Source organism: Eretmochelys imbricata, chromosome 1 (assembly GCF_965152235.1).
Source record: "Eretmochelys imbricata isolate rEreImb1 chromosome 1, rEreImb1.hap1, whole genome shotgun sequence".
NCBI classification, from domain to species: domain Eukaryota; kingdom Metazoa; phylum Chordata; order Testudines; family Cheloniidae; genus Eretmochelys; species Eretmochelys imbricata.
The window spans coordinates 201,602,124-202,755,556 of NC_135572.1; the positions used below are offsets into that span (position 1 = coordinate 201,602,124).

At 43.0% G+C, this 1,153,433-nt stretch overlaps 10 protein-coding genes and 1 pseudogene across 32 annotated transcripts; 7 read left to right on the forward strand and 4 right to left on the reverse strand.

Moving 5' to 3' along the window:
* Positions 1–12,934: 12,934 nt before the first annotated feature.
* Positions 12,935–16,771, reverse strand: GPR15 (G protein-coupled receptor 15). Its single transcript, XM_077822202.1, has 2 exons — positions 15,616–16,771; positions 12,935–13,208 (listed from the first exon to the last, which is right to left on the reverse strand). The coding sequence occupies exon 1, from the start codon at positions 16,752–16,754 to the stop codon at positions 15,660–15,662; it is 1,095 nt and encodes a 364-aa protein (XP_077678328.1). The 5' UTR covers positions 16,755–16,771; the 3' UTR covers positions 12,935–13,208; positions 15,616–15,659.
* Positions 16,772–22,825: 6,054 nt separating this feature from the next.
* Positions 22,826–32,490, forward strand: CLDND1 (claudin domain containing 1). Of its 2 annotated transcripts, none has more exons than XM_077822214.1 (5): positions 22,826–22,927; positions 28,305–28,600; positions 30,666–30,773; positions 31,212–31,349; positions 31,466–32,490. In XM_077822214.1, exons 2-5 carry the CDS (start codon positions 28,318–28,320, stop codon positions 31,684–31,686), a joined length of 750 nt encoding a protein of 249 aa, XP_077678340.1. In that variant the 5' UTR covers positions 22,826–22,927; positions 28,305–28,317; the 3' UTR covers positions 31,687–32,490. The 2 variants fall into 2 exon arrangements, with proteins under 2 accessions (XP_077678340.1, XP_077678349.1); XM_077822223.1 differs by having other exon boundaries at positions 22,853–22,927; positions 28,308–28,600.
* Positions 32,491–52,879: 20,389 nt separating this feature from the next.
* Positions 52,880–72,277, forward strand: LOC144259144 (phospholipase A2-like). The gene is made up of 4 exons (XM_077807319.1): positions 52,880–52,919; positions 55,753–55,918; positions 69,432–69,538; positions 72,129–72,277. The coding sequence occupies exons 1-4, from the start codon at positions 52,880–52,882 to the stop codon at positions 72,275–72,277; spliced, it is 462 nt and encodes a 153-aa protein (XP_077663445.1).
* Positions 72,278–142,298: 70,021 nt separating this feature from the next.
* Positions 142,299–175,586, forward strand: GRAMD1C (GRAM domain containing 1C). The gene is made up of 12 exons (XM_077822248.1): positions 142,299–142,375; positions 143,625–143,748; positions 148,811–148,989; positions 156,605–156,738; positions 158,638–158,756; positions 159,426–159,568; positions 163,895–163,998; positions 166,413–166,592; positions 168,321–168,378; positions 169,058–169,168; positions 170,218–170,323; positions 174,949–175,586. The coding sequence occupies exons 1-12, from the start codon at positions 142,332–142,334 to the stop codon at positions 175,024–175,026; spliced, it is 1,380 nt and encodes a 459-aa protein (XP_077678374.1). The 5' UTR covers positions 142,299–142,331; the 3' UTR covers positions 175,027–175,586.
* Positions 175,587–177,460: 1,874 nt separating this feature from the next.
* On the forward strand, positions 177,461–218,135 carry ZDHHC23 (zDHHC palmitoyltransferase 23). Of its 4 annotated transcripts, none has more exons than XM_077822269.1 (5): positions 177,461–177,583; positions 177,989–178,288; positions 179,210–179,920; positions 180,738–180,905; positions 183,519–184,747. In XM_077822269.1, exons 2-5 carry the CDS (start codon positions 178,182–178,184, stop codon positions 183,784–183,786), a joined length of 1,254 nt encoding a protein of 417 aa, XP_077678395.1. In that variant the 5' UTR covers positions 177,461–177,583; positions 177,989–178,181; the 3' UTR covers positions 183,787–184,747. The 4 variants fall into 4 exon arrangements, 3 of the variants coding, with proteins under 3 accessions (XP_077678395.1, XP_077678386.1, XP_077678403.1); XR_013346685.1 differs by lacking the exons at positions 177,461–177,583; positions 183,519–184,747 and adding exons at positions 193,568–194,604; positions 217,531–218,135 and having other exon boundaries at positions 177,915–178,288; XM_077822260.1 differs by lacking the exon at positions 177,461–177,583 and having other exon boundaries at positions 177,915–178,288.
* On the reverse strand, positions 192,626–224,184 carry CCDC191 (coiled-coil domain containing 191). The gene is made up of 18 exons (XM_077822234.1): positions 224,012–224,184; positions 222,677–222,715; positions 220,738–220,879; positions 214,367–214,498; positions 213,627–213,805; positions 210,614–210,837; positions 209,681–209,831; positions 207,179–207,369; positions 205,910–206,159; positions 204,540–204,653; positions 203,919–204,394; positions 203,211–203,278; positions 199,760–199,842; positions 197,630–197,731; positions 196,336–196,479; positions 195,367–195,519; positions 194,730–194,884; positions 192,626–193,336 (listed from the first exon to the last, which is right to left on the reverse strand). The coding sequence occupies exons 1-18, from the start codon at positions 224,078–224,080 to the stop codon at positions 193,204–193,206; spliced, it is 2,805 nt and encodes a 934-aa protein (XP_077678360.1). The 5' UTR covers positions 224,081–224,184; the 3' UTR covers positions 192,626–193,203.
* Positions 224,185–224,312: 128 nt separating this feature from the next.
* Positions 224,313–243,935, forward strand: QTRT2 (queuine tRNA-ribosyltransferase accessory subunit 2). 10 transcript variants are annotated; one of them, XM_077822295.1, is made up of 9 exons: positions 224,313–224,384; positions 226,490–226,719; positions 227,617–227,672; positions 230,135–230,211; positions 232,557–232,766; positions 234,592–234,791; positions 237,868–238,019; positions 241,251–241,368; positions 242,530–243,935. In XM_077822295.1, the coding sequence occupies exons 1-9, from the start codon at positions 224,313–224,315 to the stop codon at positions 242,759–242,761; spliced, it is 1,347 nt and encodes a 448-aa protein (XP_077678421.1). In that variant the 3' UTR covers positions 242,762–243,935. The 10 variants fall into 10 exon arrangements, with proteins under 10 accessions (XP_077678421.1, XP_077678432.1, XP_077678442.1 ...); XM_077822306.1 differs by lacking the exon at positions 224,313–224,384 and adding an exon at positions 224,536–225,722; XM_077822316.1 differs by lacking the exon at positions 224,313–224,384 and adding an exon at positions 229,709–229,785 and having other exon boundaries at positions 226,649–226,719.
* Positions 243,936–264,210: 20,275 nt separating this feature from the next.
* On the reverse strand, positions 264,211–279,467 carry DRD3 (dopamine receptor D3). The gene is made up of 6 exons (XM_077807320.1): positions 279,198–279,467; positions 270,430–270,542; positions 268,215–268,357; positions 267,491–267,687; positions 266,100–266,439; positions 264,211–264,407 (listed from the first exon to the last, which is right to left on the reverse strand). The coding sequence occupies exons 1-6, from the start codon at positions 279,465–279,467 to the stop codon at positions 264,211–264,213; spliced, it is 1,260 nt and encodes a 419-aa protein (XP_077663446.1).
* TIGIT (T cell immunoreceptor with Ig and ITIM domains) lies at positions 274,181–318,971 on the forward strand. Its single transcript, XM_077807322.1, has 4 exons — positions 274,181–274,283; positions 313,247–313,570; positions 317,142–317,251; positions 318,783–318,971. Exons 1-4 carry the CDS (start codon positions 274,181–274,183, stop codon positions 318,969–318,971), a joined length of 726 nt encoding a protein of 241 aa, XP_077663448.1.
* Positions 318,972–348,463: 29,492 nt separating this feature from the next.
* ZBTB20 (zinc finger and BTB domain containing 20) lies at positions 348,464–951,673 on the reverse strand. Of its 10 annotated transcripts, none has more exons than XM_077822398.1 (12): positions 951,407–951,673; positions 883,566–883,625; positions 839,559–839,680; positions 760,507–760,582; positions 636,105–636,239; positions 575,453–575,545; positions 505,688–505,742; positions 462,294–462,435; positions 395,171–395,272; positions 386,631–386,818; positions 361,022–362,623; positions 348,464–349,970 (listed from the first exon to the last, which is right to left on the reverse strand). In XM_077822398.1, the coding sequence occupies exons 9-12, from the start codon at positions 395,233–395,235 to the stop codon at positions 349,552–349,554; spliced, it is 2,274 nt and encodes a 757-aa protein (XP_077678524.1). In that variant the 5' UTR covers positions 395,236–395,272; positions 462,294–462,435; positions 505,688–505,742; positions 575,453–575,545; positions 636,105–636,239; positions 760,507–760,582; positions 839,559–839,680; positions 883,566–883,625; positions 951,407–951,673; the 3' UTR covers positions 348,464–349,551. The 10 variants fall into 10 exon arrangements, 9 of the variants coding, with proteins under 9 accessions (XP_077678524.1, XP_077678515.1, XP_077678532.1 ...); XM_077822389.1 differs by having other exon boundaries at positions 636,105–636,242; XM_077822406.1 differs by lacking the exon at positions 636,105–636,239 and adding an exon at positions 807,654–807,698.
* LOC144259147 (small nuclear ribonucleoprotein F pseudogene) lies at positions 377,214–377,516 on the forward strand (annotated as a pseudogene).
* Positions 951,674–1,153,433: the final 201,760 nt, after the last annotated feature.

Sequence of the window (1,153,433 nt, forward strand, 5' to 3'; positions counted from 1 at the left end):
TTCGGCTCAGATTTCGCCGATTCTCTCTCAGTGGGTGAGAATTGACTCAGACCAAGCACGACAGGCCTTAGGGTTCTTCAAAGATTGCACGCGATGCTACCTCACCGAGCAGCGGGCCAGGGGGGAAACCCATAAATCTTTCCTTCTTTGTGTTCTAAGCACGCAATTTCTTCCCCCCCCCCCCCCCGTTAATCTCTGCATAACCATAGGCTATTTCATTGTAATCATTAAGCACTGCAGGAGGTGGCCGTGCTGTACCTTCACCCTTCAGGTAGGATTTGAGACAAGCCAGAGTTTTTGCAATGGTGGGCTCAGGGGTTGGTTGGTGTTCACAAGTGCCTTTCCTTGATTGCTTCTCGCAGGGCAGTTGCGTTTTACAGGTGCAGATGCGGATTGTAACATTTTGAGAAACAACCTCCAGTTCAAGTCCTCTGTTAGTCTCTCGGGTTCGCGATGTGCTGGGGAAGCACACCACCCTCTATGATTTTGGTTGCTATTTTCAATTCATCCATTTCATTCCCAGCTTTTACCTGTGGGGCTGAAATTCTCCAGGTCTGGCCTCTGCTGTGTTCTGGAAAGTTTGAACAAAGGGAGGCGGGAGAGACAGGAGTAGCAATGTTGCCTTGTTGTATTTTTTTTAAAAAAAAGAGGGCTGTGAATTTTTATTTACATAGCTCCAGCGGGCCAAAACAGCTGTAGGTAGTACCAGAGTGGAAGGGTCTTTCTACTGAACCCACTCTGCCAGCAGATATTGAAATTCTGCTTGGAGGCCTAGTGGGTCCCAGTTTACTCAAGTGTGGCTTGTTAATTCCAACCTGGTTATAAGGAACATGAAAGGAAAAGTAGAAGTGGCTCTTGGGTAGAGGAATTTAAGATCTGGCGCAGAGAAGGATCATAAGTATTTCTCCACACCTAAAGTTACTCCAAAAAAATAATTCCACGTGCGGACACTTGTATTCTGAAATAGGAATATCTTGTTCCCGTTTAGCTTAATCCACTTTGTAGCTGGATTAAACTAAATAGGGACAAGGCACTCCTTACAGAATAAGAAGCATCTTCACATGGAGTTATTCAGGAATAGTTATCCATTAAATTCACACCCTACTTCAATCCAAACACTTGCACCAGCCACTCCAGCAAAGAAGAATGGGGCAGGAGTTAGATATGTTCTTATTAGTTTGTTAATAAAGGCAAACCCTAGGAAAGGAATACAATTGACCCCATAGAGCATGCACAGAATTTCTTTGGAGCAGAATAGGTAAATTACAGTTGAAATAGTCTACTCCAGGGAGATGTCCCTTTCCAGGCTCTGGGGGAAATTGCTTTGGATTTGACTAAGTTATAATGGTTTGAAAATCAGACCCAGTGCAGTAAAGTCCTTGGGATTGAAGTTCATTGGCAGTATAAGCAAGAAAAGGTTGCCTTGCACATATGTAGGTGTCTAACCTAGCTGCATAGTTGCTAAGGTATGGCTTGAATGAGGCAGTGTATCCTATAATTGTTAATATGATGGTGCTCTACAGAACTGAGTGAAGATGCACATTGCAATGAACAAGGCATTCTAGGGATGCCAAGCTGAGTGGCCCCAGGTGATGGAATTCTTTTCTCCCTTCTTTTGTGGGGAGGGAAGACCCCTATGAAATTCCATTAGAAAAAATTACCTCAATAGGATATTAAGCTTTCACCATTGTAAGCTTCCAAAAGTGAGGGAATGCTGAAGTTTTAAGGTTGCATGTGCAAATTTAAACCCATCACCATGAAAGTATGCGGTATACAATTTTTAATTATGTGATCACATACTATTTCCCAGATGACCTAGTATGCAATGTTTTCTCTGACATTAGTTATATATGCATAGCGTCTTGTAGTAGAAAGCAATAATCTGGGCATCCCAGGCAAAGATTGTCCATGAAAATCGTTTATACCAAAAGTACCCAGCAAACTGTATTTACATCACCTACTATAGATTTTAACAATGCAAAGGAGCAGTGCAAGTGTGCTGACATATATAGGCCACCTAAAAAGGCAGATAAATTATCTGCATAGCTGCTTCACTCCTGAATTGTAATGGGGAGAGAGAGAGTGTGTGTATAGATGGATTACAGCAGTTCTCAAACTGTGGTTTGGGACCCCAAAGTGGGTCGCGACCCTGTTTTAAAGGAGTCGCCAGGGCTGGCTTTGACTTGCTGGGGCCTGAGGCCAAAGCCTGAGCTGCGGGGCTCAGGTTACAGGCCCCCTGCCTGGGACTGAAGCCCTTGGGGATGGCGGGGCTTCGGCAGGCTCAGGCTTCGGTCCCCCCCTCCTGAGGTTGTGCAGTAATTTTTGTTGTCAGAAGGGGGTCACAGTGCAATGAAGTTTGGGAAACCCTAAATTAGATTAATAGTTAACGGCTTCATTCACAGAGTTGCACATAAAGAGATCTGTTGGTTGAAAAGAAAATGTGTAAGACATGGACGTTAAGAAAACTTTTGAAATAACTGCCCGGAGAAGAGAAAAAAGAAATTATCATATTTAAAACAAAACAAAACTAAACAAAAAAATTCAAGGCTAGATCATCCCTGGCACTTGTGCAATGTGACAATTAATCAATTTCCTACTAATGGTGACATAAGTTTCCTATTTTAGTACTGCAAGCGTTCAAAAGTTTGAGGGGTGTTCCTTCTCTTTTGAAGTTTAAGGCCTTCTGACGACACCAAGTGCTATGTCATACTTAACATAAGACATAAGAACAGTTATCTATCTGATCCACCTAGAGCCAAGAATAATCTGTTTTGCATTCAGCATAACTCTGAAGAGGGCTGGCGCTGGGGTTAGCAAGCAGGGCAATTGCCAGGGAGCCCCACAAAGCTAAGTTACATCATATCTACAGAGTCCCTGTGGTAAATGTAATGCGAGTATTACAGTAATTTGATCTCTAAAAGTGGAAATAAATCACACTAAAGCAGAGGTTTTCAAATGGTGGGTGCGCTCCCCTCCTCCCCCTAGGGGGTCTGGAGGAACATTTGGACGAGTAAGCGGCGACAGCAGGCAGCTCAGGCTTCAGCCTCGGGCGGCGGGGTGGGGGCCCACTCCTTAATTTCTGCCGTGGGCCCCAGTGAGTCTAATGCCAGCCCTGACTCTGAAGTATATTCTTAAAAAACAAAAATCCTTTTAATAATACTGAACCAAATCCTGAAGTTCTTTCTCAATTTTACTCATTCTTTTGTCAGGCAAACTGCCACTGGAGTCACTGAGTACATTATCTTTCTTAGGCCAGGTCTACACTACAGACTTCTGCTGGCACAACTATGTCAGTCATGGGTGTGAAGAGGTGCGATCTCTGACAGACATAGCTGTGCCAGCAGAAGCCTCTAGTATAGATGCAACCATATGGGCAAAGCTGTTTTGTTGGGGCTTTTTTTACCAGTATAAATTGTTTTCCTTTATGGGGTTTTGTTTTACTCTATCAGTACAAAGTGTAGCTTTGCCAGCATAGCTCTGTGTCCACGCTAAAAGTGCTCTGCTGGTACCATATACCCGTATTCCTATACTGGTAGAGTACTCCTTGTGTGGACATGGCCTTAGGGGTAAGTACTGCTGGCTATCACCATAGCATCTGAGCATCTTTTACATAAATCAGTAGAAATAGTGAAGTCCTTAGTGGACTTCATGGAGCCTCCGACATTTCTCCTTTTGGGGGTCAAAACTCTGTTTGGAGGCAGGGATTTTGGTTTTGATTTTTTTTTCTTTTTTAAAGATTTTATTAATTACCTTTGTTGTAATTGTAGGTAGGGGCCTAGGGTTAGAAGGGGTTTTCAGAGTTGTGTTAATGAGTAAGGATATTGGTCCAATAAAAGGCAAAATCTAATTTTACAAGATACATTATCAGATCTCCTTGAATGCTGAGATCAATCATTCTATCGTCAGGTTATTCTTTTTCAAACTGAAAAATTTTTTAGGATTCCATAAAAAGCCAGCACCCTATCTAATCTATCTATCTAATCTAATATAGCATCAAATGCATTTTGCATGAAGCGTTGTTTCTAAAATATATGGTACAGTGCCTTCAAACAATCACAAATAGCTTGACTCTTCAACAGTGATTATAAATCTAATGGGATTTCAGAATATACTCCTGCTTTGCTATTAGCTACTGTGCCAGATTTTCTGCTAGGAAAAAGCCAGTGTTGTAAAGAGAACATAAAAGGTCAGCTTCTAACTGTGGGAAGGGATCTGGGTCACAGTGGATTACAAGCTAAATAGGAGTCAACAGTGTAACACTGTTGCAAAAAAAAAAAAAGTAATCATCATTCTGGACTCTATTAGCAGGAGTGTTGTAAGCTAGACACAAGAAGTAATTCTTCTGCTGTACTCCGAGCTGATTAGCTCTCAACTGGAGTATTGTGTCCGGTTCTGGGCACCACACTTCAGGAAAGATGTGGACAAATTGGAGAAAGTCCAGAGAAGAACAACAAAAATGATTAAAAGACTAGAAAGCATGACCTATGAGGGAAGACTGAAAAAACTGGGTTTGTTTAGTTTGGAGTAGAGAAGCCTAAGGGGGGACATAACAGTTTTCAAGTACATAAAAGTTGTTACAAGGAGGGAGAAAAAAATGTTCTCTTTAACCTCTAAGGATAGAGCAAGAAGCAATGGACTTAAACTGCAGCAAAGGCGGTTTAGCTGGACATTAGGAAAAACTTCCTAACTGTCAGGGTGGTTGAGCACTGGAATAAATTGCCTAGGGAGGTTGTGAAATCTCCATCACTGGGGATTTTTAAGAGCTGGTTAGACAAACACCTGTCAGGGCTGGTCTAGATAATACTTAGTCCTGCCTTGAGTGCAGGGGACTGGAGTAGAAGACCTCTTGAGGTCCCTTCCAGTCCTACGAGTCTGTGATTCTTTTTCCTGCTTAAATTCTACGTTTTTCTTTTCATGATTTATGGTAAGTGGGCAGATTTAAAATCTCTGCTTCAGCCCTCAACTGCTTTTAGCGCTTCCAGTTAATTATTTATTATTGCTTAAGAGTAAGTTTAGAATAGAGGGGGCTTTTCTCCTGTTTTAACTTGTTTATTGATATTGGTATTTACTAATACAAGTTAATTGGCCATCGGTTAACCCAACTTAGCTAACACTCCACAAACACTTATTACAGGACACACACATTTGTAGTTTGCGGGTTGTGTGTCCTGGCTCTAGCCCAGCTTTTAGAAACCTCAGCTAATTTGAGTTCGTTGACCATGTGTTGCCAATTATCATGATTTTTATTGTTGTTCTCCCAGTATTTGGTGTTTTCCTTAAAGCCCAACTCCTGGAGGCAAGTGATTGCATGAGAATCTCATTTTACTTTTTTTTTTTTTTATTAACTTTTCTAGCCTTCATGGTTGCAGAGCAAAGCTTAAAAATGTGACCCAATCATAACTTAATGGCTCAAAGGCCAGAAAGCAAATTAAAAGACCTCCCCACCTGTTTTTGTAATCTCATGATTATTTTGTGGCCTGCACTGTTTTTGAATAATTGGCCCGACAATCTGTGAGTTAAACAGGAACAAATACTCTAGTCTTGATGTAATAAGATGTAAAGGAAAAACATAAATGTCATCATTTGTCTCCTTTTACGTTGGATAAGGTTCTGTCAATACTGGTGACCTCTAGTACTTTTAGCGCCAAGCAGCGCACCCTACCACCATCGTGTTTTCCAGATGCATTCAGTGAAGTGCAACACCCTCTTATTTTTCTCCTCCACCCTTTCTGCATTTCACACAGTAACTGATACTATATTAACCTTGTGAGAGAATCCTTGTTGTAGTGCTCTTAACCATCGCAGCATGGCCACTTCCTGCTATGCTTGAGTCCAGCTCACAACAAATGACATCCGCTTTTAGTTTAGCAATAAGACGGAAAGCATCCACTCTAGTGTGCGCTCTGTAGCGGAGATCCTGTTTCCATTCTAATCTCTCCTTTTCAGTGCCTCGGAACGTAAGCCGAGAACTTGATTTGGGTCTGAGATTTTAAGGCTGGATCTCAGCCCAAAGGTGCTTTTTTTGTTTGTTTTTTGAAAGTCTGAGCAAAATTTGTGTCTTTCAGCTATGTCAACAGGAACAAATAGGCTGTCTCCACTGACAGTTTCTGCCTGATTGTTCTGTGAGGCAGAGGAAGGGAGGGTTGATAACCTGCTGCCCCCATATTTGGTAGGGGCTCCGACCTTCCAAACCTGTGGAATTCCTGTGATTCACAAGGCTGTTTTGCCATGAAGAAGGCCCTGTGTTTTGAGCATATCCGCCTCAAGGAGACTACTGTGGTATCATGGGCTGCCTTACTGACCAATTCCCCTATTTTTTTTAAAAACTAGAGAGGGGGGATATTAATAGACCCATTAAATCTGCCCTTTCCCCTGATTGAGCATGCTCTCCTCAAGAGGAAAAGCTATAGTGCAGCAGGGCATGCCACGCCAGAGGTGGTTGCATTTCAGTAATGGGGGAAGAGATCCGGATTCTGTCTGTAATGTATTTTGGGGATCTTTTTGAATTAAGGGCAATACCCAAATGTTAGAGTAAGGTTGTTGCTATATTTCCCCTCCTGCTGCAGTCTGCAGCAAGAATCTCTGCTGGAATTTGCAGCCTAATGGTGAGTGTCCTGGCTCATGTATCCCTCAGACCCTGAAAGTTGGTTTCTCATAGATGTTTTTTGATACTTTGAGTACAGTATCTGTGGTGTGGTGTTTGAATGTGTTGGTGAGTCATTCCTTTACCACAGCAATATCTTAGTAGAGAGAAAAGAGACTATGAACCAGGCAACCACAAGTCACCAAAGAGAGAACAAATCAGGGACCCAATTCAGCACTTGTCAGGAGAGGCCAAAGCTCTCTGAGAGCTCCTCAGAGAGGATGAAAGGGACTTCCAAAGTAGGCAGGTACCAAGAGAGAACATCAGTAACCTTTAGTCATTACACGGGGTGTTGTGTGTGTTGCCCATGTCCCTCTTTTATGTGAGGGCAGCATTCAGCTAGCTAACAGCCAAGTAAACCATGGGAGCCAAATCCTCAGGTCTGGATTGTAGGCTGGGATCCACATATTAAGGGGGCCCTCCTAATGTGGATTTCCCCTTGTAGGTGCTGAAGGCACCCTATGACACTATCTCACCTTCCTAGTAACCATCAGAAGGCACCTTTCCCCCTTCTCATGAGTGCTCCATGCCGGAAGGGCTCTGCAACAGACTGGAGACTGAGAGAGGAGCTGTCACGCTCCATTCCCACTAATCCCATGGATGTAGGAGTCAGTGCTCACTGAGCAGTGTGAACTCCCCCTGACTCTGGCCAGCAAGGATCCTGACACAGTTGAGCCAGGAGCACTCAGCAGTCCATGTGAACGGCTCCTCTCTTTACAGATAAAGGGGGGCGGGAGGCATGCAGGTGTGCAAATTTCACAAGGCCCCAATTCCCTCCTCATTAAGAGGAATGGTTAGTAGGAAACTCTGCATGGGGACTCCATGGACTTTTCCATCTCTTCATGCCTGGCCTATAGGTTTCTCTGCCAGAGGGTGAATGATCTGGGGCTTAGATTTTCAGTCCTTATTTCAGCCCAACTGCCATTGATCCTGTTAAAATTAATTGTATAAAACTCCCATTGATTTCAATGGGACCAGGATTTTGCCTGTTGACTTCAACTGGTGTTTGCCGAAGCAAAAACGGGGGTAAGGAGCTGAGAGTGTAATTTGTAATACTTACCCTAATTATACGAGTATAGCAGCATGAGCAGCACAGTGGCTTTCTACAGCTCCTTTTGTATGTATCCAGGTGTGCTAGAGGAGTCACGCAGGAACAAAATGGATATGGACTGCATAGTGACTCAGCAAATGAGGCAGCCACCCTGAGTTTGGCAATTACTCTCACAGAACCTTGGGCATTAGAAGCTATTTGATGGTGAGAGAAAGGTTTGTCTAGGACACTGCTCATCCCTCACTGGTGTCAGAAAGAGCCAGGCTAAGCCTGTCTATCTCTCTTCTCAGTGGCTATGCCCTGTTACATTTCACACACACACACCCCAGTGCCAGTTGAATTCACTGTTAGATGTTTTATGTTGATATTCTGAGTCTGTCTTTTGAAACCTGTTTCACTGTCTGTACGGAAAAGCTGCATCTCCAGAACTCCCTCCTTGTTTTGTTCGCTTGTTTACGTATTGAACATTTTTGCTTCTCAGTTCTTTGCTGTCATGATGTTCCCTAGGGATACCAAATTATTTAGCTCTTAAATTCTAGAGGTAGTGAGAAGCAGTGTTGGCCAGTGGACTGGAAGTCCAGGAAATTTGGGGTTTGTTCTTGACTCTGCCACTGATTCACTATGTGACGTTGGGCAAATCATTTCACCTCTCTGTGCCTTTGTTTCTCCTCTCTCCCTTTGTCTGTCTTTCTGTGAACTCTTTGGGACAGGAACTGTATCTTACCCTGCGTGTGTACAGTACTTAGCATAATGAAGCAATGCTCTAAGATGAACAATATTACTCCCAAACAACTATGTTAACCCTTATTCAGGTTTCAAAATCAAGCACTCAATCTAGGAGGTGCCTGTCACATGTAGGAGCTGTGATGTGATGGAGGCTTTGGAGCAGGCTCAAGGAGGATGGAATCTTCAGATATTTTGGCTGCTAAATGCTAGCAACTCTCTATTGTTATGTGCAAAATGTGATTTTCTTCCCAAAGAATTAGAGCTGGTCAAATTTGGGTGGATTTTTACAGGGATGGCAAAAGGCACATCACTGACACAAAGGCTAACCCCTGGCCATATTTGAAGTCCCTGCCCCAAAGCATGGGGGTGCTAGAGAATATCAAAGAAAAGGTCATCAGAATTTTTGAACATGGGCAAAACAATATCTTTTTCCTTAGGCTCAATCTCAGAAATGGCTGCACCATTTTGGCTGAAATTTTCTTTTAAAAAAATATCAGACTGAGGCAGACACCTTGTAGGGAAAATTTCAGCCCAAAAGCTCAACGTTTTGCAAAGTTCTAAGCAATTGAAAACAGGGTCTGATAATGGGAAGTGTCAAGCATGCTTAATGTGTCACCCTTAAGTGAGGTCTGTCCTTAATATCCCATTTTCTATAATGGTTAGAATTATGAAGAAAGGTTAGACGAATATGTTCATGCTAGGACTCTCAGTCCTCTGTGCTCTCTTCTCCAACCCTTTTTTTTTACACACACATTATTTTTGTCCTTACTTCTACCTGTTAAAGTTGTCAAACCATATTGCCCAGAGTACACATATATATTTGCCCCATGATCTGAGTTTTTTTCTGTGTGTGTAAGGGTGTGGGTAGCTGTTTGTGTGGTTCTGTCAGGGAGGGGTGGTGTGGGTGACAGGAAGTGGGTATTGATGGCTGAGCCTGTGGTTGTTGTGCAGCTGTTTAGTCAGTGCCGGAGGGGGAGGGAGATGTGTGTGAGAGGGTCAAGCAGGTGTGTACACTACTATATAGGGCAAATTGTGCATTGTGTGTATTTGTAGACAGTGTCCTCATTAGAAATATTGCTCTTGCTTTTCAAGATCTACTTTCCAGATCAAATTACCTATTTTGGGGGCAAACTTACGGTTTGAATTGAGTTTGAAACCACTGACCAAGTTTCATTCTCTAACTCACCAATGTGCCACATGGGTTCACAGTTCGGTTTTCCTCTGCCTCAGATAGTGGGTAAAAGAAAGGCCATGCCTCATGTAATCTCAGATCTTATATTGTTAATATGAACAAACTACCTCCCAGGTTTCAAAGATTCAGCAAATTCATTTGGGCAACAGCCATCTTACATTTTCAAATGTGGTGGTTGCTCTGCACTTTCTTAAAATCAGTCCTCTTTAAGGCATCACAAGTTGGGCACTCAGAAATTGAGGCATCCAAAATCAATAGTCGTTTTTGAAAATCTTAGCTTAGGACCCCACATAAAAAAGCAGCAATTCCAGTTTTAAATGAGAAAAAACGTTTTCCACTGGTCGTTGGCTTGGCTGTTACACAATCTCACATGCTTTAGGACAGGGATCAGCAACCTTTGGCACGCAGCCCGCCAGGGTAAGCCCCCTGGCGGGCTGGGCCTGTTTGTTTGCCTGTCACGTCCTCGGGTTCGGCCGATCGCAGCTCCCACTGGCCGCGGTTCACCACTCCAGGCCAATGGGGGCTGCGGGAAGTGGCAGTCAGCCTGTCCTGTTGAGGTGCCCACATTTGAAAATTGGACAGTTAGTTGCTGTTGAACCTTAAGTGGCAATTATGGTGCAGTAACTGGAGACTTGTATGGTAATAATTATATTATTACTGGGGATAATAAAGGATAGATTCTGTTTTTTTTCAAGTTAGATTCTAGGTAACATGGTAATTACTTTTGGATCCACTAAGAGAAATATCAAGAGTTGGCTGAGTTTTTAATTGTGTTTAATATGCATTGTGAATTTAGCCCTTTTTTCTGTTCACAAACCAATCCGTTTCTTTGAATGGCCGTGTTACTCCTAAGTATTCAGTAAATAGTTTATACAAATGAATTTCACATTGTAGGCAAACTGTTCATTTGGACTATTTGTTGTGCAATATTTGCAATGTCACATGGAGTTGTTCCCTGCTGAGTGATGGAAACATTTTACATAGAAGAGTAACAAACTCATCTTCCTGTAGGAATTTTTTGGATGTTTAATAAATTGTGCTTAAATTCCTGATTAACTTTCAAGATTTGCAAACGTTTTAATGGATATCTGCTGGGCTTGTGAATACTCATGAATAACATGATCCTACAAATTAGTATTTATTATTTGTATTATAATAGAGTGTACTGGTATGTGTACATTGCAATAAAAAAACTCATGGCTGCACAGACACACTGAGTGGCTTGCTGCCCAGTGAGTTTGTTACAGAGCTGGGACTACAAGCATGGGGTGAGATTCTGACCCTATTAAAGCCAACAGAAGTTTTGCCATTGACTTCAGTGGAGTCAGTATTTCACCTCCACTCTCACGAGTGCCAGCCAGTACCTTAACCACCAGATGGTCCTTCCTTTCTCAAATAGTAGCAAACTAACCTCCCCACTTCTACTTCTGAAAACAATCTTCAGTCACCATTTGTATTTTTCAACCAGTGCTATAATCGGCTGGAAACTTAATTACTATTCAGCTGGTGCATATTTTCCAAAATTAAGTTGCCCTAAAATGAAACGGCTATCACACAAGATCTTTGGCCCTGTAACTGAAAATACTTCCCATTTGTTTGGTTTAAGTTTAATTAAAAAGAAGAAAAAGTTAGGTTTTAAAAAATGTCCCAGTCTTACCAGGCCCGCTTGCACGGTTTCCTGTTTCTTTATTTCAAAATTATACAAATGAAAACCAAACAATTAAAATGACTTTAAAAAGTTGTGGCTGGGGCTCACATCACAATTACATCATTTCCAAACCACCCTGTAATCACTTCTCTCTCATAACAAAGATCAAATATATTACGCATCATAGCTGGCTAAATGACATTTGAAATCACTACCACTTATACATCACTGTAGGTCAGGGTGGGCAAACTTTTTGTCCCAAGGGCCACATCTAGGTATGGAAATTGTATGATGGACCATGAATGCTTATGAAATTGGGGGTTGGAGTGCGGGAGGGGGTGAGGGCTCTGGTTGGGGGTGGGTGCTCTGGGGTGGGGTCAGAAAGGAGGGGTTCAGGGTGTGGGAGGGGGCTCCGGGCTGGGGCACAGGGTTCGGGTGCTGGGGGTGCGGGCTCTGGGATGGGGATGAGGTGCTGGGGGTGCAGGAGGTTGCTCTGGGCTGGAATGGAGAGGTTCGGATGGCGAGAGGGGGATCAGGGCTGTGGTAGGTGGTTGGGGTGAGGGAGGGGGTCAGGGGTGCAGGCTCTGGGCGGCGCTTACTTCAAGCAGCTCTCAAAGCAGTGGCATGTCGTCCTCTGGCTCCTATGTGGAGGCGCAACCAGGCGGCTGTGCACACTGCCCTCTCCAGAGGTGCCACCCCTGCAGCCCCTATTGGCTGCAGTTCCCAGCCAATGGGAGCTGCGTACAGGGCCCCCTGGCTGCCCCAACGTGTAGGAGCCAGAGAGGGGACATGCCACTGCTTCCGGGAGCCACGTGGAGCAGGGCAAATCCCTGATCCCACTCCCCAGCTGGAGCAATGGAGCGGGGAAAGCCCTGGACCCCGTTCCCTGGTGGGAGCTCAAGGGCCAGATTAAAACATCCGGATGCAGCCCCCAGGCCATAGTTTGCCCTCCCCTGCTATAGGTTTACATGGCGCTATGAAAACTAATAAAAACCTAACCGCTCCCTACCTATAGGTCCTTACACTCATGATTAGAAATAAGCAGAAATAATGCATAAGCAAAATTGCCAGGACTTAAGGTAAATATTGTTTAAGTGGAAAAAACATATAATCAACTTCACACACTGTCTGAGTGAAATAAGCATGCTCAAAATGTATTGTTATAACATGATGGCTTGTGACCAATAAAAATATAAGTGTAAAGTGTTTTGTTTTGTTGGACTAGTTTTTTTCCCTTTTATATCCCTCTAAACTAAGCTTTCACTGTGGCTTTTGTGAAAGACCCTGCTCAACTATTGTAATGTTTTGTGACCTCATTCAGTTGTATTAGAGACAGATGCTACATTGACTGGGGAGGCAGCCATGGTAAGATTTTGTAGGCAGGGTGGATTCAACTCTCATATTTTTTTAAAGCTCTCAAGAGGAAAAAAAATAGTAACCTAAAGTTTAAAATTATTAGAGTTGTTCTTAGTCTAATTTTATTCCAGAGAGATTGCTATGCTTCATGTGGGTAAAGAGGCGAAGGGAAATAATTGGTATTGTAGGGATCTGAGATAAAGAATTACCTGTATTGATTTTTTTTTTAAGGCAATCCTCCTTTAAAACATCACCCACACTTCTTGTGGAATATAAACAATGAATCAACTTCCTGGTCTAGAGATTTCAGACTTTTTTTTTAATAACAAATTACATCATTTAATGAGTTGATAAAAGCAGGAGTATTGTTGAGAAATCTGGTCTGGTCTACTGTTTTCATGCTTCTTCATTTGTTCCTTGTCTTGGGAGAGTCCTGCAGTGAGGTTGAAGGCTTGTTTAGATAAGAGATGTGGTGCTCTCAAGGAATTTCTGATGTGATGGGATTAGAATCTGAAGGGAAGGTTTGCCTGCTTTCAACCGTTGTAGGTTTGAAAATAGAGAATACTAGGGTTCATTCTCGGTCTGTGTGGGTCTGAAAAAGGGAGCAAGGGGGGAAAAAAATCAAATGCAAAGAATAGGGTGCAAAATGAAGTAATTGTGGGGAGGGGAAGCACATAGAGAAAGGGAGAATGTGTGTGGTAGGGAGGTCAGAAAGAGGGGAAGAATAGACAGGCAGATTCTAACAGAAAAAGAAGTTGATTCAGTTGTTGTTTTTCAAAGCTGTCTAGGGGATTTAGTCACACATCTTCTATTAAAATTAATAGAAGATCTATGGCTTAAGCCCCCAGGCAACTAGAGCACACTTTTGTACTGGCTTAATTTTTGGCATGCTTTTCCATCCCAGTACCTAGAATTTCCCTTTTAGGGAGGAGAAAACTATTTTTAAAAACCCAAAACAAATAATTTAAGGACCGCTACCCCATTAATTACAAGCACTTGCAGCATAGCAGAGGATTGGAATAGAAATGGTTGTTGTTTTTAAACACGTCATGTGCAGGATGATTTCCTCCCATAGCAGAGCTACATCTCTTCACTTTAAATAGTTACAAATATCTTGTAAGATCTCTTTACTTATATTGAATTGCATGAATTGCAACATGTTCATTTTATCACATGGTGATGATTATCAAATGATTTCTGCCCTCTAAACCCTACTGTGGGTTTTGCAATAACTAGTTTTGGATCTAGAAAGGCTAAATGCAAAAGAGGGAAAAAAAGGAATAAAGAAAGGTAAAATTGTAAAAACTCAGGAAATTCAAAAGTGAAGTTTCTTATCTTTCAAATGGCTATCTCTAAACATTGCAAATCCTGGATGCTTTATGGTATAGATTTATTATTTTTATTACAAGCGATAGTAGATTAAGCTACATATTTAACAAGTAAAGCAGGAGTATGGGACATGTTGCAACAAAATGAGTTAACATTTCTAGTACAACCTTAGTTCTCAGCGTTTTAACTGTATAAACCTAACATTGGGCTACCTTTTAGGGGTGAGTATTTACATGACTGTGATTTTAAAATTGTAAAAGGGGGAGAAAATGAAAAAACATGAAATTAGTTGGCTTTACAGAATTTATAGTCCCAATCTGTGGAATTTACATGCTCCTCCAGTTTTGCCCATAGTGATAAAAACCATCCCATTTGCCATCAGAGCTGGAACTATCTGGACAATTGGTATGTTTGCTACAGCGTATCAAATGTACAGTTTCATGGCATAGGCATTTCTAAAAGATCACTGGTGGTTTAACCACCAGCAAAAATAAGAACCCTGCAATTGCTGCAAACCTGTCTTCTGTGAATATTCACTCACCTTTTTAACAAACTAACTTTTGTGTTCCCTTCTATGAACATTCATGTGACTGAATCTTGCTAGCATGAATGTTTACAGAAAACAAATTCCAAACTCAAGCATTCAAATACTTGTGGGACAGACATTTTAATTTCGCTTTCCATGAACATCGGCACCTGAAACCTGACTGCAGCAGCTGCACTCCTCCGATCTAGGAACTGTAACAATACCAGGTGGCCGAAATGATTAACTGCAGTAAGCAACACGAGCTGAATTTTGGATTTCGAACAACACAGCATTGCCAACTCAATCATTCAAAAATCATGAGTCAAGCCCCAAAATATCATGGTTGTTTTAACAACAAATATTTTATGAAAATAATAAATGTTGGCTTCTTTTTATTTGCCATTTAGCTTTGAGCCTCCAAGTTACACTTGGGTCACATTTTCCAGCTTTTCTCTGCAACTGTGAGGGCTAGAAACTTATTTTAAATAAAATTTAGGATTCTCTCATAATTCCATGCTTCCAGAAGCTGGGGCTTTAAGAAAAACATGAAATATTGTGAGACTCATGATAAAACTGTGAGAGCTGGCAACACTGGAATGAATAAACAAAATTCTCAAAATCAAAAAACCTCAACAAATTTTGAATAACAAATACATGTTGAGAAAATCATGACTACTTGACAGATTTTCCACAAACAAAAAAGAAGGTAAGCTCAATAAACACATTATTCTTTCTGAATTATTTGCTTCACTCTAATGAGAACCTATGCATTTGCACTCACAGACTTCCTCAGTGTGACAAGCTAGTTCTGAATCTGGTGAGTTGCTCTATAGTTTGTAGTTATTTGTGCAGAGCATTGGAATTTTGATTTTAAGCATTTGTGTGTATTTCTCTGTAGGCTAGTTTTAGATCTGCTCAATGTAATTACACAGTAATCTGCAGAACCCTGTAGTTACCCTATAGTTACAGTGTTATATTCCAGTTATAACTATATAATAAAAGGAAATTAACATGATATTTTCTTCTGTAACTAGAAGTACAACCACATTATACTTTCTCACTCATTCTCTCTACCCCTTTCACACTCACACTCTTTTTTTTTTTGCCTTCATGCTTTTTCTGTGGACCTTTCTTCCCCCATTACCTCTTCATTGGAAGAAATGTCTCCTTCCAAAGTACCCGCTCCTCTCAGAGTGACAGAGAGCGCCTCCGTTTCCTAATGGTATCCTCCCCATGAATAAAAGTGGACATGGAATGGCTGATGCGAGTGTTCAAGCTGTCAGAACTGCTCCCAGTGCTATGGCCCTTCACCCATGGACGCAGGCACCGCAAGATGTTCCTGTGGATATAGCCATCAAAGCAGTAGTAGATGAAAGGGTTGGCACAACTGTTGGCAAATGCAAAGGGGCTGCTCACTTCCATGCCCGCTTGGGCAAGGACATAAGGAAGGCAGAAAGGTGGCTTCAGGTCCTGGAGCCCAGAGATGATAGCCAGAAGCTTGAAAATGTTGTAGGGAATCCAGGAGAAAACAAAGGCAGCCACTACAATGAAGACAATCTTGATAGATTTCCTCAGCTTTTTGTCATGTTTCCCAGATTTCTGGTAATGCATGCAGAGCTTCTTGGTGATGGAGCAGTAGAAGGTCAAGATGCTCAGCAAGGGGAAAAAGAAGGCCAGAATTAACGTTACCAGTGACACAATCCGTTTAGCGGGTGTGAGCTCCACATCTATGCAGTAAGCCTGGCCATTATATTGCCTCAGTTCTCTGGACAGAAGTGTGGGAAGCCCTAGGAGGCAGGAGAGGATCCAGACACAGATGCAAAGTCCATTAGTGTAGAATCTTGTTCTGACTTTCCTGGCTACAGAGGGGTGCATGATGGCCAGGTACCGGTCAGCACTCATGCAAGTGAGGAGGAAGATACTGCAATACATGTTGACTGAGATGATGTACGAACTGCCCTTGCAGAGAAAGGAGCCTGACCTCCAGACCCCCAGCCAGATCTCCTTGTGCACCCAGAGTGGCAATGTGAGGAGGAAAACAAAGTCAGAGGCAGCTAAGTTGAGGATAAAGATGTCGATCAGCCTGCGGACTCGAAATTTGAAGACCAGGGCTCCCATCAGGATGGCATTGCCAACGATTCCCACCAGGAACACAGTGGCATACAGAATAGGAAGGAAAATGCCCATATATGGTATGTACAGAGCTTGGCAGTACTCTTCAGGACTCTCCGTGGAAAAAGAATATTCATAGCTATCGTTATAGCTTAAAGTTGTCTCAGACATCTTAAAGAAAAATCTGACCAATCTGGATGAGCTGTCACCACCCTTACTCTTATTATCAGAGACAGCAGAGTGCTGATCTTTCTTCTTTTTTTCCTAAAGATCTTAAGAAACCTCTTAAAACAAAAAACCACCACCCCCACCCCACCCTTTGATATTCACAATTCTGCATCCCTCTCAGCCAATCATATAAAGACAAGCAAAGGAAGAGTCTGATTAGTCAAACCCACACAAGTCAGATGTTTTGTAGGAGTCGATTGGGTTGAGTTGGGTTTTTTTGGCTAACTGATTTTTCTCTTCATTTTGCATTTGACCATGATGCCTTTTAAGGTTTGTTTTTTGTGGGTTTTTTTGTTCTTTTAAGGTTCTGAACTGTTTGGGTAAGGTTTTTTCCTTTCTTTCTCTTTAAGCGGGATATTATAATAGGTGAGAAAGTTTGAGGTGATGGAGAGAAACCAGGAAGTGGTTAATTCAGCATTATGTTCTTTTTTTTCTCTATCGGCTAAATTGTTGTTAGTCTGTTTATATATTTTTCTGAGACTTGGAGGTTTATACCTTGGATTATTTTGTCAACTGATTTTCTGGTTAGAGTGACTATCACCTATATAAATGCGACTAGGGAAAAGCTGTTTAAAACCGTGCCTTCTCCATTCTAACCTGTAGCAGCAAATCCTGCTATTGCAGTCCTTGGATCTGCACACAGAGTCTTGCCAATGCATATCAGTCTTGACCTTCAGCACTACCTGCTATTCCATTTCTGGATTCATCTCTGTGTGGCTCAGAGTCAGAAATAGTCCTTGTTTCCATTTTCTGCTGCAGTTTCAAGTCTAAAATTGCTCTTCCTTCCCCATCACCAGCTCTGCCTAAGTACCTCACTCCTGACCTCCAAAATGCCTGTTTATTCCAGTCCTGCCTCCCCCTGGCATTGCAAATTCCATGGAGTTCTGGTGCATAGCTCCTATGATATTCCCTCTTGCTGTCATACTGAAAGCTTTGCTAATTCATTTAATTTCTTATCTGCAACATCTGCTGCTATTCCAATTCTGAGCTACCCCACATACAGCCCTGTCAGCATTGCTTAGTCTGGATTTTAAATCTCTGTTTTAAAGTCCTTGATTCCAACACAGCTTTGCCAATGCCAATATTCCTAAACAGCAACACGTCTGATTATTCTTTTATTGGTCTTCACCCTGTCCAGCCAATAAACCTTAGTTCTGATTTCCAGCCACTCTCCCCCGTCTTCTTCCAACATTCTCCTCCACTCACCCCTGCAGCTTTAGATCTGCAAACTCCCCAGCTTTTTTCAGCCCTGCGCCACCACATAACTCTGCCAATGCATCTCAGTCTTGATGACCAGCACCCTCAAACCTGCAGCAGCCACATGGATTCTGAAATGGTCTTTCAAGAGAAATGAGCTAGGCTTCAGAGCTTAGAACATTTAAAATTACAGTGCACAAACTCCACAAAGTATAGTTACAGTGGAGTACCTGTCCTTCCCAGGCACAAGGATAGACTAGATGTATGAATCATCAGTGATCCAGGGAACTTTCCCATTGGTCCACTGAATGAAAGATGTTGAGAGCCAACTGGTTTGGGATTTGGTGTTTTTTGGATATGAGTTTTATGGTCTGTGAAAAGATCTCTGTTATGAAGTGATCATAAAATAGAAAGGTTTGAGACCCCTTGGACCAAACAAGATAAAAGATCTTTCCCATTTCTTATTTCTGTGATTCTGTGGCACAGTGACTAGAGATGGCTGAAAAATAGGAATAATTTTCGCAAAACTTTGTCCCCATATTTCTTTTAAAAATGTTAAATTCAGAAGTTTTCAGCCAGCTCTAATAGTGAGTTGAGAACTGGGCCAGTTTCGTTTCATTTCTATTCAAAGGGACTTTTTCTTTCAAAAATCACTTGCAAAATTGTATACCTAGATGAGATGGGCATTCCTTTCCCTTCAGTCACTGTGTCAGGAAATATGCTAAATTAAAATTAGCTCCACAATAATTCCAGCATGCTAGCAAATACATATGGTATGTTCCTCTATAGTGTATTTAGAACTAGATTCAGGGGAAGCTCATTAATGTGTGCAGCATCTCTCAACGTTAATGATTTAATAGCAGTTTCTCCTTAAGATTAACTTTTTCCACAATTCTCACAAGAAGTGAATCAGTCATAAATATTTAAAAAGATCTTAACTGAGTCATCAAGATATGCATGTGCCCAAACTGAAAAACTACATAGTTGTACCTTTGTAGTTTCACAGTCCATCCCTTCCCTACAGCTTGTTAAACTTATTTGTTTAATTAAAAATTAGAGTGTACGCTGTTTGCAACAGGGATCATTTCTATTTGTTCTATAGAGTATCTAGCATGCTTTCTGGGTTCTGTAGTGAATTACCATATTACTAACAATTATTTTTCAAATAATTCAGAACATTTATAAGTCCAATGTGAAGCATTATCATAAATAATTAATAAGTGATCTATAATTGTCAAAAAAAGCAGCAAAAAAGTATCTTGAATGTATTAGCCTTGCTTTTGTATTGTGTTGATTCAGTAAGGATTCTGAATCATGTAGGGCCAGATTTTCTGGCATCCACAACTACAGCCAGGTTTTCAGTAGAACTTAGCTCCCATTTATGCACCTAAATTAGGACCAGATTTTTCAAATGCGCTCAGTACTTCTCAGCCATCATTGTGACCAGATCTGTGGCCAGATTTTCAAAAGGCTCAGCTAAGATTGTTTGAAAATGCAGCCACATGGGAGCTAAAGTCTTCTGAAATCTGGCCCTAAATTCAGTCATTTCTAACACTAGTTTGAATTAGCACCATTCTCCTTTAATGGTTATATTTTTGCAATGTTCAAAAAGGCATCTTGGGACAACTTTACATACATTTGTCATGCTTAAAATGTACTCTAATTGCCTTTGATATAGAACTAATATTACCTCAATATGTGCAGTATTCCTAGTCTTCCCTGTGGGAAAAAACAAGGTAATTTAAGGCAGAATTAGGACGCCCTTAAGCATGATGGCTGTAAGTTGAAGTGCAATTGTGTTTCCCCTAAAGCTACAGCAGCTTTGCAGAAACTAGCGATCATACAGATGATTTCCTTGTTCTCAGTGCTGAAAGGCTTATAGTACATTTGTGATACTAGCCTTCTGATTCTGTGACAAACTCAGAAATGAGATACATGGCCACACTATCAGCATAGGAAGTCTAAGGCAATATTAATTTTAATATCTTGAATGCAAATAAAGTTAGATTCACGATTCAGCATTTCAAACATCAAAATTTTTAATCGGTTGATAGTCTCTCTGTTTATATATACTTATTAAATGTGTTTTTCTTGTAAGTTTTATATGTGCCGCAAGTTTTTTGCCTGGGGTGTTTATATAAAATGAAATAATAAATACATCAAATAAAAAGTGACAGTAATAAACAGTGAGATAATATAATAACAGTGAGGGGGAACAGAGGTAAATTTGGATATAAAACAGAATGCAATAACTCATAACTGGATACAGTTCAGAAGCCTGCACTAGGGAAAAGAAGCAGGATCTGCCCACCCATTAAAGAGGAAAAAATTTATAGTCTTGCCAACACTGACTATGGTAAGTTTGCAGGCACCCAGCTAATACAGATTCCAGCCTGGGGTCTCTCTAACACTTGTCATTGTAATAGCAAGAGGCATGCCAGCTGAGAGGGGTCATTTTCTCTATCTGGTACCAGTTTAGGATACTTGAAATGCTGTGTATGCCAGATGTAGGACATGTTGTCCTCTGCAGGGTCTTGTAGCAATGGGGAAGCTGTAACACTAGTTAGGGTAAGAACTGCAGGCACTGAGTCAATAGATAGGCAAGGGGGTAATTTTGTAGATGGAAGGTGGATGGAGGTGGCAACCTGGGCTATTCTTCAGGAAGGTTATGGCAGATGTAGGGCAAATTCTCCCCCTTTGGGTTTCTCTCCTAGTGGAAATTACCGTTGGCAACTTAGGTTTGGAAAAACAGAATCGATCTGTTGGTTGGCTGGGTCCTGGGCCACTGGTAAAAAAATAAATAAATAAAGAGGACAGAAGAAGCCAACAGTGAGCAGGAAAAACCATCTGAAGAATTCTAATGGAGTCTACTGATGTTTCTGCTGTGGTTTAGGGGCATTGGAAATGCTGATCATTAGAGTGGGTTGCAATTTTTTAACCAAAAATTTTAATTACAAATGCTCTTTGTACATAGATATTTGTTAAAAAAATCTATTTTTGCTATTTTTTATAAAACTGTTGAATTAGCCTTCATTATCTTTCCATTCAAGTATTAACAAATCTTATTCAGAACCAGTATTTTATCTGTAAAAGATGAATTTTTGCAAAACTTTTAATCAATATTTATTATAAAAATCATTTTTGCCTATTTTAAAAATAGCAAATTTTCCAAAACAAATTTTTATATTTAGATACATTTTAAAAAATCCTGCTATGTGGCTAAAATGACCAGGCAAATATTATACAGAGGGGAAAGGGGAAAATAAGAGAAAATGAAAAACAGAGGAGAAAAAAATATTTTTTTGTGGCCATCTGTGTAATTTTTATGTTGTCTTAATCACATGGTGGGATTTTAAAAAATGTTTTAAAATTTAAATTAAATCCTTTTTTAAAATTTCCATTTCAAAAATGAACAATGCTAAACGAAAAATGTTTGAAAATAAATGGTAAAATATTGAAACAAATGTGTGTGAAAACTTTTCTAAAACAAAATTATTCTAGTTCAAATATTATTTTGAAATATCTCTCTCTCCTTCTCTCTTTCCCCCCCCAATAGCTTTTTGGGTCATGTAGACTGTGGAAGGCTTTCCAGCTGGTCAAGAGGTGGAGTTGGATGGGATTGTCCTATGGAAAGAGATGCAGAAAACCAGGATGAAGGGCAGGAAGGACATGCACTGTTGATGTGGGAGGCAGGGGGGAAGAATTTAAAGAGTCTGGTGATATTCAGCGGCATTCAGGGTAGGACATATAAACTCTGGCAGAAATCCTGGGGGCATCTGACTTCATGTGCCGCCCCTCCCACATGGCACCTCTGATGGAGGGTTCTGTTTTAGTTTTGCACAATTTTGTAAAACCAAAGCTGGGAGTGGTTAGACTCTAGGTTTCTAATCAAAACACACTTAACATATGGATTCCTCTGCCCCTTTGAGGACCCTCATTTAACCTGTGCAGGATGTGTAGGAGGGGTGGGGATTTTATTAAATGGGTTGAGGAGGTAATTGTTGTCAACACTTGTGAATGTATTGCTGGTCTCACCCACTTTGTTGTTTCCCTTAAAGCCCCAGCTCATGCAACCAGGACATTGTGTGAGAATCTCATTTGAATGGGGCAGGGAACATCTGGGAGACATGATGTCATCTAAGAAAGCTTTTAAATAATTTTTTAACTATGATTTTTACTATGCAGGCCTCTGACTGTTGAGTTGCAGGCGCCCAGCCACATTTGGGGATTGCACCCCACCTGGCAGAAGAGTTGCCCTCTTTCCTCAGAGCTGAGGAGAAGAGCCAACCAGATGCATGTGAGGAGGCCCTCGCTCTGCTTTGCCCAGGCACAAATGAAAAGGAGGACTTGTGGCACCTTAGAGACTAACCAATTTATTTGAGCATGAGCTTTGGTGAGCTACAGCTCACTTCATCGGATGCAACTGATACATCTGATGAAGTGAGCTGTAGCTCACAAAAGCTCATGCTCAAATAAATTGGTTAGTCTCTAAGGTGCCACAAGTACTCCTTTTCTCTTTGCGAATACGGACTAACATGGCTGTTACTCTGAAACCAGGCCCAAATGTAGCTGTTGTGACCCTCGCCCCAGAGCTCCGCCCTGCCCCACCAGCGCCTACGGGGCGGACAGCCGAGGCAGTGACAAACTACAACTCCCAGGGTGCCGAGCGCCGTGCAGACGACAACTCCCAGGGTGCGCTGCGAACAACCCTCCATGTGAACGACAAGTCCCAGGATGCCCCGCGCCGGGCCCGCCGCGAGGGCCGAGGGGCCAGCGGGGCACTACAAGTCCCAGGATGCCCAGCGCCGGGGGGGGGAGCGGATGAGTGTCTCTGTGCGGTTCCCGCTCGCGGCGCGGTGCGGGGGTGGGAGGCGGAAACGGCGCCGCGGAGTCGGAACGGGGGTATGAGGAAGGGGATGGTGAGTGCGGGGCGGGGTACGGGCAGTTGGGGGCACGTGGGGGGGAGGTAACAGGGGGAGAGCACTGAGGGGGTACCTGGGGCGGGGGGGGCAGTCCACAGCGGGGGAGGCTAGGGGCAGGGCACTGGGGGGGGGGAGGCTGGGGGGCAGGGCACTGTGGGGGGGGGGGAGGCTGGGGGGCAGGGCACTGGGGGGGGGTTCCCCTCTTCTGCTGATTTTGTGCTTTATCGATTTTTATTCCCTTAAAAAAATTTTTTTTTTCACTCTCTTGAGTCACACCCCTTCTCAAATCCCCACAGTCGTCTTGTCTCAGAGGCTGTGCCTGTCACGTTTCTCCTTCCTCCGCCCCCCCCCCCCCCGGCCAATTAAATATAATGAAATACCCCTCAACACCACCATCGCCCTTGCTAAGGGCGTGTGTGAGATAAAGGACCCTGTCAGGTTAAAAGTCGTATTCTCTCCTTTCGTTAATTTTCATAAAATTCCTTACTAGCATCACTGATTATCTGAGAAATCATCACAAAGGGCAGAATTTGAGGAACTTAACTATTCACCTGCTTGTTTATGGTTCAGGTATCTTGGTCAGTGAAACTGGACTGGCTACTTTCACCTCCTGCTTCCTGGGTGTGAGCATGGTGGTGCTATGTTAGGACTACACACAGGAATTTTTGCATTCAAACAAATGTTTTTATTGACTTTTTTTAATTAACAGTTTTGTAAGGTTAGTTATTTAACATAAAAGTTAAATGGTAGGCTTAAACTACCTCATTTATGTCCCTCTAAATAGATCATCATTTTTGTATAAGAGAAAGCTGAATCAATGGAGCCATTAGGACAGATGGGAAATTTCCACTTCATTTTTCTGCAAAAAGAAAAGGAGTACTTGTGGCACCTTAGAGACTAACCAATTTATTTGAGCATGAGCTTTCGTGAGCTACAGCTCACTTCATCGGATGCATACTGTGGAAACTGCAGAAGACATTATATACACAGAGACCATGAAACAATACCTCCTCCCACCCCACTCTCCTGCTGGTAATAGCTTGTCTAAAGTGATCATCAAGTTGGGCCATTTCCAGCACAAATCCAGGTTTTCTCACCCTCTGCCCCCCCCCCACACACACACACACACACACACAAACTCACTCTCCTGCTGGTAATAGCCCAACCAAAGTGACTACTCTCTTTAAAATGTGTATGATAATCAAGGTGGGCCATTTCCAATACAAATCCAGGTTTTCCCACCCCCCTCCAAAAAACCACACACACAAACTCACTCTCCTGCTGGTAATAGCTTATCCAAAGTGACCACTCTCCTCACAATGTGTATGAAAATCAAGGTGGGCCATTTCCAGCACAAATACAGGTTTTCTCATCCCCCCACCCCCTTTTTTTCAAAAAAACACACACACAAAAACTCACTCTCCTGCTGGTAATAGCCTATCCAAAGCGACCACTCTCCCTACAATGAGCATGATAATCAAGGTGGACCATTTCCAGCACAAATCCAGGTTTTCTCAACCCCCCACCCCCATACACACACAAACTCACTCTCCTGCTGGTATGGTCCCTGGAGGGAACCCCCTTCAGTGTGACACCCTTTCTCCGGGGGTCCACTCTCTCGGGATTAGACCCCTCAGGCTCCTGGAACCGCACCTCTCTGAGCCTTAGAATGCCTGTCTCTCGCTGTGGGCCCCCTCAGAGAGTCCGCTTGCTCTGGACCCCCAGGGCCTTCACTCCCAGAGGGAATAATGCAACCCTGTTCCCTAGACTGGAGTGATTCTCAGCCAGCCTAAAACACAATGATTTATTAAGCGCCTGAACACAGCATAGGAAACTCTCAGGGCCCTCAGGCCTGGCCACCCTCAGCACAGCACATCTAAGGGCTTGTCTACACTTATATTTTATAGCGTTCTAACTTGCTGGCTCAGGTGGGTGAAAAATGACCCCCCTGAGTGCAGCGAGTCTGAGCACTTTAAAGCTCTAGTGTAGATAGGCTCTGAGCGCTGGGAGTTGTGGAGGTGGATTACCAGGAGCGCTGGAAGACCTCTCTCCCAGCGCTCGCGCGCAACCACACTCCCACTTCAAAGCGCTGCCGTGGGAGCATTCCCGTGGCAGCGCTTTGAAATTTCAAGTGTAGACACACCCTGAGTCTCTCCTGCATCCAGGTAGACGCTGCCTGCTCTCCCTCTCCAGTCCCGAGCCCCTGTGCTTTTCAGCTGGGCATCTGATATCACCTCCCCCAATCCCCACCTCTGTCCATTGTCTTCTATCCAGGTAAACAGGGTCGCCTGGACCTCCTCTCCTCTCAGCCATCTTTTGCAACCCTCTGGCTGGAACCAGCTGGTCAGGTCACCGGGGTCCTCGCTTTGCAGCCGATTGTCCTCCCACTGGCCAGAACCGGCTGTGACTCCTGAGCTGGGCCACCCGGTCACCAGTTGCTGGGGTATCCATTCTTCAGGCCATTGGCTGGGGTCACAAGTTCCATCGCCGGCGTCCTCTGTAACAACAAACTTCCTCTCCCATCGCCTCGTTAAACCAGTAACACCCAGGGAAACTGAGTCCCACCCCTTCCGCATGCAAACCATTAAAAAAACCAAGAGAACCCCCCACTTCGTCACACAGTCACTCTCTGACTGTGTGTTTTGTTAACAGGTCTAAAACTAAGGCCCTGATCAATTCCCAAGATATTTTTCCCTAGTGTCCTGAGCAAATTTCAGTTAGGGTATTTACATTCTCCCTATTTCAGTTGGATACGTTATTTACTCCTGGGGGAATTCTGCACCAAAAAATTAAAAATTCACACAATATTTTAAAATTCTGCATATTTTTTTTAAAATGACACAATATAATCATGCCAGTTTCAATTATTTTGGTAATTTATTTCAAAATATCTGTCAGCAAGTATGTCTAACAATACAGACAACAAAAAATATTCAGGAATGTTTTTTGACAAATAGATTCTTTAACAGGAATATTAATACAGAACTTTGAGTAATAATAAATTTAAACTACAATACAGAATTTATTTCCCGCACCCCTCAGAAGCAGTGCAAAGGCATGGGAAAGTCAGGAGTAATGGAGGAGCTGATGGAGAGGGAAGTAATTGCTGGGAAGGAGCCTGGGAGTGAATCTGGAGAGTTGTTGGGTGTGGGTGGGAGAAGTATGGAACAGTTTTTCGGAGGGGGGAGGGATTTTTAGGGAGTTGGGGAGCCTCCCCTATGCAAACGCCAGGTAACCCCTAGCCTCTCCCATTCAGTCAGGCATATCTGCACATGTTCCCGTGTGTCCCTGCACCCCCATTCAGCCACTCTCCCATCCCCATGTGTCCCTGCACTCCATCCCCCGTCCCCATCTGTCCCTGAACCCCCAATCTCTCGCCTCCCTTTGCCCATGTGCCCCTGCATCTCCACTCCCATTCAGATCCTGGCTCAATGCTGTGTCTCTACTAGTTCCTGTGCCCCCGCCTGTCTCCCTGCCTCCAGCCCTTCTGAACTCAGTCTGTGTGACCCCCACAGAAGCCCTGTTTGACCTGCATTGTCTGCTCCCCCTATCCAGCCCTCCATCCCGTGCCTCCTCACCTGGTCCCACAGGCAGGGTGCTGTGAGGAAAGCAGCCTCCTCCTCTTCCCGCTCTGTGACTGGCTGCTCCAGCCTGGAGCTTGCTGCCGTCTCGGCTGGCACCACAGCAGCTCCTGGTGGGCAACAGGTGTAATTACAGCACCTTCCCAACAGAATGTATTTTCTGCGGGGGGTGGGAGGGAGATCTGCAGGGGACATGAATTCTGCATAGCAGTGCAGAATTCCCCAGGAGTAATTTCACTTAGAACCCTTCTAGGCTGTGAGGCTGGTTTTACCTCCTCTTTGGCCTTGCATGCTCCCATCTTTTCTATCCTCCAGTCCTACTAAAATGTTTTTGTAAAATTCTCTTCCTTTCTTGTTACTCTGACTGTGACTTGCCCCTTTTTTCAACTCTCTATGATGACTTTCCCTTTTCTTCTGTATGAAATGTAAGCTGCTTCTTGCTGAAAGCTTTCACTCCATTCTTTACTTTATCACCTCATCCCCAATTTCATCACTTGCTGCTGTGAAAATAGCTTTTTTCTTGTGTGCGCTATCTCCTTCACCTACTCCATGCTTTAGGCATTCTCTCACTTCTTATTGTTGCAATCAATGTACATCAATCTCCCTCCCTTTTCTACTTTTAATAAAAACCCATAAAAACAAAAATATTTGACAGAGTGTTCATACTTCAGGGTCCGTATGCTGCTGTGTTGTAGTGCTTTGTGCCCATCATCCTTTTTTAGACTCTAAACTCACTTATTACTTGTTTGCCACTACCCAAATTGTATAAAACCAAGAACACTGACAGACTCACTGCTACTAAATATACCTTCTATAAAGCAATTTTAGATCCTTGTGGACAAAAGAGAAAAGTGTGAGACATTACTATGAAGCTTTATAAATCTTAATAATTCCCTCCACTCTCCCAGTCACTGAGGGTATGTCTACACTGCAGTTAGATACCCACAGCTGGCCCATGCCAGCTCATTCGGGCTCACAGGGCTCAGGCTAAGGGGCTGTTCGATTGTGGTGTAGACATTCAGGCTTGCGCTGCAGCCCAAGCTCTGGGACTCTCCCAACTCACAGGGTCCTAGAACCTAGACTCCAGTCCAAGCCTGAACACCACCACAATTAAACAGCTCCTTAGCCCAAGTCAGTTGGCATGGGCCAGCGGTGGGTGTCTAATTGCAGGGTAGACATATTCTTAATCCCTTCCCATCTTTAAATCTCAATTTAAAGGACTTCATATATGCTTTGGTACATAATTGACACTTTGTAAAGGATTTTATGGTATGACATAAATATTTAAAAATGTGCATTGTACTACTCCTCGTGTTCTCTCCCAAGCAGTTACTATCTCTGCTTCCTACTCCTACTGAGTCTTGCCTGGGGCGAGAAGCATGACTGTTTCTTTTATGTAAATGAATACACCTGTGGTAATTGAGCATGAGTGGATATCTGTTGCAAATGAAGTTGCATTGGGTGTGGGCACTGTAAAAGCCGAACAGACAAGTGAAGTAGGATTACTGTGGTAGACGGGACCTTGGTTAATATTTCATCTTAAATGTTCACTGAACACTTGAGCTATTTATAATTAGGGGAGGGTTCAGGATTTGGAAGGAAACATTGCTCCTTCATTGTCGCATGTTGAACGTGAAAAGGAAGTGATGTTGTTATGCATTCAGGGAGGGATTGGTCGTGGGATTAAGGGACTAGTTTATCCCAGCAGGGTCAATCTTGTGCTTGGTCTCGGGGGGGTTACTATTATTATTAATTGAACCTCTGTGTTTCTCACCTTTCTATTCCCCCCACAGCAGTTGGGACACCATGATGGATAACCGCTTTGCTACAGCTCTAGTAATTGCCTGCGTACTCTGCCTCATTTCCACCATTTATATGGCAGCCTCAATCGGTACAGATTTCTGGTATGAGTACCATAGCTCAGCTGGAAATGCCAGCGAACTTGGCAGGAGTATTTTGGAGGAATTCACCAGTATGGAAGCAGATGAGAAGACTTATACAGATGCACTGTTCCGGTGCAATGGCACAGTTGGATTGTGGCGGAGATGTATCACTGTGCCCAAAAACTCTCACTGGTACAGCCCACCAGGTGAATTAGTGCATCCTCCAAATAGCGTTTTCCTCCACCTTCCCTGTTCCTTCCTGCCTTGAGCTGCAATTTAAGGGTTGGATATCAAACAGTATTTCCTCAAAATGGATCTATGTCACCTCACTTTTCCAGAAAGCTTCTCTGGTTATTAAACAATTAGGGCAAATATAAGTTTTAAAGATGCAAAAGGAAAGCCTTATGCAGCTGCTAGTGAGTGTTTAGAGAACCAGGATTTGATATGTTAAGGTCTTGTCTACACTTGCAGCGCTACAGCGGCTCAGCTGCACTGATGCTTCCTATGCTGACAGGAGAGCTGCTCCCATCAGTGTAGGTATTCCACCTCCCTGAGTGGCGGTAGCTATGTCAACAGGAGAAGACCTCCTATCAACATAGCGCTGTCTACACTGGGGTGTGTGGATTTTCCTCACCCATGAGTGACGTAGTTATACCAACGTAAGTGGTAGTGTAGACCAATCCTCAGTTTCATCTTAAAGTGAGTCCAGTGTAATTTGTTTTTTTCTGCACTTTGTTTTCCAACTGAAAGAAATGTCATTGTTACTTTTTCTCACTTAGAGTTTAAAAAGTGAGAGTAAATATTATTGTTTCTGACAGTTTTTAAGTAACTTTTTTTTATTTGTTTCCACACTTTTTTAGAGGAAACGGTGTGGTTGAAAAGTTGGGCATTTTCTCACAATTTCTAAATGAAAAATTTTGAATACACTTAAAAATTGTGTGTTCCTGAAATTTTTCATTTAGAGACTGTTTTTTGAAAAATGAGAAATTGTCTCAACATTTTCCCATGGAATCATTTTCAGTGAAACCCCATTTCTAATTAAGGATCTTTTTGATGAAAATTTCAACTAGCTCAACTCAAAAGCATCTTTTAGAACTTCAGAGTGGCAATGGACAGATTTTCAATGGGAACAAACACCATGAAATGTCTAAAAATTTGTTTCAGAAATAACAGAAATAGAAGTATTTAAAAAGTGTACTTGTGTTCCATGAAATGTTTAACAAGGCGTTGAGCTCTTCACATTGAGCTAAACACCGCTGCTTTGTTTGGATGTCTAATTTAAAGACTGAAGAGCACTGACCACACAGTATTTGAAATACGTGTGGTGCAAGATACCCAATCTGTTGTATCAATAAGTACTGGTGCAGACCTCTCTAGATTGCCTGGAGGTGCTGCCTATTTTAAGTTTATGTCACATGTTGAAATAAATGCACAATCCATTTATTTTAATGGAATATCAGTATAAAGAAAACGTTATGGTCTCGTAGTTAAGCACTCACTTTAATAATTTGGTCAGCACTAGCATATTACATACTTTATTTTCAACTACCCCGACAACCTTCCTGAGGGGTCATGCAAGGGATGACACAGTTGGCTATGAAGCTAGCTTTACACAAAACTTGAGTGACCTGTATATGCCAGCACAGTTTTTCAATATTCCTCTCTGATGTAATACTTAATCTATAGGTTTCAGAGTAACAACCGTGTTAGTCTGTATTCGCAAAAAGAAAAGGAGTACTTGTGGCACCTTAGAGACTAACCAATTTATCTGAGTGTAAGCTTTCTTGAGTTACATCCGATGAAGTGAGCTGTAGCTCATGAAAGCTTATGCTCAAATAAATTGGTTAGTCTCTAAGGTGCCACAAGTACTCCTTTTCTTTTTACTTAATCTATAGTAAACACAGTTTACTATTGTAACTCCTAATAATGAGACTCATTAAAATGAGTCAGAGTATGAGAGAGTTGTTTATCCTTCTGACAAGGGGACATAGTGCTCTTAAATCAAGAAAAAAATGAGAGTGGTGAACTGTGAAGGAATTATTTATTGCTTTGGCTGTAAATGTGTGATGTGAATTGATCCAGGGAAGCAGTGGAATAAGGGGGAGTGGCTAATCTTTATAAAGATTACTTCTGAGAACGGTTCTCACCCTAAAAATAGCTAAAGGGATTTCTCATGTAAAAAAAACAGCAGATGCTGGATGGGAGCAGGATTGTCAAATGAAAATAAGGAATAAAACTAATGGTGGTTATTGCATTTTTTCCCCCCTCCAGAAACTGATATGGTCAGAAGCTGCATCAGTTTTTCCCTCTCTGATCAATTTGCGGAGAAGTACATGGAGCCTGGGAACCACAATAGTGGTAGTGACCTGAATCGGACCTGTAAGTGCTTTTCACCTCTGGTAGGTAGATGTGGGGAATAAAGGAGGCTGGGAAAGAAAAGAAGAGGACATTTTCATTTCCAGATTCAATCATTAGTGAGAGAATAAGGAGAGAAGTAACTATTTTGATCTGCCCACCTCAGCTAATGCTTCATATAATAACCCTGGGTATTAGTCATGACTTGAAGGCAAGGGTACGTGATTTGTTTGTTTGCTTTAGGAAAGGATTAATTCAGAGAACAGTGTTGTGGGAAAACTCAGTAAGTGAACACACATTCAAGTTCCTCCCTCTCTTTTCACAGGAGGCAGTGGTCCTTCCTAGCTCAGGTTGGAGGTCCCTGATGGAGTAGTGTATGGGAATGAACATAGATGGGCAGGGAGAATGTCAGACACTGACATGTCTTTAACATATCTGTGGATGTCTCTCTCTTATACACAGATCTTTGGCGTTTGCAGTTTCTCCTGCCCTTCGTCAGCCTAGGGCTGATGTGCTTTGGGGCTTTGATTGGTCTTTGTGCTTGTGCCTGTCGCAGCCTCTACCCTGCGATTGCCATAGGAGTCCTACATTTCCTTGCAGGTGGGTCCTGTTATGTGCTCCAGCCCTCTTCCTCTCCTTGCAGTGTGACTTCCCTGACCATGTCAGCCAGGGCATCTGTACTGTAAGCTGATTGTCCTGTACTGTTTATTCCCCAGGTCTGTGTACGCTGGGCTCAGTCAGCTGCTACGTAGCTGGAATTGAGCTGCTCCACAAGAAGCTGCACCCACCTGATGATGTGCAGGGTGAATTTGGCTGGTCCTTCTGCCTGGCTTGTGTCTCTGCTCCTTTACAGTTTATGGCAGCTGCTCTCTTCATCTGGGCAGCCCGCACCAACAGGAAGGAATTCATGCTCTTGAAAGCATACCGTGTAGCATAAATAGGACACTTCATTCATGGCCAGTTGCTGCTTCACAGTATTTTGTTTCAATATCATAGGCCTTTTCCCAGTCGTACCCCATCTTTCTTTTGGACAGGTATCTGCTCCATGCGCTGCGTGCTTCTTGCCAGTTGAGTTTCAGTGGTCTGCAGGCTTTGAAGACAAAGGCCTCTGGGCCAAATTACCAAACTTGAACAGCTTTCTCTTGCCAGAAGTCTGCAGAATTTTAACAGACTTTTACTGTATAATTTTTTAAAAAAACTTTTATTTGTTTGTGGAAGTAGTCTTAAGAGTTCATCCCCTTTTTTTAATTATACTACCCTAACTGGACACTCACATCTAAATCTGCTTTGAAAAAACAGGAGAGGCATTGTGGGGCAGAGGATGAATAGGGGAAGAAAAGAGGGAGATGCAGGAGAAGAATGAGAGAACTGCAGAGTGTGAATAATAGAGAATTGGGCACTACATGTTATGAGATCCCAGCAGGTGATGCACTCTAAGAGCACCAAGCAGAGATCGATGTGCAGAATTGTGTGTAGAAATGTTATAGCTACATCTGTGTTGTAATCTGGTTTGTTTCTTTCTCTCTCTTACTCTCATTAGTTTCTCCTCTCAGCCTTTTATGACCAGACTGATGTGATTGGGGCAGTCAGCTGTAGCTTTTGTGCCGGCTGTAAAATCGGGCCCTTCCTTTACTGTGTTGAAGGGGCAGGCCTCATGCAAGGTTTGGATTTAATTTGGTTAATGTGTGTATGTATATGTATGTGTATATATATAAATAAATCTAACTTTTTGTAAAGCTTATTTATTTGCCCCATGTAGCACACAGCAGGTTTTTTTAAAATGTGCTGCGTGTTTCCCACCTTGCCCCACACCTGTTTAAAACACACAAATAAACCAGAGTAAAGGCTGAGAAATTTTATCAGAGTTGTTGTGAATTTGATTGAAAAAGAGAATGCCCTGAGACAGATTAATATAATATTGTCTGGTCACTGTTGTTCATAGTGCTCAAGTATGAGAGAGGGATGACCAGTTTCTATACAAAACCTTTATCCCTTTGCCTTAGGGACTCTTTAATGGAGGAAGAGAGTGGGGTGGGTTTGTTTTTTAAAATCACTTCATTTTAAGGGTGCCTGTTCATCATCACATCTTTTGAGTGAGATGTGGAAAAACCTTAGTTCCCAGTTAGCTCACCCTGTATACAAATCTGCCCTTCAGCTGCTCAGAATCCATCCAGCTTTTCGTTGTACGTCTTGGAGGAAAACAAGCCCAACATTCAGAGAGTAAAAAAATTCTGTTCCCAGTTGGTTAACAAGTTTTAAACCCCTTCCTTTCTTGCTGCTGGTTTGATAAAAGAAACATCTCATTGAGAGTGAATTGAGTTGTAACAACTTTCTGAACAAGAGTACCCATCAGGGTTGCATTTGCTGACTCAGCGAACCACACAGAACCTGATTCTCCTGTCTCTCTCACCTGTGTAAATCTACAGTAATTCCATTTCAGTAGAGTTGCTCTGGGTTTACACTGGTGTATCTGATAGCAGCAGAATTTAGCTCCTGTACCTTTGCTGGGCAGACAGAATCTTGCTATTACTCTTCTTGCAACTGTCAAAGTATGAAGAGATGAAGTTATTTTCTGTTCATTCGAAGAAAGCACTTCAGCAGAAGAAAGTATAGTATTTAAACATGTTTACACTGATACATCCTGCTGCTTAAAACTGGCATGTGCTGAGTAGCAGTGTGTGTCAGCTTCCACCCTTTTGGAATTAATCACAGTTGTGTCTACTCAAACCAAATTACTGTGTAATGGGATAAATTAAAAAAAATAAAAATGACAGTTGGAAGGACATACTGATCATGTGCAATATCTTATTATACTGTGATACACCAATATCAAACCAAGTGCTAAGAAGTGCCTGTATATAACTGTGTATACTTCAGCATCCATACTTCTATCCAAAGGTACCATACAGCCAGCATGAGTGTTCACCATGGAGTTGAGAAATGGACAGAGCAGGCTTTGGAATTCTGCCAGCCTTCACTAAGGATAATATCAATTTCCAAAGCCTCTTGCAGCAATAATGTTAACACCTAGTACTCACAGTGCTTCATGGGTGCTAATAGAACAGCCATTATGGGATATTGAACTAAAAATCTGTGATATAGTTGCTAAGTTAGTGCTGTGTTGTAAATTTGGTGCTCTGATCCTTGCACCTGTGGGGGTAGTGATTTATTATCAGTGCAGGGAGCTTTACAAAATGAAAGAAGGCAGATATGTCTGTGATACCAGAAAGTGACAATCAGCCTAAAGCCAACAGCTGAAATGTCAGCTGCTGCATAAAAGAGAAATTAGCACCCTGTTGTTTGGTAGTTCCTTTCCCTCTGTTCTGAAAAGGTCTAGAATGGTGATGCCTCCTTCCTTCCCCAAAATGTCCCAACAGAGCCAATATCTACTCCAAGAGAGCGATGAATTCTTCTGTGCAGAGCTAAGAGTAACCAGGGAGCTTCTAGTTGCTAGTTTGTGACCTGATCTGTGTTTTTCAGACATGTTAGTTTCCTGGGTGGGGTGATCTTTTTCCTGGTTGTTTCCTTCCCCTTTCCTCTTAAAAGCTAAGGCATATGAACCCTCACCTGGACATTTGTCTGCTTGGGTCAAAAGGAAAGAAGATGCTGCTATTCTCCCCTACTGAAAAGGCAGAGGAGCTGCTATTGCCTGGAAGTCTCTACCAAGTCCTCTCTGTGCTCTTACTTAATAAATGGTTGGTACTGTAGCTCTCAGCTTTCCTGTATCAGGTCCGGGGCAGTGCAGTTTACAGGCAAGCTAGCTTTTTTTGTTTCAATCAGATGATTGTCAAGGTTCTGGATCCTTGATCCTCTTTTAGCCTAAACCGTGGGACCCTTCTCTCTTTTTGGAGCCACTTTTTTTTTCCCTCCTGAAGTGTAAATCTGTAGTTGTTTCTCAAATGCTGAAGCACTCTTTCTTTTTTTCCCCTTTTTCTTTTTTGACACTTTGTTGGGGGTGTCCACCCACACAAGGGCTGAATGGGTAAATTAGGCCAATTAACCTATAAGCTGCACCTAGAGGAAAGCCAAGGAGTGCTAAGGCCTAGTTGGCTGAGGAAGTCCAGCTGGGGGAGGAGTTGGGCCAGATTTATAAAGCCAGGAAGCTGGCAACAGAAAAGGGCTGCAGGGAAGTAGTCTGCAGTCACTCCCTGGGAGAAGGGAAGTGTGGTTGGGGCTACAGAGGCAGATAGCCTACAGTTACTCTCTGGGAGGTGGGAGCTTGGGCTGGCAAACCCAGAGCAGTGGGGGAGAGCCAGAAGGTATAGAAGCAGCTCAGGGAAGGGCAGCAAGGTTCAGGAGGAATCAGATGATGGTTGACTAGCGTCCCTGAGCTGGAACCCTGAGTAGAGGGCAGGCCTGGGTTCTGCTACCAGCCACTCAGGGAGTGGCACCTGTGGCAGTGAATGGGAGGGTTGCCTAAGACTGCTGGCGAGAGGAGACTTTGACTCACCGCCGGAAAGGGAAACAACATAGCGACCTGGCCCGAGGCCTGAGTCACAAAGAGGAGGCTGCAGTTCCTGGAACTAGAGTGGAGAAGCGATGGAGTGCTGGATGGTGTTGGCCTGGCAGAGCTTATCCCCAGAACCACAACAAGGCAGTACCATCTACCAGTGAGTAGAGCCCTCTGTCACACACTCATTACTGGGGCCCTACCAAATTCATGGTCCATTTTGCTCAATTTTACGGTCATAGGATTTTAAAAATCGTAAATTTCATTATTTCAGCTATTTAAATCTGAACTTTCAGTGTTGTAATTTTAGGGGTCCTGACCCAAAAAGGTGTTATGGGGAGGGCCACATCAGGGTTCCGAAACTGTGTGGAGGGCCGGGTAAGGAAGGCTGTGCCTCCCCAAACAGCCTGCCCCCTGACTGCCCCCCTCAGAACCCCTGACCCATCCAACCCCCCTGTCCCCTGACAGGCCCCAGGACTCCCACACCTATCCAACCGCTCTCTGTCCCCTGACCGCCCCCCAGCACCTCCACCCTATCCAACCGCCCTCTGGCCCCTGATTGCTTTCCGGGACCCCCTGCCCCTTATCCAACCTCCCTGCCCCCTTACCATGCGGCTCACAGCACCAGGACTGGCAGCTGTAAGTAGTACACCATAAATAGCCCATTCCTACAGGGAGCAATTTAATACACTACACAGGTGGTTCTCACAGTTGTGCTGCCCAGCAGGAGCTCACAGCCCCGCTGCCCAGGGCACTGGCGGCACAGCGAGATGAGGCTGTGGGGGGAGGGTCCGGGAGCTCAAGGGCAGGGCAGGATGGTCCAGCGGGCCAGATGTGGCCCGTGGGCTGTAGTTTGCCCACCTCTGACTTAAATCCTACTTTTCATACTTTAATAAAATCACTTTTGTTTATTAATAAACCCAGAGTAAGTGAGTAATACCTGCGGGAGCAAACAGCTGTGCATACCTGTCTATCAGTGTTATAGAGGGCGGACAATTTATGTGTTTACCATGTATAAGCTTTACACCAAGTAAAACGGATTTATTTGGGGTTGGGATCCCATTGGGAGCGGGATGCTGGAGACAGATGACCTGCTGAGCAGTTTTTGGTTAAAGTCTGCAGCTTTGGAGGCGTGGACCCGACCTGGGTCTGTGTTGAGTCCGGCGTGCTAGCCTGCTGCAACAAGGCAGGGTTCTGGAGTCCCAAGCTGGCAGGGCTGTGGCCGAGCAGGGTTGGGAAGAGGTGGGGCGGGGCAGGGTGGAGGGGGCGGGAGCAGCTTTCCTGGGCCCTGCTGTGCACAGCCCACGAGGGGCTGGCTCAGCTGCCCGCAGGATTGGGCTGGCCGCTGGAGCAGCACGCACCTGCATAGGGCACCAAGAAATTTGGGGCAATTTGGTGCCCCAAATTTCCTGGTGCCCTACACAGCTGCGTAGTATCCATATGGGTAGGAACGGCCCTGTCCATACCCCCAATGTTTTTCTGTTACAAAATATCTTCTTCTCAGTTGCTAACTCTTTGAACTCTGGGCTTCTATGCCTGTCAGCACAGAGAAACCACTAGGAATACAGAATTGCAAGGGGTTAGCAGAGACCTGCACAGAGCAGGGAAGTGGTTAAAATAGACCGCAGCATTTAAAAGCAATGTTTCCCCTTCAGTGAAATAAACATAAAGAGGGGCACTCAGTGCTGCAGGTGAGAATTAATCTTTATTAATGCAGTCATGCAGAAATTCCCAATCAGTGTTATAGGAGAGAGTGCCAAAAACAACCAAAGCAGAAGAATCTGTAGATTGCAGATAGCTCACAAAAATCTAGAGACCAAGAATGTAAAAATCTTGAGAACAAACTCTGTCCCGGTCTTTGATTCTTCTCTACCATGACTTCATTATTTATCTATGGCAATAATGGAGAGAAACCAAAATGTATTTAAGATTCAGTAAAGAATAGTGAAGTTATTCTTTGGGGAAATCTATGGGAATTACCAGCTGCCTGTCATCTTCTAAGCACACACTTACAGGTCCTTTTGTCAGTGTAAATAAATCATTCTTAACAGGGAAGCTCATCTTCTAATCTACCACAGAATGTGTCAATCATCGGAGACAAATTGGAAAGAATAAGGCACTGCACCTTAATTGGTAATATGGGATAAACCAGTGGAGATCATTCATACCCTTTTAAGAAATTAGTATTTGAATATGGAGGAGATCTCTGGATCATCAGGTCCATCTCTCTGCCAAGGTTTCCCACAGGTCATTTTCTTGTGTTTTGTACCATCTAAGTGTAGATGTCCTAGAGGCATTCACCTTAAGCTTTCCAGTTCTGAATTTCATCCTATTCTCCTTAAAGTTTAAAGACCATACAATCTCAGTGTGAGACCAGCAATGGCCATTCCCCTCCTCATCAGTTTTTATATACTATATTTGTCTGGCACATCTAGCACCAAGTTATATGTCGACTCTCAATCTGGTTTACCATACTGCGGGCAGGTCTACACGAGAAGCTCTGCATTGGCACACTAGCACCGCGGTGGCGCATCTGGTGAAGATGCTCTATGCCGACGGAAGAGCGTCTCCCGCTGACATAGCACCGGTGTGGACAGCGCTTAGGTCGCTGTCACTTGCATCGCTCAGGAGAGTCTCTTTCACACCCCTGAGGGACGTAAATTAGATTGAATTAAGTGGTAGTGTAGACCTGCCCTTGGTCAATTCTATGATTTAGAACAATGAGCGTTGAAATGAGCGTCCTTTAGTATTATGTGAACACATCTGACACCTGTTATTTATCGTGACAATCTGAAATGAACATCCATGACTTGCTGTCTTTACATTTCAGATTCTCTATCTCCTTATATGTGTGTGTTCCCTGCTAGTGTGATTTGTATATTTCAGCAGATAATGTTCCCTTTCTTTAATCTACTCATTCTTTTCTCTGTTGAAATAACTGTAACTTGGAGTAACATTTGCTCTTATTATTATTATTATTTATTATTATTTCAATTATTGTGGAACCTAGGAGCCCTGGTCATGGACCAGGACTCTCTTGTGCTAGGTGCTGTACAAACAGAACAAAAAGGTGGTCCCTTCCCCAAGAAGCTTACAATAAAACAAGAGCTCTTGACTTTTTACAGTAAGGCTCCCAATAGCGGGTGGGGGAAACTAGGATCAGAAGTTGTTCTTAGGTATTGTCAAAAAACCCTCCTACTGCAAAATTAAAAGGAGTACTTGTGGCACCTTAGAGACTAACCAATTTATTTGAGCATGAGCTTTCGTGAGCTACAGCTCACTTCATCGGATGCAACTGCAAAATTGTTACTTCTTCCTCTATTTTTAAACTGGAGCTTTCAAAACCCCTAACGTACATTTCTGCATCAGTACTAGCCTTGGCGGGAAATAACCTCTGTAATTATATAGCTGCACAGACACCACATGTGTGGCAATGAGAGCCACATGATAGGTACAATTTATCCCATGGCTCTGCAGTTTATCAGGAAAATTTTTTTACCAACTTTCTTTCTTTCTTCTCTACCTGTTTTAAATGTTGTTATATTAAATGGATGTAGAATATTGCCCCGTGTATCTTACTGTTTGCAAAAAAGATACAAAATACAGTGAGAGTTTATCATTTTATTTACAAAGGAAAAAAACCCTTAATATATTTTCTAACAAACCAATCTTTACAAATCTATGACTAAACAGTAAACATATTTTAAAAGTATTTGAAATAGTCACCTAAAGAACAAGATTGATTGTAGTGTATTCTTCTGGAATTCTTTAGTGGCTGGGGTTTGCCACAGCATATGTGGTGTTGGGTATTGTGCACATCTTGCTGCTGTACAGCCCATTGGAACCAGACACAATAACCCTGAGCTCTGGCAAGCACCTAAAGCACTGAGTGACACTGAAAATCACAACTGTCAAGGAGCCTTTCTGTGCCTCTTATCTCCCACAGCTGTCTGTATCCTTAACATTAACCTTCTTCACTGTTAGCAGTATCCTATATATTTGAAATAGAACTGCTTGTGTGATGGGCAGAAGATTTATGATCTATTAACATGAATCCCAGTCTGAGACCATTCACCAGTTATGATTTTACCTTTTACTATGTCTGGGCTTAAAGGGTTAAACCATAGAGTTGCTAAACCCTCCCATTCTGAGAATCAGAAAGCCCTAGGTTAGGGAAGGAGAGAGTGGATGTCATGCTGGAGGGAGCTTCCTGTGCCTGCCCAGCTGCCTGTACCGGGGGGGGGGGGAGGGATAGCCCAGTGGGTTGAGCATTGGCCTGCTAAACCCAGGGTTTTGAGTTTAATCCTTGAGGGGGCCATTCTGTGTGACAGTTGCCTGTCCCCTGGAACCTGGTGTCTGAGCCTTATGTCTACACTGTAGCTGGAGCAGGTGTGATTTACCATGAGTGCTGGTGGCAGCTGGTGTCCACCAGGGGATGGATCCCTGTCTCTGATGGAAACAGCCTGCTGTGCACAGACCACAAGGAAATCGCTGCACCCGCTCCTGGTGTGCGGACAGTAGGAGTGGTGAGTCTGGGCGAGGGAGCAAAAGGAGAAGGGAAACTAGCCAGCAGCCTAGGAGGGGAGGGAAGGTCTGTCAGCTTCAGCCACATCGGGGGTAGCACAGGGGGAGGAGTGAAGTGTTTCTGCTGCAGCCCAGCAGGGACTGCAGCCCTCCAAAACAGCACATGGAGGGGTCTGTGTAGCTACAGGCCACTACCAGCCAGCCAGCACAGAGACAGCTTGTGGCGAGGTGGGGGTAATCCAGGGCTTGAAAAGCAGAGGAAGCTGTGGGTCTGGGCTGAGATGCCATGACAGAGCTGTGAGGGGAACCAGGCTAGCTTGTCTAGCTTCCAACCCAAGAAGCGGGGTGTTCCCTTCCAGACCTAATGCTCTCCTTGCTGTAATGATCACCAAAAAATAAAATAAGACAGTCAAGCAGGGAGACAGTGTAGGCTTGGTCTATGCTACAGAATTTCCTCCCATTTGAAGGCAGTTGTGAACAATCACAATAGCTGACCAGTCAATGTAGACCAGGATCAATCATACTGAGCATTACATCAACTAACCATAATTAAGGCCAGACCAGATTGTATTCTTCATCTTGCAGCTGACCATGATTGAACTCCAGGTCTAAGCCCAGTTAGCCTATGTCGTGCTGGACACAGTTTTTCTTGGTCCACACAGATCACATAGTCATGTTCAGACTCGTGCTAGCTAACTTGGTTTTTCCCATGCAAGTTCAACCACAGTAACATTTTGTAGTGAAGTCAAGCCCTGGGAGGGCATTTTCTACCTTGACTGGGTACGGGCAGCTAACATTACAGGCTTGGAGGAATGTGTAGGTAAGTTGCCGTGGGACCTTTCTGTATTGACTGGGTTTCTTGGTTAATCCTCCAAGAGTCACCTCTTGCTCCTAGAAGTTTACCTGCCCAATTAAAAATGCAAGGGCAGTGGCTAATAAATTTACACTGACCTTGATTTAGTCATTGATTAAATCTACAATTTAATCATTGAGAAGACTTGACATTTATTACATAGACTTGGCTGGATGATACTGGGGGGGGGGGGGGCTGGCTGGTAGGAGTGTGGGCAGTGGGGCAGTAGTTGCTCACCAGTGCTCAGCTGGTGCTGCATATCGGCTGTTTGCTGTTTAGTTTCAGGGAGGCATCATTTCAAGACGCTGCAGAACCATTTCCTCAGCCCCTTGAAATGGTGTTTTTTACCTTCTGGAGCTGAGCACTGTACGGATGGGGGGATGTACAGAGGACTCCCTTAAACCTACGATTCCCTGGTTAATGGATTTCTTGTCTGGCCTGCTTTTGGAGTCACTGTCATTTATTACCCTGAGTAATTTTAATGGTGTGGACAATGACTCTACAAGTGAGATGGTTTGGGCTGTTTCCATCAGTATCTGGGTAAAATTCAGCTCCATTTTCCCTTCCCTCAGAACTGGAGGGCAAAGTTTCTGCTTTCCACATATCTCTCCGGAGTTGTTGCACTATGCTGCTTTTTGCAGGCAATGAGCTTAATTATATTTTGATGTGTTATTTTCTTTAAAATCTGTATTTATGTGCACCAAGGGGTTGTGATAGATGCACTGAAAAATAAATTCATCCAATAAATAAACCTCTGGTTTGTGTAAAGGTTTTCAGTCTTTGGAGTGTCACTCACAGGTCCATAAATGATCAAGGCACCCTAGATGGTATCAGCTGCAGGATGTGACTGGAAGTGTTGACCCAACTATGGGACACTAAGGTATAAATCCAGAGGTTGGGATCTGCACCACTTCACTGTTGACCCCTTTTTCCAGATTATTTATTAATATATTGAATAGCAAAGTTTGCAGAAGATACAAAATTATTCAAGATAGTTAAGTCCAAAGCAGACTGCAAAGAGTTACAAAGAGAGCTTACAAAACTGGGTGACTGGGCAACACAATGGCAGATGAAATTTAGTGTTGCAAAGTAATGCACATTGGAAAACATAATCCCAACTATACATATAACATGAAGGGGTCTAAATTAGCTGTTACCACTCCAGAAAGATCTTGGAGTCACTGTGGAGATTTCTTTGAAAACATCGGCTCAAGGTGCTGTGACAGTCAAAAAAGCCAACAGAATGTTAGGAACCATTAAGAAAGGGATAGATAATAAGACAAGAAATATCATAATGCCACTATAAAAATCCATGGTACGCCCACACCTTGAATACTATGTGCAGTTCTGCTTGCCCTATCTCAAAAAAGATAAATTTAGAATTGGAAAAGGAACAGAGCAGGACAACAAAAATGATTAGGGGTATGGAACAGATTCCATTTAAGAAAAGATTAAAAGGATTGAGACTCTTCAGCTTGGAGAAGAGATGACTAAGGGGGGATATGTTGGAGGTCCATAAAATCATAAATGGTGTGGAGCAGATGAATAAGGATATGTTATTTACCCCTTCACATAATAGAAGAACTAGGGGTCACCTAATGAAATTAATAGGCAGCAGGTTTAAACAAACAAAATGAAATTCTTCTTCACATAATGCACAGTCATTGTGGAACTCATTGCCGGGGATGTTGTGAAGGCCAAAAGTACAACTGGGATCAAAAAAGAATTAAATAAGTTCATGGAGGATAGGTACACCAGTGACTATTAGCCAAGATGGTCAGGGATGCAGCCCCATGCTCTGGGTGTCCTTAAGCTTCTGACAGCCAGAAGTTGGGACTGGACGACAGGGGATGGATCACTTGATAAATGCCCTGTTCTGTTCATTCCCTCTAAAGCATCTGGCACTGGCTGCTATCAGAAGACAGAATACTGGGCTAGATGGACCATTGGTCAGACCCAGTATGGCCATATTATTCTTATGTTCTTATTCTCCACCTGGCATATGACTGAGGTATGGAGAGGTGATGACGAGAACACAGACCGAAGCTCGAATAAGGCAATCTCCCAGAAAATTATAGTGGCCACAAAGCATAAGCTGAGCTTCCAGCCACAGGCTCTTCCAGAGCCGATGGGACAACCTCAAATAAATGTGGAGGAGCAAGGTGAGGTAGGCCCTGGACCAAGAGAGGAATGGAAGTGAAAAGGAAAAGCACCCCCTGCACTCCATTCTGAGACACTCGGGGAATTACTGAGATGACTGGCACCACAGCATGACGAGAACGAGCAGCAGCAGGGGGAAATAGCACAGCATCAGTGGCAGGCCCAAAGGAGCCCTCCTCAAGCTGTACCAGCACTGGCATCCCCACCTGTCTGGGAAAAACTGAAGCTGTTTACGAAAACAACAGAGAGTGATAGTCAGGCTCATCTCACTTCCTTCAGATGAGTGGCTGAAGCCTGCCACTGGCCTAGAGGACAGTCCCACTTGTCCCATAACTAAATGGAAAAGCCCAACAGGCCTATAGCAGCCGGGATGCCAGAGAGGCAGATTAGTGTGGTAAGGGGAAGGAAGCTAATCCTCCAGTGGTACGACATCAGCACAGAGACATACCGCCAGCACCATAGGCAATTCTGCTATCAGGAGGCCAAAGGACCCACAGAGGTTTACAGCCGATTCCAGGAACTTTCCCATCAGTGGCTGAAGGCAAAGATCCACACGAAGGCGCTCCTGGCAATCCTGCCTGAGCAAATGCAGATCTGAGTCCAGGAACAATTTCCAGGGAACAGCAGCAAGGCGGCAGCCCTAGTGGAAGATTTTCAGCTAGTCCGTCAAGCATCCAAGAGACAGAGGCAACAGGTAAAAAAACCATTAACCCTGATCGCTCAAATGAGGATGACGAGGAGGGTGTGTGAGACAGGGTCCTACTCTGTGGGAATTGTGGGGAGATGAGGGTATAGTGCCCATTTTTGTGTTGTTTTATTGGTTAGCAAATACTTTATAAACTGATAGGCTGCCATCTTCTGGCCAATTGAACTGTTGCTCCCCATTGCAGTCAGGCAAGGTGCCCTTCCCTTTCTCTGCCTCTCCATTTCCTTTACTCAGATGCTTTTCTCTGTCCTCTCCCTCACCTTCTATGCCCTAAAACTTCTCTTCTTTCTGTTCTCCTGTCCTTTTTCTTTCCCTCTCATCCTTAGCTTCCACCTGTAAAACAAACTCACAAGTATCTGGAAGCACCATGTGCGTTTGGAGCATTAGGAATACTATTCAAGTGGCCCAGATGCTGCTGTCTCTGGTAGCTGGGCATTTCTCAGAGGAAAAGGGGGCTCATTTGGATGAGCGGCCCTGGAACCTCTATGGTGACATGATGCAAGAGAATTTTGAGATTCTGGTCTCCCTAGGTAAAGATGATTCATTTTTTCCTCATTTTTTAGCAGCCGTTGATGGTCTCTAAAATACCTGAGCGTATTCAGTTCAGCGTCCTTCCATTGTCTCCAATAATTCTTAGAAGATCAGCCAGTAGAATTCCCAGAACCTGCATGGGAGACCGTCACCCCCATACATCCTCCTACTTGAAAGGAGATTTTCAGCAGAGAGATGGTGGGTGGGGTTTTCAAAAGAGCCTAGAGGAGTTAGGCACCCAACCCAAATCCCACTGAAATTGGGTACTAATTGTCCCAAGCCAATGCCCAAGTCTTTTTCACATAGGGAGAATGGTTGTGTTTAGGGGTTCATGCTTACATGAATGCAGACATAGAATCATTTTCTTCCCACTTTCCCCACCCTTGGCCCAGGGTCATTGTCCCTGGCAGTGGCTCTGGTCTCTCTGCATTTTAGAAATTGGCGAGTGACCTGAACCAAACAGTTTTCATCCCCATAGAGTTTTAATGAACCTTTCCCCATCCATTTGGATTACACCTCCTCCAGCAAAAAGAAAGACATGAAGTTAAAAATACTCTTTACAGCAAATTTTCTATGAATTACTTAACCCATGATATCCCCTACTCTCTTTCCTGTGAGCAGGATTTCTGACTCCTGAAACTAATGTGATCTCCTGGGTAGAGCAAGGGAAAGAACCACATGTTGCTGACCCCCAGAGCCCCAAGGAAAGGAAGATACTGAGAGGTACCTACAGTGGTGAGGATTAAGTTGAACCAATCAAGATACCAACCCTGTGGATTTAAGATTTCCAACAAAGCTTAATGTTCTCCCCCAATTGACTACGGAGAAAGGCTAGCCTCTTCACAGCAAAGGGTGTAGTTAGCTTTACATTAGAAGTCTGATTATCTCCCTCAAATCTTCACCAGAAGAAAACCCATCAGTGCAAAGATTCACACGATTCATCTCATGATGGGGTAGAATTTGTCAGGAAAGCCTACAGCAAATCAGACAATGTGCTTACAAGTGTTTAAAAAAAAAAAAAAAGGGGGGGGGGGGAGAGACCTCAACTTGTGTAAGTCACAGTAGCTCCATTGATGTCAATGAAGCTACAACAATTTACACCAGCCAAGTATCTGGCCCAATGTGTGTTTTATTTATATAGACTTTCCTAATATTTTTGGTTTATCATCTCTCAACAATTTGAGGTGTTTTGTTGTGTTGGCATCAGTGAGGCCTGGCAACCTTGACTACCTTTGAAATGGGAGTGTTCTTGGTTAGTTTCCTGGGCCCAGATTCTCAAAGGTATTTATTTAGGCTCTGCTGAACTCAAATGGGAGTTAGGTGCCTAAGTACCTTTGAGGACCTGGGCCTTAGCACTTGCTCCCGCTCCTACTGAAGTGAATGGCAAAACGTTCATTGACTTCAACGAGTGTGGAACTAGGCCTTTCATTGTTAAAAGTTGTCTGTGGGGGAACACAAGGGGACAGTGTCATGTGGAGAAATGGAGTTGGCAGCCAGGACAAGAACCCCCAGAGTTATCCCTATGAAATGTAAAAATCCCTGCACAGTTTGCAGACTCCAAACAGACTCCTGTCGCTGATCAATTCATAACATTTTTTATAAATGGAAGGAAACTCCCAATGTACTTTAAAGTGGAGTTAAGGTTGAAGATAAGTAATAGTAATTTAAGGGGAAAATATTTTATAGGAACAGTAGTAGCAAATTCACATAGCTATGATGTATCCCGGGTTGCATGTAGAATGGACCTTTATCTTGAACAGTCCCTTGCAAGTCTTCTTTCTTCAGCAAGAGTCAGTGTGGGAGAATTTGGGCTTTTAAATTCCTCAATATTACATCTTCCAACCTCTTTCATGATCAGCCTGGTGCCCTACTTCCGTTAACCTCAGTGCTGTAAACCTTCTGTAAAAGCATGCCTTCTCCTGTATGTTGGATATGACCCCACCACTGCAGCTGTCTTGTTCTCAACTGGTGCAAGATTGCAAGTTGCTGGGATCGTCTAAGTATCTCCTTGTTGGTGACAAAATCAAACTGAGAAGCATTAAGAATACACCATAACTTCTGACACTGAGTTCTGTCCAGTTTCTTCTCCTCGGCTCTTTTTTTTTAACAACCATGTCTGTGATCCAGACAACAAGGTTGTCATCAATACCACACTGAATACTCATATCTCAGTTATCACATACACACATCTTGCCACCCAAACAGGTCTTTGAAGATGCTGAAATGTCATTGATGCAGGACTGAGCTGATGTGTGACTTCTTTGGTTACAGAACCTCCTGCTGCAACTGACTGCCCAGATAGATAAACCCTACACCTGTCTGGAGTGTGGGAAAAGCTTCAGCATGAGCTCCAAGCTCATCAGGCATCAAGGAATCCACACAGGAGAGAAACCCTACCTGTGTCCTAACTGTGGGAAAAGCTTCAGCCAGAGCTCGTACCTTGTTCAACATCAGAGGGCTCACTTGGGCCAGAAAGCCTACAAGTGTCATGACTGTGAGAAAAGCTTCAGGAACAGCTCAACGCTCATTAGGCATCAGAGAAGCCACACAGGAGAGAAACCGTACAAATGTCCAGAATGTGGGAAGAGCTTTAGTCAGAGCTCAGACCTTATTAAACATCAGAAGATCCACAGGGAAGAAAAGCCCTATATCTGTTTGGAATGTGGGAAAAGTTTTAGCCAGAGCTCCCACATTAGTAGACACCAGAGAACCCACCTGAAAAGGAAACCCTAACACATAGAATGTGGGGAGAGGGGGGTGTGGGTGGCTCAATCCCAGGGATATGTCAGTATATACCAACATCAGGGAAACCTATAATTGCAGCAAATGCAGGGGAAAGCTATGGGAGATTGAACACAGCCTTAAGGAAAAAAACCCTCTCTAAGGCCCTGATTCAACTCCTGTTGTGGAATCCTTGTCATTGGAGGTTTTTAAGAACAGGTTCCACAAACACCTGTCAGTGGTGGTCTAGGTTTTCTTGGTCCTGCCTCAGACCAGAGGGCTGGATTTTATGACTTCTCAAGGTCTCCTCTAGCCCTACATTTCTAGCATTCAATAATAGTAACAGTCCAGGAGCTAGGGCACTGGGATGGTAGTCAGGAGAACTTGGTTTTATTCCCAGCTTTGCCACTCACCTTGTGTTGGAGCTTGGGCAAGTCATGTCCTCTCTCAGCATCTCTTTCCTCATGTATGAAGTGGGGATATTTACCCTCCTTTGAAAAGAACTTTGAGCTCCACAGTCAAAGCTGCTAGATAAGAGGCAACTATTATAACAAAATAACTTGGTATTAGCACCACTGCACACCACTAAGGATAAAAGGAATCTGCAACTGCACCTGTGGGAACAGGAATAATGGGAAAGGGAAGTTCTGTGGGGCACAATCTGGCCATAAAATACTCAAATCCCTAGACATCATGCAATCCCATAGCCTATCCCTTAGCTGGGGTGAATATACAGACTATATTTCAGAGTAGCAGCCGTGTTAGTCTGTATCCACAAAAAGAAAAGGAGGACTTGTGGCACCTTAGAGACTAACCAATTTATTTGAGCGTGAGCTTTCGTGAGCTGCAGAAAGCTTATGCTCAAATAAAGTTGTTAGTTTCTAAGGTGCCACAAGTCCTCCTTTTCTTTATATAGACTATAAGAGCAGTGAGGATATTTCCTCTCCAGCCTTCAGGAAGGATCTGGCAAAGCAGATCAATGTCCCCTGTAATTTTTTCTATCCAGGTGTGGAATAAATTTTGTTATGTGCACTGAGGTATGTGCAGATGTGTGCCGCCAGTAGAAACAATAAACCTAGATATAATACATATTTTTTAAAGCTGGCATAGGCACCGACGCCATGGGTGCTCTGGGGCTGGAGCACCCAGAGGGAGCCCTCCCGGCAGCCCCCCAATCAGCTCCTACCCACCCAACCCCAGCGCCTGCTGATGGGCCCCGTGGATCAGCGCCTCCCGCCTGCCGTGAACAGCTGTTTCGCGGTGTTCAGGAGGCTGTGAGGGGAGAGGGGAAGGAGCAAGGATGTGGTGTGCTTGGGGGAGGGGGCGGACCTGGATGGGAAGAGGTGGGGTGGGGCCCTGGGGGAAGGAGTAGAGTGGGGGGTGGGCCCTGGGGCGGAGCGGGGGGGTCAAAAAAAATTGGCACCTGTGACCATAGGGATAATTACTACAGCCAGGACAGATTAGGCATTTTAGAACCCACTACTCAAAGAATTAAATTTAAGTGTAAGAGAAATAAAAATGATGAAATGCATAGACCAGTCAAAACTCTAAAATAATACACTTTGAAAGAACAAAATTACAAAGAATATACGTGTATTGCAGGAAGTACCAAGAAGTAACAACAACAATAATACAAGTGTGTGTTGGGAGGTGAGTGTGAAAGAGACAGAGTGTGTGTGTGTGTCTGTGTGTGAGAGAGAGACAGAGACACTGTGTGTGCTGGCTGCTGGGGAAGTTTCTTTGAGACACTCACTGAAAGCTCTCCTGTTCTGTCCTGAGCCCTGTCTCCCCTGCCCTCGCTCTGTGGAGATAGGGTACGTGGGCAGGGGGCAGGGGGAGAGACAGAGAGTGTGTGTGTGTGAGAGAGAGAGAGAGAGAGAGAGAGACTGTATGAGCTGGCTGCTGGGAAAGTCTCAGAGACAGTGCCCTGTCTTTTTAAGAAAGGCACTCACTCCCTGCCTGGAGGCTGGAGTCTTCAGACCTCAGACCGCAGCAGCTCCAAGTTGTGAGCCAGGCTGCCCCCTCTGCCCTGCTCTGTGGAGATGGGGTACAGGGGCAGGGAGTGGGGGACACTCTGACATCAGCCTACTCCCACATCAGCAGTGGGCTCTGCACAGCCAGCAGGAGGGTCCCGGGAGTAGCTGCAGGAGCAACGTGGCTGCAAAGCAGCCTGGGGAGGGGCACCCGAACACACGCTGCTGGATGTGTGCGCTCTGCTAATCAGCTGCCCAGCACTTGAATCTCTCCTGGGTGGCTGCCCAGCCATGCAGCTTACAGGGAACACAGAAGCAGATCTCTGATGGGGTTGAGTACATCCAGAGGCCCCCTGCTGGAGGCCTTGTGGCCCTGATTCACCCCACCCAAAAAAGAGCAGAGGAGGAGTCCTCCAGGAAGCTCAGAGTGGCTGCTGGGGAAGCAGCCAATCAGAGGGGCTGCTGGAGTGGCCAGTTAGGGGCCAGGAGGGCCATATAAAAAGGAGCAACAGGAACAGAGCAGTCTGTTGTTGCCTAGGGCTGAAAGAGAGAATACCAGGTTTGGGGAGCAGCAGCAGGACCATGAACAGCTCAGTGTGGGCAAGACTAAATCCAGGAAGGCTGTTGAAGACTGGGGGAGCTAAGAAGGAGCTCCTGGCTGGCTATGAGGATTGAGCAAGGACTGAACCCAGAGCCTAGTCAGACCAAACAAAAGTCTTGTAATGGGCCCTGCTGATCTGGTTAAAGACTGAACCCAGGGAGGGCTGCCAAAAGGAATGTGCCAATTGAGGGTGCCATAATGGACCCCTGTGGGACTGTTATAGAAGGCAGTGTTTCCAGGGAGGAAGTCTTGGCAGTACAGCCCCATGCCAGGGCTGTGGGAAAGAAAATACCGTATACCCAAGAAGGGGCTTTGTTTGTTCCATCTACAGACAGTGTGTGTGTGACTTGGCCAGAGGACTGAGTCACTGAAGACCCGTTGAAGAAACCATCTGCTAGGGGTGCGCTCATGAGAGGTGAGTACCACCCCATTCCAAGGCAGAGAGATTGTAGACACATCAGTGGCCAAAGGGGGGCTGCTCATGAGAGGCAAGTGCCCACCCCATTACAAGATCTTAGAGAAAACATCATTTGTAGGAGGAAGAAAATATTATTCCTTAAAGGGAACATCATCATATGGTAGAGCATTAAACAAGTTGCTAGCCAGGAGTTCACTCATCTAGAGAAAAATATCGTCAAAGGTGGAAAAAAGAGTAGTAAAATCTGTTGCCTTCTAAAATATTAGTTAAAACATAAAATTTATTAAATGACAGAATAAAATATTTTAGATATTTAAAACCAAATGTGATTGCTGTGTGCTGCAGAGAGCAACATTCCTCAAGGACTCAGCGGCGAACATCTCGGCTCATCCGCACTTCCGAGGTCACTTGTCATTGACAAAGCGTGTAAGCGTTGGTGCAGCTGAACCCATGTTAAGCATGGTCAGGATAGATTAGGACAATGCGTTCAGCCCCATTTTAGTCGTGGTTTAAGGGCACACATCACATAGGCCTCATTTACATTAGAGTACTCAATCAATGGTGCGTCATTTGGGTGCATTGTGTAATCAGTAGCACTGCTGATTGAGTGCATCCAAGCTACTCACTTTAAGTCGGTGCAAGGCTTACATGTGTGTCCACATAAGGCTACCTTATATTGATTCAGTGATATCATCTTCAGACTCGCTACACATTGCTTAAAGCCTAATTTCTTGTCAGTGCCCAGTGTTTTAGGGATCCAAACCAAACTGCAGTGGCTCAGTGCTACCAGAAACCACAGCAGCTCTAATCCACACAACCAGCTGGGTTGGATTTGTAGGGTTAAACATTGACTAGCAACTGCTAAAAGTAGGGTAAGAAGATATTTTTTAAAATTTTAAGATGGAATTGCTGGGAAAGAAGTTAGGGTTCTGCTGACAGACAGACTGCATTTGAGGACAGATGGAGCTTAAACTACAGAAAAGGACTGTTCAGCCAAGTTTTGGTTCTGCATAAGGGACATGTGCCCCACCGATTACTGCTTTGGAATGATGTTCCCCAGTGGTTACTGCTTTACATAAGAACAGCCAAGCTGGGTCACACCAATGGTCCCTCTAGCCCAGTATCCTGTCTTCTGACAGGGGCCAATACCAGCTGATTCAGAGGGAATGAACAGAACAGGGCAATCGTGGAGTGATCCATCACCTGTAGTCCAGTCCCAGCTTCTGACAGTGAGAGGCTAGGGACACCTACAGCGTGGGGTTGCATCCCTGACCATGAGCCATTGTTTCAGAGAGCACGAGAGAGTGTATTTACAGCATCGTGATTACACACACACACACACACACTCTCTCTCCCCAGAGTGTAGAATTTCAGCTGCCATTAATAAAATCCATTTTAACCAGCTCTCTGTGCTGATTGCCCCCATATCAATAAAAAAGCCTGTTGCTTACAATTCCACGCAGACCTATGCGGCAAAAAATATTTACGCTTCAAAGCAACCTGTTCTCGGTTAAAGGCAGCACTCTGATGGCTTAGTGACCTTTGCTTTGACTCAGAATATTTGCTTGCTAACTGTAAACAATCCAACAGGGTGGTACTGGTTTACCTAAGACACTTTTCTTAGGGTGCTGCTGAAATCTGCCTGCATTATGAAACTAAGGATGATTCTAGCTGACCCATGCAGGAGCATGCAAGGAGCCTTCTGATACTCCCTGCCCCTTCAAATATTTGCACTCCACACGGGCCAGCCACAATTGTAGTGCCTGCACTTCACGGCTGGGACCACCACCTGAAAAGTAGGTGATGATCGGACCACAACAGGGAGAGGTTTACTATACCCCTAGTGTCCTTGCAAAAGGCCATGGTTAGGTCCAGGGTGCATCTAGCTATGTGAGACCCACTTGGGATAATCCTCATGGTCACCAGGTGGACAAGAGATCCTGAGCCAGCATGCTGAAAATGCCCTCCCTGAGGATACTGAAGTCCCCCAAGACTATGGATGCATGATATCTGCTTGCCCATGTTATGACAATTGGGCCTCTAACTTTTTGCACACGTGAGAATTAACCATGAAAAGTAGGTCAAGATATCTTCAGTCAAGAATACTATAAACAGGTGCAGGCAAACCAGACGGAGAGAGTGAACTAGCCCAAACGAAAAGGCCTAGTGATATAACTCAAGGACTGGGTTAAGATCTTGGTCAACAAGATGATATGGATCTGGAACTTTATGGTGGATATGAGGCTTAATTGGTGGACAACATAATGGAGTGAATTATGCCCCATCTTATGCCCTGCTTTTTGGGGTTCTTAAGAAAGGACTTTGAAACATCATCATGGCTTCATTTCCCAGCTCGACTCATCTCAACCTAGCTTAGTTCAATTTTTCCCAACCCCAAGACAGTAGGCGCAGACTAGATGGAAGGACTTTCTTCCTGAGAAGCTATGGCTTGTTCTTGTGGATGAAGGGTGAATATGGATAACACTGAAGAAATGAGCTAGCTAGTTAGATCAGTTTAGAACAAATGGGCTGGGTATATATTTTGCTGCGGCATGGACCAGAATAAACTCAGTTGGTTTATATCTAGACATTTGCCTTTAATGATATTTCAGTCAGATTTTATAGTTTTATAATTTTTTTTACATGAAAAAATGTTCAGTGTTAAACAAAAAGGAATTATCTGAAAGGAAAAGCCCCCACACACTGTGCTACATCACAGCTATCAAAATCTGAAAGTCCAGGACACAGTATCCAGGACTCTGACTTCCCCTGTGAAGCAGCTAGGAGGTTAACTGGGGTCTGCAGGCAAACGGCTTAGAGAAGGAGCACAAGCTTAGAGACTTGTCTGTAAGAGACTGTGCCAGTCTAATTCCCTTCCAGCAGCCCCTCCCTACAGGAATGATATGCAAATAGAGGCACAGAGCCCTGCTGGCAGCAGGCTCAGCGCACAGGGCACTTGGGATTTCGGAGGAGAGTGTCTTACTTTTGTGTGTGTGTGTGTGTACATAAAACTTTGGAGCAGATATGGGAGCAGCAACCTAGGAAGAGTGTTATACACACCCACGCCTTGGTTTACCTGGTATACCAGCTGAGAGCAGCTCTGCAGGGAGACCCCAGCCGCTCAGGCTGAGTGTACAAGAGACTGTTAGAAAGAGAGAGGCATACTGGGCACTTACAACCCTCTAACTTCCCAATGGGGCTCTGGCTGCTGGTGCTGCTGGTGCTTCAGGCAGGTGAGTACAAATTCTGTACAGCTGCAGTTGTTGGATCCCTGGGAGCATCTCTATCTCTGCCACCCTCCTGCTTCTCCCACTCTGTGTGAGGGCAACTTCCCCCTTCACTTTGGCAGCCCATGTACTGTATTAGCTTTGCCTAGTTCTACTTGCCCAAAGCAAATCATTGGCATTTGGACCGGTGAGTTAACTATTGTTCATTTTCTCATTATCACGGTAAAGGAAGTCTGAGTATATTTTGTGCCTGGGCTGATTCATTTCCATGGTAATTCTGTAAGACTGTAACTGTAGGAACATGTTTTATTTTCTCTTCTAATTTAGAAAGTTTCCAGTTTTATTCTGAAAAACCTCACGTGTTGACTTTTCTTCTCTGAAATATTGTTTTCAGTTTCACCCCTTTTCTTTATACCAGTGACTCTTGAGCAAATTGTTTCCAATTCATCTAACGTTCAAGGAAAAAAAAGGAATTGAAAAAGCAAATCCCCTTTATAAAAACACAGTTGTATTCTATACCCCTAAACACTGAGGTAGCACTAAGGTTTGTGATCATTAGTGCAGTACAATTTGATTAAGTGTAGAATCCTGTATTAAGGCAGCATAAAGGCTGACAATTTAAACACTGGAAATAACAGGAAAGTTTAAACTGTCAGATCCATCTTAATTCAGCCTGATTTCATATACAAGATAGATGAAAGTGAACAGTTAGTAGTTATTGAAAGTACTCCAGCTGTGTCATTTGGCTAAATTCAGTTTGCTGTGGGGTTTCTCCTACTTTTCCAAGGATCTTACAGCGGTGTTAACTCTTTATGTGTCACTGAGTCATTTCAATTACTATTTAGGTTGCTAACTGTTCAACTGAATGTATAGTGCACTTGCAAGGCAAGCAAGTTAGAGCTGACTTCAGAACCTTAAAGGGATACTAATGTCAAATTGAAATATAATCAGTTTGAAAAAAAAAAAAAGTAACATCAGATACTACACTGGCCCCTGCTTTGTTTTCAACTCAGGGGGAGCGTAGATTCTAAAGCAGCTCATTCAGGCTTGGTTCACTGGGGTTCTTTTTGTCCCCCAGGAATAACTGTGATGTTGCTATAGTTAATAGTTTCTCAGGGATGTTCCTCTGGGACTGGATGCATATTTCTGAGAAAGAAACAGCCTCCCTCCCATACATGCTGGATATGATCTGGATATAGGTTATCTGGGTGCAAAGCCAGAGGGATGTCGCTAATTCCAGTGGAATTACTCTGGATATACCCCAAGGTAACTGAGAGAAGAATCTGTCTTTTACCCCCATTCACTTGGCACTTATAGCAGGGAAATAGGGTCTTCTCTATGGTTTCTAATAAGGGAGCTGCTGTTTGCTTTTACCAGTTAAAAAAAAATTAATACTCAAGGTAGTGTTTAGCAAAGGGAAGTTGTTACTTTTCCAGGAATGTGTTTTTAATCTCTGAGGGAATAGCATGAGAAGCCTATGTAAAACACTGTGACATCAGTGCATGGAATTAGCTCCTGAAAGAGGCTGCTACATTTCACCTAAAATGCTGGAAAAGATTCAGTGTGTTGTCTTTTCCTTGTTTATGCTTATGCTGCTGTTGCACTTTTTTCGCAGGGTTCTCGATCATTTTAATGCTTAATATTCTGTTACTTTATGAGGTCGTTTTTTCCTCTGAAGAAACAAACCTCTGACTTTTCATGGCTGGGGAAAGATTCCCATTGACTTCAATGGGCGTTTGAATCAAGCCCCTAGAGAAAACTATGGCATATGATACACACAGGGAAGAGGGATTAGAACTACAGGTTTTAAAAGGAAAGCAATAGTCTTAATAATAGCATCTAGTCCCTACCTCACATGGATGGTTTAGGGGATTAGTCAATGTTTGCACAGCACTTTGAAGATGTCAAGTGTATTCAAACAGCAGGGAACAAGTGGCCAAGCAACTTCAGTCTGGGGTTCTTGGTTCTGAAATATGATCCCACTCTTGAGTCAAGAATGCTGAAAAGTCCATCAATTTATTTTAGCTTTTACCTTAGGGGTGGGTTGAGTGGTTATGAATGGATGGGGAGAGAGAGAGGTGAAAGCTGAAGAACACAGGGGCTGGGTGGAAAGTATGGGGAGGGGCTAATGCTAACTGTTCGTATGATGCACTCATACCGATTGATAGGTGCACGGATGCATCACAATAAGTGAAAATAGTACTAATTGCTGCTATTATTATCATCGTGTTAGGCACCAAAATCCATATTTAATCATCTAAATCAGAGGCTTGATTTTCAGAGGTGAGTCCTCTCCCCTCCCACAGCAGTCTATGAGAAACACAACTTTGAATAGGAGGGATACAAGATACAAATAAGCGTTTCAAATCAGGGTATCATATTAAAGGCCTGCAACTGAAAAATGGTTTAAGAAAGTTGCTTCAAACTATGCAGGCACATTCTCCTTTGCCTTTAGAATAAATCTGAAATTTTTAAGGCCAAAATTAATGGGGTGGCCCTATATTAAGGCTTTATAATGGAAGGTGGCTATAACCTTTAATATTACCTTAATAAAGCTGCCACCTATTCAAACTAGGCAATGGAATGTTATTGTATGTACTCAGTGACTGTTAAATGACGCAGGCCTTCCCTTGCTGATAAAGGTGTACCTTTACGGTCCGTGTGGCTTGTAGATATTACTCTGATACAACAATAATAAGGAAAGTGGCAGTGTTTGTGCACTGGGCCCAAACGCCCAATAAGGCCTAAAATCTGCAGTGGGAATTTGAAGGAAATCAGCAGTGAAAATCCTTAAAGGTGTTGTGCAAACCCTGTGTGAAACAACATTCTCTCTTTGCAGTTTGGAAAGGCGCACTGGGGAAAACCCATTCTTTGCATACAAGAGGACTCATTGAATTAGCAGGAGCCATATCCTGTGGTACAGGACGCAATGCTTTGGCATATCTAGGTTATGGATGCTACTGTGGTCTGGGAGGACGAGGTTGGCCTAAAGATAAAGTAGACTGGTAAGAACATCACTTATATGCCCATGTATAGTTCTGGTCTCTCCACTAAATTCTTCCCTCAGTTGCATCCATGTATAGGGTTGCCAGATGTCCAGTTTTCAACTGGAACACCTGCTCGAAAAGGGACCCCGGCAGCTCCAATCAGCACTGCTATCTGGTCCGTTAAAAGTCTGGTTGGCAGCACAGCCGGGCTGGCAGGCTCCCTACCTGGCTCCGCGCAGCTCCCCAGAAGTGGTGACATGTCCCTCAGCTCCTAGGTGGACAGCCGTGGGCTCTCCTTGCATTGACCCTGCCCCAACCTGAGTGCCACCTCCATAGCTCCCATTGGCCAGGAACCATGGCCAATGGGAGCTGCAGGGGCAGCGCCTGTGCATGGAGGCAGTGTACAGAGCCACCTGGCTGCACCTCCGCCTAGGGACATGTTGCTGCTTGTGGGGAGCCGCCTTTTGAGGTGAGCGCCGCCCGGAGCCCATACCCCAAAACCCCTCCCACACCTCACCTCCTGCCCCAGCCCTGAGCCCCCTCCCAAACTGCTTCCCAGAGCCCACACCCAAACCCTCTCCTGCACTCCAATCTCCTGCCTCTAGCCCCTCCCACACCCAATCTCCCTCCCAGAGCCTGCACCCCGAGCCCCCTCCTGTGCCTCAACCCCCTGCTCCAGCTCAAAACCCCCTCCTGTACTCCAAACCCCTCAGCCCCAGCTTGGAACCCCCTCCTGCACCCTAACCCTGCACCTCTACCCCATTCCCCAGCCTAGATCCCCCTCCCGCACCCTGAACCTCTCATTTCTGGCCCCACCCTGGAGCCCATATCCCCAGCTCAGAGCCTGTACCCCCTCCCACACTCCAAACCCCTCAGCCCCAGCCTGGAGCCCCCTCCTGCACCCCAAACCCCTCATCCCCAACCAATGCCCTCACCCCCTGCCACACACCAACCCCTTCCCCCAGCCTAGTGAAAATGAGCGAGTGAGGGAGGGTGGGAGAGAGCGAGCGACAGAGGGAGGCGGAATGGAGTAAGCAGGATTGGCGCCTCGGAGAAGGGGTGGGGCCTTGGGGAAGGGGTGGGGCAAGGGTGTTCGGTTTTGTGCAATTAGAAAGTTGGCAACCCTGTAAAACTCCATTCACCCCTTTGCCAAGTGCAAACCAAAAGAAAATTAGGCCTGGATTGAGACCAGGAACTTAATTTAAAATGTAAATTAAATGTAAAATGATGTACAGACAGCACTGTAAGTGTGTGTCACATGGACATCCACAGCGGCATTGCCCAGCATATTCATGAGGACTTTTAACCTCTGGTGAATGGTGGCAAAGTTCCCTGGAGACAGGGACTCCACTAGGGGGTCCAGGTTGTGGCCACCCAAAACTGCTGCAACCTCACTTACTGGGGGTAACCAGTATAGTGTGTGGCGCTGACTGAAAAGGGCTCACACCCAAGGTGAGTGGATGCTTGGCAACACAGGAAAGGGCAGTAGTGGAAACACTGCTTTTCCTCTCCTATGGGAGAATCCCATATTGGTGCAGGAGCGACTCAAGCTCCTTGCCGTCACCCCACGTCTGTTTACTACATTAAACCAACAGATGATGTTGGCAGAACAGCATATTGCAGTGGAGTAATAGTCTCTCCCTTCTCTGGCTTTTGTATTTGTTGAGAAGATGTTGAGCTGTTTATTTTCAGAGCAGGAGGCAATGCTCCTGTTCCACTGCAATACTTTTACTTCTCTTACACACCCTGAGTGGTGAATATTTAATTATTTTGTCTGGTAGGCTTTGATCTGCCTGAGTGACTGTGAGCTCTGATCCTTTTGCTATAGAAAACTTTTGCCACCGGCACAGTCTATCTCTGCACCTTCAAGTTAGCCACACAATTCCTTCTGCTTATCTAAAATCTATACGCAGGGTGGCTCTTACACTTACCTTTTCCTTTCTTCAGGAAAGAAGGCAGGTGATATCAGCCCATTTAGTAAATACCTCACTGTGCTTTACCAACACAGTGGTAAAGGCTTTCTAGAAAGCCTGGCCACATGGAAATGAATGGGAGTTTTGACATTGACTTCAGTGGGGCCAGCATTTCGCCCTAAGTGGCTAAAATCAGGGACCCAACACGTGGAGGCACCCAAAATTAGTGGCCACTTTTGCAAATTTAAGCTTAACCCTTTAACTACAGCTATTAATGCCCCTTGACTGCTTTGCTTGGTTACAGAAAATTATTTTTTAGGCAGTCAGAAATTCTGGGTCTGATCCTCAGCTGGTATAAACCAGCTCCATAGCTCCACTGGATCTGGCCCTAAACATTTTCCTTCTCATATTTCTTGGAGGAATCTTCTGGGTTCCTCTCCCTGATGACGCTGTTACAAAAATCAACACGTCATGCTGTGTATTTCCCATTGTAAGTACGAGTACTGTGGTAAAGCCAACTTCCTTGAGCAGTAAATGTTTAAAATGACTCATCGTTTAAACATTTCTGCTTTGCTACTGACACCATTATAAAAGGTGTGATTTTATTTTCCTTAAATCAGTCTTCTCTGTCTAGATAGTTCAATACTAAAGTAGGTCTAAATATAGACATTTTTTATTCTACAAAAAGGCATACTTCTGGGCAACTCGTTTAAAAATGTTGGTTTCAAACACTGGCTTTGTTGTGGTATTCTAGTAGTTACATTTTCCCCCATCTCCTTCCATCCTCTCTGTTCTTACAATGAAATGAACAAGTAGTGCTCATCTCATTCCTTCCCCTATCACACTCTGCTGGATGTTTTGTGAATTTCCCAGAACTTCAGATAGATATCGCTGTTTGAGCTCAATGAGCATGCAGAGGACTCGAGTCACAGTCACCTGATTCTGTGAGATGCTGATTGAAATCAATGGAAGTTAGGAGAGCCTAAACCCTTTTGAGGATCTGGGCCTATGGGAATGAGCCAGCTAGCCTTCTGCAAGACACAAAGAGAATGAGATTTTCCATTCTCAGTGAATTAAACAAAAAGAACAGAACAGACGACGGTGTCTGTTCCTCTAAAATTGCAAACAGAACCTATTGCCACAGTGACATTTGCTCATTGCACTTTTCTCCTCATCTCTGGTTGTCCTGGGCAGGGAGTTAGCCAGTCAGAGCTGCTTATATCCTTAAGTGCAGGTTTTCTAGCACATACTTTATGAATAAACAATTTCCAACTAGTAGAGGTTTGTATTAATCTTTCATTCCTGTTGCCCAGCCAGCCTGTAATCTCGCTGGCTAAGACTGATTGCATTTGGTACCATTAAGCAATAACTGGTGGGAAGGAAGGGCATTTCTTGACAGTGAGTGACCAGCTGAAGTTGTTGAGGGGTATTTATTCTCTTCTCTCCAAGGTGCTACTTCGGGGGCATCTGGAGGCAATTTTGCAAACTCTGAGCCTGTCTCCTCTCACTTTACACTGGCATAAATCAGGAGTAAGTTACTCTACGGAAGCTAATGGGGTTATATCAGTGTAAGACTGGTGTCACTGAGAGCAGAATAAGGCCCTCCTAGAGCGATGCAATCCTTCCATTTTTTACAAAGCCAATTTAGGAGCAGCCACTCCCCACAGCCAGCTGGTTCTTCTCATTAGCCCTTTCTTTGCTGTCCAGCTCCGCCTACTCTCCTCTTTCCTTTGCTCTGCTCCTTCCTCTCCCTCTGTGCCGCTGTTCTAGCTCCTTCCTTTTCTCTGGTTCCCCACTACTACTCCTTTTCTCTTGTCCTCTGGCTCCTTACTCCCCCTCCTCCTCCCTTTGCCTGCTTCTCTCCTGTCACTCAGGTCAGGCCCTCCACCAATGGGCTGCTCCTCCTATCCTCATTGCTCCTGAATTACCACTCCCCCTTTCACCTCCACCCACATGGCCAGCACCTCTCACCCACCTCCCAGATTGCTAATTCTTCCCTCCCTCTGATCTTGGCCTCTGAACTTTCAGAAAGAAAACCAGGAACAAGATGATCTGAAAGTAGGGAATAATTAACCCATGACTCATCATCACTGTTATAAACCCAATAGAAACTTCCTTCTCTGTGTGTTGCATCTTGGGCAGCATAAGTTGTTTTGCTTAGCCATTAGCAAGTGCTACAGTATCCAATGGGAAAATAGGACCTCAATCTGAATGTTTGGTTAGGTTTATAATCTAACAGGTGACGAGTCACATTCTAATGTCCTTTAGGTGTTGGGTTGCTGCTTTTAAATTACGTTTCTAGAATTCTGAATGTAGCAAATAATCTTGTGGTCATCATTGCTGATGTCATATAGGCAAGCTCAGAATAAACCTGGCATTTATCTGGCAGACAAATCTGTGGGACGAAATTGCTGCTTTACTAAATTGGGAGTACAGATGGAAGGAAAGCACTATGGGCTAAATTCAGCCCCTGTATAGTCACAGGAGGTAAAAGAAGGCTGAGTTTGACCCAATGGGCCTAATTCTCTTCTTGCTTTCACAAGATTTACCCAAGTCTAGCTCCATTGACTTCACTGACATTATTCCAGAGTTACCCCGGTGTGGGATCCAAATCAAACAAGTTATCTTTGCTTCTGATTACTTATGAACATAGGTGTGATGTGTGGCTAGACTAGAGGGGGCTCAGCCACCCCTAATCTATCTCAGCCTGCCCAGCTCAGCAGGCAAAGGCCTGCGGCGGGTGGCCCCAGCACCAGGAAGGGGATGGGACATTGTAGAGGAGGGGCCCTATCTGTGCGGGGACACATGTGTGATGTGGTGAGCACCTATGAATTTTGCAAGTGGCGACAGCCAACAGACGGGCCTGGGGACCCAGGCCCAGCCCCTCAGGACAGGAGCTGCTGCTGCAGGGTGAGTGCGGAGTGAGCTTGCTCTCCAACCCCACCCTCCAGTCCTCCCTTCTACACCAGGCTAGGGTAGAGACAGTGACGCACATACGCACCAGAGAGCAGGACTTGACACACACACACATGCCACCCCCAGAGATCACAGTAGTTATTAAGTTTTGCTCATCCCTCCAAATAATATTTTTACCAGCTGTCTATGCTTATGGACTATCCCCATTTCAAGAAACCCAGCCTTCTGGGCTATCTCTTGTCAAATGACATGTTAGTACTCAAGCCCATAAAGCAGTTTCCTCTATCTAAAATATGATCAGTTGTTTGCTTGGTAGATACAAAACTAGTTTTAAGAACCAAATAATCAAAGGGGGAGATTTTTTTTTCTATCTTCAGAATATGGCTAGGTGTAAGGTCAGAACATGCATAACTTCTGTGAATACTTACTGGATCTCTTCCTGTAATTCTGGGCAGGAACTGAACTTCCCATCCCATCGCTCTGAGTCTGGATCACAGCAATTTTGAAATCCACCAGAGAAGCCATATGAACGACAAAAAGGGTAGATTAGATCTAGTCTAGAAGTTCTTATGCCACACTCATTACTGTAGTGTCTGAGCACCTTCCAGTACTGCAGTATGCAAAATGTGACTAACATCTGTCATGTGTTGTTGTTTTGGCATCCTCTTGCTAGAAGGAAAATTGTGCACTGTGGGGTGTTTTGATTTTTTTTAAACGAGAGAGGGAGAGAGATGTTGCTTTGTATTTATGTTAGAGAGGGCAGAGTCAAAGAAATGCACCTGGCAGTTAGAGCAGAAGGTGGTGAGGTTTGTGATGGCCCTTAGTTGTTGGGTGAGTTCATTCCACTGTCTCGCACTGGCCCCTGAGAAAGTTCTGTTTCCCACACAGGCTGTACTCTTACTATACAAGTTCCATTGTGCCAGAGGAGCGAAGCTATAAATCATGGTCTTCATCTCAGAGCAATAATTGATCTTTTAGATGCCCTGGGCCCCGGCCATTGAGGGCCTTGAAGATAAAGACCAAGACTTGAACTAGATTCAGTGTTCTACGGGAAGCCAGTGTACAGAACAGAGGATAGGTCTGATGTGCTTGCAGTAACCCATGTTGCTGAGTAGATACACTGGAGCATTCTGTATTAGCTGGCATTTCCTGCGTGCTGAAGTCTTCATGCCCTGGTATATTGCATTGCTGTAATTTAGCCAAGAAGTGACAAAGGCGTGAAGAAGTAGAAAATTTCTACCAAATGTGAAGTGAGTGAGACAAGAGGATCCTGACCTGTTACACACTGAAATAGAGAGGTTCATTACAGAGATGGCTTCTAATTTTTTTTACTATTTTGTTGGGGTGGGGGAACAACACCCCAGAGATAAAATCAGCATTAATGGACTCCCCTCGAAGCTGATATCTGTCCACTGGATGACTCCCCAGTCAACTACAAAGGAAGAAGGCAAGAACTCTAGCTGAGGAAAGGGGAAGAAGGAGACATGAGCCTCTGTCAGATAAATAATACATAATTTCACACATTTTGTGTGAAATCTGTCTTCTGAAAAGTCCAGATCTAAAAGTAATTACATGACAAAGTGAAAAATGGCAGATGCACTTGAAATGCCATATAGGGATCTATACTGTTGGTTGGTGAGTACTTACTGTGACAGGTTGGGTCACAGAAGCCCCCTTAGGACTGCCACCTGATGTGCTGAGAGTACCTCTGAGCCCATTTTCCCTGGAGCTTGGGACTTCAGTACCTGTCTTGTTGAGCCAGACACACTAGCCTGTTACAAACACAGACTCAGGTCTGAACCACGTCCCCCAAAAGCTGCAGACTTAACTGAAAGCAGCTTAAGAAGTGCTCCTGTCCCTAGCACCCAGATACCCAGTTCCCAATGGGGTCCAAACCCCAAATAAATCCATTTTACTCTGTATAAAGCTTATACAGGTAAACTCATAAATTGCTCGCCCTCTATAACACTGATGGAGAGATATGCACAGCTGTTTGCTCCGGGGATTAATTACTTGCTCTTGGTTAATTAATAAGCAAAAAGTGATTTTATTAAGTATAAGAAGTAGGATTTAAGTGGTTCCAAGTAATAGACAGACAGAACGAAGTAAGTTACCAAGCAAAATAAAATAAAACACGCAAGTCTAAGCCTAATAGAGTAGGAAACTAAATGCAGGTAAATCTCACCTTCAGAGATGTTCCAATAAGCTTCTCTGACAGACTAGACTCCTTCCTAGTCTGGGTCCAGCAATCACTCACACCCCCGTAGTTACTGTCCTTTATTCAAATTTTTTTCAGGCATCTCTTTGGGGTGGACAGGCTATCTTTTAAGCCAGCTGAAGATAAAATGGAAGGGTTTCCAGGGCCGTATATAGTCTTTCTCTGGTGGGTGGAAAACCCTTTGTTCTCCTGTGTAAAATCCCCTCAACAAGATGGAGTTTGAAGTCACCTGGGCAAGTCACATGTCTATGAATGATTCAGCTTTTTGCAGGCCGATGCCATTGTTTACATCTTAGTTTGAGTTTTCCCAGGAAAGCTCAGATGTGGATTGGTATCTCCCAAAGTCCATTGTCAGTTAAGTGTTTCTTGATTTGGCACTTACTGAGAATAGTCCTTTATCAAGAAGCTGACCAAATGCTTCATGGAGGCTACTTAGAATCAAACAAATACATAGCCAATATTCATAACTTCAAATAAAAAAATGATACACACATACAAGACAGCAAAATCATAACCAGCAAACTACAACTTCCCATAGACACCCTACCTGGCCTCCTCTGTATAAGAACTGGTGCAGCCATAGGACCCTGGTTGCAACAATGATCTGTACGGTCACAGTTTATGTCAATAATGTCACACTTACAGTTGGGTTCTTCTCAGAGTCCTGATCTAGTTCCACATTCTGAACAGCATTTGACAAAATGAGTGGAGGGAATCCATACCCCTTGTTGGGGGGGAGGGGAATAAATCTTCCTTATTAGCAAAGGCTAGATCTGAGAGACCATGCATAATTTATTTTGATGTTGTATACACTCACTGCATATTTGTAAGGACCTGTCAGGTTCTGATACAGCTTTTGGTGCATTAACTTGCCTCTTTCCAATCTGGGTATGACATGACTGGTCATTAACATCATTAATTCTTCATGTGCCACCTCTCAGGATTCATGTAGCACAGGGGATGGCTTGTGAAGGATCAGCTGGGCTTCAAGGTATCATCTGCTTACCTTTGAGCAGTTCCAAGATATTAGGGCCATGCTAGGTCATTCAGGACAAACGTTACTCTGTCCCTAAATAATGACACAGGCTGCCTTGGTTTGTTCCTACTGAGCATCCCCTAAGAGCACAGCAAAAGGGAGGTCACCCTCTAAACTCACTGCTCTTAGCCCTGCCTCTCCTTCCTAGCTCAGTAATACCTGACCCTGCACTTGTAGGTGCAGGAAATCCCCTTAGGGGAGGGGCAGCATTTATTCTGGCTGGGTCCAGCTCCCGTGCTCCATTGGTCTCTCAACACCCAGGGCTTTCCCCTGTGAATTTGCTGCAGTGACCCTTGGCTGGCCCCTTTGCTCTCTGAGTTGAGCAATTCTATGGTAAATAGCCCGTTGGCTGGCCCACCTAGCACCTTTCCCCCTTTATCCCTGTTTTACCCTTACTGGGGTGACCTGGAGCTGGGCTGGGCTGTGGACTCACTGGGTCATCACTGTGTCTGGGCCTGTCCCTCTGACCCTGTATTCTCCCTCCTTCTTTCGTGCCAGCACCTCAGGGTCTCGTGGACACATTCCTCTCTGCTCGTGCGGCAGCCTCTTGGAGGGATTCACACAGAGGCCTTCACAACACCCCTCAGGAGATGCTTTAAGGGTTGTGTTCCTCATTTCCCGATGATGTCAGCCTGCACCAGCTCCACTCATTGATTAAAACAATTGCTCCTTTGTGCCCTTAGCTTCACCAGCCCCTTCTGGGGGCAGCCATTGGTCTGGCCAGTGCCATTTCATCTCTGACAGTTTAATGATGAGCCTGTGAACAAAGATCACACAACTAATCCACATCTGGGCTCAGATGATTTGTAGTTATTGTCTCAGACCATTGGTCCATTTGGGCTTGTGTCCTGCCTCCAGTTGCAACTAGGATCGGATGCTTCAGGGGAAGGAGAAAAAAAACCCAGATAGTCCATTCAGCCAGTTGTGAATTGGGGTGGAAAATCCTTCCTTACCACAGCAGAAAATCAGCTGAAGCTCTGAAGTATGAAACTGGATTCCCCTAATTATCTTACCAACGTGGATACAAGTGTGAACGTTGTGTGGAGAAAACTAAGATGTGGACATGGGAGATAGAGGAAGGAGAGGGATGGAGGAAGAGTGTATTGTCTCTGGGAAATGTTTGTGGGTTTGTTCTATTTACTCTGTGAGTTCCTCAGGTCAGGGAAGCAGGTTATCCATGTTCTGTGAATGGCAGTGCTGGTAAAAATACTGTCCCTAGCTCTGTACATGTGCCTTGTATTTTAGAAAACCCAGATAAATCAAGTCCCTGTCACAAAGAACTTACACGACCAAATAGCACAAGATAAACACTCTGACTTCCTGCTTCTCTGTGAGCTGTGGAGGCCTGGCTGGTTTTTCAAACTGCTCCGAGAGGCTTTGGGACCTTTGCTAACGGGCTCAGGTTTTTTGCTGCAGTGCTCTGCCTTCCCTCCCATTCTGCCTCTCTGTAGGCTGGAGATGCTTGCGCATTGTGAGACCTGTGGAGAGAAGTTTCATTATTACTGGAGCTCTGCTGTGTTTCCTGTGATCGTGCAGCTACAGCCTTGACTGTAGAATGTGGTTGTGATGCACTCCCCCTGGGTGCCACCTGGAACTGGGGTACCACTGAGCCCTCTGACCCGCCTGCCTGGGCTCCTTCTCACACTGTGCTGCTGTGACAAGCTGCAAAGCTCTCCAAGCCTGCTCTTTCGCCAGCATTCACACAGGTAGGGACACACCCAGTTCCAGTCACATGCTGGCTCTCTAACCTCCAGCCTCCCATCCTAGGACCCCAGAGCAGTACCATCCTGCCCTGGTCAAATCTGGCCAGTATATGGGTTTAATACCTGGTCCACCTCTCCCTCACTGTGAAGAGGACCATGCGCACTTGTGGTAACCAAGCTGAGATTTTCCCCAGACACCTTAGTCAAACACACACTGGTTTGGATTAAAACATAAAATAAGTTTATTAACTACAAAAGGATAAATTTGAAGTGATTATAAGTGATAGCAAAGAGATCAAAGCAGATTACCTAGTAAATAAACAAAACCGCAAACTGAATTTAACATACTAGATAGGCAGGATATGAACTGGCAGATTCTCACTCTGAGTGATAAACAGGCTGGCAGATTCTTAAGGCACAAGCTGCCTTGGCTTTGCAGCTTGGGTTTCCCAGGTTTTCATACACAGGCTAGTAATCCCTTTAGCCTGAGACCATCACTTCCCCCAGTTCAGTCTTTATTCCTCAGGTGTTTCCAGGTGTGTTGTTGTAGGGAGAGTGAGGTACCATCATGATGTCATTCCCCCTTTTATATCTTCTTCCTCCTTGCTGGAAAGCTCTTCTGCTATGACCTGGGTCAAACAGTTCCCACTGTGTAGTGCTCTCTATGAGAGGTTTCTATTGTACATAGTTCCTGGGGTAATCCTTGTGCCTGTGTGCATTTCCTCAACGAGCCATTAACATTGTTTGGCCTTTTTACTGTTGTACCTGAAAGGCTGCTTGTGGGTATTTTCAACCTCACAATGTGTTTCAGTAACACATTCATAGCCAAACTTCATAGGCGAAAGCACATACGATACGACGAGCTATTAATGTCTAGCAGATCAAGACTTTTAGAATGATACCTCACAAGGCATAGTTTGTACAAAACATACCCTAATTACATGACAGTGGTGAATATTGGGATGCCAAGGTGTCACAGTGACATTTGGCCTAAATTGCACCAAGTTCAGTGGTGCTGCTGTGGAGGGCCCATGACACCTCTGTACAGTAGCCAGGGGTCCAACGTTGCATTTTCTGCCTGTGCCTTGTAGCTGGCCACTGCTCTCCAGCTTTCCCCACAAGGGGAGTTAGTGGGATTATGGTGCTTACTCCCTGCACTGTTCCAGGGAGCTAGGCAGCAGGAGGTAGGGGAGACACAGAGGGAGTCCACCTTGCAGCCAGGGAATGAGGAGAGCCTGGGGTGTAGGCTGTGGGAGAAGAATGCCTGGACAACAAGCAAAGAGACCAGAGAGATGAGTTACAGAATCCCTCTCCCTTTCTGAGCCAGGCCACTTGGAAACTATAGCAACAGCCGGATCCAGGACAAGTGGAATAGTGCCCCTGGAGAACATGGCAGGAGACAGATGCAGGGATGGGGCTGGGTCCCTGGAGGTCATGGGGATCCTGTTCATTACTGAAGATATTCATGAATGAAGTTTACACCTAGGGGTATTTTTGACCCTGGCCCATCATGGAAAATACTCATGGACCAAAAGCCCCTCAGTGAATATTTCTTGCGGTGATTATTTCTGACACTGGATTTCTTTGCTCTGTTCTCCCAGCCGCCAAGCTCCTCTCCCTGACTTCACAGGCCTTGTCTGGTCCCTCCCTTGCTGGTTTATTACAATTGCTCTCAGTATTAGTACATTTCCCCCATGTCTCAGCTAAGTGTTTGTCTCCTTAACTTCAAGACATTGCTTCTGATTCTGCCACCATGCAAGGCTGTGAGAAATCCCCATTCTCACTTATACTGTTCCCTGGCAGACACTTACAAACAACATCCTATCCCCTTACACCCTGGGCCTTTTCTCGCCTAAGTTACATAGATTTAGCACCCTTAGGACCCAATCCAAAATGCACTGGAGTCAACAGAAACAATTCCTTTGACTTCAGTGAGCTTTGGATCAGACCCATAGTTCCCAAATCATGTCTCTTATTTTCTCTCAAGCAGCATCAATTCAGCAAATTCCTGGATCCAAAGACCTCCAAGCTCTGGGGAGGGTTGGAATCTGAACCAGGATCTGGCTTGGAATATCAGAGTTCTTCCTCCTCCCAAACATCCCCTGTAATGGATCAAACCCAAACCTGAGATCCAGACACTGGGGCCTTTGAACTCTGGATCTGAATTTAAAGCACCTCAGCCCTGTCTCTATCACGCAAACAGGCAGAGGGAGTGAGCACTGAGCAGTTGGGAATGGGCAGCCATCCCCATTAACCCATGCTAAGTACCGTCCTGAGACTCATTGCACTTACCTATTGGAAGATCAGGTGCTTTGCTGACAGCTCGCACTGCCTTGCTCTGTTGTTATCACTGTATCAATTAGACATGGGCCTGAACCAAAACCTTGGAACCCAGCACCCCCATTCTTTGGGGTCAAAATCCTGGTTGGGATCCAAATCTTTTTGCTCAGGCCCATCTCTATCAGTGACAGAACATGGCTGGAACGCCCTGGTGCAATTGGGAGAACTGACACTGAGGGGCAAGGACTGGCTCTGACAGAACATAGTGGAGAGATGAGGTCATCAGCACTGTGACTCCCAGAATGATTTCACCCACTGTGATCTGCTGCTGACCAATGAGATCACTGTGTTGCAATTGATCTCACAATCAGGATGTAGAGTAGGAGGAGGGAATGAAGTAGTTCCCTTCCCTTCTCCTTCTCTCCCTCTCCTGGGCTTGGGAGGCCCAGCTCCTCCCCATCGCTGCCTAGTGAAGTGAGGACTCACCAGGCAGGGAAATCGGAGGAGGGAGCAGCAGGAGGAGCTGGAGTCCGGCTGGGGAGATCCTGGGGCTCCCAGCATTTTCTGCCCATGGGTGGAACAGGAACAATGGCAGATGGGTAGAAGAGATGCCCAGCTGGGCGTCCCCTGTTCACCTCCTCTCCTCGCTCAGCTGGCTCCCCAAACCCTATTTGGAAGAGGGGAATAGGGACAGACCCCTGACTGCCTTCCCTGCCCTGCAGGGGAGAGGGGATGAAGTAGAGTAGATCAATAATCTGTGATTGATAGAGACTCTGCTGAAATGTCCTGCTCTAAAGTACAAGACCTGTCACAGAAAGTGTCACATTTCACCTGGTAGTATTCTGGCCCTGACAGATGGCCTGCTTGGCCATTGCCGTAAGTTAGAGCAGCTCTTGGGCTGAGAATACTTGGTGCATATAGTGTTCTGGCCCTACTCCGCTTTCCCATATCCTGCAGCATGCCTCCCAAACCAGGAGTGCAAAGGCGTCTGGCATAGAGCCATTCCACCAGCTCTTCACTGACTAGGAAAGCTTCTTACACTGGAGATGTTCCCCAAGGTGGGAGATCCACTGCCCTAGAGCAAACGAGAATCAGGCCCACATCCTCCCTAAGTCTTTGCCTGGACTAAGTCACAGAAAGAAGTGTTGATGACACACGTTCATCAGCACCTGCTGTAAGTGTACACGAGAAAGGGGAGCACAGCCTCGTGTCACTCCTCTGTTTGCTCCATTAACATCTGTAGAATATCAATAACAAACTCTGAAGCGTTGTTGATTTTCACTGTAGTGATCAAACACTTGTCTGAACTATAGAGAATTTCCCCTTCAGCCTAGGGAAATCCCCCTGTGAACAGAGACAAAAATAGTTTTGTGTGGCCACATAGCTCCTGCTGCATACTGGGAAATGCCCTGAGAAAAACCCACAGAAAGTAACAGACAAAACTCAATCTCTTTGTTGCGGAAAGGTGCTGCCACAAGCATGACTGCTGCTATGACAAGGCAGAGCGGGAAGGCTGTAGCCCCAAGATGCTGAGATATGAATGGACTTGTGAACGCAATGCTGTGGTGTGCGGTAAGGAAATGACTCCACTTTTCTTGTGTGTTTTAGATTTATTCCATTCCCTTTACATTAGGAGCACAGACTGGCAGGAGCACTTCACATACCATAGATTTAACACTGCGTATGCTGAACTGGGTTTTAAACTCATTCAGGTCCCTTCTATTTAAATTCGTTTTGCTTGTGCCCTGCAAATGGAGCATGAGCATTTAAAAAATATTTTCTAAAATATTTTCTATTTTCTAAGTATTTTCTATTTTAATGATTCTCTCTCCGTGGTTTCAACTACTCCCAAACTCCTTTAATCCCTTCCCTCCAGATCTTCAGCTATGGAGGGACTATCTTGATGTAGCTAGTCACGTTCAACCTCAAATGTGGGAGACGGGGGGAGTAGCTACATTCAGGTAAAAATACCTGTGCCTTGTCTCTACTTTGGTTTTACTTCTGGTTAGCTATCTTGATGTAAAAACACACCTGTTTTTTGCTGTGAAAGAATAGCATAGCGTGGCTGTGAGACACAGCCATAAGTGCACTAAACACAGGTGTGAATGTTGTGTGAGGATGCACTGATTCATGGTCACGACACTCACACGACAAACATGAGTTAAACAGAACTGAGCTAACTCTATGGTAAGCCAAGGCAAGGCCGGTGACAGCCTCTGCTAGCCCTTCTCCAATGCAGCAGCTAGCAGCTGCCCTCCCTCACATAACCCCCAATGCAGATTAGCAATGCAAACACTGCATGCCTTCTCCAGTCAACTTCCCTAACCTAGAACACAGCAGTCCTTACTGGTCCAGGGAGGTGTTATGGCTGACTCAATACCAATAAAAGGGAAGAATGATTTAATGCCAGGAAATGCTGGAGAGGTTTATCTGAACAATGGAAATGGAAATTAAAAGTGGAGCTGTTTGCATTGCGCCATACTTGGGCTGTGGATAAATAAATCACTTGTTGTCAGCTGCTGAGTCATAAATACAAATATTTACAGAGGAACGAAATGGAAACTCCTTTTACAGTGGGACTTATTTTTTTCCCCTTTTGCTGCTACCGTGCAATTTTGTTTGCTGAACGAAAAATGGAGATACCATTTGCTTCCGTTCAAACATGCTTCAGAATGTGCTTTGTTCTGTCTTCTGCCCATCTGCATGTGAGAATCACATTCCGTAAACACTCAACATGTATGAAATACTGCACCCTGCGAGGCAGGCTCAAAGGTAGGAGTCCGCTCTTGCGGCAATAAGTGCCAAACCAAACTGCTCTAAGCACAGTAAACTGAAGATGCTGGGCATGCTACAGAGAGAACTCGAGAGGGCAAGGCGAAAATAGAAAATTCTGAGGTGGGGCTCCCTCAGTCGTTCCTGCTGATGTGGCACTCTGGATAACTGAAAGTCATTGGAGCCTGAGAGTGAGAGAGCCCAAGCATGAGAACGACTCTGTAGCCTGGTGGGCTAAGCATTCACCCAGGATACGGGAGACCCAGGCTCATTAAGTATTTATCTACAGTGGAAAAGTTTCAATAGCAGAGACTGAGGGAACACCCACCCCCAACACAATAGTGCAGTAGTTAGAGCATTCATGTGAGAGGTTCAAATTCCTTCTCCTCATCAGATGGAAGGGGGACATAAACTGAGGGTCTCCCACATCCCAGAAGAGTGCCCTAACCAGAGGACTAAAAGTTATGAGGGAGCTGCTCCCCATCCCCACTTCTTGCAAAAAATGCCTTATGTGTTCACCTCCAAAGAGGGTTCACAGCTGAGATTGGCTAGCAGAGTTAGATGCCGATCTGCATGAGAGGGGCTTAGACAGCTTGTGGATCACATTCTAAGGCACCTATTTCTCTACATGCGTTGTATCGGGAGTCTGGGCGCCTAACTCAGGCTTTGGAGACTGCAATATGTTCCTGTGATTTTCTAGGTACCTAAAAGTTTGATGATGTGAACTGAATGTCACAGCACCTACATACCTTTGTGATTCTAGGCCTAAGTTTTTACTGAGTTTTATTCAAAGCCAGGAGAGCTCTGGAAGAAGAAGCAGGGTTCCACTCCTCCTTGAGCACCATCAATGGAATTGCTTACTAAGTTCCAATCAGTTACACCCGTGCAAACCTGTCAACAACAAAGGGGCTGTACAGGGGGCCACTGAAAGTCTAATTTCAGCTCCTTTATGACCAATTATGGTGTTTGTGTGAAGGAAAGAACTCAACTTGACTGTCAAATGCATGTTGAATTTCCAGGGCTGAGAGCTGAGAAAAACACTTTCTTGTAAATGGAGTCACCTTTCAGAACAGAAGCAAAGTTTAATATATGCAGCTTTTTGAGAAGTGGTGGAAGAAGAGGAGTAACAGCATTACAAATGCTTATAATAAGTACAAAGTGAAAGGCTGGTTAAAAAAAGATTTAGGTGCAAATTTTCAAAAAGGGTCACTGAATTTGGGTGAGAATTGAGGCGCTCAACCCTCTTGACCACTTAGGAAGATGTGTTGAACATGTATTCAGTGGGTATCACAAGGCGGGCACCGTTTTCTAGACACTGCCAATTTGCCGCTAGCTATTATTACTGTCTCATGCTCTTGATCTGATTTGAACTGTTCATTTTCTTTTTCAGATACACTGACAGATAGATGCCAAAAAATGGTGTGCCAATGTGACCAAGAAGCAGCCAAGTGTTGGGGCACGGCCTCTTATAACCCACACTACGTCCTCTGGCCAGATTTCTTATGTGGACAGACTACTCCCATGTGTAATTTTAGTTAGATATTGGGGGGCAAAACTAATCTTCCAGGGACATTTTTCTAATTTCTAAGATACTGTAATAAAATTGTTCATCTTTGATCAAGACTGATAATGGTGTTAGAGAATTTCTGGCAGCATGGGGATGGGGAGAAGAAAAGGAATGGTTAGGCACCTCCTCGGTCTTTGGAATTAAGGATCAAAACCTGCCCCCCACCTCCATAGTTGAAGAGGGCCAAATGCATCTACTAGCGTACCACAGCAACTCCACACTGCAGTTGTAGATAGAAAGAAAAAGTGTCAATAGCAGCGACTGGCATGTAGTCCTTTCACATTGCCTTACATTGAGCCCCTATACATTTTGGAAAGCATGGGGGTGCTCTGTTTGGCTGTCTTTAATTAATTCCCACTGATGGCTAAACTGTCCATCAAAGAACCAATGGCCCATTCAGGAAGTGCAGAAGTCATACTTTAAGTATGGGGGTCCTGGAGATGGGTAGATAGGCGCCCTCATTTTCTCTATCACAGAGTGCAAGCTGCCAAAGGGCATGGCCACTTCTCTTTGAAAAGGAATCTGGACTCCTGGCAGGAACCGTGGTCAGGGCAAGAACTGAACGTTTATCAGATTTTTGTCTCTCTGAAAGTCCTGACCGACAGTCTCTTCTTTTTGTCATCATCTAACTTCACACAGCTGAGAACACCTCTGAGAAGAACCTCAGAGGTGAGAAGAGAGTCACATTTTTCTTTTTCTGTTGTAGGGGCAGTAACCACTCATGGCTTCTACTTATAGGCTCATCAAATCCTGGACACACGAGAGTGTATAGTTCCACTACTCCACATTTAAGGCCCTGATCTGCTTCTGTCCTGTACAGATCTTAGCTTATCCCACTTTCTCTGCTGTATATGATGGTCATCAGAAATATTAAATCATGCAGCTGAGCTGAGGTTGTAGACAGCATTATTGATGTTAAAGCAATCAATTCCACCTCATTTAAAGTTTCTCATTCTACTCTTAGTTATGTCCTTTATTTTTGAGTCTCTATCCCACGTTTGAGTAGTAGCCCCAGAGAATGGACATGATGTCAGCTTAATCTCATCATCCAACATGAGACTGGGTGGAACTGCAATGTGGTAGGAGGCTAGTCATGAAGGTTTTAGCGGAGTGTGATAGCCTAGGTACCACAAGAGAGACCCATTTGTGTGACTGGAGCCTGCCCAGAGATGAGGGCCTGGGAATTTGTACCTGAGGTGAAAATGTGGTCTCTTTATGTGAGAGACCTCTAGGAGCGTCAGGGTGCATGTATAAAGGGTGAGATTTTCAAAAGTGCTCCACAGGGGCCTAACTCTGCTTCTGTTGAAGTCAATGATGAAATGCCCATCGACTTCAATGGAAGTGAAGTTAGGCCAACGTCCAGCGCTTTTGAAAATCCCACAAAGAATCCCTACTGTGCTCCAGGGAACTCACTTGACCTCAGAGGACAGACCTTAACATGGGAGATCTCCTGGAGCCTCTGAAAAGCCCTTGGCTGAATTACTCCCAGGCTTTGTTGAAGGTTCAAACTCTATCTGGAATGTTTCTGGACCACTGTAAGAGTGTTAATGTTGCCTTTAATATTTTATTTTGGTAGAGGCTTGAAATCCCTTTGTTTTCTGCCTAATAAGTCCTCTGGGTGTGTAAAATCAACCCCCAAGAGTACTTCAATTCCTTTGGCCAGGGTACTGTAAAATGGCTCTTCCTCTACCTTTACATTTCTTCATTATAAGAGCTTGCCATGACAACAAGTCAACAGAACAAGGTAAACTATACTGGGTGGTGCTGATATGTTAGAACATTGACTTTCCTTGCTCCCCTGGAAAGAATGGATTCAGAACAAATAATATGAGTTTTATAGGGTACTAGTTAGCAATTGGTGGGACTGAGTATTTCACTCATCCATCAGTCTCTGTTGAAACAGGTGGTAGGTTTTATGGAAGAATGTTGTAGCTGACAATGCTAGGGCACTACCTTTTAAAACAAGGAACAATGCCAGGAAAGATCCAGGGTGATGCATAAGAAATATACCCATTCTTCCAAGATACGTAGTCGAGTTAACAAGGACTGTAGCTAATAATAAGGTTAACCTCTTACAAAAGGCTGTTTTGGTCTATGCCAGTGGTTCTCAAACAGGGCCCTGGGGGGCCACGAGCAGGTTTTAGGGGGTCCGGCAAGCAGGGCAGCATTAGACTTGATGGGGCCCAGGGCAGAAAATCAAAGCCCAACTGCATGGGGCTGAAGCCCGGGGCCCTGAGCCCTGCCACCTGGGACTGAAGCCGAAGCCTGAGCAGTGTAGCTTTGTGGGGGCCCCTGTGGCATGGGACCCCAGGCAATTGCCCTGCTTGCTCCTCCCTAATACCAGCCTTGGCTTTTATATGCAGAAAACCAGTCGTTGTGACACAGTGGGCTGTGGAGTTTTTCTAGCATGTTGGGGGGAAAGAAAAAGGTTGAGAACCCCGGGTGCGTGCTATATGAGGACCTTGACCACACTACTGTGAACGTAAAGGCAACAGTAAAGAGTCAGCATGTTCGGAAAGCAGGAATGTGCGCTGAGGCAAACATTTTTATTATCGCTATAGACAGCACACATGGATAGCTCAAAAACCTGCCCCTTTTGGTTCACAGAATGTGACACTTTATGACACACATGCAAGAAACTGTTTAGTCTTCTGGTATTTTCTGCAACCATGCAGTTCAAGCTATGATGTGCAGGAAGGAAGGGAGAACAAATGGGTGATGCGGATATAATACAACACAACCAAGTATCCTACAACCGCTAGACTGTCATAGGCATCGTAGAAGCAAATGCATTTGTGAAGTCTACCCATTCATGTGGTTTGGAAGGCAAAGTCTTGAAGCAAAAGAGGCTACCACTTGGGGAGCTATTCCTAGAATCAGACAGAAGACTTAGGCAGTCAAGGTGGTAATTAATACTCAATGGAGTGGAATGAAACAGAGCAGTGTGCTGACTGCAAGCCCTTTCTAGGACTGGTCATCAGGTGGCAGCACTGCTTTAGAGGAAAAGGGGGGTGTGGGGGTGTGTGCATGTGTTTGCGGAAGAGGTACATGAGTGTGTGCACACATTGCTTTGGAGGAAATGGGGTGGCAGGTGTGTGGCCATGGCCAGATTTCTGAAGTGCTCAGAATCAACAATTGGGCCAGATTTTCAAAAGAGCTCGGCTCCCATTTGGCCAAATAAATAAGACTTTCAAAGGTGTTCAGCTCCCGTTATGACACTTAGCTAAGCACTTTTGAAAAATCTGGCACTTCGTTTGCCACCTAAATGGGAGTTAGCAGCTTTGAAAATTTGGCCCTCTGTACCGCTGCAATCTTTTGCAGCCACTGGGAGAAAATCTATGTAAGGTCTTAAGTGGTTCAGACTGAAGGGGGCAGGGGAAGAGATCAAAGACAACTCAGTATTTCTGAATGGTCTGTGTCTGTTCAACATGTATCTTTGTGTGGGAGTTTGTGGGCAAGGCGATCCTTCCAAGTTTTTTGTAGGTGAATGATGTGCTATGTCCACTCAGGCTGTTACATCCAGGATTGTCTGAAAAACAGACACAGACTTACATCTGTCTTTGTCACTGGATTTCATCAGGACTGTCCAGCTATCCTGTTCCTTGCATGATCCTTGCCCAATCTGGGACAACTAAGTGGCTTAATCTACAGGAGTTCTAAAGGTACTTGGGACACATGTAACATGTTGTCTGTGTTTTATGAGAAGCTCATATTTTCTTAGTAACTGATCCGAGAATTCACTGTCTCCTCCATACCTTGGTGAGGTGCTTGTTTTATGCACAGGAGACACTTCCTCAACCGAGGAGTTAGAACTATAATCAGAACCACCAAGCCTCCTATACCGGCTGCCACAACCCCAATGATTGTTCCAATGGATTCTTCTATGCCAAACAACCCTGAGGAAAGAGGCACGGTGGCACAAGACATATTACATGGAGCTATATGCCACGTAGGATAGTACGCAGGAGAAGTTACTGGTTTCTACAGTGTCTTGCAAGGCATGTCTACTGTGATACAGATTCTACAGATTTCTTGATGGGCAAGAAACTGCAAGTCCCTACAGCAGAGAGAGAGAGTATAGTCCGCTGCAGATCATGTGGATTTATTTCAGCATAGGCAGGAAGCAGCAATACACTATGGGACAGTGTGTTGCACTGCACTGCACACTGATTTGTTTCAGTACAGGGCTGTGGGCTGTACTATGCTGTGAGGTGATAGTGAATTATGAATCAGGCTGCCTTTATAGGGATTTCCCCTGTATTCTTCATGCACTCATAGGGTATGAGCAAACAGTAAAGAATACCTTGCAATATTCTGAGTATTGTAACTTTTCTGCAACTTTCCAAAGGAGACAGCACCAAAGGGCGGTAAGATCTGAGACATTTTTTTTTTCATTGGGACATGGGGGCATCCACCACCACTTGGCTGGGAGGTAGAGATGTGACAGTTCCACATTCTTTGAGATCATTACATCCTGAGGTTCTGGGTCAGAATTCACTGGAATGGAGTATTGCTTGGGGGACACAGAAGGTCTCTGATCTGGGGCGGGTGGTAGAATAGAGAAACAGCAAGAGGAAGTATGTCTTTAGAAAGAAGGAAGTGAATGGGAGAACATGTCAGGGATCAGCAGGGTGTGGCCAGACCAGACTTAAAATGGCTGCCACTATGTGATAGTCATGGTTAGGGACATTTTATCTGTACATCTGAAATGCAATAATTTCCCCAACGAAACTGCCAGATTGATGCACAATCAGATGTAGGTCAGGTATTCATTACATCCCTGTTTGCTGATAAATTTACCATGCACTAGAAAATGTGGATAACATTGTTCACTGTGATGGCTGCAGGACAGATCCTGAGGTCCTTACTCAGTTTTTAATAAGTCCTCAGTTAGGAAAGCTCCCACTGACATCAGTGGGAGTTGTCTGAGTAAAAAAAACTAGACTTCAGAGTTTGGCCATGATTCATCATTTCTTAAGTTAATTCCATTGACCCACTCATCTGCTTAAAATTAAGCATCCTTTGCAGAATAGTGTTAGGGTTGCTCCCCATGCTTTAAGATAAGCACCTGTTTGAATGCTTTGCTGAATTAGGGCTTACATGCAGAGGAGGCAGCTTATCAGCAGGTGTCACTAGTTTAAAGGCCTTTGCAATGGACCTCTTTTAGAATCATGTAAAATGGGACAGAAGGAAAGCAAAGTGCTGGAAGAATTTGTCTGAAAGGACAGTCAGAAGGGCATGGAATAGTTAGAGGGAAAGGAATTGCTTAAGAGAGAGATAAGAATAAAGGAATTAAAGTGAGTTAAGGCAGATATTAGGCAGAGCTTCAAGGAAAATGTCTCAACGTGAGATCTATTACAATGTACAAAAACCTTCTATGAAAGGTGGGGAAATGCCAAAACTAGTGTGGGCATAGCCAAGAGAATATATTATGGGGAACTATCCTGTAGTTTGATACACAGTTTGGCCAAGAGGTGGACTAGTCAACCTAATAGAGCTTTAGAGATGGAAAAGATCTGATTTATTTAGATCAGTTTTAGGAGGACCAAGTTTTGTGGTAAATAATGTCCATTGTGAGTTAGATTTCTCTCATTCTCTGGTCCCTTTCATTCAAGCATATTGCTGAACTGATGCATTCCACTGCCCCAGAAAGATGGAAAGGCAGTTACACTGGTCATGAAGCACATCTTGTGGGGATGATGTGTTAATGAGGCTATCAAAACAAACAATGTGAGATTTCACCAGACAACGGCCAAGATCTGGTGAGAGGCATACTCTGTACCAGGGATGGCCAGCCTGAACCTGAAAAGGAGCCAGAATTAACCAATGTACATTGCCAAAGAGCCACAGGAATACGTCAGCAGCCCCCCCATCAGCTCGCCCCCACACCCATTCCCAGTGCCTCCCACCCACCAGCAGCCCCGCCGATCAGCGCCTCTCCCTCCCTCCCCGCACCACCCGATCAGCTGTTTCATGGCATGCAGGAGGCTCTGGGGAGGAGGGAGAGGAGCAAGGGCACCGCAGGCTCAGGGGAGGGGGCGGGAAGGTGTGGGGTGGAGGCACGGCCTGTGGCAGAGCCAGGGGTTGAGCAGTGAGCACCCCCCAGCATATTGGAAAGTTGGCACCTGTAGCTCCAGCCCCGGAGTCGGTGCCAATACAAGGAGCCGCATATTAACTTCTGAAAAGCCACGTGTGGCTCCGGAACCACAGGTTGGCCACCCCTGCTCTATAGTGTCAGTTATTTTACCAATTAGTATCAGCTCCCCTCTTCCATCTACTAGTGCACAAACCAACTTCAAGGGGGAGGGGAATTGAAATGAACACAAAATATTACCCAGTGCTCTCCTGATCCTGAGCTTTGTACCGCTCCCCATCACCACCTTCCCATTGGACAGTGTCACCTGGCAGAAATAAATGCCGTGATCACTGACTGTCTCATTGAGGATAGTCAGGGAGGCATCTCCTTGGGATAAGTTCCCATGTATGAAAGCCCTGGAGTAGTTTGTCAAGACAGTCACATTGTTCTCCAGTACGTCCCTCTGCCCCTTTTCATCCTCTTTGTACCATTCACTGTCAGCTTGCTCAGGGATGAGCCCCAAGGACTGTGAAATTGGCAATTCAGGGCCACGGTTTCACCCTCTTTGGCTTTCTCCTGGGCTGGGATCTGATCCACAAATGGATGCCATGCCTTAGGGATGGTCACCACTAGGGGCAGCACCACTGTGTGAGCAGTAGCAGGAGGTCTGAGGGTGATGGTTGCATTCTCTTTTGCTGCATCTTCAGCACAAATGAAGACAGCTGCATAGAGAGAAAGATGAACGGTGTTGAGGTTAATAGAAGCGTTGCTAGGAACGCCCAGTCGAAAAGGGACCCAGGCAGCTCTTGTCAGCACCGCTGACCGGACCGTTATAAGTCCAGTCAGCGGTGCAGTGGGGCTAAGGCAGGCGCCCTCCCTTCCCTGGCTCTGCACGGCTCCTGGAAGCGGCTGACATGTCCCTGTAGCCCCTAGGTGCAGGGACAGCTAGGGAGGGTCCATGTGCTTCCCCCGCCCCGAGCTCCGGCTCTACAGCTCCCATTGGCTGGGAACCGTGGCCAATAGGAGCTGCGGGGGCGGCGCCTGCAGGCACAGGCAGTGTGCACCATGCAGAGCCACCTGCCTGCCCCTGTGCCTAGGAGAAGGACACGCCAGCTGCTTCTGGGAGCCGCGCGGCACCAGGGCAGGCAGGGAGCCTGCCTTAGCCTCACTACGCTGCCGACCAGGAACCACCTGAGGTAAGCACCACCAGCCAGAGCCAGCACCCCAAACACCCTGCCCCAGGTCAGAATCCCCTCCAGCACACGAACTCCTTCCCAGAGCCCGCACCCCAACCCCCTGCCCCAGCCTGAGCCCCCTCCTGCACCCAAACTCCCGCCTGGAGCCTGCACCCCTCCTATATCCCAACCCAAGCCCTGAGCACCTTCCCGCATCCAAACTCCCTCCCAGAGCCCACACCTCTCTCGCACCCCAACCCCCTGCCCCAGCCCTGAGCCTGCTCCCACACTCTGAACGCCTTGGCTACAGCCCTCCTGAACCCTGAACCCCTCATTTCTGGCCCCACCCTGGAACCCTCACCCCCAGCTGGAGCCCTCACCCCCTCCTGCACCGCAACCCCCTGCCCTAGCCCAGTGAAAGTGAGTGAGGGTGGGGGGAAAGTGAGCAACAGAGGGGGAGGGGCCTTGGGGAAGGGGCAGGGCAGAGGGCGGGGCAAAGGTGTTCAGTTTTGTGCGAGTAGAAAGTTGGCAACCCTAGTTAATAGTGGAACAGTGGGAGCTGCTAGGTACTTAGCACAGCTGAAAAGCAGGTCACTTACTTAAAGTTTAGGCAACCATTTTTTACAATCTTGGCCCAAACTCTTGGCAGGACTGGGTGTGTGTGAGAACTCATGGAACCTCCAGCCCAAGTCTCTGTTCAAATGAGTTTAAGGGTGAATGTGACTATTTCCCACAACTCTCTTATTCCCCTCTCATTAACTTTTAAATACATCATCTGCCCACTTTCTACCTGGGAGAACCTGATTTTTATCCACACTGCCCTTAACTCAAAGTGCACCAGGCAGAGTAGAGCATTGGTCAGAGGGGAGAGGGGACAAAATGACAGAAGGAGATGAGAAATTAAGAGGGAGGGAAGAAGAGAGCTCAACCGGCCAAGTGAGCCTAACAAGGAAGGCTACTGAGCTAAATGACATTAGGCAGCTCCTTTATGGTCATGGTATGGCAGGAAGGACAAGGATGGGACTTGCTTTGATGTTTGCTCAACAGAAAGGTGATTGGTAATCAGCCCATTCACTGTCTCTCTCCTTCAACGGCATGAAGGTTGGAAGCCAACAGTATCCAAATGTCCCACACTGTTTTGACAGCTGGCATCTTGAAAGACAGAAGAGGTACTCAAGAACACTGCCAACAGACTTTTATCTGTTTATTAACAAGTCTATTGACAGTACCCAGGGTTATGTTCAAAACCAGAGAAGAGGCAGCACTATTTATATGTATACACAGCAGAGATACTTTGCAGGGATTTCAAACCGCATTTCCCTGTGCTGCTGCTAATCATAGTATCAAACAGCCATGAGCTCTGGGACAGCTGAGTGCGCCACATTTCTGGAAACAAACCTCAGCTCACAAAACAAGAGGAATCTTTTCCCTCTGAAATGCCTAACTGGAACAACTGGATGTGGTACCAAGCACGAAAACAAAACAGCAATAGATGGTTTAGAATCCATATTTAAAATATTTTTAAAGTTTTTTTTTCTTAAAGAAACAATTCCTGTTCCCGCAATGACAGGTTTCAGAGGAGCAGCCGTGTTAGTCTGTATCTGCAAAAAGAAAAGGAGGACTTGTGGCACCTTAGCGGCTAACAAATTTGAGCATAAGCTTTCGTGGGCTAAAACCCACTTCATCGGCTGCAAGCAGTGGAAAATACAGTGAGGAGATTTTATATACACAGAGAACATGAAACAATGGGTGTTACCATATACACTGTAACCAGAGTGATCAGGTAAGGTGAGCTATTACCAGCAGGAGAGAAAAAGAACCTTTTGTAGTGATGATCAAGGTGGGCCATTTCCAGCAGTTGACAAGAACGTGTGAGAAACTGTGTGTGTGTGTGTGTGGGAGGGAAAAAAACATGGGGAAATAGTTTTACTTTGTGTAATGACACATCCACTCCCAGTCTTTATTCAAGCCTAGTGTAATGGTGTCCAGTTTGCAAATTAATTCCAATTCAGCAGTCTCTCGTTGGAGTCTGTTTTTGAAGATTTTTTGTTGAAGAATTGCAACTTTTAGGTCTGTAATCAAGTGACCAGAGAGATTGAAGTGTTCTCCAACTGGTTTTTGAATGTTATAATTCCTGATGTCTGATTTGTGTCCATACATACCAAGCCTCTGAGTGCAACCCCCCCTTATCAGGGCTGTCCCTTATCATGGTGCCCTAGGCAGCTGCGTGCTGCATACGCAGTAGCACCAGCCCCGCGACCAGCCCTATCCCTCGGCCGGCCCCCCCATGGGCTGCGCCCACTGCAAGGGGCAGGGCTGTCCCTAGGAGGGTGTGGGGCCCTGGACAACTCCCTCTGCCCTGCCTCTTATCCCCTGCTCCGCGCCCCATTCCACCTCTTCCCCCAGCAACTCTGCACTCACCGGCAGTGGCGGGAAGCAGAGCAATGCTTCCCTTGCCCCAGCCGTGTCGCTCGGGTTGGGGAAAGGACCGACCCCACTCTCACTGGCGGGAAGCAGAGCGCCGCGACTGGGAGCTGGTGGAGTAGAGCGGGCTGGGACTGGGCTGCCCCGCTTCCCGCTGCTGCCGGTGAGGAGGAGATACCTTCCCCCAAGCCCCCTCCTCTGAGCGACACGGCTGGGGCTGGGGCGAGGGAAGCAGAGGGGGCTGCTCCTGGCCCCCTGATAATCCCCCCGGGCCACTCTAGGCCTGTGGGGCCCCCAAAAGTGGCCCCACACAGCTCCTGCCGCCCAGACTCTGGCGGGCTGCGTAGGGCACCCAAATGGCTAGGGACGGCCCTGCCCCTTATAAATGAAAAATACTTTTAAAACCATTATAAATGCTGGAGGCAAAGCGGGGTTTGGGGTGGAGGCTGACAGCTCACAACCCCCCATGTAATAACCTCGCGACCCCCTGAGGGATCATGACCCCCAGTTTGAGAACCCCTGTGCTAAACTATCTGCTGCACCTTGTGGTTAGCTGAGACACTCTGCTTACCTTTCCCAGACCTGAGGAAGCGCTCTGTATAAACACGAAAGCTTGTCTCTCTCACCAAAAGAAGTTGGCCCAGTAAAAGGTATAACCTCATCCGCCTTGTCTCTCTAATGAACTGTTTCTTTAATAAGAGTGGCGAGCACCTCTGCATGCCCACTTTCAGGAGTAGTCAGAATTATTTTGTCATTAAACAGCCACCCTTTCTTCCTAACTATTTGGAGTATCCTACTCTTAGGGCAAATCTACACGTAAACCAATGCAGCTGCGCCACTGTAGCACTTTGATGAAGATGCTGTAAGCCCACGGGAGAGCTCTCCCGAGAGGCGGTAGCTACGTCAGTGGGAGAAGCTCTCCCACTGAAATAACGCTGCCTACACAGGGGGTTAGGTCAATATAATTACATCGCTCAGGGGTATGGATTTTTCACACCCCTGAGTGACGTCATTATACAAATATAGGGCTGAAATAAGAGACCAGACCATATTTCATATGCCCATCTGCAGTGTCTATTCTCCATTTATTGAGTAAGAAGGTACCATTTTTACATCGGCACTTTTCATTAATTGTGTTTTCTAACATCAGCACTGTTCACCACAAGTTTTACTTCCACCTTGATATAACTGACCTTGTCATCTGTTGTGATCCTGTATCTTTGTCTCAATATACATCACTGAGATTGCAATTAATCACTAAAAATCAGAACCCAAAAGAGGGGTCTGTGTCTTTTAGTGCCAGCTGTGTTTTGGGTCTTCGCTGTGAAGGTCACAGTGCAGACTTTTTTTTTTTCCATGTTGCGCAACTGGGAAGTGACTAGTTCCCTGATATTTAAATGGACAATACCCTTCTGTTGGCATCCAGGAATATTTCTTGCCAAATGCTTTGTTGACTCTGCCACTAAGCTCTTTTTATTCCATTCTCTTCATTAGTATAGAGATGGGTATCTCCACCTGTCATGTGGAAGTCAAGTCTGATTCCCTGCTGGGGACAAGCTCTATGGTTTTTTGCTTTTAAGATACTTAAAATTTGGCTGACCAATGCACTGGGAAATACAGTGCAGGAGACAATCCTCTTGGGCCAGGAGGAATGGATTAGGGAACCTAAGAAGTAATTTTAATATAAAGCTGAGATTTTTCATATCTAGGGCCGGGTCCTGAGGCACATACAAGGCAGGTTAAAGGGGGCGGGGTAGCTCAAAGATGGAATAAAGTTTACTTTTGCTCTACCCCAAACCTGGGGCTATTGTATACATGGTTGGTCCCTGGAGTAAATCAGAGCAGCCTATGGGCGTCTTTAATTTATGCCAGGTGCAAACAACCTCAAGGAACTAAAATGGTAGCTGGAGATTGGCACAGGGCATAGGTCTCCTGGTCATGCGCCCATTCCTTTGGCCATACCTACTAAGTGGACGTTTGGGAGGGGAGTGGCAAAAAGTCATTATACCAGGTCTCCACCATCAAAGAATTCCCCTACACTACAGCAACTGGTTATGCTGGCTTTACATCTGGGATCTGCCAGCAATCCAGTGCAATACAGCCACATCGCATCCCAGGATCTGACCCCTACATTCTATAATTAAGTGATAAATGACTGTATGTACCTCTGCTTAATTTATAAGAATTTTTGGCTGAGGTTGGCTTTGGAAAATTAATATTTATAACTGTTCTGCGAACACACTGGGTAACTAATATGCAGGGCTTTGGAGCAGAGCCCACGGAGCAGCTCCGCAGCAGTGGAGTTGCAGGTTTTTGCCTGGAGCTGGAGTGGAGTCAGAGCACAGCTCCGAAGCCCTGCTAATATGTCAGAAAAACTAACAAGCCATAAAGCTGCTACTAATGAAGGTACACAGTCAGCCTTCTCGAGAACTAATGGAAATGGAAAGATACATTTCCCCTTTGGGAAGAAACGCAAACAAACATGCCTATGAGCTAAATAGGAATGGATCTATAAACAGGAATGTGTTTTTCAATGCAAAATCCAGTACTGAATTTGACCCACAAAGTTCCTTCTGTATCCTGAGAAGTCCTTAGGGGAGAATGGCTTTAAAAAAAAAAAAAAGCTTCACAAACCAAATTTCAGAAATAAGTCAAACTCCTCCAGATTAAGGAAGACGTGTAAACAGATCAGCACTTACCCATCCTCGAGGAGAACAGGAGAAGAGGCACCGCATAGACATAGAATTTCCCAGCTTGCTGTTTCATAGCTGCTGAAGTATACAGTCACTTTGCCCTACCCTGCCTCTCAGATTGTATGGGCAAAAAAATATCTCTGCTGTTGCAACAGGAGTTCGCATTCTGCCCAATGAAAGTCACACTTTCTAAAGTTACCACAGCTTCAAGTTCTAAGCATGATACCGGGATGACTGCCACATTTTAACTTGTTATAGTGGCTTCCACGCTGTCGAAATGCGGGGGGAACACAACAATTATTCTCTTTATTGCTTTGGACTTGTGTACACCAGCGCTGGAACCTGGAGCTGATGACTGCCTATTCAATAGAGGATTCCTTGTCGGTTGAGCCCCAAATGAAAGTGAAAAAAACCCAGCATTGGCTTGATTTTCTCAGCAGCTGGGCCTCCATACTTCCTATTGATTCTATTGGGAGTTGTGGATACTCAGTGCCTCTGAAAATCTGGCCATATGTGTGATGAAAATATATCCCACCAAAATATTTTTTTTAGTGTAGTAGAAATCCTGATTTAACCTATGGTTAACTGAAGCTTGGTTATGGGTTATGTCCCCTGGGGATGGGGATTGAAAATAGCAGACCTGTCTGCAAAGCTGACTAAGGTACTGTCTTGTCTGTGGAAAGTAAAGCTAGGCTTGCACACAGGAACAGCTATTTTATGGGAAGAACTCGAGTAGCCAGCTCCACATTCTGCAACAGCTCACTCAGTACCCACTGATCCTGCTGGCAGTGTTACAGCTGCATGGTGGACACACCATGCCAGCGGCCTGGCTGGCATCTCTTCCCTGACCTCTGGGATCACGGACCTAAGTGAAGCTTTCTTGAAGCCCACTGACTCTTTTTCCTATTTCTGCACTGATAGCTGAAGCTTTTGGCTGTTCCTCAATGTCCTTTAGATAAATGGGAATGTACTCTTATGGGCTGGTGAAGATTCTGTTCCACATCCATTTAAAAGTTTCCAGTAAGGGATCCTGAGTACTTTTTTTTATACTTGGGGATGTGGGGAGATTGAGGAACAAAGCTGTAGTACTATTGAATTGCTATTTTTATAGGCCTGTTTCTTATGCTGATAGCTAGACAGATGGATGATGGCTCCAAAAGGTCCTCTTCGCAAGTGTTTTAAAAGAGCTGGAAAAGGCAACATTTTCTTCCATGTTTTAAGCTTCTAAAAATAATTGTGAAATCTTCATTTTAGGGCTTTGTTGTCAATGCAGGGTCCATCCAGGTGTTTTCTTTTATCTCAGCGTTTCTCTGGGGAAACCCAAGAGCTCTGAGGATGAACTACAGCATTGGATTGTCTGGAGTCCTAGAACTAGAGAGGACTGCAACTCTTTAACACTGCCTATTGCTGAACAAGGGGGCTCTTCGGTTTCCAAGCACTGGTACAGCGCTGAAGAGTTGTCCCTTTTGACAAATAATCATTTGGAACTGGAAGGAGTGGGAATCCACACTGATGTTTTAAAACTGGAGGCCTGTATTTCTGCAACAGGAGGCTCTGAATGATGCTGTATGTTGAGCAAAAGGAAATATTATCAGGGATCCTAGAAATGCATTTGCCACGCAAAAATGCGGACTTTGCCTTTTACAGAGAAGCTTTAGTTTTTACATTTTATGAAAAAATAAAAACACATACCGTAGAACCCCCATTTATCTGAGCCTCCATTATCTGGCTCGCCATATTAACCAAACCACCAGCCACCTGGGGCTGACAGCAGAAAGGGCTCGGGCGGTCAGCCCCCACACGGCCGAGGCTCAGGCAGTCAGCTGGAGCCCAGCTGCTGTCAGACCTGGGCGGCTGGTGGTTCGGTTAATATGTATAATGGAGGCTTGGAAAAATGGAGTTCTACTGTATATCAATAAAACATTGTGTTCAACTGATACCTATATATACTGTGGCGAGGGAAACTAAAGATCAGCATTTCATTTTAATCACAAAAAAACATGGATTTCTATGTTTTTTTATCAGAGAAATTTTTTCCCCCACAAAAAACTAGGAACCCTGATGAGCATATAAAGGAGTTAAACACCAAATTTGAGGAAGTAGGTACTGAGACATAAAATCCTCGTGTGTGCCCTGAAGGAGTAGTCCATGCTGAATCATTATTGCACTGTTGCTGTTTATGCTTACCTCATCCTGAATTCATATTTTGTTTGTGCATTTCCCAATAAATTTGTTACTCTTGAGAAAAAAGACATACCGGCAATTTCTAAACTAGAGAACAAGGAATTATCAGCTCTTGCTAAAATCTCATGATTTTATTGTGAGTCTTGTGATATTTGGTGTTTTTTCTTAAAGCACCAGCTCCTGGAGTCATGGGAGTATGAGAGATCTCAGCTTTCATTTAAAAAAAAATTTTTTCAGCCTGCTTGATTGTGAAGAAAAGCTTGAAAACATGAATGCTAGAGACGCAAAACCCAGAAGGCAAATCAAAAGAATCCAAATGTTATTATTTTTAAACCAATCTCATGATTTTTGAATGCTTGATATTAGCAATACTGGCGTTGGCTTGTCTGCTCCAGCAGCTGGGTGGGGACTCCAGTCACAGAGATCATTATCACCTTGAGTAATGTGACACTGGGTGACTGCCAGAGCACTGCAGTTTATGGCCCATAAGGTTTCCCACAACAAAGGCCTCAAATGGCCTCCCCGGAAAGCAGCAATAGAAGCAGATTTCTCTGGCTGTAGCACATATAAGCTTCATTGTCACAGGACAGGCAGTGCTGCTGGGTTTGGGGAGGAAAAGGATGAAGAAACACAAGTTTGGGGGAGGAGGGCTCTGCTGGAAGAGGGTTCCCAGGTTACAGGAGTGGGATCTGGTGGGGATCCCAGGGGGTGGGAGCAGAAAGGGTCAGGTTGTATCAGGAGAGGAGGTACCTTGGAGGGCCGGGAAAAGAGGCTGTATTGGATGGCTGCACCCTTTCTAGGCTGTGCCTTGGGGGTTGGGTGGGGATGGGGGCTGTATTGGGAGGGTGAAGTCGGGGGGGGCGGGGTTGTGCTCTGTGTGGGTGGGATTAATTAAAGCGAGGCAAGTGCAAAGTGCAAATTTTGCCACCACTTGCTTACACAAATAATCAAGGAAACAAAATGGCTGCCGAGCTTGGCTGGGTGGGGGAGAGCGGAACCCGGAGTGGCTGCTAATGGCTGCTAGAGGGAGCCACGCAGGTGCACCAGGTGTTTGTGGGGAGTTGGCAGGAGCAGCCCTTCCCATTGCGGAGAGACGGCGCCTGCGCATAGGCTGTAGGCGGGAGACTCGTGTTCTGGCAGGAGAGACCTCTGGGCCCGAGATTGAAGCTGGAGGGGATGGAACCTGCCGAGAGTCCTCTGAGCCCCAAAGAGGTAACAGGGCTGTTGCCTTCCATGGGCCAGGATGGGAGTTGAGGACCCCAGAGCAGAGGAGTCGCGGAGGAGAAGATCCACAGCACTCGCCATGCAGAATTAAATCCCATTCCCCCCTACCCATTGTATCCCATACTGCCCATAACCACACACCGGCCTCACCCTATGACCCATTGTATCCCACACCCATGGTTCTTGACCCCTGGCCACGGCAATTGGACGTGCCTCTCTGACCTGAAACTCCTCAGGCCCGCTGCCTGGTCTGCTGTGCTTCAAGCCCCCCTGATTCACCAGTCCCAGTCCCCTGAATGACCACATGTCTGGTACATTGCTCTCCTCTGCCACAATTTGAGGCATCCCTGACCCCCTGCAGCTTCTCATTGACCCACTGGTAACTGAGGTGGAATTTTTCCTCTTTGCCACACTGCTCAATTTGTGTTTATAATGTAGGGATTTAAAGGCACAAATTTGTAGGCATGTATTTTCAAATGTACCCACTAATGTTGGGTCCCTCTATTTGTGGGAGTTCAACTTGAACCTCTCCTGGCCTGATTTTCAGAGATGCTGAGCACTCCCAGTTCCAATAGAAATCAGTTGGAATTGTCTCCAGCAGGGTCCCCTGCTGACCACCTGAAATTATGGAAATTTTGGTCTTTATTGATACGGATACTGACTAGACACACCTATATTAAGAATATGCCTTACCTGAGTTAATACTAGTATATTCAGCTGGAACTGAAACTACTAAAAAGCTAACCTACTTTTTATTATGCTGTTCGTGTTCTTTGTTTTTTAGATAGTGAAAAAAAGCTGGTTTTCTTTTTTTACTATGTAGTAACATATTTTATTACTTTTAACAATGAGTGAAGCGAACAATTAACTACAGTTTGTACAGCACGTAGAACAATGGGGTCTCAGCCCCATGACAGGGGCTCCTAAGTGCTACTGCAAAAATACACATAATAAATAAAGATAATAATCAAGAGTAACAGACACCTGATTCTAGAGGATGTCTTCAGGCATAAAGGAGAGAGAAGTGTGAGTGCTTCTCTACTTTCATAGTTAAAGTACATACATGTAAATTGTCAAATGTGTCTACTTAGGAGAGAGTGTGTCTATTTTTACCAGAGACACAACAAGTATGATAAATGTGTATGGCATTTTAAAGACATTTAAACAAATCCATGCTGCTAAGGAATTTGCAACTTAAAAGGCATAATTCTGCTCCCATTGAAGTCAGTAGCAAAATAATAATAATAATTAAAAACACCTAGCTCTTATATTGCGTTTTTCATCAGTACATTTCAAAGTAGATCAGTATTATTAGCCCTCTTTTACAGATGGGGAAAATGAGGCACAGAGAGGCAAAGTGACTTGCTCAAGATGATCCAGTGGCCAAGCTAGGAATAGAAACCAGGTGTCCTGAGTCCCAGTCCAATACTCTTTCCACTTGCCTATATTGCCTCCCAAAAGTTGACATGCTCACATCCTTGAGATGGCATTACGCCAAAACTCCCATTGCTTTAAGTGGGAGCAGGGTTGGGCCCTAAATTAGATGGTAAGAGATGACAGACAAAGGCTGGGGGACATGAGAAGGATGGGGGTTATAAAACAGTATGAGATATGCTTTATGTACAGGTCTTGGTTGCTTTACTGTTTTATTTATTTATTTTGGCTATGCTATTAATATACTTACAGCCTGAAGGAGTAAAGTCCACCAGTCAGGCAGAAGTGGTGAAGAAGAAATTATTCCTGGACCAGCATTATTCAACCAATGAGCTCCTGGCTTCAGGAGGTATTTAAAGAAGAAGGTGGTTTCATGGGGCCAGCTTTTCAAGTGAGCTCAGTAGCCATAGTCATTTTTTTCAAAAGAGCTCAGCAGGTTGGGTGCAAGACGCATACTCAGCTCTTTTGAAAATCTAACCACAAGCATCACTCTGTGAGCTGCTGGGTGCTGAGCATGTCTGAACGTTTGGCACCATCTGTGAGCGCGTAACTCTGTTGAAAATCTCACCTGAAGTGCCTAGGATCAAGAAGAATATCCCAGGAATAAAGGGCAGTGTGAGAAAGGACAGAGAGTTAGCCATGAGAGAAAGAGACCAGGGGAAGAAGATGCATTAATCTGGCAGAGTGTAGGGTGCAACTGAAATCTGTCGTAGATGTAACTAAAAGCTGGAGAGAATGGATGGTATATCAAAACACTTACCAAATAAAGTAATTCATGATGATTGCTCCCTCAGACAACACATCTTCAGCAAACTCTTGTGTGTGCTTGAATCTAAAAACCATTAAGCGCAGTCACAACTGTTGGTTTTTTATTTACTCTCATCACCACATACTACATTACTTCACCTTCTTGTTCCCCTGCACTGGCAAAATTCTGTTTCCAACATACCAGGGCAACATTTAAATCCAGTTATGTTTTCACAGATTTTTGTTAATGTCATGAACATATTTCCATTTCTATTAGGTTTTATAACCCTTGTTTTTCTCCTGGAAACATGTTGGGGCTAGACTACTTTTAAACATTTGTTCAGTTATATAAGTTTATTTTCTTCTCCTTGAAAGCAGGTTTTCACGCTTTCCCCTCTAGGTGGCTCTGTAGAGTAGCATTTAAAATTCATTTTACATTAAAACTAGGGTAATCCATTTGTGTAATAGACCTGCAGGATCCATCGATGCTATGCATGGCTCATGGTCTCAGACACCATCCGATGGTCCAGGGACATCTACACCAAACACATCCCCGGCCACCGACAGTACCAGGAGGCGTGAGCCAGAGTGACATCGTGCATCGACTATGAGAAAGGGACCGAGAGACTTTTTCCGTTGGACCCTATGAACTGGAACCATAAACTCACTGAATGTTAAATCTCACCAAATGAGGGTCAATTCATCCTCATCATCATATCCACTTATTATACTCCACACCCGAACATAACCATTATATGAACAACATACCCTCATATCTCAATGTCTGTATTTTGACCCGTTAACCTTTTACCCCCAATCGGGGATATTGCAGATTATGTATTCCTTACACCATCCAATCTTAAACTGAATTTCGCACCCCTTGATAATCTGTACATTTGTCCCTGATAATCAGAAACTCTTACGCTTAAACTCTGTACTGTTCTTTTTTTTTTTTTCAAACATCATACTAACAAAATTTTTAAATCAGATTGATGGACTGCATGACATAAAATGCCTACTATCACTCCATATTTATACAGGACCTTTCATTCAGAAGTACTGGTCCCCAAGGTGGTTTTTAAACAGCTAGGGATCAGTTAATCACATACCACTAAATCAACACTAATAATAAAATAAATAATAATAACACCTAGTTCTTAATCACTACAGAAGTTGGATTTCTAAATTCTTTTTATTGATTTTACTTTATTCAGGTTTAAATCTAGTTACAGACTTAACAGTGAAAGAAAACAGAAATCATGCATGAAGGTGTGCTGGTAGAATTACCGCCCAGAACACATTCTTCCTGTGAAACTATTTGTGGGGCTGGGGAGTGGAAAACCCAGTGAGGATCCCCTCACGGAGTTTTCCTTGGGTCGTCCTTTTGGGGACAAGGGCCGTGGTAATAGGGTCCCCTCCAGATTCCCAGGAGAGTAGGGCCTTCTGTGCTGGAAGCTTTCTGACTCTGCACCAGCTCTGGGATACCTAGTCTCTCTTCTGAAACCTTTGGAGACAGGCTGTCATTTTCCTACTGCAGAAAGGGTCACAGAAGAGTTAAGGCATCCACAAGCTGCATTAGTGCTCTTCTTGCTTCTCTTTGGGACCGGTGGGACATGCATCTCTCAAGGTTCCCCCTTACAATACTTTCTTCCAGCTGCAGATCCCTCTCTCTGCAGATTGGGCTTTGTGGAATTAGGGGGGATGAGATGGGAAAAGTGCCAGGGAAGCAACCAACATCTTCCCTTTGGCCCAGAAGGGGACTGTGCGAAGTGGCTATTCCACCATACCACTCACTCATAGGACACAGGAGTCTGTAGCAAAATGTAATTTATTTTTCAGCTGTGAACTAAAATTTAGACGTCCCTGCATACAATATTAAACGTTCTAAGGAAGGTGCTAGCTGTAAGGGGAGCTCTATACCAGGCCCTGACCCTCAGGTGGCTAGCTTCATATCTCTTTTCATTAGCCAGCTTGTTCTCCGTAGCACTTAGATATCAGCTAACTCTCTTAGTGTCAGATTTACTCCTTTTATATATTGAAGCCTTTCTCCACATAGTCGTCTTATTGCCTCTGGCCCTTTAAATTGCAGAGAAAGCAGCAGCTGTAGCCCTATAGTGCTCATTTTAGAGACAATCAGCTTGCAGGTTGCATCTCTTTCTCCTCTCTATGGTAAGTATTTGATTCTTCTTTCTTAATTTTTTGCTTTCTAGCTTTGCTAAGGGTCTGCTTCTTTCAGGGGTGATTTTTAAGCTACTTGGCTTTTTAACCATTGGTTTAATAGTCTCCTCAAACTCTGTGTATGTGAGACCTAATGCTCGACCAGTTTGTTTGTTTCATCCTAAGTCCTGCAATGCCAGCTGCTGAGTTATTGTTCCCTTGCAAGCTAGCTACCCAATAACAGCTGCTAAAGCAACAAACTGCCCAGATAGGCCCTACTGCAGGGGTGGCCAAACTGTGGCTCACGAGCCACATGTGGCTTTTTTACTGTTAAAGTGCAGCTCGCAAGCCCCCCATGTGCCCCCTATTCTCTGCCTATCAGACTGGGTAGAGGGAGCTCAGGACAGGACCTCTGCCTTGCAGTGGGGTGGTGGGGTAGGGGCTTCTGTCCAGTAGGGAAGGGGGTCTTGGGGCTTCAGCCCTGTGGGGCATACCTGCCAGGGCTTGGGGCTTCAGCAAGAATGGGGCTGAAGCCCCGAGCCCCAGCAGACGTGCCCCAGCTCTCAAACTTCTGAAGATTGTCATATGTGGCTCAGAGGGACAGTAAGTTTGGCCACCCCTGGCCTACAGTGACTAAGAGGAGTGGTGTTGCTCCCAACCCCTCATTTCTGCTATATGTGGGGGTTGATTGGCTAGGGGCTGTCCATCTTCGCTCAGGGCTCTGCAGGGAAGGACTCCTTTGCTTGCTCCCTCACCATTCCTGTATTTGTGAATGGGGACTGGGGATGGGATGGAGGGGTAGCAAGTCAACTTTCTTTCTGCACTTGATCTCACATATACAGCCAGTGTCTTCAGGGGAATGGGCTGCCTGCTTGTCCCACTCTTTGGCAGCAACATTCAAAACTTGACTTTGCCTTGCAGGCTGGGGACTCGCTCCCACAGCACTGTTCTGTTAGGGGTCCCTGGATTCTGGCGATTATGATGTGTCTTTTCTTAAGCCTGTTAGCTGCTGTTTTGCTGAGGGTAGATTTTGTACAAATTTAGGATAGGAAATGGAGCATGAATATTCCACATCCCTTTTGCAGGTGTCTATAGAATATGTGTTTTTAAAGTATTTTTAAAGTATTTTTAATGATAGCTGTGCTGGTGAAAGGTATCAGAGGGAAGGAAGCCTTGGAAGCTGTAATAAACTATCTACAGAGCATAAGGCACAGGCAATGGTGATGGCTGCTTCCCCACGCTAACCTTATGATTGGCCTCTGTTCTGCAGGGACTGCTTTAGGAGATGGCAGTCCTGGCTTTGCTGAGTCTGCCAGTTTTATGATTTCCCCCCTGCCTACTAGAAACTGGCTGACAACCTGCCTTCTCCTTTGTTATAGCCACCAACCATCCATCAGATGGTAACCACTTTTGGTCCCTTATGATCTGGGCTGGGTTCTAAACCACAGCCTAGTGTTGATCTGTCCCATGACCTTTCTAAGCTTCAGACTTTCCAAAATGAGATTATTTTAGCTAGCAGTGTTGCAAGCTGTACTCTGAAAAGCTTGTATCACTGTAATGAATACATACAAGGGAGCTGAGTTAAGATGGCTGTGACAACTTCTTAATTTTAATTGTACAAATGGTCAGGAAATTCAGGCTCCTCATGTTGCACTAACAAGTTTTTGGGGGTGATATGTAGACAATCGCCGTGGTGAATCCCAGCTGTTTAGAATTAAGGTTGCACGGATGTGGGACATTTTGAGAAAACACACTTCTCTTCTCATCCACCCCGTGCCTCTCATTACATCTCATCAGGGAGATGAGAGCATCTCCTCTTTCCCTCTCCCGTGCTGGAGCAGGTTGGCTTCTAGTGCTCTGTGACAGGTGTTCCCAATACTGGGGGGCACACAGCAGCTGCCCTGGTGGCTGAGTGTTCCCCCTATTCTGTCTTATTGCAAAGGGAGAGCTCCTGTGGTTGTCACTTGGCCCTCTCTCTGCTTGAGCTCAAGAGCACTGAACATGAGTGCTTCCCCTCAAAGCAGGCCGAGTAAGGAATGCTCCTGTGATTGGTGCCATGCTCATCCTTAAGCAACCCCAGCAGAGAGTAGTATGGTGCTGATCAGTGGGCTCTCTTCCCCACCCCCGCCCCCAATGAGCTGATGAGCAGCTAAAGATGCCTTACTCATGGTGGCTCCATTGGTTAAAAATGGTATAATGCAGGGGTGGCCAAACCGTGGCTGGTGAGCTGCATGTGGCTTACAGACCTTCTCCCCATTCTCCACCTACCAGACTTGGTGGGGGGGAACTTGGGGTTTCTGCCCTGTGGGAGGGTAGTGGAGCTAGGGGCTTCTGTCAGAGACAACTGGTGCCTGCTGGGGAGGGGGCACAATTCAAAGGTTCGCCCCCTCCCAACATCTTGAGTCACACCCCCTTAGGCATGCCCCCCTCTTACTCTCAGTGGCCCCTCCCTGCAGCTCCCAGGTAGTATTAGCTCTGTGTGGAGAAGCAGCAGCAAACAGCTGGGAGCTGCAGGGAGGGGCTGCTGCTTTTGCTCCTCAGGGAGAGGCAGCGGCAAAAGCAGTAGCTCTCCCTGCAGCTCCCAGCTGTTTGCCACTGCCTCTCCCCATGGCCACAGCTCCCAGCTTGCTAGCTCCAGCAGCTGCTGCACAGGGAGGGGGCCCAGCAGCACTGTGTGACCCAGAGGGGCCAACAAACCCAGGCAAAAATCTGGGAGGGTATGTATCTCCACATGGCTCCCACGCGTCGCCTCTGGCTTCTGCCCAGTGGGGAGGTGGCTTTTGGGGCTTCAGCCCCAGGGAGCAAGCCTCCTGGGGCTCTGGGCTTGAGCAGGAGCAAGGCTGAAGCCCCGAGCCCAGGCAGGCATGCCCCGGCTCTTGAATTTCTGAAGACTGTCATACGCAGTTTGGAGGGTCAATAAGTTTGGCCACCCTGACATAGTGTCTTGTCTTTTACAGGCAGTATTGGATATTACAGGCAGTGTGGGTAAATGATTAGGGGCCTGGACTGGGACTCAAGAGACTTGGGTTTTATTCCTGGCTTTGCCACTGGTCTGCTGGGCAAGTCACTTTGCCTCTCTGTCTCAGTTTTCCCATCTCTGAATAGTGCTAATGCTATTGATCACCTTTGTAAAATACTATGAGATCTACTGATGAAAAGCTCCATATATTAATCAAGTATTAGTAATAATATAATTTGACATTTCTGAAGTGCTGTGTTTATGTACATGTGTATGGACAGTGAGTAATTAAGGTTGGAATCAGTAAAACCAGATGTTCTCCCTTCCTTTTTTTTAAAAAGGATTCATTTGTAGTTTATTTTTTAATAATTTGCATTGAGATTGTCAGTTTAATGGTGGCTAAAATAACATTTATGACTGCCTTTTGATTGTTTGCGAAACACTGATGTCTGAGTTGAGGGACATTTGGAAATAAAACCTTAATGTTTATAATATAATTGACATTGAAAAATGTCATTCATTAGTTAAGAATCAATAAGTGGGAAATGTTTCCCCATCATTTATCCTGTTAAATGTAGCCCTTTAAGGTTTTATTTATAAAGCCTGCAAACTGATTAACCACCTTTTATTCTAATACCTTCCCCCTCCATTATCAAACTACATGCTTTGCTTGCTGCTTGGTTCACAGGAAATCCATGAAGTGGATCATGGTCTTATCCGCCAGTTGCTTGCCGATTCAGAGGAGACTTTTGGTGCATGTACTGAGAAAATGCAGGCCCCCGCTCCATATAACTGGAGTACTGACTGGAGCTTTTGGGTAACTCAATTGTTTTTTCTCTTAATTCATTGTTATAAATTCTAAGGCCTGAAGGGACCATTGTGATCATCTAGTCTGACCTCCTGTATAATGCAGGCCATAGAACTTCCCCCAAAGAAATTCCTAGAGCAGATCTTTTAGAAAAACATCCAGTCTTGATTTTAAAATGGCCAGTGATGGAGAATCCACCAAGATCCTTGGTAAATTGTTTCAATGGTGAATTACCCTGACTGTTTAAAAATGTATGCCTTATTTATATATAAACTATAAGTGCTTTTTATGCAAATTTCTTCATAGCCTTTAATTAATAAAGCCTCCCAGCCCATTCTGGGAGCTAGGTAACTTATTGTTATCACTTCACTGCAGGGTAAATGGAGATACAAGGAGGTGAGGTTATTTACCCTATGCCGTGTATCAAGTCCGTGTCAGATCTGGATATACAACTCAGGAGTCCTGACTCCCAGTTTCTTGATTGGGTCATTAGACCATACCTCCTCCCTGTTTTATGCTTGTAGAAATTTATTGCTGCTACTTTTTCTCGGTAAAGGCTGAATTTCAATTGCTATGAGAATGTAGCATGCTCTGATGATACTTTTATATTTCACCACAAAATGAATATTACGCACCTCCTTTGTGGAAAACGTGTCCAGACTTGATATACGTCTGCATAAGAGAATGAGATGCTGCAGACTCAGGCTGTGTGTAGCCGTCTATTTTGCCACGCCTGTACAGATGACTTAACACTGAAAGGAGTGAAGGGCCATCAGTTATAGAGTTTAAGGCCAGAAGGGATCACTGGACCATCTAGTCTGACCTGTATATCACAAACCACCAACACCACCCAACCCCTGCACGCTAAACCCAACAACTGAAATAAGACTAATAAATTACCGCACATAGGAGAGTAGACTAGTATGTGCCACAGGCAGAGAATAGGAGGGACCAACGTGCACCAGTGCCAGAGGCCCCCACAATGGCAGGCAGATGATTAAGTGAGATATACCTGGATAATCCTGGCAGTGACCTGCGCCCCCACGCTGCAGGGGAAGGTGAAAAAACCCCAAGGTCCCTGCCAATCTGACCTGGGGGAAAATTCCTTCCTGACCTGGCATATGGTGATCAGTTAGACCCTGAGCAGCTGAACAAGAACTAGCCAGCCAAGCCCTTGAGAGAGAGAATACTCAGCACACCTCAGAGCGGGCAATAAGAATAATTTGTTTAAATCCTTCTCCCACTACTTGCTGAAGATTTCTTTGAAATAGCACCAGAGGGGCCTAGGAAGGGCCACGCATAATGTGTCTAGAACTGGTGTTTTTGCAGTGGGAGATAGTGGTTGGAGGGAGGCGGGGGTTCCTTGTAAACATGAAGGAGTGGGAAACATGAACTGTGCCCAGCCAGAGCTAGATTAGGAGGACAATATCCTGACCAAGGGGCTAAGGTTCTCACTCCAAAACTCAGTCATTGCAAAGTAACTCATGCTCCACACCATGTGGTAAATAATCACAATGCTGCAGCTATAGGTTTGGGAGCATTAACTGTAACAGCTCTGGTGACAGTCATGTGAGGCGCGTAAAGAGTATTAATCACATTTTTCAGATGAGAAAACTGAGTCAGAGAACTTAAGTGACTTGGCTAAAGTCACGTGAGTCAGTGAATCAGTGGAATAACCAGGAATACAAGTCAGGAGTTTGATTCCCAGTCCCATGCTCATACCTCTAGCACATATCTTTCTTTTCCCACTCCCCCAGCTCTCTCCTCAAGCTGGAATGTGATGTTTTAAATAATCAAAGCATTGACTTTGAAATAAAAACCTCTGGGAATCTTAAACCTATTAGGGTTGACTCAGCCCTTCTGTCTGCTGAAGCAAATGGAACATTGTGATTTGTACTGTGTATCCTCACAAAGCTTCTGTGTGAACGCCAAAGTGACATCTGGACCCATGGAAAAGAAGCCCTTGAGGAATTCCACCATGATTTCAACAATTTCCATCCCACCACCAACCTCAGCCTGGTCCAGTCCACACAAGAGATACACTTCCTGGACACTACAGTGCTAATAAACAATGGTCACATAAACACCACCCTATACCGGAAACCTACTGACCGCTATTCCTACCTGCATGCCTCCAGCTTTCACCCTGACCACACCACACGATCCATCGTCTACAGCCAAGCTCTGCGATACAACCGCATTTGCTCCAACCCCTCAGACAGAGACAAACACCTACAAGATCTCTGTCAAGCTTTCTTACAACTACAATACCCACCTGCGGAAGTAAAGAAACAGATTGATAGAGCCAGAAGAGTTCCCAGAAGTTACCTACTACAGGACAGGCCTAACAAAGAAAATAACAGAACGCCACTAGCCGTCACCTTCAGCCCCCAACTAAAACCCCTCCAACGCATTATTAAGGATCTACAACCTATCCTAAAGGATGACCCAACACTCTCACAAATCTTGGGAGACAGGCCAGTCCTTGCCTACAGACAGCCCCGCAACCTGAAGCAAATACTCACCAACAACCACATACCACACAACAGAACCACTAACCCAGGAACTTATCCTTGCAACAAAGCCCGTTGCCAATTGTGCCCACATATCTATTCAGGGGACACCATCACAGGGCCTAATAACATCAGCCACACTATCAGAGGCTCGTTCACCTGCACATCCACCAATGTGATTTATGCCATCATGTGCCAGCAATGCCCCTCTGCCATGTACATTGGTCAAACTGGACAGTCTCTACGTAAAAGAATAAATGGACACAAATCAGATGTCAAGAATTATAACATTCATAAACCAGTCGGAGAACACTTCAATCTCTCTGGTCACGCAATCACAGACATGAAGGTCGCTATCTTAAAACAAAAAAACTTCAAATCCAGACTCCAGCGAGAAACTGCTGAATTGGAATTCATTTGCAAATTGGATACTATTAATTTAGGCTTAAATAGAGACTGGGAGTGGCTAAGTCATTATGCAAGGTAGCCTATTTCCTCTTGTTTTTTCCTACCCCCGCCTCCCTGATGTTCTGGTTTAACTTGGATTTAAACTTGGAGAGTGGCCAGTTTGGATGAGCTATTACCAGCAGGAGAGTGAGTTTGTGTGTGTATGGGGGTGGGTTTTTGGAGGGGGGTGAGGGAGTGAGAGAACCTGGATTTGTGCAGGAAATGGCCTAACTTCATTATCATGCACATTGTGTAAAGAGTTGTCACTTTGGATGGGCTATCACCAGCAGGAGAGTGAATTTGTGTGGGGGGGTGGAGGGTGAGAAAACCTGGATTTGTGCTGGAAATGGCTTTTAGATAAGCTATTACCAGCAGGACAGTGGGGTGGGAGGAGGTATTGTTTCATATTCTCTGTGTATATATAGAGTCTGCTGCAGTTTCCACGGTATGCATCTGATGAAGTGAGCTGTAGCTCACGAAAGCTCATGCTCAAATAAATTCGTTAGTCTCTAAGGTGCCACAAGTACTCCTTTTCTTTCTGCGAATACAGACTAACACGGCTGTTACTCTGAAACCAGTTACAATTCTGATTGTCAAAAATGCATCATAGAGTTTCATGTTTATCCTCTGTTACTCCAGATCAAATTTGTTCAGTTTAAAAGTAAACCTGTTTTTCTGTCAGCCCTGCAAATGTACACTAGGATCTGAGATTCACATTTATGTTCTTTTCACATGTTCTCACCAATGTTAAAGCTCCTACAGGCATATATTCTGCCTGCTCAGCTATGTCTGGGTACCTGAATTAAGGACTAATGGAGTTATGCAGATGTAGTAGCTGTTAACTACGTTTTGTTTACAGGGCTAAATGAGGTTGCACATGTGCCATTGAGTAATTCAGCCTAAACAACTGTTGTTATTGTTGATAATTCACAAAAAGAAAAGACCCATTTTGACTCTCAGATCTCAGCAGCAGTTTGATGGTCTGGTACTTAGAAAAAGACATCTGAGTTTTACTTAAAAAGAAAAGGAGTACTTGTCACACCTTAGAGACTAACAAAAAAAAAAAGTACTCCCTTTCTTTCTGTGAATACATACTAACATGGTTGCTACTCTGAAACCTGAGTTTTACTTGTAAACTTGGCAAATCTGAGCTGAAGTCATTAAGTTACAAGTTTGTACAGCACCTAACACAATGGGATCCTGGCCCATGACTTCCAGGTGCCGTGGTAATACAATTAATAATAAATACAGCACCTCACCATGCCACTATCACAGTCACCTCTTCAGGCAGAATTGCACTTGTAGGGTCCTGTGGCACTATGTCTAAAGGTAGATGTTTGGCCAAAATTTTCCTTCCTGCCCATTTTTGTACAGTGTGTCATTCATCCATGGAGTGCCGCAGTCTGCCTCAGAAATGGTTAAATTTCAGTGGTGCTGTCTGTGTGTAGTTTGTCAAGTGTTTGGGATTCTTTGCTGTGATGAAGGATGCTATGTAGGTATTCTAATATATTATGTATCTCTGTTCTATCGAGTGAAATAAAACAACACTGTTTTGTGATTGCTATTTCCTGAACTCCTGGATGTATTTAAGCCTGTAATTCACGTTTACCTGTTTATATAAATATGTTCTTGTATTTAAAACAAAGAAGTTGTATAATATTTCCACATACTTGGCCATTGAATGGCACCACCAATACCTATGCTGCAGGAGCCAGATGCTGTCATAGATTATCTCAAAAAAGCCTCCCAGTTATTTGCTTAAAAAAACAACAACCCATCATTTAAAAATGGGAAGTAAATCTTTCACGCGCTTGTTTGGGGGCTGTGATGGTGAGACATTTATTTTCCAAGTTTAAAGGTGACAGCGTAATTAGTGGGGATAGAATGAAGAAGCAGCAGGAGGCAGAAAGAATGATGTCATGAGCCATGTCAGACAACAGCATTCCTGTGCTAAAATGAAGTCATTAGACTCCACTGCCATTAAAATGGTGTTATGTCATTTTCTGCCTACTGTCCCAGGGAATGAAAATCACATGTTTCACTAATGTCTTGCCTGGTTGGCTATCAGCTGTTGAATATAAACTGGTTCTTATAGCTCCCGTGAGTCATAATAGATGTGTAGGTAATAACACAGCAAACCATTTGTGCTATTACGTAAAGCATATGTCAGTAACATTCAGTCAAAGATGATGTAGCTTTCTATGACAGGTACAGACTTTTAGTAGGATCCTTCCCACTCTTTTAGCCAGTATAAAGGCTGGGAAATTGTAATAAACATGGAGCTACTCCCTAAACGTTAACATACACAACACTGCACAGATGTCAGCTCTGCTAACTGGAATATTTGCTGCACAAAACTGTACTTTGCTGACTAGCCACTGACTTGTTTCAAAGGCTTTTTTGCTTTCCTTCTCCAGGTAAGTACTATGATTTCCTTGAAGATGAAAACCAGGCATTTCTCTACAAAATCCTGATTGGTCTGATTTTCAAATCTGCAACTTCCATTGACTTGAGTGGGGGTTGGGATGCTCAGCATCTCTGAAAGTCAGGCCAGATGTGACTGCCATTTTACAGAGACACTGTGATCTAGTGGAATGAGCACAGGATTGGGAGTCAGGAACTCCTGGGTTCTGCTCCTTGCTCTGACGCTGGGTGATTCTGGGAAGGTCACTTCATGCCTCTGTACTGCATTTCCCCGCCCCCAGTCTCATGTGCCTAGACTTCTCACATGTATAAAGGTTTTCAGGACTTGGTCCTTAATGTGTGTACTGCTCTTTGAATGTGTAAATCATTTCTTAAATGCCTACTATTATTTTATGGCTACAGAATTTTAATAGCAGCTTTTCAGTTTATGGATCCAGAGAGGTCAAATAAGTATTGTCTGTGGTTCTTGAAATAATAAATAAAAACCTTCCACGGACACATTTTGTAACATAAAAAAACCTCCACGTACGCTCTTGTTGTTTGTAGCATGCGTTTTAATTGCAGTTATTTGGAAGCAGTGTTTAGTTATCTTGGAAACAAGAATAACAGTCCTTTAACTACTGACACATCAAGGAGCTCTCTGGTAGCAGGAACTACAAAAGGAGAAATTGGTTATTGTTTAGTTGGCCTAGAACTTTCGCCAAATGGGCTGTCTCTACATTAGACTTTTCTGGGAAATCTGTCTGTTGTGTTGCTGTGATGGTGCAGCTAGCAGAGCTGTGGCTCTGGCATATGTCCTTTGTTCTTGAACTCTGTTCAGAACAGCCTGAAACAATAAATAAATAAAACAATAAATGTGATAAAAATGCTGGTGCCCCGTCTATCGCTGTTAAACTGTGGCAATGGTAATGCAGCAGTGGGAGATTTTTAAAAATAAATCTAGTGTAGACAAGGCTCTTGAGGGTGAGCCTCGAATCAGATTATCTGGGTTTGGTTGGTAGGAAAAAAAAGTTTCCTTTAATTTTAGGCTCAGAGCTTTGTTTTTCCTTTTCAAGTGTTGCCATTGGGAACAAAATTCCATTAGAAATACTTGAGTTATTGTGTAAGACCAACAGGGAATGTTTGATCATATTGATACCTAAGGCCGGACGTACACTACAAATGTCTGCTGGTAGAGCTATGTCGATCAGGGATTTGATGGGATATGATCCCTGACAGACATAGTTGTGTTGGCAAAAACATTTAGTATAGATGCAGCTGTACTGGGGGGAAAATGCACTTTGTTTAGTGTATCTTATTTCACGGAGTGGGTATAGCCTGCGTCCACACTAGGAGCGCTTTGCAGGTAAGAACAATTTAAAAATTTTATTGGGATGATGTTTTTTTAAAAAAAAAAAAAGTAAACTGTACAGAGTTTAAGCATGGAAGTTTCTGGTTATCAGGGAATAATGTACAGATTATCAAGGAGTGTGAAGTTCGGTTTAAGATTGGATGGCCTAAAGAATACATAATCTGCATATCCCCGATTGGGGGTAAAAGGTTAACGGGTCAAAGTACAGATATTGAGATATAAGGGTATGTTGTTCATATAATGGCTATGTTCAGGTGTGGAGTACAATGAGTGGATACAATGCTGAGGATGGATTGACCCTCATTTGGTGAGATTTAACATTCAGTGATCTTACGGTTCAAGTTCATATGGTCCAACGGAAAAAGTCTCTCTGTCCCTTTCTCATAGTTGATGCACAACGTTGCTCCGGCTCACGCCTCCTGCTACTGTCAGTGGCCAGTGATGTGTTTGGTATAGATGTCCCTGGACCATCAGATGGTGTCTGAGACCACGAGGCGCCGCATGAGCTGTGCGTAGCGTCGACCGATCCTGTACTATACCAGCATAGCTATACTGGCAAAGCCTTCCAATTGTAGACTTGGCCTTGAAGATAGGGGACTCCAGAGTGCATTTGAAGGAGAACTTTAAAAGAAGACTTTCATTTTTTCCTTCTATGTAAGCTTTTTACATTTGGGGCTTGATTTTAACTTAATTGTTGTTCCTGTAAACAAGCAGCAGCAAAATAGCTCCCCCCATCTTTCTTTTAAAAAATAAAATGGTCTGTTCTAGGTGAGCTACTTATGTCCCTTTGGGAAAGCAGATAAGCGGAGAACTGCAGCAGATGTATTTGTTTAGAGTCACTTCTCATATTATTGATCAGTCATTAGAAATGAGTGGGAGGAGAAAATCCTAAAAATAGATAAAAAAAAAAAAAGCACTCAGGATTTTCTTGAGCTGTATGTGTAGAAGACTTGAGGCATTCACATACTTTTTGATACAGGTAAGTGTTTTCTTGAGAGGTGGATAAATGACTGGGGCTTTTTTTGTATACAAACTATTTTGTAACTTGTTTTACCTTGGCCAGAACTATTTAGGATATTCTTATATTCTCTGTGTAGCTTTAGTACATGATGATTTGCTTTGTCAAGATGTAAAATATTACTGATATTACTAAAAATATCATTGGCAATAACTTGGAATAAGTTAAGTAAATCCAGGAATCCCAGCAATAAACAAAGTTTTTTTTTCTTATTGCAGTCAGAATCGCTGAGCTAGTGCGGTTCAAGACTGGGGGAATGTTCCTACACCAACTAAAAACTTAGGGCATGTCCCCACTACAAAATTATGTCAACCTAAGTTACAGCCACTGCAACAATTAATTCAATTGCTTTTGTGAGTCCACACTATGCTGCTTGTGTTGGCAGCATGTGTCCTCACCTGGAGTGCTTGTATGGATGGTACTGTCAGAGTGGGGCATTGTGGGATAGCTTCTGAAAGCCAGTAATAGTCAATGTAGGCAACAAAGTGTCTACTCTGATACTGCATCAACCTGACTACATCAGCATTGTCTCTACATTTTGTGGAGGTGGAATTAAGTCAGTGTAACAAAGGAATTATTTTGGCAAGGCCAAAATTTTAGTGTACACGATTCTGTAGTTAGGTCAATGTAAAATGCCTTGAGTCAATATAACTCTGTAGTGTAGACCAGGCCTTAAAGTTAAGATTTGCTAGACTGCCCATATCCCACCAATGCAAATCCTAAAATAAGAGCGAGAGAAAAAATAAATTAGTAGTTAAATCATTCAATGCCCAATTTACACTATCAGTTTCCCATCTCATCCTCAGCTTCTTCCCTCCGTCTATCACCCACAGCTCACATATCTCCACTCTCATTCTGAACGCTGACAGCTGTCTTGGAACTCAGCCATGTTGTAGTTTTGTTTTGATGATTGATATCAGGTTTCATAAGTTACATTGTGTGTATCTAGTTCTGTTCATGGTTTTGCATTGGTGTGTGTAAGTAGGGTGGAAAACATGAAAACAGAAAAAATGTGAATGCGTGATCCATGTTGATAGTGAGTTCTAAATTTGGCAGCAATTTTTATGTAGAAACTACAGAGCAAAAATTTCTATTATCTAAATAGGTTAGAAACTTGGAGAAATGTCCAGTGAGAGGTAATATAGTTAGAGACGATATTAGGAAATAAAGCAGGTGAAGGTCCTGATTCAGCAAGGTACGTAAGCACTTTAAACATTTGAATTATCTCATTGACTTCTGTGGACTACTTATGTGCGTAAGTACCTTGCCGAACTGGAACCTAAGTGAAAAGCATGGGGGATTATGGTTGATATAAATACAAAACCTTATTTAGCAAAATTCTTAAAGGAAAACTTCATTGATCCATTATGTCACCTGGGATTACTAAATAAAAAAACCCACAAATTTATATTTTTAAAATTTTAATTTTCAACATGTCTCCATTTTCAAAGTATCTTCATAACTGTGAATGTTTCTAGTGTCCCTCTGTAAGACAGTATTTCACTGACATTTCTGAGCAACCACTGGGGATTGGTGCTGAGTTCAAGCTGCAGGGTGGGAGACTACCTGGTCCAATCCTGAGGTCAAGCTACAAATGAGAGTGTTAGGGGACTCTAGTGCTGAGGTCATCTTAATTTTATTTGTGTGCCCTTGTATCTATACATGTATTATGTTTAAAACAAAATCCAGGATGATTTTCAGGGTCACAACAGATAGGGAAAATTTAGGGGGAAAAATAAAGTTTAAACAGTTTTTCTTATTTACACGGCCTAAGAGGAAGAGCTGGTGAAGGGAAACAAAGGTGAATGGGGCAGATGTACTTACAAATAATATTGCCTAATATTCGCACATGTGTGGGATTGGAAGAAACATGAATCAGCCAAAACAGATACTCAGAAAGGAATGTGGTTTTGTTCGGAAGAAAATTATCATCTTGGGCTGATCTGGAACATGCTGCAATGTCAAGTCAGTAGATTTCAGACTGCCGAAGCTTGAGAGTTATATCTACAGGGCTTACAGTTAAACTGCGGATACAGACACGTTGAGATATGTCAAATGGACTGAGCCAGCATCAAGAAACAGATATCTTGGGCTTTGAGGACAAAAAAGGTTCTTTTCTGCTATGCAATGTAGGTAATATTTCAATAATAATGGCATTCATCTATTCAAGTTAGTTTAGACTTTTATTTCATGTTGTCACTTTTTTTCTAGATTTCTGTATAATCGCCAATAAAAGGTTACCTTAACTGGCCTTGGTGCTGTTAGTTCAGGCATTTACTAATTTCCCTGAGACACAGAATGCGATCTGACCTTGGTGGAAATAGTAGTAGGTAACAGCTTGAATACATGGTCAGAGGCACAGCAGAGACTAGTGGTGAATAGTGCCACAGACAAGCTGGAAAGGGCCAGTGAGGACACAGGTAGAGCTGAATGACCTGAAAGGTGCGAAGTATATAATTTGTCTTTGTTTAATATAGTCACATAATAAATTTACCTGTTCTTTTTTTATGAGAGTTTCTGTTAAATGTGTTTGGAACAGTTATGTAATGAATATAGGACTAGAGCTAGTCAAAACTTAGAATTTCTAGTTTGCTGGAAATTTCAACAATTTTAAATTTCTTCGTTCACAAGTATTTTTGAAATTTCCTGTGAATCATAAATTTGGGGAAATGTTGTTGTTGTTGTTTCAGGTTTCCACATTTTGTTTTGGAATTGTGTATTTTCACTGAGGAATTTCAAAATTTGTTTCAGATTATTTTATTTCATTTCATGGTGTTTTGTACCCCTGTTGGTCCCAGGATATGAGATACAAGGTAGGTGAGCTAATATCTTTTATTGGACCAACTGTTATACTACATAGAGGAAGATGACAGAAATTGGTCCAGTGAAGGATATTAGCTCACTTAGCTTGTCTCTCACTTTATTGTATGTTTTTTCATTTTAACATTTTATTATTTGTCAGGAGTAACATAATACACAGTGCTTTGTGTCAGTGTCAAATTGTTTCATTAAAACAGAAATAGGAGACACTTGGAGTTAGTAGATAAGATTTTTAAATCAGTACTAAGTAGCAGCTGCCCTTAATGATTTAAAAATAAATAAAAAACAGACCGTTTAAACTATTCTAACATAACATGAGTAATAGTACATATTATGCAGTACTTTACATTATTTCATGGTATCAGTAGTAGTAATAAATGTAATACAAAAATGAAAAAACACATAAAAGTAAAATACAAAACAAAATTAAAGTTTTCTGAAACTGAACCTTTTTTGTTTCAAACATTTTTCTCCCCATGGGGATTTTGGTCAGAGTTGCCATATTTTTTCAAAAAGCTTCAATTTGGACAGAAACGGGATTTTCTGTCAAGAATGTTTTGATGAAAACTTTCTGACCAGCTCTACATATAGAACTTGATAGTTCTGACGTTCTTAGTAAGACAATCCAGCCTTTACCCTCTCTCTCAGTGGTATATATTTCCAGGATAGTGCTGAGCGATAGTTGTTGCCCCATAATGGTTAGACAGTGGCCTTGATCAGATTCCCGGGAGGCACTCAGATACCACAGTGATGGATGCAGTAAAGACTCTGAATGGAGCTGTAAATACATGTCTGAAGGACTAGTCAGTTCCCTCTTTGCTCTCTGTGAATGAAACTCTTGGAATCTCTTCCCTGTCACTTCTCAGTGACTCCCTTAACTCTTGTGACATTCTAGGAGGAGGTATTTTGGAAGACCTTAACATTTTTCTGTGGTTCAGGAGAAGTCTTCCCCACCCTTTTTGAATATACTAGACCTGCACCAGCCTATAGTTGCACTAGCCAGAGTTTCAAAATGCCTTTCAGGTTTAGCTAGAGCTTATTGCCATAGGGCATGGAGATTGTTTACAACTTTAATAGCCTTATTGGCGGGTGGTGGTGGTGGTGTGGAAATATGTATAGAAATGATCACACTTCCATTTACATGGAGCCCATCACTGAAGAAACTGAACAGATTTTACATGGCTTGAATATGATCATTGTTCCAAAGAATAGCTGTAAAGCCACTTTGCTTCCCTATGGCCTTCATCTTTAAGGCCTGGATGGAGAGGGACCTTGTCAATCAGTTAAGAGCTCAGGATTTCACAGTTCAGTTATCTGAAACCTGGGCAAAGAGATGCATCTCACAGTTCTTAATGCATATGGTCAGGCTTATGCTTTAATGTATTTCCATCCGTGAATTCCAGAGGAACAGACTTGGAATTGAGAATGCCCTCTGCCTCTCTCAAGCTTCACTCTTCTCCGGTATTCTGGACAAGCATAGATCAGATGGTGTATTGGAGATGGCCTTTAAGGAAATCTGGACCTAAGCCATTTACAAGCACCTGGAATTTCAACCAAAAATCATTTAGCAGTTAATGTGGAGACCTGAGCACAGGTGTAACATACCCTTGTTGGCCCACCCCGATCAGAAGACAGGAGGTGAAAATGTGCTCTAGCCAGGTTGGTTTCCATAGTTAGGCAGAGAGAGAGAGCATGTCATAGGGCAGAGCTCCCCAAACTGTGGGGCACCCCCCATAGGGGGTTGCGGAGGAACATATGGGGGGCATGGCTGGGGCCCAGGCCAGCTCCCACAGTGGGGGGGGGGACATGGAGGGAGCGCCACCCAGCTCCACTCCTGGTTCCAGCACCGGCTGCCAGCCCTGTGCTCGGAGCCCCACTACCAGTCCTGCGCCCAGGACCCCGGCTGCCAGCCTTGGCCCCCACCCCCAGCTGTGGCCCCAGCCTTGGCCCCCTTACCCTGTCTGCATCCCCCCCACTCTCCTGGAGCTGCAGCCCTGCTCCTGGGGTGGGGAAATGGGGGGGCATGGCAGGCAGGCATAAGGGGGGGGATGTGAGGTAAAAAGTTTGGGGTCCACTGTCATAGGGCGTGGGGTCTGCACCCCTAACGTCCTTGTAAGTGGTCTCTAAGTCAAGGTTGTGACACATTGACAAAGCAGGATGGGGAAGCATGTACCACTGCTGTCTGGATAGAAATGGACTTCAGTGCTTTCAATCAGGCATGTTTACCGAGTACCAAACCATCTGTAAAAGCAAAGACCAGTATCTTGGGAGGCTTGACTAGTGTTGGCTTTATGTTAGCTAGAGTGAATAATTGCTCCTATAAATTCCACAGAGGAGGAATAAATGCTATTAACATATATTAATAGCACATGGTGCGAACAGGAAGTATTAATTGCTTTTTATTATTGCAATTATCTCTATCCTTTTTCCATGTGTACAGTTTGTTCTGGAATTTGTAGCTCTGGGCTGTCAGTGTCTTGTCCAGTGTCTGTGCTGGAGTGTGTTCTGTGGCCAATACGCTTGTTAACCATCCCTGCTGTAGCTGGAAAACTGGGTTAGTCTGTGAATGAACTTCTCATGATGTCACCAAGAAATAGTAGTGGGATAGCATAGCATTATATGCAGCATTAATTTTAATTTATTTTATTGTAAAATGCTGTGTGAATGTATACTAACACAGAATAGGACACATTCACTGTCCCAGAGAGTTTCCAATCTAATGGGCCTAATTCTTTAATTTCTTATTAATTAATGCTGGGCAAAAAAACAAGTTTGGATGAAACTTTTCACCAAAAAATGCAGATTTGGGTTGACCAAACATTTTGCAAATTCATGTGGATGTCAATAAATTGGTTTGGCTGAAAGGAAAATAAAAAAGGAAATATCAAGACAAAACATCTCAGTTTTGGGGGCCTAGATTCACAAAGGGATTTTGTCCTCAGGAGAAGGTGGAGGTGGTTCTCCCTCCCCCTTATACTTAATAGCACAGTGATCAGGTCACTCACCTGGGATGTGAGAAATGCAGGTCTGAATCTCCACTCTGCAGGAGGGACTGGAACCAAGTGTTCTCCCTCACCCGGGCGAATGCCCTAACCACCTGGCTACTCTAGGGTAGGGGTCTCAATCTCTTCCCTTGAAACTGTTCCACTTTGTATAAATAAATTATCTTTGGAGCAGAGAATGGAATGTCCCCCCCCCAGGTGTTGTCGTCCCCCCCCTTCCCCCCCCAGGTGAGTGCCCTAACTACTGGGATATAGAGTCAGTCTCACTCTTTCTCTGGGCCAGTGACTATTCAAGTATGCTATACACAGTGGAACAGCATTAACAGGAGAGACTCCCACCTCAGACTAGCCCACGGGTTCTCAAACTGGGGGTCGCAAGGTGATTACGTGGGGGTCACGAGTCCAGCCCTGTGCGGGTGCTGTCAGCCCCACGCCTCTTAAATTAAAATTTCACACCCCCGGTTTTTAATTTATAAGGGGCAGGGGGTCACACTCGGAGGCTTGCTGTGGGAAAGGGTTGCCAATACAAAAAGTTTGAGAACCACTGCAGTATTATAGCCTGGTGGTTTGGGCATTCCCTGGGAGTGGGGATACGTTGGCTCCAGTCTCTGCTCCAGATTGGGGATTTGAACCTGGGTCTCCCACATGCCAGGTGAGTGCCATAATGACTGGGCTATCAATGGGGGGGGGGTGCTCACCCCCTCCTCCTTGGTTTTTGTTAATCTAGTCCTTCATTTCCTGTGCTTTTACCAAAAATAGCCAAAACGTTGCTGTTGAAGCAAAATGTTTTTCTGACTTTTTTGTTTTGCTGAAAATTTTTTAAAATGTTGGTTTTTGTTTGGTCCAAACCAATTTTTTAATTTTATCAAAACTGCCAGCAAACTGAAAAAATCAGTAATTCCCACAGCTCTAATACCCAGGGTAATACTAATTTTCAACAGTAATCCTGTTTAGTTTAGCTTTCAATCCAACTACTTGCTGTAGTTAGCACTACCTTTGGTAGGTCCCCAAACCAGACATAAAGTAGCATTCAGGTAAGGGTAAAGGTAAGGTAAATGCCAGTATTTATTAGATATTGGTAAGCATGTCATGACCTTATGGTTAGTGATCAGCCAATGAGAGCTGTTTTGATGACCCAACTCTATTTGTCTCTTGTGCCTGAGCAGTTCTTCAGTATCCTGTTGGCGCAGAGCTATGATGTTGATGTTTCTTTGAATTGCCCCCACATGCATTAATGCTATTACTCCAAGCAACTCAAACTTCCTCATACATTTCCAGGTGTTCACGCCTCCTTGCCTTTAAGGTAACAGAAATTGGCAGGGTTTCTAGTTCCTTATTAAAAGAGCCTGTATAAAGAAGATTTTTTGGTTAGCTGGGAATCCCAAAGGAATATGGCTCATATCCTGTCTAACTGCCTGGATATTTATAACCACCTCAATAGTTACACTGGTCTGTTTCAGAAAACTTTATACAAGCTGTACCACCTTTCAAGAAGTGAGGGCATGCAGGATAATACAGAAGTGGGTTTGCCTCAGTCAAAAAAGGCACTGTATAGTTATTGATTCAGAGCTATGGAGGTTTGTTTCTTCCAGCAGTTTCGCAGCCCATTTGGGTTTTTTAATTTTGTTCTTTCATTTAAAATTTGAATATGAATCTAAAATGTTCATATCCTAACTTGAGGCTGCTTCCTGGTTACTCTGTTATTAACCATCTTCTGGGAGAATAAAATCCTCAGACTTTTTGCCTTGGAGTTAATTCACTTTGAACATATGAGTCTGGGAATTCAGTCAGCCCAGGAGATGATGATGATGATGATGATCTCATGAACAGAAAGCACCCTCAAGTTACAATTATAATACCTGTGCTCTTGGTGTGTAGCCTAGAGTCTTGTGGCATACCCGAGTCTTGCTGGCATGCTGGTATTGCCAGTTCTGTTCACTGAGATCATTTTCACATGCCTGACGGCTTCCTGAAAGGAAGAAGCAATCAGGGAATATTCACTGTAGTGTTGTTGTAGGTCTCAGTCTCCAACCCTAATCCTGTATGCTAGTAACACCCTATGACTCCATGTTATGTATGCATGTTATGTATTCCAGGCAGGTAATGGTTACCTTGTTTATCTGGAAAAACGAGTTCCTGGGACTTATTTAGGTATTTGACAAAGTACATATTGGCCAACTATATTGTCACTAACCAGTTATATGTAAATAGGCATTTGGATAACGGTAAAGTGAAATTATGGTCAACTATCTGTAACTATGGCCCCTTTTTATACAACATATCTGCTCCTTTCACTCATCACATCTGTTGACTTTAGTGGTTAAACTAAATTTTTCATACTATTCCTCTTTGTTAACCCTCCAGAACTGTACAGTTCTGGGAGAGGGAGCGGTGTTCTTTTCTGCCTTGTGTCTTCTTAGGAATATTTTAGGTTAAGTTCCAGAAAAGGGCTAAATGCCCAATGCCCAGGTGAACGAAGTGGATGTAACATGCAGAGCTTAAAAACTCTGCATGCTTCTCCTCATGGCGATTAAACCCTTTGTATGTATGTATGCATTTATTTGCTTATATATACTGTGGCAGCACCTAGAGGCCATAGTCATGAATCGGGGCCCGATTGTGCTAGACAGCATACAAATGCACGAAAAAACAGGCCCGGCTCTGAAGAGTTTATAATCTAAATATAAGAGAAGAGACAACAGGTTGATACAACAAATGGATGGGAGGGAGCATGAGATAACAATGAAGATAGTATTTAAGATCTGCAGGCTGTGGAAGCTCCACATACTGTATTGGTAAGTGGGGAAGGAGCATGCATTTTCTCTTTACTTGCCTGGGAATTGCCCACTCCAGGAAAGACCAATGTCTCCCTGGTGATGGTGGATCCCTTCTCCTACCTGTGATTGGACATCCCAGTTTGGATGGACTTGATTATAAACTAGCTCACTCCACCACTAAAAATGGGCTTGGTTTGGCTCCCAAAATCAACTTATACAGGAGTGTTTTGTAGGAGGACAGGGAGGAAGCATGGCACAGACTTGTATATACCCTCCTTAGACTGCACATTGAAAGAGAGGTGTGTGCTCCCACCTGCACTGAAGCCTGAAGAGTACGCCAGCTTTGAAAACAGACAAAAACTGGGATTGGCAGAATGCTGCCAGGTCTGCTGGGTCTCATCAGAGCATTCAGAGCAAAAGGGGTAATAGAGGGGAACTGTAGGGACCACTTTTCATGGAGCAGGGATTTCCAAAGTGGTCAGGGTTTGCCAGAGATCTATGTGGATAACAGCAGACCTCTGTAAGAAAAGTAACACGGAGGGCATGTTCATTGTGCGGTTTTCACTGGCTTCTAAATTTGTGTGTCAACCAATTTTTTTTTTTTAACTGAACAGAGTGTTCCTGAGTTCAAAGTACATTCCAAGTTTGAAGTTCTACATCCAAATTGGTTCTGAGTCTTCAAAGCACAACGGTATCTGACTTGTTTTTTTTTAAATGAACTTACACTTCTGAGCTGAGAATGATAATTTGCAGGGCAAGAGAGATAATACTCCTAAAACCAAGTTTGCACGAATGCCATCTCAGCTGTAACTGAAGCATCGCTACCGTGTTTCCAGCAGGGATGAGTACTTTTATGGTTATAAAGTGCATTTCCTCCTGCATCTGGAGGATGAGGTTCTTTAATTAGGGTCTCTTAGGTATGGATAGGAAGGGGGTGAGGGAGGGCAATTAAATCCCGAACTACCATTCGTGTTAAAGGATATAATTGTGTGCATGAATCCCACTTGCACTGAGTGGAGAATAAAACCAAGTGTGGTTTACTATACAGCTAGTTGGAGATACTTTGATGAAACCTTATTCCATGAGACTATGAAGTTCCATCAAAATCAAAACACTCTGCAAAATTTGGTTGATTTGGTTGGAATTTTGCTTTGGTAGAAAATGGGTGTGTGTGTGGGGGGGGAGTTCAGACAATTTTGAAGTGTCCCACTTCTACGTTTTTGGAATGGAACACTGGGATTTTTCATTTTGAAACAACATTTTGTTTCTAAGTTTTAAAATGATAATACAAATTAAAAAAGGTTAAAATCAAAATGAAATGTTTTGATTTTGTGAAAATGAAATGTATTAAATAGATTCATAGATATTAAGGTCAGAAGGGACCATTATGATCATCTAATCTGACCTCCTGCACAACGCAGGCCACAGAATCTTTCCCACCCACTCCTGCGAAAAACCTCTTACCTATGTCTGAGCTATTGAAGTCCTCAAATCATGGTTTAAAGGCTTCAAGGAGCAGAGAATCCTCCAGCAAGTGACCCGTGCCCCATGCTACAGACGAAGGCAAAAAACCTCCAGGGCCTCTTCCAGTCTGCCCTGGAGGAAAATTCCTTCCCACTCCAAATATGGCGATCAGCTAAATCCTGAGCATATGGGCAAGATTCACCAGCCAGATACCCAGGAGAGAATTCTCTGTAGTAACTCAAATCCCATTCCATCTAACATCCCATCACAGGCCATTGGACCTATTTACCATGAATATTTAAAGATCAATTAAATGAACTGAAACCAAAAAAAAAAAACATTTTTTTTGCATTTTTCTTCATGGAGAATTTTGAAATTTTTGGTTTTCATTCTAATTTGGAAGAAGCCAAATTTCAAAATCCTCTGCGAATCAGAAGATCCGCCACATAGCTCTAGTTAAATAGCTTGTTTTACTCCTGCAGGAATTCTGTGTCAAAAAATTAAAAATTTTGCACACAGTATTTTAAAATTCTGCATATTTTATTTGTCAAAAGAACACAATATGATATTGCCACTTTCAATTATTTTGGTAATTTATTTGAAAATATCTGTCAGCAAGTATGTCTGTAACAATACAGAAAACAAAAAAAATTCAGGAAATTTTTTTGATAAAGAGATTCCTTACTAGGCATATTAATTCATTTAAACTTTGAGTAATAATTCATTTAAACTACAATGCTGAAACGTATTGCTCACACCTGTCAGAAGCAGTACAAAGGCTTGGGGGAGTCAGGGGTAACAGAGGAGCTGCGGGAGAGGGAAGTAATTGCTGGGAAGGAGCCTTGGCGTGAACCTGGAGGATTGTTGGGTGTGGGTGGGAGAAGTATGAAATGGGATTTTTTGGGGAGGAATGAGGGATTGTTAGGGAGTTGAGGAGCCTTCCCCATGCAGACTCTGGCTGACTCCAGCCTCTCCAATTCAGTCAGACACATCTGCCCCCCATCCCCATGTGTTCTTGTACCCCACACTCAGACACCACCATCCATGTAGCCCTGCACTCCCACTTATCCATCCCCTGTCCCATGTGGCCCTGCACCGCCACTCACCCACCTTTGTCCCCCACCCCCATGTGGCTCTGCACCCTCACTCTGCCCCTGCCCAAATCTCTCCCCCCTCTAGCCTATCTGAATCCTAGTCTATGTGACTTCCCCATGTGCCCAGCTCTCTCTGTCCCCCCTTATATCCCCTGGCTCATCACCTGGCCCCACAGGCAGGGCGTTATGAGGAACACAGCCTCTCCTCCCTGTTGGCTGGTAGCTGCTATGGATGATAAGCTGGAGGCCCTCTGTTCTGGTGCCACAGCAGCCCCTGGTGGGCAAAAGGCATAACTGCAGCACCTCTCTGACTGTATTTTCCGCGGAGAAAAAAAATTTGCAGGAGACATAAATTCTGTGCGTGTGAAGTGCTGCAGAGTTCCCGCAGGAGTAACATTGTTTTTAAGAACAAGTTCCTAGTCTTTTAAGCAACAGAATTATATTATTCTGGTAATCTGCACTATAAATGTGACTGTTCAAGAAATGTGCTTCAATATGATAGTGCCCTGACCTGGTTATAACATAGTTTGATCTTGCCTATGTGGATGAAACCAACCTATGTTGTTGCAACCATATTAAGAAACTGTGGTCTAGGCTCTAGTAAAGACCAGGGAGTTGGTGAGATCTGTGTGGTGGAAGGAGTTGAGTGTGTGCAAAGAATTTACTTCTAAAGATCAGAGTACCAATCCAATGGAGTCAGAAGATTAAATAAGTTTTGTGATGTGCTATGCCTGTTTGTGAACTGTTTGACTACAGTATTCCAGTACCACCTCCAGCTGCTTTTCAGAAAAGCATAATATGCTGCAGGTCAGGACTGAGGTGCCTTGGTCAAGGCCCAGGACTGGGATAGTATGGGATACCTTTGGTCAGGACTGAAGCAAATCAGCCCAGAGCAGCATGTGGGGAATCCAGGACTGGGCTACTATGAGGGTGCTATGCTCAACATGGAAGTGAGTTGGCAGGGCAGTGTAAGGGGGAGCTTGCATAGCATCTGATTGTACTACACCTGGCTTTTAAAACTGATGTTAGAGGGACAATGTGGGTAAGGTAATATCTTCTTTTGGACCAACTTCTATTGGGGAGAGAGAGATGCTCTTCCTGAAGAAGAGCTCTGTGTAGCTCAAAATTCACTTTTCAGACATGGGTTGGATTTATATGGATATGTGTTGGACTGTGTTCCCTCCAAGGTGTGCGGCTGTGTGGCTGCACAAGAGCCCGCCAAGGGCCGTTCACTTAATTAGCAGAGCCATGCAGGCGTGCACACCGCACGGAGGGGTGCAGCCACAGGTGGACCTGGAAGATGGCAGTGGGGTGAGGTGGGGAATAGGGGGTGGGTGGGGGCAGTGGGGCGAGGTGGGGGGTGGCGATGGGGGAGCTTGGGGAATGCAGGGCTGTGGCTGGGAAAGACGCAGTAGCTCTGGGTCTGGGGGTGCCCCTTCAAATCCCCAAACCTAGCCCTGCCAAACCCCTTGCTTCAGGGTTTGTGAGGCCCCCATAGAGGTCAACGTATTTCAAGCATAAAGAAACCGTAGCAATTATTTTATTTCATGCACCAATACTAATGATAAAATATTTTGTTTCCTATGTCAAGAAAATGGATAATTTTGTTTTATGCCTCAAAGGAATAGACACATGTAAGATTTGAAAAGGCTACTGAAAATTTTGCAGTGTTAATTTTCTTTTTATTTGCGTTCATATTAAATCAACATCTTAAGCGGTGCACCTTGTTAGTTATCCCTTGTTTTAATATTCTTTCTTCTTCCATACCTATAACTTTTTAAAATATATATATTATATCTGGGTTTTTTGTTTCTACTGGTGGTGCACAGCCACACATTACCTCGATACTGGTGCTGCACGTAACAAAATTCATTCCGCACCTGGATGGAAAAAATTAGAGGGAACATGGTAGTGTTCCTTCACAAAATCTTCTCTACAGACACTTGATATTTGGATTACAGTAACTCCTCGCTTAATGTTGTAGTTATGTTCCTGAAAAATGCTAGTTAAACGATGTTAAGCGAATCCAATTTCCCCATAAGAATGAATGTGAATGGGGTGGGGGGGTTAGGTTCCAGGGAAATTTTTTTCACCAGACAAAAGACTATATATATAGACTATATATAGTCTTTTGTCTGGTGAAAAAAATTTCCCTGGAAATAAATAAATAAACACACACACACACACACCAGAGTATAATATAGATATACAATATTATATATATATATACACACACACACACACACACACACACACACACACACACACACAGTATAAGTTTTAGACAAACAATTTAATACTGTACGCAGCAATGATGATAGTGAAGCTTGGTTGAGCTGGAGGAGTCAGAGGGTGGAAGAGGGTGCGATATTTCCCAGGGAATGCCTTGCTGCTAAATGATGAACTAGCACTTGGCTGAGCCCTCAGGGGTTAATACATTGTTGTCAATGTAGCCCGACAAGGCAGCACGAATGGAGGGAGGGGACACAATAGATGCATGGCAGTGGCTGCAAACATTTCCTGCGGAAACTGAATGGGAGGATGAACCCACGCTATCCCACTGGAGCGCACCACTCCCTCCACTTTCCAAAGTGAGACACAGACATGCACACCAGGGGTGTGTGTGTGTGTGAGCGAGAGAGAGATGTGCATTGCCCCTTTAAGTAAGCTGACCCCACTCTAAGTACACTTCATACTTATGACCGCATGTGGAGTACATACACTACACGCCCCCTAGCATGGGTATAAATAGCAGTGTAGACGGTGAGGCACTGCTTAGGCAAGTAAAGACACGCCAGAACCTTAGGGTATGTACCCTACATGGCTCTCTACATGCCCAGGCAATGCATCCCCCATCTACACTACTGTTTTTAGCAGTGTAGTGTTATGCTGTCTCCCCTCTACCAGAGCCTTTCCCTGGTGCAGGGAAAGACTCCATTGGGGAAATGCTCCGGCAGCTCCCTGCAGCAGGGAAAGGCTCCAGCAGTGGCAAAGCAGAAACACCTCATCTCTGTGTTTCAGCTGGAATATTTAGTACATGAGCATTCACTCTGTGTTTTGTATTTTAATGTCCCTTCTGTAGAGATTTTCTGGGTTGTGCTCCTAAAGCAGAAATGATGTAGCTGGAATGAAACCTTTTGTAATACTCCTGGAGAACATCTCACCTGACCCCAGGTCTGACTGAAGGAGAAAACTACCTCTCTCTCCATTCTGTCAGCACAGATAAACTGAAAACATTTAAAATCTGTTTCTCCTTCAGCCTCTGCAAATAGGAGGGGGGCTGGGCCAGAGAAGGGAACATAATGACACTAGAACACAGACCTGTGCCTGCCAGTGACCAGCTGGAAGAGTTCCCTGTGCTTAGGAGACTCTCCTCTCCAGAGCAGCTCAGGGCGAATGAAGAGGATCAGAAAATGAATGTAAGTAAGACCTAGTCCTGGCTCTTTAAACACTTTCCTGCAGTGGCTATGAATATGCTTGCATTTCCTTCATTGCCTGGAAGTTTCTGGTAAACGGACTTCTACATATCCTACAGCAACTGGGATGCTTCTTCCAGCATTATATTTATTTTCCCTCTTCTTATTGGTTAAGAAGTGCCTCGTGACCTGTTAAATGAAGCATAATTGTTTGGAAAATCTAGTAATAGGTGACTACAGATGCTCAGATGGCTCCTTATTTTCAAAAAACAAAACGGCTGACAGCATGCACACACACCCTGTCCAGGACGGTTTAAACCACTCACTTTACATGCTAGAGAAAAGAACAGTCTGGTGCATGGTTGGGAACAAGACAAAATTCATCTACAAGTTACCTGTCTGAACATGTAGCCCATGTTGATAGTGATTAAAAGTCATTACCATCATACAGCTTTTTGGCTTATGTGAAACAAGCCTGTGGCCTTCATCAACCTCCTCTTGGTTAAACAACATTTACTGAAGTTAGACATTTTTAAATCAGCAGGGCCATATAAACTCACATCCAGGAGTTTTAAAAGAGATGGCCGAGGAGCTGTCTGAATAGTAATGTTGATTTTTAATACTACTTGGAAAATTGAAGATGTTCCAGAGGGCTGGAAGAAAGTTAATGTTCCACCAATATTTTAAAAAGGGTAAATGGGATGACCCAAATAATTATAGGCCTGTCAGCTTGATATCAATCCCAGGCAAAATAATGGAATGGTTAATCTGGAACTGGATTACTAAAGAATTCAAGGAAGGTGATATAATTTATGCCAATCAACATGGATTTATGAAAAATAGATTTTGTTAAACTAACTTGATTATTTTTTGATGAAATTACAAATTTGATTGATAAAGGCAATTTTGATATGATATACTTAGGTATACTTCTGTAAAGCCTTGTACTGCATGACATGTTAAGGAATAAGAACAATACAAAATAAACAAGGCACACGTTAAATAGATTAAAAATTACTAAATTATAGGTCTCAAAATGTAATTGTAAATGGGGAAACATCAGTGAGTGAGTGTGTTTTTAGTGGGATCCTGCTGGGATTGGTTCTTCACCTTCTTTTGTTTAATTTTTTTTAATCAGTCTCCTGGAAGAAAATATAAAATCATTACTAATAAAATGTGTGGATGACAGAGTAGTGGAGTGGCAAATAATGAAGAGGACAGATTGCTGATATGGAGTGATTTGTATCATTTGTTAAACTGGGTGCAAACAAGTAACATGTTCCAATATAACCAAATGTAAGGTCACACATCTAGGAACAAAGAATGTAGGCCATACTTACAGGATGAGGAGACTTTATCCTAGGAAGCAATGACTCTGAAAAAGACTTAGGGATGGATGTTTGATCCTAAGGAGGCTGAAGTAAGAGAAGTTTGAACAGGAAGAAACTCATTACTGAAATCCATGGGAAAACCACTGGGCTTCAAATGCTGATTTTAGGTAAGTTGCAATATATATATTTGAGTGTGGTAGTGGTGAGGTAAATGCAGTTTGATTGTAACCTAAGTGGCGGTTCTGAATTTTATTGCTAGACAATTTCCAGGAATTCCAGATGAAAACAGTTAACCTGCACTTCACTGTCCCTGAGAAATGGTGCACATCTGGTCTCTGTTCTTCTGTTTCTTCAGCCCAGTCTTCTCAAAATACACCACTCCAGGCCATATTTACTTCCAACCTGCAGGCTGACTTCAGCACAACATTCCTTCTACTCTTCTACTTTGAAGGATTTGCATTGTTGGTGGAGAGATGAGGTGGCTCAGCACTGCTTGGCTGTAGACACGGGGAGCAGAAATGAAAAGACAGGCTTTGCTGATTATAATTTAAGGGCTAAGTGAGGCTAATGGCTATAAGCAGTGAATATCTAACACTGATGGCCTGAGGGCTTTACATGGCACTGGGACCCAGCGTGCTGCCCTGAGTACTTAGCAGGAATTTGTGCTAAGGTCAGAAAGCACTGTTGGCAGGTGTGAGGGTCTGTGGTTGAGATCAGGATACATATGGGGGTATGTCACCACTGGTGAAGCCATAATTTTGTTCATAGCTATTTATATTTGTGTTCATATCTGTAAAATAAAATCCAGAGAACGCAATATGTCAACTAGTGTGTGATGTGGTTTGTCCTTCCTGCTCTGGGACACTGCAACCAACAACAAAAGGCAAATGCAATAGACTGTATAGCTCTTCTCCTTCAGGTCCTGATTCAGCAAGGTTCTTAACCATGTGTGTCATCCCATTGACTTATGCATGTTCTCAAGTAACTTCCTTTCCAAGTGGTTGCCTGAGATGTGTTCAGACTTTTTGCACTTTCTAGGAAACATTACATCTTAGGGATAGAAAGATAAGGTGCAGTTTAAACAGTTCCGTTTACCTATGGAGCCTCATTGGAAAAACAGCATAGAAAACTATAGTTCTTTATCTGCTGAATAATACATTATTAGCTGAAGGTATCTTTTAGTAAGACTCTGTTTTATTGCAAAGAGACAGAGCTAAGGTTGCTTTTGGAAGGTTAACTCTGAATTTCCTGATGGATGCAGTTTTAAATAGGACAATCTGGAAAGCTCGTGGGTTGTCTGGGTGCTTTCTAAAGATACTGTGTACTGAAGTAACAGTCTCTTCTGTAATACTTTTAGTTCAGGAATGCTGGATAGGTCTTGCTTAACTCTGCTGATATTTTTTTCACAAATTGCATGGCATACCTAAGGGCATTTATATAATGGGCAACAAAAATTCATAATTAGTCTTCATTACCTACCTTTCCTACAATGATTTATTTTTAATATTTACAAAAATTGATCAGATAATTGGTGATATGGTAGTGCATAGTTTTTCACAGGTTGTCTCCACATATAGCTATCTAGTTTCATTATAGTATTGTCGTAGTGTGGCATTGCATGATATCATATGTATGATGACATAATTAAACTGTGAGAAATGCCCAGGCTCTATAGTGCTAAAATTGAAACCTCTACTTCCTGTATAAAATGCTAGGGCTTTTGTCTTCTTGTTGCCAGTCCTCTGCATAACCTCTATGGCATCTCATGTAGCCCAGAATGAAAGCCTATCATAAATTTCACTACACTTAAGCTTGTAGAACAATTGAGGTATAGTTCTTGGAGAAGTTGAAAAGTCTTAGGAGTTTTTTTTTCTTTTTTTTTTATATTATTCATTTATTTGTATTATCACAGCACCAATGAGCTCCAGCCTTTTTGTGCCAGTGGTCTGGAAATCTCTCCCATTTGTCTTCCAGCACAACTTGCCCTGCTGGTTATGGCTGGCTGATTTAAAAGATTGGGTGGCTGGAAAGTCAACACTTAATTCTAGCCCTAGGAATGCGAACCAGTTGCCATACAAAGCAAGAAAAGGAGAAGGTTAAGAAAGTTCAATGTCTAAATTCCTTCCAGTGGAGCTGGACTGATTAGATAAGAATTCAGAGCAGGTTTTTCCTAGCTGTCTGAGAAGCTTACTGTGCACATAAGCAGGATGATTTCTTCTTGTTGTCCTCTGTTCAAATGATTGGAAAAACAGACATGATTTCATATGCCAACAAAGGGCTCTCAGGTAAGGAACATAGAGATAACAGGTTTAATGCCCTAGAGATTGAGTGAAACTTAGTGTTTAGATTCTGGAGACTCTCTAGAGTTTTGTTTCTCAGTGCTGTTGCCTGGGTTGTGTCAGGCATTAGGCTTCTACAGGCACATTCACACTTTCTCCACTGCCTCATGCCCTTTTCCGAATATCTAGCTTTTGCATAGCTCTTTTCTCTCACACACATTGTTTGGAGACATTACGTCTCCTTCCCCTTGGAGGGGTAGTTCCTTAAACTGATGATACTGAAGCCAGTGTGAGAAAGCTTGTAGTTTGATTATCTGTGTCACATTTACTGTACTGGACTGTAAATACATTTGTTTGTGTGTGTACTAGTGCTCCATCATCACAAGCACAGATTGCAGTCATTAAGCATCAAGTTCAAAAACCCTAGACTCCCTGAAACCACAGGAATCGCAGCAGAGTTGACTCAGCTTTCCAAGATTCCTAGGTAGACAAATTGAGTTCCTTGAAGTTTACTCTGAATCTTTTGGATAAGACCTTAAAGGGGCACTTTCACAAAATGTAGCCAGTTCCAAACAGTGAGTTAAAAGCATGTATGCTGTGGTACGTGTGCCAAATTCTCAGGCAACAACTCCTGCATATTGTAACAGTGTTAATATTAGCAAAAAGAAAAGGAGTACTTGTGGTACCTTAGAGACTAACCAATTTATTTGAGCATAAGCTTTCGTGAGCTACAGCTCACTTCATCGGATGTTAATATTTACAGTTTCCATAACATACCCAAATTATAAAGTTACTGAATTGTAGAACACACAGGCCCTGATTAAATGTAGTTTCCTGCCAATTCCTTTCCAAATGCTATCCAGCCTTTGAATTCCCCTGCCAATTCTTCTGATTTACAAAGCACATCTTTTTCAGTTTTAAAAATGTGTTTTTCTCTCCTGTTGCTATATGAGAGCTGCTCATCAACCAGAGGTGCTGGCTGTACCCAAAATTCTGTTTCAGTATACAAACCTAAAAAATAAAGAAAAATATTTTTAATTCCTTTTATTTGGAGTCGTCATAGGTGGTATTTGTAACACTGCTGACTTAAAAAAAAATACAGTTAGCTAAATGAAAAAAGAGCACTTGCAAACTTATGAGGACTATCCATTTCAACCCATCACCTCATGGTATCTATTTCCTTGTCATCCTGACTAAAGAACTTGAGTCCTGAGCATAGGCAGACAACCAGTGCTTGATTTACATACGGTCATCAGTTCTGGCAGTACAGAGCAGAAGTCCCAGATGGGAATGTTAAAATCATAGAAGTGAGGTTACATGAGGCTTCCTTCACTTAAGAAGGAAAAATCAAACTGCACAACTACAAAATGGGGAATAACTGGCTAGGCAGTAGTACTGCTGAAAGGGATCCTAGGGCCTATAGTGGATCACAAATTGAATAAGAGTCTACAAGGTGGAGAGAGTCCGGAGAGCAACAAAAATGATAAAAGGTTTAGAAAACCTGACCTATAAGGAATGGTTAAACAAACTGGGCATGTTTAGTCTTGAGAAAAGAAGACTGAGGTGGGACCTGATAACTGTGATCAAATAATGTGAAGGACTTCTATAAAGAGGATAGTGATTGATTGTTCTCCATGTCCTTTGAAAGTAGGACAAGAAGTACTGGACTTAATCTGCAGCAAGGGAGATTTAGATTAGATATTAGGAAAATTTTTGTGATTATAAGGGTAGTTAAACTCTGGAACAGGCTTCCAAAGGAGGTTGTGGAATCCCTGTCACTGGAGATTCTTAAGAACAGGTTGGACAAACACCTGTCAGGGATGGTCCAGGTTTACTTGGCCCTGCCTCAGCAAAGGGGGCTGGACTTGAGGACCTCTTGAGACCCATCCAGCCCTACATTTCTACATTTCTATGATTGTATACCTAGAGCTAATGCGTTTGGGCCATCACTATCACTCCTTTACTAAAAATAACTCCTAGCTAAAGACTAATTTACTCTGGGCAGAATTACTTTGAAAACTTAAAATTCACAGCTACAACTGGCTGTTAACTGATGCAATGCATATCGTAATAGTGCATGGAAAATGGACTAAGCGTTTATAAGAGAGTCTGGTCAAATGGCCAGAAGTGATTCATTGTATTTTACACTGAACTGCTTGATACAATGGTACAGAAATGTGTGTGTACGGAACATGTCAAACATCTGTTGACACCTTTATTATTCAGAAAGAGCAATGGCCAATTGTTGCTTACATCTCTTAATAAAAGTTTCATACACTAGATCTAATGAGGCTTTTATGGTATGTTTATATCCCATTGTTGGGACTCTGGGAGGTGAGTTCTTCCTCTTTCAGTTGTAATGTTGCTAAAACACAATGATTTGTACAGGAGCAATTTAGTTTATTGTAAATCACCTTACTGTTAACAGGGAATCGATTAGAATTTGTTTTTACAATACCATTTTCTATGGAAAGTGTTCCAAAATTCTTTATATATTATTGAAGTTTAGATCCACATTACAAAAACCACCACCATGGTTTGTACCAATTGGCCCCTTTGTTGGCAGCCTCAGCAGAGAGGCTAAGGCTTGGTCTTCACTACAGACTTATGTTGGTATAATGACGTCGCTCAGGGAAAATCCACACGCCTGAGCGATGTAGTTATACCAATCTAACTCCTGGTGTAGGCAGCGATAGGACAGGAGGGCTTCTCCCATCAGCAGAGCTATTGTCTTTTGGGGAGGTGGACTAACTATGCCAATGGGAGAAGCTCTCCCTTCACTGAAGGTAGTGTCTTCATTAAGCACTACAGTGGTGCACTCTGGAGTGCTGTAAGTGCAGACAAGCCTATAGTCTTAAAGGGTCCCTGGAGACCAAACTACCCTGTTACCCCTAAATGTGATCCCTTTATTAAGGGGTGAATCATATAGGTAAAGCAGGATCAGGAATCTTGTGTTGCTGGTACCTACCTTGTACCTGTTCTCTGGACTTCAGTCTTTAGTGTCACCAGTCTACCAGTTTAATTACTGAAAGTGGCAAAAAGCCCATCGTGCAGCTGCATTTCTGAGACAATGCTGTATTTAACAGATCTGATATTTCGGTTTGGGATTTTAGTTTATAGCAGCATAGCATTGTATAACGGAGCATAATGACAGTGATAAATACATTTAGATACTGTCTATTCTTTTCCAGTTTTCTGGTGTTTATTTTCTTTACACTATAACCCTAGTTTCCTGCTAGTATGAAGATAGTTGATAGCTGAAAATAAAGCAGTTTACTTTAACCTTTCACCTTTCATTGTTGCAGATCTCAAGTTCCACTTATAAATATAGGAGTGAGGAGTTTAAGAGACAGTTTTCACATCTGCCAGATTTGGAGAGGCTCATAGTAGGTAAGATGTGAACAAACCAACCAAACTGTGTTATTGCTGATAATGTCAAACAACTTTAGCTTTTACTTCTTAAAAGTAGACTCCTATGCTGGAGGAATGCTGCCAGCCCCTCTGGATGGTGGTCATGGGGTGTCTCTTAAGGTAACTTCTCCTACCCGTCCCATAGGTGGCCAAACATCTATTGGCCAGGGTTCGTATGTAAGGTAGCATCTGTCACAGGCAATCATGAGGGGAAAGGCGAGGCCAGGGCATCCTGAGAAGGATGTGCTGGGACAGCATATTGAATAGATAGGCTCAGAAATATTTGGATTATGACTGGTCTGGAGAGTGTGGGGAAAGAGCAGAGTTAGAATTATATCCTAGAAATTTTGATTTGTGCCACTGGACTCTTTTCTGGCATGGGCAATACATTTGGTGCATCTTCACATACTGCTGCTTCAGACACTTAACGGATGTTGAATGAGAAGAGGGTGAAGGGGGGCAATTTTTTAAAACGGTAACTAACAAAGGTTAACTAGGTTTAACAGAGGAGAGGGGGTTAATACAGAATCTAAACTCAAAGCTCTCTTGAAATGAGTCTCAGCAAATGAAGCCTAAAAAAATAAAATCATGTTTCTCGTTAAGGTGACACTGGGTTTAAGTGAAGCATCTTTAAAAATGTGTCCAAGTGCAACCATTTCTCAGGCTGGCAGGGAGTTGAACACTGTGTTAGTGATGCCTATCAGTCTGGCTTTTGCAGGAGATAAAGTCCCAGAAAGCATTGCTCACTGTTGTAATTGCATGAGTCCTGTTTCTGGCACGTAGACGCCACTGCCAGTAGAGATTTTGCCACCCATGAAAAAGCAGCAATGGCACAGAGGCTAGTAGATGTTACCTTGACAGACAGACAGACAAATGTCCAGAGGGACTCCTGAAAGCTTTCTCCTTGCATAGGAATCTGTTTTTAAGACGGTCAGGGTTGCAGGGAGAAGAATTGGGATGTTCTTCTTTCTGAAGCAATAGACCGCCCATGGCGGAGGGAGGAGAGAAAGAGACTTGCAGCCCAGAACTGTCACTTCTTCCTGATATGCTATTTCAAAGGACTGTATAAGGCAGAAGTCTAATATGAAGGCATTTCTTCTGGAAGGTGATATGCCCTGGCACCTACGTCAGGTGTCTCATCAGGTGAATGGTTTGTGAAAAATTAATTTGTCAGAGGCAGCTCCTGTGTCTCAAGGGTGGTGTTTTTTTGGTGGTGGTGGGGCGGGGGAAGTAAAGGGAAAACTCCCTGTCCCCAAAGTCATGGCCTATGAATTGTGTTGCTAAACTCACCTTGCTTTGAGGCAAGGTAGCGAATGGGAAGGAGAAAGAACTATACCATCAGGTCTGGGAAAGACTATGCAAGAAATGAAGCACAACAAGCAGTGTCTTTCTGAGGGATTAATGTACCTCTAAGGGGCACTTTCAGGTAAAAATCTTACCTATTTCTTGGGGACCTGTGATGCTAGCCTAGTGCTAAGCGGAAAAGATGCACATTTTAAATTCACCATGACCCAGGGAAATAAGTTTAGATTTTTTTTTTGTAAACATGTCAGAATATTTTTGGCTGTTAGATAGGTGGTAAGTATTTCTAAGGTGTCTCGAATAGCTAGGTAAGTCACACTTACCATGAGCTCTGTCCCTGCTACTTAATAATCAGCTCAGAACCTTAATGAATCATAGAATCTCAGGGTTGGAAGGGACCTCAGGAGGTCATCTAGTCCAACCCCCAGCTCAAAGCAGGACCAAACCCCAATTTTTGCCCCAGATCCCTAAATGGCCCCCTCGAGGATTGAACTCGCAACCCTGGGTTTGAGCAGGCCAATGCTCAAAGCACTGAGCTATCCCTCCCCCCAAGAACCTCACTAAAAAGTGGTCTGCAGAATTTAGGACCATTCCATGGAGTCTTTTCTTCAATCTAAAAAGAACTTTGAGTTTGTTGGACTCAGAGAGAAAATACAATGATATCAGCTACCACCAGCCCCTTTGCCTCAGATACTTATAAGAAATGCATAGTGAAAATTACTCCAGATCTCACTGTAGTTATGGAAATGAATGGGAAAATATGTAAACAACTCTATAATCTTAACTGGATGACTACTGCTAAAAAGGATAAAGCTTGCTGATCACCAGGGTGAACTGGAACCGTGTATTCTATCGAGAGGACGTCAGTGGAACTGCAACAACAGGATTACAGATCTGGAGAAAAAGAATGGTTTGACTAGAAGAAAAACAAGAGGTTTGTGAGAAAAGAACATCAGGCTGTTGTATTTACCTGAAGGCACTGAAACACCTATTTTGAGCCCATTCTGCCAGATGTTACCAAATGGAGAACTTTTAAAACCCATCAGACCCACTATCTTCTTGCCTCTGTACCTGCTGCTGCTGACTCACCTCACCACTTCTTAAAAGGTCACTCAGCAAGCAAGCCTGACTGCACCACTGGAGACCCACTTAACAAATACACTGTATCAGAGATAAGTATTCTGATACCAACATAACATCAGGGTTTATCTCTTGCAATAAAAAGGCAGCCTTTAATCCAGCAAGAAAGTCTTGCTAGATGCTTGGTGTTCAGGCTAGAGCACCGTCTACCCAGAAACAGCCAAGTGCTTTTATAGAAGAGAAATTAGAACTTTCACCCACCTGGAAGATGTGACATGCTAAATCCTTACATCCTTCTCAGCCTGCAATGGAAAACGAAGTTATTCTATGCCATCAAGTGTACTTCTGTGTTAAAAATAGGACATTCCTGTGGACTGGGTTCAATACACAGTAAAATAGAAGAAACATATCAAAACATAGTTTGAGTTTATTAAGTTACTCTCTGATAGGGATGATTAAGAAAGCAACTAAGCAAATTCTATGAAGCATATTTGCCATGAACAGGCTACCTAGGGTTTGAAGAATAGACTTGCTGATGGATTAACCCCAGCCATATAGCACCTCCTCAGTCAGAAGCAAACAAAGGCATTCTTTTATGTAATTACTCTTTACCCCATGGGAGTAGCATTCATTTAAAAGGACCTTTTCTGACCTCCAGTCTTAAAACCTTTTGTTTGCTTGGTATAGTGGATTTGAACCCAAGCTGTATTAGTTATTCATCTATAAATATTTAAGGTAGTAATTACCTACTCATTGTTATCCACAGAAATGTAACTACTGCTGTTCTTTATAATATGTTTTTCTTTTTTTCTGGTTACTCTTGTACATTCTTATAATTATGAGAACTGGAGTTAAAGATTATACAAAAATGACTGTGATTCCATACCTATACTATAAACTAAGTGCCTTTGATTTTCATAGTGTAAGCATTTAAAAAATCTGATTGGGAGAGCACCATTTAATTAAAAAGTTTTTCATCTTTAACATTTTATATCCGTTTTTACAATTAGGCTCGTAGGTTACTAGAACTGGGATTAATGTGAATTCTCAATTTTCAGTTTGCCTATTTTGTGCATTTTGACATCCCATTGTGTATAGTCAGTTCCACTGTTTTGTTGCTGATCACTTGCATCACGCTCATTCTCTACTCTGGGGGGATCCCATGTGCATATTCTTCCCTGAGCTCCGCAAGAAAGCGTGTTTACTAGTAGCAGCAAAGCTGACACCAAAGAGGCTGGTTGGCAGGTGTACAGAGAGAAGGGAGATAGGGTGGAGAAGTGGCCCCTGTGTGTTTTGGTGGTGGTGATGATCTTATACCTGCCCAAAAGACCCTTATAAACACAGAAGGACATCAAAAAATTTAATAAAAGAGTTAAGATGGAATTCTTTTAAAAGTCAGGACACAGTATTTAAAGGATTCTCTATCAGAAGACTGATTTGGACAGTGTCTCTCTTAATTTCTGCTGTGCTGCTTGTTAACCTGAATTTCTTTCAGCCTGTTCTAACTTGTTCGTCAGTTCCGCTTTCAGTTTCTCATATATTGGGGTTGCAAATATTGCCAGGTAATTTTAATTTGTTTGCAAACACTGGTTCAATTTGAATTTAGGGGGGAAATTCAAGGAAATATTTTTATTGGTCCTCAATTTGTAAAAGTTGATGTGTATTAAAGCTAAATTTTGGCCAGTTTCACCTGACAGTTTCCCTGTAATAGTCATGGTTGTTTCAGCCGCATGCATGTAATTAATACCTCAAATGTGTAAAATAAATCAACCTAGTATTTATACAGAATTTAAATTCTTAGGGTGGGATTTTCAAAAGGGCTCAATGTTGTCCTAACGGTGCTTTCAGTGTAGGTTAAGAGGATTCTTACCCTTCACTTCAGTGGCAGCAACAAAGCCAGTACTAGGCGTTTATGAAAAACTCACACGTACTGCTTCAGTGGTGAATCTTTCTGCTCCTTAAATCAGAGTGACACCAGTAAAGAGATAAATTAGCTCCTTGCTGTTGTTAATGGAGATCCATTAATGTACTGTTCAAGATACAGTCAGTTCCCAGCAGCGATATTTCAGCCAGAGGCCATTTCATATAGGTAATAAAAAGAAACCTTGATTGAAAAAGGCCTCTGGCTGAAGTATCCCTGCCGGAATGTGGATATCTACTAAATAAGGATTTTTTAACTCGTTGTGGGTTGTGATACGATAAGGAATGTAAAATTATTCACCTTAGAAACGCACAGTTTACTGTGTTATGTGTGACTGGTTGACTATATGTTCTGAATTAGTAGACAAAATATTGCCTTTGTATTCGGCTACTTCATTCAAGTGACTTGAAGCTTGACTTGTAGAGTGCAATTTCAATATTCTGTTTTGCAAAGAAAATCAAGCAGAAGTTCATTGTCTGCCACGCCTTGCCAGATATCCGAAACCAGAGGGTAATACACAATGGCCAGAGTTCTGATTTCCCTGTTCACACAAATAGTTCCATTGACTTTGGTAAAGTAGGACATCAACAGGATTCCTCACCATAAATAAATGGGATTTGGCCCAATATGAGTTTAATTTTTATGGAATTTTCCTTTGAGTAATGAAAGATATTCCCCTAGTTTTGATTTCCAAATCAAAGAGGGTTGGGTTTACAGGAAAAAAATAGGGCTGATCCAATTGGACTGTAATGAGTGAGTAAGCGCCTCTTGGTCTTTATGTCTAGATTATGCCTGTGCCCTCCAGAAGGATATTCTGCTGCAAGGACGCATGTACCTCTCTGAAAACTGGCTCTGTTTCCACAGCAACATCTTCCGATGGGAGACCACGGTAAGTTGGTTTGTGTGTTTGATTATTGATTTGCTTAAAAGAAATCCCTTATCCCTTTTTGTTTTGGGGAATCATACCTGAAGTTTTCTGGTTGAGGGATCCTTCTTGGTGATGGTAATCATGGAGGGCATTCCATTGGGGCTGATACTGCAAAAGGCAGCCGGCCGTCATGACTGGAGTTACAAATCTCTGTTGCACAGTAAAATCAAAGAGCAGCCTGGAAGTCAATGGAACACTAAGATCAGTCTGTTTAAAATTGTCTCTATCCCTCAGTGCTGGAGGGATGGATATGAGGTGAAGTGTCGAAAAAGAAATGCCAAAAGACCATGATGGGATTTTTCTATTTGGATCTTCAGCCTTGTGTGTATAAGCTATGCAAAGATGGCTTCCAGCTGAAACAAACATGCTATAACTCTTACTGATTGACCAGGCGGAAGCTCTTTTTTGGATCACCTTGGGGAGCTGCTTATTAACATTCTAGATAGTTGCAGTTCAAGTGTTACCTGTACTAATGTGCAGAGCACCCCCCACGTCAACTGGGAGATTCCACAGCAGTGTTCATAGACTCATAGACTTTAAGGCCAGAAGGGATCATCATGATCATCTCGTCTGACCTCCTGCACATCACAGGCCATGGAACCTTACCCACTCCTGTAATAGACCCCTAACCTCTGCTGAGTTACTGAAGTCCTCAAATCAGGGTTGAAAGACATCAAGTTACAGAGACTCCACCATTTACACTAGTTTAAATCTGCAAGTGACCCGTGCCCTAGGCTGCACGCCACTTGGCAAATGTACCTACATGCACATCTGTCAGGCTGTTAGCAGAAATGAGACATTACAGCAGAAGAAGGGAGTACAGATGTCTTTTCCAGTGTAGCAGCCAGGATTGGTATTCAGATTTGTGGGACTCAGCTTGCTGTCAGGATAGGATTTGTCATGAATCCTCTAGTCCTGCTGTGGAAGTGGTAAGGGTGCAGTGAATTGTCTGCTCACTATTTGGTTCTGGTGCGCTCGGCTGGGCTGGGCAGGGCTGTGAATTACAAAGCTTTGGTATGCTTTTGCTTAAGGGTGGTCCTGGTGTCCTGTGCCCTACATCTACTATGCTTTATTCAAGTAGCTTGGGTTAGTTTGATGTTGAGTTCCTCTTGCATGTCTTGTGCCCTGTGGATTTCTGGGATTTAATAACTTTTCTATGTGTGTTTTTTTGTATCTATTTCTGTTCAGATTTCTATTGCCTTGAAGGATATAACCTTCGTGACAAAGGAGAAGACTGCACGGCTCATTCCAAATGCCATCCAGATTGTAACGGAAGGGGAGAAGGTGAAAAGCTAGTATTTTCTTTTTCATAACAATAATTCCTGGGGCACAGCATTTTTTGATTCCTGTTGGCTAAGGCAACCGTCCCAATTTTATATTTAAACTGCAGTTATGATCAGAGAAGTGACTGTTTCTTTAAAAAAAAAAATAAAAAAAATCTTACACCACACATCTGCTCCCTGTGTGTGTCACAGTCAGATCTGATAACTTTGGTGACTAAAACAAGTGTTTACTACTCTTTACTTGGGTTAGCACTGCAGTGTCAGCATACCTGTGGGAGAGGATGTCAAAGTCTATTCTGTAACATCAACAGAATTGTCAGCTAAGTTTCAGTTGCAAAATCTTTATTACTAGGGATGATGCCTGGGCCAGAAAGAACCAAGTGAGTCCGAGCTAGTAACTAGTAATATCATCTTTTTACTTGTTGTTTGAGCAGAGTTGCTGTGGAATCAGTGAACACAATAAACACAGGGCCCCATAATGCCATTTTTAGGGATTTCCTTTTCAGAGTGGGTTTGCATTGGAATTTGATGTTTTGCAACCTCTATAAATAAAACGCATCCTTGGAAGACAGTTGCTATATGCTAAAAGGGCTGTTTTGTAATGGGTTTTGGTATAATTAGGAGCTTCTCCCTGCCTCCTGGGTGCTGTATTCTGCACTAGCTGTAGCTTCTGGGTGAATTTCAAAGGAATTCCAAAGAGCAAGTTGCAAAAGGTTAGCCTGCCCAATCTGGATTGGGATGGGAGTTGGCTAATCACCAGCTTTTCAGTAACCTCCCCTCCCAGAAAAACAAAACTGTTAGGCTGAAAACAGGGTGACAGTTGCCTAGTGTGAGTCTGTTGGTGTTTTTGAGGAACGACTGCTTATTCAATATAGCTTATTCAAATATAGCTGACACTGAAGGGAGACCTTTGCAGTTCCATAATGGGGCCCATGAGTCTTACTAGTTTTTCCCTGCTGCAAAGGACATGATTCTATCCGTGTGTTGAAGAGGTTAGAAACTTTTAAAAATGGAATGAGTAAAAGTAAATGATAAGGCAAAACCCAAGAGAGCAGATTAGGTAAAGCAGAGATTCTCAAACTTTTGTATTGGTGACCCCTTTCACACAGCAAGCCTGTGAGTGCAACACCGCCTTATAAATTAAAAACACAACTGTTTATATTAAATACTATTATACCTGCTGGAGGCAAAGCGAGGCTTGGGGGTGGAAGCTGATAGCTCGTGACCCCCGTGTAATAACCTTGTGACCCCCTGAGAGGTCACAGCCCCCAGTTTGAGAACCCCTGAGGTAAAGGATGATGTGCTAGGCCTTGGTGAGAAGATTAGCAAGAAAAAATCATGCAAACAGTGGGTGTGAAGGAGGAGGGTGAGGGTACTGATAGGTGGAGACTAGTGCAAGCATAGAGGGATACATGAAGGTGCAAGTGGGAGAAAGAGGTTTAGGGAGCAGATAAATGATATAGAGGATATTTTTTATACTGGAGTAAGTGCTTGCAAGTAGATGCCACAAAAAGCAAGAAAAATGTTTTATATAATGTATAGACAGTGGGAATCTACAGGCTTCAGTAAGTGTCCTCAATAGCTGCATATCCCACTGACTGCCTAGTTGTAGGTATTAATCCATTTCCCTGGGGCCATGATTTTGAGGGTAGGTATATCGTTTGACCATACCATGGACATCGTAGAACTACTACTGCCTCTTCTAGAAACTGTACAATATGGATTCACATAGGAATTCAATAAAGCGAGCTATCATCTTATCTTCCATCCAGTTTTTCTTCACGTCCTTCAGTGCTAGAGATAGAAGCTACCTCAGTATCTTCCGCTTATGGCAGAATGCACTGCTGGACAAGGTAAGGTTTTGTTGTTGTTTTTTGTTTCTGGGGGGGGGGGGGGGAGGGGGTAATGTAGCTGATCAACACTATTAAAAAAAGTCAAGGATCACTTTTTCTAGTTTCAGAGTAGCAGCCGTGTTAGTCTGTATCCGCAAAAAGAAAAGGAGTACGAGTGGCACCTTAGAGACTAGCACATTTATTTGAGCATAAGCTTTCGTGAGCTACAGCCCACTTCATCGGATGCATTCAGTGGAAAATACAGTGGGGAGATTTTAGAAAATAGAGAACATGAAACAATGGGTGTTACCATCACACTGTAACCAAAGTGATCAGGGAAGGTGAGCTATTACCAGCAGGAGAGAAAAATAAACCTTTTTCTAGTGAGCACTAGATCTGCACTGGAGGCTAAATGATTTCAGAAACAGAGGTTTGGTTCTTCAAGTATTCCAATCAAGAGTTGAAGTGGGGGTGGGGTGGGAGAAAGTATTGGTACTCTCCCAGGCTCCACTTACTTCAGATTCCAGAATGAGACTCCTGTCAAAGAAGATCTTCATAATATGATGATCCTTCGCTTTTCTTGCATTTACATTTTAAATGTAGTCATTATCTGTGAAGTTAATAACTCCGTTGGGATGGCAGAGAAGCTCACACCTCTTTTGGAGCTATTATTTCAGGCTATTTGTAAACTCAGGCAGATATTACTGGATTGATTTATAGTTGGTTCAGGTTTTTAAGGTCATCTTTGTGACCATAAGAGTTAGAGATTTTTTTTTTAACGAATAAGCTTAGATTCTGGAAAACAAATTGGCATCATCTCAAGAAAAGTAAAGCAGGTTAAACCCTCTGCCAACCAGCTCAGTATGACCCCTGAGCTGAAAAGACCCAACAAAGATGAAGGCTGAACTACATACAGGTGTGTTTTGGCAACTTCTGCTAGGTAGCTTGATTTATATGGCAGTTTGTGTACACTTAATCTGATGCTTCTTCCTGAAAATGCAATGACATGTTTGTTGCAAAGAGTCAGTGCAAATAACATGCTTCTTTGGATCTCTTTCCTGTAACTCACAGTTCTCATTGTTTTAATATTTCAAAGCAGAGGCAGCTAAACTCAAAGATACACAAATATAACTTTGAAGACGAATGTCCCCCAGAGACTTAAATCTGCTGCACTGTTTATATACATATCCTGCACATAATCTTAGCTAATTTAGAGTTAAGGTGGCTCAAATGTGTTTAAAAGAAACACAAACACTAAAATTCAAGGAAAACATCATTTAAGGTAACATTTAACATCCAGATCAGCCATAAATCCACATCCCTTACAAACCGAACACACGGTCACACTCATAACTCCATGTCAAGCTCCTTTTCCATTCCAGCATCCAGTATAGACAACTACAATGTATCCACCCAATTCCTCCCTATCCCTTATTCAAGTGTGCAACTTTCACTCCAACCTCATATTTTACTTGTACACATTTTCTTGTAGATGTTACCACTACAGGACTGGGTATGGATACTGTATCTTAATCCAGCTCATCATGAATAAAAATTGATGTTAGTAATAATAAAAGGAGGCAGGGGCATGTGCAAGAATTTAAATTTCACTGTTTTTGGAGGGGCACATTCTGGGCCCCACCATAGCCCTGGGGCTGGAGGAGCTGTCAGCTCCTACCGGGGCCCCAGGGTCAGAGGAATTGTCAGCTCCCACCATGCCCCCAGGACCGGAGGAGCGCTGTGCCCTGGCCAGTTACTGGGGAGCCTGTGCCCCTGCTTGTCTCCCCTTGTGCATGCCCTGGGAGGGAGAAAAATAATTGTCACTTTGGCATGGTGGCTAGGGGGGTGGAATGAGGGGGAAGCCTATGGCATTAGAGAGCTATTGTGGCAATATTTTAAAAAACTATCTCTGTCCTTAGTCAAAAAAGGGAGCATTTTGAAAATTTCCTCAGCAAGTTAGTCAATATTTTAAAATTGCATGTTGTCTTAATGTAGAGTCACTACTGACCTATTCGTAATATCATAAATTTCACAGACACTGAAATGTATATTAGTAGCTTCATCATCACAGTCTTTTGGTGTCATAAATGTCCATTTGCATTTTGTTAAGGGAGCATCAGCAAAACAAAATCTTATCAGGCATGTCGTTAAAACCCTGAACAAACGTAACAAATGGTAGGTTTCAGAGTAGCAGCCGTGTTAGTCTGTATCCGCAAAAAGAACATAACAAAAGTGCTCCTAATTTCTAACGAACAGTTATAACTCATAATCAGGTTTCACTTTCAACTCCTGCAAGTTTTCTTCCTTATCAGTTTTTTGGATGTATTTTCCTCTCTGAATTTTAGTTTAGTCAATTAGCTGTTTTGAGCTTTGCTGGGTACAGAATTGCTCCTGAGTGCAATTACATTGCAGGAAGGAGGAAGGAGCTTTAGGGGTGTGGAATGAAGTAGCTAGAATTCTTCTTGATGTTTCCGAGGCATACATACCAGAGAAGTAGCTCTACCACCCTTGCAGCCAGCCAATTCCTCAGTGCTGATGGGGGCGGGGGGGGAGAGGGGTGTCTTTTCCCCACTCCCTTTTGAGCAGCTAGTGCTGTTGTAGAGAGCTAATTGGGAGCAGGACTGCATCCTCCCAGACTAATTCTAGCCATCCCTGTGCAGGGTCACAAGGGAATATGGGAGGGAGGGGGAATGTGTTGTGCCTCTCCCTCCCTACCCCCCTGCACAACTGACCAGAATCTATTAACTTTTATCTTGAAAGTCTGCAGAGATGCACAGAAAGAACTTCTGTTCAGTTTCTCATCCAAACCCCTGTAATTGTAAAAATGTATCCTCATGCTCACTCTGAAGGTATTGTAGGGCAGTATCCTGAACTGCATGCAAGACCAAGTGCTAGTGTTGGATTGTAACATGTGACCTCCTGGTCCTGAAGGAAGAACTATATTGTTTGAGCCATTCTTAAACATGTATTGCGTTTTGTCTGGTTTTCATGTGTGGCAATATGAGAGAGTCATGAGCAAACTGCATGCATTTGTGTTCCCTTGACCCTTCCACCTGTATTTTGCTTACTAGTTCAGCTATACTTGAGATAACCTCTAATGTTTCTGAGCTGCTTCAAACGGGCCCTAAAAAAACCACAAAACCGCCTGCCCCAAAAATAATTTTCTCACTCCCAAAACTGCACTACCTTCAATGCTAGGACAAGCAGGATTTGATATTGGACCAGTGACAGGTTTAACGTCCGTTATCAACCATCAGAGATAGAAATAGAAGAATTGAGAATCTCTTCTTTCCAGTGGTGTAAGACTTTTGTTTCTAGAATTAGTAGATTTTGCAATATCAGCCCTTTAATACTGCAATGTTAAGAATATAAAAACTATTTTATGGAGACTTTTAAAAATGCATTAGATATTTTCTTCTCCCCCACCATGTACAGTTGGACTCGTACTAAGGCAGTCTGATTTGTGAGGTAGAGGGATAGGAAAAATAGTATAATTCATCTTTTAAACTCTCTAACACCTTTGCAAATCGATCTTCTAGTGAATTATGTCCTAAAATAAATGATGATGCGGTGTGATGTAAAGATTTTAGTAGCAACAGAACTGGGTGCATCCCAGCTTTGAAATCTGTGGAAGAAAACCCCTGTATAGGATCAACATCTATATATAAAATGCAAAGCCCTATTGTTACTATATAAAGCACAAAAACTTGCCTGCTATTAAACTGTAATAGACAAGTTACGTAATTCAGCACTGAAAAGGTAAAGGTACCAAGGACTCTTTCTCTTTCACTGTGACTGGGCATAGTATGTCCTGCTTTTCCATTTAAAATTCACGCTGTGGCACATGTGTGTACTGACAGGAGTGAAAAGGTTAAATGAAGAGGCCTGATAAGGGAGCTGTGCTAACAATGCAGACTAACACAGCTGCTACTCTGAAACCTGTCGTTAAAAAAGAAGGTTCTCTCATTGCAGTAAACAGTGGCTTAAGCTGCTTTAAGTGGAGATATTAGTGACAAAAGCTGCAGCTTCTGAAGCCACTCCCTTGAGAAGCTGTGTGTTGGATTCAAGGCATTCTTTAACATCTTTAGATATTTAAAATACTGCTTGAACGGGCATTGTAAAACTCCAAATGAGTTTAAATAAGTCTGTCTCCAGCTGTCTCTTGCTGTAATGGAACTTTACGTACAGCTTAATATGTCTGGAAGAGGAAAGGAAGAGACTGTGTCTTTAACAAACCCTGCTTACCTATGCTTCCTTAGTGGGAGCGGCCTAGGAACCAGACCGGAATCTAGCACAAGTTCCAGTTCTGCAGGCAGACCAGCCCACTTGTGAACAGCTCTGCTACTGCCAAGCAGGAAGTTACAGAGAAACAGGTTTGAAACAGCAGCACAGTCCATCTTCGACAAGACAAAGATATGTCTTAATAAACAACAATGTAAGCAACCTGCTTACCCCAGGAGTTTTGCCACTGTGTAGTGGAGTCGTCTTCACGTTGACAGCTCAAGGCCCATTGGGTCTTGATTACAGACAAACTAGCATGGGCTGGGAATTGTTCTTCTGAGTTTTTGGACTTGCTTGGTAGCCATGCAGCCCCTTGGGTTCATCTGCTTCACAGAAAACTCAGCCCTTTGGGGTGAAATGATGTGCTTCTGAATGCAGGAGAGTTCTACAGTCCCAGAAGCACAGGTTGCTGTCTTTTGGTGAGGGCCTGTTTCCTGAGCATCAATATGAAGTTGGCTAAGTAGGTGCGAAGTTTGAGAATTGAAAATGTAAGGTTCTCACCACTTTCTATTGAAAGGGACACAGAGCAAATGTGATTAAAAACCATGCTTTCATAATCAGAAATCTGCTAGTAGCCTTAATAAATCAATAGTTATTGAAGCTGAACATTTTAAATATAACTTCCAAATACATTCTGCATTTGTGGAAGTCTTAAGGTATAATAGTCATATAAGAAAAATCATGTGTGTGTGTGTAGGTATAAATATATATATATGGATAGCCACATATTTGTGCTTGTGTGTTACCTTTTTTGCACCTTTAAATTTCTGTCACTATTGCAAAACCCTGCAAGCTGCGTAAGCAGGACAGTGGTGTCTTTTTAAAATGTCGTTAATGCACAGATATTTAATATGATTTTTCTTGTAAATTGTTCTTATGTTATTTCTTCATTCGTAATGTTCGATTCCATTGATCTATATGGATCATGGCTGATACACAGTTTCCAGCGTCTTTAGAGACCATTAATGACATTCTTCTTTCACGTCCATAAACTCCTTATGCCTTCTTTCCCACTTTCTTCGAGTTCTTTTCAATAAGAAAAATGGACTTTGAGACTGGTTGTTTACTTTGTGGATATAGGTTTAAGTGTCAGGATCCTTTCTCTTTTTCTTACCCCTCTTGAGAATACCCAAGAGCACCTGAACAGGTCAAAGTGTGAATTTTGTTGGTGGATTGGGAAACCTGGCTCAATTTCTTAACAATGAAAGGAAAAACCTAGCACTGGACTTCTATAAAGAAATCTGAACACATTTCTCAGATTCCCCTCACCCTTCCTGAGAGTAATAGCCTTGTTTAGTCATAAGAATAACCATCGTGTCTCATATCAGTGGTCCGTCTAGTCCAGTATCTTGTCTCTGGCAGCAGTCAGTACCGGATAATAGTAACTTACAATTTAGGTTGTTCTGTCCATCTGTAAAACTCAGTGTTTTACAAAAGTGTGTAAGCTTCATGGGGAAACTGAGGCACATATCTATTACACAACTTACCCAAAGTCATAAGGGAGTCACTGGCACAGCTGGGAAAAGAACCCAGAACTCCTAAGTACTGGTCTAGTGCCCTAGAGGAAAGCAGACGGTTCTTTTGTTCTAAGAATGTCCAAGAAAACATTTATGACAAGTGAAGAAACACTGAAGTGTGGCCATTACTACATTAGTTGCATTTTAAACTGTTTTATATTACTTTACTTTTCAAAATGTTGTATGCATATAATTTATATGTAGCTGAATGCTAACGGTATATGGGGTCTTTACAGAGCATGGGGCAGACAGGATACAATGTTCAAAAGTGACTTAGGCACCTAAATCAGACAATTTTCAGAGTAACAGCCGTGTTAGTCTGTATTCGCAAAAGGTGCCACAAGTACTCCTTTTCTTTTTGTAAATCAGACAATGAGACTTCATCTCCTAAATCCCTTTTGACAAATGTGATGAGGGGTTTGACTACACAGGCACACTGAGGAAAGTTAATTTGAGTTAACTGGAAGTGTGAATTAAAGTGGATTAATTCAATTGCATTAAACCCCTGTTCAGACACTTTTTTATTCAGAATTAGCAACCTTCATTGAGGTCAGTTTAAGTCACTTTGGAAGTGAATGAAGCTACACCGAATTAAGATCATGGTAATTCTGAATGTCACTTAAGCACTTCTGAAAAATTTACCCAAGGTGCCCGTCCTGATCTGTGTTTGTATTCTAAGTAGTATTTATTTGGATTGCGGTGTCACCTAGAGACTCAGGCGCAGAGCCCTACGGTGCTAGGTGCTGTACAAACATATTAGAGGGACAGTTCCTGCCCTGAAGTGCTCAGGATCAAATACAGTGTGATTTGTTATCAGTAGTTTGTTATCAGTAGTTTGCACAAGTATTACTTTGTCTTTGACCGATTACCAGCACCAGATTATGGGGCTCAGTCCCAGTGCGTTGTGGATGCTACCAGAAATAAATATTTATAAACAATAGAGACTGAGGATGCACAGTAAGCGTGCTTTGAGGAGCTATTTGAAAGAGGAGGGATGTGTTTTATTGCACTGGCACAAGGAAGCATTTCAGGCATATGGGGGCAACATGGTAGGAAGGCATAGGGATGAGTGAGAGTAAGGGAGTGGCTAGAGAGAGCCTTCGTATGTATGGACAGACTTATGAAACCATTTTCTGCCACCTTTGTGTTCACAGTGATCACACCTCTATGCCCAGAAGCAGTTGAAGGATTTGGGGATTTTCAAATCACTTCTTCAAACAAGCTTTCCTCTGTGCATCCTCAAAGCTATTACTAGAAACAAATAACGTTATACTCATTTAGTACAGTGAAAGTGTGCCGATCCAGTGAATCTGCTACCCTAACCTGTGCTAATAATCCTTCATAAAGTGACACGTGTCTGATTTTATTGTTGGCAATTTGTATTAGATTAGACTGTAAACTCTTTGAAGGGACTGTCTCCTATGCTGTGTTTCCACAGTGCCTCATACAAGAAGGCTCAGAGCCTGATTGGGACCTGTAGGCCTTACTTGACTCCAAACAACAAATAACAGTAGTAGCTCCGAGACTGTAAGCAAATTAGGGAAGGCAGCTTGCCTGCTTTGTGTTCTCTAGAGTGCCCAGTTCAACGTAGGCAGTCTAATAGAACTAACACAACTCTGTGTGTGTGTGTGTGTGTGTGTGTAAAATATGAATTTAAAAGGGATAGTTGTCCAAATAAGCTGTATGGTTTGTGTACTGTAGTGCTTCCTAGGCATTGACTGTTTACTCCTCACATCTCTCCTGTGAGGTTGGTAAGTGTGATCATCCTCATTTTGCAGATGGGGAAACTGAGGCATGGAGAGATTAAAGGCCACCAAGGTAGTCTGTTTAGAGCTCGGATTTGAATGTTGCAGTCCCTTGTGCTCAGTCACTGACTAGACCATTCCATAGGGTGACCAGACAGCAAGTGTGAAAAATCAGGACAGGGGGTGGGGGATAATAGGAGCCTATATAAGAGAAAGACCCCAAAATCGGGACTGTCCCTATAAAATCGGGACATCTGGTCACCCTACCATTGCACCTCTCAAAGTGCTGAACTGTCCTTCCTTGTGACCAAAGGTGTCATGGGTTATTCAGCGAAGAAGCCAACTGAGCTGTAGGCAATTTGGCTGGGAAGGAATTTGTGATACCCCACTGTCATCAGTGGCAGCCTGAATGATGCGGCTCAAGTCGAAGGACTGTGACTTTATAGTTTTCACGAGCTCCAAAGGTCAGCTCTGGGCAGCTGTTTGGAGTTGGAGGTGGAGGGGAGAATGGGAGTAGCCTGTGATATTAAGGAAAAAACAGTCAGAAGTTTTCAGCTCTAGTGCTCAGTTTAGATTGGGTTATGTTATCAAATCCATTTTGGCTAGAAGTTTAGCTATTTAAAAATGGAAGATGAGTCTCCTTTATATTTCTAAGGAGGGCTACCAACTGCAGTGGGGTCTGAAATGTGTGCTGTTTCTTAGAAAGAAAGCTTTCTTAGACAATAACAGGGATGGATCCAGATATATCTAGGGTAAAATAATCTGTTTGTGAACAGGTAGAAGTAGCAGCTCTTCACTGCAGCTTTTGACCAACAAAGTGCTTTCTCTTTTCAGAGACTGACCAAACAGGAGTTCTGGCAACTGGTACAACAGAGCTATGGCTCTGAGCTGGGCCTGAACAGTGAGGAGATGGAGAGCTTTTACTCGTCCTCTGAAGACAATGGACAGTCTAGGTAAGAAGATACTACGGATACTTACTTATCTTTTATGGAAATAGAACACTGTTTCTACAACTCTGTCTTAAAATCCTCCTTCAAAATTGCCTCCATTACTGGCACTAATCTGTACGCTTTTTAGCAGCCTTAGCAAAGGGGTTAAAGTACTGACTAGGCATAAAGACTCGATTGCCTTCACTCTGTTGTAGGTTGAGTAGAATTGAGACCCCTTAGTGCGGAGAAGTATGAGGAAGCTTGTGTTTCCCTGGCTTTTCCTGGTTCTGTTCAGGTAAAGGAATCTAAGAATTGTGTGTAATATTTTTTAAAGATCCCATACTTGTATTACTAACGCCACTTTAGATTGGGGATTCTCAATCTTCCCCATGCTAGAATCTAGTTAGGCCCATCATCCTAGTAAGCAGTATGGATATTGCTGAGTGATTATGATCCTCTGCTACCTTTTCATGAACCCCAGGTTGGGACCCTCTGTCTTAGATTATTAAAATTGAAACACTTAAAACTGCTGCTTTATTTTTCACCGTTTTACAGTTTAATTCTTTTTTTTTTTTTTTGGCCAATGAAAGTGGATTTATCAATGTCTCTTTCTGGTTCTGTTACAGTTTCTTTGACTCCTTCAAATGACCTTGAGCAAAATTGTTAATTTTCAGCTTTACTCTTTAAACAATGTGGTCTTAATTGTCTACATGCCCTTAGATGGTAACGTCTTATAAAAGTGAACAAAAATTAGTGAATGCACTAACACTTAGTGCTGTTGTGTTTTGAATGAAGATGTTGAGGAAATGTGTATATCCCAAAAAAAGCCCCCACCTGTTTTTTAAAAATGTTTCATAGTATAATCTTCAAAATATTTTGACATAGGATGCTAGAGGGATGGGTGTAAGAAAAATGCCTATTATAATAATCATTAAAAGGACAAAACTTTTCAATTTGAGGCCTAAGATACTTTTATCTCCCTACCATCCACAACATTAACTTTCTTCCTCAGTTCACCATAACCTTGATTTATTAACTTTCCAGACACAGTGCTAAGCCAGGGTTTTCTCACAGGCACTTGGGGACAGGGTAGTTTGATGGGTTAATGAACTGGATGTAGGATGACTGAGCTGGGAGTCTTATGTGGCAATTCAATTAACGGTTTGTAGTGTATGTTTTTAAATTGAATAAATCTCCAAAAGTATGAGTTTGGTGCCATAAATGCTAAGAAATTAAATTAACACCGTCTTTATTATCTTTTTGCTTTGGACAGATCCAGCATTTGTGATGATTCTGGAGACAGAGATGAAAAATTACCCAAAGCAATCTGTGAAATTCATGAACCCATCATTCAGATAGTAGAGGCAGAGCCATTCCATGGAAACACACTGACAGGAGTAAGTATTTAGACAGCCTCTCTTGCTTACTTAACAAATACAAATGTGTAGATCATACATCCTTAAGTGTGTATGTGTGTGTGTGTGTGTGTGTGTGTGTGTGTGTATGTATGTAAGGATTACTCCTCCTACCTATGAAGGATGTGAAGATGAGAACAGTTTAGAAGATTTAGCATCTGGAGGTGAATGGGTCAAGGTCAGTTATTCATCTTTCAGTGTTTTAAGACTTTGCCTGCTGGCTGCTAGCATTTACATGAAATGGATTGTTTATAGTTCTGATCAGTTTTGAATTTTCTTTTACTTAAAGAATACATTATTATTATTATTTTATTATTTTTATTATTTATTGGCAGTGTGGTCAAGTGGGTAGGGAACTCGGTCGGGAGTGGGGAGCTCCTGGTGTCCCATTCCCTGTTCAGCCATTGATTCACCATGTGACTTTGGACAAGTCATTGCAACTCTTTGTGCCTCAGTCTCTCTATCTGTACAAAGAGGATAAGTCTATTTATCCATCTTTATAGAGCTCTTTAAGATCTACAAATAAAAAGGACTCCATAAAACCTCTTATTGTCTTTTTTTCCATTTCTGTGTTCAGACCCGCTCGCCTGATGTTTTTGTTCCAGATTAGAATCTCCTCACACTTCCTTGTAATTGTTCTAGATGTAGGGGTTTGTTAAAAGAACTGATTTTAGAGGGAAGATGGGAGTACTGGGGGAACAGACTGACACTTCATTCCTAGAGATTGGAGTGTGTGGGATAAGTTAGACCTATAGTGGCTTTAGGTAAGACAAGGTGTGTATAGGCTTTGTAGTTTTATCCCTTTTCTCAGAATGCTATGTTCCTATGGATAAGTAATACTTTGAAAGAAACTATTCTGAGTCACTGCATTGTACTGGTCACAGCTCGCAAAGGGAAGTTTCTTACACTGCTAAACGCTTTTGGGCCTGATGAGGAACCATCTATGGTGAACAGGTACTGTACCCTAGGGACCTGGTTTGTGGGTGGGAGAAACATGGGATTCCACCCTGAGAGGAGTGGAGGTGTCATGTATGTGCTGTCAAGCATGTATGTGCTCAGGGGAAACCTAACAGGAAAAAATTAGAGCTAATCCTGTAACAATGAAAGTGCCTTTGAAAATCTCACCCAGTAATGCCATTTTGATGAATATAGGCTCCAATCCTATGTACAGGTTCAATTTGTTGAAGTATATTTCTTAGCATCCGAGCGCACTGAAGTTTGAGAGAGATGAATCTGGGGGATTTTATTATTGTATAACTTACAATATGTATGACTGTTACATTTAGGTATACATTTTGTGTGGTCTTTGCTAGAGTAATTGAGCGACAGAATGCAAATATTTCAGGATTACAGAAGGAATAGAGGGTTTCAATAGTTATTGAAGTATTGCTGCCATAAGATGTCTGAATAAAGCTGTGAAAACTTATTATGTAGTTTAGAGGTGACCTGCAAAAGGGGAAAAACTGACTCATTCCCTTTTTGCTGCTTTTTGATGTATAAAGGGGGACGGAATCTTTTTCCAAAAGAAAATTAAAAAGATAAAGGCCTAAAGGATTCGTCTTTTTTTTTTTTTTCACATGAGAAATTCAGATCTTGTCTGCTTCTGGAGAACTAGTAGGGTTTTGACATCATAGGAACAAATGTAATATCATATTTATGGTGTGTATTTTAGTTCCTGTTACACATTTTAGTCATCCATGGAGATCTCAGAAAGACAAGATGCTTGACAATCATGATAGTTTTCATAGATGTTAAGAACAGAAGGGTCCTCTGTGGGGGGTCCATCAAGGCTGGCCTCCAGCATAACTCAGACTGAAGAATTTCTCCCAGTTACCCTTGTATTGAGCCCAGTAACTTGAGGGAGGAGGAAAAATACGTCATGCCTTATTTATTCTTCCAAAAGAAGAAAAACAAGGGAAATGCACAGAGTTTTCCCCCCTTTGTAGGCCATCTTTAATGGTGTTTAAATACAGCAAATATCTGCCAGGTTGTGCTTTTGAATGGAGTGGTTTTGCTTCTGTTATTATTCCAAGTGGTATTTCCAGTTACATTAATAAATCCATCCAACGCATGTCTTCTGAATCCTACATGCATCTTGCAAACAGTCACAATGATTTGAGTTTATTCAATAATAAATATTTCAGTAGCCATAAGGAAATAGGCCATCAGTATACAGCATGACTGCTCCTTGATCCTGACAGTGAGAGTGGTGCGGAAAGTATAGCCTGGTTCTTGTAAGCCCTGTTGCAAAAGAATAAAGGAAGAATGAAGAGTATTGCAACTTCATAAATATTTATGACAAATCCCACTTGATTTTTTGGGGGGCGGGAGGGCAGTGTCAGACTCCTGCAAACAGGACTTGCTAGGATCTTGAACAGCCATCTCTGCATTCAAATCTGTCTTCAGTTTTGCTATGATTAACCTTTTTGTGGTACATTTTGATACTCTTAGAGTTGATATAATGTTATCTCAAGAACATTTCAAGGGATTTTGTATCCCACAGTTAATGTTTTAGCTTTTGCTTGACAAACTAGGAATTTGTTTTTATTAATTCTCTCTCTTTTTTTTTTTAAAAAAAAGAAAGTGTGCAGCCTTTGTGTGCACCATCAGTCATGGTTTTCTTTTAAAGCACAGTGCACCTAACAGTATACACCAGTCGGTTGCCGAATTTTCCCTGACGCCAGAAATTGGTGCACAGCCATCAAGACATATGGTGCTGTTCTCCTTGACAAAAATTGCATGTACTGATCCCCATTCTTGGACTTGACTAGGCACTAGTAGCACTGAGCAAATCTTAGGAGGAGGTTTGCCAAGCTTGTTGCCAAATTTGGGGTTTCAAAAAGATGTACGACACCTCCTCCCTCACTGTACATTTCCAGCTCCTCCTGAGGACTCATGGAACCACTAGACTACGTATGTGCCTCCTACCGCTTTTTGATTTTAGTAGCAGTTTAATTTTTTTTTAAAAAAGTTAATATTTCTCTTTAGCCCTTGTCTAAAAGCCCTGGTCTAATGACTGGAAGGTACAAGAAATCTGGGTTTAGAATGTATATGTCATGCATGCATAAAAAAAATTTCTGATGGGCCAGTATGTCTTGGGAATGGTCTTCTTCTCAGAAGTGTCATGCTTCACCCATTGCCTTGGGTTAAGCCCATGCAGGGTGGTTTAAGCTCCCCTGTTGTCTTCAAATCCATGGTCTCTCTCAAAATGCCATCAGAATAAGAATTCCTTGGATCTGTATCAGGTGTGGAAAGATGGATGGGACCTTTGTCTGTACAAAAAGTGCTTGCCACAGGTGGCTGCTTCATCGCTCTCCTCACCCAGACTGGAGAACCTTGATGCTGAAATACTGATGCAGTGAATTATTCTTTCCCCTTCCCATTGTCCTACTTCTTCCTTTGCACTACAGTGTGTTGCATGGAATTCACAAATTGCTTCCGATTCAATACCAGTATCTGATTAATTTGCTTCCGTAATTCAATCTTCCCTTTATTTTGGCATAGAAAATACCTTGCCTCTTTATATTGAAGTCACAAATTCAGTGCTGGCTTTTATGCCCTTCAGCCATCCAGCTTTGTACTTTGAATCTCTCAATCACCCAAGCTATGTAAGGTCAGGTCTACATTTTGATAACAGACTTCCAAGGAACACACGAGCGCTACAGAATAATCATGAATGATGATTATTCATGTAGATGGAGCTCTTCCTTGTGAATCAGCACTGAATTCGTCTTCCAACATGGTGGTAAGGCAGATGAGTTAAAATCATTTAGGAAGACAGTTTGATCGCATTATGCTGCACACATCAGAGCTACAAAGTTTGGGGCTACATACTGCTCTTGATCCACAACCAATGTCCTACTGAAGACAACAAGAAGTTTGCACAGAGACTGAGGATAGAATATGGCTCTTATATAGGAACTAAACCTTTAGGAGGACCACCATCCCTGCCCTTTCTTTGGCTGTGTTACTTGTAGTTAGCAGATTTGCATGCTCAATCTCAATAAATATATGCAAATTAGAATGATAGAACCATAGAAATGTAGGGCTGGAAGGCACCTCAAGAGGTCATCTAGCCCAGTCCCTTGCACTGAGGCAGGATCATCCCTGATAGGTATTTGTCTAACCTGTTCTTAAACCTCCAATGACAGGGATTCCACAACCTCCCTTGGAAGCCTATTCCAGAACTCAGCTATCCTTATAGTTAGAAGGATTTCCCTAATGTGTAACCTAAATCTTCCTTGCCACAGATTGAGTACATTACTTCTTGTCCTACCTTCAGTGGACATGGAGAACAATTGATCACAGTCCTGGACACAATACTCCAACTGAGGCTTCACATGAGCATGACAGTAAACTCCCGTGTCTTACATATGACACTTGTGTTAATACTCTCCAGAATATTAGCCATTTTTTGAAACTGGATCACGTTAACTCGTATTTAATTTGTGATCCACTATAACCCCTGCATCCTTTCCTGCAATACTACTGCTTAGGCAGTTATTTCCCATCTTGTAGCTGTGTATTTGATTCCCCGCCCCCCTTTCTAAGTGTAATACCTTGCATTTGTCTTTATTGAATTTCATTAGGTGTGCAGTTGCTTGCCTGAATTTCTATAATAGTCTGGCCCCACAAGTGTCATCGTTGGGTTTCAGAGTTAAGTCATTATGAGTCAGTCAGTCAATAGGATTGATGGGGATAATTCACACCTCTGAGTGTCTCAAATGGTGCTGCATCATTTCACTCTTGAAAGGTTACCTTCACAGGAATAGTGACTAGGAACTGATTTCGGCTGCAAGCTTCCATTTGGCAGAATCTGCCTTGGAGCCATATAAATAGATGAGGGAGGCTGGATACAGAGAAGGAATTTCACAGCCCAGTATTAGGGGCAGTACTTGCTCCAGGTAAGTGGTAAATAGAATTTGGACAGCCAGCTTGTTTACACTTGTCAATTGTAACTTTTTTTTAAACTAAGCTTGTATATAAAGTGTTTATGAAGGTTATTATAGTCAATTATACCATTTGCTGACCGCTCTTCCCATAGGGGTCTGAGCAGGAGGAATCCCAAAATGAGAAACAGGACAAGAGGAGCCTTCTGTTGCCTTCAGAAAAGAAACCATTTAAGCTAGAGAGATGCAGGCTCCCAGCACAGTCCCTGGAGCCAATCGATAATGAGAATCTTCTGGAGAAGAGCAGTGCCTCAGATAGTGAGGAAGAAGGTAAATAGCTGCTCATTTAGAAATCCAACTGAGATCCGTAACATGACTGTAGTCTGGATCTCAAAGTACTCTACAGTTCCCCGGGAGGGGGTTACATGTCAGAGCTGCTTGAACATTTTCTGACAAAACGTGGTTTTGTCAGAAAATAAGGTTTTGTTAAAAGCTATATCTTTTTACAGAAATTCATTTTCCAAAATGGTTTTGAAATGACAAACGTGGGGGGGGGGGACCATGCAATTTTGTAAGTTTTAGTTTTGAAAGTTTTAGTTTTGAAATTGTGGGCATTTCCCCACTCTTTGACTTTTCCAGCTTTTCCCAGTTGGAAAACAATAAGAGAGCCTGTGGGAGGGAAAGGGTTTCCCCACATTTTTGAAACTTTTCCAATGGGAACATTTTCACACGGGGATTTTTCTCTCTGATTTTCACAGAGAACAATGCCTATTTTCCATCTAATTCTAGTAATTATCCCAATTGTACAGATGGGGGCTGGGAGGGAGGAGAGAGGAACTGAGTCAGAGAGCAGGGAGAGATTTGTCCAAGATCACACAATGTATCTGTGACAGTGTCAGGAACATAACCCAGATCACCTGACTCCTAGTCCATTATTCTTACTATTAGACCATGTTTCCTCTTGAAGGCTTTTCATCTTCAAAGCATATAATGAATATTTTAGAAAGAAATGGGAACAAAGAGGAAAGAAACTTTACAAAATGTTTGTGACTATGATTTGGCTTTCTGTTTCAGAGTAACATGAATATTAAACTCCCCAAAAGAGCATGTTCAGCACTATGAATCTGCATTACACGTATACAAATCTTACATGGTGTTGTGTAATAACTTACCCCCTTTATAGTTTGTGTGCTATATAAATAATTTACATGCATTTCTCCATCACAGATATATTGCCTATAGCAGTAGAAAGTTGCAGGCTTTATCATTTTAGTGTCCTTCTGCAGTTTTCCTGTTTGTCCTAGAGCCTTAGGTTTTTATAGTCTCTTTCTTTCTTTTTTTTTTTTTTTCTTTCCCCATTTTGAAGACATTTATAATGTAATCAATTGACTCTTTGTCCTATTCACCCAGCTGGGCAGAAAATTTACCCAACATTAAAAGAGCAGCAACAAAGATAGGCTCTATCTTAATGGTAACTTTAAAGACTAGTTGAGACTATTTGACTTCTAATGTTAAGCAAATAAAAGCTGACAGACTCAAGTAGATTCAAGGCCGTTTGTTCAAGAAAGAAAAACTCCTATTCATGCTTCTTGTCCTCCTGCTTTTCTAGGGTGAGCTCTTTGTTTATTCTTGAAAGCAGGACTTTCTGGTTCCACTGCACAAAATGGAAAGAGATCTAGCCCAGCGTTTCCCAAACTTTTGAAAGCTGAGTCCTCCTCAGAAACCAGTTGCAACTGCCCTTCAACATGTGACATTTTAGGCCTATCCATCTTGATTTAGACCTCATCTACGCCCTCGGGCTAGTCCTTTGTGCCCGCCCATTCGGTGTGAGTTGTGCTTCACACTTTGGGAAATGCAGTTGTAGCAGGTGCCGTGGGGAATGACCACATGTCTTCCTCCTCCAGCAGCTTCTGGATTTTTCTTGTTACCACAGCATCAACTAAACCTGAGGCTGACAGAGTCTTGCCTACACTAGGGGTCTGTTTGTTCTTTTATGTATTCAGCTTTACCATTGTTAGCACCAGTGGAATTTTTTTTTCTATCATTCTCTAGTGCTGAAAAGGCTTTAACCGTCCACAGCTGTCTGGTGGCCCAGGTATATGGGTTTCTACTTGTGGTACCATAGTCCTGGATTCAGATCTTGCGGATGCCCAACATTGACACACCCTTGTAACCAAAAAACCTGACAAAGCTCAAAAAAGAAAGTAATAAAGTCTAATTAATTAAAAATGAAACCCCCAATCCCCACTGGTGTTTACCTCAGAAAGGGAGAAGTGCCAGAGACTGCATATGACTCCAGGGACTTCACTTTTTGGTAGCAATTTTACATGGAAGGCACCCACATGCTACCATGATGGGCAACAATAAAAAACCCTAAGATGGTACACAGAAAATAGACTAGCCTGTCTTTTCAGTTACTTAACTATGTACAACAGAGAGACAACTGTAAGTGTCTTGAATTCTTTGCTTAAAATCTTAAAACACACGTATTCTTTTTTGGATTTAATTTCCATTTTTAAAAATGCGGGTTGGGATGAAAGAGAAAATAGAAGTGTTTGCTTGAATGTGTGACATGAGAGCCAAGTAAGTGCACTGAATGTTTGATTTTTCTCACAGGTAGGTGGGATCACACATTTGAAATTTGGGATGACTGAAATAAGTGCAGTTGCATTTGTTTGGGTGTGCCTGTTTCCAGATCCACAGTACACATAGAATCGTAGAATATCAGGGTTGGAAGGGACCTCAGGAGGTCATCTAGTCCAACCCCCTGCTCAAAGCAGGACCAATCCCCAATTAAATCATCCCAGCCAGGGCTTTGTCAAGCCTGACCTTAAAAATTTCTAAGGAAGGAGATTCTACCACCTCCCTAGGTAACACATTCCAGTGTTTCACCACCCTCCTAGTGAAAAAGCTTTTCCTAATATCCAACCTAAACCTCCCCCACTGCAACTTGAGACCATTACTCCTTGTCCTGTCCTCTTCTACCACTGAGAATAGTCTAGAACCATCCTCTCTGGAACCACCTCTCAGGTAGTTGAAAGCAGCTATCAAATCCCCCCTCATTCTTCTCTTCTGCAGACTAAACAATCCCAGTTCCCTCAGCCTCTCCTCATAAGTCATGTGTTCCAGACCCCTAATCATTTTTGCTGCCCTTCGCTGGACTCTCTCCAATTTATCCACATCCTTCTTGTGGTGTGGGGCCCAAAACTGGACACAGTACTCCAGATGAGGCCTCACCAATGTCGAATAAAGGGGAACGATCACGTCCCCCGATCTGCTCGCTATGCCCCTACTTATACATCCCAAAATGCCATTGGCCTTCTTGGCAACAAGGGCACACTGCTGGCTCATATCCAGCTTCTCGTCCACTGTCACCCCTAGGTCCTTTTCCGCAGAACTGCTGCCTAGCCATTCGGTCCCTAGTCTGTAGCTGTGCATTGGGTTCTTCCATCCTAAGTGCAGGACCCTGCACGTATCCTTATTGAACCTCATCAGATTTCTTTTGGCCCAATCCTCCAATTTGTCTAGGTCACTCTGTATCCTATCCCTGCCCTCCAGCGTATCTACCACTCCTCCCAGTTTAGTATCATCCGCAAATTTGCTGAGAGTGCAATCCACACCATCCTCCAGATCATTTATGAAGATATTGAACAAAACCGGCCCCAGGACTGACCCCTGGGGCACTTCACTTGACACCGGCTGCCAACTAGACATGGAGCCATTGATCACTACCCGTTGAGCCCGACAATCTAGCCAGCTTTCTACCCACCTTATAGTGCATTCATCAAGCCCATACTTCTTTAACTTGCTGACAAGAATACTGTGGGAGATCGTGTCAAAAGCTTTGCTAAAGTCAAGAAACAATACATCCACTGCTTTCCCTTCATCCACAGAACCAGTAATCTCATCATAGAAGGTGATTAGATTAGTTAGTCATGACCTTCCCTTGGTGAATCCATGCTGACTGTTCCTATCACTTTCCTCTCATGTAAGTGCTTCAGGATTGATTCTTTGAGGACATGCTCCATGATTTTTCCGGGGACTGAGGTGAGGCTGATTGGCCTGTAGTTCCCAGGATCCTCCTTCTTCCCTTTTTTTAAAGATTGGCACTACATTAGCCTTTTTCCAGTCATCTGGGACTTCCCCCGTTCGCCACGAGTTTTCAAAGATAATGGCCAATGGCTCTGCAATCACAGCCGCCAATTCACATGAGGAACAGGAGCTGTGTATCTCAATATGTTGTTTAAAATGTTAATAAAAGCATATTACAGGATGTGCTTAGTATACAAATGTCAAATACTTATAGCTTTGAAGTTTTAAAAACTATTTGATCTAAAATTAAAAAAAAAATTGAAGCTTTTTATTAGTGGAAAAATAAGGTTTTCCTTTCCATGTTGACTCAGAAATCGCACAAAAAATTTTAAATTAATATCACTTTTGAGATGAGATCCATCATGTGAATGATCAGCCCAACCATGACTAATGTAACCAGTGCAATCCTAAAATGTGGCATGTCTGGACTGCATAATTGTGCTCATTCCTTCTGTCACACTCCTGTCTGCGAAGAGGTTACCATGATTTTGAGTCCAGTTGTTTCAAGGGCTCTGTTCTCTGTGCACAATGTTGGTGATATTTTTCCAGTGGAGTGGAAATCTGTTTGGTTCCTTATCTTTACCCCAGCTGTTTCTGGTTGCCAGGTCTCTGTGTATACAGTGTTGCTGATATATTTTTTCCATTGGAGTGGAAATCAATTTCTCATTTGTTTGGTATGCCCTGTTCTTGTCAGTTTGGCTTCTTCAGAGTTCATTGGTCTGGCATGTATTATTTTGGGTTCCTTGTTCTGCTGTTAGGAGTTAAAGGGATTTGAGCCGAGGCATTGTTTGAAAAGAGAGGAATTAGATTTTGAGTGTCTTCCCAACTATCTAATTTGTAGATGAGGGATTAGGTGGTTTATTTTTTTTAATTTATCTAATTTTGTGCAGCAAACCTTACAGGAAACCTTATAATGCAATGGGTCTAATTCCGTGTTGTCCAGCACAGTCTGTTGTCATTTACATTGGTGCAAAGTGTTGCAAATACTACCAAGTCCAAGTGGTAGCATTTTATATTCACTTTGCACTGGTGTAAATGAACACATAAAGTAGAGGGTACCAGAGAACCAGGCATGCTGTCTCCAGTTGGAATCAGGACATTTGAGGTGATGGGTTTAGCTAGGTTTTGGTTATACAATAACTTTTTCATGTAATCTGTTCAGGCCAAAATATTCATGCAATTGCACTCCATATACTTGCCTTACAGGTTTAAAAACTGGAGGACCTAGAATGATACATTAGGCTAGCAATCTAACCTTTCACTTGTAGAATCTTTATTTCAAAGCCTGATCCAGGATGTTAGTAAAATGAGTTTAGGGTCCACACAGGGGGTATGTGCCTCTGACAGATTATCACTACATGGTCCTGCACAGGGCTGGAAGAGCAGGGACTTCTACAAGTGAATATTGAAGAATATGGGCAGAACTGCCTGGAGGATGTTTGCACAGCATCTGCTTCCACTGTTACTAACTTGTACCAGTTTTAACAGGAGTTCATTTTCACAGGCATCAACTCCATATGAGCATTAACAAAAAATAAATCTGTGGCAAAAAAAGGGCTGCAGCTGTGTTTAAAGGGGAATGAGGTTTGAATCCTAACACAGAAAGTGACTTCTGCTTCATGTTCTATCAATCCTTCAAATTAATGACAACACTTAATTTTTCAACAAAGTACCATTACTTGTAACACCAAGTGTTCCAAAGAGTTCAGAGATACTGGAGGTAAAAATATTTCTCTCCGTTTTCATAGCTGTTTACTTTGTCCCTTTGACTGTACTTTGTGTCTTCATCAGTTTCACGTTTCCCTGTACAGCCCGCAAGTCTTACAGGGTTTGTGTGGGTTTATTCACACAGTAATGGGGGAGAAACACTTTTACATGTAATTATACAAACCCAGTAAATTTGTCAGAGATTTGGGGGCAGAAACAATAACTAAAACTACGTCTTACTCTTTAAAAAAAATGATTAGATTTATGAAAGGGACACTATCAATGTAAAATGCTGGTTCGTGGTGATTAATTAAGGATGATATAGACCATTTGAGGATGAGGGTGTGTACCCAGCATAAGTAGTATGAGTTGTTATGCACCAACAAATTTTAGGTAGTTTTTTTTTCTGGGAGATGTTAATAAAATAAAGTATCTGACTCCCTGTAAATCAGCTGGCACCCAGTTGTTCAAAATGGATGTTTATACCAAACTGTATAAAGCTTGCTCTCTGTCTATGAGGACGGTAAATAGGCAGTACAAAAGGCTAGAAGTGGGTTAGGGTTAGATATTAAAGCTGTCAGAGCTAACATGATACTTGTAAAGCTCACCCAAAGTCTGGGCCCTGATGGCATTTACGTGGGCCTCTACACAGAGTAAATATTGTAAATGTCATTGTGTAGGCTGTAAACACTCCCCGAAGTCCTGGCTCCTTGTAATGTATTTCAACGCAGAAAAATTCTTACCATAGTGAGTAATCACTTTACAGAATTGGTTGGCTAACTAGGCATCTCTGTAAACATAGTCTTGATCTTTGGGTCCACCCTATAATTACAAATGGAAAAGCATATTTTGTAATCAGAACATATCACAGGAAGAGAAGTGCGTGTGTTTATGTATACCTTATTTTAGTCTCCTGTTTGGGATGTAAATAGGATGTTCAACTTTGAATTCAGGACCCCAGAAGTGAAAATGTGATGGTATCATAAAGGTGATTTTTGTTTTGGATCACTTGTCTGCATATCGCAACTGGAAGTTTTGAATGGGACAGATACAGGACTAGAATACTAGCTGGCTGAAAGCATTCTCAGGGGGAGGGCGTGGGGGACGGGAAGTTGAGAATAGATTATGAGCTGCCAAGGACACCAGACTCCCTTAAGAGGAACAACACCTCCCCCCCCCACCCGCTCTCACATCTGAAACCTCAAAAGCTCATTCCTGCCTGGTAGCAGAGAGTGAAGGCAAAAGCAAGTAGCCCAGCAGCTAAAGAATGAAACTCTGCAGTGGAGCAGCACTGGGTCTCCATAGAGACAGCAGGAGTGGATGCAGGCGCAGGAGAAAGCATCTCCTCACAGCTCTGTGTTAGTGGGAGAGGAGGGTAAGGCAGGTACCAGTGCCCTACCCAGGATTACAGTGTGGGAGCATACCCCCTTACATTCCCTTCATACAGAGACAGATGGTAGGTGAGGAAGGTATTTTTTGTTAGGAGCAATATTTTTTTTTTTTCCAAATTACAAAAAAAAAAAAAAAAAAGCCCATGAAATATGTTTTTACAAGTAGTCTCCTGCAGCACTTACACAGCAAACATGGTAGCATCCTGCAAGAGTATGGCAAGCTGAAAACCAAACTGACTAGAAACTGACTACCAACAAAAATGAAAGTGACTTGTCTATTTTCATTGTCCAGTTAAGTGATGTATACAAGGCAAACAGCTGGCCTAGAGTAAATAGTGACAAGTAAATCAATAACATAGTGTTCCTTCTGTTCTAATCCCCTCAGATGGTTCTTGGAGGGCTAGTAATGCATTTAAGAAAGATTTTTAACCTGACAGGGACCATGTTATTGAAGGAGTAAGTGATGCTATTGAAAGGGACTGATTGTCCCCAACTGAGGCTTTCTACCTGGAAAAGTACTGGTGAAAAGATAGTGGATGGGGCTGGTTGGAAGACCAGCTCTGGGCTGTCTCATAATGGTAAATACTGTGCTGTTAGGTTTGTGGGAGTGGGAGAGAAGTGTGGATTAATGTTTGGTAACTGGTTGAGCCACAACAGAGGATCAAGCATAAAAATGTCTTTTTTTACTGTGGGCAGATGATGGGGCCCATCCGTTTCCTTAACGTGTTCTCTCTCCATTTCCTTATCAGCCAAGGAGACTGTGCCTGAGAATGACCTGCATGGGAGACTCTTTATTAATAGAGTTTTCAATATCAGCGCAGACAAGATGTTTGAAATGCTTTTCACCAATTCCCATTTTGTGCAGAAATTTCACAACACCAGGAATATAGTAGGTAATATAGTTTCCCCTTTCAGTTCACGTAAAGATTTATGCTAGAAAAAATTACATTCTCAATCTTGGTGAGAGAAGTGTTAACGTAGTTGGAGATGAATAACCAAAATTCAACAGATTCTGCCCATAAAGGGGGAATTAAACCTGCTTTTAAAGATAAGGTTCTGCTTTGAAAATGACTACGTAAGATGGGCCCTTTCCTTCTCTGTGTGTGTCAAGACTCAAAGCTCTGACTGAAGTAATAAGTATTTACGCTTTTACTACTTTTTGCCAAGTCCAGCTCTAGGACAATGAGTTGGAGTCTCTTCTACTTACTACATCAGCATCAGAATTGTTAGCTATGTTCCAGTGACAGGACTAATCAGTTGCACCTGTGCTGCCTCACTGACGACAACAGCTAGCACAAGCGTAACTGAGGGAAGAATGTGAAGGTAATAGGGTTGGCCAGGAGTAATAATGGCAGGATCTTTTTCACATAATCTTTCTTATTCAAAATGAAAAGAGATGTAACTAAACTACCAAGGTGTGTACAAGATTAGGTTGATTAACCTCATGGATTTTACTGCTGTAACCTGTGTCTGTCCTCACCCCACACCCTCTTTATTGTTTTAACCCCACCCATTGTGTCCTAGATAATATCAAATCTTAGTTTCTTTAGAGCAGGGACCATATCTTTCTATCTGTGCTGCACTTTGCCTAGCATATTTTTGGTGCTGTAAAATAATAATGGTTATACAAGAGTCAGAAAGAAATGAGCTTGACTTTTAGATATGAGGGTGAGTGTGCAGGACTGTCAGAAAAACAATTTTTATTTATAAACTGAGCATGATTGTTCTGGAGTTATTGAGACAATGAACACAGAAACAATACCCTCTTTATATTCACTTTTCGGAGTAGAACATTCACCGTACACTGTAATATTACAACATTAAAATCAATCACATATTAAATTATTTAAAGTCTCTGCTTTATTGATTAGGGTATTGGCTCAATAGTTTGTTTGTTTTTTTTTTAAATCATGTTATACTCAAGTAATAGTAAAGTCCATGCAATTTGCACATAGAATAAATCATTGCATACTCCTAAATAACATTCACAGGCTTTAATTTTCTGGGCAAGTAAATTTTATTCATTGGGATCACAGAAACAGAAGATAAAGTCCGAAAGAGAGTAATATTTGTTCAGTGTCCGATTTTAAGGCTAATCAGCAAGAACTATCTCTTTTACTAATGCTAATGAACCTTATAGTCATCCTAGGCAGATAGAACACAGTGTAATTTTTCATTTAAAGCCTTTCTTTAATTTTTCCCATGGTCTGTTCTGCTCTTCTAGCATCTAGCAGACATAAAAGTCCAGAAATACTAGCCAGCGCTTCTCTCACTTTTCCCTCTTCTTGTAAATTACCAACCATCTGGATTGGTTCCAGGTGGGCCTTTCCACTGGAAAACTTCTATGTCCAACAGCAAGGAAGGAGTTACAAGCAGAAAGTGACAAGACAGTGTGTGTTGAAGTATTCTTTCCCTCCTCCCCCAGCACACTTCTGAATTCTGACCTCTAAACACTCAGGCCCCATTCTCCATTGCCTTACCTTCATGTCCTTGTTTACACCTATTCAGAGTTGGTGTGAAATGGTCTCTGATCAGAGTGATGGTGTTTTGCTGACAGGTGTGAATGATGATGCAAGGTGTGCAAGGCAAGGGAGAATCAGGCTCTCTGGCATCCCTCAGTGAGTAACATGAGCGGATTCTACATTGTGTTAAATAGTAAACATACAGGGACTCACGAAGGAGAGGAGCAGACCTTTAACCTGTTCACTCTGAAACCACTTTCAACTAAGTTAAGGATTGAGACCGCTCCCTATCAATTGTTGGACGTTAATAATTATACATTTTGTGACTAGATGCTGTATCGACCCCTTGGAATATGGACAGCAGTGGCAATCAGTTGAGGACCCTCACCTACACTATAATGATTAACAATCCGCTCATTGGGAAGTACACAACTGCAACAGAAAAGCAGGTACTGTGTGCATTCACAATGTGTGCCAAAATGAGAGAAACCCTCACTTCAGTATCTGCTACAGTAATGACCACACTGCAGAGTTTAGGAGTTTGAATGTGGCTCAGCAGTTAAATGATGATGGTCAGCTGCCCTCCTCATCTTTAATAAACACTTATATAGTGCCTTTCATCTTCAGAGAGGTTAGTAAACCTTACTTCTTCCCCACAATCCTTGCGTGAGTAAGTGTGAGCCTTATTTTATAGACAAGGAAACTAAGACACAGTGAAGTGAAATGACTATTCAGAGGTCACACAGTGAGTTAGAGGCAGAGCCAGGACTAGAACTCAGGAGTTACTGGCCCCCCCCAGGCCCACGCTGAGAGTTCTAGACCAGTGGTTCTCCTCCTCTTTCATACTAAAACTGTCCTGTCCTGCTGGGAGCTAACTAGGAGCCTTCTCCCATTTGGCAATGTGGGAAGGACAGTGGTTGCCAACCCCCGACCCCTATCTGTGACCATCATGAGTTCTCCACCTGTCTCATTTTCTCAAACTATTTCAGATTCTTTCCCTACTGCCAGTAGCTTTTAGGTGGTAGTTTTGCTGGCATGATGAACCCAAAGACTGAATGAAAGAGAACTGAGACAGGGTATTTAAAATGTCTTTTTTCCCCTTCTTTTTTTATGGGTAGACCCTGAATAAACAGAGCCAGAAAGGTCAGTCTTATCGCATAGATGCAGAGGTGCTGACGCATGATGTCCCATATCATGATTACTTCTACACTGTGAACAGATATTCCATCACCCGCACATGCAATCAGAAATGCAGATTACGGTGAGCCAGAGTGGTGTGGAGCAGGTGGGGCGGGAGAGCCATGCTGTATGCACTGAAATATACTTACTAAAAGAGGTGTCTACAGCATGGAAAAGTTGCATTTCTTTGCACAAATTTCTTCCCTTGAAGTGTGGTTCCACTGTGAAAAATATGTAAAAATGGCCCCTTCTCATTCACTGTATGTGTTTCCTGCAAGTATTAGTCAGCTCTGGTGGCTTTTAGTGACAAAAATAAGGTTTTACTCTTCTGCCCTGCACAGCCAACGTAGTTTCAAGAGAGTGAGCTGGGTTGTACTCCTCCTCCTTGGGAACTCTCCGTGGAATTGTTTACCAAGTACCAACAAATTACACCTGTGCATGCTCCTGCACAGTTGTTATTGCCAAAGGCATAACTTGAAGCTATTAAATTGCCCAGGTGTAAGTGAAAGTGTAATTTGGCCTGCACCACCTCTACTAGTGGGGATGGTGCTCACTAGAGAGAACCCAGCTTGAATCTCAGATCCCAAGCTGACTTTGCAGACTTGGGAGTCAGGAAAATCATCTTATAAACTGAGCACATCTGATGTGAAAATCACTGAGACAATGAACATGAACCCTCGTAATACCATTTTTACAGTCACTTTTTGGCGCTGAAGCACACTGCGTAAGAGAATAGGTCTAGTAGCAGCTAATGCTCAACACTGCCGTGTGGGAAACCCGGGTTTGATTTTAGGCTGGGATCTCTGGCACTGGGAGTATGAAGGGAAAGGGGTGAACTCTGTGCCTGGGGAAAACTGAATGCCTTGAGCAACCCTCCTAGCTGATGTAAGGGCTTGTCTTCATGTACAGCGCCACAGTAGCGCAGCTGCACCACTTCAGTGAAGACACTACTACACCAGTGGGAGAGCTGCTTCTGTGAGCATAGTGAATTCGCCACCCTGAGAGGCAGTAGCTATGTCTGGGAGAAGCTATCCCGTCAACATACGCTGTCTACACAGGGGGTTAGGTTGGTATAACTACTTCACTCAGGGCACCCCTGAGCAATACAATTATACTGATATAGGTCTGTAGTGTAAACCTGGCCTACGAAGCAGCATTGACTGGCTCTGAAGAGAGACTCCTCTGGTCCTTCTCATACAGATGTATGGTGATCATAACGTGTCAAGGGGAGAGGGATATACAAGCAATGCACGTAGAGTGTACGTGTAGGACAATAGCAAATACAGTATGTAACACCATATGTAACACTGAGCTATAATTAAAAAGAACAGGAGTACTTGTGGCACCTTAGAGACTAACAAATTTATTTGAGCATAAGCTTTCATGGGCTACAGCCCACGTCATCGGATGCATAGAATGGAACATATAGTAGTGACATATATATAGTGACAAAGTTCCTGCTCTACCTTGGTGGGTCTTGCACTTATTGGCGGATTGGCTCACCTTGGAACTTCACGGCAGCCCTCAGCTTGGCCGTTTTTCTGAACCCACAGTCCAGGTCGACTCCTCCTGTGTCTGACTAGGAGTTGGGAGGATATGGGGGGAACCTGGGCCCTCCCTCTACTCCGGGTTCCAGCCCAGGACCCTGTGGAATGCAGCTTTCTAGAGTGCCTCCTGGAACAGCTGTGCGACAGCTACAACTCCCTGGGCTACTTCCCCATGGCCTCCTCCCAACACCTTCTTTATCCTCACCCTAGGACCTTTCTCTTGGTGTCTGAAAATGCTTGTACACCTCAGTCCTCCGACAGTCTGCGTTCACTCTCAGTTCCTAGTGCCTCTTGCTCCCAGCTCCTCACACGCACACCACAAACTGAAGTGAGCTCCTTTTTAAAACCCAGGTGCCCTGGTTAGCCTGCCTTATTTGACTCTAGCAGCTTCTTGATTGGCTGCAGGTGTTCTAATCAGCCTGTCTTAATTGTCTCCAGAAGGTTCCTGATTGTTCTGGAACCTTCCCTGTTACCTTACTCAGGGAAAAGGGACCTACTTAGCCTGGGGCTAATATATCTGCCTTCTATTACTCTCCTATAGCCATCTGGTCCGACCCTGTCACAATATATATATATATATATTAGTGTGTGTGTGTGTGTGTGTGTGTGTGTATATATATATATATACACACACACACACACTCAGAGAACATGAAAAGGTGGAAGTAGCCATACCAACTGTAAGAGGCTAATTAATTAAGATGAGCTATTATCAGCAGGAGAAAAAAACTTTTGTAGTGATAATCAAGATGGCCCATTTAGACATTTGACAAGAAGGTGTGAGGATACTTAACATGGGGAAATAGATTCAATATGTGTAATGACCCAGCCACTCCCAGTCTCTATTCAAACCCAGGTTAATGGTATCTAGTTTGCATATTAATTCAAGCTCAGCAGTTTCTCCTTGGAGTCTGTTTTTGAAACTTTTCTGTTGTAAAATTGCCACCTTTAAGTCTGTTACTGAGTGGCCAGAGAGGTTGAAGTGTTCTCCTACTGGTTTTTGAATGTTATAATTCCTGATGTCAGATTTGTATCCATTTATTCTTTTGCGTAGAGACTGTCCGGTTTGGCCAATGTACATGGCAGAGCTGCATTGCTGGCACATGATGGCATAGATCACATGAGTAGATGTGCAGGTGAACGAGCCCCTGATGGTGTGGCTAATGTGATTAGGTCCTATGATGGTGTCTCTTGAATAAATATGTGGACAGAGTTGGCATTGGGCTTGTTGCAAGGATAGGTTCCTGGGTTAGTGTTTTTGTTACGTGGTTGCTGGAGAGTATTTGCTTCAGGTTGGGGGGCTGTCTGTAAGTGAGGACTGGTCTGTCTCCCAAGATCTGTGAGAGTGAGGGATCATTTTTCAGGATAGGTTGTAGATCTTTGATGATGCGCTGGAGAGGTTTTAGTTGGGGGCTGAAGGTGACAGCTAGTGGCGTTCTGTTATTTTCTTCGTTGGGCCTGTCCTGTAGTAGGCGACTTCTGGGTACTCTTCTGGCTCTGTCAATCTGTTTTTTCACTTCAGCAGGTGGATATTGTAGTTTTAAGAATGCTTGATAGAGATCCTATAGGTGTTTGTCTCTGTCTGAGGGATTGGAGCAAATGCAGTTGTATCTTAAAGCTTTGCTGTAGACAATGGATCGTGTGGTGTATCCTGGATGGAAGCTAGGGGCATGTAGGTAACTATAGCGGTCAGTAGGTTTCCGGTATAGGGTAGTGTTTATGTGACCATTGCTTATTAGCACAGTAGTGTCCAGGAGCTATAATTAGAGCTGGTAGACCATCAGCCTTAGCCTGGACCAGTCCACTCAAGTGATCCACTTCCTGGACACTACGGTGCTAATAAGTGATGGTCACATAAACACCACCCTATACTGGAAACCTACTGACCGCTATTCCTACCTACATGCCTCCAGCTTTCACCCAGACCACACCACACAATCCATAGTCTACAGCCAAGCTCTACGATACAACCGCATTTGCTCCAACCCCTCAGACAGAGACAAACACCTACAAGATCTCTATCAAGCATTCTTACAACTGCAGTTCTTACAACCCCCCCCCCCCCCCCGCTCTCCTGCTGGTAATAGCTCATCTTAAGTGATCACTCTCCTTACAATGTGTATGACAACACCCATTTTTTCATGTTCTGTATGTATATAAATCTCCTCACTGTATTTTCCACTGAATGCATCCGATGAAGTGAGCTGTAGCTCATGAAAGCTTATGCTCAAATAAATTGGTTAGTCTCTAAGGTGCCACTAGTACTCCTTTTCTTTTTGCCAATACAGACTGCTGCTACTCTGAAACATTTCTGATACCGTTTCTTCTGTTCGAAAATGCTTTCATCAAACCAGAAACTTCCCAAGGGAACGTGTTAATTGCAACAAAAATCTGTTTAAAACAACTGGGGGAGAGAAAAGCATTTTGACAAGGTCAAAGACATTACATTTTGACATTTTCAGAATGGAACATTTTAACTTCTTTTTGTTTTGAAATTTATTTAAAATTATATTAAAAAAGTCAAAGTCAAAATGAAACATTACAAATTACCTGAAAAGGATTTTTTCCCCCGACATTTATTTTGTGGGATATAAACATTTGTTTTCATTCTTATTGGGAACTAAGGCAAATTTTGAAATGTGGGATGTCCTGTGAAATGGAAATTCAAGTTCCCACAGAGCTCTAGCTGCAATGCAGTTTATAGTTTTTCTCTACCCATGTCTAATCCCTACCTGTTCAGTGTGAGTGCTGCCACCTGACAATGTCTTGACTATTTATAATAGTGACTGTTTTGGATTATGGACAACCACTAACTTTACCATTGATCACTCACTTTATCGTTCCATTCTGTGCTGTGGCAGGCTTTCCACAGATGTGAAATACAGAAAGCAGCCATGGGGCCTCATCAAGTCTCTGATTGAGAAGAACACCTGGAGCGGAATAGAGGAGAATTTCAAACAACTTGGTGAGGATTTGCTTTTCGTAGTAACAGGGTGAAATCTTTTTTTTGTGGATGGATCTGGTAAATTTTAGTGGTCATGAAACTGATTCTACAAGAAATAAATTTACAAAGTGTGAGATTCTCTTCGTGTCTCCTTCAAGTCAGAGGATCCCCTAGGTCGGGGTGAGCAAACTTTTTGGCCTGAAGGCCATATCTGGGTGGGGAAATTGCATGCAGGGCCATGAATGTAGGGCTGAGGCAGGGGGTTGGGGTGCAGGAGCGAATGTGGTGTGGGAGGGGGTGCGGTGAGCAGGAAGGGCTCAGGGCAAGGGGTTGAGGCAGAGGAGGGGTCCGGGGTGTATGAGGGGGCTCAGGGCAGGGGGTTGGGGTGCAGGAGGGGTGCGGGGTGTGGCAGGGGGTTGAGGTGCATGCACGGGGCTCAGGATAGGGAGTTGGAGTTCGGGGTGCAGGCTCTGGCCCGGTGCCGCTTATCTGGAGCGGCTCCAGGGTGGCAGCAGCATGCACCAGGGCCAGGGCAGGCTCCCTGCCTGCCCCAGCCCCACTCCGGGAAGCGGCTGGCACTACGTCCCTGTGGCCCCTGGGGGATGGGAGGGTAGAGGGCTCCCCCTGCTGCCCTTGCCTGTGGGTACCTCCCCCGAAGCTCCCATTGGCCATGGTTCCCCGTTCCCGGGCAATGGTGTTATACCAATAAAATAAAAACTAGCAGGATCTTATTAAATGCCACATTTATTGTGAATATAGAAAGAATCATAGTAAGTAGTTAGTTATAGCTATAACATTCCATTCAATCTCCTATTTATTCACACATTCATTCATACACACACACACACAGGTTCTGCAAGGTTGTTATCATAGTTACCAGCCTTAGAATTGCTCATGCCAAGCCACTGGCCAGGTGGCCTGGACATGAGGAAGGAGCAGGGCCTTGTCAGCTGCTCATCTGATGCTTCTGGAAGATGGTTTGCAGAATCAGACCCCAAAGTTCTCACTTTCTAGAGTCCATTTTTATAGGAATTTATTCCTATGGCAGTCTATGGGAATTGCTTCATCATGCTGTTGCTGAATCAATCAGCAGATGGCACATTCCTGACGGCTCCGTGCTGCTAGATGTTATCTTGTTCTTTGGTTCTCCCATCCTTGAGGCTGTTGGGTGGATTCCAGTCTTCCCTCCAGGGGTCCTCTGGTTATTTCCACTTGACGCCTTCTTCAGCCGATGTACACTGGATTCTTAGGCTGGCACCTCCTTGATCATTCAGTTATTATCCACACCAATCAACCATCCACATACATCCTCTATCTCTATTTTAATCACAATTGTTAACAAAGCGAGATGAATACAACAAAAGGGCGGGGAGTCTCTGGGTGCTGTTTCTGTTGTTACAGAGTATTGCTTTGAGTCTCTCTCTGTGTGCGTCCGATGAAGTGAGCTGTAGCTCACGAAAGCTTATGCTCAAATAAATTTGTTAGTCTCTAAGGTGCCACAAGTCCTCCTTTTCTTTTTGCGGATACAGACTAACACGGCTGTTACTCTGAAATCTGTATGAGTAGTTGTTGTTACAAATAATTGCTTTGAGAACTGACTCTGTCTTAGAACGTACTAACACAATTAGCAGCTTGCAAGTTTCACAAAGAGAGGGAGAGAAACAGTACCAAAAACCAAGAGACCTCTTAATTAGTAATACCCTGGAATTTAAACTATGGGGAATCAAACTTATTTGTGATTTTAATACAGAACTTCTTTAATATGATCCAACAATGGGAGCTTCAGGGGGAGGTACCCACAGACAAGGGCAGTGTGCACAGACCTCTGGCCCCCTCTCCCAGGGGCTGCAGGGATGTGGTGCCAGGGCCCACAGTGCCATGGGGGTGGCAATCCCATGGGCTAGATCCAAAGCCCGCGGGCTGTAGTTTGCCCACCCCTGCCCTAGGTCAATATATTGCTAACTCTGGGGTGCCACTGTATTGTGCTTCCAGTATGTTATCAAAGGGCTCCTACAAAAATTTTCCACTTAGCAATCAATAGTCTTGTGTCCAGGGGATTGGGTTCAGCTCCCAAGGAGGAGGTGTGAGGATACAAAAAAAATAAAATCCATTAATTTGATTTCCCATTTAAATCAAAGTGCTTCCTTGGTTGTAGCTATGAGAAAGAAAGCAACAGCGCTTGGCAAATACATTGAGCTGTACTGTGCTGGAAAAGTATACATTTCATACCTGTAAAGTCCTGAGTGTAATGATGGTAGTACAAGTCGATGGTACAGTTTAAGGAATCTCTTATGTATCATATATATATTTTCTAGAAGACAACAGCCTCTATTGATTTGTTTGCCTTGCCTGTTATTTTCTCTATCATAGCCAGATAATGTGAGCTTTCCATTTGAAAAGCAAAGGGAAAAATAAATACTTATTTTCAACTGTAGAATCAGATCTGCTAATGGAAGAATATGCAATAACCCAATCTATAGAAGATCCTGGGAAACTTATTGCCCTAAGAAGACGACGACGGAATTTACACCGGAATATGGCAGAGCTGCTTCCTAAGCGTTCTTCACAGCACTCTTCTGGGGACATTGGATTAGAGTCCCAGGGCAACGTAGTAGGTGGGTATAGCAGCAGTTAGAGAGGGTGTTTTAATTAGTAAAACAGAACAAATGTGATGCCACTATGTGTATTTGTTAGACCCAGTTAGATAAAGACAGCTGGATTAATAGTTTATGTTTATTTTACATTATTAAAGCTTAGATATACAGGATCTGGAGCATGTCTGATCCTCTTTGCAGTGACAAGCATCTGCTGAACTCAAGTCCAATCTATAATGTATTCTGCCCCAAGGTAACTCTAAACACAGCACAAAGCTTGCATGGGAAAAGCAATGCAACCTGATTTTAAGAACTTGCACAAAATCCCAAAGCATTTAATTTTTGGACTTTGACTAAACAGGTAACTGAATGCAGTCCTTGAAACGGTTACAATTTTACAGTTGCCCTCTGGACTCTTCATCCCAAATGATCATCTTGTTTTGTATTTTTAATTAAACTGACTTCTTTGTCAATCTTCTGGCTGCTTCAGTCGTTTCTGGGGCACTGAAGCTCATCTAGCATTATTGCCCGTTCCTGCCACTAGACGTGACAGATTGACTCGCCATGGCTTACAGTAACTACTTTGAAAGAGACAAGGAACATCTGTGCAATAATGAGTGCCAGAGAACTCTGACTTATATGAAACAACTTAAATTGTAACCACTGAACGGAGAACACAGACCTTAAACCAGGAAAAAAGCCCTTGAGAATACCAGAGTAAACTTGGGTTAGTAGCATATGTAACTGTGTTAATTCCCACATTCCTAATCTGCCACCATTGCTCCAGCTTTCCAGGTGAGTGCTTTTGTCTCCGTGCATGTTGCAGCCTTAATGTATGTCCCTTTGCCAGGCCAGGAAATCTGAATGTTAGGAACTATTGTAGGAGATCAGGTAACTTACACAATTCTAGGTTAACCAGTCGGTAGTGGTGGGTGACACCCTTTTAGTTTGAGGAAAAAATGTACACTTCATCCTGCCCTATGCCAATATCAAATTCCCAAAGGTGTCCAATGGGGAATGGTTTTGCAGTCAGCTGAATTTAAAGTGTTTTCTGCAGGATGATAATTACTGAAACCAGGTTGACTTTTGGTTCGATAGACAAGAAAAGAAACTGGAATGGTCATTGGTATGCAGCATTGGCCATGTGACCAGAATGGTCACTGGTATGCAGCATTGGCAATGTGATCAGGTAGGCATATGGAAGTGAGTACCCACTGGGAGCTGCTTTGTCTAAGGCTGTCCACATAGCAGAGCTGCGGTTGTGCTGCTGTAGAGTAGACACTTGCTACGGTTACAGAAGGGTTTTTTTGGTCGTTTCAGTAAATCCACCCACTCAAGAGGCAGTAGCTAGGTCGATAGAAAAATTCTTATGCTGACCTAGCGATGTCTGCATCAAGGTTTAGTGTAGCTTAACTGTGTTTCTGAAGGGCATGAATTTTTCACACCCCTGAGCAACGTAGCTAGGTCAATCTAAGTTTTAAGTGTAGAACAAGCCTAAGTCAGGAACATACTTCACAGCACTGCTTTGCATTAGCATAAGAGATGGACATATAAACTTGATTCCTCCATTGGGATGGACAGAGAAATAGTTTCTGTTATGTGCATAAATGGGCATCGCAGACTGCACACAGCTGGTGTGACTGTCCATCGGGGCTGCCATCTAATCCACCACTTGCTGTGCACTGTAGACTCCTCTTTAGGAGAATTAATGTTGCGCATTTCTAACCTGATCTTTTCCATTCCCTACAGGAAGGAAAAGGGATGCTGCAAGGAAGACCATAGCCATCATTGTGATAATGAGCATCTTGTAAGTACTCACTGAGGTTAAACCACAATTTGACTGATGTCTGAGAGCTAATCGTATTTACAACTATATGGGAGCAGAAAAAGACGATTCATGCAGCCTGTGGTATATGGGCCCCAAGTGAGGTCAACTTCAGTGGTCTTCAGAGTAGAACCCTTTGTTACTCATCATTTTCTTAGATTGTAAGGGGACTCTCTCTTTCTTTGTGTTTACATGGCACTAGCACAGTGGGGTCCTAATCAGGGCTGGCCTGAGGGGCAGGCGATCAGGGTGGTCACCGTGCATCCTGGCATCCAGGGGAATGGGAGGAAGACTCCAGGGGAGGAGCTCAATTACTGCGTTGTATGTAGAATGAAAAATGTGCGTGGTTGAACTAGTCGGTGCTGCTGCTAGTTCATGATTGTTCACGCAGTACATTTTCTAGTATTCATCCACTCTAGTTTTAAAAATGCCAAAGGGTGAGACTTCCACCACTTCCTTTGAAAGACTGTTTCACAGCCTAATACATCCCACTCAGATGCTCTTGATACCTTAAAGTCCTGCATGAAGCTTTCTCAGGTTCTTTCCTGAGGGTTTGTTCAGATAGGATAGAACATTATTCATTCTGGCCATCATGGCCCAAGTAACACTGCAGAAGCAAAATGATAGCAATGATTAAACCAGTCTGATTTTCTTTACACAGTTTGCTGCTCTTGGTTTTGCTGAATGTGACTCTCTTCCTTAAACTATCAAAGATAGAGCGTGCAGCTCAGTCATTTTACCGGGTCCACCTTCAGGATGAGAAGTCTTTAAAGTGAGTGAATTCCTCATCTTCATCCAGATATAAGAACCTGATAACTTGGATTGGACTCATAACAAGCAGATTTCAGGAGGCAAATCTTTAAATACTTTTGTAACCTGTAGCCCTTTGACAGTTGACACTGCTGTCCAGCAAATGGCTTCACATTGCACCACTGGCTTTCTTCCTCTCCAAGATATTTTAGAATTAGCCTGCCCTTTTTCTGCTGTTTTTCTCCATCTTGTCTCATGGAGATCTACACAGAATTGTAGCCTCCTCATTTCTGCTGATCCCTGCAAGGTACAAATATCTCAGTTCATGTCCCGCTCACTTTTTAAAAGGATGAAGTACCAGTTTTGGAGTGTGATGTAATTTAACATTTTTGCACTTCTGTTGTGCTTTACATCTTCCAACACTGTGAACATGTTATCCAATTAAATGCATTACAACATTTGCAAATGGACTTGGTATTCTCAATAACTAGGTTTGTGTATCTGACTTGAAGGAGACAATTTGGGAAGCGGTGTCTCTATATTTAAAGGATTTTAGTGTGAGGGCTGATATGTTCATGACTTTGACGCCTTTGGCTACCCCGCTTGTATTTGTTTAATGCAGACCTTGATACCTGTCTTGCTTCACCTCTGTTGGACATAGCATTGAAAGACAGAGTTTCAAAATCTAACCTAATCTTTAGCAGGGACAGAGAATGGCAGTCCTTCTAATTTTGTGCTAGGACAGACCTTTGCAACATAAGACTGGCAAAAGAACTAGATCACTTTAACTTTCCTTCAGATGAAAGATTTTACTCCTGTTTAGAAGCCTGAGGAATTCAGTTTGTTAATTACAATGCATGTTTCCTCTTAGTGTCCAGTGTATACAAATGCACTAAGGCAACATCTCTAAGAAAGTGGTAACATAGTTTCAAATGTAACTGTACACAGTCTGAATGCGGTCCTGGCTTGAAAAGTGCTAATGAGTGCAGGTAGAGACCAGTGCTTGCTGGGTATGGATGTACAGATGTTTATTCCATGGTATTGATGATTCTCATCATGTTCCCTTTTCAGCTTAGTCCCTGACATGGTGTCCAGAGAGGATATCCCTCAGCGTGACAAGGAACAGGTCCAGCAGGTGAAGGAGGTGCTGCAAGACTCTATTGCAATGCTTGAACAGGTAGGCTTCCTTCCCACACACGCTTTTGTCGCTTCTGAGGTAGCTGTGAGGAAACAAAAAAAATAGAGGTCATTTTTCAAAAGTTTTAAAATCCCCTTTAAAAAATGTCTTGCTCTATGAAATAAATGAGCCGGTCTGCGGCTACCTGTCTTCAGGAAGAACAAAGCTGCAGCAGGATGTGTAAGAAAGTGGCAATATTTTCAGGCCTTGCCCCTTTTCTTTTGCTGGGCTTCATTTGTCTTTCTGTACAAATTGCCTGTTTCCTGAGCACTCCGTATTTCTGTTTGCCTAGAGCAGAAGAAGAAATAGAAAAAAACTTTGATTTGATATATTCATTGCGCTTCGAAGAATCATAAAAATTAGAAGCGGAGAACACCTATTAAATAATTTAGTCCCTCCTCCTGCCAGTGCTGGATTCTGCCCTAGAGTGCGTGCCCCATTGGTTTGCCTAGTTCAGCTTCCTATGACCGGGTTTCAACACTATTTTTAGGAGACTGTTCCACAGCCTGGTAAATCTAACAAATAGCAAATCTTCATTGTCTAAATTTTCCTTTAAATTTTTTTCTCCCATAATGTATAGTTCGGCTCCTTTGGATCACCCTGTGCTAAGGCAGAAATCATATTTGCCAGGATAGCTAACTCTGGGAGTCCAGGAGCTTGAGGCATATCATACTAAAATGCTTAAAAAGGGAACGTAGGCAGGTAGATTTGAGTTTGCTTCTATGCTAGTATGGCCTAGCGATAAAGTCCTGGCAGGAAGACTCATACAGCCACTGGATTTCAAGTTGTTTCCAAATGAAAGGTGTTTGTAAGAAGAGTGGGACTTGGATACACAGTGGAAAATTTCATGCTGTGAGGAGTTATCTGCCTACCTCAAGATAATTGGATTCAGATTGGATTGGCTGCCTTTCTGAGAGCAATCAATGCAGGAGTGGAGACAAACAAGAAGTCTTCTCAGGCTGAAACTCAGCCTGTTTTGCTAAGTGAAGTTCTAGGATGCCCCGGGGGCTTTGAACTGCACATCCTAGTGGAAGAATATTTGGTCCGCTTGTTGGTGGGAGACCATCAGGCAGGAAAGGCACCAGCACCTCACAAACTGGTGATTTACGCCCACACTTAAGAACCCCCTCTTGATACGGATAATCCTTTCCAATGACATCTTTGTTTCTAACTTTGCTCCCTTGTTTTGGTGAAAGTTGTGGTGAGGCAGCCCTAGTGTTACCTGGAGACCACAGACTTCCTTGACCACTGTCAGTTTCATTTTAAGCTTGAATAGAGTACAGAGACTGTGTTGGTCTTGCTGGAAGATGATCATAAATGAAGCCATTGGCTGTAAGCTTGTTTGGGAATGGTTTCAAACACTGTTAAAAGCCACAGTGTGGCCAGGACCTCAGATACAGTTGTGAAAAAGGCTAATATAATTCTGAGGTGTAGACACAGGAGTTTTATGTGTAAGACACAGGAGGTAATTGTTCTGCTCTATTCATCACTGGTGAGGCCTCAGCTGGAGTACTCTGTCCAGTTCTGGGTGCTACACTTTAAGAAAGAGTCCATAGGAGAACAACAAAAATGATAAAAGGTTTAGAACACATGATCTATTAGGAAACGTTAAATATACTTAGTTTTTTTGTTTTGTTTTGAGTCTTGAAAAAAGAAACCCAAAGGGGGACCTTATAACAGTCTTCAAATATGCTATGGGCTGTTATAAAGAGGACAGGAATCAATTGTTCTCCATATCCACTGAAGGTTAGGCAAGAAGTAATGGACTTAACCTGCAGCAAGGGAAATTTTGGTTAGATATTAGGGAAAGCTTTCAAACTATAAAGGGTAGTTAAGCTCTATAGTAGGCTTCCAAGGGAAGTTATGGAATCCCCATCATTGGAGGTTTTAAGAACAGGTTGGACAAACACCTGTCAGGGATGGTCTAGGTTTACCTGGTCCTACCTCTGAGCAGGGGATGGACTTGATGACCTCTCAAGGTCCCTTCCAGTCATACGTTTCTATGATTCTGTGATCTCCCCCTTGCGATGGACAAAGATCAAGTGTCCATGCTGATCCTTTTACATCTATCAAATACCTTTGATGCTGGTTATGAGGTGGCTTTGGTGCATTTGTGAACCCATGAAAAGCTAAGATAGGATTACTTTTGAATGGCTCCATTCTCTTCTTTCTGAGAGAACTGGGCAATTGCTCAATTTGCTCTGAGGATTTTTTTTTGTGTAGCGTGCCACAGGCTTTTAAGTGGTCATCCCTCTTGCTCTACATGTATGTAAGATGACAACAGGCGAAGATGAGCTGGCTTCACCTGCAATGGCATCAGTGTGCAGATATTTGGCTCTGTCTCCATTTCAGTTTTTATTTTAAAAACTCCACATTTTAAAAATATCTGATAAGGGAGTTTGAGGGAGAGCAGATATTTGTGGGATCATTCCTTTCATCCTTCTTCCTTTCCAGACTCCTCCAGTTGCATAACACTGTGGTTTTCAAACTTTTTCCATACCATGACCCTATATTATAACAGGAAAAGTTTGGGGACCTGCCCCACTTCCATCTAGCTATAAAAACAAGGAGGGTGCAGATGCATTTCTGACCTCTGGATTGAGAAGCCATGGCTTAGCAAATGAAAGATTGCAAAATTGGTTGATTTCATTTTTTAAAGCTTTTTAGCCTATTAACGTTTTTAACTTAATTATTTTTTTTCTTCTCTTTCTGACTCCGACTCTCCTATTTTCCTAACTTCCTACCATTCTGACAGTAGTTAATTCCAAATAGCTAAAATGGTATTTTTAAAGAACATAGAAAATTAAATATTGAACTATATTGAGTGAGAATTTAACCACATTTCCTATCTTAAAAAAAAAAAATCACTCACCACTGTTTTCCTGTGCAAGTCATGGTACACTTTAGATTGCTATAATATTGTGCCCTTTCTGAGTGCTGGCAGTTTTCTGCATTCATCCTTGTCCTCAGAGCACACTGAAGGCATCATGCCTCTATTATAGTGCACATCTTGTTGGGGTGTTCCTTTCAGTATTTGCCATATGCAGCAACTATGTTAAAAATGACAATGTAATGGTTTCTTTCTTGCAACGTAGCCAGTGCAGCATAGTCTAGCAGGGTAACAGAATTTAGGACAGCTCTATAACTATGTAGAAATGACAGTCTATGCTGTATACTGTGCTTGCCTAGCAGCTGTAATATAAATCCCTGGAAAAATCGTGGAGCAGGTCCTCAAGGAATCAATTCTGAAGCACTTAGAGGAGAGGAAAGTGATCAGGAACAGTCAGCATGGATTCACCAAGGGCAAGTCATGCCTGACTATTCTAATTGCCTTCTATGACGAGATAAGTGGCTCTGTGGATGAGGGGAAAGCAGTGGACATGTTATTCCTTGACTTTAGCAAAGCTTTTGATATGATGTCCCACAGTATTCTTGCCAGCACATTAAAAGAAGTATGGGCTGGATGAATGGACTATAAGGTGGATAGAAAGCTGGCTAGATCATCGGGCTCAATGGATAGTGATCAACAGGTCCATGTCTAGTTGGCAGCTGGTATCAAACCGAGGGTCGATCCTGAGGCCGGTTTTGTTCAAATCTTCATTAAAGATCTGGAGGATGGTGTGGATTGCACCCTCAGCAAGTTTGCAGATAACACTAAACTGGGAGGAGAGGATTGGGCCAAAAGAAATCTGATGAGGCTCAACAAGGACAAGTGCAGAGTCCTGCACTTAGGACGGAAGAATCCCATGCACCGCTACAGACTTGGGACCGAGTGGATAGGAAGCAGTTCTGCAGAAAAGGACCTAGGGGTTACAGTGGACGAAAAACTGGATATGAGTCAACAGTGTGCCCTTGTTGCCAAGAAGGCTAACGGCATTTTGGGCTGTATAGGTAGAAGCATTGCCAGCGGATCGAGGGACGTGATCATTCCCCTCTATTCGGCATTGGTGAGGCCTCATCTGGAGTACTGTGTCCAGTTTTGGGCCCCATGCTACAAGAAGGATGTGGAAAAATTGGAAAGCTTCCAGTGGAGGGCAATAAAAATGATTAGGGGGCTGAAGCACATGACTTATGAGGAGAGGCTGAGAGAACTGGGATTATTTAGTCTGCAGAAAAGAAGAGTGAGGGGGGATTTGATAGCTGCTTTCAGTTACCTGAAAGGGGGTTCCATGGAGGATGGATCTCGACTGTTCTCAGCAGTACCAGATGACAGAACGAGGAGTAATGGTCTCAAGTTGCCGTGGGGGAGGTTTAGATTGGCTATTAGGAAAAACTCTTTCATTAGGAGGGTGGTGAAGCACTGGAATGGGTTACCTAGGAAGGTGGTGGAACCTCCTTTCTTAGAGGTTTTTAAGGTCAGGCTTGACAAAGCTCTGGCTGGGATGATTTAGTTGGGGATTGGTCCTGCTTTGAGCAGGGGGTTGGACTAGATGACCTCCTGAGGTCTCTTCCAACCCTGATATTCTGTGATTCTACGGTTGATTCTAAATGGTTTACTGCAAACTACTGTTAATATGAAAGGGTGGGAGGGAATTATTCTGAATGTAAAAATAAAACATTTACATCTCATCCTTGCAGCAGCATAATTTATATACTTTTGGGGGCCGGGGGTTGTATCTCCACAGCTGAAGAGCTCCCTTTCTATGCTTCAGAGAAGCTTTGATCACCTGAACAAGACCAAGAGTGATGAGACTGAGAGTTAACATTACCAACACCCACAACTCAAGATGTCATGAGAATGAAGATGCTGCATATCTGTTTGGGGGTGGGGGTTTTGACATTCTGTTGTCTCAGAGCTTTTTACTGTTTTTTGTTCAGCAACTCCTGGTGCAGCTAATACAGACCTCTGGATAAAACAGGGCAGGTTCTGAGGTCCTGTAACTCTGAGAATCTCTACCCACCACCCCCATACATCTGGTTTTCTTGTGAACAAGCCAGAGGTGTGAATGAGTGAGAACATTATACTGTACTGTGTAACTGTGATGTGCAAATTACAGAGAAGTGCAACCTCAGCACAGCAATGACTGTATCTAATGAAAACTGAACTCTTTTATATTGATTTGAAGAATCAGTGGCACTAAGCTACAGCGAGGGCAGGACGGGGGATGTTCTGTAAAGAAATAACAGCAGGCAGTGATTTCACATATCCAGGATATTCATATGCTCCTTCATAGACATACATATTGTGTAAAACAAGTCAGCAGTTTGAAATACCCATATTTATTTTTTTAAGATTGCATTTTTTTGTTTCACTCAAAATGAAAGAACTCCATGTTTAATCTCTTATTAAATTGTTCTGCACACTGATGGGCTCTGCTAATTCCTCCCCCTCACCCCACCACATCTGTTCAGCTTGCCTAATGAAATTTCGGCACTCCAAAAGAAATTGTTCCTTCAATCCTTGGTGTGATACCCAGAAATGATAACAGACCATTGGGAAACAGCCAGATTAGAAACCAAAATTGAGGGGGCCCTTATATTGGTTGGGGGAAGCCCTGTTAGCAACTTCCTAAAAAACCTAAACCAGGGTTAACCATGGCTGCTGCTACAACATTGCCAACTCTACATTACAGAAACTGGCATGTTTAATCATGCTTGAAAAACATGCTTGTACCCCAGCTGTGTTATGGTTTTCATGTCTTTGTGGACAGCAAAACAACACATTAAATATGTGAGGGAAGTGTATTTTAACCCTCAAAGGTAGTTCCCTGCTGTGATTGTCATGGTTTGGGTTTTATGTTCATACAAGCAAGAAGAAACTATATTATAACATGGCTGGATTACAAGTATGTGAAAATTGGCTGTTTTGTTGTGGAGGAAGGGCCACAATTTCCCTGGCCAGTGTATGCAGTGCATCACTGTGCTACAACCCCATTTACTGACCAGTGTATGTTGTATTTTGGAGTTCCTTTCAAACAGGACTATAGCCTGCAAAAACTAGCGTCCTGTTTACACTACAATTATGAACTGTGTCAGGGGACCTGGTTATAATTGTCCCTGACCCAGTCTATTTTCCAGTGTAGATGGAATGCTGAGTGTTTTATAAGCAGCCTAATAGTTATGGTCTTGTCTCTGTTGTAAACTAGAGCTGTTACAACCAAAGGACTACCGTTGTTACCAGCTCCCTGATGCAGTTGTAGCGTAGATGGCGCTGCAGACGTGTACACTGTGTGGCAATGAAAGCGTGAGCTCAGTGCCTTGCTCTGTATCCACTAGCTGCAGTGAGCCAAGTCCGTGACAATTATTGGGGCATTATCTCCCCCTCCTTATCTATTAGCGGCCGGCCTGCCTGTCATCTGGTAAGCATATGGGTAAAGGCAGCTAGTTTTTAGCAGTTAGGATGCAAGACTGGTGCTTGTCTACTACTGACTAAAATACTTTGGTTTGTGTTTTGTGGCCACACTATGAATGTCTGTGGAACCAAGAACTTCCCAGGACCGTGTACTGAGCAGGAAAGATAGTTGTAGTTGCTCCTCTCTGTTGCAGCTGCTGGTGAGTCGGATTCACCGACAGCCTTTTGGCTACAGACCTCCGCTGAACAGTTCTGATTTTGCAAGCTGCCCCTGGCAAACCGGTACCCGCAGGGACGTGCTTTGTCTTGCTCATCAGCTGCTACTTTGCTGGGCAGATCCTTCCCCTTTGCGCCTTTCAAAAGCCCCCAGCGGGGCTTGCGGCGGTGCGAGGAGACAGCGACGTTAAACCGGAGCAAGCGTGCGTGGCGCCGGCCACCTGCGGAGTTGCACCAGTTCAACACACCCAACCGCGGCCCCCGCTTCGTTAAACCTATGCCACGGCTGCGCGGCCTGGGGGAAGGGGCGGATACGACAGCGCTGGCTCGCAAGGGAGCTCGCGGCTCCTCTAGCCCCAGCCGGGCTCGCTGGGCGCGAGCGCAGCGCCCCAGCCTGGCCGGGCAAAGCTACCGCCGCGCGCGCGGCAATGCCTGGGTACGGGCCGGGGCCGGGAGCGCGCGCGGCCGGCTCTGTGACGTAGCGTCTGCACCGCGTTCTGTGCCAGGCTTCGGCGGGCAGGGTGGAGCACACCATTCCCGCGGCCGGGCTGCGCCCCCCACCTGTCGCCACCCTCCTCGCCCTTTAAGCAGGCCGGCCTCTGCCGTGACGTCATGGCTGGCCCCGCCCCGCCCGCGCCGGCATTGGGCCATCCCGGCTGACGTTGGCACGGAGGTGTTCGGAAGCGGTCGGGAGCAGCGGGCGGGGAGGCTGCCGGCTGCCCACCCTCAGCCGGGCGCCCTGCTCACGTGAGGTGAGTGACGGGGGGTGAGAGCCTGCAGGGGGCGTAGCCAATCACAGCTGTTCTCCGGGATGGGCTGTGCGGAGTGAATGGCAGGGGGGCGGCGCGGGCGCCGGAGGGCGGGGTGACTGGAGGTGGAGGAGGGGGCTCGGGTGGAGCAGGGCTGGTGGGTGTGCGGGGCCGGGGGAGGACGGGCTGAGCACCTGGGTGGGCTCAGGGGGCAGCTGGGACCCCCCCGCCTCCCCCCCGGTTCTCCCTCCGACGGGCTGGCCCGGGCTAGAGCCGTGGGGGCCCGGGCTAGAGCCGTGGGGGCCCGGGGCTGCTGGTCTAAGCCGGGGAGCAGAGGAGTTGCCCCTGAAGCCCCGCCGCCCGGCCCCGCCGCCCCTCTTTCCACTCACGTCTGGCTTTTTGTGTCAGAAATAGCCGGCCACTCGCTTCTGCAGGACCCCAGCAGGCAGTGCCGGGGCAGCCGGGTCCCTGTGCCCTTCCCCGCTGCCCCCCCGCAGGAGTCGCCATCGCAGGCCGGCCAGAGCAAGCGGGAGCCTCAGTTGCCTGAGGAATCAGCGGCTGGAAACCGGGCAAAAGGAGGAAGAAGGCCGAAGGGTCTGAGATGGAGGAGCCGCTCTGCTGCTGCGAGTACATTGACCGGAGGGGGGAGAAGAACCATCTAGTGGCCTGTTGCTGTGACTGCGAGGACCTCGATGAGGGCTGTGAAAGGTAAAGAGCCTAGTCTCTAATCTGCCTTTACATAGGGGGGCTCATACCACGCTCATTACCGTGGTATCTTGAGTGTCTCCCCCCACTCTTTAACCAGCTTCTTTAGAAAGGGGCACTGTCAGGCTCAGCTTTGGAAACCCAGTCTACACATAGCTGCTCCATTTGGTACTTTTAAACATCTCCCTGTCAGATAGGAGTGGTTGTCTGTGTCAAGTGCCAATTGACAAGGGACTGGGCATTTTGGGAATGTCAAAAGCCTCCAGCCTGGTTGGGATACAGGCTTGGGTAATAGAGCTGGCTGGGAATTTCACAGCAAAACAGGATTTCATCAGAAAATTCTTGTTTGTTAAACCCAACATGTTATGTAGAAACTTACTGGGTTCAAAGAACTTTCACTGAAGCACAGGCAGGGTTCCTGCCTGCCTGGTTTCCTGCCAGCTTGCATGCAGGGCTGCTAGAGACCCAGGACTTCCAGGGTCTGCAGCATTAGGGTAAGCCCCACAGTGTGGACTGCCCCAGAGCCAGAGATCTGTGGACACCCAGACCTGATTCTTGTCAGTTTCACAGCTGCTATTCAGCTGGTTTCTGAATCAGGGACAGATTTTGTTGAAGTGGGTAGATGGAATCACAGAAGTTAGAGAGTGAAAAGGCCTAATATTAATAGAATAACCTTGCATTGGTCTTTAGAATTTTTTTAAAAAAGGCACATCTCCTGTCTGAGAAAGATTACAGGTTACATCAGATGGGCATAGAATAGGAAGAAATGGGAAGGGAAATAGGGAGTGAGTCAATGTGATTGATGTGAAGTGATTGAATCTTGTGGGTTCTGATAGATTGTAAGGAGAGACTGAACTAAGAGGGGAGTAGACAGCACAGAAGTGTCTCATGTATGTGGGCAAAATCTGTGCTTTTCCCTAACAGATGGCTGACGTGCAGATCTTTGCCCCCGGGGACTTTAGAGAGAATTGCAGACACCATCTTGGATCGCTTCCGCATCCCCTGGCTTAAGGGGGCCATAAAGATCAATATCAGCCTGCTCCCACCACTCCTCCTGCTGCCAGTCTTCCTCCACGTAGCAGCTCTGCACTTCCTGTTGGCACTTGTTATCCTGACATCCCTTCCTGTGGTGGTGCTGTGGTACTACTACCTCACACACAGAAGAAAGGGACGGACTCTCTTCTTTTTGAGCCTGGGGCTGTTCTCTCTGGGGTACATGTATTATCTGTTCCTCCGGGAAGTGGTTCCCCGAGGCCATGTGGGGCAAACTCAGGTGGTTATTCTCACCTGTGGGCTAATTCTCATGCTTGTGGCCCTGTCTCAAGCCAAGAGAGACCCTGGCTACCTTGCCAGCCAAATGAGCAATGACAAATCACCATGCCAAGGCAGCAATGACTTGCCAAACAGGAAAATCCTGGGGAGTTCCAATGGGCTTCACGGAGCAGCTGTGTCTGGCATTGCCAGCTGTCATGCTAAGAACAGTGATGCCAAGGGCTATTCTAGAACGTTGGCCGAGGGACTAGACAGAGCAAAGGAGGACTGGTGCACCAAATGTCAGCTGATTAGGCCACCTCGGGCTGGACATTGCCGGTTGTGTGGCATATGTGTAAGGAGACTGGACCATCACTGTGTCTGGTAGGTGCCATGGACTTCTGAGGTTGTTGTTTAAGGTTAAAGAAGTTGTTGCTCTTTGATCCAGATGCTAGCAGTCAAATAGGGCTGCCACTTGGATTTGGTGCCTTTCATTTTGGTACAGAGAGCTGTCATTTGCCCTAAGTAGGGTGACCTGATAACTAGCCAACTCTGGTGTAGGAGATCTATGTTTCAAGACCAGGTTTTGGTCTCTGGGTCCTAGTCTGTCTGCAATGACAGTTTTAGGGAAATTTCCCACTGTGACTCTAGAACCAGTACAGTTCCACTGAGTGGAGTGCTAGTGATGTAAGAAAGGGGTCAGGTTTTTTTTTACCGCCATGATGTTTAAATATGCTCTAAGCAGGTATAAATTTTGTGACATGCTAGCACTCCTGCAATTGCTTCCACCACTGGAGCCACACTGGTGCTACAGCAGCAGGGGGAGAGTCCCTAAAATTGCCAGTGTAAATGCAGCCCAAGATCCCAGGGATGGTGGTGTGTGGACATATCAAGCAAAGAGACGTCACCTTTCTTAGGGTTTTAGGAAAGGCTAAGAGCCTGCCAGCAGGCAATTGACAGGATGTGGGAGGCTCTCCCAGAGCTATATTGACACTGGCAGGATCTGAATATGCTGTTTTTACATTTCCTTAATTATTGGCCTAAATTACTAGCCTGTGCCCTTGAGTGGCTTTATGTGCACTCTGGTGAGTGTATTATACAGACACACCTTGGAACCAAATTCTCTGCCAGTCAAGGGAGAGAGACACTTTTTTTTTTTAAGTAAAGAAAAATGTTTTATAAAATGTTCTTTCCTTTGGAGGATTAACAGCTGCGTAGGGGAGCGGAACCACCGAGCCTTTATCCTTGTGCTATCACTCTTCCTGCTCACCTCCGTTTATGGAATTACACTGACCCTGGACACCATCTGTAGGGGCCAAAATATGTTCATAGCGCTGTTCTACTGCCCAGGGACCTATGCAGACTACAGGTGAGAAATCTTCTCAGGGACAGGGCAAGGGGTGGGGACATGGGTCCTTCCTCAGAGGTCAGATCATGTAGCTCAGTTCCCACTTGTTACTTGCTTCCAGTTCCGGAGGCCCCAGTCCATCTCCTATGGCCCGCGTCATGCCTGACAAACAATGAATTTGTTTGTCACAACTCCTAGGAGACTGAGAAGTGCTGTCCCCATTCTGCAGCAAGGGATGCTGTAGGCACAGAGTTAGTTTCTCAAGGTCCCATAGAAAGTCAGTGGCAGAGCCAGGACTGGAACTCAGTTCTCCTATGTCCCACTCCTGTGCCTTAAACATAAGACCATCCTACTTGTCCCTCCATCTCTGTCCTTTCACCTCATCCTCAGTGTATGAGTCTTCCAAGCTGTTGCTTCTTCATCTGACTCCCTCCACCAATCCCTGCTGCCTGAGTCCCCAGACTTCCTTTCTTACTCTCTGGCTCCCTTCAAAGATCCTCACCTGCTCCCTTCCGCTGCCTCTCCAGTGCTTAGGAGCTCTCATGCTGCCTGGCTGCATCCTGCCACCCCTTCATCAGCTCCACAGATCCTCCTTCCATTCAGCTGCCTCTGTGTTGTCCTGTAGTTCCAAGATTTATTTATTTTTATTATCCAGTAGCACCTAGAAGCCCCTATTGGGATGGGCTCCCCTTTGGACTAGATCCTGTACAGCTTACACAGTAGCTGACAGCCATTGCTTTGAAGAGGTTAAAGTCTAAATCAGGGGTGGGCAAAATACGGCCTGCAGGCCGGATCCGGCCCATCAGGGCTTTGGATCCGGCCCATCAGGGCTTTGGATCCAGCCCGCGGGATTGCCAGCCCACGGGATTTGCCACCCCAGTGGAGCCATGGGGCTAAGGCAGGCTCCCTGGCTGCCCTGGCCCCATGCCGCCCCCAGAAGTGGCCAGCACCATGTCCCTGCAGCCCCTGAGGGAGCGGGGGGGCAGAGGGCTCCAAGCACTGCCCTCACCTGCGGGCACTAGCCCCCATTGGCTGGGAACGGGGAACTGTGGCCAATGGGAGCTTTGTGGGAGTTACCCGCAGGTGAGGGCAGCTCACAGAGCCCTCTGCCCTCCCCTCCCCCAGGGGCCGCAGGGAGCCTGCCTTAGTTCCGCTGCGCGCTGCTTCCACCCTTGAGCTGCTCAAGGTAAGCAGCGCCAGGTTGGAGCCTGAACCCTTCCTGCACCCCAACCCACTGCTCTGAGCCCCCTGCCTCCGCTTCCACCCCTCCTGCACCCCAACCCCTTGCCCTGAGCCCCTTCCTGCACACCGTACCCCGACCCCAGCCCTACATTCATGGCCCTGTATGCAATTTCCCTACCCAGATGTGGCCCTCGGGCCAAAAAAAATTGCCCACCCCTAGTCTAAATAGACAAGATCGGGAGTGGGGAGAAGGAATTCAATATACAAGCAAGTGATCAGGGAGGTTGGGAGATGAAATGCCAGGTCCAAGAGTTTTGGGGATTACTGGGTGGTGTGTAGCTGGGGAGTGGCGGTGATGTAGGGAAGGAGAGGTTGAGTTGTAGGAGAGGAGGTGGGAGGGCAATGGAGAGGTTGTGTTTGTGACTGCAGCAGACTTAACCAGTCCAAGTTAGGTGTAGGTCAGGACATCCAGTGGTTGCCGCCATGCAGAGTTTGGCCTTCATAGTCTAGCGGATTTTATAAGGTGTCCTGAAAGATCACCCTTTTCTACTCCCATGCAACTGGTGTGGGAGAGTGGACCAGGCTGTTAGTGTCTAGAGCATTTGAGTGGCTAGATTCAATGAGCAGACAGGGAATGAGGGCTGGTGGGTCCCAGACTGCAGTTGCTTCCTTCTGTGACTGTATAAGTTGAGCTCCCTTTAGAGTTTGTAAACAGTGTGATCTAGTGGTTAGGGCAGTAGAATGTGTGTCAGACCTCCTTTACCCAGCGTCACCAAAGATTTGCTGGTGTGACTCTGAGCATGTGACTTCACATCTCTGCATGAGTTTGTCCAGCTATAAAAAGGGCTTAGTGCTTGCCTCTCTCCCAGGCATGGTGACAAAAACATTAACGTTTATACAGTGCTGAAACAGAGGCTAGAACACTGGACTGAGACTCAGGAGGTCCGGGTTCAAATCCTGGCTCTGGTGGTGACCTCAGTTTCCTCACCTGTACAATGGGCATATTGATACTGCCCTCCTGTGTAAAGCACTTTGCGTTCTACTGATGAAAAGCACTAGATAAGAGCTTAGTTTTATTATTATGAGTCCCCAATCTGGGCCTCAGTTTCCCCACCTGTAAAAGGAGGATGATACTGGCTTTTGTAAAACACGTGGCATTCTACTGGTGAAAAGTGCTGTATAAGAGCTGGGTATTATTATTATTTTTTATTATTGGAAATGTATATGGCTGTGTAAGTGCTAAGCATCATTATTAGCGATGTTGTGGGGCTTTAATGTCTGTAAAACCCTTTGGGATCACCTGATGAAAGGGGCTGTTGTAGCAGATATGGAAAGGGACAGAAGGGAGATCTGTTACCAGGGGAAATCTCTCTCTCAATCTCTGAAGCTACGGATTAAAGCAGCTGTGCCCACATTAAATGGCTTCCTTCCCATCTCTTTCCCCACTGCCAGCTCCGCTCTGTCATTCACGTGTGTGTGGTACTGTGCCATTGTAACGGCCGGGATGGGCTACATCCTCCTCATCCAGCTATTGAACATCAGCTACAACGTGACCGAGAGGGAAGCTCGGCTGGCTCTGCGGGAGGACACCGGGCGCAGGCTTCTGGGCGGGATTGTGGTAGACACGGGCAAGTATAACCAGGGCTTCCTGTACAACTGGGGCCAGTTCTTGACCCTGGGGTCACCCACTCCTCAGCACTCTGCTGAAGACATTGTGTGAAATCCCTTTCGCACTGATCGCAGTGACATTCTGTGGAGGTGAATGGCTCCTTCCACAGGGATCCCACTGCCATTCCCTACGAACTTGGAGGCTGTGCCCATCTCATCATCTGTGTCTGAAGAGGCATTAAAGGACAGATAGCTCTTGTACACCGGAGGCCAAAAGTAGGGTGCAGAATGAATTAAGCCATATGCACCAACCAGGAGAGATGAAATCACACTCCTACCCCACCTGTCTCCACACAAAGAAATTATGCACAGTTCAGGAAGATTAACAACACAAGACTTTGAGAACATGGATGCTCCATGTCTAGATTTCAGAGCCAAGATAATCAAATGCCAGGCTTCAGGCCTCAGCTGGACACTGCAGGGTTCAGGACAGACTCCCCTCTCTTATCCACGTGCAGCATTTCACAAATGATGTGATGCCTTGTGCTGATGAGGCGAACTATAATGTGTACCAAGAGCAAGCCATTCCAAGAGACAGGATCGCAATCATAAAGGATTAAGGGGAAGATATTTAAAAGGGGCTTTGTCTTGTGGTAGCTTTAAGAACCAACTAGGAACTCTCTTCTCTCTTGTGGGCATATTTTTCAATCTTCCATTCCAACCTATCCATAAAGCTGCATCAGCTATTAGTGCTTCTCAAGTGCCTTTGTGAGCAGTACAGCTATAGGGCTGTTTGAGGTCCTGTCCTCTCTTAGCCGCCCCCAAAGGGGCTATTCCATCTGTGTGTGAGCGGAGGACTGATCCCTCCTGTGCCAGTGATTTCTTTCCTCTGCTTCTCTGAGTTGATCCAAGAGCTTGACTCCCTTGAAATATTTTTGTTCCATTAGCAATTGCTAGCACCACACAGCTGGTAAATATTTTTCAAGTAAGAAAGCTTTAAGTTCCCAAGTAGCTGTTACTCATTCTGGGGCAGTGGCCCAGATGGGAAGTAAATAGACCCTTGTCTGATGCTGCTACTGGCTTGTGATTTCCCCCCCTCCCTGTGATGAAAGAGGAATAATAGTACTCCTGGGAGATGGCTCACAGCTGAAGTACAGCTGCCCAGATCTCTGTCCCCCAATCATTGAGAATGTGCTCTACCCCCAGTAGACCTGCTTCTCAAAGGAACTGGAAAGGCAAGATTTAACTCTGAGGTCTGGGGATGAGGGGAGGGTTTGTTGGGCCTCACAGAAGACTGCTAAATGAAAATGTTGGTTGCAATGTTGTATAGTCAGGATATTAGAGAGACAAGGTGAGTTGGGTAATATCTTGTATTGGACCATCTTCTCTTTGGTGAGAGAGAGAGAAGCTTTCAGGCTCGCGTGATCTGAAGAAGAGCTCTGTGTAAACCCAAAACCTTGTCTCTTTCACCAACAGACGTTGATCCAATGAAAAATATTACCTCCCTCACCGTGTCTCTCAAGTGAAATGGTTGGCGGGGGTTGCTAGAGGCCTGTGAGGACTGAGTGCACCTGCCTCTCAACCACACCTACCTGGGCTCCAGTTTTAGCTGAAATCACAAGGGATGTCATTTGGCAGATCTTATGTCTAGCCCTGTTTGTGCACATTGTAAACACCACTGTAATTTGATATGCCTGGCTAGACAAGCCCTGGGCTCAGAGAGCATTGGAGTATTGTAGATCCAGACTGAGATGCACCGGCAGAGATGAGAGGAATCTCACTCTAATTATTAATATGCGTCCACTCCACAAAAACAACAATCAATGAGTAGCCCCCTTGGTGGCAGACAGACCAAGGACTGATTGGAGACTTGAACTCCCCTCTCCTTGCTTAGAGGTCAACTCTTTAGGGCAGGGTTGATAAAGTGTATTACCAAAGGGTGTGTGTGGGGTGGGGGAGGAGAGAGCAAAAAGGCAAGCTTCCCCCCCCCGTCTTACTGTACATTCAGTCCCCAATCTGCTAGTCTGGCACCTGTCACCATCACCGCTCAAGATACAATGCCCAAGTTCAAGTCAATATGCCCCTCTTTACACTGTTCTGTTGCTTGCTAAAGTGGTATATGCAACTTCTGTGCCCTACAGCATAATTAATGAGCCTTAGGGACTGCTGTGCTTGGAGCCCAGTGACATGGAAAGAGCTGCTGACTTGTGCAGTCCCCTTTTTGTGATCACTTTAAAGAGGAGAAACCTCTGTCTCCAGTCAGAGGGAAGGAAAGAAGAAAATCAAGAGATGTGGAGACCTCTGGCCCTTTATTATCCCCATTTCAATGAGAAAGCAGTCACATGGATCACACTGCTCGTCCACTGGCATGATTAGTTTCTAAGGTGCCACAAGTACTCCTTTTCTTTTTGCGAATACAGACTAACACAGCTGTTACTCTGAAACCTGGCATGATTATGATGATCTCACTTCTCCTGGGACTGGAGTTATGTTCATATCAAGAGCTTGCCTTAATGCTACTTAACTGCAAATGTGTCTGTAGCAGAAATACATTTAGTGGGGCTGTGGGGAGCCTAGATGGAAAAGTTCTGCCTCATACAGTGATCTCTCTCAAACCTCTGTCCTGTTGGGAACTTGGAAAGGTTGAGATAATGTTGCCTTCTGGGCAGAAAAAAGCCACTAGAGGGCATGTGGTGTAGAGCACAGAACTAGGAGCTAGGACCTTGGGCAAGTCACCTAACCTTTCCATGCTTGTTAACCCCTCTGTGAAGGGGGAATAAAACTCTGAACTGGTGTGTTTACCAGTGCCATCTAGTGGGTGGAATTGGAGCTGCTCAACTGTGTGTCAGGCCCAAACAGCTTCAAGTGGTTAGAGGCCTGTGTTTTTGCTGCAGGAGGATCTGAATTTTATTCCTACTGCATGGGAAGTTCTAAGTGGCCATAGAATGCACTCTGGTGGCAAATGCACTGTCTTAAATGGCCACCTTCTTGTTTACAGTCCTAGCCTTCCTGAGAGAGGATTACCTCATGAATGTCTTTGGAGAGGGAAAGCACAATGTTGACTTTTTGCTCTGTTTGTACAGTGCCTGGCACAATGGGGTTCTGGTCTATGATTGGGGCTCCTAGGCACTATAGTGATATAAACACTAATATCGGGAAGTAATGCTGTTCTGTCCTTTTCATGGTAAGAGCTTCAGATTTACTCTGTTTTGGGATTTGGAGCTTCCTTTGAGGACCTACAGTGCAGCAGAAAGTCCAAGAAGGGCAATGCCCCCCTCTTCATTTCTATTGAGGGTGGATTATCTCACATTCTTTGCTTTGCCCACCCTTAGTCCAATGACACAAGGTTAAACTTCCAGCCAAATGTTAAAATCCACCACAGTAGTGGACATAAAGAGAGAGTCTTGGGGCTGTGAAAAAGGGATAGAGATGCAGTTCGTGCAATAAAGGAAGGCAGGCTGGTGAGGGATAGATGGGGAGCACACTGCATTTGACAGATGAGCTGCAGGTTGGGCACCCAGCTGGGTCCAACAGATACTTAAATCTAAGCTCCTTGGGGCAGGGAGCAGTCACTTACTTGTCTGTAAATTGTCATGCATGCTCATAACAATCACAAAATCGTTACCATTCTGGCCCTTTAAAGGCTCTCCTGAGCTGCAGAAGAGGAATGTCTAGAGCTGGTAAAAGTCTTGGGACTCTAGCAAATTTTTAAATTGTTTTTCCTGGTTTTCTGCCTCAACATTTTGAAATGTAAAAAGATTTATCCCGTTTTGGTAGCATCCTTCTTAGAGACTTTCAGTGCTATTGAGTGGGATTCACTTTACACACCAGGAAGAATTTTAAAGGACTAGGACTGTCATAATACTACTAAAATTGCACAGATACTAGCATCCTGGTTGGTGAATTTTAGTGAAAGCTGTTGCAGTTAAATGCACGATACGAGCGATAACTTGGCACTCTGCCATAACTGCCTCTTCTCAATTTTGCATTCGTGCTCTGGTAGACGAGTGACCTTTTTTTGAAGACCATTTCTTGACTTTCACCTTTACCCAAATGACGGAAGTCCCTGCTGACCAAGAAATGCCAGAGATTCCAATCCTATTTCAGACTCCAGGCTGTAATGGTGCTTTCCCCCTTTGAAACAGACTGCTTCGAGTGTCTTAAAAAAAATCATGCGCTTTAAAGGTTTCTTCTCTAGACAAACGAATTCTGCCTAGTGTCTTAATAATCACATGCGCTATGGCTTCCTTCCCTGTGTAAATGCATATTGCCTCATTAGAGCAGGATGTGTGTGTGTGTGTGTGTGTGTGTGTGTGATTATGGATGTATTTTCCCTATCTCTACTATGTTTTCAATGGAGGCACCGGCAAGGATGTTTGTCAAATGAAAACCCTGCAAGGGACGAGGTGAGATCCTTCCTGAAATCAGGAATCTGACTTCCCAAGAGTTTACGTCATTAGGGAAATGGTTTTAATGATAAAATGAAAAATACAGTGTCTGAAAGAAGAATTGCTTCTAACCTGGTTGTTTTTTCTTAAATGACAGGAGGAACCCTAAATATAAAATGCTGTTGTGTGAGCTTTATTAAAAGGATTGTGTTGGGTGGCCACTTTGTAACATGCCCAGTGTTTTCAGAGGGGTGTAGTTATGAGTTCAAATAAATAAAAACTATCTTTAGAGTGGTCTTGATTAATTTATACTATGTTACAGTGCAGATTAACTGAATGCTTCCGGCCAATCGTACTGGGTTACAGAGACTTGCATTTCTAATCAAATCCAGCCAGGTCAGTAGTGCCTGAAAGCTACCGCCATCTAGGGGCTGTGAAATGAATTTGGATGTTGGGGGGAGATGGCCCAATTCCCAGTGAGTAAGCAGCCATAGCACGACACCATCATCACATCTGGTATTGCCTAGTCACTCCTAGTCTCAAAGGGAAAAGGATTGAACTTCCCCAAGCGTTTCCTCATAATCTCGAGGACATAGGTTTCGACCATTTAAATTCTGCATCAATTCAAGTTTGAAAGCTGGAGGCAAACTCTAAAACAGTCACCAGCTGAGGCTGAATCTATTTTCTCATTATGCCAAAATCTCTTACCACCAAGGGTGTGAGGTGTAAGTGTTTGATGGGATAAATCTTAAATTTGGAAAACCATAACATCCACTCAGAATGTTTTACAGGTGTCCTGTACAATCTGCCAATAGCCTTATCAGAAGGAGCCTGGGCTCTGGCTGCTCTGTGTGCGATTATTTCAGCTGTTTGGCTGAAATCAGCGGGGGCAAGGTCTGATTGAGAAGAAAACTGGTGTTATGGTAAAGTTTCATCCCTGTGGACTTTAGTCCCAAGAGCTGCATTTCTAACCCATTCACTAGCACTAAATTCATGAGAAACTGCACCTATCTGAACTGTTAAATCCTAGACTGTGAGGGACATAACTGCAGCAGTCCAGGCCTTCACAGGCATCTGACAAAAAGCTAAGCACCTCCCAGTGACATGGTCCCTGCTGGAATCCTCCAAACTAGGAAGTCTGCCAGAGTATGGGTGGGTCTGCTAAACTAGCAGGAAGAAAAGGGAGGATGAGAATGCTGAAGAGCACCTAGGGCCCATCTATCATGCATAACCATGGGTTTGAGATACCTCACGTTTTGTGTGCTCTATCTAAGATGCATTATTTTCAGAGATAGTGCTGAGCAAACACTAAGTGAAGTTAGTAAGATCTGTGCATGCCCAGCTCAAACCCAAGGTGCCACAAATTTAGCATCCAAAAATTGAACCCATCTGTTTCAAGCCATATGAGGGGTTGGTTCAGAAGAACCTTCCCCCAGGGCAAGGTTATTCCAGAATCTTCCGTTGCCCGTGCCAGACACAGGATAGCGGTGGATGATGTCCTGCTCCAGTATGGCAATTCCTATGTTCCCACAGCTGTCCCTGGAAAAGCCCTGAACTGTCCCGTCACCAGCTGCCTGCTGCTGTACCTTGATGACAAAGGCAGGGTCACATTGGGTTTCTCATCTCACTAACTGCAATTTTACCTATACCAGGAATCCAGCCTTAGAGGGGGGCAGCGGGAGAACATACCGTTCCCACATGACAGCTTCCTGACTGGTGCACGAATACAGGAGGATGAGGGAGGATTAAAATGTTCTCTCTATAAAAAGGAGGCTGGTAACCTGAGAACGGAAGGTCTGGCTCTAATGCATCCTAATATGTAGAGACTGCACTGGTGAGATTTCCGCGGGTCCAGTGTGCACCAAGAGGCAGACACTGCTGCTACTGTTCCATCATCACACATTAGCCAGGAATGCACCAATGGGTGGAGGGGAGTCTAAATTGCATTGAAGAATTGAAGCTGGCTAGGTTGGTCCTCCGCTCATCCCTTCTGCCCATGTTCCCAGTCTGCTGATCTTTCTCCAAAGGAGATCTTATCCCTTCTGCAGTGCCCACCCTCTCCCCCACCTACACAAGCAATCTCCCCAGTGCCCTTCCAGCTGCTGTTCTCTCACACAATCTGACCTTAATGCTTCCAGCTGATCTCCCACCACACTCACCTGTCCTCCATCCACACACCTTCAACTCCTTTCCACCCCAAGGTAAGTGCCCACATGACTTGACAGCAGTCAGGTCTGTAACCAAGATTTGGGCAACAGGCATGCCTTGTGTTACTTAGCATTTGAGAAGTAGGCTGTGGAAGGGAAAATTAGGGAACGATAGTCTTGTTAGGATAGAACTGAGGAGCTGTCTGGCTGTCATGGTACAGGGTGTGCTTTGTAACTCGCCCTGCTCTCCATCCAATCCTCGCACCCAAGTAGGCAAAAGCCTGAGAAGAGAGGAGCCCTTGTTTCCAGCTTTGTTACACCAGTGAGAGAGAAGCAAATTCCAGTCTCCAAATGCCTGTGTCTATTGCTCAGGTGTTCAGAGCTGGGGACTGTTAGGAAGAATGCCCTAGCGGATCTCAGCAGGCATTGCAATCACAACTATCTAATATAGACACGAGATTTTTTTAAACAACTGTACTAACCAAATCCCCATGTGTAGGCTAGAGCACTATTTCTTAACTCAGCTGCAACACTTTGTAACAAGTTAAGGCCTAATCTTGATTAGGATGTAAAGGGGTGATGGTAGCTCATGTTAGTTAGTGTCCAGCAAACGCTTTCTAAACCTCTAATCGAGACAAGGCAAGTTGTACTTCAGCACATGCTAAACTATTAGAGTTAAATTAACTTGTGGGGAGCCCAGGCTTCAACACCACCACTTTAGCTTATGCTAAAGTTCAGCTTGCCTTGTTCTGGACTAGAGTTTTAGAAGTTATCTGATCATGGTAGCTAGCTTGATCTAACTAACAATACATCTTTAAATCCTAGTCTAGACAAGGCCTACGTGTGGTTACAAACAAAGGATGTAGCAGCACTAGGAACAGACTAGGAAAAAGGGGGCTTTTTTAAAAATGGAGCTAGTTGCTATGATTTGAAACGCCACTCAGCACCATGAGTAGATAGTTTCATGCCTATACACTTGAGTTAGCGGGTTGTGCTATAAGTTAGACTTGCTGCTAGGGTCGATCCCCATCCAACTAATGGTTTTAACGATGTTCAAGTGTCTACATAAAGTGCTATGTTTGTGTTTCAAATCCTGTTAGCAAACTCAATGGCAAAACACCTGCTTCTAAAGGTTAGCCTCCCTCTCCTCCCCCAATACAACAGTTTAGGAACAGTTCCTTATGGGGGCAGGGCTTCATGTAAAGCTCAGCAGGACATGGGTTGTTCAATGATGCAGCTATTTTTGAGGGTAAAAGGACTCCATTCATTTCATAGAATCATAGAATATCAGGGTTGGAAGGGACCTCAGGAGGTCATCTAGTCCAACCCCCTGCTCAAAGCAGGACCAATCCCCAGCTAAATCATCCCAGCCAGGGCTTTGTCAAGCCTGACCTTAAAAACTTCTAAGGAAGGAGATTCCACCACCTCCCTAGGTAACGCATTCCAGTGTTTCACCACCCTCCTAGTGAAAAAGTTCTTCCTAATATTCAACCTAAACCTCCCCCACTGCCACTTGAGACCATTACTCCTTGTTCTGTCATCTACTACCACTGAGAACAGTCTAGATCCATCCTCTTTGGAACCCCCTTTCAGATAGTTGAATGCAGCTATCAAATCCCCCCTCATTCTTCTCTTCCACAGACTAAACAATCCCAGTTCCCTCAGCCTCTCCTCATAAGTCATGTGTTCCAGTCCCCTAATCATTTTTGTTGCCCTCCACTGGACTCTTTCCAATTTTTCCACATCCTTCTTGTAGTGTGGGGTCCAAAACTGGACGCAATACTCCAGATGAGGCCTCACCAATGTTGAATAGAGGGGAACGATCACGTCCCTCGATCTGCTGGCAATGCCCCTACTTATACATTCCAAAATGCCATTGGCCTTCTTGGCAACAAGAGTACACTGTTAACTCATATCCAGCTTCTCATCCACTGTAACCCCCAGGTCCTTTTCTGCAGAACTGCTGCCTAGCCATTCGGTCCCTAGCCTGTAGCGGTGCATGGGATTCTTTTGTCCTAAGTGCAGGACTCTGCACTTGTCCTTGTTAAACCTCATCAGATTTCTTTTGGCCCAATCCTCTAATTTGTCTAGGTCCCTCTGTATCCTATCCCTACCCTCCAGCATATCTACCTCTCCTCCCAGTTTAGTGTCATCTGCAAACTTGCTGAGGGTGCAATCCACGCAATCCTCCAGATCATTAATGAAGATATTGAACAAAACCAGCCTGAGGACCGACCCTTGGAGCACTCCACTTGATACCGGCTGCCAACTAGACATGGAGCCATTGATCACTACCCGTTGAGCCCAACAATCTAGCCAGCTTTCTATCCACCTTACAGTCCATTCATCCAGCCCATGCTTCTTTAACTTGCTGGCAAGAATACTGTGGGAGATCATGTCAAAAGCTTTGCTAAAGTCAAGGAACAACACGTCCGCTGCTTTATTTGCAGATACAGCCACATTGTGTCAAACCACAAGACAAGAGTACTGACAACAGAAAGGCTTCCCGGGCTCTGCTCCAGTGCAAAAAGGCACGTTTCGGTTCTGCGCTTCCTGTCCCTTAGGGAGGAAGTTCAGTGTTTCAATTCGCCAGCCCTATGCTAAAGGCAGCAAAAATCCCTGGGGCAGTTTGGAAGCAAAGTGCACCTGGCCTGGAATTTATCCTGCCTTGATTCTCGTGTTCTAGCCCTGCTCACTGCCTGTCTGATGGGGTGTTGCTCTGGTGTGTTCCCACTGTGGGAAAGCAGCCTTGTGGCTAAAGAGTGACACCAACAGTCCAGTTTCCACTGTCATCCTCAGGTTAGACTGAACGGTAAAAGTGGCACTTGAAACACAAGTGGCCATGGGCCCTAGAACAGCTGCTTTGCCCCCCACTGCACCAAACCAGGAAGAGCTCCTGTCATTCACAGGGGTAAGCTCACATCACTAGCTGAAGCCTTCCACTTAGGTCCACTCTGCTCATCAAGGAGGGAGCGTTGCCCAGAGTCCTTCCTGTCATCTTCGGAAGTCGGGGAGAATTTCGGCTACTCTCTTGCGTAGCTGCTCTCTCCTTGCCTCTTTTTCTCTTTCCTCCTTCATCAGTGCTGGGTACTGCCTCCAGGCCCTGAACATGGTCAGTGTTATTCTCCTTTAAAAAAGGGAGAGGGAAAGGACAGATGAATGGACAGAGCCATCACACACGGCCATTAAAAGCCTCTGCTCTATTCTAAAACAGCCAGAGACCCCCAGGATTCATCCCCTCTATTGCTACAGTCAGGGCAGTGACAGATTAAAACTGTCCAGTGCAGGCAGTTTAATTACAGATGTCAATCATCCCAGAATACTAACACTGTGCCCTTCTCTCTTGCCTTCCCTCCAGATCTCACTCCTCTCACTGGAAGGATTCATTAGTCAGTGTTTGCTGCGTGCTCTGAAGATGAAAGGTGTTATATAAAGGCTAACGAGGGTCCTTGAGAAAGAGGAGGTGAAGGTGGCTTCTTCATGGGAGGCTCCCTCATGGAAGGAGTGAGAGAGAAGAGCAGCCTCATTCAGTGCAATTCAACGGCTTGCAGGCCCAGTCACTTCACTTCCAGTCTCTCTGGATTCTCCTCTACTCCTCCAGTTCACTGTGCCTGTCACCAATAACCAGGCACCATTCCGATCTTAGCCCTGTCAATCAGGTTCAGCATTAAACTATGCAGGAGTGTGAGCTAAACTTGCAAATTAAAACCAAAAAACACGTTGATTTCATTGACTCTTCCCATGAGCCAGTGATGGAGCTTGTCTGCATCAAACCCATAGGAATGGGATTTGACTTCTCTGCTTCCTGCAGTGTCTTTGAGACTTAGCTCTTCACTGTACTGACTGTAAGAAATGTCCTGTTAAACCTGCACTACAGCACAGCTATGGGAGAGTAAATTGGAATCTATTCAGCTTCATTCATCGTCAACAAAATTGTCAGCTTGGGACTGACAAAACTGCAGAATCGGGTAAGAGGCAGAAAGAACCACCTGGATTCTCAGATCCCAAGTGCTGTTTGCAGCTAATCAGTTTTGGATTCATAAACTGAGCCCATTCAATCTGCAAGGTCACCAAGAACAGCAGCTCTGGAAACCCTGCAATGTTATTCCCATACAATCACTTGACTCACTATCACTGTACGTAAAAGTTTTTCTAAGCTGGCTTTTTAACAGGAGCTGTGTGGCCAGATCCACTGACTGACTCCGAAAGTTTCAGCCGTTCATCATCTTCTCCCTGCCCCTCCTCCAGGGAATTCAGAATTGCTGAAAAGATTAAAGACCAAACTCCCTTTTCCAATCTGCATGGAGCCATCTTTCTTCAGATATTCTGCACCCATTGTCAGCCCTGTGCGTATTGTGAGACCAGAATATCACAAGCAAGAGCCGCCTTTCACATGTAAGTGACAGCAGGGTATTGTCTAAATATGGTGGGTTGAAGGGGAAAGGCCAGACACTCAAAAATGTCCCATAAGGTAGGTACATGCCAAGTAAGAACAACTCCCACTAGGGGAATATGTTTACCTATCACTGTGCTCAGCTGCGATCTTCTGCTTTTCCCATAATGCACTCTTCTCCTCGTTGAGCAGGTCAAACCATGCCCAGAACAACTTCTTCTTGAGGGAGGCTGCATAAAGCCTGCTAGCTCTCTCTTCCAGAGCAGAGAGAGAATCCTTGAGCTGGAGAAATGACAGAGGGAAAGAAGTAAGCTTGTTCTCCTGGCCTCCCTACTAAACAACCACAGAAGAGTATCAAGGAAACCTCTAGTGAAGGTAATGGGCATGGGAATGAGAAAGAGAGGCAGGGAAGAGCAACAGGCAGCGGAGTAAAGGGGTAATGACTGAGGGGAGCAAAGAGGAGGCTGTGATTGAAGGGGTGAGAAGACGAGCAATAGGAAGGGGGAGTGATAAGGGGAGGAAGGGAGCAGAGTGGAGTAAGGCAAGGGGTGATGCGGACAGGGGAGAAGGGAGAAAGGGGTTGAGGAGGCAAGTGACATGTGAAAGGGAGGTCAGTGTGACATAGCAGGCAGCATGCAAGGTTCATGTGATGCAAGGCTCACCTGGAGCCCATGGGTGCATGTGGTAGGCCCTGAAGTTGGGTTTGGAGTGTGAGAACAGTTGGTTGGGTTAGTAACATCCCCTCCCCTTTGGTCTGGACTCACCTTTAACCAGCTCCTGAAGCCCCTTTTGAGTAACATGCGGGACGAGAATTCCTCAGCTCGAGCCATCTTCTCAGCGAGGCTCTCCTGGATGTGCCAGAGCCAGGCCAGCAGGCACTTTCTTTGCAATCCCGAGCTGTGGTGCTTTTGTGCCACCTGAGCAGAGTTAGGAGGGAGAGAAAAGGGCCAGTTACCTAAATAAATATGTTGTAGGACTGCAGCCAGGGAAACTCCACTGCAAAACTACCTCAGCTTTAATGTAAAAGATCCCATGATGCACCATACCCAACTGTGCCACACTCTACACTGGCTTGACTATGTCTCTGACCAAGTGGTTGATCAGCTTGTGGACTGAGGACTGAAAGCCCCTCATGACTGCGAGTCATTTTTATCTTTGTATAACTGCAGATGCCCTCCTTACTCAGACAGAACGTCACACTGATTCTTACCACGCTATCAGCCTCAAATCTTGGGAGTATCGCAGGTAACTGCAGGCTAATCAGAAATGATTTACTTTCATCAGCTTTGAATTTGCTGTCTTTATTTCACTGTGTGCCATTTTGTTCTTGTACGCAGGGACATGGGAGCATCCAGCTGAGGTTTCGTCTGTCCTTCTTTATTTCATATACAACTACCATGTCTCCTCTTGCTCTTCTCCTTTCAAATGAAATAGTCCTAGGGCCAAATTTTCCAAAGCACTAAGGCTCAGACCCTCACAGGTATTTAGGTACTTGAAATTAATTGGTGTTAGATACCTAAATACCTTTGAGGATCCACTGCTGTGTGAATTTAATATTGGAAACATCCTCTATTAAGGAAGGATGCAGTGCCCTGCTCTTGCAGGGGGAGGGACTCAGTCAGTCAACAGTTTTTTCCATCTCCTTCTGCCTTCAGAGTCCATTACCCGTTTCTCCCCCACAACCCATCTGGCTGCTGCTTCCTCCCTTTCTCTTCCCTCAATAGGCACTTTACCACCATGTTGTCCTTGGCTTGCTCCCTCAGCCTCTTCCAGGGCTCCAGCCCCTGCTTTCTCAGCAGGACCTTCTCGTAATGGTCTCTGGCTTTTGCCAGGAGCTGCCGCTCTTTCTCCAGCCTTCTCTGCTTCTCCAGTTCTTTCTGCAATTCAAAGACCAGCAGTTTAACTCATCCGGGATGAAATGGATGGTAAGGCATATAACCACAGACAGTGAGTAGATGGGGATCCTGACCTGACCAGAAATAGGAATCTGCAGCTTGTGTAGCTACTACCACAAGGTGGCCAAACATCTCTGACACATACAAACGCATCAGCTGCTACTGGAATGAGCCAACCATGGCTGTGTGGAGCAAGGGGAACAGTCTCCTTCAAGAAATCATGAAGGCTTGAAACCATTTTGGAAGCATGACCACAGTATTAGAGAAAGTCACCCCCAACTTGTATGTCAAAGGAATGGAGAATCTAGCACGTGTATACATCGGTATGGCTCGGTCTCTCAGGGGTGTGAAAAATTCACACTCCTGAGACGCACCTATACCGACCAAGCCCGCTGTGTAGCTAGAGCTATGTCAATGAAAGAATTCTTCCATCGACCTAGCTACAGCCTCTTGGGGAGGTTGATTATCTACACTGACGGAAGAGCCCCTCCTGTCGGTGTAGGCCGTGTCTACACTGAAGTGCTACAGCAGCATTTAGGTTACTGAATGGGAGAGAGGAAGCATATCTCTGGGATTTGCACATCTCGCTGCTTGGGCTATTGCCACAGCTCCTTCCCAAGCAATAGCCTTGAGATGGCAGTTCCTGCCTGGCAGAAACTGCTGTTGTACCAGAGGAGATATTCCCATTCTTTGGCGGGAAGCTGCCACACTATGGAACTCTTTCTAGGGCTTATTTAGCTGAGGCTACATATTTGTTACTGGTGCAGCAGGGTATAGGGACATGAATGAAAGGAGCAACCCAGAACGAGGTGTGGGTACAGCACAGCCAGCCACAATGCAGGCTTCCCCCACACAGCCTCACTGATGCACCTCAAACCTGACAAAGCATCTGCAGGGACCATCAACTGGACAGTGAATGCAGCATCCCCAGTCCATTCAAACCTCAGCCTCTGTTGAAACTGCCAGTATGGGAGCATCCAAGAGTGATAGTGGGTTTTATTCTGTGGACACCAGTACAGTAACTGAGATACCAACTCTTTTCATTCTGGCCACTGAACAGTTGCCAGAGGGTAATGGCTTTTGCTCTCTACCATTGTGGATGTGGGGCAGAGGCACACAGTGTTCTGCGCACCAATTTCTGCTGTCTCCTCTCTTCCCTCCTCTTCTCCAGCTGGGCCTCTTTTTCAGCAGCCTCCTTCCTCTGACGCTCTTCCTCTTCGGCCTTCAGCTGCACCTTGAAAAGAAGGACATGGCTGGAATAAAACCAGATTCACCATATTTGAACGTTTACAGGAACAAAGGACATTCAGACCAAAGACCAGAGAGGTGAGCATCCTGCCTCTAGCAGTGACCAGCAACTATTGTGCAATGATGTACATTAGGGTGGGGAAGGACACTTCTTCCTGCAAGTGATCGCTGTACAGCCTGAAGCATTGCATTTGACAACCCTTCTCTGTGTCTGAATAACTTTACATATTATTGAAGGTTATTCAGTCCCAGTTTCTCACTCAGCCTTGAGTTTCACAGGCTACCTCTATGATCTCGGCTGTTCTACTTTTACTCCCACACAAAACCATCATGAAGTTAGTGTTATGGTGGCTCAACTGTATTTCCCTGATGTGCCATGGACACTAAAAATCAAGAAAGTTGTTTCACTGAGGCAACATTCACACCCAGCACAGCACCATTCTCCAAGCATTCACCCTCTCCTGTCACAAACTTCCCACATACCAACACCTTCTGTAGCACAATCACTTTCAGTTCAACAATGCTGTCACCTTCAGCACACACATCAAAGAACCAAAAACCACACTGTCTAAGCCCTCAAGGCGTGTCAGTCACAGATAGGCAAACCTATTTGTGTACCCAGGTGTACACAGTGAAACCTGGATCCTGGCCTGCCCACCAATTGAAACCTTCTCTACGGTTTGGTTAAGCCTCTTCAACCCACTTCCATCCCACAGGAGGCAAAACATCATTTTCTGGAGGATCCTTATTCTGAACTTCCTGATTTCAGTGCAGATAACATCACAACCTCAGCGTTATAGTAACAGCTGGTTGCATTTAAAAGGGCCACTCTGTCAAAGGAACATCTATGACAAATCCCAGCACAGACTATAACCCACAAGAGCCCCTGTGATAGAAGAACCATGGAGACTGGCTTGGCCTCCTTCCATTCCACCTAACTCAGGTCCTTGGTGAGATGCTGCTCTGTCTGAAAGCAGCTGGGCTCAGGATTTCATGTGGATTATCTGATCTTCTCATTTTCAGGATTTATTTCCCCTATAATAAGGTAATTCACATCTAAACAACTCCCTTCCTGCCTCTAACCTTCCAGGCATTTGTTTGAAAGTGCTACCTGAGCCTATACAGGTTGGAGATCCTGGAAAATACTTTCCATGGGTTAGGGTGGGGCTAATCACATTAATTACAGAGACACACACATACATGGTAAATCATCCTTATTTGCTGGTAGACATTTACTACTAAATAAAGAACTGTAGGATTTGCTGTACTGGATCAGATCAAAGGTTCATCAAGCTCCGTGTCCTCCTGATGTTACAGAAGAAGGTAAAAAAAACCACATACCTGGCTGGACGTGCAGTGCTGCACATGAGTGGGTGGAGCAGGGGAAAAAACCCGATCTGAGCCCTGTCTATGATAGCAAAAATCAGAAGTCCAACCACTTTCCTTAGGTTTAAGGACCTTGTGGAGGGAGAGACAGTTTGGCAGGTGAAGAGATGGTGACACTTTTCGGATGAGCTTAGGATTTTCAGGGACTCCCCCCAGATGCATAAGAGATGTTTTATTTCTAGAAGTGCTGAAGATGCAGCATGTTCATCCAGGAGCAAGAGAGGCAGAGAGTCTAGTATTTCACATCACTCAATGGTGACCCATGTGGACCATTCAGTACTGGAACTGATGGTCTCTGAAGAGAATCCCACCCCAGCCTCCCTGGTTGGAAGGATAGTAGGCATGAGGGAGGGGCTTGGACGAGGGGCAGAAGTGGGGAAAAATGAGCGACTTCAGCGCTCCAGCAGGGAGGTCAATCACTCACCAGGCTGTGTGGGTGGGGATGTCCTGCTGTGATAGGGTTTGTTTATCTGTTTTTGGGGTGTCTATCAGACACTTACCAATGGGCTCAAGTTCATCATGTAAATGAAGGAGGAGGTGCTTTTCCCAGCACTTGACTGTGAGGGGCTTCCTTTCACAGCCACTCTCTCAGCCGGGGTGTCTCAGATTAGCTCTCGGCTTTACTTACCAGTTTCTCCTCCTCTCTTTTTCTCTTGGCCTCTTCCAGTTCCCTCCTCCGTTCTGCTCGGTGAATTGCTCTCTCTTCCATGGCTAGAGAATTAGGACCAAGGAGACAAGAGGATTAGTATATACGAGCTACAAGGCCATGGTAGCAGTTTGGGAACAGGACGAATGTGCAGTTCTGTCTCCAAACTCACACTCGAGCTGGACTTGGCACCGTCAGTGTTGAGGAGCTCAGGTCCCGCCAGCTCTTCAGTCTGGCAGTGCAGTGGAGGACTTGTGGGAAGAAGTGACACTGGTTATGGGAGTGCCTGACATTGGTTATGACTGACCCCCTGTGGCCACCTCTCAGAGCAACATTGATGGGCTCGGATAGGAGCCACGTCCAGAATTTCTGCAACACAGGACCTTTAAGAGGAGGTAAATGCAGAGAATCTGTTCCTTTCCTCTTTCCCATCCCTATGAGACACATGATGGCCTTAGTAAGCTCTATATGTGATCAGAATATGCTAAGGCAGAGGTTCTCAAACTGTGGTCCGAGCTCCATTCAGGTGTTCCGTGGATAGTTCCCGCTACGGTGTGCACCTGGGCGGCTGCACACACAACAATGAAGGGCCACCCACCTAATTAGTGGAGCCGCGCAGGCGTGGCTCCACTAATTAGGTGTCTGGACCCTGGAGAAGACACCCATGTAAGCTGAGGTGGTGGCCTTGAGGGGAATAGGGAGGGGGCAGTGGGGTGAGAAGAGGGGTTGGGGGAGATTTGTGACGTGCAGGGCTGCAGTGGCCAGAGAAAGAGGCAACCTTCCCCAGCTCCAGGGCTGCAGCTGCCAGGGAGAGACCCCCCTCCTTCCCAACCCCAGCTCGGGGGCTGCCGCAGCTGGGGAAAGAGAGCACATTAGAAGGGTAAAACTACTGATATTAAAATATGAGTTGTGTGCTTTTATTTGTAGAACAAAAAACCGTGAATTATTATTAAGGGTTTTTTTATAGAGAGCTTTTATCCAATGCGCTTTACAATAGTTAGCTAATGGTACAAACAACATTTGGAAAGATCATTAAGTGGTGCGCCGAGACCCTCAGCAATTTTCAAGTGGTCCGTGGAAAAAAAAAAGTTTGAGAACCATTGTGCTAAGGATATTGAGCAGATAGTAGGTTCAGTATAATGGTACAGGACATTCTCCAAGCAGCCCTTCTCCATCCCCGGAAATGGCCAGTTTAGGTGTAGCAGAGAGTTCCCACTGATTTTGTTTGAGAAGCTAAGCAATGCTTCCTTGCAGTGTTTGGGGAATCATTCAACGCGGTTATAAATTATTCCAACATCCACAACAGTCTCATGTAGCTCATCAGCAAAAATGACCCACACCTGGGGTAACACAAAAGGAGACTCAATCCCCCAGAAGGCCTCATGTCTTTGCAATTTTGTTTTTACTGAATGGATGTGCTTGTCCACTGACGCCTCTGCTAGCAGAAGACACCTCACATTGGAAATAAACCATGCCTAGATGGTCAGCTTCCAGCCATCAGATCCTGGATCACAAAGATCACAAAAATCTTGGGGTTCACATGAAGAATTGATTTGAGACCAGAGGTTAGTCCATGGCAGAGTGATTGGGCTGACTTTTGACCTCTACTGTTCAAAGTCACAGCTTACCGCATAGTACTAGAGTTAAAATAGCGAGAACTAAGAGAGAGAGGGCATAAGCTAAAAAGGCCTCTCAGCAAATGTCAGCCTGATGCATGTACCATAGCAAAACTCCTGCCCAAGGCTGTAAGATGGGCATCTCTTATTGAGTGGAGAAAGCTGGGTTATGGGCACGATAGGGGAGGCCTTTGCTCTAAACTCTTCAAAAGTGATGAGTTTTGTCCTAAGTACAAGAAGACAAAGTGTCCAAGGATGGGACTGTATAGATTCACTCTCCTTGTGGTAACTGAAAACGGACTTACAAGGCAGGGAGGGAGCAGAGACAGAGAGAGTTGCCAGCATGACAATGCAGAGTCAATCAGGCATGGTCCCTAGGTTTTACTCTTCTATTCTCAGGCTATCCACATAAAACATCCTTTTCACAGCGTGGCTAGCACTTTAAAAGGAGCCCGTGCTTAATTTGTGCCAGGGCTTGCCAGGGCTGAGCCTCAGCACCTCTGGGCTTGGCAGTTCATAGTCCTGGCACCTCTAGGCTTGCTGCATCAGTTATGAATGTTAAAAAAATTGCTTGAGCCCCAGCACCTCTTTCATTACAAATTAAGCACTGGTCTCAGCCCCACCTGTGACATGGTCAACTGTACTCCTCAGGTGGGAACATGTGACCGGTGGGTCATGTGATTCAATCAGGGCCTCTTGGATAAATGAGGGAGAGGCCTGGATAGAGAAGTGACCCAGAGGTATCCGGGGAGAGAAACTTCATCAGTGGCCTAGCTGCTCAGAGCAGCTAGGCTCTTGTAGGGACCCTGAGAAACCAGGAGAGCAGCAGAAGGGTTTGCCTGACGACTTCTTGGAGCCAGAGAATTGGACAAGGCAGACAGAGGCCTGGGTAGGAAAAGCCTGGGAGTGGCTGCTTCAATTATTTTTGGGACCTTAAGCATGGTTTGAATTATTCTGAACTTTGTTAATTAACCAAACCCCAGGAAGGGCTGTTGTTATTACACTTGTGACAGGAGTCGAAACTGACGCAGAGTGCCACAGAACCGCCACAAGGGGGTGCTTAGGAGGCAGCTCTTGTTGCAACCCTCAACAGTCAGCCTACAATGCCTGGGATCGTTACCTCCCTTACCAACAAAAACTGGCAGTACACATCAGTCAGACTTTAAGAACAGTCCCATGGAGAATTTTTGTGATTCCTAGGTCTGTTTAAAATATTACTATGGCCACATTTTGGAAAAGCTTTCAAGCAGGCTAAGGCCTTACATAAGTTTATACAATGCTACAGGCCCTGGGAATGGTTAAAGGAACCTGATATTGCTTTAATAAATGCAACTCCCGCCCATCTGACACTTACACACCGCTCAATATAGACTGCAGGGGGGGAGGCAGTGAAATCACATGGGATGGGAAGGGAAGCCAGACTGCCTTTGTCTCTATAGCTTTAGCCTGCAGTAAAAGGATAAAGCGTGACATGAACAAAATGCCAGCTCTATAATTTCTTGTGTGGGGAAAAATCCAGCATGATCTTTGGGGACAACAACTCACCTTGGTTTACTGACCACAGAACTTGCAAGGACCCAAATGCCTGACTTGGATATTAAAGGGCCAGACCCTGTAACAAGCTGCGAGTGTATGCTTAAGGCAACCCACCCTTTTGGTGGTGGTGTTTAGTAGTTTTGATTCTGCTGGGAGGGGATTGAGTGGGTTTTGCTCATGCATGGTTGAACACCCATATGGAGGAGGGATGTGGAGAGGAAAGAGATGCTATTCTCTGGGAAGAGGGCAGGAATAGCCTTTACTACCAAGCAGAATGATACCTTTCAGCAGGTTTGAGCTCCTCCGGCTTTGGGTCACAGTCTTTGTGCTCTTTGGCCCCAAAGGTGAACTGTGAAGTGAAAGAGAAAAGAAACTAGCATCATCACCTTCCTTACGCAAGGAGGCCTTGTGTATAATAATCAAGGGTGAGAGTCCGGATTCATGGCTTCTAGTCTCAGTTTTGCTGCAGTCTCGTTGTGCGACCTTGGGGAAATCACTCAACCTCTCTTGGTCCCAGTTTCCCCATCTGTAAAACAGGGTAATAACATATTCCTACATCACAAGCAGGTTGTGAGACTCAAGTAACTAGCGCCTGTGAAGTGTTTTAAGATCCTTGGCTGAAGGATGTTAAGAAGCACAAAGTACTGATAGTGTTGTTGTACTAAATAAATCCACTTTGCTTCTATCTTTAACAATAGAGCATTTTGCATCCCAAGGTGCCTTACAAGTTTAACATGCCTTCGGGGCAATGCAAAGCAGTTAGAGCAGCGTCAAGGATCTGGCCCAGCTAACGCCACACTTGGTACTGGCTCAAAAGGAAGAGCAACTCCTAGTGCACCATTAACACCACTTTCAGGTGCACAGAGGTATTGCATGGAGGTTTACCATGCGAGTGCTGACCCAAATGACCTTGTTCAGCTTGTGAGCAGGAGTAAGGTGCTCTGGATAGTACAGTCTGCCCCCACTATGGCTCAGTAAGGTGGCCGTACCTTAAAGATGACACGCTCTTGCAGCGTGACAGATCCCCTCTCTTCAGCATTTTTTCCTTAATTTTTGGGACTGGATTGTTGAGTGCCATGGTGACAGCTGTGGCTTGCTCTGCCTCTTGCTTAGCCCTCCTCAGCCATTGGTTTTCCTGCAGTTCGAGGATCACCTCCTGCTGTTCTTGAAGCTGCCTCCTCTGCTTCTCAATCAGCTGCTGCTGGAAGGCATAGCGGTGCTCAAAGTGGCCCCTGAATGCAGGGGCCACTTTTTTCCCAGGTGCCCCAAACCATTGTATGGGACTGACTGTTTGATGACTGGATTCAGCGTGATCCTGTGAATTCACAGCAGCGTGTTGTAGGGCAACCTGCCAGGCATACTTGAGCTTCTTGCATGAATGAAGACTGGGTGTCTGACCAGCACCCTGACAACAGGGTTCTACAGGATTGATGGGCTCCTCCTGAAGAAGGGGTGTTTCAGTCACCTGCAAGGGAAGGATTCTGCACTGACTGAAGTCAAGACCTCTGCTGCCCTTGAAGAGCTAGGAGCATTTTTCTGAATGGAGCAACAGTGAAATCAGTCTGAGAGGCAGGGTAACCTCAGGTGTGTACTCTGGACACAATTCTTACCATTTGTAGTGCTATCCCAGGGTGGGAGGAGGTACAGGAGCTACAAGGTTGGTCCACACCATCCAAGTCTCCTGAACTGGCCAAGTCCATCTGGATTATGGTTGGTATGTACCCCTGGAGGATTGGACAGGATTATTATGGGGAGGTCCTGTGGCTCAGAAGTGTTGTAATGCAGTTGATGACACGGGATATTAATTCAGTGAGTAGGTCTAAACCCAAACGATGTTAATGAACTCTTACTTGGACTCAGGTGTTCTGATTAGGCATTAAGGCTAAGATTAAAAGAAACGCAGCTGCGACAAGGGGGTCTACAGGACCAATCTATCTGGCTAATTAAGGAAAATGTGAAGGGACTGATTCACTATGGAACTACTCTAGCTTTACACTACAGAGATGCACTGAAATTAAAGTAGTTACACAGTCATAAAACTACAGCATGGTGATAAACCAGGCCCAAACTTTAAGACATGTGGCCTTCCCTCTCAGAATTGTATGATTAGTGAATACTTAAGTCTCAGATCTAATTCCTAGGCCAAATTCTGCCCGCAATTACAAATATGACACTCCCATTCTAATGGGAGTATCTCAGTGAAGAAACTGTCCCACTGGTGTTGCAAAGATGGAACTGGAGAATTTTTTCAATTATCCCCATGCAACCTCACTGAGCTCAGAAGAGTTACATTGGTATAAGTGAAGGAAAAGCTTGGCCTGACGTGAGTATATATTCATTTTTTAATTATCTATATTATGGTAGCACCTAGAGACCTCTGTCAAGTATCAGGGCCCTATTATGCTAGGAACAATACAACACCTAAGGAAGATGGTCCTGCCCGATAGCTTACAATCCAATTGTGCGCACACTTATTGTTTTCTTTGATGTGCATTTCCTGGACGCTTCCTGGGCCAAATTCAGCTCTCTTATTCTTTAAAGTAGAGAGGATTGCACTCTGTTTAACCAAGGGCAGACTTTAGCATTTTCTTCTATTACCATGGTTTTAGTCAATGTACATGGTTCTTTAAAATCACTTTTTTAAAATGACTCAATATGCTAATCTCCCTTCCAAAGCGATCAAGAGAATGCATGCCTCAGTTGGTAGACGCTACACGGTGGGATTATACTTTAAAAAAAAAAATCCATCTCTAGTGCTTTCAAAGTCTACCACCTTCCCCATCCACCTCTGATCTTTAAAGACTCGTTTCTAGAGTGCCTGAACGACTGCTGGAATGTGCACATGACATAACAGGAAGATGAAGCTGCACTAGGAGAGTGCCCATCCCTGTGTCATAAAGCACCACAGAGGTTAATAGAGCTATGATTAATCACTGCGGGAGAGACTGGGATGAGGAAACATATGGGAAAGAACTTTTACCTCCTCTTGCCTCACAGGTTGATCCTGGGTCACCTTTCTCATCCTGGTCCTGCCAACATCCCATGATCCGTCTGTGCCAAGTTTCCCCACTGATGCTGCCTCCAGCAGCTGTGCCATCTTCTTCCTAGTTTCCTTCTGTCTCAACTGTAGCTTTCTCTTTTCAGCCTCGGCTCTGCTCCAGAGCTGCCACTCTATAAAGCAGCACCGTAAAACCTGTCTCCGGTTATGCTCAATAGCCAACTGTTTTTTCCTGGAAAATAAAGCACTCCCATTACCAACAGACATTGGACAGGCCTCCCTCCTAGCCTGCTTAAAATTAATAATACCCCACTCTTATCTAGCACTTTTCATCAGTGGACCTCCAAGTGCTTTACAAAGGAACTCAGTGTCATTATCCACATTTTAAAGATGGGGAAACGGAGACTCCAAGACATGAAATGACTTGTCCAAGGACACCCAGCAGGCTAGTGGCAGAGCTGGGCCTAAAACCCACATCTCCTGAGTCCCAGCCCAGTACTCTATCCATTAGGCAACACTGTCTCTCCAGGTGTTGGCATTTACCAAATTGGTGGAGCAATCCAGAACAGGTCATGAGATTTCATATTTTTATGAGGTCTGCTTGATATCACTTGATTCTGGAAGTCTTTGAAAACCATCTATTTCTACTAAAGGTGAAAGGATGCTTGTGATGCATACAGAAGGCATGAACTGGGTTCTTTAAATATTTTCCTGCTTGTTTTACAGTCCCCATTTTCACTCCTCTTTTACAGCACAAAGATGAGAAGGATACACTGTTTCCCTCTTCAGCTGTCTGGAGGTGAGGGGTAGCCCCACTTGCAGAATACGCTGCTGTGTATGGGGAATCCAATCAGCAAGCTCCTTCTTGAAGGCATCAGGCCTAACTAATTGCTGATGTAACTCCAGTCGATGACTGGATTCATCAGGGATGAATTTGGCTCACTCTTTTTCCTCCAGGCCCCAAACACATGACGAGCCAATGAGGGAGGTTCCATGAAGGACACCCAAACAAAGAAATTAGAGATTGTTGGAAAGAGGCGTTCAAGTCTCTGCTCAGATCCAGCTTCGTTTCAGTGTATGCCATGGTGTCTCCAACTGCGGGTGACATGTAGATTTTCTAGGAACAAGGCTTTCCACATGCTCCTAAATAGACCGTACCATTTCACAACCCTCCGCTTAGCACTAGACTCTGTTTGAAGGCTGCTAGCTTCTCTGTGAGAAGGAGGCATTCCGTAGGCTAAGGGCCACTACCTGTTTTGATCCCTGAGATGAGTCTCCAACTGCTCAGTCTCCTGCTCCAACTTCTGGACCCATGTATAGTTCCTCCAGGCTCGCAGGGCCTTCAGCTGGTACTTCCAGTCAGCAAGGGCCTTGGCTTTCCCCATTTTAATCCTATGATCCAGAATGAGTTTGTACCAAGCGGAGAAATGCTGCTGTAGGCACTGCAGTGAAAAGGTGAATAGAGCCAGTGAACGAGAACATTTCATCACAAAAATGCTGACCCTCACAATCCTTCCCTGGGCCTTTCCTTTTGAACAACCCCTTACTATCTTCAAACCCCCAGCAAACACTTCCGGAGGGCGGAGGACTAATGTGAGGAGAGCAATGCTTATTGTGCAGTTCTACTCTGAAAACTGACTGTAAAAATAGCATCATGGGACCCCATGTTTATTGTTTCATGGTGACTCCAAAGCAAAATGTGCTCAGCTTACAAGTAAAAAGGAATAAACCATGAGAGAGAAATATAAATTCTAGAATCAGAATTGTCTCTAAATCTAGAAAGCATATAATTCTAGAGAAGGGTGAACTCAATGTAGAACTTTTTTTCAAATTACTCCATAAACTGTAAGCTATTCTTTAAGCACCAACAAGACCATTCCCAGTACTAAAATTTACAATGTGACCTAGACTCACCCTCATCTCACTGGGAAGTTATAGTTTCCTCCCAAGGAGTAAAATCATATTGGCTTCCTCTAGGAGTGATTTACCTCAGACAGAAGAGCAATTTGCTATCTAATCTACCTCTTAATTCTAAACCTGTCAGTGGAGATGCTGTTCATTTTGATCCTCCAAGTGGGTCAGCTCATAACAATTCCTCAGCTGTTCCTCTTTCTCATAATGTCCTGTATTAATTGCATCAACATTCTTAGGCATGGAAATCCAAACAGAGAATTATGAAGAGGATAAAATGTCAACACGCTAGCTACTTAAGATAATAATGGATTCATTATTGCTGATCTCTGCTCAGCTGCAGTTTCTGCCCTTGAAAATGTACAGCTCACATTATACCAGTCCTAAATCCCCCTGTAGTTTCATTTGGACTCTTCACTCCCTATCTTAAATTGTGGTGTAGTGTTGCTGTGCACATTCCACTCCAGCAGCAGTGGCATTTGAGTTATAGACAAAGTGATCCTTTGGGATAGCTGGCTTCTCAATTTGAGTGCTATGGGATTCTTCTGTATTAAATGTGCTACAGGTATATATGATGTAAATGATATTAATTAAAAATATTATGATGTCATTCCTGCCTCCACACAAGGAACCTTCTTCCTTATAATGAGCTTACTCACTCTATAGGGTGTTCAATACAAAAGGGTCTTTTCATTTCCAGATGTCTAATAAACCTAAATTTTTAGCACAGACTTTGTCTTACTGTTTGAGACTTTCCCTTCCATTCTGCAAATTCTGTCTTTGACAATTAGCAGAAACGCCAAGGGAAATGTCTGGGGAAACATACAGAAGTTCCTGTGCCTACATCTGTGTTTCATGAGACAAAGTGTAGTAGGTCTTGGCATGGAAGTCTGTAAGACAGATTGTTTCCTATCAGCTGTTTTAACCAAGCTGCATCACCTAAAACTGTAACTTGACATTAAGAAGCGAGGAGACAAGTTTATTATGTGCCACTGCACTTCATGGCCATTCAACATTCCTTTCTTGGGCTATTTTTCTGAATTGTGAGGGGTGGGAGAAAGTGCTCAGGGCATATGTCCAACGGCGAACCGCGGCCACTGGGGGCCGTAGTTACAGCTGGTCAATGTCTGCAAAATGTCTTGTGGCCCACAATCAGATTACACAGATGGGCCACATGCAGCCTGCAGGTTGCCCACCACTGCTCTGGGGCTTCCCCAAGGGGCCACAGTGCTTCATGGACAGCCCCACACCTTCCTCAGCCTACCCCCACCCTTTCCTATGCCAAGGAATATGAGGAAGTCCTCAAAGGGAAGCCTTATGGCTGGCTCCACAGTGCTTATAGCAGAAGTGGGTCTTTTAGGGCCCCTTTATACCACTCCAGACCTTTTACTTGGTGCTGAAGGGCCGGACTGGGGGTGAGGATCTCATGAGTTTTCCAAGGCCCCTCTGTGTGTCTATTTGCTTGATCTGTCACACTGGGTTGCTCTCTGCTCACAACTGCTCCAACAGTGAAGTTTTACCCACAACTCCCCTTGAAGCCCCACTGGAGAAACTGAGGCACAGAGACATTAAATGACTTGCCCATGGATACCCAGCAACAGAATAAGGATTAGGACTCAGGAGTCCCTTGTTCCCTGTTCTAACTACTACGCAACAGTTCCCCAAGCCATCCTCTACTTTCTCTCTCAACGGATCTTTTATCTTACTCTCCCTACAGAGGACACTCAGGAGGAGGCAGAAGGCCTGGCAGCCAGGGCTTTTGACTTCAGTGAGTGTTGCATAAGCACATAGCTGAGGGTAGAATTTGGCTGAGAGTGCTAAATACAGGAAGAGGATGCTCACTTTCTGGTTTTCACTATGACTCTTGCTCAGCAGCTCTTGCAATCTCCTTTTTTTCTCCTCTTTGTCCTGCTCCAGGGGCTTTGGCGTAGTGTGAGACAGGCCCACCGCTGCCAGTTTCTGAGCTTTTTCTAATTCTTGCCTCTTCCTCTCTCTGCAAGTAAGACAAACACCAAGAACCAAAGGTAGATAGTAAATAAAGGGAGTACTGTGGTATGGGTCTCACCCCTTTCTAAACCAATCCTGTGAAAATGACCTCTGTAGCTTGGACAGATGATAGCTACTGAAGCCCAGCCTTTAGAGAACAGGGGTAGATTTGGGTGTCCAGTGCACATGAGCTACACAAATTCAACAGTCGGGAAGGGGTTACAGAACACAGCAGTAAGAGGGTATTGGGATGTCAATATAGCACACATGGAGAACTAGGATCTCATAGATGCCTATGGAGATAAGTGGCCCTCGCAGTGCTCCCTGGGGGTTGCAGCACTATGGAAGGTATGAGCCCTATGGAGCTCCTAAATTCAGCAGAAGCAAAGACTCTGCCTCTGCAGAGCTTTGAGCTCCCTTGGACAGGCACATTCTTTCCCCTCCTAAAGAGGGGATGTCTCCAATTTTAAATGCTAGAGTTTTGATGTGTACAAGTTGACGTCAGAATTTGATTCCTTCTTTCAATCTGTCAGCTTCTGTGATGTAACTAGAGACAGTAATGATGCTGCCTCCAGGATTAGTCATTTAAAAATACATACATTATGAGAGTTCAGGGCCCCAGGAGGCAGTTTTCCTTTGAGACTACCATGTCTTATATATTTTAGAGAGCTCACTGCAGCCAGAAGCTGATGACTGAAGAAATTCCCTATCATTTGGGGTTCATAAGCCGTGTAGTCCAAATGATTAGATGGAGTTTGAACTCCGCTCTCCCTCCCCACCCCATCTTACATTCTTCGTGCTTCTCCCATGAAATGCCTCTTCTCTGCCATCTCTTTCCGCAGCTTCACCATCTCCCGCTGGATCTCCTCTTCTTCCTTCTTGGCCTTCAGAGCCTGCCTTTTGTTCTCCTCTTGCACTCGCTGCTTAGCCTCAGCCAGGGCTAATTTTTTCAGGGTCTTTTCTCGTCTCTGGAGCTCTAGCTCCTTCTGACGCCTTAAACAGTTTTCTTTAACCTGGGAAGGAAGAGCACAGCAATGAGTCAAGGCAGCGGTAGTGGCAAGAGTTATATCATCTGAAGAAAGGCTTCTGGGAGTCTCTTTGAACTAAGAGGGTGGGTCTCAATCAGGTTGCCAATACACAGATGGCCACATTACACACAATCTCATTCTTTCCTTGTACTCGCCCATTGATCTGTCCATTTCCACCTGTTGTCTCTTGTCCTACATTTAGATTGTAAGTAACGTGGGGGATGGACTGTCTTTTTGTTCAATGTTTGTATAGTACCTAGCACAGTGGGGTCCTGGTCCCTGGCCGGGGCTTCTGGGTGCGATGATGATGATAATAACAAGCTATAATCTCTATATTTGACATTCACTGGATATGATTGTGTTTTTAGGCACACCAGTGGGGGTGGGTGGGATGGGGTATGTGAACCCCACACTGGCCAGGAAGGGCTTAACAAGCTGCAATGTCTGCAATGAACCCCACCCCGTTATACTTGTTCTTGAGTCAGGCCTGGAAAAAGTAGTTAAAAAGAGGGAAGCAGAATGGCAGCTTCTGTATTGTGTGAGAAGCCTGGCTGTAGCCAGGAGCTGATTGGAGGCTATAGTCTCCTAGAGCCTCCCTGTGGGAGGGTAGGCCTGATGCAGACTGTGGTTTAATTTGTTACCAGGTACCTACTGGTGGGCATTAAGGCAAGCTGCTGCAGCTGGGGTCAGCCTGAAAGCAATGGGGCTGTATGCTGAGCCCAGTGGGCTGAAGGTTCTTTTGGTTCGTATTTATGTTGGACTTTGACTTGAGGACTCTGATACACTGGAAAGGGTTAAAACTCCCTCAGTGACTTGGCTGTAGGGCTAAGCCACATCCTTAACTGAAGCGTGCTAAGCTCTGTTGGGGAAACTGAAGCAGAGCGGCTGCAACACCGTCTCATGTCATAAGAGGGTTACAGGGATGGCACCTCTGTCACGAGGGGTCAGGATTAATGCTACTGAAGTCAGTGGAGTGATACCAGTGTAAAACTGATGTAATCAAAAATCTGAATCAGCATCAGTCTCCCTTGTTGGTAGTCTTGTCAAGGGAGTCAAATTCTGAACAGATCTAGTGAAAATTAGTTATTGCTTAGGTTCAAGTGATCATGACTTGATTACACTTGTGTGCACAGAGTACAATCCCAACCAGTAGTGGGTGTATATGTATGTATATACACACTGTGATGTTACCTGATTCAAGTATGACCATGCAAATCATTGTGCTACCACTGTTATATAATTGCAACAAATCTTATACAAAGTGTGAAACATGGCTAGAAAGGGTTAAGCAGCTTGCAGGGTAATTGATCCAGGTTCAACCTTTAGGAACATATTGCCTGGGATAGATGTCATTCTGTTTACCCTTTTTAAATATTGGCACATTAGCCTTCTTCCAGTTCTCTTAAACTACTCCAGATTTCTAAGATTTATTAAAAATCAACATTAATGATCCAGAAAGTTCCTCAAACTTGGATGCAAGTTATCTGGACAAGGATGAGGTATTTTGGTGAGGAAAGCTTGCCCTGCTACCTGTGGTGTACACTCTTCTGTGGATTTATGAAGACATCAGCACTTTGGGCTATCAGTCTTGTAGCAACCAGTGCTATTTTTTAAAATTTTTTTTAAGGATCTAAGCAGAATGTGGAGGGCCTTTCAGAGCAGGCACAATTTGAAATAGATGGTGGCAGAAGCACAACAGAGAGGCCACCGGATCAGTAACTGGGGGACACAGCCCCAGAACACAGGAGGTTTACAACTGTAGGATGGACTCCCTTTGATGCCATATTAAAGGTAGCTGTGAGTGGGAATAATTTGTGTTGGGGAATGTTTGAGTCTTGTGGTCGTATGGCTGAAATACTATTAAATGCTCCATTTAAGAATACCCATTTACAATTGGTTTTTGTTTATAACGTTGTGATTCTTAACAATTGTGAGGGTTGGTTTTTTTTTGTTGGGTGGTTTTTTTTTTGTCCCCTCCACCCCCGAAACTTAGCACCTGGTTTTCACTGTGGGCCAGCAACACTGATGGTGAAGCATTAAAAATCATCTTGTTCTGAGACAGCATCAGAAATGACTGAACACTTTTTCTTTTCTTTTTTTTTTTTTTTCAAAATGACTGAACTCAGAGTATGATGGATACTGTAGCTATCTGTGACTCTTGTACTAAGCCTACAGGACAACTGTATACATTCCATATTATTTCTAGGGCCCGGACCCTACATCAGTGCTCCACAGTTCAAATGGAAGGCTGGATTAGAGGTAGGGTGATGTGAAAGCAGCATCCCATATGTAGAACAGAGCCTCACACTGTGCGGTCCTCTGCGTGCATTAGCACAAAAGGGCCAGGTAAATGGCAGCACACAGGGCCACCACTTTGCAGCCTGGGTGAAGGATTCCTTCCCCCCACCCATTTGCCCAGGTATTCGAGATGAGTACGAACAGAAGGATGAGACCTTAATGCTTAAGAGGTTGGTTACTAAATAGGGAGATGCAATTAGCACTCTGCTTACTCCTGACTTGAGTAGGGAGGTTAGCAAAGAACAGTCACTTGCTGTCCATTCCTGGAGTGCACAGATCCATGGTGGAGATCAATATTACAGCCCTGAGCTAGTGCAAATGCTATCCTCATTCACAGAAATGCCTTAACCCTTTGAGAACTGTCCTAATCTATTTGTGTCAATTATATGATGTGGCAATGAGTTACACAGGTGAATATATGTTGCATAAAAAGAGTGTTTCCTTATATCGGTTTCAATGTACTGCCTTTTCCTCACCTGCTTGTGTCTTAGCTCCATGGTAATTCGTGGGTCCCTTGTTTTTTTCTTTTCCTTGATTTCTTCAATCCTGAGGCCTTCTAATATCCCACAATCTACCACTTCATTTTGCAGAAGATTCTGCAGAAAATCCTGAACAGTGGTACTTTCCTTTTCTTGTTCCAGATAACCACACAAATCTATAACAAAGAATCCAGATCACCTCACACTAGTTTGTAATTAACAAACTCCAGAGCCTAATGCCATCAAACATAAAGTGATTAAACAGAGAACTGCCCAGTTTATAAATGTAATCCTGATGAAAGAAGCCATATTGATTGCACTTCATTTAGACTCAAGAATCTAAAGCAGTCTCAAATTCACTATGTTTAGAGGAGGAGGAGGAGGAGGATGATAATACTTTCCCAATCTTTACTGCCCTGCATCTAAGGATCTCAAACTGTTGCACAAATCTTACAAGCCTTTCGCCCTTCTGAGTTAGGGAAATATTAACTCCATTTTACATAAGGAGAAAATGAAGCACAAAGATTTTGAGGCTTATTTCTGTAATGTCACACAGCAAATTAATGTCAGAGCTGGGAAAAACCAAGGACTCTACTGACTCTGGTTGTTCCTAAGGAGACTATTACCTTGGTATGTACATGACTCCTGCCTTTCAAGCCTACGAACTAACCACTGTTATCCCCAAACAATAATAATAATCCCCAAATAATAAGTTAAGAAATGTTTTGTGTTCTCACCATCAAACCTCTCGTACTTCACAAACCCAGCAGGGGCCTCTTCAGCAGCATTATCTCCAACATTCTCTTCTTGGTCACTTTCTAGCTCCAGTCTCAGTTTGGAATTCATCCAATCATTGAGCAGCTCCTGGGCTATGGTGATAAAAGGTTTTACTAGGATTGGAAATATTATAGTAAGTGTAAGATGGCAAGACTCTGTCCTCTTGGGATTGTTATGCAACGTGCTATGCAGTTTGTTTAAAATGACTGAAGTGTGATCTGTAAAGGAAAAACTCATTGGGTTGGTGCTTCCCCACCTCTCCCATTCTTGATATGTGAATAGGCTTGAAAGGTGGAGGGGTTTTTTATTTCTCTGTGTTACATACATTAGAAATTGTCTAGTCTGTTTTTCCTGCAAGACTCTCTTGTTGTCCAGAGAACTATTAAGATCATGACATCGGATACCAATAAGGTGAAACCTAATTGATTGATCAAGTGGAACTGACGCCTTAAAACATTTGGTTTTTCACTCCGGCCCTGATCCTGCAAATGCATACATGTAGCCTCAACAGGACTACATATTGGCATAAAATCAAAACCATATGTAAGTCTGTTTGTAGGAATGTGGCCATGGTTTTTTGCTAATACTTGGTTAACTCAAATGCCTGACAAACAGTTGGAAGAATTTTTTTTTTAAATACAAAATCCTACTCCTTTAATTAAGAACTAAGAAAGCACTCACTCCAAGTCTCTCTGGTACTGCACCTAAGTTATACAATAAAAATCATGGAGGATATAACTTAGCCTTCCAGATACTTCTTAGGAAAAGTATAAGCAACCTTTTAAAAAAAACAGACCACCACCACCAAAAATTTCCCTTTTAGGCTTCTTTAAATATTCTAAAAAGGTTCAAAAAAAGACAAACTGAGGCTTTTTAATCCCTTTCAAGTCCTTTTATCAGTCTATAATTAGCCCAATTTAACAGCAACAACAACAAAGTTTATTCAATAAGAAAAGCAGAAGTCAGTTTGTCTTGTTGAGGCTGTGTCATTCTTGGACAAGAGAGTGCAGACTCCTCATATTTGGAGTAAAGGAGCTTTCACGCTTTCCTTATCAGTATGCTTCTTAACATGGTGGGGTGCTGCAAATAATCAATATTCTTATGTATTATAATTGTGGGGCATAGATAAAAGGCTTACAGGCAGTTCCGGAACACTGATACAAAGGCAGGGGAAGAAAAAAAGGAGGCATCTTCCATATTTCAGACACTTACAGAGAGTTAGCTCCATCTGTGAGAGACATTTGACATTATATACAGAAATCTGAGTGTAGACAGATTTATTCATCTGTGCTATTAATAGTGCCTCATATTATTACAAGTGAAAGAACTGACTTTGAATTTATTAGAACGAACTCTGAGAGACCTTGTCTTTCTATTTGTTCTAGAACATTTTTAGGTGCTGCAAAATAATATATATAAAACTCCAATTTGCTTCCAACTCTTCTCCCCCCCGGCCCCGTCAGTTTAGCTTTTGCATTTCCTTCACTTTGGACAACAGAAATAATTGAAGTCAGTTTCCCTTTTGCTTATAGACATTTAAGTTTCAGATTTGTAGTTCTGCAGGGTTTGGGATGCAACATTACAGAGGGAACACTTATTAATTTGGGGGGAGGGGAAGCGTCCATGGGAATGAAAAAGATCAAATAAAATTAGCCTTGGTCTACACTAGGAGTTGAGGTCGAATTTAGCAGCATTAAATCGATTTAACCCTGCACCCGTCCACACAATGAAGCCCTTTTTTCGACTTAAAGGGCTCTTAAAATCAATTTCCTTACTCCACCGCCGACAAGGGGATTAGCGCTGAAATCGGCCTTGCTGGGTTGAATTTGGGGTACTGTGGACACAATTAGACGGTAGTGGCCTCTGGGAGCTATCCCAGAGTGCTCTATTATGACTGCTCTGGACAGCACTCTCAACTCAGATGCACTGGCCAAGTAGACAGGAAAAGGCCCACGAACTTTTGAATTTCAATTTCCTGTTTGGCCAGCATGGCAAGCTGCAGGTGACCATGCAGAGCTCATCAGCAGAGGTGACCACGATGGGGTCCCAGAATCACTAAAGAGCTCCAGTATGGAACAAACAGGAGGTACGGGATCTGATCGCTGTATGGGGAGAGGAATCCATGCTATCAGAACTACGTTCCAATTCTCGAAATGCCAAAACATTTGTCAAAATCTCCCAAGACACGAAGGACAGAGGCCATATCAGGGACCCGAAGCAGTGCCGCATGAAACTTAAGGAGCTGAGGCAAGCCTACCAGAAAACCAGAGAGGCGAACGGCTGCTCCGGGTCAGAGCCCAAAACATGTTGCTTCTATGATGAGCTGCGTGCCATTTTAGGGGGTTCAGCCACCACTACCCCAGCCGTGTTGTTTGTGTTGTTCAATGGACATGGAGGCAACATGGAAGCAGGTTTTGGGGACGAGGAACATAGCTCACAGTAAACAAGCGGAGAAACCGGTTTTCCCGACAGCCAGGAACTGTTTCGCGCTCTGGACCTGGAGCCAGTACCCCCCGAACCCACCCAAGGCTGCCTCCTGGATCCGCCAGGCAGAGAAGGGACCTCTGGTGAGTGTACCTTATAAAATACTATACATGGTTTAAAAGCAAGCATGTTTAATGATTAATTTGCCCTGGCATTCGCGGCTCTCCTGGATGTACTCCCAAAACCTTTGTAAAAGGTTTCTGGGGAGGGCAGCCTTATTCCGTCCACCATGGTAGGACACTTTACTGCTCCAGGCCAGTAGCACGTACTTGGGAATCATTGTAGAACAAAGCATTGCAGTGTATGTTTGCTGGTGTTCAACCAACATCTGTTCTTTATCTCTCTGTGTTATCCTCAGGAGAGTGATATCATTCACGGTCACCTGGTTGAAATAGGGTGCTTTTCTTAAGGGGACATTCAGAGGTGCCCGTTCCTGCTGGGCTGTTTGCCTGTAACTGAACAGAAATGTTCCCCGCTGTTAGCCACGCGCTGTGGGGAGGCAAAATGCAACCTTGGAATGAAAGCACGTGTGCTACGTATATAATGTTAACAGCAAGGTTTACCGTGAAAGAATGTACCCATTGTTCTATAAAATGTGTCTTTTTAAATACCACTGTCTCTTTTTTTTTTCCTCCACCAGCCGCAATGTGTTTCAAGAATCACAAGATCTTCTTCCCAGAGGCTAGCGAAGATTAGAAGGCGAAAAAAACGCACTCGCGATTAAATGCTCTCGGAGCTCATGCTGTCCTCCCACACTGACAGAGCACAGACAAATGCGTGGAGGCAGACAATGTCAGAGTGCAGGAAAGCACAAAATGACCGGGAGGAGAGGTGGCGGGCTGAAGAGAGTAAGTGGTGGGCTGAAGAGAGGGCTGAAGCTGAAAGGTGGCGGAAGTGTGATGAGAGGAGGTAGGATTCAATGCTGAGGCTGCTGGAGGATCAAACTAATATGCTCCAGCGTATAGTTGAGCTGCAGGAAAGGCAGCAGGAGCACAGACCGCCGCTGCAGCCCCTGTGTAACCAACTGCCCTCTTCCCCAAGTTCCATAGCCTCCACACCCAGACACCCAAGAACGCGGAGGGGGGGCCTCCGGCCACCCAGCCACTCCACCCCAGAGGATTGCCCAAGCAACAGAAGGCTGGCATTCAATAAGTTTTAAACTTTTAAAGTGCTGTGTAGCCTTGTCCTTCCCTCCTCCACGCCCCCTCCTGAGCTACCTTGGTAGTTATCCCCCTATTTGTGTGATGAATTAATAAAGAAGGCATGAATGTGAAGCAACAATGACTTTATTGCCTCTGCAAGTGGTGATCGAAGGAGGAGGGGAGGGTGGTTAGCTTACAGAAAAGTAGAGTGAACCAAGGGGGGGGGTGAGTTTCATCAAGAAGAAACAAACAGAACTTTCACACTATAGCCTGGCCAGTCATGAAACTGGTTTTCAAAGCTTCTCTGATGCGCACCGCGCCCTCCTGTGCTCTTCTAACCGCCCTGGTAGCACCGGCTGTGCGTAACCAGCGGCCAGGTGATTTGCCTCAACCTCCCACCCCGCCATAAACGTCTCCCCCTTACTCTCACAGATATTGTGGAGCGCACAGCAAGCAATAATAACCGTGGGAATATTGGTTTCGCTGAGGTCTAACCGAGTCAGTAAACTGCGCCAGCACGCTTTTAAACGTCCAAATGCACATTCTACCACCATTCTGCACTTACTCAGCCTGTAGTTAACAGCTCCTGACTACTGTCCAAGCTGCCTGTGTATGGCTTCATGAGCCATGGCATTAAGGGGTAGGCTGGGTCCCCAAGGATAACTATAGGCATTTCAACATCCCCAACAGTTATTTTCTGGTCTGGGAATAAAGTCCCTTCCTGCAGCTTTTGAAACAGACCACAGTTCCTGAAGATGCGAGCGTCATGTACCTTACCTGGCCATCCCATGCTGACGTTGGTGAAACGTCCCTTGTGATCCACCAGTGCTTGCAGCACTATTGAAAAGTACCCCTTGCGGTTTATGTATTTGCCGGCTTGGTGCTCTGGTGCCAAGATAGGGATATGGGTTCCGTCTATGGCCCCACCACAGTTAGGGAATCCCATTGCAGCAAAGCCATCCACTATGACCTGCACATTTCCCAGGGTCACTACCCTTGATATCAGCAGATCTTTGATTGCGTTGGCTACTTGCATCACAGCAGCACCCACAGTAGATTTGCCCACTCTAAATTGATTCCCGACTGACCGGTAGCTGTCTGGTGTTGCAAGCTTCCACAGGGCTATCGCCACTTGCTTCTCAACTGTGAGGGCTGCTTTCATCTTGGTATTCTTGTATCTCAGGGCAGGGGAAAGCAAGTCACAAAGTTCCATGAAAGTGCCCTTACGCATGCAAAAGTTTCACAGCCAGCGGGAATCATCCCAGACCCGCAACATTATGTGGTCCCACCAGTCTGTGCTTGTTTCCCAAGCCCAGAATCAGTGTTCCACCGCATGAACCTGCCCCATTAGCACCATGATGCCCACACTGCCAGGGCCTGTGCTTTGAGAGAAGTCTGTGTCCATGTCCTCATCGCTGACGTTGCCCACTCGCCCGGTTTTGCTTTGCCAGGTTCTGGTGCCGCATATACTGCTGGATAATTTGTGTGGTGTTTAATGTGCTCCTAATTGTCAAAGTGATCTGAGCGGGTTCCATGCTTGCCATGGTATGGCGTCTGCACAGAAAAAAGGCGCGGAACAATTGTCTGCCGTTGCTCTGACGGAGGGAGGGGTGACTGACGACATAGCTTACAGGGAATTAAAATCAACAAAGGGGATGGCTTTGCGAGAAACAGAATGGCCCCCTCAAAACCGGGTTTAGCAGACCATTGATCTCACGGAGGGAGGGAGGAGAAAATGAATACAAAACTAATCTGGTCTATTTCTTGTTTTGATCCACTTCATCTATCTTTATACATCTTGCTGTCAGCAGACTGTGCAGTATGACCGCTAGCCATCGTCATCTCCTGGGTGCTTGGTAGAAGACGGTGCAGTATGACTGCTGGCCATCGTCTTCTGCTGGCTGCAGATTAAAAGACAGTGCACTGCCGGTAGGACTGAATCGCCATGAAACTAAACTTAAAAGGGAAATGACTTGGCTGAATCACTCCCATGTTTTCCCAGGCGCCCCTGACCTCACCGAGGTTAGTTAAAAGAGCACCCTGGACTACGTCAATGATGGCTACCAGTCATACTGCACTGTCTGCTGCCAAAAGGCAATAAACTGTTGCTGTGTAGCAATGCAGTACCACGTCTGCCAGCACCCAGGAGACATACGGTGACGGTGAGCTGACCGGGCTCCATGCTTGCCATGGTATGGCGTCTGCACAGGTAACTCAAGAAAAGAGGCGCAAAACGATTGTCTGCCCTTGCTTTCACGGAGGGAGGGAGGGAAGGGGGGCCTGATGATTTGTACCCAGAACCACCTGTGACAATGTTTTAGTCCCATCAGGCACTGGGATTTCTAGCCAGAATTCAGATGGGCAGCAGAGACTGCGGGAACTGTGGGATAGCTACCCACAGTGCAATGCTCCACAAGTTGATGGTTGCCTCGGTACTGTGGACACACTCCGCCAACTACATGCACTTAGAGCATTTGTGTGGGGACACAGACAATTGACTGTATAAAAACGCTTTCTACAAAACCGACTTCTATAAATTCAACCTAATTTCGTAGTGTAGACATACCCTTGTTCATAGATTTTTAAGAGACCATTTAGGTCATCTAGTCCCACCTCCTGTAAAACACACAATTTCAGCCCATTACTCCAGTTGGATTTCACAGAGTCCCTTCAAGCAGCTCTGGGCTGGTGCTATTCAAACTCACCTTCTGCATAAGCCTCATCGTGATCCTGCAGCTGCTCTACTGTTTCCAGATCCACCACAGGACCACGTGGCCTTTGAGGATAAGCTGACTTTTTAAGGGAAAAAGCTTCAGAAACGGCAAACTCGGAGGCTTGTTCCACTCGCTTTAAAAATAAATAAGGGAAGAAAAACATTTCTTATAACTTGAACATACTCAGTGTCAAACACTACAGATTCCAAGTCCTGATCCTGTAAGATACTCTGGAGGAGTGGACCCCTGCATGTGTGCAGAGCACCACTGACTGTAGAAGGAGCTGCATGAAATAAGGTTCAGCCATGTATATAGGACTGAGGCCCTAAGCATTACTACATGGGCATGATGCTATTGATGAGGCTGAGATAGTGCTTACGTGATCAGATTCTGTCCTTAGATGCTTATAACTTTCCAAAAATGTTACCCCATGGGGTGGAAATTTCTGAGGTTTGTTTTCAGTCCAGAGGCTGTGGTGGATTTGTTTGGGACAGAGGATAGATAGATCTAGGCACATCGCATTTGGTTGTTTTTAAGATAAATAATGGGGGGGGGGGAATTAAATAAAATCTTCTGATCCTTCATTGTGTGTGCTCAGATCACTGAAAATGAATAGTTAGTCTTGAATCAGTACAGCACCTTTCACCCTGAAAAAGGACAAAGGGCTTTAGAGATTGTATCTAAGGAACATTTCACTCTCTGTGGTTTGAGCTGGCCAGAGGCCCCCACCGACCCCCAGGCTGCAGGCTTCTCTGTGTTCGAGGAGCTCAAACTGTAGCAGAAAATGTTGGCTTTTGTTTTTTAAAATAATGCATTTCTAGACCTTGTGAAGATAGCATTGAAAACATAAATCAATCAATAGGATTGAGGAAACAAGCACAGTGGAGTTTTACTCCTATAGCAGAAGGTCGTAAACACTCTCACACGTGCTTTTTATAACAAAGCACGTCCTAAACAATCATGAAATCACTCCCCCAAAGTCTGAGGCTGACTCTGAGCATAGCAGTGTGTTAACAGGGAACAGAGATGTGTTATAAGTGGGGCTGGCGCACACAGATCCGTGTTTCATAAGCCCATGCCAAAATGTTAAGGGGAGCTCTTATCCTGCAAGTGCTGTCACCTGGAATGTGGCAGCTGTTTGGCAATTCACAGCACTACTTCACAAGAGGGCAGGATAGGATGTACAGAATACTGTAAGCAGGTCTAATTGCTGGGAAAATGCAGGAAGGCAGACTGTAATTACCAAACTGGAATTTGGCCAGGATACTTGAGTTTAACACCCAGTCTTGCAAACGGTTTCACCGGATTTTTTAACGATTGCTAGCAGTCTGGACCTCAAATTTACATTTCACACAAAAGAAGGCATCACCAGTAGCACAGAGACCTTGTACATCTTGCCAGAGACTGGCATAGTATGGGCTCTAAATGAACAGTACCATCTACTGAATCATCAACACCACATCCTGTAGTTAGCGAATTTTTCCTGGCTGCATCCTATCCAAGTACGCAGTGGTTCAACCCAGTACTAACAGGATCATAACAAAAAGGGAATATGGAATATGAATTTGAATATCCACAAAAATTTGCTCTCTTTTGAAACTTAGCATTTCTCATGGACTTATTACCTTTGACATGTCTGAAGATACTTGATTTATATGTAATTAAGTTATAAGCATTGGTATGTTGATGATTACCAGCCGTGATGGTGGACAGCGTGTTGTAGACATAAGGAAACCAGACAGCCATCAATTTACTCCCTAGAATCCATCAAGCAATTATCAGATGGTACAAATTTTTGGCACAGTCAACCTGAACTGGATGCAAACATAAGACTGAAAGGCTTTCTGTCCCACTTCCATCCCACTGAGCCTGCATATTCCCTGACTCAATTACTTTTCTGTTTCACAAGTTCATTTGCAAATGACCTTACCTTGATCCAGTGCTCCACATTATCAGAGTCAAAATTTGGCTACAAAGAAGATACAAAATGTTAACTTAAAATTTTTTTTGCTTCCTTTTAACTCTCATTTTAATGTTGTCATGCCTAGAGCCAGTCACTTGAGTACAATGAAAAAGCCTGTGCTCTTTCTCCAGAAATATTACTCCCATCCTCAAACAACTCCCCCTGTTTCTCATTCATTTCTGAATCAAATGGTCTTGTGGTTAAAGCACTGGATGAGGCCTCGAGATCTGGAGTCAATTCCAGGCTCTGCCACAGATTTCCTATGTGACCTTGAGCAAGTCACCTAGCTCCTGATCCTGAAAGACTTATCTTTATGTGTTTCAGAGTGTGAGTAATCCAGTTGACTTCAATGGCACTACTCTCATGCTTAAAATTAAGTATATTTGTAAATCTTTGCAGGGTTGGAAACTAAATAAATCTTTGCCTCAGTTTCCCATCTGTAAAATGGAGACATTTCTTTTTATCCCACCCTTTGTCTGCATTGTCCATTTACACTGTTAACTCTTTGTGGCGGCAACTGTGCAACATCTAAGACAATGGGGCTTTGATCTTGGTTGGAAAGGGCCTCTATAATTCAAATAACAGTAATAATACTGCCCGTTAAAAATTGCCGTTCTTGTATTTTAAAATCCATGATGTCATTGATTTGGGGCTGACAATGTTGCCAACTCCTGTGATGTTACACACACGCTCCCTATATTTCATGGTTTTCTTAAAGCCCCAGCTCTTGGAGTCAAGTGATTATTCAGGAATCTCTGTTCTCATTTCAAAAAAAGAAAGTGTGGGGGGGGGATTCCAATCCTAATGGTGGCCAAGAAAAGTTTGAAAACATGACTGCCGTGAACCCAAACACTCAGAAACCAGAAGGCAAAGAAAAATAAATGCACATTTGTTACTGTTCAAATAAATCTCGGGATTTTAAGCCAGTCTCGTGGTTTCTGAAGGCCTGGGCTTGGCCACATGCCCTAGTTGGGTAAAGCTGAGCCCAGGGGGCACCTGCCGGGCTTGGCCTCCACTGACCCCGGGGGCGTGACCCGCCACAGGAAGGCCGGGGGCAGAGCGGGTGCAGTGACCCCAAGGGGTCCCGGCTGCCGGGCCCCGGGTGGCAGGGGTAGGAGCCCCCTGATTGGCCAGCGGTGACCAGGGCGCCCCGCATGGGGCTGACAGTGAGCCCGGGGAGCCCCCTGATTGGGCGCTGGTGACCTGGGGCGCCCCATGGATTTGCTGGTGACCCCCGTGGGAGCCCCCGGGCAGCGCGGGGACTGGGCGCTGGGGACGGGGGGACACCGCCCCCTCCGTTACCTTGGGCCTGGCCGCGGCGGTGAGGCGCTGCCAGCGATAGAGCTGAGGCCTGAGCGCTGGGAAGGCCATTGCCAAGGCTCAGACAGACACAGCATCCCCACCCCGCCCCAGACACACGGGGGGAGAGGAACCGTGTGGGAAACGGAGTTCGCCACTGGACGAGGCGCACGGAAACCTGGATCAGCACGAACTGCAAGACCCAGAATGCACCGCGCCGGGAGGGTCGCTTCTCCATGGCAACGGCGCAGCCACCTTTACACCCCCCCGTCCAGGCGACAAGGATCTTGTGCGTCCCTCAGTAATGACGTGTCGCACGCTGAGTAGACCCGGGAAGAGAGACGCTCATGCGAGGGAGGCGGCCGGCGCGAGCCAGGTAAAGGCGAGAGCGGGCGGCTGGGTCGGTGCCCCGGCGCCTCGAGGGGCTCTGGGGGGGGACCTGGTGCCGCTCACGCGCGTTTGGCCCGGCCGCCCTCGGTCACCACGATCGGTGCGGCCGGGGCCAGTTAAGCCGAGCGGGGCTTCGACCCCCCCGCGCCAGGTCCACGCGCCCCAGTCAGGGAGCCGGGCCCGGCCCGCGCGACAGCAACCGCCGCTGCGCGGTGAGCGCGGGACGGGCTCGCTCCGTAACTCCCCCTCCCCCGCTTCCAGGGCAGGGCCCGGCTTCCCCCGGGGCTGAGGTGAAAGAGCAGGAAGGTGGCGAAATGGCGCGGGGGACTCAGACCCCGGCGAGCAGAAGAACGTGGCAGGGCCTGCAGGAAACTCGGGCTGCTCCACCGGCAGCGTGGTCACCCCCACGCGTTCAAATATCCATTCCTGCGTGTGTCCCTCCCGCAACCGGATCTCAGGAGACTGGCTTAAAAGTCACGAGCTCTAAATGTTATCTGGAGACCTCTTCCCTCTGAGTTGTGAACCTTCAGAGTTCCCGTTTTCAAGCTCTTTTCTGGAGGGCTAGAAAGACTTCTTTAAATGAGAGTTGCGATTCTAAGGGATTCACATAACTCCAGTTTTTCAGGATTTATGATCAATATTGAATATTGGGGTACATCTCAAATTGTGATACATAGAAACCACAAGTTATCAACTCTGCCCACGTTATCCTATTCCTTTGTCTGTCAGTCATTTAATTTGCCTTTTTAAACCACAGCTATGCATTGAACAGAAGTTTTCCTTGAACTGTCCAGATTTTTTTTCCCTGGGTATTTACTATCAGGGGCTCATTCACCTGCACATCTACCAATGTGATATAGGCCATAATGTGCCAGCAATGCCCCTCTGCCCAAACGGGACAGTCTCTACCCAAAAGAATAAATGGACACAAATCTGACATCAAGAATTATAACATTCGAAAACCAGTACGAGAACACTTCAGTCTCCCGGGACACTCAATGACAGACTTAAAAGTGGCAATGCTTCAACAAAAAAACTTCAAAACCAGACTCCAGTGAGAAACCGCAGAACTGGAATTAATTTGCAAACTGGACACCATCAAATTAGGCCTGAATAAAGACTGGGAGTGGATGGGTCACTACAAAAACTAATTTTCCCCCTGCTGATACTCACACCTTCTTGTCAACTGTTTGAAATGGGCCACCTTGATTACATTGAACTCATTAGCACTACAAAAGTGATTTTTTTCCTCCCTTGTCAACAATTGAGAATAGCTCATTTCCACCTTAATTGAATTGGCTCTTTAGCACTGACCCCCCACTTGGTAAGGCAACATTCATCTTTTCATACGCTGTGTATTTATACCTTTACTGTATTTTCCACTCCATGCATCTGATGAAGTGGGTTTTAGCCCACAAAAGCTTATGCCCAAATAAATTTGTTAGTCTCTAAGGTACCACAAAAGGACTCCGTGTTGTTTTTACAGTTAACTTAGAATCCCGCCCCCCCCCCCCCCATGTTTGTGAATAGTTCAGATTATTATTCCCAATGTACATTACCTTGCATTTATGAACACTGAATTTTATCTGCCATTGTACTATCTTGATTTATGTTCCTCATAATCTTCCTTAGTCCTGACTAATCTAAGTATTAAAAATAATAATTTGTATTGGCACCCAGAGGCCCTAGTAAAGACATGGGTCTCATTGCACTAAGTGCTGTACAAATACAGTGAGGGACGGTTCTTGTCCAGAAGAGTTTACCATCTATATAGACCAGGCAGGCAAAGGGTGGGAGAGGAAATGGCACCACTGGGAAATGAAGTGACTTACCCAAGGTGTCACAACAATAGAACTAGGAACAGATCAAGGTCTCCTGAGTGAAAGTTTATACCATAATACCTGTCTTGTGAGCTACTTCTTCCCCCACTGTTACTAATGAATCTATTGCAGGTGTATTGGAATCCAAGTAGCCTTAGAAACAATTAATTTACTTTTTCATTTCCCTCAATTACTAAGCTTTTACAGATACAAATATTAACCCAAAATCTTGATGGAGAAAGACCTACCTAAATAATCTCTTTCTTTAAAGGACGTGGACACTGCCTGCCAGTTAACCAGGATGAAGCTGAGTCTCTCCAAAGTGGTCAGTGGGTGTCGTCTTGGGACACTGACAAACCTTGGCAAGAATGGGGTTCAAACCATGGAGCTTCCAGGCTGCCTATTGTATACCAAAACAGGATCCCCACCGCACCTCACCCACGACACACTGCAGGCAATTAAAGGGGTTCCTGCCATTGTTCAACTCACGCTTTCAACTCTGTGAGTATCAAGCCTAGCTGGGACACTGCTTTTGTGTTCTCAGTTTCCCCACTGGAAACAAGAAACAATACTTCCTTGCTTCACCAGAAGCATTTGAGACTTACCTCATTAAAGTTCGTCAGGACAATGAGGTCATAGAGAAACAGCTATTCCACCTCAGACCACATGATGTGACAGCCCCAGCTAGCGAGTATTGGCATCTTAGCTCAAGATGTAGCTGCTCATGATTTCTACCAGTGGAGGTCCCTGATTCAGTCACTGGTGTGTTGGCCAAGATGTTGACCATCACACTCTGCCTTATGGTTGGATTTCTTGGGGATGGATGGGTTGCTGCGCATTTATTGTAGGTGAGAGCTAAGAGCAGATATATGTAAGGGGAAGCCTTTTTTGAAAAGTGAACAGGATGGTGTAAATGGCCTTTTCCTGTTTCTTTATGACTTTTTGTAAAACTCTCTAATGAGTACCCTCATCTAGTTCTAAAAGCTGTAGTCTTAGGCTGCATGTACTTGACAAAAACGGGACCTGTAACTCCCCACTTGTGCAGATCCACTGTGGTACTAATGGTGGAAGTTGTAGTGTAGATAGGGTTTATGCTTCTTTTCCATTATCTAGTCTAATCCAAATTTGGACAACACTTCAGTAAAGAAGCCTGAGTCTTCTCTATATGACAGCTCCATCTTGCAGGTACAGGGGCAACAAGATCTTGTGAGATTTGGTGTAGTGATAATGTCATTCCTCCATCTGACTCCATTATGTGGCTGAAACTTCAGGGCTCTTTTTGGAAAGATTGGAGTGTGTCTTCTAATATACTGAGGAATTAGCTCATCCACAGTCCTCTCTGCAGGCTCATTCTCATTATTTTTTTTCTAATGTGTATTCTTTTATGTTTGGACACAGGGTAGAACTTCACGAGGTCTTGGAGGAATATAAAGAAGGAATTGGGAAATTTATAGGTAAAATTCTGTGTGTGTGTTTAGATGCAGTCTGATCTCATCTAATGCATCGTCTACACTTCCATTTTGTTTGGTGCAATGAATTAGGGCACAAGCCGTCCAGCCCTAGAAACTTGAGTGCAAATCTGTTGTTGATCCCAAGTGAGTTGTGTGAGAAGCTTTTTTTTTTTTTTCTATTCAAAGTAGATTTAATGCAGTTGTAAACTATTACACTCACTATAGTAGAGACTGAAGTTCTCTTATTCACAGTTACAGCTTCTCCCACAACACCCCAGGAATGGGCTTCAGCACTCACTTGGAGGGACCTAACTCTGGGTTAAGAAGGGAGTTGAGTATCGCTGGCATTTTCAGTCCTTGGCCTCTGTACTGTGAGTGTTAATAAGTGCCATTTGTGATTATTTTTTTTTTTTTGGTGATGTGAACACCTCTCCCCCTAGAAACAATACTAAGAACAACTTTCTTCACGCAGTCCCCAGATAGTAACAGCTTTCAGGTCCCTGCTGATCTGGGCTAGGTTACTTCCCCCACAAAATAAGATCAGTTTGATACAAAGCCCTCATTTCGCCTCGGCAGTGCAGAGCAGCACAGGACCCATCAGTCTCACTTAAAAAAGTGGTAGGCTCTCCTGATAGGTATTCCTGCCTCTAGAGCAGATCTGTTAACTGAAGGAACTGTTTTGGGTGGCTGTCTGGAGAAGGAACCATGTTACAGGCCTGCAGAAATCCCTGAAGGGCAAGCTTAAGGATGTGAACAAACTTATCTTGCCATCCTTTTGGACCAGTGGGGAGCTCACATTTACCTATCCCACCAAACTTCTCCTTATTTTGCTCCCTTTGTTCTCTTCCTTTTTTTGCTTTGATCCATGGTGGCTGACTGGCTACAGGAATGCTCCTTTTGTTTCAGGAAGAAACACAAACAGGAGTTCAGACCAGTTGTGCCCTTCATCCCCCAGTAGACAGGGAAAGAGAAGTAAGGGCTCCAGGGCCTTTCACCAGGGCACCACTTATCTACCTTAGACAGACACTTCCTGTGTTCCTCTTTCCCCACTGCGTATCAGCCATCTAGCAGCACTGAACCAGGGTCAGTCATCCTCTGTGGTCCTCAGGACTCCTTAAAGGCGCTGTTTGTAAGTGAAACCTTAACTGTGGCGTTTCCTGGTTCTAGAATTCTTAACACTGAAACCTCTGAGTTCTCCTGATGTAATTTTTTTTTATGGTATGTACACAAATTTGTCATGTCCCCTCTGTTGATTAGGGATATATTTATGTGAGTAAAGGCCTGACTCTGCATTCCTTATGTATCCAAAACGCTTACTGGAGGGAGTTCTGAGTGCAGAGAGTGCCCAGTTAGGCTTTTGTGTGAATATATTAGTTATTGGGGATATTCAGTTCTATACAATATGGCAAAGACTTTTAAAACCATCTAGAGGATTTAGACACCTTTCATTAATTGTAGTGGAAGTTATGGTTGGAATTTTCAAAGTGAATTTCAGTGGTATTAGAGTACCTAACTCTTTGGGCTCTTTTGAAAGTCATAGCCTATGCATCAAATCCCCTAGATCAGCGGTTCTCAACCTTTTTCTTTCGGAGGCGCCCTCAGTATGCTATAAAAACTCCACGACCCATCTGTGCCACAATAACTGTTTTTTTGCATATAAAAGACAGGGGCTCTCGTGAGGCTACATTGCTCAGGCTTTGGCTTCAGCCCCGGGTGACAGGGCTCAGGGCCCTGGGCTTCAGCCCCATGCAGTAGGGCTCTGGCTTTCTGCCCTGGGCCCTAGCGAGTCTAACCCTGACATTGCTTGTAGGACCTCCTGAAACCTGCTTGTGGCCCCCCAGGGGGCCCTAGACCCCTGGTTGAGAACCACTGCCCTAGATGGCTTTGAAAAATCTCTACCTGTATCTATAAAACAGAAACCTTTATTGCATTCATTGCATCTAGCTTGTTCTGTTACATGTGAAATGATCATAAATCTCTCATTGCTACAGCTCATTCTGCTATCTTGGTGTATATATTGCCCTTCCTTTAAACTCCAGGTCTGAGACTGGTTATGTCACCCAGCCTAGATGATGTCAAGTGTCAGATGTCCCCAGAGCATTCATTCAGCGGACAAGTGAGTCAGCTGTCATTGCGTCTGGTTTATTTTTGGCAGCAGTAGCATTAATCAAGTAAACAGTCCAAAGGCTACACATAGTTTGTGGCATTATATAATGCTACTCCTGTGGTTTTCTTCTCCCCTCCCTGTAACTAAGCAGAGTGTGGACAGAGCTGTCCAACTGAATGTTTTGTTGCTATGGAGATCAAACAAGCTATGTCTGTCTCTGACAAAGATGTCAGGTGTGTGCATTTATTCCTGGGTTCCCTTTTTTGTAAATTCATAGCCATCTCTTAGCAACTTGCCAACATAGCCATAGTGGTCTACAAGATTACAGCTGACATTTATTTTTCTGTTGTGCCTCCAGGTATGCCAGAGTCAGTGCTGTACTGCTCTCTCCATGACCCCGGTAGCCCCTGCCCACCTGGCTACAACAACAACAAGGTACCGTGAGTGTAAAAACTTATGAGAATCCAACGTAGAACTTATGTCTCCCAGATGCCAAAGAGTCAGTGTCCACATCTACCATTGTATGCGCCCTGCTTAGCAGCTACAGAATGCCCTCTTTGGGGTCATAGAAAAATGAACCAGTGTATGCTAGGATACAATGTCCAGATTTTCCCCACCATCTTCCAGTGGGATTTAAAGTGGAGGTATCGTCAGATAGAGGCACTTTTTTACACATCATAACTGCTCCTGAGTGCCCATGTCCTGTCTGCTGACTTTATAAGGCCACACAAATATGGATGAGCAGACTGGATTCATGTGCAGTTGATTATATGTCAGTTAAAAAAGTCGTGGCTTGTAAATTGAGCAAACTTTCTCTGGTGTTATTGGCAATAAACATGGAGCCCTAGGAGACCACATAATATTTTTAGCCTCACTTGTACAGCCGTACATTCAGGAGGACCACATGAAGGGAAACTTAGTGCTCGTGGAAGGTGCTGACATGCGTGCCCAAGAACAGGAAATGTGTATATTCACAGATTATGTACAGCCGCAGTTCAGACTCCTCTCGCACACTTTGCTCTGCCCTTACTGCTCACTGTCGTACCTCAACCATAGGGAAGCCCCCTCTGAGGGGTCAGGGGAGGGAATTTAATCTTTATGAACCATTCAGTCTTGGAAGTATCTGGTGAAGGTGTCAACAAAAGTGGGTAATTTTTTTTTGTGGTGGTGATTTTTGTGAAGAGGACACCTGGGAACTGGGCTGAATCCCACCCAACTAATTTCACACAGGCTACAATGCTGTCAGATGGCAACAACTTTTTGTCGCTATTTGCTTAAGGCTGGATCATGCTGTCATTGAAGTCAGTGGCAATTTTAACTTCAAAGGGAATAAGATCAGGCTGTTAGGGCCCAATACTGTAACTGGATCTGGACTGGCAGATGCTCACCCTGGTATGAAGTCTCTTTAAAGTTACTGTGACTTTGGTCATAAAGATCTGCTTTGCAGAATCGGTGTCCCAGGTTGGATTTGAACCTGGGCCGTCTCGTTCCCCATGGTTTAGTTTTATTAAATAAAATAGCCATTCTGGTAAAAAACCAAAACAGTGTTTATATTTTCCACATCAGCTTGAGAAGTGAAACAAATCTGATTAATTTCACGTTGTGGGTCTTGTGGACTAACACAATGCTGTTTATTATGGGTTTCCAATGCAGCAGAAGAGTTAATTTTATATTTAAATACAGAAAAGCTGTTCAGTGAACAAAAAAAAGTAATAACAATTCATGAAAATGTGTGTTCATATTAGATTTTGTAAAATCCTCTTTTTTTTAAATGTAGAGGCCTAAATTACTTGGGCGTCCATGAAAAATCTAAGATCATAAGTGTAGCAAGACCAATAACAACTCAGCTGGAGCACTTGCCAGGCAGCCCACACCACGTAATTACATTATCCACAGATAGAGGTGAAACACATTATGTCCATAGTGGTGATGGCTTCAATAACCCTTCCTGAGCTCTCTTGTTCAGGCCCATGCTTGATGCTGAAGAAGGCTGGCACTTTAAGAGCAACACCTTTGTTTGCTCAGAAGCCTGCATGCAAGAATTACAATGTTGGGCCAATGCTTTATTTTCCTAATATAAGAAGCCTACATGGGATAATATGAGAATAATGAAAATGGAAGATGAAGGCCTATGCACACAGACATACTAGGAAGAATGGGAAAAAAAAGTGAGATACCTTAATTTCAGGCCTCACATCTGACCACTTGGGAAACGGTGGAATTACCCTCAGGAGTGTGTGTATGTATAAGTTCACTGTTCAAAAACTTTTTTTTGTGTAGGCACTGCAAAATGACTTGCAATTTGTTTTGCCATAGTTGGCAACTATTCACGGAGTAGAGCACAGGGTGGCAATCAGGAGATCTAGGTGTTTTCTTGCTCTGCTACTGATTTGTTGGATGGCTGTGAGGAAGTCACTTCAGCTCTCAAGTCTGTTTTCCCAACATCCTTGGGAGGTAGGTTAGTGTTGCCATCCCCGTTGTAAAGATGGGGAAACTGAGGCATTTGATGACGTGACTTGCCAAGGGTCTCACAGGGAGTTAGTGTCAAAATCAGGAAGAGAACCCAGCACTCCTGATTCCCAGTTCCCTGCTCAAATCACTGGACCTTCATGCCTTATGCCAGAGGTGGCTGGTTTTCTGAGCTGTGTCCCTTTGAGAGCTGTCCAGGGAATGTTATTGCAGTGGCAGGCATTTTACCAGGACCAATTGTTCCCCTGAAAGGTTTCTTAACCTCTTCAATTAACATCCATCCCTGTGTTCCCTTTGCTTGCATTTGACAGACAGTGTCCATATGGGGATACGGAGGGCGAATGGAAATGACAGCCTCCAAGTTCATGAGCATGCAGCGTGCTCTCCAGCCAGATTGGTTTCAGTGCCTCTCTGACGGAGACACTATTTCTGGTGAAACCTCCAGAAAGCGGGCCAAGAAGTCTGTGGACCGGTCGCTTTTCTTCCTGGATGAGTGCCTTCAGCTGCAGGAAAAATCACCGGTAAGGTCCAAATGTATCAGGGGCAGCAGCACTGCAGCTGCTTTTCTATGTGTGCTGAGCCTTGTGAAGGTCCCAGCACGTGAGCAAAAGAACACCTAGTGCACACAGTGGGGTTAGACCTGAGTGATTTTAGGGCTGGAGTGGAGATGGAAGTCTTTAGTCTATCCCCAGATTGGGCACAACATGGGCAGCAGCCTAGCAAACTTCTCTCAAGCTGCCCTTGTGCCTCAGCCTTGACCCAGACGGATTAACCTCTAGGAGTGAGGAGGAGTTCAGCCTCCATGGCTTTTAATTCCTTCTGTTTTCACAGAACACTGGTCTCCTATCCTTTAGAGTCACTTTGTATTCCTTGGTAGAGCAGGGGATAGGATTTTCTCCTTGTTCAGAAATCAGAGATCCCACCTACCCTGCCTTTCCATTTTATTTTTTCCAGCTTTAACTCTGTCGAGCCCTGTGTTGCCACCACAGTCCACCTAGCTGAGGGGAACTGAATAGGACTCATCAGTACCACTCCTTAGCCTTTCCTGTGGGTTTGAGAGACTTCCCCTGTTCCTCGTGTTGGGGGACATGCCTGTACCTGGACTAGCAAGGAGACCAGGGGCCTAGCCTGGGGTGCCAGGAACTGATGCTAGAAATCTCTTGAAAGACCATGGGACATGCATAGTGGTAGGTGACAGCCATGGTAGCAGCAAGGCATTGGGGCAGGATCTCCTTTATACTTTGTATAAAGCTTATATAGGGTAAACTCATAAATTGTCCGCCCTCTATAACACTGATAGAGAGATACGCACAGCTGTTTACTCCACCAGGTAGTAATTACTTACTCTGGGTTAATTAATAAACAAAAAGTGATTTTATTAAGTATAAAAAGTAGGATTTAAGTGGTTCCAAGTAATAACAGACAGAACAAAGCAAGTCACCAAGTAAAATAAAGCAAAACATGTAAGTCTAAGTATAATACATTTAAGAAACTGATTACAGATGAAATCTCACCCTCAGAGATGTTCCAGTAAGCTTCTTTCACAGACTAGACTCCTTCCTAGTCTGGGCACAATCCTTTCCCCTGGTACAATCCTTGTTAGCTCCAGCTCAGGTGGTAACTAGGGGATTTCTCATGACTGGAACCCCTTTGTTCTGTTCCACCCCTTTATATACCTTTGGCACAAGGCGGGAATCTTTTGTGTCTCTGGGTCCCCACCCCTCCTAAATAGAAAAGCCACCAGGTTTAAGATGGATTCCAGTACCAGGTGACGTGGTCACATGTCCTGGAAGACCCAAACCTTCATTCTTCCTGGCCTGACTCACAGGAAGGCTTGCAAGTAAGCAGAGCCATTTACAACCAATTGTCCTAGTTGATAGGAGCCATCAAGATTCCAAACCACCATTAATGGCCCACACTTTGCATAATTACAGTAGGACCTCAGAGTTATATTTCATATTTCTAGTTTCACATACAAGAATGATACATTTATATAAACTGGATGACCACATTCAGTAGATTATAAGATTTGTAATGATACCTTACAAGAGACCTTTTGCATGAAGCATATTCCAGTTACATTATATTCACAATCATTAGCATATTTTCATAGAATCATATAGAGTGTAACGTCACATACACTACGTCCTAACTGGTCCTAATTGATACATCTGAGGAAGGTTCAACTACCACTGAACCCAACGGTGCCCGGGAAGCAAATGTAGAGTGCCAAGTGTCCAGACTCTGGGCCAACCCACCAACTCTTGGGTGGTGGTGGGCTTTCCTGAAACAGATTTGTTTGGTGAAGTGCACTTCTTTTAAATTTGAAACTTTCACCTGGCCCAGGAGCTGCAGGACAGTGTGATGGTTGGAGTGATCGAAGGTGGAGACATGTTGGAGGAGAGACTCAGGTCAGCTAGAGAGACTGCTAAGCGACCTGTGGGTGGTTTCCTGCTGGATGGTTTTCAGGGACAAGCCATGGCCAAGGAGACCAAGCTGAAACTGATGGCCTCTGTCACAGCGGAGCTGCCGGAGGATAAACCAAGGTCAGATTTAATGGGGGAGAGATCAAAATCCATGTGTTCTTCTGCAGGTAATTACCACAGGCTGCTTCTGGCCAGTGTCCAGGAAATCCATTTATTCTTGAAGATTCTTGAGTGAGCCAAATGCTGAGTCCTTTGCTATATAAGTGCTGACTTTGATGGCCCCAATTTTACTTGTAAGGAATAGTTGGTGAGAAATATGGAACAGCCTACAGTATGGATATGATCTCTTCCTTTGAGGAGGATTCAGGGTTTGGGTTCAAACCTATTTCTAGACAGAATCATGGGTGGGATTGGTATGAGCCCTTCACCTTTGGCCTCCATGGATCATGACTAACTTGGAATATAGTTAAAAACAGTTTCAGTCATTGCAATCTGGAGTGAATGTTTATCCACTTAGCAAAAACTCCTACCTGGTTTGCTATAGCTGTCTCCTCTCAGAAGACTGGAATATCGGGGGGCTGTAGATTTGGAGAGAGAGGCATTGGCAGATGAGGATGGGGAATGCTTGTATGTTGCCTGCATGAACTGTGCCTGGCTCCAGCCGTTAATTACCCTGAATCTTATAAATGATAGACACTCATTCAAGATTCCCAGAAATGTTTATAAACATGCCAGAGGCTCCAGAAAACACAATCCAGTGCATGCCAAGAGTGCCAAGATAGTGCAGTTGGAGTCTTTTGGGAGGAAGGGGTAAAAACAGATGCCTCATTTATACTCTTCTGTGGCTCTTATGGAGCTCATGTTTCAACTCAATGAATGCTGTCTTTTCCAGTGTCTTATGAGGAGAATGATTCACATTCTGCTAACTCCTGTAGCTGAGCTTCCCTCTGAGCACCCCTTTGTCCTGACCACCTTCTAAGACTTGAACCCTCAATTTATGGTGATCAAAGGGAAGGGCAATGCAGGAGCCTGGTTCTAGCCTTGCAGTTATCTTTTGCTCAGAGGTACCTTGAGTTTGGAGCTCTCCATAGCTCGTGTTGCTGCCATCCAAGCTACCTTAAATAGGTTCCCCAATGAGCTGTAAAGTCTTATCAGTCCAGCTATCCTGAGTGACTGTACAAGTGCATCCACCTCATCTATCAAATAGTTTACTTCTCTGTTTCAGATAAGTGATCATAATCGCTCTTTATAAGAGTAAAGGTGGGGGTCCTGTGGGTCCTGTGTGATACTTACACCCCACTTTCTTACATTTAGTTGTAGAAGCTATTTTACACATACGCACGCATGCATGTATGCATGCCCATATTAAAAATGTGTTGTGTAGTTGGTGAAGAACAGCTGTTGTGTCCCACTCCAAAGATGGCTGCTTTTCTATGGTAAAGGAGTATAGCCTATGTACATGGTCTCTAAAGCCCTTTGGGATCTTTTAGGATGAAAGATGCTACCTAAACCTATTGCTTAGAAGGTTTTGTCTTCTCATTTTAACCAGAGCATTCTTAGAAATCTCAGCATCTGCAAGAAAGGTTATACCCTTGCCCTCTGTAAGAAACATTGCAGTAAGGGACTCGATCACATGTATAATAAGTACTGATTGTTTAACTATTAAATAGCATTTTCTTCCTATCTGGAGCAGGGAATGTAACAAAATCATCTTGTAAACTTTTCCCATCCATGTTCTGTGCTCATACAGGGTCTTATGTAATTATGGTCAGAAAAATGACTAAAAATGTCACCTTATTACTGCACTTCTCAGTCTCTGTGTATTTTCCTGGTGATCTGTTTAGTTCATTGCCGTACATTAGCTTGTACTGTTGTCAGCACAGCCAGTGCACCTGGGGGAAAGCACAACTATTATATTCTCTTCTGCCTTACCCATGCTCGACAAAGCTGCCAGCTAAATTAGGACAGGAGCAGTATCTGTGTTACCACTGATGGCGTAAGAGGCAGGAAGAGCCCAGCTGGATTGCCAAGTCCCGGAGGAGTTGATAGTGCTGGCTGTTGGGGGAAATTGCCTCTTAGGAAAATCAGCTGAAAGGAAATCCCCTTGTGTGAACTGGGCACATTAGAGCTGGACATGGGGAGGGGAGGACAACTGAGCCCTCCCACAGTGACTTTTCTCATTAGTGCCGCCTCATGCAGACAGATCCCAAACACTTTATAAAGTAAATATGTGCTTCCCAAAAGGGGAATGCTTCCCCACTGCTGAGACGTATCATCCCCTAATACCCTTTGCACCTGTTGGAATCTACTCCCAGAGCCTTCCAAATACCTTCTACTGAGGATCAGCTGCAGATTATCTCCCATGCACCGTGATGGGACAGCAGGGTGAAATAAATATGAATTCCTTTCTTTGCTCTGAGCACCCAGTTCTGTAAACACGAATAACATTATTCCCATGAGTGGTCCCACTGCCTTAAGGAGGACTACACACAAGTAATATCACTCACGTTACCTATATGTTTGTGGGTTCTGGTTTTGGGGTGGATTTGTGACTTTGTTGCTGGATTTCAAAAGGACCCTCCAATACATGGAATGGTACTTTGCTAGTTAGGAGCCTAATGTACTAAATAAATCCCCATACCTGGTAAACATTTGCTACCCCGGGCATAGAATGTGCAACAAAGTATCTGACCGAGAGCGTAAGGTATGAGATGGCTCGTGAGATAGAATCAATGTACATGGGTGTTGAGGAAGCCAAATCACTTTAAACACAATTGATAAGGTTTTGACATTATCCTTTAGTTAATGTGTGGCTGGTGTAATCTTCTAAACAAAGGCAGAACAGTGGGCGCTGTATACCAGACAGATGGAACGTGGGAGAAGGATGGTCTCATGCTTGGCGATAGACCATGTGTCAACTTTCACCCTATTTAATGACAGCAGGGCTCACATGTTACTGTTTTCACTGGCTGAAACACATTCCTGTGAATTCTACTCTTGGGGTTTCTTATGCCTTTCCTGAAGCATCTGGTGCTGGTCACTGTGAGGGGCAAGATGCTGGACTGCTTGACTCTCAGGTCTAATCCATTAAGGCAATTCCTATGTACCTATGTCCTCTCCTTGGAGAGAGACTGCAATGACCCAGTAAGTTCCATTCAGTACACTTTAGACCTATATTGTTGTATCTCTCTCTTAGACTCATTCATGGTATTGGCAAGCCGGATGAGGTACTGGAGTGCATCGAAAGAGGAGTGGACATGTTTGAGAGCTCTTTTCCCTACCAGGTGACAGAGCGGGGCTGTGCCCTATCCTTCAGCTACGATTACAATCCTGACCCTGAAGCTGCAGGTAGATTTTCATGATAACCTTGCCATTGTGGTTGTAAGCTGATGTAACAGTGGTGGTATGCCCAATATAGTTCATGCTCCGCAGTCATCTTCCATGTGCCTCATTTGTCACAGGAAAAAGTATCGTAACCACTGGAGTCAGAGAAGAACAGCTGAGTCCTGCTCGTTCCAGGGGAGAAGTTGCTTTGGGTAGTACTTGGGATGAAGTTAAGCAAAGAGAACTTGAGACCTTAATTTAGGACCTGGGTTATCCAAATCCAGTTAACCAAAACATAGTTATACATCCTCTGAGGTTCATTGAACAGAAGCCTTTGTATACCTGATCCTGTCATGTGTTGAGTCCCCTCATCTCCCTTTGGGCCTGCGCCCATTGGAGTCTATGGCAGAATTGTCCTTCCCTTCAGCAGGACAGGATTGGGCCTATACATTTCAATGGGATTTGAAGGCACCTGGCAGTGTCAAATTCAGTGTGTAATGTAGCTCCTCTCTCCCTCTCCAGCTGGGGAGTGTTGGGGATGCCAGTCTTCTTGGGCAGTTTTTTTTCCCTGCCTTCACCCAGTTTGCTCCCTTGATTAATATAAATGCTTCCAAAATAATGCAGGTTAGTCAAATCCCTGTGACCGAAGGTATCTGCTTAAATGAATAAGTAAAGGCTTGGTATTACACATGGTCCCACCAAATGTCTGAGCAGTGCAGAGAGACTGTCATCCTTCCTATACATAAGTGTTTTAATACAAAAAGGTATCTAACAGTTCTCTTAATGGCTGGAATCTAGTTTTGTTTTTCATGCCTGGGTAATTCAAACCAGCTGAATAGACTTGCAGCACATTTGTTGTCTCATTGTTTCCTTGTGCTCCCTCCTCCATCCATCTGCATCCTTGTGTCTCATGTTTTATACTTCGGTTGTAAGTTCTTTGGGCGCAGGGACCACCTTTTTCTTTCTGTGTTTGTTCAGTGCCTAGCACAATGCGGTCCTGGTCCGTGACTGGGCCTTGTTGGCACTATCACAATACAAATAATACATCATAGTAATAATTTCCCAGAAACATCCCCTTTGACTTGAGAGCAAGCCAGAGAAATTTCAGATGCCAAGGTAATGATTTGTGAAAGATATGTGCTGCTGAAAATTCCGGTCTGGAATCTTCACCCATAACTGCATTATCACTGCCACCACAGTCCAGACTTTCTGACTTAAATTGTTCGCCCTCACCCCGAAAAAATAATCAAACTCAGCAACTTCAAATAAAGTAGATTGGATGCACATGAATCCCTTGTCAACTCCAGCAGAATCTAAATCTAAACTGTGGTATGTAAGCTGTTTAAATCAGCCTCTGTATCAGAAGATTGGTGGATAGCTAATGTAATGCTGATTTTTAAAAAAGGCTCCAGAGGCGATCTTGGCAATTAAGCCTAACTTCAGTTCCAGGCAAATTGATTGAAACTATAGTAGATTATGGTAAAGAACAGAGTTATCAGACACACAGATGAGCACGATATGTTGGGGAAGAATCAATAACTATGTTTGTAAAGGGAAATCATGCCTCACCAATCTATTAGAATTCTTTGAGGGGATCAACACACGTGGACAAAGGTGATCTAATAATATAGTATACTTGGACATTCTGAAAGCCTTTCACAAGGTTCCTCCCCAAAATTTACTAAGCAAAGTAAGAGGTCATGGGATAAGAAGGAAGGTGTCTCGTGGATCAGTAATTGGTTAAAAAACAGGAAACAAAGGATAGGAATAAATGGGCAACTTTCACAATGGAGAGAGATAAATAGCAGGGTCCCCCAAGAATCAGTATTAGGACCAGTGCTGTTCAAGATATTAATGAATTTTCTGGGAAAGGGGGGGAATTTTGCAGACTGTACAAAATTACTCAAGATAGGTAAGTCAAAAGTGAACTGCAAAGAGTTACAAAGTGATCTCGCAAAACTGGGTGACTGGGCAGCAAAATAGCAGGTGAAATTCATTGTTGATAAGTGCAAAGTAATGTGTGTTGGAAAACATAGTCCCAACTATACAAACAAAATTATGGGGTGTAAATTAGCTGTTTCTATTCAAGAAAGAGATCTTGGAGTCATTGTGGATACTTTTCTGAAAATATCTATTCAGTGTGCAGCGGCAGTCCAAAAAGCTAACCAAATTTTAGGAACCATTAGGAAAGGGACAGATGATAAGACAGAAAAGATCATAATGCTGCTAAATAAATCCATGGTACGCCCACACCTTGAATACTGTGTTGAGTTCTGGTCATTCCATCTCAAAAAAGATATATTAGAATTGTAGAAATCACAGAAAAGGGCAACAAAATTGATGAGGGGTATGGAACAGCTTCCATATGAGGAGAAGTTAAAAAGCCTGGTACTGTTCAGCTTAGAAGAGAGACAACTGAGGGGGATATGATAGAGGTCTATAAAGTCATAAATGGTGTGGAGAAAGTGAATCGGGAAGTGTTATTTACCACTTCACATAACACAATAACCAAGGGTCACCCAATGAAATTAATAGGCATAGGGTTTAAAACAAGAAAAAGGAAGTACTTCTTGATACTACACACAGTCAACCTGTGGAACTCATCGCCATGGGATGTTGTGAAGGCCGAAAGTATAACTGGATTCAAAAAATAATTAGATAATTACCTGGCGGATGGGTCCATCAATGACTATTAGCCAAGATGGTCGAGGACACAACCTCATGTTCTCTAAACCTCTGACTGCCAAAAGCAGGGATTGAACAACAGGGGAGGGATCACTCAATAAATTGCCCTGTTCTGTTCGTTCCCGCTGAAGCATGGCACTGGCCACTGTCGGAAGACAGGATACTGGGCTAGATGGGCCATTGGTCTGATCCAGTATGGCCGTTCTTATGTTATGTAAAATAGATCAATAATCCAGGTGATCAAACACTGTACAAAATGGAATTTAGACTACAAGAATTTTTAATGACTTTAATAAAAGGAATTAAACTCAGATCAGCAAAAAACTATGCAGCTATTTCAGTTCTGAATTTTTATCAGATTAGCTGAGTCCCTCCCATCTCACTCTTCTAGTCTGAGTTTGATCACTTAAAATTTATTTGGCTTGACTGTTGTATGATTATTAAAGGGGGACAATGGAGATGGAAGTTCAGTCTATGACAAGGGGCAGCTGAGATGCCTCTTGTCAGAATATTTTTCACCTTTACTTGTCCGCTTCTGCCTGTTGATGAAATGATATTGTTTTGTTACAGTCATTAAGCAAAATGGGATCCAGGATGCAGGAAAAAATGGCACTGAAAAAGGCATAAATGAAACCTCAAAAGCTGACCCAGAAATAACTTCATTCGAGATATTTTTGAAGGAGAAAAGGTAAATGGGTTTGTGCGTGGTGGCTTTTAAATAGTGTCTGTAGCCTTCCCACTTTGAGCTGTGATTTCATCCTCCATGCAGGGTCATACCTGGACAGTCATTGGATGGGGAATATCCATTGAACGGTTAGGGTGCTGCAGGAAATGTTGATCACTGAATGGGTGGCCCTCTTCCCTCTGAGTTCGTATTGGACAAATGGCCCGGATTGATATTGGGGGGAAATGCACTGCTGAATGTGTCATCTTTTAAATGACTTAAAACCAAGTTTCTGGCCATTTAGTTACTAAAAATCCTATGGCAATATTCACAGTATGTTGTGGCCAACTTGAGATTCATTGGGGGGTGCTGAGCCCCCACCCATTGAAAACCAGGACCTTTTAATGTGTCTCAGGTTGGCACCAAAAATGGAGACACCCACACTTCTGAACATTTTGGCCTATATTCCTTCTCTCCCTCCCTACATCCGCCATAATTTCAGTTCTGTTACCACTACACAAATGGTGAACGTAGCGATGATCTAATCTACCATCACAGAGAATCCTGCGTTTCAGAGGTGGATGAAAAGATCCCCCATGCGGAAAATGATTAAAATATCACCGGTGTGGCACCCTCAGAAGACCCTCAGTTGCAACCATTATTCTGTTCAGCTAAGTCCTGAATCAAAAATCCTGAAGGACTTCCATTGATGTCAGTGGGCTTTGGGTCAGGCCCTTAATGTTTGCTCTCACATTATATCCGTGAATGAAACTGTCTGTTTCCCCTGTTCCCTATCAGTTCATTTTAGTGTGTTGTGATGCAGCAGGGGTGTGACTTTAAAAGCAGTAATTTGTTGATTTGATAATCTAGTACAGTAATGCAAGCAAAGCTGTTATGACTTATTTCATGTGTGGATGTAATATCACCGCTCACATAGCCTGTCGACTGGCATTAAAACAATCCTTTACTGCACTCAGTTCATGAGCCTGTATGTAGTGCTCTTTGCAATGCAGTTAGTGTCAGTCAGGGGTGGAGTCTGATGTGGTCTCCTAAGAGCTGGACTGAAACCCACAAACCTTTTGACGCAAGCCACCAAACAGCTGCTATGTGGTAACTATGGGTGCTCCCTACTACTTGGAATTACATTTTTTTCCCATTGCCCTTTTACCCTCTCTACCTTCTTAGGTACCGGGATGATTTTGGTCCCTTGGTGCACGGATGCACCTGTTACTGCTGTCAGAACCATAGTCGAGCCTACGTCCATCACCTCCTCGTGACCAATGAGCTGTTGGCTGGCGTCCTGCTCATGATGCATAACTTTCAGCACTACTTCAGCTTCTTCCACTCCATCCGAGATGCACTGAGAGATGACAGGCTGGATCAGCTGAAGAAGCTCATCTTCAGGCAGGCACTCTGAGACCCAGGAAATGCATAGCCAGGCCAGTGAGTGTAGGGGAGAAGGGGTGAGAGAGAAGTGGGGAAGGCTCCAGGTTGTGTCACTTCCCACTGGGATCAGGCTGGAGTGCCTGCAGTGCATTCCGGATTTGTGAGGCTAGATGACAGGAAAGGAGGATTTTCCCCCCTCACACCAGTAAAGTGGAAGAATTGAGAGGGAGACTAGCTGGAAAAGACTCTCTAGAGTCTTGCAGGACCAGTGCGACTACTTTTGTATTCAGTGATCAAAAAGCATTTCTGGAGGCAACAGAACTCTCAGGCTTGGGGTGGGGAGAAAAAGAGACAGATGCATGATGGGAGACTCCCAGCTGCCATTTTGGGCTGTTGTTTCAACCTCAGTGAATGTAACAGATGAATGTCAGTCTAGTTAGGATTTGTATCTCTTTAAAGAAATCCTTGTGGGGGACAAGGGAAGGGAGAGTCTTCACGTATTTGCTTGGAGTGAGGTTCGGCCTCATCTTAACGCCTCTCTTAAGGCCACAGCCAACATTCCTCCTACTGATGTTGACTGCATGGGAGGCTTTCAAAGGTGTTCAATGCCAACCCCTCTTCGTCCTCTCCTCCGTGCTGCCTCACAGTTCCAGTCCAGGGAGAGAGGGATAGCATATAGTTATCTCCCATGTCGCAATTCAGAGCACTTGCCACTAAGCCAGCTCACCAATCCCCCTTGGTAGCCTGGGACCCTCTAACCGAGGTCTGGCCTTGCACAGTACTGCAGAGCGTCAGCCACAGGGCTGGTTCCCATCCATGGCTCTTTGGGCATTTGATCTATAGTCTTTCTGGCTATATACTCTGCTACAGGGTTTTTTGACTCTGCCATTCTGCCTTTATGAGCTAGAATCTCACTCCCATTCTGGCACGTGGGTGGCACTGAACATACCACAGTCATGTCGGCTATATTTAGCTGCTGAGATCCTAGTGGATTACACAAACGCTGATGTGAGATGAAGCCACATAAATGATTGAGACCCCTCCAGGACAAGGCATTGTTTTAAAACCATATGACTCCTTTTTTAATATTAATTTGCTCTGTTATATTCCTCTTACTAGGTTCTTTATGTCCCTTATACTGGAATCATTGATGTATTTATCTCATTTTATGAAAACATCAATAAAACTATTTTTTACACTCTGAATTGCTTCCTAGTCTGACCAACCAAACACAGGCGAAACGGTTTCCCTGTATTAATTACCGCTTCATTCTTACAGCCTTAAAACCTACATGGAAGCTGCAGCTACACCTGTTTCTCTTTAAGAAAAGCTGCTCAGTATCACAAGGAAATTTTCAATTCTGTCTTCTGTCAACCCCACAAATACTACTACCTTCCCATGGCCTGATTTTATTAGGGCATTATGGATTTACATTCTTTTTTACACCATGTTATGTGCCAGCCTTTAACTTCCTTTCCTGACTCTCTTGAGCTGTTGGCACATGCCATCATAGTGACAGGTTGTTTAGTTGCGGTTTTTTGATTTGGCAGTAGAGATGGATTCATTGATTATTTTTCTTTTTCACCAATTGGGAACTAGGATCAAAACCAAAGCTAACATGAATGTTTACATACGCCAGTTTAGGGCTAGATTCTGAATGCCCCTGTATGGATATGCAAAGTGGAAGAGAGATCGCATGCTCCACACATTGTGAACCCAGAATTCCTGTGGTTGTGCTCCCTGAATGCAATGTGCAGGTCAAAACAAACCCCAAAGGGGGTTGTGTGGGGTAGGGGCTACAGCACTGACTCTTCATACCACCTGGTGCTCCCAGAAAAGGGGTGTGCGTGCATCATCTCAAAAACGTGTGAGAATTGCACCATCCACACCTATCAAAGGCATTCTGCCTGAAAATTCCCTAAGCAGAATGCCTGTGGGAACTGCTTCTGCTGTGGAACACCTCCACACCCATCCCCAATACCTGGCCTTAGATTCTTAATTTGGTATGAATTATCATACTGGAACAGAGGAGTGGTCTCGATTGCATCCTGTAACAATGGCCAATCTCAAATGCCACTGAGAAAACCCAGACCATAGACCAGGTTTGCTATACATGGGGTTAGTTGAGAGAGTTCAGTGACTCTGAAAAGAGTAAGCAGCTCTTTTCTTAATAACCTACCAACTTCTCAGATCTGCTTCCAACCAGATACCTAGTTTCATTTGGAGCCTATAATACCCTTCTCACTATAAGGCAATTTCCCCTCCCTATCTGTTTAGTTACTGAGAAGCAAAAACTAAAAGGGATGGGAGTGGAGTGCTACCCTAGTACAGAACGCAATCTCTGGAAGCTTTCTTGGGTGGCTTGCTCCCCAAAACTACTGGAGGCAAGGGGTGGAAGTGAGTGGGTGAGGCACAGAAGTGTAATGTTCTGCAATATCATCATCTCAGCTGCCCTGTTTAGCTCTGAGCAGCAGCTGTAGAATGTTGTTCTATGTACCATATGTGGTGGGGATAGTTCACAGGGCCATGTGATAAATTATATTTACCACGCTTCTCTGACCACTCTGCCTGCACTCTGCTCACTATTTCATTGCTGCCAGGGCTGGTTTAGCATTCCATCCTCTCAGCAGTTTCAAAGATCTGCTTGTTTTATAAATTCAGATCAGTCTGCCAAAAAAATATTTCCTCCTTTCCCCCAGATGTTTGATTTCTCTCTCCCCTCCCATAAATTATCCAGTCCTAATACCCATTACAGGCCATGTTCATTCCTGCATCAATGGCAGGTTTAAGGGCAGATATCTTGTGACCCTGCAGGATTACAAAAGTTGTACCCCACTAGAAATGGGGGGTTCCCAGCTTTCCAACTGAATGGACAATTTCCTTCTAAATCTGGCTGGTCCAGAGAGCTTTAAAATCATGACACTCTTACGGATAGAAAATCAATGTTTTGTAAATTCTAGAGGTGCTTTAAATAGTAGCTATTTTCTTCTTTTTTTTAACTGAGCCCTGCGCATTTTCAATCATGACCTGGCCTTGCAGGCAGAGGGCTATAAAAACCAGCTCCAATAAAAAATTTAACCCCCCTCTAAGTTGTGTCTGAAATAGTTTTTCTATGGCTGTGTCTACGCTACCCAGCTTTTAGCGACATGGCTGTGTTGCCACAGCTGTGCCGCTAAAAGTCGCACAGTGTAGCCGCTGTTTGTCGGCTCTCCTGTCAATAAAAAACTTCCACCCCCAACGAGTGGCGTTTGCGTTGTCGGCAGGAGAGCGCTCCTGCCGGCAACACCCTGTTCACACTGGCACTTGTCGCGGCAAAACTTTTGTCTTTTGGGGGGTGGGGTTAACACCTCTGAAAGACAAAAGTTTTGTTGTTCAATTGCCAGCGTAGACAGCCTAAGACATGGACAGGCTGCATAGAATTGATGCTGCAGAGCAGTCCAAAGGATTAATCGGTGCTGCTTTGAGGTGACCAGCATAGTTCACTAGTAGCTTCATCTCTCCTCAGTAACGCAGCTAGCCTATGCACAGCGCACGCTGTCGTAGGCATGGTAACAGCAATCAGACAAAGGGAGTGGAGTTAAAACCCTCTGATAACTTGGTTATAGACAGACCTGGCTCTGGCATGAAAGGGGATAAAGAAGAGTTAACATCCTACAGTTTCTGCTTTGAAGCTGCCACTGTACGAAGGGTGGAGGGTACAAGATCATCTACCTCCATCTTCCCATTAGGGCATATCAGATGGGAGATGCAGTGGCTTCTGTGCTGTGAGGTGAGAGATGAAAGCTGGCTGCTCTGTTATTTCTACATCCATTCAGTCTAATTAAACAGATAAGGAATGAGATCTGTGAAGGCAAGAGAAAGACTGACACTATCTAAGGTTTCTGACAATTTCTATAGGTCTCTATCTCACTACCTCTATCTCATTAAAAGTGCAGCAGAAAACCCCCTCCCCTCTCCCTTGCTTATGCCCCCCCCCCCCGCAGTTTTTTTTATGCCTGTATGCGTATGAATACTCCACAGAGCACTTTGTGATGGTAGTTTCGATGGAGGGGGCTCGCTGTGTTGTTGACCTGGCTTATTTAAACTTCAAGGCTGAGATTTCCAAAGCTGTTTCTAAGTGACTTGGATGCTCAAGTCAGTTCACATTGAAATTAATGGGAATTGAGCATCTAGATCCATTAGACAGCTTTGAACATCTCAGCCTTAATATTTTCCACCATATATACCACATTCTAGCCAAAGGGATGGCATAGGGGCCTAGGTATCAAGTTTGAAGCACCCAAATGCTCTAATAGAACCTCAGGTGTGAAGGTCATCCGTTTTATCTTAGCCCTTCATCCTTCCAAGGTAGATTCACAGCAGTTTTCAGCACGTGGGTCCTTTAGAAAAAAACTTAAATACCAAGGTCCTATCTGCTGTGCTTAGACATTAGATCCCACAGATGTTTCACGTGGGAGGGGTTTGTTCCTAGATCCTTGGCCAGACTTTTTCCTGCTCCCTCTATTCTGCTGTGCACCCCCTGACTGCTACCTTCCAACTCAGTGATGGCTGCATTTCACTGGAGCTGTGTGTTGTGATGCTCTCCCTTGGGCTGAAGGATGCTGTGTAATAATGCTTTGTATTTATGTGGACTTGAAATGCCCTCATGGGATATAGCTCAGAATTATCTGTATTTTACAAACAGGGAAACCAAGGCAAGGAGAAGTGAAGCGACTTCCCCAAGGTCTCACAGCAAGTCAGTGGCAGAGCTGGGTATAGGAATCCTTGATTCCTAACCATGTGCCTTAATATTACCCTTTCTAGTTGTATTGCACTCTGCTGCACAGAGCTGTACTTGATATTTTGCAATGTGTAAGAACACTTCTGTGTGCTGTATGTAAAAGGGGTGTCTTTCTTATTTCTTAGGAAAGTTAGATGCTAAAATAGAGGAGGAGCAGGTGGTTTGGAACAGAACAGGGATTGGGATGGAGTACGTGTCATGGCTTTCACAGAGTGGATGAGGGAATGGAGATAAGGTATCTGGGGGATGGAGCAAAGATTGAGATGATTTGGACTTGGCAAGGCCTGCACAGAATGGAGTGGGAGCTGTTCAGAGTGCCCACAACAGGTGTTGCCAAGACTGGGGTAAAAGTGTTACTGGGAAATAGGTTTCTAATTTCTTTTGTCAGTTTCTCTCCTTTTTTTTTTTTTTTTTAAATAGTGGGGAGGATCTCTTTTGGTGCTGAGAAAGTTTTAAACTAGGGCTGTCACGCGATTAAAAAAATTGATCACGATTAATCGCTCTGTTCAACAAAAATAGAATCCCATTTATTTAAATAATTTTGGATGTTTTCTACATTTTTAAATATATTGATTTCAATTACAACACAGAATACAAAGACTACAGTGCTCACTTTATATTTATTTTTTATTACAAATATTTGCAGTGTAAAAAACGAGAGAGTATTTTTCAATTCACCTAATACAAGTACTGTAGTGCAATCTCTTTATGATGAAAGTTGAACTTACAAATGTAGAATTATGTACAAAAAAAGTAAAACATTCAAAAGTAAAACAATGTAAAACTTTAGAGCCTTCAAGTCCACTCAGTCCTACTTCTTGTTCAGCCAGTTGCTCAGACAAACAAGTTTGTTTACATTTGCAGAAGTTAATGCTGCCTGCTTCTTGTTTATAATGTCACCTGAAAGTGAGAACAGGCATTTGTATGGCACTGTTGTAGCAAGATATTTACATGCCAGATGTGCTAAAGATTCATATGTCCCTTGATGCTTCAACCACCATTCCAGAGGACAGGTGTCCACGTTGATGATGGGTTCTGCTTGGTAACGATTCAAAGCAGAGCGGACTGACGCATGTTCATTTTCATCATCTGAGTCAGATGCCACCAGCAGAAGGTTGATTTTCTTTTTTGGTGGTTTGTGTTCTGTAGTTTCCGCATCAGTGTTGCTCTTTTAAGACTTCTGAAAGCATGCTCCACACCTCATCCCTCTGAGATTTTGGAAGGCACTTCAGATTCTTAAAAATTGGGTTGAATGCTGTAGCTATCTTTAGAAATTTCACATTGGTACCTTCTTTGCATTTTGTCAGATTTGCAGTGAAAGTGTTCTTAAAATGAACGTGTGCTGGGTCATCATCCAAGACTCCTATGTGAAATATATGGCAGAATGCAGGTAAAACAGAGCAGGAGACCTACAATTCTCCCCCAAACGGTTCAGTCACAAATTTAATTAACGCAATATTTTTTTAACGAGCATCATCAGCATGGAAGCATGTCCTCTGGAACAATGGCCGAAGCATGAAGAGGCATATGAATCTTTAGAGCTTCTGGCTCATAAATATCTTGTAATGCCAGCTGCAAAAGTGCCACGCAAATGCCTGTTCTCACTTTCAGATGACATTGTAATTAAGTGGGCAGCGCTATCTCACGTAAATATGAACAAACTTGTTTCTCTTCACGATTGGCTGAAGAAGTAGGACTGAGTGGACTTGTAGGCTCTAAAGTTTGACATTGTTTTGTTTTTGAGTGCAGTTATGTAACAAAAGAACTACACTTGTAAGTTGCACTTTCATGATAAAGAAACTACACTACAGTACTTGTATGAAGAGAATTGAAAAATACTGTTTCTTTTGTTCATCATTTTTACAGTGCAAATATTTGTAATAAAAAATAATATAAAGTGAGCACTGTATACGTTGTATTCCATGTTGTAATTGAAATTGATATATTTGAAAATGTAGAAAAACATCCCAAAATATTTAATACATTTCAATTGGTATTCTATTGTTTAACAGTGTGATTAATCGCGATTAATTTTTTTAATCAAGATTAATTTTTTTGAGTTAATCGCATGAGTTAACTGTGATTAATCAACAGCTCTTTTCTAAACCAATGCTGCGTGTCTGACTAGAAGGACATAGGGCTGAAATGGAACTGATGAGCTTCAAGCCTGTGCTTCCAGAGAAGCTGGATGCTCTTGCTTCACACCTGATACTCAGGCCCATTATGCCATCCCCTCCCAACCCACAGATATCTACAAGACAATCAGCCACCCGCATTTACCCAGCCGGTTCACACACTGCGGTTGGATAGAAAGGCTGTCATGCGACAGCCAATTCAATGCGCCGGGTCACCCGAATCCACTTCCTCGTCACATCCAGGCTCCTTGCTGACAGAGGCAGTGACGAGTTGCTGAGAAAGTCGCAGGGTGAAATGGCGAGCTGTTCCTGCCTAATTAGAAACAGCCTTTGCTGTACTGTTCAATTAGCCTCATTTGTGGCTATGGGATAAAGCTTATTAAAACTGACAATGATTCCTGGGGCAGGGAGCCAGAAAGGTCAGCCCCATGTTGCTGATCAGACAGCAGCCTGGTTTTGCCTCTTAAAGATATTTAAGTAATTATGCTGATATTAATTTTTAATTACATTAATTCTCTTGTTGGTTGTGAGGTTTTTTCCCTACCTCATATTCCTGGGGGGTCAGGAAGGTGAGAGATATAGCTTCTACCTGGTGCTTGGCAGCAAGAAGACACTTACCCGTGTGTGACCAAATTCATGAGACAGTCTCTCATGGGCCTTCCTCACTTGCCCCCAGCACTGTCACGTGGTTAAAGCAGGGAGTGGAACTAGGAATCAGAAATTGTAGGTTCTATTTATGGCAGTCAGAGAAGTGTTGAGCCAAGGAAGGGCTGATGTGGTGATGGTCAGGGAAGCAGTGCTGGAAGGGCTTTTGCCCTGCAGGGGCCTGAGAATGGCTAGTTTGGGACTAACAGAGCTGGACTGAATCAGTAGCATCTGACCTTGCAAGGACTCATTGAACAAAAGCTAGAAGATACCATGCTTAGGATTTGTCCAACCTCAGCCTGCCAGTGGGTGATTCTGTATGATTGAATATGACCATTGATTTAATTGATATTACCACTTTATACAGTTGCAACAAATCTTGGACAAAGTATGTCATGTAAGGTGTCAATGGAAAAGTTATGATTTGCTAAGTATGATTATCCTGTTTATATGCGTGTATTATCTTTGTATCTGAAGTTATGAATACATTAGTAGCTTACACATGTACTGTATTCCGGGTAACTCTCACCAGGTAAAATTTACATCAAGGCCAGACAGCTATGTGTTGACGGCCCTGTAAGGATACTTCACTCTAACAATGGGCCATAGAAGAAACTCATCCCACCCAGTAAGCCTTCCTGTGGACGCCTTAGTAAGAATATGGGCAATGGCTGCCCCTGTGAGTATCAAAGCATATAAGGACATGTGATATGCTCTTGTTACCCTGGACTCCATCTTGGGCAAGTAACTTTCCACAAATTGGTGTGTGAGCTTTGTTGTGAGACAGTAAATTTCCAGGCACATAGCAGAGGATATAAAAGACCCCTGAGAAATCTCTATTTTGCCTCTTTCCTGCTCTGGACTGTGGATTTACAACTAAAAGAAGCATTTTGAACTATGGACTGAGGACCTACCAACCTCTTGGAAATTACCAGAGACTTTACAAGCTAGCAGTCTGTAACATCACTGCTACAAACCTAAAATAAGGACTTGCAATTGTTTTGTATGTATATGATCTATTAACCATTATTAACTCTCTTCTTCTATTATTAAACCTTTACCTTTTAGTTACTAAATGATTGGCATGGGTGTGATTATTGGGTAAGATCTGAGTTATATATTGACCTGGCTAAGTGGCTGATCTCTTGGGATTAGAATAACCCTATGCTTGATGACATCAGTTTTCAGTAACCACTCATCATAGAGTCCAGTGTCTGGGTGGTAAGACTAGGGCTGGAATGCCTAAGGAAACTGCATTTTTGATTTCCTGTTAACCAGTGTGGTGAGACAGAAGCTTACTTTTGTTACTGGCTTGGTATAATCTAATTAGAGAATAACCACGAGTTTGGGGTGAGTCTGCTCAAATTCTCAGCAGTTTGTTCTGAATTTGGCATCCTCAGCTGTGACTCACTGAGGCACGGTGACACAGAGACACGCAGTATCAAAACTAGCTGTTGGTAAGTCTGAAACCCCAACTACTTGCAATCATTTGAAACTATGGTATTATATCTTTCTTTGATAGTAAGGCAGCAGACCAGATGGAAAGCACTGTTACCATTGAGAAGTAAAATGCTCAGTTAAAATGTTCACCCAGAGGGCAGTGTAGTTATCTAAACTCAGAGTGCCTGGATGATGTGTAAGGTAAAACTGACATGACAGTTTTGTCTGAGAGAGAAAGTTACTCACAGTGTCAGCATTTGCAATTCCACTGGGGAAAAGGGCAGAACTGAGCTGGGGGGTGTTGTTATGCTAACATGTTAATGGCTGCTATCAAGGGATTCTTTGCTTTATAATGACAGGTTTCAGAGTAGCAGCCCTGTTAGTCTGTATCCGTAAAAAGAAAAGGAGTACTTGTGGCACCTTAGAGACTAACAAATTTATTACAGCATAAGCTTTCGTGAGCTACAGCTCACTTCTTCTGCAGCTCACGAAAACTTATGCTGTAATAAATTTGTTAGTCTCTAAGGTGCCACAAAGTACTCCTTTTTCTTTTTGCTCTATAAACAATTATAGAGGTGGTTGAAGCTGCTTGGTCTACTAACCAGATGCCAGGGACTTCATGCGTCGCTCCCTTTCTCCTTCTGGTTTTCACCAACATCAGTTGGGTTCTGCTCATTGATGCATAGAACATTCCCTGAAGGTTTGGAAGTGCTTAGATGCCATGTTCCAAAGTTATCACATCACATTAGATACAAACAGATAATTGAGTGTTGGGCTTCACTTTTTTCGGCCAATGATCAATAAATACTCTGATTTGTGTTTAAGGCTGGTCCCAACTGGAAGAGCTGAGTGGAGCTGATAACCCCACGGGCCTGTGTCCACACTAAATTGCAAGCAGAGAATGAGTTGCACTAGACAGGATGGCAACTGTTCTTCTCTGAGCCTGTTCAGGTAGGTTGTGTGTTCTTGTGGAGCTGTATGTAGTGATTGTCTAGCTGCAGTTGTTGAAGGGGCATTGCACACACTGAGTCTTATAACAGCATCCTACTGAACTCGATCTGTTAGATCAACTGATCAAAACCATAAGGATTTTTGAGGAGGGAATTACTGCCTGGTATGGTATCTTTGTTTTGTGTCTTTTTTTCTGCTCCTGCTCTGTATTCCAGCAAGTTGCTTCATTTTAAGTCTGGATGCAACAGGTTTGGTAAATACACAGAGGTGCATAATCACTTCAGACCAAAGATGTAATTGAGTTAATCAGTCAAACAGATTCAGCAGCAGAATCACAGGGCCCAGACTTGTTGAAGAAACATGTCTTGTGCTCTATTTCCGTACCCTGGCTGCAGTCAGCTTCCCCTTCCTAAAGCTTGTTTTACCTTCTTCCCAATGAGGTTTAATTCTCTTCCACCTAAAGAGACACCACAGCCTAGATGATGTGGTTCCTTCCTGCAAGCATAACCCACAGGTGTGAGCGTGTGTTATAGGTTCCCTTCTGTGTCTGATCTGCAGACAATATGTCCACAGCAAAGACCATTGCCACTAATGGGCCCCCTTGTTGGCAGAGGCCAAAGACTGAATGGCTCCGACCGTTGAGACTGAACTTCCCTCTCATCTCTAGAGATTGTCCTTCCAAGTCAGGGGTGAGATACGCTGTGCTTTCATCTGATTTATGCAGCACAGACAGATGGAGAGAGGATGTCTGTCTTCAGGACTATAAAAATGGTGCACAGTGCATCTCCTGCCACAACACACACCTAAGGGGGGCAGGCCTTTTCCTGATTTGGTGGGCTCCACCCACCACCCCAGTTATCAAATAGACTGGCATCTTTCAACAGTCATAAAGGAGCCATCTGCTACTCGGTGCAGCCGTTTATGCACAGTAGCCAGCCTAGCTAAGGCTCTCTTGCTGCCTTGCGGATAAGGGGTGAAAGGGAAAGTACTATTACAATCCAGGCACACACTGCATAAACCTTCCCGGTTCCCTGCCACTTGTCAGATATAGGTTCTTCCTCATCCCTGGCACTGGGAGCTGCATCACAGCGCCCGGAGGGCTGACCCCCCTCCCTCCTGGCCTCCATGAGTGCATTTGTATATTCTATCTCCCCTAATGTGATTATCTGTATCTTACTGAAAATCAATAAAATAGCCAAGCTGCAAAACGAGACAACTCGGGCTGGTTGGTGTCCCTGAGCAGAGAACACGAGGTCATTGCTCATCTCTCCCCTCCTGTTATTGATGTTAGAAAAAACAAACCAAATAAACAGCAGGGACAAAAATAATAGGAACTGTAAGTTAAGAGAAAACATTTCAATTAAGGAACAAGTGAAGGAGTACAGTCCACTCATCAAAGCAGAGGATCATGAAGGAGGACTCTTGGGTTCTCACCCCAGCTTGACCACTGATGTGCTGAATGACCTTGGAAATCACTTTTCTGTGTCTGTTTCCCCAATATTCCTTTGAGGAACCGTAGCATTACCATCCCCATTGTAAAACAAGGGCACAGACCCGTGAAGTGATTCACCCAATGATGCACACTGGCAGAGCTGGTCAAAAGGATGTTTGCTTGTAAAGTGAGCTATCTGAAATACTCTGCTGGAAAGGCACTAAATATAGAGATGCAAAGCATTAGTTGGAGCCATACTCTGCCTGTGCGATGGACTGGACCAGGGTGATTGGAATGCTGAAAAAAATCTTTACTTGTTAGGTAGGTAGCTTGAGAGATATGACAAAGTTCCTCCTCTGCCTTGGTGGGTCCTGCACTTATTGGCAGCTTTGCTGTCCTCAGAGGTTCACGGCAGCCCTCAGTTTGGCCACTTTTGCTAGTGGCTCAAACCTGCCATTCACTCAGCTAACCTCATCACTGGCCAGCATGGGGAAAAGGAAGGAGAACAATCCCCGCAGTTCTGGGGGGAGGGATAGCTCAGTGGTTTGAGCATTGGCATGCTAAACCCAGGGTTATGAGTTCAATCCTTGAGGGGGTCATTTAGGGATCTGGGGCAAACATTGGGGCCTGGTCCTGCTTTGAGCAGGGGGTTGGACTAGATGACCTCCTGAGGTCCCTTCCAACTCTGATATTCTGTGATACTCTGCTGAGCCACCTAGTGGGTCAGGGGACAAGCCAGGGACATTCCCCTCTGGTGGGACCCACAATCCAGGTCAACTCCTCTTATATCCAATAGGAGGGAGGGGTATGGGCGGAACGTACTCCGTGTTTCAGCCCGAGGCCCTGTGGATCACAGCTGTCTACTGTGTTTCTGTAACACCTTGCAACAGCTACAACTCCCTGGGCTACTTCCCCATGGCCTCCTCCCAACACCTTCTTTATCCTCACCACAGGACCTTCCTCCTGATGCCAGATAGCGTTTGTACTCCTCAGACCTCCAGCAGCAAACCCTCTCAGCTCCTTGCATGCCCCTCACTGACTGAAGTGATGTCCTTTTTAAACCAGGTGCCCTGATTAGCCTGCTTGTCTCAGTGGATTCTAGCAGCTTCTTAAATGGCTCCAGGTGTCCTAATTAGCCTGCCCGCTTTAATTGGTTCCAGCAGGTTCCTGATTGTTCTGGAACCGCCTCTGTTACCTTACCCAGGGAAAAGGGACCTGCTTAATCTGGGGCTAATATATCTGCCTTCCATCTATAAAACCAGGGTAAGGAGGTTGGCCAATGAAGTCTCCTGTGACTGTGGGGCCTATTTCCGATCCTCGGTCCGTTTATGTGTCTGGGCAGAGCTCCTCTGGGCGGCGTCCACTGACTCCCTTGATGCCTTTGAGGAGCAGTGGGCGCTGTCCGGGGTTCTCTGCTCGGTGACCCCGTCCGGTTCCCTCCGTCTGACCCTTTGATTGAGGGGAAGAGCGAGAGACGCCAGCCCCAGCCGTTGCTGCTGTGGATACCATCCTTTCTGTCATCTAGGAGGGGTCCTATAATACGTGGGTGTCTACCCCCCCCACCCCTAAACCGCCCACCCCGCAGCCGTGCCCATCTTACCGGGCACTCTCAGGAGAGGGAGGATCGGTGACACTGGGCGCGGCACTGGGTAACTCGAGGGGGTGGAAGACCACGAGTGTCGAGGAAGCCCCCCCGCTCTAGGCCACCAGGTAACTCAGGAGGGTGGAAGACCACGAGTGTCGAGGAAGCCCCCCCGCTCTGGGCCCAGGCTAGCCTGAACACTTCTCCCTCCTGAAAGCTGCTGTGTTATACCTTCTGATTGCGTTGTTTTGTTGCATAGTTGTTTTGTTTTCTTTGGTAATTCTGTAAGCGTTACCAATAAACTTTCTTTCTGTTTCAAAAAAAAAAAAAAAAAAAAAAAAAAAAACCGCCTCTGTTACCTTACCCAGGGAAAAGGGACCTGCTTAATCTGGGGCTAATATATCTGCCTTCCATCTATAAAACCAGGGTAAGGAGGTTGGCCAATGAAGTCTCCTGTGACTGTGGGGCCTATTTCCGATCCTCGGTCCGTTTATGTGTCTGGGCAGAGCTCCTCTGGGCGGCGTCCACTGACTCCCTTGATGCCTTTGAGGAGCAGTGGGCGCTGTCCGGGGTTCTCTGCTCGGTGACCCCGTCCGGTTCCCTCCGTCTGACCCTTTGATTGAGGGGAAGAGCGAGAGACGCCAGCCCCAGCCTTTGCCGCTGTGGATATCATCATTACTGTCATCTAGGAGGGGTCCTATAATACGTGGGTGTCTACCCCCCCACCCCTAAACCGCCCACCCCGCAGCCGTGCCCATCTTACCGGGCACTCTCAGGAGAGGGAGGATCGGTGACACTGGGCGCGGCACTGGGTAACTCGAGGGGGTGGAAGACCACGAGTGTCGAGGAAGCCCCCCCGCTCTAGGCCACCAGGTAACTCAGGAGGGTGGAAGACCACGAGTGTCGAGGAAGCCCCCCCGCTCTGGGCCCAGGCTAGCCTGAACACTTCTCCCTCCTGAAAGCTGCTGTGTTATACCTTCTGATTGCGTTGTTTTGTTGCATAGTTGTTTTGTTTTCTTTGGTAATTCTGTAAGCGTTACCAATAAACTTTCTTTCTGTTTCAAAAAAAAAAAAAAAAAAAAAAAACCGCCTCTGTTACCTTACCCAGGGAAAAGGGACCTGCTTAATCTGGGGCTAATATATCTGCCTTCCATCTATAAAACCAGGGTAAGGAGGTTGGCCAATGAAGTCTCCTGTGACTGTGGGGCCTATTTCCGATCCTCGGTCCGTTTATGTGTCTGGGCAGAGCTCCTCTGGGCGGCGTCCACTGACTCCCTTGATGCCTTTGAGGAGCAGTGGGCGCTGTCCGGGGTTCTCTGCTCGGTGACCCCGTCCGGTTCCCTCCGTCTGACCCTTTGATTGAGGGGAAGAGCGAGAGACGCCAGCCCCAGCCTTTGCCGCTGTGGATATCATCATTACTGTCATCTAGGAGGGGTCCTATAATACGTGGGTGTCTACCCCCCCACCCCTAAACCGCCCACCCCGCAGCCGTGCCCATCTTACCGGGCACTCTCAGGAGAGGGAGGATCGGTGACACTGGGCGCGGCACTGGGTAACTCGAGGGGGTGGAAGACCACGAGTGTCGAGGAAGCCCCCCCGCTCTAGGCCACCAGGTAACTCAGGAGGGTGGAAGACCACGAGTGTCGAGGAAGCCCCCCCGCTCTGGGCCCAGGCTAGCCTGAACACTTCTCCCTCCTGAAAGCTGCTGTGTTATACCTTCTGATTGCGTTGTTTTGTTGCATAGTTGTTTTGTTTTCTTTGGTAATTCTGTAAGCGTTACCAATAAACTTTCTTTCTGTTTCAAAAAAAAAAAAAAAAAAAAAAACCGCCTCTGTTACCTTACCCAGGGAAAAGGGACCTGCTTAATCTGGGGCTAATATATCTGCCTTCCATCTATAAAACCAGGGTAAGGAGGTTGGCCAATGAAGTCTCCTGTGACTGTGGGGCCTATTTCCGATCCTCGGTCCGTTTATGTGTCTGGGCAGAGCTCCTCTGGGCGGCGTCCACTGACTCCCTTGATGCCTTTGAGGAGCAGTGGGCGCTGTCCGGGGTTCTCTGCTCGGTGACCCCGTCCGGTTCCCTCCGTCTGACCCTTTGATTGAGGGGAAGAGCGAGAGACGCCAGCCCCAGCCTTTGCCGCTGTGGATATCATCATTACTGTCATCTAGGAGGGGTCCTATAATACATGGGTGTCTACCCCCCCACCCCTAAACCGCCCACCCCGCAGCCGTGCCCATCTTACCGGGCACTCTCAGGAGAGGGAGGATCGGTGACACTGGGCGCGGCACTGGGTAACTCGAGGGGGTGGAAGACCACGAGTGTCGAGGAAGCCCCCCCGCTCTAGGCCACCAGGTAACTCAGGAGGGTGGAAGACCACGAGTGTCGAGGAAGCCCCCCCGCTCTGGGCCCAGGCTAGCCTGAACACTTCTCCCTCCTGAAAGCTGCTGTGTTATACCTTCTGATTGCATTGTTTTGTTGCATAGTTGTTTTGTTTTTTTTGGTAATTCTGTAAGCATTACCAATAAACTTTCTTTCTGTTTTAAAAAAAAAAAAAAAAAAAAAAAAAACCGCCTCTGTTACCTTACCCAGGGAAAAGGGACCTGCTTAATCCGGGGCTAATATATCTGCCTTCCATCTATAAAACCAGGGTAAGGAGGTTGGCCAATGAAGTCTCCTGTGACTGTGGGGCCTATTTCCGATCCTCGGTCCGTTTATGTGTCTGGGCAGAGCTCCTCTGGGCGGCGTCCACTGACTCCCTTGATGCCTTTGAGGAGCAGTGGGCGCTGTCCGGGGTTCTCTGCTTGGTGTCTCCGTCCGGTTCCCTTAGTTTGGCCCTTTGACCACGCTCCTGTCCCTGTTGTTTCATTAGTTGTCCCCCATACTCACTGGGCTTCCAGGTCCTGTGGATCCCCCTCATAGGCTGGGGGGGATCCTTTGGCAGTGGGCGGGCTTCTGCTTGCCTACTTCCTGGATCCCAATAGGATCATTCTCCTGAAGCCATGTGGCCCAACCCTGTCACAGAGATCAATGATTGTTTTAAGATCTGAGATCTCCTAGTTCATTAACAGACAGGGACATAAACTAATACTAAACAGTACACCAGTGGAAAACTGGCAACTGCACACAGGAGATCTTTCCTACCCCTAATGGTTCCCAAGAAATCTGACCTTAAAATCACATCATTCTGATTACAGCTTGGGCTTTTATCACTGCCCTGCGCATGCCTCCCTCAATTCTGAAATGACCTTAGAGGTTAGAGAACAGTTTGATCTTGAACCAACACTACACACATCATCTGAAGGACTGTTCTCACTTTCTGGGGATATATTTATTATTATTATTAGTATTGCAGTATAGGGGCTCTGTTGTGGACCAGCGCAACCCCATTGTGCTCAGCGCTATACGAACATAGAACAATTGAGGTTGGTGCCTCTAGGCACTACCATAATGCAAATAATAGAGGTTTCAGAAGGGCAGCAAACTTCTCAGAGCATTAGCAGCAAGACAAGCTAGAGCAGAGGTGGGCAAATTACAGCCCACGGGCCACATCCAACCCGCAGGACCGTCCTGCCCGGCCCCTGAGCTCCTGGCCCTGGAGGCTAGCCCCTGGCCCCTCCCCTGTTGTCTCCCTTTCCCCACAGCCATGCCGCCATGCAGCGCAATGCTCTGGGCAGCGGGACTGCAGAGCCCAGCCTGACCCAGTGCTCTCTGCTGCGTGGCTGCCTGTCTTGGTGCAGCCACGCTGCCAGTCACCGGTGCTCCAGAAAGCGCGGTAAGGGGGCAGGAAGCGGGGGGCGGGGAGGGTTGGACAGAGGGCAGGGGAGTTCAGGGGGTGGGCAGGGGCGTGGATGAGGTCGGGGCAGTCAGAGGGCGGGGAACGGGGGTTGAATGGAGGCAGGGGTCTTGGGGGGGCAGTCAGGAAGGAGACGAGGGGTTGGATGGGGTGGTGGGGGGCCGTCAGGGGACAGGGAGCAGGGGGGGTGGATGGGGCAAGGGTCATGGGGGGCAGTCAGGAAGGAGGGGGGGTTGAATGGGGTAGTGGGGGGCAGTTAGGGGCGAGCGGTCCAGGGACGGTCAGGGAAAAGGGGTGGTTGGATGGGGCAGAAGTCCCAGGGGGGCAGTTAGGAAGGGTGGGGGTTAGATGGGGCGGGAGTCCTGGGGGGGCTGTCAGGGGGCGAGAAGTGGGGGAGTGTAGGATAGGCGGCGGGGGCTGGGCCATGCCTGGCTGTTTGGGGAGGCACAGCCTCCCCTAACTGGCCCTCCATATAATTTCAGAAACCCAATGCGGCCCTCAGGCCAAAAAGTTTGCCTGCCCCCGAGCTAGATGCTAAATTCCCGCCCCACCCCCCAAATGTTCCACTTATTGAACACACTCTGTATGATGGTTTGTGTTGCCCTGAGACATTAGCCAGGTGAAAGAATTACACGATGGGCTTGTCTTAGCACAGATCAGAAAAAACATCTGCCACATTTTTCAAAGTACAAATATTACTATATGATGGTACTAGTGTTTAGAGCACAGACTGATTTCCAGCTATGTTACTGATCTACTGTATGACACTGGGCAAATCTTTTCTTCTCTGTGTCTCCTGTTCCCATTTTGTAAAAAGGGGGTAACGATGCCACCCTCACAGGGTGTTGGGAGGCCAGTCATCACTTAATGTTTGTAAAGCATTTTGTGTACTGCAGATGAAGGGTGTTATAGAAGTGCCAATACTATACCAAGCGACAACCTGCAGCTGCAAACTTGCTTTGCATCACTCTATTTGATTGATGCAGTTTCCAGGGCACCTTCCCAAGCAAACAGTCCCAAGGATGCCAATTGCTAGCATCCAAAATGATATTAATAGATCTCAGCTATATAGCCCAGAAACTAAGGAGAATGTTTAGCCTTTATGCTAAAGAGAAAGGAAGCACTTCCCAAAGGAGCTGTGGCATGGGCAAGGGCATGAATAGATTGACAGCTTCAGATGACAAGCGTGTGGGTAACAACACATCAAAGTCTGAGCTTGGGAGCAAGACAAGAGACTGAGCTGGAGCCACTGATGTATTTGGCTTTGTCATAAATATAAGGGGAAGGCTAACCACCTTTAAATCCCTTCTGGCCAGAGGAAAAACCCTTTCACCTGTAAAGGTTAAGAAGCTAAGGTAACCTCGCTGCCACCTGACCAAAATGACCAATGAGGAGACAAGATACTTTCAAAGCTGGGGGGGATAAAGGGTTCTCTCTGTCTGTGTGTGTTGCCTTTGCTGGGACCAGAGCAGGAATGCAGGTCAGAACTCCTGTAAAGGGCTAATAAGCAATCTAGTTAGATATGTGTTAGATTCTGTTTTGTTTAAATGGCTTATAAAATAAGCTGTGCAGGATGGAATGTATATTCCAGTTTTTGTGTCTTTTTGTAACTTAAGGTTTTGCCTAGAGGGATTCTCTATGTTTTGAATCTTATTACCCTGTAAGGTATTTACCATCCTGATTTTACAGAGGTGATTCTTTTACTTTTTCTTCAATTAAAATTCTTCTTTTAAGAACCTGATTGCTTTTTCCTTGTTCTTAAGATCCAAGGGTTTGGGTCTGTGTTCACCTATGCAAATTGGTGAGGATTTTTATTAAGCCTTCCCCAGGAAAGGGGGTGTAGGGTTTGGGAGGATTTTGGGGGAAAGACGTTTCCAAGCGGGCTCTTTCCCGGTTATGTATTTGTTAGACGCTTGGTGGTGGCAGCAATAAAGTCCAGGGGCAAAAGGTAAAATAGTTTGTACCTTGGGGAAGTTTTAACCTAAGCTGGTAAAAATAAGCTTAGGGGGTTTTTCATGCAGGTCCTCACATCTGTACCCTAGAGTTCAGAGTGGGGAAGGAATCTTGACAGGCTTAATATTGTACAATGAGAGAATCTGAAAGAAATGTCTTGAGATCAGCCAGGGAAGGGCTTCTTGTGAAAGGAGACAAGCTTTAGATGCCTTGGCTCTTGAGATGGGGCCCATGCTGCACAGGACTGATGTGATCAACCTATACTGTGCTTCAGAGCAACCATTGCATTCAGAAATTACAAGGGATAAATATCCACCAAGAAGGGAAGGGAGTGTAATGATTGCTTATTCCAGGCCAGGACTTAGGGAGACCCTGTGTGGTGACACAAGGCAGCACAGGCTGTGTCAGTCTGGGAGCAAGAGAATCAGGGAATCACAGGGTCCGCCTGCATCCAGCAGCCTCAGTAAAAAATCCTTCTATTCTATCTTTACAATTGAGTCACCACTCTTCCCTACCACCAGGGACACTACGGGGCAGTTGCCATAGCTGTGTGCACTTGAAGATTATAATATCAGTAAAAACAAAGCTAAGCACTTACTCAAGCTGTGTTCTTGTGAGGAACAGCAGTGTGAATAGAGCAGTCAAAGAGGTCAGAGACTAGTAGGAGAAATCCTTCCACAGTGGTCACCTCCCTGCACCCGCGTCTCTTTCTAGCTATTGGTTCTTTATAGCAGCTAGGCTGCAAGAAGGCCACTCATGGCAGAAGACAGAAATATGTGGCTGGATAGTGGAATCACAACCAATACCACTGGCTTAATGGCCCTAAGAGATGAGAGCATATACAGTAGATCATTAGTTGTCAATTTGTTGCTGATCCTTGGGTTAGGAGGAAAGGCAACGTTATACATATGGTAACCTGGTGAGCTTCTGCTGACACAATCTAATTTACCAATACAAATCTCACCAAGGGAACAATAACTCCCCCTGCATGAAGTATCAACACAACAGACTCTATGCAAGCTAGATTATGCTGGCATCATCAAAACTGATTCTAAAATTACTTAATTTTAGGCACAGTCACGTGAGTTTATATATAACAAACAACAACAAGGTACCAGCAGCAAAGAGGCTGTGTGAAGTGAATGTTATCACTGCTAGGAGTGAAAGAACAACCTAAGCGTTGAAACCGACAGGCAGGTCTTAGGACCAGATCCTCAGCTGATATAGATGGGCATAGCGCTAGTGACTTCCGTGGAGCTAGGCTGATTTACACCAGCAGAGGATCTGGCCCCTGATCTGGTTTAATGGCTTATTCTATCCACCCTGTCTAGGTTTTCATACTACACTGCTCTGTAATATCTGAGTGCTTGGATTGTGGTCTTTTAGTTACTCAAACTGAACTGATTGTAGAGGGCAACCCCTCGATGGAGACAACAGGGGAACACTTGTTCCTCTGTACATTATTTACTAGCTCACTTACTTAGTCTCATCAGTAGATTTGTGGGGAGCAATTTCTCTCTTGTTCTTATACACCCCAGTGGGCACATTCCTGACCTCTCATCAAGAAGACAGTACAAACACACCCGCTATTAGCAATATGTTTTCCACAGTGAGAGAAACCAGCAACAAAAGGAAGACTAACTTCTTAAAGCATATGCACGGAGGCAGTCAGAGGTGTGAGTGCAGCACATGTAGACAGACCCAGATGAGCTTTAATCTAGCTAGCACTCATGCTAGCCACAGTAACACCAGCTTCAGTGCAGGTTGTACAAGCCCACGCAGGACCCTGGGTACTTACTTGTGCAGCCAGTGCATACTTAGGTTCATATGGCCACAACTTCACTACTATTGGTACTCATGTTAGCTAGGGGCTCATCTACACAAACATTTTGTTCGTGGCAAGCTGGGCTGTGAATCTACCTCATGCTAGCCTGCCATAGACAAACTGACTGTGTGGATCCTGCTGACATGCATTAATAGTTCATTAATATGCTTTGATCTAATCCCAGCTCATCAGTAGGGTCCCTCTGTACAGTTAGCCCATGGGAGGCTTGTGTGGGATAGTGTCGCACCCTATCTTGCTGCAAATGAAATGTGTGTGTAGATAAACCGTAGATTAAAGCTAGTTTGGGTACGTTTACACGTGCTGGAATTACACCTCCCATCACAGTGTAGACAGACCCTAAGACTCCCATGTGTCTCCTGTATTCCTAAAGGCTAGAGATGCCTGAGAACTCTTAATGAGGATACACTGCTGTGATTCATGTTCAAGTGTGTGCTTGTGTTTGAATTGGAGAGCCACTGAGGTGTGTGCTGCTTCTTTGGCTCTCCATCTCCCCAGAACCTGTAGCTGTGCTTTTGAGGAAACCTTAAGCATTTAAGGGAATCCAAGTGGGAGCTTTGTGATTCAGTGAATGAAGCCAGCCAAACTTGGCCCGCTCCCATTTGTTTTGCACTGGGCAGTGTATGTGCTCTGCACTCCAGAGCCAGAGCACCTGACCTGCTGAAGTGTGTGGGGTCAGGCTGCACTCTAGTGGCTACAGCTTGCAGGGGATAGAAACCCTGATATGGCAACAGCCAATGGAGATTCTTCTTTAGCTGAAGTGTTTGGGACTTGTGGGACAGAAGATCCTGAGCTTTCTCCCCGTTGATGGCTGAGAGCGTCTATCCATGTGGCCTCTCGCTATGGAACTATCTCGTTAGGCTTCTGCCTGCAACATCCTCCTGGGTTTACTATTAAATCAAGCCTTCGTCCTTCCACCCCCGCTGTCAGCAGCACAAGATCTTGAGGAAAGCTTTGCGGAACTCAGTGTTAAAGGTCGTGTAGATGATGGGGTTGAGAGCGCTGTTTACATAACCAAGCCATGTGGTGGCACTGTAGAGCTCTGGGGTTATGTGACAAGCCTGGCAGTGAGTGTTCAGGATGTGGGTCATGAAAAACGGCAGCCAGCAGACTATGAATGTCCCTAGGGTTTAAAGGAGAGACGAGAGAACATACTGACTTTGGATTAACGCTGTTGCTCAGGGCTAAACTCTGCCCCACTTATACCCATGCCAGACTGGGTTCTTCTGCCAGAAGTGTGACTGGGCAAGTCACCTCACCTCACCATGCCTCAGTTTCCCCTTTTGTAAAGTGAGGTTCATATCACCCACCACAGTCATGTTTCCTGCATGCACATGTTCACCAACTCAGGCTCGTTCCTGCTCTTTAAGACACATGTAACTCAATAAACTACAGAAACCGATAGAGAGGTGTGATCTTATTTACAGAGAGAGGGGCATCATCCTAATCTCCACTACTGGGAGATTGACACTGCTGCAATCGAGGCAGCAGGGATTGATTTAGCATGTCTAGTGAAGACCCACTAAATCAGTAGAGTGCTCTGTGATCAACAAGGTTGCCAACCCTCCTGGTTTCGCCAGGAGTCTCCCAGAATCAGGTTTGATCTTCCATAGGCTACTGCAGCCAAACTGGGAGATTTTAGGCACTAAAACTCCAGCGGGGCTAAGGAGGCTCCCTGCCTGCCTTGGCTCCGCACCGTTCCTGGAAGCGGTCGGCATCTCCCTGCGGCCCCTGGGGGTCTCCGTATGCTGCCCCTGCCCAAGCGCTGGTTCCACAGCTCCTATTGGCCGGGAACCATGGCCAGTGGGAGCTGCGGGGGCGGTGCCTGCAGGTGGGGGCAGCGCACAGAGACCCTCTTGCTGCCCCCCCCCCCACCTAATAGCCGCTGCCAGAGCGATGTGCCGGTCGCTTTTGGAAACCGTCTGAGATAAGCGCCACCTGGCCAGAGCCTGCACCCTGGTTCCCCTCCCCCAGCCCTGAGCCCCCTCCCACACTCAAACTCCCTCCTAGAGCCTGCACCCCTCACCCTCCCCACTCTCCCGCACCTCCTCCTGCACCCAAACTCCCTCCCAGTGCCTGCACCCCCTCCTGCACCCAACCCCCTGCCCCAGCCTGGTGAAAGTGAGTGAGGGTGGGGGAGAACAAATTACAGAGGGAGGGGAGGATGGAGTGAGCGGGGGTCAGGGCCTGGAAGAAGGGGCATGGCTGTGGCCTCAGGAAAGGGGTGGGGCAGGGGTGGGGAAAGGGTGTTTGGGTTTGTGTGATTAGACTGTTGGCAACCCTACCCAGTACTCCAGCTCTCTGAGAAGAGTAAGGGAAGTCAACTGGAGAGTGTCTCCCGTCAACTCAGCACAGTGTAGACGCTGCAGTAAGTTGACCTAAGCTACGTCGACTCCAGCTATGTTATTCACGTAGCTGGAGTAGCGTAACTTAGGTCAACTTACCCCAGAGGGAAGACAAGCCCTAAGGGAATTTTCTTATTGACCTACACCTGGGGTGGTGGTGGTCAAAAATAAGTGATAGCTCAAAAGATTCACAGTACAGAGGGGCACCCAAAAGTTGAGATGATTATCAGAACTTTTAAGTCTCTCTTCCTTGTCCCTTAACATTTCCTTCTGTGGAAGAAGAGATCTTTCTGAATTCAGTAGAGCTGCAATGATTCACACCAGCTGGGGCTCTTAGTTACAAAAGTCCCTTATATCACTTTATGCTAGTATTCTGAATTTCAATAGCATCTTACATGTGGAGATCTCAAAGCACTTTCCAAACACTTAGCCTCACAGTGAGATGGTTAAGCAGAATGCTTCTCACTCACCCAGAACGATAGCCAGCATTTGTGTGGCCTTCCTATCTCTCAGCTGTACTGTCCGGGGCTGCTGGTGCACTAGCTTCAAAGAGGTCAAGGTTTTGCCATTGCTGAGTTTATGCACCTCCAAGTTCTGTTCCCTGCTTCTTCTTTCCTCTTTTAGCTCATTTCCATTGGTCCCGGTCCTGGGGAAGGAAGCTTGGTGGCAGAAGCTGCAGTACGGCTGCAGGTCAGAGGGGGTCAGCAGCTTCTTTTCAGGGGAAAGCTCTTGGATTGGGGATTTTAGCTGCAGACGGGATGAGAGGGGGTCTTGGTGCCCATGGTGCAAAGTTTCCTTCTCTTTGTGCTCCTGAAATGGAGGAATCCACAGAAATGTCAGGAAATAGGGTGAACAATGCAGTTTGCCAAAGCAAGTGTAAAGCGGGACTCAAGGGAGCTCTTGTTCCCTTTCAGCAGCAAGGAGTAGGCCTGAATCAACGCCCAGGATGCAAATTCACCCAAACTTTGGGTAGGTTCCAGATCCATTCTTGGAGCTGGAGCTGAACTTTGCACCTGACCCCTATCTCACAGTGGGATGACCTAGAACCCTGCATTTCTACTTTGCACTAAGGCCCAGAACCTCAAAGGTGTTCAGGCTCCTAACTTGTATTAATATCAGTGGAAGCTAGAAGTCTAAATTCCTTTGAGGACCTGTGCTCTAGCTCTATCTTTAACTGGATGAACAAGAGCCCTGGATGTGAACCTTCCATTTCCCAGCCGCCCGACTTTGGAGTATATTTGTGCTTAATGGTATTCCCTGCCTCCCCTTATGCATATTTTCCAGTGTAGCATTATTGTGAGGAAACCTCACACATTAATTCAATATTGTGGAGCCACATATGGAGCAGAGCAAGCAGAATTCTGTAGCTGTTTGACCCTTTGTGAGGAGAGCGTTAACAGTTTGCAATCCCTGAGGCTCTGATAATTAAAAATATCCATAAAAATGAAAGAAAAAAAAGAGCCAGAATGCTGTAGGGTCATTCTGTCACAGCTCTGAAGAAGCACTGATTTAGGCCTTGCCCTTCTCTGCTGTGATGGTCTTAGAGAGTGGAGATACGGATACAAGCTCCAGAACAGTATCCCCTTATTTGAGGACCGGACAAGGCTTTGGTTGGAGCCCCTATTCCAGGGGTGTTTCTGCGGAGCAACAGGAGGTATTTTTCTTCCTCCACACCTAGCACTGAATGCCTTGACTTGCAACACCCCCCCAGATTGGGGAGCAAGAGTCAAACCCGGGTTTCCTATGTACTGATGGAAAGTACTAAGCAATAAGCTCCCCAGGCTCAGTTTAAGGGATGGGAGTGGAGGCAGAGAATGCTCTGGCATTTGGTGAGTTCAGACTGCTTTCATGTGGATCTTACTTTCTGTGTGTAACAGGCTTTGATGCTGATGCTATGGCTGCCCTGCCTGGAGAGGCTTCGTTTCCTCTGTCTCTGCTTCAGCACAAAATAAATCCGGACATAAAGCAGCAAGGTGACCATGAAGGGAAGGTAGAAGGATACCACCGAAGAATAGATGACAAAATCAGGGTTGGATATGGAACAGACACTAGGATCCCCTGGAGAAAGAGAGAGAGAGAGAAAGAGAGCGGGAATGGTTAGACTTCTATGGACTTCAGGAACTACAAGGATGTTTTGCTGCACATCAAGGTGAACCAAAGTGTTGCTCATGAGCCAAATGTGGCCTGTGTTTAATGCAGCCGAGGACTATGTCATAGAGGTGCAACTCCAGAGATATAGGCCAGCATGCCAAGTTACATTTCGGCCTGCCTGTCTGTCTGTCTGTCTCTACTCATCACAGTGGTATGTGAGTGCCTCCACTTTCTGGGTAGTCTAGGCTGAGCTGGTCAAGCACAGACCAATGCACTAGAACAGCAGCAGGTCAATGTCAGACTGGAGAGTGCCCTCAAATATAGGGCCTCCTTGTGAATTGAACCCTTTCCCCACTTTAGATGCAGGATTTGTAGTTCTCAGCAGCTGCCTCTGACAGTTAGACTTTGTAGGCCACGTTTGGCCATTGGGCCAACTTTGGGCACCCCCATTTCTAATCGTGCTCAGGCACTCCTGCTCTGGAAATTGCTGTTACCTGTGGTATTGAAGCCAAACAGGAGGGGGCAGGACACAGCAAATGCCAACATCCAGACCATCACGATCATAATGGAAACCCTCCTGCAGGAGCTCTTCCCTGTGCCATACTGATACTGAACTGGCATCACCACTGCTGTGTACCTGCGAAAGGAACCAGCTCCAAAGAGAGAGGGAGGAGGAAGAAAGGCGTGGAAAGGAGACAATGATCGAAACAAAAGAGACAGAGAGTGAAAGAGAGAGAGAAAGGGCCCAGGTTTGACAGGGAGGAGCGAAGGCAGCGTGAGAATGGGAGACAGGGAATATGATAGTGAAAATAGTGGATATAAGAGAGAGGGAGAGAACCAGGAGATTGAATAATTAGAGCAAGGATTTGCAATGGTGGTAAGCAGGGTGGGAAAGGGAACAAGAGAAACAACAGAGAAGCAGACTGTCACTTATCATCCCTAAGGTTAATGATGAACAGCTGATATTGCCCCAGTGGTGAGGCAGAAGGCTAGAATGAAGGCTACCAGCTCTGGATGCCGTGAGATCTGGGGAAGATGACAGATATGGCTGGAAACCCAGGGCATGAGCCAACTCATTGATCCTGTCATTCAAATCAGTGGAAAGGCTCCCACTAACTTCAGTGGGCTTTGGACCAGGCCCTCTGTGAGGCTTGATTTGCACAGTTTCCTCTGAATCATGGTAAAAGGAGAATGGCAGGATGTGTTTCTCCCCCAGTCTCCCAACCCCCAGGGACTTCAGCCCCCTAAAGCTGCACCTTCTGAGGTCTGTGCCGAGTTTTGTGGCCATCCCTATCACCACCACACACAGACATTGTCATAAATATAAAGGGAAGGGTAAACACCTTTAAATCCCTCCTGGCCAGAGGAAAAATCCTTTCACCTTAAAGGGTTAAGAAGCTAAGATAACCTCGCTGGCACCTGACCAAAATGACCAATGAGGAGACAAGATACTTTCAAAGCTGGAGGGGGGGGGGGAACAAAGGGTTCGCTCTGTCTGTGTGATGCTTTTGCCGGGACCAGAGCAAGAATGCAGGTCAGAACGCCTGTAAAGAGTTAGTAAGCAATCTAGTTAGATATACGTTAGATTCTGTTTTGTTTAAATGGCTGATAAAATAAGCCGTGCTGGATGGAATGTATATTCCGGTTTTTGTGTCTTTTTGTAACTTAAGGTTTTGCCTAGAGGGATTCTCTATGTTTTGAATCTGATTACCCTGTAAGGTATTTACCATCCTGATTTTACAGAGGTGATTCTTTTACTTTTTCTTTAATTAAAATTCTCTTTTAAGAACCTGATTGCTTTTTCCTTGTTCTTAAGATCCAAGGGTTTGGGTCTGTGTTCACGTATGCAAATTGGTGAGGATTTTTATCAAGCCTTCCCCAGGAAAGGGGGTGTCGTGCTTGGGGGGATATTTTGGGGGGGAGACGTTTCCAAGTGGGCACTTCCCCTGTTCTTTGTGTAACACTTGGGTGGTGGCAGCATGTAACCTAAGCTGGTAAGAATAAGCTTAGGGGGTCTTTCATGCAGGTCCCCACATCTGTACCCTAGAGTTCAGAGTGGGGAAGGAACCTTGACAGACATTCACTGGAACTTGATTTAAACACTAATCCCTTCAGTCCCACAATGTTACCAGTCATCTGCTCCACTTCAGGGTGTGTTAAAACTATGGCAAGGCTGGAGAGCACATCAAGATAGTTTTTCTCTCTTTTAAGCTGTGTTTAGTAAAACCTCACAGGTGAGACTTTCAAAGACAAAGGGAACTTAAGCGCCCACTCCCATTGAAAGTCAATGGGAGTTAGAGGCCTAATTCACTTTTGTACTTTTGAAAATCTTCCCCTCTATTATCAAGGCCTGGAAAACCACCCCATGAACACTTTCCTTGTATGATGTGCGTCTTTGCCCCACCCTCTGTTTCTCTGCCTTTTTATAGCATAAGCTCTTTCTGGCAGGGACTGTGCCATCTTCCATGTTTGTACAGCACCTTGCACATGGGAGGTACGACTGTAGCAACAACAATACTAGTCATAATGATGATGGTGGCTGGAGGCTTTCAAGAAGGACTGGATTCTCCCAGATGATCTGCTTTACCTTTGGCATTTAGACAAGTTATTTGTACCCAACCATTGTGCAAGCAGGCCCAGCCTGCTGTCCCTTCCATCCTCAGTCCCGAGACCTACCCCTAGCTTCATGCTAATCTCCTTGGCTCCTACCTGTCAATGCTGATAGCACAGAGGTTTAAAATGCTGGCTGTGCACATCATCACATCCATAGTGACAAAGATGTCGCAGCAGACGCGGCTGAAATTCCAGACTCCTCCAGTCACCTGAGCATCAATTTCAAAATATTAGCCTTGTTTCACACTGGATACCAATGCATTGCACATCTATTTGTCCTTCCATCTGAGGATATCAAAATGACTGTGTGAACATTAATGATGCATTATTATGCCTTTTTTATAGAGGGGGAAACTGAGGCATGTAGTGTTTAAGCAATTTGCCCAAAATCATACAGTAGTAGGTCAAGAATAGAACCAGGAATCCTGATTCCCATTCCACTGCTTTGTGTGCGCTGCAAGGGGATGAAGGTGAGAAAATTAGGAGAAAACAGCCCCTACCCCAACATTTTAGCATGAAGACTGCCACAGAAACTGAATGACAACTAATGTAATACACAGTTCCTCTGTTTAAGGAAAATCACAGACAAAACAAATACAAAATGAGTGGCTAAGAATGTTTCTCAGCTTGGCTTCTGGAATTATTCCAGAGCCAATGAACTGGGAAATTGACTCTGTTGCCTAGGGATTTTGCATATTCATATGACGCACAGATCCTTCTCCAGAATCTTGTCTGAAATCTTATTTCACTTGTTCTAAAGGAGGGCCTGAGCTGCCAACTTTGAATATTAGATCTGGATCCAAACTTTCCCAAAATTCACACGGTTGTGAACTTTGGGGGTTTGGTTTGCACCCATTTATAGTTTCCTTTCATTTACATTTAAAATGTAATGTAAAATATATAGAATAATGTCATGGAGGCGTCCAGTGACGGATAAACCACATGCTCAGCCCAACTGTCAGATTTTAGTGAGGACTTTTTCAAATTCTGCACACGCTCAGATCAACACTCTGGCATGTAAATGCCTGGTATACCTAGCTAAGCTCCAGTGCGGAGGCCCAACTGCAGAATTGTAATGTCCTCTTTAAGTGCTAGTGTTGGGAAGTTGAATCTACAGGAGATGCTTTGGGAATTCTGAACACACCAAGGGTCAGATGTGATCACCTCCTAGATTATTAGTTACTGAAGAATAGACCATAGCTCCTTGGACTGTTCATTCCCTCTAGATTTCTAATAAAGACTCAATGTTGCTGACTCACCTCTGACACTGATGCCAAGCTAGAATTCCACTGGCTAGGTCGTAAAGCACCAAGGATCATTAAGCTGTTCAGAGCACTTGATGAATTGTCCATTACAGGACCTCTAATAAATTTGTTGCTAGTGCTGGTGAAAAGTGTTAGAGTGACAGCCACGGAGACAGAATGCTTGTTTTTAATCCACAGAAAATCAAGGGCAGCAGAAAGGATTGCTTCCCCCAACCTTTCCACCCCACAGAAATAGTGGAGGAAAAAGCTGCTTCGAATGAGGGAATTTGCCCTACTTTTTTACTTAGGATCACAGCTCATGGTTTCAATGGGCTCCTCACCTGCTTCAATGCAGTGGCAGCAGCAATGACCAAGAGCACTTGGTCAGGTGTTGGGACCTTTCCTTTCAGATGTGGATCTCGCCACAGTGATCCCTGCCATTTTTCCCTCCAGACTGGATCATTGCAATGTGCTCTACACCTGAAAACCATTCGGACCCGTCAGCTAAGTGCAGAATGTGGCTGCCAGCTTGTTGAATTGGGGCTTCTCATAGAGACCGTATTACCCATGTGCTCCGTGATCTGCACTGGCTCCCAGTTCATTTCTGGGGGCAGTTTGATGTGTTGGCTTTAAGCAATAAATCCCTAAAGAGGATGGGTGCTGGTTATTGCAGCAGCTGCCTCCCTCCCTGGGTGATACCACGGCAGCTGTGATCAGCAGAAGTGCTCAGACTTACTGTCCCCTCATTGACAAGGAAGGGGCCTGGAGGGGGGAGGGGTGCTTGACTCCAGAACTAAGTTTCTTTGCTGTTCCACAGGAGTCTGAAATTGTTGAAATTGGGGGTTGGGGTGTGGGAGAGGGCTCTAGGCTGGGGCAGGGGGTTCGGGTGTGGGGGGGTGAGGGCTCAGGCTGGGGGTGTGGGCTCTGGGGTGGGGCTGGGGATGAGGGGTTTGGGGTGCAGGAAGGGGCTCAGGGCTGAGGTAGGGTGTTGGGGAGGTCTGGGGTGCTGGCACCCAGTTTGGATGCAGGAAGGGACTCCGGGCTGGGGTAGGGGGTTGGGATGCGGGAGAGGGTTTGGGATGTGGGGGTCCCAGCGATGTTTACTGCAGCTCCTGGAAGGAGCTGCCAGGTGCCTGAAGCCCCTAGGCACAGGGTGGTTCCGCGCGCTGTCCTCGCACCCTCAGACGCCACCCCCACATCTCCCATTGGTTGCAGTTCCTGGCCAATGGGAGCTGCAGAGCTGGCACTAGGGGTGGGGGCAGTACACGGAGCATCGCTGGCCACCCATGTGTCTATGGGCTTCAGGGACCTAGTGGCCGCTTCCGGGAGCCTGCCTTAGCCTGGGGCCCTACTGCGCTGCCAACCGGACTTTTAACGGCCCGGTTGGTGGTGTTGACTGGAGCCACCAGGGTCCCTTGTTGACCAGGCATTCCAGTCAAAAACTGGATGCCTGGCAACCCTAGCTCGTACCAGTCCCCTAGCACTAGCTGCCCTGTTCTGGATATCAGTCTCGGAGGGCCAGGATTTTTCTCTCTCTCCCTCTCTCTCTCTCTCTCTCTCACACACACACCCTATCCGCCCCCATCTGCTAATGAATCTGGTCTCCTGATTGGTTGAAGACTCCAGCAGGCACTTTCTTAACACCTGTAGCAAGGCCTGGTCTCTGGCTGTTCAGTACAGTTCCATGCTTGCAGCTGTGTTTCTGGTCTTGATCTTGCCTACTCCTTGCTCTTTGTAGTTAGTTCCTGCTCCTGCTCCGGTTCTGACTCTTGCCCCCTGCTTCCTGGCTCTGGCTTGTTCCCTGGACTGGGTAATTTGGTTCCTCATTTGGGTTCTGGTCACTAGGCCTGATCATCCCTATTCAGCCATTAGGCCAGCCTCCTGTCCTGACCATTAGGTAAGGCTGCCGACAGCATGTTTCTTAACACACATGCCTCTCTCCATGCTGGCAAAGGGGGGCCTTCAAAAAAATAAAACCAAATTCATTTTTTGAAATGAAAACGTTACCTCTGGAAGCATATTATGTCTGTAACAAACATCTCTGATTCCCAGCTATGGGATGGCCTGAGGTCTTGCTCTCAGCTCCTGCTGCCATAGTGATCTGTGTAGGAGGAGAGAAACCAGAAAGAAGCCTCCCTTCCATAAACTAAGTATAATCAGAGGTGCAGAGTGAGCTGGTGCCGGGGTCTAATTTTATCCTCCCGAGGGAAAACCTGTGGGGAGGAGTAAGGAGGAATCCAAATTCTTATTTCAGGCGGTTGGATTTGCCCTCCTTTTGCAGAAGAACTGGGGGAGTTCAGCTTCCAAACTCTGCAGATTTCCTGGGATCCAAGTGGATCCTGGACATCAACCAGACATTTGCACTGGCTCCTTGCAACCTACGCCAGCTTCCTGAGAGTATGGCTTCAAGGACTCCTCAACAGACAGCTGCTTCCCCATAAGGGGATGCATCACAGCAGAGAGAGGCTCTGCAAGAAAACTAATGCAGTATCTGAGTGTAATAATTTTCCTCCTCATTTCCTGTGGGGTAAGTGGGGAATGATGGGCTCCCTCTCTTATCCCCAGTCTGCATCCAGCCTTTCTGGACCTACAGAAAGTGATGAATGAGGTCTGGAGCAGAGCGTGATGGTGTCATGAAAGTGGCTTCCTACCACACCATGGGCAACCAAGTTGTAGAATTCCTCACATCAGGAACACTCATGCAAGGTCAGTTAGTAAGTGGTACTGTTATTAATTTCAGCTTCTAAGGCAACAGGCAGTGTGGAAAGTGCAGAAAGCAAATGAGGAGGCAATTCTCTGAAATGAGACCACTCTGCTGCTGCTTAATGTTTTTAATTCCTGTAAACTATGTGCTTGAGTGAATGAAGCATTCAGCATCTGTTCAGCTCCCCTTCCTGGTCCTACTGCTCAGTATCTGAAATGCTTGTTGTTATTCATTAGTTACTGTTTATTTCATGCCAGCATTCCCAGAGATGTGCAAAATGTGGTGATATATTGTGCTATCTGGTGCTTTTCTTGAAAGCTAAGATTCTCACCTAATCATGTGTCTCCTGGAGACACATGATTAGGTGAGAATCTTATTTTTTATTTTATTTCTTTTAAATGAAAGCTAGGTTTCTAGCCCTCATGGCTGTGGAGAAAAGCTTGAAAACCTGAACCATAAAGGCTATGACACTAGAAAACAAAGGCCCTACAAGTTATTTTTATAAATCTAAATTTGTAAACCCATGTTATGATATTTTGAGACCAACGTCATGACTTTTTGAATGTGTGAAGCTGACAATACTGAAATTTTTGCAAGAGAATCACAAAAAGGGCATCTGGCTTCATAGTTTGATGCAAACACAAAACTCATTACAAGTTCGTCATAAGGTCTGTGGCGCTTCAAGAACCTTTCACCAGAAGTTGGAGTCAGGAGGTTGCATCAAAGCCAGGTGCAGAGGACACAGCTCATGTATGTCAAATGTGGTAGCTTACAAAGTCCTGGGCTCATTAGCACATGAAAATCTGGGAATATGAACCACTGGAAGTGATACTGAAGAAAATTTTGGCAGAAAATGCTCTGAAGTGAAACCTCTCAGGGTTACACATTCAGACTAGACTGACTACATACTGAGTCTTAGCATATAGAAAAGGGATGTTTGTCAGATCAAAATGATGGGTTGAAATCTGTTCTCATTTGCTCCAGTCAGCACTTCTAAATATGGAGTAACTCTATTGAAGTCAGTGGAATTACTCAATATTTGTCCCAGGGTAGCTGAGATCCGAATTTGACGTAGATTATTACAGCTGAAAAATTTTTATAGAACTAATTTGCCTTTTGCTATTTTTGATCTTTCTTTTCTTCTTCTATTCCGTTTAGCTTTGTTAATGAAACTAGAACTTGTCAGTTTGCCTTTCTGGTTCTCATATTGTAGTTGGGATACTTATATGACGTTCCTAGTGCCTTTCATCTGAGGATCTCAAAGCATTTCATAACTATTTTACTAAATTAATCCTCGCAACCACCCTTGTGAATTAAGTGGGTTTTAACTCCATTTCACATATGGTGAACCTGAAACATAGACAGATGGGGTGGCAGGCTTCTGAGATCACCCACTGAGTCAGTGACATTGCTGGGAATAGAGCCCATGGGTGAAATCCTGGCAAAACTCCTCTTGACTTCAGATTTCTTGACTGCTAGTCCTGTGCTTTATCCACAAGATCAATGTTATGTTTAGCTTTTCCACCACTGTTGGAAATATTGCCAGTGAAAGGTATCGGATTGGCAGCCATGGAGACTCAAAAAGGGTAGAAATGATAAATGAAAAAACATTAAAATGTGACAGTCTCAAACACATCTTGAATAATAGGATTATAGTCTTCATTCCACTGAGCCCCTTTTGAAAATGTACAAAACGAAATATGGCCACCTGCAGATTTTAAAAGTTGTGTCTGGGCACTGATGCCACACCTAGGAGTCCAGGAGCAATGAAGACCCACGTGAAAACATGAGGTTGAGAGTCACTTTGGCTGAAAACTATGGTGGACTTGACGGTCTACTTCATTGTGCTTCTCACTGTCCATTAGCATTGTCTCTCTTATTCAAACGTGGCTTCCGCCACCTGGCTTCCCTCCAGATCTCAAACACTGCCAGACACTGGTGGTGGCTACTGTCTAGGTCTGAAGAAAAGGTGCTAGGTATCACTAGCATTCTGATGTTGCAGCCCATGTTCTGCATTGACTTTACAGAGATGTAAGGAAAGAAAGAGAGAGGCCACCAGGGGGATAAGCAGTTGCCCACCCCCCTCCTCTGAGATGTCAGACAATTCCATCCACCCCTGTGGAGATGGAATTTGCAGCCACTCATGTCAACAGCAGCTCATGGTCAAAAATTTTTTTGAAAGATCTGTGGTAGCAGTAGCCATAAAGGGGACTAGGCTTCACTCACTTCCCTCAGGAAATCATCAGTCACTGTGATGAATGGGTGTTTTTGTGCCAAGAAACCTGACTGGTTGGGTTCCAAGACTTTGAAGCTATAAGATGATGCCATGGTTGGCCTGCTAGCACCATCTCAATCTTTCTCAGAAAGGGATGGCCATTGGCTCAGTGACATTTGGCAAGGACATTAGGGTCCAGAGTTCATTTCTTGGACAGGGTCCAGGCCAGATTGTGTGAAGGTTGCCTATCAAAATGTTAACAAAGTGCTTTGGGATAGCAAATGACTTGTAAATGTAAAGCCTTCAACCACCTTTGGTTGTACCGTAAATTATGAGATGGATGGCAGCAGGCTTCAGATGTGTCTTGGAAAACATGGACCCTGGAAATAACTATTTTACATGATTTTGGATATTGGTGTGAATTATTGAGTCTTCTCTGGGAATGATTGGTCACTGCACTATTAGACGAAACACAGCAGACTCACCATCATACTAAAGAATGATGCTCACAGGTGAGAGACTGCAGCTAATAGGTGGGATCACCTATTCTACAAACAATGGGAAAAATCCACCTTCTGTACTCTGAGTTTCTCACCTTTGTATTACTAGATGCATAGGAAGTGCTGTGTAATGGTCAGAGTAGTGGACTGGGAGTTAGGACTCCTGGGTTCTCTTCCTGACTGGCTCCTGATTCTCTGTTTTCCTTTGGGTAAGGCACTTTAGGGGTTAAAAGGTTTTTGCTGCTACAAAGTGGACGACCTTCCCATTCTTAAGCTGTGGCCCAAAGCTGCATGGAGATGGAATTTGCACCACAATGTTCCTCAGTTTCCTGGTCCATAAAATGTAGATAATAAGAGGATTAATGAACTCATTGATGCTTACAGACAACTTTTCATTCTAGGATCTCAAGATATTGTAGATGTAAAGTGTTGTTGGTGTGACATGAGGATAGTTTTCTAACAGCATTTGTCTTTCACTATTAAAATTCCATTCACTCCAGTCTCTCCTTCCTGAGTATTTTTATTTTCTTTATTCCTTACCTTTTCTCATTTTGCCCCTCATTTTTTGCCTCCTTTCTATCTTTGTTTGCTTTCTCCTCTTGAGGTCATAGATCTGACACCTTAGTACTAGATATTCCTTATGTTAGCTGTGGGGTAGTTCTACGTAGATTTTTCTGTGTTTTGCTACTGACTTAATTAGGAATGTGATGTGGCATGCAAGATGGTATTCTTTCATTTCTGATCCACTATGATGTCATAAATAATAATCAGTGTCACTATTCATATCACCTATGAATAGAACAGGTCCTTCATTTCTCTTCAGGGTGATTCTGCAATGGATGCCAGTTTAGGAGAATGACCCAGATAACATAAAGGAAACATTAATGGAATAACAGTCTCCAAAGCCTTTGTAGGTTTAGCCAGGCTTACTGACTGTAATCGATGCGCATTAGCTACAGTTGTTACATATCTCAGTGGGTTTCTCTGAACTTGTGCAAAAATAGCTTTAACAAGCCCCATGTAATAAACCTTCACTGATTTCCATCAATAAAAATGACCAAGCCAGGAGTGGCCCTACAGTTAGTGTTCTACACTGCTGTGTGGGGAAACTTGAATTTTAGGGTCATATTCCACTGCTCTGCACCACCTGTAGTCATTTACACCAATGCAAAGTCAAAAGGTACAACCTTCTACCCACTTAGCACTGGTGTATTTGACCGCATTGGATGCAGGGCAATGGAGAGTCAGGCTCCCTGTCTCTCTTTCTCTGTGCCAGCAGGGCTTGAAAATTATTGCCAGGGACTGGCCTAACACCATTAGTGCTTTGGTCCACTTTGTACTCCTGTGGGAATTCTGCACGCAATAATTTTAAATTCTGCAAAATTCTGCATAGTTTATTTGTCAAAATAACACTATATAATCACACCCATTTCAATTATTTTGGTAATTTATTTCAAAATACCTATCCACAACTATGTGTGTAACAACAGACACAAAAGAAATTCCTCCACGAGTACATAGTTAACGAAACCCCTACAACAACCCAGTTCCTGTTTCCCTGCTCCCAGAGCCTAGTGGGGGCGGGGGGCATACACAGATCCCAGCTGCAGTACTCCCCAGCCCAGACAGTTGCACCCCACCCCCTCTAGAGCCCAGGGACCCAGAGGGAGAAACAGCCTGATGCTGGTCCCGGGGTTGTGTGGAGTTTCCTGTGTAACACCACCTTCCTTCAGGGTGTGCTGAGAACTGCAGCTGCCAGGAAGCCTCCGCTCCCTCCCCCTCCTCCCAGCAGTGTCTTCTACTTGTGAGCTGAGCTGTGCTCTGCCAAGTCCAGCAGCCCCTAGTGGCAGCCAACAGCTCTGCAGCCCATTTCTGTGGAGGAAAAAGGAAATCCTGTGCAAAAAATATTAACTTTTGTGCAAAGTCTGCATGTGGAGAGGTGCAGAATTTCCCCAGGAATAACTTTGTAGGAGGCCTGGATTCAACTTTTTTCTTCTGGCCTTCTGCTGCTTAGAGCAGCAAAAGGAGAGACCAGTCTGGGCAGTAGGCTCAGCTTGTGGAAGTATAGCAATGGGGAATGCTCAACAGTGACACTGCTGGCTGATTCAGGAGTGGCCTTCCTGTGCTCTGAATGTGTCTCATTCATGTATAAATGCCACAAGGCATTGTTGCTCTTTAAACATGGCCTAAGATGTACTCACCTCCAGGTATACCACCCACGGCATCACCAGTGTGGCCACCAGCAAGTCTGCCACGGCCAGGCTCACCACCAGGTAATTCGTTGTGGTCTGCAAGGTGCGCTCTCTTAGCACCGCCAGGCAGACCAGCACATTCCCAAAGATGATGGCCAAAATCAGGGTGCAATAACAGAGGGCGTAGTAGGCATGGGAGTGTGGCAGGCCCGGCTCTGTTGAGTTCTCTTGCCCATGTGTGACTGAGGTAGTATTGTTGACTCTAGTGAAGAGCGCCATTGGGAGGCAGGTGGAGAGCTGAAAAGAGACACAGAGCAACTCTAGTAAGCAATAGCTTTGGCTGTGACCTGCATCTTTCATCCAAATTATTTCACTGCTCTCTACGGGCTGTGAGCCAGATCCTGAAGCCTTTATTCAGGAGAGGCTCTTAAAGCCAGTGGGAGGTTTGCCTGAGTACAAACAGAGTAAAGGATTCAGGATTTTTAATCTATTTATGTATCTAATGCACATTTCCTCTGTCAATGAAATGCAGCCATGTGGAGTTGGGCAGCTGTTTAGCAATGTACAACAACGCTGCACAACTGTGTAAGAGAGTTAGTGGAAAACACCATCCAACTGAGAGAGCAGAGGAAGTCCAGAAGGGCGGAATTGTAGTTACCTGAACTAGAATTTGGGCAGAACCCTGAAGCTAGCCTCTCTTCTTTTGCAAAAACTGCTATGGACTTCTTAATAACTGCATGTGATCAAGATTTTGGTTGTATAGTTTGGCCGAACAATGACACCTCCAATATCAGGAGCACCCTACAGTCATATTTGGCCTTAGGTTCAGTACTAACTCAGAAGGCAAGCTGAGAAGTCAGCCCTCAACTTTGTTTCAGCTGTTGCAGGTCTCAGCCTCTGAGCACTGTGTTTTTCACTACAGCAGGCATGATCTGTATTCAACAGAACAAGAGAGAGTCACCATTATTGAATCACCATTACCATTTTCTGCAGTACTTCTCTGCTGAAGAAGATATCCCATCCAATTACTGATCAGGTCCAATTGTGTTTTAGCTTGTAGGCTTATTACTTTTTATTGTGGCACTGATACTGTGCATTGCCCTTTCTAAACGCAGTAGAAGGAGCAATCCTTGCACTAGGAGCTCAGCTGATAGACTCACCACTCAAGGTAACTGGGCAGGAGCCAAATTCAAGGGCTTCAAATTGTTCTCTTATAAGGCAGCTGCAATCATCCTCAACAAACATACTTTTCTCCATTTACAGTACTTAGATAGATGACTTATTTTAATTTGTTCCAGATGTATTAAGCCTGCTGTCCCAGTGTCCCATTCTGTGACATTTAACTCATTTGCTTACTTTAATTATTTTGCTAATGCCCCCATCACTGAAGCATCTGGGCACATGTTTCTTAAAAGCACTGCACAGGACTGTCCTGGAGGCGCTGCAAATGTTAGCCCTGTTCCACCCAACCTGTCTAAATGAAGCCTCCCCTGTAATAATTGAGACTTGTGCAAATGCTTGACCAGAAACTCTGTCATAAACAATAAGTGGACAGATGGCTAGATTGCCAGTGGACAGAAATCCACATAATTTAAACCAGCATTAACTGCTCCCCTCCTTGACAATCTCATCAGAGAGGCTAAAGGCTGGATGGGCCATGGAAACTGAAGTCCTCTCTCTTCCCTAAATGTGGGTCCCCCAGGCGGGGGTTGAGACCTATTAGCTATGGGGTGTGAAGGAAGCTTAGCCTGCTTCTGTCTATGCCGCACCAGCTGTGGAGATGCATAGAGGTGCTCAGATACTTCAGTGCTGGCCTTGGAATAAGAATCAGTATAGAATAGAATCCAGTCTCCAGTGCTGATGAGTCAGCAATTTCCACCAGCAAGAAATTGATATTTTTTAAAAAAACAAAGCAATCAAAGTTAATGGAGCTTTTCCACATCTTGCACAAGGTTGCATGTGAGTTTATGCTGGTCCTGATTTAAAGAAGACCAACTAGAGCTATGCCCAGCCATGATCAATTCTGTGATATCTCTTATGGCAGAGCACTTCTGGTACTGTAAATGCTGTGCTGAACGCCTAGCAATCAATCAGTATTTATTCTCTTAAACTATGTAATACCAACTCTTTCACCTAAAGAAGAGGCTGTGCTAAGGATCTACACCTCTGATAAGCAAGCTCCATGTCTTAACTACGTGGTTGGTGAACAAGCCAAAGGACCAATACAATTTTAATGAAAAGCTAAACAAAACTGTATTGGAAACCTGTTTTTCTCCTAGAGCTAAATTGCTATTCTAGTCTTTCCCCTTCCAGCTTTGGATGACAATCCTGACTTGCTACCTCTGCCTGAGATTTCAGTCCCAGGCCCCAGACAGCTTTGCCAGTGACCCTCAATCCTGTCCTGGGACTCCCCCGCACTGCCCTTCTATTCCTGGACTCCCCACGCGCAGCTCTATGAATGCACCTCAGTCCTGACCTGTAACACCCGTCTGCTATTCTAGTCCTTGGCTCCCCATACTGCTTTGATAGCATACCTCACTCCTGATCTGCAGCTTTCCCTGCTATTCCAGTCCTGTGCCCACCCTCCAGCTCTACTAAATGGAGTGATCAATGGCTCCATGTCTAGTTGGCAGCCGGTATCAAGTGGAGTGCCCCAAGGGTCGGTCCTGGGGCCATTTTGTTCAATATCTTCATAAATGATCTGGAGGATGGTGTGGATTGCACTCTCAGCAAATTTGTGGATGATACTAAACTAGGAGGAGTGGTAGATACGCTGGAGGGCAGGGATAGGATACAGAGGGACCTAGACAAATTGGAGGATTAGGCCAAAAGAAATCTGATGAGGTTCAACAAGGATAAGTGCAGGGTCCTGCACTTAGGACGGAAGAACCCAATGCACCACTACAGACTAGGAACCGAATGGCTAGGCAGCAGTTCTGCGGAAAAGGACCTAAGGGTGACAGTGGACGAGAAGCTGGATATGAGTCAACAGTGTGCCCTTGTTGCCAAGAAGGCCAATGGCATTTTGGGCTGTATAAGTAGGGGCATATCCAGCAGATCGAGGGACGTGATCGTTCCCCTCTATTCGACATTGGTGAGGCTTCATCTGGAGTACTGTGTCCAGTTTTGGGCCCCGCACTACAAGAAGGATGTGGATAAATTGGAGAGAGTCCAGCGAAGGGCAACAAAAATGATTAGGGGTCTGGAACACATGACTTATGAGGAGAGGCTGAGGGAACTGGGATTGTTTAGTCTGCAGAAGAGAAGAATGAGGGGGGATTTGACAGCTGCTTTCAACTACCTGAGAGGTGGTTCCAGAGAGGATGGTTCTAGACTATTCTCAGTGGTAGAAGAGGACAGGACAAGGAGTAATGGTCTCAAGTTGCAGTGGGGGAGGTTTAGGTTGGATATTAGGAAAAACTTTTTCACTAGGAGGGTGGTGAAACACTGGAATGCGTTACCTAGGGAGGTGGTAGAATCGCCTTCCTTAGAAGTTTTTAAGGTCAGGCTTGACAAAGCCCTGGCTGGGATGATTTAATTGGGGATTGATCCTGCTCTGAGCAGGGGGTTGGACTAGATGACCTCCTGAGTTCCCTTCCAACCCTGATATTCTATGATTCTATGAAATGTGTCTCCATCCTGACCTGCAGCACCTCTTACTATTCCATCCCAGAGTCCATCTTGAGTAGACTCCCTACTATAAATCATGCCAAATTATGCTATAGTTTGTAGTGCGTACAAATGGACAAATATCAACTAGGGACTCATTATATAGGATTAGTCATTTTCTCCATGCACATGCATACAACTGCTCTGTATGGTAAAGGAAGCTCCCACAGTGCGCAGGCAAAAAGGACAGCTGTGCTATCTCCTGTAGGGAGATAGCACAGCTGGAGAGTGGACAAACCTCACATGTCCAAGGTCCAAAGCTACAAGAATGTACAGAGAGTTACATCAAATCAAGAAAGCAGCAAACAGTCTTAAAGAAACAGAGCTCCGATGTACCCAGCAAAATAAGGGCAAGCTGAGAATTCAGCCCTCAACTCTATTTCAGCTGTTGCACATCTCAGCCTCTGAGCACTGTGTGTTTCTCTCATTCTGTTGAGTACAGATCATGCCTGCTGTAGTGAGTCTGGTTAAAGGGACAACTGATCAGAGGAGAGTTGATCCATTGCTAGTTTTGATCCTGTCCTATTCTGTTCCCCATTGCTATCTTTTGGGATACTTCAGTCTGGAGAAGCAGCAACAACTTTGTGAATCTCTTTCCCTATCAGCTCCCCCTTTCTCCCCATCTCTCTCCTTGCTCTCAGACCAGGTAGGCATTCACATTCAAGGACAAAAACACCAAGATGACCTGGAAGTGGCAGACCTTAGAAGCAGAGTTTTAAAAATCCATAGCCCATCAAGGCATTTGTACCTTAATATCAGACTCCATGTGCTGCAGGTGCTGCTGCTCTGTGTGTGTGTGTGTGTGTGTGTGTGTGTGTGTGTGTTTGTGTTTAAATCAAATGCACACAGTGGAAGTAAAGCCTAACTGCTGTGAAAACTAGGACACTAAATAAAGTCAATATCTCACCTCATGCATGTTTTTTAAAATGTCATCAATAAAGACAATGCATACAATTCCCATTTTGATTAGCATTTCTCTGTTGGAGAATAATCTTTCTTGTCTGGAAACCTGTCTCCTTTGAAATATATGGTGCTGTAAAAAGAAAAGTCTTTTTCTGTCAGAGATTTCTAAGTTAGCTCACTGCAGCATTATAACGAAGGAATCTAAAGTAAAAGAGCCTCAAAATTACAGGAACCTAGGAGGGAAAAAATATCAACTTACTTCTGACTCCAAGCTTCCTTTTTTCCAGTCCCTTTTTAATGCCTTGTAAGTGTGAAAGAGGTGAGAGAACCTCAAAAAATCCAAATGAATTTATTTGGGAAAAGAAAAATAAGAAGAAAGAAAAGGTCGATGCCCCCCAAACACTCAGACACAAAGGAGAGGATTTTTTTCAGACCAGATTGTAGGTTGAGAGCAATGTTTTTGATGCAATAATTCATTTTTCTTTTGGACTGAGTGTATTCTTAGAGCCTTGCAGAAACTGTAAGCCAGATCTTCACAGACACAATTAAGAAACAACAGAGAGAAATAATGACTTACCCTCAGTCTGATTGTGTTCCTGAAGAATGTTAAGCTGAATACCTAAGCCCCTGCAGCTGCTTGGAGCTGACAAGACATGCCTGAGGAAGGCAAACTTTGCCCTTCTCAGGGCACAGAAATGGAGCAAACGATGGGAGAAACAAATTGCCCGTGTTCGACTCGAAAGTGAAGTCTGTGCTATGAATGTTCCTCAGGCGCCCCATCACATCTTACTTTGTGCGTTGGAGCTGATTTTAGAACCATATGTTCCCTTGATGATTTTGGGAGGGTCTCTGAGGGCTATTGTGGACCAGCTGCTCCAAGTCTTCATCCTTGATGCCAACAAGATAAAAGGTGGAAGGTTCCCTCTGTTCTTCTGTCCTCTTTTTTTTTTCCTTCTCTCTTCCCTCACTGTCTCTTCCCTTCAATATAGACAGTTTCACAATTTTTCTGTGTCCCATACATCTAATTCTACATCATCTCATTGTCTTTCATTTGACATCACTTCTCTTTATCTCGCTCTTTCACTCACACCCTCCTCTCTCTCTCTCTCGTGCTCTGATATTGCTATAGCAGCTGGTCCATCTTTGTCGTCGTCCTCCCCTTTTGTTGGTATGAGTTTTTGTTGGTATGAGTTGAGATACGAGACAGGATTGGTGACTGCAAACCACAAATATACAATAAGGCTTTCTAGGGGGAAAAAAGCAGTTAAAAGGAGAAGGTTTTAATAGGTTAAGTCTCAGCTCAGACTGCTTGGAATCATAGGTTAAAATTCTGGGCTCAGGCTCAGATCCAGTCAGGCTTAAAAGTTGAGCAGGGCCATATCTGCTCTTCATCCTTCTGAGTGTCATTCAGTTTACTTTGCTTGAGGTTTCCTGCTGAGAATTCAGACTGAGGCCCTCTGCAGAGACTTTAAGGCCAACACTTTCAAACCCCCTGGGAGCCTAAAGCCAAGTTCCTAAATCCCTGTTCAAACACCTACACAGAAGTGCCCTGATTTTCAGAGGTGCTGAGCAAGCCTGGCTTCTGCTAAAGTCAAGGGGAGCATCAGGATATCATCTAATGCAAATCAGGCCACTTCAATGTAGGTGCCTGAAACAGGGATTTAGGAGCTTAACTTTAGACTGCCACATTTGAACTAGGGTTGTCAGGAGTCTGGTTTTCGACCAGAACGCCCAGTTGAGAAGGAACCCTGGTGGCTCCGGTCAGTTAAAAGTCCAGTCAGCGGTGCAGAGGGGCTAATGCAGGCTCTTTGCCGGCTGTGGCTCCGCATGGCTCCTGGAAGCAGTGGCATATCCCTCTTCTGGCTCCTAGGCACAGGGGCAGCCAGGGGGGTCCGCACGCTGCCCCTGCCCCAAGCACCAGCTCCGTGGCTCCCATTGGCTGGGAGAGCTGCAGGGCTGGCGCCTGCAGACTGAGCAGTGCACAGAGCCATCTGGTCATGCCTCCACTTAAGAGTTGGAGGGGGGATATACTGCGGCTTCTGGGAGCTCCCTGAGGTAAGCGCCACACGGAGCCTGCACCCCTGACCCCCTCCTGTGCCCCAGTCCCCTGCCCCAGCCCTGATCCCCCTCCAAACCCCTCAATCCCAGCCTGGAGCACCCTCCTGCACCAAACCCCACATCACCAGCCCTCCCACCCCGAGCCCGCACCCCCAGCTGGAGTCCTAACTCCCCGCACCCAATCCCCCTGCCCCAGCCCAGAGCCAACCCGAATCCCTCATTTCTGGCCCCACCATGGAACCTGCATCCCCAGCCCAGAGCCCATACCCCCTCCCACACCCCAACCAACTACCTCAGCCGGAGCCCCCTCTCATACTCCAAAGCCCTCTGCTCCAGTCCAGAGCCACCTCCTGCACCCCAAACCCCTCATCCCCGGCCCCACCCTAGAGCCCACACCTCCAGCTGGAGTCCTCAACCCCTCCCACATCCCAACCCACTGTCTCAGCCCAGTGAAAATGAGCAAGTGAGTGAGGGTGGGGAAAGCAAGCGACAGAGGGAGGAGGGATGGAGTGAGCAGGGGTGTGGCCTCAGAGGAGGGGCAGGGCAGTGGGCAGGGCAAGGGTGTTCGGTTTTGTGTGAGTAGAAAGTTGGCACCCCTAACTTGAGCATTTTGGCCTAAAGAATTCACATCACTCCATGTGCGAGTAGGGTTTTTCTTTTGGCCACAATTTCTCTTCCCCAAGCAATTGTGTTGTGTGCTGGTTGACTGTTACCCTATATCTCCCAGACAGCTTCACTTCAGAGGTTTTATGTGTAATATAGCTCGAGTTTAAAGGTAAAAAGTAATTAATATTTGAAAGAAACCTATCAAGATCAAAGGAGAGAGAATCTAAGTTGAGACACAAAAGGAAAAGGGAGAACATTAAACACACCCATGAAAACTAAGGTGGAAAGCCAAAAAGTCCTGGTCACTAGAGTCTGTGAACAGCAGGAAAAATTTAATCACAGCAGTTCTGTTACTGACAAGATTTAGCAGTGCATGCAGTTCAATTCAATAATACTTCATTGGCTTGATAAACTATACAAGCATGCCCAGCATGTGAAAGAATCATAGAAATGTAGGGCTGAAAGGGACCTTGAGAGATCATCAGGTCCTGCCCCCTGTTCTGAGGCCCCAGACGTCTGTACAAATCTGCCCATGACAGGGCTTCACAGTGCATTTGGGATATGATCCTCTTTACCCAGGTGCCATTACTGTCTATTCCTGATGCTGTGGTGGGGTGCTCTGTGCTGTGATGCTATCTTTGCTGGCTCTCCTATTTTTCGCAGGATTAGGCATATTTGCTTCTCCCATTTTCAGCTCCAGTGTCCCTAAACGATGGCACATAACATGTTGCCACAATGAATAGAGTTTAAAACATCCTTGATTTCTGCCTTACTCAAGATGCATTTATTGACATAAACTCATGGGAAACCCAAGCCCTTGACCGACCAAAATGGAAAAGTACCTTGTAGCAGGGATCCCAGTATTTTGAAATCCAATTGAGACAACAGGAAACAGAGAAATGGGAAAGGCAGAAAGAATGCGCTGCAGCCTGACTCAACAATCCAGATCCACCCCTTCCATTGGGAAAAGTCTGCCCCAATTGTGACAAGATCTATGGATCCCAGATTGGTCTCATCAGCCACCTTTGGATCCACCAGTGATACCTGGCTATCGTTTTATGGAAGACAACCATCCTCGAACTCTGAGGGATTGATGACGACTCAAGGTGGGAGTGCTGCAGCAGGTGCCTGGTGGAATCCGCTCTCAGGAAGAAAGTGTTGTTCCCTTGACATACAAAAGTTAGTGACATTGGGCCAACTCATAGATAGAAGAGAAGGAGAGGAAATGTAACAGGTCATTTAGCTTACAAATGGCCTATCTTGGCCAGGATGCCTTGGGACTTTCACTGGCTGGGTTATGAAGCCATGTTGGTAATGCCTAAGAGAACCTTGTCCTAGGAGAAAATGGGGCAGAGTTGCAGATATGAATCAAGTGTATGTGAGAAGTTGGTGAATGCTTACATTGGACTGCTTGGGAGGAAAAGAGGAGGGGGGAACAAAGCATAGCAAGTATGGAGGACTGGATGTCTGTGGGACAGAGCAATGAGTGCCACAGATTTTCATCTCTAAGTGAGGCATTCAAATTCAACCCAGCTTGGGAGTGACACTTGTTACCATCTGAAGGCTATTCAATGGCCTGTAATAGATGAACTTGGTGGGTCTCCGTCCAGTTCTTAATAGATAACTGTTCATATCCCATAAACTGATGCCCTAATTGGCCTCCTTGCTGGTGGACCCAACAGAGAGCCCGAAGTCTGGATGGTCCATGGAGACACAGCTAGCCTCTTGCCCCTAGCACTGCTCCTTCACTGTTGTGGTGCGTCGGTGGGTTGAGACACAGAGTAACAGAAGTTTTATTGCCTATGCTGTAATTGTTCTGTTGATTAACAGAGAACCAGAGCTGTCAGTCCTGCGCCTCTCACCATCAGGGAATTCACTTTGAAACGATAGATGCAGTACTGGAAAAATATCTGAACAGAGGCACTTTAATGCCTAAAAGCGAATATGCTGAGCTGGGAAACAGCCCAATACACCCACATCTTGGTGCCAAAATCAAGGGGAGAAATAATGATCATTTCCACATATTCCTTCTGGGAGCAGATTCCAGGAGCACAGGGAAAACATTCCCAGTCACCACTCAGTGATGTTTACCAAGGAGACGCACCATGTCATGAGTAGTGGGAAGGAGAGAGCTGGAGTTTTCAGGCAGTCTGTTGTGGAGATGGATGTGAAATGCTGGAGGCCTTTCACTGGTTATTTGAAGAAAAGATGGCCCCTGCCATCAGCAAATTTTTACTTGACAGAACAAGTTCCTCTTTCTGTACCAGCGAGGTCAAGGCTAGAAAGTTAAGAAGGATAGCCCTATGGTTAAGGCAATGAACTGGAACTCATGATACTGCCAGTCAGTTCACAGCTCTGGAACTGGATTTCTTTGGATAAGTCACTGGATCTCTCTGCTCCTCAGTTCCCCTCTGTAAATAGAGGGAAATTTCATCTCCACCCTTCATCTGTTTTGCCTGTTACAAGTAGCGCTGCCTATAGTTAAGGTTGCCTAATCTTTTCCATTATAAGACCTTGGTTCCAATTGCTTATAATTTTGACAAACTTTAACCACTTAAGTAGAAATTTTCCATGCTGGGTGCCGGTTTAAGTTGATTTTTTTTTTTATTTCAGCAAAAATCGTTCAGCCATTTCCAAAAACAAGATAAGGGAAAATATTTTGTTTTTTCCCATGTTGAAAAATTCTTACAACTGTTTTGTGGAGAAGCTCTTGTGCCTCCAGACTTTGGAGCAGGGACATAAAATTTGGCGGGGGATCAGAGCAACTGGCCATCCTCCAATTCCTCTCAGCTCCTTGTGCTGTGCTGACCAGACTGTCCATGCTCTGCCACTATCCTCACCCAGCAATTGAGCATGCTCCATTCAGCCCAGGGCTTCAGGAGCTGAGCAGGACTTTCCCTGCATTTACTCTTTCTATCTGCTGGGAGGATGCCAGATGCAGGAACTGAGAGTAGGGAGCCTCTCTCTCCTGTGCTCTCAATGCTACCCCTCCTGGCACCCAGGCAGCATAGAGGGGAAGGAGGAAGAAAATGACTGTAATGCAGAAGGGTGAGGAGCTGGGTCTGGGGGCAGGTGACCAGTGGGGAGACTGGGATAAGGAGCTCAGGATAAGGGACTGGGCTGTGGCTCTGAGGATGAGGGGGGAACTGATATGAAGAACCAAAGGATGGAGTTACTGGAAGGTGAAGCTGTGGGGAGTGGGACTGGGAGGAGGTACCAGGGAGGCAGAGGTGAGCAACTGAGATATAGAGTTGAGTAGGGGATCTGGGACTGGGATGTAGAGCTGAGAGGGAATGGGGCTGGGACAAAGGGCAGGGGGTCCAAGACAAAGGTGCAGAAGTGGAGGGACTGAGACAGGGAGTTGAGGGTATGTGTGAACTGGGATGAAGAGCTCACAGGGATCTCTGGGACAAGGAGCTGAGGGGGGCCATGAAGTGAGACTGGGACAAGGAGGTGCACTGAATGAGGCAGGGTCTGGTGGATAAAATAATATGTGGTCATGTAATTGAAGACTGTATCATAATGGATATGCATAAGTTGCACAGGCAACTTGAATAATGGCATTTCCTAATTTTTGAGTGCTTGGTTTTGGCTAATAATGTTCTTTTGATGTAGTTTTTTTGTCTGTAGTTTAGATGCAATGCTTGTGTTGGGGGCAAGGACAGTTTTCTATTGTACGTTCATCAAGAGCTTAGCTTGCTGGAGCCTCTAGGAGGTGCCACTGTAGTATTTCTACTAATAATCCTGTATATCTGATGCAGTGGAAAAGGGGGAATCAGTAGAAAGACACAATGAGGAAGGTGACATAGACATGAGCTGAGGACAGAGAGATTGTGATTTGCCGAATCTACTGCTTTAACCATAAGACCATCCTTCCTCTGGTTCAGGTCCATATCCTTCAGACTCTTCACAATTGAAATCTTCCCTATTTATTTTCTTTTGTAATTTGTTATAGCAATTCTCTTATCCTCCCCTCTCTACCAAAAATGCCAACCTCCATCATTTCTCTGCTTCTGTTAGAAGCCTTGTTTTGCTTTATTTCCTTGTGCATGGAGCACCCTTCTTCTTCGAATGCTTGCTTATATCCATTCCAAATTAGGTGTGTATATTCGCCACATGCACTGGTGCTGGAAGTTTTTCCCTCAGCAGTATCCGTAGGGAACTGGCTCCACCACCCCCTGGAGTGGCGCCTGCATGGTGCAGTATAAGGGGCACCACCGGCTCCCCCTACCCTCAGTTCCTTCTTGCCGCCAGTGATGGGACTGGAACTTCTGCTGCTTCAGCTAGCATTGTTTCATTCTCAGTTCTTGCAAACTTTGAAAACCTGTAATATAGTTGTATTAGTAGTTCTTAGTTACCCTTCATAGTAGTTCTCAACTCTTTGTGAGTCCCGAATGGGACTCAGATGGGGGAACGGGGCATGCCCCAGGCTTTAAGCCCTGTAATCGCTGAAAATGGCTTATGCTCGTCAACGATCCACATACCAGCTGCCTAAGGTGCTTCAGCGAAGGGCACAAGTGACAAGGCTGTATGTGCAAGTCCTTCAAACCTAGGATGAAGAAGGAACGCGATATCCGTCTGAAAGTGCTCCTGATGGATTTGGCATTTGATTCGGCACCGGAGCAGCGGTCCGATGCCTCACTGAGCACCGCGGCCTCTGTGCGCAGTGCTCCGCCGGCGCTGTCCACTAGCTGGCACCGGTCCCCTCCATGGCTCTGATGAAGAAGCCAAAAAAGACTGTGAGGGGAAGATCTCCTACCTCCCTTAAGGGAAAGGAGAGAGCTGGGGGCAAGCCATGACCCATGCTGGGCAGCTCAATGCCACCATTGGGAACTTGGGCTCCAGCTCAGGTCGAGCAGAGCAGCCCATCCCATACTTCACCTGCGACCCCGGATAGCGGTGCAGTGCCAGGCCAGCTTCAGGTGGTGTCGACGCTTGAAGCCCTTCAAGTGGCTCAGGAGATCCTGACCCTCCCGGTGTCGCCCACACCAGCTCCAGCGGTACCCTGGTCTTGGGGAAAACCTGTGCTGGGACCTACACATGTGTCCCTCCCACCCTCAGCGGCACTGTCCCCATTGAGAGGGGCATCCTGCCATCTCTTGCCCGCCTGAACCCATCACGCCTCAGGACTAGAGAGGTAGGCTCAGTTGAGCCCTCTTTGGTCCCTGCCACAGGGGCACCGATCAAGGGACTTGAAGTGTACCTCGCCGGTGGATTGGTGCAGACCCTGTGGGGCACGTGCCACCCAGCAAGAACTCCAGGACTGGCCCCGACCGTCTCCAAGGACCTGGTATGGATCCTGGGACTGATCGGACACCAGAGACTGCTGATTGCCGAGCCGTCATCGCCCGCCTCCAAGAAGGAGATCGCCCTACTCAGGACAATCCTCCTGGCCTCCTGGCACATAAGCGGTTCAAACCACAGCAGCGTCAGGGCCAGGGGAGCCAGCCTCGGCAGGACCATCCCCATAAACAAGCCAAGGGTTACAAGTGCTGCCCGCCTCCAGCCTCTGCCCAGTTGGGCTGGACCCGTAATAAGCAGGGGGCCAAACGGTCATTTTGAGGGTGCGACCGAGGGTGACCTACAAGACTATTGCCTGGATCCATCTTTCTCTAACCGCCTTTCCCCTTTCCTCCCATCTTGGACTGCTATAACTTTGGACTGCTGGGTCCTCACACAGTGGAATGGGATTATATCCTCCAGTTTCTTTCTACCTCCCCTTCCTACCTTCTGTCCCCGTCCCTCTTCAGGGACCCCTCTCATGAGAGTTTCCTTGTGCAGGAAGTAAAGGGGTTACTACAGCTGGGTGCAGTGAAGAAGTTCCTCTCAAGTACAGGAACAAGGGGTTCTATTCCCAGTACTTCTTAATCCCAACGGTCAAGGGTGGTCTACGGCCTATCCTGGACTTGCGAGACCACAACAAGGACCTACAGAAGCTAAAGTTACGCATGGTCTCTCTGGCTTCTATTATTCCCTCCCTGGACCCCTCGACTTAGCAATTTTTCAAGGACACAGACGCTTCCTCCGGTTTATGGTGGGGCCCCACCACTACCAGTTTATGGTCCTCCCATTCTGCCTGACAACAGCACAGAGGGTATTTACCAAGTGTATGTCAGTGGTAGCGGCTTACCTCTGGCACTGGGGTATCTAGATCTACCCCTGCCTCGACGACTGGCTCGTCAAGGGCGGCTCTGGGTCTCAAATCCGAACGGATTATGACATTCCCCTCTGGTGTTATCTGGACTTGTGATCTACTAGGTTACTCCAATCCTTGACTCTGGGAATCAGCCTTACCCCGCTCTGCTGTGAGAACCCCCACTCCTGGGCTGTTCACGCACAGCCTCTGGCATATAAGCTGCTCCCAGCTACTTGCAACCGAATGACACTAGCCAATATCTCCAGTCCCAGACACAACCCTGGAAACCTCTGTCTTGTAGTGTCCGGTTATACCCGCTGGACACTGCAAGCTTATATAAGTTCATCAGTTTAACAAAGAAATTGATATGTACCAGACTTGTTATCACAAGGAGAGAGTCTGACATGCTTCAGACCAAACGCACTGCTTCAGGTAGAATAAACAAACAGATTGATTAACTACAAAGATAGATTTTAAGGGATTATAAGTCAAAGCACAACAAGTCAGAGTGGTTACCAAAATAAAATAAAATATAAGCATGCAGTTTAAACTCTTAACCCTATTACACTGGGCAGCAACTAGAGTAAGCAGTTTTTCTCACCCCACTGGATATTGCACTCCTTAGTATACAAGTTTGTTCCTTAAACCTGGGCCAATCTCCTGTGTTGGAGTCTTGTCTTCTTCTCAGTGTCCCTGTTGCTTGCTGCGGAGGTCGGGTCAGGAGAAGGGCCCAGCATGTGTCCACTCTGTCTGTTTTATACCCTCAGTCCATGTGCTGGGGAGCACAAGTCTAGGCATGTCTGGGGGGCATTGCTGAGTCTCTCCAAGCAAGGTTGAGCAATTCCCCTGGTGGGGCCTCATGCAGGTGAGTCATTGCATTGTAGCTCCCTTGCTGGACAAGGGCTGCTGATGGGTTGTTTGACATCCCGCCCGGGCATTGGTTACTTTCCTTGCTGTTGCCTCTGGGGAGCTAATATCTGGCTGATTCCCCAACTTACAGATTATTTTAGTAACCATCATACAACACAATTCTCATAACTTCATAGGAATTAATGATACATATATATGGATAGAGCAGTGGTTCCCAAACTGGGGTTCGCAGAATGTTACAGGTGGCTCGCCAGAAAAATTTCACTAATGGCGGCCAGAGGACCCCGGGCAGCAGGTGGGACCCGGTTGCAGGGCAGACAGCCCGAGCTCCAGGGAGAGCGGGGCAGGGCAGTTGGGGCTGACAGACCGAGCCCTGCCCCTGTCAACGGGGGAGCCGGCAGCCCAAACCCAAGCGCTCCACATGGGGCTGGCAGCCCGAGCCCTGGCGGTCAGCGGGACCTGCAGCCCAAGCTCAGTGGAGCTCAGTTGACCGGGGCGGTCAACGGGGTCCAGCAGCAGGAGTCTCACAGAGTGTGGAGGAAATTCTAATAAATCCTGGAAATATTCATTTTTAGGAGGGGCTTCACGAGATTTCACAATTTAGTGAAAGGGGTTCACGGGCTGTTAAAGTTTAGGAACCACTGGGATACAGAAACAACTTTCAGCAGATCATGACCTTTTCCCTGATACCTTACAAGGTGTGCTTTATATGTAAGATCACGATTATATTAAAATGAGGAATATGGGAGTTACAGTACACTCCCCCAAGGTATAGAATATCATAGGGATGTCATGGTGCTTCAACCACATGCCACTCCCTGAGCCTACTGATGAACAACAAAAAGTTGACAGTGCCAGTGCAGAGGATAGAGCTCATCGGAGTGGTCCTCAACTCTACCTGCGCCAGAGCATTCATGCCACTGGAAAGATTCCACATGCTGGCGAACCTCATTGCGGAAGTCTCCATGTTCCCTCTGACTACAGCCAGGGTCTGTCTGCGCCTGCTGGGCCACATGGCAACATGCACTTTTGTGGTCCGCCATGCTGGCCCCTGCAACAATGGCTGGCGACGGTCTATTCCCAGTCCCACGACTCCCTTGAGAAGATTGTTACCATTCCCCAGGCGATACTTACCTCACTGAGATGGTGGACTGACCGCAGGACAGTCCTGGAAGGGGTTCCGTTTGACAACCCCCCTCACTCCGTTGAGTTGGTGTTGGACACCTTGGACCTCGGCTTGGGGGGCACATCTCAGCAACCTCCAGACACAGGGGATGCGGTACCCGGAGGATGTGCAGTTACACGTAAACGTCAAAGAGCTCTGAGCAGTCTGGCTGGTGTGCGGAGTCTTCTTTCCCCACCTGTTGGGCAAGGTGGTATGAATTCTGATGGACAACAGAGCCTCGATGTTCTACATCAACAGGCAAGGGGAAGTGCGCTCATCGGCTCTCTGTCAAGAGGCACTCCATATGTGCGACTTTCTGCATCAGCCACGAGATTCACCTGGAAGCTTGTTACTTTCCCGGCATCAGGAATACGCTGGCAGACCAGCTTAGCAGGGACTTCTCCTCTCACCACAAGTGGTTGCTCCATACAGAGGTCACCTGCATGATCTTCCAAAGGTGGGAAACTCCCCAAGTGGACCTGTTCGCTACCAGACAGAACAGGAAATGCCACCGGTTTTGTTCTCGACAGGGTCTGACTCCCTCTCCGATGCCTTCGTCCTGTTGTGGTCAGGGAGCCTGATGTACGCGTTCCCTCCGATTCCACTCATCAGCAGGGTCCTGGTAAAGATCAAGAGAGATCAGGTGCAGGTTATCATGATCTCCCTGACGTGGCCTCTCCAGCACTGGTCTGGCACGCTCATGAGCCTGTCAGCAGCCCCTCCCTGGCCATGCCCAACTGACTGGATCTGCTGTCGCAGGGCCACAGTCGGCTCTTACACCCCAACCTCGGGTCCCTCCACCTCCCAGCGTGGATGCTGCGTGGCTGAACCCAGAGGAGCAGACCTGTTCGAAAGGAGTCCAACAGGTAGGAAGCCCTCAGCCAGACTGACTTACCTGGCCAAGTGGACGAGGCTTTCCCGCTGGGCGTCCGACCGGGGCATCTCTCCCTTGTGTTCCTCCATACAGGCTGTCCTAGACTACCTGCTCCATTTGAGGAGCCAGCGCCTGGGCACTCTCTTCCATTAGAGTATATCTTGCGGCCATCTCCACTTTTCACCTGCTGATCCAAGGACAGATGGTGTTCTCCCCTGACTTATGAGGAGAGGCTGATGACTCGTGAGGAGAGGCTGAGGGAACTGGGATTGTTTAGTCTGCAGAAGAGAAGAATGAGGGGGGATTTGATAGCTGCTTTCAACTACATGAAAGGGGGTTCCAAAGAGGATGGATCTAGACTGTTCTCAGTGGTAGCTGATGACAGAACAAGGAGTAATGGTCTCAAGTTGCAGTGGGGAGGTTTAGGTTGGATATTAGGAAAAACTTTTTCACTAGGAGGGTGGTGAAACACTGGAATGCGTTACCTAGGGAGGGGGTGGAATCTCCTTCCTTAGATATTTTTAAGGTCAGGCTTGACAAAGCCCTGTCTGGGATGATTTAGTTGGGATTGGTCCTGCTTTGAGCAGGGGGTTGGACTAGATGACCTCCTGAGGTCCCTTCCAACCCTGATATTCTATGATTCTATGACATGACGGTCAGATTCATGAGAGGGCTGGAGAGACTCTTTCCTCAGGTATGGGCTCCTGTCCCGCAGTGGGATCTTAACTTGGTCCTCTCTAGGCTCACTGGCCCACCCTTTGAACCGCTGGGTTCCTGCTCCCTTTTCCACCTGTCATGGAAAGCCGCGTACCTGGTGGCGGTGACGTCGGCGAGACAGGTCTCGGAAATTAAGCCTCAACCCCGGAACTGCCGTACACCGTCTTCTACAAAGATAAGGTTCAGTTGCGGCCCCACCTGGCCTTCCTGCCAAAGGTGGTCTCCACCTTCCATACGAACCAGGACATCTTCCCCCCGGTGTTCTGTTTCAAACCGCACAAGACCAGTGAAGAGAGGTGTCTTCGTGCCCTGGACGTCCAGAGGGCCTGGGCTTTTTACTTAGAACGTACCAAGACTTTCCATAAATCGCCTCAACTTTTCATCGCTACAATGAGTCAGTTTAAATGACAGTATGGGTCTTATGGGCCTGAACCAAAACTCCTGTTCCATACAACCCTGAAGTTTGTGTTCTTTTCTAACTTTCATCCCTTCTGGATTTACCCTGGTTGATTGCCTGTGTCACTGACATATAGACACTGGACAGCTTTAGATTTTTTCAGTGCTGTTTATGCTTCTTTGATTCATTTGGGCTATATATCATGTAGCTTCTTGCAACATAAAGGGTTTTCTTGCATATTCATTTTCAGTAATTATGCAAGTGCCTTTAATTACAAATCTCGTGACATCCTATTCTCCCACTCAAGCCTGGCAACTTGGCACCCACAGGTTCTCAGCTCAAATTTCATTTTCTGACATCTCTGTTCTACTCTCAGTTAAAATGTTTATTTTTATCACACTCCTATCAAAAGCCTTAAATTATCTGTCTAATTCCTTTCTTGCATGAGATAATGGTGTGTGTGTGTGTGTTTTCAGGGCTCTTGTGGGAAGGCATGTTTGGGGCCCTTTCTCCTGTTTGCTGTTAACTTGGGTTGAATGAGCTGAGCAGCTAGCTGGAGGTGAGGCTATGGATCTGACAAAAGTTGACTGTGAAAACCATCACTTTGGGTGAAATGCTGTTGCAACCTCTAAATTTTTTACTCGGCAGATAATTTGTGCATGTGTAGTGCAGCTTTCTCTCCCTTAGAAGGTTGGGAGGTAGTTCTTGAAGAATCCACTGTTTATACGAAGTATGATTTTTTCAGAAGCTTCACTTTCAAATCAAATTCTCCAAAATGCTCCAAAGCACTTCTTGTATCTCCCTTCTAAATTTCAACTTTCTAGCCCCAGCCATTCCGACTGTACTGCTGTGCAAAGAAAATGTCATTAGGTACATTTTTATAAAGAGGTGTCATAAATATAAAGGGAAGGGTAAACCCCTTTGAAATCCCTCCTAGCCAGGGGAAAGCTCCTCTCACCTGTAAAGGGTTAAGAAGCTAAAGGTAACCTCGCTGGCACCTGACCAAAATGACCAATGAGGAGACAAGATACTTTCAAAAGCTGGGAGGAGGGAGAGAAACAAAGGGTCTGTGTGTCTGTCATATGCTGGGTTTTCTGCCGGGGATAGACCAGGAATGGAGTCTTAGAACTTTTAGTAAGTAATCTAGCTAGGCATGTGTTAGATTATGATTTCTTTAAATGGCTGAGAAAAGAATTGTGCTGAATAGAATAACTAATTCTGTCTGTGTATCTTTCTTGTAACTTAAGGTTTTGCCTAGAGGGGTTCTCTATGTTTTTGAATCTAATTACCCTGTAAGATATCTACCATCCTGATTTTACAGGGGGGATTTCTTTATTTCTATTTACTTCTATTTTTATTAAAAGTCTTCTTGTAAGAAAACTGAATGCTTTTTCATTGTTCTCAGATCCAAGGGTTTGGGTCTGTGGTCACCTATGCAAATTGGTGAGGCTTTTTATCCAACATTTCCCAGGAAAGGGGGGGGGGTGCAAGTGTTGGGAGGATTGTTCATTGTTCTTAAGATCCAAGGGTCTGGGTCTGTAGTCACCTAGACAAATTGGTGAGGCTTTTGACCAAACCTTGTCCAGGAAGTGGGGTGCAAGGTTTTGGGAAGTATTTTGGGGGGAAAGACGCGTCCAAACAGCTCTTCCCCAGTAACCAGTATTAGTTTGGTGGTGGTAGCGGCCAATCCAAGGACAACGGGTGGAATATTTTGTACCTTGGGGAAGTTTTGACCTAAGCTGGTAAAGATAAGCTTAGGAGGTTTTTCATGCAGGTCCCCACATCTGTACCCTAGAGTTCAGAGTGGGGGAGGAACCTTGACAAGAGGAAAGTATATTTTCTCTCATTCTCAAAAGTGCCCTAACCATTTTTGCTCATGCGCTCTTTGATCATTGGGCTGATGCCAGAACTGTAGAATTACAGCCCCGAAGGTGACAATGCCAGAAAATTATGAGGAAATGAAGAAAGGGAGGTAAGAAAGGAAATAGTCTGGTAACCTTAACTATAGCTTTCAGTGGAGCTCCAACTGTAACACACACACAAAGCATGTAATAAAATAATCTCAAGTGAAAATTGCTTCTGTGAACCTAAGATGTATGCACTAGAGAGGTTGCTCCCTGGGTGTGAACTTGTAATCTGTCTGTGCACCCCCATCTTTCCAACCAAGACACCCTCGGATTCCTTTCTAACTCACATCTCAGTGACTTGCTGACTCAAGGACCCCCGTGTGACTCTTTTAGCAAGCTCAGCACAATCTGCCTTGCTGCCTGTCTTGAAAATCTTTCAATACAAACTTTTGCCACGTTCTCTCTGGCTAGTGGGGGAAAAAATGATAAGACTTATTGCTGCCACTCTGTGTTCCTACTTTGTACAGTCCCTGAAGTGCATCTAGAAGAGAAGAGCAGACAGTTTAACTCTCTCTTCTTATCTGCATTTGCCTTTTTAGTTGCCATTTACACGCTGCTCAGGTTTTAAAATCTTGGTTTAAGAGCTGTTCCCAAGGGACCTAATTGCAGCTTAATCAGAATCCATCTGCACAGCACTTGCATCTGAGAAATATTAATGCAGCCAGGGATTGATTAATTTATTTCCATAAAACCAGAACTCTGTGAAAAGAACTGACTAGAATTCTGGGATATTAATGTACAGCCCTGCAATGATAATAGAGTTTGCTGGAGTTTTCTTTTAGGGATGTATAGATTAGTCAGAGCAGAGTGTATGAGAAGGAGTGAGAACAATGGGGATGTCATGCTGTGAAGCTATAATGGAGAAAAATACACTTGATAAGTTCTATAGCAGATCAAACTGTTCAAAATTATTGTGACTGACTGAAGTCAGAAAGGGGGGACTTTTAAGAGCACTGGAACAAAAACAACGAATCCAAGACTTTGTGGTCGAGGACAGTGTTGCCAGCCCCAGAGATCACAGGATTGGCTTAAATATCAAGAGATTTAAAAAATTACTACATGTTGTTGTTTTTTGTTTGCCTTCTGGTTCCCTTGTCTTTAGGGTTTCTGTTTTCAAAGTTTTCTCAGTAACTACAAAGGCTAGAAACTTTTTTCTTTTTAAATGAAACCTGAAACTTCTCCCATAATCACATGCTTCCAGGAGTTGGGACTTTAAGAAAAATGCCAAATATGGTGAAACTCATGATCAAATCATGAGAGCTGGCAAGACTGAGTTGATTCCCCAGTTCGTTCGTTCTTTCTTTCTTCCTTCCTTCCTTTCTCTGAATGCTAAAGCTTAAGATGTAAGGTGGGGGGAAGTCTTCAGTGACTGGCAAGATATAAACTTTGGGGCAAATTTTCCACATGCTGACAACTGGCTTCCCTTTTTCACAGGAGAGACGCTGATCAATTGTACCTCTAATTGTTTGATTTGCACCTGCAAAAGGGAGGGCCACCCTTTTGAACATACGACCATTCAGCCTTCGTGACAGATGTCTAATTGACAACTCTGGAGACTGAAGTTCCCTGCTTATCCCACAGAACAGGTAGTGGCCCAAGCTTGTCCAAAACCTCGTCCCAGCATGCTTTCTACCCTGACCAAGGGGACCCACTCTCATAGTGAAAAAGGGAGTTCAGTCTCTGGCTGTCATTCACTCCTTTATCTCTGTGCTGAGAATGCCGAGAAAGGGGCCAATTGTGGCAGTGTTTGTGGTGTGATTGCTTGATCACTGGGCACTTGACTCAGACAAGAAAAATGACAGACTATTGAACAGCCATCAGCTGGTAACAGCTTTAAATTGCTACTAATGTGGGCTGGACATGAATCCGTTATCTATTAGTGAAAGGCACTATACGCCAGTACCAGTCACCGGTGCCATCCATTCCCCAAACTGGGGACTCTCTTATTCCCTCCAGGTTGTTTTGACTGGACACTGTACTCAGATGGAATGAAGAGTCTCCATCAACAAATGTACTGATTGGTTGGTGCAAAAATACACCACTCTAGTGGGGCGCATATGATGAGTGAAGAACACACATTGTGGGTGCTTGTGCAGTTTCTTTACTCTGGACAGAATCCCTTTGAGAGTAGGATGGAGTGGTTATATTGAAGAAAGGTTTTATTAGAAGCAGAGATAGTAAGGGTAGTAAATTGGCAGTTGATTCAATATTATAGATAAGTAAGATACTTCTGTGTCTGATTTCTATAATTCATTAAATAGATTGATAGCTCCTTGGTGCGGGGACTATGTCTCCTTCAGTGTTCTATGCACTGTGAAATACACTGGTGCTAAGCAAATTGGAATATAAGATTTGCCATATTGGATTAGACCAACAGCCCATCTACTTCAGTATTTGACAGTACCTTTATTATAGGCAATGCAGGTAATGTTGCCTTTAGTTACTTTCCATTATATTCCTTGTTAGTTGCTTATAACCGTGCCAAACTTTGCCATTTGGGCTGAGATTTTTCATGCTAGGTGCCTGCCTCAAACTGATTTTTTTTTTTTTTTTAAAGTTTCAGCTAAAACAGTTAAGCTCTTTCCAAGCACAAGCTTAAGGAAAAATAAGGTGTTTTTTTTTTTGTTTGGTTGGTTTTTTTGCCCATGTTAAAAAAGCTTTGTCAAGGTTCCTTCCCCACTCTGAACTCTAGGGTACAAATGTGGGGACCTGCATGAAAGACTCCCCAAAACTTATTTTTACCAGCTTAGATTAAAAACTTCCTCAAGGTACAAACTTTGCCTTGTCCTTGAAACCTATGCTGCCACCACCAAGCGTATTAAATAAAGAACAGGGAAAGAGACCACTTGGAGACATCTTCCCTCCCAAAATATCCCCCCAAGCACTACACCCCCTTTCCTGGGTAAGGCTTGATAAAACTCCTCACCAATTTGCATAGGTGAACACAGACCCAAACCCTTGGATCTGAAGAACAATGAAAAAGGAATCAGGATCTTAAAAGAAGAATTTTAATCAAAGAAAAAGTGAAAGAATCACCTCTGTAAAATCAGAATGGTAAATACCTTACAGGGTAATCAGATTCAAAACATAGAGAATCCCTCTAGGCAAAACCTTAAGTTACAAAAAGACACAAAAACAGGAATATACATTCCATTCAACACAGCTATTTTACCAGCCATTAAACAAAAGAAAATCTAACACATTTCTAGCTAGATTGCTTACTAACTTTTTACAGGAGTTCTGAAGAGCATTCCTGATCTGTTCCCGGCAAAAGCATCACACAGACAGACAGAGCCTTTATTCCCCCCCGCTCCCCACCTGAGCTTTGAAGGTAACTTGTCTCCTAATTGGTCATTTTGGTCAGGTGCCAGTGAGGTTGTCTTAGCTTCTTAACCCTTTACAGGTGAAAGGGTTTTGCCTCTGGTCAGGAAGGATTTTATAGTTCTGTATACAGAAAGGTGGTGACCCTTCCCTTTATATTTATGACAAGCTTCAACAATCATTTTGCTGAGGAATGCTAGCCCTAATGTCCAGGATGTGAATTTTCCTGGTCCTGTGAGAATTTGCCCAAATTTGGCCAAGGTGTGACCCTCTGAAAAATGTGTTTGCACATGCTCAGTAGAGACTTGTTATGAGTTTGCAGCCAACTTCTCTGAAGATTCTATCTGCACTGGGCATGCTCCAGCCCCATACAAGCCTTATGAGCCAACAGGACTGTGTATGCGCCATCTCCGCAAATATTATGTGATCATGTAATTAAAGACTGTATCATAATGCATACACATGTGGGGGAGGGGTGGCGGAAATTTAGGTTGTATAGGCAATCTTAATTCTGAAATTCCCAACTTTGGAGTGCTTCACTTTGCAACCTTCATGTCTCTTTACGGTAGTTTTTTTTCAGATGTAATTATCTATATTAAAGCAAACCTTTCAAAGCCCCAACTGAAGTCATGATCCCATTGTGCTAGGTACTGTACATATAGTAAGAGACGGTCCTTTCTCCAAAGACCTTAAACAGTCAAGACATACAAAGATTAGCTGAAAGGAAGTAGTATCCTTCCAGTTTTACAAATGGTGGTAGAGCAATTAAGTGACATGTCCAAGGTCGCATAGAAAGTCTGGGGGAGAAATTGAATGCCATTCTCCTGAGTCCCAGTCAATACTTTAACCACAAGGCTATACTTCCTCTGAGTAGCAGGTGCTTTAGAGGAAGGAGTACAGCCGCTGTGATGGACAATTATGCAATAACATACCAATTTGGGACGTTTCTTCCGAATGTAGGTCAGTCAGTTTGACTTGTGCCCTGAAGCTTAAATCTTGATATCAATTATAAATGTTTATCCTAGCTAGGATAACTGGGGATGGCACACTTGTTCTGCAGATAAATATCTAATTCTTGCTTGAATCCTACTAAGCAGTTTGTCTGAAAAATATCTGGCGGCCGTGAGTTCCACATGTCAATTACATGTTTGTAAGGAAAGTTTCACTTTGTTAAAATTGTTGCCTTTTGGTTTCATTGAGCATTGTCTTGTTCTTGTAAGACTATAATATCAGTAATGAGAAACAATAAATTCGTACCCGGTGGGGAGGTGGGGCTGTTGATGGAATGAAGAGAAATCAAGCAGTTCAAGTTGCATTTACTGACAGAAAAGTTTTGCTAGGCCCACAATATATTTATAACCCAAAGTAAGTGTTTGTGTGTTACAGGTCCCAGTTTAGGTCTGACTTGCAGAGGATATGCATCTATTACAGTTGGCTCTTTAGTTACAGCAACTCATGTGTTTGTCTCTTGAGGTCCCTGGTTGAATCCCTGGTGTGGAACCATAGGGTAGTGAAAAATCTATAATTCTTAACAGATCAGAATTTTACCTGAAGATGCAACAGAGAAAAAATGCAGAGAAGGGTGAAATGGGAGAGGTAGGTGAGACTATTGTGTTGGTGAGAGGTGGCAGAGGGGCTATGGAGGAAGCTGCATGGGGCAGTGAGGAAGGTGGCACAGTGAAGCTGAGTGGGGCAGTATCTGCACCTTAATGTAAGTGTCATGCAGAAAGAGTGACAATAAAATATATTCTTAGTCTGAGTCAATCGAAGAATTGCCTGGAAGCTTTCTTGGTAACTGATGGGCCTCAAACAATACATTGAACCAGTTTGTTGAAAGTGAGAAGGCAGAGCCTCCTGGATATGAGACTGCTGTCTGGAGTGAGAATGGATGTAATCGGGCTCTGGACATATATTAGAAAGTGAGTTCTCACTTTGCAGATTCATCATGGTATTTGACATTCCCTTGCTCCTCTTTCTCTCCCCTTAGTCTCATAGGTTTATTACTGCAATGACAAATGCTGGATTTATCTCTGATAGTGGCTAAGGACATTTTAAAGATAAACTTTCGCTTTTTCGATGAACTGCTTTCCTTTGAACAGCTTCTACCCACTGCTTTCTTGCACAGAGAGACTGGGGACACCATGTGGCCATGAAGAGAACTGCAAAATGTGAAGTTCAAGTTCAGACAGATAAATAGAAGCATGATATGGGCATACACAGGCCAGTCTGTTGCTCCCCCACCAGCAGTGTAATCCTAATCCATTTCACTCCCAGGCAGATTTACCACATGGTATAGTCATTAACACCAAGCTCTACATCCGCCACTACTCACAGCAGAAGGAACTATATTGAAGTCAGTAGAGAAGTGCTTGCTAACACCAGGGCTGAATTGGTCCCACAGAGTGAAGCTGGACCTATAGCAAGGGTGGCCAAACTTACTGAGCCTCCAAGCCACATACAACAATTTTAAGAAGTTCGAGAGCCTGGGCTTCTGCCCCATAGGAGGCACCTGCTGGAGCTCGGGGCTTCAGCCTCGCCCCTGCTTAAAACCCTGAGCCCACGGGGCTGAAGCCTCGAAACCCTCCTCCCTGCTGGGCAGAACCCCTACCCTGCTGCAAGGCAGAGGTCCCGAGCTCCTCTCCCCCTCTCCCACCCCCCAAGTCTGGTAAGTGAAGAATGGGGTTGGGTCGGGGTCAGGCTCTGCAAGCTGCACTTTAACTGTAAAAGAGCCACGTGTGACTCGCAAGCCACAGTTTGGCCATACCTGTCCTATGGAGTCACAGGCACAGCCTCTCTTCCCGCCCCAGTCCCAGAGCACAGCTCTCTCCATGCAGAGAGCATGAGCTGCCTGTTGAGCTTGGTGAGAAACAAAAAATAGTGTTGCCCCAGGAATGTATTTAAATTGTACACAGTAGCTCCCTGGAGTGAATTCCTGAGGAGGACAAGAAATATCTTAGTCTGTGTTCCTCTTATGAGATGACACTGCCTCCGAGGGCTTAAAAGCAGCCTGGTTAAGGCTGGTGAAAATTGCTTCTCATTGCAAAACAATGAGACCTGGAGAATAGCATAGTTTAGGCTGAAGCTGGCTAACCGTTTTCAGCATTTTATTTTGTGTATTTGGTTTCATGTGGAACTTTCACTTTATTTAACAATTGAAACACTCTCTTAAGGCTTTTTCTCACTAAAAGTTGATGGCACCTCTGCTCAACATTAACTCCAGTTTAGTGAAGGTTTTTTTTTTGCCTGGCAATCTGGTACAAAGTTGGCTGCCTATGCTCAGCAGCAGGCAAGGACTGGAGTGTACGAGAGCAAGAATAAGGTGCATGCACGTTGCTGTGTATGACCCTGCACTAGCATAGCAGAGGATGCTGCAGATCAGGCGTTATGATTCACTGGCAGAGCTATGTGGGAGCTCAGGATTGCAAAAGCAGGAAGTGTTGGAGGTCAGAATGGAGGTTCATTGACAAATCTGTGTGGGGAGCTCAGGACTGGAACACCAGGCTGTACTGCAAGGCAGGAGAGAGGGGCATTGGCAGAGCTGGGTGGGGAGCCCAGGACTGGGATAGCAGGCGTGCTGCAGGGCAGGCCTGAGGGGCATTGGCAGAGCTGGGTTGCGAGCCCAGGGCTGGAATGGCAGGGGTTGCAGCAGGTCAGGATTGAGAGTCATTGGCAGAGATAGTGTTTGGGATGGGGGAAGCTTCCATATGCACTTGTCCACATAATACCTGGCAGTGCAACCGTTGCCCGCTCTTCAAACTCACTGAAGTAAAAGACTTATGGAGGATGGAATGTTTCGTACGGCTGTTCACTCTAGGGATGTGCATGGGAATGTGCCATTCTCCTTCACTGTACGGATGGCTCCTTTTGTATACATGATAAAGGGCCTGATCGTGAAGTAGATGCAGCCGTGTGTTCCGTATGGGGGTGTGTGCACACCGGAGCCAGAGAGCTTTGCCTAGCAGTACCCATCGGGGCAGCACTCATACCCTGCAGCCGTAGCTCCTCCCCTGGTTGTAAAAGGGCAGCGCTGCCTTGATCCCTCTCAGTTCTTTTTCGTCACCTGTGGCTAGAATCAGAGCTTGGTGTGTTGTCTTCGCCTCATGTTTTCACACTCAGATTTCTGAGAACTCTCCTTGTATATCGTAGTAGTAGTACCTGAGGTGAGGTTTAAGTCTTAGTTGGCTGCCCTGTGTGATGCCCTCACCAGGGTTCAAGCATTGCCCATCATGTAGGGGGGACCACCCCAACAGCGACCCCCACGTGAGGTGCTTGTCATGTCTTGGCAAGGGACGTGTTAAAGAGAGGTGCTCCATCTGCAAGTCATTCACCAAGAGGACTCAGGTGATGAGAGACTTGCAGCTGAAGTAGCACCTTCTGCAGAAGACAACCATAACGTTGCCCAGCAAGGACTCCCTTGCAAGTCCTGGTGTAGGGGGCATTCTGGGAATGGGGCCATGGAATACAGCATTGCGGAGGTTGTAGGCAGTGCTGTGGCCCATAGGAAAACCTCAGGAAGGTTGCTGTAACTTGGACGGGCCCCGATCCAATATCCAGAGGATGCAAGCCACCCCTCTCCCTGGGCTGAAAATTCTCAGTTCTGATGTTTTGTTTGGTCCATTCTGAAGGCAAGCAATGTGTTCTTAAGAAGTATGTTTATGACCCTCATGGCATACATCATTCATAAATCCACCATAGCCTGTGCTTGTATAGCATCTGAGCCGATGACCCCGCTAACCATCACTTTGTTTGCACGTGGTGTGGAGCCCCAGGAAAAGCAATGCCCTGTGAATTTCCACATAAACCCAGGCCAAAGGCCAACACTGATCATGTTTTTTTGTTGGCTTCTGCATTATTTGGCTCTGACAAGTTAACAAAAATAGGTTTCTTGGTTCAGCTACAAGTGGAAACATGTTTTTCCGAAGTTACTACTTACATTCTAAGTGGTCGCCACAGGAAACCAGAGCCCTGTTTAGATCGCTCTGGTGGTTATTGATAAACCTATCTTTAAAGTGCTCACAACACCAGGCAAAAACCAGAATTGAAGATGGAAGGTCACCAAATTCCTGAACGTATTTGGAAGTTGCAGTGTCTGTTTCTTCCCTCTGGCTTCTCAGAAGCATTTAGGACATTCAGAGGTGGAAACAGGTAACTGTGTGTTTACACACTGAAGAGGTCAGGCACCACTGGGCTCAGACAAGTTTTTCACTCCAGGTAGGTCAGACCATTTCAGAAAAGCTGTTTGGATCACACTAGTGGTCCAACTAGTCCAGTATTGTGTGTTTGACAAAAAACCAAAACATAGTAATGCCTATGTTCATAAAAACTACCCTGCTAAAACAAAACACTACACTGCACACACAATTCTCCTCCTGAGGGAAGAGAACAAATCACATGTAACAGATATTAGTCATGTCACTTAATGCACTGATGGAAGGTGCTCAGATACTATGGTGAGCTACAGAAAATAGACAGAGGCCAGTCCCAGAGAGGCTTCAGGAGAAGGCGCAAGAAACTTTGTATTGCAGAATTGTAGAATAATTTGCCCTTAGAGGAAGCTTCTTTCTAACCTGAGACAGTAGCTGGCTGGTGTCCTGATGCAGGAGAGTTTTTATATCCCTTATACATTGTTTTTCCAGGTGACTGTAGCCATGTATGTTCTCATTAGCCATATAAACGTCTAATCTTTTTTTTTAATCCTGCTAAGCTTCTGGCTGCAATGATACCTGGTGCCAATGAATTACACAGGATAATTACCTGGTAAGTAAAAGAATGTTTGTTCCCTTTTTTCAGTGTTGGTCGCTTTTTAACATCATCAAATGTTGCCTATATGAGAGAAGATAAATAGGAGCACACACCAGTCATTATTTTATATACTTCTTATTTGGGACCTGTACTTGCACCAATTAAAGGCAGTATTTGACCAAATAATGAGAGGTATTTTTTTGCCTCCCAAATGGATACCTCTGCATTGTTTGTATAGTTATAAAAATGAGTTTGTGTAGCTTTAAATCTTTATTTCTTAGTACAACAAAGAACCACAGATCTGCTACAATGGGTACTTGAGCGTGCATCCAGCTTGGGGGCAGAACCAGACCTGTCAGTCACTGAAAGCAGGGGAAGCCCTGGCCCCGAAGGTCCCTACAGTTTTCTCTTCCTCCCCAGTGGTTGGTGGCTCAGCCAGGCCTCATAGACTTTAAGGTCAGAAGGGACCATCATGATCATCTAGTCTGACCTCCTGCACGTCGCAGGCCGCAGAACCTCACCGCCCACTGCTTTAATAGACCCCCTAACTTCTGGCTGAGTTACTGAAGTCCTCAAATCATGGTTTAATGACTTCAAATTACAGAGAATTCACCATTTACACTAGTTTAAACCTGCAAGTGACCCGTGTCCCATGCTGCGGAGGAAGGCAAAAAAACCACCGGGTCTCTGCTAATCTGACCCCAGGGGAAAATTCCTTCCTGACCCCAAATATGGTGATCAATTAGACCCTGAGCATGTAGGTAAAACCCACCAGCCCGATACCCTTGCTCAGAGCTTTTTCTGAGGGAAATTCTAAACTTTTTTCAACTTTCTGACTATCAATTTGGTTCAATGATGTGTGCATCTAATTCCTAGCCATGCTCCAGGGCTTCCTTTGCCTGTCCAATCAGCTCTTCTTCCCCTCTGAGGCATTTGCAGCAGCTGGTGCCCCTCCAAGCTTCAGGGAGTGAGTTGGGCCAAGAAAAGCCAGAGCCAAAAGGGAGAGTCTACATTTCCTGCTGCCCCTGATCCAGTATTTCCAGTAATCCCCTCTGCATCTCTCCATCTCATCCCTTGGCAGAGATCTAGGTCCAGTTGTATAGTCTCTGCTCCCTCAACTGAAGAATGTAGAAGATCAGATTTTTTTGAGGGGGACTTCCCATTCAGTTGAGGGAATGCATACCATTGAGGTCACAGAGCACTGTGCCATCCAAGAATCACCAATCTCTGTTCTGGTGGTAACAATCAACATGTCTGATGGGGTTTTCATAAATCACTAGGAAGAACATGATTGGCCCCATCCCATAGACAAATTTTCCTGTCCAGGGCAGAGCAAAGTTTCCTATTGCTATATTTACTGTCCACCAACGAGGTGATGAACACCAAGGCCAGCATGGCAATGTTGGATTAGTAGAGTGGCTCTGACATCCAGAAATCTCTCACTGATTGTAAATTAATTTGGTGGGACATGAGGTGATGAATGACCTCTCACAGATCTGCGCAAAGTCCCTGCTACGTGTCTTCCCACCTTTTCCACTGCTCCCCAGGACAATACAAGAGATAGGAACGAGAGCGCAGTAGTGATCCTGTTTATGCCTTTCTGACTGAAGAGGCTATGACTCCCGGGCCTGATTGATGTAGCACTAGCGATGTCATCTCTGTCTCACAGAAGAGATCTACTATTGCAAGACCTATCTTCCATGTGGGACCAAACAGGTTTAAAACAAATACTTGTGAGAAGTGATTATTGCTCTAATGGATCCCAAAAGAAAGGTCAACAAATAGAACTTGTTCTGCTGGCTGGTGCAAAGTCCACAGTTTAAACAACATGTTGCACCAGTGAAACGTAGCCTTTAGTTCCGTCATGAGGGCCTTGTTGTGGGTGTATAAGAGTATCCAAGCAAAAAAGGTCAAGTTTCAGTAGCATGATGTTCTCAGCATGTTCAAGAAGAGGACGTTTTGAACAAATCCCAACAATTTAAATGCTTCCTTAATGTGTCAGCCCTTATTCCACTCCCGCCTGGTTATAAAATGCAACAGTGGAACCTCATTCTGCTCCCTGCAGGACTATCCAGATTGGATTACTGCAGGAAGTCTCATTCTATTTCTATCCATCCAAAGGCTATTGTCGCCAATCAGATTATGTTGTTTTGTTTTGTTTTTTGAGTTGTGAACTTTCTCCAAGGAGACCAAGTATTGTATGTTTAATTCACACAGGTAGTCTTCAAAATTGTCATAGCATTCATTCCCTAATTAATTCAAGGAATAGCTATTCTGAAATAACTCCCATGTAGACAAACCCTGATTCACTTAGGTGCTTTGGAAATTTTGGCCCACACTCCATAGATCTGAGTTATCTGTAGTTTTGTTGGCAGACTTATCATTTTCTTGGGTTTGGGTCCCTCTTCTTTTTTCCATCAGCTGCTTTCTTTTTAGTCTTGCTCATTATAGGAATCACAGTAAAACTGTACAGCTACCTTGCTAGCTCTGTCCCAGCCATCTGGTAATATAATTAATGCTAATCGACATGGGCTTATGGAAAATAGGTCTTGTCAATACGAACTTGATATCTTTTTCTGATGAGATTACAAATTTTGTTGATAAAGCTAATAGTACTGATGTAATATACCTAGACTGCTATAAGGCATTTGACTTGATATTGCACGACACTTTGATTAAAAAACTAGAATGATAGAAAATCAACATGGTATACACTAAATGGATTAGAAACTGGGTAACTGAGAGACCTTAAAATGTAATTTTAGAAGGTGTGTTGTGGGTTTTTTTGTTTTGTTTTGTTTAATGGGGTCCTGCTGGTATAGGTTTTTGGCCATCTGCTATTTAACATTTTTATCAAAGATCTGAAGTAAATATAATCATTACTGGTAAAGTTTGCAGATGACAAAGATTGGGGGAATTGTATTTAATGAAGAGGACAGGTCATTGATACTGAGTAATCTAGATTGTTTGGTAAACTGAATGCAAGCAAACAATATGCATTTTAGTACAGCTGAATGCAGGCTATACTTAACTTTTCTATTGTTGTTATTAATAGCACCTTTCATCCAAAGATCTTAGTGCTGGATGAAAATTTTCTCACAAAACTTTTTTTTTTTTTTGGCCAAAAAAATGCACATTTGGGCTGACCAATACAATGCATGAATTCAGGTCAATTTTGGACAATTGTGTTGGTTTAAAAAAAATCAGAAATGTTGAAATGGTTCATTTTGGCATTTCCAAAACAAAATATCTTTCCAAAGTAAAAAGTCAAAATGTTTTTATTTTGGATTTTTTGGAACACTTTTGTTTTGGGTTGACCCAAAAAGAATTTTTGTTTTTTCAGACCTGAAAATTCAGTTATTTGGACATCCTTAGTGTCAAAGAACTTTATACATTGATGATTTAAACCGTGCAGTAACTCAGTTAGAGATGTATTACTATCCTTGGTTTACAGATGGAGAAACTGTGGCATGAGGCAGTTAGGTGACTTACCTGAAGCCACGCAGAGAGTCAGTAGTAGAGCCAGGAACGGAGTCCGGGAGCCATTACTTGGTTCTTTTGCTCTGGCCACAATGCCTGAACCAATCTAAATGAATGAGTGACTGCACAACTGGATTTTGCATCTGTTTCCAGGTTTTAAGTCCAGTGAAATTGTGAGGACAGGAAGGGATATTGGGCATGGGGTGTGTGTGTGTGAAATTAGTTCTGGGAACATAAACTAGTGGTATGAATCAACTTTTTATTTATTTATTTATTTTAAAATCAAACACACATGTACACTCAAGAGACTTTCATCCTATAGAAGTTGCCCTAGCAGATCAAACTATGGGTCATCTACATCAGTATCATTTCATCAGCAGGATTCTGTACATAGTGCTTCAAAGATAAGAGTAAACTGCCCACAGTTTCTTCCTCCCCACCCCACAAAAAAACCCCAAACAGTCAATCAAATAAATAAACAAAAACCCAATTCTCCAAAAAACTGTTGTTGATATCTTTCCAAACCTTCTGAAACCAAATAATATTTCAAATCTGGCTTTTCCCAAATTCCAGGCCAAAGGAAGTTTGATCATTTAAATGAGTTTGAGATAAGTACCTGGACATTTGAGTGCTAATCTGAAACTTTTGGGATGTTTGCTTATGGCAGTTGCATACAGCTATATAAGCGTCTCTCTCAGTCCTCCCTGACCTGGAGAAAATCCTTCCTCAGCAATTTGGTCTCCTACTACCACTCAATCCTGGGCTTCCATACATTGCTCCACCAAGAGATCTGAGCCCTCCCTTTCTGGGACCATCTTCTCTTGGGATAAGAGAAGAATGTGATGTTGCACTCCACATGTTTTATGGAAATATGCTTATGAGTGTAAATATGATGTAACTGGAATATGCTTTATGCAAATGGTCTCTTGTAAGGTATCATAATAAAGGTTATAAACTACTGAACATATTCCTCCTATTTGTATGCATGTATCATTCTTGTATCTGAAACTAGAAATATGAAGTATAACTCTGAGGTCCTATTGTAATTATGCAAAGTGTGGGCCATTAATTGTGGTTTAAAATCTTGGTGGCTCCCATTGACTAGGACAATTGGTTGTAAATGGTTTATTTACCCGCAAAACTTCCTGTGTACCTGTGGGCCAACCCAGAAAGAATGGAGACTAGGGGTCTTACACTGACATGTGACCATGTCACATGATACTGGAATCCATCTTAATCCTTGTACTTTTCCATTGATGAGGCGGGGGTGGGGACAAGCCCAGACAAAAGATTCCTGCCTTGTGCCAAAGCTATAAAAGGGGATGGAGCAGGACAAAAGGGGCTGCCAGTCATGAGAAGACCCCTGCTTACCACCTGAGATGTCTGCTGGAACTAACAAGGACTGTACCAGGGGAAAGGATTGAGCCCAGACTAGGAAGGCATCTAGTCTGTGAAAGAAGCTTATTGGAACATCTTAAGGGTGAGAGATTACCTGTAATCAGTTTCTTAATGTATTAGGTTTAGATTTGCATGTTCTTGCTTTATTTTGCTTGGTTACTTACTTTGTTCTTGCTGTTATTACTTGAAACCACTTAAATCCTACTTTTTACACTTAATAAAATCACTTTTGTTTATTAATAAACACAGAGCAAGTGATTATTACCTGGGGAGAGCAAACAGCTGTGCATATCTCTCTATCATTGATATAGAGGGCGAACAGTTTTTTGAATTTACCCTGTATAAGCTTTATACAGAGTAAAATGGATTTATTTGGGGTTTGGATTCCATTGGGAGCTGTGTGTCTGGGTGCTGGAGACAGGTAACCTGCTGCACTGTTTTTAGTTAAAGTCTGCAGCTTTGGGGGCATGGCCCAGATCCTGGGTCTGTGTTGCAGCAGGCTAGTGTGTCTGGCTCAACAAGGCAGTGTTCTGGAGTCCCAAGATGGCAGTGAAAACAGGCTCAGAGGTAATTTCAGCACATCAGGTGACAGTCCCAAGAGGATCTCTGTGACCGAACCCATCACAAAGAATTCCCTTTCTTCTCAGATATACCGGTAGTTCTTCCCTGTTTGGTTTTTGCTTGTTTTATCTGATTTCAGTGACTGCAGTGGAGTGGGAATTTAGGTAATCAAACAAACTTCCTCTCTCACAAGCTGCCTGGGAACCCTACACTGCATCACTCTCATGGCTGCACTTTGGTTTGCTGTCTTCCAGGGGACACAACTGAAAAAATTCTAACAGCTGGGAACGTTTCTGCAGTTGAAAACAGCAACATCACCCTGCGGTGTTCTCTCTCTTTGACCAATGCCATTGTGTCGCAGGTGAACTGGAACAGGTGTAACAAGGTCACGCTTGCAGTTTATCTAAACAAAGATAAAGGCATAGTCCGGCCGGTGTTCACTGAGAAGGTATCACTGGCAGCAGAGTATGGGATAACAATCCACTTATTAGGTGTCAATGACACTGGAGATTACTGTTGTGAATTTCACACCTTCCCTTATGGGATATACGAAGGGAGAATGTTCCTGGAACTGGCAGGTGAGCCAACAAAACTACAGATAACTCAGATATATGGAATGCGGGTAAAATTTTCCAAAGCACCTAAGTGACTCAAGGTTTGTCTACATGGGTGTTATTTCAGAATAGCTATTCCTGATTAACTCCATGTTAATCAAAGGGAACAAGGCACTTTTTGGAAGCGGATTAAGCTAATTCATAATAAAATACTCTTCTTCCAGAATAAGGGCTTGTCTACACTGGCAACATTAAAGCGCAGCCGTGGCCACGCTTTAACGTGGCTTGTCTAGTCGCGGCACAGCGCTGGGAGAGCGCTCTCCTGGTGCTCTAAAATACCCACTTCAACAAGGGAGCACGTCTCTCAGTGCTGGTGCACTGTCTACACCGGCACTTCGCAGTGCTGAAACTTGCAGCACTCGGGGGTGTTTTTTCACACCCCTAAGCGAGAAAGGTGCAGTGCTGTAAAGTGCCAGTGTAGACAAACCCTAATAGTAGCCACACATGGAGTTAATCTGGAATAGCGAAACTGCTTTAAATTCACACCCTATCTTATTCTGGATTAATTTTTGTATGTAGACAAGCCTGTAGGAGAAGAGCTGCATGAATAACTGATTTTTTTCAGTTTGTGGGCTGTACTGAAAAACCAAAAAACATTAAAAAATAGAAAAAGTTGATGAACCAAAAAGTCGAAAATGAATTCGTTTTAGGTTGAATGAAACTTTTTGTTTGACTGAAAATGATTGTGAGGATTGTTAACGTTTAAAAAAATAAAATTGAAGTAAATTTTGAAACAAAAAAATGCTTCGAATAAAATATTGAAACATTTTGTCTTGACAGTTCAAAATGAATTTTTTTGATTGATACAATTTTTTAATATGACTTCTTGAAATGTTTCAGTTGACTCAAATCTACTTTTTTTGGTGAAAAAAGTTCTAGCTGAAAAATGTCACCCTTTTCTATTTAGGAGCCTAGGAGTGGTGTTTTAGGCACTTTTGAAAATTTACCCCTTTAGGAACCTTTAGCAAGTTTATTTTGCAATTGAAGAATTAGCATCATCCAAAATACCCTCGTCCTTTCCCTAGAGTAGATTCATTTTATGGGTGATATGGCCAAAATTATTATTTTTAACATTTATCTTTTGCCTCTGTCACTAGTAAATTATATTGTTAAAACTGAAAGGTTTTAAGATCTAATTTACTTTTAATCAATTCTGTCATTTTGGTACTGTTTGTTTACATTTTGCTCTTTTCTCTTAGCTTGGACAATAAAGCTAGATTGGCCAATGTCACTTTCTGTTTGTGGTCAATTTCACTTGCCATTTCTCCTTTCACTAGCTCAGTGCTCTGCGGGATCTATTTACTTGAATTACAAAAGTAAGGATGGTCTAGTGGTTGGTAGAGATGACTGCATTTAGAGGGACAGAGAGAGAGAGGAAGTGATCTGCCCCTGATTTGGTTTGGGGATTTGGCTCTAATGATACTTAACATACAGGGAGTTTGAAGGCTAATTAGGGCCAAATTCTGTCCTTAATAGAAGGGTATAATTCTCATTGTAGGGGCCTGGTGCTGCTGAGGGGAGAGAGGAAAGCATACAGCGGCTGGTGGGGGTGTTAACTGGGGTTTTCAGAACCCCCAGCAGGGGCAACATAACTATTTCACTCTCGGTGGGCCAGGAATAAATCATAGGAACACAACAATTCTGTCTGATAAAGGATTAAAGGCAAGTGAGCATGCTCTTGTCCAACACTGCAGTGTATTAGATTTAAGCACACGCAGACAGGAGCAATAGGTTGAGAACATCCCAGATATTTATCTACTGTCTGAAACAGTATTGATTGCTTAACAGCAGGTTCACAATGGTCAGCTGCTCACTGCTGGGGAGAAAGGGTGTCAGGGAAAATGTCTCTCAAGATGGCTTCAGAGGACGGCTCCAAAGCACATTATATTAGCTGATCTTTTATAACTAAGGTCTGCAAAACACAGGTCACAATGACCCCTACTGGAGGGGTCATTTGGGGGGAGGGTTAGCTCAGTGGTTTGAGCATTGGCCTGCTAAACCCAGGGTTGTGAACTTAATCCTTGAGGGGGCCATTGAGGGATCTGGGGCAAAATTTGGGGATTGGTCCTGCTTTGAGCAGGGGGTTGGACTAGATGACCTTCTGAGGTCCCTTCCAACCCTGATATTCTATGATTCTATGATCACTTTTCTAATTTTCAATACACTTTTAATATCAGAGGCATCTAGATTCAAGGTTTTCCCGCCACCAAGGTTTTCAGTCTCAGTTGACTTGTCTGTCCCCTCCTCCCATTTGATTAGCAGAAACTGTAGCTAGGTTTGACTCTGCTTCTGAAAGCCTGTCTCCAAACTAACCCTTAACTGTGTGGTGGGTCTGTTTTATTAATTCAGGGTGGTTGAATGCACATAATATGGTTGCAATTAGCTTGATCACATTCTGGGATATACACACCCCTCAAATCCAGGGCAACAGGGACCAGAGGGTGAGGCACTTGTTGAGACTAAGGAATATCACTTACAATTCCTTAGAGCTAGAAGTCCGAATTCCGGGGCGGTAACTGCCAGAATCACTCTTCTTTTTTTTTTAGCAGATTGGTACCATGTTTGCCTCCTTTTCCCATCCTGCTCTCCCCACCCAGTTTTTTGGTATCCAGTTCTCCAGGGCTTTCCAAAAACAATTGTCACCTGGTGGTAATAATCTAATGATAAACTACCACCAACAATGATGTTGGCCTTGCAGGTTCTGTATCTTGGGATACAGTTATTCATTACCTTGTCAATAGAAAGACCCCCCTCAGGTTATTAAAATATCAGTTTATGTCAGGCAACCTACCGAAGTGAGATTTGAAAAAAGAATTGTTTTGGTGACAGTTGGACAGGTTGTTTTTGTGTTTTACTGCAGGTTGGTGTTATAGTCCAGGTTTATTTCAGGTAGTTCACTACAGGCTGACTCTGCAGTGGAATGAGTGCTTCTCCTAGGAGTTGCTGAGCACAGTCAGCGTAGGATGGGGCTCCCCATTGAAGTGTTGGTGTACATGTGTGCCCGTGATCTCTGCTGGAGTAAGGAAGGCTTGTTGGTACAGTTGTCAGCAGTTCCTCTTCTCCTGGAGATGCTCTGCTTACTCAGAAACGGAAACTGACTTGGGCTGCAGGATTCAATGTCCTGAGCTGGATACAGCATATCTTTGAGTTATATTATGCATGAAATAATTAAACAGGGTGGTCTCCATGGGGCATTTATAGTCACCAGGTTACCCCCCAACATTGTTTAAGATGAAACCAGTTGGACGAAGATCCAGACTGTCCTGAGGAAGAAGGAGGTAGAGTGCCCTCCTATCAGGGTTTCTTTGTCAAGCATGGACATGTGGGGCCTGATTCTGAGTTCATTAAAACAACCGTAATTACGGAGTAACTCTCATGAAGTCAATGGTGTTACACAGGTGTAAAAAGAGTGTGAGATTAGCATCAGGCCTGAGGATCACGGCTGTAGCTTTGTACCCACTTCTGCATGCCTTTGGTGAGTGTGACCAAGGGTGTTTTTAATGCCAAACTCACATTTCTCTTCACTTAATTTCAGGAGCATCAGAGGAGATGACCCTTTGGAAGAACCTTCCATACATAATAATCAGCCTGATATTGGGAGTTCTGCTCCTCACATGTTTCATAGTCTGGATCCTTAGGAGAAAGGTAACCAGAAGATAGTTTCAATAAGGTCACCAGATCCCCCTTCCATTCATCCCATTACTTTTCTTAGCTATTGAATCTTTAATTACATTGATTGTGTACATTTACATATGTACACATGTACATTTAAACATAAAGATGCAGAGTAACTTTGATGCAGACTTTGATGCAACTTTGTCTAAGTGGACACATCTCTGCTGTCCCCAACTCCAGCATTCACTTAGGGTTACTCATTGTGCTTCCTAGCGTATTCACCTTATAGACTATCAGAGTTGGAAGGGACCTGAGGAGATCATCTAGTCCAACCCCCTGCTCAAAGCAGGCACAATCCCCAATTTTTTTTTGCCCCAGATCCCTAAATGGCCCCCTCAAGGATTGAACTCACAACCCTGGGTTTAGCACGCCAATGCTCAAACCACTGAACTATCCCTTCCCCCTTAAACTGGCTCTGCAGCCCACAGCCCCAAGAACTCACTTGTTTTGGCTGAATTTTGAGCATCTGCTGAAAAATACCCAGCATGGCCAAGAAATCATCCCAGACCCTGAGCTCTAGTAAGTCAGCACCCAGCTCAGGGTGAGGGCTTTGCTATGGCCCATAATTCCCTCCCCACTCCCCAGTGAGTATAAGGGCTCTGCTGACCACCCTAATTCACCTGGACTGAGTGTGAGGGAATTGCTCATATCACCCATCCCCTGACTATGATGTAATATCTGGGGTCTCTCCTTATTCCCCTAGCTGAGGGTGAAGGCACAGTTCATGTTTCCCCATCCGGGCTGAATGCATCTCAGCATCCCCTCTTAGATGAGTGTGAGAGACCTTTTCAGAGTCAGCAGAGAATGGGGTGTATATTTGGGCCCCCTTTCTTTCAGACTCCATGCTGAGAGCATATTTCAGGTTCCCTTGAAGTGTGACGGTGTGTCTCAGTAATTACCCCTCTTTCCTTTCACTAGCTACTATGTGGGCACCTCTCAACTCCTGCAGGAATGGTCTGAGTGTGAGGGTCCATTTCAGCCCCCTGCCCATCCCACTGGCGAAGATTGGGGTCCCCCACTAGGTATGAGGGCCTGTCAGATGGGGGACCCAATCTGTCAAGCTGTCAAATATGCTGGCATATCTCATGGGCCCGTACCTGCTTCACTGGACAAGGGGGCTGGTGGATGCTGGGAGGCGTTTTATTCCATACCGGCTGAGGGCTGGATTCATGGAGGACCCTACTCCATGCCAGTCAAAGGTGAGGTTGCTTTTCAGGGGGTCTCCACCAGTGTAAGGGCACATCTCAGGCCCCCTTCATACCCAACCTTCTCAACCCCTCCATAACACACCCTCCTCTATCGCTCTTCTCTCTTAGGAAAGAGGTGGAAGGATGGTGGAAACCTGAGCAGCTGTTTAAATAAAAGGATGAGCCTGATCTCAACCTGTAAACAGGAATCCTGCCTAGATTCTGGGAAAGTTTGGATCTGAACAATGGCCCTTGGGGCCATTTCTGGTTTAAAATGATTGGAGGAAAAAAAACCGTGTGGCTTTGTTTTGTAGAAACAAACTCAGAAGATTCACGTGCCGTCCCATGTCCTGCAGAAGGCGCCCTCCAGCAGCAGCGGGCAGGACTGCAGCTCACCAAACCCTACCACAGGCAGCTCAGCAGAGGCCAGGGTGGCACCTGCCAGCAGCGTGGGAGCTCAGGAGGAGTCTGATGATGGTCACGACTATTTCAATGTCCTGTGATACAAAAGCCACAGCAGCAGGAGCACCGTGGTACAAATGGGGTAGCTGGGTGGGGAGGAGGGAGTTTTGGCTGTGGGGAAGCTTAGCATTCCTGCATCAATTCTTTAGTTGAAACCTTTCTGCTTCCTCCTATTAAGTCCCGTAAAACGGTCTGGAGGTTGGCTGGTCAAGAGAAAGGGTATGTGTGGTGATGGTGGTGGAAGGGAGAAGTACAGAGCACTGTTGTACAGGCACAGGGTGTTTGCACTGGATAAATCAAGAGATTGGGAAGGCCTTTACCTTCTAGGGTTTTGTTCAAAATCCCATCCAGGCTAGTAGCGACAAGAAGTTGTTACTAGCTGAAGGGCTGCATGGAGGTCTCACTCCAGTTTTCTAGGGGTACCAGTGACCACATCACAACTGGGGGAAGAAAACTGGTTCAGTAGAGAAGCAAGGTAATGACTGAGTCATGGATATTGACTTCTCCTCTCATCTCTGGAGATGGTCTCTCGAGCAGGGCTGAAGAACACTAACTGGGGGGCTTTGTGTGGGAATGGTGCCAACCCACCTGCTGCTGATTGGACTATACCTGATCTGATGGATAGAGGACTTCAGTCTCCAAAGCTGTCAGTGCAGCACCATTCACTAGCAACAGAATTTAGGCATGAAAATGGCTGTGGGGCAGTCAGTTGCCACTCGCTTTGCATATGGGACCTGCTGGATAATGGGAAGCAGCCTTTTGATCCCACAGGACCCTGCTGGTTAATGACATGCCTTGGGGTTGCAATCCTCAGGCTGAGACCCACTGGAATATGTCCCTGGATTGTCAATATGGCCTCGCGGTGCAGATTTGGTGAGTTTACCTTGTTTTGAGAAGAGCGCCTCCTGGCTGTAGAATGAGGGAAAAAAATGTCTAGATTTCCATTAAAATGCTCTTTCAACCCCTGCTATGGAAATGATTATCCAATGTATTTCTATGGCCCTCATCTTTTAGCAATGATGTTGCTTTGCCAGGACTGTGGGGATAATTCTCATGCATCCCATTGGAGGAGGATCTCATTTCCAGGCTTATGACAAATGGAAGATATCTTGTCTTGAAGTTTTAATCTTTTAGGGCAAAACCAAAAGCCCCAAGGAAGGAGGGGTGTGTGTGTCCCCTAACTTTCACAAGAAGACATCTAAATTAGGATACCTTGTTTATGCATTTGGACTCAATCCAAGTGCAGAACTGGGTGCCCTAAATTAAGCCTCCATATTTGAAAAGTGTGCTCCAGTGGTGAAACTGTGGTTCTGTTGCATCACTGGGAGTTTTGTTGTTAGTTTCAGTAGGACCAGGATTTGGCTAAGGACGTGAAAGAAAAATCAAAACTAGTAATTGAGTTTGGGGAGGAGGGATAGGTTAGGATACGTAGGGCATCTGCCTTCTCAGCTCCTGCTTGACCTTCCAGTGGCATCTCCTGCCTGGCAAGTCTTGTGCTCTGGCTTGAAATCATGTAACTTCCAGCAGCCATTGCTGCCTTTTTACCAATGGAGTCTTGGATTCAAACTTGACTTAGGTCACCAATGAGCAAGTTTGGTGACCTTTGCCTTATCTTCAGAGTAGGTTTATACAAATCACTGAACCAAGATTTTGCAGCTCAGGACTGAAATATAGAAGCTGAATTGTACAGGGGGTGTACAATAGTAAAGATATTGCAGATTAAGACTTAGATGCACTAGCTGATCTGTAAGGGGTCCCAGGACAGGACTAGCAGGGGGACTGCAGATCAGGATGGAGGGGCATTGGCAGAGCTGTGTGTGAGGAGCCAAGGACTGGAATAGCAAGGGAAGATGCAGGGCAGGTTACTTAGTCTGCTGTTGTAATGGATTTTTAAAATATTATTTGACCAAAAAGCTTCTATTTTTAAGAAGCCTCTTTTTTGGCCATATTTTGTGATATTAAGCTTCCACTCAGTGATTTCTCTGTGTTACAGGGTCCTCTGGAGAAGTTTAGCCCCCGAGTCAAATGTTGCAGTGTAGTCATACAGTGTGTGCGCCAATGTGGTTCTGTCCTATCAACTGCAGGATTGTGTATTTACATGCAACCTTGTATAGTCTAGGAGGAAAATAAACCCACAAAGACACCTGCCAAGTTTTTTACTTTTTTTTTTTAATTATTCCTTCATATTCAAACTTCACAAACAGTGTGAACTTGTACAATACCTCAGAAAGTGAAACTTACAAAAAAAGTGCTGGTAACATTAAAAAAAACCCCAAAAAACAAACAAACAAAAAAAAAACAAAAACAAAAAAACAAACATCATTCTTAGCAACATCAATTACTCTTCCACACAAAACAGAAACCTTGTAAAATTTATTTCCGTATTTTTTTAAGGCGTAATACTTCCGTATAAAGTATATGCAAGAGATAAAACTTCACAGTATTCCAAAATGTCACAATAATAATAATAATAATAATAATATAGTATAATGAAGCGCTAGTTAATTTTCTTTTTTTTTTCCTTTTTTTTTTCTGTTTTAAATAACAAATACAAGTCACAGGTAAATATACGTGAGAAAAATACGAGGCTAATATTAAATGGCAGGTAAGGATACTCTCACTGTAAGAAAAACTGGCAGGATGTGTGTATTGATTCTATATTTTAAAGCACTTGATAGAAAAGGCGTATGCAAGGGTTTCTTTAAACAATTTTCTGTTTGCTTGTTTAATAACTGACATACCATTTACAGAGTATAATAAGAGAAACAAAAGGAACTCATAACCCCTCCAAACTTTTGACCTGCTCTTCATATCTTCACAAACCATGTCTCAATGTGTGTGAGTGTATAAAAACACACACAACCACAACAACGCACATTGCTAGAGGCAAAGACCTGTCTCCTGAGAAGCAGCTTTGCCTACTGGGGACCAAATCATGAAGTCTTTATTCTGGCATAACTGCCACTGAAAGCAGGGCGCCGGGGGGGGTGGGGGGGGAGAGGGGGTGCTGCCTGCCCAAAGACTGCAGGATTTAGGCCTGAATGCAGTTTCCCATTCACTCAGCTTTGAATGATTATTGGGAATTTCTTTGTTCCCAATAAGGAAATGTCCCCCTCCCTCAGCCATTTATGAATTTTTAACTTTGTCCGCCAAAAAGGGCAGAGACGGGTTAAGAAATTTCCCTCTAAATTCAAACCAATCCAATGAAGAACGGGAACACAGATGGAGCGTCTCTCTCACACACACACACACACAGAGATCTCACAGCAGGGTGTGCGTGCATGTGGGTGCATTTCATAGAAAGGCCTGTGGAATGCACTAGGCGCACACACAGCCATACCCTCGCCCCCGCACACGTGTGTACATGTTAACAGCCAGCCATTCAGCCAACAGGTAACAAAAAGACAGCAGATAGCATAACACATCAATAAGGTGCTCAAAGGAAAAAGGTGGCTACCACTCCTGGAATGGGAAGCCACATTAAGGTGCTTCAACAAGTTTTTTTTTTTTTCTTTCTTTTTTTTTCATTTCAGACATTTAAAAAGTACTGATTTGCATGTGCTGATTGAGAGCAAGGCCAAGAGTTTTGAGATCTGACATCTTCCATAAACAAGGGCTTTTTCAGGACAGGGTTCGTTTTTGTGGGAGGAGCATGTATTTTTGTAGATTTCTATTTTTAGTTTAAAAAACAAGAGACAAAAAAAAAAACCCCCAAAACAACCCAGCTGAGAATTGGTGTAGCACTTGAATTGCATTATTGGACCGAAAGGGTTTTTGCCCATTCATTCAGTTGCCTTCAGTTAGCACCGTTCCTTTTTATTCTGGTTACAGCCCACACCTACGATAGTTATTGAACGTACAGAAAGAACCAAAGTCACTTGCAAGTAGCTGTTTTCATGTTTTGTGATGTGTTTCAAGAGCCCAACCATAATTCCTCTGCTGCCTTTGTGTTCGTGTAGCATCTGGTTTTGTGAGCTTAACTATAGACAGACTCTCTACTTAAGCTTTGTGTGTCTCGGTGTGTGGCTATGGATACAGGTATGTGTGTACGTATCCACATGTTCTATACATACATACACCACAGAGTGTATTTTAACTGGAGATAAAGTGAACTGGGTTCAGACACTCATGCACTAGCTTCCTCCTGTGTATTTGAAACAGACTGGAGCACTGTTTTTTGTTTTGTTTTTTAAAGTGCATTTAAAGCAAAATAAATGGCATTCATGTACCCCATGGAAAACACTTTTAGTAGTGGAAAAAGCCTGACTCATCTAAACGTCCTTGGACTTGACCATGCCAAAAACAAATGGGGCCATGCATGACAGGCCTCTGGATGGGCAGCTATTCTTGGGCAAACTGGACTTCTGCAGTATAGCAGCACCATTGGTGGGGAGGGTGGGAGGAGAGGTGGAAGAGATATTGCTCAAATTCGGAATGTTTGAAATGTTCCAGATTTCAAGGTGATTGTATTACTCCCACCATGGCTTCAGTTATTTTTGCTAATGACCTCTACCCTTCCTCTGTGTGACTCTAAGGTACACTTTGACTCTTCCCTCAGTTTGTGTTGTTTTTGAGGCCGAATTTGTGTGTGTACGGGAGGGGGGTTTGTGTTTGAGTGCCAGCATCTCTTAGGAATAAGGCACTGTAGAAGTCACAACTTTATGAAAGCTGGGGCTGGGGAGCAACTACCCAGCCAGCCTACCAATCCATTTCCCACGATACTCTCCTCCCCTCATCAAAATATTGCATGTGATACAGGTTATTCTTGTGTACATTAACTGTTAAATCCAGGTCTTGGAAAAGAGTTTTAACCCAGTCAGCACCAAAGACCTCTAGGAATGCACCATTTGTCTCCACACCCACCCAGTATTTGCAATAATGTGGGGAATAAATTCTCTCCCCCCATGCTCTAGAGCAGTGGTTCCCAAACTTGTTCCGCTGCTTGTTCAGTGAAAGCCCCTGGCGGGCCGGGCTGCTTTGTTTACCTGCTACATCCGCAGCTCCCAGCGGCAGGGGTTCGCTGCTCCAAGCCAAGGGGAGCTGCTGGAAGTGGCGGCCGGCACGTCCCTCGGCCCACGCGATCAGCCGAACCTGCAGACACGGCAGGTAAACAAACCGGCCCGCCCTGCCAGGGGCTTTCCCTGCACCAGCGGCGGAACAAGTTTGGGAACCGCTGCTCTAGAGCTTAACATTCAAGTAGAAATTTCAAGTCCTTGTCCAAGGTTAGCAACTATTTACATTTATGATGTTCCAAATCATTTCATGATGTTGAGAAATTTTTCATATCTTTCTTTGTGTTGTTTGCTATTGTTTAGAACAACACTGTGGGAAATTTGGGTTTAAAATCCCTCTCCTTTCTTGCCAAATTCACATTCCAGGTGCAAACGTGTTTGTTATAGGTTTGCTAGAGGAGGGGGATTCTAGCACTAATTCTTAAAACAAACAAACAAAAAAACCCCACTCCTTACAATGCATCCTACCCGCCCGCAATAAAAATGATCCTGACTATATGCAACAATATAATACGTGGGGGAAAGTAGGTCAGAGTTTGGCGCTACTGACTCTGAAAGTCTCCCTTTAAACAGTCTTTCTCTGAACAGTAGCAGTTATGTGGTTGTAGCTCAGTTTTAATTAAGCCAAAGAGCCACTTTATTTTTCATCTTTGGCCCGGGGACAGCACAGGTGTATTACAATGATTTGATGGGGTTTGTTGACCCTAGGAATACTGCAGTCAGCCCATCAGAAGCTTCATTTGCTCTAGCAGCTGTTATGCCCTTCCACCTCTAAAAGATCCAGAACTATATGAAATCCAAATCAGCCACCTCCCATTGGGTCACCATGATACTCAAGTTGACTAGTAAAGCAGAGAATGCAGTGGAAAGGATGTAAGTAAAGCAAGCAGACAGCAGGGCTCTGGACTTGATTGACTTACAGTAGAGTAAGGGACGCATAAGACTAGAACGTCCAAATTTAATTGCTAGTCTACCAGCTTAGCCTCCATCATTACCATCACCCTCAGGCTGGACTGAGGGAAAAGGTCCTAAAGGCTGATTATAAAAATGATACAAACTTTGGGCACAAATGGGTTGGCCATTTTTAGGGTTAAATCATGGGTTAAAAATCATTTCCATAAGGCCACAAACTTTTTTCCTCCTTGTCACTAACATTTTAAGTGGTGTGAACTCTCCCCAAGAGAGAAATTGTTTCACTGTGCTAGGATGGGAAGGTGAGCAAACCCCCCCCCCCCCCCCCATTAAGATTGGATTGTGGATGAGATGGGTGTGAGGGAAGGAAAGGAAGATGTCTCCCTGGGAAGATCTGTGTAAGTGTGTGAAAAGAAAAGATTTAATAAAATATTCCCCCCCATGTTGTTTTGCTGGATGCCAGTAGACAAGCAGCACTTTTGACGGCTTCCTCTGTCTCGTGCGTGTGTGAGCGGCGGGGAGGGGAGAAGGTGGCTTAATTACAAAAGGGGGGAAAGAAGGCACGTGATTTTTAGTCCGTCTTGAGCGAACCCCATGTTTTGAAAGCAAGGGCAGTTTAGGTGGAGGGTAAAAAGTGCTTACTGGAACGGATGCCCACAAAGCCATAGTTTCAGGGGACAGAGAAAGAGGCAGCGAGGGAGACTAAAAGGCAGGAGAACTGAAGGCCACTGTTCAGCTTTCTGTCTGTTTGACAGTCTCAAGATTTAGCTCTGTTATTGTCCACAACAGAAAAGATTCTGGTTGGCCTAGAATGTAGCCCAGTTACATATCTCCAGTTGATTATTACAGCTGTTGGTGTCATCCCTTTCCCTTCCCTCCAAACTGAGGAGCTTTTAGATCACAGCTTTACTCTTACTTTAGCCCTCTTCTTTTTTTTCTTCAAAGCTGGAAACATGGAGAAGCTATGTGGCAACCTACAGCCTTTATCCCTCCAACTTAACAGATAGCCAGGGCTCCCCACTAATGGAAGGCAGGAACGCCAAGGAAGCTGGACTTGGTGGCCGAAACTGCAACCCATCCCAGAGCTCTAGTTTACAGAAAGCAATTGGAAACAAAGTTACAGAGCCCAGAGGTCTCAGCTGGGTTGGTTGGGCACAAAGTTCCAGGTGCTCTTACTTGGCGAGCTTGGTGGGGCTTACAAGAGCAGGGGCATGGTTACTGAGAAACTGAGGTGTCATTTACAGACATAGATATGAGCACCGCTATTCTCACTCAGACCCTTGCATTCTAAGCCTCTCTCCTCACGCTGCTATGAGAAGGAGAAATAAAGCTGGCTGATCGCATCATAGGCAGGATTCCAAAATACAATTTTGCCTTTCCTTTTTCCAGCCTCTGTGTTGAAGACTCATTTGTTTCTGCTTCCTGCCCCCATCAGGCTCTACCTTGTCACCCCTCTGCCCCTGAATTCACCTCATTCATAAAGTCATAAGGCAGAGGAAGGGAAAATAGGGTCACCAACAGCTCAATGAAGACACAAGGTGGTAAAATGCTTCCACACAAACTCACCATCCAGTGTTTGTGACATTTCATAAATAACTTTCTTAAAAAAAAATAACAATCCCTTTACTTACTCATCTGAAACAATATTTAACAGCAGTGGATATAAACTTCTTCTTGTAACAATTACAAAAAAACCCAACAATACAATCCCCCAACTTTAACACATCGTGATTTTTTTTAAAACCTCAGAACTGCAGCATATCCGTAAGGGCAAACTTTTCAATTAGTTTTTTCTTTTCTTTTTTTTTTAAATAATGTCTTCACAAGAAAAAAAAATCCACAAAAGTCTTGTACCAAGAAAATGCATTCAAAAATAGAAAATATTACACAACAAAAATATGTACCCTTCCTTTCCAAATAAATCTTCAAAAAAATGTAGAGAGAAAAATCTGACATCTTTTTTTTTCCTTTCCTAAACATTTATCTTTCAGCCTAGGGCACAATTATTTATTGATTTAAAATGTATGTTTTTGCATAAAATATGGAAGATACAAACCAACTATTAGGACCGTGACGTGACAAACAGTGGATCCTGCCTTCTCCCCACCCACATACCCTCCTTTGAAAACAAAACAGAAGCAAGCAAACATTTTAACACATGATTTCAAGCCAGCAGGCTAGAAAATATCATGAGCTGATATAGGGAAAGCCAAAGACTATGGCATGAAGGGAAATCATCTGCCTTTCAAAATGTTGCATCTTTGTACTTTATTTCAACAGCTCTACTGTATTCAAGTGGCAGGAACCGTGCTGAAGGAATATTGTTCAGGGCTGAAGGAGCTATACAGAGAACAGGATCATGGGAGGTTGTTCTACTTATTTTACTTGCAAAGGAACTTTGTAGCCATTTTGAAAGACACAGAGGACTTTCCCCGAAAGTGCAAGGGAGCGGGGGACTTTTTTTGGATCAGATTATGGAAAAGTTTTACTGTTTTGAGTACTCAAAGTCAATTTTCCTGCAAGGGCAGGATCTCAGCACCGGTGTTTGATCATATCGGTTATTACCAGTGGGGCGGATTACATTGGAAGGTTGACAGGAAAAACTTATGCATAAATGGTGCACACTAAACCCATTTACTCAATAGGGAATGGGTTTTGCCTACTCTGAGCAACTTCCACTGGCTATTATGCTAATAGGACACACAACCAAAAGACCATTCTGACATCAATTACAAAAATGGCTATAGGGACTGGGGTGCCAAGGGGAAGTCTTGCTGTAGATTGAACACATATAGTCAAATCCATCCCTCGTGTAACTTACTTCATTGATACTAAGGTCAGAAGGGACCATTATGATCAGTGATAGCTGCTTACAGCTGGGATGAATTTGGCCCATGTGGGGCTGGATTTCATAACTGTTGCACAACCCTGGAAACATTCTGTGCTAGATACTCCCAGTTGCATTGCTGGGATCAACACCGCTTCTCTGGGCTGTTTGTTTGGGTTTGGTCTTTTTAGCTTCTATATACAGGGACCTTTTTTAGAGGACATCCTCTAAAATATGGAAGGGTGGGGGGGCTATATCTTTCTTAGCCTGTTCCTTTAGGTGGGTGTGTGATTTCCTTTTAAACAGTCAAATGTTTTCAATTTTACTTCCAGTGCATTTTTTCTCAAAAATTCAAAATAAAACAAAGGATTCCCCCCCGTCCTTCAAAAAGAAACCAACAGACTGATTAAAAAAATACAATACAATAAAAATCAGACATTGTAAAAGACAACCTTGTGTGCATCTGCAATAACAAACAAAAGGAACATATATATATAGGGTACAAGCATGAATGAGCAGAGAAACCTACCTGACCCCACTACTGGTTGACTCATGAGCACTGGTTAAGAAATAGGTACGGCTACGCTTAGATTTCTAACTTAACCTGATTAACCGTTGCTTCTTGCTCACCTTTTCTTGTCAATTGTCACCTTTCACTCACTCGTCTTATATGTCTAGAAACTGATTTTTCTTTTCTTTTTTTTTTTTTTTTTTGGTCTGCAGAAGAATGACACGTTAATAACAGCAAAATAAAAACCAACTTATCTTGAGAGGTTAGTAACATAGCCCCGGCGCAGAAGAGAGAAGACAGAACAGTTGGATTCCATTTTTAAAACAGGGGTGCCAGCAGGGACTGAACAAAACAATCTCGGCGAGGCAAGCAACAGAAGCTATAGGCTTCTATAACCTCCCAGCAAACTATGCCTGGCCTCTAGATTCTGCTGCAGTCCTCAAGGACTACAGCAATCCAATCCCAACTCAGCATAGTAGCTTGTCATTTGGACTAACAATTTATCTGTCATCCACTCACCACTAATCACACTGCTGCTTTGATGTAAAAACCAAAAAGGAAGGGGGGGGGGGGACACCAAGACATGTAGGCGGGGTCAAGTAAGTGTTTTGGTCTTCTTGGTAGCCTTTAAAACCCATCAGGCCAGTGCAGAACATAGACTGTCTAACAAGAATGAGGCTGGCCAGGTAGGGAGAGACTGAAGTTCTGGAGCTAAAGTAAGACTGCACCAGACAGTGTGAACATCTGAGATTTCCCAGCCTTCTCCTTAAAGTGGCTGATTAATCTGGGGAAATGTGCAAGGTCACCCTATGAGCAGGGATGCATAACCTTTCTACTGTTTTGAAAACAGCCTTTATAGTGTTCAAGCATAACCAACCACCAGAAACATGTTCCCTAGAAGCTTAGCTATAGAGCTGTTACTATGGCTCTGTGATATTTTCTGGGCCTTTTCCGAAAAGTGTCATTTTCATTTCCCCCATCCCTCGCCACAGTTACAGTGTCAAATTACTGCTCGCAGAGCCATTATAGTGCAAACACCATCAGCATCTTACTGACCCCCTAGCTGTGCCACACAGTTCTGGACAGCATGCATCCATAGTGTTTCTCAATGACTAGGAAGAGAAGATCTATAGACAAGACGATGATTAACTAGTAAGGCGCAGTTCTGTTTTGGATCTAACCAACTGCCAATGCCATTTGGGCTTAAGAGAAAAGAAGCACGATGAAAAGTGGAGGAGGATTGTGGAAAAATAGTGTTTCTCCATCTGGAGATAACACAGGCCATTGAATTATGTGGCATCCCTAGCTGACAGTACTTGTTTTGGATTCCTAATATAAACCTCAAGTTAGCCTTAGTTTCTCACTCTAGAGTGGGCTTTGGAACCATGCTGGAAAATTTTGTTTTGTATTTAATCTCAGGTCTAGTTAAACTGATTTCAAATGTGGCTTGGCTTAACATGTAACTGGGAACAACCTATTTTAAAAACATTAAAAATAAACAACCATGCTTAAGGCCATGGAGGGACCTGATTGAGCGGTGGCACTTGAAAGAACCTAGGCTTGAATGTGCTTTTCAAAAGCAGTTTTAAACTAGCCTGGTCCTCATTTGCAAGCACTAGCCAAACTTTGGGTGAAACTGGTTTGGCTGGAATCAAGTTGAACCTGAATTCAAACCTACTTTTTGAGCATGGTTCAAAGCCCAGTGGAGACAGGGCCTTTAAGTCTCCAGTTTGCATTATTTGCTAGAATCTAGTGCAAAAATGTCATCTTATCACAGCAGTGCAGGCACGCGGCATTCTACCCCCTGCCAAAAGATGGCCAACGTCCAGTCAGATCTCATGGAAGGAGTTTGCAGCAATCAGCCAGAAGAGCTCAAATTAAAGAAGTTTGTTATTTTACCACAGCAGAAAAGGCACTCTGGACACAGCAGGCTCAGTCAACCCTCAGCTTCACTTTTCTCTGGCATAGTCATGGGACTGCCACTGGCAACACATGCAGCTGGCTTCACTGCAGCAGAAGACATCCCTAATTATTCTCTCCTGAACTTTACCAGAAGGGGTGGATTAAAGCTAACCCGTGGTTGGCACTTCAGGGCCCCATAGAGAGACACTCCCTTCAAACCAGATAGATTTGTTTCTTCCCAGCCCCTGCAACAGACCTCCCCAACACTCCTAAGTCCGGGATCTTTTTCTCAAGCGAAGAGACTGACCAGCAGCAATTAGCTGTGCATTGTGACACACCCTGCTAAATAAGAGTGACCCCCTTCTGAGTGTAGGGTTCAGCTCCAATTCTTCCTTAATTCACCCCAAGGTGCCCGTGAAGCCAGATGTTATTTTTCAACCTAAAATCTGCTGTGAAATTTGTTGGCTTGTGGAGTACAATGGGGAGGATTTCAAGGGCACAGATGGCCAGTTAGTTGGGTGCTCAACTCCCATTGTTCAGCTTTTGAAATCTTCACTCCATGACCGTTTTGTTCCAAGAGTTGACTCTTGCACTGCAGAACTGGAGGAGATGTGCTTGCTCTACTCCGTGAAGCGCAGAGTTTCCGTACCTGGAGTAATTTGATTAATCTCTACCCTTTTGGCAGAGGTTATGCCCACGCTTTAATTTTATAACATTTGATCGATTCAACACAATCTTTTGTGAGGTTGTGGCTCACGTGCAGTTACAGCAGGGATGAATCTGGCTCCATATTACTAACCGTTCTTTTGTATTACGCTTGTTAAAATCAAGGTATAGACCAACCTACATCATGAGTACAAAGGTTTTGTTCAGCTCAGGGTTCTGTTTGGTTCCAGCCAAAAGACCCCATTAAGGTTGGCTATTCACTTGAGGGCCACATGAAAGAATCTTAGAACACTGATCCCTTCAGCAATCTCAAAAGGAACTTATAAATGCCACTAAGAATGTTCTGTATAAGCAAGAATATTCTAATCTGGTGTGGTTCCATTCCATCCCCCCCCCCCCATCTCTCCTCAAAGGCTTGACCAGCACTTCTTAAAACACATGTTCATGACTCTTGTTTATTGCACTGTTCCCTTAACAGCCCTCTAAAAGAAGTGCTTTTTCAATGACCTTCCAACCTTTGGTAGCCTTTTTCACCTTTTGGGCTGAGTTCATACTGTGACTGAAGGAATACAAACTAGGGATACAGAGCAATCAAGTGCTCTTCTAGGAGTTTGTCTGTATCTGTACTAGAGATTAGTGACTTTGTGCTGAAGCCTAGAACAGGGATTTCAATTTCATATTGAACAGCTCTCCCAGATCTCCCTCAGTCCATATAGAAAACTCGGCTGAAAAACAAGATTTATAACACCTTGAAACCACTTGTCCTAGGATGCCTGTTTAGTTTCATCTGCAGTGCTATCTCTTTCTCCCCTAACTGATGGACAGAAGACATTCAGTGGAGCTGTCTCAGTGTCTGACTAGTTGCCTGGAGTAAAGATATCGCCAGCGTTATCCTGCCAGATGAAGGTGGATCTGAAAAGATGTAGTGTTTTGCTGCTCCCTATGCTCTGTCCCTACCCCTTCTCTTCTCCCTCACTGGGCCCTTGTGTACCCTTCCAATCCCACCACATGTAAATACATTTCAGTAGTGCAATGCAGTGCAGTCATACTTAGTGCAAAAATAAAAAGTCTTATCCAGACCAAAAGCTCAAACTTCCCCCACCCCCAAATCAACTCTCATTAAAGTATACACATGCCCCAAAACAAAGTGGGATTTGCAGTCTCCCAGCCATACTTTCACATGCCTCATCTTCTCTCTGCCTGCTCAATGCAGAGTTGTCATTAGCAGATGTAACCTTTATTACTTGAAACAAAAAGGAACAATAAAAGTCAAATGGCTGAAAAGCAGAGGAGGCAGGTCATTGTGGAGGGGCAATATGAGGAAGAGAGAATTGAATGGATACAGCAAAAGGTCAGTAGTGGTTTTTACACAAAGATGATCAGATGGCTCCATCGTAAAGGGCCTGTGTAAGCGTAGAAAAGATATAAAGCTTCTCTGTTCCCAAAACACAGTCCTTACTTCAACAGTGCCCAGTTGAAGGTTCTGTAGTGCAATCAACTCTTTGAAGTGGCAACTCTCAGCAGCCACCCTAAAACAGCCAGAAGGATCAACACTAGCCTTAGTCCTTTCCCTCTCACACCAACACACACACACACACATATATATTCTCACAGCCCTTTTCGGCGGGTGGGGGAGGGGTGGTAGAGATGGAAATTATCAGTACAGATATAAACTGTTCAGTATTTAAAAACAAAAATGCACAAGGAAAACAAAATAAAGCACACTTCTAAAATGGACAAGAGGGTTACTGAATCCCAATCAGCCTGCAGTGCTCACCTTCCCTTGTGGTTTTTATAAAATCAATAACCATTCAGGGCTTGCCACTTAGTTAATGATCATTAGAAGATTATCTTGGAAAGCACAGGAAGGACCTGGGAGTACTCAATAGTTTGAAGATTATTTACACATCTGAGGGTCCCCCTTTAAACCTCACACAATCAGAAAGGAGTGTGGGGAAGCCATTGAGAGCATGGAAACAGAACAGGCAATGAGCTAAAACATAAACATATGCAAAGTGCTATGCGGTAGGATGATTTTTCCACTGCTATTCAGCAGGACACTGAGTCCAGACAAACACCCCTACTCCCACCCCGAATCCTGGACTGATAGTGGAGGGGGAAAAGGAAAAAGACCTACTTTCTCCCTCTGAGCCTTTTCAGGAAGACAGGAGTACTCATCACACTCTGTTTCACTTCAGTGCAGGAAAGATTTAACATGGTTTCAAATCATCAGAAAGAAGAAAGGAAGGAATCATAGATTCCAAGGCCAGAAGGGATCACTGTGATCAGCTGTGTAACACCACCCACAGAACTTCCCCAAAATAATTCCTAGAGCAGATCTTTCAGAAAAATATCCAATCTTGATTTAAAAAATGCTAGTGATGGAGCATCCATTACCCTCCCCGAATTGGGAAATTGTTCCAATGGTTAATTACCTTCACTGTTAAAAATGTACACCTTATTTCCAGACTGAATTTGTCTAGCTTTAACTTCCAGCCACTGGATCGTTGTTACACCTTTCTTTGCTAGACTAAAGAGCCCATTGTTAAATACTTGTTCCTCATGTAGGTATATATAGACTGTAATAATCTCTTTGTTAAACTAACTAGATTGAGCTCCTTGAGTCTATCACTGTAAGGCATGTTTGCTAATTCTTTAATCATTCTTGTGGCTCTTCTCTGAACTCTCTCCAATTTACCAACACCCTTCTATAATTGTGGACACAAATGCCAAATACAGAGATTAAAATAACCTCTTGACTCCTACTTGAGATGCACAGGATGGCATTCACTCTTTTGGCCACAGCATCACATTGGGAGCTCATGTTTGCCACAACTCCCACAGCTTTTTCAGAGGCTCTGCTTCCCGGGATAGTGTTCCCCATCCTGTAAGCATGGCCTGCATTCTTTGTTCCTAGATGTATTTAAGCAGGCAGAGTCCAAATAGGGATGTGGAGATCCTGGAGGTACATCTCAAATCTACCCTGTACACCTCAACTGCAGAAAAATGACAGTTGTAAGAACTAGTTTTGTTGTTTATAGCTATTTGAGAGCCCACCATGAAAAGAGCTATATGGAATCAGAGTTGACAGAGATGGAAAAGATATAATCATTCTTTGAAGTCCTTCCCCAGAGCCTCCCCATGTCAGAGAATCTATAAAATATAAAACTGATACAACTAGCTCTTATGTAAAATATGTAACACCAACCTACTCAATACAAAATACCATCAATAAAAGTCCTAGATACTCAGCTGGCTGCATGTCAGGGCCATAATCTCTATTTGCTGAAATGTTGAGCTCATGCCACCTGGTAGTCACTCACATCCATTCTCCTTCACAAAACAGTGTGGTACCTTATGAAGAGAGGTTGCCTACAGACAACCTTGCATAGTGCAGTGTGTTTCTAAACTTCAAAGGATGGGTGTGCTGGTCCTGGGGTGGCAAGTCTATCCTATTGCACAAAAGCAGGGTCGTCTCACCCACCTTGTTTTCATGAGATCAGCAATATGTAAATAGTTCTGGCTAAAATAGCCTAATGACTAAAATCAATTGACTCCAAGTAACATCACTGGAAATTCACAGGGCCTGCTGCTCGGTTACACTAGGACCCCCTTTGCCCCACTCTGGCACTGTAAAGGAGTCTTCATGTAAATGATTGTGTCCATACTTTGGGCTACCTTTTTCATTATTTTCTAGTTATGATAAAAATTCAATTACATGTTTAAAGGCCAACCAAAAATGTGGACTTGTGGGAGGAAGAAAGGCTCCAAGATAGTAATGAGGCTGACACAAACATCTTGTGCCTTGTTCTAAACGAAGCAGCTTCGTCTCTGTTCAGTTCTTTCAAATAGGTAAAGCGTCAGCCTAGCAAAGTGGCAAGAAACTTTTAATCATCAAACCCTTGAATGAGGTGAAAGCTGCCTGGTGGGGGAAACCCAAATGTTCAGTCGGGTTCACCTTTGGGCAGAAACAGGCCATGTTCAGGCAAGTCCTGTGACATACTAAAGAGAGTAGGGGAAATTGATATTTAGGGTTATATCATTCCATATGGCTAGGTTTGCCTTTCTGATGTGAGTGGGTGTACAGAAGCCAAGGAGAATGCTCACGTGAATAAGGCTTGCAGAATGAGGCCCACGAAGTAGTGCTCAGAGCAGCTTACAATAGGAAGTAATGATCCCACTCAATCTGACTAAGAATGCCCATCCTTTCTGTGCTGACTAGCTCCTACTGCTCAGTTTTCTAGGCTGAGTTATGGTTACAGATGGAGTTCATGGGAAAGGACTGAGTTCCCCAAGTTTTTATTTGAGACTTTGAACCTGAAATTCAGAGCAAAACTTCAGGGGTGCGCACCCACAACATATCAGAAATCAGGAATAATCTGACAGGTTTGCAGATAATGCTGACCTACCTCCTGACATTAATTAAAAAGGAGATGAGGCAAACTGCAAGGCAGTGAAACTTGTTTATGAACAATGGTAGCCCTGACTCAGGTGACTGCACCCCACCAATAAAAAAGCGTTCTGAGCTTAAAATTTTTTTTTTTAAAGGAGAGCAGAAGCATCACTCTTTTCCTGAACTGGGCATGGGTGAACAGAAGCCCTTGTGTGGGTGTGCAAGCCCTCCTTTTTCCTGGGAAGTCTCCCTTTCTTTGGTGCAAGACCTCTCATTTTGGTACCGGGGCTCCAAAGGAGAAACTTTCTCTCCTTTATTATCCAACCTTACAGTGAAGATCTGTAAAGAAAATCCCTTTCTAGCCATGTATAAGTAGCATAAACTATTTTTTGTTAGTACAAGTGCTCCCTCTAGTGATGACAATGTTACTTAACCTGTTGTGTTACTCAACTGCTGTGTAATAATAATAATAATAATTAATAATAAAAGGAACTTGAGATGGATGCCTGCTGAATACAAAAAGAACAGGAGTACTTGTGGCACCTTAGAGACTAACCAATTTATTTGAACATAAGCTTTCGTGAGCTACAGCTCACTTCATCCTATGCTACAGTCTATAGAAACATGAGATTGCAGCTTGCATTAGTCTACAAGGTCTACTTAACCAGTTAAGAACTAGAAAGAGAAAGTAATAATGAATGATATACTGGAATAATAGCTTTCCTTGATGTTTATGCCAAGGTAGGTATCAAATCCAGGGGTCTATAAATCTTCAAAACCAGCACAGTAAGAGAATGACAAAGAATGCTAGTTCAAAAACGGGTCCTTAGAACATCACAATCTTTCTGGTTTACATTTCTACAGAGAATACAAAAGAAAAGATAAGAATTCAAAATGCTGCTCAAATGCAAGATTTCTGGATAACAAATGACTGTCTTGATATGTTAAAGTAGTTTTCACCAGCTAGTTATTTTGTTAGTTTCACTTTCATTTAGGCGATTGTATCCTATACACACTACATTCTACAAGTACAATCTCTAGTGTGGATAATCTACAGGTCTGTTACCATCCTGTTTGTCAGACCACTTCTTAGCCTAAAAATACACACTGTAAACTGCATAGTTGTAAAATGAACCGAGGTTTTGCCAAAAAAAAAAAAAAAAAAAAAAGAAAGAAAAAGAAAAAAGAAAAAAATGCATTGGGAAAAATAAAAGCAACAGGAAAGATAACAAATCAAGAGACACGATGGTAACTAATAATTTATCCTAAGTGAGTTACTGAAATTTACGAAGGATTAGCAGAAGAAAGTGTGGAATGGGTGTGTAATTACTTAAATGATCAGGCATTCACACCAGGGAGAAAAGGCTCTTTAGGAAAATAAACATGATTTTGAAACTAACTGAAGGACAAGGCAAAGGTTGCGATGAGAAATCATGGACCTTTGGCTCAGTGCTCTCTGTGTCATTAGCGAAATGGAATTAGCTTTATGAATATGGCAAGCAGTAATTCCTTGGACTAACTGGACCAGAAGGTGCCTGTCAGGAAAAAAAAAAAAAAAAAGCCTCCTCAACTCACAAAATGATACTGTTTGTTACCTGCACAATTGCTTTATGGAGGCTGCTTCCTTCCCCCTCGTGTCTCAAAGAGTCAAAACGATACACAGAGAACAAAGAAAGGTTGGATGTTGACATCGCTGCTGGAAGACTGCAATGTTTAAATTGCAAGTGGAAATGAGGAAAGGAAAGAAATGGGAAGTTGTAGTAGTCTGGTTTCCACGGAAGTGCATACGTTAGATAATCAGAATAGAGTATGTAAAGAACGTCAATACCTGCTGATCTCTAAGCTTGAAGTCCCTACTTTGTTATTGTACAAACACAGTAAGAGCTAGTCTACACTTAACATGCTGCAGCTGCGCTGCCATACTGCTTCAGTGAGGACATTGCCTACACCAATGGGAGGACTTCTCCTGTCACTCTAGGTAATCCACCTCCCTGAGAGGCAGTAGATAAGGTGACATCCTATTGACATAGCGCTGTCTATACTGGGAGTTAGGTCAGTATAACTGGGTGGTCAGTGGTGTGGAAAATCCCCTGAGTGACGTAGTTATACAAACATAAGTTGCAAGTGTAGACCAAGCCTGAGGATAACATTTTCCCTCCAACACCAGTTCCAAGTAAACTGATTTACGGTGACACAACTCTTCTCATATCTGGGGAAGTACAACTTCTATATGGACTATCCCTCATTCCCACCAGCTCTGTACAGAGAATGAAGAAATTAGGTACAATAGATACTTTATCCCCATCCACTTCACTTTAGCCATATTCAGTTAGGAGAGAATGATAAATCTTACCCAAAGAGAGATGAGCATGAAAGAGAACAACAGATCTAAATTCCCCCAAACTTGTATGAAGTTTAGATCTGGACTTGCAGCTTGGGCCCATCTGGTGTATCAATACTGATTATCTGATGAAAAAATAAGGAAAAGAAAAGTCACCCTGTAATTTCAATCAATGGAGGCATGGGTGTTGCATTGACTCTAGAGATGGGTCTGAACCATCAAGTTTGGTTCTAGGTCAAATCTTCCTCAGAGTTCAGGAGCATTTGGATATGGGGTTTGGTTAAGCCTTTCTCCAGTTAAATCTTTTCAGCAACTCTTTGGGGATAAGGTAAATCTGTTTGGATAAAATAAGATGTGGCCCAGACTTCAAACCAACTAGGCATTTCTGGAGTGTTGCACAAAAATTAGAAAAGACAACATCCAACATGGAAACTAAAGCATGAAACCTCCTGAGCTGACATTCATATCTACTGGAGGTTGTTGAGATCTGAAAATGGGGAAGGCAAAGATGACACTTAAGTTGTGATCAGAACATGTTTATGGTAACAGGCAAAGATAATTCTTTATCTGACTCATATCAAACTCCACGGGTCGCATTCAAGACAGCAGCAGAGAATTTTGTTTCCACTACTGTAACATTAACTTGGTGGGGAATCTAAGGAAGTCATAATCGCTCCTTTGAAAATTTTTGGAGAAACAGAATAGAGAAGAGTGAAGGGATCAAGATACTTCATGGCACCATTCTTCAAGGCAAGAAGGAAACCTGCCATGTTCTTTCCCCAAATGAAACGATGAAACTGAATATCCTTGAAGAGAGCTCACAGATTCCTTCATGTTTTTTAATTGCTTTTTCTTCTGATATAAAAGGGATAACAGGACACAATCATGAAGTTTTTGTAGAGCCTAATACTGTTTTATGTTGGTTTTTTTTACATTCACCTTCCTACATTTTGCTAAACAGATTGATTAAAAAAATATCTAGAAAAGAAAACCTGTTAAGACAATACACAAGCCAATAATACAAAAAGCAAACTAGAGTTGTAATAATGATCATTAAATGCTTCAAAATAGCTGCAGCAGGTCGGTGGTGAATGATAAATATAAGCAATCATTTTTCTATGATCACAGGCAGATGCAAAATTTAAAATGAATATACTACGTATATATAGAGATGTAAAGTTGTTATATAGTGTACTGTATGTTCTAGTTTTCAGAAATACTGCATTGTAGTGTATTGTATTTAACTAAGCAGAGCTAAATAGCAACTTCTCTTCTTCCACAAAGTCACTACTACTGTTAATAAAAATAACATATTTTTCCAAGAAAAAAAATACCTTCAGTGACAGTCACAGACATTTTTAACGATAAAAAGACAATGAACATACATTGAACAAAACAAAAACAAAAGAAAAGAAAAAAGAAATGGTTGCATTTGTTGCCTCACTTACAGAAGGAAGAAAAACGCCACCAATACTTGAAGATACACGAAGAGAAATAACATTTACTCAACTCTGTATGAGCAAAACTATGTATCTATCTATACATGTCACAACAGCAAAACCCCAATCTGGCAAAAGAACTCCGGAGTGAAGAAATTGGTTTTTATTATTTCAGGGCTATCATGCTTCCACTGTAGGTGACCAAAGCCAAACTTGCTCACTTAGCCCACTAAATGAACTAGCGTGACATGATTTTTGGCAGTCTGATGTATGCACGAACTACACCCAGAATACTCTTATAGCTCACTGAAATTTTCCTCCTCCTGATAGTTGATTGGACTGCTAGACACAGTAAAAACACATACTCCTGGAAAGACTTTGGCAAAGGCCACCTTGGTTTCAGGAGACAGTTCATGAATGATTGTTAGTCACTGCACAAGCAGACTGGATTAGATATATGTGTACATGTATGCACAGGCCTACGCATAGTATCTTACAAGAGCTGGAGAAGAAGCTGTTTGATATGGGGCTTTAGAGATTCTGGACCTTGAAAGTCCCAAGGCTAGTCCTCGTTCTCATAAATGCTGTTGACTTTTTGATGATTTGCTAATTTCAGTTCCTATCCTTTTTTAGGGGGATGGAGGCATCAAACAACTCCATTACTGCCACTGTGCTCGAGTCCCGTAACTTATTTTTGTTCTTATTAACTCAAAGACATGACCACAGCAGATGGAAATAAGCAACTGACCATGGGAGCAGAGTTACAGAGCAGAGAGCCTTCATGTGTGAACATTTCCATTGCAGTGAGGAAAGCAATGCTGGGCTATCTTGATAGCGCTGTAAGGCCACATGAGGTGCTGTGAGGCACACTTGGCCATCCCTGCAGTACCGGTATGTGTACACATGAAAATATACTGGGCAAAATCCTGAGTCAGTACTCAGTTTTTAACCAAGATCCTGTTTGGGCAAAGACCCACTTAATAGCATTTGGCCCACAGAAATGGGTGTGTTTATGAAGTAGAGAGACCTGAATATATGCTGTATACATACATATATGTCCATAATGTATTACGAAGTCATGCTAATGGCTCCATAGTTAAAGTTGCAACCATCCTCTCTTTCTAAGCCCTTTTTCTGATCATCTCTCTTTGTCCAACCCTCCCCACTCCAAAACAAAACAAAGCCCCATATACAGAGAGCCAAACCTGAAGTCTTTAATCAGTTCTCATTCTATCAAAGATCTCATTGATGTCAATGAGAATTCAGACAAAATGAAAACTGACTAAGGACTTCACTGAAAGATCACAGGAAAAAGTGGCAATGGATTTCAGTGAAATGTACATTTGTGTGATTATGTCATAATTCCTCATGAACGTGATATTCTTTTTCCATCTCATATTACATATTCAGTATTTGGGTGATTTTTGAGACAACACAAGCATCAACAAATATTGACAGCATCAGTGCTGCAAACTAGAGGTGAGAACAGAAGCAAACCTAGATGGACAAGGTACCTAGTTCAAACTAGGAATCACAGCATATACCTGGCTGTTCCTAAGGAACATGGAGCTGCAGAACCGTGAAGCCCCATTTTGGGGTCCATGTTCAGTGAATGTGTAACCAAGTTACGAACACCTCTTGAGAGCATTTTGAATACTGAGTAAGGTGGAAATCACGAGTGAGTCAACTGCATGAGATGTACACAATGCATGTTGCTGCAATTCTTCTTTTAAGAGAATGTCTACACTAGGAAATTTCTTACTGCAGTTGCACTAGTGCTGCCAGTAGCATAAGGTCTAGAGGAGACGATGCACAGGTGTTTTTGCCACAATCTCACCTGAGTTTGGCCTACCCTAGAGCTGATATCATTGGTAGCAGTGGTGCACCTGCACCATCGCTGAAAAACAGGTCTGAAACGTCTTATCATAAGCAAGGTTTAGCTGATAATGAAATTGCATTGCACCAGAAGAGGAAACACGAGCCTGCAGCTCATGGGATTAATCTGACAGAAGTATCATGCATGTTGGGACCTCAGTGACACATCCACTGTAGTACGAAGATTATGAGAGGACACTACATTTTTCCTAGCAGAAGTCATCACTGAATACTACAAAGGGCCAATGTCTGCTGTCAATGACACCTGTACAATCCCGACATCAAGGGGCTGAATTGGCGTAAACAAAGGCCTGAATTTAACATAAAGACTTGTAGGAAAGAAAGAGGAAGAAAGAAAATCTTCATAAAAGTAGGGATGTAACTTTTCAGTGGAGTCTCTCTCTCTCTCTCATCAACTCTGTTGGGATTGGTGACTTTGAGTGAGTAGGCCAAATCTCAAAGCCTGTACTCAAGTTATTAACATCAAGGGAGTTCTGTCAGAGATCAAGACTTGTCCTGTAGTGGCTTATGAAGAGACAATGTCAAGAGCAAGAAAATGACAAGAGGACTATTTTAGATCTCAAACCTGGAGCCATCACTGAAATTAACAGATTACTGAGAATGCAGTGCAAATAGATTCAAGATACTTCTTAATTAGCGCTGATACTTTCCCACTGATGAAGTTGTCACAGCTTGTCTGTCCCCTCCCATCCCAAGTGCTGCCACACATCTTGAACAGGAAAACACAAAATACTGCATTTCACATAAATAAATGTTTTAAATCAGATCTATTTATATAGCGATACAAAAAATAACGACACTCCACCCTCCCCAGAGGGATTTCTGTTTTAAGGCAGCAATTCTACATAAGGCTGCAATACATTTGCTTCCCCAAGAAACATTCCACTTGATCCTACTTTCCCTAGGTTTTGAATCATAGTGCTAGGGTGGGTTTTATTTTAATTTAATTTAATTTTATTTTAAGCACAAACGTGTAATGCTGAGAGTTAAAATCTAAATTAACAGTACGCTTTGGAAGACACTCCTCCTTCCTGACCCCACTCACACTGATTTCGTACTCCTCTTGTCTCCCATTTCTCCCTGGCAGTCCTTACTCATGAGGAGACTGGGTCCTTGTTTTCACTGCATGGCTGTATCCTGCTATGCAGAGTCCAGTTCAAGACAAAGGGCTGTAGAGGTTACAGGGGCTATTGATAATCAGATCTCTGCTATGCTAAATGTGCATTAAAGAAACATTAGGTGCTTTCCTAGTATATTTCTTGTTGGGCCTATAAGCTCATTTCACTGAGTGCAGGGAAGGGAATGGCAATAAGGAAACAGATTTAATTTTAGGCTGTAGACATAGGATCGTATTTTTAACTTCAGAAACCATGAAGGTGGATTCTCATGGTAATTGCACTCATTACATTATCAGAAGTCTCTGAAACTATTCAAGTTTGTCTCCTTTGTTTTTATTTTGGATAGTTTTCAATTGGTAACTGAAGGGAGAGCACCGTGAGATTAAAAACCACTGGCCAACTCCATCCCTGCAGTTACGGTGGGGTTGAGTTTGGCCCCCTCCTACTTTATAACAAACATACAAATATCCATATTTGTGTTACTAACAATATCTTAAGTTATTAGCCTGCAGGAATGTTACAATTCCAATTTACTTTTCCTCGTTCCCTCCTATTTAGTTTCACCTCATTCATGGCAGGGGCAGTGACAACCGTCAGTTCCACCTTCTGGTTCTCATGCACCAGCACAGGGCTGCGATGTGTGGGGAACAACCATTGCTGGAGACTGTTTAAATGCAACCAAAAAAATACTGTTTAACTCTGTTAAACAGTACCACAAGAACATTTCTATTTCTATTAGGTTTGTAAAACATTATTTTGTTTTCTTTTAAACTAGAGAACCTACATTTTGGACCAACACTACCTGACAGTGTCCTCTTTAATAACTAGAAATATTAGAGTTGGTAAGTTTTCATATATAAAACTTTGAGTCTGATTCTCCTCTCATTCACACCAGTTTCACACTGGTGTAGCTCCCTTGATGTCAGTTGAGTTACTGCCGATTTACACTGGTGAGAGGTCAGAATTAGTCCAAATGGTTTCCTAAAACTTCCTCCTCTTTGCAGAGACAGTATTCTGGTTGAATAGATATCAACATCAGGGATTATCAGATTACAAAGCCCCGCCTCTTTCTTCCCTCCTGTCATCAGTTCCAGCCCCAGAACTCTCGGTTTCTGATGGTCTTACACTATTTAAATATTTCCCTCCACTGTCACTGCAAGCACAATGAAACAAACAGCCTTTTACTTTTAAAATAATACACGAGGGAGTGAGGCTGCCTCGTTTTTAGACAGGTGCTTCTTAGCCTGGGTGTGTGTCATGGTGAATGATTATATCTGACAGTTCTATGCTAAAAGGAGTTTCTGCTTTCCTTTGGTTTTTGCTCTGGGTTGAGCTAATCTGTGTGAATAAAATGCATCTTTCCTTCTTCAGACCACATGGTTTTTTTTTGTAAGTCAGCAGTCACATCTGTGCTGCTGTGGAAGGGTGAGATTGGGCAAATCCGAGGAGGAGGCAGACAAAACCAGCAGGATTTAGGCACTGTGGAGAAGCAAAGCAGGTGAGAAAGAGATCTGTGCCATTGCAGTGACAATCCCTGCTGTTTAAGAAGGAGAAGGGAGACTGTGAACAGGGAAGCTCCCTCCTAACCGCTAAGATAGACAATGCTGTGATGTAGGCAGGGATGGGGAGAAGGAAGGGTTGGGCAACTTACTGCAGGGCTGGGGGTGCGCCCTGCTGAGCAGGAGTCATTTTCAGCAGGGAGCGGTGCAGATTGCCTTAGGATGATGACAGACCTACAGCCTTGGACACTGAGGGTGTGTTCACACAGCATTTGGGACTGAGCGGGAGCAAGTCTCCCACCTGGGTTGACAGACTTGGGCTAGCAGCACTCTAAAATTCACATAGCTGAATTGACCCACTGCAGTAGTGTAGACAAGCCCTCAGTGCTGTCTAGACACTAGAATGCTCGTCAAGCCCAAGTCTATCACTGTGGGTTGGGAGACTCAGCCCTGCTCAGACAAAATGCTTGGTAGACATACCCTGAGGGGCTGGCCATATTTGACATGGTTTGGATGTTTCACACATCAGATTGGATTCAAGTATCTTGAAATGAATCTCTTTTGTGTCTCTTCCTTCAGTGTTTTTGGTTTCACCCCTAAGAGAAGACTGTCCCAGGGGAAAATACCCACTGAACTCAAGAGGTTTGTTTTCTAAGCTTGCTGCTTGCAAAGTGAATGATCCAGCATTAAGTGGGCATCTCAAACTCCACTAGGAGTTTGGGTATGCAAGAAATGAGGGACTGTGCTCATAGTGGTTATACTCATGTCTCTTTTGGATTAAAAAAATGCAAACAATTAACAAAGAAAAATGGACTTTGCTTGGCCGCTGATCTTGGTGCAAATCTAATTCTCTGAGGGCATCCATGGCAGCCTTAAGTGCTATTGTTGCCTTTCCAAAAACATCTCTCCTTCCAGTAGAAATTCATCACAAATTTGGGGTGAATCTGAGTGCAGCGAAAAGCATTGGCTAGAAGCAGGCATAATGGAGACAGCTGCTGTGCAAACTATTTCAAAGCATTTCATGCAAAATACCCGCACCTATTCCACTCCTCTACCTCCCCTTATGAGAGACTAGTAATTGTGCCAAACTGTGAGAGTTCTGTGACTGGGACAAACATTAGGTGAAACTCATCCTATTCAAGTCTCCAGAGGTGTAAAGCTGGTGGGTTCACCCACTGTACTACCTGCTAGATAGCTCTCATGAAATACAACTTGTGCCATCACCTCCTTTGCAAGAGATAATTACAGTAGGCCCTCACTAATTCACACCCCCCCTAATTCACACCTACACACAAAACAGTTGTTCACTCCTTACTTCTCAACAAAGATATATGGCTTGGTTCTGCATTCCTTGCACATTCAAATCTCTCAGTGAGGCAGACTTCAACTGAATGGCAGAGAGAAAGTAAATCTGGTCCTCCAATTTACCCTTGCATATAATACAAGAATAAAGGGACAATGGCAATATATTTAATACTGGAAAGGAAATATTTTTATGCAAATAATAATTAACCTCTGGAACTCGCTGCCACAAGATATTATTGATGCCAAGCGCTTAGCAGGATTAAAAAAAAAGAACTAGACATTTATAGGTGAATGAGAATTTTGGCTGTTATATTAGCTAGAGCACAAAATTAAGGGAAAGGAACCATCAAGATTCAGGCCTTAAACAGATATCTGACTAACTGGGGCTTCCCTTACAGGCAGGTTAGTCCATTATTGTCTGTTACAGAGATTCTTGCACCTTCCTCTGAAGGTGCTGGTACTGGCCACTGTCAGAGACAGGATACTGGTCAGATCTAAAATGGTATTTCCTATATGTTCAGCTGACTTCATTTGGTCTCCATGGGAGTTCTGGGTGCACAGGGGCCTAATTCTCATTTATCCAAAGGCCAATTTTACAGCATTCTAACACTGTAAAAGGGCCTTAAAGTGGGTGTAAATTACATCAAAAGGTGCCTCAGGGTAAATGAGAATCAGGTCCAAGGAATGCAGAATAAGGCCCTTTGTACAGGGTAGGGAGGCCACTGATGCATGCCCAGAACAGTGGATATTCTGGTAATTCCAGAACAGCGTGGGCCACCCTGCTTCTCCATGGGCGTGACCTTGCATGCATGATGAAATAATTAAAAAACAAGGCCTATATTTTCAAAGATGAGTGCCTAAAAGATAGGCTCCTGACTCCATAACGAGGCATTGAAATAAGTGGCCTGATTTTCAAATGCTGAGCATTTATCAGCTACTACTAAAGCCAAGCAGCAGGGTGCTCACCACTTTAGAAAATCCAGGCCACTTATTACTGAACCTAATAATATACTACAATCAGTTTAAATTTAAGGCAACCATTTTTGAAAATCTTGGCCTAAACTGCTTGTTAAAGCAGTTAAAGCTCATTTGGGGCTGCATTACCCTTACCTCTTATCTATTTAAAATCTGTTTCCTTGCTTATTCTCTAATTAGCACAATTTAATCATTCACAATGGGTCTTTAATTCACTTGTGAGAATTGATGAGGTCCTGCTATAAATCTGTACTTTGCAGATGATGCTTGTTTGATTTAGGGAAGATTGAAAATGGAAGCTGTCTAATCTGAACACGATTGTTCTGTCTAAATTCAACAGTGTGAGGATGTAAATCCTGATCTCACGCACTCTGGTGTATCTCCTTTGACATCAGACTCACACTGCAACTATCCAATCTCTTGGCTTCTTCACGAAATTTCTCAATGGCAAATTAAACAGCTTTTCTCCAGGCCTCAGCTGGTGAATGGGCAGGCTACAACTATAAAGGTGTGGGAAATCTTTCATGAGACAAAGTTGTGTCCTATCATTTCATTTAATTTCATTTCCAAGGGACACCATCAAATACTTTTGTATAGTTTTCTCCCCCCATTGTCGTTGGAACATTTTTTCCTGTACAGATTTAGCGGGTTCTTTATTTGGCAGACATTAACTTTTGCTCTTTGTACCTTAGGCTCTCTCTCTTTCACTTCCTGGTTCATCATGACAGCATCAGTATTATCAATATAGATGTGAGAATAATATTTGCTAATTAACTTGCGTTCCTTTCGTAGCCAAGTCAAAATATTGGAGAATGATACAAATATATCACTTCTAAAAACAACTGGTAACAGAAATATGTAAATTAAAAAAAAATAGGGCCTGGTTCTTATTTACATTTGAGCCTGCTTTGAAGTCCCTTTATACCATCTTATTGTAATTAAGAATCATGCCTTTCATATTTAGGATCTTGTGAGCCTAAAGTATCTGACAGTATCCCCTTCAGTCAGTAATCGTATACACCTGACCCACAGCAATTAAGTCACCTGTGCTAAATTACAGACATCTGAAATAGAAGTTGTAGGCTTAAGAAATACTCAGCATTTAGTGAGAAAATCTACTGATTCATTTTTTAGAAAGTTGTCTGGAAAGAATGACTTGGAAATTTTCAGATTTTACAAGCAAAGTTTTGTAAACTTAAGAAAGTTTAATTTAAATACAGACCCATTTAAAATCTAAAGAAATGATTTTTCTGTTCTTTCCTTCTTTTTCTTTCGTTCTTTCTTTGCATATTATTGTTAGGTGCTTCTCTGCCTAAAATATAAAGTCCAGAGCGCAGCGTGTGCTAATCCTAGATAAGGATTTCAAACAATACAAAGATAGCGTCAGACACTGTTCCAGCTGAAGTAAAGAACCCAAGTACTTTGAGAGTTTGCCTTGGGGGAATTCTCACAAAGGTCTTTATGGAGGGAAGTAATGTGAGAGGTGAGAGACAACAGAACAAAATAAATATACTGACATACATGCTGATCAGGAATCTTAAATGCTGATTCTGCATTCCTTGCAGTTTTGGGTGCACAAAGAATGTAAGTCATGTCCTTTGATTTGACATTTTTGCAAATGAGAGGGAAGGGCAGGTTATTTGAAATTGTAAGGAAAGAAAGCTATTTTGGCATCAGTACAAATTAATGGGAGATCCGTTTTCCACACAGCTATGGAAGATCCGTAGTGAGCAAGATGGAAGTGTGACAGCAGTACAGCAGATTAACTCTTCTCCAGTGACCACAAGGAAGGGAAATCCTAACCTCCGGATCTTACATACTTTTTGACTATAAATTCTATCATTCCAGAGGCAAAATGAACATTGCTAGAAAACCTGCTTCTCACAATGAACCTCCCTTCAATAGGAACAAAATCCTAACTGGAACACCAAAAAATAAACAACAGGACCTTGATAAGAGCCAAAAGAGAACCAAATATCCAAACAAAGTAGGTTTCAGAGTAACAGCCGTGTTAGTCTGTATTCGCAAAAAGAAAAGGAGTACTTGTGGCACCTTAGAGACTAACCAATTTATTTGAGCATGAGCTTTCGTGAGCTACAGCATCCGATGAAGTGAGCTGTAGCTCACGAAAGCTCATGCTCAAATAAATTGGTTAGTCTCTAAGGTGCCACAAGTCCTCCTTTTCTTTTTTCCAAACAAAGTAGCAGTTCAAATGCTATTGCAGGATGGACAGACTATAGCAGATGACCTCACAATGCCCCCACAGACCCAGGTAATTCTCAAACAATAAAAAACAAAGGAAAAAACAATAATACTAAAATAGAAAATAAAGAAACGTCCTTCCTCTTTTTAAATCAAAAATCAGGATCGCTCCCCCCACCCTCCCTCTTATCTGGAAGCAGGTTAGCTAACCTTAACAGTCTCCGTTTAAAAGTTTATATATATACATATATATACACACACACACACACATATATATATGTATATATATGATAAAAGAGAAGATATTAGTGGCAGTGTACGCAAAACAAAAAAGAAAACAAAGAAAAATTACTTTTAGCAATCTCACTTTTTTTGTTTGTTTTTTTTACACAAATACTGTTGTAAATATATTTAAAAAAATCAGCATTCTATCTGGTAAACGTCACTTTTGCCCCTCTATAAAATTTTCAATTAAAAAAGTCCCAAGAACTCTTTTTTTTTAAATTATCCCCTCCCACCCACCCACCCTCTATTCCTCTTTCTTCCACAAGAATAAATCCTGATGCAACTGTTTTGTTTTGTTTTTTTTTTTTTGCAAAGATTGTGGGAACTAATCCTTCTCTTGTACCTCCATTCGCAGCTTGCAAACCTCAATATTTGTTTTTCTCTGCGTTTCTCTTTGCCTTCCGTGAAAGTCCCTCTTGATTGTGCTGAGGCTCTGGGCTCAGCGAAGACACTGAATAAATTACAAAAGAAAGCCACCGTTGCTTGTTGTCTGAATCTTCCTGGTGTCTGCTCAAAGGTGGTGGTGGTGAGGGGAAAGCGGGATGGGAGGGTGAGCTAAAGAGCGTGGGATGGAGCAGGATCCAGGAGAAGAAGCTGTGATTCTTATTCCTGATCCTGAAGGGACACTTCACCATCCAACCCAAGCCCTCTCCTCAGCCCTTTTAGAGTGTGTGTGTGTGTGAGAGAGAGAGAGAGAGAGAAAGAGAGAGAGAGAGAGAGAGAAAGATAAAGCAGACAAACGGTGGAAACCAGCAGGGCCTTGTTTCGTCTGGTTGCTGTTCAACCAATAGTGATATATTCCACAGTTCTAACTGGATACTGTGAAGTCCGAGAGCGGTCAGAATTGTGAATTACGTCCATTGAAACACTGCAAACGGTGTACTTAAAACGACAGTAGGCCTTGTAGATTTCGTAATATACTCTTGTTTTGTTTTTTTGTAGTGCTCTTCACAAGTGAGAAAAAAAAGATTTTTTTAAATTTTTTTTTTGTTATTTTTTTGTTTGTTTTTTTTGTAGTAAAGAAGGGTTGTATTTAGAGGCCAGTAGCTAGAGATCCAACCAGTGGAGCTCCTGAAGCACTACCTAGCCTTAAGGCCACCATCCAAGGGAGGTCGGGAAAACTATTATTCACCCAGCCTCCGGAAATGTAATGTACCAGCAGGCAAAAAACAGTTCTTCATGTAGTACAAAAACAACGAAACTAAAAATAAAGAAAAAAAAGGAAGAAAGAAAAAGGTAAAAAGGAAACAAAAACATTTCTTAAATTCTAGTGCCATAGCTTTTTTGTTGTTGTTTCTATTTTGTTTTTTGTTCATAACAAAGAGACAGAGATTCTACTTATCCGTCTGACACATGCATCCTCATGTGGTCGTTGAAATGCTCGATTTGGTCAAACTTAGCTGGACAGACAGAGCAGACGTACGTGGTCCCCTCTGTGCAGGCCACCACCCCGGCAGGGACAGCCCTGGTACCAGGGCCTGCTGCGCCGGCCGTGCCGTTGGTGGCACTGTGCAGAGCCACATGCCTCTCCAGAAGGGTCTTGTGGGAAAACTTCTTCTTGCAGATGTAGCACTCGTAGGACTTCTCCCCACGGTGGAGGCGCATGTGCACGTTGAGGGAGCTCTTCTGGGTGAAGCGCTTGTTGCAGATGCTGCACTGGTAGGCCCTCACGCCGGTGTGCGTCACCATGTGTTTGATTAGGTAATCCTTTAAGGAGAAGGAGCGCCAACAGATGCTGCATTGGTGGGGCTTCTCACCTGCCCAGTACCAGAGAGAGAGAGAAATATAAACAAATAAACAGACAAACATTTTTTTTAACAAATTAAGCTCAGTTCAGTGAGGCTCTCTGGAATAGTTCCAGGTCTTTCTGGAATCTCTGGAGACATGATCTGGGGGAGGAAGAATGGTTTTGTTAATAATAATACAAAACTTGGGACATAAACAATACTTTTCATCTATAGATCTCAAAATGCTTTACAAAGGGCATGATCATTATCCCCAATTAAACAGAGGATGAAAGAGATTCAGCCCAGATTTTTAAAGGTATTTAGGCATTGCTGTGCTCAGCATTGCAAAGCCTAGCTGACTCAGAAGACTATATCTCATTTTCAGAAGTTAGGAATGTAGGATTCTAAATTCCATCAACTGTCAATGGGATTTTAGCTCCTAAGTGTGCCTAACTCCCTTTTGAAATGAGATGCAGGCTCTTAAATCTGTTTGGCGTTGCATCACTGAGCACAGCAATGCCTAAATACCTTTTAAAATCTGGACCTTGTCCAAGGTCACACAGCAAGTCGCTGGCAGAGTCAGGAAGAGAACCCAACTCTCCCTTGCTCCCTGCCACATGTTCTAACCACTCAGCTACAGTTGATCTCTGAGCACAGGGCTGGGAATTAGGAAATGTGTTTCATTCTTGTTTTCTAGCGCTCACCTCCTGGCTGGCCTTGGTCAAGTCACTTCATCTCTCTATGCCTCGGTTTCTCCATCTGTAAATATTAGATGGGGATAATGATACTGACCCACCTCACATGGGAGCTGTGACCCTTAATACGTTAATGTTTGTAAAGTGCTTTGAGATTCTCAGGTGGAAGGTGCTAGAGAAGGGCAAAGGATTATTATTTCATAAGAGAGGTTTAAACTTATTGCTCCTTGTTCTGGTCAAACATGGCAGCTAAACAATTTGCAAGAATATCTACAAAGGATATTTGAACACACAAAAATTCTTGGGCCAGCTGCACAAAGTCAAAGCTCATACAATGGCTACATCTCCAGCATGACAGACATGAGAATTAAACTGTGTGACTGTCATTTCAATTGAACACCAAAAATCATGGGAATTAGGGATGTGGCCCTCTTATCACAGTGTATTCTCCACCCACAGCCAATCTAAGATCTTTCCCTACAGCAGGTCTAAGTTTTCCCTCAATATGATCCAGGCAACCCAGTGACCAGAAGGGTGCAACTGAGGGCATCATTTAGTCCAGTATATGTGACAGATTTGTCCAGATTAGCTTCAATTGTCCCATGTGATGTTCCACCCCTTACTTTGGGAGACAATTCCCAGCCTCATATACTGTACTATCAGGCAATGTTTTCATGATATTCACTCCACATCTTATCATTCATCTAAATCCCTAAATGCCACACCAAAAACCGTAACTCCTTAACTTTATTTCTTAAATCATACTTGGGGTAGTCAAGTGTTTTAATTCATCATGCCAAGAATTTATTGTCATTGAGAGGGATTCTAACATTTCATTTAAAAAGATTATAATGGCACTTTTGTTTTTTTTGCCCATTGGTTACTCATCAATTTCCTAGCCCCTGGAGATGCTTCATGTTTTTGAAGAGATATTTCCGCTTTCTCTTAGAGTATATGTGTTGGCTACTTTAAACTGTAACATGGCATAGTCTCATATCAACGTGCAGAGACAAGAACATGTCATTGGCAACATTTAATTGCTTGCTTGTGCTGTGAGATTAGAGTATACGGCTCAAACTCTGTGTCAGAAAAGATCATTTAATTCAGACCGGGCGGGGAAGGGCTTATACTTTTATTATGAGCCTTTATTCCTCTCCAGTTACTTTGCAGTTGACTAGACAAAGAATGCATGGGGCCAAATCAGTGGCTAGTGTAAGTGGGTGCAACTCCATTGTCTTCAGGCATTGCACTTCCTTAAAGCAGTGGTGAATCTGTCCCATAGCTTGCAAAATTATTGGCAAAAGCACTTCCTCTCTCCCGCAGTGTACGCCGATGTGGTACAAATTTATACCACTTGTTTTCATCTCTGCCTCTCCAAATAACAAATTCTTTCATCTAGGATTTAAGCAAAAGGTTTAGCAACCGTTGCCAGTCATCAGGGTCACAGGTTTGCAATAATCTGCACAGATAAACGCGGCTGAAGGGAGAGCTTCCTTCCCATCTGGTATGGCAAACAGCTAGGGTTTTGATCCCCGAGATCCTTGATGAGATTGGTAGAAAGAGAACTGCTGGGTGTGATGACCACATACATCATGCAATTGAGCTTTCTGAGCAAATGAAGCAGAGGCCTGTTGATATCCCTCCATTTGCACTTCCCCATTTTACCTCCTTCTCAATGCAAGTGCATTAGTCTGGATTGTACAAATATACAAAATTAAGGATCTCTTACTCCACTATAGGTTTTTTAAAAAGGTAATAGCAGGTAGTGTGACTGACTCAATGCAAAACATGGTAAACACATGATTCCTAAACGTGTGAATTTCCAGCACTTCGGCTCTGTTTCTAAGCACACCTATAACACGACTGTCAGGCTGTAATGAGGCTTTAGCATGGTGAGTCTGCTGCAAAGATGGGATTATCTAACTGTGTCTGTAACTCGATTAATCAGCTCAGCTGAACTATACCTCCTCAGAACCAATCTTGCTCCCATTGAAGCAAATAAGTGTTTTGCCTATTGATTTCAATGGGAGCAGAAGCCAACCCATTCCAATGCGTACTCCACACTTTCAACAGTTTATCTGTGTCAACCAAGAAATTCCCCATTTCATATCCTTCTGAACTCCTGTTCCCTGGCTTCAGATGGTCAATAGTTTCCTAGCCAGGAAAATATATTCTCCCGCTCTCCCCCTATGTTTGCTACCGTTTGCATTATTATATCCTCATATATATTGTGATACGGTATTTATCCCGTCATTTGCTTCAAAATCTTTGTGTGGGGTCTGCTCTCCTAGGAATCTCACAAATAAATCAATATTTTTTCAGATGCAAATTTATTTCCTTACCAAACAATCCTTCTTTCACCTTTTCTTACTGAGAATTATTTGCATCAAAACAAGCAGACCCATGAAAAAACAGTTACTATCCTTTCTGTAACTCTTGTTCTTTAAGATGTGTTGCACATGTCCATTCAAGTGTAGGTGTGTGCACGCCCCAAGCACAGTTGCCAGAATTTTTTCCCCTAGTGGTGTAGCATCGGGTTGGCTCTGGTGCCCCCTGGTGCCGCATGCACATAGCACTGGTATAAAGGGCCCTCTTGACCCTGTGCCCCCTCAATTCCTTCTTTACCAGCTGACTCTGACTAGAGAGGAATGGGGGCGTGTCTTGGAATGGACATGTGCAACGCATCTCGAAGAACAACAGCTACAGAAAGGTTAGTAACTGTTTTTGCTTCTTCAAGTGCTTGCACATGTCCATTCCAATGTAGGTGACTCCCAAGCAGTTGCATAAGAGGTGGACTTGGAGTTCAGGAACATGCTGACAGCAAAGGTCAAAGCTGGCATCATCTCTGACCTGCTGGGTGATGGCACAGTGAGTTGAGAATCCTCTACCACTATGAATAGCTGAGCAGATCTACAGAATGGCTTGGTCCTTTGTATGTAGAACGTCAGGGCTAGTCTAACATCTAAAGAGTGTAGAGGTTGCTCCTCCCTGTTTGAATGTGATTTTGTGAAGAACTCAGTAGAAAGCTTGACTGCAGTGAAATTGCAAAACCACTTTTGGAAGGAAGGCTGGGTGCGTATGCAGCTGCATCTTATTCTTAAAGAAAATCATATACAGGGGCTCCGACATGAGGGCACGAATCTCCAAAATCTGTCTGGCCAAGGTGATGGCCACTAAAAAGGCTAGTTTCCAGGAGAGGTGAACTAATGAGCATGTTGCCAGTGGCTCAGACGGGGGACCCATAAGCCTTGATAAGATGAGGTTTAGGTCCCAGGAAGAAATGGGGTACAACCTGGGGTACAATCTCTCTAGGCCTTCAAGAAAAAGAATAACCATCTCATGCGAGAGGACAGACTGCTTGTTGACTGGGGGATGGAAAGCAGAAATCATTGTGAGGTGGACCTTAACTGAAGAAATAGCCAAAATGGCCTAACCTGATGATCACTTTAGATAAGCTATTACCAGCAGGACAGTGGGGTGGGAGGAGGTATTGTTTCATATTCTCTGTGTATATATAAAGTCTGCTGCAGTTTCCACGGTATGCATCCGATGAAGTGAGCTGTAGCTCACGAAAGCTCATGCTCAAATAAATTGGTTAGTCTCTAAGGTGCCACAAGTACTCCTTTTCTTTTTGCGAATACAGACTAACACGGCTGTTACTCTGAAACCAAATTTTGTTGTTTCAGATGTAATAGGTACTCCAAAATAAGCTGCAAAGAGGAACACAAGGGCAGAACTCCATGTTGGGAAGACCAGATGGAGAACTGCCAAGTAATTGGTCCTGGTGGAGGGCTTCCTACTGCCTAGCAGGACCTTACAGACCAGCTCCAAGCATGCCTGCTCCTCTGGATTCAGCCATGGAACTTCCAGGCCATCAGATGGAGGGAGCTGAGGTTTGAATGGAACAGTTGACTGTAGTCTCGGGAGATCAGATCCAGATACAAAGGAAGCAGAAGTGGAGCCTCTGCTGAGAGGCCTAACAAGGTGGCAAACCAATGTTGCCTTGGCCATGCTTGGGCTATGAGAATGACCTTCATTAGAACCTCATGCACTTGTGGGAAATGATGAAAGGTGTAATACAGATGATCTGTCCACAGAAGCAGGAAACTGTCCATGAGAGACCCCAGGCTGTGGCCTTGCAGAGAGCAGAACTGGTGGCATTTCCTGTTGATCCGGGTAGGTTTAATGGGGGAGTTCCCCATTGTTGGAAAATGATCCTTGCAATGTCCGGCCACAGGGACTGTTCATGGTGAGTGGAGAAGGACCTGCTGAGGAAATTCACCAGCTTGTTCTGTGCTCCCAGGAGGTGAAAAGCCACAAGATGGATTGAATGTGCTATGCAGAACTCCCACAGATGAATTGCTTCCCGACACAGAGGGGAAGAGCATGCTCCACCTTGCCTGTTCTTTCTCCTCTGTGGGTCCTGCTGGTCTGATCGGGCAAAGTACTGGTCTGCCTGCTGGGGCCTGTAATGTTTCCTAGAAGTCGCTGGGGTATACAACCCCAGGGATGTCAAGATTGCCCTGCAGTCCTTAGGAGTTTAGCATCAAGTTTGCTCCGAGAAGAGCGAGATTCTTCAAAAGGGAGATTCTGAGGGTTTGCTGAATCTCCTTAGGAAACCCAGACGACTGCAATCATGAGCTCCTACACATGGTTACAGCTAAGGCCTGGATCTGGCTGCACAGTCAGACATGTCCAGGACTGCCTGAAAGGAGGCCCTCGCTACTGTTTTTGCTTCATCGACCAGCGAAGAGAACTCCTGTCTGGCTTCTTGAGGCAGCCAGTCTTTAAACTTTTGGATGGCATTGCACATATTAAAGTCACAGCATCCCAGTAGTGTCTGCTGGTTTGCTATGTGAAGTTGCAGCCCTCCTGTAGTATACACCTTTCTGCCAAAGAAGTCTAGTTTTTTGGGGTCCTTCACTTTAGGCATTGCTCCCGACTGCCCTTGCCAATCTCTTTCATGAGCAGTTGAAATTACCAGGGATCCTGGAGCGGGATGTGAGTGTAAGAACTCGTAACCCTCCTCTGGCATGAAATAATGCTGCTTTGTACGCTTTGCCGTTGGAGGAAGGGATGTGGGGGTCTACCACAACACCTTAACTGGGTCCATGATAGCTTCATTGAGTGGCCCACTGCCATCAGGATGTCCAGTAGGCTATGAGAGGACTCCTTGACCACGTCTGCCTGGATGCCCAGATTTGAGGCCACCCGATTTGAGGCCACCAGGAGAGCTTTGTGGTTATCTTGGGGAGGAGACACACCAGCTGTCACCACAGCCTCATCCAGGGAGGAATAGGAGGAAGCCAGCACCAGCTGGGGAGCCTCCACCTCTCTTTCCATTTTGCCCCAGACCCACGGGGCCTCCTCTTGAAGTTCGGTACTAGGCTCAGTACCAGAGTCCAGATCAGGAGTCTCCTGGAAACGCACTGGTGGTGCTTTGCTCTCAGAAGCCATCAAGTAGGAGCATCTTGAGAGAGATCCCTGGGCTGGAGGGAACCACCACAGATTCCAGAAGGGTCATGCACTTGGTGGCATCCCTATGTTTGGGGCAATAGAGGAGTAGGAGTTCCTCAGGGAGTAGCGTGGGCGGCTGTGAAGGCAAGAGGAGTACGACCCCATTTCCGACTCTGATGACAAGGAGTCTCGGTGATGCAACCAGGGCAGTGTGGACCCTGTTGGTGCTGGAAATCGGTGCCGCAGTGGTGAAGCCAGCAATGAGGCTATCAAGGAAGGTTTTTCCCTAGAAAATAGTCCTGGTACTGGGCAGTGGCTGGGAGAAGATGGTTCCCTGCCGCTTAATGGCACTGGTGGCACCGCCAAAGACGGAGAGACTGGGAACGAAAGGAGGTCCTCGGCTGCTGCGAATGCTTCAGGAGTTGACGGCACCATAAACATACTGGAGCCATGTTGCCTGCCCGAGGTCGGTGCCTCCGGAGTCAGAGTCAGCGGAGCCTGTATAGGTGCCGGAGTTGCCGGTACCAGGTGTTGAGGTGCTGAGGTGGAAGAGTGGCTTGGCATGGATCTCACTCTATCCCAGTCTCCACGTCTGGCCAAATTTGGTGCTGGGGATTGAGCACTCTCCAGCTGCTTCTTGTTTTTTTTCTTAGGCACTGGAGCCGGGTACTGGTGCCGAGACTTCCGCCTGGTGGCAAGCGTGCTCCGCACTGACGCCGAGTTACTCAGTACCGAGTCCAAGCAATTCGGCTCTGAAGCGGGTCTCAGAGATTCCTCCATGAGACGGACCTTCAATCTCACTTCCTGGCCTTTTTTGTGCAAGGTTTGAAGTTCTTACAGATCTGGCAGCAGTCCTTCCTATGTGCCTCTCCCAAGAACTTGAGAAAGCTTGAGTGCAGGTTGCTCAATAGCATTGACTCGCCACAGGAAGCAAAAGGCTTGAAGCCCGGTAGCTGAGGCATCCCACGGCACCAGGGGACAGATGAACTTCGCTAACTGATCAGGGAAGGGTCCTACACTAATATAACTAAAAACTGACTAACTACAAACAACTGATTAACTATTTACACTAGAAAGATAGTGATAAACCCCTGGGAAGTTTGCTGAAGCAACCAGAGGAGTCCCAGCAACTGTCATGGGTGGTAAGAACGAACTGGGCAGGGGTGTAAGGTCAGCAGGGCTCCTTATACTGGCGCTATAAGTGCGCAGCACCAGGAGGCACCAGAGCTGACCCGATGGACACCACTAGGGGAAAAAATTCCAGTAACTGTGCTCGGGGTGCGCACACACCTACACTGGAATGAACATGTACAAGCACTTGAAGAAGAAACTAAGGTTACAGGAAACATTACTTTTCGGGACATGAATCCCATATCAGTTTTAGTCACGTTCACTTCTAAAATGCATGTGTTCCTCATTTTGGGCCTTTCTCCCATATCTGAATCTCACTGAGGAGAGTGGTGTGAGATACTGACCAAAAATGATCAAAGCATGACATGAAGGAAAAGGCAGTGACGCTTTAAAATGTGTAAGGAAGCTTTTCTAGAGCTTTAATTTCATAATACTGCAGATCTTAGTTAAATAATTGCACTGTTGGATAGGTTAATGCCAGTCTACATGAGACAGAGTAGAGTATTGATCCTGTATGTGTGGGAGTGAGGCATGCGTACGGTGTGTGTTTGTGTACTACAGCAAACCCCACCAACATTTAGTTTTTGGAAGCATGGAAGCTGGGCAGATATTTTATACACTCCAGGTCTCTGAATTCTCATTTGGGCTCAAAGTCTCCTATTATTTCCTCTTGGGACTGCATTTCATACAGCAAGCCCAATCCATAGCCTTTGCATTTTATGGTTCCCCACTTGTTCCCTGCTGCTCTGATGCCCTTCTAGAGCTTCTTCTCTGGGATTCTTTTAACAGGCCTGAGCACTCTGACAATGAAGCCACTCCTCCAGCCATCCAAGCAGTGGACACAGTTGGTCTTCTACTCCCCTGGCTTCTGTTGTTTGGCCAAGGACCTAGTCAAGTTTGCACAGTACTCTTAAAGATTCCTTTCGGGTGTGCCTGGAATCTGCTCACCCATGTACTGGTTTTCAAGAGTATCCCAGAGGTCAGTTAGCTCCCAAATGGAAATGCAAGTCACTTGGGAAATATGTTAAGAGTTCCCCTTTGCCTCTTTGCCCACTGAAACACTTGTCACTGAAAGTATATGAATTTTGAAATCTCCAATCCACACAAAGAGAATCTTTGCTGACTCAGGACTGAGAACATCTAGAGCAGGGGTGGCCAACCTGAGCCTGAGAAGGAGCCAGAATTTACCAATGTACATTGCCAAAGAGCCACAGTAATACGTCAGCAGCCCCCCATTAGCTCCCCCACCCCGCTCCCAGTGCCTCCCACCCACTGGCAGCCCCGCTGATCAGCACCTCCCCCTCCCTCCCCACACCTCCTGATCAGCTGTTTCATGGCGTGCAGGAGGCTCTGGGGGAGAGGGAGAGGAGCAAGGGCCTGGCAGGCTCAGGGGAGGGGGCGGGAAGGGATGGAGTGGGGGCAGGGCCTGTGGCAGAGTCAGGGGTTGAGTAGTGAGCACCCCCCGGCACATTGGAAAGTTGGCACCTGTTGCTCCAGCCCCAGAGTCAGTGTCTACACAAGGAGCCGCATATTAACTTCTGAAGAGCCACATGTAGCTCCAGAGCCACAGGTTGACCACCCGAATCTAGAGAGTCAGTGGCAACTCTAGGTCAAATATTTAGGCAGGGCCCTGTATATTTCCTTAACTACTCCACATGTGCTATCCTACTGCTGGCTTGAAGCTCCTGTTGCAACCTGCAGTACATATTCTTAGTTACTGGAACAGCTAACCCAAATGGATCTTTCATGGAAGAGCCATTCTAGCTCTGGGAGTTGAGATGAAACTAGTTTATTTCACTCTGTGACTTGATTTTCTAATTTTTCTGAGTGAGGCAATGCCACCAATGCAGAGGCTTTAGCTACAGATCCATGACTGGAAAGAGGGAGCTGAGATACTTGGTACTCTTTGGATTCAGGACTGCTTCACCATTGATTTGCTTTATATTTGGCCTAGAAGTGAGAGGAAGTGAGATGTATATGGAAATGCTCCACTTGAGACAAGCAAGGTGAACCTCATGTTGAATTGATTCACCTGGGTGCATTTCTATGGTTGATCCTGGCTATTTCTCAACCACTAGTCTAATGTTTTGCCAATTAACTACTACAGGTATCAGCTGATGATGGCAAGAGATCCTGAGACACAAGTGCTGCATGTAGAGAAGGTTGGTAAGGGGCTGCTATGCCAGTTTTGCTGTGTCAACCCTGAACGCCACAATACTTTTATACATAACAGCTCCCTGTAGCCCAGTCCAACCCTGGGTGACCCTTAAGTGATTCTATAGTGTGTGTGAGTGGATCAAGGAAGGGGCTCCAATTCAGCCTGATGATTTTTAAGACTGCTTTCTATGCATTTGCATGAAAGATGTCCTCAATGCTGATCATGTGATTTACCTAAAGCAGCCTGAATAACCATCTCCTCTAAGGTTTTACAAGGCAGAAGTCCTTATTGCTGCTGTAACAATTACTGTTTATATAGCAAGTGTATATATCAGTGTCACAGAGCTTTTATATATGGTTTATAAAGCAATAGACTATAAAACCAATAATGTATATCTTAGATGTTTTAGAGCATGATTCACAATAGCATATAAGTGCTAATTATATAAAAATATAAACAAAAATATGTACACGCTATTTGATATATACATATATGCTAGGTGTGTGGAAGTGATAGCTATGTGAGAAATTGGAGAGGCACAAGAGACATTTCTCTTTCTCCTGTGATTGCCTCTGCTGCACTCTGCCCATTCCCCCCCATCCATATTATTCTAGTATTTCTGTGCTCACACAGCACCTGTTTTGTTGATAACTGCTAGATAAATATTTCTTCCTTCTCCTTCCAAATGTGGAATTTCCTCCCAGAATTATAACTGCCTGACAGCCAGGATTCAGTCCTGAACCAAGGACAGCTTTTCCATACAAGAAATGTCATTGCTTTGAAATCTAAAGACTCTACAAGGCTAAAAAAGGGAGCTTTATCCCAGTGTGAAGTATAGTTTCCCAGTGGGACACAAATCTTTTGCTTCTAACCCTAGAAGGTCCCAAGACACCAGCCTTTAATGTAGATACATTTTGAATGTATAGGAAAGCTGTTGTAGGTCATTTTTGCAAGGCTGTCTTGGCACTTATTTAGGCTGACCTGCATAACTCAGACATGGTTTCATCACTCATGAGTAATGCAACCAACCGAACCTCACACCACCACCAGGTATTCCATGCACACAGACGTACATAGCAGTGAATGACCCAATACTAATAACCCCTCCTCCAACAGAGAAATTCTATCTTTAATGGCTCTCTGTTAAGGATTCCTCATGTTGTTTCCAGCAACATTTTGTCTGACCTTTAATCAAAGATCAACTTGTGCTAGGCATCACATCTGAATTATTTCCTTGGATAGTCACTTAAGACACATTTCATTGATATAGGAAGAGTTTCCTTCCCTGTACCCTTGACACCCTTACCTCCCTAAAGGGACCATCTATAGGCTTAACCAGGAGCCTGTCCTGAGGCCCTTACTCATTCACTGACTTCAATAGGACTCCTCATCTGAGTAAAGGCTGATGGATCAGGCACCCAGTGTTCTCCCTTCCCATGTTGTGGCAAACACTAGTTATATTCTCATCACGGCAGTAACAGTGCCCAGAGATAACTGGAACCCTGTAAGGATCTGAAGGCTGTCTCACGTCTGCATTAGGCACTGGCATGCTGGGAAATGGAATACATGTCAAAATCAACTGCATATTTGTAAAGGCCTGTCCCTGGGCTCACATATAAGCCAAATGGCCATGCACTCACCTGTGTGTACAAACATGTGCTTGACGTAGTTCTGTTTGGCGGTGAAAGTCTTGTTGCAGAGAGTGCACTCGTAAGGCTTTTTTTCACCCTGTCCACCTGCTGTGCTGTGGCCCGCAGATGGGGCCAAGGGCTGTGGGGCTGGCAGCTGGGCAGTAAAGGTTGATAGGCCAGGCTGGGTCACTGTCACAAACTGTGTCTGTTGGCCAGCTAAGGGCTGGGGCAGGCTGAAAAGGAAAGGTTTAGGTCCACTGCCAGCAGATTGTGTGGTAAAGAGGGCGGGCAGGTAGGTGTTGCCAGCTGTGCCAATGACCTGTGTGTTGCTGGTCAGGGTCAGCGGCATCCTCAGATTGCTGGTGAGGGTTTCTGTCTGGCGTAAGTAGAGCTGGGTGCTTGGCAATGGTTGAGCAACTGTTGTGTTGACAGAAGGCTGCAAGGCCCCCTTTTCGCTGTTGTTACTGACAGTGAGCACTTTGCTGTCCATTTCAATGTCATTGCTTCTGTCCGGCGAGGAAGTGTTGGCATCGAGGTGCTGCGGATGGGTCTGTGTGCCTTCAGCAGGGACTTCATTTTGCTCTGCTTGGGAAGGTTCCTGCTGACCCTCTCGGCCCAGGTTAGCCATGAACTGCTGCTCCATGGAATCAGGCTCAGTCCCAATGGAGGAACTGACTCCAGAGTCAAAACTCTCCCCCTTGGGCTCACTCTCAGTGCCTTCGGCTTGGTCAGTGTCCTCAGTGCATTCCTCAGACTCATTACGCTCCAGGATCTGCACCCTCTGCTGGCCATAGTAGTCATAGTCATCCTCCATCTCCTGTTTGATGTGGATGTTGCCCACCAAGGTCTGGATCCGGACCGGACGTGGTTGCTTGCGGCAGTGTGTGGTCTCTGGAGTGGTGGAGAGGTACCGCTCCATCTGCTGTGAGCGCTCGTGGATCCGTGTAATCCAGCTGGGGTCTTCCATGTGATGGTCTCTGGGGAGCCCCAGGGCCGTTTCATGATGGCTGACCACTGCTCCACTGTAGAAGGAGCGCTCCCCACTGCCATTCTGCATGGAACAGGCATAGAGAGCTGAGTAGATCCTGTCCACGCTGTGCTGCGAGTGGCTCTGCAGGTAGCCAGACTCCGTGTCACTGCTCTGCCCTGAGGTGCCCGATTCGGGGGTCCCCCTGGGCGTCTCCTGCCCAGAGTCCTGAATCACTGGGTAGACCTCCCCCACATTCTGCGAGACGATCCTTGTGCATTCGTCAATCACAGTCTTGATCTGCAGGATGCTGGCAGCTGTGAGGATCTGCAGGGCCTCTGACTGTGAGACCCGCAGCACCCCACTGTACATGAAGTCAATGAGCTTTTGCACGGACTGGACCGACACCACTGAGGGGATCTCGATGTCACTGTACCCCAGCAGCAGCTTGTCCTGGAAGAAGGGGCTGCCAGCCGCCAGCACGCAGCGGTGGGCGCGTAGCATGCTCCCGTGGATGCGGACCGTCACGTCACAGAAGTGGCCACGGTTGCGCTGCTCGTTGAGGGTCTCGAGCACAGAATTGCTGAAGTTGTGAAGGTTGATGCTGTGAATGCGCTCTGTCATCCCCTTGCAACTGATGTTACCTGTAGCAAAGGATGAGACAAAACAGACGGACAGATCAGGGCTTGTCCTCTGCATGTCCACAGCTGGCTAAAACACCTACCCACTGGATATACGGCACAGGGAACATCTTAGAGGTACCATAAAGGGGCACTGAGCACAAGGCATCACCTCTATGCGTGGAGACAATCAACTCCCCAGGGAAAAGATTTATCAGGATCTCTATGGGATGGATGAGTGCCTTGACTCTTCAAGAAAAACTAGACAAGACACTAAGGGTCAGATTCTCACTTACAGTAATGATCTTCACATCACACTGGTAATATGATGAGGCCGTAGTTTAAAAATTTCTGGCCCTCTATCTAGATCTGGATTTTGAAATCCCCAAAGTTAGGGCATAGTTTGATCCTGGGTATTGTAGTTCAGCCCTTAATAAAAATGGCAGCCATTTGCGAAATCCAAATCTGGACCATGGTTTGGATTTGAAACCTTTCCAAAATTCCAACTGTTTGTGTGTCTGGGGGCTTGGTTTAGGTCATTCATTACTCAAAAGTGAACTAACCCTCGGTCAAGAATCAAAGGAGATTCATTAACTTTCTCCCCTGTTTTCACTCCACCGTGGGGGTTTTGACACTACACCAGCTGGGATTAGAAGTGCTGTAATACCAAGATAAAAGCTGTCTGAGGGTATTTATTGCCTGACCAGAAGTGGGAAGTAAAAGGAACCTGGCCAAAATGCCTGTTCTAAGGAGAACTTCTCTTATTTACCTCTCACTGCTTTTACAGCTAGCTAAAAAATAACTATCTTTTTAATCTCTCAGTCCACTTCTCTCTCTCCCAAAAATTATTTTGATTTAATATTGATTCTCTCTCCCCTCTCTTGTCCGTTTAAATCAGTGGTTCTCAACTAGGGGGTACGTATACACTTGGGGGTACGCAGAGGTCTTCCAGGGGGTACATCAACCCATCTAGATATTTACCGAGTTTTACAACAGGCTATGTAAAAAGCACTAGTTAAGTCAGTACAAACTAAAATTTCATACAGGCCATGACTTGTTTATACTGCTCTATATACTATACACTGAAATGTAAGTACAATATTTATATTCCAATTGATTTATAATTATATGGTAAAAATGAGAAAATAAGCTATTTGTCAGTGACAGTGTGCTGTAACGCTTTTGTCTTTTTAGGTCTGATTTTGTAAGCAAGTCCTTTTTAAGTGAGGTGGAACTTGGGGGTACGCAAGACAAATCAGACACCTGAACGGGGTACAGCAGTCTGGAAAGGTTGAGAGCCACTGGTTTAGATAACAAGAATTTGGAGGCAGATGTGTCTTCATATGTGCCTGCAAAAAACTTACCACACTCTGAAGGCTAAATAAATAATAGCCTTATTAATGAACCCTCACACAGTATCTGAGTGCTAAGATCCAAGACCAACGCAAATGTCACTGTTAGCATGTTTGTGAACATTCCATCAGAAATTTTCCCATCCCATGTCTGCAACCCACACTCACTGCAGTCATGCGCAAGTGCATGAGACACTGAAAGTGGAACTGACTCTATAAAATCAGTAAATCAAACTAGCTTATTTTTATTGTTTAAGAAAAAATGTAAAGCAAAGAAAGAGCATCTAAGGTGATATTAATAACAAATGTAAGAATGTTTAATTTTTTGAATATATGATTTTTAACTTGCCAGTGTTCTTCTAAGTCCAACATAAAGAACATTTGGCCATTGTTATTATTCTCATCTTAGAGACAGGCAGCAAAATGCTACCAACTGCAATTTGCTGAACAATGCAGCCTCCTCTCACTCACGCCCTTTCCTCCTCATTTACCCATTCCTGCTATCTCAAGCACCCTCTCTTCTGGTGCTTCAAAGAGAAACCATATTGGACACAGGTGGTTATTTAAATTCTCTGATGATAAAAGGGGACCAAAAATGTCAGGAACTGGAAATTCTGATGGGGACAAGCTGCCTAAAGGAGCCTGATGCTTACAGAAGGAAACAGGCCAGTATTAGGGATTACACTAATTTCCATATGAAACTGCTCTCCTGGGAGATGCTCATATGGCAGCAATGCTTGGGAAATCACTAATGGAATCATGGAGACTGTGAATTATATCTGTTTTGTTCACAAGCTTTGCCAGGACATGTGAGCTTTATCCCCGACTGACAAGGGCACTGGAAAGATACTGCAGGTACCTCATAGGCATTCACTCATAGATATTGCAGGTATCACACCAAGTAATGTGAATGGGTCTTTTCCTCCTCCTACACCAAGTCAACCACCTCCCAGAGTCCTCCTGGCCAGCCATGGACACATCCTTATGTGTCAGATCAGATGAGAATTCAAGATGAACTCAAGATAAAACACAAGGAATCTCTCTCCGAAAGACAGAGAACTTGGAGGCATTATGGGGGTAGGGCCCCTGCAGAAGCGGGAGTGTGCTGTGGCTGATTGTTTAAGGGATGACACCTCCTTTCTTCAAGGCCATCCCTGGACAAGGGCATGAGGATGTCTAATTGAGCGGATACACAAGACATTCTCTTTTTCACAAGTTCTGCTTGGTCAAAACATACCTATCACAATCTGCTTTGATCATGAGGTATCCTTTTAATTCAAACCGATCTTTAAAACCAATTCTCCCTGTAATTTTGTTCCATTTTATAAAAAAGATATATTAAATAATAGCAAGACATACAACAGCCTCGCCTAGCCTCTCACATCCAAAAAACACTGGAGGGAATACCCCAGAAGCACCTGGCTGATTCTATAAACGTATGGTTTGATTTTCAGAGGTGCTGTGAGTCCCTTCTTTTGATGCACCAGTGCAGCCCACATTAGTTTGGAAGTTGGACTTTTGCAAACACAGTCATAGGAGAAGATACTTCAGTTCAACTTTATTTATTTCAAAGTAATTTAACGCTGGTGAAAGTTGCTGGACTGACAACCCGTGGAGACTGAAGTTTGCTGTTTATTCACAGGACAGATGAACAACTTGAGCAGCATCAGGGAAGCTTTGTTCATACATCCCTCTAGCATTCCCATGCCCTAACCTGAAGAGAAAGGGGAATTCTGTATCTATGCTCCATTCAGTCCTTGGATTACAAGGGTATAGCTTGTTCAGGAAGGATAGGCAGGATAAAAAGGCAGAAGGTGTTGCATTACACATCAAAAATAAATACACTTGTTCTGAGATCCAGAAGGAGGTCAGAAGTAGACTAGATGAATGTTTCTGAGTAAAGATAAAATGGATAAAAAATAAGCATGATTCATGGTAGAGGTCAACTACAGACGACCAAATCAGAAAGAGGAGGTGGATGAGGCATTTTGAGAACAAGCAATACAAATACACAAAACACAAGACCTGGTTGTAATGTGGGACATTAACGACCCAGACATCTGTTTGAAATGTAATACAGCAAAACACAACATTTCCCATAAGTTCTTGGAATGCATTGGGAACAACTTTTTGTTTCAGAAAGAGGAGGAAGTAAACAGAGAGGCAGCCATTTTAAACTTGATTCTGCCTACAGGGAGGAATTGATAGCGAATCTGAAGGTCTGGGTGATGTGATTATGAAATGATGGATTTCATGATTCTAAGGAAAGAAAGTCATGAGAAAAGAAGAGTAAGGACAAAGTAAGGACTTTAAAACAGCAGATTTCAACAAACTTGGAGAACTGGCAGGTAAGCTACCATGGGAAGAAAACCTAAGGGAAAAAAGAAGTTCAGGAGATCTGGCCTAAAGGCACAACTGCAAACTATCCCAAATGCAAAAGAAAGATAGGAAGAACTGTAAGAGGCCAGTATGGCTCCATCACAAGCTCTTTAATGACCTGAAAATTAAAAAGGAATCCTACAAAAACTGGAAACTTGAGCAAATTGCAAAGAAGGAATACAGAAGAATAGCACAAGCATGTACGGACAAAACCAGAAAGGTGAGGGCACAAAATGAATTATACTTAGCCAGGGACATAAAGGCAATAAGAAGAGGTTTTAAAAATACATCGGGAGCAAGAGAAAGACAAAAAGGTCCTCTACTTAGTGGGGAATGAGAGTTAATAACTGAAGACATCAAGAAAGCTGAGGTGTTTAATGCCTATTTTATTTCATTCTTCACTAAAAAGGTTAATGGTGATCAGATACTCAAAACAAACAACAAGGGGGAAGGAACACAAGACAAAACAGGAAAAGAAAATGCTAAAGAATATTTAGATAAATTAGATGTATTAAAGTCAGCAGGGCTTGTTGCAATTCATCCTTGGGTACTTAAGGAACTAGCTGAAGCAATCTCAGAACCATTAGCAATTATCTTGGAGAACGGCAAACATAGTACCTATCTTTAAAAAGGGGAACAAAGAGGACCTGGGGAATTACAGACCCATCATCCTAACTTTAATACCTAGAAAGATATTCAGACGAATTATTAAACAATCAATCTGTAAGCACCAAGAGGATAATAGGGTTATAAGAAAGAGCCAGCATGGATTTGTCAAGAACAAATCAAACCAAACTAACCTAATTTCCTTCTTTGACAGGGTTACTGGCCTAGTGGTTAGGGGGAAGCAGTAGAAGCGATATATCTTGATTTTGACATAGTCCCATATGACTTTCTCATAAACATACTAGGGAAATGGGGTCTAAATGAAATTACTGTAAAGTGGGTGCACAACTGGTTGAAAGACCGTGCTCAAAAAGTGGTTCGCTGTCAAACTGAAAGGGCATATCTAGTAGGGTCACACAGGGTTGGTCCTGGGTCCGGTACTATTCAATATTTTCATTAATGCCTTTGATAATGGAGTGAAGAGCGTGCTTATAAAATTTGCAGATGACGCCAATCTGGGAGATGTTGCAAGCACTTCGGAGGACAGGATTAAAATTCAAAACCCCCTTGACAAATTGGGGAATTCGTCTGAAATCAAAAAGATGAAATTCAATAAAGGTAAGTACAGAGTATTTTACTCAGGAAGGAAAAATCAAATGCGAAACTACAAAATGGGGAATAACTGGGGAGGTGGTAGTACAGCTGAATAAGATCTGGGGGGGTTATAGTAGATCACAACTTGAATATGATTGCGAAAAAGGCTAATATCATTCTGGGGTGTATTAACAGGAGGGTCAAATGGGAGACCCAGGATGTAACTGCCAGGCTCTACTCAGCACTGGTGAGGCCTCAGCTGGAGTACTGTGTCCAGTTCTGGGAGCCACACTTTAGGAAAGTGTGGATGAACTGGAGAGAGTCCAGAGAGCAACAAAAATGATAAAAGGTTTAGAAAACCTGACCTTTGAGGAAAGGTTAAACAAACTGGGCATGTTTATTCTTGAGAAAAGAAGACTGAGGGGTGAACCTGGTAACAGTCTTCAAATATGTTAAGGGCTGCTATAAAGAGGACAGGGATCAATTGCTTGCCATGTCCACAGAAGGTAGGACAAGAAGTAATGGGCTTAGCCTGCAGCCAGGGAGATTTAGGTTACACATTAGAAAAAACTTTTTGACTATAAGGGTAGTTAAACTGTGGAATAGGCTTCAGAGGAGGTTGTGGAAACCCCATCACTGGAGGTTTTTAAGAACAGGTTGGACAAATATCAGTTAGGGATGGTTTAGGTTTACTTGGTACTGCCTCAGCACAGAGAGCTGGACTTGATGACTTTATTCCTATGATTCTCTGCTGAAATGGTCAACCAGGGACCAGTACAACCATGTACTGATTGTGAGGGGATTTTTGATGTGATGTGGACAGCAGGGGCTAGATCCACAAAGGGAACTTAGACTTAGCATTGCAGTGCCCTGTCGCCTAATGGAATCCACACCCGTGAGTTAGGAGCTCAGGCTCCCTATAGAATGCATAAGGAACAGTTGGCTCCGAAAGCTGGGATTCACTGAAGCCAGCAAACTGAGTGGGGAACTGCCTCAGCTGGCCAACAGGAAATACTGAGGAGAGGCATGCAGGCTAAGCCCCACTCCTCAAAGAAACTTCGGTGCCTAATTCTGATCCTGAGGAAAGTGGTGTTGGTGCCCTCTCCCTTTTAACCTAGAGCCCAGTGGTTAGAGCACACTCACCCATGCTATGGGACACTCAGGTTCAACCCCCACTTTGCCTGAGATGAGCAGGGTCCCACCTCCCAGGAGAGTTGAACCCAGGTCTCCCACCTCCCAGGAGAGTGATCTAATCACTGGGCTCTATGATTTTTTTGGGGGGAGGGGAGGAGGGGAACTCTCTCAATCTCCCTGGTTGAAGTTTTTTCATTTTGTATAAACACTTAAAAATGCCTGCTCCACAACAGGCAGAGAGGGGATTTGAACCTGGGTTTCCCACTTCTTGTGGTGAACAGGTAACACCCCCACTTCGTTTTGTACTGGGCCCAATCCAGTAGCACACCTATTGGAACAGGCCCCACAGGTAAGATAGGTGGGGGAATGCTTAGTTTGAGAATCCCACTGGGGCTTAGACATGTGCTAGGCTCCGGGCATCAGGATTTAGGCACCTGGGTGCACGCCTACTGGCAGACATTTAGGTACCTGTGGTATTTAAGTGCCTACTGGGTTAGCTGGCTGCTGAGAGGGGGCTTTTGAGCCTCTAAATTTTGGATTTAGGCACCTAAAGTGGCTGTGAAGTGCCTAAATCCCTCTGTGAATCTAGCCTCTGTCCTCTAGGAACTGGACTGACCCCTCACTAGAGTCATTTCATATACAAGCCAATGAGCAGACAGACAGTAATTGCTTTTGGTTACTAGCATCATGGCAAAACTTTTTGTTTGAATCCATTGTTTAGTGACTTACTACAAAACTTTCATTTATCCCCTTCCTTCCTTCCTTCCTTCCTTCCTTCCAATCACCACACCCAGGTTCCAAGTCTACACACCTATTACAAATGTCAAAAGGATCCCTGGCCCACTGTGTGAGAGTGAGGGGACCTGCAGCTGAAGTGCCCATACCTATGAGAGCCTCAGCTAGAATACGAATAACTAGGACAAACAAGAGAGACTGGGGATGAGTTGGAGAAACAGGGAGAGAGTGGGGGCAGAAAAGCATGGAAAGAATATGATGAAGTTCTTTCTGGGTCTCTGTCCGCCAGTCATCACTAGATATAGCTGTAGCTATCCAAGGTAAAGACAATCCCAGAAAGCTTGAAAACAAATCATTTGCCACATTGTCAAACATGCTAATATACAAAATCTAGTAGTACAAACATGCAATTCACCCAGGCAAGCACATTAACTTTAGGGATTGGCCTGAATCAAAGCTCCAGGTCCAAACAGCACCTTCCACACTCTAAGGAAGACTGAATTCAGACCCAACCTTTGTGTGTGTCCCTTACCTATACAATGTGCCAAACCAAAAGTCCTAAGTCAGACACCACCACAAAATGTGAGCTTTGTAGTCTGCGAATCTAAAATAGACATTACTTAGTTACAAAGAATACAGAGAGGGGTGAACACTATATGACAAGCAAGAAAGTGTGTCAATTTTTTGCAAGCCCAAGGTATCAGAATAAAGTGTAATGGAAATATGCTTACACACACATACACACAACAGTCACTGCACAGAATGCCTGGCACAGGGGAAAAGACTGCGGTCTCGGTCTAGTCCCAGGCCTGCCACTCTTTTTAGAGTTAAGACAGTGGGAAACCTTTCTGTAAAATTTCAAGCAGTCTTTGTTAAGTGCTCCCTTTCTTTTCACCCAGTGAACAGCAACATATAGATCTTGACGGACTCATTCTGAGAAGCTACTGTCGGAGGGTTTTGTCCCTGTTCTGTGAAAGAAACTTCTGATTGGAGGGGTATTCAGAAACTGGGTAGGAAAGAAAGAGTGTGAAAATGCAAAAGCCATTAGATAGGCAATGAATAGGCATTTGCCCCATTCAGAAAGAAAGAAAGAAAATATTTTTTTTGCACAGATTATGCACATTTGCAGCTCTTCTGGGATTGGGATATGAAGCTGTCATGGTATAAAGGTGAAATGTATTACTGTGCATGTCTGAAAAATGCTCATTTTTCCCATAAGCAAATGTATTGATTAAACTGTCAGATTATTCACAGAAATATGCATGGAATGCATCCTCCGCTGGTATGAAGGAGCACAACATGGATGGGAAAGGGGAAAGACTTCTGTTGAGTAATAAATGACCAAATGTTTAGTTTACTGCTTTCCTGAATCCAGCACTTCCCGCTGACCTTTATGCTGCAGGTGTCCAAAAAGAAGTAGGGTTTTAACATTAGAATAAATATGAGAAAGAGTCATTGATGCAAAGTACTATATGGGAAAGGGATGGCAGAAGGAAACAGCAGGCAGCAGTCTCCTGGAAGATGCTATGGAAAATGTAGATAGTAGTGATGAGAAGCTGAATTATGGAGCAGTTTTGAATGTGGATTTCGATGTGCAAAAATATTGCAGAGAGAGCTGTGAAAAGTTTGGCAGTTCTGGCCAATAAACGTGGCCGTATGTTTAACATAAATGCAGAAAATGATCCCCGGGAACCTTCAGTAACAGTTTAGTTAGCAGGGGATGTAAGTGGTGCTGAAGACCACTACGGCCACCCATTACTGTTAAGTACTTTAAAGCTTGTTTACTGTAGTAAGTTTCTACTGTGTGGCGACAAGGTGTCCTCAACTGCAAAGTAAACGCTCAATTCTTCAATGCTGACAGCGGAAAAAAATCACAGAATTTGATTTTCTATAGTGTTCATCATGATAGCTCAAAGTTCATTACAATGTAATGACTATTGCATTGCTAGAGGGGCAGTGAGTGGGCAACCACGGAAACCATTATAGCTCAGCAGTATCTCTACAGACAGCCTTGTACTTTAAACCTCTTTGACTCAGAAAGGGAATGGTGGGCAGGACACCAGCATTGTCCCTTATTCTTTTTTGAAACCCTACAAGGGGATCTTTAATGGGGATAACCAGCAGAGCGGAGCAGAAGGGCCCTGCTTCACTTTCTCACCTGAAGGGCAAAAAGAAAGATGAGCCTATATCCCAGAAGAGTTTTCTCTGCTGGAGTCAGGCTTTGCCTAGGTTTTCGCCAGTAGCAATGGAGAATTGTTTGGAAATCTGTCAGACTGATATTTATACAGTATTAACTAGACCTAGTCGATCATCACGAATAACCTTATACTTCTGAAAAATAGATGGGCCAAACCCCAAACCCTGCATCCAAACACGTTCAAACTTTGGCAGAGTCTGAAATCTGATTTTGGGCTTAGATTCAAATTTTGTAAATGGGCTTTGCTTTCTGGCTCCAAATACCCTTCAGTTGGAGTTGCTCTAAATCAAGATCTGGAGGGTCAGTGCTGTGTGCAAGAGCTACAAGGGGCTGGAGAAGAATTACCCCTATTCAGTAGGAATATAGAGCTAATATAAATCCAGAACCTGGAGGGTGCAAAGGTGACATAAAGTCCCCCATCTCCCTGGGCTGTGTCTTCTTTGCTGTATCACTCAGTAGATGTAGCATAGAATCTAGCCCTGGACTTTTGACTTGGATTCCTCTCTTTTCTGAAAACACTGGCTGTGAGCTTTTTCGCCTGCATACCAAATGCCTGATCCTGAGAGGTGCTGAGCACCTCCTGAATGGTGCAGAGTATCCTGAACTCCCACTGAAGTCATGATAGGATCCCAAGAGGAGTTTCCTACTCCCGCTATTTTACCCTTGGGATACATTCTGATATGCCTGTCACAATGCATGTCAGTGCTTCTCCTGAAATGTCACACTGGATAAACCTGTTTTTTCTGCTAATTTCTTTGAAAAAGCATATTTAACTCTCATACTCCCCGTCAGTGCCCATCCATCATCAAAATGCCACTTCCTACTCAGAGGGGTGTATAATTTAGGAACCTAGGAGTTTGGAATCCTGGGTTCTCTTCTTGGTCCTGCCACTTACTCACTGTGCGTCAGTGGCCCAGAGACTAGCTCCTATATGCCCCATCAGAGCAAAGTAATATAACCTTATTCTGCTGCTTCAGCTCAGCTGGGTCCCAGCAGAACCATCTGCTCCTCTTAGCCCACTATTGTTGCAACCCTCTGCTTCCCTACAAGCATTGTTGGAAACCTGCAATTTCTGGTTCTACAAAACTGCTCCACAAATGCTGGAGCTACACAATCTTCTGACTCTTCAAAACAATTGTGGGCGGCCAATCATCCTGAACTCTGATTTACAAAGGGGTGCCTGTGTATCTGCTATTTCTGCTGTGGTTACTTCAAGCGTCTTCTCTTTGCCGATTCAACAAGTCATCACTGTGCTTCTTCAGTGTTGCATTTAGAGCAGAAAGAGGTGCAGCAGGTTGAGTACCACTTAGGAGGCTTTGCTTGATTCATTTCAGCACTCCTGCTCTCATTTGGAAGACAGTGGCACATTAAACCTGCAGTCCTGATGTTCTAAAATCTAGACTGAAATACACTGGAGACTTAGTGAATGTTTCCCCAAATTAACCTTCTGAGATGGGAACCACATTCTCACTAAGACTCCGCGAAATAGCAACAGAAATCCTCCAGATCTGAAGATTTTTTCATTTTATATTAAAGAAATTGTCCAATGTTGCCCCCACCCCCCTCCAAATTGGAAATTTTACAGGTTTTCATTAAAAAGTAGTGAAAAGGAACTTTATTTTGGAGTCAAAACTTGAAGATTTGCATAAATTTGACATTTGGTTCAGCTGAAGTTCAGCATTCACATCAAAACACATGAACATGTTGGTAGTCCTATGTTTTGAGGAGGAACCAGTCAATTTCCTAAATATTTTGAATTTCCTGAACTGGAAAGGACCTAGAATGGAATGCTAATATATTTTCATAAAATTTCACCAAAAGATTTGTAGTCAACCCCTTGATTCTGACTGAGAATATAACACAAGTCCACATGATAAAGAACAGGTCAAAGAGAAAAGGGAACTGAATCCAGGTCTCCAAGTCCTCAGCTAACACCCTAACCACTACACTATTTTTCCTTTTCATTTAACAGCTTGGGGGCCTGATTCACCACTGTTTTACCTTCCATTGATTTCAATGGAATTACACCAAAATACAACCGGAGTAATGCAGTTCACTGCTTTTATATACCTGGCCTCTAGCAGGATCCTACCTCCTGAAGCCAAGCCGAGTGGGAGAACTTTCTGTTGCTCACGGGAATGATCTGCTTTCAAATCAAAATGCTTGAAAGTCTGTCCTGTCCTGCTCAGGGTGGTCCTTATGACCGTGTGGCCTCCTCAAAAGGGGACTTTAAGGGGAAATGCTGGTAGGGAGCTGTGGGAGGATGGAGGAACATTTGCCAACTCTGCGTGAGAGCTGACCAGGAACACCCCAGCTTTCTGTTGCTTTAAAGGTTTACTGGAGTTTTTGCCTTATCATCTGCTTGAACATCTTGAAAATCAGTATCTCTTTGTATAGTATCTGTCTAAAACAAACACCAGATGACACTACACAAGTTGCCTTTAACCCTACCAGATTGTTGCTAGAATCAAAATATGTAGCAGTCTACATCTAACAGGAAGTACTGTATTTTTACTAGTATAACAACAATTAACATGTCAGTAATGTACTCTGTGTAAGAAAGGACTGTCTGCTAAAATCCACCAAACATCTTTGGATTTTCTAGCCCAATAACTAAATCCATCTGAAAGAAAGAAAACAGCCCTTGCCCCAACATGGAATAAAAAACGTGGAAGCTCTCCAGGTGTCTGGCAAATGAGCAAGAATTTGCACTTCCCATTGATTTCCTATATTTGCCTTGAAATCTTAGTTGAAAAGATTTTTACTTTTATTTTATCCAGCACAGATTCTTCTCCTTTCCTGTGCAAACTGTCCTCCACAATTCCCTGCTCGTCTGCCCAATTATGACGAATCCATTTGGCATCTAAACAAAGACTAAATACAGGATCTTCCTCAAATAAAACTGTGCGGTGCCCAGGATTTGAATGTCCTACCTCCAACAAGCACAAACTCCCATGCTGGGGATGGCAGCCTCTCCATTGCCCCATGGGCTGGAGGAGCAGCCACCATGGTTCTACCCCATGCTCTGCCTGCAGGATGGGAGGAGGATTCTGCTTGCCCTCTGCTTGTTTACTCCAGCTTTGTGAAATGTTGTGGTGCGTGTCTTTCACTCTCTTGTGCCTCAGTTTCCTCATCCCTAAGATGGGGATAACACTACTGGCACTAACCTACAGAAGGGATGTGAGCCTTAAATGACCATTACAAATTGTTTGGAATTCCTTGGATGAAAGGCACCAGAGACAGGCCAGGTATTAGCTCCTCTGATTCCTTTAGAGTTTTGTTCTCCAGGCTTGAAGACCCTGAGTTTTCTTCCTACACTTCTTCAATGCCTTCATCCCCACCCATGTCTCTTGACACTCTGCAGCCTACTTATAATTGCAATGCACTGGTTATAAATGGCAGTTTCCTTTCACAGTATCTTGGTGACCATAGGTTTCTAAGTGCCAATGACATGCCCAACTATTTTTAAGTTAAAAGATTTATTCCTGTTACAAGAAATAAGATTTAGCGCTCACATTTTCTCTTCAGACATGTACTCTTGGATCATAGGGAGAGTAGAAGAGATGATAGGTCCATCCAGCACAGCATCCTGCCTGTAAACAGCATCCTGCACCTTTATAGTTCCTTGAAATTCAGGGGAATGCTTTAAAAACACATGCAATGTATGTGACCTCTCCTCCCATCTACCACTGAAAATTGCCTCCGCCTTGGGGTGTATACCTTGAAACAGGCTTCCTGATTCCTTCTTCCATCCTTGCACAGTGGAACTGGACTAGCACTACTATGCTTAGGGCCCTTCATACCCACAAGGAGGCACAGAGCAGAAAGCATTTATCCTATAGTCATTTGTATCATTTCAATTTTTGATAAACAGATGTAATCTGTTTTCTGGTTTTAAATCACACACCACCTCCTCCAGCATAAATGCGCCGCACACACACACACACACACTTACTTCCCTTCTTTCAGTCCTCTGCAGGGTTTGCTGATTTTTATCTCCAAGACTGACGGCAAACTGGATAGAAAACGGCGAGGAATCAGATGATAAATCAAAAACTCCAAGGCCAGATCCTTAGCAAGTAAAAATCAGCATAGCCTCATTGACTTCACTAGTTACATGGATTTACACTACGCTCCCCTCCGCCCCAGCATATTAAAAAAAACCAAAACAATAGAAGAAAACAGTTTATAAAAGTGCCCGCCCATAATTGGAAACAAACAAAACAAAATGGCCACATGATGGCACCATTTCCTCAGATGAGAATTCAAGCTACTACTACAGCTACTGTCTTTATTACTGAACTTTTTAATGTCTCAATGAAAACGGTTTTTGCTGTGCTCACTGTTCCCAAAGATACAGGAGTGAGACCTGCTTACACCAAATCCAAATTTGGCCCTGATTTCATTTATCTGCTATGGGTTTAAGGCTGTTTGACTAAAATCCGGGTGTTCTCTATTGCTAGTATTTCCCTCACAGAGCCAATTTGTATTACTCATAGGATATGCTGTACTTGTTACAGTGTATCATCTACTGAGATGGAGCCAACAATGCCCATGAAGTTACTGTGTCTTTGAGGGTTTTTCCTTCAAGTTTAAAATGGAGGGATGTTTACTGGAGAAGGGAAGAATTTGCTCCCAGGAAAATGTGGGCTTCCCTGGTGATGTATCTTTCTTCTTTAAGGTCCTTATTCAAAGCCCAGTGACGTAACTGGGAATGTTTTCATTAGCTTCAATGGACTTTGACCAAACCCTCAAGGTGCCCCTGAGACTGAAGCCCCATAAGAAAGATGAATGTGGGCTCTTCTTGCTCTTTTCTCTGCATTTGACTTCAGGGATCTATATCATCAATGAAAACAGTCCTTAGGAGGGGAGTGAATGTAATAATTGGCACTGCTGCACTGACGACCATCTCCCAAAATGGTAACTGTTAACCTTTAGGCATCTCTGGATTTGCCCCTGTATCATTACCTTTTCCCAAGACTGGGAGGAAGTGTATCAGTTTGAGTGTGGTTAAATACAGTAAGTCTAAAAGCCTGTGGGCTTTGGTTAAAAGGAAAATATAGATTAAACCCCCTTAAGATAATTACCTGTTTAGAAGGTTTTTACTCAACCCAGTATCCCTCTATAGGGAGTATTTGTAGCAGTCTGTGAAGGAAAAGGAAGCTTTATAGGGAAGTAGCATGTGGAATCTGTTTTATCTACAGACATAGTGGCTGACTGGAAAAACTTGGAGTGGGGAAGCAGCTTGTGAAAACCTTAGCCAGAAGTGGGAAAGAGGTTTCTGTCTGGAGAGAAGCTACCATCAGACATCAGGCGGTAGAGAAGTAACTGAGGGCGGTCAGACCACAAAGCGCTATATATACGTCCCACGCACAGCGCGAGGGAGGGGAATTGGTCCGATGGGCACTGCTATTGAAGTTCTCCGACTCCAGACACAAAGGCATTGCCGCACCTACAGTGGAGCACCCATGGGGACATCACTTGAAGAAGAATGCTTTGTTTGGTTAGTCTTTTGATGTGTCTCCTTGATCTGTTAACTAAAGGGTAATTTTTAACTAGTAAGACTGGCTGCTGCAGTAAATTTTCCAACCTAGACTCCAGCGGGTGCATGTGCGGCTCTGTGAGTAATTTTTGTTTTTACCGCTGCCTCGTGCCAGGCCGTGTTATCATGAGCTTGCCTCTGAACCCCAAGCCCTTCCTGAACGGGCTGATGGGGAAGCCGGTGATGGTGAAGCTGAAGTGGGGGATGGAGTACAAGGGCTACCTGGTGTCTGTCGACGGCTATATGAACATGCAGCTTGCAAACACAGAAGAATACATAGATGGTGCATTGTCAGGACACCTTGGTGAAGTTTTGATAAGATGTAACAATGTCCTGTACATCAGAGGAGTAGAAGAAGATGGAGAAATGAGAGAATAAGTTTGTATATTTCTGGAAAATAAAGATCAGTTTTTCACACACCTAAAAAATAACATGAGAGAGAGAGAGAGAGATCTCAAAGGTTGGACTGTGCTTTTTTATGTTGAGTTTTCAGAGAAAGGAGGGAGCTGTCTCCCCCAGAAGAAACACCAGAGGCTAGGAGTGCACAGACAGCTATTGTGAAAGGTCCTTTTACAGCACCATGCAGGAAGAAGCTCTGTGCATCCTTCCATCTCTGCATGGCTGTTCAGCAGCTGCTTATGATCTAGCCCATATGAGCAGAGTGATAGTGGCACATACTCAGCATAAGACATGATTTTGTTTCTGGACATTACAGCACACTAAAACAATTTCTGTCCTCAGCTACACCTATGCAACCACAAGCAAAGGTATATCTCCAACATCACCTCGTTTAGTTTTGGTGTGATGGGAACTTTAAGTAATAAAAACAAATTCAGCCCTAGGCTACATTTAGGGTTATTTGATGTTATTAGACTGATCTATGACAATAAGAAGATATTGCCATTTTTAATATTCCAGTAAAACATTTGAAAAAAATTAGAAAAACTGATGTGCTATATATACTGACACTAACAGGGGATACTAATATAGTGGATAACAGTTATCACCTGTGGGTGAAATTCTGCCCTCAGTTACATCCCACACTCTTCTCAGTCAAAAACATCACCTTAAGCAGGAGTTTTCTCCCATTCATGTACTGGCCTGGCTCTACCTTTTCCCGAATGACTGAAAGGGATCACAGCACAAGGTATACCTATTAAACTCAACGTGGTTGCATAAGGTTAAAGAAGTTTAACTTCATAACAAGTTAAAGAAGTATGGGCTGGATGAATGGACTATAAGGTGGATAGAAAGCTGGCTAGATCATCAGGCTCAACGGGTAGCCATCAATGGCTCCATGTCTAGTTGGCAGCTGGTATCAAGCGGCGTGCCCCAAGAGTTGGTCCTGAGCCAGTTTTGTTCAATATTTTCATTAATCATCTGGAGGATGGCGTGGATTGCACCCTCAGCAAGTTTGCAGATGACACTAAACTGGGAGGAGTGGTAGATATGCTGGAGGGTAGGGATAAGATACAGAGGGACCTAGACAAATGAGAGGATTGGGCCAAAAGAAATCTGATGAGGTTCAACAAGGACAAGTGCAGAGTCCTGCACTTAGAACGGAAGAATCCCATGCACTGCTACAGACTAGGGACCGAGTGGCTAGGCAGCAGTTCTGAAGAAAAGGACCTAGGGGTTACAGTGGACGAGAAGCTGCATATGAGTCAACAGTGTGCCCTTGTTGCCAAGAAGGCTAACAGCATTTTGGGCTGTATAAGTAGGAGCATTGCCAGCAGATCGAGAGATGTGATCATTCCCCTCTATTTTGAATTGGTGAGGCCTCATCTGGAGTACTGTGTCCAGTTTTGGGCCCCACACCACAAGAAGGATGTGGAAAAATTGGAAAGAGTCCAGCGGAGAGGAAAAATGATTAGGGGACTGGAACATGTGACCTATGAGGAGAGGCTGAGGGAACTGGCATTGTTTAGTCTGCAGAAGAGAAGAATGAGGGGCGATTTGATAGCTGCTTTCAACTACGTGAAAGGGGGTTCCAAAGAGGATGGATCTAGCCTGTTCTCAGTGGTAGCAGATGACAGAACAAGGAGTAATGGTCTCAAGTTGCAGTGGGGGAGGTTTAGGTTGGCTATTAGGAAAAACTTTTTCACTAGGAGGGTGGTGAAGCACTGGAATGGTTACCTAGGGAGGTGGTGGAATCTTCTTCCTTAGAGGTTTTTAAGGTCAGGTTTGACAAAGCCTTGGCTGGGATGATTTAGTTGGGGATTGGTCCTGCTTTGAGCCAGGGCTTGGACTAGATGACCTCCTGAGGTCCCTTCCAACCCTGATAGTCTATGATTCTAAGGTATCCATGAATCTGTGTTGAGAAGTCACCTTTTTTGTTTTTATTTCCTCTAGCACACTCCCCCCTGCCCCAAAATCTATTTTGTCTTTTTTCTCTATCTGTATAACATCAATAAATTACATGTTACCACCCCTCTCTTCTAGGTATAAAGAACTTTTCAAGATTTTTAATAGATGTACAATATTGCCATTGTCACTGGTTAAAACTGAAAAATAGTTTTTGGGAGACTACTTTTAACTCACACTACTTCTCTCTTGGGGGCTTTCACGGAGAAGCATTAGCCCCACATGTCACATACTGGTTCAGGGTATGCTGTGTATCCTACCTATGCAGAGATCTTTTCAGTGTTTAACATAGCCAAGCATACTGCACAAACTAGGGATGCGTGAGAGTTCTAGTATTTGTTTTTACATGTGCCATGGGCTTTGAGAACACCTCAAGGAACCTTTTATAGTGATGAATTACTAGAGATCTAGACTTCTCACTGTTTATTTCAGTTCCTGAATGGTGGAAATGTAACACTAGATCTCATGTTATTTTGTCCTCAGAAATGACTCCATGAAACGACGAAAACATTCACAGCAAACATAAATACTGAGACAGCACTGAACGCACTGTGGGTGCCACTATAAATAGTAATATTTGAATTGCTATGGAACCCAAATACACAATGCTTCCATAAACAGACAGTTGTGTTCAATCATCACACAGCAGGCTGGTAGGACACAGTATCCCTGATAAAAGCAGCAGGTCGGTCAGAAGTTTGGGTGGCACCCTTCAGTCACACATACCTTATTTTTCCCCCCTAATAGTTCAAAGCATATTGTATGTACTGTAATACTATGATCTTTTCTAGTGCCTTCCACCAGAGAATGCGAAAATGCTTTGCAAACATTTATGGACTGTAATGACTAGGATCTCAATTTTATGTTTTAGTATCTCTAGCAGCACAGCCCATGCGAGAGCCCTATTCAGTCAAGGACATCTCTTCAAGTAGCACCTGGGTTTTTCCTCTCCTTCAGGTGCTGACCAGACCCTACCCTATTTGGAATGACTGAATGGGATCATGGCACAAGGTACTAAGGCTGCTTTCAAGAGAGAAAGCAAGAGAAATGCAGAGCAAGTGAATCTGGAACACTGAATGAGGGTAGCAAAAAGTTCCTAAGCCGGAGACTTCAGAGTGATGAGAGAACAGAATGACAACAAAATCTATCCTACCAATAACTGTAAACTTTGGTTACCCAAAGTAGTTGGGTAACAGGACATGGTCTGGTTAATAATCCCTCGATCCCTTAAATCAATGTTTCCTAAAGTGTGGGTTGTGCATCCTAAGGGAGTGCAAATGACTAGCCAGAAGGGGCACAGGAGGTGTGTACCTTAAGATGAGTAGGCCTTTAACACCACGTGGTAGTGCTGAAAGGGGTATGATTGCTTTTCATTTTCTTGATGGGAGACTCACCTTTCAAAAGTGTGGGAATTGCTGACACATAATTTTTGTATGAGACAGCTCATTCTGGAGCATACTAGGAAGGAGCTTCTCTTAACTAAAAGTCTTCACACACCTGAGTAGGAGGTGGCTCAGGAAATGTGTATAGTTAAGCCATCAAATCACAGAGACCAGAATATTATTAAGTTTGACACCCTTGCAGGAGGATCATATCACAAGGTAGGATCTGACATGCAACTTCAAGGAGGAGGATTAATAAGAAAACTGAAGAAGTTAGTTTGAAAGAGCCTGAAAGGAAATTATAAGAAATTAAAATCCTTAAATCAGCAGGGAGGTGGCCTTAAAAATCCTTTATTAGGATCAATATGCATATCCCAAGTCAACAGCAACAATCGAAAAAGGAAGTGGAATAACACTAGGATGGTTAAGTAACAAGGCACAAGAGTTTATTAAGGCTGAAAAAGTTTCCTTCCAAACATGGAAATCATGCCTAAGTGATGCTAATAGAACAGAGCATAAACTGTACCAGGCAAGATGTAACATGGAGATTAAAGAAGTGAAGAGGAAATTTTAAGAAAAATAGCTGAAGGTATAAAGAAAGTACTGTAATAACAAATTCTTTAAATACATCAGAAAGAAGAAGCTCACAAGGCAATGAGTGGTGCCTAAGAAATACCTTAGATAGCATGGACAGACAGATTAAATAGACAAGTAAGAGACTTAGTGGGTTAGGTAGGCCACCGGTGCGTAAAAAAGGTAGGTTAATCAAAGAGGACACAGAAATTTCACAATCTATGTGATTTTTTTAGCATTGGTTTTCAGCATGGAGAATGATGGGGCAAGGAAAACGATCCCAGGGTATGAAGGTGATGGCACTGTCCAGGAGAAAATTATAAAATAAATAAACAAATAAATAAATAAAGGAGGAGGTAATAGAATATCTTAAGAAATTAAACTGTAATGGATAGCATTCATCAAGGAACTATGAATGAAATTGCTGAGCTACTAGTACAAGTATGTAATTGAGGGATTACAGGGTGACTCACACCTTTAAAGAGTGATACTAATGGGTGACCTTAAGAATTAGAGAGACCAGCACATTTTACCTTAGAGTCAGGAAAATAGTTGGGAAATGTTAGTGGATAGCTGTAACATATCTAGGGGAGTGTAATGTAACTCATAGACAAAAGCATCACAGTACTGCCAACCCCAAGTGTCCAAAAATCATGGGAGTAATAAATAAATAAATGAATACAATCCTGGCTCTCTCTCTTTGCCTTCTGGTTTTCGAATCTTTAGGATACACTGGGAACATATTTTCAAGCTTTTCTCTGCAACCACGAGGGCTAGAAACTCTTTTTTTCCTCTCTGCAACCACGAGTGCTAGAAACTCTTTTTTTTCCTTTCAGAAAGGAAAGCTGAGATTCTCATGTAATCATTTCACTCCAGGAGCTGGGGCTTTAAGAAAAGCACCAAATATCATGAGACCAGACAACACTTCATCAACTTAACATTAAAGACACTCAAAAAGGGAATTAGCAATTAAGGTCTCAATTAAGGTCATTACATAAAGTTTTCAAATGCACCTAAATGACTTATGTGCCTAAGTGCCATTGACTTAATCACCAATAGAACTTAGGAGCCCAAGTCACTTAAGTGCTTTTGAAAATTTACCCATTGATTATGTAACTGAAATACCATTCCATATCACATGCAGTTTAAAAAATATATAGATGAGATAACTGTTAATGTGAACACGCAGACTGACCCTGCACCCAAGGAAGTCAACACGGGTTTTTCCCTGGAGTTCAATGGGAACAGGACTGGGGCCCTCCTGAGGTGCATTCTAACAATGTGTCCCAGCATCTCCCCTGTGCTGTCTGGGCTGTAAGGTCCCAGTGCAGTCTGTAGGAGGGCTGCGCAGTGAAGCCCAGGAGAAGGAGACAGGAGGCCAGGAGGATACACACCCATTTTGTTCCTACTACAGAACCTCAGAGAGGGGACATAGAAGGATTAAAACATAAAAACTGGAAATGACAAAATTCCACTAACCTGCAACTTCACAAAACCCAGCACTAGCACTAGGGAAAGCAGCCCCACTGAGTCACAAGGAAGGTGTATAGACCCTTACTGATTGCTCAGGAAAAATACCATCCTGAGTTTCCTTCCCCACTAGCTCAGTACTCTGTGGAGTTTAGGAATCCTGAAGGATATTTCCCTCCTTCTCTCTCCCTTTCCCTTAGAGGCCCCGTGGAGTTTAAAAGGCAAACAGTCATCAAAATAAGAAAGTCAGATTTTAAGAAAAAAATGCAAATGGAATCTGGCTCAGTGTTTCTGTCCTGGTCTGCAATGCTGTGAAGCCCACACCGGGATCTGGAGAGGCACAAAATGTGGGGGTGTATGGACAGAGGGCTGTGGTTCAGGCCCATTGCCAGAGATTAAAAAGTGCATTCCTTTCTATATGCAAGAACCGTGTTGGCCCCCAAATGAAAAATAAATGACCTCCACATCCCTTCATCCCCTCCACCTACTACTGCTGTTCCATGTTTCTTCTTTATCTCGTCTTACTTTCCTGCTTGGACGTACACTCACTGTGACAATTTACCTTCAGGCCAGCCCCCTTTTCTGTGTCCTCTTAATTCATAAACCCCATACCACCCATTTTTTTCAATAATCATCCAACCTGCTCCTCAGTCCAATGGAAACTCTTTGCTAAGGTGTTGTCTTTCCCTTATCTGAAACAAATTCCTCCATAGATGGGCCATCTTTGCCCTTCCACTGTCTAAGAATAACGCTTTTAACTATCAACAGACACAAAGAAATTCAGCTGCTCTGTTCCTGTGAGATTCCTATGAGTTTAGACACATCTGCTAAGATATGTATATATAGCAGAGTCTGAATGAAGCTTTATTTTTATTATATCCTTTAGCATTTGTTGAAATTTTCTGCCAGAATGTTCTTATCTTTTGGAACTCCCCAAACATAGGTCTATATAGCCATTGATGTTTGAACAACTCCTGTGTTATCTACACTTTTGAAAGCCTAACCTATTCACATGGGGCCATGTTCTGAAGTCGTTATTCACTCTACATGCATCGAAGTCAAGGGGAGTTTTGCTCGAGTAGAAAGTGGAGTATGGCCTTAGGTTTTGGCCCCTACTAACTATTCCCATTTGCTCTTTGGGAGATTAGGAAAGTGTGTGGAATATGTGCACCATCTGACAATAACCCCTTGCTTCCTTGTAACTATTTCTGAACATATAGGGTAAGATTTTCAATGGAAGCTCTTAGCCTGTGTCCGCAATTTACACCCAAACTCTTCACATTTCACAACTCTTCACTCTGCACACCAGCATCCGCATGTACACCATGAGGTATTTAGAAATCTGTCTGGTATAACTCCAAGGGAATTCAAGGTATTGGTTTCTATCTGCAAAGCCCTACATGAACTAGGACCCAGCTATCTCAGAAACCACCTCTCCTTCTGAACTGCCATTCCACCTACATTTGCCTAGAACACTTAAGCTAATCTCTCCCAGGAGAGAAGGCGATGGGAGTTTGAGGCAATGCATTCTAGACTGAAAGTCCTTGCTTCAGGAATTTCCTCTCACTGGTAATATTTCTAAGCCCAAGAATAGGAACATTTAAGACCCAATCCTACATGGGGCAGAGTCAATGTGACTTCAGCGCAGGTTGATGGCACACAGAACCACACAGGGGGCACTCACCACACAGGATGGGGCACTTAGAGAGCACTGTATAATACATCTCTTTGCACAGACTTCTTGTTAACTGCTTGCCTCAGCACCCTTGGCATTCAACTACTGCCTAGACTTTCTTCGTCTTTGTCTTTTAAAGATGAGGTGCAGCTGGCTGTCTTGGTGTATTTGCTACCTATATTCAGGAAATTGCTCTTAAGCTGAGCCATGTACAGAGCACCCAGATACTCTGGGGAGGATCACCTTGTAAATGTTTGGTTTCAGAGTAACAGCCGTGTTAGTCTGTATTCGCAAAAAGAAAAGGAGTACTTGTGGCACCTTAGAGACTAACCAATTTATTTGAGCATGAGCTTTCGTGAGCTATAGCTCACTTCATCGGATGCAACGCAAAAAGAAAAGGAGTACGATGAAGTGAGCTGTAGCTCACGAAAGCTCATGCTCAAATAAATTGGTTAGTCTCTAAGGTGCCACAAGTACTCCTTTTCTTCTTGTAAATGTTTGTTGTTTTTTCATGCACAAGTGATTGCACATGTAAAATAGTGAGTGCACGTTCCAAATCTGGTTTTGAAAATATTGTCCATAAAATTCTCTTTTCCAAATACATGTAAAATAAATAAGGACTCATGTAACCTGCTGTAATAGATTCAGATACCTGGTATCTGGATCCAGTGCTTCAACCACCTTACAAAACAAACCCGAATCCCAGTCTTATCCAGTGACAGGCATCTCAAATTTGAAGAGAATTTTCTTTTGCAAATTGTATGGTGCTTCCTTTTCCATTGTCTCATGTCTCTTTCTCTTTACCAGGTCACTGGGCCAGCTTTAGGGAAGCCTCCCGATTCTGTTTATTGGTTCTATTAAAATTGAGATCTCAAGAAGAGGCTCATAATGAATAAAGTCAGAAGGTGGCAGGAATGAATTGCTGCTGAAGTGATTTGGATAGCAATTATCCCAATAACTCATTTGCTTCCAAGATTGGCCCTCAGGCAGGTTGTTTAAATTAAAAAAAGAAAATGATATCTTATTTTTTATCTGGTATTTTTATTGCCATGCCTAGATTTTCTTTTTATTGACCTCTGCAAACTTTAGCTGACTTCTGAGTTCTTGGAAGCTGTTTTTTTCATCTTACTTCTTTTTCCCCTTGTAAATTTTACAATATCTTAAAACCACTCCAAAAGAGATAAACTATGTCCCCTAAAAAATGGAGACGGTGAGGGCTGACATAACCCAATGAAGGGATGCTGGTAAAATTTCAATCTATTGAAGATCTGCTGTGTATTTCTGCCTTTTCAAAATCCAGTTCCAATTGCTCATTTCCTTGTTTTGGCGGTTTTTTTTTTTTTTTGGGGCGGGGGGGTTTGGTGTCCTGGATGAAATGGAAAAGAACATTTTTAAAAGGCCTGGAAATCTGTGCTGACCCATCTCTGAGTTAATACACTGAAAACATATCAATAGCAAAGGCATCTGGCCTATCTGGTTGCACTGGGCCTTGAGTCTTCCAGGTCCCCAACACCCTAAACCCAATTCACCTCATAGAGCATCACCGGGATTCTTTGCCTGAAGTCGTGTTGTATCCCGGGGTCTGCTAGAGATTTGCATTCCCTAATTGCTGTCCTCCATTGTGGCCTGGGGTGGGGTTGGGGTTGGGGTTCCAGTCAGAAGACAAGCGGGGATGAGGAGAAAAACAGCTACATGAAGATGAGGAACCCCAGTCCTAGGTAGGGAGGGAGCTGGTGGGGAGCCATGCACATATAACTTCACAGAAGTTAGAGCCAGCCTTGCATACCTGATCTGTGAAACTCTCTCAGCTTTCTTAGGCTGACTGAATAATCACGATCTTATCACAGAAAACTTCCTGGAAAATATTCTGAAGATAAGCGGGCCAAAAAAAGGGAGAAGGGAAAGGCTGATGAGGCCTTGCTGATGACATTATGGAAACAACATACAAAAGGCTGGGAAAGCTGGTCCACAGCGTGGAATGGTATTTCACCAGCTCCCAGCGACTCGTCAGTACATTGGTGTACTCACAATCAGATGACCCTGTGTGTGCGGGCAGGTTTGTTGGTGACTGTGATGAGTGGGTGAGGGCTGGGCTCAGAGGCGGAACAGCTTCAAGGTTCAGGCAGGGAAGGCCTGGCTTGGCGCTGCATGCACCCGTCTGAGTAATCTCATTCTCCTCAGACGCCTTCTGGTTTTCAGCTGTCTTGGGTTTCTTCCTGAAAATAAACAAAGAAACCTTTGAAGGGACTAACTGCATATTTGGGAAAAGGCATTTTTAGAATCTGTTAAAGATAACTTGCTTTTTTTCTCTCTCCTTAAAGGGAGGTAGCAGGGAGGACTCCATGCCTCTTGTTTGGAAACAAGCTGCTCCTTGTTTTCACTCTGATGCAATGGCCCTGAGACCACATTAAAGCATACAGACCAAGTCAGAAGCTCCCCATTGTGTCCCTACTGACTACATATAAATTAAAACCTGTCTGAGTACTTTACACAGTCTGAGCTCCATGTGACAAATATTGATCAACGCTGTAACACTCTGAATTTAAAGTTATACAGAAATATATAGCAAATGTATCTGGAAAACAAATAAACACTGTTGTTTCCAGTTCAAGAAGTGTGAAAGTTAAGCTGGCTCTTTGTGAAGAAGATTATGGGTGCAGGGGGCAAGGATGGTGAAAGGGGGTAATTTAGAGAGGCAGAGGTCATCTATGCAGGTGAAGCAATAAGATTTGGAACCTTACACAACCAGCAATAGCCACACTGCATGTTGGCTTCCTCTACCTCCCTTAAAAGAAGAAAGCCCTTAATTGCTAAGTCTAATATTTGTACTTCCTTAGCGCACTCCATCCAGGACCTCAAAGCACTTTGGAAACATCCATAATGAAGCCTCAAAAATCCCACGTGCGGTGGGTAAGCATTATTATCCTCGTTTTACAGGTGGGAAAACTAAGGCATGAAGAGGGAAAGTGACTTGCCCAAGGGCATACAGCAAGTCTGTCACAGAAAGGAAAAAAGCCCAGATCTCTGTGCTTTAAATCCTAGAAAATGCTACCTCCCTCTTTAGAGAAGTAAGTTACAGCTGGAGCTCTAATTGCAGTGTTTAATTTGCAAAATCACTGTCCTGGAGAAGCAATGACTTGTAACTTTTGGCCAGCAGACTGGCTGTCCTACTGTATGTCTGGATCCAGGCAGGTGCAGTGCTCATGGAAGTGAGCAGAAGGTTATGGGGGGTAAACATAGCAATTCAGGTACTACCTGCCTTGATGGCAGGATATGTCACATACTGCTGTTCATAGGTACAACCTAATGAAACCTGATTTCAAAAGCTCTTATTTGGCCTAGAATGATGCCCACTTAAAACACAAATAACTGTTGAGGAATAAAATGTTTTCTCTACAACAACAGCTATGCATTATTTTTCACCCAGGGAGATCTTCATTTGTGTTACAGAAGCACTGAAGGTTCTCCTGTTGTTTTACCCAGTTTCCCCACATCACAGCACCATTCTACAAACAGAGTACCGGACCATCCATCACCGTAATTCCTTAAACGACTGGAATGGTTGCTATGTCAGCAGCCCCTTCTGAAGTACCTATTGCCCTGGTAAATGCAAATAAACAAAACAACCAGATTTCTCCTATATTCTCTACCATCAAAATCCCCACTCAATGTGTCTTGCAAAGATACAGGCTCATTAAGACAGCAAAATCATACCTTTGAGAAATAGTCCTGCCTCTTGCCTATCTTATTTAACAGATTTTACAAAACCTGTTCTAGGGTCCAAGCACCAGAAGGGGGGGGGGGGGGGGGGCGGGAAGAGACAGAAAGAGACACACACAAGAAAGAAAGAGCATCTATCACGCAACAGAGAGCAAAGCCACTTTGCCATTAATCGAGAACATTGTCTCCGGTTATATAAAAGAATTATATAAGCCTGGCATATCTGAGGGCATAGCATGTGGAAGCTCTTGTCAAACCTTGGTGGCTGCCAGTTCTAGCTGGTCACCTTCAGAGGGCAGCAAAGCACCATCTGGCTCCAGGCTACATTGCAGTGAGACAAAACCTCCCTAGAATCTTCCTCCTGGTCACCATGCCAGAGGTTAGTCTGCCAAGCTGCTGCTTTTTCTTTCTTTTTTTTTTTTTTTAAATTCTTTGCCGTAAGTGTTAAAATTACACACTCCAATGAAGTGTCTCCTCAGCTGGAAAATGAAAGCTCAAGTGAAAAAAGTTAAACAGGCCCGCCCTCAGCCCTCCCCCCCCACCAATAAAACCCAACCGAGCACCCAAACCCAAAGTAAAACAATAGAAAAAAGGAAGGAAAATGTGAAAAAGAAAAAGAAATAAAGAAAAGGCAGACACTGCATAAACAAACACAAAGCAAAACTGGGTGAGTACACACACAGAGAGGCATGGAGAATCCAGGCCAAGCACCCCGGGTTTCCTCATGCCCTAGTGACTGGGTTCAGTGGACAAAACTACATGGCTGCAGGCACCTGTCTTGTGCTGGTCAGTTCTGCTTGGACCTCCCAAATTGGATGAAAAGCACAAAAACTTTTTGGTTTTCCCACTGCTCATGTTTCTGTTTCCAAAGAGGCTGCTCCAGGGTTTTAGACGGGAGTTTTAGGCGAATCGAGGCTGAGTTAGATTTGTTGTTAACCCCAGTGGTGCTGGCAGCTTTAGTGTATTTTATGTTGGGGGAGCCACCCTTCCCAAAATCAGAGGCTTAGCGCAGTGGAGAATACTCTGTGCCATACACTATATGGTAGGGAACAACATATATTACAAATATGTTGAAAATTCTGATCTCACTGACACCAGAGTAAATCTGAAGTAACTCTATTAGCTTCAGTTGAGTTATTCCAAATTTGTAACTCAACTGAAGCTAACAGAGTTACTTGACTAACTGAGGCAAGAACTGCATCACTGTAAACTGCATGAAAATCAGACAGTTTTGAAATATTTTAAGTATACTTCATACAGAGAAAGGTCTGAAAAATAAATTGAGCGTCTCAGCATCTCAGCCCTCAAAATTCCAGCATGCTTGAAATCTGGGTACCAATTCTGCTGCTAAAATCTACTTCTGGTCACACAGTCTATTGCCACATGGCAATTTATTTTAGAAACTTGAGTAAGGAAAGTATACCTTTTGTCCATGAGAGCACTTCAAACATCCTCACAGGCTAACTCTTGTCACATTTCCTAGGGCCTGTAGAGAAATATCCCCCCTTCCGCTCATTCCCAGTACCTTCCTCCCTCTGCACATGTACATACACACACAAGTCTCTTTCACAGCACTGTTAGTTGTGAAGCTTTCAGGCAATGCCAGTTCTTATTCAGCCAGTAGTGGATCTGGGGGGCCAAGGTAGTTGGAGTGGCTGTACATATGGCGTAGTAATAAACATCCGTGGTAATAAACATCCGTGGTAACAGATTTACAACAACTAAGTGTTTGTCGTCACCTCAGTTAATCCGAGTTACAGCTCAAGTGTTGCCCCTAACTTATGTCCCATCCTCACACACAAAGCCTGCGCTCGAGTGTGTTGATGCTTTTAACTTGAGTTGGTTGACCCACCACAGAGTACAGGTGACAGATCATATTAGCACAATTTGTCAGCTGCTAACACTAGCGCACACTAGTGTGCTGCTAATCCAACCACTCTGTGCAGCTCAAGTATTAGCTTGCAGTGTGGCTGCTCTCCCTCAGACTAGGCTAACTTGAGAGGAGTTCACTCAAGTGTCGATAACTTGAGTTAATTCTGCAGTGAAGAAATAGCCTGAGTGCCATGTTGCTAAATAATTTCTACTTCTCTTGCATCACAAGCACTCAGAATCAAGTACAGAGGCAGACCAGAAAATATTTTAACTATAGGCTAAAAAAACCAAAGAGGAGTCCGGTGGCACCTTAAAGACTAATAGATATATTTGGGATAAGCTTTTGTGGGTAAAAAACCCACTTCTTCAGATGCATGGAGTGAAAATTACAGATACAGGCATAAATGTATGTCGGCACATGAAAAGAAGGGAATTACCTTACAAGTGGAGAACCAATGCTGAAGGCCAATTTAGTCAGGGTGGATGTAGTCCACTATAGGCTGTGGGCCCAGTGACACTATGGATAGCATCCTCTACCCCCATCTCCAATCTCTTTCCTCTCTGAATGGGTTTATTTGCTACCATTGCTCTCAAGGGAGACAGTATATGATCAGGAGGCCCTCACAACAGAAACTATTCCAAATCAGAATGCTGCGGCCCTACTACGTGTACTCAGTGGAAAGGGAAAGGAGGCAATGATGCTGTCTGGCACCAGGGAAATAAGTGTTCACAGCATTACTCCTCTCCCTTCTTACTGATCAGAGAGCTTTCCCTGTATCTAAGTAACTTAAACACATGAGAGGGAACCAGCAGGAGGAGGGAAGCTCAAGTTAGGGAAACATCAAAGCCAACTTAGAATTTAGAGAAAACGTATTAGAAACAAGGCTTGGCACACACTTTGATCAGAAACTACCTATGTAGGAGCCCAGGCACTGAGGCCTTATGAATGGTCCCCTCCCCATTTCTCCAATCCCCAAGCTTAGACTCCTATAGTCAGTGCTATGGACAGGCAGCAAATCCCGAACCGTTTATTACACAACGTGTTCTTATCTCCTTATTCCAGGAGGTAAATTGGAGCACTGTCTCACTTCAGTCAGAAGCTTCAGAATGTGACCGCTGGTTGGCTGTGTCAAAAGGAATGGAAGAGCTGGATTTGGCTGGTGCATAAACAAATGGGAGAAGGAGGCAACAATGGCTGTGGTTTGGGTTTGGTGGGAGGGGCAGCTTCTCTAAGTGACCGTAGAGTATTCCAACGTCATTGCAGTTTGTACATCTTCCCAGATTCTTCCTCTGAGCTGGCTACAGTACTTAGCAGTACCACATAACAATTTCACCTGTGGGTGTCAGTGTAATGCACTACTTCAATACATGTGATCATGTTGCCTTCTAGTAACAAACAGCCTATTTACTGCCAGCTAACAGAGTTACTCAGTTTCATAAGGCTATGAATCAGGCCCCAGGTGCGGGTGGTACCAGGTCTGATCCCCAGGGAGGACCATGCTCTTTCTCTGTATGTGGTTGTGGTTTATTATATTAGCTCTTCCAGACATTGAAGCTGAGTCTGAAAACACTCAAGGCACCATCATCATCTTTATCCTCATTATAAAGGAAAACAGGGCCAACACACTGGGGGAAGGACACTATGGTAGATAGCCCCGACGTATAGAATCATAGAAGTGAGACATGGCGAAGATTTATTTATCTTACTCAACTAGTCAGTGCAGGATTGTTCCTTAGAGTTCATTTAGTATGGTGTCATCCAGACTAGTTTTAAATGGCCCTTGTAATGAGGCTTCTACACAATTCCTTTGGAAGACTCTTCCACAGCCAGATACATCTTTTGGGAAGTGTTTCATGATATTCACCACTTAAAATATTTCCCCTTCTTTCTTGGGTGTATAATCTTCAAATATCCATAGACTGTTATCAAGTCCCCACCATGCATTAATCATCACTTAACCAAACTGCACTTATTTAGTAGGTCTTTCAAACTTTTCTTATAAATCAGTCCCTCCAACCTCTGATCCTGCCGAAGTGCCAATATCTTTTTGGTAACGAAGTATCCCCTCTTTTATGTATATAAGTACTGCAGTGTTCTGTCATAAAGGTCTAGAAACCTGACATCTCACAATAATGCAGCTACAACATGATTTTAGGTACTGAATGTAGAGTAGCGTAATTTTTTGTGTCTGTCTATTTTAAAGGCAGAACGGATCAGAACTGATTGGGTGTGGTAGACTCAGAGCTATACAGGTAGGGAGAACTATTTCCTTGTGTCAGGATGCCTCTCAAACTCAAAACTGCACTTAGTTTTCTTGCTACCATATTGCGTTGCAAACTCACACGCAATTTGCTGTCCAGCAATCCTCCTCAGTCTCTTTCAAACATTACGTCTCCCCAGGTTTCTCCCTCACAACAATTATCTGTGTTTGGGATTAATTTCCCCCAGATGTATTAACATGCCACAACAAGCAAACGTCTCAGTCTGGTCTCCCTCACAGACAGGCAATTTAGTTTGCTCAGCTGCTAGCATTTCCCACATGTCAGCTAGCGAACGTTTGAGACCCTTTGAAACAGACATCGGCCCGAGTCCCAGTTCTGGAAACGGACCCAAATGCTCTGTGTCTGAGGTTCTCCACTTTTAGAAGCATATCAAACCCATTTCAACTGATGCAGGTTATTGAAAAGATTCAATTTCTCCTGGTTACTCTTCAGTCCAGCGTGATCTGGGATTAGTGTGTGAGACAGGGCAGCTGAGTGGTTTCTTATGAGTTTCTACTAGTTACTTCTTTGAGCCCCATCACAGAGCACAACCCACTACCAAACAGCTGAACTGAGCAAGGTATAGGTGAGCCCAAAGGTAACCAAGATGCCTCGGGCCCTTCAGATCAGCATCTGTTAGCATGGGGAGGTGGTGAGTTGGTAAAGGTGGAGGCTGAACTCTCCAGCCTCTAGAAAAGGGACTTATTTGTGGGCAGGGCTGGGGTGCTATGGCAGCAGAGAAAATACAGAGCAGGTGCCTTTCACATTCTCTAGAGTAAAGCTTTTCAGTGATAACTACAAAGATGAATTATTATTTAATGGTCAAATTATGATTGCTCCTGTGTGAATGCACTGGGAAAGGGAGGTGACAAAAAGGTTAGAATGAGCCCTGCCTTCCCTAGTGCATCTGTAAAGGAGGCAGTCATAATAAGGCCATTTGCACTCCCTGAGCACAAGGGATCAAGCAGAGATGCCACATAACTGTTGATAGTGGGGGGTGGGGGGGGGGGGAAGGGCACAATTTAAAGGTTCTGGTGGTATGCAGCAGGGTTCAGGGCAGGGCAAATAAACCCTAGCAGAAATCTGAGGGGGGGCACATGACCCCAGGTGACCCTCTGCATAGTCAAGGATATGTTAGCATTGCTAGCAGCACTACACACCCGAAGGAGTGTGTCTGGATGGGCTGGGTCATGGTTAAGCCCTGCTCCCTGGAATATCAGCTAGTGCTTGGAGGACAATGCCAGGGGATTGCTAATGATGTAACAAAGACTGCTACTAACTGAGTTTCCACCCTCCATACTCCAAGTATTACACCTAACAGAGGCATAACGTCTCCCTCCAGCCACTGTCCCCTGATGAGGAGCATCTGTAGTACCCAAGCAAGCATTCCACTGGCATTTTGAGTCATAATTTGGCATTAACATAGTTAGTGCACACAGTATATATATATATAAAGATCGAGACATCTGGCTTTTCCGGTTTTAAAAACATAGGAGAGAGCAAGCTATTCATCAGAATTTTTAAGCAATATTTTTTGAGTGTTTCACTACACATTCATCTCCCGCCTGCATGTATGATACTCATGCCACTCCTGATATCAGTGCTTCTCACTGTGAGTCCTGACCCTCTCTCAGATGTGACATTGACAATATGTGATGTGTGGTTAGAAACTGACTATGCAAGACAGAGAGATGAGTATGTTCAGTTAAAAACAAACCAACCAACCCACCCTGAGAGGAGCACAGAAGTCTGACCAGATACCTGACCACAAAACTAAGATGGAGAGATACACAGAATTCTGAAAGCAGCACCACAAAAAGTTACAAGAGACAGAAAAATCTGAACAGAACACAAAACTGGGATGGGAGGTAGGGAGACTTAATCAGAATGGCACGGGGATCCAGCCCGAGCAGGATAACACTATAGTGTGAGGCACAAAAAGCCTGAGCATTGAAGCAGGAAGCTACAAGTGAGAATCAAGTCAATTTCACTAGAGCAGTAAAAACAAAAAACAAAAAAAAACCCTATAGTAAGAGGAACAGAGATCTGTCCATTACTGGTTAAAACGATAAGATTATGCCCTCCAGGGCAGCAGGTAAGAGTTCATTTCAGAACACTGTGAAACTACAAGAGACAGAAAACCCACTGAGAACATCAGGAAGCTTCACTGAGAAGCACAGAGTCCAACCAAGCTTCTGCAAAACTCCAGTGACACACTGAGACCCAGCCTGAATTATACAGAACTACAAGAATCATTGACACTTGACAAGAGCAACTCAAAACTTTAACGAGCTGCAGGGAAACCAAACTGCACTGCACGGAACTGCAACAAGAAAAAATATGATTGCACCAGACTAGTAACTCTACAAAAGACAAAGAAATCTAATAAAAAAACAGGGCAAAACACCACTGAGAGACATGAAGACACCACATTAAACCTGAGTAATAGGCAGGGGACTCCTACCAGAGCAGGGCACAGCTAGAAGATGCAAAGAGGTCAAACCACTGCTGAACTACAACACCAGGCCAATACTTACCAACTTTTTTACTGGTTTGTTTTTCACCCCACTTACTTCCCAGGTAAATGTGTAATGTAAAATTTAGCTTGTGTTAACCAGCAATGGCCAGGTGTTGAAGGTTTTTGGGTGTTTTTTTGTTTTTGTTTCCTTTTTGCTGAAACAAGAAATCTTTTGTAGGACATAAAATTTACTTACAGTGGTTTCCAAATGGTGTTACTCTTCAGGTAAATCACTCCAAGCCTTGGCCCTAGTGCAGACATTCATTGGGGCAGGGGACAGAGAGAGGCTGTGTCTGTACTGGAAAGAAACAAAAGGAAAGGAGATGGGGGAATTGTTAATAATTTATCAAGAGTGAGAGAATTTGCTGCAAGGTTAATCAGTATTCTCCACATCTATATGGCAGAGTGAGGCCTAGCAGGGCAAAATTCTGTCCTCTGTTACATCTAGGAAACCCCAGCTATAAATGAGGATAGATTCCGGTCCCTCATCTCCATGGCCTAACCATCCAAACTATTTTGGGTAGGTAAGATAGGGGAAATCAAGCAGCAAACTGCCACACAATAGAATTCCTTCCTGGTCTTGCAGGTTGCCTGCTATGACTGCAGCTGCACTGAGCAACAGCAGGAGCCCTAATGTAGAAGGGGCACCAGAATTTTTCCCATCGTGTGATCTAACCCTGCTCAGAGGAGAAGACAGAAAGAGCTGCCTCTAAGCTAAAATACAGATGAAGGAAGGAAAAGGACCTGCCTTTCTCCTCCTGCTTTCTTTGTATCACAGAAACAGTGGCTAAAATAAAAGTGTATCAGTCCAAAGGCAGAAACTCCACCTACTTCCTCATTTGGACACCAGTGGGTGCTACTGTAGTGACAAAAGCCAACCAGGGAGATAATTTATTCTCAGTCTTTCAGCTAACATCAAACCTTAGTAGCAGTTTTATATCTTAAATGTCTTCTCTGGAGGCCATATGCTGCCCTGAGGAGGAGGTAAACTCAATGAGCTAATACAGAATGGGCCCCCAAAAAACCCTTCAGAACCGAGCATCCTTGATATTTGGTAGAAGGGGGAATTCAGTATCCAGACTTGACTTTTGCAATGGTTCCTGCTTTTATAACTGGCTTGACCAAATCTCTGGATTGGAACTCTACGAAATATGGGGATTTTTGAAATCTTTTGTGATTGAATCCATGACTAGACTAATAGGGCTTCTCTTTCTCTAACTATTATAATCCTTTGGTAGTTGACTGTGGAGGATGGAAGTGTATCTTAAACCAACATCCAGATGACAAGCTAAATCCTGCTCACTTTATTCATGCAAGTAGCTCCATGGACATCAGTGTCTCCAATCCTGCCCACAATGGTGCTACTCGCATGAATACAGGATTTTCAGTAGGATCAGTGAAGAAAAACGAATATTTGCTTTATCAGCAAAATCAAACAAACCCACAGGTGAACAAAAATGTTACAAAGTGTCACTGTTATTTCACAGGTAATTAACATTACTGAGCATTACTCTGAATGTATGCTAGGAAACTCATCACAATAATATTCAAAACCACTAATTAATAGAGCAGACACATTGGAATGAGTGCCTACCAATACAATTAAGTATTCTCTCAGTGCATTTTAGATGAAACTGTAATACTGCATTTCACAAAGTATTCTTTCAGGATCAGTTTAATGTACACCTTTTGTAATAATGACGGCTAATGGCAAGCTGGATCTGTATAGACAGACGATGCACCACTTGGCAGTTACACTTCACAGGGGCTCAAGCACACATTTTCTCTGAGGTTCCAGTTTTTGTAGGCACACACCCCTCCCTAGAGTTTGTTTTGAATTTCATATTTAAACAAATCTGAAAGCTCAATACAAAACTTATTCAGAACCACTGAGTTTAACCTATGTTTGGAGTGGAGCCGTAAGTCAGTTCCTGATTTGCTTGAAAGCTTCACAAACCACAGTGACAAACATCAAGGGTTGAATGTCAAGGGTGTAATGATGCCCAATATGTGCATGGTTTTAGATTTCATTCATTTAGATTTCATTAGATTTCATTTATATTTACATTCAGCATAAGATTTCCTTTCAATTCTTCTCCCTGCTTACCTTGTTTTCCACACACCCTTCATCTCCCCTTCTATTAATTTCAACCTTGCTTTCTATGTACATTTCATCCATGTCATTCTGTCTTTTATTCTGCCCCTCACCCCACCTTTTTATAGTCAAAATCCTGAAGTCCTTACAGAGGATCCAATCATACAGTTTATCTGCATGTTTAACTCCCACAGTAGATTTTCAGGTCCCCAGTCCTTCTTCAGCCAGACAACATGTCTATTGCCTAGAAATTTCACACAAGTCAAGTCTAAGGGGTGACAGAGTTAGCCAGATGTATTTTGTTACATCTCTTTTTTTCTGTGTCATTTGTTGCGCCTCTGGTGTTTAGGACTCTAATCTAATAGATCCTTGGTTGTGCCATGGCCAGCACTCACCCTGTGGTTCATAACCAAGCATGGAGGAAGAAAGGATGTTGGGGATGGGCTGTTCACAATCACAAACTCCCATTGACAGTCAACTGGATTTAGGAGCCTTGCTCCCTTAGGTACTTTTGAAAAATCCACTCTGGGTGAAGAGTATGAAGAAAATTGTAAGTCCCAGAACACTTAGCCAGCTTCATAGTTCCTTTCTTGAGAGCTTCTTGCATGGCCTGAACAGCTTGGCTGTTTTCGTTCAATAATATGCATTAATCGCATCAGACTAGTAATGATTAAATATTAAGGATTTAATATTAAAAAATGCTGTAGTGGGATACATGACACAGCTGATTTTATTTAAAATACAAAATCAATTAAACTGAAGGTTGATCAGACCTGGGGCCGGGGGTCGGGACTGGGGGGGTCAGACGGACAGACAGACACAGCAGGGAAAGCAGCATCCAGAAACACTTTAGGAAACGGGTCTTGAGCCAGATGAGAAGGCCAACAGATGACATGGATTTTGGAGTATAAAACATCTTTCACAAATAACAATAAGGAAGCAGGGGACTGGGTGTCAGGATTCCTAGGTTCTCTCTGTGATTCTGCCACTGACTCACTGTGTGAGTTTTGGAAAGTCACATAGCCCCACTGTACCTTGGTTCCTTCTGCTATAAAAGAAGAATATTAACATCTACTCCACAGGGGTGCTACGAAGCTTAATTAAGATTTTGAAGACACTGAGTTTCTTCCATGAATGCACTATGGAAGTACAAAGAATTAGTTAAAAACTTTCCATTAATGTTACTAACTTGGGTATTTTATATATATTTATACATATTTACATGTATTCCAACCCACCCAAATCTTATTTAGTATTTTAGAGGGAGGACAACACATGAATCATTTCATTATTTGTATTAAAGAAGATCCATTCATGACAGCAGTGAGGTACTTCAGATTGTAATTTAAGAGGTGCACTTTAGGTCAATTTCTGTGTTGGCTTCAGTAGAGTTGCAAGGGACATAAAGTCAGCACAAAATGTGGTCCTTTATAATAGTGCTGATGATTAATGGGCTCCTTTACCATAACTCCACATCCTGATGCTCTGATCTGCTCTTTCCCTTTCTGTAATTTGTGTCTTCAACCATCTTTATTTGTTTGCTACCTTACCTGAACTGTTCATTAATCAGCACCATCGATCAGAAATGGTCTGTCAAAGCCTATTATTTAAATTTCACATAAACAGGTGGTGTTCCTACTCTGCTCCTAACACAGTACACACAAGCAAAATAATCTAGACTTATCCACTTTCTTGTGGTTTCCTTTCTTGTTAACTTAAATAATAGCAAACAAAAGCTTCCTGCCAGTTCTTGGACCTGATCTTGGCTGTTTCCAGGGGTTGTTTCTTGCAGCGCCCCTCTGTCTCTGTCCCTAACTCTAGTTCCTTTTGCCTCAGGCACCCGACAACTCCTTTTCTACTCCCTGTTTGGAGATAAAAAGACTCACATGATCTAGATGCCATGGTCAGTCAGCAAAACAGCTATGCATTTCTGTGCAGGGATTCAGTATCTGATGTCCAGATCTGGAGTTATTCTCTCTCAGTGATACATGGTCAAATGGGTTCAATTTTGTAGTCAAAAGCTGATTTTTGAGATTGACAGTGTTGCAAACCTGCACTGGGATCTGAAAATCTTTGTTTCTTTTGCCTCTTATATCATAACCAGCGAATTAGTTTGTTGATGATGTGTGAGGCAGCAAATAATTCCACTTGCTGTCCTCATGTGGTATAGATTCTGCAGGACTAAATGGCGGTAAGAACTTGCTTATGTCATTAAAAGGAGCAGATCTGACTCTGAACACACATAGGGCAGATCTCTTGAATAAGAAGGGACTATTTTTACAGCCACTTTCCTGATCAGAGAGAGATTTTAAATCTGGGTTGTCCAGGCCAAGTATAGTTTTGGTCTTTGTCATTATTACTTTCTGGAACTGGAGACAACCAGAAACATATTTGGGTGAAATTCTTCAAGCAACTGCAAGGAGATGGCGCTATCTAGCATATCAGGTTCAAGAGCTGTCTAGTGGCACAAATGAATGATTCTAGGTCCTCTAGAGTAGGAATGATACTGATCCTTTGGAACGGTACGATATGCACCCTGACAAATATGTACTGCGGACATCAGTGTAGAAGTTGGGCCCTCCTCCGAGCAGTCAGTAGATAACCAGCTGTGCTGCTTTGCACCAAGGAGGGAGAGGAAGACAGAATTCTGTGTGTGTGTGTGTGTTTTACTGCACACAGTGCACCTGTACAACAGAGGGCAGAACTTGAACCTCAGAAAACATGAAATCTCAGGAGCACAGAGCACCCTGTAAGAAGACCAGACTGTGGTTTGTTCATAGCAGACAGAGCTTTAATAAATACCACCAATGAAGGGAAACTTGCCTTTCCCCTGCCCTGCTAGGAGCATTGTGTATCCATTTCAGACATGTGGTCCTGAAACTCAGACAATCATTCCTCCGTGGATTGGATATTTGTAGATAAACCATTTAAATGAGATGTACTGGGATGCTGCTTTAGTCTGGTAAAGGCCAGTTTCTCATAAATATATCTTTGTAAAAAGTACTGGAGAGAAATACTTTCCTTCGAATCCCAAGGGTTCCTATCAAAATCTGGAACAGCAATTCATGTTTATAGTAAAGGCTGCATCATGTTCCCAGTATTTGTCATACAAAATCTCTATTACTTATCTGTATGTATTTATCTCTTTCCCTAGCCGCCACCTCCTCCCCCCACTTTTTTATCTGACAGTGTAACATTTCACCATGCTTAAGCCGCAATTCTTTGCTTAAGCTGGAATTTGGTATTTTTTTAAAAAAAAGTCCTGATCCCATCATAATACACTGAATTGTCAGTTCCTGGAGAACTAGCAGGCCAGAGAGGAGGATTTATCAAGGGGCTCTTGTGAATTTTTGTGCTCCTGCGTCACTGATTGGATTGACTCTTAAGTAGTGTTCACGGTCAGTATCTGATATTCCTTTTCCCTTTGCAATGACAGTTCCCAGTTCAAAGTCTCCCCTGTCTAAAGAACAAGCCCCTTCCTGCCAAAATCCCACAGAGTATAAATGATCCCTCCTGCCACAATGTGCTGCTCTTCATTGTGTCAGCTCAAACACCAATGGCCCAACACTGTGCTAGCAGCCACTGGAGAGGTTGACTTTCATTTAAGATATAAAACAGAAGACCTGGCTATTTGCTGTTAAGAAAGATCTCATCAAGCCCAGATTTATGCACAGGCATAGAAAAGAAAAACTATCTCACTCACATAAACCTGGTATGTCTAATATATAATGTACATATTTTCCTTTACTACATTTTTAAAATATCTTATTCAAATTTTGAAAATACATTATATCACATCCAATTCTGTCTATTCACATTCATATAAAGTGTCCATCATTATTGTATTTGACTGCCTCACAAAATTACAAAGTGTGTAAACATTTCCTATCACCCTATAGAAGTCAGACATGAGTAAGGGAGACAAATATTTGAGGCCTGATTCTGGTTTCACTTGCGCAGATGGAAATAAAGAAGAACTCTCCTGTGGTGAATGGAGTGACACTGGTGTTAGGCTTCTGGGGTAGGGCCTGTTTCATACCTGCATTAGTACAACACTCCTCACAGTGGAGCCCCAATCCTGACTAGGGACTCCGCGTGCTGTCCGAAAATATATACCATACTACTTCTACGACTAAAACCAGTTTGAGCTCGGAAACAGGCTCATAAATGTATGTACCAAGAGTACAACACTAAGACACAGCCTTGTACTTACAATGAGTCAGACGTATGAGTTAGGAGTTCAAAAAAGGAGAACAAGGTCATAGATAGAGGAAGAATTAAAGAAGAAAAAAAAAAAAAGGAGTACTTGTGGCACCTTAGAGACTAACCAATTTATTTGAGCATGAGCTTTCGTGAGCTACAGCTCACTTCATCAGATGCATACCGTGGAAAGAAAAAAAGCTTCCCTTCAGAAATTTTTTGAAGCCACAAGCAGCAGCAGACATTGAAGATGGCCAATGCAGCAAGAGCGCAGCTGCTTAGTCACCAAGAAAAACATTTGGACAGAATGACACTGTCTTGCAATTGCAGTCGAATAAAGGTGAATCCACTCCCAGAAACCATTATCATCGCCAACGCCCCTGCACTGAAATATGAGTTGCCATCACTGTACCCACTAGGGACCAAGAAAATGACTAGGAATTAACATTGTAACAGTAATGTATCCATCCCCTCCACTGCTTTGGCTAGTTATGACAGATGAGCTTCATGAACATTTCATTGCCAAGGAACCCTGTCAAAATATTGGTGATTTCTCCAAATCTGTTCAACATCATGGAGATGTCAAACGAAGCCTGAAAGGACATTATTTTTGAGGCAGAACAAAAACAATGCGAGTATCAGAGAGAATGGCTCATCTATTCTTCACAAACTGGTTCAGTTTATTGCTATGCTTGCAAACTTTTCAGCACCTCTCCAAAACAACAGGCTCTTAGCTCCACAGGTGTCAATAAATGGAAGAATTCCTGAAAGAGGAAAAGATCTCCATTTCTCATAGATAAGAGGGTTGCAAACTGACAATCAATTCTCACCTGTCTATGTACATTGACTGTATAATATAACTCCTGGCAACTATCCTGAAGAGAATGGTCAGAAGTGTACAACACTTAATGTAGTACAGTTTGGTCCTTTTTGGTGGTCACAAGATCCTTGGTTCTCACTCTTTCATAGTTATTTGCAAACATCAGGCTGGATTCATCCCTTTCTGGCTAATGAAAAGAAACTGGCTGCTAACTGATCCATTCCTGAGGTTCACCTTACAATAAAGATGCTGTAAGTATATGCAGTAACTATGCAATATAGGTCACAATCCTCCCCGGTGTAGTTCCACTGATGTGAATGGAGTTATACCAGGTATGAATTTGGACTTATCTGATCAACTTGTCACAGATATGCAGAGAACAAAAAGAAGCAAATGAAAATTTGGATTCATCATGTATTTTCATCTACTCATCCATTTCTAACACACCAATCACCAAAATGTATTAAAATGGGCAAATGCAAGAATTAAAAATATCTCAGCATCATCTTGGTAGAATTATTTTCCTCCCTTAGCTAGATTTTAGCAGATGACTTTCTGTGGAGAGAGATGTCTTTTAGGAAGAAGAAAACTTGCTAGCTAATATGAGAATGTGATGGTCTGCACTATTATGGTCACAATTTTTACAAGACTATGATAAATTTTGTACAAAGTATGCCTTGTGATGTATCATTTGAAAACTCATAATCTGCTGAACATTACTGTCCTGGTAAAAATGTGTATCAACATTGTACGTAAAGTTATAAGTTTCTACAATATAACATTGCTATAACATGCTCCAAGTTTAAGAAAAGCAGGCCCAAACCAATTTCTCAGGAACAAAGGACAGACTAACACCCAGACAGGTGTTAAAGATCTACTACATGCTTAAGCAGCCACTCTCCAGCAATAGGAAGGTGTAAACAAGAAATTTACATTTCTTCACAGGGATGGTTCAACCCCCACCTCCACAAGAGACTACTTGTCGCCTGCACCCCAGATGGGGGTAATCCTCAAAGAGGGGTGGGTGGTGAGAGAGAGAGAGAGAGAGAGAGAGTGAGTGAGTGGTCTCCACTTCACCTCTTTCCTCCTTCATCTCTGCTCAGGTCATCAATGACTCTCAAAGAACTGAACTAAGGGAAGTGTCCAAGGTTGAAAGGAGACCCAGCCTGTGAAATTTACCACAGTGTATGGTAAGGCAAAACCTTTTGCTTTTAAGTTAACTTAACTTGTTGAGTTAGGTATTAGCTTGTGTTTTACACTTTTATTTTCTTTTTGTAACCAATCCTGACTTTTATACATCATCACTTGTAATCACTTAAAATCTATATTTCTGTAGTTAATAAATGTGTATTATTGTTTTATCTTAATGTGTTTGGATTAGCATGCATGGGAAACTCCATTTGGGATAACAAGGCTGGGGCATATATAATTTTCCTTTGTGAAATGATGGACTTTCTATGAGCTTGAATTGTTCAGTAGTAGGCTGGACAGTATAAGACACACATTTCTGGGGAACAAGGCTGAGACTAGGGAGTTGTTGGTATTGCCCTGTTTGTAATTCATGAATGGCTGGCCATAGCATTCATGTATTCAGCTGGGAGTGATTTTACATGCTAGGGGCTATGTATGAACTGGCCAGAAGTTGTTGTTTATACAGAAAAGAGTGTAAAAGGCACCCCAGGCTAGAGAATTGAGGGGACACAGATATTCGACAGTCCAGATTGTACCCTAGGGAATGTCACAGCAGGCCCATTTGAAAATATGAATTTTGCATTGTGCTCTAAGAGAGGCAAGACATAAGCTCTCCTTAACCTTGTAGGGTAAGGAGTTCATAACCAAACATCCTTCACTGAGAATGTCTCATCCCCAGCTCCTGAGATTCTCACCATGCTAAAAATGCTAAGTTTCACATGATGTTACCAGCAACAGCATCCCAATTCTCTTGCAAGTCAACAGTTATAAAATCAGTAACAAACCCAGTGAAAAGACTAGGTAAAAAGAACCAGCAACATACTTTTCCAGATGTTCATATGGCTCTTCCTGTATACTTGATGATTCCAGACTCAAATTACACAGCTGAATGCTCATTTAATTTATGTTGAAAAGGATTAAAGAAAAATACACAGGATCCATGGTGAGAGAGGGAAACTCTGAGCTTTGGCTCCATTATCCATTGAGTGATAACTGACTGCAGTCTTGGAGTTTGAAGATTGATCAAAGAGATTGCTTCCTGAAAAACAGGGAGAAAGCCACCGTAGACTTCATGTTTCACACTTCAGTGACAAAACACTAGGTTTAGAAGTTTTAGATGAACACATGAATTTATTCCAAACCATTGTTTAACCAAACTGATGGTTATGCACACTTGTGAAATATATCATTTTAAATATCAAGTCACTGAATGCAATAGGTCCTGAGGTCAGATGTATATTTGTTATAATGATTTGATATTTTAAATAAATTAATGTATTAACTGTCTCAACACAGGATTCCTTAAGTATATCTAAAATGTACAGATGACAGCTAAAGCTGCCATGTTAGGATCTGGCTTTCAAACAACTGTACGTCTGGTAGGAAAGGTTGGATTCAGAATTTGAGTGCAGACCCATTTGTAATGAATTGTATGTTCTACTTTTCACTTGTCTCCTGGAAGTGTATATAGTGTGGCTCACACAGAATGATTGCTGAATATCAGTAGCTGGTAAAATGATCCCTGTTGCATATGGCATAGGGCATTAGTAAGGATAAAATAATAATACATATTATTTTAATTGTTCTTATTCCAGTATTTGCCAGTCTTACTCACTTGGGGTTTATTGGAGTTCAGTATTTAGCTCTCTCCTGTGCATATTAAGGGATATTTCTCCGGTTATTTCAAAAGGCTTTGAGAAAAACTGAAGGCAGTTGCCTCTAGTGTTAGATAAATGCTGCTAATGTAGGAGTGCTGTTTTCTGAGTACTATAAAGACCATTTCCAACTCCTTAGTTTCTTCTCCTTTGACAGCAGAAGTTACTACGTAGAATGGTTTAGATGTGTTTTTGCTGAAATTTACATCAGTCTTCCAGGTACTGCAGGGAGTGGCCCAGGAACCCTGGCTTTGGGTGAGTAACAGCTTCTGTAATCCTTTGCCTTTCCAGGAAGGTGGCATTGTAGGAAATGGTGTAAGTGTGTTGGTTTTGTCGGGCTCACAAATACTCCATTCTCATATCAGCAAGAGGTTCTGAGGGGAATGGTGCTGGATCGGCTGTTAGGGAAGCTCAGACCTACCCTGTGCCAGCAGAAATCACTGCAGAGAATGATGTAGGTGAGCGGGGCTGTGGTGGAGCTCTCAGCTACTTTGATCCCTGCCTCTCCCAGCAGGAGGCACTCTAGAGAATGATGCAGAAGTGCTGGCTGTAGGAGGCTCACAGCTATTTTAGTTCCAATCAGATTTCACAATTTGCTCTAATGAACAGTATTGGCAGAAGTTCAAAGCTACTCCAGGTCTTAACTCTCCCGGCACATGACTATAAAAATGATGTAGATGTGCTAACTACAGAGAAGCCAGAAGCTGTCTTGCTTCCAGTCTTCCCCAGCAGAAATAACTGAGAAAACAGAGTAGGAGTGCTAGCTCTGGTCACAGCTACTTCAGCCTCACACAGCATAGTGGAGACCCTGTTGGGAATGGTGTAAAGAGTGCTGACTGTGGTCCATTGCCAAAGCTCCTGCAGACTCAGCCTCTCCAGGCCAATGCCACTGACATAGATGCATCAGCTCAGTGAATCTGGGAGACTTCAAGAGATCCCGAATTAGCAGCAATCTCCTCTCCTGATAACCCAAGTCCTCCGCTTGAGAGGAAGAAGATAGCAGGAGAATAGCTGTACTCAGCCAGCATTGATTTCTCTAGCCTTTTGTCTGTGTCTGCTTTCTGTCTCGTTTGGAGGTGGTTACTGTTACTACAAGTAGCATGAATCATGTCTCTGTTAAAAAACAGAGCTTCACTTGTCTTACATAACCCCTGGTAACTGAACGTCTAATAATAGCAAGCCATTTCCAGGTAGGGAATCTGTCTACCTACCAGACATACACACACACTCCCAGTGCTCTCACTACAGGGAGGGAGTAAAGGTGATTTTTAAAAATTCTGAATTACAGGAGCTGGTGACTATTGTTTTAAAATGCAGCTCATATATTAAACACCTCAGGAATGTGCAATACTTCCTGCAAAAACAGAGCACCCAGAGGGAGCAACAAGAAACCCAGCCAGTGCCTCTGAGCTTGAGATGAGTTTGAGCTGCAAAGTTGACAGTTGGATCCTGATCTGAAAGCCTGACTGTCTCTGGATCTGTGGTCCTTCTTTACTCTACCCAGGCAGGCAACTTCTGAAATAATTTATTACTGTATAATTCCGGGAGAGGTGAATTAAAACTGAGAATATATCACTTTGAAATAATATTAATAGCATGTTTCAGAGGTACTTTAAAAATCTAAATGCTAGAAACTCAGGAAATTCACAAGTCTTCAACACCAATCTTATTTCTGAACCACCCAAAACCCTCCACACACCCACATAAAATAGCAGAACAGGAGAACCTCACCAAAAGCCTGATCCAAAGCCCGCTGAAGTCACTGAGAGTCTTTCCACAGCCTTATATATTGAGTTTTGGATCTAGCTCCAAATGGCATAAGAAACTTAAATCTGCCCTTTGAAGAATGGATTCAGCTATATGATATGTCATCTCTCCCCTACCCTACTTTCAGCCTACATCAGGCACACAGGGATCCCTGCTGTGTGTCAGGACAGATTTAGAGTAGATCCTTGTACCTTGAGATTTTAATGAGAAGTGAATTTCATTAGCTTGAGAATTAAAAGATCTTCAATCTAAACTTACAACTAGGTAGGATGGTCTTTTTGTTAAAACCCATGATTTGGGATTTGGCACATCTGTTCTTTCCCAGCTTCTGACACATGGTTAAGCTGCTTAGTCTCTCTGTGCCTCAGTTTCCACACATGTAAAATCGAGGTATTAAGACAAACCCTATTCCTAGAGTACTCTGAGACTAAATTAATTAATGTTTGTTCAGCACCTTTACATCTTCAGAGTAAGGGGTTGATAGATATTCAAAGTCTTATTGTAACTCAAAAGTAGCTCTCAGGAAGGCAGTGTGGACAATTATCTAGTGTGAATGAGATCTCACAGAAATTATAAACGTTCAGACTAAAACTAAAAAAACCTTATTGCCATTTTATGTTCTGCAGGATATTGTACCATCTCTACTTTTCCTTAATGGGACAAAACTTAGCATCTGATTTGCCATAATGGAGCACACCATGGGGTCCATCAAATCCAGTATCCTGCCTCTGGTAGTGATAAATATCTGATATTTCAAAGGAAGTCATAAACGCAGCCATAATACACTGCACTTAGATTGTAAGCTCGTTGAGGCAGGATCTGTCTTTCTGTTCTGTGTTTGTACAGCACCTAGCACCCTGGGTCCTGGTCCATGAGTAGGGCTCCTAGGCACTATAGTAATACAAATAATACACAGTAATAACAACAATAATGGCTTATTAATAACAGCCCAGACTTTGAATACTGTGTGCAGTTCTGGTCATCCCATCTCAAAAAAGATACACTAGAATTAGATAAAGCACAGAAAAGGGCAACACAAATGATTAAGAGTATGAAACAGCTTCCATACAAGGAGAGATTAAAAAGACTGGGACTGTTCAGCTTAGAAAAGAGACAACTGAGGAGAAATATGATAGAGGTAGATAAAATCATAAATCATGTAAATAAAAGGAATAAGGAAGTGTTATTTACTCCTTCATGTAACACAAGAACTAGGGGCCACCTGATAACATTAAAAAGCAGCAGGTTTAAAATAAACAAAGGAAGCACTTCACACAACGCACAGTCAGCCTGTGGAACTCATGGCCAGGGCATGTTGTGAAGGCCAAAACTATAACTGGATTAAAAAAAAATTAGATAAGTTCATGGAGGTTAGGTTCATTTATGACGACAAGCCAAGATGGTCAGGGATGCAGCCCCATGCTCTGGGTGTCCCTAACCCTCTAACTGCCTGATGCTGAGATGGGCGACAGGGGATGGATCACTTGATGATTGGCCTGTTCTCTTCATTCCCTTTATAGCATCTGGCACTTGCCACAGTCAGAAGACAGGATACTGGCCTAGATGGACCACTGGGCTGACCCAGTATGACCGTTCTTATATTCTTATTGCATAATGATGCTCACAGAGAACAAATTCCTCCTGACCTCTGCAGTTATAAGTTTTCACCCTGACATATGACATTAGTTTATTCTGCACTTCCAAAATAAACTCAGATCCTGATTATCCCAAACTGCTATTTTGTAACATATTTAAGATGGCTCCGAGCAACTAATTTTGGAAGTGGAGTTGGATCTGGACTTTCCTAAAGTTCAGGGCTGTTCAGATCTGGGGCATTCAGTTTAAACTTAACCGGGCTGTGTATAGGGTTGCCAACTCTCCAGGACTGGCCTGGAGTCTCACAGTGACCATGGAAAGCAATCTAGGAGATTTTAATAGTATATTTTAAGAAAATGACATTATGTCATTGTGATGGGTTGGATCACAGAAACCCCCTTGGGACTGCCACCTGATATGCCAAGACTACTTCTGCTCCTGCTTTCCTGTCCTGTCAACTTAGGACTTCAGTGCCCTGCCTGGCCTGAGCCAGACCCCCTAGCCTGCTGCAAGCCCCGACCCAGGTCTGAACCACGTCCCCTAACATCTGTAGGCTTAACTGAAAACAGCTTACAGAAGTGTGCCTGTCTTTAACATTCAGATGCCCAACTCCCAACGGGGACTAAGCCGTAAATAAATCCGTTTTACCCTGTATAAAGCTTATACAGGGTAAACTCATAAATTGTTCACCCTCTAACACTGACAGAGAGATATGCACAGCTGTTCCCACCCCCGCCCCCCCCGGTATTAATACATACTCTGGGTTAATTAATAAGTAAAAAGTGATTTTATTAAATACAGAGTGTAGGATTTAAGTGGTGCCAAGTAGTAACAGACAGAACAAAGTGAATTACCAAGCAAAATAAAATAAAACACGCAAGTCTAAGTCTAGTACAGTAATAAAAACTGAATACAGATAAAGACCTCACCAATTCCAGAAAGCTTTCTTTTACAGACTAATCTCCTTCTAGACTGGGTCTAGCAATCACTCACACCCCCGGTAGTTACTGTCCTTTTTTCCAGTTTCTTTCAGGTATCTTTGGGGGTGGAAAGGCTCTCTCTTTAGCCATCTGAAGACCAAATGGAGGGGTCTCCCACGGGCTTAAATAGACTTTCTCTTGTGGCTGGAGAGCCCTCCTCTCTCCTATGCAAAGTCCAGCTACAAAATGGAGTTTTGGAGTCACCTGGGCAAGTCACATGTCCATGCACGATTGAGTTTCTTACCAGCCAGGCCACATTCCTGGCAAAGCCCAGGTGTGGACTGGCATCTCCAAATTCATTGTTGGCTTAAGGGCTTCTTGATTTGGCAGTTACTGAGAATAGTCTTTTCTCAGGAAGCTGACCAACTGCTTCACTAAAACCTACTCAGAACCAAACAAGTATGCAGCCAATATTCATAACTTCGAATACAAAAACGATACATACATAGAATCATAGAATCATAGAATATCAGGGTTGGAAGGGACCTCAGAAGGTCATCTAGTCCAACCCCCTGCTCAAAGCAGGACCAATCCCCAAATTTTGCCCCAGGTCCCTAAATGGCCCCCTCAAGGATTAAGTTCACAACCCTGGGTTTAGCAGGCCAATGCTCAAACCACTGAGCTAACCCTCCCCCCAAATGACCCCTCCAGTAGGGGTCATTGTGACCTGTGTTTTGCAGACCTTAGTTATAAAAGATCAGCTAATATAATGTGCTTTGGAGCCGTCCTCTGAAGCCATCTTGAGAGACATTTTCCCTGACACCCTTTCTCCCCAGCAGGTGAGCAGCTGACCACTGTGAACCTGCTGTTAAGCGATTCAGTAGAGCATAACCTTTACAGAGATATGTTACATGGCATATGTAGCATAAAACACATTCTAGTTATGTCATATATATATTCATAAGCATATTTCCATAAAGCCTTATGGGGGGCACCGTCACAGTCATGTCGGGGAAAAAAAAATCTCCTGGAATAGCTTCAGTCAGAGTTAACAACCTTAGCTGTGTACTGTGGGCATACAGTAAGTGGTCAACTTGATTGAGGGCCTAGTGGAAAATGGTCGATTACAACTGTTATTTCTCATCTTAATGTTTTCCTCAGCCATGACTATGTTTCCAACAAGTTTGTCACTCTAAAAGTCAGGGAGGTTATGTGGCCCAATGGACAGGGCACCAACCTACACATTAGGGGATTTGTAATCCAAGTTATGACAGTGACTCACTGTATGACTATGGGGAAAGCACTTCTCTCTGGAGGTAATGCTACCTACCTGCTTTGGGATCTATGGATTATATGTGATATAGCAAGTATTGTTATTATGAAAACAAAATGGTTCTAAGTTATTAAAAGCACCTGAAATTGGACCTGAACCCAAACTTATGTTGAGGTGTTTGAAATTCAGATATGGTTCAAAAAATTCCACTGGACCAGTATCTCTTAGAAATATTTTATGCAACAAATACCTTTATTTTTCACTTGATGACAAAAAGAAGACCAAATGTATTTTGTATCCAAAGATCCTTGCTGGTCTGAAACAAGAAATTTCAGACTAACGGGTTTTAACAAATGTCTTAAAGCACAAGAAAACAGCTTCTTAGAAATCGCAGGCAAAACCATCACTACCATCATGCTAGCACTGTCAGGCAATGCTACAATATCTATCAATGCCACTGAGTCAAGTGTTTGCTCAAGCACATTAGCACCAGGGGAGGTGAAGGATAAAGGAGAAGGTTTTTCTCTTTCAGTCTTTGGCTGTGCATTGGCTCTGCAGAGCCAGCCAGAGCCAGGCTAGTTGCTCTGTGCATGTGTATGTGCGCACATGTGCAACCTTTAGAGCCCACTGCATGTTTTCGGTGACACTGATGTACAGTAACTCCTCACTTAATGTTGTAGTTATGTTCCTGAAACATGCAACTTTAAGTAAAACAATGTTAAACGAATCCAATTTTCCCATAAGATTTAATGTAAATGCGGGGGGTTAGGTTCCAAGGAAATTTTTGGGGGGCAGACAAAAGGCATTATATACTGTACCGTACTGTGGTTGGGAAGTGCCCCAGGCTTACTCCACACAGGCACAGACCACTGCTGGCAAGAACACTAGGAAGCAACTTTGCAGCAGCAGCTTCCTTGAAGAAGAACAGGTGCTGACTTTGCCGGGGGATGCGCCAGGCCTGCCTCTTCCCGCCCCCCCACTCCACCTCCTCTCCAGAGCACGCTGCATCCCCACTCCTTTCCCCGCCACCAGAAAGTCCTAAGTGCCGCCAAACAGCTGTTTGGCAGTGCTTAGGACCTTCTGGGAGGGAGGGGGAGGAGCAGAGACACAGCACTTCCCTGCTCTTCCCCCTCCCACCCAGAAAGTCCTAAGTGCCGCCAAACAGCTGTTAGGCAGTGGGGGAAGTGCTGGGAGGGAGGGGAAGGAGGCGGAGAAGAGGAACTTGTGCAATGCTCCCTTGTAAAGTCACTGCTCTTCCACAGAATCTTACAAGCAGTGGACGGAGCAGGCAGCCAAAGGACGTTATAAGGGAGCATTGCACAACTTTAAATGAGCATGTTCCCTAATTGAGCAGCGACATAACTTTGAAATAACGTTAAGCGGGAGGATGTTAAGTAAGGAGTTACTGTACACTGCAGCTACTAAAGGAATGAAGACACTGTTCCTACAGAGGACTAAATCCTTCCTCCCTGTACAAAGCTGAAGTAAATGTACAAGTTTCTCTACTAAAGTTGGGAGGCGGGGGCAAAGGGGATGGAATCGTCTCTTAGGCTGCTCTACGGCTGCTACTTCAGCCCTTGGTCCGCAGCAGCCTCGACTGCTATTTCCCCTTCTCCCTAACACACACTGCCCCCACTCCCACCCCGTTGTTTAACCATGGATCTTCTAACCATGCCCTTGCCCCTGTCCCCATTTCTTCATGCTACCATGGATGGTGCACCAGCAGAAGGCAGCCCTGCGGTATGCAAGCAGTTCAGATACACTTCCTGTGAAAACTCTTTGAAGCCTGTTCTCCTCTTCTCTAAGCTGCAGATCCATTTCCAAACTAGGTCTCTACTATTGCCTATTAACATGTCCTATACACCAGTGAAAAGAAGCCAGGATTTGAGCCTAACAAAACACCACTAAAGTGGCTCTCTAAACTTTGTAGTCCAGGAAAGGTGTGGACAATGTCTCCTGGACAGATGTGGATGTGTTAGGAGCATCCAGGATGGAACCTAGTGCTAGTTCAGGATTCATTCAGAAAAGAAAGGTGGTTTATTTCACATAGCAGCCTTCCCTTAAAAGGTGGAGATGTGGTGAGGACTGATGGAAGCTAATCAGCAATGACAGACCCACTTTCATGCAGACATGGCCAACCAAATTCTGCCCTCAGCTACAACCATGCAACCTTGTTAATAGGTTTGGATGGGTATAATTGAGATAAAAATTTGGGCCAATAACTTCATTTGTAGTAAAAAATAAAATGCATACAAATAGAGCTTTGCTGCACCAGGCTTCACTGTAAAAACTCCAAGGAGCCCAAGCAAGTAAAAATTCTCCCAAATCATGCTGGGCTGTAACTGCAGATGACTTGTATTGTGCAGACATAGTCACAGGACTGTGTTATTGCCCTGAGGCAAGGAGTATGGCTTTTCTGCAGGGACTGAAAGTAACTTTCTTTCACTGGCTAGTGATCCCCAAGTCAGGCAGTAACACATTCAGGTGTTGGTCACTGTGCTACTGTGTGAAAGTTAGAGAGAAAGAAGCAGGAAAGAATCTTATTGAAGCCTGAGCCTGGACATGAATTTCTGAATCTATAACACTAATTTGGGAAGAACAGAGTTAATCTCTTCATTCCTGATCACAGCACAATGTCCAGGACATGTTCACCTCCTAGATAACTTGACACACAGTCTCTAGTGCATCTTGACAATTTTTTTTTGGATTGAAGTTAGTGCAGAAAATTGTCACGAGCAGCATGGTGAAGGGTCAAACAAAAGTTAGACTCAAGTTTACAAAGCCATCTGAAGTAGCTTCAAGTAGACATGAAACATCAATGCATCTGGAAAATGGAACTTGCCATAGACAGTTCTTTACCATCTGGTCTCAAGAACATTTTCTGCTTGGGAGTTGCATAAGCAATGAAAAAAAGCACACAAACAACTTCCTGTACCATGTTTTCGGTCACTTGTAATGACGCATTACAAAGTAAACCAGCTAAATATGCACAACTGTGCCTCACTCCAGATGACAACATGTATTATATAACAGCAATCCCTGACAGTGAGAGACTTAATGTAAAAGATTAGGACACAGAGCATACCCAGGAGTAAATACGCTCTGTGTGCGAGGCTTGCGGGCAAGCTTTGTTTCCATCTCAAAAACCCCAAATTCATTCTAGAAGCTAGAATAGTGAGGGGTCCCACTTTGTTGTTGTTGCAAATTAAAACAATATGACTTGTTGCATCCCATGCTGTGAAGGGGAGTTTAACTGAAATTGATGTCAGCTTTGGGTTGTTTGGTTTTTAAAAAAGCTCATTTAACACATTTTAGATTAAAAATAGATTTTAACCAAAAAAACACTCTTTCAAAGATATATCACTTGCTTGGATTGGCTCTATCTTTTGAGAAACTGTGGGCCAGATTTTCCCCTTGCAGGGTATAAACTAAGAGTAAACCCACAGAAATGAGCTGCCATAAATCAGAGAAATACTGTCCATTTATCTAAGCTGGTATAAGATGATGTCTATGCTGTGTACCTTACAGCGGCACAGCTGCGCTGCTACAGCCATGCTGCTGTAAGGTATACAGTTTAGCTGCTCTTTGCCAGCAGGAGAGAACTCTCCTGCCGACAAAATAAAACCACCCCCAATGAGGGGCGGTAGCTTTGTCGGTGGGAGAGTGTCTCCTGCCAACACAGTGCTGTCCACACTCGTGCTTTCTGTCGTTAAAACTTCTGTCGGTCAGGGTGTGGTTTTTTCATCCCCCTGAGCAACAAAAGTTCTAACGACAAAAGTGCAGTGTAGACACAGCCTAAGTGTTAGAGGAACCAGGCCATGTATGTGTCCCTCTCCCGGTCTTTCACGTAATGGAACTAATGAAATCAAATTGAGAAGTATGGAGAACGCCCATTACCAGTGTAAGCACAGGGAAGTGTTGTAAGTGAAGGTGGATAGAAGGCTAGAATGAAGCAGAACATGCTACTGAAGGAATGGAGTATGCATCTTCTCTGGTGCAACTTTTGAGGTTAAAATCAGTAAGACTTTCCCCACTGGAATTGTTGGGTGATGTGCTCAAGGTTGGTCTATACTGAGGATTTTTGCACTTATTCTAGTATATTGGTATAACTACACAGGTGCAAAAAGCACCTGCGAAGCCAAGCCTTCAGGCACAAGGAATATATGAGGAACAGAGGAAATTGATTCTCCAATCCAATGTCCATAACTGTCAGAAGACCAGTTGGACTTTGACCTCCAGATTTTCTAGGATAAGTGACTGCCTGGTTTGGTAATACTGGGTTTTTCTAGGGGATGACCCTGCTTGCTAGAAACTGCAGCACTGGGTTACTTCTCTTTTCCTAAAGCTACTCCATTTCTAAAGAAATGGCTCATCTTACAGCAGCAAGAGCTCAGGTTTGTGAAAACTGTTGGAGATTTCACCTGAAATCAACTAGGTATGCAACTCATGCAGATCACCTCTGTAGGAGGGGAATATTAATATAGCTTCTGAACTTGCCACTTCATTTACAACAAAGTCTGGCCTGCAACCACCCTTCTCCCCTGCCTTCTCTGGTGACTCTAGAGCACAAACTCCCCTTCCCCCGAATCTAATATTTAACCACCACTCATCAGAAAAATTCTAGGCTAAACTTTCCTCTCACTTACAAGGGTACATCTCCTGTTGATTTCAGTGGCAAGTTTTATCCGTGTTAAAAAGAACAGACTTTGGCCCTCCGTTTTTTCCAAGGAAGACTAATGATCATATAATTTTCTCACATCTCTGTTTGCACTTTCACAGTCTGGTTACATTGATTTGTGTCTCATAAGTTGACGTTTCCTTTGTTGGTTACAAATCAATGTTATAGACCAAGGCTGCCTGCACATTTCCTCCATTCTTCTTGTTTGTGTGAAAAAACAAAGTATGGTTTCAATTCTGCTTGCTTTATACATGTGAACTTTCTTAATCAACCATACATTTGAAAAAAACAACTGAAATTCCAGCTCTCCCTTCAAAAACAAGAAATGTCTTTCCTTACATTTCTAATTACTGAGATGCTTTATGGTATGATAAACACCTTTATCACTCCAGTCCTGCCACTGCTTTGTTAACCTAGTTATAATCCTCTCCTTCAGACATCACAAGATTTCCCACAGTAGCCCACTGTGATATCACAGACAGCTATGACTTCATGAATAACGAAAAAGTAGGCAAAGGTTAAGTCTGCAGCAGGATTGAGCTGCCACACAAATCTCCCAAGAGGAAAAAAAGAAAAAGGATTTTCAGTTGGTTATAGAGCAGCTATGAGATTGCTGACTAGTGTATGAAAATGCAACACTGAAGATAGCTGGGTATTTTATTACAAGTGGATAAGCATAAAAAAGAAAAGGATCAACAAGAAAACAGAGTCATCAATCAGAATGTACCAAGCAAAGGAAGCTATGTGAAAACGCAGAGCAGCACAGTTTGATTTGCTTACATTAAAAGAGCTATGCACAACATCCTTTCCTCTACCTCAAAAAGACCCAGTCAATTTTGATTTACCGACTGTGAAAGAGTTTAGGTGGATGTCTTAAAGTTCTACTGGTTTGATAGAAAATACATGGCTGCCAGTAAAATCAAAGCTATGAAGGAGAACGGGCAGAAAAAAAAGGCTTAAATGGCCTTCCAAGGGAAGCAGTGAGGGCAAAAGATCTATCTGGCTTCAAGATTAAACCCGATAAGTTTATGGAGCAGATGGTATGATGGGATAACATGATTTTGGCAATTAATTGATCTTTAACTATTCATGGTAAATAGGCCCAATGGCCTGTGATGGGATGTTAGATGGGGTGGGATCTGAGTTACCACAGAGAATTCTTTCCTGGGTATCTGGCTGGTGAATCTTGCCCATATGCTCAGGGTTTAGCTGATCGCCATATTTGGGGTCGGGAAGGAATTTTCCTCCAGGGCAGATTGGAAGAGGCCCTGGAGGTTTTTCGCCTTCCTCTGCAGCATGGGGCACGGGTCACTTGCTGGAGGATTCTCTGCTCCTTGAAGCCTTTAAACCACGATTTGAGGACTTCAATAGCTCAGACATAGGTGAGAGGTTTTTCGCAGGAGTGGGTGGGTGAGATTCTGTGGCCTGCGTTGTGCAGGAGGTCAGACTAGATGATCATAATGGTCCCTTCTGACCTTAATATCTATGAATCTATAAAACAGAAGATCAAGAATAAATAATCAAAAAATCCATTTTTAAAATAAAAAATGAGTCTCGCATTGTTCTCATCATCATCCAATAGAATGTTCATCAATCAAAGGGAACTATGATCTAGTGGTTAAAGTACAGGCCAGGGAGCAAGGAGATCTGCATTCTGTTCCCAGCTATGCCGCTCAGGCCTTGCATGGTCCCTGTCCTTCTCCTCAGTTTTCACATCTGGAAAATCAGGATAATACTATACTGACATTCATTAATGTCGAGAAAATGTCCTGAGCTGCTTGTGTGGAAGGTATTATAGAGAGAAGTGAGAGAAGGAAGGAGGAGATGAGGGAGATGCTAAACACCCCTCACCCTCAAATCCACCACAAATCAGAATCCATAATACTAATTGCCTCTTGGGAAGTAGGCAAGGAAATCAGACCACTTCCTGATTGGATGTCATCTTTTTGGAAGATTCTCATATTACAGTGATGGGTGTGGTACAAAAACCTAGACAGAGTAAATATATAAAATAGATTAGAGAGACAGAGAAAAATAGGGATATGGACAGAGTGCACTAGACTACAGAGATTTTCCACCCCACTTTGCATTGGTCTAAATAACAACAGAAGACGTAAGGCAGACAACAGTCAGGCCCACAGAATCTAATCCATCAATCTAGTATTTCTATAGAGCCTGTCAGTGTAGTAACTAACTGCTGAACAGGCATATTAGAGTTGCATGGTGGTGGCCATCATGGACTTTATAAAAGGTTCTGCTCTTCATGCTTCATGTTTTGAGAAGCTTTGCTTGGGTTATTTGTTGGCTTGTTTTAAACCAACTTCAATTATGATTTTAGGGGTTAAAGCAAAACTGATATCTGAATAGGGTTGCCAGGTGTCCAGTTTTTGAATGCCTAGTAGAAAATGGACCCTGGCGGCTCCGGTCAGCAGTAAAAGTCCGGTTGGTGGCACAGCGGGGCTAAGGCAGGCTCCCTGTCTGCCCTTACTCCGTGTGGCTCCTGGAAGCGGCCAACACATCTGGTTCCCAGGCGCAGGGGCTGCCCAGCTCCGCAGCTCCCATTGACTGGGAACCGTGGCCAATGGGAGCTGTGGGTGCAGTGCCTGCAGGTGTGGGCAGCGCACAGAGCCTCCTCACCCCTCCACCTAGGAGCTGGACATACCTGGGAGCCGCCTGAGGTGAGCACCACCCTTCCGGAGCCCACACCCCAACCTCCTGCCCCAGATTAGAACCTCCTCCTGCATCCTAACTTCCTCCCAGAGCCTACACCCCAACCCCTGCCCCAGCCCTGAGCCCCCTCCTGCACTCCTAACCCCTCATCCCCATCCCAGAGCCCACACCCCTTCCTGTACCCAAATCCCCTGCCCCAGCCCTGCGCCCCCTCCTGCACTCTGAACCCCTCAGCCCCAGCCCAGAGCCCCCTCCTTTACCCTGAACCCCTCATTTCTGGCCCCATCTGGATCCCAGAGCCCTCACCCCCTCCCACACTTGAACACCTACCCCAGCCCGGTGAAAATGAGGGAGGGTGGTGGAGAGTGAGCGATGGAGGGAGGAGGACTGGAGTGAGCAGGGGTAGGGTCTTGGAGAAGGGACAGGGCGGGGTGGGGCCTCAGGTAAGGGGCTGGGTATGGGGTGGGGCAAGGGTGTTCGGTTATGTGCGATTAGAAATTTGTCAATCCTATATCTGAATCCAAATATCTTCAAAATTCATATATACATGGATATCGGGTTTTGATTCCGTCCATTGTTTATATAGATAGAGTTCAGTCATCTGGGTTCAGCTCCTCCAGAAGTTCAGAATGGGGAAGAAGTCTGGTGCCCACATTTTGCTACAGATCCCATGTCATTTTAAAGTCACTCTCCTGAGGGACCACTACCCTGGATGTGCGAGATATCATACTTATCCCTACATTACAAACAGCTACACTTGATTGACTGTAGTGGGAGTTGTATGGCTAGCTGAATGCAAGTCTTTGATATACTTGGGAAAAATGGTGTAAAACCCAGTCCATTGGAGTTGGTTCAGGACATAAGTGTATCTGATCCATTAAATAACAGTGACCATAACAACAGCCACACGGGGTGCGGGGTCATATCAAAAGTTCAGTGAGAAACTTAAGGAAGTGGAATTTAAACTAGAGAGTTTCAATCAGAAGTGGCCTGAAGGAAAAATGAAGTTCAGATCCATAGAAACAGCATGGAGGTTGCCAAAGAATCTTTTATAAGCATCTCAGATGGTGGCCATAGTCCAAACCAAACACAGAGAGGAAAAAATCAAGAAAAATTTGCACCATTAAAAAACTGAGCAATCACATCACAAAGACAGTGAGGTACAATAATACAGTCTCTATATGACTCAGAGGTGACATCACCTGGATTGCTACATTCATTTCTGGGCACTTCCTCATCAGAGTGATTGGAGAGAGTTCAGAGAAAAGCCACATAAATCATCCAGGTGGTGGAAGGACTGACTTATTAGCTAACATTAATTGCTCAATCTGTATAGACTGGCTAAGTGATGATGATTAAGAGAGGGGAGAGACATGATAACAGACAACAGTATGCAGTTGAAAGGTGTAAATCCCAAAAAAGGAGAGGAGTTACAGCACAAAAGGTATAGACATAAGATTAAGAGTTGGAAAATTTAGGCTGACAGCAAAATATACTAGGCTGTGGAATAGCCTCTTAAGGAAAGAGACAGAAGCCCCTCTTGCCTGGAACTTTACAACTAGACTGGAAAAAGCACTAGAGATGTGATGCAGAAAACAATCCTGCACTGGACTCTGGGAGATGTGCTGGGAAGGATTTGATATGGACAGTTTTTCCAGTTCCATGACTCTAAGGGTACAAGAGCTTTTTCTGGCCAAAACCAAACCTGTTTTAAAAATATGGAAACATGTGAAACAAACTTCAGCAGACAAAATGATGAATAGTCAGAAGGGGACTAAATTAATACTCAGTGGATACTCCACTGAATTAGTCCCAGGTGGCACTGTAAAGAGACAGCTGAATAAGCAGGGGCAAATTGTGTTCTGAGGGCACGGGGGAAATGGCCTTTTTAAACTCAGGTGATACAGTGAGGAGAGATGGACTAGCAGAGCAGGGTAGTGGCTGAGGTGAATGGAGAGATACACCTATGGAACAAGGATCAAATGTAACTATGAGTGGGGCCACAGGGGGCAAATGACCTTCTGAATTGGGGTTAGGCGGCCCACTGAGGGGATAACTTGTGTTATTACAATCAGCAGAGATTTAAAACTCTGCACACCTGGCCCTGCAAAGAAAGGGCTAGATCTTGTTCCATTGAAGTCAAAACTCCCAGTGACATCAAGAGGAGCAGGAGCAGGCTGTCACAGTAGAGGGGCTCAATCTACATCAGTAATGCTTCTTTAGCTCTGAACATTATTTTTAGGCTCGTGAAGGGAAAAAGCAACTCTCTCCCTAGCTGAGCACTAAAATGCTGCGAAGTGCAGCCCACAGATACAGATAGAAAAATCACAATGCTGTTCAGGTGGGGGAATGGAGGGAGGGCAGACATCTGGAAGCGATGAGATGAAATGCTACTGTCAATTCCCATTCATAAGCACACTAGCATCAGTGAATGGAGGCAGGATAACCACCAGCAAAACCTGTAATGTGCAAGTTCCTGCACAAAGATAAGCCAAACCAGATCCTGTGCAGTGTCAACCTGCAGTGAAACTAGTTCTCAGCTTCCCTAACTAACTGGACAGTAAGGAATTCAGGTGGGTGGAGGAAGGGAAATAAACTTTTCTTTGCTGAAAGTTTGAAATCACAGGCTCAGTAGGACAGTGGCTTTTCACTGCATTTGGCCCTATCATCAGATGGAAAAACAGGCGTTATCAGCATGTTCTCTGAATGACATTTGCTTTTCTTTTTATATTTCTTTTCATTAAATTTTAGGGTAAAAACTTCTCTCTGGGCAAAAGAATGAAGTGATGGACCCAGGAACGGAAGCCTCTTTTTTTCGGCCTACAAAGGAAGTGCTCCACAGAATGCTCACAGTTTAGTTTCTGCAGATTCCAAAACCTTATTATTCTGGTGGAGGAGGAGAGAACCTGGTAAATGTTAGCTCCCATGAAAGTGAAAGGCTAAAAACGCTGGCTAATGCTAGGCAGGTTGAGCTCAGGCACTTCGTAAGGGTCTCTCACAGAGCTCTGCCAATGCACCTGCCACTGGCCTGATATTACAGCCCTGTGCTCTCCACCCAGCCCTGTGCTCTCCACTATACCTCAGCAACCTGCAGCTTCCCTGTCTACTTCAGTTCTGGCCCTCCGACACAGCTCAGCCAATGCACTTCCATCCTAACCCTTACAGTCCTAGACCTCTTGAGCAGGGCCTGCCAACCATGGGACGGTTTTAAGAGGTGAACAGAAACCCCAACAGGGATTAGGCTCCAGAAGGGTCCTTCCTTTAACGCCACCTACAGGAGTATGGTCCAGCATATAACACATCATTAGAGAATTAAAGCTATGTGCAGTAATAATGTTACTTGCATGTGATGCTAGACCTGTGTGCAGGAATGCTCCCTTGTGGTCCACGCTCTGAACAGTTTTGTAGCTTTCTGCTGCCCCCTGCCAACTAACCCCATGTACCTGTCCAGATATACAGTAGGGCCACTTGTAGTTCTCATTAAAAGAATTGGAGGGAATCCCTGCTGAGCCTGAGAAAGTACTAGGAAAGACACGCAGTCATGATACTGAAGATATGATACTGTGAGGTATTACAACAAAGAGGGCTTGATTCTGTGTCAAACACAGTTGATTGCCTCTGCATGTGCTTTCCAACTGATTATGCGTGTTGGTACCTTGATCTTCATATTTAGAAGCTACATGTGATACTTCATTGCTTACCATATCTTCTGCAGGCATTGTGCTCAAAAACCTAAGCAACACCATAAAAAACCTTCTGCATAGCCAATAGACGAAGCATTTCTGGCAGTTATTCTAGTGAGGATACTATTTAAGCAGGTATTTGAGAAATGCAATGTTTAATCACAGCCCTCTCTCCACATGTGCAAACTAATTAAAAAAGTTAAATCCACAAATCTATATACATATATATATATATATATATATGGGGATATTTTTCTTACCCCAGGGTTCTGTTCAGCCTGGCCATCCCTGCAATCTTTGCCCTAGGGCACTGCTTTTGTGACTGACAGCTGATAGCTTTTCTAAACACTCGAGTGGAGAATTACAAAACTCACTAGTGACTATAACTGTTTGAAAATAAAAATTACATTATCACTTTGACAATATTTACAACTCCCTAAACCATAAAGTGCTTTTCAGTTTTATTTGCTAAGGTTTATAAAAATGAGCCTACACAAAAACACTAGGCACATATATAAATTAAACTTAAAACTCAGATACAAAGAAGAGACTGAATTTGCCCACTATTGCCATTAAAATGTTCCCAGGCCACAGAAACCAAATCCCTCCCTCCCTCCCTCTATTCACTCATCCTCTCCTCAATTCACCCTCTCAGAAAAAGCCTGGGAAAATAGATAGGCCTTTCTGTTGAAAGTCAACAAACTTTGGCTCTCCCAGACCAAGAGAGAAAAATGAATGTCAGAGCTGATCACCCACCAGTGAGACAATGAACACTGCAAGGGAATGACAGGTCAAGCATCCCAGTCATTTGTTAAGTAAAAGCACAAGGAGAGAAGCCATTGCTAAATGGGTAGGACCCAAGCCATAAAGGCCCTTGCTAGGTCAAAAAGCAAGATCTAGAATTACACCTGGGAATGACCTGGAAACCAGTACAATCTCCAGAGCAATGGCGTGACATGCTTCACACTGGAAACACTGTTATGTAAGCAGTAAGCTGGGCTGTGCACCAGATGAAGTTTTCAAGTGGCCTTCAGGTGTAGTCCCATGTAGAGCAGATTGGAATAATCCCATCTGATAGTGAGGATGGCACAGATAACCTTGGCAAGGCCCATATCCAGAAAGATCCAGTTGTAAGCTCCTTGCCAAATACAGGTGGAAAAAAACACACATATATGCAGAAGGAACCAGTTTTGCACAAGAACTCCAGGTTCTTACAAACCTGAGTAATAAAAGTCAGTCAGACTCATCTAGGTCCTAATCTTCAAATATAGTTACCTACCTGGACATCTCCATTAAGGACATAGCCCCACAAAATAGGTTATAACACACCTAACCTCCAATCTGATGTCTGATCCAACATCTCCTGAAGTAAAAATTAGGATCTTGAAGAGCCTACTTCTGGGGGAATTCTTCACCACTGCACGTGCACAGAATTCATGTCCCCCACAGATTTCTTTGCTTCCCTGCAGAAAATGATGGGGAAGCAAAGGGAAGCTGCAACAATAACGGTCATCCACCCCTCCCCAGCAGTACGGGGGCATGGCTTTGGGTGCCTGGAGAAGCCGACGGAGAGGTAAATCACCATGGGGGGCAGGGCTTGTGCAGGTGGTGGGGAGCAGGGCTAGGGATGCCCCAGCTAGTGATTCCTACCCTGTGCTGGGCTCAGCTGTTAGTCCTGGCTTGGCTGGGGAAGGATGGGACTTGTTCTTCTCCTGCAAGGAGCAGCCAGGGCCAAGGCCACCACCAAAAACCTCCCCAACTGCAGGAAGCTGCACCCCAGCCCCCTGCTTCCTGCCCCCATTGCTACTCAGCCACAGGGGGAGGAATCACTGTCCAGGGAGCTGCTTCCCTGTCTACCCAACCCCCATGGATCCAGACCCCCCCTAGACCCAGTCCCCCTGTTGAATCTCACTCCCCCTTCACCCAGAACACAACCACCGAGCCTCTGCACACAAACCCCCCACCTGGCTGAGCCTCATCCCCTGCATCCAGAGCCCCTTGCACCCAACCTCACCTAATGAGCCCCCCTACTCCCCTCCTCTCTGCATCCAGATCCCCCACCCCTGCACCCAGACCACCCTCTGCTGAACCCCCCGCACTCAAATCCCCACCTGGGCTACCCTGATGAATCACAGAATATCAGGGTTGGAAGGGACCTCAGGAGGTCACCTAGTCCAACCCTCTGCTCAAAGCAGGACCAATCCCCAATTTGTTCCCCAGATCCCTAAATGGCCCCCTCAAGGATTGAACTCACAACCCTGGGTTTAGCAGGCCAATGCTCAAACCACTGAGCTATCCCTCTCCCCTGAGTCCCCTGCACCCAGACCCTCACCCCACTGAGCCCCAACCAGTTGCACCCAGACCCCCACTCCACCAAGCCCCACTCCCCCAGCCCTGGACACCCCTGCTGAGGCCCTCCACACCTAGACTCTCCCTGCCAAGCCCCAACCACTTTCACCTGGACCGTCCTGCTGAGTTCCATTCCCACTGTACCTGGAACCTCCCCCCACGCAGTGAGCCCCTGTGCATCGAGATGCCCCCTCTCCCCAAACCCACTGAGCTGCCCACACCCAGATTGCCCCACCCAGAACTATCTCAACCCACACCTGGATCCCCCCATTTTAAACTTCTCCACACTTGGATCCTGAGCCTGCTTGCCCCACACCTGGATCAGGGTCCAGGGCTGAGTGTGCCTGCGAGACTCTGCTCCTCTTGTTTACTATCTTCGTGCACCTGGCATGGAGGGGCAGGACCCTGGGGTTTTTCTGGGGCAGGCCTGACCCTTGCACTTTGTCAGGGTTGGGTGCAGCCTCACTGCTGAGTCCGTATTCCAGGGAGGCGCTGCACAGTGATCTTCCACCTCCTTGCAGTCAGTGGCCTGTGTTCCCCACTTCCATGCTGGAACCTCCACATTTATGTATTGACAAAATATGCAGAATTTTGAAGAATTTCAAAATGTTGTATGAAGAATTTTTTTTTTGGCACAGAATTTTTAATTTTTTGGCATGGAATTCCCTCAGGAGTAATCAGATCCAAATGGAAAGTTAGGATATTTTATTATGACACCCATGATATTATTAGACTTGGTTGACAATCTTACACAAAGAAGCCTCATTAGACAGAAACAATGCAATACAAGCCTATCCTACAACCATTGTGGGGCTGCTACAAAAATAACTCCAGCAAAGATCTGCACCATCTCTTCCCTGCATATGACCTCCTGTGCACCAGCAATTTGGGCGCATCTACTGCTGGTAGCAACAGCTACCAGAGTGGAAGGATTAATGGTGCATTAACATGAAAGCCCCAGTTGTGGCTATTTAAATGCTAACAGCCTTAAGCGAGTTATCCAACACACAAGCTTACAGTGTGAGCCACTGGAACTTAATTATGAAACATCTGGGGCCAAATTCTGCCCTTTGGATTTGCACAAAGTGATCCTACAGAAGCTAATGGGAGCCCCATGCACCATGTGAAAGGCGGCGCCTGGCTCTGGAAAAGGACTATTTTAACGCTGAAGTAAAGGGTTAATTTTTACCAAAGACTTTTTAAAAATATGCCAAACATCTTTTTTTTTTTTCATTTTTAAATTAATCATCAGCTAAACTCCTGGGTTGGTCAGGCATGCCCTGATTTGCATTCTTCACTAATATCCTTGAAAAACTAGCTAAAGAAAAGCACAGTTTTAAAGCCTGGCATGTTGAATTAATGTTCCGTTAAATCTGGCAGATTTTGCCCATAGTTTTCTATTGACCCTGCTTGCAATTCTCCTTTTGACGCTCTTCTGAGGCACCTTTTCCCATCCAGAGGGCTTTTCATAGTCCAAAGACATTTTCTGCCCAGGCAAAGCATATTTTCACCTCCTTCTCACTGCCCAGAACAATATTCCAGGGCAGATCAGGAGGTATGCTATTAAGCCCAAAGCATGAACACAGCAACTCTTGCATTGCTGCTAACGGATCTGTTCAATTTCAAATCTTCTGGGAAGCAGTAGGTAAACATAGATTTTGTTTTAGCAGTTCAGTTACAGTTAAGGGAGCATCTGACCAGGTTGTACACAATAAACCTCCAATAATAGAATTAAGTTCTACTTTGGTTTGAAATTTTGGCATACGTGGCTTTAGTCCCAGTGAGATTTTGGTTTCCAGCAAATTAAGGAAGCATACTGATTTTCCACTGCCTTGCTCCTTTACACCTGTGCAAAATGAGTGGAAAATATTCCCACCAGTGTTGGTCCATACTGATTTCTGGTTTGGTAGCATCATACACCCACTTTGCACTAGTGATAGTAACTCCAAAAGGTGCAAGGCAGTCAAGAATCAGGCCCATTATGTTCTTTGCTACTTTTTTAGAGACAGGCCCACAAACTGTCAGTAGGGTAAGGAGGGGGCAGGCACTGAGAGCATAGGAGAAACAGACTCTTCCTGCTCTCAGTTCTGGTGCTCCCATGGAGATCCAGCACAGTCTGCAGCTACCCAGAACTGCGACTGCAGGGAAAATCCTGCTCAACTCCCAGCTGCAGCGTGCTCAGTGTGGACAGAATCTTCAGTGATCGAGACTAATGTATCTCTACGGAGCAGAGGCAACAGTGATTTTTCAGAGGCTTATAACTTGGCCAGATTTGTACAGATTTTGTACAGGATGCAAAAAGGAAGGCCACCCCACTACCAAATTTCAAGTCCCTACTTCAAAGCATGGGGGTGGTACAGCTTCTCAAAGAAAAAGTCACCAGAACATTTTCACATGGGCAAAACACCTTATTTTTTCCTAGCCTCATTTCTGGATATAGCTCCACAACTTTGGCTGAAATTTTCCAGAACAAATTGTCTGAATCATATATGCAGTATAGAAAATTTCAGCCCAAATGTTTAAAATTTGACAAAATTATAGGCAACTGAAAACACGGTCTTATAATGGGAAGTGATGGGCAACCTTAAGAGTTGGCACTGTTACCAGCTGCACCCATAACCCAGAAAAAATACCACCCCTCAGACACACACATTGTACAATATATGCATTAGCATTTAATGAAGTGCCAGGGGTCTATTTTAATCTTAATTTGTAGGCTTTTAGTCAGGCAACACTCATTAGCGTTAATGTGTGCTGTTAAGAATATAGGGTGGGATTTTCAAAAGCAGTTAGGAGCACCAGTCCCATTTAATTTCAATGAGATTTGTGCACCTATTTCACATAGGCAGTTTTGAAAATCACCCCCATATCCTTTAGAGTAGGTATTCTTATGAATGGATGCATTATAAATTGTACCTGGCTGCTTCATCTCATTTTCCCTTTTCTTTTTCTTTCTTTTCTTTCTCTTTCTTTCTTTCTTTTGCTTCATCTCATTTTCCCTTTTCTTTTTCTTTCTTTTCTTTTCTCATTTAAATTTACTTTCTTGCTTTTTCTGTCCATGTCTCCCAGGTTTCTTGATGTCATCCATCAGGGTAGCATCTTAGTGCTGGGTCATAATTTTTATGTTTACCTTTATCTTGCATTTATTATGATAAACTCTCTCAGCCTTGCTCCCACACCTTTAGTTAACTCTTATTTCCTAATCTCCTCAGTTCACACCAAGCACAGGGGGGAATTAGGTACTTGTAGAGGCAATGCTGGCTGTCAGAGATTGATTGACAGCAAGCACAGCATCTGCAAGTGACGAGACGCTACAGTTTGTACAGTGAGGTGAGACCTCTGTGCCCAATACGCCTTTCTTGATTGGATAGACATTTTGAGTGTGACTGCCGATCATTGTTAGCTCAATGACTCCCTGCATCCTCCTCACTTCCTTTTCCCAGGCTGTCAGTCTGGTACACTGAAGAGAAATCACAGGTTTTCTAACTGGGTTTGTGTCTGCAACAGAGGAGAAACCTAAATACAGGCCAGATCTGCAATGATCATGAAGAGTGCGTTACACAGATTCCACGGGTATGGACTATCAGACTTGTGCCCATCTGATTAACTTTCCAGCTGTTCCCTAATTACTATGATAAACATATAAGGACTGTGGCCTCTCTAGAAAGAAAGAAAGAAAGAAAGAAAGAAAGAAAGAAAGAAAGAAAGAAAGAAAGAAAGAAAAATTTAATTTATCAGCAAAAACTCACAAAAAATCTCTGAAGTCACACATTATTTTACCTTCTGTGGTTCAAGTATTTCATATGTAACAAATCCTCTAGAGGGCACATGAGACCCCGATGGTCCTGTAACCAGCTTGGCAGAGGGAATCCATGCCCACTTCAAAGGTATCAGACTGGAGACTACTGTTGGGGCTATGTGGCCCAGTTCAGTCTTCTTGACTGCTACCTGCATGGATGTTTGGGAGGCATCATGCAACCCACTCCAATGCTATTTCCTCATTGAATCTGTGACTGCCTCTGGTAAAGTGAAGGCATGTCCAGCAACATGAACACTACGTGGCCTGTCCCGAAGGGGCTTTTCTATGCTCAGGATGAGTAGCTGGGGAATCCAGCCAGGATGTGCAGCTGCAACAGGCTGTGAATCTGACCTGATAGATGTAACCTTTCCTCGGGTTTAACTACGATAGGATGGTCCTTTGGCAGGTCACTTTTCAACAAAGTCGAGGATAAAAGTTATCTTAGTCTTAGAGGGCACTAAAGCTCTTGGGAACTATGGTGTCTCTAGTGTTCTGATGGAAGGCAGAAAACATAGACAGTGAATCTCCTTAGTTTATGCGTGGTTTTATGGGTAGCCTTAGCTTACATAGCTCAGTAGCTCGTGACTACTGCAATAACAAAGAGTTGCTTTTTTTGCTATATTTTTGCAAAGTCTCATGGGAAGCTTATTTTGCATACACTGAGAGAGTGTTTGCCTGATAAACCGCACGTACTGTATGTCTGTCTGGCACAAATGAGAGCAATTTGTCCTCTCATTTATAAGAGTCTATTTATAATGGTACTTACACAATTGACCCATGGGCTTCCTGTTCCCCCCATAAACATAGAAATAGAAGCTTTCACACTCACCCCAAGCCCATGACAATTATGCCCCTTTAAGTCCTGCTTCCACTGAGGGTGATCACAGGGACCACAGATGCCTAGGGAAGGTTCTGATGAAATAGATCAGCAATAGCATCTGGCAAGGTGCATGGTCACAGCAAAAATTTACATACCTCAGGTTACTGTGAGGCACCAAAGGTGGAGATCAGGTGTTTTTGAACACATAAGGAATGTGGTGTTTGTTGTTACTATTTCCTCCTGAAATATAAAAAGTCATGTCCTGAGAGAAGCTATGCAGGTGCTCAGCACCTCTTAGAATTTGCCTCAAAGTACTTCGCAAAATTAGCTTAATAAGCTCTCAACAACTGCAATGAAATCTCAACAGCCTTTGTCATCCAGTCAGATTCATTCTTTGTAATGTCCATTTTACAAAACAACATACACTATATATCTAGAACAGATATCCTTGTGTTAGATTACATAGGTATGTGCTAAATAAATTTATCATAGGCTGCATAGTCAACATAGCACACATCCTTTCTCCTAAGGCTTATTCTAATATTTCAAAACACTGCGCATCTTCAGACAGCCACCATTTAAAAAGATTCAACAAGCCAGAGCAACATTTCCTCTTTCTCCTCACAGATCCTCCTTAAAAAAAATCACATCTGCCCAAGACATGAGGGTTCAATCCTGCCCCAGTGACAGGTTTTCTATCTATACAAATGTCACTGCTTTAACATCTGATATTTTGCACTGGAAGAACTGAGAGTTTTATCCCACTTGGGAAGGAGAGGTTCCCAACTTCCTAACGGGATATGCAGCACTCATTTCTAGCCCTGATCGTGCCCAACAGATCAAAATTAATGTAATGTCATTCACAGGCTATTTTAGGTCATTTGTAGGGTTTTGATATTTATTAGTTTGAATATTTTTCTCCCACTGTGCCCTACACTGTAGGATTCATGAACCTAAGGGACCTGGCCTTGCAGATGAAGATAGGTGACAAACTGTTCCAATACATTAAAAAAAACAAAAATCTAAATTTTTCCTCAAATATTGTTTCCATAATGTGTGTGGCATCTACAGAATATATAAAGGTGTATATATAAAGATAGAGCTATTTGTAGTATTCATTGTGAATATATTAATAAACTCAGAGTATGTCTACACAGCAAAAGCAGTGCACAGGCTAGCATACACCAAACTTGTGTGAATCCAGCTAGCGTAAAAGTAACAATAACAGAGAAGCCAGCATGGGCTTTAGAGAAACCTAATGAACGAAGTACGTAGTACCCAGGGTCTGTGCCAGGCTTGTGCTACCCATGCTGAGGCCTGCGCTACTCGGTCGTTACTGTTACCTGCGCTAGTTGGATTCAAGGTAGCTTGGGCAGGTTAGCCAATATACAGCGTTTGCTGTGCAGACATACCCTCATTTACCCCTTTTTTCTGTTTGGGAAGAATTTGTGAGCCAAGTTAAATTTTGCAAACATATTTGCTATTCCTAAGTATTCACTGACTGGCCCGGATGTATGTTTTTCACCCTATCGACTGTTTGTGAACTGTTCACATTTACTATTTGTTATTTATACTGTTTTATTCACAGGTCAGCTAAGTCACATGGAATAATTTCTGCTACGTGATTTGTTAACCAGGTGGGATAGAAATCTATGATTTTTTAAAAATGGAGTTTTAAAATTTAAATTCAAATATTTTAAAATTTAAATACAGTTTTCTTTTTTAAAAATAAACCTATTTAAAATTAAATTTGAAATCATGACTGTTTATGTTAAGGCCTAATCTTACTATACTCTATGAATCATTTATATTAAATTTAAAAAAATAATATGAAACAGTACATTTGCTGCCAAGTTTTAAAGTCAAACCATTGAGCTGGTTGAAGTCACTGGCTAAGCACTAGAGCCAGAGTTTTTTGAAGTACTAAACCAGCTTTTGTCATTAGTAGCCTTTTCTGCAGGTGTAGTCAGAATGTTTTATTAATTTCAGTGTATTCAACTTGTTCAGTTCAATAACTAGTTTCTTCAAAGTTAAGAAACCAATCAGAGTTGAGAAAGCAGAAAAACACTGTTTTCCTCTTCCAATATTTGACTAAAAACTAGGTGTAAGAGGATGAATTCTACTAGTTCTAAAATCTTGACCGACGTGGTAACTAGAGACCATCAGTTTAATTCAATAACTACAGAAAATACGTCCTTTGTTTAATAAATCAATTAAATTTTAAATGCAAAACACGTTTTGATAAACTTTCTGATAAATGTTTTTTTTGTTACATATCCAGCCCACTTAAGGAAAAAAAATGCTGGTTTTGTGCATTTTTAATTTAATTTGAATTTCCATCCAAATAGAGTTTGACATAAATCACAAGTAAAAAATTCATCATCATCTAGTAAATAAGAAATGCATCATTCACCATTTTATAACATAATAAAAATGGTAAACATCAAGAATAATTACTTACATATAAGTAGACAGTGTACAGATACAGTGTATCTGCCCAGTTAGAAAAGAAAAAGAAGGCAGCATGAAATATAATGCAAAGACTATATTTCGTTGCAAATCAACATGTTTTCAGTAATTCCCAAGCTATGAGAAGCATCCTTTCTTTAGGAAAATAACTAAGAAGTACAAATGCAAAATGAGCTTAAAATAGATGATTTAAATCAAGATTTTCCAATTGCTGGTTTAAATCATGATTAAAACCAGTGATTTAAATCAATCCAGACAGATGCTAACTAACAGCTTTTCACCTGAATATTTGTGAAATGCCAGTAAAAAGAGGCACAAATATAGTCAAATCAAATAGACATTAAAAATGTGAACAAATATTCACTGACAACTTTTCTGCAGTGTCCTGCTAGCTCTAGTACTAAGGTATGTTTAAAGGTGGAGGGATCAGACAACTCATACAAACAACATAAACTCTCACATTTGTAAACAGTTTTGGTGTGATATATATAAACCACATATGAATTATATGAGGGGTGGGATGGAATAAAGGATTTACCAGCACTCATGTCGGAAGTTCTGCATGACTTACCTACTGGTGGCTTCCCTACTTTCAAGCAATGTGGCCATCCCAAACTCATGCCTTTAAAGACTTTATGCCACACAGCCTTGCTATGTACACTTGATCCACACTACATCAATACGAACTGAAATCTACACATTAATTATGTGATTTAGCCTGGTAGTGCATTTTGCCATTACATGGGGACTCCAGTTTAGGTCCACTGACTCCCCTGACCAAGAGAGGCTGGGAGAGATATGGAGGCAGCTGACTTAGCTGCTGGGAGAAATGAACAATTACGTCACTTTCTAGTGAACCTTCTAGCGATGGTAGAGAGCACCATTCAGCTCTCATCTGTCAGAGAAAGGACTGTTACGATGCATGGAGTCTGAAGGTGGTGGCAATGGGGAATAAATTGTGGGGAGTATAGGGAACTTACAGGGCTCTTCCTCACCTCACTGAAAAAAGTCAGTGGATTAATTTATGCAATAGCCCATCGCCATCTCGAAAGTAAGACTGTTAGCTGGCTGCTATCCTGCAAGCTATGCTTTCACCGTAACTGAATGTACTGAGAAGTGAAATAGTAGTGCATTAGTGGACTAGGTCGCATCGCGATGAAAATGGAAGCGGAGAAGATGTTTGCTTGTTAGCACCACGGACAGAGCAGTCAGCAAAAGGGAATCGCTTTTTGTCTGGGAGAACAAAAACAAAATCAATGTTAAATTTCAGTGTGTTTCTTGTCAGTCTTTTACATTACAACCAGATTCATTTTTTACACTTACTAACCTATAAAGGGGGAAGGGAGGAGAAAAAAAATCTAGAAGATAAAATCCCAAAGCTGTCAGCAAGGATTTCTTCTGATCATGAGAGGTACTGAGCTCCTGCACCACTGACTTCAGTGGGACTTGCAAGTGGCTCAGCATCTCTCAGAGTCAGACCCTTAGCTATGTGATTAATTCACTTTGATACGAGTCATAAAACTAAACTCCCTGCGCAATGCTTTGAAAATTACACCTAAGAAGCGGAAGAGAGCAGGACCTTAACATCCCTCTCCCTTTCCCTTATGATGAGAACAAAAGCACTTCATAGCACCAAACCTACATTTCACTGTTCACATATTACATTTCAGTCCACAGATCAGTGGTTCCCAGCATTTTTATCTATTTAGGTATTTATACAGTCCCCACTACTACAGTATCTGAGCGCCTCACAATCTATACGATATTGATCGTTGCAACACCCTGCTGAAGTAGGAAAGCACTACTTATCCCTATTTTACAGGTTGGGAACTAAGGCACAGATAGGTTAAGAATAGTTACATGTTGTGACACTGAGCAGCACAGCACCTAGCTTTTAGGTGCCTAGAAAAATCACTGGAATTCACAAAGCCTGAATTAGGTGCTAGGCTCCCTATACAATGAATGCAGGGAGATACACACCATAGACTGTGATTCACAAAAGGCAGCATGCTAGTCATGGAGCTGCTTAAGCTAGCCAATGGGAACTGTCTACCAGAATGTATGCTAAGCCCTGCTCCTCTGATGGAGATAGGCTCCTAAGCCCAGGCAGCAGGAAGGCACCTAGATCTGCCAGCAATTCACAGCTGGGAACCCTCTATGCTGTTTTTGCAAGAAGCAAGGGTTTGAGGGGAGGGGAAAGAGGACCTCCCTCACACTTTTAGCCCAATGGTTAGGGTATTCTCCTGGGATGTGGAAGACCCCCAGTTCAAGTCCCCCCTCCACCTGAGTGGGAGAAGAGATTTGAACAGAGGTCTTCCACCTCTCAAGAGAGTGCTCTAACCATTAGGCTGTGGGATAGTCTGATGTACCAAATAACTAAAAAGTCATTGGAACAGGGGAACTGGATCCCACTTTTTGGGTGAATGCTCTAACAACCAGGTTATAGAATCATTTTTATGTTTGTTCTCTCTCTCCCTCTGGCCCAAATGACTCATTATTTGTCCATAAACAGCTTCAATAGGAGAGACTGAGGGAGACCTGAACCAGAATATCCCACAGCTTTGCAGTTAGGGCACTCACTTGAGATATAACAGAACTGTATTCAAATCCCTTCTCCCCTTCAGGTGGAGGGGGACCTAAACCGGGATCTCTACAATCCAGGTGTGTGCTCTAACCATTGGGCTAAAAGGCATAAGGAAGGTCCTCCTCCTTCTCCTCTTCCCTGGCTGTTTTGGGTGAACTCATCTGAGAGGCCTGGTCTGGCAGGTGTGCTCAGAGGGAGCCTACCGGATTGGGGCCTGCACATGAGAGAGGCTGCCAAATGCCTATTTTTCCCTGGTTCATGAATCACTCTGGGGCTTAGGCAGGAGATAGGTGCCCAGGTGCCTAGAGGGTGAAACAGGCAGACCTAGACGTTGCAGAAAGAAACATAGGCACCTAGGGAATGTTTATTGAGAAAACGTAGGCACTGATCACCTTTAAACACCTACAGGATTCATGGGGAGTTTTGTGAATTGCAGTGGAGCCTAAAATTGGGACTTAGGCACCTAAACATTTTTGTGACTCTAGGCCTAAGTGACTTGCCCAAGATCACACAAGAAATCTTTAGTTCAGCAGGCAACTGAACTCTGGTTTCCCAAGTAGCCGCTCAGTGCTCTAACCACTAGATCAACCTTCCTTTTCCATTTTGGTGTTGAAGCCTCCTCAGTCTGTGTTGGAAACATACTTGTCCTTCACATGTCTTCTTATGCCATGCCCTGGTCACACTGACTTCTTCCAAAGGTTTTTGCCCATTTTCTTTTCTCATCTCTGCTGACCTTTTCTGTCTCCACTTTTTCCCCTTCTTGCCTCTTTCTCCCCCAGCTCTCACCGTTCTTTCTCAGATTCTTCCCCCTCAGTCTCATCTAGACCTCTTTCTGGCTTTTCCATCTCCCCTTTCTCATCTTCCTTGGTGCGATCCCATTTCTACCCCTTCCCTCTCCACTACGCTCATCAGCAGGATTCACCATGCTGAAAGTAGGGGAGGAGCCCTTGGGGAGAGGCGCTCTTCTGGAAGCAAAAAACAAGCACGCTGCATGTTCCGCTGCTTGAGCGGAACAGAAAAAACTACCTGCCATGCTCTGCTCTCATTTCAGGTGCAGCTCACCAATGGGCTGGGATATGCGCACACAGTTTCTGGGTGAATTCATAGCATTGGTATTCATCTCTAAAGCTAAATAGTTTGGGACCGGCCTACTTGAAAGACCGCTTGTCCTTCTGTGGCCTACTGCTGCAGCTGAGAGCAGAAGAGGCGGCTGAGCTGGAGGCCCCCCAGAGGAGAAGTTGCTGCTGGCAGGGCAACCTTCATTCAGGGTCTTTGACCTTGGACCTTACTTTCTGTTTGTGCTCCATCAGATCTGTTAACCCCTGGGCATTTTGCAAAGTCATTTCTTTCCCCCTAGGTTTAGGGGCAGGGCTATTCTGAGGGTTGCAGGAGTTTGGGTTTATTTTATTCTACTCATTATATCTGTTGCTGAGGATGGATAAACAGCCCCATATCATATTGTGTATTTTAATTTCTGTATTGAGTGCTTGGAGCATAGCATAGAGGCTTTTATAAATCTAAATAAACACATCATTATATACATGGGAATCACTTCTGCAGCCCAGTTAGGAGCATGGCAGTTCCCCACCCCCATTTCTCCTCTCTTTCCTTTCTTTGCCAGCACCTCCTGCTGCTTCAATCTGTCGCATGGTGGCCAGTGAAAGACAGGCAAAGGGACAACCCTTGTTGCTTAGAGGTTCCCTTTGTTTATTTTTGCTGCCACTGCTGACTTAGGCTAAATGGCACTGGCAGTCACATACAACAGGGACCACTGCAACTCCGCCCTGAAGAGGCTTTGGGCCCATCTGGGAGCCAGAGCTGTAGACTGAAAAATGAAATGTGCATTTAAAGCTCAAAGTACAAACTAAAAGAAACTGTCAATTATAAACATTCATGTGCATGGTAAGGGCCTGACATGAAACAATGTTCTCTTGGGGCAGTAGCCCTGTCCTTTTATATGGCAGTACAGCCCAAAGCCCAATACAGGAGGCCTGACAAATAAGATGTGAAAAAATGCAGGTTGAGGGTAGTTCCATGGTAGGCACAAATGGTGAAGTCCTACATGCTTCTGTTCCATGTCCCAGTATTCCTTGGCACTAGGGCACATCCTTAAGCATGGATTTCTTGGCTTTTCTTGGCTTTGCATTCTACCATTAAAGCTCTGTCAGTGTAATTTTAATGCTTGAATTTATTATACAGTTTGCACAAAAAGTTCCCAACCATATTGGAAAAAAGTCTCCAGTCCTGGATTTTGGGTTGGGTATTTTCTGCTTAGATTTTGAATCTATTACTGTTGTTAAATGGTGTTTCCCTATCTTTCATTCTTGTTCCTGTCTGGGAATAATATTAAGGTTGGTCAGCACCTGGAGCTTTGTTGGTTTTCCAGAACCCAGACTGCAGCAACTTCTCTTAAACCCCAGTGAGAGAAGATATGCTTTTTCTGCCTGGCAGTATTTCAGAGGCATTAAGTGTAAGTAATTCACCATGCTTCCCCATTTCTGTAATGGGGGAGGACATCTTGATACATTTACAACACTCCTCTGGGGATATTTCATCAGTTCTACCTAACTCTAATGGACAATAATTGATTTGAACTTTCTACTTAGCACAGAGCTGTAAACAGCTTCACTCCAGGCTGCAGCAATGAACTGGCATTTTGTAAAATGAGAGAAATTTGGAAAACTTTTGCAAGTATCAAGACAAGAAACAGCTTGTCCTCTTGATTTTAATAACAGAGCTAATAGATACAAACTTAGATTATATATATTCCATTATAATACCCCCATATTCTTTCATCAGGGCTTTATACTTCAGACACATAAATTCACTTTCAGCGAAGACTGCCCCACAAGTATACAGTGTGTGAATGTATTTTTATCAGCAACATAGTAAATAAGAGAGGTGTTTTTTTTTTCTTTTGTAGAATCCAGAAGGGCAGATTCCACATCTTGTGCTCCTGGACAACACTTCCTAACTGTTAGAGCCCATTCACAAAGTAGGTTCTAAGGTTGGTGGACTGATACCCCCACTTCCCTGGCATTTTTTTTTTTCAGGGCCATGCCTTGTGTTGTTTCACTGATGGGCATAAGAGCAAAATTCCATCATTTTAGATTTTACAAAATTTGGCAAATATAACATTATATCCTTGCCAAGGTTTGCAAAGTGAAAATACAGAGTTTCTTCTAGCTTTGCTAGGGGGTAATTGAGCAACTCTTGCCATCAAATGCTGTGCATGTAATGCCCTGTTGCATTACAGATTTACACTAAAGGTTGCAATTGCACCAAATGATCACATCAATAATCCATATTTTATAAAAGCTCCCTATATATATATATATATATATATATGTCCAGTGGTGAGCTGGAGCCGGTTCACACCAGTTCGCTAGAACCGGTTGTTAAATTTAGAAGCCCTTTTAGAACCGGTTGTCCAACCTGCTGTCCCGTGAGGGACAACCGGTTCTAAAAGGGCTTCTAAATTTAACAACCGGCCAAAAGTGGCGCCTTAGGCGCTGGCTCTGTGGATGCTCCGGAGCTGGAGCACCCACGGGGAAAATTTGATGGGTGCAGAGCAGCCACTGGCAGCTCCCCACCCCGCCCCTCCCGTGAACGTGCCACCCCGCTGTTTCTCTGCCCCCCCGGCTTCCCGTGAATCGGCTATTTGTGCAGGAAGCCTGGGAGGGCTGAGAAGCAAGCGGCGGCTTCGTGCTCATGCCCAAGGAGGCGGAGAGGAGGTGAGCTGGGGGGGGGGAGAGAAGGGCCACCCGCGCCGCAACAGGTAACCTGGGGGGGGTGCAGGGGAACCGCTCCCCACCCCAGCTCACCTCCGCCACCCTGGCCTGAGTGCGAAGCCGCCGCCTCCTTCTCAGCCCACCCCGGCTTCCCGCACGAACAGCTGATTTGCGGGAAGCCGGGGTGGGGGGGCGGGGCAGAGAAGAAGAGCGAGTCGGCGCGTTCAGGGGAGGAGGAAGAGTGGAGGGGAGGTGAGCTGGGGGCCAGGCGCAGGGCACGGCAGGGAGCTGCCGGTGGGTGCTCTGCACCCACCAATTTTCCCCATGGGTGCTCCAGCCCTGGAGCACCCAGGGAGTTGGTGCCTAAGGTGCCACTTTTGATGTGATCAGTGGGGGGAGCGGCTGCTCCCCCTGCTCCCCTGCTAGCTAGGCTCCCCCGCCCCTAGGAGCCAGAGGGACCTACCAGATGCTTCCTGGGAGCTGCTCCAGGTAAACACCGCCGTGACTCCCCACCTCGCCCCCCTGCAGGTCCCTCTGGCTCTTAGGGGTGGGGTGGGTACCCACTACGGTGGCCCATGAGACCCTCCTGCCCAGTTCTGGGGGCAGTTAGGGGACAGGGTTAGGGGGGTGGATGGGGCAGGGGTCCGGGTTTGGGGGGGCATCAAGGAACATGGGGGGTTGGATGGGGCAGGAGTCCCCAGGGGGCGGGGGTGGGCCACGACCTCCTCGTGGGGTGAGGAGGGAACCGGTTGTTAAGATTTTGGCAGCTCATCACTGTATATATCTGCACCCTGATAAGCATGATGGTGAGCTCTGAAAACAGTTACATAAGGGGTTCACTTTCCTTTACAAACAATATAATCCCTCACCGAAGAAGATAAGCAAAAAAGCTGTGTTTTCTGTTAACAACATTAAGGTTGGAATACAGACAGACAAACTCAAAGTTAAGACCAGCTCAGCTTGTTGTTTCTCAGAATAGCAAGCATCATGCTGTATGACTCTTTCATGCACTCTTTTTGTTGTGTGGGGGACAGAGGGAATCTTTTTTTCTGCTTCATAGCCTAGAACCAGTGTTGGGAACAATTTACTGACCCTCAAAGCTTTTTTACTGGGCCTCAAAAGTGTTTCTAACACTGGCAGGTCACGAGGGGTATGTCTACACTGCAATTAAAAACCTGTAGCTCGTCTGTGCTAGCTGACTCGGGCTCAAGGGGCTCAGACTAAGGGGTATTTAATTGCAGTGTAGATATTTTGGCTTGGGCTAGAGCCCGGGCTCTATACCTGTAAGGTGGGAGGGTGCCAAAGCTTGGACTTCAGCCCGAGCCTGAATGTCTACAACACAATTAAATAGCCCCTTAGCCTGATCCCCAAAAGCCCAAGTCAGCTGGCCCAGGCTAACTGGCATGGGCCAGCCACAGGTGTCTAACTGCAGTGTAGACACTATGTGTCAGACTTTAAAACCACACACTTCTGGCTGCTCTTACGGTCATGCTATTTGAAAGTTGGGCTCTCAACCTTCATTCAGATTATATCAAATACTGAGACCTGATCCTCAGGCTTTTCTCATGTGAGCAGTCTCATTGTCTCACATGAGTAAGGCCTGAGAAGATCAGATCCTTCATTTCCAGTTCTATTGGTTCTCAAGATGGTAGCCATTAAAATCATGTCAGAATTGAAGTGAGTAAAAAGACAAGATCATCAGAAAGATGTGGCTTTAAGGTTTCATATATCATGAACTGTCATGGTGAATAATGAAAAGCATGCATTATACATTTGGAAGTTGAGAACCACAGCTTTCCATGGTATATGGCATGCATTTTTAGGCCTGGTGATTTATGATATATTGGCTATTAAATTACTACTCATCTCCTGATTTGGCAGTGCTTTTGGCACTAATCCAGGACTGACATATACAGTTAATAATAAGTGTAAATTTCATTCCTTGGTGTGTGTGTGTGTGGAAGTACTACATATGAAGGACCCCTCTCCCCCGGCATGGTCACAGGGAAACTGTATAGCCATTGTTTCCTGGCTCCGTTTTCTTTTAGAGATAATGATTATCAAACTTCACATCTGCCTGGTGGAGCATGGTATGGGGGCAAGGACAAGGATATTATGCCTGTATGCTGAATGAAACTTCTCTCTGTTTATTTCTTTGACAATGCAGTTTGTTGATTTTACCTTACAATAATGGGCACAGCCATATTCTAAGTGTTCTAGTACGATCTACGCTCAGGGACACCTCCCTTAAAACAATATCTTATTCAGGATGAGACAAACTTGTAATTTGGGAATGGTAGAAGATGAATATGAAGAAAAGCTTGCACTGACACAAAGCACCATGGATTTCAACTGAGTATTTCACAACCCTAGCACATCTTAGAGGGAAACTGACAAAGGGAATTGAGATGACCTTGTAAACTGGAGTAATAGTAATAGGATGAAAATTAATAGTGAGAAGTGTAAGGTCATGTTATTAATCCCTAAATGCAAGAATTTTAGTTATAAGTTGGGGACGCATCAATTGGAAGTAACGGAGGAGGAGAAGGACCTTGGAGTATTGGTTGACCACAGGATGACTATAAGCTGCCAATGTGATATGGTCATAAAAAAAGCTAATGCGGTCTTGGGATGCATCAGGTGAGGTATTTCCAGTAGAGATAAGGAGCTGTTAGTACCGTTATACAAGGCACTGGTGAGACCTCACCTGGAATACTGTGTGCAATTCTGGTCTCCCATGTTTAAGAAGGATGAATTCAAACTGGAACAGGTACAGAGAAGGGCTACTAGGATGATCCGAGGAATGGAAAACCTGTCTTATGAAAGGAGACTCAAGGAGCTTGGCTTGTTTACCCTAACCAAAAGAAGGTTGAGGGGAGATACGATTGCTCTCTATAAATATATCAGCGGGATAAATACCAGGGAGGGAGAGAAATTATTTAAGCTCAGTACCAATGTGGACACAAAAACAAATGGATATAAACTGGCCATCAGGAAGTTCAGACTTGAAATTAGATGAAGGTTTCTAATGATCAGAGGAGTGAAGTTCTGGAACAGTGTTCCAAGGGAAGCAGTGGGGGCAAAAGACCTATCTGGCTTCAAGATTAAGCTCGATATGTTTATGGAGGAGATGGTATGATGGGATAACATGATTTTGGCAATTAATTGATCTTTAACTATTCACGGTAAATAGTCCCAATGGCCTGTGATGAGATGTTAGATGGGATGGGATCTGAGTTACTAGAGAGAATTCTTTCCTGGGTATCTGGCTGATGAATCTTGCCCACATACTCAGGGTTTAGCTGATCGCCATATTTGGGGTTGGGAAGGAATTTTCCTCTAGGGCAGATTGGAAGACACCCTAGGGGTTTTTCGCCTTCCTCTGCAGCATGGGGCCTGGGTCACTTGCTGGAGGATTCTCCGCACCTTGAAGTCTTTAAACCACGATTTGAGGACTTCAATAGCTCAGACATAGATAAGAGGTTTATTGCAGGAGTGGGTGGGTGAGATTCTGTGGCCTGCATTGTGCAGGAGGTCAGACTAGATGATCATAATGGTCCCTTCTGAACTTAAAGTCTATGAGTCTATGTCTAATATGGCCCTTTACAAAAGTAAGGCCATGTATACAGGGTGGGCTGAAATCATTAAACTTCAATAGAATTACACCAGCAACACATTTGGTCCAGTCTCTTTCTCCGCATTTACATGCAAGGATATTGATTCTGAAATACATGGTCCCCTTTATTTTGCCCATTAGTTGCCTTCTTTCATATGGCTTAAAAATAGCAACTTCAGATGTTTAAGTCCAAATTGGTGATCCAATTGATTGCTTCAGGTGTCATGGAGTGGATGGCAGAGATACCACCAGGATATAATCACTTGGGACAGTGGTTGACAAGATGTTCCACAGTGTGAAGTCCATTTCTGCAGTCACAAATAGGATTGTGTCTCAGTCCCCATTTATGAAAGAGGTAGGTGCATCTGTCATGTGGTGTGCAGATGCAGTTTATTATCTTTCTTGGGAGGGAAAAGCCATTGATTCTTCAGCTGGACCCTCAATGAGACATTTGTTTAGGATGCTGAAATCTTTCCACCTTGCTCACCATTGATCTTTAGGGGGAAACTCTGAGTCCTTGAGCACTTGCACTGAAAGCCAAAAAGGTTTTCTAGATTTGATTTTGAATCTCAGAATTTTATTTAGGTCTTCATGTATTGGGATATCCTTGTTCCCTGGAATATAATGGGACTCCTAAAGAATTCTCATATCACAATGAATTTGGGGTGGGTGATTGTGTGCCATTATGGGAAGCCACAGCTGTGGTGTTGATTTTACTGTTCTGGTAATGATCTGTATAGCAGTGTTAAGTTGAGAGTCGATGAGCGATGTGTGGGAGCTATTGTGAAGAAGGGTGAGGAATATTCTGTGGTAGAGTAAACAAGAGCCGGTGAATGGGTCCATAGAGTTTTTGCATTGGCTCCCCAAGTTGTTCCTGCTAGTTTCTGGATAGAACGTACACACATTTTTATTTTATCATGCCAATTAGTGCTTACTTCACACAACACAGAGGTTAGCAGATGCCAATAAGTGGCACAAGATCTGACTCTCAATGCTTTGAAATTTCCTCTTCTGTTGCAACAATACTTAAGAATATAGGAATTGCCATACTGAATCAGAACAGTAATCCATCTAGTCCATTATTTTGTCTCCCACAATGGCCAGACACTTTAGAGGAAGGTTTAAAATCTCCATAAAGAATAGTTATGGAACAACCTGCCCACAGAAATAATTTCTAGCTTTAACTATACTGTAGTTTCAAACAATCTACCTCCTACTGAATAAGGTTCACAGGTCTAATTCACAGATCACCCATAGACATTTTCAAAGATTAGCAACAAATCATCCAGGATCAGATGGTATTCATCCAAGAGATCTGAAGGAACTTAAAAATGAAGTGGCTGAACTGCTGACTGTAGGTAGCAAATGTTGTCTCTTAGCTGATTGTTCTGGCAATTCCTCTTTTGATACATTTATCTCATATTTATTACCTGAAGAGTAGGACTCTTCCTCAACATATGCTGTGATGAAGACTGATGCAAAGAAATTGTTTACCTTCTCTGCAATATCCATATCCTCCTTAATTGCTCCTTTACTCCAGCAGTCCTACTTATTCTCTCTCAGACTCCCCTGGTTCTGACACACTTACAAATTATCTTCTGAGCCATGGGTTTGGTTATTTGCTCTTTAAATTACCTCCTAGTCCTTTTTTCCCCTTTTATATTTTACTTACTATGTTCCTTTCTCATGTGCACTGGTGAGGCCACATCTGGAGCACTGTGTCCAGTTTTGGGCGCCCCACTACAGAAAAGATGTAGACAACTTGGAGAGTCCAGTGGAGGACAATAAAAATGTTTAGGGAGCTGGACCACGTGACTTATGAGGAGAGGCTGAGGGAACTGGGTTTATTTAGTCTGCAGAAGAGAAGAGTGAGGGGGGATTTGATAGCAGCCTTCAACTACCTGAAAGAGGTTCCAAAGAGGATGGAGGTTGGCTGTTCTCAGTGGTGGCAGATGACAGAACAAGCAGTAATGGTCTCAAGTTGCAGTGCGGGAGGTCTAAGTTGGATAGTAGGAAAAACTATTTCACTAGGAGGGTTACACACTGGAATGGGTTACCTAGGAAGGTGGTGGAATCTCCATCCTTAGAGTTTTTGAGGCCTGGCTTGACAAAGTCCTGGCTGGGATGATTTAGTTTGGATTGGTCCTGCTTTGAGCAGGGGGTTGGACTAGATGACCTCCTGAGGTCTCTTCCAACCCTAATCTATGATTCTATGACTTCATTTGGGTTGGATTTTTACCTTCTAAAGGATATCTGTTTGGCATGCATAACCTCTTATACCTTTGCCATTTAATCATACTGGATTTTTTCCTTGCCTTCCTGCTTCCTTCCTTGTTTTTGGCATGTATGCCTTCTGTGACACCATTATAGTATGATTAAGTAAACTTTATGCTAATTTCAATTTCTTCACCTGGACATTAGGATCTTTTTTGACTAGTTTCCTCATTTCATTTTAAAAAATCAACCCCCTCCCCCCCAAAAAAAATTGTAAATGTTGAGTTGGATGGATGGTGTTAGTTTTTGGAACTTATTAATAAAAACATTAAACCTGAAACAATTCCTTAACATCTTGTAGCATACTCCAGTTCCTAAAAGACATGCTTTAATTGGGAACACCATACTATGCAATAGATACCATCCCAAGCATATGATTTAGTTCCCTATCCCTTTTACCTTAACAAGTGTAATTATGTTATTAATTTACTTTACAAGGAAGTACAGATGCAGCATCTGGCTTCCAGTGATATTCTGATATTTACGCTATTGTATAGCTGGACTGGATGAAGCCTAGAGGGATAAAATTACCTTCCTGAAGATACATACGGAGAGAGTGCTCAGCTCCGAAAGTCCTTCTAACTCACTATCCATTAACACTGTTCCCCCTATACTAACTTTACTATCCATTAACACTATTCCCCCTATACAAGAAATGAACTGACTTCTATATTGATTGTCACAGGAGGCTTCTGGCAGGATTTTTAAGTCTTTGGGAACCAAGCTAGATAGTCAGGGGCACAGAAAAAGTTTAATTTCAAGTAATTTCTTGAGTCTGTCAAAACTCCCTATGTACAATTTTTAATGTGGATTCCCCATATATTGTTGTTAAAAAGGGTGCTAGTTTCCTTGCTACCAGATGGGATCAAAGCTTATACAAAATGGGAGCTAGCACATCTGATTTCCAAACTTTTTTCATCCATGGCACTGAGTATATCCAACAGATGGCTGAAAGGAGAAAATACTGCAGGACACCCTTTTCATGGGATAAGTAGAGTAAAAGTTCAAAATAAATTACACCAATCCTTTATCCATGTGGTTTAGGATGGTTCCAGATGGAAGAAAGCTATTAGAACATCATTCCCATCACCTACCATATGACTGAAGTCAAAAGGCCAAGAAGCAGCTTCTCCCACCCTAAAATGCTCAGGTCAGCCTGACTGACTGACTGATTATGAAGACCCCCCTCCCACTCTGTGGTTACACAAACTAGTAAACAGTATTCCTCCATGCATGCATCCATCTATCCCAAACTACAGAACAATTGCACTCCCCTAAATTAGAGCTTCAAAACCAAAATTCCTCCCTGGAGGTTTCAGGTAGCTGGTCTGTAAATTTAGACATAGCTGTCCAATTCACAAAGCCATATTTGGACAACATTGCCTGCTGGTTTGCAATCTGTGTTTCCATGGAAGAGGAGGTATAGATCTTTCTACCCATTAAGTCCATCCTCAGAGTCCTTGTCGTTAGGAGTGGACTTAAATCTGTCCTGCTGAGCTCTGATGTTCACTGCGGTTACAACCAGGGAATTAGGAGCTAGGTGGGAGTAGAAGCCCTCAAAACCCTGCACCAGTACAAAGCAGTGTTTCTCTAAATACTTTGCAGTAGGCAGTACCAAAGCTCACATGCTTCAAAGAACCTATGCAGGCTCCAGGATCACATCATTAATGGGAAGGGACACTCTCCCTGGGGCTGATGGCTGCAGAATGTTCAGCAACTTATGGGTATTCTCCTGAAGAAATTCTGCCTAAATGCCCAGAAAGCAGCCATGCACCACAAAATGTTCTGGTTGTTCTGGTTCTTGAAGTCCTCAGGCACGGAAGGGAAGGAAGAGCCAGGCACCGCTGAATCGTCCAGGGATGATAAAGAGGCAGTTAACTGCGCCAGGGCTAGTTCTCATTCCTGAACTCGCGGACCTGAATAGGACAACTCCAGAGGCTTTGCAAGGGGAAGATTACCTGGGACCTGAACATGCAGTGGATTGACAGCCCCAACCATGGACGTGCCTGGTGATCTTCCCTTGGAGTGGTGAAGAGCAGTGCAACCTCTGTGACCGAGGAGCAACCCCACAGATTCTATGGAGGCTATTGGGCATAAGGGTAGGACACCAGTGGCCAGAAAGCTCCAAGCCAAGGGCCCTTGTCCTGACTGAGGAACGAGTGCCAATTTTGGTACCCAGGCTGCCCCATGAACAGCCCTCGATGTGGATCAGGTGATGGAGAGCGGGAGGAGGACCCCAACCTGGATGCTGAGGCATCTTGGGTTTACGGGGATAAGGGTGGAGCCAGCACTGGGGGCAGGAGCAACCAGTCCAGCTAATCTGTTGCTCAGAACAAGGGAGGGACTGGCGCTGATGGTGGAAACAGCACTGAATACACCTCCACTGTCTCTGGTGCTGTCGGTCCTGAAGTCAGAGGTACTGCCAATGCAGCTGACAGCGCTGAGGTGGAGGGTGGAAAGTGTCGCCACGGTAACATTGGCAGTGCAAAGTGCAGCAGTGCTAAGCAGTCTCACCGAGCCAAGGAGGTCCCTTGGGCTGAGCCCAGCACCGGCCTCACTTCTGTAGTCTAGGCATGGAAATATTGGGATAGGGTACCAATGGACCCAAAGGTTCAGCAGCCTAGCCAGACAGCGGGGTTGTAAACGCCATAGTTCTGGTGAAGTCCTACACCCAGGGAGAACTCAGGATGGAAAGGCAGAGGAAGTCCACTGCCGCCTGATATGCCACCAGCATGGAAACAGCTGGTGCTGGCATCACCCTCATTAGTACCGGACTCAACGGATGCTCCAGGGCCGGAACCGGAGTTGACAGTATGAGATCTCTCACCACCCTATGCATACCAGGGAGAAGTTGGAAGGACTTGCTCCATCCCACATGCCTGTAGTAATGCTATGCCGTACTGTTCCTGGAGGAGTAAGAAGAGTCTCCGTAAGACTTGGAATGGTCTCAACTAGTCTTATGAGACCTTTTCCTTGGTGCAATTGAGGGAAAGCAGCTTCTCCACCTCTTTAGAAATGCACCAATTCCAGAGCATGAAACAGTAACACTCTCTGAACCCAAGGGCGACCTGTGATCTGATGTAGGCCTCAGTGTCAAAGCAGGCTGCATGACCTGTTTGAGAAGATGCTGCGTTACTTAAAAGTCCTTAGCCACCTGAGTCCATTTTGTGAATCAAATCAAACACCACTCTTTGGTATGTGCCTCACCTAAGCAAAGCAAGCACCTTGTGTGGGGATCGTTGTTGGGGATCACTCCCCCAGATGATAGACAGTGTTTGAACCCTGATGAAGACATCACCACAGAAAACTTAATTAAATCTAACGAATACTAAAGGTACGTACTAACTACATACAACAAGAGCAAGTCACTAAAAGGATAGAGGAATTGTGAGGTTAAGAATCATGTAGAGCCCTGGCTCCAGCCACAGGCAGTAAGAAGGAACTGAGGAGGGGTTGGGGTGGCGCCATTTCATATAGTCAGCGAAGGGTCTATGACCATGAGGCAAAAATGCCACCCCTACAGGAAAAGTTCTCCAGCTCCAGCGCACTGGGCGTGTGCACACCTCAGTGGAATAAATGGCTGCATCTACTCAAAGAAAAATAATGGGTGTCAAAAACATGTTCTTTCTTTGCTCAGGAAGCTAATAAAGTGGCCTCTTACAGTAAAAGCTGTGTTATCCCTCACTTTACCAACTGGAAAGTTCTATAAACCAGCATTTCTGATCTTCATTGAAAGCCTGGATTATAGTCCGGTTGGTGAGGGGCCAGCAGGCTCCCTACCCGGCTTTGTGTGGCTCCCTGGAAGTGGTGACATGTCCTGCCTGGTCCTGGGCAGAGGAATGGCCACAAGGCGTTTGAAGTGTGGGAGGGGGTGAGGGGCAGGGGTTTGGGGCACCGGAAGGGTTTTGGGGTGCCGGATCTGGGAGCACTCACCTCGGGCAGCTCCCCGCAAGTGGTGACATGTCCAAGCTGCTCTTAGGCAGAGGCATGGCTAGGCAGCTCTGCATGCTGCCCCTGCCCCAAGCACTGGCTCTGTAGCTCCCATTGGCTGGGAATTTTGGACAATGGGAGCTGCAGGGATGGTGTCTGCGGGTAGAGGCAGTGCACAGAGCTGCCTAGCTGCGCCTCTGCCGAGGAGCAGCAGGGACATGTCACCGCTTGCGGGAAGCCACCCCAGGTGAGCCCCGCCCAGATCCAGCACCCTGCATCTCCTCCTGCGCCCCAACCCCCAGCCCTTACCCCCCCATACCCAAACTCCCTTCCAGAGCCCATGTCCTGCACCCCCTTCTGCGCCCCAATCCCCAGCCCTGCACCCCCTCACACACTCAAATTCTCTCCCTCTTAGTTAACCGGAATTTTTCACTTACCTGCACCCCCCGTTCCCCCAACATAACGGATAAAAAAGCTTTTACTGTATTATGACCTTAAATGTATCTGATAAGCATGGTCCATGGATGCACCCAAGCCTCTCATGCACCCAACCCTCTCACTTCTGTGGAAATTACACATAACAGGGCAGGAAGACCAAAACATTTATGGGCAGGCATCCAGACTACAGATCAGCGGAAAGCCAGTGATCCTAAACGGTAACTTGTAGTCAAAAGCACACGAGCTGGATCCATAGGAGGCATGTGGTGGTGGAGAATTGAGAGAAACGACATATCCCACTCTCATGGATGAAGGGCCAGCTAGCCATCTATCCAATTTATCCCATAGATCAATGAGTAATACAGACTCATTAATGCAACAGCATCCATTTTCCCAGTGTCCTGAAGCTTGGACTCTAACCTAGTGTCCCAAACACAACCAGAAATGCTGTTCACTACAAAAAAAAAAAAACACTGCAGGATGCTTTAGTACTCAAAGCTGCTTCTTTGTTCCATTTGCTCTCTGTCTAGGAGAGTATACACAACAACATGCATTAAGACATAAGGGAGTAAATTTCCATGTGCTGAACAGGGATTTAGCCACATGATTCCCATTGATGTTAATGGGAAAGGAGTGTCTAAATCCCCATGTAATAGGTTGAAATTTTATCCTAAGGAGCCTAGCCATGAAGGAGCCCATCAACACCTCTTCTTAAAAGTACAGTGAACACATCGATCCTGCCCTACTTGAACTGTCTTCACTGGTGCCAGGTCCAGTTGGTCTCTTAAAAAGGGCCCCCTGAAATTAACTCGATTTCAGCATTTAAAGCCATCTGCCTTTAAGTTGCTTGACTATTGAGTAATGTACCTGATACACAGGCTAAGGGCATGACAGAAGCTGATCTTGTGCTAGTCATGTCACTTTGACGGGCTGACATTCCAATGGAACACAGAAATAAAGGGATGATTGAATGGGTTCAGATCCAGCAACAAATGGCTCAGTTTTTAGCGATAAGGACATCCTGCTATAAAATACATCATGAGGAGCTTCTAACCACAGCCAACAGCAATAGGTTGTAAGGAATTCAAGAAAGATACTAAGTCCTTTAGCTTTATTCCTGCCTTAAGGAGGATGGAGATAAACATCAGATTAAAGTAAGGAAATCTCTTCTGTTTTCCAATTATATAGATATAGTCACTTGCAAGACAGCACATTTCTAAGGTCCAAAATCTACCACCAGATCTTTTCTATGGATCTCAGATAAGATGCTTAACTAGAGTATATGGGTCTGATTTTTTCTCACTTATATTAATGTTACTTTTGAGTTACACCAGTGTAAATTAGAAAAGAACCAGGCCTTTTTCCTGCCTGAATTGTGTGGTGATGTGCCAATGAATCCTCACATCTTCCAAATAATGTTTTTTGTTATAGTCATATCACATTTACATTGGTAGTAATGGATTTTGCCTGCCCCTCCCAAAAGGGGGGGGGGAGAGAGATAGGGGAAGTGGTTTGGCCAAACAAATGGTTTTAACATAGGTTTCAGAATAGCAGCCGTATTAGTCTGTATGGGCTGTAGCCCACAAAAGCTTATGCTCTAATAAATGTGTTAGTCTCTAAGGTTTCACAAGTACTCCCGTTCTTTTTGTTTTAACATAGCACACCATTAAATTAGATTTTACTATCCTAGTACTGGCTTAAATGAAGTCTGGTTCAAGCTGAATAAATGAAAAACAGCAGCCTCCTTATCAATGTACATCTAGCAAAAATGGTTGATGTATACTTGTATTTTTGCACATATATTTGCTAACGTTAAGGTCTCAGTGCAAATGTTAGAATTCAAGATTATGTGGATTTGAGAAATACCTTAAAGATTTTGATTACAGTAAATATAAACAGCTTTTGTGTGTTTCATGAATGTTAAAGGGAAGGACATACATTTTGCTCTAGCCATTGCACTGCAATATCAAAAGATAAGCCACATTTCTCAGAATGTATCCACTTTGAAATACTGTAGATATGAAAATTAATCTGGCATCATCTTTTGAAACTGCAGGCTTCTGGGATGAGCAAACGGGTACAGTTTTCTTGTAACTGTTTTTGAACACCATGTGTTGAGAGAAAACAACAGAACGGAAATTGCTCATCCAAAATGCTAACTTGTGGCATGGCACAGCCAAAAACAGGTGTGTGGCATGCCGTTCACTTCATTGACATGCCTACCACATGTCACTCAGTTCTGTCACCCCCATCATTTTCTTTTGGAATTTATCCTCTTGCAGACGGTAAGATGTGGTTTGACAGAGAGTCCAGCACAGAAATGACATGACCTTTTAGTGAGCAGACATTTTGGGAAAACACTCACTGGGATAATCCATCACAGAATAATCCTTTGGATTATCTGTTGTGACCCTAGTCTTCCAGCACAAACATAAATGTGCTTCAGATGATGTTATTCCCATTAGCATAATATTTTGTATATATTGTCAGGATAGAGAATACAATCTTGCTAATTCACACTAACGACCGAGAGAGTGACCCATCACAAGTGAGTAAAATTTGTAAATTAGCAAAAACGTGAACAGACAATACCAAATAAAAATAAATATCAAAGATAATGCATCACAGAACATACTTTGTTCATTTATTTTGACAACTGCTTAGTTTTAATTTATGAAAATACTTTACAATGTATCAGTAAATGTGCTACAGTAAACTTTGTAAAAATAATGAAGTCTTCGTATTCTGTGTGTGGCTGTCTATCCGTGCATTTCTATTGCACTAATAGTGGTGGTAACTGGGAACCAATAATGCAACAGCTCACTATATGGCACTTGGCTAATTTGTCTATGGGAGAAAATGGGAGAGAGAAAACAGCATTAGTAGATGGTTCTCCTTCCTCACAGTTCTCTTTGCAGTTGGATAACCCAGAGTGCACTGGCTCATAGGCAGCTAGTTTCACTCTGTGTGCATGTCCTCTGGGCAATCTATTCCATGGCTGAAACATTATAAAATAGCTGTCCAGATTTTCCCAGAATGCACATTGCAGAATGTGGCTAAACAGCACAGTAGATGTGAATACACAAACAAGTTTGACGTGTGTGTTGTGAAAAAAGTTGCTGTGTAATTACAACTCAACTGGATCAGATGGAAGTGTCATGACCAGGTCACCAAAGCACACCTATACTTGTAGTGTGATTGGGTCCTACAGGTCACATTTTCAAAGGGTCCTCAAACTGGCATGTAAAATTGCAGGTGTCTTCTCCCAGCCATGATTTAGATAACTAAACTTATTTGAAATGAAGTAGCTTGTGTGCACTGAGCAGAGTTTAATCTGCCCCAAAAATCTTGCATTTGCAAAATCACACTGAGGGAGGTATGGGAATTATAGAATTTACTTTTGGAGCTATAACCCTACATTGTATAAACATTAATCTATCCAGCCTTGGGGAATTTTCTTGATTTTAAAGATGAAAGTGAAAATGTTGCCTTTTCTAAGGAGGAAAGGCAAAATGGTTTTTGGGAGTGGTATTCTTCTAAGAACTGTGTTATGGTCTACAATATCTAATAAAAGAGGAGGATATCTCATCAATATAGTTTGAGAGGTGATCACACCAATGCTATGTGGAGTGTTAATCTCAGAGATTATCTCTTGCTCCCTGCCTTTATGAAGCACCAAGTTAGCAGTTCGCCAGTTTTGTTATTCCATTTGTTCAGTCTGGCTCTGAAATGTTACAGATATTGTTCCACAACTCTTTAATTGAAGAGTGCATGGAATTCTTGATAAACTTTTGTAGAGGAGTCAAGGCTGTCTGGATCCCCACTCGGGGGGACTTAAAAAAGTTATAGCATTGGGCCCAATGTTTGCATAAGGGTTAACTCAGTAAAATGCAATGCTGCAGTGACTACCATTATCGTATTTATCACAGAATTATTGTGTAGTTTACCACTTAGTTGTCTTGAACTATCACACAGTATTTCCAGGTGAATAAGGGACAGTCCCTGCCTCCCTGCTATTTGTCAGTGTGGACAACACTGATGGAATTGAAAGGCTTACAGTTTCCCATGGCCAAAAACGTAACTCAAACAATCTCATGCAGTTTCAAAACACAGGATGGAGAACCAGGTCATAGCTCTGCAGAAATGCAATTGCTCCACTGAGGCTTTTCCCTCCTCCTCAGGATGGAATGTATTATTGTAGCTCAGAACTACAACTTCATTCTTGGTGGTTGCATTTGTGTCCAAATTTCTCTTTGCTAGCTGCTTAGGCTGGGTGAGAGGGGTATCACCCTGGAGGATCATGCTGTTAGAGGACAAGAGACAGCTCAAAACATTGTTTTTTTTAACCCTTGTCTCATTATCATTCTGCAGTGGTACATATGTAGCACAGATAAGCAGTGAAAAGAGGAGATGAAATGTCCATGATGAAATACAGAGACATTAAAGTAAGGGAAAGCTGCCTTTCTTACTATTGGTTTGAAGTTAGCAGACCTGCTAAAAATTATACAGTGGAAAAACGAACATGTTTTCAACAAAAGGCGACTTGATCCTTTCTTCAGATTGCTCACAGATTGCACAGCACAGGAGAATGCAGGGCCATGAGAACAGGCGAGTTATAAACTGTGTGGCTTTGAGAGCTACACACTGGCTGTTGTTCTGCCAGTACACTGCAACATCTTTCTATTAAGCTATATACCTGAGGGACCATGTCGATACCCTCTGTTCTGTTACAGCACCTGAAACTATCAACGTAGTCACTACTGACCAGTCCATCCCTAAACATAATCCAATGGGGAGGGAAGGGTCTTCTCCGTCAAAGGCCTGAATCTGGAAGGTTGTTTTCTCTTATGGTTGCCAAATCACATGTGTGGCATCCTTCAGGGTGGGGCATAAGCTTCTTTTGTTCCCTTCTGCTGTTAAATGGGGGGCAGCATCAGTAATGTATGTTTAGGAGAAGTGCTGCTGAGTGTTGTTGGGAGCTTTCGAGGATCTTTTTTAGTTGTGTCACCTTATTCAGGATAAATCATGTTTTTATTTATTGTAACAAACCTGTAAGTCACAAGTCACCACAGGTTTATTGCACTTGTGTTTAAGTGGGATAGAACTCAGATACTCCTCTGAAAGCAAAAGACCTTAGCATGTGAGCTAAAAGAGACTTAATTATTTGTAGTCCAGAGCCTATGACATAGTTTACTAGCTGAAGGCAATGAGTAATACGCTGGCTAGTTCATGAAATTATTCTTTGTTAAAAAGCCCAAAGACCTTTGTGCAGGAGTTCCTTAAAATGATCATCTTTTAAAATATAAAACATTATAACACTCACAAGCAAAAGGATGAGAGCACAACAGACTCTCTGAGCCATCCATCATTCTGATGATGCCATACTAAGCTCTGACTTCACGTCTTACAAATCTGAAGGACTTTCGCAGCTCTTCACAAGGAAAGACAAAAATCAGGAGCTGCAATAAAGTCACTGCTGTTTAGATCTAAACTCTCCTGCAACAATTTTTCTGGCCTGTCACATCACAAGAGGGGGTATCAATAAACTTTGCAGAGTGAGATTTGCAGTCCCCGTCACTGCATATGTAATATCCTGTCAAAACATTGACTTGCTGACACCCTATCAGGTACAGAGTCTGCTGTTGTCACTCAGTCATGTACAGTATAAAGAAAAGGAGTACTTGTGGCACCTTAGAGACTAACCAATTTATTTGAGCATAAGCTTTCGTGAGCTACAGCTCACTTCATCGGATGCACACTGTGGAAAGTGTAGAAGATCTTATTATATACACACAAAAAGCATGAAAAAATACCTCCTCCCACCCCACTCTCCTGCTGGTAATAGCTTTATCTAAAGTGATCACTCTCCTTACAATGTGTCTGGGAATGAAACAAGGTGGAAACAAGAATGGATTCAGAGTGCTGCACTGCTTGCTGTAATGTGCTGGTTTCCTCTTTTAGATCAGACACAACAAATATCCAAACTCAAGAGGAGCAGGGCCAACCCTCCGTTTACGTACAGTGGCATCAATTAAAAATAACTCCTCTGACTTCAACCGAACTATTCACATGTTTAGGTTTAGGCGCATGCTTAAGTATCTTGCTGAACTGGAGCCTTGATGGCCCTCCCTTGAGCCTCTGGCACTGGCTTCCAGCCTCCTTTTGCATCAGATTCATACACCTCATCCTCAGTTTAAAAGCTCCGCAAAGCTCTGGCACTGCCTACATCTTGTCTCTCTTCCCCTACTAATGCCCTCCTTGAAGCCTGCCCTTGTCTCAACTCACTGTGTCTCTTTCTCCAACAAATGATTTTGCACTTTTTTTCATGCCATCATATGCCCTGAATCTATACCTTTCATCTCCTATTAGTGTACTTTGTTCCTTCAAACTATTAATATATTAATATATTCAAAGCAAGGAAAATATATAGATAGATATCTTTAAGTAAACTAATTCACAGAAGACTCTCTCATGATCTTTTATTATTGTAGCCCTCATCCTTCCCTTCCTCCTCAAATTTGGTTATTACTCACTGTGCTATGGTACCATTTGGTCTAACTTATGGCCAGCTCCTGAGGAATGCTGAGTACCTACCACTCCTATGGAAGTCAACGCAAGCTGCAGGTGCCCATCACCTCTCTGGACTTCGTCCTTAGACTGTAAGGCCCCTGATTTCAATGGGAGTTAGGCACCTAAATACCTTTGAGGATCTGGGCCTAAGTTCCTTGGGGCATGGAGCTCTTGTTTTTATATGTCTGTTAAGTGTCATGCACATCAAAAACTTTCCAGAAATAATAAATAATATGAAAAACAGTGGACAAAATCAACATGTTGCTCCATCAAGTCAACAGCCTAGTCTCTTATGGTATGTCTACACTGCAATTAGGCCCCCGCAGCTGGCCCACCTCAAAAGGTCCTAGAGCTCGGGCTCCTGCCCAAGACTCATGTTCTACCCCACAATTAAATAGCAGTTTAGCCCGAGCCCCATCAGCCTGAGTCAGCTGGCATGGGCCAGCCAGGGGTGCCTAATTGCCATGTAAACATATCCTCAGGGTCTCACCTTGCTGACTTTGGTCTCCCATTGACTTCAACAGTGTAGGAACATGGCCTTATGGAAGACTCCAGCCATGACTGATTGCGCATTGCCTTCTAAGACCATAAGTAGTGGGTGAAAAAAGACATGCAGGATGGGGTAAAGTCCTACTTCCCTCTCCCCACATAACTCACCTGATAAGTAAGCCTGGATGAGGGCTTGCAAACTGCCTGCATACAACAATTGGGAGCTCTGATCTAGGTCTAAGTTCACCTTCATTGCAGAGACAAAGGTTTAAAGAAAACGTATGAATGAATAGAGAGTTAAAACTACTAGAGAATGCACCCTGGGATTATCTGTACTATCAAGACAGGAAAACTTTGCAGATGCTACTGTCTCTCTAGAGGAATAAATGCTTGCATTTTAATATTCTCAGCAGCTGGCTCCTGTTGAATGCCATCAGGATGATTCAGCCACCCACCAGGAACACCAGAAGCAGCAAGTGCACACACACACAGAAATCTGCAAAACTTTCTGCTCTCAGCGCCAGGCCCGTTATTCAGGCAGTCTGATCTTCATTAACGATTCATCATTACCTCCAGCAGCAAGTTTAGCCTCATGCCAGGGTGGTGAAATAGAAGAACTAATCCACAGTCTCACAAAGATCCCCATAATCATCCCATCTGCCTCGTGTCTATAGTGCATCCTACAATCCATATTCTCAGCAATTCACTCTGTGGTTATTTCATTTACCTTCAGCTTGGCCACAGACATCACATCACCCCTATCAGCTTGTTTCATCAGACCAATGGTTTGCACTGTCTGGTATCATTCCTCTGCTTCAGTGGTCAACACCTACTACTTCCATTGAAGGTGACAATCCCCAATAATGTACATAGCCAATTACTCAGTTCTACATGGTCTTCCTGAGCCTACTGATCATCTCTTCCAATTTTCTTAACCTCAGTGGCTTTCCAACTGCGGTCTGTGGAGCATTTGCAGGTGGTTTATGGAGCTGCTTCAGTAAGCAATCATGAAGCATCTGCCACTGCTAAAGGAGTAACGCTTCCTGATAGGTGTAGACTGGGCCAGATCACATAGGGATTCTTGGAGGGGTTAATCTCTGGAAAACTCAAAAACAAAACACCCCTTTCTGCCCTTTCTGTGGCAGATTTGCATCTCTCTTTCAACAGGTGCTTCTTTGGTGTAAATTCAGCTATGATCAACTCTGCAGATACTCATAGTGGAGTTTGGACCTAAACTACACCTTCAATACAAAAATTACCATTAATTCAGTACCAAACTATCAACCAAGCTGCACTGTTTTTGTTGCTAGAATTATGACCAATGAACTTTGATGTCACCTGGCTAGAGGCATCAGCTTGCCTTTTGTTTTTGAGAAACAGGTTTACTCCCTCCCTAGACTTGTCCAGTAAACACATTTCAGCCACAACTTCAGCTTATGTTCATAACTTTACATACAGTGTTGCTACACACACTTCACCATATTATTGATCAATGAGTTAGTTTTCAAAGGATACCTCACAAGTCATATTTTGCACAAAGATTATTACAATAGCGTGTAGGGTATGAATACAGGGTGCATTCGGTAACAGGGAGGCATCATGCACTTTATGATTACATCAAGGAACTGGGAGTCAGGGTGCCTGGGTTTGGCACTTGACTCTGTCACTGACTCAGTGTGTGACCCGTGGCAACTTCTTTGTGCCTCAGTTTCTGTATCTGGGAATTCCAGTGGGAGCAATGATCCCAACTGTTGTAAAATTGTTTGAGATCCTTATACAAAAGAGACTATATAAGTGTAAAGCATTAATGTGGTCATTAGCCTGAGAATTTGGTCAGCCTGTTGCTGGGATCACATGGTAAAGATTTTACCTTGAACCACATGTAGTTTGTTAACTTTTACGCTTGGTCTACACTACACAGTTAGGTTGATGTAAGGCAGCTTACGTCTACCTAATTATGTCAGTGTACATGCTACAGTCTTGCTCCCGCTGATTTAAGTGCCCTACTACGCTTTCACACCACCTTCATGAGAGGCGCTGGGCTTAAGTAAGTGTAGTTAGGGTGACACAGTGTCGGTGTAGACACTGTGTTACTTACATCAACTATTAGTGCTGGAGCCGTAAAATTCACAAGAAAGCCAAGCAGCTAGAGCCCAGCTTCCCCCTGCTCCCCTGGAGAGCTGGGCGGCTGGACCTCACTCCCAACTGGGAGCCATGAAAGAAGCCTGGGTGGCTGGACCCCGCTCCTGGCTGGGAGCCAGGGCAAGAAGCCTGGACAGCTGGACTCTGCTTCTGGCTAGGATCTAGGGTGAGAAGCCTGGGCAACTTGGAGCTGGGGCAAGAAGCCTGGGTGGCTGGACCCCCCTCCGCAGGGGTGAGAAGCCCTGGTGGCTGGACCCCACTCCCAGCAGGGAACAGGGAAGCGAGATGTTCTGGGCAGCTTCCCCCCATTCCCGGAAGGGAACAGGGAGGCAAGAAGCCCCGGGCAGCTTCCCCCAGACCCAGTGGTCTGAATGGGGAGCTGAGGGGGACAGCCCGCCAGGAGCCTGTGAGGCAGCTGGGCTCCAGGGAGCTGCCAGTGGAGCTGAGAGACCAGGCTCTCATCTCCCCATACTGCCCCTCTTAGGTTGGTGAAAGCACTCCAGGTGAGGACGCGCACCACCGACCCAAGGAGGGTAGTGTAGACATGCACCACAGCAGTAATTACTGCGGTGACTGTAAGTCAACCTAATATAGGTCGACTTAAGTTTTTAGTGTGGACATACCCTAAGATAAGTGTTTTATCTTTATTTCTCTTGTCACCATAATGACTTATACTTGTACTCACTTAAAATCTCTCTCTTTGTAGTTAAATAAACTTGTTTTATTCTCTAATCAAAATTAATCCAATGTTGTGTTTAAACTAAATTGTTTGATTTAGTTGGGGTTGGTCCTGCATTGAGCAGGGTGTTGGACTAGATGACCTCCTGAGGGGTCTCTCATTCTATGTTTAGTAACTCCAATTATAGTAGCAAACTGTTGTACATTGATCCCTTACATAGGCAATGGACCTATAATATCTGAACTGTCCAGGAGAGGTCTGGACAGTGCAGAACACACATTTGGGGCGAAAATCCAGGACTGGGAGTGTGTTGGGGCTACTCTGCAAGTGGTTACCAAGGCTACTGGAAGCCAGAGTGTGGCTGGTATGTTCCTGATGAGCTGCTGGGGTCAGAGTTGCTGGACCAGGGCTGCAGCTATTCACAGATGCTCAGAGTGCTGCTTGGCTGTTTGTGAGCAACCCAGGTGGGCACTACAGCAGCAAAGCAATGAGAGGCACCCAAGGTTGCAGGGCAGATGGTAACACAACCTGTCACTGGTCTGGATTGCACCTCAGCAGGAGATACTCCCCTTCACCGTGATATTCAGCAGCACAGGAAGTGATGCTATCATATTCCTTACACTCTTCACAATGAATGACCCTCACAATCAGTGTCATTTTCCTAATCCACACTGTTAACCCAAACCAACCTCACATTAACAAGGTTAAAGTAACTACTCCTACCAACTCTTCTTGACATCAAGCTTACTCTGTCAGGTGCACTATTTGATAGTTATTTATGGTAAGTGACCATTCATAGCGACTGGTAAAAAATAATGCTTGAATTTATTTATAAAAATAACTTTTTCCAAACAATAATTTTTAATGGAAATTTTCATTTAATCAAAATTAAAAAGCAACTAATTTTCACATAAAAAATTAACAGAAACAACATAAAACCAAAACCTGACACAAATATTTGTTTTTTAGTTAAACCAAAAAAATTTCAGTGTTCTTTTTCTTGCCAAGAAAAGGAAACATTTCTCGTAATATTTAGATCATTTTCATTTGTTTCAAAAAATTTGAGGCAAATAGTGACCATTCACCCTCCCCTCACCAGCTCTTCCAGTTAGCTATCTCATTGGACAGTATGTGGAAACACTGGAGCTGTACTTTGTGCAGGTAAAAGTTGGGTTTCAGCACTGGGAATGGATTAAATTGTTCTCTCCTTGTTAGTTTAGGACCCAAGTATATTGATCATTCCTTTTTTTAAATTGTTTTAAGCAGAATGTAAATCCTCACAATGCCAGTGACAGGCAGTAATGGTTTTAGAAATGATTTTCATGTTTTTATCAGTTATACTTTTTGCTCTGAGTCTTTTTTTGCTCACACAATTTCCCTGGGATAGCATTGTTTGAAAGGTGTTGGAGTACAACACTCAGTGATTCATCAATCAACAAGAAAACCCAGATATGAGTTTTTAGCAAGGAATAAGTGTCGTGGAGTTTACTTCCATGGACTTCATTCAAATCAGAGACATGTCAGCCATACAAAGACGGTTTGAAGGGTTGCTTTTTACAGCTTTAAGTGTATTACAAAAGCACGTATCTTCTTAAAAAATCAGACAGATTGGTTCAGATTAGCAGTGTCAGTGTTTAGCTTATAGTACAGTGGTGGGCAACCTGCGGCCCGTCAGGGTAATCCATTCGCGGGCCACCAGACAGTTTGTTTACATTTGCACGGCCACCCGCAGTGCCCAGTGGCCGTGGTTTGCTGTTCCCAGCGAATGGGAGCTGCTGGAAGCGGTGGCCAGCACATCCCTGTGGTCCGCACTGCTTCCTGCAGCTTCCATTGGCCGGGAACAGCGAACTGCGGCCATGGGGAGCTGTGGCAGCCATGTAAATGTAAACACACTGTCTGGCAGCCCGCCAGTGGATTACCCTGACGGGCCATGTGTGGTCCCTGGCTGCAGGTTGCCCCCACTGCTATAGTAGCTGCTTAGAAATTATTACTTGGTCTCACCCTCTTTATTTTTCTGGTCTGGTTAGGACTCAGGCCTGTGATTTCAAGAGGAAATCTAAGTCCTTCTAAAAAATGCTATTTTTTTCTGAATAGAAGCCAACCCTAGTTCTACCTTGGCCAAATGATCTTATCAAGATTTAAGAAGAGAAGAGTGGTATTACATTACTTTCAATGTGTGGGGAATTTATTACCTTCACACACAGTACTCTTATAACATTACTGACAGGCGTTATCAAACTTATTTTACAAGTTAATAAAAATACAAGATAGACATGACTGGGAGTCTGAGAGGCAAAGAGCTAAGTATTCCAATTTCTCTATACTTAACTGCATGAGAAGCAAAGATTAATAACATTTTGCCATTCTACAGCACCTTGCATCTAATGATCTCAAAGCATTGTACAAGCCTTGCTGAAGTAAGCGTCAGAACCCCCTGTGAGGTAGAGAACTATTAGTCCTATTTTATAGTTAAATTAACTCAGACAAAGAGGTGAAATGACTTGCACAAGGTTGCACACTGAATCTGTAGCAGAGTTGGGAATGGAGCCAGATCAGTGACTGAATCCTCTGGCCTAACCACCAGAATATGCTCTCTAAAGGAAAGCCAATATACCATTTCAGTACTACAGCAAGGTATTCACGCCAGAACAAACTTGAAAATCAAAACAACATTTACACATAGACAGATTTAGTTGGAGCACTCACTTCTTTGGTCCCTTTCCTATTAATGAAGATAGCTATGTATTAAGAAATGCTTTCTCCCTTCTATCCCAGCTTCACTTTTGTTAGATCCTGAAGGCTAGGACTGTAATCCTGAGCAGTGATGGGCCCAAGTCACAAAACTGAGATCCAAAATTTCCCCAAATTGGCATTTGTGTTCAGGCCACGGGTTGAAAAATGTACGAGTCCCCTACTCATCTGAGCACTAAAGACATCATTTTCAAAAGCGTCTAAGTGACTTAGGAGCCTAAGGGCTGTACTTTTTAAGGTGTATATATATATACACACACACACACACCTTTAAAAATATGGCCCTAAGTCCCTATTAGCCAGGCTGAAATATACATGTAAAGCCACATTCCCTTCATTTTAAAACAACAATTTGACATTTATTGTGCACTGTACCAAATTATAACATTGTCAACTATCTTGCTATATTTTTAACAAAAGTTACTCTGTCTCTCATGCTTTTGTGTTGTACCTTTTGACCACTACTGGCTCATTTCACGTTTTCCCCCTCTTTTTTTGGCCTGTAATAGCTCACGATGCATCTCTTTTCACATTGTTTTCCCTCTCTCTTTCCGATGCTTTTCTCTCCCTCCAACCCCTTATATCCCTTTTCCTTTCCTTCTCTCCAGTGAGACCTCCACCTTTCTCTATGAATTTTCTCTTTTCCACCTTGCTCACCCAGGAAAAAAAAATCTCTTCCAAAGTATGCTGCTTCTCTTTTCTATCCCATCAATCACCTTCCCCTTCTATACCCTTACACCCTCCTCCTCATCCAAAACTTAATTCTACCTATACACTCACCCCCAACCCTTCAATTGCACATCTGGCTTCAGCAGACATCTAACAGTCAGAGGACCAAGCTAAGGACTATGAGTACCTACATGGGGAACAGATTTCTGACAGCAGAGGGCTCTTTAATCCAGCAGACAAAAGCATAACAAGATTCAGTGAAGCTTGGAAGCTGAAAGTAGACACATTCAGACTAGAAAAAAAGGAGTAAATATTTAACAGGGAGGATAACTAATCATTGGAACATATGATCTAGGGGTGTGGTGGAGTCTCCACTACTTGAAGTTTATACATCTAGATTAGATGTCTTCCTAAGAGATATTCTGTAGCTCAGCCAGAAGATATGGGTCTGAAGCGGGAATCACTGCGTGATGTTCTATGGCCTGTGTCTGCAGGTCAGGTTAGATTGTCATTATACTCCCTTCTAGCCTTAATATCTATGAATATATTTCAATCAATGCCCCAGGGAGAAGCCAAGATACTGCCCAACTTGCTGTCTCTGGATTCTGTTTGGCAGTCTTATCTTTTGAAGCCTCCAGCTAATAAGTGTTTGATAAACAAAAACCACTCAGCTCCCTTTGACTATTAGGAGCATTCTCCTACTTCTTGGGTATCCTCTCCCACCTCAGAGCCTGCCAGCTGTTGAAAGAGTGGCAGTGATGGGTATCTCCATTGATATACTCCCCTCCACAACCTCCACTTTTGGGTGGTCCTCCCTTGTGCACAGTCCCAGTGCCTGCCATGGCTGCTGCCACTCAGAGCTTTTCCCAAAGAGCCTCAGATTGAAACTGACCCGATTCTTGTCAGCTTCACTAGAGTTCCTACCTGCAGCAACAAAAACTGTGGAGACCGGTCAGTTTTTACCCCTCTGAAGCTTGGAAAAAGGCTGGAAAAGCTTTCAGCAGCAACACAGCTGTAAGACTGCAGACTTATGAAATCAACAGGACTTTGATTTAAATTGAATTTCCATTTGGAAGATTATCTTCATAACCATAAGGGCTAGATTTTTTTAAAACACAGAAGTGTAAGAACTGAAGATTTGACAATCACCCAGGTATGTTTTCTACTGGCCCGAGCTGAATGGATTTTTCAAGCCCTGCTTAGACCCGTTCCAAATTTTGGATTTATGGCATTGCTGTAACTTACTATATCATTTATACAGTGCTTTGAGCTTATGAAGCATTAATACTGTTGCCAAGATCTCAACATAATGACTCCACTGCATGGTTAAATAAACACGGAGCTGTGAGTGTGCAAATCACTGTTTAAAACACAAATAGCTTTGGTAACTATTAGCAAATGTGGCAATATAATAGATGACAGTTCATGTGAAAGAGAAACTATATGTAAATAACAACTCACATTTGGAGAGGCAGTGTTTCCTAGTGGTTAGAGCATGGGCCTGTGATCCAGGATTCCCAAGTTATCTTTCCGGCTCTGCCAACGATTTGCTGTATGAATTTAGACAAGTCACTCAAAACTCGCTGTGCCTCAGTTTCCTCATCTGTAAAATGGAGATAATATTTACAAACATCACCTGGGTGTTGTGGAACTTAAATCATTAATGTTTATAAAGCATTTTGCCATCTTTAATTCAAATTATGCTGTAGAAGTGCAGTGTGTTAATGCGAATATTATTGTTTCAATTACATCCTGATTGGATTCCCAAATTTTTTATTTTACTCATCTTTGAAATGCAGCAATCTCCGGATGGGAGATAATGTAAGAACAGTCATACTGGGTCAGACCAATGGTTCATCTAGTTGCCAATGCCAGGTGGTTCAGAGGGAATGAATGGAACAGGTAATCATCAAGTGATCCATCCCCTGTAGCCCATTCCCAGCTTCTGGCAAACAGGGGCTAGGGACACTTCAGAGCATGGTTTTGCATCTGGTGCATCCTGGCTAATAGCCATTGATGGACCTATCCTCTATGACCTTATCTAGTTCTTTTTTGAACCCTCGTATCGTCTTGGCTCTCACAATATCATCTGGCAAAGAGTTCCACAGGTTGACTGCATTGTGTGAAGTACTTCCTTTTGTTTGTTTTAAACCTGCTGCCTATTTCATTTGGTGACCCCTAGTTTTTGTGTTATGAGAAGGAGTAAATAATATTTCCTTATTTACGTTCTCCACACCAGTCATATTTTTATAAACCTCTATCATATCCCCCCGGCAGCTGTTTAACAATACCCAGCAACACTTTTACATCAGTTCACATCAGGAAGTGTAGAAAAATACTGTATCGAATTGTAACTTCTGGGGGAATTTAAGGAGGCAGAATGCAATGACCAGAATTGATATTTAGTCAGGACACAAATGCTAACCACCTGCCTCAATGAGGGCGGAACCTGATGGGGCCGGCGGCGAAGGTAGACAGTCCTAATAGTGAGGGAGGGGACACTCTCTGAGAGACACCAAGTAGCTCCTCTCCTCCGAGGCTCTCTGACACCCTTTGGGCAGCTGAGGGGGAAGGGTGCTGCAATGGAGCTGAGAGAGACTCCACATGGTCCCTGTCCAGGTTGAATCCTGGGAGCTGGGGAATGCTGGCCAATTAGTACCAGAGCTTCCTGCTGGTGGGAGGAGTTACCTGGTCTCCCTCAGCAAATGTCCCCTCCCTTGCTGCTGGGACTGCCCCCCCCCCTTCACTGCCAGCCCCATCAATTTCCCACACCCACTGAGGCTTTTGAGACAGGACACAAATGGCCTAGATCTCTATTTTACATTACATCCAAAAGACAGCACTTCCAGCACCAGAGATCACCCCCCCACCATCACGCTGGGGCATTAGTTCAATACTGATCAGACACAACAGTGTCCCCTACTCAGTCACTGACTCCACTTTCTGCAGTGCTCTTGTATGTCATGAAGGTCCTCCAGGTCAAATACTGGCCAAGCCTGATTGTGGCTCAAAGGAACAAAACACAAGGTTGTGTGGCTGCAAAATGCAGGCTTACGTTTCTCACTATGTGTTTTATTTTCTCCTTATGAATATCTCCTTCAGAAAAAAACAGATAAATAGGCTGGACATTCAACTGTGTTAGCAGGAGAGGCCATGTGATCAATGAGCGCCCATTCCAACCATGCCTTCAGGACACAGATCTCCCACTAACTTCAGTGGGAATTCCATGCATAGAGCGGTTGCAAGATTGGACCCTGAGGGAAAAAGTTATTAGTTACAGAGGGAAAAATTCCATGTACTGTACACCCTTATGGCCCTGCAGCACACAGGCAGCAACAGTACGCAAAATGCGGAGCAGCCTGCTGGCTCATTTCATTAGTGGGGAAGCCTGCAGCTGATCAGCTCTGTTTTCCTCTCTCCAGCTGTACAATGTTGTTGTGGCACTGGGAATTTGCTGTGGCTTCTGAAGATTATGGGGATATGCTTCAGCAAGCCAAAAAAAAAAAGTCACAAACAAAATTAAAAGAAAGAAAGAAAGAAAGAAAGAAAGAAAGAAAGAAAGACAAGAACAGCTGATCTCCTCACTGGAGAAGACTCTGGCACCTTCCTACATATGCACACACCATTTTCTTTGGTATTTCCTGGCCAGAAAAATCATCACACAATTTTTTTATGGGGGAGGGAATAAAAATTGTTTCTCATACTAGTTCTTCAAACTTTATGGGATATGTAGTTGAGATTAACAGGTGAAAGCGTTTAATGATCCATGCTATTCAAGAGAATGCACACAAAATATTCTAGGTAACTAATTTCTTCACTGTTCTCCAGACAGTCAAAACTGTAAAGGCCATCTGACGTAAAATAAGTTTTTGGAAAATGCCATGAGAAATCTTATCCAAATGATCCAGTTCCACTCCCATTGACTCCAGTGGGAACAGGATCAGGAACACACTTTGATGTATTATCTTAAATGCAATGCTATGATTGCAAACTTAACTGCACAAAAGTCTGGAAATTAAATGTTATCTTTTTCAACACAGATGGACTCAAACCACCAGATATGGACCTGGATTCCCTATGATTCCAAATGTTCAGGAGTGTTTGGATCTGAGTTTTTTTTGGGCACCTGCTAGAAGCCTAAGTATTTTCCCAGGCTTATGAAAAGGAAGATATATGAGGTGTTAAGAGGAGAGTGGCATCTGCAATGTGGCAGAATTACAGTGGTTACAGAAACCATTGCATGGATTTGTTGGATTTTTTTAGATTAAAAACTGTAAAGGTAAATACTTTAAGGAAATTAGTTGCTTATAACTTATATTTTTATTAAACACTAAAAATTAAAATAGAAATAGAAAAAAATGTATTTTAGTAATTAATCAGAAGTGTCTTTGATTGCCCAGTCCTAAAAAACCCAAAACAATTATTTTTTCATAGAATCATAGACTTTAAGATCAGAAGGGACCATTATGATCGTCTAGTTTGACCTCCTGCACAACGCAGGCCACAGAATCTAACCCAACCACTCCTGTAACAAACCCCTAACCTATGTCTGAGCTATGGAAGTCATCAAATCATGGTTTAAAGATAAAATAATATTCACCTCTGAGCTGAGAACAAATGTTAGACACTTCAGCTCTGATTTATTTATTTATTGTGAAAGTGGAAACCCCTGAAAATTGGTGCTTAGGATGAAAATATGATCTCACCCAGAACAATAATAAACTCATCTAATAAATAAATGCAAAATAAACCTGACAAAAATAAACCAAAATTGCAAAGCCTGCCCCAATGTGGCAAATACAGAACAGAGGAACTCCATGTTCTGCAAAATGTTAAATGAGTTTATCCTTACTTGTCAGCACTCATTTTCACCAAGAAATTTAACTGGAACATAAGAACAGCCATACTGGATCAGATCAGAGGTCCATCCAGTCCAGTATCCTGTCTACCGACAGTGGCCAATGCCAGGTGCCCCAGCGGGAGGGATAGCTCAGTGGTTTGAGCACTGGCCTGCTAAACCCAGGGTTGTGAGCTCAATCCTTGAGGGGTCATTTAGGGATCTGGGGCAAAAATTGGGGATTGGCCCTGCTTTGAGCAGGGGGTTGGACTAGATGACCTCCTGAGGTCCCTTCCAACCCTGATATTATATGAGTGAACCTAACAGGTGATGATAAGTGATCTCTCTCCTGCCATCCATTTCCACCCTCTGACAAACAGAGGCTAGGACACCATTCCTTACCCATCCTGGCTAATAACCATTAATGGACTTAACCTCCATGAATTGATCTCTGGTATTTGAAGGCAGCAGGGTAACCTATCATGCTAAAGATGAATCAGTGTCTATTGTCAGTAGTCATCCTAAGCACAATCTGGTGCACTATAGATACATGTGTTACACTAACTGATTTCTCATTAGCAATTACCCACCCAAATAATGGTCAGACCCAACTTTTAAAAATCAGATGGGAGCAATCACATTGAACCAAGCACAACCCTGGTGTAATTCCAATGGCTTCAGGTTATACTAATGGAGTTACACTAGTCATAAATTTAGCCTAAGACCACTGCAGCCCTGCACTTTCAAACATCCATCTACTGTCACTTCAGTTTTAATTTTCTGTGACTCCACAATCTCATGATGCACTTGTACATCTACAAAACATTATTTGGATTTACATGAGTGTTACAATTTAATAATCGACTCTGCATATAACCAAATTAAAAAGTTTCAGGGAGAGGTAGTTCTAGGATAAAGAGTTTGAGCAGAGCTCATCATATGGTCAAAGCTTGTAAAAGGTTTTAGAAGTCTTCTACATCATACCGAGAAATGTCTCCAGCTATAATTTGACCCTTCTACTTATTGTCAAGTCAACTAGATTCATGGGTGGCTACGAAAATGATCTTGCAAATAAATATTTGCAGCTCTGACTATTCAGAACATTGGTACGTGCTTAAAGCAACAAGGAACACAATGTACCATGCAGGAACAGTACAAAATTTTTAAATGATCATAACATTTATTTCAAAACCAAATTTCTTCCAAGACAAACCCCAGCTATTCATTCAGCACCACGTACATGCCTAAATACGAAATGTTAAAAGAAAGAGAGAGAGAAAGAAAGAAACATTTAAAATGTCTTAAGTGGTTAAAGACTCTTTCTCATTCATGCTTAGATGACTGCAAAAAAGGGAAACACGTTGTCTTCAAACTGTTGAGACAGATCATGAAATATTTCTCAGAAAATTACCATTGAGGCTGAAAGTGAGAAGATGAAAAATAAGGTTTAAGAATGGAAGAGCCATCTCAATCACTGCTATAGCATCTCTGCTGCAAAGACGGTGTGCTACATATTATACATCTATGTTATTCTGTGCGAAATTATGCATACAAACATTATTTTTCTGTTTCCAGTTATAAGTGTTAGGCCTAATCCTTAAGTCCCAACTCTGTTTTCACTTAGCCCTTACTCGGGCAAACTCTCACTGAGTTCAACAGTGTCAGATTTGGATAAAAAATGAGTAGGGACCTCTGCATTTGGTTCTACATATGTAGGGTAACACTGAAATGCAGCTACCTCTAGGTCTGTAACAAAGTCTGTATTAGTGACATATGTCCGACATATGGGACTTCAGGGCTCATCTGCTGACTCAAATATAAACTAATAATAAAGTGGCCCATTTCTGATATCACAGTCTATGCACACATGTACCATCTATCCAAAATATAGCATACTAACTGTATATACAAAATACAAATGTTCCTTCCACTTGAAGAGGGCAACCAGTCAGTGCACAGCAGGTTGTAGAGCAGTGTGGGGAGGAGAAATTTTGGCCCTTGGAAACCAAGGCTAAACGTCCACTTCTTATAAAGACTGCTACGAGTTCTTTAATGAGTCTATAAACCAGACAGAACCTGGTTTTTGAAGTCTCCTCAAGTAAAGACATAAATACATTGAGTTTCAGAAAACTGTAACAATAATCTCCTCACAAGTGATTTATTGTTAAAACCAGCACAAGTGGGGAACGCTTAGCTAAAAGGTAGGTCCCTACAATAAATGCTGTTTCCATAAGGACTGTTTATATGATCATACACCTCTGATTCCCAGTTGCTGTCTTCCCCTCCCCCTCAATGCTCTGTTACAGGCAACTTCCATTGTAACATACACACCCTAGGTCTGATTTGTATCCTGTACTTTATTCTGTATTTCCTATGCAAGCTAGTTTTGTTTCCTAACAGCCTCTTTCTGAACTTCCACTGTTGCTCATATGGACGCACAAAAGCTCAGCCTACAGTTTATGATCCATGAAGCTTTCAAATGCAATAAATAAAAGATGTCAAATAAATAAATAAATAAATAAATAGTTTACTGAAGTGAAACTAGCAGCATAGATCTGAATCAGCAACCAATGGCCCAGTGTTTCTCTCCCTTACACCAAGACAGGTGCTTCCTAACTTATCCCACTAAAGTAGAAAAGAAAGAGGTATATATATAAAAAAAGTGTGCACACATGTATGAGGAATAGTAAGGGAGAGAAAAGGGGTAAATGATCGAAATAAAACCAAAAGAGGCATTTTTAAAAAAAATCTACAGTGAAGTTTAATTTTGGCAGAGGAGTATAATCAGCCTTTGGAAATAATTAAAGCTTTGTCTTTAAATAAAGCATCAGAACAAAAAGCTGAGAAAATGAACGGAAAACATACACACAGTCACACAAAAACTGGGGAATAAGGGAGAAGGAAATGAAAGAAAAAGAAAACAAACAGAATCCTAACAGGCCCATTCTGCGAAAGGGAGTCCAAATAAGGAGTCATATGATATCTGATAGTGCAGGACACGTCGCCAGGAGCTGGAGCAGATTGCCTGCAGGAAGAAAGAGCCAGTGTGTTCCTGCTCAAAGAGCTTTTCTTTCCTTGTTTTCTATCCCCCCCCTCCTCTTTTCTCTTCTACTGTGAATGTGTTACTCTTAGGTCAGGTCCATGAAGAATCCCAGAAAGACAGCTATCGTCATTCACTGTACTTCTGGAAACGGAGATAGCCGGTGGAAGATGCCTTCTAGTTGAGACTGAGGGGGACTTATGTAGATTACAGTACTGCGTACCCTGCTCCTTCTATCACCACCTCCAGGGTTGCAGTCACAAAATGCTCATGTAGCATGTTATAGAAAAAGAAAAGAAAAAATATTCGGGAAGGAGGAGTAATGAGATCTCTTCTTCTATGGAAAACTTCAAAGGCCGAGTTCCTTCTCAGCATGTTTGTATTTACTTTTCTAGGTAATTTTTTTTTGTGGGGGAGGAGGGAGGGAGAGACGAAATCACAGAAAACATTAAAACAATGACAGGTTTCAGAGTAACAGCCGTGTTAGTCTGTATTCGCAAAAAGAAAAGGAGTACTTGTGGCACCTCAGAGACTAACAAATTTATTACAGCATAAGCTTTCATGAGCTACAGAAGAAGTGAGCTGTAGCTCACGAAAGCTTATGCTCTAATAAATTTGTTAGTCTCTAAGGTGCCACAAGTACTCCTTTTCTTTTTATTAAAACAGTGAAAAGTCAGAAGCTGGGAAAAGTCTCCAGAATACCGACAGAAATGAGGGCTTAAAAAAAACCAACACCACAGAACAGAAAGGAATTTTTGACATTTCTAATTGTCTGTCAACAGGCCACTGAACTTCTTGCAGTGTCCACCAACTTCTCATTACTCTGGCATTTCACACGCAACTATGGAGTACATGAGGCACTTCAGACCAGGCTCTGCCCACTGTTACACCAGTGTAAATCCAGAGTAACTCCACTGACTGCAAGAAGTTATTCTGAACTTAAAGCATTGTAACTTAGAGAAGAATTTGTCCCTTTCATCTTCTGTAAACACATTAATTCTGAATATGCACCTATTAAATGCACGGGATTGCCAAAAAAGAATGTAGTATAAATGTATGCAGTACATATGTAGCTACAAAAGATCACTTCCTGGAAGAGAGGCATGCAGCATGAATAAAAGAAAAAATTAATATTAATGATATTTTGTATCCAGAAACAATTGTTAGAACTGCCTTTGATCTAGTTCTATACATTGTGTATTTATGATTTTTTGGGTGTGTATATATTGTTTTCTTCCTTGCTTCCTGTATGATTGATAAATAATGTAGTTTTTGGGTCTGAAATTTGACAAAGCAAGGAAAATATAAACCAATAAAAGAAGGAAGAAAGAGTTTAGCTTAAAAAGCATTTCCTTGAGCTTGCAAATTTGCAGCGGTCTGTGTACTCAAACATCTGAACAAATGTACATGAGGCATGGGATTTAGTGTATTTTGTATACTATGCACGCATACATTTCATATACAAGCATCTCCTTTACCACAACTGTACTATTAGTTTGTATATTATATGTGTGATAGCCTATGTCTATTACATGTACAAGTGCACATAAGAATATGCACATGACACAAAATGCACATACATAAACACAAACCTACAACGCACATAGATCGATTGGGCAATCCTTATCTGTGGCTCCATTAGAGAACTAAGCACAGTTTGTAAATGAAACGTAGTCACTCTGGAGATGTTCCCATCTAGCAGGAGGAACAAAACAAAACAAAACAAAAAAACCCCTGAGTCCCACTAAACAGCGGAGGCTTCCAATGAGAGGTGACTTTTAGAAAGATGGCCAGGAAAAAGCTGTGGCCATTGATGCATGCCGTAGTGCCCCATCTGTATTTTAGGAACCCAGCTTCCACAAGCCATGACTAACTTTTTTCTTAAGTGGCAGAAAGTGAAAGATTTCTGCCTCCACTCATTTATTTATTTTCCATTGCATCCTCCCTTTTCCCCAATGAGAATCTGGTTGTTTGTTTGTTTTTTTTTAAAGTAAGTAAACTGCTTACACCATAACTTTTATGGGGGGAAAATAAAAGCCAGGTAAAGTCAGCAAAGCAGCAGCTGGATTTAGAGAGAGATTAAAAAAAAGGAGAAAAGAGCAACATATCAAACTCACTTGATCCCGTTCCCCCCTCAATCTCTCCTTTGATTTATTCCAAAATATAAAATCGGGGGGTAAGGGAACTGAATCTCCTTTCAATATATTTTGTTGCTGTCACACATTCTGTGGTCTGCTTCTGTCACTTTCCATTAAGGAGAAAAAAACCACCCTAATAAAAATAGAAAAACATATCTCAGGCGTTAAGCTCGCTCTCCCCCTACCCTTTGTAAAGAACTCTTTGTTCTCTAGTGAAAATGCTGAAAAAATCCCCGGGCAGCGACTCCCTGAAACAAGTGCAAAACACTTAGAGGCTTTTGGGCTGGCTGAGAGCCAGAAACCCTCCCGCTGTCTGGTTAGGAAGGGGGGGGGGGGGAGAGAAGAGAGAGAGAGGAAAAAAAACTGGAGCTTCCTTTAATAGATATAGGAAGCTTTTTTTTTTTTTTTTTTTTTCAAAACTGGCGGTCAAGCGTTAAGTAACTCCCCGTCTAAATCCACCTGCTGGAAATGAACTTGGGTAACCCCCCCAGGAGTGCACAAAGAGAGGAGACACAGTAACATACTCCATACTCTTCTCCCCACCCCCTCTTTTGCCCTGCTTCCATTCTTCCTGCTCCCATCACACGAATGCCCACAGATTCTCTCCCCCTCCATCCAACAACAAACATACCAAAATAAATGCTCGCTCCATCTCCAAAAAAAAAAAAAAAGCTTTCCATCTTGCTTGCGACACAGTGATAAGGGGTAGGGAACATCTCATACCTGGTGTGAATGCTAATCAGCCAGGAGTTCTCCTTTTTTCTCAAGACAGGGAACTGTTTCCTTCCAAATTTATTAGAACCTCCTCCACTGCCTCTTTGAAAAACCTTCTTTGTCACCCTCTTCCCAAGTCCTGATACTTCTTTAAAAAAAAAAAATGGCTTCGGAGCTCCTTCTATTCTTGATATTGATTCTCTCTCTCTCTCTCCCCCCCCCCCACCCCTCCTCCTTTCTCCTGTCTCTGTCTCTTCTGAGTGGTCTATTGATAAGTCCCTAGAGGCACTGGGTCAGCCTGCCCGTAGGAAACCAGACACAATGCACAAATCTCCGAGTGCCATTCTGCCATCAGCAAGCAGACCACGTTTAGGAGAGAGAGAGAGAGAGAGAGAGAGAAAAAAACAGAGCAAAAGACAGAGAGAGAGAGAGAGAGAGAGAGAGAGTGAGAAAAAGACTGATTGGAACAGGAGGGAGGGAGAGAGAGAGAAAGCAAGGGAGAGAGTGAGAGAGAGGGGGAGAGAGAGAGAGAGAGAGAGAGAGCGCGACGCTGCCAGTCAGGTTAATCATCCCTACTTTAATTAGCTGTTCGGCTTAGACATAAAACAATTGAATTTGAATGATCTGTCAGTGGGCTCGGCTGAACCAAAGGGGAAATGCGAATATTACAAAAAAGACTGTTGGTGTATTCTGATAAGCTAGACTGGAAAATCCTCAAAGGGTAACTATTAAAACTTACCACTGAACAAAAAGTAAAAATACAAATGGCATTATACAGAGGCCCTCTGTAAAAAGCTGGGAGATTCCCTCTCTCTTTTTTATTAACATGCTATCAAAGGTTCTATTGGTGGTCAAACACACACACACAATTCTGGAGCCTTCAAATTCTACCTGTCCTGCAGCATGGAAAAGGGGTTTAATTTTGTTATTAGAGGTATTGGTTTTGTTTTCAAAACAAGAACTTAATGTTATTCAGAGGAATTTTCCTGATGGATCAGGTGGACTTTTAAGGCGCAGAGACTGTATGCTCTGTGAGGGTATATCTTCGGAATCAACAGCTAGGTAGGGTAGACAGATGTCACAGACAGACACAGATACCAATTGTAGATGGATGGATGCTGTAGACAGAAAGGCAATCCCAGGTATTATGGATAGATAAGTCCTAAGCATAGCACAGGGTCTCCTTAAAGGCAAAATTTCTAACTACAAATAGGTGCAAACCAATCTATTCATTCTGCCCTGCATTGCAATCTGAGATGCAGCTAAAATGGTTTAATTGTAGTGATAAACAGTGCAGAGAAAGTATGGCATGGCAGGCAGGGGAGGTATTTATGATACTTCTGAAAACTCTACTTTTAACAGGTATGGAATAGCTACCCTCTCTGCCTGAAAAAAGGGAATCAGGTAACATCACTGCTACTACTAGAAGATGTTTAACCCTCAGTACACTATGCACAGGACATCCATTTATCCAAATGATGGGAATTCCCTCCCCCCTTCCCCACCCCCCCACACACATGGAAAATGTATTATGTGCAGGAGGTATGGTATGTTCTAGATATTCCAAATGGGGTAGGGATGGGGAACTAAATCCATGAATTCCACTTTATGAATATCTGCTGTAAATCACCATTTGTACAGATACAGCTATGCCACACAGGTTCATTTCTGAAGTGTGGGAACAGGGTAGAGAGAAAAAGGGATAATCCTTTACACTTAAGACTCTGAGGAGATGATTGTCTTTCTGGAAGACTAGCTCTGGGCATCTCCTCTCATACTGTATATTTTGGGTGTTAACGCTTAAAAAAGAAGCATGCTCTATAAATTAATTCAGAGTTATCTTTTCTACATGTGGTAAACCTATCAGCAGGGTTAGTGCTAGCTGTATGTATGCGCCATATGGTAGGTGGACAGTTGATAACTGGCAACAGCATTATAACCTATTCCCAATGCCCTGTGCTCCAGGAAGAGGATGGGTTGGCCATTTGTCACTTATAATTCAGTGCCCTAGGTGACTCTACCCCACCTACCCCTAAATCCAGCTCTGCCCATCAACTGCTGTCCACTGACTAAGGACAGATTATCTAAAGAACTAATCTCATTCAAAAGGAGACAGATCCACTAAAGAAGCAAACAGAATAGAATAAAACAGATAGATAAACGTACAAGTCCCCCTCCCTCACACAAAGAACAGTTGCCCATAGAGAAGTGAGCAATGTCCATTAGTTGTGCTACAGAAATGAAGTCATTTCTGAGGAGTGCAAAAGAAAATCTCAGCGAAATACAGTGCAGTCAAGAGCCCACAAAGAAGGAAAAGATCCTCCATTTTAAAAAAGGAGCTTCTAGAAATCGCCATGAAACAAACTACTGTTCTTTTCTCTGGCTCAGTACTGAACTAATAACCCAATGAGGTACTAACTGGCTCGGTACAGGTAGAAGTGCTACATTTCTGATGAGATACAGCGAGGTCCTGATCACTTGAGTCAGGGGTCCAGTGGAAGAAATAGTATGTACTCATGTAATCAAAGACAATCACATAATATCTTTATGGCACTAGGCAATATTATAATGGCACAAGGGGGCCAAAAGGGTTGCACAGGCAACATTATTACTGGCATTTCATAACTTTTGAGTTCTTGATTTTGCAACATTAATCTTAGTTTAATGAATTTTTTAAATATAATTTCCCAGTTTTGTTAAAAAAAAAAACCACACTGAACAATCAAATTTCATCATGTGGGACCATACTGACCCTTACATGACTGGAAGGTTTAGAGTTACAGCACAGAACTCTAGCACTTGAACTGACACAGTAACTGGTAGCAGTTGTACACTGTTATCTTCAAAGTGCACCAGCCACCACAGAGGGATGAGAAAGATATTTTGCTAGTGGGTTTCACAGCTATCTGCTGACAGAAGAAGAATGCTGTGACTCAGGAATCCTGGGTTCAATTCCAGGTTCTGAAGGGAGGGAGCTCTAATGCTTACAGAACCTCTTGCCTCCATCCCCAGCTTGTCCCCTGCTGCTCTTGTGCCCAACCATGTACCCCACAGCCTGGGCCCTTCTGATCCCCATATTTCCTGCTCCTATCCCCTTCAGCTCCTGTCCCCCAACCAAGTCCATCCCATTCCACTGTCCTTTTGCCTCCTTCAGCCTGACCCCTTCTCCTCCTGCTCCTGTCCCCCTGCACCAGCCTGTCCCCTACCAGCCTCTTTCTGTTCCCCCTTCTTCTTAGGATGACCAGACAGCAAGTGTGAAAAATTGGGAGGGGGGGGGGTAACAGGAGCCCATATAAGAAAAAGACCCCAAAATTGGGACTGTCCCTATAATCTGGTCACCCTACTTCTACTATCCCCACCCCTGGTCCAACCTATCCCCATCATCGCCACTCCTACTCAAATCAGTCTGCTTTTTACTTCTCGTCCATGGTCCCTGGGCAGTGAGCACCAGCAGACTGAGTACTGAGAGCACATGAAAGGCAGTTTCCTTGAACTCACTTCTGGTGTCCAGTGCCCTTGGCTTGATCATGTCCGTCACTCTCAGTGGGGGTTGACCATGCTCAGTGTGCTTAGTATGCAGCTCTGAGGGGAATGGAGCATGCTCCATTCAAACGGAATGTTCGGATAATTCAACTGTCAGCCTCTAACAAACCTCTACTGAACACGCACACACAGCTAATTTCAGAGGTTTATAATTTGGTCATATTCAGGATTTTCATGGGGAAAACAAAAGGAACACCCCTGACTACCAGACACCCTCTCTCTCCCAGCCAAATGCCAGTCACTGCGCCAAAGCATGGAGGCACCAAAGCTTCTAAAAGAAATGTTTATAAGAATTTTAACATTGGTAGAACATCATATTTTTCTCTAAAGTCATTCTCAGAAATGGCCGAACGTTTTTTTCCAAAAGATTTATCAGAGGAACCTGATTAGTTGACTTCTCAGTTCACTTTCTTGGTATTAGATACTCTGGTTTAAATCCCAAGCCTTTTGAAGTCTATGGGAATTTTGCCATTGATTTCGGGGGGTCCAGGATTTCACCCTCGGTGAATTTCTCCTATAGGAAATGTATTTCATTAGCAGACAATGAGCTCCTGATGAACTGGTTCCTGAATCTCCTATAGTTCCTAGTGTAGAAAGCAGCCCTAAGGCCTCTGTTGTCAGTGGGTCTGATTCTACCCTGAGTTACATTGGTCAAACAGCCACTGATTTCAATTAGAATTTCACTTATATAACTGAGGGCAGAAATGAAGCATAAATGCAAGAGGCCAAGAACAAGTCTAGAATTGTACAATACCTTCATCTCAGGAGATTTTATCACAGTTATTAATTCAGCTACACCCTTATGGCCTCTTTCTTTGTTTCTGTCTCTCTCTATCACTATCATTCTTCCTTCATATAAATCATTGAGGGTGCCTTGGAGTTCTGGCCAGAGAACTGAAATGACAGTCCAGTGTATCAGCCTGAGTGGTATTTGCTGTTTCCATCCAAATTGAAACAAGTAAACTACAGTGGAGGAAGGTGGGAAGCCCTGATGCATGGTATGCATTCTATAGGTACAGCATGAGTATATAACAGAGGAAAGACATTCACATATGAACATTGCCAATGGGTTTCCTGTTAGCAAAGGGTACGATTTACACAAGCAAAAGTCACCATTAGCATAGCTCTAAACCTGCCAACTCCCTAATGTGTTACAAAGATGACCCAAAAGGAGGGATGCAATAAAAACAGAAGGGTAGGAGGGAGCTAGAAATGACAACGTTCATTTCTTTAATAAATACAACTTTTGCTATAAGCCCACTGATGACATTTAGCATTTCACATGTCAGTTCACATTAACGAGAAATCACCAGGTCTGTGTGGTACAGAGGAAAATTTAGTTCTAAAAAGAGTGAAGTGCTTTGTAATGAAGGACAGTTAAGAAATAAGATGAGCCAGTTAAGAAATCTGTCTGCCTGACAAAAGTGGTGTAACTATATTCTCGCAGGACAATTTGTTAAAATTTATCCCTTCAGACGTCATTGAGTCTTTCAGATGTAAAGAGCTCTAAGTCTATGCCATGTAATTTCTATTCAGAGCAGAGGTCTAACTTTGCACAGCCTGTTGGAGGGGATGCGGATAGGGATAAACGTCTAAACAACAGGAACCTTTCTGACAGGAAGACATGAAAGTCTGCTTACTATATACTCAGTCCCCTGCCTACAGGCAGGCATTACCAAAAAAGTTATGAGACTCCATGTAGATACCTTGCCTATCCATTCAGGATCACTACTAGCTCATACTGTTATGTTTGACACACATATCCACATCCCAATAAGGTGAAAAATGCCACACTTGCTATCCAACCTACATCTCTCCTGTCTTAACTTTAGTTTCTGATTACAAGGAATTTACCCTTGTGCACAATGAACAGGTTCATTCCTACATCTTTACCCTATGCATTTACCTCCCAAGCTTACCCCCTTGTGTACCATAATTGGATCTGCTTTCTAGCACCTGTTCTTGAAGCATCTGGTACTGGTCATGTTCAACTCCCAAAGCATTTCCTCATAGGAATTTGCCTTCATTCCTTAAAATAGCCATGGTAGCCGTTTGCTGTATCTTCTCCAATCTTATGGAGTGCTTCTATGCTGAAAAGTGACTCAATTAAAATAGCATAATCCAGTGCTCCACGTTCATTGTCTCTTAGTGACTCCAAATCAAATGCGCTTATCTTTACTGGTAAATTAAGCTTTTTCCAACTGCCAGCACTGCAAACTCACTCTGGGATCTAGGAATCAAGTCTTTTTCCCCTTCTTGTACATGATCAGCAATAATAAAATCCTGAAGGGCAAATTATGTCCTCAGCAACATCTCTGCAGTCCTATTGCCTTCAATTGATTTTCAAAAGTTCAGCCTATAGAGATTTTATGAACAATCTAGTTGATGAGACACAAGACTAAATAGATTCCTGCCCCCTCTCTTTTCTTAGCTGTATAGGGTCAAAAAGCAGTAAAAACTTATTGACATCACTAAAATAAGCAGATCTAACTCCAACACACAGGCAAGATTAGATAAGTTTCCATTTGTACAGTCACCGTTCAGGGAAGAATTAAAAAAAGACACCTAACACTGCACTCTGTGCCTCAAATAAGGCATGGGAAGATGTTTACACAGTGAAATCATTAGCTTCCTTCCTTACCCATCTCCTCCCCATAATCCATTTTTTACTTTTTGTTGTTTGAAAATACATTTACAATTACCAGTACAACAGACTGTATTTATAATCAAAAATTAAAATGGTTAAACAGCACAGCATATTATATTAACTCTATTTTTCTTAAGAGACTCTATGAACAAGTAAGTAGCAAGTATTCAGAGACGGAGGAGGCTTAATTTGCTCTCACACTTCCCTGCGTAGGTGATTAGAGTGCTGCTCCAAGAAACTTTAAAGGAAAGGCCTGTCCCAGATTCTTCTAAATGCCCAAGTGAAGTGTGTTCTAGATGTCTCCTGCAACTCATTCCCCTGCTAACACATTCACAAACCTTACATGCTGGTCTTCTAATCATGCCTTAACACGTCCACAACCCATCCCCTACACTGGGGGCTGGGAGCAGGGTACAGAGCCCTTAGACATGTTCTCCACTGGAGAGGCATAAAGGGGCCTTCATGTAATTAAGCGTTAGGCTCAGTGCCGGGTCCAACTGTGCGCAGTCAATTGCAGGATGGGGCCATAATTATAGCAGCTAAGGTAGAACTTTTTACAGTTCTATTATATAAGGGCCAGATTCTCATTTACATTTAGGCCCCTTTAAATCACTCTGGTAATGTAACGTGGCCTTAAAGAGGAAATAAAGAGCAACGTAAAGAGGCCTTAGTGTAAATGAGAATCTAGCCCAACATGTTTAGGGGAATTTCCAGAGCAGGTACATTAATTCTTGCATAGCACATTTGATTATAAAGAATTTTCTCCCCACAAATGATGGCACCTAAAAGATTATTATAAAAAATTAAACTTCAGAAAGAAAGCTATTTTAAAAATGATATATATGAGAATGCATATTTCTATATAGATATGTAAATACACACACATACATAGAGATCTAATTTACTCTGTAAATAATTGGATACACACATATTGTACATTAGATCTGTACAAAATTAAAACAATTTTTCTGTGAAATTTCACCAAAAAATGTTTGCTGCTTCAGATTATTTCATGCCTCTTCCTTTTTAAAATTTCGGTGGAATTTTATGAAACAACTATATTTGTAAAGAAAACATGAAAATCCAAATTATGAATTTCAGAGACATCTTTAGGTTGAATGGGTTTATCTTCATTTTGAGATAAACTTTTAAAGTTTCCAATAAACAAATTAAACCCAGTGCTTTAAAAGCTGGTTAAAGGTAGATTCACAAGAAATATTTATATTACTTTCTAGATTTCTCTATGTTTCCTCCTTATAACTTTTTAACACTCCCTCCCCTCAAATTAAAGGATAATCTGTGGGCAAAAAACACCACTTCCTAAACCATTAATGAATCTAGCATTAGTGGGATTGGTGAAAGTACCATCAGTGCTGGGGTATAGAATAGGGAGTCTAGTCTTTTAAGATGTGTTATCTGACCTCTTTGCTCAGGAGAAGAGCCATATGTCAATATATTCATTTTCTTTCTGTGTTTAACATGTCAGTTTTTCCAATGGGCCCATTTTGAGTGAAAAAATGTGTGAAATGCGGCTCAATATTTTGGCAAATGCAGCTCATTTTCAAGTTTGTGATGAAATGTGAAAAACAAAATCAAATGTCAAGCAGATTTGTTCTTTGTTGTAAATAATACACATACACACACAGACACACCCACACGGTCCTGAGCCTGTAAAAAAATAGAATCACTTGTAGTATTACTACCACGAGCAGTCAAATCCCATTACAATCAATGGGTCACATGGCCAGCTGGTGAAAATCAGCATAGCTCTATTCGCAAAAGGAAAAGAAGTACTTGTGGCACCTTAGAGACTAACCAATTTATTTGAGCATGAGCTTTCGTGAGCTACAGCTCACTTCATCAGATGCATACCGTGGAAACTGCAGCAGACTTTATATATACACAGAGAATATGAAACAATACCTCCTCCCACCCCACTGTCCTGCTGGTAATAGCTTATCTAAAGTAATCATCAGGTTAGGCCATTTCCAGCACAAATCCAGGTTTTCTCACCCTCCACCCCCCCACACAAATTCACTCTCCTGCTGGTGATAGCCCATCCAAAGTGACAACTCTTTACACAATGTGCATGATAATGAAGTTAGGCCATTTCCTGCACAAATCCAGGTTCTCTCACTCCCTCACCCCCCTCCAAAAACCCACCCCCATACACACGCCAATTTCGATCAGTTGAGGATCTGGCTCCAAAGGAAGCACTATGCCTGATAACAAGTATTTGCAGGATTGGGCTCTATATGCTTGAAGCAAGAGAACTGCAAGTAGAAGTAGGCCATGCTTTTTTGGGGACGGATGTGGGAAATAATTAATTGAAAATAAGGAAATAATAAAGCACTACATCACAGACTTCATGTATGCTCAGTTCTGGTCAAGGAGGTGATGTGAGGTTTCCCTTTGAATCAAAGCAATGTAGCAGATAAAAAGGACCTGTATAGCCAGGGGGATTTCCTGAGGCCATTGCAGACCAGCTCATCTGCTGTTAAGAGGCTCATATTCATGAGAGTTTTGGTTGCATTTGTAACATTTTTTCCAGGTCCCCTAGAGCTTTAAGTGCCACATCACAGTGCTTCAAGCATGGCACTAAATGCACAGCACAGGACTAAGCATCTTCCTTTTCTACTCTGGATTTCCAGGAGTCAGATGGTGTGTTTCAGTCTCTTTATCCTGAGTTAATTTGTGATAGAGATTTTTTCTTCATGCAGGCTGAAGAAAATGTTACTGGTTTATATATATTGTGTTGTGTTGTGTTGGAGGAGAGACGGTTAAGTTTTTTTCGAATAGGTTCATTATTTTTCTAAACTGGAAGGCTTGAAACCTGCCATCAGCAAAGCATATCAGCCTGATCCTACTCTCACTTATGTCAGAGTGAATCAGGAGCAATTCTACTTAGGTCAATGGAATTACTTTGGCATATACATTGTGTAAACGATTGCAGAATTGGGCCCATTGAGCCAAATGCATTAGTAAGGTCAGTAATGATGCAAGTTAAATGTCAGGTCACAAAGTGGAGGTAGAGCAGAACCTCGGAGTTATGAACACCAGAGTTACCAACTGATCAGTCAACCCCACACCGCATTTGGAACCGGAAGTACACAATCAGACAAAAAATAAAAAAAGCAAACACAATACAATATCGTGTTAAGCATAAACTACTAAAAAAATAAAGGGAAAGCAGCATTTTTCTTTTGCATAGTAAAGTTTCAAAGCTGTATTAAGTGAATGCTCAGTTGTAAACTTTTGAAAGAACAACCATAACATTTTGTTCAGTTACAAACATTTCAGAGTTATGAACAACCTCCATTCCCAAGGTGTTCAGAACCCTGAGGTTCTACTGTAGATGGCAAAGCGGGGTAAACTTGCTCCAATTTTCCATTTAAGGTTCTCGTAAAACAAGTGGAACTTGCATGCTGAGACAAAGAGCCCATGTAGCAGAAAATGAAACTGACAGGAAAGTATATGATGATGAAGGCAGGGGTAGGGGAAAATAAGTGAAAGTAACACTATTTTGCCACTTACACGTACTTTTCTACTCACTTATGTCCAGCTTGCAATTCACTGTATCATTTAGATCACTGCTGAATTTAGCCCCAATGGGTTTAAACTTTAAACTATTAATTATTTCTTGTGATATAACTATTTCATTTTAAAAACTGGTTTGATCGATAGATTAGTTCTAGATTAAGTGATTTAACTACATATGGGTAGGTGTTTGCTCTATATTAGGCTAGTGTATTGCTGAGCAGGTTTTTACAAATTTTTACATTTGAATGTCTTTAATTATTAATAATTTTAAAGTATGAATTGGCAGAGCAACTGTCTCCGTGGAACAGTGCACTCAATGTCTCCAAATTCTATCCAATATCCAAAGGTTCTGGTTAAATCCTTTAGGGATCAGTTATGGGGCATGAGCAAGTAACACTACCTCAAAAGATAATGAAAAGAAGGAAGTTTGAATTCCATGGGCAGCACCTTTCAGAATTTATTCCAAAAATTCTGGGAAAATAATGTGTCTTAGTTTCCCCATCTCTGAAGTAGGAATAATATTACCCTATGATGTTGTGAGGCTCATTTAATTCCTTTCTGCACCAAGTCCCCATTTCATCAGATCATTTAAGTTAAAAGTTTCAATCTACTCCTATTCAGCAAAACACTTAAACACATGCTTAATTTTAAGCATCTGCTTCAGTCCCATTGGAGTCAACAGACGGATGCACATGCTTAAAAGAAGCATGTGCTTAAGTATTTTGCTGACTAGGGGTCCAAGTCAATCTGTGCCTCAGTCTTCTCAGCTGTAAAATGGGAAAAATAATATCTTTCTACCCAACATGGGTGCTACAAGGCTGACTTCATTAATATCTTTGAAGCACTTTGAGGTCTGCAGATGGAAGATAATAGAGAAGTGCAAAATAATATTAATTATAATTATGAACTGCAGCAGAAGAAAACCTGGGCCCTGAACTCATTTCTTGGAAAGTTATAAACCTTTTGAATATATCTTTCCCCTGTGAAGAGTACTAAAAAGGATCTGGTCTTGTTTTTATGCTTCCAGACTAGCAGAGGCTGGGAACATAGCTCTTGGGGGTGGGAGAAGTGCTTTGTAATGCTTTCTCAAATGATGTTTTCTATTCGGTGGAAGGAGCCATATCCTCTCCTTACTTTACTGAACAGAGTGTCACCATGAGGCTGTTTGACCGTTGAAAGAATTGGAAGGGATAAGAATAAGAGGAAGTCAAGAAGGGGTAGGGGAGATTTTCAGTGGGGAAAAATCCATCAAAGGCAAAATTTAGAAAGGCTGGATAATTTTATGGTTTCTTCTTCTTTCTCCTGTATGCTGCTTTTCCTGGTGAGGGTCATGGCGGCAGCATGGAGAGTAGGAAGGACCAGACCCCCTTTTCCTCCACAACAAATTCTAGCTCCTCCTGCGGGACTCCCCAGCTGCGAGATAGAATCCCTCCAGCGTATCCTGGGCCAGCCTCAGGGCCTCCACCCAGTGGGACATGCCCAGTAGAGTTCCAAAAGAAGCCTCTCAGGAGGCATCCTTATCAGGTGCCCGAACCACCTCAACTGGCTCCTCTCGATCCGGAGTAGCAGCTCTACTCCAAGGCCCTCCCGAATAGCCGAGCTCCTCACCCTATCTTGAAAGGCAAGCCCAGCCACCCTGTGGAGAAACCTCATTTCTGCCACTTGTATCCGTGATCTCGTCCTTTCGGTCATTACCCAAAATTCATGACCAAAGGGGAGTATGGGGACATAGAGTGACCTGTCAGCTGAGAGCTTCATCTGAGAATTCAGCTCTTGCTTCACCACCATGGACTGGTACAGCGCCTGCATCACTCCCGGCACCACAACAATCTGCAGGTTGATCTCACACTCCCGCTTGCCATCACTCATGAACAAGATCTCTCGATACTTGAACTTGTCCACTAAGGGCAGCTGCTCCCCCCTCACCTAGAGAGAGCAATCTACTTTCTTCCGGGAGAGGACCATGACCTCTGATCTGGAGGTGCTGATTCTCATCCCAGCCGCTTCACATCAGCAGTGAAACGTTCGAGTACGTGTCAGAGATCACAGTCTGAAGAAGCAAGAAGGACATCATCATCAGCAAACAGCAGAGATGTCACCTCCGAGTTCCCATACCAGACGCACTCCACAGCTCGGCTGCACATTGATATCCCATCCATGAAAATCGGGAACAGTAGTGGGGACAAGATGCACCCCCTTGATGGAGTCCAATGCTCACCTTGAACAAACTCGACTTAATGCCAAGAATACAAACATAACTCTCACTCCAAGAATAGAGGGACCAGATAGCATGCAAAAGCAGCACTGGCAGCTCATACTTGCGCAGCACTTCCCACAAGACATCTCAGGGAACAGAGTCATATGCCTCCTCCAGGTCTACAAAACAAAGGTAGATTGGAAAAAGAAACTCCCATGACCCCTTGAGTATCCATGAAAGAGAGCAAAGAGCTGGTTCCTTTTTCCAGGGCGGGGACGGAATCCACATTGTTCCTCCTGAATCCGGGGTTCAACTAATGGGCTTACGTAACCTCCTCTCCAGCACCCTGGCATTGGCTTTGTTGGGGAGGCTGTGGAATGTGATCCCTCTGTAGTTGGAACACACCGTCTGGTCTCCTTTTGGAAAGATCGGGACCACCACCCCGATTTGCCAGTCCAAAGATACTGCACCTGCCTTCCATGCAAAAGGCGATGAGGACCCGTCTCGTGGGCTCATCGCCCATGAGGCGAAGGGTGAGAGTCAGGTGCGATGCTAGAATGGCAGCAGGAGGGACGGACCACAATGGACTGGCCCTCTGCAATGGAAACTGGCTAATTTTATGGCAAATAATATTATTGTAGTTATGTAAAATAAGATGAGTTACTCAAATGTCATGCTGCAGAGGCTCCACCTTAGGGCCCAGGAAGGACTTATGCATTTAGGGTACAGCATTGTGCAATTGGTCAGGTGCATTAAACATAATTTTCACATTCCTTTGAACTTCAGGTGCCGGACAGGGTATACCAGACTCAAGGGACCAATGGTCTGAACTGGTGTATGATAGCAAGTCCTATGCTTCTATGAAATAATAGTAGGTGCTCTGAAATGATACCCACAGAGGGCTGAGCAGTGTATGAGAAGTAATGTACATTATGAAAATGAACTGGAAGTTTAGTTAAAGGTTAATAAGTCTCCTTCCCTCCACTTGCCATCGAAATGAATGATGCCCATTCTTGCTTTGGCAGAGGGGAGGACTAGATGAGCTAATAGCTCTTTTCCATCTCTAAATTCTCTGAATCAATGACTAACAGGCTACAGCATTTCATGGCAAAAAATATGTGGCTGTTTTCTAGTTAGAGAAGCAGGAACAGAATCCACAGCAAGTCAGTTTCAGGGTCAGAGGGTTGTTCTGAAATTTAGGAAATATTAAAACAGATTTTGGTCTTTAAATTTGTAAAACAAAAGTCTTTCCTGACCTCAGATCTAATTTGCCAAGTTTTAGCTGTCCACAGATTTTTCTAGCTAAGCTAGAACTGTCAGAAAAAACAGCATTGTTGTGGGTCATTGCCTCTGAATTTTTAAGATGGAAAAATGATAGACTTAACTATGGCCTGGTTCCGGCCTCACGCTTTATTACTAACAGGTACACCTCTCACAGTCACTAACTCAAGAGGCAACCCCATTATTGTTACTTATTACTGGATGATACATTGCCAAGTATTGGGAAACCCAGTAGCTTGAGATGGCTGTTTCATTTGTACTTTCATTGCTTTATTCGCAACAAATTAATGAAAATAGGAACATTAGAATTTCAGAATAGATCTGCTCTAATGAGCTCATTTTAGCACATAGGAACCTGGGTATTTCCTCTTGTTTTTGATCAGTGTTTGTACTCCTCACATTGCCCTCTGCTCCAAGTACAAATGGAAATAATTTTAACACTGTATCTGATGAATGGGTGGGCAATTGCAGAGCTCAGATAAAACACACTGTAAGGTGCAAACAGTTTGAGACAAGGGCTCCTAAATAACCTGTAAGGTCAAGTGGGCTACATGCATGTCTGGAGCACACCCTTTCTTCACAGGCTTTAGTGAAACAAAATATATGTGAATGCTCAAGTATCTAATTTTCAATTGGTCATTAACTGTCAAAGCAACAACAATTTCCCCAGAAACAAAGCCATGTTTTGCTCCTCACTGTGGGCTATTTCCATGCCATATTTTCCTCTTTCACAACCTTTGCCCTTGTCATGGCTCAAGCTATTCAAAAAGGTTGCAAGGTCACTGGGCTTTTTTTAAAAATGGGACAGGAGTAATTCTCTCCTTCACCTCCCACCACATACACTTGCCACTCACTAAAAACAGCGGAACCAGTTTTGCTCAAGCTTTCGAAAAATAAAAACATTTTAAAAAACATAAAAAAAAAAAATCACCTTTGAGCAGAGGCCAAGTCTGTAAAATTTCAGCTCAAAAGGTGACGGTTTTAGGAAGTTATTAGTGACTGAAAACAAGAAGGCTAGAATGATAACCATGTGGAAACCTTCTTTATAGTGGACACTGCTGCTCCTGACACAAGAAATCAATGTTCTTATATAAAGGTTGCCCTGCTAAGGAAACTACACACAGTGAAAACTCCTTGGAATGAAGCAGCAGCCAAGAGGTTGCTGCAACGGTTCTGTCTCTAGCAGGCTGTATTCATGCATCTGTATTATTAAATATGTGCCAGCTCTAGCAAGCTCACAGGATGGCACAAAGTGCTATAGTTACAGCTGGGAATGTGTCTTTTAAGGCTGCTTCACTTACTAGATTTTGGCTTGTTCCTCCTTCGGGGGTGGGGTGGGGGAAAGGCACTAGGTTGGATTTATTTATTTATTTATTTATTTATTTTGGAGGCGGATGTTTTGTAAGTTCTAGTTGGATTTTAGTGAATAGGAAAGCAGGGAATTTGCCAGCCTGTTACTCAGTCACACCAACTACTGTCTTTCTAGAGCACAGAAGATGCTTACAGATCCTTCAGAGTCTTAAAAGATGCAAACTCCTTCTCCAACGAGGGATTTATCTCCATCAGATCAGCAAACTCAATTATTTTAACTTCTATACTCTTTCTCCTGTTTTCTCCATCCATTCATCTCAATATATCCCCTCTGGTTGACCAATACCCAAAACCATATGATCTGAAAGATGCCAAGACTCTCAAAGCCCCTCATCCTGACACCTCTTGGTGTGTGAGATATATATGTACTGTACAGTCATAATACAGTACAATACAATAACAACATTCAGCATTTAAAGTACTTTCAATACACGGATCTCAAAGCATTTAAATGTTATGGGCCAGAATGTTATGATCAGAAGTTTGTTTGCAAACATGCACAAGTGAAGTTGTTGGAAAAGTGCAAAAAGCATCCTATCCCTCCATCCCTGAGCAGGAGCTGGCCTTAACTGCAGTCTTTGTGCTCCACTGAGGCACCGAGATTGCTTTTGGTGAGAAATGTTAGCAGCACTAGCCGCTACAAAAGGGGAGAAGAGTAGGAGAGCCATGGCCCACCCCTTCACCATGCTTGGCAGAGCAGGCTGGCCACAGAGGGGAGAGAACACACCATAGCCTCTGAAGGGGTCGTGTGGCCTTGTTCCCCCTAGGTGTCGGAGAGTTCTTGAAGGCATGTGCCTCCCTGAGACGCACTGCCTCTCTGAACTCCCACTCTGGTAGGGTGCAATTTCACAATCATCCCTGATGTGGGGCTGGGGCTTAAATTAATAATTTAGCTGTAACTGATTAAAGTTTGGGTCTAGTATGAAAGTGACTGTAAAAATGGCATTGTGGGGATTACATTTACTGTATCTCAGTGACTCCAGATCAAATGGTCTCAAAATACAACATTAAAAGCCGTTGTCCTCCCCCTAAATATCATGCTGCATACTCATCCTGAGAATCCAGTTTCTGAAATAAAAACTTAGGTAACAATTCTTTTGATCATGCATAAGGCAGAATGGCATTCTGTACCTGCTCCCAGAGTCATTGGTTCTGCAGAGCTAACAAGAGACAAGAATGGTGCAGACTTATCAGTAAAGCAGATAGGACTCTCTATACACAGAGAAAAGGAGTACTTGTGGCACCTTAGAGACTAACAAATTTATTTGAGTATAAGCTTTCGTGAGCTACAGCTCACTTCATCGGATGCATTGATGAAGTGCATCCGATGAAGTGAGCTGTAGCTCATGAAAGCTTATGCTCAAATAAATTTGTTAGTCTCTAAGGTGCCATAAGTACTCCTTTTCTTTTTGCGGATACAGACTAACACAGCTGCACTCTGAAACATATACACAGAGAGAGCATGTCTGTGGAGTAAGAAGGGACTGGTTTAGTAAAGACACTTTTCTGAGCATAACTGAACTTTAAGCCTCATATTCTTGCGAGCAAAGTCATGATCATCACTATCTTTCAGATGAGGAGAATGAGGCATGGAGTTGCAAGGTGAAGAGATTGGTTTAACATCAAAGAGGGACTTATATTTTAATCCTAGCCCTAATTGTATGTCTTCTGAGTCTCAGACCCCTGAGCTAACCATAAGATCATACTGCTTTTACTAGAGTCTTCCCATTATTGTACCTTTTCTTCTTCTGTCTGCCCAGTACAATCATCTGAGAATACTTTAGCACAATGGTTTTCAATCTTTTTTAATTTGTGGACCTCTAAAAAATTTCAAATGGAGGTGTGGGCCCCTTTGCTAATCTTAAACATAGTCTGCAGACCCCCGGGGTCACGGACCACAGGTTGAAAACCACTGCTTTAATACATTTCTCTTTATATTTCTAAAAATGTCACGAAAATATTTCTGATTTCTGGAAATAAAGATGTGATCTGTCATGATTTAAATGACTGCCCAGAAAATATGTAGAGGTCATAATGGCAAATAACATGCCATTTTACTAAAGCATTGAAGCAATATGGAAACATATAAAGTAACAGAGCAGAGATTTCTGCAGCTCAGCTCCTCACCCAAGTCAAGGAGCGGTGAGATTATATTAAATCACTGGCAGAGGTTTCAGCCAATAAACTATTGTTTCTGAGTTACCAATTTGATGATATTTTGAACAACAGTCTTCAGGTCATGTCTTCAGGATCACCTTTTCAACCTCATTAGCCTTCAGCTGGGTGGTGGGAGATGGGAAGGCATATGCACAGATTTAACTGGGGGCAACATTTGGAGACAGTGGGTTGTACACCTGTAACTGAGGGTATAAGCTGGCACATAGAACATGTTACCTACTGATGATATGTGAGATGGAAAGCTGAGCTTGATTTCAGAGCCCATGGTGAGTTTATGGGGCTGGTGACCTGCTCATGAACAGAACTGACATTTCCTATTGTGTCAGGTTGCAAACGGGAATGCTACAGATTTGGAAAATATGACTGACTATATCTGGATGGAGAGACTAATCCTGGTTACTGAGGAATAATCTCCTCAGCTGGTCTGCCAGACCGTTGTGGACACCCAGAAACTGGGAGGCTTTGAGGTAGATTGAGGTGACAATACAAAACTCCCAAAGCAGTATTGCTTCTTGGCACAGAAGTGATGATCTGACCCCTCCCTGTCTGTTCACACAGGACATCGCCACTGCATTGTCTGTATGAACTAGTAAATTCCTTCCCTTGATGCAGGAGAAAAAATCATGACCAGCTAGATGAATGGCTCTTGACTCACTTACGTTTATATGGAAAGTTAAATCCTAGCCAGATCAGAGACCTTGAGTCTCCAGAGTTTCCAGATGGGCTCCCCAACCCAGGGCAGAAGCATCTGTAACCAGAGTCAGAGTTGGTTGTGGGGAAACAAAAGGAACTCTCACACATACATTGGATGGGTCCATCCATCAGTTCAAAGAGGCGAAGACTTCTGTGAGTACCTGAATCAGCATATCCAGTGGATGGAGCATTGGGAAGCACACTGAGCTCAGCCAGTTCTGCAGCTTCCTGAGACAGCCTGGCATTCTGAACCACATAAATCCATGAGTCCATGTGCCCAAGAAATCTGAGGCAATTCTGTGCTATCATGGCAGGATGGGCTTTTAGGTATAATGAAATGTCCAGTACTGTCTGGAACCTGCTCTGCAAAATGGCATCCTCCGGGCATGATACCTGCAGTACTGGACAGGGGACAAGGCAGACAAAAGCAAGCCAGACTGGCTTAAAACCAGACAAACAGCTTGTCTAATCCCACCCGGACCCCCATGCTGCATGTCCAGCATAACCGCTGGGTTCCTCTTCGTCTCTGCAGTCATGACCCAAACGCCCACCTGGGTTTCACAGCCCTCCAGAGCCTTCTGAGCCCCTTGTTCCTGACCTCGTCTGCTTTATCCATCCTTGCTTCCTGACCCCCTTCCTTTGCGGGGGAGATTCGCTCTCTCCCATGTGCTGCCCTACATGTGAGGAGCTCTCCCCTCCAGGTTCCAGGAAGGAATGCCCTGCCTCCCACGGAATCCAATAAACTCTATAAACTCTATTTTCTGAAGAGGTGAGAGGATTGACTTTTCGCCGTTGATCAGCAATTCCAACATATCAAAGGTGGACTGGATCTTGGCCACACTGGATATCACCGAGCTCTTGGATTGTCCTCTCACCAACAAGTCATCCAGGTATGGAAACACGTGAACTCCTGATTTCCTTAGGAATGAAGCCACCACTGCCATTAATTTTGTAAGAACACCAGGGAGCCATAGATACTCCAAATGGCAGGACTGCAAATTGATAGTGGGATTGGTTGACCATAAATCTGAGGAATTTCCTGTGGCATTGATATATTGTTATATGAAAATATGCGTCCTTTAAGTCAAGGACACCAGGATCTGGGGATGGGGATGGGTAATGGATTCCAGAGTGACCATGCAAAAACTTTATTTTCTTTATGTATTTGTTCAGCTCTCGAAGGTCTAGTATGGGTCTGAGACCTCCTTTTGCTTGGAAATAACAAGAATAAAATCCCTTTCCTCTGTGCAAAGGAGGAACTTCCTCTATGGCTCCCAACATGAGGAAAGATTGTACCTCTTGAAGGAGAACCTTCTCATGAGAACAGTCCCTGAGAAGGGATGGGGAAGGGGGGGTAAGATGGGGTTAGAACTAAGCTGAAGCATGTACCCCATTTCCACCATGCTTAAGACCCACTGGTCTGTAGTGACATGGGTCCAAGCACTTAGGAAATGAGACAGCCAGTGTGGTAAAACCAGGACAAACAGCTACAAAAGGGGGGGGGGGTAGTAATTACTTCCAGGGGATTAAAAGGCCCCTCCCCATCCACTGAGGAGAGAGAACCATGGGGCAATAAGGTTCAGCTGGAAAAGGGGTTGCTAGGGAACCAATTAGGTTCAGCTGACTCCAACTACTTGGGACCTTTTAAACCCTCCCCTGGGTGGTAGGAGTGGGAGAGTGAGGGAGTGAGAGGAGCAGGGAAGCTGCCAGTAGGCTGTTTGGAGCAAGACACCAAACCTTCCTAGTAGGAAGGCTGCACTCACTCCCCAGAAGGGAAGGAAAACAAGCACAAGGGACTGACTGAGGAGAGCAGTAGCAGGATCCTGTGCCACCTATAAGGATTCGCCTTGCCCCAAATCTCAGTCTCCAAGGCTAAAAGGGACTGAGCCTACTGAGACAAACAAGGTATTTTGCCACACCGATCAGAAAAAATAGGGGCAGGGAAAGGCTGACAAACTGCAACCTGGAAAGCTTCCCTTGACAAGAACATAAAACTAACTGCTTAGTTTTCCCAGTCTGTCTGAATGAGCATGCAGTAGATGAAAAAGGAGGTGGTGGTGGTGTCCTTCTGTAACTTTCCCCTTTCCTCTTAGATTGGTCCTGCTGGCACGTGAAAAGGAAGCATAATAGCAGGACTGTTGTGGATGGAACTGCTTCTTCTTTGTGAAAGGAGTTTAAATAACCAAAGACTTGAGTGTAGCACTAGAATCTTAAGGCGATGAAGCTTGTCATCAGTCTGCTGTGAAAAAAAGAACTGGTCCCTCAAAAGGGAGATCCTGAATGGTTTGTTGGATCTCCTGAGGAAGACCCGATGACTGTAGCCACAAACATCTATTCAATGTAATGGCCAGTGCCATGGCTCTGGCACCAGAATCTTCAATGCAGCCTGAAGCAAGGTCTTAGCCACCATCTTTCTCTCGTCCACTACTGTGAGAAATTCTTGACTTGCCTCCTCTAGGAACTTCTTGGTAAATTTTACAACATTGTCCCAGAGATTACCTAGTAACAAGGCGGTGTGGTTCCAGTGGGCAGCTTTGGTCACTAAAAAATTAATCCTGCAAAAATGGAAAAGTCAATCTCCACCAAATGTTGATGTCTGGATCAGTGATATGGCTGACCTTGCAACTAATGAATGGCTGGCATTCTGCAGAAAGTGAATGCCCAAAAAATTCAAAGCAATTTGGACTGACTTTTTAGAGGTCTACGATTAACGGAGATCCTGAAGATAGATACATTGCTTCCCATCCCCTCTCTTTATCCCAACCCCCTCTAGTTCCTTTATGTATTATGATGAATCTGGTATTTTGGTATATTTGTTGTATTTGGAAAAAATTATAAATAAAACATTGTGTCCCAGAAGGAGAAATCATAATGTCCTAGCAATGGTTGCTGATTAGAATTCCAGAGTTGTAGTCCAGCTCTTGAATAAGCTTTTCTGCCAAAAAAACTCTCAAGCTTCTTTCCATCTTTTGATTTCGGGCAGATGCCCGTTGACCCTAGCATTCTCTTTTGCATGTAATAATGTACAGACCCCAATGATGGGACCTCTATTCAGTCCTTTTAGCTGTAGGAGGCAGGGAAGATAGCGTTTGCCACGATACTTTTGTGGGCTCTGATCCAGAGTAGCCTCATTTGTGAGGAGTGGCACTTGACAAGGCCCACAGATCCCAAGGTATCAACCAATCTGTGTGAGTTCTCTTGAACTACTTCCACCTGTATATCTAGGAAGGACGTCACCCTCTTTAAGAGGTCCTAGTGAGCTTTGTAACCATTCAGGTGAGAAGAGGAAACACCAGACATTGCCTTCTCGAATGATAAGGAGGAGGAACCAAGGCTGGCTGAGGTGGAGCTTCCCCAATTTCTCCAAAGGGGGATTCACTGACGCAGAATACCTACGATTGGTATCAAACTCAGTACTAGGAGCAGCTTCCTGAAGATCTTGAAGTGCAGCTTCACGATGTCTGGTGGAGGATGTAGAAGGGGAGGGTATGGTCAGGATCTGGAGACTGGAGGAAACCCCATAAGTTCCAATACAGCCATTGATATGGCACAAGAGACCAATTTCTTCCTGATCATGGCTCCCTACTAGCAGTCCAATGCAGAAGTTCTACTGAATACCAGCGGTGAAAGCCCTTTGGAAGAAAGTGATGGCTAATATGATATGGCCTTTACACATAAGATCGAACTTCTGACTCAGACGATAAACATGAGTCGGAAGACCTCTGGTAGCCAGCAAATCCATGAAATTGTCTGTCAGTACCAGGCAAGATAAGAACATAAGAATGGGTCAGACCAATGGTCCATCTAAGTCAGTATCCTGTCTTCCAACAGTGGCCAATGCCAAGTGCCACAGAGAGAATGAACAGAACGGGCAATCATCAAGTGATCCGTTTCCTGTCGCCCATTCCCAGCTTCTCGCAAACAGAGGCTAGGGACACTCTCGGCATCTTTCAGCCCATTCTGGCTAATAGCCCACTGATGGACCTATCCTCCATGAACTTACCTAGTTCTTTTTTGAACCCTGCTATAGTTTTGGCCTCCACAACATCCCCTGGCAAAGAGTTCCACAGGTTGAATGTGCATTGTATGAAGAAGTCCTTCCTTGTGTTTGTTTTAAACCTGCTGCCTATTCATTTCATTGGGTGACCCCTAGTTCTTGTATTATGTGAAGGAGTAAATCACACCTCTCTATTCACTTTCTCCACATTATCTCTCTTTTCCAAGCTGAAAAGTCCCAGTATTTTTAATCTCTCCTCGAACCTCAAGGGTGAAGCCAGCACTGAGAGATCGCATGCCATGGCATATGCCTCAGGCACTGAAGGCACAGGGAGAATCTTTGCAGCTGTTTCTGAACCAAAGATGATGGCATTGCTGAATAAGATGATGCATCCTTAGAGATCATTGGTACTGGTACCGGCGCCAGCGTCAATGACCCTACCTGAGGTGCTCTCTGTACCAGGGACTGCCTCGGCAGGATTACACTCTACATTCTTCCCAGCTTGTTTCCTGGACTTTGGCGCTGGGGAACTCAATCTTCTGGATGATGGGTCCCTCGATGAAGTCTTCTGGTGCTTCTTCTTTGGTACTGGAGAAGGAGATTGGAGACAGGACTCTGTCATGACAGGAGAAGCACTTGTAGGTGAAGTAGAGGCGCCTGGTGCCCTCTCCGAACCGGAATGCTCTGAGAGTGGAAGCTGCCTCCATAAGAAGGTGCTTTAGTGTGACCTCCCTCTCCTTTTTAGTTCTGGGCTTGAAGTCCCTGCAGATTTGGCGCCTGTCCCTAATGTGAGTTTCTCCTAGGCTCTTCAGAAACCTGGAATTAGGGTCACTGACCAGCACCTTGCATCCAATGCAGTTTGAAGCTTGGGGACTGAAACATGCACTGGCACTAGACGTCAGTATCCCAGACCAGTGGGAACAGAAGTGTACAGTAAGTACGCTCATAGAAAAGGAAACCTACTAGCAGAAAACTGCACTAAGACTATAAAAGATCAACTGTGAACGAGTGCCAACTATACCATCCCACAGCAGCATGTGGCAGCAGAGGGCACATGCGCCACCCTGACGGGTACCTCTAAGGGAAAATCTCCAACACTAGTGCACTGGGCATGAACACACCTGAAGTGGAATGGAGATGTATAATCATTCAAAGAAGAACAGCTCTTTACTTTCAAACTGAACGTATATGATAAGGAAATCAGGGAGAGACAATAAATATAAAACACCACTATGTCATATTTAGAAAGTTGTGTTTTAGAAAAGAATTGGACTTTGAAGCATAGGATGAGGATAAATAAGACATGGGTTCTAATCCTGGCTCTGCTACTACCTTCCTATATGACCTTTAGCATGTCCCTTACATCTCTGTGCCTCAGTTTTCCTGTTCGAAAGATGTGAATAACAACACTTCATTAAGTCACAAGGATGTGACAAAGCTTAATTCATTACATTTTTGTAAAGAGCTTTGAGATTCACAGAAGGATGCTGTTATGCATGTGCAAATTATCATTTTATTACAGTATCATATTAATTATGCTATAGTTGAAGTTGAGATGAGACTGTCATACTAAATCCCTTCCGTTAGTTGCTTATACCACTCCAAAATAGTTACCTTTTGGTCAGACACTTGGTCATGCCTTGTCTCTATCCAAAAGTGACATTTTTAGGAAAGTTTCACAAAAATCCAGTTAGCCGTTTTTGAGTCATCCTAATATGTAAAAAAATAATTTCCTGCTGTTAATTTTTCCATAAGCTTTCTGCCCTTAAACATGCTTGTATAATTAAAATATGGCTTTGTTTTAAAATATCAAACTTGACATATACATAGTCCTGAAAGAGAAGTAGCAACTTTGCCATGTTTGAAAGCATTTGGTTTTGAAATAACAAAGTTATTACCATTTCAGAATAGCTAAGTGAGCATTTACTGCCTTAAAGATTCCAATATGCTTTGTGTTATGATTTTCAGATTGTAGCCATTAGTGAATCTACTGAATTGTGTGAAGGATAAGAATAGGAGGTCTGAAGTTAGACTTGCAGGCTATTTACTCCTGAGGGAATTCTGTGTCACCGCGCAAGTGCAGAATTAATGTCCCCAGCAGATTCCTCCCCCCAGAATAATTTATTCTGATGGGGAGGTGAAGGCAAGTTGCAATTACACCTTTCACTCACCAGAGGCTGATGTGGTGCCAGAAGAGAGGGCAGTCTCACAGGCTGGAGCAAACAGCCGTGGGGAGGAACAGGGCAGAAGCGGTCTTCCTCACAGTGCCCTACTCACAGGCCCAGGTGAGGAGGTATGAATATGGGGGGACGGAAAAAGTGGGGCACATGGGGCTGCTGGGGGTGTCACACATACTGGGGTTCAGAATGGGTAGTGGAGTGGACACACTGGGATGAAGGCACAGAAGCTAGGGGGTGACAATATTGAGCCAGGAGCTGAATGGGAGTGGGAGTGCAAGGCCACATGGGACAGGAGTACAGGGGGTGGCTGAGTGGGGGTTCTGTATTCATATGCCTAAGTAGTAATCTATTTGTAACCCCCCCCCCTCATTTCCTGAATCTTTTTTGTTGTCTGTATTGTTACAGACATACTTGCTTACAGGTATTTGGAAATAAACTACCAAAATAATTGAAACTGGAGTGATTATATTGTGTTATTTTGAAAAACAAAAGATGCAGAATTTTGCACAATTTTAAAATATGGTGTGCAAAATCCCCCAGGAATTTGAATCATCAGACAGAAAATTTATATAGCCTCTAAAGAACTTGAAACTATTACTTAGGTGAGCAATCACCAGCACCATCCTTTCTCCTGAAACAAAACCCCTCTATAAATTTTTAGTGTGTCATCTCTGAAAGAGTTTATAACATTTTAAAACTAGCATATAAAAATCAAATAATGATAAGTACATTCTTTAAGTGCATGCTGGGATGCATAAATTATTGACATAAAAAGTTGCAACTAAAAGGCTCAGGGCATGAAAAGAAATGGCTTAGTGATCTGGATAACCCTGATGTTGTCTGAAAACTGAGCAGGCTTATTATTTGGCTGGAGAGAATCTGAAAATATCAGGTCTTCTAGGCTTCATGCTCTTCTGTGATGGTAATGATGTATCTTGAAGATTTTAAGACTTATTTTCCATTGTCATTTACACCTTTGCGTGGGTGTAAAACAGTATCAGATCAGACTGGTGGCATTTTGCATTCACTTTATACAGTCATAAATGACAAAGCAAAGTGCCAGGCAGGTGAGAATCAGCCCCTTAATAATTAATTTAATGTGAAATGTTTTAGATTTTGTCTTTTTACCTCGTGGACTAACCTGTGGTTATGGTATGGTAGCACAGTGATGGGTATATTAGTAATACTTAAAACAGATTAGATTGGATTTGATAGATGACTTGGGTTTGATTCCTGATCCTTTTTTCTCACTCCTACAATATAAGGGCCCATGTATGATACACAATGTGGGACAAACTGTGCTTTTCAGCCACTGGACAATCTGAGGGTCTCAGCTGGAATTCCTCCTTCAGGTGGAGGTAACTCTTCCAAGGGTGAATGGTAGCTGCAACACTTTTGCAAGAATGCATCATGCACTGCTCTCTGGCCTTATCTACACTACCACAGTAAATCAATTTAAGTTACGCTACTTCAGATACATGAATAAAGTAACTGAAGTCAATGTAGCTAGATCCACTTACTGCGGTGTCTACACCGTGCTGTGTCGACAGGAGACACTCTCCCGCCAACTAACTTTACTCTTCTTGGGGAGCTGGAGTACAGGAGTCGACGGGAGAGCGCTTTGCCATTGACTTAGCGGGTTTTCACCAGACCTGCTAAATCGACACCGCTGCACTGATCACAGCAATGCCGATCTAGCTGTAAGTATAGACAAGCCCTAGGTGTGGGGTTGAGCTCTACTAATCAGTGCATACAGCTGCTCCTTACCCACCTCAAGGAGAGTAGTGGTGTTGGTGACGCTAGACCCTTACAGTCCTTACCCTTCCTAAGCCTGATCTTTCTTTTGTTTATGTGAAAAATCAAGAGAAACTGTTGATGTCAATGGAATTACAAAAGGCGTATGTGAAAGGAGAATCTGGCCCATCGGGACACAAGCTGTGCAGTTATTCCTGGCTGTTGCATAGGAGCAAATATATGTGTGTGAATAAGAGAGAGGGAGGGAGAGAGAGAGACTCTTGATGCCCTCTCTCCTATTTGTGCTGTCACACAGGGTTGGCACAATCTGCCTCTGTATGTACCTCAGTGTTTTGGCCTTATATGTCCATTAGATTATGAAGTTTTGTGTGTGTGTTCTGAACGGCACTAAACACATTATTGGTGCTTAGCAAATAAATAATCTCCACAATATGATTATAGAAAAAACAACAGTTCCTTCCCACCTTACCGTCTTTTCTAAAAGTAGTATATCACATTGCCCAGCACGCAGCATATGATCAGTGAGAGACCTCACTGTAATGAACACAGTTTACAGGGGCAGAGGTAAGGTTGCTGCAGGAACCTTAACTCTGAATTTCCTGATTTTAGTGAGATTAAAATCTCAATCTCCACATTACATCAGCATAATTTCTGTGTGCGCGCATATCATGTGGTCTAAGTGTATTGTTTCTAAATGCAAAGGTACACTTGTGTATATGAAAGGGCATCTTTTCAAATTTTGGGAACTATGAGCCACTTAAATTAGTTCTGATCAACAGTGTCAGATTTTTAGTCCCACCAACATAATAAAATCAAGTTAAAAAAACACTGAAAAAACAAACCAGCCAACCATCCAACCCTATTGTACGTTATGTGTTCTGCAGTTCTGAGCCTCAGTAAGAAGACAAAAGGAGACTGAGACTTTGTCATTCGCTAGCTGTTAATAATCAAGAGAAGATCTGCCAGACAAGCTCTTTGAGGGCTCTGTCTGTCTCAGCCAGGTAGATGCTTCAATACACAAAGGACTTCACACAGGGAAAAAGAAAGAGTGTTCATGGACAATGATGCAGCTTTCTTAATTAAGATTTTCATTACTGATACATACATTAAGGGTTTGCAAATGCAAGTGCCCAGGCACTCTCATGTACAGGTAGATGTCTCTGATTCTATTGTAAGGCACTAGGCACACTTTTGCAAAATCATCATGAACATTCACCAGCGAAGGCTCAAAATCTGCTCACCTGCCCTTTGCCACAAAGACAATGAAAAACAACAAATGAGATTTCACTTGCCTATCAAAACAAAATTAACCCTCCCGAGGTGAGCAAACAAATGGAATTTTGCAAGGCCTGCATTACTGGATACTGAAAAGGATTCTGATTTCACTTACACCTGTTTTATGTTGGAATAGCTTCAGTAGAATTATTCCTGATTTACACTGGAGCAATGTCAGGAAGACCTGAAACGAGGACTGTTAAATGTGCCCTCTTGTAAATGCTGCAGTGTGTGAAAAGTACCAGATATCCTACTGTTAGGGACACACAGATTCCATAAAAGCTAGATGTTGTGATGCATCCTTATACAAAAGCAAAAGAAGAAATCTTATAGTGCAGCTGCAGTCCCTACATTATACCAGATATCTGAAAGCTGATCTCACTCTTGCAGTAGTTTGCTTTGTAGTTACATAAATCATCTTGTTTTGTGTGTAGACAGGGGAGGTGTATAAAGAGGTGCAGTTGAATTTGAACCCAGATCCGTATTCAAATTTTACAAATGGCCTCCAACTTTACAAGTGGCTGAAACAGAACTATCGACATGAACAACCCTGAATGGTATGGTGTTTGAAATCTGTATCTGACTTCTATTTTGTGGGTTTGGCCTACTCCAGCATGGGAGGTTTTGCTTAAAGAATTAAGCTGTCTATCATCTGCTTAACAAGTCAAAAATTGAAAAATAGGAATCACAGGGTTGACATTGTTGATGCCATAAAAGACAGAAATCTGCTTGTTGAGATGGGTCAAAACCAGACATGCATGTGTCCTGTGGGTACCACCAGAAAAAATTGCCATTGGGTTGTCCTCAGAAAATTTGGTGTTGCTTGGTGGGCGCACTAATGATTTGAAAAAGTATTCCCCGAGTATGAACTGAGTGCAAACATGAGGGAGAAAAAAAGAGAAAGAAGGAAGTGGAAGTGAACTGGAAACTGGGGAGAAGAAAACATTGTTTCTTTATATGCTGTAGATCTTTCATCTCTAAGATTCCTATTCCCAGCCTCTAAATAAAGCAACTGTCACCAAGTGTGTTTGCAAATGGATCATCAGTGACACACATACAGATGTGTGCATCTGTTTGATTGTATATAGGCAGCCAGAAGGCAGATGGATTTTTTTTTAAAGCAATAGGGGTAGACAGGAAAAGGAAATTGCTGAAAGATTCTTAAGAACTAATTTGTAAATATGGTATCTTATATAGGACACCCAGAATAAATTTTGAGTCTCTGTCTGGCACTTAGGTCTTTGAGTGGGTATGTGTAAAAGTGCCAGTTTGAGCACCCAGATGTGAGATCCGGAGCTCCAGTAAAGGCAGTTACATCTGCAAATTGGGATTTTCATGGTAACCAGCACTCAGTGTTACTCGTCTTTACTGCCTCTGTTTTGCTTCATGTCTACATTATAAATTATACAGAGATAGGTGTACAAAATGAAATTAGTCAGCACTGACTGCACGAAGCAGGGTTTTTTGGTCTGTAAAAATGTAACAGCAGCACTACCAACGTACCCAAGGTGGTAGTGTGGAATCTCATTGTGCGACGGTTGACAATATAGGTAGAGAACAACAACAACAGGCATGCCAGATTCACCAAGATAATTTCCCACTACATCGAAGGCACTACCTTGAAAACTACAACATGGGATCACAACGCCAGGTGGTTTGACTGCAGACCATCAGCTCTAACAAACGAGGCTTAATATTTGGATGGAAGATCTCTAGGTTGCTGCAAGCAGCACTGCCAGTGATTCATCAAGTGGCCTTCTTCCATCTGAGTCTAGGAATGAATGTACCAGTGTGGAATAAATGAGGACTGGGAAATTAGAGGGAGCGAGAAGAGAGAGACAAAAAAATCTCTCTTTTCCTTTGGTTCCTTCCTAAATCTAAAATCTTTACCCACCCTGAATTTTCCAGATTCAGATCCAGATTTTGCAGCTGTAGCCTGTTACGTCTCTGTGCATCCAAATACCTTCAATAAATTAAATTACTTGTATGAGAGAGAACATACAACAACATCTCAAGCGAGCACCATCAGAGGGTTCCTTATCCTTAGTTGTTGTCCAGGCCACCCCTTAGGTTCAATATCATTCAAGTTCAACAGATCCAGTTTTGGGCTCCACAACCCGGGGTTTCAGAATTTTCACAGTCTATAAAACTACATAGACTGACAAGTCTGTCTCTACTTTTCATCCTTACATTGACTTCTAGTTAGCATTTGCCATTATCAATCATTAAACAATTTGAAAATTCGCACTTGAACTAACAATACAGCCAAAATCCTAGAGCATACATTGATTCCCTCTTTTGAGGGGATTTCTGCAAGGACTTCCTGGCCAGATTATCAGAATCTAGTTTTACTAAGTTGCAATAGGCAGAAAATCATGAGGTTCATCTTATTTTTTTCACAATGCTCAGTTTTCTCAGGTAATCCTGTTGCTTAAGTGCCTTCACTGGTTACATCTTATGGTGGAGAATTCGATTTAAGGTCATGACTCTTGTGTTTAAGGCCCTTCATATCTGGAGTGCCGCCTTAGTCATACGATGTGATTTCTGTACACACACCAGTATAGAACCTTTACTCTGTTTCTAATTTGTTGCTTGTCTCACTATTTCTTCTCTTTGCACATGCCAAGTTAAGAGAGTCTGCCCATGTTGCTCCCTTTTCAGAGCATTCTTTCTCTTCAGAAGATACGCAGTACTTGGGAAAGGTACTCTTCATTTTCTATCCCAAAATGTTGTGTAGTATTACCATCCACCTTAAGCAGATCCTCCATTTCCCCTCCAAAGAATTCCCCTCTAATTTCAGAGGTGGATGGAGTGATTCTCATGGATAGTTTGTATATCAGTTTATTAAGCAACCTGGTATACTTCAGGAAGAAAATTACTAGATACTGTAAATGTAAGATTCATTGTACTATAGCCTTTTTGTCATCCAAATGCTCTTTCACTGATTCACAGTTAAGGAGAGTTGGCCTAGATGGTCATATCCTCCTGTCAGATACTGGGAAAGTGCTAGTGTATCTAAATGCTCAACAACTCTCAGAAACAGAAAGATGCTTTCCAGCAGTTTTTTATGTTGTGACCATTGCTACAGCTTTTGTTGGCTGTTTCTGGTGCATTCGGTCTGCCTCACATTTCCTGAATTTGCTGAAAGTTAGTCTGTCATTAAATATACCGATTCTAAATTTGTAAGTCACCCTATTTAGAATTCTATGCATTAAACTATATCTAATAATCCTTGGCACCTCCATGTTCATGGAACTCCAGATATTTTGATGATTGCTACAGCAGATGTTTTCTGTTGGGAAATCAATAGGGAAGAATGCTTATGGGGGGAAAAAAGATTCACGGAAAGATATTACCTTGAAGAACATCAGTCCTCTCAGCTATAAATAATTCTGCCCTCACACATACATCAGGCACCAAATGAAATTAATAGGCAGCAGGTTTAAAACAAACAAAAGGAAGTATTTCTTCACACAACCCACAGTCAACCTGTGGAAGTCTTTACCAGAGGATGTTGTGAAGGCTAAGACTATATCAGGGTTCAAAAAAGAACTAGATAAATTCATGGAGCATAGGTCCAGCAATAGCTATTAGCCAGGATGGGCAGGGATGGTGTCCCTAGCTTCTGTTTGCCAGAAGCTGGGAATGAGCGACAGGGAATGGATCACTTGATGATTACCTGGTCATTCCCTCTGGGGCACCTGGCATTGGCGACTGTCAGAAGACAGGCTACTGGGCTAGACTGACCTTTGGTCTGACCCAGTATGACCATTCTTATGTTCTTAAACTAAGAATTCACAGATATTAAAGGAAATCCTATCAGAACATAAGAAATGACATCAGAACATATGGTTCTGGCAGGGGATTTCTGACAAAGAAGGGTCTCTTTGTCTAAAAACCCTGTATAATGACAGAAGTTGTGGAACTTAGCTGGAGAATGAAACTGCACATCCCACCAGTTTGCAGTGAAGAAGAGACACAGAGCCAGCTCTTTATCTTACATCAAGGGTGGTAATGTATCTCTTCTTTCTGTATTCTGTATATTGACAAATTAATTTCTGATTGATAATCTTTAATTAAATAATTCCTATTGAGCCTGTTTTTTGACAATCTTGAATAATCATTAACTCCAGACATGCAACAGTGAGAACTTCTGTTTTCATGTCAAGAAAGATTATGTGACACTTGTGAGAGGCAGTGTGGTCTAGTGGTCTAGGAACCAATAACTCCTGATTTTTAGTGCTGTCTCTACCACTGACTTCCTGTGTTGCACTGAGCAAGTCACTTATGCTATCTGTCTCAGTTTCTTCACCTGTAAAATGGGGATAATGATACTAACAAACTTCACAGAAGTGCTGAGAGTGATAATTAGTAGACATTTGTACACCACTCTATGCTACAGCATGCTGACTATAGGATAATTAATTGATGAGCAAGTTCCAGCAGCATGGAACACACATATGGATATCAGAGACTATTTTAGTATCATCTGTCTGATATAATGAACAGTCATGCTCGGACACTGGCAACTGGCAGTCTGGAACACTTCCAGTTGTGTTTTGACACACATATCATTGACCATCTGACTAATGATTCTCATATCTATGATGAGGTCAACAGGATGCCCTCAGCTTCCTTTAGGTCATCATTACTCTACTGCAGAGGACTTCATGAAGCTGTGGAATAAATGGCTTTTTCAGAACAGGACATTCAAAAAGATATAAGGGTCACTAACACCTTCCGGCATAACACCACCCCCATCTCAGCTCTGCCCATTGTCCCAACGGAATTGAAATGTCTACACCCTGAATAATTTAGCTTCCAGAAAGAAAGAAAAGAAATAATTTAACAAATTAAAAATTATACAATCTTACTTATCTATATATGTCCCTGAAATAGAGAGCGATGAGAGGGTGTTGCCGGGGGGGGAGAGGGGAGGGAGGTGAAATGAAAGGAACCTCGGTGTGTGCAACAAACTCCGTCTACCGACACAAAAAAGTGTGCAACTCTCTAGCATTGCAGATTAGGAAACTGAGGCTTAGAGAGGGGAAATCACTTGCTCACCATCACATGGTAAGTCACTGACAGAGTGGGATTTGAAGCACAGAGCAGGTTTATATAACAAAACTATAACAATGATGAAATGGTCAGCTACAATAAATGCTGATGCCATGTGGTCCCCGGTTTTTCCATAAATGGCTGCTGATGCAGAAAGGGTTAACATAAATGTATACATTTGAAGCCTTTGAGCATCATTCATACTTTCTACTGATACTCTGAAGTTCTGCAGTGAGAATAACAGGATTGGTTAGGGGCCTTTCTGAACCACCCCTGTTGGACCAACAGATGATGGGAAAGGGCTGGTGGGACTTTAATCTATTTCCTTACTCAGTCAAATAAATGTCACATTAGATGTAAACCATACTTCATTTCTGAAGGCCTCTGTGCTCCTTGATGCACAAGCCTGGCACTGCCACTAATATAAATAGGAGCTCTACGCATATGCATATACTCCTACCTATATAAGTCACATGCTGTAATGTTTGATCCCAACCAAACAACACTCCTTAGGGTGCTAGAATGTTTCAGCACACACCTGAAGAAACTAAGAATTTCCACTCCCTTTTTAGGTCTACTTTGAAAAAAATTCCCAGAAACAAAAAATAACTTGGGTATAAACTTGCAGATATAAATGCTTCCAGCAAATTAAAAAAGAGCTGCTTGTTACATTGTTTTTCTTCCAGACAGTTCTTTAACGTTCAATTGTTTTCCACTGAACAAGTACTGGATATGGGTTTAGGCTGCAAAAAGTAGAACACATCTTAAAACCCCCAAAGTTTGGATCTGGAGTTTTACGCCTAAATGTTCAACATCCAGTAATTTTGCATTCCCATTAAAAATAGCTTGAGTCCCATTTTCAAAGGTGTCAATCTCAGCTGAAGTCAACGGGAGCTGCAGATTCTCAATGCCTCTGCAAATCAGGTTCAAGGGGTCTCAAGTCTGGCACCCATAAACTGAGGCACAAAAAGTTAGCGGACACTTTTGAAAATTTAGGCCAGAACGGAAAGACAATCTCTAATTACCTGTTACAATTATGACTGCTTGGCAGTGCTAAGGTTCCTTATATATTGTATTAAGAAGTCTTACTGTTTTATAGAATCACTAGATTTCACAATGCCAATGTATTATGAAATATTAGGAAAATGTAAACTTGTTTAATTAAAAAAACACCACATCCTAGAACTTGGCAACATTTGTAAAAAGCAAACCTCAAACCATGAGAATTTTTACATTTTTGCTGCCCCACATCTCTAAAAACAACTCCCTAGAGTAAAGCAATATTTTTTTCACTGAAAAAAACCCATTGAGCTGACAACTTACATACCAACAACCAAGCCCAAGTGAAAAGCCACGCATAGCATAGGTTTGCAAAGGAAACCACTGATAGATTTTTTTTTTTTTAACTCTAGCATTGTTGGACAGAGATGACCCGTAACTGTTGATAGTGGGGGGCCCCACAATTTAAAGCAGCAGTTTTTCAAATTTTTGGAGCAGAGCCCCCCATGTCCCCTTGAGTTACAGCTTTTGTTTGCACCCCACAACGCAGAAAAAAGAGGCGACTCGGGGTGGAGGTGGCATTTTCTCCCTAGTCCCGCCGGGTTGAAGCCCAAGCTGTCTGGCATAATCACTCCCCCTCCTCCCCCCACCCTGAACATTCCTCCACACCCTCTAGGGGGTGTGCCCCAAAGTTTGAAAACCTCTGATTTAAAGATTCTGGTAGTATGCAGCAGGGCATATGAACCCTGGTGGAAATCTGGAGGGGCACGTGACCCCATGTGTGCCCCCCACATGTCGCCGCTGCTATTGGGGCATGCTAAAGAAACTATATTACGTACACTAAGACTTAATGAAAACTATGTTAATGGTCAGTCATACACATTGGTGTCAATATAAGCAGCGAGGGTTCACATACTGCTGCCAACTTTGCAGTTGCAGGCGTTCCAGGTCATGAAGCTGTATCCCAGCAAGCACAGGTTGAAATGCTAATGAAATATTTTCTGTACCTGTTCCAGCCCTGGATGATGTGGAATACAAGCTGTTCTGTGCTGAATGAGAGCTCTGGGATGGGATAATACCCATTAAGAAATCATGGCAGGCTTTCGCCATCTCTAACAGGAATCCTCCATCCATTGCCTCCCTAATTCAATCCAGAAATGCACACACCACTTCTGTACATGCTCCCTATTCTCCCCATCACACAGTGGAAATGAACCATTCTGAATCTTACAAACTGATGCTGTACAGAAGTTTGGGACAACTGGGCAGAATAAGGATACACACCGAATACCGAGCCTTGCAGCCAGAGAAACCTATAAAATACTTCACAGGGGCTTCAGATTTGCTTGACTGGGCCCTGAATAAAACACATGATTCTTGTCGCTGAAAGGTACAAAATGCTGAGTACTTACATGAAACACAGAAAAGGTTCTTTCAGGAGAAGAGCACAAACTGATCTTCAAGGATCTGAGAGGAAAACAGGAAAAACAGCATGAAGAATAAAGCAGGTATAAATAAGCTAAATTATACCAAAATAAAAAAGACACCCAGGAGCCACAGGGATTCTTGCAATTCCTGCAGAAAAAATAAATTTTTCACTTCATGGATCACATAAACCTTACAAGCTCAGAAATTATCAGAACCAGGTGACTGGATAGCTCAGGGGATTGATAATAGTCTAGGGAGCCTTTCATCCCTAGGATGCTAGTTTGAATCCATTCCAAGTCAGCAAAGATTAAGTGATGTTACCATCTGGTGGCTGTTCAGTTGCTTGTGTGAAATAAGATGGTGGTCCCTGTGGACAGGTGTTCTCTTCACAAAGCCCACCACCATAATCGGCACTAATTGGCCTCCTTGTCAGTAGTCTCAGCAGAGAGGTTAAGGATTAAATTGGCCACAGAGAGTGAACTCCTCTTCTTGGTCCTAGATACAATCCCTGCAGGTCAGAGGTGAGGTACATTATGGGGGCAGAGAGGTAAGGAAGCTTACACTACAACTGCTTGTTTTGTGGATAAATAGTGGTATGTCAGTCTCTTCTGTCTTTGGCCTAAAACTGATGTGTTACCTTAGCAGAAAAGAGATCGCTGCTTCAAGAGAGAATGTTTGGGGGAACTATTGCCTTCTGGTAGTCTAAACACTTAGCATAACAAAGAGTCTCTGGATTTACCAATGTATGTTATGGATTATCTGAGCTATACTATAAACCTATCGTCCAGGACATATTAACATGGAATGAATTAATGACCAAAATGAGTCAAACCCTGCTACTCTGATGAGTTGTTCCAAATGGATGATCTGTTCCTATTTGAGATTGAAAGCAAAGGTTTATACAAAAGATTGATGTTTTGAAGTATCATTTCATGGAGATGGTTTGAAGAGCACAGAATTCCAGTGTGTTTTAAATCCAAACTAACCGTCAGCAGTAAAGCAAAAGGAGGTGCTTATAAGGAAACCTATTTGCTCTCAGAAGATAAGGAGGAGAGAATCTTATTTAGCTTTCCCTAGCCAACAAAAGACTCCCCTTCTTTCCTGAATGTATGTTAAAATATATTAAGGAATATGAAGGAGGGATGGTGGTGGAAAAGGAGCAATAGCTGCTGTTGGGAGGGACTGGGAGTTAGGTAAGTATTGCAGCAATTATGTGTGTGTAGGTAGGGTTGCCAACTTTCTCATTGCATAAAACTGAACACCTTTGCCCCATCTGCTGCCACACCCCTTCCTGAGGCCCTGCCCCCATTCACTCCAGCCCCCTTCCCTCCATTGCTTGCTCTCCCCCATCCTCACTTACTTTCAATGGGCTGGGGCAGGGGGTTGGGGTGCACGGGGAGGTGAGGGCTCCAGCTGGGGGTGCAGGAGCAGGCCCTGGGCTGGGGCAGGGAGCTGGGTGTGGGAGGGAGTGAGGGCTCCAGCTGGGGGGTGCGGGCTCTGGGGTGGGGCTGGGGACAAGAGGTTTGGAGTGCGGGAGTGGGCTCAGGGTGGGGGCAGGGGATGGGCTGCAGGAGGGGGTGCGGGCTCTGGGAGGGAGTTTAGGTGTGGAAGGGGGTTCCGACCTGGGGCAGAAAGTTGGGGTGCAGGGTCTGGGACAGAGTTAGGGTGCAGGAGGGGGTTAGGCCTGGGGAAGTGGGCTTGGGGTACAGGTTCCGGCTGGGCTGCGCTTACCACAAGTGGCTCCCGGTCGGCGGCGCAGGGGGGCTAAGTAGGCTTCTTGCCTGCCCTGGCTCCGCGCTGCTCCTGGAAGTGACCAGAACGTCAGCCGCCTGACCCCTCTGCCTAGGGGCCGGGCGGCTATGCGCGATGCCTGTGCTTGCAGGCACCTCACCCACAGCTCCCATTGGCTGCGATTCCCAACCAATGGGAGCTGCAGAGCTGATGCTGAAGCAGCCTGCGGAAGCTTCCCCGATCGCCCCTTTGCCTAGTGGCTGCAGGGACATGCCAGTCGCTTCTGGGGAGCTGCACATAGCCAGGGCAGGCAGGGAGCCTGCCTTAGCCCCACTGCGCCACTGACCGAACTTTTAACGTTGAGGTCAGCAGTGCTGACTGGAGCCACCAACGTCCCTTTTCCACTGGGTGTTCCGGTTGGAAACCAGACGCCTAGCAACCCGATGTGTAAGGAGGGGTGAGGCAGCAGATTCTGGGCCCGGGAGAAGAGTAGTGGGGGTGGAGTGAACAAAGAAGCAAGTAGGCTAGCAAGTGGGAAGGAATAGCTAGAGAGAATTCCAGGGTAGAGAAGAATCATTGGAACTGTAGGCCAGCTAGCAAGATGCATACAGCTTCAGTTGGGCTGGCCATCCTGGGAACAGCAACATGCTGGCTAGCATAGGCGTCAAGAACAAAGCGACCTCAGGAGCATGAGTTTTGTTATAGAAAAAGGGTTGCAATTCAAGCTATAACTGGCAGACACCAATTTTTTTTCCATGGGAAATTCCAAAACATTTTCAGGGTTGTTGTTTTTTTCCTCTGAAATTTCCTGCAAAAATGTTTTATATTGTTTTTCAATGAAAAACAAACTGTTTTTGACAAGAAAAATTTGTGATTTTTGGTAAACCTATTTTCAAAGCCAATTTTTTAAAAACTGAAAGTCAATTAATTTTTTTTAGTAAAAAATTTAATTTTTGACAGAAAAAACCCACTTTTTATTTCAATTACTGTTTGATGAAAAAACGTTGACAGAGCTAGTAAGAGGTTCATCAGTAGGAGCACTGCAATCCTTTCATCAAACAAATTGGTATCCTAGTAGGGGAGTTTAAAAGGGTCAAGTGGAACCTCCCAGCAGCAGAATGGAATGCTGGGAAATTGATACAGTAGAAACTTACTTGCAGCAATGTCTTTTTAGAGCAATCGCCACTTGCAGAGAACACTTCCCCTGGGAACACTGTCCCTACTGTGAATGGTCCACTTGGTAACGGCAACATGGCCGCCGCATAAGAGCAACATTTGTGACCTTGTGACATCACATCTGAAGGTGGAGATTGGGGAGCATATAGGGGCTCTGCCCCCCGCAAAACTGTGTCTTTCCACTCCCCTTCCAACCCTGGCCCTTCAGCGCAGTTCCAGGGCACACAGCCCCGTCCATTTGCCCTGCCTCCGTGGACTGCATATGCAGGGGGGAAGGGCTGGAAGAGAGGGGTTTTTTTTGGGGGGGGGGGGCGAAGCTGGGGTCAGGGAAGCAGCAGTAGCACAGCTGGAAAGTTTCCTACTCACTTCCTCAGCATCTGGCTTGCAAGCAGTGGGGGAGGGGTTTCATTTTTGCAGTGGGGGGGTATCAAGGACATTGTACCCCCACACTGAGCTATCCCCTCCATCTAAGTTGTCGGTGGCGGGGTATGCTGTTTTGCAGTGGGGGCTTGGGAGACCCCCCCTCCCCAATGTACTGACCTGTCCCTTTCCCTCCATCCCCTCTCCACTGTCTGTGCTTGGAGCTGCCACCCCCTCTCCGTTCCTCCTCCTTGTCCTTGCTGACTGGGCGTCAACATGGTGAGAATTGAGATCACAGGAGATACAGTCTCCCTGCTTTCTATTTCTGTGTCCAGTATGGCAACAGCCACAGTAGCAGGAAGCAGTAATTCAACCTAAAGTCCTGCCCAGCCCTGCAGCCCTGGGATGGAGCATCCTCAGTGTAGACTGAAGCATTTGATTGACAACCTCTAACAAGACCGTACTGAATAGATGCGAACTGAAAGTGTCATAACTTGGTTAAAGTTAGGTAGATTTTCACAGGAGTAGCAAAAGGCACATCCCTGACACCAGGCTGACCACCCACACTTCAAGTCTCTGATCCAAGCATAGAGGCACGAGAGTTTCTCAATGAAACCGTTGCAAGAATCTTTTACCATGGTAATTTTTTAATAATGTATTTTTTTCCCTAATGTTGTTCTGAGAAATGGCTGAACTGTTTTTGCTGAAATTTTCCAGGAGGGGGAAGAAAATCAGCTGGAGGCAGACCAAGCATGAAAAAACATCAGCCCAAATTCTTAAAGTTTGGCAGTTATAAGCAACTGAGAACAGGGTGTTATAATGGGAAGTGTCAGCCAGTCTTAAGTATAGGTGTTGCTACTTGCATCATTTACAGTAACAACTTTAATGCCAAAAAATGCCAAATTACAGGACTGGGTCCTTAGTTTATAAAGTTAAGTACTGAGCATTGACTTAATTGGGAATCTCACCATTTTGCAGAAGATATTCATCGGCTTTTGCAGAATTAGGCCACAGAGAATGTATACAAAAATCACATCGCTAACTACTGAAAGGCAGTCAGTTCTGGGGTGGCACTCAACACCTGTTTACCAGTGCATAGCAACACTACAAACATGTTCGGTAGAAGAAGTGAGGAAGAGCACTATATCCAACGAAAACGGTAGGGAAATTTTAGATGAGTAATTACACTAGGCCTAAATTGGAATTTGGCAAGTCACCAGGGCTAACATTCTGCCAAAAGTGCCATAAGCTCTTTAATGATCACAAGGGGTCCAGGCGCTTGATTTTAAATCATGTCCAAAATATAAAAATAAAACTTTCCATGTGAAGTAGTGAAAAAACAGGATGTATCTGAGGAAACTGTGATTCACTCCATGTTAGATAAGTATAGAAAACATATGAGATGCGGACCAAACTCTACTCTCTTACCCCTTTGCAACCTCATTGACTTAATTGCAACTAAGAGTAGAGTTTGACCCATTAAAATGATAGGGTGTAACTTTTTATTATATGGCACTTTGAGACACACTTTGTCACTAGAGACACACAACCTAATTACATTGAATTAACACAGCAGCTTTCTCCAGGACACACTATTATATAACATATAAAAAAATAAAATCTATGAAAATTGACCATTTACTTTCCAGTACTCCATGTTATAAATAGAATAATCCTTGGACTTATATACCACTATTACCCTTGTTCTTTTTAATGTCAAGTGTTTTCAACCCAAAATCAATATATGTGGTGGGTGTGTACAAGACGACCAACTGATCTTCTCCTTCTCCAATTCCTAGGATTATTTAACAATTCCCAAGGAAATGCCACTGCTACTAATCTTAGCAGAATTTCACTTTTTACCACCCTCATCCTCTCTGAAGCTTATGTAAGAGGATTTTCCATAAGGGCCCAGAGTGGTGGTGGTGGTGGTCGGCGGGGAGAGGGGATAAAATCAAATTCCTGACTCACTAGCAAGATGTGGGTCATGCCACTAATGCCTCTATGGCCACTACTTCGCGGCATTGTTGTCCAGTAAATAGGATACTGATCTGGGAGTCTGGACACCATGTTCTATTCTTAGCTCTGCCATTAACTCCCAATGGCCAGATTCTGCCACCTTTACTCACACTGAGTAGTACTTTCCTCTAATATTGTTTCATGACTAGTCCTATTTAAATCACGGGACTACTTGTGGTCTAAGTTACTACTCAGTGTGAGTAAGGATGGCAGAATCTGGCCCTATGAGTAAAATTTTCAAAAGCACCTAAGTAATTTAGGTGTCCAAGTCCCATTTTCAAAAATGACTTGGGCATCTAAGAACCCACCTATAATTGAAAATCAACAAGACTTTTGGCTTGTTTCCACAGCAGGGTAATGTGCCCTATAGGGGTGTGTTTTCTAAAGTGTACTAACATGTTGCCAATTAATTGGTCGGTGTAGACGGGTTGGTGCTGGTGCACAATAAAGTTTCCCCAAGTGTGCTTTAACTTAGAAGCACGCTAGGCAACTTTTAGCATGCACCAGCAGGATCTACACAGACCAATCAATGTGTAACACATTAGTGTGTTTTAGAAATCACAACCCCATAGTGCACATTGCTGCTTCATGCAGACAAGCCCACAGGATCCTAAGTGTACAAGTCACTTCTGCAAATGCTCCTAAGTCACTGAATGAGCTTTTGAAAATGTTTCCTTTCTGTACCTGTTTCCCAATCCGTCAAATAGAAATAATGCCAATTACCCATCTTTGCAAAGTGCTTTGAGATCTAACAAATGAAACGTACTAGAGAGGTGCTGACTATTATTAATTCAAAGCCTGGACTGGCCTAGAGGATGCAATTCCCGTTACGCAGGGAAGACGGGTAATCATGAACTAACTGGACATGCCTACCTCAGACTGCCCTCTCCAAGAGCCTATGTGGAGCTGGCATGGAGCACAGCTCTACCACATGCAGTCTGTGCTGTATACCAACTCCACTGAAGGTTCTTTTGCACTGTAAGCTTTCCATGGCCTTTACACTTCTGGATGTGTTTTACCCTTATAGTATCTGATATAGAACTTAGTGCCAAAGGAGGACGGGCAAGGCAATGGAGAAATCCTAATGTTATTACATTCTCAATCCAAATAGGGCCCAAACTAATCCAAGCCCATGTCTGGAAAAAACCGCAAAACACCAGACCCTTCTGAGCTGAAATTCAATAGAGCACTGTGAATGATCTGAATCTGAGGTGGAGAGAAAGTTCATTGCGTGTCTGACACGGGCAGAGACAGATTACAGCAAAATTAAATTGAGGATTTTAGTGGATATAATTGTTGTTTTTATATATTAATGAACAACAATAATACGTGATCCTGAATTGAATATCAGGGCTGACATTTAATCTGAGCCCTCATGCTATCCATAAATGTTCATAAACGTCACAAGACCCCTGCCCCTTGATTGAATTACGACCTAGTATGCAATTTAGGAAACGTGGATTAATCTACATAGATTCATATTTCTACAGGTTACATTGTTATTTTGTTGATTTATGCCCCTTTTCACTAAATGTCCTTTTCATCCAGAATCCAAGACAGAGCATGCAAGTAGCTGACAAGAGAGTGAAGGGATCAGCTCAAAAACCAGTAGCCAACAGCAGATGGAAAACTGGTATAGTGAAACCTGTACTAATTACCTCTTGCTATTTGCAATCACCTTTGTTAATGGCCAGAAAAATCTCAGTCCCTGTGAGATCTCCTATCTCCTTTACAATAACTCACACTGTAGCAGGTGGCCACCTAAAATGCTTCTGACAATGTGCTGACCTGTCCACCTGTGTAATAAACTATATTACAATCAGCTTGCAAAGGAGGCCAGAGGTAGATCCTTCTTTAATATTAGGGGTTCACTCCAAGAACATAATTTTTAACCTCCTATCAATGTGAAAGTGCATTGGCAAAGGATGCTGCATTAAATTGAGAGGTGTGCATCAGGAAAACTGCCTTGGCAAAGCACAAGGAAAACTGATCTAAAAGTACTTATTTTTATTGTCACACTCTCTTAAATGGCTACCTATTAATAGTTAAAATATCTGCAGTCCTCTTATTGCCTGTTATTAACAGATGTCAGGGTGCAATGATATTTGCTTGTGGACTGATTATTATTATTTACTATTTGTACTACTGTAGTGCCTAGGACTGTAATTATGGACCAGGAACTCAGTGCTGTGCAGCTACTCAACCAGTTACAACATGGAAACAAACTGAGCCGGCAGTCAATTGGTGGTCCTCCCACAAATTCTGTTTTCAAGGGTGCAATCTTCAGCAGTTCTGCGGAAAAGGACCTAGGGGTGACAGTGGACGAGAAGCTGGATATGAGTCAACAGTGTACCCTTGTTGCCAAGAAGGCCAATGGCATTTTGGGATGTATAAGTAGGGGCATAGCCAGCAAATCGAGGGACGTGATCGTTCCCCTCTATTCGACATTGGTGAGGCCTCATCTGGAGTACCGTGTCCAGTTTTGGGCCCCACACTACAAGAAGGATGTGGAAAAATTGGAAAGAGTACAGCGAAGGGCAACAAAAATGATTAGGGGTCTGGAACACATGACTTATGAGGAGAGGCTGAGGGAACTGGGATTGTTTAGTCTGCAGAAGAGAAGAATGAGGGGAGATTTGATAGCTGCTTTCAACTACCTGAGAGGTGGTTCCAAAGAGGATAGTTCTATACTGTTCTCAGTGGTAGGAGATGACAGGACAAGGAGTAATGGTCTCAAGTTGCAGTGGGGGAGGTTTAGGTTGGATATTAGGAAAAACTTTTTCACTAGGAGGGTGGTGAAACACTGGAATGCGTTACCTAGGGAGGTGGTAGAATCTCCTTCCTTAGAAGTTTTTAAGGTCAGGCTTGACAAAGCCCTGGCTGGGATGATTTAATTGGGGATTGGTCCTGCTTTGAGCAGGGGGTTGGACTGGGTGACCTCCTGAGGTCCCTTCCAACCCTGATATTCTATGATTCCCTTTGAAGTCCATTGAGTTTTCTCATCGGGTACATCCATATTGGAGTTGGAGATGTAGTTTCCTTGGGTAGATGTATGTGCTCTAGCTTTGATCAAGCTAGCAGGCTGAAAGTAGCAATGTAGCTGAGGTGGTAAGAGTGGTGGGACAGGCTAGCCACCTGACTACAATCCTGTCTGAGACCCTAGGTATTTACTTGGGCAGCTTGCCCATCCTACTGCCCATGCTGCCATGGCCACACTGCTATTTTTAGCATGCTAGCTCAATCAAAGCTCATGCACACACATCTACCCAAGCTGGAAATTACACTACCAACTCCAGTGTAGACATACTGGTAGATTTCAATGACAGGATCAGAAGCAGACACCAAAGGAGTAAATGGCCAGCTTCTCAGTCTTCTTTCATATCTTTCTAATTCTGTTTGATCCTATTAGCAGACAGCCGCTTCTCAGTCTAATACATTCTAGCTGATCAGTATATCCCTTCTTGAGATGTAGTAAGGGAATGACTTGATGCTCTGGGGCTATCAAACAAGACAGGACATGAAAGTCAGCCTAATGGACTAATGCTAGGGAAGCCAAGACTCAGAAAGAACCTAGAAGATGGTCTCACGATTGTCTGCCTCTATCCAATCAAGGCAAAATATTAGCAGGGGATGCTGCAAGTCAAGCTTAAACGGCAATGGCAGGTCTGTGTATGGAATCTCACATCTGGAGTAGCAGAGAGTTGCACAAGTAACAAGAAGAAAAGGAATACTTGTGGCACCTTAGAGACTAACAAATTTATTTGAGCATAAGCATCCGATGAAGTGAGCTGTAGCTCACGAAAGCTTACGCTCAAATAAATTTGTTAGTCTCTAAGGTGCCACAAGTACTCCTCATTCTTTTTGCGAATACAGACTAACACGGCTGCTACTCTGAAACAAGTAACAAGCAATATTTACGAATATTTTAAAGTTAAGTCATGTTTTGATAAAAAAGTGAAGTGTATTTTATATGCATGCGTGGATTGTTTTATAATGAAACTGAAAAAATGAATTTTAAGATAGAAAGGTATGATACAGTTAAACAGTGTGAAAAAAAGTAACCAAATTACTGGTTCTGTAACTTTTGCATAATGGGATATGATAAAGGCTTAACAATTTTGATTTACTGATGATACATAGGTTACCTATTCTTCAAGGACAAAGCTTATAAAACTTCTCCAGAAGAGACATCTCAGATAACAGGAGAAATAACTAGATTTCCCTTTTCTCTACTTAAAGATAAGAAAGTTACAGTTTGCTTAATTACACATTTTAAAATGTACATAATGCAAGATAACTATACATTATCCTTCCTTTAACTAGTGTATAAGTTAGTTTGTTTTGAAATATGGTTGCATTTTGCACTTGTATTGGAACAAAAAGAGCTTCCCCCCGCTCCTTTTGTTGGTAATTAAAAACAGATGAAAAAAACAGCCTTGATTGCAGCTTTTTGCTCTTTTAGTATGATGTAACATACATATTAAGGTTAAGGAATACTAACTGTATAAGGCTCTATATTATATATATATATATATACACACACACACACACATACACTACATAGAATCTATTAACAAATCAAGGAGTTTATACAGCTTTCACTTGAAGATATAAAAGGAACAATTTGGGGAAACAGACTTTTGAATATGTGCTGCTTGACAATAAGATTGGGTGATACAGTTTTTTACATAAGACGCAGGAAGCTAATCAAAATCAAAGTCTTAACTCTAAATGTATACAAGCTACATTTCTTAGGTAACTCTACCGAAAAGAAGTCCTAACTGCAGTTTTCATAGAAACCAGTGAAAGACACATGCAATAAAAGAGGACTCTAGTATCTGAAAACTGAACTCCAATTAACATCCATCAGGAGTCTCTAGCTGCCTAAGGAGAATCTTCATTCTCTCCATACGAAGCACCTTTGAAGAAAGTACCTTCAAAGAAAGGGCTGTAGAGCTCTCCAGAAGATACAGCACAGCTTCAGCAACTGAGCTGTTGAGGCTAGTTTGCAGTCTAGAATGAGTTTTCACAAAGCGCCACAAAGGGTTAATTTTATGTTATCCATAAGCCAACCACCTATATCTGAAGTATATATTTTGACTTAAAGATGACAAGAAATAGTATTAATTATAATTTGTAATAGCTTTAGTCACGAATCAATTCCTTGAGGAAATTCAGAAGAGACAGCTTAAAATCAGTTGATTTTGAGTCAACTGATTTAAAAAATTTCCTCCGTTGGCCATTTCTAAAAGAGGGCTTAATTGCAATATTTGGACTCAGCTTTAAGGTCTCGATGAAGGACAACACTTAAGCACATACCTAAATTCAAGTATGTGGTAAGTGTTATCCTGAATAGAGATGCCTTTCTGAATCACAGCCTAAGAAAACAGAGGTTTCCTCTGTGCCCATCAGTGAACGTCAAAGAGATTACAGAGACCCGGCATCTCGGAAAATTCCTATCTCACCTGGACAGAAGTCAAAGTCTTTATGAATATGGTGTTCCGAGACACACAAAGTTAAATTAAAATTAATACTGAAGTATTAAGCAAACTGAATATGAATAACTCAAACACTAAATATTGAAATGTTAAGTTGAAAAATGTTGTACTAGTGATGACATGCATTGGTAGTTAATAAAAGCAATTACTGAAGTCTGGCTTGTTGTCTAGTGTTAACAATTAGGTAATTACTTTAAAAGTCCAATGGTTCATATAAATAGGTTACTGATGTGAGGAAGAGACCCTGGGAAATGAGTTAAGTTATTGATTGATGGTTACTTTCTTGCTAGGGATTAAAGACTTCCGAGGGTGATCCAAAAATCTAGTGTGTTCTGATAATTTGCTTATATGGTGGCTTTTGAACTCAAGAGCCAAGGCACTCCGATGAGCTCGATGTAATTCCTTTCCAAAATCAGACATGCCAGTTCTCCTCAAAATCTCCTTTACTCCAAGACATAACTAACACTTTCAATTTGGGACATCGGGTTCAGAAATGCTCTTCCCTCAAGGGCGCTGCAGGTCAGCTGTGATGGGCTTGGGCAGAGCTGTGAGGGAAGCCCAGGAACGGAATAGTGGTGAGGGATGTAGGGCAGAACTAAGGTGTATTGGCAGAGTTGTGTGTGGAGAACCCCGGGCGGGAATAGCAGCAGATGCTGCAGGAGACAATTGAGGTGCATTTGCAGAGCTCTGTGAAGACCCAAGAATAAAAGTAGGCATTAGAAATCAGATTTATGGTATATTGGGAGCGCTGTGCAGCCTGTGTTGTGGTTTAGGACTGGAACATTAGGGTGCATTGTAAGTCAGGGATGAAGTGTCTAAGCAGAGTCATGATAAAGAAGCCTGAATATATTAAGCCTAGACCTATAGAACAAAATTCAATACAAAATTTAGAAGAAAAGTGACCAAAAGTTTCTTCTCCATCAGTAAACCCAATAAAACAATCACACCATGAAACTATGCAGATATATGGGAACATGCTAAATTGTCAGACATCATACATAACAGTAGCAAATCCTGGGGATCTTAACCTTAGTGGCATTCATTTTGTTCTACAGTTTTTACAATTTGTACTGCCTGTAACAAACACTGCTCTCATGGTAGCATGTAATATTTGGACCTAAACAAAAAGCATTACAGGAAAAACTGTGCTCTCCTTTACACCACTCCAATCCCACGGAAGTCAACAGGGTTATGCAGCTGCATGAGTAAGTGCAGAATTAAGTTCACAGTAAACAGAGAACGGCTATACATCAGTGGTATCTAATCTTTTCAGCCAGATGGCCAAACACATAATTTCAAAAAGGCCAAGGGGTCACAATCAACATTTTGGAGATAATTCTCCAACTTGTTCTGTTCCCCTTTATGCTTCTCAGGAGCTAAAAAGGAAAATCCCCTCAGTTTGGGGAATCCCCACTAGGCATACAACTGGGATAGCTGGCTCCTATGCCTTCATTCACAGAGTTCCTGCCTACTGACGGTGTTTTGGGTATTGGGAGGGGTGTTTTGGGGGAGAAGACTGGAACAAGCTGAGCTCCAGCTGGAACAGTAGATGATCCTTCGGGATTACAGCCAGCCAGTACACCTAAAACCATCCCTCAGGCTCTAATCTACACTGGGACAAAGAATCAGGATCGGTAACTGGTTGCTGGTTCTCAACGTCTCCCTCCCCCGCTTCTCCTGGGATGCTCCAGGTGGCTGCGGGGGTGGAGGCGCCATCCTTTGCTAATGCTCCCCCAGGCTCAGACAGAAAAAGTCAACCTTTCCCTGGGGCTCCCATATCCCAGCTGTGAAGCAGGCCACGAACCAGAAAGAACTGCTCTCTTCCCCTTCTCCTGCAATTCAGTAGGTGTCCAGCAGGGGAGCTGCTGTGCATTTGCAACAGAGAGTAGCTAGCAGCCATTCCGAGAGCTGAAGGAGCATAATTCAGTTCATAATAAAATGCACATTTTCTTTTTAACACAGTTGACCTCAAGAAACACAATTTAGAGCCTCAATAGCCACAAACTGGACGTTGCAGAATAACATATGCACATTTAAAGCCGTATTTTCAGTTTACGTAAGTGAAATAGTTCCATAGGTGCTGTGCCAACCGACAGCTGCTGAGGCTCTAGCGCCTCTGTACACACAGGGGTGTAGGACATACATTTATACATTAGCTCAGCACTTCCTCTTGTAAGCCAACCTCGATTGTAAAACTAATCTCTCCCAAAAATTTGAACACAAGTGGCTAGGAAATTTGAGTTAAAATTCCAGTCCATCAAATGTTGCTGAACAAGCACATCCTTTCTAAACCATTATTTTTATCAAAATTCAAGACTACTTCATGAAGACTCACTAAAACAGGCCCATAGAATAATACATTACATTTTTCATCTGATATTGTCACTGTGAATTACAACATTCGTTTAGCCTCACAACACCTGCTTGATGAAGTGGGGGGGGGGGTCACACACTTGTGGAGGCCCACCTGTTGGGTGGTGGGAGGTGGCAGCCTCTGTCCCTGAACCTATAGCAATTTTACAGGATACTGCCAATAAACTTAAATTTTATTGTTAGGTTGCTCCTCTTCATTTATTTATCTATCTATCAACTTCACATCAACTTCCCTGTGACAGTGTCCATTTGGTGCTGCAGGCAGAGGAGCACTGTGACATCAGTGATAACTCAGCCTGTCATCACTCATTCCCTGCTAGTAACCTTAACCTTAAATCCTAACCCTAATTCTGCTGCCTGCCTTGGTCATCTCTCCCCTTGACAGTGCCCAGATGGTGCTGCATGTAGAGGAATTTTTCCATCTGCAGTACCAAATGGGCACTGTTGGGATGGAAGTAAAACAGCATTGACTGGGAAAAGGCAAATAATCTTCCCTTAGCCAGGCAAAGTTTGGAGGGAGCCATGTGCAAATGTCTAGCCTCACTTCAAATTAGCCAATATGGCTTCTAATCTGAAGCAGTCCCTGCTATTCCAGTCCTGAACCCCTGCACCCTCCCAATTCTGTCAAAGCACGTCAGTTCTGACCTGTAGTTTCATTTGCTGACCTATTTCAACCAATGTGATTGAAGTATGCAAATGAACTGGAGGGAGAAAGTGATGAGTGGCTGAGTTATCTCTGATGTCACAGTGCTCCTCTGCTTGCTGCACCAAATAGGCACTGTGTGGAAATCAGGCTTTTCCCATGTTCCAGTTTCCCAGTTGTCACCAAATTCAATAGGGCTCTTCTTCCCATAGATGCCTAGACTGTTCCCTGAATTTTTGGAATTGATCAGATGTGGTCTGCAAATCTTAGCATACTATAGTCAGACAAATGGAGAAATGCCATCAAGTTGAATGTTAGGCCTCACTTCTTTTGGCCAATTATCATTATCTCCATTTTTCAGAGGAAGAAACCAAAGAGCAGCAAGGTAAAGTGACTTGTGTAAAGTCACACAGCAAATCAACAGCAGAATTAGGAAATGAACCCAAATCTCCCGATCCCCAGTTTTTGAACCACATCAAATGACAGTAGAAATTTAAAAAAAAGATCTATCTGCAAATTCCTTTTGCTGAAGAAAACCTCAAACCTTTGATGGCAGAAGCCAAACCAAATAGCAGGGACAGAGATTTTACAAGTCACTGAGTGGCGAGTTACAGTTTTTGTCTATTTCACAATGACAACAACAACAACGACAAAAGAGAGAAGAAGATGACAAAGAAGCAAACAGATCCATGAGTTTATCAAAACCCAGTTTATATAGCTCATCATATTAATTTCCTGAATGAAAAAAACTCTTAAGATGGCTTGGATTTGAATATAATCATTAAACCATTTGCCCAGCACCTGAAAACAATGCAAGACGTTACCCCAACCAAGACCAAGTCAGCATAAAGATCAGCACAGTAAAAGAAGTGGCACCACTTTATAAGAGCATGCCATTTCTGTAGATGGACTCTGGCTATTACAGCCTCTTGCAAGATTATATTCAACATTAGTAAAGGAGAGTGGGGGAAGGGTGCAAGAGTCAGTCCCAATGTCTCTTGTAAAGATTTTGTACAGCACAAGAGAAATACTGGCTTTATTTTGCAACTCATTATCTCTATAAGAACATGAATCAAGAGATAAACTATGCCAATTTCTTCATTGCTGACTCGTTACAGTATATTGTTTGAGTCTTCGCTAATGATTCCTTGAGGTTGGTTATTACTGTGATCAGGAGTTGGGAGGATAGAGGTCTGAAACCTTTCAAAGGAAACATTTTCCTTCAGAAAATAAAGCCAGCATTAAGGTAACTTTAACAACTCAACTAGGATAATGGTCTGTGTGTGCAGCCACTGCTTCTGCTGTTTTAACTGGGGGGAATAAACTGTGCATAAGCTGGGAAGCTGAGCTAGCCAGCTATTCGGTCTTGGGGATCAGGAAGCTGTCAATTTGAGCAATGTGAGAATATGTGGCAATAAGCAGGCATTTAAGGCAGAAGAAAGGAAACGTGGTGCAGTAATTGAGTGCTACCTTGGGACTCGTGCAACGTCGGTTTGCTTCCTTTCTCCACCATGTACTTTCTGCATAACTGTGGGCAGGTTAGTCTCTAGCTGCCTGGGTTTCCCATCTGTAAAATGGGAGATAATAGCATTTCCCTACCTCCAAGGTGCATTTTAAGGATAATTACATTAAAGATTTTGAGGGGCTTAGATACTACAGTAATAGGAACCATATTAATGCCTTAGATAGATTTTCCTTCCCCTGAAACACACACAAAGGGCTGTTTGAGGGTCACCTCATAAATACTGATTGTCATACCCTTTCATTGACTTCAACCAGAGTGATGCCAGGAGGTAGCCTTGTAATGGTGCTCATTTATACCAAGCCTTGCATGGCAGATAGAAAGTATTTCTTGGAACTCAAGCAGTGGTTTTGTGGTCTAGTTTCTCCCTAGACTCCATATGTGTGTCTGCAGAGTCAAGCCTGAGTTTTCTCCCAATGTAAAATGGGGAGAATAATACTTCACCTCCTCACAGAGGCATTGTGAGGGTTAATATTTGAAAAAAAAATTAAGCATCATTATTTCTTGCCGTCCACAAATTATCAGCTCTAGCAAACATTCTTCTGATTTTCCAGTTTATATCTGTGCTGTTTCTTCAGCATTTATTAGTATAGCCAGTCCTAGTAGCACAATGCAGCACACAGCCCTTTGGTGCTTTAGGAGGTGGAAAGGTGCCTTTTGTGATTGACAAAGGCATGCTACCATCCTGTAACAGAATGTCAGCAGAGGACACTCACCTGCTCAGATGTATGAGTGCAATTAGGAAACCTTAATTTGTCAAAATTCTTGGCGGTTTCCATTTCAAAGCAAGTGAGACATTGGTAAATACCAAGTAAAGAAACCTGATCTGTGTCCAGAGCATTTTAATAATCAGGGTTTAACAAACCATCAGTGGTGTTCTATCAGATGAGATCATGTCTAAATCCTAAGAAAGCGCTCGAGGAGAAGTTTTGGAACAGTCCAGCTACCCCAGGGTAAGGAGACACTACATTACTCCGGGGGCATTTTGTGCCAAAAAATTCTGTACACAATATTTTAAAATTTTGCAAAATTCTGCAAATTTTAGTTGTCAAAACAACACTACATAATCACGCCTTCCTCCTGTAGCGCCGTCATGGGGACCCCAGCCCAGATAATCATACTCTCTCCCCCACAAAGCCCAGCTGTGCCCCCTCAGCCCAGAAACACACATTTCTCTCCCCCAGAGCCCAGGGATCCAGAGGGAGAAACAGCCTGATGCTCGGTATCAGGCTTGCATGGAGTTTCCTGCGTGCTGCCCTCTCCTTCCCTCAAAGCATGCTGGGAACTGCAGCTGCCAGGAACCCTCAAGCTCAGTGGTTTTCAAACTGCAGGTTGCAACCCATTACTGGGTCATGGAATGGAAGGCACAGGGTCATGGTGGCTCTGGTCAGCACCGCCGACCGGGCTGTTAAAAGTCCTGTTGGTGGTGCTGCCCGGCTAAGGCAGGGTAATCCCTACCTGTTCTGACACCACACTGCGCCCCAGAAGCAGCCAGCAGCAGGTCCAGTTCCTAGGCATGGGGGCCACTGGGCTCCGCCTACTGCCCCACCCCAACAACTGGCTCCGCACTCCCATTGGATGGGAACCAGCCAATGGGGGCTGAGGAAGGGGCAGTACCTGTGGGCGAGAGACGCACAGAGCTGCTTGTGTGCCTCCACCTAGGAGACATACCAGCAGCTGGCCGCTTCTGGGGTGCAGCGCAATCTGCGATGCCAGGACAGGCAGGAAACCTGCCTTAGCACCCCCGCTGACCGGGAGCCCGAGGTAAGCCTGCACCCCAACCCCATGCCCCAATCCCCTGCCCCAGTCTTGAGCCCCCCCAACCCAGAGCCCCTTCCTGCACCGCAAACCCCTCATTGCCAGCCCCACCCCAAAGCCTGCACCCCTAGCTCAGAGCCCTGACCCCCTCCAACACCCCAACCCCCCTGCCCCAGCCTAGAGTCCCCTCCCACACCTTGAACCCCTCATTCCCAGACCCACCCCACAGTCCTCATCCCTGCACCGCAACCCTCTGCCCCAGCCCTGAGCCCCTCCCACACCCCAAACCCCTCATCCCCAGCTCCGTTGGGTCACAAGAATCAACAATTTTCTTCAACTGGGTCGCCAGAAAGAAAGTTTGAAAACCGCTGCTCTAGCTCCCTCTCTCTCCCTCCAGCACTGCTTTCTATGTGCGAGCTAGGCTCTCCCAGGTCTGGCAGCCCCTAGTGGCAGCTAGCAGCATTGCAGCCCATTTCTGTCGGGGAAAGGAAATTCTGCATGTACAACGTTACTTTCTGCAAAATTCTGCATTGCGCAGTGGCACTGAATTCCCCCAGGAGTAACTATAGGTACTGCAGTAATTGCTCTGTTGAAAATGCTGATGTTTCTCCAAAATGTGATGGGATGGGGGGGGGAAGGCCAGGAAAGGAGCCACCTTGTAACCCCACAAATTATCACAGTTTTCTAACTTCAGAAAAGAAAGAAAAAATACATGAAAACTGTGGATGATTTAATGGAATCAGCTTGTCAAAATGATGAAGCTGAAAAAGCTTTTACAGAATACGTCCAAGACAAAAACTTTAACATTATGTGTCTAGTGGAGAGTGGTTTTGTCATGGCAAAAACAAAGGAATATCATTAATTTAGACACTAAGTGTAAGGTTCTGCTGAAAATCTTCATGGGATATAGCACAGAAATATAGCCTTGCTTGGCCAGACAAATGCAGCCTGGCAACTCCCAGTTCTTGTTAGAGGCTATCGAAAAAGTCACTGGGCTTTTAAATTCCGTCATCTCTGGTATATGATAAGAAAAGGGCTGGGTTGCTTTCTTCAGATCTACCAGCATCTGGCTCCAATCTTACTGAGGGATATACATGATTGGAATGGAAAATGAGCTCTTTTAAAACTACTTTTTAAAGGGACCCTATTCAAACACAGTACTTTCTCCCCAAAGCCTTTATGGGAAAGAAGCTCATTATGATCACTGAGACACAGTCACAGCACAGGCAAACGCTGCATAATCTCCCAACCGTCTACCAGCTCAATGTAACTTGCAGCATCTCCTGCTATTCTAGTTTTGGGCTCCCCACGCAGCTCTCCTAATGCACCACCACTCTGACCCACTGCTCCCCCCACTCTAGTTATTCCAGTCTTAGGCTTTTCTTCAGCACATGCTGCCATTCATGCTTAATACCAAGGTAGAGCAACTTCATTATGAAACTCTGAACGGTAAAATCTTTGTTCCCTCTCTTTCAGTGTGCCCTATTAAAACAAACAAACAACCTGGAAAGCCCAGAGATGGTAGAGGTGTCCCTCATTTCCAGAAATAAAATTTCAATCCCATGTTAGTTTACCTTCCGTTTTAAAATTTTTTAAAGACTGCAGCCCTTTAAAATTCCATCCCTAGATGATTTATGGACCTGTCCCTGCTATTTGCATCCACCTCTGTGTCAGTATTAGGGGAAGTAGAAGCTAATAATGAGAGAAGAGGGAATAATTTTCAAGGAATAATTTACTTGACTAATTTAGCTCTCTTTCTCTGCTCATAGATTATCCATTAGCAGATTGCCATTACCTTCAATGTAACTGGCGGTTTTGTTGCTGTTACTTGTGGTGTAATGCTATGGACTGATCATGAACAGTTTGCTCCAAATATTTGATATTTGGTACTCTGGTCCAAACTAACCAACACAATTGGTTGCTTTTGTTCATGAGTCACTGGTTCTGCATCCTGACCGGATCAGTGCAAATTAGGCCCTAAATCAACAAAATGCTTAAGCATGTGCTTACCTTTAAGCACTTGATTACGTTTCATTGACTTCAATGGGACTCAGATGTGATTAAAATTAAGTGTTTTGCTTAACAGGAATGAATTTAAGCACATGCTAGAAATTAAGCATATGTTTAAATGCTTTGCTTGGCAGGGATGTATTCAATCATGTCTTAAGTGCTTTGCTGAACTGAGGTCATAATCAGGAGGAAGTCTTGAAGAAGTCACTGGGATTTTGATGTTCTCAGGGCAGGGAGTAGTTTAGTGAGAGGAAACAAATAGTTTTAGGGAATTTTAGTAACTTTCTAGGCTACATTATCCTTCCTGATGCATGACTTCCAAAAACACTAATATTGTCCAATTGATTAGATAGGTACAGAGTTTAATTTTCTCTCATCACATTCACACAAAATACTTGCATTTGCAGGCACAATGCTAGCTGTGGAAGGTAAGGTCCGATTCCTGTTTGATCCATTTGTCTCTGTGCCAGGGCAGAGCAGAATCCCATCCTATATAAAATATACTTTTTACAGAGCAGATAAATGAGTTGATAGTTTCCTATCTAAAAGTACCGGCGCATGTGATTTTAAAGAGTACTTTTTGCAGGTATTCATGAGAGTAAAGCACACGTTCCTGAATGTTTGCGCAAAGCAAACACAAAAGGGGTGTGAGTATGGCCAAAGCAATTTTTAATATTTTTTTTTTGCAATGTCCACACAACTCTACTTCTATTAGGCATATACAGTCCCTCTGGCTCACATCAAGAAAGGACACATCATTATTCAGCCTCAGTGAATATTCATACACAGCAGCCTACCTGATCTGTCAATATGCCCTATGTATGAGAAATGGGTTGGACAGAATCAAAAAGTCAATGCTGGTTTGAGAGTAGAACCAATCATCAAAGGAGCCATTCCATTGCCTCTATAAAAGATCAGCCATTTTAAAAGTCTTTTTCCACTCAAGGAAATCAGGAATAGCCTGATATGAATAGCTGCAGAACAAAATAAGGTCACACAGGAAAATCTATCATTAGATAGAGTCTATGGTCTGTGATTCCAAAGCGTTTAATGTTCATGAGACCTCTTCAGACTATTGTAGTATCTTCCCTGTTCTCATTTCCCACTTCCCTGAGAATGCTTCAGAACCCCTGGGGCAGAATACATGCCGTTAGCGGGCATGACATGTCCATGTGTCCCTGCCTCACAGAATGTATCATATTCCCACTGGAATGATGCAACATACAACCTCCACATTCCCTAATAAAGGAAAGGATTATAAGGCTCTTAGAATATGAGACACGGTCCCAGTAGCCCCTCTGTCACCTCAATTCCCCTCTCCCTAGCCACATTACATAGCCTCTAAACTAACTGATCTTAGGTAAACAGCATTGAGCGTATTATAAACAGCATCAAGTCCTCTTCAACTGGTTATACTTTCCCCCCACATTCTTTATTAACAGAAGTGGAAAAAAATGTATGTATGTAACAGCAAATGTTCTCGCTATTTTTCGTTCTGGTTTTTTTGTTTTTTAAACTGTTTTTATCTTATATAAACAGTGGTGATGGAATTATAAACACCATTATTCCACCTCTATGTTAATACTTTTATTATCTTGCAGAAACAGAAGTGAATGAATATGTACATGACACCAATCAATCCTTTCTTTTAAAAAAAAGCAGTTTTTATCTTTTATAAACAGCGAAGGAAGAACTTAATGAATTCAAAATGTAGTTTTCCTGTTTATATTTTTCATGATACAAAAGTAGAAACCAAATGGATGTATATGCAATGTTGTACATGCTGTCAGTTATGAAATACTTTCTGTGAACTTTCAAAGTAAATTCAGTGCTAGTGGAAGGTGCTGGATTGAGAGCTCTGGAAACTGATGGCCTGACTTTATCCATGGAAGAGGTACAGCACAGACAGGGTAGGGCAGGCTTCCCCAGTACTGCCCCTGCTAATGTGCTCCCACCTTTTCATAGAGGGATCACTCACAGGAGAGATTGGGTAATTCAGTCCATGAGGCTAACATTCCATACTTGGTCATTTTGCTGAGACTGTCACAAAAGGCGGGGCCACTTAGTACAAATGGGTTATGCATGATGTGGACACCTGCCTGCTAGAAACTGGGCTCAAATCCCCAACTCATTTCCCAGAGGCCATCCAACAGCTATCCTACGGTAATGACTTCTGGGCATTACTAACCTGGGTCAAATATGAATGTGTGACTTCAAACTGATGGGCTCCATATGCCATTACTAATCTTTTGGTACCACCCAGCCCTACATCTCCAGTACAGCTGGGTGCTACTGGTTGGCCAAGAGGCCAATCTTAAATTTCTTTTGAAAGCATGCACATTCTGTACCATGGGATGCTAAGCTGAACACAACAAACTTATAAATGTAGTTTTAACTTACACCCTGTTTTCCCTTCCACTACACAATTAGGGCCCCTGTTTGTCAAGGAGGATCACTTAAAAACAAGGATCTAACTAGGCTGCACAGGAATGGCAAATCAGGAAGGTCTGGATCTCTCTCTCTCTCTCTCTCTCTCTCTCACACACACTCACACACACACACGACTAGGACTGAAAGAGAAGAGTGAGTAAACTCCATTTGAGGGCAATTTTGCGTCACTGTAACCTCAGCATGGAGAATAGAAATTTATCCTTAAAAACAGCTTCTCAGGCAAACAGGCTATTTAGAACAGGGTTATGGGGCTAGCTCCACACTTATTTTTATATTTGAGCTACCTCCAAATACTGGTTGCCACGCCAACACAGCCCCACCACCTATTGCACCATTTGGTATGACCCCATTACCCGGTGCCCTGCTGGCCTGAGACATTTGCTTAGTAACAGAGATGGACATCAGATACAAAGTCCAGGTCTGAAGGATCTGGATCTGAATTTACCCCAAGTGCGTGGGTGTTCAGATCTAGCACAAGGCCTCTGTCTATTTAAAAGCATCTTTGACAGCAAAATATACACACAAGAGAGAACTAAGGCCTCTTAGAGGAGGCTAGCCAAATATAGAAGGAAAAACACATTTCACCATTTGTTTTGAAAACACCAAAAATGATTAAAACATATTATAAACTAAAAAAAATTCTTACCATATGAACTAATCCCTTGCCAAGTTTAAATTTTAAATCAAAACAATTTTTAGGCTCATATGTTGAAAAAGAGAGTCTGAAACTAACAAACTTAACTAATATATTTTAAAAAGCCGCAGTCATTTAATTTAAATCAAAATTGTCAAATTTGTTAAGACCTACTGAGGGAGGAACCTGCAGTGGTTTGGGTTTATCTACAAAAACCCTCCAAAACTGTGTCTCTCCTTTTGAAGCTTACACAAACTATCAAGAAGCAAAGAGAGGTGAGCCCCACTCAGCCTGATTTCACACCCATTCACTATAGGCTCTAAAATTCAGTGCGAGTGTTACTGAGTTTCATTCCACTCAGGAGAGACTGTGAATTTAGAAGCAGACAAGGGGAAACAAACAAATATGTACAGAGAAACTATGAATTAAGAAGCAATAGGAGTGGGCAGGGCTTCTGGGTGGATTGAGAAAAATACAACACAGCAAAGAGTAGGATCAGAGTGCTAATCAAATACAGAGAGAGTTAAATGTTAAGGAGAGAGAAAAAAGTGAATGGAAAATAAATACCACTTGCACCTGCCCTGCTTTTGGGGGGGGTTCTTCTAGAATATATAGCAGAGGTTTCCCTTTACCTAGGATAATACTTTGAAACTGTAATCAACCTTGAAGAAAACCATGAGTTTAAATTGTAGGGGGAAAGGACTGCAAGCTCAAACTACCTTTGTGAAAAATCCACAAACAATTGGTGAGGTTCCAGAATTCCAGACCTCTTTATTCGTAAAGGTCCCTGTTACAGTTCCTCTCCATACAATGCTTCTTCCTTCCTTCCATGCCCACATAGCCCTGGGTCCCCATACCTTGTATTGTCTTCTCTGAATGTAGGCCCAGTAGCTTGCTATCCTCCTTCCCCCTTGACATGTTCAAAGGGAAAACCAGCACACCAATTCCCTCTGACATATTCAGGAGGACCTTGTCTAACCCCGGGAGGGGAGGGGACAGTCATGCTCCCTCACTTGACTTCTGTAGAGGTCAGCTTGCAGACCCCTTTCCCCCCCATCCCTCGTTACCCACTGAAGTTTGTCTCTTTAGGACTTTTGACATTTAACAATAACAAAATTAATTCTACATCTGGTGACTGCACAGACTTGCTTTCCTGGAGAGTTTCAGTGTTAACTTCCTGTTGTCCAGATGACAATGTACCTGGATCCAGATCTAAACAACCCTTAAAGTGCAGGCATTGAGTGGGTAGCTCAGATCCAACGTTCTGATTCAGGCTCATTTCTATGCTTACCTGACAAGAGTGCTGTGAACATCAAAGGGTAAAGTTATGTAATTACTTGGTATAATTATTATAGAAGGGCAAAGATTTTTTTTTAACAGAATGTGCTGGTTTAAGAACATTTCCCTCCTTAAATTTATGTAGTGAAATAATTAATCCTAGTTCAAAACTATGAACTTAATTTGAAAAAATAAGAAACAGCTGCAAGGCAAGCCCCAGGATTAAGTAGACAGAGACAGATTTAAAATCCAACCTAATACTATAAAAGCTACAATATGGCTGCAGTGTGCTCCCCTAATATTGAGGGCCAAATTATCCCCCCAGTTATACCTGTGCAATCCCGTTGTCTTCAATTTTTCCCCATAGCGACACCTGTGCAACTCACTGTCTGAAATTTATGCCATCAGCCACACCAGTGCAAACGCAGTCTGACATAAGCTACACCTTGCAAGGTGACTACTTGTCATTTATGCCATTAGCTACTCCTGTGTAACCCCACTGCCTGCAAAATATGCATACTGTGAGCCCTGTGCAACTTTATTGCTTTCAATGAGGAGGCATGGTGTAACAAAGGATAAAAGTTGACTATGTTTTTTTTTTAAAGCACTTTTGGAGTGTCTCCTCATTACAGCCTAACTGGTAGCATATTAAAACAGGATCTTGCAGCACAAGATCCAGGTCCCATGCTTAGAAAAGGTCTCTGAATTTGAGAACACAGAGCACTGGACTCCAAGGAGCTGCCACATTTCAGCATAGGATCAGTGTCTTGCAGTGCAGATCCATCTGCCACAGTGTTTATCAATGGTTCCTTGCTTAGTCCCGTCTCCCTGAGAGCAGAGATGGGATAAATAGTCTGTTAGAAGTTACTATTTTTTAGGTAGCCTAACATTTAGATTGAGATAGGCCCTATTAAAGTCTTAACTCACCTACTTTACTCAAAGCCTCAGGACAGGAATCCCTGGGATGGTGGGATTTCACCATCCCTGAGTTGCAGGGTTCTGCCGGGCACATAAAAGTGACAGCCATGAGTATATGCCAGCTTCCAGAGACGAGTGACATTTTTACATCTGAGTCAGAATTCCCAGAAAAATGAGGATTAAAACAGATATGCTGATGCTAAATTAACCCCTTACAAAGGACTACTGTGTCAGCATTCCTTCATTAAGACATCTATGCTATGACACATGGTTACCCACTTAAGTCATTCATAACCTGTTCTTCTATAAACATGCTGTATCAGATCAAACACCCATGTGGTTTGTGTAATACGGAAAGACAACTAGACTATTAAAGCTGCAGTACACAAGTGATCACAATACTACAAGCAAGACAAGGCTAAATTCTGCCTTCATTTACAACTACATAGCCCCTTTGTGACTGGGTACCTGAAAGCTGAATTTGGCTCCCAAGGTTTTAATCCACACAAAACCAAAGACCAGATCCTGTGAGGTGCTGAGAGCTCTCAATTCCTACTGATTTCAGTGGGAGTTGAGAGCCCTCAACACCTTGTTGGGGAGGGGGGCACGTTGCAGGATACAGCTTTTAGTTTTTGAGTTTCAAACATCATCTTCTTTTTCCTCAACAGAAATGTGTGAAAGCATCCTCACCTCAGCAAAGACAGCATACTATCACCCGATTTTGTATGTGTAAAAGTGTCATTTTGTGTGGAAAAGCTGGATTTGCTGGGCAAATGTCTAGCTGAAGCAAATGTCTGAAAAAAAAATATCACAATTTAATCAAGAGGGTAATCGCTCACCATTCTTTCCATTCTCAAATTGGCATTTGCTCTCAGAAATGGCAACGCTGTGACTCAAACCCACAAATGCTTGTGAAAACATGACTGTTGGCAAGTGAGTGCTCACCAAGTACTTTAGTCACACACAGCTCTATAAATAGAAGCTGAGAAGGAAGCACGGTATAGGGGTTAGGGAAGCTTTGCAAAACTGTCAGGAAAATCTACCAGCCCCAAGGTTCCAGTAGCTTCTGCAGAGAGGCTTTCCTACCATGCCATAGACTGGGAAGAGGGCTCCCTGACACAAAATCTACTTGTTTGCCCTTTAGTACAGTAATGAAATAGCAGCAGCAGCAACAAAAATATATTTAAAAAACCCCAAACAACACCTTCTGTACAGTTAGAATTATGTTAATGCTGGTTTCCGGAATAGGACTGTGGTGCAAGAAGTCACGAGTTCTAATTCCTTTTGTCCTGGTGTCTCTCTGGGGCAAGTAATTGTATGTGAGAACTTCTAACGGGCAAGAGGAGCACATTGTTTTCCACCGGGATCTAAAGAGTATGAGAAAGTACAGTAGGAGACTATTAAAATGAATCACCACATTATAGTAACATTATGTTCTTTTAACAGGGCCATTCCTTAAACAGATGTTTGTGCAGTGGCTGCATTGTGCTGTAGCTGGAGCCCACAAAAATATACAATTAGATTGTTCAGTCTCCTGTAAATACTGTACGGTCTTACAGCTGGGATATGAATGTAAGATCTACCTGATCCCAACCCCCTGAAATGACTAATACCCTACAGCAAGAGGCAAATCCGCTTTATAGTTTATGTGGATGTCAATACAACTCTGCTGTGCTAGAGACAGAGAGCAGGGGACAGAGAGCCAGAGACCCTGAGCCTTGATGTCCCTCCCCACCCACCTCATCCTGTCCCTGCCCCCTGTGCCAAGCTACGCCAGCACCCACCTGGTATTAGCCCAGAGCTCAGGGGTTGGGGGCAGAGTTGATGGTATGACGTTTGGACAGCAAGGGTGCTGAGGCTCAGAGAAACTACAAACAGCTCTGATCTCTCACCCAAAACTCAAACTGAGGGAATGATCCCAGAGCCATTGCAGTTCTGGAATGACCAGCAAAATCAATAGGAAGTCCATGCAGAAAGCTGCTGCATATTTGGGCCTTGAACCTTGTCTGAAGTTTGAAAATCGCAGTTGACTTTCCGCATACTGTCAATTAGTTGTTGCTTTTTGCATCTACATTTCCAGGTTCTAATTAGGCCTGGAAGCATAAGTGCCAATAAACTTCACACAAGACAGTTCTCAGGAGCTTCTCTACATAGCTCTGCAGATCCAAAAGCTTCACATTGATTTTCTACCATTTTGGGTGCTCATCCGAACAGATCCTCCAAACTCTTTGACCATCATTACTAGAGGGTATGTGGACAGGGCACAAGAAAGAGTCAGGAAAGCTGGGATGAAATCTGGTCCCCACTGAAGTCACTGAGTCTTTTGCCTTTGATTTCAAGGATCCAGGATTTCACCCCTGGATTCTATTCCCAGCTTTGTCACTCACTCACTTTCTCTATAATGTTGGGCAAATCACTTCATTTATCTGTTCCTCAGTTTCTCCCTTTGCCAAAAGGGAATCTTCAGATGTAAAATAAAGTGTTTTTTAAAAAAAATAAGTACACTGCAGAATCAAAAGAACAATCTAGGCACCTAAGAAACTGCATAAGGAGAACAGCTCTGCAGTCCCATCAGCCCAGAGTCACTCAATATCTCAGCAAGAAACTGAGAAACTTAGCATAAAGGTTGCGCCTGTCATGAACATACTCAAATCCTCTGTTCCTATTTCTAAGAATTGGGACTCCTTTGAAAAAGTGCAGCTGGATCGATATAGAAAGCAAGGTCTTGGAAAAGAGTTCAAAGTAGCCTTGCTCATATCCATTCCTTATGTAGCCTCTGGAAACAGAATGTTCAAAATTTTAAAAGGTTAAGCTGTAAAAATGCATGCTCTGTGGATCTCTTTCACAGCCGTTGTCTTTTGTGCATCTAATAGTTAAGTGGATATATTGTAGTAGGCTCAAAATATCAGATTTTCACCTGCTCTGATCAGTATTCTGGTTGAGCAGAAGGAGGATAGACTATGAGAGGAAGTATGATCCTGAAGCTAAAGCACTGAAACAGTGGCACTGAAAGTCACGAGATGTGCATGGTCTGCCCAGCTTGGGTAAGTCACTTCCCTTCTCTGTGTTTGAGATACGATACTGAAGTCATGCAAAATCTGGTACAGCCAAGGAAACTTTGGCTGCTTTGATGGAGTTTTGCCCTGAGATTTCAAATTCATTCTCTCTCTCTTATGTACTTATGTGGCCCCCATCGCCATAGTATCTCAACACAATCACAATCTTTAATTTATTTATCCCCATGACACCCTAATGAGGTAAGGAAATGCTACTATTCCCATTTTACAGTTGGGGAACTAAGGCACAGAGAGACTAGTGTCACACTGAAAGTCACAAAGGAAGAATATAATAGAGCAGGAAACTGAACTGTATGTCCAAGTCTAACACCCTTACTACCAGTAGGGTGATCAGATGTCCCGATTTTATAGGGACAGTCCTGATATTTGGGGCTTTTTTTTTTTTATATGGGCTCCTATTACCTCCCACCCCCTGTCCTGATTTTTCACACTTGCTATCTGGTCACCCTAACTATCGAAAAATCTTTTCTCCCCCATACAAACCCAAAACACAAATCAATATTTGCAGGGGTGGGAAAGGTAAAGACTGTTGTATTTCACAAATATCTCCCACAAACAGCTTATTCAAATTAACTACATTCCCTTTGCCTCCTTGGTTTGTCTATGTTGACCTGAATTTTATGGGTTAGTTGTTACGGCTCGCCACTGATTGCATCCGGCCAGAAGATTTATAGGTTCAGACTACAGGGTCCGAGAACTCAGAGAGTTCTATATCAGGAGATATAGACTCTCTGGGGTGCTTGGCAAAAACACTTACACTGAGGACAATACCAAATTGATAAAAGCTTCATTGAGATTAACAAAAGAATAATAAATCCTATGAAATTTATGACTGCAAAACAGTAAAAGAATTCCAAAACTTCTGGTGGTAACACTCCTATTATAAGTACCTTAACCTAACATACTCACACCCTTCCTTGAGGACCTGGTAATAGGAGGTGAACAACCAGTCTCACTCCTGGCATGCCCGATAACACTAAGGTTCTAGCTTCCCCAATAGTTAGGAATGTTGAGTAGTTATCCTATACTACACAAGCTGAGCTCATAGTGTGATAGAAGATAGAATGATAGGTAGATAAAAAGATTGTTCTCCTATATTCTATAGGCAACGAAAAGAAAAAGCCTCCTAAGATATCCTTACATGGTATTTTATACGATCCTGACACTATGTAATTCAGGCCCAACCTACTATACCCAAATCTTATTTCTATACCCTAAGAAATTTATGGGTACTCTTATCCTATAGAAAAGGAGTACTTGTGGCACCTTAGAGACTAACCAATTTATTTGAGCATGAGCTTTCGTGAGCTACAGCTCACTTCAAGTGAGCTGTAGCTCACGAAAGCTCATGCTCAAATAAATTGGTTAGTCTCTAAGGTGCCACAAGTACTCCTTTTCTTTTTGCGAATACAGACTAACACGGCTGTTACTCTGAAACTTATCCTATAGGTTAGTGGATTATGACACTTACTCTCTACATATTAATAAGGATGGTCTCACTCCAAAAACTGCCAACCTAGGCTCTCTTGGCGACTTCCAGGTTTGTGGTGTACCCTGCGGTTACCAACCGGTTGCAGATGCTGGATAAACCTGTTCAATGTTGTGCGTAGTTCCTCCCTTCGCTTCCTCAAAGTTCAGGGACCATTTCTATCTGTGCCAAAGGTTGCCAGTTTTTATGCTGACTTACTCTTAACTGATCATACATTTAGCTGATCTTACTAGATACAGGCCGGCAGGCTTCTTGCATTTCAGCAAAACTTATTCTATGTATAATTATAAGGAAACACATATCATATACCTCAACACATCCTAATTTCATAGGAATTAATACTGATAAAATAAGAATCATATATGAAATTGATTAACTCAGAAAGAGAAACATATTACTTGATACAGCTGGCGGGATTAGTAGGATATAATAGCTAGCAAAGTAATCCTATGGGCTACAAGTCCCCCCTTTGATGAGGTGATTACTAAAGAATCCCATCACACTGACGAAGGGACAGATAGTTCATGTGTGGGAATAGGCTCTATTTCTTGATATATCTCTATCAAGGGCATTATAGAGGCATATTCAGCTGGTCGTACTAGAGGTGTTTGCCTTTGTAACTTACTGAGTTTACATTGCATACATCCTAAAGTGATGAAAACCATTCTGGTTGCAATACCTTGGATAATAATCCATCCATTCAATCCAATTTCCTCCCAGGGAGAATCTACTTCTTGGCCTTCCCCATCTAATAACTGGACAATTGCTTTTTTAGCCTTATCCACGTCATTTGTAATCTGGATAAGGTGGGTTTCCTTTCGGGATACCAATTGTTTTAATTGTAGTTCCAGAGGGGGAATATGTACTAAAAATGTTGGGGTATATTGGATAGTCAAATCCTGATAGGAGGGATCAGATAGAACAACAGTTGTGTTTTCAAGGGCAGGAATAGGGGAAATCACTTGATTTCCAATTGAGGTAAACTGCTTAGGAGTAAACCAGAAGTTTGGATCTGTGACCTGACACTCCAAGGAACCATACAGGAACCTTTCCTGATTGATTACTATGCAAAATTGGCTATTTCCAGCACAGGTCACCCTCTCTGTAAGAGTCTTCCATCTGGTAAGTTGGATTGATGATTGATTCTGGAGCTCTTCCTGCAGTCCACACAAGATAGTATTTGCCTCAAACACATTACATCTGCAGATATACTGAGCCCCCTTTTTAGAGCAACAGGCCATCTGCGGAACTTTCCATGTTTGGGTTGGAGTGTGATTGACTACGAAGGGAGGCACATTGACACATTCCTTGTAGATGCCATCTTCGAGGTGACCTATGGACTGTACTGCAGCCAACTGCTTATACACATCCTTGTTTGAGTCAAACACAGGTAAAGAGACTGTGAATGAAACACACAAGGATCGTGCTACAACACAATTTTCAGAAAATAAACAACTGTCTCGGCTGGGATGTGGTGTCACAGACCCGATTTGTTTCATAATTCCAACAGACACATGTGGACATGCATTCAAACTTACAGATATCTCCCCTGCTGGCCTTTGAAACATTTAGGGCAATACCAATTTAATAATTGCTCATCTTTGATTAGATTGGGAATCCTTCCCAATTCTAGGGATTGTAATGCCTCAGTGACAGTGTTAATGACATAGTCCCCATATGCAGAGCAAATAATTTCCTTTCCTAATGATTGGTCCTTTTGTGGATCATTATTATGAGCAATTAGCTGGTTAATTTTGAATGGAGTGTCATTGAATAATCATGCTATGTCATACATGTTACAAATGGTAAAACATTCCTCCTGTGATAGCCCTTTTATGCCTTGCAACATTGGATTCATCACTTGATTAGCTTCCTCTTGTAACACATAATTTATGTGCTTGCAGATTTTTCAAACATCTATACAGTTCCAAATTGACATCCCTGAACCAAATAGTCCTGATATGGATCCCAGAACTCCAAGCAGATACAAGCTACATTTTTGCCTGGAGGTATATGATTTTGTTTTGTTATCTGCCCCCAACATTGATACATCTCATACTTGTTGCTGATAAGTTACAATCTTATCCACAAGGAGTACTGAGAAGAAGGTGTGTCTGCAGTATTCAAACTCCCCCAGATGCCAGTAGGACAAGTTTAACACCACAGGACGATGCATAAATCGAACTTGATTAATCAATACACGAAACATGGGTGTTGCAGTGAGACCACCAGCTGGTTCTGGGTTTGTTACTGGACAAATCAATACATCACCCATGGTGTTGCCATAGTCATAGTCAATTATTGGGTTGCGAACCTTAAGTTCAAAAGTCACATTCACTATGTATTTCCTATGTCCTAATTTAGTCAGAAAGGTTGCTATGAGACAGACTTCATATAGCCCTTCATTCTCATATTCTACCTTGTGTAAGATTAGACTTCCTCCAGTTACAGAGTTTTCACAATTGGCCTTGTGTTTCCAATCCCCATAGGGAATTCCATGTCTGAGGGACATGGAATTGATTAGTGAGGAGATATAAGTGTTACATCCTCCCCCCTTTGAATCCTCATCTAATGGCCGAATTTTTTTCCAACCACTTGATGGCAGTGATGTCACCCCTGTTAATTGATACTTAAAGGTGACTTCTTCCCCCCTAATTCCTGTAACATGTTGGATTGGATGGTTGATGAATTCAGGATGGGGATCCAAATTTACAAATTCTGAAAACTCATTTATGTGAGATGGTCGAACAATTAATTTAGTATAGCTCCACCAAATGCAATTATTAGGCAATGGTTGGAGAACTGTACAAATTCCTGCTCTATACCTGCCAGGATTGCATATACCTTAGTATATGCGGGTACATTGTGTATTTTTAGTATTGTGTCATTAGCCCAGGTGGATAGTTGGTCTGCCGTTTTATTGCTGTTACTAATTTTCCCTGATTTTGTGTGTATTGCCACCTATGATTACCTCATATCCTTCTGACTTTGAATCATGTGAAGGTGAAGATTTAGCCTTAGTCTCCTCTTTCCAGCCCCAAACAATATTAAAACACTTATTTAAGAGGTTAAAAAGCAAAACTCTGTGTGACCTAGTCACTGGGCACAGTCTGGTAGCAGTTTCCTTTGGAACAGATGAATTCTGGGCACCGATCCCAGAGAACTTACTATACTTCCTTTTTTCCCCCCTTGCAGCTTGTGGGTCGAATGGTTTAACTGTTTCATGTCTGTTTGTCTGTTTTATATGGCCAAATATTGGGAGTAATGGTATTGTACATGCGATAAGGGGTGTGGGGTTTTTGTGTATTGATTATTGAGTATTGATTAGGCAATCGCTTTGGGCCCAATGACCCACACTCGTGGTGATGGTGGAGTTGATTAATATTTAAAGGGCCATGGTAGCTCAGAACTTGTACAGTTCCACTTACCCCCTTTGTAGTCTCCTCAGCTCCCCAGGTTGCCCCCTTGAGCCGTCTCTGAGGAGTATTTGTCCCTCTGTTCAGTAGGTCCCGCCAGGGGTTTACCTCTCAATCTCCTAATATATGTTGGCCATCAAGGGAAGAGAGGGATCCTGCCCCCATCCTTTCTTTTTTGGACTTGTTTGAAGTATTGTTGGTCCGGTCTGGGTTATATATATTTTTTTATTACTATTATTAGTTTTGTAAGGTGCCTTTAGATCTCTTAATTTAGATTTAAGATTTAGAGTTAAGTTTTTCTCCTTGTTATTTTAAAGGTTAAGTAAGTCTATTCAGTATAAAAAGCAAAAATGAATGAGAGAAAGGCGGCAGAGCCTGTAGAGGCTACCTTCGATATAGCTTTAGAGATTTTTGTTAGAAGATACATTAGGGAACATGGAGGAGGATTGGAGCAATTGAAAGATAGGGAAGTTCTCTCCGAGCATAGTAACCCGTGGGGTCTCGTGAGCCAGGTGTTTGAAATTGAAACTGAGAAAGAAAAAAAAATGATAGTGAAGTGAAAGGGATTGCAATGGAGTGTTTGTTGACAGCGTGTGGTCTTCTCGGATGGAAGTTAAATGTGAGAGTGGAGCTGCTCAGGAAGGCACAGAAAGCTGTGGAGAAGAAGGATAAGGAAATTCAGGAGTTAAAGGAGCAGTTATGCACTGCTTCTGAAGAGCAGTTATCTCTTTTCTGTAAAGGAAAAGAGTTGAAAAGGAAGTTAGAACGAAGTCAGCATCATGCTCATGAGGTGCGTGAGGAAGTATATGGGTGGCAGAAACAAGCAGCTGCCAGTTTAAAATTACGGGAAGGTTATAAACAAGACCATGGTTGGTTGTTGGATCAGATCAGAAAGTTAGAAGGCAGTTGTGATTCACTCAGAAAGGAAAGGCAAGGTGTACGGTGTCAAGCTGTATGGGAGAGACCACAGGAGAACCTGCCACTGTAAGCACCTGGGTCCAGACATTGATTGTTGATACAGAGGAGCCCCCAGGGATTATGGCAAAGGAGCTAGGAGAGATGGGAGATGAGTCAGCAGTGGTCTCTATTCCTATCGGGTTAGTGGAACCAACAGAAATTGATCGGCCTGTGGGGCCAGTAACAAGGAGAACGAGAAAGCTAGCTAGCGCGGAGATGGCTTCTGAAGCCGCTAACACAGAGGAACAGCCTGATGAGTTAGCAGAGGAAACTGACAGTGAAGTAACAGGAGCCAGTGTGCCAGCAGAAAAGGGAAGTCCTCTGGCCACAGTGCTAGAGGAGGAGTTAAGTGAACCAGCCACTGTCATCCTAGAAAATCAAGTGGATGTTGCAGAGGAGAGAGAGAAGGAGATTCTCAGGAAAAGTGTCTCAGCTCTTAGCAGAGCAGGAGAAGCGCCTCTGGAGGTTCAAATGGCCCAGATGGATTCAAATGGAGCGTGCTCTATCAGAAGTGGTTCAGATATCTAATGCATGTGGTACAATCATCACCAGGATTCAGGAAAGAGAGAGAGAGAGAGAGAGAGAGAGCGTGAAGCCTAGAGATGTAATTCCCCACCTAATGTGGTGGCATCATCCAGTTCAGGAGGCTTTTCAGGATTTCACAGAATCACAGAATATCAACGTTGGAAGAGACCTCAGGAGGTCATCTAGTCCAACCCCCTGCTCAAAGCAGGACCAACACCAACTAAATCATCCCAGCCAGGGCTTTGTCAAGCCTGACCTTAAAAACTTCTAAGGAAGTTTTCTAATACTGTGGGATTTCCTGAGGGGGGCGGTCCTTTGTCATGGCAACTGGGCCAGTCACCAGCACCGCCCAGGTTCCTGGAATAACTAGGAACTCCGACTCCAGTAACTCTGTGGTATGTGTTAATGTCACCATGTGTGCCAGCGGAACTTCCATCCATACCTTTCACTGGTATAAGGAATGTGTCAGTACGGTATGAGAGTGCCCTTCATAGGAGTTATCCAGAATGCTACACTAACCATATAGTTCCCAGGTTCCACTCCAAAGAAATATCTGATAGTTCTGTTGAAGGAAGTACTGACTCGGGTAGGAGAAGGCCCCTAGGTTTTGGGGGAGAAACTTCAGATACTGATTCCAGTGGGAGCCGCCCAAACTCTCCAGATGTAACTCCTGACTGTCCCATAGCAGTGGTTACAGATATTAAAACTCTGGATTTGGTAGCTAAACAAGTAGTAATGATGGAGGATTCTTCTGTTGCAGTACAGGCACAGCGTGTTCAGGAAACAGCACAAATATTTGGTTTGCCAAGTGATGATTGGGTTAAAATCTTACAGCTCACAGTAAATCGAGCCTTATGGAGCACGTTGCCACCAGAGTATAGGAAGGGTGCAGTCACGTGAAAGAGGGCACAGATGAACCACAGTATGTTAGCTTCTTGGTTAATAATTCTCTTCCCTACCTACAGGAAAGGGTTAACATGCATATCCATGATGGGATCTTCCTGGATGAGACCAGTTCAGGAGGCTTTTCAGGATTCCTGGATGAGACCCTGGCTCTTCTAGCCAAGGCCCATACCCAGAGAAACCCTAAAGCAGGTTGGCATGGAGCCCCTGTTGCAACCCTACAAGAGCCACAGGCTACTCCCACAGTGAGGATTGAGGGTCCTATCGGGACACCTCAAGGGCAGAACCAGATTAATCCCAGGTTCCATCAATCTTAGCGCTGGGCCAATAATTTCAATTCATGGAACAATTGACAAGGATATGCATTCGGGCCCCGAGGGGGGCCTCGAGATAGTGTTCCTATTCTTGCAGGTGCTGTGCAGAACTCTTCTCATCCTCAGGGTTCTAGATTACCACCACCTCATCAGGAGCAGGACCTCTCAGTGGTGTCAATGTTCAAGAGGGTGCAGCAAACCCTGGAGACCCAACGCCAGGATATCCGAGAACTCCAGACACGCCTAAAAGAGTTGGTGTTGGGAGATCAATGTCCAAATCCTTTAAACCAACCAGTGGCCTCTGTGGACTCAACCCTTCCTCCCAATTGGGTGGCTTATTCTCATGCAGGATCAGCTATCCCTGAGGAGTCGGAGGTGGAAGAGTCTGAAGGCTACCCGCCTATCTATCCTATAGATTACTCCACATGACGCCAGCAGGCCCTTTGGGAAGAGACGCAAGTGGAAGACCCACAGTATCTATATTCGTAGGGGGCCGCCACCTAAATTTTATTGTAGATACCAGAGCAGCAATCAGTATCATCCACGTGAAGGATCCTAGATCCTCTGTTTTGGCATCTGGAAAAACAAAGATGTTATCAAAGTTTGTAAATTACCAAGTTATGGCCATGCTATCTAAACCTATCAAAGTAGAAATTGGTCACTTGCGCAAAACTCATGTCTTCGCATTGCTCACATTGTCAGACCCAAAAGGTAATCTGTTGGGGTCTGATTTCCTAGGTAGGCAGGAATGTGTTATTGATTTGGCTAATCAGTTGTTGTGTCTTACTGCAGGACAAGAGCTGGGTTGCCTGCTAGTGCTCATGCCGGAGTGTGGTATGGTCACCCCAGCAGAGGGGCCAGAACCAGATGAATACCACCTGGACACATTAATAGCCAAACACGCAATCTATCCAGAGTTACAGACCATACTTCGCAAACATGCTGATGTCTTTGCTAAACACAAACAACATGACTGCGGGTGCAAGGCAGTCACTATTGTTGTAGATGAGGGAGATGTGCAGCCCAAAAACAATATTCCTATCCAGACCAGGCCAAACCTTACGTAGCCAAGGCTATCAAGTCATTGCTGGCACAGGGAGTCCTGTGTAGATGCACTTCTACAGCCAACTCCCCGATTTGGCCCATTAAGAAACCAGATGGTTATTGGCACCTCACCATCGATTACAGATGGTTAAATCAGGTCACCCCTACTTGTGCCCCTACTGTGGCAAAGATGCCAGACCTTTGACCTGGAGACTAAGTGGTTCTCTGTGCTAGATATCAGTAACAGCTTTTGAACTTTACCAGTGGCCCGGGAGTCACAATACAGGTTTGCATTTAGCTTCCAGGGGGTCCATTCTACCATGCTAAACTGGGCTCATCTGCTGTTATAATCAAATGGACTACCTAATCTTTTATTTAACCAGTACAGCACAACATCAATTACCTGACTAACAGTAGTGAAGACTTACAATATTAACAACTTTTAGAGCTTTTAACCCAATATCTATAACTAAATGAAAAAAGTGAGGTTAATGCAATGTTAAAGTTGAGGTTTTAATTGTGCAAAAAAGTCAAGGAATTCAGAGTCAAAGTTCACACACTATCTTAATCCTCCCACACTAGGCCATATTCTGCTGTCAGTTACACTGAAGTAAAATATGTAGTATTCTCACAGAATTCACTGGAATTATTCTAGAATTATACTGTGGTAAACAAAAGCAGAACTGGACCCCTTGTATGTACATGGATAATAGAACTTCATCTCATTTACACTACGTACAGAGCAAAACAGACATAAAACACTACATATGCGCATAAAGGAGCATATCTGAGTTATAAACATGCACAGGGTAAGCTTCATTTTACAGTCTGTCTGGAAGATCAGTGCAGAAAAAGTGTAATATCTTTCAATTACATTATGTTGTATTATTTGCCAGATAGTATCACAGATTACCCAGTGCATATAACATGAAAGATATATAACCCACACCTGCAAAGGAGTGGAAATATATTGGTTGTGCTTTTGTGCAAGTAAATTTGCAATCTTAACACTCAAGTAACATATTTTTAAAACTAGAGCCTTGCTTTCCAAACATGACTTCCATTCCAGTGCACAAAATCTTGAGTGCGCCATCCCATTTGCAGACAGACAATCTAGATGAACTATCACTTGCAGCCACAAAAGGACAGAATTTTCATGTGCAAAACCTCATGCTGAACACAAATGGGTTCTGCACCTGTACATTTTTGTGCACAAGGAACAGAGGGCAAATGACTTGTGCACACAAGGTTATATGCGAAAATCCACTACAATATGTCCTTGTTCTTTTTTAAAAGGCAAAATAATTTAAAATGGGGAAATAATAAATAATAATACTATACTTTATTGGAATAAGTGGGTCATCAAAAATAAACACACCTACGTTTATTGGAACATCTTGTCCTCATAAATTGCTTAATGGATTTTTTAAAAAAAACTTTCTGCAACAATATTCACCTCTGAGCTCAGAATAAGCTTGAACAATTTCAGCCAAAATGGTAATTGTTTCAGAAAGTTATAAACCACTGAAGATAGGGGGCTTACAATGAAAGCGCTGTCTTAACCATTACTACAATAAACACAGCTAATGAATAAATGCAGTCTGGCAAGAACAAAAAACATTTGCAAAGTCTGATGTGCACTGCACAGACTACAGGAAGGTAACCAAGTGAATAAATGTCAAATTAAGGATTATCCTTTTTTCGGAGGAATTCATTCCAGCACAAAATTCAATACAGGACCTCTGCATCTAAAGCAGTAGGGTTACTTTTTAAGCTAGAAGAAAATCTCCTTTTCCTATCAGAGTCAGTCTTATCTGAAGCCGGTTAGCAACACTGCATCAAACGATGCATATGTTATTTCACAAGCTGTTAATTCTTCATCCAAACAAGAACACGACTTTCTTCTGCTTACCTTCCAGAATCTGTCGTGCCCAAACCAGTACCAGTGCTACACTCTCAAATATCCAACTACCAATGGCAACGCTTTGTGACTCACAGTTTAGTTACCTCAGGAAGTACCTACATCTCTTCAGTATCATTATTTGACTTTGTTATATCACTGAGCTTTAGAATTGTCTAGGTAACAAATTCTGCATTCTACAGATGACAAACTGGAAAGCTCAGGACAGTTATAACTGCTTTGCCTCAAGTACAAAGAGCCAGACTCTTAGAAGATATATGTTTGCTGTAAGATATTCAGAAATATCTCCAGGTCCTAAAGATTGCCAGGTTCAAATCATCCTGTCACTGGGTTCAGGGTCCAATCCAAACCAGTGAGAAGCTGTGCCACCACTTGCCCTGCAACCCTGGGTGCCTTACAATGCCTTGCTGACGTAGCACCCAGCCTGGGACACTCACAACCAGCCTACAAGCACATGGGTGACACCCTGAGTGTCTGTGTGCTAGACAGCCCTAGTTCAACAGTTCTGACCTCAGCAGTCTGTCCACAGCCCCAAAGCCCTAGACCCTTATCCTATGCCGAGAATTGATGATATGCTGGATAGCATAAACAAAGCTAAATATCTCAGCTCTTTTGAGTTAGTGAAGGGATACTGGCAAATTCCTTTAGACAATGATGCACAGGAAAAATCTGCTTTTGTTACTGATGTGGAACTGTATGAATTCAAAATGTTAACATTTGGGTTAATTAATGCAGGAGCCACTTTTCAGAGGCTGGTCAACCGAGCATTAAATGGATTACAGGACTTCACAAGGGCCTATGTCCATGATATAATGGTGTTTAGCAACATCTGATCACAAGAAACACTTGGGGATTGTGTTGTCAAAGATTAATTGGAGGAGCCAGAGTACCTTATTTGGGACATTGGGTAGGTGGTGGTCAAATCTCACCTGACCCGTTAAAGGTTGAAGCTATTGTTAATTGGCCTGTGCCTCAGACCCAAAAACAGATGCAATCTTTCATAGGTCTTGTAAACTATTACTGAGAGTTTGTGTGTGGGTTCAGTGATATTGCAGGTACAATCACAGACTTATGGAAAGACAAAGCCAAACAATATAGTATGGTCAAATACATGTCAAGAGGGGTTTGATCAGGTGAAGAAAATCTTGTCTGAAAAGCCGGTTCTCGCTAGTCCACACTTTGACAAAATATTTGAGCTATACACAGACATGTCAGACATCAAATTAGGTGCTGTACTAATGCAATCATGGTAGAGTTACAAGAAACACCTCACTTAAGCAAGAAAATGACACCGGCTGAACAGAACTATTCTGTTATAGAAAGAGAATGCTATGCCATAGCGTCGGCAGTTACACAGCTCAGGCCCTACTTCTTTAACAAGAAATTCAGGGTCCTAACTCATCACTATCCATAAGTGTGGTTACATAAAACTAAAGGCTCCAATTCCAAAGTACTACAATGGAGCATGATGCTTCAAGAATATGTTATGGAAATTGTACATATAAAATGGGGGAGGGGACGACACGGTGGCAGATGCCCTGTCCAGGGAAATGGGCTCTAATCTGCTGCCTCTGGGTCAACCAGTGGCTAACCATTTTGCACCTTTGTAAGAGAGGGAGGTGCGATACAAAGTACCCTCAATTCACATCCTACACATGATTCTAATGATCTTTGTAGAAAATATGCCTTGTGAGGTATTATTTGAAAACCGAGAGTTTGCTGGTCAATAACATAATGGTAAAATGTATGTACCAATATTATAGATAAGGTTATGAACCCTCCTTGTAGGATGTCACTCACATATGTTCAAGACAAGATGCTCTTGCCTAGGTAAAGCTGTTAAATAGGTCTAACCCAGAGAAAGGAATGTAGTTTCCGCACCTCGGAGTTACTTCCAAAATACTTTGAAAGACAATGAAAATGTATAAACAGACCCATCAAACTATCACGGCAAGGGAAAGAGATTGACAATCACATATCTAATGTTCATTCAATTGCACTGGAGGGGTCAGAAACTAAATAATTTGCATTTTAGCAGATAACTCCAGAGGGGAAAGAAGTAGCAGGATACTTCCAACGAGACAAACTCCATGTTGCCCACCTCACAGCTGGAAATAAACTTGTCTGGAGGTATCTTTCAGAAGAATCCATTTAAAAGGCTCATTGGACTATAAAAAAGAGAGGCAAGGAAACCTCATGTTATCTATCTTTCACCTAAGACAACAAAGGTACTAGCCCTTTGACTTTGGGGGACAGATCCTGACCCGGGATTTGGTCAGCCATCCTGATGAAAACATGTGGTGAGAATTTTACATTGAACCAAGTCTAGTTTGTTAAGTTTTAGTTACCAGAAAGCATCTTATCTTTATTTCTATTTATGTCCATCTACATGCACCGGCACAACCCCCTTGAATTTCAGGGATAGGAAGGAAAGAGGGTAGATTATTTTCAAATTGGATTAAACTTCTCTATTTCAAAACTGCCACCACAGTTTTGGCTGAGTTGGATAGAAAGCCAGATGGGGCTTGCTCCTAGTTCCAGTCCAAATGCAGCCAAAATCTCCCAACAAGAAGCCATTCATGGGCAGCTGTGGCACAATATAGCAGAAATCTTGTGAGACATCTGGTCTTGCATAATTTCCATTCAAGATAGCAAAAATGTCACAAAAAGAGCTCATGAGGTATCAGTGCAGTTGAATTCAAATTTGAACCCAAACTCTAGCCTTGATTCTACCTTGAACCCAAGCCCCAAATCTCAATTACACTCAATCCATATCTGAACATCGTCTCCTCAACTCATCTTTAGTATGTTATACTATAATTATAACATGGAGCTATCCATGTCACAAAGATGTGTCTGAGAAGTCAATAGTTGACAAATGCTTTTTCCCCTCCTGCAGTTAACTCAAAAGCAACTGAATGGATTTTTATAAAACTTTTCTCACCAAAAAACCACCGCACCCACACCTGGAAGAAATTACAACCCAAAAGGTAATTGTAGGGAAAATGGTAAGTGAATGGAACAAAGAGCCCAGACCTGCAATTGTCACTTATGCATTACTCTCATTGAAGTCCAGGGGAGATTTGCATATAGGAAGACTGCAGAATCAGATCTCCAAAATCAATGTGCCATCTCAGTCTTAACTACAAAGCTGCTTGTTAAAGAACACAAGGCCATCATTTCTTTCCAGGTTCTGCTGAACTCAGTATATTGCACAAAAGGAAAGGAACTACATGATAAATAATCCACAATCCCCTTAATGTGTGTTTCAATTGTGAACAGAGTGCAACCACAATCATTTTAACATTAAACCAATAAAGCCCTCAGTTGAACTGGACCTTACTTGAAATCCCACTTTCAAAGAGTCTTCTGCCAGTGGTTTGTTAACTTGTTCCAAAAGCCGTTCTGCCCCTTGAATGTCTTTCCTCACAGTCACTTTAACTTTCATTGGGTACAGAACATTAACCTCAAGTTTTTCCTTGGAAAATGTTTTCTTTAGAGCATTCAGGGATCTGTAATTGGACTAACTGGATGGACTAAGTCCAGGAAAAAACGAAAATGAATTCTTAAGCAATGGGAAGAACTTTCAAGCTTGAGCATGTAGACTGGACAACTAAATTCTTTTCTCAGTATTTACTGGGCATTTAGGCATGTAGGCCCAGATCCTCAAAGCTACTCAGGCACCTAACTCCCACTGAAATCAATAGCAATTAGGCAGCTAAGTATTTTTGAGGATCTAGGCCCTGGACCCTGATTCAAAGCCAATGAAGTCAATGGTAATTTACTGACTACAGTGAGCTTTGAATCAGATCCTTACAGTGAGTGCTATTTTTAAAAATGGACAGTTATGCAACCATGCTATTTTTTTTTTACTATGGTGTCTGTGTATTTCCTATACCATGGTATTTACAATATTCCCTAAACCATGGTCAAGCCTGCTTGTTGTTAGCTTCCTCAGAGAACTGCAAATATGGAATGTTGCTCTTTGGCACAGTTGCTTTGCCAGACAAACCCTGTATTTTTGTTTCCTTCATTAGGAGGCCCTGGAACTCAGATTCAAGCATAAAAGAAATACAGGTGATTTCGTTTTACTTTCCCTCAAACATTTTATGACTCTCAGGAGAGCAACAGAAAGAGGACTGTACCTTGGAGAGAAATTTCTTCGTGGCTAAGATTTTAAAAAATGGGAGTCCAAAGTTAGGCTCAAAAATGCTAGTGAAAATAATCTCCCAGGCTTGGTATGTTTGAACATCAGGCCACTTATTTAGTGCCTAAGTATGCACAATGGATCAGATACTCAGGTGGTGTATATCACCATAGCTCCATTGAGATTAATGGAGCTACGATGATTTATATCACCTGAGGATAAGGACAGTTGTTTCTTTCAGTCACTCAAGATGTGTTTTGAATTGATATTTCAGTAGCTGTGCTTCCTTCTTGCTTGAGAGCTTGAACAATCTTTTCTCTCCCAGTGTCATTGCAAGTCTTATCTATCAATCTGTGATAGTGAACACAGTACAGTGGACAGTTATTGTTACAGGCTCTCTCTATAACTGGACCAGTAATGTGGAATATGGTCTATTGCTGAGTATTTGTTTATCAAGTCAAGCTATGCTCACTATTGGCTGGTTGAAGTCCAAATTGCAGTTGATTTACCTGTACAGTATTCTAGTGTAAACATGACACCCAACAAGCCTGCCATTCTTCAGATCAGTTTCCTCCCTCCTTAGGGAGCATGGCATGAGGACAATAAGTATGTTGTTCTGGCTTTCTGTGCAATGCTGACTGTACACATTTTTCTCCATCCGTTAGGAAGTCAATTGTAATTTCATATTTTCTAGCTTTCCTTTTGTTCCCCTCTCTCCTTCTAGTACTTGTTCAGCTTCTTCCTTGGTGGTTTTTGGACTAATTCCTCATTGTTCAAGGCTACTTTAGCACTTGTGTAATGGGTTGAAGCCCCTTCCAGTGCTATAGCCTACTTCCCCCTGCTCAAAGCAGAGCTGCTGAAAAAGCTTTTGCTGTGGTTCAAAAACCGCAGACTGGAGCTATTTTTCAGTCCCCAGGTTTATATGGGACCAGACTGGAAGGTACTGAGAATTCTAGAAGAATTCTGTGACATTAGTGGGTGTGGTAATCCAGGGCCAGATTTTCAAAGGTATTTAAGTACCTGAAGAAGCAGATAGGCGCCTTGTGAGATTTTCAAAAGTACCTAAGTATGTTAGGTGCCTACCTCCCAGTAATTTTAATGGGAGTTATTTTAATGGGAGTTAGGTGCCTAACCTGCTTAGATGCTTTTACAAATATCACTAGGCACCTACCTGCATCTTTAGGCTAAACAACTCAGAAAACAACTCAATACTCAGCTCCCCAGAGGATGCTCTATATGTGAAAAAAACAGGCGGTCATAGGAAGACTTCTGGCCAAATGCAACCTACAGTATGCGACAATGTGGCCAATAACTATCCCTTCTTTTGAGTATGAAAGTATGTTTCATAGATACTGCACAACCTAGTATGCCACGATTCTCTATTTCGGTCTAAGCACCCTGTAGTCTCTGAATGCTACACTCCGGTCTCATGACAGCCATTGCAATCTGCCACACTTCTACACAAACCAGGTGTGACCCTGAAGCTCATGGAAAATTGCTAATGGAGCCCTTAGTTTGGCTCCAACTATGCTAACTATAATTGTACATTTGTTTTTAGTTAAATAGTTTATTTCAACGAAAAATATAGCAAATTTGTGATTAAAAATAATTCCAGTCATTCAGATCTATATTCATCACCAAGAAGCATAGGCACGTTTCCTGATCATTTACAACGTAGCCTTATTCCATTGAGAAATCATCTCTAGGAAGTACATTTTCCTTCGCAAACCAAGTCCAAGATCTCACAGGAGCCAATAGGAGCTCAGATACTACAGTAATGGGCGTGGCATAAAAACAAGGTTAGATTAGCTAAAGACATGGATAATAACCAGTGGTGGTCTCTTCCCTAACTTTATGTCACTTCCCAAACCACTGGCATAAATCTCATCTCTTACAGAGTGCTAAATACTAGCTATTTCTGCAACGGGCCAAGCCATTATGTGCGGGTAAAATAGCCTGGAACCCCCTCCCATGCTACTCCTAGGAAGAGAATGAGAATTTGACCAAACATTCTTAAAATCTGTCCATAATATGCCTTCCCACCCCCACGTGCTATGGACTGAACTGTATTTCTAAAGAGTGTAATTAAGTCTCACACAATGGTTATGAGCTTTGGGAGCTCCAAGAGAAAATCTCTCTACACATGTGGCCACTGACTGACATACCAAAACACTTTTATCACAACATTAAAAAAGCAAACAAACCAACCTTTGCATTTTGCTAGGTGAGAGGCGAGAGGGAAAGAACAGATATATAAACACAAGAGATCCTGCACTATGCTCTGTGTGTGTGCGCGCGCATGCTGAAGGACAAAGGAGGGAAAGCTATACGAATATTATTCCCTCCCTTGCACACACATCACCCTCTTCCTTCCTTCCTACCAAGAATAACAGCATATCTAATCTATCCATCCATTAACAATGTGCCCATCACCATGATATCTAGGCATCCTTGGTTTGCCTATCCTGTCACTCACTCTTCACCAAGCTATACACCAAATGGTTTCCATCTCCCTTAAAACAGATGATCAAAATTCAGGATAAACCCAGGCAATGGCTATAGGGTTCACACTCATTGCCTTGTGCGAGGTTTCCTCTCACCCCCACCACATCTGAAGTGAAAAAAAAAAACAAAAAAACCCCACAGAGACTAACTTTGGGAGGCCAACCAGACAGATTCTATTGTGCTTGCAGGATCCCTCCATATAATGTTCCCAGCTTTGGTTCCAGAGTCCTGACTGTCCTTCTAAACAAGGGTCTCTTCTGTGGATCTGTGATACAACTGTTGCCAAGTGAGTCATTAAGAGAGATATTTTAATGGGACATCTAGACTTGGCAGTGGACAAAGCCCAAGGTCTATCCAGCAGACTACCAGCACAATGTAACTCTTGTAACAAATAAAAGGAGTGCACTCATTTTTTAAACTACCTGATACCTATTAAAAAGAACACGGGCTGGCACAATTTTAACAACAGATGGGGCTCCCCATATTTCCCTCTCTTCCCTCCACTGCCACACTACAAACAGTTCGTTGTTAGACTGGATATGAACTTTGTGGGTTGGACGGCAGGAGCTCTCTTCTGTGCTATACTGAAATTAAAATTTAAATTTTTATAAATAATTTTTCTTGGAGCTGGTCAACATCTATTGTTGTTCACGTCAGGGTGACACCATCATGACATCATAACATGGCATAGCCAATGAAGGGTAAAATCAATGACTGTGCCTGCATGCTATGAATCTATTGTCCTTGGTAAAATGAGGAGCCATTTGAGAGCTATGGCAGTGCCAGTCTGTTTGGGTGCAGACAATGGGCATCATCTTCTCCTCCATCCATGTCACCATCTTTCCCTTTTCCAAAGGGCCTCCAAAGATAAAAATGAAATTGACAATCGTTTTCCAATTCAAACTGATCCTGATTCTTCTAGTCACTTTGTAATTAATTGAAGATGGTGTGAATGAGATGTTTATTGGCTGGCAGGAGATTCGCTGTAAATAATAGTGATAGATGGATAATCTTTCCTCCTGATAAGGGAGGCAACTCAACATGGGCCCCTGGCACTCATCTCAGCTTCATGTGAGCTTAGAGCTGTGACAATGTATAAAGACTATAAAGTACACGCCCTTGTTAATGTCAGCTCATACTTAAGTAGCATGGAATTGATCCAGATTGTCCATGAAGATAGGATGATTCGATTTGTGACCTAAGGTTTACTGTTCTATAACAAGAAATCTGATCTGTTTAAACACCTAGACATGCTTCTTCCCAGTTACTCCCATTCATCACAGCTGTCAATGCTTCTCTGAAAGAGAAATGAGCCTCAGGCATGGGATACAGCATTATAGAAGACCTACGAATGCTATTGCCAAGGGAATAAATTGATCCTGTTTCACTGGGGTTTGTACATGCATTATGAAAGTCCTGCATCTACTGAATGATAAGTCACTGTTCATACCTCTTATAAAGGAGACCATGTTTGAGAACCACATACCATGCTGACTTTAATTATCCCAAATATGGGAGTAATGGATTTGGACTAGTTCACTCATCCAGCTGGATGGATTTAAGCAACTGGTGCTGAGTATCAGATTGGAGTCAATCAAAATACATCAAAAGATAACAGAAGAGTCAGAAGTCTAAATTCTTCTCTCATTTTCACATATGCAGTCTCACTGACTTCTCATGACTTTATTTTTGTTTTTAACAAAAAGCAAAAACAATCTTTTCATCTAAACATCCTGTGAATGCCATTTGCCTCACCACAATAACTATCTTATGGAGGAAAACAAGGAAACTCTACACTTTCTAGTATTTTTTAAAAGTAGGTCAGCATGGAAGTTCTGTCCATACTCTACCACATTCCACAGCTAGACAAGTTTGGCCTTCATTTTCCTGCTCTGAAATGAATATCTTTTTCCTCTTTCCCTAAACAGAGCCGATCATTTTTATCATACCTCAGCTTCAAAACTTGGTAAACGATCCTAACGCTACGGAAGTTTCATCCAAAACACGTCTCTTCCTAGATTTGCTCCAGATATCCCTTCTAGTTTAAACAGACTCAAATGATCATCTGCTTTGATCCTTTCTCCGTCAGCTCTACTAGGGGCACTGTATCTTCAGGGCTTGTAGCTTATAAAGAAAAAAAGACCACTATATTTTTGATATGCCTTTAATGTAATCTTCCAAAGTATCTTTGATTTTTAAATTCTGTTCAACTCTTTCACCATTAACCTTGATTTCATTTAGGAAATAAAGTAACTACAGTTTTCTTGGAACGCTGATTTAGAAATCTTGTCTTTTCTTGCATTAGTTTTCTTCTCTTTAGTTGGAGACCTAAGTGAGAGATTACAAGGAAGTGGTCAGTGTTTAAAATTAATTTTCAGCATGAAACTTTTGGTAGGCCAATTCTTTTCCACGTTAACATTTTCCATCTAACTTCACAACTTGCTTGTTAAAACATTAAGCTGCTGGCAGATGGGATGGCTCGAGAGATTAGTAATGAACCATAGAGACCTTCACTAGTAGATCAGTGGTTCAAATCCTGTACAGGTTTGGTGTGGTTTAAGTTGTTACTTGAGGATGACTGTTTGGTGGCCTCAGTCCATCTCCTAGTAAACAAATCTTCACCTCACAAGAGAAACAGCTGCACTTCCCTTCCCCCCCACAGTCTCAGCAGAAAAGTGCCAAGGGTTGATTGGGCCATTTTTTGTCAGCCAATTTATATGTAGATAGTATAGCAGCTGGAGTTTGCCACACCATACATGCCAGAGTCAAAAAAGAATCATTGACGGGCAAGGTGATTTTGTCATGAGATGTATGAAGGATGTCCAACAGGGAATGTTGGGGTCCCTGTATCTTTTCCAATGGAATTTGTAAGGTCTCTGCTGTATGTTCCATAAAGCCTTGAAACAAATGGGTGTAAGATGGTGGGAGAGGAATGACAGCCTCATCTGATGAGGAGGAGGATTTGTGGGAAGGTGGTGTTTCTTCTTCCTCAGCTGGCTCTGCTCCTTTATAAAATCCTCCTATGGAGCAGGACCCACGCGCTGAGGTTGTTTTTCCTGATGTGCCCTCTTACAAGATGGGACCCTGTAGAACTGGTCATCACAAGGGGCCCCTGGTTTCCAATAAGCCCACTGTGGTGGGGCATAAAGCAAGGAGGCAGGGCCCCAAAGTTCTCTGTACCAGGATAGCCAGGTGAGCGTTTCTCCTGCTGAGAGTTTCCTCCTCAGGGTGTACTTCAAGGGATGGAGGCTGGAAGGACAAGGAACCTTGTATAGACACTTTGAATTGGGTGAGCTATTATCACCCATATCTATGAGAGGGGCAAATTGTGCCGGTACAGATGGTTGAGTTGGTACTGGGGTCTGGAGAGGGTCCTGTAATTGTGGCAGTACCTGGAGGTCTAGTTGGTTGGTTGGTTGGCTGGTGAGACAGCACAGGAGGATGTAGTGTTGCTTACCAGCTGGAAATATCTCTCTGTAACCTCAAAGACTTTGTGTGGGGATGGTGACTGTGTTGGTTCTAGAGGATGAGTCACTGCTGAAGTAGGATCAGAGGATAAATAGGAGGTGAGTTGGTACCAGTGGAAAGTGTCTCTCAATAACCCCGCAGTGATTCAGGCTATTATAGGATTCAAAGGTCTTCATGGAATAGCAGCCTGAAAGGTACCAGGGACTCTGGATAGGGTCTGGAGTCCCTGTGTTTTGAAGGCACTGAGAACAGTGCTGGTACTGCTCCAAGTTGTTTACCTGATGATTCTCACTATATGGCACAATCTTCTTAGCTAGTGCCGTGGTCTTGATACCAGAGGTGATGGAAGCCTCAGCAGTAATTGTGTGATATGTGAGATCTCCTGAGACCCAGAGTGAGGGGGTGACATTTCCCTTGTCTTATCCCATTCTGGAGAATGGGATCTTTTATTCTTTGAGAGTCTGGATGGTTCTGAAGGTGCCCCTGGGGTCTTTCCTTACCATTGTAGCAGACACTGTTGCTAAGGCTCTCTGGTCAATTGGATCCAAGGTACAAGGGAGTGAATTGGACCCCACGGGTCTCAGAAACTGCTCCGTTATCAGGAATTTTAGTCTGTCCTCCCTCAATTTCTTAGGTCTGCACTTAAAACCTGAGCAGATCTTATGTTTGGAGGGCATGAGTCTCTCTCCCAGAGGCAGCTTGAATGTCCTTTGCTGTGGGGGAAAGACCTATGGCAAGTCTGGCAGGGTTTGAAGCCCAGGGTCTCGGGCACAACCTATACATGAGGCCATGGATCAAGACATGTGGGAAAAAGCCCAAATTAGCAAATGAAGAAGGTAAGAGGAACAACCCTCACACACACATTGCCCAAAAGCACAATCAATGCTAAATAACAGAAAACGCCAACGAAAAGATTAAGCGAGAGAGGTAACAAGCTGCATAGGAAGCTAATGGCCACTGTGATGCTCCATCTCAAGCTGCAGGCAGCTGAGAAGAACTAGAGTGGTGGCAGGTCTGCCCCTTCCCTATATACCCTTTCACCGGGACATGAAGGTATCAGAGGCACAGACAAAGACCCACAGACACTGACGATCTCCATTCAAGAGTGCAAGAGCATGCAAACATCGTGACGTGGGACACCCAAGTGACACTACTCAAAGAACAACTGAAGACTCTGTCTATTAATTTTATAAACACCCCAATGACTTCTGCTCTCCTTGGGATGATATCAGTTAAAGTTTCAAAGCAGGAGATATTTTCCCTTAGACCGTAGTGGAAAACCCATGACTTGGGAAATCTGAAATTAGACTCCACAGAAGAGTAAAAATGTACTATAGGAAAGAAACTCGCACTGACTGTCAAGAGTCCCCAGTAGGTATTTTCCATCTCTAAATTCTAAAATCCTCTGAGACTTGTTCCTTATCCTCTTGACCAAAACATCTCAAAGATGCATTCAGCGACAACTGAATGTGACAGAAGATTCACCTCCAATGGTAAGAAGGAACAGATTAAGGCTAATCATAATCAGCATCACAAATATTCAAAGCAGTTTAAGAATTTCAAAGACCCAAAAAGGGACTTCTTTACACATCCTTGCCACATACAGGTGGCACTCAGGTAAACTTCAACTCCTTGAAAAAATCCCCCATATACAGAACTTGTATCCAAATGGGTCTCCCTTTTATTTGCAATTCCTGTCTTCTTCCCATTTCATTCCTCTTTTCCCTGTCAAATGTTTCCTGATTTTCACTTCTCATCCTTTGATGGAAGAACTTAGAAGTCCTTATCCTGAATTCCTTACTCAGGTGAAACTCCCACTGTGGAATAACATTGTACTTGTGAACTTCTTGGGGTAATGGAAATGAATATGTCAATCATTTTCAGCCTCTGCATGGGCTCATCACCTCAGCTTGTCACCTTGGCTAAAGATCACTGGTAGAATCTAATGCTTCCTTCCCAAGAGCATTTATCATGCTACCACAATTATCTTTATAGGATATCACTCTAACACCTAAGCCACTGGACTCTCTGAGCGTCTGCCAAGATGTCATGAGGGAATTCAAACTCAGATCATCAGATATGTGCCCTTTGCACTGTTCTTTCCCATCACTCATCACATAATCTATGTGAAGCATCTCTGACAGAACGGCACATGCAGGGTGCTACATGACCTATTTACAGCACTTCTTATCCTCCACCATTTAAGTGTGTGGTCTTAACATCATAATTCCAAAGCCCCACCTCCAAACAGCCCTGAGATCAAGCATGGTTCCCAATTTGTGCCTTTAAAATTTCAGCATGGGCTCAATAGAGGACAATAACATCCTGGTCCTGCTGGAAAGTGTTCAGCATCAAGAGGACCCGTCTTTATGCTGATAACACTAAAATATACAATAATGCCAACAGCTGGTGCTACAAATGGCTTTTAAAAACGATGTTCATTCACTAAAATTCCTCTTGCTACTTTTGACATGAAACACGCAGTCTCTAATTATTCTGATCAAGACGGTGAAATACAAAAACAAACTTTAATTGTGTTTAACAGATATTTAATCAGGACTCACTGAACTACAGATTAAAGCTGAAATTCATAAACCATAATTACCCGATTGTCGCAATCTTTTTGGTCCACATTCTGCTTCCGTCTGGGCGTCTGGCACTTTGCCCCGAATTTCTTTTAGTGTCTTCTCAGCTTCATTGCTGTTCATGTTTTCCAGCAGAGATTCAGCACAGATTATAAAATATCTGTTCTTGGCAACTTTATTAGCTGTTTTTTCTTGCAAAAAGTTTATTTCTCCTACCCTGACCCTAAATTGCTGTATTAGGCATATGCTAAGGGTACTGATGACACGAACTAGAAGCACAGATCTTCCCTCTGGGATTTGTTTGGGGAGTGTCTCCATCTCCCCTGGCTGATAATACAAGATGGTCATCTCTGCAGCACTTTACCTCCCTTTCTTAACCCAAGCGGATGCCCTTCCAGTGTTGCTTTGCAGAGATGGAGCACTGTGGACTTCAAAGGTTGGGTCGAGGAGAAGCAGGGCTGATGCCGCTCTCAAGGATACTGTCCCCTGCAGAGCCCAAGAATTTCAATGTGTACATGCAGTCAGGAGGTAACACAACTGGGAGTTATATTACCTCTGTCAGGATTTCCACCAACTGTACAGCACTAAAGGTGGGTGCCCAGACAAAGGCAGTGCTGCTGTTGCTGGAACTATGCTCCCAGAGCCAGTGGAGCTGCAGTTGCCCATGTAGGATGGCTCTTGTCTCCATGTGAAAGTGGTCTGCCTCCCAAAGGGCCTCCAAAATCCATGATGCTTCAAACTCGATGGGTTGGCTCCTGGAAGATGCCACAAAGGTCTCCTCACCAGCCCCCTCCTTTGGATTTGTCCATTGGAGATAAAGATCTGGCATTTAACCATCAGGAACAGTAGCTCAAGTAACTGCAGATCAGATACTGGTCCACACTGAAAGTCACTTTGCACCACCAGAGTGTTGAGGCAGAATCCTCAGCTGGCACCAAACCAGTCCAGCAAGCCTACTCAACAGTAGGGAAAAGGCTATAAAAGCTCATGCTGACAGGCTCATAACTGCTTCACCTCAGAAACCCTTGCAGGCTTGTGGGAAGGTGATGCTGTGGCAGCAGCTGTCTCCACCTCTATCCTAACCGCACAGGCTAGTCACTAAAGTGAAGAGCTTTCTTGGGGGGAATATGATGTGAAATCGCCACTGCCCCCCAGGCACATCTGTAGCTTTTTGCTCCCTCGAGGTTCAGTGAATCTCAGTTTCTCTGCCTGACAAAGCTGTGAGACTGGGTGGAAATGTGCAGAACCCTTGCTTGAACTCCCTCTGCTCTGCCCTGTCCCAGATCCCTAGCACTCTTAGCCAGTCATTAGGTCCTGTCAGTTGCAAGGTGCAGCTGGATTTTGTTACCTTGTTGTGATACCCGGAAACACAAGTTAAGCCTCTGTCCTTTTCCTTGGATCTGTTCTGAACCAGTATAGAATGACTTGAGTAATGCGACCTGCTCTTGCAAAGTCTCAGTTTTGTTAAAAAAAAAGTCTAAGATGCTATTTAATCAATCTATTTCCATCAGAATCATTTAGTCCTAGCCCCACTTCCTCTATTCCTCTTTACACAGATCAGCCAAATAGCCCCTCTCCCACTGCCCGGAGAACAGTTATACATCCTTTTCCCAAGCCTGGGTGGAACACCTCTTGCACAGTAGAAACACATCACACCAGCAGTAACTGAAGCACACAAGTCAAAGCATCACCCATCTTCTAGACACTTTCTTAGGATCCTTCATCACAGAGCCACAGTAATTGGCTCTCTTGTTGCTTGTAATCCAAATTTCATAGCACTGCAATAACACCACAGGCCCAGACAAGGAGAGAATGAGACAAGGAGACATTGGTAATTTCTTCTTTCTTAGAAAGCAAAGAGCTCTCATGAAGGAAAGGCTGTAGCTTTTATTTCTTTTGCTGAACAGGATAACTTGAAGTCCAGCCTCACTGAGATCTTTACATTGCACAGACCAGTTTGAGGAGAGGGTATGTGTTATTTGGTGGCCCATGGTGCAAGGCAAATATGATTTTTTACTAACAAGTTGCTTTCCAGCTTGGCACCATCATCGTTCATCCAAGGGCTTCACTTCCACATTTAAACAGAGATAAAGAAATTGTTATACAGTGTTAGTGTCATTCTTCATTCAGACTGTTCCTCTGAAAACAGCCTACAGCCTTTGAGATGCAAAATGTATCACTTTAATGTAGTCAAGGTCCCCACTCACTGCATTGCTAAATCTATTTAGCAGATTCTTCTTAGAATAATCTGTCCCTAGATCTGAGGAAGCTCAGTGATTTTAAGTGTTTTAAGCTAATGATAATGGTTAGTACAGAGAACAGATGTACCTGACTGTGGTGTGATCTATTCTCTTAGGCTATTATGAGCTGTGTATTCATACTGACTTGGCATTTTATATCTATTTTCAAGGTGTAATGGCTGGATGGGGTGTAGTCTGTGTTTCTCCCTGATGTGTCATCATATGTGTAATTTTGCACGGTGGTGGCTGTGCCAACAATGGTGTGTGTGTGTGTATGAATTTTCCCATTTTGATGGCTGCACCAGGTATTGTGTCCGTTTGTACTTCCCCAATGCATGGTTATTGCATGCACAGGGTACTGTGTCGGCGTGTGAAAACATGCACATTTGTATATATTTCCGAGTGTGAGGCTTGTGTAACACCAACAGACCCCAGTTGTCGGCAGGCATGATTGAACCTGGGACCTCTGGAGCTTAGTGCATGAGCCTCTACCATATGAGCTAAAAGCCAACTGGCTCTTAGCTAAGGCTATAGAGCAAACTCATTTAACTCTCTCTAAGTGGTCTTGGTGCCACTAGATGGGACAGAACACCACACCCAGAAGGCGTGTGGGTTACACTTGCACAGCTGGGCTATAATGTGTGTGTGTGTGTGGGGGGGGGGGTCATATGTTCCATAGTGTACAGGGACGGCATCAGGTACTGTAAAAAGAAAAGGAGGACTTGTGGCACCTTAGAGACAAACCAATTTATTTGAGCATAAGCTTTCGTGAGCTAAAGCTCACTTCATCGGATGCATGACAGTGCATGAAGTGAGCTGTAGCTCACGAAAGCTTATGCTCAAAGAAATTGGTTAGTCTCTAAGGTGCCACAAGTACTCCTGTTCTTTTTGATGGGTACAGACTAACACGGCTGCTACTCTGGAATCAGGTACTGTGTGAGTATACTTTCTCCAGTGTGGTGGCTGCTTGAGACATTGTGTATGTCTGATGGTTACACTGGTTGTGCTGCCAGTGAAGGACATTTTACTACAGTGTACTTCTCTGTCTACCGTGCACTGGAATAAAACTTTTTGGCCATATCCAGAAACTGTGCTTCATGTGCCGTGGACAAAATGAAGTGAAATTTCCACTGAGAATGCCTTCTGATCACACCACGGACTAGGTGCTGTTACTCCTAAGCACCTGCTCCTGTCAGTCTCTGAAGAGGATACATTATTTGGGATATGTTGCACAGGAGCTTGTACAGTTTAAGATCTCCATTCTGCAACACATGAGAAATCTGTCCCTACTTACATGAGTTGAACCACTGACTTCAGTGGGACTACTAGTGAAAGTAAGAGTTGCAGGACTGCTCTCTCACAAAGTAAACAGAATCTTTGTTTGGTCCATGCTATCATACTGCAATATTAGGTATGTTGATTGAATATGAATACTCATTCTTTAAACAACTCCCAAAAGCACAATTGCTACCTGGCAAGAATCCTAAAAGCAGACGCTCAATGCATACCACACATGGCCCCATCAGAGATGCTGTATCCATCCTGATTAAATGAATGGAACTTATACAAGGAAGATCCAACAAGGTTAAAGCCCAAGACTATTTAAACAACTAAAATATGGACAAGCTGGGAGGCATCGGAAAACAAGACAAGACACTAGGTACCCAACAGAGACAAATACATTACTATCTTGATCTGGGAAAAGTAACTGAAGGTGTCAGTGCAGTTCAGGTCAAAACACTGTGGACCACCACAACATAGGTCCAAATATCATGCCTGATTTTGGGCTAAGAACCAGTGCTGACACAATAGAGCAGTTCCAGGATGCACAGCAATGCTAGAAGCACCACTGGTTAGATAAGAGGTTAACTCAAGACGTCTTCATTTCTCTGATGGTTTGCCCACATTGGCTCTGGCAGGGCCATATTAAAGCAGAGGTTCTATAGGCCTGTGCCTAGGGCCCTACCTCCTGTAGTCATATCATTACATCAACAGCAGAATCTTAGCTTTCCTTGAAAAACAATGTTTCTAGCCCACCCAACTGTAAAGAAAACTCTGAAAAATGTGCCCCAGAGCTAAACCTAGCATCCTGGACAACACTCCCATCTCTCAATAAAACAAGTTCTGATCACCAAGTCTCTTTGGGAGCAGCCACATCTGCCTGCAAATTCACTGCAGGGTCAGTATCTAGCACTTTGCTTTATACAGTTCTTTCAGATCATTTTAATCTGAAAAGGGCTATATAAAGGTGTATTCTATTCTATTCCTGACTTTCAAGACTTCATGGCTCTATCCCCACCTTCACCTCTGTTCTCATATCCTACTACTCCCTCTCCCACATCCTATATTAGATTATACACTCATTGGACTAAGGACCTAATATTGCTTCATACCTGGAGAGCATCATGTGCCCATGGTGCTATTTAAACAAAAACCAATTATTATTACTTGGAAACTATGGAACTGAGTGCCACAACATATTATTTAGGCCAAGAATTTATTAGGATTAAAAATAGGATTAGGTATTTATATGGAGACTGAGAACATCCACAGTTATAGTATATAGGATAATAAATAATAGTAAAAAAATAAAATAATAATAATAAAGATTGTGTTCCACAGTATAAACCAACCACTAGCTATTAGGGTTAGGAAAATATTTTCCCTACAGGTGGGTTATTCTATCATTAGGCTACTTGCACCTTGCTGTGAGGTATAGATCATTGGCTACTGTCAGAGACAGGACACTGGATGAGATGAGGTGCGCAGATGAAAGGCACTATAGAAGTATGCTCATTATTATTTAATACCTATATTACAGCAGTGCCCAGAGGCCCCAGAGAGGATCAGGACCCCATTGTGCTACATATTGTACAAACACATATTAAGGCATGGTCCCTGTGTTTAGCCTATAAAAAGACAAGTTACATGTGATGAGTAGAGAGGCAAATGACAACAAAACACACACACATTTGCAATTTCCCCTCTTTTTTTCTTATATATAGATAAAAAAAGTGCCAACTACTCCCATTTTTCCCTAAATCCAGTTATTAATTGGCAGGTTTTTTTAATAGTTGTCACAAAAGAGGTAGGTCTTAAGGAGAGATCTGAAGAAGGAGAGGGAGCTTCCCTTAGTCAGTTCAGGGAGAGTGTTCGATGTGTAAGAGGCAGCATGGGAGAAGGCACCAAGATGTTTGTGTAAAAAGCTGACAAATGGGTGGCCATCACTGGAAGAACTGGGGTAGCAGCACAGTAAGAGACAAAAGCAGCCAGATAGGGAGGGGTAGAGTTGTGAAGGGCCTTTAGGCACAGTCGAAAACCATAACATTCCAGACTTCAAAAGATCCATACACAAAGCTGGAACATAAGAACGGCCACACTGGGTCAGACTAATGGTCTATCCAGCCCCGTATCTTGTCTTCCGACAGTGGCGGGTGCTCGATACTTCAGGGAGAATGAACAGATCAGGGTAATTATCAAGTGATTGTCCCCCATCAGCCAGTCCCAGCTTCTGACACTTAGAGGTTTATGGAAACACTGAGCATTGGGTTGCATCCCTGACCATCTTGGCTAAAAGCCATTGATGGAGCTGTCCTCCATGAACTTATCTAATTCTTTCCTGAATTCAGCCATACTTTTGGCCTTCACAACATCCACCAGCAAGGAGTTCCACAGGCTGACTGTGCACTGTGTGAAGAAGTATTTCCTTATGTTTCTTTTAAACCTGCTATTAATTTCACTGGCTGATCCTGGTTCTTGTGTTATGTGAAAGGGTAAATAACATTTCCCTATTCACCTCCTCACCATACATGATTTTATAGACCTCCATCATATCCCCCCTTAATCATCTCTTTTCTAAACTGAACAGTCCCAGTATAATCTCTCTTCATATGGAAGCTGTTCCATACCCTTAATCATTTTAGTTGCCCTTCTCTGTACCTTTTCCAATTTTAATATATTCTTTTTGCGATGAGGCAACCAGAACTGCATACAGTATTCAAGGTGTAGGCATATCATGGATTTATATAGTAGCATTATGACCTTTTCTGGCCTATTATCTATCCCTTTCCTAATGGTTCCTAACATTCCATTAGCTTTTTTGACTGCCGCTGCATGTTGAGCGAATGTTTTCAGAGAACTATCCACAATGACGCCAAGATCTCTTTCTTCAGAGGTAACAGCTAATTTAGACCCTATCATTTTGTATGTCTTGTTGGGATTATGTTTTCCAATGTGCATTACTTTGCACTTATCAACATTGAATTTCATCTGCCATTTTGTTGCTCAGCCACCCAGTTTTGTGAGATCTCTTTGTAACACTTTTCAGTCAGCTTTGGACTTAACTATCCTGAGTAATTTTGTATCATCTGCAAACTTTGGTGAAGGACCTTGTCAAAGGCCTTCTGAAAGTTCAACTACATTATATCACCTGGATCACCCTTTTCTACATGCTTGTTGACCCCCTGAAAGAATTCTAATAGACAGGTGAAGCTGATTTCCCTTTACAGAAGCCATGTTAACTCTTCCCCAACATATTGCGTTCATCTTTGTGTGTGATAATTCTGTTCTTTACTATAGTTTCAACCAATTTGCCTAGTACTGAAGTTAGGCTTACCAGTCTGTAATTGCCAGGATCATCTCTGGAGCCTTTTTTAAAAATCGGCATTAAATTGGCTATCGTCCAGTCATCTGGTACAGAGGCTGACTGAAGCGATAGGTTACATACCACAGTTAAAAGAAAAGGAGGACTTGTGGCAGCTTAGAGACTAACAAATTTATTTGAACATAAGCTTTCGTGAGCTACATGATGCATGCATCCGATGAAGTGAGCTGTAGCTCACGAAAGCTTATGCTCAAATAAATTTGTTTGTCTCTAAGGTGCCACAAGTCCTCATTTTCTTTTTGGGGATACAGACTAACACGGCTGCTACTCTGAAACATACCACAGTTAGTAGTTCTGCAGTTTCATATTTGAGTTCCTTCAGCATTCTTGCATGAACATCGTCTGGTTCTGTGATTTATTACAATTTAATTTACCAGTTTATTCCAAATCCTCATCTACTGACATCTCAATCTGGGACAGTGCCTCAAATCTGTCACCTAAAAAGGATGGTTTAGGGGTAGGAAACTCCCTCGCATCCTCTTCAGTTAAGACAGAAGCAAAGAATTCATTTAGCTTCTCTGCATTGGCCTTGTCTTCCTTGAGTGCTCCTTTAGTAACTCTGTCCTTCAGTGGCCCCACTGATCGTTTGGCAGGATTCCTCATTCCGATGTACTTTAAAAAAAATTGTTGCTGTTACTTTGTGTGTCTTTTGGTATTTGCTCTTCAAATTCTTTTTTGGCCTGCCTGATTATACTTTTATACTTGACTTGCAAGAGTTCATGCTCCTATTTTCCTCAGTAGGATTTTACTTCCAATTTTTAAAAGAATTTTTTTGTCTCCAACTGCCTCTTTTACTCTTTTGTTTAACCATGGTGGCTTTTTTTTGGTCCTCTTCCTTTTTTTTTAATTTGTGATATACATTTAGTTTTAGCCTCTATTATGGTGTTTTTAAAAGCTTCCAGCAGCTTGCACGCATTTCACTCTTGCGATTGTTGCTTTTAATTTCCATTTAACTAGCTTCCTCATTTTTGTGTAGTTCCCCTTTTTGAAGTTAAATGCTGCTGTGATGGGCTTTTTTGGTATTTTCCCGCATAGAAGGATGTTACATTTAATTACATTATGGTTGTTATTACTGAGCAGTTCAACTATATTCACCTCTTGGACCAGATCCAAAGACTAGCGGCTCTAAGAAGCAGTCATTAATGGTATCTAGAAATTTTGTCTCTGCATGCTGTCCCGAGGTGACATGTACCCAGTGAATATGGGGATAGTTAAAATCCCCCATTATTATTGGGTTTTCTGTTTTTTAGCCTCCCTAATCTTCTTGAGCATTTCACTATCACCATCCTGGTTAGGTACATTCTTATTACTACACTCTTATTCTTCAAGCATGGAATTTCTATTCACAGACATTCTATGATACAGTTTGATCAATTAAAGATTTTTACTGTATTTGTATATATGTTTTCGTTCACAAATAGTACCATTCCTCCACCAGAATGACCTTCTCTGTCATTCCTGTATATTTTGTACCCTAATATGACCATGTCCCATCGATGATCATTGTTCCACCAAGTTTCTGTGATGCCTATTATGACCAATATCTTCATTTATTACCAAGCGCTCAAGTTCATCCATCTTAGTACTTAGACTTCTAGCATTTGTATACAAGCACTTATAAAATTTGTCAGTATTTAGCTGTCTGCCTTCATGTGATGTAACTGAATTGGACTCTTTTTTTGTTTGACTGTTTCTCAGTTCCTAGCCGTACTATATCAACTTCTATTTTCTCCTCTTTACTAGGATATAGAGTATCCCCTTTAATAAATCCTCCCCTATAGCACATCTGTCTGAACCGTGCGCTGCTACATGCCTGTCAGCTTTCCCCCAGCCCTTAGTTTAAAAACTCTTCTACAACATTTTTAATTTTACATGCCAGAAACCTGGTTCTGTTTTGGTTTAGATGGAGTTCATCCTTCCTGCATAGGCTCCTCCTTTCCCAAAAGGTTCCCCAGTTCTTAATAAACCTAAATCCTTCCTCTGAATACCATTGTCTTATCCACGCATTAAGACTCTGAGGCTCTCCCTGTCTAATTGGCCCTATACATACATACATACTATTTCCCCTTGTTTATTCCTCCCCCCCTCCTCCCCCCACAGTTCCTCAGACGTTCTTGTTAACTCCTGGAAATGTGCTGGAAATGGCCCACCTTGATTATCACTTCAAAAGGTTTTCTCTCCCCCGACCCCACTCTCCTGCTGGTAATAGCTCATTTTAAGTGATCACTCTCCTTACAATGTGTATGATAAACACCCATTTTTTCATGGTCTGTGTGTATATAAATCTCCTCACTGTATTTTCCACTTTATGCATCCGATGAAGTGAGCTGTAGCTCATGAAAGCTTATGCTCAAATAAATTGGTTAGTCTCTAAGGTGCCACAAGTACTCCTTTTCTTTTTGTGAATACAGACTAACACGGCTGCTACTCTGAAACCATACATAGAACTGGAAGCATTTCAGAGAATGCTACCATGGAGGTCCTGGACTTTAATCTCTTTTGTAGCAGCCTAAATTTGGCCTCCAACATCTCCCTCCTTATCACTGGTACCTTCATGTACCAGGACCACCGGCTCCACCCCAGCACTGCACATAGGTCTATCTACATGTCTGAAGAGGCACACAACCTTTGCACCTAGCAGGCAATTTACCATGCATTCTCCCAGCCATCACAAACCCAACTATCTATATTTCTAATAATCAAATCCCACATTACTATTACTTTTCTCTTCCAAATAACTTGGATCCCCTAACCATGAGCAGTATCCTCAGTGCGAGAGGATACCATGACATCATCTGGAAGGAAGATCCCAACTATGGGATTGTTTCACTTCACTCCAGCTTGATGTTCTCCATCCTCAAGACTTTCTTCCTCCTCAACTGCACAGAGGAGCAGTTTATTATGCCCCTGAAAGTCTCCTCTGTGTACCTCTCTGTCTTCCTTAGTTCCTTCGGTTCAGCAAGTCTGGTCTCAAGAGCCTGCACTCAGTCTCTGAGGGCCGTAAGTTGCTTGCACAGAAATGCACACATATGCCATCAGCCCACAAAGCAAGTAATCGTACATGCTGCATTGAGTGCAATAAACTTTATAGACCCCACTCCCCCGCTGGACCTCTACCTGTATTCTTTTTACTATTGAAGGGGTTTCTGTTTGCTTTATTTTTTTGGAAGGGGGATGTTTATTGGCCTAGGTTTAGCACAAGCTTGCTAGGCATATTTGGCTCTCACGTTTCCTCACAAAACTCTTGTTTGCTGCTCCTGTTTGTTAGCTTGTCTGGTCACTTAGGCGCTGACTTTTTAAACCCTGCTCTCCCTGAGTTAGCCCCACCCCCTTGTCAAGGAATCCTAAAAGGATTAGGGATCAAATGATAGCAGACTAGAGCCTAGTTAGGCAGCTCTCAGCTTACCTTGCAGGCTATCACAATAGCTGATTCTTCACCATAATGAAATATGCAAAACTAGAGCAGACGCTTACCAAATCAGTGACCATAATCTAGAGGTGAAAACTTATAGGTACAAACCACAGTCTGAAATCAGAGAGAAGAGACTATTCAGCTACTGAGACAAAGGAAAGATGGACACAAAGGGAGACTTTCTACTACAAAGTCCTTAATGGGAGGAAGCGTGAGAAAGATATTTCCTCCAATTATCAGGAATCATAAAAGATAAGTTCTCATCAGAAAGCAATGAGGCAAAACAGTGCCCAAGCCTGGGAGACAGGAGAGAGATGGCAAAGGTGGCATTATGCTCCCAGATCAGGAATGAGCACTAATGTAAAGGGACACAAGGAATCAAACCCCAAGCACAGTGTGTTACCCTGGGTCATAACTATCCTCTTGGGGGTGGGTGGCTGACTGACTTTTTCTTTTACTTTAGCAGTACCTGTATAGCTTGTCATGCCAATGAATCCCCCTGGAATGGAAATGAATTGAACTGAAACAGAGGGAGGCAGAGGGGGAATGAAAAAATAAAGGTGATGTAGCCAGAGTGAGGGACAGGGATGATGATCTTATTCCTTTACACAAACAATAATTGCCTCTGTAATCAGAAAGGAAATGAGAAGAAGACAAAAACCTATTTTTACTTGATGCTGCGATGAAAATATTAATTATCTTCTAGTAACAATTTTTCCTTTAGAAGCAATCTTTTTAAACTGGCCACGGATATTAATTATAATTTGCTTGTCAAACCTACACCTCTGAAATACTTTGTGTTATGAAAAAAAGCATTAAAAATAACCTCAGCCTGTGCCTTCAGGTCTAACACATGAGCAATCTGACTGAAGGCAGCAGGCCTACTCACAGAAAGGCTATGGGATCGGGCCCCGTATTAGCAGTAAAAGCTGCCCTTCTTTCTTCAGTCTTCTTATTGCTAAAAGATATAAAAATCCCAACAATCTCCTATTTTCATTGTAAGATTTGGCAACTTTTTCATATTTATTTAGACTGCAAGATATAATTTGAATGTGGGGGTCTGTTTCTCCCTCCCTCTCTAAGAAAAAGAATAAGTTATTTGTACTCTGAATAAGTATTTGTTATTAGTGGATCAGACATGGATAAGATATATTATTACAACCATGTTTGTTAGGTATGATTTACATTGTTTGAATGCATATCATCTTATGCTGTCTTTAATTTTATTATACTTGGGGGGGGGTTGTTTGGTTTTATGCATTTAGTCACAGTTGGTTGTGTTTTGAACTTTGACAAAAATTAATACAAAGGAAATTAAAAAAAGAAAAAGAAAATATTTTCAAAATGATGTGGAAATCAAATCTATCCCTCAGTAATTTGATTTGCAGGAAATGGAGAGCAAAGCATTACAAACAGAATGCCTTGAAGTGCATCATAATTACTTACATGTGCAAATACATTGTCTAGGTTTAAGCACATAGTTAATAACAATAGCAGTAATAATTCTATGCCCTTATACAATTTCATCCAACGATCTCAAGGCTCTATGCAAACATTCATTAATTAAGCCCCACCATTACATGATGAGCTACTTGTAAGCATTATCCTCCTTTGCCAGATGGAGAAACTGAGGTGCACCAGGCCAAAGGTCAAGAACATACTAAGAGTTGGTGTGTCAGAACAGAGAACAGAAGTTATGGGGTGAGGAGAGTTCCAAGTCCAAATCGGCCAGAGCAGCAGAAAGCTGGAGCTGAATCTGACCTTCCCAGCATTTGGGGTCACTGAGTTGATAGGCCAAGCTGAGCAGTGTTGATCTGCGCTTTCCCAAAGTTTGGGGGTTGAGATGGGGTTTGGATCAGAACCATGGCTAGTCCTAAGTAGAACTGGACCAATTTTTTGTTTCAAAACTCAAAGGCTGGTGAAACTTCCCTGGTTTGGGATTTCATTATCAACGGGAATATTTCTTAGATCAGGTTTACAGAGGATCACAAACCTTATGAGCAAATCTGGGTCCAGTGTCAAATGAATATAGCAAAAAGTTATAGATTTGCATAAAGACTATGTGAAATTCAGTGGCTTCAACCTGGAGTGGGGGGAGGAAACAACTTTGGTGGTTTCAGTTGAGTTCAACTTTTTTTAGTTTTGTCTGAACCTGAAACTCACAGCAAACCCCAGGAGGTGTGAATAAAAGCCAAGAATGTTTTGCACAATTCCCTCTAGTGTAAAAATGCTGAGATTTACACAGCTCCAGTGCTGACTTCCAATCCCCTGCTCTCACCACTAGGCTATATTCCCACCCTTCCAGAGCCAAGATTTGAACCCCAAAGTCTTGGCTTCTTGGCCCTTTGCTACCCACTATCTTGCACTCCCCTCTCTAACTATCTTTAGTACATACTTACCTGCTTCACCAGATGACCATGATCCACGATTGCCAAGTTATCTTTGCTCTCTCATTTAGCCTGCCATAAAGTTTATGCTCTTAAGTGCCGCCTACTGAAGTGATAATAAGTGTACTAGTAAAATTACCTGCCCAATTTGACATGCAATTTGACAGTTCTCGGTGCATAGACATCACCATGTCATATTTAAAATTTAGCCCAAAGATTTTTGAACCATGTAGTTGAAGTAAAAACATTTCTCTGTGTATTTTGCTTATCTTTTATGTTTTACACGAATGGAAACACTGGATATTATTTACTGGCCTGGCAGACAGAAAAAGCTATGCTTCAAACATCACTCCAAGGCGTCACAAACATCAACACTCTAATTATGTTTCAGGACTCCCCAAAGTAATCTCTAACTGTGCTTATAGGCTCTGAGGTCACCCTGACAAACTGGGACAATGCTGGCAATCTCAGGATAGGTGTTCAGAAGCAATCCTACTCAGGAGGAAATGCTATCATGCGACAAGTAGAATACATACTGCATTTCCAAATTCCGGGACCATACCCAGTCAAGAGATTTCAGGAAACAACAGCACTGTCTACATAAGGCCATCACAGTCAGAGCCTGTCCCGTGCACAATTCTACACCATGGAATTTCTGGGCCACAATCATCCCCGGTGTAACTTCATTGCAGTCAATGGATTTTACCCAATAGATGATTTTGTCCCAATGACTTTTTTTTTTCTTTTAAAATCTCTAAAGCGCCTCTTCAACACCATCCCAAAGGAAGTAAAAACTGCACTCAGAAATGACTCCAGAGACAGATGGGCAGCTGTTCCTCGAAATCATGACCACTTTCTTATAGTGCAAAGCTCAACAATCAGCTCCATTCATCCCCCTTAGTGAACTGAGAAACAATATAGATGTTAGGTCAAGCTTGACAGCTGCTGGCATGTCCTCTGCCTTTCCACAGGCCTTCAAATGCTAGCAGGCAGTAGCTGCAGTCCACAGAATATCTTGAACTATGGACTCTACCAAAGAAGGAAAAGAGAAATTGTGATAACTCAGAAACTGCTTTAAAGTTCTGCCAAGAACATTAGAACCTTTCACCAATTTTAAAATTTAACTTAGGATGGTGGTGGTGGTGGTGGTTGGGCAAGTGGAGAGCAAAAGGTTCTGAAATTCACTTTTGGAAAAATAAAATAATCCACCACCTCAAAAGAGAAACACATATTTGTGTAGGGCCTAAAAAAAATACTGTTATCTTGTCTTCTGAATCAACAGTAGAAAAAGAAAGAAAGTCTTAATAAGGAAGGTTTTTTTAAAAATGTCATAGAATCATAGAAGATTAGGGTTGGAAGAGACCTCAGGAGGTCATCTAGTCATCATGTGACTGTTAAGCACCATTAGAAAAAGTGAGATCAGGGAGCAATCAGTCTTCACCACATTTAAAAGGGCCATGCAGTGAGGCTGAGAAACCTCACAACAGCACAAAAAAGGTTAAAGAGAGTCCATGGGCCCAGCTAGCCCTGCCCCGCTATACCTGCAGCCAGTGCCAGGCCTGGAGGGGGAAGAAAACGGGAGAACCTGGCTCATTTCAGGGTTGACTGGTGAAGAGGCAGGAGACACCTCTGCCCCTCTACATGAGGGGAGCATCACTAGGAGGCTGACAGCCGGGCCAGCCACCAGGGAGAAGCACCAAGTCCCTGATTGAGGGAGACTGCTGAGGAGACCAAGGAACACCCAGCAGTGAGTGCACTGTGTGACTAAACCACAGAGACATTATGGAGTTAAGACCCTGCAATATTACATCTGCTCCCACCAAGAGGGATGTCAGACTGGGGCCGGATGCCACAAAGAGTCCACCAGGCGGTGTCACTCGAGTCGGGCCACTGCAGACTTTTTGGACTACAGAGGCCATGCCCCAAACTGAAGAAACAGAGGCAGGAAGCAGCCCAGGGCAGCGGACTTAGATTCTCTGCTGGGAGGATCCTGCCAGTGTTGCTTCACACAGGGCCCTGGGCTGGGACGTGGAGAAGAAAGAGGGCCTGGATCCCCCTACTATTCCTCTTTAAGGAGTGAGGCACTTCTGCCAGGGAAGCAAGCTGCCAGATGTCAGGTGCACCAATTACTAGGCAGCCCAGCCTTTCGAGCACCCTCTTACAGGCTACAAACCTGCTAGTGAATGTCATTTTATTTTGAGGTTTCTTAGGGGTCTCTATAAACAATAGAGAATGCGAAAAAAAGAAACAAAACTGTCTGAACTTTTCATTGTCTATTTCTTTAGGAAAATTGATAAAAAATTAACCACACATGCACACATAGAACTGAAAACTACTAGACATCATCCTGTCCTTTCAGTTACGTTCCATGCACAAGGTCCCAATGGCATGTTTTGCAAACCATCTAACTAGTATATGACTGCCAAGGCATTTTCCAGGATTCCTTCTGAGGATGTATATTACAGCCCGTGGTCACTGAATCAGGCCTGCTTGCTGAGCTCTGCACAGCTCCATGATATGGAACATCATAGAGGCCCCAATAAGGCACATTACTTATGCATGTGTTTAACATTAAGCATGTTCGCAGGTGATTTCCTGAATCAGAACCAGGATTGGCTTTGCTGTTATCTTCCAACATACCTTTGCATTTTAAGTTCTGTTCAACACTTTTACCATTAGCTTTCCTTTCATTTAGGAATTAAATTTCCTTACCTGTGTTACGTATATGACTGTAGATACTTCAAAGTCAAGGAGTGCTACAGACCTAATTTACTTTCCCCCTCATTTAAGCTGTTTATTTTCTGCCCTTCACTCACCTTGGAAAGAGGAACTAGACTAGCCAGTTTCTCTTTCCAGCCCTCACGCACAAGCACCAAATGGCAGCGCTACAGGGGAATGTTTAAATCCAAAGACAAACTGTTTTCATTGTATTTTTAGAAAATCATGAAAACATTTATATTTCTATGTGTTTTGTAAACCCTTTTACCCTTGAAAAAACTCCCACACAAAACATGTATTTTGGCCCTACACTGCACAACATTTGCTCCAATTCTGATCCCATTGATATCAAAGGCAAAACTCCAATTGACTTCAATAGGAACAGAAGCAGACCCGGTGTCCCTTTAATCCTTCAGAAGTTGGAGTGGGGCTTAGGGAGAAATGTTAAAATGTGATTCACAGTTTCATCCATGTAACCTCATTAAAGTCAGTGAAATTGCACAGGTATAAGAGGAGAATTTGGCTCAAAACACATTACCACACAACTGCTGCTGGAAAAAGGCTGTGAACATTCACTGGCTTGAAAGAGTTAAACAATACCACTAATACGAGCCCTGTAAGTGGGACAGTTTTGAATGGGGCAAATGAAATGATTGCAGCTCATGTTGGCACTGGCTTAGTTAAGGTTATGTCAGCATTTCCCTTAATAAACTCTCTTCTGGGGGGTTAATAATCATCCTTTCATATTGCACCAAGCTGAAAACTGTCAAGTAGGTGGAGAACGGAGATACGATTTGATTCTTTTTCTACAAAAATGTATTTCAACTGGATCAGCCAAAAGAAAACCACCAAAAATGTAGAGCTGGTGCAATTTCAGAGGCTTTTTGTGCCAGCCAATTCTGAATTACAGTAATATTTTGCTCTTTGCATTTATAAATTTACATATTTTTATATTGGCAATAAAGACATTATGCAATCAAAATCATCTGAAAAATAAAGAAAACAGATGATTGCTGATAGATCACAGTTTATAAAGGAAAAGAACAGAAGAACACATTAAATTTACCATAAATGAGGGGCTTCATACCACGACAGCAATTGCTAATATAATTCATTTGTCATATAAATTATGTCCATGGGGACATCCCATAAAATTAATTAGGTCAGAGACAGAGGAAAAACAAATCAAAAACTTCTAAGAACTCCAGCAAATAAGAGGTTTTAGATACAGCCACATCCACAAGATCAGTCAAAAGTTCCTCTTCCTTGTCTTGTTCCCGTGAGGCTAACATTGAGAAATATCTCAGGCTCATCAACATGACATAAATTATATTGGTTGTCAGGAAGGTACACAGCAATTTTGAAATTTCAAATTTTGCAAGCAGCACAGTCTTTCAAGTGGATTACATTATAAACTGAATGGAAGAATTTCAGAAATGCAATTCATTAATACACTAGGCGTTAATTTTGTGGAAGTGGTTGATATGAACAAAGTGACGAGCAAAAATAAACCACATGATGTATTCATCACGCAACATGGAACACCCCCCACCCCCCAAAACCCAACAATTAAAAAAATTAATCAATGGTGTAATTCCACTGAAGTCAAAACCACTGAATTTTGCCTATCCACAGACTTCAAGGGAGTTAAAACATGACTGAGTTTGCCCCACATATGTATCCCATACCACACTGGCTTATTTTAGTGACAAAACATGTTCTTACTATTTTTTACTTCTGTCAACACAGCAAGCAGCTGCCACTTGACACACCCACAAAAGTTAACCCATAGGCCAAATGTTAGTCTGAACAGCAGGGCACAGGTTTTTGAAACGAAGGTGCTTTGGAGAAAAATGGTCAAAGAATTGTTTGAGGATTGATTAGCTCAAAGACTCCCTGACATTAATAAGAGTTGTACAGCTAAAACTCAACCAGGAGCTTAGAGAATTTAGAGGTTAGTTTTTAGAAATGTGCCCATCAAAAACCCTAGTTCTGGACATCCCCGAACTTCAGTGGACCTTATCACTCCTACCACAACTAATCCTACCCTCCCATCTGTGAAGTCTGGATCTGAAGTATGGGGGATAGCCCATGTTAGAGTGCAGGCTACAAAGTCCTTCTGTCATAAAATATTTATAATGGCAAACTTCATAAATGAATGGTGCACCTTTCAAGGCATTTGAGTGTCTTGCCTCAGCCTTAGGGAGGCTTCAGAGGACAGTAACCATAACTTGATTTTTCGGTCTGGAGAGCCCAGGATAGCCCAGTCACTGTGCAGCTTCACTGCTCATTGCCCCATTGTTTTGCAACAGATTAGATATCCCACCAAGGATACATATGGGATGGCTGCACAACACTGGACAATGCTTCAGACCAGGGCCGGCTCTACCGTTTTTGCCACCCCAAGCAGTGAAAAAACCTGTTGCCGCCGAATTGCCACTGCGGACGGCAGGGGAGAGAAGCTGCCACCGAATTGCCGCCACCCAAGCACCTGCTTGGAACGCTAGTGCCTGGAGCCGGCCCTGCTTCAGACCCACAGGAATTATTCATCTGTCAAGCACAAAGCAATATGGATAAATATAAATACCATGGACCAAATTATGCCCTTGCTCATGTCCTTCCATAAACCTCAGCAGAGCTGTACAGCATGTAAGCAAGCACAGAATTTGGTTCTATATATCAAGTTACCTATAATTTCTAGTGCTATTGCTCTTTGGGGGACCCACATACAGGAACATATATACTAAAAGGTGTAAGCACAAAAGAGACTGAGTTAGCAATCTCTTAACTCAGAATTTGATCAGTTTTTGTAGTTTTAGCTCAGCGCTTTAATGTAATTTAAATGCACTGCAGTCGTCTGCATTACATACATACCACACTGGGTAACTGGGGGTGTGCATGATGGTCCGAGGACAGGATTTTGTTTTAATTTAATTTTGAATTGATATGGTGAATTCTAGTGCACCAGAAATTGAAGCACTGATTGCACGAGTTGGAACTGGGCATTGTGCAGGCAGACACTATGCAAGATTCCATCACTCAGCTCTGCCAACACACCTTAGTCCTGACCTGCAGTCTCCCCTGCTATTCAGTCCTGGGCTATTCACACAGTTCAGCGAATGCATCTCAATCAATCCTGTTCTGCAGCACCCCTGGCTACTTCAGTCCTGTTCTTGCCACATAGATCTCCCAACAAAACAGGTTTGTCTTACAACTCCCCATGCTATTTCAGAAATGGGCTTTTACTGAGACATGACTGACAATCATGCCAAATTGCGTACATTAATGATGTGAAGCAGACATACAATAGACTAGTCAAAGGCCTAGACTGAGACCAGAAAACTCTGTTCCCTTCTGCCTTAACCTAAATTTGAACCCAGGTTTTTTCAGGCAAAAGGCTACTGAATTAGCCTGTGTAGCTGATGCATAGGTACAGACAGATACTGTAGGTACACAGATGTCAGGCATTCAACCGTTCCAACTGGATATTGTTAGGAATGTATTGCCAATGGCTTTTCTGGTGTGAATCAACAGGTGGCTTGGCACCAAGATGACTATTTCCTTGTGGTTTTCACCTCTGGTTTCAGGACAGAAAATGAGATGATACCTTTTCAATGCTGCATGTCAAGCCGGCTATATTGAAAGCAATTCCAGCCAATTCTCTCTCTCTCGCACCGTAGAGGAAAAGTGCCAGCCACTGCTGCTCTTGCCATCAATCCACAATGCAGATGTTGGGAAAATGCAAAGAAAAGGGGGTGGGGGAAGAAGAAACAATAAAATACACAAATTGAGTTTTGCATACATAACAACCAGAATATATAATTCCCACTTCTACAGAACATAGCATAAAAAGGTAAAAGCACCAGAAAGAAAACAAAAATAAAAAAGTTGCTCGTCTGACAATCAAAGGTTTTCCTGAAACTGACAATTAGAGGGATCAGAGTAACAGCCGTGTTAGTCTGTGTTCGCAAAAAGAAAAGGAGTACTTGTGGGACCTTAGAGACTAACCATTTTATTTGAGCATGAGCTTTCGTGAGCTGTAGCTCACGAAAGCTTATGCTCAAATAAGTTGGTTAGTCTCAAAGGTGCCACAAGTCCTCCTTTTCTAATTAGAGGGATAATTTCAAAACAATTTATGCATGAATAACAACAAAAAAAGAACCCAGACTTTATTTAATATGATAGGATACTTTTTTAAAAAACACAATATCTTGGGAAATATACAATACACTTAAAGGGACACCTGTTAAAAGAATACAACTATTACAAGAATACATTTTGCAGTCACTAAACCAAAGTATAAACAGAAACATTATACCCCCACCTCCAAAAGCGTGTGCATGCTCGCACGTGTGTGTTTTCTCAGAAAAAAAATAGGCACAGTATTTGAAAACAGGCTGGTACAAGAAGTTAACCTGTTCTGAAGGCCACGAACTAAACCCTTCAATCAGAAGCCTCTTGAAATTTTGGAAGAATTTGGATTCAGATCCAAACTTTAACAGACTGAACTATAATAATTCCAGCTCCAAACCCCCTTCATTTTTTGGAAAAGTGAGGAACTGAATTTTATAGCTTGCTCTCTGTCTCGGACACCGCTCTTTGTGCATGTCTTGTTTTCATAAACCAAACACTAGTGACATCTACCTCTTCTATGACATGGATGAGATTTTTAAAAGCTCTCAGCATTACTCTGCTCCAATTGAAGTCTGTGGTAAAACTCCCATTGACTTTAATGGGAACAGAATTTGGCTAATGCTGAGTACTTTTGAAAATCTCACCCCATACATCTATCTGATTACAACAATCTCCGAGGACCTGGTGTCTGTTACAGAGTGATACATGTAATGTAAAGCTAAGTTGCAAAATGAGCTTTTTGGAACCAAGGGAAAATATTTTATTTCAGAGGTATTTTGTAAGAGATGATCGCCAGAGTACAGCGTACTCCAAAAAAGAAGTCAGGACTAGAAAAAGATTAACCTAAAATGTTTCCTCTGGTAGATCTGAATGCCCATTTATATCACAGAATTCTGTAGTTAGACCCTTTTGAGCAATGATTCGGAAAGAACAGTCAGCTAAACCATGCCTTTCAGATCAAGGCTTTGAAAGTGAAGCATGTCTCTCCTCTGTGGTGACAAAGTGTAGTAGTAAAGTGTACAAAATAAATATGGCCACCAGCCAACATAACGGGTCCTTATTCTTCAGTCCACAAAGTGGGATCATAAAGACCAGTGAGAAACTTTCCTTGACTGGCAATTATGGAAAATATGATCCTTTAGGATCACACTCCACACACTAGTGTACCTACAGAACATAGCCCTGCATGATTAGGTGATACCAAAGCATCTGCACTAATAGTGACTGAGGAGCCAAGTCAGGGAAGGCAGAGTGCATAGGGCACTGGTCTGGCTGGCAGGTTCTGTTCCTGGATCTGACACTGACCTGCAGCTTGCTCTGGGGCAAGTCATTTCACCCTCTCTGAGCCTCTATTTCCCAGCCTGCCCTCCTGTTTATTTAGACTGTAAGTTCTCCAGGGCAGGGACTGTCTCTCACTAAGTGTTTGTACACTGCCTAACACACTGCGGCCGTGATCTTGGTTGGGGCCTTCAGGCATTACAATAATACAAGTAATAACAATAACAGTATCTCTTCTCAGACAGCAGCCAATACTGAATGGTGAGAGGAAGAGAAAATACAACCCAATTGTGACAACACATTGTCAGCTGAACAGTATTATCCACAGGTGAAAAATACCTTCCTGTCATAAAACTAACCAGCCCTTTTAAAAATCCAGCCACCATATTTGATACCAACAGCTCCTGCATAAGCAAAATCCACTACATGCTGAGTGGTCAGTAAGAGTGGCCTCATGTTTTGTGTTCCAACTCACTTGAAGTGAGAGATCAGAAGTGGGGGATCCCATGATTCCACTGTTAGAGGGGAAGACATGGCCGGCCCATGAGTTGCTGAGGTTGCAAAGGAAAAGCAGCTTTTTGACTTACTTATGCTTAAACCCAGTGTTGTTGAAAATATAGATCCTTTAACTGTTTCTAAATAATTCATGCTATTAATTTAATATTGTGACCCCTTCTTAGTACTTGGCTCTGTGTACTAACACTGCATATACTGAAGAGTAACTGGAGATTCTGCAGTGTACTGAATGCCTCATACTTGGATTGCATCAAGAGCTGATATCCATATCCACATGCCCACATATCTGAGGCAAACAAACACGGCGTGCATGGAAGATATAAAGGAGTACTTTTGTACACAGCTCCGTATCTAGCGGAGTGCCACAGGGGTTGGTCCTTGTGCCGGTTTTGTTCAACATCTTCATTAATTATCTGGATGATGGTATGGATTGCACCCTCAGCAAGTTCGTGGATGACACTAAACTGGGGGAAGAGGTAGGTATGCTGGAGGGTAGGAATAGGGTCCAGAGTGACCTAGACAAATTGGAGGATTGGGATAAAAGAAATCTGATGATGTTCAACAGGGACAACTGCAGAGTCCTGCGCTTAGGAAGGAAGAATCCCATGCACTGCTACAGGCTGGGGACCGACTGGCTAAGCAGCAGTTCTGCAGAATAGGACCTGGGGATTAGAGTGGACCAGAAGCTGGATACGAGTCAACAGTGTGTCCTTGTTGCCAAGTGGGCTAACAGCATATTGGGCTGCATTAGTAAGAGCACTGCCAGCAGATCAAGGGAAGTGATTATTCCCCTGTATTTGGCACTGGTGAAGGCACATCTAAAGTACTGCGTCCAGTTTTGGGCCCCCCACTACAGAAAGGATGTGGACAAATTAGAGAGAGTCCAGCAGAGGGCAACAAAAAATATTAGGGGGCTGTGACACATGACTTATGAGGAAAGGCTGAGGAAACTGGGCTTATTTAGTCTGCAGAAGAGAAGAGTGAGAGGGGATTTAATAGCAGCCTTCCGTTACCTGACGGGGGGTTCCAAAGAGGATGGAGCTCGGCTGTTCTCAGTGGTGGCAGATGACAGAACAAGGTACAATGGTCTCAAGTTGCAGTGGGGGAGGTCTAGGTTGGATATTAGGAAAAATATTTCACTAGGAGAGAGGTGAAGCGGTGGATGGGTTACCTAGGGAGGTGGTGGAATCTCCATCCTTAGAGGTTTTTAGGGCTTGGCTTGACAAAGCCCTGGCTGGGATGATTTAATTGGGATTAGTCCTGCTTTGAGTAGGGGGTTGGACTAGATGACCTCCTGAGGTCTCTTCCAACCCTAATCTTCTATGACATGCTAATCTGGCTATGGCACATGGACACAAGATGTTTGGAGAATCTTTAAGGACAGTAAAAGGAAAGCAAAGTTCTCTTCCCACTCATACCAACATTATCCTGCCACTGCTACTCCTTCTAATGTTTTCTGGCAAACTCCCAATTTTCAGTCTTACTGTTTGCTTGAGAGAAGCACTCAGAGGAGACTGTGGTTGTCTTGCTCTTGGAGAAAAAACACACCAACTTGTGTCTCAAGATAATGGTTCAGGGGTTGATGGAGATTGAAGGAACAGGAATGATGGCTGTACAGGGTATGTCTACACTGCAGTTATACTGACTCGGGGTCATGGGGCTAAGATAAGGGGCAGTTTAATTGTGATGTAGATGTTCGGGCTCAGGCTGCAGCCCAAACTTTGGGACCCTCCCATCTCACAGGGTCCTAGAGCCTGGGCTTTACACCGAGCCCAAATGTCTACACCACAATTAACAGCCCCCTACCCCAAGCCCTGCAAACCTGAGTCAGCAGGCATGGGCCACTCATGGGTTTTTAATTGCAGCATAGATGTACCCAGGAGGTACAAGAGCTCCCCACTGACTAATCCACACAGGTAATTGCTGTTGGCATAAGAGGAAGATGAGCACTATACCCAAGGTCAGCAGAAGGAAATGGATTAGGGTGTAACAGGTAAGCCCAGAACTACATGATTCAGGTTCCAATTTAGGACAGCCTTTGGTTGGGACCAGCTGCAGGGAGGGCAAACACACATCCGGATGCCCTAGGAATGCAGGCAACCACCACCAATAAAACAGCAGTTCTATGCAGTTCTCCAGCACAGTGAGTATAATGACATCATTTTCTTAAGTATGCCATTGGCTGTGAGAGCATAAGACCCTGCTTTACTGATCCTCTACCATTGATGTCAAGAGGTTTCATGGGAAACCACTTAGTATTATGGTTTAATAGGCTTATTTTCAACCACATGCCTGAAAGGCCTTTAGACATTCCTTCCACTGCCCATTTCCACTATAGTACATGGAACTGATACAAGCTCTCGCCTATCTCTATAACTGACATTATAATTTTAAATTAATCATTGCTGTCCCATGCACCGTGTCACCGATTTGTTTATTTTAAAGAATAGCAAGTGCTGAGTGCATAGGATCCTGTTCTACACAGAGATGGGTATGAGCTGCTAAGTTTGAATCCAGAACCATATTTGAATTTCCCTAGAGCTTGGCATTGTTCAGATTCATAGTTTTGGATTGACCTGGTACAGAGATACAGGACAACAAAGAAATTTGGTACCAGATCTGAATCTCCTCAATATTCAGGGTGCTGGGTAGAGCTGAGTGAATAATCTGCAGTAAATTAAATACTTGAGAAATTTTACATTTTGTTTCTACTTCACAGAATGGTCAGCAAAAAGATGGGGAAGTTGTCTGTTATACTAAATTATTTGGGATTTTCTTCAGTGAAGGAAGTCTGTGGATTGTTCAAATTGTAAATTGCAACTTGTGCTGCATTGGTGAGTCATGTGGTATTGGTTTGAGTCTCCAACTAGGTGATTTACAAAACTAACCAACCTCCCCAAAAAGCTAATTGAGAATTGCATAATGTATTGTTAAAATTAGCAGCACACGCTAACTGACAGAGAATGAACTGCAAACATTTAATTCAAAATTAATTTTTGGTGAATAGCTGGGCACCTGAATGAAAAATGTTTTTACTACAATCTTCATGGAAAGTGAACAAAGTCATATCAAAATTCCTTTTCAAATATGAATGAATATCAACTAACTTCCTCCCTGCACACTATTGTCTCAATTGAAGTGTGTGGATCTGGGTTTTGCTTCAGGACTCTAATTCTACCATTATCTGGGACCTAGCAAATTGTGCTGCACAGGCAGGACAGAAGAAACAGTAAGTTACAAGAGAAGGTGAATGCCCCCATCCACGGATTTATCACAAGGGGCTTGAAGTAAGATTGAAGGAAAGGAGTGAGAAAGCCAATGGTTCAGAATGGATGATAGGACAGAGAGAGACTTTCATAGAAGAGGAAACTAATAAACAGGATCTGAAATATGCACAAAGCTAGTCTCACTACATCCAAGAAGAGACGAGAGGGTTGGAGAGAATGTGGCTGAGCCTTGTCTCTTACATTTTATTCATTGCTCCCTGCTTGATGGTCCATCTGCCTCTGGTCTACTGGGTCAAGGTTTGGCATTAGTGCTTTTTAAAATTATGATTTTAAAAACTGAACTGAGGGAAATGAATGCTAAAGAATTCTGCATATGCTAGAGAGTCTGGTTCTAATCTTCAAAGTCCTTAATAGGTTATACAGACTGACTATCCTAGAGGCTGCCCTCTCCATCTGCAACTCACCAAAACAGCTAAGCTCAAAGGGAGAAATTAATCTCATTACTGAAAAAACACACAAGGCCCAATCCATCTGAGCCCTTCATGTGGGGCTTGAGTAGAGCCACGGATTGTGCAGGCATTGAATACTGAAGCGAATTTCACCCAAAAGGAGCACTGTGGCTGACGAATCCCCGGATGAAGCTCTCGGTAGTGAGTGCCAATGCAATCCGGAGAACAGTCTCTTTACTGTGCAATTCCTTTGCAGAAAGTATCTGAATGTACACTAGACGGAGCACATTCAGAGCACGATGCAAACTCCATCTTTTTGCACAAGTCTTCCCCAACAATGAAGGCTTAAGAATGTCCTGGTTTCATTTCTCATGCACAAATGTCGACGGGGAAAAATTAAGTAACAGTGACTGAAGCAAGGGGTACAGATGAATTTACAGACACATTTCAGGTGACACTTAAATTTTGTACATACCATGGTATCAAAACATACTGATGCTGATGGTATCAAAACATACTGTACATAGGTAAGCTAGATAAAGATACTATAGTGATGAGTGCATTAGAAATATCTAAGATAGAGAGATGGTTCATCATCCCCTTGATAACGTCAGCAATACACAGCTAACTGGTAACTGTGATTTGGAACTGTAACTAGCAGAAATCTCAGTCAGGGTGGGAATGATCATGCAGGAAACACTAAAACATTATTTTTGATGTGGAGCACTGGGAAATGCTACCACCAGAGATAAGGAGGAGTTTGAGCATCAGCAGTTTAGTCTTCTGGGAGAAACCTATATTTGCTCATTTGCCTGCCTCTTTTTTCTGGGAGGGGGACTGAGTGGTAGGAGAGGAGGAAGACATCTTTCCTGTGGCAGCAAGGAACGCTGAAAGTGTCTGCATTTCAAACTTTGCTAAGAATGTATCTTTTGTTCCTTCTCCTGCTTTGTTTCCCTTTAATGATAGCTTTGTTATAAATCCCATTTGTGAGCAGCTCTGATAAATGCAAATTTTAACTTGTAAGCAATACTTTTCAAAATACTACTACATTTGAAAATGAAAATATAAGAGCCTGAGGCATAAGATCTTCCCCATGCTACTCAACTCTCCAGTGTACAGTACTGCATGCTATTATTATTGTTGAACAGCATGCCAGGTTCTTGGCACTGTACACATCTACTGTACAGGGATATACAGCCTGTGCCCCAAGGAACTACCATATGCGGGGGCAGGGGGTGCAGAGCAAAGGGTATCGCATCAACAATAGTTGCTGGAGGCAATTTGTCTGTGAAGCTCAGGACAGCAGAATGGCTCCGGGAACACTAGGGAAGTACACAGAGGTGTTGAAGACGAATGATGTCATAGTTGAGCCCCTAATGCACCCAACCATAATCTCTCTTTATCACTTTGTGCTCAGGAATTTCAAGTACTAAAATTCTGGTAGTGCTTCAGACGGAAAGGTTTCCTGTACTGTTTTCCACCCCACACAGTCAGAGTTTGGCTGTATAATTAATATAGGCATGCAATAGGGTTCAAACACATATGACAGTGTGTGACCATCAAAGCAGTATGGCCTAGTGGCTAGGGCACTGGTCTGGGAATCAGGAGGCCTCAGTTCTGTTCCTGGTTCTGCTGTGTACCCATGGGGAACATACTTCATCTCCCTGCACCTCTATTTGCCCTCCCACCCTGTGTCTGTCCTATCTTCTTAGACTGTAAGCTCTTCAGGACAGAGTCTTACTATCTGTTTGTACAGTGCCTACCACAACAGGACCATGATCTCAGCTGAAGCCTCTAGTGTCCACTGCAATACAAATAATAATCAATGGTGGTCCAATCTTAAAGTAGGGGCAATAGGCTAGTTTTGTATTTTGACAATCATGGGAAAACCAATGGTCTTATTAATTTATTATAATAAAACTAAAGTGTAAGCTTGTTGTTTCTATCTCTTCAAGCCCAGTTTTAAAAGGTAGAAAACAAGCGGCCAGCATGGTCTTGTACAGTGGCAAGGCAGATCCCAAGATACTCTCAGCACTATCGGGCCCCTGCTTCCAAGGACCAACCCCACTTGCCCTCCCAGCAAGAGAGAAGTACCCGAATTAAAAGAGGAAGAACTCCTTAACAGAATGCTAACAGGTATATTCCCAATTCTCTGCACAGGGCATTAGCCAGGAAACCCTCATTAGTGTTAATGGGAAGCGCATGGCTAAATTGCAGCCCATTCAGTTACCAATATGAGCCTAAGGCATGTCTCTAAAGCACTACAGAAAGTCTGTGTGATTGAAGGAAAGAGGCCTCTTTGCACTTGTTTTGCAGTCCCCATGGATCTCACGCTCCGTACTGGTTTTATGAAGGTGGGGGGGGAGTCCTTAGAACTGGATAGAAAATAAACAATACAAGAATAGAAAATGAAACAACACCACGAACTCTTCACCTGCAACAAGTAGCACTGAGGGCTGGGCCAGGGGACTTTTCAGAGCATAAATGTCTGTCACTGGCAGGAAGTTTAGTCATGTTTTTAAAACAGTGCTGAAGATGTGCCCCATTACATGTTGAGATGAAGCTCCCTGGGTACAAAAGGATGGTTATTCTAAGCTCCTGTGTTATTTCTCAGAGACATTAACAAGGCAGAACAAAGCATAAACTGAGAAAGAACAGTACAGACAATTCCTCTAACAACCCATATGCTGGACACTTCTACTAACATAGGCCTGATCCTGCATACTTCAGTCACCTAAAAGTTTCACTGAAGTTTTAAACTCAACCTGCTTGTATTTTCCTCTGGCTGCTACTCCATAATTGGCAAACGCATATTACTCTTGCTCAGGACTAGGAGACACCACTCACCATTCTGAATGTCCATTCCCCAGAGGCTAAGTCTCACCCCCAGCCACCTGCTAGTGGACGGTCACAAGTTTACAAACCATGCTGATCACTGGCAATGTGACCATAGCACATCCAGGGGTTTCATTCGCAGTGAACAAACCCCTTAAGACGTGAGTTCCCCCACCCATCCCTCCCATGCTTAAGCTAAAAGAGCAATTATTATAATTCAAAATAAAGCTGTTTTCTGCTGGCTGTCTATATTTATTGACCATCGCTGCTGCCTTACCAGTAGCACCATCAGTGTCCACAGAGCTCCCGAGCCTCTTTATTTTCCCTCTGCTGCTTGCCTGCCTGAAGCAGTGTTACCAGGTGGCTAATTACCCCTGCAGACCTATTCAAAAGCCTTCTAGGGTGTATCAGGATTGTTTTAGGCAAGTGAAAAAAAATAAACAGGTTCAGGTGTTCTGGGGATAAAATAGAAAATTGGGCTTACATGAAATTCTGGTTGGAGGAAGAAAATACTCAGTATATGCGGGGGTGTCTAGAAACAATGCTGAGGTGATGGGAGCAACATTCGGAAGTGGTAGATAGTTACTCCTGGTGCTGGCTCACTCTCACAAGCTCATTACAGCAGAGTAACAGATTGACATGTATCAGAGTAGCAGCCATGTTAGTCTGTATCCGCAAAAAGAAAAGGAGTACTTGTGGCACCTTAGAGACTAGCACATTTATTTGAGCATAAGCTTTCGTGAGCTACAGCCCACTTCATCGGATGCATGCAGTGGAAAATACGGTGGGGAGATTGATATACACAGAGAACATGAAACAATGGGTGTTACCATACACACTGTAAGGAGAGTGATCAGGTAAGGTGAGCTATTACCAGCAAGAGAGCGGGGGCGGGGGGAGGGAACCTTTTGTAGGATAATCAAGGTGGGCCATTTCCAGCAGTTGACAAGAACTTCTGAGGAACAGCGGGGGGGAGGAATAAACATGGGGAAATAGTTTTACTTTGTGTAATGACCCATCCACTCCCAGTCTCTATTCAAGCCTAAGTTAATTGTATCCAGCTTGCAAATTAATTCCAATTCAGTAGTCTCTCGTTGGAGTCTGTTTTTGAAGTTTTTTTGTTGAAGAATTGACACTTTTAGGTCTGTAATCGAGTGACCAAAGAGATTGAAGTGTTCTCCGACTGGTTTTTGAATGTTATAATTCTTGACGTCTGATTTGTGTCCATTTATTCTTTTACATAGAGACTGTCCAGTTTGGCCAATGTACATGGCAGAGGGGTATTGCTGGCACATGATGGCATATATCACATTGGTAGATGTGCATGTGAACGAGCCTCTGACAGGGTGGCTGATGTGATTAGGCCCTATGATGGCGTCCCCGAATAGATATGTGGACACAGTTGGCAACGGGTTTTGTTGCAAGGATAGGTTCCTGGGTTAGTGGTTCTGTTGTGTGGTGTGTGGTTGCTGGTGAGTATTTGCTTCAGGTTAGGGGGCTGTCTGTAAGCAAGGACTGGCCTGTCTCCCAAGATCTGTGAGAGTGATGGGTCATCCTTCAGGATAGGTTGTAGATCCTTGATGATGCGCTGGAGAGGTTTTACTTGGGAGCTGAAGGTGACGGCTAGTGGTGTTCTGTTATTTTCTTTGTTGGGCCTGTTCTATAGTAGGTAACTTCTGGGTACTCTTCTGGTTCTGTCAATCTGTTTCTTCACTTCAGCAGGTAGATACTATAGTTGTAAGAACGCTTGATAGAGATCTTGCAGGTGTTTGTCTCTGTCTGAGGGGTTGGAGCAAATGCGGTTGTATCGTAGAGCGGTAGAGTCTTTCATAGTGTAACTGGAGAAGGATTGGAACTTTAATGAAGGGTGTTTCTGGATGTTACTTGAGGGATTGCAGAGGTTATGGGTTCTAGTTATCACTGCAAGGAGTGATGTGATTTCAGGTTAGGGGGTGTTGGCTGCTGTTATTGGAGGATGAATTGGGGGTTATTAGAAGTGATTTGGGGGTATTGAAAAGGAGGTGAGTTCTAAGTAGCATGACTCACTCCCCTCCCACCCACCAACTGACCTTGAAGGGAAAACTACAGAGAGGACCCAGAGACACTCCAGCAGGTAGGGGCTGAAACAGCAAAGCAGAGAGGCATGTGGTCAGGTAGAGAACTTTCTAGAGTATTGACTGAACTTTCTCTGAATTGCACTGATTGGTTGTTTGCTCTAATCTCTCCCCGCAGTCTTTTCACTCCACAGCTGCTCCCTTACTATCTTCTCCCCCACCCCATTCCCCTCACCTTCCCTTTTTTCTCATTTAGCTGATCTCTTTTGAAGTGCCCACTCCCAAAACAACAACTGTGGCACTAAAGTGAAGTTTGCTGCCATCATATAGTTCACTATGCTTGTGTGTTATACCTCTCCCCCCACCCTGCATCTGTCTGGTCTACTTAGATTGTAAACTCTTTGGTGCAAGGATGATCGCCTACTGTTTTTGTACAGTGCTCAGCAAAATGGGGTTTCACTTTTGGTTGACCCTTAGGGTTGTGTAAGAAACATGATTAATAATAAAAACAGCTGTTGAAGGATCTTTGCCTGCTAATAGTGTACCAGCAAAGCGAAGGGGGGGAGGAGAATAAATGCAATAGAATAGATGTTTATGAATCAGCTTTTCTGTTTGTATTTCTCACCCATGCCAAAAATAAATGATGGACCATATTCTGCTTCCCTCGTGCTTCTCCACTATGTCAATAGGGTTACACAGGTGACTGGGAGCATTTGGATTGAGTTTCAAATCCATTTTATGAAGTATGGGGGAGGCAAGGAGAGAGGACAGGAAGGTGTGGATTCTGAACCTGCTCCTATGGGTTTGGCCCATTTTCCAGTTCCGGTTTGGAGCTGGCTGAAATCTTGCCATAGAAGCAGTTCTCATAAGATTTTTGTCCAAGATTTTCACTATTTGGAACTGAACTCTCACAAGATTTTTGGCACCATGAAATCTAAATCCAAACTGTTTCCAATTCATCCAGCCCAGCTTCCACCGTAAACCTAATCTTTCTCGGGATCCAAACAGTTTTGACCAGAACTGTTTGTAAATTTTCTGGAGCAGCTTTTTTTCGTCGGAAAATGCCAGTTTGTTGGAACTGAAACTTTTTTTCATGGAAACATACAGGTTTGAAGAAACTTTTGTTGCGACGGGGTGCTCAAGTCCAGGATTGAATTTCTGGTTGAAAGCAGAGAACGAGAGATGGAGAGGACCCTGACCCTACTCTGCCTGACTGGGAGCAAGAACAAGTGAGGAAGTGGGTCTCCCACATTCCAGATCAGGGCCCTGATTACTTGGCAAAACAGTCACTCTCTCTCGTGTGGGAGTGGGTTCTCTTTACATCTATAATTAAATATTCACTGAGGAAACAGCAAGAGGCTGACTCAATAGTGCAGCGGTTAGGGCACTCACCTGGGATGCAGGAGACTTGGGTCTAAGTCCCTGCTCTGTCTGATTCACTGAATATGGAATGAAAACAAATTCCCAAAACTCAAAATTTCTCTCAAAACAGAGCTCTTGTTTTTAAGCCAGCCCTATCCTCAACCCATTTCCACTGTTTCATACAGCTTGCCATAACACCACCTTTGACCTCACATTTTACAATAGCCTCTTCGTGGGATACATATTTGTGTGTAAATATATGAGCTACATCAGACAAAGAAAGAGAAGAAGCCCAAAAGGAGGGAGGGGCAGGGGAGGTAAGATACCTACCAAGCTGTTTGTCTCTAAAGTGTTGCCAGTCGTGAAAGGACTTGACGTGCTAATATCCGTTCATTCAGACTCTTACAGACATGCTAAGAGCGTGACGGCTGGCAGGCGCTGCATTTAAGTGCTGTTACTGAGGCCCCCAAATATTGACAGAGTGCCAGATTCTAAGAAACTATTGATGTATGCAGCCGGCCGCTGCTCCAGACACCTCTCAGACAGAGTCTTTAAATGTCACAGATTAATGAATTTTCATGAAATGGAGAGTGAGAAAAAGAATTAAAAAAAAAAAAAAAAAAAAACAAACCCCACAGCATCCACATTAAATCAACTTTTATCCTAACACAAAACTCTGTTCCAAAGGGTAGAAATCACTATTAGATGGTATAGGATCATTATAGTTAAAGAGGGTATAGGAAGGAAAAACCCAAAGATCTATGAGACTGGTGTTTCTCAACCTTTTTGATACTAGGTACCAGCTTACTGCCTTCCTAAACTGTGTGAGGAAGATCTCCGGGTCCAGCACCGGTCCATGGACCAGTCATTGAGGAAACACTGTATTATATCATCACATACATCCTTAATGCAAAGGCAGGATTTGAGATGATGATGGTTTTGCAAAACCACAAGCAGGGATGATACAGATCTGGGTCTCCCTTTACCCAAACCATTTTCGGTGCAAAAGGGCTTAAACTGCAAAATCTGCATCTGGATTTCGGACATTAAGATAGAGAAAGTTTTGGTTGAAGCCCCTGTTTACTATAGGTACTATACTAGATCTTAAAGAAGAAGCTGTATAAAGTTATCTGATGACAGGAAATGTCATGCGATAACAAGTATGCTGATTATTTTTCTTTCTGCATTTATACCGGTGAAGCTGAATACGTATGAAAGAATTTCAAACACCATTAAAATGTAATAATGCAAAATGCAGTCAGCACATAAATGACAACCCTATGCACGAGACATCATTTTAAAGAAGGGGAAAGTGAGAGGATAATGCACACAAAGGTAAAAATGGGACACTTATAACCAAACTACATTAAAAATACTGCTTTAATGAGCGCCTCTACGTACAGTACGTTGGAGTCGTGGATCCACATGCTATTTGTTCCATTGTTTACAGAAGCACAGATGTTAATTCCTGCCAGGCTGAATTGTCCTTATTCCCCCCCCACCCTTCAAAAAAACAAAACAAACTTTCCTTGTAGATTTCCATTGAATGTGGTGACACCTAGTGGGGTGTGGGAAGAGATGTTCAGCTACGGGCTAGCTTCTTCCCTCCCACAACCCATTTGCAGGGTCACTTGATAAGACTTGCACAAGAAATGAGGTGCTGCCCAGGCCAGAATCACCAGGATTTAAACTGAGGTCCTGAGATGCTCAGAGTGTATTTCCAAAGCAAATGAAGCTCGTTATTAAAAGCCACCCATCTGTTAAGGGCAGTTTTTCCTCACCCTGGTGTGCTGTGTCACTAAAAGTAACTATATCAGACACACTGCGGGTGGAGGGAGGTAGGCTTAGTCACACATGCTACAAGCTAGGTAGCTGGGTATGATTTACACCCAGGGATAGTATCCTAGACTGGAGAGTAGTCCCTTCTGTGGGGAGAGAGAAAGTGAGCAAGCTAGCAAGTAGCAATCCATAAGCTTCATTAACACAAGACTTTATGGTTCTCCAGTTCATTTTCAACTGTGGGAAATGTGAACTCTCTGCCCAGAAATATTCATGTCAACATCCTCTATCTCTTGGCCATCTACAAGTTCATTTTAAGAAGAGGAAAATATTCAAATGAGGTTTTATTGTCACATCATTTTGCCAGTCAGGTTATTTGTGACTTACTTCCCCCCCTCCCCAACTCACTATACTGAGCGCTAACATGAAAGGACTGTCACATGCTGTTGCCAAAGCAAAATATTTTATTTTTAAACCAAAAAGCTCCCCTTCTGATAAGTCAGATGGAAATTGGTTTATGATCTTTCTGATGTTGAACTCCTACTACTGGCATCACAGCCTCGCTTTTAAGTAGCATGGTGGCCCTTGGAAATCCTTCTGCACTTAAGAACAGTTTGTTTGCAGCCTTACCACCTCAGTTCTGCAGCCCTCATTCCTGAGAACCTCTCAACTGCTGTTGTACTGATCCAAGTAAATTTCCCTGGAATGGCATCCAATTCTTTACCATGGTCCATCCATTCATTCCCATCATCCATTCCAAAGGGAGGCATTTAAACCACTTACTGCCACCTAGTGAAGCTGGTTATATTTCAAACAGGGACTGGTGAAGTTACACATGGAAATTTCAAAATTGTGTGTGTGGGTGGGGGGCTACAGCAGCCACGTGCCAATATACTGACCTCCTCCCCAACACTGGCTGTCAGCAGGGCTTAAACCAGGATCTTCTGCAGTGCTTCCAGTGCAAACCTCAGCTGCTTGAGCTAAAGACTAAATCCAGGAGCTGGCATGAGTAGCGGGCAGCTCTCCTCTGTGGATCAGCCATGGAGAGGGGAGACAAAACACACATGGAGCAGTGGGTTACACTAACGTGCATTTCACATGGCTGTCAGATAACTGAGCACTCAAATAGGTGAGGAGGCAATGTGTCCAGGTGTTCCTCTTTAAATACTTCATTAATCATTAAAGAACAATTAAATACAGATTTTTCACAAGGGATCCATTTAAAACATGGTTGAATACTTCAGTACTTCAATATTCTTTCATTAGTTCAAACAACCACTCAAAAGTCCTGTCTCCATTTGTCTCTCTCTCTCCCACAGGAACTGCTGTTCTGGATCAGACCTAGTGGTCCACCAGCCCAGTATCCTATCTCCAGCAGTAGCCAGCAACAGATGCTTCAGAGGAAGGCGCAAGAGACCTCATAGTAGGCAGATATGCGTCTATGCAGGTCTCATCCTACTCCCCAAGAGAGACTGGCTTCCGCCTTGAAGCAGGAGGTTTAATAAATTGTCCAGAATTTGACAGCATTAACTATTGTAATTCCACAGCATGCATCCGATGAAGTGAGCTGTAGCTCACGAAAGCTTATGCTCAAATAAATTGGTTAGTCTCTAAGGTGCCACAAGTACTCCTTTTCTTTCTAGGTATTCTTGTTATTCATAGAGATGTTTTATTCTTTTCTGACTCTTGCTTGCTCACTCATTCTCAATCAGTTGCACTGAAATGTATTTTCCCTGAACTCTGCTTAGTCTGAGGCTGCGTTACAGACAGTACAGCACACTTCATTCCCAAGTCTGTGCTGTGAAATGACAGGCCTATCACAAAGGCCATTCTGTGATGATCTCTGTCATCACAAATGTTGAATGTACCACTGGGCAATGCAAGCGCTGTCTCCTCAATGATGGAGTTGTACAGGTTTGGGTTTCAGATGGAGCTGTTTGCAACAAACATCCATGGGAAGTTTGTCTGAATCTTCAGGAGAACATCATAAAGCGGGGTTAAACAGATTTTCAAAAGCAACAGAACTGGAGGTGAAAAGGGTGATTGGCGCAACTTTTTAACTCACTTCAGAAACAGTGGATGATTTTTCAATGAGCTTTTGGCATTTTGATCAATTTAGGGCTGGAATAAGTCTTGTGACTTATCCAAGCTCGTGCAAAGAATCTCTGGCATATCATCGTATTGATCCCAACATCAGGCCGGCTCCCAGTCCTTTCTTACAACCCCTAGATGAGCTCTCACTAAATCTCATTGCTGTTTTGTCTGAACAACAACTGTGCTAAAATCAGTCCTCTCTTCTCCATCCCTATTGCTATAATGCTGCATCAGCAGAAGTGTGTTGGGGTCCTAGGACAGGAATAGCAGAGGCTGCTGCTGGTGAGGATTGAGGGGCATTGGTGGAGCTGTGTGGAGCCAAAGTGTAGTATGGAGTGTTGCAGGTCAGGATATGTACACAAAACAACCCGCACAGAAAGTAGCAGGAAACAAAGGATTACCGAATCATAGAAATTAGAGACCTCATTGGTCATTAAATTCAAACTCCTTCACCTCGTTTAGGATTATCCCTGCCTATGCTATCTCTTTTGTTGTCTCTGTATCTCTCCCATCAATGAATTCATTCATTCCCTGTAATCAGCTCTGATTAGAGTTGTTTCACATCAATCTTTTTTCTTTTCCTTTCCTCCCCCTCCTTTTTGCTATAGAAAGATCTCAATCAACTTATGCACACCCCTGCTTGTTAAAAGTTGCACCACTCCTGCTGACTTACTGCTCTCTTAATCAAAAAGGCAGGAGGAAGCAGTCGGTATTAATTCTTCTTTTCTTTTTTTTTTTAAACCACACAAATGTCAACTTCCTAAAAGGATGTTTGGCATAGCCGAATTCAGTCATGTAATGTACAAAGTCGGCATGATCAAAAGGTTGCAGGGCTGCCCACTGCAAAAGAAGAGGGAAAAGGAGGAACCTGGGATCTCTTCTGAAGTGTTAGAGAACACATGAGCCAACTGTCGTCGCTAGAAACACTGTTTCTAGTAACAGTAGAGGGAGGCCTGAGACACAAAATGTAGGTCCAGATCCCAATGACTGCTAAATCTACGGGTGTTCTGATCCAGCTTTTCCAGATTGAATAAAAAGGGGGATTTATGTAGCTATGGTACTGTGAGGGTTTGTTTTTGTTTTCTCTGTATTGCACCTTTACAGCTGTAAGACCTCTGTCTGTGTGGAGAGATAGCAGTTGTTTTGTCCTTGGTGTTGTGGCGCGTACGCGCGCACACACAGAGCCCATCAATGGGTTTTATATTGGCACTTATCATTGTACTACTTTTGTTTCTCCTTGTTATTCTTTTCCTTTTTCTAACAGTCATTTTGGACTGAAAGTTTATCAATGGCTTACTCTCTGGTGATGGAATCATAAAAGAAGTCGACTGGATGTCAGGTTATTTTTCTTCAGATTTTTTGTTTTATCATTTTTCTCCCCACAGATCTTTTTAAATGATTCCTTGGAAGCTTTAAGTGGAAAATAGTTTCCCTACTGAAATTTTCAATGTATATATTTTAAATGAAAGTGGTGTTAATTTTGTGCTGGCGAAAGACACTGGAGTGACAGCCTTAGAGAATGACGCTTTTATATTTACAAGTTATGCACAGTGCCAGTGTAAACTTCCTTGTGCTGCTTTGTCACTGGGCACAGCTACATAGAGACCATATCTTGAGAAGATGGCATAGATCAGCCTCCTTGGCCCTCTAATCCTTGGTTTCTTTGCTGAGAATGCCCACGAGTTTAAGTGTCAACTGTGGTGTGGACACCTGTTGACTGGGAAGTGGAGTGAGACCCACCAAACTCATTTCACAAGGCAACCAAACAGTAACAACTTTTTTGATCACTACCAGTGTGGTCGTGCTGGTTAAGAACATCTCTAGAGATGGAAAAAGTCTGTTTCCCGTGACAGATCCCCTGAACTTTTCTTTTAAGTGCCATCTCATGTGCAAACTGGTTTGTTATTATATTGTACTATGCTCACAAGAGCTGGGCTGCAGGCATTCATTTATTTCCCCTCCTTTCTAATACAATGTTCCTGCTGTTTTACCCACACCACGTTTGCTCCATTTTGCTCAGCTTATGACAATTTTCACACCTCTCTGCAGAAGGTCAGCATTAGAGAACACTTCAACTGTCCCACGGGCTTCAGCCAGATGCCTGAGCTCTCAGAGGCCTTCTAGAAACATTGGTGGTCAGAATAGATTGTGTTAACCCTTCAGTGAACCTGGATTCAGTTTACCAGCCAGAAGAAAAATTAGATGGTAGACAGGAGAGCTCTCTGTCAATCTCCATTTAGTACAAAAATCTTAATTATAGACAGATTTCAGTCCCAGAAGAGCAGCCAGGAGCTTGTGATTAATTCCCCCAATAGCAAAATGGGAATAATAATCAGAATTTGGAATCAATTCCCAAAGGGAAGAGTCTCTGAATTGCATGTCACAGAGATTTGGGATACATCCCCAGAAGCGAAAATATCTTCTTGGGAATTGGTAGAATGGGATTAATGTCCTGATAATAGAATATTTGAACAGCAATACTCAAATCTCTAATAAAGAGAGGATGTGGATGCTACCATTTATATTGTTTCCAAGTCTCTTCGTTTCAGCAGACAGATGACAATCAAGCATGAAAAGCTATGCTAGCCATAAACAATTCACTCTCTGGGAAAGGCGGTGTTGCCTAATGGATAGAGCCCTAGACTGGAAAACAGGAGAGCTGGGTTCTATTCCTGCCTCTATCACTGGCCTGCTGGGTGACCATGGCTAAATCATTTCAATTCTCTGTGCCTCAGTTTCCTCATCTCTTATTAATGGGGATGATGATACTTATCTCCTTTGTATAGTGCTTTGAGACCCGCAGATGAAAAATTCTGTGTAAGAACTAAGTGTTGTTATACATTTGCTTATTTTACATGGGAAAAAATATCAATCTGAAAATAGTACTTTGTTTGTTTAAAATTAAATGGTGTGCAAAGCAAAAGTGATTTTTATTCTCAAGGAAATGCCAAAATGGCAGTGGGAGGGGCAAACAACAAGACCCTGAACATATTTTGGGGAAAAAACCTCTTTTGTAAAGTTCCTCACAATGTACTGAAATGACTAATTATTTGCCGGGAACAAAGACAACAAGGGGGCTCTGCAAATTTCCTTTTTCTTTTAGGTTTCAGAGTAGCAGCCGTGTTAGTCTGTATTCGCAAAAAGAAAAGGAGGACTTGTGACACCTTAGAGACTAACCAATTTATTTGAGCATAAGCTTTCGTGAGCTACAGCTCACTTCATCGGATGCATTCAGTGGAAAATACTGCATCCGATAAAGTGAGCTATAGCTCACGAAAGCTTATGCTCAAATAAATATGTTAGTCTCTAAGGTGCTACAAGTACTCCTTTTCTTTTTGCTTTTTCTTTTAGTTTCTGTAATATATAATTTCCTTTGTTTTCCTCACAAATTGGTGACTAATTTTAATGACCATGAGTCACACCTGAAGCTACACATAAGACAAATCTACCTTTGCATTTGAAGGTGTATCGTATAATATAGCAAGCTTCAGGCTGCAGCTGATCACTGCAAGCTTCAGTAAGGAATTAGTCTACGTGCCAGAGTTTCAGTATTGCACAACTGGCTCCTTGCACTACTGAGGATGGAACACCTTCCCCAGAAACACCCAGTATTGGTTACTTCAAAGGTGGAATCCAGATTAGAAGGACTGACAGTCTGCTCCAGAAGGGTGAACGCTGTGTTCCTAATGGATCTGTTAAGCCTTTAAAAATATTTCAAAACATGTTTTAAACTTCCCAAATTGTAGACGACCCCTTTAACAAATGTTTAATGCCATGCTTGGAGTGTTCAGTGCAAGCACACAAGCCAGCTGGGGTTCCCTACTAGTCTGCACCCCACACAAGCCACTCCAGTCCATAACTGTCCCAGGATCAATTCCTAATTCTCAAAAAAAACATAAAATGTGCTGCCTCTGCCAGAAGCCATTAATCATAAACTGCCGTTGCTTTCATTTTACTAGTAAGCCCATCTTCTTGTTCAAATCTCTAATTTTCCACAGTGACAGAGCAGTTCTCTATACATCACTCAGCTCCACCGGCTTCCTAGATATGCTCAGAATTAAAAAATACAGTCAAGCCCATTCAGCCTCTTGCTCACTAAAACGTGTGTCTTCTCCTGATTTTGAAAGACGTGAAATTTTCCTTTTCTCCTGTCAAAGGTGCATTTCCTTCCCCACAAAGAAAACAGATCAAAATGTAACCAGTCATTCAGCTTTCTCTTGCACCTGTATATTGCTCCTACAGAAGAGGGTAAATGTTATGGAATAACAAGGTATCACTGAACAGACTAAAATTACTAATATTAATAAAGTAAAAACAGCCATAGCATTGCCCAACCCAACCAGCATTCAGAATGGAGACTCCAAGATGGATGGAAAGGAAATGTTCACACTACTCACTCTCATAGGCAAGCTGGAAGTCTCACACTGAAGTCACAAAACGATACTGATGAGCTTGTATATATTAAAGACAACCCATCACAGCTCATTTTAAGTTACTAAAAAAAGAAACAAAACTCCTAAACGTTGAAAGCCAGAATTATCATCTGTGATTCTGTCTGCTACTAAAAGTACAGTTATGTGGCCTAATGGTTAAAGCAGGGGACTGGTGGGCAGGACTCTTTGGTTCCGTTCCTGATTGTGTGCTGCACTCACAGTGTAACTTTAAGAAAGTCATTCACCAATCTCTGCCTCCGTTTCCCCATCTTTAAAACAAGTATCAGAATCCTTCACAAACATTAATGATTTAAGCCTCACAATCTCCCAGGAGAGCAGGTCACTATCATAACCTTCTTTGGAAAATGGAGGAAATTGAGGCACCAAAAGGTGAAGTGACTCACCCATCGTCACACAAGTTAGTGGCTAAAACTGTCGTGGAACCCAGAAACAAAGATGATGGGCCCATTAGAAGTGCGATATATTAGACAGGCAGAACGATACAGATTTTAGAGGAAATAGCCTTTGCCTCACATCATTTTCTGACAAAGTAAGTTACAGACTCTACAGCCTCTTTACATCCAGAATCTGGAAGGTTATCCCATTGTGATTTCTTCAGTGAGAAGTTGTGTGTGCGGTATGTACATGCATATGGTGTTTATAAATTGTTTTTTAACTTAAGATATTTTATTCATTTTTCCACATGGCACAAGTAGAACACACATCTTTGTTGGATAGACACCAATACAGTAACATAACTTTACATCTCAGGCACTCAAATTCTGCATGAGGAAGGCTCCACTCAAGGAGCTGGAGTGCTGAATAGACAATATGTATCTTCAGGCACTCAGCACCTCACAGAAGGTGCTCAGCACTACACCGATTCAGTTGCCTATTTTGCACAAAATTTTAAAAAATTGTGGCCACTTTCATCATTATTAAATGTAGAGATGTGGCCCACGGAAATGACAGATCCCAGCATGCACTGCATTATCTTGACCCCACTGTGTGTGGGGGCCTGCTGTCTGCATGGGCTGCACCTCTACATTAAATATGAGGCCAGCCACAGAGCATATTTGGCTCAAGGTCATCAATTTTCCTTCACCTGCTTTATATTTACAACCTAGTCTTTGACAACACCAGTGATCAGAACCAGACACCAATAATGGGGTGAAAGAAAGGAACAGCAGCAGCTGCCTGGTTCTTCTCAGAATGAAAGGGTTAAGAAGCTGGCCCAGTAACTTTTGGACCTATAGCACCCACCCCTCAGTGTGCTGGACACCATTTGCATTCCACTGACAGGCAGATTAGGTCACTCTAATGGATTCACTGAGAATACGTAACAGACAGCACTGGGATAATATGTTTACACACACTACAAGGTATAACCCTTTCTCATGTAAATGGAAGCATGCGGAGCTTAATCCCGGCCCAGAGAGAAGTCTGTCCTTTCAATGCAGACTTTCACGCCTCATGTTTATACAAAGTTGCTTATTTAATTTCTACACTGCTCTTTCATTTAAACTGTGCCGCTGTCTCAGGTGTCACTTTAAGAAGCAGAGACATCGGTTTAATTGATTTTCCAGGCCAATGGATGCCATAGATAGCACCAGAATAAAAATAAAAAAATATTTGTAAATGATGGAAGTGTTACTAACTTAACTGAGTGGTTTTTACATAAAGTTTTACATGACTAGATGTCATTCTGTTTAATTTAAATGAAATTTAAGAATGGACAAATTGGTCCATTTAAAATAAATAAATATGACTTGTATTCCTACTGGTAACAATTAGCACCTACTTTTCACCCAGAGAGTTCAAGGAAATTTACAAATGGTGTAATTATCCCTGTCCTAACAGTTGAGGAAACTGAGGTGAAGAGAAGCTAAGGTCTCAATTTTCAAGTGTACACCAATTTTGGGTGCCTTCATTTTTGGGTGCCCAACTTGAGACACCAAAATTAGGCTCCTGAACACTGAGGCACACAAAATTAATAGGCACTTGTGAAAATTTTGGCCTACATGACTTTCCCAGGGTCGCATAGTCATTGATCAATCAAGGATTCTCAGTTAGGCTTCCTGACTTATACGATAACCAATGGCCCACTTCACCTCCTTGATAAAAAATAACAAATATCCTTCAGCCTTCACTTACCCCTTGAAATAACCCCAAACATTAATTTTAATGTTTGTGCAATGTGTCAGACTGACAGATCGGGAGACTAGGACGTCTTCTGTTTCTTATGAAAACAGGGATGCAGGAGCAATGCACATTTCCTTACCCCCTCCCGTCCCCTAAGGGTGAGAGTACATTTCATTTTAAATGGACCATTCAATTTTTGTTGAATCTCCCAGTGAGAGAGCTCATTAGTGGTGGTGGAGGGGGATGTCAGCTGTGGATAGCTGTCCAGTAGGAGACAGACTGAAACCAATAAAATCAATTCAGAGAGGCCACTGAATGACCCTTATTTTGGTTAGTGTCACCTGTGCAGCAGAAAGGGAAAACAGGCAGATCATATCCTGGTCATTGCCCCATCCATCTCTTTTTGAGAAGATTTGAGGAATCTTTGCTCTCAGAGTATGCGAGGATTGATATTGTGAGGCAGGGGATGAATGGAGGAGAAATCTTAGCTCAAAACGTCCTAACATTCATCAGTTTGACTTTGGCCCTATGCATTATTTCACTTAAAAAATTGTTTAATTCCTTCCTCTCAGTTGCATCAGATCACACTTCTGCGAAGCTCTGATTTCATGGATTAGACACAACAAATCCTGCATCTTGGCAGGAGGTTAGACTAGAAGACACTTGTGGTCCCTTCTAACCCTATGGGTCTATGATTCTATGAGCGCTCAGTTTAGTTATGAATCCTTTTCTCATATTTTCTCTATCTCCTCTATTGTCTCTTTCCCCAGCAGCATGTCACTCGTGGGACTCCAGGGAATGACTTTAGTGAGGCATGGTATAAATAGGAAATGCGCTGTACTGGGGTGGATCACAGAAATGGCACAGTACATTTATCTTCACATGTGCAAGGATGTACATCTGTAAATTACAAGTGGGAAAGGTCAGATATGTCAGCTATGATGGCAACAAACAGCTTCACTAGTGAGCACGGGCATGTTCTTCCTTTGCTGCTCCCAGCGTGCTTCAGCTTCCTGAGCCACACTGGAGAAAAGACTGCGTTCCCTCTACTGGAGCATTAGGTATACCTGTGCATGCAGCCTTGCCTTATATCTTGACATTCTCACCTCTTTTATCCTTCTCCCCCACCAGTCTGGAAGTTGCACTGCTTTTCTAAGCACTAAGCTAGTACCAATTGCAAGGGTGGAAGATAACTGTCATTTTATGGAACTACTCACTACACAAGACTCTGAAGAGATTTATTATTTATAGGCACATAGATGAAAACATTAAGTACATACATATGGGCATGCATACCCTGGGGGGGAGGGGCAATTACTGCTAGGCAGTAATTTCAGCCTGAAGTTCCTATGACTTAAATAGCCACTTGAGCTCTGCTCTTGCAGTTTACGATGTCAATAGAACCCCTAAATGAAATTACAGCCTTCTGATACGCAGCAGGGTAGCTTTTCTTTGCTGTGTAATATACGCGGCCAGGAGAAATTGCTGTATATATGGAGCTTCACTAACGCAGAGTTTATCATAAGAATGTTCCCACTAAAATATGATTAGGCTTCTTGTTTGCTGGATAACACACCTAATGACTCAGGGTGCACTTGATAGCCATGTTTCTGTGAACTCAGACATATGCCCTGAGGTGAACTGGGCAATCCGCTGCTTCAAAGCACCGGGCTATTTCAGTTCCATTGTAATGTGTACCTGCTTTGTTTTGCCAGCAGTATAAACCCATGCTAGCTCTGGAACTGACATGTATTATGGGAACTTGAAACATTCACAGAGGAAAAAGAAACAATCCCACAATGAGGGTATCTTATTTGCTGTATTTATAGGCTTTTCTATAACACTAATCACTATAGTATCTGAACCTCACACAGACACTAAGGAATGAATCCTCACTACACCCCTGTGAAGTCAGGAAGCATTATCTCCACTTTACAGATCAGGAACTGAGGCACAGGATGGAATTAGGTGACTTGCCCAAAGTCATCCAGCAAGGGAGGAGCTAAGATTAGAACTCAGATTTCTTGAGTCGCAGCTTCCTCTTGAATTGAAACAACAAACACCCCCTACTACAAAAAAAGACCTCCTTTGTCCCTGTTCTCATGCATGTGGCCATTTTTTATGCCTCACTTGGAGGCATGAGTAGAGGGAAAGTCTACAGATCAAAACTTGGCAGATACAATTTTAGACCTTAATGTAGCTAGTAACTTTAAGGGTGCCTCAGTTTTTGGGTGCCCAATTTCAGACACCTTAAAGGCCCCTTTAAGTCATCTTCAGTTGGACACCCAAAATCAGTAGTCACTTTTGAAAATCTTGGCCTGTGTCTTGAGAGAAAAATGATAATGCTTAGACAGCAAAGCTCAAAGACCATAGTGTCCCTGCTCCTGCGGACCTTAGTATGTGTGCAGAACTGGAGGAGAGCACATTCCCACCGTCCTCCTATAGCGGGTAGAAGAGGACCTCCATTTCTCTCCACACAAAGGGTATGTCTACAACAGAAAAATGGATCGAAGTTAGGCTGAAGTCTTTTAACTAACCACAACCTAACCACGACTTTTTTCCATGTATGGATGCAATGCAATGCCCTTAATCTCGATTTTTAATGTTTTATTTAAAGGTAATGCTGTAGTTTCATATTTTTAATAAGGTTACATTACTTAAGTAACCTTAATATACAGTTAATTTTTGGGAGGTATTTTCCAGTGCTTTGTCCTGTTTAGGTTGAACTATATCATTATAACAATTGACTAGTTATAATGAAACCTTGCTCTTTTACTTCAATAATTTTTCCCTGTCATATTATGTGTATTGTATGAAATCTAGTTTCACTTTTTGTTTTTGATTTACAAGAAGGTATTTGGTGGTGCTGCCATTAAAGTGTGGATCACTCTGTAAATCTGACGAGAATGGATGTCAAGGCTATTGTTACATTTTCAAAAGAGGCAGGCTGAAGATACAAAATTTAGATCTAGATTTAGGACACCTTCAGACTTCCAAGGTGCTTGAACTGAGGCATTTGATTTGGACCATTAAACAAATGTGGGGCATTTGCAAAATCAGACTCTGGATCTAGCTTAACATTTTGTACTTTTGATGTTTATAATGAGGAATATTAGTCTATTTTGAATCCCTGTCTGTGTCATGTTCATGACCAACATGGAGTTAACAGCTACAGACCAGCAAACTCTAAACTAAACCACTGTGAAGATATTGATGATGGCTTTCATTCTGCAAAACATATCTATGCAAAAGGAAGTACAGACTAGTGGGTAAAACACAGGTCTGGCAGTCAGAATATCTGGGTTTTATTCCCAGTGCTGCCATAGTCTCATTGTTTTCCCTTGGGCAAGTAATTGTGCCTTTCTGTGCCTCAATTTCACCATGGGTAAAATAGGGAGGTTTCATTCATAACTGTTTACAAAGCACTTCAAGATCCTCAATTGGAAGGTGCTCTACAATAGCAGTGCTAACTATCATATGCAAATACCTGCATTTATACAAAAATCCATATGTACATTCTATATATATTTGTGCTGACTGTGAAAGCAATTGTGATAAAATATTACATAGCTGACAAAGAAGTTACAGATAATGAGATAATTTACTATCTAACTTTTCTGTAGTGCATAGGCAATTACTGAAGGGGATGGTTTAGTGGTCTAAGTAGGAGTTAAAATACTTCCAACTCCTTGAAATCACATATTTTAATCCCATATATTTCAACCCCCTGGTAGTCCTCTTCCACTATAATTCTGAACTGTAGTCTATACAGCTGAAACTGTAGTGAGGAAGATTGCAAAATAAATACATTAATTCAATAATTTAAACTCCAAGAGATTTAGGACAACATAATGTTCTTAAAAACTAAACTAAATGTTGTTTTAAGCACTGGTTTCTCATCCGCAGACTGCTGGTGAAAGATACCAGTGACAGCCCTTGCCTTTGAAGTCTTCTGTATATCCAGAGAAGAAGAACTGCATGGGCAGAAGAAGTTTCAGACAGAAGCACTGAGCTTTGAGCAACTTTCCATTTCAGAAGTATTGATGTCTGTCTGATCTACTCTATCTGGAGGGAGAGAGTAAATAAATGACAAGGTTCGAAGATCAGATCTTAATCTAAACTCTCCTAAAGTATGTGGGTGTCTAGAACAGCCCATTACAGAGACAAAGAACAGCCTTTATGTTTGGATCTGGATCTAAACTTCCTCAAAGTTTGGGGATGTTCTGAGCTGTTGGTTTGTTTCGGCATATTAGAGAGCTGGGGGACCAGCAGCCAAGTTTAGATCCTAATCTCAACCTCCTCAAAGTTTGGGACTATTTGGATTTGGGCCCATCTCTAGTAAATTAAGACCAAGAAAGTTATTTTACTTATATGTACAACTTCATTACTGATAGAACCAGGCAAAACGAGAGCAACCAAACCACAAAATTCACCTGGTTGTGGATTTTGTTAAGAGCTGGACACTTAGTTCAAGTTCATAGAAAGGTTCCCTTGATGTCTGTGAACATTAAGAGCAAACCTAAGATCAGTTTTGAGAAATCCTAGGGCCAATTTATGGTATTATGTCAAAAACATGAGAAATCACTGTTCTTTTTGGTTCTGATGCAAAACCAGATGAAACTCAGCATTCCACACACAGTTTTCAGGTTCACTCAAACTTAAAGCTGAAATTGAAACTCTGGGAGGGATTGAGAACCCCACAAAGATCAAAACCACAGAAAATATTTGCAGAAGCAGCCACACAGTGAAATCACCAAATCTTACTTATTGGCTATAAAGAAATATCCCATCCGACCCTAAATTAAAGTACTTGCTTTCACACTGGGCTCATTTCTGCTTCATCTGAAGTCAATGGCAAAACTTCTAGTGATTTCAGCTGGAGAAGAGTCAGGCCCAATGTCTTTATATGTGCTCCACACAGCCTAAGAACCCTGGCAGGAGGTGGCTGATTTTCTCTATGAAGTTCACTAATATGCACTTATGGGTCAATGGCAATGTCTCGAGGAGTTAAGTCTACATGGAGGTAGGGGATGCATATGTGTTGATACACCCGTTGAAAGCATCCACTTCAAAAGCAGGGGAGTGGGTGAGGATAGCACTCCACAATTAGTATCCCATGTGAGTTATGTTGGCACCATTAAAGATTTTGTTCTTCTGCCAAGGACAACATGTTTCAGAGAACAGAATAATACCTAAAAATGCAAATATTTTGACTCCTACCCTGTGTTTTTTCCCTATTCCTACTTTACTAACTGTAGAAAATATGCCTTTTCCTTGAAATCAGATAAAATGGGAGATGATAAAGGTGGGTCAGAACAACACACCCACTGCCCTTTCACAACAACAATCATGAGATTAGGAAAAGTGATATCTATTTAACATGGGGTGGGGAAAGAGACTGGGTGTAGTTTGGGACTAGAAGTGAGAAGCTATGGGTTCTATTCCTTGCTCTTTCACTGGCTCTCCCTTGATCTTGAACAAATCAATTCAGCTTTCTCTGCCTCACTTTCCCTATCTGTAAAATGGGCATAATTCCACCTAAATACCTCACAAGGTGTTGTAATACTTAAGTTATTAATGTTTGGAAAGCATTTGGACAGAAATCTCATCAAAGGAATTCGTATTTTCCCCAGTGCCTTGATATGCCACTTCCCTATATGAACTCAAAGAGAAAACAAGGCAAGAGAGAGAGGGTAGAAAAAAACAAAGAAAAAAAAACAACCCTCCAGACAAAAACCAAAAATCATGGAGTTGCAGTCCGTAAACCAACTAGTTCTTCCTATTCCCAGAGGTGGCCTTCACAGAACGACTTTCTTTTCCTATGCATCCACTGTAGAGTTTCTTTTCTGCTTGGCTGGGCAATCAGGTATTCAGAGCATAATGTAAATGCTCAGAACACAGAGATATGAAAAGTTGCCAGACAGAAACTCCAAGTGAAGGATTAACATTTTTCTCTCCCCCCCACACCCTCCCCCTTACCAGCTCATCCAGTCCTCTTGTCTCCCACAAGCCTTGTTAGCTGTTGCTAAATCTGACACCCACTGTTGGCCAACACAGGCTAAGTCACCCTAAACACAGGATCTATTTGGTCTGTCACTGCCTAGTGAATACAAAGTGCAGTTTCCTCAGCTCTGCAAAAACTGTTAAAAGCTCCATCTTCCAGTGTGATTGTTGTTACTTAAAAAAACCCAAAAAACAAAAAAACCTTTGTTTCCTGCTTTGCTTCAAAGGCACCAAGAATAGAATCCTTGACACATCAAATTCTGGAACCTCACCACTCACCAAGGCTGTAGTTCTGATCCAAGCAGTGACGAAGGAGAATCACCTCACAGTCTCTTGAGAGTGGTAAGGTTTGGCTGCTAAACTCCCCCTGCCCTGATGGGCTTTTTGAGTTCACTGTGTTCCAAAGCGAGTGCCGAGGCAGAGAAATTAGGGAGGGGAGAGGTGGGAAGGAAAATCACTGGAGCCTCTTACGATCAAACTTCCACTAACCAAGAGGAAATGTCTTATAAATAAACAACAGCAAGAGAAACACAAAAATCCATCCCATCCTGCCAGAGGAATGTACATTATTGTCTCTCAACGGAAAACTTTACACTACATCAGAAAGCAAGAAAGCAGCCATTTCTCCTGAAGCTACCTCCCTTGAAAAAAAAAAAGCACAACATGAACTTTAAAAAACAAAACAAAACAAAAAAACTTAGTTGGGACGTTAATCCAATTTCCCAGTAGACAAACAAAACTGTCCAAATTCAACAGATGTCACTGTTCCAGGATTTCTTGTGACAGCCTATTAACAAAGTTTCTTTAGCTCTGATCATCACTGCGCCATTAGCACAGTTTCAGAAGGGAAGTTCAAGGCAAGGGGAAGAAGGAGGAAGGTCAAATAAAATATATAGAGGCATTGATAGGCCATGAGCATTTGCAAGGGAGGTACTATTGCTCTCCCTTTCCACCCCTCCCTAGCTCTGAGAAGATTTATGGGCTAGCAAGCTAATGCCATGATTCTCATCCCAGAAGACTGGAATTCATATTTACTTATAGATGGGTTTTATCTTATCATAGGTCACAAGTGAAGTGAGCATGGTGATCTCAATACAGTCCCTAGACTCTTGTCTAAAACCAAAACAACTGCACAGCTTGGCACAATGCAGTGTGAGTCACAGTTCTCTGCTCATGAAAGGCCAAAGATTGCAACAGTATAGGCACTGAAGGCTAGATATCAGAGCTATGATGGGGGAGGGTCCAGGACTGCAAGAGCAGGGTGATGCTACAGGTAGACTGGTAAAGCTGTGTGTGGGCCCAGGGCTAGAACAGAATAGGCTGCTGGTCAGAATGAGGTGCACTGAAAAGTTGGGCGTTGGGCCAGGACAGGAACGGCAGGGGATGCTGCGAGTTAAATGTCAGTTGCAGGAAGGGGAGACATAGGATAGGAACAAGAAGGGGTGTTGGAATAGCAGTGAGTCCACTGGTAGAGCTGTGAGAGTGTGGCCACTACTAATACAGTAGGGACTCTGTCATTCAAGACTGAGTTTCAGTGGAAGAGTTGCACAGCCCACCCATACTGCTTTCCTGAGCACCAATGTGTTCATCAGATACAAATTAAAAATCCGTATTTTAATATGGTGCCTTGCTGCTGAAGTGGTGCTCTCCCTTTCTGGACTCCCTTCCATGATAGGAGCTTTACAAATGCAGACAGATTAGACAGACAGAGGCATGTTTAGATAGGAGCTAAGATCAAAAATAAAAGCTGAGTGAATTGAAGATGAAAGTTATGGAGAAATACTGCTCTTTCAGACTCAGGCCTCTTTGGGAAGCTATTATTGTTCAAGCATTTTGAGGTATAAAACTCCAAGCAGACCATAAAACAAAAAAAAAAAACCAAGGAAGAATTTTAAAAGGCTCCTCCAAAGTCAGAGTGACATCAGCAACACATCACATGACGAGGTGTGGGAAAGAGAAAACTTACTCTAATTGATCCTGCCAGCCTAATTGATTAATTGTAGATCTGATCACCTGGCTGATGTGAGGTACTGCAGACCAGTATTACTGCCCCCATTTTACAGATGGTGAAACTGAGGCACAGAGAGACCCAGTGTCAAAGAGTGAGTCAGGAGAAAGCCAAGAATAGAACGCAGAACTCAGCCCACAGCTCTAATGTGCTCCCCAAAACCTATTCTCATCTGTTTGGTGATCTACTGGATTATCCTTCCATTCATTCTTCACTTTATAAGATGTTTTCTGCTTGGGCTTTGAGGAGACACTTCTTTTACGAACACTGAGCCAATTTATACCCTCACTTCAGTGAAGCCCGACTGAAGTCAATGAAAAGTCAGAAGGAGTAGGTAGGTGCTCAGGTAGTATGGTGATGGGTGTGGTACAAGAACCTAAACAGAATAGAGGTTGAGAAAATAATTCCTGACCAAGCCTCATAAAACATCCAGCACTTCCCTGCAGAAGATAAGATCTGCAAGCTGATCAACTCACCTTGTGTTCCCAATGATTTGCTGAATTCAAAGAATTTGCATAGATGAAAGTGAGGGTATTATTTGGCCCTCTGTGCTTAATAAATTAGAGATCAGTAGTAGGCATTAAATTAAGCACATTGGCATTTGGATTATTTAGTATCATGGAACATTAGGGATGCCAGCAATACGAACAGGGAAAAGAAGGACGAATTAAACCTTCCATTAAAAAAGCCTACGAGGTTTCCCAAAATTAGGACTAAACAAACAACTTATGCAGCAGACGTATTATGAAGATCATGATCCAAATCTCAGCAAATTCCACTGGTTGCCAGTCAATGCAGATTCTTTCCATTACAGATTTTAGGAGCAATTCTGAATCATGCCATTCTTATTTCACCTCCGTTACCAGCGGCCACAGCCTCAGCATCACAAAATAATAAGAGCCAGGAGGACAATCATTTTCCTCCAATTCTTTATTTTGACATTTCCCATTTGTGCCCTTTTTCAAAGTTTTAATTTGGTAAAGGCACTTTGCAGCCTGTCTTTTAACAGGTCACTAATAACCTGGGATGCAAGAGCTCATATTTCAATTTTTTTGCTGCTGCCGCCACTAAATATTTCATTTACCTTCAAAACGGCAGGCTGCTTTGGAAGACTTTATTTTTATTTTTTTTCTTCACTGACATTGTTTACACACTGGTTCTAGGGATTTGTTCTTCACTATTAGACTCGTTTGCTCATACCTAATTAAGCAAAAATAATCAGTTGGCCACAGAAACATCTCCACTGTGTGTACTATATGTTCTAGTAAGGTCTCTTCAGAGATTCCTTCTTGAGACATTTTTCTTTATATTAATATATATATTATCATCACTGAAGCTTTACTGCTGCAGCCCGTCTTGCCTGTTATCTCTGGGACTAGAGTCTGGCAGACTGGCACATCAGGCTGTGATTCTACAGGTCCACTCAAAATACACAACTTCCCAGTATTACTGAACAATGTCCGTTTAGAAACACAAGAGCAACTCAGGGGCTCATCTGGCTGTCTGATGTATGCTGCAAAAATATAGGTCTCAAGGAGCCTGATATTCTCATGACCCAGTATGCAAGGCAAAGGAGACCAAAAACTATTAGAAGTAGGAGGGAGTGCAGGAGAGTGATGCAGACACTGTTGCATATTCTCCTTCTCCTCTTCATGCAATTAGGGTTCTGTGGGTCTGGAGGATTCATGCTGGGGACAACACTGGGAATCAGCTGCAGATATCCACATGGATGTTAATTCAACTCTTATCTCCATTAACCTCTGCTCCACCGCCGTATCTCCATTAACCTCTGCTCCTCCTCCGTAACCCCAGTGGGGAGGTCTTGAGATGACCGAGCACAGGCCGGGCAGCGCTACAGAAAGGCTGACACACAATGGGGATGGTGCTACCTCCCTCCAAGGATTCTTGGGATCCACTGGATTTAGACACTATTTTTCTGGTTTCTCCAAACCTCTCTACCCTGATGAGAACACTTCATAGAAACTCTACAAAGCTCATGGAGCCTCCTGGTACCCTTGTCCCCTTTGGTATGTTTCTGCATGTGTGAGAGTGTGTGTTGAAAGATGCAATGTGCCCAAAATAAACAAAAGCTTTGAGAAAGTAATGACTTGTTCCCTTTGCAGAGCCTTTCTTCTCAAAATCTCATAGCGCTTTACAAACATCCTAGTCAACCATTGTACGTAGTATTACTTCACTAATTTACCATTTGGCACACACAAAGTAAGAGTCACAGAATTCCGGGCTGCCCGTACCCGTATTCTGCTCTGACCACTAGAGCATATTCCATCAAACAGCACCACTCCCAAGGAACTAATCTATTCTAGTATATTTTCACCTCAGTAACATAATACTCCTTTCACTCATCAAACCACATCTCTGCGTTTGTCGCTAAGCTTGGACTTTGTATTTGCTGCAGCTCACAAATACTACTAGACTATGACGTGGCTATTGCCAATGCTGTTATATTAGAGAAACAGGGAGCATGTGCTCAGAGCACTGAATTAGGCTCAGGAGACAGGTTCAGTTCCACACAGACTCAAAGTCTGATTTATCTCTCTTTCCTTCACTGCCTTACCTGTAATATGAAACTACTAATATTTTCCTATGACACTGGGGCATTGCAAGGATAAATTAATTAATCTATATGAGATGTTCAGATACTATGGTGATTGAGGCCATGTAGATACCTAGATAGATAGTTATTCCTGCCCTTTGGATGTTGTAGAACATTAGGGAGCCTACTTTAACTCTCTTTTTCCAATTTCTGAATCCTATGAAGCCTGCATTTGCATGGAAAGCTGCCTCCAGAAATGTCCATGGTACGTACCAGTTCTGTCCCATTCAATTAGGTCAGACTAGATGATGATAATGGTCCCTTTTGGCCTTAAAATCTATGAATTTATGAATGAGGTGTGTGCACTGCTTACTTAACCTGCTCTTCAAAATTCTGCTGCACGGACTGTGCAAGCCTTACACACCTGTCCACATTTACGAATGGTCACATGGAAGTTTAATCTGGTCTACCAGACGGACTGCTTATCTTCTGAGTGAGAGATGTATTTGGGATCACATCATATTATTCCTCTATGCTCTGCAATGGTTCACCATCCAATTCTGATTTCACAATAAGGTCCTGGTCTCCATCTTTAGAGCCTTTACTGGAATAGGACATGCCCACCTCACAGACCACTTCTCTCCACTACATGACAGAGAGAATACTGTAGGAGAATTTTCACCTAGGTGCTTTTAAAAATCCAACTAGGTACCTTTCTACCTCTTTCGGCACATAAATACATTCGAAATATGGCCCTAAGTGACAACCAAAGTCATACACGAAAAACTGTTGTACAGCTAGGAATGGAACCCAGGTCTCCTAAGTCTCAAGGTAGCATCCAAACCCCTCTTATAATTATACTTAATTCTTGTATCTGATGCCTACATATTGTGGTTATAGATACAGTAGTGCTACATTAGATTAGATCAGATAAACTGACTTTCCAACAGTTTCCTCCTGATGCAGTATCTAGATGTATAAATATAGATATTCTGCTAGTCTTTTTTTTTTTTTTTTTTTTGCAGAAACTACTAAAATGTAACAACCCACCAAATATTCTTGTGTTTGAAAAAATAGATCACGGATGCAGGAACAGTCACTCATGATTTGGAGTGGGCAAGCAAATAATTTTCATTTGACTGTGCCCTTGTATTTACAACTAGCTTTTCTGTTGTGACCCACTATACTTACCTTGTCTGCTGCTCTAACCAACAACATGCCTTTTTAATCTGCCTTCCTGGGGTCTGCATTTGATTACAGCATTCATGTTCTATTTAGATTCTTTTGTATCATGCCCTGTGGTGCAAGCACGAAAGGTGTTATTTATAAAATGAAATTCTGTTGTATTGCAGTTTGGATTCGAAGAGGACAAGTGATATTAAATACTTACTTTATTGAATAATATCTTGGATTTATTAACTCAATTTCCTTACAAGATTAGGCATAGGAGGGTAGAAGGGATTATTAACTAATGAACAGGCTTCAGGCAACAACCCCCCCCCCCCATATATACATTATTTCAATCATTTCTATTTAGAGGGCCAGGATGTGCACCTCCAGCATAGCATCGTGGCTTTGTGTACAAAAGGCACTGCATATAACCATTGTTGGAAACAGTGTATGGGGAAAAGTGTACTACCCCTTTAAGGGGAAACCAGGCAATAATCTAGGAGGCCCCATCTTGCCCTTGGGCTGATCTATTTAAACACAGGAATAGGAAACTGAGAAGAGACAGGGGAGGGAGGAATAGAGAGGAGAAGCCAGGGAGACTGCAGTGGGTGGTGATTTCTCTCTCAGGCGCCAGGGGACAAACCTAACATGACTCACAGACTTGGGTTTGTGGATTTTGTTTGGGAGCTCTGCACCAGGGTCTGACAAACTGTTTGTTGTAATGATTCCTGTCCTGAAACCTCATTAAAAAGGCACATGACATTTGGTTAATGTTGGCTTCTCAAAGGTTCTCTTTCCATACTCCTTTCTCACCTCCTCTTTCCACAGTTCCACTTCATCATGAGCCACTTGTCTGGGAGGCCGGCATACTCCGGGTAAGGAGTGAACTCTTCCAACACTGACACCTCTATAGACCTGTATATAAACCATCAGTAGATGCTTATGAAGCATCCAGCCTTCACCCTAACTCAGAGGTGAGTTTTACCAGCCTGGGGAGAAGGTGTGGCAAGCTTCCAAACTTGTGTCCCTCATGTACAAGCATGGTGTGCCTCTATGATCTGACATTTAGCCCTTCGGGGTATCTACAGTCCACCTTTAATAATCATGTATTCACAATAACAGGATTTTTAACCTGAGAACCTTTACCCTACAATAAATGCAGTACATTTTTTACCAACAAAATCTAGAGGTGGGCCCAAGATGCAAAGCTCATACCTGTGTTCAAAAATCCCCAAAGCCCTAGGGCGGTGCGCATATAAACTTTTGGTTTAGGCCCATTTCTAAACGAAAACTAAACCCCTCAAGCCCCTGTTCCTAAAAAGTTTTACAAAACAGACACATTTCAGAGTAACAGCCGTGTTAGTCTGTATTCGCAAAAAGAAAAGGAGTACTTGTGGCACCTTAGAGACTAACCAATTTATTTGAGCATGAGCTTTCGTGAGCTACAGCATGAAAGCTCATGCTCAGATAAATTGGTTAGTCTCTAAGGTGCCACAAGTACTCCTTTTCTTTTTGCGAAAACAGACACAGTTCACATAACTTGAAATCTGTCAAGTCCACAAGTAAGACCTGTGTCTGACATAGGAAAGTGAAATAGTGTCAATGTCACGAATGCTATAGGCAGAAAATTCCCACTCCGAGGTGCATGACAGGTAAAAACTTTCACCCCAGGAGCTGTTGCACAGTTAGAGGTGAGTCACCAACATCCAGATTCATTAGACCCAAAGGTGCCACTCAAATAAGACAAGCTATTGCTAGAACAAGAGAGATTAGACTTTTAAAGTATCTGATAGATTAAAAGGAAATTGTCAGGATATGTTAAATGGATATTCAAGTACTTTAGGCCCCAATTTTCACCTACTTAAAGATCTTAAAGCTGGATATGAGACAAAGATCAAAAATAAGGGGTGACAACTTTTTTTACTTACATGGCATCATTGTCAACAACGACCCAATGCAATGTAAAATTCACTGCATGAAGATTATCAGCAGCTAAGAACAGATAAGGAATAAAAGATGTTCAGAGCCAGGATTTGAGTTAAGGATCATCTCTAGACTCAGGAGAAAAAGTCTTCAACATGGATCATCAGGGAGAATGTTCCCAATAGAAAAGAGGGATAAATAATAGGATTTGATAGCGCAGAGGTTAAATTTGGGTCAAAAGTGAAGAGTGACTGAGAAGCACATTTATGGTGAATCTTTCAAAAGTAGATGCAATAATTGCAACCACAAAAGACATTCATCCATGGCACCAATAAAAACACATTCTTGGACCCTGTACAGGCAATATTGCTTCTGTTTACCACCTCCGCCCTCTAGCTGACCCCAAGACATCTTTCATTTGAATTTTATTCCACATATATTCCATAATGAAAAACTCTGCTCCCCTTTTCAGGAAAGCTGGTGAAAATATATTAGCTAATAAATGGAAACGTATGGATTTCCTGACAATCACAAGTTGGTCACCATGAGCATGAGAACTGATCTCAATGGAAAAATTACAGAAGTACAGTTACAAGAGCTATCCAGTTTATACATATTATGAATGTGCAAAATGTCACACTTTGCAACTACTGAACAAAATTTGGCTCATTACTTAGATCTCAGTGAGATCTACAAAACCAGCCAAGTTTGAACAACATTGGTTTTGAGCTTATTTTAACTTATGTAGACACAAACTTTTGTTACTGGAACATGTTGGAGAGAACATAATCTACTCTCTCTCTCTCTCTCACACACACACACACACACATACTCTTCAAGAACTATATTTTTTTACTAATTTTTCAGACAAATTCACCTCTGAGCTAAGCATGAAAAATTTCAGCCCCAAATTAGTTTGAGAAAGTTGTAAGCACATGGAAGTATGAAATAAAAATGGAAACTGCATTTTAGCACTGTCTATAGAGTATGTTATTACGTCTGAATTAATTATTGTGGTCAGCATACAATGAATAAGTTAGTAATGAAAGTATTGTGTGATCCAAGAACACAGATTATGAGCAGCTTTCTTAATGTGCTGCTTTCCAAACCCACCCACCTTCTATTCTTCTATACCTGCTCACTGAAGGTTCTCACATCCCCTCCATTTGAGCATCTCTAAGCAAGCAGAGCAAGACAGATGATCTGGCCCATTATTTTCAAGCTTTTATAAAGAGATTAAATCCAGAAATGATGCAAAATCTGGACTCACTTCTGAGAGTGTTTAGCTTTGTGGTTTTGGTTTAGGTTCATTTCTAATTGAGCTAATTGAGAATTAGCCAAGAATAAGAAAAGAGAAGAATACAGAAAAGTAGTTGACAGATACATTAAAAAACCCAGTACAACTCCCATCAAAATCAAGGTGCATCCATCCACCAGCTTCAGTGGAAGTAGACTGAGCCCTAAGTGAATGAACTTCAGCTGTATGGTGGGACTGATTGAGTAGCCAATACAATAATGGGAGAATGGGAGATAAACAGTCCAGAATGGCCAGAGTTAGGGAGAACCTTGCTGGATGCATTCTGCATGACTCATGAGCTGTGATCAATGCAACTGTGATCGCCACAAAGCTCTGTCAGAGATTCTACTAAGACGTGACATACAGCACACACTGTACCACCTTTCTAAAGTGCTATCTGAATGCATTTTGACTCATACTTTTCAACCCCCAATCTGTCCCCCTGTCCCTTCCACACACTCTATAACGCTCCATCTGAACATCAAAAGCAGATCTCCCTTTTCCCCCAATGCAATCTTTTAAAATATCAGATCGGGACAGACATATTTCCAGTCAAACAGGAATCAAATCATGCCATAGTGCACCCTGTGAGAACTCTACCCTTTCTCTGAATGCACTCCCTTTGTCAGATAATATCAGGGGAGTCAACCTTTGAAACCTATAGACAATGTGCTGCAATAGCTCCTTAACCCTTTATCTCTGTAAAACTAACACTTTCAGCTCACTGTGAAATTTTGGGATAGTCTATGCTGAAAAATTACTGTGCCAAGGGACTCAGTTACAACACAATTACAACTGAAATGCCATTTGGTTTTACAGTCCTTAGTGGAAGCAAACCATGTTTTAACTCTACATCTAAAGTATGCTACGGCCTTGGGCTTTGCAAGATGGCACCAAAACTGGGGCACCTAGATAAAATATAGTTGGATCTAGTCTATAGTTAAAAACTGAGCTGTGCTATAACCATGTTGGGGGATAACTTTGTTGTAAATAGAAAAGGAGTACTTGTGGCACCTTAGAGACTTAACACCTTAGAGACTAACTAAGTGAGCTACAGCTCACTTCATCGGATGCATTCAGTGGAAAATACAGTGGGGAGATTTATATATATATAGAACATGAAACAATGGGTGTTACCATACACACTGTAACCAGAGTGATCACTTAAGGTGAGCTATTACCAGCAGGAGAGTGGGGGTGGGGGGACCTTTTGTAGTGGTAATCAAGGTGGGTCATTTCCAGCAGTTGACAAGAACTTCTGAGGAACAGTGGGGGGTGAGGAAGGGGGGATAAACATGGGGAAATAGTTTTACTTTGTGTAACAACCCATCCATTCCAGTCTCTATTCAAGCCTAAGTTAATTGTATCCAGCTTGCAAATTAATTCCAATTCAGCAGTCTCTCGTTGGAGTCTGTTTTTAAAGTTTTTTTTGTTGAAGAATTGCCACTTTTAGGTCTGTAATAGAGTGACCAGAGAGATCGAAGTGTTCTCCAACTGGTTTTTGAACGTTATAATTCTTGACGTCTGATTTGTGTCCATTTATTCTTTTAGTAGAGACTGTCCAGTTTGACCAATGTACATGGCAGAGGGGCATTGCTGGCATATGATAGCATATATCACATTGGTAGATGTGCAGGTGAACGAGCCTCTGATAGGGTGGCTGATGTGATCAGGCCCTATGATGGTGTCCCCTGAATAGATATGTGGACACAGTTGGCAACGGGCTTTGTTGCAAGGATAGGTTCCTGGTTGTGTAGTGTGTGGTTGCTGGTGAGTATTTGCTTCAGGTTGGGAGGCTGTCTGTAACCAAGGACTGGCCTGTCTCCCAAGATCTGTGAGAGTGATGGGTCGTCCTTCAGGATAGGTTGTAGATCCCTGATGATGCGTTGGAGAGGTTTTAGTTGGGGGCTGAAGCTGATGGCTAGTGGCGTTCTGTTATTTTCTTTGTTGGGCCTGTCCTGTAGTAAGTGACTTCTGGGTAATCTTCTGGGTAATTTATTGTTGTAAATGAGTCGCCTGACATGTCCTGTTTCATAGTGGAGATGAGATATTTAAACACTAGTTACAAAGGGAGTGGAGGCTTGGGTGTCAGAGCTCCTGAGCTCCACTCCCAGCTCTACCACTGACTCATTGTCTGACTTTGGGCATGTAATTTTACCTCTCCGTGCCTCAGTTTCCACAACCATAAAACTGAAACAATTCTTAGGTACTTCATGGAAGGGGGGAGAGGTTGTGAGGCATAGCTCATTAATTTCCATTAAGTGCTTTCCGATCCTCAGATGAAAGGAGCTATAGAAAGGGAAAGTATTACTGTGATGTTAATCGACACTTTTCCTCACACTGATTTTGCTGTAGCACTCCATGGCTGTTGGAAGCAGACAGCAGGTAAAGCAGATGTATGTGAGATCTCATGAAATATCACCCACATCTATTTTCTTTAGGGTAAGTTCATTTTCTGTTCGCCCTTGGAGATTAAATACAGCTGAACACTATTAAACACTTAGCCTCAGTGCATGAAGAATATATTCTTTTAACAGTTTTATTCCTTTATCAATTACTACTTTAAGATGCTTGCACTGTATTATTTTATATTGGCCAGTTGTAAAGATAATTTACTCTCTGAGCAGTTTTATTCCTTTAACATTTCAAACTTTTCTTCATTGTTTATCACGTGACCATTTGTGGCAGATACTGAGAGGAATTATTTACTAAAGGAGATGATACACTGACAAACTTTTGTGCATTTTTATCATGCTTCAGAAAAGAGACCTGGATAAGGATTCTGGTGAAGCTCCATACTTAGCTGTTAAGCAAAGTGAAGTGCTTTCTCTCCGTCTATCGGGGTAAGACCTTTACCAGCGCCTTGCTCCCAGCTACAGCCATATAAGTATTTACACAACAAAATATAATATCATGAGTTTGTTACAAACTTGAAACTTTGCTCTGTAAACTTATCAAATGAACCTGGAGCCAACATATGTCTTCATGGAGTTCATGCTCAAGCCAAGAGAATTTGGCAGGGTCAGGTGACTCTGCCACACAACATGATTAAACCCAGTAATTTATTTGAACCCACCCAAAACAGAGTAAATGTCAGGAAACTTAATGTGAAGGCCTCTCAGTCAGAGAGCCCACCCTCATGTCAGTACTGAAGAGCAGGGTATGGTGGAGGCAAGATGCCTGAACATGCTCAGAAGCATCCTACAAGGTCACAAAACAGGGCTTCATTCCCATGTAGGCCATACATAATAGAACAATGAAAGAAGGATCCAAGATATTGCCATCAAGGGAAGAGCTGGTGGCTAGATGGGGCGTGCATCAGAGCAAAGCTGGCATTTAAGGGCTGCATAATCAGAATTTAGCTTTTGTGGTTACACTGCTACACAGATCGACAAAGCCTTCACAGCTCAGCAGAAGACTCTGATTTCATTGCAAAGCAGTAATTCAGAGCAGAAGATGAAAGATTTGCTGAGGTTCACAAACCCTTTAAGTGAATCCAGGCCCAGTTTTGAGTGACCCTGGGGCCGTTGCCTTGATACCAGGCAAGATTTGAATTTCTGTGCAATTTCCACATAAACCTTTGAAACCCTGGATACTCACCTGAGTTTTGCTTTGAACACAGAAGTCAAATTGAAGCTTTGTGAGAAAGGGGTGCAGACCCTGGCAGATCAAACCCACTAATACCTAGATCTTATAAAGTGCTTTTCATCAGTAGCCCTCAAAGGGCTTTACAAGGAGGTCAGATGGGGAAACTGAAGCACAGGGAGGGGAAGTGACTTGCCCAAGGTCACCCAGCAGACCAGTGGCAGATCAGGGACTAGCACTTAGGATTCTTGAGTCCCATCCCAGTTCTCTAGCCATGAGGCCACAATGCCTCAAGAGAGTGCTTGCAAAGGGCTGCCACAGAGTTGTATTCAGTTCTGCTCAGCAGCCACAGACAGGCCAATTCCCTAAACACATCCCTTACATTGTATAATTGAGTTCACTTACTAGCTCAGGATGAAAAGAAGTGCCTTACTATCTAGAAAGACTGGTGTCAATCTTTATCCCTCCAAAAATCTGGCTAATTTTAGGTTTTCCGTGTTCAAATACAGTTGTAAACTATTAAAGCATTCGGCCTGGTGCATGGAAAACATACGGTTTGAACAATCTTAGTCCTTTATGAAGGACTGATTCCTGAGAGTTGCACTGTTTCCGTTAGCAGTACAGCATGCTTCTTTGTCACACAGAATGTTTATTTTTGTAACTATCTTGTCCTTCTTTCAACAGTTACTTACTGGAGGTTTTCTTTTACACACACACACAAATTATATATACACATATTATATATATATATATATATATATATATTATATACACACACACACTCTTATTGATTAAAGAACATCCTTTTATACGCAACTGTAGGCTGCCAGTCAGGATAGAGCATATAAAAGTAAGGTATCTTTGGGATTGATTACATGCCTTTCACAGTTTGTGCATCAAACCAAATTAGAACCGGGGGGGGGGGGGGGCGCGAACCTGCTTGTTGTGTAGTTTTCATTTGTTACATGTTCAGTTAATGCATTAAAATGACAAGTAACACATCTGCTGAGAAAACAGTCACAGACCAAGACCTATATATAGATCCAGAAGGGATTTCCACACTGTTCAGGCATCCAACTCTCTACTAGCACAGAACTTCCAGTGCTGTTCCAAAGTCCCCAAAACATAAAGCTATGACTATCCTGAATTTTAGCTGTTTTCCCCAGGGGCATCTTCTGTGTCCAGACTGGAACCATGAGAATCACTCATTTTCTCCCAGCTCTAAATCTAGCTTCAACCACTGAAGTCCTAAGTCCCAGCTACCACTACTGGAGAGAACTCTGTTCAGACCTTGCCAGTGCCATTCCTTCACCGGTCAGATAGATTGCTGTTATATGATATGACGTATGAGACAGTTCCTCCCCTGGTGGTACTGTGCACACTAACTGCATTACTCCAAACTTATGCCTATTTGTGAAGAAAAAGGAACAGGCATTTATCTCAGGTCTCTTGCATGACAGTGCAGATCTCTAGACAGCAAATTATCTTAAAATTTAATTGCTTTATACTAGAAGGTGGAAGAGAGAGGAGTACATGAGATTATGTCAGCCTGTAACTTCACTGGTAGCTGAGGACATATTTGTCCTTGGCCATCATTTGTGGTCAGGGATGCAACAAAAGGTGCTCACCAAATCCCATCAGATGTTGGAGATAAAAGGATAGGAGGCATCTCTCTCACCAGCAGAGCTTGGATACATCATCACCTCTGAGCTGACTGATACACGGCTTTCTACATTGCCCATTCAGCTATGAGGAAGACCAGGGCTGGCCCCACATCAGCCCTAGTATATATGAAAAATGAGCAAAGAGAATTTTGTCCATAATGAAAGAAAAAGATTGAGCACCTTTAAAGTTGTTGGGGAGATTCAGAACTATTTGTGGTAAGGAATATATGGGAGTTACAGTCTATGTCACTGATAGCCCCAGCACAGGGCTCCAGCTGTCAGTACCCCACAAGGCCCCATTTCAGTCGGTGGAAGCACTCCTGGTGAGGATGCGCACTGCCAACAGAAGGAGCATAGTGTGGATGTGAACCACCGTTTTAATTAATGTGGTGGCTGTACGTCAACTTAACGTAATCTGACTTGATTTTGTAGTGCAGACAAGCCCTGAGTCTGGAACAGCAGTAAACTGTGCGGAAACAGTGAATGGAGAGCTCTGATGGGAGGAAACAGCAGGACTAGAAGTAGAGCTGGAAAAAGTGCAGTAATTCTGAAAGAGAAAAGCCTGGGATCATCATAAAAGCTGGATACCGGGTGATATACCTGGTAGAGGGAAGAGAACAAAGCAGAACAGTCACATTTTTGGATTCAAGCATCTATTTTTTTCTTGCATGCCTCTTTTTTCCCCCCTGTTTCTACCCAGACATTTTTCGCATGGAGGTCTTGGATTGGTTTGGGAATTTGTACTCATATAGTTTGGGCAGAGTGACAGTTAAATTCCTAGTTTGCCTAAACAAATCTAAAACATTGCATGTACAGATGCCTGGTTGCAAAACTTGCACATGTGGTTTTAAAGTCAAGATGGATATTTTGTTGAAAGTTGAGTGATGGTATCAAAAAATACACATTCACAGATATTAAGGCCAGAAGAGGCCATCGTGGTAATCTAATCTAATCTCCATCATAAAACAGGCCACATAATTTCATCCAGTAATTTTTGCATAAAGTCCATAAGATAAGAGACATCTTAAACTTGTGGGAGTATAAGGGAAAAATCAGAGAGAGTAGAAATCTAAGAAACAAGAGATCTAGAACAGGCACCAAGGAAGATCTATGAGTCAAGTAGATGCAATGAAGGGAGTGGAGTTGCAAATAGCTGCCTATCTACGGTATTTAGGTATTTATGGAGGACCTGGTAAATCAGTAATGGAGGCATAGAGAAAAGACAGGAAGGAATAAGAGTGAGATATGATACTGGAAAAGAAAAAGGTGTACCAAGAAATGATCAAACAAAGTAAATGTAATATATACTCGTTAGTTGAAATTATCTGAACTGTGATGCTTGAACTTTGGCCTCCTATACATACTAAATTATTGTTCAAAGAGCTAGAGAGAGAGAGAAAAGGGATGGAGAAAGCTCTCAGTTCCCAGAAGGGATTTTGAGAAGAAATACTACTTGCTGCATTTGTCTATACAGTTTTCTGCCACGCCTGCAGAAACAGTGTGTTAGACTTAATCACCTAGAGTGCAATTAGATGAGAGCCCAAGTGCAAAAAACCACAAAACACAAGACTCATCGTTCCTCTAACAAACTGAAACTCCAAGTTTCTCCATCATCCTTGTTCTGTCCAGAAACAGCCCTCAAATATCTGAAACATTCCTGGAATTAACAAATATATGCTGATTTCACCTTGCTTCCTGATATCTCTCTGGCTGGCACTGATTTACAATGCATGGCATTGTTGTGCTGCAGGAATATATTTTGCCTTTTTTATTTCTTAAATTTCCCAGTAACTGCAAGAGGGAGGTTGAGTCATTGAGCAATAATGTTACTCCTTAAATCAAAGGATGAGTAAATGTAAGCAAGCTTTTGTTACAGACAATTTCTTATAGGCTGTACTCCATTAAATCAATGTTACTGTTAGTTCATTTGGCTTCTAAAAGGTCGTTTCAATAGATACAAACTTTTTTGTGGAACTCAGGTACTCATTACTTTGGTATTGAAAACCAGGACAGGGACCTGAGTGGCAATGTGTTTCTTCTAAACTCTGCTGTAAAAATGATTCTTTCTGTGCTCTGTAGGAAGAGTGAATCTAAGACCCATAGGATACAGAACTTAAAATTGGTAGAAAAAGACAAAAAGAAAACACTGATGACAAATGTTTGTCAATTTCCAAGTCACTAAAGGTGCGGTGTTCCGAATTTGCTCCCTGCAATAGAAATGAACTGTAGGACATGATGCACAAGATAACTAGAAGAGAAAAATCTAATGCTCCCTACTTTAGTGCTTTGGTCACATAGTCAAGCCCAGAAAAAGATAATTTAGCTTGCAGGCTGCCAGTTGAAACTAAGCATGCCCATGTATTTCAAACATTTCTTTAATTAACAAGGAATAAAAGTAAATAAATGTGCACTCCCTGGGTTACTTACAAATATAGTCTCAAATTTCAGGTAATGTTTACCTGAATTTCCTTAGAAATCATCAAGGCCGTGTAAGAGGGTTTAATCCCCTGCTCCTCCATGCACTTATGCAGCCAATTTTTATGTCAAATAGTCCTTGCAAACATTATCTAGTTAGTTCTCACAACAGCTCTTTGAGATAGGTAAGTATCATCTTTGCTGTTTTACACATGGGGAAACTGAAACAAAGTGGTAAAGTGACTTGACCAAGACCACAGAGGGAGACGGTTGCTAGAGCCAGGATTATTCAGAAGTAGGACCACCTGAACGCTATTCCTGTGCCTAAACCACTGTCTCTCAGTAATGTACAGATAACTGCACCGGCCCCTCGACTAACTCTACTTCCCTTCTTCCAGCCCTGCTGTCTTAGGAGAGAGGACTGAGTTTTTATTTGATTTAAGAACAGGCAACCCTAATAGCAAAGACTCTAAAGGCCACATCACCCTTTTCCAGTCTGAGGGCACACAAGATCAGGGAAGGCAAGGCAGTTTCCAAGCAGTTCGTTTAATTTACACTATCATTAACTCCCACACTGATTATTTTGGGTCCCCTTCGTAGAAAGCTGTCTCTCCCTGTTTTCTGAGACAAGTGAGGTCCTGACCTTACTGTTCAGATGTGGTGGGGGGAAAAAATTTTGCAAGGAGAGCATGTACCATTTCTACTTGCTTTACACAGAAGAAAGGAGTGCTATGGGAAATTAAAATCAGTTTTAACAGCTTTAAGTCCCAGATCACTGGGATTGGAGCTGCTATATCCAGTGCATCCCTAGGGTATATATTTATATTTTTATATATGTAATATATATACACACAAGAAGTAACAATATGGAACTGGTTGGCATGGTGGCAGCACAACATACCTGGGACTTGGGCCAGAAGTGCCCTCAACTCACTCTCTCCAAGGCTTAGCAAATAGTGATTGTAAAGCATGAAGGTGTCACTCTTGCTATCTTGAAGGGAAGAGTAACAGCTGCATAACCTCATCTAGCAATTCTTTCCAGGGAAGTCTATACAGCTGCTTAGCACAGGGTCCTAAGAAAACTGAGCTTTCTAGTCTCCCTACTAGACAGTGAAAGGAAAATTACAGTTGCCTTTAATAAAGTGAGATCAGGGACGTGTTCTTCTAGTTAAGAAACAGAATTAGGAGTCATCGGTTCTAGTCTCAGCTCTGCTACGTGACCTTGCCCGTGTCACAACACATCTCTGTACCTCAGTTTCCACATCTGTAAAATAAAGATAACAATATTGACCTACCTCTGGGAGACTTTGAGGTTTAATTAATAGGTATAAAGAGCTCTGAGTCCCTTCAGTAAAATGTGTTACAACATATACATGTGAAATATTTATTAGTTTGGGGAAATAAAAAGGCAAGTGGGGCGGGTTTGCATTTATGCTCATTACAGCTGGACAGGAGACTAAAACCCAATCTGCAAATCTAACAGCAAAACAAAACGAAACAAAAAAAATTAATAACACATGAACATGACCGTAGAGCAGGGGTTGGCAACCTTCGGCATGCGATTCATCAGGGAAATCCGCTGGCAGGCAGCAAGACATTTTGTTTACATTGATCGTCCGCAAGCACGGCACCTCGTAGCTTCCGGTGGCCACGGTTTGCCATTCCCAGCCACTGGGAGCCACGGGGAGCCATGCCTGCAGATGGTCAACTTAAACAAAATGTCTCGCGACCTGCCAGCAGATTACCCTGATGCGCCGCGTGCCGAGGTTGCCGACCCCTCCTGTAGAGCTATTGAATTACTACGAGAGATCACTTTGCCAGCTACTGAAAACTAAACAGCATGGCTATTCTATCTAACAAACATTTTTTTACGTTAGATATTATTAAGCAATGTATTTGTGCAACTAGATAGTCAACGTCTTCTTGGTTCAGCAGACAATCTATAGTAATTTGACCTCTGAAACCTGGACAAAACTTAATTCCCTAATTCGCAATTTTCAACACTTAAGCCACTCAATGGCTACTGGAATAAGAAAGCCATTTTGATGTACAAACAGCAAGCTACAGGCCCACGCAGACCTTACAGTGCAGTGATACACAGTAATAACAGTACTGTTCTCGAATACCTTCCATCAGATGATCTCCATGCATCTTATAAACATCAATGAATAAAGCCTCACATACATCTCTGGTAGTATCATTAACCCTATTTTACAGATGGGAAAACTGAATTACAAAGCAGTTAAGTAACTTGAAGAAGGCCACACAACAATTCTGTGGCAGACCTGAGAAAAGAACCTGAGGCTGCCTACTCCCAGTTCTGAGCCTTAACACCAAGATCTCCTTACTACCATCACAAAAAAGACCCAAAGACTTTGATCCCAATTTTCGAACTTCAGTTAGAAATGATGTGGTCAAACTTGACACACTGTACATAAATGGGACATTTTATCGATTTTATTAGGGTATGGTCCCTTTTTTGTTTAAGTACATGCTTTATGAGACACCTGAAGGCCTTTGGGAATGTGGCACAATAAAAAATTACCATAATCATTTCTCTTGGAAAGATGGAGGGCTGAGTCAATCCTACTGGGACTCAAAACTGTGGCTGCATGAAGTCTAAGTACCCGCAAGCCAGAACTGATGCTTAGGCCAATAACACTCTCCCCTGTGGGATACAAGGTCCATTTAATCAATTTATAGACAGGCTCATGGAAAAAGCAATAGCAGGGCTCAAAAGAAGAAACAAAGCAAATCTACAGTCATTTATCTGAACACACTGAACTTTGGATGTCTGGATAAACTGAAATCTGGATATGAACTACCCTCAGTTTTGCTTTTCCAAAACTAGTCCTAATTCTGTCCTACTCTGCTCATAAAGTACTGATGGGCCTGAACCAGAACCTTGGATCCTAATTCTCTCAAGCTTTGGGGAAGTTTAAGTCCAGAACCAAACTTCACAACTCAGACTTATTTCTGCTCAAATGTATTTGATTCTATTTCGCTGCAGGGGAAAAATAAAACTTTTCCTCTAAATATTTGGCATATTTCTCATCTTTCCCAACTGAGACCATTCCAAATGCACAGCTGGGAGGATAAAATCTTTGGGATCCCTTCTTCCCTAGATGTAAAAGGGATTTACATGCATGAATTCCATTAGTATTAGTAGAAGTGCTCTGAGGAAATCATCTATGCATTGAGATGAGAATATGACCCAGAGTTTAAACAGACTCAAAATTCAGACATCTGGGGCCCCATGCCACGAAGGAAAACAAAGAAGTAGAGAATGTAGCAGAGCTTTGCTTCACAGTAAAAGGACATCTACCCTGGCAAATCCAAGTCTCCTTGATCCAGCAGCAGAAATAATTTCAGGCTAGACATTTGGGAGGATTTACTTTTCCTTATGAGTTATTTAAACATTCAGAAAACAAAGCTATGTAAACTGAGTAGATGTACAAGGAAGAGCAATAACAACCAATTTTTACCCACTTTATTTTAAACATAGCAGAAATAGTACAATTATCTCCCATTAGCTGACACAGATCACTGTGTTACAGTCCAGTCAGCTCAGCCTACACTGGACTCAGAAGTACTAGTTCAGGTCACAGGGTAGGGGAAGGACTCTAGGCATGTATACTCCACAATAATTTATTACCCCATGAGATTATTAAAATGTTCAGGTCAATGGTAAGTCCCCTTGACTAGTTTATTAGAGGTATTTGGAATTTTTCTCATTTCATTTATTGGAGGGCTGTATACAAGCACAGATAGTTTGTGGTGTGTCCAAATGGTGATGCATGTCTGGGGTTCAGCGTTGCACTGTATGCCTAAAGGGAAACCCTATGCAGTGCTAAATTATGTCAATATCATCTTGATTCCTGATTGACTAATCAAGCATCTTAAATGCAAAATCAAAGAGCAGGGTAAGAAAAGAATAACTCTACCATATATTGCACCTGTTTTAGCTTCAAATAATTGGGAAGTTTGCAGTATTTATTAGGCTACTTACAGGGAGGCCAACTCCAAACTGTATAAACCCTAAACCTAAACGCTATTCAAATATCAAATGATATGCACTCAACCCTGTCAAATGCCTTATATTCACTCATGGATTGAAGAAGGCTATCTTTCCTGAGTGAGTCATGACATTTAGATTGTCACTAGAGCCCTCTCAGAAATCTGTAGCATCTTTTATATGAGATAAAAATAAGAGATGTTCAGAATTTATGGAGGAATTTAGTACATTAACTCCAGTGTCCCAGCCAAATTCCAACTTGGGTAATTACATTTTGTTTATGTATAAACAATCTAATTTCAACTGGGCATAAGACTCTTCGCTTTCTGTCTTAAACAATTGTGTAGTCAAACCGCTGCTGTATTTTACCCCAGAAATGGTCATATTTTTGTGGTGGATGATAAGATACTTGCATAGTTTGTGTAGAAATTTAAGGCCCATATCATGAAATACTTATGCATATGCTTAACTTTAACCATGCGAGCAATTTCACTGAATGTCGTTCAGTTCAATGGGGCTATTCATGTGCTTAAAGGGCATGCATAGGTATATGCAGGATCTGGGCCTAAGTTTGTAAAGTGCCTTGGAAACATTTGAGGTCAAAGTAGACATATAAATGAAAAATATTATAACTATGAATATGTTTGAAAAGCTTAATTATTTTGATTTTAAAAATGCATCCAGTCAGTTCTCTAGACATATTACAATATTTATAAATACAATCCACAAATTGAACCTCATATCTCAAAAACAAATGAACCCTCCCAACCAGATCCCTTAAAACAAAGCTCTCCTTCCCTGACTATTAATGTATTACAAAAGGTAGTGTTCTTTGCACAACCTTTAAAATTCTACTCAATACCTATCACCATTTTCTTTCTCAGAAAATTTCTGTCTAATTATACTGCCTTCATCAATGTGCTGTGTGACCTGCACTGTAAAATGCTGAGAAGTCCTTATTTTCTCAAGACATAGATTACATTCTACTTCTCTAATTATATTTTTCTGAAACTCCATAATAGACAGACAAGGCAAATTTAAAACTGCAGCAGAAGGCTCAGGCCTTTCCTTAAAGATCAATGAACTTTTCTACACAAACCTTTACACATTCCAACAAGTCCCAACTGCAGTAACTCTCAGCAGCATTGCATGAGGCGAGATATTCACAATGTCACAAAATTTTGGTGACATGTATAAATGTGTTTATTTTGTTATTATAGAAAGAGTACAGAGCCTGAAACACACTTATGTAGATGGTTTGATTGTTCCTCCAGTACATTTTAATAGACTAGTTATAAAAACTATGATAAAGAAGTCATATTTCCAAAAATAACATGTTAAATGAACAACTACATGAATGAGTTTTGAGTCAGCTGGTCTGGGAGGAGAGGTTTAAAAGAATATATAAAACAAAGTTATATGACTTGGTGTACATGCTGTCTCAGAATATGAATAAATAAATAAATAAATAAAGAAAGAAAGAAAGAAAGAAAGAAAGAAAGAAAGAAAGAAAGAAAGAAAGAAAGAAAGAAAGAAAGAAAGGTTAATGTGATTATAGATTTCAGGACATCAGGTACAATATGCCACTGCCTCCTATGTGAGAGCATGAGCACTGAAAAGCATCAGGCAAAGCCTACTCAGCGATACTCAATCTGTTGCATCTCAAGCTGTCCTAATACAACACAGAAGAAGAAGCAAGGAATTTCTGGGAACAGAGGGTCACTAGGCTTTGGTGAAGTCTCTCTAGAATCTGGTAATAGGTTTTGCACTATTTGTCTCTTTGTAACCCTCCTGAATCCAGCTGAATACAAATAACCCAGGGGTTGAGATCTATACCGCCTTTAGAGAGTTGCCACATTGCAAAGAACAAAATATATTTTGCTTAGCATGCTGGTCAGGCAGCCAAATGGCTATTCTTAAATTTCCTTCACAACAGTCTGTAATACTTCATTTATTCTTTTCTTGGTTTTGCAAAGCACTTAGAAATCATGAGCTAATTAGGAAATTCAGAAGGCTGGGTACTGAAAACAAATCAGAGAAAAACAAACAAACAAACACCAATCAAGCCCCCTGCACTAATAATGGGCTGATGGCACTAGTTCTGTGTATCGCCACTTACACACGATACGAATACTAGTACTTTCAAGAGCTATATTGGTTACCGTCCTAGGATCCTGAAGCTCTTAAAGAACATTCATGAATTAAGCCTCACTAAACACATGTGAGGTAGGCATTATTATTCCCCTTTTACAGATGTGGGAACTGAGACACAGAATGGTACTCCCAAATACCATGATGCTTATAAATACAAATAATAAATAAATAATAAACAGAGTTACTTGTCCAAGGTCTCTCCACAGGTCCAGGGGACAGGCAGAAATGGAACCCTTTTCTTCTGACTCTTAGCACAGTGCTTTAACCAGTAGAACATGCTTCCTTGTATGCCTAGTTTAAGAGTATCATCTTTCGTTTTCTGAATGAACACAGGATCTAAGCAATGACAATGCTGACAGAGAGCGTTTCCTGGTGCAAGTTAGCAGCATCGAGAGTGCAGGTCCCCACAAGGATCCTAAATATCAAAACTGTCTTGGCCAGCTTCATTTTTAGGGCAAGATTTTCAAAACAGCCTCCATTTGTGCACGTGCCACTTTGCCCATTCAATCACTTGTACACACAGTGATGAAATATACACACTCAAAACTATTTGCACAACCATTAGTGACAGTGTGCAAAAAAATGTGTCTGAAAGTGATTGTGTGTGTACAGATGTCATGTTTTGGAAATGTGGTTCTTAATGGCTTTGTATACACTCCACAAGGTTGCATCTCTCCAACAGACTGGTCCCTTCCTGATTGGGAAGCCCTTTAACTTGATTTTCAGCAAGAGACTGAAAACAATTTCTATTCTCATCTCCCATACAATGACAGAGTATGACAGTCATCAAAGAGTGTTTATTTGTCCCTCAACTGAACAAATTCTCCAGTTTACATTTGTCTGCACACTAGACATTCAGTCAAGACCTTTAAACTCATTTCATTTGTGACCCACAGCAGATGTGAATTTGATTATGCATTACATTAGTCCTCTGGTCAGATTAAAGCCTCCATACCTCCTCCCTGCCCCCTCCCGCCTTTAATTTCTGAATGCTGTTATGTGGGAGACGCCAACTTTAGAGCAGATAGTTCTGAAAAGAAGGCAATTAAAAAAACATAGTACTTTAGAAATTTAAACAACAGGCCTGTGATCAAAATAATTCATAAAGGGAAGGATTTCATGAAGTAATTTCACAAGCCCACAATGCTTTTTTTTTTTGCTTTGTTTTTTAAATAAATCCGTCAGTACACATGCCAAGGCAAGACATCTGAATACAATATCAATGGACACACCCTGAAACGCTGCAACTAGGCTGTTCCAGTGCTGCAGCAAAAACTAAAAGCTGTCCTTTCCTCCCTCTCTCTTAAAATGATTACTTTATTTCTCTTAGTTTTGCAATATAAGATCAAACATTTCTTTCCCTCTGTCTAATCAGTTCTTCCTTTTTCCTCCCTTCATAAAACACACAATCCAAAAAATGGATTTTTTCTCCTACTGACGGTAAGTGTGTCTGTTTAAAAAAAACATAAAGAGATCTAACTTATAATGAATCCCTCTGGCATAAAGAAGCCTGTTCTAATCTCCCTTTATTGGGCTTGAGTGATAGTTTTGCTCAACCAATATTGACAGGGCCGTCTTGTTTCTCAGGCTTTCGTTTTCCCTGAGTTGGAAAAAGGATACAGTGCATTTTCACATTCTCCAAGTCTGCAGTTGTTTTTATATAAGAAGTAATTTGCTTGGGTCACATCAGGTCAAATGGGAAGCCTGCCCAGCTCTTGGTTTTAAAGGAAAAACATACAGAAAGACACAAAAACACAACAGTTTCCTTCATTAAATTCCACTCTACCTGCCATGGGCTTTCAGCCACAATGGAATTTCCCACCCTGGCTGAGCGTAGCTCAACTTTTATTTTTAGGTGGGTTTTTTTAAATAAAAAAATCTTATTTCAAGTGAACTTTGAGGTAAGGGTTATTATAGTCTAGTGTAACCGTCCTTTTAAAGAAATAAATAACATAAAAAAGAACTACAGATGTGGGGCCAAATCTTGAAGTCCTCATGCAGGGCCAGGTTCTGGTCTCCTTTACATTGGTGAAATATCACTGAAGTAATGGGAGTTACACCTGGGTAAAAGGTAGTTTGAGATCAGAATTATGCCCTAAGTTTTTAACTCAGTCCTCACTTAGGGAAATCTTCAACTGACTTCAGTGGGAGTTTTGCTCAAGTAAGGTCTGCCTATGAGCATTAAGGACTTGTTTCTGCACTGTGCTGAACACTTTATTGAGCTCTCTTAACTCACAATGACTTGAATGGAACTTGAGGGTGCTCAGCACCTCATGGGAATGTTCAGCAAGGATCGTTTAGCATTTTAAGAGCTGAGGACTATATACCCAAAGAACTGCCCAAGTGATTACTTGATGATGGCCAGTGATTACCAACTTTAGGTAAAATTTGTTCACAAACAAATGGAAGATATCCACATTTCTCCTCCTTACCCCCAAAAACAATCACAAAGAAACCCGGGACAACATTCTAACCTGATTTACACACTGTGTAGCACCAGGCAAGGTTGCTGGGCTCATAAGAACAATAGGTTAGGAATGGATGCTTGATTGTTTTCAATTCTGAATGGTAGTTTTGCCTGAATTAGGACTAAGAGCTGTTGGGTCTGGCCTTTAAACAATCTTTTGGACTTCTAAAGAGACTTTCATCCAGAGAGCTCAAAGCATTATTTGTTACTCTGGATAGCAGTTTGAAGCAGTTTGAGTAGTATGATAGTGGAGAAGATTCTCACCTGCATGGCCCTTCCTCATCAATCTGGAGAAGACGTTCATTTTTTTTAAAACTTCAAATCTCCCTTTTCAAACCAAAGCGTGACTAGTGGGAGCCTAGCAGGTTTTCTTGCCCCTTTTCTCTCCATGGTCATGTAGTCCATCTCCTCTATTTTCCTCCCTCACCCCAAATCCTGTGTCCTTCTAGCTGATCCTTCTATTGTCCTCCTTAACATAAATGTCCTTACCCAGCATGTCATTTTTCTTGGGGCATTATTGCTCTTCCTCCATCGCTAATACTTCTCCTTAGCAACCTCCCACCCCAGTGCCTCTTTAAAGTTGTTTGCTGCAGCATTTGTTCCTTCAGCATTGCAAAACATTCATAAACTGGAGATTAGTTCACTTTGTCTGGCTTCCAAAGCCATTTGCTGCTTGAGACCATTTCATGAGCTTGTCTACTCATGTGGATAAACAAAAAATCTCAGCTATAATGTGAATTAGGAAGAGGAAACAGCAGTTACATAGACCAAATACCAGTGAGGGTGAAATTAGTGACAGTTACAGGTTTTATTGGTGCTGCCCCTGCCTGAGCTATTCTATACAGGCTCATCTTTAGATAGCAGAATTTTGCAAGTTAAAAGGATGATATTTCTTCCCAGCAGAACTGAGTGACCTACCCTAACATTTTGCTTGTGATTTTAGTGCTTCTGCTAACTCCATGCTAAATAGCCTCTAGAGTCACAACCTTGTGTCCAGATGATTAATCTGAACATTTTTGCAGCTCCCCAGAGCAGCACATTATTCCCCCCACATGCTTTGAAAAACCTAGGATTCTGCATTATGGTCTGGTTTACAGATGTACTTACTCCACAGTGGTAACACATCTTCCTTTAAACCAAGGGCCAGTACCGCTTGAATTCATACTTCAGACAGAATATACCTGTGCCCTGAATTAGGGAACTAGGGACTGGCTGATGATATAACATCTGAATTCAGAATGTAATACAAGTCTCCCTTTGTTCTAAGCTCACCACACCCACCTGCTCACTCTACTTCTTACAGACTTCATGGTCCAATATCATGCTGATTGTAAAAGATATGAAACTTGGGTTTTGTTCATCCACGTAGTGATCACCTGAGTATTCAGATAATTGACTTGCAGATGTCTGATGCCTACTAAGGCAGCAGCAATCACTGTTATTTATTATCTGCAGAGTTAAGAAGCATAAACTCTATTTACTGTTTTTGACAAACACTGATAAAACTAAGCAAGGATGAAAAGGTTATAAGCAACCCAGTTCAGTAACTGTTGCTATTGGTGTCCAAAGGAAACACTTTGGTCCCGGCAGCCAATGGTAGATTCCTAAATCTTGACTATGTTGATTGCTTGCAGCTTAAAAAGATGGCAGGAGATTGGCAAAGGAGGTTTCTATTGGTTTAAAGGAGAAACAATGGTTGGAGCCGGAAAAAGCATAATTGGCTAAATCCAGCAGCATCAGGCCTCCAAGATGGTTTGCTCTCCCCATAAGTCACTCCAGCCAAGAGTAATTTATGACAGAGGGTTCCTCAGAGTACTTTATAAAATCTGAGCCACTCTCACACACCCTAGAAGGCTCTCTAAAACCCTTTATATAGATGGCTAAATATGCAAAACGTTGTGCCCTGTTTCTGTAGTTGAAATGCCATGGGTCTGAGTCTCCTCTCGCATAAGTTTACAATGGTGTAACTCTATAGACTTCAGACTCCTGACTCAACCAGTGTGAGTGAGAGAAGACTAAGGAGCTAAGTAAGTGTACTTTTAAGATGAAGTGCAAGGAATTAAACGCACAGAGCATTTTCAAATATGATGAAAATCCACGCATGCAGTGAGTTGTGACTAGTTCAGCACTGACTGATGATAAATGGAAAGAGGGCAAAGTTGGATAACCAGGCGTGCCAGTGAATTCTTCCAGAAACATGTGAATATACAACTTCTATTCCAGTCAAGAAACTTAGCAGATTTGAACCCCCAAACTGAATAAAAATAAATGTCTTCTAATTTCATAAATGACAGCAGGAATGCCTGTCATTACACGTATTAGCAGATAAAATGCCTCTAAGGGATTGGATTATAAGGGGGATCCTTACAAAGCAAAACAGGAAACAGGCTCATTGAACACATCAGCAGCACAGAGTTAATCTAAGGAGAAGCCTTCTCTATATTCATTTTCTATGCCAGGCATGATTGTCATAAGACAAATTCTATTCTATCAGTTCTAGGCGTTATACCTTGAACCCCTATAGAAAACTGGTTTACAATCATAATCATGTTAAGATATCATGCCCATTTTTTCCCCTTGAAGATGTGGCTGGCAATATTCCTAGAAGGAAGTATTTAAAATAAACAGCTTTATTATCTGTGTTACTTAGGAGTTTATCTGAAGGCAGACAAGCAAGAGTTTCAAATATATTAACAAGTACTTCTCTTTCAAATTGTCAGGACACTGCTCTCAAACTCAGGCCTAGTCGGTGTTTGGAAAGCCGCATTGGCTCAGGGAATTCACAGTCTTGGGTGGGCCAGCTTCCAGGGTTCTGCGACACACTTCCTGATTTGCGACAGGGTCTTGGCCCTCACTGGCTGGTGACTATACATAAACTTCCTGCTTCCCTTCTGGACCTGTCTGAGCAATGAGCCATTGCCCACAGGTACTACTCCAACCCACCTGAACCTGCATTGCTGCCTCGCCCGATCCTATAAGTCAACTCGCTGTACCTTTCCCTTAGATTGGATCTCCCAGCAATCAGATCTCTTGAGCAAACTCTTACCGCTGATCAGGACTGCCCATTAACCAGCCTGATTTCCAGGCTTGATAGTTTGCTCAGACCAATTTTTCAATCTCCTGGTCTCGCCCCTGCTCCAAGGAAAGTGGCATGGAACCCGCAGGGGTAGCATTGCTGACCTGCCCAGCTTCAATCAGGGGTGGTCAAACCTGGGTAACATAGAAAACCTCACTGGCCAAGTCCTTACAGGTATCTTCCGAATCCCCTTAAGATCATCCCTTCACCTACAGCTGCAATTCTTAAATCAGAATTCCAGACAAGCTGTTTCTCTCAGGCAGGCTTTTACTGACTCTGGGGAAAGTGATAGATCCACAGACACCACTGAAGCACAATTCCTTGGTCTCTCCAGGCACCCTCAGGCTGCCCCAACTTGGATGAGACAGCTGACAGCTCACTGCTCACTTCTGGTCCTGTCAGTCAGGAAACCACAGGTCTGGAAACAGTAATTGGGGAACATTATGAACTCCATTGATTCAGCTTAATCTGGTCCCCACACTTCCCTGTGATACTTGGAATCCCCTGGCTGGCCAAGCATTACCCGAGTATCTTCTGGTGGCACCATATTGTGACTTTGAGCTCAGAGTACTGCTGAACCAACTGCCTTTCAGCCCCAAGTCCAGGTTTCCAGAATCCCCAGCCAGACACCCCACCCATCCTCCAGGTCTGGTGGTAGAGGGTGTACTGTCTCAAGCACCACAAAGAGCTTTGTTACTTCTAGGGTTAGCTGTTTCTCCTCCCATAAAATACCGTGCAGACATGATCCCGGAGCTGCTAGACCTAGTAAGGACAGCCCAGATATTCACCAAGCTGGATCTCCCAAGAGCCTACAATCTAGTCAGGATCTGGCCAGGGGATGACCAGTTTACACAGATGGCACACTTCATTCCCTGCACACAATTCCCCACCACTGAGGACACTGCCTGTCTTTTCATCTCCCATGTTTTCTGCCTCCATGGCCTCCCAGCCACATTACTTCAAACCAGGGACCCCAGTTTATGTCACAGTTTTAGAGGGTGGTATTCCACTTACTAGTGGTGCGTCTCCATACCTCAACCTCCTATCATCTGTAAAAGATAGTCAGTCAGAAAGAGTGAATGAGGGATTGGAACAGTACCTACAATGTTTCACAAATTTCCACCAACATTTGCTCTTCACTGGTTCTATACACAGAATTTGCATAGAATAACATGGACCATGTCTTGACCTGGATTAGCCTGTTTTTTTGCTAACTACTGTTTTCACCCCCATTTTCATTCTGCTCTTCTCACGGTGCCTGCTGTCCCTGCAGCCTCAGATCTGATACACTACATCCAACAAAACTAAGAGACGCTAATGCAACATCTTGATGCAGCTAGGGAGGCATATGCCACCTACAGGAAGGTTTCGTTTTCACTCAGACCCACCTGACTTTGCCTTGCTGCCTCACCAGACTCCGTCAGCTGCCTTGCCATACCTTTCCCTTGGATTGACTCACCCACCCAGCAATTGGGCTTCTTGCTTCTTGTGCAAACTCTAACTACTGATTGGGACAGACTTTTGACCTGCCTGATTTCCGGGCATTACAAAAATGCTCATGCCATATACATTTTTAATATCATTTATTGTTTTTACAGTGCCGAAGAATCTGACAGGCAGTTAAAGCAAGGTAAGAAATGCTACTAGTAGATCCTTGCCCCTAAGGGCTTATCGTTTGGATATTTAGGATGAAATCCTGACCCCACTGAAGTCAATGAGAGTTTTTCCATTGACTTAAACAGGGCCAGGACTTCATCCTTACAATCTATTTATATTATAAATAATTTAATTTCTACAGTACCTCAGTACCAGAGAACTGGGCTAAATACTGTGGAAAGGGACACCAGTGATAAGTAAAATTGCATATGTGGGCCAAATACTGCTTTATGTATTCACTTAATTAGTTCCAGTGAAGCCAATGGGACTTACTTGCTTCAATAAAGCAAGCAAGATTTGGCCCTATAATAGGAGCTGGGAGGATGCTCAGCTAATAGACTGACACAAATATTTGAAGGTTCTGTGAAAAACTAAATATGTAGCAAGAGGCTGATTTAGTATAACTTGTAATTTAGGTGGGCAGTAGATACAGGCTTTCAAACATTATTTCATCACAGTCACCACCTTTGAAAATAATGCAATTTTTTTTTTCAGAAGCCCTTAGTTGTATTTCCAATACATGTATGACTTGGCCAAAATGACTGCAAATATGTGCAATTCCTGCATCAAAAGAGGGTGATTTAAGGAGCTAGTCAGATACGGTACTAGAGACAGCATGGTGAGATAGGTGTCTTTAGAAATACCCATAATAGAATGAAAGGTTTCAATGAGATTTTCCTTGCTTTAATCGGTTTGAGCTAGACCTTTAGCATTCTCTTATAAATAACAGAAGCTATATACTGCATTTTTATAACATCTTTCATCTGAGAATCTCATAACTTAATTAAGAGGGACACTGTCAAGTTAAAAATCATATATTTTTATTAAGTAATTTCCTTACCTGTGTTACTAATAACACTTGGGACTATTGAGCTGAAACTAATTTAATGTTCCCCTATTATTATGTTTTGAGGTTGGTTTATTTTTTACATGCTGCTTATCTTGGGAAATGAAAATTGGTTTCTCAGCTTTATTTTTGCTTCTAGTCAGTTTCAGTTGGAGATTCTCCTATGCTAGAACAATGTATTTCCTTTGGGGTTGTAAAAACACTGTAGGGAAATGTTGAAATCCAAAAACACCCCCCCCCCCCATTTCTATGTGCATTTTAAAAAAATAAACCAAATGTTTCTATTAATATGAGATTTGTAAGGCATTTAACAAAAATAAAGCCTAGATTGTGGTGCAAAGCTACTTAACAATGTGTTCCTGTTAGCCTCAACACCCCCATGAAAAGGGTGAGAATTACTGGTCTTGTAATGGTTAGTTATAAGCATACAGAAATTTGACTTGTCAGGAGAGAAGGCACATTTAAGAAATGCACTTGGCTCAGTTGAAGTCTGCTCAGAGCTCTAGAAATATCTAGTTAGCTCACAATAGGCATGCACAGATGCTTATCACAATTACTGATTACCATTATATATATATAGTAATATTATCTTTCTCAATAGTCACTCCCATACTAGTCACATAATTAGTTAGATTGTAAATTATGTGGGACAGGGACTGGGTTTTCCTTCTGTGTGCACAGAACCTAGAATATTGTTGGCACTACCAGAATACAAGCAATTAAAATAGTAACAGCAACCATTACAGTACCTATCCTTACAACCTCTACTTACCATGTGGGTAAACTGAGACACAGAGAAGTTAAATAATAAGTCACAGAGCATGTCAATGGTAGAACCAAGAATAGAATCCTAACTCCCACTCCACTGACTACTGACTAGATTGCTCTGCATCTCCCTTCCTTTTCAGGGTATTTTATATCAAGAACAGGAAAGTATTCTTCCCCTAGCACTCCAAGCAGCTGATATGGCAAAACCCAGGTTTTTTTTACTTCAAGCAGCTCTTTTCGCTCAGCATGAGGTTTCCTCTTTCTCTCCCATTCCCTAGGTTCAACAATCAGCAAATCAGTGATTTACTTATATGACTATAGAACTCCTGCCTCACAAGCAAGGAGGAGTTTTACCTTTTGGTTTGTTTTTTACTGGTCCACTGCTCAGATGATCCCAGGGGATATAATGTCAGCTAGCAAACTTTTTAAACAGGTGGAGGTTGAAATGGGAAGCAGGTCATGGAGTCAACAGCAGTGAGTCAGCTCGGCCTGCTATTTAAAAAGAAAACTGTAATAAGACCGGAAATAATAAATAAAAATCATAAAACATACAGCCAAAAGGAGTCTCAGGAGCTAGTCAGGAGCAACACAAGTGGACTAAATACAACTTTGAAGCATGATGATGCAGCCTGATATTGAAAACAGAATCCGATACAGTTGTGCAGATGAATCCTTTATATGAAAAATGTTAGTTTTCCACAGGCTTCAAATGAAGTTCTCTTGGTACTCATCTGCAAATATTTTCTTGCTGCATGTCTAGTGTTTATCAGGGATGAAGAACCCCACAGTTTAGTAGCCCAAGAGAACATGAAGTCAGGCCAAGGACAACCTCTTCATAAGAGTCAAAAGATGTGCAGGACATGAAGGATCTGAATCAAGCAAACATTGTTATTCTGTCTGAAAACGTGCTTTCTTTAATAAATATGTGGGCTATCAAAAGTAGCCTTTGGTTGGCTGATTGGATTTGTATGCTATAAACATATGTGATCATTTATTTGTTTGGTCATTTCTAGCTTACTGTAAAATCACTGGAATAGATCTAAAAGTCTGAATCAGTCTTTTATTATTCCATATTACATTACAATAGGGGAGTGTCAGTTTCCCACATCTATAAATTTTTTCACATTTTGTACCTGTTCAAGAACCAGAACGTAATGTGTAAAATCCTACATCTACAGAAAAAGGCACTAACAGCTGATATAACTTACAGGTAACATTCAAGCAGTAACATTTTTGCTGCAATTACTGAGGAAAAAATCCAAAGCTACTTGCACCTGTTTACAAAAATGTTTTACACAGACTCTGAAGTCTGATACCCTTATCTCAGGGATAGCCTTAAGACACATTGGAGATGCTCATTACATATATTGCCACAAAGATTAGCCACAACACAGTTTTTACCCAATGTCCTCATTCCTTTTAACATAAAGACCAGGATTATCCTGAAATAATCCTGTTAGGCCACTGCATGGTGACATTTATTATGTGTGTCCAGTTTAAACAGATGGAGCAAAATATAGGTAGAAGATTTTACTTTGTAGAGTTGAAAGCTTATAATGCTTCAAGAAAATACCCAGTTCCATAGTACATAGTAAGAAATATAGTAAACAAAATGGTACTCTATGGGCTGGCTACTGAGAGAATAAAGGAATGGCTTCTGTTCCACATCACTCTCTCCCTTGCCCATTCTTTCTCATTCTTGTTCATTCTCTAATTCACCCACACATTGGCTCATTTATTCTTGCCTATATGCTCTCAATCACTCTTACACTCATTCATTCTCTCCTTCTATCACCCAGGCACCCATTCATTTGTTATAACACATTCATTCTCTCTCTCTCACCCAACCACACTCACCTTCACCCAAACAAATACACAGAGTCCGGGCGGGCCTAACTTACTCTCATCCATCAGTCAACTTCCCCGTGGGCTCGGAGGAGGGGGTAGTGGCAGGAACTCATTGCAGGCACTGGTGAAAGCTGGGGTCCAGAATATCAGAAAGAGCTGCTTTTTCAGCAGATGAGGGGGCAAAGGAGAGGAGACAGGACCCTGCTCTTGTAGGGGTTGACTAGCAGAGGAGAGAGGACACTCCAAAGTGAAAGGGCCTCTCCTGTGTGGAAGAGAGAGAGAGAGAGAGAGAGCAAAAGGAGCACAGAAGAGTGTCTAGCTGTCCAGGAGGAGTCACTCCTGTGGCATCTGGGAATGAGGAAATCCAGGGAGTGCATCAGGCTCTTTGCACCAAAGAATCAGGCACTGGGAGCAGTACCTGTGGGACAGCCACTACTATACATCAGGTCAGCACAGTGGTGTCCTAGAGAAAGGGGAACAAGTACTCTGGCTATTGTGACGGGGCAAGGCCAGATGGCTATGGAAAAGTAGTGGGAGATAGATATATTAGCTCCAGGCTAAACAAATCTCTGGTACCAGGATAAGTGAAATGGCAGCTGCTCTGGGTCAATTAAGACACCTGGGGCCAATTAAGAACTTTCCAGAAGGCAGGGAGAAGGCTAGGTTGATTGGGATACCTGAAGCCAGTCAGGGGCTGGCTGAAACTAGTTAAAAGCCTCCCAGTTAGTCAGGAGCTGTGGGAGGAAGTTGTGCTGTTGGAGAGGCTGAGTAGTACACACCATATCAGGCACAAGGAAGGAGGCCCTGATGTAAGGGTGAAGTGGAGCTTGTGGAAGTGAGGGCTGCTGTGGGGGAAGTAGCCCAGGGAATTGTATATGTTATGTTTCTAAAAGGTCAGCTACCATAGCTGATACTATTAGGGTCCCTGAGCTGGAGCCCGGAGTAGAGGGTGGGCCCGGGCTCCCCCACCCACCTTTGCCCCCTGATTAATCACTGAGATCGGGAGACAACAGAGACTGTGCAAGGAAGGATAACTACTCCTCACCTCCCTTGCTGGCTTATGATGAAAATGGGTCAGTAGACTGTGACCCTTGTCTCTAGAGAGAAGGGTTATGTGGAGGGTCACAGTGAGCCTCTGAGGTTCACAAAATCTGCCAGGAAATGCGGGACCCACGAAGGCAAGGACAGAGCTTTGTCACACTATGTAGAGCAACACAGATCAGACCTAATGACTGGGGAACACTCTACCACCCTGGTAAGTGTCACTCTCCTGCCCAGGACTTGAACAAATACTTATGCTGTCCTATTTTGGCAGGAGCCCTGATCTGGATTCTGTTCCTGGCTCTGCCCCTAACTATCCATGTGACCTTTAGCAAGTCACTTCACCTCTCCATGCCCCAGTTTTGCCATCTGTAAAGGGGGATTATATTAGTTTAGTACCTCCTGTGTGGAAAGCTTCATTCATTAAATGCTATAAAGTGCTTTGATATCCTCCAAAGCCTGGCATTATGTAAGTGCAAATTATGATTCTAGTTCTCAGTATGTCCAAAGCTATTTTAGGTATTACCAAAAGGCTCCACTGTAAAACATTAAATTGTCATCATACTGAAAAATAATTAACAACCTACATTTTTGGGGTCCATTATTTGAACTATTTGACTGATTAGTGAATTACCCCGAATCTTCAAGCTGTCAAGGGAGAAAGTAGAAAACATTACAAAGCAGTGCCTAGAAAGGACTATCTGAAAAAACAGACTCAGAAAGAGAACAGGGACCATTTATTCAGTTCATTACAGCAAAACAGCAGGTAAGAGTCAAAGTAATCAGATGTACTGGACAAAAGATGTTGCTAGTGATACTGTATAAAGATGATCAAAGGGGATTGTAACTTGTAATCAATGGACTGATCCAAAACAACCAACGAAGAAAAAGGCTATTAAGAATGGTATATACCGTCCCCGAGAGAAGGCATAACACACTATGGCATACTGATTTTTATTTCAAACACCACCATACAATTCAAGATCTGATGTATGTGAGAGAAACAGCCTGAAGTGGTCTGAGCCCAGGGGTAGGAGGCAGGGAGTTCCAGTCCTGTCACCAACGCTGCCCGACTGTGGCTTTAGACAAATCACTCTTTGTCTCTGTATCTCTGAGGATAACAACATTTATTAGTACCAGACCCAAATGATAACACTGCTTATGAACATCCCTAAATCTTGGAGAAATTTGGATCCACATCCAAATTGTTGGCTGACCCCATGATGGACTGGACTGAAACGCTGTATCCAAATAAACCTCATGTTAGAGTGCACAACTGTGTATAAACTTTATGGACCACTTACTTTCCTATCAGGGAGCTTTAGTTAGTTAATATCTGTAAAGTGCTTTGAAGATGAAAAAAAAACTCTGTAAAAAGTCCCAATTATTATGCACGGAAGAAACATCCAGCACAAACATTTAAACTATAAAGGAAGTGAGCTGTGCTGGTTAAGGAATTCAGAGCCAGATCAACTGCTCTAGTGAAATCAGTTCAGCTATGCTAATTTACACAGCTGAGGGTATGGCCCTCAAGGTGCCAGCACTCAGGGACAAACCCACAGCCAATACAGTAGGCTTCCAGACACTGAGGAATTTCTTGCCCTGGCATCACATGCCCAGCTGTACTCATCAAAGACGAAAAACTGACAGCATTGTCTGAAAGACACAGCTTGGGATAATTGCTCCTTGTAGCTCCCCTGTCAATGAATATTATCATATTCTTTTCACAGATAAGATTACTGCACCTTTTCATATTCCTTCATGCTCAGCCCCATAGTAGATTTCTCTTTCTTTACTGAAGTGATTCAAATGTAGCATAATGTAAGGGCCTGATTTTAAAATCCCGAGGATCTCCATATACACAGCTGCATTCATTGCTGTTTTATACAACCTAGTTGTGATGAGGTGAGGCAATGGAAACAACACACACACACACACGAATTTACATGCACAAGTACATAAATGGCTTGGAATGGATGTTTATCATTATTATGTTACTATTATCATCATTTTATAAATCTAATAAGATCATCAATCTTATAATACAAATTATCTAAGTATTACAAATACTATATTCTATATTTTAAATGCTTTAATGGACAATAGCAACATATAATCCAATACGCAGCCTAACAACCGAGCCAACAGGCCTTTGGCCATGGAAATTACATATGGAAAGTTACAAGGAAAAGTTGTGTAGTAACTTGGGGCCAGCAAAACAATAATTAGTGCATATTCAACAGACCCCAAGATGAGGGAAGAAGTATTTCCTGGCATGGGTCCAAGTTTCTATCTTGTACTCATTCACTTGACTCATCATATTGAGTCCCTATGCCTATTTTAACTAATAATATGGGCCCCATAACTGTACTATCTTAGCGGCTCACAGTCTTTAATGGATTTACCCTCACAAGGATCCTGTGAGGTAGGGAAGTGCTATCATCCGCATTTTGCAGATGGGGAACTGAATCCACAACTCAAGTCTCCAGCTAGTGCCCTAACTACTGGCCCTTCCTTCCTTTCTCTCTCTCAGATATGCTATCCCAATTCTTTCAAAGGTTTGTGGTTGAAATCCAGGTCCTGTTGAGGTCAATTACAAAACTCACATTGACTTCAGTTGGCCCTGGATTTCACCCCTGATGATTATCTCTAACATTGTTTGTTGTTTCCATTCTACATTTCCCGCCAGAGACAATAGAATTGAAAGTGGTATGTGGGGTTTGTTTTGGGGATTTGGGGATATGATTTTCTTTACAAGGCTAGCTGAGCTACACAACATTGGCCAGAAGGAAAGAAAGCAAAGAAAAAGAATCCGATGCTGTTACCTACCACAGTATTGCACTGAAAATAGTTAAATCTAAAGACAAAACTGAAAGCATTTTGTTTCCATTTCTTACTGCTACGGGCTAATTCGTTATTGTTATTCTGATGTGAGGAAACAACATTTTGCAGTGCTTGTTGGACTTTCATGGTGGTCTCTCTATGAGCCATAATCAGATGTGTGCGTGCTGCTATCAATATCTGTGGGATCAGTCTGAGTTGATCTCTTGCCTTTATATTTTTAATGGAAACTTATATTAATAAAAATAAATTAACCTATGAATTTTAATGTCAACTCAGGCTTGGCTCCACACCAATCCTGGTTTTGTCCTTCTTACTGTAAAACGGGGATGGGTTAAAAGCAGACCCAATTAATCGGTCTGACAGAGGGTGCCTGTGATGTGAGATAGGTGCCTCTAACAGTCTTGAAAATCTAAATAAATAATGGAACGCTTAGGTGCTACCAGCAAGAAAGTTGGTAATTCAGTAGGTGTCACTCTTCCTTCTGAGTCACTAAAGAACCAATGCCCATAGTCCTCTGCTCTAATCAGTTCTCCCACCTCACTGTTTATACACAGGAGGCTGCATATAGATCCACAGATATAGATTAGATGTACATACATAGATATAGACATATTGGTCTAAATTTTCAAAAATTACTAGCTGTTTCAGGTGAGCAAGTTACACCTTAAATGAACCTAACCACGTCTTTAGTTGAGCACCCAAAAATGGAGACAAAAAAATCACTAGCCACCTTTGGAAATTTAAACTAATACATATACAAAGGACTCACATATACATTACATATATTTAGTGAAATACTTGCCTTTTTCCTATACATTTTGTATGTTGTGAATTAAAACCATTAAAAATGAGACGAATAAAAACACATGCACACAGAAAATGAAGAGGCCCTTTCTAGAATGAAAAGAAAATTAAGAGTTGCATAAACAACTCAGGATATGACGGGGCAGCTGGAGAACCATGCTGGGGGACAGAACTTCTAAGTGAAGCCATACACAGTAAATTGTCTCCCCGGACAATTTATTGTTCTTCAAAGAGAATAATGATTCTAGAGATGAGTTTGCATTTGTCTTTGGATGTCACAGTAAATGCTAAGAAAGCAATCGAGAATTATTATTTCTTCTGCGCAGGGGAGGATTTAACTAGAATCTTTACATTCTTGGGATCTGGGCCCAGCAATCTCAGGGGTGAATATAGCAAGTCAGTGAGACACCCTGTATCTATCCAGGGATTCAGAGGCCTAGTTGGGGCTCCGTGGAAGGAAGATCAAGGAATCCAGGGCTAAAAGGGCCCAGTTATACCCTCGAGACATGGGGACATTAGGAGTGGAGAAAGTAAGTGGACTGCTTGAGAAGTGGTGGCAGGAGGCATTTTGCTTCCCAAGACAAAGAGTACATATAGTGCCTCCATGGGCGCAGTGCAGAATGTACTCAATGGAGGTCTTTGCTACATCTTTGAAAAATCTCTGAGCTGGATTATAGCGGGCCTGGACCATATCCAAGTCTACACCCCATCCAGATGTTCTCTGCGCTCGAGGACTCATCATAGCAGGCAGCATTAGTCACCCCCATGTGCACAAGAGCACCAACTGCCATATTATGGGTACAACACGCCCTCTCTCTCCCCACAAAAGCATTCATTCAGGTGTGAACATAGTCTGGGCCTCAATCTAAAATCCAAGCCAACCTCTGAGAACCAAAGGAGAAATCGCTTGTACGAGTATTTGGATTTGGTGATGTCTTTCACAGTCTGGGCTGCAGTTTATCCTCTTGCTCCCTGTTGGTTTACAGTCATTGCTTAGTCTCTGGTGTTCAGGGTTGCAAGAGATGACAAGAGATTAATTTCATTTTATCATCTGTCTGGCCTTGCTGTTTGATTTTGTTTATGATGGTAAAATGTGTTATAGACAGAATTGGAGTATGTCCTTGTACTTGCCATAGAGGGGACACAGTCCAGAACAGATCACTTCAGATGAGCAGGAGAAGGCACGCACTCTCCCTTCCAGTAGACAGTGATACTGTTTGAAAGAAGACAGGTGGGACTGACGTATAAAGGTGTTAAAACGAGTACACAGCAGCTGGCATGGCAAAGATCACACCCAATCTCACACACATCGGGATAGGCAGGGCCATCCCACCTTCCTTGAGGAGCCTCGACTGCTGCTTTGGAACACTAGATTCACATTTATATTCCACCCTTTGTTTGTCTTTTTACTTGCTTAGCTCTATGGCACGTTTGAATGTCTCTGGGAGACCACACAAGGTCTGAAAGAGACCTGGGATTATGTGGTGAAAGCATCACAATATTAAAAAGGAAGTGCCCAGAAAAAAACGCACACAGGAAGATGCTATGATGTAGAATCTCCTGAGCTCATGATCCTGCTGTACAACATGGAGCAGAAACTGTCTCAGTCGGGGGTGGGGGGAGAATTATTAAAAACCCTATCATTCAGAACAGGCCCTCTTAGTATCTTGCTCGCAAGAGCAAGATGGCACAGAAATTCAGTCTTGGCAGGACACTGATTTCTGATGTCGTCAAATTAAAAACTTCTAATGGCATTTTGAATGGAAAAATCTCAGAGTGTTTTCTTTATTGAAACACCCAGTTCCAAGTCCTGAATTATTACGTTAAGCTCCGTCAGCAGTGAGACCAATATAAATGCTTTTCATACTATCTGTCTTGACAATAAATAAATAAAGGAAAAGGAAGAAGAGAAAATGGTTGGGTCCCAAACTCCCCAATTTCAACCTGTTTCCCCTTGGTACAAAGCTGAGACTTCAGGCCCCAAAGAACATGAAATTTTAAATGTGATTAATTTTTTCTTTTGTATCTTTTCTCAAATCCTTACAGAACATTCACATCACCCAGTGTTCCAGGATCTGAATTTTTTATATTTTAAAATGGGGGAAAGCAGCTTAAAATAAGTGAATCAGCAGCCAAATGATTTTCTCTCTCACACACACTGAGAAGTGCTTGTAACAGTATATGCACGTTATATTTGCTGCTTATGAGGCTTAATGTAATTATCCAGGGCTCCCATTTTCTACAGAAAAACAAATGAGGGTGGTGCACAGGAGTTTGGGGTACTAAGGAGGCAGGCAGCACATGCAGTCTGTGGTGGAGGAGGTGGATGACAGTGCATCATGGAGATCATCACTAACCCCTCGGGCCTATTAAGGAGTGGCTCTGAGAGAACCCAAAGGCATTCCTTTCTGATGGTGCAGTCAGGGCAGGTTGGTGGGAAAAAATAAAGAGGACTCCTAGAAAAGGATATGGAGAAGCTTTCCTCACTACCATAACAGAAAGGAAGGTAAACAAAGGCACTAGAGTTATACCAGTAAAGAAGAGAAATGGCCCTTAACCAAAAATATTTAGCAACCAAATACTCCTGAAGTTTGTGGTGTTTTAAATGGGGATCTGGATCAGAATTTTATGGCTTCAGCTATCCTCGAAATGAATGCCCCAAAGCCCTGTACTCTGTGTGCTGTCTTCCCATTTTAAACACCCTTGGGAGCCTTGAGATTTCTGACTATGTTCTTCCTCTTTCCTGGCCGTGACTGAGAGAATCTTCAGATCACAGACTTGGAATCTAAGAGGTCCTGGAGGGTTTGCAGATTCATAATATTGTATTGTACCTTTTTTAAAAAAACTAGTTTTGAACTTTTTTTTGCACCCTCAAGTGTTTGTAACATAATCTTAGGCGCTGAAAATAACATTTATTCCTGAATAGATTTGTCCTTTTCTGTATGGTAGACACCTTTTCCTCCCCTATGCCCAGGGAGCTGAAATTAACATGCCTCTCTCTGTTCATAAATCAGTCACCACTTCCCTGCTCCCCCCTGCAACACTGATGAAGGGAGAAAGAGTTAAACAACATAAATGTTGTTGTTTGATCCCTGCCTTCTGGCCAATCCCCTCTTCTATGCACATCACCCTCCCCACCCGCTGGCTACGTTGAACTCCCTCTGGATGGATCCGCATGTCTACCCTCCAAACTTAAAGTGACACGGGAGTGATTTTCCTTAAGAAAAAATGCAGTATAAAAAGTGTGGGTGGGAAATATGCAGCGTAATGGAACTGAAATCCCATAAGGGAAATCAACACAGGCAGCCGCTGATACACTATTTACTTGGATAAACCATTCATTTTTCTCCTGGGCATGATGACATGAGGTATCACCTACCCAGGATGGCAAGTGCAAATATAAATAAATAATAAATAACTAAATCTACCCGAGGAAGATTTCTAGCTGTAATGGTTTTTTGTACAGGACTAAGTTTCAGTTAAACTTAATCCTTGCTGTCTTCTGTCTCTCCAACAGCAGAAACATCTGGTCGGTTTTAGATTCCCCTTGGATTCCCAACTTCAAAGGGAGTTATAAAGAATAACAAATACATGTACTGGCACTGAAAAAAAATTAGAGCAGCAGGAGAGAATGGTAAAATTGTCCTTATTTGACTGCTAGTGACAGGCACCACAGGCAGAATTGTGAGAAAAAGTCTTAGAGGCTGAGGCAAATCAGCAGTTCTTTGGTGACTGGTTCTCTTTAATAATGGCACACAAAATCCATGGGATCTCCATGCTAGGGGGAGGCACACATTTTCAAAGGAATATGCATGCAGAGGCAGGTACGGAGCACAGGCTTCACATAAGACGTGGTCTAAATACTATACTAGGAGCCAGGAATTCTTGCATTCTATTTTCAGCCCTTCAACTGTTCTGTGTGCAACTGGGCAAGTTACTAAGGGCCGCGTTTTGGCTTTCAAAGGCAGCGGGGCACTGGGGAGAGTGACTATGCCCTCTTCCCCACTCCGTTCATGCAGGACCAGCCATAATTTGTTCCTTAACCTAATCTGTAACCTTCCCTCTGCAACCTCCATTCACAAGGAATCCACAGAATCCACATTTCAGAGATGTTCATCAAATAAAGTCCAGTGATTACTGAATTTAGAGAGACTGATCGACTTGGGATACTTCTGGCACAGATAAAAAAAAAGGCTACATACACCACCAAATCGTTTGTTGCAAATGATTTGCCCAGCTCTACCTATCATTGCCACATGACATTTTGTTATGACATTATTTCACCTTGTTCTGTCACAAAGTCAACAACCTTCTATTGTTTCAGCAGCAAAGATATTTCAGGATCTTTTTGTAGGTCTTCTGTGACAGCATGGCCAAAATCAGGATTCCCCTAAGAAAAATGATGAGCTTACATTTATAGAAAACCTTTCAACCTAAAGAATCCTAAATACATTTACAAACGAAGGGCCCAGTCCAGCAAGTGACTGCATTGGAGGCTGCCTGGTTCCTTGCAGATCCCCACTGACCTTAATGGGACTCTGTGCAAGAGCAGGGACATGCCTTCTTGTGCACAAATGGCAGGATCAGGGCCCTACACTAACATACAAAACTACTGAATACAAGAGATCACAGCATCTATCTCTGAAATCTAGTCACCTATGCGGTGGAAGGCAGCAGCTTTTTAACCTCAACACTACAAAACAGCAACACTACAACGTAGTTTAGGACATGAAGTAAAGAAGGATCCCAGATCAACCTGAAACTGCCGGGGAAGCAGAAATTAGCCAAATCTATCAGTGGTGTAGCCCCAACAGGAAATACAACAGGATGGGCGTGGCCCATTATAATTACTTGGATTTTGTCCAGGGAACTGTTTCTAAGACCCACACTCTTTTAAAAAGTGCAATGGGAAATTTAATGACAATGGTCACAAATAGTCAGGCTCTTGCTTTTACGTCTCCTGTGAAAGATGATGCCTTCAGCAGCACTGTGACCCCTACCTAGCACACTGATCCAACATGGACTCAGAGGGAAGAGTGCTGCCTAATGATTGACTTCTTACTGTCTCTGTTGTTAACAGCCACCAAGTAAGAGCTGAATGTAGGTTACTTTTGGCACAACACTTAACAACCTCAACCGGCCAGCAATGTGGCCTACCTGGTTGCTTGAGGAGAGTAAGAAAGGATGCAAAATAAGACGGAGGAATCCTCAGCGCTCCAGCAAGGGCATGGAGAACTCCACACCAGGGAGGAATTTCCCAAAGCAACACACGATATTGTGATAACATCAGAAGGGCTATATCTTTATTAGCTGCCAGAGCAGCACAGACTAAGGAGACTATGGGTTGAGACAGTGAGCAGCACAAGCTGTGTAAGTCAGTCTGGGAGCTAGAGAGCCAGAGGGTACCACAGGATCTGTCTGTCTCCAGCAGCCTGAATGCACACTCCCCATAACAGACTTGATCCAAAGCCCACTGAAGTCAAGGGGTGGAATTGCTCTATATGCATTGCAACCTACCTGTCTCTTTTCTACTACAAGACACACAGCATATGGCAAAAGACATTTAATTAAAAATCATATGAAGTCACATTACGTGAATATATCCACTGGAACACTCACCCGTCCAGACTGCAGAGATGGCCTTTGCTTTCTGCAGAAAGATTGATAATAGAACCTGGGGTTGAAGCCCAGAGAGATGTGATAGCATTCATCTATTACAAATATAACAGGGGAAAATAAAGAAACAGGGAGAAAGAGAGAGAGAGATTTCTCACTGTTTATACCAGACAGCCAGGCAAAATTTACAGATGCTTTCTGTTTGCTTGGGATATTTTATTGCTTATATTATTACCTTTTTCATGTGCACTGCTCTACCAGCATGCAGAAACATTTTTGACCATGTCCACATTGTAAACTATTATTTTATTTATTTCTTTTTACAGCTTTGAAGTGAGGGAGCTTTTATTTTATTTTTTAAATGTCTAAACACATCACCATTTCTGCTATTCACTTTCGAGGCCGATGGAAAATGTATTCTTCAGATTAAATCAACCTTCTTAACAATAAATCCACTTTACACTGATTCAGCGTGTTACATGCTTAGTCACATACCAAATTTCTTATGAATACAGGAGACACCTGTTGGACAGAGCATCTATTCTGACTATATTGTCACAGGCCTGTAACTCTAAAGCACTGTAACTACACAGCATCATTTCTAGAGCATCTCTTTGATTAACAAAGGCTTTTTTTTTCTTCTCTATTTAACAAAGTAAAAAGCAAGGTCTGAAAAACAGTACCATAAAGCAGGTAGTTAAATGAAGGCAAAACCCTCTCCTTTTGGATTTGCATTTTTATGAGAGATGGGCCCAAATTACAAAGTAAGTCTGCAGTCACCAATTTCCCCTATATTGAGGGGGAAGAAGTGCTAAAATCTGGAGTTTTGGATCATTCCCATCTGTAATTAATCTAGACCTAGATTCTGACACTTTTATTCTTATTAAGAACAACCTTATTGTACCAGCTGAACGTAGGAAAACTGAACGTGACTAACCAAATCGGAATCTGTGCATGATATCATGGTTAATGCCCCAGTTCTTGCAAAAAAGTTCCTCAGAACTTAGAATGAAATGTGGTTATGAATCTTATGTCTTATCTGAAATGGCACCTGTAGTATAGAACTCCCTAGCAATTGGCTATGGCGCAGAGTTAGTATTTACTCAGGAAGGAAAGCATCTCTAATAGTCACAGATACCACTCCTTAATTCACCTGGGCTCTCCATGGAGGTCTCCCATTCAATTACTGGTCCAGTCCCAATCCTGATTAACCTGGGTTTTGACAAGATAACTGCCTGAGGTGGTATAGCTGTAGCCGTACCGTTGTCTCAGGTCAGACTCACGGAGTTGTCAGAAGGGCTTTACTACTCAGACACATCAGGCTTGCACAAGCAAAGAGAAAAAAGATATGTAGTACACTGAGGAGAAAAGATGTGAGGTTCTGGGTGCTGGATACAGTCAGGAGAGGCTGACTACAACAAGCAGGGACTCCTCCATTAAGGGTCTCGTTTACCAACAGCTCAGACAATGACGAACGCAAGTGTATCCACAACACTCTATTTGGCTTGCTTACATTCACTTTCATAATAGAGGTATGGCCCAAGACCTTTAACATTGAAGATATTTGGATTCAGCTCTGGGTACAAACTTTGCAGATTTTGCCCATGCCTAACCCATTGCACAAGTAAGAAGGCCAGAGCAGCTGAAATGCTCAAATGGATTTGCCCAATTCACTGGCTAGATGACTATAAGAACAGGAACTCAGATCATTTGGTGGAGGGGAACTAAGTGCACTTACTCCAAGACAAATTCTGAGTAAGTGTAACGGAGATGGTGAGTCGTGTTAAAAGAAGATTTTTTAAATTACCCCAAGAAGTCACGTCCATCATTTTATAGACACACACAGAAAGTGAGGTCAATAGTATCGTTCCTTTGAAAGATATGAATACATTTGGGGTTCATGAATGTGAGTGACAACGCTCAATATGCAGTACAGTCATACACAATTTAAGGGTTCTCCACACCCTGCCTAAGCTTTATCAGTGTGTCTCAATTCTGACTGGCTGCAATATATCCTGCTATCATACTCCTGGATCCCCAGATACCTCTGACTGTGTTCTTCAATCCTACTTTGCAGCATCCTTAATGTTCCAATTCTGGGTCCCCAAACAGCTCTTCCAAAGTCCCACCCAGAAGTGTGCAGGAACCACAATTTCCATTTCACCAGAACCTTCACTGTTTCTAAAGGGGTTTTTGTTCCAAATCAGAATGAAATATCGAATTTCAAAATATCCCACAAAATAAATATTTAAAAAAGTTGTTGTGGGTCAATCAAAATGCTTTGTTTTGTTAAAATCATTTCATTGGTACTTATAATTAAATACATTTTGAAACAAAAAGTTGTCTTGAAACAAAAAAATAAAAAGAATTCATTCTGAAAATGTTAAAATACTTCGTTTCAGGGTTTTTTTCAGAGTGAAATGTAATAATAATCAACATGCTCCCACAATGTTGTGATTTTGACAAAATTGCTTTTTCCAGCTGAAAAACATTCTGTAGGGATTTTTTTCAACCAGCTCTCATCCTGATCTTCAGTATCTCTTGCTATCGTACCCCTGGTTCCTCGCATACAATAGCTCTATCGTTCTGCTAATGCACCAGTGGCAATTGGCGGGGTGCTCTGTAATAATTATCAACAGTGCATCTGGCTACTTTGATGTGTCTAGACCAGTGGCTCTCAACCTTTCCAGACTACTGTACCCCTTTTAGGAGTCTGATTTGTCTTGCATACCCCCAAGTTTCACCTCACTTCAAAACTACTTGCTTACAAAGTCAGACATAAAAATACAAAGTGGCACAGCACATTATTACTGAAAAAATGCTTACTTTCTCATTTTTACCATATAATTATAAAATAAATCAATTGGAATATAAATATTGTACTTACATTTCAACGTACAGTATATAGATCAGTATAAACAAGTCATTGTCTGTATGAAATTTCAGTTTGTACTGACTTCGATAGAGATTTTTATGTAGCTTGTCGCAAAACTAGGCAAATATCTAGATGAATTGATTTACCCCTGGAAGACTTCTGCATACCCCCAGGGGTACACGTATACCTGGTTGAGAACCACTGGTCTAGATATAGGGGATTGATAGTAAAGCCTACCCACTTAGGGAAAGAGGGAGGAGGCCCTCACCTCACATCTTACATAACGGTTAGGAGACATTGCCAGAGCAAGTACTCTTAGTGGCTCTAGCCATTTTGAGGAGCACCCAAAACAAGTCTGAACAGAAGAGAGAACCAGACTGGGAACCACACAGGAGGATGTGGGGTGGTCAGGAGAATGTATATCTTTTTATGTCTGTTTGTTCCTGCAACTTAAGAAGAAAGTCTGTCTAACTTAGCTGGTAGTGAAGCACAAGATTAAATATGCGTATAGATTGGTATTTTAAAATTCCCTTTTCTCCAATGCCCTGTTTCAACTAAGTAAAAATACTTTGTTTTAAGAAGGCTGTTGGTCACTGATCACAGGTTTCCAAAAGGATAAAATGAGTCGATTCATAGATTCCAAGGCCAGAAAGGACCACTGTCATCACCTGGTCTTTTCTTCCCTAACCAACTGGGGATGAAGTAGAAGAAGGGGACCAGTGTAAAGGCTGCCTCCTCCCCCATAGCAGGTCAGACACCAGGAGAGATCAGCAGTGAAAGGCGGCCTGCTGACGACCCCCAGGAGCACAACCAGAATTTTCCTAAGGAGGAGGCCCAGAGCTCTCATTAACCCAGCCTCAAGCTCTCTCCCCTGCATTCTCCCCCTGCATCCAGCTCTACATACACTCACCTCTTGCTGCCCCATGCCTAGCCCTGCATACTTCCCATCACACTGACCTGCACCCAGCCCTGCAGTGTCCCCACTCAACTCCCAGCTCTGAGCTCTACCGAGAAAGGCCATCCCCACAGGGGATGAAGAGCATCATCCCACAGGGGCCAGGCAGTTTTGGGAGACCCAGTCCCATTCTCCTTTTGCACCTCTGCTTTCCCAGGAAGCACCTAAATCCCAGATCCAATCCTCCCACATCCTGGGGACTGGGGATTCCCAGTGCCACCTGATCTGCTATTCCCCAGGGGCTGGGGGTGCCCAGTGCCTCTAGGCATCTGAAAGACTGGAAGGGTGTATGTGTGTGTGGGCAAGGGGGTGCATGTGACCAGGCCCAGAGGCTCAGAGCACCACTCAAATTTGGCCCAGCCACCCCTCTGTCATGATGGAGGGGCAGCTGGGCCAAATTTCCACCCCCAGCCAGGGGCCAACAGGGATCAAGCTGGGAGACACCTGTTTAAAGAGAGAATGAGGGACTAATTGATACAGCCCAGTTCCAAAGAGATCTGGGGCACCTTGCTTAAGGAAGGACAGAAAAGGAGTAATCCAGCGAAGGATCTGGGATGGGTTCCAGAAAAAGAGGCTGTTTGCTGATGGGGAGCCAGAGACTGCCAGTTGGATTGAGGCCAAGACAAGAAATGCCCCAGCATGTATCTAAGGTCCTATTTATGCTTCTGTCCGTTAATAAATGAGACCTTGGAAGGGGGCGCTCTTTGATAAAAAGATATGTTTGGGACTTGTTTATAATCTGGGTGAAGGGAAACTGAAGCAGGGCTCATCTGCAATCATGCTTGATTGAAAGGGGGCACGCCAGGGTGACCTCCACCCCACCATATCTACCCACAGGCAAGTAAGGGCAAGAGACCTAACAACTGAGGGGGTGCATTCAGGGAGACCACAAAGCAGGGTGAAATGCAGCTAGCCTGTAACTGTGACAGCATCTCAGTCCCCATCATTGGCTCCCCTGTTATTCCAGTCTTCAGACTCTCATGAGAAGTGGTTGCTTCCTGTGCCACTCTGTAAAGAGCTTCTTTGTAACGTGGATAAAATCTCATTAGACACCAAATTAATTTTACTTCTGACCAAAGTGATCTTATGAATCCAAACCCCTTGGAGTGAACATCTAAGGTATTAAACAACTGTGCCGATTAGTTCTCCGTGAGAACACTATTTCTAACTTGCACATGGACCAGCTGATCTGTAGGATGCCACCCTCTGTGTAACAGAGACTGTGAACTTCTAGTGGAGAACTGTTGGGAAAAGAAATACCATCACTGTGTTTATGTAAAAGTGTCAGAGCTGCGCAGGGGAAGGTTTGGTGGAGGGGGACAATGGACGGATGGTGGAGTCTGACAGAAAAGAAATGGATGGCATGTCTTTACAAACAAATTATCACCACATGAAAGAAACTCACAGACTTATTCGAAAGGTTCAGCTCCAATTTACTTCCAGAATTACATGTCTGATAACTGGTGGTTTCAATCCAGGTCCCAGTGGACTAGCATGTCCATTTGAGAAAAACGACCACCATAATGGGCATTAATTGGCTCCTTTTCCAGCAGAGACACCAAGGATTGACTGAGTCATGGAAACTGAACACTCCTCTCACATCGATGGCTTGTCTTCACTGCAGTCAGTGTTAGCTTTAGGTATAACTCAAACATACGCCTCACCTAGCTCCCATGCACTCACAAAAATCTCAAGTTCAAGTTAAGAGGTGCTTTAAACTCAAGCTACCTGGTCAGTCAGGGTGTGCGGGTAGAAGTTGGACCATGCAGTGGGGACCCAGCTACTCTGTGATGCTAATACAAACACTGTGCCTCTTGAGGGTTATGTTGCAGAGCAGCCACTCTCACTTGAGTGAGGCTAACTTGCAAGGAGTTAACTTGAGTGTAGATGACTCAAGTTAACACTTCAGTGAAGACAAGCCTGAGATGTCTCCTTGGTTGCTCTACATGGGCCCCTGCTGTAGCTGTACATACGCAGTCTCCAGGGCTACAACAGCAGCATCTTTAACCAGCAGTAAATGTACTCACAGGCAAATCCTGCCTCCTCCTCCTTGAGCATGAATGGCCCTTTCCCCATGACTAATGTGGTCCACTCCATGAAACATGAAGAGGCAGAATTTGGAGAGACCATGCAGGCACATACACATCTTACATACCACAGATCTCAACTCCACGGAAATACTCTGCTCACTGCAGTTCAAAGGGGGATATGGCAGAAGGGCAAGTAGATCTTTGGCTACAATGATCCATCACCCATTTCCGCCTAAGTCAGACAAAAGAGGCATAGACAGACACCTCAGAAGCTTATTCAGCAATGAATGCTGAATGGTGGACTCCTCTCTACCCCAATCTCTGAAAAGCTGCCAAGGCCAGCTGCTGGGTTGTCCTTTGTAGCCAGGGTTTGAGCTACAGCATGTGATAACATGGCAAACATCAGCAAAGCCTAAATACAGATTCACCCCTCTAGCATTACCAGAAGAGTGTAGCTTTGGCCATCATGTAACTATAAGTGGATGCTTCATTATAAAACTGCATGTGCAGCAGGGTTTTAATGACTTGCTTCTCTAGCTGCTCATGGGTTTTTCTTGTTTGGCTGTAACCAGTCATAACCAGTTGTGAATTAGTCGTTATCCCTCTGTGCAACTCTCAGGAACTAAAAGAAACCGGTGTTATTATGCAAGTTTTTTTAAAAAAGGTTGTTTTATGGTTAATTATCCATGGTCTATTTACAAAATAAATCAATCCATTGTGCACCACCAGGATTTGTAGCCCCATCTGAACTTTACTTTTCATTAATCACTTTATAAATAAAAGCTAACTAGATTTTTTTGTTTTGTTTACTACTTGTGTTCTGGATATAAATTTTAGCAATGGTGAGAGAACAGACTATGGATTATTCATCTTCAGTTTCATGACTGCCAAAATATTGGGCTTGTCTTTTCTCCATGAGCTTAAATAAATGCACAATACAAAAATTCTAGCCTCCTGGAGCAGACGCAATCAAAAGAGGATGAAATGTTTTAAAAACAAAAACTTTGTTTTTTGCCAAGGGGGGGGGGGGGGGGAAGAAGACAGTAAAAGAAAAGAAAAGCTTCCCTTTGAAAAAAGAAAATAACAATTTAAGGCCCCAGTCCAGCAAACGTTCACATATGGTTAAATTTATACTTCTGAAAGGGACTACTCATGTACATAAATGTATTCGTGTGTAAATATGCTCAGTTTAAAGTAGTGCTTAAAAGTTACCTTCACTGAGGGGAAAAAAAAACAACCCAGGTATTTGCCTTTCTCTTTTATTTTATTATTTATAAAGGAGATCTGAATTTTTTTTATCCAAAAGAAGGTTTTCTTCTTTTATATATATATATATACATACACACAGAAAGAAAAATCAGGTCTTGTCTACTCTGAAAGACTATACAGTGACTGGAGAACTAGTGAAGTTCTGATATCACAAGAGAGAAGTGTTTGAAAGCTGAACACTTGAGAAAGAAAGGGGTTTTTAGTCAAACTGTTTAAAATGCATTTTATTGACATGTATTTAACTGCAATACATAAAAAATGCTTGGGACAAAAGATAACTTTGCAAAAAATACAACATGCCCCTAGTATTTCAATTAAGAAAGCTTGAAATATGTATTTGAGATCACCAATGAGCCCTCAAACAAAACCAGAAAGAGGGGGGGAAAACGTTCAGGCCTTTCTTATTCAACATAAAGTTGCCAAACAATAGAGTTACCCTACATCCAAGTTTTCCTGGACATTTCCTCTTTTTTGAGGCTCTGTCCTCTCTCTGGGCAGATTTTTCAAACAACAGAAAATATCCAGGATTTTTGCAGAGCAGACTCTGCAGCTCAGAAAAAGCCAAGAATGGTCTGCTTTCCGATTGGTCCCTGCATCCACAGCTGATTGGTCCATTCCCCTGCAGGCACATCTGCTGGATCCCACCCACCCAGGCCCTGGCTCCCACCCCTGGGAAGGAGGTTTTGAAGGAAGGTGCTGACTGACAGGTGTCGCTGCACCCTGGGCTTGTGCCAGCCACCCTGACACTGTGACAGGGAGTGACACTGCCCCCCACCTCCAGTGAGTACCTCCACCACAAGTACCGCCTTCCTCCCCCCTCCTCTGGCAATGTTCTCTTTGGGGAACCTGAAATATGTTAATCCTACCAAAAGGGCACAACTGTTTTTGGTTTGTTGTAGGTTTGTTGTAGGGGTTTTTTTTTGCAAGGTGACTGTTTTGTTTTGTTTTTTTTCCTTTATGGATCACCTTTAAGAGCTCCCAGACTTTCTTCTTTTTGCTGTCCAAAAAGGGAAGTCACAATTCTCCATATGACATCACCAACCAAGTTATTGGAAGGACTGTATTGCCACTAGGTCAAGAATGTGATTTCACTGCACTCCAGGACTAGATCTGAACCAAATCTCCTGATTAAAACACCTCTGAGCTGGCCTCAACTATTCAAATGGTTGAACAAAAGCAACAAGGAAACTTTTTAAAAGTTGAGGTCCAGATTTAGACCTAAGACACTAGATTTATAATAATAAATATTAGTAATCATAGGTGCCAAGGGAGCTATTTTTGCTTGCATGTTGGTGCTGTTTGAGACTCACCGACATCTGAATGTCAAAGAAACCTGCTGCCTCCTTCTTTGCTTTGCAGATGGCTGGGCTGCTTTAAACTTCATTTGCAAAAATAAACTAGTTCCTACTTAAGTGAAAGTAAAATTTAAAACAGCCTACACCTGCCTGAAAAGCAAAGCAAAGCAAAGCAGCCAGGCTGGAGGAGGAATGGATGGGCCTCAAGAGAAAACAAAAGTAGTTTTAAACCACTCCTGATGTGTATGTCTGCCCTTGCAGCAGTGCGCTCTGGCACTGCAGCCGCTTTCCATTATAAATGCTAAATTGGGAAACGTTTAACATTCCCTGTTTAATTTTTGCAGTACGAAGCACGAGCAGCTGACATTTAGAAGCAAAGATGGGCCTGAACCAACATCATGGATCTGTACACCACCAAACAGAGCCTATCAAGTTCCATCTGCAAACTATGGGACTGACACTCCTTTATCAAAAATCCATACTCAAATGCATCCCAGAACTTGGGAGAGAGGGGAACGGGTTGGATTGGACCCCAACTTTGCACTCCTCTCTAGTCAGGAGAAGGGGCATAGCAAATCCAGGGAACATAATGAAAACCTTTACAGAAAAATCATTTAAAAATAACTGTAGTCAAAATCATAGACCAAAGTGTTTTCAGCTACTTCCCTACCCTTTTCTCTTAATCCTTTTCTGCAAATAATTTCTCATTGTGGAAAGATATAGCTATTATTTATTTGGTTTTATTTGCATACATAAGAACATAAGAACGGCCATACTGGGTCAGACCAATATACTGTCTTCCGACAGTGGCCAATACCAGGTGCCCCAGAGGGAATGAACAGAACAGGTAATCATCAACTGATCCATCCCCTGGCGCCAATTCCCAGCTTCTGGCAAACAGAGGCTAGGAACACCATCCCTGCCCATCCTGGCTAAAAGCCATTGATGAACCTAACCTCCATGAATTGATCTAGTTTATTTTTTAGCCCTGTTATAGTCCTGGCCTTCACAACATCCTCTGGCAAAGAGTTCCACAGGTTGACTGTGTGTTGTGTGAAGAAATACTTCCTTTTGTCCTGCCTATTAATTTCATTTGGTAACCCCCTATTTCTTGTGTTACGAGAAGGAGTAAATTAAAAAAAAAATCTATTGAAAACTCAAGGTGCCTTTGACACTTTTCAGAGCACAGTCATGAAATGGTCAGATCAGCATCCTCTTGCAACCTTCATAATCAGAAATTACCAAACAGAATGCTCGATGACAAACGCCTTGCCCACAACTGCCAGCTCTTGGTGTATCCCGGCCTCCTCCAGAGTATAGCTAAAGAGATGAGTTTTGCAGTTTCTCCTGAAATTCAACAGATACAGGCTTCTTTGGACAAAAGTGGGGGACAAACTATAACTGAGAATGCCCAGCTCTCAGTTCTTTTCTTTCAATGGAGAAAGCTTCACCTTGAGTGTCTCTGCTGATCTAAAATGTAGAGGTATCACACAAGGAGAGTGGTGGTCTCTCAGCTAGGTCGGTCCCAAAACATTTAGGGTTTTATAGGTCAAAACCAACACAAATAAACTCCATCTGGAAATTCCAGCAGGCAATTAATTCAGTTTATGCAGTACTGGTGTAATGTGCCTGTGGTTGGACACACAGCTGCTTAGCAAAAGTCTGAAGTTTCCAAATTGATTCAAGTAGTGCCATGTAGTAAGGTCCAAATCCCAAAGAAATGGTTGCAATCTCCTAATCAAATGGAGGTAAGGGAAAAAAAAAACACCCAACCTATCTTGCTCACCAGTGATACCTTAGTGAAGGTGAAGGACAAAAAATTGTTATAAAAGTGCACCCAAATCATCAGTCAGTAGAAAAAATATTCTCCTTCAGATTTTTGTCAATAAAAATAAATCCTGCCACCTCACTCCTGTGTAATGAATGACTTTTCTGACCAATTCAACCACATTGGACAAAGCAAAAGCATGTGCACTGGCTGTTTCTACAGTATTGCCTTGCCAGTCCCAAGAATGAGTCAGGCCACAAAAATCTTGAGATTGACTTTAAAATCACAAGATTTTTAAAAACATAATCAATCTGAGTTTTCTTTTATTTTCCATCTGGTTTTTGAGACTCTAGAGAGTCATATTGTCAAGCTTTTCTCTTCAATATCAAGAGCCAGCAGCTTCCCTTTTAAACAAATGAACTCTCAAAGTCTCACATAATCACATGACTTGAGGAGCTGAGACTTTCAGCAAAATAGCAAATATTGAGAGACTCACGAAGAAATCACAAGATATGTCAACAATGAGACCTGCTTTAAAGAAAGCCCTAGCTAATAAAGATGCAAAGTGAATTGGCAGTCATTAGAATTCAGTATTACAACAGTGTTGATAAGAATGGGAGCAGTTCATACCTCATTTTTTGCCTCTGAGCTCAGGGAGACAGCACTGCATAAGGTCAAATTCCCAGGCATTTCTTTGCAAACATAATGGCCAAAAACGTGCTTAAAAATTTAAAAGAGAACTTGAATTCTGTAGAAAACATGAAATTTGGTGGCCACCTAAATGTGTATTACAGCTAGATTCTCTGAAGTATGTATTTCCAGTGGTCCTAATTTTTGCTTAATGAGTAATTGCAAAGAAAATAATTATAAGTATGTGTGACAGGGTACAATGGCTAATTCCCTGCTTAGACCTCACACAAGTGTACACTGTGGAATAACAAAGCAAGGATGGGGAGTGAAGGTCCAATCAGACCCTGGGGGGCAACACAAGATCCTATAAAGCAGCTACTTTGTGGTTTGGAAAAAAGGAAAAGGCCTTTGAGAAGGAAAAACTGCATGCTCAATGTTACAGACACTCTACTTCTGAAAGCCCATTCTGGCTGTGTATCTCTTGTTCTCATTCGTACAGTCTAGAACGCTTACGAATAAAACCCTGAGGAGATTTGTTGAAAGACATTTCATTTTGAGATATCTGAGCCACTCCAACAGCCAACAGTATATTAACTGTAATACTAATAATCATACTTAGCACTTGCATAAAGCTCTGCCTCTTCAAAGCAGTTAACCAGCTATTAATGAATATGATTTTAGCAGCTTCCACATGTGGACCTCAAAGCGCTTTACAAACCTTAATGAAGTGGCCTTATAATTTCCCTGTGATTTACAATAGAGCAGACATCTACTATTATCCCCAATGTACAGAGGGGGAAATGGAGGCAGAGAGAGTTGAAGGGACTTGGCCAAGGCAACAGGAGGAGGCAACATCAAAATCAGGAAGGGAACCCAGGTATTCAAATAGACTTTTGATTATGTATATCTTCCCCAAGTTTGAACTACAAAGATTTATGGTGTTCAAAAGCTCTTCCTATTTTCACAAAAATATCTATTTTCTTTTGAAGTTGCTATCTCAAGGACAACGGTTGAAAAGATGTCTACGGTTCAAAGATCTCTGTCTGTTAGCATTAAACCATCTTACTTATTATTCATATGGAAATCCTCTGTAAAATCTCTGGTGATCAGTTATAATGTGAAAGAGGATTCTTTGGGTCTGATTCTCATTTTCACTAAGGCCCCTTTACACTGCTCCAGCAACTGCTGAAGCAGTATAACAGGGCCTTAAAGTGGGTATAAATTACATTTATGCTCATTTTATGGCTCCTTTACATTGCCAGAGAGGTATAAAGGAGCCTTAGTATAACTGAGATTCAGGCCCTGTGACTTTATATTTGGCCAAATACGTCCCTTGTTTTACTCCAGCAAAATCAGCAGCATTACACCATGGAAGAATATAATCAAGAATGTGCACCCAGCAGGGAACTATCTATGAAGGGAAGAAGAAAGCTGATCAAAACAATGCATTTAAATACAATGGGTCAGATCCTCAGCTGGATTAAATCAGTGAAGATCTAATGACGTCAATAAATGTAGAAACGTTTTTGCTCCTGAAATACGATCAGCCAAGGAACATCAACATTTTTCACTACAGCCCCTTCCATTTCCCGAACCCCCTGAACCCATTATCTTAATTTCTCTTAGTGAGGATATCTATTTCAGTTTATCCATATGTACAAAGCATCCTTTCATACATCTATCTGACAGGCAGAAATTCATTAAAAAATAGAAAATAAAACAACTCTTATCAAAAGAATTTCTGGATCTCTGTGGACATCAATCAGTTAACTGAAATGAAATATTATACCGGAAAAAACTAAATACCATAAGTCCAATCCACTGTAAAATTTTACTATGTGTCTGCACTTGCCACTATCATGTGGAGAATGACCTAACACTGCAGGTTAGGATGAGTGGGGAGGGGGAGAAAGCTTCCACTGTATACCTCCGAAGTTTTTTTTAAAAGAAGGAGAGAGAGATACATACACTGTGCAGAAGTCACGGATGTTCCAGGGAACACTGCAACAGGAAAATGCTCAATGAGAAGTACACAAGCCAAAAAGAGATCTTAAATAGATCCATTGTCTTCCCGTCTGAAGCCTTTAAAAAGGCTAGAAATTAAAGTCTGTGCTGTGGGCACCCAGGCATTCTGCCCCTTCCTCAGGATATGCATGTTTGAATATAGTTTGTTGTGAGAAAAAACATTAAAGCTATATAGTCTGTTGAGGTAACAAAAGCAAGAGGCAGACAAAGGTTACATAACTGTCTTTTTACATAAATATTACATCAAGAGAGAGTTTGTTTTCAGAGAAGGGAAAAAAGCAACAACAGCACCACGCACACATACGAGAAATCAATCCAGCCTCCTCTAATTCTCACCCCCTTTTCCGTTTTAAAATTCATTGAGTACTTTAAGTGTTTTTTCTTCTCTTTCCATTAAAACATATATATCAATAACCCAAGCAGCCTTACACATTTCACAATAGCTTTTCTTGTATTACCTGGAAAGTGCACCACATCATGGAGGGTCAAGAAAGTCTTATTTTAACGCAAGTTAAGGCACTGGTAATTATGACTTGTTTAGCTGCAGCCTAGGGCAATTAGAAATGGCCATGGATGTTAAACTAACTCCCCTCTCAACAGTCTGAGAAGAGGGGAAAAAAACTGTAAGTCTCCCCATCTGTTATTTCCTTTTTTTTTTTTTTTTTTTGGCTGTAGAAAAGTAAAATTATGCAAGAGCTCTTGAATGTAAAGGCTGTGTGTGCTTTTTCCCTTTTTGTCTCTGTGTACACGGTATGTGATGTTGCGTAACTGAGTACAGCGTGGGCGGTTAGCGTTTACTATTGATTTACACTACTCCATATAATGAATTCAGAGCACTAAAAGAGAGACAGAGACACACACAGGGAAAGACAGAGGGGGCCAGGGAGGGGTGGGGGGTTCAAGAGAGGGCAGGGAAAGGAACCATTTAAAGAAAGAATTCCACCTGCCTGGAACAACAATGTTCATTTCCCAACATTTCTGTTCTACAGCTCTTTGTTTAGGTCTTTGGGAGAATGGATGTGTGGCACAGCCCTGATACAATGACCATAAGCCCGTGCCTAGTGTGTGACTAATGTGAGCACCTCAACTGCCACCCCCCATGATGCAAGACTGAAAATATTATTAATTAACTGTAATTAATTATTAATTATATTAATTATTATTATTATTATTATTATTTTCTATTGCAGTGGCACCCAGAGGCCCCAATCAGGAGTGGTGCCAGTTGTGATAGGTATACAAACATAGAGGAAGACCCAGGTTCTGCCACAGAGCTTACAATCAGTTATGAAGATGAAGCCAAGGCATTATATATTACATAATCCATCAACTGTAGATTTATACCCTTGGTTCTCAACCTATTTACCATTGTGGGATGCATCCAATACCAGCTGTGTGGCCCTGAGGATGTCACATAGACCACAGCTCTGCACTGATTGGGCCGCAAGCAGCCTATGGGCCGCAGGTTGATTTATACCCACTACAAGAAGGGCTGCAAGGATATGAAAGTCACCAGTTGTACACCTGTATGCTGCTCCATGCATATTTGTTGTTTTTTATTGGGGATAGGGGAGAACTTGATATTCTGATTACCCCTTCCCAGCACACCTACTGCTTCTTTCACTTGCTGGGATCTTCCCGCTCCCATACTCCATATTCTGAAAGATGCACTTGGGTATCCAGAACTCTATAGCCCTATAATGACATGCATGATGAGTCAAGTCCTTCTAACGGCAGGTGAAATCCTCCCTTCCCCATCCTCCTTACTGCTCTCATTTCCAAGTTGTGAAATCCATCCCTTCATCTCAGATGTGTGACAGGAGTTATCACAGTCCTGGGGCCCCAAATGCCCCACCTGATATAAGAGCCTATAAAACAGAGTCAACTGCTCTATAGGAGAAAGACAGAAAACTGACCACCTGGACATTCACTGATTTATTTCCTGGGATTTATAGACTATGCAAAAAAAGTCAGTCTCTTTCGTTGGTGCTTCAGTATCACTGCTAAATCCTTACAGTGAAGATACATACAGACCTATACTCAGAAGGGGACTGGATGGCTCAATGGGTTATGGAGCTTCTTACTAAGTCAGCAGCTAAGACCCTGGTTGGTAGTGACTGTAAACTGTTCTGAGCTGATTGCTATTTGAGGTGAGATGTGAAATAAGTTTGGTCCTCAGTCCAGTCCCCAGTGAAGAAGGGAACACATCACAAAAACTGCCAATAGCACTAATTGGCTCCCTTGTTAACATGTTCTCAACAGTGACACGGAGCATGCAAGCTGGAAGGAGAATGAACTACCAGCGTTTTTTGAGCTTCTACAGGGGCCCCTCACAGGGCAGTGCGGGGGAAGAATGCACTGCCCCTGCATATTCTGGTAATGGATAGAGTCCTTTAGTCTCCGGGTCTCACAATCAGGCTTGCAAAATTCAAGAAACAAACCAATCCCTACCATCACCGACTTGGTTAACCCTGTTTTGAGGAAAAGCCACAGGTGGTGCGCAGTTACGCACACAACATTTCTGACACCAGTTAATGAGCTATATTTGCCTGTGTTTTCTCCAGGGATTTTTCTGTGACACAGTGTGAGGCACGAGTAGGGGTATTGCTCTGTAAGGCTCTAGTACTCTTCATGGTCTATGCACATGAATATTCTTCTCCTATGGCACACCCACCAAGGGCAGGGATTTATTCTGTTAGATACTCTGGAAGTCAGTGAAAGGGGAAATCACTATAGCCAATCCTAATTGCTTTAGCTGAGATACAAGTTATCTGATACAGAACACCATCAATACTGATACTAACTAACCATTACTGTCCATCCTGGGTTTCTCTTTGTCAGTACATTAGGTAGATTAGATAGGGATGGGGAGAAAGATAGCACATTTCTCCCGCCATCACTCACACATGCTCATTCATTTTGTTGTCTGATGGGCAGGGCAAAATGCACTGAAATTCCTCTGGAAGAGGTTGGCTCAAAAAGTCACAAGCTGCCTGTTTAACTCTCTGAATTGTTTTAAAATGAAACTGATCCTTATAGAACTAAAGAGAAAGTTATTTGTAAAGGGGTAATAAGGCATGCAATGTGCATTAGGCACACAGATTAAAATAGAGTGGGCTGATAAAAAAATGTATTAAGGTGCATTTCCTTTTTTGAATAGGAGAATGCTAATGAAAGGAATGACCTATGGAGAACACAAACACTACCTCATAGTCAGTGGGTCACTGGCAAAAGGTTTGACAAAGAAGCTCTCAGTGATGCCTTGTAGGATGACTGTTTCTGGCAGGTTGCACTAGAGTAGTACAAATTTAGTAAACAATGTAACAGCTTCACCATCCCATATTGGCGATGTGTGTCAAGGTTTAGGCCAAACACTTCAGTATGATTTCGGTACTTAAAAGTTTGGACGCAGCATCTCACCTTATGAGACGTTGCAATCTCATGTCCAGGAAAGATGTAGTGGGAGGAAAGAAGAACAATTACACTGGGACAAATTCAGCTCTGGACTCAATGAGAGCAATTCCAAGTGAGTGGCATTATGCCTGCTTCACCAGCAGTGAACTTGGCCCAGAGTGTGGACATGTATTATATACAGAGATGAGCACCGAGTTGTAAATTTCAGATACAGATAAGGATCTAAACTTGTCCTAAAATGTGGGGGTTCATACCCTGTATGGTTCAGATCCATCTCTAATATAGTTTATGGGTAGAGAGCTACTGATCTAGCTATGGCAAAGCTAGACAACAAGTTTCCAATATGACCAACCTGTTTTCAGTTGTTCCTAACTTTTTGAAAGTTTTGCCTTCTGGACTGCAATTTTTTAGACCTGTTCTCTGCCTAAAGGTAAAATTCTGAGGAAGGCTTGAATGAAGTTCATTTGTTTTTGGATATAAAAATTAACTTTACCCATTATACAGTACTTATTGCAAACTTGTTTTAAATATCTGTAGTACCAAAGCAGGTGGGATCAGGGGGTAGAGAGATGAACTTTGGCAGGAGCACTGTCTCACTGAGTGTGCATTGGCTCACACAGTTGAGAACGTTATATACCAAGGGCAAATTGTTTTCCGCAACAATGAAAACTTTCGGTCGGATGTTCAAAAGTGCTTGGCGTCCTCACTCTACTCCAAGTGAAGTCAACGGGAGTAGGACTGGGCCTTAAATGAATCAAGGGCTCCTGTCTCACTGAGAAGCTATAAAATGAGTGAAGCAGCTAAATGCATACATCCTTGTCTCACAGAATGCATTCCTTGTGTGCATACAACATTCTGGGATGGAAGGAGGGGGGGCTAGGTAAATAATAATTCCAGATTCTGAACTTTTCTTTTCTTCTTTTTTCAAACGTAGGAAATCTCATAAAAAAACCCCAAACACATTAACAATTGCATGGTTAAGTACTCAGAAGTCATGAAATCCAAAAGTTAAATTTGCACATTCAAACTTAAATTGCCCTCTTGTGCATATGCATTATGGTACAGCCTTTAATTTCGCAGATAATAGAGTATGACCATTTTTTCTACAACCTTAGATACATACGAATAGCATAATTTCCACTAACATTTTTGTTTGTTTGTTTTTGTAGTTGTTTGTTTGGATTTGATATACTTAGAGTAATATGTGAATAGAACCTGAGTGTATCTAAGGATGCAGAAAAGAAGCATGATATTATGTTTTATTAGCCGAGAAATAATATGTAGTCCTGTAATTAAAGACTGAATCATTAGGTATATGTACAAGGGACAGAGTTAAGTTTATAAGCAATTTTAACTCTGGCATTTCCTGACGTTGGGGGCTTACCTGTACAATCTTAACATCCTCTTAATACAGGATTTGTCTTTTAATGGAATAGAAGTCCAGGGATTCTCAAACTTCATTGTACCACGACCCCCTTCTGACAACAAAAATTACTACAGGACACCAGAAAGAGGGACTGAAGCCTGAGCCTGCCGGAGCCCCGCAGCCCTAGGTGGGGAGGGGCAAAGGCCAAGCCCAAGGGCTTCAGCCTGTGCAGAGGGCTTGTAACCTGAGCCCTGCTGCCCAGGGCTGAAGCCAAAGCCCAAGCCTCACTCCCCAGGGCTGAAGCCTTTGGGCTGAAGCCCCAAGCGGTGCAGCTCGGGCTTTGGCTTTGGCCCCAGGCATCAGGGCTCAGGCTTTGGCCTTGGGCCCCAGCAAGTCTAAACACCAGCCCTGGTGACCTCATTAAAAGAGAGGCGTGACCCACTTTGGGGTCCCAATCCACAGTTTGAGAACCGCTGGATAAACGGAAGGGACAAGAGTAGTGCTAGGCGGCTGTGGGCTGACAGTGACAAAATGAACAGTACAGAACAGAAATAATGGGAACAGAAAAATAAATATGGTGATATACAGCAACTGTTTCTGCTACTGAGAGTCACTAGAACCTTTTGCAGATGAACGGTAAAACTGTTTTCATTACAGTGATGTAGCTGGCAAGAAATATGCTGTACTTTGCTATTTACCTTTATGTTCCTCCCAAGGGCTTCTCTGTTTCATATGAACTTCCCAGGCTCCACCATTTTGGAAACTACCATGACACAGCAGAAGCTATTAAAAAAATCACGCCACACGTAATGGTTTGGTTTATAATGGCTGTTACACACTGACACATTTCCAAGATGGTTGTAGCTAAAACGAATGGCAGTGCAATTGGCAGAGACTCAGAAAAGAAGGTCCAAGGAGATTAGCAGAGAACTTAGAGACAGGAAAGTATCTCTGGATATTATGGCCAACCATGCCAGAATCACTATAATTGAGGCTGTGTCAGTGTTTCCATTATAAACCTCATTGTTTAAGACTTCATAGCTCAGCTGTAATGATCTGATCTGTAATGAGCTGAAACACATCATGCACATGGTCTCAGACCAGGGGCAAGGCTTTTTAAAATTTCTCTTTGCAAATATTGAAAACAGTACAGTTCAGTCCCTTTACAAGGTTTTTTTTTTTCGAGTGCTGGAGAAGGAGGGGAAGAGGGATGTAGCAAATAACATTTGGAAACCAAGATAAACGCTCTTGGTACTTGGTACTTTGTTAGGATAACCTCCACGCCAGACTTTGAAACTGTACTGTGAGTGACCTGTAACTAAGAGCCCAACGCAACTCCTGTCTCAGTCAATGGAGAGACATTCTGATGACTTCACTCAGACTTGGATTGATTCCTAGGGGAGGAGTTCTATTTTGAAAACCAATATACCTGTTAAAAATAACCGGATAACACTGTAGTAAGCAGTTATGGATTAACTGGTACATAGCAGAGATGGCCCCAAAATTAAGGAATGTTTGGACCCAGCGTTTTGGTGCTTTCCCATCTCTAGTATATATTGTGGGCCAGATCCTCAGCTGGTGAAAATCAGCATTGTTCCATTGACTTCCATGGAGCTGTGCTCACTTATGCCAGCTCGAAATCTGGCCATATTAAACATTTAAACGTTTTATGGATCGTAGTTTTACAGCTGCAAAAAAGAGACCACGAGGACTTGTAAGAACTTGCTGGCTCATTAATAGTTGTTAGGAGTCTCTAAAATACCACAGCTTACCATGTCAATTTGATACATTTCTTGTATCCCTTTAATGCCACTCCTAAAATAGACAATGAAAATGGTGTAATACAATCCCACTAACTCAAAATACAGGCAGAAAACATGTCCTGTACCCTTTTTTGCTAGTTAGTGTCATACTTTTCACTTGTCCTAACAGTTAGACCATGCTGCCAATATCCAATCCAGACTTCCCCAAGGTGATTGTCCATATTCAGACTTTTGGTACAAACCTTCTCTGCTTTCCATTCAAGTACTCAAAAGTACTGTACAAACATCAATTAAGCCTTACAACTAGCCTGTGAGATATGCATTGTAATACTCACTGACCACAGAGGGAAATGGCTCCTATTTTCAAACTTGGCTGCCTGAAGTTAGGCACACAAATCCATATTTACTCATTAAGGACAAAAATTTAAAAAACACCTATGTGATCTAGGAGCCTGAGTCCCACTGAAAGTTAGGCTCCTAAGTCACTTAGGACATTTCCCCAAAGGTATTTAGGCACCTAAAGATGCAGATAGGTGCCTAAACACTTTTAAAAATCCCACTAGGCACCTATCTACATCTTTAGGCACCAAAATACCTTTGAAAATACGGCCCTTGGACGCTTTTGAAAATCTGACCCTAAATCAGCATTAACATTAGATGCCTAATATGGGTATGTAAGTGTCAAAATACACATCCGGCTACTTAACTATAGGCATACAAGTTTGAAAACTGTGTCCTTAAGTGACTTACCCAAGGCCCGATAGCAATTCAGCAGTAGAATCAAGAACAGAACCCAGGAGTCCTGAGTTCTTCCAGGCTTTTACTTTTACTACTAAACTCTCCCCTTAGATTAAACTCCACAAATATACTCTGACCTGCAAAATGTAACGTTAAGGGGAGTTGAGTATGTCCTCAAGAAGGGACGAATAGGCCCCAGTTGGTGATGTGACATATTATACCATAAAAGTGTCACACAACGGGTCGAATGTTACTAAGGGATTGCCAGCCTTGTTTGAATTTCCTAGGTTTTTTCTTACACCCTTAATGTTGCTTATACTCTGAGTGTGTGTGTATGTTGGTGTTTATTTCTATTCTGCTTTATCATTCAGCTAGTCCAACTAGAGAAAACTGAAGATGCTCATCAGCTAATAGGGCCTGTTTGAAAACAATTACAAAGTTACAAATAATCGGCTGCTTGCTTATAGTAGATGATAATAATTAATAATTTGCGTTTTTGTATCTTTTGCTCCTCAAGGATCTCAAAGCACTTTGAAAACATTAAGAGCCATATTCTAACTCAGGGGTGGCCAACCTGTGGCTCCAGAGCGACATGCGGCTCTTCAGAAGTTAATATGCGGCTCCTTGTAAAGGCACCAACTCCGGGGCTGGAGCGACAGGTGCCAACTTTCCAGTGTGCAGGGGGTGCTCAGAGCTCAACCCCTAGGTCTGCCACAGGCCCTGCCCCCGCCCCCACCCCACACCTTCCTGCGCCCTCCCCTGAGCCTGCCAGGCCCTTGCTCCTCTCTACTCTCCCCCAGAGCCTCCTGCACGCCATAAAACAGCTGACCGGAAGATGCAGGGAGGGAGGGTGATCAGCGGGGCTGCCTGTGGTTGGGAGGTGCTGGGAGCGGGAGGAGAGGGGGGAGATGATGGAGGGTCTGCTGACGTATTACTGTGGCTCTTTGGCAATGTACATTGGTAAATTCTGGCTCCTTCTCAGGCTCAGGTTGGCCACTCCTGTTCTAACTTATCTACTCACCTTGGGTAGGTAGTACCTTACTTCATCAGTATTCCCAATGAGCTCAGCGTGACTACTCACAGAGTAAGGCACTATTCAACTCTTCATCATTGAGGAAAAACTATTATCAATTCCATTTTATAAATGGGGAAACAGGCACAGAGAAGTCAAGCAACGTGGCCAAGGTCAGTGTTGGAAGCAGAACTCAGGAGACTTGGCTGCCAGTCCCCTTCTCAAGCCATGTTACACTGCCTCTTTGACTATCATATTTACTGTAGAAAAGGAAAACAAAGCATGCTATTGACAATATTCTGGAAAGCCCCAGTAATTCCAAGCTTTCCCAATGTCTTAATAGAAACACCAAGGAAGACAAATTTTCTGCCTTTTCAGATCAACCTGAATATAGGCATTGAGAAATATTTCAATCTAATAAGATTAGCACCCTATTGTGTGAGGCAAACCTGAAAGCAAACCAGGGCTGCTTGGTCAGCTGCACTAACTTACCCTTCCCACAGAGTCTGCAGTGACTCAGGCTTCAGGCATGCCTATTGAGAGCCTGAGTCAGATGATCCCCAGGCTCAGGTACTTTCCCAGCCCCGCCAGAACAGGGGATCAGTCTGTGCAAGAGCACTACTTGGCCAGGAACCATCCTGCTGCCTCACTATGTACCAGCCTCTCAGAACTCCCAGCCTGATCCAGTTCCTGCCCCAGTCTTGCCTGAGCCACTGTTCCAGTTTTGTCCTTGCCCTACTTTGAGCTTGCTCCAACCATGTTACTGATATGCTTCTTCAACCTTTGGCCTGTATCTGGACTCTGGCTACAGTACTGATTTGGCTTGTTCACTGACTTTCACCACCCAGCATCAAACCCTGGCTTGCACCTGGACTCCAGCTATGGTACTGACATGGTTTGTTTGCAGAATCTAACCACCTGGCATTGAACCCTGGCTGGCACCTGGACTCCACTATGGTACTGATACTGGCTCGTCTACGGACTCTGATCTCAGTTCTGACTAGGGTTGCCAGGTGTTTGGTTTTCAACTGGAATACCTGGCCAAAAAGGGACCCCCTCCTGTGCCCCAACCCGTTGCCCCAGCCCTGATCCCCCTCCTGCCCTCTGAACCCCTCGGTCCCAGTCCAGAGCACCTTCCTTCACCCCAAACCCCTCATCCCCAGCCCGACCCCAGAGTCTGCACACCCAGTTGGAGCCCTTACACATACCCCGCACCCCACCCCCCTGCCCCAGCTTAGACCCCCCCTCCTGCACCCCAAATCTCTCATCCCTGGCCCACACTCCCAGCTGGAGCCCTCACCCCTCCCGTACCCCAACCCTCTGAGCCAGCCTGGTGAAAATGAGTGATTGAGTGTGGTGAGAGCAAGTGACAGAGGGTGACGGGATGGAGTGAGTGGGGGGCGTGGCCTCAGAAAGGGGGCAGGGTGTTCAGTTTTGTGCACCCTGAGTTTGAGTAGAAAGTTGGCAACCCTAGTTCTGACCCCAGCGTGTCCCTGGATCTCAATTCAACGGCTACCCTCAGCCCAGTCCCCATCCTAGTAGGCCTAAATATTGGGAGACAGCGCCTGACATCTTGTTTCTAAATATATATATATATCACTAAAAACACAGAATAGACTAGTCAAAACTAGATTGTCCTGCAGGGCTAAATGGACTAAAGAAAAAAACTATTTTCACCAGTAAAAGCAGACACAATGTGATTAACAAATTGGAGACAAAGATGTGCATGCTCTCTCTCTCTCTCACTCACACACATATACACACTCTCTCTCTCTCACACACACATACACACTCTCTCTCTCTCTCTCACACACACATATACACCATTAGCCATGATTAATTTTTTTCCTGATACTTTAAAATCTTTCCTCATTCACTGCCACCCAAGCTCATTTGTAGAGAAAGGCAGAAATGAAGCAAAGCAGACCTGGCCAGCACCAGAAGAAACAAAGTTGACAATCGTACATGAGGCTCACTGTAAAAATAGATACTGGATGTAATGTGTGCTAAATGGGATGGTTCCACTTCCACTGAATCTGGGTCAAGATTTTTACATTATTTACTTATTTTAGGGGAAAATTACATATTTATATTTTGCTTCCACCTTCTTTCCTCACCCCCAAAAAGATCACGCAAAAACTTTTATCAAGCAAATAATTAAAGGCAATAAACCTTCCTGCTTAAATGCTCTTGATACTGGAGAGAGAAAGAGGTTATTTTCTTACCTTACACTATGCCTTCTGAAATCTGACAGTGTCACCCAGTCAGTCATTTCAATGTCAGCTACTCTTTTATTATATGGAATACAAGTAATAATGAAACTGTGCTGATCTGCTTGCTTTCACTCTATATAGTGTCTATATTTATACACTTATGCTTCTATTTGAATCTATATTTATCTGCTCTATCTGCCTACAGTGCATCTGTTTCTCTACACACATACATAATATATATATATATATACACACACACACAATTATGTGTGTGTGTGTGTGTGTGTATATATATATATATATAAACACATGCTGATACACCCAAGAATATGCATGAATGTACTGTATGCTCATGAATTTCCATCAGCAACAGCAGAGGCATATAAATATAAACATGTGCAAAATACATATAACACATGCATTATAGAAATGTATATAAACACATACAGAGTGGTACACAGCTGAATACTGGGGGTCTGAATAAGTCTTCATGGTAGCTGGCCTTTGGAAGCTTTGTTAGCTACTGGGCTTCAGAGTCAAAGGCCTTCTCTACACTGAGTTTTCCTTACGTTTCTCCACTGTTGTAGCTCTGCTGGGGGTAGCAGTGCCGGGAACACCCATGTGTAGCAAGCATTTGCACCCACCAGTGTTTTTACTGCCATGTGACACAGACTTGCCCTGAGGAAGCCTGGGTGACACAGTAATTAAAAAGCTGAGTCTACACTAGCACTCCCACCATTGCTACCACTAGTGGAACTGCCCACATGCTACAGCAGTAAATTTTGTGAAAAACATCAGTAGAAAGCAGCTACTGAGACTGATTCCGAGTCCAAGAGGGTGGTACCCCATGATGAGAGACCCAGGCTGATCAGGCATTTGAAAGGGACATTATGTCAGTAGCACATTTCCTTTAGGCCCTAACCACAAAGTGGGTTTTTCCCTTGCCAACTCACCTGTTAGACAAGGTGTTAGAAAGTGGCCTCGCTCAAACAGTAACAAAAGAACCTTCATGAGAAGGTATCTCCTCCAGGACTTCAATGATAACAGGGCCCAGCAGCCCCAAAACAATAATAGAAAGGAATCATGGTTGCATGCTATGATGCTTCCCTGGGGTACCCAGGGTTGTGAGGCACCTCACCACTATCTTCCCTTATGGGAAGCAGTCTCGTCTGTGCCTACTATGGATTAGCTCCCTGAAACCAGCTTCTGGCAACACTTGCACTGCCTTCCAGGCCTCCACAGGCCTTGCTCTCTCAGTACAGGTTAGCAATAGGCACACATCACCCGCCCGAGTCTTCCAAGTATTCCCTGTAGCATCCCGCCCCGATCCACAGAACAATCACAGAATTACCAGGCCTGCTGTTCCCAAAGGAACAGTACATCACAGCTTACCTTAGGGACATGATTTTCAGTGTATATACATAACTCCTCACACAATATCCATACACGCATTTTGCATCAATACTGATGACCAGTGTGACACTGGCTTTTATTAGAGATCTCACATGATCCCTTCTGGTGAACCAGAATATAAATATCAGGCCCAAGGGAATCCTGTTACCCTTATGTACCCCTTATGCCTGCTGCCAGTGGGCATCAAGAGTTCCCTGGGTCACACACAGAACTCTCCATGATTTTGTGAGAGGGAGGTGGGTAAGAGCACCTGCATGCAGCCCTGTTGCACTCAAGATACAGAAGAATTTCAAGGATCTGCACAGCCCCAACCTGTGAAGATCTCCATTTCAAGAGCTACATCGTGGCTTTCCAACTACTTAAAAGTCATTGGAAAACAAAGGTCACAGACTCAATATGTAACTCCTCACTTTTCCAGGAGTGGATAACCCTGATTCAATGATTCTGGTAAAACCCCTTTGAGTAGATCCTCAGAATACTGGATTTACAGGTAAAAGGGAACAAGATAGAAGTAGCTAGATCCTACAGGGCACCAAGGACAGCTGCAAGACTCTGCCTTCATCCCAATCTGTACTTATCAGCCTACTTAACTTTAAAATCAGACAATATAGAGATTTTATCAAGATGTTTCTTCCCTTTTACAGCAACAAAGAACTGCTTTCAATCCAGCAAGGACTTTACTCAGAATCCAGAGTATTAGGTATCTTAGCTTACAGCTAGTGACTCAAAAGATTTTTCAAACGATGCAAACTTTTATGGCATGTTTAAAAACCCCGAAAAAGATTTGAAATTAGCAGAGTCAAGAAAAAATAAAAATTAAGAAATAAAAACAAACATAACATAAAAAGACCTTAAAATATTTTTGGTGTAAATTACACGTGCTAGTGTGTAACTAAGATGGCAATATTATTTGTTAAATGAAAGATATTTAAATAATTTTTTTTTTAGTTCTATGGCCCATGCTTAGCTGCAATGTTCTGTGTTAATTATTGTAAAACATCTCCTATAATCATTTTATAACAACCTAGTCTTTGACAGTCCTGTTTGAAACCAGTCTTTTTCCATATAATATACAGACTATTTAAAGGTGCATATAAGAAATACCATTTTATATCCTTTTCACGTACATAGAACTCCTACAGTCTTTCATTATTCTTTTCTTTCTTTATGGTCTTGACAGTCCCAATTCTTGATCCTCATATTTGACTAAGACTGCTAAATTGGGGTAAACTAAACTCCTTCGCACATTCAAGGATACATCTTAACTCACTGATTAATGTTTGATACAGCCATTTTAAGAGATTTGGATGGCATACTTTACATTTTGCCATGGCTAAGCTTATTAATTTTAAACCAAATAAACAAATTTCATAGTGCTTGAAAAACTCCCCCTCCTAGAAAAATAAAAAGGGTTTAAAAGGAGGGAAAAGAGATTACCATTAGTTAGCATGCTACATTCTTTCAACACTATCAGTTAGGCACCACTATGAGAATACTAACAATTAGCTAATAATATTAGTTGCATGTTAACTGTAATGACTGGACATTTGTACTATTTTTAGCTGTGGTCATATAATAACCTGTCTATTCATTTTGCCCCCATCAGGTTATTGTTTATAGTTTTAGTGCATTTAAGAACACTATTAAATTGAGAAATTGTATTTAATTATTCATTTTGCAACAGATTGATTACTAGGGTTGCCAACCCCTCCCCCGCCTCAGGTTTCGCAGGGACTCTCCTGGAATCGGGCTCTATCTCCTGGAGGCGACTGAAGCCAAACCGGGAGATTTTAGGTCGCTAAAAGTCCGCTTGCACAGCGGGGCTCAGGCAGGCTCCCTGTCTGCCCTGACTCTGTGCTGCTCCTGGAAGCGGCTGACATGTCCCTGCAGCCCGTGCGGTAGGGTCAGGGGGTCTCCATGCACGGGCCCAACCCAAGTGCCAATTCTGCAGCTCCCATTGTCTGGAAACTGCGGCCAATGGGAGCTGCGGGGGCGATGCCTACAGACAGGGGCAGCGCACGGAGCCGCCGCCCCCCCTCCTCCCCCCCCGGGCTGCAGGGACATGCTGACCGCTTCCAGGAGCAGTGTTTGAGCCCTGAGTACCTCCTGGAGCTAGCACCCCAAACCCCCTCCCACCTCCCAAGGCCCAGCCCTGAGCCCGATTCCGCACTCTAACTCTCTTCCAGAGCCTGCACCCCACACCCCCTCCTGCACCCCAACCCACTGGTTCAGGCTCAGCCTGGAGCCCCCTCCCATACTCTGAACCCCTCAGCCCCAGCCCAGAACCCATACCCCTTCCTGCACCCCAACTCCCTGCCCCAGCCTGGTGAAAGTGAGTGAGGGTGGGGGAGAGCAAGTGACAGAGGGAGGGGAGATGGAGTCAGCAGGGCCAGGCCTTGGGAAGGGGCAGGGGCAGGGCCTCAGAGAAGGTGCGGGGCCGGGGGTGGGACAAGGGTGTCTGAGTTTGTGTGATTAGACAGTTGAGAGCCCTATCGATTACCCAGTAGTCTACCTGTGGGGGGTGTCCTACAAAGCAACGTTTATACATAGAGGAGACTTTTTAGACTAGTGCAACTTCCCACCTCATTTCTCCTGAATTTTTAAAAATTCTGTACAGAGAGCATTATGAGTATCTACTACCTGCTAAAATGTAAGAAAGTGCTATCCTTTCTTATGAAATGAAGGTGCTCAAATTCAGGAATGCATCTAAATTCCTCTGTATACAATACATTGGGAAAATATTTTGTGGGACATGCATGTAATGCATCCTACACTGCTTGAAAGGGAGTCACTATGTAATGTTAATACATAAACAAATACCTCTTGCTTATTGGCACATTGTCTGGAAATATATCTTAATGTCTAAAGTGCATGTAAGTACCTCATGATAATTTCTCTCTCAGATTTACAAACCAATTAATCCAGTCTTACCCTCAGGTCCCCAGTATTGAAGCCAGGCCCACTGGGTCCCCAGATGGCATCCCTAGCCTCCATGCTATGGCAATAATTCTGAACCACTGCCTCTAACCAGTGGCCTTCATGCTAAAGATCTAGAGCTCCACAGCAGCCACACCCCAAGTCCCTGATTGGCTAGCCAGACAGCATTCTCATTGGATATCTGGACTATATAATGAACAGGAAGAGGAAGCTGTCTGAGCAACAGGCCATTGCTTGCTGGTTTCTGCCTTTTAGACCACCTTGCCACCCTGTTGTTTTGTCTAACCCTGCCATACTGCCTTGTCTGATCCTGCCTGCTGCCTCACTTGACCCTGTCACTTCGCCTGACCTTGCCTCCCTCTCCTGCCAACCCGGCCCCCTTGGATTGGATCTCCCAGCTACCAATCCTTGTGAGAATTCTGACCTTGCCCCAGCCTGTGTCTAATACTGATTGATCCCCTGGCTACCAGCTTATCCACGCACCACTTGATGGTGGTTCTGAACCATTTCAGCCACTGGGAATTACACTTACAAATAATAAATTATTACTTAGAGAAGATTTTAATTCTAATTTGGTAGAACCCAAATTAGACAAAGTGCCTCTCTATTTCCAAATGAACTGAACTTTAAAATGGTCAGTACTATCCTTGACTAAACACAAAAGTTAGACCACTTTGTACAGATATAGCTTACTCCTGTAATGGAAAAGGAATATGCTAGATGGGTATAACACACCTTTATACTAATATAATTGTGTCCACAGTAAGGGGTGTAATGGCATAAATATTTTGGCAAAAATATCACACCCCTATCCAAAACAGTTATATTGGTATAAAAGTTATGTGTAGACCAGGCTGCTAAATTCAAGTGGTAAAGATTTTCTTTCCAACTTCCGTGATTCCTGATCTAAAGGAGCTATTATTTCAGTAAGGCTGAAACAGCCCTAAAAGATATAGCTTCTAAGATAAGTGTGATATTTATCTCAGACCATGCACCAGCATACACCTTGCTAGAAGCATAGGCTGTCAAAGACCTGTATGATATTCAGTGATCACTCAGTGCTCAAGGCGTTTGCCAGAACTCTGATTTATTCTGTGTGTGGTTCCAACTGACTGGGCATAACAAGACCTTCACTGCCCTCCTCCTAGGGTCTCTGTCTGGGAAGCTCAGCTCTTAAATGCACAGTGCCCAACACCACAGCCGGATACTCAGATGGAGATTCCCCTCTTATATGCTAAAAATTAAAGCACTTATCTAAGTTATCAATGAACATACAAGGGTGTTTTGGAATAAAGGACAAAAGGCTATTATTTTCACAGGTTTTGTGGGAGACATTTAAAGCATCCATTAGAGGAATGACCGTGACACATATTGTTGCAAACCAAAGGAGCCATTTCAGATCTTTTTAGAAAAAAAGCTCAAATCTCGTCAACAACTAATCATTGGCGCTTCCCAAAAAACAAAGCTTAAGCTGTAGATATGCATGTGCAACTTGGCAACATTATCACATCTCTAGGCAATAGCAGCTCTCTCATATGCCCAACAACGGTTTTTTGAATTTGGAAAAAGAGCCAGCCGTATGCTTTCAAAAATATGCCGTTCCACCAATGCCCCAACCATTACATCTCCAATTGTAACGGAAGAAAAACTTGATAAGAAAGCAACAACAGAAACAGTTATTAAGTTGTACCAACCCTCCTCCCCAACTTTGAACACCCTCAGGAACCCCTTCTTTAGCACAAAGGCATATTTTTTTGAAGAACCCAAAATCCTGTGGCTTATTTAAGAACAAAATGTAATAGCTGAATCAGAGATATTGACAGATGAAGTTCAAAATGGTATATGGGACCTTCCAAATGGCAAATCTCCAGGGCTTTAACAGTGAGTTCTATCAGTCTTTCCAGGAGCTTCTAGTGCTTTGTATAACTCAAATGTTCTGTCACTCCCTTGAACTGGGAAAATAGCTCTCTTTCCCGTTTGGAAGACAGTATAATCACACTCTCAAAAAAAGATAAAAATCCTGAAGGTGGTAGAACATTTCGACCAATATCTTTTATTAGCCCAGAAAATAAAATATGATTAACAGTCTTAGCAAACCAGCTATCTTTAGTCCTACCATTACTAATTCAAACTGTCCAATCTGGCTTTATTTCAAGGAGAGCTATAAACCATAATATTCAGTAAACACCAAACATCATTCATCACAATAAACAAACCAAAACAAGTACCTTTTTCCTAGCATTAAGTGTGGAGAAGGTGTTCAGTAGGGTTCTTGGGGACTATCTTTTTGAAGCAATAGGGAATTTTAATTTCAGACATCAATTTATAATCTCCATCTAACTGTTAAGAACATAAGAACAGCCATACTGGGTCATACCAATGATCCACCCAGCCCAGTATCCTGTCTTCTGACAATAGCCAGTGTCAGATGCTTCAGAGGGAATGAACGGAACAGAGCAATTATTGAGTGATCCATCCCCAGTTGTCTAGTCTCAGCTTCTGGCAGTCAGAGGTTCAGGGACTCCCAGAGCATGGGGTTGCGTCTCTGATCATCCTGGCTAAAAGCCATTGACTGACTTATCCTCCGTGAACTTATCTAATATTTCCATCTGTATTGCTTTATTTGATAGGTTCCTGATCAGAGACTTAGGGCCTAAGCCAAAGCCCACTGAAATCAATGGAAAGACTCCCATTGACTTCAGTGGGCTTTAAAGAGCCAGGGCATGGATGTCTTTTGTCAACTCCTCTGTTTGCTTTGTCCACTGAATTGTTCTAATAGCTTATGCAGATTCTCCAGAGATTCAGGACTCCACAATTCATAATAAATAATATAAGATTGCTCTTTTCACCTTGATTTATCTCAATGAAATGTGAGTCTTCATTAAATGCTTCAAAGAAGTCAGACATCTACAGCTCAATATCTGTTTTTTGTGTAAATATGACTAATCAGAGGCAATGATCTTAGGCACCCATCCAACAAGAGATTCTTTAACTTTATAGGCCAATGGCCACTTGAGAGATTCAAAGAACTGGGGGTATACATTTCACACAGTATAATTAGATAATTAATACTAAATCTGCAACCCCTTTTACATACCCAAAGTCAAACTTCTAAGATGATACCATGTACCACTATTTACAACTGACTGAGTCAACTTGATAAAAGTGAACGTCCTTCCTTAAGTGTTGTACTTCCACTTTTGGTATATAAAAAAAGAACTCCACAGAATATTCAGAAATTATATATAGCATGAAAAGAGACCAAGAATCAGCTGCTAACTTTAAAAGATGGGATGCCAAGGGACTATCAATCACTTTTTCCAGGGCATAGCACTACTGAATTCTGAATAGTTTGGAATTTAATTTAATTTACCTTCTTGGAATTTCTATATGCTACAAGGTAAATACCTTCTAGACACAGTTACTAAAGCAAAATCTCCAGAACAACTGATTAAAAGACACATTGAGACAGCGGCCTAAATCAAAGAAGTTCCTATCTCTACTTTACAGTTTCTTTATTGAGAAGAACTTGACATGTTTCATTCTGAAAATATGGACACAATTTTCCCTTTATTCCTCAAAATGAACAATGCAGCTAAATTAATACAAATGTTCTAAACAATTAAAGTTTTGGCAAATCTGCATTTTTCACCAAAAAGAGTTTCAGCTAGAAAATTTCACCCAACTCTACTCCTATTGGCCATTCATGACTGGGTCTGATTTTGATCTCAGTTACACCATTGTAAACCTGACACTGGACCTCAAACATACGTTGGGGGAACTGAGATCAGAAACAGGCCCTGAATGCAGTGCTGTGTTGGTTCCTCCTTCGTGCAGTGAGAAGATCATCCACCACTCACACTGATGCTTGGACAGATGTAGAGTCTCAAGGCCGACATTAGCCTATAGTATTACAAGTCACAGATCCAAGACACCTGTTAAAAAGGGAGATACCTTTTCTGCACAGACCAAATCTTTGCCTGTCCAATGCATTCTGAAATAGTCATTCATTCTGTGGCAATGACTTCACTGGGCTCTGATCCTGTTATATGGGCCAGATGGAGTTTTCTTTTTTTTTTTTAAACCAGTGTCATCTCAAGCATATAGAATAATGATTGATTTTTCACATTTTAAAATACGGTACAGCCTCAATTATCCAAACCTCAGTGAACCCAAACAAGGTTATATTCCCTGTCATTTATTAATTAAATGGTAAATTGAACCTATTACTAATTATTTCCACAAAGCCATAGGCATGCAGGTCCTTTTGGTTATTGGTAAACTTTATTATTAAAACTTATTCAGTGTCCTTCCCATGTTATTCAGACTCTGATGTACACTGAAAATTATTTGTTAAAAAAAAAACATCTACAGCATGTCACTGGGTGGGCTTTAAGGTCTGTAGGTCCTCTGGGGTAGAAGCATCCCCACGACTTAGGGAGGCAGCACTCTTGACAAGTAAACAGACAACAACATTTCTGTGTTTTGTACATAAAACAAAAGCAAAGCTATGTCTTGAGTGCAATCTGACAGCTTCTAATCCCACCAGTGTATTAGTATGAATGAGTGAATGAGTGTCGCAATGGCATGTTACCTGGTAAGATCTTATACTAAATTGTCTCTTTCCTGAGTCTTACCTCTATTCAAGAAAGTTAATGGACATGTAAAAAGGACAAAACTTCCAGAGGTATTAAGTAACATGCTGTTCATTCTAATGGCTCTTGCAAGAAAAAAGTGGTCTGCAGTCCAAGGATGCTCTATCTCAAAATGAGTACTAGGATATGGGGGCTCAACCGTATCTCTCTCTAGGGGACTTGAGACATATTGGGGAGAAAAAGGAGGCTGACTGCCTGAGCAATGGTGCCTGGAAATAGTATGCCCAGGAAGAGTTCATTGGGCAACAGGACTTAATTTGTCAAGAAAAGGTATAGCCAACTATTCTCCCAGAGCAACTCTGCCAGTGCAGAGGATGAGTAGAAGCATATCCCTTGTCCGATGCTCCCCATTACAGCCAATAAGATTATGGCTGACTTCTTCATGGGTGCATTGGCTCCATGTGCACTTTACTCCTCCTTTTGCACTCACACAGGATCATTCACAACAATTTAGCCTTTAGGGTTGAAAGGCAGAAGCAGAGACACCATACTAATGGTTCAGAAATGGAAAGACCCTCCTGAAAATCTCTGGATATTAAGATAGGCCCCTCTGACATGATAACTAGCCATAGGTAAGCAGTCATAACATAGCTAATATACAGTTCACTATCCTATTTCAGAGAGAGACTCCAGCTTTAATGGTTGCTACTGTTGATTTGCTACTGCACTGCTGACATGCTGGATATTGATTATCAAGACACGAATCTTTCCATGCACAAATACAGCAACACTAGTATACCCTCTCCACCAAGCCTCCCCTAAAGCCAAAGAGTGTGGGAGTTACAGTGAAATATGTATGGTGAGAGAAATGTGTGAACAGTCATGAGGTTTGGGGTCTACGTATAGCAGCTTTTCTAAAAAGGCAGAATTCTAGAAGAATTTATTAGAAGTGTCAATCATGTTATGTTATCAATGATATAGCACCTGATTATAAGATGAGCTGAGGACACACTACACTCACTGTCTTCAATGAGAGCCAAGAGTGCTCAGCATCTATCAGAATCAGGCACTCAGAGCCAAATCCTGGTTAATGGCCAAACTCTGGCTGACTTCAATGGGAGCAGGATTTGGCCCACAGTGAATAGTTAAATATGCATATTCCATCTAAAATAAATAACTAAAATTAAGGTTGCAAAGTGAAGCATTCAACAATTGAAATGACAAAATCCAATCATCCTGTAAAACTGCACACATCACAATACAGCCTTCAATTCCATGATCATACATTAGGTTTTCTGCAGAATGGATGGCACTCCAGTGACTAAGACAGATTCAGGTTTTTTTTATCCTCTTTCTTCAATGTGTGGCTGCATGCTTTATTTACTGTACACCATCCAAACCCTGCACCGAAGAAGACTTTTTCTTTTTTGCTTTTGTATGATGCTTATCAGAATAAGCAGTGGTGCAATTTTGGATATTTCTTGCTGGGGGGGCAGGGAAAGGAAGGAGGAAAATTCCTGTCTAGACAGAGGAATTTTCGGGACAAATTTGAGTGGTGTTATGGTCCCTGATCACAATGCCACTCACTGAAATTTGGCCTGCCATCCCCTCCATCTGTACAGAGTCAAAACTGAGTGGTGGTGTGGCCATGCAGCCAAAGCAACACTGGACTGCTCCAGAAGCAGCTGTACTGATTTAGTATGGGACAACTGCTTAAAAGTGAATGGACCATGGCCCCTGCAGTTCCATTGTCAATGGAACTTTGAGCAAGTGCAAAAACCTTGGGGAAGGGGCAAATGCCCCCCCCCCCACCTAACTGGCATCAGAGCCAGGGCTGGCTGTAGACCAAATGACAACCCAGGCAACGAGCATATTTGGCGCCCCGCCCCCCATTTGTTAAACTTTGGAATACCTATTTTTTTATTGTATTTGTAGCCCATTTCATGATTTTGATGCACAATTTGCATGCATGATTTATCCCAGTCATATAAGATGTTAAATTTGCATGCTAGGATATGTAAATCTGTATTTATTCATGCCATATAAGCAAATAAAAAAATTCATTTCCTCTCAGCTTATAGAACCTTTTTAATTTAAAGAATAACTGAAATGTACTAACATCAAGAGACTGAACTGTGCACCAACACTGGGTGGACAAGTATTAAATAGTGTTACAGTATGTGACAGCCTTATAATGTTAATCTTAGTCCTTTAGGTCAAAAGGTTGCTTTTCTCACCTTTGCCCTCACAGCATCAGAGAGAGTCAAAGACTGACCAATGGCACTTTCAAGTGATAAAATAGCAAGCGATGTCAGTCTCTCATCAAACATTGTCAACTGAAGATAAGTTTTAACAAGCCTGCTCTTGTAAAGCTGTGCTCCCCACTCGTGACTGCGACCAGCAATTGACCAGCAACGCAAGCAGAATCCTCAAAGCTATCCACACATTAGGAAAAGTGTCCTTCAACTCTGCATCATGAATGAACTGGACAGCTTGCTCTCTGATCTCTACTTGGTGGCATTCAAAACCCATCTTTCCCAGCTAGCATTCTACTATAAATATAACATCAAGAGTGCCCATTGCCATTCCCTTGCTGACAATTAAAAAAAAAATAAAGCAGAGAATTAGCTACCATGACCTTAAGACTGGTTCAGACCAATGGCCCATCTAGCCCAGTATTCTGTCTTCCTACAGTGGCCAGTGCCAGATGCTTCAGAGGGAATGAACAGAACAAGATAATCATCGAGTTATCCATCTTCTGTCATCCAGTCCCAACTTCTGGAAGATGGAGGTTTAGGGACACCTGGAGCATGGGGTTGCATCCCTGACCATCTTGGTTAATAGCCATTGATGGACCTATTCTCCATTAATTTATTTAATTCTTTTTTGAACCCAGTTATACTTTTGGCCTTCACAATATCCCATGGCAACAAATTCCACAGGTTAACTATATGTTGTGTGAAGAAGTACTTGTATACGTTCATTTTAAACTTGCTGCCGATTCATTTCATTAGGTGACCCCTAGTTCCTGTGTTATGTGAAGGGGTAAATAACACTATTCACTTTTTCCACACATTTCATGATTTTATAGACCGCTATCATCCTACCTCAGTCGTCTCTTTTCTAAGATGAACAATATCAGTCCTTCTAATTTCGCCTTGTATGGAAGCTGTTTCATACCCTTAATAAGTTTTGCTAGTCTTCTCTGTACCTTTTTCAATTCTAATATAACATTTTAGAGATGGGGCAACCTGAACTGCATGCAGTATTCAAGCTGTGAGTGTACCATGGATTTGGTGCATGAAAACTACATGAGTAGAACTCTAAGCATGCAAATTATAAAAGTAAGAAAGTCTCACCCAACGAGTCAGAGCCCATCAACTTATTTCAGGAAACTATTGCTGTTTACATAGCACCCATTATTTCACCCACACTGCTCAAAGAAACAGAAGCCGCTCTCAGCTAGTCAGGGAAAAATGAAAATTCCAGTGATAAGGTCAGCATATATCGGACAAGGCCTTGACCCATTAACACGTAACCAGAAATTTGTCCTCATCTCTGTCCATTTCCAGTATCAATGGGCCAAATCCATTCCTTTTGAGTTAATGAAGGTACACAAGGGATGAATTTCATCCACTATGCATAAATCCAACTGGACAGGACTGTTTTAGTTTCTCCAAACTACCTCTGGAAGCTAGATCATACTAATAAACAGAGATGAACCCAGATACAAAGTTCATACCAAGAACCATACCAAGAACCTTGTACAAAGTTTTGTGGGAGAGGATGGATCCAGGCATTTTCTCTCCCCCTTTAGAGAGGCAGGTGCCAGATAATAAATAATAACAACAGCAGCTTATATTTATACAGCACATTTCATCTGTAGGTCTCAAAGAGATTTACAAAGGGCCCCCATTTTGCAAATGGGGAAACTAAGATAAAGAGAGCAAATGACTTGATTAATGGGAGTCAGTGCCAGAGATGAGATTAGAACAGTTAGTCACTGTAGCATGCTGAATTTCCCCATAACTTAAGGGTGGTCAATCTGAGGCTTTTTAGTTCAGGTCCATCTTGATTAATAAACACAGAAGGGAAAAATCTCTGCTTTTCCATTCCCTCTTGCTCCTGAGTGTCACAGCTTCCTGTTCCTTTTGCTTCCTTTTATAGTCGTCTCTCACCAAGTATTTCACAAAAAAATGCTAAATAAAGATCACAGCCTGTTCTATTATGTCCCCTTCTTCTCCTCCTCCTCCTCCTTTCTGCATTTTGTGCAATGTTGTGGCACCTATTAACTACCAATGTTTTCAAAATGACATTATACAAGGTGCAGGCTGTACCACTGTGCCCTAAAAATATCAACAACTGCATTAGTCTCACAATAATTAATGGCAGGCATTATGCAAATGACAACTTTTTCACTGCAAAATAATGACATTTCTTCATTTTGAGCAGAGTTATGCAAAACAATGAATTGGGGATGATAAATCACACAGGAGAATTAAGAAAGCCATAACGTTCCTGCCCAGGCAGGCAGAAAGACAGACAAACCGACAATTTAGAACACACTGTTTGTTCTCACACCACTGTTAAATAATAAATAAAAGCATAGCCAGTTGGCTATTAGAATATATGTGCAGTTTGTTTTTCCCCCTTTAGGCAACTATGCATAAGGGGATGTTAAATTCTAGCAACTGGATCATTACAAGTCACAAGCAAATTTTTCTTTATTAACCTTAATAAGTCATTCACTCAGAGACTATACTCGTCAGGAACATAAAAAGTATCACATGTCATTCTCGTACTCATTAACTAATTTCTTATGCAAACATCACAATGTATAGCAATTACTGCCGCTCAGAAAAACAAAGTTGTTTTCAATTTATTTTATTGCTTTTGCACTTGGCTATTTCCCAGAGCACTTTATTGTCTTTCCCTACAGCAGCTTTAGGTGCAATCGAAAAGAAATGCATCAGCTAGGAGCTGTTTCCATGGCACATTCTGACATCTTGTTTTCCTCACAGTGACTCCTTCAGGTAGAGGGTGGGATAGATGGGATCCTCATGTACCAGTGTCTACAAAGCTCACCTAGAATAGCTGTGAACTCCCCTATATCCAGCCCTCCTGCACCATTCTCTGCAGTGCCTCCTGCTGGGATGGAAGGAGCTGGGACTCCAGTATCTTTGTGCTCCTTAATAGGTAGCATCCCTGGGCCCTTCTTTATAGTGACCACGGATGGGGAGAGACTGATGTACCAAAGAATCATAAAGATTAAAGTTGGAAAGACCCACTGTATTGAATCATCTCCTCCTCCCCCGACCCCCAAGCAGGGTATTCCTTACAATATTTTGTTTAATCTAATTTTAAATGTGCCATGTAACCGTGCTTTCATCCTGTCCTTTGGGAGATAAATTCCACAGCCTAATAAATTACAAAGTGAGAAAGTTTTCCAGATAATCAGCGGTTTTATTAATTTCATTTTATTAAACAGACGTGTTTAATAACCCTGTAACATTTGTTATTGTGTCTCCTGCTGGTAGACTCTGGGACTGAATTAGCTGTAAACTCCTTTAAAGCAATAGCTCCTGCATTACACCCCACAATACTTCCCCCCGCAAGGTCTTCTCACAGTCACTGAAAGAGACTGGAACTAGAGCAGCTGTGAAGTTACCCACTGACAATGCTCTTACACTACTTTACAGTGACTTCTCTTGCGGGATTCATATAAATATGTAATCCAGCCAGTAATTCTAACATTTTGTTAGAAAATTACCTCCCTTCCACCTGGACCAACCACTCCCGCCTCTCCACCAAAATCTAGTATGGTTGCAGTAACAAATACTCAGCACGCAGTCTGTCAGCAAGGGGCACATATACCACATGATGTGTGGTGATTAAACGGCATGGCTCCCATTAAGGTTAATGGGGAATGGGAGACCAACTACTCATGCATCACAGTGAATAGTCACCTCTAATTGTACCCGAGTCAATAGGAAAAACAAGCATCACATTTTCTTTCTCCAAAATGTTAAGTACCATTCCTGTCCCTTTACCTTCACCTAGAGACAACTCTGTACATCACTACCGAAGTCATTCAGCATGCAAAGGGCTGAAGAAAGGTAACAACTTGTAAATAGCTGGGTTGAAAATAACCTGTGCCCTAGTAAGCACAGTGGGAGTGATTACCCCCTCCCTTGCTCTTCCCACAACCCATTTTACTATTTTTGGGATGCAGTATTTCCCACCACCCTCCCTCCTGAAAATATTTGGAAAAAACCCTCCTTTCACCCTGAAGTTAATAACATTTTGCAGCTCTCCTTAAATAAAATTCAGCCCATGCTGGATCAATAAGAATGATGCCTATTTCCCTAATGGCAGCCGATTGCCATTTGCTATTCAAATCAGACTAGATAAATTACAGTACATGCCAAGGAACAGGCCAGTGAATTAAGACAGGCCTCCTGAGGACCAGCGATATTATTAATCTTTTAAGACACTATCATATTTCTTCTTGACAGTGTGCGTAGACTCCCAGACACGCTGCACCCAGATTGAAATATCAGCTGCTGCAAAAAATCAATAGCATTAGAAACACAATCATTTTCAGTCTGCAGGGCCCTAGAAAGCAACACTTGTGTCCCTCCTTCCTTTTGCATCCCTGCCCCAATATGTTTAAAAGAAAAAAGCCAAATATCAATTGCTGAGGGGAAGCCACCATCGTTGTCACCTTTTGCCACTGACGCTATACTTTGATTTGGGATAAGGAAGTGGTTCTTTGAGGCAGGGGGAGAAATGCCGTGGTCATCTGTAGAACCCTGCAAACCTGCGGATATCCGCAGACCATGTTTGTGGGTCGCGGATCGGATGCAGATACAAATTTTGTAACCACTCCGGGCTCTGTTCATCTGCTCACCTCGTACATCTTACACCACCAGTGCTGGGTCTTTCTCTCTGCAGGAATTACCAAGTCAGACACTGCTAGTGCGTCTGCTAGCCCCAGGAAAAATGAAAACAGGGACCTTGGGCCTGAACTTACAAAGGGAGACTGTACAAGACAAGAAAGCCAAAGGCTTAAGGGATTTCTCTCCACACTAGTAACAGAAAGAGTCAATTCAAAGGATCTTGAACTCTTTAGACTTGTGGATGATTTCAATAGATGCTGTGATAGCCAAGTAAGCTGTCCCCCTAGTTTCTCCACTGCACTATGTGGGGAAGGGGAAAGGGATCCTTCAACTGATAACCCAGGAGCAAACCTTTCAAGATTCAGAAGAGGAGTAGACCCTGGGGGGACTATATAGCTCAAACAATTTGCAACAAATATGGAGAGCCTGATTCCCCCTTGCCTTGCCCCTGTGTAGTTATTTACTCCTGTGAAAAATGAGAGTAAAACACTAGCAGATCACTCCTCACTTCTGACAATAAGATCATTTTATACCTACTCTGACTAGGGGCAACTGACTACACAAGGGGCAAGTGGAGATTCAGGCCCAGGAACTTTTAACTGTAGCTCGTTAGATTGAATCCAGCCCCGGTTAGCAGTGAGCAAAAGTGTTTGATACGTTGTCCAACGTCTTCTGTGACATGAGTTGATGGCGCAACTCCAGTTACGTCTCGATTGCCACTAACTGTCCCCCTGTCCTCCACACACATTGTTGGCAGTATCACTAGAAGGGCCAGAGAGAAATCAACTCTCCTCTCTCAATAGAGATAGTCCCCGCTGGTCACCTTGGGGCTCATTAGCAGGTGCATAAGGGGGAAGCTTGCATTGTTGTTGCTCTCGTTCTCCCTGTGTTATGGCTCAGTGGAGAAGGTAAAGCCGCAAGGTTCTCAGTCCAGGACCTTTCCCCACTGCACAAACACTCACAACAGAATGAGGTGTATTACAAGGGGCCTGCAAATTGACATAGGGCTGATGGGGAGGGTTAATATTAATTGCAGCTGGCCGGAGGATGGCAATTCAAAGATTCAAAATGTATTTTTGTTCTGCACTGAACTGAAAACAACACTTTTCAAAAGCTGTCATGGAAAAGAATTGAGCCAAAATGGCTGGGTTTGGATCAAAGATTTCTCTCTCGCTCTCGTCAGAGAGCCCTAGACCTCAAAACCCTCTCATCAAAAACTCTGTCAAAACCAATACATCTCCACAAATCACTTTAGCTTTGAGGAAACAGCCCATTTAATCAAAAATATTTTGGCCAGCTCTTAATATTTGGATAAAAAAATCAATGATACAATCCCCGATTTAAAAAAAAAAATGTTCTGTTCTAGTTACTCACACATCCTGGGGCAGGGCTTGAAAGCCCCTGAAGTATAACCTTGGTACTTGATTCTCCATCAGTTTTACCAGCTCCCTTAACTTCAGTGGGGTAGTTCCTGATTTGTGCCAGTGTCAGTGAGGGGAGAATCACACCCTTTATTTCTACCAGCAAATTTCCCTAATTCCATTTTGGGGTATGAGAAGAGGTTGACAGAAACCCTTGGGTAAATCATTTATTTCTTTTTTTTTAATGTGCTGTCCCCTTAAATTAACCTCTAATCTTATTAATCCAGGAAAAACAATATCCTGATTATCTACCACCACATTTGTAAACAGCTGTCTGACCAGTTCCACATTAACCTGGGAAATAAAAACCAAAGATGAGCTGGGCAGAAGCACTTGCTGCTGCTATCATTGCTTGAGGGCCTGATCCTGTAGCCTTGACTCATATGTAGGCCAATTAAAGCCAATGGGGCTCACAAAAGAAATGGCTACAGGATCTGGCTTTTAGAGAGAATGATAGAGGAGGCAGCACAAGGCAAAAAGTAAATATGCAAAGAGGGCAGTCCAGGTTGCACTGGTGCCTGAGGAAGAATGGAATTTGATGTCTCCTCAAATCACCCCCTTATTTGTTGCTCCCACCTGCCCATATGGTCCCCTGTGTGAGACATTTCCTCTGACTAAAGAGCACCCCTGCATTTCCTTGATCCATTGGAGTGGGAACCACTAGCTCTGAAGATAACACAGAATCCGTTGCACCAGGCACAGCAGAGCTTCTATGGAAGTCCCACAGCAGTCATCCCACAGGATGGTGCAGTTCACCTAAGACCTGCAGATACCAGCTGCACACTCTATAGAAACAATGAAAACTTTCTGGGGAGGAAGTAGGAGGCAGAAACTGCGTAGCCAGAGATAAGCAGTTTGATTTGGTCTACTGGCGAGCAACTATGGCCGTCCCATTACTACGCTGCTACTCTGGAGGTCACTCACTTAGCCGATGCCAAACTCCACAACTGTACAGAAAGCCACAAGGGATATCATGAGCTACCGTTTTCAGTGGAAATTCCACCCTGGACACAAGGCTACAGACATCAAAGTGTTTATCAGACAATACAGTAAAGATAAGAATTACCCTGGGTGAACATTTATAAATGCACTGAACACTTGGACAGCAATTCAGGGCTTCTAGAATACTGGATAATGAAGGCTCCTTTATATAGCCACAGGTTTGCACTGAGCCATACAGGGCAGGCACACCCACACTGTGTATGCTATTACTGAGCCACAGGCTGAGCCTGCAGGGACTACTGTCTCATTGGAAAGGAGCATAATTCACTCGGATCTATCTGCACAAATTTCATTTTTTTAAAAAAAGGTACTGCTATGGACTTCTCCTGCCCTCCATTACACTCTACATGGTGCTTTGGTGATGTGATCTTTTCTGTATTAACTGCCCATCCACCCCTCTTCAGGCCTCAGAGATATCAGATATTTTTCCCCTGAGAAGCAAGATCATGACAGCAGCGGGCTGGTACTAGGAAGGCCATATCACTAGATGAACTCCTTCATGCTGAAAAATACTCTCTTGGGGTTTAAATGGGGCTCTTCACATTTTATTTCTGCCATTTCTGTTTTTAAAACAAGGGATTAAACCGAGGGCAAAAGGAACGTTCAAGTGAAGCATTAGGGCCATTGCTGCTGATCAAAGATTGGTCAGGGAAGATGCCTAGGCAAGTCCCTCTGGGTGCATGCTGCCTAGACAGAGTCTGCACACTATAATGTTTAAATACCATTTAGAAGTTTAAACACTAGTGACAAACTCAGTTAGGTTAAAAGCGAGATTTCCATTGCAAAACACCCCTACATGCCATCCTTGTTGACAGGCAATGCTTGGCACTGCTGTCAGCTACAGGCTACAAAAAGAAAAGGAAGAAAGTAAATGTACTGCCAGCATAAGACACACACATGCACCTCCCCACCCCCCACACACACACACATTGCTGTCCGATATTTCTCCCCAATCCCTTGTCTCAATCAAAAGATATTGCTCTGGTTTTATAGGGAAGGGAAGGTCATTGCACTGAAATCTGCCCATGGCACGTAATCCAGCACATCTGGGTCCACTGCTCAAGACTGACTCTTACTCCCCTTGTGGTTGGCCTCACTGGTCAAAACTGCCCATCAAGCCAATACTCTGATGTTGAGTCAGCATGGGGAGGGTGATCAAACTGTGGGTAGGGATCCATTGTGCCCACTCTGTAAAAACAGAGGAACAGAGATGGAAATTGTAGGTGTGACCAGGGGAAGTGAATGGGCAGAGGAGAGCCAGTAGAGGAACCAGAGAGAAGGTTAGGTGGGATAAAACAGAGAGTGAGGAGGGCAAATTGCAAGGTGTGGGATGAAGGGAAAATAATGTTAGGGAAGGAGGAACCTAATGGGGATCTGGATGGGAAAAGGAGAGAGAAGAGTCAGAAAGCAAGGGAGGAAGGAAGGGGTGAAGGCACAGAGAGGGAGCTGGAGCGGAGAACAGAGAATGGGAAGATGATGAGGTGCAAGCGAATCAGGGAAGGGGAGGAGAGGGGAAAGAAAGGAAAGGACAGACGTGATAGGGAAAGGAAGGAGAGAAGAGAGCCCAGGTGTTCAAGAGATGCCATCAAGGAGGAGAACCTCCCTGTGCAGCTAAACAGCATCTGGGTGGGAGGGTGAGCTCTGCTTTAGGAGAGAGGGGGTGGGGCTTGATTCTTTCCGTGCCTAGCAGTGTGCACATCTGGCAACCCTCTATTGGAGTATACTATTTTTCAGGGCTGAGATAGGCATGCTTCAATCTCTAACACTTTCAGCAGCTGCCTTGGAATGGATAAAAAAATACCCAAATAAAATTAGTGCTAGGATATTTGGAGCCTTTCACCTCTTGGTCACTGGTCCAAATTAAGCCACGCTCAGTAGTGACCAAAAGTCATTGTTCTCTGGTGGCTGTTCAGTGACCTCTGTGAAATGAGTGTGGGGTTGCAGTCCACTTCCCAGAGTACAAGTGTCCATGGCACATTAAAAATAAGTCCCAGCTGACACTGATTGGTGCTCCTGTTGGCAGTCTCAGCAAAGAGGCCACAGAGATTGAGGAACTAATCCTGAGATATGTTGAGCACCTGCTATTCCCGTTCATTACCCTGGGACTGGAGGGCACTAAGCCTCTTGCAAAGAAGCAATCATCAGTTCACAGCACCACGCAATGGCTCCCCCTTGGCCCAAAGAAATGGTCCCTCCAAGTCAGGTATGAGTCTTGTTAATAGGTCACTAAGGCAAAACCAACTATGCTGTAACTCTTGTGTGGGTAAAGAGCTGGTTTCACTCTTTGGGGCTATCAATCACAAGCAGTGAATTCACACATGCACACACAACCTCCTCCTCCTCCTCCTCCTACCCCCCCCCCCCGCAAAGAAACATCAGCTGAAGCCATGAGTGTTCATCTAATTCAGTTACTAGATTTTAATTGCAAGGAGACACAGCAGATGGTTGGCTCTGCTTGAACCTGTAGGAGTCACTGAAGTCAATGGGAAATGTATTAGAAAGAGCCCCAATTTAATTAGCCAGAATATTTTACACCGATTACTTTCTGAAGGCAAGCCCTCCCACACCTTACTCAGTACCCATCAGGTTGCTGTTTTTTTCCCATCACTCTCTCTCCCTGTCTCTTGGTGACTTAAGAAACCAATGGCAATAATGATAGACAGATGCAAACAAGGTTCTGGTAATTACAACACTGAAGCTGGTGGTTGTTTGAATATAGTTTTATTCCTTCCAAGCACATAGGTCCTTGGACTCCACAGCCATAGAGATTCAGACAGAGGTGGTGGTGATTATATTATGACATTACAGTGCAGACTGGCAGATCAGACAAAGTGGATTTCACTCAGTAATTAAACTACAGTATCTTTCGTCTAAAGTCCAGGGTAGGATTAATCGAAAGGTAGCTCTTTATCATTGCGATTAGTGCTGGGATTTGAAGAGCAAGTCCACAGATTCACAATTGGATAGCTAGTCCTGAGCACCAGCTGACGGGGCCTGCACATCTGTCTAACTTGCAAAAAATAACATCAGATCAAGAAGCATTTGTGAGGTTATACCCTTCCCTTTATTTTATTTGTAGCTGAAGTAAATGCAGATTGATTAAAGCATTACAACTTCTGCCACTTTGTGTGGTGGTCTGTGCATGACCATTTAAACAACCTGTTAATACAAAATTCCCCCCAGCGCTACACTATACAGTACCTGCAGGATATACTCATCACTTTCTCTGTTGCCTGAATTTTAATCTGCAGGGTTTGAAAAACGCACTTGCCTATGACCGGTAGGCAGCTTTCCTGGGCGAGTGCCATTGGTTTCTACAGTACCTACATTTTCATTTAAAAAATGAAAGGGCAATATTCCCAGATGGTGGAAATCGACATCGCTTCTTTGTAGCCAATAGAGCTATGCTGATTTACACCAGCTGAGTATCTTGCCCTAAGTTTCTAGTTTTTATGGTTGTATAATATACCTGTCCTATCATGAACTAAGTGAAAACTGATGCTGTCTTTCTGAGTCTGCAGAGAGACAGCTCCAGTACCTCTGGATTCTGCCCATAGCTTTACCGAGCTGCAGCAAAGTGAAAACAAATCAATATTGTCATTTATCATCTTCCAGGCAGCTGTGAAATTGATAGGAAGCAGGTCAATTTCATTCTGAGACTAGCTGGGAAAACAACAGGAGAGGCAGACACTGAGGATATTCACTGGGGAGGATAACCCAAAAAAGGAAGTGGAATGGGGGGCAATGGTGGAAATTTCTGCTTTCCCCCTCCTCACAGCAGTCAGGAGACTCTGGAATGGGAGGATATGGGGTGAGGATGGGGAGAGAGACATAACATGAAAAACAACACCCTTATTCACATAAAAACACATTAAAACTATTTTAAAATGCTATAAAATTACAATATATACACAAAAATATATGACTAAAATAAAGAAAAACATGTCTTAAGTGAACATTAAACATGGATCACTAAAGTAGCATCATCACCACGTTCACTCAAAATATTGTTTACACACCAAGTCAACGGAAAAGTGTCCAGGTTGCAAGTCAGTTTATCAAAGGTGTAATCAGCCTGGCCACAGCCAGTGTGTGGAACAGCCCAAGCACATCACACCACTCCACCCTGGCCTCTCTGCTCTAATGAGATTTCAAAAACAGCTAGGTTTGCTTGACCCAATAAAAATGTAGCCAGACAGGAAACCGACCAAATGTGAGCATTGTATCTCCGAAAACAAACAGAAGCTTTGAGAAAACCAGACCCAAACCACTGAAAAGAAGCTGCAAACCCCCCCAGAAAGACGAATCAAACAGAGGCAAGGTAGGAAAAAATGAAATGCTGTGTCTGAAATTGAACAGAAGGGGCACTGTGCAGACACCTCAGAGGTAATATGGTGCGCCAAATGATTGGTTCCTACAATGCTATGCAGGATCATAGAATATCAGGGTTGGAAGGGACCTCAGGAGGTAATCTAGTCTAACCACCTGCTCAAAGCAGGACCAATCCCCAATTTTTGTCCCAGATCCCAAATGGCCCCCTCAAGGATTGAACTCATAACCCTGGGTTTAGCAGGCCAGCGCTCAAACCACTGAGCTATCCCTCCCCCCCCACTCCACTGCAAGTCACTGGATACTTAGGAAAAGGAGGTTTGTACAACATATTCCGGAAACATAGAGTTACTCAGGAACAGAGGCATTCACCAGGTTGTATCTGGGAGATCAAAGAGGGTGGCAGCATAACCCTGCACTTTGACACACATACCACAGAGTTGTTTCTTGGTCATGCTTGCTAAAGCAACATTCACCAAATCCTTGCAGGTCAACAATTTGCCCGGCTGCACAAGGATCTCATCCATAGAAGGGGAGTGAGGGGAACACAGGATTCCCCCCTGAAGGAACAATCCCTGAAAAAAACATTCTGCAAATACTGAGCAGCCTGCTGAGGTAGCGCTGCCTGGAGTTCAGAAAGGACCTTATCAAAAAAATACAGACTAGATTCTGGTCTGAACAGTAAGAGGTATCGCCAACTTCCAGTTTGACCAGCTAGGCACCATCAGATGAGATAGTTTGGTTAACCCAGCCTGAGTAAAGGCAGAAAACAGGTTCCTGGAGGAAACTGGAGGAACAGCGGCTCTTCCAAGAGCCATAAACTGGAAAAGGCCTGGGCCAGATGCGCACTTCGCAGCAGACGCCAGGCATTAAAGAAGAGCATTGTAGAATGGAAGTAAATATAGACTCTGTAATCAACCAGGTGCCAAAAAAAATTGGTGAGTAAAAGAAAATCCCACTAGCATGATGGAGGAGAAAGAAGGCAAGGGACTTGCAGGCCAGTAGGGAGTCAGAGTGCAACAACCACTGAACAGGCCAGAAACAAAAGGCCGCAACCAGTGCTTAATTTGTAATGAAAGAGGTGCCAGAGGTCAAGCAATTAGGTGCCAGGGCTCCAGCAATTTTTTTTATATTCATAACTGATGTGGCAAGCCCAGAGGTGCCGGGGCTACGAACTGCCAAGCCTAGAGGTGCCAGGACTCATCCCAGGCAAGCCCTGGCACAAATTAAGCACTGGCTGCAATCCTGCAGACTAAATCAGTGAGCCCCTGACCCCTTCATCTAATGGCAGGAACAGCAAAGGAGGGCTCAACCAGTGGTAACTATTCCAAAAGAAATGGTAAATATGCCTCTGAATCCAGTCCTAAAGGCCCAGAGGGGGTCCAGACACACTAGCTGGTGCCACACACTGAGGTCACAAGGCTGTTGGCTATCAAAACCCACCCCCACAAAAGAAAGTCCAGGAAGGAGCTAGCACCATTTCTGCAAGTGCCCTGAACCTTCTCTTCAGCCCTTTCCCAGTTCCTTAACATATATTGTTCCTGTTGATCTGAAAAAGACCCTCAATACCTTAATCTGAGAGTTGCCCCATGGCAATTGTTGAGACAACAAAGGGCTGCAGTGCCAGGAGCCCAGTAAAATTGAATTGCTCTTAGCCCAGTTAGTGTGGGCAGAAGATGCCTGTTCATACACTTGTAAACAGGCACAAAGTGCCTGCACGTCACTGTCAGATGTGATAAAAAACGGAGATATCATCAGTACAGGCAGACAGATGAACCGGGGAAGCATCCGGCACTGTGGCACAGAAAGGACGGTCAGACAGCTTCGCGGGGGTGGTGGTGCAGGAATGGCTCCAAACTAAGAGCACACAGCATCCCAGACAGAGGATACCTCCAACGAATGCCTCTGCAAACTGGGAAGCAGTGGCTAAGATCTGCTTTTATAAAAATGTTATAGTACAGTAAAGAAATATATGAAGAGAACACTGGCCCAATCCTCAAAGCTTCTAATGTTTTTTAAAGATAACTATGGTTAACTCTATCAAAGGCCTTCCCCTGGTCCATTGAAACAAGCCCCACATCAGATTACAAAGTTTGCTAACAGTAAAAACATCACAAATTAAATACAAATAATCAAAAATACAGCAGTTAGGAATATAATATATTTGATCAGGGTGTGTAAAGAGCCCAGATGGTCCCTCAGTCAATTGGCTAAGGTTCTGGATAAAATCTGATGATCAGATAAGAGAAGAGAAACAGGTCTCCAGTTCTGTAAGTCACAGAAGTCCTCTTTTTGTGCAGCAGGGTGAGCACTGCCCTGCATTAACTGAGGGGCAGCTCTTTTTCCTGGATATGCTCCAGCACCACCAGAAAAAAGTAAGGACTGATAATATGACAGAAATACTAGTAAATTTCATACAGCAGACCATCAATACCTAGGGCACGGCCTGTAGCAAACTGGTGGACTGAAACAGAGAGCGCTTGCAGCAACAGCGGGGTGTCCAGACACTGCTGTTCCTCACCATTCAGATGGGGTAACTCTTGGTGCAGCTCCTCCACTGCCAGCACATCACAGAGTATTGTAAAAAGAACCTGCTGTATTATGGATCTCAGCAGCGTCAGCCATCAGGTGACCATCCGACAGTTGTAGGGAAAAAAATCTGCTGATGGTCTATAGACTTTTTTTCCAACCCGAAAAAGAACATTGTGGGAGTGCCAATAGCATGCAGCAGAGTATAATGGACCTGAATCAGAGCTCCTTGCCCATCTCTTCCACCAAACATCTTAGGACTTGGTACTTCTCAGTTAAGGTTTGGTGAATCTGCACTGGGTTTCCCAAATCAAGGTTGCCATGAGGGTCCAAGATGTCTCGTTGCAGGATACTCCTGGCCAAATGCAAGGACTGCGTGGCAACCTGGATACACTTATGGCAGAACAGTTGGATCTGGATCTTTCAGACATCTCTCCACTGTCTAATACACTGTCCCACCACTGTTTCATATAGAGGCTTATGCTGCCGCCAATGTTCCCAAAACACAGCAAACATCTCAGCGAAGTTCAAGTCCTGTAATAATTTGGTATTAAAGCACCAGTGGGCACCACAAGAAGGAAGAAGGAGAGACACATTGACAGAAGCATAATGATGATCAGAGACAGGGAAGACCACACTGGCCTTCCTGGTATAAAAGTGATCCAGTCTAGCCCTGGAGACCTGCTTGAGAGCAGCCTTCAGCCAAGAGAACTATCTAATACTGGGATGAGAGTACCTCCAAACATCTGCTAGCCCAAAGGTTTGCAGGAGACAACACAGTTCCCTGGCTAACTGAGGGCATAGTTCCTCCTGGTTCTTGTCTAAAACATAATCTACAGTGCAACTGAAATCCCTTCCCAGGACAGTATTACTATCAGGGTCAGAGCCAAGCATGGCATGGACAAGAGACTACAGAAAGGAGACACGATCTCGCCCCAGAATAGGAGCATACACAGTAAGAAGATTAAAAAGAGTAGTGTCAATACGTGTCTCCACCTGGAGGAGCTGGCCCTGCACAATCTCCTTCACAGAGAAGATCTGTGTCCCTGCATCCCGGGGAAAGAAAACAGCTAACAGTGGTTAGGAGGTGAGGGCCCAGATCTCTGAAACTCTCCTGGCCGAGGTAATGGCCACCAGGAAGATAGTAGATCAAGGGGCACACTGCCAATGGCTCCAACGGCTGCCCTGTCAACCAAGATAACACCAGGTTGGGATCCCAGAGAGGCAGAGGCTGATGTGCCTGCGGTTAAAGACACTTTAAGCCTTTTAAGAACTGGCCACAAATTGGGTTGGGAAAAACCAGCCTGCCATTCACAGGTGGGTGGAATGCTGAGATTTCAGCTAGATGGACTCTAAAAGAAGACACTGCAAGACCCTTTCTCTTCAGGTAAAGCAGGTAGTCCAGGATAAAGAGCTACGATTCATGATGTGACGGAGAGACTGCCGAGACTCATCAAGCCCTCAGATCACTACCCCTTCCTACCTCTCCACGTGGGCACCAATGATACTGCCAAGAATGACCGTGAGTGGATCACTGCAGACTACTTGGCTCTGGGAAGAAGGATAAAGGAGTTTGAGGCGCAAGTGGTGATTCTCGTCCATCCTTCCTGTGGAAGAAAAAGGCCTGGGTAGAGACCACTGAATCGTGGAAATCAACAAATGGCTACGTAGGTGGTGTCGGAGAGAAGGCTTTGGATTATTTGACCATGGGATGGTATTCCAAGAAGGAGGAGTGCTAGGCAGAGACGGGCTCCATCTAACGAAGAGAGGGAAGAGCATCTTCGCAAGCAGGCTGGCTAACCTAGTGAGGAGGGCTTTAAATTAGGTTCACCGGGGAAGGAGGCCAAAGCCTTGAGGTAAGTGGGGAAGTGGGATACTGGGAGGAAGCACGAGCAGGACAGCACAAGAGGGGAGGGCTCCTGCCTCATACTGAGAAAGCGGGATGATCAGCGAGTTCTCTTAAGTGCCTATACACGAATGCGAGAAGCCTGGGAAATAAGCAGGGAGAACTGGAAGTCCTGGCACAGTCAAGGAATTATGATGTGATTGGAATAACAGAGACTTGGTGGGATAACTCACATGACTGAAGTACTGTCATTGATGGATATAAACTGTTCAGGAAGGACAGGCAGGGCAGAAAAGGTGCGGGAGTTGCATTGTATGTATGACTGCTCAGAGCTCCAGTCTGAAACTGCAAAAAAACCTGAGAGTCTCTGGATTAAGTTTAGAAGTGTGAGCAACAAGGGTGATGTCGTGGTGGGAGTTTGCTATAGACCACCAGACCAGGGGGAGGAGGTGGATGAGGCTTTCTTCCGGCAACTAACAGAAGTTAGTAGATCGCAGGCCCTGGCTCTCATGGGAGACTTCAATCACCCTGATATCTGCTGGGAGAGCAATGCAGTGCACAGACAATCCAAGAAGTTTTTGGAAAGTGCAGGGGACAAACCAACCAGAGGCAGAGCTCTTCTTGACCTGCTGCTCACAAACCGGGAAGAATTAGTAGGGGAAGCAAAAGTGGATGGGAACCTGGGAGGCAGCGACCATGAGATGGTCGAGTTCAGGATCCTGACACAAGGAAGAAAGGAGAGCAGCAGAATATGGACCCTGGACTTCAGAAAACCAGACTTTGACTCCCTCAGGGAACTGATGGGCACGATCCCCTGGGAGAATAACATGAAGGGGAAAGGAGTCTAGGAGAGCTGGCTGTATTTTAAAGAATCCTTATTGAGGTTACAGGAACAAACCTTCCCGATGTGTACAAAGAATAGTAAATATGGCAGGCGACAAGCTTGACTTAACAGTGAAATCCTTGCTGATCTTGAACACAAAAAAGAAGCTTACAAGAAGTGGAAGCTTGGACAAATGACCAGGGAGGTGTATAAAAATATTGCTCAGGCATGCAGGAGTGAAATCAGGAAGGCCAAATCACATCTGGAGTTGCAGCTAGCAAGAGATGTTAAGAGTAACAAGAAGGGTTTCTTCAGGTATGTTAGCAACAAGAAGAAAGTCAAGGAAAGTGTGGGCCCCTTACTGAATGAGGGAGGCAACCTAGTGACAGAGGATGTAGAAATAGCTAATGTACTCAATGCTTTTTTTTTTGCCTCTGTCTTCACGAACAAGGTCAGCTCCCAGACTACTGCACTGGGCAGCACAGCATGGGGAGGAGGTGACCAGCCCTCTATGGAGAAATAAGTAGTTCAGGACTATTTAGAAAAGCTGGACGAGCACAAGTCCATGGGGCCAGATGCACTGCATCCAAGAGTGCTAAAGGAGTTGGAGGATGTGATTGCAGAGCCATTGACCATTATCTTTGAAAACTCATGGCGATCTGGGGAGGTCCCGGATGACTAGAAAAAGGCTAATGTAGTGCCCAACTTTGAAAAAGGGAAGAAGGAGGATCCTGGGAACTACAGGCCAGTCAGCCTCACCTCAGTCCCTGGAAAAATCATGGAGCAGGCCCTCAAGGAATCAATTCTGAAGCACTTAGAGGAGAGGAAATTGATCAGGAACAGTCAGCATGGATTCACCAAGGGCAAGTCATGCCTGACTAATCTAATTGCCTTCTATGACGAGATAAGTGGCTCTATCGATGAGGGGAAAGCAGTGGACGTGTTATTCCTTGACTTTAGCAAAGCTTTTGATACGGTCTCCCACAGTATTCTTGCCAGCAAGTTAAAGAAGTATGGGCTGGATGAATGGACTATAAGGTGGATAGAAAGCTGGCTAGATCGTCGGGCTCAACGGGTAGCGATCAATGGCTCCATGTCTAGTTGGCAGCCGGTATCAAGCGGAGTGCCCCAATGGTCGGTCCTGGGGCCAGTTTTGTTCAATATCTTTATTAATGATCTGGAGGATGGCGTGGACTGCACCCTCAGCAAGTTTGCAGATGACAATAAACTGGGAGGAGTGGTAGATACGCTGGAGGGTAGGGATAGGAATGAGAGGATTGGGCCAAAAGAAATCTGAGGAGGTTCAACAAGGACAACTGCAGAGTTCTGCACTTAGGAAGGAAGAATCCCATGCACCGCTACAGACGAGGGACTGAATGGCTAGGCAGCAGTTCTACAAAAATGACCTAGGGGTTACAGTGAACGAGAAGCTGGGTATGAGTCAACAGTGTGCTCTTGTTGCCAAGAAGGCTCACGGCATTTTGGGCTGCATAAGTAGGGGCACTGCCAGCAGATCGAGGGACATGAACGTTCCCCTCTATTCAACATTCCCCTCTATTCAACATTGGTGAGGCCTCATCTGGAGTACTGTGTCCAATTTTGGGCCCCACACTACAGGAAGGATATGGACAAATTGGAAAGCGTCCAGCAGAGGGCAACAAAAATGATTAGGGGACTGGAACACATGACTTATGAGGAGAGGCTGAGGGAACTGGCATTGTTTAGTCTGCAGAAGAGAAGAATGAGGGGGGATTTGACAGCTGCTTTCAACTACCTGAAAGGGGCTTCCAAAGAGGATGGATCTAGACTGTTCTCAGTGGGAGCTGATGACATAATGAGGAGTAATGGTCTCATGTTGCAGTGGGGGAGGTTTAGGTTGGCTATTAGGAAAAACTTTTTCACTAGGAGGGTGGTGAAGCACTGGAATGGGTTACCTAGGGAGGTGGTGGAATCTCCTTCCTTAGAAGTTTTTAAGGTCAGGCTTGACAAAGCCCTGGCTGGGATGATTTAGTTGGGGATTGTTTCTGCTTTGAGCAGGGGGTTGGACTAGTTGACCTCCTGAGGTCACTTCCAACCTGATATTCTATGATTCTATGAAAACCAAGTATTTTCATCCTGGTTTGTAGGTTCAGTCCTTGGGTTTGCAGATGTTGTCATGGGTTTGCAGATGTTGGGTGTATTTTTCAAGCCATACCACATGCAAAAGTTTTGAATCAAGGAGCATTGTTTCCAACTTTTTTTATTTGTTTCCCAACTAGGGCTGTTCAAAACTTTATTTTTCAGCAGAAAATTGGGGTTTTGACGAAATGATTTTTTCCCCACAAGTATCTATTGTCCTTGAAAATTTTATCGTTTATTTGTCAGAGAACTCTTAGTTGAAAACCAAAAAGTTTTCAATCAACACCCAAGAAGTTTTCATCTGAATATTCATGGAATGTGTGCAGGTGTGTGTTTCCAATAAAAAATCAAAACTTTTTCACAGAGAAAAAAATTCCAATTAGCTCTGTATCTAATTTATATGAGTATGAAGACTCAAAATGACAGGGTGGGGATGGGGGAAGAAGTGTGCATGCGATTAGGTTTGAAATGGTTTCATTTTATGTTAGAAATGAGCACAAATCAACCCCCTTGGGTTCTGAGTGTGAAGAATTGGGTTCTGAATCTGGATTAGAACTTCATTGCTTGGCCCCATCTCTGTAATGGGCCATCTCAAAATCTCAGACACATCCTTTGACATTTTTGTTTATACACTGTCTATCACTGTTTGTCTGCCTTATTTATTTAGATTGTAAACTCTTTAGGGCAGGGATGGGCTCCTACTCAGTGTTTGCATACCACTTACTGCAGTGGGGCCCTGATCTTGTCTGGGGATCCTGGACACTACTGCAATACAAATAATTTATAAACTAAAATAATAATGAAGAAATGATCAGGCAAACAAGTTATCTTATTTGTAAAACTCTTTTGTAGTTATTTTTAAAATGGATTCTATAGAGAAAAGAATTAATAGACAGCTGTTCATTTTGAAGGACCAGAAAGTAATTTCAAAGATTCACAGATGTTAAAGCCAGAAGGGATCTTTATTATCATCTAGTTTGACCTCCTGCATAACACAGGGCATAAGATTTCATTCAGCGATACTTGCATGGAGCCCACTAACTTGTGGTTGAACTAGGGCGTAGCTTTTAGAAAGACATCCAATCTCGATTCAGAGTTCTAGTGACAGAAAAACCACCACATCTCCACGTAAGTTGTTCCAGTGGTTACTCTCACTTGCCAAACTCAGTATTAGCTAAACTATTGATCAATTTTAAAAAAAATCTTAATTAGGGATGGATCCAAGCTCTAAAATTCAGGTGCTTATCAGATCTATCTGGTTTGTGAATGCCCTAATATTCAGGGGTGTTTGGATGAAACAGTTGAGTCATTACAAAGACAAGAAAAACTGCAATGTTTGGATCTGGATTCACATATTGAACACCCATGCATTTTGGAGGGGCTCAGATCTGGGCTTGTGATTCCTTCTCATCTCTAGTTTCAACTATCAACATCCATTATTTTAGGTCCTGCATGTGAAGTCACTCATTTGATCCTGAGAATATCCATTGTAAAGATCCAGGTTTACTAAAATAATAAAAATACAGAAATACAGGGAAAGCAAATGGGTTTGTAATCAATAATGAATGGAATGAGTGACATTCCCTTATCCAAATCCCTCATTGCTCTTTCACTGCAAGGCAATTCGGCCTTGAGACAGGGATTCAGTGTAGCTCCATTGTAAATAAGATAAGGACTTTTCAAGCATCCACTATGAGAATGCTTTCAAGCCCATTGTCAGGAATTCTCCCAGTCAGCTAGAAAGGTATTTCTAAGAACACCTTTATTTTAACCTGCATTGATCTCCTTAAACAACTGTCTATTTAATTGATAATAATTAAACCCAATAACTGACTTAAGAGCATTTTCAAACTGTAAAATTTTATTTATAAACTTGTCGCAGGCTTTTTAGTTGCTCTGTGGCTGGGATCAGCCTCCTAGCTATAGACTCTCACAGTTTGGCATCCTTTGCCCTCTGTCTTTTCAGATGATTCAAATATCTGCAGACTCCTCTTCACTGAGGAACAGGTTCATCTGCTCTTGGTGGCAGAGATGGCTAGCAGTGAAGGTTTTTAGCTAGCCAGGACCACCAGGGATAAAATTGTGGCCTCACTGAAGTCAATGGGAAACCTCCCATTGACTTCATTGGGGCCATGATTTCACCTCAGATTCTCACAAGTATGGAGTGCAAAAGGTTGCTTCCTGAATCATCTAGTGAGCAAAAGCCTATTACACCCTACATCAGACAGCATTTTTAGCTAAAGTTTACATGCTCATGGAGATTAAATATTTCCTCAGATCAGATACAGAGGTCAGTGGGCAGTGATTCTCTGGAACTATGGCATAGAGCTTAGCTTTTAGTTCATCAATATACACTAAGAACTAATGTGCATGCTTGTTGCCATGAAACAACATGAAGCATCAGAGACAAAGATGAAGGAATAGAGACCAAGAGAAAAGAGGAAAAGAACAGCTGAAGCGAAAAGCCTGGGTCCAGTGGTTATGTTTTTATTCTATTTTACAGTCTGCTCTTAGATAGCTCTTTCTCATCACAGTGTTGTGAAAACTGAATGGAGTTAGTTTGAAGAGGTTCTGATAGTCCTGCTGGCAAAACATAGACCAGTTCAAGGTCCTTAATACTGTTAAGACAAAAGATTACGTCCCAAGCTCCCCTAATCCAACTATAGCCATAGTATGTGAGCAAAATCTCACTTTGAAGACCTCCTGTTATGTATATAAAGGTTCTCAACCAAATTTCTAATGAAATGTGAGGAAATATCCATCAGCACACAACACCAGTGAAGCCACCCCTGGAGCCAGCTAGACAGACAGACTACAAAACATGCTGCAATAAAGTGGGGAAAGAAGGAGGAAATTTTTCCCAAGGACATTGAGCTAAACCTCTAGCAAATAGACAAATGGAGAAATACCATCAAGTTCCCTGTTAGACCTCACTTTGCTCAGCCAGTCATTAGTAACAAAGATCAATTATTTATCTATATGTGCATATGCATGTAGATGGATACACAGAAAAAGCAAATTTTTAATCTGAGTGTCCCTTCAATATTCACATAGGGTGAAATTCATGCTGGTTCAGAGAGCCAGCACAATGCCTAACGAAGTCCCACTGCTTTACTAGCCCTCTGCAGAGAGGTAAATTTCACCCACAAAAGCAGTGAGGGCCACAGTTTTACAACCTCAGCTGAAATACAAATATCTAGTATACTACCAGGCAGTTAATTTATATACCTCAAAAGGATAAAGAACTAAGTCGCTGCTGTGGAGATTTGAACTTAATTTGAAGAAATGGCAAGGGACTGCAAACCTGGTGCTCAGATCACTAATCCACCCCCTGGCCAAAATGAAAATATAATGTAAGTGCAACATAGCCAACTCCAAGTGTTGAATGAATCAGGCCCCCAAAATCCTGAGACTAACTAAAAATCATGAGATTAAAACAAAATCAGTGCTGGGTTCTTTTTTCTTGCCTTTTAGTTTTTAAGCCTTTAGGTTACCTTGGGCTCACACATTTAAGGTTTCCTCCACAATTTTTTTTAAATGAAAGCTGAGATTCTCACCTAATCGCCTAACTCCAAGAGCTGAGGCTTTAAGAAAAACAACAGAAATTGCAAGACTCACAATAAAATTGTGACAATAGGCAACACTGTAAACAATGCACACACATCCCCTCTGTCCAGGACAGAGTCACAGGTTTACATAACATATACAAGCATTGAGATTACACATTAAGGGCCAATTCCACATGACCATGAGCAGCTCTGTGGAGGCGCTGAGCACCCTAAGCAGCCAGTGATATCACTATGCATGCTAAACCCTTCATAGCAATACTTTATACCTATACTTTATACCTATATACAGTATGGGGCCTTAAAACTCCAAATCCTGATGAGCTCAGTGGCAAAACTCCCATTAACTTCAATGTAATAAGACTAGTATGAGTGTTACATTTATTGGGAATAGTTGGACATCTAAGTGATCAAAGATACTTAGGAACCACAATACTCCTTTCCACTCCACCAACCACTTCGAAGAAAAAAAACCTACCAACATGCCTTTCAGAATGATTTTGCTTTTTGAAATTTAAGTCACAGATGAATGCTTGGACAAGACCATGAAAGAGAGGAAGAGAACACCCAGACACCTATGCCAAAAGTAACTGCTGTGACAGGATCGGGCCAGATGGCTACAGGAGAGTGGTATTTTTCACACTAGTTCCCATTTATTTAAACAGATAATGACAATAGAAGTTTTTGAACCCTCACTTGGGATAAGGGCACAACCAATAATTGTATCAGACACAGACTTTTAGTCTCCTACATGGTCAAATATATAGAAGTTTAATGAGTGAAGTTTCTCATTAATCTGGTCAACCAGAAAAGCAAGTCCATGATTTGTCTATTCAGTTACAGCAAGCTTCTTCTTTAGGGATTCTGGCATTTCAGAAGGCAGATATATTAGCCCCAGGTTAAGTAGGTCCCTTTTCCCTGGGTAAGATAACAGGTAAGGTTCCAGAAAAATCAGGAACTTTCTGGAAACAATTAAGGCAGACAGGCTGATTAGAACACCTGCAGCCGATCAAGAAGCTGCTAGAATCAATTAAGGCAGGCTAATCAGGGCACCTGGGTTTAAAAAGGAGCTCACTTCAGTTTGTGGTGTGCGTGTGAGGAGCTGGGAGCAAGAGGTGCAAGAAGTTGAGAATGAGAAGGTGTACTGCTGGAGGACTGAGAAGTACAAGCATTATCAGACATCAGGAGGAAGGTCCTGTGGTGAGAATAAAGAAGGTATTGGGAGGAGGCCATGAGGAAGTAGCCCAGGGAGTTGTAGCTGTCACGCAGCTGTTACAGGAACCACTGTAGACAGCTGCAATCCACAGGGCCGTGGGCTGGAACCCAGAGTAGAGGGTGGGCCTGGATTCCCCCCATCCCTCCATCCCCTCAACTCTCTACTTGATATCATAGGAGTTGAACTGAACTGTGGGTTCCACCAGAGGGGAAGGTCTCTGCCTGTTCCCTGATCCACTGGATCAGCAGCAACTGCGGGGATTGTTCTTCTTCCTTTCCCCATGCTGGTCAGTGATGAGGTTAACTGAGTGAACGGCAGATTTGAGCCACGAAAGTGGCCAAACTGAGGGCTGCCGGGAACCTCTGAGGTGAGAAATAAGCACAGGACCCACCAAAGCAGAGGAGGAACTTTGTCACACTGCATACGTTCCCCAGCTCAGAAGAAGCTCTCAGTTCTTAGCCCATATGTTACTCAGATGAAATAAGTTAAATCATAAGTCTACAGGAAGATATCCTGGGGGCTGTGATTGTGTCATAAATATAAAGGGAAGGGTAAACCACTTTAAAATCCCTCCTGGCCAGGGGAAAAATCCTCTCACCTGTAAAGGGTTAACAGGTAACCTCGCTGGCACCTGACCAAAATGACCAATGAGGAGACAAGATACTTTCAAAAGCTGGGAGGAGGGAGAGAAACAAAAGGTCTGTGTCTGTCTGTATGCTGCTTTTGTCGGGGATAGAACAGGCATGGAGTCTTAGAACTTTAGTAAGTAATCTAGCTAGGTATGTGTTAGATTATGATTTCTTTAAATGGCTGAGAAAAGAACTGTGCTGCATAGAATGACTATTCCTGTCTGTGTGTCTTTTTTGTAACTTAAGGTTTTGCCTAGAGGGATTCTCTATGTCCTGAATCTAATTACCCTGTAAGGTATCTACCATCCTGATTTTACAGAGGTGATTTCTTTACTTCTATTAAAAGTCTTCCTGTAAAAAAACTGAATGCTTTTTCATTGTTCTCAGATCCAAGGGTTTGGGTCTGTGGTCACCTATGCAAATTGGTGAGGATTTTTACCAAACCTTCCCCAGGAAGTGGGGTGCAAGGGTTGGGAGGATTTTGGGGGGAAAGACGTGTCCAAACTACGTTTCCCAGTAAAGCCAGTTAGAGTTTGGTGGTGGCAGGGGAGATCCAGGGACAAAGGATAAAATTAATTTGTACCTTAGGGAAGTTTTAACCTAAGCTGGTGAAAGTAAGCTTAGGAGGTTTTCATGCAGGTCCCCACATCTGTACCCTAGAGTTCAGAGTGGGGGAGGAACCTTGACAGACTGTGATGCACTGATTAAGAATCTGTTCTTCCCAATTAAAGACATATCCATAATTACTTCCACTTGAGTCACCCACACTTTCTGTAACATATATACCCTCAAAAGATATTTAATATATTATATTAAGTGTGTCAAATATATCAATTAATAATACTTTATGTCTGTGGTGCCTTTTATCCAAAGAACTCAGAGCAGTTTACAAGCCTCCCAGTACCCCTGCATTAACAACCATATTTATGAAATAGGTAAACTGAGGCACCAAGTCGTGACATGCACCAAGGTCTCACAGTAACTCCTGGCAAATCTGGGAATGCTTCTGATTCCCAGACTGGGGCTTTAACCACAAGTCCATTCTTCAATTGTAAAACTGTTTTTGTGCCTTAGCAAAGCATCAATGGCTTTCCACAATCCAATTAACACTGAGCATGGTTATAAACAGTGAGTCAAGGTAACCAATGATCCTCACCTTTAGGGCACCCTGTCTTTGTCAAATCTATTAACACGTAAGAAGTACAGTTTTCAAAACAAAGAACAGTTTGTATTTTTTTAAATCAACACAGGCTTTGCTAGCATAACTCAGTGCCTCATTCCCACTGCATCAGCATTAGGAAGGATTTACAATATCTCTGTCCCACGTGGTGTTTACAGGAAATAGTATGACTGTCCAGCACACAAGATTAATAAATTAGAGCAGGGGAAAGAAATTAAAAAGTTTTGAGGCTTTCCGTTCTTTCAAGCTCGATTCCAGGTGAGGTACCTTGAAACTAAATCTTTCAGCTTTGATTGTGGACAAAACAAAATGTTTCCATTGAAGATATGTATAGAATGCTTTAGGAAAAGGTCACAACAGGATTTGCAATATTCAAAAGCTCTTCAGATTTTGCGACTGAAGCAATCTGTCCCTTCATCTCTCCTTCAGTTGAATGCACCAAATCCTATAATACTTTACTAACTTTTTACTTGGCCCCTGCTTGAGTAAAATACCTAATGAAGTCAATGGGAGCTTTGAGTGAATAAGGATTGAGAAGAAAATTTGTAAAGGACTTCAGATTTTGTCTGGTTATTTTCAAGATGAGCAAAAGGGTCCAGAAGACCATCAATGAAGAAAATGGAAAGACATATTTGATGCATTCCTAGTTACTTTTAACTGCCCACCACATAAGCAGTACATACCACAGGCAGCCCTGACACTTGTACGTGCAGATCCTCAGCTCATGTAAATCGGTGTACAGCTGAGTCAATTTACACCAACTGAGGATCTGGGCCCTTGCCTGTAAATAGATCATTCTACATAATTTTAATGGATAGCTAAAAGATACCTCTAATGGCTACTAGGAGAGCATAGTCTCAAACTATCATATGATTGGAGTGTAGACAATAAATCATGCGCCAGTCATAGTAATTCTGCATGTTAAGTTGTATTTTTATGCTTTCAGTGTCCAGATTATTAGTGCCTGTGTTTTTTTTCTAGTTGTACCTTTCCATATCCTCATCGATTTCAGAGTTGTTATTCTCGGTCCATAGCAATTGCAAGAAAATCAAATTCCATCTGTTTCTGGCAAAACAAGAAAGCGGAATGAAGAAATCAACAGAAATCTCTGCTTCCTAAACCCCAGTATGCACCACCCATGCCTTGGCTGTGAACACTCACGCCCAGGCGATCTGTGCAAAATAAACTAGCTACAACTAGTAAGAAAGTCCCATGACCTATTGGATGTGCCAGATGGTCACCAGCTGACTGACTTGAAAAAACAAAGCAATTGTGGGCATCTACACACTATGAGCTAGCTTTCCATTTGTGTATGACTTATCCATAACAGTTCATTAGGGAACATTTTCAATGAACAGCTAAATGGATAAGAACTTTATTATTAAGATTTGTGCATATCCAGATCTCTTCTATACTGTAGTGGAGGATTATCACTCCAATTGAAGGTTTCCAGTTTGAGAAAGTGAGACTTCTATATATCTGTTTTGCAGCCTAACCAAACCAGACCTAGGTTTTTGGTCCTGCTAAAGAAAATAGCTGCAGATCTATTCACCTCCTTTTTGAATGAGCTGGGGAGAATTATGAGCCCACCTTGTAATAAATACTGCGTCAAAAATGGCATTTATCTTTACAAGATTTATTCTGCATGTAAAAGAAAAATACCTTCCTGCACTGGCAAACTGTGCCTAACCAATAAACTCGGGGAAACTCATAATATTCCTTTATAAATATTACAGAAAATAAGCTTCTGAGTATCCCCCAAGTGAAAAATGAATATTAACTCCCAGACTCACAACTCCCTTTTGGCAAGATGTTATAGACCATATCCTCAAGCAAAGCATATGAATCAGCTTGTCATCTTCGGAAGACAGTTAACCAACTTTGGGACTAAACATAATTTTGTTAACATTGCTACTCATGGCTTGGAAAATATATGCACACCAATCCAGCTATGTCCAAAGGGAAATCGGATGAAAACCTCAGCCTTGCTAAGTTGGTTGAAAACTGGACTAGGACTTAGCAAAATGTCTAACAAACATTTTCATCACCCACTCTCTGCTTACACCAACACCATATTTTTATAGATATTATTGGTCGCTAGGACGATGCTGCTGAGCTAAATCAACAGAATGCTAACATTAGAGATGTATCCCACATTGGCATCTCACACATATACTCTGGTTCTGTGTCATGATTACCCTCCCTTTGACAAGAAAGCTTATAATCTAACATCTCAAATTCTATTTTTTTCCAATCCATATACCAGTCATACAGAGCCTGTTCAGTTTAGATGAAGACACCCTATTCCATTGTGCCTGAGAAAATCATCTTAGAACATCTTTGAAATGGGTTTCCTATGCAAGCAGAACAACCAAGTCTCTCTTTCTTTAAGTGAATGGAAGCAAGAGATCTCAACACTCCTCATGGAGACAACAGCACTTTTCATGAAATAACCATGTGAGGGAATTCTTCCACTCCTGAGAACATCCACAAGATATATAATATTTTTGCCCATAAATCTCTTCTATTAAGGCATATTCACTAGCAGCACTCTCTGGATATTTTCTACCTCCTGTCATTCTCTCTTTCTCAACAACTCTTTGCCGCTTCTCCATTGACTTCAATGGAGTTACTCCCAATGTTAAACTCCTATATAGTCAGGAGAGTGATACATAACCAACTTGCTCATTGTATCAATGCCAGTTAGGCTTTCTGTAAGTACGTGACATTCTTTATCCTTTCAGTATGTGAATTTTTGTTTGTTTGTAACTGAATTTCATTATAGCATGTGGGATCAGATATTTCCCTTAACTAAAGGGTTTGGGATTCTAAGAAAGAATGCATGTATTGTCTTACTATATCAGCCCTTACACCTTCTAATATGTTGGGCACAATCCTGATGAAAATTATCTGGCAAAATTATTGTCTGAACAAATCGCAAAGAACTCAGTTTATACCTTAGTGTGAGCTTTGTCTGAGTAAGGACTGCAGTATTGGATTCACTGGACCAGACCCTCAGCTGTAAATCATTTCCACTAGCCAAATTTCTGTCCCACGGGCTTTAAAATGTTTAGCCAGATTTTGAAAGAGGGAGTTTTGCTTCTTTGTTCCCTCCCCTTCTCCCTCAAATACTTAAAGCCCTTGGGAAAACCAGCTGACATGAAGAAGCTTCTCTCCAAAAGAGTGTCTCTCCAAAGACCACGCAACTGGCATATTCTCAGACTTGAAAATATTCATTTAAAAACTCAGAGACCAATCCATATTTATTCAAGAGCTCACTGAGATGACAAATACTAGATTGGGGTTTGGATAAAAATATCATCTGCTAACAGCGCAATCTTCTGTTCGCTGCTCTAAATGAAAAAGCCTAAGATTGGTGGAAGCACTCAGGCTGCAGCATAGATTCTGATGGTTCCACAGATTTCCCTTTATTTTATCCATGCTTTCTGTGTTTCATTGGTAGTGCTGCTTTTTAGGTGGCTATATTTTCCCCCATCTGTACATGAAACACAAGACATTTGGTTTAGAACACTGAAAGGCTTAGTAGTGCAATGTGCACCCACAAAGGAGACATGGGTTTGGACTGGAAGCAACCTTGGGGACATTGGTCAGTGGAGTACAGACATGTTATAACCCCAAATTAATTGAAAAAGGAGTCTCCTTGTGCAATGAGAACCTGACATGTTTTTCAGCATTTTTCTTGCCTTCAATGCCATGCAACTCTTTGAGAGACAGTGTGCCTAGGAGCTCAGCAGGAAACCAAGTCAGGACTCCTAGATTCTATTCCCAGCTCTGCCACTTACTCGCTCCATGACCTCAGGCAAATAATTTAAAATAAATATGCATCCATTTACTGACCCATAATACTGCATATGGATGTAGCAACCCTGACAATTTATGAATTGATTGTCTTGAAGTCTTGATTGCACAGGGAAGAAGAGAATGGGATATTTTGCTGGCATCTCTCTGCATAGCTCTATTTGACTTTTGTTTACAATTCTGGTTGTATGTATGTATGGAATTCTGTGTCCTTTTCATTAATTCCATCCCTGTAGATTCTCTCAAATTTTCTCTCTGGAGGGAGCCATTCTCTTGAAAGTGTGTGTTCACTGTGTTCTATGTTGTTGGTTTTTTTGTGAAGCAAATATATAGAGTATGTACCATTACCAAACCAGTGAGATAGCTTAGGAGATTTGGTCATTCAAAGCACAAATCACTGCTAATCAAAATGTTGAGGGTCAGGTGTTGTAGGTTAGAAATACTAAAGGGAATTCAGTTACATTAATTAATATTTAGGAAAGTCCAATAATCCCAAGCAAAGCCAAATTCAGCCTTTGATGTAAGTTATTTCCATTGAACTCAACAGGTGTATCCACTTAGTCCCTGGCTAAACTTGACCGACAATGTATAAGAAAATGGACACACCAAACAAAGCATAACAGCAAACAACTTAGCACTTAATAGTGGTTCACATTTTCAAAATGCTGTATAAAATTTAGAAATGTTGATCCTCTCAACGTCCACATAGATAGTTTAGTATCCCCATTTTCCTGGTGAGCAAACTGAGAAATGGGAAAATTAATGCCAACATTTCCAAAAGTGGCCTCTACTTTTGAGTGCTCCCCTTGAGCCTGGTTGTAGGAGATGCTGAGCATACACGGCTCCAGGTCCAGTCAGTAAGCGCTGCAGGAATTCAGCATCTCTGTAAATCAGATATTTCAAACTGAGCCTCCAAATATGGAAGCATGCAAAATGAGACGCCACTTTTGAAAAATTTGACCTAGATGGCATGCCCAAAGTAACAATGAATCCAGCGAGTGGCAGAGCCATGAGTAGAGCTCAGAACTCCTGTGACCATTTCTTTAGATGATGCAACCTCTCTAATGATATGTGATACAGTCTTGAAACAGGTATTTGGGTCATGTAATCCCACACTTGCATGGCACACACCATCATTTTAAAGCCAGGACAGATAAGAAGAAGGTAGCAGCGGGCCACACCTGGGAGCTCTATGGACTGCACTTTGGTCACCCCGGATTAGAAGCCTCTTCACAACCAATCTTCACTGAAATAGTCTACAGTTCATAGGTACAGCTCTCTTGCTTTAACCTAGAGTCCCGTTCAACTAGTGTGAAAACTGCCTTGGTCTGTGGGTGGGATTACTCTTAGGGCAGAGGTTCTCAAACTGTGGTGCATGGCCCACCAGTGGTCGCGAGCTCCATTCAGGTGGTCTGCGGATAGTTCCTGCTAAGGTGCATGCCTGGGCAGCTGCACATGAGAGACTGAAGGGCCACCCACCTAATTAGTGGAGCCGTGCAGGCATGGCTCCACTAATTAGGTGCCTGGACCATGGAGAAGATGCACACGTAAGGTGAGGTGGTGGTCTTGGGGGGATTAGGGGGTAGGTGGGAGGGAGCAATGGGGTGAGAAGAGAGGGTGGGGGGAATTTGGGATGTGCAGGGCTGCGGCGGCCAGAGAAAGAGGTGACTTTCCCCAGCTCCAGGGCTAGGGCTGCGGCTGCTGGGGAGAGACGGCCCTCCTCCCAGCCCCAGCTCGGGGGCTGCTGTGGCCGGGTAGATACCCCTCTCCTTCCCAGCCCCAGTCTGGGGGCTGCTGTGGTGGGGAAGAGAGGGCACATTCATCACATTAGAAAGGTAAGACTACTACTATTAAAATGTGAGTTGTGTGCTTTTATTTGTAGAACAAAAATGGTTATTATTATTACGTTTTTTTATATAGCGCTTTTATCCAATGCGCTTTACAATAGTTAGCTGACAGTACAAACAACATTTGGAAAGATCAATAAGTGGTGCGCCGAGACCCTCAGCAATTTTCAAGTGGTCCACGAAAAAAAAAAAGTTTGAGAACCACTGGTTTAGGGTATTGTTTTCCTTATACAATTGCCTCTGCTTTGTTATTGTTCAAAAAGTAAATCTATTCGTCACAGACAAACTTGCTGAGAGGAAAGCCCCTTGAGCTTGTCTATACTGGCACTTTATAGTGCTGCAACCTTCTCGCCCATGGGTGTGAAAAACACACCCCTGAGCCCCGCAAGTTTCAGTGCTGTAAAGAGCCAGTATAGACAGTGCACCAGTGCTGGGAGCCGCACGCCTAGTGCTGGTAGCTAGTCCCCTCTCTCCCAGCGCTATGCTGCCACTACACAAGCCATGTTAAAGCGCTGCCATGGCGGCGCTTTAACATTGCCAGTGAAGACGTGCCCTTAATTAGTGTTATCTCGAAGCTGATGCTACCAAACATCCATCCAAACTGGCATGGTGAAGAAGTTATTTAAAGTGGTTGAAACCAAAAGAGCCGGAAGAAGTGGGACAGATACAGAAGTATCAAAAGGAGTAAGATGTCGCTCACTATATAAATGATATCTACAATACAAAACCACAAAGTAACTGTAATAAAAGCAACAGCAATAATAAATAGATACATATTTTTAATATGTATATATTGTACCATATGTGTGCACAGCACTTGAAATTAGCCAATGTGACAGTGTTTGTCCAGCGTCTTCCACCACTGTGCCACTCTCTTACCAGTGCTGTTGATTAGTTTCTCAACTGTCTTACACTCAGATTGTAAGCTCTTTGGGGCAGTGACTGTCTTTTTGTCCGGTATTTGGATAGCACCAAGCCCGATGTGCTCCTTGGCCCCACAGTAGTAATAACAATAATAAAACTGTCATCTGCACTGAACGCACACAAAAATGTAAAACAAAGGCCATAAATAAAGCAGGCATTGACAATAATCAGAGCATGATGGGATCTGATGTACTTCAAATTGGGCCCATTCCATCCCGCGCAACGCCTAGATGCTGTGGGGAGGGCACATTAGAAAGGACATATATTAGGTAAACTAGATCATATAGACAGAATAACTCTTTATTTTTGGTGCCTACATAAGCATTCTTCCCCTCACACTATCACTATAAACTTCTTGGACCCAAGGAGTGAAAGAAAGGGCCACAGAGGAGTTCGATAAAAGGACTTTTTTTGTTGTCCTTTCTTTCCCCTTCACCAAGTGACTTTTTAGGGACTCTCCTGCATGTTAAGCATCTTTTTTGCATTGTTTAATATTATCATTAATAATTCATATTTTTGTCTTTCTCCTCTCACTCTGACAACTTTTATTTTTAATCAATGGGCATGTGTCAAATTGCTTTGTTATTTATTTATAATGTAAGCTGACAAGGGGATGGAATATGTGGTATAAGATTGAGAACCAGTTTCTTTCATAGGGCAGATTTTTTTTAGCAATGGAGATATATCACACTCTCCCTATTGGCTTGAGAGGGCAGGTGATACCAATAACCAATGCTGCCACAAACACCAAGGGACATTTTTAGTGAAATTATTACTTTGTGGTTAGTTACACAGAATTATTATGCTCCTCCGAAGTTGGATGACTCCAGGTTTGAAATGTTGCTTTATTCCCAGACAGGTGTATTTTTCCTGGGAGGGAGAAGGGGTGGAGTCCACAGAAAAAGTCATGCATAATATTAATAATGACAGGCCAAAATCTCATTCATGCAAATCTCCAGTTGAAATTAATGTGATTTGGCCCACTTATACAGCAATGATCTTCACAACCTCCCTGTGATCCAGGTCAGTATTGGCATCCTTAGTTTACAGATGGAAAATAAAAGAGGTTCCATAACTTTGCCCAAAGCCAGGCAGCAAGTCAGTAATACAATCCATACTCCAACTATAAGATCATGCTGCATCAGTACATATATTAACTAGTGTGACAGGGTCAGGCCAGATGGCTATCGGAGAGTAATAGAAGGCAGATATATTAGCCCCAGGCTAAGTAGGACCCTTTTCCTTGGGTAAGGTAACAGGGAAGGTTCCAGAGCAATCAGGAACCTTCTGGAGACAATTAAGACAGGCTGATTAGAACACCTGCAGCCAATCAAGAAGCTGCTAGACTCAATTAAGGCAGGCTAATCAGGGCACCTGGGTTTTAAAAAGGAGCTCACTTCAATTTGTGGTGTGTGTGTGAGGAGCTGGGAGCAAGAAGCACTAGGAGCTGAGAGTGAGAACGCGGACTGTTGGAGGACTGAAGTGTACAAGCATTATCAGACACCAGGAGGAAGGTCCTATGGTGAGGATAAAAAAGGTGTTGGGAAGAGGCCTTGGAGAAGTAGCCCAGGGAGTTGTAGCTGTCACACAGCTGTTCCAGGAGGCACTCTAGAAAGCTGCATTCCACAGGGTCCTGGGCTGGAACCCGGAGTAGAGGGCAGGCCCGGGTTCCCCCCAAATCCTTCCAACTCCTGGTCAGACACAGGAGGAGTCGACCTGGACTGTGGGTTCAGAAAAACGGCCAAGCTGAGGGCTGCCATGAAGCTCCAAGGCGAGCAAATCTGCCAATAAGCACAAGACCCACCAAGGTAGAGCAGAAACTTTGTCACACTCGGTAAACAATTAATAAACAATTTCCTCCCTGAATGTGTGAAAAGGGAGCTGTCATTGACAACTGGCTTCAACAGTATATTCTTGGCATTTTTTTTTGTGCATCTTGGACACACATATATTTTATCCTGACTCTGATTTGAAAACTCCTCTAAGCTATTCACTGGGATTATTTCATATAGTGAAAGCATCCCATAGTTCCGGTTGAGTGGAATTTGACATAATGACTGCTTTGGTGTATCTTGAGGGAGGAGACAGCTCTGTCTGGACTGTGGGAATGGCTTTGCGGAGCTGTGGATTGTACTCGGCAGTAATGTTTGCATGCTGGACAGGATGTTGTCATACGGTGTGTAGTCACTGAAAAATACAACAGAAAGCTAAAAAATAAGGGATTAGACATACTTTTTTAGGATGTAAAGAATATTTTGGCATGCAACTGCTAAATCAAAGGAGGGGATGGACTGAGATTGTCTTCCAAGACTCCTTCCAGCTGAAGAGGTCTTGCTTTCCAAATTCCTATGGTTACCACCTCTCAGCTTGTTAAAATCTCAGTGGGGACTCTGTTTCAACTTTTTATTTCAAAACATAGTGAGAGGCTTGGTGGAAAAAGTAACATCCCCTCCTGATGCCAGGCCAGGCACAGTGCAATGGCAGTGGATACTAATGCTAGCCAAGTAATCTGTTGTGGACCTATGAGCCAAGCAAGTGAGCTAGTGCAGTAAAAATCCGAAGTTAGCCATGTGACCTGGCCAGTAAATTTGAGAAGAAGTGTAGAGGAAATGGAAGCGGGGGCTTGTCAACATGGGAAGTTTTTCAGATTAACTTTAGTTTTTTCTCAGATAAACTGCCTTGAGTTCACACTCTAAAGTTCTTTTTTCAAATAATCTGGTGTCTCATTCTGTATTAATTAGTCCAGAAAAGAGAACATGAAGAAGTTTTCTTTGAAGTTATCCCAGTCTTAATGCCACCTTTGAATGCCTTCCTCACAATGCTAATCATGCTGAGAATAAGCACGGCGTTCATGATGCACCCTCCCTCATGATTTACACTTTGGGGATATACAGAATATAAAATCTTCAGATAGTTCCAGTGAGCATACAGCACTTAATAACCATATGTTCTCTGTCCTAAGGCTGCTATTGATTCACAGTTGTTACTGGATCCAGACTCCAACCTGACCACATTGTGAGAGAACAGATCGTGAATTTACACTACTGGAATTATTAGTAAATGGGCCGAATCCTGTTCCCCACTGCTTCCATGAAGTAGGGCCCACTGGGGCACCAAGTCTCACCAGGGCTCCACAGCCACAAAGTGCAACAAGAATCATAAAGAATCGTAAACCGGAGTTTCCTCTTACTCCCAAGTGGCTGAGTAGCCCTTATGCATCCAACTCAACCCCATTTCACAGGAACAAGACTCTTCCTAGTCACGCATGGCAGCTAGGCCCCTGGTGGGATGTCTGAGTTACAGAGCTTTCCACAGTAAAAGCCAGAGAGACTGACTGGGATGCACAGTCCATAGACAGATTTCTCAATGGACAAATCCAAAACAGAGCTGTCAGGCTGAGAGGCACAACAGGGGGTAATCAAATCCAAGAAACTCATCACCACCCCCATAATCCTATGATTAACCAGCAGATCCCCCCTTGCTGACCTCTTACAATGCCCCTTCAAAACCAAAACACACTGAGCGACCACAAACCATCTCTGCCTTCCTCCCTCAAGAAGATGCAGAGGGTCTTTTATTGCTATCCAGGGCCAGCGCAACCTTTGCAGCCTGAACGTGGGGAAGAAACAGAACGAGGATTGATGTAGGGCTACTCGGCAGAGGAGGGAGCTCATTTGCATTAGATCCTGAGTTCCGTGGGTACTCCTGTGTGCACACAGCAGAGATGAATCCCTTCCATCCTCTTTATACACTAAACTAACCATCTTTAGGACCTATCTGGTGCAAAGTCATTTTACATGCCAGCCTTGGGCTAATGCTGCCATATAAACTGAGCCTAGGATTTGCCCCGATGACATAACTTTGAATTTATATCTAGCAACTTTGATCCAGGGTTTCAAAGCACTTTACTAACATTTATTAATTATTATTACAGCAACATTATTATACATTTTTGCAGATAAAGAAACAGACACAGAGAATGGTTAACTGACTTGCATAAGGTCACACTACAAGTCAGTGGAAGAGCTGGGAATTAACTCAAGAATCCACGCTCTCATTCCGCAGCTCTAAATACTACAGTGTTTCCCCCACATGAAGAATCGTATATAGTTAATAATCTCCTGTTATTTGTACTGCATGATACTCGTGTATGGTGCTTCACAGACAAGCTCAAGGAGAAAAGTCATTGGCTCAGAGATTTGACAACATCATGGAGTTAAAAAGACCAGAGGCCTAGCTAGCCTTTTGGCTGTACTGATGAATGGCTTCCTACAGCTCAGCAGAGTTACCTGAGGAGGCAGTAATTTGGAAATCAAGACAATGAGGTGGGATGCCACAGCTCTCTCTGTATGTGAAGGAGGCTACTGCTTCTCTCCACAGCCCTCTCCTTATCTGTGTCTCTAAAAAAAATGCAGGGGATGAGATGGATTTAGTTCTCATATGGGCCAACCTTATCCTATTTAAGGATGGGATTTTCAGAAGTACTCAGCATTGGCCTAACTCTTTTCCCCCACTGAAATGAATGGTAAAACTTCCATTTATTTCCATGGGAGGAAAATTAGGCCAGTGTTGAGAGCTTTTGAAAAGCCCACCCTAAAGATACTGCAGAAATCAAATATTAATACTTTGTGCCAGTATATACATGCCACACAAGTCCTCTCTCCTCCAAGTATTTTCATGTCACCTCAGCTGAAGTCTCTCTTTCGTTCTTCTTCCATAATGTACCTGATTTCGTTGCAAAGACACTTAGATACCACACCTATATCATTATGAATGGGTAAAGAAATCTCAAGGGGGAAGGGACTCATATACATATTGCAGTTAAATATTCAATACATACTGGTATATAGGTATCTATATAATTACAGTCTGCCAATAAAAGGAGTTAAACACAGTTTAAGAGATATTATTTGCTATGTGTTCAGACTATAAACTGCCACAGAATTAAAAAGGCAAAGCTGCCTAGTGAGCCAGTGTTTATGCACAGAATCAATTATTGGAAGATTGGATCTTGCAACAATGACGGTATTAAGAGAACTGGGCCAGTGGAGGGGAAGCATATTCTGCACAAACTGAAATCAGCCTGACTTGATGTGCACACTACTGATGCTACCGATCTTCTGCTTAAAGCGCAGGACTAGGGGTCAGGGCTTATGGATACTATTCCTAGATCTGCCATTGACTTGTTGTGTGGCCTTCACCAAGTCATTTCATTTCTCTGTGCTCCATTTTCTCCACCTGTAAACTGGAGATAATTAGGCATAACACAGAAGCATTGAGAGACGTTGTAATACATTATTGTTTACAGAGCACTTAGAAATCTCCATATGAAAGGTGACAATATTTTTGTTGATGTGAAACCAAAGGGAATTTATTCTTCCATTTAATCACTTTATTTGGTACATCAGACTACAGTACCAGGCTGCTGTATATACTATATTTAATCCAAAATTAATTACAATAGGATATGAGCCTTGTAATTCAACACAGTGAACCAAATTTTATCTTCACTTATGCCCTAGGCTACCACATTGATTCTCCAGAGATGTAAATGAGGGCAGAATTTAGCCCAGTATCTTCCTCTCACCTCACATCCACAGTTTGTCATTCCATATCAGTTACTTACTAGGACCATAGTATACTCCCATTCACAGGATTGGATACTGCCTTACGAGTTTTGAATATTATTAAAAACAGATATAAAGAATAGCGTATGTGAAGAGGTTCTTGGTTAAAGCTGTGCAAAATATCCACAACAATAATCAGAATTCTTATTGCAATTGCTCTGACTTTTATAAAATGTTTGCAACATTTTCATTTACTATTAAGCAAAATAATTTCCCCCACTGGAGCATATACATTTTTGAATGTCTGGGAAACCACATGATATCATTTTCACAAAACACAAGCATCTCAGGGGCATGCAAACGGAAGTAAGAAATTTGCAGAACATGTTTTTTTGTGAGCAATGTTTCAGCAGGGTGAAAGGGTATGAACCTGAGGAATGTGGTATAACAGTATTTTTACTACCTGCCCTATTAGCCCCATACTAGAGAATCTTGATTAGTGATCTGTTCAGGTAGATACTTAAGCATATGTCAAATTTTAAACACACAACTAGTTGCATTTAAATCTATTTGCATGCTTCAAATTAGGCATGTGCATAAATATCTAACTGAACTGGGAGCCTGGGTTTACTGAATTCTAGAAATAAGAATATACCGATAGGAGTGCCCTAGGAAAACAAATACCTAAAGAAAGACAACTGAAGTCCTTATCAATGCAGTGTTCTTACCGGCCCTTAGACTCAAAGGAGTTATAGTCAGACATCAGTCTCATGTCAGGGTGAGGGGCTGGCCAGTGAAAAGCAGACTTCAACTCCCCTCCCACATAGCCCCTCCTCCTCAAGTTCTTGGTTTCTGGTACACACTTGACATTTAAGTACTAAATCTTTCTTTCCTGTTCTACTCCATTTTACTCTTAGTTATTTACAGACATACCCATCTGGACATTGTGCAAAGACGGGGATTGTTCAGCTTGGAAAAGATACAACTAAGAGGGGATATGATAGAGGTCTATAAAATCATGAATGATGTGGAGAAAGTGAATACAGAAGTGTTATTTATCTATTCACATAACACAAGAACAAGAGGTCACTCCCAGCTGCCTGCCATTTCTTCATCTCTGCAAAGTAGGCCAAGCTCCCAGCCAAGGGCAGGTTATTAGTGACAGTACCACTGGTAAAGACGCAAGCATTATGGGTCAGATTTTGAAAAGTGCTCTAGACACTTTCAGATTTTTGAAACAGCTCACCATGTCTGATGATAAGTGTCACAATGGGATACAATGGGAGCTGCTGGATGCTAAACTCTTTTAAAAACCTCTAAATAAATTCATATCTGTCACAACAATGTTCAAAATCCCAGATCAGTAAGAAAGAATCATTTATTTAAGCTTCTTGACCCTCTTGAATTTTGGGATTTAGTCAAAGGGTACTACAACTACCTCAAAATTCCCATAATGCTGCCCATCCCTGTTATAATACTTTGCTTTGCCCTGTGTATTAACTGTTAAAATTAAAAGTATTCACATAATATCTCTACACCCCCATTTCACCATCTGTACAGGGGATGATAACATTTCCCCATCTCACATTGGTACCGCAAGACTTCATCAATTGTTTATGAAGCACTTTGAAATTCCCAGATAAAAGGTGCAACCTGCAAACCTAAGAACAACAAAGTGCTTCACACTTAATGAAGTCTCCCAACAGCCCTGTGAAATAGGGATTTCTTGTTATCCCCTTTCACAGATGGAGAAACTGAGACCCAAAAACACTAACTGGTTTGCCCAAGGTCACATAGAGTCTAGAGCAGAGCCAAGAAGAGGATCCAGGTGTTTTATTGCCAGTTCTGTCTCTAATAACTAGACAACATTTCCTCCCTAAAGTACTTCATGGGCGTGAAGGCACTGTAATTAAAAAATGAGGCCTTACTTGATTTCAGTAACCCATAGGTCTGAGACACCAACATAGCTCTGTCACCTTCACCCACTCATTAGAAGTCATGTGTTTGTCATCACCAGCCCCTGCAATTCACAAGTGTAAACTGCAATGTTTAGTGCTGCAGAAATACAGAGCCATTTACACTAGATGGGAACTACCTGCTGGCAGCAGCTCACTTAGCGCTAATCTTACGTGGCAGTTGCTTTTAACTTTTATTTTTTATTTAAAAAGCTTAAATGGGAAGAATGAAAACTCCCGTCGGGAACGTAAGATTTCTGAATGTGAAAAAAAATGGCGGGAACGGAAAGCAGAAGCAAACAGACATGCATGCTTAGAAAACACACGGCTGGCATTTAAAATGTAGCAGTATGGATGACTCCTGCTCCATTAGGGATGCCTTCAATTTTTTTTTAAATATTTGAAAACAGCAATATACCAACACCAGTTTAAATGGTTAACATAAAAAAGAAAAAAGAACAGTGAGTGCTGCAGGTGCGCACTGTGGAACGTCTCTGCTCATAGGGAGCTGGTAGATTGAAAAACAGCACGAAGTTTGCGGAGGCCTTGGAAGCAGGAGGGGTAAGGAAAGTGCCAAGAAAGAAGACAGGAGGAGAAGTACTTTTGGAGCACAGGGGGTCAGAGTCAAAGCCACAAGAAGTAAAGGTCCTGTGGAAGGGGGAGGGAAAGGAGACTGATCCTCCGTTTATTGAGAGCTTCTTGAATGAATGCACTAATAGTCTGTATTAAAGTAACTAACTATCAGCTCCATTGAACACATCCGTATTGAGAACCTATGAAGAAGTGACTAGATTCATTGATTTTAAGGCCAGAAAGAACTATTATCATTATCTAGTCTGACTTCATGCATAAGACAGGTTCACAGTCCTGCCCCAACATACAGCAGGCTGGGTCTTATATAAAACAGGATTTGGGGGGGGGGTGGGGTGGAATCTCCTTCATTTGTTCCAAAGTTCTGATCAAGAATTTGGATGGGGTTTTCCTATGGCATTACACGCAGTACCAGCAGTAGAAATTCTGTGGGTGGGAAGCAGTAGGAGCTGGAATTAGGACTGAAATGACTGGCACAAAGTCTCCCGGGCAATATTTTTTTCACCACAACACAACAGAACAATATTTCCTCACAACGAGGCCCCTCAGGCACACTTTATTCCCCCTGGAACCAGCACCTTACTCTTCCTCTCAAGTAAAATCCATCCTCCTTCTTTGCTCCCTTCCTTAGAGGAGGAAGGAAAATGCCAAGACCAGTGATGTGGGTGGTGGGATTCAAAGCATCAGGCATAAAACAGCAGAAAATAAGGTTGCAGAAAAGATGCGTTACACAAAATAAACTGGGCAAATATGGAGAAGAAAACAACCAAAACCCCAGTCACCTGGGCTAAATTCTCCTCCACTAAAGTCAGAGAGTGTGCAAGTTAGGGCAGAATTTAGGCCACCAGAGTCTAGAGGTTTAACAGAAAAGTACTGAATCAATTTCTTTGCACTTCATTTCACCACCACCTATCATTTATGTATATACAACAAATACTATGCCCATAAGAAGATTCCCTACTAGACAGTTTGTCCTACTGCCAACAGTAAATTCAAAGGTAAGTCTGCCATGCAGTACCTCCCTGACATCACAGCAGCTCATGAAGCTAATTTCCTTTTCCTCCATCTCTTGGTGAGTATCATTTCTTGAGGGCTGACAAACTACCATGGTCTTTAGGGTAATTTGGTCCCGTGGGTAACACCTATTTTGTCCCATATGCTTTCTATTCTTCTTTGCATTTCTCTGAGATCACATCAGTTCAGGGACAAGTGAGGCTATGTGAACAGGCATGGTGAAAAAACAACCATACTAAAGAAGCAAGGTAGGGGCAAATTACTTTGTGAAAGGACACTGTATCACAGGGTAAAGTCTATGTATTTTTCACATGTCATCTCAAAGGGCTGTCAAAACTGGAGAGTCATCTGACAGTAGTTCCCATTCTGTCACAGAGAGAAGGCAATCAAGGAAAGTTCTTGCAATTTTTGCAAGTTTCTCAGTTCAGTTTTTACTAATAAAACTTACGGAATTCTTCCTTTGCTTTCGCTATTGTTGCTCACTGCTGCTTCCACAACATTGAAACCTCCTTTACATTCCAGGCCAAACGGTCTCCCTAGGTCATTTTGTACACACTGCTGCTTTAGGGACGTCTTCTGTGCAAACAAAGGGCTGATAACAGCCCAGGTAGGTGAACGTGCATTAGCTTTAATCTAGCTAACATGGGTAACAACAGCAGTGAAGCCATGGGGGCACAGGCTTCCGCACGGGCTAGCAACCTGAGTACAAGCCTGCCAGGGGCCCTGGGTATGTGCTCAGATTACTAGCTGAATCCCATGCTGCCCCATCTCTTCCATTATAGTTACCAGTGCTAGCGGCCTACCCATGCTACAATTGCCCCCTCACTTGCAGAGTAGACATTCTCAGAGAGGTGAATTAATTCTGCAGTTATCTGAGCAGTGCTTGAAATAGGCAGGACAGCAGTGATACAGTTATAGTGAACTGGAGTTGTTCATATGAGTAAGTGAGTGACGTTGCCCACTAGTTGTGGGGCCAGTGAGAGATTAAGGGTCCTACTACAATTTACAGCTAAGGGAGATCTCCTTTGGCTCAATATGCAGAGGACACCGGAACTGAAGGGCCAGAATTCGTGTCCCACTCCACGGGTGCAGGAGTAGGAGAAGGATGTTTGTATATCAATGGCTTCTGTTGCAGTTGGCTAGAGGACTCTCCTCACAATATTACTCTCCATCAAGACTGCTCTGTGATCAAACCCCCATCTCATCCACTCTCTTTTCTACGAACATCTCCTGATTTTCTACTCCCCACCCCTCTAACAGTCTCAGACTTTTCAATTCTTCTTTCTTATTTAAATTTTTTCCAATTGTTTTGTAGCCTTTCCAACACCCCCGCCTCAATTTTTATAAATTTTGTGCCAGTCCTAGAACGAGGGGATTGTCTTTTACAAAGCAAATGCATGTATATGATGTTCCAGGCACCTGCATGTATACTGCAGACACTGTGGCTTTCCCCTAGGAAAACTGTCTGCATAAAATTAATGATCTACAGTGAACTGTGCCCACTCCTCTTTTATTTGTTGATGATGGTTATTAAGAGTTTGTTTCCTGGTAGGGCTTAATGGATTGTACTTTCCTAGTAACCTAAAGTTTACCAACTGATATTAACACTTGAAAAGTATGAGGAGAGGACCTGGAACCTTGTTCATCATTTGCCCAACTCTCTAACCTCTCACTACTAGCCAAGGATTCTGAGAGGTATTGGGTTCTCTGCTTCTTGAACTAAGGGATACAGTCTTCTAGTACTCAGAGCAGAGGACTAAGAGCCAGGATACCTGGGTTCTATTTTTAGCCATGCCATTGAGTCACTGTGTGGCCTTGCATAAGTCACTCCATCTCTGTGGACTTCACTATTCCATTTATAAAATGGGGGTAATAATACCTCACATCTTTCTGAAGTGCTTTGACATCCTCAGATAAAAGGTGTTATAAACAGGCCCACTGAAGTCAATGGCAGTGAAGAACTCTCAGCACTGTACGGAACTGGTTCAGCAAGCATGTGTCATTCATTTTGACAGGACTACTCATGCTTAAAGTAAGGTATGTGCTTAAGTACCTTGCTGAATCAGGGCCTAGATCAGGCCTATTAGCATATGGTAGTTGTATTAGCCAAGCATTTTCTTTCTCAGCTTGGGTTTTATGGATGTATGAGTACGGATCAAAGCTCTATGCCCAAATCATTCATAGATTACAGGAAGCAAGTGTGATGAAGACTGGACGAGTGGGATAAGTTAATATGCTTGCAGACAACAGTAACTGTGTTCTTTAAAGGCCAGAATGTGAGCAACCAAGTTAGACAGCCCCATATTAAAACTGAGAAAAGGTAAGCAAGGGGAGAGAACTCGCTTCCCTCCTTGGTCCATCATAGCCTAGACGCAGTGAACTTCCAGACATGCTCTTAGAGCCACCTGTCCCCTCAAATATTTCCTAGTGTACATCGGGGAAGGTGAATTATGGAAGGAGAAATTGGAGTGACAGGATATGGGGGAGGCTGGGCTGGACAGTGATGCTTGGACTGGAAATAGGTAGGGGTAGTAGTTTTTTTCCTTCCTTATTAAAGATCTAGATGTGTTGTCTTCCTTGAGAATGTGTTTCGTTTTTAAAAAGTGTATTTCACAAATTTTTGGAATGTACAGTAAGCACAGAGAATAAACATAAATACATAAAAAGGCAGACACTGGTTTTTAATAATAACAACACACTTTTCTCTTCTCTATCATCTGCCATCCAAAGTTCACAAAGTAGTGAAGCAGCATTAATTAGTAACTCCTCAGCTATTACCCTGCTTTTGCAAATGGGGAAACAAGCACAAAGGTGAAATGCCTTGCCCAAGATTACACAGCAAGCCAATGACAGAGCCAGTATTCAAAGCAGATGTCCTGCCTCAGTGCTGTTCTTTAGCCACATACTCATCTTCCCTCTTAGCAGTGGTTGCTTTCAAACATGTAAATGCCCTTTCTGCATAATGTAACATAAAAGTAACTTTGAAAACCTAGCCCTTTGTTTTGGACTCTAAGTCCACTTCATCACTATTCATCATTCTCTGATCAGTTTGGGAAACAGCATTTCTTTGCGTTGTAGAATCTAAAATGGAAGCTGCACCTGTTAGTTCTGTGGCACTCCAGGGCTTTCTGTTCAGTCATTGGCTTTTTTACATATATTTGCTACCTTCTGGGTAAGTAAGAAGGCAGTAAGTATGTTTTATCACCTTACTGCTGAAGGTTATCATTTATACTGTAGTCAAAAATACCAAGACAGCCTCTGCATTTTTGACTAGGGGGAGGGAGTGGGAGGGAGATTGGGGTGAAACTCAATTACTTCCAGCAAAACTCAACATGCAAGTGCACTACATGGAGACAAGGCATCTTCTTATTGATGGTGCTCTTCTTGATCAGTATATTGTAAATAGGTATAGATAAAAAAATCTGCCACTCTGGACTGAAAGAAGATTGGTCCAGACATTTTAATGTGATTGTTAGTCTTGAATTAATGCCTGCAATTCATATCATTCAAGTATCATAGTGCCACCCTAGGAATATTCCCAAACTTCGCCTGTTTTTTCCAGGAAGGGTGGACCAATGACTGATTCATACTTTCATTATATCACAATTGTGCTTTTGTTTGGCATCCTCATGTCTGTTGCAAGTCACTTGCAGATGGTCCAGAAGCCACAGAACACGCTGTACTTCATTCTCATCCCAGCCAGCACTATTTTTTGCAATCTCTCCAGTCTACACAAGGTACAGCTATGTTTTCTACTGGATCTTACTTTTGACATTCAAGCCTTTCCAAGGGCTTGCTCTATTTTAACATTGGGTGTTAAATTCCTTGTCACCACTCAGGAAAAAAACTTTGGGTGTCACTATGGACAGCATAATAAAAATTGCTCCATGTGCAGTGGCAGTCGAAAAATGAAACAATATTAGGATTTATAAGGAAGGGGATGAAAATAGTTTTGGGAATATTGTAACGCCATTATATAACTCAGTGTTATGGCATCATCTGGGATAGTCTGTCACCCAATCTCAGAAAGGATAGAGCAGAAATAAAAGAGGTTTAGAGACAGGTGATAATAATGATTAGAGGACTGGAGACACATCCATCTGAAGAGAAGCTGAAAAGATTGGGATTGCTTCAGTTGAGTGAGGAGAGGAAAAGGAGGATACATGGTACAGATGATATGAAAATATAAGCATAGAGAAATTATATAAATCAGGCGCTGCAATTTACCCTTTCACATAATTCAGTAACAAGAAGACATTCACTGAAATTAAAAGTTACAGAATTTAAAACTTAGAAAGAATACACACACACACACACATATAAATAACCTGCGGAATTCATTGTCACAAGGCATAAGAAAGGCTAAGAATTTACTAAGATTAAAAAAAGGAGTGGTCTGCTCCATGCTGACTGGCTATTTGCTCCAACTCTCCCACTTTCATAGAATCATAGAATATCAGGGTTGGAAGGGACCTCAGGAGGTCATCTAGTCCAACCCCCTGCCCAAAAGCAGGACCAATCCCCAATTAAATCCCTCCTTTCCCTCCTAGTCCTCCCTCCTCACAGTCTCTTCACCTAAGTTTCACTCCACACCTACTCCTCTCATCCTCTTCTCCCCTTCTCTGACCCCCTTATCCACCCTTCCCTTTTCTTTCTGTTTAGTTGACCCCTTTCTATAAGTAAATACCACCCGCACCATCCCCAAAGAATCATGGAACTAACATGACATTTGCTGCCATCACACAGGTCACTCTGCCAATGTGTTATACCCCTTCTCCTGCCCTATGTCTGTTTTATCTATTTAGACTGTAAGCTCTTCAGGGCAGAAACTGTCTGCTTCCCTGTGTTTGCTCAGCGCTGAGCACAGTGGGGCCTCAATATTTGTTGGCCCTTATGCACTATGGTAATAAACATGTTAAATAATAGAATAAGAAATACAAAAATAATTAGACATTCATATGGATAAACAGAACACCCACAATGACATTACAATACAGTATACATATAGGGACTGTAAACCCTCATGGTTTCAGGGCAGAAGCCAATCTCTAATCGATAACTGTTCAGAAGAAACTTCCCCTATGGGCAGGTTATCCAACAACTGTTCATTATGGGAGATTCTAGCACTCTTTTCTGAAGCGTGTGATGCTGTCTACTGGGGTGCTCATCGGGAAGCTTCAAGGGAGCCGGTATTATATCATTATGTGACAAACCTGCGGGTGGGCCATAAGGTGCACATGCGCTCACCAGCCAGCCAGCCGTCAGTTTGCTCAGCTCAGTGCCCAGTGATCCCTTCAGGTGGCCAGTCTGCTGGCATTTACAAAAAGGAGCACAAAGGCCTGCTTCCTGTAAAACCAACAGGGACATGGGGGCATTCCAGGGTATTCAGGGATACATGCCACCTCTATTTACTCATTCAAAATGCGACTGTTTTGATCATTCACAATAATGCAGAGTATGGTGTGAGCATGGGGAGAGTCACTGAAGGGTTTGTTTGGTTTTTTGGTGGCAAAATATTTCACAGGCTTGGCAAAAATTGCTAAAGATCATTCTGTCCATGTAGACATAAATTCAAAAATATGTTCTCACATATTTGTATGTGCTCATATACACAGTGTATAGTGTGGGCATTATGATGCTGATCCTAGGCACAGATATCAACAGCACTACTTTTCTCGACATAAATCATGTATATGATGACCAAGACAAGACTGATGATTATACGTTAAGGCTGAGTTACTTTTGACCACATTTAGAACTTCCTGGCCTTATTGCTATTATGAAATGGAATTTATATATCAAACTAACAAAACAAAATGAGTCAGACACAGGCATGTCCTGGTTACTGCTGAAGTGGGGAATCTTTCAGAGCCACTCAAAAAGATCTATACACAGTCCAAGCTCTATAGAGACAGTAGAACCTCAGAGTTATGAACACCTCAGTAATGGGGTTGCCGATTTTGGTTGAATGTATTCCTGGAGGTTCCATCACATGACATAATCTTTCATTAAAGATTAATCTTTATTTCCTGGAGACTCCAGGACAATCCTGGACGGTTGGCAACCCTACTCAGGAATGGAAGTAACTGAACAAAATGTTATGGTTGTTCTTTCAAAAGTTTACAAATGAACATTGACTTAATACAGCTTTGAAACTTTACTATGCAGAAGGAAAATGCTGCTCTTAACCATCTTAATTGAAATGAAACAAGCACAGAAACAGTTTCCTTACCTTGTCAATATTTTTAAACTTTCCCTGTATTTGTTTAGTAGCGTATGTTTAACACAGTACTGTACTGTATTTGCTTTTTTTTTTTTTTTTGGTCTCTGCTGCCTGTGAACTTCCGGTTCCAAATCAGGTGTGTGGTTGACCGGTCAGTTCGTAACTCTGGGGGCTGTATTTCCCAAATAAAATTAGATAGCCCTAGATGTAGACACATAGGGGGCTAATGATTCTTCCCCGTTTTATTCCCAATGAAGGCAATTTAGTTATTTACAGGCATTTCTATGGGAACTGTGTTCATTTAACTAAGAGTTGAATTAGGCCCATTCAGTTTGTACTGAAGTATTTTTTTTAAACATAGACATATCAGTGCTGATACAAAGCACACACAACAGCCTTTGATGACCCTTCTGCTTCCCTAATGTTTGCAGCAAACATCGCATTGAAACCAAATTTCCAATTCCCTTGGAAATAGTACAGTATTCCAGTAAACAACAGCTCAGTCTAAATCTCGGGAAGAAACATACAAATTAATACACACACTCATACCTGCGCGAGCCTATAACATCAGCCTTTGTATGTTTTTTTAAATGTACTTTGTAATGATGCATTTTTTTCTGTTTCTAGTGCTTGGGAATGCCAAGAATTTAGGAAGAGAGCCATAGCTTAACAGAGCAATTATTTGCCAGTAAATACTCCATTTGCTTGTTCTGTGATTTTTCTTCTCCTAACTCGCACATTCAATAATCCGTCCCTTGCTGCGTCACAAGGACAAAAAGTCTTTTCTCCAAAGCAAAACACGTTCACCAATCATTCTCCAACTATGCCAAGCCTCAGTTAGCAAAAGGCTATTTTGTAGCTTTAATTAAGAACTTTCCCCTACTGATCATTTTTCTATAACCTTACACCTCCAGCCCAAGAATCTGGAAGGCAGTGACTCAGTCTGTGGGGATCAGATGCCAGTTATAAACACTTTCAACCACATTCACCCAGCATACAAGATTCATGACAACTCAGCTGAACTACTGCTTTGGGTCCAGTTTGTATTCAGGTGGGGCACATATGTTCCTCCATGCACTAGAGAAGAGCTCATTCGGACCAAGACACCAAGAACATTTTCTTTGTGAGCCTCCATTTTAACCAGACTGCAAAAATGTACTTCAACATTGTTAAAAATTTAAAGTTAATTCTCATAATGAGGAGTAATTACTTTTGGTACATAGCAGCTTTTATGGCCTATTACATCAGTAATCCACTTACTAAAGAACCCCTTTGAAAAAAACCAAGGAAATGCCCCCACAAAAACTGTTGTAGTAACTGTAAGGGCTAAATATTCATATGCACCCATGCTTTGAAAAACTAAGCATTTGGGCGTACACACTGAGTCTCAGTCTCTTTGTCAACGATTTAGGTACACAATCTATTTTTGAAGAGGGTGTAAATCTGTGCAAGCAGCATTCACACAACTAGATTAGCACCTTGCAATAATGAGTAAAGTGGGTATAGTAAGAAATCTAGATGTGCACATTGTATTTCCTTAGAAATGTCATATAGCCAAGTGCCATTCTGCTCAGTTAAGAGGAGAGTGACAAATGGTATATTTGGGAAAAATAAGTAAAATACAGCAAGAGCGACTTGAATTACCCATATTAATTGCTAAAGGCAGATCTAGGGTCTGGCGCCAGAAGCAGGAATATCTTTACAAGGTTCAAGGAACAATGATCCAGTGTGACCCATAGCACACTGATACATCCATCTGGTCCTTTCAAAGTAACATATCTAGATAGGTGTATGACAAAGAGCCCAATTTGGATCACTCAGATTGTATCTTAGGGCAAAACATGGCCCTGTTTTCAAAGTCACTTTGGGTCTGGTTCTTACTTAGATGAGTAAGAGCAACTTGTGTGACCAAAGTTGCCAATTAAGGCCTTATATTTCCTGCTCTTTTGATACACAGCTGTATTTGGAAGTTCTGCACATGTTTCCTATGATATGGTCCGATTCTAGGAACTATGGAATTAATCTATTTTGATATCACTCAACTCAAAATGATAAAATATGCCAGACCACAACAATAATTCCTTATGAATAAATACAGAATTTAAAGCATCATGATTTGGATGTATGAACTGTATCGAAGTTATTAATCTTCCCTAATGAAATGTATTGATTTCATGTTTTGCACTATATATATCAGCTGCTTAAAAGCAGACAAGATATTAGGAGTTCTTTAACTTGCGTCAATACACCTATCAGCCAATGTGAAATATAGCAAAAAAGGAGTAGGTAGATCCTTGAACCTTGTAAGGGTACTGAGCATCTTCTGCACATACAATGCCTTCTATGTAAGAAATATTAGACAAAGAACTGAGAGGAAGTGTGGCATATCTCAATGGCAAGAGTAAACATCAGGCTATATGATCATAATTAGGCTATAAGAAAGTTGTGATATTTTGATTGAAAAGTTGTGGTTAGTTTGCTAAAGTTGTGGCTCAAGGCATGCAGCCTACCTTCCAAAGCAGGGCAGCAGTGCAGAAGAGATACCATGTGTCCCATCTGGCTCTAAAAGGCGAACATGAAGGAGGGGTGGCCAAGCCAAATTTGAGAGAACGGCATTGTGATCTGGTGCATAAGGTCGCAAGACCTCTAAAAGTTTTGACAACTACAAAACGTTGTGGCTTGTGTTAAAAGTTGCGGTTTCTGCAACAAAATTGCTACTTGTGATTTTCTTACAGCCTTAAATTATAATGGCCTCATCTGGCCTTCAAATCTATAACTTTGAAAATTCCTCTTGAAATTAGTTCATAGGAGATGTCTCATTGATAGGTTAACTAGCTATGCAAGCATCTGCAGAACAAGACAGGTAGATTTTCAGCATTCACATAAGTCCATTCATGCTTCCATTGAAGACAACAGCAAAACTCTTACTGATGTCAAAGATGAGGGCCCTTTATGGCCCTTTATTTGAAAAATAGAGTCATTTTTAGCTAAGAACATTTTGGTATATTAGTTGCATATTAAACAGCCATAAATTTTCCCCAAGGGTCTCACACATGCAATGAAATTTAGGATTAAATCTGACTTTGATGTCCAGTGTGCAAGACCTATGATTTAAGGGCCAGTAGAGCAGCCTTAAGGGATGCTCTCAGGTCAAATTTTCTTCAATATTTCAGTTGTGTAGAAATAGACTTTTATAACATTTAAAACCAATAAAAATGTTTCCATCACTTCATAAAATTTCTCCAAAAGAAATAAACCCATTATCATTCAGTGAGTGTAACACAAACAGTCCAGTGTTGTCGAGTGGTGCTAGTGCTTAGATAAACACCATGGTGGCAAGTGTTTCCAAAGTGTAACATTACAAAAAGTCAAATGGTGCTGTTGCAGGTGGTCACCTTAGTGCTATTCACCGGGATATGTATTATCAGCTGTGATGCAGATATCTTTAAATACTGAGCATATCATCACTACAGTCCATTCTGCCTGAATCTCTCTGAATAAGAATAATCAAGTGTAGTTGTTGTCAACAGTTTATTTCCACACAAGGAAACAAAAATGTTACATGATGCCAAAATATCACAAGTAGTACCATGGACATCTGGACCTATCTGAGCTTCCGTTTCCCTCACTGTAAAATGATAATAATTTAACCTTCCTTTGAGCTCTACAGATTAAAAGTGCTCTGTAAGTGCTAAATACTATTAATATGAAGGATATATGAGAATCTGAAAGTGAAACTTTCAACTATAAACAAAAATGAAACTGACAAGTTTGTTTCCGTGGTCCAAACTTAGAAGGAAAATAAAAAGTACAAAGAATGGAAAGTAAAGTAGGATTTTTTTAAAATTTACTTTACATAATCAAAAGCAAACTGTCAGAAAAGAAATCTGTTTCTGAAAAAAAACATTTTCAACATAATAATGTTCCTTTAATGCAAGAGTTTCTTAACTTTTTTGACTTAAACTAAACATTTAACATTAATGTACTTGTTTTTCTTTTCAAAAGACAGCTTTGTAAAAAAGAGTTGACACACTTAATAGGGACAACTGTTTAAACGGGAATTTACTGGATCAAGTCAACACACAACAAATTCTTACTTATCCATTGCAACTCACATAAAATTACACTCTTCTCAACAGAGACTGCATAGCAAAAATGGATATTTGGTTTGCTTAAAAGGTGTCCCCATTAACTGTTTTTTTAACACTTTAAGCAATCAGACAGTGTAACCAGACACTGTCCTCAGGTAACCTCATGCAGCTGCCGTTAGTGCAAAACACTGTCGTTTCTCAGACTGCATACCCTCTGATCTGCTTAGTTCTCTACATTCATCTCCCGAGGGATGACACCAAAGTGCGCGAGTCCCCCCTTCCCACATGGACTGGGGAACAAGTGTTGACGTGGCATGATGTCTTATCAGCAGTGATGAACCTGGCTTGCTTAAACATACATGTTTTTGGAGGGTTCCCTTCCAAATTTGTCTGAAATAAAAGGGGCACCTTGACCCGGTTATGTCCTTCTAGGTTTTGCCTGTATTTTTTCTCATTAGAAGCTCTTACCACACATATTTGTTTTCAGTTTGAAATTTATACTTATTTTCAGAAGTTGGAGAGACACTCTGAAGTCATGTCTGGTAAGAAAATGGATCTTTCTCAAAATGTCTCAATGCTTTTTTTTATACCACAGAATCTTGCTCTTCCCCACTAAATTAGCTATTAGCATCTATCTATCTAAGCTATAATAGCATAGTTATCGCCATGGTATCAACCACATTTGAGCATCCCTAACCACAACAAGTAAGCTGCACTCAGAATACAGAGCAATTAAACTTTAGTAAAATGTAAGAGGTGGGGGGAAAGGTGTAATTACATAGACATTGCAGTTCAAATTCATCCCTGGTGTAACTTGACTGATGTCACTGGAGTTAAATGAGGGATGAATATGGCTCAGGTGGCCCAAATCAGTTGGCAAATCCTGAGGTCCTTATCCAGGCATATTCCTATTGAAGTCAATGAGCCAGTTTCTGTCTGTTACATTGTAAAACTAGGGGAAATCCACTAAATTCAATAGAGTTAACTCCGTATATATGCTGGTGTGACAGATCAAATTCTGGTCCACTGGGGGTTTTGCCTGGATGCGGATGACTATAAAAAAAGTAAGGCAGTTAGGATTTCAGACAGAGAACTTGAAATTAGAAGCTATCTGAAAATGACGTGGCCTCCACTCCTGCAACCTGTTTCGGAAGTCAGTGGGACTCTGCCTGAGCACAGAGTTCTACTCAAGCAGAACAAGTTGCAGGACTCAGCCTTAGAGAACAAAGTTGAATGCTATCAGTACTAACCATGGGCGTGAAACAAAAACAACTTCAAATGCTGATGTTTTCCAAAATCTGGATCTAAATTCTGCAACCCAAACTCAACTCTAATAATCAATGAAGAAGAAAGCAAATATTAGCACCCATTCAGACCGGGGTAATTGGAAGAATGCACAAAGTTAGCAACCTTGGGGGTTTATTCTCTTGGGTTTCAGATGCCATAATTCACCAATTGTAGAGAAATGTTGTGCTTAATGTTGCTCAAAGTGTACAGAACAAATGAACGGTGTGTGTGTGGGGGGGGTGAAGTACCAGGACAGCCAAGGACAAGAAGTAGAGGATCAGGGAGGACACTGTGCTTCCCAGTCTCAGGATGGGGCCTAACTGGCACATAAGCTTTTTGCTAGCTCTCTTCACAGAGCTAAATTTCTCCCTAAATTAAAAAAATATATATATTTTTTTCTGTACATATGCAACAACATATTATTCAGAATGTGGCAATAGGGCATAGCTTGGATCAGGTGGGGAGGTGTAACATGCAAAGAGTGTTAGAAAGTGAAGAAGGAAGATATGGCATGAATGATTAGCGGCTGCATCCCGTAATTGCATATGCACAGACTTTCACGGTTATGAGGGTTTGGTTTTTTTCAAAGACAGAAGAATTATTCTATGGAAATTATAATCCATTTTCTGGATGTTAAGTAGGCTCCAGTGATACACATTGTCAATCATCACTATTTCCTAACTGAGTTTTTAATTTATTAATAAATATACATCTTCAGTTGTTCTTCATGCAGGATATCCTTGCAAATCTGGCATGAAAATCTAACACTATAGGCAAAAGTGTGATAGCCTGTCCCAGTATTAATATAACATATAGTTTACTTGCCCATCAGACATAATTGCTTGCCCTGGGTGAATGGGCAATAGAATTTTCAAGGCTTCAGTACATATGCACAGATACAGCTCTGTCCCTCTGTTGTGCCCAGGGCATATATGATCAGTTTCTTTAGTTAAGGCACCAATAAACCAGTGAATAATCAATAAGACAGATAGATCACAGCTTAGGAGCCACTGCTTTTTGCAGTGGAAGGGAATGAAGGAGCAAGAAATCTGCTTCATTGTCCAAACTACTTGCCAGACTGCAAGACCACTTGCTGTAGCATTATCCCTCTTCAGACATGTGGGGATCATGCTGACCCTTTTATGTGGACTCCCATCTTATGCTGTCAAACTTCACTGCCCAAAAAAAGACTTCCATAGAACAGAAACTTTTGATTTTATATGGTGCTTTCACCAGAGAAAGGAGAAGCTTCAAAACATCTCTGTAACATCGGATGTGTGAAGCTGGTTTATTGTGTTTTGTTTTTAAACAGATTAAAAACTCTCTCTGGCTTAATTGCTCTTAACATTTTATTCACCCCATTATTAACTTAATCAGACAAAAGAAAAAATCAGCTTGACTTTTTTGACAGGAAAGTCAAGCCAACTGGAAAATTCAACTCCTACAAGAAATGTGGAAAGGGAAAACTCTGGTTTACAACACTGTGTAAGGAAATGTTTTCAAATGCAGCCCCAGCTCCATGGAAGTAGAATCTCTATTCTGCCTTCCCTACCACCTCACACACACACACATATAGAGTCAGGTATCCTTTGTTATACTTTAGAGACCGCGCACATCTGCAACAAGGTGAGTGAGTGATATTAGGTTAGGGGCCTGACTGTTATTCTTTTAAGATTATTTTGCCCTCTATAGCACCTTTCGACAGAAGCTCTCACAGTATTTAGCAAAGATGGATAAGTATTATTTTACCCATTTTACAGATGGGGACAACTGACAAACAGAGAGGACAGCCCAGGATTACAAATCAACAGCTGGGAATAGAATTAAGACTCCCAGTTTCCTGCTCCCTCTTGTCCCAGTCCAATCTTGACTTGCAGTCTCCCATTCCCTGTCATCCTAGCACTCTGTCCTGCCTCCCAGTCCCTGTGGTCCTAAGCTCTCTCCTGTCTCCTAGTCCCCCATACCATCACCCAGTCCTCTCCAGACTCACAGTCCCTCATTCCCTGTCATCCCAACCCTCTCCTGCCTCCTAGTCCTCCACTCCCTGTTGTCCTGGCCCTCTCCAGACTCCCAGTTCTCTGTTGTAACCACCAGGCAATACTTTTTTATCTTTTAATTAAAAGCTGGAATTCAAAGAGGTGGAATCTGCTCTCCTAGGACGTGGAATCTGCTCTCCTAGGACATGGATTCCTAGTGCAAGTTAACAGCCTACTGTCCCAAATATGTTCATTTCTTTTAAAGGGTACCTGAGAATGAACCTCCTTCCTCCTTTCACCATGTTTCATTCACAAAGCTTGGCACTGCAGTTTGAGGAATATAGTGGTAGATGCCCTTTACATATGGTTTTGAGGGAATTTGGCCAAAGGCATAACCTCAGACACTACTGTATAGACAAAAAAAGAGAAAATAAATGGGGAGACAGATGATTTTTCATAACAAGCTTCCATTTTAGTTTTAGATTGACTTAGTCATGTTTTTCATTGGCTGTCTGGATTCTCTCTAGTCCCTTGGACAATGGGTTTCATGGAGTCTTGCATACACAAACTTTTGATAATTTTCCAAATTAACTGCCAATATCCTAGGCACCCACCACTGGGTCTTGCTAAGTGCTGTTCTAAGTCAGGAGGAATGGCAGATAAATGTCACTCTCCCCTCATGTTTTCTTAAGGCCAAATCTGAGTCCCAGTGACATCAATTGGAGCTTGGCTATTTATTTCATAGAATCATAGAATATCAGGGTTGGAAGGGACCTCAGGAGGTCATCTAATCCAACCCCCTGCTCAAAGCAGGACCAATCCCCAACTAAATCATCCCAGCCAGGGCTTTGTCAAGCCTGACCTTAAAAACTTCTAAGGAAGGAGATTCCACCACCTCCCTAGGTAACCTATTCCAGTGCTTCACCACCCTCCTAGTGAAAAAGTTTTTCCTAATAGCCAACCTAAACCTCCCCCACTGCAACTTGAGACCATTACTCCTCGTTCTGTCATCTGCTACCACTGAGAACAGTCTAGATCCATCCTCTTTGGAAGCCCCTTTCAGATAGTTGAAAGCAGCTATCAAATCCCCCCTCATTCTTCTCTTCCACAGACTAAACAATCCCAGTTCCCTCAGCCTCTCCTCATAAGTCATGTGTTCCAGTCCCCTAATCATTTTTGTTGCCCTGCGCTGGACTCTTTCCAATTTTTTCACATCCTTCTTGTAGTGTGGGGCCCAAAACTGGACACAGTACTCCAGATGAGGCCTCACCCATGTTGAATAGAGGGGAATGATCACGTCCCTCGATCTGCTGGCAATGCCCCTACTTATACAGCCCAAAATGCCATTGGCCTTCTTGGCTACAAGAGTACACTGTTGATTTATATCCAGCTTCTCGTTCACTATAACCCCTAGGGCCTTTTGTGCAGAACTGCTGCCTAGCCATTCAGTCCCTAGTCTGTAGCGGTGCATGGGATTCTTCCGTTCTAAGTGCAGGACTCTGCACTTGTCCTTGTTGAACCTCCTCAGATTTCTTTTGGCCCAATCCTCTCATTTGTCTAAGTCCCTCTATATTCTATCCCTACCCTCCAGCGTATCTACCACTCCTCCCAGTTTAGTGTCATCTGCAAACTTGCTCAGGGTGCAGTCCACGCCATCCTCCAGATCATTAATAAAGATATTGAACAAAACCGGGCCGAGGACTGACCCTTGGAGCACTTCACTTGATACTGGCTGCCAACTAGACATGGAGCCATTGATCACTACCCGTTGAGCCCGACGATCTAGCCAGCTTTCTATCCACCTTATAGTCCATTCATCCAGCCCATACTTCTTTAACTTGCTGGCAAGAATACTGCGGGAGACAGTGTCAAAAGCTTTGCTAAACTCCAGGAACAACACATCCACTGCTTTCCCCTCATCCACAGAGCCACTTATCTCATCATAGGAGGCAATTAGATTAGTCAGGCATGACTTGCCCTTGGTGAATCCATGCTGACTGTTCCTGACCACTTTCCTCTCCTCTAAGTGCTTCAGAATTGATTCCTTGAGGACCTGCTCCATGATTTTTCCAGGGACTGAGGTGAGGCTGACTGGCCTGTAGTTCCCAGGATCCTCCTTCTTCCCTTTTTTAAAGATGGGCACTACATTAGCCTTTTTCCAGTCGTCTGGGACTAAGTCATCAATGGGACTAAGTTTTGGCCCTTACTTTATTTAGTCATCATTACCTCCCTTCTCTGACAATTAAGGTGTTAGCTTTCCAGACAGGTTAAATTAGTTCTCCTACAGATAGAAGAACAGTCAGATGAAACAACAACAGGGTGGAAACAATCTTTAGAAAAGTCAATGTGTTTGTGTTGATATAAGTCTAAATGGGATGCAAGGAAAGGCAGAAGCTTGCATATGATTGTGCTGAATACAAATAGTAAAAATAGGGAACATTTACTTGATATTTAGAGGAGGAATCTCCCCACCCCAGAGTCAGACCCAGAGAAATATGTATTAAAGGCAAGGTGCCGTTGTAATAGCCAAGTTTATAAAAGAGGAATGGGATTGTCAAAAGCACTCAGTGTTGGCCTAACTTTGCTCCACTGAAGTAATGGTAAAACTCCTACTGACTTCTCTCAGAGCAGAGCTAGACCAACACTGAGTGTTTGTAAAAATTCCGCCTGCGGTGATTTCTTTAGAGCAGTGCCCCCCTTCTGGCTCCCTCAGCTTTTATTTCTTTTGTTGTCGTTGTTTGTTTTGTTTTTTGTTACTAGAAAAGTGTGGCTGATTGGAGGAAAACACTAGGGGACTATAAACATCTTCTGGAGTAGCTCATAGCTACCAAGGGAAAGAAAGGCCAATGAAGAATGATGCTTTTATGCCTTACCTTCTCAAGTTCGTGCTTTGGAAAGGCTTTAATATGCCAATATATTGTTTGGCTCTGTGTTACTGGACAGAGCTAGAAGAAGACAGGCATTGAATGTAGGTGGTGCCAAGAACCCAGTCCTTGAATTCTCTGACTTTAACAAGCATTGTGGGCACTCAGCCTCTGTCAGAACCATACTCTGTCCTGCTATGAATGAGAGAGAGCAATTCAGGAACCTCACCACACTCCAACTCCTGAAGGCTGACTGCACTGCTTTCAAGGCACATCGAAGGACCTGGGATTTGCCTAAGTACTCTTGACCTCTCCCTTCCCAGTGTACAGCACAATACCATGCTGTCAAATGCTTGGCCTGTTATTGACCTTGTATTTCATAACACACCATGCCGACAAATCACTTGGGAATGAGAGCAACACAAATATGTAAGCTGCGCTGCCTACAATACTCTCAGAAAGGAGTTGGAGAGGGAAGCAGATGAGTAAATGCCATTACTGTACATTTGATGGGAGCTATATGGTCAATAGCCCACATTAGATTGTAAACTTAAAACAAGATATTACACTGAAACAGGATCTTGCACTCTGAAAGAGCCCGAAGTGCTATACATACACGCAGAGCTACTAGAGATGCAACCACCTCTGTGGTAAAGCATCAAGCTGAGAGATGAATGGAGAGCAGCGTACTGCACAACAGTAGAGAAGGGGAAAGTTGTGGCTGCATACACCAAAGTAGACTCCTCCTCTTCCCAAACTGCCCCAGTCTCTTTTATATGAGGACCCCGACCTAACAGGACCTCAGTTTTAAGGACTCATCTGGAAAACCACTAAAGTAAATTGCATGAACTTCAATTTACCTTTCACAGAGGTATAAAGAGATGAATGGTTGTTGGAATTTGGCCCTGGACTACACAGAAACAAGGAGTTTCAATCTTGAAGCTTACACCACTAAACAACCCTTCAGCAAACCTGTCTGATGTAGTTTTTCTTTATACTAAGGGATAAATATTCAACATGATAAATTAGCAATTGTATTGATGTACCATAATTCTCTAGCTACCATAATTTACAACAATGAAGGGTGTATCATACACAAGACATTTTCTAGCTGACATTCAAATCCATCTCTGCAGTACACTCTCCTCTGGAGTCGGGCCATGGAATGAAATGCTATGGAAAAACAAAATAAACCAAAACCCTGCTGTGGAAACAGGACAAATCTAGTTTCACATCCCCTGCAGAGAGAGAAACAAGACGGAAGTAAAAGGCACCAAATGGAACTCACAAAGCTTCAGTATGATCTCAGCCTCCACATTCTGGCAAAGACCACAACCTAATTGAGAACTGCTCTCTCATTCTATTATGGGTACAAAACTGTAGTGTCTATGAGCAAAATCCACTTACCCTGAGCAAGTCTTGATTAAAGGAAAATTGGGGAGGGAGAGAGGAGACCAAGAGGGGGATGATGGAATTCTCTCTCTAAGGTCTCTTAGCACCACACATCAACTCTATCCCTGCTATTGCTGCACAGGGACTGTAGAAGTCTCCACATAACTCACCTTCTAAAGGCTCTATATCCTACCTGAGTGTGCAGTGGAATTGCTCCACCTATCAGATCCTACATGTTCTTGGGGGAGGTTTTAGACCTATATCTAAACCAGATCGTAATCATTCTGGGTTCATTTCCTCATGAGCAACATCTCCAGTAGTCTTATTACATCTCCTCAATTGCTCTTGAACTACCCTCAGTTGAACTAGGTTTTTTGGTGGTGGCTATTAAGCAGGCAAGAACCCAGCTTGACACTTGCAGATGCTAAGGTGAGTTGGTGGCACTGGCAGTTAGACAGAGCATCTTTATATGTGTAAAGTGAGCACGTTTGTTTGGGAGTCACTGAGAGAAACAATGCCAAAGCTCAGTTTCTGAGTAGACTGCACTTTAACCAGGACTTTTGTCTGGAAATTTCAAAAAGAATAAGCAGATCCAGGACATACAAGCAAATTAGCAATGCAAAAAGCCAGGTGTGCTATGTATTTATTGCTAGATTTATGCCCTCAAAATGGGGTGGATTCTGCATGTGTTGAAACTAAGGGAAATGTGTAGATGGAGAAAGAGAAAGATATACCCCTGAGCACCTGGCATCCCTATTCTGTATCCTTGTCACTGCCACTTGACCTTTAGTTGCACCCACAATGGAGAAGTAACTAGTTATTTGGGAAATGATTCCTGTGCACTCAGGTGTTTATATATATATATATATATATATATATGCAGAGTATGAGGGGTACATGACCAGCTTAAGGAGACTCATCCTTGGCCATCCAAACACTTTTGCCCTTATGGACAAAACTGGGGTGAATATGATGAGCAAACATCACTGTTCTGCAGAGATCTTTGCAGGATGCAGATGGATTAGTCCCCTTTGCAGGAGATTGTCCAATGCTGATATGCTGCTTAAAGCCCCTCTGCATCCCACACAGGCTGAGGGAGGATCTGCTCCCACGTTTGGAGCCTTGTTTGTATTTGGTTTCTGGCAGCCTGTCTATATACCTTAAGTTTTTACAGCAAGAACATCTTAAAATGCCAAATCGCAGGATCCCCTCCTGTTCATCTTTACTCCTTTATTTAATACAAAAAGACACAATGTTCTGCAGTGATTTTTTGTTGTTAATTAATTAATTCATTTGAGACAATTCCTTAAAATTTTATTTTAACAAATTTTTGTGTGGGTGCATTAATTACTTTAAAAGAGGCTCACAACTGACACTTATTAAAAGGCTTTGTTCACACACACACACACACACACACACAAAAACAACCTTCCAGCTTCTTTCCCCCCTCCTCCCTTATGAGCAGGTACCTGCTATCAACTGCTGGAGTGTGCTCACTCTGCACCTAGAGCTATAATTATTTTGCTTTAATTTTACAAAACCTTTTGTTCCATTCCCGTGAGCCCACCTGATCCTTATATTACACTCGCTCTATTAAAACACTCATGCAGAACAAAGCACGGTTGTACTGATTCATAAGTAACTACCTCCCCCCCTTCCTTTCATAGTAGAAACACACCACTGGCTGGGTTTTCATGACACTGTCCCTGGTTTCAGATGCTTGGTCCCAGTTTTGTTTCTTTGCTGCTTTTATATGTTTAGTGCCTGATTGCACTGTGGTATTGCTGTTGTTTTGAATGGATGTTTGTTTAGTGCAGTAGATTTGATAATCATCAGATAATCAATCACATGCTTGATACAGTAAAAATCAGACATTTTACATTCTGCTCTGTGACACTACAAGAGATTCAGTGCAGAGAGTGCTGGGGAATTTATCTGAATTATAATCAGACTCCAGGATTTTTTTTTTTAGTTGTATAGTACACGCACCAGGGCTAGTCCTACATTTCTGTGTGCTAAGTAGAAGACTGTACTTAGGCAGACTTCTGTCATTCACATGGCATCTCTGGCATGGCAGGACATAGCAGCAGTGTAGGGTCAGGGTGCTCACCATTATCTGGACTTGGAGTGTATCATCCTCTGGCTTTTATACAAAGACAAACACACTGACAACTCTTAGGCTGCGATTTTTAGAAAGACCAAAAGGATTGAGAAGGTCAAATCCCTTTTGAAAATCTCCCCCTTAATAAATAAAAAATGACAATGAAAAACATGCTTGTGAATTCTAGGAAGAAAGATAGGGAGAAGAAAGCTCATTACTGGAGGTGGGAGCATCATAAGTGTTTCCTCATCCATCTGCCTTGTAGAACGCAAACTTCTTTGGGCTGAGACAGACTGTACTTTGTGTCTTATACTGCATCAAACACATTGTCAGCTCCAAGTAATGAACAAATAATAGTCAGATAGAAGGGCAAGGGATGGATGTGGGCAGGAAAAGTTTTGGCAACAGGGAAAATGGGTTGGCTTCCTGTAGTTCAGCTTTTCAAGATGGGGGTAGAAAGCGTCACAATGGCCTACTGAGTAAGGGACGTACTAGGTGTGTGTTGGGAGGTGGTGCTGGCAATGTGGAACCAGCCAAAAAGAAGTAAGCATGGTAACACAATGTGGAGTGCAGAGAATATAACAGGAAAAGGATCACAGTGAAGCACATGCAAGAGGAAAATATGCCAAAGCATAGGACAGTGATGGCTGCAGAGCATGCAAATAAATGTTGCAATTTGCCAAAGAATAACCATTCTGCATATTTTATGAAGCATGTCAAATCTATCAGATTTTCTCTTATGAAATCATCATACTATAGCAACAATCATTCTCTCAATCAATCCTCCATGCTGTTAACTGAGTAATGACTGATTTGGGAGGAACTGATGTTTACATATATTTTAAAGTCCTGAACACTTTTCTCTATCTTCGTGAGAGGTGTGTGTGTGGGGGGGGGGGGGCGGGGGCGGGATTTTCATCTAGATTTGGAGGTTTTTATAATCTGATTTTGAATGATGGATTCACTGAATAAAAATTCAAGATTTAAAATATATACACACATACATATACACACACATAAACGTATGCTGGCTCTGAAAATTGGCAATGGGATAGTAACAGATCCATTCACCTCTTGGTGGTTGGTTCAAATCCAGCCCAGGTGAGGTTTTACTTTTTGATGGCCGTTCTGTGGCTTGTTTGAGATGACTTTTATGAATCAGTCCAGTTCCTACTGGCCAAGAGCCTGCATCACAGAAATCATCACCGCCATAGCGATCATTAACTGGCTTCTTTGGTACCAAGGAGTGAATCAGCAATGGAGACTGAACTCTCTTCTCGCCCTTGTAATTGACCACTCCAGGATAGAGGGTGGCTTATGCATGTTTGTGTTCAAACATGCAACTTTAAAAGCAGGAAAAAACTAACAAATCAGCTGTGTTCACATCACCAGGAATTGTAGCATATACTAGAAATTTGGCCTAATCCTCATAAGGGCAAACCACTCCCAACCTCCATTGAAATTCAGGGGTGCTACAGGCGCGCCACATCTCTCAAGATCAGTCCTCTTGTGATTAAAGCACTGAGAAAGAGAGAGAGAATGCATAATAAACCACAGATATCCCACTTTAATTACTGAGGAAGAGCTCCTTGGCTTTCTGTCTTTTTGCCGCTTAAAATCAAAGAACAGCAGGGAGAATGCTTCGGACTTTGGCCACTCTTTCGTACATTGTGCTGCCAGATGACAGCAATAAATGAGACATGCCATCCTGTAGTGGATGTAAACCTTGCGATAACTATGTTCCACATTGGGAGGATTTTTACTGTATCAAGCATGTGATTGATTATCTGATGATTATCAAATCTACTGCACTAAACAAACATCCCAGTGCATCCAAGAACACAGTGAAACTCAGGCAGTTTTCCCATGGCTCCTACTTCTTAGGGAGTATGAATCATTAGACTCTGAAGAATTTGACTCTCTAGTTTCACTCTTTATGATATGTTTACTAACCTGAGGGGACTAAAGGTCTCAGGACCTGAGAATAGTTTTAAGTTTCTCACCATCTGTCTGAAGAGCAGCCAATGCAAATTCCACCTTCAGATCTGAACTTCTGTGCCTCCCTGTTATGTTTCATTTCACACTTATTGTCTCTGTTCCTTAGAAACAGGAAAAATGCGCATCTGATCAGCTCGCTGAAGTCATGTACACCATGTAACCTGAAATTGTTCCTTCAGTAGGCACTGCTTGGACATCCACTTAGGTCCTCAAAATGAACAAAAATGGAGCTTGTTCGAAAATGGTAAGTATGTTTTATGATTTTTTTAAAACATTGTTTTATTGAAAATTTGTGAACGTTGAAAAATTTTAAAAAATGAAAACTTTTGTTCAGTTTTCCCCCCTTCCTTTCTCTAGTTTATTTTTCCTCTCCTTCCCTCCCTCCCTGACATCCCATTTTGTGACTGAAAAAAAGGGGGAATGGTAAAAAAACCTTTTAAAAATTGGTTATTGTCATTTCCCTCCCCCCAAAAAATCATAAAATTTCAAAACCAGGAAAATTTCTGCCAAAAATGTATCTAGTTTTTTAAAAGGCCATTTTTTGACCCAAAAAAAGTTTCAAATGAAATACTGTGGTGAGTTCTAATGGGAAAGGGATGGAGCATGTTAGATGCACTTCTTCATGGGTGAGATCTGACAGTACAAGATGTTTTGCTACTGTGATCCTTATGGGCATACACTGGACTGAAGCTCTGGATAATAAATGATCTGCAAAAAGTATGGATGAACCCAAATCCAAATGCTGGATCTGAATTTCTTCCTTCTCCTGGAAATCCGGGGGTCCCAATCTGGATTCCAACTGCAGTTCAAACTCATCTCTACCTTCAAGTCAAGAGCACTGCACTAGGGCTCAGCTTAATTCAAAGCTTCCATCATTTAAGTATTGTAAAAAGTTGGGAATTCCATACCAAAATGTTAACAGAATCCCAGTAAAATGTATGAAAATTCTGGACACAGCGAGATAACTTTTCCAAAGAAACTGGATGAACATAATTCCATCCGATGAGCTGACAGAAATAAAGAAACAATGTCCCACAGTACTCCTCACACCCGGAAAGAACATTCTTTCCATGAGATAAAACCAAGTGCCTGACACAGGGGATGGCAATTGAACTCAAGGGCCCAAAGGTTGGTGGCCTTTGCTCAGTGACTGAGGATCAGAAATCCAGAGAATCTCTTCTGAGTTAGAGAGCTACAGGAATGAGGCACCAACTATTAAAAGGAATTTGCATCTCTACGGTAGCAAATGTCTAATAACCAATATCTGAAGATGGCTTGGCCCAGCACAGATAAGAGCTGCCACTATGGTGTCCCTTCTTGTAGAGGGGAGAAGGGACTGACTGTAATGAAAATAAGGGGCATTCCTTACTGAACCGGCTCGACAGGCAGACTTTGCAGTTCTCTTTAGCTCTCTAAATCCTGACTTGCATTAAACAGTTAAGCAACAGACTGCTGACTACAGTTACAAAGTTTGGATCTGCATTTTCACAAAGTTTGTGTGAGAGAGGCTGAATTAAAGCAGGATCTATTGGGTGAGGGCCCACCACCGCAGTATGTTGGCATCTGCCATGGACATTGGGAGCAGGAGCAACAGAAATTTGACTTGTTGTGTGGAGGGCCTTTGGTAGGAGTGAATCTGGACCCCATTAGTCTTAATCCACCTCTGCATGGGGGTACAGATCCAGGTTTTGATTTTAATTCCTACTACAAAGATCTGAAGAAGAGTCTGTGTAAGCTCAAAAGCCTGTCTCTCTCACCAACAGAAGTTGGTCCAATAAAAGATACTACGTTATCCACCTTATCTCTAATCTTATCTCTAATATCTTGGGACCAACATGGCTACAACAAGCCTGCATACTACAAAGCTATTGTAAATGTTGCTTACAAACGTGAAATCTCCTTTATCACCCAAAAAATAATCCAGGATCAGGTCACCATCATGTAGATAAAATGAGTAACAGCTGCTCCATAGACCATGCTGAGACTCCATTTGCCAAGTCAGAAGATGATCCTACTTATTGTGAACAGTCAGGACTTCCCCAAGATGAGTTGCTTAATGATGAGAATGACAATAAAGCAATGAAGAATTAGGGGTGTGGAGCCAGTCCCATTTGAATAGTGTCTCAGATGAAAACAAAGTGTCCAAAATAAAGGCAGCTTCATCCAAGCTTCTCTAGATTTGGGGGTGGTTTGGAATCTGAACCCACACCAAGTACTGAATTTTACAGTTGACTGAAAATGTTGTAATTATTTTCCTAGTCTCCCCAGGAAGTGGTAGAAGCCCACTTTAACAGCTAAAATTACACTGGATTTAGCTATGGAAAGTATACTGTAAGGAACAACCATACTTAGGGGGGAGGGATAGCTCAGTGGTTTGAGCATTGGCCTGCTAAATTTAGGGTTGTGAGTTCAATCCCTGAGGGGGCCATTTAGGGATCTGGGGCAAAAGTTGGGGATGGGTCCTGCTTTGAGCAGGGGGTTAGACTAGATGACCTCCTGAGGTCCCTTCCAACCCTGATATTCTATGCTCTGCAGGGTTTATTTATTTACCAGTCTCGAGAGTACCCAATGAGACAATACCTAACAGTGTTTATTGCAATGAAATACCTATGTCCAGTAATAACTATCCACAACATAGACAGCTCTGTGCCATTTCCTGCCCCCCATCACTCACAGCAAAAACTCAGTTTGCTATTGGACCACATCAGGTCAGCAAAAAGCCAGGTGACCACCTAAATGTTTCCACTTTAGTCCCAGAGGAGGGGTAGTGAGAATGAGATATGACCTTTATGTATATACATGGCACCTAGATACAAGAATGTTGGGTACGTTAGAAATTGAGACAGAGATGCATCTTTCATTTGTAAAGAGCATAAGTTTTGGCTGTTGTAGGACCACAACAAGGAGCAAATTCCAGAGCTGAAGATCCTCCACCCTTTCTGTCTCCAGGAGTTTAAACCTGGGGCAGCCCATCAGTCCTTCCAGGTGACCTAATAGGCCCCTTCTCCCTCTGTCTGCTCTGATCTACTGTGTATATAGATTTGCCATGCACTTCTACTTACACAGTTTGCTGGCTCATCACGCAAGGTGATTCTATTTTAACAGAGATTTAAGATAAGCCAAACTAAAAGGTCTTTACTTATTTTTGGTCCTGCAGCAAGAGCTACACTCAACAGTTACTGTGCCTACGTATATACATACATACCTATTTCCCAAAAATTCCTCCCCCTCCTTCCTCGACAACATCACTGGGTTTGTGGGTATGATGTATGAAGCAGAAATAAAGAAAAACAATTTATTTTCCTCTATACCAGTACAGATCTGCAGGGCAGAGAGGAGCAAAATCTTGTTTGGACTGGTAAATTGAACAAACATAACACAAGAGCCATGGAGGAAGCAATTATATGCAACACCAATTCCTGTAATTTTTATTAAGTTAGGTTTGGGTTAGAATTTTTGTTTGTTTTCTTTTTTCTGTTTCTGCTCCCTTCCACCCAATCAAAGACATACTATAACCTAGAGCTGCTTACAAACAGGTTTCTGAGAATGATTTGTGGCTTAAGCTTATACCCCATATTGGAAATGAATTAGAAACAATGGTCTCAGCTTTATACGAGTGGGAAGAAATGCAGGATCCAAACCTTCAAATATACAGGCAGGTAAAATTCCTATTGTAGTTAGTGGGGGCTTTACTCACACAAATATAACAAAACCATATATCCTTAACACATTTCCACCATCTCCCATTTAGTCCCACCAAATTGGTGGTAGAATTTAGCTTTAAATACACACACCAGTTGAGTTGACATTAGGCTAATAACTTGAGAGTTTGAATTGTCCAGAATGTGCTTTGTTTATTTCACTAAACTTAACCAAATACAGACCATGGGCCCAATCCACAAGCCCTCAACATCCAAAAACCTCAGTGCATGAAGAGGGCTTGCAGACCTGCCCTCCATGGAAGTACCAGAGCAGAGCTGATCTGGGGACTGGACTGCATCAACTATAGAAAGAGAAAAGTTTTACCACTGATTTGAATGGGAGTCAAAGCAGAGCCACAGAGCTAGTACAGGACCAGTGTGTTTAAAATGCAGATAAAATTGACTAGTGCCTCGTCACTTCCCAAGAAGAGAGGATTGTTTTGCTGGAAAGATTAAATCAGACCAGGGAACACAGGAGACTCATAAAGTGGAAAGACAAAGAAGGGGGCCATGCTTTATAAGAAAAATAGTCTTATGCACCCTAAAAAAACAAAAATTAGTTGATAAGAGTCATAGAGCTTGGGCCAGGAGGGACCACTAAATCATCTATTCTGACCTGTATATCCCAGGCCTCTGACACCACCCAGCATCTGCACACTAAACCCAACAACCAAAATGAGACCAAAGTATTACGGCTCACAGGAGACTAGACTATTATATTTCACAGGCAGAAAAAGGAAGGGATTGAGGTGCACCACTGCTCAAGACCCCTGAAATGGCAGGAAAATGATAAAGTGAGATATACCCAGATAATTCTGGCAAGGGACTTGCCCTCACACGCTGCAGAGAAAGGTAACACCTCCACCTCAAGGCCACTGCAAGTTTGACCTGGGGGAAAATTCCTCCTGAACCCCATATATGGTGATGTGACCAACCAGGACAAGGGCAGTCAGGCCTAGTGACTGAAACGAGAGTTCAGCATACTACTCAGGGTCCACGGGGGCAAAGTTCAGGAACGAGCTCAGGGTCAGTACTGGAGGGACAGAAGCTGAATGCCAGAGCCAGAGGATAACCCAGAGTCATAAGCCACAGGTGGAGCAGAGGATTGAAGCCAGAAGTCAGAAGCCCAGGAGAACAGGGGCTGGGGCTGGAGCAGGTGGAGCAGGAGCAGGTTTGGAATCAAGGCTGAACACAGAACAGGCTGGACATAGAGCAGTAGCAGGAACTGGAAGCATGCTGGATCAGGGCAGGAGCAGGAACTGGAAACAAGAGCAGGGCAAGTGCAGCTATGTGCATGGTACATGTTGAGCAGCTGCTGATCTGCTCTTGGTGCCAGACTTATAAGAGGGGCTACTAAACCATCAGCCAGTCATGTGCTGTAACTACTCTGTCAGTTCCAAGGGAGTGCATCTGGGCTCACTGGTTGCCTAGCAGTGAAGTTAGTCAGGGAGCAGGCCAGCAGCTGGTCCTAGCTGGACTGGCCCCTGACAGCAATCTCTAAAGAGCCATTGGGCCAGGTTTCTCAGGGCAGGCCCAGTGGAAGGTCCCCTGGAGGTCTGGGGCATGGATGTGTTCCACAGGTTCCCACGACTAAAGCCTCCTCTAACTGGCATCTAGGATCCCGATGTACTTGGTGAATGTGCATGGCAAGGTCAGCAACAGTGGGCATTGGTGAAAGAAAGACTGCTCGGTGCCACCCCATGCAGAGTCCCATCTTCAACCATGGCTGTCCCTGATCTTTAGAGGAAGAAGATGAAAACCTCCCAGAAAATGATGGGGAAAAATATCCCAGCTTGATCCCTGCCAGTGGCCAGCTGAAACCCTGAAGCATGAACTTTAGAAACATACGACATAAACCAAGAGTGAACCCCAGGATTATTCAAGCCTGCCCCCTACCATCACAAGCAATCCCATTATACAATCACACTCATACATTTTTCCATCTCTCTCTTAAAACTAATTATATTTTATCCCCCCACAACTCCTATAGGGAGGCTGTTCCAGAACCTCACCCCTCTGATAGTTAGAAACCTCCTTCTAATGTCCAGCCTGAATTTGTTCATGGCCAGTTTATATCCATTTGTTCTTCTGCCAGCATTGTCCTTTAGCTTAAATAGCGCTTCATCTTTCCTGGTATTTACTGCCCTAATGTATTTATAGAGATCAAGCATATCTCCTCTCAGCCTTCTTTTGGCAAGACTAAATGAGCAAAGCTCTTCCAGTCTCCTCTCATAAGATAGCCCCTCCATTCCCCTGATCATCCTAGGAGCTCTTCTCTCTTCTCCTGGGCAAAAACACACATACAGTTATCTATACATCACCGTTTTATAGTTAAAGGGCAAATGTAATTGTTCCAAGAAGTGTTCCCTTTGAAATCTATAAAAGGACATCAAATATTTATCTTTACCCTGTAGATTCCTTTCCTCTACGTCAACTCAGGAAACGCCTGCATTTCCTCCTTTACCTTGAGGTTGACAGCACAAAAGAAAGTACAGTCAGTACCCTAGATCCAGTTGGCATTGGAGTTGTGTTCAAGAAGTGACAACACCGTGGAGAATCTGCTCAGTTATACCAGTTGCTACAGCTGTCACGAACTCCCTCAACACTGCTCTCATGGTGCTAGCTCGTGCATGTGGAAGGAAGAGGGGAAGGCAAAAGAGTCACTGCCATACCCCAAGTCAATCTAGATATGCTCAAAAATTAAAATGTATCTAAAATATAATTAAATATAATAATCATATAGAGAGCTGTGGCCATGAGAATCTGACAAAACAGGGCTATAAATAATACGTCTCACCAATAGCATACTTAGGCAATCTCAGATTTCCTGAGTTGCTGAAATGTAAATTCTAGAGGGGAATTTAAAAGGTGTTTTAGCTGCTGTTATACTAACAAAAAGTATAATTTACCATACAGCGTTGAAATTCTCCCAGATGCTACTGACTGCAATGGTGAGAATGTGTTTTCTGTGTCTTAATCTACTTACTAGCAAGAAATCCTGCCCAATGAAATATCTGTAGAACGTTAGCTCCCACTGAGAGACACCAGCATAATTTAGTTAATAGAAATATTGAAAGAGTGAGAAGTGGTTCTAAACATGACTTTGAGATGAGAGTAAGCCAAACAATGCAGAGCTGGATCTTGGTTTCAAACCTTCCCATTCCCCACCAATTTTCATATCTGTGGTTTTGGTTTGGCCCATTATAGAGATAACAGTCCATTATGAAATTTGGACCCAGTTCAGACTCTGAAATCTCCTGAAGTTCAGGGAGTGGCTGGAAGCAAGGATTTGGTTCAGGACTACTCATAACATACGGACTAGATGATCACAATGGTTTCTTCTGGCCTTTGAATCTATGAATCAACTATATCGTTGCGTGTCTAAGTTAATTACAACTCAAGACTGTCAAATAGGTTCAACTGGAATTATTTAATCAAAGATTATCAATCAGAACTTAGTACAGCACTATATAGAATACAGAAAGAATAGATACATTAGCATCCTTTGATGTGATGATGATGATGTCTCTCCTTCACTGTACCTGGAGGGACGCAGCAGATTCATTCCCCAACTATGTTCCCATACCAGTGTCATTATATAGGGTTTCCAAACAAAGAGAACCTCTTTGCCAAAAAATCATGTTTTGATGTCATTTCTATACAGTCTCAGTTTACATGATTTAACTGTGAAGGCATGATTATTTACAGCTAAGAGGACTAGCAAAATAATGTATTTCAGTGGGTCTTTCTTCTCCCATAATTCTTCCTGATCTGCTGTGACAATTATCCCTCATCAGTTTCCCAGGTTTATATATGCTTATGTAAGCATTATATATATGAAGGGAATGGTTTCCCAGATTATCTGAAGAAGAAGAAGAAGTAGTAGTTTGGGAACCTTTGCACTACTCTACTCTCTAGGCAGGAGTGGTCTAATTCCAAATAGGGTCCAGATTCTCCCAGACATTGGCTCTCCGCCAAAAACAGTTCAGGCTTCTTTCCTCCTTTTCCCTCGAAGACAATCACTTCTCCCAGCTCATTTCCCTCCTGTAAACCTAGGTTGAACTCTTTTTCTTCCTCCCATGCACAAGTCCTTTACTCTTCCTAGAGCCCACTCCAGCAGGCAGCTGTTTGTCTTCAACCAACTGTGTGCTCTGCTGCCCCCTGTTATTCTGTATAATTTTTCACTTAGATCCTCTAGGAAGTTGGGTCCCAGAACCCAAGGATCCAAGGCTCACTTCCTAGTCTGCCTCTGGCACGGGTTTGGGGATGGCAGACTCTGAGCAGTGACAGTTCAAATGAAAACAAGCCCATTCCACAGACATCCTCCAGCCTCGACTCCCACATGGAAGGCACAGCACAACAGTAGCGGGAGGAGAAATTTCTCAAAAGCTCCACAGGGGGGTGACTATTAGCATTTTTTAGAGAAAGAATGAGAGTGAAAACAAAAGATTGTATTCTTGGTAAATAACACCAGAAGCTCTACTAAGCAGATAATGAAACAGGGAGTGCACGCTAGCGCTACTAGGAAAATGGACCAAATGGGAAACTGATCTTCTTCCATTTCTATTTTTCCCAAGGCACAGGGAAGCTGCCTGCCACACATTATGAAAATGGTACTGGCACTTTTTACATTCAGGGCTTGCTCCTGCAGCCTTTATTCTCATTAATGAGTCCAGTGAAGCCTACACAAATGAGCCAGAGCTGCAGGATCATGACCTAAGAGGGCTCATTTTCAGCAAGGGTTTGCAGTAATTTGGCACAAAATTCCCATCATTGCTGCTGGGAAATACATGCCTAATTCCCTGAAAATGTGCTGCTGCTAAGAGTCACAGGACTCCTGATTACTTCTTGCCAGTCTTAAAGAGATTAGATAAGCTACTTCCACCTTATAAAAGGCTTTCATTATTCAAAATTTCCATGAGAACAGTATGTGGAACTGGAATGAGATGCTTAACAATATGTTATAGGCCTCTTTAAAAAAAAAAAGCCAACCATGGATACCAATTGGTTCAAAAGATTTGTTGATGCAGTTTCTGATTCAGGGATGCCATCAATATTACTGACATTGAAAACATCTTGCAAAGCCAGACCCTGTTCCAAAGGCCTTTAACAGCACAGAGCATCTGCCAAGTGCTTTCATTTCCATTTGTGCTTCCCCACTGCCACCTCCAGCAGGCTCAGTGATGGGCAGAGCTGCAGAAGCAACAGGTTGGGAGGAAGAAGTTGCTTCATTTAAATGGAGGATATGGGGAGCTCTGGGATGAGCACAAAGTATTCTGGAAGCAGACTTCTTCTGTCATTAGAAAATACAGCACTTCTTAAAGACACGTTCAATGAGAACATTTCCTGTCAGAGCTCACAAGACTAGGCAGAGTTTGTGTTGGCACCAGAACTGCTAATGTGTCAATGGTTGAACTCCCCAGAGAACTCTTAGGAAAAGGGAGAGGGTAACATTCTGATCCTCACTGCACCAGTGCAAATTACTGAGATTGATGGATTTACATTGGTGTAACTGAGATAAAAATCTGTCCCAGAGGTGATGTTATCTAAGGATGGGTGGTGGTGATGGAAGAGATACAGACACAGAAGACCAGATCATGTACTGGGGTGAGTCAGAGCTACACCAGAGGAGGATCCTGCATAGAAGGTTCATGCATCTCACATATCTGAGGCTTTGACATTTCCAGGGATTTATTTAACTATCTCCAGTCTATTCTGCCAAATGCTGGCAACAATGTAAATCCAGAATAACCATACTGCTTTCAGTGGATTCACTCCTGATTTACACTAGTCTAGCTGCAGAATTTGGCTCTATGTGTTGAGAAGAAGAAATACATTTATAGCAAGGGCTGGCAAAAGCCAGCATGTTTGTGTCAACTCTTTTCTTTTTGTAAATTCTTATCTAATGACATCTCTGGCTATAGATTAACTTTCCTTGCTCAATATTCTTTAGTCTTTCATCTCTCTTGAAGTGAGACCAGCAAATGCTTTGATAAGTGGAGTGAAAGATTGTCTCGTTTCACTGTAGCCTCTTTAAGTGTTGAAATGTTACAGTATTTTATAACTTATTAAAGCAATACTGCTCAGGAAATCGACACTGAAATCCCTGTACCTTCTAAAATGAATGAATCACAACCAATATCCCTACGCCTAATAGAGCAACTGTACACTAGAGAGCTATTTTCCTCTCTCTACCTAATGTAGCAAACACACCACTAAAACAAAAGCTGCATGCTACAATATACTTTCTAAACTGTGAGTGCTCCAGCCTGCATTTTAAGTACAGCCTTAGAAAGGAACGCCAGATATCTAAAACAAAAAGTGAACATAAATGGACATAAATAACGTTCAGTCCTAACTGCTATCAGTTGACTTGCAGATGGTCTGATTAAAGCCAACCTGAGAGCAAACAAAAATATCTACTGCGTTATCAGAGTTCCAAGGCTATTGTACCCAAAATGGTCTCACTATTGTTCTTTTGAGGATGTTTAGCTGGAGATTCAAAGACAACAAAGAGTCAACCCGAAGTTGCATAATCTCCTGAGAAATTTTCTTTCTGTAGAAAAGGATTACCATAAACCCCGCTGCATATTTATTCTTTCGATCATCCGCTGTATTTTCACCTTTAAACTGTGACCATGTCCCATGTCAGAAGACCTAAAATAAGGTGATTTTTTAAGGAACAAACAAGTAACTTGGATTTTCTCATTTCATCTGAAGTTTAAGGACCAGATATCCCAGTGGCGTAAATCAGTGTAACTCCACCAAATTCAGTGAAACTGTGCGGATCATCATCATCGACAAATCTGGACCCAAAATGTCTACACTAACACCCTCCCCATCTTTGTCTCAAAAACAGGGTTAAGAAGTTGTCAGCACCACACAGAGTATCGGTCCTTTACCTTCAAGGGGCCTTGCTGACAATATAACTGACCAAGGATAAAATTTTCAAAAGAGCATAAATGAGTAAGCCTGAGTCCCATTTTCCAAAGTGCCAAATACTTAGGAGACTAAATTGAAATCCAATGGCACCTGGACTCTTAAGTCACTTATACACTTTTGAAACTGTACCCCAGGTCAGATGCTGCAGCAAAACAGACTTCTACCTTCTCAGCCAATGCAATGCTGGAGGCAAATTTTGCCTTGACTTACCACAGCATTAACTTTGATGGGGTTGCAGGAATAAAAATCAGGGTAGAATTTATCCCCAGGAGTTTCTGGATTGATGCCTCATTGTGGGAGAAAGAGAAGGCAAAATTAATTCCTTTTGTTAGTGCTAATACAATTCTTCAGTGACAGCCCCAAGACATTGAGTTCTATTTAGGGCAGACAGAATCCCAAACAATTTTTGTATGCAGACGTCTTCTCCAGCAGACCCCTTTCTATCACAAATTTTCTGGCAAAAAGAGCTTAGCTTGCCATCACTCTGTGAGCAGTGTTGGAGCTGATGGGAGGAATAGGGGTTAGAGAACTGCTGGGGAAAACAAAACTTGTCTCAGACTTGCAACTCTGGTTAAAACAGTAAGTTACAACATTGGTGAGCAGATGCCCGTGTCCCCCAAGCGCTATGATGTTCAATGTACTGTAAAGGAAAACCTGAAGGATATGTTAGGGTGGACTGTTTGTTGATTCAAAATATTTCCTTCTTTTAAAAGCACTCCTCTGATGGCAAAGGCCCTTCTTAGCCCTGACATCCTGACGCTACACAAGCAGCACGCGCTCTGGGATGCCTGCATTCCATGTCACATTGGCTTGGGTTCTGCCAGTTCGTTTCCTTATGCCTGCAAACTCAATTGAACTTATGAAAATTCAAACCGTCTTCTGTCTGTTTCATACATCATCAGCAAACATAATTAGTAGACAAAATGAATTTGTTCTTTGTAATTTGGAGGCTATGCAAATGTTTCTACTGTATAGTGCAGAGGAGGGGATAAAGTTTGGTAAGCAAGGTTAATTCAGCATGGAGGAAAGTATGGAGACAGACAAATAAAGAAAGAATGTTTGCAATAAAAATACTCAGTGAGGAGAGTGATATGGTACTTTTGCAAATTACAATTGGCCTTGATACCTTTGAGTGATGGAACAAAACAAACGCACAAGTGAGTTATGAAAGATCATCCCAGTGAGTGACTGTATCTCCACCCCAGGTGTTTTGTGCACACAAGGTGTTTGTTAATAATAACAATACGTAGCACTTCCAAGAGCTTCACAGACACTAACTAAATAATGTTCACATAGGTATGTCAGTATTAGCCACACTTTAAAATAGATATGAAAAGTGAGGTCCAGAGAGGTTAAGTGACTTGCTCAATGCCATGCGTGTCTGAATCAGGAAAAGAATACAGGATCTCTTGGCTATTAATCCTGTACTCAGACCACTACGCTACATATTAGCTGAATTTTTTCAAGGCAGCACATACATTAAAAATGTACCTACTATATGCAATTCTTATAAGTCTTAGATAAGGGAAACATGGTTAAATTCCTAGACACTGCTTTGAAAATTTATCCCACACCCGTATATGTTTTGGACAATTTTAGCTTATATGTATAGTATCTTTCCCTTGTGCAAAGATCTGACTCTCATTATTGTTCATGTTAAAGGAAAGCAAATACTCACCTGGAGCACAGATTATTCTGCATAAAGGGCTTGATCCTACTAGGTGCTAGCCCTGATACACTAAAGTAGTTAAGCATGTGCTTAACATTAAGTATGGGAGTAATCCCTCTGACTTCAGTGAATAAATGTACAATGATAAGTATACACTTAAATACATTGCTCGATTGGACCCAGAGTGCTCAGCACATTGCAGGCTCAATCACACAGTCACCTCCTCTGAATAGCATGTCGCACTACCTTTAGAAAGCCCCTTTTTCAGGTGACTATCAGGCAGATCCTCAGCTGCATAAATGGGCATAAACTCCATGGAAGTCAACAGCATATATGATTTGCACCAGCTGAGGAGATGGCTTACATTCTGAACAATCAGATGATGTAGGGACATCACAGCCTGGGAATGATCTCTCCAGACTCCAAATTTAATTTTTTTTAAAAATAGGTAGTTCTCTATTTACAGGAAAGCCATTTTCTGGGATTAATCTCATCCCAGATCTCAGAAATTAGCAGGCACTGTTCACAATGAACCTCAGTAAGAAACAACGCAAAACTTCAAAGCATCTTTTCTTCTATGGCTAATCACCATGCATTATAACTGTTTTGTGTTACTGACTACATGGACACTCAAATGTAACAGCAATATCCAGATTTCATTATTACGATTTGCATGCCCACCCATAAAAATCCCTCCACCATGCTCCTCACAGCGTAAGAATCATAAAGTACAATGCTCCTGGTATATTTCAGAGGTGGGGCTGTATGCTGAGGCTACAGAATCTAGGAGCATTTAGGAGTTTACAGGCAAGATACTTTTGAAAAATGAATGATGGAAGTAAGTTGGAGATAAGATAATGCATGCCATAAAGTAGAGGTCCAGCTATGATGGTTTGACAGAGCACAAGGAAGGATGGAATTGTGCTGAGTCAGGATCCTGTGTCCCATTCCCAACTCTAGGACTGATTCGCTCTGTGACCTGGAGCAAGTCATTTAACCTTTGTGCCTCAGTTTCCCCATCAGTAAAATGAAGATATTAATGTTCTGTTTCTGCAGGTCTGTTCCACATTTACATTTAAAGTTGTTTTCCTCAACCACTGAGTCTCTGATCTGCTTACCAAGTGATATCGCCCAGCCCAGCTGGCAGTCAATCATCAGAGCCATATACTGCTAAATAGTATTTCTCCACACTGCTCCATCAAGGACCCAGTGACCATCTGTATCCCAAAGATCCAAAGAACCTGCCTTAATTCACTCTCAGATCTATTAAAATTTGGAAAGAAAATGTCTAATGCATTCGAAGCAAAATTCTCCTGATTATTATTTTATAATATACAGGGAATTACAAAAGGGCTTTTAGATTCAGTGTTCATACATTTCAAAGTCTTTCCCCCCAACCCATCCTCTCCGCCCCCCACAAAATGTTATGTCATTGGTACCACTAAATCTACTAGTACCTTAAACCTAGGTCATAGGCTCAGAGTTACAGTGATGACCATGGTGGCCAGGATACTGCTTGTGGTAGGAAGTTAAGAACTATGAGCAGAACATTTTAAACCCAACTCACTGGCCACAGTCTGCAGTTAATGCACAGTATTTAACAACACAATGGCATGCCCCTGCCAGTAATGTAAAAACGCAATGGATTAGTGCCAGAATGGCACAATCTGCCTCACTGACTCATGCCTGGCATTCCATTCCTGGAAGGGGTATTATGTACCCGCAGTATGCTGTACCCTTCAGCTAGTCTCCAAAGTAAATTCATTAGTGTTGAAAGGGGGTGAAAACCCCCTTATGTAACAGTTAAAACACTGAAACACTTTGTGCTATAAAACAAAGATATCACTTGGGAAGAATTCATAAACTTCTGGATTTCATTACCAAACTTACATTTTGATCTTAAATGAGAAAACAGATTGACTTTGCTTTGTAGTATTTCACAACCTTTTATTGCCCAACTAAAATCCCTTTTCCCCTATCATCTTTAAGATTTTGTTTTGTTTCTTTATTATTTTTAAACTCGGAGCATCTGAATCTTTTACACTGTCTGGTCATTCACTTGCCTGTTATTCATGCACTGAAATCCCAAGTATTAATTGTTCTCTCGAGTACATTGACAAAGCAGCTTCTAAATAAGAATAGACCAGAATGGATGTAGACTCTGACATGCATTTATGGACTAATGGGGCTCTTAGAGACAGCCTCATCTCTCGTTCGAAAACATAAGATATGCTATTTTGACTGTTTCCTAGCACAAGAGGGAACACACATACACACACACAGAAGAATTATGCATTTCTGATCACATCCAATGTCCTCAGGCAGATGACTCCTGTTGTGATGTCACCAGAAACTTTCTCTTTCTTTTGATTTTTCTTATAACAAAGGACAAAAATGTCCTATGACATCACAAAGGAGAATGAATTATATTTCTGATGCTATCAGGAATTTTCTGCTACTTTCCATTATCCCTGCACCAAAGTGCAGGAATCCTTGGTGACAGGATGACAGGAAATGTATGTCAATTGGGACAAAGCTACACACCATTCCTAATAAAATTCGAAACAGCCAGTGGAAAGAATTGGCAATTTGGGGTCTGACATAAAACCTGGTAAAGATCCAGCACAACTTCCTTTAAAAAAATAAATAAATGTCATTTAAACTTGTAAATCCCATCCAAGGGCACTCTGACCTTTATCCATGTCCAGTTACTGTGCTAACACTTTTATTGTGTGCACTGTTTCAGAGAAATACTGACAAAAGGTACCGGAAAAGCTTTTACTTACAGGAATGCAGTGCAGCTTAATCTTTTTGTTTTTAAGGTGCAGTGATTTCAGCATCTAAAATGTAACTTCAGGCAGTCTGAAAAGAAACAGGTTAAAATCTCTTTCAGTTATAATTGGTATTTCAGATTTAATTAAAAATTAAACTTTCATAATGTTTCACCATCCAAAGCAATGCATTATCAGTCAAGCGTGGCCTTTTTTTTTTTTTTGGGTTAAAAAAGGCTCTTCCCAGAGTAGTCTGTAATGAAGAAGGGGGGGGGGAAGCAATTCACAAAAGCAAAATATGCCTCTGCATTAAAGGATCTCAGAATTACATGGAAAGAAACCTCCTGCCCCTTAATTTTAACAATCTACCTTCTAAAAGGAAAACCAGGCATAACAATTAAAAATGACAGAAAGACAACATCACATACCGATGAGTGCGGAAAAAATGTTAATCTCAGCCAAATAAGGAAACTGTTAGGACCAGAATGTACAAACTGAAAGAGAAAATATGATTTTAAATAATGTTAGCCAAATAGATTTTTAAAATCCGTTCGACAACACGTAGTACTGTCAGACAATTGCACAGAAGGGAAAAGAAAGACAGGCAAATTTAGAAAGAAGAAATGCGTTGTGCAAGGTGTAAAAAGTACAGGGCTTCTATAGCCTTTTGCTAAAGGATACAAAATAGCTGATTTGGTTGTGAAGTTTTTTTATCTTGTAAAATCAATGCCCTTTTACTGTGAAAAACAGTAGATTACGAACTGATAGCTATAAACATTCATACCACTTGAACAGATGAAAAATCAAAAACAATTTTTATTTTTCAAATAACAGTTGGAATGACATTAAAAACTCCAAGGGTTACACCATTAGTCTGAGTATAAATGTTATAGGAGCATTTAAAAATCCATGGTTTTAATTCTATCCAAATGTAAAACCTCTGAAAACAGGAAAAAAGGGAAAACCCAGATATCCAAATGAGAAAATTAATACATTACAACAATTTGACATTAAGCTGCCAGGGTTTGGGACTCATAGTAACAAAAATTCATTTTTATATAGGTAATGTTTTAATAAGAGGAAATAAAAACAAACAAGTACATATCTTGGTTAAAATATTTTATTTTGAAAATATGGCAGTGAAACTTTTAGAATGTACAAATTCACAGTCAAACCCGTCCCCTTTATTAGCAAAATACAGAGAAAGTCCCAGGCTACAAACTTTGGATCTGAATCCAGATTCATATTTTGAACACCCCAGAGTTTTGGGGTTATTCAAATGTGGAGTTTTAGTTCAGGCCTGTCTTTAATAGAACATATGGATTTCTAGACACCATTAACACTGCTTTTAGAGCAGCTAGTCCTTGAACCCACAAGGGGAGAGGCAATTTTTGATTTAGTCCTAAGTTGAGCACAGGATCTGGTCCAAGAAGGCAATATAGCTGAATGGCTAAGTAACAGCAACCATAATGTAATTTAATTTAATATCCTTGTAGGGGGGAAGATAGATCCCCTCTTCTGTGTAGTTGAAGGTAAGCTAGTTAAATGGAAATTAAAGGGAACAGTCACATGAGTGAAATACCTGCAAGGTGCATGGAAACCATCTAGAAACACCATAATAGAGGCTCCAACTAAATGTATATAACAAATAAAAAAAACTGTCAGAGGACCAAAAAAATGCCACCATGGATAAACAACAAAGTAAAAGAAGCAGATAGAGGCAAAAAGACATAATTTGAAAATTGGAAGTCAAATCCTACTAAGGAAAACAGAAAGGAGCATAAACTCTGAAAGGTCAAGTATAATTAGGCATGCCACAAAAGAATTTGAAAAGCAAGTAGCAAAGGACTCAAATAATAACAGCAAAATTGTTTTAAGTACATCAGAAGCAGGAACCTGCCAAACAATCAGTGAGGCACTAGCCAATCAAGGTGCTAAAGGAGCACTCAAGGAAGACAAGGCTATTGCAGAGAAGCTAAATGAATTCTTTCCATCAGTCTTTACTGCAGAGGATGAGAGGGAGAATATTGTTAGGTGACAATAAGAAGTCACCAGGACCAGATTGTATTCACCCAAGAGTTCTGAAGGAACTCAAATATGAAATTGCAGAAGTACTAATTGTGGTATGTAACCTCTCGCTTAAAACAGCTTCTGTACCTGATGACTGAAGCATAGCTGACGTAATGGCAAAGTTTGCAGAACGTCTGGAAAAGAGATGACTAAAGGGGGATACAACAGAGGACTATAATAAAGTCATGAATGGTGTACAGAAAGGGAAAAGGGAAGTGTTATTTATCCCTTCACATAACACAAGAGCCAGGGGTCACCCAATGAAATTAATAGGCAGCAGGTTTAAAACAAACATAAGGAAGTACTTCTTTACCCAATGTACAGTCAACCTGTGGAGCTCGTTGCCAGATAATGTGAAGGCCAGAAGTAAAACTGGGGTAAAAAAAAAATTAGATACTGTCATCTATCAGTGGCTATTAGTCAAGATGGTCAGGGATGCAATCCCATCTTCTGGGTGTCCCTAAACCTCCAACTGCCAGAAGCTGGGACTGGAAGATGGGGGATGGATGACTCGAAAATTACTCTATTCTATTCATTCCCTCTGAAGCATCTGGCACTGGTCACTATCAGAAGAAAGGATTCTGGGCTAGATGGACCACGGGTCTGACCTAGGATGGGCATTCTTATGTTCTCATGGATCTCTCCAGTCCTCATTATTACAAAACAGGAAAGAGAGACGGATTCTCTCTCTCTCTCTTGGGATTGTGGGAGCTTCTGAGAGTGAGGCTGAGTTTGTTATGTGCTCTATGCACTAGCCAGGTTTCTGTTAGGCTGTGTATGGTTTGGTTTGTTACTTGCTGTTTCTTTACCTTAGGGGTGTTATTGGTCCCCCATTTCCTTTTCCTTGCAGGAGTTGGTGGGGTTCTCCGCCTCAGAGGGGTTTAGCAGTTTAATCCACAAGCATGGGATTCAGTGTATACTTCCTGTCTCCTACACTGTGCAGGATGTGTTGCTGAGTGTAGTTAAGATTATTGCCTGTGCTAATATAAAATCTGCCTCTTGAATGAGCAAATCTACAGTAATTTTCCTGGCCCAAGAGTAGATCGTTTAGTAAAGGAGAGACTCTGAGTCAAGGAGGCTTTTATTCAAATTTTTCCCTGGTTTACTCCTGCTACTAAAGTACCAATGTCCTCCCTTCCTTCACAGTGAGACACCAGTGTCTGATCTCTCTTGATGTGAAGGTATTTCCTGCTCTTAGGATGATTCCATTAGTGTGCAAGAACCCAAATGTGGGGCATGTTATGTCGTTACAGTACCAGATTCGTTTGGTTCTAAATACCCCTGAACAGCCCTTGAATTACGTTTTAAAGCATCACATAGATGGCATAGATTTTACAGTATTCGTTACCTCTGAAAATGTGAAATGTTTCCTATGTGGTGACCCTGATCTTGCCCATGCACTGCTGGCTTGGGGGACCCTGGTAAGAATGTGGGATCCCAGGATAGTGGGGGAGGTTGGGACATCAAGGGGCATCTGCACTGCCAGATTCTGTCTCCCTCCACCATCGCCATATGTGTCTGCTATCCTCTAGAGAAAAGCCTCCCCACCACAGGTGCCCTCTATCGTGACCCCACCACTTGTACCTGGACAAAAGCGAGTCCTGGAGTTTGCGGTGCACCTCCCTGCAGAGGAAGCAGAGAGAGGTTCTAGAGATGGGGGTGAAGAACAGACCGATGAGATGGATTTATGCAGCACTGTTTCTAAAGGACTAAGACTTCGGCGGCCTCTGAGCTGCTGGCAGTGGCTGAGGATGGAGCTGTGTGCCCTGCGAAGGAGACTAGTGTTGTGTTGGGTGACAGCTCCATGCCTGGTGTTTCCAGTGGGATACTGTCCTCTTCTGGCATGGTGAGTCCTCAAACCCCAATCCTGTATGCTGCAGGGATGATGCTGAGTCCCAGCTCACTGCCTACCCCCCTTGAGAATATAGATATGCTGGCTGCCCACACTGAATCTTTCTCCCTTGTGAATTATGAGAATGTGACAATAGTGGCTCAATGTTCTTCTGACCCGGTGGAGTCTTAGGGAGATGAAGAGGATGATGACAATCTCTCTAACTCCTCACTGGGTCCTGATGTGCCAGCCAGTCAGCTAGATAGGAAGGGGGGGTATGGTGTGAAGGAGATTAATGACGTTTTTGGATAGCTCTAAAAAGGAAGTGGGGAGTTGATTTACAGCACTTTATTCCTTCAGCTGCCCTTGTCTTGAGAGATAACTCAGTTGGTTGTCAGAAACATTTCTGTTTCAAAAAGTTGTTGAGCAAGGTGAGGAAGTGTGTGTGGCGATTGTTCAAGATACACCGCCATCACCGTGACTTGTTTTGTTCACAGTATTTCCACTTTCCATTATCTCCCTCTGCTGCTTGGCTCTCTTTCTAGTCTCTGTGGTGCTGCTCACCTTTGGCTCTCAATATTAATGGCTGCCAGGAGAGACACACTCAGACCTTGATAATCAGGGGATCTGGTTAAAGGAATGGGAAGGGGAAGCTTTCTTGAGCCATAGATCCAATGTCACAGCTCGGGGAGCTGTTTTCTTTTCCAGGGATGCAGGGACACAGATCTTCTCTGTGAAGGAGATTGTGCAGGGCCAGCTCCTCCAGGTGGAGACACGTATTGACACTACTCTTTTTAATCTTCTTACTGTGTATGCTCCTATTCTGGGGCGAGATCGTGTCTCCTTTCTGTAGACTCTTGTCCATGCCATGCTTGGCTGTGACCCTGATAGTAATACTGTCCTGGGAAGGGATTTCAGTTGCACTGTAGATTATGTTTTAGACAAGAACCAGGAGGAACTACGCCCTCAGTTAGCCAGGGAACTGTGTTGTCTCCTGCAAACCTTTGGGCTAGCAGATGTTTGGAGGTACTCTCATCCCAGTATTAGGTAGTACTCTTGGCTGAAGGCTGCTCCCAAGCAGGTCTCCAGGGCTGGACTGGATCACTTTTATACCAGGAAGGCCAGTGTGGTCTTCCCTGTCTCTGATCATCATTATGCTTCTGTCAATGTGTCTCTCCTTCTTCCTTCCTGTGGTGCCCACTGGTGCTTTAATACCAAATTATTACAGGACTTGAACTTCGCTGAGATGTTTGCTGTGTTTTGGGAACATTGGCGGCAGCATAAGCCTCTATATGAAACAGTGGTGGGACAGTGTATTAGACAGTGGAGAGATGTCTGAAAGATCCAGATCCAACTGTTCTGCCATAAGTGTATCCAGGCTGCCACGCAGTCCTTGCATTTGGCCAGGAGTATCCTGGAACGAGACATCTTGGACCCTCATGGCAACCTTGATTTGGGAAACCCAGTGCAGATTCACCAAACCTTAACTAAGAAGTACCAGCTCCTAAGATGTTTGGTGGAAGAGATGGGCAGGGAGCTCTGATTCAGGTCCATTATACTCTGCTGCATGCTATTGGCACTCCCACAATGTTCTTTTTCGGGTTGGAAAAAAAGTCTATGGACCATCAGCAGATTTTTTCCCTACAACTGTCGGATGGTCACCTGATGGCTGACGCTGCTGAGATCCATAACACAGCAGGTTCTTTTTATAATACTCTGTGATGTGCTGGCAATGGAGGAGCTGCACCAAGAGTTACCCCATCTGAATGGTGAGGAACAGCAGTGTCTGGAAGCCCCTTTCTGAAGACACTTGCCAATGCCAGGTCCTGCAGACCTTTGGGCTAGTAGATGTTTGGAGGTTCTCTCACCCGCTGTTAGACCGTACTCTTGACTGAAGGCTACTCCCTCCCAGGTCTCAGGGACTAGATTGGATCACTTGTGTACCATGACAGCCAGTGTGAATGTATGTTCGGTTGTCCATGTCTCCCACTCAGTTGTCAGATCATCATTATGTCTCTGGCAGTGTGCTTCTTCCTTTTCCTGCCTGTGCTTCCTACTGGTGCTTTAATACTGAATTATTACAGCACTTGAATTTCACCCAGATGTTTGCTGTATTCCAGGAGTGTTGGTGGCAGCATAAGCCCCTATATAAGTCCTTGAGACAGCGGTGGGATGTCAGAAAGATCCAGAACCAATTGTTCTGCCATCAGTATACCCAGGCTCCCACACAGTCCTTGCATCGGGCTATGAATGCCCTGGAACGAGAAATCTTGGGCCTTCATGGCAACCTTGATACGGGAAACCCGAAGCAGATTCACCAAACCATAACTGAGAAGTACCAGCTTCTGAGGTGCTTCTTGGAAATGAATGTGCAAGGAGTCCTGATTTGGCTCATTTTACTCAGCTGCATGAAACTGACACTCCCACACGATTGTTTTTCGAGTTGGAGAAAAAGTCTGCAGACCGTTGGCAGATTTTTTGCCTGCGGCTGCCGGAAACTCATCTGACAGCTGACCCTATTGAGATCCAGAAAGCAGCTGTTATTTTTTACAAGACTCTGTACTCACCTGAAGCCTGTGGTGTGCTGGCAATGGAGGAGCTCGAGCAAGAGTTGCCCTATTTGACTGGTGAGGAACAGCGGTGTCTGGATGCCTCTCTGTCGCTGCAGGAGGTTTCTGTTGCAGTACACCAGCTCTCTACAAGCAATGCCTCAGGTACTGATGGTCTGCCATCTGAATTTTACAAGCATTTCTAGCATCTTCTCTGTTCTGACTTTTTTCTAGTGGTGCTGCAATGTACCCAGGAGAAAGAGCTGCCCCTCAGTTGCCTCAGAGCAGTGATACCCTGCTGCACAAAAAAGGGACCTCTGTGATAGAACTGGGGACCTATTTCCCTTCTCTTATCTGATTAAAAGATTTTATCCAGGACCTTACCCAATTGTCTGGAGGATTGTCTGGGTTCTTTGACACACCTTCATCAAGCATATTGTATTCTTAACTGCTGTATTTTTGGATAATTTGTTTTTAATTTGTTGTTTAATTTGATGTTTTTACTGTTAGCAAACTTGTAATCTGGATGTGGGGCTTGTTTCAATGAACCAGGAGAAGGCCTTTGATAGAGTTAACCATAGTTATCTTTTAAAAATGTCAGAAGCTTTGAGGACTGGGCCAGTGTTCTCTTCATACATTTCTTTACTGTATCATAACATTTTTAGTTTCCTAAAGATTAATTAGCAACTGCTTCCCAGTTTGCAAAGGCATTTGTCAGAGGTATCATCTGTCTGGGATGCTGTGTGCTCTTCATGGGCGGTGGGTGAATCCCTGCTTTGGGGAGGCTAGCCCACTGGCCCCGCTCCTTCCACCCAAGGCTCTGCCCCCAGCACACTGGAACCCTGAACCCCCACAACAGGAGAAGCCCTGAGGGCCCCCCCACAACCAGAGGAGCCCCGGCCCGCCTGCCCCAGCCACACTGGGCTGAGCCGCCAGCCCCCTGACCCACCGCCCTCCCTTTTGCCAGGCCAGCCCCAGCACTGGGCTGAGCTGCTGAACTGCCAGCCCCCCCTGCCTCTGAAGGCCCATCCCCGTGCAAATTGCTGGCCCCCGCCTCCAGAGCCTGGCCAAGCCACCGGCCCCCCAAGGGCCAGGCTGGCTCCAGAGCCGGGCCAGTCCCGCGAGCGCCGGATGCCCCGGCTGAGCTGCCGGACCCAATGCCCAGCTGAGCCTCCTCCCTCTACTGCCCATGCCACTGACTCTCCACGTCACTCCTCGCTCCCCCAACACTGAGGAGGAGGGATGGTGTGAGCAGTGGGGACTTCTGGAGGGGAGGTGGAGTGGAGGAGACATGGCAGGCAGGCAGCAGCAGCAGTAGCTGGCGGTGGGGCCTGGGAGAAGGGGCAGGACCACCGCAGTCCAGGTGTTCCATGGCGGTGGGCAGCAGCACCAGGGAAGACTAAGCCTTCCTTGGCCTATTATACCACCATCCATGGTGCTCTTAGTTTGGAGCAGTTTCTGCACCTCCCCAAAAGCCATCTGACTGGCTTTTCTGTGCCAAGAGTGCCAGATCCTTTCCCCATTCGTCTGTCAGCCTGATGATATCTCAGTTTTGATCATATGTCACAGTGACACGCAGGCACTTTGTGCTTGTTTACAAGTGCATGATGTGGCAAATGGCCAATGTTATTTTGGTGGGTCCCACGCTTTTCCTTGGTGTGGTGGATCAGGGTGCCACCCCTGCCCCTATTCTTGGGCTTCGCAAGTGCCTTGGAGGGGGAGAGAAGGGGAGCGGGGAAGGGACCCAGGTTCACCCCCTACTCCGGTCCCAGCTCCTTCAGCTTCACAGGCTTCTTACCCTCTTTCCCCCTGGGCAGGGTTTCTCTCCATCCTTTGTGCTGGGGGAGTCCCACTGCCCTGCTTGGGCAGGGTCTCTATTCCCTCGATACTCCAATCCTCTGGTCAACACCAGTACACCTCCAAACTACAGTCAGCTCTTTCCCTCCCCCATCTGGGGGTTTTTATTAGGTCTGGGGTGGGGCCTTAATTGGCTTTAGTTGTTCTAATTAACCTGTAGTAACCTCTCCTTAGTCTACAGGGATTAAGGCTCTGATCATCCTGGGGTTTATATATCTCACATCGATCACTCTCCTGCTTTCTTCTAGCCCTGCTGTATCACAGTGAACAGGCATCTGCTTACATGAACTGGGCTAAAAGCAATTTGATCTTACTGGGCTCTTGGCAGTGCAGCAGTCCCGCTTTGTTGCCCCAACAATTGCATAGGGGCAGCTCTGGGATTTACATGTTGGGGGACCTTTTTGGATCTGAACAATATATATTAAGGAACTAGGAGGGGGCTGAAGAGATGGTGCAAGGGCACCTGAGAAAGGACAGTGGCTTCTTCCTAGGCTCTCTATTTGGGGATAGGTTTTGATTGCCAACAACCACGTATCCTCAATAATGTGGCACCAGCTAGCATGTCTGGATTCTCCTCCTGGATCAAATTCAGAGGCATATTAATTATATTTTTGGTGAATACGTACCTCTGGTTGTGCCCTGCTTTTCTCTTCCTGCATTACATGAATGGGGTCAGAGACTCACTGATTTAGTCAGCAGGGTTGTAACCTTTCATCTCTGGTCCGTTTAGTGGTTGCTGTACTCTGACTCCCCCCTGGCCTGGAAATCCCTTGCCTTCTCTTTTCTCCATCATACTGGTGGGATGGGCTTTAATTCTCACCTATTTTTGTTGGCAAATGGTCAATTACAGAATCTAGATTTGCTTCTATTCTACAATGATCTTTTTAATGCCTGGTGACTGCTATGAAATCTGCATTTTTCCAGATTATGGTTCTTGGAAGAGCCACTGTTTTTTAGCCCACCTTTTCCAGCTGAAGCTCTCTCCTCCAGGAGCCTGTTTTCTGCATTTATTCAGGCTGGGTTGACCAAGCTGTCCCACTGGTTTGTTCTCAGTTGGTCAAGCTACAAGTTGGCAACAGCATTTGCTGTTCAGAGCAGAATCTGGCGTGTACATTTTTTTGATAAGGTCTTCTCTGAATTCCAGGTGGAACTCGCTCAGAGGACTGCTCAATATTTGCAGAATGTTTTTTCAGGCATGATTCTTCCAGGGGGGAATCCCATGTTCCCCTCACTAGCTGTCTGCTATTCTGAGGATGAGATCCTTGTGCAGCCAGGCAGATTGTTGTCCTGCAAGGGTTTGGTGAATGTTCCTTTTGCAAACATGACCCACAAGCAGGTCTGTGGTATGTGTGTCGAAGTGTGAGGTTATGCTACCACCCTCTCTGATCTCCCTGATATAGTCTTGGAGGATGCCTCTGTCCCTGGATGACTCTGGGTCTTTGGCTTGGAGGATGTTGTACAAACCTCTTCCTAAGTGTCCTGGTGACTTGCAGTGGAGGGTCCCATGTAGCACTGTAGCAACTAATCGTTTGGTGCCCCATATTGCCTCTGAGGTGCCTGCACAGTGCCCCATCTTTTTGGTGTCAGACATGGTTTGTTTCATTTTTTCCTATCTTGCCTCTGTTTAATTCCTCTTTTAGGGTTTTTTTGCAGCAACTTTTCAATGGTTTTCTCCAAGCCCTTGTTTGTTTTCGGAGTGAGATACAGTGCTCGCACTAGACCGTTTTCCTGCCTGACTAAGTTGTTGCTGGTTCAGGCAAAACTAGCCATTTTGAAATCTCACCAGAACAAAGAGGCTAGGGTGGAGTGGTGTGATGTGGTAGGGCTGTTCTGCACACGGATTGTGGCCAGGCTGCAGAGTGATTACACCTTTGATAAATGGACTTGTAATCTGGACACTTTTCAGTTGACAGGGTATGTAAACCAAATTTTGAGTGAACTTGATAATGATGCTACTTTAGTGATTCATGTTTATTGTTCATTTAAGATGTGTTTTGCTGTATTTTATTCATATCTTTTTGTGTATATATTGTAATTTTATAAAATTTTAAAGTAGTTTTTAATGTGATTTTATGTGAATAAAGGTGTTTTCCATGTCATGTCTACCTACCTATCTACGATTCTGGTAAGGCACCTATCAGTGTGCTAATATTACACAAACAAACATTTGTGTATTCTTTTGTATCCACTGTATTCATATAATTTACAAACTCATCCCACCACACGCTCTTGCATGCACATATACAAAGTGCATATGTGAATGTGATCAACAATTTATTCTAAGGAGTAAAAGTATTACTTCAACTCAGTAGACACCAATTCAGTTGACAGAACAACAATTATGATGTCTTTGGCAGAAACAATTAAATGAAAGTAAAGGGAATCCACATATTGGTGTAATACAATGTCATAAGATAAAATTACTAAAGTAATCCATTATCAGTCACAGTTGCCAACTTTCACGTGGTAAATAAGCACCCCGACTTTCACAATAAATCAAAAATCAAGCTAATCCCATTTCTAAACAAGTCCAAAACAAGCCAATCCCTAAGAACCCCAACACTCTATGTGACTAGAATCCCCCTGGTGTGCAGTCTGGGACTGTGGTGGGCCAGCTGTGCACCCCTGACTCTCTCCCCCACTTGCCCCTGCTTGTCTGGAGCTGATCAAGGGGGAAAAAAAAAGGCAACAAGCTACAAGCCAAAAACTAGCCAACAAGCAACTCACAAGCCAATTAAGCCAAAAACAAGCCCAATTTCTGAGTTTTTTTCTATGGGTTTGGCATGTCTGGGATCAGAAAATAACAAATGTGTCACATATCAGTAATAACTGTAATACTTCGCATTGACATCTGTAGATCTCAAAGTGCTTTGTAAACATTAATAATTAAGCCTCAGAACCCCCAGTGAGGTTGCATGTCAATCCCAATTCTACAGACGTAAAAACTGAGGCACAGGAAGGTTAAGTGACTTGCCCCCAGGAATCAGTGGCAGAGCTGGAAATAGAATTCCTGACTCCTTTTGTGCTGTCCTTTGAGTACAAGACTATCCTTTCCTCTCCTGACTGGCATATACACAGCACTAGTGAAGAAAATCAGACAAATAAGGTGAGTCTATCAGAACTAGCTAATGGTGCAGCTGTCAGGTGAGAGATAAAGTATCCTGATCTGAACTTCTAGTTCTTTCTTTTTCCCCCCTTGTAACATTTCTAAGATCACATTGTGGCTTTCTGGCAGAGAAAGGAATGGGGCAGCTGCAGCCAAAAGCTATTCCTTTTGATATATGCAATTGAAAACTGATAAAACAAAAAATATTCACTGAATGTGAAATGTATCCCCACACACAGAGCCAGCAAAAAGAGTACACACACACACACACACACCCCGAAGCCCTATTTTCACAGCTTATGTGGGACTTATGTGGTGCATACGCTTTATGTTGGCCCTCTTTACCACGGTGATTTTCACCCAATATTTGTTTCTTCTGAAAGGGCTCTCCCCTTTCCCAAGTAAATCCAAGCATAGGTTTATCTGTCTTAACACCCCTAAAGGCTGGTCTCAGGGATACACGCATCTTGTTCCATGGTATCTTCCTAGTGTCAGTTTCCATTCTGAAGTCCTCGCCTGTGCCATACTCACCTTTCAGTTAGGAAAGGAGGCAAGAAAATGTAATGTCCAATGTCACTCTGCAAATCAACCAGCAGGGTCTACTCTTGTTGGTGAAAAGGACTCCTTCTCCACAAAGCAGTCCAAGTCCCTGAACTTGTCGTGTGCCTAGAATCCACCAACTCAAGAAACAGGAGCCTCAGCAAGGTTGCATAACAGCCTATTTTATTCATAGCATATTCATTACCATCATGAAGAATTTGGGGAAAATAACCATAGTTAACATAGGAACCTTGACATACAATAAGTGTATCTTAGAAATCCTGATGGTTATTCCAGCTACATGTTGGTAGTGAAACTGAATCAAAATATAAAGAAAACATGGCAAGAGTGGGAATATCATCTTGTACTTTATTCCACTTTCCATCCAAAAATATCCACTAATTTTACAAATACAGACTTTCATACTTTATGCCATAAGTATTATCATCTTAACTGTGCAGATGGGGAAACCAAGGAATAAAAAGGAGAAATGATTTGCACAAGATCAGTCTATGTCAGAGCTGGAAATAGAACCCAGATTCTGTATTTAACCACAAGGCCAGTATTCCTGTTCTCCAGGCAGCATGCTTAGCATTTTTGAGGCAAGGCGGGGTTGTCTTAGGGTACATCTACACTGAACACCATTTGCAGCAGCATGTACAGTATGTGCACAGTAAAAAGCAGGTGTGTCCACACTGTGCTGTGTATCTATACATATCAATGAAAAGCTCGGTCAGGGGGGAGGCAGTGGGGAAAGGCTTCAGCGGGGAGCCTTTCCCCGCTGTCTCTCCACTGCCAGAGCCTTTCCCTGCTGCCAGAGTCTTTCTCTGCAGTGGGGAAAGGCTCTGGCAGCACCTTGAGGTGGAAAATTGCTCCAACATCTTTAAAAATACCAATGTAGAGATGGGATAGCCATTGCTTGGGCGTGTAGAGAGCTGCATAGAGTACATACCCATAGGGTTCAGGTATGTCTTTACTTACCCAAGCAGTGCCTCCCTGTCTACACTGCTATTTATACCTGGGCTAGGAGGTCATGTAGTATACGTACTCTACATGCCACCTAAAGGAGTGTGCAGTGCAGACGTACCATTAGATCTGTGGTGCACATCAAGTCCATATTGAACCCTGGGTAATTAATTACTCAGGTGACTAGCCTGCACATCAAGGAAGTGCACTCAGAAAACAGTTGGTGAGTTTCTGCTCAAGAAAATCCCAGGACTTGGTAGGTGCATTAGTAGATATTAGAACAAGTTTTCACTTTCAATTAAATGTTTTAAATACAAATCTCAGAGGTAAGCATATTTTCCCTCCTGTTTGGTCACTCCTATGCCCTAAGAAGACTGTATGAAGCCCCAGGACTGGGAGAGCAGAGCTGTTGTAGAATGATGTGGGTTTACTGGCATACTTGAATGGTAGAAGCCTAACATCACCTGTCTGTGCTATGTCTGGCTCAAATCAGTAGTCTAAGGCTTCCACTTTCATGAGAACTAAATTCATTCACAAAATAAAAAGAAAATCATTCCGTCAAAGAGCACATTCCCTTCTGCAGCCTGTTCCTCAGCTGTAGGTATCAGGCATACTCACCGTGTGAGTCTGAAAGTGTTTGATTTTCCTTGAACATCTGAATTCAGATGTAGTAAATTAATCAGGATTATTTATATTCCTTGATTGATGATTTTTTAAAATGTTTTTTGAATAGCAATCGGAGATTTATTTAATTTCACAATCAAAACAGTATATCACCTATGATAGCTTTGGGATTCACATATGGACAATTTATAACATCAGTCAATCATTTTCAATCCACTTATTACTACCAATTCTATTGTTACTAGCAAAGGCACTTGATCCCGTGGATCTTTCATGACAGGATCCCTACAACAGCTGCTCATGCTGTGTAATGGATAACCACAGAAGGCCAAATACTGAAAACCTTATTTGCTCCTTACTCAGGTAAAACTTTAGTGATTTCACTGAGAGAGTTCTGTCCAAGAACTGAGTAAAAACCAAGGCCATTGATTTCAGTGAGGCTTCACACATGTACAAAGTTCCACCCACACTGATCTCATTGCAGGACTGGGGCCTAAATAAGGACCAAAGAATATGGCCCAAAATGATTCCCCTCACATTTTGGTTTTGAAGGCATGACCAGAAAACCAGGTAGGGCTGTGGACTGCATGAGTAATCTTGTGCAGTCACTAAGGGTATGTCCACACTCCAATTGCAGGCTGTTATTGCAGATCATGTAGCTATATTTCAGCCTGCTTTAATCAACCTAGTTCACGTACTATAGTAGTGCAGCCACAACAGCACAGGCTCTAGGGCAGGCTAGCCACCTGAGTAATTACCCTGCGTTTCATGAAGGCTTATACAGCCTGCGCTGAAGCCTGCACTGCTGCAGCTGAACTGCTCTGGTACCCCAGCTAGCAAGACGAAAGCTCGTTCAGGTATGGCTACACATGCTGCAATCATACCCCAGGATCGCAGTGTATATACCCCTACTCCCTCTGTGCCTCAGTCCCCATTCTGTAAAATGGGGACATAGGTGCTGGAACTAGGGGCACTGGGGGTGCTGCCGCACCCCCTGGCTTGAAGTGATTTCCACCATATACAGGGTGTACAGTTTGGTTCAGTGGCTCTCAGCACCCCCAAGATAGAAATTGTTCCAGCACCTCTGTGGGGATAATTCTCTACCTCACAGGGGTGTTGTGAGAAAACATAGAGCTCAGAAACTATGATTATCGGAGCCACGTAAGTAAAGTAGGTAGATAGATACAGACAAAATAAAGAAAATAAATCTTAGCTGAAGTCTCTCAAGAAGCTCAGCCAGTTTGACTCAACACTCAACAGTTTGGCTACCAGCTCCACACTCAGTTTGGTTAAGACTTGCAAGATTTCAATGCAAGACTTCAATGTGCCTAAAGTTATGTATGTGTTTAATTGCTCTTCCTGAAGGGATGCTTTCCTGAATTGAGACTGCTGTGAACACTACGAAGTACAGAGGAGCTTCCCCCCCTGCTCCAGTTCTGCCTTCCAATTCACCGTCATTTAGATGACATGCCCTAGCTTCATCGGATGCATGGAGTGGAAAATACAGTAGGCGGGTATATATACACAGCACGTGAAAAGATGGGAGTTGCCTTACCAAGTGGGAGATCAGTGCTAACGAGACAATTCAATTAAAGTGGAAGTGGGCTATTCTCAACAGTAGAACACCAAGGGAGGAAAAATCACTCTTATAGTGGTAATGAGGCCAACGTAATCAGGATGGCCCATTTCAAATGTACACCACATCCTTCCATTGGTGCGCACCTAGTGAGTTAGTAAATAAAATCTATCATACTCGGGGTGTGATTTTTTTAAGCTCATAACTCAGTCAAATCAAAACCAGTTTTCTGCAGAACAAGGTCATATCCTCCTCCTTGCCAAATTTCAACTTTCAAATCATAGCAATTTCAGGTGAAAAGGTTTTCAAACAGACACACATGTACATTTTAATCATGGGAAAGGTTTATTTTTTCCTTGTATTGCAAATTTACTGAACTGTTTTTACTCAAACTTTAAGGTGGAAAAGTCACTTCTGGACAGAAACTAATCATGGAAAATTCTGGCTTGAAAAATGAAAGTTTCAGAAAGTTATGGGAAACAGGGGGCTAGCACTGAAACTGCTACATACACATAATCATAATGGTCACTGCCAGGTAGGGGCCTGCTGTAAGGTCAAAACTAGATCCCTAGTTCCCATTATTCACTTAGGCCACCTGCATCACAGTCCACTCATCCGAGTTATTCAAGGAATGAGAAAGCAGCTCTTCAGAAACCCAGCTGCTAAAGCACAGTAGTAGCTGAACTTCTCACTCTGCTGGAGTAAGTCTCTTTATAACTTGTTTCAGAGTAGCAGCCATGTTAGTCTGTATCTGCAAAAAGAACAGGAGCACTGTGGCACCTTAGAGACTAACCAATTTATTAGAGCATAACGTTTCGTGGGCTACAGCCCACTTCATCGGATGCATAGAATGGAACTTATAGTAAGAAGAAATATATATACATACACACTGTGACAGACCCAGACCAATTGGGTACAGGAGTCTGGTAGAAGGCAAATATACTGGCCATCGGACAAACAGTTTTCTGTTCCCTGAGTGACCAGAGCAGGGGCTGTAATAGAGCAATCAAGAACCTGCTAGAACCAATTAAGATAGGCAAGCTAATTAAGACACCTGGAGCCAATTAAGAACATACTAGACTCAATTATGGCAGGCAGACTAATCAGGACACCTGGTTTAAAAAGGACCTCCCATCAGTTAGGGGAGGGTGTGCAAGGAGTGAGAAGGTGTACTGCTGGAGGACTGAGGAGTAGAAGTGTGATCAGGCTACAGGAGGAAGATCCTGTGGTGAGGGTAAAGAAGGTGTTGAGAGGAGGCCATGGGGAAGTAGCCCAGGGAGTTGTAGCTGTCACACAGCTGTTAAAAGAGACACTGTAGACAGTTGCAATCCACAGGGCCCTGGGCTTGAACCCGGAGTAGAGGGTGGGCCCGGGTTCCCCCCATCCCCCTCAACTCCCTATTTGAGACAAAAGGAGGTGACCTGGACTGTGGGTCCCACCAGAGGGGAAGGTCCCTGGCCTATCCCCTGACCCACTAGGTGGGTCAGCAGAGACTGTGGGGATTGTTCTCCTCCCTTTCCCCATGCTGGCCAGTGATGAGGTTAGCTGAGTGAATGGCAGGTTTGAGCCACTAGCAAAAGTGGCCCAACTGAGGGCAAGCCAATCTGCCAATCTGCCAATCTGCCAATAAGCGCAGGACCCGCCAAGGCAAGAGGAGGAACTTTGTCACAATACATACAGAGAAGGTGGAAGTTGCCATACAAACTGTAAGAGACTAATTAATTAAGATAAGCTATTATCAGCTGGAGAAAAAAATTTTTGTAGTGATAATCAAGATGGCCCATTTAGACAGTTGACAAGAAGGTGTGAGGGAAAGAGATTCAATCTGTGTAATGACCCAGCCACTCCCAGTCTCTATCTAAACCCAAGTTAATGGTATCTAGTTTGCATATTAATTCAAGCTCAGCAGTTTCTTGTTGGAGTCTGTTCTTGAAGCTTTTCTGTTGCATAATTGCCTCCCTTAAATCTTTTACTGAGTGGCCAGAAAGGTTGAAGTGTTCTCCTACTGGTTTTTGAATGTTATGATTCCTGATGTCAGATTTGTGTCCATTTATTCTTTTGTGTAGAGACTGTCCGGTTTGGCCAATGTATATGGCAGAGGGGCATTGTTGGCACATGATGGCATATATCCAGAAGCTCATTACTGGGGGGAGGGATAGCTCAGTAGTTTGAGCATTGGCCTGCTAAATTTAGGGTTGTGAGTTCAATCCCTGAATTGGCCATTTAGGGATCTGGGGCAAAAATTGGGGATTGGTCCTGCAGGGGGTTGGACTAGATGGCCTCCTGAGGTCCCTTCCAACTCTGAAATTCTATGATATAACTATATGCAAGTCCTAACCTGGAATCCTGAAATGCACTATAGCTATTAATTATGCTGCAGCTGAGGTGGGACCCAGCATTCCTCTTAATACCTCTTGAAGCTTTCCTCCTATGGGGGGGGCGTGATGATGATGATAATCAAGCTGGCTACTGAAAACCACAATATTCCCTATTCCAAATGTTTTCTTGCACAAGCTGTCCCTAGATCCTGTTTATGTTCCCAAGGAACAGGAATAGTGACAGCATGCAGCTTTTTCAAGGCCTTGCCCAAACAATTCTTTCTATAAAGATACAATTCTCTGTGAAGGCAGCTCTGAGGCTGATATTCTCTGAGTATCACTCAGAACACAGCTTGAGGACTTTGCTTATACTTTTTACAAGTCATTGTAGCATATAAGCCTCTCCCCATTCCTTTCAAGGTTCATAATGCTCTGATCTTCGCAGCCCCACTACTCCTGTTGAATGATATCATCTCCCATGGCTCAAATTATCTTTAGTGCATAAAATGATGATACCTGTTAAGAAGCAGGTTCTAGCATATAATCACAGCAGCACCTTCACATTTGCTCTGGTTTAACACAGAAACTTACATCAATAAATGTTTCATTGTGACGGGTGTTTCAGTGCAGTGACAAACTGGGTGGATAAAGGAAATGTGGCGGATATAATTTGTTTGGATTTTAGCAAGGCCTTTGACACTGTACCACACAGGAAGCTCATAGAGAGACTACAGAATTATGGTCTGGATAATAATACAATAAGGTGGATAAAAACTGTCTGACAGAAAGGAAGCAATGAGTTATTAATCAGTGATGTTAGATGAGAATGGAGGGAGGAATCTACTCAGATGCCACAGTGATAGGTGCCAGGACCATTATTATTAAACAGATTTGTTAAAGACCAAGAAAGGAATTTAAAATTTCAGTAGTGATCAGATTGGTAGATGACTCAAAGAAAAGACATATACCAAATACAGACAGAGAACACAGATCAAAACTGCACTGACTTCAGCATAACTGAGGTATGGCTGGGTCAGAATGGAATCCTATTTCACGTGAATCAAAAACAAAAAACTCTACTAAATATAGATGCTGTAGAAGTCCAGACATTCAGAATCTAGGATTTCACAACCAACTCTGCTCCTTTGTGAATAAACATTACAAGAAGAATTTTTATCACACTACTTCCAACCAGGGTACTGACCACTAGTGGGCATTCAAGATACCTTGTCATTTTTCCTAACAATAGGATTTTAGCTCTGGTGTCATGGTCAAATTTTAACTCAAGTAATTCCATTCCACTTCCTTAAATTCTCTGGCAGTTTCATTTGGATACAGTATTCTTTTCTACTCCCTTTGTTAAGCTGTTGTGTAGTATGGCTAGGTACTGTTAGTTGCTGTTTCATGCCACAGGAGGTTGTGTTTCTATGATAGTGTTCCTTTTATATCTCTTATTTACAGCAAAGGGATATCGTGAAACTTAATCAGTTAGTGCTGTTGTGGTGGCCTCTTACATGGGTATGCCAGAAGGAAGGGAGAGGTTACAAGGAGCCCCATGTAGGAAACAGATATAAACTGGCTGCAAGCACTCTGGACAGTACGGAAGAGGGCAGTAGAGCTGCCAGAAGTACTTGCCACCCCAGAGGAAGCATGTGTGGGTGGGGCCCGGGCATGCCCACAGCCTTACGCCTGTGTGTCAGCTAGCGCTGAAGGTAGTGCTTGTTATGCTTTTCTACAGAAGCATCAAATGTTGCTGCTCAATGAATTTTTCCCAGTGTCCTAGAGACATTGTACCTTAAACAGATATAATACCCCCAGCCATCACTACACAGCGAGTACTTCTCCCTCTTCCATTCCCCGTACAGATTGGCCTCCAAGAGACACAATCTGTCCCCTAATGTCCGTGAACCAGTTTGAGATCTTAGATGAAAAGTGACACAAATGTTATAACTGTGTAATGAAAGGCCCTAGTGCAATGCATACATAGATAGGGTCAAAACAAGAATCTTAACTCCCTAAGTGTTGTGCAATTAAACTCTAAACCTTAACATTCAGAGAATAAACTTGGAGAAATAAGATAGAGATAAGACTTATTAGGTCCCAGGCATTCCATTTCCCCTGCCAATGTGGGAATGTTCCCTTCTATAACACATTATCTAGAATTCCATCCAGCCTAGTTTTAAAATGTCCCAACAAGTGATGGGGCTTCCACCACTTCCCTTGGTGGGAAAGCTCTAAGCCTAAAATGACTTAGTGTTCGGGAGCGGTTCATGATTGAGATTCTGCCCAAATTTTCTCATCCTTAATTTAATCCTAGTTGAATCCCCTAGAACATATGCACCAACATTTTTTATTTATTTGCATTTAATTTCCTTTGTTTTTTAATTATCTTCAAAAATAGTTGTTTTTCTTCAGACTTAAAAAAAAAATTACCTCTGGGCTGCGAACAAGTATGAGACAGTGTCAACTCAAACATAAGTGTGTGAGAAGTTGCTTAGGTGGAAAATAGTGATGATGAAGAAGGAACCTTGGGAGTAACTATTGATAAACTGAACAAGAATTTTTAGTGCAACGCCACTAGAAAAAAATCCATCCTGGGATTATACAGAGGTTAGAGAGAGAGTGTGGTTATATTACCATTTCATATTGTTTTGGTAAGATCACAGATGAAATACTGTGAGTGCTGATCACCAGACTTCCAAAATTACATTGAGTAGAGAGAGAGAGAGGATTCAAAGGTCAGTCAAAATTATATGACGTCTTAAAAGTCTGATAGTCATTGCAGGAACTAAATTTGGCTAATTTACAAGACACACAAGAACTGTCATACTGGGTCGGACCAAAGGTCCATCTAGCTCAATATCCTATCTTCCAACAGTTGCCAATGCCAGGTGCCCCAGAGCCAATGAACAGAACAGGTAATCATCAAGTGGTCCATTCCTTGTCGCCCATTCCCAGCATCTGGCCAACAGAGGCTAGGGACACCATCCCTGCCCATCCTAGCGAATAGCCATTGATGGACCTTTTGACATATGGGTCAAATCCTAAAGATCTTAGTCCGAACTCCCACTGAAATCATTGAGGAGCTGATCCAAAGCCTGTTAAAGTCAATGAGAGTATTTCCACTGACTTCAGTGTTCTTTGGATCAGGCCCTGAGTAAGGAACTCAAGGTTTCCCCCTGTAAGATGGGACATGATAACTTTAAAAAAAATATTGTGAGTTTGGAAGAACTGGCTGAGCAGGGGCATCATATTGATTTTCCAACTGGTCAATGATGAGAGCTCTGTCCTTTTCTAATGCTAAAGCAGTGCTATGGCTTGCCACACTCGGCACTGCACACAGCTAAGACACTTGCTAACATACCAATTTAGCCCAGGACTGTCAGAGACCCCAAAACTACTGGCAACTTTAGAAATGCTTCATTAACTCCCCAGGCCCATATCCATTATGTGTGCTTTATTGATGAAGTCCACTAGTCTGGGGTTTTTCTGAAAGAGTCTAAAGCAGATTTAACACAGCCCACAAAGAATATCGGTGGCAGAGCGTACCACATAAGGTTAAAGATGCCTCTGTGGATCTCGGGCTACACTTAATACAACAAAAGATTTTATTCAAAATGCACTGGCTACCACGGAGGTTGCACAAGATAAAGGCCTTATCCTCTGATATTTGTTGGTGCTGTAATAAAGCAAGAGGAATGCTGATGCACATGCTATGAGACTGTCTAACAGTCATCCAGCTGTGGAAAGAGGTAGACATGAAAGTTAAAACAATGCTTGCTTTCAACAGCCAAACTTCTGCAGAAAATTATATTATCCTAGAATATTTACCTGACAAGCTGGGTTTAACTCCACCAAAAAGATTGGGTTGTGAGGGCTCCAATGATTACCAAGCACATGGTTTTACAGAAATGGAAAAGGAGGCTTATGTCCAGAATAGAGCAGTGGTATTCAGACTTGTCTGAGCAGTCATTTTAAAGAATAGTTTATCACTGCAGAGATCAGTTATATGAATTCGAAGATATCTGGCCTCTGTTTCTAGATACATTTAGATAAAAAACTTTGAGACTGCTCAAGGAATTCCAGGCCTCCATTCCACATAACTCCCTCCTCTTTCCATCTCACCGTGACCTCTCCCTATTCATGGACATCTTCTCCTAATTTATTACCGTAACCCCTACATCTATGTAGTGTTGTCTGGTCTTCTGTTGTCTAGTCCCGTGGCTCTCAACCTTTCCAGACTACTGTACCCCTTTCAGGAGTCTGATTTGGCTTGCATACCCCCAAGTTTCACCTCACGTAAAATTACTTGCTTACAAAATCAGACATAAAAATACAAAAGTGGCACAGCATAATACTACTGAGAAATTGCTTGCTTCCTCATTTTTACCATATAATTATAAAAAAAATCATTTGGAATGTAAATATTGTACTTACATTTCAGTGTATGGTGTATAGAGCAGTATAAACAAAGTCATTGTCTGTATGAAATTTTAGTTTGTACTGACTTTGATAGTGCTTTTTATGTAGCCTGTTGTAAAACTAGGTAAATATCTAGATGAGTTGATGTAACCCCTGGAAGACCTCTGAGTACCCCCAGGGGTATGCGTACCTCTGGTTGAGAACCACTGGTCTAGTCTTGCAGCTTTGACAAGTTGTAAAATGGCATAATTCTTTTGGAGAGCCCATGAAGCATACTATATTCAGAAGCATACCCAAGCTATAAATCCTTTTTGTACTTCTAATTTATGAAAATTAATAAAAAATAAAATCACACAAAAATTGTTTTGGTAAATCAAGATTTGGGTCAAATTCAGAATTCAAACCAGGGATAGATATGTGCCATTCAGCTGGAGACAGTGTAGTTGTTTTCAGTTACACATGGGCTGCATTTTGGCCTTAGTACAGGCAGAAACACAAACCAGATATACACTTTATCTTGGGCACATCACATATTCTTTTGCCACTAGGCCATTAAATCTGAAGTCTGAGGCCAGCTTCATCTTGCACAATACAAAAAGCCATGCCCAGAGATTTAGCATTGTTCCAGTTTATATAACTGCAGTTTTAGAGTTTGAGGCCTGGGGAACAATATCTTATTGTATTCGGAGACTGAGACTCAATCTTACAGTGACATTGTCAGCATAAAAACACTTTCATACATCTCACAGATCTTTGGGTGAGCTTTTCAAATAAATTAATGGGAATTAGGCTTCCAAATCCTCTAGACAGTCTGGAAAATTTGACCTTTAATCTTTAAATGTAACCCACCAACATGAGCCCCCTCATATTTTTCAGCACACTCCACACACAGTGACGCAATCACCCATAAGTGGTGAAATTCAGACCCACTTTTGAACTTCCCAAAAGTTTGGGGAAATTTGGCTCTTGTGCTTTGGCTCAGGCTCAGGTCTATTCTTCATTTCTTAGGGGAAACAACACAGAAAAGAGAAATTACCAGCAAGCATTCATATTGGTCACCAGTGCTAAAACAGAATAATAGGCTGAAGTTGGGGCAATGGTCATCTGAGTTCAGATATTAGTATAAACATACAAACAACTCTTTTGATTGACAATCGTTCCCTGGAACAGTTAACCACTTCAGTTAAGCAACAAAATAATCACTAGATTTAAGGACCAATTAATAGGTTCAGGGAAAGAGTAAAATAGGCCCATTCTTGCTGGAGGCAGAGAGGGTGGAATACTTAAGAGCTTTGCAGGACTGGGACCAGAGTGCTCAGCATCTTGCTGGACTGATCCCATTGAGATGATTCCTGCATATATTCCAGGAATCATGGTCCTGATTCTCCATTATCTTGCATCTTGTGTAATCACTTACACCTATGCAACTTTTACCCACTTTGAACATGTGGGATAACTATAGAGGATAGAAGGCAGGAGAGAAATTGACCCAGTAAGTCTGCTGTCCCTGATTGATTGATCAATACTAAGAATAGCTGAGATTGAACATCACTTTGGATCCACTTGCACCTCAAAAAGAACCAGACTTAAAATATAAGAGATGATATCAGAGAGTTAAACTTGTATATCCAATCTTACCTGTTCTATATTTTATATTTAAAGTAGGGCTGTCGATTAATCACAGTTAACTCACATGATTAACTCAAATTTCACTGTGATTAAAAAAAATTATTGTGATTAATCACACTGTTAAACAATAGAATGCCAATTGAAATTTATTAAATATTTTGGGATGTTTTTGTACATTTTCAAATTTATTGATTACAGCACAGGCTACAAAGTGTACAGTGCTCACTTTATGTTATTATGTTTTATTACAAATATTTGCACTGTAAAAAAGAAACAAAAGAAATAGTATTTTTCAATTCACCTCATACAAGTACTGTAGTGCAATCTCTTTGTCATGCAAGTGCAACTTACAAATGTAGATTTTTTTTGTTACATAAGTGCACTCAAAAACAAAACAATATAAACGTTTAGAGCCTATAAATCCATTCAGTCCTACTTCTTGTTCAGCCAATCGCTAAGACAAATAAGTTTGTTTACATTTAAGGGATATACTGCTGATTCCTTCTTATTTACAATGTCACCTGAAAGTGAAAACAGGCGTTGGCATAGCACTTTTGTAGCAAGTGTTGCAAGGTATTTATGTGCCAGATATGCTAAACATTCATATGCCCCTTCATGCTTCGGCCACCATTCCAGAGGACATGCTTCCATGCTGATGATGCTCATTAGAAAAACAATGCATTAATTAAATTTGTGGCTGAACTCCTTGGGGGAGAACTGTACATCTCATGTTCTGTTTTACCTGCATTCTGCCATATATTTCATGTTATAGCAGTCTCAGATGATGACCCAGCTCAAGTTCATTTTAAGAACATTTTGACAGCAGATTTGACAAAAGGCAAAGAAGATACCAATGTGAGATTTCAAAAGATAGATACAGCACTCGACCCAAGGTTTAAGAATCTGAAGTGCCTTCCAAAATCTGAGAGGGACGAGGTGTGGAGAATGCTTTCAGATGTCTTAAAAGACCAACACTCCAATGTGCACACTATAGAACCCAAACCACCAAAAAAGAAAATCAACTTTCTGCTGGTGGCATCTGACTCAATGATGAAAATGAACATGAGTCAGTCCGCTCTGCTTTGGATTGTTATTGAGCAGAACCTGTCATCAGCATGGACGCATATCTTCTGGAATGGTGGTTGAATCATGAAGGGACATATGAATCTTTAGCATATCTGGCACATAAATATCTTGCAATGCCGGCTACAACAGTGCCATGCAAACGCCTGTTCTCACTTTCAGGTGACATTGTAAACAAGACGTGGGCAGCATTATCTCCTGCAAATTGTAACCAATCTTGTTTGTCTGAGCGATTGGCTGAAGTAGGACTGAGTGGACTTTTAGGTTCTAAAGTTTTACATTGTTTTATTTTTGAATGCAGTTATTCTTTGTACATAATTATACATTTGTAAGTTCAACTTTCATTATAGAGAGATTGCACTACCGTACTTGTATTAGGTGAATTGAAATAAACTATATCCTTTGCTTTTTACAGTGCAAATATTTGTAATAAATATAAAGTGAGCACTGTACACTTTGTATTCTGTTTCAGAGTGGCAGCCATGTTAGTGTGTATCCACAAAAAGAACAGGAGTACTTTCAAATTTATTAGATCATAAGCTTTCATGGGCTACAGCCCACTTCATCAGATGCAGAGAATGGAACATATAGGAAGAAGATATATATTCACATACAGATAAGGTGGAAATTGCCCTACAAACTGTAAGAGGCTAATTAATTAAGATGAGCTATTAACAACAGGAGAAAAAAACTTTTGTAGTGATAATCAAGATGGCCCATTTAGACAGTTGACAAGAAGGTGTGAGGATACTTAACATGGGGAAAGAGATTCAATCTGTGTAATAACCCAGCCACTCCCAGTCTCTATTCAAACCCAAGTTAATGGTATCTAGTTTGCACATTAATTCAAGCTCAGCAGTTTCTACTTGGAGTCTGTTTTTGAAGCTTTTCTGTTGCAAAATTGCCACCCTTAAGTCTTTTACTGAGTGGCCAGAGAGGTTGAAGTGTTCTCCTACCAGTTTTTGAATGTTATGATTCCTGATATCAGACTTTTGTCCATTTATTCTTTTGCATAGAGACTGTCCGGTTTGGCCAATGTACATGGCAGAGGGGCATTGCTGGCACATATCACATTGGTAGATGTGCAGGTAAAGGAGCCCCTGATGGCGTGGCTAATGTGATTAGGTCCTATGATGGTGTCACTTGAATAAATATGTGTAAGCCCGATGCCAACTCGGTCCACATATTTATTCAAGTAAGTAATCTAGCTAGAAAATTGCGTTAGATTTTCTTTTGTTTAATGGCTTGTAAAATAAGCTGTGCTGGAGGGAATGTGTATTCCTGTTTTTGTATCTTTTTGTAACTTAAGGTTTTGCCTAGAGAGATTCTCTATGTTTTGAATCTGATTACCCTGTAAAGTATTTACCATCCTAATTTTACAGAGGTGATTCTTTTACCTTTTCTGTAATTAAAATTCTTCTTTTAAGAACCTGATTAATTTTTCATTGTTCTTAAGATCCAAGGGTTTGGGTCTGTGTTCACCTGTACAAATTGGTGAGAATTATGATCAAGCCTTCCCCAGGAAAGGGGGTGTTGGGCTTGGGGGGTGGATATTTTGGGGGAAGACATCTCCAAGTGGTCTCTTTCCCTGTTCTTTGTTTAAAACGCTTGGTGGTGGCAGTGTACTGTTCGAGACCAAGGCAAAGTTTGTACACTAGGGAAGTTTTTAACCTAAGCTGGTACGAATAAGCTGAGGGGGTCTTTCATGCAGGTCCTCACATCTGTACCCTAGAGTTCAGAGTGGGGAAAGAACCTTAACAGCATCCGATGAAGTGAGCTTTAGCCCACGAAAGCTTATGCTCTAATAAATTTATTAGTCTCTAAGGTGCCACAAGTATTCCTGTTCTTTTTGTATTCTGTGTTGTAACTGAAATCAATACATTTGAAAACATACAAAAATATTTAAATAAATGGTATTCTATTATTTAACAGTGTGATTAATCACACAATTTTTAATCGCATGATTAATTGCAATTCATGTTTTTAATTATTTCTGTTTTCTTTAAATTAGGACTGTCAAGCAATCAAATTCATCCCTGGTGATCAATGAAACTACAGAGATAGAACCAGCCTAACATTTTAAAATAATACTAAAGTTGTGACAAGCAAGAACTATGAAAAGCAAGAAAATGCAAAGTTAAGATTTGTCATATTAGTGTGAATGCCGGAGCAGGGACAACAAAGCCATATGCTAAAAATCTGTCTGAATTTTATCATGGCAGGGCGAGAAAAATTAAGGTCTATGCATGGTGGCTAGATGTCTAAATAAAATAATGACTCCATCATTTTCAAGTCTTTTCCAAAATACCAGAAGTGATTAGAACACATTATGGACCAGTCACTTGCCAAGTTTCATGTTTGAAATCAAAGCTGTTTTTGAATTTCATGAGCAACAAAAAAGCATTTTAAAACCGGTAACCTTCGGTTGTGTGGGTATAAGGAAATAGCAGCCAGTCTGATTTTTTTGAACACTCCTGACCTAAAACTTCTGTACTAACACTAAGCAGAGGACAAATATTTAAGAGCAAGGTGGAAATGCAATGAGAGTGCTATTCACTGATAAAATGAAGAAAGTACATATTGCATGACCAGGCTTTTTATTCCATTGAGGGGTTATGTAGGTATAACATCATCACTGATATTTCAGAGGTTTATGATGTCACCAGAACCCTGCGACAAAACTATAGCCAAGTGACATGTTTTGATGTATTTATAATTTTTATACAGATAGCTAAACTAGAAAGAATTTAATCCAAAGATATGGAGAAAAAACTAAAATTTTAAGGGTGGACAAGGCTGGCAAGGGCTCAGGGTGACTTTCCTTCACTCCCACTCAGGTGGGGCTGATGACAATTGCAGTCTTTGTGCTCACCATAAAGATGAGATGGGCCAGAGCTGGCTAGCCATGGACAGAAGTTCACTCTTCCCCAACACCCCACCACTGCATGCTCAGGAACGCCACAATGTCCCCTGGAGTTCCCTCTGATGTGTTTTTTCAGGTCCACTTTACACCACCACCAATATGGGGGAGTGTCCATGAGACACAATCTGGACCTACATCTTCCGTTGTGGATGCACTTGCAAAAGAGGAGGAGCTTGACAGGATACAAACATCTTACATTAACGGTTTGAATATGCTATTCCACCCACGTAAAGTGTCTCCCTAATGACTGTTGTATTGCTATTTTGATCTATCAAGGAAAAAAATGTAATTTTATGATGTCAGATAACATAGGTAAGTTTTGGGATGACAGTTTAAAAGAAGACAAATGCCAGCATCCATATATAATATACATCTATATTGTTACCCGCTCAATTTATGGCACCCCGCCTCTACTCTACTGAAGGCTCAAGGCGTGACCCAATCAATTTAGGCACCCCCACTCTTTCCCTTTCGAGGGCTCAGGGTGTAAAGGACCTATCCTACCCACGGTGCTCAGAAAGAAACCCTCTCTCAGTGAAAGAGCCTTACACAGTTGTGCTCTAAACATCTATTTATTAGCAACACACACAGAATACATATACCAAGCAAATCTCTTATGCTCACCACTCCCAACAGACAGACAAATTTCACCTAATGGCCAGTCAGGATTCATTCATCAGGGGTTCCCGGCAATGCCTCTGCAAGTCATGGTCGAGTAGAGGGTTCAGAGTTCCAGCAGCTTGATGTTGAACTGCAGTCCAGAAATTGTTCCCAAAGAGCATTGTTTTTCATTTACATTATATAGATAAAACTAGTTCCCTCCTTCAAATTTACTAAACCTATCACATTATCCCACACTTCTAAATAACAAAAATTTTAAGCAATTACGCACTGGTATCTGTGTCCTCCTTCCTGCCTAAGTTCTTTACAATATTCTTTCATTACGCAGATGTATTTAAATTAACAAAAATAAGTCAAAAGAATATTACTATACAAAATAATACTGTATAATTTCTGGACCACATTTTGCCCTCATTACACTGTCTAACCCCACTAAAATCAATTGGGCACAATAACATGGAACAAACTGGCCAGCTATAACCAAAGTCTTTCCTCCAGTTTTCTCACAGTGCTTTATAATTGCATTCCCCTTTTTACAGATGGGTAAAATGATGCATTGAATGATTAAATGACTTGCCCAGCATTACCCAGTTAGTCAGCAGGAGACATGGGAACAGAACCAAGAAGTTTCAACTCCCAGTTCTCTAATTTAACCATTCGACCATACTGTCTCCCATTTTCTTGTCTTCCTCTTTTGACACAGCCTTTTGAGCTTTCCTGCAGCCCTATAACATTATTACCTTATATTTTCAAATCATGACTGAGCCCCCTGATTGGGCAATGCAGCAACTCTCCCTCTTCTGAAACACAGCTCCAACCTAATTCAGGATTGTAAATCATTCACATAGTCTCAGCTCTGTCCTGTTTGACTGGAAGTCCTCATTACAGACAAACAACAAGGGTTGCTGGGTCCCTGACCTTCACAGGTACAAATATAGATCTTTCCAAATAATGTATTTAAAAACGCTTCTTTCATTGGCGAACTACAGGAGGAAAGTTGTTTCTTTTTTTGCTCTAAACCACAGACAGCCCAGGAGGAGGAAGCCCCACACAGTAAATGTGTACTGAACAGTTTCCTACCTCTGTGTGATGTAGAAAATCTCACTGTGTTAAGTGGAGTTCTACCAAGGCCACTTAAACACATTACCCTATTATACCCTGCATTTCTTTATTACTCTCCAAAGGCTAATGAAATGTTCCAGTGCCGTGTTTATGCTGGAGTACTTCTGGAAGGCAATACACTACTGATATTTCTCTTAAAGCAGTGGTTCTCAAACTGTGGTCCTAACACCATTGGTAGGACACTTGCTGGTGGCCGGCAGAGAGCTGGCTGGCCACATGGCATTGGCTCACCTTATTTCCAGCTGCTAAACTGCATTAAAAAGGCAGCTAAAATACATTTAATACTTTATTCTTCCCAGTGAGCAACTATGGTAGCTGTTGCAGAGAGGGCTATGCAACTCCAAACTGGAGGGGAGGGGAGCCACATGATTGCAAAGAGAAGGGGAGGTGATCACGAGACAAATGCCATCCCTTTGTATTGGAATGCTAAACTGTATTATACTGTTCAGCCACTAGGTGGTGCTGTGTATAAAATACCTTATTTAAACAAATCTCAGCCATACCCGGCAGAGCATTACAGGATGTTATGATGAACACATCTAGTATGTATAAGCAAGTTCTGAAGCCAGTCCACATCTGGTACAGGGACATGACACGGTGTCAGGAGTAAACTAAGAACAGAGACAGAAGGAACATCAAAAAAGGTTGCAGACAGAAGTAACAAAGCAACAAAGATTGCAGGATCTCATCAACATGCCTTTCTTCAATGCCCCAGAGAACTTCAGCTTTGACAAACCTTTATAATGGACAGACTTGAAGCACTATTTTGCAAGATTTCAAATTGCAAACAAACTCCACAAAGAAACTGGAGATATAAAGGTATCCTCTTTAATTTGTGCTATGGGGAAGCAAGAAGAGCATATCTTTAAATCCTTTGACTTTACTGAAGACAGCCACAGGGATGACTCTGAAATAGTTTTAGCTATGTATGATGCATACTTTATACCTCAGAGAAGTGTGGTTTATGATAGTGCATGTTTCTACCAGAGAATTAAAAAACTAGGGGGAAATGTTGAATGTTTTAGAAGAGCTCTGCATATATTGGCTAAAAAAATGATTTGGGGAATGCAAAACATGAAAATATCAGAGACAGGCTGGTTATTGGGTTAACAGATAAAAACCTTTCACAGCAGCTACAACTAAAGAGAGATTTAACCCTAACCCTGGCTATTCAAAAATCAAAGCAGTCTGAGCTGGTCAGACTGAAAAAACCAAGAGCAACTTGCCAAACCTGAAAAATACAAAATTAGTTTAGAAAGTCTTAACAGATGCAAACTGAGTGCTAAAAGTCATTACTCATAAGACCCCTGAGACAAGGAGAGAGAATGCCCAGGATAAGAGGGACAAATTCCAGCCTACATGCGCAAAATGTTGGGAAAAAATCATGACATGGTACACATCCAGCCAGAGATACATGGTGTAATAAATGCATGAAATATGGACATTTTGCAGCTGTTTGCCACACCAAAGCAGTCAAAGAATTGACTCATATTACAGACAATCAAGATCCATTTTTTCTGGGACCTATCATTTGTGATGTCATAGAGCCTGCCTAGAGAGTAAAACAGAATATACACAGCAAGACTACTGACTTTAAAATTGGCTCAGGAGCTGACATCACAGTCATCTCAGAAGGGACTTAAAGTCACCTTCAACCCCTCCCAGAGCTGAAGTCAGACACAGATCAGACTAGCCCTGGAACGCTATGGTCCAGTCTACCACAGAAACAACTTACAAAGACAAAAGTCATGCATTCAGAGTGTACAGATTAAAGGACCACAGAACAATAGCCTTTTCAGCCACAGCATGGCAGCCATGATGGGCCTAGTGAGAAAGGTTGAAGAACTCAATGGAATATTTGGCGATACTGGACTTTTTAAAGGATACTGAGTACAAATAACCTTAAGAGACAATGCTGAACTATCTAGTGTGCCACCCCTCACAGGATTCCTATCCCCTTACTTCATAAAGTAGAAAATAAGTTAAAGAGAATGGAACAGTTTGGCATAATTGAGAAAATCTCTGAGCTAACAGCATAGTGTGCCTGTATGGTACTAGTTATAAAGAAAAATGGAAAATATAAATCTGTGTGGATCTTGAAAGACTTAATGAAACAGTTGTGAGAGAAAAATATATCCTTCCAATACTGAATTACTTCCTTTCCAATGTGAAAGGAGTGACAGTATTCCCCAAACAGGATGCCTGGAGCAGATTCTGGCAAATTCTTTTAGACAAATAGTGTTAAACTGACTACATTTATCACACCGTTTGGGAGATTTTCCTTTCATAGATTACCTTTTAGAATTAACAGTTGTGACACGCTACACTGTGACGGTTACCGCTTTTACAAGACTATGATACATTTTATATAAAGTATGCCTTGTGAGGTATCACTTGAAAAGTCATAATTTGCTGAATATCATTATCCTGTTAAAATATATGTAGCGACACTCTATGCAGTTATAAGAGTCTACTGCATGACTGTTACTGAAATATGTTGTAATTCTGGGTGACACCCACAAGTCAGTTTTTCAGAGACAAAGAGTCACTAGCACCCCAGACAGGTGTTAAAGGGTCATCACCTATGTAAGTGGCCATCCTCCAGCAGGAGGGAAGGTATAAACAAAAAAATTACATCACAAGGACAATTCAAACCTCACATCAACAATGGACTGCATGTCACCATGACTCAGCAAGGATGTTTCTAGCACAAAAACTGAAGTATAAAGAAGGAGGAAAACAATTGACTTGACCTCTCCCCATCCCATCTCTCTGCTCATGACATCAACAACTCTCAAAAGAACTGAACTAAGGAAGAGTGGTCCCAGGCTGAAAGGAGGCTCAGCCTGTAAAATTTACAACCCGCATGAAAGACCCCCTAAGGTTATTCTTACCAGCTTAGGTTAAAAGCTTCCCAAGGTACAAACTTTGCCTTGGCCTTGAACAGTATGCTGCCACCACCAAGCGTTTTAAACAAAGAACAGGGAAAGAGACCACTTGGAGATGTCTTTCTGCAAAATATCCCCCCAAGCCCTGCACCCCTGGGGAAGGCTTGATAATAATCCTCACCAATTTGTACAGGTGAACACAGACCCAAACCCTTGGATCTTAAGAACAATGAAAAATCAATCAGGTTCTTAAAAGAAGAATTTTAATTAAAGAAAATGTAAAAGAATCACCTCTGTAAAATCAGGATGGAAAATACTTTACAGGGTATTCAGATTCAAAACACAGAGGATCCCCCTCTGGGCAAAACCTTAAAGTTACAGAAAACAGGAATAAACCTCCCTCTTAACACAGGGAAAATTCACAAGAAAAACAAAAGATAAACTAATCCGCCTTGCCTGGCTTACCTATACTGGTTGCAATATTGGAGACTTGGATTAGGATGGGTTGGAGAAGATGGATTTCTGTCTGGCCTCTCTCAGTCCCAAGAGAGAACAAACACGTAAACAAAGAGCACAAACAAAAGCCTCCCCCCCCCAGATTTGAAAGTATCTTGTTCCCTTATAGGTCCTTTGGGTCAGGTGCCAGCCAGGTTAGCTGAGCTTCTTAACCCTTTACAGGTAACAGGATGTTGCCTCTGGCCAGGAGGGATTTTATAGCACTGTATACAGAAAGGTAGTTACCCTTCCCTTTATATTTATGATGACAACAACAGTGTATGGTGAGAGAGAACTTTTTTGCTTTTAAATTCACTTAGCTTGATAACTTAGGTACTGGCATGTTTGTTACTCTTTTATTTTCTTTTGTAACCAATCCTCACTCTTATGCATCATCACTTGTAATCACTTAAAATCTATCTTTCTGTAGTTAAGATAAAATAATAAGATAAGTTTATTTACAAGTATGTTTGGATTAGGGTGTGTGGGAAACTCCATTTTCGATAAGAAAGCTGGTGCATATATCATTTTATTTTGATGAAATGACAGACTTTCTGTGAGCTTGCATTGTTCAGTAGTGTGCTGGACAGTACAAGAGGCATATTTCTGGGAGATAAGGCTGGGACTAAGAATTTGTGGGTGTAGCTCTGCAGTTTAATTAACGAGTGACTGGTCAGAGTGCTCACATATTTAGCTGGGAGTGAATCTGCATGCTGAAGGCTGTGTGACCAGGCCAGGACTGGATGTTCTAAAAGTAAAATAATGTAAAAGGTACCCCAGGCTAGAGAATTAAGGGTACACATCTGTTCAACAGTCCAGATTGTACCCTGGGTAACGTCACATCAGTGCACCTAAAATTTTCCAAAGAAATATGGCAGAATTGTTAACAAACACAAGAGTAGTTGTTCTTTTCATAGATGATAAGTCTGGTATATGGATCTTTGACAGAAGAACACAACAAAACCCTCAATGAAATCCTAAGCCTAATCACGTAGTCTGGACTGAAGGTAAACAAGGAAAAATGCATTTTCTGCCTACACCACATTGAGCTTTTGGGACAGACAATACACAAAGATGGAATCAGTCCTAGGCCTGAAAAAATAAATGCAACTTGAGAATTGAAGGTACCAACTAATGTACCAGAACTGAGATGTGTAATGGCGATGGTAAATTACCTTGGTTGATACCTACAAGATCTTTCTACAGTGACAAAACTACTGCATGAAGTGTTAAAGTCCAATACATTGTGGTTCTGGGAGCCAAATCAAGAAATTACCTTCAAAAAGGTAAAATAAGCTCCAGTTCTCAAGTACTATGACACGAACAATCCCATAATGATCAGTGTGGATGCAAGTAGATATGGATTAGGTGGTGTATTGTTACAACACCATGGACCTGAGTGGAAGCCAGTTGCTTTTTGCTCTCGCACACTCACAGAAGCAGAAAAATGATATGCACAGATTGAAAAGGCGTGCCTGGCAACTGGATGCGCATGTGTGAATTTTTGGAGATATCTGTGTGGACCAAATTAATTTACACTGATAACAGACCATAAACCACTTGTAACCCTCATCAACGGAAAAGTCTTGGATCAAGCACTGCTGAGCTGCCAATGCCTATTGCTACGGCTAATGAGATTTAACCCAATTGCTAAATACATTCCTGGAAAAAATCTGGTAGCAATAGACCCTCTGTTACAGAGCCAAGCATCACACTCAACTACCTATGAGCTCGAATATGATGTAAAGGCATACGTGGATGCTGTGCACATATACAAACCAGTATCAGAAAAGAGACTACTGCATCTACAAAAAGCAACCTCGAAAGACATGCAACTTCAGTAAGTTCTAAGTTACATTAGGGGTGGCTGGCCCAAGTAACAAAAGGACACTAAGGAAGTGGCAAGAGGTTGTGTTGTGTTGTGTGGACAATTAAGCAAGTCAAATGGAGTCATGATTAAAGGCAGTTGCATTGTAATTCCAAATGAAATGAGAGGAGAAATCCTAAATCTCATCCATGGAGGACATCAAAGATTAACTCAATCCCATGAGTGGCCCAACAAGTGTGTTTGGCGGACAGGCATCAGCAAGGCCGTAAAGAATAAAGTATCTGCATGTGAACTTTGCAGAACAAACAGACGAACATAACACAAAGAACTTTCAATAACAACACCACTATCAGCCAGACCTTGGAAGAGACGAGCTGCAGATTTTTGCAAATTCCCTCGTTGATGTGGACTATTTTTCCGGATATATAGAAATAATGTACTTGGGAGGCATAAAATGCCATAGTGTTATCAAGAGACTGAAGTGCACTTTTGCTCACTTCGGTATTCCAGAACAACTAGTGACGAACAATGGACCACAATTCACTGTTGCAGAATTTAAGTCATTCCGAATGAAATATGAGTTTGATCATATTACTAGCAGCTCATATTACCCACAGGCAAATGGAGAGGCTGAGACAGCTATATAGACAGCCAAGAAAATCCTACCACAGGAAGATCCATTCCTTGCTCTTCTGAGTTACAGATTAACATCAACAGTGGCTCCTGGATATAGTCCAGCACAACTCCTGAGAAGTCAAATCAGAACTACTGTTCCTATTTTGGAAAATAACCTATTTCAAAAATGGCCAGACATGAAGAGAGTACCAAATTGGATAGAAAGGCTAAAAGAGTTTATGACCACTTTTACAACAGACATCACTCAGAGAACTGCCAGGTCTAGAACCTGGTGACTGTGTTCAAATCAAATTGGATGAAGAAAGAGGATAGACAACTCCAGCTGTTGTAAAGAAAAAGAAGTTAGTGCCCAGATAATGTGATCGAAATCAACAGTGAGGACTTCAACCAAAACCATCCACATCTAGTTTGTTACTCAGAAAGCAATCAACAGAGGAGATTCTACAGATGGCAGACATAGAACAAGACGATGACATCTCTAGGATTCCAAACCAACCACAGCCAGTCATTGCAACTAATGGACAGCCAGATGACCATGTTTGTTATGAATTCGGGTTGTATAATTAGGAAACCAGTATGATTCAGAGACACTTAACAGACCAATACATACTGAACTTCAAAGACAGCATTATAGGGTAAATATGGTAAATTGTGATGTAGAATTTAAAGGGGGAGATGTAATAGAATGCTAAACTGTATTATACTGTTCAGCCACTAAGTGGAGCTGTGTGTAAAATACCTTATTTAAACAATCCTCACCCATAGCTGGTAGAGCATCTGGGGTGTATAAGCAAGCTCTGTAGCCAGACCACATCTGGTACAGAGACATGACACCTGTTAAGATGTGGTTGATACCATGGGAAAATTTGCAGATTCCTATCTTAAAGCTCCATAAATGTAATCCACTCCAAAAAGTTCTTAGGAGTGTGTCTGGATCATCATCACCTCCTCACACCGACTGTTTAATTAAAAATAGGGAGGTTCCTGAAACACGTCACCCTCAAAAGTTATTCCATATGTATTCTGCAAATGTTTCCCCCACATTATAAAATGGCCACAGCTTGAAAGCTAGAAACCAGAAAAACTAGACTGATGAAGATGTGGTGTGGTTTAAAGATAATTTGCACCAAAAAGAGTCAGGTTTGTGCCTTTTTTAACCCGTGTCTTTGAAACATGGGGACTTGGAGGGAGGGAGATTTTTGCTTTAGAAGGGGTTTTTCTTACATTAGAAATTTGGGTCTCATCTATCTCATTTTTCATAACATGCACTTTTTCTGAGGGACATCACTCATATTAGACCCAAATTTTCCTGCATTCCACACGCACTTGGTGTCCCCCATTTAATTGTTGAAAATTGCTTACGTCAGAATTCGTTTTTAGAAAAATCATGTAGGGGAGGTTATAGAGTTATTCACCCTAAAGGAAGAAATCCTAGAGCATTTTAAATTTCCTGCATGAATAATTTTTGTGGTTATCCTTTTGGATCTTTGTCACACATTACACCCCAAATTTGGGCCTTTGCACCTAAAGAGTTCTTTCCTGAAATACTCTATGCATGACCAGAGGATTAGTAGTACTTTGACTTCAGAATCGCCTTGCAAATTCAAATTCAAATGTAATTTATTAACAGAGTAAACATTTTTAGTCTTCTGATTGTTTGTTTCTAACAGTGTTTTGTGAACCTCTATTTGACTCAAATGCTTGAGTAACACTTGGGAGAAACAGATCTCACTTAAAGAATCAACACAGCCTTCAATTAAGACTTGAGAAAGTTCACTGTCTACATCTGAGACTTCTAAGGATTTCCCAGGCACAACGAAGGAAGACCAATTTTGCCATTCTTAATATTTTAAGGCAGTGGTTTTCAACCTTTTTTCACTTGAGGACTCCTAAAAAAATTTGAATGGAAGTGTGGACCCCTTTGGAAATCTTAGACATAGTCTGCAGACCCCCAGGGGTCCACAGACCACAGGTTGAAAACCACTGTTTTAAGGTAAAAAGAAGCAAGAGGGGAAAAACTTCAGGAACAAAATAAAGAGCATTTTCTTCTCACTACATGTATTGGGCTCCATCAAAAAATAAAGATTAGAAGGGAGGCAGCCCCAAAACACAGCCCCCATTTCCAAGAAGAATTAAAACCATATGGCCGCAAGTGGAGTTCCCACAGAACCTTAGTAAACCCACAAGAATGAGTACTGTTAATGGAATACTAAATGTTAAACTAGACAGGGATACCAATGGTCTCTGCTGCATTTCAAGTTCTCAGAGCCCTTCCATGACTGGGAAGATTTAGACTTCTATAAATATATGATGGTAAAAACATAGCAAGGTCTTGATTCAATAATCTGGTTTAAATTGAATTTGGCGTGTCTAGTCATAGATAATTTCCACCTGGGGACCCTAAAGGTATCTTACATTATGCCTGTCAATACTTACTAAGTGCTCCCCCCAGAATACCAAAAATAGCCTGCATCTTGATAGTAGAAAAGCCCTTACATGACTGCAGTAGCTATGGAAAGAGCAGCATCATTTCAACTTCTGAGTGACACTATGGAGCAACAAAAGCAAACTATGATAAAGTATTATAATAGATCCTAAAAGGGACAATGTTACCCTTATATGAGGAGGGAAAACAAAATTCATGGAATATTCAATTGCTCAGCTTCAGCACCAATGGGCAGCTCAGTCTCACCCTGAGCTAAGCAATCAAAATCCAAGAAAGATGGCACAAGCTGCATCTCAGTTAATCAGAATGTTCTTATGGAGTGGAACATTTGGGGAGCTATGGGGTATGGAGTTGTAAGAGGGAGAGTCAGGCAGATCTCTGTTCCTCAGATGAGAGAAGGAGCTTCCAGGAAACCAATGAGGAAAGGCAGGCCTGGGATACACATTGTCATAAAGCCATCCTTCCTCTTAGAATGGGGTCAGAGGGATTCCATAAGAAGAGGTTGCTGCAGGAAAATTTCTCTGGAGCCAGTTAGGGGAGAGAAACAGTCAAGGAGCTGGGTCACAGAAAAGGCAGGAGAGGCCAAGGAGGGAAGTGCTAAGCAAAACCTTAACTACTATTCTCAACCCCCTTCCTGCTAACCTGTGACCCTCCAGGATGACGAGATTGGATCTTCCGCCTGGCCAACAGGGAGAGATGCCAGAAACTCTTTGAAATGGGTTGACCCAAGAAGTGACCCCCTCCCCCTCTTTCTGGGAAGGCAGTGGCACAGCAGGACAGGCTACTGAAACCACATGGTAAGGTGGGACCATGTTAGGGAAGGAGGAGCTGGAGAGCTAATAAAGGAAAACTGATCCTGGCCAAGAAATCTGCAACTTATTGACTTGTCCCTAATCAAGGAATAGATAAGAGAGGTCATCTCAGACACCAAATCTGAAGAGCCTCAACTCTCTACTAGACTGCCCTAGGGGCCAAGCTACACATTGCTATATTTTACCTTGAAATGTAACTGCATAAGGCCTTAGGGTATCTAGAACAGTGGTTTCCAAACTTTTTGAGTCGCACCCCCCATTACCCCTATCATAATCTGCCTGTGCCCTTCCAAGAGCCAGGGGGCTGGAACCAGGGCCAGGAGCGGAGCAATGGCTGGGGCTGGAAGCTGGGACGCCGTTGGGAGCCAGGGGCCAGAGCTGCAGCTGGGGCCAGAAGCCAGGCTGGAACGAAGCTGGGGGCAGAGTGGGACTGGGTGGCACTCCCTCCCTGCTCCCTGTGGGGGCTGGCCTGAGCCCCCGAATGTTCTTCCATGCCCCCATAGGGTGGTGCCCCCCACAGTTTGGGGACCACTGTTCTAGAGCCTATAAAATTTAACAGCTGAAATGCATCAGCATTCGCCTCTGAGTTATGCAACAGAAAATTCAGTTCTGGAACTGCAGCCAGGAAAAATTGGAGAGGCATAGAAATGTCTGTGAGAGGGGGACCAAGTTAGGGTCATCCTAGTTGTATGTGAGTTTAATTAGATCAGGTAAAAGCCAGAAGAAGCAAGGTTCCCGGTGCAGAGACATGGAGCAGTTGAAGTGTTGTGAAAGTAAGTATGCAGGTACAGGCACGTGTACCTTTGGCCTGGTCTATACCTAAAACTTAGGTTGACCTAGCCACATCACTTAGGGCTGTGAAAGATTTTGCGTCCTGAGAACCAAAGTTAGGTTAAACTAACCTCAGCGTAGACATAATTAGGTTGGTGGAAGGATTCTTCCATCAACCTAGGTACTGCCTCTCAGAGAGATGGATTACCTCCACCAACGGAAAAGCCCCTTCCATCGATGTAGGAAGCATCTATGCTATGGTGCTATAGTGGCACAGCTGCAACACCGTAACTGTGCTACTGTTGAGGCTGTAGTGCAGATATGGCCTTAGTGTGTAATGCTGCTTAGTGCAACTTTTGTAGCCACATCACCTTGTGTAGTCAACACATCTTTACTTCCTTTTTTATGGACCACCCAGTCATTCCTGGGTGAACTAAACAAAGTGCTTGATGCCCACATAGCACTAGTGGCTGGAGTGCCACCAGCATGTGCCTTCAGGGTTTGTGTTGCAGCTAGCACACATATCAACACTACCAAACTTCTTGCAGCACAGCTCACACTGGATCAGACCTATCAAAAACTATATGTGGGTCTGATTACAGCATAAATTACAGACAAGAAATGAGAACTAGCCTCAGTGTTTTGACTAGTTACAGCCAGACTGGTGTAGAAAAACTAGGAGAAACTAAATTATTGGGTATTACATTTATATAATCCATCGCCTTTCAGCAAGTGCCATTCCCAACCAGTTCTAAAACAAAGAGTGCACACTGTGGAGAGTGAAAAATTCACCTCTTACTGGGATCTGTCTTTATTTTAAAAAGAAAACAACAACCTAACAGAGTTCAGCTTAAACTTTCTCCCCAAATTTGGCTGCTCCTAGGATTGCTCAGCCCATACCCAACACCCTTTCTCTACAGAGCCATTTTCACCTGCTTTTGTGAACCAGCAGAATCCACTTAAACCTTTCAACAGAATCACTATCTGCAAACAGGGTGGAGACACTGCTGGCCTGTTACAGACCCCTCCCCTACTGCTTTGCCACTTGAGATCTCAAGGATCTTACACACCATCATGAATTTGAATACCCAACCCTCTCCAGGAGATAGGAAAGTATCATTAGTCCCATATTAGTGTTGGAGAAGTAACTGGCCAAAGGCCACATATCAACCTGGAGCAGAACCCAGACCCCTGAATATCAAGTTTTTTTCCCCTTTAGTCCACTGAAAGTCTTTCCTTCTACTCCACTTTCCTTCATCAGTCCTGATGAATAGGATTCTGGAAGTGTCACCTCACAACTAAAGCCTTCCTATTAAGTTATTCCTGAATGGAGCTCAGCTGATATTGTTATGTCTGCTCTATAATGTTTGGTAACTTCTACACCAAAGTGATAGGTCAGAAAGGATAGTCTTGTGCCGGGTAAAGACCAGAAGGGGGAGTCAGAAGTCCTAAATTGTATTCTCAGCTCTGGCACAGACTTGCTATGTGATTGTGGGCAAGTCTGTGTCTCAAGTTTACTCACCTATGAAATGGGGAGAACTCGGATGTTTAAACCCATGTTTAAAAAGCACACCGAGGTTCTCGAGTGAAAGGTGCTAAGTGTAAAGATTTAGTATAAGAAGAAACTTTGGTGTTAGTAGGAGAGTCAGTATCCTGAACCTTGATGACGGTGAGTAAGAGGTAAAATTGATTTCCAAACCACTTCAGTTCTGTGAACTAGCACTTGTAAGCTGCCAGTTTCAGAACCCTTAATCGCAAGACAAACAGTATGTCACTCACAAGGAACCTCGTTGTGGTGGCTATCAAGCCTCCTGCTCCCCGATAAAAACACAGAAAAGATCTGAAATGATTAAACATCCTATAGTTTGAGATGAGGGTGTTTGCCATATGCTGGAAAAGGAAGAAAACTGACACTGATGTAGGAGCCAGTGGAGAAAAGTGTATATAGTTTAGCAGCGCCCTCTGGGCCTAACCATATTAGCCTTGATCACAATAATGGGAGCTTTGTGCCTCTCCTTATTTGAAACATACCTTACAAAAAGTTTTGCAAGGAGATCTGGTCCGGCTTCTTTCATTTTGCTCCTCTCAGACTTAATGAAGTAACTGAAGTGTGATCAGGAGTGGGTGGGTGAGATTCTGTGGCCTGCGTTGTGCAGGAGGTCAGACTAGATGATCATAATGGTCCCTTCTGACCTTAGTATCTATGAATCTATGAATAATACACATTTTATTTTTAAATAAATGTCACGCCATGGACAAATGATAGGCCTGCTTCATTAGCCAATACCACTGTTTTATACAGTGGTTGCCAGTAAAATATCAATTGATACATTCAGTAAGAAATAACCATAGTACCTCAGATATCACATTGTGATAGCTGTAGGAAAACACTGACTACTGTATATACTGGACGTGATTCTCCCCTCATCATTTTTATGCTCAAGTAGCTCCATGGACTTCAGTAGAGTAAGTAACCCCTAATTTATCCCTTAGCTTAGCCCCTTATCAGGCCTGTAGAGAGTGCTGGGCACTGTATGAAGAGCTGTTAAATAAAGATTAGTGTCTATTCGCTTGATCATCTTTCCCTTCTGTGCTGTGAAAGCATAGTGGATGGGCATACCTTATCTCTGAGGCATGCACACCCAAACCTGCATTACCTTCTATTTGGCAAGGACAGAGACACTAGCACATAATCATGCTGCACTGCAAATGTATTCGTTATAAACAAGCTCTCAAATACTATAAGAAGGAGTGAATTGGCAGCACTCCCATGAATCCTATAAGTGCAGAAGAGCTAATGTAGGCTCTAATTACTGAAACTGCAGAAGCGAGTGAATAGCTCCAACTTCAGTGAAGAATATGGGCCCTCCTGAACAAAGGCCCTTGGTAAGTTAGGTATTTCTTTTGTTCCTTCTGAGTCATTGTCAATATCACCACATTCATTGTCTTAATTCTTTATATTAACCCTCCCACTTGTGCGGCAGAACTTCTGGGGAGAAAGTCACAGCGCTGTAAGCCCCACCTGGCTAGCAACGCAGCATCACTCCAGGTAATACCTTCTACTCACTATCACGGTATTTCTTAGAGTTATACCCTGCTATGACAGGTTGACTTGCACTGATGAATAGACGGAGATGAGGGTATATTAGTTAAGGGCACTGGTGGAAGAGGGGAGAATTTAAGGGAAATTCATCTCCAATCTAGCTCTGGGACCAAACCAAAAATCTTGGATCCAAACACTCCTGCATACTGGGAAAGTTTGGAAACTTATCTGGGCCTGAACTTGGCAGCTTAGGCCCAATTCTGCTCTCGTGCTCTACTTCATAGCCCAACTCTAATCATGCATGCAGCACACACTGGTGGTTTTCCAAACTACAGCTCGTATCCAGTCCCCATTTCCATCTGCACCTATTCCACAAATAGAAAGAATTCCAATGCTTTCCCCTAGTTCCCTGCTTAGGATTTCATTATTAATTATATCTGAAGGTTATTCAGTTAAAACACTAATTTTTTTATTTAAACATTTATATTAAGCTGCTGAGATTTCTAGCAGCTTAGCAGCATTACTTCTGTGTAAGAGAATAAGCCTCTTAGATTCTGCACAGAGGCCTCTCATCTAAAATGAAAGATTTTAGAAATGCATTGAAAGGTAACACCGAGTTAATGATGCTTTTTAAACTGAGGACTCAAAGGCCGATCGTGCAGAGATCCACTAGTTATTCAGCCCACTGAACTCAGTCTCTCTCTTGTGCTGTTACCATTAAAACTGAGCTGGTGTAGGTGCAGCACGGGCAACACCTGTAGCTACTGTAGTTCAAAATAGATCCATCTGAGCCACAGTATACTATCTCTTTGTAGTGACGAAGTCCCATTTTGGGCATTGGCTACTGTCCAGAATTATTTCCAGGTTGTTACTATTAGATGCAAAGTGAAACCAAAAGCCTGGATCTGAACACCTCAAAGTTTGGCAAATGGTTGGCTCCAACCCATCGCTAGTCACAGTCCATTACTTTGGGCTTTTACTTCCACTGAGTAATAAATCCAAACATCTGGAAGTAATTACCAGAAGATGGCATATAACTAATTTATACTATCATCACTGGAGATAATCCGGGTTAGATATGATACCCATCTATCAGGGATGGTAGTTTCAGGATAATGAAATTGTTTCAACCAGGGATGCTGGGTGACAGACCTGATGACTCCTGTTCAAAAGAGATTTCTTCCATCCAAATTCTGGGCTTCAATGTGACATGCAATTATCTCTTATTTTACTAGACCTAGCCAAATTCTGTTCTCAGATAGACCAGTGTAAATCCAGAAGACCAGCACTGTAAATGTCCATGATTTACTTCTGATTTACAGTAGCATAAGGGAGATTAATTTGGCCCCCTGGGCCAGATTTATTATGGTATAATTACATTAACATCAACTGATTTATACCAAGAATTAATAGGATCCAAAGAGTCAATTTTTCAAAAACTACATCCCAGTTTGCATCCACAAAACTATGCAAGGCAAACTGCACAAGACAAACAGATAAGTCTCCTTACCCACGGCGAATGGTACCTTTTTTGCATATTTTGGTTGCACAATCAGGGGCTGATTTTTGGACCCATTCTTTTTTTTGTATCCCACCCTCCTAGTTGAACTTTGCATGAACTCTCTGTCCTCCATCCATCTGACAATGACATATAGAAAGATTCATTTTTCAAGCCAACTTTCTATTTCATGGCTGAACCAATCCAATTGTTTAACTGACCGCACAGACTAACAACTTACACTATCTGCATTGACAGTTGGAAAAGTGCCTAGGCTTGTCTGCAGGACACATAGACCTTTGCACCGGCAATGGGACCACTAAACAATTTTGAGGACAGCTTAAACCCTCACTGTGACCACTTGTAACATCCAGAATAGTTTCCTACCATATTTTCAAAAGAACAGCCCAAAAAGGCATCTCATGTTTGAGAGACAGATGACCCTTTAATAAATGTATTCACCCCTGTTCTTTGATTTATTAAAGCAAGGAAACCCAACAGACAGTATTCTTCAGTGTGATTACAGAATGCCTTAGATGGGATCAGGGCAAAGGTTGCATAATTGTAAGCACCCAATCAGTATGATGGCCTTGAATTACACCGAATGGAGAGCATTATTGCTGTTATGAAATAATAATATACCTAGCACATACATAGTACATTACATCCTTAAAGCTCTGTACAAATATTAACTAATGAATGGGAGCTAATTAAATGGAAACATTAACTAATTAAATGGGTTTTATGCCTTAAAAAGAGGGGAAACAACAGAACATTTTATTTTTACAAAGAAAGAATCACATGGGCCTTGATTCTGACCTCACCCTGACGTGAATCAGGAGGGAAGCTTTTGAAGTGGAATTTTACTTGGGTAAAACCAATGCAAATTAGATCAGAAGGAGCTCCACAGTTTATACATAAAAACTTTCATAAGGATGCCGTCTGGCATGCGGGTAGATCTGTTAAGAAAGCCAGCATCTCTAAAACCATCTATAACCAGAGGCATAATGCTACATCATAACCTCTGCTCTCATCTGCCTGCTGAAAGGAGCTGCTCACACACCTATACTGCATTTTAATGTCGGGAAGTTAAAGCAGGATAGCCAGTTTCACCACCACTTGCTGAGAGACCTCATCTCATGTGCCAAGTTTCAGCAAGGAAGTGACTTTTTAACAGCCGAGTTATAAACCTGTGAAAATAGAACTGCTGACAGACCCTTAACTATAGTGGTGCACCAGGCGCCAATAATAGACAAAACTGCCCCATTTTATAGCACACAGAAAGGCTGGAATTCAGCTGTTATAAGGGATAATAATAAACTTCTGCTGGTGACTCAGGCTCTCAGTCTTGGATTTACATTCCCACTGTCACTAAGAGTTTTTAAGTTAAACAATTTTATATAAAAATGCAATAAACAACATTTATATTACCAACAGCATTTGTTCCCACTGCTTTTGCCCTAAAACATTGCACAATTCTCTTCCTGTCTTCCTTTTTCTCCTCCTCCCTTTTCCCCTTCTCTCTCACCCACCCAGCCTGCCCCACTGGAACTGCAAACTGCCTGGATACTTGGACTCTCACCCATCCGAGATTAAACTCAGACGTGCCAATGGCACAGGGCCCATCCCCAGCCCAAAGCCAACGGCCGGACTGCTGTGATACTAAGTTATTAACACATAGCACTGCAAGCCTCAATTCCCCCTGCACCATAGTGCAAGCTGTGTGGCAGCTCTCAGTTTAATTACTCGAGAGAGAGAGAGAGAGAGAGAGAAAAAAGCGGTCTACAGTATTCCTATTATTTTTTCTTCAACATGGTTTTCACAGCACTCTTTAAACCACATCAAGAAAAAATGCTGTGGTTCAACATTGATATCTGCACTCCTTACAGATTTCTCCCAATTACGAGTCACAGTCAGAAATTGAGAAAGTAAGCACCAGTGAGGGTTCCCTTTAATGTAACACATATTGGAGGAACTATCTGGACTACTGGAGGTGAAAGGTCTTGTAGTATTGCTACCTGAAATTCTAAAGATCATTTGTCTCCCCTGCACTGAAGATACAGGCAGAGTGGCTGTAAAGCAAACTTTCTCACACACAGCTCATCCATCTTTGAGGTTTTCTCTTGCCCCGATAAAGCATCCTTTAAAAATCAAAATTGCATTGATGCATTTAAATTTATCTGCCCATTTATTTATTTATTTATTCAGTCTCTCAGGAACAGCTTTTAACACATTTGGATTTTTTTTGTCATAAAATATTCTATTTATTTCCCAGCAGCTGGTGTCAAAAAAGTTGTTGTTTTCTTTAAATATTACTCTTAAATAAATAAAATCTGTTTTCATATCATGTAAAATTAGTTTTGCCTGCTGTGAGTTTGTGGCATTATGACGAGATCATTTTTTCCATGAATTATTTAAAGAGAGGAGATATATATATATATATGACTGAACAATACACCATGCCATTTAATTTGTATAAATGCAGCATTCATGCAAATTGGTTGCCACACACAGCTCCAGTACTATACACCTCCTTTGGAGTTAGCGGCTACAGACAATGACCTGCTGTTTCACAGGAGATGAATTCTTCTTTGCTCCCAGGTGTCCATCGTGAGTTTTTCAGTGTGACAAAAAATAAATATACTAATACAAATAAACCTCTTTAGCTGGCAGCACCACTGAGGTTTTAGACAACTCTGTCCTGGTTGTTCACACTGAGTATTGCTTCTAAACTGGCCCAGGATGGCATTTAACTCATTTTATTTATTCTTTGTTTAAATCTCTAGTTTGACAGTCTCTCTCTCTTTCATGAAAAACTATTGGTATTGTTAGCAATTCCTCGGGAGTCTTCAGATTACCCTGTCTTTCAGCACTAATATAACTGCGTAGCTGTAATTATTCTCACTTTTTATTCTGACTGTCGGTTTTGGAAGGGGGCGAGGGGTGGGGATTTAATGAATCACTCAAGTTCCCCAAGGCACAGTAAGGTACCATGCTAGATCTACTATGAGCTTTTAAGGTGGAGGGCTTTAATGAATTAATAGCTAAACTGCTAATGAACAAAATACAGTTAATCAAAATGATAAACCAGAGGGTGAAAAAAAAGGCAGGAACTAAAGATTTGTTTTCAACTTGTTTTATTACATATTTTAATATATGTATGGTAGAAGGGAAGGGAAACTCCTTTACCAAAATGGAATATTTTGTATCATAGTTCAGGGTATACTACTTACTGAGACAGCATAGTCTAGTGGTAAGAGAACGGGTTTGGGAATCAGGAATCTTATATCTGCCAAACACTCAGGACAATACTGACAAATCATTTAACTTCTCCATGCCTCAGCTTCTCCCACCCATAAATTATCATCATTAAAATATTTATTATCACAATAATGCCCAGAGTCCACCATGAAAAATGGGAGTCTTTGTGCTAGGCACTATACAAACACATACAAAGAAATGGTCTTTGCCCCCAACAAACTTAATAGGGATAATAATATTTACCTACCTCACAAGAGTGCTTTGGGAAGATTAGTTCTTGTTCTACACAGTGCTTTGGAGAAGAAAAGGGCTATATAAGTGTTTATTAAGTTCATGGTTATTTTTAAGTAAGGGTAAACTGGGCTGACAGTGAAGCAAAAAAGACTTTTAAAAAAAGTTCTTGTTAGTCAATTTCCCCGAGAAGGAAGAAGAGATGAGTCCAAACCAAAATTCTGAACCTGAATGCCCCTTTATTTTGGGGGAATATTGGAGACGGATCCTAACTTGTTGGCTCAGGCCTATTTGCAGGAGAGAGATGTGGGTTTACTGTGCATGCAGTAAAGTTATGTTCATACCATGATGTCCTTCCAGGATAGAGCACACATGTCTGTCATTAATAAAAACAGGATCAGGACAGACTGTAACCACCAGTCTTCCAAATGCCATTTTCTGTACCTATGAGCATTAGTCTTTTCTGATTTAATTTTTTTAAGTAGACAAGTCCTCTGTACTATAATTCTCCCCCCCCACCATCATTGCCAGCCCAATTTTCACTAACTTCTCTCACCCTAAAGTCAGACACAAATGAATGCATACTTTTTTAATAAACTTAAAAATTAAAAATATACAACTCAGGGCCACATCATGCCTGGCTATATAAAGTCCTGTAGGGTGGCCAAAGTAAAATAGAAAACTCTAAGAAATCTTGCTTGCAGAGATTCCAATATGCTTTCCTAACAGGAGACGAGGGCTATGACAAACATTTCATGGTCAACAGAGAGGGCAGGGAGTCTGAAGCTCCAAATGTCCCAAGAACTCTTGGGAAATCATACAGATTTCAAGCTATGTGAGTGGAGAGTTGGGACATTTACATTAGTCCTCAGCCTCCCTCCCCCACGGCAACACAGCTGCCTTATGACACATTTACATCGGTCACCTTACCCATGTCTAGGACTCTGAAACTCCTTGAGGAATTTCCCTGTAGATTCCTGATCAGTAGTTTGAATAACAAAAGAAAAGCCTGGCCTCCAGAGAACACATCCATAGCTTTACGCTGAGCACAGTGTACGATGAGAAAGAACTTTGGGAGTTTAGATGGTATTCTGTGGACAGCCATGTAGTGTATACACGATTAGTAATGATCACAGTTGTGTTCTTAGTATCAAATGCACAATGACTGGGGACACATCACCAACCAAGGCACAGGGAAAGTTTCAGACCCAGCATTAACCTTCATGAGAAATTCTACAGGCATGTTGATGAATTAGAAGAGCAAAGATGCTGTCCAAGACCCTCCTTACTCTCCACTCAGTGGACAATATCAGCTGGGTCTTTCATGTATTCCACTCATCCACACCTAAGAGTAGAAGGTATGAATTGGCTCTCAGGGGCCTGACATTAACTAAAATACTTTACTCGTGGCATTTATAAAAAATGGAAACAAACCAAAAAACCTTAAGCACGCTTCAAAAATATTGTAATTAAGCAAGATGCTAAATAGAACCATGCACAATTCTACTGACATCAGTGAAGTTGCACCCACATATGCCAAGGCTGAATTTATTGATAAAGAATCAAAGGATAGGAATATAATTAATGCCAGTCAACATGATTTTATGGAAAATAGGTCTTGTCAAACAAACCTGATTTCATTCTTTCATGAGATTACAAGTTTGGTTGATAACAGTAACTGTGAAGATGTAATATACTTAGATTTTTGTGAGGCGTTTGACTTAGCACCGCATGACATTCTAATTAAAAAATTAGCATTATACAGTATCAATAAAGCATATGTTAAATAGATTAAGAACTGGCTAACTGACAGATCTCAGAAAGTAGTTGACAATGGGGAACTATCATCAAATGGGTGTGTTACTACTGTGTTTCAGGGATCGATATTAACTCCAATTCTGTTCAACATTTTCATTAATGATTTGGATATAAATATAAAATCATTGCTTATAAAATTTTCAGATGATACAAAGATTGGTGGAATGATAAATGGTAATGAGGATAGGGCAGTCATACAAAGCAACCTGGATTGCTTGGTAAACATTCAAACAAAATGTGTTTTTATACAGTCAAATGCAAAGTTATACATCCAGGAACAAGAAATGCAGGGCATACCTACAAAACGGGATACTATATCCTGGAAAGCAGTGACTCTGAAAAGGACTTACGGGTCATAGTGGACAAGCAACTGAACATGAGCTCCCACTGCAGCAGTGTGGCAAAAAGTGCTAATGGGTCCTGGGATGTATAACCAAGGAAGTAGCAAGAAGGACTAGGGAGCTGATCGTACTTTTGTATACGGTGTTGGCGATATCCAGAGTGGAATACTGTGTCCAGTTCTAGTGTCCAGGTTTTTAAAAAACTGAAAAATTGGATAGTAAGCAGAAAAGAACCACAAAAATTATTTGATGGCTCAAGAAAACACCTTACAGTGAGAGGTTTAAAAAGCTCATTATGTTTAGGTTTGAGAGGTGACTTCATTACAGTGTGTACGTACTCAAAGGGAGAAAATACCAGGTACTAATGGGCTCTTTAATCTAGAGGAGAAAGGAATAACAAGAAACAATGCCTGGAAGCTGAAGCCATAAAAAATTAAATTAGAAACTAGGCACACATTTTTAACAGTCATGGTGATTAACCACTGGAACAAACTACCAAGGGAAGTGGTGGATTCTCCATCTCTTGATGTCTTCAAATCAAGCCTGGATACCTTTCTGGAAGATATGCTTTAATCAAACATAAATTGTTAGACTAAACACAGGGTTAAATGTAATGGCCTGTAGTAGAGAGAAGATCAGAGTAGATCTAGGTCTAACGCCCTTCTGGCCTTAAACTCTGTGGAAGTATGAATCCATGAATCTCTCAGTATTAAAAATCGTAAGGTCATGTTTTATGCGACCTAGTGTGTTTAAACTACTGGATATTCTTGTTCTGAGTGACCATAACAAATGATGTTCACACAAAAGATGCAGTTATATGAAGGACAGTCTATGCCAATCCTTGACCAGGGATTATCTGGAGGGCAATGTATTGTGAGTTTTAACCTGAAAAGAGTTGCTTTGGTTAAGTGACTGTAGTTCATTTTAATATGGGTTAGTTAGATGGCTTCTCTACCAAAACCTCAGATCCAAATGAACTTGGAGTGCTTGAAAATCAGATTCAAATTTAAATTTTTTTATTTGGACCCTGGGACACCCCTAGCTCAGGGTTGGTTGGTACGGGAGCATTGCCTAGTTGTTAGGGTTTAGGCAGATGGCATGCAGTGGGGTTGCTGGTAGGGGAGCCCAGGCCCTCGCACTCCACCAGGCTCCAAGCCAGAGCTATCAGCACTCTGCCAGCCAGGGATGTTTAAGGCAGCCCTCCCTGGGCCACTTCCTATCTCCCCCCCTGCGATTGTAATAAGGTGCATTCAAACAAACTGCATCTAGGGTAAGGCAGCGTGAGGGTTGTTAGTTCACCACAAGGTGCCTTCTGGTGGTGGTGGCATAGCCACTGCCTCCTCCTGTGGTATGGCCCAGGCTCCTGGGCCAGCTAGATCCAAGGGCTTTCCCCCGCTGGGAAAAGGGAAAACGGGAAAACAAAAACAAGGGAATCAATCAAGTCCAGAGTTCATATCAGAGGGGAATGCTTCAATCTCAGGCTGTCCCTGCAGCAGGCCTTCCGTTCTCTCAGGGAGGGGCCTTTGGGCAGCTGTTCTGGGAGAGATTCTGCCTTCCCTCAGCTGATCTCCCCTGGAACTGCCAGCAGCAAGTCTGCTCTTTTCCCTGGTCTGCCTCCAAATGAGCTGCTCTCCTGCTTTTGAAGTCCTCCTCCAGCTAGTGTGTTTGCTACAGGTGTGACAGGGCAGGGCTAGCTAAACCCAGAGTGGTTCCTTAACCCCTTGTTGCTCACTATGGAATTTATTCCCCCCATCATACACCTATCTCCAGATTCAGTCTGAATCTGGATTGTGAAACTACCTGGCAATTTCCCTTCATAGTGGCTTGTGCTGTGTTTAACCATTTTTGGCTTCGGTTCATGGGGATTAAGAACCCTTGAATTTTGCTTTGAGTTTTTGGTTTGAATGCACCCATTAAACTGTGAAACCAGAGTATGTGAGCCCCAAACCAAAAATCAGTTCAGATGCAGACCTCTGTCGAAAAGTGATAATAGGATCTTAAATGGCCATAAGTTGTAGGGACCTCAGATTTTAGGCCTCAACTGGAAGACAGAACCTGCACAAGCACAGTGTACTTTAACACCATGCTGGCCCTGGTTTCAGAACTGTCTTTGAAGGAAAAGTGCCACCTACAGAATCACCAACATACCCCCTGTAGCATATGTATCTTCATGGCTGGTCTCTCGTCCAAGTACTGACCAGACCCAACTCAACTTAAACTAGGAAAACTAACAAGATTACAGCCCAATGTAGTGGGGCTGACCGCATGCAAAAGATATGAAACGTTCCTTAATATTTAATTTGAAATTTCCCTCCTGCCCTCTATACATAGTTCAGATTATAAATATAATAGATTTTTTTTATAGTTACAGATTGGCAGATGCCACTCATCTATATATTCTGCCCACTGCCTGAAAACAATATGATTTAAGGAGTAGGTCAGCAGTAAGAAAGGATTCTTCCCAACAGATTAAAATGTGCATTTTAAGAAAGGAAACACTCATAGAAAGCAGAGCAAGTCTTATGTTTCCATAGTTTATTTTTCTGCTTAATGAAACAAGGTTTTCAGCTTCTACAATAGCAGCTACAAAGACACTTCATTAATCTCCTGCGTGCACCGCCTCTCCCTAATACCGGTAGCTGCCCCATTCTAGCCTCCTGAAAGTTATCTGCTGGCATTGCATCAATATCCCAGCACAAGAATAAAACCAAGGACTGACTTAGAGCTATTCAAAGTCTGCTGTTTTGTAGAGAAGGGATGGAAACCAAAAATTCCCTGATACCTATGAAATTTGGGAATCTTCAACAAGAGAGAGGAACACTGCAGCTCAGGCTTGTCTGTATGAGTAATAAATCAAAAGAGAACCTCTGTATTTAGTACTTATTACCTCTGTATGTAGAAAGTCAAATGACAGCCAGCGGAAAAAGTACATTTCCTCAGGCTCAATATATACAGGGTCAAACACTGCAGTCCTTATTTGACCAAACTTCCACTTTTCCAGGGGTAAAGACTATGGGCAGAATTTTCAAAAATGCCTAGGGGACTTAACAGCCCAAGTACCCCTGAAAGTCAATAGCACTTGTGCTTGTGCTCCTTAAGGCACTTCGGCATTTTTGAAAATACTATTCCACATGACTTGACCCAAAGATTATGGACTTTTTTTCCCTCTGCCTTCCTCTGGAGTATTCAGCTGCAATCAACTGTTGAGAACAGATGAGGATGTATCACACAATCTGTTTCTAGGGGCAACAGCAGTGGCGAACCTCAGTCTTTCCCATCTCCTGTTTCTTAGTGTAAATATTATATACTAAGATGAAATGGCCTAAAAGACTTCTCAAACTGTAGTGCATGTGAAACTTGGAAAGACTTAATTTGTAGAGGGTTGTTTCATCTAGAAGGAGTTAGCTACAGTGTCATGTCCTCAGGGTATGAACATTAATCACGTTTAACTCCGATGTTGTAATGTGTGTCACTTGACATGATATGGTGCTGGTGAGCATGGGTAGAGTTTCTAGTAGAGCTAGTCAGAAATTTTCTGATGGAACTTTTTTTGTCAGAAAAATGCCAATTTGTCAAAAGTAAAACATCTCATGGAAACATCAATTTCAGTACAATTTAATTTTGAAGGAAAAATGGGGAAAAAAGCTTTTTGATAAGGTTGATAAGTTCCATTTTCAGCTTTTCAGGATGAAGTGTTTTGATATTCCATTTTGAAGCAACCTTTCTTTTCAATGTTGTTATATATTATATTATATTTTGTATTTGTGTTATTTTATATTATATAAGGCAAAAATTGAAAAAACTAAGTTGGAACAAAACGTATTGATTGCATTGAAATAAAGTCTTTCAATCCAAAACATTTTTTTAATGTAATTTTGTGGGAAAGTTCTATTTTTGTTTTGTTTTGTTCTGTTTTACAACTAACACATTTTGAAAACATACATTTTCCTAAACAAAAAATCCAGTTCCCGCCCTGCTCCGGTTTCTAGGAAACCAGATAGAACAGAAATTCACTTACTGTCCAGCCTGCTCTTCCACTTTCAATTTAACTCTGTCAGAATAATCTCTTCCTCTTCATAAAACCAGGTGGATGTTTTTTCTTAACTTGCTTTCAGACTCTTGAGTTTCACTCCAGGCAAAAAAACCCAGGACATACAACCTTCCACATCTGTGAGTTACATGCATGGCAATAGGCGCAGGAGAAATAAAATGAAATAAATGAAAACTACAGAGATGTCTCCAGAACAGAGAGATGAATTGTTGAATACATATATTTTTTTCTGGTAGTGAAGTGATCTTTTCAACAGAGGTCTTTAATTTACTGAATCTTTGATTTTCATTCAACTGACCATTTCCATTGTAAACTACACAGGGCAAGCGCCATGTGTGATCTGTACAGAACACAATGGTCGATCCTTAATAGAAACGGCTTTCATGGTAGCTATTTGAAACAAACACCTCCCACTTTTCACTCTCCCCTTCTTCCCCACCCTAAACACAACCATCATCTTCCCAGACATTTGCTGCCTACATAGAGCAACAGCACAGCTAGCCATGGTAAAGTCTGCTAATTTGATAAAACAATAAGTATCATTCCACCAACAGGAGAACAAGCAGGTTAAACCTTTGTTGTTTTTCTTATTTTTATTTTTGTTTTTGTTTTTTTTTTTAACTCAAAGGAAAAACAGAAGCAAAAGTAGAGCCGATTAGGAAACAATTCACCAAAGAAAAACAAAACAGGGGGGAAAAAACAAAGAAGGGGAAAATGAACAGAGGAAAAACAATTATCCCAAGCGCTAGGCAAAAGTCTGTAATATTATCTAGAATGACAGCACAGCCATTGTTAGTGCTGCCAAGGCACTGCATGTTTGCTATATCACCCGAGGTCCTAGGAGAATAATAAACTAAGCAGATTAGACTTAGACTGATGCCTCTGTGCCACTTTTACCTTCATAAAACACACACACTGTTCTGTGTTTCTAAACACACGCAGGCAGGTAAACCCAGAAAATGGGTACTCCATGTTGTCAGGAGGGGAGAGAGACTGCCAACAACCAGGGCCTGTTTATTATTTAACAGTTGGTATTGCTAGAGGCCTGGCACTGCAATAGGGCAATCTCTGTTTCAGCACAAGTAAGCCTGATTACGAGAGTGTGAGAGCCAAATCATGTTTACCATAGTCTGTGAGAACCGCGGTGCCCCCAACAGACATGGAAATTCTTACAACAGCTCTCGTCCAAATGAACAGGAGGATTCCTGCAGCAGAGGTAAAGAGCTGATTTTGCTTCCTGTAAAAGCCAGGGAAGGATGTATGTCCATGGGGAAAACCACTAAAATTGTAGTCCACTCTCTCAATGCCAGTGACCAACCTAACCTCTCTTCCTTAATTTTCATGGACTGATGCACTGCTCTACACTCCCTTTCCTTCTCTGCTTCTAGCAGCTACCTAAAATCACCTAGGACCCAAACCTAAAATCAACTTCCATACTGGGTGGTGAGGCAAAGGGTGCTTTTAATGAAGGGTGATTACCATCTCCCCAGTCACAACATTCTGCTGGCAGAGAACGAATGTGTCAATTAGCCCAGTGAGGTGCTACAACCACAAGAAGGGGACTTTACTGACAAAGAACTTCACTTAAAAACCCATCATTCCATCCCAGCAGAGATATCTTAATCTCTGCTAGAAACATCCAGTATCAATGAGAAAAGCGGAGAGCAAGGACCATTTCAGCTAATCCAATATTTTTAAATTGTTTAGAGGTACTGTCCTAGATTCAGACAGTCTATAAAATGGATGTCATGGAGTATGGCATCTGTTTAGCTAATGAAAGTACTATCCTGAAATCCAACACAACTGGGTCAGACCTCAATGCTGAAAGGAGGACTGAATGGCTCAGGTGATTGGTGACTTTCAGGTTTAGAGCTTTCAGGTTTGGCTTGCTGATTTAAATACTGTTCCATTTTGGTTATGACCAAAAGGAGACAGCATCTGATGACTGTTCAGTGATCTACATGGAATGAGTTTGATGGACCTCAGTTCACTTCCAATATCACCTTTTACCTATCTCATAGATGTGTGTGAGGCTTAATTCAGGGAAGTAGTATGATACAGGATGCAGTCCTGGAAGTTAGGAGATCTGGGTTCTATTTCTAGCTCTGACATGTATGTGATCTTGGGCGAGACACTTCCCTCTGTTTTCCATCTGCAAAATGCGGATAGTGAAAAAAAATAACACATGTATAAGAGCGAATTATTAATGATTTAATATTGATGAAGAGTTTAGTGGCCATGAATTGAAGGGCACAATAGAAATATATTAAAGCTTTGTATTATATTATCACAAATCACACCATCAAACTTGCACTAGTTGGCATGCTAAGCAGAGAGCTGAAGGACTCAATGGCTCACAGGCACATGAACTAGATTCTCACTTTAAGCGGTGACCCTGCAGGTCAGGGTTGAGGTAGGAAAGGGGTGGATTAAGACAAGATCAAGGGGTCCATTGATCCAGGTTTCAAACTGGAGGGGACCCATGAACTCACAGTGTTGGAATCTGAGGATCCATAAGGATAAGTTCTACTGCCCAAAGAAAGTGGTGTGTAGTGTAGTGTGCCATGAGGACTGATGAACGCAACAGAGTATTTTTAGGACAGGGTAGCTAAAAGCACCACTGCACATCTGGTCCCAGACCGACCCCCTCCTCTCACAACTTCTTCCTCCCACTGACCGTGGCCCCAACTGCTCTCAGCTGGCCAAGAGCAGCTGCACTGTGAGGCTGAATGCTGGCTGCATACTGGTAGTAGGCAGAACGGAAACAATTGCACTCTTGCTCCCTACCCAACAGAGCCTTCTATGGCCAATCATGCCAGAAGAGGATGACCTGACCTGAGCCCACACTTGATGCCCCCAACTGATTCATGTTCCACTGAAGAGTCCTCTCTGTGTTGTGACTCTGCTGACCTGAGCAAGGAGAGGATGCAGCAGGCAACCACCATCCCAGCCTTCTCTATCAGTTCTGACAAAAATGGGATCCAGAATGCTCCACCAATGGTAAAAATGGTGGAAGCTGTAGTGTAGATAGGGCGCAGGCAGTGGGGAAGTTTGTGGAGAGCTTGCCCAGCTGCATTTCTTACTGTATCTGTTCCATGAATACACAGAAGGATTTCAGTCTCCCTAGCTGTCAATTCAGCACCTTTCACCAGCATGGAATTCACAATAATAATGTTTAAAGAATCCAACACAAATATTTTAATGATAGTAATTAGACAATTAACAAAGTGCAGTTGTATTAGACATACAGTCCAGTCATTTTTCACATCGTGAAAGGCCCTTGACTAAGGAATCCACACCTTGACAGGCACCAGAGGTGTGCAGGTATATAGATTTAATTGCATTCCTTGTGTGTTAGTGTTTGCATATAAGAAATGCATGCTGAGCTACCACAACGCCTCCTTCCTCAAATAATAACTAAGTTTCATACTGTGCTTGAAGTGCTCTTTCACAGAAAATAGATTGTGTAAAGATTAAATCTGTGTGAATTGCTCATAACAAAACTCAAAACCCTGGTGTAAACTCAGCTAGGATTGGATTTCATTACTAACTCAAAACTCAGCCCAGCTTTACTTTACTGAAACCATGAGAAGCTTGGTACCAATGAAAAGAGAGAGAGAGAGAAGTGTAAAGCAACATGGAGGAGGCAGGTGAGAGAGGGAAGCAGAAAAAAACAAGGGAAGTTTAGTCACTTCCCTTGTACCCCAAGTCACTGCTAATATCCAGGTGGGAGAGGGGAGACAATGGCCCACTGAGCTTTTTTGTCTTTTCCCTGACTGTTTGCAGTATTGTTGTAGCCGTGTTGGTCGCAGGATGTGGCAGAGACAAACTAGGAAAAGTAATATCTTTTATTGAACCAACTTCTGTTGGTGGAAGGAATAAGCTTTCGGGCTGGAAAGAGCTCTGAAGAGAAGCTGGTCCAGTAAAAGATATTACCCTACCTGTCTTGTTTCTTTCTTTCCCCTGATTGACAGTGAATATATCTTGCTGTATTGCAACCATACTACAATGTGTGGTTGTAGAATGGGACATCCGGATTCTGTACTGAGGAAATGCTCCTTCCACTGTGTGTGTGGCTACAGGATGCCTGGACTCTATACTGTGATACTGCTCTGCCACTGTGTGATGTGTATGGTTATAGGATGATTAGATTCGATACGGAAGCAATGTTCCCCTCCACTCTCTGGTGAATGTGGTTGTGGAATGCCTGGATCCTATAATGGAGCAATATTTTCTCACTGTGTGGGGTGGGGAAGGATGGGATGCCTGGATTCTGTACTGGGGCAAGGCTCTCCCACTGTGTGTATATGGGATGCCTAGATTCTGTACTAGGATAATGTTCCCTCATTGTGTGGTGTGTTCCCATCTGATGTTGTCTTTTCCACATTAAAAAAAAACTAATAAAAAAAGAAAATTAAAAAAGATACAATAATTGTTACTGCACACTCTAATGAATTATTGTGTTCAAGGTTCCTACAAAAAAAAGTAATATTATACTCGGCTTATGTTTTAATTGATTTATTAATATTTTATCACAGGAATGTAATTTAAGCTCCTCATGATTTAGATCTCATAAACCTTTAGCATTTTGCAAATTCAAATTCCAATTTAAAGCCAGGGCGAGCAATTAACTTTTCTATCATCTTGTCAGGGGAGAAGGTTCGTGTTTAATTTGAGACAAAGTGACAGAAATATATATACACTGTATGTATTACTCCAATTTAATTTATGAGTCAGCACCATCCACCTTCCAAATGTAGATTTAATAGATCGGGAAGGGGGTGGGAGAAAGGCCCTGCTTTCATGGCACTTGCTGTGATATCTGCCCCAAATTTGCTAGGAAAAAATGTCCCTGGTTTATTGAGATACCAGACTAGATTGGTTACAGGTCTATTTTCAATCCCTTTGTTTTAATCTCCATTCACTCATCGCTTTCTCATATAGAGCATATGCTTTCAAATATCACCTAGCAGCTCCCAGCCAGTGTTGGACAGTGCTGTTACTGCAGTCTCATCCTAACCCTTCAAGTACAAGACAATCCAAAGAAAATTGCCCACAGAGTTTATGAGCTAATGCCCATGGGGCCAAATCCGGCAGTCCTCACACAGGGAAAGCTCCCTGAAAAGAATGACGATACTTGGACATTTGTTTCTATTAATTCCCCTTCAAGCTAACACTCCACTCCCACTTATATATAATGGAAGAACCCTGGCATCTAAATTTGCATGGGCAAAAAAGCCTCCAAATTTGCATGAACAAAGCAGGTAGTTAGATGACGGACTATCTGATTTGCATACACAAATGTTGTTTTAGGACACTCAGGGAAGGGCTCGGGCATGGTCACAGGGTCAGTGATTGTGCAGATCCAGTAGCAACAACGCTCTGTGTGGAATGTCCCTAGGTGTCAGGTCACGGATTAAACAGCTGCTGAGGAACTGCCCCACATCTTGCCCACTGTACTCCACTATCTGCTGAAATCCCTACACAAAGCAAATTGTACTCTAGCTCTCCAGAGGGAGTGTGTCTGTGTATGGGGACTGCGTGTTTGTGTGAATTTACTGAATTTCACCCTAATATAGGTACTGTATGAAACTTTATTTTGGCAGAGCTGTTTGAAAACAAATCAGGGCCCAAAATCCTGCTCTAATTCCATTAGTTGTACATAAGGGTGGAATCAATACCCCACTTCTGAACACTCCCAAAATGTGGATTCTCCAGATTTAAATCCAGATGTTCCCAAATTCTGGTATGTTCAGATTTCATTGTCCATTAGAAAGCTAATGTTCAAGTTGCAAACTGAGAACCAAATCTGTATTCAGATCTGGATAAACATGACTGTAGCTAGCAGGACTTAATCAGAGTGCCAATTATGCCAGCCAATTTATAGCTGAAACTTGTTTAGCTGGAACCTCATTCAGATTTGGGTTTCAGACATGGTTCAAAGGTCTAGGGTACATTCAGCCATACCGAAATAGTAGGTTATAAAGGACTCTGCAGCCTATGTTGGAAACCTTGTTTCATGCCTTATTCACTTGTGACGCTTCACTCAAACTCAAAGTCTTACCATTTTGAAAACTCAGGTAAAACAGCCTTTGCTGTCACGCATATTTTTAGACAAATTACAGAAGAGTGTCTTGCAATTTCCATTACTTTGTGGTGTCTGCATTGCTGATAGACACCAGCCCACATTGGCATTGCTGCCGAGGTGTCCTAATACATGTCTGAAAAATACTATTAACTGCACATCACGGGCATTTGAAGTGCATAAGAAAACCATAAACTTAATTACTTTGGAGGACTAGTGTGATCTCACATGAAATTTGAGCTATTGTTATTAAAAATAGAGAAACTGCATTTACTTAATGCTTCTTACAGTAAACCAGTCAATTTTAAACTTTCAAGGTTGTATGGTGAGACAAAACAATATTGGGGGGAAAAGAAACTGTCTGGAACTTAATTGTACAAGCATTTCACATGTCAAACAACAAAATTTTGGAATATTCCTTTTAGTAGAATCAACTGAAATTATTATTACATATTTTTGACAGAATCACTACTCTTAGGCTGCACAGCATAAAGGGTTAGAAAAAAATAATCTGTAGGAAGTTTTGGCTGCTGCAAATGGCTCTTTTTTCCAATAATTTGTGGATAACAGCCAGCTTTTAAATTCTTTCAAAACATTCTCAGACCTATCTCCAGTGTTGTGCAGACATTGTGCCCTGTGATCACACCCACAGCATAGGTAACCTTTCCCACAGGATATCCACTCCAGGGGAAGAAGGCAGCACTTTTGCAGTCACTGTATCTAGAATTTTCTTGTCTGATCTAGGAAGTTTATCTGAAGGGGAAGGAAGGAGGCTTTCCATTTCGAAAGCTGCAGCTGCGGGAGAAATGGATTATGGCTAAATAAATAAATAAACCTTCCAACTACCCTGTGACACTTTTGAAATGTTTGAATCAAGCCTTAAACTAGGACATTTCAGCTTCTCAGAATCAGTCACAACCAGAAACACTTAGCACACCATCTCTCTCAGTTAGCTCTCCTGTAAATAGTTCAAATGGGGTAAATCCTTCCTAAAGGGCATCATTTGAATTGTCAGGCTGCATGAGGAGGGGGGAGAGAGACTGCAGGGACTGGCATGAAAAGAATCCACCATCCCTCCCTGTCCTGGCTTCAGTGTGGCACCAGAGCCACAATGCAGCTGCTATTATTCCATCCTTTTGCAAGAAGCACACCCTTCCCCCAGGGCTCAGGTTGGGGCCAGAGTCCACAAAGCAAATTGCTTGCCAGTCAAAAAAGTAATGCACACTAATCCAAGAAGTTAACAAAAATTAAACCATGCTCCCACAAAAGACCAGTGTATAAGTTAAATGTACTCAGCCCAAGGGCATGTCCTAGGTTTAATCCAGTGAGACTCTGAACACCAGAAACCTCACCAAAAATAGTGGGAGTTGCAGATGTCCAATACCTCTCAGAATGTGGCACTTTATTTCTGAACATTACCACTTACACAGATTATTTGAAAGCAGGGGTTGTTTTTAGCTTGTAAACATTTCAGCCTCACAAATACGTCTTCATATCAGACTAGTGGTTGCAGCTGGAGCCATGCAAAGCTTACAGCCTGTGCTTTCAGGGACTTTGTGCAGAAATTCTTCCCCTTTCAATTCACACAATTTCAGTCCCCTATAACTGATTAAAAAAAAAAAACATCATAAACTTTTGGACAAATAGCTATTTCCACACAGAAACAAGCTCATTGCTATTCTATTTTCTGAAATGGATCAGCTTTACGTGGTTTTTTTTAATGGTGTACCTGAATGACACTTTCTGAGGAAATTATCTGTATCTGAGATGGTAACAAAACTTGAACTATGTGCACCTTAGTATTTTGTTACAAATATTACTCCTGAGGGCATTCTGCACCAAAAATTAAAAATTCCGTGCCAAAAAATTTAAAATTCTGTACTGAAACCCATCCAAAATTCTGCAAATTTTATTTGTTAAATAAATGTGGAGGCTCCAGCCTGGGGGAGATCACTGTGCAGACACCTCCTCCTTGGACACAGACCCAGTGGTGAGGCTGCACCTGACCCTGACACAGTGCAGGAATGGGCCCTGTCCCAGAAACACCCCAGGATTCCTGCCCCTCTGTGCAAGGTGCACCAGGTAGGCTCAGCAAGGCAGGATCCAAGTGTTGAGGGGCTTAGTGTGGGGAGATCCAGGTGTGGTTTAAGAGGGTTCTGTGTGGGGCAATCTGGGTGCAGGCAGCTCAGTTGGGGATCCAGGTGCAGAGTGAATCTGAATGCATAGGGGCTTGTTGGGGGGTTCTGGGTGCAATGGTAATGGGACTCTGCAGAGGGTCCAGGTGAAGGTGGTTGGGGCGCAGCAGGGGTGTCTGGGAGTGGGGCTCAGTGTGGTGGGGATCCAGGTGCAACTGGCTGGGGCTTTGTGGAGTGGGGATCTGGGTGCAGGTGGCTTGTCAGTATGGCCCAGGTGCAGGAGGAGTGGGACTCATCGGGGGGGGGGGGGGTTCGGGGGTCTAGATCCATGGGAGTTGGGCGGATGGGGAGCAGCTCCCTGTACAGGGATCCTTCCCCCTGCAGCTGAGGAGCGATAGGTGCAGGAAGTGGGGGTGGGTGAGTGGGTTTGCACAGCTTCCTGCAGCCAGGGGAGAAATCGGGGGGGACGGCAGGTGAGGGGTGGGAGAAGGTATTCTGACCCGGCCCCGGATGCTGTGCATGGGAAGAGGAAGTCCCGTTCTCTCCACCCCAACCGAGACAAGCAGCTGAGCCCAACAGAGGGTAGGAGCCACCAGCCGGGTCTTCCCCAGTTCCACCTCCTGCCCAACAGTAATTTACCTCTCTGCTGGCTGCCCTGGGCACATATTGCTGGGGAGGGTCTCATGATCGCTCTTGTGGCTTCCCTTTTCTTCCCCATCAGAAAGTCATTTTTCTGTGGGGAAGCAAAAAAATCTGTGGGGGACATAAATTCTGCACATACACAGTGCTGCAGAATTCCCCCAGGAGTAAAATATCTCACATAACTCTAGCTACAGCTCCACTTCTAGTGAGTGACATGCAAGGAGCTGCACCAATGGAATACTCTTGCTACCTCCTGTCTTCGGCTGAACTTGCTATTAAAGGCATGAGAGCAACAAAGGAGAGAAACAATGGTTGAAGTACCACTAGGCAGTGAGTCTTTGGAGCCTCATTCTTTTACTAGCTATGTTGTGTTAAGCAATACTCTTTTTGGTACCTGTCCTACAGAGCACTTAAGTATATATGAGATTTTGCTCACAAGAGTAGGTGCACATGAGGATGTGCATGCTTGAACGCTTTGCAGGATTGAGGGCTAAGAGTTAGACTTAAATAAGAAAATTAACAACCCCGCTTTTGTTAAGTGAAAAATTCAACAGACCTTAAATTAAATTGCCCAGGCAGGAAAGTTAGACCATGAAATACCACAATTTGGTCTTGCTTACCTGGATGGGATCAAACCACGTTATAACACAGTGTTCTGACTAGGTAAATTTTATAGATGTTGTCAGGCCCTAAGGGAATATTTATACCATGGCTTGTAGGAAAACAAATCCTTGTTCACATTAGTCAAGGAAATGATACTAGAATTGAGATGGCAATAAGCATGCTAACCTGCTGGTGTGGTTTCAAGAATAGTGTGGATAAGGATCAAGATTACAAACAGTAGTTTAACTTGGTGAGAAAGGATGTGCCAAAGGCACCCTAAAAATATGCCTGTTATGTCCCTGGTTAGTGGGAGCTCCTTAAAATCAAGGAACTGAGACTTGATAGTGAGGTACATAACTGTTGGCCAGATCTTCACCTTTTCCCCCATTACACCATAAAGGCCAGCAGAGCCCTCTCCAGCCTTGTATACACTGGGGACAAGGTGTATTTCTAGTTGTGGCGGGGAGAGGAAACAGCAGGGATCCACTGTGTTTGGGGGCTTCTTTCCCCGATGGAAGGATGAGGGATCTCCACAAGGGAATTCGCACAAACATTTTCTCCAAAAAGTCCATTCTGGCAGCTTTTAATACAGAAGACACAATGTGATCCTGTGTGATTTACTAATCACATGTGCACTACTGGGTTATCCCAGACAATACTTGTTGAATTCCCAAAAGTCCTGTCCTAGCCCACACTACACTCATTTTAAAATTTGAGATGTATTATCTCGGGGAAATCTCTTCTTTGCTTCCTCCAAAGTCCTCATGAAGTGAGGTTGCCCCCATGTCATTACACCATGAAATCAACATTTTTTTTGGCTCATAAATTGGAAGGCGAAGAGATGATTTATTTTACAATTTGGAAATAAAATGGATTAAGATATAAGGGATGCAGGAGAATGCTAGAGGCAGAGCCACTTGTACCAGAAAGTACTGGACATTCCTCAAAAAATATTTTCAGATGCATACCTACAAATTTCACACACCGCTTTACTTAACATTCCTTTTCGTGTTTCTACAGGTTCATGTCAAGGATACAGCAACCCAGAGCATTTCTATCATAAGCCTTCCTGTCCATGGTAATTTTCTCTCTCAAATTCAATCCAGTAAAGTGAAAAGAAGTAAAATAAAACAATCCCCGTACACCAGTTCTCTTGGCATTCCCCAGCCCTTATTGTGCTGTGTTTCTCATAAGGTCTCATTTACTCAGACAAGGCAGAAAGTGTTCATAGATCCTATTACATTTTCCCACCCTATTTCCCATTCTGTTTGGGTTTTTTCCTCCTTCAGATAATGCTTATTGTGTCAACTGAAAAAAAAACAAAAACAAATACCCGTTGTATTTTGATGAAAATAACTGACTCCTAGGCCTGGTTTCTCTTAATAGCAATACAGTGTTGAAGAGAAAATTCATTAGAAAACAGCTTAAATTCCAATGCTTAGAAAATGAAGAGACCTGGCTAAAAGGAGAAAAATTCTACTCTCACATTTGCAGCTCCTAGTGAAGTATCAAGAGGAGTTTTGTGCTTGTGTGTCAGGGCAGAATTCACATCATAGTAACCTTACCACCAAGTGAAAGCAGTGAGGTCAACATTCTGAGATCTGCTAATTTGTGCAGGAGAGTGAGATTTGTTCAGAAGGAAAGGGTTGTTTGCTGAGAAAGAAGTACAGGAAATATACTGGTAGAAGGGCAAGGGGGCTCTGCATAGAGAGGGTGGAATGGGGTGTTGTTACAGGCATTACATTTTCTAGGAAAGGGAACAGAAAGGACTAAATAGATTCAAATATGAATGTAGGAAAAGGTTAACATTGTACTGGCAACCTTAATTCTGGCATTTCCTAAGTTTTGGGTGCTTGACTTCATAACTTTAATAATATTTTTAACATAGTTTTATTTATTTGTCATTTGCTCAGTTTTAAAAAAAGCAAACTCATAAAAAAACAGAAAGTCCATCATGTGGCATGATATTGACAAGCACAAGGATCACTGCAAGATAGGAACCTTTAGATTCTCATGTACAGATCTCTGGCCCCTGAGCTAACAGAGTAACTGACAGCAATACTAGGTTACCATCCCCTGAACCAGCACGAGAGGGATACGAGACACATCCTTTGCTAGTGTGTTTCAGAGATATTTCATGACAGCAGAGGAATGGTGAGACTCAGGAATCTTGGGTTCCATTTCTAGTCTCCTTGCATACACAATCCCAGTCTCCCTGCCCCCAGCTCCTTGTGCAATCTGTCTCTCTCTTCCCCAAATCCCTCACTGCCTTTTAGTCCTCCCTCCCCTGGCTCCTCATCCTGTCTCCGTCTCCCTCTCACCCCTTCCCTCCTTTTTGCTACAGTCTTTGCTCAGTTAGACCTATTTCTCTCCCCTTATGCCAGCTCCTTTTCAGAACTGTCTCCCCTCCTCTCAACCTCTATTTCCTCCCCACATTGGTTTCTAGTCCCAGTCTGTTTATCCAGCCAGTACCAGTCTTTCCCCTCCCTCCAAGCTCTCATCTGATCTCAGTGTTACTCTCAGCCCAGGAGGTTCCCAATCCTGCCCCATCCCCTTTCCTCATTGGCTCCCAGTCACCCTTCCCCGACCCTGGCTCCCACTCCCAGTCTCCTTGCCTAGCTAGAATTAGTCCCAGTTTCAATCTCCCCCTCGAGCAGTGAGGATGAAATCTTCAGAGAATTTAGCTGTTAAACTCTAAGAAGTCTCTCCTGAGCATATGCAAACCATGATTCTTCAAAGACTTACAATTTGGTCAAATTTGGGTGGATTTTCATGAGGTCATAAAAACCACATCCCTGACTCAAAGGTGCCAAATTCCAAGCATGGCATTACACCCCATATTCTTCATAGTAATATTATTATGATATGATTATGGCATAATTATGATATATTTTATGCAAGATAGGTCATGCACGATATCATTGAAAAGGTTATGATTCACTGAATATGATTATCCTATTTGTATGAATGTTTCATTTTGGCATCTGCAGTTAGGAATATTGTCTATGCATCTACTACAAATGTGTTTACATCTGGGGAATGCCCACTAGGAAGACTGTAATCAGTCTAGATGGCTGGCTGGGAACAAGTCAGTGTACCATGAGGGAGAACAACAGATCTTAGAAGAATCTAATCTCTCACTGGGGAGCCTTCCTAGAGAGTCTTCCTGAGGACGCTACAAACAGCCTCTGACTCATGGCTGCTATGACACTACGGGTTCATTTGACCAAGTCACCTGCTACTGGACTCCATCTTGAAATACCAATGTTTTTCCACTGACTGGGTATGGGAACCAAGACAAATGGTTCCTGCCATAGACAAAAGCTATTTAAGGTAGGGGTGTGACATCACTGTGGTTCTTCACTGACTCCCCGCCCAAGATGACTACTGAAAAGACCTGAGGAACAAGGACTGGACTAGGGGAGAAGGGCTGAAAGGAATACCTGGGGTTTTAAGCTGCAAGCAAGTGCAGCTTACCCTCAAGAATCTCTGCAAACTTTCTAAATCAGCAATTAGGGTGAGAATTTGCTACTCATATCCAATCTCTTTAGTATATTACATTTATATTGCGTTTTTGTTGATTTGCTAGCTAATCTGCTTTCCCTTTTTGCTATCCCTTATAATCACTTAAAATCTATCTTTTGTAGTTAATAAACTTGTTTTGTTTTGTCGAAAACTGTCCAGAACAATTCACCTTGACACAGACATCCATCCAACATGGAAAACTTCAGATCAAATGGTTACCATTTGGCAAAGTCCTAAGTAACTGAAAACAGGGGTTTTGTAATGGGAGTTTTGGGCAATCTGAAAAATAGGCACCCCTACCAGCCACCCTTATAACTATAACGTATGCATGTAGTATGCCTACAGCAATTTGGTCACTATATAATAAATAATGCTAACTCAAACTAACAATGCACTAACATGATAGAGACACAGTTAAAGGAAAAGGTTCAAGGACCATTCACTAGAGGAATGGACTCTGATTGATTTGGCTAGATTCTTCCTTGGTGTAATTCCATAGTCTGTGTGGTTACACCAGTCCTCCTCTGCGACTAAGAGGTGCCCATATCAGCTCCAGAGCTTTCTCCTCATTCACCATCACAGAGACCAAGATGCTGGCAGTAGCAACATATGAGTCATATGAGTCATCTATCTGCTGCCCCGACCGGGAAAACTGAGAAGTCTGCTGCTTGCCAGGAGCTAGGATTCACGATGTGACGGAGAGACTGCCAAGACTCATCAAGTGCTCGGATCGCTACCCCTTCCTGCTTCTCCATGTGGGCACCAATGATACTGCCAAGAATGACCTTGAGCGGATCACTGCAGACTACGTGGCTCTGGGAAGAAGGATAAAGGAGTTTGAGGTGCAAGTGGTGTTCTTGTCCATCCTCCCTGTGGAAGGAAAAGGCCTGGGTAGAGACTATCAAATCGTGGAAGTCAACGAATGGCTACGCTGGTGGTGTCAGAGAGAAGGTTTTGGATTCTTTGACCATGGGATGGTGTTCCAAGAAGGAGGAGTGCTAGGCAGAGACGGGCTCCACCTAACTAAGAGAGGGAAGAGCATCTTCGCAAGCAGGCTGGCTAACCTAGTGAGGAGGGCTTTAAACTATGTTCACCAGGGGAAGGAGACCAAAGCCCTGAGGTAAGTGGGGAAGTGGGATACTGGGAGGAAGAATGAGCAGGAGCGCGCAAGAGGGGAGGGCTCCTTCCTCATACTGAGAAAGAGTGACTATCAGCGAGTTCTCTTAAGTGCCTATACACAAATGCAAGAAGCCTGGGAAACAAGCAGGAAGAACTGGAAGTCCTGGCACAGTCAAGGAATTATGATGTGATTGGAATAACAGAGACTTGGTGGGATAACTCACATGACTGGAGTACTGTCATGGATGGATATAAACTGCTCAGGAAGGACAGGCAGGGCAGAAAAGGTGGGGGAGTTGCATTGTATGTAAGGGAGCAGTATGACTGCTCAGAGCTCAAGTATGAAATTGCAGAAGAACCTGAGTCTCTGGATTAAGTTTAGAAGTGTGAGCAACAAGGGTGATGTCGTGGTGGGAGTCTGCTGTAGACCACCGGACCAGGGGGATGAGGTGGACGAGGCTTTCTTTCGGCAACTCTTGGAAGTTACTAGATCGCAGGCCCTGGTTCTCATGGGAGACTTCAATCACCCTGAAATCTGCTGGGAGAGCAATACAGCGGTGCACAGACAATCCAGGGGACAATTTCCTGGTGCAAGTGCTGGAGGAACCAACTAGGGGCAGAGCTCTTCTTGACCTGCTGCTCACAAACTGGGAAGAATTAGTAGGGGAAGCAAAAGTGGAGGGGAACCTGGGAGGCAGTGACCATGAGATGGTCGAGTTCAGGATCCTGACCCAGGGAAGAAAGGAGAGCAGCAGAATACGGACCCTGGACTTCAGAAAAGCAGACTTTGACTCCCTCAGGCAACTGATGGGCAGGATCCCCTGGGAGAATAACATGAGGGGGAAATGAGTCCAGGAGAGCTGGCTGTATTTTAAAGAATCCTTATTGAGGTTACAGGGACAAACCATCCCAATGTGTACAAAGAATAGTAAATATGGCAGGTGACAAGCTTGGCTTCACAGTGAAATCCTTCCTGATCTTAAACACAAAAAAGAAGCTTACAAGAAATGGAAGATTGGACAAATGGCCAGGAAAGAGTATAAAAATATTGCTCGGGCATGCAGGAGTGAAATCAGGAAGGCCAAATCACACTTGGAGTTGCAGCTAGCGAGAGATGTTAAGAGTAACAAGAAGGGTTTCTTCAGGTATGTTAGCAACAAGAAGAAAGTCAAGGAAAGTGTGGGCCACTTACTGAATGACAGAGGCAACCTAGTGACAGAGGATGTGGAAAAAGCTAATGTACTCAATGCGTTTTTTGCTGCTGTCTTCACGAACAAGGTCAGCTCCCAGACTACTGCACTGGGCAGCACAGCATGGGGAGGAGGTGACCAGCCCTCTGTGGAGAAAGAAGTGGTTTGGGACTATTTAGAAAAGCTGGACGAGCACAAGTCCATGGGGCTGGATGCGCTGCATCCGAGAGTGCTAAAGGAGTTGGCGGATGTGATTACAGAGCCATTGACCATTATCTTTGAAAACTCATGGCAATCGGGGGAAGTCCCGGACGACTGGAAAAAGGCTAATGTAGTGCCCATCTTTAAAAAAGGGAAGAAGGAGGATCCTGGGAACTACAGGCCAGTCAGCCTCGCCTCAGTCCCTGGAAAAATCATGGAGCAGGTCCTCAAAGAATCAATCCTGAAGCACTTAGAGGAGAGGAAAGTGATCAGGAACAGTCACCATGGATTCACCAAGGGCAAGTCATGCCTGACTAATCTAATTGCCTTCTATGACAAGATAACTGGCTCTATGGATGAGGGGAAAGCAGTGGACGTGTTGTTCCTTGACTTTAGCAAAGTTTTTGACACAGTCTCCCATAGTATTCTTGCCAGCAAGTTAAAGAAGTATGGGCTGGATGAATGGACTATAAGGTGGACAGAAAGTTGGCTAGATTGTCGGGCTCAATGGATAGTGATTACTGGCTCCATGTCTAGTTGGCAGCCGGTATCAAGTGGAGTGCCCCAAGGGTTGGTCCTCGGCCGGTTTTGTTCAATATCTTCATAAATGAACTGGAGGATGGTGTGGACTGCACCCTCAGCAAGTTTGCAGATGACACTAAACTGGAAGGAGAGGTAGATACTCTGGAGGGTAGGGATAGGATACAGAGGGACCTAGACAAATGAGAGGATTGGGCCAAAAGAAATCTGAGGAGGTTCAACAAGGACAAGTGCAGAGTCCTGTACTTAGGAAGGAAGAATCCCATGCACCACTACAGACTAGGAACTGAATGACTAGACAGCAGTTCTGCACAAAAGGCCCTAGGGGTTACAATGGATGAGAAGCTGGACATGAGTCAACAGTGTGCCCTTGTTGCCAAGAAGACCAATGGCATTTTGGGATGTATAAGTAGGGGCATTGCCAGCAGATCGAGGGATGCAATTGTTCCCCTCTATTCAACATTGGTGAGGCCTCATCTGGAGTACTGTGTCCAGTTTTGGGCCCCACACTACAAGAAGGATGTGGAAAAATTGGAAAACGTCCAGCGGAGGGCAAAGAAAATGATTAGGGGACTGGAACACATGACTTATGAGGAGAGGCTGAGGGAACTGGGATTGTTTAGTCTGCGGAAGAGAAGAATGAGGGGGGATTTGATAGCTGCTTTCAACTATCTGAATGGGGGTTCCAAAGAGGATGGATCTAGACTGTTCTCAGTGGTAGCAGATGACAAAACAAGGAGTAAAGATCTCAAGTTGCAGTGGGAGAGGTTTAGGTTGGATATTAGGAAAAACTTTTTCACTAGTAGAGTGGTGAAGCACTGGAATGGGTTACCTAGGGAGGTGGTGGAATCTCCTTCCTTAGAAGTTTTTAAGGTCAGGCTTGACAAAGCCCTGGCTGGGATGATTTAGTTGGGGATTGGTCCTGTTTTGAGCAGGGGGTTGGACTAGATGACCTCCTGAGGTCCCTTCCATCTCTGATATTCGATGATTCTATGAAGAAAGAGAGTATTTGACTTTAAAGGAGAGAGAAAACTGTTAAACCACCACCACAAAAACAGAGCGGAGAGGGGGTCTCTGTCCCCATGAATTTTGGTGTGCATAATGACTTCAGTCATTTTACTTCAAGGGGAAAAATATGTCATCCTCATCACCACTGAATAACCTGAGAGCCCAACAGACCTGTTCCCTAATTAGAGAAAAGGCTAAACTAACTTGATTCCTACCTGATAAATCCTACGTGGCTTTTCTTGCATATCCACCTGAATGAATTTGAGCAGGGCACAGCATGTCCTGCTTGACTAAAATTCCTGCTACAGCAGCCCCTCTGTTCCTCCACAAACACAAAGACTAATTCACTGTATGGGAGGGAGAAAAAACCCGTTCATCTAGTCATGTTCATAAAAAAGTCTTACCCTGAGCATACACCCAAAACTGCACCACTGCTGCTAATGTATATATTACAAACATATACAGGTCTGGGATTTACAGTCAACAAACAGCAATACAAACAACCACTGGGGAATGTATAAACACTTGGAGGAGCATAAACGCTCAGCCTGGCTGCACCACACACAGGGTGTTTATTTATCTCAGTTGCATACGATCAATGGGAGAAGACATTCAAAACAACTTTTTAAACAAAGTGTCACTTTGTGCTAGTTTATGCCAGTGGGGCTTCTTCCAACTATTTGTGTCATAATAAGATGTGTATGTGTTAAGATATTTTTCTTCTTCTTTTACTCCTGTCATGGCAACTGGGTATGAGAGAACAGAAGAGGAAAAAGGCTGCTAGTGTAATCCAGTTACTGATCTAACATTCACAATCTCCCCAGCCCAAAAGGAAGTGTTGTATGTTCTTACCCCGAATGCACGTTAGTAACATACAATTGCCAGTCTGAGCACCTACAGTTTTTTATTCATTAATCCCCTATCACAGCCCGATCCCGTGTGGGCCACTGAGCACACACAGTTCCTGCCGAGGTGAATGACAGTTGAGGGTGCTTTGCACCTCTGAATAAATACACTCTCAAGGAGATCCAAAAGCACTTTTACAATGCTGACATTCTGCTACTGAGACTTAAAAGATCCCAGCTCAGACCAGAACCTACTTCTCAAACCACAGGAGGCCCAGGATTCTTCGTTTATGCTTCCTTAACTATTTCTAACCCCTTAAGCCAGTACCAAGCTAACTAAGTTTTATTCCTCTTAAATTTCTTTGGAAGGATTTACCTAATCTGTTTGTGTGTTTTTATTGTGAATTTACTATAACTTCCTTCAAATTTGCAGTAATGCCACTTAACACTCATAATTGCCCACAATACATTGCACTTACATACTTCATTTCATCCAAGGATATCAAAGTGCTTGAGAATCAATGAGTTAAGTCTCCTGTATCCCCATTCCCTCCTCCCTTCCCATGAGGTCAGTCAGAATCACTATCCCTATTCTACAGATGGGGAAACTGAGGTAAAGAGAGAGGACGTGACTTGTCCAAGGTCACAAAAAGGCTCCATGTCAGAGCTGGGAATAAAACACAAGTCTCCTGGCTTCTAGTCCCCTACCTGAGTCAGAAGAGCAACCTTCTGAACTAGTGGAATGCAACAGATGTCATGATCGTGTTTCAAGATGGTTTAGATTTTAGAATGTAATGAGCAGACGTGGCAGTACATGGATTATACTAATGGTGTCAAAGTACACAGCAACTCTTAGAGGTGGTGAAGACCACTCATAATATAACAAAACCTTTAACTATTTTCTTTATAAGAATCAAAGACTAATTTGTAAAGATCTGAGTGAAAGCTAGGGATACAGCTAAAACATAACCCTAACTTTCAAACTCCCTCCCTTCCCATACAGCATGTATAGCCAATTAACAATGGAAACGTAAACAGATAATCCAGTATAAATGGCCACCATTCTTCCCAGAGTACAGCACCCAAGTGAGCATCTGCCTCCTCTGAAGCTGCATGATGCCAATGGCTTCACAAGAGCAAATTCGGATTTTTTTTTCTATTGTGGTTGACTACACACACTCTCCCATTGTGTCTCATCAAAGAGCTGACGAGGGAGGAGTGGAATGCATACAGTCTCCAACGCTTGGGAAAATCCAGCTGCCTGTAAATCTATGCGAAGGTTAAACCTTTCTGACATGCTAAATATAGGATTCAAAGACAGTAGTGAACCGAGACGGCTGCTTCCTGACCAGCTCGACTTTACTTGAAGAGCCTCCAGCACTTATGATATCTACCCCAGGCGCCCAGTTAGCACATCAGCATTAGATTTTCTATTCACCAGTGATTGGAATATGTTTAATTGCTATAGAAACCCAATGTCACCAGATTAAGCATTTGCTAAATACCATGGGAAAATCCATCCAGAATTAGGAGGGTGTTTTTTGGCAGGGGAGAGTTTTGCCCACACGTAGATGCTGAAATCCAAATTTGAAGGGCCACTGTGTTACAGACCAAGTGTCTCAGTTTAATCATTCATAAAGATGCAAACTAATTCCTTACCTAACTTCTATGCTAGGCTGGCTGCTTTGTCTCATGCAAACAGTGTGTACACAATTCCGTCAATGTCATTACCAATATTTATGCTTGACAGCCATAATATTGCTGTTCTCCGTGTATCAATATGCTTAACATTACATAACTCCTAGTGGGAATTGTATCTCTAAAGTACAGTAATATAAATACTATTGAAAAGAAAGTCATTGTGTGTGAAGTTGCTATAATTGTTCATTTAATGCAGGTAATACAAAAACCACCTGAAGCAAGAGGCCAACCAGGAACCCAAACAAGCGATCTGGTGACCATGATATGAAGTCAATTCTGATAGCTTCTTGGACTAGGAAGAAAATTTGTTTCCATCTCTGAAAAGCATTTGCTATCTGCACAGGATGCTGAGTGCACCTATCTAGCTCTGGACAACTAGCGGGCCTCCTGGGGCAAAAATTAGTATCACATCAGATCACAGTAACCATGCATCTATAGCATACTGACAAGTTCAGTGGATTCATTTCACACCCACCAAACATAGATTTGCTTGCACAGATGAGTTATGCAGGATGGAAGTAAACATTCCTGGTTACTAGAATCCTCCCACCAGTTGTAGTCTATTTTGGGTTGGCTAGAAAAAGTCATTGCATTTTGGTTGGTTTTGCTTTGCAGCAGTCTTTTTCAGGACCACTTTACAATTTAAACATTAGAATAGTGGAAAAATAGTTTCATTCACTTAGTGCCAACCAACTTATATAGTTAAAGCACTCCCAAGTACATGGTTCTTCTGGGGGGGTGGGGTGTGTGTTAAGGGATATCACTCAGCAAAAGTCAAAAGTGACATAGGACGGGCACGTAAGTACCAAAGCTGCAGCTAACAAATGAAACAATGGGAGAACACATGTAGTCAGCCTGCGGAATTCACTTTCTCAAACTCACAAGACCAAAATGAGGCTTGGTGCAAGTAGGTATGACTCTACTGCAGCAGCACCTAGATATTACAGTGGCCAGTGTTCTATAAGGGACTGAGTTTAGTTCCACTGAAGTCCATGAGTCTCTTTCTATTATCTTCAGTGGGCCCTGAATACTTAAAATAATGGAATAATGAAAGCTTATGCTTCAGGCCATTTGTTCATTGCTCCTGGGGTCAGGAAGGAATTCTTCCCTTCATATACAGTATTTGCACAAGTGGGTGAGTGCAGTAAGCGCTTTTTCACTTCAACATCAAGCATAGGCCTCTTTCGGAGTCAGGATACAAAACCTGATGTAACACTGGTCTAATATGGTATAGTGATTCTTATGCTCCTAAGGTTAGAACAGCAGTTTTTATGGAGGAAATGCACATGTGAGTGAGAAACAAATAGAATGCATACATGTAAATGTAAACCCAGCCACTCGTCAGCAGACCCTTCTCTTTTCATGTGAAGATTGTTTCCTTAAGATAGTAATAGTTCTTCTGAGTGATGTTCACTAGCTATCAAGAAGGCAACACACATTCTTTTTCAAATATTGGTTTCTGCTACAAATTACTGATGTTACTTCCTGTCCGGAATGTATTTGATAATCTGTCAGTATTCCCAATAAGCAGCCATTTACAATAGTTAATTTCAAGCATAACTTCCTGTGTATTGTTGCCTACTAAATTCAAATGCTGAATTTATTATAATCTAGTAGTTTTTTGTTTTAATGATTCCAGAATATCTTCAAGGCATTTCCCAAAACATGACAGAAACAAGTACTCTCCACTCTGGGTGTGCCATTTCCTAGACAAACAGTAAAAAATAATTCCTATTCCCCACATGCCAGCAGTAAAATGTATTCAGATAAAAGATACGGAGTAGAAATTAATCATCAAGCACCACAAAATGGACAAATTGGACCAACAATAAATTCTGAGAACCAGCAAAGAGCTTACTGGTCCATAAAAAATTCTGCTTTACCCAAAATGTGTAACTAGCATATGATTGCAGACTAAGAAGGGCAGCGTGGAGTAAGATCCCTTGTTAAGACTTGCCTGAAGAATGTCTACTTGTGGATAGGTTACTTAATTAAATTCATTGTGAGTGCTCATCTGATAATCTCCTAACACAAATTTATCTTTGTTGATCATATATTATGTTCCCTCTACCTCCCAAGACTCATTATCTGCATTCTGAGTGCAAGTGCTCCAAAGATGGTCCTCTTTGTTAGATTAGGGCAGACTTCCTTAATATTTTCAGCCTTCTTGATTACACATCCCTCCCCATCAAGTGGCAGCCACTTGGACTCCAACTCTCCAACGAAAATTTGCCTGACAAGACTGCCTGACATGTGACACCTGCTACAATACCGCTCTCTACTGTGTTTGTCCAAGTCACTTCACTCAAAGTCTAACAATGACTGTCCAACCAGGCAGTATGAAAAACAAAAAATCTGCCTTGCTGTGAGAGAAGACATTACCTTTCCAGAACCACCATCATCAGGGCTCTTTCCTTCCTTCTTTATTTTTTAATGGAGACGAAACCCCCCTGTCATCTCACCTACTCCTCTCTTAATAAGGAACGACTGCCGTGACTACCCCCATCTAGAAGCACCATTCACCACCAGCACCTCTGCTCTCCTCATGTGCTTAAAGAACAACTGATTAGCTCTTTGCATAATTAACCTGATTAGCACTGTGCATAATCAAACTGATTAGCACTTTGCATAATTAAAAAGAAATAATAATAATAATAATAACAATAATAAGCACTAGGTAATATCAAAAGCCGTTAGTCCCACAGCCGTCTTGTTAGTGCCAGGATTAGTTTAATGCAGCATATTTTATTCCTTATATATATAAAAATATTATATGTATAAAAATAAAACTTCAAACTCCTGAGAATTAAAAGTGGAAATATTCTCAATTATTTTCAGAACACTGAGAAAGATATTGATTATTCCACAACTGTCCATTACAGGGTTTCTTGCATCTTTTTCTGAAGTACCTGATCATATCCATTGTTGGAGGATACTTGAATAGATGAACCATTGGTTTGATTCAGTATAGTATCTCTCTTACATTCCTATGTTACCAAGTCTGTATATCTAGCTTTCTACCTTAGGTAGTTATATGGTCTCCATTATCATAGTATCTGAGTACCTCACAATCTTTACTGTTTTTGCCTTCACAACATTGCTGTGAGGTAGGAAAGTGCTATTATCCCATTTCTGCAGATGGGGAACTGCGGCACAGAGTGGCTAAATGACTTACCCAAGGTCACACAGGAAGTCTGTGGTGGAGCCAGGTCTTCCAAGTCCCAAGCTAGTACCCCAACCACTGGACAATCCTTCTTTTCCCATTGGACCATTCTTATTTCCTGTATGGACTGGTTACCTAAGTAATTTACCTCACACAAACATGTTCTGGGGAGAAAGGAAAGCAGGACCCTGAGTGCACCATGTGAAATAGCTTCTGTTTCTGTTCCAGTTCAAATCCTCTGATTTTCACTGTTAAATTTTCACTGGTTTGGTTCAAAACTGTGTGAAACCATGAACTTTTCCATGGTTTCTACCTAAATCTTAAAGGGGCCCAAATCTCCCACGATACACAATGCTAGATGCCCTAGAACATTTACAAAAGTATCCCCATAGTTCTAGTACTGGGACTTTCCCTCATGAAATAAATTAAGGGAAAACTATGGGAGAAGGGAGCGATAAAAGGGAACCTTACAGCAATTAAATAAAAATATATTACCCAGCCATGGAGGCCTTTCTATTACCATAAGAGAAGGAACCCAAATGAACAGTGAGTGAGTGGTCCCCAGAGCCAGTCACCCATTTCTAAAGTTGTTTAGTTTCAGAAGAAAAGTGTTGTTGCAGAGATTATTCAAGTCCAAATGTTCCTGGGGAAGGTAGTTCCAGTAATTCTGGGAAGGAAGCCAATCCCTTTGGCTTTATATGTAAATATTTGAAAAACATTATTTTTATATACATATATTTTATAACATATACATATATGTCTCTACACTTCCAGCCTTGCAAAACTGCTATGAAAAAATGTACCACTTCAGGCACAAATATCTACTCACCAGAACCATGATAACTGACAAAAATTTAAAAAAATAACGCCCTCCCACCTGTTAAGTTAGGTGCCTTAGACACAAAGGCCCCAACCCTAAAAGCTGTTCTGCTCCTTGGGTTTCAAGGATACACAGGTCAGAGGAAGCTACAGAAACCTCTAAAAATGATGAGAAGTAGCCTTCTAGTCCTAATAAAGGCAGGAACATAAGGTCCATTACTTCAGAACTTTATAAGTCTAAACAAATTTTGTGTGTTCTATCCACAAGCTGGTAATTTCCCACTTTCAATGGTATAAAGTCCCCACTTCCTAGGATTTTAGGACACTGAGATATAAGAACTTAAAAACTAACTTTTTTTATCTACAGAAAAATCACTGGCCCAGGACTGAATCTTGCGCATCCCACAAAAAGTGGTAATTTAGTGGGAAATTCTACATTTGAGGGAGAGAAGAGAAACATTTCTGTGGGAGGCTGATTTTAATTAATTAATTAAATGGTGGACACTTGAAGGTGCTTGGGAGTTGGGACACTGGAATAAATCCTGGGTAGATAGACAGATTGGGGGGAGAGTGCAGGAGAGGCAGTCAAAAGTGGATGATAAATAAATTAATCCATGCCTCTGCAATTTATCACGTGGCTATCACCTGCACATATGTGGTATACAGAAACATACACTAATAACCATATTTATTCCCCCACTCTCCCGACGTACATACACACTTAAATTATTTCATACATATATACATAGAGAGCTTGGTGAAATTCTTGGACAAATAGTTTATTAGAAGAAAAATGCAGTTTCAGTCTAACTAAAACTATTAGTGAATTTGAGATTAATATTTTTAGCCATTCACAAAATGTCCAGAAGAGAAGGAAGTGGCATCGCTGCTCACCTGCCTTTATAAGCTTTAGCTCAGTGTTTTGGTCACTCATCTGGGATGTGCAAGATGCAGGTTCAAATCACAGCAGTGGAATTGAGCTGAAACAGACTTTCTAAATTCACCAAAAATTCCAACAAATTTCAGATTCGGTTTGACCTGAACCACTTATTTTTTCAGAACTGCCACTGATCTGAAACATCACTTATTCACCCAGCTCTCTGTATACCCACATACAGATACACACACACACGCATATGTATATTTTAATCTGTACCCACATATATATATCCTACGTGGAGGAGATACAAATATTTCCCAAATATATTATATATAATGCTATTTCTGTTAAATATTTATATCACTGCCACATGTAGGGGTATTTGTGTTTTAACATATACACACATAAAATGTGTAAGTTTGTGCATATGTATAATCTCTCTGTCTCTCTCTCTCTCTCTCTCTCTCACACACACATACTCACAAATACACACACACACACACACACACTCACAAATGGGAAGACCAAGAGTAGAGCAGACCTTTTACAAAATATTTTAATAGTTATTTTAGAAATCTTCACCCAAAGTTTGAGGGTTTCTTTTCTTGCTATCTTACATTTTCTCCGGCAAAATACACCTGCTTTCTTTTCTTTTCTTCCCCCCAAACTAAATATTTCTTCCATCTAATGACTCTCTTTATTAGACAGCATCTAATTTGCATACATTTACATACAATTTAACTGCTAGCTTGTGAGAACAAAGAAATGGTTCTGTATTATACTGAAGGACAATACTCAGAAAAGGAAGGTATAAAAACCAGCTAGCTCAGTGGCTGTGTATTTTCTTTGTTTCAGAAATATCAGGATTTTTAAATACACCACTTAAAGGGTGAAAAAGATTATTTCATCAAACAATGAAAAAAGACACAGCGCAGCTCCGTTTTAACACATTTTCTCTCTGGCCTGGTTAATGGGATTTAAGGGTCCAAGGGTCCACTGTTTCCTTTACAGAATCTGATGGATTTATTTCTGTCACATATTTTAGTTCATATTTTATTGTTATAACAATCTACATTGAAGCTCAGCTCCAATGCTAATTCAATACCACCTTTTCCTGGTCAGACTGGGATATGACCGAATGATCTTTGATAGGCATCAAATACTCTTCCCTCAATGCCCACCACTAATGGATTTTATAGAAAGGCTGCCAGGACTTTACCCTATGGCAACAAGTATAGAGATAATGGAAACTTACCATGTAGCTGACTGGGAATCAACAGGAAGGGAAGCAGGGCTGAGCTCCACTTGTGAGAACAGGGAGGGACTGTGGTCAGAGTAAATGCAGGAGGTAAAGGAGAAGTCAAGCCCTCTAGTTCCCTAGAAGAAGAGGAGGAAAGAATTTTAAGACCTCATATAAGGGAAAGTCTTTAGAGAAAGAAGGCAGAGACTCCTGCCCATACCCCACCCAAACAAAGTATACACCATCAAAAGCCTTCCCTCCAAATCTTCACAATGGAAATTCCAGTTACACTGATTGGTTCAATTTTAAATCACTCTGGCCTCTCCGGCCTTTGACCTCTTCTCTTTGCTCAAAGGTGAAATTCTAGAATTTTACATTTTAAAAAGAGCATGGCATGTGGTCACTGAATAAGAAAAAATTCTCTAGTCATTTTGGGGCAAGTGAATGAGCACAGGGGCCTGATCCCACAGAAATGTGCTACCAGGTGTAGCAATTTCTAGTGTGAGCAGATCCATTAAAGGCAATGGGATGGGAATACTCATGCTCAAGAACATTAGACCCAGAAGTAATTATTTCCAAATCAGGCCCAAGATTTGAAATCCTCATTGATCATTTGGGCTGCTCAGTTTCTCCTAGCCATATGTGACAGAGTACAGAAGCTTTACCCGATTAACATGACGAAAGGGGATCACTCCCTAGTCAGACCCTGCATAGGTGTATGGTGCAGGTACTAACAACAAGGCAGGTCTGAGGACTGAAGGCCCAAATCAGGATCTCAGAGAGCGTAAAGGAATTCTTTTTGTTCTGACTATCCCTTGCTGTGCCTCACTGGAGCTCTCGGCACATTACAAAATATTTACAAATATAAACTTTTAATTAGTGCTCGTTGCAATTTTTCAAAATTTTGAAAAATCTGATTTTTAAAAGAATTCAAATGGGGGTAATTCCCCCCCCCAGCTATTTTTAATATATTTTTCAATCAGCTCTGCTTGAGAAAACATGTGAGCCTTGCAGTGAGTCCTGAAGTTTACCAAAAGCTGAAGTTTGCCAGATGCTGGGAATGGGCAACAGGGAATGGATCACTTGAGGATTACCTGTTCTGTTCATTCCCTCTGGGGCACCTGGCATTGTCCACTGTCGGAAGACAGGATACTGGGCTAGACGGACCTTTGGTCTGACCCAGTGTGGCCGTTCTTATGTTCTTAAAACCTGATTGTGGCAGAGCAAGGAAAGAAGGATGTTCCAGAGCTAAGGATCCCTTATAGTTATATCCCTTAAGGACCATATCTGCAGTCCCCTATTGTTAAAACCTTTGGTTTGTTAGTTTGAGTGTCTTGGAGGGTTGTGGCTGCCATGGTATCACCCAGGAAGAAAGGATCCTATGAGGTACTTGGGATCCAAGTCATTTAGGGTTTTATAGGTCAAAGTCAACTCCTTAAACTTCAACTGAAAATCAGATGACAGGCCATACAGCTCATGCAGAAGAAATGCAATATGCTTTTGATGAGACATTCCACTTAAAAGGCGCACTACCACAATTGCCACGTAACACCTTGAATTAGCCTCACGTAACGGCAATATAGTAATCCCATCTTGAGGTGATAAAAGGCAAAGTCCCAAAATGAAAGGACGCAACCCTCTTGCCAAGAGCAAATGATAAAAATCACAATTAGCAACCACTACCACCTGAATATCCAGAATCACCTGAAAACCCAGCAAACCCAGCTCGGGAAATGCACTTAGAAACAAACAGCAGGAAAATGTCAGATATTGTACAGTTATAATACTGAGTACTTGCTTTGGCTAGTTCCCCTACTCTCTACGCATTACCTCTTGCTTGGAGCGAGTGTCAGCTAGCTAGCCCTCTTACACACCACCATCTCTGTTGAACACTGAGCAAGTCACCCCACAACGCAGGAAAAAGTGAAAGGGATGGGAAAACAACACTGGATATCAACTGCATCCTGAAAACAATACAATCCAAACCGCCTCACTAATCCTTTTATTTGCCCCATATACATGTAAAACAATAGGGATGACAAAATAAAAACCCACAAACCTTCCACGAGAGTGCCCTCAAGGAAGATAAGTAATCATCCAACACTACCCCCTGGGATCTCTCAGGAAAAAAAAAAACAACAGTCTCTCTCATGAGCTACCTCACCAACACAGCGGCCACAGATGAATCACCATCAGTGCTACAGAAGGCAGCTGACAGAGCTAAAAGAATCAATACGTACACCTCATCTTCATCTATTTTCAGCAGAAGATCAACAACCAACATGACCAAAGTCACTGCTATACTACTTTCACAACTAAATCAGTTCTAACGGGGTCAAAAAGACCAGAGGACTCTAGATACTTTACAGTACCACTGAAGTTGTTTCACCATAATTTCCTAAATAATCTCCCTTCAAGGGACTGGAGCAGATGACCTATTAAGGTCCCTTCCAGTCCTACATTTCTATGATTTCTATAATTCAAAGGTAGTTTGGATACCTTGTTTGGGAAGCAACATTAATTCTGCATTTCTTGGGTTACTAGCACTCGAAGGGGTCTTTTTTGTTTTATGCTCTAACATTTTTGACGGTAATATGCCTTAAAACCAATTATACGGGCCTGAAACTTTAACTTCACTTTAACAATGATTTTTGCATGTTTAAAAGGTTAAAATCATGTTTGGTTCATTAGAATTATTTTTTATATATTTTTCTGTATACACAAAGGTCTGATTCTCCTCCTTTACTGTTATAAATCCAGGGTAATTCCACTGACGTCAACTGCGCTACCCAAGTGTGAAACTGTTGTAAGCAAGAGGAGAATCAAGTGCAAAGTGTTTTGCTACTTATATAATGTATACATAAATTAACTCTTGCCTTTATAAACCTCTAGGTTTGGTGTTTTGTTTCTGGTTTGGGTTTGGTTGTTTTTTGTGGCTTTTCTTTTGGTAGACAGCTGTTTTATTACATTTTAGATTAGATTTTACAGGTGGAATTATCAAAAGCAGCAGTGGCCTAACTCTGATTCTACTTAAGTCAATGTTAAAATTCCACTTTACTTAAGTAGAAAGAGAGTTAAGTCAACTTTCAAAATTAATAGGCACTAGGTTTAAAACAAATACAAAGAAGTACTTCTTCGGACCACACACAGTCAATCTGTGGAACTCTTTGCTAGGGGATGTTTTGAAGGCCAAAAGCATAACAGAGTTCAAAAAAGAATTAGATAAGTTCATGGAGGATAGGTGCATCAACAACTATTAGCCAAGATGGTTGGGGCATCACCCCATGCTCTGGATGTTCCTAAACCTCTGAATTCCAGAAGCTGGGACTGGATGACGGAATGGATCACTTGATAAATTGCCCTATTCTGTTCGTTCCCTCTGAAGCATCTGGCACCAACCACTGTCAGAAGATAGGCTACTGGACTAAATGGATCATTGGTCTGACCCAGACTGGCCATTCTTATGTTCGTAGGTGCTTTTAAAACTCCCTACTCACATGCAGTAAATTTCCATTTTGGGTCTGCTTTTTGTAGCTACAGTGATAGCACTTATAGCTTTGTCCATTTTAAGAAGTATTGACAGTTCCCTTTTAAGTATGGGGAATATTTCTCAAACAGGTAGAATCTTTCAACATGGAAGAAAATTTTAAGATGTGGCCACTATGATGACTTAGGTTGTTGAGGCAGAACCCTATTCTCCCCACCAAGGTTCACCTCAACCAGCTAATCTGTATTAAAGTACAATTTGCCCTGTTTACACTGAGATTTTAAAACATGTTAAAACATCCAGACACCCTTTTTTTGCTATTCCAGACAGGGTCTATCTGAGGAATAATAGTGAGTGGAGAAGGCTAGAAGTCTAACCAGACCTTCCTCAAAACATGCTTCCATAACATCTCAGAGGAATCAAGGTAACAACCCTTCACCCTGAGTATTATACAGAAAGAAATTTGTGTCATTTGGTGGCAGCATAAGTTTAAAATTTGCCCACTGAAAACAAAAGACCAAATTTCCATATTTAGTTGCATTTTAGGCCTGCACGGGCTGGATATTGGCACTAGCTACCATACCAAGTGATATTTTGTTCAAATTACAGGATAATCCTTTTAATTGGGACACCCTGGTGGATGGCCTATTGTCTTGATTAATATGTTGTCTCAATTAAGAGAAGCAGCCATTTGAAAAAAAATTGTCTAAAAAGACTTGAAATGTAGTAAAATTCTGTACTGAATAAAAATACAAGTATAAAAATGATTTATGCTGTATTTAATCTTTATTTCTTCTTCTCTTAACCTTTATTTGGAGACTGCTATATTAAAAGATTAGAATTTAGAATTTCACACCCGTTAAACACCTGGTTAAACACCACTTAACTCACTAGCACTAGCCAAATGTGTCCCCATTAAGCAGAAATATTGGCAACGCTGTCCCTATTAAGCAGCATCCATTACCATTCACTGTCATTAGGCTAAATCATTTCCCTGGGACACAATCTAATTTAACAGATTTCTTGATTAAGAGCATCCTGATTAAGTGGAAAATACTGAATCAGTAAATTTGCATGTAACATGTGAAGGCTTCTGGCCACTGAAGTCCTATCCCATCTGTCTGGTTTGCAGGCCAAGCTTGGAATCCTGGGTGTGATGTTCTGTACCTAAGGAATTGCCTAGGAGAGTTGCACATTCTAACAGGCTGGGGGAGTTTTCTAGGAAGCAACTGGGCCAATTAACAGAGTGCAGAACTGATGGAGTTGGACTGAGATTCTTTCTTGGAAATGCTCTTGTGAGACTAAATACTGTTTCCCTTCTTATGGCTTTGTATCAGTGTAGGAAATCATCCCTGTTTGATTGGCATAGAGGATTTAATTTATTGGTTACACATATAGCACAGTGTCTTTTATAATCTCTGTAGTATTAAATTGTTCATTGTTTGTTTAATTTTGTGTGTGTGTGAATTCAGTGACGGATTGACAAGCCCAGAGAATAAAGTTCTCCATTCATACACCATGTATGGCACAGACAGTGGGAATGCAAGCTTCCCAAATACGCTTCCCAATGTGCTTTAAGACTGTTCTGTAGAAATTATCTGCATGGGTGAAAGAGGAGTCTTGTCTCTATGATCCATTGAACCCCCTGGCCTCCACTGAGACTGCAGACAAGGGTGTCAATAAGTGCCAGGTCTCGTGGTAATTTTCCAGGAGGAAGCAGACTCAGCAAGTCATTTCCAGGTAAGGTCACCAAAATCTCACCTGATGGTGATTACTTTCCATTGCTACTAACCTCTTACGTTGGTCCTCAACAGTGACCTACCCACAACTGGAAGGTTCAATCTCCCATGCCCAATCCTGTGTGGTTCCACTTTAGTGTCTGCTTATTAATGGAACTCAGTCACCCTCACCTGGTACTGGTGATGGATTAGATCTGCCTACTGAAAGTACGTTACTCCAGGGGCAAAATGTTGACATAATTTACATTTGCTTGGATGGTTAACTGAATCAAAGAAAAGGGTTTATACTGGGGGCTGAAGGGCCATAGACTCCCCTTCCGCCCCCATCTGACCATCCCATTCCCCTTTCAGGTGTCCCCTCCCAGCAGCCTAACCCCCTGGCCCATGAGTCCCTACACCCATCCCTTCCAATTTGAAGGAGTGGCATTGCCACTCAGGTTTGGCCCAGACAAAAAGTGGTCAGGCCATGGCCCAGTTGGCCCCTGCCAGCTCTGTGGTCTATGATATATGACTCCTAAAACTAATACTTTAAAATTAAATATATATATTTTAAAAATTAATAGCTCAACACTACACTCTGCAGTGCATATGTGACTTTATATGCTCTATAGTTACTGACCCAAAACTGTGGTTATTTCCCAGAGAACCATACATTCTGCAGATCCTTTTTTAGTTTTGATTGGCCTACTAGTGACCATTCCGATTATCTAAGTCAAATGTCTGCAGCCTTGGTTATTTCTCAATCACTGCTAAGGTAGCTTACAAAAGACTGCTTTCTAATGTGCTACGGCTCTCTGTTTATATATTCATATGACACTTATCACTGTCTCTCTGAAGCAACTGATTGTCAGAGGGAGTGTGCATGCAAATTTCTACTGAAGTCAATGAGAGCTGAGGGTGCTCAATACCTCTGAAAATCAGGCCCCGATCCACTAAGGGACTTAGGGGTTTTAGGTGCCACAAAAAATCCCTGGAATGACCTAAGATACACCAAGATTTAGTTAGGCACCTAGGCTCCCTATACAATGAATGGGCAGAGATAGGGACCTTAGCACATAATCTGCAAAAGCCAGTATACTAGGCAGGGAGCTGTGTAAGCTAACCAATGGGAGATGCCAAAGAGAGGGGTGTGTCCTAAACCCTGTCCCTCTCAGGAAGTGAGGCACCTATTTCTGCTTGTGATCCACCATAAAGAACCCCTCTCCTGGAGTCAGGTGGCTTAGGCAACTAAGTCATTTTTTATGAGAATAAGTCAGGCACCAACCTGACTCCACACAAAACAGGAGGGAAGGGGAGAAAAAGGAAGAGGTGGAGATGGCCTGTCTTTAGGGTGACCAGATATCAAGTATGAAAAATCGGGACAGAGTGCGGGGGTGGGGGGGTGTAATAGGCGCCTATATAAGAAAAATCCCCAAATATTGGGATTGTCCCTATAAAATCAGGACATCTGGTCACCCTACCTGCCTTATATGCTTTAACTGAGTAGTCAGAGCACACGCTGGGGATATGGGAGAGCAGTTCAGTTCCCCCTCTGCCTGATGAGGAGAAGGGATTTGAACAGCCAAACCACAGTTCCTAATGGTTTATGTTAAAAAAGAAGAGAAGAGGAAAATCTTTAAGGCCCCGTGAAAGAATTTCTGAGCTAGATATTCAGCTGGCATAAATCAGCATAGTTTCATTGACTTTGAAGGCACTAGGTCAATTTACACCAACTGAAGATCTGGCCCTCTTTTTCAGGGCAATAAGGGGTCACATTCATAGTTGTATGGCCTATCATTACAAAACACAAGTCAATGCAATAGGATAGTACGGTGATTATTACTATGGAAAAGCCTAATATAAACAGACATAGATGGAGGAGGAGAATACAATTACACTAAAATCAGGAAATGAAGTGTTTCCACAGCACCTAGATACTACAATGATGGACACCCTAAAAAGACATGGATAAATTAGATAAGTGATTGAGGAGAAAGGAACAGCATAGAAGAAGAAAAGAGCGTGTGAGGTGTGGAGAGTGTGAAAGAAGGTTGGGAGAAATAGCAGGAGAAGAGGCAGATTTGGACTAGAGCAATGCTGTGCAAAGGCTTAAAAACAGGACAAGGACTTGACGCATAAACTTGATACAGAAAGTGAAGGGAATCCACTGGAGGGATATGTTCAGAAATTAATGTTTCAATATGCCATTTTATAATCTCACATCCACACCATGCTGTGTTGACATCATATTTGACCAAGTGCACCAGTGTGTTTAATCTGAATGTAAGATTATGATAGATCACACAATACAGGAAGGAAACCAAGTGACTTGCACTCCCTTTTCAAATCTTAGCATATTAAAGTTTAGATTGTGGCAGCAATACAATAAGTAAAGTCTACCAGACTCGCCACAAGAGAACAGGAATATTATACAGAACATCCCAGAACCACTTGGCCATTTGTTAGACATTAACAAACCCCTCATTGTGCCAGCAAGACTGTTAGAGCAGCAAATAAATTTGGTGCATGTGTTTTAATTTGATACAGCAAGGCACAGTCTGCCCAATTTTCTAAGGAGGGCAGAGGGACCCAAAGCACCTGATCACTATTAAGCCATCTCTTATTGCTTATGAAGAGGAGAGCCTGTATTGGCAGTGCACTGATTTAAGCGGGGAGGGACATGGTTGCAGGAGGAGAAGCATAAACCTGCTCCTGCTCACTACCAACAACTTTAATTCAGGCACCAGTAATGAGGTGGCTAGGTTGGAAGGGGAATGGGATACAGGATCTGGAGTGCTTTATCCGCTCCAAGACCAATGCTGGTTTTGGCACTACTTTCGCTCTAGCAAATTACAGAAAAACAAGCAGGTGCTAGCAATCTGAGAGACCACATGCCAGCTACAGCTGCTTCAAACTGATTCAATTACATCTGCCTGAATAGTCCCAGGACATTGAACTGGTTGAAGAGACCCATAGCTTGAAGGGAGACGAAGTCCATTCTGATTTTAGTGCCCTATTAAAATGAAGTGCAAGTCTCCCTTGGGGGAAAAAAGAAAAATTCAAATAGATCTGGAAGCAGGTGATCATTTCCAACCTTAGGGATAAGAGGGAAGCTTGGGGGGTAGCATGTTTGCACTAATGCTACAATATACTGAGAAAGCCCTTTGGAGCTCAGGCCTTAAAAATACTCTGAAACAGTCTGACAGCATTGCCTTGTTTCCCAAAACACTGGGTGCAGCATATTTGCTGAACATGCTCTTGGGATCGGGACTTCACTCCAAACCTTGTTTGTACAAAAAGTGGCCAAGCAGCTGGGAAATTCTGGAGTGCAGTGTGTCCTCGTTAGTTCCCATCTGCCATCAGAACTCAGCTCGTGGCAAGTTTGGCTAAGTCCTGGTGTTCTCAGGTCCAAATCTGGGTCATTTTTAATTACACTATACAGAATTCAGAGTGCAGTTTTTAAATCCTTATTATACAGCGCAGAAGAACGGGCAGCTCTCCAACTAATCAATTTTTTAAAAGTACATATATAAAAATTTTAAACCGGGCTAGACAGACAGTGGGTGGAAGAGAGAAAAAAAAACGTATGAGTGAGTACAGGGGTTAGTTAAGAGAACTGTTAGCAAAAGTGGGTCACCAGCAAGTTCTATTTGAAAACTTCAAAGGAAGGGGGAAAAAACCTCTCTTCATTTATAAGACAGAGAAACTGATGTATACAATTCACATTGCTCTTAATGTCAGCATGAGTTACCCACAACAATGCAGCACAGTTTACTGTAAAGACAGGAAGGACGGTCTTGTGGACCTGGGTTCTATTCCTGGCTCTGTTACAGTCTCCTTGTGTGGCTTGGTACAGTTACTTTCCTCACTCAGTAGAACAAGGATTATACGCCTTACCACACATAGACGTAGTCCCAAAAGGGGTTATGAGGTTTACCAGTTGAAAACTATGGTGGGATGCTTGGGTAGAAGGTGATAAAGAATTGCAGGATGATAATATAAATGCCTACAAAGATAATGCATTTTGGATTGTACAAGAAAGACTTAGTCTCTCCCATCCTATGTCCATTCAATATCCATTGGTCAGGGTCTGAAAAGAACACAAGGTCGCTAGCAGAAATAATCATCATCATCATCACCACTACCACCGCCACCACCAGACGAAAAAAGTACTGCATATTGCTAACTGAAGAGAAATTTGGGATTAAGATTCGGCTCAGTATCCTATCTGTACAAATTGGACAACAGCTACTGTCAAAGAAGATGTCCAGAGACTACCATGCTGCAGATTCAAAAAAGCCAGAGCAAATCTTCATTGACAGGTGCTGACATAAAGCTAGTTCAGGAATGGAGGAGGATGATCAATGAGCAGAGTAAATACAGATGAACTGAGACACACTTGTCTGGAAAGGTATAATATTCTGCCACCCTCTACTCCAAGCATTTTCTTGCTTGTGTTTCTAGTTTTGTAACAATAAATCATATGTATTAACAAACCTCTCTTAAAGAGGGTTTTAAATCCCTTGCTGTTGATCTTACTATCTCACTGTAGTCTTCACCTTGGACTTGACAAATTACAGAAGTTGTTAATAAAACAAAGGTGTGATATTTGATAGCCCTTTTTAACTGCTTCCTTGGCAAGTGCTGTATGCCATGCATCCTCCAAATCCTTTGTTGCTAGATGTACCTACACTGCACGTAGCATACTGCGGCCCATCACAGTGCTATGTTGGGTAGTTCAAAAGCAACTACCTGAGAAAAGACTAAGCAGCGAGGACAGGTCAGTAGTGGTGGCAGATGATGGCTCCTGCTGGGCATCCAACAGCTTAGACCTTTGAGAGTTCCTCACATGTTTGCAAATGGGCATGCAGATTGAGGAACCGAAATTCATTAGGATGCGGATTTTTGGAGAAGTAGCATTATTTGAATCAAAGTCTATCCATCTTTATTAAAGACAACATCGGGCAAAACACACACACTCTAATACAAACACCCTAGTCATAACCCTCCTTTCCCTATCTTACGCTAATAAGAAGCAGTTTGTGAATGAGGGGGCATATGAAAATGTTAACACACAGGAGTGTACCACTCACTGAAAAGAACTTGTGACAAAGTAGGATTAATAAAATATTACAGAAAATTCACATGTATGCCTCAGTTTCTTCTATATTTTGCATGGCTACCCAGTGGGGGAAAAGGGACTAAGATTGCTCTCAGGGCAGGCTGAGAGACATAAGTGTGTATGTCGCCTAGCTGTCTGAGTATGAGTGGGTCATTAAAGAGGACTGGCCGAGGCTGACTCCATATCAGTGGAAAATCCAAGAAGACAATGCAAAAACCAATCAACAGGATATTGGCACCTAGCAACCAACAACCCAGAGGGAGATGGATTTCCCTGCCTCTCAGCAGGGAAGCTGAGACCCCAGCTCGAGAACAAAGGAGTGAAGGTGGGAGGATAGAGTGTTGGCTTCTGGAGGAAGCGAGGATTCTGGACTCTCACCAGGGAATTGATCAAGGAGATCAGACTGAGAGAGATACAAAGCCTGAACACAGGGTTCATCTACAGCCTGGCTGGGGCTCTGGGCTAATCAGAATGGACGATGCTTTAACCTTCATTTCTCTGTGCTAACCTAAGGACTTGCTATACTGTGTTCCAGTTGATTTATAAACCCTACTGTTTTGACAACACTGCCTAAGTGTCACTTTAAATACTTAGTGTCTTGCATTAATCCCTGAAGAGTGTACAAGGAGTCTACAACTGTTGGACTCATTGAACGGAGCTCACGATATGAAGCAGGAGTGCTGAAGCAGAGGTTCAGTCTTAGGAGGCAGTGAGGCCGCATGGCCTACCCTGGAGGAAGAGTGAGCCCCTCTGGGGTCCGGCACACTGAAGGGGTTCCTCCTATAGACTGTTCCAACGCTACGGGTGTAGCACTGATCCCGTAGATCTGTGACAAAGCTATGTACTAACATCCACCCACTGCAAATAATGTTTATTGAACTTCTTAAATACATAGGAATGTGCCAGTCCTGTGTATGCACTTCAGTGTTCCCAAGGGGCTGGTCTCCTTACAGAGCTTTTCACTGTACAGACTCCATCTGAACACCTGCAGTGACAACAGGAACACAGCCTGGCCTATTAAACACAGCTCACTTCACCCTTGTATGAAAAAAAGCTGCTCAATGAGATCAGTTCTTGTGCTCCAAACTCCTTAACACCATGCATGTTCGATTGTTCTTTTTGGGTGTTGGGCTGATTTAAGGCAGTGCCATTGATTTGTCTCAGGGTATAAGGATACATAATAGACATTCAAAGAGACATTACAGGTGCCACAAAACTACAGGCCATGAAGAGTTAAGTAACATTAGTTCCCTGGTATTGTTTGCTTTGCAGCAGTTAAGGATTTCCAGCAATGAAAAAAATGCCTGCTAACTTGCCTCATTGGAGGCTGGAAGTAGAGGCCTTTATAAGAAAGGTTCACCCTTGCCTAAAAAGACCCAAGCAATCTGTATTTGCACATGAATTAATTTCATGAGTTTCAAGAGAAAATCATGCTCCATGTTTTTATTTGACTATTTTCCAGAACTTTTTCTCCCCCACCCATGATTTTGTTTAAATTTGCTTTTCACTGTCATCTGCCATGTGCCAGCCAAAGAGAGGTGTCTAATGCTGTAGTGTATATTCCAGTGCTCCAGCAGCCATTTCCTGGGCTTTGACCATCACCTGTGGTCCAACAGCACCACAAAAGGTATCACTCTCTGTCAATCCCACTGGCTGAATTATAAAGAAGAATGAACACTGGCCTCTGAAGAAACTTTGCATTCCACCTTCCAGACATGTGCAGGTTTTACAATGGAAGTCAGAACATTGTTGTGTTACATCATCTCTATGTAAAAGGAATCAGTACATGAAAATGCAACACATATCATCATGTGTTTAGTAAACACAAAACACGTGACTTCCATGTACAGTGCAGCACAGCTATTATTACTGGCTTACAACATGCCCTAACCTAACAGAAGAGGTCTTACAAATATCTGCCTTTTGTGACTTTAAAAACAGTGGTATAGGATCAAAATGAATTTGCTAACTTCCTATGCTTCCATTATGTACAGTAGGCTGGTTTGCATGTAGCAGTCACGGCACCAACATGAGTGCTAAACAAAGTCAAAGGCTATTCAACTATAGAACTAAAAGGTATCATATATATTGTCTTGGAAACTGATATTACATGTTTACTGTTCCAAAATTAAACACTGCAGGTAAAATCCTGGCCCCACTGAAGTCAGTGGGGAGTTTTGCCATTGATTTCAATGGGGCCAGAATTTCACCCTGCATGGGCAGATAAAAGACCCAAAACCACAGATCTCAAAACATTATCGGGCACTCCACATTGCCTTACCTTCCCTCATTGACTAATCACAAAAGCAGTGGCTAATAAACTCTGAAGGGACTCTATGCTGAAGAAGAAATGTGACTTGAGTTTTTAAGATGATAAAAGATATAATGAGAGTAGACACTCTCTTTGAATTTATGCAAATGCCACAGGACTTAAGGACACAATTAAAAGTTTACAATAATATTTTTCACTTCTTTACTACTTCCCATCCAAGGATCTCAACATTCCTGACATTCAAGAATTAAGCTTGTGAGGGAGCAACCATCATTACCCCCATTTTATAGATGCAGAAATCAATGCACAGGGAAGTTGATCGACTTGGCTCAGACCATACAGCAAGTCATGGTGGTGTTGGGATGAGAACACAGGATTCCTTGGCTCCTTGTGTTCTGGCCATTACACCTCACTGACTTGTATTGCTGAATAGCCACTTTTCTATTATGTTAACTAAGAAGTTCAACAGCAATATCAAGTAAAGGTCCATGCCAACACTTCATGCCATCTAATAGATACTCTTCCACTCTTTCTTGATCTAGGTCAATAAAGTGGTTGTAACACCTTGTACTGTCATCAGTTCCACTGTGTGTCTAAAGGAGATTTTCTGGAAGTTTCAGAAAAGAAGACACTGATACAAGCATAAGTAGGAAACAGGCTATAGCGTATTCAGTCCTTCTGGGCTGAACCAGTATGAGCATAAATAGGGTTTAAAGCAATCTCAAAGAAATGCCAGATTTGCCATTGTGATGATGGGGATGTCAATCATTCATAATATTTTGAGATTTGGACAATTGTTCAAATCTACTGATAAAATACTGACTTACTTTGAGTAGGGCAGAAAAGAGATGTTTATGCTCGAAAACATAGAGCAGATACAAAGATGAAATGGTCTGAATTTGCCAATCAGGGAGTGCTGTGTGACTGAATCAGTTGCTAAGATGATGCTGAGGGTAGACCCAGACAGGGCATGCAGCAAAGACTGATGTGATTGTTAGCCCCAGTAGACAAATTACAGAACTGGCAACCTCAAGAGATCAGAACCAACAATAAAAATAAAAATGAATTATATCAGATTTCCAACCTAAAATGCACACCGGCCCACCCAACAAACCAAAACAAAAAAACACACTGTTCCCAGGCTACAAGCCCTGGTGCTCCACATGGCATCACTGCAAAAAGATCCTGAAAAGAACATGAAATGTAGAGAAAAATACCCTGTGGTGAGGAATGTCTGTGCTTCTCTCCTCGTTTGCCAGTCAAGAAAGCACTGGTTCACAATTAATCCCTGCCTCACTTCCCTGCCCCTCACCAATGACAAACTCACCTTAGAGCTCTCTAATTCTTTTCTTGGCTAAGTATGCAACTTCAAGTAACCCAGCCTTGATCAAAGGCACAAATGAAGAAAAATCAGCCAAGAGTTTGCCATGATCAGTGCCTGTCACATAACACAAGCAACCTGCTAAGGAGCTGCTATGTGCTCTCTCAAAGTCACAGCTGCCAGCAACAATTGAGCAAGTGCAGCCTAGCTTTTCACAGGATTCCTGCCTGTTGCCCAGGAACCACACAAAGCATTGGAGATTTCAAACAGGTGCAAACAGTGCTTTTCTCCCATGCCTTGTCCTCTAGTGCATCAGACTGCACAGCATCAGTAATGGTTACACAAGATGAACTAAGCAGCAGAAAATTAAGTTTTAAAATGGGATCAGAGCCCATATTGATAAGCTACACATTTATAGCAATGAGAACAATGGTCTGGACTAAAGTGGTGTGCACATGATGCTAAACAAAGAGTCAGTCAGGCTTGCCATTATGAAGACTTTGTACGCAGTGTTGTAGCCATGTTGGTCCCAAGATATTAGAGAGACTAGGTGGGTGAGGTAATATCTTTGACTGGACCAACTTTTCTGTTGGTGACAGAGACAAGCTTTCGAGCTCACACAAAGCCCTTCTTCTGGTCTGCGAAGACTTGTTTTTTTCAGGAATTTATGACTGTATTACAATTTCTGTTGGATAATTCTTCTAAATTTGTCTACATTTTTATCCAAGAAAGGATTTTTTAAATTTGAAAAGACGTCACTCTGGAACATTGTATGACCACCAAAATAAATGAGAACTGTATATTTTTAAGCAGAATTTTTAAAAATGAGTATGTGTAGGAATTTTGTTTCTATTTTAAATATGTGTGTATAATGTTAAACTGTAAGCGTACAGTATGCATAGTGTGTATAATTTATATATATAAACACACATATAATTATATACACACGCTATACATACTGTATATGTGCAGACACCTGTTTAACATAGTAATCTTTTGAATATACAGTTCCTGTGCATGGGTGGTACACAGCAGACTGAAAAAATTCTTTCAGGACTGAAAATCCATGAGGTGAATATTTTTTAAAAGTAGATTTTGTCAGGAGAGACTGTAATGGCTCCAGAATGGTTTATTTTGTCAATATCATCTACATCACATTAAGGTCATCTGAGTGTATTCTGAGCCACATTCTGATGTCACTACTTAGGCAAATTCCTGTTGATTTCAGCAGGAGTCTTGTCTGAGCAAGGATCGAGGAGAAACTGATTAGGGACTACAGGATTGGCTCTGTTACATTATGATTAACTGGGGGCTGCTGTCCATTTGGGATGCTTTGTAAGCCTACTCATCCCAGTAAGTAAAGTGAAGCCTGGAGCAAGACTCTCTCAATGTTTCTCCAAGATTGCAATCATACCGACATAAACATCAAGGCTGCTGTCTAAAATGGAACTATTCTGTTATATTTTTCTTTCTCCACTTCTGCTTTCCAGTTGGATGGAAGGCTGCAAAGGCTGAAGGGTTCTCTTGTACAGAAGCCAACGAAAACAAAGGTAAACTTAGAATTTTCATTAACTGTAAATTACAAGAGCAAACAGAATAAGGATTGATGTGAGCAAGAGGGAATGCTAAAGCCTTACCAAATGTAACGTGTAATGCCTCAACCCAAACATATTTTGGGATGACTGCCAGGAAGATGGGTATAAATGTGAGAGGTTTAGCAGAGAACAGTTTGAGCTAAAATGTGTAAAGTTTTCATTTGTTCTAAGGAAACATTCATCTCTATGTAAAAACAGGGCCCCATTAAAAACCAAATTCTGCAACTAAACTAAATCTTCCTGGGCAAAGCAACTGTTCCTAAACTAACCATATACATAATTTTCAAGATTGTTTATGGTGGCATCTAAGTTTATTATTTTGTGTGACACTGCCATAGATCAGTTTGGCAGCTGAACACTGCAACTCTCTTGTCCCCTGGAAGAGCGTCTCATCTATAGATGGTTTAATGCTCTAATGATGGTGATAGTTCTAGTCACATAACGATGAAAATAGGGTTAGTTATTCAAAGGTTTCTCAACCAGTCATTCAGTCAATCCAACCACAGTATTCCTCCAGTGGATACAAATTGATCTGGTCATAGGCTAGCATTCCCACAGTCAATTTTGGCAATATAGTGGGACCCAAATGTTTTCATGTGCAGCCTCCTCTCTGTGTCCATCACTTTCATGTACCACTTCAGTTTACATTTGTTGGTTGTCAGCATACCACCTTGCTTACCATCAAAGCTCTTAAGCAAAAACTCCTAAAAGTAGAGGATGCAGCAACCTGAACTGCCAGACAGGTTCTATAACGGAAAGTATCCTCCTCCAGGGCAATCAATTATGGGATTTATGTAAGAAATCCAAGTACCCTGTGTGGTAGAAGCAGTGGGGTAGAAGAGGCATCATGAACAACTCCCACAATCCTCTTCTCCAGCAGCAACAACAGAGGCCTTATGGAATAGCTGTCTAGATTGTCTCAGAATGCACTGATACTACATTGGTTAGGCAGTATGACAGGCACTGAGCCATGGCTGAGATTGTAGACAAACTGCAGTGGGAGTGTATGAGATAAGAGTGGCATGGCCTGATTAACCAAAACATTTGTACATCAAAAGTAGTGCATAACCTGTGACCACAGTTCATCTTCCATCCGACAAATGAAAGGCAACTCCTGTGGAAACCAAAAAGCTAAAGAAAAAATGTATGTGGCACTGTTTGCAATAAAATTACTATGGGCTTCCAATGCAGGCTCATTCTTTGCCTTCTGTTTCCAGGCTGCCCTCCTCGTTAGTGAAACATCCACTTCTCTAGGCAAGGAAGGCATCTGCACCACTATTTTTTCTCTCTCAGGGTATATACATACTAATAAGGTCCCCAAAAGCAGTTTTACTAGAGACCACTTCAACTTTCGTGATCTGGTTATTTCAAAGAGACAATATCATGGATTAACAGGTTACACTTCCCCTTGGGCTTCTGCAACTCAAGATTTTGTTGGGGGACTTTGATTCTCCCTAATCTGTATTCAGCTTTTTTTAAAAGGGCAAACTCCCAAAGCCTTTAGTCTCTGAAGACAGGAAAGTCCACAGGGCATGCCAATGAAATTCTGAGATTCAGGAATCCTCTAGAAGAGTTTCACAGAAGAATTTGCAATCCCTTATTTGGCAGGTGACCAGGACCCTCCAGTACTTCTCTCCTCCTGCAATGAGATGATGACAACAGAGATGTCTCCCCCTGTGCTGAGGAGGGCAAATCTGAAAGAATTCTGCCGCTGTGCAATATTTGGTTCAGTCCAGCTGGTAGAGATTAAATCTGCCAAAGTAACCCTGACAATATACATACACAGTGCTACTAGTCACCAGAAGTAGATCTTAGTCTCTTCCTGTATTAAAATTTGTCTTTGATTTTCTGTGGAGAATGTCTACTTTAATGCTATCACTGGCAAGAGAACTGGAAGAGCAGTTCCAGTTATGTGCTAATGCAGGTCAGCTGGAAGTGATTATTAATTTTTTGAATCCAAGGTTGCCATTGACTGAATGGCAGACAAAGACACTTCTTAAGTTGTTCAAGGAAAACAGATAGAAGTTCACCCCGTGTGACAGCATTTAATGGTGTCAACAATTCCAGGGGCTCTCTCTGAACACTCAATAAGCATCCATAGGCAGCATGGTATCAGCCAAATACCAGCAGTTTGGCTACAACTCTGGAGGCACTATTTCCTCTCTAAAATGAGACAGTCAGCTGTAATTTAGAGGGGAGAGAGCCTCAACATGGCTCTGACAGCAGTCAAGGGAAAACTATTCTTTTCCCCAATAGCTTCTTAAAATAGACTAGGTTTCAGAGTAACAGCCGTGTTAGTCTTATTCGCAAAAAGAAAAGGAGTACTTGTGGCACCTTAGAGACTAACCAATTTATTTGAGCATGAGCTCATGCTCGTGCCACAAGTACTCCTTTTCTTTTTGTAAAATAGACTAGTGGGTTTGGTGCCAGACCACAGAGGGTGCCATTGACACTCCACTCCACAGTAAAAGCTACCATACATTTTAAAAGAGCTTCAATTATATATTCAGCCCCAGCAGGGCTATAACCCAACTTTAGATCTCTTATAGACTGTCCCTTCTTACTCAAGCTATGGTTATATAAGACATTATTCCATAAAGAAAATCATCAAACTATATCCTATATATTCAAAAACCTATAGGGTACTTTATCCAGACCTAAGCAAACATGGAGACTACTTCTGAAGAGCATCTATGGTACCATGCAAGCCATAACTCTTCTGTTTTGGATTAATACACTTTCATTTTATAGCAATGCCAAGCTGTTCTTTCAAGTGCATTGTATTGCTTTTTGCTCACACACAATTATTTATAACCCAAGGCATTTATCTCCTACTAACCTTCTGTTTTGGTCCAATATACACAAAATGTTACTTTAAAAATTAAGATACCTATGTGAGCAAACTCCACCCAATCAGTGCCAGACTCAAGAGTGAGCAACCATAGTGGCCACCTTGGGCACCAACTTCTAGGCATGCTAAATCAACAGCCAGGGTGTGGGTGCCATGTTGCTTGGCCAGCTGGCCTTTTTTTTTTTTTTATACACTGCTCGGAGTGCAGAAACATTTTCTGCTCTGAGAAGCAGAACACCTGGAACCACCTTTGAGTACAATATTTTAGAGGCCAAATTCTGCCCTCTATTTTTTGCATACAATCCCAATGAAGTCAAGAGACTTATAATTACAGTCCAAACCATATTTCTTCAAACTGGGTAATAGATGTACTTTACTGTATTTTATGTAGAAAAGCAGTGCACCAGTGAATAGACACTGAACTTGGGATCGGTAGACATGAATGCTATTCCTCACACAGTGACTAAATTATTGCATAACCCTGACCAAGTCAATTATATGCTCTGTGCCTCAGTTTCCCCATCTATACAATGAAGATGCTTATACTTGTCCTTTGTAAAGCACTTTGAGACTCTCAGATTAAAAAACAGAAATAAGTATTATTGTTATTATTATTATTATTATGCTGAAACTTCTAAAACACTCTGGTATTTCTGAAAGAAGATACAGATTATATTGTGCGTGATTAAGTTTTGCTAGAAAAGTTTCTTGCTATTGTGCTCTTAACGGAATTTATACCTTTCTTATAACTATGCTGAAATTGTCTGTATATATAATGTGTATTTTCAACCAAATGAATTATTTATGGTTATTATAGCTATAATATGAGGATATGATGACACTATACAATGTTAATATAGGATTTTACCTTTTTGTGAGAATTTTGGGCTTGATACAATTCATATTTAAATAAATAGGAATCTTCCCATTGACTTCAGTGGAAGTTGGATTGGGCCCTACATTATTTTCTCACAGGCAATGATTCTTCAGCTAAAGTATCATTTAATTTTATGAAGCGTGCGATAATTAGAGAACTAAAACAATAGCAGAACATTGTGTTCTGCTTCCCCCACCCTATTCTCACCATTATTTGAAAATGATGGCATTTGATACTGAGAACAAAGAGGAGTCACTACAGTATATAAATTCCTGTGAGATACAGGAAAGTTTATAGTGATAAAGACTGACTGACAGTCAATGTATCCTTTGGTACTTCTTAAAAACCTGAGCTTAAATTTTATATCTGGAGATGGTTTAAAGACTAATTTATTTATATGTACCTTTCAGAGTACAAATGATTACATTTTGATGCCTTATTAGAAGTTTAAAGCAGACAAATTTGCATCCATTGCATCCTATTAGTCACCTGAGTAGCTTTTGAATTGTACTTTGTGTATTTACCCCATTCAGATATACACTTTCTAGATATACATGGACATACTCCAAAATGGGCACTACATACACACCACAGTTCATAGTCCAGCCATTTATGAGTTATCTATGTAAGAAAAAGCATGTAATATTTTGTATTATAGAAAAATGATATTATTTCCCAGGCTTGTATAATAAGAACAGCCCAAGAAATTTTCCCCAACCAATTTACATTTCAGATGTCACCAAGCATGGAAAATTTCAGCCCCAAAAGAGTAAACGGAAGTCATGAGCAACCGAAAACATGGGGTCAGAACCACTGGAGCTGTTTCACAAACTTAGTGATAGCATTTGCTATGTAGTAAACGCTAAAATAATCATGCTGATGGAAAAATAATTACAAGGCAGACACTTTTTCCACTCAGTTACTTAATTTTAGTTACAACTGATAGGAATTTACAGGTGTTAACTAAGCTACAGGAGAGCTCCTCTCCAGGTTAAAAATTAACTACATATTTTAATACAAAGGGAACAATGTACAAAACAAAGTTAGATACCCAGTTCTTATCAAGATTTATGTACATTCAAATTTACATACAAATTAGACCTAACTTACTGGGAGTTATGTTTTCAGAGCAAAAAGCAAAATTTCCCAACATATTAATCATTATTCACTCATAAGTCAGGCTTGTAGGTGGCATTTGAATGAATGTGCCTTTAAAAAAAAAAAGGATAAAGCTGCCATGTTTATTTTGATGTGATATCCTAGATTCTCCATCAAAATCATCATTAAGATAGGCTCCGATTCAGCAAGGTACTTAATGGCATGAGAGTAACTTTGAGCAAGGAAATAAGTATTCCCACTGAAGTCATATGCTTAAAATTATGCACATGTAATCATCTTGCTGAATCACTGCCATAAAGGGCAGAACTTTTATTCCTCAAGTCATTACTCCAAATCTCAGTACATTTGCTGCCATATTGGATTTTGTAGCAGTATGTCCATTTTCCTGTTTACCGTGGGCCAGATCTTCAGCTGGTATAATCTAACATAAACTCGGTTTAATTTAATGAAGCTATGCCAATTTATGCCATCTGAGGATCTGACCCTGCCTTTGTGCTGCAGTGTAAAAAAATACAGCAGTAATGGTTTCTACTTTCATCATGTTCCCCGAGTCTCACAGCACCGCTTCAAGGGCCACTAATGTCCTCTATCAACACACAATATCCCCAATAGTGTCAATGAGAGTTGCGAGCCCATTTTGAGGGCTGTATATAGCTTTAAATCTTTATTCAAATACATTACTGGAATGGATAGCAATGAGTATTCAACACAACAGATTTCACTCCTTAGCTCCACCCTACCTGGCTTAAAAACACAACAGTCATTAACCAAAGTACATGCAGTAACTGTGCTATTTTCTTAAGCCACTGTATCACAATCACGGTGTACAGGTAAATGTTATGTTTTTAAGGGCAGCCGCTCTACCAAAGGTTAATTGCATGACACAACTGCATACTAACGCGTCTCTGAGGTTCCAGTTGAGGGTCTTCGTACTGAAGTGTCAAGACATAAAAATACCTAGCACCAACTATATATTGCGCTTTTAGAGCCATACATCGCTTTACAAAGATTGGTAAATTGTATTATTATCCCCACTTTCACAGATGGGGAAACTTGGATATTGTAAGGAGAGGTGACTATTCCAAAGCAGACACAAACAGTGATAGAACTAGGAATAGTACCCAGGTTCTTTTATTTTCAGTTCCCTGCTCTTCCTACTGGACCTCATTGTCTGGAGTATCATGCATTACATTTTAGTAGAATCCCAACAGCCAGCGGAATTAAATGCATGTGATTTATAATGCCATCCATATTGCAAGTCCCATCTCGAAGGTAGATACTCCTCAATGAAGTGATTTGCTGGCATCTACTGTGTAGGCTGAAGGCTTTCAGTTCACTGAAGACAGGAATTAGGGGTGCAGAGCCCATTATTGACAGCTCCGCACTAATTCATGCTGCTCTTCACTGAAAACAGACTCCCATGCACAGGCATAGGCTGTTCAAGTCAAAAATATATACTCAATTTCCATGCAGAAAATAAAAACCAAAAGATAAATGCTAGTAGTAAAATACACTGCTTATTAATATAATATTTTATATCAACAAAATATTAAGTGCAGTAAAATGTTCATTAATTCACAAGTGGGTTACTGCAGACTGGTGGGGGTATCCATTTGCCAGTTTATCTAGGACAGCCCTGTAGGAGATGGGAAGAGAATGGTGGTGTTCTTTGGGGCATTAAGGGTATCTTGGCCCTCATCCATTTGAACTCTCTACATTTCTCAGCTTCCCTCCTGCACCTAATCATCTCTTCAACATGTAGGTTATTTTGTTTTAACCACCTCGTACCCTCAGGACTCTCAGCTTTGAGAGCTTGCTGAATGATAAACAAGCATATTGAAATCTCTGTCTTTAAATGGGTAAAACAAAACTTCTTAACATTTCACACAGAAAATACTTACTCTCCAACTACTCATTAGAATTTGCATGTTATAGCATCATGCATATTCCTAATAAGATTCCAAATGGAGAATCGAAAGGAAATGGACTCATTCTAGAAGTAAATGAACAACCATTTATGTTGGCTTAAATGTATGGCCCAAAATGCATATAGTTTGCTATGGGTAAAATTTAACTACCTGGTAAGAACTGAAGGCCAAAACACAGGGAGTTAAAACCTGGCTCCACTAATTTTAATAGGAGTTTTGCCTGAGTAAAAACTTCAGGATTTGGCCACAAATGAACAGGGTCGCCAAGGGGGAAATGAAGGAGGAAGAACAACAATGAGAGAAAAACAATCTATTAGTTTAGCAAAGAGAAGGTTAAGGGGATATCTTGATTATAGTCTATATATACCTACGTGGGGAACAAATATTTAATAATGGACTCTTCAATTTAGCAGAAAAAGCTATAATCAGGATCCACTGGCTGAAAGTTGAAGCTAGACAAATTCAAACTGGAAATAAGGCATGAAATTTTGAAAGGTGAGAGTAATTAACCATTGGAACAATTTACCAAAGGTTGTGGTGGATTCTCCATCACTGACCAATTTTAAATCAAGACTGGATGTTTTTCTAAAAGATCAGTTCTAATAATTATTTTATGAAGTTCTATGGCCTGTGATACACAGGAGGACAGACTAAACAAGAGTATCACAGTAATCCCTTCTGGCCTTCAAATCTATGAATCTATGAGAAGGATGCATTAGAATAGATGACATATGGGGGAAAGGATAAGAGTAAACAGGAAAATTTAGAGGTATGGATAGGAATGACAACATTCCATGGAGCTATTTTGGTTTCTTTAAATCTTTATTTATTAAAATGCTCTGACTCCAGGTGAAATTTCTTTGCTCAATATTTAATAGTCTTTCATTTGTCATAAAACTAGGACCTTCAAATAGATAAATGGAGTGAAGAACTCTCTAGTTTGATGGAAGCTTCTGTAACTGCATCTGTGCAGTCTGGCTGAAATGGTATTTTATAACTTCTTACAATGCTACTCGGCTGGCATTCACAGCTTGTATCCGGCCCTACATTTCTCACTGCATCAGCTCACTAGTGAGTGAGAGCTGTTTTTCTTCTTTTGCCAGCAATGGAAACACTATGGCATCTCTCTAAGGCCCTGATTCAGGAAGGTACTTAAGCAGGTGATTTTAACTGTACAAATAGTCCCACTGAAGTCAATGGGAGTGCTCACATGCTTGAAGTTAGACACACGCTGAAGTACCTTCCTGAATGAGAGCCTAACATACAAAATCAGGACACTGGTTATATCCAGAGTATTTACGACAGGTTCTGCACTTAACATGTATACATAAATATTGGTAGGAGTAACAAATTGAAGGAGAAAGGGAAGAAAAAGGAACAAATACAGAAACCGGGGAGGAAAAGATTGAGAAGTTAGTTTGGAAGAGAACAAACAACTTCAGCCTTCCAAATTTTACCTGAAAAATAGCATCACATGGAGGCCTATAATTTTTCCTGCCCTGCTATGATGGTGTCCCAGTATATGGGCTTTTGCCCCAGGCAGTGACTGCTGGAGAGGCAGAGGGGCATTTTCTAGAAGTCAAAACACTTGGCAAACTGTTTTATCTCTCCCTCTCTCTCTCACCAGAGGATGGAAATCCTGTAGAGACCCCAAGCTAACTACAAAGAGTTCTTTATGCTGAGAAGAACATTCCGCAAAAACTGATCATTCTGGAGAAGAAAATAAGAACAATGAGAGACAAACTTGCTTTTTCAGACCTATGATAGGATTAGTGATCCACACATCCATGAAGTCACACTGCTGTTTTATAATATTTAATGCTGACTGTAATAATAAAGAGAAAAGATAATAGCAAAAAAAGTTGCAAAATTACTTAATGGCTATTGTAAAGTTAATTTTTCCTTGTACAGATTTATTTTCTTCAGTGATCTGACATCTGTCAACCAGGGCAGCTACTCCTGGGATATCCCTAGAAAACAAAAATGATGGAAATAACTCCACAAAAATGTTCTGCACTACATGATCCCCAAAAGCTCCACATTTATGAATGTCTTTACTGAGAAGAAGAAATCTTCAGTCTGTGAAATCACTCCTCCTTAATTCACTTAAGACCGCCTTCAACCTGGTCAGCCACTGCTATGTGGTATCAAGCAACAGATGAAAGAAAGCTCAGTGGAGGTACAAAACAGAGAAAAAAAAGACTACACAAAATAAGATTTCAGAACTACAACCTATGGAACTGCACAGCAAAACACTGTATATATCTTCTATAGGAGAGACCTTCCCCCTTGCAGTGATTTGGGGAAGAATATATGGAAGCCTATATGACTGCTCAGCAAAATTTCTGATGCAAAGTAGCCATATGGTTGATGAAGTTACCAGGAAGCTGGATGTTTATTTATCAAGAGGAAGCCAAAGTGATGGTGGAGTATATCCAATTTGTTAGCCTCTGATATTGTATCCCAAGGGAAGTGTTGGAAGCCCCATGACTAGGGACATTTAAAATTCAATGGGACAGCATATGAGAAAATGTTTCATAAAGAACAATTTTGGACTGGAAAAATGGAGACTACATCTTAAGATGACAGATGTGATCCATATTATAAAAAACATTGGAGAACCTTTTACATATCCAACTGAAAGTGAAAGAGGAATTTAAGGATGTGGAACTTAACTAACCCAACTGATATTTAACCAGATCGGTGAGGATTTATTCCCTTAACTTTTGTGAAAAGTGCCATATAATTTTAATGGCCAAGACTTTGATTCCACATCTCATCCAGAGGGCAGATATCGCTTCATTCTAATGGAGTTATAATCATTTTTCAAAAGCCAACTTAGTTTAAAAACCCAGCTCTTTTCATATTATTAACAAAGACTGAGGGAAAAGGAAATTTAGATCCAGAAATGTGTGACTGACTCATCCAGAGGGGGAAGGGCTGGGTACAACTGGCAGAAACATTGTATCTTCTGAGGTTATTTAGTCAGGAAATTTAACAGACAACCAAGAAATCTCATTGATCAAATTAGATTTGTCCTTATTTTTTAAGTACACTTCCTAATTAAAAAAATAAGCATTAGTTATTTTTAATTTAATGGATTATCTTTACCCAAATTTTAGAACAATGCATGAATGTGTTTAGCCATCCTTACTGCAGACAACTAGTGCAGTTTGTACAAATAAAATCTAATCACTTCAAGTTAAAGTATATGGCAATGGAGGCACCAAGCTGGGAGAGGGAGGAGGTCACATATCTTTAAGATGCAAATTGGAAATGAAGCACTGGAGAAATGGAGTACCGCTGATTTTGCTGAGAAGGTGCAAACCATTCTTCACGTTTTTAGACCTGCTCGGGCTTGTTACTTTGTTTCATAATTAGTTTAATGTGAATGCTCTCACAAGCAATTAAGAGGTAGCTGTTGAGCGGTGATGTGGTCTGGGGGAATGAACCATTGGGAGTCAGTCAGGAAAGCCCTGAGCTCTAAACTCAGCTCTTTTGCTGATTTGCTGTGTGGCCTTGGGCACACCTCTTTGTGGCTCATTTTCACCGTCTGTAAAATGGGGATAACACCTAGCTCACAGGGAATTGTTGGATTACTTAAATGTTTGTTCACTGCTTTGAACACGTAGGTGCTAAGCATAAGTTCTAAAATAAACTAAGGTTATTTGCTTCTGGAAATACACTTATGATGGAAATTGTTATTATTCCTGTTACACAGAATTATAAATACTTGACAAATCCATTCCTATGTCATTCTACTTGAAGAAGTTAAGCTTTCCTTTAAAAAGGTCTCTAGCCCTTTCAGATGTCATGAACACATTTCAAACAGAAACAAAGTGTGACTCAATGCAGTATCCCTTTCCTTAGTCTGTAGACCAATGGCTCCAGTGCCTCTGCTACTGCTCAGAGCTTTGCAAAGTAGCAATAGCATGACATTAACAAGATTCTGGGTAATTTCCACTGCTGCTAATCAAAGCCCTGTGGGCAATAATGAGAATGTCAGGTTCACAGTGTCACTGCTGCTGCTTAGGAAAGCAGAGGCAAACACTGGTATTATTAACAAAGAGGACCTCAAGGCTGAGTGAGGAGCCAAGTCACACAGATCCGTCCAGGTCATAGCAGCCAGGAAGCACTGGAAGGGGAGAAGAGAAAGTAAGCTCCTTCTTTCTCCCATCAGCTAGAAGGGGGATAAAGCTCATATACTGTCAGCCAGGGGCTGTTGTGAAAGATGAAGCTCCTGAGCACTTTAGTAGACATTCCAGCACCCTCCAGCTTCCCTCAAACTGGCAGCAATAGCATTTTGCCCCCAGAACTTGCTAATGGTATCACTCACCTTTTCATACCTACCCTGGGCTGTTAGATTTACTGTTCCAGCTAGTAGGTGTCCCGTAAATTTTACAAATGTATCACTGGAGATTTAATATCAGTTACCCAGTTGCTTGTTGGATGGGTGATTTGGAGTGGGATACTGTGACAGCGTGCTATCAGCAGCACCCTGATCACTGACATTGCTGCAGCCTGGAGAAGGCTGCAGACCCAGCTTATTGCAATTATATACTTTCTGGTGGGAGATTCTGAGCATCTGGGTGACAATCACTGTGTTAACACGGTAATTGGGGAGAATATAAAGAAAGGAAACAAGGGGAGCTCAAGAGGAGCTCAGAAAGAAGCTCAGAGCGTGAATGAGGACTGCAGGGAAGCCTGTCCTTGCTATAAGCCTGCATTATTGTTATGTAAGAGGGAAATAAATGCACACCTTGGTTAAAGAGAAAGAGCCTGGTGTGCGTTTGTGACTGCGGAACCATCTGAACTGGCCAGGCAGTGAGGTCCACTGGGTCACAATGGAAACATCCTGTGACAGATACACATCTTCAGCAATTTCTGGACTGAACTAAAATCAAATTTCTTAGACCAGGCAATTTACATTATAAAGGAAATAAAAGTTCAATTGTTGCTGGTGGACCTAACAGTTCTACATTAAGGATGCAAGGTGGGAGAAAACTCTGGTAACCAACAGAATAGGGCTGCTTGTTCATAGTGCTTGAAACAATACCCCTCTTTTGGAAACCTGAGCTGAAAACTGGACAGTTGATCTGACAAATGAAAGATACAGGCAGCCCTCAGATTTATGACACAGTTGGTTCCTGAAAATTGCATCATAAGTCAAAACGTCATAATTTGGAACCACAATCCACTCCACTGCGGGATCGAGCATCGTAAAGTCAAAACCAATTGTCTTAAGTCAAATCAGGGTGTCAATTCAGAAATGTTGTAAGTGCCGTTCGTCATAAGTCTAACATCGTAAAGTTGAGGACTGCCTGTATTGCTGTCTGAGAAAGACTACCAACCTTTCTGGAAAATGATAGGACCATGACCTACAATGGATATTATTAGGGGATCTGTTTTAAGGCCTTTGATGGGGTGTTCACCTCACACCAGCCCCAAACAGTTGAAGGAAGCTGAGAAAGGGGCCAGTTCATGAGATAAGCCACACATAAAGAGTTTAGGGGGGAGAAGCAATCCCTGTTTGGAAGATGGGAGTTCAGCTGAGCAGAGCATGGGTTAGTATAAAGCCACAAAGTGGGCAACGAAATGGCTGCAGTGAGGATGTCTGCAGCCACTCTCTGTGCATGAGAAAGGGAAGGACCCTGGGACACTTGCCCCAAGGGAAAAGCATATCCAGAAGAGAGAAGGGTGGAGAAAAATGCCTGTGGAAGGCGAGTAGGAAATAGCCAAGGGAGAGAGCAGCAAGGTTGGGAACTGAGCAGCTGTTAGCTGTGTGTTGTAGGATCCCTGGGCTGGAATCCAGAGTAGTGGGCAGACCCAGGTTCCCCTACCAGCCACTGACAGAGTGGACAGCAGATCCAGTGAGATTCTATACCCCAGAAGGGGAAACCACATAGTGACCTGGCTGGAGGGCCAATTCACAAAGAGGAAGCTGCAGTCTCTGGAGTGAGAGAGGGGCTACAAAGCGAGAGAGAACATCACAGGTTGAGAGACTGTAAGGGGAGGTGTTGGACCTGGAAGAGAGCTAATCCCCAGAATAGCCAGGAAGAGATGCCACCAGCAGCGAGTGAGTGCGCTGTGACTCAAGAATGGTTCCGTCCATGATGGACTCTTACAGAATGTTCTATCAACAGTCCACGCATGCTCAGTAGAGCCTTAGAATCAGTGTTACTCGTTTATATTTTTTCTTCTTGATCACTGGTTGATCACTTGAGCATTCCCATTATTTTAATTGCTTTGTATGTTCCCTTCTTTGCTGTCCAATAAAAAAGTAATTTTTAAAAGGTCCAGTTAGTGGGTCAGAAGCCTTCACTTAAAACTGCTGTAAATTTAGCTCCTTAAGAACCAACTCCCTATTAGTCTGTCCTCTGCACCTTTACTTTAACTCCTACAGCAAGAATTCAGGAGTAAAGGACAAAAATATATCTGTGACCCATACTCAATGAGTTATTCTATGGTGTGATAAAGCTATTAAATGACATAGGTCAGTACTGAAAGGAAGGTATTCTGTGACAGCTCCTCAGCAGCCCATGAGAAATTAGTTGGAAGGCCTTTGTATTCAGTACATAATGGACAGGTGTCCACCCCACAAAAACACCACACTTTGCGCTAATTGGCCACTTTGTTCTCAGACCTAGCAGAAAAGATTGAATAGTCTATGGAGACTGAATGTCTCACCCCTGCTGGAGGGTCACTTCACGTGAAGAGTGAGTCAGTATGAGGGAAGTATGTACTGCCACACCTGTACTTGGATAACTAAGATTTAATTTTTATATATTATCAACCTACCTGATACTGTTCACAAGCTCTAAATTCAATTTAAAAGACTGTGTAAAATGGAAGAAGGGGATTTCCTTCATATGGAGCCAAATCCTGTAGGTACCAATACTTCTGAATTGACTTCAGTGGGAATTCTGCTTCAGTAAAGACCACAGGACATGACTCATGGTTTGGAGTTGACCAAGAATTAATACATTTTTGATTTAAGCAACTGATTTTTAGAAGTATCTGCCAGTGCTATTAAATGACTTAAAGGAAACAAGCTTGACACAATCAAAGAAGATTCTCATTAATTGCTTTATCTATTGTACTCCATTGGATGCTGGTTAAAAGTTCAGTACCACCTCCAGATGAATGGAAAAAGGATGGAAAGAAGATGGGAACTAATCTGTGTCTTCTTTCAGGTGCATTACATACAAAGGATAGCCATTTTTACCCTAAAAAAGTTCGGAGCTCTTCTCTAACCTCCCACTTGCTGGGTAGCTGAAAGTGTCAGAACAGGAGAGTTATGTTTCTTAATTTTTTATATTTATGACAAAAATAAATTTTGTATCTCTCTTCGCCTGCCTGTTATGCTGGGTTTCTTTTGAACAAAAAATAAAAACACTGACAACTGCTACTAATAGACCAAATGTTGAAGTCCTTGCTTAGGACAAAATTCTGTCCTGCCTCCTGATAGGGATGCAATGGCGCTGCATGGTGGTTGAAGCCCCCCCAAAAGAGTAGTGGCTGAATCATATGGGTGCATGCTAGAGTCTATCTAGACATCTTGTTATAGTCTATACTGTACAGGCTATACAGTCCATTCACATAACCTTTCACAACCTCTTTACTCTCCCTTTTCTGTTCTTTTCCATGAAGCCTCCATTCCCCTCCACTGTGAGGGATGGAGGAGACGCAAAGAATCAAAATAAATCTATTTGAAAGCTCCCTAAAGAAGGAGAAGGAGTGTGTGGTGCCTCCAAAGGAAATTTCACGTGAAAGCCCTTGTGTTGCAATTCTAACGGGTTAGGCCAGAAGGGGGAAGGGAAGCAGATGCTCTATGTGCTAGGAAGGGCCTATCTTATACCAGCCCTGTAAATTGTTTTTTTTGCTACATGTGTTTTTGGTGCAGGTCACATTGTTTGGTACACCCACTAAACATCACATCAGTGACCATCACTGTGCTTTGCCACCTATATTTTCCTGACCATTTCACACCATTGTGTATGTCATTACAGAATGTGGCCCTGTAAATCATAAACATAATACACATCTTTCATACACAATCTGAGGTGCTTCCTCAACACTTACTCTTTCTAAACTCCCACTGACCTTAGTGGGAGTTATTACAAAGGACTTGAAGACTGAGGCCAACATTTGTAAACATTAGTCAGGTGCACACAGCACTGCATAGTCAGTACAAGATTTACCAGAGCAGTAGTATACTGTTAACTGGACAGAATCATGTTTCATTGACTCATTCAAGAATCCGGAGACCACACATTACTGCTCATATCTGGACTCCACTTCAGTGTTTTACTAGATAGATCTTCCTATGGGGAAACAGAAATTGTCGTGGGATCTGTTTCTGTTTAAAAAAATGCACAATGTCTGCAGAAGTGTAACTAATGATAACCTTCTCCCTCACCCTCCTTTGGAGGAAACCCTATAAAAAGAGCTTTCCAAAATGTCAAATAAAACTTGACCCATAACAGGTCTTCTTTGTTCATTTACCATGTCTCCTTTGATATGCACAGATAATAAAAGTTAATGAACAACTAAAAGGTAATGTGTAGTAGAAGTCAACACTAATTTTGCATAAATATTTCTGGATTAATAAAATGCCATTGTGATGATTATATCATAACGTCACAGTTGTTAAAACAACAGAGTACTCATACTTCCATTCCTGACCTGGCTCTGTCAACTAACCAGTTGGGATATGAATGATAGGTTTATACCCCCAATTATTCCCTGATGAGTTAGCGCCGAATAGTGTTTATACTGACATGACTGAACCTGAAGGTGGTCTAGACAGAGATATATGGAAAACTAAGTGTTTCCATAAACTGACATCAATGTGCATATACGTTTTCAGGTAAAAAGTACTCAACAGTATTAAGTAGTAACAATAGTGACACAGTAAAATCTAATAAGGCTTAATCCTGCAGGACAGAATTACCTGAGTAATCCTTAATAACATGAGTAGTCCCAAGTGAAGACCTTACTAAATAAGGGTTGTGAAGGGCAGAGAATTATGAAGTTTTTATCATCTCCATTCTACAGATGGGGAAACTCAGGCACGCAGAGGTGAAGTGATTTAACCAAAGTAATACACAAGGCACAAGTGAAAGATTGAGAAATAAAACCCCATGAATTCCTGGCTTCTTTTCTTGTCCTTTGGACACAAGAACATCCTTCCTTTCGACAATATATTTTCATAGGTAAATGCAAACTCATCATCTGAAGATTTGTTATATTTTTATCATTGTCTCAACATACTATTTCTTGGTTGTATTCAAGAAGATGCTTATTAAACCATACCATAAGACCATTTTTGTAATCTTTAGGTTTGTCAGTTGCATGAAAAAACAACCCTTTTTCAGGACAAGAAAGCTAGTATGTCTACAATGGTCACAATTCATTCCCAGGGGAAAAATGTGATGATAACTTCTGAGAAAAGAAAGAAAACACTTGTGGGTTCTTCAGGTTGTGCTAAAGCAACAACCTCAAAGTGGTGTTCATTTAAATCAGGCAGAGGAAGCTATGCATGAGAGACTGGACTCTGCAGGCTCTATCAGTCAGAAGTCAAGGATTTATCATACTTGCCCTGCTAATTAGCCAGAGTGCTATTGTGCTTCCACTAGCATCACTCAACTTTCTTTTTTAATTTGGTCTTTTTTCTGCAATGAATTTACATATTTCCCAGTCTCTCATCCCCTACTATGTTTTATTTATGATACAGACCTTCCTGATGGTAACTTTAATATGAAGGAGGTAGTAATTAGTGTCCATATCTGCTAGGTTAATCCCTTTCCCACTGTCTGCAGAGAAGTTTAAGGTAAGTAACAGTTTACAATCTATATTAGGCTTAATTATGCTTAATGACAGTTACTGTGTCTCCTTATTAACTACACCTAAGTCTGTAGCTCCTAGATAAGTTTGCTTCCCAACCTCATTCTGAAATGCTAATGGTGCCACTGTGCACTGTATGTACGGTGCTTTAGTCCATAAAACTACTTCAGGAGAGCCAAGCAAGTGAGGTACCTGTTTCAACACAGACGCCCTGGAACCAGTGCAGGTTTAAAATACTGTCAGCTTTCTGTGAGGAGCGAGTTTCATTATCCAGCTCTTTAATGTATGCAGCACATTGAAAAAAAGAAAAAAATTACCCCTGAAAAGCTTCTCCTCCTGGTCTGTATAGCTGGTTCCCAGGAATGTCTCCTGTATACGTTATTACCTTTTTTCAGTTCATCTAAATTCTAGTTCAATAAAACTGTGCTAACGTTTAACACCTCTAAGGGAAGTAAAAAAAAATATTTAAGACTTACTCTACTGTTCATCCACCATGGGTAGGCATCGTGTGTAACTACAATAGCTTTAGAGACAGGTTATAACTGCACCAAGATGTCTTAAGATCTTTTCAGATTAGAAATGGTCTCTAGCAAAATCCCAGATCCAAACACACTCAGGCTTTGGAAGTTAATAACTAGGGTCTGCATCACAATGCTGTGGTTTGAGCCTGTGTTCCCTTAACAGGAAAGTATGGATCTGGGGGTTGTTCCTTTACACTCTGCAATTTCACATTTTATCTTTCCTTCATAGCTTCATCTGTTATCCCTTTGGGGAAGTTTCTGTGATGTTGCTTATTTACATATTTCCAATAACCTATGAAAATGTAGGCCCTTTGACCCTTTGGGGCGCTTGGATGTCCCTTGTGGATACTGACTTTACAAAGGAAATGTCTGAAAACAAAGTGGTCTTGTTTGCCATGAGAGATGGGGCCAGGATGATGATAAAAATTGTTCTGAAGCCAGAGAAGCTCATCCTTTTGATTTTTCCAAAGCATTCCAAAGAGTGAGCTCTGCATGTAGTTCATGTCAAATAAGTGTGAAGTTTGCTCAGACTTAACTCAGGAATTTTTTCTGCCTGGTGAGAATTCTGCATTGGGTCCATGGATTATTTCCTTACTTTTCCTGCTGACAAAAATTCACGAACATAAAAATCTTTCTTCGGAAAACTCTGTATTTAAAAACAAACAAGCAAACAGCTCAATCAAATCTCATATATAATCACATAGTTCACTGTACTGTTTAAATACTAACCTGTTATTTATAGCTACTGAAAATGTAGTGCCATTACTAAATGTATTATCTGATCGGTATGTGAAACCTTGTAATTCCATTAAAGGTGGCCTGCATCAGTATCCTGAACTTTTTGGTGGGGAGTCAAAATCCAAACCCAAATTTCACAAGTAGGGCCTTCCAGGTATTTCTCTAATAGGCCAAACTGGAATCCAAAACACAAACACCCCTGTAATTTTAGAGAAGTTTGAAATATGCTCTCCTACTGGGACCCAGATTTTGCAACCACCTCTGAATTCTATATTTGAAAGGAGCAAAACTTGAACATGCAAGACCTAGTTTAGCTCCGATGCCACACTGCTGATCGTGTTAGTGGCACTCAAAGGGTAAGTCTGTACTCCAGCTGGGAACATGTTTCCCAAAGTAGGTAGACAGACATGCACTAGCTCTGCTCGAGTTTGCATGCTTATTATAGTAGTGTAGCTGGAGGTAGCACAGGCAGCAACACTAGCTAGCCGCCTGAATACAAACCCTCCCAGACCCTCTGGATACCTAAGTAGTGAGCTAACCCCAGCCGCTACCCATGTTACCATAGCTACACTGTTATTTTTAGTGTGTTAGCTCAAGCAGAGCTAGCACATCTGTCTACCCATGCTGGGAAGCACACTCCTGGCTCCAGTGTAGACGTAGACGTAGTGACAATGTGAAAACACCAGTCTGCAGTGACAATATGTGATTCTTTTTGCCCACAAGTGCTGATATCCATATAAACACAGAATCTATTTTGTGAGATAGATAGATAGATAGATAGATAGATAGATAGATAGATAGATAGATAGATGATATTGTATACACACACTCACACACACACACACAAACATATAGGATGTACATTGAAGTAGACAACAGAGGGTGGAGAGGGTCATTTTACTGGCTGAGATCAAAATCCAGCAGCCAGCTTAGTGTAATGACTTGCAATGCTACAGAATGACTATGCAGGTCTGGAAACATGAACAGCTCACAATTCCAAGACAGCATAATGAACGATCTGACTGGAGAATGAAAACATTCAGCACAACTGTCTAATGCTAGTTAAGGGAAAGTGCAAATTACTCCTCACCTGCTGCTGCCTTTCAGTTACTGGCTCTGAACCATAAACAAAACCCAGGAAACTGAACATTGGCCCCCTGTATTATAGCAAAGACCTAGAGAAACTAAGTTACTTGCCAGCACCTGGAATTCTCTTTATGTATTTTCTCCTCAGAAGTCCATGTGTGAAGCTCAGAACCATGAAAAGCAAATCACCCTAGGAGAGAGCCACTTCACATATGCAATTGGTCACTAACATTAGAAACACATGTAGCGCTTTTCTCTCTCTCAGAGAACTGAGGCTCTGAGGAGCAACAAAGCTAATTAGTTTTCCCCTTTCTATGTTGCTTCCATAGATCTAGGTAAGTTCATGGAGGATAGGTCCATCAAAAGCTATTAGCCAGGATGGCCAGGGATGGTGTCCCTAGCCTCTCTTGACAGAAGCTGCGAATGAGCGACAGGGAATGGATCACTTGATCATTACCTGTTCATTCCCTCTGGGGCACCTGGCATTGGCCACTGTTGGAAGAGAGGATACTGGGCTAGATGGACCTCTGTCTGACCCAGTATTGCTGTTCCTACATTTTTATTTCTATCCTCAGAGATTAGCCAGCTGTAACAATACACCTTGCGAAGAAGAATACTTAAAGAGGAACCACAAAGCAACCCAACAAGGGGCATCTCCCAAACTTCCACAGTGTGCTTGGGTGATGATCCTATTTTTCTGTAGATTCAAGAGTCGTAACAAGACTAATCCTCCCAACATATATCCAGGAGACTCTACCTGTTGGTGTGCTGAGACCACTACCTATCATGCTAACCAATACTGTCCAGTTGTTTCCTTATGGTACACCCTCAGTCTGTCTCTTTTCTGTATCCATCCATGGTCTCTTGTCTTAAATTTAAATTGTGAACTCTTCGGGGCAGGGGCCATCTTTTTGTTCTGTGTTTGTACAGCGCCTACCACAATGAGACCTTGGTTCATAACTAGGTCTTCTAGCAATTACGATAATAAAATAATAATAATAATCTGCTTAATTAGACTATTCAGTCCAAGATTCAAAGACCTCCTTTGATCACCATCAGGATAAGAACTAGATGCGTCTAGTCTTGATTGAGGAGCTCATCTGGGAAACTTACCATTTTCTGGTCTGTGAAATTCCAAGGAGGCTTATGTCATGTATTGGAACTCTAAGCTATATGCACAAACAAGGTAAAATTCACCCCAAAGATGCCTATTGTGTGTTTGTATATTAGCAAAGAGTTTGGGGCTGAGGTGCCATATTTTATCACAGAGTAACTAGACTGCAGGAATTTCTCTCTCTTTATACTGTTGGTGAGAGGCACTTATAAGGGAAGGCTGTCAGAGTGGGGCTTTGAGTCCTTGGGACCTAAAGCCTAAAGAAGCTGAGCAGTTCCAACTCTCAAAGAACACAGCAAGCATCATTATGAGATCATTTTGATGTGCCCATATCTAGCTCTGCAAAGAGACTTTAATGCAGAAAAAAGAAAAGCACTTTTGGTGCTCAAGGACCCAAGTTCTCTCCCTTTTGGTGGCCTGGGGTCATTACTTCAGGATTTTTTTTTTAAATCCATCCTCTGGACTGACTACCAAGGTTACCGTCGTTGGTCTCATGCCAGCAAAAATTAAACTAAACTAGTTTTTAGCTGCCTGTTTTCTCCCAGGAGTTTCTGACCACTTTCCAGAGCCTTCTCTTCCACCTTTAAAGGGCCTCTTCTCCTCTTCATAAAAAGGGACATATGCACTGAAGACCCATTAACATTAATGAGAATTACACAGATAAGACTCTAAGCACTTGGAAGGGAAAAGATAATATAGACTTTACCTATTCTAAGTCTGAGACCCCAAATGTAGTTCTGAGAAAACATCTTCCACTTAACCCTGTAACATGCTGCTGCCATTTCAGTGGCCCAGCCCACACACGTTGGATTCTTGATGTCTCCAACTCTGCCATCTGCCATTTTATTTGCTTCTTTCTTTTTTTTTTTAAACTCTATTGTTAGTAGCACTACTGTGGTGACTGCATAACCTGAATCAGCCTTGACTGAAAGTCTTACAAATTAACTGGGCATCCGGAGGGTACACTGGATAACATTATAACACTGCCACATAGGTCCTTGAATCAATTCCAAGAAGAAAGTAAGTGTCTGTTTAAAAAGAGAGGGGGGGGGGAAACCCATAACTCATCCAGCCAGTAAAAGATACGGCTGTTGAATTTTGTGGGATGCAACAACATGCTGAAAGCAAAGATCCCAGACCTCCTGCAGGAGATGTTTGCCCCTGCCTTTTACAGCAGCTCTCTCTGTCAAACCAAGTTCTTATATTGGTAGCCATGACTGCAGTATCTGAATGCCTGGTGGTTCTATGGATGCTCCATCAATAAAACTTGTTCAGTGAATGGCAAAAAAGCCACTTGCCTGAGCTAAGCAAGTTGTTCACAGATTAAAGCTAGTTTGCTCCATACAGACACCACAGCAGCTAAAGGGCAACATTTTAAACTATTCTTACACTTGGGCACAGGCATCTTAGTAACAAAATGACTGCTTATTACTGAATGACTTCTCATCCTTGCTGTTGCAGTACATGGAATCACAGAAAGAGATGACTGAAAGAAATCAGGTACGCCAAAGTCTGTTCACCTTGCACAAATGCAAAGGGTGATGTAGGCCACACCCAACTGACACTAAGACAGTCCATGGACCAGAGGAATAAGAAAAAACAAAGTGCTATGAAGGAACATTCCTCCCTGACTTCTAACCTGGCAATTAATTCAATCATGTGCATGCGAGCAAGGTTCATTGTGGTTAACTATCTAATTCCCAATAGACCCCAAGTTTCCATTGACATCCTAGTCATAGTCCACAGTTTTCCTGAATGCCAGTGGTTTGAGTTCTGGTAGATTAGGACAGGAGGATTGTCCTATTCACTGCACAAGTGCCAGCTCACAATCCTCAAAAACCAAGACAGCTCAGGGGCAACTCATCTTAAGATGTTCTCTAAGTCAGCCAAAACCCTAGCATCCTGTGATTCCATTCTTCCACTAAAGTTGGATGAGGAGCAACATCATAGCAGAGTTTTGCATAAAGAGACCAAACACTTTTGCATGTGGTTTGAGAAGTGGGAAGGAGGGGGGTAAAACTTTTTTTCCCAAAAGACAGACAGGCTGACAGAGACTTGCCCAGATCTATTAGCTTTACTGGAACATATGCTGAAGAATGCCGCGTATATGTACATGTGTAAACAGAAATACACACTCACACAATGCTGAATTTTGTGTTGGCAGCCCGACTGCGGTTGCCCATGTTCCCTAGGCAGTGATCAGTTATGAGGGAACAGGAAAAAGTTACAATGTAATGATTAATTAGCGCACTGGGCTATTATTCATGGCAGGTAGAACAGCAGCAGCCACCACAGCAATGCTGGTGGCCTCTCCCCATAAGGCAGTCTTGCCAATCTTGGCTGGATGCTTCGAACCAGCCAAGGTAGGAAAAACAGCAAAATCCAGTGCCAGCAAAAGTAAGAAGCCGATTTCTCCATCTTGCATATGAGGAACAAATCTGCAGGGATGACAACATTCCCTTTATATTGGCATACCTGGTGTTTACAGGATGTGACAAATACCAGTATCACTATTTACTAACTATACGTAGCAACATTATTGATACTACCTGTCTAGAATTACTCCCTACACTGCTGCAAGTGAAGGACTTTAACGGTAGCTGGCAAGTATCAATGATGATAGGCATGGCTATGGTGCCAGGGCTTGAACAGATGGTCAAAGCGTGTCTATTTAACTGAGGGGATAGTCTGTGGATGCCTCTAACCCTGGTCAGCCAAAACCAAACATATCACAGCCACTCTTCTTCACTTTGTTTTTTACCTGCAGCTCATAGCCAACTAAGGAACGAAAGGAAGACAAGCAAAGAAAGCCAAATCGGGGAATTCATAACCCTTAGTGCAACCTCTCCACCGAGGGCTTTTTAAGAATTATAAAGCAGTACATTAAAGGGGAATCCCACCACAAAAACAGTTGTACTTGTCCCAGGGTTATCTCAGAGCACAGACACCCAGCACTAATGTCTGATCTCCAGTGTTAGGAAGGTGGAGTCAATCTACCCTATTCTAGCTTTGTCAGTGATTTAACTTTGCACAGCTATGCAGAGTTACATAGGCAAAGTTCTAAGTTACAGCTTTCTTTTTTATTTTCCAACAGAAGCTTTGGCTGTTTATTTAACAAGACCTTGAAAGAAACTATTTACCAAAAAAGCAAATTCTTCCTTCGACAAACTCTCTCCCTCTGAAAGGCTTTGCTCTGTGTGTGGATTATTCATTTACTTTAATGATTTTAAAGAGGCAGTGTTAGGATGGAGAGGAGTGAAGAATCCACAAGACAGAAGTAGTTTCTAGAACTAGTTATTATAACAAAATGTTCCGTTGTATATGCTCTGTCTCAAATTTGCTCAAGGAAAAAATTAGGATTTTAGAAACCACTTTTCAAAAGGAGCATTGTTGGAGAATCTGGAAGCTGCTATGCCAATGGTATCTCTTGAAGAGCACTATATGATGGGATTTGTCCTACATGGCCAGGTCATCTCATTCTAACAGAGCAATAAATAATCCCTTTCTCTTGCCTTTGGAGAAGCCTAAAATGTTGCTCCTGCCCACTATACCTAAAACAGGAAATAAAAACCCACCCATAGGAGAATGGTAACGACAGCAGCAAATTGTCATCTTTCATTGGCATAGAGCTTAAGGCCACAAGGACCACCAAATCATCTAGTCTGTCTGATTTCCTGTATATCACAGGCTGCCACCCCCACAGCAAGCCCAACAACCACAATTAGACCAAAGGATTACAATCCTCAGGAGACTAAACTATTGTATGCCACAGGCAGAGAACAGGAGGGACCCAGGTGCATCAATACCTGAGGTGCATGCAATGGGAGGGAAATGATTAAGTGAGATTTCATGTCTATTGTACATATGGATGTATTGGACACAGTGACCAAGTTACGGGGGAGAATTCAGAGGGTCACAATGAAATACACAATTGAGGCTGATAATCAGAATGGAAATAGAAGCCTTTTATAAAAATCATCTGAACAGTCAAATCTTTCTTTCTGTCTCTCTCACACATGCACACACACAATGTTATGCTGCCCCTCACTAACTGTTGTCTTTGGCCCATCTAGCCAATTGGTTAATTGATGCACATGTCGTAAAGTCATCCCCTAGAAGACATAAGAGTGTAGTGGGTTGGACATTGTTATCTGCAGACATTTGCAGAGGAGGGAGCAGAAGGAAAGAGGTATTGAGCTTGGAGACTTATGCAGTATTTTCTTACCTTGAAATGTTATCACATGTTTACATTTTGACACAGGACACCAGAGCAGAGCACCCCAAAGGTTTGGATTCCAATTTGTACTTCACAGCCCCCCCCCCCCCCGGTATATAAAGCCAAAACAAAAGCCCTGGATCCAAATATCCCTAAACTTTGAAAATGTTCTGTTCTGGATCTCAGGTAAAAACTTCAGAGACTAACCAATTTATTTGTGCATAAGCTTTCGTGAGCTACAGCTCACTTCATCGGATGCATACTGTGGAAAATACAGAAGATGTTTTTATACACACAGACCATGAAAAAATGGGTGTTTATACAGTATGCATCCGATGAAGTGAGCTGTAGCGTTTGTAGTGATAAACACCCATTTTTTCATGGTCTGTGTGTATAAAAACATCTTCTATATTTTCCACAGTATGCATCCGATGAAGTAAGCTGTAGCTCACGAAAGCTTATGCACAAATAAATTGGTTAGTCTCCAAGGTGCCACAAGTACTCCTTTTCTTTTTGTGAATACAGACTAACACGGCTGTTACTCTGAAACCAGGTAAAAACTTGTCACCCAATCATAGGTAGCATTCATTAAGGTTTCTGTAATTAGTTGTGTAGCAAATTAAACCACACATTCCATTTATCCCCAAAAAAATAAAAATAAGGAAACAGGTGAATGAGGAGTTCACTCCACCTACCCCTGCAGCATACTGGGGTCTTAAAAATCAAGGGGAAAATTGTTTAAATGCATCTGGAAAACCAGAAGACATCTTCCCTGGGCAGCTTCAAATGCCAGAAATCTTCCAGTTTTCAACAAGTATTCCTGCTCTTTGATCATACTTCCATATAGATTAATAGCTCATCTACACTGAAACTGTGCTCCTTGTAATTAGAGAGATAAAAGCAGGGAAAATTAAAGGGGCGGGAAAACAATTCTGCACTATGTTGGCCACAGTTGGTGCCCAGATCTTTGGATTGCTTGCTTTAAAATACATGTTGTTGCTGAGGTTTGATTTAAAAATCTTATCTGAAAGAACTGCTGCTGGCTCCTGAACAATCTGCATTTCTTGTTACTAAGTAAAATGTCTGAGGTGTGCCCAAGTGTGAAGAAATTATAAGCGAGAGTTCACACACTCCATACCACACTTATGTACACACTCTATACCACATACACACACACACACACACGTCTGTTGGATCTTCTATCTCCCTTCTTCGTGCAATATAATCTGCAGTTTACTTCTCTGTAATAAATTATACGACCCATCTTTTTCTAGCTGGAAGGTTTAACAGTGCTTGTAAAAAGAAAAATGATAACAGTCCATTCTTCTTCATGCCTTACAGTTAAGGACCTACCAAAACTGTGGATTTTTGTGGATAAATAGAAATTCTAATTTTGCTTCTCTCAAACTGCCAGATGATTGGGGAAGATCCCATAAACCTAACACATTTTAACAAATATTTTCCCACACTTTCAGCAAAAAAGAAATAAAAAACTATGTCTCCGATTCTGCAAACACTTAAATGCTTGCTTAACTTTAAGCACTGTGATTAGTCTTATTGAGTTCAATAGGACAACTCACTGTGCCTGAAGAGAAGCTCATGTGTAAGACTTTGCAGGATTGGGGCCTATTTTTGCAACAAATTTTGTTAGCAACAATTAAATACATAGGACTAGAATGAGTCTTTAGGCACAGTCTTGCATAGTGGTAAGGAACAGATGCAACCACCCCACAGAGGGAGCTCAGGAAAAGAATTGTCTTTCAAAGTCTAAATTGGGGAAAGTAACTCACTACAGCAATTTAACAGATTATCAGCTTCTTCCATGGACCAGCCACCAAAAGTGGGAGAAGAAATGTAGGGTCCCCCCATTTCCAATTCCCTTTCTGGCCCTTTCTTGACAAAACACACCAACCATGCAGACCCGGCTCTCCCTCTCTCTATACCCATCTGCAGCCAAGATGTATAAGAGTCAGGGTTAGAGCTGCCAACTTTCTAACTGCAGAAAACTCAACACTCTTGTCCCGCCCCCCTGCCCCTGCTCCACCCCTTCTCTGTTGCCCCACCCCCCACTCACTCCAGCCCTCCTCCCCCCATGGCTCGCTCTCCCCCACCCTCAATCACTTGCTTCACTGGGCTGGGGCAGGGGATTGGGATGATGTGGGAAGGGGTGAGGGCTCCAGATTGGGGTGCAGGCTCCGGGGTGGGGCCAGAAATAAGTGGTTCAGGGTGCAGGAGGGGGCTCTGGGCTGGGACAGGGGGTTGATTTGAAGGAGGGGATGTGGGCTCCAGGAGCGGGCTCAGGGCTGGGGTAGAGGGTTGGAGTGTGGGAGGGGGTGTGGGGTGCAGGCTCCAGGAGGGAGTTTAGGTGCAGGAGGGGGCTCAGGGCTGGGGCAGGGTGTTGGGGTGCATGGGGGGATGTGGGGTGTGGTCTCCGGGAGGGAATTTGGGTGTGAGAGGGGGTTCTGACCTGGGGCAGGGGGTTGGGGTGTAGGTGGGGGTGCAGGGTCTGGGAAGAATCCCCAGGGCAGGGGATTCAGGGTGTGGGCTCCTGCCAGGCGGTGCTTACCTCAGGCGGCTCCCGGTCGGTGATGTAGCGGGGCTAAAGCAGGCTCCCTGCCTGTCCTGGCTCTGCGCTGCTCCCGGAAGCAGTCACCATGTCCAGCCCCTAGGCGGAGGAGTAGCCAGGAGTGCACGCTGCCTGCGCCCACAGGCACTGCCCTCGCAGCTCTCATTGGCTGCAGAGGTGGCACTCAGAGCAGGGGCAGAGCGTGGAGCTTCCCTGATCTTACCTGCACCTAGGGGCCGCAGGGACATGACCGTCGCTTCTGGGAGCGGTGCTGACCGGAGCTGCCAGGGCCCCTTTTTGACTGAGTGTTCCGGTTGAAAACGGGATGCTTGGCAAACCTAGTCGGGGGGCGGGGGGGAAGGAAGCGGGTCTTCCCCCTATTTATGACTTTGTACAACAATGCAGTACCAGGCCACAGTCTGGCCCTTACTTCTAAAACAGTGGAAATTTATGCTGCAAATGCAAATTACAGCAGGGCAAAGGACTGATAATTTAAGAGAGATAAGATAGGTGAGGTAATATAGTTTATTGGACCAACTTCTGTTGGTGGAAGTGATAAGCTTTCAAGCTTCCCAGAGCTCTTCTTAAGGTCTGGGAAAGGTAACCAGAGTGTCACAGTTAACAGTATAGTTAACCAATTATACTTTTGAATATGCTCCTGAATTATCTATGCATTATTCTCTTGAATTTGTTATTGAAAATTATTTGAATAATTTGTAGTCTGTAATTCATTTGTGAGCAGACAATTACGAACACTTACATTCGAAAGACAAGATGTTTTGACTGGACAAATAAATCATGTTTCTGTTTTTGGACAGGATGAGTAGCTCTGAGCATCTTGTTTCAAGTGCAAATACTTATGAATGATCATTCAAAAGTTGCTTTCTGTGAATATTCTCTAATATTTGCTTAAAATATGTGTTTTCACAGACAGTCCTGCTTGTAAATTTGCTCACTCAAATATTTGTTAAAAGGGACAGGAACACAATCAAAGTCAGTCCTTTAGAAATTCAAATGAAAGTTTTTGGAAAATATTTCACCTCTACTAATTTACTTCAAGATGAATGATAGAAAATGCAAAACTACATTGTATTTACGAAGTTCACATTTTAGTAAGTAGGAAGATTATCAGTTTTTAATATTGCCAGTGCTTTGTTATACACAGTAGTAAAATGACTGAATATTTTAATTAGTTGTTTAGACCTTACTCACTACTCAGTTAGACAAAACTCTCACTGAAGGATTCTTGACTGAAAAAGGAGATGCAACATTTGTCTCACTGAATTAATAAAACTTAAATACATACATATATATTATTATTGCACCACGATCAATCTTTAGAAAATCCCACTGAGTTCCTAATATTTGTGAACTTGTATTTTGTAAATTATATATATTAATGTTTGTGGTGGTTTCCAATTTGTAATCTGTTCTTGCATAATTTCTGCCAAAATTTGCAGAAGTTTCCAAAAAGTTCTTGTAATTTTTTTATTCTCTTTCTCCTGCCCCAGCATCCCTCCTGTTCTTCAAAGTTCTCATTTTTGAGCTCTCTAAAAACCTCAGCCTGAGTGTGCTAGGTAAATGGCATTTTCAAGTAGATACAATGTGTACCTTTGAGTATCCAGAAAATGTTGCTTAATGTTACCTTTTCTCTTCCAACTCCAAAAGGGTTAAGAGCAGCTCCTAACACTTCTCTTTTATGCTGCTGTAAAGAAAAGAAATGCTTATATTTAGGGATTTACTCAGACAACACCTTGAGTTTTCATAACGTTCAGATGACTCAGTGTTCAGTTGGAGAAGTAGGTGGCTTACTGTGTATATATCAATATATATCCATCTGCTGGAATAAGACAAAACAAAGTCCTACACATTCACATTCAGCATGCAGGTGAAGAACATGTAAACAAGAAGCACTAGTAACGAAAACATCATACCACACATGTACTTTATAGGGAAAAAGTTGCACATGAATGTCATATTATGGAGGCATTCACAGAGACTCCAAGGCTACAAATCCCTTCATTTCGTCGTTAAAGTGGGGTTTTATCATCATTAGGGACAAAATAAATACTTGTTTTAACCAAAATTATACCACTTACTCTTGCCTTTCAGTAGCATTTTTGGGAAAAGTTACAAGTAAATACTTTTAATAGTTCCGGAGTTAAACATCACACATTTTCAAAATTGAAGAACTGGAGTCTAATGCTTTATAATTATACATATATAATTTATAAAAGACTTTGTTTTAACCTGGAAACTTTAAGATATCTAGATAGCATCAAAGTATTAGCACTACTTATCATAATGGCCAAAATTTTCAAAGCTGGGTGCCAAAAACTAGGGGTAGATTTTCAAAGGCACAAATGAGAATTACACACACAACTCCCAATGACTTGCAATGGGAGTTAGGTCCCTAACTAACCTTTGTGCCTTTGAAAATCTCCCCCCAAGTTCCTAAATCCATATTGAGGCACCTAAATAAAAGTGGCCCAATTTTCAGAGGTGCTCAGAACTCATCACTCCAAGCGAGGTAATAATTCTCCATTGCCCAAACACCTGAGACTCTTCAGATGAGTCCAATGGGGCTACTTAGCCTAGTATTACAGCCCTGCCATTTAGACGGTACTACATTCAAGTCCTGAGAATTTTTTTTTCTTAAGTTTTTGTTAGTAATAATCCTGCCAAAATTTTATGTCAGCAAAAATTCACACAGCCCCTGGAAAGAACCTTCAGTTAGGATGACCAGATAGCAACTGTGAAAAAACAGTACAGGGGGTGGGGGGTTAATAGGTGCCCAGATAAGAAAAGGTCCCCCAAAAAGGCACTGTCCCTATAAAAACAGGACATCTGGTCACCCTACCTTCAGTATGATATAGCTATAGCATTAGCACAAAGTTGAGTAGCCCCATTATGATTCACTGAAGAGTCTCTCATCCTTTTCGGAGGGAAAAATTAGGGGGAAGGGTTGGCAGGTCCAACACATGCACCGTACTAACAACCTGATTACAGCACTAGAGTTTTTCATCATGGTAGGAAGGCATGGGAACACACAACTAATTCCCAACAACTATAAAACAGTTATATTCATGGCCAGCTTATAAACAACATTAACCATGCAATTGCACACACAAAATGTGTAAAAATTCATACTGGACATTCCAACTGCAACCTTAACTCTGGCTGGATCCTAACTGCTCAAACTTTGAAAAGGTTTGGATCTAGATCTGGATCTCAACTTTTCATCTCTGTTCCATCAGCAGCTGAAACATCATATAACTACAAAAGTGATGTGTTACGTTTGTGGACAGAGTTAAGGCTGGTATTAGACTCTGCTGTATGAATTTTCTCATAAACAGATGGAGTATTACAGTCTTTACTTACACTATATCTTAACTGATCAATGTTTATAATATATTAATGGTAAACATTCTTGCTATATAGTTTTTGTAATTGCTATTTTAATTGACAACCTAGGTTTACATTAACAAAACTTTATGTTTGTGATGAACACTGAGTATTCAAGATGCTGAGACAAAAAGTCCTACTGAAATTGCAAGGAGTTCAGAGTCATAAGCCATTGGCTAGATTTTCAGTGCCAGCCCTAACTTGTGAAATTTTTTTTTTTTACCCACAATTAATGTTTCCCATATTTCTGTGCCCACAGTTAATTGCTGGTACAAATCTTACCGTTTGGATACCTCAGTATCTAATAGCACCCACAAAATGTTAAATGGGGATGCAAAAAGGTGAGTGCTATTTAGGGGATCAGGCTGAGTCTCCTTTCAAAATCAAGTCCCACATAGTAATCAAAAGTTAATTTTCAGTAGATTTTGCAATACTCTCTCATGTTTGACTTACTATTTCCAGGTTGCAAGGCATTAATGATCCCCATATAGGCACCAAGCAGGCAAACACACAGCCTCTGTAATTTGCTGGAAATGAATGTATTTACAAGAACAAACTCAATAAACTGAACTCACTGATTTCTAAAATAATTAACGTATTGAAGCGAGATACACCCAAACACAGGAGGCACACAAGGTACCCAAGCACATCCCTAAACAGTCAATGTTCTATAACAAAACAGAGATCAATTAATCTAAGCAAGTTATATATTGATATAGTCCATATAGGTAACAGTAACATACTGTGTTAAACTGAATTTATCACCCACAAGCAGTAACAGACTACATGTTTGTTATATTTCATTGCTTCCTTTTCATACTAATTCCAAAATAAGTTGAGTGGCATAATTGATATCAACCATAAATGGTAAATGCTTGTGACCTTTACTTACAGTACTGATAAAAAGTTTATTCAATGAACTGCAATCTGACCAAGAGAGACTGAGATAAGCTTAACCTTTCAGTTCAAGAACGTCTGTGTTATTTATGTTTGCCCTAGAGTTTACTGAGATTTCAGCATGACTGAAATGGGGTAGAACCCCAGAGCATGGTAATTGGGGATTCTTCTCTCCCTTTAAGATTCTGTATTCAGTAGCGTATACAATTTCCAATTATATTTGTATCACTTCAGCACAATTCTTCACCTAGCAAACACAGTCATCACACATGCAAACCATTTTATTCAGTGCTTTGGGGGGAAACGCTATTGATCATGGTAAGAACACAGGAACCAAAAGGATTTCAGCCAATGATTCACTGTGTGACCACAAGCAAATCACTTGGCTCTTCTCACACATCAGTCAACCCAACATGACTATTAGGTAAAAGGAAGACTTTGCCAAAAGGGAGTATACATCAGAGTTAAGACCTTTCTTTTCAAAAGAGATGTTTGTGTGAATTTAGTACTCATGCAGCTTTGGAGTTGAAATCCTCTAGCTTGAGAACAGATATAGTACACATTTCCTAACATAGGCTCACCACTATGCCTCAACTTTTCACTGGAGAGACCACTTTCAGTGGTTAGACTGTGGACTAGTTAAGTCTCAATGGCTGATACAGCCTCTTTTATGGGGCTACAAACTACAGGCCAATTATTACCAACCGTGGTGATGTTTTTTTGGTATGGACACTTGTCCACTGAGAAATAGACTGAGATCCATCTAACTCATTTCAGGAGTTAAGCTTTTCTGACTAAATAAAATTTAAAATAGACTATCAAATGGCTAATGTGAATCTACCATGTTCAATGGTAGCATCTGGAGAATTTCAACAAGTAGACTGCCAAACGTAGACTTGACCTGCTGAGTACAAGACAATTAACTATTGAATCTGAATTTGGCTCAGCTGCAAGAGAGGAAGTTTGGTATGCTTACATATGAAGTTTAAAGGAACAATACTCAGCATTACAAGTCTGTCCTCAGCAATTTCTTAGGAAACAGGCCATTCAGTTCCCTGTGCCAGTCTAAATTCCAACTGAAAAAGCCTGTTTGTCCATATCCTTCTTGGGGAAAGCCTTATGTCAATTGTCTGGCCAGAGGACCAAAAAAACCCAAACCTGTTAAAACACCAGCCCCATGATGGCGGAAGAGAATCAGAGAATACTTGCAGTGTCCACCATACTACCCAACCATTATCTTTACATACTGAATCTTTAATTAAATTTAAAAGGAAAAACAGAGTCTGAAACATGAGACCTGAAATGTGTTTATGTTATATTAGCAAGGTAGGAAGGAAGCCCTGGAAAGAGGCACCAGTTGCAATATATGTTTCTTTAGAGGAAAGTACCAATGCAGATAGGTAAATAAATCATATCATACTACGATAACATATGAAGACCTCAACTGTCAACAAAATCAGACTGTTAATTCTGACATTAACATTTTTTAAAATCTTTGGTTTTTAATGTACAGTTCAAAGATCACTCTCACAATTCAGCAGCTTTGTCTTTTAAGGCCAATTACTCCAAATGGCTTTTCTCACAACAGAGTGCTTTCTCTCAGCTTTGGGAAAGGTGAGTGAAAACTACCAAGTGATATCTTCCTCTGCCAAGACCAAATGAACAGTTTGAAAGATTCAATTGATTGATTTTGTTTTGGCACATCAGGACTTAATGGTGGGGTGGACAGCTGCCCGGCAGGGGGAAACAAACAACATATAAAACAAACCTCTTTCTTTTGTCAGGATGAAGAAGAAGGGTACCAAATGGCTCACAGGTTTAGTAGCAGTCTGTAGGAGTTTCCCTCTCAAAGTTACAGTTTCAAATCTAGTCTATGTCAACAATGATTCAATGTAATAAGATGCTGTGCACAAAATTACTTGAATGCTGATCTCAGTCTATTTCTTAGTAGTTAAGTATTCACCTTCTAATAACAAATCAGCACTATTTGGCCTGATCATTTCTAATGACAGCAAAGATGCCAAGCATTGCATGGGCCATGTGGAAGAAACTATCTTCCACTGCAGGGTCTGGCTCCTCAAGGGACAGTATCAAATACGTTGGTAATGGAAGCATATCTTGACATTGGCCTGTTGTGTTGACAAGGAGGATTTTAGACTTCAGAGATGGCAACCTAGCACCTTTCACCAAGATGCAATTTAGACAAGAAAGGACACAGAATACTTCTGTTACTGCAAACTTGAATCCCATCTCCAATATTGGACAAGATTAAATCTTCTCAGTCATTTTCTTTGCTTGAGCTAAACCTGCCTCCACTCAAAAAGAGACTCCCTGTTAATAAAAACCTAATTACAATTTTACCTCATAACAAAGAAAGCTTCCTTTATCCTTAGTCACTATCATTGAATATCCTGAGTCAAAGCTGGTGCTCCTTCCTTGAAATCTTTATGAACCATAAGAAAATTTCTCTCAGAGCACCATGTACAGTAGGGGCTGCTCTAGTGAAAGGAGAGAGCAAGGGTTCTTGATCGAACTAACCTCTCCCCATTCTCTCCAGCTAGGATGTTTCTCCACACACACTGGTTTATTGTGTGGCTTTGTGTATCCCCTTTTCTCTATCTCCCTCTTGGCAGAAGCTTCTTTAACTTAAAAATCAGCCCACATGAACCAAATAAAATAAATAAAATAAAAACTCGATGTCTATAAGAAATACACAGTCTAACCTGCTTAATTATTAACAGGTAAACACAACACATCCTGAATTATTTACTTAATCTTTTTCAGCTACAAACCTCAGACTTTTAGAGCATGAAATACGTGCTTTCTTTAAGGACAAAAACCAGTTTCTTTATACAGCATTTTTTAGAAGGAATACAGGCCTCTTGTTAACCCCATGCTGCCACCCTCCAAGTAGTACCACTATGGAGTATTAAAGCATGGGACTAAAAGTCAATCTGTATTCCAGACTTTGCAAGTGAATCAGCTCTTTGCTCCTGCCTAGTAACTCTGAGTGAAAACGTGATTCCTGTGAGGTTTATATGCACTGTTTCTTTAAATCTGCAGCAAGAAGCACGGCAGGAGGGGGAGCTGGTGAAGGTGACAGAAGTTCTACAAATGAAACAGAGAAAGAGAGTAGCTTTAGGGACAACCCTGTTTTCTTTATTCTAGTAAAGTTTCTTGTTCAATGTTAGAAGAAGTAGCTCTTTCTGCCATATGGCAATGCTTACTGATCTCACTACTACAAACGAATGAGTTGTATCTACTTTATCTTGGTTCATCTTCATCTTCTACAGCTTAGTCATTCTTGTTCTTAAGCCTACTGCAAGAAACTTCTTGTTGGCACCTTAAGCAAAAAAGTCAACATCATATATCCCTCAGGATCAGATCAGGCAATCTGCTAGGACTGACCTCCAGCAGTCTACCATGAGGTTCTGATGGAATACAGTATACTGATATGTTGTGAGAGCATATGGGAAATTAGGTGGGTAACAACATCATTCCTGAAAATGGGACTGTGCATTGATTGCTGAGGATAGACTGTACCCTTTAAGCTCTTCTGTGTTCAAATCTCAAAGCAATTTTTTCTCCTCTCTAGCAGACCATGCCATCACACATCCGGTTGCCTTTACAGATGGGCCCAGATCATAGTAAACAGATAAATCATTATAACTCAACAAATGCGCTTCTGACTGGCAGGAGGCCTTTCCCAGCTACCCTTTCAATGGAAGAGATGGCATGACACCTCCTCCTTGCCTTAGTCCAACAAAATACATATGCATACAAACTGAAGATACGCAGTAAATCATGCAAAAGGCAAGTAATGCCAAAACTTGCCCCTGAACCTTAACTCTGTCTCTCCTTTATGATATATCTTTATGATATAACTTTAATAATACGATCACATGCTACTTCTTAAAAAACATTTTACCACATTTAGACATACATAGTATTTTGTAATATTTTTATTCTTTTCTACTTATTTAATTGTTATAATGATCCAGCATGATTTTATTGTCTCACACTTGTTATATGACGAGGTTTCTTCTCTCTTTGTATTTTAATAATTTTTTCAATACTCTTGCACTATACATTTTTATTCCAACCACAGCCTTCCTTAGGTGCAATTCAGGGGATGAGCCAGTTAATTACAGACCCAACTTAGCTGCTATTTTAGGTGGCCTACATATGCTAGCAAAATTTTATTCTCACTTTATGCTTTATGTTTAATATTTAGTATGTTGTATAAGAATAGTTTACTGTATACTTCTCATATAAATTGAATTATGTTTGATACTCACAGAGTAATAACATTTGCTACACATATATCTAAAACTGCAGAAAAAAAATGATAGGATATACTGCAGATATTTGAGAAATGCTATGTAATTATTTAGTTAGGGACCATGTTATATTTCATAGGCCCAAGTGGGGCAGAGTTAAGGTTATACAAGCAATTTTAACAGTAGCTTTTTTTTTTTATACTTTCAACCACAAACCCTCTCCTCTGAACCTTTCATGCTGTCTAGCTGAGAAAGGGACAAAGTATATTTTCTCATTGCAGAGATCTTAAGATTCAAAGGAACTTCATTCTCTGCACCTAACAAAACACACAGCAGATTTCCCCTAATGCTTTTGCATCTCAACAGACTGAGAGGAATGGAGGCCCTTGACTTAAGACCACTTAAAGCCATTTAAGGTAGCCACAGGCTGATGTGTAATGAAACCTTCCTTAATGTAAACGAGGAAACTTAGCTGAAAAAAAGACAGTAAAAAATATCCTGTGCATGAGGAGCATGTAATTTCAAAAGGGTCAGAAATCAGCCAAATCAAAACCAAACTTCCCCAGAATATTCAAAAAGCACTTCAGTGAGGACTATCTCCATGCCAAATTCCAACTACCTATCCCCAGCCATTTTGGATGTAAAGCTGTTCAAAAATGACTCCACAATATTTTTTCTTTATTATGAGAAAATATATTATTTTCCACTCTCCTCGTACTTAAAAAAAATGGCTGAATTAGGTACAAACTGACAGACAACTCTGAGGTCCACAGGGACAAGGACATTCTGTAGTTCTGTCTCACTAACGACTGAACTCAGTGGGACAAAATCATCCATGATGTGATTCCTCTGATTTATGGAATTATACCAGGAATATATTTGGCCAAATATCTGCATTAGAATCTTTTTTGTTTCTGAAATGACCGAGCCATTATGGGTTGAAGAGACAGCACCTTCTACCACCCACTTTTGATTTGGAAAGGGTACACTAAGTGACTGTTTCTCTGAAGCCGGAAAAAAGGCAGATAACCTTTGACTTCTAGCAAATGCCTCACTCACATTTCTCTATAAACTCTTGTTTTTCTGAGATTCTCTTGAGGCAGGTAAATATTCACTGTGGGGGAAAGACAGTCTCAGTAAAATTCTGGGTTGAGTCCTGTCCTGGTTCTGAAACCCAAGGCATCTCAGTTAAGAAAGTTGATGCCATTCATAGAGAAGGCCTTGCTAGCATCCATGATGCTTTAGATTTTTATATTTCGAAAGCCATAACTTGTCAACAGACTTATAAATCCTTTTACAATGAGTTGTGCAGCTGAGCTAGAGGTTCAAGCTTTAGCAAACGGCAGCCTTGTCTTCTTGCAAAACTGGGTGATCACAGCAACAGCAATGGCTTTTTCTCAGGGTAAGGGTATTTGTGTACCATTTTACAAAAGGAATCTAATTGTTTATTACAATCCCTGACAAATCTCAGTCCCAAAGCTTTTCTCATTAACTGCAGTGGATGCTTGTCAAGTGACATGCAAACCATTGTTTTAATTAAGGGTGGCGGGGAATGGAGGGAGAGAGGGAGAGAGAGAGAGAGAGAGAGAGAGAGAGAGAGAGAGAGAAACAATTTCATGTTCTTTTTCTTCCCCAAGTACTTTTCTGAATTTTTCAAAAATATTCCAACATGTGCACGCACATATAACATTTAAATGGCATATACTAAAATTACAATAAAGGATTTCTGATAACATTTCCTCTAGGAAAAAGAATCTACAAAACCTCTCTGAAAATACATCTTTTCCACTTACATTCAGAGGGGACCATTAAAAATTCAATGTTTGCCACTCTGCAGTGACTGAACCACTGCAATGGGTTTCTCTTAAGGTAAGTACAGGAAAATACCACAGTTAATGCAGGTCCCTGGCACAGTGAATTTTGAATATTCAGTGGCATCCAGCATAGAAATAAATGTTGTCATGATTTGAGTTGCTTCTCTTTCTTTTATTAATTCCTTGTAACAATACAATTTATTTATTTTTGATATCATGAAAGGGTAAAAATCAGTATACACAAACGAAGTAACAAGAATGAGCACAAACCCAATGCAATATATTAAAATAATTAATGCCCGTATAAAAATAGCAATTGTGATAATCAACATCAATTCCTGGACAATCAAGTCAGTGGGATATTTTAGAATATTAACATTCATTTAACATTTCATCCAGTTTTAAGGACATAGGGATGACTGGTTTATTAACACCATCATTCAGTTCAAAGACGGATGAAGTGTGCCCAGATAGTGAAATATTGCTTATTTTTATTATGTTGCAAGCTAGTAAATTTCTCCATGGCAAGAATGTCCCATATTTTTTTGAACCAATATCACAAAGTGTATAGAGATTCAAGCTATGAAGGAAACAACCCAAAAAGAGGATTTACTTTTTCAGGTTAGGATTCCTTGTCAGCACTCAGCAGAGCCATGGATATTTTATTGGGTCAAAGTCATCTTTGCAGGGTAACACTACTGAAGTCAATGAATTTACACCAGGATGAATTTAGCCCATTCCAATGAATGTTATAACATATTATTTTAAATTAACAACTTGTTAGTGTAAATATTTTCTTACATAAAGAAGTCTGTTTTCTTAGGGAATAGCCACAAAAACATGAACTTTGGATCTCCTGGATATTTTTTATTGTTGCTTTAATTCTATATATATACTTGTGATCCAAAATGTTAATATTTTCCTGCAACTTCATACATATATATATATATATATATATGACTTTCACCGATTTATATTTAAAACAGTTTAATGGATTGACTAGCTTTATATCCTTTTAGACTAACCAGAGGTAGATACGGTTTCTGAACTGTATCATGTTATACTATATTTTCAGAATATACATTATTATAATTATTAATTATTTGTATTGCAGTAGCATGTAGGGGCACCAAGTGAGCTCAGGACCGCAGTGTGCTATGCACTGCATAAATACATAGTGGGAGACAGTCCCCAAGAACATACAGCCTAAATAGACTGGAGAGACAAATAGTGAGAGAAAAGGAGTTCCATTAACACTTCCAGAGGGGAAACTCAGACAAAGAGATTATGTTTCTTGTGCAAGGTCAAACAGGAAGTCTGTGGCACAATGGAAATTTGAAATTACGTCAGGTCTACACTACAGAAATATATTGGTTGAAAAATCCACACCCCGAGTGACGTTGTTATATTGACTTAACACCCCCCGCCCCCCCGGGTAGACAGCACTATGTTGACGGGAGTGCTTCTCCCATTGACATAACTGACCTTCCGTAGAAGTGGTAGCTAACTTCGCCCACGGAAGAAGCTCTCCCTTCTTCACTTAAGCGCTGCAGTGGTACAGCTGCTCTGATACAGCATTTTAAGTGAAGACCTGCCCTTAGATCTCCTAAGTCCCAGTTCAGCTCCTTAACAAGGCCATCCTTCTTTCTGATTAATTAATACAAACACGCTTCACGGGAATTCCTGTGATAAATCTCTGTCCCCATCAGTTTTCATTTCTAAACATAATATTTCACCTTTATATAAAGACTTTCATCAGGGATCTCAAAGCACCTTGTAAGTTTGAATGAAGCCTCACAAGATGCCTATGGAAGTAGGCATGTGCTATCCCCTTTTTATAAATTATGAAAAAAGCAGAGACATGAAGAGACTTGCCTGAGGTAACAGCACAACAGCAAGCAGTGGTGAGACCATGAGCCCCGACTTCCATCAGATAACCATCAGACATCCAGTGCTACTTCACCTATTCCCAATGTACAAATCTCTAATTCTGACTGTGGCAAAATATCTTTAACTTCAGCCCCCAAACAGTCTTTCAAGCTGTAAGAACTTTGAGACAGGCACTCTAGGTTTGTACAGCACTTAGCACAAAGAGGCCTCAATATGGTTGAGTCCGTGAGGTTCAACCCCAATATAAAATGATAAACGCAAAAAACAATTCACAGCAAATCCTAAAGAAAATTTATAAAAATCAGCTACCAGACAGTGCTCTCAAATTTTACTATTCCACAAAGGAAATAACTGGGAGTCCTAGTAAAAATAAACTTGGCTGGGACTGAAATGTCTTTTCAGAATAATGGGAAATGTTTGGATCACTGTTTGTGGGAACACAAAGATCAGGCATCTGCAGAGTTCAGAAAATGCTTCACTCTCAGATAGACTTGAAAGAGGTGAAAATTACAGTATTCAACTGCATAACAGGGATTGAGAGTGCAGAACTCATTGTGAAAGTAACATTTCAAACTGCCCCTCCAAAGAGAAGATTAACACAAAACTAAAAAGATACTCTCATCTTACTAAAACAGGACAACATGCATGAAAGATACCAGCACGTACAACAAGAGAATGAGCTGCTCCAGAAGATTCCATTCTAAGTATATAATACTACATAATACATGTTAGTGCTGTTGCCACATACGTCATGAGAAAGATTTCCCTAAAAAGCACGGGTTACTGATGAAGTCACATAATGGGACACTGGAGCTTTCACTCACAGTTAGTCACTTTCTCAGTCCTAAAAGGGATTAATTTCTCCCTTCAGACATGAACAAATGATGATTCCTGAAATGCCAAATATTGAGTGTAAGTGCAATCTTCTTCGCTCAGTTACTGGCAAAAAGCATCAGTGAAGTACATGCAGAAAGAATTCAGGTCCTGATTTAGAATGCAGCAGTGAAGTGTACTGCATTAAGTTCAAGCTTATATGCTTCATCATAACCCTAGGTTTCAAAGTAGCAGCGTGTTAGTTTGTATTCGCAAAAAGAAAAGGAGTACTAGTGGCACCTTAGAGACTAATCAATTTATTTGAGCCATAAGCTTTCGTGAGCCACAGCTCACTTCATCGGATGCACTCCTTTTCTTTTATCATAACCCTACCAATTAGAGTTGAGCCAGCTGCTAGAAACACCACTCTTCGACTCACATGATTATCTCTTATATCGTGTCTCTCTGTTTATGGTCAAAGTCGTATGTCCGGGGTTCCCAAGCCATGTTCATAGCGTTGTTCATGTCACAGTAGAGAAGCATCAGAGGTATGGAAGTAGTTAAAGACATCCTCCATCCCTGCTCCCGGGCTTATGGTGAGAGGAGTCTAACCACACTCCTCTGGCACAATTAGGATGACCAGGTGTCTGGTTTTCAACCAGAACACCTGGTTGAAAGGGATCCTGGCGGCTCCCGTCAGCACCGCCAATGCTCCCCACCCTGAGAGCACCGGCTGAGCACACCCATTGGCCGGGAACCAATGGGTGTGCTGGGGTAGTGGTGCCTGCGGGCGAGAGCAGTGTGCACAGACCCTCCTGCTCCCCCCGCCTACTGGTGCCGGATCTGCTGGCTGCTTCTGGCACATATGCAACACAATGTCAAGACAGGCAGGCAGCCTGCCTTAGCCCCCCCCACTGTGCCGCTGACCAGGAGCCGCTCGAGGTAAGCCTGAGTCCCAACCCCTGCCCCAGCCCTCAGCCCCCCCCAAACCTGGAGCCCCCTCCTGTACTCCAAAGCCCTCATCCCCAGCCCCCACTCCAGAGCTCGCACCCCCAGCTGGAGTCCTCACCCCTTCCCGCACCCCAAGCCCCTGCCCCGTGAAAGTGACTGAGGGTGGGGGGAAAGCGAGCCACCGAGAGAGGGGGAATGTAGTGGGGGGGGTGGGGCCTCGGGGAAGGGGCGAGGCTAGGGTGTTCGGTTTTGTGCGATTAGACAGATGGCAACCCTAGGCACAATGGAACTCTCTAAAATAAGGGGGAGGCTTGTCTGTGGAGGAGACAGAATGTTCCCTGGGGCCAGTCCGAGACTGTGGAATGAACTCCCCCAAGAACTAAATACCATCACAAACCTCACCACCTTTTGCTCTAAATGCACGGCACATTTGTTTGACCTTGCCCTGTTTAACATAAATACAGAGTAACAACTATTTAAAAAAACTAAATAAATAACCCTACCAAAACCTGACACTCCACAGCACATCCTTCTCCCACTGGGGAGATGATGACAGAACAAATAACACGTGACAGATATTAGTCACATTGCTTAATGCACTACCGCAAGGCACTCAGTTACTAAGGTGATAAGCGCAGTATATGAACCTACAGGGCTGATGGGGAAGAGAGGGAGGACAATTGTACTGGGGGCTAATGTTGAGGGGGTCCCCCAAAACGGCTTTATAAATATCCCCAGAAATAGAGCTCCAGCAAACATGATGTACCAGGGCCCGAAAATAATTACATTTCTCTTGATGGGCCTACAAACCTATATACAGTAGAACAGAATTTCCCTCTCACTCTCCCTTGTGCGCAGCTCATTAACACAGGCTGAGATCATGGGACCAGAATTTGCCACTAAGTGCATGAGGTGCTCTAGTCTAACACAGGGACACTCTCATACATTGACCTCCTAATAATTCCCACTTCAGTTGCCAATTTGTCAGTGGTAATTTTCTATAGTGCCGAAAATTCTATCAAGATAAGGAGTTCTGGCTAGCTGGCAACTGCCATAGATCCTCAAAATCACCTTCTCCGACCACTCCTTTACTCCTTTTCACATCATGGTAGTTACAAACAATGACGAAAATCAGAATCTGAGCAGGTCACATTCTAATAGTTTTGTCCAAGTGATGTCTGCATCAGCACCATAACACAGGGAACTTTCCCATTCAGGCATGCGCAGAGAAGCAAGACCTACAGCATACACAGGAATTCTGTGTATTTGTTAACTGTTTATTTTTAAGTGTTTAAGGGGAGGAAGAGAACTTCTTAAACGCTGAACTTTCTACTTTTGCTAATAATTGCCAAGTTATTTAAATATTAACTTTATTTAATTATTAATTAATACAACAACATTAAATTTATTTACAATGCATTTTTTCTTTTGGTTTTTGTTTTCGGATTGGACAGAGTGAGGGAGTAGGGCATTCAAATAAAATAAAACATTACTTGATAGAAAGCTATAGACTATGTTGTATTTATCTGAGAATAACATCTATTATTTAGCTTGGAGCAAAGGTTAAACAGTCTCTTTCAAATAGCAGATTTTTTAGAAGTACAGCATGCCCCTGATACACCCAAATAGCTCTGTTTTTAAAAGGGGAATCTGTATTAGGCAATTTTTAAAACGTGAATTACAGTATGTACCAGAGATAATTGCTTGACTGTTTACTTATCAGTTATTATAGAATCAGATTCTTCTACCAACAGACAAGGTGGAATTTGTTTGAGAGAGAGATTTTTTACATTACATTTCAATTTTAACACAGAATGGGTTTTTTAGGTCTGGACACCTGACAAATAAGGGGCTATCAACAGAAGACAGTTAACAATGATAACATAACATAACACTACCGCCTTCCATCACAGGATCTCAAAGCACTTTTATTAAGGCTGGCATAATTCTGATTTTACAAATCGGGAAAATGAGACAGAGAGGTGAAAAGAGACAGCGATGGAAAAATTAGGCATCCTAACTCCCAGTCTGTGCTTAGACCACTACATTGCTCTTCTTGAGTGAATGGCATTTTGGGCCAATTTTTGACAATATAAATTCCTGTATTTTTAAAAAAAGACCCTCTTGCATGCACAACTGCACACCCACATTTTTGGGAGCAATAGCATGACTACAATCATACATTCCAGTATTTATGCATATAGACGATCATGAAGACCCTGAAAACACTATTTGTATGCATAATTTCAACAATTTGGGGGTCTGATGTATAAAGCCTTAAATGTTTTGGATCCTGCTATACAGGAGACTCCCTCCAAACACATACATACCCAATGTGATACCACAGCATTTCCAGGTCAGTTGGAGCCCCATCAATTTAAATGAGCAGGAGATGATGGCAAGATGCTCACTGGAAAGGGTTCTCAACTCTTGAACTCGCTCACACTGACAAAGTCCAGATTTGTTAATGTTCCAGATATGCTGCAAAATCCATCTTTTCTCTTGGGATTTCAATGGGAGGGGAGATGAGGAAGGGTTTAGTTGTTGGATGAAGGCAAGTAAACGGATTATTATTCTCAACCGTGGTTATTTTAATTATTGTGGGATTATTATCCTATTGTATGATCCTATGTAGCCATTTGCTTTGTGTTTCCTGTGTCTATTCGTAATCTAATTCATAACTGTTGTATTTTAAATTACTGTAGGGCACCTAGCACTTCAGACAGGTGCACTGTAAATTAGGAATAAAAATCAATATAAAATTACATGTGTAAAGCTTATTTGAATACACTTTTGTGCATGGATTGGGCTTCTACCCACTGAGAAACAGTCTTTAAAATCAGATATCAGTAGAGAAAGATATTTAGAGAAATGATATTTAATATATAATTTGCAATTTGTGTATTCCAGATACACTTCATAATGAACATGGCCAAACACTGAGGACCAAGAGAGGAACAAACCTTTTGTGTTGATGCAAAATTTGAGTGGTAGGGAAAAATACAACAGAAGACAAGGGTTTCCTCTCATAATGCAGTGTAAATGAAAAAAAACATGGATACAAAAGAGTAGAAACAAGAAAGGTAATATACAAAACCTACATTCAGCCCTCTGTTATTGCCAGGGTCAAAACAGGGGCACATATCTTTACTGCAACCAGATCATTATAAGAATAAATTGTAGTAGCCCCTAGAAAAAAAATAACAATATCAGTGGCTTACTTATATGCCAAATAATAAAACCCTACAAAGTTTGGGAAGCAGTGTAGAGGAGTGGCAAGCTGTTTTGCAGGACACAGAGGGCCTGATTCTGATTCCAGAAATATGGACTGCCTTTGACTTCAATGGGAACATCAGTGGGTTCATAGATTTGCCACAGTAAATCAGATTTCCATTTAAGGCTCAAATCTTAAACTGTGCTGTGGCAGAAAAGCCAAAGAACAGACCAAAATTTAATGTGGTGGAAATGCTTCTGCTTGGATTTGATGCTGCAACTGCATCTGTACATCTGCCCCTCACAAACCAGACACTTAGATGTCTATAGATACTTATGCGGATTATTAAATGGCCTGTTAGTAGTAGAGGTGGATTCAGGACACTGCCACATCTGTATATGCAATTGGACTCTGACATTTTATTTGGATACTTAAAGCATTAACGTTATTGAATCCTGTAGACCTATATTAACAAGTTTGATTTAACAGATGGGAGCATTTTAAAAAAATATATTAACAGCTTATCTGAGAGCCAGTGTACCAGAGACAGTCCTTTATATAGACAGACATTGCAAAGAAGTATACCAACTTTACTGTGTGCTCCATCAAACACATAACAGCATAAAGAGAGCACTTTATATAGTGAAGGATTACAGTGAACTTAAAAGGTAATTGATATCTCCAGATTTTCTTGTTTCCATCATTAATTTCAAATAGGACTGTTCCAATTTGGCCTATTATATTCCTCCTCTAGTGCTCTGTTCCCAGACTTCTTTCCCCAAAAATTTAAGAGCAGAATTTGCCATCTACTAGCCTGGGTTGCTAATTTGTTCTAAATCTGACTGTAGCTAACTGCAATGCTTCTTAGTGTGTGTCCTTGAGTTTGCCATCATGCTGTCATTTTCCAAGCTCTGAAACAGCTTTCACAGCATTTAACAAAATATTGTGGAACATTTTTAGAACAATCAACTTCACAGAACCTTTCTTATTGGCTGTCCACAAATGGGATTATATGTGTAAATACAAGTTATGAACCTTTTCCTTAAAAATAAAATTCCCAGTAGCAATGAGACACACCATGCAATGTATTTCTTGGGTGAAAGGGGCTTGACTATTCTGGGTGGTTCATCCACTTCATCTTCTGCCTTGTCCAACATATGCAAGTGTGTCTCTGATTAAAATTATTACAAACATTTAATTCTCCAGTTTCACCATTTCCCCACTGCATTTCTTCCTTACCACATTGGAAACTGCTAGCAACAGCTGTGTTTCACTACAGTTGTTTCTAGCATGATTTCTGCAATGCAGCAATATGGACACAAAGGGTGCTCCGTGTCCTCGAGTGGTAGTTCTAATTACAGTACTTTTCAGTACAGGAAATTACCTGTTGGATGGCACCACCTAGAATCCTTAACAGGAAGTTAAATGCACCTGTATTTGTGGAGTGAAACTTGAAGCCTGGTGGATTGTTAGCAGCAAACTACAAGGTCTCAGTCTTGATTTACAATAAAAAACCCACAAAATTTTATGCCTCCTCAACACGTAACAGTCTAGCCTTCCCATCCCCACCCCAACTAATCTACAGCATTATTTTATTAACTCAGTTTAATGAGGAAAAAATAAAAATCCCAGTTCACTTTGGTCAGTGAAACCTGGTTAGAACCTTGCTAACAACACCTGTTTAAAACTGACTGCAACTAGTTCTAGATCCAGTGAGGTCAGGATCATTAGGGTTGCCAACTGTCCCTGCCCCTTCCCCGAGGCCCCATCCCCCACTCCTTCCATCCTCCCTCCCTTCATCACTCGTTCTCCCCCACCCTCACTAACTTTCACCGGGCTGGGGCAGAGGGTTGGAGTGTGGGAAGGGGTGTGGGCTCTGGGCTGGGGGGTGGGGCCAAGGGGTTCAGAGTGTGGGAGTGGGCTCCAGGCTGAGCCTGAGGCAGAGGGTTGGGGTGCAGGAGTGGGTTCAGAGTTCAGGCTCTGGGAGGAAGTTTGGGTGTGGGAGGGGGCTCAGGGCTGGGGAAGGGAGCTGGGGAATGGGAGGGGTACAGGCTCTGGGAGGGAGTTGGGTGAGGGAGGGAGCTCTGGGCTGGGAGAGGGGGTTGCGGATCAGGAGGGGGTGAGGGCTGCAGGCTCCAGCCGGGCGGCGCTTACCTTGGGCAGCTCCCAGAAGCGACCGGCATGTCTGGCTCATAGGCACCTCCCCATTGGCCACGGTTCCTACAGCCAGGGCAGGTAGGGAGCCTGCCTTAGCCCCCATGTGCCGCCGACCGGACTTTTAGCAGCCTATTAAACTCTCCTGGACTGGTTTCGGTAGCCACCGGGAGACTCCCAGACAATCCACGAGGTTTGGCTACCCTAAGGATCATAGACCCATCCCCCTGTACACAGACATCTACTTCCTCAACTCTCTTTCTCCCAGGAGTCTATAGCCTGTGTTTTACAAACTGTTATGATTCTAGGGGAAGAGATCTTCATCCTACTGGGCTAGTGATAGTATTAACCCTATTACAAGTGGTCCTGGTACAAAAATCATTAATTTTGTGCTTCTCAGTTTCTAACTTTCTTTAGCATTTCTCACTCTTCTGCTTAGCTCTTCCATTTATTGTCTCAGTGCCACTTTTTCAGTGCTTTTGGTTCCTCTGCAACTCTCTACAGCTTTATATCACAACCCAGCTGACTCCTGCTGTCTTTTTGGATACTTGGACGTTAACTGGGCAGACTCTACATTCTGTTGCCTTAAATGTTCCTTGAACAACTCTCCACCTGCACTTGGTAGATCTTCAGACTCTAACTCACATTCTTTCAAATTCCCTTTTTGCCCCAGTCCAGTATTTCTGGTAATATAACCTTTATATAAAACAAATGTTTCAGCACACACAGAAGACTAAAGGAAATAGGGTGGAACTTAGCTGTCCTTTATTTTACATGTGTTTAATGTTATCTCTGAGAACTCTACCCATTTTCATTTTCAACCTAATCTAACTTTTTTTTTTTTTTGGATTGCACATAAGCCTGGATACTCACAGTTTGAAATATAGCTTGTGGCACACACTCTATGCTCAGAAGCACCACTTGCTCGATAAAGGACAGTGTTTGCTGACACTCAACCACTTCTACTTTCTCTAGAAACAACAATTCCGGGGCATTTGGACCCACAATTTTGGTTTAGCCCATTATAGACAGGAGCCCTCTATGAAATTGTGATCCAGGTTCAGATTTCCAACCCCTATTCCAGTTGTGAGGCATGGGATGTTTGAGTTGGAAGTTTTGATTTGGATCATTATAAAAATGGATTTGAGCTGTGAACTCCTAGATCTAAGGCCAGAATGGGTGCTATGATCATTTAGTTTGACCTCCTGAATAACAGAGGCCATAGAATTTTAATCCATAATTGCAGTTAAGTTCAGATCCAGATCTCACTATGAATCAAAGGTAACCCAATCTTCATAGGCTCTTTTCCCATTACTAAATGCAAAATAATCCATCTTTGTTAGTATTTCAACAAGTTGTGTGGGTTCAGTATGAACCTGCAGGAGGAAACTTTACTCCATCAGGGACAAAAACAATTTTTCTACTTTTATCTGAACAGACTAGAACAATGAAAGCATCAGTAGGGGGAAAAACTGCCTTTTTGGCAGTGCTCACAGAACTTTAGTCAGGGTGGGTGGAGTCCAGCTGGTTTTAACCAATTGCTCAGGTCCCCATAATATTTCATTGACCTCAGCTACTTACTGTTTGTTGGTCAACAGCTCAGAATACGGTGCAGAAAAATACATTTTAAAAATATTTACATGACACAGAACTGGTGAGCACACTTCCAAAGCAGATCGATTGCCTTTACAATTTTTTAAGAACAAAATGTTCCACCAGCAGATTTAAAAAGAAGAGCCAAAAAAAAAAATGGAAAACATTCGCTACCAATTTACTGCAGTCACCCATAAACTATTACAAGAACATTATGTATTGGGGTTCAAGCCAGGAAGCTATTAAAGCGGACCGCATGGTATCTTCACTGTAATGCTACTGAAGCATTAATAAGTCCTCAGGGAATTGTATTTATGGTGAAAGAGTCATCACATAATCAAATTTTCAAAAAAAAATTGCATCTCTTTAGATGGGCTCTGTGCCTTTTCTTTCTCCCCCTCATTGGCCAGTGTCTCACCACCTCCACAAATACCATAATCTTTTCATGTTTCTGTCTGGCCCAAACCCTGACGTACATCCTGTGTGTTCCAACTTGGACATATTTCAAGATAAGTGGTGCTAATTGACAGTGTTAATGGGTACGGGATGTACCACATCCCTGCCCGTTGCCTTTATATGTGAGTGTTTCTCTCTCAATGTACAAAGAATGATTAAGAGGAGGAAAAAGAGTTAAAAGATAATGCTTAAAAAGGGTATGTGGTTTGATTTGGTTTTTTTGCTTGGTTACATAAATAATAAATATCCAATGGCTTTCTATGGGATTATGTGTTTAATCCCACTTGTAGGAAAATCTCTAATAAATCAAAAAAGCCTCCTTTTTCATTTAAGAGATAACTGTGCTACCCAACAAGATGATTAACCCAATGATCTAATGCTTTTACCTCAACAATCATTATTTTCCCTTGGGTGGTAAAGAAAGTCCTTTTTGCCACATTATCTTTTCAGCCCCTTCCCCTAATGGCATGGTACACAGATGTAAAACATATATATGATGAGGCCCAGTAGAACTATGGTAGGTGCCTGTCTTGTTGGGAGATCTTACAACACGAAGTCCTGACTCTTGGCACTGAAGAGTTAAAATGAATCCCAAACCCACTCACCCCAAAAGGGTTTAGGATTCCATTTGGATTACATCACATGTGAAGTAGGTATAGTGGGCACTTAATCACATTACAATAAATAAATAATTAGTTAATATTTGTAAAGCGCTAAGTGCTAAGTATTATTATTTATTAGATTACCCCTACACACACATATCCCAGCACAGTTTAGCAGGAGTAGAATAGCAGGTATGGGAAAGACAAGCTCACTAACAGAGCACCTTTCCTGATTTATCACTTCATTCCATGAAAATATCTACTATGAGAGAAACCAGTAGGAAAGCATTCATGGTTGCAGACTGACCCATGCTTCCTCAATGGATGGAACAATTTACATCTCTCTGTAACCAGGCAGAATCTTCAGCAATGAAGTATCACCCTAAGAGCAGTACCTGTCACTACACACTTCCAAATATTTATGATCAAATATTTAATAAATTTAATTAATCTGATAAAATAGTACTAATACAATAGTTTCAAACGGCCTGATCTGGGGCAATGCTGAGTACCTGCAGCTCTCACTGTAGTCAACGGTAACTGCAGGTGCTTTGCAAGTCTCTGAATCCGGCCCTTAATTTATGAAGAAAAACATAATGGGTCAAATGTATCCCTGATGTAACTCTACTCAAATCCACTGTGTTTTTTATCTCTTGATTTATGGCTGTAGGATGTATTGCTTTCTCAAATACCATGCTTATGTAGGTTGTTTTTTTACTTTGTTGTGTAATTAGTTACATTCCAATCAAACATACATTAAAAATAATAAGCAGTAATTTCTACCTGTGCTGGTGCACAGGACACCTGGGAGCAATTTTGCAGCAGCTAAGCAGGCCAAATCTACAACTAAATCTCTCTCCATGGTTTGCGTGTTCACAGCGGGGCTCCAGGCTTTGCTGTCATCAGGACAGCCAATGAGGTTTTCAGCTGAGTCCCTTTTGACACTTGCAAGAAGACAGTAACATGTACTGGCATGACAGCATGTCAGGAACTTGTTTTAGAAAGATCCTTAGCACAATGCTGAAACCATCTCCACTCTTGAGAAGCAGAATGCAAATACTCAAGCAGAAAATCTACACCCCAGATGAGCTTAGGTAGGTTTTAGATCTCAAGACGAGTTTTCAACGCACACACAAACAAATTGTCCCCTGCTTCATTGAAAGGTTTACATGAAGACAGAAGTTTCGTGCCCGAGAGAAATGTCCTAGATGTTTCCTATCCAGAACAGGAAAGTTGTGCCTAAAATGGTTTTGCTGTAAAGGGCAACAGAAGTATGGTATTAATAAAAAATAGACTATGTTAACTTATGTTAAATCTTTCTCTTCTCTCCAAAAATCACAACTGAAAAAAAAAATCCTACCCACCACTCTTAGGGCATGAGCAAGTCCTCTCCATCTGCCAAATATCTAGGTCATTTCAATGAGTGACAGAGACAAAGAGGCCTGATTTTAATTCATGAAATATTCCTGCTAATAGCAAACTTATTGAGACATCTGTTAAAAGCCTGACCTGTTATAACAGGGGAAAATGTAAAATGACTGGAATTTCTATTTAAATTAATGCTACAGTGTTTTATTGGGCATTTTAAATAGGTATTGCCATTAACAAAAACATTATATAAATTAAAAGCAGGCAAGCAATAATCCTCCAGATAAAATCTAGTGCTGTGTTATAATGCTATGGTATGAGCTTTAAGTGTGTGTGTGTGAGCGCGCACGCGCACCTCAGTGTAACAGACACACAAAAATCCTAGAGTTATAGCAGCCCAGTTTAAAGTTTGGCAGGGAACAGTTGGCAAGAGTATACGAAAAAAAAAAAAAGGAAATGTGTCTCATGGCCTGTATATAATTGAACATTCTTCAAATTCCTCAAATGGAAATGTCAATACCATGGAAATCCTTGAAATGTGGACAGATAAGTGTGACTGATCAAAGCCAAACACCTCCACGCAGAATGCGTAACAGGCCTCCATAAAACTATCCCTCAACAACCCTATCAAAAAATACTGCAGCATGCGGGGAGTGGGGCCAACATAAAGCAAGCAGGCAGGATGACTGCTCTGTCAGGGAGAAATTGACAAGGCCTCCCCTATTTTATCACTTGAACAATGAAATACAAAGGGCATACTGTGTCAGACCAGTGGTCCATCTAGCCCAGTATCCTGTCTTCTCTCAGTAGTCAGTGCCAGATACTTCCGAGGGAATGAAAAGAACAGGGCAATTTATCTAGTGATCCATCCCCTGTCGTCCAGTCCCAGCTTCTGGCAGTCAGAAGTTTAGGGAAACCCAGAGCTTAGGCTTGTATCCCTGACCATCTTGGCTAATAGCCATTGATTGACCTATCCTCCGTGAACTTACCTAATTCTTTTTTGAACCCAAGTATTCCTGGGCAATGAGTTCCACAGGTTAATGTGCACTGTGTGAAGAAGTACTTCCGTTTTTTGTTTTAAACCTGCTGCCTATTAATTTCATCGGGTGACCCCTGGTTCTTGTGTCATGTGAAAGGGTAAATAATACTTCCCTATGCATTTTCTCCACACCATTCATTTTATAGACCTCTAGCATATCCCCTCAGTCTTCTCTTTTCTAAGTTGAACAGTCCCAGTCTTTTCAGTCTCTACTCATATGGAAGCTGTTTCATACCCTGATCATTTTTGTTGCCCTTCTCTGTACCTTTTCCAATTCTAATATATCTTTTTTGAGATGGAGCAACCAGAACTGCACTCAGTATTCAAGGTGTGGGCATACCACAGATTTATATGACATTATGATATTTTCTGTTTTATTATCTAGCCTTTTCCTAATGGTTCTTAACATTCTGTTAGCTTGTTTTTTACTGCTGCTGCACACCGAGCAGAAGTTTTCAGAGAACTAGCCACAATGACTCCAAGATCTCTTTCTTGAGTGGTAACAGCTAATTTAGACCCCATAATTTTGTATGTATAGTTGGGAGTATGTTTTCCAATGTGCATTACTTTGCATTTATCAGTATTTAATTTCATCAGCCCTTTTGTTGCCCAGTCACCCAGTTTTGTGAGATCCCATTTGTAACTCTTCGCAGTCTGCTTTGGAAGTAACTATCTTGAGTAATTTTGTACTGTCTGCAAATTTTGCAACTTCACTGTTTACCCCTTTTCCCAGAACATTTATGAATATGTTGAACAGCACTGGTCCCAGTACAGATCCTCAGGATACCCCTCTATTTACCTCTCTCCTCTGTGAAAACTGACCATTTATTCCTACCCTTTGTTTCCTATCTTTTAACCAGTTAATGATACCTGAGAGGACCTTCCATCCTATCCCATGACTCTTTATTTTGCTTATGAGCCTTTGGTGACGGACCTTTTCAAATGCTTTCTGGAAGTCCAAGTACACTATATCCCTTGCCCACCTATTTGTTGACCCCCTGCAAATTTTCCCATTTTTAAAATGTTTATCTCTCCAGCGTTGCTATGTGAAAGACCCACACAAACAATAAGGGAAACTGAATATACAAGAGAAACAAATTTACTGTACAGAAAGGCCTATCAAATGCACAAAGTAAACAAACTGAAATAACAAAGAAAGAGTCTGGCGTTTTCCCCCCGCAACTCTTTCAGTTATTCTGATCTAAGGTGCTATCTGTAACAATACTAGGTATAATTTTGTTTTGAGAGAAGTGTGAATTATAAATTGGCTGTATCCCTTTGAAGTAGAATGCCCAGCCTTAACTTTTGAGGTTCGTAAATTCTGACTGCTTAACAGTACAACTTTAGACGTTCTCTTAATTTGGGGAGTGGGGGTTGTATAGAATATATACTATATGCACATATATTAATAAAGCACAAAGAAACAAAAGGCAACATATAGCTGGTTAATAATGTTCCGGGCAGTACAATCAGGGGACAATTTGTTTTATGATATTTTAGCCCTCTCCCCACATTTATATCCCTTGGAGCCCAGCTTCAAATGCAGCAGGTAATGGATTGGTTTCTACCAAAATTCTTCAGCATCACATATATAATCCCTAGTTAGATGGTATCAGATCAGAGCCACCCAAAAAGTTCAACAATATCTTCAAGCTGCCTACTAGTGGCCATTCTGAAAATATTATAAAGGGGGAAAGGAATAAGGGTCAGATCATCTTCTGATATAATTCAATGCACTACACTGGTTTATATCAATTGAAGATCTGGACCTGGAGATTTTCCAGGTGTTAATTATATGGACAGGACTCTGCTGATAGATTTGACACAGCCATTCAGAAGAGTCCAATTTACATCCATCGTCCGAGTGTTCACAGCAGTTACTCCCTTAAAAAAAAAAAACAAAAAAACTATTTTCAGTGGCACTAGAGACTGAGTAATAACACTTAACCTCTGATGGAAGGCAGTAGAGAGTGTAACTCAAAGCATTCCGCAAACTCCAATGAATTACCTGCCCCCTCCCCTTTTTTTTGCAGATGGAAAAGGTGATGCAGAAAGGTGCTGTTACTTGCCCAGTTTCACACAGGATATCTATTACTACAGTTCTAGCATTCCCAATTCCTAGTGCTGTGCTTTAACCAGGACACTATGCTTCCACTCCATGGGACAGTGTAGTTAATATTTCAGGTTCTAGGAGCCCTAGTCCAGCCTGATGGGTACTGAGATAAATCCACTAGTCAAAAGCATTCAATAACAATCTCCTCCTCTCACTCTTCATTCAGAAACTTACTTCATAGACCTCTGTTTAAAGGAACCAAAAAAAAGAAAATCCATCCCACCCTAACTTTGGGCTGGAAGGGAGGGATAGTGGATCTGAATGTTAGGAACTGAACTAGAAAGTAAAACTTTCCTTTCAGAGAATTGCACTGCCAACTTTTCAGACCACTGGGTGCTTACAAGCATGTTAATACTTAGGAAGCAGATTATTAATACGAATAACGAACTCTTTTAAAAAGAAACTCCTTGCACTTGAAAAATCACATTTGTCTAAAAATTTTTTGTACTACTACAGTTAAAAGTAAAAGCTAAGGATCACTAGAACTAAGGGAAGTTAGTGGGAGAAAAACGTACCAAATTTCCAGTGTATGTGTGCCTAACAGCCCTTTATATACATTCAGTTTCACTGTTCCCCTGTACAGTTAATTACACCCCAATCCTGTGTGCCCAGACCCTGGGCTCATGAACAGACCCACTGAAGTGAACAAAGCTCCACACAGATATAGAAATTCACCCATGTAGAACGTTTTTTGCAGGATTGGGGCCTTAGTCTCTCCTTTGCTTTACAGCTTTGATTATAATCATCTATGGGGGAGAAGGAAGTCTTTTAAAACTATTAAAGGGTTATTGTTCATCTATGGGGGAGAAGGAAGTCTTTTAAAACTATTAAAGGGTTATTGTTTATTTCTTGATGTGATATTCAGAGGGTACTCTATCAAAAACTGGGTCTTTAAAAAAAACTTAGTTTAAGAGTTAGGTTTTTTGTTTTTGTTTTTTATTCAAATTGACAGCGTTGCTTTGACCTCTTTACTAATTGTAAAGCAATGAATACTGTAGAAATTTTTGAGAACTCTTTAAAATGCCTGTGTAAGGATCGCAGCCAAATGTAATGTCCACTGCTGTCAATTTTGCAGCGTCTGGTGAATATGTATAGATGATTCCCACTGGAAGCTTTGCAGATGGCTATTGCTAAGACAGCTCCTTTTTCTGGCCACAAAGTTGTGGTGCAGTATTGAGAAACTACAAGCCAGCTTCTTGGATATCCTTAACAAAATCCTTAATTTTATTTAACACAGAAAAGAGATTCCAAAGAAGGAAGTAAGAGATCCAAATAGAATTCTAATCAGCCAGCAGGCTTCTCCAGCAGCTCTCAAACTTCACTGTAGAAATATTCATATTTAATTAGACTAGATGTAAACACGGTAGGTGCACATCAGTTGCAACAACCTTTAAACTGTTCTAAGCAGTTCAATAGGATTACATAACCTCACATTGGGCCTACTCCAGCTCCAATTAAAGACAACGGAAAGACTCCCACTGATTTAGTGGGAGTTGGATCAGTTCCTTGGGACTGGATTCACAAAAGGACTCAGACCCCTAAAACTGACACTTCAGGAGCCTAAAACCCAGCATAAGGCCCCATTAGGGTTCAGAAACCCCCACTCATTGGCCCCTGAAGCCTGTAGGCACCTACACTCACTTGGCGCCCAGATTGACTTGACAGTCAAAGTTCCCCAGGTGCCTGTGTTTCTGCCTCCGAGCATATGCAGTACAATCCCATGTCAGGCATCAGGATGCCTAAGTCACAGAGCAACACACAAACTGGAAGAAGATAGGCTTCCCTCCACGTAACTCAGTAGGCATATCCGGTAGGTGTGCTCAGATCTCAGTTCAAGTCCCCCTCTACCTGAGAGGGAAAAAGGGATTTTACGTGAGATTTGCCACCTCTCAGGTGAGTGCCCTAATCAATGGGCTATAGCATATTCTGATGTGGAAGCTCCCTCAGGCTCTCCTGTTGAAGCTATTCCACTGTGGCCAAATAATAATAATAATAATAATAATTAAAAAAAAAAACACTGGAGCAGGGGGACTGGATTGTGGTTTTCCTGCTACCCAGCTCAGTAGGCTAATCATCAAGCTAAAGAGTCATATATATGCTTGCTTTCTCTCTCTTTCTCTGACCCACTTTTTAAAAATTAGTTATCCAGAGTGCAACAGCTTCAGCAAAAAAGAGTGAGTGAGGCCTACATTAGAAAATCCCTGAGCCCAGTGGTTAGGGCACTCACCTGCCAAGTGGGAGATCCCTGTTCAAATCTCTTCCCTCCCTTACCAAGGTGGAGGAGGGACTTGAAGTGGGAGTCTCCCACAATCCCAGGTGAGTACCCTAAGCACTGGACTAAAAATTGTGAGGGAGGGCCGCCTTCTCCCAGTTTCTTGCAAAAATGATGTAGGTGCCCAATGCCAAGAGAAGGTTTGCAGCTGAGAATCCCTAGCAGAGGGAGGCACCTACCCGCAGAATGGACTTTTCACCTATCTCCAAGAGAGATGCGGGGCTTAGAACACACCCCGTGGCGTAGCACCTCCCATTGGCTACCTTAGGAGGAGAGTCGCCTAGCATGTTGGCTTTTGTGAATCCCATTCTAAGGTATCTATCTCTCACCATTCATTGTATAGGGACCGAGGTGCCTACCTGAGGCTTTGTGAATCTCAGTAATTTTCTAGGCACGTAAAAGTTAGGCGCGGTGATGCTCCGCATCACAATACCTAAGTTTCTTTGTGAAGCTAGCCATAGTACCAGCCCACAAAAGTCAGTGAGTGTCTTTCCATTAACTCAATGAGTTCTGGATCAGCCCTAGAGAATCCAGTTTAGCCATGTGTGTACATTTTAAAACTAATTGGTTTACTGGCCTAAAAAGTAACATGGTGCAAAGCAAATATGTAACGTGGACAATGGCCTAATTATGAGGCCTTTAGCTCCCTAGAGTTCCCTAATGCAGACTACAGACAATGTGCCTGTTGATCTGCACTGAAAGCTCTCTCCCCTGAAACAGCATAAATCGCAATATGTTTCACTTGTATAATAACTTTCATAAATTTACAGCACTTTATAAACATTAATGAATCATCTCTAAGACCTTCGCTCCCCTATATTTGGTAGGTAAGTGTTATCTCCAATTTATAGATGGGGAAACTAAGTAAGGTAGAAGACAGCCTGGTAGGTTTATATCCTCTAATCATTTATTTCAAGATTAGGTTCCTCTCTCCTCTCCTCGGATCCTGAACCCGATTCTCATAGATTATGTGGCATCCTCTGAGCCTATGGAATCTGTAACATGCACTCTGCCCCCCCCCCATCCCCCTTCTAGTACTTTTTGTTTTAGCCAAAGGAGTAGGAGAAATTGCTTCAATTTCTTGTTCCTCCTCATCTTTCACAAAGATAAGGTGGTTTTAAGGACTGTACCTAGCCTTCTGCCTAAAATGCCCTCCAGATGTCACCTAGGTCAGGAAATATCCATTCCTAACCTCCATCTTTTCCTCTTACTGACAGCAAATGCATTTGGTACTTGCTAGATGTGCATGCACAGAGCACTAAAATTTTAGCAGGAAAAAACTGAACCATGTCAGACAATAGAATCCTTCCTTACAGCCTATCTAGCAGTTAGGGCAAGAAAGAACCCAGTACACTTGGGATCTATCCTCAGTTCTGCCAATGAAGTGCTTCATATCCTTGGGCAAGCCATTTCATCAAGAATTCACAGGCCCTGATGAAGATCCTCAGCTTTTCCAGAATAAAGAAAATGCTCCCTATCTTTCTGGTAAACGCCACCTGCATAACTTTACTAAAGAATGTTTCCCTGGGTGGGAAGAGGCAAGGAAAGATTCTATAAAACTACAAAATGGACGTGCAAAGTTCACATCCAGATCCAAACTTTTCCAAAGTTCCACTCCAAACTTACATTTATAGAAGTCATGTCTTATTACAGCTAAGGCTCATTATAAAATGGCACCCCAGAAAAAACCTAAACTCCTGTGGACCTCAGACCGTACAGATGAGCTTCTCTTAAAAAGGGAGTGTATAAGAAACTACAAGTCTGCACTATCTCTCCCTGCAGCGGCTTGCAACATAAAGGACAAGAGCCTTCTATTTACAAACCGTTGAGCAGACAGGGAAGATGGTTCACTGGTTAAGGTGTTAACCTGGGACTTGAGTTCAATTCTACTCTGCTACAAATGCCCTGTGTCACCTTGGGCAAATCACACAGACTCTTTGTGCTTCAGTTCTCCATCTGTAAAATGGGAATAGCACTTCCCTACCGCACTGCATTGTAAAGGTAAATATATTAAAAAGCGTGTGGTGCTCAGATAATATGGAAATGTGGGGCACAGAAGTTGTCTCTTAAGCTCACGCTTGTGGTGCTAAAGGCCATGGGTTCTAGCCCCACTGGTTAGCCATGGTGGATTTTTTTTGCAAGATCATAGCTAGGGCTTTGATTAAGGTTCCTCTCTATGTAAAATGAAAGACAGTTACTTGTTCTGTAACTGGTATTCTTCAAGATGTGTTGCTCATGTCCATTCCACATTAGATGTGTGCGCTCGCCACATGAACGGTGCCGGAAGTTTTTCTCTCAGCAGTATCCATAGAGGAGCAGCTCTGGAGCCCTGTGATGGTGCGGTATAAGGGGCACTGCCGGCTCCCCCCTCACTTCCTTCTTGCTGGAAACTAGGAGAGTGGGGAAGGAGGGCAGGCTGTGGAATGGACATGAGCAACACATCTCGAAGAACACCAGTTATGGAACGGGTAACTGTCTTTTCTTCTTTGGGTGCTTGCTCATGTCAATTCCACATTAGGTGACTCCAAGCAGTTCCCATGGAGGTGGGTAGGAGTTCCCGGCTGCGCAGATTGTAATACAGCTCTGCCGAACCCAGCATCATCTCTGGCCTGCTGAGTGATGGCATAATGAGATGTGAACGTGTGTACCGAGGACCATGTCATGGCTCTACAGATGTCCTGGATTGGGGTGTGTGCCAGGAAGGCCGCTGAAGACGCCTGAGCTCTAATCGAATGGGCCCTGATGAGCGGCGGCGGCGGGACCTTTGCTAGCTCGTCACAGGTCTTATACACGAGGTGATCCAGTTGGAATTCCTCTGCGAAGAAACCGGAAGCCCCTTCATCCTATCCGCTGTAGCGATGAAGAGCTGGGTCGATTTATGGAAAGGCTTGCTATGCTCCAAGTAAAAAGCCACGGCCCTCCGGATGTCCAGCGAGTGCAGACGCCTCTCCGCAGCAGTCTTGTGTGGCTTGGGACAGAACACTGGCAGGAATACATCCTGGCTCATGCAGAAAGAAGATACCACCTTTGGCAGAAACGCTGGGTGGAGCCCCAGCTGGACCTTGTCCTTATAAAACACTGTGTAAAGCAGTTCCAAGGTCAAGGCCTTAATCTTTGAGACTAGTCTCGCTGACATGACCACCACCAGGAAAGAGACCTCCCAGGACAAGTAGGAAAGGAAGCAGGAACCCACCAGCTCTAAAGGCAGACCGGTGAGCCTGGAGAGGACCAAGTTAAGGTCCCACTGTGGGACAGGGGCCCGTACCTGTGGGTAAAGACTCTTGAGGCCCCTCAGGAACCTGAAAGTCATGTAATGAGAAAAGACCTTCTGACCCTGGATCGGCTGGTGGAACACAAATATGGCCGTAAGATGCACTCTGATGGAAGAATGCGCCAGACCCTGGTTCCTGAGCTGCAGTAAGTAGTCCAAGATGGACTGCACTGAAGAACGTGAGGGAGAAATGCCATGCTCCAATGCCCAGCAGGAAAACCTTGTCCACTTGGCCAGGTAAATTAGTCTTGTGGATAGCTTCCTACTTCCCAGGAGGACCTGCTGGACCGCCTCTGAGCAGGTACGCTCCTCCGGGTTCAACAACAGAGCATCCATGCCGAGAGGTGTAGAGACTCAAGGTTGGGGTGTAGGAGCCAACTGTGATCCTGTGACAGAAGGTCCGGACTGAAGGGAATGGGCCAGGGAGGGGCCACCACCTGTTCATGAGCATGCCGAACCAGTGCTGGCGAAGCCATGCAGGGGCAGACCCTGACAGGAGCAAAACTGATGGCACTTTCTGTTTCGCCTGGTGGCAAACAGATCTACCTGGGGAGTTCCCCACCTCTGGAAGATCATCCAGGTCACCTCCAGGTGGAGCGACCACTCGTGGTGAGAAGAGAAGTCCCTGCTGAGGTGATCTGCTAAGGCATTCCTGATGCCGGGGAGATGACCAGCTTCCAGATGGATGTCGTGGCTGATGCAGAAGTCCCAGAGACAGAGAGCCTCTTGGCAGAAAGCCAACGAGTGTGCTTCTCCTTGCCTGTTGATGCAGAACATCAAGGCTGTATTGTCCATCAGGAATCTCACCACTTTGCCCAACACGTGCGGCAGGAAGACCCCGCAGGCCAGTCGGACCGCTCTGAACTCCTTGACATTTATATGTAATGTTGCCTCCTCCAGGGTCCACGTCCCCTGGCTCCGGAGATGTCCGAGGTGCACCCCGCAACCAAGGTCCAAAGCGTCCAATACTAACTCAACAGATGGAGTGGGCCTGTTGAACGCGACTCCTTCCAGGACCTTCTTGCAATCAGTCCATCACTGCAGCAAGGTGAAAACCGCCAGGAGAATGATGATTATCTTCTCCAGATGGTCCCTGGATTGGGAAGAGGTCAACGCCAGGCATTGCTGCAGGGGCCGCATGCGGAGCCTGGCATGGTGGACCACGTATATGCAAGCTGCCTTGTGGCCTAGCACGCACAGGCACACCCTGGCTGTTGTCAGGGGAAACACGGACACTTCCTCGATGAGGTCCATCAGGGTCTGAAACCTGTCTAACGGCAGGAACACTTTCCGCCAAGTCGAGTCAAGCACAGCCCTGATGAATTCTATCCTTTGAACTGGAACTAACGTGGACTTTTTGTGGTTGACCAGTAGTCCTAAGGAGTGGCACGTGGCTTGTAGTACAGCGATGTTGCGTTGAACGTGAGCCTTGGAGCTGCCTTTTACCTCCCTGTTGTCGAGGTATGGGTAAATCTGGACACTCTGAAGCCTGAGGTAAGCCGCGACTACCTCCATGCACTTGGTAAACACCCCCTTGGTGCTGTAGCCAGGCCAAATGGAAGGACTGCAAACTGGTAGTGGGCCGAACCCACCGTAAAATGGAAAAAGCGACTGTGTCCTGGGAAGATCACTACATAAATGTATGCATCTTTCAGGTTGAGGGCAGCATATCAGTCCAGGGAGGGGATATTGGAGGCCAGGGAGACCATGAGAAACTTTAGCTTCTTCAGGTATCTGTTGAGGTCTCGCAGGTCCAGGATGGGACGCAGACCACCCATGGCCTTTGGGATCAGAAAATACTGGGAATAGAAACCCTTGTTCTGGTAAGGAGGCAGGACCTCCTCCACCGCCCCCAGCTGTAAGAGCCCCTGAACCTCCTGCTCGAGAAGACTCTCGTAAGACGGGTCCCTGAAGAGGGATAGGGAGGTTTGGAGGGGGTGGTGGAAATAAATTGGGGCAGTGTAGCCATGCGCCACCATACTGAGGACCCAGTGGTCCAAAGTTATCGCAGACCACACCAGGAGGAAAAAGGAAAGGCAGTTGCCAAAAATTGGGAAAACTGGATCCAGGGAACAGACTAGTAGGTCGCCCTTGGGCATACCCTCAAAATGACTTTTTAGCTCCTTGCTTGGAGCGAGTTGAGCCCAACTGGGCAGAGGGTGGGGGTGGGTGGCTTGTGCACCATGTGTAGCCCTTGGGCTTTTTGCGTGGCAGGTCCTGCCGGGGCTGGCTCCCTTGCCCCTGGGGTAGTTGTGGTTTGAACTGCTTACATGCCAGGCCCAGAACATAGAGCCCCAGGGTTTTTAGGGTGGTTCAGAAGTCCTTCAGCCCATGTAATTTGTTGTCCGTCTGCTATGCAAACAGGGCCTGGCCATCGAAGGGGAGGTCCTGAATCGACTGCTGAGCCTCGGAGGACAACCCAAGGAGGAGCAGCCAGGACACTTGCCACATAGAGATGGCAGATGCCATGGTGTGGGCGGCGGAGTCTGCTGCGTCAGACACCGCTTGAAGGGCCACCCTGGCAGCGGCTGTGCCCTCATCGAAGATCACCCTATATTCTTTGTAGCATGCCCCATCCCCCGGCTAAGTCCCTGATGGGACTAACAAAACTCTAACTACTGCTAACGGCTAACTAACTCAACTACTAACTATGTACACTAACTTTACAAGAACTCTAGTTCGTACGAACGAAGCCTAAGCAACGCTAGTAACAGCAGCGACCGCCCCGTGCACTGTCACTGGCAGCAAGAAGGAACGGAGGGTGGGGGAGCCGGCGGCGCCCCTTATACTGCGCCATGCAGGCAGCACTCCAGAGGGCGCCAGAGCCATTCCCCTGTGGATACTGCTGAGGGAAAAACTTCCAGCATTGGTGCATGTGGCAAGCACACACACCTAATGTGGAATGGTCATGAGCAAGCGCTTGAAGAAGAACAATTATTTCTTCAAAAATCCATGGCAGCAACCTTTTGTTTAAAGGTATCTTCATTATAAATTCCAATTTTCAGAAGGTTGAGGGGAGAGAAAATAGCTCAGATATTTTAAATTGCACTGGGATGGAATCTTCATGCACACTGTCAATTCGGGTGCACATTTTTCAAATGCTTTTTAAATTTAAAGCAAGCATTTCATTTTTAAATTAAATGTATGGTATTTTGAACAAATAGATGCTGGATATAGACTCTGAAGCTACTTTTCACACTTTTTTCCCATCGTCTAGTGTTTCAAGGAAGTATTATGGTGGGATGGAGGGATGAGCCTCCATCCCACCATAGTGCCAGCCCCTAAAGTTGGAGCACTTTGAATATTATACTTACCATCATAAAATAAACATTTCAATATTTTCTTAGACCAGAGAAGGCTTTTAGGGAAGGGGATGCAAGGTGAAGGCATGAGGATTGGGGAGCCAGCCTTTAGGGAAGAACCACAATGTAAGGCTATTTCCTGCAATATTTCTGCACTTAATTTTCCCATTTGCCTTCTGGAGCCCTGATTTTCAGAGTTAAATCTCCCAGCAGTTTCAAATAGTATTGGTCTAGAGACTTTGGCATACAATCCTACCTGCCTAGATGCAACCTTTTGTCCCCTCTTTCTTCAACACCACCAACACCCAATAAAAACGTACAGCTAATCCATCAAGCTGTTTCTGATTTACAGAGGCAAAATATTTATATATTTCTCTGGGTATTTGATGCTTTTCTTTCCAAACTCTAGACCAAAAATAAGAAGTTAGGCTTTAATGTGGGCTAAGTATTACTGACCGGTTTAGTTGACGGCATCAAGAATGACATTAAAGAAAGACCAAAAAGAAGTGACATGACAGAAACCACAGTGGGTTTGGTCTATGGTTTTTTTTAAAAATATTTTAAATATTTATTTAAAATTTTCCAAATAAAAATAATTGTACTATTGATCTCTTTCCAAAGAATGGGGAAAAACTCATTAATGAACATTCTACGTAATCAGAGAAATAGAAATGTGAAGAAAAGGGAAACCAGCTACAAAACACAGCCCTAATCAAATTCCCTTTCTTCCCTTTAGTTAGGGAAAAAGAGTTGTTCAGATGTACAGAATCAAAGGTAATGGCCCAGCCCTATAATGGCCTTATGTTATCATTGTGTATTACCCTGCATGAGACCGAGTTCTCATTTTATCCAGTTGGGCCAGATTCTTAGCTGATGTAAATTGTTGTAGCTCCACAACAATTTCTGACTTCAATGGAGCTATGTTATTTATGATAGCTGAGGATCTGGCCATCTATCTTGTCCTCATCAGTAATGGTCTTATTAAGAATGTCTGAACCAAAGAGTCTGTGGCAGGCGAGACAACTTTCCCCTATCTACCAACTCTAGCATGTTATAACTTCATAGCAACTGGGAAAGTCTTTAAAAAACAAATATTTAACTTCATCATAGAGTCCTGGAACCATGGCAGAATGCCCCAACTACAAAGTGTAGTGCTCTCTGACATCTCCCAAGGTCAGCAAAATCTGTTCTTCTTGCATGCTTCATGAAAGAGCACATCCACAAACACTAAACAAAGAAGGCAATACTTGACCTGCATGTTTGGCACAGAGGGGAGCTAAATACTATTTCCACTTAAACAGGACCTTCATTGTCATCAACACAGTCTATCTTCAAACTGTCCCGTGCCAAACTGAAACTACTAATGACCTTGGAACTTTCTCACCAGATTCCATTCACCATACACTTCAGTCTCACAGTAACCTTGCTAATGCTAGTAAATATAAAACACAGCAGGTATACTGCAGCTCTCCCACATAACACTTGCAGCCAAGCCTTGCCACAAATATACTGTCTATCTGGAAAGTGGTTATTTGATTTGAGCAAGAACATAAGAATATATGCCATATCTAGTAAATCTAATCTCCCATTTAGACCCTGAAATGTTCAACAAGTGGGAAGTTCAAACAGATGGGGTAGGACTCTGGTGTAAGATGGAAGCATGGGTCAGCATGAAGGAAGTATACAGAGCAGCTTTCTGATGAGATCAGGGAGTTATCTTCCTCTGGGTTTTATTTTCTGAGTTTTCAGGGTGTTGATTACAACCTCAGGTTTAAAAAAATGGCTTTACAAAAAACCCAAACCCTCCTTCCCCCCAGTTTGTTACACAACCAAACCCTGTAACCACAAAGGGTGGAGCTCTATCTTCTCAGAATCCTTCACTAAATTCTCACTACACAGTAGCAGTTATTATAATGTTTCTTCAGTTCCCCCTGACTGTTCCCCGTCTCATTATTAGACTTGCATATCTATGTGGGGTCTAAGCAGGGAGTTAACTCCCTACTTGTTGCAAAACCCCTTTACAACTAAGTGGTGGCTAAATGATACTAAAATTTCTGCATTCTCCTCACCCCTCCAAAAAATCAGATTCCCATAGACTTTTCCTCCCGTTACTCTTCAGTCCCTCCAATTCTTTGATCTTCCTCTTCCATACCACTCAAATGAATTCTTCCTCCCTGCTCCTTCAGCACCACAAGTAGATACTTTCTTTTTTGGTTACTCTGATGTATCAGGGACCCTGAGATAACCTGTTCCTCATCACAAAGGTTACATTTTTCAAAACACACACACACACCAGCGACAGTGAGATGCAGCACCTGGGACAACTGACTCAGGCTCCTGGGGCTCATGCTATGGGGTTAACAATTGGACATTCAGGCTCAGGCTGAAGCCTGGGCTCTGAAACCCGGCAAGAGGGGAGGATCTCAGAGCCCGTGAACAGCTACACTGTGATTTTTACTCCTGTAGTGCAAGCCCTGCAAGACCAAGTCAGTTGACTTGGGCTCTGAGACTTACCACTATGGGTCCTTTTCTGTGGTGTAGACATACCCTAAGGGACTTGGGAGCCTAAGACCCATTTCCAAAAGTGATTTATGTCATTAGGAGCCCATTTATGGCTTTCAATGAGACATAGGCACCTAATTATATGTCACTTTTGAAAAATAGGAGGTTTTGAAAATGTTACCCAAAGTTCCGGTGGTAGCTGATTCAGTACTGAAACTCAGGATCCTCCCTGGAAAAAAAATTAGATGGAAGTTACTTGTGTACAAGATGACACTAAATAAAAAATCATGTCACAAAGGCAGAGCAAATTCAGGTTATTCCCGTTACAACTACTGTAAAGCGGAGAATAAGAACTTTATAACGCTGCATTAAAAATCCAGTGAGACCAGGACATGCAACTGACTCCATTTCACACACAAAAACTTATTCAGGGGGCAACTTTTGCTACCAGTGAAGTCAGTAGCAAAATTTCCACTGAATGCAAGTGACACCAGCACTTAGCCTTTCATCTCAACCATCTAGTATCTTGTCATATGAAAGCCAATTTCCAACAAGGCTGCCTGAGACTGCCTACAAAGCCATGCCGTCAGGCACAACTATCTCTGGAAATCTTGTGGTGGTGGCAAACTGATTAAGATGGACAATGCTAAGTCCCTGCCTATTGTCACTAGCCAAATAGGTGTGCTTCGAGCATGCAAAATGATGCTGGCTGATACTGAATATACATATTATACTGAGATGCCAAAGTTCAACCTTTGTCTCTCAAAATGACTATATAGAAGCCAGTTAATATTTTTTCTAGGACAAGTTTATGGGGTCATTGGATTTGGAGTCTTTAGTTTGGATCCAGTATTAATCTGAACTGTGAGAAAGCTTTATCATTTTCTTATTAGTTCCTCGTGTCCCTTTTTTCCCTTCCAAACTTTAACATTTTATAGCTCTGGAAAATGATGGAAAAAGTATAGTTTGGATATGGTCCTCTGGCACTCTCCCACCTGCCCACCAATCCCAAATCTGCCAAGAAACACTAGGATGTGCACATGACAAAGGCAGACACCAAAATGCTTTCTATAATGACAAGGAATCAAGTGCAATGTATGGCTGTGTTGACTGGTTTGGATTAGCTCCTGAAGTTAGGTGATAGAAAGATATGGGACTCTTTCCAAAAAGTTAAAACCTGCAGCTCATGAAAGAACCAGCAACACAAAGAATTGGGCTTCTTTCCCCTTAAATTACAACCCATGGAGGCACTACAGTAAACCCCATAATCTCTTTTTAAACAGCTATTTTATCTCAACTTCCTCTGTGGTATACACCCACAAAGCGCCCACACCACCATTCAAGAACTGCCTAAGTGATGAGATGCAAGTCACTCAGCTTAAATCAATCAATCAATCAAATCAATCAATCAATCATCACCCAGAATGGACTGCCTCATCTCTTAACCCTTTGCTAGTGCAAGGCCATGCCTGTTAGACACACATTCATCCTTTTTAAACCCAGTCATAGAATCATAGAATATCAGGGTTGGAAGGGACCTCAGGAGGTCATCTAGTCCAACCCCCTGCTCAAAGCAGGACCAATCCCCAATTTTTGCCCCAGATCCCTAAACAGCCCCCCCAAGGATTGAACTCACAACCCTGGGTTTAGCAGGCCAATGCTCAAACCACTGAGCATCAAATAGGGCTATGCTGAAGGTGGTGTAAGCCCTGCCATGTGTTCACAGGCATGCCAACAATTTGTATGCTTTTCATGAGCACATTTCAGATCGTCCACCTTTCAGAATGCTTCTGAAGATCTTAAAGCATTATTACCATTTTACAGATGGGGAAAATTAGGCACAGAGTTTAAGGCCCCGATGCTGCATTTAGACCTGCAGCCATCCCCACTGGCTAGAGTGGGGTTTTGGAGAGGTGTGTGTTGGGGGCTGGGGGTTACTGCATGGTTTTAAATGCAGGAATTGGATACAAATGACTTGTGCCAGGTCACACAGCAAGTCAGAGAAAGTGGGCAATAAAACCCAGGTCTCTTATCTCCTAGTCCTTTGTTCTAACCTAGAATAACACTGCCTCAGACCCAAGAAAAACCTTACAAACATGTTTTAAAATGAAAGTCTAAATAATTAACTTGAAATGGTAGTACTGACTAATTTCATGGGCAAAGTAATGTTTTATTTTCAGATACTAGGACAGGTTTTCTCCAATCACAGTCCACCTCCTACAAACAAAAAGTAGTTTCTTACTTTGGGACATCATGTTCTTTGAACAAAGACAATTCCACAATGTCATAAATGTATGCCTGTGTCTCCACTGAGCTGGTAAGAAAGAGGTGTTGGGTTTTGAAGATGAAAGTGTTTGATTACATATTTGTCTTCCATTTGATGAGAACATCAAATGATAACACTTAGCCCTTTTACAGAACTTTCCATCTTCAAAGCACTTTGCAAACATTAACTAACCCTCACAATACCCGTTATGTAGGCAAACAGCATTACGTTCATATTACAGATGGGGATTCTCAGGCAAAAAGATTAAGTAATTTACGCAGGACCACAGAGATAGTCAGTATCAGAGCCAGGAAAATAACTCAGTAGCTCCTGGCTCCCAGTTCTGTTCTCATATCATGCCTCTCGATATTAAAGTCAATACCATTTTTAAAATTTAAAATATTAATTTTAAGTTTTCCTTTCTGAGGAAGAAATTAGTCCATGAAAATGAAAACTAATGACACTCATTTACATCTTGTGGTCTAGATAGAATTGTTATCCCCAGAGGAGACATCATTTTAACTTTTTAGGTTCTAAACTAACAAGAAAGATCACTAGTATCAAAGAGAACATACCACGGAGACAAAGGGTGATGTAGCCAGGAAAAGAGTACAACATAAATTAATTCCACATTTTACATTCTCCTTCTCTGTTTAGACATAGGCACTGTGACTGTTTACTAAACCTCCCTCACATCTTTACATTTCATCATTTGCATCGGCTCTGAAATATTTGTTTTTGCTTAAACAAAAGAAAGTTATCTTTTCTGGAACAGATACCTTCACACCTGGTGCTCCCATTTAAAGTCATAACACAGATAAAGAGCCACTCATGAAGTGGGAAAAGGATGCTTGGTAGCTGAATTATGGGTTCCCATAACGTTTCATTCATTTTGTTGATGCATTTCTTTGAACTTTTCTATCCTAAGTGTGCAGGATATATGGTTACATCAACACTTTTATGACAGTCCAAATCACCAACTCTCCATAGCAATGGATTGATGTGTCATAGAGAGTGTGAATAGGAGGTCATCAGAGGTACGCGAAGCACCAGATTAAAGCTCAGAACTGAGACATATTTGTTCCTTTGGTTATTAAAAAAAGATCAGAAGAGAAAAAAAATTGTTGTAATGGAAAAAGGAATATGAGACTTTTAATATATTGTTGCAAATATTTTTGTGCAAGGCATCACTTAAAAAAAAGGCCAAAAGTATTTTATTTTTGATAGGGAAACATGCAAGTCAATGCACAGTTTTATAGTGGAATTTTTTTTTACTGTAATCTGGCCTGTACACAGCCTGACATTTTCTGGCCTGCCAGCAGTATTAGTCGCTGCACTATTGCACAACACTGAACAAAAAGCGCCCTTTTGTGCCAAAAGAGTGAAATTCTAGATACGGGTCACTGGATCTTGAATGGTTTCTTAGAATATGTGCTAACAATATATGCTAAACTATCTGTCCCATCTTCTATTTAGCTGTATTTACCCTAAATACCTTTCCCAGACCTACGGAACAGCTCTGTTTAGCTCAAAAGCTTGTCTCTCTCTCTCACCAACAGAATTCGGTCCATTAAAAGATACTACCTCCCCCACCTTGTCTCTCAAATATCCAGGGACCAATGTGGCTACAACACTGCACACAAATTCTAAAAACATATTCTTCCAGCTTTTGGGCCTATCCACGATTCTCTCTGTAAATCACTAGTATGCCTTTGCTGACTACAATACTGTATCTGTCATTAATTCTTTGGATCTCTCTCTCTTATCTACCCCCAATGCAAAATTAATCCACCTACTTTTATTATACTGGGATTCAGATCTGTCACTCCTCTCATTCTTCCTGAGAAATCCCATCAGAAAGAAGGGAAGCAAGGCAAACAACCACAATGTATTACTGAAGTCTGGGAAATACTGGCCTAGCAGCTGTAACACAGGGTAACTCTTCCAAGTATCAGCAATGAAATTTATAATCCCCAAGCTAACTCCACACTATCAGTGAAAACCTGTATGAAAGCCATAATCAATTTAAATAAAAAGTGTTTTTGAATAAATCTACTATCTACACCCCCACTCTGCGCCTCGCAAAAAAGTCTGATGAAACTCTTCAAGAAGTAAGTTCTCCGTAGCACCACATGTGCCCCCGTGTTTTCTTGGTGACAGTCTTCAAGGAGAGATTCTTCCCCCACATCCTTGGTGAAAATCTTCAATAATGTGCCTTTCTCATGAGAAGTGGAAATCTTCAAAACACCTTGTCTCCTTGAAGAAGGTAAAAGGATGTCTGCTAAACCCTTTGGTTTACATAACTTTTTTGTTTTTACTTACTTATTGTTTTTAACTTTTAAAAGGTACTGTACTCCATATTTAAGCAGTAGATGCTATTTTTCTCCTCTTTTTAGTATATTGTTTGGCAAGTCATGTTTTTGATTATTTAAATATAATCTTCATTCTAAACTGCATCTGACTCACATAACCTCCATACTTTAGAAAACCACAACAAAAGTGCTTTAATATTAGCTATAGATGAATAGGCAATGAGTCAGTGAATAGTTAAGGACATTCCATGGAAATGCATGAGCTACACTGAGTAGAATTTTGTTATTTTATAATTAGTTCAAGAATAACAATATAGATTACTTGGAAGGAAGAAGTTAGGATATTTTGGGGAGTTTTGTGTTTTGTTTTTCACAGAGGAACTTTATATTATGTACAAAGGGATCAAAAACTGAGCAGCAAAAACATTGGTGTTCTCATTGGAAACCAGTAGTCATTGTTTGTACATACTGAAGTTATATTCTTTCTCTGTGGAGAACTTTAACCTTCTCACTGTGGCCATCACACTCTACAACCTTCCTGGGACACCCTGTCATAATGGCAACACCTTCTGAAAAGAATGGCTTTAGAGCAGTCACATGCTCCTCTACAGCTGTTGAGTGCAACTTAATCAATATTTACTCCTGATCTACTCTGTGCTCAGGCCCAATGGAAGGGGGGAAAAATCCAGTCACCTCCTACTTATTGGTGCTCATTTTCTCAGCACTAAGAGCAACATGCATTGCTATGTGATCGAAATACAGAAAAAATAGGTTACTTACCCGTAACTGGTGTTTTCCAAATATCATTACCATCACAGAGCCACACTTGCGAGTCATGCCCTTTACCGCATGCTCCCCAGAACAAGGGTGGTATAAATAACTACATATAGATCCTAACTAGAGGCCACAAGTGTGAAACACAATTCCTACAGCACCAAGATCATGTCTATAAAAAGAGGCACAATAGCCCCCATTCTATCACTTCCTAAACAATCATCTGAAATATAGCAGCTCTGAAGAGCAAAATGTAACGGATAACAGTATCAAAGGCTAATGACACAGGTAAACTAATCTGCATGATGAACTCAGAGGATTGGTCCTCAACCCCAAGAGGACCAAAGGTGAGCCCCAACTTTAAACCAGAGGAAATGATCACTGGATCAAGGTTAAGGTGCAATCAATCTTGTATCCCAGGCTATAACCTAGACTGGAGTGCCCCCACACATGAATGTGGTGGAAGAAGCCACCCGTCAAAGGACTCCATCATTCACTGAAGCCATAAAATCTCCAGAAGAGCCAGTGTCCACATAGATGTTGAAGTCATCCAGTTGGATGACTAGCACCAGGCGAGAAAAAAAAGGTCACCTGGGATAGGAATTTCACAATATAAGAACGGTTTATGCACCACAACAGTGGGAATGCAACACCCTCTGCCAGCGCTTCTCTTGACTCAAGCTGCACTATATACTTGTGTGGAGAAAGCTGAGCAAATCAAGTTCCAGAAGAATCATCCAGCCAGATTTTGGTTATTCAACAAAAATCAGGGACTTCAAAAAATCACCAATGACAATTAGAGATAACCTTATTAGTCACCAAGGGGAAGAGTATGGACAATATTAGTCAACACTCTGGATTCATGAGATGAGTGAACAGACCTGACCAATGAGACACATGCAGTAAGTGCCAAATCACAAGTTTGTCAAACAGCTTCTCTCCCTGCCTGCCACCACCATCTAAGGAAAGCTCAGCCTACCAGAAACCATTCACTCACCTGTACTTTATTCCTTCAGCTCATGGCAGCATTGAGAAACCCTCTTTATGAAAAGACATTTAATGACAGCAACTCTTACAGCTGAGTACCTAAATAAAGAACTCCTGGGTGGACTACAAGAACAAACTTAAACTCAACAGGTGCTCTACACTCACAATAAAAGAAGGGTATTCCCAAATGAGATGGGGGGGAGGGAAATCCTAATTCCTTTCCATATAATTCCCATACATATCTATAGCTAAAATAATGTCCCACCCACACAACCAATGCAGGCCAACCTCACCCCTGTTTGGATGGGAGACTTACACTCCCCTTGGTACCTCTGCCAATGAGGCTGGAAGGAGGAGTGAAACCTAATGAGATATAAAAATATAACTGGATTCCTTGTATCATTTGCTCTTTTTATTTTTGGACTGTTTATCCACCAAGGTGACATGATCTATAGCAACACAGCACAGAGGAACTAGCCCGAAAACCTTGTATCTTTCTCTGCAACACTTGCTCTGGGGCATCCAGGCTGCCTTTTAAAACTAACAATGCCTGATGTTGCAGAAGAGGATCATCCAAACTCAGAAAATTAAATGCAGCAGACAAAGGGATAAAAGAATTCTTATTCTACAGGGTTTAGCCTGCAGCTGGCCATGCGTGCCAGAGGGCTGTGCCAGCAACGATGGAAAAGACACTCCCTGAGAGAATAACCGGGGCAGAGAGCCCAACATTTTCAACCAGTGAGAGACTTATTCTTTTGAGATGGAGGCAAATAGCTAGCTTTCTTGTAAAATGCAACTTTAAAAGTATTGTTCAGGGTGGGTGAGGACTGGCTGGGTCATACGCCACGATACTATATACTCTATGCACAGATCACACGGGACGCACATTCTCCCCCGTGCAAAACTGACCGTATTTCAAATCTAGCCCCAATCAGAACTTTCCCCAGTGGCCTCCACACCACTAAATGGCCTGTGTTTTAACCCAGACAAGTGCATTTACAAGACAGACCCAGATGCTGTCAGCATACCAAAGCCCTCTGGATCAGTGGCCCATGGTATGTATTTGGTTCATCAAGGTGTGATTTCCTGCTCAGCTTCCAGTGGCTTAAAGGAAACGAGGGATTATTGATGTTGGGAGTGGTTCCTGGTTTCTCATTTAGTCTACTATAGAGAATTGTTTTGTTTCCTTTCTCCTGCATATGTCAATGCAATAGAATCTTCTTAAGTTAAATTGCTTCAGCTTTAACGTTCTTCTGCCCCCAATAGGGGGTGCCTAAGGGGCTATCACCCAGATGTGGGTGTTTCAGGCTGACCAATGGATGATTATTCAATCCCATTAAAAAGAATCCCTCATACATGGGATTAACAGTGCTATCATTGCCCAAGTTGCTGCAGAGCCTATCTTGATACTAGAGAAACCTGTGGAGTTAAGCGAATGCAGAATCCGCACAGGGATAGGGCCTGAGCCGGCTCTATGCCAGTGGTAGCAATGCTGGCAACACAGTCCTGCATGTTTAGTTGACATGTATACAACAATTTAATATGAAGAAACCTGGGATGGGGAAAAATCTTACTCTTTCTGCCTGTATCACACTAATGAAGGGTTAAAAGTTTCAGTGAACAAGGAAAGGTGTCCCCATTAAGCAGAGTCATCATCCCTAATAAGCAGCAGTCAAGGCTGTTAAATATCCTTAGGTTTAAATCACTGCCCTGGGATTTGTCCTAATCATGCAGGTTTCCTGATTAACTACATCTAAATTAAACTGAGAATACTGTATTACATTGGAACTGTTATCTAATTGGGGGCTGTAACCATTTGGGACAGCAGGCTATGTACACCTTTACAGAGTGTATTTCCAAATGGCCATTTTTCTCCATGTGATTTTACCAACCATATAAGTGGTGAGTCACTGAAATTAGAGATGGAAAAAAATCTACCATAATCTTGCCCATCCCATATTTTACTTTTTATGGTATATTCTTTAATGCTTTGTCAATTCTAGTTTTGTTCTTCAGAGCTGTTGTGTTCCAGACAGTTGCCCACAAATTGATGGGGTGGAGGTCATGGTGCCTTCTTTTCTAAACATGAGCTGGGTGCTGTAAGAAATTATAAAGGTTTCCACCACATATTTTGAAAGCCATTCCACATATCTAATACATCTCATTACTAGAAGATTTTCTGATATTCACTCAAATTTTTCTATACTCAATTTTATCTCATTACTTTTACCCCATTGGAGCACCTTAAATAATTCCTTTTTTGTCTTAATGCTTTACACCATGTAGCTGGTTATTATATACCATAGTCATCATTTAATCCAAATGGTACATATTACAGTCTTGTAATCTTTGTTCATATTTCAGTCTCTCCAGTCTCTTAACTTCTGTTGCTCTTCTGTGAATCCTGCCAACTAATTATTGACAACATTTTGGCTACAAAGTGGCCAGAATGGTACAGTGCTGTGGTCTCCTTAATGCTGTACAGAGAGAGAGAGAGAAAGAGAGTATCCTTTCCTGGGTTCATGATGAGATGCAGACTATTGTGCAGTGCAGAAATAGCAATGGTCATCCCTCCATACCCAACAACATAAATGACTATCTAATTTGTTGTCCAGGATCATCTATCTTTGGCAGATGTCTGCATCAACCGTTGCTCCAAAAATGTGTGCAAAATAAAAAAAAAATTCACATAAATCACAATATTTAACACATATAAAGAATCTAACATTTTCAAAGCAGTGTGCAAATGTTAACTAATTAATCCTCACTGCACCCTGGGAGGCAGTTAATGTGGAATAGTATTTACCTACGATTCTGTTTATTGGACTATATCACACAAAAAGGATTTTCACTCTTGGAGAGCAAGTAGCTTAAAGAAGGTCTCAAAAGAAAGTGAACCAATGGCATAACACTGTATTCTAGAAGGCGGCCATGCCCAACAAATAATATGAAGGTTTCTCCATCACAACCCCAATAATGGAGAGAGTTATCACCAAAATATTAACAGGACATTGCAGGAACTCAAGGATGCTTTCTCAAAATAAAAAAACAAAAACAAAACTAAAAAACCGACACTTCTCAAAGATTGGGCTACTTGAATACAAGGCATTCCCCTGAGGAGGAAAAAACAAACAATCAGTAAAAACCCACTAAAGAGCAAACAAGTTTGGGATCTCTTTCTTTGAAAGCAAGTACTGCAGGACTGAAAAACAAAAGCTGGGGTTTCCCCTTAAAGCCAAACACTAGCAATAATACTTTGTAAACTGTATGTAGGGAAACTCACGTGGCTGTGTGCCTACTTTGTGTATGTGAATAATGAAAATATCCTTCAGATAGGTGTAGCAGGCATGTCAGCTATGTATGGAGGGCCAGAGTCACCAGGCAGGATGAAGCGAGTTTATATGCTAAAACTTTGCATTATTGAGAACCCAAGAAGGGATCTTCCTCCACTGTGTTTGAATCCCATTACGGCATGTTCTTTGTAAATGTAGCTCAAGATAAATGAGGGCATGTCTACACTGCAGCTGGGAGTGAGGCTCAAAGCCTGGGGAGACAGACTCGTGTCAGGGAGGCTTGCACTAGTGCACTAAAGATAGCTGTGTGACTGTTGTGGCCCTGGTGAACTCTTGGGTTGGCAACCCGAGCTCAAGCCCACCCTACCTTCTGAATCTGAACTCAGGTAGCTAATCTGAGCCTCGGCCGGTAACGCAATGTCCACAAAGCTATTTTTGGCACACTAACATGAGCCCCACTATCGCAAGTCTGTTTACCTGGGCTGGGAGGCTTGCTCTGAGCTGCAGTGTGGACATACTCCAGGGTTTTAGGGCTCTCCTCTTATGACCCTCCAAAATAGCTCCATTACACTGGATTGTCAAATACCTACTTAAATTGTGAGTATGCACCAGATGCTTTAAAACAAGCAAATCATTTCAGGAGAAAAACAGTGGATCTTTGGGACATGGGGCCAGTAGCTGGTGAGCCGTTCCACCTCAAATACCTAGCCATTTCTAGCAGGAAGTCACAGCAAGCAGCAGTAGTCAAAAAACATCATACTTGATTACTGCTTGTGAGCCTTCTACTATTAGAATAAAATTAGGACTCACGAAAAGATGATGTTTCCTTCCCGTGATGAATCTCAAATCCTTAAGTCAGATCAGATTATGAAGGAAGGAGAGGGCTGAAGACATAGTCAGAGACGAAAAAAAAATCAGGCCAGTCTTGTTGGCCTATTAGGACAGAATGTACAAGCACTAGTCTGTCCAGGGTAGTTGGATGGGATTCGACTGCTAGGTTTGGGGGGAAGGCAGAAAGGCAGTTGTTGGGCCTTGGCCTCAGCTAGCCTTTATTCACACCTAGGTTTTTCACTAATGTCTGTGAGGTGCTCAGATGATACTGTAGCAAGTATCATAGAAAAGACTATAAAGAAATCAGTAATTTTCTAAGCCAGCATTTAGTAACACTCCACCTTTCTGTAATGCCTCCCCTCTGAGGATCTTCGAAGAGCTTCCCATTAATTAAACTGTGAGGGAGGGGAGTATCAATCCCATTTTATACATAGGTGAACTGAGGTAGGAAATGTGAAGTGACTTGCTTAAGGAAACACCACAGCTGAGCCAGGACTAGAACCCAGCTCTGACAATTCCCTTGTTGGTGCTTTAGCTATAAGGCCATTCTTCTCTTCTGTCCTCACTAGCCACAAAGACATATGTAAAAAGGCCTGATACTGCTCTTATTAAAGTCAATGGCAAAACCTTTTACTTCAGTGGGGAACCAGAGCAGGTCTTAAATGCTGTAGAATTTTTTCAACAGATGATTATCATAGCATTTATTTTCCCTATCACATCAAATTTAATTGAGTATTAAACAATGTTGTTCAGATACTCTTCTTATACAGCCTGATTGCTTTCCAGCTGTGCTACCTATAAGCATAAGCAAGTGTTACACCAGTGATTGCATATATACCATATATTGTGTATTTAATGGATTTTTCCTGATGAATACTGGCAATCTTGTTTACAGTGGCATTCTGCTAATGGCCGTGTACACAAGAGCTGGGAGCCCAGGGACTATATTTACAGAGTGGTGAATTACATACCTGAATCCTATCAAGGCAATTCTATCAAGGGTTGAGGTCTGTGCATTCATATACTACTTTGAATATTCACCTCAAATTTTCAAGCATCTGCCCCAGCCTCCAAACATAAACATTTGGAAAAATTGGCCCTTGTCTTTTGTATGTGGAATTAATCTGTGGAACTCACTGTCACTGCCCCAAAGTATAATATGACTTAAAGCTTAGCAGAATCCTAAAAAAGATTAGACACTTAGATTAATAATAAGAACATCTGCAATTACATTAGGTAGAATCCTAATTATGTAAGGGATATATACCTTGATTGTTCATCAAAATAAGCCAGCTACTCTCTTACAGGGGGTAGGAAGCAATTTCCCCCACAAGCAGGTTATTTCATAATTGTCCATTAAATAGATTCTTGTAACTTCTTTTGAAGCATCTGATTCTGGTCATGGTTGGAGGCAGGATACTAAACTAGATGGACTTTCTGCCTTATTCAGTTCACCAATTCCTATCTTCCTACAGTTATCCATGCTGTCACTCCTAGATAAGATTAGTACAAAGCGCTGTACACAGTGGCTGTTCCTGAAGATCATGCAAAAGCTCTAGCTACCGCAGAATGTGGTTGCCTACTTACTTAATGGTGTTGCTTTCAGGAAGTATCTGACACCTGTGTTCTGCAGCCTGCACTGGCTTTTAGTAAGTTACCAGATACAGTGTAGTACATTGTTTTTTACCTAACAATTTAGGACTAAGATTTTCAAAAATGGATTCCTAAAGTCAGGCTTCTAAGTCCATATTTAGGCTCCTGATGTTCAAAGGTTCTGAATACCCAGCAGCTCCTATTGACTTCATGGGGCATTTTAAAAATTGGGCCCCTTATTTAGGCTTTTACGTCCATATTTCAGTTCCTAATTCTAGCCACCCATTTTTAAGAATCTTGGCTTATATAGTCTTGGTCTTAGACTGCCTCTGTCTTCATGTTGGACCAAGGGAATTGAGATCAGCCAAGCCACTAAAACTAACATCTCCAATTCTAAATGTTTTTGGGGCTAAGGGTAACTGTTTCCGGTCAAGGACCTTCAGCTCTACCACTTGCTTCATCCACTGGTCTGACAGAACTAGAGAATGTTGACCTTCCAGGCATGCTCCAGGCCAGTGGTGGGCAACCCGCGGCCCACAGGCCACACACAGCCCATCAGGGTAATCCAATGGCGGGCCACCAGACAGTTTGGTTACATTTGCACGGCTGCCTGCAGTTCCCAGTGGCAGCGGTTTGCCATACCCGGCCGATAGGAGCTGCGGGAAGCAGTGGCCAGCACATCCCTGTGGCCCGTGCCGCTTCCCGCAGCTCCCATTGGCCGGAAAAAGCGAACTGTGGCCACTGGGAGCTGTGGGCAAATGTAAACAAACTGTCTGACGGCCTGCCAGCGGATTATCCTGATGGGCTACAGGTTGCCCATCACTGCTCTAGGCCCATCTATTTGCAGATGGTTTTGCTCAAGAGGGTGCTCTAAATGAGACTTGCATTCTTCGGATGAAGATTTCATTGACTCCTTAAATCACAGTCAATTATCAATTTTAAACTTTAATTAATTAATGTGGTTTTAATTTTATATGTACACTTAGAAATAAACTCATCTTTAATAAATGTAATATAACTGAGACAGCAAAAACAGTGACAATACACATCTACACTGTATAGGTCACAACCTGAACAAACAATCATCAGATCCCCTTTTCACAAGAAGTTTGGATCCCTTTAAGAGAAAATTTGTTTCACTCAGGTTGGCCTGTCACTGTCAATGGTCCCACTATACTCAAGTAAACAATCACTTCTTTCTCCATCCTTCATATACACCTTACCACATCAGCTTCGTTTGGCAGTGTTGCACCCAAGAGACCCAAAAGGAACAATTCAGCCCATGAGATGTATTTCCGCTCACCTTCTTTTTAAAGTCACCAAATTTTGAATTTATGAAGATATTTACATTTCTTTAAAAGATTCTAATCTGTTGCAAATATATAGCACCTTTCTCTATGGCACCTTTTATCCCCAAGCACTTCAGACTACATATGCAATTAGTATCAGTGAAATGAAGCCGTCTCTGGGGCTAACACCCAGCAGCTGCTCAGTAAAATGATGGTGTCTAAGGACAGCAGGGAAAATTCTAATAAGAGTGCAGTAGGATCTTTAATTTCCCTTCAATAGTAGGGAGACGCTTGAGTTTCACTGTCTTGTTCAAAGTACCCGCGTACAGAGAACTGAATGGAAGTGTTTATTTGCTTCTTAGAAGGACGATAAGCTGAGTTGATTCAGACAGATTTTGAACCAGTGGCTCAGCTCAAGAGATCTCAGATCTCTCAACCTTGAAGCTTAGAGCATTAAAGGGATCCCTAAATACAAGTTTATTAAAAAAGAAATTAAAAAGAAGGTCCCTGCATTATTTAGCCACTTCATGCACCGAGATCAATAGCTGGCTTTGTTGGAGTTTGCCATTACTTTGTTCCCACTCTCACTCTCTGACATCCTGTAAACCAGTCTTGGGAAATGGCAGAATTAGTGTACAGGAAATAAGTGGAAATAGGCAATGCAAAAAAGCAACAGATGAAACAAGCTGGAGAATAATATTTTTTTCAGTTTTTCAAAGCTGTTAATAAAATTATCTAGAGCTGTAACTAAGATCTGTGATTTTAAAGGAAGGGGGTTTCCCTCTAACCAGTGTCCAGAAGATTACAGAGAACAATTGAATAGTATTTTATTTATGTAAATATAGGTGCTTAACACAATTACAATGTTCTCTTGCCCTGCTCTAGCGTCCTTAGTGGCTTAGCCTAGGTTTCTACTTCTTGAGCTCTTTGGAAAGTGTGTGTGGGGGGGCACATGCAGGATAAAAGTTTCTATATTATTATTTTTATTGGCTAAGAAGTCTGAACCTTGTTCCCCATAATAATCTGGAGGTAATTTCCCTAAGAGCAGTTGGCTGGAAGGTGTTTAGAAGGATATTAGGGGTTATACAGAATGCCTGGTGTTTTCTATCCCCAGAATAAATTCATTCATTATAAATAAAGGCTGCGTCAGTTCATCTTCTGAGATTGCAAGTCATGTCAAAGCTATATCTAGCTCTACTGCACTTGATTCATCAGGGGCTGGAAACTGTCATGACATTATTATGGTTCTATTCTTATACTGCACCTACCATCGTGGTATCTGAACATCTTCTGGAAGTAAACCTTCGTTTCCTGAATTCAGAGCTACGCCTAATGCCCCACTACAACACAAATCTTGTTTAAGCAACTTGCCACATGTCACAGAAGGAAGTGAGCGCTGTTGCAAATGAAATGCACTGTAATCTAGCTAGACTTTTACTTGTGTTTTTAATTAAAAAGATGCTTTCAAAAATAAACATAAAATTATTTAATTTTTAAATTTAGCAATAATTACACAAATCATTTTTGAGGTTTTGGGTAATACTACAGAGCAAAAACTCTTCGATATTTTATCACATGTTATTACTAAAAATAAATAACAATACTAATTATAATGCAAATAAAATTAAAACCTGGTAGACCACATTTTCACATGATTTGCTGGAGAGAAGGACCCCTAGCGTCCATCTGGATTTTAGCCAGACTGGAGTGTGTGACTAGTGACTGTACAGCATTTGAGTCCATGATGAGAGATCAGCTTACCTTGTGATATATTCCTGCAAATAGTCTCCAACCTCTTACAATTGGAAGGAAAAAATAATGGATTTTTTATTTTAGTTTTAAAGGAAAATAATTATCTGAAAACACATTATCAAGCTATCTTGTGATCATCTGGACTCTAAGGAGTCACCATTACTGATGGACACGAACGTGTCTTGGCACAATACTTTTAGTGGTTGATTATTCATCCCAGAATCATATAGGTAACATCTACGTTTGTAAAAATGAGCACTGGCTCTGGAAGCAGTTTCTGATCGGGCTTTAAAGGCAGCAACAACAACTAAAATGTAATGCTGAAAGGATGATGGAGCCCAGCAGTACACTAGCACTGCTTTGTAAATAAAAAAAGATCTGCACCGTTCCTTATGATCAGGGTTTTACCAGTTTATTTGGCTAATCATTCAAATGGCTAAACAGACCTCTAATTTGAAAATAAAAACCGATTGATGCAATCACAAACAAGTTCTGAAATTGAGGTTTATAAAAAAAAATAGGAAATCTTGTTCTGAGCCAAAACACACACAGTTACCTTTTTCTAATCAGAGCATTCATTTCTCCTCATTATGATCTCACAAGCACATTAAAATCTTATTAACATTAATTACTTCTGAGCGTCTATGCATGAGCAGCGACAGGCTTGCGTGCGTGCGTGTGTGTGTGTGTGTCTGGATCATATCTACATTTATATACCTTGCTGCACTTTGCTTATAAAACATGTGAAAATATTGCTGCTAACACCAATTAGCTAATTTCACACACACACAGATAGTAAACTGCTGTCTCACTGCACAGCTTATTATAGGCTGGCAGACAGATGGACAGACAAACAGATGCAAAAAGCATCATGACTCCTCCTAAATGCAAGAGCTGGAACGCCTGACACCCCCAGGAGTGTGAGTTTTATCCTCCTAAGTCTGAGGTATGAAACAAAACAAATATAAAAAAAATACCAGACAGCCAAATATCCCATTTTCTACACAGATGGGTTCAATGATAAAGTGATAGAGACAAAGAAAAAACTGGCAAGCAGACAAGCAGCAGGCACACAGAGAGATAGACGGAGACAAATAAACAAAGCGACAGAGAGAGATGAAAATCTATTAAAATATGTATATCTGAATTTGGGCTAAGCAATATAAACTTTATCCCACCGGTAAAATGAGAAAAAAAAATGGCAGAGCAAAAAAAGTCACAGAAGGTCCAACCTCACAAGAAAAATAAAATCTTGACTCCCTACAAAACTATTTATGGATTCTGTTTATACTGAGAATATTACATACAGCTATTCAGCTCTGCCACAGAAACTCAAGAATAAATACAAGCATCTAGACAGTAAAATCTGCAGAACTACACCATCCTCTTATCTCCCAGTTTCATGTTCTTCTTCACTCTTTGCAGCCATCTACTTTATTTTTCCCCCATGTCGTCCCTGCAAATCACTTCCTCCTGAATCCACTCTCTATCCTTCGTAGGTAAAATATAAATCACATACCTTACACGTACATCCCCCCGTATAGCCAAAACCACGTTCTTCCACCACCTGGAGGTTAGCCTTTCATTTACAGACCCTTTAATCACCCAGAGATTCCAGCTGGACACCCACTTGTTGTCCCTACAACTGTATACCCTTCCTCAACACCAGTGTCATCCCAACCACTTCTCCTATGCTGTTCGGAAGGACCAAGCTCTTACCCTCCTTCTGGAAAGCAGAACTCCCATTGACTTCAGTGGGAGCTCCATGCTTGGAACAAGTATATACCTTAACTAACTCTAACTAGAGTAATATCTAACTCTTTTGTTTCACTGCCACTCACCATACCTGCCATTTTTGAATGATCTCACCATGCACAACACCAAAGGAAGGAAATGATTAAAGCTCTAAAAGAGAACATTGTGCAGAAATTTAGAGATGGTATGGACTGGCTTGTTGAAGAAATTCACAAATCAAGCATTGCTTTGAGGGACAAAGCAATGCAAGTTGTTTTAATAATTTTTCCTTTAAGTTATAAGAAGTTGAATGTGGTAATAATGCTTGCCCCTCTGTAGTGCCTTCCATCCAAGAAACTCAAAGCACTTTACATGTATTAATTAAGCTTCAACACACCTTTGAGATTATCATAACCCCCATTTTGTAGCTGGAAGACTAAGCACACAGAGGTGAAGTGATTTGCCCAAGATCAATCAGGAAGTCTGGGACAGAGCCCAGAAAAAGAACACAGATCTTCTGATGCACAGTTCTGCACTTCTTCCTCAAGACAATCCTTCCCCGCCTATAGTTTCACTCTCTAAGTTCAATATAAAGAAGAGTAGATTTCAGAACTCCCACCTGCATGCTTTAAATCACCAGATACTGCTTCATTCTTTAGGATTAGATCCACAGGGGGATTTAGCAATTCCTAATTTTTAGGTGCCTAGTGTAATCCACATCCCTGAACTAAGTGCCTAGGCTGCCTATACAATGCATGTGGAAAACTAGGTCCTATCAAGTTATAGATGTAACTCTGGGCCAGAGGGAGGGCATCTTGGCCAGAGGGAGGGCAACAAGCCTACTTGTTAGGGCACTCACTGGGGAGATGGGAGGCCCAGGTTCCATCCTCCCTGATCCAGTGAATATTTACTTATACAAAGTGAAACGGCTCCAACACGAGAGCCTGAGAAAAACAAACCTCACAGCCCAGAGGGTAGGGCACTCTCTTGAGAGGCTCAAGTTCAATTATTTGCCTGCAGAAGGGAGAACTGAGCCTGGGTCTCCCAAAACCTGGGTGAGTGCCTTATCCACTGGGCTAAAGGTTACATGGGGACTGGTACCATCACTGTTTGGGTATGGGGAATCCAATAAGTGGCCTCTGAAAAGGCCTACTGGACTGGGCTCTGCAGGCAAGATAGGCAAGGAATGCCAAACATCCCATAAACACATTACACAGAGCAAGACAGAGGTACCTCTGTAATAAATCTGCTACACAAATTCAGAAGAGCGTTTCTGCAAGTAATACTTTGAAGACAAAATTGAGATGTTTATCTAGTAAGAAGTTGCCAACTTTATAAAAGTTGGTAATTTTATTACAGTAGCACCCAGAGACACTTACGTGGTACAGACCCCATGGTGCTAACTGCTGCGCAAACACAAGACAGTCCCTGCCTCTAAGAGTTTACAACTTAACATTGGATAATAATCTTAAAAGCCCTAAAGACCAGAAGGATATGATTGCAATTATGTATAGAAACATATCTCATGGGATCACCATTGCCCCAATGATCATCAACAGAACCAACTGGATTTCAGAGCCCATTTGAGCCATCTTCAAACAGATCACTATGCATAAATGAGAAAGAAACTGGGGAAAATTCCATACAGGAGAAAAGCAAATATATATTTACTAGCTCTACAATATAGAGAGACTGTGATTTATCTTCTACATTCTGTCAAGTCAGAATTCTTCCCAGCAAGTCCAGACCCTTACTCTGTTGTAGCCATGTTATCAGACTGTGCCAGTCCAAAGTTATATCATAGCAGCACACAGAAACAACAGGCCCAGACAAAATGAAAATGCAGAAGAGGTGTGCACATGGCATCTGGACCAGCCCTGAGATCCACAGACTTTTGTGTCCTTCTGGAGGCTAAAAACATGAGGTTTTATTGACTCCCTCCTGGCTTTTATTAGCTTCTTAAGGATTACTGAAATTAGAGAGTACATATGAGAAAGCTGGTTCATCAATTTCCTAGAAAAGACATTTATCCAGATTGCCCTCCTATCCTTGAAATGTGAGACATGCCTGAGGAGTGTTCTTTGTTATAGTGTCTCACAAATATATCCAGTGATGGTGAGTCCCATATGTCTCTGATAAATGAAAACCCTTTTTGAGCATTCCAAACTTTGCCCGTATAAACACACCACACTAGCTGAATTTGGTGCTCAAGAAAAAAAGTATTACTTGCGCTGGCCAATGAAAAATCCTATTGTTCTTCAGCCCTGGACTTGTCCTGAGCATCAACTGACAGAGAGTCAGACTGGTTTTGAGAAGTGGACAGATATTAATTAGAGACTAGGACAGAAACAACAAACTTATTTGCAAGCTTGAAAGAGTTGAGATTTGAACCCGAATCTCAAGTAACAGAGAGGTAAGTGCAACAATCTATTGTACAGTCTTATCACTTACAAGTTCCAGTTTTCAGGTTGAATGTATGAGCAATTCAGTCTACCATGTTTATTCTCAATGACAGATGTATCAGCAGAAATGCATCCCTGCACAGTCCAGCACTTGTGTGCCCTCCAGTATTACTTGCACATGCTTAGACTCCATTGATGATTTAAACAGACAACTAACAATCTTCTCTAAATATCCCTGTCCAGAAAACCCTTAGGGTTTATTTTCTCCCGATGTGCTTGTAACTCCCATTGAGGTTAATGGCAGTTATATCTACCTAGCTGTGGAGAATAGTCCAAAAGTTTAATATACCACTTACCTCACACATAGGAGCCTTTGTGTTCCTTTGGTGACTTCTTTCATTTCACTGAAGCAGGCAACACCACTAGCCACCCCAGCCAGTCACACTTTTCCGCTGTGGATATCACTGCACAAGAAACAGGTACCAGAACGGTCCAGCTGTCTAACATCTCCTTCTTGACTGAACTGAGTTAGTACTATCGCTGGAGCTCAGAGGGGCATCTACAAGTGTGGAAAAGCCAACTGGATAATTTTTTACAAGTCTTTGAAGTTATGCTAACTAGGCCAGGATGGCACTTAAAAAATAATAAAACAAGCAAACAAAGAAACCCTAAGAATCATTTTGTTTTTTATTCGAACTGCTAGTAGAAGAGAGAATTTGTTGACATGTTAGCAAATCCTTAGACACATTTGGCTGAATTTTCAGTTACACTAGAGCTCTTTTATCTCACCCTGGCAATGTAAAGGGGCCCTAAAGTGGATACAAGTGTAATTTACAGTCACTGGGACCCCCCCTTTACATTGCCAGAGTAGTGTAAAGAGGCCTTAGTGTAAATGAGAATTAGGCTAATCTGAGCTTCCCTTGTGCAGGGGAGATGGATTTTGCTTTTCCAAGCCTTATCTTTTATTTCAATACGCTGGGAAGGAAATGCAGAAGAATGATCTTGTGGCTAAGTCAGGGGCTCTGAGTCAGATTATTAAGCTTCTATCCCAGGCTCTGCCACTGACTCTCTATTAATAGTGGATGATTCAAGTCCTCTCTTTTTGCCTGAGTTTCCCCATTTGCAAAATGGGGATAACAATATTGTCTTATCTCCTCAGGATGATATGAGGCTAAATTCATTAATTTTGTAAAGTGATGCGCAAGGTATTTGGACAAGAGTTTCTACAGAAATGGAAAGCAAAATTGTTGTTATCATTAGCTGCCTCTGGTTAAACTGCCCAGATATTCTCCATGGTCATTCCCTTCTCTGGCTGTACTCCATTGATAATTGCTCTCCATTTTGAAGTGCCTGTGTTGCTCCTTTAACTAAAGGGGTCAGGTGAAACTTAGGTGAACCTGACGTGATCCTTTGGCAAGAACAACAAAAAGAATCATATTAGGATCATGGTCTTATTCTGATGCTACAAAATGAAGACTGACTATTATACAACTCGAATCAGTGGTGTTGGAATAATTTTTATAGTAGGGGTGCTGAAAGCAATTGAACAAACCTGTAAACCCTGTATATGATGGAAACCACTTCAAGCCAGTGTGTGCACCGCACCCCCAGCAGCTCTAGTTCCAGCATCACTGACTTGAACCTATATGGACTGACACAGAAAAGCTCTCTCTTGTGGACTTTAATACTTTTGCAAGTTTCCCCAGCATGTAATCTGGCTGAGGATGAACAGTTCTTCTCTGACTGTCGAGTAAGAAGCTGGAAGCAAGCCCCCTCAAAAATCTGCCTCAAAGTTCTCAGGAAATCCTAAGCACAGATCTCTTTGAAAGGGTGTCCTCATTAGGTAAGATTTCAAAGAAAGATCTGGTAAGAAGCTTGATATTACACCTACATATGCTTCCACTAGAGAAACGATATCTAAGGTAGTGAAGGTGTCACACTCAGCAGCAGCATCCTAAAGGAAACTGGCTGCTCGATAGGAATCACTTATAGAATCTCATGTGTGGTCTTTTCTGCTTGACGTAAATCCAAACTTCAGCTTCTAGCACAGAAACATAGGGCCATATTCTGCTTTCAGTTAGCACACTGTAACCCCATCGACTTCCACAGAATCACTCCGTTTTATACTGATGCAACACAGGGCAAAATAGGACCCATATCAGTGGGCGTTAAGTGCCTAAATAGGTTTGAGGATTTGGGCCACAGTCCTCTGAATTTGTTAGAATATGAGTCCAGTTCACTACCCATGCAATAGAAGGAAAAAGTTATGTCCTCATCCCTCCTCACTCCACTGCTGTTTATATCAAATACTGCTGGTAGAATTATGTTTCCTGCCACTGTGACCAAGTTATCCCCCTCTTGTTGCATTAAGTTCAGGCTTTTTGTCCTCATCTTCTTTACACAGCTCTTCCCCACTGCATGCATCTCAGCTTTCATTCCTTCTTAGTGCTCACATTCTTCCCAAACCTCTCCCCTATCCTACCCTATTTGTATACTTTTCCCATGTTGCAGCCGGTGTTCCCTGGTAACATTACCAAATCGGATTTTAATAACTTTTTTAATCAGACTTCCATCAACTAAATGTTGGTCCTGCGCACTAGCTCTGACAGGAACTCCCATAAAGTTAGTTTTATCTCTTTTTTGTTTTGTTTTTTTCCTAAGAAGTGGGAAAGAAAAGTTAGAAGAATTTTGGAACTGGGTCTAATGCCTTTACTTTTAGGGTGTCATAGCTGAGGAACCTTGCATCCAATTCACTGCAAATCTCCCTAAAAATTCTAGTTGAACCCCCAACTAAACTAGAAATTTTGAGACTGATCTGACTGTCTTTGTGGATTGGAGGGGAAATCAGTTGCAACTTTAACTATGGAGCAAACGATGTCCTATGATGCCAGCAAGGAATGCTTGCCGTAGGTTTTCCCCCAGATCCACAAATGGCAGAAGCCTGACTAAGCTTTCATTTTCTATGAGCTACACATTCTCTGCCCCAAAAGCTCTTTAAATAGAAACTATCACATTGGAGTTTGAAGCAGTCTAACCAGAACCACAGTCTACCATCCTAATGGTTGGTTTTTTTCAAATCTTAGTGTAGTCAGGGCCTAACTATGTTATAAGAGACACCAAGACATTATATGGTATAGCCTACATCCAGACCCAATCTATCACATGGGTTTGTGAACCATTTTAGAACACTACTAAGGCCCAGGTGACACTGGGATTTGGAATGTTATGAGAGCCTTTCTAGCATGAATTATATTTTATATACATATATCGTGTGTGTGTGTGTGTGTGTCAGGGTGGCTCTGCCGAACATAGTTAAAACTCACGGGTAGACAGGGCCTTTGTCTAATAAAGTAAAAATAAACAATTTAATCTATTAAAAAAACAAAATAAAACAAAACACAGCTTCTTTTACTTGAGGCAGCTATAGACAGAGACCAAATGAGATCTGTGCTGCCAGCCCTTTTCTGAAATCAATTGGAAAAGCCTAAGTGCTCAATAACTAGATCAAAAGACCAAAGCAAACCCACTGAAGTAAGGAAGGAAAGGTTGCTATGCACCTTTGGGGAGGTGTTGTGAGGCCCAAGTCTGAGGGTAAAAAGTGCTTATCATAATAAAATTATACCCAATGCTTCTTCATTGGTCTCAAAGCACCCTCCCAAAGTTTGGTAAACACTCTTATCCCCATTTCACAGATGAGTAAATGAGGCATTTAGAGGAAAGTGACTTGCTCAGAATTACATAGGGAATTAGTGACAAAACTGGGAATAAAAACCAAGCCTCCTGACTCCACATGCCATGGATGTGTTTATTAGAAAGTTACTTACCCATACACCCCAGCTGTAGCATTCATTATAATCTCATTACAGCTTTGCACTCTGAACTGTGGTTTTGCGCTGACCAAAAAAAAACCTTCATTTTTCTCCTTGCATGCAAGTAAAGAAAATTGTCTAGAAAAGGCTGAGCAAAGGTTTAATTTGCAGGCTCTGTGCCATAAAAAGGAGGCCAATGACACAGGTATACAACCCTCTGTGAGAGGGAAGTCTTAATTTCTGGAGATGTTTAGCAAAACCCTACAACAGGGGAAAGGTGTGATTTTTCTCTTCGATTGGTTTTTTCTTCAATATTTAGTGCAGTTTAGCTGACCATACTGTGAAAACACTTGAACCATCTAGGAGCAGTTACTTTCACAGCAATGAAATGTTTCAGGGCATGCTGGATTGGCTTCGTGGACAAATGGTTTGAAGTCTGTCTGTACAGCTCAGAAAGAACCAACTTGTTTAGAAAATGTCAGTATCTTTTTAAATCCTCTCCAAATGGAGCAAGTTTGAAGCTTTCAAAACTTGGCAGTCATTGGGAGAAGAAAAAAAAGCAGCATTTTTATGAAATGCTGGGGGAAATTACGAAATAAACTTCTTGGAATTCAAACAGTTTGTCCGTGAGTCAGTGACAACTTCGTACTTGTTAGTTTAGTGCTAGTGAAAGAGGCCGGATTGATGTTCCTGGGCACCGAATTCTCTGTTTAACCCCAAAGCAGGTCCAGCAGTAGGGCAAGCTACCGCCACACCATTCCCTGCTACTGTTCCTCATGTCTGACCTCATGTCAGGGGTCAGAGAGTAGCTTCAGTTCTCAATGGCCAATTCACTTCATGACATCTCTGCTGAGACTGCCTACAAGGAGGTCAATTTCTTACATCTCTGGCCCAGACAGGTGGGTGACTATGAAGTGGAGCCTGGGAAAAGGAAATAAAAGAGGATGATGCTGGAGGCCTCCCAAAAAAGGGGGGGAACCCACAAGGAGAAGTTTTGAGTTTGAGTGTTTTCTTTTTATTTTCTGACCCTTCAAAAATGGATGGGGTCTAGGAAGTGGGCTCTGGCCAAGAAGATTCAAATTATTCAATAACAATGAGATTTTTATGTGGGTTGGGTCACTCCAACCAATGAGCAACCAAGCAGTCACTTTTAAGGGAAGCATGAGACTTGCACCCACAAAAACTTCCATAAGTCTGGACTAACAATTTGGGCCCAGTCCTGAAGAAGCTCTACAGTTAACCCCCACTAAAGTCAGTTAGCTGTGAGAGAAGGCTTTTTATCACAAAAAGAAAAGGAGTACTTGTGGCACCTTAGAGACTAAACAATTTATTTGAGCATAGTGAGCTACAGCTCACTTCATCAGCTGTAGCTCACGAAAGCCTATGCTCAAATAAATTGGTTAGTCTCTAAGGTGCCACAAGTACTCTTTTTCTTTTTGCGAATACAGACTAACACGACTGTTACTCTGAAACCTTTTTATCACGATACTCTGCTTACGTGGGAAAGGCAGCAGGATCTTGTATGACCTCATCACCCCTTCAGAAGTCTTCAGTACATTCCAGATTTTCCAGGGGAATCTACAATCAGACCTGGGTTTTATACAGGACTCAGTCTTCTCTAACATTCAGAAACCTTTGATACTACGAAGGTGGGAAGTGATGGATGTGAAAAACATATGAAGTGGGAAGCAAATGTCCCTATTAAGAAGGGAGTTCATTAAACAAACAAGTCTATATCTTAAAAAACAAATTAGGAGGCATCACAATGAGAAAAGAGGCTAAAGAGAACCCTAAACAAGAACAGAAGCTTTCCAGGCCATGGAACAGGATGAGATGAGCAGAGCTGTACTCAGCAGAGAAGCAGATTTAACTGATGCAGCTGTAAAAATACTAAGAGCTGCCAGAGCCTTATCTACACTAAGGTTTCCACCACTACTGCCAGTAGCTCAGCTGAAAATAATGGTTGCACCAGTAAGAATATTTTTCTATAGAGCCCTCATGTAGGAAATAACTTAGTGATAGCAGCAACAATAGGGAGAAATTCAGACTTTGGGAAATGACACAGAGAAAGACTCCTGTCCCACAGAAGCATGACAAAGCAAGGGTAGACGGAAGAATCACAGGTTAGCATGTTTCAAATGTTAAAAGAACAATGATGTAAAATACTTTTTCTAGGATCCACTGCTTTTCATATTCTTCATATGAAGCTTTTTTTCTCTACCAATGTTGTCCATTTCAAAACAGCTTGAAATCAACTTTTTTAACATCCCATTTTGTACTGCACCCTCACAGAGGGCTTGGCCATGACTCCAAGGATAGGATTTGTTAGTTCGACATAGAACCAGCAGAGGGAGCACAAGAGCAATTAAACAATTTGTCCTGGTATCTAAACAATCATCTGTTTTCTAATTCTCAGCATTCCGTCCACCTCCAATTCTTGTAATTCAGTAATCTACCAAATTGTTAGGAGTTTAGGGGCCAACACAGTAGAGTGTAACAGGTGGAGCCAGAGACTCTAAGGGTTATAGAGAAGGGGAGATGGGTACCACAGCAACAGTACAGAACCCAATTTCCAAGCAGGGATCTGTTGGGTTTATGTAACCTTCATCTGTGAGCAGAAGGGACAATTTGGTGCTTAAACAGTATCTTTGAAAGAGAAGATTAAAATAAAGAACACGGAAAAAAACTGGGGCTAAGGTATAGGTAACAAAAAAGACCTTCACACCGTCAAATATTAACCCCCCCCCCACACACACACACACACAAAGCATGCCTATGGATATGTTTTCAATCCCTACCTTACTTCCTACCTGGATTCTCAGCATCCCTGTTGGAGTCTCAAAGATTCCCCCTTAACCATTATCGTCAAATTCCTGCATCATGGTCACCATCTACCCAGCCAAGAAGAATGACATAGGACTCCCTGAGGCACACATCTATAATTAACTTTCTTTCAGTCAATTGGAAGGATCACAGTGAGGTCCCACAAAGCACTTTTCCCACTCCATGTTCATATTTCCATGGGACTGATCACATTCCCAGCCACTAATCACCTTGGAACCAAGTGACTAGAAAGCAACTACTTTACTGTAAAAGTATTCTAGTAGAGTGCAGGTAATTTCCCATGATGAATTGCCCTCAGGATCAAAGGGCAGACCACCCTTGCATTAGTAGCAGTGCCACAGTTCCAAAGTAAATTTTTTGTGTGAGCATTACATTTTCAGATGATCTTTATGTAATTTATAGGATGGTAATACTTCAGTACTCCAAAAGTTTCTATAGGAACTATACAGTGTGCTGCATGCAGATTCACAGCCTACCATTCAGGTTTTCTTTCTTCTTCACTGCTGAGTTTACCAAACTCACTACTTTGAAAATACAAAATTAGATAACCACTAATTTAATTCTGGCTGGGACATCGAGGAAGGGACAAAATGAACATGCTTTGCCACTTCCTGGGACCTTGCACTGTCATTTATACTTGTGCAAATTAGGCATAAAATGCTACCAAAGCATAATTTTCTTCTCACTCACAAACACCAGTGGTAATATTTTGCACTCATTTTGCACAGGTGTAAATAATGACACAAGGTACAAGACACTAGAGAATCAAGCCCTATAAGTTGTGCCAATGTTTGAATTAGGCAGGACTGTTCTTAACATATCTATCTGTCTGCCTATCTAGCTACACACACACACACACACACAGTTGCTGAATAATGCCAGATTGACAGTCACAGAACAGGTATAAGACAGGCAGCAGCAATAAAATCTTCTTCACATTATGCTGATGACATGGCTTATTCCTGACGGTGAGGGAACCACTTCATGAGAGTTCTGTCTTTGTGCCCATTTAGTCCTTCCCCTTTCTTTTCACACTGCCACCTAGTGCCAATGGCTTTTGTGATTTGACTTTGTAATACAGACATCTGCCCATTAGGAACTGGATTGAGAGTCCCATGTTTATTTCATATAATACATACAAAGGGCTGTCAGAGAGTAACTATTTTCTTTTTCAGCATAGTCTTCTGCCATTACCCCAGTTTTCCATCCAGGACTCTCAAATGCTCCAAGTCAGATAGCCTTCCCTAATGAAAGCTGGATGTACCTCCCATTCCTGCCCCCTGCTATCTATCAACACTGATCCTACATTGGCCATAGAAGAGCTATGTGACAAACTGACTCCATAATACTCTCAGTCCCTGCTGGCCCACAGACCATGGGACAAGCACATACCCATATCCCTGCTAGCCACAAATGTTTCAGTTCTTTCTTATGAGCCCATTCCTGCAAACCCTATACAAATAGAACATCCATTGAAGTGACTGCAATGTACACAGTGTACATGGGAAGACTGTACTATCAGGTCCTGTATACGCAGAAAATCAAACATACATAATTAGTCATCGTTATGAAGAGCCCCATTTCTACTAAAAGGAGAATTTGATAATTTGATAATTACTATAGGACTAAGCATTAAAATTAAAATTAGATAAATAATGAACAGGAATACAAGGGATAGGGTCGACTTAAAAACCAAATTGGGGCAAATCCTCTTTACTCAAACTTTATTCACCTTACTCAAAACTTCATAAATCAACAAGAGCATGCCTGAGCTAAAATTGAGTAAACATTTCATAAGATCCTCACGATTTAGACCTTAGTTAAAAAGTACCAATAAAACCCTGGATTATTAGAGGAGAAAGAATATTAAAAATCCAATTTTATACTGTTGATGCTGTTTGTTTATTTTCTGAATTTTCTTGAGCCAGACAGCAAATCAATGAAGTCAGTTTCACTTTAGTTTACCATCAGTTTCTCAGTGCTGCAAGGTTTGAGTTGCAAACCCTGCAGAGGGAACAATAGGTTGTTTTAAAAACAACTGTTCCCAATGGAATGTTTAAAAGAATTCTGAACCACTTCTATGGGTCTTAGGTTTTGTCAAAGTTTTTTCCCCCCCAAATATCTAAATAACTTGAAGCTAGATTTGAGTTATTAATTTCCCTTTCACATCTGTAAACTCCTCGCAACAGTAGCCATCTTCCCCAACACATCATTGTGGAAAAGACCTATAAAATGATATAGGAATGAAACAAATTGGATTATATAGGGACATATCATGCCGTCAGTTAATAAACAAAACCCCTTTTTGATATATTTTTGCGTAAAAACTAATGGCACAATACGGGCTGTAGAAATTAAGCAGGAGTTTCCTGAAATGACATTTAAAACCTATAAAATCTAACAGAATATGAGTTCCTATCTATGGGATTTTTAAACCATCCTACAGAATTCTATAGCAGGGATCTCATTCTCCATTTAAATCTCAGTTTTATACAAATGATAATACATTTTTAAACATGTTCTGCAGATGTTCCCTTATGAGTAAGCTGGGCCTATGGAGAAAATGTGGAAATAGGAAAACTGAGTAATATTTACTATTATGATATATCCAACTCAGGAAATTACAACAACTGTGTATATCAAAATAAACAAAATTGATATTTATCTCTCCTCCTAAAAAAGTACTAAAAATAATTAGACTTGGTATTTATTTGGCATTTGGGTTTAACTATCTGGTATCCCCATGTTTTGGCCCTGTTAAAAAATCCAGCACTCACTTTGATCTCACAGGAGTTAAAGAGGCATACACACACACACACCATCCAGTCCAAAACTGCATTAGCTACAGGGCATGGCAAAGCATGAAATAACTGCTCCAGAGTACTTCCTCATGTGGGTGTGTTAGATAACTGTCTGCTCCAACACTAAAATAAAGCATACTGAGACCCACTCAACACGGCGGGGTTCTACTCTGTTAGACTGAAAGGGCTGGTAGGATTGGAACATGTAGACCCCACAAGAACCTGAGGTTGGCTAATGTCAGGTCTTCCAACTCTGTTATACACCCCTGTGCCAAAAGACTTTTGGCTTTTGGAGTTCCAACTACAGCATCATATGCTGGCTTTAAGTTTACTTAGGCACACTCTCCCCTTTGCTTTTGTATACACATTGCAAATAGACTTTGTGCCATAAACAGAGCTGAGCCTTTTGATAGAAAATACTTTGGTTTCACAGAGAATTAAATCATTTTAATGGCAAAGTATTTTTTAAAAAGGATTTAAATTTTTTTTCTTCCTGCTGGATGATAAAAAATGTTTCATACATTCTGCTTCTCTCACTAGGCAATTCTTTTTTCCTGGGGTTTCCATAAAATTAATTGATATTTTGTAATCTTTTTTAAAGTTATTTGGAAGAGTTGGGATAGGACCATGATTTCTGTTAATCATATATTAAGGAGTCCCAACATCAGTTTCACAAAAACTCACACAGATAGAAATCAGTGCTGAAAGAGATCATACACACCTGTATTGGTTCAAAAGAAAGTGATGGGTGTCTAGAAATGCATACACATACAGTACTTCATGGGGGCGGGGGGGCAGAGAGAATGCTAATATTCCAGCTCCATCCCTCCAGGTTAACCCTCCAAAAATGGCATCAAATGTTCCCCCATTTGAGAGTCCTTAATTTTTGGAAATACTTCAGCTCCCTATATGCTCAAATCAGAGTTTCAAGGTTTGAGATTGGGGGGGGGGGGGATATTTTACTACAGTGACATGTATTTTGTAGCAATAAAAAGAGTTAAAGTTTGTCGACCAAATGTTAATTAGTAGCCTGAGTTAAAAAGAGGCAGGAAAGGGAGTGGAAAACACTAAATTTCATTCCTGAACTAACAGATGGACTACCGAATCTTGACAAAATCCTACAGAAAGCCACTGTAAAGTTCCACTTAGGCCCTGGAAAAAAAACTAATAAGACACAGTGAATGGGTTCTGTATCTACACAGCCAGTTGATTATTTGCTGTTTTGGATTTAAACTGACTTGGTTTGTCCAGTGCGGAGTCACTTTTGTTGAGATGAGAGAGTTACAAGATACAGGATGTAAAAATACAAAACATAAACCTGTTGGTACCAAAAGTTGTCTACTGTCCTGAAACAGTGAATTTTTAATAAACATTTCACAAGATTTGAACCCTGGTAATGTGTTGAAGAATCTCCTGTACAATCCCAAGTGGGCTAGGAATATTGCTTTATGGACATGTGTTATCGGAAAGGCCTAATAGATTTTTTTTTAAATAGTCTGCCTCTTACTATTAAATAATTTGCTATTTAAAAAGGTGATTGTTATTGTCAAGAGATCTCCACTGATCAGCGTCCATTTTCTATAATTACTCATGGATTCTCCAGAATGTTTTATATAACTCAGGTCCACTCACTATCTGTCTTAATTTTTTTTTACCAATAGAGTAGCTGTTTTACCCTCCGACAGCACTGACAAGAGCTCAGATAAAAAGCCCATTTCGAATGGATCTGTTTAACCAGCCTTTAGAACCCATGATAAGGCTAGCCTGAAAAACTCAGCAATGTTAAATGGGCTATGAAACGCAACACAAACCCAGAAAAATAATAATAATTAATCCACAGACACACTCTGTGTTTGAAATAACATATACAAAGGTTATTTATGGAATGAAAATATGGTAAATAAATAGTTACTGTTTCTAGACAAAATGGCTCAAAAGATTTCATAAATTGTTTCCACTGTAAAAGGATATCTACCTCCCCCCTCCAAATACACATACTGAAACACAAGCACAACCATGTATAAAGGGGGGAGGGCAATCAAAGATACAAACTCCCTCTTAGAAAGTTTGAATTCATATTAACCCAGTTCTGCCTCTATGATGTTACATTAAATCAGCAACATAAAAGTTTGAATATATCTCCCACTCCCTCTTAAGTAAAATAAAGAGTTAAAAAATTAAAATAAATGCTTTAAAAAATCCATCAGGGAAAAGTACATGTACGATAATTAAATTCACCTCCCCTTCTCCCTCCCCCCACCCAAAATTTTTAAAATAAAAATCCTGGCAGAAAGAGTGGAACCTGCTTTCTGTTTTTATTTAATGTACAATAAACATGGACTTTAAACTTATAGTAAATATAAAACAGAACAAGAGTCACAGTTAAACCTGGTCACCGGCAATACAGCTAAAACTCATTGGCAAATACTAACAAAAACCCATTTAGCAGTAAATAAGGAGAACATGATATATGGACGGACAGATGGAACTGCATAAACAGAAAAGAAAAAGCAGAGACCCACAGACATACGGAGAGGGCTGTTTTAAAAGAGTGAAAGATATTGATTTACTTGGAACTAGTGTTGGAAAACAAACATATTTGTTTCCTTCATTGATGTTAAAAAAAAAAGTAATTAAAGTGAATCATAAGGGGGCACACCCTGAAATAAGTAGAAGGAGAAAAAACATTTGTAAAGGCTAAGGCCTTCTATAGATGTTCCAAATTTTAAGCTCGCAAAAGGGTTTGACAAACTTACATCTCTATATTAAAAATCGAGAGGGTGGGGGTGAAAGAATAAAGAAGTGTCACGGGGCTGGGGGGAGCAGGATTTTTTTTTTTTTTTATAAAAGTTGACTGGCCTACCTTGTTCCCCAGTCCTCAGTTTGTCTCCTCATAGTCGCTGTCTCCCTGGAAGTACAGTGTGAGTGGTAATGACTGCCTGCCTCCCTAATGAGTCCATTTTCCTGCTCTTGATGTTGTGTATATACACACACTGCAACCTACCTTACAAACCACAGAGACGGGAAAGGGAGTGAGAGAGAGAGAGAGAGAGAGAGCAAGCGACAGTGTGAGAGGGAGAGAGAGAGAAAGGCACACACAGACAAAGCCCTCCTACCAGACAGCAGACAACCCTCCTTCCCCTATCTAGCAAAATACAACTCGGCTAATGCAGCAACAGGTTCAATACTGCCAGACTGAGACAGTGTAAAAAAGGTATATAGTGCAGATCAGGATTGCTGGCAAATAAACTGTTTACAGCCAGCTGGCTCCACCTTTCTTATTTATGTTACAGAATGTTGGAATGCATTGTTTCAGACAGTCCATGTAATTATCATAAATACATTTTGTGCATATTAGCATGAAACACTGAAATGTATCAGCCATTCTCCTCCGTAACCTTATAGCTTTAACACATGCAGGGAAGGTGTAAACATATCTCTTTTGACAGGCAGGCTACACAAAGCCCACTGATGATTTTAAAGTCATGAGATCTTTCAAGAACGAAGCTCCAGAAGACAGGTTTCCCCAGACAATAGGGGAGCAGGGAAAACTGATCTGGAGGAGGAAGTCTGTTCAAGAGGTTGCTCAGTAAGCAAACTAAAAGAGAGGGCAGTTCTCCCCAACATTCTGTCCCCCCAATATATATGTATTAGTAAGCTTCTGCCCCTACAGCTATAATAATGAACTGTGCTTATGTCTGAACAGGTGCAATGCATATAGTACATAGCGTTGCAAGGACAAAAATAAATCCCTCAAGTAAAGAAATCTTTTTCCAATGGCAACCAGGCCAAGGTTATTTAAAATAAAGGTCTGGGCTGAAGCATACACCCCCCACCCCCATTTTTCCCATGGGGCGGGGGGAGGGAGGAGAAAAAATGGGGAAGAAGCAATAGACTGCTTATGTCTACAGAAAACTCAGATATTATAAAAAAAATCTGCCACATCTAGAGAAAATATATGGTTTACATCAATTCTACATGCTGGCCCTAATATTTCTTTTGTTTTTCTGGACTTCAAGAACATATACTACTGGAGAGGAAATATGGTCTTGTGGTTATGACAGGGGACTGGGCATGAACAGGCCTCTAATTGTGGCTCTGCCACTGATTTACTCTCTGGCTATGGATGTGTCACTTCATCTCTGCCTCAGTTTCCCCATCCATAAAATGCATCTAAGTAATAATTACTCTCCTCCCAAGAGAGCTGTGAGGATTAATTTGCTTTGGCCCTCAGAGGAACATAGAAAGATAAAATATCATTATCATTACGAGGAAGAATATAGAAGCTAAGTTCAGGAGATTTACTGATAAGCATGACAGGTTTCAGAGTAACAGCCGTGTTAGTCTGTATTCGCAAAAAGAAAAGGAGGACTTGTGGCACCTTAGAGACTAACCAATTTATTTGAGCATAAGCTTTGTGAGCTACAGCTCACTTAATCGAATGCATACTGTGGAAAGTACAGAAGATCTTTTTATACACACAAACCATGAAAAAATGGGTGTTTACCACTACAAAAGGTTTTCTCTCCCCCCACCCCACTCTCCTGCTGATAAGCTATTACCAGGGGGAGAGAAAACCTTTTGTAGGGTAAACACCCATTTTTTCATGGTTTGTGTGTATAAAAAGATCTTCTGTACTTTCCACAGCATGCATCCAATGAAGTGAGCTGTAGCTCACGAAAGCTTATGCTCAAATAAACTGGTTAGTCTCTAAGGTGCCACAAGTACTCCTTTTCTTTTTGATAAGCATGAGTTGACCTATGTGAAACTCAGCATCTGAAGTTCACAGGGGTTTGTATACACCTATACATTTCATATCACCTTGGTAGTCCTTGAGATTCAAATCCAAAAATATAGATAGAGATCCAATTCAGGACATCAGACATAAACAGCCCTTAATATTGGGTGCAACTGTAATTGGATCCAGATCTGAACTTCTTGGTTCACTCTCATCTATGTACTGTGGATTCAAATCAGAAAAGAGATCTTAACCCCAATCATGTTTTGGAGAAAATCTAACTTGGATCTGAACCAGAGAACCAGATCTGAGCCCCTCAAGCTTAAGGAAGTTTAGATCCAAATTAAGACCCTAAAATTGAATCTGAACCTCTTAAGCTTTGGGAAAGTTCAGATTTGGCTCTGAACCAGAGAACTGGATCCAAACCCTTAAGCTCTGGGGAAGTTCAGATTTGGCTCTATACTAGAGAATTGGATCCAAACCCTCTCAAGTTGATGGAAGTTTAGATCTTAATCAGAACTAGATCAGAACTTACTGCATCTTTTTAGAATTTCAGATCTGTATCCAAATTGGAAAAACAGATCAATTTCCCTCAGGCACTGGGGAAGTTTGGATCTGGATAAGAACTGAAGAGCTGGATTTGATTCCCCTCTAGCTTTGGGAATGTTCAGATCCAGGTCTGAACAGAAGCCCCAGAAACAAACCATGAAAATTTGACTGAAGTCTTGATCTAGATCAGAACCACAATACCCGATCTGAACTCCCCAAAGCTTTGAGGGTGTTTGGAGTCTCATATAAACCAGAGAGCCGGGTCCAAACTTTCTCAAGATATGAAAGAGATTGCATCTTGAGCTGAACTGGAAGTGATCTTCCTGAATCTTTGCAAAATTCAGCTCTGTATCTGAGTCCCCTCAAACCGTAGGGAAGCTGAGATCCGGATTTTAACTTCTTAACCTGGGATCCTTTATAAGATGGATCCAAACTACCCCATCTTTCCAATCAGACACCTGCTGGGAATCTGGAAAAGTTCAGCTCTCGATCCAAACTTTGCAACACAGGCCCATTTCTACCAAATCTTAAAGCAAAAATCTGCTAAAACTGTCCGAGAAACCAGAGTAAGAATCAAGAAGAATCTGTTAGTTATCTTCCCCATGCAGAGGCAATTTGGAAGCTTTCCCCGCAGGCCGAGGCAACTAAGAGTATGTGGGAAATGGTGTGCCTGGGGGCATAGGCAGTTGTGTGCCTGGTTGTAATGGTGGTGGGCTGAAGGCAGAGACAGCTGTCAGTTGTGGTGTATATCTCTCCCCTTGAGTAGAAATAGTTAGGAGATGTGGGGGGCACTGTAAGTAGTGGCAACTGAGGAGAAAAAGATGCAGACTTTGCAGATCCCTGGGGCTAAAATCCGCTGCTACCACAACACCACACAGCCCTGTAAATTCTGTCCCCTCCAGCAAACCGCACATGGAGAAGGAGCAAGCTATCTTGATTCACTAGTGTTAATATCACAATCATGATTCACATGCATCGGAAAACAGGCAAGGTCTTCCTCCCTGACCACTGCGATCTCAGCCTAACTGAGGTACAACATAGAAACCATGAGCCTGATTTTCCACTATCTTGTAACTCATGCAGCTGGCTATTTAAACCTATCCAAAAACACTACCAGCGGTATATGAGAATGGAGGATTTTGATTGGTGGTGTTTTGCAAATGTATAAATGATAGCACAAGATGCAAGGCTCTGGGGAATCAGGCCCCATGAGTCTGAAATTAAGATGATAGAGTGATAACTAGAAGACAATAACAATCCTTTATGCTTGTGTGGTGGCTTCCATCAGAGGATCTCAAGATACTTTACAGACATTAGTTGATTTAGCTTTACAACCCTCCCGGGATATAGTGAAGTACTATTATTCCCATTTTAGAAAGGACAGAGAGTCATATTCATCCCTGGTGTAACTCCATATGGGTTTATGGAAGTTGAGAGAAAAATGTATTACATTAAATTTATACATTTATAACATTAGGCATCTAAATCCATTTTTTTTTTGGTACCTAAATAAAAATAGGCTGATTTTCAGAGCTGCTGAGAACCAACAGCTTCAAATGAAAAAAATGGGAGCTGCAGGTGCTGAGCACATCTGAAAATCAGGCCATTTATTTTAGCTGTCCAACTTTAAGCCTACAAATTTGAAAATGCTGAGCTAAGTCACCTAAAAAATCAGTGGCAAAGCTGTGAAAAGAATCTGGAAGTCCTGACTTCCAGGCTGGTGCTCTAACCAGTACATAATGCTCTATCCTTCTCTCCTCCTTAATCTCTGTTGCCTTTCCCGTCCAGGGCTGGGTTTTTTGGGGAGCTGCAAACTAAGCAGCTGCAGGAGGATGGCATCTCCAATAAAGCCTTAAAATTAATGAAATAATGACAGGCTCCTAAAGGTGGGTAAGGAATCACAGTGATGCACACAGCAGGGGCCCCATCTACAGTTCTTTGAAGGAGCTGCAGAAGCCCTAAGAACTTGCTGATCTTCGTTAATAAGGGGAAGATTGGGCGAACCCACCAGAACCAACGTTGCTGTGAAAGCTTGTTTGCTTACAAGGGACAACATTCTGCATGGCAGGCAGTTGGTGATGGAAAGAGCATATTTCAGTGCCAAAGAATATGTTCTATGGTATGTTCCTCAGTTCTCTCCTTTTAAATCCCTTTTCTATTTCATACTCCCATGCTCACTGTCATGGTATGTTAGGACACCTCTTCTAAGCAGCAACAGTTGGAACAGGAGGCATAGCATGCTAGAACTATGTCTAAAGGTATAATCCTGCTCCCATTTAAATCGATAGGAGTTTTATCAGTTATTTTAACTGAAGCAGAATTGAACTCGAAGTGGACACTGATCCAGGGATATCGGCTCCGTGAACTATCTGGTTGTCTTGCTCATCCTTGTGATATGTCAGAACATCGCTTTTTAATACGTCGCACTGACAACTGCAACTGCACCAGTGCATCCTCGTACTTCTCTGAAGCACTTTTTACCAGAATGCCCAGCATTGCTCCTGGAAATAGGAGCTTTTGGGCAATTTCCAAATGCAACTGACCCAGAGCAGCCACAACACTTGGGGTCTCATTTTGGCTGCTGTAGGTAGGCTATACTGCTTCAGCTGGTCCTGAGTGAAAGACCTCGTCCCAGGCATTGCAACCAACTAGTACAATTGCTTCTGTGAGTTGACACAAGGTGCTATACAAGGTGTTACAAGTTTGTTTGTTGCAGCACTCTTTCATTTAATATAGACATACCCTAGAAGCACTAAGAACAATATGTCTGAACCCTATTACTTCTAGTTAGCCCCTGCCACAGCATACCCAGGCCTCCTGGACTCCCAGGGTGCATCACACCATCCTGCTACCATACAGTCAGGATTGGTGATTCAATTGTCTCTATCAATCAGTGTCCTGCAGTGTGTGTGCAACTTTGTTCAAATGTAATGAGGAAGATGCCAATTAAAAAAGCACAAGAGCCTTGCAGTTCAGTAGCCAGATTCAAATTAGATACCTGTATGAAGTGATTAAAAAACAGATTTTCTAAACTTGAGGATAACAAGAGGACAGTGTGTTTAATTTATATCAGCAGGGGTCAACAAAAACCTAAAAGGACTTTGCAAATGCTTCTTATTCCTGCAGAACTGCTGTTGAGGATGCACTGAAGACAGAAGGAGAGAATTACAATGTGCTTTTGATGTGCTGCACAATGCACAGCATCTCAATAGTTCTCCCATCTCAGTAGTCATTACCGAAAGCCAGACCCACTTCAACAAAATAATACTTTCTACTAATATAGCAGCTTTCATCCACAGATCTCACAATGCATTACAAGACACTAATGAATCTAACCTTACCACTCCCTCGGTTAGGAGGGCTGTTATTATTCCCATTTTACAGACAGCAAAATGGAGGCAAAAAGAGCAAATTGCTCACTGAGACCATAACTCAGATGTTGGACTCCCAGTCCCATACTCAAACCATTAGAGTACACACCCTCTTTGTATCAGGAACAGGATCTCAATTAACTCAGTCCATTGACAAGAGTGGAGTCACAGCCTCTAAACTGTTGCTGACTTCTCCTAACATTATTTAATCAAGTGTCCTGTCAAATATTATGGACCAGATCCTAAATGGGGGAAAGTGACATAGCTCCGTTAACTTCAATGGTGCTATGCCAATTTACACTAACTGAGGATCTGGGTCCAAGTCATAATGTAGTATCACTGCATCATAACCCACATCCTATATGATCATCCTTTGCTATCACGTGACCTCACTGCATGATGATGGCATCCATATGTCAGGATGATGTGTATATTTGCATCACCACTGTGAGGTGACATTGCTCCCCTAAAAGAAGATACGGTGTACTGTTATGACAGAGAGTTGTGACTCTCAGAATCACTGAAAGCTAGTTTACATTAGGGATTTTTGCACCTGTGTAGCTCTACCAGTGCAAATCCCCACTGTTTCAGCGGGTGTCGTGCATCTATGCTGGGGGCCTGCACCAGTAAACCTTATATCAGAGCAGAAAGCCCTAGTGTAGACAAACCCGGAGTGATGACAAGTGAAGATGCAACTTCACAACAAAATGACACTTTACTACACTACCAGATCAGAGAACAATACAATGAATATGCTCTATTCAGCCCCTCGACACTAAACACACACACACACACACACACACACACATACATTTGGGGTCCTCATTTCTTTAATTTTTTTAAATAAATAAATCGCCTCGGTCCCTTTATTGTGCTACAATTATTGGCACCTAGTAAAGACCGTAGCATCCACTATCTAATTATGCATCTGGTTTTTCTGCCCATCCGCTAAGTTTACGGGGTGCTGGACATTACCTTTATTTGCACCAGTGGACAATTCATGACCAATTTAGCTGTTCAGCTACTGTATAAGACCCACTCCCACGCAGTACAGTTACAATGCAATGGGATCTTGTTACATAGCCTAGTCCATTGTGCAAGGCACCTTTAGTTATATAATTATATGGTTCCCAAAGGCTACCTATAATTGAATTCTGGGTACCTCGTGGCATTTCAGGCAACATTTAAAGGACTATGAAATTTGAGCAGTCCTCTTGCCATCTGGAACAAGAATGAGACACCCCATGATTCAATTATAAATACCCTCTGGGAGGCACAGAATAGACTATGAAGTGGTTTTACAAACTAAAAATATTCTGTTTTTTAAAAAGGAAAACACTGTAATGAACTGGTTAGTACGTGCATTGACCACTGTCTTCTCCTGGATAGAATCTGAATTGCTTAACTTTGTGTCAGAGGTTCTATACTACTATTAGAGATTCTCCTTTGGCTCAGGTAGTAGGGCCTGTGCAGCCTGTCCTTATTGTCACTCAGAGGTTTCTGGTGGCCATTGCATAGAACGTAGTGAAAACCATGGACTCCTAAGTAGGTATAGAGTTATCATATTCTTACTGTATTCACATCAAATTATAATGAACACTATTCTCTACTGCAACTGCCTAATAAGTATGGGCCAGATCCTTCAGTGGAGCTGCACTAATTTGTAGCAGCTTAGGAACTGACCCTAAGTGTGCAAAAAAACAAGAGAGACACATCACGAGCAAAGGCTTCGGAGGCTAGGATTTTGATTCCCCTGGTGTAAGTGAGGGAGTTTTTTCTCAATAGTGTGTAAGCCTACACCCAAGTCACATGAAAAACAGTTGGGCCAACATTTTCAAAAGTGGTCATTCATTTTGGATGTCAAATTTGAGACAATGAGGATCTGATTTTCAAAGTTGTTGAGCATCCACAATTCCAGCTGAAATCAATGAGAGCTGTGGGCGCTTACTATGTCAGAAAATCAGGCCCACATATGTAGGCACCCAATATTAGTGGCCTCTTTTGGAAAAACTGACTCTGATGTGGATCAGAACACGGAAAGAAACATAAATAAATACATTCACTTTTTTTTTTAGATTTACCATTTCACAGAGTAAGTACAAGAATATCTATGTAGAAAGGAGAACTTGGCAAAAAAAGACAGTACTGCCAACTCCAAGCATTCAAAATTAATAGGTCAAAACCCCAAATCATAAAACTAAAAATTATTGGACTTCTGGGTTTTGAAGCTTTAAGTGCACTTGGGTCAAGTTTTCACGCTTTTGTATAGAACTAGGAGGACTAGAAACTTACCTTTTACTAAAGTGAGTGCTCACATATTCACTTGACTCCATGAGCTAGGGCTTTAAGAAAAACATCAAATATCACGACACTTGTGAGAAAACTGGGAGAGTTGATGACAATAGTGAAAAGGAGCAATATTGGGCCCCACTACAATGCTGATTGCTGCCCCATATAAATCCCTGAGCTGTCCAGGGAAGAATTTTCCCAAGCACAGGCACTGTATAAGCCTGCCATATGAAACCTAGCCCTGATGATGGGGCAGGCCTGCAGCATGCAGCCATAAGGTAGCCTGGAATCAGGAAGTCACAAACATGTCATAGACACCTTTTTCCTCACCTCTATGAGGTACAGCCCAAAATCACATCCAAGGTGTACAAAAGTATCCCGAGCTCTGCTTCTGCTGTTCCTCAGCAGACCAAACGCTGCAAAGGGTTCTGTGGCCAGTAACACTGCAGAGCACAGAAAGTTAACCAATTAAACTATCAAAAAAAGCTTTCTTATTATTATTCTGAGGAATCCACTCCAGCAATTGAATTAGAGACCTCTGCATCCAAAAGCACTGAACCAACTTATGAAGAATTCACTGTTTCACTAGTAATGCAAAAAATTAATGGCCAAATCTTGATCATCTGTTCACACTTCAGTGGGACTTCATGTGTGTAGGTGAGCAGGATTTAGCCCTTATGATCCTTAAAGCGTCTAGTCACAAGAAAACACTGGTGAAGAAGCAATAGCTAGATGCATTAAAGCAAAGGGTTGTCCTTGTTTGAATATTCCTTGATTTTGTATAAACTTAAGATCTCATGCCTGATCTCAACAAAAAACGCAGCAAGACTGGTTCCAATTAGAATTTAGTTCTTTGCCTGGAGGTGAATATTTTTGGATAGTTTGAACACAGTTTGTTCAGCTGTTTTATAGTATCCATTTGGAGGTACATTTTAAAAAAAACCCTAAATATTAATTGAAATTATTTTTGGTGGCGAGAGAGGGAGTGTGGTTTTTATTATTAAAAGCCATGCAAATTAAAATCAAAAGGCTATGTTAATTCAGATTTCAACTACACAAGAGTCAGAGTTCAGAGGCCTGATTCCGCAAAAAATCAGAGGAAACTCCACTGAAGTCAGTAGAGTTATATCACTGTAAACCTGGTCTAAATGAGATTAAAATCCAGCTCAAGGTTCCTAGAGAAAACTCTTCCCCTTTGCATACATTGTATTCATTACTACAAGGTCTTTCATTACAGGAGCACACAATACAGGTTAAGGTGTCATAGTGTTTTCAAAATGATACAATGGAAAAGAACTATACTATATTCTATACTGCTTTTCCAGTCAGGCTTTGCAAATACACTCAGTTGTATACATACTGGTGTGTACAACAGCATTTTTTATTACTGCATAAATGATCTATGATCACGTAATAAGAGACCTCCATTGTAATAAGTCTATGGAATTAAGCACAATTAAGTTTGCAATTGCTGGGGGAACTTTAACTTAATTTCTTGACTTTCAGTCTTTAAAATATCAACTATAATGTTGCATTCATTTTTGTTTTTTGTTTTTAATTTGTTTAATTTCCAAATTTCACCTGTTTTGAGGTCACACTGAAAGCATTCAATAGATTGATAAAAGGCATTTTATATAACAGCTACATTGCCAGCCTCCTATTCCACCTGCTGAGTTTTACTGCAGTTTACAGTGAAGTCAATGGAGCATTAGGCTCTAACTTGTATATCTGACACCAGTGTGCATTTAACTAGATATACCTGCTACATTAGGTAGCAGGAAGTAGGTTAAGGACATAACTCAAAACAATTTTGCAGTTGCCTGAGAATTAATGGACATCACCTCTACCACACTATCCTAGCCTCACACATTTGAGGATCATAAATAGAATAGACCTCAGGACTTTCAGTTTAAAAAACAATGGTGCTCCCACTTGAGCTAAAGGCAAGTCTCCATTAGCTGCACAAGTATTAAGGCTTACATCCTTCATGTGCAGCCAGGAGATGGAAACAAAATCTCATCCATTTCTTCAGGTCTAATGTTCTCTCAAATAAAGCATATAAGTTCCACACATATATTCCAACCTATACGACACATAGCCACAAGTTAGGCAGAACTCATGCTCAAAATCTGGGATTTCCCAGGCTTCAAATAAATAAATAAATAATGCACAACAATCAAACACAAGTTGTAACACACAAAGACATGCGGAAGTGTTGCTTATCTATCTGAAATACTGTAAACCCTCACTGCAGATAAGTGTATCAATAAGAATTTTTCATGTTATCCATTCAATATTTAAAACAAACACAGGAAAGGGGAGTCCAGGGGTCACTGGTCAAAGTTAAGGGGCGATACTTTCTTAAACTCCACTCTCAATCCAAGCTCCAACCAGTCACGATGCCAAAATGTGATCACACTTGTAAAGATCTTCATAAATATGATCATCCCTTTTCTTTCTTGTGTTCTTTGAGAATCAGTGAAATAGTTACCAATTATGACATTTATATGATCACCATTAGACTTCAGAGTTAATGGCCCAGTTCACACCACCTAGACCTATAATTTCAGGCTGTCTGCAGACAGCACAGCATCAGTTTACATCCAGGTCACGCTTTAAAGCTTATATTTGTGGCCATAAGGGGTAGAGGCTTACTATTTTCTAAATCACAGCTTTAATTTTAGAGCACAAGATGGCAGCCCCCAAGCAAAAGCACCAGCTCATCAAGCTGCCAAGAGTCAGCTCCATCTGGCCTCTGCCTTAAAAAATGGAAACTCAAATTGCATCAACTCCGAGAGAAACCATAACATAATTACTTATGTGAGTTTGTGATGACAGGCACTTAAGAATACTGAAAAATCTTTGAATTACTTTATAGGCTATTCCTTTCTGACCAAGAAATGCCCATGAACAAGGCAAAAGACTTACAGGCTCTCAGTGCTATTTGCAAGGCTCAAGCTCGCCCATCTTCACCTGCAACGGGTGTTCCCTTCAGTTCAACAAGGCTCATTGATTAAATCAACTCAGGATTTACAGATTTTCAAATCCATCTTCTTCCATTAAAATTAATGGAAGATAGTTGCCTAACTCCCAGAGATGGCTTTGCAACTCTCTGCTATTGTGCCTAAAGAAACATATGAGATGCTAATATTTTTCACATCACAGGAGAAGGAGGCAGAAAACATTCCTATTAAAATTGATGAGTTAGATCAAAGAATGAAATCTATCAAAAAACAGATGGACAGAATGGGAAATAAAATAAGGAAGAAGAGCATAAGCTAAGTAGCTCCCCTTAAGAAGCATGAAATAACTTCCCTTAAGGGTGTATAAGAATATGTTTCCAACCTTTCTAACTAAAGCTAACAGGAGCATGGATTGAAAATATGACATTACTGAGAACAGAAGGCATACTAAGGGTCCCGGCAAAGAGAGTCTGTAAAATTGATGAGCAAATTATTATTGCCTTCACCACCCAAAATCATGAGTCTGTGGCCACAAATGACTTCACCACAGTCACTTCATCTCCATTGCAGGACTTCATGGCTGTACAGGGGACAGTCAGGATCCTTTGACTCCAAAAGCACAGCCCACACTACTGGGGCAAAGGTGCTACATGCACGCTGCCTTGCGCCTATTTAGTCTGAGAGTCGCTATCTTATTATCAATGAAAGAGAGCCAAGAAGAGCAATAGGCAACTGGAAGAACTTCACATGAACTGATGGCAGATGAGAATAGAAGTAGTCAAATACTGAAGGCAACAAGATTGGTGCGATTTGGATAATATGAAACATTTTTCTTTCTAAGATGGAACCCTCTGATGCACAGCAGGTACAAGGAGACACAATTAAAAAAATCCCTAATAAAAGATGGGATTGATGAGATGGTGCAAAGACAGGCAAAACTGCAGTACATTTATTCTGTTATATCAGATTTGCATCTAACCTGCTAGCAAGAATGCAAACTGATAAGGAGTATTGCAACTCTAGAAAATACAATTATTCTAGAATGCTTTTCTACAGTCTGATGGTCCAAAGGGATGTAACTGTAAAAATAGTGATAAATTATTGCATTTTTGTTGCTGTTATTTATAGTCAGTTCAGCAAGGAATGTGATATACATTTGTATTTGAGATATATTTTTATATATAACAACAACCCAAATGGGATTATTGCAAATTTTCTCTTTTTTTAATGCCTGTCACTCTGAAGCATTGATATGAACATAACATATATTAGAAAGCATTTTGATACTAGAAACATTTGGCTCCAATTTTAATCTGTGAGCAACAAAAAATAACCATTCTAAAAAGTTAATAGAGAAATGATGAGAACAACAGGATTTTTGTTCCTTTTAGGAAATAGTAAAAAATTTATCGAATTGCATAGAAGCCTGTGTGGGAATGAATGGTGTCACTGATGATTGGAGAGAGGTATATGGATAGTGAACAGAACCATTTGTCACTGGATGTTGTGGATAGGCTAATGGGTGTAGATGTGAACAGGTATGACTGCTTGGTTTTCAAGGATCTAGAAACTTCTGGTACACGGCAAGGACATTTGATAGTGAGGTTCTATAGAAAGCTAGCTAGCTCATCTCACTTTTCATTCTTCACAGCACTGAATTCACAAGACAATTGTTTCTCATTCTAACTGTAGTCAATAAGAAAGATTCTGATCAGTGGTACAAACTGTGTTCAGGGTTTAAAGATTACCAAAATTAGTGTATGGAATGGACTCACCATGTTTAAAGTTAAAAGAAGTGACAGGAAACAAGTGTCTGAATGGACTGACATAATGAAAAGAGATAATTCTTGTAAAGTAACATGTAAACATTGTCAAGAAGTGTTAATGAGCAAGATAGGACAGATTTATGCTCATCTCAAAAAGTACAGAAAATTTGCTTCTTCAGATCCTCGAAGATCAGATATACCTTTGATGAGTTTGATGATCCTGAAAGTGATTTTCAGTGCTATCATCATCATTGAAACGTAGCTGCAAAGTCAATTTAAGCCCAACCCTCCTACTAACTTTTCAACATCAGCTATCTTAGTTTGTCTTCAACACCCTAACAATTGCAAAGATCAGTAAGTGATTATGCCATAAAAACAACTTGAACTTTATAAGAAATATGCAATCTTCTTTTATATTAACCATTGCCTTCACTGGAGCAATTTAAAAAACTGACTGAAGCACTGCATCAGACAGCATTAAACTTGGAGGTCCACTACTAGATGTTCCAAATGAAATAATGGGGTGGGGGGAAGGAATTAAAGGGAGAACTAAAAGAATCAACAATGACATTAATGCAAGGTGGCTAGCTGAATAAAACAAGTTACCTAATAATGGCTAAAGCATCCACACAGGGAAATATGTGCTATTGCATAACACCGAATTCTACATCAGAAATTAAAAGCACAAATATTGTGATGAAGTTGCTGAAGACGCCATCCAAGAATGCAGGGAGAAGCATGACAAGGAGATCTTTGCTATTTGCTCAGACTACAGAAATAAGATGAAAAGAAGAGAGAATTTCTCAAGTGCAATCCTCTAGACTTTTGATGTTCCCTACTGTATTTCAACATCGAGAGAGAAAAAAATCTAAGAGTCATAAATTACATTGTGGAAGTTAAAAATTCTTCAGAAACCACCATCTACTTAACTGACTGAGCAAAAAGAGAAGACCGATGCCCCCATTCCCCAGTAACAACTCTCAGGAAGATGTGCCTCCACATTTGCATCAAGTTACAAGTATGGTGAAATTTGCACTGCCAAGGAGGATTTTGATCAAAACACAGCCTGCATGATATACAGCAAGAAACTTTAAAGAGAGGCACTACATTTACAAAAGACTTAGATTACAGGCCAATGATACTATGGCTGGAACCTCAGTGGAAGTGTGATTTGATCTAATTAACAAAGAACTAAAACCACAGAAGGACAAAATAAAAAGTTATTCAATGGCCCTTTGGAATCTTTCAATTTCTTAGCTGACATGACTGATCCCAACTAGAAAGGTAAGGGGTAAAACCCAGAAAAAGATGAAGAGATTGATCAAACATATTCCTTGCCTTTCTTATACCCTGAAAACCTAAATCTATCCTAAATCAATATTTACAAAGTAGGTTGTGTCAAGGTTTATTTAATTAAAACGAGCCTAAATACCTTTGGGGCTCTGGGTCTAAAAGACTTTCATTTATTTAGTAGTAAAAGATGGGCTTAAAATTACTTTTTAACTGAGAAAAATATATAACAGAGAAAGTTTGTAATTTCTGTAGAATTTCAAGTCAAACCCAGGATTATATACATCTTTGGTAAATTGTGCATCATTGCTAATTTTACAATGTAAAAAATAAAAGTAAATGAGGAAAGAAAGTGATATAGATTGATTTGTGTATCTATTAATATTATACATGAAAAGAAAAAGAAGAAAAGGAAAATAAACACTATGTAATCCAGTTTTGATGAAGGCTGGACAATTTGGAGACCAATAAAGTGAGTCACGGTGACTGACTCAGCATGACAACAGGAGCTCATTCTTGCACTTTGACTGAAGAAAACAAACAGTCAATGGGTTTAAACTTCAAACTTTCTTTAAAAAAATCACTGAAATATAATATTTCCACCATATTATTCTCCTTTCTCACGTCTCCCTTTAGGCCCTGTTGTGTCTCCAGTACATACTGAATTTAATAACTGCCGCACAATTCAACTAGCATTAGATCCAACACACACTCAACCCTTGGATGTGGCATACTATAAAATTAACTCAAAGGGGTGGAATCTCATTCCACTTTTAAGTTTCTACATATTTATATTTCACATGTGGTGTTTGCTAGGCCACTCACAGAGGGACTGTAAGGCATCTCAGCACATGCGGAACTTTTGAAAAGTCTAAGTGCAGTCAAGGACACAGTAGTCTCCCCGACATGGGAGATTTTGTACTCCAAGTATTAACAATATGATATACTTGCTGCCTGGTAAATCCACAGTATCGCTCAGGGCCAGCTTCAGGCACCAGAGAAGGAAGCAGGTGCCTGGGGCGGCCAATAGAAAGGGGCGGCACTCTGTCCGTGATTGGGGCAGCATGTCTGCGTCTTCGGCGGCAGGTGCTTCACTCCCTCTTCGGTGGCAATTCAGCGGCAGGCCCTGCTTCTTCATTTTTTTTTCTTGGCTGCTTGGGGCGGCAAAAAAGCTGGAGCCAGACCTGGTATTGCCTACTGATGGATTTGGCAATTGTATGATGGCTGAATTTATCTATAAAGCTAGAATTATAGCTAGAATTTTTCTGTCCTAGTTCGTCTCTAAGAGCTTGAATCTACAAGATACTGGGCACCTCCCTGAGAGGGACTGAACTGTCTCAACTCCCAGTGAAATCAGTGGTGGCAGAGGGGGTACAGCACTTCAGGCCCCCTTTCAAAACTGGGCATCAAGGTTATTTAGGCTGGTGTAACTAATACATGCCTGAGATCTCTGATGGATGGGATCACATGAGAATTTTGTCTGCATATTGTATTCTCTCTCGCACGTATGCATGACATCTGCAGAGCAACATTCTATAGATGCATTTGTAGGTCCATAAGCCATTTCAAAGCCTCCACTGTGACATTCTGGATATCATCCAATTCACCTTTGAATATATATTTGGGGCACTGCTTTATGATGTGTTCAATGTTTAGATGTTCTCATTGCAGTCACACAAAGGGGGTCTTTAATTTTCTATTTGTGCATCACATAGCTGCAAATTCCATGGTTTGTTTGGATACGGTTCAATGTGGTCCAAAGTCTGTGTGGCAGGTTGAAACCTGCGGGGGGCAGGAGGGTGGCTTGTTAGGTCAGTAATAGTGTGCTTGTTTGGAACAGTAGATGGGGTCCACAAACTTTGCCGTTCCCTGTCTGGATCCAGAGACATGATGCAGTCACATGTGGTCCATTGTGGTTTTTGAGATTTCAGACATTGTTGGGGTATGTTATCCATAACCTTCCATATGGGAAGTTCTGGGTAGTCATCAGTGCTTTTAAGTTCTCGTGCTGTGGCTATATCTCACTAGATAGCTGGAGATTCAATGTTTGCTAATACAGAAAGCCACGGTAGAGGTATTGATTTTAAAGTTCCTGTGATGATTTGGGTGGTCTGATTCAGCTGTCTAGCCACAAGTTGGGTATGGCAGCTTCTTGTCCACACCGGTTTATGCGACTCTGCAATGAGTATACAGGGCCAAGGCCAATGTTCACAGCATCGAGGCTGTTAATCCTCAGCTTGTTCCCGCTAGCTTCTGAATTACATTGATTCAAGCCTTTGCTTTAGAGGCTTCTTTCTTGAGATGGTCATGAAAGGTCAGTATGTGGTCAAGAATGACATAGAGATATGTTGACTTTGGGTCATAATGCACTGTTTCACCACAAAAATCGACAGAGTGATTTGTGCAATTCTGTTGTCAAGGTGGAAAATAGAGACTACTGATTTGCTTGGATTTGGTTTCAGCTGCCACTTTTGGAAGTACTCCTCCATGATTTTAAGGTCAGAAGTAAGAATCACTTCAAGTTCTTTAAAGCTACAGGCCTGCACTATGAGTGCCAAATCATCAGCATACACAAACTTCTGTGCTAGCATTTCAGGCATATCATCCATGTATACATTGAAGAGTGCTGGCGTGAGTACGGAGCCCTGTGTTAGCCCACTATTCAAAGTGTGCAGCTTGCTGGTTTTACCTCCAAGGTATATGTGCATCCTTCAGCTGCCAAGCATACAGAAAATCACTTTGGCCAGTTTCAGTAGCAGACCATCCTTCCAGATTGTGTCACATGCCGCTGACAGATTGATGAAAGTGGTACTGGTCTTGACTTTTCGCTGGAATCCAGCCTCAATGTTTGTAGTAAGGGCCAGGTCCAGGTTGCAGTAACTTCTGTGCAGTCAAAAACCAATTTTCTCCCAGGGTAGGCTGGCGTCCACAGTGAGCCCAATTGTATTATACAGTAGATTCTTAATATTAAAATATGGAACTGTCTCAGAGGGAAGCTTAGCTGTTGCACAAATATATTATAAAATGCACAATACTACAAATTGCAAAACTTTTTTGTGGTTGTTTTCCTCCAACATTGCCAACTCTTACAATTTTACTGTACAATATTCAGTGTTTTTTTCTTAAAGCCTTGTCCCCTGGAGCCCTGCAGGTATGTAACAATCTTAGCTTTCTTTTCAAAACAAATTCTGATACTCTTTAACATTTTACTGGATACAAATTGTAATGTGCTACAATACTGAAAACAATTGTTTTTTTTTAAATGAACTCAAAAGTAACATGAAAGGTCCATATTTGTTTAGGCAGCTAAAATATCGCCTGTTACTCTAACCTTTTAAAAGCATCTTTTGCCAAATGCAACTATCCCACATCAAAAATTATGCAAGGAGGGAGAAGGCTCTAGTAGTTAGAATACAAGACAGAGAATCAGGAGATCTGGATTTTATTCTTGACATTAACTTACTGTGTGACCTTGGGCAACTCACATAACCTCTTTAAGTCGCAGTTTATCTAACAGTACAAGGGGGCTATTTCCCTGTTTCACAGAGATGCTGTATGACTTCATTAATTAATGCTCATAATCCACTCAGATCTTCATATGAAAGATGCCAGAGAAGATCAAAGCACTATTAACCTCAGGTGCTAAAATATGACCCTGCTCTTGTGTGAAACAAGCACTGAAATACCTGTAATTTCCATGACAGTCAATATGCCCAGTAGTGTTCACAAATGATGAGAGCTAGCCAAAGAAAATAAGTGTCTGGTCATCAGACTAAAAAGAGACACAGTTTTACTAGTTCCAATCTAAATGGTAGAGATAATCAATAAGAGAATATCAGTGTCCACAATGAAACCCATATTAATTATGAAGAGAGTTATGAAATAAATTAATCATTATTATAACATTCGCTGTAGGAATTTAATTGCATGGGCCAATTCTACATGACTCTTATGATGCTTGAGGTCAAATATGCTGAGTTTGAAATAAACTTTAATCTGCTCTGACCTAACATTGTATAAAAACTTCACATAAGTTTCATAATTCTGCCCAAAATAACAACCCACCCCTCCGTACTAAGTGTGTGTGGTCTGATATGCCACGCTGAAAATAGATTTTGATGTCTTTCTTTTTTTAACTGGTGTCATAGAAAAATTATATACACGCTTAAAAGACAAAATTAGATATTGTAGATAACCAATATATTTTTAGGATTACTTGGTGCAACTGTTTCGAAGTAATCACTCTTCCAAATAAACCCAGCAATGTTTACGGAAATAAAGAAACAAATTACAACAATTTTAGGTAGCATACCACAGTCAAATAAATTGTGTTTTCTAATAAAACAAACTGACAGAAACACTAACAGAACTTAACCCATGGTTACTAAAAACAAAAAGCTCAGGAACTTTCAATTCCAAAATCACAGAGTTCTGCTACTTGATGTAAAGAATTATCTTCATTAGTCAACTTTACTATTAACCAATCAATCAAATGGTCCCTTTAGAAATTAAATTCTCTAGGGTCAGAGACTATGGATTGAATGTTTTAAAATGCTCAGCACTGCCCTAAATCCATTCCCAAAGAAGTAAAATTCCCATTGATTTCAACAGGAGCAGAACTGGGCCAATGTTGAGCCCTTTTGAAAATGCCACCCTTTGTAGTTATTTATTTCTATGAAATACTTCACAATGTTTTGGGTACTCAAAAGTAAATAATAGCATAAAGATATAAGAAATGTTCCAGATTGTGCCCTGATATCCATTAATGGAGGGGACCTTACTCAGGTGGCCACTGATGCATCCCCAGAATACTAGACATTCCTATACTTCCAGGAACAGCATGGGCCCACTCCGCCTGCATGACCCCTCCTCCACAAGCGTGAACTCACATGCATGGTGCGTGACAAGTTACGCTGGTGGAGGCAGGGCAGCACACTCTTCAAAATGGTGGCCCCCATCCAATACCACACAAAACCGTACCTGGTTTTGTCTCAGTACCAAACAGGGGACAAATCTTACAGTAGCAGGACTGTCCGACTTAAAACCAAATTAATGGCCTACCTAGACCCTGCTCACATGGCTCTCCCATTCCCACACAGAAGGGGGGAGTCAGCCACCTCCACAGCACCATTTCCTCAGAAATGTGTGGGGTCTAAGATCCATGCAGAGGAAAGACGAGAGTGGGAGGGCTAGGTGAGGAAATCCCATTCCCAGAGGCAGAGCTGGGATTAGGAGGGCACACACAGCCCTCTCTCTGGCTTTATGGAGATTCCCCACAAAACACCACACAACCCCAGTTATTAATTTTTCTATAGAGCCTCCCCTGGGATGTCTGAGGAGAGGCACAATGAGGGAGCCTGTAGGTGGCAGAGGAAAGAGAAAAGGACTTGCACCAGTGTGGAAGTACAGAGCTTGCACATATTCATGGATCTAGCCTCCTGCAAAAGCCCCTAGATCATCTATGTTTGGGAGCAGGTCCCACAGCCTTTTCTTTGGTGTAGGAGGGACAATAGGACACTGGGGATATCTCAGTAAGGAGATTCTCTGGAGATTTTCTCTCTGTCCCCCCCCCCCCGGACCCCCGTGGGGTGGGGAGGGGGGACCTGGACCAATAATAGGATTAGGGTTCATAGCTTTTGTGGGATGCAGCCACTAGAGAATCACAAACATTTAAGCAGATGTGAAATTCTCTCCAGTAATGAGAGGGAATTGCAGTGCTCTCAAAGGCTCAAAAATTAGGAGATTGGCCCCAAAATCATCAGATTGCTTTTAAGGGTTGTATTGTGTTTTTGGTCTGTCTTTTTATTATTGAGCTCCTCCTACCACCCCAATACGTATGAGTGACCATTACAGTTGCCAGCTCTTCCAGCTGTACAGAGTGAGGTAATTCTGGCCCTGCTGCAGGAGCTCTCGCAGCTGCCTGATGGAGCAGAGCTCCCAGCTTCTCCCCAAACCCCAACAGTCTAACTACTTTTGTTCCCTTCGCAGTCTAGTATTACAGGGAGAGAGAGGGGAGGGGCAGAGCCCAGACTGATCCATTTTTCACAAGAGGGGAGGAAGAAGAACTGCCCTGAGCTCCTAGGTTTTCTACTCCCTCCTCTCCTGTCCCCATCCTGTGTGAATCATGGCACTGCTCCCTCTCCCCTTCCCAAAATCTCCTTTAAACTCCTGAAAAATTTGGGGAGAGCTGTGCTTTCCTCCCACAGAATCCCTGATTGGCTGCTCTTTCCCATTAGCTGGACAACTGGGGAAGGCAGCCAATCGAAGAGAGCAGGGCTGGAAATTGTGTCAGGGCTGGAACTTCTCATGTCATGGCAAGACTAGTTCCAGCAGAGAGAAAAACTGCATTACTCAATGAATTCACAAGGGGTGTCAACATTGGGATTGCATATACTGAGGGCCAAATCTCTGAGTTTGCCTAACCAGTTTCTGTTGTAGTTCATTTCTGTATGTTCCAAAATTCTTATGTGCATGGGCAAATTCTTATGTGCACTCAAGCATTAATTTGAGTGAAAAAATATAAATTGTGTGCACAAATACTGAAGTTTTGATCATGTTAAAAATACAAAAATAGGTCACTCAAAATGATATGCACAAAAACTTGGGAGTGCAATCTGAGATATGCAAAATAAAGGCTGGGTCAAAATTATATGGAAAAACTTGACCCTCATTGCCTAAAGAGTGACACAAAACTGAAGAGAAAAAAGAGAGGAAGAAAATGTTGTTTTAAATCTGCGTATCTTTCATGGATCTTTAGGTTTTCTCCAATGCCCAAGGAAGTGTGAAGCCCCAATGTATTTTTATGTTATATCCTCACATGTTTAAAGCTATTTTATACAATTCCAACTAACTCTTTAATCCAATCCTATTTTTCTTACACAGGTGAAGCTCCTATTGAGGTCCATGGAATTTTTGCCAATGGTATCAGACACTTTAGGGGTTACACACTGAACCTATTTTTGCCTTGCCTCTCCCTTTATCCCCATTCTAATCTTGGGAATTTACTCAGACTCTATAGGGGTGACAAAAATGCAGCTCTTCAACCCTTGAACTGTGGCTCAGAAAGTCTCTCTTCTCAAACTGTTCACATGCAGGTTTCTGCAACTCAGCTGTAGGAAGGCATCACAGTCTGTCATTGCTTGCAGCCATATGTACCACTTGTTGCCATAGGTTAATGAATAAAAAAGATAGGACGCAGATCTGGGGCTCTATTATTTTAGGGCCTGATCCAGGAATCTTCTAACTAAAAGCAAAACTCTCCACACTGACTTCAATGAATAGGAGTTTTCTCTGAGTAAGGACTGAATAAGGATGACCCTAATTATTTTAACCAAAAAATTGTGTGTGACAAAGGACTCTAATATGCATGCCAATACAGTGATCTAAGACAGCAGGATGGACCTGGTCTTGTTGTCACTGAAGATAATGGGAACTTTATTGTTGAGTTCAATGTGAGCAGTATTAGGGCCAGTGTATCAGCTGTCCTGGACACAAAGCCTAAGTTTGTGATCAACGTGAAGCAACTATATCAGAAAGTTTGGCTTTCGCTAAGCTAAGTAAATGAAGAGATTCAGAAAAAGCAGTATTATTTTTCCCTTTTGTAAACTGATTAACTACTCATTTTGGAGTCTATTCTGCCTTCAATACATGCATGAAAATCCCATTACCATAAGTGAAATTATGTTTGCAGAGGGAAGAATGAACCCCTAAAATGTTACAAGAGCAGAAAATAAAATCTAAGATCATCCAAGAAAAGTTTAAAGTGCAAATTTCTATTAACTTGATTTATTAATGCTTTGGGATTTCTTTTTTGTCCTACAACTATGTTCACTGCTTACTAAAATTCTCTTGGCAACCACATACTTCCTTGCTTCTGATCTCATCACACACACACAGATGGGTCATGCTTGTAAAATATTATTAGGGGAGGCCTGAGCACAGGTCACTCCAGAGATGTAATCAGACTCTGACAGCTTCTGTGAACTCAGACAACCTCTATCTCTGCCTCTGTTTCCTTAACTGTAAAATGGAGAGAATAATGCCCACCTCCCAGGGGAGCCATGAGGGATTAGTTAACATTTGTACAGATTTTTGAAGAGGAAAAGTGCTAAGTGTTATTACTATTTGGGGAGACAGAGATGGGAACTTCACGTGAGCCTAAATTTTATTCTCTTCCCAAAAAAAAACACAACCCAGTTATAAATAGTGTTTGCAGAAATACAACAGGAGAAGTTGGTGCTGTATAACAATTTTTAGTTTTGGATTTAAAGTCTGTTTAAAAGAGAGATTTAAATATTCAAGCAGATCATTTTTTACTTCTGTAGTTCTGCAATGTACCAGCATTTTACAAGGTGGATTTTTGTTCAGTAGTGTAATAAGATGACAGTATTTACAGACCAATTCTGGTTTCCATAACAAGATCATGATTTTCTTTATTGTGATCACTGGTTAATTTATTTCTGCAGTCCATCATTTTTCTTTTGTTTAGGAGGGCCTGCATAAAAGTAAACTCTTTACAGACACTATTCAGACTGTTTTTATCAGTTGAAAAGTATTTAAAGTAGAGGAAGAATGGTCTTGTGGGGGTTCGAGGAGATCAGGGTTTAATTCTTGGCTCTGCAACTGATTCTCTAGGGAGATTTTCAAAGGTACAGATGGCAGTTAGGTGCTTTTGAAAATCTTCTTTCCCCCTCCCCCATGTGATCCTGAGCAAGTCACTGATTCTCACTGTGCCTCAGTTTCCTATTTGTACCATGGGGATAATAATACTTACTTCTTTTCCCCAGCTTTTTTGCCTGTCTTGACTATTTAGACTCTATAAACGCTTTGGGGCATGGACTGTCTCTTACTAACTTATGTACAGAACCTACTGCAGTGAGGCCCTGGTCTCAGTTGAGACCTCAAGGTGCTACTGTAATACAAATAATAAATAATGTTAATACTAGTTTAGGGGTCTGGATAGCATTAATTAAAACTGATTTCTCAAAGCCCTGGTTATAATGCTGCCTGTAATTTGGTGCTGCTAAAAACTGCCAGATTAACAGCCCTATATACCAAAACCCTTTATTTATCCAGAAGGCAGGTTCAGCTCAGGCATCAGCAGAGTAAGCTTTGCTCACATGGCACCCCAAATGTGACACAACCCTACAGAAGGGCAACTACTGACCCCCAACCCAATCACTCTGATTTCTAAATGAATTAATTTTGACCTTGTTGTACCTTTCATATCTGCATTCTGTGAACATTCAAGAGATTGAGTTTTACTGGAGCAAGTGTTCACGGAATGTGAATTTCAGAATCATATGCATGGGCATTTACAAAAAATAAATGGTAAGTCTGCAGATGCATCTGCTCTACTGGTAGTAATGCACTCAACCATTTAGGGAACAGAAACAATACCATGCTACTTATCTGAGCAATCACAACTAAGGACAAATTTATTTTCAAATGACGTAGTGTCAAATTCTCACAGGTGAAGTGCGTGTGATCCATCCATGAAGTCAAAGAGAAAATATGTTGAACAAATGTGCATAACGAATAAATTCAAGGAAATCACAATCTGCTCTAATTTAGTCTGCAAGTGGAATGACACACAGAATTATTGGAATGCAGTTATTCACTGCACACTACTCTACTAAACTCAAATCTGGAGGGACCATGTCTAGTGATAAAAGACAATTCATGTTCCATGCCCACTCACTAATTATCCTTTAGCCTAGTACCAGTAACCAATTACAGCCAATTATGATAAGAGAGATGGAGCTTTGAATGTGGACTTAAGGAACTGGATTACAAACCAGCTATCGAATGATGATGGCTTTTGGCCACTCATTACCAATTTAGGCCAAGTGTCTATCGATGACTTAGAAGTGAAAGTCTTGATAATGGATTAACAATCGTGAGCCATTCACTTTCCCCAGTGAGCTCTTTCAAGAATATAACCAGGATCCTAGGCTCCGTGGGCCCGTTTTGTCCCTGATATAATTCCACTGAAGCCAATTGAGTTATACCAGGTATTTATTTCATCCAGTGCATATAACACGCTAGTTCATATCTCTATATACTCAGCACATCCACTATTTCCTTCTTCATCACTCAGCTTGTAATCTCTACACAATCAGCCAAGTATGCAACACATGACCAGAATTCCTGCACATTATATAAATAATTCAGGAAAGTTCTTCACTCCTTGGGGAGACTTACTCACATATCACCTGATCATGGGGTTTAAAGAGATGTCAAAGAAATTCTGTGGTTGTTATAGTCCAATGATAGAAATTTCATTAATTCACAACAAAATTTTAGTATTCCCTTTGAGAAGAACTATAAAATTATTTTAATTCTAGATAAATTAGCAGAAGCTGAGTTGATACCAAGGTGGATTGGTCTGAATTTGCCGGTCGAAGAATGTTATATGACTGCATCTGTCACTGAGAAGCTGCTATGGTTGGATTCAGAACCAATGATGCTGTACAGTTTCACGTGGCTCTGATAACACATAGGTAAACAGCTGGATTGCTAAATCCCAGAGGTAAAAAAATCATTGATAAAGCAAATTAAACCCATGAGATTTACAACGTGACAGGAACAAAAAAAGCCCAAACGAATCTAATTCCCAATGCTCATGTCCCTGTGCCCCAGATGGCACTATTACAAGTGATTCTTGGAAAGAGCAGTAATCTTATAGGAAAATACCCTGCAGTGAGGATGGTCCGTGTTGAATATGCCAGTAGTTGCACTGATTGGCCATATTGCTGCGCTTCTGCACTAGTAACCAACCCCAGGGCCGGATTTAGGGGGAGGCGATTCAGGCTGTGGTGCCGGGGTTGCGGGGCACCAGGCTCGGGTGCTGTTTTTGCTCCAAGCAACAAAAGGGAAAATAGAATATTTGAAGTAACATGTTTCAGGTATTCTGTATATGGATTCATTTTTCACTAACCTTCTGGACCTTTGTAGAATCTCATGGAACCTTCTAGACTTTCTGAGAACTACTTTTTCCTCAAACCTCCTAAAATGTTGTCAGCCATGCCCACGCAGGCATATAAGGAGCAGGGCATCGCCAGTCAGTGATATATAAGTATGAACTGAAATGAAGTGAAAGCCCAGCTGCAATATTGTGAACCTTGTTTTATTGTGTAATTGTGAAAGTGTATTTGTGTTTTAAGACTTGAAGAGTACAAGTAGTGACTAATAAAGGACATATTTAATGAGATGCCAGAACCCCTATATACACAACAATATAAAAGACATATGCATTGTTACTTCTTTTACCATGCTTAACACGTAACATTTGAGGACTTCCTAAATCTGTGGAATACAGATTTTTACTCTCCCAAATACTGTGTATTTTTCCCTGTAGAAAATAAAAGATGTCCCTGAAGAAGCCTTCAGAAGCTCAGTCTAGGAAGCAGAAAGCTCAGTTGTAATCTAGTTTGCATCCGGGGCAAATTTGATGGGAAACAAATGGAGGTGGGGGGGGGAGCCAAAGATGCTCCTCATTTGGGGTGCCATTTAATTTAGGGACGGCCCTGACCAACCCTCCCTCAAAGCACTCAGACCGTAAGCTAGGTCTGCAATCTCAGGTGACACAGCTCCAAACCTTTCCTGTCAAGCAACCTTTATATTTTACTCAGAAAGCAGAAGAAGTGATAGGACATTCCACACATGTCCAAAGGCCACTAGATTGCCACCTTCTTTGCTGCATATACCACATATATCTAGGGCAACTGAAAGGTTATTTAAGACGGCAAAGGGGAAATTAATACTCAGTGCATTTCCAAAGTAGAAACTGCGAGTTGCTGGAATCACTTATTTAAAACTTTTTCTCAGGGTACAGCAAGACGAAAGTGAACTAAAATCGTCTAGAGTGGGTTGGAAACACTCTCTCCTGAAGCCCTAAACATCACTTCTAGTGACATTAACTTGAGCTACATGTCCCACCGGAGAGTAAGTGTCAGCAAAGTAAATGCATTAGTTAAAGCTTAATAGTAGTTTAGTGTTCAATATCTTGAAATATTAAATATGTTTTTTCCCAAAGTAAACTGCTATTCAGTTTTAATGAAGGCATTAACCTGCTTGATTTGTAAGCTCCTGTGGGAAGCCAGTCTAAAATACTGTCACAAGAGGTGGGCAGAAGTAACAAGAGCTATGACAGAAAATCAAGCACATTTTAAATGTTAAAAAAGCAGCCAGAAAATAAGTCTCAATATGCTCTTGTTTTCTTTTAATTTTGTTTATTTTTTTGGTAATGTGATTTGTGCCCTTTAAAAGATGCCGATTAGGGCTGGTTATAATGTTCGTGGCAACCGTGGGTGTTGAAATCTTGGTGAGTTTTCACTAATGAGTTAGTCAACATGAAAATGGGAAAATTCAGATTAAAAATGATTTGGGTCAGAATCAGAGCTTTGAATTCAAAGCTTTGAGTTTCTGGCATCAGTGGTTTGGCTGCTTTCAAACAGAATCCACCCCTGTGGCTTTGATCCCAGTTTGAATTTCCTGGATTGACTTTGGATGCAGGATAAATCTCATGGGAACAGATAATCTTATGAATTTTCAACTAGAAATGCTAGAGATCTAGTGAGAAATGATCAGTCTCTGAGCAATTAAACTGGGTGTATACTTTCCCTGAAGTGTATATTGGTGAACTAGCAATGGAGAGGAGTTGGCTGCTTTGTTTCACGGTGGCTGTGTTTATTTCATGCTGTCAAGCATGGATTCTGACACTTAATAGTATTAATATTGCTATTTCTATTGATATAATTAGCACTGCTATAAATAGCTAAGACTGCCATAGCTAAGTATATCATTGCAATCAGCAATATCAGGGCCCCCTTTATTACACAGCAGCCTGGAAATACAAGCTGACAGATCTAAACAAGAAGACAGTTACTGAGCGATACCAGTGATTCTAATAGCCCAGTTAAAAGTGGCTATTGCTGCATGTAAGGCTCTTCTAAATAAACTAATTTATATGTGTGAGACTAAAGTTTCTCACTAGTCTCACACTTGCCAACACTTCAATGCTATAAACAGGCGACCCTGCTTTCCAGCCACATGATATGAATAACTTATATGGACTTCAGTGGAAGTTATTCATATGCTATGATGGTAGAAGAGGGGCCAGGTACGATTAGGATAGAAGTAAGGACATATCTTTAAATTCCACTGAAATACACTAGTTTAGGAGAGCTTTTTGGGAAGACAGAGTGGGAAATCATTTGCTAACTAAACAAAACAAGAAGAGGCTGATCTTCCTAAATAGGGATGCTATTTCAATCTCCCGCTGCACCTTATTATACTGAAGAATATTTAAGTGACAACCTGATCTAGTGGCCCAAATGGCTCTCCCAGCATATTTCAATGGACTCTGCTACTGCCTCACTATGGTCAAAAAGTGTCCACTAGCTTTGGAGGCATCTATTTTTGTGTCCAACATAAAACAGCTTGGGTTGATTTTAGGAGGTGCTGAATACCCACAGTTTCAAGTGGCTTCAAAAGGAGAAGTACATGCTCAGTACCTGTAAAAATCAGCCTCAAAGTGTCTCAAGGTGTGTACCCAAAAACAGAGGCATCCTAAATTAACAGCAATTTTTGAAATGTTAGGGCTTTATTGATTTATCTTCTTTTCATCCTCTGTAAAAGGAGGATAATACTACAGTATGTACCTCCCAGGGAGTTTGTGAAGATTAATATTTGAACACTGTACATGTAAACTGGATCCCTGTGTTTTTATTTTTTCATACAGCTCTGAGCGTGGTTTGCCATGCAAGCTTTGAGTGTTCGACCTTTTTAAGCCAAAAGCACTAGCTGTCCAAAACTCAGAATGGGTGGGGAAGAGGTTGTGTGGGAGTTTAAGTCATTTGTTTAATAACCGGTGGGTGTGAGACATATGCATTTTCCAGTACTACAAGACAGCAAAATCAAAGCATTTTGTATTCCTTTTACATTAGGACAGGGCCGTGCTGATACCCTTATCTAGCCCTTGGATAGACTGCTCAAGAGACAGAGTTGCTAGTTTCAATACACATAAACTTACAACAGTAAATTTTGTACAATACAATTCAAGGAAAACTTTGGACTATTTTACTAAGGCTATGGCTACACTTCAGAGCTTACAGTGGGGCAGCTGCACCACTGTAGCGCTGCTAGTGCAGATACTCTAAGCCGACGGGAGAGCTCCCCCGTTGACTTAATTACTGCATCCCCCATGACTGGCAGTAGCTATGTCAGCAGGAGAAGCTCTCCTGCTGATATAGTGCTATCCTCAACAGCGCTTAGATCAATGTAACTTATGTCACTGGGGGGAGGGGGGATTTACTCACACCCCAGATTGACATAATTTATATCAACCTAAGATGTAGTGTGTATACAGCCTAAATTTTTTTGGTCTAGCTCGCTTGGTATGTGGTCAAAGTTCTCACACAGCACAGTATCTCTTTCAAAAATCCTAAAACCAAATGCATCCCTTGTGTAACTCCACTGATGTCATTTAAATTACACCAGAGATTAATTTAATCTTTAGGGCCACATTCTGCTCTCTGGTGTAATGTAGACTAATTCCACCAAAGTCAATAGAGTTACAACCAGAATTTGGCCTCTAATGTCAAGCCAGAAGATCCATGAAATGCCTTCTATCTAAGGTACTTATACAATCCCCATCACCATAATATCTGAACACCTCACAATCTTAAATATATTTATCCTCAAACACCTATGTAAAGTAAGAAGATACTGTTATACCCATTTTTACAGATGGGAAATAGAGAGACTAGGTGATGTGTCCAAGGTCACACAAGAAGCCTGTGACAAAGCAGGAAATTGAACTCAGGTCTCCCAAATCCCAAGACAGCAACCTAACCCTGACCCATATTTATCATGGAACACGGAGTATTGATGATATGTACTAAGGCACTTCAATTTTAAAACAAAGCAGGGAGGACATAAGGAATCATTCCTCTTGTATATAGATTAAAAGTCAGACGTGGGTCATGTCTGTTTCTCTGAAAAAAAAACGTGTATTGCAAAGGGTAATATAACTCTCCCATCTTTCCTGATTGGTCTCATCTCTCTGTCTTCTGTAGTTCTAAGTGAAGTAAGAGTACAGTACAGTCCAAGACTACTAACATATCTCCCTCTCCTGATCAATGATCAGGAGGGAGTCCACATTCTGAACATAAATCATAAATCAGGTTCCATCGGGTTTTATTCATGCAACAGACCATATAAAGTGGAATTTTCAAATATGCCACTAATATTCACAAGTCATTTAGGTGCTTTTGAAAAATCCCTCCTCTACTAACCAACTTTTATTTTGGGTTGAAAACTCCAAATGTTTAGTCCCAGCATATCTTCCTCATGAAAATTACAAGGAGCTAATTTTTTTTTTGATGGTGCTTCACTGCTACTCTGCATCAAGGTTCTTCAGTAAGGTAAACAGCCCAGGCTTGCTGAAGTCACCCATGTCAGTTTATGTCTAAGTCACCCATGTCAGCATCCCATTACCGTCTATCCTGTAATGATATGTACACTCTTTCTATAACAGCTGACTATTTCAACAGACATTTAATTCAGGTACTATCACTCAAGCCATCCACAGCCCAGGGAAATAATAAGATTAGAAAAAAACCTTATTTTACAAAGTATGTAATTACATCTGAATCTCAGTAACTTGGACACAAAAGAGGTTAGACCTACAGCTTTAAAATCCCACCTGTGTTGAGATTTCCTGCCCCTAATCAAGCAATCCCACTGAAATCAAGTAAGCCTGAAGAAAAGCTAGGAAAATAACCCAGAACTACTGAATACAAGGGCTGTGGTTTAACACTAGAGAATACTATAAAAATGCTGGTTTTGTACGATGGGTGCTAACGATTATTATTAATTCTTAATCCCTACCAGATAACTCCCTACAGAAGACCTGACACCCCACTTTTCATCAAAGATTTAATAGCAAAGACAGTGTTATACGGAGGTCTCATAAGACTTTCTTACTTATACAAAATATACAACAGAATATTTCCTATACTATTAAATTATTACAGATAATGAAAATAACACCATTGTTTAAATAAGTGAACAAAACAGATTGTATGATAGAGTATACTTGATTTTTTAATCCATTTCTTCATTAAGTTATTAATTTGCAAAATAAGTAATTCAACAAACGGCTCTCTGAGTTATTAGTTTGAATTATTACATTTCTGCTGTATGTCCAAATCAAGACTAGACTGAGGTTTATGTTGAGTTGAGTTGGGTTGGAGGGAACACCCAAATCAATAAAGCCAAGAGGTACAGCTGTGGTGTTTTGCTGGGAATGTACATATTACTGGGGGCACAATTACACCAGCCCATAACCAAACTACACACATTTACATGCTGCTATCTGGACTTTGGTGCACAAATGGATCTGTGAATCTTATTGCTGTGAATAATCAAACCAGGGCATACTGCCTGATTCCATACCAAGTGGTCAAGCTGGTTTGGACAATATCCCATTTCTCTGTGAACATTCAATGGACTTACGATATGGACAAAAGCATGCAAAATTTGCAGGAGCAGCTTGTTGCAACTACCAGCAACTGGACACATAAGATCGTGACCTCATCGAAGGAGGAGAGGCAGTGTTTTGGTGGTGTCTCGGATGTTGGATCATACTGCAGTGGTCAGGACTTGGTGTTGCTGTGGATTTTGAATTGTTAACTGTACTTGTGTTACGTTGCATAGGGAGATAACCTATAAGTAATGTAATAAGCCCTCCAAACCCTGCAGTGTACTAGACAACCCGGACCCAACCTTCTCGGGCCCACTATAATGGGAAGTCTGGAACACTAATTGGAATAGGTGTGGTATGCCCGTATGAGAGAAGGTGCAGGGCACTATACTACACAAGGGGCAGTGGGACAAATGGAATAACGACACCTTCCACCTTGATGCCTGGCCCTATCAGGAAATGTGTCACCATATGTCCTATGCTTTTCCAGGGATACCTGGGCAGGAGGATCCCAAAAGAAAAAGAAAAAAAAAAGGGGTGGAGTGTTAGGATATAGATATTCAGGTCTGTCTGTAAAGGCCTATACTCTAAGAATTTAGATGTATTCTTATCACTTAGCTAGTTATAGAGGTACAAAAGAGAATCAAAATCACTGTCTGCCGGTGTAAGGCCCTTCTCTTACTGTGACAGTCTGAGGCCCTGTTCTTAGGCTAAGGCCTTTAACTAAGCAACAGAGGCAGCCATAAGCTGGGAAGCAAATGGTCCCATCCTCACATTCCAAACTAGTCACATTGAAAGAAGGTGCTATTGGGCTCTTAGGAATACTATCCTGTCCTGATAGTGCCTATCGCCTCCAGAGAAAGGAAATGTAAAAGGAAACTTAGTTTGATAGCATCCTGTCTGGCAAGAATTCACTTATCAATAGCTGGGATGTGAAATCCTCACTTCTGTATTGTTTTGTCATTATAGTTCCCACTTTGTTATTGTTTGTCTGTATAATCTCTGTCTGGTTCTATGATTGTTCCTGTCTGCTGTATAATTAATTTTGCTGGGTGTAAACTAATTAAAGTGGTGGGATATAATTGGTTAAATAATCATGTTACAATATGTTAGGATTGGTTAGTTAAATTTCAGGAAAATGATTGGTTAAGGTATAGCAAAGCAGAACTCAAGTTTTACTATATAGTCTGCAGTCAATCAGGAAGTGGGAGGGGGAGTTGAGGTGGGTGTGGGAGATGGGAACAGGGAATGGGAGTGGGGAAATTGGGATCATGTTTTGCTAAACGGGGAAATGGGAACAGGAAATGGGAGTAAGGAAGTTGGAATCATGTTTTGCTAAGGGCAGGAACGGGAACAGGGACACAGGTGTAAGGCTCTGTGGTGTCAGAGCTGGGAAGAAGGACACTAAGGAAGGAAACTGGAATCATGCTTACTAGAAGTTCACCCCAATAAACATCGAATTGTTTGCACCTTTGGACTTCGGGTATTGTTGCTCTCTGTTCATGCGAGAAGGACCAGGGAAGTAACTGGGTGAAGGAATAAGCCCCCTAACAGTCTTCGATGCAGAAATTCTGTCCCCAGCTCCTCCACTGATTTGCTGTGTACGACTGGCCAAGTATCTTCACCTAATTTAGGATCTTCTATAGCACCCATCACTTTACTATTTAAGTCCCTCCAAGGAAAATTAGATGGGCTTAGAGAAGTCCCAATGGACTTTATGAAGTCCTCTGCTCTTTTCCTTTAATCAATTACAGGGGCTCTGTCTGGATTATGGGGGTGGGGGGGACGTCTTTTTCTTGTCTCTGTGACTTCTCCATCTGTAATACAGAAATAATTTCCACCTTTGCAAAGTGACTTTTTGCATGTACTGATGACAAATGTATGTAAAAGTAAAGTAAGGTATATATGTCACTGCCCTCTGCTGGATTGATTCAGAATAGTTCAACTCCATGTCATAAGCCCTCTACCACTAACAGTTATAGATTCTCTTTTAGCTTAAGTGGCAGAGACCTGTGATTTTAGAGCAGGAGGCCCCTGTGTCACAATTAAGTAATGGCGACCGTGAAATTCTAGTTGGCCACTTAATTTTACTGTATTATTAGGAACCCGGGTTAGGACTGATTTGAGCGGCATGCACTAATTTTTGGAAAGGTATGAAATATCCAAAACTTTGGCAACTTACTAGATATTAAATCACAAATTCTCTCATACATGCCATCAGAAAGTATTCTTCTGTTAGATATCTGGGATTTTTACACCTACAGATTAAATGATTGGATTTAAAATAATGCTCAAATCTTCTGTAATGTTCTTCCTGCATTACAAATGGACTATTAAATCAGTGGAATGCCAATCAAATGCTTTTGTACTTTGAAAGAAAGGTTTAAATAACAAAAGCTGTTTTTCAGGCTTCTCTCTCTCACACACACTTAAGTCAGTGTTCTATATACATTAATTACAACGTATTTATTATCTTTTCTAGTAAGACCACAATTCAAAAGGTTTTGAGAATGTGAATTTTTAGAAAAGTTACAATCAGGGAATCTCATGAATTCTGGATCTCATTACTCAAATTTGTCGAGGAAGAATAAAATGTCCTGTACTAAAGTTCAAGATATAAACAATGTTTATATGAAGAAAAAGGAGTTTGTGGTATAATTGATCTAACAAGTTTGGGAGCTGGGAACTCTGGGTTCAATTCCTAGCTCTGCAACTCACTCACTGTATGACCCTGGACAAGTTACTCATGAGTTAGGGTCAGATTTTCAAGAGATTAAGCTCAGTGGAGCTACATTAATTTGCACCATCTGAGGCTCTGATCCTCAGTATTCAAAGATACTGAGTAAAGCTGGCAGGAAAACAGAATTTCTGTCCCACATGGAAAATTTCAAAGTTCAGAAAAAATTTCATCCCAATCTGGGGCAAAAAGGGGAAACCTTAACATTTTTCAGAGGACAGAAATTCTGAAAAATTTCATCAAAACTGAAATGGAATTTTTCCTGGAAGGCTCTTGTCAATTTCACATTCTCTCTGCAGGCAGAAAGTATAACTGACAAGAGCCCTCCAGGCAACCAGCCACGATTTTGATGTTCCCCATAGAAAACTGAAATGTTCTGGCAAAACTGACATTTTCCCACAGAAAAATTCAATTTTGCAAAAAAAGGTATTTTCTATCAGAAAATTATTCTGATAGAAAATTCCCAACCAGCTCTAGTACTGAGCATCCACAGTTCCTATTAAAAAGAACAGAAGTACTTCTGGCACCTTATCGACTAACAAATGTATTAGAGCATAAGCTTTCGTGGGCTACAGCCCACTTCATCATATGCATAGAATGGAACATATAGGAAGAAGATTATATATATACACACACACACACACAACACACACACACATACAGAGAAGGTGGAAGTTGCCATACAAACTGTAAGAGGCTAATTAATTAAGATGAGCTATTATCAGCAGGAGAAAAAACTTTTGTAGTGATAATCAAGATGGCCCATTTAGACAGTTGACAAGAAGGTGTGAGGATACTTAACATGGGGAAAGAGATTCAATTTGTGGAATGACCCAGCCACTCCCAGTCTCTATTTAAACTGAAATTAATGGTATCTAGTTTGCATACTAATTCAAGCTCAGCAGTTTCTCCTTGGAGTCTGTTTTTGAAGCTTTTCTGTTGCAAAATTGCCACCCTTAAGTTTTTTACTGAGTGGCCAGAGAGGTTGAAGTGTTCTCCTACCAGTTTTTGAATGTTATGATTCCTGATGTCAGATTTGTGTCCATTTATTCTTTTGCATAGAGACTGTCCGGTTTGGCCAATGTACATGGCAGAGGGACATTGCTGGCACATGATGGCATATATCACATTGGTAGATGTGCAGGTGAACAAGACCCTGATGGCGTGGCTAATGTGATTAGGTCCTATGATGGTGTCACTTGAATAAATATGTGTACAGAGTTGGCATCGGGCTTTGTTGCAAGGATAGGTTCCTGGTTAGTGTTTTTGTTGTGTGGTGTGTGGTTGCTGGAGAGTATTTACTTCAGGTTGGGGGGCTATCTGTAAGCGAGGACTGGTCTGTCTCCCAAGATCTGTGACAGTGAGGGATCATTTTTCAGGATAGGTTGTAGATCTCTGATGATGTGCTGGAGAGGTTTTAGTTGGGGGCTGAAGGTGACAGCTAGTGGCGTTCTGTTATTTTCTTTGTTGGGCCTGTCCTGTAGTAGGTGGCTCTGTGAATCTGTTTTTTCACTTCAGCAGGTGGGTATTGTAGTTTTAAGAATGCTTGATAGAGATATTGTAGGTGTTTGTCTCTGTCTGAGGGATTGGAGCAAATGCGGTTGTATCGTAGAGCTTGGCTACAGACAATGGATCATGTGGTGTGTCCTGGAGGGAAGCTGGAGGCATGTAGGTAAGTATAGCGGTCAGTAGGTTTCTGGTATAGGGTGGTGTTTATGTGACCATCGCTTATTAGCACAGTAGTGTCCAGGAAATGGACTGCTTGTGTGGATTGGTCTAGGCTGAGGTTGATGGTGGGATGGAAATGGTTGAAATCATGGTGGATTCCTCAAGGGCTTCTTTTCCATGGGTCCAGATGATGAAGATGTCATCAGTGTAGTGCAAGTAGAGTAGGGGCGTTAGGGGACGAGAGCTAAGGAAGCGTTGTTCTAAGTCAGCCATAAAAATGTTGGCAGACTGTGGGGCCATGCGGGTACCCATAGCAGTGTCACTGACTTGAAGGTGTATATTGTCCCCAAATGTGAAATAGTTGGCCACTCAGTAAAAGACTTAAAGGTGGCAATTCTGCAACAGAAAAGCTTCAAAAACAGACTCCAAGGAGAAACTGCTGAGCTTGAATTAATATGCAAACGAGATACCATTAACTTGGGTTTAAATAGAGACCAAGAGTGGCTGGGTCATTACACATATTGAATCTCTTTCCCAAGGTTAAGTATCCTCACACCTTCTTGTCAACTGTCTAAATGGGCCATCTTGTTTATCATTACAAAAGTTTTTTTCTCCTGCTGATAATAGCTCATCTTAATTTATTAGCCTCTTACAGTTTGTATGGCAACTTCCACCTTCTCTGTATATCTATATCTATATCTTCTTACTACATGTTCCATTCTATGCATCTGATGAAGTGGGCTGTAGCCCATGAAAGCTTATGCTCTAATAAATCTGATAGTCTCTAAGGTGCCATAAGTACTCCTGTTCTTTTTGCGGTTACAGACTAACACGTCTGCTACTCTGAAACAGTTCCTATTAAAGACATCCAAGCCATTAACCTCCTCATGCCTTAGAGTTTCCCTATTCATAAGAGAGGGATAATACTCCTTTCTTACCACACAGAGCTGGGTTTTGGATTAATTTATTAATGCTTGCAAAGCACACTGAGCTCCACAGATGTAAGATGCTGTAGAAGAGCAGTCTTATTATTATCCTCTTAATTTCAAAGATATGATTTGTATATAAAATGCATTCCAGAAAGACCCACTGAAATGTGCAAATTTCAGGATTGTCTGCTGTATAATCATAAATAATCACATTTCTAGAATATAAAGACGTTTTTCTCCTATAATAATTACTTAGATCTCAGAACTTGGCTTCAAGCAGGCTTGGTTCATGTTACCGGATTGAGATTCCTTTATTTGTCTTATTGCAGTTATTATTGTTATGCTGTTTAGCACAAGGGCCAACTTAATTTTACAAGATTGTGCATATCCTCAAGATTCTGAACTTATTTAGACAGAGAAGACAGTAGGGTCTTGTGGCTGGATAACAAGACTGAGAGTCAGGAAACTTGTCTTCTAGTCCCAGTTCTGCCATTTCATCAGCAACTCACTGAAAGTATATTTGCCTCCATGTCCTTTTCTATGAGGATAATACTTACATACTTTACATGGGGGTTGTTATACTTAACTAATGTCTGTCAAGTGCTGTAAGAGTCTTTGAGCAAAAGTGCTGTTACTGATGGGGATTCTAGAATCCAACATATTGTAGATCTCATGAAAACTATTTCCTGGAGACAAGTATGTTCTAAGATTTTCTTGATACTTCATTCAAACTCACTGTGACAGAAAGAGCTGGTGTGAGTGACTATGTCTCGGAGGGGGGAGGGAGGAACACATCCTTCTTTCTGACCAATCTATTACACTTAGGTATGTCATTGACATTGGTCAACCAGCAGTCCCAGCCTCTAAATCATGTAACTGATTACATGATTACTGATTACATTACCCTCTCATCACCTGCTGAGACAGTCAGGACATGGTCAGAGAATTAACACTTCACTATTTCTCCTTTGTTAGCCTTGGAACTTTTCTAAATTATTGAAATTATTTTAAACACTGGAATAACCATTTACAATGTTTTCCAAAAAAACTATCCAATTTCAAAGTGAAAATATATTTCGGTCCTGATGCTGTATTTATCCAAACACCCCAAAGTGGATTTTTTCTTGCCTATCCACAGAGCATCCTCATTTCAATCTTTTCTCTTTTACAGCTATAGTTACGTCTCCACCTCTAAAAAAAAGAAAAGTGATGTAAATGGCAGTAGCCCTTTCATTTAACTTATGATTCTATTGAGGGATCTGCAGGAATCTGGGACAGGAGGCCCTGTGATCTTTGCATCTGCAGATGCTTGGCCCTGGAATTGCAAATAACTGACTTTCTTGAAAACTAAACTGCTCTGTGAACTGTCCAAAGGGGGCACTCAGGTACTAACTGGCTGTCCCCGTCATAGGATCAAAATGCACATCTTCTCTACTAGTCTGAAGGCTGAAATCCAAAACGGGTACCACTTGTGCCACAGAGATGCATACCTTACCCCTCCTGACCAGCCAAGCTGCTCTTTATTCATTTAATTTATAATAAATTTACCACCCCTTTTATAAAACATGGTACCTAACTGCTGTGCAACAAAGCGAAAAGGGAAATAATTTGGTAGAGCAGGAGATACAGGTGTTATTTTGTCAGGCAAAAAAACCAAGAGTTCCAAGCACCTGGGGCCATGAGTGGGACAAGCTCAGACTTGGCAATGGAACGACACCTGAACCAAGACATTTGTTTCAGAGTCAACCTAGTATCTTCAACTCTTGAATTTCACCCGGACAATTCAAACCCCACATGCCTTCTCTCCACATGAACCACTGCTCTCCCCCTCCCCCCCCCCCTTTACAGTTATTTACAGCACTATTTATAATCCTTAGATATTGGTTGGTTGGTTGTCAGCGTCTGGGGGGAGGGCAGCGGCGGAGCAGCGCGCTTGCAGGGAGCGCGCCGGGCGGGAGGCAGGCGGGGTGCAGGGACTCCGGGGCTGTGCCGCCCTAAGGGACGGCACAGACTGACGGCAGCGGCGCCTGCTCACCGCCCCGGTGCAATACTCTGTCCCCAGGGCAGGGCGAGCGCCGCGCGGCGGGAGAGGCGGGGGTTAAAAGCGCTGACAGGACGAGATGCGCAGGGCCACTTCCAGCGCTACAACTTTAGTCCCTCGGGGGGGGGGGGTGAAAAAACACGCCCCTCCCCGAGCGTTTTAGGGCTGAAAAGCGCCCGCGCAGACCGCGCTTTATCGCCCGGAGCGTTCCCCTGGCGTCCCCGGCTTTGGGCCACAGCGCGGGAGCTGGAACCGCGAGAGGGGGGAGGCGGCACTTGGCGGGGGTTTAACGGTTTCCAGCGGGATTTGAACCCCAGGGCGGGACCCGCGCTCGGGACGCGCCTCCAGCAGAACTTTTCTTTGGCTCAAACTTCGCCGCGCGGAGCCGGCTCAGGCGGGGGCCCGAGAGACCAGCCGAGGGCTCTCGGCGGGTCTGACCCGCCAGCGCCTCGGGCACCCCGCTCTGCTCTGCCCCGCCGGCGGGGGGGGGTGGAGTCGCGAGACCGGCCGGGGCAGCTCAGTGACGGCTCAGAGGAGCCGCCTGCCCCCAGCCACCCTCCCCTTCTCCTCAATCCCCACCCCACAGGTACCCCCCCATGGGCGGGGCGAGCAACCTGCCGGCTCCGCCCCCTAACCCTCGGCTGACCCCGGAAGCGCGGTACCTCTCTCATCTTCTCTCTTCCCTCTGCAGCAGCTCCACACTTTCACAGGCAGCCGCCGCCGCCTAGCCGGCTCCCTCATTGGCCTGTTGCCCCGGATACGCAGATACCGATTGGCTCAGAACCACGCTACTCCCAATCGAGCCCCGCCTACCAGCACGCACTCTCTCCCTCCCCGCCAGCCTGTGGATGCTGGTTCTTTATTGGTGTAGCGGTGCTCTCCGGTCCCGCTATTCGCCCAGTCGATTGGTCCAGCCACATGTTCATCAACTGAAGTTCGTCTGTCATTGGCAGAGATCCGAAAGATAAAGTCCACTTTCGCGAAGACAGGACGTTCATTGGATTAGTTATGTTGTCAGTCCCCCCGGCGGGTGAGTGGTGATTGGCTATCCATGCCACACCGCCCAACACAGCAGGTTAGGTTGCGAATCCTCCTCTTTCTACGCATTTCTATTTCCCATTTTATTTATTTATTTATTTTCTTCATAAACTTAAATGACCCCGGAGAGGAGGGGGGCGGGGCGGGGCCTCACGGAGACGACTACCAATGGGAGACGGAGAAGGGGTATGGCCGACAACCGTGCTGGCCAATAAGGAGAGAGCAGCGGCTCAGCTCTTGGCGTGTGGCCGGCCCAATCATCCCTTCCCCCCCTTTCCTTAACCCTCTGCCTGGCACCGGCGGCAGTTAATCACTGTCTGTGCCAGGAGTGGGATGTGGATTGCACCATTCCCAGCTGGGGGAGGGGGGGAGAGACAGCCTGTACCATCACCTAAACTACTGGGGGGGGGGGATTTAGAACAGGTTCATCCTGGAAGGGGGGGAGGTCAGGACTGCCCCAGGGCTGAGTGGGGGGCAAGAGAAATGCCAGGGGGCAACGTGCAGGGGGTGGGCAGTAATGCCCCAGGCCTGGGGAAGAGAGGGAGCAATAGTGCCCCTTGCCTAGGTGAAGGAGGGGGCAGTAGTGTCCCTGGCATGGAGGGGAGAGTAGGGCACATGGAGGGAGAGTGGGGTCGTAGTACCCCTTGCATGGGGGGGAGAATAGGGCAGTAGTGTCCCGGCAGGGGTGGACAGCAGGTGTAGGGGACCACAGTGTTCCATGCATGGAAGGAGTGGTCCGCTGGATGTACTGAACCATGTTCGTCTTGTGTATAACTGAAGTGAGTGAGAGGACAGTCAGGCCCAATGTCCCCATATAAAAAAGTGAGAGTTAAAGATTCTTCCCACTGTTAACGGGTGGGTAAGAGGGATGCCTTTGGGTGAGTGCGAGCAGTCAGGCCCGTGGGTGTGCGAGGAAGGGACCTGCAATTGTTTCCTTCCTGAAAATGGAATGAGTGACATGCAAGGGCTGAAGCTATGAACTCATCCCTTATTTTATTATATTTTCTGTTGTGCAACCAAGGAACCAAGTTTGAAGGACATTTTACAGAAGTTGGTTTGCAAACCTGCACTCATTTTATAATATTAACATCCATGTAGCCTTTCACAAATGCTTATTAAACCTAGTACAACTTGTGTGTCAGGAAAATATCATTCTCCCCATTTTTCAACTGGGGAAACTGAGGCATACAGTGGTGAAGTCACTAGCCGAAGGGCACAAAGCATTCCAGTGACATCACTAGGGGAAGAATTTAGGAGTTTCTCACCCCCACCCCTGTTTCCTAGCCCCCTGTTTCTCTCTCAGGGACTTCAACTTTCTGAGAAAGATCCCCATTGAAAGCAACTTGTGTGCATTCTTACAGAGAAGGGGTACTGAGGGTGCAGCAGCACCTCTTGGCTTGAAGTGATTTCCATCATATAAAGGGTTTACAGTTTGGTTTGAGCGTCAGGTCAGGCTATGCCTGTTATCATAATGAGAGTAGAGGGTACTATTTGCGGCTCATCAAACCCACTGCCTTGTGGGTAGCCCGGCAGGTTGTAAGATTAAGGGAGCAACCCCTCACAGAAAAGCCCCACTGCCTAGTGGATGGATTCGGGAGAATGTAAGGATATGAGAGTAAACGCAGACTGAAAATCTGGAGTGGAGCCCCAAAGGTGGTCAGGTACTAATCTTTTTGGCAATTCCTGCAGCGCATTGGGTACCAGATGTATTGGTTCTTCTTCTCCTGTGGATTTTACTGATGATGCCGAGAGGGGGGTCCTGATGCATGGGCAACTCAGGGCCTCCATATCATCTGCCCAGACTTGCGCCCTGGAGAGGAACTCCAGCTTCGCCTCGAGCATCGACACAACATGGGAGGCAGCAGTCACCGGTTCTAAGCTCTTACTCAATTGGTGTAGAGTTGAACGCCAGGGGCTGCCTCCAATGGTGGGAGAGATCATCATATCTCGCTGGGCAACCACCACCCCCTATAAATCTGGGCAGCCCCCAGACAATAGGGTGTTGTCCCTCCACAATCTGCCTGCTTTCATGGGTGCTTGGAGCTTAGAGTTTTATAACTTGATAAGTGGACTGTAACTAATGCACAAGCAAACCAGGTAAAAGAAAGAAAATATCCTTAAAGATAGGGTGCTGGAACATTCACACCATGACAATTAGAGTATCTGAGGACTTTCAACAGATCAACGATGCACGTAAAACTGCTGTGATCAATGAATAGCTGAAACGACTCAATGTGGATATCGCATCCCTCCAAGAAACTCAGCTAACGTCAAGCAGATCTGTCACAACAAAAGACTACACATTTTTTTCTGATGGGGAAAAACGCAGAAGAAATGCGAGAGCACGGAGTCGGATTTGCCATCAAGAACTCATTTCTGGGGATGGTTGAGCCACCTACAAATGGATCAGAGAGAATTTTGGCACTTCCCTTATTCACATCTGAGGGCCCAGTCAACCTTGTGAGTGTGTATACCCCAACACTTTCCTCATCTTCTGATATCAAGGACCAGTTCTAAGACCAGCTGAACATCGCCATCAGCAAGATTCCGAAACACAAATATGTTTTCCTGCTAAGTGACTTTAATGCAAGGGTGGGAGCATGGACCAACTGTCTTGGTCAACACAAAACTGGTAAGAAGAATGGAAACGGTCAGAGGCTTCTAGATTTTTATTCCTATTACTACCTCTGTGTAACAAACTCATTCTTCCAGACAAAGTCACAAAACAAAGTGTCTTGGAAACCTCCCAGATCTGGCCACTGGCACCGACTGGATCTTATCATCACAAGGCATACCAACCTTAACACCATACTCATTACCCGCAGTTATCAAAGTGCTGTTTGCAACACAGACCACTCTCTGGTATGCAGCAAGGTCAGACTTAAACGAAAGAAAATACATAGATTTAAAGTAAAAGGATGTCCTCATATTAACCTCAGTGCCATCGCAGACCAATAAAAGTTGCAGCAGTACAAGAACATACTACAACAAGCCCTTGACACCAGTGATTGTGTCACAAGCACCCAGGAGCAACTGAAGAACACAGTCTATGATGTCAGCTCTGTCAGTCTTTGGAAAGAAGGAAAATAAGACCAACAACTGGTTTGACCCATATTCCAGTATGTTGACACCAGTCATAGAGGCCAAACACACAGCCCAAACCAATTACAAGAGAGACCTTAATGAAAAAACCTTACAAGAGAGTGGCAAGAACCAAGGTACAACAAACTGCTCGATGCTGTGCTAATGACTATTGGCTGCACTTCTGTGAAAGCATCCAAGTATGGTTGGATGGTTCTAGACTATTCTCAGTGGTGGAAGAGGACAGGACAAGGAGTAATGGTCTCAAGTTGCAGTGGGGGAGGTTTAGGTTGGATATTAGGAAAAACTTTTTCACTAGGAGGGTGGTGAAACACTGGAATGCGTTGCCTAGGGAGGTGGTGGAATCTCCTTCCTTAGAAGTTTTTAAGATCAGGCTTGACAAAGCCCTGGCTGGGATGATTTAATTGGGGATGGGCCCTGCTTTTGAGCAGGGGGTTGGACTAGATGACCTCCTGAGGTCCCTTCCAACCCTGATATTCTATGATTCTATGAAGTAGCAACTGATGCAAGCAATATCAGAAACATGTATGATGGGATCAAGAAAGCCTTGCAACCAACTTCAAAGAAGATAGCTCCATTGAAATCAACAACAGGGGAAACAATCAAAGACCAAGCAGATGGATCGCTAGGTAGAACACTATTCTGAGCTTTACTCTCATGAAAATATTGTTATGGATGCAGCCATCAACAGCTGCCTGTTATAAACAAACTCGATGATGGGTGGGAATCGACTGTTGAGGAACTTAGCCTTGCCACAGATGGCCTCCCTGATGGAAAGGCCCCCCCAGAAAAGACTGCTTACCCTCCAAGGTCAAAAAATGTGGAAAACCTATTCTACTGCAACATCTTCACGAGTTGCTCTGCCTATGCTGGAAAGAAGGCAAAGTACCACAAGAAATGAGAGACACCAACATCATTACTCTCTGTAAAAACAAGGGTGACAAGAGCGACTGTAACAACTATTGTGGCATTTACCTTCTTAGTATTATGGGAAAAGCCTTTGCCCAAGTTGTCCTGAACAGACTTCAGACCCTTGCAGACAGAATCTATCCTGAATCACAGTGTGACTTCAGAGCTGAAAGGTCTATTTTAGACACAATCTTCTCACTGAGACAACTACAAGAGCAATGCAGAGAACAAAAAAAAGCCCCCTACATAGTCTTCATTGATCTCACAAAGGCTTTTGACTTTGTCAGTAGAAGTGGACTATTTGCGCTTCTAGAAAGGATTGGACGTCCCCCCATGCTCTTAAGCATGATTCGATCCTTCCATGAAAACATGTACGGCACAGTCCTATATGACGGCTCAGTGTCTGAGGCTTTCCAGATTCGTAGCGGAGTTAAGACAAGCTGTGTACTTGCCCCAACTCTGTTTGGGATCTTCTTCTCCCTGCTACTGAAACAAGCTTTTGGTTCCTCAACTGAGAGAATCTACTTGTATACAAGATCTGATGGAATCTGTTCAATCTTGCAAGACTCAGATCTAAAACCAAGACTCAGGAGGCTCTTATCCAACACTTCCTCTTTGCTGATGATGCAACAGTGACAACCCACACAGAAGCTCATCTTCAAAGCCTAATGGACAGTTTTTCCAAAGCCTGTCAAGACTCCAGGCTTACTATAAGCCTAAAAAAGACTAACATAATGTGCCAAGGAGTTGAGGAAGCACCCTCCATCAAGATCAACAACTATGAACTTGAAGTGATGAACGAGTTCACATATCTAGTGTTCACTATCACAGTCAACCTCTCACTTGAAACAGAACTCAACATCTGCACTGGAAAAGCCTCTGAACAAGAGGGTATGACAAAACAACAATATAACAGAACACACAAAGATCTGTGTGTATCGTGCATGTGTTATCTCTACACTTTTGAATGGGAGCGAGACATGGACATTATACTCTCTTCAGGAAAAGAGGCTCAACGGTTTTCATATCTGTTGCCTTTGTCAAATCTTTGGAATCTTCTGGAGGGACAGAGTCACCCACACTGAGCTGGTCAAGCAGGCCAGCTTACCCAGCATGCAAACACTCTCAGACAGAAATGCCTCCACTGACTTGGGCATGTGTACTGAATGAATGATGGGCGCATCCCAAAGGACATCTTCTATGGCGAACAGGCATCTAGAAAAAGACCCAAAGGACACCCAAAATTGTGTTTCAAGTATGTGTGCAAGTGAGATCTCAAAGAAATGGACCTGGATGTGGACAACGGGGAAGATCACACTCAAGACTGCAGCCTTTGGAAACAAGAGCTAAACAAAGGTCTCCAGAGTTGCAAGAGGAAGCAGTCCAGCTTAGTAGAGGAGAAAAGAGCTCACAGAAGGCAGAGTCCAAAGGGTTGAAATATCACCTTTAAATGTGGTGGATGCGGCAGAGATTGTCTCTCTTGAGTGGATCTCTTCAGCCAAGTTTGCAGCTGCCATAAAACCAACTGAGTAAATTCTATATCTCTCAGGAGCGCATACCCATGGTCTCTAGAGACTGAAGGATGCCTGCTACTACAGTTTGGTTCAATGACTCTGAGCCCTTCCACTATACAAATTGTTCCAGCACCCCTGCAGAGAAGCAGCCATTTATGCTTGCCATAGATAGTTGAATATGGTGGTATGAGTCCACACCACAAAATCCACCATCACTACAGGAGCCAACTGCTCCCCTTTTTCACAGGCTCAATAGAGAGAATAAGGACTAAATGGGCAAAAGGAGTATGAGGGGAATTTGATTCCCTATGTTGGTTCCTTCAATTCAGGGGGAAAGAGCATTTTAGGGGATGTTTGTGCTGTCCACACTGTACCTGTTATTTGGTGATTAAATACAGGACTCTGGTCTATAGGACTGACAAGTACAATGGTATCTTTCACCAACATGAAAACCACACAAAAGACTGAGCCAATTCACCGTTGCCCTTGAATGTTGTGTAGCTATTTACATCAGTGTGAAGTGACTGCCAAAAATGTGTAAAAAATCTATAATTCTGATTTTTGAGGGTATTTTGAACTCATACTGCACAGGTGTAAATGACCACACAAGGTGGAGGGCAATGGTGAATTGGATTCTATTCATGTTGAAAATAAGGCACATCCATTTTGCATTACACACTACCCCTCTATTTACAAAATGCTGTAGGAGGACATAGCAAAACAATTCCCATTAGTATTAAAGAAAGTATCCCCCAAAGGCCTTGATTCAGCAAGGCATTTAAGCACATGCCTAATTTTAAGTACATAATTAGTCTGAGCACTCATGTGCTGAAATATAAGCATGTGCTGAAGTTCTTTGCTGAACTGGAGCCTTCATTTTAATTTCATTTTCTGGGGCCCATTCGGCATCTTTAAGCTGAGAAAGACTGTGGAGTAAAATGCTTTTAGAAATATAATATCTCTCAGGTATATTCTGTTTAATAGCAGCATACCCATAACTTCAGCTGGGTTGTCAAAACAGTGGCATACTACAGAAAAACTGAATACACTTTATACAGAAATATTTCAGAGTCTAAACTGTCTGAAATCAGTTTGGGGATAGTGTTAAAACACTCTTCTATCAATGAGGTGTTTTACTGAATGAGGAATCACGTGCCTGATAGATGATATATACCTGGTGGAGTTTCTAGATTGAGAATAAGTACACTTGATAATGGACTCATGGACCCTTGAATAAAGGAAAATGAATGTTAAAGAAGTGTTAGGGAAGGAATTCTCCCCTCAGTTGATGATACTTGTTGCCTGCATCTGACCACAAATATGTGCTGTATTTAAGGTGGGAGTATTAGATGAAGCAAAGATACACAGCAAGTATGGTAAGAAAAGTGTTCCTATAAAAGGCCATCTTATTAATCAGTATATTTGCTTCTTCTGAGCCAAATTCAGCTATGGTGCAACTTCATTCAAGTCAATGGGAGCTGCAGTTATGTCCCTATTTATAGTCTTTTCAGAGGATAACATTTTAAAGATCTGTTATCTAACCACCTGGTAGAAAGTTTTGGAAACTGGGCTGTTGTAAAAAATCTGTAAAATTACACAAGTGATAGAACCAACTCAGGCCCCAATCCTGCAGTTACATACTTTATGCGAGTATCCACTACTACTTCTATGCTTAAATATTTGAAGGACTGGGGATTAAATTGGTAATTAAACTGGCAAAGATGGAGGGTCAATGATACACTATACAGGAGCAGTAGTAGTAGTATAGAGAGTCTAATTTATTTAATTCTTTAAATAGCACTTACTTTTGAGTAATTTGTGACAATCTGACTGAATATTGGTCTGACAATAGCGTTGATCTATTGTATTCACATGATTGTGATTGTAATTGTAATTTGCTTTCTCTTTAATATTTAAGATAGCAATAATATCAAAAGGCTTATTGCTTCTAGGAAGAGATTAAAAGGGTATAATTGTTGCGGTTTTTATGCTCACAATTTGGCCTACTTTAAAAATATTATTGCATCACGGTTATGATCTTTAGGAATCTAAATACCAGTATCTGGTTTGTTCTGTGGAAGTTTAAGTCAGTCATTACTACCGCTGGTCAGACATCATTATTTCCATCTCGAGGGAAACTGAGATATTTCAAGCTGATGTTCATCCCAAAATATCAAATTATTGGTGTTTTTCAGTGCAATTGAACTTTCAAAAAATTCAATTCCAAAATGTCAAAACATTTCATTATCAGTTGAAAGGAAACATTTCATTTTAGTCTGTTGAATTAATTGAAACATTTCATTTTGGTTTGGTTCAGCATTAATCTATGTCCACGCGAGCAGCCATGGGACCTTGTGGAAGTTGTAATTCAGGTGGCTCATGAACCTGTTCTCTTCTATGGCCCAGACAGACTACATATCCCATGATGCACTCTGGTGGTCCGACCTGCAGGGAGATTCCGGTGTGTTGTAGGAGATGTATTCCAGCTCTGGAAGCCAGCCCATAGAGGAGAATAGGGTCATGAAGCAACTGAACTACCACTCCACGAGGCACCACAATAGCTCAGGTGAACACAGATTAAAGTAAAACTGTCTGAAATTCAACATTTCAATTCAAGTTGACCTGGCTAAAAATTAAATATTTCATTTTTATTTTCCCAGTGGAAAAATGGCAAAATCAACTTTCCTGCAGAAAAATTTGATGTTGCAAAAACTTCATTTTCTATTGAAAAAAACATTTTAATTGAAAATTCCCAACCAGCGCGAGTCACTACTCACAATTTAAGTTGTTGCTTCACCACTGTTGAGGATCTGAGAGTGAATTAACCTAAGGAGAAGGTTGAGTCAGGAATGGGATACTGGTTTAGGCACCCAGCCAGCTATGATAGGGTTTGCATCTTCTCCCCACCCCCCTCCCACCCCCCGACACACATGCTCTGAATGAGACTAGAACAAAGCTGGAAAAAGGCATTGTGGGCATGATAGCCCACCCAAGAGGTGTCAGGCTTGGTTGCACTGCAGATCTAGGGGAAAAAACAAACAAAACACCTTTCTTCATCACCAGTTGGCTAAGAAACTCTTTTCTTGGAGCCCTTTTGATATCTTCAGGGCCTATAGCAATACCACCTTCTGTCTGGATCTTATCCCATCTCAAGCAAGTAGTGTTGGTCTATGTAATGCCATGGCTGCCGCCACCCCCTTGTGACCAGGGGAGCCTCTGAAGTGCCCTGCCCCTGTTTTCTCCTTCAGGGCTCCTTAAACAAAGCTCCACACATTTTTTTAAATTAAATTATCAAAGGTCCCAAAAGCAAATACAAAGGAAATCTTCTATTCAGCCTTGAACTCAGTACAGCGCCTCCTTCCTGAGGTGCTATCCCTTCCTCAGGGACCACCACAGGAGATGCTCTTTTGCTGTAGTTCCCTCACAGAAACATACATATGCCCTCTACAACTTCCTGCTGCTTTTTATATTTGGATCACCCGATTCCTCTCAGATGGGGCTCATCTTGTAATCAGGGCTGGCTTAGCTCCAGGTTCTCCAGCCCAAAGGCAAACCACCCTGTTACAGTCTGCCTCAGTGCTATGATACGAGACCTCAGTGGAAAGCCTCAGGAGCTTCAGGAAGTGGCGTGGGGACTCCAGTGGTATTGGGGACTGTCATTGTGTCTGTGAATTAGCATTATAACAATGGTGCAGCTCAGTGCTAACAGATCCTGTGCTACTAGTAATGTTATCTTTTATGTGAGATGTAACTGAGGACCTCACATATAAAAGATCTCTTCCTTCCTAAACACTCCTTCCAGTTTCACCTGCATACTTCTTCACATCCTGTCCTGCACTGCTGCACAGTATTGCATTCACAGCTCCTGCACTCCTTCTATCTATCGCTCCCCAACAAAAAAATTTAAAACCCAGAAGATGTGAAACTAGTAAATATCAACCATCAAACTAACGAACAAAAAAAAACAAAAGGAGGACTCGTGGCACCTTAGAGACTAACAAATATATTTGAGCATAAACTTTCGTGAGCTACAGCTCACTTCATCACATTCATCTGATGAAGTGAGCTGTAGCTCACGAAACCTTATGCTCAAATAAATTTGTTAGTCTCTAAGGTGCCACGAGTCCTCCTTTTCTTTTTGCGGATACAGACTAACACGGCTGCTACTCTGAAACAAAAAACCTTACTGCAAGCAGAATTATTTTACCCTGAAAGGGAGAAGAGCCAGAGACTCCAGGAAGTCCACTAGGGACTTGACTACTTCTAATCAATTTTACATGGAAAGTGCTCAGATATTACGGAGATGGGTCGCGGTACAAAAACTTAAGCTATCAGATAGGTGAGAGCTATTAAATAACTGCCATATTTTAGCTCATGGGTGGATGAAGTAATCTTTGTGTGTAGTTTTTCAATGTAAGAAACATAATTTTTTCAGTAATTCTGCTGTGCAACTAAATATAATTTGTCAGGCCCTATAGAAAGCACGATTAAATAAAAATTACACTCCACTGAAAGCATCCACAAAATGGCCAGGTATTACTGGAAGTGTGCTGTGGTAAGTACTTTGAATATTTGCTTTCCACTGTAGCTATAAATCACTTTTCATACCCAGACCATTGTGAAATCTTACAGATCATGGTGCTTTATGTTAAGATATAGTTGAAAGTAATATGAAAAAAATGATGGGTAGCAGTTAGAGCAGAAGACTGGGAATGAAGACACCCGGGTAATATTCTTAGCCTGACTTGTGCCAGGACTTTGGGTAAAGTAGTCAGGCCTTGTCTACACACAAAAGTTATACAGCTTTAACTGTACTGGGATAGCTTATTTCCACAGCAGAAGGGGAATACGCTATATCACTATAAGACACCTTTATACCGGTATAACTGTCTTCACAATAGGGTTTGTATCAGTATAACTATGTTATTCCAGTCCAAAAATTATGTGTAGTCTCTGCCTCCTATTCCCAAACTGCTCAATGCATTAAATTCTTACTTTACAGGACTGTTAGGAAGCTTAATTAGTGAAAGTCTCATTATTTAACTTAATTAGTTAAAGTCTCATTGTTTAACCAGTCACAGTTTTGTATAGTTCTGAAAAATGGTTGCAGGAGGCAGCAGTGCCCCAAAACCTGTCATAGTGGAATTCTGTTAGGTTTTCTTCCTTTTTGCTTTTAAATTAAAATTATATTTGACTCTTAGCCCTTTCTGACAGCTATTCCATGATATATCGACTGTGAAGTTATCCTAGTTATTTCATGTATTGATGTGAAATCCATTCTTGTATTTCTCTGGGCTTCAGAGAGTGGCCTCTCTCCCCTATTGTCATTATTCTGAGAAGTGAGCTTTAAATCACGGCGGGGGCCGGAGGGGGGGCGGAATCCAACTTGTTCAGAGAGTGAAAATAAACTGGAGGAGCTTCTCAGGGTGCCTTTTACTTAAAATCTGTGAGAAGAAATGAGTTCAGATGCTGCCACCTCTTGGTGGATAGTTGGAAGAGCACGTAAACAGTGTCACAAATGCTTACAGCACATGACAAAGTTGAGCAATACAGTTATGCTAGTTGTTGGTGTAATTGAGATCAGCATTTGGCCCAAGCTTCTCCCAGAAGAATTTAATTATTACAAATATTAAAAATACTTGTAGTTAGACATTAACCAGACCAAATGTTTAGATAGCACGGTAAAAGTCATTTGGTTGTACTTTATGGACTGAAACTCAAACAAAGAGCCTTATTTAGTAATAATAATTGGGATGCAGTTTCTACTTAATCAGAAAGGAGTGTTCAGCAGTGGCTTACTCATGTTTTACATCCCTCTGGAAGTTAAAGAACTATCACTTTGAACAAGAATATGAATTTGTTCAAGTTAAAATTGACATGTGGATTGTAATTCTATTCTGATCAGTTCTTTTCCCAAACCCACTCATTTTCAGTGCCAAGGCCACTAAGTGTTTTTCCAGGACCACAGTTATTTGAGAAACCCACAGGAAGGGCTGGATTTTCCCACCATTAACTGGCTCAGAGGGAAGTGAAGGATTAACAATCAGCCCATAGAAAAGAGGAGAGGGAGCCAGTGGGTCATACTTCCCTTTTTCTCAAGCAGAGGGAATCCTCCTGCCCGGCAGGTTTTTGGAGGCAGAGCCATGGAGTAGCATAGTTTGCAGCTGCAGCCTACTGTGTCTTGCAAATTCCTACTCAAAAAGCCACATGGGAGTTCATGCTGATGAACCCATTAATTCCATCAGGGACCTTCTGCAGCATCTGCTGCTCAGCCACAGTGTATGGATAGGGGTGAATCCAATGCCAACACACATTCTAAGGAGCCATGGTGCCAGAATAACACAAAGAGTAGTACAATCAGTAAGGCCTATATAGAAGTCCTGGAATCAAAGTTCCCTGCAGATTGCCAGGCACAGAAGGTTGAGACTATAACTAGTCAGGCATTTTCCAGCAGAACAGTTTTCCTTTGGAAAATGCCAACTCTTTGAAAGCAAAACATTTTGCAGAAATGTGTCATTTTTTATGAATCTTCTGCCAGTGTTTTGTTGAAAACTGCCTGGTTTCCTGCAAGCTCACCTGCATGGTTTATTGGCACCCTGGCTGAAGGATTGCCTTGGATTCAGGAATCCTAGGCTTCTAGTGTCAATTGCTCTGGGGGAGCCCAGCCATACAGACTGCCCCAAGGCCAGGGACCCCTGGACTTCCAGACTCCTGAACCAGCTGGCTCCTCCAGCTGCCTGACTCCTGCAGCCCAGGGATCCAACTAGCCTGACAGCTCTATCTGGGACTCTCGGGGCTTCCAGGTTCTCAGCCATGGAGCTGGAAGCCCTGCATGCACTACAACCCAGGCTCCTATCTCAGCTGTGGCTCCCAGGGTTTCTAGGCTCCTTACCATCAAGCCAGACATCCCTGGAGGCCCCCACTCCAGCCAAGTGTCTTGAGGTCTAGGCTCCTGCCTCTGTGGAAGGTAGCCTGAAGCCTTGGGAGTCTGTCAGATCTCTCAGGGCTGCCAGGCTCCCTGCTGCAGAGTCAGGAGCCTGGAAGTCCTCAGATAGGCTTCCAGGATCCAGCTCCAGGGCAGGCCGACCCCCGGCACCAGGGACCCCATGGCTTCCAGACTCCTGGGCTGGCTGGCTCCCCCGTCTGCCTGACTCCCGGGCTGCCTGATTCCCACAGTCTGGTGAGTCCACTGCCCTGAGAGTTGGGCAGCCCAGTGAGCCAGCTTGCACAAGAGTTTGGAAGCCCTGGGGTCCCCAATTCTGAAACAGTCAGTATGGTGGGGCTGCCATGAAGCTATGAATCCTGCAGGCCTGGGAGAGGCTGGCTTAAGTTGACATGTTTCTTGTCAGTTTCACTGCAGCAAATCTGTGGTGGGTCAAATCATGTAAATTTTAGTCACAGCAGAACTCCCTTCATCTGATCTAATTGAGACTGCACTCCAGATTGGACAGTCAAAAATTCAGATAATCCAGAGAATGGGAAAGTGTGGGGCTGCCTCGCCATCTAGTGGTTACAGGAGAGATCGCCCGCTTCTGGACCTGTGCACACTGGTTGTTTGGTTAATATGGAAAGCCGGATAACAGAGGGTCGGATAAACAGGGTTCTACTGTACTTTTTTTCGCAGTGATACTATGGATCCAGCACGTTAAGCTGTAGGAAAGTGAAACCCCAGAAAGGCCCACTGGGTGCCAGCCCTGCTTGGACAGTGTGGAACTACATTCCGAACCCGCTAGCTGGTGGAGGGCGTTACATCTGGTTTGAGTTTAGCATTTGCTAATTATTAACACTCCATAAAGACTATTTAATGTGTGTGTGTGTCTGTGTGTGTCAGAGGCAGCTGGTCACACACAAGTAAGATAGCTATTGCCTACCAAAGAGGCAGGTGGGCCAGAGCAGGTAGGGTGGCTGATGCCCCTTTACTGTTACCTTTACCCTCACCTGTTATGTCTTTTCATAATCCTATGAAAGCTCTCAGGGGCAGGAACTGTCTTTGTATTATTTGTACGTACAGTGTCTAGTGCAAAGAGTCCTTGATTCCTGAATAGGATGTCTAGGCACCACCACACAACAGAGCAGGAAGGGTAGTCAGTGGCTGCCTTGGCTGGTTCACTGCAGACAGGCTGGGCAGTGCCTGCTCCACTGGAGACTGGGCCAGAGCAGGCAGTGTGGGCAGCACATGATCTGGACAGGCTGTACAGAGTGAATAAAAGGCTCTTCTTTTAGAAATGTTCTGACACAATCAGAACATGAAAATGGTGAGTCCCAAAAGACTGAAAACACACACATCACAAGGATCGATAACTGGCAAAGCACCACGCATCAAAGGTGACCTCTGAACCTTCTGAGGAGGACGATTAGGAACCTACAACAAGAAGCGTAGGCTGGTGTTACAGTGAGAGACGAAGCCTTTTCAATACACAGCAGAGGCTTACAGTAAAATCATGGAGTTAACCTTTTTGCTCACATTTGGTGACAGCAGCACTTCGAAGTGATGCCCATGGCACTATACCTAGAATCCTGGTCTTCTAATATTTCTCCAGTCGTGCAGGGATGGAGCGGCTTTTTCTTTTAGAAACTCAATGTTATTCTATGGAATTCCCCCTGCAGGGTACAAAATAACTGCTGAACAGGTGGAATTTTGAAGGGTGTATACTTTACGTCCATTTTGTCTCATTTATAGTATATGGTATGTGTGAAAACTCTCAGGGTACTAATACACAGGTACCAGAGTTGTTGATTTATAAAGCAGATGAGTGGCAGCTAAAGTGGCTGCAATGTTCATCATATGGACTATGTGAAACCCAAGAACTCTATTAGAATAAAGGCAAGAGATGGACTCAGCACAAAGCAGATGTGCTATGGAAGGGGCCTGTGTATTGCATGATTCTCGGGGAAGAGCATTCATGCTTTGCCACAAATTTGTGTTCTAGAATCCAAGCCCTTAAGGACTCCTCGTTGTTTTTGCTGATACAGTCTAACACTCTGAAATCAAGAAAACCTTGAAAATATGAATCAAATGTAAATGATGCACTGTTGCCTACCTGAGTCTGTCAACTGTCTGAGGCAACCACTCTGAAGGATGTGAACTGTCCCATTCTTCGCAATGGATTATTAATTCTGAAACCTAATGATGGACATTACACTTCAACACCGACTATTTCACTGTTAATCCAGCTAATGTGCTTACACCAGAGTTCCCAATTCCCCCCATCACCTCTCCAGGTTCCAAAAAACCCCACCTGACGCCTACTTCACCTGAAGTTTTGTCCCTGACATCTTCCATGCAGGTGTTATGCACTGTCAGAACAAAACCTTTGGCACACTGAAAACGTGAGAAAAACATAAAAATGTGAATTTAATGTAAAATACATAACATAGGGGCTAGTGTACTCACCGTATTATTCACTTTCATTTTTACATCAATAAAAATAAACATTTATAATTAAAAGTAAGCTCCAACTGAATGTTTAATCTGCTGCTGCAGAATGCTGCAAAATCCAGGAATTTTGTTATAAAATGCAGGTCTAGCTTCCTATGCAGTATGTGGGGCCTTGGTAATATGGGTAATAGAGCAAGGTATTGGGAATCAGGACTCCTGGGTTATTTCTTCCGTGTGCTACTGACTCATTGTGGAACCTTGGGAAAATCATTTCACCTCTCTGTGCTTCCTATGTAAAACAGGGATAATGATATTTAGACACCTTGCCTTACTAAGATTCTTGTGTTGCATGTCTGAATTATTGACGATTCAAGATTGTTGAATAACAGGCTCAACTGGAATTATTTAATCCAAGATTATCAGTCAGAGATTAGTACAGCATTATACAGAATACAGAAATAATAGATGCATTTCCCCCTTTATGTGATGATATGATAAAGAGCTGGCTCTGTGTCTCTTCTTCACTGTAGCTGAAGGGACATGGCAGATTCATTCCCCCACTAAGTTTTCATACCAGTGTCATTATATAGGATTTTCAAACAAAGAAAATCTCTGCCAAAAAAACATATGTTCTGATGTTATTTCTAAACATTTTAAGTGTATCTGATTTATGTGTGAAAGCATGATCATTTAGAGCTGAGAGGACTAGCAGTTCTTCAAGATAATATATTTCAGTGGGTCTTTCCTCCCATAATCATTCTTCCCTATCTGTTGTGACAATTATCCCTTATCAGTTTCCCAGGTTTATATATGCTTTTGTAAGCATTATATATATGAAGGGAATGGTTTCCCAGGCTATCTGGAATTCAACGTACATAGAGGCATACAGGATTATAAAATACAATCTAACACATAGAATTCCTGAATAGGGTTATTTATCGGTCAAGGACAAGTGGCTTGGACCTTAGAATTCAGCATACGCTTTAATATCCTAAGATTCTAAAGAATAGTTAATATATAAATGAATCAAAGATACAGAAAGAAAAAGGACTAAGAGGGTTAATATTCACTAACATATACTCTTGGATGCAAGATGCTATATTAGTGCAATGAATTATTATTATTATTAAAGAGAAAATAGGATAAGAACTGTAATCAAGGAGTAGTGTGACATTCTATGATGTAGTATACTAGCAGTAGGAATGGATTTAAGACTAGACTGAGCATGGACCCCACCAAATTATTGCCCATTTCCCCTACCTCCCAAAAGAAATGTTGGCTCCTTCCCCTGGACAACCAACAATGTGCTCTGCACCTGATGATTAAGTAGGAATTTCATGGCTCCTAGCATATGCCTGCTCCTTCGCTTACCGATGTCCACATTGTGATATGATCTGTGGAGTTGATGGGACACCATGGTGCTTGAGTGCCAGTGCATCTCCTCCTCTCCTCCCTGGGCGCTAGCAGCAGCAGATGGTCAGCTAGAAGCAATCAGCAGTACACCATGCCACCTCTGTACTGAATCCCACTCATGCGCTTTCTGATTATGGGACGGGGATCTCAGCGTTCAGGATCACTATGACAGCCTGGCCTAGTGATCACACAGCATTGGAACCTTACCTTGTTAACAACGAGTTGTTGTGAAATTGTGGTATGACCATCAATTCCATCTAGTGGAAAGTGGTCAGATTAATCAATCAGTTTCATGTCCAGAAGTGAGTGCTCTTCCTCGGACCACAGCAGGACTAATTGCTATCAGATTTGACAGGACCTGAGAAGAAGGTGGCGCACAGACAGCTTGCCTGAGGACATAACCAAGGAGTTATGGAGTGGACCAGAGTAGCACCAACTCAGGAGCACTGCCCAGAACGGAGCCTAAGGCTGAATGTTCGCATCAGTGCTGGGGGACAGTAAGTTAATGTAAGAAGCAGGAGCCTGTGGCAGAAAGGCAACCAAAAGGTCAGTTGCCTGAGAGATCAGTAAGGAAGAGGAACAGCCCTGTGTCAGTGGTCATTGAGCAAAGTGTGAATAATGAGGTGGGTGACAAATTACCAACTCACAGCAATGAGGAAGTGAAATATCTGCTAATTGAACTGGGCAAGGGGAGACCACCTTTTGCCATAGATAGGCAGTGGGGTGCAAGGCAAGAAGTTCCCCATTAAGTCAGTGTCTCCTCCCGATCTTTCTACACCTCTAGAGGACTGTATTGCTGGTAGCTTGGCCTGAGCAGGGAGGGTGGTCAGGGGCTCCAACAGAGGGAAGAAAAGGCCTGATAGACTGCATCATGCTCCTCTTTTGGTCTACTTTAACCACTACTCTTTGGGGTGGGTTTTTCTGTGATTTTAACATATTTTTATTCATTTAAAATTTATTATTTTTATAAAAATAATTGTAATAATGCATGGAGACTTTGGTGATGATCTATCTGTATTCATCTATCCATCCTGAGAGGGATAGATGTGATCCAGGGAACTCAAAAACGTGCTGAAGAAGAAGAGTGTCCAAGCGATCTTCTTTGAGATCCTCCCTGCCCCATGAGTGAAGTGAGGCAGAAGATTCTGGAAGTGAACCACTGGCTAGGTAAGTGGTGTAGGGTTTGGGTTTTGTGCAACATTGGTCCGCTGTCTAAAGGCTGTATAGTTTGGATTACCTTCATTTCAGTAGAAGGGGAATCAATCTCTTGGAGGACAGGCTGGTTACACTAGTCAAGAGGGTTGTTAAATTAATAACAAATGGGGAGGGTAAAAAGAGAGAAGATATGAGCACTCATTTAGCACAAAATTGAGATGTTGAGAACAGAATTAATTAATGCACAAAAGAACATGAAGAGAAAGAATTTTTAAATTGCCTATACAGCAATGCTAGGAGCCTGGATCACAAACAAAAGGAATTGGAATTGCTCATTTATGAACAAAATATTCAACCTACTTGGTATTACTGAAACCTGGTGGGAGGTTGTATGATTGGAATGTTAATATCAATGGTTATAACCTATTTAGGAAGTGGCATTCTATGTTAACCGGCATTACCTGTTTCCAAGTCACTGATAATTGGGAAGCAAATGACGTTGAATGCTTATGGATCAATGTCCTAACAGCTAGAGCACAAGATGGGTTATTTGTTGGTGTCTGCTACAGACAACCAAATCACATTAGGGAACAGGGTGACCGGTTTCTTTTGTACCTATTTATAATGTGTGGGGAAAAAAGCTGAGTGATGATGGGAGATTTCAATTTGACTGACATATGATAGAGTCAGTACTAAAACATCCTTGAAATTTCTAAATATTATAGATGACAATTTCCTAACTCAAAAAGTTAGGGGAATTCTCTATTGGACCTTGTCTTGACAGAAGATGAGGAACTGATCACAGAACTAAAAATTAATGATAGCTTAGGTACAAGTGGTCGTGACTTGATCACATTTATAATGTGAAAACTGAATACTGTACAGTCCAGACCAGTTATATAATTTCACAAAGCTGAAAACAAATATGAGCCAAATCAGCTGGGAGGAAGAATTTAATCAGATAATTGGGAATTTTTCAGAACACTTTACTAGCCTCTCAAAATACCACAATTGAGGAAGAATGCTGTATTTATTTATTTTTAAACTGGTTTAGAGGGGAAGCAAAGTTAGCTATAAAATGCATATATAATATCTATCCTATATATAATAACAACAAGTGGAAGAAGGGAGAGTTGGTAGTCAATAATATAAATCAGAAGCTAGGAATTGTAACTCAGGTCTCACCCCCTGGCTTTATACTCCTCCCCCTGCTCCTCTCCCAGGTGGGCTTCATTTTCATTTAATACTTATCAAGCCCTGGCTTCTTCCCAGGTGCAACTTATAAGGCTAATTATAACCACATCTCGCCCATATTAACGGGCTCAGGGCTTGTATGTCGTGGATACCCCATCACAGGGTTCAATAATTTGGTAAATAGTTCCAGTTCCGGGAAAATGTGGTTTGAAAAAATTAAAACATTTCATTTAGACTTTTCAATTTGAAACAGCTTTTTCATTTTAAATTTGGCCAGTATAAAAAAACCCACACCCACAAAAAAGGGTGAAAATCACCCAAAATGGCCAAATCAAAATGAAAAACTTAGAAAAAAAATTGTTTTGAGTCAACTGAAAAGTTTTGGTGACTTTAAATGAAGCAAAAATCTCATTTCTGGAGTTTTTCGATTTGACAGAAACATTTGTTTTGGTTTGAATCAAACTGGATATTTTCCCCCCAGATATTTTGGTTTGGCCCCTCAGCTCTTTTCTGGGTTTCTTACATGTTTTTGCAAAATATTTCAAAAGGCCAGTTTCATTCCGCCTGGGAATGAAAACAAATTTTGAAACATGGAATTGTTGTTTTCCAGCCAGCCCTAATCTATAGCCACAAACAGGCACATAGCTAGTCAAGAAAGTGTGTATATGTGTGTGTGTGTGTGTGTGTGTGTGTGTCTGCAAGCACATGCCTAGATAGTGCGGAGCTGTGAAGAAGGACAATCTTCGCATTCCCAAGCACCTCCCTGCTTATTTCCTCTCACACATATCACTCATTCTAGGAGGACAGAGGGAACTCACAGATCCAGATCACAGATCCCCCAACTAAAACCCCTCCAACGCATTATTAAGGATCTACAACCTATCCTAAAGGATGACCCAACACTCTCACAAATCTTGGGAGACAGGCCAGTCCTTGCCTACAGACAGCCCCGCAACCTGAAGCAAATACTCACCAACAACCACATACCACACAACAGAACCACTAACCCAGGAACTTATCCTTGCAACAAAGCCCGTTGCCAACTGTGCCCACATATCTATTCAGGGGACACCATCACAGGGCCTAATCACATCAGCCACACTATCAGAGGCTCGTTCACCTGCACATCCACCAATGTGATTTATGCCATCATGTGCCAACAATGCCCCTCTGCCATGTACACTGGTCAAACTGGACAGTCTCTACGTAAAAGAATAAATGGACACAAATCAGATGTCAAGAATTATAACATTCATAAACCAGTCGGAGAACACTTCAATCTCTCTGGTCACGCAATCACAGACATGAAGGTCGCTATCTTAAAACAAAAAAACTTCAAATCCAGACTCCAGCGAGAAACTGCTGAATTGGAATTCATTTGCAAATTGGATACTATTAATTTAGGCTTAAATAGAGACTGGGAGTGGCTAAGTCATTATGCAAGGTAGCCTATTTCCTCTTGTTTTTTCCTTACCCCCCCCCCCCCCAGATGTTCTGGCTTAACTTGGATTTAAACTTGGAGAGTGGTCAGTTTGGATGAGCTATTACCAGCAGGAGAGTGAGTTTGTGTGTGTATGGGGGTGGGGGGGATGTGAGAAAACCTGGATTTGTGCTGAAAATGGCCCACCTTGATTATCATGCACATTGTAGGGAGAATGGTCACTTTGGATGAGCTATTACCAGCAGGATAGTGAGTTTGTGTGTGTGGTTTTTGGGAGGGGGGTGAGGGGGTGAGAGAACCTGGATTTGTGCAGGAAATGGCCCAACTTGATTATCATGCACATTGTGTAAAGAGTTGTCACTTTGGATGGGCTATCACCAGCAGGAGAGTGAATTTGTGTGGGGGGGTGGAAGGTGAGAAAACCTGGATTTGTGCTGGAAATGGCCCAACCTGATGATCACTTTAGATAAGCTATTACCAGCAGGACAGTGGGGTGGGAGGAGGTATTGTTTCATATTCTCTGTGTATATATAAAGTCTGCTGCAGTTTCCACGGTATGCATCCGATGAAGTGAGCTGTAGCTCACGAAAGCTCATGCTCAAATAAATTGGTTAGTCTCTAAGGTGCCACAAGTACTCCTTTTCTTTTTGCGAATACAGACTAACACGGCTGTTACTCTGAAAAAAGATCCATTATGTTTCCCTTGGATTCTGGCTATGGAAGGGGAAGCTGGCTGCAGGGTCCCTCTTTTCTCTTGTAGGGGAGGAAGAACTGGAGGCAGCAGGCTCTGCCTCTTTCCTTCTCTATCCCCCTGGAGAAGAGGCAGAACCAGCAAGGGGACAGATATACCTGCAGGGAGATAGATAGGAGCACTCAGCTTGGACAATTCTTCTTCTCCCATCAGGTGCCAGTGCTGTTCTTCACAATGTTAGGAAGGCCTAGAACCCTATATACTGTCCAAGCCAGCCACCAGCCCCTCCTGTCACTCTCCCAGCAGATTCTCTTGCCTGATGCATCCTCATTTCACTTGCAAGTGAAGGGCCAGGAGGAGGGCAGCTCAGCTTGAAGCCTAGAAGGAGTCAAGCAGGAACTGTCCTGTGTTTAGAAGAGGTAGGGGAGTTGTGCTTCCAACAAAACTCTTTTCAACCCTCACCAAGGGGTGCTTTGTAAGAAGATAAGTGGTAACATTTTCAAAAGTCTATGTGACTTAGGAGCGCACGACCCATTTTCATGTGATTTAGGTGCCTAAATACCTTTACAATCGGCCCTAAGCACCTAAGAGTTTGCCTACACTGAAAAGTAAGCCTGGGCTCAGACTCAGGCTCCAGTCCAAATCCCCTTCTCTCCACATGCAAATCTGTCAGACTCAGGCCTGGCCCCCAGAACCCCACCAGGGGAGTGGGTTTGAGCCCAAGTCTTGCCGGGACCCAGGGCTCAAGCCCTATTGTTTTGCAATGTGGATGCAGCCTCCCCAGACTCAGGCCCTGAGAGTCTGTTAACATTATCTGACAATCCCATGGGCCAGTGTTCTTTGTCCTCTCTATCCCACAATTCACCATTTGACTCCCAAGAAACAGAGGAAACCCCCTTTGTTCAAGTACAGCTCCTCAGCGTTTAAGCCTTCCATTTTGTTCTGTCTGTTGAGCTGCAAACTACAGTGAGCCTTCTCCTGCATTTGTAATGGCCACTGAGTACAAGAAGTCCTTTGCCAAGAACGCTCCATCCTAGTCACGGGACTGCAGCCAAATTTTGGTGAATCTCTGGTGTGAGGCAAGCAAAACATTTGATTTTAGCCAGAGTACCAGGAATGAGTATGTGTACCAACAAATAGCGAAAAAGCTTGCAGCCCTGGGAATTTACCTGACCAGTGGATAGTTCAGGGAGCAAATTAAGTGGCTCAGACTGACTACTGGAAAGCCAGGGACCAGAACCACACCTCTGGGAACTTACCGTCATTGTGCCCGTTTTACGAGGAGTTTGACGGGGGCTGGGTACTGTGCTGAGCCAACAGCGGTGCACCAGCTGGGATGGCGACCTGCTGATCCCAGACTCTAGCATGGGAATGGATGGGAGCTAGCAGCATGGGAATGGATGGGAGCTAGCAGCAGGTACCAGATGAGGCCACTGAAGTGACTCTGGTGCTGGAATTGGTCCCCAAAGAGGCATTGTCACAGAGCAGCTGCGGCACATCCTGGGGTGCTGCTTGGAGGAGTTTTTTCATGCCCGTCCGGAGGAGTGGCCCTCCATGGAACCAGCAGCAAAAATGGAAGAGGCAGTAGTTGCCCCACAGTCAGGTATGTTTCCGGCTCCATTTTGGGGTTTATTAATATAGCTATAGGAGGGATTTCTGTTTTATGAACCAATACAAAAGTTATTACAAGCCCCAGGTAGCAACGGGTATCCACTAATGCACAGACAGCCTGCGCCTGCCAATAGTGGGAGGGGGCAGAGTGAGGGCAGCCAGCTTCAGCAGTGTTACTGAGCATGCTCAGTCCATGTGAGCATGCTCAATATAAGCCAAGCAGCAAATATGGGAAGACACATAACCCCACATACTTCGCCCTCACGTCGACTCTGCCTAATGGTGGATTGCATGCCAACATCTTAGTGTCTCTGGCTCCACCACCTCCTATGTGAAATTCAAAATGGAGACTGGGAAGCGCAAATAGTGAAACAAGCATCTAAAAGTGACCTACTAGAAAATAGCATAATTGTGGTAGGACGTGCCGGTTTGTTAAAAATAAGAACTTTATATTGCCTTCCTTGTAAACACACCACTCTATACCGACCCAATGGTGTACTGAGCCACCAGCAAAAAGTGAACTGTAGGGGTGGGAAGGTTGAAATGTAGTCCATTTACAAATGTAGTCTGTTTTAGTTAAATGTAGTCCGCACACTCTATGGGTGATGAAACATTTGTCTGAACGATGGCTGGGGGGTTGAACGCAGTCCAGAAATGTGACGAGAGGAAGGGGGATGGCAGTGGAATTTGGTGTGTTTTCATGCAGTCACAAAAGGCTGTATTGGAGCTGTGGGGCAGCACTAAGCTATGTAGCTGCTAACACAGCATCCTGTGGATTCCCTCATGAATTTTAACCCAGTCCCGGGTGCAGATAGCTGCAAACTTTTTCCCATTGCAGGGACTCCAGATAGTCACATTCAGGGAAGGGCTAGCCAGCCTACTCCACTCATAGATGGGCTGTTCAGTCACCATATGCCTGAATACTTCAGTAGCATGCACAGCTGGCTTGGCACTGGCAGCTTGGAATAAAAGCTCTCTTTGCCATTTGGGAACCAGAAAATCTGTTACGTGCTCCAAACGGTGGAATGCCTGAAATGGTAGAGAGGGTTATGTAGCACGCCGCGATCACTGCCCTTGCCCAAAGTGGCCTGCAATTTTTAGGGAAAAAAACACTTGTGATTTCCGTTAGCCTTCTCTGTGCATTTCTTTCATTGTGATTAACCAGGCTATTTCCAGGGAGCTTCGGTGGTCTGAAGCATCCCTCTCACAACCTATTGAAGTGAAGTTTTGCAAAGTACCATTTTATGTCCTTGAAATTCTGTGCTCATACAATAACTCTTCTGGGCCTTGTCTGCTTCCAGGCACCTTGTAGTGCCCCACTCCTGGAAAACAGGGGTTAAAAGCAGACAAGCTAAGCTGATTGCGGAAGCAACCACAGTTATGGCCAGCTCAATTAGGGCCCAGCTGGCCCTGATAAGAGGGCTGTGGGCTGGAAGCTGGAGAAGTCTCTCTCCAGCCCTGGAGGAAGAAGGGCTTGCTGCCTGAAAGGATGGTACCTGAACTGGAGCAGTGCTGGGGAATAGGGCTGGGGAGAGTAAACCCCCAGGCTGCAGGCCTTGTTGAAGGCCTACAGAGGTACTGGAGCTGCAGAGATACAGCCTAGGAATAGGCAAAGGCAGCAGGTCCTAACCCCCCTTGCCAGTGGTGAGTGGCCATTACAGACTGCAGTCTGCCCCAGGGAAAGGGAGCTGGATGATGACTGGCAGTAGCCACTGAGGCAAGGTGGGTTTAGAGGACTGGGGGTTCCCCTTGGAGGGGCAACTCAGAATGTGGTGGGGTACTGCAGGGGCAGAACCCTGAGGTAAAGGGGCACTGGGGTCTGGGAGGGACACCGGGGCCTGAAGGCAGGTGAGACACCAGCCTGCACAGGACGCTCCGAACGCTGGAAAAGAGCCAATTCCCAGATGACCAGCAGGAGGCGCTACACCGGTGAGTCATCACTTTGCTACACCCCTTGACCCCTGCAAGCTGCAGTACCTTGACCATTCGCCCACACTCTAGTAGAAGCCTTGGACGCTACACCGTTGCGGACCCTTCCAAGAGGAAGCATTTCCATGATGTACTTGTGGTTGACATTCCAGACAGCCCCACCAAGCAGGTCCAATACCAAAAAGAGAAGGACTTAACGGCTAGAGGAAAGGCACAGGTTGGCTGCACAACTTGAGGACAGGGTTGTAGCGAATGAGCAGACCTTGGGTAAGACAGGAAGGTAGAGCACAGCAGAAAGAACTTTTTGAGCAGCTGATTTTGCTCATGGGTACTAGAGTGCAGGCTCCTGCCGCATCTACATCACAGCTTGACTCCCCTCCATGGTACTACAGTAGAACTTCAGAGTTATGAACACCAGAGTTATGAACTGACCATTCACCCACACACTTCATTTGGAACCGGAAGTACACAATCAGGCAGCAACAGAGACCAAAAGAAAAAAACAAATACAGTACAGTTCTGTGTTAAACATAAACTATTAAAAAAAAATAAAGAGCATTCTAAATTTTTTTTTGACAAGGTAAGGAAACTGTTCCTGTGCTTGTTTCATTTAAATTAAGATGGTTAAAAACAGTATTTTTCTTCTGCATAGTAAAGTTTCAAGTCAATGTTCAGTTGTAATCTTTTGAAAGAGCAACCATAATGTTTTGTTCAGAGTTACGAACATTGCAGAGTTACTAACAACCTCTATCCCCGACGGGTGCGTAACTCTGAGGTTCTCCTGTAAGTGCTGCACACCAGGAATAGTTTGGATAATTCCATAGCTGGGAGGCCCATGCAAGCAGGCCTCAGCAGCAGCTGGACAGGGCATATATATCTCCATGCAATTCTCCATGTTGAACCCCTCCGCCCTGCCTGGGTCGGCACCAAGTGCATGGTAAACATGGAAGAAAGGGAAAGGAGAACAGGAGGCCAAGGGACATGCAATAGTGGGGGATTTCTGTCTTGGAAATAGTTTCATTGTTTGCCCTGTTCATGCACTTTGTTTTTATTTTGCTAAAGGTTTTGTTGTTATTGGTGTTCTGGTTTGCTAATGGCAGCTGACGTGCCTGGCAATGGTATAATATTTTCCAACAAATGCTCAAAACATTTTTAATTTTTTAAAGAAATTTTATTGCCACCACTGCATCACATCATACAATGTGTGTTTCAAACAATAAAGGTAAACCCATGATAAGGAACAACTGGGAAGTTGTATATAAACACTATTTATCAGTACTGTTATCTACATCAAACCATACTGTAAATACACAGTTCTTGCCCCCCATTTCATAAGTGGTCATGTCATTTAGAGGTACGATGGCAATCAACCCCCCTACCCCTATTTCATAAGTGGCCATGTCATTCATAAGTATACTGCATGGCAAACAATCCCTCCCATTTCATTGCAGAGTGCAACAGTACCTAATGTACCTTAAACACATTCATAAAAGTACTATTCTCCCTCTTCCATTGGCCAAGGCAAGTCCATAATGTGGGAACTCAGAGCATGTCTGATTTCTTTTGCCTGGGTGCATCCAGTCCCAGCTGTGGTCAGTGCACTCTCTGACTGAGTGCACCAATTCAGCAGCCCCTTGCTGTCATAGGCCCATTCGGGGGAAATGACTCCCCTTTGGCCAGCATTGATAACACTGACATCCAAACGGGTCTGGAGACAATGACAGAGGGATTTCAGTCTGCCAACCATACATTCAACCACCATTCTGCGCTTGCTGAGAATGTAGATAAACCTTCTCTTTTGCTGAGGCCTCTGAGGTCAGGAGAGGTTTTCATAAGCCAAGGCAAAAGGGATTATGTGGGGTGCCCCAGAATAACCCTGGAACAAGCAAGTTAAACCATTTTTTTCTACCTAATATAAAATATTTGAGTCCATCCTCCCATCTGGCACATCTGAGATATTAGCTGCCACAGGTTTGGGGCAGGAAATATCCAAAGAAAAGCCAAACTGCTCCATAAAGTTTTGCTGGAAGTACACTAGGTGGCAGTCTTCCTTTTGAATCGTTACTGAACTAAACCCTACCATGATGTTCAGGGTGTACTGTGCTGCTGGAGGTACCGCCTTTCAGATGAAACATAAACTGAGTCCCTGACAACATGTGGACATTACAGATTCCATGGCTCCTTTTCAAAATGAGCGTTGCTAACGTTGATGGACTGCTGATTTGTGATATTCCATTCTGCCGCCCTAAATCCTCTTCACTGTCTCTGCTGTGAACTTCTTCCTCACTTCCTATTCTTAATTGTTGTCTGATGTTGCTAGACTCTAGCCTGTAGTGTTGCAGCCTGGAGTTGGCAGCATTTCAAAAGCAGGGGAAGTGATTCTTACATGGCCAGACCTAGTTCCCATTGAAATTTGTAGCAAAACTCCCATCGACTTAAATGGTGCAGGCTTGATCCTGCAGCTTGCATAGTGCTTTGGTTTCCTTTGGAATGAAAGATGCTACATTGACATATTAACATGTGCTTGCTGCATTAGCAAATGACATATTCAGCTCTCAAATGTGGATTTGGGGATACTTTCTGTTCCAGAGGCATGGGGAGTTTGTGCATAGCTTCCTACGCCTTGATATGAGAATACGTCATGGCAGCACTGTGTCTACTGTCAATGGAGTTGAGCAGTAATGTGTGAATGCAGTGCATACACAAGAACACTAGAGAGTGCCCAAGGGAAGGAGTCAGCTGGGGAAGAGAAAAGAAGAGAATCCTATTTATGTGTTTGCTTGAATAAAAGAAACTCGTTTAATCCACCTGGCAGCTTGCTGATAGTGATGGAAACACAGCACTGGGATTTGCATGGCAGCACGGTAGAATCACCCTGGAGATTCACTATAATAGGAACCCCTGCTCAGGAGACACCTCTGTATAAACTGACACAGCAGAAGTCAAGTCTGTGCATGGCTCAGTGTTAGTCAGTATGAAAAGCCATCCCACTGAACACACAATCTACAAACCAGTCTTTAAAGAAAAAGGCCATGTTGCTCGTAGAACTGTACCTAAACTCCACAGCCCTCACTGCCAGACTTTGGGAAGGATAAGTTACTGTAATCATAACCCAGTTCTGGAGCTGAATTTCACAGCTAGCTCCTATCTCTGTCATGGGCCATAGCAAAACCGGGAGCCCAAACAGTTCTGGAAAAGGGGGCAGGGTGGAGGTGGTTTGTCAGAATCCAAACCACATTTTAACAACGGAACCCACTTTTCCCCTCAATGGCCTCATTGGTAACTCCAGGTCCAAGCACACAACACTTTGTGGGGTTTCAGAATCTGCAGATTCTGTTATATTTATAACAGGCAAAACTAAAACCTGAGATCCAGGTACCCTTGAACTTCACAGTGGTTGAATTCTGCATGCAAATATTGTGTCTCAGCCATGTCTCAAATAGCCAGCCCCTTTGGTTTGGTTTTATTGTTTCATTTTGACTGGCAGGAATTCAATTCTTTGTGGACGTAGCTAGGGTGGAATTGCAGTTCTTCTCCTTAGACGAGAGGGGGCAGCATTCTCCCTCAGCTGAAAAGAAGGGAGCTGCCTGGTCACACACCCCTTTCTTTCTAGGAAAAGGAATGCTCTATCAGCTGGCATTTTAGATCAGACATTCATTTTAAGCCCCTTTTGTATGTGTCTGTTTATAGCGATAGCAATTGATTTACACCTTTGAGTTGCCGGGGACAATTTATCACACACCTATAAATAAAGTCAAAGTGAATTCTTTCTATGCCACCTCACAGTTCCTCATCCCTGCCTTTGTCCCAGCCACTAGGCGTGGCAGTCTCCTCTTCAGACAGCTCCATAGGGGTGGCTGAGAGGAACAAAGGCACCAGCTCTATATTTCACAAGGGGCAGCAATACATTTAAGTTTATTGTGGGGTGCGGGGAAGGAAAAAGAAGTGAGGGGGAGTACTCTACCTTTTCATTAGCTATGCACAAATATAAAAAATGTGGGCTGCAGGAGAAGCAATCAGAAAATGGAAATAGAGGTCAGATTCTGGCTTGTAATATAGGGCTACGCTTGGTAGGTGAGTTGCCTTCTCCACTGGGGTTTCTCATGCAAATAACACTTTGCCTGCTCCACTGATCTCTGCCCTGAGAAACCCAGAGTGGGGCACATAGAGAAATAGTGTCGACGAGTGGCTAGAGCACTGGACTAGCCCCCATGAGACCTGAGCTCTATTCCTGGCTCTGCCACTGGCCTGTTGAGTGACCTTAGCCACGCATATCAGCTCCCGTGCCCCAGTTTTCCCATCTGTAAAACAGAGAAAATGATCCTGACCTCCTTTGTCTCTAGAAGCTAGGTATTAATTAAAACAGCCAAGGAAAGGTGGAGCTTTTCTTATATAATTCATTGAGTATTATTTATGAGACTGCACCTAAGCCTGCAGCTCCATGTACACTTCAAGTCTTAAATCGTCACACAAAAAAGTCAGGTTGATCCATTATCAATACTCCCAACTTACCAAGCCTTTTAAACCCTCCTCACTCAACCCAATTACCCCTCTACTCAATCTGTGCCTCCAAAAAGCCTGGGGAAATAGTTAGGCTTTGCAATGCATAACACAGGTCAATGTGTTTGGCCTAGGTCAGACTAAGGAAGAGAGAATATTTCATAGTCTATGGACCTCCACTAAAAATGCCACGCTCCCTGACAAACAGATCTTGGGACAGCCAGCTGGAATATCCCATTGAATATCAACTGCTGGTTTAAAATATGAGGAGAGAGGTCGGTCTCTGTGGTACACAGGACTTAAACCTTAGGGCCCATTGGACAGCAAAGCCAACCCCAGAACTACCCACAGACACAAACTGGAAACCATAAAGAAGTAGTTTAGAAACAGCCAGGTTTGATCTGTTGGCCAGACATACACAAGCAACGGCTGCTGGTTAAAAGAAGGCAATTAGAGCCCAGTCCTGTGAGATGCAGAACACCTGCTGCAAGGTACCGTTTGTGCATCCTCCACTGCACTTCAGTGGGAGCTGAGAATACTCAGCACTGTGCAGGAACAGACCCTCATTGAGCTGCTTGTCTTCATCTAAAGCCTTGATCCTAACTGATTTTAGCAGGAAAATGGAGGACACTTGGCACGCCCAATAATTAACGTTTCCAAAGATCATGGCAAAGGTCAGAGCAAGGGTCATCTGATATCTTTCAAATGCTTGCCTCCCATGGAAAATTAGGGGATTTGCCTGTCTGTGACTGGTTGCAATTGGAAGTGAAGACACTTGGTGTGCTACAAGCAAATGAGGTCAGTGTTTTTTCTTGTATTTCTTGCATGCACTAAAGGGATTGAGAGCATTGGAGCCACAGGAAAACATTAATATCTGATGAGCTTCTGGCAGAATGCAAAATGCACCCAAGGAACAATTTTGTCAAAACATTCAAAATGCACAGGCTTAGACATTAGGCACTGGGTAACTGCCAACTACGCTGGGCATGTGGTCTAGTGATCAAAGGAGAAGACCTGGGTATTGGGACTCCTGGGACTCTGTTCCTGGTTCTGCTTTTGACTTCTTGTGTAATTAGTGAATACCTGGAGATGAAAAGTACTAGATAAAGTTTCCTGTTTAAAGACATTTGGTGTTTGCAAGGAAAAGTTATTCTGTGAAAAAATGCTACTGGCGTCTAATAGATGAAATCTGAAAAGCCTACTTAAGTAACCTTATTGCTTATGTATCTTGTTTCCTCTTTTACTCTCCTCTCACTAAATATATCTGCATGAAAGTAGGGTCTTTGTTTTATGGTAGTTCATCTGTTGCTATTCATAATTCCCCAGCTATTCTTCTGCAGATAGTAGTCACTCTATGAATTACAATATTATTTACTTTCTTCTCAAAGCTTTTCACACACTTATATACAGGAATCATGTTATTTACCACTGAAATGCAGCAACCTCTGGTGTAGAATGAAGCTATTTAACGGTGCTTAACCAACAGTACACAACATTTTCAGACAGAAAGTGAAAAAGAACTCTGAATCCAATTGAAATTGGAGAAGAAATTTAGCTAAAAATATACTAACTTGCATTAAAACTGGGTCTAGGAGATTGGAAGTACGACATCCCTACTCTTGTGAAAAAGGCTATGGGAACAGATCCATGAAGGAACTTAGATGCTGCAGTGCTAAGCATTGCTAGAAAATCACAGGAACAATGTGATCCACAAAGCCTGCGTTAGGATCTTATACCATGAATGGCGAAAGATAGGAGCCGTAGACTTCAATCCACAACGCTAGCACACCAGTTGCGGAGCTGCCTAAACTTACCAATGGGAGACACCAACCGGAGGGTGTGCTAAGCCCTGTTCCTCTCATGCAGATAGATGTCTAAGTCCAGTCTGCACCAGGGTGCCTGGCTCTGCTTGTGATACTTAAACAAGGGAAAGATAGGCAGCTGAATGCCTAAGTTACAGGTTGGGCCTGAAACAAAACAGACTGGGGGAGAGGAGTCTTCTCTTATTACCTTAGGCCAGTGGTTAGGGTACTCAAGCAGGGTCTGGGAGCCCCCCAGTTCACGTCCCCTGTCCCTGTGAGCAGGAGAAGGGATTTGAACAAGGCTCAGCCCCCTCTTAGGAGAATGCTCTAACCACTGGGACTGTGGGATAGTCTGACGGGGGGAAGAGGCTCCCTCAGTCTCTCCTGTTGAAGTTGTTCCATTTCAGTTAAATAGATGAATAATTAAATATGAGTGGGGCTGGTGAAAGAGTTAGAATGATTCTATAGTTTTGTGATTAGAGGATTCACTTGAGAAGGGGCAGATTTCTATTCAAATCTCCTCTCCCCCTCAGGATGAGGAGAGATATGAAATGTGGGTCTCCCACATCCTGGGTGAGTACCCTATCCACTCGTCTAAAGCTTATTAGGGAAGTCCTCCACCCACTCTTGCTATTTTGTGTAAACTCACCTGAGGCCCGAATCAGTTGGCCGCAGTAGGCGCCGGCTCCGTCCCATCCCAGCACCCACACGCAGTGGCTCCCTCCGGGCCGGGCTGCCCTTGCCTGAAGACTTTACCCTCCACAGCAAGGATGGTGGCTTTCTACCTGTAGGAGAGAAAAGAGAGAGCACAAACACACACCCTCCCTACCTACTCTCACACACCATGGGTCTGCTCTTTCAAGTGCTAAGTGCAGAACTGCATATGAAAAAAAATAATAATACAAAAAGCATCTGCAAATGATCTCAATTGCAATTATCATGATCAAGCATGCAAGCTGACTATTTGAACATACAACTGCCATAATTGTGAGTGTGCCTTTTTTGCGTACACAACTGTGTTGAAAATCGTGTGTGTGTAATGTACTATTCTGCATCTGTGTGTGAATGATCCCTCTCTCTCTCTGTCAGGCCCCTCGCTCCTTCCCCCCTTCATCCTAAGGCTAGTCCCAGCCCAGTGTTTTCACTACGCAGCAGTCTAGGCGTTAAGAACTCCCCTCTGCGGGGTTCTCTTTTTCACTTCGGCCACCCAGCTGAAGTGACAAGGCCCTGAGCCCAGGGGTGAGGGGTCTGCAAGTGCCTTCTCACAGACAGGCTGCAGGAGGCGCTCAGGGCCAGGCCGGCGGCTCCAAGTGCCTCCAGTGCACTGGGTTAGGCTGCTTGGCCCCTCTCCCTGGCGACAGCTGTGGTGCAAGGATGAAACCACACAGTCGATGGGCTCTGTTCACAGAGCTCGGTCCGGGAGAGCCTGGGCAAGGAGCAGCTTCTGGGCCTGGAACAGCCTGACCCCTCCCCGGCCCAGCCCCTTGCTCTGGGGACCGGCCCCCACAGTGCCCCGATTGCCTTAGTCCTGGCCCCTTGCTACAGAGACTGACCTCTCTGCTCCAGGGACTGAACCCCGCTGTGCCCCGACTGGGCAGGCAGGTTACATGTCAGCTCCTTCCAGCCTGGCTCTGTAGGCAGCAGGTGAGTCCTAGGAGAGGGGGGAGTGAGCAGGCTGGGGAGTGGAGAGCAAGCGACAGAGAGAAGAGGCAGAGGATTGAGCAGGGGCGGGGCCTCAGGGAAGGGGCAGGGCAGAGCCTTGGGGAAGAGGCCAGGCGGGTCAAGGGTGTTCGGTTTTCAGTAATTAGAAACCCTATGCCCAAACTGGTAGGCAGTCTTTGAGCATGCTGACTGAATCGGGCCCCCGCATGCAACTTAGGCGGCCAAATGTATGACTTCCCCCGGTTTGTGACTCCCTCTGGGTCTAAGGCAGGAGATATGCTTCCAGGTGCCTGGAATGAGGTTGCAGTGCGCGTTCTCAGAGGCAGAAATTTAGGCATTTTCAGGGTTCAGCAGCAGCCAAGTGCGAGTTTCGTGGATCGCAGTGGTGCCTAAAAGTGGGAGTTAGGCACCTAATACCTTTGTGGATCACGCCCTTAATGGTTATTAATATTCAGAATCTCCATTTTAGGTTTCAGGCAAAAGATGGCATGTCTAGTAGCACCAGTTAGTTTAGAAGCAAATTGGTACGGGTATTTGTTTGTAAAAAGGGGGATTACAAAAGTTAATACAAATAGAAGTATATTTATGATTTTTGTTCTAATTTCAGTGAAAAGAGGTTATTTTGTTTTTAATTTAAAAGTCCCTCTGTTAGGGTTGCCAACCCTCCCGGATTGTTCTGGAGTCTCCAGGAATTAAAGATTAACCTTTAATTAAAGATTCTCATGTGATAAAAGCTCCAGAAACCTCCAAAATTGCCCACCCTACTCCACATACATTTCTTTGCAAACACAATGGCATTTTGCAAGTGTGCAGGAACTGGAAAATGAAACTGACCAGAAGAAGGATAGCAAAACTTACCAAGCTAGTTTTGTGGTTCATCCTGAGTTTTGTATGTAGACAGACAAAGAGGTTAAGAGTGGAGAGTTTGGGCCTCTATGGGCAGAATCAATGTGAATCTCATTTTTGCTGATAGCAAAACAGTGGTAAAGCTCATATTATTTTTAATCTTGACAGGATCTCAGGGAAATCTATTTACATATGTTGTAAATGCCTTAAATATTTAGTGTGCAAGACAAGTAATAATTACTGAGACACACTCAAGCAGGTCTTTTTCACCTGTAACATTTTCTAAAAGCAGCATTTTGAACCTGAGGGTGATACAGCCAAGATTTCAAGGAGCAACAAAAATAGTACAGGTTTCAGAGTAGCAGCCGTGTTAGTCTGTATTCGCAAAAAGAAAAGGAGGACTTGTGGCACTTTAGAGACTAACCAATTTATTTGAGCATAAGCTTTCGTGAGCTACAGCTCACTTCATCGGATGCATTCAGTGGAAAATACAGTCACTGTATTTTCCACTGTGGAAAATACAGTCACTGTATTTTCCACTGAATGCATCCGATGAAGTGAGCTGTAGCTCACGAAAAATAGTACAGGAATTGTGGTCTAATATGTGCATCTGAGATTCATTTTTTTTTTAAATAAGGAAAGAAAAAGACTGAAGTTTGCATCTAACAATCCACTAGTCCTTATGTTTAACTATTCAAACACACGCACGCCCAACTCCCTCTTAAGAATTCTGGGAAGTGACATCTATTGGGCAATTTCCTATACTAAGGAGTACAATAGCTAGAATTACCAGAAGAGGGTGCTCAACACACTATGTGCCCATATTTCAGCCTTTCTGGAATCAGCCCGAGAAGTTATGTCAAACACATGTGCCACCACGTTGGTGTTAGACTGATTTAACATATTTTGCATTTTGAACAAGATGCTAACAGGAAGAGTGAAACACAGAGTGCCTGATTCATCCCTGGTATTACTCCACTGATGTTAGAGACGGGCAGCACCATAGAGTCTTATGTACAGCTGAACACAGAAATTCCCTTGCCCCGTTGAAACTATGGTGTCATTGGAAAAGAGCCTCAGACACAACTTTAAAATCAGAAGTAGCTCTCAGGGGGTTGAGGGAAGCCAGTTCTCCAGCTTTCTGTTTCATCTGCATTCATGTTTAAGAAAATCTGAGAATCCTCATTTGCTCATCAGCCAGGCTTGACCAAGCCTGAGCAAAAATCCAAGTGGTGTTGTCAGAATTGTGATAAGAATTCACCTCACAGAGTGCCTGAAAATGAGAAGCAGGAGGGAATGATGAAGAGTACAGACGCACAACGCAACCCTTGGGAAGCCTGTACTTAACTACAAGACAGGGCATTATGAAAAGCATGCTGATGTCCTTACTCTGTGGCAACTAAGCTATGTCCTTCTAGCCACACCTGTGGGATTGCCTTATTGAGTTTGTACATAGTCTTTTTCTGGGGATGGTGGTGTTCTGAGGAAAGGTGCCAGTATGACAGACCTGTGGACTAGACTTAGGCCTAATTTTATCCAGACTAGGAACAGCACAGGTAGCTGCAAAGCAGATTTCTGCACACAGCTGAGCTGGAGGAACTACTTTTGTGGATGGAAGGCTGGATGAGCGCCCTACAGAAACTCAAGTCCCATGCGCTGTTCAGCCGCTGTGAGTGGAGAGTTGACATCTTCTGATCTGGCTCAGGAGGCACAGAAGAAGGTGTAGGGAGAGCCATCTTTGTGTCATGATTCCCTCAACCCCCCACAAGCCCCTTTGAAGTGACTTTGTGATGATCCTGCTATGTGGGTGGGGAGGGGCCAAGGTGCTCCCTGGTGGATTGTTCCATCCTCAAGCCTGTGATGGAGCACATCAGTGGAATTTACTGCAGAGTTTATATTAACTTGCCCCACTTCCTCCTTGTGGATACCCTTTTTTTCTCCCCTGCCAAGGCTCCTATGGGAGCCAAGCTGTTGTGGGGCTTCAGAGAGTCAGGGGGAGCCAGGTAGAAGTCCAGAGGCAAGGCATATGGGTGGATTCTCCAACAACCACAGAAATCAAGGGGCGGAGGGCTCCCTGGGTATAGAATGCTGCAACCCAGCATCTCTCACCATGGTGCAAACTCCTGCCCAATGTAAGAATGAAGAAATTCTGCATGGACTTTCCACTCCCCTATGCTAGAAGAACCCATATAGGGGAACAGGGGAACACTAGGCCCTTACTGTGTTGGGGCACCATACTATAACAGAACTGTGCCCTAGCTGTATCATAACATAGAATCATAGAATCGTAGGACTGGAAGGGACCTCGTGAGGTCATCTAGTCCAGTCCTCTGCACTCATGGCAGGACTAAGTATTATCCAGACCATCCCCAACAGGTGTTTGTCTAATCTGATCTTAAAAATCTCCAATGATGGAGATTCCACAACCTCCCTAGGCAATTTATTCCAGTGCTTAACCACCCGGACAGGAAGTTTTTCCTAATGTCCAACCTAAACCTCCCTTGCTGCAATTTAAGCCCATGGCTTCTTGTCCTGTCCTCAGAGGTTAAGAAGAACAGTTCCTTTCCCTCCTCCTTGTAACAACTTTTATGTACTTGAAAACTGATATCATGTCCCCTCTCAGTCTTCTCTTCTCCAGACTAAACAAACCCAATTTTTTCAATCTTCCCTCATAGGTCATGTTTTCTAGACCTGTAATCATTTTTGTTGCTCTTCTTTGGACTTTCTCCAATTTACCCACATCTTTCCTGAAATGTGGTGCCCAGAACTGGACACAATACTCCAGTTGAGGCCTAATCAGCGTGGAGTAGATCTGAAGAATTACTTCACGTCTTGCTTATAACATGCCCAGAATGATGTTCGCTTTTTTTGCAACAGTGTTACACTGTTGACTCATATTTAGCTTGTAGTCCACTATGACCCCCAGATCCCTTTCCGCAGTAGTCCTTCCTAGGCAGTCATTTCCCATTTTGTATGTGTGCAAATGATTGTTCCTCCCTAAGTGGAGTCCTTTGCTTTTGTCCTTAGTGAATTTCATCCTATTTACTTCAGACCATTTCTCCAGTTTGTTTAGATCATTTTGAATTTTAATCCAAACATTGTTTGATCCTGCTTGGGTAGATGTAACAAACAGTGTTATAAACATGTTATAGCCCTGCAAAGACCTGGCTCCCTATCCCCATTAGTAGTAGATCCCCTTCAAGGTGCTGGTAAAGATTTACAAAGCCCTTAATACACTCTGCTCAGAGGTTGCCTCTCCTTCTGAGACCCACAATGGTAGCTGTGCTAATCCAGCACATTGTGATAGCTTGAGAGAAATCTTTTTCAAGAGCAAGTCCAAGACTCTGCAACAACAATTATACATACAAAATGATGGGGTCTGATTTAGCTGTTACTACTCAAGAAAAAGATCTTGGAGTCATCATGGATAATTCTCTGAAAACGTCCACTCAATATGCAGCGGCAGTCAAAAAAGCTAATCGACTATTAGGAACCATTAGGAAAGGGTTAGAGAGTAAGACAGAAAACATCCGAATGTCCCCACACCTTGAATACTGCGTGCAGTTCTGATCACCTCATCTCAAAAAAGATATATTAGAATTCGAAGAGGTACAGAGAAGGGCAACACAAATGATTACGGTTATGGAACAGCTTCCATATGAGAGATTATAAAGACTGGGACTGTTCAGCTTGGAAAAGAGACGACAAAGGGGGGATAAGACAGAGGTCTATAAAATCATGACTGGTGTGGGGAAAGTAAATAGGGAAGTGTTATTTACCCCTTCACATAACATAAGAACAGGGGTTACCCAATTAAATTAATAGGTAGCAGACTTAAAACAAACGTAAGGAAGTACTTCTTTACATAATGCATAGTCATCCTTTGGAATTTGTTGCCAGGAGATGTTGTGAAGGCCAAAAGTATAACTGGGCACAAAAAAGAACGAGAGACCCATTGATGGACCTCTCCTCCATTAACCTATTAGCCAAGATGGTCAGGGATGCAGCCCCATGCTCCAGGTGTCCTAAGCCTCCTACTGCCAGAAGCTTGGACTGGACAACAGGGGATGGATCACTTGATAATTGCCCTGTTCTGTTAATTCCTTCTGGACCAGTGTCAGAAGACAGGATACTGGGTTAGATGAGCCATTGGTCTGACCCAGAATGGCCGTTCTTATGTTCTTAATGTAACAGCCTCCCGTAGGAAAAACAATAAGAATCCAATCCTTGCTGTTCTCAGATGGTTTTGCCTTTTCACCAAAGCATTTGGAGAAGAACTGAAATCCCACCTGGCATCTTGGAAAATCAAGTAAACTAAGAATGACAATGCATATGAAGTATACAACAAAATAGTATGGTATCAGTTTTTGGTCCTTATTATTGATCCTGGGATGGATTTGAACCAGTCACTGAGAGATGGAAGGATCCTGCCACCAGTGTCCTGAAACAACATCCCCTCCCTATTGCCACCAGTGCAGGTCTTGACATGGAGAAGGATGTCAAAGTTGTCAAAGGTAATTTCACCTGCATATTTCCTTCTCCTATTCTTCTGTCACTGTCATCGTTAATAGAGTTCCTAGGCGTGCATGGCACTTCACAGTCGTTTGAGATGGCAAGCTCTTTGCCCTGAGGAGCTTGCAACTTATCAAGATCGGGCCGTGTTCTAACTGGTGACACGGTATACCATGCATGAGCTTTCAGCAGCAACCTGACTCAGTCCCACTAGTTAGATTCTGATGTGCAGCTGCCTGCCATTCGTTTCCCAAAGCCATATAGCTGATTACCATCACTCACTGCTGATGTCCACTCTGCTAATGCTTATTTCATGCATGCTATTGAGCGGGCCAGTGAGAGCAGATTGATACTTGGTCTAGCTTGGAGGTAACATGCATGAAAATGCCAATGCAAATACTGAGTAAAAAGGATTTGAAAATCAACAGCCCTTACTGTCACAGAGCATGGTTTAATCCTCTTCAAGGCCTATTAGGAGACATTCTCAGTGAGGCTCTGACGTCAGCCCAGCTGCCTTGTTCTGTCGCATTTCAGACACTTTCAACTTTTTGATGGAAACAAAAATAAATTGCAGGGAGGGAGTGTGAGAGGGGGAGGAGATAGATTTTTAAGGCAGAGACACCATACAGCTTTGTAGGTGATATTGTTTTTATTCCAAGGCTTACATGCCATGAAAGAGGTTAAGGAAACTAGGATAAAAATAGCATCCTGTAGATATCTGAAGTGGTTTTGCCCTCTTAAAAACTAAACACGTCATGATTTTCTCTTTCCTTCAGTCAAGGAGTTGAAAGTGGCCTAAAATGCTCCTGAAAAATGCAGCTAGATGGATGTTAGAGCTTCCCTGAGGACAACTCCCAGTTGGCCATACAGTAGTTGTGTGTGTATCTTGAACTCATCATGAAGAGTTTTAGATGCAGGAGTCAGGTTAGCACAAATGATGGTGGTGTGGCTCAAGTTGTGCACTTTGAGCATAGAGCATACTTTGGGGATATCTGCATTTTGCTCAATCAAAGCCCATGTGTGCAACTTCCTGGGAGGCTGAGGATGACCCTAGTATACCTTAAATAGAGCACATTCCAGCCCACTGGATTGAATAGGTGCTTAAAGATGTACTTTAAAAAATGAAGAAAATTGAGTGTAGTCCACAAGCCCTGGCATGCAGTGCTCCATCTTGATCCAAACAATCACTGCTTGAACTAAGATGGAGCACAGCTGGCTGGGATCTGCAGTCTCTGGCTGGGTGGCACCCCCACATTATAAATGACAGTGACCATGGACCACTTCATGGAGCTATTTGGGCTGTGTTTTGGCCACCTGTGCCCTTCTGAATGTGCTTTTGGCAAAGCACCCGTTGTAGTCACTCCACTCCTACCTTCCAGGAAAGGGAGAGATTTGTGGTAACCGACCATCATACCCCCTTTTGAAGAGATGACCAGCGTGAGCCCTACTGGTGGCAAAGGAGAGGAATTGAAAATACATGCAGGATAGCCCGGTTCCTCCTTCTCATTGGAAGTCTTCTACAAGCAGGCTTGTTGACTGTGTGTGTGTGTAACCAATATATTGTGGATACTGAAAAGCAAGTGTTAGGTAATAACTCGTAGCAGATTACTTAAATTTTATAAGTGGTTATAAATAATGAATGCGTGCATTTCAGTTTGAAGCCAGTGTATACTCTGTAATTTAAAGCTTCCATCCGGCAAGGGTGTTTTAAGTTTCAGAAAGCTTCATTCATTCTCTTATTTTAAAATATAACCTATTAAAAATTGAGAGACCCTTTTAGGAGCCGTTAGGGGCCCTAAAGTAAATAAAACCCCAACTGCCTAACATTACACCCATTTGTTGTGGCTGTATGTCACTCCCAATGACATTGCAATGTAATCCTGCCTGACTGGAGAATGCAAGGATGTGGAGGCATGTATCCCTGTCGTGGTTGCCCTGCGGACATTAATGCCATGAATATGGGTGGCCTCAACTGCTTTTCCCCTCAGTCTTATTCAGATGTGAATGAAATGGCCTTGGCAGATTCACCTGCAAAGCAAAATACAATTGGGTGTTGTGGACTGAGATCCCTGTAAGGTGCTGAGTATCTCCTGGAAGTGCTGAGCACCAATGTCATCAATGAGAGTTGAGGGCACCAAGATCCACCAGGAATTAGCACTTTACAGAACAGAACTCTTAGGTCCTGATCCAAAGCCAATGGAAAGACTCCGAAGCCCAGATCCTTAAAGGTATTTAGGTGCCTAACTCTCACTGTTAAGTGCCTACATACCTTTGAGGATTGGGACCCTCTGATTTTAATGGGCTTCATATTAGTCTCTTAGAAAGGAACCTGGAAGAATACAGAAACAGGAGCCTCATACAGAACTCTGTGACTGGGACAGTCTTCTAATTAATGTGGTCTCTGCTGTCTACTATTGTGTGCATTGATCGAGGAAGACAGGATGGCCGTGTCCCTTTTACTTGTGTGTGTGTCACCCAGATACTATATGAGTGTTTCTGTACCAGTCGCCACTGCTTGCAGATTTGAAGCTAATACTACTGAATTCTGGAACAAGCTGAGTCTGCATCATCTTTCTCCAGGATTGACAATAGTTACTAAACACAGCCCACATGGTAGTTAAGCAATATCCAGCAATCGCCACCCACACAGTGAAAAGGAAAAGGGGTGTGTTTATATATTGTTAACTTGTTTTGAAGTAAATATTGATTCACTCCCCAAATTACTAATTAAACAATTAGTTTATTTTGTGGCACTTTTTTTTTCCAGAGGAGAGAGATTTCAGTAATTTCTAGTTTGTAAATAATTTCTGAAGTCAAAATGAGTTAATTGATTAAGTAATTCTTTACTCCTCTAATCTCCCATTTCCAGTTATGGCTGATTTCTAATGCTGCACAATAAAGGCAGTATGATGTTGGCAAGAATGTTGTTATACCTATAAATAATGCTGTTGCATAATCTTGTCCTCACTTCCATCTCCATGTATATTTTTATACTGGAGTATCTGAGCACCTTACAGTTGTCTCCCTTCTCTTCTTCCTGCTCTCCGTCTGCCTCCATGCTCTCCTCCCACTTCTCCATTTGTCTCCCCCTCAAGTCTCAGTTTAGCAAAGACTAGCCTTCCTCCTGCCACATTTGGAACATGCCCTGCCCTCCTCATGTCTGCCCACACTCTCATCCACTACCCATTGAAGTCAATTGAAGTCTTCTCATTGACTTAAGTGGGCTCTAGGTGAGGGTCCAAATGCCTCCTCTGCCTCATCAAATCCTTCTTTAAACCCAGCTTCTTCCAGGAAGTTTTCTATGTTTAGTCCCCCAAACCACTTAACTCCTCTTTCCCACAACCTCCCTTCCCTGAATTTTTGTCCCTTCTATGCTGCATTGTAAAGGGTGGGGATGGGTTTTGATCCATCCATCCTCTGGTATCTCATCTGTTCATTGAACATCTCCAATCTATCCAGCCCATCTGTCTACATTTCCAACCTTAGGATCTAAGCACCATGTACACCAAGTAACATTGAATTCTGTCCACAAAAGAGCTTTACCTCTTTTCTCCACCCTTTTTTTTCTCTCACTCTCCTGAATAGCAGCACTTTGGTGGCTGTCTTCCTGGAGAAAGTTCCTGGGTCATTCAGGGGCTCTATCGTATTCTGTGTTTTACATAGCACCATACATATTTACACTGCTAATACAAGAAATGCTGCTGAGCCACTTAGTTTGGATCAACATCTGAACAAGTTCAAGAAGAGCATTTCTGGGGGGTTGATTTGGGCCCATCTCTAAATACTATATGATTCCCATGGAAATGTGGCTAGCTAACTGTTTTGCATGGCCTTTGTAAGATCTTCCCTAAGACATGGGACCCCTGAATTCCTCAGTTTCCCATGGTTTTAATATTTTGGGGTGATACTTAATAATTTTACATAAGAACTGCCATGCTGGGTCAGACCAATGATCCATCAAGCCCAGTATCCTGTCTTCTGACAGTGGAAGGTACCAGATACTTCAGAGGGAATGAGCAGAACAGGGCAATTATCACATGATCCATCCCTGTCATCCAGTCCAAGCTTCTGGCAGTCAGAGGTTTAGGGATACCAAGAGCATGGGGCTGCCTTCCTTTGACCATTTTGGCTAATAGCCATTGATGGACCTGTCCTTCAAAAACTTATCTAATTCTTTTTTGAACCCCATTATACTTTTGGCCTTCAGAACATCCCCTGGCAAAGAGTTCCACAGGTTGACCGTGCGATGTGACTGTATGTTTGTCTTGAACCTACTGCCTATTAATTTTATCGGATGATCCCTAGTTCTTATGTTATGTGACGGGTAAAATATCACTTCCCTGAGCTGCAGGTTAAGAAGCTGGAAGGTGGGTTCTGAACAGAGGGAGATTCAAACTAACCAGCTCCCAAATTAACTTGAGTTGCTCTTCTACACCTCTATAGACCCCTACATAATCCCTTATCTGGACAGATACTTGGGGCTTGATACTCCACTGCCTTGCACCCTTTGTAATCATTTGCATCTGTGTGAGGTATGTGGCTGGGTTCTGTTATGGGGGAGCTTCTTGTGGGTATGGAAACTGGGGTGAGGGTATTTTGGGTGGAGTAGACAGCTCTTTTGATAGAGGAGGTTATGGGGAGGTTCAGCAGATGGGATGTGGAGAAGGATTGATTGTCACCAGTTGCTTTCAGTGTCCCGGACAGAGTTTCATGTGTTTTGTCTTCTGATTTATTTGAATGAACTTAGTGCTGGTGAATTTATTGGCAGCCCCCAACACTGGAAACTGCCAAGAATAATAAAAGCTTACAACACAGGCTTCCCCCTCACTGGCCCATTAATGTTCATCAAGCTTACTATGAAAATGTCACCAAGTAACTCCTCCATATTTATATAGTCCTTGGCCTCTCTGCCCCGATTGGCTATGAGTTATAATTGTGGGGGTAGGGTAATGCAGACATCTGTCCATAAGGAACTGGGCGGAGGCATACCAAACTCATTTCATGTGCCACCAAGCAGGTATTGTACGGTAGCAACTTTGAGTCACCATGGACTTAGGATTCAAACCAGAGCCTGGGAGGTAAAAGTCACCATAGCTCATTGCCAATTCCCAGAGCCATCCAAATGCCAATACTATGTTCAGATTGGCAAATAAAGCAGAGTGGAAAAAAATGTTCATGGATGCTTTCAAAAGATTGGAGTTCCCCTGGGAACTCCTCCAGAGAGAGAGGTTTTATTATTCTTGTCATTTAGTGTTTATCAATATAAAAGCAACATTCAAAGTCACAGAAGCTATCCTATCCACAAAAGGCTCAAAGTATCGAATTATGTCCTTCACACTAGTGTGTTGGAATTGCTGCTGCCCCTGCACAGCCAGAGAGGATCCCCTGCTGCTAGGAAAAAAATGTGGGTTGCAGTAGAGAGCTCCAGTAGTTCTTCTAGGAAACTGTCAAAAGCATATTCTGTGTAACAGCTGGCAGGAAAACATCGGCTGAATAGAATTAAAGGGACAATGGCATTCTGTATTTGGAAGTTTCTCAGATAGCGAGAGTAGAGGAATGGGAGTCAGGATTCCTGGGTTCTTGCAACATGGTGTCTTATCCCATGGGCTGGAGAGCTTGGGGCTAAGCCAGCCCTGATTACAGGATGAGCCCCATCTGAGGGGAATCCCGTGATTCCAACATAAAAGGAGCAAGAAGTTGCAGTGAAGGGGGAAATCTTGGGAAGCTGTGGTAGAATCTGAAGAGAGTGAGGAAAGTGTGCCAGGCAGGAAGGCCTGGAGGAGGAAGAGAAACCTTGGGTTGTATGGACTTATGAATGGACATTGTTTTGGGATATTGAGTTTTATTCACAGCGTATTTTATATTAATAAAACCAGTCCCCAAGGAGGGGTGTTTTTTGATCAATTAAAAAGCGTGAAGTGAAGTTTATTTGAACAGTCCAAGAGGCAGGTTGCCTTAGTGTCACCCGAGGCCATGAGAGGTGCAAAGGAGGCAGCTGGACTGACTACAGTTCTCTTCCCAGCTCTGCTACTGAGTCACTTGGTAACACTGGGCAAATCATTTCAGGTCTCTGTGCCTCAGTTTGCCTATCTGCAAAATTGGAATAATAATGTTTGGCTCTGGGGGTTCTGCTGCTATAAGCTAGTGAGAAAAATGGTTTCCTCTTTCAGCATGTAGTCACCCATACAGCGTTACTGAAATATTTTTGAAGCTCTAAGCTAATCCTTGTTCTCTGTGTATGACAAAACCAGCCTTGTTGCCCACCCTGGACTCTATGGGGCTTGATTAATGTTGGTGAAGTGCTTTGAGATCTCTGGGATGAAAGGTGTTGTCCCAAGTGTATTATTATTAATATTGGGCTAAATTCTGAGTGGCACTATGCTGCTACAGCAGCCACTGAAGTCAATTGGAATCCGAATTACTGGTGTTAAGCACCTTTTAGGGATTATTTATTTTATTTATTTATTTTAGATTTCTCCTGTGCCAAAAAAAAGCCCCAAAATCTCTCATAACCATGGGTGCATGGTGGCATTTTATAGATAAATAGAAGACGTGGTGCCTGCCCTGTAGAGCTTAAAAATCTAGGTTATTGTGTATTACGTCCAGGAGGAGTATTACATTCAGCTGTTTCCTTTCAAACCTATTTAAATTCCTTTATTGTATTGTGCTAAAGGAAGGGGAGACGCGGGAGACCCCTTGATTTTGCAGGATTTCCAGCAACAACTTTTGAGAGCCCTGTTGTCTGCTGACTAGGAGGTCCTTAACTCACAGCACAGAGCCTCAAGAATGAGGTACAGAATGATTCGCTTTATTGATTATATCTGCACTGCATGAGGATCCATGCAGCGCTCATTAAACTCCCCAAAATGCTGCTCCAGTATGTGCTTGGCTTGGTGGAAAGTGCAGAATGGATTCTCTGGGGCCAGTCTCTTCTCTGATTGTTCCAAAATACTGGTCTGGCCCCTACAAGACACTGAGATGGAGTCTGATACGAGCAGAGGTTTTGTAGTAAATATATATATATATTGGTCTGAAAAGGTATTTTAAAAAAAATACCCGTGAGGCTATTTTTACAAATACCTGATTAATTGCCCACCTCAACCCGAAATCTCACTCTGCAACAGTTTATTTAAATTCCAAGGACAAAGGAATCTTTAACTTCAAGTACCGTAAATAAACCTGTTAAAATAATACATCTCCAAGGAATAATAAAATAGGCAACTACACTAAACATATTAGGTCTGCTCCACTTTGTGCTAGTAGTGTTTGCCTCTCTATACTAGAAATTTCTTTCTTTCTCTCTCTCTTTCTTTCTTTCTCTCTTTCTTTCTTAAAAGTGAAATTAGCATTGATGAAAGGTGCTGGATTAATAACCCTGGAGATTGAAGTTGGTCCGTTATCTCTGAAACAGCATTGCCAGCAGCCGCATGGTGCACGTTGCTCCACAGTGTCCCACCCCTGTCCCTTAGCTCAATCTCTGGAGGTGAGAAGGGAGTTCAGGCTTCATGATGCATTCACTTCTTGGCCGCTTCAATGGAGCTGTCACTTAAATTACTCATATTGAATGAGTTCTTGTGACGTGGACACTTATCCATTTGAAAAAAAAATAGACCTCTTTCCAACAAGGTTTACGCACTTAGGCTCCTAAATCTCTTGAAAGTCTCGGCAACATATGCTCCTAAGTGCCTAAATCACTTTTGAAAATAGGAATTAAGTGCCTTACATCACTTTGGCACTTTGGAAAATGCTATCCTGAGAATCACCAGGTCATTTCTCACAGACCACCAAACCTCTACCAGATGGTACCAACTCTTGGCCTCTACTGACTCGGGCCAAATTCATAACAGTCACCTTTAGGGAAAAAGCTCTGTGTCCCATTTCCAACCACCCAAGCTAACTACTCCTGGGAGAAAATATTTGAAACAAATGTATGAAAATTAGTTCAGTCTAAAGGGTGAGGGCCTTGTATGTAATCTAATGACTTTATATATGCACATCCTGTAAATCCTACTGGAGGAATCACTTGAGTGCAGCTACTAGTGGGGTGTCAATGACAGCAATGGGAGTTAAAGGGGTGTCTGGAGGGATTTACTAGTATGTGTGTGGGGGATCCCAGAGACTTGTGGGTATGCTGTACGGGTTCTCAGGCATGCACACATAGCTGGAGATCCCTGGGTGTTTGGACACTATTGTCAATGGCACCTCAGCCTATAAGTATTTTGTAGGCCAAAGCCTCTGCCTCCTCCTGTGTTGCCAAGGTGATGAAGCTGTTCAATAGAAGTCATTGATCCTTCCAGGTAAGTTCTCCCCTTCCATGAGCCTTCGTTCGCGAGAGGAAATTATGGTCCTTGATTTCTAGCCATTGAAAAGATGTTGCTTTCCTCTGCATCACTGGTAGACCTTGAATTTTTCTCCCCCTTCTCCTCACACCCTGAATGACTCTTCTTTCTCTTCCTTTCCAAAGAGAGACCCAGGCCACCTTCTCACTTTCACACATGGGATCAGAGGAGGATACTGGGTAGAAGTTGAGGCTGCGGGGGATCATGTTTAATCCTGGCCTGTTAAAACATCATCCAAAAGGTGTTAACCCAAGGAAGCCAGGGCACAGCATGAGAAGTTGCTAGCCAAAGGCAAGGCTCCATCTTCACTGGGCTGGGGCTTTGGGTTTCTTGGAAACATTGATTCGCGTAAGTGCAGCTCGATAGATGCTTTTGTTTTTGCATGTAAATGTTAATCAATCACATTTTATTAAAAATTTAAAGGCCCTGTAAGTGAGAAGGTGGAGAATGGAAAATGTTTTGGACTGTGGTGCTCGTGGCAGGGAAATCAGATCTGAGATTAATCTAGCAGCAAGAACATAACATGCCAGGATCCGGCTGGAGTTTTAGGGGCCTGTCCGGCTTTTGGATACGCCAGGTCTCATGCACCAACACAGCTTAGTGGCACAATATATAAAATATTAATGTAACTGAGAAATACTGGGACTCTGCTGGGTTCCAGGGGACACAGTCTGACTATGTATTTGTGCTCAGTAGTTCTGCCGACTCAACACTTGCCTAGCAATCTTTGTAACAGCACTATGTATCTCTTCATCAGTGCAATTGTTTAAAGGCCCTTTAAACTTTAAGGCCGTGTGGCTGGATAGTGTGACAAAAAGCATGGTACTAACTGCTTCTGTGGTGTAGTCTGCTGGAGATTGTGGGCTGGGAGGCAGGAAGAGACCTGACCTTGCAGCAGACACTGCCGCAGACTCTGTATGGGATTGTGTGAGTGAGACACTTATGTCTCTCTCTGCCTCAGTTTCCACATATGTGAGATGGGAGTAATGACATCCACTGACCTTCATGAAGTATTTGGCCCCTCAGCTAGAAAGGGGCTACACAAGTGCTAAGTATTACCCTTATTAGACTAAATGAAGGCACTGGGCAGACCTTGCAAGCTGCCAAATGACTGATCTGATCAATGATAGAATAACTAAAAGTAGAAAGTGATGCATCAGGGTGACATTATAGGGAGCGGGAAGACAGGTAGGCAATAGATTAGCCAAATTGATAGGGAGAGAAAGATAAACATCTGGGAGATACAGACAAGAAAGCAGAAGAGCTCAGCGGGTGGTTAGTGAATTGCAGAGATACTCTGAGGTGTATTCAACAGGCCCTTTATTAGGCCTTCTTTGACACCTGGAACAATGAGAGACTAAGGGCATGGCTACACTTGCAGTTGTACAGCGCTGGGAGTTAAACCAGCCTTTGCAGACCGCAGCAGGGAAAACGCTGCTGAGTGTTTACACTCTCAACTGGAAGTGCACTGGAGTGGCCACATTAGCAGCTCTCGCAACACCAGAAAGAGCAGTGCATTGTGATTGCTATCCCAGCACGCAAGTGGCTGCAAGGTGCTTTTCAAGTGCGGGGGGTGGGGTGGAGTGTGACAGGGAGCGTGTTGTGTGTATGTGGGGGGGAGAGAGTGGGTTTTGGGGTAGCTGAGAGCGTGTCATCATGCTGTCTTGTCAGTTCAGATGGCAGCAGACCCCCCTCCTTCCCCACGCCTCTCTCTCACCTCACAGCAAGCAGCATTCCTCAGTTATGGTTCCTTTGTCCGGGAGCAGATAAGCAGCCAGCTGTCAGAATGGAGCTTTGAAAGGGCATACTGTATCTGCATTCCTACAGTGAGTTCAAAACAATGACAAGAGTGGCCACTTGACGTAAGGGGATTATGGGACGTTTCCGGAGGCCAATCAGAGCGCAGTAAGGCAACACCTCATTCACACTGGCGCTGCAGTGCTCCAGCCAGGGCACAGCAAGCGTTATGCTTCTCGTGGAGGTGGAGTACCAGGAGCGCTCCAGCTGCAGAGTCCAGGTGCTCTAAGTGCCCTGCCAGTGTGGATGGGCTAGGAGTTAGGGTGCCTGGGGCTGCTTTAAGGCGCTCTAACTCGCAAGTGTAGCCAAGCCCTAAACCAAGCAGAGGCTTAGAACAAAAACTCTGGAAGGAAAAGCGCACACACCCCTTGCTTTGTGTCACCCTAAAGGCCACCTCAGAAACCTGACCTGAGCTCTTCTTGCACTATATCCCCCAAATACTGCCAGCACTGTCACTGGATAGGCCCAGTGGACGAGTTCAGTAGCATCTCTTCTGTGGAAAATTAAAGCAGAGAGAAACACAGCTACAGATGCCATTTTATTCTATGGGTAGCTGCTTGTGGTTTTAATGTACAAGGCTAGTCAAGTCCTATTTTTCCTCCTAATTATTTCCAAGTTCTGGTCCACATCAACAGAGCCCTAAGAGCTTGATCTTTTTTCAGAGGTGCTGGGCACCTGAAGTTCCTATTAACCTACTGAGTGGCAGGTGCTTAGTATTTCAGAAAATAAAGTAAAACATGCTGATGTCTGGCTGTCTTAGTCTTTCCCTTTTCCCAAGCTCTGAAGTGGCAGCTGTGATTTGTAGGGACACCCCCACTGATGGAGCCCAGCAAAGACTTTTTAGGGGCAAGAGCTTTCTCCAGGAAGGGCCCGCCACTGTGGGATTGCCTTCCACTGGAGATCAGCCTGAACCTTGGAACCTTACAGGGCATGGTGCAAGACTTCCTTCCTGAGGCAAACATCTTCATAACTGGAAGTCACTGTGACTACTCTTGTAATCAGACCCTTCAGGTTATTAGGGTTACCTGTCTATGTGCTTGGATACTGTAGTTCTGTGTGCTTTGGAAGTACACTACATAAACAAGTGCTGAATGTCTATAAAGAAAGGGGAGACATCAGACCCTTCCGGTTGCAAGTGCTACCTGTGTGTCTAGTGTACTAGAGAACACATAACTACACTATCCAAGCACATAGGCAGGTGCTGAATGGCTATATGGAGACGAGAGTCATACTCCTTCATGGATATTCCTTGGACTCAGTAATAACTGTAAAGAGCACCAGATACTGCAGTGATGTTATTGACAAGATAGCAAGTATGCAAAATCAGGACAGGGAAAATAGGCGTCTATATAAGAGAAAGTCCTGAATGTTGGGCTTGTCGCTATAAAATTAGGACATCTAGTCACCCTAAGTAATGGGCACTTTGGGAACACAGCTATAAAAAGTAATAGCAGGAAGTAGTTATGGGCAAAATGTTCTCAATGAATTTCAGAACCACTTGAAACTTGTTCTGTGCCATATTTCAATGACTTTAGCTCCAGGTCTCTGGAAGCTTCCCTGGGATTCAGGAACTTGGGGGAAAAATATAGTTTTACATTGAATAATATGGAAGTTGCATGTTTTTTTTTTTTGAGGCAAAACCAGTTAACTGGGCCATCTTGACTGAATGTCATTTCAGCTCTTTGGGCCCATTTGATCCTGAAACTCCAAGTGAAATTTTGGGATGCAAATGCTCATGGAGCTGAACTAAGGTTAGATGTTTGCCCATTGTAGCGAGTGGCCTCCCTCAGAGGCAGACATGGAGGGGCAGCCACACCAGTTTACACCTACCCTTTTGGTAGAGGTGAAGAGTGGTCTTGTGAGGAAAACTCGGAATTGAGAGTCCAGTTCTCTTTTTCGCTTTGCTGCTGATTCCTTACCTAGCCTTGGGTAAGACACTTAACCTTCCCGTGCGTTTAGTTTCCCACTTTGTAATGAGGGTGATAATTATTGCCTGCCTGATGGAAGGGTTGGGACTTTTAGTTCTTTAATGTTCACAAAACTCTTTGTGTGGAAAGCACTAGAGAGAAGGATAATGCAGTGATTCACATGCAAAAAGGTACATTTTAAGTAGGGTGGGAGAGAGAGTAGAAGAAGGTAAATGCAGAAGAAAGGAGTCAGTCCTTTGGAAATGAGAAGTCATCAAGCTATTTGACAGGTTTCAGAGTAACAGCCGTGTTAGTCTGTATTTGCAAAAAGAAAAGGAGTACTTGTGGCACCTTAGAGACTAACCAATTTGTTTGAGCATAAGCTTTCGTGAGCTACAGCTCACTTCATCGGATGCATTCTGTGGAAAGTGTAGAAGATCTTTTTATATACACACAAAAGATGAAAAAATACCTCCTCCCACCCCACTCTCCTGCTGGTAATAGCTTATCTAAAGTGATCACTCTCCTTACAATGTGTATGATAATCAAGGTGGGCCATTTCCAGCACAAATCCAGGGTTTAACAAGAACGTCGGGGGGGGGTAGGAAAAAACAAGGGGAAATAGGTTACCTTGCATAATGACTTAGCTACTCCCAGTCTCTATTCAAGCCTAAGTTAATTGTATCCAATTTGCAAATGAATTCCAATTCAACAGTTTCTCGCTGGAGTCTGGATTTGAAGTTTTTTTGTTGTAATATAGCAACTTTCATGTCTGTAATTGCGTGACCAGAGAGACTGAAGTGTTCTCTGACTGGTTTATGAATGTTATAATTCTTGACATCTGATTTGTGTCCATTTAAACTTCAAATCCAGACTCCAGCGAGAAACTGTTGAATTGGAATTCATTTGCAAATTGGATACAATTAACTTAGGCTTGAATAGAGACTGGGAGTGGCCAAGTCATTATGCAAGGTAACCTATTTCCCCTTGTTTTTTCCTACCCCCCCCCCCCAGACGTTCTTGTTAAACCCTGGATTTGTGCTGGAAATGGCCCACCTTGATTATCATACACATTGTAAGCAAAGTGATCACTTTAGACAAGCTATTACCAGCAGGAGAGTGGGGTGGGAGGAGGTATTTTTTCATGCTTTGTGTGTATATAAAAAGATCTTCTACACTTTTCACAGTATGCATCCGATGAAGTGAGCTGTAGCTCACGAAAGTTTATGCTCAAATAAATTGGTTAGTCTCTAAGGTGCCACAAGTACTCCTTTTCTTTTTGCAAGCTATTTGAGGCTCTGATGTTAATTGTTGAGGAATGTTTTGCCTGGGGCCCTCAGAAAGTAGCACCTCTCTAATAATGGGAATAATCAGGGAGCAATTTCTTGACCCACTGTGAAATGGATTTCCCACCAGGCTGAAGGACTCAAAAGCCAAGGAAGACATCTGGACAGAATGCCACACAGAGGTTACTGGATTGCAGGACTCTATGCTTAGTTACTAGGGAGAGCTCTCCCTACTACCTCCTTCCATAGATTTGAATCCAACAGGGTAAGGAGCAGATGTAAGCGATGCAGGGATCTAACATAGAACAGCTTGGCTGACATCATAGTGGCTGTGTGCTTCTGATGGGGAATGATAATATCAAGGGAAGAGCAGGTGTGAGTCATTTCCCTGGAGAGAGAGGCACATGTGCACGCACAGTCACACAGAAAGAGGGATGGGGGAGGGGAGGAGTAAAGCAAGGGAGATTATCTACCCAGACACTTATACCCCCTCCCTATCACATACACACAAGCTAAGGGATTCATCCCTTTGAGTCCAAAGCCCCTGTCAAACAGACATTTCTTTTTCTCCTCTTGCCCATCCCTCCCACAAACTTGGGGCCATTTGATATATGGCAGGATAAAATTTGAATAGTTCTTCAGTATCCATTTACTTTCTGCTGTGCATCAGTCTACTTTGTATGACAGGAACTCAAAGAAAGTAGGGTTGGGATGTAGGCATAATTGGTTGCAGAGCGATTGTCATATGGCATTATCTCCTCTCATTCTATATCACATGATGTATTCCATGTGCCTCACTGAAGTAAACTGAAAATACAAAAAGGTGTAACATCAGGGCAGGCATTGCTATAGGCTTGTTACATTCATGTGGAGAGAGCACATATGTCTTTGCAACGTATGAAAAAGAATACTGAGTTTCTGGTGTTGTCTTGACCAATGCTGCAAATGCTCCGTCCACCACAGAGCCAGTGAGGATTAAAAAAAGACTAATTTAATGAAAGCATAATCCAACCCTCTAAAACTGCAAGGCTAAGCAACACCAATCTCTAGGACCATGAAGCAAATAACCTCACCAAAACAAGAGGAATGGTACTCAAAACACTAGATAAAAACCTAAAGCAACAATGTGTGTGTTACTGGGAAGAACAGATTAAAAATCAGGAATCAACCAGCCTGCTACAGATCCCTACAGAAAGTCTTCAGGATAGCAAATGACCTCACCCCAATGAAATGTGCCAGACTCAGCCAGATTCTTACCAAATACGGAATCAGTGATCATAAACTAGAGTAGCGTGCAACAGACTGATGGAGGAGAGGTTGAAATTGAACAAGAAAATCTTTCTCTGTGCCTAAAATGAGGGAGTGAGAGAGATTTTTTTCCCCCTAATTATTAGAAATGAGACAAGATTTACCATTAAAAGGCAATGAGGGAAAACTGCCCAGCCCTGGTAAAAAGGAGAGAGTTGACAAAGACAATATTGTATTACAGATCAACTTGCCACTGAATCAGAAACAATAAATGGACATGGCGGATTGAATTCCAAATATGCTGGGTAGCCCCCGCCTGAGCAGATGCTTGATCTAGTGCACCTACCTACAGCAAGAGCCCCAGAACTTTTTGTCCTGTTTGTACCTTGGCCATGCTTGTCTCGCTTGTAATGCCAATTTCAAATTCAAAATTCTCTATTGGATTTGTGTATACACGTTTATTATATGGGTTAAATCATTCCAGTCCCATAAAGAGGGAATACATAGTGAAATCGAATAATTATCTCTGGTAGCGAGGAACCCCTTTCTTCTGCAAGTGTTGCATCACATCATGAGAATGATTAGGCTGAACTGATTAAGACAAAAAGAATGAGGATCAAAGTACCAAGAAAGCCTCCTAGCACCAACAGTTTAGTGTTCATAGCAGAGTGAATGACGCTTATCTGTACTTCCTCTAAAATGCTTGTGTGTGTTGACACAATCCCACTGTCCTTTTGTTCTCTTTCATTCCAGCTGTCACAGGAACTGAAAGGACAATTGGCATTGTTATGCTGGAGCCCTACAATTTGATCTATTTGTAGTTCTTTTTCGGTAAGAATACAAACTGTTCACATGTGTTGTCATGTATGTGCAATACATACCATGTGATTACCACATACATGGTGTGGAAAATATTGGAATCAGTTTACTGGCAACAGAGAATAGGGCATGAGAGAATAGCCTGACATAGGACTAGTTCTAACACTTTCCAAGTAATCTTTTTTTCTGATTAAAAACAGCTTTTCGGTGAAGTGGAAATTTTAGCAAAAACATTTCCAGCCTCATAGAAAACTTTCACATTTTGGTTGAAAAATGATAGTTTTCTTCATGTTTTCAATCAAAAAATGAAAACAGAAAAACAGGGTATTTGAAAATAAACATTCTTTAAAAATTTTTTTTAGGAAAAAAACTCCTTTTCTGATCGATTTCAGTCTGACATGATGTGGGAAAGAGTATTCTAGACTACAGTCTGGTGGGTAGGAGACTCACCGCGGATGTGGGAGAGCCAAGTTCAAGCTCCTACTCTCAGGCAGAGCAGATTCTTGAAGCTGGTTCTCCCATGCATTCTGCATCTCAGCTGAGTGCTCTAAACACTGAGCTATAATGGGGTGAACCATTTTTGCAAAAAGTTTTGAAAGGCCTCAGTTTTGTCTTGATGTGAAAAGGGAAAATTTTCAAAATAATGACAGTTCTTGTGGGATGGGAAACTTATCTCCCACTCAACTCCAATCACTTCACACAGTCAAGTTTTTAACATAACCATGATGGATAGAAACTTATTTAAAAAAAAATGAGTTGAGATCTTCCAGCATTCAGAAAAATGCCAACTGTCATGATTTGCTCACAGTTCTTATGATATTTGGGAATGCCTGGTTTTCTTCAGACATCTCTAATGTTGACCCCCTCTCTCCAGCCAACAGTGTATGAAAACATCTTTTGCAATTGGCACCAGCCCTACTTCAAGTTCAGCTAACAGAAGTCATGCCAACCTTGGAGTCCTGGTTCCCAGTGCCCTGCTGTCAACACTTTGCTGATGTTCAGTTGAAGTTGAGCCTCCAGTGCTGACTTCTATATTTGTTAACTAGTTCATTGTATCCTGGGGATGGCTCTTGGAATGTTTGGTTGTGTTTTTGTGTGGTGTTCTTTTAAGATCTTATTCTTCTGTTTTGCTTCGCTCTCCCCTTGCATTGTCTGCAAACGCTATTATTATTTTGGGGCTCTCCTGCCTCTCATGAAATGCCCTCTTTTCTTGCCCAGGATTATATTTTTCATGTGGTGCTTTCTGTTTTGATTGAAGGGGCAAAGGGATGGGGCTCATCTTCTTGGTTCTAAGAACAATTCTTTATTTGTTTGTGTCTGGGGAATGAATGGCTTTAAACACTAGACTAGGGGATAAACATCCATCCTGGCTGACTGATAGTCTTATTACAGACAACAGTAGGTGAAATAATCCCTTGTTGCTTGGTAATGTAAGATCCCATTCCTTTTTTCCCCTTAGTCAGGCCTTAGGACTTCCTTGGGACCTGGTTCATATTCTGGCCTTTATTGTGACATTATTTAATTACTTTTTATTGAAGACCATTAGAATCTATCGCCTTGACTATTGCCACTTCCTGCCTTCTCAGTTCTTGCACTGCACCATGTAGGTCCATCCAACACATTGCAGTTAAAGTCACCTTTGTTTGTTACTCCAAATGCATAAGCTCCTCCTTGAGTCTTCCATTGGCTCCTGTCATCTTTTTCATATCAAATGCCTACTCATTATCTTCCTCTTGAGGCCGTGCACAGCTATGTCCTTTCCTATATCCTATCTCCAGCTGCCCCTATACTCTGTCAGCTCACTGAGCCTTTTTAATCCTCTGGTGGTCTCCTAGGGTACATCTACACTGCAATTAAAAACTCATGGTTGGACCATGGGCTGCTGCAGCTTGGGCTAAGGGGGTGTTTAATTGTGGTGTAGACATTTGGGCGCAGGCTGGAACTCTGGCTCTAGCACTCTGTGACGGGAGAGGGTCCCAGAGTTTAGGCTCCAGGCTAAGCCCAAACATCTACACCAGAATTAAACAGCCGCTTAGCCCAAGTCAGCCAGCACAGGCTGGTCGTGGGTGTATAATTGCAGCATGTAGTTGTACCCCCCACTGCTGTCTTCATCTTTTCTCACCCTGCCTTATGCTTGAAACAGCTTCCCTGACCCTGTCCTTCATGCAGCCTAGTTTGCCTATAAATTCTGCCTCATTCACTTCTTCCTGGGCCTCTTCATCCTGACTTCTTCCCTGACTTTGCTCCTTAATAACTAATTTAAAGGAAATTAACAAGATGCGTACATAGCAAAAAGCATATCTGGCTCTCCTCTGGTCTGATCCCAAGCCTACTGAAATGAGTGGGAGTCTTTCCATTACTTCAATGGGCTTTGGATCAGGCATTGCTACTGTATCCCTCATCCTTCCCATAAACATCAACCCCACTGGTCAGTTTGTTAATCCAGGGCTCCAATCCATGTACTAAATTAGAGAAGACCCTCATGGGCAGGGACCTATCTTTTTGATATGGCCGTGAGGTGTTGATCTCTCGCATGGTGCTATGGTAATAGGAATTAAACAACAGAAAGTTGGACGATCACTGCATAGCATACGGAAAAACTATTTGGATAAGCCATTTTATTAAGAACTGCACTTGGCTTAGAAGAGAAAGTTTCTTTCAGACTGCAGCATTGTAATGGATCTGTGTTTATGCAATTAAGGCCAAATCCTGATTCCACTGACGTCAGTGGTGGCCCTTAATGCAATTAATCCTTCATTTGCAGGGCAGTGGACTAGACGTTCTAAGAGGCCTTTTACATCTCAAGCTCCTATGCTCTCTCTCTGAGGGTAAATGACATATAATGGAAAAGACAAGTATTCCTGTCACTAACATTTAATGACTTATTGAATAAACTGTATTACATATCCACATTTAATACCTTTATACAGGTAAAAATAATTCCCCCGCCTCTGTTTCTCTCTACAGAATCTCTCTTCTACATAGTATGAATTTATCAATATCCTACTTGTTCCTGAGGTGTACAGGAGGCTGTATTTCCCAAGATACACTAGGAAAACTCTGCAGCTAGCTCTAATCAAATTGAACTGCTGTCAAGACTTCCTGTGAGGCTTTGAGGAAACGTTTCTGTATATTGGAGGTGAAGGGGAGGAGGAGCATGAGGGAATGGGGATGGGGGAGGGGGAGCAGGACCGTGCCAAAGCTTAAGTGGATTACGTAGCTATATAACCCAGTTATGGGTCCATGGACTCGAGTGAGCTTTTTTTCCTCTGGCTGTCTGCCCTTCATATAGTTCCCCTGACAGGCAAGCTTTATTATCTTCCCCCAGTCAGCTCTCTATCTCTCTCATTTTCCTCTGCTACGTCCCTCAGCTGCCTGTCTCAGCCCTTCCGGTATCTCTAAGTTCCCCTGGGTCCTTCATTTAGCTGCACCAGCTGCCTGCACTGGCCTCCTTCCCCATCCCCAGACCTCACCCTCCCAGTGTTTGCCAGGTCCAGTGGCAGGTGCCTTTCTCTCCCTCCCCGTTAGTCTCTCAGCTGGACGACTCCAAAGGGATTAGGTTGTTCAGGCCAGATAAGGGCATTGAAGTGTGGAAGATTGTCCAAATAATCTGAACCTCTTGGTTTAAATGACCCTCCCTCCCCCCACAAAAAAATTCACTTGGATATTGGCTTCAGATGTGCTGAATGCTTGTGCCCCAGTCGAAGTCAGTGGGAGCTGCAGGAGCTCAGCAACTCTGAAAGTCAGGCCCATTCATATTTCCATCCCTGTGTAGGAGAACAGTATAGGGTCATTGAATTAATGTTTGGCTTGGCATTTCATTCAAGTCCATGAAGCTTCCAAATTACTTAATATTTATACACTTGAGACAGAGGAGTGAGCCTGACATTGGCTGGGACTAGATTGTTGCTAGAGAAGACCAGGACACCCTTACTAATGTCTTAATACCATCAGAGGTGGAGCGGGATGTGTGGGTGAGAAAAGCAGGGGCAAAAGCTGCCTCTCTGCAAGTGAGAGTCTGAAAATGATGGTCCTAAAGCAGCCCTGACAGAGTCAAGATCTCAGCAGGACATAACTGGTAACCTCCTTCCTCCCTTACAAATCAGCAGAGTCCAATGGGTAAATGGCCTGCGAAAACTGAATTTCCTTCTTACTCCTAGAATGAGTCAACCCCTCAAAGGCAGGGCTGAGGTAAGTGAGGGGGGCAGGGTGTGCATATGTGCACTCTGGTGTTTTAAATAAGCAGTACAGGCAATTGATGGGTACACTGTCACCCAGGGATAACACGATAGGGGGGAAAAGGAGAAATAATTGTACTGGGGCCTTGAACTTAACCCCTATCCCCTGCATAAGTCTGAATATAAAGTGAAATGGAAGGGGGTGGAGCCCCAGCAAACACAATGCAAATTTCTCTTGATTGGGCCTTAGTACATCTGATATCAACCGCTGCACCATGTGCCTGGGAGATGGAGCATTGTGTCTCTGTTTCAGCACTCACAGCACAAAAGTACTGTTGGGTTTCTCTCTTTTTTAACTAAAGAGTACTTCCCCCCCCCCCCCGCCCTTGACTTTGCTGGAATGTCTGGCTGCACTCCACTGACACAAGTCTACAAATATTATTTTCTCCTCACATTAAACTTGGCCCAATGCTGCTTAAGCTACTGTTGTATCTATTGCTAACAGAATAGGAGTGAGTTAAATGCAATGCATAATTAAGAACACGAGCGGGGGTTGAGGGAAAGAAAAGAGAACAAGAATAAGTGTTGCCAGATGTTCTGAATTTAGCCTGAGTGTCATGATATTTGGTGTTTCTTTTAAAGCCCCAGCTCCAGGAGGAGTGTGATCAGGTGAGAATCTCAGCTTTTATTTTTTAAAAAGAAGTGTCTAGCCCTCAGGATTGCAGGGAAAAACTTAGTTTGTGACTCCAGTGTAATCTAAATGCTTGGAAAGCAGAAGGAAAATAAAGAACCCACTTTAAAAAACAACTTTTCTTTTTTAAAGCTAATCTCATGATATTTTTGGAGGGTAGGGTGTAGCTAACTCTTGAATTTTTTGAGCTTATGGTTGGTAATACTGCTTTTTTTAATGCTGGGTTGAATGAAAAAAATCCTTCAAAAGCTTCCTGTTTGTTTCAGCCAAAATACAGCTGCCTAGCCACAGCACAAAGAACCTTCCAACATCAGAACATCACCCCTACCTCCCTCTCCCTTCTCACTTACGAGAAGTTGACACAGGAGGGACAAATGATGGTTGTCCTAGGGCTCCAAGCAGTTCAGCTGACACAAAGGAGTAGAGGCTGTGTAAGGCCTCCCTAAGCAGGAGTATGCCCAGTGCAGAAAGCCCCTACATAAGGCAGCAGCCCCTGGCACAGGGGGCATTTTGAAGTGGACTGAGGGCTGGACGTGGGGGAGCTGAAGAGGGAAAGGGGCAGGAGGAGTGTGGCCAGGGCACACTTGCACCCAGCTTATTCTGTGCCAAAGCAAAGCTCTGTAGAGGTCACTGAAGTAGGGGCTCAAGTCGGGGCAGCTTTCAAAGTTGTTCTAGCCCGTACTGAGCACTAAACCAGCCCTCAGATCCCCTAAATAGGGGAGGCAGCTTGTGCCTCCCCCTATGTCCCTGTGCTGGTGGATGAATTTGCCTTTCAACTGTAGCTAGTCAGAAAGTGTTAGTCAAAACAGTTTTCAGTTGGAAAGTGACATTTTGATGAAATCATCTAATTTCAATTAAATTTTATTTATAAAACAAACAAGGAAAACCATTTTAAAATGTTGAAACATCCCATTTCAACCCTTCTGTTTTCTCATTTAGAAATTTTTTATTTTCCATTTAGAAATTTACTTTATTTTAAAAAGTCTTAATGAAACGTTTCAGTTGATCTAAATGAAATGTTTTCAGAATTTCACAGTGAAAATTTTGAAGTTTTGACCTTTTTTTTGGTCCTGATTTTGAGATGACTTGAGATTTCAAAACTTTTTGTGGGGTGGACAACTTGTTTTCTGACTAGCTCCACTTTCAAGTGTGCCTTACTTGTTAATGAGTAAAAGACTACAGGTTTAATATTTCAGCTCTTCCCATTAGAAATAGCTAGATAAACATTTATGGAAACAAACGCCTGAAAGCCAAACCACTGTTTTAAACACGCACACACCCTGAAGCATATAAAATCCAGAACTTAGTCTTGCTGTTCAGCCTCTTTTAATTTGAGTCAACCCAACATTTTTTATAAACCTGAAAAAGGTTCTGGTTCATTCGAAGAGGTGGGCAAAGGTTTGAGTCAGTTTGACTTGATCCAGCGTGGTATTTTATCCCTCCCTAGTCTCAGCTGCTCCTGCTGCAGGAATTCTATTGGGAGCCACTAAACTTTCCACAAGAAAAGTGAGCTGTTATTCTCTCACATTCTAAGATACTCTGTAACTTGAAGTCTTTAAACCATGATCTGAGGACTTCAGTAATTCATTTAGCGGTTAGGGATCTTTTACAGGAGTGGGTGGGTGAGGTTCTGTGGCCTGCAACGTGCAGGAGGTCAGACTAGATGATCCCTTCTGGCCTTAAAGTCTATGAGATGCAAGGAATGATTATTAAAAACCAGTTGGCTCATGAGTGAAAATAGCCTAGTTCTCTGCATAAATGGAGAGTAATTTGCCATCTGTAGTATAAATGTTGTATGTGCACATATCCACACACAGACAGAAGCTTCATTCCAGCATCACACACAGATACAAAGTTCTACTGAGGCCCTCAGGCAAGTCCATCTAGTGGAAGCACTAGCACAAACTTGCGTACAGGGGTTTGCAACCTATGGCATGCGCGCCAAAGACGGCACGAGAGCCAATTTTTAATAGTACGCTGCTGTCTGCCGGACCACGCCCCCTCCCCCCACCTCTTCCCCCAGCGTGATGGGTTCCTGTCCCTCCTTCTCTCCCTCCCTGCAGCCAATCAGCTGACGGCCCTTGCTGCGGAGGGGGAGAGGGAAAAGCGGAACCACAGTGCACTCTCTGCGCCGGGAACCTTGGGGGGGTGTGTGTGTGTGTGGAATCAGGGCATATCCCCTCCAGACCCCTGCCGTGTGCCGCTCAGGGCAGGGGGCTGGGAACACTCCCCATGACCCCAGCCCTCTGCCCTGACTCCTGCATCCCCTCACACACACCCCAGCCCCCTGCCCTGACCCCTCAACCCACCCCCACACTCAGCCCTCTGCCGTGACTCCTGCACCCTCCTCACACACCCCCAGCCCTCTGCCCTCACCCCTGCACCCCCCACACACCCCAGCCCCCTGCCCTCACCCCTGAACCCCCACACACCCCCCAGCCCTGAGCACCAAACAGGAGCTCTGCACACACACACCCCACATTCCCACCTGGACCCCTCACACCAAATGGGAGCTGCCCAGGTAAGTGCTCCACACCCAAACCTCCTGCCCCAACCCTGAGCCCCCTCCCTCATTCTAGCTCCTGGCCAGACCCTGCACCCCAACCTGCTCTTTCACCCGCAGCCCTGGTCTCAACAAACTCCCACCCTCAGCTCAGTGCAGGGAGAGGAAGAGAATGGCTAGAACCAGGGAGAAGGTAGGTATCTACTCTATGTGGACAGGGCCGGGAACCCAGACCGGCAGCTGGGACCCTGGCTGGCGGGAGCCGGCGGACGGAACCCCAGACCGGCAGCAGACTGAGCGGCAGCGGGCTGAGCCGCTCAGCCCGCTGCCAGCCTGGGGTCCCAGCCGCCGGCCCCTTGCCAGCCGGGGTCCCAGCCGCCGGCCCCGCTCAGCCCGCTGCCGGCCTGGGGTTCTGGCTGCCAGCCCCTTGCTAGCCAGGGTCCCGGCCGCAGGCCCTGCTCAGCCTGCTGCCGGCCTAGGTGAATGGAACCCCAGGCTGGCAACGGGCTGAGCGGGCCGGCAGTGTAAGATGAGCATTTTAATTTAATTTTAAATGAAGCTTCTTAAACATTTTGAAAACCTTGTTTACATACAACAATAGTTTAGTTATATAATATGTAGACATATAGAGAGAGACCTTCTAAAAATGTTAAAATGTATTATTGGCACACGAAACCTTAAATTAAAGTGAATAAATGAAGACTCAGCACACCACTTCTAAAAGGTTGCCAACCCCTGGTATAGCACCTCGCATTCCTTAGCTAATCACTGCTTTGCCCTGACTTCTCCCTCTTCCCTCCCCGCCAGTGAAGAGCAGAAGAGGAATCTCTCCACTTGACCCTCATCACAACCTCTGCCAGCAGGGCAGGACTTTGGGGCATAGGTGCAGCTTTGTCAGGCCCCAGCCATGGATGGCCTGTATGCATTGTCAATTATCAAACTGCAGTCAGAAGATGAGTAGTGGGGTTGGGGTCAAGCCAGGTCAGGATACCAGGGAGTCAGGGTCAGGCATCAGGTTACAGATAGCAGGCAAATAGCAAAGTTGGGGACAAACCAGGATCAGAAGCCAAAGTCCAAGGTCCACAGCAAGGTAAGGTCTGGAGCAGAAGCAAGCAGGCCATCTGCATCATTGGTCAGACAGCTCCTTACGATGGCTTCCTGGTTTATATACCAACTTGAGCCAATCAGTGGGCTATGAGGGGCCGCCACTCAGGCCCTGCTGGTTGGTACTTCCTGCAATGCCAGGCGTCACAGGGTTCTCTAGCGATAACCCAGTCTAAGCTTCCAATGGTGATGCAGAAGCAACAGTGCCCCCATGGTCCCAGGTGCTAATCCCAACGGTTCTTACAAGCTTAACTTTCCTTCCCCCATAAAAAAAGTTTCTGCTGAATTTATGCTTTGATCTTTTTAAAATGACATTTCCAGTCCTTCTGGCAGAGGAGAAACCCTTCCAAACATGGCCTTCTATAGCACAGTCTGAGTCTGCAGAGAGTGCCTGAGGCGACATATCAGAGAGAGAACCGTCCATCATCACAATAGGTATTCATTCGGAAGTCTAATGATAACATTGATAACTATTTCACTGCTGATGATTTTAGCCAAACTGTCCAGTTAATGTGCTTCTCCATTTTTGCTGGATACAGCATTAGGTACTGGAGACGAAAAAGGGGCTTTTGCGGTTCAAAAGAGTGCACTGCTTTAACAGTGCTGCCCTTCTTTTCCCTGGCTTACAGTTCTTGGGTCCACCTTCCTAGGGAGGTGCCTTTCCATTGCCCAGAAAAGGATGGGTGGACAGAAATAAGCCATCATTGGGCATCATCCCCTCTTGCCCCAGAAAAGTAGATGGGTGGGAAAAAATCCTCTTAATCTATAGCAGGGGTTGGCAACCTTCGGATAATCTGCTGGTGAGCCATGAGACATTTTGTTTATGTTGAGCGTCCACAGGCATGGCTCCCCACAGCTCCCAGTGCCCGCAATTTACCGTTCCCGGCCAACAGGAGCTGCAGGAAGCAGCAACCCCCGATCTATAGTTTTGTCCTGCTTCTGCTAAGTACCAGTCTACCTAGATTTAAGGGTGAAATTTTCCAAAGTACTTCAGCCTCCATGTCTTAGGCTCCTAAGTATCCAAATCTCTTTTTGAAAATAAGATTTAGGCTCCTGAATCACTGTGGCTCTTTTGAAAATGTTCCCCTAGAGCAGGGTTGGGCAAACTTTTTGGCCTAAGGGCAGCATCGGGTTTCGGAAATTGTATGGAGGGCTGGTTAGGGGAGGCTGACCCAAACAGCAAGGCATGCGCCCCTATCCGCTTCTTGCCCCCTGATGTGCCCCACCCCCCAGGACTCCTGCCCCATCCAACCCCCCTTGTTCCCTGTCCCTTGACCACTCCCAGAATCCCCACCCCTGACTGCTCCCTGCTGTCCCATCCAACCCCTCCTCTCATTCCTGACTGCCCCCCCGGGACTCCTGCCCCATTCAACTACCTCTTCTCCCTGTCCCCTGACTGCCCCTGGAACCCCTGGCTCTGACTGCCCCCTGCCACCCCATCCAACCCCTGCCCCGCTTCCTGACTGGCCCCCCAGGACCCTGGGACTCCTGCCCCCATTCAACTCCCCTGTTTCCCGCTCTCTGACTGCCCCAACCCCTATCCACCCCCCCCACCCCCGACCACCTCCCTGAACTCCCCTGCCCTCTATCCAATCTCCCTGCCCCCTTACCGCGCTGCCTGGAGCACTGGTGGCTGGCGGTGCTACAGCCAAGCCACCGCTCAGCACAGAGCACCGGATCAGGCCGGGCTCTGCAGCTCCGCTTCCCCAGGTGCTCGCAGCTCCCTGGCCCAGAGCATTGCACTGGCAGCGCAGTGAGCTGAGGCTGCATGGGACGGGGAACAACAGGGGAGGGGCCGGGGGCGAGCCTCCCGGGCCAGGCGCTCAGGGGCCGGGCAGGAGGGTCCCGCGGGCCGTAGTTTGCCCACCTCTGCCCTAGAACTTTGTTTGAGGCAGGGATTTTGGCCTGATTTTTGGCTCACACCTATGTAAATCAGCACTCTACTGAGGCCCATGGAGTTACAGTGAGGCATAATCAAGCTTTTTGTCCTCATACCTGCCTGGAAAGCACCTGGTTCCTGGGTAGTGCTATGCAAATAAATCAAACAGCAATAATAATGACTGAATGCTGAATAGCAGCAGGTGGCTCCTCCTTTTCCTCTCTCTTTCTCTATGTTTCCCTTACCAGCTGCTTCCTTACTCAATGTAAGTAGCAGGGGGCCAGGAGGGGATGTGAATAGCCACTGCTGCAGTCCAGACCTGGGGAAGAAGGACAAAGATAGATCACTGCCTGGTATACTGTGGAGGGTTATTCTTTGGGACCTACACATGTAAGAGAGGGAATAGATGGAGGCTAGAGTATGGGTGAGCTGGGAGTTATGGGGTGGAGGTGGGATAGTAGGAATTCCAGCCACACTTAAAAGTGCTAATCAGTTCCACCTCTGAGTGGACTGGGAGGAACAGCAAACTCCTAGGGAAGTACCAATCTTCCCACCCAGAGAAATGGAAAGCATGGCCCAATCCCCTTCTTGCCCTCAGCCTGCTCAGATTCCCAAGAAAATCACAAATGGCTGTGGGGAAGCAGAAAAAATGAACAACCAAAAGCTAAATCTTTGGTTTTATTTATTTGGGTTTTTTAGTGAAAATTCTTTTTGGGGGAAATTCTTTTGTGTGTGTGTGGGGGGGGGGGGGGGGAAATTCCAAAATTTCGGGCAAAATTTTCTGGCCAGGTCCACTTGGCACCCTATTATGGCTGTTTATTATCAGGATGCCAAGGGAACCGGTGTTGAAGATAGACATCTGATGGCTGGCTCCAACTTTCTGAATTATGGGGCTGTGTTGGAATACCCTTTCTTGGGGTGGTGTAGGGGTCCTTTTCAAGCAGTTGCAGGTGATTGGCTACCTAGTGCTTTGTCTCACTGCTACTCAAACTACAGTACAGGCCCAGTTCAGCCCTGGTGTAAATGGGTGCAAATCCCATTGACTTCAATAACTGCACCAAGGCTGAATGTATCCCTGAATTTTAAGCTTATAGAGAGAACTGTGTGACGCTAGGTGTGCAATGCAGCACATGCATTTTCCGCCTTTCCTTCCCCCTCCCCCCTACTCTTTTGTCGCCCCGGAAGACTGATGCTGAAGAGGCTGAATAGGAACAGATCTGAAGCAGAAGTCAGGGCTTACCCTTCCAGCCCGAGGCTCCATAATAAGTTGCCATGTGACTGGCCACTAGTGATGAATTTACAATAGGGTAGATGTCTGGAGAGAGAAAACAACCCTGCATTATGTCTCTCTAGTATCCTGTCATCACCTAGAAGGCTGGGTTGCACAAATACTAATCCCTGAAGGACCAGATACTTGGGGCCTCATTTCCAAAGGTGCTGAGATCCTGCAGCTCTCGTTGACTTCAGCTGGGTTTGCGGATGCTCTGAAAACTAAGCCCTTTTTCTTCTTTACTGAGCTACTGCATGTCACTTTCTTTTCTTGAACTATCTCTACCCGTCTGGGTGGCACAGTGTTACCAAGGGAGCTTTGTCAGGCTGGGGAGGTGGTTCAGAAAAGGCCTTGAGAATACCCTGTACTTTCTTTGTGTCAGTGGCCTGGTTAGGAAGGCAGGCTACAATATCCAGCTGAGGTTAAGGGAATTAGATACAAAAATTCAATGGAGCTGTGGGCCTAACTGCCTTCGGCTGCCCTTTGAATATTCCAGCTATAAAGGGGTTTTTTTATGTGTGACCTCTAGTAGGTGTGTGTTAGAAGTCCCTACTTTCTATGCCTGATTCACTGAGGCTATGAGTCTGTTTTAGGCATAGTTAACGAGAGCTGGCTTTTTAGCTCAACCTGTAGCATCTCATGCTTTAGCTCTTGAGGTCTCCGGTTCAATCTCTGGTACATCTGCTGAGATGGTGGCTATCACGTTTGCACATTATAAAACTACTGGTGTGAAATGGCTTTGAGGTAGAGGCAGGGGCATGTGCCCCCCCCGCCCCCAGTATTAATCAGAAAATATATGGTTTCAGAGTAACAGCCGTGTTAGTCTGTATTCGCAAAAAGAAAAGGAGTACTTGTGGCACCTTAGAGACTAACCAATTTATTTGAGCATAAGCTTTTGTGAGCTACAGCTCACTTCATCGGATGCATACTGTGGAAAATACAGAAGATGTTTTTATACACACAAACCATGAAAAAATGGGTGTTTATCACTGCAAAAGGTTTTCTCTCCCCCCACCCCACTCTCCTGCTGGTAATAGCTTTATTTCTGAGGATCAATTCACTACGTTTTATCCTTTCTATCACTGACACAAACTGAAGTAAAATGTATTTCTTCATAACATGCAGTTATGAGCACGCACAAACTCAGGTTATACACGTACCCCCATAATGTGAGGTTTATGGATATGCAAATACTAAGGCTCATTTGCACACGTTCCCCCATTATGTATTCGCGGTGGATTAACAGTAGAGTTCAGCTATAGTGCTAGAATGGGAAGAAGAACAGCATGGATATTTGTTGAAATGGTACTGTTTATTTCTATGGGTATGACGTATGTGCATGTGTTGATATGGTTTAATGTGTATAATGTGTGTGTTTAATGTGTCCCTCCAAAAGCAGTCAAATTTAAATTCCTGTGCACACCCCTGGCTAGAGGAGTATTTCAAGTACTGACAAGCCTATGAGCTACAGCAAGAATCTCACATTACTTCAAGATTCCTCACAGGCAGCCACAAAAGGAGCCTTTAAAGTGCATTAAGGTTTATCCAGGCCGGTTTCACCTTTCCAGGGTGTAATGGCACAGTATAGCCACTTGGCCTGATGGCAGTATGATAGTGTATGTGATACAACATAGCTCTACTGAGTTTGGGGATAATAAGGGACAGCTTGGCTACTCTTCTTGGTTGTAAATGTACAGATGTCTCATTCAGTGGTCCTGGATGCCAGAAGTGTATGACTCGCATAGAAATTAATAACACATGATGTAGCCCAGGGTGTGCCCTGTGCCACAAAAGTTTCCACCATAGACATACCTTCTGCTAGCCAGGTGGCACATCCCAGTTTGCGTCTGTCTTGCTGACCTCGGTTATACTGAGTGATGATCCCACATTTCTCTGGGTGCAAGACCCGCCACCTACCTGTAGCTGCATCACCATATTCATCCGGTGTTTTAGCCTTTATTTGACAGTGTAGTGAGAGCAGGGGGCCCTTGTTAGAGAATGAAGGGTGTACTTCAAGAGGATTTGCTTAAAGGCCCTGCTCGCTGCACTGAAAATGGATCTCAGAGCTGTGGTAAGGGGCAAAGTAAGTCCTATGCCACCTAACAAACAACGATCAGGTACATGCAATATATTTTGCCAAGCAAACTACACCTTTTGTGTCACTAAATTTAATCCATATTGACAAATTTTCCATGCCAACAAACACTCCCTGGTGTTAAGCTACCACTCCAGCTGGTTATAAAAACGTGTGTCTTGTGTGTGGGGAGGTTCAGCCCCAGCGATCATAGAGCTGAACACCAAATCCAAGTGAACCCTCTTTTGTTTAGTTAAAGGTCCTGATCCTGTGAGGTGCTGCGGGTGGAGTGCTTGGTGCCTGGAATTCTTGCTGATTTTTACTGGGGTTGAGTGATCAGCATCTCACAGGATTATGCTCAAAAACTGTGTGAGGAGGGGATGGTGTGAGTCACTTCAGACGTTAGAAAATAGAAACATAAAATGGACATCTCGGAATGCTTTTTTTTCCCCTCACTGCAGTCCAGGTTCTGTTCTACCTGTGGTTTCAACCTAGCCTGCTGGCTGCAAAGCCAATTCCTGCTCACTAGGATAGAGGGAGAGGGAAAGCACCATTGCTGTGGATCTGTGCAGGTTTGCACTTACTGGGGTGGAGAGGGAGCAAAGGGGATGTTTGCCCGTCCATACGATCTTCAAAAGGCCCCAAATTATTGTCAGAGGGGCCAAAATATGAACAATATGTACAGACTTCCTCCTTTACATAAATTATAAATCCCATCAACATTCTGACACTGTAGCCAAATTTTACATCTTTAAACTCTTAAAATCCAAGATTTTCCAGGATTTTTCCCTGGAGTGCTCGAAGGTTGGTTGTTTTTTAAATAGCGACATCCCAGGACTCAGAATATCCCTTGCCCCCTAACAATGGGACCCTAGAACTGGCCCTAGAGCTATATGTCCAGTGCAAATATCTGTATTGGTGCCATTCTAAAGTCTGAGTGTGATTTTTTTTTCCTACTGCTCATTTGCTGATGAGAGTGAAATGCAAATCCCTGAAGACTTCTGTCTCTGCAAAATATTCAGAGGAGCATGAAGACAAATGTGTGTTCAGGGGTGGATGGAAATCTACAAACAGAGCCAAGCGTTTTGCCTACTGTTATCCTTTTGTCTGCAATTTAGAGGCTACAATCCACTTATACTGAACTCTTTACATCAATAATCAACTCACCATAACTTTTCTTAACCCTGCCTCCCCCTAATCCTGAGAGTTATGGTGTAAAATAGCACATCGGGTATTCATATTCGAGTTCCAAATCCAAAGTAATCAATTGTGTAGCTCCATCAAACTCTGTGGATGTTCCTTGTAGATCAGTTTGGCCGATTGATCTCAGTGTAATTACACCAGAGCAGGATTTGGCCCATACTGTGGTTCTCGGTGCAGCAACAACCCTGCCCCTTTTTGTATGGTGTGATGATTCCATTCCAAACACTGTCAGTTTTCTGGAAATGGCAAGTGAGACACTTGTTGCCATGGTGATCCTTAATAGTTCTGACTCAGATGTAGTGTTGCCATGGCAACAGTATCCAAAGCCCTTGGGAGGTGGTGCAGGGTTGTTGGGTTTTTTTTTCAAGTGGCAGAAAAAGGCTCTGAAGGCCCATTTTACTAGTTCCTTGCTGCAGTGCAGTGATGAAGCTTTCAAGGCTGTTTCATTATTCTCTGGATAAAAGATGGTCCTGATCCTGCAATAAAGAAACAGATCCAGTACTCTGCAGTGTAAATACATTTCTGTACATCATAATCACAGACACATAATCTGAACATTAATGCATTCCCTGCCTTGGGCCTAAATGGCTCATCAGATACATGAACTATATTTATTTGTACAAAAGAGAGGTAACACTTTGTCCAAGGGAGAAGCCAGATCCTTTTCTCTTGGAGCTAAAGAACTGACAATGTGGGTATGTCATTTTTGAGGGACAGAGTGTGTGTGTCAGAGAGAAAGAGAGAGAGAGAGAAACAGAGAGAGAGTGTTTGTCTTTTTGTGTGAATTAATATGTGTGAAAGATGGTATGTAAGAATTTGTGTTTGAGAGATTCTGTGAGAAAGCATGTGCCTGTCTGTACTGAAGTGTGTGTGAGCAAGAGAAAGAGTTTGCGCTTGTGTATGGGAATAAGGAGAAAAGGTCCATGTCATGCAGTGGCTGTCATGAGTGCATGATTTCTATCCTATCCTCATTGGGAACTGTTAGCACAATGAATTCCTGAAAAGTACATTGGTACCTATGGGTGTGACATGGAAATGGGGGTGATTTACTATTCCCAAACATAGCAGAAGTATCTTCAACAACACTAGCGATCAGGCCAAAATCTTCTTAGCATAATTCTGGGGCAGGGAGTGGAGATGTGTCTCCATGTAGACTCTCTTGGTACCCCCATCATAATCAAAGAGCCCTTGCTGCATCCTGCCAGCTGAAGAGAGCTGGGCATGACTTCTGCTTGAACCCTTCAATGCCATTCTACAGTCAGCCAAGTGGGGTCACTAAAAAGGTGTATAACACTGTCCTCCTCCCAGGCGTTTAGCACTCTCTCTTCACCGTATTCCTAGCCTGGCTGGCTTAGGAGCAAGGGGATGGAGAGTAAGGCCTGTATCCAGACTCTCCTGCCTGGCAATTTGACTTTCCTAGCCATTGTCTTGAGATATTAGGGCAAGGTGTTATACAGCCGATCAATTTATATGCATTGAGTTTTGGCCAGGTGGGAGGGAGGACCCAGTGAATGTCCAGAAGAACAAAGGAGGTGAGGTTGTTGTAGTCATATCTTCCTGAATAAGAGGTCTAGCTGTTGCAAAGTTGTGGAAGAAGAAGCTAAAGGGTTTGGCCACAGTCTGGATGTGGGAGGTGTCAAACATGACACCCATAATTTCAGGCCTGGCTGATAAGGAGTATGGGGGCTTTAACAGCATTGGAAGATACAGATAGTGGAGAGGATTTTGGAGGAAAACCTTGAGTATGGGTTGGGCTACGTTGAGCTAGAGATGGCAAGCCGTCGCAGAGGAAATATCAGAGAGATAGGGATATAAGAATGAAACTCAGGACCAGATTCTGAGTGATGACGTATATTTGAGTTGTTAGCATAGAAGTGATAGGTAAACACCTATGAGTGAATGAGCATCACTCAGGGATAAAGTCTAGAGGGAAAAGAGGAAGGAATCAAGGACAGAACGCCAAGGGGCTCTACAGACACACTGTCAAGATGGGAGAGATCAATAGTATCAAAGGTAACAGAGAGACAAGAGGATGAAGAGGGAGGCCTTCAGATTTAGCCAGGAAATGTTGATTTCAGACTTTGGTGAGAGCAGTTTCTGAGAGTGGAAAGGGTGAAAGCTGGATTGGAGGAAATCCAGGAATGACTTTGGGATGAGGAAATTAGTACAGTATGTTCAAAGAGTTTAGAAGCTTGGGGGAAGAGGGAGACAGGAAGGTAGTTGGAGAGACAGAGTCAAATGAAAGTTTTAAAGATGGCTGGGGGTGGGGAATATAACAACATGCTTGTGTGCAGAAGGAAATCCATTGTTGGTGTGAGCCCAATGAGATCAGTGGTGTTGAATTTGGCTCTGTACGTTCATTGCACGTGACTGGATTAAAGGGAGGGATTAATTGTTTTTCAGTAAGTGGTAGTATTGGAATTCTCTGATCTCTCTGTTCCCCATTTAAAATAATACTCTAACGTTTTCAAATATTTTATTCACTTTCCCTCCTCCCCAATGGAAAATGCAGTCTCTCCTCCGTGTCCCCAACACTTCTAGATCACTGGAGAAGTATGAGAGCTGCAGTGCTGGTGTCATGATGGATTGCATTATGTTTAACCCTTACAGACATGATGACTAAAATACTACCCTACTCCTAGCTTTGGACTCGTACATGCTAGAGCTGGGCTCTGGCTATGAAGCTTGGATCCCAATCAGAACTTCCCCAAAGTTGCTGGGCAGTATAGAGTGGGGGGTTGGTTTGATCTCATGAAATCTGAGCTCCTTGAATCCCTTCTGGCTGCTTCATCCTTAGTTCCTTCCTAAACAAATGAGATATGCATGGTACATTTTGGTTCAGAATTCCCTTTATTTTACTGGTGCTTTTGAAGGAATGGAAAAAGTGAAAGAATACAGAGGGTGGGTGGCAGGGGCTGTTTGAAGGATCCATTTATCCCAGAAGAAAAGCCTAGAAATAAACACCTCAACATTTTAATTCTTATTTTGGCATGATCAATCTTTCTCTCCATTACACTCTTCTCTCTGGTCCTGATTCTCCATTGCCTTGTGCAGTTCTTTAGACCAGTGTGAAGTATGTGTAAGCTAGAATGGGAGCATTTTAAACGCCCTTTGCTCTGACTTTGTACAGAATGCAGGGCCATGAAGAGTATTTATATTCTGCTTCTAACCATGGTATCTACCTCTCCTCGTTCACTCTGTGTTTGCATCTAGGTGAAGTGAGGAAGCCACTGTGGCTGCTTTGATAGTTAGCACCTTTGATTATCTTTGGGATGGCTCAGTGCCTCCTTCAGGGTAATTCTGTTTCTAACATTGCTGCATCCGCACGGAGAACCAGGCCTATACAGTCATAGTTGTACCACTGTATTCTGGGACTCCAGCAAGGAACAGGGGCATTGGGGCTATTTCCAGACACAAGCGTCTGCATTGTGGGAACGGGTTAGGAGACGAGGCTGAAATAGTGCAGCTTTGATACTTGTGGCTTCCTGTCTACATTGGGGAGAAATGTGTTGTATATCCTGACCTGAGCGGAAGTCCTTGTTCCAAGGATTGAAATCAGCTGGGATAACCTATGTTTGTAAAATGACCAGGAGTGTGGGGGGCGTGGCACAAAGACAAGAAGAAGAAGGATGGTCCAGACAGTGACTAGAGAGCTTGCCGGGACTTGGGAGACCTGTGTTCAGTTGTCAGCTCTGCTACAGGCTTCCTGTATGATCTTGATCAAGTCACTTAGCCCTTCTCTACACTACTACTTACTTCAGTATAGTTTATGTTGCTCAGGGGTGTGAATAATCCACACCCCTGAGCGAGGTAAATTACACCTACCTAGGCGCCGGTGTGGACAGCGCTATGTTGGCGGGAGAGCTTTCTCTGTCAATAGAGCTACCATCTCTCATGGGAGGCAGAGTAATTATGCTGATGAGAGAGTTCTCTGCTGTCTGCATAGAGCATCTTCACCAGAAGCGCTACAGCAGTGCAACTGCATCAGTGTAGCTGCATCTCTGTAGTGCTTCTAGAGTAGACATAGCCTTAGTTTATCTGTATCTCAGTTCCCTCTCTGTAAAATGGAGATAATAGCTCTATTCTGCCTCATGGGCTGTTGTGAGGATAAATACATTAAAGACTGTGAGGTGCTCAGCTATTATGATAATGGTAGTACCTCATATAGACAGAGACAAGGTGGGTGAGGTCATAATTTTTATTGGACCAACTTTGGTGAGAGAGACAAGATTACGAGCTACACAGAGTTCTCTTTCAAGTCTGAGCTGACTATTTGTGTCTTGACTTGATGTGCCCCTCACCTCTCTATTAGATTTTAAAGATACCTCAAATATAGAAACTATATATATATACACATGGTTAAATTCCATGTGTGTGTTACATTTCATAGAATCATAGAAGATTAGGGTTGGAGGAGACCTCAGGAGGTCATCTTGTCCAATCCCCTGCTCAAAGCAGGACCAACACCAACTAAATCATCCCAGCCAGGGCTTTGTCAAGCTGGGCCTTAAAAACCTCTAAGGATGGAGATTCCACCACCTCCCTAGGTAACCCATTCCAGTGTTTCATCACCCTTCTAGTGAAATAGTGTTTCCTAATATCCAAACTAGACCTCCCCCACTGCAACTTGAGACCATTGCTCCTTGTTCTGTCATATGCCACCACTGAGAACAGCCTAGCTCCATCCTCTTTGGAACCCCCCTTCAGGTAGTTGAAGGCTGCTATCAAATCCCCCCTCACTCTTCTCTTCTGCAGTCTAAGTAACCCCAGTCCCCTGAGCCTCTCCTCATAAATCATGTGCTCCAGCTCCCTAATCATTTTCGTTGCCCTCCGCTGGATTCTCTCCAATTTGACCACATCCGTTCTGTAGTGGGGGGGACCAAAACTGGACACAATACTCCAGGTGTGCCTCCCCTCCATAGAGGGGAATAATCACTTCCCTCGATCTGCTAGCAATGTTCCTATTAATACAGCCCAATATGCTGTTGGCCTTCTTGGCAACAAGGGCGCATTGCTGACTCATATCCAGTTTCTCATCCACTGTAATCCCCAGGTCCTTTTCTGCAGAACTGCTGCTTAGCCAGTCAGTCCCCAGCCTGTAGCGGTGCATGGGATTCTTCCTTCCTAAGTGCAGGACTCTCCAGTTGTCTTTGTTGAACCTCATCAGATTTCTTTTGGCCCAATCCTCCAATTTGTCTAGGTCACTCTGGACCCTATCTCTACCCTCCAGCATATCTACCTCACCCCCAGTTTAGTGTCATCTGCAAACTTGCTGAGGGTACAATTCACCCCATCAGCCAGATCGTTAATAAAGATTTTGAACAAAACCAGCCCCAGGACCAACCCCTTGGGCACTCCACTTGATACTGGCTTTTGTTCAGGCCATTTGCTTTTGTTCAGACCATTGACCCATATAGTCTGACATCCTGCCTTCTCCAGTGGCCAGTAACTTGACTATCAGAGGAAGACAAAACAAGCTTAAAATGCACCTGGTTAGTTTTCTGATGCTGCAGATAGTTAAAAAATTTATTTCAGACCCCTTTGCAACAACCACTTTATGCCCTAAGATTTGAGTTTTGATTCCCCTTTATATTCACTGGCATAAGTGCAAATATTACTATTAGTCATAACATTACCTGTACCCTTTCTAAATCTAGATATAGCATTTGTCTATGGGCTTCTGAAGCAAGGAATTCCACTGACTGATACCCAATGTGTGATGAATTTATGTGATTTCATTTGCATTCCACTTGCCTTGGATAATATAACCAGACTGTGGATGGTGTAACTAATCTGTATTGGTTGGTTTTGCTCTTCCTTAGTGTGATACTTTTCACTTACGTGGCTCCTTTCATCAGAAGGTCTCAAAAAGCTTTACAGATATTAATCAAGGGCCTGTGATTCCGTTAGTAGTATGAACATCATTACCCTTCTACAGATGAGGATACCACAGCACAAGAGAGGTGAAGTGACTTTCCCAAGAGCCCACAGCAAGTCAGTGGCAGAACAGGGAGAGCTTCTTCCAGGTTCTTTGTCCTGTGCCTTAACCTCAAAGCCATTTTTATAAATCCCTCCCCTTTATTTAAATAAAAAACCCTATGTGATTGGATGTGTACCGCAAACAGGCCATGAATGGGTTAATGTGGACCTAAGCAATCAATCATGTTCCAGGGCTGCACTTGGAGGGCAGGAGCAGGCTGCTTAGTATAAAGAGAGGAAGTCTGTAGCAGAAGGGGACACAGATGGAGACTCTGCAATCTCTCTTTCTCTGGGAGCATAGGGGGCAGTGAGGAGGAAACCGGGGTGTGGGGGGAAGAGTTAGCCCTGGCCCTGAGAGAAGGGTCAGCCTAGAGAAGTTGTGGGGAAGAAGCCCAGGGAAATAGCAGCAAGGGGTTGGACTGTGCAAACCTTAGCTACTGGTTACATTGTCATTGGGCTGAATCCAGTGTAGGGCCTGGATTCCCTTATCAGCCACTGGCAAAGTGTCATGAGCCCAGAGTCAGGGGCCAGAGACCTGACACAAGGTCTTGGAACTATTTGTTGAACTTTTGTTTATTGAACTTTGTTACCTTGAAATGCATGGTCATTAATATCATGACCTGGTCTGAGGACTGAGTTACAGAAGAGAGACTGTGATGTTGCACTCCATATGTTTTATGATGTAACTGGAATATGCTTTATGCAAAAGGTCTCTTGTAAGGTATCATAACAAAGGTTATAACCTACTGAATATATTCCTCCTATTTGTATGCATGCATCATTCTTGTATCTGAAGCTAGAAATATGAAGTATAGCTCTGAGGTCCTATTGTAATTATGTAAAGTGTGTGCCGATAATGGTGTTTAGAATCTTGATGGCTCGCATTGACCCAGACAATTGGTTGTAAATGGTTTATTTACCTGCAAACCTTCCTGTGTACCTGTGGGCCATGTGGCCAACCCAGGAAGAAAGGAGACTAGGGGTCTTACAGTGACATGTGACCATGTCACATGACACTGGAATCCATCTTAATCCTTGTACTTTTCCATTGATGAGGCAGGGGTGGGGACAAGCACAGACAAAAGATTCCCATCTTGTGCCAAAGCTATAAAAGTGGGTGGAGCAGGACAAAAGGGGCTGCTAGTCATGAGAAAACCCCTGCTTACCACCTGAGATGTCTGCTGGAACTAACAGGGACTGTACCAGGGGAAAGGATTGAGCCCAGATTAGGAAGGAGTCTAGTCTGTGGAAGAAGCTTTTTGGAACATCTCTGAGGGTGACATTTTATCTGTAATCAGTTTCTTAATGTATTAGGCTTAGCCTTATGTGTTTTGTTTTATTTTGCTTTGTGACTTACTTTGTTCTGTCTGTTATTACTTGAAACCACTTAAATCCTACTTTTTATACTTAATAAAATCACTTTTGTTTATTAATAAACCCAGAGTAAGTGATTAATACCTGAGGGAGCAAACAGCTGTGCATATCTCTCTATCAGAGAGATATAGAGGATGAACAATTTACCCTGTATAAGCTTTATACAGACTGAAACGGATTTATTTGGGGTTTGGATCCCATTGGGAACTGGGTGTCTTGGTGCTGGAGACAGGTAACGTGATGAGCTGTTTTTAGTTAAATTCTGCAGCTTTGGGGGCATGGCCCAAACCCTGGGTCAGTGTTGCAGCAGGCTAGCGTGTCTGACTTAACAAAGCAGGGTTCTGGAGTCCCAAGATGGCAGGGAAAACAGGCTCAGAGGTAACTTCAGCACATCAGGTGACAGTCCCAAGGAGATTTCTGTGACTGAACCTGTCACAGAGACCACTGCAGCAATGGGGTGGCTGTCAGCAAGGGGTACTGGAGTGAAAGCCAGCCTCCATGCCATGTCTGGCCATGAGGAGGTGCTCCTGTGGTGTGACCCTCTTTACAGCCTAACACTTGAAACTGCCTCTTTAAGAACCAGTGCTGTAGCATAAGGAGGGCTGAGAGCTGTACTGTAGTGTTAGGTCAAAGCATGGGAGCTATGTTTTTTCCTGTGCTCCTTAGACAGGGATGCCCATGAGATTAGAGTTTACCTTGATTTAATGTCTCATCAGAAGCATGATATCCCCAGCAGTCATGTTGTGACGCTACTAAATGAAGTGAGCCCTGTTTCCTCAGCTGGGACTTAAACCTCTGCCCTTAGAGGCCTGAGGGTGGGGGAGAGGGAGGGGGTGAGAGTGATAGATATTGACCCTCCTAGCAGGCACATTGCATTAAATAATAGGCTTTATTTTAACCCATTTAAAGCAGTTACAGATCTCTGCAGAATTGATGTTTGTGAAGGTTACCGAGGTGCCGGCAGCTGCAGCGTGAGCTTCCTCATTCCACACCCCCATTTCTCCACTGCCTAACATGCTGCCGGTGGCCTTGGTGCGTAAGGCCACCCGCTGTCTTAAGGAGCAGGAGAAATCATTTTGTCTGCCAGTTAATTGAATCCAGGCCTTTCCTTCAAGTCATACTGGAAAATTTTTATCTTTCTCTAAAGACAGGGAAATCACTGCTCACTAGGAACCGAGATGCTGAAATACATTATCCTCCCTCTGCTAAAGACGTCAGACTAAGATCTGAGCTCTATCCATCCTTAAAATACAACTTGAGGCAAATCAGCAGAACTCCACTGATTTCAATGCTGATTTATGCTGACCAGGGGAGGATTTCAATGCTGACCAGGAGAGGATTTGGTCCAATGACTGGCTTTATGTGACAAAATCCCAGGTTTACCCAACACTTCCGGCTCTTCTCAAAACACCTGTCCAAATATTTAACCTGTAAGAAATATCCTCATTGTATCAAACCGTTTCTCCGAGGGCCTGTTGTGACAGCTCAGCCTTCTCTTTGAGTCCACGCTCCTGTGCACATGGATGAGAGTGTCATGTGCAGTACTCAGAGATAAACAGTTAAACTGCCTCACCAGGTGACATATTTTGGCCCCGTCTAGTCAATCCCTTGCTATCAGTGCACTTTGTTCCTTATGTGTTTTTTCTAATTCACATAAAACTGGACTGGACAAAAATGGGGCTTCTACCACTTCCGATGGGAAACTCTTCCTTTGATCTCCCATCTCCAGACCCAGCTGGACTCAGTCACTTCCCTTCTGCATCAGAACTTCCTACCACTGAACCTTCTAGAGAGTGACCTCTTCCTCTTGAGTGAAGCACATTATTCTTTGTCCCACATCACTGTCACCCTACACACTGTTTAACTCAGCCCTTAATGCTGCTTCCTGAGGCCAGAAATCTTGGGTCCACCTCTACCCCTAAACTTCCTTTTTTCTTCTTCTTTGTCTTTAAGTCTCTGTTGCCTCCAGAACTTGTGATCCTTACCCCTCACAATAATCCTGCTTCTGCTGAGATCTTTTTTCAGGCTGTTTATTTCCCTTCTTGACTATTGCATGTCCCTCTCTTACAGTCTTCCTAAATCCCCACTTTCTGTGAACTTCTGGAGTCCAGGATGCAAACTCTTGTCCCGCTCCCGGAAGTGAGACTTTATCCTCCCCGTTCTCTGTCAGCTTCACTGACTTTCGAACTATCTCCAGCTCTGATTAAATATTGCCCTCTCTTGGTTTTCAAAACTCTCCATGTACCTGCCCTTCTGATGTTGTATCCTGCTGTTCCTCCTGCTTGTTCTGTCTGCTCCTTCTGGTCTCCTCTCTTTCTTCTCCCCAAGACTTTCTGCAGCTGGTGGTGTCTCATTCACTTGTGCTGCCATATCTATCTGGAGCTCTTTTTCTGTTTCCTTTGTGAATCCATTATCCTTAAATCTCACCTTAACCTATAGGACAATGGCGTATTCCCAGGTGCTTACACACTGTGGGGACTAAGCAGCTCCTACAGTTTAAGGGAGAGCTGTATAAGGTAGGTCCAGCTCAGAAACCTTGTCTGGAGTTTGCTCTGACTAGTCTTGCTTCCCCCTATAGTGAGCCCCTCCTCTCCTGGACTACTTTTGCATTACCTGTTTCCAACTCTTCCTTCACGCCTAGAACCAGATTGATTTGTCCGCACCTAGCATGTTGCACAACTGTTTGTATCAGTGCATTCTGGGACAACTGCCTCAGTGTCTGGTGTCAGGGCCTGAGGATTATGGGTGTTTTTCCACATGGGACAATTTGGAATTTTCCACATTAATTTCCTCACTTATGTGTTTGCCACATGGTGCAGTGTACTCTGGGATGTCCTCCAGCACAGACAGTTAGGAGGCAGGAGGACTGGTGAACTTACACAGATGTGGTTAGGCAGTCCCTTCTTCTGCACCTCAGAAGAACCATGTTACACCCCAGTCACAGCTTGAAAAGCAGACCCCAGTGCTGTATATCAAAACGTGGTGCATGAACATGGTTAGGAACTAGATGTGCACGTAGGCTAGATTCTCAGCTGGTGTAAATTGGCGTAGCTTCACTGAAGTCAACAGAGCTGTGCCAGTTTACACCAGCCAAGAATCTGGCCTTGTGTTACCTATATTGCATGTGGATCCAGTGTGTATGGAGTCAGCCATTTTACACCTTGGTTGCAAACCCAGTAGAAAACTGTAGTGTGGACGAATCCCCTTGTTTCACCTCGTTGTTCTGCAATATCTCAAACTGATCCTTTGATGCAGTCTCTCTCCACTGGGTGTGGTGGATAGCCTCTTCACATCCTCTGTGGGTAATTGAACAAACCCCCTGCTCCTTCAGAAAGGGGAGGAATGATATGAGGGGAAAGGACTTCCTGTTTCACCAGAAAGCACAAGACAAGGCTATTTGATTGCCAGAGACTCTGTGATTGATGTGACTGGTGAGGGAGTGACATGCCTGCTGATGTGGTAGAAGCATTTCACTCCAGCAGTCCTTGCCAAAAAAATGAAACACCTGTGACAAAAGGCTAAATTAGCTCACTCAGGGCATAAATGTCCAGGACCCAAGTTGTCACTTGATGTGAGTTATGAAGCCCTGTTTTTCTCTGGGAAGATGAGCATGATATTTCCTGACAAACCTGGTTCAGTGTGCTTTGTGTTCTGGTTTAATGCAGTGCAGGCTTCGCCTGTCTCTGCAGGGCTGTCATTGGGTGATTTGTAACTCAGTATTAACCACAGACCAGGGAGAGGGAGGAGTGTGTGTGTGTGTACATAATACACAAAGCTGCTGGGATCGAGGCTTTCCTTGCGAAATGTTAGGTTTTCTTGTCCGTCTCACCAAAAGCATATTCACTGGACTTAGATCAGGGAGCACAGCATTTCAGTGGTCACCTGTGGAAGCAGGAGGAAAGCTGTGCCATTTATCTAGCTGTACAATGAGTTTAAAGTGCCTTGGTTTTATTTTCTGGTGATTTACAATGCCTTTTTACTAGCACCAGCCCTTAAATTTCAGGTTGTATAGAAGTATGGAGGTGATTTCAGACACTCACCATGGGAATTAATTAATAAGCTCTTTTCATCTGCAGATCCCAGAACACTTTACAAAGGAAGGTTTCATTATCCCAATTATAAAGATGGGGAAACTGAGGCACAACAAAGTAAAGAGGCCAAAGTCACCCAGGAAGTCAATGGAAGAGGTCTTTTGAATCACAGTCTCCAGCTCTAATGGCAGGACCATACTACTTTTATGATCCTCTGTGAACCCTTCATATTATTTAACTTCTTTTCCCTTCCACCCCCGATTTGCTAATGATTTCCATCCAGTTTCCCTGCTCTTACCTCCTCTTCAACTTTCCAACTTATCTCAGCATTCAGCTGCCATTAACATCTATTCTCCAACTTCCTTTGGTGTCCTACCTCCCTCTTCTGCCACTTCCTTACTCTCCTCTGGTCCATGTTGTCCCAAAATGTTCTCCTTTCCATCCCCCACTTTCCTCTGTTTCATTCTCTTCATGTGTCCCTATTTCTCTCTGCTTCTGTCATCTCCTCCACAATCCTGGACAACTTTCCTCTGTCTCAGGTATCCGCTCCAGCCATCTCCTAGCCTCAGCACAATCTAGCACGCTGCCCCAAATGGGAAAAGCAGTGGATATGGGGAAAGCAGTGGATATGATATATCTTGACTTTAGCAAAGCTTTTGATACGGTCTCCCACAGTATTCTTGCCAACAAGTTAAAAAAGTATGGATTGGATGGATGGACTATAAGGTGGATAGAAAGCTGGCTGGATTGTTGGACTCAACAGTTAGTGATCAACGGCTCGATGTCTAGTTGGCAGCCGGTATCAAGTGGAGTGCCCCAAGGGTCGGTCCTGGGGCTGGTTTTTTTCAACATCTTTATTAATTATCTGGATGATGTGATGAATTGCACCCTCAGCAAGTTCGCAGATGACACTAAGCTAGGGGGAGAGGTAGACATGCTGGAGGGTAGGGATAGGGTCTAGAGTGACCTAGAGAATTTGGAGGATTGGACCAAAAGAAATCTGATGAGGTTCAACAAGGACAAGTGAAGAGTCCTGCACTTAGGAAGGAAGAATCCCATGCACCGCTACAGGCTGGGGACCGACTGGCTAAGCAGCAGTTCTGCAGAAAAGGACCTGGGGATTACAGTGGATGAGAAGCTGGATATGAGTCAGCAGTGTGCCCCTGTTGTGAAGAAGGCTGTCAAGGTTCCTTCCCCACTCTGAACTCTAGGGTACAGATGTGGGGACCTGCATGAAAACCTCCTAAGCTTACTTTTACCAGCTTAGGTTAAAAATTCCCCAAGGTACAAACTATTTTACCTTTTGCCCTTGGACTTATCGCTGCCACCACCAAACGTCTAACAGGGATATAATTTGGAAAGAGTCCGTTTGGAAACATCTTGCCCCCCCAAAATCCTCCCAAACGTTACACCCCTTTTCCTGGGGAAGGTTTGATAAAAATCCTCACCAATTTGCATAGGTGACCACAGACCCAAACCCTTTGATCTTAAGAACAATGACAAAGCATTCCGTTTCTTAAAAGAAGAATTTTAATAGAAGAAAAAGTAAAAAAAATCACCTCTGTAAAATCAGGATGATTAGGGTAATTACATTCAAAACATAGAGAATCCCTCTAGGCAAAACCTTAAGTTACAAAAAGACACGAAAACAGGAATATCCATTCCATTCAGCACAGCTTATTTTCTCAGCCATTTAAAGAAATCAGAATCTAACGCATATCTAGCTAGATTACTTACTAAGTTCTAAGACTCCATTCCTGTCCTGTCCCCAGCAAAAGCATCACACAGACAGAGAGAGAGGCTTTGTTTCTCCCTCCCCCCAGCTTTTGAAAGTATCTTGTCTCCTCATTGGTCATTTTGGTCAGGTGCCAGTGAGGTTATCCTAGCTTCTTAACCCTTTACAGGTGAAAGGGTTTTTCCTCTGGCCAGGAGGGATTTTAAAGGTGTTTTTTATATTTATGACAAAGGCCAATGGCATATTGGGTTGTATTAGTAGGAGCATTGCCAGCAGATCGAGGGAAGTGATTATTCCCCTCTATTCGGCACTCCAGCAGAGGGCAACAAAAATGATAAGGGGGCTGGGGCACATGACTTGTGAGGAGAGGCTGAGGGAACTGGGATTATTTAATCTGCAGAAGAGAGGAGTGAGGGGAGATTTGATAGCAGCCTTCAACTACCTGAAGGGGGGTTCCAAAGAGGATGGAGATCGGCTGTTCTCAGTGGTGGCAGATAACAGAACAAGGAGCAATGGTCTCAAGTTGCAGTGGGCGAGGTCTAGGTTGGATATTAGGAAAAACTATTTCTTTAGGAGGGTGGTGAAGCACTGGAATGGGTTACCTAGGGAGGTGGTGGAATCTCCATCCTTAGAGGTTTTTAAGGCCCAGCTTGACAAAGCCTTGGCTGGGATGATTTAGTTGGGGATTGGTCCTGCTTTGAGCTGGGGATTGGACTAGATGACCTCTTGAGGTCTCTTCCAACCCTAATATCCTATGATTCTATTATTCTATGGAGGACTGAATTATGAGAAGACAGGGCCCCACAGGACTCAAGTGACTGTCAACAAGGCATGCTAGCCAAAGAGTCTGCTACATCGTGTGCAGCCAGGAGGGGGAGTGCCAGTGATGAGTACTCTTCTACAGACGAAAAGCACTGTGTATAAGGAGACCATTTCTCCATTGTATACATCAAATGTATGGAACCCGATTCATTCCTGCTCTTGCCCTATGGGTCTTTTATGCCTGCTCTGCACCAGGGACTGTGAAGCCACTTTCCCTTGCTACTCTAAGGGAGTACCCCTGACAAGCCTTCAGGGAGTACCCCTGACAAAGGGGGCAGTCCGTTTGTGGCATCAAATTTGTGTAGAAGTCTTATGCTTTTCCTTTTCTCCATACCCAGAAGCTACTGATGTGCATGTATTGGGTGTTTCCAGGGAAAAGAGGTTGGAGCACCTTGGGCTTTGCCTGGAGCTTGGATGACCTTCAGACAGATTCAGAATAGGGGAGGGGTAAAGATGACATATTTCCCCTTCCTCTCAGGTTTGGTGCTGAGCACAATTCAGCCACAATGGTGAACTGGGTTCTGTGTATCTCATAGTAAAACTTCATTGATGATTTATATATCAGGAATGCTCAAATAACCAGAGCCCGGGGTGAAATCCTAACCCTATTGAAGTTGATGGAAAATTCCCTGTGATGTTACATCCCATATTCTTCATAGAAATATTGTTATGATATGAATATGGCATACTAAGATATGTTTTATGCAAGATAGGTCATGTGAGATATCATTGGAAAGGTTATGATTTACTGATTGTGATTATCCAATTTATATTCATGTATCATTTCCATATCTAAAGTTAGGAATATTGACTATGTAACAATTACAGCAGTGCGTGTACTTGGGAAACACCCACCAGACAGCAGGCCATCAGCCTTGATGGGCCTTTATGAAGAAACAATAAGACTTTGAAGATGCTAATCTCTCTCCTTCCTGAGAAGTGTCCTGGGACTTTGCTTTGACACTACAAGGTCATGTGGTCATGTCACCTGGTACTAAACACCATCTTGGACTTCTAGTGATTTTCCACGAAAAGGAGGGGGAGGTCAAAACTGGGAAACAAAAGATTCGCGCCTTATGTAAATTCTATTTAAGACTGGGGAATAAGTTGATTTTGGCTCACTCTTCACTGAAACCCCACCCAGGATGACAGCTGGAAAGATCTGAGAAACAAAGACACAGGGAAGAAGAGTTGAGCCCAGGCTGGAAAAGGGATCTGGTCTGTGAATACGGTGTCTGAAGATTTAAGCTGCAAGCAGGGTAGCTAACCTTCAAGAATTTCTGCAACTTGCCCAAAAGCAACATTTAGGGTGAGAAATTTCTTCTTGAAACCAGTCTCTTTAATATCTTAAGCTTAGTATGCATGTTTTGTTTTATTTGCTTAGTGATCTGCTTTGTTCTGCTTGCTATCCCTTATAATCACTTAAAATCTGCCTTTTATAGTTAATAAACTTGTTTTTGTTTATGATAAAACTCAGTTTGTGCAATTTATAACTGGGGGCGGGGACAAGAAGATGTGCATTTATGAGCTTACGTTGTATAGATTTCTCTACCGTGTAAGACCATATTATTCTGCGTGTACTTTCCAGAGGGGAGCTGCACTTGAGTGCTGGACAATTTCCTAGCTGGGTCTTCCCATAGAGAGCTGTTTCCAGACTCTGTGTGATTCTACAGCTGGTGTGCCCCTACCTGTGTGTGTGCTGCCATTGGCCAGAGAGCCTAATTCAGCAAAACAGGGTGAGGGAGCCCAGGCTAGTGGAGCAAGTAGGCTCAGTGAAACCCCAATGCATCAGGTGGCATCCCAGAAGGGGGGTTCCAACCTGTCACACTCCCTTTGATGTAAATAGGCCCAGAATTTCACCCTATATTTCTAAACTGTATCTCCAAATGTGCTCTCCAAAATTAGATTCCCACATTTAAAATCTGTTTAAAAATTCCAGGCCAGATCTTGGCTAGTCTTGGATGATTTTTATCATTATGGTTATTACAGTCAACTGTCTTAAAAAGGAGCCCTTTCTATTGCACTATGAACACCTCACTGTGCTACTGAAGTCTAAGTGTAGGAAAATGCTATAAATTACTGTAATAAATTCAGGATCACAGTACAGGTAAAAGATTCCTTTTTCAAGGTTGCCAACTGTACATATAGCTTCAAGCAACTTACAATGAGCAACCGTTTTCATCACCATTGCTTCCTTCCACAGCTGAATAGTTGTGTTGAGGACCTTTGCTATTTCTGGTAAATATCTACCCTCAGGTGTTAACAGAACCAATAGTGGAGCTGGATCGTGCTTGTCCTTTTTTTTTTGAGATACCTAAATATGCAATTAGGGAAAAAGCAGCCCAGAATGTATCACATGTTGTTGGCGCCAAGCATAGCACATCTGGGAACTAAAAGACAGATTTTAGGGACTTCAGAGACTATATAAGCACTTCTGCATGACTTGAGGGTTTGCTTTTCCATGGAAACACAATGAATGGATAAGTTCTAACCTCTTTATTTTAGTGGATGGTCATGGGATCATCTGGGAAGTGTGTAGTATTTTGGATTGCCTTCATTTTCAGCAGTGAGTTATGGTCACAGAGGTCTACTGCTTAGGCCATTTTACTTGATCTTTGTCTATTAGTCAGACTTTTATGTTGTTTGCAAGGGAAGTATAAGACTTCCTGAAATAAGTAAAGTTTGAAATATCAGTTTGAAAGGGGAGATTGAAGTAAGTGTGTGTGTGTGTGAGTGAGCGAGAGATCCAAAGTCTTGATCCTATCAAATCCCACTCAATTTTGTGCACCTTAAATTCCCCCTGGTCAGGCATATAGATCAGTCACAACCTCTCAAATTCACAGGTTGATGCCTTGAAAATCAATGTCACGTACACTGTCACCAAGGCCTTGTCTACAATACAAGCACCTCCTGGAGCCTGCACCCCTGAGCCACCCCCCCGTGCCTCAACCCTCTGCCCCAGCCCTGATCTCCCTCCCACCCTCTGAAGACTTCGGTCCCAGCTCGGAGCACCCTCCTACACCCCAAACCCCTAATCCTCACCCCCATCCCAGATCCCGCACCCCCAGCTGGAGCCCTCACCCCCTCCCGCACCCCAACCCCAATGTTGTGAGCATTCATGGCCTGCCATACATTTTCCATACCCAGATATGGCCCTTGGGCCAAAAAGTTTGCCCACCCCGGGCAAGGGGCATGTCTACACAGCCTACAGTGGCAAGCCTCCCAGCCTGGGTTGATTGACTTGGGCTTGCTCTAAAAATAGCTGTGTAGACAGCACTTTGAAATTTCAGAGTAACAGCCGTGTTAGTCTGTATTCGCAAAAAGAAAAGGAGTACTTGTGGCACCTTAGAGACTAACCAATTTATTTGAGCATGAGCTCATGAAAGCTCATGCTCAAATAAATTGGTTAGTCTCTAAGGTGCCACAAGTACTCCTTTTCACTTTGAAATTGCAGCTCTGGCTCTGAAGCCCAGGGAGGTGTGTGGGGGTGGGGGGTGAGCTCCAGCCTGGGCCACAACATCTATACAGATTTCATAGGGGTAGCCTTGTTAGTCTGTATCAGTAAAGTAAGTGGCCATTCTTCAACAAAAAAACTTCAGAAACAGACTTCAACGAGAAACTTCAGAACTGGAATTAATTTGCAAACTTTACACCATCAAATTAGGCCTGAATAAAGACTGGGAGTGGCTGGGTCACTACAAAAAGTAATTTTCCCTCTGTTAAAGCGGCAAAGAATCCTGTGGCACCTTATAGACTAACAGACCTTATAGACTAACAGACTGTTAGTCTATAAGGTGCCACAGGACTCTTTGCTGCTTTTACAGATCCAGACTAACATGGCTACCCCTCTGATACTTTCCCTCTGTTGATATTCACCCCATCTTGTCAACTGTTGGGAATGGGCCACATCCATCCTAACTGAATTGGCCTTATTAGCACTGACCCCCAGCTTGGTAAGGCAACTCCCATCTTTTCAGTTTCAGAGTAACAGCCGTGTTAGTCTGTATTCGAGTAAAAGGTGTACTTGTGGCATCTTAGAGACTAACCAATTTATAAATTGGTTAGTCTCTAAGGTGCCACAAGTACTCCTTTTCTTTTTCCCATCTTTTCGTGTGCTGAATATTTATACCTGCTTACTGTATTTTCCACTCCATGCATCTGATGAAGTGGTTTATAGCCCACGAAAGCTTATGCCCAAATAAATGTGTTAGTCTCTGAGGTACCACAAGGACTCCTCATTGTTTTTAACATCCATATGTTATTTTTTAGCACGGTAGCACAAGTCCAGTGAGCCAGAGTCTGTTGACCTGGACTGGGGGGCTTGCTACCATGGCCTGTGCAAACGTACCCAAAAAGCCTGAGGAATAATCTCCCAAGAGAAATAATAAAAACTCTGTCACTTGGGATAGTTCAAAGCTTTGGGCAATGCAACGTAAGGCATTCATTCATCTCAGAAAAAAAAGATGTTTTCCCTTTTTAGTTCCTTACCACAGTGGGGGAGTAGTTTTTGGAAACCATAGGAAACTGATATAGAGTGTTTGCAGTGCTCAGTGGAGGAGATGGGTACTGCACTGTGGGTTCTGCACATTTTTCCTCACACAGCTGCATTAATTGGAGACCCTGAATTGTCAGGGAGGGGCCTGCGAGGGAATTGGTATTGGTTGGTTACCTCTAGCATCTCTACATGGACCACATGATTGAGCAAGTCTAGGAAAAGATGCTAACTACTTCTGCATCAGCCAAGATGGGATTAAGCTGTTTTGCGCTATGGGGCAAAATCATTGTGCCAAGCGGTATTACGGCCAAGATGTTAATAATTAGATGTTGCCCGTCACAGTACAGATTTAGTGAGGAGAGCTTGCTACTGTTAATGCCTTTAACCTACAGAAATAATTGAGTGTGTGTGTGTGTGGGGGGGAGGAATGTAATATTTGGGGTACAGTTGGGTAAATAATAGATTTTGTTGGTTCACTGGGGGAAAATTGATCTTTGGGTTGAACTGAAAATACAATTTTTCAAAACTTTTTGGCAAATAGAAAAGTTGCAAGAGCTTAAGAGTCCAACCATTTTGGTAGTGTCTAAATGACTTAAAGGTGTTTGTTTTTGACAAAAGAATGCAAATAATTCACCCACCAGGAAGAGGGTTTTGTCCCAGTGGATAGAGCACTCCCATGAGATGGTAGCGACCCAGGTATAATTCTTCACACACCCCTACCCTGGGCCTAAGGTGGCAAAGGGATTTTAGCTTGGGTTTCACCCATTTCAGGACACTGCCCTCACCACTGGGCTATGAAATACTCTAGTATGAGACAAAAAGAAAAGGAGTACTTGTGGCACCTTAGAGACTAACCAATTTATTTGAGCATAAGCTTTCGTGAGCTACAGCTCACTTCATTGGATGCATCACTGTATCTCACGAAAGCTTATGCTCAAATAAATTGGTTAGTCTCTAAGGTGCCACAAGTACTCCTTTTCTTTTTGCTAATACAGACTAACACGGCTGTTACTCTGAAACCTGTCTAATATGAGACTTTCTCATTCTCTCCTTTGAAGCTGTTCTACATTTCCTAAGCAAGGACTTGAACTTAAGGCACCCATCTAGGATGTGGGAGACAGAGATGATGCGTGCCTGCTGATAGTGTGCGTGGGGTGTGTGTGTGGCAAAGTGATGGCAGCTGTCTTCAGGAGTTATTAAGCATGCTCAGTATAAGCCAAGCAGCAAATCTGAGGGTGGGCACATGACCCCCACACCTCACTACATGTTGCCTCTGTTAGGATACCACACTACCTGGCCATAAAGTCACTCTGACTCTTTTGCCCTAGCTCAATAACTATACATTGTCATACTGAATGTCTACCAATTGCCTCTAAAGCCATCCAACCCCCTAAAGCCAGCTCTGAGGAGAAGGGGATCAGGAACATCATAATACATAAGGCGGAAAGCACAGAGTGAAGCCATTGTTGTCTAGGAAACCCAGTGAAGAAAACTGGCAACCTTAAGGATTCTGCAGAGGAAATCCATATATATTTCTTCACTGATGCCCTCCCTGCCCACAGCCAGTCAATATAAGAGCTCAATCCAGCTCCCATTAAATTAATGGGAAGCTTTCTATTGACTGTAATGAAAGTTGGCCCTAAACTGGCCATTCAGAGAAAGAGCCATCGTGTTTTTCTATGGGATTAGCAACCAGGCTAATCTGACACCTCAGCTTCCTGGTTTTCCTCAGGGCAGTAAGTAAATTCTGAGAATGAATTTGGAGAGGTGTGTGCATAACCCTAGGGCTTCCTTCCCTCCCCTACAACACACCAGTAATTAAAACAGCCAGGAGACAGCATCCTCCCCAAGTAGCTGTGTCCATGGAATCACAACAATCAGAGCTGGAAAAGGTTTGTTAGGGTATCTAGGCCTCCTCACCCTTCCCCTGCCAGTGCAGTGTCGTCCCCTGTATGATGACACTATGATTCAGGGGAGCAGTAAAAAGACTTGCAGCCTTTCAATACTTTTGGGTCAACAGTTGGGTGATGCAGGTCTTAGTGTGTGTGTATAGCAGCACAGCTTCCTCTCCTGTGCTGAAAGCAGGACCGTTCACCTCATCTCCTGGGTTCAGGGGAGCTCACCTCCCCTTCCTCCTGCCTCTTCACTGGCTGGCAAAATAAGGCTATCCCTCACAGGAGCATCTGAAGTGGGAGCGACAGGTGGAGCTGAAACCTGGCAGCCAGCTTCCCCTTCCCCAGTTGGGATCCAGGGGAAACAGAATGGGCCTGTGAGTTCCCTCTACCCTCATGATGTTCCACACTGGGGAAGATGATTGGGGGCATAAACGATGTTCCCTTACACCGTTCTGCACTCTGGCATGTGTGCATTCACATACACACTGTTGCCTGGGGCTATGGGCTCCTTTCAGGTGCATTTATTCTCTTATGCTCATTTTCTACCCCACGCCATGTTCCCTCACACAAGATGATCCATTGTCAATTCATCATGTGACATCACCATCCATGATGACATACCACAACTAGAATCAGTGAGTTCCATCTTCTGTGTTCCTCTGCATCAGGGGTTTTCAAACTTATTTGATCATGCCCCCTTTCTTTGTGGCTGTAGTAGTTTATGCCTCCCCCTCTCTGGCTGCCCGGCCAGCAGCTGCTGCTCTCTGGACACCCAGCTCTGAAGGCACCCAGCTCTGAAGGCTGAGTGGAGAGCAGCAGCAGCTGTTGGCTGGGCATCCAGCTCTGAAGGCAGCACTGCCATCAGCAGCAGTGCGGAAGTATGGGTGGCAATACCATGCTACCCTTACTTGTCCGCTGCTGCTGGTGGCAGTGCTGCCTTCAGAGCTGGGTGCCCAGTCAGCAGCCCCCAGTTCTGAATGCCCACAGTAAGTATTTTTTCCTAAAGCTTCTCATGCCCCCCCCCCCCCAAAATACATTCCGCACACCCCCTTCCCCGAGTTTGAGAATCTCTGATCTACATTAATCACAGAGAATAGGCTGTTTGTTGGTCTATGTGAAATGAGCTGGTGGTCTCAGTTCTGTTCCCAGTGGGCTTCTATACAAACCATAACCCCCTGCCATGTTTGGCACTAGCTAGAATCCATCATGTGAGTTTAAGCAGAGAAGCCAAGGCTTGAATAGGTCTGTTGAGCTTTAACTGCCTTCTGAGCCTTAGGTGGTTGGGGGAAGAGCTAAACAGCCCTGGTAGGGTTAAGGCATGTTGGTGGGACAGTTTGCAGGAAACTGACACCAGTGCTCCCCATGTTGGAGAGATGCCTTTAGGGGGAGACTTTCAAAGTCAAAGCGTATTAGGCATCCAACTGCCATCTCTAGCTTTGAAAATCATGCCCTTCATCTCCAGGGCTGTCAATCTGGCATCCTTCACCAGCATGAAAAAGTAAAATGGAAATGTCTCTCTATAACCACATGACCTACGGTAAAGGTCCATTGTGTGAATAAACTGTGACTGCAGAGTTTCACACTGACATAATTCACTGTATAGGTCCTTACAAAACCTGTTGATGTATTGTTAGTGATGTGGGAATTATAACATTGCAGTCTGCTCTGCCAGTGGGATGGATCTGTCTCACTGACTGTCCCACTGAAATAAACAAGGGAAACTGATATACAAACCTCTGGGATGTTAAAGCAAGGAAAATATCACACCCATTCTGCCCCCTGAGTTTTGTCTTGTTTTCCCCAGAGCAGTCTGGTCCTGGCACTTTCTGAAGCCATGTGCAGTGTGAAATTAAATAGCCTGTTATTGGGACAAATACGCAGCCCACTTGGATTCTAATCAGCCCCTCAGAAATGGACATGGCAGAGAAGAAGCAAACAATAAGTAGGAAAGACATTGCAAATACAATGGTGTCATGAATAATACAGTCCTTGTGGCTGAACCTCAGCAAGTTTGTCCCATCAAATCATTTTAACAGATATCAAAGGAGGCTGCCCCTACTATTAATTTAGAACAGCCTCAGCCAGCATTCCCTAAACCACTGCTATCTTTCTAACAGTTTCCTTATCTTTTGGAGGAAGGCACTGATAACAGTCACATTAAAGCTGTCTGTCAGCAACCAGGACCATCTTGCTACAGTAACTCAAAGGCTCTGTTTTACTTGTGATCGTTTAAGGAGGAGCTACGGCTTTTCGTGTGTCCTCACTAAGGGGTTACTATAATAAATCTTTGCACATATATAATTCCTTTCATCAGAGAGTGTCCAAGTGGGTATTAGCCCCAGTTAAAAGATGAGGAAATTGAGGCACAGAAAGGTTGGGTTTTTCTGGTTGTGATTTAAAATGATTATCATGTTACCAGCAGAGATCAGGATAGAACCCAGGTCTGCTGACTCCCATTCCTTTATTTAGCTAGCTACTGCCTCTAGAAAGGCCCAATGAAGTCTCCTGTGTGCATAGCACAGTTGAGATAATATCCATGTAATAGGGGAAGTACATGTATCTAAAGCAATAAATTACCTTAAATACCTAATTTTTTACAATTATTAATGGGCCAGATTCTCAGTTGGTGCAAAAGCAGCATAGATCCATTGACTTCATTGGAGCTATGCTGATTTATGCAGATGAGTGTCTGCCCCATTGTATCTTTCATCTGAATCATGTTGGCACGTGGGTCCAATTAGTTTCAGCTGATATAAAGAGATTAGGTGGGAACAAAGGACCTATGGCAGAAGAGGTCCTATAGAGAACCCTAAAGGGGAAAAAAGATATGGATTGAAACTCAGTTTGCAGTTTTTGTCTTATAATTGTTTTTGAATTATCAGTAAAGTCCGGCCCCAGGAAGGGGGTGAGTCTGGCCATGAACTCAGAGTTTGTGTTCTCTGTGAGGATATGGTAAGGTCTCAGCCCATTCATACTTGTGTACAGTAAGTTTCTAACCTTTAATGATCTATCTCCTGGGTTAAATTTTACAAGAGATGCTCTCACCTGTGCAGAATGGATTCCAAACCCACTTGAATGAAGTAGGATGGAAACAGGCCTCACACCTGACTAAGGAAGTGGATTGCTTGAAAGATTGCTGGCAAGCTGGCAAACATGGGGAGCACATCCCTCTTATGATGAGCCTGAAATAGTTAAAGCCCAGGGTTCTATGTCCTTTATGTAGGTCATAAAATATCTCCCTGTAAATCTGATGGCACCCATTGTCCAATCCACACATTTTCAGGCTGAGATGGAATATCTCAGAGAAGGATCTTCCTAATACATTGGGAAATAGAGATGTGTTTTCTTTCCTGTATATTCTTTTTTTAAAAAAGTTACATACCTCAATCAATCAAGAGCTATTCATCAGAAGTACTATAAGATGAATCTTTGCAGGAGATGGGGGAGATGTCATCAGTTTAGTAATGGCTTACAGAGCCATTCATCTGGAGTTAGCCAGTATGAATCCAGCCCACATCGACAGTGACTGCATATTTCTACCATCTGATTGCTGTATGTCAGCCTATATGAAATGAGTCAGGTATCAGTCCAGTTCCTAGTGGAGGAGTGATCACCAGCACAACTGGCATGAACTGCCCCCCTCACTGGCCAGATCAGCAGAGAGGATAAGAATTGAATAAGCCATGGAGCCAGAACTATCCTTTCGCCCCTGGTAATTGTAGGTCTGTGCTGAGGCACATTAGCAGGGGCAGGGTTGGAGAAGCCTGCCTGACACTACCTGTACTGATCCTGTTCTGTGGAGAAAGGACTCTGGTGCTGTCAACTTGGCACCTTTCACCAGTGTTAAATTAATGACTCGTATGAAAATCCCTGGGAAGGAGACAAAGATGGGGGAAATAGAACTTTGTATCTAACAGGGGAAAGGCACTAAATAAGTACCTGAGGCAGAGTAAGGGGAGAGAGTGTTTCCTCAGAAGGGCCCACAGAAGTCCATGTATCTGTATTCTTAGACTGTGTGAAAGGGGAGAGATGATTGTTTCACAGACCTTCAGAGGTCAGTGCTCTAGTCAACTGCAGGATATAGTCTGTATGGATGCTACTCTCAGTTTGTAAGGTACAACGCTGTCCCTAGTTTTCACAGGGTTCTATCTGAAGAAAGGCATACAAGATTCCATCACTTTCCCCCGTGGTGTCTGGGGATCCTTCTTCCACCTCTGAATACCTGCAGCTCCTCTCTCTGATGCCTCTGTTTGCCTGCCAGCACCCAATCTGGTCACAGCAAACCGCTATCCTGTGCATCTCTTTGTGAGTCTTTGCAGTCATTGTGGTTTTCTGTCGTCCCCTAAATGGACCACCACTAGCAAAATGCCTACTGGCAGGAGACTCAGCAAGAATATGGCACTGGGGAAATACAATCAAGAAACTGAACCTGAAGACAGGAAGCGATCTACATGAAAGCTATGAACCATGGGAGAAGTGGTTGGATTCCCCCACAGTGCTCCTGGATACATAGGACTCTAAGTGAATACATATACATGAGGCCAGTTCTGCCCACTATCGAAACCAACAGAGTCATCTTTCAGCTGCAGTTCCTCACATCATCTCAGGCTGTAGGGGCAGGAATAGGGAGGCTCCTCCAAACTTCATTCAGAATGTATTTTCGATGGAAAGCACAACTAAGCAAGAAAGAACAAAAGTTTCCATTAAGAACACAATGAATGTGCATGTGCAATCTCCTCTGACAATCTGCACTGAGCTGGAACACGGATCCATTTCTTTATCAGTTCTCCACCAGCGTATCAACTTTACCTGTGAACAGAAGCAGCCTCTGGCTAATAGCTAATAATAACTAATAACTACTCATGCCTTCTAGTTCTGAAGAGTGTTTCTTTGGGTATTTCAGTTGTCTTGATAACTGGAAGCAGGGTAATAGTTGGATCCACTTGTCAGCTCTTTGGGATGTCACTTTATTTTGAATAATACTTCACACTGAATAGTTCAGAGCACTGGGTAAGTATCATTGCCCACCTTCTAGGGGAGAGGGGTATTGAGACAGAAAGACTTGTCCAAGGTCTCACAGAGACAGTGGTAGAGCTTCGGATAGAACCCTAGTGTCCAGTCAGCTGTTCCCCTGTTGTAACCACTAGAATGCTGCCTATACACTACCCTGCTATCAGTGAATCCTGCTTTCACTGCAGCACCCCCATTCTTGTTGATTTGAGCTCTCCTTTGAGCTATGTCTTTCAAGTCTTAGAAGCTGTAATGAATATGTATCAACATTTGAGAGATAGAGACCCTGTGGGGGCCGGCCCGGGAAGGGGGAGAGACACAGACGTATAATCTAATTCATTTTCAAATGTCTGTAATTCATCCAAGAACATTATCAATAATTACTAGAAGAAGGCAATAACGCCCATCAGGAAAATCAGTGCTTTGGCAGGAAGCCTGCACCAGGATTTGCAGATCTCACACACACACACAAAGCCTTTCTTGAGCATACTAATCGTCTGTGGGGAGGAGCAGGGACACTTCAGTCTACGTAGAGCTCACATGCATTGGCCATTTCTTGTGTCAGTGTTGTGCCTACATCAGGGAACCTCTAGCCTGATGTATACAGGTGGACATGCTGTGGTCTGGTCACTGGCATGGGGTGTAGATACTGGGATTTTCAAAAAAGCCTAGGGGAATTAGGTGCCCAAGTCCCATTGAAAGTCAATGTGATTTGGATGTTTAACTCCTTTCGGGCCCTTTGAAAATCCCAGCCTGGGTATATAATGACCTGCCTCCACACTGAGGTCAGGCCCATTCTATTCTCATGGCAGGGCCATGAACCTACTTTGGTGGTCCATCCTAGGAGAGGCTTAGACTCTGCTGCATTAAAGTTCTCTGAGAAAATAAAAACCAGCCTGTCTCTGGATGTGAGCCTGGTGGGATATGAAGCACTGTGGCATTCACAACCATTAATGTCTGTCCTATCACTTCCTGCCATGGGCTGCCACAACCTGCAACCAATGGTTGGTAGAAGAGCGTGCTGATGGCAGAGATCTGGCAGTGAATCCAGTCATCAGCACATCATTCCTTTGCCATGAGTGCAGGGAGGGTAAAAGTTCCTCCTCCCTTACTACCATAGCATTTATGAAAAGTCCCATCCCGTGCTACTGTTCTGGCTTGGTGTGCCTCCCCACACTTTCAGTCAGATTGTTTTTACTGTGTGAACTCTCGTCTAGTTCACAGCTAAGACTGATCTTTCCTCCCCTGAGCTGACTGCCCTTGCTTTCGTCACCTGCAGATTGTATTACTCTCCTGTGGTTCTCTACACAGCACTACATGTGAAGACCAGTTGGAAGTTCCAGCTAATATAAAAACACAGTAGCTGCTTACTTTGTTGTAATGACAGGTTTCAGAGTAGCAGCCGTGTTAGTCTGTATCCGCAAAAAGAAAAGGAGTACTTGTGGCACCTTAGAGACTAACCAATTTATTTGAGGATAAACTTTCGTGAGCTACAGCTCACTTCATCGGATGCATTCAGTGACTTCATCGGATGCATTCAGTCCACTGAATGCATCTGATGAAGTGAGCTGTAGCTCACGAAAGTGTATGCTCAAATAAATTTGTTAGTCTCTAAGGTGCCACAAGTCCTCCTTTTCTCTTTACTTTGTTGTGTCTCTCATGAAAGCACATAACACCTGTGCTCCCTGGATCACACTACCCTCCAATTCACTTCTGGATGCAATTCAAAGAGTTGGTTTTGTCCTATAATGCCCTACATGTTTTGGGTCCTGCAACTCTCCGTTCTGTCCATAGATGCTTTCAACAGAAGTAAATGCTTATACTAACAGTTTCTGAGCTGCAGGCAGGGTGTTTACTGTGGAGGGTCCTCAGTTCTAGAACTCACTGCCCCATAGGTCTGCCAGAGCAAAGAGTTCATCCAATGCCATAGACTTTCAAAGGGTGTTTGGAGAGGTTGAGGTTCTTTCCTGCAGGAGATGTTATTGACATTGAGTCAATGCAGGTGAGGTAAGCTTTTAAGCTTGTCTCTCTCACCAACAGAAGTTGGTCCAATAAAAAATATTACCTCACCCACCTTGTGTGTCTAATATCGTTGGATTGACATGGCTACACCAGCACTGCATACATTGAGTCAGTGTGTTAATTGATAGATTTGTTATGTAATTAGTGTGTCTTCAAAGACATGCATATGCCTAAGGGGCTTGATAAGCACATTTTATAAAATCACATAAATACTCGACAGTGGGAAACTCCTCCCTGCTTCCTATGCAGATTCTACTGCTTCATGCCACACCTAGTCAGTGTCCCACTGGAGACTAGGAGAAACATGTCAGAGGTATGTACATAGCAGAGCTGCTACCAGCCCTGAATATTGTAGGGTCATCCCACTTTGAAAAAAATTCAGGTGTACTCTTGCATTGTACAAGAAAGGTCTGGAGGAGGGCTGTGTTCAAAAAAATCCAGACAAAACAAACCCCATGAGAAAATGTGGGGTGTTTTTTTTTTTTTGGTCTAAAACAACATTTTCCACAGGAAAAGATCAATTTTGCGGTGGAATATCCCCATCAGAGAAATTGAAACAAAAAACAAATGATTTCAGATTAGGTCAACCCAAAATGAAATATCTAATTTCATGAACATTCATCTGTGTGTACCCGAACCATTGTGGTGCCCCATGGGAGTTGTAGTTCCAGATCCTTTGTGCTTCCATTCCCCTCCCTAGCCTTTGCTCCCCATCTGGACTACAACTCCCATGATGCACTATGGTCTATTCCTGTGGCTGAGCTCCTGTGGAGTCTCAGAAGATGAAAACAAATATGGGAATTTTCCATGGGACAGAAATTCCATTTTTCAATCAGCTTTACCATGGAGTATGAGCATGGCACCACATCAGCACCTTGCTGATATCAGACATCACAACACAGGCAAGCTTGTCCAGTAAGATAAACAACTTAAAGTGGCAACCCTCATGTAAAAGAAAGGGTACAAAACCAAATATTCAAACATGGCTAGATAGTTTGGACTTTCAGCTTTACATTTACATGGCAAGCAGCAAATGCCCCAAAATGGAAACCTAAAGTGAGGGATTCCAGCCCTGAAATTGTGGCTCAGATTCCTCAACAGAGACTATGAAATTCTGTCTTTTCTGATAGGTAATTGTTTAGATTTTGTGGGGTGTTTTGTGTATTTAGAAACCCAGTCCAGTGTAGAACACAGATGGTGAAGATCAGAGCTATCCATGGCCAGTGAATTAGTACATTATCAAGATGTTGGATTTCATGGATCCATTGCACACCAGTATGATATGTAGTGTCCTACCTAACAAGACTTATGTACATGCTGATGCTGTGTATTTCTCTTGAACGTACTCTGGACAAATATTTCACTACCTACTCAGAACCTCCATTTGTCCCTCCAGAGTAAATTATATAAAGAGGGAGTTGGGGTGGAATTGCCCTGATTTTCTATCTTTTCTTTGTTTAAATAACAAAGGAGAGTCAAAAAATGAGGTGTGTGTTGGAGGAGAGGGAAAAAGGGAGGGATGCATATATTTGGAAGTACGATTTATTTAACCCTAAAAGATGGCTTGATGGTTGTTGGAAATGTGGATAGGGACAGGCCTGCTGTTCTCATGTTTCCAAAGTTTTTATTTAGCCTTTCCATTTCTTAGCTATTTTTGTGGGTTTCTTAAAAAACAAATGGAGGTTTCAGAGGGATTAGAGTTTCCATGGAGAATCGCAGCCTACGGCACCTGTGGCCCAGCTGTAATAAAAGCTGGTGTTGTCCTGTCAGCGCTGAGGCATTGGCATTTTATCTGACTTTATTCTTTTTATGAGATTTTTGTTTTAACTGTAATGTGAATTTAGTGCTGGCGAGAAGTGCAGATTAGCAGCCCTGAAGACTGAACTCTGTTTATTCACAGATTAGGTATAACATGGGAGTGGCAGGACTGCCAATGTGCCTGAGCCCTGACCTGTGGTGAGTGGGAGGTTGTCTCCGTGATCCAGTCAGTCCTTGGCCTTTCTGATGACACTACCAACAATGAGGTCCTTGAGTACCAGCTGTGCTGGTGGTGTTGTGTGGTATGGACAGCTGACTGCTAGGAACTGGACTGAGACAGAAAAACACTTTTTTCCCCAGACTTTGACTTTTCCTCTTCTGGCCATTGAATGCAGCTCTGTCCCACCCATCTGACCCAGAAGAGCCTGAAGAGTGGGAATTTGGGCAGTAGTTTAATTAGATGTTTTCTAGTGGATTTGTCCTAAGATATTGTAAATCTGCAGGTTATTTCCCTCAGTCCAGACCCAGGTTGGAGACACTTAACCTGCCAGAGGGACTCTGACTGATGGCTGCATTCCAACGAGGGGTTCAAGGAAAAGTGAGAGCGCTGGGACTGCCTGTAGACTTGGAGGTTGTGTTGTGATTAGAGGCAGATTAGGGGTTTGTGGGGCCCTGGACCAGAGCAAGTGGGGACCTCTCCCCACCCCTTCTGCCTGCAGTCTCCCCTGCCCTCCCAGAGCTCCTGTTGGGGAACTGGGTTGGGGTGTGGGGCCTTCCCCTGCTCCCAGGCAGGAATGCTGGGTGGGCCGGGGGGAGCAGGGCAAGCCCCCATGCCCTGACCCCACTCCCCAGCAGGAGAGCAGGGCAATTGGAGCGGGTTGGAGTGTGGGGGCACCCAATTTTTTCAGAGGTCCCCTCAATTGGCCATGGCCCCTGGGCACGGGCCCCGTTGGCCCAGTGGCTAATCCGCCACTGGATGAGATAATGCATTAGCATGATAACAGAACCTTGTGCTGTCCTGCTCCTTCTGTTTATCCTCACCTCATCAATAGGACAGGCACAAAACCTCACAGCAGATGAGTGTGCCCTCCATGACCCAGAATGGGTGACTTTCCAAAATCCTACTCCCAGCTCAGCTGTGTGCCATTGGCATATCCCCAAACATGTCTGTTCCCTCTTCCAATGCAACTGGGAGTACCAATCATGTCCCCAAATGGGTGAGCTCCTTGACATGATTGGGGATGGGTGAACTCCCAAAACTGTCTGGCATGATGGGATGTTCCTGGCACGACCATGGCAGTGGGGATGGAGGCTCTTTCCCTTGTCTCCTGGCAGGGTTAAGTCCAGCTGCCATGCCTGAGACAAGCCCTTTTTGCCACCTGCTAATTCCATTCCCAAGATAGGTAATGACAGGGGCACCAAAGGTTTACTGCTAGGACACATGAGACACATATATTATTATTTATTATTAATACCAAGGGCTCCAACCAGGATCAGAGTGCCCTAGTGCTATGCAAACATATAGAAAGACACAGTCTCTGCCTCAAACAGTCTATGGTATATCCAGTGGCAAGATATAAAAAATGAGTGCAACAGATAATGGAGAGAACATGGGGAATGAGGATGATGCATAATGGTAATAAGATCTCACCATGTTTATAACCTGATGATTCCAAATCATTGAGACATATTTGTCTTCTATAATTATCGTACACATGATTCTCTCTCAGCCCAAAATCCCCAAGTAAAAAGACCCTGAGCTGCATATTATATATTGTAATTTATATTGTTAGCCAATACATATATGTCAGGCATAGTATACACCACATCAATAAGTATTATGTGAATGGCATTAATATAATATACATTACATGTATGGGTGTTGGGAAGTTATGTTAGCTGAATGTATTATGCTTCCCCACAATTCTATTCACCCGAGTCAAGTATTCCACAACACTTTGCAAAGCTGAAGTCAGCTTTGGCATTAGAATATAGGAAGCCTGTCAAAGCCAAGATGCATGAGTGGTGTGGCCTAGCACAGGTTGGGATGTACCTCTGTGCCCAATTGGTTTGGATGTAGTATCCAAAGCATAGATAAAAAGAGTACAAAACAACAAGTTAAGGAACTGTTATGAGCTGATGGGTTGGATTTTAGTGACATGTAAAGAGTGATTTTATAAGTTACAAAATACTATTAGCTGAAATACATATCTTTGAAGCACACTTTTTGTGTAAGGTAAATATGCTGGGAGAATTTGCTTCCTGTAGGAGGCATGTATATTTCCTTTTTGTACTGTATTGCTTTGTCTGTAGACAATAAATTTGGCTAAATTCAGTTATATGGTCTTTTGAATATTTTTAAGTATGAACCACGAGTGTAATCAAACAATTGGTTACACTTCTGAGTTAATTTATTATATATCATATTAAGTAGTTTACCATTAATTGGCAGGGCTGGTAGCACTACCTATTATTAAGGTGGCCTGACACTTCCCATTATAAGATCCTGTTTTCAGTTGCTTATAACTTTGTAAAAAAAATTGTGTTTGGACTGAAATTTTCTATGCTGGGTGTCTGCCTCAGGCTGAATTGTTTGGGAAACATTCAGCCAAAATGGTTTAGTCATTTCTGAGAATGAAGCTAAGGAAAAGTGCATTGTTTTGCCCACGTTAAAATATTCTGTTGATCTTATCTTTGAAAAAAAGCTTTACTACCCCCATTCTTTGGAGCAGAGACTTGAAAGTGGAAAGGGGGCATTTTTTTGTGTCAGAGATGTGCCCTTTCCCACCCCTAGGAAAATCTGTCTAAATTTGGCCAAGTCATAAGTCTTTGAAAAATCCCCATACAGAGCAACCGAGCATGTTCCATGCCTTCATGGATCCTACTTGTGACTGAATTGTGCATGTGCCATCCTTACAGAGGGATTGACCATAGGGTTACAGTGGCAAAACTGGACTTTCCCTGTAATGGCTGTGGTGGGAGCAGTCACTGGGACTCAGAATAGGCAGTTGGGGACTGGAAGCCGGGGAAAGGGGAAGGGAAAGGGAAAGCTAGACTGGGACCTGGTGAAGGAAACAGGATTGGTGACTGGGAGTCAGTTTGTTGGGTGGGGTCGGGGCATTGAGATAAAACAAGGAGCTGGGGGATCAGGGGGTGCCTGGGACTGGCTGGATTAAGCCCGGGATTAGGAACTGGTGTAGGGGCAGGTTCGAGGGGGGCAGGGGAGAGATCTGACAAGAAGCTAGGGTATGGGGGAAGAAATGGGACTGGCTGGGGAAAGAGTCTGGGGCAAGGAACCAGTGAGGGGTGGGAGAGGGAGGGGTATACTGAAATTGGATGAGGAGCTCAGGAAAAGAGACTGGGACTGGGAGAGATAGATTGGATGAGGAGCCGAGAGGGGTGTGCTGGGGTGTCAGTATGACACCACATATTGTTTTTTAAACAAGAAATTTGGAAATCTTGGAAATCACACACACAAAACCTATGTTAAAGGAACACTATTAAGGTTGCAAATCAAGCCCTCGGAAGTAAGGAAATGGTGGTGTTAATATTGCCCGTGCAACTTTACTTTAGCCCCCCTATGTATGTGCATTATATGTATATACTATAATATATGCTACAATATATAATAACTTTTATAATAGCCTCATATTATACTGTAGTCTTTAATTACATGATCACACATTACGTTATATATACTAGTATAAGACTGTGACAGAGTGGGCTATGTCTGTATCAAATTATTAATTCTCCTTTGTCCTAGTCTGGACTTGTTATAAAGCATCCTATGGTGCTGTCTTTCACACAGCTGCCCTGCCCAGCAAAGGTGTTTGGCACCTTCCTGAAGGGCAATCACTAAGAGCCATCGGGGGCTGCTGATGTTGAATGGCTCAACTATGTTCCTTCTCCCATGGAAGATGGGTCCCTACGAACAGATGGGGCAAGGTCAGATGAGGGGAGTGTTCATCTCAAGACATTTGTTATGGTCAAATATCTAGAACAGTGAAGTTGCTGTGGTTAACAAATTCCTTTGCTAAGCCTGTGTTCCTTGCTTTGCTGTTCTGTTGTCCCCAAAGAGGTTTAACTAGAAGCCCAGAGAGCCCACAGCCTGGGTGGAGCTCTGAGGGAGTGCATGTAAGCAACTGGGGGACTCAAGAGGTCTGAGACATTGGTTTTAGGGTACAGTGCGGCTGGATGGTGGCATCCCATGTCCCAAGGAAGGGACTCAGACAAGAGATCTGAGCCTGGGAGTGTGACCAAGCGTCCCAGTGCTAGAAACAGTGATTAGACTCTGCTCAGACCCAGTTGGCTTGGAAATACTTGGGACCTAGAGACTGTGTCCACTTGCAACAGACTGATGACCATACAGTGGAGTACTAGGCCAGGTTGTAACTTTTATGTTATGTTACATTAAGATTCCAGAATTGTCACTCTGTGTGTCACTCTGAAACCTAAAATGTCTGAGTCAGTGTGAAGTGATGGAAGTAGCTGCAAGCATGGTTGGGAGCTCTTGTTTAGAACATCATCAAGTTCAATCATTGCTGGGATTCATGGTTTGTTACCATCAAATTTTTATTTCTCAGCCATTTTGACTTTGTGAATTATAGCTTTGCAACAAGCCTTCCAGCTACAATAAGGCATGTATCTACGCCACTCCAAGTGTCCTAGACCATTGTGATATCAGAAGTAATTCAACCAGTCACCACCCTTTCTCTATAGCTAATTCATGTGAAACAATTTCATTGGTTGTATGAGGCAGATTGAACAGAGGGTGGATTACTTGCCCTCAACTGCCACACTCATGAGACATCATGGGCTTTCAGCTACTAGTTACATTCTATTAATTATATTTTACTTATTATATTATAGTATATTTATTTATATTATGAATATTTCTATATTCATTTTTCACAACTTTTCCTTCACCTAGTATTATTAGTTTCTTTTAAATATACCTGTATACTTTTCCCATCTCTCCCTCAGATAATGAGACCTCTCCCACTGCATTAGCCCCTCAGTCTCTGGGGTACCTTTCCTCGGTGGGGCTGGGAAGCAACAGGGTTTCTGGCAGTCATGAAAGAGTAAAGCCTATGGAAGGCACATGCTGTTGCATGCCATGCAGCGCATGTGGACAGTAGTCATTTGTGGAATAAAGAGGAACATGTAACACTTGTAAGTAACCTCCTGAACCCCAGGATGTGAACACGTGGCTGGCACTTAGAACAGGGGAAAAATTGATCAGGAAACTATGGCTCAGGGCCCTGAAGCAGAGAGACTCTGGCAGCTTGCTGTTTGGCCAATGATCTCATTCTCATGTTCTGTGTGCAGAAGCAGAGAGTGCGTAAGCGGGGAGGTGAGGTGAATAATTCATTGCACTTATGAAAAGTTGTGGTATTTATTCACTCAGCCTCTATTTACCACTGTGTTTCAACAGCATGTGCTGTGAGCTGGCAGAGGGGAAAAAGACTCAAGTGTGAGCCTTCTATGTCCTAATGTGCCAATGGCCGTCTCTTTGCCAGAAGACGGATGCTTGCGCTCTGAGAACCTCTCCAGAGAGCTAATGGCCGACATGGCGTTATTACTAGCCTGCAATGAGCTCCTTTTTTTTATTATAGTAATTTGTTACACCGGTTTGCCACAAACCCGCTGCTTCCTTGTTAATCCAATAATCTATATGAAAAAAGCAATTTGACATTCCTCCTTCCCATCTGCCACCCATCACCCAATCTATATCTTAACTATCAGTGATTTATTAATGGCGTCTGCATTAAGCACATCTCCGCTTCATTGGCGTCCTCCTACCTTCCCTCCTAGACACACTCTCTGGATACGTTTAGAGAGCAGAGTCAGCATGGAGATGAAAAGCAACAACGAGAACAAGTGAGCGGCGGGAATTACTGTGCTTCATTCAGATGATTCTCTCTCTCTCTCTCTCTCTCTCACACACACACACACACACACACACACACACACAGAGGCGACGGATTGTACCAGTCAAACTTCAACTCCTCCACTCCACCCACCCACCCACCCACAAATGCAAAGAGACAGGAAATCCAGAGCTCTGTTAACTTTGCCACTTGACCCCTAACCACTTTCTTCAAGATCGATCTGAATCCAGCACAGGCTAGCTTTCAAATTAATATTAAAAGGGTTGCAAGTTGTTGCTGATGGGTCTCCGTCCAGTTCCTGGTGGACAAAGTGTCCACACAGCAAAAATCTACCAGCAATATTTTAGCTCTCTTGTTGGCAGTCTCAGCAGAGAGGCCAAGGACTGCATGGGCCTGCAGAATGAGCTCCCCTTCTCTCTAAGAAATTATGCCCCTAAATCAGGTTCAGGGTTCATTGGCTCAGCAGCGTGTTGGAGTTTGCAACGCTGCACCTGTTTCCTGGGTATTCAGGTATCTCTGGTTTATAGGGCTGTGAATTCAGCTCTTATCACAAGCCACTAAAGTCACTTCCTAACCTAAACAAAATATGAAAACAATCATCCCTTCTGGCTGGGCACCGCAAAGGGGTTTATTGGGCTAATTTGGTGTCTTGTCACATGGACATTCAGCATTCCATTTAGCCCTACAACATGTCACTCACAAACAGAAACTTTCACACCGACTTCTGATCTGGATTATGGGAGTTAAACAAAAAAGAACAAAAGTAAAGTCCACATGAGAGATCATATTGCATGTCTCTTTTGTAAGTCTGCACTGAATTAAACACACAATGGCTACTAGAAAGCCAAATTCTTGGCTATTTAAAGGTGCAGAACACATAATTGTTATGACTCCAGTTACCCCATTAAACCCAATGCACTTTTATAAACTAGTTTATATAGAAAGTTCATATAAACTAGTTTATATAGAAAGTTCATACAATGGGTTAAGTACTACGGAGATTTTAAAATCACTGGGTGTGTGTGTGTGGCATGGCAGATTTTTTAAAAAATGGTTTGCCACCAGTTGGTTTTTAAAGAGAACTTGTGGACTCAGATTGGACCCAAAATTTGTATCTTGTAAAAATAGACTGTTTCCAAATCTGAGACTGACAGAAATGTTTCCGTGACTTTTTATTTTTTTAAAAATTCCATCTGAAATTGTTGTTTAAATTTTCTTGAAGTGATTGTAAGGTAACCCCAAAAATGGGACCATTGAGAATGAGGAAGTGAAAGCTGCTATAAACAAAAATTAAACTGAATTCATTGATTTTTACTGTCCAGCTCAAGGTAGTGCAAAGAGTGGGTGCTGGATTTTCAGATTGTAGCTTTCAAGTCATGGCTGGTGCCGGGGGGGGATTCCAAAGGGCCTAGCTGACTCTGCCAGATTTCCTCCTTGGGCTTCTGGAGACCACATGCTGCAGCATGAGCTGTGCCACCCATTTAAGGTGGCAGCCTGCACTCCCCGCTGCACCCATCTAGATCATCTGTCTGGTACAGAGATGTGTGTGTGTGTTTGTCTATGATCCTATCATCTGAACTGAATGGTTATCAGCGTGGTTCCCAGTTACCATTGTGGTGTCACATGGGGATACCCCAAACTGAGCAATGTTTAGGCTATTTTTGTATGTCATATCTCAGGGACTCTGATCTGAAGATTGAGGTGTCCCTTAGTCCCACAAAGTGCCTCTGGATGAAGATCACGGGCCTGCAGGAAGATAACAGGGTAGTGAACTTTTGTTGTTGGTATCACATTTCCCTTTCCATTCTGTGAAGAGTAAGGCTGAGATTTTCAAAAGAACCTAATAGTACTCCACTTTTATTGAACTTCAATAGGATTTGGGCACCTAATTCCCTTAGGTTATTTTGAAAATCCCAGGGTAAATGGAACATTCAGCTGTGCACTCACTTTCAAGATGTAGCTAGTTCTTCCTTATTATTATTATTATTAGATGTGTTACAACAGTGCCCAGAGGTCTCAATCAGAATGCAGGCCCCACAGTGCTAGGTGCTGTATGTACAGTGTAAGAACAATCCCTGCATCAAAGCGCTGACAATGTAATTTACGACAAGACTCAGCAGGTGGGTGTAATAATTGGAAAGAAGGGGAAAAGGAGGATTTGGGTAACAATGATCGGAAACAAGTGATTGGTTACATGCACAGCTAGATGATTTTAAATGAACTCAAAAAGTAAGGCTGGTTCATGTGAAAGAGATGTGTGGGCAAAGCTACTACTACTTCCTTCCCTTTCTTCCTCCTCAAATCTCATTCCTTCAAGCATCTTGTTGTGTTTCCAGATGGCAACACCAATTTTTTGGGAGCTCCATGGTGGCTGCTGCTCCAAGAGATGTCCAGGTCTCCCTCCTTTAGGAGGGAAAGTCCCAGCAGAATTGTAGAAATAGTAAGGTAAACCTTTTTTATAAGGGATCATAGAGCAGAGATGGAAAAGACAAAGTCCTTCTGATTTTTTCCGTCTGATATGCAGTCCTATTATAAAAATGCCAGAGCAAGGTGTAGATTGTGCAAGAGCAAATTGCATACTCTGGACTGACAGCTCACTTAAGCAGTCATGTCTTAAAGGCACAGTATGTTAAGGGTGATATACAGTATTGCAGCAGCAGCAGCAGTAGAAGAAAGCTCAGGATGAGGCTGGATCCTACATCCTTACACCCCCTTCTCCTTTAGAAGAGCATAGTTTGCTTGGCCTATTGAACCAGAATCCTAGGGGACGGGGGCTTTCTGTAAACCAGCATCCTGAAAGCTGGAATCTCCCGCACACTCCCATGCAAACACAGCAATTATTCCAGGGGAGTGTTTTAAATCTAAAAGCACTGCCTGCTGATGGAAACAAGTTTTAAAAGTCAGCCTTTTATGTTCTGAGAAGAGCCTGGCTGGTGCTGGATGTCTAATGAGTGGGGGAAGGGCCAGGTGACGGATTGCCTCTGTCCCTGCTGCAGTGTGAGAGCAAGCTCATTTGGCATACCCAGAGGAAGGAAGATTTTGTTAATGGCTTTGTAGAAGATACAAGTGAATCCAGAGAGTTATTTGTGACCAAGATTGCTGTGTAGGAGGGGTGTTAATCTCCTGGAATATGTGCTTTTGAGAATCTCTTCAACTCCTTTTTGAGATATGTGCTAATAATCCTTTTTCCCCTTGTAATTTCCTTGATTCCCCCAACCCCCAAGAGACATTAAATATAGGGGCTGGGGTTTTCTTCTTACTATAGGGAAATGTGAAATAGCTGGTGTTAGGAATAGAAGAGTCTGACCAAAATGAGGCTGCCTCAGAGGGAGCCAACCTATGTGTAACTGATAGGGCTAATTGAAACTTTTTTCTGATGGAAAAAAAATCATTTTTTGAGTCAGTGAACGTTTTCAAGGAAAGTGTCCACTTTTCTCAAACAATTTCAGTTTTTTGGCAGAAAAGTGAAAACCAAATAATTGCCCATTTTTGGCCAAAAAATTTCATGTTTTGATGAAAATTCAATTTTCTGCTGAAAATTAAGCCTTTTTGTCGTTTGTCATTTTTTCCCCTGGAGGTACGGGGGGAAAACTTATTTTTGACCAGCTGTATTCATCATGTATTTTTTTTTTATTAAAAATTTTCTCCTTTACATCTTTGCTGCTCATTTTGACAGTCTTTATTTGTTCTCACCCTTTCTGCTTATCATTTCATACTCTCTTTCTCTCTGTATTTGTCTCTCTCTCTCTACTGCAGTTTTCATCTGATTTTCGTTAATTTTTCGCTTTCCTCCTCTCCTCCTTTCTTCACCACATCTCCTAAACAGAAGAAGAGCCTAATAATATTTGAATTTAACTTGGACTTTGGATCCCTTCATATTTGAGTTGTTTTGAAATTGGCTAAAAGTTATCCAAAAGAAAAAAGTTTGACATTAGATATCTCTGCACCATGAGATTCCCTATAGCGGAGGAGGAGATGGGTGAAATGCAGCTCAGATGGAGTTTTAAAAGTCCACATGCCTCTGTTTCTCTAAGCCTATAAAGACTAAGATTTGCTCTTGTGGAATAAAGCATAACGACCACTATTTATAATAATACATTTACATTTCTTTAGCTCCTTTTATCAAAAAGTGTCCCAATCAAACAAGTATTAGTTAAACATGGGCACAAATAGTAGACATACTGTTTTGCAAAGCCTATTCAACCAGGTTTTGGTTGGGCAGAACCAAAACCTGGTTGGTTTAGAACCTTGCCCTATTGCATCCAACCTTCCCCTGGCCCATCAACTCCATGCAATTCAGATAAATTATTCTGATTTTTCTCTCTCTCTACCGCATAAATATCACTCGGCCACCACTGAAGCACAGCTGGTTTGCTCAAGTATCACTTCACAGCAGTATTCAGGAAGGAAAAATAACTTCTCCAGCTGATACTTCTTGGGGCAGTTTAAAGGGCTCTGAGTTGCCATTTGGACAGGACTCTGAGGTCAACGCTCACCCTAGCTCTAGGATGGAACTGGCGTCAGACAAGGAAATAAGTATGGGGTTTGGAAAGAAAAATAAAAGTCCCCATAGGTCTGTCTGCTCTTGATCGGTGGTGGCAAGCATTCTTCTACCTCCTTCACACATTCGTATGATGAAGTCAAAGGTGCTGTTAATACTGCCGCTGGTGAGGCTAGTGTTGCTGGCTGCAGGAAGTACTGGTCTTGATAACAAGGGTGACAGCAACAGTCCTGGCACTGGTGACACTAACCCTCTTGGCGAAGATGGCAAGAGACAGTGAGCCCAAAACTGTGGGTCAATGGGACTAGCTTACATTGTGGGTGTAAGTCCTAACGGTGTCCGTGTCCGTGTCCTTCGGGTTTGAATTGCATATACAGTGAATGAGCTGCTCACCTAGAGTGCAACACCAGAGAATCCACTCCAAAGCTTTTGAGAGAAAGACAGACTTTGAACTGCAAGCCCAAAGACTGAGGGGGAAGATTTTCAAAAGCATCCAAGGGACCTAGAAGCTTGTGTCTCATTAACTTTCAGAGGATACATGTACTGCTGTGTCAGAAGCATTGTGCTCTGGTAGATATGGAACGGGGCTGGGAGTCAGGAGACCCAGTCCAGCAAGTTACTCTCACAGGTTAACCCCAATACCTATGCAGAGTTTCATTTTATTCAGTGTGGCTCTCTGCAAGAACAGGACTCCATCTGTAACCAGCAGCTTTCAGCAAGATCTGAGACTTCTTCTATCTTCCCTATGACTGGCTGACATGTCCCCACAATTTCACAGGCAGATGAAACCGAATGGAATTCACCTGGTTTCCACTAGCGGTGCAAACTCAAAAGTCAGATCAGGCTCTTTAAGAGGTTCACCTGACCTTTGTGATCCAAGCTGGGTTTGCTTTTGATTCCTACAGAACACCTGTTTTGTACCATTTCTACCTGAAACGTGTTGGCTTCTGAGTTTCAACTGAGTTTCTGGGTTTGTTCAAACCTGTAGCTCAAATCAAAGCTCAGAGCTCAGAAAATGAAAACCCACGAGAATGGAAATAGCTGAGATTTGAATCCATGAAACTAGAAGTGGGCAATATTTGCACTACACTTGTGCTCTCCGACCTGCAGTATGAAGGGAGACAGATGAAAAAAGAAGAAAGATGCTCTGACCCCGTGTTTGTTCTGTGCTAATCCTTCCCTGGGCAGAGACAGTTGGTTTTCTCACATGGTTTAGTAATGTGGATTCCTGACCAATAACTACTGATTGGAGACTTTTCTGGAAGGGTTTAGGGCTGTTTGGTCATTATGGAGAAGCTAGTGGTGTTACAGTGAGGGAACAGGGCGTATGGAATGACTGTCTCAGTCAAGACCCACTATATTGGAGCAAGCCAGGCATAGCCTATTGAGAGGAGAAGAAATGGCATTGCTAAGTCATGCTGGTGGAATAAGGAGTGCCACTCTCCCAATGAGTGTCTATATAGAGGAGGCATGTGCACCAGGTATGCAAGATACCTCCCTCTTTCAGGAACTACTTCTCCAAGTTGATTGAGAAGGACATTCTCTGTGTTTCTTTTCATCCCCCTTGGAAACCGCATAAGCACGTAGAGGTCTAGGAAACTAACACATCACAGGACCCTTAGGCACTGCTTCCTGCAGCCCCCTCCTATGCACTTGAGGATGACTCCCCTCCTCAACCCTTCCACACTGACCTGCTTGGGATCGTTAATGGGAGCTAGGAGACAGTGTGTAATTGAATTGGTATCTCTGCTTCTTGTCACCACAAATTGTCCTGGGAAAGGCACAGAGGAAAGAGACACAATGCAGAAACCCTAATTGAATTCAGGCAGCACAAAGGTAACAAGCAGCTGAGGCTCCTGGGTGAAAGGTGATGGGGGAAGAAAGAAGGGTGGAGAAAGAGAGAGAGGGCTCCTGGGAGATTCAGAGCTTTTTAAGGCCAGAAGAGACCATTCTAATCATCTAGTTTCACCTTCTGTGTTACAGAAGCCGTAGAACCTCACCCAGTAATTCCTGCTTCAAACCCAATCACTTGCGATTGCACTAAAGAATAGCTTTTAGAAAGACAGTCAGTGTAGAGTGTCTAGGATCATCCTGGCCTGAACAGAGCACCTTATTTCTGGCATTTCCTAGCTTTCAAGAGCTTGATTCTGCCCTCTTAATGTAGGTTTTTGTGAGTAATTTTCTAGGTATTAAAAAACCTGAAGAAAACAAAATTCCATCTTGTGTGCTCATATTGACACACAGAGCATTAACTGGCTTTGCTGGAACCTTTAGATCCACCATGCAGACCCTACTCCTTGAGCTTTTCCACCCTCTCAGTGGAACAGCCAGAGAAGACTCGTGCCTGCTGACGGGGGGAAGATGGGGGGGCCGCACAATTTAAAGGTTCAGCCATGCCTGGAACAGCTTGAGTCATGCCCCCCAGGCAATCCCCTTCCTTACCTTCTAAGTCTCCCCCCCGACTGAAAGCAACAGCCCCTCCTTGCAGCTCCCAGCTATTGCTTCTGCCTCTCTCCACAGGATGCAGCTTGCCCCGCACGGGCTCTAGAAGCTGCTGCGCAGGAAGGAGGCCTGGCTGCAACATATGACCCAGTGGGGCTGGCAAACCCTGGCAGAAATTGGAGAGGGGGCAGGTGACCCCTTGTGTTCCCCCCCCCACACACACATGCATTGCCTTTGTGAACAGCACTCAAGGGGGAGTAGACACACACTTGGCCAGTGGGTTTCACAGCTATTTCCTGTCACAGGGATGTTAAGTCTCAGATATCTTGGATTCCATTCCTTCTGGAGGAGAGTCTTTTCTACTAGTCAGATCCTTTGACCCCTGTTCTTCCCAAGCCTGATCCCCTTGGCCCTGCCCCCTCCAGCCTGTCCTTGTCCCAGTCTTCAACCTTCAAACTCTTCATACCAGTCTCAGTCTCCTTTCCCAGGCAATTTCCTCCCATCTCCTGCCCAGGCTCCATGTCTGATTAGTCTTCCTGACCCCCATTGGCTCTCAGTCTCCTTGCCCAGCCAGTCCCAGACTTCTCCTCCAACTCCCAATCCCACTTTCTCCCCTAACCTCTTCCAGCTTCCAGTCACACTCTCCTCCTCTGGTCTATTCCCTTCGCTGCCTTCCCCTCACCCCGCTGGTCCAGTTTTTATCACCTCTGCATTTGAGTCAGGCTGCTACCCCTTCTAGGGTGCCTGGGTAGCAGCGGCAGATGTATTGAAAGCCCAGGAGGGAAAGTTTTGCTCAGCCCCTGCAATGGGATCTTTGGAGAATGTAGCTGCCAAACGCTAGCAAACCTCTACTGAGCCTGTGTGAACTGAGATTTTTCAAAGGCTCAGCAAAAGGAACTTCCCTGACACGAAAGCAGCTCCCCTGCCAAATTTCAAGCACCTGCTCCAAAGCACTTGCTCCAAAGCACAGGGATGCTTCTCAGTGAAAAAGTTGTAAGAAATATTTTGTCATGTTGGCAAACCAATCTATTGGTGCCCTAATCTTGGTCCTGGAAACAGCAGAACCATCTTAGCTGAAACTTTCCAAAAAACTTTAGGCTGAGGTAGGCACTAGCATGGAAAATGTTGCCAATCTTTAACCATACTGATTGAAGTTATAAGCAACTGAACACAGAGTCTTATAACAGGAAGTGTCAGGCAGCCTTGACTATTGGCTGTGCTATTGGCCCTGCCTATAATAAAGAAAAAAGTGGTAAATCAGATCTGGTGGATGAGTTCATATCCAATATACTTGGACCAACACAGCTACAGCAACACTGCATACGTAAATCAGACCTCTCAGATGAGCTGCCTGCACTTGCCCTGTGTAAACCCAGGTGCAAGATGGGGTAAGGCATATGTTATGTGGTCGTGATATGATTCAGTGCATCATGACACAGGACAGTAACTTTTGCACCTCCTTCAGGGAAGCAGGGGTTGTAAGAAACCAGCAGAGCAGACATTCTATGCCATTGGCCAGTTCACCTTCAGGTAACAGTATGCCATCTCAGGGACGTCCTCTTTCTCACGCCAGATGAAAGCAGTAACCACCATTGACTTTAACAAGTGTCACTTGTATCCTGTGGGGAAGGGGAACTGGGGGATTTGTCGTCTCTTCTTAGTGGTGCTAAGAGGAGGAAACCAATCAGATTTTACTACTTCTTTGACAGTGAAATTGAAAGGCCAAGCTCTTCCCTGGAGATCAGGGGCACAATAAGTGGGGCAGGGGCAGGAGTCCCAGGGCTCCTCTTCGCCCCTGACCAGAGCTGGGTGGTAAAACAGTGGAGCCCCTTCCTTGTTGGTGTGACAGAGGGGCAGTTGGGAGTAATCTGAGTGAGTGGTATTGCAACCTGGTGCCTGGAGTTGCCCCACCACTTCAATTTGGGGCTGCTGGGCAGGTAGCTTGGGCCTCTTCCTTAGAAAAATTCTGGATGTGCCCATTCTGGAGTGTTACATTCTGCCTCGTATGGGGTGGAGCTATGAAGCAGGGCTGGGGACTAAAAGCTATGAGAGGGAATGCTGGGAATCCAAATCAGCTATCATGTAGTCAGAAGGGGGGGATAAGGCTGCTGGGAAGATAGAGCGCTATACTTACGTGTTATTGGACTGGTTTATACCGCAAGCTGGGCGATTTCTTCTAGTCAGGTTAAACCATTTTGAATCCTTCTTGTACACACTGTGCTGTAATCCTCAGTAATAAAACCTTGAACTTTCAGGACAAGAAGGTGCTGACTGCTAAGAATTCTATATATCTAGATTGTGGAATCATTAGATTACCAGTTTTCAGACCCTCTTTTACTCACTCCTTACTGGCCTGATCTGACCACAACAGCCTGGTAAAACTTACACTGGTGTTATAGCTTGTGAGTGGTGTGCTCTAGCAACGTATCTCAGCCTGTCAAGTGTCTGAAAGAACAACAGTATCTTGAGATGGCCTCCTGACACACCCCAGCGCATATATTTCTAGGCTGGGCTGATGTAGCATCACGTAATTGTGAGGCCACCAAAAAAGCTCAGCTGCTCTGTACCCACCCATTAGGATGCTACTAGAGTGGTGTGCTCTGCCGGAATATGTCATGAAGATCAATGAATGTTCTGAAGCCGGTGGTCAGACAGGGGCCCAGACAACTGGAGATAGCCTTTTTTTAGTATGATATCAGGGCAGAGAGTTCCTTTATCCAGTCCTTGACTGTAAGCTACTGCTGCCTCACTTTTCATATTAGGTGAAGGCTCTGGTGCTTTGGGAACGTGTGAGCCAATGGAATTGGTATCAGCAACCCAGGGCTACGTATTCTCCCAGTCTTGTTTGTAATTGAATCAGAGATGTGATTTTTTTTGTCCAGGTCCCTGGGGCAAAGCGTTCACTCTGGAATGAAGAAGAATAATGACCATTCTTCCTCCTGCACCCTGCCTCCCAGCCCCTGCTCTTGCAGGCCCTGGAACCTCCTGACCCTTTTAGAGGCAGCACAGCAGCCTGCCCCATCTTTTATTGAATTGAATTGCAAATCTGGGGATGCCTCACTGGGGGCAGGGCATCCATTTCACTTTTGTATCCCTGCTGTACCCTCCCCGGGGACAGGCTTAGGCCCTGAGGAAGGGCAGTCAGCCTTCATTAAGGAAAGCATCTGATAAGATTAACTCCCTGTTTAATAAGAATGCAGTCAGTCAGACCCAGCTGTGCTCAGCGGTAAGTAAAAACAAATGCATGGAGCTCTTCTGCACTCCCTCAGCAACTCAAGGGTCAAATCCTCACCCTTCCAACCGTGGTTCTGAAGAGGGAGACTTGCAAAGTCTGACTTCCCCTCCGTCCTGTCCCTTTTCAGCAGGACTAGAGGGGAAAGACATCAAGATGACTTAGGGTGGCAGGTATCTATCTACAACAACTAGAGAGTGCTTCTGCCTTGGGACCAGTCAACAGATTGCCCCTCCCCTGGGGAGCCTCTCAAGACGGATGGCTATCACGACAGTGCCCTGAACTGCAGCTGGTGGTGCATGGAATTAAACAGCCCTAATCCTAAGGAAATCAGTTTAGATGCTCACGAACCACACTAGAGCCTTGGGTCTGTATCCTTGTTTACAGTGACTAATTCTTGCCTTGACTGTAGAGGGGAAGGAGTCACAGGGGAAGGTCAGACTGGGTCACAGATTACCGGAGAGAATACAAATCAAATCAGAACCCATAGCCTTTTGGTTTGGTTTGTATTAACAGTTTGATCTATCTTTTTTTTAGCTCCAATCACACTTGCCCTGTGACCCTCTCAGGAGCAAACTCGTCTCCTTTCAAGCCCTACAGGATGGTGTCTCAGAAAAGGGAAGTCATGCTTGCTAGCTCTGCGCTTGACCTCTTTCCCTGGTGATCATATTACAGCAGCATTTCACTGCACTGTCTGTTTGGGCCTGCTCCTGGGTTCCCATGGACTTCAGTGACAAAGGTCCCAGCAATTTTGACCTTTCAAGACTGGGCTCATAGTTTGCTGACATGAAACTTTAAGTGGTGTGCAAGGTGGCATCTCAGCCCTATGTGATCTGGTTGGTGCTCTCTGTATATCTCACACAAATGGACTATGTTCCCCCTTCAGCCTGCTATGCTGTTACTGTAACCTGAGCATATACACTTTCCCTGTTACTCCCTTCCCATGGGTGCTTATTACTAGATTTCACAGGAGCTGCGTGTATTGGATCAAGGGAAAAAGAGCTCATTTTCTTGGTGTTTCTCAACCTAATGCTCCTCCCCCTCACCTTTCTCAATGGCTGTAGCAAAAAAGGCTAGGATCCTGTTTCAAGGTTTGGGATTTTATATATAAAAGGCCTTGCTACCCTATAAAAGAAAGTCCAGTTTAGCTAACTTAAGGACTTATATGGCCCCCATTAGGGCTGTCCAGATAAGAAAAGGAGGGGCCTATATAAAGCCCAATAGCTGAGAGCAGAAGGAAAACAACAATTCTGCTTTGCAAAGGATTTAAAAGTTTGTTTTTGTTCCACTATGGAACAAAACCAAGAGCTCTTGAAGTTTGTTGAGAGGGAGCTCCAACCCAGGATAGCCAATAGCACGGTGATTAGAGAGAACCAGGTTCCAATCCGTGCTCTGAATTAGACAGAGCACCACCTGCCTCTCCCATCTTCCATATAAGTGCCCTAACCTCCAGGTTATTGGCTATTCTGGGGTGGGGGCTTTCTCTCTCTCAGAGTGGAAATTCCATCCTAGGCCTGAGGAAATGTTTGTCCAAAGCGATATGTTAACATGAAACACTTCTGTTTTGACGAAACAGCATTTCTCAGTCAGCTCTAGCCTCCATCATCACAGTATCTGAGCACCCACAATCTTGAATGAGTTTATCCTCCCAGCACCCCGTGAGGTAGGGCAGTGCTATCATCCTCATTTGACAGATGGGGAACTGAGAAAAGAGTAAGCGATTTGCCCAAGGTCACTCAGCAAGTCTGTGGCAGGGAACTGAATCCAGGTCTCCCACATACCAGGCGAGCACCCCACGGTGTTCAAAGGAGGGATTTGGGATTATTGGGAACCTTGTGGGAAAAGAGGAGCCTATAAAGGAAGGATGGATGCCACCTAAACCAAAACAGAACCAGATTGCTGGCATGTACAATTGAAAAGGTTGTAGAGTTTTTAAATTAAGGGCTTGGGAAAGCCAACAGGCGTGGAGGCACACAAGACTCAGAGAGACATGTCCCTTGTGAGGGCGGATGTATTAAAGGGGATCTTCTCTATCCTAGTAAAGAGGAGCAGATACAAGTTGATAAAGTACAGGTACAAGCAGAAGAGAAACAGTCAAACAAAAAGAGTCTGAGTCATGGAGTCTGTTCCATGACATGAAGGCAGACAACTAAATATTGACAAATTTTATAATTGCTTGTATACAAATGCAAACAGGCTAAATGCTCAGATGGGTGAGCTTGATTGCCTGGTATTAAATGAGAATATTGATAGAACAGAGATCACAGAAACTTGGAGAAATGGTAATGATCAGTGGGACACAGTAGTACCAGGGCGTTAAAATATAGGAATGACAGAGTAGGTCGTGCTGGTGGAGGAGTGCCACTATATGTGAAAGATAGAGTCAAATATAGTAAAAGTCTTAAATGAATCAAACAGTACCATAGAATCTCTATGGACAGAAATCCCATGCTGGAATAATAAGAGCACAGCAGTGGAAATGTACTACCAATCACCTGATCAGGACGGTGACTGTGATCGCGAAAGGCTCAAGCAGATGAGGGAAGCTACAAAAACAGAAAACTATAACGAGGGATTTCAACTATCCCCATAGTGAGTGGCTACAAGTCACCTCATGACATGATGCAGAGATAAAAGTTTCTAGATACCATTAATGACTGCTTGTCACAGGGTGGTCTTCTCACCGCTGGAGCACCTCCTTCTGGCCACAGCTGGAGATTAGCTCTGACAGGCCAATGCCCCTTCCTGTGGTTGCACTCCAGTCACTGTCTCTGTGGGCAGGCCTACGCTAGGAAGCGCTGCGCAGCAGTAGTGCGTCTGCTGAAGATCCTGTATGCACACAGGAGGGCGTTCTCCCATCGGCATAATTACTCCACCTCCACAAGTGGCGGAAGCGGTGTCGGTGAGAGAGCATCTCCCACCGCCATGGCACCATTGTAGACGGCACTTAGGTCACTGTAACTTGTGTCACTTGGGGCGGGGGTGTCCTTTTCACATCCCTGAGCAATGTAAGTTATATCGACTTAAGCAGTAGCGTAGACCTGCCCTGTGTCTCACTCTCTTGGGACTCAGCTGCTCCCACTTCATGGGTTGGCCCGCTGGCCAGGTCACTGTAGTTCTCCCCTTCCGGGATATTGAAGCATCTCAGGACCCACTGTCCCATGCAGTTTTCCCATTCACTGCCCCTTAATGGTACCACTTCCCCAGTGGCTGGTAGGGGAACCCAGGCCTCCCTCTACACTGGGTTTCAGCCCAGGGACCCTACAACAATCAGTCAAGGTCTACTCAGCCCTGAATCTTACTGCTGTGTCTCTGGATTGCTTCCTACCTTGCCTTCCCACACCCTGATGCTGACTGCAGTTCTCTCTGTGCAGCCCCCTTCTGTTCTCAGCTACTGGACATTATACAGGCCCTTCCTGTTCTTCTCCACCGGAGCTTCATCTTTAATTAGTCCTTGCTCCCTGGATCCTCCTCCAGGTGTAGCCTAGGTGGTTAATTGGCCCACCTAGCCACCTTAACCCCTTCAGGCTTTGTGTGGGGTGGACAGCCCATCACATGCTTCTTGGAGTGGCTAGTCCCGGAATCTATGGGGAGGGATGACAATTCTTGATTTAGTCCTAAGTAGAGCACAGGATCTGGTCCAAGAGATGAATGTAGCTGAACCGCTCTGTAATAGCAACCATAATATAATTCAGTTTAACATCTTTCTAGGGGGAAAATGCCAAAGAAATTCACCACCGTACCATTTAACTAGAAACAGGAGAACTAAACAAAAATGAGGAAGTTGGTCAAACAGAAATTAAAAGAAACAAATCTGAACGAGTGAAACGCCTGCAAGGTGCATGGAAACTTTTTACAAACACCACAAGAGAGGCTCTATTTATACCCCAAATAAAAAACAAAACAAAAAAAACCCCGGTAAGAGCACAAATAAACCCCACAGACACTACCTTGACTAAACAAAATAATAAAAGAGGGCAGTCAGAAACAAAAAAAGACAGCCTTTAAAAATTGGAAGTAAAATACTACTGAGGAAAATAAAAAGAAGCATGAGCTCTGGCAAGTCAAGGAGAAAGAGTGTTATTAGTTAGGCCAAACGAGAATTTGAGGTGCAATTAGCAAAAGTGACAAAAAATAACAGCATTTTTTTTTAAGTACAGCATAAGCAGGAAGCCTGCCAAACAATTGGTGGGCACACTGGAGGATCACAGTGTTAAAGGAGAACTCAAGGACAATACGGCCATTGCAGAGAGGCTAAATGAATTATTTGCATCAATCTACACTGCAGAGAATGTGAGGGAGATTTCCACACCCGAGCCATTCTTTTTAGGTGATAAATCTGAGGAGGAGAGTGGCGGTCGGGCAGACGGGGGGGCGGGGCGCACTGGACAGATGGCAAGGAGACTAGTGGGGAGGCGAGCAGCAGTCAGGCAGGTGAGGAGGCGAGTGGCAGGCGGGCAGGCAGGAGGGGGGTGAGGGGGCGTGTGGGTGGGTGGACGGCGAGGAGGAGAGCAACCCGTGGGCGGACGGGGGGCGGAGGGGGGCATGCCGGATGGACAGCGGGGAGACTAACGGGAAGGTGAGAAGCGCGCAGGCCTGTGAGGACGCGAGCGACAGGGAAGTGGGTGAGGAGGCAGGCAGGTGGGGAGGGGGGGTAAGAGGCAGGTGGGCAGGCAGACAGCGAGGAGGAGAGTGGTGGGTGGGCAGGTGAGGAGGTTGGGGGAGTTCTGGACAGACAGCGAGGAGACTAGTGGGAAAGCGAGCGGCAGGCAGGCGGGTGAGGAGGCGAGCAGCAGGCAGGTGGGTGAGGAGACGAGCAGTGACTGGGTGGGTGGGCGCACCAGGCGGATGGTGAGGAGACTAGCGGGGAGGCTGATTTGTCCTGGGCCCTGCACCGCCCCCTAGGGATGGCCCTGGTGTCAGTAGAGCAGGGTTTGGAACAAATTGATAAATTAAAGAGTAATAGGTCACCAGGACCAGATGGTATTCACCCAAGAGTTCTGAGGAACTCAAATATGAAAGTGTAGACCTACTAATTACTAAATTTTGCCACCTCACTGTTTAGCACTTTCTCCAGATCAGAGTATATTGAATAGCACTGGTGGTATGTAACCTATTGCTTAAATCAGTCTCTTACCATATGACTGGCAAATAGCTGATATGTGGCCGATTTTTAAAAAAAGCATCCAGAGGTGATCCTGGCAATTACAGGCCAATAAGCTTAACCTTGGTACCAGTTAAATTGGTTGAAACAATAGTAAAGAACAGAATTATGTGGCACATAGATTAACACGATTTGTTGTAACAAGAAATTATGCCTTACCAATCTATTGGAATTCTTTGAGGGTGTCAACAAATGTGGAGATGGGTGATCCAGGAGATACAGTGTACTTGGACATTGAGAAAATCTTTGACAAGGTCCCTCACCAAAGGCTCTTAAGCAAAGTAAGGAATCATAGGATAAGAGGGAAGGTCCTCTCCCAGGATCAGTAACTGGTTAAAATATAGGAAACAAAAGGTAGGAATAAAGATCAGTTTTCACAGTAGAGAGAGGTATAATAGTGGGATGCTGCAAGGATCTGTACTGGGACCAGTGCTGTTCAACATATTCTGATCTGGGAAAAGGGTTAAAGAGTGAGGTGGCAAAAGTTGCAGACTACACAAAATTACTCAGGATAGTTAAGTCCAAAGCAGACTGCAAAGAGTTACGAAGAGATCTCCCAAAACTGGGTGAACTGGGCAAGAAAATGGCAGATGAAATTAAACATTAATAAATGCAATGCAATGCACGTTGGAAAACATATTCCCAACTATACATATAAAATGATGGAGTCTAAATTAGCTGTTTCCACTCAAGAAAAGGATCTTGGCGTCTGGATACTTCTCTGAAAACATCAGCTCAATGTGCAGCAGCAGTCAAAAAAGTGAACAGAATGTTAGGAACCACCAGGAAAGGGATAGATAATATGATAGAAAAGATCACAGTGTTACTATGTAAATTCATGGTACGCCCCCACCTTGAATATTATGTGCAGTTCTGGTAGATGCTTCTCAAAAAAAGATATATTAGAACTGGAAAAGGTGCAGAGAAGTGTAACAAAAATGATCAGCTTCCATATGAGGAACGATTGAAAAGACTGGGACTGTTCAGCTTGGAAAAGAGATGACTAAGGGCGGGATATGACAGAGGTCTATAAAACCATGACTGATGTGGAGAAAGTGAATTGGGCAGTGTTATTTACCCCTTCATATAACACAAGAACCAGGAGTCACCCAATGAAATTAATAGGCAGCAGATTTAAAATAAATACAAGGAAATACTTCTTCACATAATGCACACTAAATCTCCGGAACTGGTTTCCAGGGCATGTTATGAAGGCCAAAGGTACAACTGGGTTAAAAAAAGAAGTAGATAAGTTCATGGAGGACAGGTCCATCAATGGCTATCAGCCAAGATGGTCAGGGATGCAACCCCATGCTCTGGATGTCCATAGGCCTCTGATTGCAAGAAGCTGGGACTGGACAACAGGGGATGGATCACATGATAACTTGTCCTGTTCTGTTCACTCCCTCTGAAGCATCTGGCACCGGCCACTGTCAGAAGACAGGATTCTGGGCTAAGTAGACACCGACTGGGAAAAAAATAGTGGGTGCTCAGCACCCACCAGCAGCCCCGGACGTCAGCTCCTCCCCAGTGCCTCCCAGCCGCCGAAGGGCCAAGCCGATCAGCTCCTCCCCCTCTCTCCCAGCACCTCCTGCTCGCTGGGATCAGCTGTTCAGCAGCATGCAGAGGGCGCTGCAGGGGAGGAGGAGCAGGGGCAGGAAGAGGTGGAGGGAGGGTGGGGCGCACTCATGGGAGGGGCAGAATGGGGCAGGAAGAGGCAGGGTGGGGGTGGGGCCTTGGGCTAAATGGACCATTGGTCTGAGCCAGTATAGCTGTTCTTATGTTCTTATGTACTCTTGCTCTGTCACTAAATGAGCAAGGACAGCATGGAAAGTATGAGGAGCCCCCAGATTAAAAGAGAGTAAGAGGGAGTGAGTATCCCGAAGTTGGGAGTCAGGATATTCCCTGTTAGGCAACTGCCCAGCACACTTTTGAATTGTAGCATGTATGCATATAGATGGTTGTGTAGTTTGTGTACATACTGGTAAGTGTATGTGTGCCTGCATGTCCATAGTGTTGTGGTGAAAATGAGTGTACTAGTAACTCTATATGTGTGTACATTAGTTTCCCTGTGTCACTAAAGAGAGGCAGCATGTTAGTATGTAAAACGGAGAGTCCAGAGACCTGAGTTCTAGTCCCAATTCGGGTTTGGATTTACTGTGACTTTGCGCAAGTGGCCGTGCCTCAGTTTCCCCATCTGTAAAATGAGGAAATGAAACTAACGCTACTATCAAGTGTTCAGACCTCCAGTGTGAATGTACAACAGCCCAAAATATTTGGACACATACCTACTCCTGTGCTTGCATACTTTAGCACACCTAGCATCAGGCCTCTCCGCATACACCACTGTACATATATACCTGAAGCCACAAAAACACATACATTCATGCACACATACAGCCATTAGTAAACACACAAAGTCACACAGAGCTACATTCACACATACTTGTCCACAAACACTTAAACTGTGGAATCATTAGAGCTGGCTGAAAAATTTTCAGCAAAAGAGTTTTCCAGCAGAAAATGCAGTTTCATTAAACTCAAACCTTTGTGTGGGAGCGTGTCATTTTTGATGGGAAAAACTCAGTGAAATCAATGTGACTCTAATTTTGTTTCGATAATATCAGAACATTTCATTTCAATAAGCTAAAACACTTCATTTTGACTGTATTGTTTCATTTTGTGCTGATGTTTATTATATTAATATATAATATAGTAGAGTTCATATTTTAATATAAGCTATAAGTCAACATGAAATTCAACAAAATAGTAATGTCTTGAAGTGGAATGTTTTGACATTTTTGAAAGGAAACAATTTAATACTATCAAAACAAAACATTCTGATGGCCCTTAATAGAATTTTTTTTTGGAATTTCCATTCCACGGGAAATGTAAAGTTTTTGACGTTTTGTTCCAGTTGAGAACAAAACCAAAAAAGTCAGAATTTCCCATGAAGCAGAAAACTCATTTCCTGATCAGCTCTCGAAATTATATCCCTAGATATGGAAACATATATTAGAATGGAGCGTGCTCTGCAGCTCTGGAGGAGCAGGGCTACCTGGGCCCAGTATTGTCCTGTAATCCCTTCGGGTTCAGTGTGGGGTTTGTACACCCCATCACATGGTATAACACACAAGCAACTCACATTCAAGCACCCATTCACATGTGCATGTTGTTGTATGCAACACCACCGGGCCAGGACATAAGAACAAAACACACACTACCTGGAACCGAGATACTATGGTAATGGATGAATTAGAAATGCCTTACTATACAGAAGCACACCCCTACTTATCATATTCTCCATCACTGTTGCTGGGTGTCAAGCCCTGAAATCCTTATTGTAATATCCTATCAACCCAGTCTACACAGAGGGAAGCCAAGGATTTTCATGGAGATGGGCAGCAGGGATGGCAGGGTGAGCACAGGAAAAGAGTACTTTCTTATTCAGACCCAGATGGTTCTGGGGGCCGGCCGTGGTAGGAAGCTGCTGAGTCACATAATCCCAGAAGTCAAAGCTGGACAAGGCCTATTTCCAGTATGTTATCCAGACTACTCTCCCTGCCACTACGTGTTCTGCACCCTTTGTACGTTTACTACTGTTCAGTCAAGTCTAGTTTGAAATGTCCCGAGTGCTCCTGCCATATTCCTGGCAGAAATTATTCACTAGCTAAATCAATCATTCTGTCAGGTAGAGCTGGTTGAAAATCTTGCGTCAAAACTTAATTTCAAAAAAAGATAATGGCTGTTTGCTGAAACTGGAATGTTCAATAGACAACTTATATTTTCATTGATTTTTTGGGTGGGGGGGAAGGTAAAACAAACATAGAATTTTTTTTTCATATTGACGGAGCCTCACATTAGAATATCCTGTATTCCAATGGTTGAAGTACTCTCCTGAGAGTGGAGGAGGGATTTGAAATGGGCGTCCCCATATCCCAGGTGAGCACCCTAACCTATGGGAGAGGTCCTCCTCCAGCTTCTTGTTAAAATTGTGTAGGTTCCTAACTCTAGGAGAAGGTTCACAGCTGAGACTCACTAGCAGAGATAGGCACCTCTCTGCAGCTAGATTTAGGAGCCTATCTCCACAGGAGAGCTGGGCTTTAGTGCCCTCTCGTTGGCATCTCCCATTGGCTAGCTTAGGGAGCTCCCTGCCTAGAAAGCTGGCTTTTGTGGCTCACATTCTTAGGCACCTATCTTTCCCCACCCTTTGTATAGGAGCAGAGGCATCTAACTCAGAGGCTTTGTGAATTGCAGGGATTTTTCTAGGTGCCTAAAAGTAAGGCATAGTGATGCTCAGTGTCATAACGCCTTACTCCTTTTGTGCATCCAGGTCTTAGGCACTTAGCAGCCTAAGTTTCACTGAAAGTCAAAGGCCTTCAGCTTGTAAGGGCCCAAATTACTTTTGGAAATGGAACTTGGGCTCCTAAACCACGTAGGCACATCTGAAAATATTACTGTGACAGGGTCGGACCAGATGGCTATAGGAGAGTAATAGAAGGCAGATATATTAGCCCCAGGCTAAGTAGGTCCCTTTTCCCTGGGTAAGGTAACAGGGAAGGTTCCAGAACAATCAGGAACCTACTGGAGACAATTAAGACAGGCTGATTAGAACACCTCCAGCCAATCAAGAAGCTGCTAGACTCAATTAAGGCAGGCTAACCAGGGCACCTGGGTTTTAAAAAGGAGCTCACTTCAGTTTGTGGTGCGCGTGTAAGGAGCTGGGAGCAAGAGGCACTAGGAGCTGAGAGTGAGAACGCGAACTGTTGGAGGACTGAGGTGTACAAGCATTATCAGACACCAGGAGGAAGGTCCTATGGTGAGGATAAAGAAGGTGTTGGGAGGAGGCCATGGGGAAGTAGCCCAGGGAGTTGTAGCTGTCGCACAGCTGTTCCAGGAGGCACTCTAGACAGCTGCATTCCACAGGGCCCTGGGCTGGAACCCGGAGTAGGGGGCAGGACCGGGTTCCCCCCAAATCCTTCCAACTCCTGGTCAGACACAGGAGGAGTCAACCGGGACTGTGGGTTCAGAAAAACGGCCTAGCTGAGGGCTGCCTTGAAGCTCCAAGGCGAGCCAATCCGCCAATAAGCGCAAGACCCACCAAGGTAGAGCAGGAACTTTGTCACAGTTACCCATAGTCAAAATATAGGATGAAGCTAATTTTCTTTTGTAGTTCAATATTTATGATAATAAGGTAGACATAAATGCCTTCAGTGGCAGCCAGGAGTGACTTGCCCTCAATCAGCTGACCTTTTACATGTAGATGGCTCTAGTTTGTGTACATGTGACATATTAGACATGTGGGTAATGTATATGACGTGCATTTTAAGTGTCTGAGTTTGCACGTCAGTACTGTTCACATTTCCTTATTCATGTGTTTGATGTGCAGAGTGGGTTTGTATGGAGTGTTCAAAATAGTTGTAACATGCACAGGTGCCGACTTTCCAAGTGCTGGGGGGTGCTCAACCCCCAGCTCTGCCCCAGATCCCGCCCCACTCCACCTCTTGCCCCAAGGCCCCACCCATGCCCTGCCTCTTCCCGCCCTCACTCCACCACCACCCCCTTTTTTTTTGGCTTTTACACGTTTGCACTTTGCAATGGTTTTTTTTGACTGTTTAAAATTTTAAAAAAATGAAAACAGAGAATTTGTCGTTAGTGAAATAAAACAATTTCCTACTAGTGTACTCATTTAATTTTAACAAAATCATAATTACAAACAATTTGGGATCAACTATACACTGTAATGAAAAGCGTTAGCATCTTCCGATGCGCCCAGTTTCTCATAAATTACAAGAATTTATATGAACTGAATTTTTCTGGTTTTTATGCTTGCGTAGTCTTTTAATAATTCAGTGAAATCTAAATTTTTTGCAATGGTACTTTCGACTGAAATTAATGCCAGTCCTGACAAACGATTTTGAGACATGGTGGACCTCAAATAATTTTTTATTAATTTCAGATTTGAGAAATTGCGCTCACCAGAAGCCACTGATACTGGTAATGTTAAAAGAATATGTAATGCTATAGCAATGTTTGGAGTGAGGTGCTCGAGGCTGTACATCCCGCCTGTGGGCCCCCAGCCTGATCTCACACCTGGCCCCACCCCCACAGAGGGGACAGTAACCGACAGAGCTGCTGGGGGGCGGGTCAGCCACGGGGACGGGGGTGGACCAGGGGTGCCCGCCCAGCGTCGAGCTCCCCGGGGCAGCAGATCCCTTACTGGCCGCGGGTCCTGCCCCGATCCCGGGCTCCGCTCCGCTCAGCTCCGGCTCCTCCACTGCTTGTGACACGTGCAGCAGGGGTGGGCAGCAGGGGAGGAGCTGCATCGCCCTGCTCCCCTGGCGGTGGGGGACCAGGGCAGGGACCGCCCCCAGGCTGAGACCCCCGAGCTGAGCCCGCTCTCCGACCCCACGCAGGGGCTCATTGGTTGACTGAGCGGGGCCGGGGAAATAAAAAGAATGGCCGGAATGCCGCCCCTGGAAATATGCCGCCCCAAGCATGTTCTTGCTTTGCTGGTGCCTGGAGCTGGTCCTGAGGCCAATACTCCAGGTCAGCGTGAATGACAGGGCGGGCAGGCTAATCAGGGAACCAGGAGGCCAGGGGGGTCCCATCCTCTTCGGTGTGAGCTGGAATTGTCTGAGTCAGACAGAGAGGGGCCGAGTTAAGGGGAAAGCAGGAGCTCAAGCTGAGCTGGGGAGCAGAGCTGTGCCAGATCCAGAGGGGCCAGAAAGGCAGCCCAGGAAGCAGGTCAGAGTTGGGAGCAGAGTCACAGGAGCAGCCCAGGGAGAGCAGATCCTGTGCTGGGAGCAGAGCTGCAGCCACAGAGCCAGGTGTGGTGAGCAACTGGGGCCAGCCAAGGGGGGACCCTGGGCAGAGGGTCCAGTGCAGAAAGACAACCCCAAGCAAGGGTCCTTGCAGGCCCGACTGGGAGGGGAACTTAACCTGACGGGCGGCTGACCCTGGGAAGAAGGGTCCCACCACCCAAAGCCCGGAGGTTTGTGGCCACCACCAGAGCAAGTGTCCAACCCGCAGCATCCCTGCAGCACAGCCAGGGCCTGAGAAGAGGGCCTGGGACTTACGAGGGACAGACTGTGAATTGCCCTGACGTTCCAGAGACACTGTTTGTGATGATCCCTGCCACAGAGCGGGGTGATGTGTTTCCTTTAACCTTTCCCATTTCCCCTTATTCTTTTTTAAATTAATTGTGATTAAACAACTTGTATTTTCTTTAAATTGTATGTAATGATCAGTGGGTCACGGAATTGTCCAGTGCAGAGAGAACACCCCGGAGTGGGGACACCCTAGCCCGTCCTAGGTGACCGCAGCAGGGTTGGGGGTTGAACCCCCCTCCCCCCCAGGAATCCTGGGCTCAGTCTTGTTTGGGTTATGCGGACTCTGCCAGACAGGAGAGTGGAAGGGGAGTCCTCAAGGGCAGGGAGGCCTCTGGGTAAAGGAAGTGGGAGCGAGGACTCAGATCCTTTCCCTAGCCTACTTCACCGGGGTAGTGCAGAAGCCAGGAAAATTCCCCACAGTAGCGGGACCATTCCCCCGCTTACACATATGTATGAGTGAGGCATGTGAATTTGTAGTTTGAGCCAGTAGTCTGTGTGCATTACCCAATGCATGTATTGACGTGTGGGGTGGCTATGTGCTGAATGTGCAAAATGCCTGCCCTATAGGTTTGTCCACAATGTTGGTATGAGGCATGGGTATGGATAATGCAGGCAGAAATGTATGGGACGTGTGTCATGCTTGTGTTTATGGTGCTGTGTGACGCAAGTCTGTGTGGAATATTTGTGTGTTGGTAGCACAAAGGTGAGTGTGGAGTCTGTAACATGTTTCTCCATAGCTGGGGGATACGTGCACGTGTATTTTGTGTTTGGCTGGTGCAGGTTGTGTGGTGCATTTGGCTTCTGTAAACGACAGGGATGAGTCAAATGGAAACGTGCAGAGCACAGGACAGCGCTCTGCCTTTGCTTCAATCCTGGCACTTCCCCCAGTTGCTGATTCCCTCTCCATTTCTCTGTGGCATTTTCACGTCAGCTGCATGTCTCCTGCCCCCACCTTCTTCCCTGCCTGCAATGTGGGAGGGAAATTAGCACAGAAGAAAACACAAATAACAAACCCAATGGAGCGAACATGAGAAAGTCCGTGACAGGAGAAGCTGCAAGGTGTCTGAGGCTGCCTGGGCCATCTCTGGAGGATGCAGGAGCAGGACAGTTTCAGGCCATGGCGCCAGTGCTCCAGTAGGGAATCACAAGCACTTTAATTAGGAGCCAGCATCTCACTGGAGCTATGGGAGGGGGAGGGAAGAGGAGAGTCTCTAGGGAGGAGGGGGAAGATAGAAACCAGGAGCAAAGTCAAGCTTGCCAGGGAAGAGCCGGACTAGGCTCCCAGAAACGGATACACCTTTTAACTCCATTGATGCCCTGCACCAGGAGAGTGTTCTGCAGGGGCAGAGGGAAAAGCAGGAAAATTTTTGATTATAAAAAATGGTGGTGGTGGGGGGAGAGTTTTCCTCCAAAATAGGGAGTGTTGGCAAAACTGTAGCACATGCATTTATTTCAGGCGTGGCTGCCTTTCATGGTGACAGGCCCCTTGGTAGATTATGAGCTGACTGCTGCACGGAGCCTCTTCCTTTGCTGCGCAGGAAGATCTCTGAGAAACCTGCTGCAGGGCCACTCAGAGCCTGCATTGTGCTGGGGAGAGGAGGAATATTCACAGCCTGTGGTGAAAAGAGGGGATATATAGTCAGAACCTGTACGGAGTCTAGGACTGGGGTGGGGAGGACACAGAGCCTGCACTGAGAGGGCTGGTTTGGGGGGAAGGAGGAATATAATCAGAGCCTACAGTGAAGGGGCTGGGATGGGGACACAGTCAGAGTCTCCACTGAGGGGAAAGATGGTTCCAGGTTTGAAGGAGACGTAAGGAGATGTAAGGGACTGTGGGCAGGAGAGATTAGATCATGTTGGGAGGGTAGAAGAAGAGGGCTTCCTGGCAGGGTGGACAGGACAAGACTGGCTCTTCCCCAGGAACTAGAAATCCTCTCTTTACCTCACGACAGAACCTCCAGGTAAATGGCCATTCCCTAAAGTGTTAAATAGCTGGCCCTTAGCTAGCATGTTAAAGATGAAAGCACCATGCAGTGGCAGTGAATTCAGTCAGTCTGTACTGTGACAGATATAGGCTGGCCACGTGTGCTGGAAAGAAGCTGCTGTAGGCATTGAGCCTCTTATCAGTCTGTACATGTCCTTCCTTCCCAGCCTAATGAAATGCCCATTGACGTTTATAGGCTGGTCACCAACTCAAAAAGCCACCTTCACCTCCACACTGCCACTCCTCCGATCACAGAGGGACTAATGCCCTGTGGTCTTGCGCCTGTGTAGTTCTTTATATCTAGGCAAAATAAGTGGATAAGCCCTTATTTGGTGGCATTTCACACCCACCTTGCACAGGTACAAATTACTACACAAGATGAAGGGCAGTGGAGAACCAGGCTGTAACAGAGATCACAACCGCATAAGAACATAAGAACGGCCATACTGGGTCAGACCAATGATCCATCTAGCCCAGTATCCTGTCTTCCAACAGTGGCCAATGCCAGGTGCCCCAGAGGGAATGAACAGAACAGGTAATCATCAAGTGATCCATCCCCTGTCACCCATTCCCAGCTTTTGGCAAAGAGAGGCTAGGGACACCATTCCTGCCCAGCCTGGCTAATAGCCATTGATGGATCTATCCTCCATGAATAGTTCTTTTTTGAACCCTGTTATAGTCTTGGCCTTCACAACTGTGACATTGGACTCCATTTGATTTTATGAAAATATGCTAATGAATGTGAATATAATGTAACTGGAATATGCTTCATGCAAAAGGTCTCTTGTAAGGTATCATTACAAAGCTTATAATCTACTGAGTGTGTTCATCCAATTTGTATAAATGAATCATTCTTGTATCTGAAACTAAAAATATGAAATATACCTTTGAGGTCCTATTGTAATAATGCAAAGTGTGGGCCATTATTGGTGGTTTGGAATCTTGATAGCTCCCATCAACTAGGACAATTGGTTGTAAATGGCTCTGTTTACTTGCAAGTCTTCCTGTGAGTCAGGCCAGGAAGAATGAAGGCTTGGAGGGTCTCCCAGGACATGTGACCATGTCACCTGGTACTGGAATCCATCTTAAACCTGGTGCTTTTTCATTTAGAAGGAGGGGTGGGGACCCAGAGAAACAAAAGATTCCCTCCTTGTGCCAAAGCTATATAAGCGGGTGGAACAGAACAAAGGTGGTTCCAGTCATGAGACAGCCACCTGAGCTGAAGCTAACAAGAACTGTACCAGGGGAAAGGGTTGGGCCCAGACTAGGAAGGAGTCCAGTCTGTGAAAGAAGCTTATTGGAACATCTCTGAGGGTGAGATTTTATCTGTAATCAGTTTCTTAATGTATTAGACTTAGAGTAGCGTGTTTTGTTTTATTTTGCTTGGTAACTTACTTTGTTCTGTCTGTTATTACTTGGAACCACTTAAATCCTACTTTTTATACTTAATAAAATCACTTTTTGCTTATTAATTAACCCAGAGTAAGTAATTAATACCTGCGGGAGCAAACTGCTGTGCATATCTCTACCAGTGTTAGAGGGGGCGAACAATTTATGAGTTTACCCTTTATAAGCTTTATACAAAGTAAAGTGGATTTATCTGGGGTTTGGATCCCATTGGGAGCTGGGTGTCTGGGTACCAGAGACAGGAGCATATGCTAAGCTGTTTTCAGTTAAGTCTGCAGCTTTGGGGGTGTGGGTCAGACCCTGGGTTTGTGATGTATCAGATTAGCGTATCTGGCTCAACAAGACAGGGTTTTGGAGGCCCAAACTGCCAGAGAAAATGGGCTCAGAGGTAGTCTCAGCACATCAGGTGATAGTCACAAGGGGGTCTCTGTGACTCAACCTGTCACAACAACATCATCTGGCAAGGAGTTCCACAGGTTGACTGTGCGTTGTGTGAAAAAATACTTCCTTTTGTTCGTTTTAAACCTGCTGCCTATAAAAAACACACAGCATCTTTGCGGACTGTGTTATATTTTATGTTTAAATCACGAAAACCTCAAAAATCTGTTATACTGAGATGGGCCAGACAGTATGAGCTATACACGAGTCATAGCCCTTTGTATTCAGACTGGTGATGGGTATTGGTGTGTTACTGGATCACTGCAGGGCGAAGGGGTGTCCTGTGGAATCTGGAATGACTAGGAAGTGATTAATGCAAAATCCCAAGGCTGGATATGTAAATTCCCAGCCTATGAAGCTTGACGCCCTGAGCTATAGGGAAAGGGACTGGCTTTACCTGTAGGCTGGGGGACAAAGCAGGACTTTTGGAATGAAAGGCTGAGTGAGCAAATGGACAGGGCCTTCGGTCCAAGGACAGATCCCCACCCTTGCTGAAGGTTTGGGCAGGTCTTTGCCCTATCAAATTCCCCAAGTGGAAGATGGGTGATTTCTGGTACATTTATTAGTAAGCACTGTAAGGGTTTTTGCCTTAAGAATAAATGTATCTTGCTTTGGGAGAGCTGTGTGGTCACTAGTAATAACACTGTCATGGTCGTCAGAGAGAAAGCACACCCAGGTTCTGGCTCTTTGGCAATTTGGCTTGCTCAGGGTATCTGATCCTACTACATCACTATTAGGTTTTCTATCACACCCCAGTCAACTGTCCACAGCTTTCCTGCTAAACACACCTCTCTAGTATCTTTGTCTGTTAACCAGGATTTTAGGTTGGAGTGGCAGAGTTTATAGAATTGTTCTAAACTCATTAATTCATAGCCTCATCGACCCTGGCAATCCCCCAACCAGTTCTCCACTTCCTTATGTAATCCCTAATTTGGGTTGAAACCTCAGCATAGGTCATGTCCCCTTTATCCTGAACTTCCTGAAACTTCCTTCTACTCCTGTGGTTTGTGGGTCAATCTTTCTGCAAGAAAGCTTATTTGCATAGGCCCTAATCTTTTTAGTCATCTCTGTCCGTATGGGTGAAAGTGTCTAAAGCCTTCCCTGACAGCAGTGGAGTCAGACACTGTATCATGTCCTCCTGCCCCACTTTGTTCAATTCATGCTCCATTTCAAAAGCATTTAGAAATACATCATTCTCCTCCCTGTCCCTAAAGTTAGGAAATAATTTGGAGTCTATGCTACTCACTGGGACAGGTACCATACATGGCATCTCGCTCCACCTACCAGTTAGGGTTTTGCTGGCGCAGTCTCTTCATATCGAGCTGATGATGTTCCTTTTCCTTCTCTCTCTCCTTATGCTGACACTGCTTTTCCCAGTCTGCAAATTGCTGGGCTTCCAGCTGCAGTCTGCCTCTCTGCAGCTGCTGCTTCTCTTGCTCTACCTGTAGATCTGTCCACAACCTCCACTGAAGTGATGCGTTCAGTCTGGATGGAGCGTGACTGATTTTTCTTCAGCTGCTCTTAACCCATTTCCCTGTCTCTCTTTTTGCTATTCCTTTCCCAAAAACACCATGAGACACTTTTCTCTCTGCTTTCCCCTTCTACAACACAGGGGGTCCCCGGTATACATCTCCCCCTTATGCGTTGTTTCAGATATCTGTCACTCATCAATAGGGGAACGTGTTCCCGATTCACGTTGGTCTTGATCCACATATCCATCATTTGCACAGATCGGGACCGATGTGAATTGGAACACGTTCCCCTATTGTACAGTACAGTACAGTACTGTACTTGCATCAACTCCTCCCCCTCCCTCCCAGGGCCTCCTGCATGACACGCTGTTAGGCAATGTTCAGGAGGAGAGGGTGGAACTTGGCGGGAAGAGGTGGGGTGTAGGTGGAGGGGGGTGGAAAGAGGCAGGATAGGGGTGGAGGGGGGCGGGAAGAAGCGGGGCAGCAGTGAGTACAGTGCTGGCCTGTAGCCATCGTGAGTGCAAAATGCATTCAAAGTGTTAAGAGTGGGCCTGTGTCTAATAGGCAATGTAAGAGTGTAACATTAGAAGTGAAATTAAATGTTATAAAGCATATTGAAAGAGATGAGCTTGCAGCCGACCTCACTCGTTTTCTCGTTTTGCCTGCTTCGACGGTACGCTCAATTTTTAAAAGTGCTGATTGAATTCGCGAAAACACTAGAAGTGCTATGAAATTGTCATCCATGAAGATAACAAAACAGAGAAGCAGTACAATGGAGCAGATGGAATGTTTGCTGGCTGATTGGATTGATGACCTCCATGAAAAGAAAACGCCTGTGAGTTTAAGCTTAATTCAGGAGAAGGCCAAAAGCCTGTATAACGATTTAAAGGAAAGAGAGAGAGAGAGCTCAACAGCAGAAAAGGAGACCTTCAATGCTTGTTGTGGGTGGTTCCACAGGTTTCAGAAGTGTGCTAATCTACATAATGTATAACTCACAGAAGTGGCTAGTGCGGGTGAAGAAGCAGCTGAAATGTTTCCTGCGCAGCTAAACGCAATTGTTTTGGAAGGTGGCTACTCTCCAAAACAAGTTTTTAATGTTGACGAGACAGATCTTTACTGGAAGAAGATGCCAATGAGGACTTATATTTCTCGTGACGAGAAGACTGCTGCTTGATGCAAAGCCCCAAAAGACCGCTTAACACTTTTGCTTGAGGGAAATGCAGAAGGTGATTACAAGTTGAAGCCCTTCTTTGTCTACCACAGTGAAAACCCAGGAGCAATGAGGGGCTACATCAAGTCTCATCTCCCCGTAATTTAGAAGTTGAACAAAAAGACCTGGATGACATGCAATATTTTCTGTGAGTGGTTTGTAGACCATGCTGTCCCTGAATTTAAGGCTTACTGTTAGAAGGAAAATTTGTCCTTTAAGATTTTCCTTCTGCTGGATAACACAAGTGCCCATGAACTGGACTATGAATCCCTCTGCCCAAACATCAAGGTCCTATTTTTGCCACCCAACACCGCATCATTGCTGAAGCCTATGGACCAGGGTGTGATGGCCATGTTCAGGACTTATTACCTACAGAGGACGGTTTCCATGCTGAGAAAGGAGATGGCAGGTGAAGGAAAGCCCAGTGTAAAGGAGTTTTGGAAGTCCTACAACATCTTGAATGGCATGGAAAACATGGATGCATCGTGGGAAGAGGTCACTTCACAATGTATGAATGGTGTTTGGCACCATGCATGGCCAGATGCTGTTCACAGCTTCTTAGGATTTGATGCCATTCCTGCTCTCGAGCAAGAAATTGTCAAGTTGGTGAAGGATGTCAGCTTAGCGGAGGTGGAGGGGGATGATGTACAGGAGTTGTTGGAGTATAATGGCGAGCAACTGACAAATGAGGAACTGATTGAGCTGGACCAACAACGGCTATCCGAAGAAAGCAAGGCCAATGATGACGATGACATAGGGCAGGACGACAAAGAGTCTCCCGCATTTCTTTGGATTGCTGGATGAGATGACGGAAATCATGCAGAGCAGTAATCCTTTTCGTGAACGGTCTGCCAAAGTCTCCAGGGCTCTCAATGATGCAGTGGCTTGCTACAGGAAGATCTATCATTCAGAGATTCATGCAGGAGAGCAGATGTTGATAAAATCCTTTTTAAATACTTCTGCAACTAAAAAGCCAGCCACGGAAAAGCCAGCCCAAGAAAACACAGTCGCCATTCCTACTTAAGTTGACCGTGATTAACACTGTTTTATACTGTATTACTGTACTGTATTAAAATGTTCTGTGTGTTTGAATGGTGTTATTAGGGTTCTGCATTATTTTATTCAACGTTTTATGTGTAAAATGTGTACTGTATAACCTGTCATTGTAAAAGAGGTATACTGTTTAGGTGAAAAGAGCATTCTCATAGGTGAGTGTGGTGACATTGTGAATACATCCCGCCCCCCATTACATTATTTCTTATGGGGAAAATTTCCCTGGTATATGTCATTTCAGTATCCATCACCCTTTTCAAGAACACCACCCCCTGTACTTGCTTTCATTGTTGCTGGCACTTATGAGCAATTCACACTGTCCTAGATCTCAGAAGCTGCCACTATACTGTTAGAATTTCAGGGTAACTGCACCTTCTTTCCCTCCTCTGTGGTCCACTCCAGGAGTGCCCAGTCAGGTCTCAGGACTTCTGCGTCACCTGTCTCCGGGTAGGGAAACCTTGTCCCACTCCTTTCTGACTGGGGTTTAAAGGCTGCACAACCCGCTCCGGGGTGCAGATCCATCTCGTCCCCAGTGGGAGACCTGTGTCAACCTGTGTTCAGCCTAGCAGTCCTTCAGTCACTGTCCCATAACATCCCTGTCCCTGCGACATTGGTTGCTTCGGTCATAATTTTGAACCCAACAACCCAGTGGTCACAGACACTGGAAGCTCCCACCCCCCAAACAGTGGTGGATTATCCAATGGGCTGACAGGGCCAATGCCCAGGAGCCCTGGCCAATCGGGGGGCCCAGGAAAAATGGGGGCCCTGCCCCCAGCAGAAATTCGCCGCTGGGCAGTGGAAGCCTGGAGCCCTGGCAGAAGCGCCAGGTAGGAAGGGCGGGGCAGGGGAAGCCCCTGTGCCCCAACCCTGCTGCCCGGCAGAAGCATTGGGCGGGCCAGAAGAAGTCCCAGCTCCCTGACCCTGATCCTCTGCAGAAGTGTGGGGTGGCTGGGCAAGCCCCAGCACCCAGACCTCCGCTGTGGCCCTGGGACTGGAGCTCTTGCTTGATGCTGCGGCCTCAGGGCTGCGAGACCTCTCACTCCGCGCTGCGGCCCCAAGGCCATGGCGGGGGGACAGAGCTTCTCCAGTCTTGGGGCTGCAGTCCGGGGGGGAGGGGCAGAAAGGAGCAAATGGGTTGCAGGGCTGCAGTGGGGGGGGTGCAATGGTGTGGGACCATGGGTGGAACAGGGGTGGGCCCGGGGAAGGGTCAGAAAGGGGTGTGGCTGTGGGCGGGACCGTAGGCAGAAGGGGTGAATGGGGCCCTCCACTTGCTCTGGCCCAGGACCCCAGAAAACCTTAATCTGTCTCTGCCCACAAAGCCTCCAGCATGTTTTTGAAATGCCTTTTCCTGATTGTCTGCTTTTGCAAGCATCTGAACATGTAGGCTCTGTGTTCACAGAGAGATCCTAGGCACGCATCTGTCTGCAGCAGGAAACAAGTCATTTGGTCTCTGCACCCTGTGGGGAGAAAAGACTGGGCAAGTCCAGCGAAGGAGTAGCTGAAGAAATATAGACATCTATATGCAGACTGCTCAGGGATGCTAAAACTGGGGCACAACAGGGACGAAGAGCAGTGCTGTGCGAAGGGACTTTGGCAAGGCAAGGGAGGGCAACAACAGGTCTGGGGACGCCCTGCAGGCGTGCTGCTTCTACCACAAACCGCATGCTGGACTTGGCAGGAACCCATCAGCCCCCTGAATGTGACTGATGGTGGGGGCAGTGGCAGCGGCGGCGGGGGGTGGGGGGGAACTAAAGGGTCTTGCAAACCATGTGGCAAGTCAGGAGTCTGAAACTCCATCAGAGTCAAACCAGTCCTGCCAGGCAAACACAGATGAGCCCTGGGATGAAGGGGAAAGAAGCTCGAGTAAGTATATATATTAATTATTCCTTAAGTTTTGTTTACCTTTTTTGCGGCCTGAAACCTACTGTCCCTCCCTCCCTGTTTAAAAATGGCACCTTCCCATCCATGTGTTTAGAGAACAAAAGCAATTACTTTTGATTGCTCACTTTACTTGTAAAACATTAGAAAATAATTTCAAAAAGATTAGTAATGCAATCCAAATTACACAGTCCATATCTGATCACTGTCCTGCACTCAGCAGACGTAGAAGAAAGAGGTAGCGGCAGCATCCAGTTTATTTACTTTGGCTTGTTGGTCACAGCAGAGGGTAGGGGAGGAGTACAATTCTCCCCATAGGGAGTACTTTCTTTATCTGAATAGGGATGTCCTTTTATTCTGTTGAGCAATCTCAATGAAACTTTCATGAAGTTACTCTGCAATACTCTCCCAGACATTTCTCAGTGTGGCATCCCTGTTTCTTCCCCAACAATGGAAGACATTCCTATGCAACTATGCAATGAATTTGGTCGGCACCATTGCAGTAAATAGGCTAGAAGCGTACGGGCCCAGGTAGCCTCAGGATACCAGTCCCAGCTGAGTTCTCTGGCCCTTTGTCACCCTCTGGAGTGAGATATCAGCTAAAATCACCATTGCCTGTTGAAATATTGGCTGTATTCACTGCACTTTCCCTATACTCATACTCAGGGACACCCAGCATCTGAAACTTCCATGCAACAATCCTCCTGCTCTGCTAGTCCATACTCACCATGGCTCAAGCTGCTGAGCAGTGCTGTAACGAGATGTTCCCAAGCTAAAGGAACAATTACCATTTCTTATTAAAGGTCTTTATGGGAATAATGTCAGGGTGTTTGGAGATCTATCTTTCCCTTTCCATTGTGACTGTAAATCTAAGGGTTTGTCTGCCTGTTTTAATCAGCAGCCTCTGGCAGTGTGGCCTTGAGAGGTGCCGCCTCCTTCAGCCCCAATGCAGTCCTGACCTGGATCAGGCAAAGAAAGAAGCAGACCAGGAAGGACATGTTCTGCAAGATCCTCCCGTCCTCTGCAGCTGATGACTATGAACACAGGGATTGGAGGCACCAAATGTCCACCATCAAGGACAGGAATGGAGAGAGCGGTTGCTGTAGGAGAGGCAAAGGGACCGAGAAATGCAGTGGGAAGTGCCCCAGGGCATATGGCTTTGCTCCAGCAGATGTTAAAAACATAAGAACGGCCATACTGGGTCAGACCAAAGGTCCATGTAGCCCAGTATCCTGTCTTCCGACAGTGGCCAATGCCAGGTGCCCCAGAGAGAATGAACAGAACAGGTAATCATCAAGTGATCCATCCGCTGTTGTCCATTCCCAGCTTCTGGCAAATAGAAACATGTTGCAGAACATTACTGAGCTAAAAGAACAGGAGTACTTGTGGCACTTTAGAGACTAACAAATTTATTAGAGCATAAGCTTTCATGGGCTACAGCCCACTTCACTGGATGCATAGAATGGAACATATAGGAAGAAGCTATATATATATATATATATATACACACACATACAGAGAAGGTGGAAATTGCCCTACAAACTGTAAGAGGCTAATTAATTAAGATGAGCTATTATCAGCAGGAGAAAAAACTTTTGTAGTGATAATCAAGATGGCCCATTCAGACAGTTGACAAGAAGGTGTGAGGATACTTAACATGGGGAAAGAGATTCAATATGTGGAATGACTCAGCCACTCCCAGTCTCTATTTAAACCCAAGTTAATGGTATCTGGTTTGCATATTAATTCAAGCTCAGCAGTTTCTCGTTGGATTCTGTTTTTGAAGCTTTTCTGTTGCAGAATTGCCACCCTTAAGTCTTTTACTGAGTGGCCAGAGAGGTTGAAGTGTTCTCCTACTGGTTTTTGAATATTGTGATTCCTGATGTCAGATTTGTGTCCATTTATTCTTTTGCATAGAGACTGTCCGGTTTGGCCAATGTACATGGCAGAAGGGCATTGCTGGCACATGATGGCATATATCACTTGGTAGATGTGCAGGTGAATGTGCTCCTGATGGCGTGGCTAATGTGATTAGGTCCTATGATGGTGTCACTTGAATAAATATGTGGACAGAGTTGGCATCAGGCTTTGTTGCAAGGATAGGTTCCTGGGTTAGTGTTTTTGTTGTGTGGTGTGTGGTTGCTGGAGAGTATTTGCTTCAGGTTGGGGGCTGTCTGTAAGTGAGGACTGGTCTGTCTCCCAAGATCTGTGACAGTGAGGGATCATGATTTCAGGATAGGTTGTATTTGATGGTGTGCTGGAGAGGTTTTAGTTGGGGGCTGAAGGTGACAGCTAGTGGCGTTCTGTTATTTTCTTTGTTGGGCCTGTCCTGTAGTAGGTGGCTCTGTGAATCTGTTTTTTCACTTCAGCAGGTGGGTATTGTAGTTTTAAGAATGCTTGATAGAGATATTGTAGGTGTTTGTCTCTGTCTGAGGGATTGGAGCAAATGCGGTTGTATCGTAGAGCTTGGCTGTAGACAGTGGATTGTGTGGTGTGTCCTGGAGGGAAGCTGGAGGCATGTAGGTAAGTATAGCGGTCAGTAGGTTTTCGGTATAGGGTGGTGTTTATGTGACCATTGCTTATTAGCACAGTAGTGTCCAGGAAATGGACTGCTTGTGAGGATTGGTCTAGGCTAAGGTTGATGGTGGGATGGAAATTGTTGAAATCATGGTGGAATTCCTCAAGGGCTTCTTTTCCATGGGTCCAGATGATGAAGATGTCATCAGTGTAGCGGAAGTAGAGTAGGGGCGTTAGGGGACGAGAGCTAAGGAAGCGTTGTTCTAAGTCAGCCATAAAAATGTTGGCAGACTGTGGGGCCATGCGGGTACCCATAGCAGTGCTGCTGACTTGAAGGTATATATTGTCCCCAAATGTGAAATAGTTGGCCACTCAGTAAAAGACTTAAAGGTGGCAATTCTGCAACAGAAAAGCTTCAAAAACAGAATCCAACGAGAAACTGCTGAGCTTGAATTAATATGCAATCTAGATACCATTAACTTGGGTTTAAATAGAGACTGGGAGTGGCTGGGTCATTCCACATATTGAATCTCTTTCCCAAGGTTAAGTATCCTCACACCTTCTTGTCAACTGTCTAAATGGGCCATCTTGATTATCACTACAAAAGTTTTTTCTCCTGCTGATAATAGCTCATCTTAATTTATTAGCCTCTTACAGTTTGTATGGCAATTTCCACCTTCTCTGTATGTATATATATATATCTTCTTCCTATATGTTCCATTCTATGCTTCCAATGAAGTGGGCTGTAGCCCACGAAAGCTTATGCTCTAATAAATTGGTTAGTCTCTAAGGTGCCACACGTCCTCCTGTTCTTTTTGCGGATACAGACTAACACGGCTGCTACTCTGAAACCTGTCATTACTGAGCTATATGCTGACCCCAGACATAGTAGCCTTTCCAGTCCATGGAAAACTCCATGGTTGCTGCTCCTTATAACCCCCACATAATAGGTGGTAGCATGGCACGAACCCTTCTCCCTACCTCTCCATGCCAGAGGAAAACAAGGAGAATTATGACTACAACTATACGGACCTGTGATAACCACAGGATCAGCCACTAAGCACATTGAACTACATGTTTTGTAACGTGAATGAAACTTTGTAATATGTTTTAATATGTAATCACAGATGTTATTGGTCACTTGATTTTTACAAGTGTGGTTCACCTTCTTACAGTGTTTATATGTAAGCAGGGTCTGAATGAATGCTTCCCTGACAGCTAGCTGGGAGCGGGGAAGAGACCCTGGGTGTGTTTATGTAAATACAGTTTGCTCCTGCTTTGCTTAGATTTGCTAGTTATTCAGCGATGGAGTGGTGTTTTGCTCATTGTAATCAACTTGGCTGGTGTTCGGTCACAAATTATGATAGAAGTGAATGCAGGGGTAGTGAAATATGGTTGCCAAAGTATGTAATTATTGTGGGAATACAGAAAAGAAGGACTATGCTTAACCTGTCACAAAGGAAGGAGTCACTTTTAGCTTAAAGAACCTTGGGAAAACAAGGGCTCCAATGTCTGAGCCCATCTGAAAGAAAGGGGTGGTGTGGGGAGAATAGATTGCTCTGCTCTGCTCTGCCAGGAGGCTGCACACTCTCAACCAGGGTCCTCTGTAAGACTGGTTCAACCTGTTTTTCCCCACTGTTCAAAGAAGAAAGTTAAATAGGCTTCATTAGGAGCTGCTTTTGTAATGTTAAATGGCTCACTAAGAGCTGAAACCACTTGTGGCAGGACTGTGTTTTGGCCTAGCCTGCACAGAGCTTAAATCGCTAAGAGACTGCCTGGTGGGAAAAGCGAGCAGGTGGCCGGTGATGAGCAGCCAGCAGGGCGGCAGTGGAGAGGTGTGATGAGCAGTCAGCAGGGCAGCGGTGGCGAGGTGTGATGAGTGAGTAAAATGCCTCTTACCCATTGAAAGAACAGGAGTACTTGTGGCACCTTAGACACTAACAAATTTTTTAGAGCATAAGCTTTTGTGGGCTACAGCCCATTTCATCGGATGCAGAGAAATTTACCCCACACCCAGGGTGGGAGGTGAACTCTGCAGATGCACCTCTGAACTCTGGGTCTGCACTGACCAGAGGCAGCAACTGTGAGTGGGGTGCATAGAAGGGTCGGGTATGTGAAGGGGACTTTTGGGTTGCTGGACTTAAGAACCTGAGGGGAAAAGGGCACTGCCCAACCTACCTGGGGTGGGCCTTTTACTCATGGTTTGTGTTTATGAACTCTGTTTTTGGTGCTTTCCCAAATTAATGCTCTGTTACTTCCCTCCTTTTATTAAAAATTTATTTTCTATACTCAGACTCTGTGCTTGCGAGTGGGGAAGTATTGCCTTTCAGAGGCATCCGGGCGTGATGTGTAAATTTCCCAGGTTACTGGGTGGGGGCTCAAGATCATTCTGTGTTGTATCGATGGAAAGGAATCCCCAGATAATGAACCTAGCCCTGGCTGCTGCTGGCTTCACCTGGCAGAAGGGTAACATTTAAAATGTTTAACTTGTGTATTTATCCTTTGTTTCCTGTTTCTTTGGACAGAATAAATGTCTGATTTTTGAATCCCCGACTATTTATTAATGGACACTAAGCACAACTGCCACATTAAAAAATTCATAATAGCAGTCAATAGCCCATGCATATTTAAGCTCCATGCACACAAGGAAGCACTGCTTCATAAGAGCATTACACAACACAGCTGTGGCTGACTGTTAAAATGTTCTTTTAAGGCCTCCCTCTGCCCTATAGCTCCATGGTTGGCACTTCTAATAGCCCATATGTCTGGCTGTTGAAATGTAACAGCCAGCCAGTCAACCTGGCCCCTTCACCCTGGCAGTAGACTTCCCCCTGTGCTTCACCGTTATTATGCGATACACAAACGCCGCTATAATGAAGGGGAATGTTTGCTTCCCTGAGATCCAATCTAGTTACTAAACATCACCAGTGACCTTTTAAGCTACCAAAAGCATATTCAACAGTCATCCTGCACCTGCTGAGCGGGTAGCTGAACTTTTCTTTGGTGTTGTTCAGGTGTCCAGTGTACAGCTTCATGAGCCAGGGGAGCAAGCGGATAGGCTGGGCCCCTCAGAATCACTACTGGCATTTCAGTATCAGCAGTAGAATAGACCAGTTGGGGAAGAATGCACTTGCCTGTAGCTTTTGGAAAAGAATTGTCTTGTTAAAAACACAAATGTCATTCACCTTTCCTGACTAGCCCACGCAGATATAAATGAAGCACCCTCAGTGATCCACCAGTGTGTGCATAACCATGGAATCCCTTTCCGTGTATGTACTCAGTGGCAAGGCAGGGTGGTGCCAGAACAGGGACATGTATACTGACTATTGCTGCACCACAGTTTGGGAACTCTATTGCTCCAAATCCATCGATGATTTCCTGCACCTGCTGAAAGTCCCAGTCCTGTGCAGCAGGATATGCTTAATGGCCCTACATACTTGGATAATAATGGCCCCTGCAGTGGATTTTCCAACTCTGAACTGATTGGCACTGACCAATAGCAATCCAGTGTGCAAGCTTGTCAAGTGTAATCATCATCGCTTCTCCATTGGCAATGCAGCAACCCCATTCTGAGGCCCCTGCGCTGGAGGGCTTGGGTGAGCTCAGCACATAGATCCAGGAATGTGGCCTTTCTCATTCAAAAGTTCTGCAGCCCCGATCATTGTCCTAAACGTGCATTAAGCTGTGATCCCACCAGTCAGGGCTTGTTTCTTGGGCCCAGAAGCATCAATCCATTGAGTGGAGCAGCTCCATGAATGCCAGCAGAAACTTGACGTTTTTATTCTCTGTGTCCCTCAGTATCCAGTCATGATTGTGGAAAATCTCCTCTTCTTTCTCCTGGCGCCTGGTTGTAGCTGTATATCATTGAAGTTCTGCAAATACAGTAGAATTGGATGTCATGTGTTAGCAACGGTTATTAGAATTGCACTGAGCTTTGCAGGGTTCATGCTTGTGCCAAAGAGATGGCAGCATGTGGTAGTTTTTAAAAGGGTGTGAAAATTATGGGATGGAATAAGCATTATGGGATGGAGACAGTGGCATTGTGGGAACTTGATCCCTAGCTCCCAGAAATCCCGGAGTGAATTGCTGGTAGATAACAAAGCACTGTGCAAATGTCCTGGAAGGCATTGCAGTGGACAGTGGCGTGGATTACACTGGGATACCTACCCACCGTGTACCACATTTTCCAGTGACACAGCCACTCATGGTGAGGACGTGCAGTGATGATGCAGGCAACCAAGTGTGTACGCACCCAAGCAATATACTAAAGTTGGCAGCTGTAATTTATGTTGACCGAACTTTGTAGTGCAGACATACCCTGAATCCTGAAGCCCAGGCCAATGAAATAAGCTTTTCTGTCCACCCTTACCTGGAAACTTAGGGCAGTAGAGAGCAAGGTGATGATGGTGTCTCCATCTGAAAGTGGGGATATTGAGGCAACTACAGTGCACTGCCAAATCTGTGACACCCACCCAAAGGTGGGAAATGCCCATGTAAAGTGTACAACACCTGCTCGGGAGATGACAGAGGTAACTACATCCAGCAAGAAGGGAGAATTTCTTCCCACACTCTGTGACTGCCTTCTGGTCTGTGAAAATGTAAAGGACCCGGAGCCTGGTGAGGAAGGAACTGTTGATCACCTTGACTCAGGGCATGGAGATCAAAAGGCTTCCCCAATGGGGTAGGGAATAAATACTCTACCCCCTCCCCACTGAGAAGCTGAAGTCAGGCCAAATGGGTCCCCAGGCTCCAACCTCTGAGGAGGTGGGACCGAGAGCCACATGCAGCACCTCTGGGGACCATGTTATATTTTATGTTTAAAGTACGAAATCCTCAAAAAGCCGTTACACTGAGATGGGCCAGGCAGCATGAGCTGTATATGAGCCCTTTGTATCCAGACAGGTGATGGGTATTGGTGTGTTCCTGGATCACTGCAGGGTGAAGGGGTGTCCTGTGGAATCTGGAATGACTAGGGGGGTGATTAATACAAAATCCCATGGCTGGATATGTTAATTCCCAGCCTTTGAAGCTTGATCTTCTGAGCTATAGGGAGAGGGACTGCCTTTACCTGTTTTCAGGAGGCTGGGGGACGAAGCAGGACTTTTAGAATAAAAGTCTGAGTTTAAACAGACACAGGGCCTTCTTTCTGAATGCGAAAATGGACAGGGACCTTCTGTCCAAGGACAGACCTCCCTCCCTTGCTGAAGGGTTGGGGAGGGACGCCGGCCTATCAGCCCAGGAAGATGGGTGATTTCTGGTTCATTTATTAGTAAGCATACTGGAACTTTTATTACGTTTATATGTTTTCTCTGTAAAGCTTGTGCCCAAAGAATAAAGCTTTGGAAGAGCTGTATGGTCACTAGTTAAAACAGTCATTGTCCTCAGAGAGAAAGCACAGCTCAGGTGGGGGCCCTTACGCACAGTGGCTTGCTGGAGATATCACAGTGTATGGCAGGGGTCTATGTAGCCTTTAAACCCTGGTCAGAAGGAAGCAGGACAAGGCAGAAACAGATGACGGCTGGAGACCTGAGACTTGACGAAAAGGGGGAAAATGAGGGGGAAATACCGGTGCAGTTACCCTGAAATTGTGACATAGGTCCTCCCAGATTTCTTTTTAGAGTATTGCACATTTACATTCCTAAGACCTCTGCTTGTATGCACAAATGGCATCCATTTTGTTCTCAGAGATGCTGCAACCTATTACAGAGGAGTCAAACACACTGTGCTCTCTCCTGGGGATTTAGTTTTTTTCTTTCTTGCGATTGTTTTTCTTTATCTAAAATAAAAGTCAGGTTTTTTTTGAAAATCGATGGCTGTCAGTGACTGGGACGTGGGTGGTTGGACCTAGTGGATAGTGCAGGCATCAGTAGCCATCAGTGGAATTGGAGCCCAGCACCACAGCCAGAGGCAGAAACCAGAGCCAAGGGTCAGATTTGAGTTATCTGGAGTGAGGCAAGGCAGGGCAAGGGCAGGGCGGGGAACAAGCCAGGAGTTATCACAGCCATGGGCAAATGCTTTGAGTAGCCACTGAACTGCTGCTGCTACTGCTGGGCTTAAGAGCTGGTCTACTGACTCTTCCATGCAATCAGGTAGTTTATCCAATTATGCAGCCTACTACAGGCCAGCTGTACTCATTAGGTTGCCTGGAGACAGGCTCTGCTGCAGGCCCTGATTCCTGACAAGGGCTGCTCTTTGTGCATGGAAAAACTGCCCATTCATTTGTAATGTGTCTTAGTCAGACATCGGTGAGTAGATTTTTTATGGTAACTTCCTTTCTCTCCATGTTACATGGCCCTCAATTTTAACCAGATGTTTAGAGATGCTGAAAATCCACAAGTTCCACTAAATTTCCCACCAGATCAGACTGGCAGTGACCCTGGAGTTTCTTGCCTTCCTCTGCAATGTGGGGTGTGGGTAACGTAGGGTGTGGGTTTAGATCTCAGTTAATCAATTTCCTGCCATTGCACGAACCTTGGGCACTAGGGTTGCCAGGTGTCCAGTTTTCAACTGAACACCTGGTCGAAAAGGGACCCTGGTAGCTCCAGTCAGCACCACTGACCAGGCTGTTAAAAGTCAGGTTGGTGGTGCAGTGGGGCTGGCAGGCTCCCTGCCTGGCTCTGTGTGGCTCCCGGGAAGCAGTGACATGTTTCTCCAGCTCCTAGGCAGAGGGGCAGTCAGGGGACTTTGGGCACTGCCCCTGCCCCAAGCGCTGGCTCTGCGTTTTCCATTGGCCAAGAACCGCGGACAATGGGAGCTGCAGGAACGGTGCCTGTGGATGGGCAGGACGCAGAGCCACCTGGCTGACCCTCCACCTGGGAGACGGAGACATGTTGCCGCCTCCTGGGAGGCGCCTGAGGTAAAGAACGTCTGGAGCCCGCACCCCAAACCACGTTCCACACCCCAACCCCCTGCCTCAGCCCTGAAGCCTCTCCTGCACTCCAAACCCCTCGGCCCCAGCCCAGAGCCCCCTCCTACATCCTAAACCTCTCATCCCCTGCCCCACCCCAGAGTCTGCACACACACCCCAACCCTCTGCTCTACTCTGGTGAAAATGAGCGAGTAAGCGAGGGTTGGGGAGAGTGCACGATGGAGGGAGGGGGGATGGAGTGAACAGGGGCAGAGCGTCAGAGAAGGCACGGGGCAGGGGTGGGTCCTTGGGGGAGGGGCGGGGCAGGGCAAGGATATTTGGTTTTCTGCAATTAGAAAGTTGGCAACCCTATCAGGCACTGGTGCACCTCAGTCCCTCTTATTCTGTGCCTGGGGCACATTATAGATGCGTCTCCTGAGGGCTGTAATACCTTGCTCCAATTTCAGTTGTTGGGTTTAGTGTGCAGGCGCTGAGTGGTGTTGGTGGGTGGCCTGTGATGTGCAGGAAGTCAGACTGGCTGATCAGGTGGTCCCTTCTCGCCTTAAATTCTATGACTCTAAATTTACAGGAACTATGGATATGAATACCTCTAGAAATCAGGAAATATGTTACCAAGCAGTTGCTCTATCTTCTTTAGGTGCATTTCAGGGAATCAACCAGGTAACTACACAGCTAATTTAATTTTGCATACCTATTGAGTTCAGTCTTTGAGTGTATTTTTGGGGCTGAGGCAGTTAACTATGAGTTTGACTTAGCTGTGTACTTAGGTGACCACATATGGCAGCAATTTTATTCCTGGTACTCTGTGTTGTTCTACTTAATCAGTAGCATATTGCGTAAAAACGATTTATTACGTACTTCTCATATAAATTACTTGTGTGGGCTCTGGTTGTCAGGCATACACAGAGCAGCACACCATAACACAAAATGCTATAAATGTGTATCTAACAAAAGATGTATGATATTATATTATTTGAAAAAAGGATGTATCATAATTAATGCAGGTTGGAAAACTGAAAACATTTTGTGAACATTTTGCAAATTTCCCCCCTCCCCGCATCTTTTCAAAGTTTTCTGTCCCGCTGCAACCATAAGGTAAATCAACACAAGGGACAGAGTTAAAGTTTCATGGGAAAGCTTACCTTTGGCATTTCCTGCCTTTGGAGTGCTTAACCATTTAATCTTAACATTATCTTTAGTTTTTTGGGTTGGAATTTCCTAGCGTTTTTTTTTTATTTTTTGAAAGAATGAAGGAAGTAAATAAATCAATCAATCCCAAAATGCAGTGTTTTCTCATCAACAAAAGAGCATGTATTTCCACTTTAGATTATTTTATTTAAGAGTACACAAAACAAAGAACAAATATAAAGTCTCCAAGAGTAAAGGCCAGTGACTGATTGTAACATTCTGCACCAGAAGTGAAGCACAAAATGCATCTACCTTACACCTGTCCTTGCAGTAGAGCCAAGGAGACTTCTTTACTATTTCAGTATGGAAACAGAATCACACCATCCTCTTTCAGCTACATATCCACTCTTGAAAATATTTGAACCTTTTATCGGTTTTGTCTTCTGGCAGATCTGTGTTTATGCTGTGGCCAAAACTGTCTTCTGAGAAGCAAGGTTCCTCATCTGCACCCTGAGAGTCACCTTCTAGAGTAACATTTTCATTTACATCTTCTTCAGGCCAGTAAAGAGCAGAATCAATTTCCTTCCAGTATTGCATGGTCGTGACAGTTTCACTTTCAGGGCCTTTTCCCCTTTCAGAACCCTTTTGTTACACTCTAGGATACCCCACCTTTACCCTTCCGTGGCTCAAGGCATAACCTGGTTGATTTAGGCACCCCACCCTTTCCCTTACATGCGCTCTGGACAAAAGGCACCCAACCTTACCCAGCTCCTAAGGCTCAGAGTCACCCTTACCCCACTCCTAGAGCTCAGGGTGTAATCTTTTGCGGGTTTACAGGGTCTTTTACCACTGAAAGAGCCTTACACAGTAATATCCTTAACCTCTATTTATTAGCAATCACCAAAACAGAATACACATGCTAAGCATACAATGCTCACCACTCCCAATAGGGCAGATAAACTTTTCCTGATGGCCAGTTAGGATCAGGTCATCCGGGGACTCCAGCTTCTGCATGGTGTGATTTGCAGGGTGTTGAGGTTTGGCAGCTCTCATCTTGGGGCTGTGTCCTGGGGTTGATTCCAAAGAACCAGCTTCCTTTTGGACTGCAGTTTATATAGCAAACTTGAGTCTTGCTTAGCTGTATCTTAACCAATCATTTTACTAAAGTATTACTAAACAATTTTCTAACCAATCCTAACATACTGTAAAACAATTCTTTAACCCGTCATACTCCACCACCATAGTTGATTGACACCTAGCAAAATTAGTTATGTAAGAGACTGAAACAATCAAAGAACCAGGACCATAATGGGGACCATAATGACAAAACAATAAAGAAGTGAGGATTTCACAACCACAACTGTTGATAAGTGATTTCTTGCCAGACAGAATGCTATCAAACCAAGTTTTCTTTAACTATCTTAACATCTGTTTCTTTATCTGGTGATGGTGGATACTATTAGGACAGGATCGCCTTCTTAACATCCCGATATTACATTGTTTTAATGTAATTTAGATGGAATTTGAGGATGTGACTTTCTGCTTCTCGGCTGATGGCTGCTGCGCTCTTATTATGGCTACTGGAAAAGGCCTCAGCCTTACACCTTGTCTTGTAAAAGCTGATCCACGTTTCTTCCTTACCTCCCCATTTACCTCTCTGCTTTTACTGGTTCTATCAACTTCCTGACACTTTGTCCCCACTTTCTTTCTCCCTGTTATTTCACAACCAGCTTTCTGGTTGAGGTGTAAAATCCAAGGAGGTATATATTGTTGCTTTTCTGACTTTTTTTTTTTTTTTTTTAATTTTTGCTAGATTTGCTATAACTAAATCACCATTCATCTGTAAATGATGGTTTAAAAACAATGCTGCTGGAATTTTCTGAGTGGTGGACTATAGCGTTGATTTATACAATAACAGTACATTTGCAATATGACAGTGCAAGTTTCCACTTTAATGTTTGTTCTAATGCTTTTGAAATGTCTTCACAAAATGCTCCTCTAAGCCATTTGATGCCGGGTGACAAGCAACAGATCTAGGGTGCTTTATTGAATTTCTCCTGTGGAATATTTGAAATTTCTCAGAGGAAGACTGAGGAACATTGCGTGAAACAATGTGTGACATCCTGACTCCACAGAAGTCAATGATAAAACTCCCATTGATTTAAACAGGCCAAGATTTCACCCAGTATCACCATCTCACCCGTATGCAACAAACATATTCTGCAATGTCTTGTTGTGGGAAGGCATAGTTTCTTAGGTGGGCTCCTTTGTAATCAAATAGCAGATGCAGTGTTTTGTACTTATAGGTGTTAGTGAGTTCCTCTGTCATATATTCATAGATTTTTAAGGCCCCACGGACCATTAGATCATTCAGTCTCACCTCCTGCAGAATCACAGGCCATAGAATTTCCCAGTTATTTCTGTGCTGAGTCCAATAACTTATGTTTGACTAAAGCATAGTCTTCCAGAAAAGCATCCGGTCTTGAACCAGGTAGGTGGTCGTACTGCTGAAAAGGGACCTGGAGGTTACAGTGGATCACAAATTGTATATGAGTCAACAATGGGATGCACTTGCGAAAAAGGCTAATATTCTGGGGTGTATGTAAGACACTGGAGGTAATTATCCTGCTCCCCTCAAGGAGCCATAGCTGGAGCACTGTGTCCAGTTCTGGGCACCTCACTTCAGGAATGATGTGCACAAATTAGAGAGAGTCCAGAGGAGAGCCACAAAAATGACAGAAGGTTTAGAAAACCTGGCATATCAGGAAAGGTTAAAAAAACTGGGCATGTGTAGTCTTGAGATCTGAAGATTGAGCAGGACCTAATAACAGTTTTCAAATACAACAAGGGCTGCTATAAACACGACAGGTTTCAGAGTAGCAGCCGTGTTAGTCTGTATCCGTAAAAAGAAAAGGAGTACTTGTGGCACCTTAGAGACTAACAAATTTATTAGAGACTCTAACAAATTGGTTAGTCTCTAAGGTGCCACAAGTACTCCTTTTCTTTTTATAAACAGGACAGGGATCAATTGTTCTCCGTTATCTACTGAAGGTAGGACAAGAATGAATGGTTTTAATCCACAGCAAGGGAGATTTAAATTGGATATTAGGAAAATGTTCTAACTATGAGGGTAGTTAAGCTGTGGAGTTGGCGTCCCATGGAGGCCGTGGAATCCCTGTCACTGGAAGTTTGTAAGAACAGGTTGAACAAACACTTGTCAGGGATGGTCTAGGTTTACTAGGTCCTGCCTCAGAAGAGTGGGAATGGATTGGATAACTTCTTGAGGTCCCTCCCAGCTCTGTATTTGTTTGATTCTATGATCCAAAGAGTTCAAGAGGTGGAGAATCCACCACTTCCCATGGCACTTTGTTCCATTGGTTAATGACCCCCCACTATTTTAAAATCTGAGCCTTATTGCTAATTTGAATGTGTTTGGTTTTAACTTCTAGCCATTGGTTCTTGCCATTCTTCTCTGGATTAAAGAACACTTTAGTATCTGGTATTTTCCCCCAGAATGGTATTTATACACTGTAATCAAGTCACCTCTTCATCTTATTTTGGATAAACTACATGTCCTCTTGAGGTGTGTTAAGGGCCTGGGCATCATGTTCCCTCTTAGCACCGTTTCTGCGCTTAGCTTGTAGAAGAAATACAGCTCTGGACAATGCAGTGTCCCCAAGCAATGGTAACATGATCCCTGTGCTTTGCTGATGCCATCTTGGATGTGTTGAACCACTTCACCTTTTGCATCTGTGGACTGGGCCTGCCTTCCTACTATAGCAAGCTGGAGGAAGTTGCTTCCTCTCATTGTTAAGTGTTTTTCAATGTGCTCTTGTTTCCACAGCCCTGCCAGGGCTCTCCTTGGTGCCAACCGTGCCCAGCAGCCTCTTTACGGTCACTGTTCCTTATGCTGAAACCAAAACTATCTCTAAAGCCTGTTCAGAGAAGGACACCCATATTGACAGATAGTAGAAAACTCTTTTAGACTGTCTAGAAATTCAGAGAAATTTTCTCCTTCCATACATGAAAATGTTGAGAACAACCTTTACTGTCCCAGTATCTTGATGCTTCTGCTTCCAATTCCATCTGGAAATTGGAAGTGTAGAAAGGCCATAAACGAAAAACAATGAGGAGGAGGGCAAAGTAACCATTTTTGGACATCAAAAAAGACGACATTTGGTCTGAGTTTTGGGTGAAGATCTATGGGGAGTAGGGATGGCCCTTATTTTATCCAGACCTGTTGATCCATCCTTAATAACAGCCCCTGGCCTACAAAACAAAGGCAGGAGCTTCCCTCCATAACCTACCCTTGGGCTTTAGTTGATGACTAACTGAAGGTTTACATGGATTTTGGTGCATACACAGAGGGTTCTAGTAAATTGAACTGTCCAGGGGATTCCCAACTCCCCCACACCAGCCTCATTGCACAGCCTCTCTTCTCTCTCCACTGACTCCTTGTGGGAGCCCAAGAGCAAGTACATTATTTTTGTAACAAAGCCTGGGTGCCTAGTGACCTCTGTGGAGTGGTGGGGCCTACGGTAGGTGCTCACTAGAGAATCAGTAGCACATCTTGAGCCAGTGATGGCAACAGAAGGGCAGAGTGGCTCAGCAGTTGTACATCTTTACTGAAAAGAGATAGGAAAAGCCCTCTCCCCTGTACCTTCCCAGTTTGCTTTTTCATTAGCCTCCTGACACTAACCTCTGAATATCTTCTAAAGTAAACAGAACATAAATATTGCACAAGTTTCCAAGAGTAAAAGCTGATAAAGTTTATTGCTCTTATAAAATAAATAGAAGGAAATGCTTTCAGTTTCCTATTTATGCGTCTCTGGGGCGATCTCAGGTATGATTGATCACTTCAATTTTGGCAATGCTAGTCTCTGTCTCATACATGCGTGCATGCGTGTATGCGTGTGCACACACACTTCTGTCTCTTGGTCTCTCCTTTGCTCTCACACACTCTTACTTCCTTCTTTCCTCCTGCGCGCACACCCACACACTCAGTGGTACACATGCACACATTTGCTCTCTCTTTCCTTTTCTAACATACAGGGGACTGTGGGCCAGTCCTACAAGGCGTTGAGTTCCATTAACATCCATTGAAGTTGGTGGGCACTGAGAGCACCTAGCACCTAGGAAGAGACACTCCCTAACTTGTAATGCAAATGAAAAAGACTCTGACGAAGTAGACAAGAGGCAAAAGAAGGATTGGAAAAGAAAAGCCAACATTTTGGACCCGGGGTGCTCATTAAAATGCAAGGTCATAGCTAACATGGGCACATGTCTTTTTAGAGCATTCCTAGATACACAAACAATTTCCAAATGCTGCCTTTTCTGAATATGCGTCTTTAATAATAGCGTCAGCCCATTGCAGGTGACCTTGCGTCTGGGGAGCTGAATGTGCATTACAGCCATTAATGGATTAAGCTTTGCACCCTGTTTCTGTGAGGCAGACCAGTATCAATTCCCCTGCTTTACAGAGGAGGGAACTAAGGCTCAGAAAGGTGACACAAATTGTACAAGGTCAAACAATCAGAACCAGGTCTGCTGACGCTCATTGCTCAGTCAGAACTGCAGAGCATTCTTTGGCTTTTGGAAGCATACACTTTGGGGTTTGGTTCTGCATTTAGACACCCCTTTTATCATTTTGATTTGATGATTTTCATGGGTGCTGAGTACCCCTCTGTCTCCTATTCGACCCATTCAGGGGTGCTTAGGACATCTGAAATACCCAAGAACCTTGTTCAATCAGGGTTTTGTTTCCTAGGAGGTTCTGCTTATACGGGAATATGGAAAAGAGACTGGTAGAAGTGCTGAAGTCCAGCTGTATACATCTGAAAGGACCAGGAGCCCATACGGCTGTGGTGTAATGGTCTGCAGTGAACTGGGGGGGAACCAAGGCAGCCCCATCTGAGAGCACATTCCCATTTCAAACCCAAAGTTCAGCTTCTTCTCACAGGAGAGAAACTACAATGCAACAGGAAAAACAACATTCTCTACTAAAGAATTAAGTGGCATAAACCTTCTTGATGAGGGTTCAGAGGAACTTAATGGGATGCGGGGAGAAATGGGTTAAAGGAGATTCTCCTTCTGAGAGATGAAAAATGAGAAACACAGACTTCTCCTGGTGTGAGGTCCAGAGAAGTGAGAAGAGGATTTAAGGATAAGGGTGGTGACAGTAGTCAGATTAACTGGGGTGGGAGCAGTGGTAGGGGCCAGGAGTGGTGCAGATCTGTGGCAGGCAGAGGGGCAGGCTGGTGTATATGAGATGCTTCAATCCCTTTTCCCTAGGATAGACTGCAACTGGGCCAGAGAATCCCAGCCCCCTCTCAGCTGGGGTTGTTGGGCTCCCTTGTCCTGGTCTGCTGTGACTGACCCAACTGTCTGGAGTGGCCGGGCTTTCCATGTACTGAGGCTGGCAGGAACTTCCTTAACTTCGTTCTGCTAATGATGGTGCCAAACCAAATTACGGCAACTTTAATTCTGAATGAGTATCCACACAGATGTTTAGTGCCATTTAACTAATCCACTTTTAATTTACACCTTTAGTTAATTCGGATGAACTTTCCCTCAGGTCTCCATGTAGAGAAGCCCTTCGTGTCTTCATAACCTGGATTGGCTTGTGGTCATCTTAACTAAGACAAATACTACAGGTATAAATGTAACAGAGGCAAAGAACTGGTTGTCTCCTTCTTGTTCCTAGTGGACAGTAGCCAATACCCACATCACAGAAAGCTCCATCATAGGTGGGCTGTGGTTCGTAGTTACAGCAGTGGAGCTGAGAACTGAGCAGCCCTTGGAGAATGAATCCCATTCCTGCCCCAAGAGATGGTCTTTATAAGTCAGGTCTGAGGCCTATTTTAAAATCAAGATTGGATTCTTTGGTAAAGACAGGCTCTAGTTCAAAAGGAATATATTTTGGAAGTTCTGTGGCCTGTGCTATACAGGAGATCAGACAAGATGATGACAACGGTCCCTTCTGGCCTTGGAATCTATGAATCCATATTGTAATGGGCAGTGAGTGTGTGAGGGAAGTTTGCACTTCAGCTGCCAGTGATGGTCCTGCTCTGTGGATATACAGAGGTCTACAGGGCTTCTACTCTGGCAACTTTCACCAGCAATTAATTCACCTTTAAGAAAATAATAAAGAAACTTGAGATATCTGGGAAGAGCCCAACCTCTAGTAGAATTGGAAAGGGCCATCCCATTCATTACCATTCAAGGATGCCTTGTGCTATTGTTAACACCACAACACTGCTTTGTTGTGCCATTAACTTCAGCCTCAGCACTTAGTTTCCACAGGGAAGGCTCTTGACTCTACAATAATTAGTGCTGAGACACCACAGCAGCTATCTGGTCTCTGTCTGACCGATAAAGTTTGATCCAACCATTGCCTACAGAGCCAAGATTATAGAGAGAGGAGAGGGGATAATATAAATGAGGAGGAAAAACTGGAGGGGGAAGGGAACCAGCTTCACAACTTCCCTAAGGATAGGCAATTTTGGATGAGGGTTTTGTCGGTAAAGCAGCCAGGAGGCTATTTATGAGAGGTGCAAGGGTAGGTACAACATGTTACTCTTGGACAGAGTTAGAGTAGAGATGAGATTGAGGCTCAGCACCTGTTCTTTGTTTCAGGCTTGGCTTGGGAACAGAGTGGAGTCAACACACTCAAAGGGTGAGAAGGAGGGAGTATTTGATATGCCTTTGCAGCAGCTCCCTCTGGCTTGGCTAGGAGCAGGAGGAGCAGTCTTGAAAAGCCACGATCTGTGTTCTTTGGCTGTATAGACAGTTGTCGTGATGACACAGAGGTGCTGCATGGAACTTGGTGGGAGGAGCACAGGTTGTGGTAGGGGAGAGTATGGACAATGCACAAGGAACTCCATCTGTGTGCACATGGCTGGAGTTCTAGCTGTAATGGCTGCATCCCTGTAAATAGTTTTCTTAGTTTTACAAGTCTGAAGTCTTTTCATGCTATTACCCAACACAGGGCACATGACAACATTCAGGGCTCCTTAGGATCATGGAAATAGGATAATTGCTGAATCTTCTTACATACAATCTATCTGGACACACAAGGGAAACTATAAAGAAAACAAACCCCTGTGGCCTTGGCCCAGTGGCTGCCCCTGCCCTCCCCACTCTGCTGATCAAGGCTCACCCCCTCAAGCTCTGCAAGCCACTTTTACAGCACATTTCTCATATGGCAGCAAAGATGTAAAAGATGAAAGGGGTTAATGAGCCAACCACCCAATACACAGAGAACCCCGGGGGTATGACAGTTTCAGAGGACTGCATGGCAGGTGCTGCAAAGTCAAGCAGCAAATAAATACAGGTGCAAAGCAGATGTGCCTCTGAGCTAATGACACTGAGGGAAGAAAATGAAGAGAGCCCAGGAGATGAGGAGGGGAAGCGTGACAGGCAGCCACCAAAAGACAGGTGGATTTATTTGTCTGCCAAGAAGCAATGGGGGAAGAAAACATGGCGAAAGCAAAGCCTGCAAAATGTTAAATATAAATGTCAGTTACAAATGCATGCTACGGAGCACCGTGAACAACCTCTAAAGAGCAACTCTGATTTGTCAAAGAGCCTCCATTTTCAGAGTTCAGTCATCTTCCCTGGAGCTGAGCAGCGGGATGTAGGGAGTTCTCCATGTCCAGAGGATGACTCCATCCCCATTCTTCCATTGTATTTCTTCTGTCTTCAGGACCACCCATGCAACGTGACAGTGACGCCTCTGCCTGAGACTAGCTGGACTCAGTGCTGAGCTGTCAATCGACATCATGGCTCCATCAGTCCAGCCAAGAGGATCACTGCAGAATAATGCAAGAAGGTGCTTCCTCTCCCCAAAACCTGCCTGCCAAATTGGGAACAAGAGCCCAGGCATGACCTTGGGACTTGGATCCTTCACCCAGGGTCACACTGAAGAATGGGCTGCTGTAGACTCAGCAATATTTTTTCCTAAAAGTAGATGAAAGGGGCTGAGAGCACTGAAGACTGAAGTCCTCTGTCTAGTAGGTACAGCATTGACAGCAGCAGGGCACTGTTGTTCACACACTCCCATTAATGTGCCACAACACTGAACTGGAGGACCTCATCTGGGGCAGAAAGATGAGTTAAGTTTCCAAGGCTCATTCAGTCCTGAGCCTCTCCACTGCAACTGCCAACAAAAACACGAGTGCCAAAAGTGGTGTGGTTTTTGTGGTATGGGCACTGAAACCTCCAGCTCCTTTCACATGTTCCACTAAAGAGCCATCAGATGTTAATAACTTTCAATAACTGTTAACTAGGGCTCATTTTGGCTCAGCCACCTGGAAGTGAAATACTACATCTCCCACCACCAACCCCCCCCCACCCCCTCCGTCATAAGTAAATTCTAGCATTTGGAACCAATGCTGCAGTCATTTTTATTACAAGTGACGGCTTCTTTTAGGGGATATTTATGCCACAGTTGAGTTTGGAGATTTCACATATAGTATGCTATATTTTCTTTATTGAGTGTGGGTGTGTGTGTGTGTGTTTGTGTACACACACATCCTTTTATTTTTATCCACATGAAATTATTTTTTTAATTTGCAAGGAATTTTTTTTTGTTTTGTTTAGTAAAAAAAAAGGTATACTTTTATTGATTGATTTAAAATGTACCAATCCACCACTCCAGCTGTGTTTCCAGCATTAACAATGTCCAGCATTAAAATTTACCCAACTCAGACCACCCTCTCCATATATACGTTCCTACTCACACACTCTCAGGAAAAATCTGAGGTAGACTTTGGAGCATACCCTAAATTATAAAATCAGCAAGCCTGGAGCCGAATCCTACAGCCCTGAAGTTAATAGGAATCCCTTGTGTGAGTGAAGATTACTCAGTTGAGTAAGGATTTACATGACCTAGCCCTTTCTGAATTTGACATTAGTAGCTTGAACCCTGATTTGGCAAAGTTCTGAAAGCCTGATACAACACTTATTGACGTAATTGGAAAGATCCCCAATGACTTCCGCAGGCAATGGAAGCAGTGATTGGTGTTCAGTGTTCACTGTCTTCATTGTGAGTTGAGGGTATTCAGCAGCTGGCAGGATGACATCCTTGATGCTGAAGACTTTGTGTTAGAGTCTGTTGCACGTAGTGGTTTGTAATATAATCACAAAGGGTCTGGTGCCAAACCCATTGGAGTGAGAGTGGACAGGCTCCTATTGACTTCATTGGGCTTTGGCTCAAGCCCTAGGATTGGATAAAATAGATCTTAACTGGAGCTTGGATGGTTATGGATGGGAAGTAGTTATATGCCCCAAGGTGATTCTTGGACACATAACCAGAGTCACCTCTCAGGATCCCAGTAATTCTAGGAAGAATGACATATAATACACGAGAGAGACAGAGAGAAAGTAAGCTGTTGGTTTAATATGAATGTGTAAAACAGGACATGCACAATAAATTTCACTGCCACAGAGTGATGATCATAGAGGGAGAGAGAGGCTGAAGTATGGGTTGTATTTTTCCTCACAGACAGAAAGCTGACTTGGGGAAAAAATTAAATTAAGTGCAAGAGTAGAATGTGAAAATGAGCTAAATGAAAGGAAAGCTGTGCGGGAAAAGTCCGGGGGAAGTTGTTTTAGAAAAGCTGGAGCTGGAAGGAATGATGAATTATTGCTCTGTGGCAAAATGAAAAATAATTCCTTTTCCAATCCCACTCTCTTCGATCTTTCTTTTCCCCTCAGCTCCCTTCCCACTCCTCAGCTTCTGGCCTGCCATCCTTCGACTGCCACTCTCCTCCCTCCCTCTCATCTTTGCTTTAAGCAGTTCCCTAGCAACAGCTGTTTTCAAGTAAAAAGGAAATCATAGGCATTTTGCAGGCGCAGTGATGGGCCGGAGCCTGGGCGAGTGACTTGTGGGGGTGCTGCTGACACTGGATAAGAGGGGAATGGCACAGCTCCAGTGGAATGGTTTCCAGGTTGATCCAGGAATGTGAAAGCCCCAGATCATACTTATGCCTCACCTTTAGCATTCATCTGACAAAATCCTACTCACCCTTCTTCAGTGGAATGTTCACTTAACTAAGATAAGCTGGGTTTGGCCCAGAGAGTAAATCCTCAGAAAGTGTAATGATGAGTGTGACATGGGATAGATAGATGATTTATGGAGTGGCACTAGTGGCTCGATTGTTAAGGTTGAAGCTAACATCCCATTATGATCATAAGCTCTATTTTCAACCCCCTCCTAACTTCCCCAGTCCTGACATTTCCTATGCTAAATTACACATCATTCACCATCTCCCCATCCTTCTGACACCACTCACCCACCCTTAATTTCCCCCCCTAAAACTTGTAAAAATACACACAAAGGATAAAGGGTAACATTCCAAAAGCACCTCATTGACTTAGGTTCTCAAGTCGCACTGACTTTAATAAGATTTAGGCTCAGGATCACCCAAATCCTTTTTTATGATAGCACATAAGCTCCTAAGTCACTTTGGGTCTTTTGAAAATTTTACCCAGAATTAACTACTAGGCAATTATAAAATCACATTTCCTATTCAAGAGATCCAGTTGCAATTTACAGTAACACGAACGTATACTATTACATTCTTCACTACAAAAACAAACAAAAACCCTGCCATGTGAATTGCTACACAATATTACTATTATAGTTAAAATAAACACTTTTAAGGTCTACATACACTTACAAAAACCTACAACACTGTATAATCAACACTCTTCATAATACCCAACAGATCAATCATTTCAGTTCAAAACAATATTCTTCTATTCATAAAAATATTCTTCAGCTCCTCCAACACATCACCTATGAGAAAACTTATAAAATGTAATGTAATGTACCCTGGGACTATAGTCATCTTGAAATCTTTATTGCACATTTAATAAATAATATATAAAATCAATAGTATGCTTCCAACAGCATCGTTCTATTATAGAAAAAAGGAGGAGGACAAAGTTAAAGTTGGCTGGGCATTCTATGTCAGGTGGGGTGATGGGATTATATGGCAGCGAGGAAGTGACTGGATCCCTTGCCCGTTCATTTCCAGGATTTTTAACTCTTTGATTTGAGTAAGGAGTATATATTTTGTGAAGAGGGTTAAGTATCTTGGGGGACTGTGAGTTGGACTCCACTTAAACACACTTTCAATCTTAACTCTTTTTAATGATGTGTTTTGGTTTGGAATAGATAGACCTCAGTCTACCTCTGGGTTTGTACATTGCCTAGCCCAGGGGCCTTAGGGCTTCTTCACACTTACCAGTGTGAAAATGTGCTCACCTTTATGACCATTGCTATTTCTACCCTTTCTTTCTCTTCCTTCCCTGTCTTTCTTTTTTTGTTTGTTTCTCATCTTTCTGTGTGTCTCTCCTTTCTTGCATCTGCATTTCCTTCCTTGCAGCAACTTCCAGTTTCTACCCCATCATCACTCCTCCATCTTTCTCCATTCTGTTCACTAAATGACCAGCAATGAACTAGTTAAGTGTGACATTTCAAGGGCAAGCCTTAGGCTTGCAGTGAGGTTAGTAGGGGGCACAGGAGATCACAGGTCTCAGAGTCATTGTTTCAAGCTCAAGTAGCTACGGAGGCAAGCATAGTCTCAGCTCACATTTGACAGCTGTTTGACACCACTCTTTGAGAGCGTTTTGATGATAATAAAAAAATAATATTGCTCATACAGGAAGCTCCCAAGCGGACAGTTTGATGTTGGATTAGGACACAGGAAATGCAGTTTAACATTTGAATGCTGTAGAGCGGCAGAGACTTTCAAAGTTAATGCAAGATACATTCTAATATTATTTTTCCATGAACTTGGTACTTTTACTACTGTCTCAGGTTCCCAATATAACCTATGTATTACCCAACAATATATTTTGAAAAAGGGCAAGCATCCCAATATATGTCACACAGATCATCTTAAATTATTGGTCTGGAAGTTCTTCCCTGGCGTATTCTGACTTCAGTGGAGTTTCACTAAGGGTGAATTTGGCTCAGTATATAATAAACTAGAGTGGTTATATGTACCATCTACAAATATGATCACTGGTAGGAATTAATGAGATATTATAAGGAGTCAAATTCTGCTTTAATTTATACCCCTTTTGATACTACTGAAATCATTGGGGCTGCTGGGGTATAACTGAAAGCAGCATTTGACCCAAGATTTATTGTAGCAGTTAGCATGGTGATAAGCCCACAAGAGATTAAGACACATACTATTTCTGCATTTTGCAAAATGCTATCAGCTCCCAGTAATGCCAATGGAGAAGATATCTTATTGTCTACAATAATATATACTCTCACTGAACTCAGTACCAGACATGTTTATTCCTAACACAGCTCAACCATATGTATAAAGAGGTCAGAATGACCACATCCTCTCCAAGATAAGTCTGTAGGTAGGGAGCATATTTTAAATTTATATCATGTGGAGTGGTTTAAGTTACATGCTCAGAGACCGCACCAGTGAGCACACTGTAAACACACAGAGTGAAATCCTGACCCTGGTGAAGTCATTGGGAATTTTGCCATTTATTGCCGTAGCCAGGATTTCACTCATTGCCCCTGGTCCTGAAACTGGATCTTACAGTCAGATCTAGTGGGTCTCTATATGGACAAAGGATTCCTCCCATGAGGATCTATCTGATGGCAGGATTGGAACCACAGATTCAACAGAGGGTTGGACTGATCGATGGACATGGGGGTGTTTTGAAATCTGGAGTCAGATCTGAGTTTTGCAACTTGAAGTGGTCCCTATTTAAATAGTTGCTTTGATCGAAAGCACTGGGGAAGGGTAGAAGAAGGACATAGCAATACATAATGATAATCAACAATAAAATCAAACACATTCCCATTGGTGGTCCTAGCTAAGAACAACATTTTTGGTGTTACAAGAAGATGAAGAGAAGAGACATCAGGGCACTAGCTGAAGAAGCACTATGAAAACTATGAAGAGAGGTTTTTGATGTGGAGTGTACAATGAAGCAGTGCCCCAGCATGGTGTTAGGGGAAACTTTGCCGAGAGAGGTTGTTTGGTCCAGTGAATAGAACACTTGACTGGGAGTCTGGAGGCCTGGGCTCTCGTCCTATCTTGGCTCCTGACCAACCTTGGGCAAGTGTTTCCTGTCTCTGTGCCTCTACTTCCCCTTTCACTCTGTCCGTCTTTTTAGACTGTAAGCTGTTTGGGGAAGTTACTCTTACTGTGTGCTGCTTTTAACAGGGTTGCCAGTTTTGCTTGGATATATTCCTGGAGGTTTCATCCCATGACATAATCTTTAAGTAAATAATAATCTTTAATTTTTGGAGACTCCAGGACAATGCTGGAGGGTGGCAACCCTATGCTGCTACCACACCCAGCACAGTGAATCCCTGATCTTTGTTGGATCCTCTAGGTGCTCCTGCAATACAAATATTTAAGATGTGTAGTGCTCTGGTCCTGACCAGATGTGATTGTTAAAGGCCCTGCGATACCATTCTAAAGGCTAGGCTTTCCTTATCTGCTGTGTAAAGCTGGAGAAATTAGTCTCACCCTTGTGTCGTGCTGTGATGCTAACACAGAATAACTGCTGTATTCCAGCCGAGGCAGAGGTGTGGGAAGGCATGTCTCTACACTCGGCAGGGTATGTAACACACATCTGGCCCATTCATGATACAGCGTGCTACAGACACAGGAAGCCGTGTTAGTTTCCCACCACTCCTCTTGGACTAGCAAGTACCTGACAGTCTTCCAGTCCTTCCAGCGGCGAGCAGTCGCCTGAGGCTGGCTTTCTGGCCACTTGTTGGCTGGATGGGACACCGTGTGTTTCAGGTGTGAGGAGGTGGCTGACTATCTGAAGGGAATTTGAAGAGAGGCTGCTGTGATTTTTTTCCTCTGATTCACAGCTGTGTTTCATTTCTTCAGTGCTTAAGCTAAATGCCCTTAAGTGAAGCAAGAGGATATTCAGGGCCCCTCCCAAGAGGCTCTTGGCTGTAGAGCAGAGTGAAAACCTATAGTTTTTCAGCCGTTCAATAACGCACCATGCGCTTGCTACACTCTGTTCTGTCAGCGCAGAGGAGTAACATGACTTCACCACCAGGAAATTCACTGTAGGATGGGTGGAATAAATCCTTCCAGTTGTGCATTTAACTACCCTATATAACCATTTCCAACTATCATTTGCCACACTTGTGTCTCAATGTGTATCATCTTAAATAAGACTGTGGGGGCCGGATGCTCTTTCCCATTAAGGCCCCTTTACACTGCAATGGTTGTAAATGTCATTATAGTTAATTAGTTACACCTGCTTTAATCCCCTTTACATTGCCAGAGCTGTGGTAAGGGGTCTTGGTGTAAATGAGAATCAGGTCCAGGAACGGTTCCTCCCTGTGTGTTGTATGCTGCCCGGCACAATGTCACCCGAGCCCCAGTGGGAGCCTCTGAGTGTGACCACAATACAATTAAATGTATCATCATCATCGTCATCTTCGTAGTAGTGGCAGTAGTAATACATTTAACCTAATTCACTTAGCAGGTGAACTATAATTCAGCTCCACCACTGGCTGTTGTTCTTTTGGAATATATCTCTCCCTATCACAGTTCATTCAGCCCCACACGGGGAGGGGCTGTCTCTGTGCCTCTCCCTCTGGAGTCTCCTGTGGCCTAGTGTAGTGATTATGGCTCAGGAAGAATTGGAAACACACATAGGGAATGACTTCCTTTTTGTGTCTGCTGTATTGTCTGCTCCTAGTACAGGCTTCTGAGAGCAGCAGGGAGAAAGCTTGTCTCTGAGTCGTGGGTGCACTATAACATATAATATAACATAATATATTTAACTCTTTAGTGTCTGAATACTCTACACTCACACTGGGAGGGACTGTCTCAAACTCACTCATCAGTCTCCCGTTAAGTTAAGCTCTCATCTTTGTAACCCACCAAGCAATTTCTGCTCTTTCCACCCTGCTAGGTTGTGCTCTGTATTGAAATAGGTATTTATTACTAGGCACTCAAGCGGGAGTGTATTTATGTCATATCCACATCTCTCATCCTCAGCTGCTGATACATTGAGGACAAAGTTGATTTCTAGGACTTCTTGTCAGTGTTGTTTTACCTGCTATTGTACATTGTTGTAGCTGAGAGGGTAGCATACAGGAGGAAGTGGAATCTGGCCACCAACCCGCAGAAGAGCCCAGTACCTCTGTGCATGCAAATAGGGACAAGACACAGAAAGGAGGATTATGGGGAGCAGCAGCACTGCTGAAAGGCACCAGAGGCTCTGTCAGTTCAGGAAGTGATGGGAAACTGTCTGGATACAGAGACGATAAGATGTGCTACAGGGTCTGAATATAAACTATGCGGATGATGCACCAAGAGAGAGAGGCTCCTTAAATTTGGTGGCTGAAATGCTGCCAATCTCCCCCACCCCCACCCCAAGTATATTCCCAACTTGTAGAGATAAAGTTCAAAGTCTCATTCCATCTCAATGGAGATTTTATGACTAAAGTGCCAAGGATAAGAAAAGACCAATTTGTAGTTTTATTGATCAGGCTAAAGATCAGGGGCAGACGTGTAGGTCGTGGTGCTTCCTCTGAATAGACCAGGAACTGGGCAACAATTGACAGGCTTCCTTCAACATAAAATTATAGAAAAAGGTACAGGAGAGGGGAACCTATGTGAATGAAGCATTAAGGCTGAGATTTCAATCGCACGAAAATCAGAGCAATTTAGAGCTAAGGCTCCCACAGCAATCATATCTCTGTCCTCTTGTTCATACACATTACAAGAGTGTCTCTCATTACGTGATCATCCAACACTGGACACTGAGACATATGGTTCAGCAAAATGGCAGGACGCCACACAATATAACGTAAACACAAATCATGCTGGCTAAGTTGAGGGGGTGGAGTTTCCCTGTAATGGCTGGTCCACATGGAGGATAAGAGTCTGTTTATTTCTCAAGGCATTTAGCCTCAATGGTAGGAACTTGGGCTGATGACCCAGGATGGGTTAATTACAGTAATATAATGACAATGGGAAAAGCTACACTAATTCACTGTCAAGGACATATGACTTAAATCTAAAAATGTTAGGAAGTGGATTGAAGAAGGTTCCTATGCCAATGTTAACTTGGCCCTTTGGCACATATTGGGCCTCCTTTTGTCCTCGTTTACACAGAAGCATCATTACTGATTTCAGTGGGGTTGCACAGGCATAGCTGAGAGAAAAATTTGGCCTATGAAGTATATTCTGTTGCCTTATCCTTGTTAAATATGTATCTCAGTATACCACTCTTTACAGGTCCAAGCCAGTGGGCTTTAAGCTACCTTTGTTCCCTCCCAATTCTGGGCTGCTGTAGGGGCCAAAGCAGCCCCGGGGGTAACCGAGACAGACTGGAGGGGAAGGGGCTAGGTTATGGCAATGTGTCCCTTCTTGCCAATGGGCCTCAGTGGTGCCCAAAGTTTCCACAGTGCTATGTGCTGCAGCCCTGCCCCCAACATGCTTCTACTGCCCCCAGTCATGCCCATGACAGACCCTCATCATCAGGGCCTGTAAGGGTCCTCAGAAGACAGCTTATGGCTTTTAGAGGCCCTTGATGCTGCTCTGACCTCTTTCCCCGGTTTGCAGAGTCCTGGAAGGGGTGAGACTCTCCCTCAGTGTCGTTACACGTCTACCATGTACA

Bases quoted from the DNA above. Each gene is read 5' to 3' on its own strand.
- QTRT2 (XM_077822295.1), top strand. From the start codon at position 224,313: ATGACGTGTCGCACGCTGAGTAGACCCGGGAAGAGAGACGCTCATGCG. The intron at 226,720-227,616 runs GTGAGTATCAAG...GTTTGGACACAG, and splicing joins CAACTCACGCTTTCAACTCT to GGTAGAACTTCACGAGGTCT. The intron at 234,792-237,867 runs GTCAGATTTAAT...TCTCTCTCTTAG, and splicing joins CTGCCGGAGGATAAACCAAG to ACTCATTCATGGTATTGGCA.
- GRAMD1C (XM_077822248.1), top strand. From the start codon at position 142,332: ATGGAGAGCTTTTACTCGTCCTCTGAAGACAATGGACAGTCTAG. The intron at 143,749-148,810 runs GTAAGTATTTAG...CTCTTCCCATAG, and splicing joins ATGGAAACACACTGACAGGA to GGGTCTGAGCAGGAGGAATC. The intron at 169,169-170,217 runs GTGAGTGAATTC...TTCCCTTTTCAG, and splicing joins CAGGATGAGAAGTCTTTAAA to CTTAGTCCCTGACATGGTGT.
- CCDC191 (XM_077822234.1), bottom strand. From the start codon at position 224,080: ATGGCCTTCCCAGCGCTCAGGCCTCAGCTCTATCGCTGGCAGCGCCTC. The intron at 204,395-204,539 runs GTAAGAATTGTG...CTTCCCTTGCAG, and splicing joins CTGGGATAGCACTACAAATG to GTGACTGAAACACCCCTTCT. The intron at 195,520-196,335 runs GTAAAGTGCCTA...AACTCTGCTCAG, and splicing joins AAGCCAAGGACAACATGGTG to GTGGCACAAAAGCACCACAG.
- ZBTB20 (XM_077822434.1), bottom strand. From the start codon at position 395,235: ATGTCTGCACTAGGGCCAAGGCTTGGAGTGATTTACCTGAAGAGTAAC. The intron at 386,819-395,170 runs GTAAGTAAATTT...GTTTATTTTCAG, and splicing joins AACACCATTTGGAAACCACT to GAAGAAACCCAAGACAGCTG. The intron at 362,624-386,630 runs GTGAGTACACCA...CCTTTGCTACAG, and splicing joins ACACACAGGGTCATCTGATT to GTAACATCAGTTGCAAGGGG.
- CLDND1 (XM_077822214.1), top strand. From the start codon at position 28,318: ATGATGGATAACCGCTTTGCTACAGCTCTAGTAATTGCCTGCGTACTC. The intron at 30,774-31,211 runs GTAAGTGCTTTT...TCTTATACACAG, and splicing joins TAGTGACCTGAATCGGACCT to ATCTTTGGCGTTTGCAGTTT. The intron at 31,350-31,465 runs GTGGGTCCTGTT...TTTATTCCCCAG, and splicing joins AGTCCTACATTTCCTTGCAG to GTCTGTGTACGCTGGGCTCA.
- TIGIT (XM_077807322.1), top strand. From the start codon at position 274,181: ATGAGGTCTGGAGCAGAGCGTGATGGTGTCATGAAAGTGGCTTCCTAC. The intron at 313,571-317,141 runs GTGAGCCAACAA...ACTTAATTTCAG, and splicing joins AATGTTCCTGGAACTGGCAG to GAGCATCAGAGGAGATGACC. The intron at 317,252-318,782 runs GTAACCAGAAGA...TTTGTTTTGTAG, and splicing joins TCTGGATCCTTAGGAGAAAG to AAACAAACTCAGAAGATTCA.
- DRD3 (XM_077807320.1), bottom strand. From the start codon at position 279,467: ATGGCGCTCTTCACTAGAGTCAACAATACTACCTCAGTCACACATGGG. The intron at 267,688-268,214 runs GTAACAGCAATT...CTCTTTCTCCAG, and splicing joins GTTTGGCTTCAATACCACAG to GGGATCCTAGTGTCTGTTCC. The intron at 266,440-267,490 runs GTAAGATCCACA...CCTCCATTTCAG, and splicing joins AAGCCTGTTACACACAGAAA to GAGCACAAAGAGAAGGAAAC.
- GPR15 (XM_077822202.1), bottom strand. From the start codon at position 16,754: ATGTCTGAGACAACTTTAAGCTATAACGATAGCTATGAATATTCTTTT.
- ZDHHC23 (XM_077822269.1), top strand. From the start codon at position 178,182: ATGGAGGAGCCGCTCTGCTGCTGCGAGTACATTGACCGGAGGGGGGAG. The intron at 178,289-179,209 runs GTAAAGAGCCTA...TTTCCCTAACAG, and splicing joins CTCGATGAGGGCTGTGAAAG to ATGGCTGACGTGCAGATCTT. The intron at 180,906-183,518 runs GTGAGAAATCTT...CCCCACTGCCAG, and splicing joins GGGACCTATGCAGACTACAG to CTCCGCTCTGTCATTCACGT.
- LOC144259144 (XM_077807319.1), top strand. From the start codon at position 52,880: ATGGGGCTCTGGCTGCTGGTGCTGCTGGTGCTTCAGGCAG. The intron at 52,920-55,752 runs GTGAGTACAAAT...CTCTCTTTGCAG, and splicing joins GCTGCTGGTGCTTCAGGCAG to TTTGGAAAGGCGCACTGGGG. The intron at 69,539-72,128 runs GTAAGGAAATGA...TTTCTTTTTCAG, and splicing joins ACGCAATGCTGTGGTGTGCG to ATACACTGACAGATAGATGC.